The sequence below is a fragment of the Temnothorax nylanderi genome, unplaced genomic scaffold, assembly GCF_030848795.1.
Source record: "Temnothorax nylanderi isolate EJ_2023f unplaced genomic scaffold, tnyl_v1.0 TNYL_tig0019_pilon, whole genome shotgun sequence".
Classification (NCBI taxonomy): domain Eukaryota; kingdom Metazoa; phylum Arthropoda; class Insecta; order Hymenoptera; family Formicidae; genus Temnothorax; species Temnothorax nylanderi.
Genome location: NW_027249081.1, coordinates 1,222,719 through 2,054,236, shown reverse-complemented (window position 1 = coordinate 2,054,236; position 831,518 = coordinate 1,222,719). Strand labels below are relative to the sequence as shown.

General features: G+C 39.1%; 20 protein-coding genes, 4 long non-coding RNA genes and 4 pseudogenes across 56 annotated transcripts; 15 read left to right on the top strand and 13 right to left on the bottom strand.

Moving 5' to 3' along the window:
• Positions 1 to 6,206: 6,206 nt before the first annotated feature.
• On the bottom strand, positions 6,207 to 10,325 carry LOC139769046 (very long chain fatty acid elongase AAEL008004-like). Its single transcript, XM_071699806.1, has 4 exons — positions 8,411 to 10,325; positions 7,514 to 7,788; positions 6,826 to 7,128; positions 6,207 to 6,578 (listed from the first exon to the last, which is right to left on the bottom strand). The coding sequence occupies exons 1-4, from the start codon at positions 8,454 to 8,456 to the stop codon at positions 6,408 to 6,410; spliced, it is 795 nt and encodes a 264-aa protein (XP_071555907.1). The 5' UTR covers positions 8,457 to 10,325; the 3' UTR covers positions 6,207 to 6,407.
• Positions 10,326 to 10,488: 163 nt separating this feature from the next.
• LOC139769047 (very long chain fatty acid elongase AAEL008004-like) lies at positions 10,489 to 13,465 on the top strand. The gene is made up of 3 exons (XM_071699807.1): positions 10,489 to 10,819; positions 11,217 to 11,519; positions 11,677 to 13,465. Exons 1-3 carry the CDS (start codon positions 10,577 to 10,579, stop codon positions 11,842 to 11,844), a joined length of 714 nt encoding a protein of 237 aa, XP_071555908.1. The 5' UTR covers positions 10,489 to 10,576; the 3' UTR covers positions 11,845 to 13,465.
• A 4,286-nt stretch (positions 13,466 to 17,751) lies between these two features.
• LOC139769044 (very long chain fatty acid elongase AAEL008004-like) lies at positions 17,752 to 24,481 on the bottom strand. 3 transcript variants are annotated; one of them, XR_011717479.1, is made up of 6 exons: positions 20,847 to 24,481; positions 19,951 to 20,225; positions 19,263 to 19,565; positions 18,782 to 19,015; positions 18,273 to 18,703; positions 17,752 to 18,174 (listed from the first exon to the last, which is right to left on the bottom strand). XR_011717479.1 is itself a non-coding variant. In XM_071699804.1 (4 exons), exons 1-4 carry the CDS (start codon positions 20,890 to 20,892, stop codon positions 18,845 to 18,847), a joined length of 795 nt encoding a protein of 264 aa, XP_071555905.1. In that variant the 5' UTR covers positions 20,893 to 24,481; the 3' UTR covers positions 18,216 to 18,844. The 3 variants fall into 3 exon arrangements, 1 of the variants encoding a protein (XP_071555905.1); XR_011717478.1 differs by having other exon boundaries at positions 18,273 to 19,015; XM_071699804.1 differs by lacking the exon at positions 17,752 to 18,174 and having other exon boundaries at positions 18,216 to 19,015.
• Positions 24,482 to 24,630: 149 nt separating this feature from the next.
• Positions 24,631 to 27,992, bottom strand: LOC139769045 (very long chain fatty acid elongase 1-like). The gene is made up of 4 exons (XM_071699805.1): positions 27,791 to 27,992; positions 26,882 to 27,153; positions 26,195 to 26,497; positions 24,631 to 25,943 (listed from the first exon to the last, which is right to left on the bottom strand). Exons 1-4 carry the CDS (start codon positions 27,834 to 27,836, stop codon positions 25,773 to 25,775), a joined length of 792 nt encoding a protein of 263 aa, XP_071555906.1. The 5' UTR covers positions 27,837 to 27,992; the 3' UTR covers positions 24,631 to 25,772.
• A 13,569-nt stretch (positions 27,993 to 41,561) lies between these two features.
• On the top strand, positions 41,562 to 378,408 carry Dlg1 (discs large 1). Of its 12 annotated transcripts, none has more exons than XM_071699792.1 (23): positions 41,562 to 42,610; positions 119,562 to 122,722; positions 142,162 to 142,298; positions 184,338 to 184,442; positions 191,064 to 191,231; positions 253,412 to 253,447; positions 283,211 to 283,246; positions 305,523 to 305,798; positions 308,013 to 308,225; positions 311,637 to 311,796; positions 313,731 to 313,869; positions 367,115 to 367,328; positions 367,602 to 367,759; positions 367,964 to 368,213; positions 369,180 to 369,282; positions 369,933 to 369,971; positions 371,631 to 371,672; positions 373,023 to 373,121; positions 374,806 to 374,955; positions 375,047 to 375,219; positions 375,333 to 375,442; positions 375,532 to 375,623; positions 375,910 to 378,408. In XM_071699792.1, exons 2-23 carry the CDS (start codon positions 122,293 to 122,295, stop codon positions 376,017 to 376,019), a joined length of 3,240 nt encoding a protein of 1,079 aa, XP_071555893.1. In that variant the 5' UTR covers positions 41,562 to 42,610; positions 119,562 to 122,292; the 3' UTR covers positions 376,020 to 378,408. The 12 variants fall into 12 exon arrangements, with proteins under 12 accessions (XP_071555893.1, XP_071555892.1, XP_071555904.1 ...); XM_071699791.1 differs by having other exon boundaries at positions 311,634 to 311,796; XM_071699803.1 differs by lacking the exon at positions 369,933 to 369,971.
• On the bottom strand, positions 325,724 to 328,639 carry LOC139769043 (uncharacterized). The gene is made up of 2 exons (XR_011717477.1): positions 328,369 to 328,639; positions 325,724 to 326,922 (listed from the first exon to the last, which is right to left on the bottom strand). It is a non-coding gene; the product is annotated as an uncharacterized lncRNA (long non-coding RNA).
• A 390-nt stretch (positions 378,409 to 378,798) lies between the features above and the next one.
• Positions 378,799 to 552,087, bottom strand: LOC139769039 (uncharacterized). Of its 6 annotated transcripts, none has more exons than XM_071699787.1 (14): positions 551,726 to 552,087; positions 549,367 to 549,740; positions 494,053 to 494,206; positions 468,643 to 468,726; positions 443,649 to 443,762; positions 388,310 to 392,653; positions 387,723 to 388,037; positions 387,572 to 387,641; positions 386,977 to 387,383; positions 384,454 to 386,346; positions 384,193 to 384,318; positions 383,935 to 384,101; positions 383,611 to 383,825; positions 378,799 to 383,501 (listed from the first exon to the last, which is right to left on the bottom strand). In XM_071699787.1, exons 6-14 carry the CDS (start codon positions 392,633 to 392,635, stop codon positions 383,077 to 383,079), a joined length of 7,944 nt encoding a protein of 2,647 aa, XP_071555888.1. In that variant the 5' UTR covers positions 392,636 to 392,653; positions 443,649 to 443,762; positions 468,643 to 468,726; positions 494,053 to 494,206; positions 549,367 to 549,740; positions 551,726 to 552,087; the 3' UTR covers positions 378,799 to 383,076. The 6 variants fall into 6 exon arrangements, with proteins under 6 accessions (XP_071555888.1, XP_071555889.1, XP_071555891.1 ...); XM_071699788.1 differs by having other exon boundaries at positions 549,367 to 549,733; XM_071699790.1 differs by having other exon boundaries at positions 549,367 to 549,510.
• LOC139769038 (uncharacterized) lies at positions 539,654 to 541,617 on the top strand. The gene is made up of 2 exons (XR_011717475.1): positions 539,654 to 541,279; positions 541,381 to 541,617. It is a non-coding gene; the product is annotated as an uncharacterized lncRNA (long non-coding RNA).
• A 7,193-nt stretch (positions 552,088 to 559,280) lies between the features above and the next one.
• Positions 559,281 to 568,747, top strand: LOC139769037 (uncharacterized). 2 transcript variants are annotated; one of them, XM_071699783.1, is made up of 11 exons: positions 559,281 to 559,612; positions 559,956 to 560,089; positions 560,645 to 560,779; positions 561,440 to 561,631; positions 561,708 to 561,850; positions 561,945 to 562,011; positions 562,086 to 562,268; positions 563,338 to 563,609; positions 563,694 to 563,856; positions 564,296 to 564,420; positions 565,533 to 568,747. In XM_071699783.1, the coding sequence occupies exons 1-7, from the start codon at positions 559,549 to 559,551 to the stop codon at positions 562,263 to 562,265; spliced, it is 915 nt and encodes a 304-aa protein (XP_071555884.1). In that variant the 5' UTR covers positions 559,281 to 559,548; the 3' UTR covers positions 562,266 to 562,268; positions 563,338 to 563,609; positions 563,694 to 563,856; positions 564,296 to 564,420; positions 565,533 to 568,747. The 2 variants fall into 2 exon arrangements, with proteins under 2 accessions (XP_071555884.1, XP_071555885.1); XM_071699784.1 differs by lacking the exons at positions 561,945 to 562,011; positions 562,086 to 562,268; positions 563,338 to 563,609; positions 563,694 to 563,856; positions 564,296 to 564,420 and having other exon boundaries at positions 559,293 to 559,612; positions 568,424 to 568,747.
• A 12,333-nt stretch (positions 568,748 to 581,080) lies between these two features.
• LOC139769036 (uncharacterized) lies at positions 581,081 to 611,956 on the top strand. Its single transcript, XM_071699782.1, has 3 exons — positions 581,081 to 582,898; positions 602,942 to 603,247; positions 604,450 to 611,956. Exons 1-3 carry the CDS (start codon positions 582,770 to 582,772, stop codon positions 604,903 to 604,905), a joined length of 891 nt encoding a protein of 296 aa, XP_071555883.1. The 5' UTR covers positions 581,081 to 582,769; the 3' UTR covers positions 604,906 to 611,956.
• Positions 611,957 to 631,448: 19,492 nt separating this feature from the next.
• Positions 631,449 to 635,234, top strand: LOC139769033 (uncharacterized). 3 transcript variants are annotated; one of them, XM_071699781.1, is made up of 3 exons: positions 631,449 to 632,007; positions 633,747 to 633,833; positions 634,052 to 635,234. In XM_071699781.1, exon 3 carries the CDS (start codon positions 634,059 to 634,061, stop codon positions 634,773 to 634,775), a length of 717 nt encoding a protein of 238 aa, XP_071555882.1. In that variant the 5' UTR covers positions 631,449 to 632,007; positions 633,747 to 633,833; positions 634,052 to 634,058; the 3' UTR covers positions 634,776 to 635,234. The 3 variants fall into 3 exon arrangements, with proteins under 3 accessions (XP_071555882.1, XP_071555881.1, XP_071555880.1); XM_071699780.1 differs by having other exon boundaries at positions 633,747 to 633,865; XM_071699779.1 differs by lacking the exon at positions 633,747 to 633,833 and having other exon boundaries at positions 631,450 to 632,007.
• A 171-nt stretch (positions 635,235 to 635,405) lies between these two features.
• Positions 635,406 to 682,254, bottom strand: Src64b (Tyrosine-protein kinase Src64B). 6 transcript variants are annotated; one of them, XM_071699774.1, is made up of 9 exons: positions 681,802 to 682,253; positions 673,302 to 673,487; positions 672,918 to 673,020; positions 644,107 to 644,361; positions 643,389 to 643,580; positions 642,639 to 642,849; positions 642,292 to 642,545; positions 641,214 to 641,924; positions 635,406 to 640,915 (listed from the first exon to the last, which is right to left on the bottom strand). In XM_071699774.1, the coding sequence occupies exons 4-9, from the start codon at positions 644,147 to 644,149 to the stop codon at positions 640,701 to 640,703; spliced, it is 1,626 nt and encodes a 541-aa protein (XP_071555875.1). In that variant the 5' UTR covers positions 644,150 to 644,361; positions 672,918 to 673,020; positions 673,302 to 673,487; positions 681,802 to 682,253; the 3' UTR covers positions 635,406 to 640,700. The 6 variants fall into 6 exon arrangements, with proteins under 6 accessions (XP_071555875.1, XP_071555874.1, XP_071555878.1 ...); XM_071699773.1 differs by lacking the exons at positions 672,918 to 673,020; positions 673,302 to 673,487; XM_071699777.1 differs by lacking the exons at positions 672,918 to 673,020; positions 673,302 to 673,487 and having other exon boundaries at positions 643,449 to 643,580.
• LOC139769035 (uncharacterized) lies at positions 644,361 to 646,442 on the top strand. The gene is made up of 2 exons (XR_011717473.1): positions 644,361 to 645,294; positions 645,474 to 646,442. It is a non-coding gene; the product is annotated as an uncharacterized lncRNA (long non-coding RNA).
• Positions 682,255 to 683,166: 912 nt separating the features above from the next.
• On the top strand, positions 683,167 to 686,703 carry Uev1a (Ubiquitin-conjugating enzyme variant 1A). Its single transcript, XM_071699772.1, has 4 exons — positions 683,167 to 683,488; positions 684,175 to 684,317; positions 684,753 to 684,878; positions 684,969 to 686,703. Exons 1-4 carry the CDS (start codon positions 683,464 to 683,466, stop codon positions 685,107 to 685,109), a joined length of 435 nt encoding a protein of 144 aa, XP_071555873.1. The 5' UTR covers positions 683,167 to 683,463; the 3' UTR covers positions 685,110 to 686,703.
• A 378-nt stretch (positions 686,704 to 687,081) lies between these two features.
• Positions 687,082 to 690,199, bottom strand: Cyt-c1 (Cytochrome c1). The gene is made up of 8 exons (XM_071699770.1): positions 689,904 to 690,199; positions 688,869 to 688,916; positions 688,491 to 688,639; positions 688,289 to 688,421; positions 688,035 to 688,199; positions 687,756 to 687,869; positions 687,508 to 687,642; positions 687,082 to 687,429 (listed from the first exon to the last, which is right to left on the bottom strand). Exons 1-8 carry the CDS (start codon positions 689,973 to 689,975, stop codon positions 687,319 to 687,321), a joined length of 927 nt encoding a protein of 308 aa, XP_071555871.1. The 5' UTR covers positions 689,976 to 690,199; the 3' UTR covers positions 687,082 to 687,318.
• Positions 690,200 to 691,416: 1,217 nt separating this feature from the next.
• On the top strand, positions 691,417 to 699,218 carry Tral (trailer hitch). Of its 2 annotated transcripts, none has more exons than XM_071699767.1 (7): positions 691,417 to 691,647; positions 693,239 to 693,393; positions 693,535 to 693,730; positions 694,666 to 694,858; positions 695,159 to 695,434; positions 695,677 to 695,853; positions 696,185 to 699,218. In XM_071699767.1, exons 1-7 carry the CDS (start codon positions 691,527 to 691,529, stop codon positions 696,471 to 696,473), a joined length of 1,407 nt encoding a protein of 468 aa, XP_071555868.1. In that variant the 5' UTR covers positions 691,417 to 691,526; the 3' UTR covers positions 696,474 to 699,218. The 2 variants fall into 2 exon arrangements, with proteins under 2 accessions (XP_071555868.1, XP_071555869.1); XM_071699768.1 differs by having other exon boundaries at positions 691,442 to 691,647; positions 693,535 to 693,835.
• An 813-nt stretch (positions 699,219 to 700,031) lies between these two features.
• Positions 700,032 to 703,306, bottom strand: LOC139769029 (15-hydroxyprostaglandin dehydrogenase [NAD(+)]-like). The gene is made up of 7 exons (XM_071699769.1): positions 703,146 to 703,306; positions 702,593 to 702,756; positions 702,040 to 702,166; positions 701,813 to 701,919; positions 701,343 to 701,516; positions 701,042 to 701,196; positions 700,032 to 700,656 (listed from the first exon to the last, which is right to left on the bottom strand). Exons 1-7 carry the CDS (start codon positions 703,159 to 703,161, stop codon positions 700,425 to 700,427), a joined length of 975 nt encoding a protein of 324 aa, XP_071555870.1. The 5' UTR covers positions 703,162 to 703,306; the 3' UTR covers positions 700,032 to 700,424.
• A 3,535-nt stretch (positions 703,307 to 706,841) lies between these two features.
• LOC139769027 (15-hydroxyprostaglandin dehydrogenase [NAD(+)]-like) lies at positions 706,842 to 709,974 on the bottom strand. The gene is made up of 6 exons (XM_071699766.1): positions 709,672 to 709,974; positions 708,721 to 708,847; positions 708,428 to 708,534; positions 707,702 to 707,875; positions 707,265 to 707,398; positions 706,842 to 707,190 (listed from the first exon to the last, which is right to left on the bottom strand). Exons 1-6 carry the CDS (start codon positions 709,762 to 709,764, stop codon positions 707,043 to 707,045), a joined length of 783 nt encoding a protein of 260 aa, XP_071555867.1. The 5' UTR covers positions 709,765 to 709,974; the 3' UTR covers positions 706,842 to 707,042.
• Positions 709,975 to 710,030: 56 nt separating this feature from the next.
• On the top strand, positions 710,031 to 723,241 carry LOC139768898 (uncharacterized). Its single transcript, XM_071699542.1, has 13 exons — positions 710,031 to 710,190; positions 714,612 to 714,741; positions 715,591 to 715,714; positions 715,854 to 715,960; positions 716,247 to 716,420; positions 716,712 to 716,866; positions 717,118 to 717,229; positions 720,032 to 720,376; positions 720,574 to 720,700; positions 721,125 to 721,231; positions 721,318 to 721,491; positions 721,671 to 721,828; positions 722,490 to 723,241. The coding sequence occupies exons 1-13, from the start codon at positions 710,183 to 710,185 to the stop codon at positions 722,623 to 722,625; spliced, it is 1,857 nt and encodes a 618-aa protein (XP_071555643.1). The 5' UTR covers positions 710,031 to 710,182; the 3' UTR covers positions 722,626 to 723,241.
• Positions 723,242 to 725,366: 2,125 nt separating this feature from the next.
• Positions 725,367 to 728,104, top strand: LOC139769026 (15-hydroxyprostaglandin dehydrogenase [NAD(+)]-like). Its single transcript, XM_071699765.1, has 6 exons — positions 725,367 to 725,561; positions 725,634 to 725,760; positions 725,895 to 726,001; positions 726,455 to 726,628; positions 727,145 to 727,314; positions 727,653 to 728,104. The coding sequence occupies exons 1-6, from the start codon at positions 725,466 to 725,468 to the stop codon at positions 727,774 to 727,776; spliced, it is 798 nt and encodes a 265-aa protein (XP_071555866.1). The 5' UTR covers positions 725,367 to 725,465; the 3' UTR covers positions 727,777 to 728,104.
• On the bottom strand, positions 727,241 to 736,774 carry LOC139769022 (putative nuclease HARBI1). 5 transcript variants are annotated; one of them, XM_071699758.1, is made up of 4 exons: positions 736,607 to 736,774; positions 735,731 to 736,083; positions 734,863 to 735,613; positions 727,241 to 727,845 (listed from the first exon to the last, which is right to left on the bottom strand). In XM_071699758.1, the coding sequence occupies exons 1-4, from the start codon at positions 736,632 to 736,634 to the stop codon at positions 727,748 to 727,750; spliced, it is 1,230 nt and encodes a 409-aa protein (XP_071555859.1). In that variant the 5' UTR covers positions 736,635 to 736,774; the 3' UTR covers positions 727,241 to 727,747. The 5 variants fall into 5 exon arrangements, with proteins under 5 accessions (XP_071555859.1, XP_071555857.1, XP_071555858.1 ...); XM_071699756.1 differs by lacking the exon at positions 727,241 to 727,845 and adding an exon at positions 731,639 to 733,072 and having other exon boundaries at positions 733,212 to 735,613; positions 736,607 to 736,760; XM_071699757.1 differs by lacking the exons at positions 727,241 to 727,845; positions 736,607 to 736,774 and adding exons at positions 731,639 to 733,072; positions 736,225 to 736,430 and having other exon boundaries at positions 733,212 to 735,613.
• LOC139769024 (uncharacterized) lies at positions 729,779 to 732,034 on the top strand. The gene is made up of 6 exons (XM_071699761.1): positions 729,779 to 729,915; positions 730,169 to 730,298; positions 730,400 to 730,594; positions 730,797 to 730,980; positions 731,071 to 731,351; positions 731,427 to 732,034. The coding sequence occupies exons 1-6, from the start codon at positions 729,892 to 729,894 to the stop codon at positions 731,651 to 731,653; spliced, it is 1,041 nt and encodes a 346-aa protein (XP_071555862.1). The 5' UTR covers positions 729,779 to 729,891; the 3' UTR covers positions 731,654 to 732,034.
• Positions 736,775 to 736,891: 117 nt separating the features above from the next.
• On the top strand, positions 736,892 to 755,296 carry LOC139769025 (probable ATP-dependent RNA helicase spindle-E). 2 transcript variants are annotated; one of them, XM_071699764.1, is made up of 6 exons: positions 736,892 to 737,014; positions 738,410 to 738,565; positions 752,411 to 752,542; positions 752,738 to 752,904; positions 753,321 to 753,496; positions 753,627 to 755,296. In XM_071699764.1, exons 2-6 carry the CDS (start codon positions 738,517 to 738,519, stop codon positions 753,682 to 753,684), a joined length of 582 nt encoding a protein of 193 aa, XP_071555865.1. In that variant the 5' UTR covers positions 736,892 to 737,014; positions 738,410 to 738,516; the 3' UTR covers positions 753,685 to 755,296. The 2 variants fall into 2 exon arrangements, with proteins under 2 accessions (XP_071555865.1, XP_071555864.1); XM_071699763.1 differs by lacking the exons at positions 752,411 to 752,542; positions 752,738 to 752,904; positions 753,321 to 753,496; positions 753,627 to 755,296 and adding an exon at positions 740,690 to 746,972.
• Positions 755,297 to 756,410: 1,114 nt separating this feature from the next.
• Positions 756,411 to 758,089, top strand: LOC139768897 (uncharacterized; annotated as a pseudogene).
• Positions 758,090 to 758,623: 534 nt separating this feature from the next.
• Positions 758,624 to 761,581, bottom strand: LOC139769021 (uncharacterized). The gene is made up of 2 exons (XR_011717472.1): positions 759,502 to 761,581; positions 758,624 to 759,374 (listed from the first exon to the last, which is right to left on the bottom strand). It is a non-coding gene; the product is annotated as an uncharacterized lncRNA (long non-coding RNA).
• Positions 761,582 to 782,853: 21,272 nt separating this feature from the next.
• LOC139768896 (uncharacterized) lies at positions 782,854 to 784,932 on the top strand (annotated as a pseudogene).
• A 2,740-nt stretch (positions 784,933 to 787,672) lies between these two features.
• On the bottom strand, positions 787,673 to 793,515 carry LOC139769020 (T-box protein 2-like; annotated as a pseudogene).
• Positions 793,516 to 812,949: 19,434 nt separating this feature from the next.
• LOC139768895 (uncharacterized) lies at positions 812,950 to 818,458 on the bottom strand (annotated as a pseudogene).
• Positions 818,459 to 831,518: the final 13,060 nt, after the last annotated feature.

Sequence of the window (831,518 nt, the reverse complement as noted above, 5' to 3'; positions counted from 1 at the left end):
TTATTGTGATGATAATAGTTATAATACTGCCGACTTTGAATCCCAACTGCGAAATACAACGAGGAGTAGCAGTTATCTTTATTGGAAACTTACTTGTATTTCTGTACTTATTTTATGATTTTTATCAAAAAAGCTATACATCTAAACAGAAGAATAAATAACATTGAGAAACGATTTTACTATACGGTTAAGCAGATAATACTAATTATATGTACACATTTAAATATATAATTAATATTATCTATTAAATATATTAGATAAATATAAAAATCATCTAAAGAAAACAATTTTGTTATTCAATATTATTTATTCTGTAGTCGCTATATTTTGTCGAATTGATAATTAATTAATAAATATTTGTTGAAAGAATTTGATTTTTAGGATAAATATATAATTATATCATATATGAAGGATATAATCCCTGTGTTCCGTAAAGCGCATATGCGCGCATTTATTTATAGCATACATAACGTTTACCATAGAAAATGCGCGCATATGCGCTTTACGGAACACAGGGAATGTTAAATCTCAAAAATGTAGTATAGAAAACGATTGTCATGTAATAATAATCTGTTAAACAAACATAGATTATTATATATTTTGACTTTAAATATTGTACAGTGATATTTAACTTATCATAAAAATAATAGATAAATATTTTTAATATTTTCTATTTATATTTACATGGTAAATATTGAATATATACACATATATTGTAGACCATAAAATACAAATTGTTTATAAGCTACGAATACTTTGTAAATTTCTTATGTATTTATGTATTTAATGTTATGTGTATTTAAACATTATATATATATTTTTGTACATTGACTTATTGAGTTTATTGAGTTATGTTAAAATAAATGATTTATTTCTAGCGATATGGCAAAATTTTATTATTGATAAACAATGATTATGATTTTAGACATGGAAAAATATTATTAAACTAAATATATTTTTATATACAGAATGTATTGTGAATTTACTAATAGAAATGTGTGCTAGAAATCGAGTGAAGATAAATATATTATCTACTTAAGAGTATTGATACCTTTTTATGTTGCGTAGTAAACATTTAAAAATAGTAATAAAATTTTAACAATTTTAATCTGAGACAATATTGGAATACCTATGTAAAATTTTATATATTTTTAAATATATATTTAGTATTTTACATACATACACTGCGTGAAATTAGATATAAATGATTAAGGACCCTCTCATACAAAATGACATAGTTGCATATGTATAGCATAAGACCGTCTGGACCAATGTCCTAAAAGTCTTGATTAGACTTATGCTAGATGCTCAACGGTGCAGGCAATCCTATGCTATGCATATGCAGCTATGCCATTTTGTGTGAAAGGGCTCTAATAGTTATTAATTAATTTATATTTAATACCAATTGTATATTCTCGAGCTAACACCTGAAATTGATTTCAATTCTACAAAGTCATTCAGTTACGCTAAGAATGATTTGAATACAAAGTTATGCATCTTGTTGCGTATATATACTTATCGTTGAATCAATGAGGTACGAGTTTTTATTGGTTAATATTTAATATCTCATGATTTCAGAAAATTATAATCCTGTGCTTAATATATTGCTTGATATATCAATAACAGAGATCTTCTTTTTATTATATGTTAAATGTCCTGTATTTCTATATTTTACGTGTACTGATATATGTGCGTCATGCATCTTTGTTCTGTAAACGACACTTAATAACGCGAAAAAAGATTGAGTCAACTTTTAATAAAGTGCTACTATTTATTTGTTTATTTACAGCATGTTATTTATTCTTATTATTTTGAATATTCAAAGATAAAAAATATTTTGTTAAGACAGTATTATAATTTATAATATATACCATTTGTAATGAATATGATATATATAACAATATTTTTATGAAAAATATATATAAATATAAGCAAAATCTATTGCAAAATACTAAGATTGCTATTATGCTTAAATAAATTTATCGTCTATATTTGTACAAGTGATCTTCAAAGTTATTTTTATAGGAAGCAACACATGCAAATATTCGTCTGAATTGAATTTTTATCCATTAATGCTATCAGTTGTTCACTCACAACCATTTGTTTTTAAATTTAATGAAAATAATAATATCGTAAGCAATTATTAATTTCTAACAATGAGAAATTTAAAAAATCCGTCAAAATTCCGACTGCTATCTTGTAAAAAGTATAGTTAATTATATAGCGTAAGATAATAATTTTATAAAATTGAATAATAAGTAAACGAATTGAATACGTGATAAATTGCAGCACCGAAATTTGTCTATTCTTCTTTTTCAGCATAAATACGACCGTTTTTGAATTATTTGCAAGACCCACAACAGGATTTCACGCAATTTTATAGTTATATCTTTAATCCATTCAAAGATTTCTCATTATGACTATTCGTCACGATCTAGAAGCTGTGAAAAAACCATAATCTGTGCCTTGTAAGAGATATACAAATAATTTATTTTAATATAAATTTTTATATATAATAGCAGATCGATTAGTAACTACTTTATCGATTTGAAAAAAAGAGTACTAAAGCATAGAATAGATAAGTGTAATATTCGATAAGCATGTTATTTTTCGACCATCGGACAAATTGTTAACTTAACATTAATATGTGAATTTTTTTTATCAATAATGTGGGATTTTCAAAAGCAATTGATATGCTTTTCGTCTCAGTTTGTATTGAGAAGGGGAGCTTATTTGTTACAATATACATATAAAAAACCAAACATTTGCCGTTATATTCCTTTCTGTGATCGATGAATTTGTTATTTTGTCACTTATAATTAGTAGAAATTGAAACTTTCTACCTGTTGCGTCATGCTTTTATGTAGATGTATGAATATATTTGAAGTATGTACTTTATAAAGAACAATAGATGTCCAAAGGAGTCAGATAAAATTTCGAAATAAAATGAAAGTGTAACAAGCAAGTATTACTGTAAATTGAGATACACGCGCAATACAAAATATTAATAAAATGGGGACTTTCAATAGTAATGACTTGTAAACACATCAGTTCTTACCGGTAAAAAACAATTAACGCAGAATACGATTAATGGATTGTTTTATATATGTAATTTAATTAAGCAATTAGCGATATTGAATATGTGCAGTGCGCGACATGCGTTGCAAATCTGTACATTTTATGTAGAAAGTAAAAAATGTAATTAAATGAATCGTAAACTTAAAGAACGTTTTATTATTAAAATAAAACTTTTTTTGATTATTGAAATTTTGAATAATTACACAAATTAATTAATACTAAAATGACTAAATAATTACGCAAATTAATTGATGTAAAAATTACCAACATAAACGTTTTTAATGTCGAAAATGTTACGCTTTTTGATAACAAAGTAAATTTTTGGATTTGCAAAATTCGCATTTGATTATGTTTTTCATATTATTAAAAGATTATCTTGCTTTCGCGTTTTTTCCATTATTAAGGAATTAATTAGTTAATTGTTTTACCCTGTTCCTAGGATGTTTATTTATTTCTTATGAATTGGTAAGAATGCGGATTATTTTATGTTGACGTTGGTTAACTTGATATGGCTTTTTCTTGAATGTTTATTCATTTTAAGTATTAGAATACAGAAGTATATAGAAATCGAGTTAAAATAGGTTGAAATTTCTCCGCATTTTAGAGTTATCAGTATCCGTATTACATTATTAGCGAAGTGATACTGACTTACTTTTCATAAACCGAAGATATCACTCTCTTGATTCACCAAGTTTGACATTAACTGTCATATGTGCAACCGACATACGTCACGTTTGTCGGTCGAGAGTTTACCAATATAGTCTAACTCTAAAACTATCTAACGTCGTGCATATTACCGATTGCGATCAAATCAGGTAATGTATTTCGTAGAATGTTAAACGAGGATATATGTATCAGTTTAAGCTGACAAGTGCACATATGCTTTATCGTAAGTAGTAAAAATAGTAGTGATAGTAGACATCTCTATATATATTTAATGGCTGGACCACTCGCCTGTATATCCTCGCCAAGGTTTTTCAATTATTCTTTATTTCGCTCCCCTTCCGGGGCTGGAAAGGCGTTTTTTCAGTAAATAACGGATTTAAAATTTCTGATATAACAGATGGATCCGAATACAAAAAGGTTAACTTTCGACAAAGTAGAGAAGAATATGATCTCACATTAATATTAAATACTGACGGCCGAGCTGACGGCTTATCTTTGTCAAAAAGTAATTGTTGGCCTCTAATGTTTCAAATAATGGAATTACCTCAATATCTGACAGAACAATTCATTATTATAGATGGATTATGGTACGATAATCAAAAACCAGTAATGAATACTTTTTTACATCCTTTTTGTTTGAAATTACATAAATGTTTCCAAGATGGAATAAATTGGCTTCATCCTCAAACAAAATTGGTTTATAATACAAAAATTGTTGTACCATTAATAATAGCTGATGCGCCTGCAAGAGCACAAATACTAAATACATACAATTTTAATGGGCAGTACAGTTGTAATATTTGTGAAATTAAAACACAAGAATGTTTGAGAATTGGAGGCAAAAAAACTATTCGTATCTATCTTTTTGTAGAATGGCTGTACATTGAGAACTAATGAAAGAATGATTAAACAAAGCCAAATAGCATTTAGAGAAAATGTTGCCAATGTTAAAGGTGTAAAAGGACCGACTATTATTTTTGTACTTTCGTTTCTAGATCTTGGAACTTGTGTAATTCCAGAATATATGCATTCTGTGTTACTTGGAACTGTAAAACAGATTTTAAATACATGGTTGCAAAAAGATGGACCTTGGAATATAAAAAAATATTTAAATGAAATGGATAATATAATTATTTACTACAAATTAAACCTCCAGATACATTTAATCGATTACCAAGAAGTCTTAATTTAATACACATTTATAAAGCTTCAGAATATTACAATTGGCTTCTATATTATTCCGTTCCTACCTTAAAGAATTATTTGCCTACACAATATTTTCAACATTGGCTTTTGCTTGTTATGTCTGTATTTATTTTACTAAAGCGCGATATAACGTTACTTAATATTGAAGATGCAAAATTTATGTTAAAAATGTTTGTGAAGCAAATTCCAGATCTTTATAATGATAGATAACTTACATATAATGTGCATTAGTTATTGCATCTTGGTATTTGTGTTAAACGTTGGGGTCCTTTATGGGCTACTTCATCATTTCCATTTGAAAATTATAATGGAATAATAGCGAGTTTATCACACGCATCCAAGAATATAGGCCAAGAAATTATTAATAATTTATCTATACTTTACGGCGTGACTATTTTAAAGAATAAAATTATTCTTCATAAAGAAAAAAAATTCGTTGAGTATATTTAGATAAAAATATTTTAGATTTGCTATTGACAGATCAAGATAAAAATTTCTTAACTCAAGTATTGGCTGGGGATTTTCTTATTTATGGCAGAGCAAACATAAAAAATGAGACATTTACTTCTGAAATTTATTCTAGACACAATAAAACTAATAGTTATACAGTACAAATAACAAACAATTCTTCAGATTCTGCAATATATGGCATGATAAGATTTTTTATAAAAGCTAATAATGTTATGTACATTGTTTTGCGGAGATTTAAAATTATTCATACTAAAATATTCTATTATGAAGAATTATGGAAGCAAGTAAAGTATATATTGCCTGTAGAAATAGATGATCAATATCTCATATTAAAATTAATGGACATTAAAACCATTAATAAAGTTGTAAAAGTAGATGATTATATTTGTAACACACCAAATTTAATAAATTCTATTATGTGAACAATAAAATATATGTGTACGCACACATGCATATGAAAATAAAATTACATTGTTCTCTCTCTCTATACTAGAAAAATGGTATTTTTACGCGTATTTATTATTTATTATTTCAATCAAACATTAATATATATATATATATATATATATATATATATATAATTATATCTATTTTGGCGCAATTATATATAAATTTGTATATAATTTGATGTCTCAACTAAAAAAAAAATTCTAATATAACTTTGCATAATTCGATATAAAGTTATAAATATTTTGATATAATTACATATAATTATTTACTCAAAAAAGAGTTTTAATATAATATTGTATAATTCGATATGGAGTTATACATATCTTGATATAATTACATGTAATTATTTACTCAGAAAAGAATTGTAATATAATGTTGCATAATTTGATATGGATTTATAAATATTTTGATATAATTGCATATAAATGAATACATAATTACATCTTATTATATATAATTAGATAAAATTGTATATAAACTAGTTTTTTAAATTTAAATCATAATCCCCGGGAAAAAATGTTCATATACAATTTTATCTAATAGTTTTTTTTAACTTCCTTGTATGTCTTCTGATAGAAATTATGGAACATGAAGAAATTTATTACTACATTCCCAACGAATAACACGGGAACATAATTGCTTACGACAGCGCAATCTTTTAGTACCAAATTTCCCGATGCGTACAAGATAAACACGACGAATTGTATCTGGAAATAAAACGATTCAGTTAATTTATCATTTAATTTTGATATCCTCGATGGATATTTGTGTGATGCGATTTACATGATGCATATTTAAACTTAATAGTATATATAACGAATTAATCAACGATCGAATTAATCAAAAGAAATATTTTTGAGTGTCGAGAATTATTAGATCGAACATATGAAACAATTTAAAGAGAAAAGGAATTACGCGATATGAAAAACGTAGAGGAAAGTTCGGACAATTTACCATTTGCGCTATAGTTATCCATCGTTTCAGAGGTGCGACAGCCTTTTGAACGTTCGGTCCCCAGGTCGCTAGGAAGTAATATGTGTACATGATCGTGTGTATGAAGCAATTAATTACGAACACCAGTAATATGGGAGCAACGGCGTAAAATCTTACATGTGCCCATGAAAAAAGTAAGGTAGACACATGATGATACAAATGTAGAGCGGATATCTGATTATCCTTTTTTCTTAATACAAATACGATCGTCTCGACGTAGTCAAATATTTTTAAAAGAAAGAAATACCATGCGCACCTAGTTAACTGCAATAAAATTCAGACATTATCAATTTGCGGTGTATTATTTTATGAAACAAATTCTGAATAACATTATGTGAGCGATTTATAGCATTATTAACTACATTGACATATGTAAATATTTGATACTTTAAGCTTACAATGCTTACATAAAACTTAGATGAAAGTATATGCTATTAACAGAACTTTTCTTTTTTTGTCCAATTCATTCTTTGTTCTCCCGACAAAATTTAGTTAAAGATTTCATTACTGCATTACTTTGACAAAAATGTAATATAAATTGATACGGAGAATTATAGAGAAGTACTTTTTTCTCAGTATTACACTTATAAATAGATACCTGCTGATGGCATACATTTTCCCAAAAAATGGCTTATTTAAAAATTATTACCCTCATTGGAATATAATTGTAGGAATAATCAAATTTAGGACACACGAGTAATGAATTGGTTGAGAATAAACCAGCGTCAATAATGTCATATATTAACCACACATTTGCTAATATTTGGCCGATATTGTACAACTTCATGAACGTCATTAATGAGTATGGCGGCCTGTTCTTCATGAACCGAGGCCCACAGCCAAGCACGAAGTACAAATATCCAAATACTATAAGTGGTATTTGATAGGAAGAACTGACTAGCGGTAGATCGGCTACTCGTGGATCTGAAAATCAAATTAGTATATAGAAATATGTTTGGACACACACACACACACACACACACACACACACACACACACACACACACACACACACACACATCAGTATTTGAAATACATTTTATTAAATGAAGCAAAACAGAAATATTGTTATTGCAATAAAAAGCAATTGTATATGAAAAGACGTTGCATTTTTATCAATACTTAAGGTTTTTCAACGTATATAAAATATAATTGAATCGACACTACAGTAATGTCCGAATTGGTAAATGGATTATATTTTGCAAGATTATTCGTTAATTTACAATGTTATTGTTCCATGCATTCTTCACATTTATCGCTCTGAAACCGTTATATTACATCTATTTCATACATTCTATTTTACATTTACTTTAGAATCCTGCAAATTTGAAAATTTTAATCATAAAATATAAAAGTTTTTTTTTGTAATTATATGACAAGTTTGATATTTGATAATATTAATGCGAATTTTTTTCGCAACGTCTTCTTCAGGAGTGATATTTTTCTCAAGAAATTGTAAATTGTTACTAAAGTTCGAATGGTTGCACTATAATTATTAATATAATTTGGCGAGCTTTTGCTAAACAATAATGTCAACGGTACTTACCGAGCTGTTTCGTCCAGTAATATGGTATGTCATGTAAGAGATCCATGATGGACAATTGTACACTGTCGATCTTATAAATCGCTACTTTTGTTATACAACAAAATATCCGTTTAACTGCTATCCGTCTAACTGCTATTCGCACCTAACGAACCGATTGTACAAAATCGTCTAACACGCACAGTCATCTAAAACGCGTATTTATATCGTGAGTTACCTTGCACTTTGCACTTGATTTGGCAGCTTGATTTAAGAGTTTTTGCTATAATGTGACTTCATGACTACGATAGACGTGACGATTATACAGGGTAATCCAGAGGGCACCCATACCCCAGCTATTTTCTCAAAAATATGACGTTACAGTAAGTTAGAAAAAAATTTTTCATTACTAATGGGCGCGCAAAGTAATCATTGGTGATGGTTCTATTTTTTGGGACAAACCAGAAGTAAGTGTAACTGGGATCAGTTTTGAAATTTCAAATAGAAACATGGATCGAGTAGGGTATCGTTGGATAGAACTTTGGGAAAGAAACAACTTCTATTAAAATTCAATTCAATTATCTCTTACAGATTTCGAGAAAAACGTTTAAATATGTGGACGCCTGCAATAATTTACAAGAAATTTCAAAACTGGTCCCAGTTACACCTACTTACGGTTTGTCTCGAAAAATAAAACCATTACCAACTAATTACTTTAGGTGTTCATTAGTAATGAAAATTCGAATTCTTTCTCGTTACTTCCTGTACCGTCACATTTTTGAGAAAAACGGCTGGCCCGGGTGCTTTGAATCACCCTGTATAATACGATGATAGACAGAATTGTTAATTACAATTTTAACAAGTGAAGTAAAAGGTGGGCCTTGAGAGTACAACGCAGTTTATATGTTAACGTTGGTTATCATGTTATAAGTTAACGCTATAACAATCTTTAATTACTAATAAGATACATAATTATAAATCGAATGTTTAGGTTCTGCTTTAAGCCACCATCGGCGATGTGGTAACAGTTAAATCAAAATAATCTCACGTTCTCCGGTGAGCAATAGATAAGCACTTCCAAGTTTAGTGGTCTAAAAATAGTGTAATTTCGAGCAAGAAAATCCAAGTAAAATTTGACTAATGATCACAATTTGTAATATGGTCAAAACAATGACAGTCAGAATTTTTAACAATAACAAAAAGAAGTAAAGTCCATCCAGGCAGTTCAGAGAATGCGACAATAAACATTGAACCTGGTAAAAAAAACATCGAAAAGTAATACAATTTATAAGCAGAGGTAGTCATTACAATTGAGACAATATTGCATTTAAAGGATAGTCATTTTAAATCATGATTTATAATTATGTATTTTATTAGTAATTGAAGATTGTTATCATGTTAACCTACGCACTGATAACTGTGTAGCACTTTCCAAGTCCACCTTTTACTTTACATGTTAATTTCATCATCAAGAGTTCTTAGTTGTTTATCTACTTATTTATTTTTATTTTAATAAAATTATAATTAGACGGTTTTTATACTGGATCATAATATGAACGATCATTAAGCTGATTTATTAAGATTATTTTAAGTATCGATATCGACAATATTTAATTTTTATACAAATTGCTGTGAAGTTTTTATTATTTTTTTTTCTAACTAGTTTAATCAAGCGAGGCATCGGCATTTCTAAACATTAGCCGACAGATCAGTAGCTGCCTCTCGATTTGAGAGACGTAAATAATTTAGTGAAAACTCGAATATGATCGGACCGAGCAGGGCCAGGCAGAGTTCTCCGTCCGTCGGCCAGTATTAATCTTCTTCTTTTGTATATATTTTATTTTCTTTATTACTAAATTCCCAAAATTAAGAGAATCTGAAAAGGTTTAAAAAATTTTCGCTGTCACGTTATTTCTTTATCTATCGGAATAAAAATAGAATATTTGTAAAATACAAATATTTAAACATGACAAATTGGTTTTCTTTAGATAGAAATTTTTGTTGTTGTTTGCATGAGTACAATATTACTAAAATAGCGACCATTATAATATCGTATACTTGAAAGTATTGACCGCAAAAAGTTTTATTAAAGAGAGATCGCGTAGAAAATAGTTATATTATTTCAAAAATTATATTTTTGCAGTTCCATACACTCGCGAATGGCCACTCATAGCCACGCCGTATCCACTAATGCTAACAATATTCATGTATATGTATTTTGTTCTTTACGCTGGTCCTCGCTATATGAAAAATCGACCGCCATATGAATTGAGAACCTTTATATTAATTTATGACGTAATTCAAATTCTGGCAAACTTATGGTTCGTAAAAGAGCATATATCTGCCGGTTGGTCTACAGAAGTTGTCTACAATGGTATTTTCTACATGAATTATTGTGTGACACGCCGTGCACTACCTCTTAATACGATTAAAGTATGTTTTTATAATATAATAATTATTGTAAAAGTTATTGATAAGGTATAAAATGCTTATATAAATAGTTGTATTATTAAGTGCGATGTGTGAATTTAATTTTTAATTTGTAATTATATCATTTTTAAAGAGAAGCAGAAAATGCCCGTTAAAAAATTATATTAATAGCCATAGGACAGATTTTAATTAGCGCAAAGAAACAATTATTTTAAATAAAAATCTGTATTTACAATTTAGTTGGATCTCGTATATTAAATTTCGAAGACATCATTGATTTTATAATTAATCAATAATCTCTAATTCTTTTATTATTGGCTATCATATTGATACGGGCGATGTTTATTATTTTTATGATTGTAATACTTTGTATATCTTATATATAACATTTACATTTCAGCTATTTGATATGGTGTGGTGGATAGGTTTTCTCAAAATTTTTGATTTCGTCGAAACCTGCATATTTGTATTAAGAAAGAAACAAAACCAGGTCTCTGGTTTGCACGTGTACCATCATGTATCTAATTTGACATTTCTCTGGTATTATTTGAAGTACCTTTTGGATGAAAGAGCGACATTTATTTCATTGTTTAATTGTGCCGTGCATGTAATCATGTACATATACTATTTCATCGCTGGATGGAGTCCAGATCTCCAACGGTTGATATCTCCCGTCAAACCATTTATAACTAAGCTGCAGATGGCAAGTATCAATATAATATTTTATAATTAAATCGCTTACATGATGTTATTACATTTTTTATCTAAAATATATTTTAATTACTTCAATATTCCTGTTTAAATAGTACAATACATATTTGTAGTATTTTGTTTTTTAATATACTTATTTGTGAAATTAGGTACAATTTATTGTGATGATAATAGTTATAATACTGCCGACTTTGAATCCCAACTGCGAAATACAACGAGGAGTAGCAGTTATCTTTATTGGAAACTTACTTGTATTTCTGTACTTATTTTATGATTTTTATCAAAAAAGCTATACATCTAAACAGAAGAATAAATAACATTGAGAAACGATTTTACTATACGGTTAAGCAGATAATACTAATTATATGTACACATTTAAATATATAATTAATATTATCTATTAAATATATTAGATAAATATAAAAATCATCTAAAGAAAACAATTTTGTTATTCAATATTATTTATTCTGTAGTCGCTATATTTTGTCGAATTGATAATTAATTAATAAATATTTGTTGAAAGAATTTGATTTTTAGGATAAATATATAATTATATCATATATGAAGGATATAATCCCTGTGTTCCGTAAAGCGCATATGCGCGCATTTATTTATAGCATACATAACGTTTACCATAGAAAATGCGCGCATATGCGCTTTACGGAACACAGGGAATGTTAAATCTCAAAAATGTAGTATAGAAAACGATTGTCATGTAATAATAATCTGTTAAACAAACATAGATTATTATATATTTTGACTTTAAATATTGTACAGTGATATTTAACTTATCATAAAAATAATAGATAAATATTTTTAATATTTTCTATTTATATTTACATGGTAAATATTGAATATATACACATATATTGTAGACCATAAAATACAAATTGTTTATAAGCTACGAATACTTTGTAAATTTCTTATGTATTTATGTATTTAATGTTATGTGTATTTAAACATTATATATATATTTTTGTACATTGACTTATTGAGTTTATTGAGTTATGTTAAAATAAATGATTTATTTCTAGCGATATGGCAAAATTTTATTATTGATAAACAATGATTATGATTTTAGACATGGAAAAATATTATTAAACTAAATATATTTTTATATACAGAATGTATTGTGAATTTACTAATAGAAATGTGTGCTAGAAATCGAGTGAAGATAAATATATTATCTACTTAAGAGTATTGATACCTTTTTATGTTGCGTAGTAAACATTTAAAAATAGTAATAAAATTTTAACAATTTTAATCTGAGACAATATTGGAATACCTATGTAAAATTTTATATATTTTTAAATATATATTTAGTATTTTACATACATACACTGCGTGAAATTAGATATAAATGATTAAGGACCCTCTCATACAAAATGACATAGTTGCATATGTATAGCATAAGACCGTCTGGACCAATGTCCTAAAAGTCTTGATTAGACTTATGCTAGATGCTCAACGGTGCAGGCAATCCTATGCTATGCATATGCAGCTATGCCATTTTGTGTGAAAGGGCTCTAATAGTTATTAATTAATTTATATTTAATACCAATTGTATATTCTCGAGCTAACACCTGAAATTGATTTCAATTCTACAAAGTCATTCAGTTACGCTAAGAATGATTTGAATACAAAGTTATGCATCTTGTTGCGTATATATACTTATCGTTGAATCAATGAGGTACGAGTTTTTATTGGTTAATATTTAATATCTCATGATTTCAGAAAATTATAATCCTGTGCTTAATATATTGCTTGATATATCAATAACAGAGATCTTCTTTTTATTATATGTTAAATGTCCTGTATTTCTATATTTTACGTGTACTGATATATGTGCGTCATGCATCTTTGTTCTGTAAACGACACTTAATAACGCGAAAAAAGATTGAGTCAACTTTTAATAAAGTGCTACTATTTATTTGTTTATTTACAGCATGTTATTTATTCTTATTATTTTGAATATTCAAAGGTAAAAAATATTTTGTTAAGACAGTATTATAATTTATAATACATACCATTTGTAATGAATATGATATATATAACAATATTTTTATGAAAAATATATATAAATATAAGCAATCTATTGCAAAATAATAAGATTGCTATTATGCTTAAATAAATTTATCGTCTATATTTGTACAAGTGATCTTCAAAGTTATTTTTATAGGAAGCAACACATGCAAATATTCGTCTGAATTGAATTTTTATCCATTAATGCTATCAGTTGTTCACTCACAACCATTTGTTTTTAAATTTAATGAAAATAATAATATCGTAAGCAATTATTAATTTCTAACAATGAGAAATTTAAAAAATCCGTCAAAATTCCGACTGCTATCTTGTAAAAAGTATAGTTAATTATATAGCGTAAGATAATAATTTTATAAAATTGAATAATAAGAATTAAAATTTTGAAAATTACATTTATATAACGTTAAATGAATAAATTAACAATCTATACTATCTGCATTATATTTTTGATTATATGTAAACGAATTGAATACGTGATAAATTGCAGCACCGAAATTTGTCTATTCTTCTTTTTCAGCATAAATACGACCGTTTTTGAATTATTTGCAAGACCCACAACAGGATTTCACGCAATTTTATAGTTATATCTTTAATCCATTCAAAGATTTCTTATTATGACTATTCGTCACGATCTAGAAGCTGTGAAAAAACCATAATCTGTGCCTTGTAAGAGATATACAAATAATTTATTTTAATATAAATTTTTATATATAATAGCAGATCGATTAGTAACTACTTTATCGATTTGAAAAAAAGAGTACTAAAGCATAGAATAGATAAGTGTAATATTCGATAAGCATGTTATTTTTCGACCATCGGACAAATTGTTAACTTAACATTAATATGTGAATTTTTTGATCAATAATGTGGGATTTTCAAAAGCAATTGATATGCTTTTCGTCTCAGTTTGTATTGAGAAGGGGAGCTTATTTGTTACAATATACATATAAAAAACCAAACATTTGCCGTTATATTCCTTTCTGTGACCGATGAATCTGTTATTTTGTCACTTATAATTAGTAGAAATTGAAACTTTGTACCTGTTGCGTCATGCTTTTATGTAGATGTATGAATATATTTGAAGTATGTACTTTATAAAGAACAATAGATGTCCAAAGGAGTCAGATAAAATTTCGAAATAAAATGAAAGTGTAACAAGCAAGTATTACTGTAAATTGAGATACACGCGCAATACAAAATATTAATAAAATGGGGACTTTCAATAGTAATGACTTGTAAACACATCAGTTCTTTCCGGTAAAAAACAATTAACGCAGAATACGATTAATGGATTGTTTTATATATGTAATTTAATTAAGCAATTAGCGATATTGAATATGTGCAGTGCGCGACATGCGTTGCAAATCTGTACATTTTATGTAGAAAGTAAAAAATGTAATTAAATGAATCGTAAACTTAAAGAACGTTTTATTATTAAAATAAAACTTTTTTTGATTATTGAAATTTTGAATAATTACACAAATTAATTAATACTAAAATGACTAAATAATAAGATTTGATGTAAAAATTACCAACATAAACGTTTTTAATGTCGAAAATGTTACGCTTTTTGATAACAAAGTAAATTTTTGGATTTGCAAAATTCGCATTTGATTATGTTTTTCATATTATTAAAAGATTATCTTGCTTTCGCGTTTTTTCCATTATTAAGGAATTAATTAGTTAATTGTTTTACCCTGTTCCTAGGATGTTTATTTATTTCTTATGAATTGGTAAGAATGCGGATTATTTTATGTTGACGTTGGTTAACTTGATATGGCTTTTTCTTGAATGTTTATTCATTTTAAGTATTAGAATACAGAAGTATATAGAAATCGAGTTAAAATAGGTTGAAATTTCTCCGCATTTTAGAGTTATCAGTATCCGTATTACATTATTAGCTAAGTGATACTGACTTACTTTTCATAAACCGAAGATATCACTCTCTTGATTCACCAAGTTTGACATTAACTGTCATATGTGCAACCGACATACGTTACGTTTGTCGGTCGAGAGTTTACCAATATAGTCTAACTCTAAAACTATCTAACGTCGTGCATATTACCGATTGCGATCAAATCAGGTAATGTATTTCGTAGAATGTTAAACGAGGATATATGTATCAGTTTAAGCTGACAAGTGCACATATGCTTTATCGTAAGTAGTAAAAGTAGTAGTGATAGTAGACATCTCTATACATATTTAATGGCTGGACCACTCGCCTGTATATCCTCGCCAAGGTTTTTCAATTATTCTTTATTTCGCTCCCCTTCCGGGGCTGGAAAGGCGTTTTTTCAGTAACTATTCGTCACCCAGTCTCCTCTCTGACCTATCACGCTTACCTCTTTCACCTCCACCTTCACTTTTAACCCTTCCGAAAACAATTCCTTCACCTTCTCCCAATTTGATTCCTCTCCCATCCATCTCTCCTTCTCGATCCTTATTATCACGTTCTTCTTAGGATGACAAAATCTAACTTACAGGATAATAGTCATGCTAATAGTCATAAATAATATGCTTCCCCAGCCAAATTTGATGCCAAAAACTTTACATAAATTATTTTCTTATGTTAAAAATATTGTTCCTCCTTTTATTGTTATTAAACATTTCTATTGTAAAAAATGTATGTTATATAAAGGTGTAAATACTGCGTCAGAAGTGTGCAAATTGTGTTCAATAAGCGAAAATTCTTTTTTTTTAAATTGATATAATGGAACACATTAAGTGTCTTTTTGAATATAAGAATTTAGCTAAAATATTAAAAACATTTCAGAAAAATGACTTAAATAACGGATTTAAAATTTCTGATATAACAGATGGATCCGAATACAAAAAGGTTAACTTTCGACAAAGTAGAGGAGAATATGATCTCACATTAATATTAAATACTGACGGCCGAGCTGACGGCTTATCTTTGTCAAAAAGTAATTGTTGGCCTCTAATGTTTCAAATAATGGAATTACCTCAATATCTGACAGAACAATTCATTATTATAGATGGATTATGATACGATAATCAAAAACCAGTAATGAATACTTTTTTACATCCTTTTTGTTTGAAATTACATAAATGTTTCCAAGATGGAATAAATTGGCTTCATCCTCAAACAAAATTGGTTTATAATACAAAAATTGTTGTACCATTAATAATAGCTGATGCGCCTGCAAGAGCACAAATACTAAATACATACAATTTTAATGGGCAGTACGGTTGTAATATTTGTGAAATTAAAACACAAAAATGTTTGAGAATTGAAGGCAAAAAAAACTATTCGTATCTATCCTTTTGTAGAAAATGGCTGTACATTGAGAACTAATGAAAGAATGATTAAACAAAGCCAAATAGCATTTAGAGAAAATGTTGCCAATGTTAAAGGTGTAAAAGGACCGACTATTATTTCTGTACTTCCGTTTCTAGATCTTGGAACTTGTGTAATTCCAGAATATATGCATTCTGTGTTACTTGGAACTGTAAAACAGATTTTAAATACATGGTTGCAAAAAGATGGACCTTGGAATATAAAAAAATATTTAAATGAAATGGATAATATAATTATTTACTACAAATTAAACCTCCAGATACATTTAATCGATTACCAAGAAGTCTTAATTTAATACACTTTTATAAAGCTTCAGAATATTACAATTGGCTTCTATATTATTCCGTTCCTACCTTAAAGAATTATTTGCCTACACAATATTTTCAACATTGGCTTTTGCTTGTTATGTCTATATTTATTTTACTAAAGCGCGATATAACGTTACTTAATATTGAAGATGCAGAATTTATGTTAAAAATATTTGTGAAGCAAATTCCAGATCTTTATAATGATAGACAACTTACATATAATGAGCATTAGTTGTTGCATCTTGGTATTTGTGTTAAACGTTGGGGTCCTTTATGGGCTACTTCAGCATTTCCATTTGAAAATTATAATGGAATAATAACGAGTTTATCACACGCATCCAAGAATATAGGCCAAGAAATTATTAATAATTTATCTATACTTTACGGCGTGACTATTTTAAAGAATAAAATTATTCTTTATAAAGAAAAAAAATTCGTTGAGTATATTTAGATAAAAATATTTCAGATTTGCTATTGACAGAGCAAGATAAAAATTTCTTAAGTCAAGTATTGGCTGGGGATTTTCTTATTTATGGCAGAGCAAACATAAAAAATGAGACATTTACTTCTGAAATTTATTCTAGACACAATAAAACTAATAGTTATACAGTACAAATAACAAACAATTCTTCTAAACAGTGTGATATGTAGAAGAGTAAGAAAACAACTTATAATAGAGAGACATTGATATCAATAATTTTATCGGATATTTTGTTGTAGGGGAGACCGGGGCTAAACAGTCCGTTTTTTTTCGGTTCCGATTTTTAACAACAAAATAAATAATTGTAGTTAAATGTGGTATACCACTGTAAAGAGTGAACCTTTAGCTACAAAATTTATATAGGAAATTTTTGTCTACGTCGCTTTGTTTAACCGGTATAGAGCAAAAACGACAACGGTGGAAAAATTGAAATTTCAAAAATGCCGGGGTATAACAGTCTGCACTGCATTTTCAATACATATACGTACATCTAATCCTAAAAATAATAGGATACATGCAATAATTGTTTTTTAAGAGAAAAATATAAAAATTTATTTAAAATTTTTATGCGAAACATTATTAAAAAATAGTTACGAGGGTTCCTCTTTCCGCAGAAGTCACTCGCCCGACTTGTTTCACTCCTCGACGTCCGATGACTCTATTCGGTGTCTGAACGGTTGTAATTCCCGTCTCATCCATATTCCATATGCAGTGAGCCCGAAAATGCCTTGGAAATGCACCCGGACTGCTTACTGACCGATTAGCCCCAAACATAAGTTTCAGGTTTGATCGCCCACGAAATATTAGACATCAACGATAATGAAAAAACTACACTGGATTCGTGTTCAGCATCCATTACTCTTTATAATCACGTACCTCGAGATTTGGAGAGCAAATATTATTGCAGATATTACAAGATTTCCACGCGCAGAAAATGTAACTTTCACCTTTTGAAAACACGTTTGCCTTCGTAAAAATCATAACACGGCAGGTAACCTGCCGAAACTCCGTTGGTCACATGGGTACTATAAGCAGCGTTTACAATGTTAATAGCGAGTTCGCACAATATACAGGTTCCGAGATATTTGATTAGACGTATTTACCCCGTAGACGTTTTAGCCCCGGTCTCCCCTATATAAGTACTCTTGCAATTTATATTTTACAATCTACTGAGTTTTTTTAACTTCTTTGTATGTCTTCTGATAGAAATTATGGAACATGAAGAAATTTATTATTACATTCACAATGAATAACACGGGAACATAATTGCTTACGATAGCGCAATCTTCTAGTACTAATTTTTCCGATGCGTACAAGATAAACACGACGAATTGTATCTGGAAATAAAGTGATTCAGTTAATTTATCATTTAATTTTGATATCCTCGATGGATATTTGTGTGATGCGATTTACATGATGCATATTTAAACTTAATAGTATATATAACGAATTAATCAACGATCGAATTAATCAAAAGAAATATTTTTGAATGTCGAGAATTATTAGATCGAACATATGAAACAATTTAAAGAGAAAAGGAATTACGCGATATGAAACAAGTAGAGGAAAGTTCGGACAATTTACCATTTGCGCTATAGTTATCCATCGTTTCAGAGGTGCGACAGCCTTTTGAACGTTCGGTCCCCAGGTCGCTAGGAAGTAATATGTGTACATGATCGTGTGTATGAAGCAGTTAATTACGAACACCAGGGTTATTGGAGCAACGGCGTAAAATCTTACAGATGCCCATGAAAAAAGTAAGGTAGACACATGATGATACAAATGTAGAGCGGATATCTGATTATCCTTTTTTCTTAATACAAATACGATCGTCTCGACGTAGTCAAATATTTTTAAAAGAAAGAAATACCATGCGCACCTAGTTAACTGCAATAAAATTCAGACATTATCAATTTGCGGTGTATTATTTTATGAAACAAATTCTGAATAACAGTATGTGAGCGATTTATAGCATTATTAACTACATTGACATATGTAAATATTTGATACTTTAAGCTTACAATGCTTACATAAAACTTAGATGAAAATATATGCTATTAACAGAACTTTTCTTTTTTTGTCCAATTCATTCTTTGTTCTCCCGACAAAATTTAGTTAAAGATTTCATTACTGCATTACTTTGACAAAAATGTAATATAAATTGATACGGAGAATTATAGAGAAGTACTTTTTTCTCAGTATTACACTTATAAATAGATACCTGCTGATGGCATACATTTTCCCAAAAAATGGCTTATTTAAAAATTATTACCCTCATTGGAATATAATTGTAGGAATAATCAAATTTAGGACACACGAGTAATGAATTGGTTGAGAATAAACCAGCGTCAATAATGTCATATATTAACCACACATTTGCTAATATTTGGCCGATATTGTACAACTTCATGAACGTCATTAATGAGTATGGCGGCCTGTTCTTCATGAACCGAGGCCCACAGCCAAGCACGAAGTACAAATATCCAAATACTATAAGTGGTATTTGATAGGAAGAACTGACTAGCGGTAGATCGGCTACTCGTGGATCTGAAAATCAAATTAGTATATAGAAATATGTTTGGACACACACACACACACACACACACACACACACACACACACACACACACACACACACACACATCAGTATTTGAAATACATTTTATTAAATGAAGCAAAACAGAAATATTGTTATTGCAATAAAAAGCAATTGTATATGAAAAGACGTTGCATTTTTATCAATACTTAAGGTTTTTCAACGTATATAAAATATAATTGAATCGACACTACAGTAATGTCCGAATTGGTAAATGGATTATATTTTGCAAGATTATTCGTTAATTTACAATGTTATTGTTCCATGCATTCTTCACATTTATCGCTCTGCAACTGTTATATTACATCTATTTCATACATTCTATTTTACATTTACTTTAGAATCCTGCAAATTTGAAAATTTTAATCATAAAATATCAGTTTTTTTTTTGTAATTATATGACAAGTTTGATATTTGATAATATTAATGCGAATTTTTTTCGCAACGTCTTCTTCAGGAGTGAGATTTTTCTCAAGAAATTGTAAATTGTTACTAAAGTTCGAATGGTTGCACTATAATTATTAATATAATTTAGCGAGCTTTTGCTAAACAATAATGTCAACGGTACTTACCGAGCTGTTTCGTCCAGTAATATGGTATGTCATGTAAGAGATCCATGATGGACAATTGTACACTGTCGATCTTATAAATCGCTACTTTTGTTATACAACAAAATATCCGTTTAACTACTATTCGTTTCCTTATATTGCAGAGCTGCCGCACCTAACGAACCGATTGTACAAAATCGTCTAACACGCACAGTCATCTAAAACGCGTATTTATATCGTGAGTTACCTTGCACTTTGCACTTGATTTGGCAGCTTGATTTAAGAGTTTTTGCTATAATGTGACTTCATGACTACGATAGACGTGACGATTATACAGGGTAATCCAGAGGGCACCCATACCCCAGCTATTTTCTCAAAAATATGACGTTACAGTAAGTTAGAAAAAAATTTTTCATTACTAATGGGCGCGCAAAGTAATCATTGGTGATGGTTCTATTTTTTGGGACAAACCAGAAGTAAGTGTAACTGGGATCAGTTTTGAAATTTCAAATAGAAACATGGATCGAGTAGGGTATCGTTGGATAGAACTTTGGGAAAGAAACAACTTCTATTAAAATTCAATTCAATTATCTCTTACAGATTTCGAGAAAAACGTTTAAATATGTGGACGCCTGCAATAATTTACAAGAAATTTCAAAACTGGTCCCAGTTACACCTACTTACGGTTTGTCTCGAAAAATAAAACCATTACCAACTAATTACTTTAGGTGTTCATTAGTAATGAAAATTCGAATTCTTTCTCGTTACTTCCTGTACCGTCACATTTTTGAGAAAAACGGCTGGCCCGGGTGCTTTGAATCACCCTGTATAATACGATGATAGACAGAATTGTTAATTACAATTTTAACAAGTGAAGTAAAAGGTGGGCCTTGAGAGTACAACGCAGTTTATATGTTAACGTTGGTTATCATGTTATAAGTTAACGCTATAACAATCTTTAATTACTAATAAGATACATAATTATAAATCGAATGTTTAGGTTCTGCTTTAAGCCACCATCGGCGATGTGGTAACAGTTAAATCAAAATAATCTCACGTTCTCCGGTGAGCAATAGATAAGCACTTCCAAGTTTAGTGGTCTAAAAATAGTGTAATTTCGAGCAAGAAAATCCAAGTAAAATTTGACTAATGATCACAATTTGTAATATGGTCAAAACAATGACAGTCAGAATTTTTAACAATAACAAAAAGAAGTAAAGTCCATCCAGGCAGTTCAGAGAATGCGACAATAAACATTGAACCTGGTAAAAAAAACATCGAAAAGTAATACAATTTATAAGCAGAGGTAGTCATTACAATTGAGACAATATTGCATTTAAAGGATAGTCATTTTAAATCATGATTTATAATTATGTATTTTATTAGTAATTGAAGATTGTTATCATGTTAACCTACGCACTGATAACTGTGTAGCACTTTCCAAGTCCACCTTTTACTTTACATGTTAATTTCATCATCAAGAGTTCTTAGTTGTTTATCTACTTATTTATTTTTATTTTAATAAAATTATAATTAGACGGTTTTTATACTGGATCATAATATGAACGATCATTAAGCTGATTTATTAAGATTATTTTAAGTATCGATATCGACAATATTTAATTTTTATACAAATTGCTGTGAAGTTTTTATTATTTTTTTTTCTAACTAGTTTAATCAAGCGAGGCATCGGCATTTCTAAACATTAGCCGACAGATCAGTAGCTGCCTCTCGATTTGAGAGACGTAAATAATTTAGTGAAAACTCGAATATGATCGGACCGAGCAGGGCCAGGCAGAGTTCTCCGTCCGTCGGCCAGTATTAATCTTCTTCTTTTGTATATATTTTATTTTTTTTATTACGTATACTTAAAATTTTACCGGAACATTATTATTGCTATTTAAGTATTTCTATAATTTTGGGGGTTCAGTCGGAATTGACGTGAGTTGGCGCTATGAAGGATAATGAACGATAACGATAAAAGTTACTGCGAACAAAATATCCGCGACGAAAGACTACGAATTAGTTCGCACGAGAGCGAGTTATTTCGACAAGTTGGGTTGTAATGGGTTGCGATTTTCGGGCGAGAAGTAACAAGTGACGGATAATAGGGGACGAACATGAAAAAAACTGTGAACGAATTTTACAGTCAATAAGTTAAAAGAAATATTGCGAGAGATGAGCCTATCAACGGCAAATATAAAAATCGAACTGATAGTGAGAATTATGGATAAAGATCCGACAGACGAATGGATCCTGCGAGTAGCAGGAGAAAGAGGAGGAAGACGAATCGAGAATTTTGAGAACACGAGCGTGCCAAATGCAAACTTCGAACGATCCCAAATATTTTTTACGGGAAATAGAACTTCGAAAAGAAAAAGAAGTGATGGAACGAGAGCTTTTGATGGCACGACGAGAGATCGAGTTATTGAGACGGTCGCAAAACGCGAATAACGATAAGCGCGAGTACACGCAGAAAATTTTTCTCGAATAATGTAGAATACTCATAATAAAATTTACTAGATTTGCATCGCACCGGTAGGATATACGCGTATTCAACCGGAAATTAATATATGACAATAGAAAAGTAATAGTTTGATCAGATACATCTTGTAACCTAAAGGTAAATAAATTTGCCATACTAACAAGGAAATATGAGAGAGAAAAGTAAAAAAAGTCCCATACTAATATGTGTATATTCGACGTTGAATTGCGCGTTGTTTCTTAAGACAGTATAAGAAAAAATATAATCTAGGGTGGTACCTACTGTGAACTGTATAGAAATATTCGTTGCGTATCATGGCAATAGTCTATGTTCTTCATAGAAATGCGATAGTAACCGCGGACACGCGAACTGCGCACGATCGTCAATCTCGTGTATGTGAAGTGTGAAGAGAGAAGCACAATGTATAGCGATACCAGCGATAAGTATGAAGTAAGAAAAGTCTCATCCAATATTTGCTGCGTTCGGCATTGCAAATCATAGGGTCCGTTCCGTTTCACGCATATGCGCGCATTTATCTATAGCATACGTAACGTTTACTATAGAAAATGCGCGCATATGCGTGAAACGGAACGGACCCTTAGATGCGAGCTAGCAGAGAGAGCTTGAATCACGTGATCCTCAACCAATCTGAGAACCGAGATGTGAATTGCCGAACGATTTTCGAGGTTAAAAGCACATTCGACGCCTCGGATTTGCATTGCCGAACGCAGTATAATTGAAGTTATTTTTAAGAAGATTATATGTTACAAAAATTCACATAGCACTAACTTCCAAACGCCCTTTGAATGTCCTTATGACGTAGAACGTTCCTTGGAGGTTAGTGCTGTGTAAGAATATCGCGCTCTCGAAAAAGTCCCATACTTGATGGAAATATTTACTTCTGCGTATAGTTTTATTCTTTGCTCTCTAAATTTCCTATACTTTTTTGAAATCTTTTGCATATTATGACTATATCCTAGCCGTGCAAGATTAGTATGGTATTTACTTTGTTTGTGTATACTTGTATCTTCGAGAAAAATTTTCTGCGTGTAAAGTAAAATGGAAACAGTGGATCAGGTGTGCACAGTGAATGATTCGTTCTTTGATCGAGTGCAAAGAATGGACTGATATTGCTGTCTTTTTCTATTTACGAGGCGGACCCGACAAATAAAGACTTGCATTGGTGCTCTCGCGCGTGCGGTGACGGACACACGTTTCGGGAGCAGATCTTGTGTTTTTCGATGTCAAAATTTTTATCCGAGATGAGTATTTTTTGTTTGTTTTTGTTTGTTTTTTGGAGGGGTCAAAAGTATTGAGTAACAATTTTCTTTTATTTCTATTATGATTTATGTTTATTTATTGCTATTTTACAATTATAACGATCAGTAAATAAGTTTATGGTTTTTCAGTATTACAGTTTGAAGCTGGTTATGACAGTCAAAACGAAATTTGAGATCAGATTCTAGGGTCAAGACGGTCGAGTGTAGAAATTAAATATTATCTATCTAGAAACGAAATATTACATTTGCGAAATATTAAGATAAGACAGTTAAATCGAGCAAGCTGTAGGTATTTCTAAACATTAACTGGCAAGTCAACACATTGACGAACAATAGACGTCCTTCGATTCGAGAGACGTGCTAAACGATTTAACGAAAATTCGAATATGATCGGCGAATTGAGCATGATCAGGCAAAATTTTCACACACAGGCACGTACGATTAAATATGCGTGGTTCTATTGTAAATGAACTGGATGTCTATATATACAGTGAATTTCTTTTTTGTGCTGCTTTCTCACGTGATTGCGTTTGAGTGAAAAAGAGAAAGCATTACAATATTTGATTTTGTCGGTCGAAAATTATTTAAACAATATTTTTGTTTTGCCTATGTGCTATTAGAACTATAATAAATAACACTGTTAAAAAAAATTACAAGAACGTAGGTAATCGTTTCCTGTAATTTTTTATTAGAAGCCGAATACGATTCTGTGCATTTATCAAATCTCTATCACATTATTCACATTACATATTTGAAAAATTTGTGCTTAAAATTGCAACAAGGATTATTTTTATGTTTTATATATTATAACTCTAATGTATGACGTGTTGGAGAAGTTTCATTGCAATCAAAATTAAGTATATTGTTAAGATTTTCAGCTCTTAAAAGGTTGTAAGGATTATGATTTAAATTTAAAAAACTAGTATTAATATATTCGATCTGTTTTATTAAACTTGTGACTTTATATTGGCCATTACTGATCTCTAAAGTATTTTTTAATTATATTATTTAAAAAACTACGGAACCGTTTATCTTTGGCTTGTACTCGAAAAAAATTATTTTTTGTTGAACAGTGTGATATGTAGAAGAGTAAGAAAACAACTTATAATAGAGAGACATTGATATCAATAATTTTATCGGATATTTTGTTGTATAGAAGTACTCTTGCAATTTATATTTTACAATCTACTGAGTTTTTTTAACTTCCTTGTATGTCTTCTGATAGAAATTATGGAACATGAAGAAATTTATTACTACATTTCCAACGAATAACGTGATAACATAATTATTTACGATTTCGCAATCTTTTAGCACGAATTTTTGCGATGCGTACAAGATTAACACGACGAATTGTATCTGGAAATAAAGCGATTCAGTTAATTTATCATTTAATTTTAATATCCTCGACAGGTATTTGTGTGATGCGATTTACATGATGCATATTTAAACTTAATAGTATATATGACGATACGAATTAATCAACGATCGAATTAATAAAAAAAATATTTTTGAATGTCGAGAATTATTAGATCGAACATATGAAACAATTTAAAGAGAAAAGGAATTACGCGATATGAAAAATGTAGAGGAAAGTTCGGACAATTTACCATTTGCGCTATAGTTATCCATCGTTTCAGAGGTGCAACAGCCTTTTGAACGTTCGGTCCCCAGGCCGCTAGGAAGTAATATGTGTACATGATCGCGTGTATATAGCAGTTAATTACACACGTCAGTACCATGGGAGCAACGGCGTAAAATCTTATACCTGCCCATGACAAAAGTAAGGTAGACACATGATGATACAAATGTAAAGCGGATATCTGATTATCCTTTTTCCTTAATACAAATACGATCGTCTCGACGTAGTCAAATATTTTTAAAAGAAAGAAATACCATGCGCACCTAGTTAACTGCAATAAAATTCAGACATTATCAATTTGCGGTGTATTATTTTATGAAACAAATTCTCTGAATAACAGTATGTGAGCGATTTATAGCATTATTAACTACATTGACATATGTAAATATTTGATACTTTAAGCTTACAATGCTTACATAAAACTTAGATGAAAATATATGCTATTAACAGAACTTTTCTTTTTTTTTGTCTAATTCATTCTTTGTTCTCCCGACAAAATTTAGTTAAAGATTACTGCATTACTTTGACAAAAATGTAATATAAATTGATACGGAGAATTATAGAGAAATACTTTTTTCTCAGTATTATACTTATAAATAGATACCTGCTGATGGCATACATTTTCCCAAAAAATGGCTTATTAAAAAATTATTACCCTCATTGGAGTATAATTGTAGGAATAATCAAATTTAGGACACACAAATAAATGGGTTGAGAATAAACCAGCGTCAATAATGTCATATATTAACCACACATTTGCTAATATTTGGCCGATATTGTACAACTTCATGAACGTCGTTAATGAGTATGGCGGCCTGTTCTTCATGAACCGAGGCCCACAGCCAAGCACGAAGTACAAATATCCAAATACTATAAGTGGTATTTGATAGGAAGAACTGACTAGCGGTAGATCGGCTACTCGTGGATCTGAAAATCAAATTAGTATATAGAAATATATTTGGACACACACACACACACACACACACACACACACACACACACACACACACACACACACACACACACACACACACACACATCAGTATTTGAAATACATTTTATTAAATAAAGCAAAACAGAAATATTGTTATTGCAATAAAAAGAAATTGATTAAGAAAAGACGTTGCATTTTGATCAATACTTAAGGTTTTTCAACGTATATAAAATATAATTGAATTGACACTACAGTAATGTTCGAATTGGTAAATGTGTGGATTATATTTTGCAAGATTATTTTTTAATTTACAATGTTATTGTTCCATGCATTCTTCACATTTATCGCTGAAACTATTATATTATATCTGTTTCATACATTCTATTTTACATTTACTTTAGAATCCTGCAAATTTGAAAATTTTAATCATAAAATATCAGTTTTTTTTTGTAATTATATGACAAGTTTGACAATTGATAATATTAATGCGAAATTTTTTCGGAACGTCTTCTTCGGGAGTGAGATTTTTCTCAAGAATTGTAAATTGTTACTAAAGTTCGAATGGTTGCACTGTAATTATTAATATAATTTGGTGAGCTTTTGCTAAACAATAATGTCAACGGTACTTACCGAGCTGTTTCGTCCAGTAACAAGATATGTCATGTAAGAGATCCATGATGGACAATTGTACTGCGTCGATCTTATATAAATCGCTACTTTTGTTATACAACAAAATATCCGTTTAACTACTATTCGTTTTTTTATATTGCAGAGCTGCCGCATATGACGATCGGAACCGAATGTGCGGAATCGTCTAGCACGCACAGTCATCTAGAACGCGTTTTCATTGTATTTATATCGTGAGCTACCTTGTACTTTGCACTTGATTTGGCATATAAGAGTTTTTCCTATAACGTGACCTCATGACCTCGATACACGTGACATTATACAGGGTAATTCAGAGGGCACCCATACGCTAGTTATTTTCTCAAAAATATGACGTTACAGTAAGTTAGAAAAAATTTTCATTACTAATGGGCGTGCAAAGTAATCATTGGTGATGGTTCTATTTTTTGGGACAAACCAGAAGTAAGTGTAACTGGGATCAGTTTTGAAATTTCAAATAGAAACATGGATCGAGTAGGGTATCGTTGGATAGAACTTTGGGAAAGAAACAACTTCTATTAAAACTCAATTCAATTATCTCTTACAGATTTCGAGAAAAACGTTTGAATATGTGGACGCCTGCAATAATTTACAAGAAATTTCAAAACTGGTCCCAGTTACACCTACTTACGGTTTGTCTCGAAAAATAAAACCATTACCAACTAATTACTTTAGGTGTTCATTAGTAACGAAAATTCGAATTCTTTCTCGTTACTTCCTGTGCCGTCACATTTTTGAGAAAAACGGCTGGCCCGGGTGCTTTGAATCACCCTGTATAATACGATGACAGACGTGTTAATTACAATCAACCGCAACAATACAATCTTAATTCCAATTAGCATGATAATTTATTAAAAACGACACTCAGTGGAATAATGAAAAAATGACATTTACTTTATCTGTAACTTAAGATGTATATTTCTGCGACTAAAGTTTTTTTTTTTTGAAAATTGTAAATTGCTGTTTAAGTTTGAATTATTGCACTATAATTATTTAATTTTAACAAGTAAAGTAAAAGGTGGGCCTTGAGAGTACAACGCAGTTAATATGTTAACGTTGGTTATCATATTATAAGTTAACGCTATAACAATCTTTAATTACTAATAAGATACATAATTATAAATCGAATGTTTAGGCTCTGCTTTAAGCCACCATCAAAGATGTGGTAACAGTTAAATCAAAATAATCTCACGTTCTCCAGTGAGCAATAGATAAGCACTTCCAAGTTTAGTGGTTTAAAAATAGTGTAATTTTCAGCAAGAAAATCCAAGTAAAATTTGACTAATGATTACATTTTGTAATATGGTCAAAACAATGACAGTCAGAATTTTTAACAATAACAAAAAGAAGTAAAGTCCAGGCAGTTCAGAGAATGCGAAAATGAACATTGAACCTGGTAAAAAAAATAAAACATCGAAAAGTAATACGATTTATAAGCAGAGGTAGTCATTACCTACAATTGAGACAATATTGCATTTAAAGGACAGTCATTTTAAATCATGATTTATAATTATGTACCTTATTTGTAATTGAAGATTGTTATCATGTTAACCTACGCACTGATAACTGTAGTACTTTCCAAGTCCACCTTTTACTTTACATGTTAATTTCATCATCAAGAGTTTTTAGTTGTTTATCTACTTATTTAATTTTATTTTAATAAAATTATAATTAGACGGTTTTTATACTGCATCATAATATGAACGATCATTAAGCTGATTTATTAAGATTATTTGAAGTAATTATATCGATAAAATTTAATTTTCATACAAATTGCTATAAAGTTTTTATTTATTTATTTTTCTAACTAGTTAAATCAAGCGAGGCATCGGCGTTTCTAAACATTAGCCGATAGATCAACACAATTGACAAACAGTAGATGCCTCTCGATTTGAGAGACGTGCTAAACGATTTAACGAAAATTCGAATATGATCGGCGAACCGAGCATGATCAGGCAAAATTCTCTTTGTCCAACGACCAATTGGACTAAAGTATTTAATTACTATAATTAATTTTATTTTGACTTTATAAAATAATCTAAGTTTTCCTATTGCTGGAAGCAATTTCCAAACTTCTTTTTTTTTCAATGCTGTATCTCCTGCTATTTTGTTTGAATCTCGACAATATCAACAAATATTTTCTCTTTTAGTTGTATTTTCATCTTAGGAAAGAAGAGAAAGTTACACACAGCCAGATCGAGATGACAGGGGAGTAGGAAACCACAGCCATGCTACTTTTTTGTCAAAACCTGGTGAACAGAGAGCGGTTTGCGCGTTGTCATAATGCAGAGACCATCTAACAGTTTGTGACAAAGAACATGACTATAGTCTTTCCCGCCCTCTCCTTCTTGTTTTCCCGATCTAGCTTTATCTGTTTTCTTCTTGACTTTCAAGATAAAAATTTAACAGAAATGGAAAAGATTTACCACCGAGATTTAAAATTGCAGCAGACACTAAACATCAATGAGACAGACAAGTTTGAAAATTACTTCCTACGATAAGAAAAATTCTTGGATGAATGTCTCATATTCGAGAAAGAAATATTTTGAATTGAGATTAATTTTGGTCTACTTATACTTTTAATACACTTGTGAAATGCTAAAACTTGTGCTTGTTTTGATACAATATATTACGGTATGCTTTCTAATATCGATGTAGCCATTTTATTTTTCCGCTTTTAAAACATCTTACGCGAACTAAATATTATTCGACTAAAATTGTAACGATATAATATATGCACCTTATGTAATGTAGAACGAGACCCAATGAAACGCGTTAAGCGATGTATATTCATCACTTTTCAAATTTTTGCCTTTAAGCTATGTTAGCAGTATTATGTATTTTTAGAAGATTTTATATAGTAGTTTCTGTAGAATATGTTTATGTGGAGCAGAAGAAGATTTATTATCAAGAAAATTTTATGAAGAACAGACCGCCACACTAAAGACATTTATGGAGTTGTACAATATTGTCTAACTCTAAATTGTGAGAAACGTGTGGTTGATATATGATCATATCGTTGAACCATATCATTGATTTGCATCCTCTTAATCATCCTCGTTAATATGTCACATTTTTAATTACTCCTCTGATTATGTTTTAATAAAACTAATAATCTGTACATAAATCATTTTTCGGAAAAATGCATACAATCAGTACCTATATTTATAAATGTAATATATTAAGATATATTTAATAATTAAGAGAAGTTAGTACTTTTCTATAATTTACTGTATCAATTTGTGTTACGTTTTATTATTAAAGGTAATGCAGCAATTAAGTCTTTGACTAAGTTTTACCATGAGAATAATGTATAAGTTGAATAAAAAGAGAAAAAAATAATTGCCTGTCAATAGTACATATTTTTCTATCCGTAATTATACTCTATTGACTGTACTTTTTGTACTTTTGTAATTTTGTACTTTCTATTGCATTAAAGATGTATGTTGCTTATGTCAAAATAAAGGGATAAAGCTGAAATTTACAGAGATTGTGCACTTATATATCCCAAAAACCTGTGTTAAATTTGCGATCGATTGTCCGACCCGTTTCTGAGATATTTGCTTTAAAAGTTACAGAAATTGTATATAATATAGATATACTTCCCATGTAAATATCATAATATGTATCTCTGCTCATGTACGGTAAAAATGAATGAAATTTTTATGGTACACTTCTATGACATCGAGAATTGCAATTACGGTTTTTTAAGATTTTCTGTTTATATTTTTTTTCAATTTTTTAATGATTTATTTAAACAATGTCAAGTACAAAAATGGGACAAAATTACGATTTTTACGCTTTTTCTGTCCCAATGATACCATGTTGTTTATGAATAATTTCTTAGATTAGCTCTACACTGTTTAATCAAGAAAACAAAATTATACTACATATAGCTATAGCGACATACATCTTTAAGTGAAAACAGAAGTTCATTTTATGAGCAAATCAGATATTTTACAAAATGAATAATACGTAATAATTGCGAGGTAATGACTGAACCGATAAAAGGTCTGTGATTAAACAAATGTTTTAGTCATAAACTTTTAATTTTTAATGAGAGATATATAATTAGCAACTTATCCTGTGAAGATCAAACTCGTATGAATAATTAATCACGCAATATTTCCATAAATCAATCTGCGGTAATATGTTCATACATTAACTACGCTCTCTTCTGTTCTATTTAAAATATATTATAGAACTTATGATTTATATATATATGATAACCGGTTTTTCATATAGCAAGGCTTGCATAGTAAAATAAAATATACGACGATGCGATTAGTAGAAATTAATCCAATCTGAAAATTCAAATGCGGATTTGTAATATGCAATTTATATCTTATTTACTGGGGGCAAAAGTTATTCGGTGAAAGAGAGAGTGCCGGTTTTGCTTCTTTTATAAACTCACTTTATCATGAAGAAGAAATTTATCTAATGTCATCCTGCCAGAGAATTTACGAAATTCTATTACATATTTATACGTATGTATATCAACGACGTTTACCAATGACGTAAGAATGACAAGAAAGAATGTTCATTTATTTAAGATCTATGCTAACATGCTTACCAGCCATTTCCGTCCGGCAGAATATATTAAAGAACTGTGACGTTAGATATACTATAAATTCGATTGTTGACTTGACGACCGACCGTCATACATGAAATTATTCGAAATACAGTACGTCAATTGAATTTATAATCAGGTATTTGTTATGAAAGTATAGTCACTTTCTTTGATTTATTTTATGTCAATCAAGTCTTTAATGACCTATACGATTTTGTACATGCATTTATTTTTTTTAAATTTATTTATATTTTATCATATTATATCAATCGAATCTTCAATGACGCACTCGATTTTGAGAATGCGCTTATTTTTCTTAATTTGTTTATATTTTATATCAATTGGATCTTCAATGATGTACTCGATTTTATGAATGCGCTCTTTTCTTAATATATGTATACCAATTGCTTTGTACCCAGCACATTGTATCGATTCTTCTCTCTAATGTCATATCATTCAGTAATTGTGATTTGCTGACTAATAACGCTTCTATTATTTTATTCACAATAACGTCACGGTTGTGGAAATAAAATGCAATTTGTAATTGTACACATGTAAGAAATATTGGATTGATAGCACAATCGCATTACTGTAAATTGTAAATGTTAAAAGAATGAAGCATCCACGATGGATGCTTCTGATTGTATCAATTACAGAAAAGTAGAAAATTTCTTTAATTAAAAATTTTTGTATCATACAAATTTCATACGTGACGTACATATTTCACACATTACATGAAAATTAATAACAGTTTTGTAAAAGTAGCTTTTTAGCTATGGTCAAATATTTGCGAGAAATAAGACTGAATGACTATTGAACATTACAAAACTGCGGGTATATACGTGCATAAATTCTATATTGTAAAGCCATGCAATTTAATTAATGTCGAATTAATTGACCCAAATACAATGCATATTACTACTCTTTCAAAAGAACTAAGAACGTTGAACATTAACTAAAATTATATTTAATCTCTTCTTTTTACAACTTTTTTCTTCGAGAAATTATAAAATAAATATGAATTTGTTAACGAAATTAGATATTATTAAAGGAAGACCGATGAAGAACGATGTAATGAAATTTTCAGGATTTTGAACAGATTAAAAATGATTAGTAAAGAATAGAATTTGAAATTTTTGTAATTTTGTAAAATTTGGATCGCTTTACCTACTATTCTCTTGAATTATGAATCGCTTCACGGTGCCAATACTTTTCTGAACGCACGCACTTCACGTGTGTCAGTAAATAATACGTTATACATCACGACAAAGTTCATTAATTGACATGCATCTCCATTTTATTGGCGATATGCTTCGTAAAAAACTAGTGATAGAAACGCAGAAAGCATACGTTATTTGTTTTTTTTTAAAGCACTTTTTCTTGGGCATTTGTCTCCGGCAAACCTATTATTTTTAATCAATGCCAACATGAGTATGCTGCAAAATTTATTGATAACATAATATTATGCAGCAATGATTAAATCTTATCAATAGTAGCAACAAATCACATTTTTTTGTCGCGATAATGTACAATTTTAAAATAATTTGTACGCTTTTTAGAAGGGCTAATTGTACAATCGTTACTTCTATTTCCAATATATTATGAAATACGTATAATGTATTAATAAAGGAGTAATATCCACTAACAGGTAGAAAAGCGGAAGCGTTATAAACCAATCACGGCATCTGTACGTTATCTGTATTTTTATAAAATTTGAGAAACGTTGTTGAAGATTTTCAGAGAAAGCTGCGCGCAATTTTTCTCGAGATAAATATGATAAATAACCAATTGTCATCGCTCTTAAACATAATCAATGTATTACCATTGAGAAGCAGAATATAGCAGGAACTATAAATTCAACACTGAATTCAGTGAGATTTTGCTGAAAGTAATCTGATTAGTAGTAAACTGTTTCAATCAGTAATATTAGACAGCAGAGTGCCTGCGAACAGAAAGCTTGAAAGTAAAAAGTTATAATATATGATTCAGAATTTGAATAACAGTTGAATATGATTATATGATTGAATACATATAAGAGTTGAATATATTTTATTCCACAGATATGAAAGCCTTTCCCGAAATATAAAGAGCTTCAAAGTTACGTCTTGCATATATGTATGATTACCACAGGTTTCACATTGTACGTCCACTGGCCATAATTAATAAGATATAAAACGGAAGAACATGATACAAGATTATTATCTCTGTCTCTTCTCCTATAATATGAAGAGCACCATTCACGCATCGAGAATAAATGAAATAATCATTGATTCTTACTGATATACTGATTTATTCAACGAAATTATTACCGATTCGAAAACCTGACGGCTACTTGTGAATTTACAAGAAACTGTTCTTTGAGGTGAAAAATTGAAATAAACGAGAAAATATTCTTTGAGATTAAAAATTGAAACAATTAAATGATATGCACATATAATAAATAATAAAATACAATTTGATATATATACCATTTCATCAATGCAACTAATACTAGAGCAATTATAATTATCAAATTTTCTATCGATACACTATTCTGTATTTATGGGGGTTACGTCCCGAATACAGAAATCTCGATTATGGAAAAAAATTAGTAAAAATTAGTAAAAGTGACATTAAATGGAAAGGAAATATATGACAAGAAAACTACAAAAAGCGCATTTCTTATTTTTGACATCCTTTATTCTCTATTTAAAAATAAGAATTTCAGTCAAGTAGAACTGGTTAAGATGCAAATGAAAAATTATTTATCTCTTTATTCGTTATTTTATTGAATTGTTATTTATTCTGCGAATAAACAAATTGCAAACATTGAATTGCGAATGAAGAACATGTAAATATTTGATATTGACGTCAAATTGACATTATATTGTTTAGGAAAAAAAATACAAGTATTTACGTATCTTTCGCTTATCGATTCATTCGCAGCAATATTAACTACAGCTAATATTACTGACATCAATTAATATCAGTATTATAAGATTAATATTATCGCGGATACCGATATTTAAATTAATCGAACTTTTAACAACATATAATTTTGCAAATATCCTGTTTCTCTTGATATATTTATGCCAAGCACTTTGTCCCCGGTACTTTATATGCGGTGAACTATGGAACCGTGCTAGTATACCGAGTGTCCAAAATATTTACATCTAGATTATTAATTGCGATTCGTTAATAGTAATCGTACTCGCGATAACAATACAAATAATTGTTTAAATGCAATCGATAATTGCGAGCATGTATAAGAAATATTGACTGATAGCGTAATTACACATTATCGTAAGTTAATACAGGGTGCGTGCGAAATCGTAGTATATGCGAGAACAATATGATTCCTCGTGCCAAAATAAGTCGAAATTGTAGGATAATTTTTTTTCGTACGAGACTTTATTTTCGAAATAATCGATTTTAAAAATCTATCAAGTACACGTGCATTTGACTATGTCTCGACTAACGGATGCTATAGACTATTATTTCGTGTTTGTTTGTAGACATCGACAATATCGTGATTTGTCTTCTATTACTTCTACTATCTTGCTTAACTATCAATTTATGCAGAGTTTGGTATACATATGAAAAAAAATTATTCTATAATCTCACTTGACCTACGATTTCGTACGCACCCTGTATAAGTAGTAAATATATGAAAAGAATAAAATATTTATGACATTAATATCATAATGATATTGACAGTGATATTGCAGATATTTGTGCAATGAACAGTAGTAATGCTATGATTCCGCGAAATCCATTGTGTAAATGTACTCGTATTAATGGAATTCTCAATAATCAACGTAAGTGCATTTGACAATCAAACCGGTCATTATAACTTTATCTATCTATCATTATCTATCGTAGCATTTTTATCATGCGCTATTATTTTCTAATGTAACCATAAAAAAGAAAAATCGATTGGACAAATGTAAAAATTGGTTTTACAGATATTTACGCTTTTTACACATGTAATTGGATATCTGTTTTTATTCTGACGAGAGATAATTACATTACTTAGCACTTATTGAAGACATCTATTAAATAAACTTATTAAAGTAAAAATATGATTATTATGATATAATAATTGCAAACATATAATGTACATTTTATTGACAGTTTATATGAATATTTATATGAATTTATATGAATATCCCGATTATGCCTTAGTATATGCCTGTCGTTATATTAATTATTTTAATGAATATTGTTACGGCTATATGCTCTCGCCGTTTATTAATCTTGCTAATCGTTATATTAATGTTGCTAATTATTAGATGGATTCACGTAATTATTGTCTCTGTCTCTTCTCCTATAATATGAAGAGCACCATTCACGCATTTTTTATTAATTCAGTCGTAACGCATTACGATTCGTATAATGACTGCGTGGGTATTTGTAGCAACGTTTGGGTGTACATACCCTAAATAGTAATGCGATGTATGACGATAATACAAGCATCGCGCACTGCGAACTCGAATAGCTATTATGTTACTTCGTTACGGCATCACTCCGCGACCCGCGTGCTGGACCGGGCGCTGGCACTGTGTCGCGACGGTAATAGCTTCTCGTTTCGGTCATGCGTTCAGCGTGTGTGCACATGCACTCCAACGTTGCTTTCTGCATTTAAGTGCCAAATAAACGCGTGAAATAATCCCCCATTCCCGGATGTGGACTCGTTGATATTAAATTCATCATTCTCGCGTTCCTTCCCGCATAGAACTCGCGGCGTACGTCTTCGGCGCGCGAGTGCCGCGTAGCCCTCTCATGGAATCTTTAATGATACCGCTAAACATCGCAGGGAGAGAGAGCCACTCTAATTATATTAACAATAAATAATACATAATGGAACGCTCTTTCTCTTTCTCTTCTCTCCTCTTTTCTCTTTCTCTCGCTCTCGCGCTCTCTCTCTTTCTCTCTCTCTCTCTCTCTCTCTCTCTCTCTCTCTCTCTCTCTCTCTCTCTCTCTCTCTCTCTCTCTCTCTCTCTCTCTCTCTCTCTCTCTCTCTCTCTCTCTCTCTCTCTCTCTCTCTCTCTCTCTCTCTCTCTCTCTCTCTCTCTCTCTCTCTCTCTCTCTCTCTCTCTCTCTCTCTCCTCTCTCTCTCTCTCTCTCTCTCTCTCTCTTCCTCTCTGGCCCGACGACGTCGTTATACGCGGGCTTTGTAATAATCCGCTTGGCGGAAGCTCGGAGTTTATACTCAGTACGCGTATGCGCTTTACCGATGCCCTCCACCAGCCCGCGTGCATTTCGCTACTTTATGCGCATATAAGTGGGAGATAACAAACGATGGATTGAGTCCACCATTATTCTGTATCGCGATTCTGCTATCTATTTATTCATCATTTGCTATTCCCGTTGCCTTCTTTCGCGTCGCCACTGCCATTTTTCCTCGGCAAAATATAACATAGAAAGCAGCATTTCAATTTTTTCAAACTGTCACAAAAAGAAATACTTGAAGAAATTGAATGAGTTAATAAGATCTATGTATCATATGGTATAACGAACAGCTAATCATGTTTCTGCTATATATTTTATCGATGTATTCAATATCTTTCATGTCGAAATTGAAGATTGTTTCTGATCGATATATTGAATAAGGCAAATAAACGTAAAAATGAAATTTTGAAGATTCGAATATTTTTTTAAAAGTATATCTTTAAGGATAGGATAACTCCGGTATTTACGCCGCGCGGGGTTTTACGCCGCAGATGTCAGAAAAAATAAAAGGAATGAAGGTACTTGCTCGCAATTATTCTGTTATGTGCCTTTATGCCATATTAGTATTGTGTTGTAATTTTAGTTCTTTACTGTTAATATTAACGAAACTTTCGTGAGTTGAATCGATTTCTCACCGTAGTAAGAAGCGCGATCTTGTGTTACGACCTACGTAAAATGATTACTGCAGGGAATGTAAAAGGTTTAATGGTTATTTTATAATACATATGTGTAGAGGGATAGAGTAAATGATGGAATACAGCAAAATACAAGTGCATGGCTCTTGTATTTTTTTGTTTAACTTAATATCTTGTATATCCCTAGAGAATCAAAAATAAAGTGAGATTTGTTGATCTCTGATGTTATTAACAAATTGATAAAAATATAAATAAATTCGATGTTGGGAAAAAGTAAAATAATGCTACAAAACTATGGATCGTAAAAAGAAATTTATTTTATTTACGAATTAAAAGTTAGTTTCACAAAAATCAAAACATATTAAACGCTGCAAATAAAATTAATCGATAGAATTATTTTTACAAATAAAATGTTTGATGATAATGAAAACGATATATGTGCATGTAAAAACACGCTTTTATATTGAATAATTTACAAATTATCATTTATTATCTATTTTATTGGAATCATATTATGAATATTTATTATTTTTCATTATTTATCAATTCATCTTTTAACTGTCGACGTTTACGTCGAATTTAACCGAGAAAAGTAACTAGAAGTTCTTTTGCCATGTATACTTTTGAGATAACTACCAAGACGATAACGAAAACTTTGCTACTAAGGAGCAACTCAAACTGCGACCGGAAAAGTTGCTACGATGTTGCCGGAAGAATGTATTTAGCATGGCTAATCGAGTTCTTCCGTAATCGATCGCGAGATGAGCAGTTCAGAGCCTCACCAAAGCAAAATAACAGATTCGTCTGCTACCTTTCTTTTACCGTTTTTAAAAAAGCATTTTATTTTATAAATGCTGATTTTATTATTACCCACGATAATAAGAACCTAAAATGCAGTTAACAAAGTAATTAATTAAACGTTTTAGAAATCACACAATAATATAAAAAAATTCTTTTATCACGGCACGTATTTCGGATGTACTTTCTGGATTCGGAGAAATACTCTTACCACTAAACCATTCAGACTCCGGCAATTGCCCGGGAAGCGAGTTGAAAGACTCGAGTTCGATTTCCGGTTCAATCGCCCGTGCATTGAAATTTTTCTCTCTCACATGTTTATCAAGTTTCTTTTTAAGGCTTCGCTCGCGAGAATAATTAAAAGAAATTGATATTTCTTTACCAGTTTGTTTGTTTTTCTTGTCTTGCCCCCTAAATCTCTCTAGTCGCGGCGAGAACACTGCTCTCGAACGTAATTTACACCACCGGGGAGTCGGTCGGGCGTCGTCGTCGTGTATCGACGGGAGGGCGGGTTCCGATGGCTGTCGCCGACAAGCCCGTTTACGTCCTCGAGATTGCACGAGTCGGATTTTCCCCTCGCAGGTCGTTTTTCGCCTGTGCACATCGACGTGCTGCTTTTTTAAGGTGACCTGACCCTCTTTTTTTTTTATTCTTTTTGCGAATCGCCAGGTAGAAAAAGAGGTCGTCCGGTAGATTGAGCTTGCCCGCGCTTCAACGTGAACATCCATATTCCTCGCCAGCTTGGCGTTGTTTTTACCGTGAATCGCGTGCACGGGATATCGGGCGGTGCAGATGTTTGGCGAACGGCGAGCGACTTCTAAAGATTGAAATAAGTTTCTCGGGTATCGAGGTTTAATTGAACATCATGTCTCTCTCAGGAGTTTCGAGTTTCGACATTAAATGCTACATCAACTGTCTTTCGAGGATCTGATAAAATACAAAGCGCTGAAAATTATTTGAAAGTCGAGAGAAGTCGAATTTCTTTTGGCTTCTTATTCTCTCAAATACCTGAACAAAAACAAGATTATTGCTATTCGTCGCCCAAACGTATCTTACCTATTTCAGCAATATGAGGGAATAATTATGTAGTCATTACATTTATGAATAAAATTTGTTTCTAATATATATAATATCTTGAATTTAGCTCGTATTGTTGGCCCATCATTCCCCCATATTGCTTTGCATAAAACGAGCCTGATACTTTAATAATCACCTATCTCATATTTATGCCAATATTTTCGAAATTAATGTCACCAGGGCGATCGAACGGCCGATCGTGATTCGCGACGCGCTCTATTTACGGGACACCCGGGGACGGCCGCGCAATTTCGTCGATATACGTCGTCGCCGCAATGAAGTTTTCCTTGCGAGATATAGTTACCGGCGCAATATTAACAGGACGGTTTTCCCGTCACGGAAGCGAGGCGGCGCGGCATGACAGAATGGCAGAAGCACGGAAGAAAAGGCGGAATTCCGGTGCGAGCCGGAATCCGGCGATAATTTGTCGCGGGATTACCATCGTCGTCCGACGGCGCGTGAAATAATAGTGTGCTCATAGTTTAATATGAAATAAATCCAGAGGTGCACACATACCTCATATACTCACACACTCCTGCATACTCTCTTTCTCTTTTTCTTTCGGCGACGTATCGGCAAGGAGAGATAATACCAGCGTAGCAGAATCCCCGGCATGATTCGCATAATATTACGATTTAATACGTTTTAATATGTTTTTGTTAAGCTCGAGCGGGTTATGTAGATAACGTAATTCGCGATTGCAGCCGGAAATGCTATAACGAAGCTATTACTCACGTTTTTCTTGAAAAGCGATGACCGGATAGGTAGAGTTAAAGATGTAATAAGCGGTGGACACAAAGTTCCTGAAATTTATTATGAGAAGCGCAAATTTAACTTTATCTGTACAATTATATTTCGTGTCACTATTGCATATCTATATTATAATGACAAATTCAGTTAACGAGCTCGTATAATCGATAAGCTGAGTTTTGATATCAGCATACAATTTATTTGAAATGCTCTGTACAGATATGAATTTATAAGGGTAGACATTTACTTTAGAGTAATTATTAATTAGCTTGTAACTCCTTGATAACTAATTAATAAAACGCGCGCAATCTCAAGAGAGGGCTTCTTCGAGATTAGGGTCTAAATTACGACTGAGGGTCGAGAGAAGAAGTCTGGTAAAGCCATCAAAAGTGGGAAAAGAGCCCGTAGGTTCGGTCCTCGGCAAAAGGAGGAGCGAAACTGCAACACGGGCGAGCCGGGAGAACGACCGAAACAGTGGCCTCGAATCCTCCGCGCGAAGGGGGATGAGCAGGGGTTGTGGCGTTTGCGCCGGCAGTCGTTGAGGAAAGGGTGCGTTGAGGAAAGGGGGGTGACCTGGCCCAAGTGGTAGGGATGTAGGTGTAGGTGGTGGTGTACAACGAGTGGGGGTGGATAGGGAAAAGGCGTGGAATTGGTGGAGGCAGTCAGTGGCTCGCCGCGCGCCACAACGACGGCCGGACATCGGCGTTGACTCTTTCCACTTGCCGAGCGTGTCGTCCGATCGCCCGAATGATCGATCCTTTTCCACTTGTTCCGCCGCCGCCGGTGATCTCATCGCCGCGTACATAGAGACCGTTTCTGCCATAGCGAAAGCAAGGATTCGTCACCCTTCCGTTTCTCGCTTACGCGTTCCGGAGTGTCCTCTTTTTTTTTAATGTGCTTCGTGGTACACAATTTGTTAATTACGTTGAACAAGGATTTCTGAGTGACCTCGATACGGGAACGATAATCGGATCGTGTGACATGAATAAAGCTCGATCGAGCACTGCAAATATCTTATCGAGGACTTCTCGACCTCGATAAGAAGCATATCTCGTTCAAGTTTTGCCCAGTTTTGTCGCCTTGATCGAGCGACGATCTTCGTTCAGCCGAGTGTGCTGGAGAGACGCTCTTGATGTTGCACCCCGTGATCAGTGAGGATTCATCTCGTGTGTGCTGAATTTTGTGCTGATGCGATTTCGACGGGCGGACACGTAATTGGAACGGCAGTGGTACTTTTTTGCGTGAACTCTCGCGTTGCTTCCGAAATTTACTTTCTCCGAAGTTAACGCGTGAAATTATTAAGACGAGATATCCTTGAAAGCGGATAGGATTTTACATAACGACGAAATATTAAGCGATATTAATTCTGCTACTCAAGCAGATAATTTATTATCTATTTGAATCGTAATGAAAGCTTGCGCACGCAAAAAAATATCTCACCTCGCTCGCGAGTGAATTTACATGTGCGGAAAATTCTTCCGGAAGTTTTTCTTCACGGTTCTATCCTCGATCATATAGATCCACATTCTCGCTGAGCGGTTCTTTAAATTTCGGGACTCGATACGGCGCGGCGGGCCGAATTAACTGTAGTGATGACAGTGTGAAAATAAGGGAGTGTCCGAGTGGAATTTTTATTCGTATGCGACACCCCGCGCCTGGATAACGAGCGCAGGGGTGCTGATTTCCTCGCCGATAATTGGCGCACGTGACACGTGTGTGACACGATAAAACGCCAAAAGGAAGGTAACGTAAACGGAAGCGAAGCGCGTGAGAGGAGAATTTTTCCTTCGTCGCGTCGGTTTATCCCACACGGTTTTTGCATGTGTGAAACGCCGAGTCACTGAAGCTGCTGGCAATTGCTCTGAAATGAGAAATGAGAAATCAGATATCGACACGACATATAAATCGAAATACGAAAATCTACAATTGAAGTATGTTCGTGGACGATCATCATGCTTTTCAAAGAAATCCTGTCTTGTAAATGCTATATGATTTAATTGCTAGAGGATGTAAGAGGCAATTACATATCGTGTATCTCAGTGCTCTTCTAAAAAGCACTTTTCTATAAGAATGTAAAATGATATTTTTTATAAGTATTCTCTTATTAAATATAAAATAAAAATATACTGGTAAAAGAGAGATGAGATATATAAATAAAAAATGTAGCGGATGGAAATAATAATATGAAATTAAAATAACATCTTATAATTTCGCTTGGCAATTGCTATTCAGCAATCCAAGGCAATTAATAAATTAATATTTGTTTCTCATTGCGCATAATCACAACCTGGGATTCAATTTGTATAAACAAGTTAGCATTATGCAATACAAATAGTAATTTAATATAGGTATAACGATTCCACAGAGAATCTCCAAGCTATGCAAAAATTAATAGAGCGCAATTACATTTCGTATAACTGTTCGATTTTAGTCGAGTCATACAGATCTCTCGTCGCAATTTTATTTTCGATTAACGTGACCGAGTTGCATCTGTTGCTTCGCGATTGCCGTAGAAATGATTCTCTGGTAAAGTACATTCGGAGTTCTCTTCCCAGTCGCATTAAGTTCAACCGACTTGTTCTAACCGGTTTAATAATCGGATTAGAAACGAAACTCTTGACTAATAAACACGCGTGCAATAATTATGCGATTTCGCGCTCGGGGTCGGGAATATATGGCGCATTCCCGCCGCGAATCATTATTCCCACATTGCTCTTTACGCGCCACCGTTTTATTTACGGCATATCCAGAAGAAAAGGAGAAGGAAGAAGAAGAAGTTGTTACTTCCGGACGTAAAACTGTTGCACCACGAGCGTAATGGAACTGCGACTGCGCGCGCGGACTATGTCGCCTCTCACCGGGAACAAGTCAAGCCCGCGTCGAAAGTTAAGCGAATTCCCGGAACATCGTAACGAGAAAACAGACGGAGCGTGAGCAAGAAACCGTCGTCCCTTTGTTTTCGCGGTTCGTACGAAATGTCGCGCCATTGTTGCGGCGGGTGGAAAAGCCGTCGGCGAAGCTCGAAGTATTTTCATGGGATAACATCGAAAGCGGAACTCCATAAAAGACGACGCCGGCTCTCCTCGTTGGAATATTTATTCTCTTGTTGCAAGTGTAAATCTTTCTCTCTTTTTCTTTCTCCTTCGCGAACGGCGCGGCGGTACCAGCCAGTAAAGTTTTCAGCAATTTACGGGATACAAATTGTTGAGAAACGAGAAGAAGAGTGGTTTTACATCTTTATCCAATTAGTATTACAGGAGGCTAATTGTTTGCGATTTTAGTATTATGAATAATTACAGAATGCGGCGATTACGTGTCGCGGCAATTCCCATGTCGCATTTCTATCTACGTTACACGGCTCTCTCGTGTAATATATTAGCGCTATTTTAGGGAATCATTGCTTGGATGTAAAACGTAGTAAATGTCGTTGCATTTCGACGGGAAATTCCTCCGGCGTATCCAGTAATAAAGCTCGTAATAAATGTCCGTAGTGAGCAAACCGAGGTAAAGACGAAGCTTTTCCACGTTCAATAAAACTAAAGTAGCGCGGCGATAAACGTCCAATAATCCCGTCTTTTCTCAGTCGTAATAAAGCGGGCCGTTCGGGAAAAGCGCGTTGGCATTTATGAAAAACGCCGTCGTCGGTACTCTTTCGGCGCAAAAAGAATGAGAGGAGCGAGAGATCGGGGAGGGGGGGGAGGGATGAAAAAAAAGAGAGGACGATTTCTCTTACTTGCCGTCATTTTCCCTGCTTGATATTATCCGGGAGTCTCGTCACGCGTGCGATCGAACGAACAAAACGTGTTCGATGAACACAATTGGTCGGTGTAACGATTTTTATGGCCAACTCTCGGAAGAACGATCAGCCAAATAAATTGCTGGCATGCGTGATAAAAAAAAAGCGTCTGCCATATAGGTGGCGGGAAAATGGGAATAGAAAAAAAGGGACGACCGGGATAGCAGTGGGATAGCAGAAGCCTAGCAAAAGCGACGGCGGGGTGGAGAGAGGGCGGAGAGATATCGCAGTTTGGGGCAAGTTTGGTAAAGTTGACGGGCGATATTACGGGGCGGGCGTGAAAAACGAGCGGGATATAAAAAAAATATCATCCCTGGTCCCTTTGTCCGCCCCCACGATCGAGGTCGGCGGGTCAACCACTTGATAAAAGCGAGAAGAAAAAAGAAGGAGAAATGCCGAGCCTGTTACGCCGCTCTAATTACACTGGTGGACACGGGCCGATGCGACAACAGACGATCGAAGTCACGACGCGATAATGACAACAATAGTGGCTTAACAACGAGTCGAGAGATTTGTGAAAATTGAATTGCGCAAAATCCGCAGCTGGAATTCGATGAAACGTATTTGAAGCCGACTTATCACGTGCTGAACGTTGCTTACCGATATAATATTCATGATGTTATATCGGCATACGTTTATCCGTCCTATATGCCGTCCGCCGAACGGCGCACAGCAGAAGAATTTTCAGCCCTGATATGCACGGTGCACGGTACATACGTATGTGTGTATAATTAAACTAATTGCGCGGCGCCAGCAGCGCTTTGCTTCATTATAGCGTTATGTAGCGGATGATTCTGACCGACCATACATCCGCGCTCAATCGAATATTGCTTTTATGACATTTGTTGTGCTAATTCGTTGCGTTTCTCGAATTACCAGTTTATCCTCCAACCTATATATCCGTAGACAAATGCACATACAATTTTATATCCGTGCGTGCAAAAGCAAATGTTAAATATCCAATAGTCCGATCAATGTTCCGTCACTATCCCAACCAAAATATTTTGACTAAATGCAGTGGTAATATGAGTTTTGTATTTCGATGACACTGTAGATTATAAAAAATGCTCGCAAAACATTTTTTTAACGATTATTTTTGTAACTGTCAAAATACAGAATATAGATAATAAATGTAGAATATTGTTTCTCTTGTTTGTTAAATCTATATTAAATAGAATGTTATCTCGAATTGATCACTTTCATAATGATTTAGTAAATAAAGAGACAGTAATGGGAATATTAATTCGATTCTATCCAATCATCGAGTTGAATTAAAGGTATTAGCGGAAAATGTCGTCCATCTAACAAGCTACGATTAGACCTCCTTTCCGCATCCTGTTGCGGCGACGTCCTTCGAATTGGGTCTCGTTATCCCACGCTTCAATATCTTGCGGTTGGCTGATACAAATACTTACGTATTTGTGCGGCTGCGCGGCTTGAAACTAATTCCGTGTTCGTGGGTTTGCCACAAACGTGCCAATTCGTATAGGAACTGATATTCGGATATGCAAATCGCCAATTGGTCGCCGATTCTTGCTTGAAAATCGGCAAGTAGCGCGAATTCGAGCAGCGCTTTGTACCTCGTCGAATATTCTCGTCGATGTGTTTGCATACGAGCGTGAAGCACATATACATATATATACATATACACATATATACTATGTATCTCACCCACTCACTCTCTCTCCCTCCCTTTTTTTTCTCACTCCTCTCACTCTTTGTCAACACAAGAGCATCGGAGTGGTTCGAATTCAGCCGCTTGTGAAATGCAATGAATTACAAAAAAGCTTGTGCCTCGCTGGTTTTGTAATTCGCCAAACATCTCTCTCTCTCTCTCTCTCTCTCTCTCTCTCTCTCTCTCTCTCTCTCTCTCTCTCTCTCTCTCTCTCTCTCTCTCTCTCTCTCTCTCTCTCTCTCTCTCTCTCTCTCTCTCTCTCTCTCTCTCTCTCTCTCTCTCTCTCTCTCTCTCTTTCTCTCTTTAACGCGGCTTGGTTTCGAATAGCGAGAAAAAAAGTACGCATGTAAATTAAACTAAGAAATCTACATTTCTCTTGTGCTCGCTGTGCGCGACTCAAGAGAACTGGGAGACGTATGTTACGGTTCAGGTACGTCTTTACGTTAATGATATATTGTGGGGCAAGTCTAAAGTTTCTCGACCCCTTTGAAAAGCTCTTTCTTATCCGGTCGTTCACTCGTTTTTCTGTATTACGACACCGCGCCGCGCATATAACACAATAATCTCCCGCAATGGGGGACGAGATCTGTCAGAGTCGAGAATGTACCGGAGATTGAACCGCGCTCGAATGAAGCCCGTTCTCGCGCGAGGTTTATTCAACAAACAACCAATCAGGATGCCCCCCCCCCACTCCCGGCGAACGATTTAAAAAGTTAATCCGTCAAAAGCAATTCCGTTTTTCTGTTCCTGTCACAACGCGCTATCGTCCGCTGCTCTTCGTAAACTTTCAATCGATTCCGCGCACCGTGCCGGAGTAAGCTAAATATTTATCAACGTGGCGGACGGAAAATGCGTTATTTAAATGCGGCGTTGCCTAAACGGATTGGCTGTGCGGCATCGACGTGTACGCGTGTTTTAGCGCGTACATGAGCGTGTCGCGCGGCCGGAAACGTTCCATGTCCGCGAAGTATCCATGCCGCGCGTCACGTTGAATTCGTCGTAAATTGAAAAACCGGATCAATCTGGCTATCGAATGAAAAAAAAAACTGTTAAAACTAACAATTAAAAACTGTTGAAACTATTAAAAGGGATGAGGTATCGTTTGCAGCTATTTGTAAACAGACATGGAAATTCATTCTAAGCCGCTTCTAGTGAAAAGCTAGAATCCTTTATAATCGACTTTGTCGCTGAAGATATCCGCAGAGACACCCGAACGAGAGGGTTGCAAGAGGGTGCACGGGAGGAAAAGCGCGGGGATAAATTTGTAAAGTTAATCCGACAAATTTCACGAGCAACGAGACCGGGATTTGCAAATTTGAACCGCTCGAGTTTCACGAGGATCGTAATTATTCCTGCTGGAGCGTCAAGACTGATTACAATAGCCGCGTGGTGGCTCTAATTCAACTGGATCTCCTTGAAGAGAATACCGTCCCGGGAACGACAGCCCGGCCGCCGCTAATTTCGTAACATCTCCCCCGTTAAATTATTCCATTTCGCGTTGTTATGTGTCCCGTTGTTCCGTGACCCTTTGAGAAGGTAAAGTAACGTCGCGATAAAATAAAAGTCGAAATAAAAGTCGTAACTTCTTGTGACGCGACGTTTGCGCATTCCCGGCATTGTTGACTCCGGGACACGGACGGAATTATTTAAATCGAATTCGGGCGACATTTCTCAAGCGGAGCGATCCTTTCCTCGTTGTAAATTTCTGGCGAATAATATATGTGTGCCGTGCCAACGGAATATTCAACGTTATACGGAAGTGAGGGAGATCGGAACTTTCGTCATATCCTCCCGAGCTGCAACTTACGGAGCGGGCGAGACGTGGGCCGGAAAAATCCTTGGGAACGTGAAGAAAGGTAGAGCGGCGGCCGGGAAGGAACGGCACGCCGGGGGGCGAGTCAGTGGGGCCAGGGGAATAACGAGAAGCGAGGAAACATGGAATGGAGATGAAAGAGCCGAATGAAAAAGAGTGTCTCGTGCACTCCAGAGACAACCGAGGAAGAAAGATGTCTCCGGCATGCTCGAGCGGCGACGACGGTGACGGCTAACCCGGGACTTTTAAATTCCACGAGCTTCCGCAGAATTGCGCCGAATGCTAGAAGGATACGCGAATACTCGTTCGTCATTTTTGGCTTCCGTAGGAAAGTCGGTTTTAATTAAATGTTTGCGGTCCGGCATGGGACGTCGCCGCGAGAATTACCTACCGCGCGTGGGTGCCCTCGTTGCGCAAACGACGGATGAATATGCGACGGAAATTTTCCCGGTGATATTTGGAAGCGCGCATGCAGAGATCCAAAGGATACACAGACGGTCCCAGAAGTCATTTGCTTCAGCGGTAGATCTTGCGACATATATTCAAAGATGAATTAAATGTGTATAAGAGCTAAATAGATTCTGCTCGCTGTAGTCGTAATATTATCCTGAGAATAATAATAATATTAGATATTTATCTGACTGTACGTAGACGATTCTATATCGATATTCTAGAATGATGACAATCAATCCCAAATCCTTTGGGAAGTTTATAAATGGATGAATTCCCTCCAGTCTCCGCGTGAATTCTCTACGTCAAATCATAAAGCAACGTCCGTCGTTCGTGTTTCCAGATACCTACTCGTTTCTCTATACAGGCTATCGAAAGGCCTTCGATGGATTGGTTGCTCAATGAATTGCGGAAAGACATCTTATTTGGGCAGAACCAGAGTTTACCCGACGGCAATCACGATTCTTTTTTTGTAAATTGTAATTTCTTTCAGCTTGGCGTTTTCACCACGGATAGACGCGGTCGGTATCCCTTCCGCTCGGCCGACAGGCGATGACCCCGGCGACGACGTTCCTAGAAATGTATGGTAACCGCATACGCCGTACGAGCTGGGACGGGTTACTATCTCGGAAGCAAGAATTCGCCGACAGATTTGTTTGCGGATCTAATTTGTGATTTAGATCGCGGAAGATATTTATGACCTGCGGCCCGTCGATATTCCTCGGGACACCTCGTTTTCGTATTTGCATGTCGGGATGAATAAATACGAGGGCGGGTTCGGGCGAATAGAAGCGCCACGAATAACTGGCCGTTCTCCTTCGCCGCGCGCTGCCGCAGCTGAATCCCTGGCGCAGGGATAAAGATAAATACGCGAGGTTCGACGAAGGAAATTAAATCTACGGAGCGTAAGAAGTTATATGCGTGGCATTTGCCAATTTTAGCAAAAAGACAGAAGTGAAAATTAAATCCAGATACAGCCAGGCATGTGCTCGAACATATTCAGATTTATTAATATCACGACCTTTTTATAGGAAGGTCTTCACCATTTTTATACATGTTTCTAAACTAACGAGTGCTATTTCTGCGCACGGTTTGTTAACTTTAAGTCTGCATTCGCCAATTTGAAATGAACGACTCAATCGAGATCGAATAGCAGCGCGTCAATGTCAAGTGAAAATATGGAGACGCCACGAAACTCCGTTTCCGAAGTAAGGCAGGCTTACACCTTTTTTTTTAGGGGAAACTTCTTCCTCTTTAATGTTACAAGTCTCTGCTGCCTCGAGTTTTGAAAGTTCATTCCTCCGCCCGTCTTGTTTCATGTCAGGGCTACCGAGATTGCAACCGAGAAGGAGGCGAGCTGTAAAGCCAAGTGGAAGTTTAATAACATTTCTATAAAACATACTTTACTCGAGAAAGTTTGTAATAATATTTACCGTGCGTTGCAGCTTAATTTATGTCGCATGTAGAACATCATTGGGTTCCTTAGGCGTTTCGTCGAAGCTCGTTAAGAAACTCCGAGCTTATTTTTTAATCGATCGCAATGAACAAAGCACAGAGCTAAAACGCACGTCAATTCATTACAGCAATCATATACGTGCCTTAACATTTTAACAGTTTGCTAAATTTCTAGTATATTTTTTGTTGACCTCGCTGATTCACGATCAGTAGTATATGGCGATGAAATCAACGGGCGAACAGATTCAATTGCAATCGGAGGAACATTCGTTGCTTTCCTTTTCTCTCTTTCTTTTTTTAAACGGTTAACCGCAGCCGACGATAGTTTTATCGTCGCACGTTATTCCGGTTGAAATGCCACGCCGCGCCGTGTTGGATACACCTCGGTTTTTATTGAACGAAATCCATATCGGCGCGGCGTCGCGCGGCGCGTACGGAACCGACACGTCCCCCGGGGTCCGCCGGGGCCCCGCATGCCTGCCTGCCTAATGGCCAAGCAGCGCCAGTTTCTGGTGTGTTTCGGCGACAGGTATCAGCCGCGGGCAATGTCGGATCGGGCGCGCAGTGTCGGATCGTGTTCGACAACGAGCAGTGATCCGGGTCTAATCTCTCTCCGGTCCGATACGTCGTGGAACGCGGCGGTGGCAAGTTTGCGAATTGTTTCGCGTTATCGCCCGTAAGCTGGGACGGTTTTACGCTATACAGCGTACATATAGCACGTCCGATACGTCACGAATCCTCGTATTTTCATTACGCAGAAAAATTCGATACAACGAAAGCTTTCGTGAGCGATTAGCCTATTTTGCATCACACGCAGGATAATAATGTTCGACACTTCAAAATCGCACATTCAACGTAATATCGTTAATCGGGAGCGTTTAATCAAGTCTACCGAGCGTTGCAATATCTAATATGGATCGCGCCGACGGAACTGGGACGCTTGCGACGATGCGAGAACACCCTCGCTGCATGGAACCGCTTTTATTATTTTTTTTCTGTTTTTTTTTCTTTTTACTGCTATGGATACGTGAGCCGCCGGTGTACCCGTGGTGCTTTATGATGTCGTTAAAAGCGTCGCCCCTATCTGCCGCGTGCGCATACGGCGCCCTGGAAATATCGCGGCTCGTACGCTAGTCTCAAATTTACGTACCGAAGACAACGATACGCGTTCGATGATCTTTCTCATCCATTCGCTTGGACAACATGTTTTTTCTGTGTTTTCTATCGCGATACTTTATCTCGGTTGGATACCACGCGTGTTAGATGCATAAAGTTAAAAAATATATATATATTAAAACCTATAGCAACTCGGAAGCAGAAGTTATATGCATTGACGTAAGCACACGTATCGCTCGCTTGCTTGTCCACGACCGTAAATTTATTTGGAAAACTGTCGCAACATATCGCGATATTCTTTACAAGGAAAATGCATTAGGTCCGCGGAACCATGTTTCGAAGATAAATGGACTTCTATGTTCGAATGTTTTTCGAGAATTTGCGTGAATCAAACTTGACGCGATGCTGTTTCATAGATCCAAATTTGACCGTAGAAATACAATAGCTGAGGTACGATGAATATATACCTATACATTGATGAATCGACAAATAAATTGATTAGGCGTTTGCATGTAATACCGATCGTAAGGTAACCTTTAGCTGACTAGCGGGCACCGAGGGGGATTGTACTTATGGGATTTAGATGGGACAACCACGACGATGTCGGCGCCTCATTGTAATTCGAGCCCCACGTTAAAAGTTACCCCGTGTCGCATATCCAATGAGCCTTAAGCGCCGCGTCTTAACTTTACGAAGACCAAGAGCTTTTTAGCATCGACGAAGATTACCTCGCTACATATTCATACATTCTTTCACAATAATTAATTAATTAATCTACGGTTTTCTTTCTATGAGTTCACGCGCTATATTGCGCCTCCTTGCAAAATTGGCAATAATGCCAGTTTATAAAAGAAAAGAGATTTCTTAGAAGAAGAAAAGGATTAACGTTATACTATTAGTGCGTTATGAATAATTCAGTTCAATCCGTATTTAATCGTATCTATTATTAAAGATACCTGCAGAAGTTCTTATACCCCAAGTTTTAGCAGGAATTTGTAATAATTTATTAATAGAGATTGTTAAGAGCAAGAAAGGCTATATGTCTCAAACTGCACAAAAGTTTACGTGGGAATCATGTGAATATTTATATCAGAAATTACATACGTTTTCTGCAATTTCAGAGAGTGTGCTCTTCTTGTTTTTTAAAATAAACTAGCGAAAAGAGTCACGTGTATTCTGCACGTATGGCTAAAATATTGTTAGTAAACGCACATGTGTCTCTCTTCTTTCGAATTCAAAATTTAACAGTAGAATTTCGCAGTTCCTGAAAAAAAATAAAACAATACAGTTTGTTCGCCGTCAATCACTATGCTTGTTGAACTAGATGTACATTTTCGAAAAACCCCCGGCGAAATCTCGCGGAGGATCGATTTTTCTTTGCTCGCGCGTGGTTCTGTCCATCATCATCGCGCATCCGCCACATCGTTAATTGCCCCTGTAAACGCATCCTAATTGGAAACAACCAGTCGTTGGGAGAAATTCTATTGGTCGTGCTACGCGGTTCCGAAACTGGACGCCCGCGCGCGCGTTTACCCGGATTGACGTCATATGACAATAGATCGATATCCAGTTCACGTGAAAACAAACATTGCCTTTGCATTCCGCGCATATCTCCATGCGAAATCTAATATCTCTTCCGCAAGAATCTCAATGCTAGCTGTTTGTATTGCCGGTCACTTGCATAACCATTAACAGATTTCATATTCAAATAATTCTAACGGCGACAGTATGTCGCGAGAATGGAGCTTTGTTAGTTCTAATTCAAGACAGCTCCTGTCCGGCGAGAATAGTAATTCCTCTCCCTTCATTTACGTGTTTTTAAATCCCGATGATACGCGATGATAAATCATACCTACGCGTGATTCGAGTCTTCTTACCGTCGCAATTATTTTTGGATTTCCCCAGGTATTTTTGAATAGCGTTTTTCTATAACTCAATTTCGCGCACGTGCCCCCCGCGTGACGAATATCAAATGATATTCCACCCAGAAAATCTTCTTTCTGCCCGGGAAAACTCCGGCCGCGTTTTACCGTCGTCATGGATGACGTATGCCGTCTGGCGGCGTCGAGAAGGGTCGTTCAGGATACTAAGATAGAGGCGATGCTTCGAGGCCTCTGAGCTCTGAGCGAAGAAATATCGTCGAAAGAATCGGGAAGCCAATTTTGTCTCGCGCATACCCGTCTCTGAAAAGGATCACGTTTAGACCCAGACTAGCAGAGAAGTCGAAACGTAAATCATATTAGCCTTTTCCTCCCCCGTGTCTCTCTCTCTCTCTCTCTCTCTCTCTCTCTCTCTCTCTCTCTCTCTCTCTCTCTCTCTCTCTCTCTCTCTCTCTCTCTCTCTCTCTCTCTCTCTCTCTCTCTCTCTCTCTCTCTCTCTCTCTCTCTCTCTCTCTCTCTCTCTCTCTCTCTCTCTCTCTCTCTCTTTTATTCCCACTGCGGGTGCTGGAGAAACGGAGAGGAACGATAATGGCAGTGTAATGTACTTTGAAGTTTGCAGGCTAAAGTGACCGCGGTTATCTTGCCGGCGCGACACTATTATATTTTGCCATTACCTTCCACGCCTCTCCCTCCCTTCCACCTGCTCCTCCTCCCCCCGTACCGCAGTCTACCACCCCTCGCGAAAGTCGACTAACTGCGTTAATGTCCAGTATCAAAATTCGGAACGGGTCAAAGTTCGTCGTTCGACCACACCGACGTTAAGTATAACGAAAATTGACGTAATGATCGCAGTTGAAATTTCGGTGATCGCGAACAACTCCGCGAGAAACCGAGACGCGATTTTTTTGAACTTTTAACATAGCGACAAATCAATCCTCTTTTATTTTTCCAGCACTTTCGGCGCAGCCGGGCACGAATGAAATTCTCTTCTGATTAATGCGGGAAAGCGACCGGCCGGGATTTAGATTCGGTTATTACAGGCCCACGGGTAGCGCGCCACGCGCCACGGGCGTTGTCGTTTCGTTACAGAGACTCATATTCCGCCCGCCCGCGCCGGGGGACGACGTTCTTACCATAATGAAATCCCGCGGCTATTTCGCCACTGCGTTCCGTCATTCTTAATGCTCCTTTTCTCGTCGTACATCTACCCGCGTAGTACACCGCTAGCGGCCATATTTCGTCGTTCTCGAGTCCCGCTTACCACAATGCGTATTTCTTCGCGCAGTGGTAGCCGACACGTACGGTCAGACGCGCCACCGTCTGGAATTCAGGAGCGAGCCCGGAAAGTTTTCCGGAAAAATGGATATTGTGCGAGAAGCCGTAGAAATTCGACGAGGAAATGTAGCGCGGCCGCGAAGTTTGTCCGCGCGCGCTTGGTTATCGAGCGACTTTACCGCGACTTTATTCGTTTCTTTATTTGCGACTTTACTCGCAAGTAAATACACAAATGTATATTGGCTGAGACCGAAGTTTGCAAATCGTCTACGACGAAAACAACCCGGCGCTATTTCGTAAATAGATACTATATAGCTATGAATGCAGGGTATAGATATGGATATTAGGCAATAAAACCAAATATAGAGAATTACACAGGCACACAAAAAAGATTGTTATGTTTGATTCGGAGATTAGACCATAGTATTCTTATGTATTTTGACGCTCTGAATCCGATGTCCAAATTGCTCCATTGTTCTGTCTATCTCCTCAAGAATTGTTGTATGATCTATGTATTTCAAATTGTTCATATCAATATTCCCTTCGAAGCATTCACTCACATTGGACAAAGAAATGCAATTTTTGTACTAGTGTTCGTTTTTCTCGTTCAATACTTTAATTATAATAATTGATAACAATGTTGCAGTGAGTATTGTTGTTGTTGTTATTATTATTATTATTTATATTACCGCGCCACTCGATATTGCACGGTCAAAGCTCGGTGTCTTAGAATCGGTAGAATCGAAGAACACCAGATACGAGGGAATTAATATACGCTGCTCTGGTTCGTGTATTCTCGATAAAGTATCACCTCTGTTGCGCATGGAGACGTCGGGATAACGTCGGAAATGAATTTATTATAGTAGTTAGTAGCGCGTTATGCTCTTTCTCTTTCTCTCTCTCGGGCCATTTTCCTTCTATTATGTTTCAATTAAACGCGATTAATGCGCCATAAAAGTTTTCGCTATAATAAATCGAATGTTATGTCGCGTTAAATTGAGATAACTCGATGGAGCTCATCTCACACGTTTTACATGACAATATCCATTATTTTCATATTATTATAAAATAATTTTTAACAGTTGTAGTTGAAACTTGAAATAAAGTAGGTGTATAACTCAACGCAACACGAGATGTCGATTATTTCAATTTCCTCGCTCAAAGACACGAAATTAATGTAATCGGATCATTAAGCCGTAAAAAGTTGTTTCCGCGATGTCTGCGATCCTTTCTCACGCTCAGAAGATGAAAATATTTTCTTACCGTAAGATATACGTGCTCCACTTCCTTAGCCAGGTAGACTACGTGCGATCTTCCGAACTCCCATTCCACCGATCAGAGGCGATTTACTCTCTACCGAGAAGCTCTTTAAAGCTGAGCCTTACTCACGTCCGGTTCCGGCATCGATCCGATATTGCCGGGATGAACCAAAAATTTTATCAAACCTCGCCTGGATTCCGGGCAAAATTCCGAGAAGATATTTCCTCTACTTTATGAGTTTCCAACCCTTTCACGCACAAGATCTGCGCAATTTTGATAAGAAAAATACTTTACGTGCAACATCTTGTGCGAGAAATCGTGCAAAAAGGCCTTCACGGAAAAATTCCTCCGTAAATTGCATTTGCATGCTCCAACATCCTTGTTCTATTTATTTGCTTATTTATCTTTATATTTATCTTATATTTAAACTCTAAAATTGATGTAATCGATTTAAAAATAATGCGAATAAACGAGTTTACATCATCATCTTATAAGTTATACTGACGCTAAATGCAGAGTAAATTGATGGGCATAATTAAGATTTATATTCTGATTAGGATTTGTATATGTAATTTGATGGGTAAGTCCATCATGATGACTAGAGTTCTTGTTAACAGTAATATAATATGTGAACGTTTCCATTCTTTCAAAGCTGTTTCAAATCGACAATTCTTATCATATATGTTTGCCGTAATTTTTATTCTCTGAACGCACGGAATTCTAACTTAAACATCCATTCTATTAGTGGATAAGAATTCAAAATATTTTTGGGAATAAAGCCCTCTTGTGATTAACTGTAGAATTTATTTTTACAGTTGCATAATTTTAGAAACATTTTATCAGGATAAATATGGAATATTTCGACAAAGTGTAAAGTGTCGAATTTACAGTATTATGTATGCGAGAATAATTTGAGATTCAAGATAGGGGTAAGAGCTACGTTTACCTTGAGCATTGTGTCGCGCAAGTAATAAATTTGTATCGACGTATACTCCTTGGCGGCGTACAAAGGCCCGGACGAAGTCGCGTGCATTTTTCTTGCACGTGCCACGTCTCTCTACGATACGGGAACGCAACAATGCGTATCCGGCGCGAAGCCGCGCGGTACGGGAGAGTCGCTACGGACGGGTCATAAATATCGCCCGACCGTCATAAAGCTTACTTTATTTGCCTAACTTCTGCTAAAGGGAGAAAGGGGAACAGGGGATTACGGTGGCGGGAGGTGGAGTCGAATAGTACTCTTCCTGCCGGTTTCCTTCGGTGGAAAAAGGAAGCTAAAAAGGGCGGGAAAGCACGGCAAGGACGCGAACGAAGCTCAGGACATCCGTCGGTATGATGCATCGCCACCCCCGGGCGCGTACACAATCTCCGGGGATGCTGCGAAGTTGTTTTGGCACAACGCCATAAGTATACGATACTTTGCCGAAAAAAATGTGGTGACCCGTGAAATGAAAAGAAGCGAAAAGAGTATTATCTGAATTATATATAAGATACATCAGACTCACTTCGAGCCGTACATTTTTTCAGGTCAAACCAAGAGGAATAAAAAGGAAAAAAAAATCAATGCTTCTCAATGAAGTATCAATAGTTACGTCCTAAATCGAAAAGTATACAATTTCTAAATTGATTTCCAAGAGAGGATAAAGATAAGTGGATCCTCTTAAAAATGTATGCCATATAGTGAGAAATAATGAGTCACCCTTGTTATAAATTTACGTTAAATTTACATTAAACGAAGTGCGATTGTAAATTGCTCGATCAACAGTTCGTCGTCCATGGAAAATATGCTTTACTTAGTAATTGGTTAATGTAATTGCCAAATGAATAATGGATCACCCGAACTGTTTGGAAAGCGTGTCTTTTGTCAGAAACATGAAACGCGGCAGGAGTTGGGTAATAAGGCCGGCAACATTATTAATTGGCGCAATAATGGTCAACGTGTCCCACTCCCGGAATGATATAAGAGTTAATCCCGCGGAGTGCAGCCGATATTCGTGCCGCTACATGTCTATAACGACCGTATTACATCCTACATCCCGTTTCCCATATCTTTCGCCACTCCAATCAGCCCGTGAGACACGAATTCCTCCGTGCTTTGACTGCCGTTCTAAATACACCTTATGCATCTCGCATCAGGATGGCCGCGAGAATATTGACCAAACTCCATCCGTCACGTAATCAATTGCTTGATTTAACGGCAGTTCCTGTACTCTGTAACTAGACCGATGCAGCGATGGTAAACAGGCTCCTCGAATTACGTAGCTCATTTCAATGAAGTTACATGCGTGCGCTTTGACTAATCTTGGCAACTATATTTTGTAAGAGAATGAAGGAAAAATCTATATTATAGTCAGAATAAAATTAAAGGACATTCCAGGAGAAAGATTAATATTATTAAACATTTTAGAGAACTTTAATCGATTTCCGATACGAAACGGTAAGGATCGTGGTCGGATATAAAAACGGTGGAAGTTGCTGTGGATTCGAATTTGACGCGAGCACCTCGAGTCACACATTGAAAATGCAACATCGCGTACGTTGCACTCCGCTGCACTTTGTCATCCCGACGACCATCGGCGCGGCCGAGCTTCTAATTAATTGCAGCTAGACTCTCCTCTTCAGGAACAAGTGGGGCGGCAGAGTTGATAGCTACTACCGAGGTGGAATTCAAATTAGCTGGCGTTACATGGCGGAGGTATCTCCCTCTTTTTTGTTCGCCATTTCTGTCCGGAAACGACCCTTTCTTCTTTTCTTCTTTCATTCAACCGAACCTCGGTTATTTTGCTTCCAAGATGTTTCGAAGTCGCCCCCCCCGCCCGCGCTTTTGCCACTATATCGTTCGTCTCTCATGCCGGTAAATTACACGCAGAACGGGAGAGAAGGGAATTGCTATATTGGGCGGCCCGTTTACCTTTGCTTCCCACTGCCTGCCCGTATTTAGGATAGTAGATGCGGCCCGTATCAGTTCATTAAGCAGCCGTGCATACGGTTACCGAATCGGGTACATTTGTTCCCCCATGGGAGAGGGAGGTACTGTAATGTACCGTTCCTCAATCGAGAAACGAATATTCTCTATGAAAATTTCGCTAAATCGAAACGGCTATATTAATATTACTATATTGACGTCAGATATATGGGGATATCTATTACATAAAATATCTATATACATAAAATTGGAATATCGATGGTACGACAAGGTTCGAGAGAGCATTCGAAAGACAATTTGCGTGACAAGATTCTGCCGGGTGCGCGAAAATAAAAAAAAATATTATTCAAATGAAAGGTGAACGTATACGTACACGTGTATGTATCTCAGTCCCATAAATCTCGAGCTCTTCTTCCGCGGCGCGCGCAATGCATACCCTTATCACTCATAATATTTCACGTTGGAAATATGAACACGTGCGCGCACATTACGACGAACATGATGGCGCGTCACTCTGTGCGCACTTCGCTGTATTATTTATTTTCATTTCGGTCGGAGCCGCAAAGCAGCACAGCTGACATTAAAACTCACCGACGACCGCCAGGTCGAAAGGTGAAACTTGGCGGGTTCATTAACGGTATTATAGCGACGCTTTTTGGCGACCGTTTTCCACGATGCCACCGTCACCGCGAATATTATCGCTTTCCGGCTAAACAAAAATTAATTTATTACTTCAACTCCGCCATTCTCTTTGCGTGGTGGTGTAAATGTTTAACGCCACTCGCATAAATAACTTACACGGGCTTGTAACCGCACGAAAATAGCATGTGCGTTGTAAAAAGCGTCGCCGATAAATCAACGAACGAGCGCGTAACGCAGAGCCGTCGATGCGTATTATTGAGCTATTATTAATGCATTTTCAACACGTAAAAGCGCGATGCATGATTAAACGATTAAAAGCTCACTGGCACGAATTTTCGCATTTCAACTGACATTCGCGCTCAGTTCGTAAAAAATTCACATGGAACGTACACTGAGTAGGAGCTGATACGTGTTTAAGACTTTTTCGCCAAGAAATTTAGATGTCCCGCGAAGTTAAAAGGCGCCGGCAGGGTTCATACAGTCGGCAACAATTCCCATTCTTTTTTGAAAATTTTCCTTTGGAGCGTCGGTCGAAATATCACCGACTAAGACTTTGTTTTTTTTTTTGTGTATTCATAATTTATATAATACAATTTCTTCATACATCTCTCATGTTGGCGTTTATTTGCCATAATGCAATTCGAGATCTTGGACTCGTTATTTTCGCAAAGTATGAACACGACGATGTACATCGATAATATGCGATATGTATTCTGTGATACATCTCTGTCACTGATTCTTATAACACAAACATCCATTGCTAGCTCGAGCTAGCAATGGATGTTTGTATCGTATCGCGAGATAATATTTATGACACCAACGCACATCAGAAAAAGCTTTTTTCTCACTTCACACTGTTTTACACATATTATATCCAAATATAATATACAAATATATTTATGATACAATATTCAAATACATTAAAGTGTAATTGGTTGAATAAAAAATATAAAGTTGAAATACGATACTAAGTTATTTTTGCGTAATTTAATTTATTATCTACATGGATAGCAGAGGAATTTCTGTACATATAATTCGCCTCTCTCATGATATTCTCGTCGGAAAATACATCATTTCTGTACACAATGCGTTTGCGTGCGTATATCGAGCCAACAAATTAACTCGCAAATTCGCTTAGAGCCGGAGATTAATATAAAAGCTTGCGTGAAGGCGGAATGTAATCCGATCGACTATAAAAGACCACCAGCGTCTCTGGTCTTCGTAGCGATTGGAAAACGGAAAGTATACTTACCGGGAAAATTCGCAGGAATAGCGAGGGCGAGAGGGGAAAGAAAGAGAGAAGGAAAAAAAAAGAGAGAAGGACATTGGTACGCGATGTAACCGTCGAATTTATCGCCCGCACTCGAACAGCCGTGCACTCCTCCTTTATCCGCTGGAATCTTGGCCGTGAATCAAATCCGTGATTTACGATCCACGCGCGCGCACACATGTATATCAATTCTGCAACGACCCGATTATCAGGCCGCCCCGCGGGCAGTCGTTGCCTTCGCTTGGACTGTCGCCAGCGATACACTGCATTCGCATCAAAGGAGAATGCCGTCCTCTCACGGACGCTTTCCTTTTTCCTACGTGATACGACGGCAGAGGCGGCGGCGACGTCGGTGGCGTCTTTATGCGGATTGCCGCGGGATTTCGAAAGGATAAGCGACCACGGGAGAGCGGCTTCGGTTGCCGCCGCGCCGGTTAGATTCTCAGATGTGTGGAGCCTCATCCGCCGCGCGGCGCGGCGGGATTTTGTGTCAATAATGCAAATTAGATCCTTTCATGGAGCAGCTTAGTAGCAAGCGATGTGATGATTCAGGCCGTGCAAATCCGATCGCGTTGTGAGTCCGGAAATGCTATTTGTCGATCACCGTTAAGCTTGATGCGTCTGAGTATTCACTAAAGTTATTTAATTACACGAGGAACCGACATACCCACACTGCACATACTGCATATACTGCACACACACTTCTCTTTCTCTCCAACATCGTGAACGAGAAAATTTTTCCTACGTTTGCGTTTCTGCATCCTTTCGTGCGCGCTATTTCCATGTCGTTGCATGCACTGAGGATTTCGGTCGAGTAAAATATTTTAGCGGCTCGAAAGGATGGGGAAAGGGAGACGGTAAGTTCGCGATCCGGATATTTCTTACGTCTGCATTCTTTGTATCGGGGAAAAGAAGGAGGAAAAATATAAGGGAGAATATATTGTTACACGTACGTACATGCGAGATTTTTCTCCGACTTTGTGCGTGTGTCTTCTTCCGAATTTCCAGGCTATCACGGCCGATTAAATCCGATATAATACGAATACATATTCGACACGGTGCTACATTGTTCTTTCTTTCGTTAGTACCGGTATCAAAAGAAAAATCGTCGCTACCATAGATCGTTCTGACTTTCTTTATCGCGCTTGTCCATCTATTACGCGCTTTACGACTGCAAGACGTCGCACTCGCGTCTCGTAATAGCGCTGTCGCTTTTAGAGGCATTTTCCTCGCGCTGTCGGACTATAATCTTGTAGTGGAGTTTGTAAAGCCGTTACGGCGAACATGTGGAACTCATGTTTATAGAAGCAGGGTAAGCTTAACTTAATGACAGGAAGTTTGTGCGAAAGTAAATAGGGAACATCTCGTTTTGCAGAATAATGTGTACCGTATCATCGACGCAGGAAGAAACCTAATGTTAAATTTATTATCCGATATATCTGGGGGATGTTGACGAACTTTGAAACCAACGTGCGAGCGTTAAATGAAATGAAATAATAGAGGAGAAAAAATATGGACGTCGATGTATATTTCTGACGGGCGAGATTATCTCTCAGCGACAAGGAGAAATTATAATTGCGACATGGATACGTATCGTTCGCCATGGCGAATCCTGTTAATAACCAAGGGGATGAAACTGTGTTGTACTATCCGTCAGTGCGAAGCAGTGATGGCAGAAGACGAAGCAGAAGACGAAGAGATCTTGTTTCTTTCCAGATTACCGACATATTCATAACGAGCTGTCTGACGGTATCATTTTTCTTTCGTATAAACGCGCGTTTCACTTTTTACGCGTCGATAATTCATTTAGTTAACAGAACCGTAAGAGGTGTTTAACTTAGTTTTCTCTTTCCCTTCCCCACTCTTGGTATAAAATTAAATTTAAAGAAAAAAATAGCTTGAAAGGAATAGATTTATTTACTAATTATTATTATTTACAATAATTACATTCACAAACAGCTGCGTTTATTCGTTATTTTTCATTTTCGCGTTTCATTCTCCGTTTCCGCTTAGCGGACTTACTTCGTGAAAATTTTTGAAACGACCGAGGTCACATGATTGGTGGTCGTGCTGTAAAAGCGTTAAAGCGCAAAAATGCCGTGCTCCGATATTCATGATGTGATGCATATATATGTACACATAAACATGCGCGAAAATAACAGAAAGAAACAGGAAGAAAGAGGAACAGTCGTTAGCATTATACCTGTAAATGCACGGTACAAAAATGTGCCGTGTGAAATGACGCTGTGTTATGCTTATCTGGAGGTCACCGGAAATATCTCCGGCTTATTCGACGAATCCATTTTTCTGATTTTATTGCGTCGTTTGCGAGGTGATATTTTTCACGAGGAAAAAGATCTCGGAATAACCGAATTATTATGACCAACGCCGTTTTTCGCTCTGACATTATCAATATTGGACGATGTCGTTCCTTTTTTACAATTCAATGAAGCCCGTGAAATCGAAAATCCGTAGAAATATGTATTTTCCTACCGGTATTGATATATATGTATACATATATATATATATATATATATATATATATGAGAATTTTATTCTTATATTGATTCTTATGACTTATAGAATATTATTCCATTCCCAATGCTCATTTACGGGCTGCTTTATGCACGGTACATACGATGAAAGAGTGTTCCGAGGAGATGAATTTCCCAGGCGATTCAGCGAAGTCGAAAGGAGGAATTCGAGAAGACGAATCGACGCCGCGGGTGGGGTCGGGCGCCCGTAACTTACCGGCTTAATGCGGTACTGCGAGAGTAGATCGTGAAGAGAGAGTTTCTCCCTAACGAAGGGCCTCGGGGCCTAGAATTGTTAATTGGCTGCGGACTTTATTAATGATCGCGCGCACTGCGTCAACTTTCTTAATCCCGTAATCGCGCGAACTTTCCCGCGTGAACTGTTGCTAGTCTTTTTCAAGAGGATTTCTCCGCGGAATTAGGGGAGGAGGGCAAACATTAAAAATTCTTCAGTTTAGCCGGTCCTTTTAATCTCGGGGTAAACGGGGCCTGTTTTAACTGACGGTTGTCTACACAGAACTTGCAATTAGACTGCGGAAAACTGCTTTAAAGGTACACTTAAAGCTACAGGCAAAAATAAATATTGTGTTAAAGATGATGGGTATAATTATTAAAGCGCGACGCGAAAGATTATTTGACGATTATTATATCTCGAGATTAGTTTACCGTATAACGTTGCAATTAATGTGGATATTTTAACCACGTGTTGAAATATGCAAAGAGATTAGCCACGTTTTGGAAGATAATGTGCAATATTCCATAACGGGTCGGATAACATGTATAATATTACTCTCTAAATCTGAATCAGTGAATAGTCACTGATATCAGTGTATCAGTATAATATTAAAACAGCTACGCACTATATTGTTTATATTGCTCCGCAATTAACATTCTATGCGCACGTGTTGCTGGTTGTTTCGACTGTTCGATATTTCAGATAGCTGAATAATAGTTAGTTAGGTATGCTCTATCGACAGCGCAACGATAAGCGGGAGTCCCGAATTGCATTTGCAACTCTATTATGGGACTGGGATATTGCCCGTCTTGATACGTTACGAGTTGCACGAGTCTGCACGCTCTCGCTTCTAAAATAATTCTAATAAAATTTAATAAATAAATAAATATATATATTTAAATTATATATATAATTATAAATTTCAATATATATATATTATAAAAAACATATACATATATTGAAATTGATTTATGTAGTACGTGCAAATAATGATTTGCAAGACTTTTTGATTGTTTGTTGTGATATTTCTTATTATTATCTGCATAATAACAGTTTTCATGTATAATAACAATGTGTTATTGCACGTATGTACATGCGTATATTACGTGATATGTTCGACAAGAATAGCGCCAGATATACAATAAATATATTCGTACATGTAAATGCAAAACGGATTGAGGAGGAGGAGGAGGCAGGACAGCAAGGAATCATATTGGGAACAGATATTGCGTTTTTCTGCATTTAAATGGCAACGACTAATCTCGGTATTTTAGGAGGGAGACGTGCCGTAATATATTTTCACGTGGGACGACGCCGACGGAGGCGATCCGCGACGGGAAATTCCAATTCATTGTAGCGCAATGGCATTTATTATAATGGAGCATACTCCTGAATATTTATGCGCGACGTATTTTAAAATTACAGGAGAACGTAAAGTGTAGTATTAAATTGTCCGTGATACATTGGCCGGTGTCTACGATGCCTGAACGATGAATACGCGTTATTCGCCGAGCGAGTGAATTTACGAGGATAGATGAATTTGTGTACAAACTGCGCGCAGCGGAGTTGCAATATTGATTCCGACGATTCTGTGCGTGTTTCGTATCGTGGACAGGATGAGAAAACTCGACGAAGGATCTTCCGCGGCATTGAGTGTCCATGACGCCTTGAATCTTAACTTTCACTCGAGACACACGTATAGAATAATCTATCTTTTTATATTTACTATTACGATACTTTTTTATGCACATTTATTTGATGAGCTTCAATTACAGTTGACTATTAGCGCAAGAATAATTTGTTGAAAATGGCATTTTTCATTGCATTTTGAAGATTATATACGTATGAGATATATTTTTGTTTGAAGAATCAAATGGAAGCATTATTATGAGTAATATTAAAAGAATAATATTACATTGATATTTGTTGAAATATGATACTATAATTTTTTCGCATTATCCATACAGAATGTGTAAAGCAGCAGAGGTAACGAGCAAAAATGTTTTATTTATTTTATTACACTGATTTACATACAATAGGATTATCTTTCTAAATGGAAGATTCCATTTCTTGAAGACTATTCTTCCTGTTTTTGGATGGACAATTACAATGCGTTAATATCAGAACATGAAGTGTAATGATATGTTACGGTAGAGTATAGTAATTTAAAAAAAACGCAAAACGGATTATATTAAATACATATTACACATTGATTTGATTTATTTTTTATTCGTTTATTTTGCGTTTCAACGTTTCTGTCACGCGAAGGAAAAAGCGAGCAATTTAATTGTTGAAAACCAAGAGACGACGATGACGTGGGATCGAAATAATTGACGCGTTCAAGTCTCCATAGATCCGAAAAAAAAAAAACGCATTTTCCTCCCTCATGTTGCGGGAACGATTATCGGCTCCGGTTTGCTCGCCGTCGTCGTCGTCGTCATCGTCGAGCAACAAGCCGAGTTTAATACCTCCTTCTTCGGCTAATGGCGGCCGCTTCCGGCGCCATTTTCCTGCTGAAAGCAGAAGCGCGCTCGTTCGACCATGCAGGCCTCGTCTCATGGGAACCACCGACGTTTCAAAACGTCCGTACGTATTTACATCCCTCCTGCCCTCAGTACGTATTTACATCCCTCCTCTGTCTTCCCCGCCTCATCTGCAAAAGTAATACCTTTCTATCTCTATCTCGGGGTGAATACGGCGAGTGGATAGCAAAAGCACTAAAAAGAAACCGATGACATCGATCTGTTTTTCCTCTCTGCAATAAGAGCCAGTTACCTACTTGATACGTTTCTTGTATGTCAACTTACTGTCGCATCGCGCGCTTAAATGTTACATGTCAAATCTCTCACAATTATTCCTCCAATTATTCAAGAAAAAGAAGGAAAAATACGATCTTATGCGAGAATCGCAATGATAGAATCAATGAATGAAATTATGTTCTAGATTATTACATAATGCAACGACGCGATGTCACTCTCTTTGTATACCTGTTTTTTATATATCTTTTAAGGATCGTAGCTTTTTAAAGTAAATAATTTTATTGTTCTCCAAAACCATTTATAGCTTTATCATCTTACAGTTAAATGCATTCTTAAAATTCTGTTTGACGGAATTCACGTTTCGAGTTCACGACATAAACACTATACTATTTTCATTTCTCTGATATATCTTGCGCTGCGATGTTTGCATGTTAGAAGAGCTCGGCGAAGGTATATTTTATTACTCTTTAGCAAATATTTATGTAACCAAGCGGAGATCCATTTGCATGATAACGGAGAAAATCTTCTGAAAATAGCTCGAATAATGTCTTGGCCACAAGGACAAAGGCCCCAGGCCATCCGAGCGAAGAAAGGAAGAGAAAGAGTAAGATATCTTGGGGAGGATTTACTTGCGGTTGTCTATTCTTTGAAACGGAACTTGTAGCTATGTGACGGCTCGCGTATATTTTTAACAGTTTTCATATTTCTGCGACAAATCGAGTTTCTAAAGTTCTTTACGAAGTAATCTTGTACGAGAAATAGAAATGCAATTTTCCGAGACATATATTTCAATTATATTTAATTATATTAATCTATTCTTCGAGAAGAATATTCTCTCGCAGAGCATTATTGAGCAAGGGTATGAACAACTGAAGCGACAACTAAAAAAGGCAAAAAAATGGTTGAAAAGCTTGCTCGATGCTTTTTCGCAAAAATGAAAAGCGACTTTCCCATAGCTAATTGGACTGCTGCATTTAATAACATTTTTTGATACTTTTTCTTCATTGTGTGAAAATTAAATAGTTTTATACTTTGATTTAGATATATTTTATAACGTTTTTTGTTGTTTATAAGTGTTTAGCGGACTATGAGTGTACAAACTTTTGTTTGGAAAGTGAATGACATCGCGCAATATTATATAAACCGTGAACAAACAGAAAATCGATCTATACCAGGAAATTGGCTGATATAGAGGAGCGGGAATTCGTTTGGTATCGTCGAACGGAGATGGGGAAAACTGTGAAGCGATTAATGGCATGAAATTCGTGGAAATCCACTTTTCTTCTGTCGCGATGAGGATAACAAAGACTGCTGGCGTATTGCCACGACGGACGGCCGAAGCGGAACTTGTTAAACATTAATTATCATCCCAGAGCCACTTTATCTCCTCGCTCAGGCCAGCGCGAGTTTCCACTCATCGAGCGCGTTTTGTCGTCGAAGTATGTGTAAGTGACGGAAAATTTCGAGCATTTGAGTACGGTCCGACCAACAATTCGATACGGTTGTGGAGACACTCTCTCAGCTTTTTCACCGGCCAATCCGACCATCTCGCACTTCCACAAAAGTCCAAAAGGAAAGCGATGCCAATTCTCCTTCTGTAAAAACTGTTTAAGGTTTAACGATCTTGATTTTAACATTTCTTGTTTGGTCAATTTGCACTTGATTTTTTTCTTAATTAAAAGTGCTAATTAGAAGTTATCGTTAGTTGTCTTTGAAATATTACAGACCACTAGAAGTAAATAATTTTCTTGCGACGGATTTTTTGGAATGCAATTAAACGCGACAAAATCTTGTCGCTAATTTTCGAAGTATTTGCGAGCTGAATATTAAAAATAAGTAACGAAAATGACATAAATTCTTGATAATGCGATTATATTTTATAATTAAGATATAATTACATTTTAACGTAAATCAAATTATAACTTGCCGTATAACTAAATTTGTTACACACAAACACAAGCGCATTTTGCGGTAATTTTGTACGCTTCTTTTCACAACGGGCTGATTAGTAGAAAGATTGTAAGCGTAGTTAATCCCTATAATTTTATTTGTAAGAACTTTCCAATCCCTGCTCGCGCTCTCGAGTTTCGTGACAACGACACGATGACGGGGTAGATGGATGCGGGACGGGATAGATGCCAGGGATGAAAGCGAACAGCAAAGAAATTATTACGGGAAACTTTCCACTCGATTCACTGTCAAAGGCTCTCTAATTACGGGGGATAATTAGTCCTGAGCGTCCGGGATTTTCTCCATCGGGCTCATGATTAGGAAGCGATTACCCGCGTTTATGGAGGTCTTTAAGCTATATATCCCTTAAAAGCTAGCTTTTTTAAATCCATCCGCGAATCTTTGTTGTTGTTTCATATGGGATATAAATCCTTTCAGCAGTTGCGGCAGGGATCGTGAACTCAAAGGGATTCTCCGCTCAAAAGGGAAAAAGACTTGTTATCAGAAGAATATTTTCTTAAGTCTTTGAATATATATATGTACTTATACATAATATGTATTTATAAAAAATTCAATATATATATAGTAATTATATTAAATTTTTTAACATTTTATTGAACCGCAAGATGAAACATGATAAAAATGATTCCGAGTATTATCCCATGCATTTTTCAATATTAATCATTTGTTAGCGGACATACAATATGAACTTTTAAGAAGTTTTAATTAAACGTTATTGCAATATAATCACGTTAAATTAGCTGTGCAATCTGTTTTGCTGATGAGAACGCGCTCATTAGCATAAATATGATCGCAAATACGATGTCCTCAGAAATGTTCTATCCAAAGCAAATTAACGAGGAAATACGTCGCAAGTATGATAATTATTTTGAACGTAAACAACGCAAATCTTCATCTAAATATAAAATCCCTACACGTTTATGTATACACACAGAGACATATATATGCAATGTATATATTTAAAATTAATTTTAATCATGCACTGAGACCGCATTCATTTTACATCTCTTTGTGCGGCGAATTATTCGATATAATCCAACTTAGCGCGACTCATTACATATTTATTAGTGTTGAGATCGATTGACGCGGATTTTAATTGTCATTTTAATTGCCCGACACAAATGATGTAGAGGTATAATCAGATTGTAGAATTTATCTTGCGCTATTATTTACGATTACGATTTACGATTCATCTTATCTTCTCTCTGCTTATCAGATATGCAAAAGTAATCATATACTTCAGAATTTTTAAGCATGTCGGTAAAATAAACGGTGCTCGAAATTCAACGCAAGGTGTTAACGCGCTCTTGAAGCTCTCTCGACACTTCTCTTGACGTTTAACGTTTAACTAGAAAATTATAAACGATACCGGAGTTGTAACAGTTAGTGATTCCCTTTGTGTACGGGGCTGGAAATATAATATTTCGGAAGCGTCTTCTCCAACATTCTATCCAACTTCAAAATTCCGGCAAGCTGTTTAATTGCGAAGTTCAACGAAACGTGCGTCGGAATCAACATAGTTACGGAAATAGTAACAGATATTCAGACGTCCTTTAAATTTCAACGGAGAGCAACGTCTCTTATTTACGCTCGTATTTACCAGCATAATCGTATCCTAGCCTTAATTGCCTCTGGAATTTCCGTTTGTCTTAGCAATAAGAATCTGTCATGCGAATACACGAGTGTTTGTTCTCAGTTTACGATGTCTTGTTAATCAAATTTTGCGTATAACAGTTACTTTCGGATGTCAGTGCTTGATGTATGCAAGGAGCGTTCGCTATTTGCATATTATTACACGTTTAATTTTATTCAATCTAATTGTCAAGTTCGGCCAACTTTATTTTACGGCAACGTTATTGCATATACAATATCCATTTATCCATTTATTACCATTCGAGTGGTACTCGTTCAAGTACTTTCCAATGCAAATGCATGCTAAAAGATCGTAGAAACCTTTCATAAAATGCGAACGACGTGAATTTGATTGAATCGATGTAATTTCCTAATCTATGCATGAATATATCGATAGCGTATCGCGAAATTGCGTTTCTAGCAGAGAAATTAAATTCACATGATCATGCAACGGCTATTTCAGCCAATATGATATCTCGTCTGGAAATTATGTATTTTGCGCAAAATTAGAAGTCAAAAGCGACCAATATTACATTTTGGACGGTAATTTCGATGCTAAATAATTTTGCATGTTTCGAGTTTGCACATATATCGCATTCCAAGTCTCTGCGGTAATCATTATCTCATGAAGTCCGCCTTTCCCCTTTTTCTCTTGTTTTTTCTTATTGCCGCGATTTTGTCTATGATCTCTATCTCAACGTGCATATGACACATTCTGCTTTTCCTCTCGAAATATGCTATTAATTTCTGGAACATTGAGCAATTGCCTGCATAAATTTGAAAAAATCAGCTGAAACGTTTCTATTTCTATTTCCAAGCGATATCGAAATAGCAAAACATATGTACAGATCAATTCGTGACTCCTTTATTGGCGGTTGTCGGGAATCACACGTGATGCCCCGCAAGTATGTTTTCTGAGCTTTAAAGCGCGATAGAGTACAGCGAGATGAAACGTGACGACAAACGGAAACCGAGATGTACGAGGCAAATAACTCCGGGCAAGTGGTTGACGAGAGAAAGAGGTATGGTTGGTTATGAAGTTGGATAGCGTGTATAAAGTGGATTGGCATAAAAGCGTTATTATAAGGTCATAGACTCAGGTTCATTCCTTTTATTTTTTTTTATGCGATATGTATCAACCTTTGCGTAATGCTTCTCGACTTTTTTCCCCGTTTTGCTCACGCTATCTATACGAACCTCTCCCTTTCTTTCTTTCACTCTCTGTCTCTTTTTGTCCCTCGGCTACTTCACCTTGCAGAGAACATCGCGGTTCATTTCCATATTACCGCGGCGATATAATGGATTGCTTCTTTAATGAAACTGCGACCCTTATCAATGCGGAACATTATCGTGAAATTATAACGTATAACGAGATTGGTTGTCACAAGATCACGCTCAATTTCTAACGTTTTATAAATAATTCTAAAGTCGATCGTTGCAGAATCGTATAAATTAATTAATACGTGTTATAATTAAAGTAAGCAGCTATAATTAACATGGCACAATTTATCGCAAGCAAAATTTATTTCAAGTTATTTTATTATTATCATAAGCTATATGATATAGACAAATATAGGTAAATCAAGCACGAGTATTGATATTAACTTACTCTTAAAGTTTTTAAATAAACACATTACATTTATCATACTTACTGTTTCCATGCCACAAGTTGTAATTTCATCAATTCTACGGTACATCATCACGCGACGCGAAATAAACATTTACACTGCAATGATCAGTGCAGAATTTACATTTTAATGCATTTTGTTGGTAACTCGTTTTTATTTATTCTTTTTCCTCGCTTTCGAGCGTCTTAGCAACGTTGACGAACGAAAAACGATAAGCTATGCTTCGTGGTATTACGATAAACTAATGACTTAGCAATCGCGAACCTCCGCGGTCGTTATGAATATTCAGGAAACAGATAGACGATCTGCAAAAAGGAGCGTGAGGACATCAGGCACCGTGCCAGAGAAAAAGGACGCGCTTATCTCACGCTCACGGTGACAGTTTTCGAGATCCTTTCGAGGGTATCGCCAAAATCTTCCTCAACGAAGCGCACCTTCAAGATGGGGTCGCGATTGTATCTTATATGATAGAAATAATTTGAGACTTATTTAACTGAACATAATGCAGCCAGGAACCTACTTTGTAGATTTTTGGGAGAGAATACCTTTGCATCTTTAATTTTTAAGAAATTGTTTGTTTACTTATTGAATTCGTATTTTTATACACATTTTTAAATAGCAAAATTAATATTTATCGCGTCTTAGTTTTACATATATCATCGATTTGTATCGATATTCATTTAAATCGAGAAAGGCATTCACATACTTATGTCGTTTTGCACGAGAGACAGAATAGTAATCGCGTGGAAATATCGATTACAATCAGTCACGTCGCGGTGGTGGTGTGGTGCGGTGCAGCGCGGTGCAGTGCAGTGGTCAAAAGTTCCGGGCAGATTTCGCCGTTTGGCGACGAATCGGATTTTGTTCTATCGCATTGCATCCGCGCGAGTTCTACAAAATCGGGAATTTATTCGTCGCGATGGAATTTTCGGCGACGGCGAATTTTGCGGATTATTCCGCGGGCGCGCGCGACCGCGAAACTTTCATTCATCGTTGTCGTTGTTGCTGCAGCTTTTTTTTGCGTTTCGCGCGAATGGGTGTAAAATGAGAAAATTCCGCGGATATCTCGGACGTGTCGTTCAAAAATTACCGGCAACGCTGTAGCTGGTACCTTCACCACTAAAAAGCCGCACGCACTTGCCACGATATTTTATTGCACTTACTTCGCGATTTTACAAGCATCGTGCGTTCAAAGAGATCAATCAAAGATACACTATGAATAGTCATTAATTAACAGCTTTTTGTTATCTGCAGATAAACGAGAGAATTTTTCTAAAACCATTGTGCACTGCCAAGAAAATGTTTTTTAGCGCCACCAATAGCTAATGTAATTACTGTATAATTTCTTTTTATGCGGATTTTCTCCAAATTTATGATATGATATTTTTTGTTTTGTCTCTTTTGATCGCATGATAGAAATCTGTCGTAGTCTATGAATCGGATCACAATTAGATATACGCGTTCCATGGCACTGCATAAATAATATTATTCGACACAAGGTATTTAATACGCATTAATATCATACATATAATTATATGCGTTCCGTAACATCACTAAACATTACATTATATATTAACTAAACAACGTGGAATTACCACGATCATAGAACTCTATTTCAGTAACATTTATAGTATATTCAGTGGTATGCGATACAGAAGCACCATTCCCACACACAAATTCTGTTTGAATAAAATTCAATTTTAAAATAAAATAAATCTATCGCGCGCAAAGCCATCGTGAAATTAAAACAAAGATATTGACGGTAGTATTAATTTTACGAATCTTCCATTCCGATAATTTAATCCGACTAAACGAAAGGGCAGATTAACGAATTCCGTAAATGGCGACTCACTCGCCGCATCAATCTTTCCAACAACTGATCCGCGTTATTTTTGCCGTTAATATTTAAAGCTCTATAATATCATCAATTAATAATAAAATCTCCCCCGTGATGTTCTTCGCGGTCTTACGATTTCGTGTGCTCGCGAATGAAACTCATCATGATGGATTTGGCGAAAGCAATAACGTGATCTCCCTCGCAAGTATCGAACATCGGGGGCGCGTTCCCACGCTTTCGTTATACCATATATGTATATATATATTGCGTTGCACAATATTTGCATGCCGAACGAATTGCATCGCGCGAGCGCGAGATCGCTCATCCGTATGAACCTGGTGAACTCGCGGCGACGTAATTGACGACTGCCGAGATTACACGAGTTTCGCGAGACCGCGCTGTGCACCCTTTGATTCATTCTGTAATTTGAAGAGTGTAGCATCGATGGCGATTATTACGCCGGGACTAGGCGCCGTTAATTAAAGCTGTGATTTTGGCGCGATTATTTTACGCGAGCGTTCTGCGAGGAACGATCGTGCGAAAGCATGTCCAAAACCTCTCCCGTGTGGTGTGAAGCTCTGTCGCGTACTCGTGACAATAGGGATGTTGTTTCACGTATTTCATATCGTAGATATAAACATCTGAATGTTTTTGCGCGTTAAACGCTCGTCGCGATATAACTCGTGTCGTATTATACGACACACGAGAGAGAAAGAAAAAGAGAGAAAGAGAGAGAGAGAGAGAGAAATGGCCCGAATAATATGTGAGATGTTGACCCACATGATCCTACGCACTAAAACGCACCGGACTGACGACTGGCTTTCCGCTGCCAATCGTAACTCACGTAACTCGGGCCATCATCTCTGGCCGCCACCAAACGACCGCAATTTCCAACGTTGCACCTGCAGCGGAGGATACTCACGGAAGAACAAGTGCAACTATCCGGGCATTCCTCATGTTCCGTAATAGTTCAAAGGGCCGCGGCGGGCCTCGTCAATTACATCGCGCCGTCAATTATACCGAACGACCGGTGGAAAATAGCTGCGTACAGGTGCGCACGCGTTTGCTATTAGAAAATGGCAAGCGTTTGCCGAGTATTGAATAGCACCGTTTGGCATTGTGACGGACACTTTCGATCAGCGATTTACGCTCTCACTGGAAATTTGCTAGAACGCATCGCGAAACGTTGATCGGCGGCTCTGATATTAATTTCGATAACGACATCGAGAAAAGAAAAGAAATTATTATTTATTTCAACAATTTTTTTTATATATTTCTTTTTTTAATAACAAAAGGTGTAATATGTAAATAAAATAGCGAAACGCAAATTTGTAACTACAGAGGGGAAATCCAAATTACATTCGCGGTGCCCGGAAGAAAGCGCAAAGCGATTTTAGTCCGTTCTGGTTAAGCTACATGCAAATTTAGCGACTGAAGTCCGGGGATTTGGGGTGGCGGGGGTGATCGACCTAAAGAAAAAGAGGGCTGTGAACCTTGTCGGACCGGCGAAGGGAAGCAAAAAGTAACGCTAATTACAAGGGTACCCTCGCAAAAAACTGCAAATTCTACTCCTTCCCTGGAAAAATATGAGTAAAATCCTGCCCGCACGTTTTAAAGTGTAGCCCGCTACGACTCGTTGTTACAATATAATAATTGGGGGATTTGCTATCTAGTAATAATTAAACGATATGACAATATAAACAGCACCATTATAAATTTGATCATTATATTAATAGAAGGACAAAGCACCAAAAATCAAATATTGTGCGTGTGTTAATATGTACTACTTTTCGGTACATTTACTGTACGTGTTTCGTTAAATTTTCAATTATATTAATCATACGCTTCATAACGCTGCGATAAAATCGTAATACATCGAGCGGTATGTAATTATCGAAAACATTTCTGTTCTGATATTTCGTCAGGAAACGAATATTAATTACAGAGATTTAGCTGAATGATATCTATATTAAACTCTTTTGCAGGATTCCCATTTTCGAAACTGATAGTCTCTCTAAACTTTTTGAAAATTTGCATTATAAAAAGACAATCTCTCATTTTTTCTTATTTTTTTTAAACAATCGTCCGTGTTTTTTGATTTGATGATCGAACAAAATTTTAGTGTACATGATGTTGAAGAAGTATAAAGTCATAAAGACAGTAAGTCATAAAGAGGATGAGTATAACGATAATTTTACCTTCATCCGCCGCAAATTAAGGTGCTAAATACAATCGCGAAATTCATTCGGGGTTTCTCTACGTTCCGTTTCTATTTCCTAAATATCTTCCTTGTATTTTGCCGGTTTCCCTTCCTGAGGGCGGTTGTTTCCTGGGAACTCGAACGGCCGAAAGGGACAAGCCCTGCCTCACGGCCCGGCTGGCTGCAGTTACTTTTCCTACACATCGTTTGCATACTATTTGTGTAAGCAGCAATGCATATGCATGCGGCGGCGCATCCGCCACTAGAAAGGCAGTCGTTGCAATTGGGGCTTATTCGATGGGGCCGAGCGGATAAAGCGGTTATAATGAAGAGAAAGAGAAAGGAAGGGAGAGACAGAGAGAGAGAGAGCGCGCGCGTTGTAATATCCCGTAATTAGCGCCAGCAAGCATCGGATGTTCCCTTTGCCCCCTGGTTATATGTCGATACGAGTGCGATACCGCGCGAGTGATAATGTACAGACCGCAATAGTTCGTTTATTATTCTTTGGATTCAGAAAATTGAAGAACTTTGCGATTGAAAATCGCTCAGAAAAGGCCTCTACAGACATAAGCGACAAAGCGATAATGCATGCATGCATGAGAGGGAGAGCAAGAGAGAGAGAGAGAGAGAGAGAGAGAGAGAGAGAGAGAGAGAGAGAGAGAGAGAGAGAGAGAGAGAGAGAGAGAGAGAGAGAGAGAGAGAGAGAGAGAGAGAGAGAGAGAGAGAGCTGCTAGAAATGGTCTCTGAATGCTCCTAACGCATCGTCCTCGTTCATTGAATGGCACATCGAATCTCAAGCCTATCATGCGTGAGACGACGACGGAAGCTCGAAGAGCCTTGTGTTATCGAGAGCCGATACCTGAAGGCAGCATCAAATCAGCTTTACGATATCCTACCTACGTACTCGTATGTCGATCGATGAGGATTCCCGGCATGTATAGATACTCATGCACGCGCCGTTCAAACCACCTTTACTCGCGGTGTGTGCTCGGCGTAGATTCCCTCCGGGAAAACCGGGCCCGACGACAACCTCTGCCGTCGTTTCAATGACATTCGCTTCTTCATTTAGCGACTGAAGTATTTCTCGGATGTCTCTCTGATGGAATTTGCCGTAGCGATTTATATCGAATCGGCCGAGAAGCGGTTCTAATTTAGCGTCTTTATAATTTGTAAAGTGGCTCGAATGCAACTATTCACAAATAGTTCGATTTTCAAGCTAACAGAGGTTTAACTTTGAATAATGCAGGGAATACTGAAGACTTTGTCACATTGCCAGCGTGTGATCAAAATTTTTTCACCGCGTGACAATCTGCAATTATGAAGATTTTTTTCCCCCGAACAGTGCACAAGATGATACTCTTGAGAAGAAATCTCTTTAAACCCGTTCAGTTTTTCTTTTGTCAATAATATCTTTTTTGAATTCGTGACCACCATTTGAGAATGCTGTATGCATATGTATGAGGATCGATGCCACTGTATTCTCGGCATCGCCGGCTTGGGCGCAAAAATGGCGAAACACGACGGAATGGTACGGCGAGGGCTTAGGTTGTCGCTCGTTGCTCTCGGCGTCGCGCGAAGAAGATTAAACGGGTTCCGTGATAAAAGGCGAGACACGTACAGAGGTAACGCCGCAGACGCAACGATCTATCTCAATAAAGCTCGCGACGTATCATCGGTCCAGAGGGTTAGAAGTAATTTCGAAGAAAACGAATGAGTGCTATAACGAGAACGCGTAGTTTTATTCCGTTTCTTCATCTCGCTCGTTTTGAAAAATCCACTGCGAGTGTCAGTGTTCCTGAGCTGAGGAAACCGATTCCTCTCTGTCGAACTGTGCGAATTGAAAAAAAAAAAGGTGTAAATACGAGAAAGTACAAGACTGTGCTGGACGAAAAAAGTTAATAAATTGCAGCAGACAATATCTTATATATCTTGCGATAGTAAAAAATGAGAGAAAGAGGAGAAGGGAGAAAGAGAGAAAGAATATGTACATGCATGTGCTGTGTATTTTTTATTACCTATGCAAATTTAACTTTGCAGCTTTTTTATAGCTGTACGTCGATCGAATAAAGTTTTACATATTGCACATACTGTGTTCATAGGATATTTTTTTTCTTTCTATCAAGTTTTTGTAAAGTTTTTGTAAAAAAAAAAACGTGAAGTTTGCTAACTCGCTTCGCCACTTCTTAAACCCTTAACCGGATCGAGCACTCGCAGGATTATCACGCTTTCACATCTTCCAGCGTCGACTATCCGCAGCAAGAGTAGGGTCTAATTTGAGACAGAGTCTTGAATCGGAACGTGCGCCTGTGATTGTAATAGCTGAGAGCGCTCGTGGATCGTTCGCGAGCGGGCAACTCTCTATCGTAGTCTCCGCTGTAGTCACTTTAAAACTCTGCTTTCAAAAGTTTACAAGTTATTTAAGACGGCTCCGTCCCTCTCTGCCGAGCAATCGTTATTCTCTCGATATCGCTACGGATGCCGTATTGTCACCGGCAGCGCGGTTCTATCAGTTACTGTTATCGCACTTTACGCAATCCAGATTCCAATTTAGAGATTTTCTTTTGAAAATCTCGCCCGCGAGTTATGTCCGTCGAAGTTCAGCTTTATACACGTATTACTCTTCGAGTAACATTCTTGAATGTCACGAAAGTTCAACAAATACTCAAGAGACGTATAAAAGTTGCACATAAGAAATGTCCTAAGCTCTTCCTCGAAATCTATTCTTGAACTTTTTAGATATGATATATTCTTGGAATACATAAGAAGGGAGAAAAGGTAGAGATAATTGATGAAAATGGTCGGATGTGATCGCACGTCTTGCATATTAAAAGAGACGAATGTGATAGCTTGGATGTGGGGCTTGGAGTAAGGCAGCCGCAGCCACGTTGCTATGGTCGAATTACGTGATCCCTGACTACGTGCACCGCGGTCGAGGGTACACGTGATAACCGATAGTTTTCGAAGTAATGAAGCGTACTCCCCACTTTCCTTACAAAAGGGAGGAAACGCCGGTTTTCGCGGCGGGGGACGGACGGGAAGAGGGAGCGAGAAGGAGCAGGGAGTGTAAGTTTCGTCAGAAATTTCAGAATGTTCAACTACTTGGCTCCCTACCAACCTCGGTATAATTAATGACATTAGTTTATCCTAGACGGACAGTTTCGATCGCAAGTGATCCCCCTCCTGTCGCTTTTTTTTTCCCTCCTGATGTTTCCTCAATTTCTGTCACTCTTTCTCTCTCTCTCTCTCTCTCTCTCTCTCTCTCTCTCTCTCTCTCTCTCTCTCTCTCTCTCTCTCTCTCTCTCTCTCTCTCTCTCTCTCTTTTTGAAGCATGCAAAAGACGACAAATAATAATAAAAGAAAATGATTTTGCACGAAAGACGATTACTTACGTTATTTAGATTTGTTTATTATATCATCGTGTTGAGGGAATTGATTATTGCTAACTAGAAGGCAAAGAGATACTAGTTCAAGATCTCTCACAAAGACCACCTTAAAAGATTTACATCTGGAATACCTTTGATACAAGGATAGCGAGTGGAAAGCAACAAGGAGATATATATGAAACGTTTTCTACGGCGACATTACGTCTTCGATATTCTCAACGCGGCAACGATCAAAGCGTACGGCGTAATGGCTTTCAGGAATCTTCTTTAAATTCCGAACCGCATCTTCGCAATGGTACGCCGGTAGAAAATTGCAACAAAGAGAACTTCCTCGCGGAACGAATAAAATTCATTTCTTACGATCGAAACGAGGACGAATTACTAAATTGTTATTAACTTCTAACAATACTTATTTGTTATCACAATAAGATGCGTGTATTTAGCAGAAATTGAAATACACTTTAATTTAATATGGCGAATTAAGTAAACTCGCGATTTTTGCATCATATTTGCATTTTTTTTTAGCATCTCCAATCAGTTCAAAGTTCCAAGGAAATTCTATCAGAATTGAAATGAAATGTGTCGCCTGAGAAAGACGTTTAAACTAGTGTTAACCGGTTATTGCGATGAATATTACCACATGCATCAGTGGTCGAATTGGTACGACATCCTTCACGGAATGAGGGAGGTACTCCAGGTTCAAATCCTGGCTGAGGTAATATTTTTCACAATAAATTCTTTACAGTTATTTGGATGTTTAGCGTCATAAGTTAAAATGAAATGGAATGTGTTTAATTAACGAAATTTTGATGCTGAAATTTGAATTTCGCAAAATTTAATGAAAGTGCGTTCCGTTTCCGGCAACGGATGTTATTTAAAGCAGCAGCTGGCTCGGAATGGAATCCATTGCAGCGCGCTTTATATAGGATTGCTTAATAATTTACAATTCGCGTTTATGTCCGACTTGTTTGACGGCTTATCATGCTTTCCTGCCTAGCACTACGTCGTGAGGTTTATTAAATTCCACGAGCGAAAAATGAAACGTCGAATCTTGCATAAATGCATAAGAGCGAGGTTACTTTACTCTATTAACTTTTTGATTATTTAGGAATATTCTGATAAAAGCTTGCTAATAAAGCTGATCAAAAATAGTTTGATATCTACATATTTATATAACAACTTTCTTGCGCAGAAAACATACGAATGACAAAAACCATTTTTCTATATAGTATAGAATTAGATTATTCGAAAAATGTTAGAAAGTACTGAAATTTCTTTTATCAAAATAAAGATTGACCACTTTTTATCCGAATTATAAACACGTTTATAATTTCTAATATTTCAAAGATCAAAGCAAACTTCAACTTAATCTAAATTTTTTGAGAAAAAATGTTTGGCTTTATCTTGCATGGCAAAGGTCGCATAATTATCAAATAGTTACTCTCAGATTACGCTTTAATATCTTAGGTGAACATTTAGCGTAATTTCTACCGTATGATACAGTACGATCGATCTGTACCGAGTTATGTCTGTCGTTAGTCTCAGACATCCAGCTTACACGTTGTGCTTTGGTGTCAATTCGCGCGCAATAGCCTTAAGGTCGCGAACACGCCGCGCTCTGAGCGACATAAATCCAGTCAATTTCCTGACCGCTTTCCATCGCCGCCAATGTCAGCATAATCCACTCGAGCCGGGGGCCGATAGTGTCAGCCGTAACGCGTACGCGGACATTTTGAAAGCGTGCGACGCGCCAGCGAAAGCCATCGAATGATGTACGAGGAGCGTACCCAAGAACGTCAATCCGCCGTGAATGATATGCCGGGGGAACGATCCGAACGATGGTCGGTATTGCATTAACTCGTGGCTCGATACCAGTAGAGAGCGTGCCGTCCAAGCGTGACATCCGGCCATCGAAAAACTACGTTCGCGGCCACGAAACGCCGGTTGAAATTAATATTTTTTTATTTAGGAACTTGCGCGACTATAGCAGCATTCAACATACATCTGTATCTGTAACAAACACGACGAAACGTTTAACGCGTTCGCTTTTCAGCAGCTTCGTTTTAACTCCGATATTCTCTGTGTTTAAACATGTCCCTGCGTGACGCTCCATAAATTTACAAATAAAACACTCAATACGCTTCTTGTGTAATCGTACAGCAGTCGAGAGGCCAATAATTCTGTGTAAAAATACTGCGCATTGTTGAATAAATTTTTTAATGGGTCCATATTTAACGAAGAATTACGGTAACTTTTGGAACAAATTTTAAGACTGATTCAAATTTCGGAATCTGAATATTCTCAATTCTATTACTACGAGATACCACCTTGTAGAAAATAATATTCTATAATTAATTAATATCTATTTTATTCTATAATTATAATACAAATTATACATTTCACGTATTAATGCTCTCACGGATTTAAATACAAACGACTAATAAAAAAAGTAAACGACATCGCGCGATGAAGATTAGTAGATAGGCATAAATAAGAAGGATGAATATATCAGGCGCGAGCGAACTTTTTAAAATGTTGTTACATTTCTGGGATTAATGTAAGCGCATTAGTAAATGAGGTAAGCTCAACGCTAAATAACTCATGAAAAAGAAACGTGGCGTCGTGTAACGAGCAACGACGGACGGAGGCGCGCGCAGAGCGGAAACGTAAACACCGGCCACGTATGTGGCGGAGTAAAGAAAAACGAAGAACAAATGGATTCCGCAGCGCGTGAACGCGAACGAGCGCGCGCGAGATGAAATATGCGCGTTCGAGGGCGACGATATGCGGCGCGACCGCAACTTTCGGCGCACCGCATTTTCCATCGGTCGAGAGTTTCGTGCGTGCGTCTGAGAATATTTACGATCCGCGGCTTTCGTGCGGCATATCGATTTGCGCAAACTAGATGCCGGCGTCGACTCTCGAACTCGCACTAATAACAGACGCTTTTGTAGTCTCGAATTTTGTGCAATTAAAACTTCCGTCAAGAATAATGCCATCGTATATTTACAAGCCGTATTGTACATTAAGTGAGAGAGTGAGAGAGAGAGAATAGAGACGCGTTACCTTCATTTGCACTAATGGATTGATTTAACGAAGCACGAAACAAGGATAATATTTAATACGCTTTTAGCAACGCTCTCAAATTATCCGATATTCATCACGGGCGACGCGGCGTTCGAGAAGATGGACGGGTAGGTTTTAATTAACATCGATAGCCGCATCGAGATTCGTATTAACGAGTAACGGGGGGGGGGGGGAGCGGAAAGGACGAACGGCTGTTGCCGCCGCACAAACTCTGAAATTATCCGGGAGCGTCCACCGATTCCAGGCCGAACAAAAGAGACGGAGGAAGGAAACGGAGTACGACAAAGGATGGTCCAGAAGTGGGTTCCCCTTCGAGATGGAGGACGCCGGCAATTATAGAGATCGGTTCGCTGCGGGGAATTGTCTTAACGTTTTCTCCGGTAATTGCGTCGTATCACCCCCCACGGAAAAATAAAGAAGAACAGCGCCGAATAACCGGAGAAATAGGGAGAGAGAGAGAGAGAGAAAGAGAGAGCGCAAGACCGGAGAGGGCGAGGCGAGCTGAGAAAATCGCGAAAAGGAAAAAGAAACGACGAAGAACAAAGGAATGGATGAGGGGGCGGTACGGCAAGAGAGCCTGCAAATTGTCGGCCATCCTCTTCAGAAAGGGGTGCTTTCCGTCCCGACGTTCCGTCACTCAGAACAGATCCTCCCTCTCGTCCCTGTGCTCCTGTCCATCTCCGGTGTCGCCGCGATCGTTCGTGAGAATTATGAAAGCCGGTATTTTACCTCCCATTGTGCCACGATGCTCGACGACGCCCAACGTCGTTTATTTCTTATGAAGCCTAAATAAAGCGGCCAATAGAGAAATCGCAAATCAACGTTGACTGGCGGGGCGAAATGAATTGACGCTTAGTTTATACACCGGGTATTGTTATACACCTTGTCGAAATTACCTTTTCTACGGTTTCGTTGATTTAACTGGGAGGTGATTCCTTTTTTCCTAAAATTCATTCTTTCCAATTAATTTGCAGGTTATGATTATATTTAAAGAAAATTTGTTTAAATTTAAATAAACGTGAAGTGCGGAGTTAAAATGGACCATCCTGTTGAAATAAGTTTAGAAAAATATATGAAAATTTTAAACGTTGGAATTTTCATGAGATAATGTCATGTAATATGCGCAGCTCTTTTATGAATATTCCAAGCCGCGCTTAAAAGCTTGATTTCATACGAATAAAAGATTGTTATGCTTTACATCGAAATCTTATAAATAAAAAATGAGATTTTGTAATACATTGTGTTTCTGATATAAATATGAAATGTGAAGATTATAAATATGTTTGCATTACAAACTAACCGTTAAAAAGGGAGTTAAAAAGAAAATTTAATTCGAAACTAATATATTTTTATAGATATAGATATTTGTTTGTGGTTTTTTACACATACTAGAGAGCCAAATGTGTCTCCATAGAGTTAGAATACTTCGCTTCATGGTTCATGCATTTCTAGACACGGTGCTATTGACTGTATTAAAGGAATAAATCTGAGTTTCTGGTGTCCTACGTGTTGCTCGCCCGTGAATGCCTTTCTTATCCCAGGTGGTACGCCATGCATTCAAATGAGCTGCAAACAGGATCGAGAGTATCGCGAACAGGACGAGAAATGGGGTTGGGCGGCGGAGGGTGGAAAGCCGGGGGTGAGTGGAATAAAAACAAATGCGAGGGATACGACGAGCGTGACGGAAAGAAGAACGAGCGATACGGATGGAGGGACGGCGGGATCGCGGGATTGTAAAGATGACGGGGACGACGATAAAAGATACGAAGGATCGGGAGCATGTAATAAAAAGAAAATGGTCGAAATGGAGATGGCGGTGCTCCGACGCGACGTGGCAAAACCGCACCGGAGAAAATTAAGGACTAACGAACGAGGGACGGGGTGAAAAACAAGGTGGTCGTCCTGTAACCCCGTAAAATTGAGGAAAACACACAGATATGCGGAACGTACACGAGTCCGATGATAGAACATGCGAGGCGCGAGGAAGAATGAGAAAGGGAAGGGAAAAAAAATTGGAATGACGAGTGCGCTCGAAAAAGCGCGGGTGGTAATGCAGGGAGCGCCGGTGGACGAGAAATAAAAGTGGAACGAGAATGAACGACTGGCTAAATAAGGGGGAAATATTACGGCGGAGGTAGGAAGGTAATAGATAATGGTGGACGCGACGAATAAAAGGGAATTGTACTAACCGGGAAATATACGAAACGCGCGGAACGCGCCGTGGAGAGAGGAGAGTTTACTCAAGAGAAAGTCTGAAGTACGAGAGAAGCGAGGTATCTTGGAGCGAATTTGCCACGGATATATCCTGGCAGGGTATTCCTCCGAGGATCTGAAAAAGATAAAATCGTTGAGTTCCTGATCGCGAAATGAAAGATGCTATATTAAAGTGCAAGAGAGATCGCAAAGTGTATCCGATAGAAGGGGATCAAATATTTGCTCGAAGGGATAGCTGCAAGTAGCTTTTGAATTTGAAAATATTTTATATATTTAGAATCTGTAATTATTATACTAATTAATAATTTTCCCTGTAACATTTCATACCAGTCTTGGTATCTCGGTATAAAAAAACCGTATAAAATTATAATCGCCTTTTGATAATAATTGTCGGGTTAATAAAGCTCATTAAACCTTAGCCTCGGTATCTTTTATTATCGGATCACTAATTATCATGATGAAATTCGCATTAACCAACTCATTAATGTTCGTTCGTCGCTATATTAATCCCATCAGTCGGCCAATACCTTCTCTTTGAGACTATTACCATCACACTCACGGTGCACAAACTTCTGTATCCTTTTTACGTATTTACGTTCATATGAATGAGCGACGATTAATTTCGTTCCAAGTGATTTCGACAACGGTGATGCAACTTTTGCTCGGTAACGCAGGATTTGTCGTCCTTTCTGCCGCTGTATCGGAGGTAGCGAAAGATAATCCGGAAAAAAGATGCCGGGAACGACACGTGACGCGATGTTGGTATTAAAACGTAAGTAGAGGAGAGAGATAAGGGTTGATAAAGTCCCGGCAAGGGTGTAATTGCGCCTAGTCTGGCGACTGCTGGCCGGCGCCGCGGGCCGCTTCAACCTCCGATGTCTTCTAATGTAATTTTGTTCGCGAATCCCAGAGGCGGACGCGGATGAGGACAAATTAGGTTAGGGGTAGCTCTGCGGCTTGTGGCATTTCGCTCGTAATTCTTTCCATCCCGTACTACGGCGTAAATTAGTCTACACCCCCTCGCTCCCCCGCTTCTTTACCCGGTGACGGCTCGCTTCGGGTAGAGTCCTCCTTTTTCGTCCTCGAGGCGTAATTGCGCGCGCGTCGCAATCTACAAAGTTCTCCTTTATATCTTTCATTGCCATTTTATTTATTTAACCAGAGTTAAGTTGTCTCCGCCGAGAGTCCGCGCCGGAATAATGGTCGGTTATTTCATCTCGAGGCGCTTTGGATATATTACGCGGCTACGATAAAGCGGACAATCTTTCAGCCGCGACCGAATTGAATTTAATCGCGAGGATTTACCGTATCGTTGCATCCGCTACTCGTTTCCCCTTTCATTCCGTTTCCTTTTGTTGCCTCCAAACCCTCCAAACCCGCCCTTATCGTTGCGCATCGCCCCTTTAATTCGAATAGTTCCGTAGTCAATTTGTGGACCGGAGTAAACTTGTCGAGCGCAACGGGAAACAGAGCACCGAGTGCAAATTAGCCACTTGAATTTTTACGAGGTCATCCCCTTTTTGATGTCGCAGCTGCCTTCCTTTTTGCTTTCAGATTTTCTACAATTCTACCAATTTGATTTCTATTTGGAGTGTTATTCTCTAACTTTTTTATCACACAATTGTTCACGATATATTTATTTGCTTTTATCGTGTCGATATCGGAGTTCAGTACTATTATAAGTATAAATAATAACTACGACATCTTGTATGTGTCTCTTCCGTGTATATAATATAAAAATTTCATCCGGAGTCGGTTTTTATTAGATATGACAATCGTGCTTACGCTTGGTTCAGTATAGGTATACTTTCTGTCTCACTTTCTGTGTCGCAAGCGTATACACTTGACGCGAGAGACATTGCCGTGTCCCTTGATTATTCATGTAGAGAAAGAACTGTTGCGAAGAAAGTGCACAATGAAATTTGAGTATTTAAAATTTAAAATATCGCGGAAATATAGCGATGGTACCTAAATGTAGCTCAGATTTTTTTTTTTAATAAAAGAAATCGATACAGGAATCGTACCACACGCGAAATTATTATTTATTTTTTCGGCTCGCGGTTTTGTTCGACAAACCGAATTTTTCCCGTTAATGATCGAATCGAGATGCCGATGTATTGTCACACCGATGTACCATCAATGATAATGACAGCGCGTTCGTTAAGCAATAATTGACCAGCTCGCCATTCGTATACGGTGCATGCTTATTACGAGCGAGAAACGTAACGAGGAGGAGCTCGATTGTTTCGCGGCGGGTATATAAAAACTGTACAAAACCGGAATCAAAGCTAACATCGTAAATTCAAGCTGCCGTAAATATGCAACTTTTTTTCCTTATTTTTTCTACGTTTCGATGCAGATAACATAAATTGATACCGATACGATGTAAAGCTGAAAGGTATGCATGAAGAAATTTGCAAACTTATATTCACGGTGAGTGCACCTTTATTAATATTATAGAAACTCGACGTCGACCATATAAAGATTACAAATTCAGATCTCGACAGCTACCTACAAAGCAATTCCACCAATTTTATTCAGGATAATTTTATGTTTAGAAGTTCACGTCTACAGTTTTTCAAGCTATTTTTATGTTTAAGTGATCGATGTGAAATATCGCTTCAGCAGCTGCAAATTGTCTGCGAATTGAACGATAACATCCGATTCGCATTCCTTGTGCATGACAACCTCATTTTACAGCTCAAGTGCGCGAATACTTCTCGCGGCAAGCTACGAGAATCACCATTTTCACGTAAGCATCGCCCGCGCATTTGCCTAAAGAGCAGGCATCTAAAAAAAGACTCCTCTTCTTTTTCCGCCCGACGATGAAATTATACGTTTTGCGAATATACCTGGGGCAAGAAAAATCCAAAGGAATTTCGCGGTAGCCGCATATTTTTTGCTTACGATTATGTTTGCCGCTTGTGAAAAAAGGAAGAACACCCCACCGCGGAAATACTACCACCCGTTTTCCCCTCCCTGCGGCACCTCTAACTTCCGTGAATTTCTTTCCATCGTTACGGAACGCATTGGGGAACAGGTGTGCTAAAACACTGTTTATACACCCTTATTTTTACGCTATTCTGCGATTATACCCTTTGCATGTAACACCATGTATAATTTAGCTTCGTAATTCTCAACTTTTTCTTTAATAATGTTGCATCTTACAAAAATGTGGGCAACTGGTTGTCTTCTTAATTCTGAATGAAAAGAATTCATGCCCATCTAAGCTCAAATTACCATCATTAGATGGATGTATTAATTGTAGTTAATCAATAGGGTAAAAAATATTAATTGCAGTAATTAAAAGAATAAAAAGCAGATAAAAGAAATGCGTAATTAGAAATTACATTTTTAATTACACTTTTTCAGCTCTCTATCTAAAACTTATACATATTTGTTATCACAATTCTGATTATTCAGTTGGCCGATTATTCAATCCTATTCTGTTTGTATAAAGTTCATCCAACTTCATCCGTTTTGTCGAAATTATTGTCCTATCTGCAGCGGACCGCACGCTCGTTAATGTGACCACGGCTTAACATATATCAGGAAAATGAGCTGGGCACAACATAATTATCCTTTTCTCTCATGTGAGAGTGAGAGAGAGAGAGAGAGCGCCGAGCTAGTGACATGTTACTTCGCCACAAGTGTGTACACGTTATCATATTATGGCCAGTAATGTCGACCCTATTTAACACAACATAAACTAACCACGGAGTAGGTATGAACTAACCATTAAAGATAAGTTCAATCCCGCTGACGCTTGTATCACCTCGGAAATTTATTCAAATACTTTTTTATCACTAAAAGAAAAATAAAGGGAACCGCTCAGACGGTAATATCCGCTTACGTTATCACATCGACGTGGTGCATCCGATTGCGCTTTTTCATTATACGCATGTAAACCTCGGGTCCTTCAATTTTCTACCGACACCGTCGAGATCAAGGAAAAGCTCTATTTGCGCAGTTCGAGAGAGCGAATTGTCCTTTGACGAAGGATAATGCGCCTCGTGGACTTGTTATTCGCTGCACTCGACATTTATCGAGTCGTGATAAAACGTAAGCCCATCTGTAATTTTTTATAATGTACTGTGTCTGCGGATTACTCGAAATAAGCAAAATACGATTTCCACTCGCCTGGTGGAAAAGTGGAGTCGCGACGTCATATCGCTCGTTATCGATATTGTTCCATTCGCAATATGATTTAGTATTGAACTAATACCTGAAATTATTCGGATAATTAATGTAACGTAAACATTACACTCTATTATAATCTTCAGAAGAATAAATTCGTTTATCCGCGTCAGCATCTATACTTAGTCACATAACTTACTTACAAGATATTTCGAAAAAAGAGAGAAAGAGAGAGAGGAAGGAGTCTGAGCGTGGCACACGTGCAGATTCACACGCGTCATAAAGAATATCATTATTGGAGACAGGATGATTAGTTCTCTTTTTCAGCAGAGGTTCCTTTCACCGCACATTTATTCCCGATGTCCCATTTTCCATTTCGCTCGCTTTGACCCCTTTACTATCACGTTCGCTCGAATTTCTATTCACAGCGGGCGGCGATGCTTTTAACTTTGATGAATCATTTGAATTCAACTATGAATCATTACTCGAATTCGTGCAACTGTGGGGTATGAAAAAAAAAAGAGAATTGCGAGCGGTAAAGAGTTTTTAATCTTTGAGGCAAAGGATAGAAATTATGCATTTCTACATGAAATAGCGAGGATGATTGGTAGGATCGACAATTTTCTACGTTAATTCTTCCTTTACATATGGATAGTAGTCGAAGTACTTCAAATTTGACAATATTGAACGTTGACGCGGCACTCGCAAAGATAAAACCTCATCGCCGATACACGGGAACGCTGTCATAGCGCTCACGAAGAACAGGCTGGCTGATAGCGGCCTTAGGCAGGAAGATAATTATAGTACCGAGTTTACCGGATATACCAGAGTGTACTATGCAGAAGCCTCCGCAAATTGTCGGCGAGTCAGGTTTGCCCGGTTACTACCGGCCGATGCTGCCATTAACCGCCACGCTGACACACATCGCGCGCACATACTTGTTTACTGCGCATACAACTTTAACTCGAATAACACGGCTAGCAGATAGAGCAATTAATGGAACAAGGAAATTTGTGAAAATCTCATTATTGCACGAAATAAAGTCATTGACGCGAACACTTTCTTTGCGAGTAGATATATGTATGTACGGGTAGCAGAGATAAATCGAGAAGTTGCTGAAGCTAAATAACTGTTATTTGATAACGAATGGACAAAATGAAATGAATGATATATGTACGGTAGATATTTGTAGGATGAAAATCGAGAAGTTGCTGAAACTAAATAACTTTTATTTTATTTTAAAAAATGGACAAAATGAAATAAATTAAAAATTGTACTCTAGAAGAAAAACCCGTTATTTTTATATTAATACACAATATGAAAAAAATATATACCTATAGGAATTTGTGAAAATAATATTACAAAATATCTTTAAAAAATACTATAAAAATATTAAAATTCAGTGATACATGTTTTCAAAATGATGACCATCTGAACTTGCAATAATAAATAAATTACTTTTGAAAACTATTAGAGATACACTTTCTATTAATCTATATCTGAGCCTTCAAAGAATTCCAAGCAAATTTCTTTTAGGGAAATGGCCACCCATGCCGAAACTTCTAATATATAGATATAGCATTGAGTCGTGCAACCAATCAATTTTTCGTTTTTTTAAATATCTATTTTTTACAAATTTATAAACGTATATTTTTTTAACTATATGTTACTAAAGATGAAGAATTTTTCTGTAGTATTTAATTCATTTCATTCTGTCCCCGTTTATTATAAAATAACAACCATATATAGTTTTAGCAACTTCCCGATTGTTATATTGTGTACATTGAAGCCGAAGAATACTTTTGTTACTTCAATTACGAGTGTTTCAGCTGTACGTAGAGATCGAAAATATTTTGTAAGCTGGGAGCATTCAGTTTTTTATTAATAAATTTTCCATGCACTTCATGTAGTCAGTGTTTACACCCACAATCTTCGTTTTTTTTTTCACGAGGATGAGTGTAGTATTCTGCCGCGCGGCAACGAATGGGATATAAAGTTTCAGTGTTGAATACTGTCTCATTTTTCGATGTTCCACAGTTGCAAGCTCGCCTCTCGTTTTTATGGACATGTCGCACGAAAAGAGAAAGCGTATTTCCTCATTAATTCTCTAAGCTCGGCAGTGTACTCTGGCGTAGGCGCGCGCGCGCGACATACGCGTTCAACACCACCGAGTTGTCGGAGTCGACAGCGAGCAACGTATGCCAGGGCATCGCGTGCGGTCCCGTGGGTGTGAAAGGTAATTCATAACGGAGTTTAACAAATTGCCCGGAGAGACGCTTACGCCCCTCCTTCTGCATCGCGCGTTTACGTGTGAGTGTCATCGCGCGGCGAAATTCGTGACACATCACGTCCCTTTGACTGTCTTCGAAGCAATAGGAAGACGTGCGGGAAGGCGTGGGCCCATATACCTTTTTATTCCTTCCCATTCTTTTCTCTTCCTTTCTGTTCTCTTACATGCGCCGCATGTGGAATTTTATATGTAACCCGGGCGTAGAGAACGCCCCGGCCCAACCGACGTCGAGACTGTCGCCAGGAAAAGAATGGTCGTCTGCCTCGTATTACGTTGACTACTACCACTGGTATTACTTCCAGCCGGGAGCGAAAGGAATAGTCGCCTGTCTCGCATTACGTTGACCTCCATGACCATCAGTTACGGCTATCAGACTGTCTAATTTAAGATCCGCCGCGGCTAAATGTATCGTTAATACCACTGTGACACGGGTACATTTGGAAACAGAAATGTGCGTGTGCAATTTTCTCCGGTTAATATCTGACGAAAAAAATAAACAAACATTTATAAACGACTTTATTTATGTATAGTTCTTTTACCAAGTAACAATTTATTTAAAAAATGAAGAAACAAAATGAGTGATTAATTAGAATTTATACAAGCAATTACAAGAAAGTGAAATTATTTAATAATGTTTGGAAAAGTTAATACAGCTATTAAATAATCATCCGAATGAGCTGTTGGGAGTAACTGATGCGCTTTCGGTGCAAGAGCATCCATTTAATAGCATCCATTTACTTTTTTAAAAAATTAACAAAGTTTTATGTAAAAGATGCTTTCAGGCGCATTATACATTTAACACGTACATGAATTACCACACCGAATATAATGGTAAACGCGGGCACTTAATTATTTACGTTTGCTTTTATGCCAGAGCTAACATCTCTTGTCCAAACGTCTCGACGGCGACGTACAAGACTATATAATTCTGATTTGGAGGCATTGTCTGGGTGTATGCCATTTTCTACTGTTAAATATATAATACATATCCGAACATTCTTTCCTCCGTCGCACACCATCAACATCCACTCGAGCGCGCGGTTGTATCTCCGACGTGGATCCCCCCCGACGTCGAACGCACAGGCGTCGCGCGCGTCTTACGCGCATACGAGAGCACACGTCTGCATAATGTATACGAATACGAAAACTGTAGTCGGCCCGACCGACCGGCACCGTGGAGATCGAGAAGAGGAGCGTTTTTACTCCGCCGTTCCATTATTCCCCCGCATACGAAAACCCCTCGACGTGGCCTCTCGCGGCAGGTCTCCCGTTTAGCGATGACTTATGTATAACCGCGTAACTTTTTATCGCCGGCCACACACGTGACGCTTCTCTCGACCCATCATGAATATTTCTATGTAGCCGCAGTGTGACCACGGAGTTTGACGCAAGATTAATCTCCTCGCTACGTCTGTATAGTATTATATTTTATAGATACGGACTATATATATACGCAAACAAATTATCACGTGATAATCTGGGATTAATTTTTCGTGAAGTCTCAGAACTTAAAATATGAATGATAACTGAAAGATTGCTGACAATTTCGTCATTTTTCGATCTCATCGATCTTCTCTCAGAATCGGGATTTAGGCAAATTACGGTATACTCCGACTTGAAGTGGAAAGGACCATAGATCGATCTCTCATATTTAAGGAGCACAGGTTAAGTCCAAGGTACTCTGCAGATTTCTTCGTCGTCCAATCCTATTTCAGACAGCGCTCTTTTATCTCATTCGTTCGTAGAATCGAACGATCTGAATGAGAGGTGGTACGGAATGGGAATGCTTTGGCTGTATTTGCTTTATCTGCCTGCGTACATCTCCGAGAGATAGTCAGCCGATCGTCGCTAGGTGCCGAAAGGGAAATAGACGTCGTTACTCTTGCCCTGCAGCCTGCTGTCTTCGTGCCTCGCCGTGCCGTACCGATGCGACTGGCAATCGACATTTCCGAATTGCACGCCACAGCCAAGAAATATACTTACAGTTTTCTCTCACACGGTCGCGTAGCGCGCCGTTGCCTTAAAAGTTCCACACGACTCCCAAGAGGAAATCGAACGATGAGCTTAAAATACTTGACATTAAAGTTTCAGTGATCCCGGAGATGCACTTCCGGCCTTTCATCTAGATTTTTCATATTTACATTGCCTTTACGCGGATTCAATCTCTTTACAATAACGGAAAATAAATAGAAAAATATTTGAGACACTTTTGAATATCACTTTTATTACTGAAAATTACACTTTATATTTTTACGATATTACATCTCGTGTTACTTTTCTCTATATTTTATTTTAAATTACCTACTGCAAATATTTTACATCAATGAATAAATGCATTAAATTAAAAAATTTTTTGGCATAATAATATTTTGCTATCTTTTAATTAAAATATAGGAGATTAAAGTTAACATACAAAGGATTAATTTTGGGAGCATTTGCCTTTCAATCGTCATTAAAAGCACATTAATTTCGCAAAAAGCTCAGAAAGCGAATTGTAGCACCGTTGTAACTATTATACCTGACCTTTTTTTATGATATAACAGCTTGCGAGTGAGGGAAACAGTGTTGCGCTTTTCTACAAATAATAGAATCGCCATCCGGGAGACTATTAGGGAAGAAAAGGGCTGCGTAAGAGGAGGAGCGTAATGGTCTCCTTACGCGCCCCTTTTCAGTATAGCAATCCGCCTTAAGGGTAAGAAGAAATTCGCCCATTATCCTTCCAACTTGAAGATACCTACGTCGAAAATGGCATGTAACACCGCTCTCCGAGTGCCGTTATAAAATTTTATTATACATCCACGATAAGATTTTACGATCGGTTAGAGTTGTAAACTCTTTGGCGATTACAGAAAAATCCACAACAGTGTTAATACTTCCGATTTACTAATTATACACGTATGTTGATTATTTACATAATAACTTCTGCGTTGATAATTCACACGGTTTACTATATTGCAACAGTTTTCGATCTTTATCGTATATTTACTCACCATTTTCGATTTCACACGTACAACTGATTTTATTCAATTTTGGCCACAAAATGATGATTTTCGTCAATTTAAATATTTCTCAATTTCCTGAAAAACCCTCAAACTAGCCTTAATATTCATCGCGCGAGAAACGCAATGCCGATTCATCCGCGAGGAAACCGCGAGGAAACCGCGAGATAACATTGCCGGCATAACGCAAATAATAGATTCTTTTATACGCAGCAACAAAGCCAGCTGGCGCAATATCGACGCGTGCCTGTCTGTTTCTCTCTATCGGCGTTGGAGGAGCCGCGGCGTTACAAAAGAGCGGCAGGGCTATACGGCAGAAAGGACGACGAGGGTTGAGCATTCACGAAGAGATGAGGAAGGGTGGGCGTAAGAGAGGTGTGTGAAAGGAAAGGAGTTACAGAATGCAACGATAACGCGAGATTTATGCAGCCGTGCACGGCCGAAGAACTTGCAAATGCCGCTCGCAACTTTTTCTCGTTCGTTCACCCTTCCGCCGCGCTCTCCCGCGCTCTCGCGCGCTGCGCTGCAGCTGCTGTAATGCAGTTGCAGTCGGGCGTAAGCCTCGGCGAAAGGAAACTTCGCGAATTGCATTGCGCGCGCTCGGTCTTTTGTGTCGCCGAAGTTTATCCGCGAAGATGCATCGGTGCCCCGCGAAAACTTCGGTCTTGTCGTCGTGCTGCGCGAGTTGTTGTCGCCAGTGAAAGGCCGAAGGAATCGCGGAGACCGCGAAGTAACAAAAGTCGACAGGGGACAGATAACAGATAGATAACGGAACTTTGTTCGCAGTTTATTTCTACGTGCACTGTATATTTGCCAAAATCTTTTAACGCGGAAATTTAGAACGTCGACCAATGATGATTTTCGATGCGATTCTATTTAAGAAAAAAATCGACTTGACGCCAATTATTATCATCACCTTTAATCGTATCACCAGTTTCAATTAATTCGAGGATTTATTGGACTTTTCGAATTTATAAAAAGCGATAGAAGAATATAACACTTTTTATGCATTTATAATTCATATTATCATAAGATACGTATCATCCGCGTCTATCTCTTCGACTTTTCTGCCTCCATGATGTTTTACAGCCAAAATACAATGTTGCATTGCACGAAATCATGTATAAAAAGAGAGGACTTTCTCTCTCTTCTCCAAAAAGCACATCTCAATTCGTTTGTGAATCACTATCACGTACGGCACGCTCTCTGATTGTTGTTATTTATTTCTCTCATTTTTCCTCGTTCATGAAACAGTCAAATTGCACGAATGTGCATCGGTACTTTTGCAGGTGCACTGCTCGCGCACGAGTATTTTCGGAAGCCGAATCGTTGAATCAGTGCACCAATAGCATCAATGCAATAACAACAACAACGATGACGACGACGACGACGACGACGACGACGACGAATGCAAGTGTCATGCGATATTTCAATTTGTAACATGTTTTCAGACTTCCGTGTGTCGCTTTTAAAACGTCCGACAGTTTGGCGAGACTCCAACTTAATTCAATTTCATATCTCGCAAGGAGTTGCGGCCGGTTGCACCGCACAGGTTGTATACGACGTAAATATGTCCCAGTTAATATGTTCTCATAATCGTCCTAGCATTTCATTTGGATTACAGAGTATATCATAACCAACAATAACAATTACTCAACTTTATTAATTATTATTACTAAACATTTAATAGCCTAGGATACAAATCAAATTTATATTAAATTTATTGAAATATTTCGTCGGATTTGCGGAGTATCATTTCAAATCTATACAATTAGGGAGTATTCACGCTAATATTATAATAAAGTTGTGTGCTAAGTTTAAATACATATTGCAATGTATTTATACAATTATTGTAATGTATTTATACAGTCAATTTGTCAGGATCCGCTTATATAGGGTAAAGTAATAATCGTTAACAGGATAAAATAACTGTTCCTGACTTCATCATCAACATGCTCGACGTTTACAAGACAAGAATTCTCGGAAGACTTCTGCAATATGCATATCCTATTTGCTTAAATTATTCGCGCGCACTCGACTGTACGAGAACGCAGCGGATCAATGACGTTATTGCAAATCCGCCAAATACAGAGCCGTCTACGAAATCCCATGAAACCGGAGTCATGTCCCAAACCGCAAATTTGTTCCAAACACATTCAGATACACGTAGACATGCGTACCCTTTGCATACGTGATTGCGATTATGTATTACGGCTATCTGAAGTAACTACGTAGTCCGTAGTGCGTTTGAGTTCTTAGAAGAAAAAATTTATCAGAGTATTTTTATTTCCCGAATGATCTTTTCAGTTAAGCAGAATTTACGCATGATTTGGTTAAGTAAAGGTTGGTTTAACGACTTGTTCTCATTTGAATTATAGCTAGATTGTGTATGATATAGACAGAAAAGAAGAAAAAAAGAAATTATTTAACTAGATCAACTTTTCTTAATGTTGACGTAATCGATAACACAATCAGTCAAAAATTAAATTTCTTATGTAGCACAGGAATACAGTTGAAGATAAATAAATAAATAAATAAATAAATATGCAATAATATTACAATAATACATATAAATATAAATATATGAAAATTTATTGCACTGCGTGTCAAGTGACGCCAAATAAATTGAGATGCATCGCGTTGTGTCGAAGTAGACTCGTCGTCGTTTATTCCAGTCGCTTCGTTCGTTGAGAACTCGACATCCTCTCGAAGGGAACCGAATCAGGCGATACGTGCAGTCGCGGCGGCGGCGCGGCGCGGCGGGGGTGCGAGCAAAAGCTAGGAAAACCTCGGAGAAAGGCTTTGCGCACCTCATCTGAGATCGTACGTACTATTTTCTCGCTGACTTGGCGATATTCTAGGAGTACCTGCAGGTAAATTTTGCGCACCCTTCATCGTCGTCGTTGATCTTCTAACGCACCATTGAATTTCTGTCATATATGTAGGAGCTATATGTATAATATTAGAATACTATCGAAATATTTATATGTGTAAATCGTCTTTGAAGTAACAAATATCTTTCAGAAGTTAAGTCGACAGTTATGAGAGAGAGAATTAATTTATGATGAAATTATCACGATTATTATGATGATTTCAACGATAAATTTTATTCCACAATGTCTTAGACGTTATCTAAAGGTCGACGATTCGCTTTTTACGTGAATATTTAATTTGTCGTCAATATCGCATAAGACCTTCTTCGAATGCATTTTCCGTTTTCCGAGTGCTTAAACGGGCGTTATTTTGCTCCGATTCGCATCCCACATTCGCGTTTCTTCCACACGTGTACTTCTCGCGGAGCAATCCCGCAAAGGCATTACAGAGAAAACGACCTCACGTGCTAGTACATTCTCGCCGTGTCGACGATAACTTATAGGTACTACTATCAGAGTCTGCTATCTCTTTTTTTTCTCTCTCTCTCTCTTTAGCTTTACCAAGACCACGACTCTCGGTCGAACTCAGTCTCGCTCCTCTTCTCACCTTTCCTCACCGAAGGTCGTCTTTTCTCCCCCTTCCGTCTTCTTTGAGGAGGCGGTAATTGGCGGGAACCTCGACGATCCACTCTTCGAGAACCACTTTGGTGCACCGTCAACCCCTTCCGCCTCTTTCTGCTTTGCCCGCGGGCGAAGAAAGACGGTGGAGCAGAGAGGCTGGGGAAAGACGAGGACGATGGAGAGGAGACGCCGTGACGGAATAGGGGGGAAAAAAAATCAATTTTCAGGCGGCTCCTTTATTGGCACCGATAGCTGCCGGTGCACGGGATCACGATGGAAAAAGTGGAATCGGGACTTGATCGTGCGGCGAATGATAAGAGGAATTTTTCGGAAATGCATCCGCGCTGCACTTTTTGATCGGATCGCGAAAGGCTTACACGAGACGTATTCCCCCGAGTCGGTGGATTAATTGGATTTTCCATTTCAATATAACGACCGCGGTGGTTCGCGGAGGATGTGCGCGCGTATGCACGTAACACGTACGGTGATGTTTAATTGGAAATAGTTCCCTTTGAGACTTCAGCGCTTCTGACAATATCGGCGGCTTTTGTTTTATTGTATAAAGCATGAGCGACAGTGCGCGTCCTCGTTTTGTGATTATGTGGCACGCAGATTAATCTGTAAACCGCTCGACGTCCCTTTGCTCTATGTCCCTCCGCTTTCCATCCTTTTCGATCGTTTGTTAACCAGAATTATCACTGTTCGATTATCTTGCGATTTTTACTATCAATCACAAAAACCGCTATTCGTCGGTTGCCGCTAAGCTGCAAGAGCTGTTTGCAAAGTAGCGTTTATTTGTTATATATTATTACCTTCACGATATCGAGAGACGTCTCGTATACACGATCGTAATTGAATATTTCTCGTCTATTTACTATTTTACTAGCTACGCGCCATCAATACGCGCTGCTTATAATGTTTCAAGAACAGCATCCAATATTGCTACGCGCGACCCTTCGTTGCTTCTCACGAGAAATATGATCATCTACGTATTCTACACTGCTGGTTGTTAAGCGCTCATGTAAAGGGCGCAACGAGAAAATGCAAATGCTTTGCGCGCGACTTATAAAAGCACCGCCGCCGCCGCCGTCGACGAGACGCTGTAGACGGAAAATTAAACTTTGCCTGAAAAGCATAGAGAGAAAAAGAGAGAAAATAAGAGAGCGCGAGAGAGGGAGAGAGGAATGGAAGAAGGCAAAAATGGAAATCGACAGACACCATTACGGTGAAACGAACCGCGTGCGCGCATCCCCCCGGGAAACGAGGAGCCGGAGGGGGGTAAAGAGATTCACGGATGTTGATTGGATGGAATCCATGGCGCGCAAGTTGGATGCTGGACACCTTTTTTAATCATGCGATCACAGAAAGAGGACTGACTAGATGGTGGCAGGGAGATGGGAGGGGAGAGCAACGCTTTCCTTCGCGCGGAGGAAAAAACACAGGAGCCGGAGCTCCGTGTGCCCCGCAAATACACTGGCCCTTTGAGCGACCCGTCGTTGAAGTCGCGCTTCTGCGGATCTACCCTTTTTTGCCGATTCCCCGACAAGGACTGTTCCTTTTTCCACCGAGACGTCCACCAGGATTGAAAATCCGATAGGCCCCTGTGAAAACACGACGGCAAAATCAAGCTCCTCGCAGATTTCGGTTAAATGAGTCGCAAAGATTTCGTTATGGATAACGAATGCTTTGAGAATTCCGACAGTTTTGATGCGATATTATGAAATATCATTGCGTTTTTACACCAATTTCTAAAAAATTTCCTCTACTGAAACTGATGTAGACTTATATCGAAATTGTAATTGAAACTGTATCGAAACAGAAGAAACAAGAAAGATGAAGAATGTCATAAGAGGAACAAACATCCGCACGAAATGAAAAAGAATTAATTAAGTTATGGAAATTTAAAGAAGTCAGTGTCTTAAGTCGCTAGAATAAACCAGAGTCTTTCATTATAAAAGCTTTGAACATTTCATCAGAATATTGTTTGGAATTCTCTTTGTTTTACTTTCCTCAACATAAGTACAGATTTACTAATTTGGGGCCTAAAATTTAAGTCTAAACCAGAATTATTTCAGCTTGCAGCCTTCTTTTTGAAGAACAAAGTCTAAATATATTTCGTAAATGTTTTCCTACACAGTGTTAGAAACAACAGATGGACAACTTCGTGGAAAAATTTAGACATTTAAAAAATCGCTGGTAAAAGAACTTTGACTTCCACGAAATGTGCAACGGGGGAATAAAATGTCGCCGGCGGCATTTTAAATAAAAAGCTGAAAAGCTTTTAAAGATATCTGCGATACATTCATCTCGATAGTTCACTCGAGCCGGGAATACGGAAACGCGACATGGGTGCCATTGGGTGCCGCCACGCGAATGTCATTCGAGCGCGCAGCCGATCGTTTATGCAGTCAACCGGTCCCGCGACATCTGTCATCAATCCCGACCTGCAGCCGGCGCGACGTTTCCGCCGATGTGCAGCCTTAATATCGACACGTCGATGCGCGACTGCTATTCTCCCCTCCCCCCCCGTACGCGAACGCGAACGCGGCAATTTCGAGGTCGACCAGCTCCATTCGGGCGTGCTAACTAATGCGCGGCTCGTTGCAGCTGCAATCGCAGGCTGCGGCGTGAGAGGGAATTGGTTGATTCATGCAACGCTAAGCAGTCAAACGAACCTTGTTGCGCGTTGTTTGATCAACTTGACGCCTCGTTGTGTGCGATCTGAACGATTCGCGTCGTTAGCGAGCGCGCATTTTGCTCTGCACGATGCAACGCGACGCGCACCGTACAATTACTATCACGCTCGCTTTGTTCTATTTTTCTGTCTTTCTCCCCTTTTTCATGGTTAGCGCTACAATTGTCAAAGAGTATGCAGAATAGGACGGTAAAATAACGATAATAATAACGATACAGTTTGTAACGTTGAAATCTTGCGCATTTTATGCTGTTCATAGTTATAATCGCGCTTAAAACAGTTAAAACCCACTTTTGTAATGATGTGACGGATCATAATACGTCACTAATGAATTGCACAACTGTTCATTATGGTACATGTACCTATATAACGCATAATGACTTTTCCAACATCGCGTGAGATCGTTATGCAGTCGCGAAAGTTTTACTCTCATATTACATTAATCTTTAATGTTCGAAAAGACCATTATCAGTTATTATCTCCCCGTTAAAACGCAGAAATCATAAACTTGCATTATTTGAATCGCTATCCGATTACGGCTTAAAGTACCTTCGACGACGTTGACGTACCGTGGGTCCGGCAAATGTTACGTCGCTTTAATAAATAATCGCTGTCATAAATCGTGCGATACGACGCGACGGTAACGTCTGGTAAGCCGCTCTGCGGGAACTTCATCGTCGGATTGCCGGGGTACAAATGCCGCGCCAAGGGGAGTCGCCCCTGGACTGACGTCATTATATGTGACGATCATAAAAATTTTTACGAGCACGCCCCTTTCATTTACGAGCCGTCAAAAGGTCCGGCGAAAGCATCGCGAAAGATTTGTGGCTATACACGTTGCAGCTGCGCTTTTATCTCTTCACCTACCCCTTCCGCCCTCCGCTTCTTATCGAACCTCATGCTACGTGATACGTTAAACTTTGCCGCAGATTCGAAAAGCAATTGTCGTAAAAAAAGTGAAGGATCCGCCGTAAAATTTTTTCTGAACACTATAATTTACGCAAGAAGTTTTATACGTGTTTTCTTGGTTTTAACTCTTTGCGGAAACTGTGATTTTGTATTTGTATTGTGCATTTTATGCGCGCTAGATAAAACATTTTATCGATATGGCGCGCACAATATTTAACCGTTGAAAATAAATTTGGAGAATCTCGATCAGTTAGAAATCGTTAATTGTTAATGAACGTTTTTATGCTGCTCACCGTTTCCAATTTCATCTAGATATTATTTAATCAAGTATCTTTCGTTTCACACAAAAACGATATGCTATCGCGATTTCGAGAATTTTAGTGGTTTCGTTTTTAAGCAAAAAATCACACAATCGAGAGAATCAAATGAGAAGTTGATTAGTTTGCTTCGCGCTTCGCGTAGCGATAACGATTTCGCACGAGGCTACGCGATATATTTCTCAGCAGGCTGCACCGTGCGTAACATAACAATGGCGCAATCACGCGCGACGTGGGATTGGAAAATAGGTAACGTCGAGTGAAACTCCACGATTAAGAAGTTAATCGAATTCGCGAACGGTCGGAATTTCGATGGAGGAACAATCCCGACGCGATTGCTCTCGCGAGAACGAATCACCGCCAACGGAAGGCCGCGAAATGAAAGGCGATACACGAGGGAAGAAGAAATAACGAACTTTAATCCATGATCGAGAAAAAAGGGAAAGGAAGATGTTGAAGAAAAAAGTAAAAGCAAGAGAAAGAGAGGTTTTGATCTATCTGATAAAATGCATTCGTCTCGGATCTATTATCAGTTTCTCATTATCCGATTAGAGATGTGCTATAGATCAAACGGACAATCGAATCGTCTCATCGGATCTCAACAGTTTTTCACGGAGAACCAACGGGGGCGTTGGCAAGGGGACGTATTCGCGCGTATTCGATCGTTTCTTGCAGCAGCATTTGTTTAACCAGTTTGAACAGTGGCATTATCGAGAACAATGAATCAGCGTCACGGCAAATGAGCGGGCGGGCCAAAAGGGGGAGGGAATGGGGCGTACTCGCATTATTAATCATATTACGCAAAACGTAGCGTACATTCTTCGCGCGACGTATGCGACAGATGGACGGACGGACGTTAAATAGGATCGAGCCGGCGCGCGGCGCGAGAGACGAACAGCCGTGGCTGAATACATATTCCAAATTGTCGGCGACTGTTTTGACGATAAATATATATCACGCGCAGACTGCGCCAGTGCGAATAAATCACGCTGTACTGTAAACAAGTCCCGGTCTGGCTGCACCGAAGTTGTCTCGCTCGTTGCAACACCATGGACGGAGTTTCTCGCGTGACCGAGGCGAGGCTCCGATCGGCTGGATGGAAATCTACAATTTTTTTACCTCTCGAATTAAAGTAGCGAGAAACAGTTTTTACCGGCGCGGGCGACCTGTCGAAAAATGTTGTAGGCACGGATTTTCGAACAAATGTCCTTCATCTCGCGCACGTGAAAAACGCGATTCTGTGTCCCCTTTTAAAAGATTTGTTTGCCAATACATTCGATACGAACGTTGTCTGTTTTTTCCTTTTTTTTTTTTGCTTCAAGAAAATCAAATATCACGTGAAAATAAAGTATCGCGAGCGTTTTGCCCGTGTTTAATAAATATTGAATATTTACGTTTGTTGTCGCCTACATTTATTATAGGTAAATTAAAATGAATGTTATTTGTAAAAGTGCTTTACTACAAAATTAAATAAATAAGCTTTTTCGATATGTGGATAAAATCGTATTTATCCACAAACCCGACGCTGCAAACAGAAACGTTATTTCACAGATATTGTAATGAGATTTATGCAGAGTTGATAAATAGAAATAACAACACTGTCGTGTGTCACAGCTCGCTGTCACAGTCACGTTATTAACTCGGATTGTTCCAACATTCATCGACGCTCTGCAAACACTATTCCACCTGTCCACAGTGATTTTCCACAACTTCGCGCTCTGTTCTCTCAGCCAGCGATAGCGTCACTTAACCCGGCGCGGCCATCGTCGTTTTCCACGTCGGGAAAAAGAGATCGCCGTAATTATCGTTTTATAGCGGCCACGAGATTTCTAACCGACCGCCACGTAGCCTTTATACGTTCGTTCCTGGTGGAGCGCGACGGTAAACGAGAGAAAACGGGAATTGGCGACGATGGACGCGACCTTTGTCAGCCGTCGGGAGACCGGATGTTGAATTTTCCGCGGAGATAAGAGTTCGTAGCCATCCTCCCTCCATCTCCCCCTCCCCTCGAGGGTCCTCTCTTTCCGCACTTTAGTAATTATTTGCTGGGCGTTCCCCGTGCGGCCGATAAAACAAAATCGATACTCGCTTAAACAGAGGCAGCGAAACAGAGGAGATGCATCGGCGAGTGATCTGATTAAAAAAATATCACATTACGAAATTTGTTCTCTTTGATAAATAATGAAAATGTTCACGTGTCTCTTCTCTTTTGAGGCTCAATTAATATTGAAATTCTTGAAAGGCTTATACTCGGTTTCAGAAATATATACTGTGTTTTAAATTAATAATATATTAATAATAAAACAGAAGGTAAATTACAATTAGAAAGAGAATTACCACGAAATAAACATTTATTTTCATTAAACACGGTTATTTCTCCTGCCGTCTCCCTCCTGTTTTTATTTTCTTGAGTTTACCTCTCTGCAGTCGGATGTTATACGGTCGCGTTGTCGCTAACGGTTTTAAAGTCTTTATAGGATTAGAGAGGCGTCTCGGAGCTGGCCTGCCGTACGGAAGATTAACTAGCCGACGACTTTCTCATTTACCTTCCGCCGTTCTAGATCTCATTTCGTCAGGCAGGAAGTTTCCAAATTGCATCTATTACCCCATTACCCGCTCAAATCACGTGATTGGGGCAAGTTGCCCAAAATGAAGCAGATATCCTCTCGGCTATACCGGTGCACAAGATGCACGCCGCTTATGTGCGAAGTAGTAATTCTGCTAGATAATACTTGATGATCAGAATTAATATAAGAACGTCAATAATAATATGTTCAATAATAATGATATAAATAAAAAAACTAAATATCTCGAATTGAGAAAGGATTGTCAACACCGACAAGATCGATAAGAGAATAAATAAATGATAAATTTTATAAAACATAGTGGATTTTTTGAAATGTTTTCTCTATTAAAAAACTGCTGTTTATTCTCATTTTTCCATCTATTTAATAGTGAATGAAAGTAAAATTATCCGATACTGCTGATGAGTCGAACGTCATTATGGAACGTTAAAACCATCAAAATTCGATATATTACGTTACAGCCGCAAAATGTTGTTGAACACCACTTTGTGTGTTAAATTAGTCGAATAAATCGCGCTGCCACACTGATGAAAGTAATTTCAGTGCTTTCATCACTATGAGAGGGGAGAAACATATGAATGTGCGATTTACTGATAGTAACAGGCGTACCACAGCTGGTGATTGTCTCCGGTATCTCGGTGAAAACTTTTATCGGTTCCGCGCGAATATTCTGGCGCAACTACCCTCGAGGGAGCTTCACTCTTTTTCATTCATTCGGAATCGATGCGTCATGAAGATGACGTGCTCCAACCTGGCAAAATTGCAAGTTACACGAAAAAAAAAGAACTTAATCTCGTGCGTATATTTATCATTATTGTGCGATAATTATCCGTTTGTATGTTATTTAAATCTTTTCTGAAAGATTTTTCTCAGTGCACGCGACTGAAAACTGTATACTCGCCCGATCGGCACAAGCCGAATACATTTTCCGAGATTGCTTGAGACAAAAGCAATTGTCTCCTTGATTTAAAGGATGCGCTACTGCCGCCGCGCGTATACACGGCGACAAGTTGTTTGCGCTCGCAAATCTTAGTTGCCGCTTTGTGTACTCAATCTTACGGTATTCTTCCGATGTAACACCGGGGATACTTCTGTTAAAAATGTATTTCCAAGACATTTTACTAGCTTAACGGTCGAGCACACTCTTAAACGCTTAGGCATAAAAATCATAATCGTGAGACATAATAACACCCCATAAATATGAAGAAACAAGTAAATGAAATATTGAGCATTAGCTTCCTCCTTCGCTTAAATTCTTTCCAAACAATTTATAGTGCACATAAAAATAGAATACTGGTACGAACATAAAAATGAAACATACATTACGATACATACTACTAAAAGAGATGTACGAAGCGCATACTAAGTATATTTAAACGATGAAAGCTAATTAATATTCCGAGTATCTAGATTTTTAATTGCGAGTAAATAATTTGCTAGATAATTGCGCTGCATTAAATATTCCATACGGAAAGGCTCGGTAATAACGCCGTTCAACGCTCCCGAAGTTTTCCGTCGCGCAAGATGGATGCCCGAGCAGGTGTTCCGTTTCCGAAGAAATTTTATTTCCTTAGGAATCGCCCGAGCGCGAATGATCGAGCCTTGCATATAATCCCCCTCCAATTACTTCGTTAAGACGCGAAAGTACTTAGTAAACGAAATATTCGTTTCAACCGTTCTTGCGCTAATAATCGTTCAACGATGGTTCGCTTCAATTGCCTGGGATCGGACTATGTGTCCTTACAACCCGCTCTTTTGTCCTTTCTCTCGGGATTACGATCCGGCCAGGAATCTGCTTCAAAGCCCGCTTTAGTCATCGCCGGGAGAGATGGGGCCGACATTTGATTCCTATAGTTAATTAGCCTTCCCCAGGCGAGATAGATCTCAATTTACGTTCCGTGAAGCCGATCTGAGTTACAAGTAACACCCCTGTAAGATGAGAACATGCCGCTTCCCTTTATCCCGCTTCCTCCCCTCGCAATTATCTCGCATGGAATGTGCACCATTCACTTGCACGCGTCGGGTCCCTTAACCACCTGTCATGCATTATGCAAACTGCATAATGTGGACGTAGCAAGCCGTTATGTCGAATCGTTCTTTCACCAATATTAACATTGAAATTAACGAAAAGTAAAATGGGATAAATTAAGGGAAAACATAGAATAAATTAAACTAACGAGCTTTAATATTATTTATTATTATAAAAAAGGAATTTATACCATTTTTTCAATAAGAGAATTATCTTGACATGAATGCAAGCTTATGACAATTATTCATCGTTTAGTTGGCGTGTATTTCGTTCAGAATGCCGCTGTATTGCCTTCATACCGCATCTCTTTTTGAATCCGTTCTCGATAGCACGATCTCGGCACTGGCTGAAGAGCGCATTATCGTTATTTGTTTCTGGTATTACGTTCTCATTTATGATCGCGAGAGCTCGACGTGATTCCACGATTCGCGGGATCCTCCATGAATGACGGCGAGAAACGATGATAAGACAAAATCGAATGGCTCGCGAATTATTGCGATGTAAGCGATTATTGAATTCCTGGAAATGAAACTTTATATGAGCTCGATATCCGCGCCGTCCTCTTTTTTTCCATGGTTTATACGAGGTTTGTCCATATAGGTATATCTCGCGATCGCTCGCTTGCCGGGCTCGATCGATTGTTTACTACTGCCGTCCGGAACCCGTCGTCCGCCACGCCGTATCCTTTAAAGTTTTTCTAACCATATTGCGCACTCTCAACGTGCTCCGTGACGTCATATTATTATCGTAATAGAATAATAAAATTATCATAATAAAAACAATGCTATTTGTATAATGTGATTATACAGTGCGATATCTCTAATTCAGTTTATTCATTATTGTTATAATAAATTAATTGCAAAGCCAAATATTCAAAATATCTGAGAGTTGATTATTATATTACACTTTATTGACATTGCCACGATAAATACAAAACATTCGATATCATCCGCCTCTATTTGTTATTCGATATCGAATTTCCGTTTTAGCGATATGGACGAAGAGTCGAAAATTTTTCCAAGGGGCAATAAAATATTGAACTTCCGCGGCATACGCGGCTCACGACGAAGCAGTAAGCCACTCGGTTTCTTTCTCAACGGTGAAACTTTCTTTCGGCTAATTTCCGCGGTGGACTTTAATGCAGCTGCTGCGCACTGTGTGCTCTGTTCGTACGGAATGCGTGCTTATTATCGGCTTAATGAAAACGGCGCCTTCCGAGTTTCGCATCGCGCTTAATCGGCTGACAATAAATCACGAGCAATGCACTTATTTTTAAATTTGTCGCCATTATCGTATATGTTTTATATAATCATACGAGCGGTCGACTTTTGCATTATTATATAATCGTAAATCAATAGGATTGCCATACTGCAATTATTGCTGCAGTTAAATACAGACGATAAATTTATAGGAATGCGAAACAAACGTTGCGTTCACGACAGATTTAGTTGAGTCGAAATATCCCGGGCGGTTTAATGCTCCAGCGTTACGACAATGTTGCAATCCAACTAATTGGAGAATTGGGGGTAACTCGACGGGAGATATCATAAAACGCCCGGCATGATATTTTGCCGCATAATGTTCTGCCCGGAACGGTGTTAATGCGCGCCGTAACGAACACGCATTGCGTTAACCCTCTCTGCCGCGCAGGCGAAACGTAGGACGGCGGAAGTACGGTGTACGGCGAGGCAGCCATGATGTCGCCCGGCAAGTTTTAATGCCGCGTCGTTTAATGTCCGGACGTCTATTGTGTTCCGCTCGCGCGCGGAATGCGATCCATTATCAATTTAATGAAGCCCGGGCGCGGAAGTTTGCAGCGCACCGCGTCGGCTACTTTTTAACTCCGCTTGGCAACTCCACACGGGGCAACTGCGCCGAAAGTTACACGCGGAATGCGTCACGCGCAAATTGTTTCCCAATGATATTCGACGATACCTGTATGTGCCCGCTCTTCGGTGAAGTGGTCGAATAAAAAATTGACGCGAGACACGCGCGCGGGATTAATTGATGAACGCTTTACGCGGCATTGAGAGCGATGTGGGATTGAGGGTGTCACGATGATTGTTTAAATACGGACCGTCGTGACAGCCGTGCGTTATTAAACATTTCCGCGATTTGATCGGGCAGTAATTACTAACACGGACGTTTCATCGTATTATCGGACTAATCAATCGACTGCCACCTATTGAAACAAATGCGTATCTAATTCGCTAAAATGACTCGATATGAATCGTTTATTGTATTACTATCATTGTCAGCATTATGTTTATTCATAATTATTGTTACAAGAAAAACAAGTATTTGGAGTTCGCTGTGCGCAAATGTTCATATATGGTAGGATAATATCAAGAGCTTCGTATAATGTAATAAAATGTAATGTAATAAAAAGACATTGTTATGTTTAACTCATTAAAAATCCTCATTCCTCGGATTATTTTGAAGAATTCTCGTCACGATCCACTTGAATGCCATGGACTGTGGCAGCGTGCAACTGCCTCGTTTACGAGCTCGCCAAAAATTTAGAGCTGTTGGACGAGTATCAAGGCAGGAACCGCTTAACGAACTGTCTGGCAAAGAAACTCACATGGCTAACGAGAAGTACATCTTTCAAAGACACCGGAAATAGTTATCTGTCACTGTCCAATGTCCGCTCACATCGGGTTAATTTCTGTCAGGCCGAGTTCAGACTGACTGTTCCACTAGTATTGAAAAAACTTTCTACAAATCTTTTCGTTCGTATTTTTACACGTAAATAAAAGAAAAAGGTAAATATATATATATATATATATATATATATACATATATATATATAATAACATACCTGGAATTGCATATAATTTTTCTTTATTGATTGTATATTTGGATTATTGAAGAATATTGTTTATTATTATTTGAAGTTGGAATCGAATAAAAGAAAAAGTAATTGTTAATATATTCTTATAGTAAATTTTATGACAAAGAATCTTAAAAAGAATCTCCTCCTTTCTTATCGTCTTTTCCGTAGTGCCAGTTTTGACTCCATTTGCCAGGAATAGGCTATTATATTTGAAATCAATTTTTCCGGAGAAATATCAAATGCAAATTGCACAAAGAACACGACTCCATTAGAGACTCGCTTCTTTTCCCGGTCGTGCAGTGTAATCATCAATTTATGCGGAACCTAGCAGAGAGAAAGAACGGAAAATAAACCGTAAAAATGTAGGGAACGATGTTGATGGTCGACTGTCTTCCGCAGATCGATCCTGTAAAAAAGGAAAGTGTACTCCGGGGAGATAATGCACTCGCAAACGCAGATGCTTTTTTATTTCATGGATTGACGAGCACGTGCCTGCCTACTTATTATTATATTATTGCATTTAATATGTATTATGCACATATTATACTGCACATTATGTACGCGTATTAATATTAACGATATATGTTACTTATCATAATTAATAGTATAAAATTAATAGTAATTTAATTTGAAATATCAAGTATTACGTGCATTTTGAGAGATCTGCGAACTGTGTTCTTCGCATTTTTTTTAAATAGTTTCATCATACTAAAGATATATTCCTGTTGAATGTACGAGAATGTACGGGCCAAATGAACGGATTGTCGTGATCAGTACCGTGATGTTAATCGCGATAATGATTCTACTGATATCGAATAATGGGCTGTGATAAATTTACCCGAAGCCGGGGGAAATTTTAATTGAAATTGATTCGGCATTTACATTTATGATATACGAAATAGAAGAGATTGTTGGTACGAAGTGATTTAATGAGAATATATAGCGCATTAATTATCAGTGCACGGTTAATTAAATCGTTTAGTTGCTTCTATCAGCGATATTGATATTCGCTAATCAGAGATTCTCTTATATTTTCATTTTACAATGGGATATTATAAAATTGTCATATATTTTGAGGGATGGTTCTTCGAAAAACACAACGAACGGCACTTAATTGTTTATTATTTACCAATAGCCAATAAAGATTTCTCGTGGCATCCGCTGCGGATAAAATATTATATTACCTAGAGATCATAAATCGAATATAGAACTCTAACTCTATTATCATTTGCTCGAAATTCATGGAATCTCTTTCGCGAGGAACCCTCTATTCCGAAGGGATTGAAGGCCAATGTGGAAGAGTCGGGGACTCTCTGTTGGATCTTGGATCTGTCAAAACGCGAGGGGAAAAGACAAAACGGGAATCGCGATGAGAAGCGACGAAAGAGATCAAATCTAGTGAGTCTCCCGGGGAATTCTATCGGGGAATTTTATAACGAGGTAAGGTCGGGTGGTAGATTCACGTTTTTCCAACCGCCAATCTGCGCGTGCGAAGCCAAGTGGGAGCACTTTAAGGACGGGAAGCCCTCGGGGAGAAGCGGAGTCGACGTCAATGAGGCGGCCAAACTTCTTCTTGCGATGGCAGGGTGCCATCGCGCACATCCTTCGCAGTCGCGCTCTCTCACGACTGCAGACATTCGTTCTTTTTGCCAACACTTTTTTCACGGCGAAAAATGTAATCGACCTCACGACAGTGAGTTGCTTAATTTCGCGGAAATTGCGCGGAGCTGCGCGAAACGAAACCGGTGCCGGAGAAACGAACAAGCTCCGCTCCGTGAATCGACGCGGAAATTCTCGCGTGAAATATTCTTTCACCGTCAGGCCATATAAATGCACCGTCCGCTTTACATCTTGAAGGTACTATTTGCAGCAAGATAGATGGATATTGCATAGACATGTTGCACCAGAAGTCACGTGTTCCTGACTACGGATTATTTGACGAATATTTAGGATCAATACTTAGGACGTGCCAATTTTTCTCGACGAAAATATGCTCGTGCACGATGTTTTCATCTTTTTTCGTTTTTAATACGTATTAAATTAAATATTTTGGAATTTATTAAAGAATGAAATATGTTATGTTTTATATTTTCGCAGCTTTATTGTCTTTGCAAAATATTCTCTATTTTACAAAAGTTTATATCACAAAATTCAAATAATTGGTCTTAATTCAGCTAGCGTCCACATAGCAGCAGAGAAAATTTACAATAATTTGTACTAAAAATATAAAATATAAAACTGAGAAATTAAACATGTTAACAACACTGTAATTGCCTTTAGCATTAATACTTGATTTTGTAGCGCATATATTGAATTTTTATGGCAAAAGTATTGAATAAATAATACCTAGCGTACATCGGCGAGATAGTTGCGGGAACCCTGGGTGATACGAACGATTTCGAATACGAAACAACGAACTGCGAGAGCAAGATATTCAAATTATAATACAATCAAAATTGTCTCGAATATGCGGTGCGTATGTGCGCGTTCAAATGTAAAACTAAAATTATTTCAGACTCGTGAACTGTCTATTGTACTCGCGATCGATGTACGTTCGCAATCATCGATTTTCGAACACATTCTACGCTTGTCGCGCGTATGCCCGTCTGATTTTGAGGAGCGCATTTTATCGATCACTCGTGACACTGTGTTCCTCGCCGGGGATCAGATCAGTCCGGGTGGACGCAATTTCCGGTGAGATGCTACGCCCTAATTCAATGCAGAGATGGACGCGCCGTCCCGGGGTCACGACACAATAGCGGGCGCTGCCCAGCCCGTGTCCCGCGGGTGCACACGGATCAGAAATTCGCACGTGTGCATGCACTACGACGAGAGACATAATCGCGGCGACGATGTCTGAATGCGTCTTTGCCGACGCGCGGGACGCAACATCCAGGAGCGCGGTTTTCCCGCACAGACGGAACTTAATTAACTTCATTTAAATGTACACGTTGTTCCGTGCGCTTCGATAAATATTTGTCGACTGTATCGCGCGTTTTGACGCAAACTTTTCTCCCTCTCCCCCAGATTCCTGAAATACGCACTTCTCTAATTTCAATTTCTATCATCGGCTGTACAGCGCGACCGTATGGAAACATATAGCAATCGTTTACGTTATCTTCGCGGGATTTTATATTAAAGTACGTCTTGTTGATAACGTGGCGTGGTGTGTGTGTGTGTGTGTGTGTGTGCGTGCGCGTGCGAGCGATGTGATAATCGTCGTAACTCGCGCGGTCGGATGTAACGTGTTCGCGTGAATAAGTTTGTTGCCAGTTATAAAGCTGGCGACTACTGCGCGAGCGAGCAACGAACGCGTAACGAAGCAAGAACCTCGCGAGAGATCCGCACAAATTTCGTTACCGGAGTCTGGTTCTGGCAAGCAAACTTGGCATCGTTCTCCGTCCTTTCTTCGTTCTCGACAAGGAAAGCATATCTATGGCAACCGGAGCTAAATAACGCTGTTCCCTTTCTAAACATTTCAATTGAATTAGATGGAAAATAAACATCGTCTCGTGTGAATCTTGTTACTTTGCGAATGATCATGCAAAAGTGTGTCGAGAATTTGCATCGAACAAGAAAAGAAAAGATGATCGATATCGGAGCACTTGGACGCGCGCAACGTGATGATCATGTACAAAATTGTCACTGATATAACGTGATATAATTTTCTCTTTCTTTCTCCTTACGTCTTTTGAGGGATCCGCAGTAAATTCCACAAAAAATAGTCTTCATCCTTTTCACGATTACAATGGAATTATCGTTGGGAATTTCCTTTCCGCGCGGACGTTTCATTTAATTTCACAGCGGGGTACACTAATGTATAGGACGGTCGCTATTCAAGACGCCGTTGCACAAACTTTCTAATTAATAATAAATAATTAGTATTACGTCAGCGAACTTGTGCATTCATTGGCTACTCGACAGCGCCGGGATTTTGTTTCGAATTACAAAGTTTGTTAATAATCGCACTCACTTACATGACAGCCACATCGGTACAAGGAATCTTGACAATTAGCTTGTTTGTTGCGAACTTTCGTCGTCGTCGAGTAATTGCGACTGCAGTCGTTTCTACAACTTTTCCATTTTCAGCGGCACGAGAAGCCTGGTAGAATGATAAAAAGATTTCTTTTTCATTGAGAATGTTTTATTAGATCATTAAATGTTTTATGTAACAAGTTATATTTTACCGTTTCGAAAGTTTTTAGAAAGTTCTAAATAAATATCATAAGTTGAATTTATATAAACTATTATAAAATCTTATAAAATTAAATATTATAAAATTTATAAAATGTTATAATTGATAGATGAAAGTATAAATAATTGAATATCAAAATTTATTCTATTTATTATATCTCATCGCATCAAAAAACAAGCGGATATCAAAATATTACAATTTAATAGAATTTTTCACGCTGTATTATATAAAACAACTTGGAAACAATGTTGCTTTGCTCGGCCAAATCTCTTCACGCAGTTTTGCGTACGAGAGATTTATCGCGATTATAACGATTATCACGATATTTCCGTGTCCGTCAAAAATATGGCTAACAGTATTTACGAACAATTCCACCGACATGGATACGTAACGATGCAGCTTAATGCCAAAGTTGGTGGAATAAAAAATTCTAACGAAAATTTAGTATCCCTCCGAACACCCTCTTCCAACATAAATGAGAGAGATGGCCGGTAGTGGAAAAAGGGGCGGAAGTGGGAGAGGAAGCAAAGTTTATTTCTGAAAAACTTTCTGAACGTTGACAGCGGCACGAATGGCGGATTGTCGGAAAAACGAATTCCGTGCAAATGTGAAATAGTTTCCGCTTTCAGCAACCGAAATTTAATTCGGACATTGGGGTGACGAGATAAACCAATTTTTCACCGAAGCTGGAAAAGAAGAGAGTGAACCCTCCTGACGTTCCTGCGCTTTTGCGATTTATCTGTGAACGTTACGACCGCGACGTACAATAATATTTTATATCCGAGATGACTGCGCTGTCTTTTGAGGAGCAAATATATCGATCACAGGGATTGAGATGTAGATTTAAGCGACACACTTGTAAATTTCGCGAAAACTGAGACATTTATACGAAACGCAGAGTTTGTAAAATATTCAAGAGGTTTGAAAAAAAAAAAAATATATATATATATATATATATATATTATGTAGGAGTTTATGGGTATAAAAGCAAAGTAATTGTAAATTTTAGATACGATAGTATAAATACATAGACGATTTTAAATAGTGTGGACGATTGACACATTAATATTTTTTTTCTGATCTTCGCTTTAAGACGTTAGTGAAGTACTGATAATTCTTAATAGCTATTCTTTGTGAAACAAATGTGCATTGTTCATAAGCGGAGAGTTTATCTAAAACCGTCTTCTTTTCGCGGTAGGAAGAATAAGTTCTTGTCCGCAATAAACCAAGGACTTAAGTACGAAGTATTAAAGAGCAGTGACCAAGACAACGGAAAAAAATATAAAAGTATACTCGCGATGCAACGATGCGAACGCACCTGTGTCGCGCTGAAAAGCACACTCTTTCCGCTCATTTTAATCCGAATGAAGGCGGCTCCCTTCTCATTCGCCTTGCCTCGTCTTTCCCTTTGCTTACGTAAAACCTCGGGAATGAAGCTACTTGGCCGAAAATAACTACGAACTCATTTATAAAGAATGTGTTACTTACTCTTTTAATACACCTCTCTACGCGAAAGCAGAAGCATTTGAAGTATTCTCGATGTTAACATGCTAGAAAATATATTCCGGAAAAATGTGAAACGGCGCAAATTTGTCAATTCTTAAGATGAAGCAAATATGCTGGTTCCGTTTATTCGCTCATAATAGATTTGATTATCTGAATTATAATCTTAAATAACCCTGATCAACAATGAAAATGTCTCCTGTACCAAAACCGTCAATTCTTATAAACTTTTTAGTGCTGTAACGGTAACGAATATGTCAATAAAAATTGAATCTCAACTTTTAATGATACACTAATTGTAAGTATCAATAATATAGATTTAATATGAGAAATAAGATATAAGTGATTTTTACCAAGATATTTCGGTAATGGAAAAGATATAACAGGGAAAGAGTCGTATCATGTTAGCAGATTACTATTCGACTGTAGGGATACTTCAGAAATAGTCTACAAGAGGCGAACCAACCAAAAGTACTCAAGTTAGGTTTTAAACAACTTTGACTGGCAAGATCTGTTGAGGAAATAAATTATTTTTTAGTTAATAAATCTGAGGAGAAAGTAGATACAAAAGAACTCCCAGAAAATAATTATGTTATCGTTAATATCTTAAATATGCAATTTTTTATTATTATGTATAATCTGTATTTCTTGAATTAAAGCTAAGTAATGTTTTTCATGGTTTCATCTATTTACGTGTAAATGGAAAAATTCAAAAATAAAGCAAGGTACAAATTTTTACATCAAAATTGTCGACCAGTGCAATCACGAAAATAGTAAACTGCACTTTTCGTTTAAAACTATAGAATGCATATATTCGATTGCGTTTATGGATACTCAAAGCCCTGTCACGATATGATCGATCGACGTAAAAAAGGTAACGCTGCCTTCTCTCTCTTCCTATCAAATTGCAAAATTCTTTCAGAATCGACGATACGTTCCTTCGCGAAAATCCTTGTAGAATCCTTTGTCCCGCCTTTTATTTGCTATGTTCGCTCGCGGTTGTTCTGTTGAAAAATTATTAACGTGCGAATGACCGTCAAAGGGCACGCGCAAGTTTCGTGGATTTGTTTGTACTGCTTGCACAAACCGCTGTAATCGCGTGCCGGAATCTGCATTATACTACCCGTATGCTACCCCCATACCCACGTTTTCGAGCACGCTTGGAACAACCTGCCCTGCCATCAAGTTTGCATCGAGTTCACTTCGCCCTTACAGTTGCTCGTTAGATCTATACGGCGCGCTCCATGTGGCACCGTGCCCCTAGCCACAACCCACAAAGGAAATTGGAAACGACAGAGACGCCCGTTCCTATCCGATAAATTTCTTTTTTACGATTACGGAACGCTTAAGGATTGCAAGGAGATTGTAAAACGACGTCGAGAGACGAGTTTAATCGGGCTCGGCGAACAGTTAAAGAAAAAACGGATCTAACGTCTCGACATTTTACAATTCGACGCGTACGCAAAAATATTGGTATAATGTAAATGTAATTAAGAAAAAAATATCTCTACATTACATATGAAAATAATTTCGCATTTGTGATTATTTCAAAATGGTATCGGATTGCGTTCTTGCGATATTTTAGATTTGATTTGTGTCTCTCAATAAGATTGGAATCACTTACTCTAATAACATTGGAATCGCGAACATTCACGACGAATTACTTATAAGTGAAGTGCAATCACATTGTTGGATTTACGTGTAATTGCAAATAAAAATTGGTAAAAGGTTAATCACTGAAAATTAATAAATATCTTTGCTATACATTATCTTTTATGCGTTGTATTTATTATTGTTTTATGTGAAAAGGGAAAATTTCCAAGAAAGGCTTAAAGTATCATCGTATTTTGTAACCAGTTTATATTAGTTTATCAGTTTCATTAACTTTAGTCATTTGATATTTCTTTAAACTTCCTAAAGATGAAAGTAATGAAAGGATAAATAAACTTGCCTTTTTATACCCGATTGATGAAATTGCAGGTTCAAAAAATTAAATGATATATATTTTAACAATAATTTCTTTGCGATTGTATATTTATAGATATTTTTTACAGTCTCCATATGCGCCATTGTCTTGAACAGATATACGTATTCTAATAAACGTTTTATTTATTTTACCTTGTATAATCTAGAACACGTAGAGCTGTTTATTAAAACACCTCTATTAAAATATATAAACATTTTAGAATACTTTGTATGCCTTGTGCATAAAATCTACATTGCGACCATCGACTGTAAAAGCAGCGAGCAATTACACTGGTGTTTAAATGATGTTATTTACACGTGCCTGGTGTCGCGATTGAAATACGAAGGTGAAAAGGAGATAAAATTATTTAACACATTGCGTGAATTGTGCGTAACGTTTTTCAATACGTGGCGTGGTTTTGATGCATTCATTTCGGACTGCTCGTTGCTAGCCCAGCCGTTGCATGGGTTAAACAAAACTTCCAAAATGCGTAGTCGCTATTAGCGGGCCCAGCAACGCGTGTCATCATGAGCCTTTTTCACTACCCGAAAACAGCAGTTCGTTTTTCGTTACAAACATCGAAACACGTTACATTCACACATGTTGCTAAAGAATTTGCATTAAATGTACTTATCCTGTTAATTCCTATTCATTATTTTTTTGTCCATTGCAATTATACGAATTAAGTTCTCTATAAGATGAAAATTGTATAACAATGAATATTGTACAATGAATAACAATATGTGTTTATTTTGGTAGCTTAAGTGGTTTTGTTGAAATCGAAATCTCGATCAATTGAATACGAGACATAAAAAGAGGTTGTTACTATTTCTCTAAAAGTAAATATTTATCCATTGAAATTAAAATAATAATCGTATTTTATACTGGCGCTTTTTATTTCAGCTATGGCAATATATATAAACATAAAATATTTTATTATTTTATTCAAAGTAATTAAATCAGAAATAGCTTTGCGGTAATTCATATACTAAAAAACATATAAAATTACTTATAGTTATAAATTAATTAATTTATAATTTAATTTTATAATGGAAATACAGCATTTTAATTTAAATAATTATACAAATGTTGATATATTTTATTTATATCTATTCCGTATTTTAAATAATAAATATTGAGATTTGGCATTACTTTAGTGTGTTCTTAAGATTCTCGGATTAACTTATCAAGTATGCAAAAAAGCTAGGGAAATTGTCGAAGCTCATGAAGAAAGAAAGTAAAGTTGTCTCCATCTAAAAAGGGTCTCCTTGTAAAACTTTTAAAATATATTCCGTCCTTCTCTTTACCTTCATCAGGTTATCCCGCTTTTGGTTTTACCTCAGTTTGAACTTTGCGGGCATAATAATCCAGGTCTCAAAACAAGCCAAGAGTAAAAGAGTAATTTTTGTCCAGCGCGGCGTCCAGTCAAGATAGAAATGAATTTATGCAATGAAAACTGACGTAGTTGTTTCGTTAAATATTAATAATACCAGAATTGTAGTAATACTACATCAATTAACAAACATCGATCGCGATTATTGATTACGCGATAATAATGTATCTCCATATGCGGTCTTATTTATTGTTACATAATACTAAATTATATCCGATCTCTCTGATCCGATTATGATAACTAATAACTATATAATATCTGCGTATACAAAGCGAATATAGAAACAAATATTAATTCCCGCCGTCGTTGGTTACCGTTGGCGATCCGTAAACAATAATTCGCGATGCAGTGCAAAATTAATTTTTACGACCGCGTCGATTAAACGCTCGGCGGCCACGGCGCCGCTCGAAAGCGTGGGACGGGGCTAATGATTCATCAATTTCAATTCCAATGATTTACACGCCTGCGAAATTACGCTCGGACGTTTTGCCGCGAAGAAATACGATCGGCCTGCGTAATCATCACGCGAGCGCGATGTATCAAGCCTCTCTCGTTCAATCGACCGGCCTTTTTTTCTCCACCCATTTTCGACGAACCCTCGTGAGTACGTTATTGCACCGGGCTAGCGGTCGTGCATCGAGAACGCGCGGTCATCGAGCCGTCTGCTGCATTATTTCCGACATAATCGCATTCGTCCGCGGTTTATCGGCTCGCCGTTAAATCGATATATCGGGCGCGCGCGGGAGGATAACCGGCCAAATGAGTTCCTGGGCGATGGAAATTTGTTCGTCCACAAAATTTGTCGCTTATTCGGCGCGTTTGAGTACTCGACGACGCCGCGCGCCTTATTCTCGCGCAAAACGTAAAAGGTTTGCGGACGGCTGAAAAGGCAAATAGAAAAATATAGAAGTAAATAAATAACAAATTTAAACAAAAACAAGAAGAAACGTGTTTCATGAGAAACGTGTATGGAAAAAAAAATTGCGTGTACACACACAAATATCGCACGAAGATTAAAATATATTAAATGATTGTATCGTGTAAAATGTACGTACCGTTGTGCGTTTGCTTTGACGTGCTTTATTTGATGATAGCATAGAGGCACTTCAATATACGGCTCATCGCAATACACTTCGCTTGCGGAGCCATGGCAAGCGTCGTTTTTAATCACCGCGAGCGCCGACACTAAAGGGAAAACCCGACAGTTATTGAGCTATTCAGCTCGCCGTGGGTGGTAACGCGGGTAACGCCGATCCAGTAAATCCCCCATGTAAAATCGGCGAGCGTGCGGCGTCAGCGGCCCTAGGTGCCTCGATTTACCGTGTTTTCGCTTCCATCCTCGCCCGGTGGCGATATAACGCGGTGAAATGGATCAACGCGTCGCGGACGAACGGCGGGGTATGAAACAGAATGAACAAGCTTTTAGTTATGCGTGCGCCGTCTTGCAAGACGGAAAGCCTTTCATCCTCTTTCTCTCTTGCTCTCTCACTCTCATATTTTGACCTAACGAAGGAGCAGTAGTTGCCAGCAGCGTCAGTGCCGAGCGAAGAGCGCGCACAAGTGTGTTTTCACCCTTTCGAACACTCGGCTCGGCGCACAACCTCGTCGTTGTCGTCGTCATTGTCGTCCCTTTTGTACCACGTTTCCAGTCGCAATTTATAACCCTCTCGCGGGGAGCTTTCTCTCAGCCTCACTTTCCTCTATTTCTCATTCTCTCTTTCGCGACGAAGTCAATCTCTGAAGCTTAGCTGGCGTCCCTGTTTTATTGGACGCGATCTGTATTTACGATCGCCCGCTCCAGAACCGTTTTATTCTACTGCTGTTACACCATCGGTGTGCAATGGAGTAGGTTATTGAGGTGATCGATGGAGGTCACGAATTTTATTCACCTGAAGATATATTATTTGTTTCTTCTGTGTTATTGATGAATTATTTCATTATTAATGTTTTTACTTCATGTTCGTTTATAAATTTAAGAGTACGAAGAAACTAATATCTGCGAATCGAATACTTTCCAAACAAGCGCGAACAAGGAATCATTTTGTGCAATCATTAATATTACATAATTGATGAAACTTTTCTATCGGTGGCGACCAGCAGTTTCGCGACTGTAAGCGAAAAATACGGTATTGTAGATTATCAATCAATGCGCGGAAGGATCGATTAGTCTGCTATTCAGAGAGCCGTCGTTGCGAAAGTGGAGCTCATTGAAAAATTCTCCTCGAACGAGCATCGAGTTCGCGAGCGAAATCGACCGCGCTTCTCTCGCATCGGTAACGCTCGAAGGTTCCTGCCATGACTTTTCCAGGGTAGGATGGAGAAGTATCGGCCGGAAATCTAAGGCTGCGGAGAGCCTTCCAAAGAAAGAGAGAGAGTATCGAGACCGAATCGACGACCCGAAGAAAAAGAAACCGGTCACTTATCGAGCCTTCTTCACCAATGGTTTTTACCCGCAAACCTCTCCAAACTCCTTTTCACGGTATCCGGAAAACCGCGTTATCGCCGGATATCAACCCGGACTGCATCGGAATAACGCCTCATCCGCTTATACGTATGTACAAAGTGAAGGACTCGCTTTCCCAGGTAGAGGAGGTACTCGCGGATTCTAGTCCAAAGGATTTCTTTGTAGAGAAGAATCGATCTCGATGTGATATTCAGTGGCAAACATCATTATTTGGAAAAGCACGACAGTACGAATGTTCCGGACACTAATCGATTCTGTTCGAGGATTCTGAATAAGTTACAGAGATAGAGATAAGATCCGACGGAAACGTCTTTTGAAAGAAAATGCCCATTTTGAGGTTCGCACGGATCGAGCTGCGAGGTAATCGTAAAGTAAGATCGTGAACAAACGACGAAATTAATATCGTCCTTTCATCATCAAGGCAGGGTTATTGCTGAAGTGCCGGCCGTTGAAGCTTCCGCGTACATCGACAGTTTGACAGGAGTGAATCCATTCAGACTCGGACTCGACAGGAATTGATAACGAGCCGCTGCTTGAATCCAAGCAGGCCACTCCGCGTGAGGGTTCCGTTTTAGCTAAATCCTTCAGTCGCGAGAGCAGAATCCACTTGTCCAAGTCTGATTTCTCGCCGTCGCCATGATTGTCAAGCGTATCTTTTTTCGGAATTCTAAAGGGTGAACTATATGCGGGGCCGAAAAGCTACCTTTTTATTCGCAAATACCATGTAATCGCATAGAGGGTGAAGAAGATACGAAGAAGAGGGTAAGTTGCCCGCTATATCGAGCGCTCTTCCATCCCCGCATCTGTCCCGCTTTCCCGTCAATCGGGGATGAACGCTGAGCGAAATTCACTCATGCGTGAGAGGTGAGACAACCGCGCGATCGGAAGTACGTGTCCCGATGGGACGGAATCGCATTTCCAGTGCAGCGCTATCACGAGAAAGAGAGAGCGAGAGAGAGAGGAAGAACGTCAGCATCACATAGCTCGATGGACCACGAAGAGTCTAACGGAAGAAGGAACGGGGACAGCAGGAATCGCCGGAGACGATATCTAGCGACAGAACTCGGTCGCTGAAAATTGGAAGAGCGAGGCATAGCCAGGACCTGGAAACGGGCGATGATCACGGGATAGTTCCTGAGAAATATGGGAGAATCCACGTCTTCGACCACTCGTGGACGGACGTCTTTTGTACTTTTATAAAAGTATCATCGTCGTCGGAGTGCGCCCGGGACCAATCGCTTACCTTCCTTCCGTATTAAGGCTGTATCGATCATCTTCATCCTCCTCGTCGTCGATACTCGGAAGAACCGGTGCCTTGGTTGATTCGCTCTGGTATTTGCGAAAGCCCAGAGCTTGAATAATTCTGTCTCTCTCTGTCTCTGCCAGGAAGAAAAGCAGATTTTAAATTAGGAAATTACCAGCTATTTCCCTTCTAATCGGATAAGTGCTGCCTAATTGATAACGTTTACCGAAAAAATGAAATAAAATAAATCGCAAGCGAATAGAAACATTTGTATTCGACATCGATTGTTTGACATTTCAATTTGCAGAAGAATTGGTCGAACAAAAGGAGCTACCTTTCTACTTTGTTTATACAGATCTTTGAAATTATTCAATAATTTCGAATCTTTAAATTTTGAAGGATTTATAAAATGAAATAAGAGATAGTTCCTTCATATAAGGGAACTATAAATATAAAATCTCTACACGAACTTGTTTACACGAGTTTATTTCACTTCAGAGTATCAGTATCAAATGCATCGCTTAGACTTATCGAGCAGCCTTCAAGAAGAAAGGTGCCTTGCCCATCTGCTCATTTTTCAGTCATCAGTAAGTCGAGCTTCGTGTGTCTGAAAACGGGAGAAAGATAATTCCCGTAATTTCTGGCCACGTACGTTTTATTGGATATCCTTTGTCCGTAATTGCGAGACATGCTCCTCCCAATAAATCGTCCTCGAAAAATATGAAGTGTCGCGCTATTTCTATCTCCGGCAAGACATTCACAGAACAGGGATCTTAATTCCTACCGGATGAAATCATTGGAAAACTAACGAGATGTGAGCAAGGTCATCCATTGGTTTCTATTGTTTCGTAAAGAACGAATAAAATTGTAGCGTGGCGACGTTGATATCGCAATAGGAATTTTGAAGTTAGGCCAGGAAAGAGGATAATACTACACTCGACAAATATCAGAAGCTGCCAATGTGAACACTGATCCCTCTTGAGAAACAGCGAAGTCCAATAAGCGATATTCATTAGTATTTAACGGGCTACGAAATTCGACAAGCTTTTAATTCTAGACGAAGTAATCGTTTTTCGAGGATAATCAAAAAACGATCCACTGCCAATGAGAGCCTAACAATTCTGTATATCGTGAGATCAAGAGAGGAGCATAAGAGTAATTATCGATAACACAATTAGAGAAAAGCATCGGCACTCGTCGTTCCATGCTTGCTTAACTAACAATCGCAATCCTGTAAAAGTAGGCGCGAGTTAAAGAGAGAGGCGAGAGGGAAGAAGGTGCGGAAAGAAAGAAAGAAAGAGAGGTGGACAAATCCGCACTGAAGTCGGTGATATGTGTCGCGCTGGCTCCCGGAGCCTCGATGACCTTGACCCCGCGAGCATGAAGCACCCATCGAGGTCAGCGGGTCTCGAGGTTGCTATGGCGCTCTTCGGCATGGTTTGGCTGCTGCGTGTCCGCTCTGAGATGCGTCGTTGCTCGAAATGTCGGCACGAGGAGATGCTCGCTCAGCAGCAGCAGCAGCAGCAGCAGCATCAGCAGCAGGTGCAGCTGCAGCAGCAACAGCAACAACAGCAGCACCATCATCATCACCACCAGCATCACCAGCAGCAACGTACCCTGTCGCAGGCTACCAGCCTACTGCAGACGATGTCCGACGACGTTAGCTCCTCCGCCAACACTCTTTTCACGTTGGACACTCCTGGAGCGGCTGGCCCGGCCGGAAGTTACTGCGAAGTGCACGGATACGTTCAGGCGAAAGAAGGTAGAGTGTCTCTCTCATATCATATGTCTCTTTATCGATTATTTCTGTCGGGCCAATTTTTCAGTTAACACGTTAAACGTACTCTCTTGATATCAGAAAACTGTTAAGTTTTGTAAAATATAGTTTAGTTGTATAAAACAAGGAGTCTGGGACCTATCATTTCAAGATATACCGCGTAACGTATGCATTATGCTTACTTTCTGTTAATACGCGCCTTTCGAATTGTCTGCTTGAAAGTCCATCGTCTCCCAAGCGCTCGAATGTAAGCTTCGTGGAAAAGTTTCGGGCCCCCTAGGGAACGGAATAAAGGCAACGACACGAAACTTTTGCAGGAATTGTACGGGATATAACCGGCGGTGCGTGACTTCTATTGTTCGTATCGCGAAAATATCAGCGCGCGATAATAAGAGAAATCGTCTCTCGAAGAAAAGAAACGAATCTGACGCAATTCTTTCACATTCTCGCATTCTAGCTTGAAATACGACTAAATGTTGAATAACTGACGTACAGAGCGCTGTTAAACGTAAAACACGTTGCGGTATAAAGTATAACGGAAATTATCGACATACAATTGTCACAACACGTCGAGTACACGAGTAGAGGCGGTTGTTTCGCTTATTCTCCTTTCTCATGGACTATCCTGGTACACGACCTACTTCGATTCCAGTCGCTTCTCCGCCATAAATTCAGAAAGTTCTTGCACTTCCGTTTTTCGATCTTGCTACGGTAATGCAGCCCCGGCATATTGCAAGAGCATAAGAAAACTTTGCCGAGTACGTGTCGTGATGCAGCCAAAACGCGGAGCGCCCGCTCGTTAGGAAACATTATCGATGAGACAGTGATGGATGGCGCGCGCTCGTGCATTTTAGAGCAGTATTGTGCGGATAATAAAAAGGACTTGTAAAAAGTGGTACAGTCCGATCGGCGCGGCGCGCGCCACGCGATATCAAGTGGAACTTCCGTTCGCGGCGCGACTCGCGCATAAAGGGAGCAGCCAACGAACTGTTGTATTGCATTTATCAACGCCCTTCATCTGCCGGCCGCGACTGCATTATGACGAGTTGCGGAGTTTGTTACGCGTAGCTTTTATACGACGCCGTTATTGTCCCGTGGGCAAACGCAAGTCTACGTTCCGTGCTATTCGTCTAAATGTTCGCGAAAGCGCGAAGAATCAACCTCGATGCGTCAAACCAATGACGATGATGTACAGAATCGGGAGATGGCTAAAATTAATAGCTGTTACTTTGTCATGAATGTGGACAGAATGAAATGAATTAAATACCACTCTGTAAAATAAACCACCATTTTTAAAAATATATAGTGCAAAAAGAATATGTATCTCTATAATTTTGTAAAAGTAAATGTGGACAGAATGAAATTAAATAATACACTCTGTAGAATAACCCATCATTTTTAAAAATATATATAGTGCAAAGAGAATATGTATCTCTATAATCTTATAAAAGTAAATGTAACAAATCTGAAAAATTTTTTGGCTGGTTGCATGGCTCAATAATATACATATACAATCAGAATATCTCGGCATAGCCAGTCATTTCCACGAAAAGAATTTACCTGAAATTCTCCGACGACACAGTTACAGTTAGTAATGTTAGAAAGTGTATTTAATAATTTTCAGAAACGTCTTAATTATTGAGCAAGTTTAAATGCCATTTTGAGAACATTAAATCAATTAGCCGAATTTTTTACCATTTCTTATAATATTTATTTTTACAAGTTTACATAGCTTTGTTCTACGCCATGTACGAATAAAAATAATGGTTTTTTTCTGTAGCATAATCCGTCAATCACATTACATGAAATAATAGTCTATTCAGTCTCAGCAACTTTCCGATTCACCCTGCAGTGTTTGAATCGCAAGTGGCAAATGTCATCTGGCTTTTCATCACGGCAGTCGTGAACTGGTAAAACGCTACAACATAGCGTGCGAGACGCTAATGCATGTTACCGCAGAAGACGGAGATTAACGGATGAGTGAGTCGTTTTCGGTTATTGTAACGGTCCTTCTTAGCGCATAGCTGTGAAGCTTAGCATAGTCTTTCAAGTATACAACATAACAGATGCGTGACGGAGACGAGAGTTACTTACTGTCAGTATCTGAGTGAAATTCATAGGATTAATTTGTGTCTATCCATGTAGACTTTTGTGTATTACAATTACATGAGCATAAGTAAAACGTGCTGACGACAGTTAATGCATACCTAATTATTAGAGAAAAATTCCAAAAAGGTATTAACTGATTTGTTTAACTTTGGGTATAAAAATATGTTGATTTTAGTTGATCAAAAATGTGTTTTTCACGGGGTAACGCACGCTGCGTATGCAGTTTTATGCGTCGCAATTGCAATAAGAAGAGAAAGGAAAGAACCAGATGTTACCGGGGCTAAAACAGAACTGAAACTCATTGTCAGTAAATTTTTTATTCTTCTTGGATAGTCATCATGCGCGTCGCGCCGACAAAGCCGCGCTTTTTGCGTGTCTGCTAGTTACACCGCGACGTGTGTAACTAAAATCCGCGATGCTTTTCCGGATAGTAGTGAAGAGAGGAAAGGCCCTCTTGCCCGGCAGATTGTCTCCTTTCTCTCTTTATCTCGCATCAGTCCGCGGCCGCACTGACACTAACACGCACCTACATTACACGTACATATCACGTACGACCTAGTTATGAAATAGTTTTCCTCGTCCACGGTATAACGACGACTCAGCGGTATCGCGCTTTAAAGCTGAAAGCATGTTCGTGTTGTGTTGCGAACGGCGGTCGCCGTATTGTTTCGAGTTTATTATCTTCCATCCAGCCTGCAGCTGTCCCGCAGGGACACAGAGGGGTTAGATAAAATGGAACGGAAGAACCGGTTGAGAAAGTAGGGGAAAGGAAGGAGGATCGGGGGAAAAAGTTTCGGACTTTCGCGATAATAATACCGGCGCGTTCCGCTTCTGCCCCGGGACGCAATTTTTCCGTAGATATAAGGTTCTCTAACTGAAAATAATTCAGACGATACGTGGTGCCTCGGAATCGATTGCACTTTGAGTTTATTATCTTCTCCCTGATCGAGATTGTAGTATGGTAATTCGAGGGAATTGTCAAGGGAGAAAGACAGAGAAAAACTTCGGCTTCTTGGATATATATTTGCAATAAAATAGTCGTCTATATCAAACCCCAACGTGATTCTTCTCTTATTCGATGGAAGTTTCTGATTCAGGAATGCCGAAGCGAAACTTTCGCTTGAAAAAGATTCAAGCCAGTTAGATGCCATTAAACGATTGTGACGGACAAGACCGGGTACGCTCTTTCGTAATTCTGAATATATGTATATGCGGTATGCCGTAATTTCGCGAAAATAAAGGCAGTTAGGCGAACCAACGCTCGTCGCTATGCTGTACTAATGAGTATAATTAAAAAAGTCCGTCCCTAGAGCCGCTCAACGCGCATTCTACGTACGTGACATGTTATATTAAAAGGGAATTTTCACAATTTTCTGCGAAATAATAATGTACTCTTTAATATTCATTAACACTATTCATTATAAAATATAGAAATTAATCCAAATTTAAACATTCTTTTAGTAATTCTGATCCAACCTTAATTATTTATAAAATAAACAGTACAATACAACATTTGAGTTAGTAAAGAAAATAGAAAAATCAGGGATTAGTGTAGCTAAAAAAAAAACGCGATCGATATGCCTATCAATTTATTACTATTTGTTACTAAGAAATAATCTTGTTGCAAATAGTCTTGTTACGAAAGATATTCAACAAACGTAATCGAGATACCTGGGAAAGCTGGAAAAGCTGAAAAAGCTATTTCAGTATTTTCGTAGTCAAAGGACAAAGGCTGCGCCGATTTCAAACGTTTGTCTCAGTTTTAATTTTCACCGCTGTCCTGTGTACATATTCCGACAGGATGTTTTAAGTTTTTCGTATATTGTATGTGGAGAGAGAGAGAGAGGGGGGGAGGGAGAGACGAGGATATTCTATTCGCAACAGATTTAGAATAATCGTCGGTAAGAAAATATTTTTCGCCGTTTGTAAATTGTGCAAAATTTTAATTACGTATCTGATGGTGAATAAAATATTTCTTCGTATTTTCTGCGACAAGCGAAACATCAAAATCTCGCGTATATGTATGCGTAAATTATATCGAGTAAATTATTCAAATATTATTCACGCGCCGCTTACCATGATATTTCTGTATAATCCGTTCCTCCATTCGTATATACGAACATTAAATTCACGGTAATAGTTGTTCCTACAATTCCATGACTGAAGTGCAGGTACTTCTAAAATTGCTCTCTAAAAACTTTTAGAGAACATTAGGCATGACTATTATTCCTTGCTGTTACGATTAAATGTGCGGAAGATAGTCGAAAGAAGCTCGTTGAGAAGAGCAATTTTCGAGCTACTCCCGATCGATTATCCGCGGAGGATCTCTGCTCCCAAAAGTTATAATTTTACACCCGAGAACTTTCACTAGCTCCGACGCTTTATAAAACTTAATTCCTCCGAAAAATCTGCTATTGGTCATTACATCTCACGGATGCCGGAAACGCATTTTGAAAATTGTTGTCATGGACATGTAAAGTAAGTTATGCAACAACAGCATATTAGTCTAATTACATTTCCAAAGTCCAAAGTTGTTGTTGTTTTATGTTGAAATTATTTTTTAATTACATAGAGAAGGCTGTTGTTACTTCTCGAAATTAATTAAATCTTATATGCACATTTAATTACGCTGCGCATAGTACGCAGATAAATAGTATGCTTTCTTTTTAATGAATCTCACATTACATTAAAATATTACAATTTTATTATTGATATGTAAAAGAATAATTTACGGTTTATAGAGTTTCGAGAGTTGTTCCGAAAAATATTTTCATATTATTTCTCACACGTTGCAAGAGATCGAGTTTCCTATATAGTTCCATGTACAGTTTTCTCTGTATTTTATTTACATACATGCCTTTTTGAATTTCTCGATCAAATTCTGTTATTAAAATTTGTTTGTTCCTTTACAAAATCGGAAGGTTGCGACGTCTATCTCTCGATGGAATCAATTGAGAATAAATTTAGAGAATCACTTGTAAGTTTATCCCAATTAGGATTTAATTTTAAGTTTTCTCTCTGAAATTCAAACTCAAGACTTACCGAGATACCGAGAGATATTCGATATCATAAGATATAAACTTACCAAAGGTAGAAGATATTGGATAAAATTTTTGTTAAAGGAAAATCGATTCAAAGCCGTTGAAAGAATTCAATGGCCGATGAAAGACGGCAGGAGATGCGGCGGGGAGTCCTATATTTCACCACATCGCACACGTATAGTGAGCTCTATTCACTCTTGAGTTTCACCCCTTACGAAACTAACTGCGCCAATTAACTTTCTCTCTCTCTCTCTCTCTCTCTCTCTCTCTCTCTCTCTCTCTCTCTCTCTCTCTCTCTCTCTCTCTCTCTCTCTCTCTCTCTCTCTCTCTCTCTCTCTCTCTCTCTCTTCCCCCTCTCTACAAAGCAATTAGCGGCGCTTGTTCGACGCTGCCGTCACTTTCGCGAGCAAACTCGTCCTGTCTTGTCGAACATTCAAGACCTAAAGACTGCCTCTATGCGCCATTATAAGGAACTATTTCCTTTGTCGCAAATTTTTCTCATGTCCGACCACTTTATACCCTAAATGTAGGTGTTATTAATAACAACTTTAAGCAAAACAACGTAATGAATCTGTTTAGGAACTTTTGACTTTTGTTTATTATTATTATTAGATATATGATATTATTACAAACGTATTATATTATACTATAATAGAGATAATGTATACACACGTGCATACACACGTACAAATTCACATGAATTTTGCGGAAATGATTCACTGGAGATGCATGTGCGGCAAGATGGAATGCGGCTAATTATCCACACCCGCATAACAATTTCGACGTATCACATTAATATGGGTATACGACAAATTTGCCTTTCGGTGTCAGCAAATCCCGCGCATATTACGCTCGCATGAACGACGTCGCAGACTGAATGGATAATTAGCGCTAATGAAGATGCTGGCGTTTTCATATGAAGGTCACGAGTATAATGGTTGGGAGCAATAATCGTTCGCCGTGATTCCAAGCAATATCGCGCTCAACAACGTATAAACAGATGTTATATGAACGTGATATAATTTAATGATTACTCGCCTACAGAGGTTGAGTGTGAACACACTAATCGGGTGAATATGAAAGGATCGCGTTATACCAATTTCTCGAAAATGAAGCAGATTGTATCGTTCTCTATTATTTATTATTCGGAGATGAAATGCTTTATCTCGCTCTGTGCGTTCCTCCTCTTAACTTGAAAACAAAGTTAATATTTCCAATTCAAAGAGACACTGATTTTAGATTATGTACATGCTGAAACAAAGATATCCGGTGTGAAGTAACATTTATTCCTCCGCATTTTGTTACGCTTTTATTCTCACTGTCGCGCCAGATATTAACAATGTACATTATGCAACGCTGTGTAAAATATAATGCAAGAAGATAATGCAACGAAATGCACATGGCAATATCTCGACTCATAATTACTGACGAGAGGTGCGAGTAACAATGCATCATGTTTTACGAGTATAACTTTTCACCAAATTTTCTCTATTGTATTTATAACGAGATATGATTGGGAATTATCAATTACCAATTATATTCTTGCCTGGAGTGACGCTCTGCTTTATTTCGTTTTGCCAATTGACAGCAGGCATTATGTGCCTACTCTGCCGCATCTCAGACTGCTCTCCCATCTCTCCGCGTGCTAGAATGGCGGCGCAAGAACGGCTGGATCGCGAATCGCAATCAATGACGAAAGCTACGAATGCATCCGTGGAGAGCTCGGCTCGCGAGATTCGAAGAAACGAAGTCGAGCAATCCCACAAATGTTCCCCGTTAGGATCACGTCTACACCCCGATGCGGTGCTCGGCCACGATCACCCGATGCGTTTCTGGCATTCTCCTAAACGCAATAATGCATCCGTCAGCCATCCGATCGGCACGCGCGATTGCCAACTCGCGTCTAACTCATAACACGTCCATTGCTGCAGATGACGAGGCGATTCATCAACCAGGAGCAAAACGATCGGCATTCTCTATCGGTGCCGGCGTGTCGATGTCCCGAATTCTTCTGCCTTTTTTTAACAGTTTTATTTCACGTTGCGAAAAATAAAATTGTTTGAAACCGTGGAAGTTTCGGCGATATAAATTGCGGGAATCGCTAACCGAAAATCGCGCTGAAATCAACGCGCGATAGATGCGGGAATCGTGTTCATTCTACTTGCACCGCGATAACAATGCTGATAGACAATAGAAGAAGTAAACGCGATACGATTCTCTCTCTCTCTCTCTCTCTCTCTCTCTCTCTCTCTCTCTCTCTCTCTCTCTCTCTCTCTCTCTCTCTCTCTCTTTCTCCTCCCTTCTCTTTCTCTCTATCTCCCTCTTTTTCTCTACCTCTGACACCAAGGACTACCTACGGTCGCACAATGAAATTTCTTGCACAATATCTCGACAACACTATGCGTAGCGGCCAACAATGGCGTTTCTGACGGCGCCGTCTCGGAGGTGCTCGAGCACTAAGCTCAACTTGCGATGTCACGTAGGAAACTCGATTTCTCGCGATTAAGTAGCTATTATTATACGTTATGACTCTTGCGAAATTCCGACTTCCTACGGGGCGATCTCTTGCGAACTGTCACGTAACTACGTCAATCTAAGAAAGTATGACGTCGACGGAAATCTCTCTCTCTCTCTCTCTCTGCAAAATTTTTGTAGCTTTTTGATTGACTGCACGGATCGTTCCGTGAAGAAAAGACTATTTATGTTAATTCAAATACTATTTATGTTAATTAGTAGACTATTAAAATTAATTTTTATCTTAATATTACAATTCGCATTCCGTGCATAGTTATTCCACAATATAACATATCTTCTGTGCAAATTCAACACCTTTACGTGTTCTATGTTATATTGTTAACTCCAAACTTGATTTATGAGAGAGAATCCCCAGTTTCTTCTAAATTATTTCGTCAATCCCGCGACAGGCAATTTGCTTGTCGAACATTAATCGTGGGCTTGTTGTGATATTATATTCAAAATTATTGCACGTCTTCTCATTTTGCTGTAATCGAAGATATGAAATACGATCAAAGGACAAACTGTTCTTGCAACTTTGGACCAATTAAAAATTTATTGGAAAAAATATGTGTGTGTGTGGGTGTGAGGGCACTATTGGGTGGGTGAGTTATTAAGGAAAAATTCGATGACGTATTAATACTGCATCGATTCGATCACGGCGAACATAATTCCCAGCGAGTAATTAGAAAACTGCGCAATAGCAAATTCATCTTCGTGGCGTTAGCTTAAACCGATTATCAGCGTCAGTCTGCGCGGCCGACCGACCGATGCTGTAGCCGACCCGATAATAAATATATGAAAAGTTTGATAAATTGCTCTGGCGCAACCGACCTTCAGACATTACTGCCCTGCACGACGTCCTCCATTTATCTTATCCAATGTACTTCATTGGCTGTGTGAAACTTGATCATTTTTGGAAGAAAACTTCCGAACGCAGGAGAGCTCTCAAAGATTAACTGTTGCATAATTCCGTTGACGTGCCTCAATTTCGCGATCCATTCGAGAAGTTCAAAGGCATTAGGCGCTAACTGATGGCGCTCTGTCAAGAATACAAGTCAACTGCTGTGCATGTATAAGCATATGTAATATTTGCTTCATAAATCATATTTTATTGCAAAACACAATTTCTTCGATTTTGCGTACATTTATTTTGTTTTATGTCCCACCAATCTCTCGTCGTGCAAAATCACGTCCCTTTTTTTTCTGCGGGATTATCGCGATTAATTAATTACTCGTGAACGTGCGAGATGCAATCTCGGCGCATCATTTAGCAAACTTGATGAAAGTCAGAAATAAACAAGCGCGCGTGCATCCTGTTTGTCGCATGGGACAAACGGGGATTAAAAATAAATTACCCTTGTGTTATCGTTCCTCGTACAGCCATGAAAAGTTGTGTGTGTGTGTGTGTGTGTGTGTGTGTGTGTGTGTGTGTGTGTGTGTGTGTGTGTGCGCGCGTGTAGATGTGCGTGTGTGTGTGGTCATTTCTAGCAGAAAATATTCAATGCGACTACTTCCTCACTTGAGAGACAGGAAGGAAATGAAGGTGAAAATTAATGCGCGCGTCGGCCGGTCTTTTCGCCGAGGAAGACATAATATTGTGATCATAAAACGAATATACACTTTGGAAGAATACCTAAAGGATAATGCTCGTGAAATAATTATCTTCCTCTGGGAACTCACACATAAAAGTCTTAATTAAACTATTATAAAATTATTAATTTTGAGTGCAAGTTCAATCAAGTTACAATTAATTAGATACATAACAACAATTGTCATAACATAAAAAAGTACAAATAAATAACTTACATTCGATTGGTGCATTTATTCTTTAACTTATTTATTCTTTTCGATTGATATGTACATTTATTCTTTAACTGATCATATGACAAATCATATGTGTCAAAGAAAATTTAATGCACACATATATCATTCGTGTTATTGTTAGTATCTGCACATTTACTGCACTATTTTGCATAGTTTTATCGACGAAACCAAGTTGTGTAATAACGCAAGCAAAACGCAGCGCGTCCAAGCCAAAGTAAACAGGCATATCCAATTAATACCGCTATATTTAAGTGTCAGTCTGTAATAAATGAAAAAGAAGTCGTTACTCATTTAAGAATAATGATGGCAGCTGCTTCACTGCAATGTGCCTCATATGTTTTAAGCGTCGTATGTTTGGATTAAATGCAATGAAGAGAAAAATACATACAAGACGATTCGTTATCCATTAATCAGTCTATTTAATTGTTACGTTCTATCAAAATCAATTAACAGATACAGTAACGTCGATATTACCGAACAATTGCAAGATACCGCTTTGCATTAAGACAGTACTTGATGTAAAACGCGGGAAAACGTTGCCTCGAACAGCGTAACAAATGTTCACCACTATTTTTATCGGGAGCCATCGCACGTCAGCGACGCCGTTTACACAATCACGCCAACGACGCCGACTTTATGTCAGATTTTTGCAAGTCGAGCAGCGGCCGGTCGCGTGCTAACGAAGCGCCGCGCGCCGGTGCACCGTACGTAATTAAATCGCCGGTTGTAAAACGTAACCGTAGAAATATCAGCGCTGAGGTATTCAGGTGTCTGTCGTCCCACCTTTTTCCAACCGTCGGCTATCCATCGACCGCTCTCTCTCTTTCTCGGCACACTCGCCTGTGTGTCATTCCGTCCGCATAATCCGATAAACGTGATCCGCATCTTGAACAGGAATTGATATCAGACCATCCGAGGCCCTCAACAAGTTCTAGAGAAGAGCCGTTTCATTCGCCGATGAACCGGCCAGCCATCTCCATGAATGCTCGTGTAATTAAAAAAAAATGAATCGACTACGAGCGGATCGTACTTTACGTTCGGAGCAGCATACGCAAATACGATAAAATATTTTCAAATAGATAGAAATAAGCTTTATGCAGTCGGGCTGGATCTTTTGTGCCTAATAATATTATTCGCGTGAATTTATATACATTTCTTTATAGCCTTATCAAAACGGTATATAAGTACCTAACGACGCGCGGTTTGTTAAGGCGAAGAAATGTACATAAATTCACGCGAATAATATTAGGCACAGAAGATTCTGCCCGATCATATGAGATTTCCATCTACTTGTATCGGACCAGTTCATTTGTATTGTTTAAAATATTTTTTATTTAGAAATTTCGCGTATATTTAAGGTAGAGATAAGTCGTATTGATTATTGGATAATTAAAAGATAAAATCCTCTTTTGCGGAATGATAATTTTATCAATTTTATGACAATTATTATATAATTATGATATATCTAATAAATGAAAAAATATCTAATCTGTTAATTAATAGTTTAGTTATAATATATATATATATATATACCTCTAATAAAATCTTTAATTTAAATAGTTTAGTTACACGTATACCCCTTGACGATAAAAATAATTAACATAACTGAATGTATTATACACATAATATCAAATATCTAACAAATGTTGCAGCTTTAACACTACTTTAAATATATGTGTATATATATATGTCGGCAACTATGCCATAACGTTAAAGCTACAATGTTCTCTCTTGGCGTATACGATTGTCATGTATTCGGGTTGCTGCGGAGCTTATATCGCTACCTTTTAGCAAAATTTGACTGCGCAGCAAAGCCATTAACCGCTATGCGCAGATACGATGCTCTGCACTTAGACTCAGACCATGCCCCGCGGTCGATTGGCAATATTATCCAAGTCACATTATGGTAACCTCTCTTTTACGATGATTAGAATACAGTTGTGTAAACAGAAAACAGTGCTAGATAATAATATTCTTAGTATTCTTAATATTTATAACATATCTACTAAAATAGTAAAATTAAATGAAAATAATTATCTCTCAATGTGTTCCATGAATGCATATCTATAATTAAATTAAAATCAAATTATATTAACTTGAGATTTATTTTTAAGATATAGCAGAATGAACTCGAACTTTTATCAAATTGAAACAGTTTATCATTACCCATTCTGTACAGTGTACTTCATACTGTTATATAATCCTTATCTAATAATAGTAGCACAACTAGCGCATTAACCAAGACATGTTACCTATGTTATTCAGTGTCTCTCACGGTGTATACATCTTAACTAATCACAAATCTAATCAACGAACAGTCTCGTTACGAACCTCGCGTGCGCAACGGCAAATTCGCGTGAGATCATTATGCATAATACTACTACGTCTATGTATAACTATATATACGCTCGGTATATTTGCCAGCTATGTTCCGAGTTCTCTCTTGTGATTGAGATAATACAAGTCGAAGCTTTATACATGGCAAATAATAATTATTTATCACACTCATTATCTTTAACATTGACCGTCTGTTATATAAAAATATCGATTTTATCGCATATATTAAGAGACAAATGTAATTTCGTAAAATTTTAAGTGCACCTCACGAAGCTTGATTTGCAGAAATTGAAATTTATATTTCAATTTATATTTAATTAACTTTGCTTATTTAACATTCTCATTTATCAGTGTGTCTTACACACCCGAAACAATACGGTACGCAAATAATTTTGGCAAGCCACGAAAATAAACGCTTGCTGATCGCTGTAAACGATTTACCGTATGCAATAGAATTTTCATTCTATCCGGTCGCACCGCAGGTGATTTAGCTGTGCGCTACGTGTTGCACCGCGCGTGGCTTTACAGTGAACATTTCACACGATATCCCGACGAAGCTATGCGAACTTCACCGCGATTCTCTCGCACGACTTCATCCTATCTAAAACTCGCAGCGCAGTGCGAAATTGCATTAGTGATGGATAGTTCGAATGACCCTTTTAACGGGTCGTACGGGAGCCCGAAGGTTCCTAAGGGTTTTCATTCAGGATGAAATAAGACCATACGTGTAACTCTCTAAATAACATATATAAAATTGAATAAAATTAAATTGTCAGCATTGTAATCATAAACTTGCATCAATAACAATTAGTGATATTTTAAATTATTAATTGATATGCGAACTTTGTGTCTTTAAAAATGATATTCTATATGAGCAAAAATAGAACAAATTAATATCCGTACAGAGAATGTATCGCACAGGCATTTAAAAACTGTCGGAATGTATTGAAAAGGGATAATCTGTGTCGTAAAAATAATTTGCGGATACAAAGTTTGCTTCATCAGCATGCATTTCGTTGAAAATAGAAAATGTGTAATTATTTCTTCTCGTAGATATACTTATCTCGTTTCTGTCTCGATGGATATTTCGAGCATTGATATTCAGTGTTCGTTCATACTTGAACATAATTATCGCTGGAAATTTCACATCGATCCCGACAATCTGAGTGCATTAGGCCTCTTGCACGAAATCAAGCTTCGTGCCCGCAGGTTCAGTAATTATGAAAGGACTTACGCGCGCCTAAGGACGCAGGAGTACGTCATTCGATGAGCGGACGACTCGGAGATAATGTCATCTCACCGTACCTTCCTCCTCAACTGCCTTGCTTCTATCGTGCAAAGTTCATTGCGGTTTTGAAATCTGCGGGAACCAGAGTGACTACTCATGGTTCAAACATTATTTATTAGAAGTAGGGAGTAGACAATTTAAGCGTTGCACATCGTTACAAAAGAATATTCGAGATAACGCTGCTAAAGTTAATTGAATAAGAAAGAGAGAAACGACTGATAACAAAACTAACAGCAATGCCTATCTATCTTTATCGTCTTAATTAAAATAATGTCTTGTGAATATCTTTTAATTTTACAAATTCTCGAAATGTCCTAAATTATTCTTGTTCTCTCTTCATCGCCGCGAATTTCGTCGCAACTTTATCTAACAACCACTTTGTCTTGCGATAATTTTCAAGCGATTACATTATGATAGACAAGAATGTATGTTAGGTCGCGTACAACTATGCTATTATGATAATTCGAAACTTTGACCGACATTGTTTGATTATGTAATCGTGTTAGGCTTTAGAGTTTGAGGCAAATGTAATAGCGATTGAGTTAGGGAAATATTGGATTAGAGGGAATTAACAGTTCGCTCTCCCCTCGTTTGACTTTGACTACCGTCGTCGGTCCTCAGGTTTACTTGATGATTAGAAAAAATTAGGTATAGTCAAATCCAAATGTTTTGGCAACGATTAAAGCCACAGGCAGCCGCCCTGCGAATTCACGCGCGGTAAATATGCACGTGCGAGAACATCGCGAGCCATTTCGCGCGCCCAGAGCGTCGCGACGTCCGACGTCGTCGGTCGGCTACACGCGGCGCCGAGGCGTTAACAACTCCTCCTCTCGTACTCCGCCGCCGAAGACGGAAGTTTAGCCCCCGCGACACGTAATTTCCACACCGACGGAACTTTCTAGTCTGTGTGCTGCGTACGGTATGGCGACGACGATGAAGAGACGACGAGAAGGATGGAGAGAACGAGAATGAGAACGAGGACGAGGACGACGACGAAGCCGACGATAAACTGGAGCTCGTTAACATCAACCGTGGAGACCTGCCCGTACGAGATACGCCATTTCTGTAAATAACTTCCATCCTTCCTGCTTTTCCTGCGAACTTTCCTACTTCCGTTCACGGCTTAAAGAGGAAGGTGAAAGCGGAGCGGGAAGACAACGAGAGGGCAAGAAGATAGCCTCGTAACGGTCCTTTTGTAGAACCGGAAACTGCGGAAAATTAAAAATTATTTATCGTGCAGTAAACGTTTGTACACAGCGTTTGCCCAAGGCGAATGAAATTGGGGGCAAAATGAGGACATTAGATACATACGTGGATGTAGAAAATAGAAAATAAACCACGCTTTCTTCTATCTTCGATTGGCGAAACGGTAGAGATAAGAGACAAGAGAGAAAAATATTAATATTATCTACATGATACTGCTAAAACGTCTGACTTCTTAACGCACGTAATGGATTTATACGCTTTATAAATCACGCTGCTTTCATCTCGCCAAATAAATCACTTCTGCTTTCGTTTCATTAGTATTTCACGCGTGTGCGGAATTACGCGTGGATTACATTTGTTCGGAATGTTATGTTTTTTCTATAAAGATAAAACTACATTTTTCAGAATCACGATTTTAAAATTCTTCGACAAATAATGCCTCTCCACAATGGAGGCATATGTATTAAATGAAAATATGAACAATATTTAACTGATTTTATTATACGTTGTTTCATTGTTCCGCCATTACTTCGTTACCATTATTTCAAATAGAATACGCGCGGAAAAGCCCAAATTAATGTGCGTGAATATTTACGCATACGTTAGCGTTGTCTCATTTCGACGATGTGTCGCAACGGGAATTCCAAGCTTATGCAGCTCGCGCGCTTTGACGTGCCGTCACGTTCGTCTGATAAACCAAACAAAATGCGTTCGTTAAGCACGAGGCGCATTAGTATTCAAAAGTATACCAACTGCCAAAGTACATTAAAAAATACCCGGCGTCAACCAGCGCCATGCAAATTTAATCTCGTCTTTTCTCTCACCTTTTTTCCATTTTGCATCACGCTATCGTAGGAAACGCAAATTTTTTAATGCACCACCATAATACGTAATAAAGCACTATGCTCGTAATTTCGCGAAAGGGGATAAAAAATACAAGAGTAACGCTGCGGTCCGGCGCGGCGGAGGGGAGAGTGAAACGGCGAAACGGTGGAAAATTAACGAAAAGCCGGACTAGCGATATTTTTTCCCTGGATGTGCAGTTGCAACTTTTTTCATCGCACGCACTTTGCGGCCGGCAGCGTGGTAGGAAAAATAGGGAAATGCGAGAACGTAAAATAAATCGCGAGTAGAAGAAAAAAAAGGTCATTCGTGGTCGCGCCTGGCGAAAAGATCTTGTCTGGAAACAATCTCGAGAGATTCTGAATTATTGCCTTTGTGTTTCAATCGTGCTAATTTTGTTATTTCATTTTTTATACTATCCTCTTTTCTTTTGTTATAACGAAATTTTGCGGCAACGTTCCAAAAGCCTTCTTGGGTTTGAAATATCGATAGTTATATATACAATAGCGACATGCGTGAACACGGTACGGTTAATAAATATATGCATAATGTGTATATTGCATGACATAAGTGGAACGTCAACATGGCCCAATTGCGACGTCGAGTCTGAGCTACGTGGTTGTGTATATCGCGAATCGGATTTAAGTACCAGTAATCTAATTATTATTCCATGCCCATGGCATGCATCGATTATCGATATGGCTACGTCTCTAATTGCAATCCCAGCCATTGGCCTAGTAAGAGGACGAACCACGATGGCATCGGTTGCATTGGGCTAATTATAAATGGATGACGCTACAGGAACGTGTGATTGCCTCGCAATCAATTATCGCTATACGATATGCAATAACTATAGCATCCGATAGAGCATATTTAATCAGAGCAATATTTGGAAACTGTGCACTAAACTAGCAACTTTTCTCACGCCACGAATAATAGAGGACCGAGCGGACCGGGCTAAATGAGAGCCAGACGCGGCTAATTGGTGCGCAATAATTTCTTTATTATAGAATAATGTTCGTTCGTTTCGGCCCAAATTTCGCTCCATCGCGGCATCGTCAGCAAAAGATCGATGGAATTATTTACTCACGCCTTCTAATTACAAAAACAATTTTACTCAGTTACCATTGAGTCGCGTAATATCATAACATAATCATTATGGATTTTCCTAAACTCACACAATACTCAGTCCTCGTAATTTCTCCCGTGTCATGTTTTTAAAAAATAATGTCGCGAGTTGAAAAATCGGCGAGATATTGTAGGTCTCTGCGTTGTCGCCTGTGTTTTGTATTTCGAGATTAAGACATAAATCCTCCTATATACGCTAGCAGCAATTCTCACTCATAGTAATGCTAAAATCCTTCTCTTTCGCGGGGGTGGAAATGTCAGATAAGTTTCGTCACGGCGGCGCCGGTATTCATCGGAAAGGCGCCACCGCCTATACACACACAGGATGCCCATCATCGGAAAGAATTCCGCGCGCGTTTCACATACCGACGTCAACGTCGCGTGCAAGGCGAGGGGATTGAAATAAGTCTTCGATATATATTTCTTGCATTCCACGTGAGAAATGCGCCGGGTGATATTTAGACAGGGTACCCGTCGTCGTGCAGAATGGTGAAAGGGTGCTGCCGCCGCGGCCGCCGCGCGCCGCGCCGCTGCTGCCGCTACCGAGAGCTCGAACAGGATTGATGCACATTTTTATCGCGGTGGAGAATCGCGTGGGACGCCCTTTGAAAATTTATAATGCAATAACGCCCTCGGTGGCGCTGCTGCCGTAAATATCCGACTCTGCTGCATGCGAGATGTTTGCGTTGCGAAGGTGAAAAGCAGCGTTCTTGCAAATCGAGATTTTCATCTTTCTCTTTTTACTGATACCTCGAGAAAAGCGTGTGATATTGTTCCAACAACTCTATTCCAGGTATAAGAGAATATACGCACCCCCGATGCTGACAGCATTCTAAAACTTTCTCGCGTGCGAAAAATTATTTTCGTGGTGCTGATTGCAGGCGTCAAGAAAAAGAGGCGAAGCTCGAGCAAATTTATACGAGTGAAATCTCCGAATTTCCACTCGACCGACAGATAAAATGTTTCGTCGCGCAACTTTCTAGAAATTTTCCGTGCATTCACACGCCTCGAGGCAAAAGGGGAAAAAATCCTTTCATGACTAACGCCAGCGAGTAAACGGACTAGGTAGTCTACTCGTGCGTAGTTTTAGAATCGTCGTTGGAAATATGAAAATGAAAGAGGACACGGCGAAGCGAATTTATTTCTTTTTCGTGAAATCAGAAACTGAAAAAATCAAAAGAAAATACGTAGCTATCTTTCACGAAATTTATGGTTAATAATTACATGTCTTGTTGAAGAGTCTGCTAATTTCGCAGGCAAACTGCCTAGACTTCTCGAACGTTAGCAAATAATTCCAATAATATTGAAGTTTCTTACAGAAACTTGGAATATCGATAACATAAATAAATAGAGAATGACGGAAGGAACGTAGTAAAGTTATATTGAAGGTAAATTTTCTTAATCGCAGATTAATGCGTACATACCGTTAATAAACCATGCTTTGATAACTGCGAGGCATGGCGAGGGTGTTGTTTTTTTCTTTAAGATAGGAGCAGCCGTATCATCTCGGCGGAAAGGATGGAGAAACTTAGCCCGCTTGACCGACTAACGAGCATAATTATAGAAAGCTTAGTATTGCGCGAAACACAGGTGCTGTAATGATGTAACTTGGAAATTACCTTTAGGAATTGCTCACGCGGGAGCAATTAATACGCGACGCTCTCGGGAGCAATGCCTCAAAGCGCTAACCGTAATTTCAATTTATTAACGACTACTAACGCGCAAGACACTCGCTAGCTGATTGTGAGTAAAGAAATTGAGAGTAATGTTCGCTATAATAAGGAAAATTGTGGGTTATATGTTGGAAATTACTTTAACTCGGAGAGATATATATATATATATTTTACGGTTCACGGGGTTAAAATTAAACCGCATAGATGTAGCCGGCTCTCAGGAGAAAGAAATGGAATCTTCTGTGGCTCTTCCGTCGCATCGGTATTAATAAAAGGAATTAAATTGTATAAATTCGCGATATTCATAATTTCAAATAAGCATTCGCGTATCTTACAGAGACGACATAATGTTAATTTTTCTCAGAAAATATTTAAAATAATATTAATATAAGAGTTAACAAGATACCAGCAATATTAGTATAAAAAAAGCATCTTTGTTCTCCAGAATTAAATATCTAAGATAGAAAGTTCGTCATCTATTTTGAATATTATAAATTGACTCGATTGTATGAACAATGTTCTTATAAATTATTTTACTATTGTCACGTCTTTGTATCATATCTGCTGTATTTTTCATGATAAATATTAATTCACATACTTAGGTACGTTATTCTTTGCAACATTTTCTTCGGGACATGCCTGTGTATTAAATTACGCGCAAAGAATGCGACCGCAATACGGGAAAAATCGATCTTTCGAAAGTTTCAAACGGTTCATTCTTAATTCAGACGATGTCCTACGTTGTGTCCGATTCTCGTGTTGTCACGAGACAGCCTTATCCCATTCCGCAACGTCGTCGTGGCGAGAAGCGAGCGATGCTGGCAAGGAGTTACGGGCTCCTTCGACCCAGACGACCTGCACCCGACGTATCCTAGTGCCGGTGATATATATTCGAGAACGCGGCGGCGGCGCCGCGACACGCGCTAGCTTGAGAGTCCACTCGAGTTACGCGAGCGGTGTAACTATTGAAAATTATGTGACCGCCTTATCGTGCGGCTTCGCGTCCACGTCTCGGGACCGGGGCGTTAAAGTCTTCGGTACGACCGAACAAAGATGCGAGGGCCTGCTCGCTTGATCCCCGACCTCTTGAATCGGCAACGTGCATCTCATCCCAAATATACTGTTCATCACCGGAGATACCAATCCCACTTAAGCACCGAATCTATTATTCCATTATTATACAATACGACTTACGACCGATTGTCTCTCAGTTAGCCCCATTATATCATTCTGACGTTTCCCCCATGCATCCGATGTGAACGAACGGACTAAATCGAGTCCCCGGTCAATTTATCATGGCGTTTGCACGCAGGAAAGCCAGATAGAAACGAAATGAAATCCCCCGCCGTCTGAGAGACCGCTGCAGGTCATACGGTCCGCGGAGATTTTACCTCCGAACGTCGAGAACTCCGTGGCAGATGGTAATACGTCTTTTCCTTTTTCTCCGGACTGTTGCAGATATCCAGGAGTTTTACGAGCTGACGCTGCTCGACGAGTCGAAATCGGTGCAGCAGAAAACGGCGGAGACGATCCGCATCGCGGACAAATGGGAAGCCAGCGACGGGCCAATCACGCCGACCTTTGCCCAGAACGACGTGAGTACAGTTTTGTCTGTTCGCCCTCCATTCGTATGCATGCGCCTCGCGCGAATCGCGTTGCGAATTTTCTCCGAGAAGATAGAGAGACGCGCGACGCGACGCGACGCGATGCGCCGCGTCGAAGCCGGCGCGTAATAAATCTCGATGAGATGCAATTCTCCGACGCGCGCGCGGCGAAAATGAATCTCCGTGCGCGCTCGTTTCGTTACTCCGAACGAGATTGTTGAAATTGAAATCCCGACGATGTTGGCACGACGACGGAAAATATTCCGGAACGTAATTCGTCGCGGCGCGGGCGGAGTGTTGATCATATCTCGCCGCTCGCGCAGCGGTGCCGTGGCATAATTAGCGCTGGAAATTATAATCGATGAGTCGATTGGGCCGCGGGATATCCATTCCAAGGTCTAATCAATCGGCCGGTCCGCTGATTTTAATTGCTAATTGTAGACCGCCGCGCCGCACCGCGCCCGTCCGCAATCGACATGCGCCGTTGCGACGGCATATCGACACCGATGTCATAACGGCCAACGATCGACGTGACATTCAACCGGTGCGACGATTGCGTATAGCAGCTTGTATGCATCTCGCGCAACCTCGATCACGTACGCTCGGTTCTTCCGGATTAATTCGATCGTTAGAGTAACGTCGCGAGGACGATGGAAATTCCCGATAGTGGCTATCCCGCGAGGGATTGAATAAATGGCATTTGGTGTCTTTGAGGATTTTCGACCGCGCGCTATTTGCCATTAATTTTTCATATTTATTGAAATTTGCACGATTGACATGTCACTAAAAAAAGTACAGAATGTAATATTTTGATGATGATGCTATTATTTGAAAATGGTGATCTATAATCTAAAGAAAATATCTCTGTGTAATAATAAAAGTGACTATTTCTGTTGCTAAGAATATATTGTGAATTTAAATAATTTCAAATTATTTTATTATTAAATATTATCAAATTTATTTTTTTAAATTATTGTCACATTTATGGCTAGTACCCGCCTTTTTCAATTTTTTAAATATAATTAATGGTTATTACGTTGCATATAAAGTATAAATTTTAAATTTATTTCTCTGAAAAAAGCCGTCGCATTGTGCGGTAAAACGAAAGCGACGAAATACACTGTTACATTGATCGACCGTGTATCAATTATTTAATCGTTATTTTTTAAAATAATTTTACAAAACCAATCAAACATTATACGAACGTAATCAAATGCCATATTGGGGCGCCGTTAAATTACCTGCTTCTATCCAAATTGTAGCAGTAATTTCCAGTAAATTAATACGTCTTTCAACACAATCTACAACATAATCAATCTTCAACATAATCTCGCTTGAACAGCGCTGCTCTCCGCGCATATGAAGAACACTGATACGGCGAGCTGTCAGCAGCAGCGGCACTAGAGGCACGAGGGATGATGCGTGCGAGAGAGAGTCTTGGTATTTTTATCGCCGCGGCTCTCCGTGCATTTTCGACTTCCTTTGAATGCACGGCGTTCACGGGCGACGTTTATATAACGCATTCCGGACGTACGTTTCAACGCATGGGCAGATACCCCATTTTCGCGTGCACGTATACAAAAAATGTCCCGTGAAATTTCCGCAGGAGACGGAATGTAAAGGAGTCGCGTATCTTCTCGCGCGATTTTCGCCGTACAAAGCGGCGTTAATCGTCTGAGCTTAACGCCTCTCTCAGATACGCAGGAAACACGTGCGACACTGCGAGATCTCCTACGACGTCCCATAATAACGTCGCTATTCTCCTTCTGCGTGGATGCCGTCGAGCGAAATTAAAGGAATACAAACGTGCCGCGCAGATACCGTGTTCTCACTCCTCCCCCTCCCCCCCCCGACTCGACATTTTTCGATATTTTAAATAAAAGCGTCCTTGCATTTTCTTTACGGGGTGCAACTAGGGGGAAAGAACAAAGCGAAATATTAATGAGGCTTCCCGGGTTTGCGCTCGTTTTATAATTACGCCAGGTGCGCGCACGCCGGGCAAAGGCGGATATTATACCACAGATAACAATGTTTCGTCCTAAGCGAAGTATCGTTCTCCTCTCGTCCTTTCCTTCGCGCTCTCTTCGTGTATGTAATAAGCTACAGGCGGACTGTCGACACGCGTACAGTATGTACATTCTACATCGCATATGTACACGAGCTTTAATATGTAGTACCTGTACAATCAAGTAAACGTTATTGGCACATATATCGGCATTATGATTGAATTAATCCGTCACGTACGGCATTTCTCCGTAAATCGATTGAAATTCTGGCTGCACTCTGGTTTTTGGGTGTCATTGACTGTATCTGATTTCTTTATCTAATTAATCGACTTATCTAATTAAATCAAGTAACATAAACAAATTTGGCAATAATAGCGCGGTAATTATCACGCCTGGCTCTTATTTCTGTTAATTAATGTTATTTGATTTAATTATATAAGATTAATTAGATAAAGAAATCAGATACATGTTATTTTATTCAAAAGAGAGCTTTTATATATTATTATTTATTCTTATGTAGTTTTGTACATATCTTTTTACTATAATTTAAAAAATTTTTACGTTATTTTTGTAGGAATTGTTTAGCTTAATTAGAAAATTTTACGATAAAAATTGACAATGTCTCGGAGGTGGAGTTACATTACTCTTTCGAGTAATGCGCACGGGAATGGAGAGATTTATATACTACGAATCAATGTGAAATGCTGTGGCGAACCAACTTGAGGCGAATCGATAAATTGCAATTCGTTGCTAGCGCACTAAATGTAATTCGCAGAAATTGCATTGTAATTAAAGTCTATAATTACATTGCACTCTATCATGGGACGTATCGTCATTCTGAGCAGCTCGAATAAAACGCAGCGTTAAATTAACCTCAATTATGTCGAATTCAACAATACCTTAATAAACTACTTACCGCGTATAATCATTGTTAGATATATAATTGTAATCGTACTTTTCCCGTGAGTCTTCGGTTTATTCATAATTTTATTAGAAATACATACATACATACAAAGAGAAGAGAAATACGTATAACGAAGAGAGCACGGTTGCTCTCCATGTTTGTAATACAGCATATTACCAGATTTACATATTTTGCGAAACAATTTTCTATTCTGCTATTGTAATTTTTCTTTGATTTTACATCTGAATATTTGTTATGTTCATGTTAAACAATTTGCATTGCTTAGAGAGTTAATAGCTTTAGAGAGTTAATAGCGGTATTATCATTGAACGAGCAAAAAAAATAACATTGATTCTTGTACACGAGCCACAGAAGTGTTTTAAATTTGAAATGTGACTTTACCAAGCATTGATTAAAACAATTATTGCGCGAGAAACAAAAGCGATGCTTTTATTATTTGATTTTAAAATAGTCAGAAATAGTCAGGAAAAGTTTGCTTCATCAAATATTTGATAATTTGATATTTTATTGCTTATATATCGAGCGCTCTATTATTATGACGATAATTAAAACTAACTGGTCGGTTGAAAGTGATTCTCGAACAAGATCGAAAAATGTTTTGTCTATTTATAATTACCGAAGGCATGCGTTTTTTATATAAGGCGCTCGATAATAGACATATGCAGTAATATTTCTTGTGGAAAACTTGAATATTTCCTTGATATTAATGAAAAATATGTAGTAGTTTCTGAGCTGTGTACCAATCAAGAGAGAAATAGCAAAATAAAGAATAGAAAATCTTATCTTACAATTAATTTTAGATTGAACAGAATCTCGATAGAGTTACCTAGTTTTCTTTTCAATTAGGACTGCGAAAATTGTGGAAACGTATGACGGCTGATCGGATTTTCAGAGAGAAAATAATTTTTGCTTTCAACAATGTCGTTCTGTTGACCAAATGCAATTACCATAAAAAAAAACTTCGAAAAAGGAAGATCATTTAATTGCCAACTCTCAAAGCCAGAAAACGATAAATCGGCGCAACAATGTCGAATGCGCGTATCGTCGTGTCGTGCACCATCGTATAGATATATATATATATATGTATATATAACGCGACGCTCTCGTGAAACAACAGTAGAAGTTAACAACTTCTAATGGCGCATTAAATGCGGGCCATTACCGTCGCGAAACAATGCCGCTGTTCTTCGTTATAGTGGCCGCTTTGCCATTCGCTAGCCGTCAAAACTTCGATACACATTGCTGACCGGTTGCGCATTTGTTCGCCGCCGGTTTTACGGGAGAGTTTGAATTCAAACAAATAGACGCGGTCCCAAAACAGCGCGCTCTTTCGCAGCCGATAATCCTAATTATATACACAAAACGGAGACATTGTACAGCAGTAACACGTGCTACGGGCTAAATGACTTGGTTCGAGCAACATCCATTTGAAATACGAAAGCTTCGTGTCGATTTTGAAAGACGGACGGAATTGAATTTACTCGAAAATCACTGAAATATGGAATCATAGAGAGAGAGAGAGAGAGAGAGAGAGAGAGAGAGAGAGAGAGAGAGATCGGCGTCGGAAAGTTATATATTTTAGACGCGCGTCTCACGTCACTATACCCGATACGCGCGCAGAAACGAGCTCGAGAAATATACTCTTTATCACGCTCATTGCCACGCCCCGCGAATATCCGCGAATCCGGCTTTAAGGAGCGTGCCGGGCGTAGAATATCGCCGGCATTGTAAACGGACGATATTTTCCCTGTTTGTTTTCCATTACTACGCGAGAGGTAGTCGTCGCCCCTCGCCATCGCCGTCTCTGGAATATGCACCGCTATGATAAGGGTGGGTAACCGCACTCGGTGTAATGGAAAATTCTGCGCCCGCCGCCGCTTCGCTGTGAATATCCTTCCTTCCACGGTGTCCGCCTTCCCGGTTCTTCCTTGCTGAACGAACGCGATTTCCCGTGGGAAACGCTGAAATCGATAAGGGTCGCTCGCTTCTGCTCCTCCTGACCTTTCTTTTCCGCGAGAGACGAAGAAGGTGAGGGTGCCGGGGGAAAGGCCGCGGAGAGATTAAACTGTCGGTGCTCGTCGTGTGGGTCGATTTAAGTATCGGTAAACAATATCGGACAGTAAGTAATTTAATTTTCCGAAGGTTGGGCGCCGAAGGGCTGAGTTTTCTGAGAGCGGCAGTTTGTGAGAACAAGCATGTCTCTCGCACCATTAACCCTAAACTCTATCACTTAAAGTGCGCGGCTGTTATTTTCTCGTTATTCAGTTTACAGTCGAAATGTGCTTTCACATCTTCACCTCACTCTCCTAACGTTATTAACGTAAGCAAATCCAAACTCTCGTATATGATGTACATATGATAACTAAAGCTTTTCAATCCCTGCGGAATCCGCGATAAAATTTCCATAGGGAGAGCTTTCCCGGGCCATTGAGGTGGCCTCCATTTTAGGTGCAGTTTTCCGAGGTTACTCGCGAGTCTGGTTAACGGCACGGGATTGCTTAGACCTTCGAAGAATGCGGGAACTTTTCTCCGACTCCCCGTGCTCTGAGTGCGGAGAATTTTAAGCCGTTTCGCGCACAAAGCTGCTGCCGGATGGGCGACGACGACGGAAGGGGGACAAAGCTGCTTCTCGTTTTTTCGTCTCGCGACTCGACATTTCGCAGTGCGCGCTGTGCGCGAAAGGCATTCAAGACAGATGGGACATTGCTTCACTCCCGGGCGAGTCCCGGGACTCCCGGGGATCACTTTAAACGACGCGCACAGTTGCACAGATTTCACATCGCGTAATTATTTCATCGTGCGGAAAAGTGTCATGAGCTAAAAACGGATTACGTAATCGCGGGATTACGACCGTTCTCCTCGAAATGTGCGCGCGCGCGCCCGATCGCACGACATTCCTCTTTCCGGCGACAAAGGGAATTTATAGTCAGAGTCGCCTGTGCAACCCGAAACCCATTTCGCCTCGGGAAAGCGCGTCCGTTTCCGATAAATGGAAGAAAGTCCAAACGAGAGCATTACTCGGCTCTTCGATCCGTTTAAAAATGCATGCGTTTGCGGCTGGCGACTTAATGCATTGCGTGGCGAATGCCGGTCCATTCATTTGCGCAACGTGGAAAATTCGCCGCTATTTCGCAACTGAAAGGAATCTCACAGCCCGTATCGCATTTCAAGTTTTCAAAAGCGCTGGACGTCGCGGAAATATCGGATAACGATACAAAGCCGCGTCTCGTTTTACGATTCAAATTCTGCGACAGTAAGCTATTTTACGCGACTCTTTATCATACGATAAATAGTTCTCGCGGTGGCACCGATTATTCGGGTATGGCGGAAATTTGTTCGGCCAAATGGAATAAAATCACCGCGCAAATAAAAGGGATTTTACATACGTGCTATTTCGAAAGTAATTTATTTAACACCGTACGGCTTTCATATTTGGTTTTATCCGTATCGTGTTTGTTGTTTAATTATTCGGAGAGATAAATATCGCATCGCGCAAATGTGTGGTTTGAAAAGTTACGGCGATTTGTTGTTCGCCCAGCCGCAGTTACTTTGTTCCCTACCCGGACAAAAAGAACGAATGTCGCCCGACATTTATCATAGCGAGAAAAAAATTAATCGGCTGGCAAAAGAACAATGCTCCCCTCCCCCGTCTTCCGAATATCCCCAATTACGACCGCCGTGCTTATCTGACTTCCGCGTCTTCTCCTCCGACCGTCATTCGACTTTATCCTTCCTAACGAGGAGCCCGTTATTTCTTATCGCCTCAGACTTCGCGTGAGAGCCGAACTGTCGTCCGCATCCGCATTTCTCTTTCGCTTTTTGTCGACGATAAGATAACACTAAACTGGCAATAACATCGAGCGATCTCGACGACGTTTACTGCATTTAATTTGATTTGCGCTGGATAACGACACGCGTGTCACTTGCGCGCGCGTTTTGCACGGATACGAAGACCGTCGTCGAGAGTTTGTTTGCGGTTTCGCCGTTCGATACACGCGAAACAAGGAAATTCGTGCTTACTCTTGTATTTCCTTAATAACATCTGCACTTATATATAATTCCCAACCTATTTAAATATATATGTTTCATACATTGTAGAATTTTGGATACAATATTTCAAACAAACAAAGAGAGACCACGATAATGCTGTTTTAGAAATCAAAGGTATCTTGGACCGCATGAATCAGAAATAGACAATGGCATACCGAGAAATCGAAATACCATTGAACGAGACAACGTTGTCTTAGAATAAATAGAAAATCGACTTGGTTGCGGGACACCTTACTCCGCAGCCCTTATTTCCATACGAGATATTATACCAATTTCTATCCTCTCTGGAACCATAAATACATCGCTTTACATAATTTTCCATAAGGTGGAATGTCGTGGATCTAATAGCAATTTTTTTCATTTAATGTATCGGTGTTTTTAGCAAGATTTTTCGATTTTTACAAATTGCGAGAATTCGTTAGCCGCGCGTGATGAAATGTATCGATGAAAAAAATGTAAATTTTATATTGTTTAATTTCATGGATGTGAACCGCATTCGATATTCGTGTGATTTATATTAACTACAGCAGCTGCGGAACAAAATTAGCGGTTATGTATTTTGTTCTCACGTATTTCTTTTCTAATATTGATCTGACGCAAATTTAATTTTTTTATAGTTTAAATTAAAACTCGCATTTAAAGCCTTTTGTAGCTGCAACAAAATTCTAGGAACGTATAACTGTAATTCTATAAAAAGCGTAAAAATATACATATTCATGCGCATAATAAAATATTACTGTTACACGGTACGATATATTCCATTGTATTTTTGTTGACCATACGTCAATGTACTCGGATTCAATGGAAAATCTCCGTTTTTCCACGTCGCTGTTTCAGCCGTATTCAAATCTGCGAAAGTCTTGTAGGCCGCAAATCTCGAGAAAATCTGTGTAACTCGCACGATTTCTCGTCGTTATCGACATTATCGATATAAGGGACGAATGAAGGGACACGGACGAATGAGAACCTCCCACAGGATCCGTCGTCCCGCCATCAAACTATTTAGGATACAATCCATGACGGTGGAAGTAGATGAAGCCACGACCGACTACCAACTATTGCGTCTCTCCTCGGAAAGGTTTGGCAAACCACCTCGTTGCTGACGGGACATTCATCACTCGACTATCTCTTCTGTCCCCCGGAGGCATATACGAGACTGGAAGCTAATATCCGCGGCAGGCACGGCGCAAATATACGCGGTCGGTTGCGTTTACGGCTTTAGGGAGCTGTAAAATATTCGTAAATTACTCCCAGCGAGAGCGACGGTATGCGCGCTCGCTCTTGCCCCGCCATCGGACTCTCATCCAACAAGTATCGTGCCCGACTGCTCTCCAACCTATTCGTATCCACGCGCGAATTCACCCAATCTAAAACTCTCTCCCAGCGCGTGGAGAAACGCTCAGAAGTTACTCCGCACTATGCTGCTTTTCTTAACTTTAGCTGCTTTTCAATATAAACTTTTTTTAACGATCTCCCTTTATTAATGTAACTTATATATACCTATTGTAAGCTAAGCTGCTAATTATGATTGCAATATAGTTCAACGTACAATTACAGTTTCTCGAAACAAAGTTTTCGATACATAATTAGAAGGATAAATCGATGAGCATTATGTAATACTGTGTTTGATCGCGTTATGTAGATTGTACGTTTTATACTTTGAAACTCCGTACGTACAATTTTCAGTTGCGATAGATTTCTTTCATGTTATTTGCGTACAGCGGTATCCTTAAAAATGATTTTGTCAATCAACGATATCGCGCGCTCTCATGCGTACGGCGTGCTTCGATCGCGCAAAGCCTCTTTCCATCAGTTTCGCTCCCAAACGGAATCGAGCAATGGGTTAAGCCCTAGTACGTGGATAAAGCTTCCGGGCGCTCTGTACTTTCCACTATCCATGATAAAGCGAAATCCATTTGACTTACAGCTTATCGACTTTCTGGAAGGAAGGCGGATTTGTGAGTAATTTTGCGTAACGACGCACGCATGGTTACTCTGAAAAATGCTGTGTGTGTGTGTGTGTGTGTGTGTGTGTGTGTGTGTGTGTGTGTGTGTGTGTGTGTGTGTGTGTGTGTGTGTGTGTGAGAGAGAGAGAGAGAGAGAGAGAGAGAGAGAGAGAGAGAGAGAGAGAGAGGGAGGGAGGGAGAGAGAGGGAGGGAGGGAGAGTTTTCGTCAACCTTTGCGACGAAAGAGGCATTCTTAAGGTGTGCTGCATAACACATAGGTACACATACACACACGATACGATGTGTCCCGAAAATATTTTTCTTTCCGGGAAAAAAGTAAACGTTACCCTGTAAAATTGCTGTTTCCGTGCAAACCTCTTTCCGAAAAAGTGGAATACATTTAATTTTCTTAATGCATTTACTCGTGAGAAACTGCCTGTCATATCGTGTGGCAACCTCGAAAAGAAGTATTCATCGTGTAGCAAAAATTTTCTGAAAACACTTTGCCTTAATATCCGTGACACGCAGAATCTCTACTAAATACTTTCCATTTCGTAATTGCAAATTGTGAGCGATAACAGAAAGTTAAGATAAAACGTCAAAAATAAACTTACAAATTTTCAATTAAAATATGAATCTGCTATAATTATCGCATAAATTATTCCTTTTATCAGATATGACTATCTATCAATAGTAATTGAATATTTTCATTAATAACTATATTAGTGAAATTTGTTTGTTGAGATTTGATGTCCGCGCCTCTATTTCGCGGATCCTTTACTTAACGGTTAACATTAAATTTTCCGACCACAATAGCCGGACAATAGTCCGGACCGAAGTTGGTCCGGACGACGCGACACGAGTTACGAGATCTCGTTACAGCCCCACGAAATGTATGGGCGACACCCGGAACACCCACTTACGAAGGGTTCTTGAGGCGTTCTCCGTCCGCGATCACAATTCACCGTGTCCAGCCAGCTTGTTCGCTACGTGTTTTGCAGCGCATACAGTTTTCCTCGCTGTAACTTTTTCTTGAATTACATACGCGTGTAGACATATACATATATGTCAATTTTACCGTTGTTGCCCGCCGCGAATACAATAAACGGAATAAACTAATAAACATATTCGAAACGTCAACAGAAATTTAATATATGCGAAATTGTCAACAGAAATTCAAGTAACAAGTATACAATATCACGGAAGAGAACATTGCATTTGTATTTTACAGCAATTTCAACAATTTTCCAATGTTATTTTATCACTAATAGTGTTATTATTAATAATATATGCCTCAAAAAAGTGAATCTTGTATTTATTTTGTTTCTATTGTAATTGATAGTAATCAATTTAATAATAGATTATTAAAAATGTCGGAAAATGAATTGTACATAAAACTTCTCTGAGAAGTTACAGCTTTTAGATTAACGTTTCCTTTTCATTGATGTATTTCCTTTCATCGATATATTTTTCATTCACAATCAACACCGTGATCGTGAAAGATTAAAAGATCTGTTGTTCCAGAATTTCTCTACATCTTGATATATGATTTATCAAGTTTCTGTGACATATGGTGGGTCCTTTTGTATTCGAGTCACAAACGTATCCGTTTGGTAGGAGTTTACCGCACTCGGAGCATCATGTGATGACACACAAACTACCGACGAGAACTCATTGCATAAATTCCGGCCAACGGGACGGTGCCGTACCGCCTTCGTCGCCAACGTTGGGTAGGTCGATGAGAGGGCGAGCGTCGGTGGCGGCTCGCCAATTAATCACCTTCTGACAAATTGCCGAACCGGTCGTTTTGCTCGTAACATTAGAAGCGCCGGCCGGGCCGTGCTGCCGTGTTCTTGCCGGCCGTCTCTTCCTCCGCGAACGGCGCCTTCCTCTATGTGGATTACGCAAGAAGGATCCCGCGGGATCTGCGAAGGCGGCGGAAGCGCAGAAACCGAGGAAACGGGGGATTACGGTGTTTATTAGAGGCTCTCGCCGGTGGAGTTAATGGAAGCCTGGCCCATTTCCATTTTCGACGTTGCCGGAAGGATATCTACGTGCTCGTTTTCTGCTTCAATCAGGAGTTAATATCGAATATCGAGATATTGTAATAAAGAAAAGAGGTTGCATTATGTGATGTTATATTTTATGATAATATATTTTATGATGATAATAATCGTACATCGAAGCAAGTAGTTTTGAATAATTTCTTGGTCATTACGTTCATTTTAAGTATTGACCGTATTTATTGCTTTTTGTGAATGAGAATATATTAATGTTATTAAGTGTTTGTAACACTGTAAAATAATTTTGTAGGATTAATTAGGACAAATCTTTTTCTTTCTATAATCTCGTTATTTATAATAAAAATAAGATACTAAGTAAATACAAAACATGAATTAAAGTTGTGATAATACTTGACAGGACTTACATTTATACTGATAAAATAACATTGAATACAATTGAAGATAATTTCATAATATTGTTCTTACTATTCTGCTCTTACTATTCACATATTTATACATCTAATATAAATCTAAATTCCACTACCTTCCACATCGACACGAATGGTAACAGCTTCTTGCTGTACACTAGTCCATCGAGTCTTCGATTTCCTGTAAATCGTCGGAAACGACTTGCGAAACTTTCGCACCAAACGAAGAGTCACGATTTTGCGTTACAGAGTACGTGAAAGAATACTTGAGTTCAATTTAATGCTATTCGAAAACGAAATCTCCACCGTACACCGAATCGAGTCTCGTCTCAAGTCGTCAGGATATTTCCAAGTTCTATGGTGTACGAGAAAAGACTGCTATATACGGTGAAGAGTGAAGTGCGATTTTCGTCCCAGTCCACTGCAGAAAAAGCAGAAGATTTCTGCACAAAATATATCCCTGGTGAATTTCTCGGCGTGCGATTACGATCGAACTTTCCTCGTTTCGCGTGCGAGCCGGAGATTTGGGAGGCGCGGGCGGCGACTTCGCTTGTTGGCGATATTACGTCGAACAGATGTACAGGATAATTAATGCGACTGACAACGGGACGCAAATCGGAACGTGCGAACGTTGATGACGAGCGGGAATTTAATAATGGCGCGGCGGGCAAAAATTTGGCGCGCGTTGGCGCGGGAAAAAATTGCGTCTGCTGTAGAAGAGACCCGCTGTAGAAGAGATGCACGTTTCGCTGCAATAAAGTGACTTCCGCATAATAGACGGCGGTTCGCTCTGGCGAATTGCCGCTGAAAGTGGCATGCGCGCGCGTTGACGTTACCAACGTTGAAGGAAGCAGGCGAAAAAATATAATGCCGACGGACGCCGTCTTGCGAACTAATTTTTAATGCGCCGACGAGGTTGATATATTGCACGCGATATTCTACGCGCAAAACGTGCCGCGCGCATATTCTGAGATATTATAATTACCGCATCTGTCTATTCATGTCTCTTCTCCTAATGGAACCTCCGTGAAACGCGTATCTCGTTAACGATTCGTCGGCAGATTCTTTTTGATATGATTTCGGTAAAATTTACTGTTGCGACTCGTAAGGCGCATTTAACCGATATAACGACGCTAACGATAATTGTTCGAGGCATAGAAAAATATGGCAGTTTATCATAACAGGGAAGTGCAGTTAGACGACGAAAAAGCGTTTCACATAAAATGTACACTCTCCGTCGCCGGAAAATGTCCCATCGCACTTTACCGCCGGAAAATGTCGCAAAATGTCGCTATCTGGCTCGTTGCCACTTCCACGCGCAGAACAAACAGTCGTATATGAATAACACACCGTGAAGTGGCTCTTAGAGAGGTTGAGAATTAATAAGAATATTCTCGCCTGATGTTTGCGAATAGAAATTATCTGATGAAATCGTTAGGAGTTTGTAAATAAGTGAAGCACTCGGAAACGTTACGTCGGGATGATTTGCACGCTTAACAAAAAAGAATGAAGGGTATGAACAAGCAGATGCCTTTGCTACGTATGTTACATCGCGCACGCCGCGCGCCGGCGTGGACGCGGGACAGCTCGTAACTCTCCAAGATAACGTACAACAAATCGTCGTTTTTACCGAGTACATTTGGCATCGATTAACTACGCCAGAGCCGACTTCCCGACCGGAGAGCCTCCCTCCTCGACTTTAACTTATAACAGAATGAAATAACATTATTCGCGTACGGTTGCAAAGTGCTTGAAAGACGTGTCTGCAATAAAGTGAGCCGCGGCGCGTCCGGCAAACGCGGAAATTGAGCGTGTGCCGTTCGTGGAACATCCCCGGCTGTTGCCTGGTGGTGCATCTCCGCGCGCGGCAGACAACACGTAGGCCATCGTTCTCGCCTCTCGCGTAATTCCCATCCGAGCGTAGTATCGCCTTCAACGTCGACGGGGGTGGCGGCGGCGACGATGGTGGTGGTACTGCCGGTACTGGTGCCTGCCTGCCTTCGCAGCACCACATCACCCATACACGAAACAACGCCGTTCTCATCCCGCTTGATGGATGTGGCGTGCATCGTCTGCCTGGTCGTGGCTGGCTGCTTCCGGAAGCGAGAGAGCGTTTCTCTCTACCTCCCTCTCTCCTTCTCTCCTTCTCTCCCTCTTTGCCCTCTCTCTCTCTCGCTCTCTCTTCTCCACGTCCAGACAACGGCTCGCTCCTACCCGCGGTGAGGCGCGTGAGAAATCGAGGTGAATGAAATTTCACGGTGGCCGGAATGAGTTCTGACTTCCGCCTCGCTCCGTAATTATCCGTTTTCGAGGAAATTACTGTCCGACAGTTTTCGCCTCCCTCACCTCCGCTCCTCCGCGCCGCGTCTCGTTTCACGGTGAGAAAGAATTCGCAGCGTCCAGCCGGATTGATGGCAGCGGATTAATTGCACCGATCCGACGAGATTTTGGGCGTCGGATTGCGCGTGTTTGCGATCAACAAGAGCGATTCGTGCCCTGCATGATACGCGCGTTTGTTTAGACATATCGGAAATTTCATTTCGCGAGGGGTACACGAGCTCGTGCACAATAAGAGGAATAAGGAACAAGGAATTAAATATAGAGAGAATTCCGTGTCTTGAAAAAAGACACGATGCGACTATAAATTATCTCTATGTTTAATTCCTTGTTCCTTATTCCTCTCATTGTGCATGAGCCCTTATATCGAATAAAAGGGGGATCGAAATTAATGGTATATATTCACCCAAATGAAATCAGGCTTTTCTACTTCTTTTTTCCTTTCATCGCAAATATCTGTGCAGTTATTTGCGATGTCGATTGCCCCGTCTGTCGCAAGAAAATTTATTATTAATCAAAGTTAATTAATCAAACCGCACTTATCCGTTCGCGCTCTCGTATTAAATACTCTCGAAAGATAATAACGCCATCAAACTTGATATGCATGACCAGTGTTGCGCGACGACGCGCGTAGAGTTAAATGATGCGGAAAATTGTGAGGCCGCGTCGAGAGGATCTAACCGAGAGGATTATATTCCGCGCGCGCAATGCGCGCCAATCCAAAATAGAGCAAAGGAGGGAAAGTCGTGGCGGCGGACGCGATCGATCGACGTCTTCGCGACACAAATAATTCGTGATTGACGACGTCTCGCGTATTGGTATTCCGATGAATTATGCATTCGGAAGCGCATGTCATTGCTCTCTCTCTCTCTGGTCATTGGTAACGATCAGAGAATTAGAGATTGCAGCACTCTCCCTGTTTGCTCTGAGTTGCTTATAATTATTATACGGTGTTCTATCAATCCTGGTTATCGGTGTAGTTAGAAGGAGAGGGCAGATGTATGTCCGCATCCGTTGTATATGTGTATGCTCCCGCGGCTTTCAGCATACGTACAAACGGCCGAATAGAATTTGGGGATCCGGCAGCGTTCCGCTTCTGTGCCAATATTGACGCGCCGTGGAGGGATGCGATTGCGCTTGCCCTATATGCACCCTCTGCAGCTTCTCTTCGGACACGAGTTCGCGGAATTGAATTTTGGTGATATAATTATCGAATACTGTGTAACTAAGCGATCTGTATATCCAGCGCGATAGCGCCGACCCGGACGAAAACCTGCATTCTCGCCGAGCGGTTAGAACGGTGAATAATTATGAGTAACATTATAGGGAACTCCGAAGGTACAGGGAAGAGGGATCCGTGAGGCATGGAAGTGTAACATTGCCAGGCAAAGGGTCTTTCAGGAGAGGGTAACGCGCAGAACAGCAATGCTCTCTCTTCTTTCTATAGCGATATATGGCTCTCTTTCTCTCTCTTTTTCTCTCATAAGAATACATGCAATAGTTCTTTCTTACTTTCACAGTGATACGTGACTCTTCTCCTCCCTTTGTATGGGTCTCTCTTTTTTTATAGCTGTTTCTGTCCTGCTTATGTACGTATCTACTTGTTCTTCTCTGTAGTGATATAATTGTCTTCATCTCATTTCTTTTATCTCTGTCTACCTCTGAATTATTTCTTTCCCTTCTCCAACTTTTTCTTATTTATTGCTTATTTATGAGACTTATTAATCATACAGAATATTTAAGATTAGTTAATAGAATCCAATGTACTTGTATAATAGAGAAGGAAGATCTAAAGAAAAAATGATTAAAAAGAGTATACTTATTTTTTAAAGAGAATTTATTTTTAATATTTTTTACTTTCTTACATGACAAGTATCTCATCTGTTACAAGCATCGTATATTATTTGTGAGAAACGCGCCAACATCTCGACGCGCCATTATCGCGTCGAAGATATCATTTTAGAATATTCGTAAATCTACAATATGTGCAGTATGCATCGTAACAAGTAAAAAAACAAGAAAATGACTTCGGAAGAGTCTTAAGAAGAAAAGAATAAATACATAAAAAAATATAATAGTTATTAACTTAAAGAAAATTATATTTAACTAACTTTGTTAATAACTTTATTATTTAAATTATCAGTTTTTCTTTTTTAAAGAAGTCAGAAAGTTTATTCTAAAAGAAACATCCATTCTTTGTACACAATTATTTACGATATAGGTGCATGATTTTATCAACTTATACTATTGAACTGCTTTTTGAATTATTATTGAACCGTTGCGCGTTGTTGAAACGCTAGTGACGTCATATCCCCTCACCGCACAAATCTCCCTTCCCCGAATCTTCTTCAAAGCTCCCGGATTAGAACCCGTATATTATAATACATATTACCCAAAACACCAGCGAAAGCTACTCAAATTTGATCTCCAATACTACTGTACATATTTTATGTATGTACTGCTATATCCTTTTAATCTTATATCGATTAGCTCAGTTATACGAAAAGCACAATCACATGGTATTAACTCTTTTATGAACGAGCATTGAAATGTAATCGCGTCTCGTTTACCACATTCGTCCCGAAAGGATTAAATCAGTTCCGATGGATTATTTTATTATGATTAATTAAATCCGCTTGAAACCGCTTAATTATGTTAGGCACGATGTCAAACTAAGGACGAATGATAATGAATGATACTCGTTAAACTGTTCAAAAGTATAATTAAGGAGCTCGAGATAAATCCTGAATGGAATTGTAGGCTGAGATGGAAGAGAGAAAGAGAGAAATGTACTTTTACTTGTAAATGTACTTTAGTCTCTTTATTACACGATACATTTCAGATACGCGAGAGCAATCTCTCCGGAATCGTCGGTTTCGCCTTATACCTATAGCCACTGACAACGGCAAAACGGTCCTCGTTTGAAAATCTACGTGCACCAATCATTATCGCCACAGGTCTTTTCACACGAAAACATATGTACATAGAAAACATATGTATATGTATCGAAACGAATGAAATAACATGTGCACGTCGAACCAGGCGGAATCAATTTCGAAATAAATATCTTCCATCGGCGCTAGAATATTCGCTTACAGAATAAACAATAACAGAAACTGTACAGGGAAACTCGATAGGATAGGATTGCACTCCGTATGCAACAGACCTGCAGCTTAAATTCTTGATTATCTATGAGGATTTTTTGTGCACGAGTACGACATTTTAAGTCATATACATCACACGCTCTTACGTCATTATTATGAACCTTTTGGTCGAAAGTGTTCTCCAACGAGCTTACGTGAAGATCACTACCAGTCGTATAAACTCTTTGCCTTTGCGCTTTATACGCGGCGGCGCATTCTCTCGTCCTGGGCGCTTCTCCCGCTATGGTCTCCTTTTGAAAGCACTCGAGAAGGGTTACGACCGCAGCCTGAAAAGCTGCAGGGGACATAAAGAAAAGACGGCATCCGCCCTTACCCGTGCGTGGCCCCATTTCTCACGTGGCGCGACGGCGGCGACGGCGGCGACGGCGGCGACGACGACGGCGACGCCGATGTTGACGCCGACGTTGACGCCGACGCGGCAGGCCTCCTTATTGTCACAGACGAACGTTTTCGAATTTTCTCGCACGCGCGAAGCTACGAACATACCCACATGCTGGCGAACGTTCGCCAGCGTGACGGTATTCGGCGTATATTTAGGGGAGGTCGACAAACGTTTGTCACAATCGAGTCGAGATGTCGTTCAATTGCGTTCGGTTGTTTATCCCACTCCGCTAGTGTGCATGCGTTGGATAAATTGGGAAATATTTACATTCGCACCAGTCGTAGACTACTCTCGTGCAAACGCGATCGTTTCTACCTTGCCGTATCATCGGATGAAATGACATGATGATATGCTATATCCGTTTACTTTTCAGAGATCATCTACATTTTTCTACAACTTTACATTCTTGTATTATCCGCTTCTATTTATTAACTAAATTCTCGATCAATCTTACAGCTTTTTCTCTCCGTACAAAGTGTAATTGTTTATCAGATTGAATAGTTTATGTGAACAAATTGTATATTGCGTGCATATTACAATAATGAATTCCAGTACAGTAAATTTTGAGATACTTTGTCCTTTCTACCGCGATAAAAATATCGATTTCGCTCCTTGTAGACTTCGAGCAAGAATTCACAGTATCCATTTTACAGGACCAAAGCAAATGCGTTTTATTCGAGCTATTTGAACGCGCGAGTACGAAAAGAAGAAGGGGAACACGGAAGTGCGCCCGCATTATTCTATTTTGCAAGACGACACGAAAAGAGAGCAGTATTTATCTTCCAGTTCGCTCCCACGAAGCTTTTATTCGGAGATCAGATCGAACAAACATTCGCCGGAAGCAGACTCAAGAGGAGATTCTGGAGGGTAGTTCCGATAGTAGAAGGAGAGAGGAGAGGCAGCATATCTTAAATCAACTGGATCGTGAAGTAGAAAGCCGGTTAGCTGATCCTCATCGCCGTTTTCCGTCGTCGCGCCGCCTTCGCTGATTCCAAATCTATATAAATCGACTTTCAGATTACACGGTTTTCAGAATCGGAACCGGGCGGCATCTCGTTACGTCTCTCGGCGGAAGGAGGTGGATTTATTCTCCACGCGTTGCCTAACAGCCACCGACGAGTGTGCTGCAAACACTCTTCTTGATTTGGAAATAGGTGCGGACACCATACGTTGTCAGATCCGTCCGTTTGGTAAATCGGAGGAACAGCTGGATCTACGTTCAATCGCATTTAATTTGCCGCGTTGGTTGAAAATGCCATCTGCCAAAATTATCCAATAAACGAACGAGAGAGAATTAACGAGACGCTTAAAAACATAGTGCGTGATTACGTGTAAAAAATTTCATAATCCAAATGTCCATAGTGATGTGCATAATTACTATTATATCAAAAAGCCAAAAAAGAAAAGAGACAAAAAAGAAAAACAGTCAAAGAAGAAAAAATAATTGTGTTCATAAATCAGTTTGTCTATAGACTATATTACTATAGACAAATATATATAAAAGACCCTCAAACTTCATATATTTATTTATTAATGCGATGTGTAAAGAAGATACTTCGGACTACGCGAAGTAATTCGATTACGAGTCGGTTAAAATGAGAGGCTGTTCAATTTCCTGCTATTCAGTCGAATCGTGGATGGCAACTTTAGGCCTTCTTTGTAGTAAAGAGAACACGAGAAAGAAGAGCAACACTGAAACTTTCCGTCTCTCCGGAGAATCGGAGGGATAGTAGCGGCGGGGAAATTGTTTTTACGATAAAGTTTGCTTTAGTGGAAATCGGTTCTACTCTTTCTCATTCTCTGTCTCTTTCTCTCCTCCCCCCCCTCTCTCTCTCTCTCTCTCTCTCTCTCTCTCTCTCTCTCTCTCTGTATCTCGATCTTGTGAATGGTAGTATACATTTGACGTGTTTCGGTTTGTATTTTGTGACTCTTTTTCGCCGCTTGCAGCCTTGTGAAGTCTTTCTTTTCCAGTTCGTATTGTTAGACTGGCAAGGCTATTATCGCTTGTATCTCTCTAATTTTCTAGACTCAGGATTTGGATGCCACTGCAGTTTATTGTTTTTTTTCTTATTTCTTTGCAAATTGGAAATTTTTCTTTCTGTATTCTTCTATTAATAAAATAAGATGTGCATGCGTCCCGGCTTTTGTTTGCTTCTACGATTGTTGTTGTTATTTCTGAAAGATGTTGGGGTCAGGAAATTGATGTACTTTTCTCCGCCAGGTCAGAGAACAATAAATAACGAAAATAAAAGTAAATATACTACTTTGTATGTCTCTTTTTCGTATCTAATTTATTTTAATGTTTGCGAAAAATCGATAGAAACGATAATAAATGTGTCGAAAATACATACGCTGCGACAATCTGTCGACAAACATAATGGCATTATTTCCAAGCTATTGTCGCCCAGCAAGGAATCTCGCAGGAAAGAAAACTCAAATAGAGGTTGTTTTTTGAGTGTGAAAGGAGGTTTTTCTCGAACTGTCTACACATTTCAACTTGGAGAACAATAAATTGTCATCATTTGTGTGCGCGCGTACAAACACACACACACACACACACACACACACACACACACATACACACGACGTCTCGCTTAATTATTTAATTTTTTTTATTCTTGGTTATTTCTAGCCGTACTACATCATTATATCAAATATTGTTTTAAGGGGGATAGGAGATTTGGTTAAATCGAAGACGAACTTTGCAAGAATTTATTTCCAAAATAGAATTTAATAGACACAATTTTTTGCTTATTTATTTACTATTATATTTGAGAAGTATAAAATTAATTTGTAATTCAAAACTTATTAAAAATATAAAAGTTTTCGTCAATTAAAGAACAAGACCAAAAATTTTGAATTTTATCACGATTCCGTAACTTCTAATAAAGCAATCTGCAATTTTCCGGTCTAGTTTTCCTCAAAATACTTTGCTCTACAGATTGAATCTAAAATAGACTATTAAAAAAATTAGATTATAAAATGGTAAACATGAACGTAAAACTTCAATTTTCCATAGACCATTAAAAAAATTATATTACAAAATGGTAAACATAAAATTTCAATTTTTGCGTAAAAATTAACGTTTATAATAATGACGAAAAGACAATTTCCATAAACTTTATTGTAGACTGTACAGCAAAGTATTCCGAGGAAAACTAGACTAGAAAATAGCAAGCTTCCTTAGAAGTTACGAAATCGTGGTCAAACTCAAAGTTGTTGGTCTTATCTTTAATGACAGCAAATTTCTATATTTTTAATAAGTTTTGCATTATACAAATTAATTTTCTATATCTCAATTATAGTAGTAAATAACACTTACTCGAAGAATTGTACCCATTCATTCTTTTCCCTGAAATAAATTTGCAAATTTTGTCGTCTCAATTTGACTATACAAACCTCCTGTCTCTCCTTTCTGTACCATGCATTCATAAGTTTTTAATGTTTGAGGAGAGATTAACTTAGGTTGTTGAATAAAAAATGACGATTCTCTCTCTTTCTCTCTCTCTTTCTCTCTCTCTTGTCTCTCCTTTCTCTTTTCCTCACCCTTTCTTTTTCTTCTCTCTTCTTTCTCTCCTCTCTCTTCTTTCTCCTCTCTCTCTCTCTCTCTCTCTCTCTCTCTCTCTCTCTCTCTCTCTCTCTCTCTCTCTCTCTCTCTCTCTCTCTCTCTCTCTCTCTCTCTCAAAGAAAAGTCTTATAAGTTTGTCTGGCTAAATAGTGGTCGAATATGTGTTAGACTTACTGATGGCAATCCTATTATTTATATCGACCATGCCACTGATCTTGCTAAGCTTATTTGACCAGTCCGACTTAATAATATACTATCCTCCACTGCTCATGTTAACTCTACCCGGAAGTTGGCTCTGTTTCGTGTTGCTCAGTTTATTGCTAAGTCCCTCGTGGACATATAGACTTTATTCGATTACATTACTTGAATTAGGATGACATTGGTTTCTTGTGAGAAGTTTTTAGCGTTCTGGTGTTCGTTCGTATTACTAGTTCTTTATCGGAATCTATTTACACCGTACTTATTATTAGTTCTTAAGTTACGTTAGTTCTTAGTTTCATTATTTGTTACAGTATATTTTATACAATTAGTTATACTGTATTGAGTTATGCTATGTATACTATTAATTTTATTTTACGTTATATTGTATTGCGTTGTGCTATATATCTCATTAATTTTATGTTGCGTTGGCTCTTAAGTATGTTACTTGTTTCATCGTTACTCATACTAGAGAAAGAGCACATACACTTTATCTTCTTTGTAACTGCTGTATTGTATTTTGCCCTTTAGCTTGTGCTTGGGTATATTAAATATATATCAATATCAATATCTCTCTCTCTCTCTCTCTCTCTCTTATTTCGCGAGCAACCTCCAGTTTCCTAGATCTTTTGCCTCTTACACTCTCTTTATTTCCGTCGAGCTCCATCTTGGGGATTCATTAAACCGTGAGCAACCTCCGTTCATTACTGGAATCTCCTCCTTCGTCTTTCTCTTCTTCTTCTTCTTTGTGTTTTCTTCCGCATGTCCTATCTCTGCCACTTTCGCGTTGTTTTTATCCGCGTAGTTCTTTATTCTTTTTTTTTTTTGCCATCGTCTTTTTCCACGTTTGCCGACGGGCTGAACACAAAAGGAAACGATATCTCAGTCCCTCCACTACCCCTGAGTCGAAGCGGACAGAATCCGTTTTATCCAGTTTACGAGATAGAAATAAGAAATTCTAGCGGGAACAGTGAATGAAATTAAGAGGTAGATGAAAAACGCGACCAGTGATTATTTTCTACGACGGACTTCGGGAAGTTATCACCGTTACATGATTATCCATGATTATCATAGTCCAATGTAAATCGCGACCGAATACAATTATTAAAATTGAGTTATAGTAATTATAATAGTATACAGAAATACAGATATAATAGTACATAGTTATAATAGTATACAGTTACAATAATTATTAATTATTAATTGACATCAGATACAAGTTGACGCATAAATGAAAAATTGTATTAATATAATTTCTAAATTCTAATGCAGTTTATCTCGTGATCTTACACGAGATATAGATTCTCTTTTCTTTTTTCTTATCTCTATTACACAACATTATTTAGTTCTTATATTCTTTCTATACTTTCATATAACTGCGGCGTTGCTTTAGCGTAGCCGCACACTAAAATTAATTTCGATGATTTTCCGCGCGGCTTCCGTGAAATTTTCGCCAACTTTTGACACCGATCGCCAGAAATTATGGTGAAAGCGGTCGCAAATACCGTAGTTTAGTGAAAATCGCTTTGTACTAGAATGCCGGGCTTTAATTTTCTCACTTCTCTTTTTCCCACCCATGCTAGTCGTTAAAACTTTTATCTCATAACAATGGCTGGTGCTGAAGAATTGCCATTGAGGGACAACCGGTTATGCAAGAACGGAATAGCATTGTTTAATATTACATCGTCGCATAGAACTCGGCATAATCGCGAGTTAATTGTCCAAACGGGCACACAAGCTAATGTAGATGCATTTGTCTGTTGCGGCAACATGTCTTTTGAATATTGAAACAATCTCGACATATACTATTACGGCAGTTGGACAAGATTATACGGGACAATCGAAAATTTCCTACAACAATAGAGTATGATGTAACGAAATTAAATTTATTTATATTATTTATATTTATATGGTTGATTCTGAATCTGAATATTATTTAAATTTGCGGATTTGGGGATATTATTTAAAAAAAGAGACAGAGAAACAGCGAAATTTATGGTGGATTTCGAGGAATGTAACTTTAATGAACACGTACAACCTACCTATACACAATTTAAACAATAATTCGAATCGAGCTCGGCCCGATCATATGCATTTTAATGGAATATTAATTAAATATGAATTATAGTTAAACGTGTATCTTGAATTAAATATTTCGATATTCGTTGCAATTAAGTTTTCATTTAGCAACTATTCTATATAATTCTAATTGTAAGTGGACATTTTAAAAACTGATAAATCTGTTTTCGTCTGTAGGAAATTAATTTATAATACACTGCTATACTTATCATTGATATGTTTTTCCTCGCAGGAAAACCTCTATTATAATTAATCAAACGTAACTGTGCTTATATTTACGTTTCTAATATTTCTTCATATGGCGACTTTTCAATGATGGTCCTCAAGTTCATCACCGAATGTGATCGAATTAAACTTTTACTCTGACGAACCAGCAAGATTTTCCGCTCTATTAAGGTGATCCAGCCTGGAAACTTTACTTCTCCCGAGGGAAAGAGCGGTTAACCCCACGTCGCATTCCTCGTGAAAGTTCAATTTCTCGAAACGTGCCCATCTCGACGTGGGTTATTGCCCGAGTTCGAAATCGTCGCGATTTTCCCATCGCCCGGTGCTTCGATTAGCCATTTTAAAGCATCGGGCATGGAACGTCGAAGCTTCCGCGTCGAACTCTGATAAATAAGTAGACCGGAATCAAAATATTCTTCCGCGAATTGTTCGTCAAAACGATTATATAAAAAGAGTTTGGCCAACGAACCCGTCCTTTTGCGAGGAGAGCGAGTTAAGCAAAAATACGGTATATACAGCTTTACCCGTTGGTTTCGACGGATTCGTTAAATAAAAGTTTTTTGCGTTAACCGCGCGCAGAATAAACTCGAACCTTTTTTCTCCCAGGATGGAAAATTTTTAGTATATTAGTTCACTGAGCTGCAAGCGATATTGCGAACGCCCGCGAGTTTAGCACAATCGATTACCTAGGGTTTGCCCCAGATTTAATTAATGCGATTATTAAACAAATCAGACTGCATACCTATCGCGTGTCACAAGTAAACAGTGCGCGTTGCACGCACTTGTCCACTCGTACATTCGCGCATGTTAAAAACGCTCGGGACAGAATAAATAACATTCGACATGCTGTTTACATATTATGGATAATACGGCGCACCATCACGCATCCTATGTCGAGCGCAATGGCCGCGGTAAATTGTTTATTGACGCGGCGTCTCGGTGAATTTATTGTACGAACGAAGTGAAAAACACCGAACGCGAAAATACGCGCGGCGGCGCAATTTGATTTGCGATGTCCATAATTTGGGATATCGCTTGTCGTTTGTTCCGGCAAATCCGCATTCGCCGATATCCATACACACCGCTATCACACCGCCGTAAATTAGTCGCGACGATCCCGGCGTAATTTCGCCTATCGACAGGCTGCGCTTGTGATGCATTAACGCTGACGACGTAAGACGCTAAATCCGTCAGCGGCGCGCTTAACGTTGACACGGTCTACTTGGCGCTTGTCGCGAAATGAAGTGACGCATGCCAATATATTCGTCATGTAGTTGATACGCTAGACTCCGCTAGAGCCTCTTTTTCGTTTGATCACGGCTGCAGATATTTGTCATAGCTATCATATTTTTTTATTTCCTTTCGTCCAAAATATTTCTCGTGAAAAAGAATTGTTATATTAAAATTAAACTAAGATTAGAGTCTAGAGAATATAACAATTGAACCTAAGTGAGGTAGATGTTATTTTGCACAAATCGCTAATCGCGATTGTACGCATTGCGTGATAATGCAATTAATGTCGGAGCTTGGAAATGGCGCACGGACGGCGCGTAACTTTTGATTACGCGATAATTGACGTACGGCACCCGGCGCGCATGCAGCGAAGCGTATTCCGTTCGCTGTTAAGTGAAAGATTCATGGATCGATAATGACTTCCGAGCAGGCTAACGTAACGCCCGGTAACGTTCCGAGCGAGTTGAATAATCAACTGGAGGGAAACGATGTCGATCGTCGACGCCGAATGGAATCAGCCGACGAGTTAAACGAGCAAATTGCGCTTGTCGCGGATATCGAGAATGCTCGCCGTTATTCGGATGTTGCTGGAAAATAGGAGACAACCCGGAGAACTTCGTCCAACCCAAGAATCCGACGCGGGACGCGGCGTTTTGCGCCGACAATTACACGTGACGAACGAGATTGTTTCGCCTTCACGGAAGTTGTCGCTACCTCGCAACAAAATTATTACCATGTAATTATGAATCGTTTTGACGCGATAGCGTTAATAAATATATCGCACGCTCCAAGAATAGTTATCTGCGATTGTGACGATAATAATATTCGCATTCGCGTCGCAACTAGGCGCATTAGATAAATATTTTTTGTTGCGTCCGTTTACAGCAAGTGAAAAATGCGACACACAATCCGATGCGCGATTATGCGAACTACGAGAAGACGCCTCGCGCTCGACGAGCTCCGTTGAAAGGCTAAATTAGAACTAACTTCGAGACCATACAATATTATCTCCGGTTGAATTTCAATCTGATTAGCCGTTCCCCAAGTTAGCTAGTTCGTGCGGAATAGTTTAACAATGACACGCGTTACACCGCTACCGCATTAGTCTCGTAAAGACATTACACTAAGTTCACCGACCGTTTTGGAACTTCAGTTCGATAACTAACTCGGAACGCGAAATGATCGTCACTCGAACAGATTTTGAGCATTAGAGCACCAGAGACTCGGATAACATGACGTAACAGGAAATAAATTATTTAAGTTGCGATAATTCAAAAATTCCGAGATTAACATTAAGAAAGTCGATTGATGATTTATTGATTTTTTTTATTAATCATAAAGCTATTTGGTTATACTTTTCATTATGCTATCTGTACTATTATTTATTTAGAAACAGAATATTATTTTTAAATCTAATATTAAGGATATTACTGGATAAGAATAAAAATAGGAAAGAAGAGGATAGGAGAGGGTAGCTCAAGAACTTTCGCCGGTGAAAACGTCAATAGCTTCCTTACTGCTTGCGGCAGTGTAGTTTCACGACGATGTTTTACACTGACTACCCTCGAGCGTATCTCGAGGACTTCTTCCTGGATGGGTACACGCATCTAGTCGACGTATTCGACTGCGACGGGAGAAAGTTCGGTAATGCTTCCCTCCCTGTTTAGCAACTCTCGCGACAAAAGAAATCACCCTTCGAAATTTCAAGCGTTTAGCTGAAGGTGCTGAAAGTTTCTCAAGCTAGTTGCTCGTGCTGGAATTCGCCTCGTTGCTCGGGATGATTTATGGCTGTGCGTGATACGGATAGCAGTAATGATGATACCGTGTGTCATCTCTACGCACTGTTAACTTTGTCTCTTCGGCAGATGTGATATAGAATCCCGCGGCAATTAATCCCTAAGTGTCTAATTTAAATCATGACTGTAACTTAATCAATTTCCCGTTGTGTACGTTTAGAAATTTATCAACTATCGCATTTGAAAAAACTAAAATTAACAATTGACTTTAAGAAACAACGTAAAAATAGGGGAAAGAGAGGATAGGAGAGACTGACTTAAGAACTTTCTCCGATGGAAACGTCAATAGCTTCCTTATTGCATGCGGAAGTGTAGTTTCACGACGATGTTTTATATCGAACTACCCTCGAACGTATCTCGAGAACTTCTTCCTGGATGGGTATAGGCATCTAGTCGAAGTGTTCGACTGCGACGGGAGAAACTTCGATCGTTAGATCGTTAGATGTAACGTAGGACAAATTGTCACGTTAATGATCCACGATGCAGGATTATCGCGCAAAGGAGGAGGGCATCAAGGAAGACGAGAGGATCATATCAAGTCTTTATGAAAGTGTGACGCGTTAGCGTAGCTGCGGCTGTATAACGAGACGTCGTCCTTATCGCGGGTCAAAAGCGAGGGTTATATCGCGTTTAGTTACCTGCTGATTAATGACCCGACGAGAGGGCGTGTCTCGAGTAAAACGCGCGCCAGCGGCTACTACGCGTTTAAGTTGTTTGAGACCGCGGCCTGACGACCCGACTGAACTAATTACCCACTATGGTACACCTTAATCCACCTTGTATCCACAGATCGATAACCGCCAGCTGAAGGGCCTACACTCCTAACATAAACTTTGCGTATAGTCTCTCCCATGGTGCTGACGCTTGTTTGACCAAGTTATTTGCAAAATTGCTTCAAGATCCGCAACCGCGGCGCAGCTTCTTATCAGCGAAATATCTTTACATAAGACGTCCCGCAATTTAATGACCGAATTATCGATGTTTGTTTTCTGCGGATAACTTTTAGCAGATAAACTCAAATGATTGTGTGCTCAAAAATAATTCACAATTTATTGCATGTTTCTGGACAATCTATTGCACATTACGATGGCGATCCTTGATGCAACACTTATCATAGTGCGATTTATGTAATCTGGAGAACTGACGTTCACCCTGCGTTCAAGTATCCATAACTCGTGATTTAAGGGCTATTTGCACGAGTACACAAGTTTCGCAGAATGTACTCCTCGCAATAACTCGGAAATTCAGTGATGGTACAACCCACGTTTGGCGACCAAACATAACGGAAAAAACAACGGTGACATCGTATGCAAAGCGACCGCTGAATAAAAGATCTGTTTCAAATTCGGGCGAAATCTACGCGATGGATGGATGCAACATCGCTCGTGCGCAAACCGAAGGCAAGCTTCGCGGAACGCGAGAAATTATTTACGTCGTCGTAATTGATGGGTTTTCCCACAAATTGAGCCGGATCCAGATCTCTAATTATGGTCACGAAATTTAAGCCTCGCGCGAGATTAATTCCGCGGATTTCGCTTCCGCTTGAACGCTCGTTTTAATTACAGCTCGTCGCTGCATAATTAAAAAAAAATAGTGATCTTCCGTGATTAAAAAATAATGATAATCCAAACACTCCGTGTCCCGTTAAAGTCTCGCATGTAAGGTAAATTAATTTGATCTTTTTCTTTCAGTCTCGAAACATTGTCAAGGTACTGATTAGAAAAAAATTATATATATGAAACAACCGGAGACACTTTTATCGGATGCTTGATAAAATGCATTGTTTTAAAAAGATACATCTCAAATATGTATTCGCGAAGGAGCATGTTATTCTGGGATTCGGTTGATAGTTGTGTTTTGTTTCATTATAACTCGCGCTCATGCAAACGGTTGAGTGTTTGGAGTCGTCCCGGACTCTCATGCATAACTACGCCGCAGTTCAGTAGGTTTCTACAGGAACTTCCAAGGGATTTGTTCCGCTTTGAAGTGCGCGCCGTCGATGCTAACCGCCGTTCCGAACTGCGAACACCCCGGTATAGCCAGCCAATCTCGTTATCCGTCCGGTGGACTTGGGCCACACAATTTCTACAGAATTTCGTGATTGAAACCGCTCTTGCTTTGATTGTCGTGCGACGAGGAGAGCCGCGATTCGATAAGACTCTCCGAGAACGCAACGAACTTCGAGCGTCGAACTAATCAATCACAAATTCTTTTTACGATTCAATTTTTTATAACTTTATTGAAATCGAGTATTCGAAAATTGATTTGATTTTTTTAATTTGTATAAAAAACCGAATGTCAATATGAAAGAAATAATAAAATAAATCTCGTGACAAATTAGAGCAAATATCAATTTATTCATATTTGCACGGATAAAATATATCGATTATATCGAAACGTATTTCGTTTTTTATTATGAGACGTATAATTTATTTATAGAATTATTAGCGCGTTATTTTAAACTCTTCGCAAACGCTGCTAATACCTTGGCCAAATATTTTCGATGCATCGTCCCAGTCGTGCGTTTAATAACCATTTTCCGCTCCACGGCTGTAATGAATTCATGGTGATAAAAGCGACTCCTCGACTTGGTCCAAACCCGCGGAGCAAAACGCCGCGCTTAATATCGAACCGTCGTGACAGCCGCGTTACATTTCGCGCGTGGCGTGTTATTAAATCGCAGTGGAGATATACAGACGCGCCGGTTCACACGTCGCCGACTGGTCGCACATGATAAATCGAGAGATCTCGCGCGATTCAACGACGTAACCGCGCGCGGCTCGTATCTCACTGTCTTTTCGTGCCGCTCGCGTTTAGAAATATTCCAACCTGCCGTGGCAATGAATACTAGATATACACTCGTGCTTTATTCACAAACTGCAGTTATCTCTCTACGATCGCGACTGCACGCGACTGCAGCTGCAGCTCATCGCGCGTGCACGCAAGATATGATGCACGCGTTCACGATCGTCGCCCGCCAGATTTCGTGTTCACCGGCGCGTATGCCGGGATAGGCCATTAGCTTTACGACGGGGGTGACCTATGCTGCATTGACTGCCTGTTTATGTCCGTGCCCCAAATGCGACTCGACGTTATCGCCGATTTCGGCCGTTATGAAGTACCGCATTAGGCGGTATTACCATTAGAACTTGTCTGCGAAAACATATTTGTTCAACGATTCGTATTTTCTAGGTATCTAAGTTATCATTGAGGAATCGTAAGAGAATCTATTACGAGTTATACAATACTCGGTGTAAGTGATGTAAGTTAAGTCTCTTTGTCTCGATCGCGCGTCACGTACAATTGCTCGTACTTACAATTTCGCCGCAAAATAGTCCCGCACCGTAAACTTCGCTTATAGTCGACTGTAGTTACTCGCAACTACCACGATTGCCGGAACTCGGCAGTTCTATTCCACCGTCGTCTTCCACTCTCGACGATAGCACAGAGATTCGAATGGGTTTTCAAATTGAACAACGATCAGTACCGTAGCGTTTCTCGAACATACTATTTATGGAGACTGAAAACGGCTGAATACGGTTGATCAATCGGCCAAAATTTTCGTACATTTTGTAGGGACAAAATAATTGCGTCGAGAAAATCGTCACGCGAATGCAAACTTTCAATTTGCCTTCTCTATTTTAAAAAATTTCATAGAGATGATTTGTTTGTCAAATTTAAATTTTTCTTCAGAAACGATAATGATATTATAAAGAAAATTTTTAGTTATTTTTTGCGATTATAATGCATATTTTTTAAAAGTCGCTATACTGCGTAACTTCTCCCAAGAAAGGATCAATTCTCTCAAGAAAGTTAAAAATTTTCAATCAATGGTCGCGATTTTGCTTTTGTTATATGACTATATAGATTATATAATAGAAATTCGTACAAAACGCGTCGGAATATTTTCAATAGAAAATCATTAAAACGGATGAAGTTCGATCGCCATCGGCGAATTCACCAGAGAACGCGATATCTTTAAAAGTTGAAAGCATCTCCGAAGCACATTAATCGGGGAAAATCCTGAATCGCTCGGAAGTGCTTTTCGTTTCTTAAACGAGACCATGACGTTTAGAAATTGTCGTAGAGGTTCCGTTTTCCGACCGTTGAGATACCCTCTTATATATTTTTTTTTTCTTATTTTACGGATGTCTTTTAGTGATTCTCTTATGTAAGCGCGCTATTAAATTATATCGCTATGCTTGACGCGCGCACTGCTTACAGTTCACGATACGAATTTCATTTGACGCTATATTACATGCATTGGCGCGCGTTAAAATAGAAAAGCACGCGTGAAAATTCGCATTTACGCGAACCAGGCGCGATGTGCAGAGTTCCATCCCAAGGATAAAAAGACAGACGCTGAGGACAGAGAAGTCAAACGCTATTTACAAACCGCAACGCAGCGAATTGTAATCGACCGGTTACAAACGATAGAAGCTCCCCGAGCGCGCTCAAAGTTACAAAACATTTATTGACTCGTTCGTTCGACGGCCTTTTGACGCGGATCGCGCGTTTAACCGCGACGCGAAAGCGTGCGAATGCACTCGCGCGCGGGGATGAAACCCAAGCCACATATCCGATGGATGGCGGGGCAGGCGGCGGGGATTGCATCTCGCTTTGAGACCGGAAGCTGCGTAACAGGCACGAGCCTGGTGTTAACAATGCACTTCACCCAGGTCCGGCTATATCCGGTCACGTGCCGGTGCGTGATTTCCTTTCATCAGCTTACAAAGCTTGCGGGTTTGAACGGGATAACAGGAGAGCCGCGCGACGAGAGAGCGTGGCCCCGGAACTCGTCACGATAATTTTACTGTGACGTCATGTACCCCGCAAGTAAACCTCTCCGAGAGAGGGGGGCATTTGCTTCTTTACTCGCCACTCGCCACTAATGAAAGTTAATGTCCGGTATAGACTGGCGCCACTAAAATGTATACGTACAGATACACGATGCTCTGCACGACACTTCTGCATAAATTAATGCTTATAAAATTTAATTAAATTATGATTATTGAAATTAAATATGCCTTCAATAGTCATGTCATCATTTGCGTGACTCGATCACATAAAATACTTTTTACAATAATATAACAAATAAAGCAAAATATCTATCTTAAAAGTAATTCTATGTAAAATAAATTATTTAAGACAAATATTTTATTTCTAATATCCCAAGTTAGCAGAGGTAGCTGAAGTGACTTTTCCTAGTTTTCGAGAAAATAAATGCTCGTACCTTGCACCGAGTATTTTCAGATACGCCCTGTGCATTGCACTAGAGGCAGTAAAGGTTGACGTCCTAAATCTCCGGCCTATATTGCGGTCGCCGGGCGGCGCGGGCGGTTGCCTGCTCGATCGATGGACCTATAAACCTATCGTATCCCACTGCCACTTTGGAAAAAGGTATTGTAATCCGCGTAGCGGGCAACCTCGTGATCGCTAAAATGTATTTCAACCGCGTCACGGCAAAATTGTGTGCTTCTTTTTGCCTCGCTTCCGTTTGCACGATGTAGCCCGTTCGCCACGGGAATTATCAATTAAGAGCGTTGCGCGCGTTGTTTCGGTTATGAAATATTTCATCTTTGGTACGCGAACGAGAATATCCATTACGAAAGATTCCAGCGGATTCCGGTAATAGTGATTCAAGTGCGAGAAACGAAAGCGGAACCGCCTGTATTATACGCTTGACATCGATATCGCATTAAGCGCAGAAATGGAACACAGAATGTTCGGGATATTCGCAAACGGCGAGACTGTCGGCATTCCCCGTGGCTTGCACGGGGGACTGCTCAAAGCGTTCCCCTCCCCTCTCCCCTCTCCCCTCCCCAATGGAGGGATTAGATATCTCCTTATGATCGACTCTCAATCGCAGATAAACAGAGTGACGAGCCGCGATCGTAAATACGAGCTTTACTTCGGCGCTGCCAATCAATACGGATTACATCGAGTTGTACGTAATACCGGCTTGCCATGAATGAAGCTTAGTACGCCGACAATTGTAATCTAGATCGATGTCCCCCAGACGTCGCGAAATTCACTACTCCGCGGAGTTAATTGCATGACCCACTCGTGCGGCCGCCCGGCCCGTGCGTTACATTCGCATCGATCGCTTCCGCTTTGGCTAAATGACGAGAAGATAAGAGCGGCGCTCTCCCAATTGAGAAAAGCTGACGTATTCGGATCCGTAAGATGCACATGCAGAGATGTGACAATTACGCGCAAAGTAAAGCGGAAGACTTCTGTCGTGCGCTTTTGAATCGAAAAATGTAGATCTCGTACACGTAAATCTGAAAATCACAAATCGCCATCTGAAAGCTGATACGTGATATAATTATACTACATCGTCGCAAAGAAAGTGTATTTATTTGAGCAACGTGATGAACTGAAAACGTAATACAGGGAAACTTGATCATAATTGTAGGCGCTTATAACAGCTTTCGGAGTTCCGTTGTCCGAGTACTACGAGTTCCTGGCATGATGTATATTCTCGTTTCCTCGCGCAAAGAGCACAGGATTACGCCCTAAGCGCGTAATTAGTGCACGGGGCAAGGAAGTATCATTACGAGGGAAGTCGAACACCGCGACAAGAGAGTACCTCGTGGCAACCTGGTTTTGCTCGTTAATACTGATCATTAATATTCGTCACTAATGCTTCCCGTACGACTCTTATATATACAACGTTTCTTGCGATGCGATAATAATATATTTTAATTATCGAAAAATTTTACGCGTTGAATATGGCACGTGAATAAATCTGTTTATCGTATGAATTGTTTTCATCTGAAACTAAAGGCTTCTTATATTGGAGTTTATAAAAAATATATCAAAGCTTATTGAAGACTCGTAGCGGAAAATTTTACTGTTATTTTAATCTATGACAGTTTTCGATTCGCTGCTTCCGAAACTACTTGGAATTGAAATCTTTTCCACTATTAGCATAGTGGTATATTAATACGAAAAGTGTCAAGGTGTGAAGGCTGTCATACGTACATATATACGTAATATACATATTTAAACATGTAATTACAGAGAGAGGTAGCGTGATATATCACTAAGAAACTTTTGATGAGCAATGTGCTTCAAAAGTTCACCAAAGTTCGCTCGTTAACACCACGTGATAATATTCCCGGTAATATCGGTTAAGATGTTAATACAACTTCTAAAATGTTTCAAAACACATTTATGAATACTCCTGTTATGATAAATTTTCGTTTCAAATATTTTAATTCAATTTGTAAAACTCGATTCTATCCGAGATCTCATAAAACGTTGAAAAAGTGCAACGGAGACAGAAATTTCTTCGTTTAAAGTAAAATCTATCGTCTTTGAGAGACAAAATTCATTCAGGGTATAAATATACTCTTATTTAGAGGAAAAGGATAGTCCTTTGCATTTTATATTATTGAAAAACAAGCTGTTTCGCTGAATACGCGCGCATATGCGATACTTTTTAGCAATCTGCAAATTGTTGCACTCGACTGCCGCTATTTTTCACACGCGCATTACACCCCTCTCTCCAAACTCCTCGCACGAGGTGGTGGTGCGAGGACAGGGAACAATGGCGTGTCCCACGAGAGCGTAATTACAACATAGTAGCTATATATATCGTTAAGAACACGAAGGAGAAACATGGCGCGGAAAGAGACACACTCCATTGCCGGCGGGGAGTTATTACGGCGACTTAGGGGAGAAAAGCAGTGGGGTGCGATGCGACGAAAGAGAGAGAGAGAGAGAGAGAGAGAATACGTATATATACATTTTCACGCGTGTATGTGGGCAACATATATATATTCGGTAAAATAACGACCTCATTATCAGCCACCGGCTGGGTTGCCGGGCGCGGCGGTATTAGACCTCCCGATATTTATGCGTGCTTTTATTAAGCTCCATATTCAATGGCCTCAGCAGCCCGAATACGCCTGCGCTCTCTCTCATTTCTCACGATTTTCCAAAGGTTCGCGCGCCTTGTTATCGCGTTATCGTTGAGCGCCACGGGATATCTTTAACAGCCAAATCTCTCCTTTTTACGGCCTATTATAAGGCGCCTAAATAATATGGCATCTGTAAAGAAAACCCGACCTATTTTCTCTAATGAGGAGATGTGACGCGAAAAATTCAGGTCTCCATGTCGCGATTGACTCCGCTGTCGTTCCACCATTCACTTTATATGCTGATGAGAATTTTACTTGTCAATACTTGTCTCGCGTAGTAATTAAATCCTCTGGCTGTCCTCATATCCGGTATTCTGAAATGTTATTACATCGTCCGCGTGTATAAGCAAGATAAATTAAATTCTAAAATTCTTGAAAATATTACAAACCACAAATTCACATCAAATCTCACAAATATTTCGCTGACAGTTTATTGTGGTAAAAGTTTGCAATACTGCAGTTTGAAGAACAATATTTTTTACAAGCGTTTGGAGCAAAAAATATCCTAGAATTACGACAACCGTTGAATATAATATCCGCTGATGCTATGAAAATTTCCCTGTCCGTTTAAATGGAAACGATCCGCGCGAGAGATCGAACGAATAAGAGATTTGATCGACGAGGCGCTTACACGTAATTCCATTCTGCCATCGTGAGGAACAGTTAAATAATAGTGCCAATGATACGAATGGAGCAATATCCCGAGTACCTACGGCATCCTCCAACGGTCGCGGAACACACTTTGCGGTGAAGAAACGATATTTCATCCCCCGTCCAGTCCAGTTTCCCGGTACGTCGCCCTTTCACGTCCCACGATAAAACTGTTACCGCGTCCTTCTAAGGGGGCGTCATCGACATCGCGCGATAACCTCCGTTACTATCCGACGAAATTAGTTTCAACGGCAGTATCCGCGTTGCCCACGTTGCCCGCCGGTGTGTAAAGCCGTGTACTCTCGCCGGTACTATCGACGTGTCGTTGCCTCGGGGGGAGAAAATGTGGTCGTTCGATAGTCAAGTTATGTCCGGGAACACGGAGTTACACCAAGAATCCCATTCCGGCTATCGCTTCTGTAAGTATTAGATAACCGAAATGCTCGCGAGTCCATTTGTAGCCATTTGTTGAAACTATTATCTGTACATTGTTCGTACAGCGTTCTGATAATACTGCTAGTTTGAAAGTTGGAACGCGGTATCAGAAATTCCTTTTCTATTATTATATTTCACTTTGTCTTTAACGTATGTAACTTTTAACTTTTGTTCGTTACGATTATCGATGTTTCTAACTATCGTTTATTGTAAGCCACAATGGAGTGTAGTTGAAAGTACCTTAGTTTTTCAGGCATACCTAACGGCTACCATATAATCCATTCGCTTGAGTTTAATAAAATACTTTTTAGTGCTCTCTACTATGTATATACACTTTATATTCTCCGCGCAGACGATAAAACTGAGGTGTTTTAATTTTATCTTCGTCTTATACCTAAAACATACGAGATATCTGCAATAAAAATAAATTAAATATATGTACAATAAATAATCTATGTATAAAATACAAGTACATGTAGAAGTCCTTTTACAAACAATCGAGAGAAGACTATTTCGTAAAAGAGTAGACTTCTATTCTGAAAGCTTTCCAATTTGCTTTCCTTTCGTTCCCTATCGATAAATGCAACGAGCGTAAACTTTCTCACTATCACGATAACGAGACTGAATCTTCAATACGATTAAACGTATAGAAATCGTAGTTACTTTGTAGGGAACGAAGAGCTTCCAATTCTGATCAATTTTTTAATGAAACGTAGTCTAAGTAGAATAATTCGACGTTGAAACATCTGATAAGGAATTTGATCATGCTGAACTTGCTGATTGTTTGATTAAAAGAAATTATCGCGAGAATTTAAGATAGTAATACTAATAACATTGATATGACGGAATTTCTTTTTGTATGTGTAATTTTGTCAAGAGAAGGAGAGAAGAAAAGTAAGCATACTATTATACTTTTTCCAGACATAAAAGAGAAATATTTTAAAGTAAGCTTTTTTCAAAACAAATGTTTTCGTTTCATTAAGCAAAAATTATAAAAGTTATAAAAATCCCGCGCTACAAAATTAAATTAGTTCTGTTATATCTATTTTCTTTTAATAGCATTTATAAGATCCCGCTTAAAATGCAGCAACATAGAGGATTTCTTTTGCACGTTAAGCAAAGAATGAACGCATCAGTTCATTATTTTTTAAACGCAAAAATTGATAAAGCTACTGGTCATGCGAATATTTCCCTCTCCAATAAAAAATTAAAAAAATATTCGCAGTAACTCAACTATTATTTTTGGAGCATGGAATTGGAAACGCATGCAGTATAACTTGGACGATTGCTTTTATACACGCATTGTAAATATTTGATGCAATTAAAAACCGGGAAATCTAAAATTTTTTTATTGCGGCAACCTATAAATATGAGAAAGCAATACTGAAAAACTAGCTCACGGAACTGGAATCGGCACCGGAATCACTTTAGAAATATATTGATCGGCAAAATGTCGTTTTTTGGAATCACCGAAACTACTTTAGAAAATTGAATCTCGTACGGCATCGATGACTTTCATGGAGTTACTAATTTGGTCCAGATTCAACTCGTGCGCAAATATTTTATCAAGTCTCAGGAAAAATATATACGATTAGAGTTTGTGGCTTATTATTCTTTTTATTTATATATTAATAAAATGTTGAAGAGAGAACGCGGAAAAGAATAGAAGACATACATCGATTATATCTTTCTTTTTTGAAAATGCGGGTGTATGTTAGAATCCAGACAAACGACGATAATAATCCACGCGTCAGCGGCGGCGCGTTGGGAGCGATAAGCGCGCGTGTTATCGGGAACAAAATCCGCGTTATTGATATCCGGGAGAAGAGTAAGCTCGAGGTCGAGAGAAACGTCGAACAGCAAGCAGCGTCCGCTCGCGGGTACCTCCTGCGTGACTGCTGAAAGTCGTTGAGCCAAGTTTTCGAGTTATCGAACACAATATATATATACATATGTATATGCTTATTGCCTCGCGGGAATGGGATACGTGCTTCGGATCCGCAATGCGCAGTATCGGAAGTATCTGTTTTCCTCCCTTTCCCCCTGCGAGAAAGAAAGAGAAAGGAAGAGAGTGTGACACTCTGAGTAGGAAATACGGAGTAAAGTAGAAATTTTCGATTCGACACGGCTTCATCTTTTGCATCGGACCACAATATGCATCGATACAATGATCGCGGAATATATCGAGTACAATCGAAAGGAAGATTCCCGTATAGACTCTGTCGATTTATCACCGTACCAACAGGTTTTCCTCTTGCAGAATAGCTCGAGGCTTTGTTGCTACGGGTTTCCGAACTCCTTCCCGAACGATCGTTACTGCCTTCCGCCTATATGCATCTATAAATGGCGCACGCGCCTAATCTAATGCGAAATCTCTTATCGCGGTCTCCTCGTGCGATTATAGAACTGTACGAAAGATTTATTATAGCGTCGCGGTGTCATGCAGAGTTTCGAGGATGTTCACCACGTACTTTGACAATGTATGTACGATCAACGGCGGCGGATTATTGGAAACGCGGTGTCGCGTTTTCGTCGACAAGTGCACTCCGGTTCCACGACGGTAGTGTCTTCAGTCTGGTTGGTATTGGCAAGGCGAATAGACACCGTCGCTTTGTGGTGTCGAGCCGAGGCGATTAGATTCGACGGTTAGGTGCCAATAGTTATAGTCATGTTGTAACACGCAATTCTGCACACGGTCAAACTACCATTGGTCGATTATTTCGCGAATTCGCGAGCATTATTGTACCATATTTCACAATCTTAATTGTTTTAAACAAAGTTTTTATTTGTTAACATTAGTTTTGAGGAACATGATCTTTTACATCTACTCTACGTGCTGGCTTTATATTTAATGTTTAAATTCCGATTATTGCTGTCGATCTACGCCATAAAACTCTTAGCGAGTTAATTTTTTCTCTAACATGCAATTTTTTTTTAATTTAGTGTACAGTGTTAACACGCACTGAAAAAGTTAAAAATTTAAATATTTTTTTAGATATTTATTTTTAAAAGAGTTTTAATTCTATTTTAATTTAATTAAATTAATCTCAAGTTTTTTCACACAATATATGAAAAGTATAATTAATTTAACATATACGACTACATAATAAAAGTAATAAAAAATATACAATTACTTGTATTGATGTTTTGAACGATAAACAATCTCATTAAGGGAGGAAATTCGGAATTGTTTTTATAATATAAGTTTATTGATCGCGACCGACAGTCTGTATTAATAACGCGAAAACAATGCTAATTAATAAGCGGACAAACAAGCCGCTGAACAATAATGCAGCGCGCGCCATGATGCGAGATCCTCGCGATCGTAACGATCAATTTCGCTATTTATGCGAACAATTAATTTACGACCACTCGTAAATGCCGTTACGCTAGTGAAACTAATGCCGTGAATCCAATGCCGTGAATTTTAATTGATATCTACCGAGTGTCCCCGATCGACCTGAAACATATTAACATTATATTTACCAAGCCATTCTAAATTCGTGTCGCGCTATTATCTTACGACCACGTCCTTCCCGCGCGCATCTTTTTCAATAAAACGTTCATCACGATACTTCGTGCGCAGCGTTTTAATCGCATATCATACGGAGAGAGTGTCGTAAACGCACCTCGTCCGTTCGTATCAGCCACTGTCACGCAGTTGTCGCCTGGTCGTAACTCGACATGTCGCGGCCGCCAGTAGTTATGTCCGCGTTATGGTCAGTCATGACATACGTTTACACCGCAGCGGTCTATCGGTACAAATCAAACGCCACCTTACGAAACAATATCGAATATACGGTATCACGCGCATGTAGAAGCGTTCGAGCTGTGAATTCATTTTTATGTCACTCGTACGTGAATAAACGCGAGAGAGTAAATACGCACGAGAAACGTAAATAAATTTCAAGAAACTCGCGCGCGTGTCTCCGCCGCGCAGCTATCAACGATCGTTATTCTGTTCGGAAAAATCGTACAATTTTCGACCGATTTTTTTCAAATGTGTTCAGAAACGAGGCGTTAAATACAACGGGGTTGCGCGGGGGTACTCCGATCGGAATTTACCACGCCGAGGTAAACGCCGGCCTTCCGAAATATCCGTCCACTGGCTATCGCGTACCGTGCCCTATTCAGCCAGAATACGGCTGGCTTTTGGCGGCAACGCTGGCAGTTTCCAGAACGCGACCAGCGGTAATGATCGACGGTATCAGTATAGATTTTCATCAAATCGGCCGAAGCGCCGATACCATTCAGTCGGCCGTTCAGTCGCGTTCAGCCGTAGAATGCGCATCGCCGGAGGATTACTCTCTATTATCGGAGCGATGCATATTGCGACGTCATAAAATCGCGGGGGCCGGGCGGGAAGCGCCGGCAGGTAATCGAGAACGCACTCCGCTGCGCTCATGTTCGACGCACACCATTATCCTTTACGTGCATTACAGCTCACTTCGCGGAGTTATAAACAACTACGAACATTCAGCCGCCCATGGATTAATCTCGACGAGCTCCTTCCGCGGCGCAGGCTCAAATTTCTGACACGGCGAAACGCGAGGAAGCACTCGTGTTTTTCGAAAGTTCGGGCGCGAAACCCGGCAATATATCTCCCGTTACTTAGCAACAACAAATTAATCCAGTTATATAAGAGAGGGATCCGACGATAAACACGCGAATCCAAATAGAGAAAAAATTTTATTACAACGCGCGCGCAGGGAAGAATATTATATTCCCGTCCCGGAAAACCAATTTTCTACGCAATTTGGATGCAACGTTAAAAAACCGTGGTGTGTACACTGTGTAGGTACCTATTTTGTACAGAATAAAGAGCTTCGATACGCTTCTCGAATTTCACTCATCATAAACGCTCTAGAATTTCACTTGCGTTGTAAACGCAAGAGAAACGAGATAGATATTAGGAAAAAAAATTAAAAAGATGTGTTTTACTGCTAAAAAATCATCATAGGGAATTATGGTATTTTTTAAATATTAAGAGTTGTACTGTATGATCATACATGCAGCATTTAAGGCACTCGAGAGAAGAGTACTTAAATTCCCGGAATCGCACGGGCGGGCGCACGCGATAGCGAGAGTAGTGTACTCTCGCTCGGTAAAAATAAAACTACCTGCATCGCGGTACGTATACTGTCGTGACGTATGAGAATGCATCTGAGAGAACATAAAATATTAGTGCAAGCTACTTTACTTCTCAATTTTATCCGATACATCTTGAGCTGCGGAAATATGAGCCAAACCATATCTCCGAGCAAGCACATATACCATATACCCACACACATATATACGTTATCCAGTTTTATTTATACCACGCGCGCAATACTGGGACAGAACAAGACACAGAACGTTTATTAATGCTAGAAATGTCATTCGGTGACACTCACATTGTCGAGGTAACGTTCTAGGTACCGCTCACGACTGCCGCGAGTGCGAGGAATGCAAATCCGATCGACTACACCGGGCGCAAAACTGGACTTCCAATCTCTTTCCTACGTGTCCATAACGTCGAGCTTTGTTGCTCAGAGTTCGAGTAACATGTTCGAGTAACTTCGTTCCGTAACTGCTTTCTTTCCTATAGATACAGTCTAGATGTAATTAATAAATCAGCAATCCGTTCAATTATTACTCGACTATACCCTGAAGAGTGCGATTAAAAATTCTCAATGGATGTACATTTAAATATCGGGCATTTCTGTTGCGCCGTTCTTTTTTCGTCGTAATAATTGTAAGTACCCCACGCTTTAAAGTAGATTGCGGCGTTCTTTATCTCGCCAACGGCTATAAATAAGAAAAGCGACCGTAGGCGGTAACCAGGTCATCGGGAGACGTTTTGACGCAGCGAACGAATTTCGAGGATAATGGCCGACGATGCACCTTTGACAAAGGCGCTCCTCGGTGGAGATAAAAGCGATGCTGGATGCTAAACTAAACTAAATGCTGAAAGTTCGCTATGAATAATTCGGCTCTCTTAGCGCTCTACTGTCGTATGTGCGACGAACATCAGTCAAGCCGACCCAGCCTCGTATGTAATTGACCTTGCATCTCGTGACTTTATTTCCTGTATCCATCTGCTCTTTGCTCACTGGTAGAAACGTTTTGTTGCGATCGATCCGCGCCGAGCTCTCCGGGTCGGCGTGGCGTTGGGAAACCTGATAGCTCAGATATTAAGTGTTTACTGTTTGAGCTGCTGCAACAACGGATATCTGGAATGATTCGATAGCGAGTTTATAATCGTTGACAAAATATAAAATAAATCCGCAGGTACGCCAGAAAATGGAAGGCACACGCGACGACTTGCTACGAGGACGATCTCGAACTATCGCACGCGACTGCTCGAGGAGCGAAACCTACAATAATTTCCTACTATGGCACTTTGTCTAATAAATCAGCATTTCTAAGAGAATTATCGATATTATTACAACGTTATTAGCATATCGGACTTAATATTTAAAATTCGATATTTTTGACGTGCGAGATATTAACGGCTGTTAAACAACGTCTTCGTACGATTTCGAATTTGCAGTAATAATTCGTAGATAATAAGAAATGCATTTTGAAACTCTATTGAAATTTGACTGACGTGAAGAGATGAAAGGGATTGCCATTCGGCAATACGCGTTTCCTTCGAACACAATGGTATGTTATTCAGATGATGTGATCGTTTCAGGATGGTCCAGCCTCCGCCTTGCCGTTGACCCAGACTCTGTCGAACATTTATGGCCGCAGATCGGCCAGTCCCGATGTTCCAGGCTCCAATCTAGACGAGACTCAGGTTCGTAAACGTGCAAATTTTGCGAAAGTAAATTGCAGATCTTTAAAACACGTGTGCTTTCCGCGTCATGTACTGTCATCGCAAACTAAAACCTGTTCTACTAGACTCGTGAAGAAATCTCGTATAGTGAGAGTGTTATATGACATGATTTACGAATACGTTTAATGTTAATCTTTCTTCCCAATGAAGCATTGAACATTTTTCTTTCTGTCCTGAAGCATCGTTCTAAGGCTGTTCAATTTAATCAATAATTGATAATTGCAAATTAGCTACAATGTTTTCTTGTATCCTGTAGAATTTGTGTGGATGTATTGATCAGTGCATGTGAAGTAAGAAATGGCTCAATTAAACATTGTCCATATTTGACGCATAGCTCGGTAATGATTGTTTCGTAGGCTTGCAACGGTAAGCCCGTTTTCTGCAGCTGAATGTGCCTGGGAAGATCCCTGGCTTACCAACTTGTTCGTTCGAAATATTCGTGGCAGCACAGCCCAGAATCTATTCGTAGCTCAAAACCATCTCCAAAGCCTCGTCGATAACGCGAAGTACATCTTCACGCCCGAGAAATAAATCTTTGATTCTTTCTTGCATAAAAATTCTCATTTTCTTATGGAATATAGGTAACTATCAAATTAAGTTTGAAAAAATAAGAAATAGACAACATTTACATCAACGTATTTATAAATCGATAAATTCTTCATTTAGAGTAATCTGATGTCGTTCTCTCATTTTTTCGCTACAGCTAATTATTGTACTTGAGATATGACTAATTTTAAGTTTATCAAAATTAGTTCTTATAACGTTTCTGGTTAGTTGGGAGGAAATTCCATTAAACGATCTCTAATTAATCTTAGATAAATCTCAGACAAATTTGCTTAGACTCTGAAACATCTATTATCAGCCTTAATCGTTGAAGACACGTGAGGAGCATCTTTTATGCATCTCTTTACATCAGGGACGATACAACGATATAATGTTCTACTTGTTGTAAGCGGAACGTGGAAATAAAATAGCAGCGTGTAGTGTTTTGTTAAAAACACGAAAATGTTGAAATATGACATATGTTCGCGGTGCTAGTGTAATATGGAATGACTATTTCGAAAAATTTTATTTCACCACGCGCGTAACTTAGCGTGTATTTGCATGTACGTGGCCGCACGATACGCGACGCACCATTGAAAAATCGGTGCCTATCGCATTTTTATCATCACTTAAATCTATTTCGATACATATCGTAGTCCCGTAGTAATACTTGTCCGTTCGAGTAGCACCCGGACGAACGAGCGATATTTTCAGCATGGAAATAAAAGCGTCGATTTAATGCATATCTATCGTGTCTCGGCATTTCGCGCGGAAATCGGAATGAATATGCACAGTGCGTGGCGCACATAAATCTCGATGAATACTCGACGGATTGCGTTTTCACCGGTGCCATCAACAATTTTCACAACTAGCACGAATTTATTTCACCGGCTTCTTTACATCGGAAATCCTTCTATGTCGAAATATCGATATATTTTTATCGACGAGAATCGTAGTATCGTAGATATGTGACCTCTTATTTCGAGCAAAATTTAATTACAGTAAACTCCCACGATTGTGTACAATAATTAGGCTCGTTCAAATTAATAGCAAATTCGGTTGGACGCACTAGTGCATATCAGTGCGCACTGGTGCATATTAAAGCCGTTGTACACTAATCTGTGTGTAAAGTGAAATGCAAATATCTAGAATGATAAAATGCATATTTTTCCAGATGGCACAATAAAGTATGGGGATTTTTCGGCTTAACCCGTTTATATATTTGTATTAAACATGCATTTTTACATCAATTTATATACGACGGCTTTAATGTGCACTCCGTTCAATCGAATTCGTTATAAATTACACGTATTAACTTCAAACTAAGACGACTAAGGTTTGGTTGAAATATGTCGGCTAATTAAGACCAACGACGCAATTAACGCTCAAGGTGTTTTTGTATAATCCAACCGCCCTTTTGTTCCATTTGCTACTAATTATATTAATATAAGCCATGAAGTACCGCTTTTTCGCTGCTTTCAAAGAGCTTAGCACGCACTTAAAGTTTAACATGAAAAGAGCATTCATTTGCTTGAGTTTCTTAACGAAGATGATAAGGAGTTTACCTTGGTTAACTATAAACATAGAAATTAATTCGCTTTAACGTCAGCTGCAGACTGCAATTTTCCGCCGTCCTGCTCCTCATCCTTTCGCCTTTCGTTATGGCGCAAGACCTTGCCGCGCAATTCCTCGCTTCGTTTCAGAACACGATCGCGCGGTTCTCGATTATCTCCTCATGTTCTTCCTATCAAGTCCAAGGTTTCCTGAAGCTGCGAGTCGCTGCATTGTGCCCCGGCATTGTGCTCGTAATGGACATCCGATTCGCAGAATAAAACGAGTCCGCGAGGCCATTTCGTGAAAAGACAGGCGCGATAGATGGCTGTGCGTGACGGTTAATTAACCTCGCGCGAGGATATTTTGCGTATTGTTGCACTCGCGAGTAACTCTGAAATGAATTCCGATGCGTGAAGCTAAATGATAAATCGAACAAACGCAATTTGCTGTTTGCCAGCCCGCGGCCTCACGGTTCCATAATTTGCTGTCCCGAGACTGAGCATTAATTGGCGAACCAAGTTGGCCATTGCCGTTATTTGCTGCAACCAACGACGGCACCGATAGCCGCGACGACCCAGCTTGTAAACCAAACTGAAAATCACCGTGTCGTCATTATTGATGCCGTTTTGCGGTCCGCGTATTTACAGATGGAATACGACGAAATGCTTGAAACAGGACTGGACCTGGGGGCGGTTACATTATGACGCATTCCGTTTGATTTAGGTAACCTGATTAACTTCCAGCTTGGATGCTGTGTTGAGGTTTGTTTAATCCATTAATGATCGAAACGTCGATACCGCCTGCCATTGCAGCGGCATAAGAAAAAAATATCCATTAACGGAACTTTATTATTGATCGCCATTTAACCAGCTGCTGGAACGTTCGTCATCGTTTTTTATTTTTTAATTAACTCGGTTAGAAAACAGCGATATTGTACACAGCGGTATACATTGAATTAAATTAATCAGTGAGCGAGATATACGAATTATGTGTTTCGAGATGAAATTCGCTGCAGAAAAAATATACGATGAAACCTGAGCTGTAAACGATTGTCCATTTAGAATGCAATTCCGAGGAATTGGTCGGAAATCTTGCCGTCCTCGTAGTGCGCGTGAAGTTTAATTAAACGAGAATTTAATCGGACTGGATGTAAATTCGCGGGCGAACACAATTTCTTCGGGCATCGGTCTCAAACCATTATTACGTCACTATCGTCTGAGAATTATCGCGCGTAACGTGACCGTCGTCGTCGTGGCCACTCGACACTTAAACGCGGATTTAATAGCAGTCGCCAGTCGAGAGCCACGAAATAAATGGCGCGACTCATTGAACTTACTAAATACCACATGACGGTAAATTAATCACCCGAGTTCTTGAAATTTTGGATTTGATAAAAGAGAAACTTTTTGGAGAGTCCTTTAGACCGCCGTCCAATCGCGAAGATGCTTCAGCGTCAGAATTAGACGGCAACGCCTTCTTCGGGAGCATCGGCGTGCTATTGATACCAGCGTCGGGTCACTTTTGCGTCAGTACCAACGCCGACGTCTTCCACGCCGAGGTATAAAGCCGGCTGCTCCAAAAAACAGCCAAGACTCGTGTGATCGTGTGATCAAAGTGCAATCATTTATCCTAATGAACGCCGCTAGTTACAATTACTCATCGATATTGTATTGTAATTTCCCGAAAAAGTGTTCGCGAGATGTTTGGAACACGGATTTTATTGTGAGAATGTTGAACATGGACTTTATGTGAGAATGTCAAAAATAGCGTGATAAACGAAAATGTATAATTTGATTTGATTAGGAGTATCATTTTTAACTAAAAACTGTTTTTATACTTATAAAACTAAAGGCATTTTTAAGATTTACGACATTAAAATAACGTTAACTTGAAAGTTTTTCCGTCTATATTTATATTAATTTTATGAAATATAACATATAGATAATTTTTGGAAAGGAATCATTGATTTCGTCGAAATAATCCAGTTCGTATTCAGAATAAAGAAAAAAGAAGAATCTATTAATCAACACGATCAAAAATAATTGACCTTGCTTTCAAAAGCGATCGTGTTTTTCTTGCAAGAGTTACCTCGTGATTCGATAAAAAATGTGGAATGAAGCGGAAGAAGAGAAATCTTTCTAGAAGACTGTCATAAAAGAGAAACAAAAATAATAGTCTATGATTCCCGGTTGAACGAATCCAACGGTATCTGTCATTGTAAAAACTCTCCGCTTTTTTCTAATGCTATGAAAACACGAAATCGTGCGTCGCATACAAAAAAGAATATAAAAAATTTCTTCTCGCAAAAGAACGACGATACTGAAAAGTGGTAACGTGATACACGATGAATTGAAGCATAGTGATATTGTATATGAAATCAAGGGATTTACGAAGGGGTGCGTTTTCATGGAATAGAATGCTGATGGAGATTGCTTGCTGAAGTACCGAGTCTAAACTATTTCTCTCTCGCACGCGCGGTTCCTCCATAAACAATATGCGGCGGTGTTTGGTATTCTTGGAAGCCCGTAAGCGCTTCAATCACTCTGAAATTTTCCTTTGCCGGTGCCGCAAATTATGCTCGCGAACATAGCAAACATGTGGTGCGCCCGAACATTATCTATTCTTACACGAGTTTCCGTCAGTATGAAAATATTTTGGGTAAAGATTTCGGTAAAATGTAAAACATACACGTGTGAAATACATAGTTACATTAAGCTTGAAATATTTTACTACAACCAAAAGTTAAAATGTAAAATAATAGTTAACACGTTCCAAATAACAGGTAAAATAAAAATAAAAATTTGAAGTTGAAATATTTCCTTTTTCAAACAACAAATCGTTTAGTATTCTCTCTTTTCTTACACTTGAAAAAATACGCTTTATTTCGTACAATTATCGCAGAATTGTAGTATTATAATTATTCGAGGATTATTTATTAAATGCCGTGCCAATGATTAATTCATTTCGCCAATTAGCATTTTGAATATTATTTTTACCGCCGCGTTGATTCTCGACACAAATGCGCGCTCAATCGCAACATCCTTGTCAGCATCTTTATTCGCGTTCAGAGAGTGCTCTCGACAATAATGATCGACGTGACTATGTCGAAGGAATAAAGCGCATGTAGTGGAATAAGGGAGGAATATAGAGACAGCCCGATACTTATGACACGCTTTCAGAACACAAGAAACGGAGAAAAAAGGGGGATTTGATTCGTGACATATATATCCCTGACTTTCTTTTCACCATTGGTATCGATCTCTAGCGACGATGGGCACGGCCGCGATACCCAATTGAAAGTACTCGTTCGAGTAGCGCGAACCAACAAAAACGGCAAGCAGCAGGTTAAACGAATCGCAAAAATTTACCTTGAAGCCCGAAATACGTATAAAAGTTTGAACGCTAATTGAAATGTTCGTCTCGTGAATTTGTAAGGATTCTGAAGTGTAATATAAAATAGAAGTAATAATTAAATCAAGAATTTGTTACTAACAATAAGAGAGAAACAGTTGAACTGTTTTTAATATACTAACAATTGAATTGAAAAAAATTATTAAAGTTGTAAAAAGCTAATTTTCTGTTTGTAACAAATTTATAATTACATATAATATATATGAACACAGCGTGTGGAAATATTTAAATAATTAGATTCAAAAATATATCAAAATAAAATATTTAAGTTTGCGTTAAATATAGAGTAATAGTTTTCATAATACTTTTGTAAAATTAACGAAGCGCAGATGGGGGGGGTAACTGTTTAGCAGATATTTACATGTCTCAATTTGCTTTTCTTTTTCTTTCTCTGGCGTTATATGTAGCATTTCTATTTCATTTAAAATTTGCACAACAGCAAATCGAGTGGACTTTGACGGACAGCGTACACCGAAAAAAAAATATATATATATATATATATTCGAAATATCACGCGGGGCCGAACTGTTTTCGCACGATGATAGACTGGGTGTCGATCGTACGTCACTCAAGGCGTCGATTCAGTGATTACATGTTCGCTGTGCCGGTCAAAATACGAAAACGTCGAAGGACGAAGCGACACGCCAATTCAACGCCGAGTTCGTCCAGTAATCGTGGCGCAAATAATGCGATTTCGCGCAACTTTGAGAACGGCAGGGGTGTTTGCGAATGCTGCTGGAATCACGTAAGTTCTAACAACGCAAATAAGCGTAAAACAGCATTAGATCGTAACGACGGGATTCCGCATTGGGAGCAGGAAAGATCTTGCAACCGATCGACGTTGAGAAAATTACGTTAAATCATCTCGAAGTATTGAGAAAAAATACATATCCCTTATAGTGTTCAATAGGAAAGTATTGGAACACATTTCACGATTGCCAAAAAGCAATCTCCAAGTTGATCGTTAAGATATTTATACATATATACCAGAAGGCGACGCGCGACGGTTGTTTTTATGGCCTTTTGATGTGCGGGATAATAACATAATGAAATTGTTTTCTTTCTCCGTTGCAGAAAACGAGGTTTGACGGTACAGGGGTGGAGGAACCATTACCACCGCCGCCGTCGCCACCCCAATTGAAAGAGGCGGCCCAACTGGATGGCGTTCCCAGGCTGAATTCGGTCGACCGTATCCTTCATCCAGACGGTATCCCGCACATCAGTCATGAGACGCTCAACAAGGTAAGTGTGTGTCATGATAAAAGAAAATATGCTCCCTTCTGTTTAACGTGACATTTAGACGTTTATTTTATATAAAATATTAAAAATGTAAGAAGAGAAGGGAGAGTTCGATTTTTATGTAAACGTTTAAATTTGTCTATTTTTTGTTTTAAAATTTAAATTCGGCATAAATGAGGTAAAGTAATGGATAAGAAAAGTTGCTCGCGAGGGTTGACGAGTGGCGCATGCGTGCGCGAGCTCGAAATGTTCGCCACCTACGTTTTCATCCCTGAAGATACTCACCCTTAACACAGGATCGATGAACGCGAGTCTCTCCTGCGGTTGGTAATGGTTGGAGAACAAACCTTCCACATTACCGAGTGCTACAAGTATTGACAAACGTTAACGAATCATGAAATCTTAGATGTAGCATGCTTTTTGCACGCAACTTGAACATTTTCGCGAATCGATATAATCAGAATAAATTATTATTCAAAATTATCATGAATTTCGGCGAAAACAATTTAATTTGAATTAAATTGTAATTAGAACGAAACAGATTTGATGAAGAGGTTTTAAATGATTCTGTATTTCTAAATCGTTTATTAAAATCCAGCTGACCCTGTCATAGTAGTTTCGACATTGAAATCTTGATTAGAGTAATTGAGGATTGTTATTTGCCCAACCACCCTCGGAGTAGCCTGCTGCACCCTCCGGCAGAGGGCAGAGACAGCGCGAGGTCATCCCGGGATTCCCTCGAAGGCCGCACGGTCTCGCTACGGTCTGTCACGTGGTAAGATCGAGGTCTGCATTACCCTGCCCCCGTTGACTGTCCGCAATCCGCAACACGTGGACAAAACAGTTCTGCCGCGACTTTGCAGCTTGTCGGCCTCGAGAGTTGGACATGCGACGGAGCTCGCGGGTGGGCGATTCGGACGCGACAGTTGCGGCGAGTGTCACGAGTGTGCGGTGCATCGGTACGCGTTATTCGGTCCCGTGGAGACCGCGTGACCGCGGGGTGACGTCGAGAGGTCCTTCGTGCGACGGAGAGCTCCGAAGAGAGGGTGTTTCCTCGCGTTTGGACCCGACGTCCTTGGGACACTTGGGTGTGAAAAACCGAAAGGCATTATTGATCGTACTTCGCGGGGTGCAATGTTTTTCTATCGCCGGCCGCCGCGCCGGTCGATAACGCAACCGATATAGGGCGGGATATTTCGCGGTCGCGCATCCGGATCGCTCGATAATCGACGCGGAGTGAGGTACACATCCGGATCGTCGTTGCCCCTTCCGGCATTTAATTGTACGTAACCGGTGCGAACGTGCTGGGTTCCGGATAGCTCGACTAATCGACCCGGACACGTCGAATTTTCCCGCAAACGCACGCAATTATAACAACAGCCCCGCTCGCGTATAAATAATTCGGGAATTAGGTTAATTAATTCGCCGTGCGTTATCGCATCGCCACCACGTCGAACCACTAATTACATGGTTTTAATTACAGAAAATTACATGAGTCTGTATGATAACGCCTATCATTTCCGAAAATCGCCTAAGCAATCGGATTTCGATAAAACTTACATTTCTTTAACAATGTTATTGGACACTTCGTGCATTTGTTAATATTATATTTTGATCTATTGAATTGATCGAAAATATGACAGATTCTATTTTAATTTTGAAAACTGACTTTTCGAAGATTATCATATTTGAAAACTTTGAAAGTGAGATTTTCCTGGCAATTTTAAAATTTTCCAGAGGCGTTTCACGAACGGGAATTTATCGGACACGACCATTGATATGTATTGAATCTGAATCCATTACGTCGGAGGGGAGGATCGTTAAATATAAATTATGCAGACGCGCGGCACAATGCGAGATAGCATCGCGCGAAAATTCAATGGGTGCACCTGCGTCAGAGAACGTTGGTCATTTTCGCGAGATTAATCGTTGATCATGAGTTACGCGCGAATTGAAGTTGCGAGGGGGAGGGAGGGCTCTTATCGCTCTCACTAACGGCAGTCGTTAAAAGAGAATGAGACGTGCATTCCGCGAGAACGGTTGCACTGCACAATCTCCTTTCCAGCATGTTCGCGCGGCATATGACGCGATTTGTGTGCAAGAAAAAGTGATAACGATATCGAGAATGCGACAGGTAGTCTTTTGGGATCTTTTTTATTTTTATTCTTGGCGTCGAATTGATATCTCGCGTTGAAAATCTACTTACCTCACAGTTTGAGGTAACAGTTTGAGGCACAGTTTGAATACCTTTCTTTTCGCAATTTTTACATGGGTTTCCAGATAAACGCTAATATTTTCAAATAATTTGCCGAACGCATTTATTTTTTTTTTACTCGCGCAAATAATAGTGAGTTTGTGCAACAATATATACATATGTTTTTCGTAAATTTAAGCATCAGCGATAGTTCGTTAAAATAAAATCGTTAAGCGCATTGGTGTTTTTTATTAATTTATTTAGTCGATCGCGCGATGAAAGTCTTTTGTATTATGCCGGAAATTCGGAAGTAGTCCGATAATAATTTCCTGCGAAACGATCCTATCCACGAGGATTGCAAATGCTCGCTAAAGACCAAGTTTGAGCTACTTAAGACAAGAAGCACCGGTTATATAAAGGTAACTACAAACTCGTCGCACGCCAAGAGGGTCGTTTCAGCGTTATACATAATTTATGTCGCGCAATAAATTACCATCCCCATCATCCGGTCTAACACGATGGGTTCGCTACGCGAACAGCGCGATAATGTAATTTCGTCCCGACAACAATGACGCATGAATTTCCCGTGACGTCCTTTTTTTCTTTTTTTTCTCTCCGTTGTCTCCTCTACGCTCGCTTCACTTTTCCTTCTTCCCGAGCTGATCGTGATTTATCGACGCATTTTTTACACGAATCTTTCCAATTGCGACGTCGCCGAATCGAGGCCGGGTGACGGAGTATTCTAGACCGATCTTGAAAAAAAAACGTGGAAAAAAGGAGACACTAAGTCTTCTTAAATGCACGAGGACTTCATTAAACCTGTCCACATATTCTTAAATTTTGTATAAACGTAATGTAAAAAAATATTCAGAAAATAATACTTAGGAATAATTTTTTGTTTAAAAATTTTAAACTTCTCATGCTTGCGTGAGAAAATAATTATACGTTAAGCGAAAAATATTCAACCGTCACCTGACTTATTTTGTGCACGAAAATGTTATTAGCGAAAGTAACAGTCTAAATGAATGTGAAGATTTGAAGTTCACCGAAACTGCGGACTTCCATTAAAATCTCGCAAAAAGTGACACAGATTTAAGGAAACGGACTAAACACGAAAGATTAAGGTAGATGAGGGTCGGATGGAATATGCTTCGTTCGCCTCTCTTGTCTTCTCCATATGTGATACCGTCGGATAATCGACCTCCACGTGACCTAGGACGACCTAGATACTACCTCTGGTGTTGCCCATTTTCCTGGCGCTTCTCGGTCAGCGAAACGTTCAACGATAAAAGTTACTTTCATCGTGCCGCGAGACCTGATTTTAAAAGTCGGTGAAGCGATAGCGAATTTTCGATATCTTTTAAAATCGTGAACAAAATGGCAGGAAAAAGCCATTTCAGTACAAACCCGTAAATGTATAGCGACGGTTTAGCGCATTAAAAAAATTGCGGGAGTTTGAAATGTCACAAGTATTTGCTTCAGCTACAAAGAGCTTTGCAAAAATTGTGAATAAAAATTGTTGAACAAATATTTGCGCGCGATTGAAGAATAAAATTCTATTCTCAGACTACTAGAATATTAATAATGATTGAATTATTCACGTCAATTTATATTATGGAAAAATCGAAATGCTCGCATTAACGTAATTTGCCAGTTATCTGATGACAGATTCATCATATAAATGACCATATAAATGACCCATTAATTTATCACAAAATTATCTTGATCCTCGGTTTAACTCTGTACTCGATGTACCTATATTATTATCAAAATCTTCCAATAATATCTATTGACACAATTATATGAAATAATAATAAGCTAATAATTTGCATTAAATTATATGGATATCAAAATATCATAAAATATAGAAACGAAAATCCTTGCTTTCGCGAAAATATGGGAAATTCAGTTTTGATTTCCCTTTTTCAACCATTTCATGTAAAAAAGAATATTATTCAGCATGCTCGAGTTTTATAGGTGACTACGTGCGTTGTGTAATCGCGAAGCTAATCATTAATGTGCACGCGATGCGTGTCACTCAGCGAGGGAATCGCTGGAATTAGAGTGTAACGAACTCTTTGCATGTACGCGCCTACCATGTCGAGCTCCATTTGACATTTACTTCAAACACTCGGACGTGTACCGGCAAAATATCACGGATAGGTTTAAATAATTATTTAATAATCGCGCGCATGTATTTTTTATCGCTCGCGCCCGTAATTCCCGCGTACATTTCTCGTAATTCTCGCGCGTGTATGCAAAGGTTATAATTTTGTTGGCGATCTCGCCTTGACATTTAACCTTATCAATTGCATATACTCCCGATTAAATGTTATCATAATCTTTGCGACCGAGGATTTTACATTATTTTATTATTTATCCAGTTTATCCTATACTATGAGCGAAATCGTTTAATCAGTATGGATGCAATTAAAATTTCTTTGCGCGCTCGGCGTGCACGGAAAATCGGAGAGATTCGCACGCCGAACTCCGAGCGAAGTTAAATTACAAGCTGACTACAAATTTCAAATCAGCCTGTGATCGTTCGGCGCATCGTGATTCGAGCGAGATAGATCGCGCGACAAAATTAAATCACGATTCGCGACCGCTGCGTGCGTTTGATCGCGACACGTGTTACGATTAACTTAACGTGCCACGTTACATTTTAACTTCCAGTTTAATCACGTTTAGTCCCTCGTGATCACGTAGCTGCGCAAATTGAGCTATACCGGAGAAAGAATCGCTATTTGATGCGAGATAATGCATCCGAATCAATTACATTACATCTAGTCTTTTGCAAAGTTTTCACACAGAAGCAATTTAAAAGCTATCGCGTTTACAAGCAACGTCGGACATTCTAAACGCGGGCAACAGAAATTGAACACGGAATGTGAAACATGTCAGTTCCAACGGATTCAATGTGTATGCATATTCGCAGGAAAAAAAATTAGGTTACTGCAGGACCGCATTGTGGAGCACAGGCAAAAAGAACGCGATTTTCCATTCTGAATATATTTAGCGAGGCGTTCTCGTGATACAGGCAAATCAATCGAGGGGACTTCGTGAGACTCGTGACTCGGTTCGGTTCGCGAACACGCGTGCCACGTATCTGAGAAACGAAGACTGGAATTCTGTTGCTCGATACCGCGACACGAAAGCGGGAACTGCGGGCCTCACGACTTCGCAGCTCACGAGTGATTCTGGCGTGACTTGTGTCTGAACGCTATTCTGCACCACCTTTTTTCGAGACCTCGACTTTTCCTCGATTATCCGCCCGCGATGCCTCCGCGCCTTTCGCTTACTTCACTAAACACGGAAATGGTACTATTAATCGTAATCTTATCATCAACATTTTAAAAAAATTGTCTCGTGTGCTTGTAGCTCGAATCGTTCTTTTGAAAGTATTCAATGTTCGGTTCGGTCGTGAACACGCGTGCCTCGTAACGGAAAACGAAGGCAATTGCTGCTCGATATCACGACACGAAAGTGGGAACTTACTACGCTTTACTACAAAGACTCTGTTTCAAATATTATATTATTTGAAACTGGAAATTCTTGAAAGTCCTTAATGTCTAGAATTCTTGGAAGCTTTGAATACCTAACTTTGAATACCTAGAAAATCTTTCCATAGAAGTTTTGAATATTTGAAATGTTAAACGTTTCTAAAAATAAGATTGCTATTTATATCTTCGTATAAAATAAGAGGTAAATTAGAACAGATGGATTATTATAAAAGACAAAAGGTATTTTTAATACACTTTGAATTTTATGCACTTAAATAAAATACTAAAATGCATATTAAAAAATAAAATTTAATAAAAAAATGTATATTAGTATTAAACTATATGAAGATAGTTAACTTATTTGTATATAACATTAGATTTATGAAATATTATACATTAACACATTCATTGCCATGATGGTCACCGGTGACCGACACTGAGTTTTTCTGTTTACGTTTTGTCAATCATTAGTGACTATCATAGAACGACTATCAGATAAATATTGTATATCATATTTTTTTGCAACTCAATACTATAAATTCAACACTATAAATTAAGTATTTTATTGTTCCTTCTTAATATAAATCATTCAATCTGGTGTGAATGGAAGATCAGCTAAAATACGCTTGTGAATGTGTTAAACAATGTCATGTGATACTCTTCTTGTCGAAATTCAATCGTTTTTACGCGAAAACATGGACGTTTTGAGTACAAGGAAAATTGGCCTTGTTTCATGTCAGAAGAATACAATTGGCAATTGTATTTTTGTCAATGCCTCGTGAATACGCCTTTTTTCTTTTCATCTCCCATAAATGTTCGATGAGAATGCGATACTCTCACGCTTCGCAGAACTAAATGAAAGAGTAAACATGTACAATGGACGTTACATCTCGTTGAGCGTTGCATCAGCATGGAAAAATCTCCATTTGGTAATAATGATCCGCGAGCGATCCATGTTTCCATTGAGAATGATTTCTCTTTATATACGGAAAATATCGCATAAAACGGCGTATTCTGGCAACCGATTGTCAAATGGCGTACAATACAATGGCCGCATTGTACGCACTCCACTCGCGTTGTGAGTGCTTTTAATTAAAAGCTTCCGCAATGATTTCCCTCTTTCTCTCCCATTTCTCCCCTCATTTTTATTTATCTCCCTTTTTTCTCTCCTTCTCTCTCTCTCCTTCTCTCTTTGTTTTATCTTATATCGAAAGTGCTCTTGAAAACACCAGCAGACGATTCTACCAGCATCGATTCGAAACGAGTGCATCTCCCTCCGAATTGCCCACGACCCCGTGTTTTTCAGCGTAAACATTTCCAGACATTGGGCGCGTTCAGCAGACCAATCAACGCAAAGTGTTGATAAGACGAACTCAACAGTTGTGTCTGCTGAACGCGGCCATTTATCGAAAACCGCTCGTAATTCGATTATTGGAAACAATGAAATCCCGACCTGTTGTCTTACGGACGACATATGCCGCGCGAAATCTCATTGCGAACTAGCAAAGTCGACCGGGGTAATCGAATTTCATCCGGCAACTATTCACCACGTGACGAAAGTTTCCACAATTCAGACTACGCGAAAAATAAAGGGAGATCCGAGATAGAAGTAATTAGTTAAGACACGAACAATCGTATTTTGGTTAAAATTTGTATCTCTCATAATCGTCATATTATGTAATCATTGTCATTTCGGTGAATTTTAAAATGCACCTCTGTCGCACAAATTAAATTTCCTAAAACCGGCAATTAATAGCTTCGCAAAAAAATTCTTCAGTTATACAGGATAAAAATCTCTATAATAATGCTTTAAGACAGGCTATTAGACAGACTTCTTCGCGATAACTCTCGAGAGTAATATTCATGAAGATGCGCCGGCACAAAGTAATCATCGTCAGCGCGATGGAACGTCGGCCTCGGCGGCTCTCGCTACGATAACAATGCACTCGTCAACGTCGAAGTGCCTGCCGAGAGGTCGGCGGAATCTCCGAAAGGATTCCGACGGGATTGTCTCGGGGTTGGATGCGGGCTCTCGGGGGTGGATGCAGTTTTCGCGAGGTGGCGGTATGGTTCGCCCCGCCAGTCGCCGAGCAGTCGGTCGCACCGACACGAACATACGTACGTAGTCTTCGTACATGTAATACGGAACACAGATACACGGAGTCAGATAGGTATATACTCTACGATACGGTCGTAAAAGGGAGAGAGAGAAGAGAGAGAATGAGGACCACCCACACATGTAGAGACGCACTTACACAGCGCAACCGGCGGCGTGCCCGCTAGTGTTCCAAGTGCTCTCAGTGACGTAGGTCAGTGCTCGCGACTACGACCCGGCAGGCTCACCCAGATTAAAGCTCGCGTATCTCGCGGTGGGGAGGCGAGAAGAAGCGCCATTGCCTCCATATGTACGATACATGCAGCATCCGGTCATGCGGAGGCGCGTACGTAAGATGCTCTTGCGCGAGAGCCCGGCCGTACGTTACGAGGTATTTAAAGAGTGTATCGCCTAATGTGCACGTGTGTAGCCGTGCTTGCAAGTGCACAATGTTGCGTATTCGTCCGTTCTCTCGCGTCGCGACGACCGGACAGAGCGAGATTCAACTACGAAGAGACTCTTTCCTTGCTCGGTAATTACCCTGCACCTCCCCGCGTCCTTCTTTTTGATCCGCGGGCCGTGACGAAATGTTGAATTTATTTTGAGAAAATCTAATGTGCATTTGTTGATATATTGCTCACTCAACTCATTTTTCTCTCTCGTGTCGTATTTATGTAACGAGATTAGATTAACGATGCTTTGCGAGATAAAACTTGATCTCTCCCTTCGATAGTTTATTAACTTCTTTTATCTTAAATTAAAGAACAAAATTAATGAGCAATTAAATTATGATTAAATTATATCTATTGTTACTTATTATTAACAACACTTAAAAATAAATTTTGACTTATAGATGAAGAAATATCGAAGAAGAATGTATAATTATATTGCAATTTACATTTTACATCAACAAATTTGTTTTGGCAAATGGGATTTATCAGAACGCTTTTTTGCGGCTATTAAATTTCGACGTCAGAAAAATGAACTTTCTACTTGAGAATAAAAGTTGATTTTATGTAAAAATTCAAGTTTGAAATTTTTTTATTCCCAGTTTGCCATTGTAAAACAATTCTTGCACACATTGCTATAACGATCTCATTATCAAACTAATGTGCACTGCAATGTTGACCTCCGCTCGCTTGTTTATCATTGCACGTATCGCCATCTAGTTTTGATTACCGTCATAATATTTAGCCAATCAATCTGTCATCGTCAAGTCGCCGATAGTGCCGTAGCATAAAACGTATCCAGCGTGCACCGTGTGCGAGAAATACGGAAACGCACGTGTCGAGACTACGTAATGGTTCACAAACGTTGTGCCGATCTGGCTAGTGATATAGGTCAGCGTTCGCAACGGCGCGGCGGTGCATTTGAAAGACGCATTTTTACTTAATTTTTACTTTCTTAAGGTTCCCGTCATGAATGGAACGTTGAATCTGTGCCTAATTTTAACAAGTATTAGTATATATGGTGAAATTAATCGCTTAAAACACTTTTAGGAAAGTTTTCTCGAAACACAAGTCAATCTTAAGTAGAGTGAAGTGCACTCTCTCTTCTCCTTTTATGCATTTCAATTTGGTTAATGCAACTCTAAGGCGAAACATTTATTTATTTCAGCTTCACTTTATCTCGTTTTACGTTGCGTTTCCCCGACGGACGGCATCGCCTTACCAAGAGCAATGGAATAAATTTCTATTTATTCGCGTAATCTATTTATTCGAACGAAATTTAGGTTGCAACAGAATTCAATTAAAACAAAACGTAATTCGCCAAATGTATCTGTTCGCGCGATACAAAGTAGCGTTATGAAACTGTCTAATGAGGTCGCATAAATAAACAGGCGGTGTGTGAGTGCGTGCGTGCATTAGCTGATAATAAATTTCGAGGTAATGCGAGATAACGATGTTAATATCGTCGACATTAACGACGTGTCTCGCCATCGTGTTTCGCCATCAAAATTTATCGGACAATGAACACGTGGCATTTACTATTGGCACGCTCACTCATTCGCGGAAGGCATGATTTCCTGCGATATTCGTGCAGGTGTTTCGCAATTCGCAAATCGTACGCTACATGCCACGCATACGCACGTGCATGCACGTGCGCGACGGATGTGTATCGCGCGAGATGATTACGCATTTACGCCTCGTACCAAGAAACGCATCTTTGTAACCTGAGTGAAGAATAGCGCTATAAATCATTCACCGCTAAGAAACCTGAGTTAAGTCAGTGACTCCTCTTCGAGAACAGCTGGCACTCGGAGGCCAACGGATAGAAATTAGATATGTCATATTAATTACGCATAATTACGATGAGATGACAGAAATGACATCGATGTGTGTCTTCTCCTATTCTGTTTCTAACAATATAAAGCCTGCTTTAAAAATTTACGGTATATGCATATATTATATAAAATAATAAATAGAATATTATATTGAATTTTGACATAAATTATAGATCATTATAGTTAGCTAATTATAGAATATAGATTATTTAAAGTTAAACTTGAACTTAAAAGATATTAAAAATAATTTAATAGTAAAATTAAACTTAAAAAATATTTTTACTCAAAAATTTGGATGTGCATACGTTACGTATTTATAATTTAATATTTATAAAACAATTTTGACGTGAGTATCTTTTATTGTCGTCAATATCTTTTCCGTGTTTGAAATGAAACTAAAAAAGCGAACGATATGGACTATTTAAGGAAATACGGACGACGGAGCAGCGCAAATTTAGCATCATGTCTGTGTGCAAGGCTTCGTGGCATCCATCGAGAACATCTGATTGAATAATTCAAATCGTTTATCGATCCCGTGGTGGGAAACGATCGTCCTCATACCTCTTCTTAGAGAGCTCTTAAAGTAGTAGTGGAAGGCACCTGCGCGCGTACTTGCACGCGAGAGTTCCGGCTTTTGTCGTCGTGTTCGAAACTAAGCGGGAAAATATTGCCGAGGTCGTAAAGTCTGCAACTTTGTAAACACACCGGCGACATAATCGCGATTGTAAGTTTTCAATTGGACCATCGGGTTGCGTTCGGGTTCGTGCGTGATGATATCGACCGACCTCCATGGCTTCAGAGTAGTTCAGAGCGACCTACAGATCTGTGATTTCTATATGAGTGTCCGTTTATCGACTACTCGGGATAATAGCACAACTATAGACGATCTTGGCATTTATCGACGATCTTTAACCTCTTTAGATTGCCCATTATTTGTTCATTACGTGACTTCTAAGAACAATCGTTTTCAACTTCTAACAATAAGTTCATCATTATCTTACTATCATTACATACGAATCTCTTATTGAATTGTCAGAGAACTACTGATTAATAAACTAACCTGAGAAAGAAAGGGAGAGAAGACAAGTTACTGTCGTATAAACTTTTTATGATATATTTTAATATAAATTTAGTACATATTTTGAATTATCTGTAGTTGTGAAACGAGCCAATTCTGTTTCAAATTTGGAAGGAGAGGAATGGTGTTAAGGGTCAATAGGTCAATCTATATCTTGAAGCTATTGAATTAGATAGTCAATACTTAGACCTGAGTAGACAAGTATTTATCTTGAAAGAGAAGATCAAAAGAGAATTATAATATATCTGATATTAATTTTGAAAACGTATTTTACGCAGTTTAACAAACAAAAACAGTGTCGTTAACTTAGTCTTGGGCGATCTCATCATTTCTCCTTTGAGTCGCACAACACATAGCTTAATTTATCATGAAGGCGGGTGTTGCGCGCCGATGGCCGTGTTTTATACGACTTCAATGTACGCGAGAAAATGCGCGATAATTAAAGTCACCTCGCAGAAAATATGTTTTTACGTTGCAGTCCTTGTTGCACTCCCCATAATTACAAGCATACGTGGAAACTTCATAATCATCTTAAATTCTCTTTATGACCGTTTTTCATCGTACACATTACATTAGACAAATATCGTGCGAATATATCTCTGAAGTGCATATTTTTTTATAATACGTGCGAAAAAGGTCTGGAACGTTGTATATGGGAGCATTAATCTCCATTATTCTTTCTACTATCCAGCACTTGTAAATTATAAACTTTTGTCAGGCGATTAGAGGGTAAAAGAGAGAGAAAAGACACTCATAAATTAGAGTCGTCAAGTTATTTTAAAAAGGTAGAGAGAGTGAGCTTTAATTTATCATGATACTATTCAATTATCGTTATGTAGACAGTCAAGTCCATATTCATGTTCCGTCTATATCCCAAGTCCATGTTCATGTACGCGTGTATAGAGACGGCCAATATCGATTGCACGTTACATTATTGCATTCGGAGTCGCGATAATAAGACCGATAACAAACTCGTCGAAGCAAGGTTGAGCGCGGTGACCCAACTGTAAGAGTTGTCGAACCAACTTCTCACTCGCTTCTCTCTTCCCGTTATTCCTCTTTATAACGATAACGAACTGACGCTAACCTGCGCATTAGCGTCAAACGCCAATTAGCGTCGCAAAATAACAGGAAGCGGGCGATTTGCTTTTTCGCAAGATCTTCTTTCACTCGTGCTTTTTCTACTCGCCTTTCGGTTTAATATGCTAAGACATCAGTTTACAATCAATTACGATTTACCGTCTCAATTCGTATATATACAACTGTCGTTATATCTTATCTTTATTAACTGATTTTAATACCGATTTTTCTACGCTCTTTAGAACAAATAAAGAGATAAATCTGACATCAATAATTGAACAAGTTGTTAGTAGACTTAAAAAAAAAAGCTTGATTAATGATCGGAAATTAATGCCGATTATTATACTGCGAATCAAACGTTTATCTTTCACGAAAAAGCCAGGACAATTACTTAAAACAGACGCGTACGGATATTTTTCAATTTGTGGAATTCACCTGAACTATTTCAACATCCATGTGTTACTACAGACGTCGGAAGTTACGTTGCAACAACCGCGTCGATTAGTCCTCCGTCTGCCGCAGACAGGCGCGATTCATTCACGTTTAGAGAAACATCGATTAGTTTCTCATACGTACGGAGGAACCTCGTTTGCAATCAAGTCGCAAATCAATATACGCGCGTTTACAGTTACACAAGCGATATATGTGGCAAGAAATATAAAATAGCCGTCAGTCTATAGACTGATCAACACGAGTTTAGTATTCATATCACAAAAAAACTGCTTTATTTTCTTAATTTATTTCTCGCGTATCAAAGTAAAAAAGGCGCAAATAGGATACATTTTTTAGAATTTCTTCTGGTATTTTTTGTATTGTGGAAAATATTTATTTATCTAATTTCGATCCCTTTCAGTAGATCTTCAGATCGATTTGAACATATAATCCATGGAATTATAATGGGCTTTTAGCGACGTCAATCGAATATCGTGTATTTAATTCGCGATTGTTTATGGCATATTGAAAGGATATACAAATGGGAGTTACGCCACGTAGAAGAAGAAATATCTAGTTAACTGAAGCGTGGGCTGAGCGAAGCGATGTCGACGGACGGTGGTTAGTGTTGCGGTTGCCGGTAACTCGATTGCATTTCCGTCAGGTGCACGTCGAGCCAAATGCATCTTGAAGGACGCACTGTGTCGTTCTTTTCTTCTAGCGAGGCAGAACTCGATTTCGTCGCGTTGTTCAGTAATATGATATACCTCATGCACTTGAATCGCTTTCGTTGGCGTTGATTCTCTCCAAGCTTGCAGAATTCCAAATTATTCAAATTTATATACTTATTTATATTTTTTGACATTTTTTCTTGGAAAAGAATTGAGTCATTGATTATTTCATTAGTCAAATAAAAATTGATTATTTGATTAAAGAAGTTTGCATAATTCTCTCATGCACTCAGTCTTCATCAAATGACTTTAAAGGAAGGATAATAATTGAGTTACTGATTACGAAATCATGCTAATGAATTGCAATTTGCGAAGAAACGAGAAGCAATTATGTAACAAATTACTACGGCACGTATAAACTACTAACTGGAACAGCTCAGAAAACATCGACCAATTAGTGGCAATACGCTAAAGAGAAACTCGCGCGTAACTGAAAATCCAAATGGGCTGCTGTTGAAAAATTACGGTACGAACAAAATGAATAATGGGATGGAACAATTGTTTTGCGACAGGAGAGAAACATAATATTTTAAAAATATTTATATTTGAAAAATATTTTTAAAATATTATGTTTCTCTTTGATTTTCAGATAAGTAGAACCAATATGTGAAAACGAAACTAAATTTCTACTAAATTTTTACATTTTTAAGATACGATCGCGTTTTGCAACATTCCACGACTAATCTGTGTCTCATCCGTAAGGTATTGCAGTTTTGCAGTTGCATGTGCAACGTGCAACTGTCACGAATTCCTTCTATACCGACCTCTGCACTTCGGTAGACACCGTTGCTATCAGATGTCGTCCCTTGTTTCATTGCAAGCTCTATCGAAAGCTTTTCGCAAGAATAACTGATCCGAACAGCTATTTGAGCTTACAATATACTGTAAACTCACATAAATCTACATATTACGTATATCTATATACATACATTTTTTTTCTAACAGTGCAATAAATAATTGAGAAAGCAAAATACAGCTTACTTCAAAAAGAATAAAAATAGAAAAAGAAGAAAAGAAGAAAGATAAGCATAAGAACAAAACTCGTGTATGTTTTCATAGATAGTGGGGCGACGTATTGCAGGCCTGTTTTTATTTTAAATTTAAAAAAATTATCGAAAACTTTTGGTATAACATGTTAAATACACATACAATAAAATATATAATAAAAACTAAAAAGTTATTTAAAAAGTTAAAGCATTCTCAATTTTTTACACGTCTTTCCACGAAGTTCCCAATGTTCATTATGAATATTTAAAAAATACATTGGGACTATTAACAAAGTGTCCTTGAATCATATGAGCTCTAGAAACTAGTAGAAGCTATGTATCTAAATGTGAGGAATAATAACAATTTAAGATAATGAGAAGGCAAAAATAGTGATATACGGAAAATGACACAAACGATCACTGCCAGTAAACAGGCTCTTAATCATGCGATTAGAAATTAGTAACGAAGAGTAACGAGAAGTACGATTTTGCGTCAACGTTGTGCGTCTTCGCAAAAATTGGACGGCTTTGGCGATTCGGCGACTCGTGACCGACAAGTGATTCAGATTACGCCAAATGATTCGCAGTGAAACAATTATAGTGTCGACAATCGTGTGAAATCGCGAGAAGACGTTCTCGAAAATATGCCCCCGACCACGCCGACAGATCCAGCCATGTGCTCGCTCTGTCCGCGTTCGAAGAAAGCCCATCACCCGAAAAAGTTCGTACGCTTCGACTCCATCGTCGACACGTTCTCCATCTCAGATTCCAACGCGGCGACCAATGAGAGGGTAAGCTTAACGATATTTTATCTCGTTTCTTTCTCGGGATTCAAATAGATCTACGCAATTTTGTTGTATATCGTATTGTTAGTAACGCTGCTAAATGGATTATAGACTATCCCATAAAGCATTCTTAATTTTGATGTATGAACAGTCTTCATTAGAACATACCAAAAATTATGAAACATATACAATTGCATAGAAAACTTTTAAAAAGACAACACATAAATTTTGGAAGAACATCATATTTTTGCTCTGACAATATATTAGATAAGAAAATCATGTTTTAACTCATATAATTGATCGTTATGTAATTGTACTAATTAATTTGAAATATTCCCTTTCTGAGAAATTTCAGAGCTATATACATTAATGCATTAATAATTTGCACACGTCTTGTACGTCTTTGCTACAGTAAAATAGCGGTACTGTGCCATTAGTGCGATACGAAGATATAAAGAAGATAAATGGAGGTCTTTCAAATTTTCTCATATATTATGAAATTTCCGCGAAAATTCCAACGGCATGGTTATCGACATTGCTAACGGTTAATGATGTGTAAATGTTAATGGCGCGATAACAAATCGACCGTTACATTAGCTGCGTCTGCTCGCCCCAGATTCGCAACTGACGCAACTAATGCACCTCCGCAGCGGGTGGTACTTATACCTTGTAAAAATGCAATTTTGCAAAAATCTACTCGCGGGGATTTTATACACGTTCGACACTTCAGTTTAATATTCAATGATCAGTGGCTTCTAAATCAATCGCGATTTCTGTCTTTCTTTACGCGTCACGATTTACGTTTTCTCTATATTTTCGCAAATAATCCCTTCTCTCGAGATTGATGTTCTTCGACACGAAGATCAAGTGACGAAAGCATGGCCATCGTTATTTTCACGTAAATACATAATACTTCGTCATTTGATTACTCGTACGTGCGCATAGGAACCGGCTCTTATCGCCTGCACTCGCCTTTCGACGAGTCATGCGAGTCGTAAGAAACATCCACGAGTGCGCTTCCTCTCTGCTATCTTTACGACTTTCCTATCAGTACGACACGAATGCGGGGCACATTATGTATACGCTCGGGGCATAAATGACGACTACGCGAGTCCGCCCGACCTCGCAAAAACTTCCCTTCGAAAGAAGCGCGCAAGGGAGATGCAATATCTGCGCATCTCGGCCCTTTCGAGTAAAAATTCCTTGACATCTTAATTTTCGCTTTAACTTTACATTGTGGGTGCTTATAAGCGCTCAAGAAATATTCGCTGTACCGTATACACAACTCATAAAATTCTATATGAAAGTAAGTCAGCTTCTGAAATGTATTCGGTTATATTCGATAAAGTATAATACAGAAAATCCTATGTTCGTTATAAAAATAAGATATTTTTATGTTTGACAATTAAATTTGATATGGTGTATATAATAACAAATATCACACTACAACAATTAACGTTGAAACGGTTTTATTTTATATGCATTGAAAATTACGACCGAGTAGAATTATTTATCGGTCATTCTCAAATACATTAATTTTTTAAATATATAATTAGAAATAATACCGAGAAAGAGAGATTTAAAAAATTACTTGTATCTCGTGTAAAATGTATTGCGCGAAATTATAAGCTGTTAATCATATGCGTATTAGCGAACGGAATAATCTTGTTTTATTCATTAATCAACCTGGACAACATAGTATTTTAATGAAATAGCGGAAAAATTGTTAAATAACGTTAAATAAAGCGTTCTGTACTTAAAACGGTAAATTTTACTACTTTAAAAACATATTTTAGATCAAAGATTCTATTATTTTAACTTATTAATTAAATCTAGATGATTGAATAAAAAAAATAAAATAAACAATTTCCTAATTTAAAGCAAAACTACACTCATTTTTTTGATAATTTATTAGAGGATTTATTAAAGGAATTTTTAATTTTCCTACATGACATTTGAATACATCTAAAAATATAACATTATTTCTGCATCCAAATCTTATTTTCACGATATAATTTTCTCAAAAGTTCGCCTGTCTTCGACTTTTTTTTCATTTACACTCAGGCGGATGTCCACGTTTTTCTGTTCTTCGAAAAACTCCTATGCCTTATTTGAGTGTATAAAATATTGTGGATGTTGCGAACGCTTTTTGCCACTCCCACGAAATCGAAAGCTCCCCCAACGCGTCTTTCGCAAAATGTGTAAAAGGCGTGTTTTGAGGGAACAGGCAGTAGTTGCTGAAACAGCAGGTGGCTGATAATGCTCTCTTCCCCAGGAGCCCAGCATTGTTCTTTTATAATACCGCTCGTACTTATCCTGATGTCCCCAAGAGATGTAAATCATTGAGTCCCCTCTGTCTCTACGATGTTTTGCACATAGGTACTAGCGACTGATCATCTATTTTTACTTGCCTAATCTCGTGTTCACTTATATTTATTAGAAATTAGTATTCTTCCCTACACTAATACACTTCCTTTGATATCTATTGAATCTACAGAACTATCATAAACAATTTTTTTTGCTTCGTCATCTCTTGTTAATACGTAATATTCAATCTTGTGATCTTAGATTTAAAGCTAATTATGTGTTCGTGCTGCGTGTTCCAACATCATGCTTAAAGATTTAGTCAAGACGCAGGTGGACAAGCAGGGAGGAGGGAGCAGGGGTAAACGAAGATCAGGTGTAGTTCGTGTCGACACGAAATTAGCTAGCACGTAAAGTGGCTTAAAGGGTTCTCAAGTGACAAAGAGATCCGCGCCCGAACGACGAACCGAAGGTTCCTTTGCTCTCCAAGATTTTCTACCAGGACTCACCTCGTTCCTTTTTGACCTCCACATCCCTCCTCCCTGTTCCTCAAGCGCAAGCGTTTTCACGGTAATGTTATCGAAAACCAATTTATTTCGTCGATTTATCGGGCGATTGGCCGAGTTACGCGGCGACGGCGGCCGATTAGCATAACCGCATTGTCGGCTATTTATGCGCCAGCGAGTTCAACGCTCGGCGCACACCTCGAGGAAAGATCAGTCTCATCAATTCGCCTTAATTCCCTTCTCTACCCGCGAGATCCACCGACGGTGTTTTTGTTACCGCTTAATAGTCCGTGAAGCAGAGAAATGCGCGGAGGTGAATCAATTATACCTATTCAGTGCACAGTTTTCGATTCTCATCATTTCGTCGTGAACGAATCACGATGGCCACAATCACAAGAATATTATCGAACGGGGAGATTGTTTGCCGCGTAAATTGCGATTTATCGTCGCACATTTTCGTTCTATTGCTTGTTGCGAGCGACAATCAAACCGAACAACGCCGACGAAATGTGTTAATCGCTGTTTGCGCGCTCGCGTTTTTCACTGATTCTCTATTTTTGCGTGAAAATTGCACGAGCTTATTACAAACGCGCTGACGAATATTGTATATGCGAGAGTAATGAACCTCTTGCGACTCGACCCTTTTATTATTAATGTCACAGCGATACTTCAACAACGTGATAACTTTTATACACAAGCTACAACAAGAGCGGCATAAAATCGTCTCAAAATTAGTTGCCTTATTTCTCATATATACATATATACGTACAGTTTGAACACGGAAATAAGAAAGATTCCTCCGGCTAACACTTTATTGTGCTTTATGACGCTGTTTCCTCATTGAACGTAACTTTCCATTTCCTTTTGCTCCTTCGCGCGAAATTGCCGATTTCTCGCGCTATATGTTCGCACTTATTTATCTACGCTTTTTTCTCGCTTGTTTAATAACCACAGATTATTTATTTTGTTACAGGTAAGTCACGAGTTTTTCCCTCCTACTGCTATGGATAATGTGTGTGAGTAATTTTTAAACATAAATTTCTTAAATAAAACTTAAAACTTTGTAACGACACAAAATGTATCATTCCGGCCAACTGCCTTAGAAACAACTTAGCTGCAAAAATCATGCGCCAAGCGAAAAGCGCAGTGTGCCATTCAATTTGTAATTATATTATGTAAGATCGCCATAACGACCGTTAGACGTAAGTTCTCCAATTAAGACTCCCATCATCGTCTCGTATCGATCGATAGTGCAACCAACAAAAGATATTGACCATTTCCGATCCACGTTGATCGGCAGCAACCGTTCGACGATTCCAGTTATCAACAAAACTTAATACGCCGCCATGAGCTATTCACTTCACAATTTCAATCCACTGAATTCGTTTCTGAGTACCTGATCAACCTCATTAGGATCAATAGAACAAGAGGGTTAAGCGGTCTCTGCATTTAACCGACTTCATGATTCGCCAACAAACTAGAGAGTAGATCGTTCTCTGTCTCTATCAAGTGTTCTTGGCAATCAGTTTCTACAGAAATCTATAATCAGTGTCGGTAGAACAAGGAGGTAGAGGGTTCTCTGTCTTCGTCGAGCGTTCTCGGCATCCGACACCGCACACTGTGCAATGCGTGCATTACTACTGTTGAGGATAAAGCGCTCTCTGTCTTCGCCGAGCATTCTCCGTCTCAGTACACGCAGATTCTTGATCTAACAATTTATCGGCCTATTACACGCTAATACACGAGAATAAATCAATCGCGCTGCAATCATGACATCGAAGAACAGTACAACACGGTAAAGCATAGATATGCATAATATTATATATACCTGTATATCGAATAAACTCCCTTTTTTCCCGCCGAACAAGTAACTCAATCAAATTTACTGAACTATAGCATATTAAAATTAAGGATTAGGATGCCTTACTATCGCCGGTACTAACGCGCCTACTATTATGCGCCCGCGATCCCACGATGTCAACTGTACCTACCTACACGCGTCTTTGTAAACGATAATACCGTAAATCCATATTTTATTACTATTATATTATTTACATAAAGAATTTTCTATTATAACATTTCGTTTGCATTTCTGGACTACCTCTCATTGTCAGTCTCAACCTCTAAGTTTCTGATGAGCTATTCTGATGAGCAAAAAGAACGGTCTGTCATACATTTAATCATCATTTTAGCAACTGTGACATCTGATAGAATGATTTTATTATCATTATTTTATCGATATAATTTCACAGTTTTCTCAAATTATATGTGGAAGAATACGTCATTGCCAATTTAGTATAAAAATTCGCTTATTCAAAAGGTTTTGTGTATCTTTACAATTTGTATTTTCAAAGGTACCTCTTCGATAATGGTCTATGTAAATCAACGACAAATAGCATAGTCAGTGTACACAAAATAGCGTAGTCAAGTACTTTGCAGCAGACGCGAAATCTTTCGCCGCGATCCTCTCGGTCGTTTCAGGAAAGCGAGTTTGCAGGAGCGCGAGGCACGGGGTACAAAGCGCTCGTTAGAATTAATTCGAAAAGACGCATGCCACTCTGTGCGGAAACATAGTTAGTTCCCGGCGACAAAGGCGAATACGACAAAGATGGTGCGGAAAGTCAGTTTCAAAGCTCTTGCCTTGCCTTGTCGGATGGTTGTGCCGCGCGGAAAACCAAGGCGAAATAACAAGACATGTCGCTCGACACGGAAATTGAGCGGCTTTCGTTTCGAGCGCGAACTCTCACGTGTGGTTCGCGACAGAACGCGGAATCTATAATTTATCGCTTCTCGTCGGCATCGTTACTATTCTATCTTTGCACCAATCATGAGTTCTTCACGTTGCTGTCTTAAGATCTTCTTCAGAACGCCTATATATCACGCAGTTCCGATTGTCTTCCTCCATTTTTCTTCTACCTTTAATCGATTCCACGTTTCTTCGTAACGTGGAACTATAACTATGTCAATCGTAACGTCGAATTTGGGAGACCGTGATATTACAGACAAGTTTCTCGTGCCTTACGTCCGGTCGTTCGCGTCGTGGCAAATATTGGACCGGGCTAGGGTAGCGAAGCTGTCGCGAGACCTCCTCGCACGGCCTCATGTTTCTCGTTCCGCCTGCTTTTTATTTTATTTAATCTCACCTGGGAGACGAATAAAGCGAATCGTCCGATGTGGAGAGTAACCGGAGAAATACCCGGCACGTTCCTTATCGCCGTCGACCTAAATTACGACGTCCGTTTCGAGTCGGACTTACCTCTCCCGACCGACCGCCTCTTCCCGATTCTTCCTTTATAATCAGTTTGATGCGACGGGAATTTTAAGGCCGTCCGACCGTGTTCTCGCGTCTGGTATCGCGGGACAGTAACGTACGTACGTACGTGCCCGGCGCGAATCGAGCGGGCTTATCACGTAACGAAACGTACGTGCGCGCCCGTTCCGCGTCGGTCGTCTCTTGGCATTAGCAGCGAGTTCTCAAAGTTCGCGGCCGGCCCTGCAGCCCGCAATCCATTCGCTTTCTCCCGTGCAACCCTTGGGATTTAGGAATCCACTGCTACTAATCGCCGCCGGGATAATCCGATTATCGCCCGGCGGACTCTTAATCCTAAACTCGTCGATGCATCCGTGTCAAACGCGTCTCTGTCTTCTTCGTTGCCTGTAGACAGGAAATCTTTTATTGAGTTGCGAAACTCAATAAACTTCGGAAAACGCGCGAAGAAATTTAAGGCCGTTTGAATTCTCACTATCGTTAAAAGTGGAAATATTAGATGACGTCGTGGAATGGTCTCTATCTATTGAAAAAAGTTTTGTTCATTAAGGCTGAAGTGTCTGACTAAATTCCCAAGAAGTATAACTATGTCTTACAACTCGGATAATAAACAGACGCATAAACTTCGTCAACTACGTGCGCGTTTGTGAAATTAAATTCCGCCGGTGTCATCGGAAACAATTTTACCCGACAAACGGGATAATTAACACGCTACAGTCATCGTCCACGTCGAGCGCAACATTCATCCCGAATTCTCTTGGCATTTCACAGTGATATGTCCGTTACCCTCCTTCGTCCAAATTCGTACACGTTTCACGATGAGTTCCCCAAAAGTTCGCTAACGCGCGTGCAAGTGAACATTACAAGAACATGCCCGCGAGGACCTTGGCCCAAATTAATCCATCAGACAAACCGGCACGTTGATGGTAACAGGTTGATATTAACAGACATATAGTAAGGAAAAGAAATTAATTTAGAAAGAAACTCGTAATGGCGTTTTCATCTTTACTTAATGAGAAAAGTTTAACGTTTAAGAAAAATGCGAGTGTAACGTTGTAACATTTCATGATATTGAAATGTCATTTTTCTCTCAATAATATTTTCCTAAACATTGTGATGTTTAAACACTTTGTCGTAAAACGTAACATAATGACCGCTTTAATATCCTGGAAATAATTCACGAATAAAAATTTTAGTTCTTCGTTTTATTCATATAATTATTATGAGAGCGCGTTTGGTAGTTTTCGCTTCGTAACAACATCCGCGCGGTTATTTTGCAATCTCCTGTAAAGCGGTATAAAAGCGACGCCGTGCGAAAAGCGAGTGCCGCGCTGGCAGAGGCAGGGTTGCAAGCCGGTAAATAATTGCAAAAGAGCCGGCCGGTAGAGTGGGCGACTCATTTCAGGTACACGCTCCTCTGTTCAACGGGTAACGAGCTTTGCGTAGTAACCCTAATGGATATTACCCTGCCCGCAATGCATATTAAATTATAACCGAGTCTATCCGAACTTCCGCTCTCGTTATGTTCGCATGATGCTTTACGACTCTTGACTCTTGAATTTGCAAACATCATTGGTAAACAGACTGAGTGATAGATGTGAGTGACAGTGGGTTTAAGATTTCTAGTTTCTTCAAAGAAATAACAATTTAGTGTTTAGTCGCGAGGAACAAAACATTGTGACACTTATATCGATATTCAATTTTCATAACTTCATATCTTTTTGAATAAATATTTATCTTTATGTGCCCAAAAATTGTCTAAAAGTTTTATATTTAAAAATTTTTTTATACGGAAACGATACATGTCATTATAATCTCTTTTTTAGAGATTTTTTTGTAGTATTCAGATTGGCGCATCATTATTTGTTGGGCGTCAGCGCTTATTCTGCAATACGAATGAATGAAAAATACGAAAAATTCGCACTATGTGCATTCGCGGCTATGCGGTATCTGCGCCGGTTAGATCATTCATATCCGCTTTTACGTGCGCAAATGCATTCTCATCTGCGTCTTCGAAAATCTTTGATCTTGCATCGGAAATTTTTCATATATCCGAACTGCATCGTTCGCATTCCATTTTGCGCATTCGTACCTTGTGCGGTTAATGCACAATGCACTCTCCGGAGGAGGCAAGCGGCGAAACGTTTCTAAAGCGATCGACATCAGTCGCGAGGTCAAAAGTGCCATTCAAGAACGATAGTATGTGCATTAGAAAATGACATTCGACGAAAATGCATTGGAGTTAAGCACACGGTTGAGAAATATAAGAACACTTGTGAAATGTTGATACATGAAATATGTGAAAGCCTACTTTTTGCAGTAGATATCACTTTCATTGACCAGGCGTTATAAATAAAACGGTAATCTTGTGATTTTTCTTGAATTTAGGAAACTGGTATACCTTACTGGTATATCTTTAATGAACGAAATAATTATCATATATGCTAATGAATTAATTATCATAAAAATTGAGGGCCTTTATGCAAGAGGGATGTATAAGTCGACTTTTTATTGCAAAAGAAAGATAAGTAAACTAGGAAGTTACTATAGGTTTGATAGACAAGCGCATTCAAAAAGCCCATCAAAGGCATTTTTCAAGCTTGACTCTCAGTTTTCTTTGAACAGTCAACAGACATCAGCAAGATGACGACTATGGATAGTGACTATCAAAAAGTCATTTTTCTTAAAATAGTTTTTTTACTTACATCCCTCTTACATGGAGAAGCTCTCAATTATTATATATAATTTACAAGGGCTTGACAACTAGCAATCACCAAATATCCACATAAAATCTTTAATTATGCAATTCAAAATACTTCATATAGCTTCAACCAGGATGCGATTTGTCAGATTGTGCAAATATTCGCTCCAAATAGCTTATCGATCGCAATATCGCATAATCGAGTGCATTAATAGTGCGCATCCGGAGTCATAAAGATATTTTACGTCATATATACCAATTCTTTTTGTTCTTTTCAAGTAATGCAAGCAAATAATTGAATCAATAGTATAATAGTGTAAACGAATAGTTTCTTAAATATTCGACTATTTTATACATACATATCGGTTATAAGCAAAGCAATGTTCGGATTTTATATATGAATTTATTGTGGATATATATATTGCGCATTCAAATTATCAAACTTTTCTATCCATACCTATCGCGTCTCGCTCAAACATTTTTCACTAGAAATTTTCCGCCTTTCGCATTACGCGATGTCAGCCCAACGTTATTCAACGAAACCGAGCGAGGGGCGGGAAAAGAAAGTGACCGTAGTGCGAATCCGTGAGAGGGGTAGATAAAGCGTTTCACGCACTACATCACTCCTAATGGAAACAAGAGGGTAACGAAGGATCGTGGGCGCGAGATAGGTTGAAAGTCGGGGCGGAGTGAGGCCGGAGCATTTGATGGCGCGCAACGTAAGTCACTACACTTACGTACGTACAGAGTGCAAAGGTCTCAGCAGTAGACGCTTTCTCTCCTTTACCGCCCTTTCCTTCGACCTTCATCATCACGGTTACGCGCTATTCTTTTTTATTTCCGACGCTGCGTATAAATTACAGAGCGCATCACGAGTTATATCTCGTTGCCGAGATTCTTCTTTACGACTCTTGTTCCACTCTTGTCTGCTCGAGAATATCAGAGAGATGCCACGGCATAGGTAGACTACGTATCTTGATGTTTTTTTAATTACGAGAGCTACGTTCGCGATAATGTTACACTGATAACTACCTCCGATGTCCAACTTTCTGTCCTTCGCTCGTCGATATCAATTGCAAATATTTAAACGTCTTTCGCTCTTCTACTTTAGCTTTTCTCTCTATTTTTTTGTAATTTTGTGACTTAAAATTTATATCATGAGCGCGGTGTTTTAGATCCTGCATCGCGTTTTTCGCCTTTATATGCAAAAGTATAATCTCGCTCGCTTTAAAAAGGGAAGGAAAACCATACGTCGAAAGAACTCTCTATAGCTTGAGAACGGAAACGTCATCCCTTTACTTTGCTCGCTGGCATGTAAAAAATGCTGCAGATTTAAATGGTAAGAAGAAGGGTCGTTTTTCAACGATGCGGAAATTCCGCCTAAGGCTTAATGCCTATCCTGCGAATACACCTGTCATCGCGTGTGTTTTCTTCAATAAAGCAGAATTTCTGTTTTTAATACGATATTTCATGTTGCATGTAAAATATTTTTTTCTCCACGAATTACTAATTGTCATTCTTGATTTATAAAAGTTTACATTTTTATTCGTTATTACAGAAGCATGTGCGAAAAAACAAGAAAAAGTCACTTTTATTTTCCTCTATATTTTCTAATTTATAGTTTTTAACCTATGTTATTATTCTTCAATTTACAAGTGTATGATAACATTTTCACGTATATTATGTATCTCAACATCTCGAGTACTCGCAACCCGTCGCGTCGCGTAAAAGAGTCACGGTCGGTCTCGCTCCGCGTATACTTGGCGCGAGACACTACCGTGTCTCTTGATATATAATTTTTTGCACGCTATTAGAAAGCATGAATTAGGATATATCTCAGAATTGTGATACATCGAATGTTCTTTGATATGTTTGTCTTTGCATTTTATCACTTTTTCAAGCAAAACTTACTTTCTATAATGAGATGGTTAATACAAAGCAGCCTTATCTCCGTCTAAAGAATTCATCATCTCGTCGCGCTATCAAACAAGCGAAGTTCTCGATAGACGCGAAAACATTTAGACGTCCAGCAAGTCGGCCGTAATATCCGCCGCTTTACCATCCCCGCCGTCCCTGATGGCCACCGTCGCTTACGCTTCGACGGGCAAAGCCAAGGGATGATTTTTCCGTTTTCTCGTTGCGCGGCAGTGGGAGCGGCGCGGTAGACGAGTCCGTCGTGGAGTTGTTTGAAACCCGCGCGACGGCGGGGTCGGCGGGAGAGCTGCGCCGGAGATACAACAACGCGACGGCGGTGGATCGGAGGGGTGTAGATCGCGCGAGCGCGCGCGCGTGGGGGTAGATCTTGCGCCGTCCACTCCAGCTGGCAGCATCCCTTGCGGCACCCCTCTAGCTGGCAACCCTCTCCAGCACTCGGCAGTCACTCGCGCGGTTCGCAACCCGCGGGGTCCGCTCCCTCTTTCGGGACTGCCAGTGCGTTCCTCGGCACTCGGCGCGAACGGTCACGTTGTCGTTGGTTTCCTGACTGACATTCGATAATCAAATCCCGTCCTTCTCTCTCAGATCGCAGTTACGCTTTTGACAGATCTGATAAATCGTGGATCTTCAATTTTTAGCACTTTTTTAACATGGTAACATTTGCTCTTGAAGTGAATTTCTTGTTGAATCGTTCAATCTCGGTCCATAGGTAGGAAATAATTTTCTCATCTTTTCGATTTCTTGAGACAAATAAAATTTATTTGTAAAAATTCTAATAAAGATTTCGTGGTCAGTCCAATATGATATGCGCTCTCTTGTTTCGCGGTTTACACGAATTTAGAAATCATCCCTGTTTCTTTTTCACAGCTAAGTGGAGTTATTGTATATCGAGACAGATTGAAGCGTAACGAAGCGAGGAAATAATAAGTGGAAAGAAAAGTTTCATCGTGACCGCAAAATGTTGCTTCTCTCGTGACGTTTTCTCAATGGGACTCCGACTGTTATTTTTAATCAACGAGCTCATACGCTTCACGTTACGGGATTATTAAACACGAGACTTGCAGATGTATAACATTGATACTTATAATATAAATAGTATTCGCCCCGTTTCCCTATTATTAGACGGCGTATATACAACAAGATATTACCTCCACGCGTACCAATCTCGACCATCGCGCGGGCTGGTACCCACCCGTACACTTAATCGCCCAATCGCGAACGAGGAACTTCGTTCAATAAGAATGCATAATGCTTGTTCTTTTGGTTGTATCGCATGGCAGTCACGAGATATCGAGCCAATCGTGCCAGTCAAAGTGTAATATAAAGCAGTCAATCGAGATTACATCACTAACTGTAATTTCACAATTGTGATTACATCTTAAAAATCCTATTTTTATTTTCCTTAATTGTGCCATCAAAAAGTGTTAGGCGTACAATAGCAGACCGCTTTGAATATAATGACGAATGCGATAAAATCATTGCAAACTTATGTTCGGATTAGTTCACAGTGACAAGTGTAAACGCGAGAGGCAATTATGTAAATGCAGTCGTCGTAATTGCATGCAAGCAGCGTTGAAAGACGAACCGCTTGTTCAAGGCCACGCTAGATTTATCCGTCACGTGGCATTTTTCGATTGCCGCTGGCTTTTCTCTTCGTTCGAACTCGAAACTCGGAGAAACTTTTAAATTCCACTTCTCTCGAAAGACTTCGACGTGTCTAAACAAAATCAATAGATCATCTGATAGATTTACTTTATCGTCGTTTCTTTATTGCTATTGTCATGGCTTAAATCGAACATGATAAATTTGTTGAAATGTTATAATTTCCGACAACTTTCTCTTGCGACCTTGCTTGTGTTAAAATATCGAAAAAATCAAGGAAAGATAATAATTCTATTTTTTTTATGGTTAACTCAATTTACTCTTTTATTCTATTTCAATCAGCCGATCCTAAAATTAGATCTTCCATTTGCGAGATTGATTGAAACAGAGCTTCCACAATTAACTTTATTCACCTTCGACCAGTAAATTCCCATTCGAAACTGATCCCTCCCTCATTGGAACTTTTTCCACGAAGTGATCAGTCGAATCGTGATCGCGAGACGATCAAATCGACGCGAGAATCGCAAAGTGTCGATTACTGTAATTGTTGAATGTGGCTGATCGTTGTGGTAAGAACTGGAGAACGGCTGTCAACCTGGAGTGCCAGTGCGGATCACGTGTGGCGCCCGTCTTCATGGGGATGGGCTTTAACGAGAAGAAACTGAGGAGATTACGAAGATTGCGGCTCTTCGGCCGCGCCAAAGTCTACCTCACAGTCCACTGGCCGCAATTGGTGGGTGTATCATAAACTACTTTTCTCCTTTTGTATGATTTGTGATTTTATTTCCATATTTTCCATCTCATTTCCAATAATAGCGATTCGAGGATTAAGCTTTGCATGATTCTTCTTATTACTTTTTGTTATTAAAATCTTAATACCCTAGTAATTAAACAAAATACTATAATTTTTTATAGATTTTTTGAAGCTAGTAAATCCATAGGTACACAAATATTCTACGCAATTGTAATCAACGAGACAAAAAAGTCATAAATAATAAATTGTTGTGTTAATCGAAATTAAGTGAAAACGAATCAATTCAAGGAGTCATTCTATGATGATTTGAGTGGTTCTACTCGTGAAAGAGCGAGATCAGAACACGAGATTCTACGACGCGAATCACGTAGAGTGCGCTTATCTTCGAAAGAATGAGCCTTAACGATAACAACCAAGACAATGGCAGTTGCTTGACCTGCTGAGCTTATTTTTATCTTGCGCCCGGCGTAGTACTAACGATTTTCAACCCGTGGATACGGCGTTCGCACCATTCGACACAGATTATTTTGCTCTCGACATAGTTTCCATTATGTAAATCATATTTTCGTATTTTAAATAACGATGAACTCGTCGCGATATAATTAAATATCAATCAAATGAAATCATTCTGATCCAATTATAGACGTTTCTACATTAGTCTGATGCATACACTTCGGGTTAAGATTATATGTGCTTTAAATTTATATTGTAATCATAAATAGTACGTATTTTATTTTATTTCACTCTACTTAAGAGATATTCCCGTTAACGCTGTCACGTTTTAGAATTGCGACGATAATCCTCGAGAAGCTGACGACGATTAATTTCATCTGGCTACCCCTGATTTTATCTTCGAACAGTGCGACACGTTTTCTTGCGAAGAACGCTAAAGAGCGCGACGACTCTTTTTGATCCCGCTCGTCAATTGTGGCAATTAAAAGCACTCCAAGGTCGCCATTCGTCTCGCATCTTTCCGCGTTACACGTTTAATTTGATTTAATTAGCAGTGCTCAACACCGATTTTAAAAACTATCGCAATGCCGACTTTAACAGATTCGTGATTACCCCGAAGAGCACTATCTGTCCTTCGAGAATTCGCTAAATGCTGGTTTTCGACGCAATTCTGTATGCAAATCTCATAGTTATCACCGCGCCATCGGAATGCATAAGGTCCTCCGCTCTCGTAAAGGCGCAAACATCTTTGTGCTTTTCTTCTGAATCTCACTACTGCATGCGAACGAACGAGCATGTCTTTATTCTACATTACGATAATGCATATTAAGATCCAGAAGTATCAAATATATAAGATGCTGAAAGGAATTCTAGGGGAGCAAATTCCACATTTCAGATAAGCAACGTTTAAGCGGAGAACTGTCACAATTTTAGAATAAAATATGTGGATATTAAAATATATTTTAACGCTAGAGAAAGAGAGAGAAAGAGATTGCACGTGTTTCTCTTTATAGATAAAATACTATAGGTAATATTTAAAACGCATCGACAGCGCTAAGTAATATTAGTAACGCGTAATCTGGACCGTCAGTATTTCGTGCATTTCTCGACGCAGCTCTCGGGCAGTCCACGCCATCCGGATGTTCAGATTATCCGAGTTCTTGTACAATGTGGTACCTTCCTGGAATGGTACTCGGGTTATCTACGGATAGTTCCGGCTAACCTTGTCGGGATTGTCGGACCGCGTAAATGCTTGCCGCATAGGCATTGGTCAAAAGGCATTCTTCGCGGTTTGCCGATTCATACGCGTGCACCAATAAACGAACTCTCTAATCTCCATTTGATTCAGTCACCTAAAATTGATTTAATGACGGCGATAACTACGTTCATGTTTGAACGCGCCGAATCCTCGGCACGATGATATAACAGTTGTAATAAAATAGTAATTATCGCGGCGCGAATATTTCCCTCGAATATATTAAGTGATGTAATTGCGATTCCGTATTTGATTAAAATTCCAGCAGCACTCTGGCTGGCGTTTGCTGTAAATTGAGCGAAACGTTACAAGCAAAACCGTGCCGCTGGTTGTTTCTCGCGCCGCGAATAAATCGCCCTTTGACGTTTGATATAGAAAATTATACCGACACTCCTTTTGTACGTTGCAACGTACCTATGTGTTTGATTTACACCCGGATTCCGCGAGATGCGCGAATCCCACCTGTTCCGTCGCGAACTTATTCGAGGCAACAACCACGGGTAACGATCGCACGTACAACCCACAAATTTTGATAGACGTTTAGTGTTACGCAGATACATGAATCATGCTAGAGCTCACAAACTTGCTCGAGTCGTTAATTCTTGCCTGGTCAATTCTTAATCATGATTTCCGTTTTCTGTTACTCGCATTTTACAATATAAATACGATCATATTTAACGGTTATTTTAACAAATTTACTTTTAGAAAGACATAGTGGTACAATTCTTTACTTTATATCTTAATAAAGTAAGAAATATAATTATATTATCTATTAATTCAAGTAATTAGAGTTTAGAATTGAATTTATTTCACTGAAGAGTTAAACAAACTTGATTAATTACGTATTAATGCACTCCAAGGAGAATAAATATATAATTTTATTTTTAATTATCTTTCTCACTAATCATGAATAACAAATTATTGACGAATTAATCGTTCGCCACTATTTTAATCACGCCTCCGACACATCGAAGAATTGCGCCGCGGCGCAACATCTTGAAGCGCAGCCGAGCAATTCGGTGGCATCTCGATCTCCAAGTACAACTGCACTTTACACCGCGGAAATGTTGAGGCGCTCCTTGTTACGTTTCCGCTCCGATTCATTGCAATCAGCGAGCCGCGTCTATGGAAACGGAGAGGAAATATAAAACGCCGCTGTTGCAAATCGTCGCCAGCCCGAAATTGTAAAAGTGCTTGCGCATATAGTGGTTCTTTTTAATCAGAAGTTATATCTCAAAATATATTCTTTCAGAGATGAACGCTTCCTCGAAAAGTCCAGCAAATTAAAAGGCTTGACGAGATAATCTTTGTAATTTAAAAGAAGAGAGGTAGCTTTATATACCTATTACGCAAAATTCATTTGCAATATAACTTGAGTTTAGACGTTAATATAATCCTGCGTTCGTAAATTATTCTAACTGAGCTTTCTCTATGCTGTCTCTAAGTGTTTTATTTACTACTGTATTTCAATACCGCGCCGTTATTTACAGCGGAATTGCGAGACATTCTCTGTAATACCCGACTCCATCTCGCTTTCAAGATACCATTGACATCCAACGGAGCTAATAACGCACATCTATCTAACAATAAGTGCAAAGCATTTGCGAATCTACGTCTGCCGCAACTCTTCCTTCTCAATCGCATAAATAGTACATCTCTTCGCGATTCATCCCTTTCCTTTCTCTTCCTCGTCGCCGATCCTTCTTCGACTCCGCGTGTTCGATTGTCACGTTTACATGCGACCGTTTCTCGACATCGTGGTATCAAGATCGACTGCCATTATAGTCTGACCCAGTTTTTCTTCAATTTACCCCGCTCGTCGCGGTATGCGTCATACTTACCTACTTATCTACGTGTGTGTGTGTGTGTCCGTATACACATCCACTAGCCTTCGAAACCACTTTGCACACGAGCAGTTTCGTCGTCCCGTCCAATTTCTACGATACGTCTTCGCTGCGTTTTCCCCAGCTCGTTTTCATCCTTCCGCGTGCCCGAAGCGGATACGTTCCTCGGCACGAAAGGGATTCCCAGGCATTCATGCGAATTTCAATTTATTCGGGTACGCTTCGCGTCCTCTTCCCAGATGATGAGGGAAGAGCGCTTTTGACGACGATGACGGCGAGATTAATGAAACGATCCGCCTGCGCGTGACATTTAAGAGTCGATTACTTCAACATCGATCTTCGCTAGATTTACTTGAATGTTCTCTAGCCAGGTCGTTCTCCAACTAGATTAGAATCGCATAATGTCATTTCAATATGAACAAAGAGGTATCTAAAGCGATTATAAACGTCGTAGGAATCTAAAAATTAATCAAGATAGTCCATTTTCGCTGCTTTTGTACAATTGGAAATGCATTTTTGCTAACCAAGAAGTGCATGTTGAAAGTTGAGAAAATTTTATTTATGTCAGTGACACAGTTTCGCGAAAAGTGGATCGCTACACTTTTGTCGCTTTCGCCGATATTCAATAAACAAGGCTGCGCCTCGACTTCGATCTCGGCGACGGTAGCCGTTACAATTATTAACAATCGTTTACGAGCGTCGCGTAACTCACGGCGCGGACGGTGAAGTGGTTACCCTAGAAAACGAGGAGACCGGGATCGTGTAAATCCAGCAGTGTAACGACGCTAGTGCAGGTTCGGCAAACGGGGAAGAGAATAGATACCCGCCGTACGCGGTCGAGCGCAGCTTACCTCGGTTATAATGGATCTCATTACTTTTATCGCTCGGACATACATCTACCCGAACTCCGAAATTACCTTCTTCCGTCGCTTCCTCTTCCAGCTTCGATCCCGCTTACGCTCCAATCTACATGCAAAAATTCCGGATGAGGCAGGCGCGCATCCTTCCACGGCCATCTCGAACGGCCATCTGCGTCCCCTAATTTTTCGTTAAAATTGCGCGCGATAAGACGTATATATTGAACCTTTACGGGCATTGACCCTTTATAAAATTTTTCAAGAAATACGCTTTCGACTTGTTTCTTCACTTCTCATGAATGACATTTAGGTAACTTCTTCAGGAAATCGCCGATGTGTCGAACTTCAACTAAATCTTTTGCAGTTATCTGTTTGTCTATTTTTCTTGTATAAATTTTTTCTAGGCTCACTGCTGTGATTTAGTCTGTCTCGATTTCCGAAAATTTTTCCACATCGGCCGATATATCTATATCGCAAATAACAATGCGATATGCGCGCGTCCCCGGATTACTTAATGATCCGCTTAATAGGCCGATTATGAGAAATTATAGAATTACGCACGGATGCACGGGCCGATATGAATCGTGATCGTCGTCGCGCGCGAAATTACGTAACGCGAAACCACAGCCAATGGCGCCAGTTTGCCTTTGCATCGCATTAGCGAAACGCGGCGAGTGCATTGTAAATAAAATCACGCTGCGCTGCATCGCGCAAATCCCGATAAACATCGAACGCGTTGTCGCGCTACTCGCAGCCAACCAAACTTTTGAAACTCGGCTCAAAACGTGCTTGCAGAGCTAGATCCGGAAACGAAATTACGGTTTGTGTTGAGGGATTCTGATACCTATATCAAATGCATATCGTGCATGTGCAGCCAGCAAAATTAGCTTCGATATTGCATTGGTCCCTCGGTCTAATCTTTCCTAATCCAATTTTGAGTAGAATATAAAATATCTCGATTACACACTGCGTGAACGCATAAAAATACACTCGACAATAAATTGTACGACTAGAAATAATCTTTTGACTAAAACTTGGTAGTTATTTACTGAGGTTGAAATCATGCGAGATAAATTGGCGTTCTATCAAAATTAAGAAAGATCTCACGACGATATGAATGTAGCCGCGTAACAAGAGAAACGACGGGATGTTTCAAGTGCTTGGTAGCGCGTTGCAAAATAGTAACGCGTCCGTCTGTGCTTTAATTGCACGAGAGACTTAACACACTCTGCAACTGCGCACACACCCGATTGTACCGGGGATGTTGGATATTACCGGTATGTACCTCGGTCGTATATCGAAATTACACGATTACTCGTGTCGCCGCGAGCCAAGAGCGTCTTGATTAAAGCGTTTTGCATAACAATGCTATTGGCCGCAGCAGCCGGAGCGGAGTTGCCCAGCAGGACCGTAAATATGATCGTTTTTAATAAAAGCGACTAATTTAACGCGCAGCTGAACTACCGCTAGAAAAAGGGATGCCGCTGATTGCGTTATTGTCGGATCTTCCCTCCCACCTCTCTCTCTCTCTCTCTCTCTCTCTCTCTCTCTCTCTCTCTCTCTCTCTCTCTCTCTTTCTCTCGCGCCTTTTTAGAAAGGCGCTTTCTAGCGCATGTTTATTTTATAAATCGAATCGCTACAAAAAGAAAATCGCGGTAAAATCGAGAAGTCCGCTCCCGTAATCCCGAAAACGTAGGTACGCGCACGGACCTCCTGCTGTTTACGTTAGAATAAAATCTGTAAATAAGGGCGACGAGAACATTGTAGGTTCGTTATAGAAGCGTATACACGTGTACGGTCGTGTACCGTAAATGAATTTGTGTGTCTCTATATTCACGTTACTTGGATTAAGTTCTACATACGCAATATCGTCTGCTCGTGCGCTTGTTTCGCTGATACAAATACAGAGATTGCGATATGGAAATCACGCGCTGCGATATCGCACCTCTACCTCCGATTAGCTCGTCTTTCTCTGCGATACTTATTTCTAAAATAATCAATTGGCGCGCAACAGTCACATGAAGGAACATGTGCCTTTGTAGGCAAGCAAGAGTTTGCGCGCTTTGAGAGTAATTCGCATGCCCGACAGGTACGAAAAGCGTTTAAGGTCGTTCCGGGGCCTTCCGAAGCTAAGTAGTAGGTGCTTTTGCATATAACCGCGCGTACACGAGATGTATACATTATCCATAGATCCGTGCGCGCGAAACGAGGAAGGAAGGATCCCGGAAACGGCATTTAGCCGGAGAAGTACGAGCCAAGTTTATCCAGGTAAGCTGCTCGTGTCTCGTGGCGCCATTGAAAATCTAGGGTATTCTATCCATTAGTGTTTCACGTAGCATTTCTTCCTGTCAATTACCTACATCCCCTAAATGCTGTAAAAAAGTTATGTAGAAAAAGATGTTTCGCCGATATATATTTAATCGTCTTATCATTCAAAAATATGTTTGCTACGTGCAAGAATAAATTAGAAGATATTAAAGAGAAAAGTATAACGTAAGAAATTCGACGTTATTTATTAGTTAGAAGAAACTTAAATAAAAAATGTTAAATATTGTCGAGGTATACGTGTAGTAATTCGCAATATTACAGTCTATAAATGCTTTTGTCATTTCACTTCTCGTTAATTGCGTGCATTTGATGTATTTGACGTAACGTATCTAGTGATATCATCAATATTTATTATGAAATGTGATGTGCCCGCGACATATTCTGTTGCCTCCGAAATGAACGCCGCGCGGGATATTCGATGGAATCGGTGCATTTTCAGAAAAGTGCATTCAATTATGCATTCAACGTGATTTTCTAGAGTCAGTTCGGCCGGAAAAATTAATTACAGATTGATATGTCGCGCACAATGATATTTCGTACTGATTGATTCGTGTATTTAATTTAAATTGTACCGCGTTACAAACGGTGGGCTAAATGAATGGAAGGGGCAACCGATAATTTATCGGTAGCCCCGCATGCGAACCGCGAAACAGTCGATATTCATTGAATCATTCACCGCGATGACGCTTCGGGCGGAACAAATTTCCGGGTCGGGCAAACGTGGCTATTGGCTGTACATCGCGCGCCCGGTGCCATTAATTGAAATCTCAATCTGTACAAATAAGACTATAATTATAATAGTTGCGAGGGAAGGATATTTACGTCGAAATTTACAGTCATCTGTAGCATTAGATAATTTTGATAACAATCTCTTTCTGTTCTTTAACTGTGGAATGGATCATCACTCATCCCCATAGCCTTTTATCCGCTATTTAATTGTCGTGATCCTGCTTCGTTTCGCGAACGAAAGGCAAATCTCAAAGTTCATCGCGAGCCGTTAAAGGTTAAACAATACATCAATAGGATGGAAATGAGCGGCGCGTTACTCGCATCGAAATCGAACTACCGTCGTAGTTCGGCTCTACAACGCGATGAACTCTACCGGCAAACAGTATTTACGTGACCGCAAATTTCGCCGTCGAATGGGAAATGACGTACGGCGATGCGCTCTCACCGGGTCGTTAGCGACCTCTTGTTTCCGGAACGGCGCGAAACAATTGCCTCGTCCGTTCCACACGTCGTATATCGTTCAATTAAAGGTCCATTTCGCTCTCTCGTGTCAAATGCCATCTCGTAGTAACCGAGTTCCGTTCTATCCGGCTCGTGTTACGGCATCGCGCGGCGACCGGCTCGCCCGGTTGCGGATCACAAACTTTTGACGTTAAACCTCGAAAGCGCTCGCGCGTCGAATGCAAACGTCCCACGCGCGGCCGAGAGTGAGATTTTTCTAATCGAAGTTCGTCCTGTTCGTCGCCGCTCAACTGGAGTACATGAAATACGATTCTGCGAAAACTTCTATTTTTGTTTGCTCAAGACCACATTTTTCCCTTTTATCATCAGGCGACAAAGCTTTCGTAGCGACTCAATGTTGGCTTGAACAGTTAAATCCCATTAGCGATTATCTTGCGAATAAATAAAATGAAAAAAAATTCTCGAGAAGTTTTATCTTTATATTTACCTTTCAAATATTCATATAAACTAGCAGTTCTAATTTTCTTTATTTAGCGCATTTTTAAAATTATAACGGTATTATAATTGTAAAAATGTGTTATTTATATCGTTTACATTCATTAACTATGTCTAACAATCTGAATTGTAATCCAGAACGTTCGTTTAACATTTATAATGGATTTTGGATAGAATTCCTCATCGCAGTATCAGAACATCGGATACATATCAAAATTTTACATTAGCAGACTATACAATAACAGTTTTTCCCCATAATATTCGCATCAAATAACGCGCGTTTAAATGTTGCTTGATTTTCAATCTTTGACACGTTATTCTGCATGCATTTTGAATGAAATTTATGCCCGATTTATCTCGAATGACGAAAACTGAAAATACGAGGACAAAGTTTGATCGGAACTACATGCAGGGACGTACATTTTCATTACTGCAATTGCCTTTATAGAGCACTGTGTAAATGACACACACACACACACACACACACACACACACACACACACACACACACACACACACACACACACATTCACGCATATATATGTATATGTATACATTGCATTATTTGAAATGTAACTTGAAAAATGTCAGTTGCTATTGCATACCAGCGTTTCAAAAGCTTCGCAAATATTCGCTACTTTTTACTGAGAAGCGTATCAAATGCAATAGTATAATACATCTCGATTTATTTGCTCCCAATCATGCTATGTGTAATAGCAATTTTACGTTATTTATCGTACATCTCAGGTATTTTAGATATAAAAATTTAAAAGGAATTCTGAAATTCAGTCTTATCGAATCAAATTTTGCAATAAACTAAATGTTAGAAAAATATATATTGTAACAACAGTTGAACAAGTAATACTTTAAGTTAAAATATTTTTTTGTTATGATTTTAAGTCAAATTTTGAGAAACTAGATAAACCTAAATTATAAAGTAAGCGATTTACTCTATATGATACTCGTTTTCGTGCAATAGGATTAGATATCAATCGTACAACTTAATCGCTCTTGCGCCATTGTCGATGCCGAATGTTCGAATGCTGGTCGACGACACTTCGCCATCGCGGGTAATTCGATCGAGAGCCGGTACGGTTCGTCGGTACGCCGGTCAATGTCCAAATATATTCGGGCTCGAGTGGTCAACTCATCGAAACCGCCGACTGGTTGCTCGGCATACCGCTGTCCCTGTACTCCGGACTCGCTGTATCTACGATGGTATTTGCACGTTGCACCATATTTCACTCGACACGCCATTTAATTGGTTTTTAATATAATAAATAAACGTTGACTAAATAAAGACCGACAGAAATATCGGGTGAGAAAGTTGGAGTAAACAAACTTGTATCTGTCTATCAAAAAAGTTATCTAGGTCACGCAAAGAATCTTCCAAATGTACGAGTCATTCTTTCCCTTCATGACGACAATCGGCTATCGTTTACATCATCTCACAGATACTTGACGTCTTAAGAACTTTTCTTTTCTTAAGTCATTGATAATCATTGACAAAATGCAAAAGCTACACGGATTTATAAATTACTTAAAACTCCATAACGAAATGTATTTCGAAATTCTGACGGCTTGGCCGATCAAATGACGGCTGACAAGATTCTCGATGGTCCCCGCCAGTTGAAGATCAAAGATAATCAGCGACTACCGCGACGTTTCTCCCGGAAGCCGTTTTTACCACGGCTGCAAAAGGGTCTGTTTGACTTTCGTCTTTCTATACGCTCTCTCGAGCGCCATGAAGTGGCGAAGAGGTCGGAGGAAAAGTGGAAAAACGAGAGAGAAGACTGCTTGCCTGCCAAGTTTCTGAGTGCACCACTCGCTGCGGCACGACTTCACCCCGATGGAGAATTTATCGTTTTCGATGACGCGGCCGATTCGACGACGTTGCATACATTTTTGTTTGTTCGAGAGACATGACTATATTCAATATAAGTTTTAATCGCAATACGTTGCGCAAGTCTTGCTTTCTCAGGAAAAATTGGTTAATTTTAGCAAACTTTTGTACGGCATTCTCGAATCGTTCAGATTTTTCTCTATTCAGAAATTCCAGGAAGCATACACAAGCAAGAAAAGATTAAAGAACTGTTTAATTAAAAATTAATGTATATAAAATAAAATTGTAAAGGTTACACACACATACAAATGCGCATATGTGTGTGCATATAAAAGTAAAACTGCATGTTGTATCATTAAGAACATAAGAAATTATAAAATAAATAAATAAATTTATTTTATATAAGTGTAAATTAATAAATTTGTATGCGACTTTTTCCTATGCGCAAAATCAAAGATTCCGTAATCGCGTTAAACATCAATAAACCAGAAGAAATCACCGAACGCTCTACCCTTTAACTCGATATCACCGATATTCCCGATGTCTGTCCGTGAAAGGGGACCGATAGTTCGATGAAAGTTAATCGAAGCAACGTCCCTCGGATTTTACATGCGCCGACAAGCTTAACGAATCGATGCGGTAATCAAATAGACTCGTCCTAGCGGAAATCATTGGGAAATTCACAGACGTATTTTTCCGCGTCTGCTTCTCCGATGTCTTTCCGCCTCGCAATCGGCCGATCTGAACGCTTTGCGATCAGACTACGAAGCGTTATCAAGTTAACGGAGAGCGATAAAAAAAATCACGAATATTTCCGGTAGCGTCGCGTGATCGTTTCCATAGCTGTGAATTGATTGCTCGGTGACACGCACGAATTCCAAAGCGAAAATACCGCAATGCGGCTGACAACAATAATATTATTGCGTTTCGGTACTTGGTAGCGGTCGTCGTTTGATCGATAGTCAGGGTAGCAGATCGTCACGCGAGCCTTTATTCCGTTGTATGAACGCATTCTCATCACTCTTTCGTCATCGTGCATTACCAAATTAAAATTGTACGCTTTGTAATTAATGAAAATATTAAGAAATTGGAAATGTTCAATGTCTAAAGTGCTTGATATGTGTAACCGTCTGTCTGCGACAATTAGACGGGTCGTTATTCCATCATTATGCATACATTTATTTTATCTTGTAGGTACTTTACGATCGTCTTTACAGCTCGTAATTCATTTGCATGACAATTAATCACGGCTTAGATAGCAATCCTTAAATCTCGTTCGTCAGTGGACTGCAAAATCTTTAACTCTATCCTCGAAAAGAGCTCTTCGAGGTGCCAAGCTCCAAACGAATTTCCGCTTGAAGACCAGCCGTTAATTCAAGGGAGTGTCTTTGACATTTTCCTTTGCTCTTTATCAACACACGGTGTTTCCAAGAAAGTCTTTTTCTTCCTCTCACCGGCGACTGCAATTCGCTGCAAACTCAGTTTCGGACACAGTCGTCGCAATCTCGACACGCCTTTCAGCGATTCTTTTCACTCGCCAAAGAGGCTCTTCACAAACTCTCATTTGATGATCTTCACGGTGATTCGCGCGTAAAATGCTAACTGAGCGGAGCTTTGTCGTATAACCGATAATTCCGATAACGTTATTATTCGCGGTTTGAAAGCTAATCCCTTCGCTAATTTCTTCGATTAAAATAACTCCATCCGGTGTGATGTCAAAAATAACAGCAGCGCTATTGCTCGTATCTCATCACTATTTCTGTACGAATCTATATTTTGCGTAGGATCAAGTCGAATCGGTCCATTTCCTTCGAAAATACGCAGTCACGTACACATGCGCGGAGTCTTTTGATGCGGATGACATACGAATTGGCTTGGCTTTGCCGGTAGTTTCCTGCTTTGAGATGTCCGATTCAAAGCCGACATATGTAGGCCGCTCTCGGTGTATTTCCGGATAATTTTGATTACTCGGCGTGTATACTTAAGCCATACATGTACACATACACACGCACTGTCTACATGCATTTATATATTTTTACGTATATATAATCTCATTTTCCGTGGATGTAGAACTTTTGAGTGGCTTACGTTATAAGTGATCTCGTAAATCACCGCTACTTAATATTACGGTTTTTAAAGTCTCGTTAATAAGTGACAAAATGTTAAAATAATAAATACGCTCTTTACCCTTCCTACACTTTACTTTTTATGCAGTTTTCTCCGTGCTCTTAATATTTATAAACGCGATCACTTTCGTCATTCGCCATCAGCGTGAGAGAAGATTCGCTCCTAGATGCAAGTATCTCCGAAGATAGTCTCTTTAATCGAAATCTTCGTACTTTTCGCTTCTCCATCGGGACCCCCCTCTCTCGCTCGTTAATTGCCACTTCCAATTTCATCTAATTACTTTTCGCGAGTTCCTCGTGTCCTACCTCAGCACATCCCCCTTTCGATCCGTTATCATCGCCAATGCGAACTTTTACGAGACGGACGGTAATAGCGTATCACGGAGAAATTAGCATTATCGCTCTTGTTCAACGAGTACACGGTACGAAAACTACGGTTTTTCGTTTACAGATCGTTCCAGATTTAAAAAAAAGTATTTTTAGGAAAGTAAAGAAATGTTTGGACTTATGTACGATAATGATAATATTATAAATTAAATTATAAAACAAAAGAAATCTAGATCCGTAAGTACATCAATATTGTACAATTCTCTGTATACTTCTACGTTTTTTTGTTTTAAGAAATGACAGCCAAACTGCTCCAATCTGGTTTCCACTGACTCGTGTAAGCTAACAGCATTATCGTCTTGGCGCTAAATTGATTATCCCAAAGAACACATAGTCGCGTTGACGTTACCGTGACATCCCGTAAACTATCGGTGATATAAAATTATGTGAGCGGTGGCGTACAGAAGCGGCGACATTGAGAGGCGACAGATAGTTGCGAGAGCTTCCGATTTCCATCTCTACGCACAGTTGTGATAACCCGTCTGGACATAGTTCTGATGATAAAACAACTTCGACACAACAACGACTTAAATTACGCCTGTGTTATCCTCGGTGTCACTATATTCGTGTTTCCGTTAACCGAAATTACGTGATAACGCCGAAACAATCTTTAATTTTTTTCCGAGCCACGCGTTTCTCGCCTGTTAGATTTCTCTAACAAGAAAGCTACAGGACGTCGCTCTAGAAGATACTACCGTTAGATATTTTCCTCTAATGAAATCCGAGATTTAGTAATCGCTGCGGAGGCGCCTCTTTATATCCGAAAATAGATTTGTTTGCAATATAAGTGCAAAATTCAAAATGAAAATTTTATAAAAAATTTTATATTAAAATATTGCTCGCATTACATTTTCCGAGATTTCACGGCGTCAGACACTGTTTAGAGACTGAGTTCGTCGCACGTAAAATATTCGGCATGAGAGATCGTGAGCTCAGCGGCGTGTCTTAATCCGCGTTGCACGATAAAGTTTCGCGACATGGAATTAAAGTAAAATGCGAAGTGTCTATCCGCGGGTGTCGTTGCAGGGTGGCGCGCGTCGTTCTAGGTCGCGGTGGAACGCAAGGCAGCGCGCGGATGTATCCATTACCCCGAGTATTTTCTTGGGGAAATTCGTTTTCCTGCACCTGCAAACCGGGATACATGGCCCCGGTCCGTGACTCGCGCGGGAACGGAGCGGGCGTCTGAAGAAGGGGTTAGTCGGGCGGAAGACAGCGGGGGGAATGGGAAACGACTCGCAACGGAGCCTCTCTTTAGTGGCTCGTAATTCAACGAGAGCTTTTCTCGAATTCTCCGGCAGCTCGAGGCTGCGCCGGGGATACAAATTTTGCACGCACATTTCCATGGAAACGACTACCGTCGCGGCGCGGCGGATGAAAAGGGAATAGGAAGTTGACATCGTTGAGACGATACGGCGAATGGCGGATTCTGAAAAGCGACCGGCCGAAAAGTACGAGCGTTAAGCTTCCGATCGGACCACTCAATCCCCGTTTTGCTCGAAAATTACATGTAATATCGCACCGTGTCAGCAAAAAGGAAGAGGTATCATATAAAAACGCATTTTTCGCGTTTAAAAGAGAAATTACTTCATATTGATTGACACTTTAAAAAGCAACATGCAGTTTGCCAAACTCGAGGTCGGCGAGTATCCGCAAAACGTCGAAGGTTAATAGCAAAACTATGTTCTCGCATTGTTATGAAAATCGGCGCGCGAGTGACGCCTATTATTGTTGGCGTTGCATATAGCACACAATGCCTAGGTTTCGACATTTCCATACGGAGCAGCCTACACAGTCCAAGTTTCTGACAGGTATTTCCGTCTGGACCAATGCCTGGCCGACGGAGGTGTCTCGTTGAGAATCGATCGACAATGCGCGCCTGCCATTCACTTTGATATTTTACCGAATAGCTTGCCAAATAGGCCGAAGTAGTATATATATCGCTTCTTATTTGTCAGTATGATAACATACATTTGAATGCGATGTTTCTAATATTCATATAAGTGGCAGAATCACGTGCGTCTTAATTCCTCACATCGCGTACATTTTTTTATATACATGTATAATGACATATACATATACAATTAAGATTATACAATATAATTTAAATTATGGTATTTACTTTTGCAATAATTTGCGTTGAAAAATTGTCTTTATAAATCGTTATTAATTCGTAATATTGATCGTAAAGTAGTTCTCTTAAGAATTAAATTTGCAGGATTCATGCTATTTTCTAAAATGCTAAGTAATCTTAAAATGAATAATCGGTTTCTAAATATAATTCTTTTTTTTATCTTCATCTCGAAAAATGCCCGACTCATAGAAGGTTTGGCGCCAGCTACATTATAGTAGTTTGACAGTTATTTCGACACATGGCTTGATAAATACATACCGAATGAATATTCTCTTCTTTTCTCTCTCCAGAATTATCAAAAAATCCACTCTTTAATATTTTTAATAACGGTAATTGTCAAAAGACTACCAAGAAACTAACAAACACTACTTTTCACAAAGAAAAAATTTGCGTCGTAAATTTTTGTAATATAGTATTTGAAAATTACATGTAAGGAGAAAGAGAAAGAGAGAAAAGTTTGTAAAATACGTAACAATGTTTAGCTGAAAGTTTGCCAAGAAGGATGTTTGATTCTTTACTAGCTGTCTAGAAATGTTTGTTTTATTACATTCTATTCGATTTATATACAATATTTGTTGGACGAAATGAACTATTGTCATCATCTATATATGTGATCGGGTAAACATCTCGTCGTCGATGTAACGGAGTGGAAAGTAGCGAGTGTGTAATGAACATTCACCTTCTCACTTTTGCCCTCCCATCGCGGGGGTTAGCGACCCAGGTACATTTATTCATGAGACTGTCCACTCTCTGATATCAGTGCCCGCAGCTAAGAACCTGTGTGCTTTCATTAAAACATGACACTCGCGAAACGTACTTTGTGATTGGAAAAAAAAACACGTCGGAAACTTTTAGCCGTAACGAGACTGGGAAGAAAAAAGGCATCAGAAAAGATTGCCAGTGAACATACAAGATATTTGAAAAAGCTACGCGAATAATGGGAAAGCGAAATAAAAATGCATGATATATTAGAACTAAAAAATTAATACGGAAAAGAACAACATTTCACAAACGAAATGTTTGACGGAGGTACATAAGAAGCTTCGCAGGAGCACTGTCTTTAAATGGAGAATAAGGTATCCATTCTATGTTTCGATTTTCCTTCAGTCAATCTCGAATAAATACAAGACAAACGGATGGACCTATCTATCCTCGCTCTCGATGTCCGTTTACTTTTGTTTGCTTTGTTAATATTAAATCAGCGAAATGTTCTACGTCAGCCGAACGTGTATATATTTTCTGATGGCAGCGTTACCAGAATTTCTATACATGTGGTATGTTTATTCAGGAATATGCAGTTTCGCACAACGCAATTTTGCCACAGACGTAATTATCACAACACCACACTCGCTAAAGGTACCGGGAGTCCGACGCAATGGAAATGGGTTCACGGAAGAGGTCGAAAGTTTTGTTACTTCTAATATGCGAGAGACGCTCAGGTTTTTCTGCTTAGAATTACATTAATTCATCAAGTTCCCAATCCAGCAGTCCGGTTGTTAATTTCATGCAAACGTTTTATGTACAAGTAAAATCATAATATCTCGAAGAGATACCGAGAGACTGAACAACACCGAAATTAGAATAGAATAATAATATGAAAGAAGAGAGTTCAATTGAACAGTGCATAAAAGAAGAAAAAGTTATTTCGTGACTTCTTTAAATAACTTTGCACTGATATGTTATGTATTTATATTATTACATTATACATGTACCAATTATAAGTTATATTCACTATGTACAATTTAAAAATTAATTCAAACAGAATAAATCACATTTACTTCGCCAGTCAAATAATAAACAGCAATGGAAATATTAATCGACTCTACTGGCCAATTATAATTGTCAAGACAATACGACCATGATTTGGTACGATTATCGTCAAGACGCTTTTTTAACCAAAGATTTGGTCCTTATAAATTGATGTAATCTTTGATACTTATATATAAGCATCTCATTTAAATAATTAAATTTATTGCGAAAAATATTACCTCACCCTGGCTGAATAAATTTAATTATTTAAATGAGATGCTTATATATAAGTATCAAAGATTACATCAATTTATAAGGACCAAATATTTGGTTTAAAAAACGTCTTGACGATAGGTAATCGTACCAAATCATGGTCGTATTGTCTTGACAATTATAATTGGCCAGTAGAGTCGATTAATATTTCCATTACTGTTTAAAAATTAATTGTTAAAATTATTAATTGTTATTATTGTTCCCGTGATTTCGGATACAGATTTAGCAAAAATCGATATCATTGAACAGAAAAGCCGAAAATCTCTATCTCTCACATCCCCTTTCTCTCTCTGGTTCTTTGGATATTGCAACTTACTAGCGCAATGTTTTTCCGTTACCAACGCGGTTCTACGACGATGCCAGCTTGGCACGTTTGTCCCGCGGGAAACTCGGGACGAAGTAATCTCGGGCTGGCAGGTAATATCGCGTGATAACGAGCCTTTGTGTTCCTTTAGGCACGTAGTTTTGAGCATTCAGTCCAGAAATTCGATCGAGCGTCCACAGCACTGTTCCTGATTTACATTAACGATGGCAACGGCGCGGCAACGGCGACGACGGCGACGGCTGTCGTGTCCACATGGATCGTACGCGTACATCGACTGTTACAAACTACCTATATCGTGAATGCATATCTCGATTGTGTCCCGCCAATATTCCAACCGCCTCGACTAAGTCTCTCTGTCGACGGGCCTTTGATTGTACGCACGTACAAAGATTAAACTTGAATTGAGTCCGGAAACTTGTGTAGGCGGCCGAGTGGAAGCGATTTACATTAATAAGTGCGTTCGGCGACTTTTAATAGCGCGGCGCACCACCGTGCGATGATCGAATAAGTGAGCCGTAAGTGATGTAACTCGATTCTTGCGCCGACGGCTTCAGCGAGTTGCGAGAGACGCGTCATTTAATGGGCTGGTTAAGAAAACATGTAAATCTTCGCAAAAAGAAATAAACTAAGAAATTTAATAGAATGAATAAATAATTAAAAAAAAAAATATATATATATAGAGAGAGAGAGAGAGAGAGATTAATTATAAGCATAGAAAACTATAACTTTGAATACTACAGCTATATATTTAATACATCATAAGCCATGCTGTTTTTCCCAATACATTTCTCCCAATATTATATAGTGTCGTTTAAAACTAAACCCAGTGCCGCGCGACAGAGAGTACGTAAGGATAAACCGAGCGGGACGGCTAGAACGAGGCTTTGATAGGAAAGAAAAAAACATGAAAAAAAAATCCGAGTTGTGACCCGGCGAGCGATGCTAATCGAAGGAAAATCGATTTTGTTTTTAATTTTGCCTGTCGCAAAAATCAATTCGAATTCAATTCCATATTCCGTACTCGCTAACGATTTGTCCGCCGCCTATACTCGCTGTTTTCGCTGATAATTGTGACGAACGTGAAACTCATCAATCGCGCGGTAACGTAGACACCTTGCAGCTACGCGCGAATCTCGCGAGTTTCGCACGCCACCGAACGTCGCGAGTGAGGACTGTATTCGAATTTTAATGTAAATGGGATTCTCCGCGGCAAGGGGTGTAAAAAATGGAAAAAAACCGTACGAGCGCGCGAAGGCGGCCGGAAAAATAATTGGCACGTCCGCAAATAATTGCGCACCTGCCTCCTCGTTCCGCTTTTAATTGGGTTACGAAGATATCGGCGATTCAAATCTCGTAGCGTGGAAAGCGTGTATTCAAGAATAAAAAATATATTTCGTTATGATGATGTGTATATAAACTATAAACTTTTCTCTCTCTCTCTCTCTCTCTCTCTCTCTCTCTCTCTCTCTCTCTCTCTCTCTCTCTCTCTCTCTCTCTCTCTCTCTCTCTCTCTCTCTCTCTCTCTCTCTCTCTCTCTCTTTCGGATGACAAATTTTGCGTTGCAAACAGTGCATAAGAGGTGTCTCACAAACGTCCTCGCGTCGATTACATGCAGACTGATGCAATCCGCGACGAAGCGTGAGCACAAAGCTAAAGCGGCGCAAGCGATTACGCTGGCAATCCGGTCGACCGATGTTTTTTCTTTTTTCTCTCGTTTTTTTTTGTGAACGCGTTACAAAGACGGACGAGACGCTGCGCGCGAAATGCGCCGTCGGCGTTATCCACGCACAATTTCGTCGGCTATACGCGGACCAGAGACGCACGCAAACGTGCGAATATTTGCAGTGTACACAAAGACGCCGCGCGATGTACAGGCGTCGTACCCACCGCATACGCACACGCTCTCGTACACCCCCACACACACACACGTATGTAATTCTCTCCTCTCTTGCCATTTTCGCTCGTTTACTACGGAATGCAATTTCATGCCGACGTGGCACATGGCACACAGCGACACAACATCCCGACAGATTACCGCTTTGTTTGCGCTTCCCGGTACTTCGAAACGCAATAAAGATCTCGGCGCAAGCTGGTCCCTAGCAGAAAGAGGAACCGACAAGTTGGGAGGGGGATGCGCAAAACGGCCGATGTAAAAATGCGTTTTTAAGATGTTGCGTGGTTTGATGATACCTGATCTCTTGCCTGTATATTGGTTTCTTTTTCTTGGCTTTCTTCATAGATTATGATTGAAAATGCGGGTGTATATCCGGATCCGTGAATTAATTATCTTGCCTACGTTTATTTTCACCGATAAAATATAAAATGTTCTTACAAAACTTGAAATTGTAGAATATGTTTGTATAATGACATGAATTCGAGTTATTTTAATATTTATGATATAGCCTGGCATAACGGAAACAGTGCAGTTACACAATATTTTGTTATTAAAACTGATAAAATTATCGAAAGTAAAATTGATATTTAATTGCTATTAATCGTTATTAAAACTAAAATCGACAGGATTTATCAGTATTGTTTCACGCGCCAAAGCTACGCGAGAGATTCTCTTTACGTTAAATACGCGCGCGAGCGTAATCATATAATTAATTGCGACTTGTTCACGCAGGCGGCATTATCCGATAATTTAGCCGCTGTTGGAAATGTTGGGCGGATGGCGAGCAGAGAAATATGAAAATATAAATTCTCGGAGTGTGTATCGTCGTCGCGTAATGCGATCGCGCGTGGAAACGCATGCAAATTCCCGGGTTAATTAGAGCTGCATTACCGCACGGTTCGGTGCATCGTCATTGTCGTGCGTGATATTACCTGCCTGAAAATGGCTGATCCCTCCGTGTATCTACTCTCGAAAAATCCGCGTGTACGAAACAGCGTAATGTGGGCGCGTTATTAAAAAATATGCCGACTGTCCCACGTATGCGGGAGTTTTTATCGCGACATTATCGTTCACGTACATGCATACATACATATTAATATCGTACACATTAATATGATACTTATTAACACTTGCTTGCGCTGGAGGTTCTCGCCCGAGAATGTAATCCTAAATTACACGTATTCGGAGTTTCGTTACCACTAACAGCTAGTCGCATTAATTTGTAGGAAGGAGAGATGTATTTAATAAAAAAAGGAGTTCACGTTGCAAATATTCGTAAATTATAAATGCATCTCGTGTACTTTTGAATTATTTTGAATATAATGTATATCCGATATCGTATCTCTTTTATAATCGTCCATATTTTCACGCAAAGTGCGCGTAATTTGCCTGTCGATATACTGAATATATGCAGAGAGGGCATCTCCCCCCCCCCCCCTCGGGAACTGTGTCTCACGCGCAAAAGATAAGAAGACGTTTAATCGAGCTAAGGACTCGCGGTCGAGAAGCCGACAATTTCTTCGCGGTTTATCTGGGATCGCGAGCCGGTCTTACTTTATATACTATCAGACGACACGTAATGAGCGTAGTGAAGTCCCGTTCATTGGATTAAACGTCGGAAGCCTGCTCCATTTTACTTCGCCATTAGCGCCGGCCGGCAGCAGTTTTATGGCTTCTCGTCGTTGGACATTAATTAAGATAGGATCTCTTCTTAGCCGATCAATCGTGGCGCAATTTTTCGTTAATCGACAATCTGTACCCGCCACTTCGAGACATACGACTGATTTTTACGAAGCGTACTTAAGGGTTTATCTATTAATTTATTAACTCTCTCGAATGTCCATCTTATCTTTGATCAATAAACTTGTTTTTGGTCAACAAATGTCTGCAAATACTTTAATATAAAAAATATATATGATTTGAATCGAGTGCTGTCAAGATAAAGATTCAAGGCTTTTATCTAAAAAACGTATTACGTATTTACGAAAAAATTATTTGAAGATACTGTGTATCATGAAAAAGTAAAAATATCGCTTAAAAAATCATGAAAAAACAAAGATTCCTTTTACGTGTTCCCATGAATGTAACCTATGATTAATGTGATTAATATTATGATTAATTTATCATTAATATAATATAAGTAATATTATTATCAACATAATAACAGCGTTAACTACTACAATGCATTTAATTTAAAAACTTTTTATGCCGTACGATGTATTTGAAATAATTTTATTAAACATATTTTTGCATATTTTTAATCATAAATAAAAATTCTTTCCGCGATATGCGAATATGACATTGTTTAAGAGAATCCGAGCGTGATAGCGTTAATTATCCAATTGAATGAAATGACCGAGAAAAAAATGCAACAGTGCGAAAATTTTTCCATTATTAATAGCCGAAGAATTTTTGTTACCTTTTTATTATACACTTGCTGATTGTTCGGATTCAATGAAATTTTGTTTGTTTCATCACGTACTTATTATCATCGCGCGAACAACAGGAACAGAATTATAAATCACTGGCGGGTACAGTAGACGGCGACAACAAATATGGAATTTGCTTCCAATTGCCGGATCATTGCGCCCTTTGTTGCACCGTCCCTCTCTTTTTTTATTGTCATTGTATGTCTTCTGGAGCCACGAGGCGACACCGATAAATCCTCTTCCCTTGTTCGGGGAACATCGAGCCAGCCTTCCGGTGACGGACGGCCACGCAGAAATTGACTGACGACGACGACGAAACGTCGAGACACGTGTCATTCGTTTAGGGAATATATTCAACCGTAAATATTAACGCGACACAGCGGTGCGTACGCAATTTTTCATTAGAGCCCGATACTTTGTTTTACTTTCGAATACGTCGGCAACATAAACTATGGCGCGTCCGTATATACATATAGAAAATCCTCTCTAAAGTTTACAGTCTAAATTCTGTAACTTTAACGACTGTAATTTTAACAAATGATTTTTTTTATCAATTCTTGATCATAGAGTCTTGAACTTGGAAAAGTGATACCTCGCGCGTTTTCATGAATGTCAACCAAACATAAAATTTATTTTACATGTTTATTATTAATGCATAACTTATGCAAGATTATATTTTTCGCAGGATTAATTTCTTCCAACACATTTCAACAATAATCATAAAAAACATTGTGCAAAAGTACATCCCCACGGCATCGCTGTTTCATTTTAATGATCAGATTATGTCGCAGTATTAAAAAAATCCTGCGGACTTTGCGAATAAAAGAAATACTATCGCAAACTGCGCTTCTGCGAGTTTACTGGCTTTATGAAGGGCTAGATTATGGAAACGGTAGAGACAAAGGGCCGGATCGCATCATAAAAAGAAAAAAAATAACAAAAATAGCGAAGACGCGACGCGCAAGGACATGGTTACGCACAGAAAGAATTAACGAGCGTGTAATCTTTAAGCCCTTGCGTATCTGCAACGGCGCTTTTACGTTTCCTTTATACCCGCAGTCTTCCATAATCGTAAAAAGAAACACGGACATGATCGCGAGTTCCCCCATCCGATATTGAAGAAGGAATGAACGATATCGCGTAATGGTGCGCGATTTTATCACGCACCCCAACGGCAGTTATAAGTCTAAATGCATGTGAGTTAAATTTTGGTCGTTACATATTGCATAACACGCTTTTCTGTATTACAGATATCATAAATAGATAATGAATAAAAGAACACAATTAATTGTAACTTTTTGTTTAAAATATGAATATCTAACTAAAATATAGTCTATCTCAAAGTTCCATTAAAAAATTTCGGAGATACTTTTCCCAATGACTGATTCAGTTTTGATTCTATTGGCAAATCAAAAGGTTACGTGCCTCTGAGTCCGAGAAAGAAACGAGTGTAACTAGATCACAGAGGCCAATATCTTTCTCAATACCGATTTTCTCCATAACTCCTTTTTCTTTCTCACAAGCTATTTTCGCAACTTATTTAATTTTTATATTTTTTGTATTCCTCTCTTTCTCTTTCTTATTTAATTAATCATGTTACAGGTGGAAAAAATAACATGGATTTTTCTAAATAAGTTACAAGTGAAATAATTCCTTATTAATAATAGGCTCTTTATTTAAAAATCAATCTTCAATTTTATATCTACATATATCTATATAAAAATTTCTAATATATTCCTATTAATACAAATAAATATAGAAATTATTTTCGCCTGTTTTACACCGAAATTTAATTATGTCAAAAATGTTGATTTTACATATCGCTTGTCGTTGACGAATCGACGATCGCGCGAATTTACGATATTTGTATTTTTCAATCGATGCTTGTGTAAATGAGATGTCACGTATCTCGCTAGGGCATACCGCGATCATGCGATAAATCCTATGGCAAAGTCGAAAGCAGATTTCCTGCCCTGTTTTATTTTTTGAGATTTTATTTACCAACAAAATTGCTCGAAAACATGTTACGGGCACGGGCCTCGAATTGCAATATCGTGCAGCTGCATGTTGAAATTTATTGAAATATTTTAACGGAATATTCGCGATGAAAAGTCGAATATTCAGAAATACTGCAGGGAGTTGCTTATCATGCGCTGTTGTTTTACATCACATGTCTTTTTCGCAAGTTAATTATATTGAATATTAAAATTTTTTCTCTTTCTAAGGGAGAAATTGAGATACGATAATAAATTTTCTGTTTTTCTGACCGCTATCAATCTCATATCTCAACAGTAATCACAAATTTTAAAATAAATAAATACATATGAATATGTGGATAAATATATCCATTGTATGAATATTTATACATATATGGATAGGAATAATTTCTCTCTACATATAATTACGAATCTTATTAAAAGTGCGTATCTAGAAAATCTTGATAATTTTTACGATTATAATTACTACAAAAATTTGCTTTGATTAATCCATTCTTTTATGTCGTATTTTACATTATATAATGTTTATTCGAGATAAACGAGCAACTCATTGCTCGTCAATGCTTCATTAGGAACTGTTTGACGTCTTTTATTGCGAGAATCTTTTCGATAGCATGGCTCATCGATTATTACTCGACATGATTATTAAATCGGTTCTCTGCGGTCTCTCTCTCTCTCTCTCTCTCTCTCTCTCTCTCTCTCTCTCTCTCTCTCTCTCTCTTCCCTCTCCTTCCCTCTCCCCTTTTCTGTTTTTTCTCTCTGTCTCTTCCTCTAGCAGTCTCTCTTGCTGAACAAGTTTGATAATTAAGAAACGACGAGGAGACTGGTCGGATATATAAGCAGACGAGGTTAATAATTTAAGCGAATGGGTCGCGACGCAGGCGAGCGCCTGCTTCACGATCCCGAAGAACAATTCGTGTTTGCTCATCTACGTGACGTCGCGGAGGCGTGGCTCGGACCACGTCTATTAATTATTGCCAGCGACGCGTGTTCATAATTAAGAGGTCATACCGCCCGCCCGACAGAGTCATCTCGTATACGCGTGGCTCGCCTAAATGATTTTCCGCAAGAAAGTTCGGCACCAACACGCGCCAGTTTTTCGCTTTGTATTTTGCACTCGTAGACACGTCGTCGTCTTTTTGCCCAAAAATGCCTTCTCCAAACCCTCGCAAGACAAATTCCTGCTGCGACTTAATTGTACTACATTCATTAATTTATTATATTCATTAATCATCTTTCGCGCGTGAGAACAAAGTTGACACGCGACAGAATTATTACATACGATATCATAGAATAATTGCACGCAATTAAATAATTTTGATAAAGGTAAAATATTATCGCAAATTCCTAGATCGAGAGTCAAGGCTCAGAAGCGCCTCCACGACGTGAAATTTATAAGACGGTCTCGCAATTCTGGCGCACCCCGTGACATAATTTTATTTACTGCGAGACACCTGTGAAATTTAATCAATGTACGAAGCTATTCCATGCTTACAAAAGATTTTAATGACTCAAAATATCTGATATAACTAAATTTGTTTCGTGCTCGCGCAATATGAGAAGAAATTATTGAAAAATTAAAGCCGAATATGCAATAATGTGATCAACGCGGAAATATGTTCATTAAATCTGATAGCATTTAAAGAACAATGTATAAAATATAATGTATCATAAATTTCATGTGATTAGGTTTTTATATTGAAAAATATATTGAAAAATATCGAGAGAAGTCTCTTCTAAAAATTTATTCAATTTTTGTTAAACCGAATAAGAGCGATCGAAAAATGACAGTTATGTTGAACGATAAGCACACGAGAGATGAAAGTTTAATCTGGTTCTCCTGGCTCATATGTCATAGATCTAATCCCCCTCTGCCATTAAATCGCTGACTTAGAACTTAGACCGCGTGCTCGTAACTCGGGCTTCCTTAGAAAATGCGTATCCTCGTACCTCAAGTAATTTAAGCCCCGGTCACCGCAAGCGTTGCTCTCCTTTTATTAACAATAAATCATAGTGACTTTTCAGGGATGAAAAGTGTACGGTGCCGGCAATAAAATGTATCACGCTACATTCACGCTCTACCGTTGCGCGATTTATTTCCTCGCGATCCTTTTGCATCTGCAACGTGTTGAAATACAATGTCATCATTGGATTGTTAATCCTATAAATATTCGGTGATACCTTTCATATTTTTCTTGCGCCGTTATGAAAACATTCCGATGTCTTTTATTACAGTTACACTATAACGCACTGAAGATAAATGATAATAAAACCAGATGAACAATAGAAGCATTGTCATTTGGAAAGTAACTTGACACTTCCAATTAACGAAAATTTGATTTACTACTAATTTTTTTCAAAAACAAAAAGCTGGCGGCCTGTCAGAAAAATGGTGGTTATCAAAAATATATTTCGCTAATTAAAAAGTTCGCTGTAAAACGTTCTTTTTTGCAATGTTAAAAATTTATCTACGATGCGAATTCCCGGTCGTCAAGAGAAATACAGATCTGATTTTTGTTAGTTCTATATATTATATTAGCTATAATTTGTAATTTATATCAAATATTATAGTTTATATCAAATTTTAAACCTAATATCTATACAATTTTATTTCCACACGCATACAGTGTCACTGTTAGCGACATATCATCGGAGTCTGTTCAAAATAAATTACTATATGGGGCCGAATGTAAAACAACGGAAACGTAGTTTACGAATTCATCCCGAACAAATGAAGGCATACTTTAAAAGTCATATCTCTTTTAGGCACGTAATTTATCTCACGAGAAAAGTAGTACCCCACTCAAGATTATCCCCTTAAACGCTGAAGGATCCCTCACTCTCGCATAGCTCTTCTTTTCCCTCAACAGCCTTAACCGCGTCTCTCGCTCTTTCTTTCTCATCCTCTTTTTCTCATATTCTGTCCGATTCGTAAGCTGGATTTACGAGTTCGCCGCGCGTCTGGTCGTGCGACACTATCCGCTCGCGGGACGTTTTCCCGTCTCACCGTTCAATGAATCATCACCGGCGAAATATTTCTTCTTTTTCCGTGGATTATCGTCACACGGCAAATAGACGAAGGGGCGCTTCTCAATGTACGCCGTCCAATATAATTATGTCGCTCTGTAAATTTACGCGCAAATAATCGTCATAATGACCGGATAATTGCCGCGTCCGTTCGATACATGAGTTAAACGAGCAGTAATTATCGTTCGCTACGAACGGTTAATCGTTACGATTAACGATGAATAATTTCGCGCTTATTTTTTGCGTAATTAAATCTCATGACTTCATTAAAGTTTTATCGCGCCTCCCGTTTAGCGCGTATCCCGAGCTAGGATTCATCAAATTGGAATTAACGTTCTGCATGGTGCTTTTTTCTAGAGCAGACTGAAAAGATTGACGTGAATTTTGAATAATCCGAAACGCGAAAGATCAAATGCAAAAAAAATCGAAATTTGCGAAAAATAGCAAAAAGAAATCGGTTGTGCGCCCAGATAAAAAATTCAAATTTTTAATATCCTGTGACATTTTCCAGTCAATCTCTAATTAGTAAGTGTTCATTCTTATCGTTTTTTGCATACTTACATTTCCACTCAGCTTGATATATAATTAACCAGCTAATATTGACTTTCTGCAACATTAATTTCCTCCAATTGTTAAATTTGTTATCAAGTTTGTTATGCAACTTAAATACGCTTTATTCATATTTTATTTTTCATTAATTGTTGTTAAACCGTCATTGTTTGCGATATGAAATGCAAGTATAATCGTGTTTAAAATAAAGGAATTTTTTAAAAATAATATTCTTAGATTTTATTATACAGTGTGATAAAATGTTTCTAAAGATTATCAGACTTTTAAAAGCTAATTAAGTATATCATTTTAAATGACAATTTTTATAATTAATATTTATATATTTTGATTGAGCAATTTTACTTGGCTTTTAATTTCGTTTAACCTTTCGTGTAAAAAAAGGGCGCGTCGAATATTTTACTTTGGGAAATCGAAACTGCGGAACCTTAAATAAAGATAAAACGTAATGCAAATAAGGGTTGCATTTAAGCAGAGCGGAAGCTGCGGGAGCTGAAAGTCGATCGGAAACGAGAAAACTTTTTCACCATTGTTAGTCTACATGTTCCACTCGCTCGATTGTCGAAAGTTACGAATGCACCGATTTGCCCGGAGCTCGCGATTAAATGCGATTCAGCGAGTGAATCTATCTGCCGATCTATCCGCTGTAAAGAATCGATACGAAGCGCAACCGGAAAACCAGCCTGATTGCATTTGCATGCTCAGGCTCGACTCAGGGTTCCGATATTAATTGGGAAAGCAATTTTATGCAACGGACAACATTAAAAGGACCGTCCGTGTTATTGGAATGCGCATTTTATTTTCGTACGCATTTTACTTTGTCTAGAATAAAAGTATCTTGGCTTTCGGTAAATCGAAAATAAAAATCTCCCACCTTTTAAATATTTTTTATCCTTATTTTTTAACGTGGTCGTATATTAACGCGAACTAGTTTAAGCTTTCGCCGAAAACAAATTGAGATGATTCGCCAACCTGCGTAACAGGATGTATTTAAAGGGGATCTGACGATATCATCGCGATATATATTCTTCTCTTGTCATGTTGTGAAAAGAATGTAAACTTTAAATGGAATAGAAAACGTTCGTTCAGTCCATCTTTATTTATCAATATAAACAAACGTAAAGAGACCACAACCACAAGCTCAAAGATCCTTTTTCACATGACATGAGAAAGATGGAACATCTCTGTGAAGCAGTGCCAAGAATGGGGACACGGCTTCTCGGCAACATGAATGGTGGGAAATGAAAAAATAACTCACCAGCCGATGCGCAACAGCGGAGTGGTAAGCTGCAACCCTGCGTTGATCTGTAACCTGTAACATATAAATATTTTTATATTAAAGCAGCGTCCAAGAGAGATAACGGATACTTGAAGTATATATAAGTAATTAGTAAATAATTATCGCGCCCGTTACATTTTTAAAACGTAAATTTTTAACAGGTATCTGATTTTAAAATGCTAATGCAAAAAACAATCGTAGCCGCCGCAAGCGGCTACATATTTCCGCATTAACTCGTTCGCATTAATCCGCGAAAAATCGTGCAAGTAATATTACGATCGTGCGAATAAGAGCCATTCTACAATACGTCGCAAACGCACCGTCGTCGCCCGTCGTCGCCGTAGCCAGTCGCGAAGGATGGCAATTACTAGTTAAAAAGTGCTCTATTTTCGATTGCCGATTGCTAGTTACTGTCGCCAGAAAGTTAAAAGTTCGCCAACTCTCTTCTTGACAACCACAACTGACAAACGGAGCGCAAACGGAAATAACACTTTTCAATTAGCAGTTGCCATATCATTCGCGACTCGCGACGAAGGACGGAGCGTTTGCGACGTATTGTAGAACGGCCCTAAGAGAGACGCGACGTTCGCTACGTAATATCTCGCGTATCGCATATATGCCGGAGATCAAACTCCGACCGAAATTGCGCCGGAGTTAAACTTCGAAAGTGCCGGAATCCGCCACAGAACAGCAAAATAATAAACAATCACTCACCCCACGGTTGCCCCGCTGTCGCCCGATGCCTCCCAGGCCCCCTCCTCCACTCCTCGGTCCCCCTTCGTTGTCGCATCTCCGTGTCGGAGCACTCACTCACGACGCGGAACAACGTTCACGCACGAAAATCGACGCGATATCGTCGCTTATGATCGCATTGATCGCGCGACACATTCGACACTTTGCACGGTACTCCCGGTATTAATCTCGCGACGCGCCGCGTATACTTTGTTACACGGCGACGAAAGAATTACGGCGGAGAAGCTACTAACGAAACTATACGATCCGCTTGACGTCCGTTGGCCCGTGACCGTGACGTGTGAGACGTGTCCCGCAGCCCGCAGATAGACGTAACATGGCGGAGAGAATTTCGTAAATCGCGCGGCCAACTTCACTCGCCCGGAGCAACTGTCGCGAGGACGCTACGCTTGCTGCTTGTTATACTTAAGCGTCGTCTACAATGGCAGCAGGAGTATGCAGTAAGACGTAAGCAGTAAGCTATTGACCAACCACAGTCAATTATTCTTGAATTGTAATAATCCCATTAGTCAATAAGTTACTGCTTACGTCTTACTGTATACTCCTGCTGCCATTGTAGACGACGCTTTAGACACTTTTGTTTAACAGGACAATTAAATCGATTTATGAACACTGTATCTATCACCCACGATCGCCAGATATCGAAACACAATTAAACGAAGTTAAACAACGTTAATAGAGACTGCGATCTATGTTCGCTAATTAAACACGTCGCGGCGTCACTCAATTTAGGGTTCCCGCTCGATTCCGTTTATCCGTGTTCCGAAAACGATTTCATTCTGAAGCCGCGCGGCACGCGACTGACGCGACGCGACGCGAGTTAAGTCGACGGTTAATTGAGAAAAGCGAGGACCAATCGTCCGAAAGAATGTAATCGAATGCGATATGCCTCGAAATCCATATAAATTCCGCGAAGCACATATGTATTAAACGACGAACATTCGATATGTCACAGTTTTTCGTAATCTGAACAGGGACCCGCGCGGCGATTCGTGTATTACTCCCCGATGTGCGATCCGAGAGCAACGACGTGAGAACGGGGTCGCAGGCGCCGCGGTAACATGAGTGGTGGAGATGGAACGGGGAGAAAGTGACTAGGCACGGCGCGCCGGGCGCGCGCTCGGTGATGCGTATAAACAGCCTACCCCCACTCCATCTCCACCATTCAAGTTACCGAGAAGCCGTTAGTCGTGGCGCGATGCCCGCGTCCCGCGCCCCCGCGCCACTATTACCGCTTTCAGATTGTAACGCGGAGTGATACACGAATTATATCGCTTATATCGCAGTACGTAAAAGTAATCTCGGCATTCTCGGCATTCTCGGCATTACATTCAAAGTGCGAAAAGTCTTGTCAGGTGTGGGAGAGGCAAGTGTAGCGTCTTCGCGACGCGACGGTTGCTCCGGGCGAGTGAAGTTGGCCGCGCGTTTCACGAAATTCTCTCCGCCATGTTAGCGTCTACCTGCGGGACATTACGGGTCGACGGGCGTCGAGCGGATCGTATAGTTTCGTTCGTAGCTTCTCCGCCGTAATTCTTCTATCGCTGTATAACTAAGTACGCGCCGCGTCGCGAGATTAATACCGGGAGTACCGTACAAAGTGACGCGCGATCATTAGCGACGATATTTTCGTGCGTGAACGATATTTTCGTGAGTGAGGGGACGGAGATGCGACAACGGCAGAGGCCTGTGAAGGGGTGGAGGGGGCCTGGGAGGCATCGGGCGACGGCGAGGCGACCGTGGGGTGAGTAAATGTTATTCCCTCGGTTATTCCTTCATTATTTCGCTGTCCCGTGGCGGATTCCGTCACTTTCTTAAGCGCGACTTGATTCGAGGTTTAGCTCCGGCGCTGTTTCGTAATTTCGGAGTTCGATCGGAGTTCGATCTCCGGCATAGGGAAGAAATATTACGTCGCGAATGTCGCGTGGTCGCGTCTCTTTTATTCGTAATACTGCTTGCACGATTTTTCGCGAATTAATACATAGCGAACATACCACCGTTACCACCGTGCCTCGTCACAGTCTACCCATCACTCGTGTTGCCGAGAAGCCTCTGTTCTTGCTGTGAAATATATTTCATCAATAATGCCGAATATTTTCAACAAATCGTCTTTATATAGCAAAAGAGAAAGCAGTTACCGAAAAATTCCCCGCGAAGCAATATTCTCTTATCGATCCAACGTGATTTTGTTTCCCAACACGCGCATCGATCTTTCTTTCTCTATTTCTCTTATCGCGAGAGTATCCGCCTATCACGCGAAGATAAAACTCCGAACTAACACAATAAGATGATTAATCTCTCCATGTCGATGAGCCCGGTTTCCGTTTTCGTAGGAAGAAACTCGATATTTAAAAAGTGGTTGTTTACAGGACGCGCGATTTCCATAAATTCTCGCGGCGTGTATATCGAACGTGCGTCGTAACAAAACGTTAGTCGAAGTACACGGGGCACGTTTTCAACGTTGCCTCCGTGACGCCTATATTGCTGTCATAAATCTAACAAGGCGGCACGACAATTAACCCCCCGACCGCCGCCTATACTTCCGACCGGCACCGGCTTGACCTCCACATCCGATAAAATAGCCGTCTATACGCTCCCTCGTATTATTTACGCTTATTTAATGAACCGCCGGAATCACCGGAGGCACCGCGCTGCACCGCGCTGCACCGCGCCGCGAAACGTTCCGCGAATTGCCTGTTGAAAACAAACGCGGAAAGTCGATTTGTAAATCCTTCAAATACGTCGCGTCGCGATTTCAGTCTCTCCGTTTGTTGGTTTGTTCGTCTTTCACGAGACTCTCTTGCAGCAGAAACAATAGTTGCGAAATACCAATTTCTTTCCGCGTCACGCCACGTCCACAGGGGATGCTGCGTTATATCTCTTGTATTTCTACGATTATATATATATATATATATATTATTTATGAAAAATGGAAATGGCCCGAATTAAACTCGTTGCTGCATACGATACGCTTGTACGATGCGTGCCGCATATTATATTTCGCGAAATGTACAACTGTAACTAGCCGTAAATATGCATCTACGTGCGTAAATGCATTAAGGGAAACGTATATGAATGGATTGTTTTTGATATTATATTTTTTGCCCGGCTTTCACAGATATTTTAAAATTCCATTGGCACTGTGTAACGTTAAACATAATAATTACCAGATTCACATTCGCATCACAATGTAACCATCGCGTTGCTGCCGGCTAAATCGAAAAGTTAACGCTTGAACCCTACTCAAATCAGGACCCGGACCAGCCGTGTTGGAAAATAGCTCCGTTTCAATCAGCATCCTCAATAAATATTCGTGTTATTATTTAACGGCTGCGAAAATGTGCCGCGTCAGCAATGGAGGAGAGTTTTACGGCGCGATCGAATGTTCGCCGCAATAAAAACGACGTATACGAGCTCCTATGCGCGGAAAATGCCGGAAATATTGTTCATATCGATTTAATAAAACGCCCGCGTTGTGGTGCACGGTGGAAATGACGGTGTTCTGCTTGCGAGGGGCAAAAAGAGAGAATATTCTAGACGAAATTTCCTTCCTCCTGTTATCTCATGATCGAGGATACGATGCGAAAACCGCTACGACCTCCCCGGCTCTTGCCAGGGTTTTCTTCTCTCGCGAAAACAGATTCTTATATTTAATTGACGTTCTCGTGTGTACATCGCGAAACGCATTGCCGCCATGTCGCATGTTTGACGGAAAAACGCCGCGTACCTCGTTGGAGAAAGCAATCGTTTGCGTGCCGTTTTTCCTCTCGATTTTCCATCGGTGTGATCGCGCTGGCGAGCGAGCGAGCGAACCATCGAGTTTCGAGAAATAAATCTTGATGTTGCTGAGATTCGTCGTGGACCAGTGGAGTGGAAAATTGGACTACGTCACCGTGTTTGGCTCATGCCAACATTTCTTACTTTTAATATTCAATAAACAAGGAATTTGTACCCTGTCGCGGGATATTATTTTCGCGCGACTTCCGCCGCGTTCATTTCGCATAGGACTTCCGGAAATCGGTGAATTTCGCCCGACGTTACATCGATAATGTAAATTTTTCCTACAAACTTTTAAGGCTTTTAAATTATTAGTACGTCCCCGCGTCGCAAGAAAAGAAAACTGCATTATATAATTCTGAATAAATAAATAAATATTTATTTTTAAAAAAGTTCAATAAACAAGAGAAGCGTTTTGCAGATATAAACAAAATCCGTATGTTATTTAATCTTTCGAGTTATAGTCCAGTATATGCGCACTAGGTAAAGGTACGATCCAGTTGTCGACCTGTTTATTCATCCCTAAGACAATGGTACAATAACGCCGCGTTAAACACATGCTACCACAACAGATTCGAAATGGTATTACGGCCGGATGTGTCTTCATAATGGCGATAATATGAGCGACTATTATTTGCAAAAGTTGCAGTGTAACGTTACAGGTAACGTTACAGTAGTGAACCACTGTGCATTTCCTATGCATTCGTGAAAAAGCAAAATACATGTTGACGACACGGTAACAAACTCGAACGGGAGCATTCTATTAAGATAAACGTGTAAAACGCGTAATACTCGCTTAAAAAGAACATTAAAATAACCGTTGTGCGATGACAATAATATTATTATGTATTATATGTGTATATTGTATAATAGTATTATAATAATAGTATAAGCGTTGAGCGTTATTGTCTTGCGAGTCCATCGTTAATGGCGTTTCTCTGACTGGACGTTTTTTATTTCTGTTACAGAGTCATGACAGCTGGCAGGGACACGATAGTGACCAGGTGAGCGCTCGATGCTTGGAAAACGCTTGCGAAAGTACAATTTGCATTAACACACACCCGCCTCGCTCTTCCCTGAAGACTTTCCTTTCTGTCGCTTCCTCTCTCGTATATACGCTCCACTCCGCACATTTGGTCCGCTACTTTCGGAAAGGCATGCTGACTCTGTGAGATCCTTTCGCAATTTGCATGTTGATGTGCTAGCTTCGCGTAGAAACGCCACGTTCGTTCGTTCGTTCACCGGGACTCCGTATGTTGTACGAAATTTTCTGGGCAGCGACAGAATCAGTGGAATACAAATTGCACGCTCTTATAATACGGCTCCCTAATCTTCTCCCGTCCTCATCGTGATTTTCGTAAGCCTTTTTGCGACACGCTTGCGATAAATATGTTCATTTTTACCAAAGTTTTTAACGTTAAAAAATCTCGTGTTCCTCAGTGTGTGTTTCGATATTGAGTTAAGAGTGCAGTTTTTTTTCCATGCATTATATTTAGATGAAAGTGCGCATCAAAAGTATGCAGCACTTTTTATTTGTTTTTAAAATAAGATTTAATCGGTTTGTCCGAACTTACATGTGAAGAGCTTCTTTAACTTCGCCAGGAATCTTACAATAGAAAGTAAAAAATGCGAATCTTACTTTTATGTCCGTCATATAGTCATGATTTTATATTTCTCGTTGTCTAAGACCAACAATAAGTAATTAAGATCGAAACAAATAATTTACATTACGAGTAATCGATGTGCGCGAGTAACTAAAACTGGTTCTAGCTAAAGATGTGTGGGGAGGAAAAGCGATTTGCACGGCAACGATGCATGCTGCAGGGCTCTTGTGTCGTCGTCTGGTTACCTACATAGTTATAACGTGCGCGCTATATCGCGCACCGTTATTGAGGACGCAGATGTTTAATGACGTTTATGCCGGCGCGGCGACGAGAGCGGCGTGGCAGTGCGGCTTGCGAAAATATTTGTCGGATTGAGAGAGAGAGAGAGAGAGAGAGAGAGAGAGAGAACGTCACGACCGACGCGCGGTCTGACGATCGATTCTTGATCGCGCCGCGTGCTACCGTCGCAACTGCTGTTGACACTTTCCCGCCCTTGCGGAGTTTCCCCGTACAATGCGCTCGCAGATGGATGCAGATTAATTAATTCCTTATTGCATGCACCGTATCTGACGCGCGATTGCTTGATTAAACGCAATAACGGTCTGCTGAGTTATAAGTACGCGAGAGAATTTAATGTGCAGGGAACGCGCGGGAAAATTGATCACTATCGTGATTTTTCGTCGTATGCAGGCTGGTTGATATATCTTTGTTCAGCTTTCAGCCGGACAGGGAAGGAAGGAAATTAGAAAATATTTTAATAAATATTTTAAATATACACAGAAAAAAAGAAGTGTCAAATCAACACTGATATACTTGTATATGTATATATATATATATATATATATATATATATATATATATATATGCAAGAATATATAATCTTCTTACAAGAATTTCAACTTTTTATTTCAACTTTTTCTTGATTAAACTATATAAAACTTCGTTTAACTGTATAAATGACTTCATTCAAGCAAGTTTTCTTAGTTTAACCGTTAATGCAATATAATCTCATTTCAAGATTATATATTCTTGCGTATATACAAGTATACAAGTGTTGTTTTAACACTTCTTTTTTTTCTGTGTAGTAAATGACAGAGCCCATACTTTGGAACATAAAGGAAGAAAAATCTTCAATTTCTTTTTATATCCTATATTATAGGTTCTATCATTTAATATTAATTTCTTATCGTAATGTAACATAAAAGGCCGTAGATGGGTCGCTGGAGCGTAACAGATGTATCGCGTCTATTGAAGTATCCCCCTGATAATCCAATGTAGTCCGCGAAACACTCTCCGAGAGGAATCTGACAATGAGAGTAGACGAGACACTTAACAATGGCGCGGCGTTGAATGTGATTTAGTGTGGCGTCTAATCGGATCTATCTTGGTGCCTATGCCGTATCTCGTGCTGCTGTTGCTTCTCTCCGACACCGAGGACACTTAGAACGCTATTGCGATTGTCGTACGTCAAATTTGTTGCTTGTTCTCGCAGGGTGCTTTCCACCGCTCCAGTTTCTGGAGCTTTAATAAGCTATTAACAAGTTTGCCATACGGATGCGTGGTGTAGACACACACGACAATTTGCTCCGGGCTGATCTCACAATCAGTTTGAAAGAGCAAAACATCTGTAATGCTGCAATAAAGAGAGTAATGCTAATTTCCTATACGCGATAAGCTTAACGTATAGAGACTTTTAAATATTTAATATAATTATAATAGATCTAATTGTGGAAATTAGATATGCAAGATGAAAAATAAAGAATAATCATTTGAAAGTCGTGTTTCAAATAAAAATATTTCACGCGTTCGCAGCGTCGTGGTTGATCGAAATTTAAAATCGTGAATGCGGTATCACCTCGCAACAAACACGGTACGTAAAATTGTGTCTCGCTTGATAAGTTCTCTTGCTATAGGCACTTTAGTGAGCCCTGTGTTGTTTTTCAATGACCTCTTCGAACCTTTAAGAAGAGAGATAGCACTCCGGCCGCTTTCTTGCTTGGATGTCTACAATACGCATCATCCACCACGTCATCCGTACTCCCTTCGCGAGATTCTATTCTCTCTCCGGAAGCACAAAGCGCATCGCCCAACGTCCTTTGTTGTCGCGCGTCGACTTCATCCCCTTTCGCCTCCCTCCGGTGAATCTCGCTTACACTCTCTCTTTCTCTTTCTCTCTTTCTCTCTTTCTGTGCTCTTAACACATCCTCCCCGTTTTGTGGAAGGTCTCTCAAAGGGCCTGGTCTTTTCTTCCGAGTTCTCTTTGTTTTACCCGCGCGAACGCAGCTTTTTCTCTCGAATACCAATCGCCTTGTCACGGTCTAACTACCACTGGCAAACTCCGAAGCTCATTGCCGGAAAGTCTCGCTGCGGTAGGCAGCGACGATTCAACGATAAACGGAATTTTAGATTTATTTATTTACGCGATTGCGCGAGACGGGACTTTTGTTGACGTAAGCTCCAATTTTGCGGGACATTTCGCGAATTGGTCTTGCTCAATCGGGAAACTACTTTCTTCGCCTTCCTGGTAACATTTCCGCAATACGCTCCTTAAAGTTGGACAGGGTTGCACACCCCTAACACTGGGGACTCCATGGCTTGACGATAATTTTTTCTTCTTTTTATGTTCCTCTTTTGTTTCTTTCTCTCACTTTGTTTCCGTTCTTTTTCATTTTCCTACATTTTTTACGAGAAGCATTTAGGTTACAAAAAGGATCGAGCTCCTCGCTTAAGTTCCTGTTTTCGTTATTTTTTTTTTTTCATTATCAGGACCGTGAGGGATCCTGCCGGGACCATCGGGACCAGGCGGAGTGCACGAATCTCTACAAAAAACAAAAGAGAACGAGACACCGTCCGCAGCACACGTGCTAATTACGACGTCACGCGATCTCTCTGGAAAACCGCGGTGTTCTTGTTTCAAAAAATAAATGGCAAACAAAGCGAGACTCTGCTCCTCTGATATGTTACATCGACATCTCCCTGTTTTTTCTTTTTTAGACAACAGCTTTCTCAAGTGTATTCGATAAAAATTGTGTAAATTGCAGTATACTCTACAATTGACGCTTTATTTTGCAATTGACTTGCTATTAATTGTTCGGCAAATATAATATTCGAGAAATATAGAAATATGCATACATTAATCAGTCAACATATTAATTAGGAGCATAGAAGATGTCTTAACTACATCATTGTTAACTATATCTTCGAATTTTCCTTTCTCTCTTTCCTTCCATTTTTCCACTTATCATCACAATTTTTTCAGATTATATTTTAACATTATGATAGGTATCGTGATTTTTTCTTTTTGGAGGAAACGAGATTTGCGGTCGCTCCTGTAATCTACAATCGCAATTTCACAACAACACATCAACAAGACGAAAGAAAATCGATATACATTGTCGCTTCTGCATTTTCGCCCGCGAAATCGCTCCAAACCGTCTTTAATTATATACAAGACGCATTAATTAAACGTTAGTGTCACTACGTAGGCGAAGGTGTTATTGCATTTCCAGCGTTGCGCGAAACTTCGCGGTATATGAATAATGCATGCGCATCGTCGCTTGTCAAAGTAAACGTCGCGATTTTAGTAGCGTGACGCGCTTTGTCAATTTGTGTAAATATGCGTGTTCTATGATTAATTACGAATTTCGAATCAACTCGCGCCGCACGCCAGCATCACACATTTTGGCTCACGCCTGGTAGAATCGATCGTTGCACTTTTATCGACTGAGCGCATGTGAATGGATCATAGATCCTTACAGGTGTCACCTGCAGCTTTGTTCGACAGCGTTATTCTTCTTTTCATACAACGTGCCGAACTCGATGGATATTAAAGAATAATTTTAAACTGACGATAGAATTTCTTTATAAATCCTGTAAATAGAACGAACTTTGTGGAGTTGTAAACTTAAAAAAAATGTTATAGTAATAAAATATATAAGGAGGAAATATAATAAAACTCATAAAAAGACTCAGGTGCTTTACGGGATACATTGTTAAGTTTAGGATTAAAGAAAGAAAAACATTAAATGCAAAATTTAATACAAAATATTATGTGTTCGAGCCCTTTTATTTAAACTGCAAATTGTAGATAAATATCAGCCAATATTCTCACGCCGTTCCCGCTGTTACCTCGAGCGCGGAGCGCTTCGAATATATTATTTTAACATTGCTGTCAAAAATATTTTCATTATACGGTGCGTTTCATTGTGCTTTTCGTTTTGTTTTTTTTGTACGATCAATTAAAAAAAAAAGCTGAAACGTTCCGAAACCTTGCGAGAGATTTTCGAGGCAATTTCGCGCAGCTGCGATATGAAATTCGGTCAGAGGTCACCGGACACAACCCTTTCACCTTAATTGGCCGGACACAACGCAGCGTCCCGTCCTCAATTTCGTGTCGTCCGCTATATGCGACATGGGCTACTCTCGTTCCTGAATTTCCCGCTGATCAACGAAATTTCCTCCGCGAGGAGATCGGACCTCAAAGGTTCGCTCAAACGATCCTTCCGCAACAACAACATGATAACGTGAACTCGTCTCGATGCAACATACTCTATGATCGACGGCGAGTTCCGCCGTTATATCGGAATGCAAATTGCAATCCGAGTTAAGCACGCCATTGTTCCGCGATACGCCGCCTGTTACATCACACACTCCCCCCCCTCTCTCTGCTAGATTTCGTGTAAATTGGGATATGCCACATTATTAACGTATAGAACCGTATATTGTACGAGGTATATTTAAACTTATTTAAAAAATGATATACTTGAAAAATCTTTGCAACTCATTTTTAATATATTGCCGACATTTTCTGTGTCCTTGGTTTAAATCACTAATATCTCTCTCTTCAATTCGAAGATTGGATAATCATACAACAAAAAAAAAAGATAAAATATGTGACATCTATAATAATTTTTTTATCTTGATTTTTTTATTCTTTTTATCTTATTTCCTTGGCTTTAAATCATTAATACATGTTTTCTACTGGTATATTATTAAAAATAGAATTAAATAATTATAGCAAAAAAAAGAATAATATATGATATGACGTAATCGCGTTTGGATTTTTTATTCATCGCTGTCATGTCCGCGAAAAAAATACGGCACTCGCACGCCTCGGCGGGCTCGCAGAATTTGAATGCCCTGTGACCCTGTAAAAAACTGGTTCCTGCTATTGACGATATACAGGCGACTGTCGACTCGAAACACGAGTCCTATCTGTATTTTTTCCCGAGTCATGGCGATTGATATGATCACGAATCATACCAATCGCGTATTAATGTACTCTTGTTCGCGATAAACAGCCTAAGGGAGTCAATTCTGTAAATTTTGCACGCATTTACCTACGTTCCACTGCAAACACACAGCTCGGCACAGAATTTCGATACGTTTACCGTGTCGAAATCCACCCCACGCCACGGTGCGACAAGTCGAACGCGGATAAAAGCGACCGATATAATAGAGAAAGTGGATTCGCTCAATCGGATAAAAGCTCGCGATAAAAGCTTCGTCCGACCCTGAACCGGTACCGTGCCCTTGCGGTTGTGCAACACGGTATTGCCGCTTGCTTTCGCGCGCGCAAAAGGAAAAAAAAGAGAGGAGAATGAGAGCCGGCTGATAGGAACGGAACGCGGAATTCAGTGTTACGACGATCGCGGGAATTCGTGCATTGAATTTCGCGTGCAAAAAGTCACGATTCGCAGAAGCGCGCAATGCCTGACGAAACCGAAGCGTAAAACCGTCCTGTCGGTCGGTCGTTCGCTCGCTCTCTCACGATCGACCTCGCACGAACCTGAAGTCACGCTCTACGTTTTCAGCATGGTATATAACTCTTTCGACTCTTGTCTCGCGCGTGTACTACACACGACGAGCTAGAATCACCAGGGACGAATAAAGTCGCGCTACTCAAAACCTCTACATTTTTAGGATTATTGTATAAAATTATCTAAGATGGAAAATCTATGTAAAATTTCGTGAAACAGCAACATTGGTTCTAGCTTGCCGGTTGGAGATTGTCAAGGATACATATACCATCGCTTCTTCATGAAAAATTTGTCGAAGGAGTCTCCGTTTCAAAATTAAATTTGAAAAGTAATGGTAGAAGAAATTAAACGCAATGCAAAATAATATTCTATTTGGATGAAACGATAAGCAGTAGAAATGAGGAGCTTTCTGTAGCGAAGCGTCGAGAAATCAATCAATAAAAATGTGAGGGATAGTAGAGATAAAGAGATAAGAGGCGAGAGAGATTAAAAGAATACTTTAACTCATATTTCCAGAGGTACGACCACCCGCGTATTATTTCAAAAAGAAACAAGGGTCTCCATGTAGGTGTTCTGACTCATCCGTCACGCATGTTTCCGCCCACTATTATATCTCTCAATAATCTCGTTTAATAGACCCACTGTCACATAAGAGGTGCAAATATAAGTTATGGATAACTATCGCGTATAAAAATTCTATTTTATTACAGTGCAACAATTTCTCTTTCTGCTCCTGTTTTCCATCTCCAACACTCTCTAATTCGCTTATCTCAGGATTAATAAAGATATTTTATTCAACTGGTCATCTATTAATTATAATCGTCACGACATTTCGACCATGAGTTTTGATCTTTTTCAATCGATAGCTTTGATATCAATATATATAAGCATTTTTTCCTTAAATCACTAAAGAATCTATCTCAGGATTATTTAATTTTTCTACTGTCTAACACAAGAAATTCCGCGGAGCAATTAACTATATATTTAAAGGATTGTACAAGCGGTCGAGCTTGTACAGGAAGCTTCGAGCTTCCAATATATATTTCTTTCCGCGAACAATTCGCGTAAATTTTACACTCGCGGGACGCGGGGCGCCGATGCTCGCGTCGACGGTCTTGCGGTAGGATCACGGTTTCCGCGATCGTGCAGGTTCGCGCGTCTCCGCCGACGTTCGGCGCACACCCGTGCGTGCAGCGCGGAGAGCTTCACGCTTCACGCCGGTGTTCGGTCGGCCGGTGACGTCAGCAGCGAAGAGGCCCGTCCCGCCGCAAGCGGCCGACTTCGAGTACGCGATCGACGAACGAGCGCACCGCCGCGGCCGCGGACGTTCCTCCGCTCCGAAAAAAAACCGCCGTTTCGAGCACGCCCGCGGAGTCGGCAGTCGCGTTCGCGTCGTCGATTTCATCTGGTCGCGGGTGCCGGTGCGAGGATCACGAGTGTGTGTGTGTGTGCGCGCGCGCGCGCGCGTGCTCGGCGGTGACGCGAAACCGCTTGTATTCGCTGCCGCGACTCCGCCACGCCAGTGTCGAAGGTGCCGAGACAGAAACAAAGAGGGAAGGAAAGGCAGCGAGAGAAAGATAGAGGAGAAGGTAGCGCGTCCAACCTAACCTCTACCGACCGGCAGTGATCTCCGAGCGCTCGCGCGTACGCTTGGCGTGGCCGCGTAATCGCCGATCTTCCCTCCTCCGTTTCCCACGCGTCTGGCGAAGTGTAACGCCTTTCGAATCACGCGTCAGAATAACGCGATCGCGCGAGTCACGAAGAGAGACAGATAGAGGAAGGAAGATAAAGGGGAGGACACGCGGCAAAAGGAGGTGCACGGCGGGACAAGGACGCTCGCGTTCTGTTTACGCGCCTCGCGCGACTCCGACAGTTTCGCTCGCGGTTTTACGCGAGCATCGCGTCGCATCGCGTCGCGTCGCGTCGTGTCGTATCGTATCGTGTCATCGTATCGAGCATCGTATCGTATCGTGCCGTGCGAATCATACGGAATCGCCGAAGTATAACGCGCCGGGGACACTAGGTGCAACCTGTTTACAGTGCGCGCGCGCGCGCGCGCGTGTGCGTGTGTATGTGCATCGCTACGTGCACCTGTGTGCGCGGCGTGCTTGCGTGTGTGTGGCCGGTGCGCGCGTGTGCTCGCCGCCGTGGAATGCGAGACTCGCGTGTGCATCAGGGACGGCTTGACGTTCCTCCGCCGTCGTGACGCCGCGTCGTCTCGCGTCGTCGTCGAAAGATCGTCCGAGGAAAGCAGGACTCTCCAGGTAGAACGCGGAAAATCGTCGACGGCTACGCCCGTTCGGATTTACGACTTTACGAAAGACACGCGGAAAATTAGTATTTCCGCATTATTTTTCGTTATTTATATTTATTGTACTTTTCGGAGCGTTAAATTTTAATGCTCCGAAAAAAGATCGTAATGTACGGGGCGGTAGATTTTCCGTCAAAAGTTGATTCAATTCGCTCCGCATATTTCTCGTGGGAACTACATGTTCCTCTTAACCGTCGGCCGACGTGTACAAATTATCGTAAATGCAGCCCCGGCGTGGATTACGTAGACGACGCGTAATGCACGTTGATAATATTCATAATTGTCGCTTGCCGGCGCTTAACGTTCCGTAAAGTTAGCAAATTGGGATGAATTCTATGTAATTTCCTTAGCCTTTCTGTGCTCTGTGTGTGCACTTAGAAAGTTGATTTAATTCGGTGAAATCCCTTTCTCTCGTAGGGCGTGTACTCCATGCAGAGCTACGCTTTTATTTTAAGAGGAAAATGTCATTGTGTTGAGAAAGAGAGAGAGAGAGAGAGGGAAGGGAAAAATGCTAGCTGAAGTTGCATCACGTTACTAACTTAGACAGAAGTGTCTCCTCGCTGCTACTTTATTTATTTTTTAAATTACTTTTTAAATTACTTTGAAAATTGTTACCTCCATTTTCCAGCACAGTTCAGTCTAATTTGCAAGCCGTTTTTACTCGGTATATTTCATTACTGTAAACTCTATTTGTATTTTCCTTCTATCTTTTCGTTCGAAAAATCCATTTTGAGTGATCTAGTAAATTTCAAAAGTGAAATATATTGATTTTGAATTTTAAATTAAATAATTTAAGCTAATTTGATCGTTTTCTATCGCGTTTTTGTGACTGTAAATTTATGTCTAATAAGAACTGACACACGTGACTTTTTGCATTTCTAAATGTGCTTTTATTACATATAAATAAAGGCACAAAATCTCGCACAAAATATAATTCTCAGTAATGTTTAAATCGGTAAGAATTACTGGAATAAAGCTGAACATTTTATATATGAGTTATGAGTGTTATGACAGAAATGATATCACGAAAGTGGCTTCTTACTCCGAGATATGCGAGAAATATTACTGATTTTCTAGGATTACGTACATCGTTTCCTCGGAAATTGATAATTATTAGGAATGACATTTCATACGCAACGATAAGTCATATGTGCCGTAACAATTGTGCGATTCTAATAATAACGCGTGCAATAGTTCCCCCTCCGATCGAACGCCGGAGTCACCTCTCGTGGGAAATACGCGCGCGCGTGGGACGTCCACGTGGAAATGGAGGCCGTGTGAGATCGTGGGGTTTTCCCGGGACGCGCGCGAACGCTATTCGTCGCGACAGTCTGCCGTACGGCGGGCATACGCTCCCTCGTATGTCGGAGTGAGACGGATAGACAACCTGTTTACGATCTCCAGCGCGCGCACGCACCAGCACGCGCGTACGCTGGCACACGGCCGTCATGTACGCGGTGTCCCGAAACCCTTCGAGAAAATCGCGTTCCACGAAAACATGTAATATACGAGCCTCTCCGAAATCGAACTCTGTGAAACAGCAGAAAAAATTGATGGAGTTATGAACTAATTACATACTCTGGTACTAAAATTAATAAATTTGTATGAAATAGAGTTGATCCATTCTTTTGAAAAGCTTATGTATGTGTATGTGTGTGTGTATGTGTGTGTCTATATACATTACCATTCAGAAATTTGGAAGTACTACCTTCTGAAAAACAATGGTGCCAATACTTTTAAAGAAAAACGTTACATATGAGAAACTTTACTGTGTGTTTTAACTATTGAACACAGTATTACTTATTTCTAATCATTTTCCAAGGAAAAATTTTATTTAAAGAATTTTATTGGCGCTACTATTATTTTTCTTAAGAAGGTAGTGCTTCCAAACTTTTGAACGGTAGTGTATACAAAAAAATGCGTATATATACACACATTTTTTTCTTTTATTTATAAATGTTAATTTGTAATTGTTAATTATCTATGAGTACTTACATTTTATGGTATAATAACCCTAAGATAATTGAAACAATCACTGCTAAGATGCGTAGTTGTGATTTCTAGATGTCGTATGCAGTCAGTTTCTTGAGGCAAGAATACTCTCTGAGAACGTAACAAGGAAACACATTGCATAATGCAACATCGCTGCCCTAAAGAATCTAGAGACTGTGATTTATCCGTCGATCGATCGATTGATAATACACGTTACGACGCGCAGTTCCCCGACACTCGGTATGCCGGAAATTTTTCCACTGCAAATCGCACTTCAATTGCATTGCGGACAACGCGGAAACGTGACGCGAAACATGAACATCGCTGCTGTAAAGAGCTAGTTTAAGCAAATAGGTTTCTAGCGCACTTGTCCCTCGCTAACTCGTCGCATCTCATTTTTCTCGTTGCTTGAGTGTCGTGCAGTTATTTTATGTGGACGAAGAATCCATATGTGTCAGTTCTTATTGGACAAAGATTAACAATCGTGAAAACACGACGTTTCAAAAGTCACGTAATTTTATCAATTTTGTATCTCATTTAAAATTTGCTAAATTTCTAAATGATTATTTTTTTCTGAATGACTAATATCGCGTTGTCACCTTTTCGGAAATAATTCACTCGCTTGTTTTGACACTTTATTTTTGTATATCTGATGTTTCATCATTGTTCGAACTCGGATTTTTCTCCGCTGTCGACAGACGCGTCGATGACTATTCGCGGCGCACTTTCACTGATCGATCGCCCCGGGCGTTGCAATTCAGCCGGTCGAATCGAAAGAGAGTACATTCTCTTTAACAAGAGATCGTCCGTTAACCTTTACTCGCGCGCTCCGCGAAAATCGGTCACCTCTCGTTTCCGTTCGAAGACCTCTCTCACGCGCGAGCGCAATGTTTCATCTGCATTTAAACCGTAGTAATTATTGTATAAAATCAACGAAGGATATATATTGAAATAAATGGCTGTCGCGCTAATTTTTAACAGATAGAATCGATTAAGTTTGAAATTAGAATTATCGAATTTATTAAGTTTGATTACCGTTACACTCAAGTTTTCCAAGGTACTCATTCCGCGAAACGCTTTGTCCGATGACGTGCAAGGACGAAACATTGGCTTCGTTTTACTCACGTAACATAATATCGCTCCGTGACAAGCGATAATCGATTTCGCCGTCGAAGAATCGCCGGTTGAGCGTTAGAGTATAGTGAAACAATTTCACGTGTGCTATTCAGATTAATTCTCCGAAGTGGAGCGATCTGTCGTCCCTGAGATTTATCAATTAGGTCACTCGCGGCGGTCGTACAATACGCAGGTGCGTAGGGCGTATTTTTACGCTTGTCGCCCGAGAAAATGCTCAGATATAAATATTCCGTGTGAAAAGTTACATCGCCATCGAAGATTATTTACATAATCTGGTTTTCGTTTATTATGATTCAGTGATAACCATTAATAATTATTTTTCAACGTTAAGCATTAAATTAAAATAAACGATGATGTGCTTGCGTGGCTGAAAGACACGTGAAAATTTTCATCACGTGGATACGTAATCGAATAAAATTCAAAGTTTGAGCAGATGTGCCCCATTTTTCGCATCACAGTCACCGAAATTAGATACGTCGGCTCGTACACCTGCCACCGAGGCAATTAGAACTATAGACGTGAGTCACACGTGAGTCCCTTTATCTCGGCTATCGCCTCTTTTTCGTCGTACAATCCTCGCGATACAATGGAGACTAAAACCCACTTACGGAACGACATTTGACGGAGCTCGGAACCAGAAACACGAGTAGATAGTATCGCGCGTATCGTTTCGTCGTGTTCAAACCATTTCGAAATCGCTGCTCGTGCGAAGGGTCCTCGAATTTTAAAGAATCCAGTAGCATTCTGTAACGTGAAGGGAAATCCACGTGTCCTATTAAACTGGAATAGCAGATAATAGATAACTCAGTGAAAAAACGAGTAGTTATTGTGATGTGAACGATTTAATATTGTAATAAAAATAGAAATAGCAGAATACTTTTTAATAATTTTAAGATATATTTTTGCTTTGTTGTTAAGAAAGCTTCTATAGTTAGCTAATTATTCAATCGAGAAGAGACTTGATGTTTCATTAACAATTCGGCGGATGCAACTTCAGCGAATGAGGAATCTTCTTTTCCTCGTAAACAAAAAAATCAATGTAACTAAACCAAGATTTATGCGCAATCATAAAGATTGCGGGGAATCAAATAGATATAAATTCCGCGTGTCTTTCGCACGCGCGTCCGTGAAACCACAAACATTATCCATTCGACCGTGCGCTCATCTTCTGCTGTGCAGTTTCGTGTCTTTTATGAGAAGAACGAGAAAGATATGATGTGTCTTGATGCGATTTGAGCGACAGGATTAATTGGATTAATAAAACATCGCTCTGAGTGGAACTGCGATAGCACAACAGTAAGATGACTACCAGAAGGAAGAAGAAGTCGCAGATTCTGAAGAAGGTCTCGAGCCTATTCAATCTCGACACGGTGAGTCATTCCACATTGAACCGAACTTTCACATGTCGACAGTGACTTTTCATTAATCAAACAGCAATAATTGCGACTTGTCGAAAATAATTATGTGCCCGAACTGCGTTGATTAATTTGAAACCATTATAACAACATCTCTTTGAGAATATATATCTAAAATTAGATAAAATTAATTTTCGAACCAATTTTCTATTAATAATAAATTAAGGAATTTTAAAGATATTTTATTGATACATAAAATACTCTCTGATAAAATACTCTCATTTAAGATTCCAACAATCTTTGGTTTCTTCGTAGTTAAGTGATATACATCTTTATCACGTATCCAAAATAGTCTGTTGTCTACTGGAATGAAACAAGTAGTAAGCCTTATTCTATAATCGGTTCTTCAACTTAGAACGAGTTTCTAAATATATCATAACCTTGTATTTGCCATTCACGTGTTTCAACTCGGGGATTTTTTCGAAAGAGCCTTCGAGGCACGAGTTACGCATACGAACAGAAGTTGCGTTATACTTAATTGACAATATAGTATTCTTACCAACGTGACCACACATAATTGCATAAGCTTCTCTACAAATTTTATAGAGTGCCCAATTGGCTACTTTAAGATTTTTATATTGACGATTCAAGATTTTTTTTTAATAATGCAAGATTTAACAACAATTCATTATTATACTTATTCTATTCAAGAAGCGTCTTAAAATTAAGATTTGATGAGCTGTTTACGAACTTTATTATTACATCTATATTTTTAACTTAATTTATTTTAATAAATTTAATTTGAGAAATTTTTTGATAATAGAATAATTTATTTATGAATATTAAAAATGCGTGGTTATTGCTTTCATGATATTATAATAGTTACGCATATAGGCGTATAGGCACCTATATAGGCATATAGGCGACGCACAAAAAAAAGAGTATTATCCTCGCATCCACCTTTTTCAATTGTTCAATTTAAAAGAACAATAGCTCGTAAAGCACTCGCATACCAATTATATGCAGTATTGGATACTGAGTTAATTAACGGCAGAAATTGAATTGAATGGCGAGATGACTCTTGGTCTATATGAGTATGGCCTGCTGAATAATTCGCGTCGAGCTAGAACGAGGTGGATTATGAATACTTAAGAGTATCGTGCGGTGTTTTCGTTCTGAGCGGTATAAATTGTCGAATACCGGTGAATTATCGAAACGATGTATATTACCGTAAATTAATCGGACTGACATTTGCATGTATGTTAATATCGTGCAGTATTTCTCTCGGTTATAATACAGAAACAATATTTGCACAAATGTTACGCAGGCATGCATGAATGTTACTGAATTTGCATCGGTTTAACTCTCCTGTTGCTGTTGAAAGTTCTACGAATCACACGCATTTCTTTTTTATTCATATTTATTCTGGAAATGTCAACGTGTTTAGACAGAAAAAGCTTCTATTCTACCAGCCTTATGACGGTTAACGAATAGAAGCCATTTATTACATTTTTTTCTATAACGCGCCGTTGCGACGCGAAACGAAACGTTTCGCGGAAAAGCTTTGCGGATGGTGGAAAAACGGAGAGTAGTAGCACACTAAAAGGAAAAACAGTTCGCAAAAACAGCTGGAGGAGGAGGAGGAGGAGAACACCGTCGCGACGAAGTTGGAAGAGACGCGAGCGAGGAAAATCGCAGAACCATTTTTCTCGCTGGCTTCACGACCGGCTTCATGCGATAAGAGTGCGTCGAATAGCTGCGCGAAAGCAAGGGTGGGAATGAAAGAAAGGAACAGAGGAGCGGAAACAAAGGAAAAAAAAAACTGTGAGACATAAACAAGATCGTAGGAACACCTGTCGACTTTTTCGCCGTGTTAAGGAGTAGCTTTGACGGAAAAGAAGAAACCCACGAAGTCTCTTTATTTAGGATGATCATCAGGATCATCACTAATATAACTATAGCTATTAATAATACTCGCGAATTTACTACCAAATTAAAATACACTTTTGACATTAAAGTAGTCCCGTGTATACATAAAAAAATAAGTAAATGTGTAAATTCAATTTTATTGAATTTTGGTATATTGTGCCTTATAATTAATTCTCTACTTTAGAGGTTTAAATCAATAAATTCACAGATTTGACTTTTCTGATTCTGACAATTATTTCGGATAATAATTATTTTGCTAATCGGACGGTGATATTTTGGATTCCTAATTATCAGCAAGTATGAACATCACCGATAGCTCCAATCATTTGAGCTTCCCAACGTGTACAAAATCGACCGTTCTCCTCGTCTATAAATTTATGTTTCTGCGCGATTTACACAGATTTGTTATACTTAGGAAAAGTCGTGGCACGTTAACCGGCTTTACCGAGCGCTGCGCCGTGTAGTTTACACTGGCACCCGATCTTGACACGGTCCAAGCCGCTTTGAGAATCCTAAGTCAACCCTAAGTCAATGCGAACTCCCCGAGAGTCTCGCAAAACCATCACCGTCAGCCAACAAACGCTCAACGCTGCGTGAGACACGCAGTGTTCGTAAGCCAATATTCACACACAAACGCATACACGTACATGGTGCCGATGTTTGCACGGAGTGACTTCTCGGGACGCTTACGTGACACATCCTTAAGCGGATTGTTCGATTTTTTATCAACCGCCACGCGACTCGCCGTTGTGTCAGATTAAATGATGAATTACAAGCGAAATTGAGCAAGCAAGTCAATAAAGTCCCGCGTGGAACGGAACCTTCACTGATAATGAAAGATTATTTCCACGATACCGATATCACTGAATCTCAAATATCGCTGTAACACGAAGATATAAATATATCTTGTCATTTTTCCTCATGTCTTTGTAAACCCTATTCACCCTTAAGTTAATTCCATCTGCATTTTGTAATTTGCGTAAAGCATTGAGGAAATAATTCCGACGTAGCTCGAAACATTTGATATTTTTTTTGCATCTTTTATTTTCGTAGCACTTATGATATGATTATCATAAACAGTTATGCATCTATATAATTATATGTTTAGACTCTCACGTTGACCTTTCCCTTACTGTTTTACATCAAAGAACTTTTTTCATTCACTCTATTTTATTATCGTCAATATTTTCCTACTATTTATATTTCATGGGAAATATTTTATGGGGAATCTTCGTGATATATCTTCTCTAGTCGAGGCGCGCTATATCTAATGATAGCGCTACCAAGGTTATCACGGTCCAGTTAATTCCACAACGCCCTCCACGCTCGTCCGAGTGTACGTTACGAAACGCGCAGCGAGCGAACAGGTTGCCGTTAATTGACTCGATAGATTGACGACCAATCGAGAGGCAAAGCGGGTCTTCGTCGTCGTCGTCGTCGTTGTCGTTACCGGATACGCTCTCTGCGTTTCCTCTCAAATGCGCGTTATTTCCAGCTCGCGGCCGCACGTCTCACGAGAGCATCGCTTATATAACCCGCAGATGTAACGCGTATGTTCACGAGTGAGCGCGCGGTGTTCGTTGTAATTGGATATCGGTGTACGATGGGAGGGAAACGCGCGATGTATCGCAGAAATCGACAGCGATAGCTGTTGTACCCGTGACGGCTTTGTCGAGCGCACGCGAGATTAGATGAACCAGAGTGTTGTTATGTGCACTATGCCATAATGTAAACAGTGCCTACACAATGCTTCCGAGTTTATCTATTCAGGCCTCGCGCCTTTGAAATAAGTTAAATTTTACGCCACCGATCTTGTTACTTTGCGATAGAAAGGTCTCGTTCATCACGTGTGTTAAGACAAATAATTTTTTTATGAACAAAAGAACAACTCTGCATTTGATGTACCATAAAGCAGGATTCTCAAGAGATCGCGTAAATATTATTAGGGAAAACATTTAAAAATATTTTTTTTCTCATAAGTGATTAGGTAAACAGTTTTTATCTTTATATAAAAATCTACTCCCTATGGTACTTATGCAATTGTAAAATGTTCAACGTATTTACTAATTTTTTTGATAAATTTTTATGGTTTTATAATATACTTTTAAAGACGTTCTCCGGTCCTTATACTAGAGAAAATCGATTTTCTTTAGATTTTCTTGAAACTGTGAATATACGTTAATTTAGGTGTGCTTTATGCGTGGTATAAATTTCAGTACCTCTTCCGGTATAAAAAATAAAGATACTGAGCCTCAAAGTTTCAACTTTTACTAATGAAAAGGTTTTCCAGGCCAAACGGTAAGAGATACGAGGTTGGTCAAAAGGACCAAAGTTGCTCCTCTCGTCGAGTTCTATAAGGAAAAAATGCCAAAATTAAAAAAAAATTAAATTAAAAAATATTTTTTGGTAAAAATTGAAACTTTGAGGCTCAGTATCTCGATTTTTTATACCGGAAGAGGTACTGAAATTTATACCACGCATAAAGCACACCTAAATTAACGTATATTCACAGTTTCAAGAAAATCTAAAGAAAATCGATTTTCTCTAGTATAAGGACCGGAGAACGTCCTTAATAAATAAAATTTTATTCTTTTATTTTTTTTGTAATAAACACTATAAAACTTATAATGAATTATAAATACATTGCAATCTTTGACACATACATTATTACAAAGAGATTATTTATCATTAAAAACAATAAAAACTTGAAAATTACGTCAGACTAAATAATGAATTGTATGTTATTATAACCACAACACTTGAAAAGGGTTGTGTAGCTAAAGAGGTTAGTAATATATTTCATTTGATTAAATTTTAGCTTTAAAAAAATATTTGTTACATTTTGAAAAAATTGGTTACTGTTTAAATTAAATTTTGTAACTTTTATAAAAACAAAACTTTTCTCTACCTCTGCAAACCTAACACCCTCACCATTAAAAAAAGTTCGGATATACGGCACAATTAAGTGCTAATTTATTGCTTTAGTCCCGAATTTTGTGCTCCTATCCATTTGCAGGAACTTAATATCAAAAGTGAGGATGATGCCTTTACGTTAAGCTATAGCATTCCTGAAAACACGTTCAAAATACCGTAAACAAAAAACCGATATGCCATAATTTTTGTGCTAGTTTTGTGCTCTAAAATACTTCAAAGAGAGAGTGAAATATGAATGTACCGTAATTGCATAAAAGCAAACCGTAAAAATAAAAAGTTAATTATATAAGTATAACATTAAACTGTTTCTTCAATCAAATACTCATGATATACTTTATTTTGCAATTTATTACTCACGAAACAACATTAATGCCCGTTTTCACCAACGTCGTTTAACTTGAACCTTAGTTCAATTCACTCTTTGTCTCTAAGGCCCAGTTTCACAAGTGTCGGTTAACTTTTAACCTTAGATTAACTCACTCTTCGTCTCTTTCTAAGGGGGACGTTAGAAGGAGACGAAGAGTGAGTTAATCTAAGATTAAAAGTTAACCGACGTTTGTGGAACTGGACCTAAGGGAGACTGTTAAAAAGAGACAAAGAGTGAATTAAATTAAGGTTCAAGTTAAACGACGTTGGTGAAAAAGGGCATAAAAGTTATGGAAAATACACAAAGATACAAAGCCACAAAGATACAAGAGTAAAGTATATTAAACAAATTTATTATATTTATTATATAGTTATTATATCGACTTTAGCATTAAAATGATCCTAGAATTTAATGCTCTTAAAATATCCCAATTCAGAATTTAGTGCTTGTTGCGTTTAAGTTAACAAAGTTAAGAATGTGGCGTTGCTAGCGTCACGTACAAGAGTAAGATATGTTAATAAGTTAAATAGAGAACAATAAATTCGGGACCAGGATATTTTAATACCAAAATCAATACACAACTAATTTGTTCAATATACTTTACTCTTGTATCTTTGTGGCTGTAATGAAACATTTTTATCGCTCCAATAACGAAATCGATATTTTTATGTGAGATGTTTCTTGACCTCATACTGCTATGGAAAGAAAAATATATTTCAGATTTAGTTGAAAACTCGAAGAGAGCTAATTGGATCGTAATTTAGTTCCAATTGAAACGTAACTGAGAGTTAATTGAAACACAAACGGAGCCTCACAAGTGAGTAAGATGTTACGAAGGTATCTAAAGTACGAAGAAACAGAAAAATTACTCGCGCGTGTTAATAATCGCGCGTGATTGCTATTTTAATTAGATTTCGCCTCGTAGAGACGAAATTTCGTAATCTCCATTTCGCATGGAGATTACGAAATTTTATTTAAAACGGGTATATATATATATAATTACACTATATGATACGTATACCAAGTACGGTAACTACTGATCATCGCTGTTGTCAGAATAAGTGTTCGCCGAACAACTTCCTTCGGATCAAGGGAAACCTTATCCGACAAAGCTTCCCGGTGTGTTGCACGCTCGATGTTAAGTCGCGTAACTCGTGCACCCCCGACATCCCCGTAGTTGGGGATACCCAAACGCCATTGAATGAAGTGTTTCACGGTAGGCTGCCTACACCATACATTTTGTGTCAGACAAGACGCTCTTCCTTTCCCCTCGTTCACATCTCTCGCGACGTCGCAAAATGCACTCGGGACCTTTATCTTTGATCGTCGGAACTTCTCGAGTAGGGAAACTTACGAAGAGTAATCTGCACTTTGATCAGTTTTGTTTCTCTCTTTCCTCTCTTACGATAATATATTTAAGCCTTTATACTCGAATGCGCGGAGAAAAGCTTCTCGTCACTTTGAAAATTATCAATATTATATAGACTATCAGATGTTTTACAGAATCTTATAATATTTATAGGGGTATCGTTATATATATATATTTTTTTTTTCATATCTGCTTATAAACTTTACTATTTTAATCTTGTTATCTAAGGAAGAAACAATTACTCACGCGACTGAGAAGATTAAGATAAAAATTTAGACACAAAAATAAATAACAAAAATTTATTTGTTAGCTAATAATAACAACCCAGACTTGACAGAACGAACATTTTAAGTTTGAACTTTAATGATTATAATGAATTACCTATTTAACTTTACATGAACATCAATCGATTTAAATTTGTCGAAGAATAAGTGATGAAAAAATGAATGAAATATATCTGATACATGTTATTCTGTTATAGCACGTCATACGAATGGAATAAAAAAGAGAATAACAGAATAATAGTTTACTGTTAACGTGAGAAAGCAACGGTGGCTTAATCGATGTCGCGATTAAATCGCAAATAGACGAGTGTTGCGCGTGCAACGTTAATCGCGGTCATTCTGCAGATTATATCGGGCTTGGTCTCATTGTTGTGAGCGAACGACCGCTACACGATCTAGCCGGAAGCTTTAAGTCTGGAATAATAACGCGGATGAAAGAGACCGGCTACACTAAGCTGCCGCACTTGTCGGTGCTTTCGTTCGACATCGGAAGCCCGGCATACGCTCGCCCGTCCATTTTCAGTCTCCAGCGAGCTCCCCGGCCTTAACGCGCGTAATCTAGCCAGAGATATGAACCCATTGCCCGAAAAAATAGCCCCGACAAAAATCTCTGCTCTCCAGGGAGAAGGTTAGACGGATTTTGCAGACGGACTCTTTGAAGCAGGCTCCATTGTTTCTCTCGGGAGAAAAATTACTTCTTTTCGTAGCTCCGGCATCCGTTGAAGAGAGCCTTTAGATAGTTTGACATCTGCAGATTTAACATTCTGCATCAACATGTAGGGTGTATAACGGAAAAATAAATGGTGTCTAAAAATGTTAACATTTTTTAAATTTTCCACATTACATTTATATCAGTAGTATAATTATTAAGCACGAGTAAATGATAAGTTAAAAATGTGATGTTAAAAAATTGTTTAAAAGAAATAATTGAAGAAAAAGGATATCGTTTTATTTTTAACATTTTATAAATTTTATCGGACTAAAACATACAGATTTTTATTTTGATTTCTTTTAGTTTTATAATTTAAGATTTAAGCGAACAGAAAAGAAAATCTTTTTATATAATTTTATCAAAATTTGTCACAAATTTGTAGATACGCCACTAACTTAAGTGTAACATAATACGCGATATAACATGCGAAAATAATTATCCTCAAGACTAAAATGTAAAGTTCGATGCGTGCTTTTATTGGTGACCGTGCATTAACAATCGATACAAGTTTGTAGAAATTGTTGCGAGTTGTTGAAGCTGTGAGGAAGACTGTACTTGTGACACAAGTACCTGCCGCATGAACTAAGCGTCTTGTAGCAGCGGATACCTTGTAGCTCGGTCGATGTTCGGCATGCTCGAAGTTCGCGAACTTCTATACTGCTCGTTGTATCGCGAGGCAAATTCAAACGTATTTCTAACAAGTATTTTCCAAGAGCCCGTCACAGTTTCAACACGGTAGCAGCAGACATTTTAGAGTGTCCACTCCGATCTCTGTATGCAAGGGAATACATGCAAATAAGGGACTGGTTATTTGTATTGTGTCCGCCAGAATATTTCGACTATTTAGGCAAGTTTATCGAAAATGTCTGCAAGATTTTGAGAAAATAATTCAGAAATAGAAAAAGAGAGGGAGAGAATGCTGAATTTTGAATTTGATAAAACTAAATGAAATAATTTTGGCAACAGAATTGACATCGAACAAGAAATCAAAATTATTGCAAAGTAATTCAAAGAATATTCCATATTTATATTAATCTTATAGAAAAGCCTAATTCTATTCATGTTTGAAATCAACTTATTCCAATAAATCCACTAAAATACAATCGTAGGCTAATTTTTCTATATACATTTGATCAATATTAATCGCTAAGAAGGCCGATAAGTTTACAAATATTTTCGCGCGCGCCTTTACATTCAAATCGAACATTCGTCAAATCGTATAGAACAATCTGTGCGAAGATGGTGATCTTGTCAAAGAAAACACACATTGAGCATTTCCCCGGGGTACAATCTGTATCGTGCTATGCATTTGGAGGAGGAAATGGGAGCGCAACTCGCGGACAGGTCATACGCACGAGTATCGAGTATCGATAAGCGAGGCAAATCCGTACGAATGGATCGGTGCGTGGCCACGGCAGGCATTTTCCTTAAATTGAACCAAGCTGAGAAATGGCGGGCGTCCCGCAGCGCGGCCGGGCAGCGAAGGGCGAAGGACTTGCAAGCGACTCGAGGGGAGGACGGTCGACAGCGGACAAATGGATGACCGTTCGTATCCGCGAACGTATTTCACCAGGGACGTATTCCGTTGACCGGACCTGCCCCGCTTCACCCCGAAAGCCAATAGCCGGAACTGGGAGATTCCCGCCTTTTCATGCCATCCTTTAACATTCATTGTTTCAGAGATCCGCTGATAAATTTGTTTCGTAATCGTCGGGCTTGCGCTACTATCGTGAACACAAAATCCGTTTCCATATATTCCGTGCCAAACTCTTAACTCTTTTAATATCGCAGACATTTGCATATGACGGTCTAGATATAGAAAACGATAAATTGTCCTAAAACATATGATGTAATATCAGATTAAGTGTATGGCACAAATACATAACAAATATATAACAAATATTCTGAAACGAATGTTCTATGTTTGTATGTTATATAGTCGAATAATTAGTAAGTTATGTTAGATACTATTCTTTACCGAGCTAGTCTACTAATAAATAGAAAGCTTAAAAAGCATCATCTCTTGCCGGTGAAATTTCATCAGAAATTAAAAAATATCAAATTTCAAGTCTGCAAATTTTATTCGCACCTTTTTCAAACGATATAATACTGCGCATTGTCGTTGACGAGTAAAATTTACCGCACCGCGCTGTTCATAAAAAATGAATTTAAAAACGAGGCAATTTCTGATTCAAGAAATGATAAAACAGAGAGATAATGGAATGCGAATGGCGCGACGTTTCCTTTGACAGTGAACTAGCTTCACCCTCGACATGAATCGGTCTCAACCCGCGAAATTACCGTCATCCCTTACCGGAATAGACCCTCTAACTTCACGCTTGGCGATCTTGGCGAACGTAGATAGTAATATTGGAGTTAGACCTTCAACCCCGTGACGAAGCGGGATTCGTATCTTTGTCAAGAACAGCCGACCTTGACAAATACTTCGAAATGGTCGAAATACTTGTTAGACATTTTTCCGCGTTTAATTCTCTTAATCATCTTCTCTGATATAATTATGATACGAGATGGTTTATGCGCACTCTGTAGCGCACAAGTGTAGCGAAATGATTTTTTTTTATGTGTCATAAAAATGTTGTCAATATAGGGGATTTGGAAGTGTGATAAGAATTCATCGTCTATTATTTGGATTCTAAAATAGCTTGTAAGAGACCCGCCTGATCAGGGACGAGAACTTTAATGCTTTCTGCGTTCAGGGTCGGTTTTATTGGAGTACTAGTAATTGAATTCCATCGACGACCCATCGCGGCTACCTTGACCCTCATCCGCTTCTAATTTGCGGAGGGTTGTCCTACAAATGCGAAAAATGTGTCCCATAAGTCACATAAAGTATGGCACATGGCGATTCCTATTTCATTGCGGAATCCAGAATAGCATGATCTATTTTGTTTATATTTTACCAGGATAAATACGATGTGTTTTTAACACAACGAATTTATTAAAAGCTCAAAAATTAGAAGTTATTCAATGATTACATACAAAGGATGGATATATCAATGGATTTTTTCAATAAATTTTTTTTTGTATTTTACATGTTTTATTCCCCCTAGTAAAATATCGACGAGTTTTCGTAAATCATCGCCGCGTGAACGACATTCCGTCGTGTGAAGAATGCAGCATGATAAGACGAAGGTGAAAATTTACCTGGAATTTTGTTACGCTTTCAGCATCGCTGTAGCTGATAAGTGTTATCTAAAGAATCCTGATTCACTGACGGCTTGAGATCAATGCTCTTTTCGAGATAACGTGTATTTATTGTTTATATCTATATCTTTTAACATTGTCAAAGATATCGAATATCACAGAAATCACATCGCAGAAACCTTATTTTCTCATTTACGAAGCTCTGTTTTTGATTTCAGAAATAATATCCTGATATATAGAAAAGTATAACATCAAGATTCGATTCCTGATTCATTGTAGATATAAAAGGATTTTAAGTTTGTAATAAAATTGGTAAATTGCCATCATGACATAAAATGTATAATAATAAGTTTGCCAGCGTCGTGAAATTGCAAAACCCATCTTTAATCAACATTCAAAATTGCTTGTCGTAAACAGACACGGCAACAAATCGATCCTTAATTTACGCCGCAGTTTCCGCGGCACGCCTCGGAAATATTAATCTTTGCTGTTACCCTACGGTTATATATATATATACAAGTAATTATGTCGACATATAACGTCAAGGAAAAAGAAGCAAAGGGCTATTTTGATCGACGAATTCGCAGTATCGCTTTTTCGCGCAGATTCAGCCTCGTTAATTACTTACCACGCGTAAGCTCGCGCTTTTTGTATCACTGCCACGTTTCATGTTCCTATCGATCCGCCGCTTCAAGCTTCGTAAGTTTCTCCCATCCCCTCGGCTCCTGTGCAGTTTGCCCAAAAGCGCTTGAAAGGGGAGACGAATATTTTCATCCTCGTCCTCGCAGCGGGAGACGCGTCCGTCGGATAATTAAATTTCTCAGCTTCGTGACTGGCAGCTCGGAAAAAATTCTCCCTTTGACCCGCTGTTGACATCGTAATCCGTCACGAGGCGTTCTACTAATGTACATTTTTGCACTCTTCACGGATAACGCGATGATCTCGAGCAAGAGAGATTTTTCTTCTAATTAACGACATTTATCTCCGCATTGTTTCACGCGCGGTACTTTTTCGTCTGACCACGTTTCATTTTCCTTTGTATCGTTGATAGCCGACAGATGGACATGCGCGCTCGCGCGAACACACTGGCTGCTGGAAGAATTATAAGTCCGAATTTCTCAAGTCAGCAAGCGGGATTTACCTACGTGAATCTCTTTCTCGGGCAAAGGGATAAATTATTGTATATATACCTTATCTTATCCCCCTCCTCCCAAGATCCCGCTCTTTTAGGTCATACGGCGCTTCGGCGCGAAACTCGCGGTCTTTCCGTGAAAATTTATTTCTTTATACTGGCGCATCTTGTAGCTCTTCTTTCGGAAGTTAATATCCTCTTTAATCTTTTCACGTCCGGAAAACTTGGCCGGCGAAGACTCGCCCTCGCAACTTTGCGCGCGAACTTCAACGTCGCGCGAACTTCCGCCGTGTGTCTCGCGCACCGTCCTGTACTAAAGTTAAAAATTTGCCCGACAACAAGAGAGGTTACTTTCAATTTGCTCCTTTTGCCTCTCTTGCTTGTCGTCCGCGTGGATCGATCTGCCTGGCAGCGGTACAATCTCGTGTGGCTTTGACGCGGACAACCCTTGGGTATGTCTCACCGACGACGAATATATGAATAATTTCCCCGTCGACACGGTGCGCGGTGCGACGCGGTCCGCCGCACCGACGAAAATCGATATTCCATAAATGTGTAAATGTGTAACCGAATCCCGGCGATTCTCTTTGCCTAAGCAAAGTACGTGGCCTTGTCGGCGAGACGGGCGCATGTGCCCCAAAATGCATTAGGTAGCGGCGTCGTCGCACATGCTGCACCGTTCGCATCTTCGACATCTTCGACAGTGCTCGACAATAGAACCGACAGAGCGCAACGACACGCATAGATTTCTCTTCTTTAAATTTACTGCCCTGCGAATTTTTTTTTTCTGAAAATCTCGACGCGAAATTCAGCCGTGAACTTGTCTGCTGCCTTAGCGGAAGAATTTTTCTTCCGGTTTCCCGATTCTCACCGCACTCGGTGTTCTCCGCAGATGACGTTTTTTTTTCTTTTTTATTTTGTTATATTTTGGCAGATTTTATTTGCCGTTTTCTACAATTGCGAGAATACTGAATTCAACGAAAAACTTCGAAATTTCGAAACGCGCGCGAAAAAAGGCAATTCACGTTGATTTGAAAAAAAAAGAAGAGAAAGAGAAATGAAATGTTGTCGCGATATATTAAAAAAAAAGATTTTCCCGCGTTTGTATGTATCGGGCTAACTCGCGAGGGACAGATTTATGGGCAATATCCTCTGCGACGGAAAATTCGAGGCGATAAAGGGGGCGCGGATACAATACGCGCGCGCGCGCTACACGCAAATGTATTTCGGGAACGCGTGCAGAATATCACGATCGATATCACATCTCCGGAAATCACGGTGTAATGCGTCCACGAGCATTTCCGGCGATCGATGCATCTCTGGCCGCTTATCACTTTGTCTTCCCGCGCCCGTTTCCTCTGTGCGTGTATCGTCGCGCTCTCGATCTCCCGCGTAACACGCCGGTGAAAATTCAATTTTCCCGATTTTTCCATGAAAAAAGGTCCGATGCTTCAATCCCGGAACATGATAGCACCGTTGTACGTAAAACAAAACGAAGAAACGACGGGAGAAACCAAACGCTCTTTTTCGTTGTTCCGCGATAAAAGAAAGAACTGCGTCGCGTTTTATTTCAGCACGCCCTTTCTTCGTTTTTATTTTCTTTCTTTTCTTCTCTTTTTTTCGCGAACAAAGTTTGCTATCTCGCGGCACAGAAATGTTTTATGATGTCTAGCTCAAGCTTCGGTTAAAAACAATAGAGTCAATAGACGATATCGCGTATAGAAAATATTACCGCAGGTAATTAAATTGATCTGTCAAAGTACCCTTTAACGCATTTCCTGAATAGTTTCATGAAATAGATATTTCGTGAGCAAGCAGATATTATAGGCTCTCTAATATTATTTATTATAATCCATCTATACCATCGTATTCAGAGTGCAACGAACTCGTTATTAATCTTTCTGTAAAGCTTGCTGGAACATATTAAAGCGATTGCACGATCGTGCCGTTTCATCGAGAAAAAGCTTTCGGCGATTGAGCTAATCGCGACGATTTATCTTCATTAACGCGCTTCAATTCCGCACGGAAATAGTGCGAGGGTATCACCGTATCGTGTTGAGAGCGACGGCAAGAAAGGGAAATTAGGACGCTGATTTCGCTCGCGACGAGGCAAACTTCTTTTTTTTTTCGTCGGATCGTATACTGTAACGGGGTAGGCTTGAAGGGCAATTAATTACGAGGGGACGTCGGAGCGGCCGCGGCGGCCGGAAGCCCGACTCACGATGCACAGCGAAATATGAAATTCAATTTGGCCGTACACGCGGCTACTTCCCGCGCTCAACCCTGGGAAATTAAGGATTGCCATTTCGCCGGTAAGAATTTCGGGAAAGATAGCGCGTCGTTATAACGATAACGACCGTGTCGATTAATAATCCCGATGTCTTTCTTTCGAAGATGACCGGAATCCTTAAATTAATGATTATGTAACGCAATCGGAATATATTTGAATGCAATGGACTATGTAATGCGATTGCATGGCAAGAGCCATGTGATATCTTTCAATCTCTCTAGTTACAATTTTAACGAGGTCCTTACTTAAAAAGTCGATATTTTTTTCTTACCATTCTCTTGACCGATGATTTATTTAAAAGAGATTTTTATATATATCTAACGACATAATTCTATGCGTAATTTAATAATTGGATAAATAACAAAGGACTCTCGATAATGAAATTAATAATTAAAAAGAGGCTTTGAGAGTACCTATATAACGCGCGATTGACGGTGCATAAGTTAATGTTATATCGATCTTTAATAACTAATAAGATATATAATTATAAATCGAATAGAATACTTAATTATAAATTGACATTAGTTATTAAAGATTAATTTAACGTTAACGTACGCACCGTCAACCGCATTGAACTCTCAAAAGCCTCTTTTTATTTATCACTTATGCGTAGTTTACTTGAGATCGAGTGTGCGACTAGAATGTAAATTAAGTGGCATTGAATGTAATAACTTGACTTAATGGAACAAACCAGTTTCCAATTTATTTTATCAATTCACAGATCAAAAGTACACAGTCATGTCTATTACATGTCGATTATAACCCAACATATACATATATCGTACAAATCAATATATCTCACTTAATGACGAAGTAACGAGATAAAATTACAAGTGTCAATATTTAATTTATTGCATGAAATGCTGACAAGTGCAATCTTGGCCAGGGCTGCATATTAATTGAGTAATGATGAAAAAATATTGTATTTCTTGCGTTGACACGCCCCGCATTTTCTTCCCCGTCGTAAACTCTGTCGAGATTTATCAGATTTGCAGCACGGATTACTCACCGCGAATGTCCCGGGACCTTGTACACGTGAAAATGATCAGGAAATCTCGTACAACTGCTTGGAATTGCTTTGGGAAAACGAGGACGGCGTGTCTTTCTCTCCTTGAATTTAATCGAATGAAAATTACATCCACGCCCATTTCCTTCTTCGAGCAACCTTTTTCTTTCTCTCTTTTTTTTTATGTGCCCATGCCAGAGTGCGTCGGACAGGTATTTTAATTTAGTAACATTAAAGTAACATTGATTTTACTTGTGTGTATTTTCGAATAATAAGCGATGTTTTTAACACTCGATTCGGATGCCATGTGAAACGTAATATTTTAACAATTGACACATCGAACGTGTGTTTGAAAGCCCGTCATTTATCTCGCGACATTATCGCAATGGTGACGACGCTACGGGGTTGCGGCGCGAAGTTCAGTTATCATGGGCGCGATAATTATGCGAAGTGGAGAATTTCGTGCTCGCACGCGCCGTTGTCAACTTCCGCTTTTAATGAGCTCACCGCGTTTAATAAGCGCTAGGTATGCAAAAGGAGCAAATTTGCATTGCGAAGGAAGCATCTAAATGCTTGCGAACTTAACCGAATCAACAAGAACGACACCGCTGCCGGCTAGAGAAATATCCTTTTTCTATTTTTCATCTAAGTTTGCATGAATAATCTGCTCTTGATATAAACACATGTTGTACAGCATGCAAGCACAGCTCTATAGAAACGACTTCCTCTCTAAAATTCCTAAGCTGCACTAAAGTATAAACTTTCAAAAAGCTGGCCAAAAATTTATATCTACACTAAAATCATTATCATTTCAACATTTCAATCCATCTCATTAATTCGATCGTTATGAAAAAAAGCGAATTTATTGCAAAAGTTCACGCAATATTAAATATATGAATAATTTGGATGGCTATATACATTTCGTGTAATAATATAAAGCGTTTTGTAAAGTTTTTGCATTAAACTGCACGAGCGTATACTGTGGTGAATTTGGAAACAATTTATATCTTTATAGTTTGTTAGCAAAGCTGTGTAGATTAAACTTCGGTTATAATCTAGTTAAAGTGAGAGCTACACATGGTGAATAATAACGATTTATTCGCGTCCGTGTAGTTTAATCCGCGAAAATTAATCCTTGTTAGATAATTTCATAATTACGATTCATCATGCGTTCGTGAAAATTCATCAAGGAATACGCTCCTGAATGCAAATCTTTTATATGAACCTTACGGATATAGAACTTGTATAATGTTTACGTAAACGATATTCTTGATGAAACGATGTCGCGATATTTTGGTCATTTTTTGGAATCCGACGCGAGATGAATGGCCTTGCCGGAAGCATGAAGTTCCCCCAAGCTAGCAAAGAGCAAAAAGTCACGCGACCTTTCTTCTAATTCCCTGAACGCTCGGTTGTTGCAGGCACACACTCCTCTTCTCGCAGCCGACACGAGACACGTAAGTAGAAAGTTGGTGGCAAAAAGTAGCCGAGACAAGGAGATTGTTAGCAAGTAGTCGCGACCGAGAGAAGAATCGCAATCGTGTCACGTGCGTTCACGTCCCCTTTAATTTACATGTTTTACTTTGACTTGAAAGTGTGTCAATTAATGCCAACTTCGATATTAATATCAAAAAGGTGTAAAGACGTTGCTTATCGTGACATTAGCAGAAACCTTTTATAAATTTGATAAGAATTTTATGTCAAGGATTTCAACATTGTTTATTGACTAATATTAACATGGCCATTTAAATTTTTCTCTCGGCGCGAAAGTAGACCGCATTTTTATATGATTAAACGCGAACGGTAATGTCTTATCGAAAGCATATTTCCATTAATTACACAGATGACACAATTAAACAGTTCCCGCAATGCGTGTCCTGCATGTCTACAAATTATCAACTATAACCGTTATCATCGGTGTGTGCGCGAAGCTGACATATCATTTCGAAAGAACTTATAAACTATTGAGAGGTCTGGTTTTATTTTTAATAGTTCTATAGTTCTTGAGTTAAATAAAAAGTTTATTTAAATTTGAGAAATATATATATATTTATTAGTGTTTGTTACAACTCTTGTTAGATTGCAGAAATAATGCAGAACTATTTTAGAATAAACAGATTTCCCGAAAAACACATTTTATCTCAATACATATAGATTTGCCTTCCTTATAGAAGATATTAATTCTTCAGGAACTATTTAATTAGTATTTATTGTTAGAACTTTTACTGCAATGCATAAATAGTTACAGAATAACGTGAAAACTATATTTATAACGAGAAAAAATCTACGTCTTTTCCATCTTGGTACACTTGTAACAACGTTTGCTCGTTCCTATTTAATTATATTTGATATTTTTTGCGTTTAAAAGGCAGTACTTTTTCATATAGAATTATAAATTCCTTAAAATGCTAAGAGAACTCGCGCAAGATAAACTGAAACGCTGTATGAATCTGGCATTTTCATTTTAAAACAGTTTTTTAACATGGCCAGGATTATTTATAATATTTAAAACTTATTCTTTATTAAGCTCAGCAGAATCAAACCAGATTAATTAGAGAGAGAATATTTAGTTATTTATTTATTTTGTATTAAATTGTACTACCAAAGATGATTTTGTATTGTACTACGTGCCATTTCGAAGAAATGGTGCTGAGAGACATGCTAGCTTGACGTGATCTTATCAGTTTAATAGAGATTAAAAATTAGAGAACTATTAAAGATGAAGCCAGAACTTTCAATAGCCTGAATTTCTATAAATATTCTCAAATAAAGTTTGTAATACCTGTAATAATATTGACGCGGTATTGCGATGATTAAACTTATCGTGGTTGTTAAATGCTGCAAAAGTACCATGTAATGTGTTCAGCTTGATTTATTATGGTACAAATTACTCATTGCACGACAGAAGTTTTACCGGCGACCGGAAGAGAGCGAAAGTACAGATAATGACAACAGCAGCTAACCAAATCGAAACGCGGTATTATATATATACAAATGTTTTATAAGATAGCGCGACGGCTATCTTGACATATACGTCGAAGTTTATCATGACGTAATTGCAGTTTCATATCGTTGCTGCGCGATGTCTTCTCGTAAATTACACGCGCAAGAAGACGTAACGGATAATTATTTGCCCCTGAGTCATTAGCGCTAACGATCCCCCTTGCCGTTCCCGGTAGTCCGGGAATCTAATCTACGAGCAACGATTGCGTTCACGACACGTCGTTCCTTAATCATCGTTTGATCGGTTAACTTCGGCGATTATTATACGCGGATCTTCAAGACGTATAAAACGACAGATCCGGAAGTGTTCGGTCCGCGCGAACTTCCTCATGCTTCCGGAAATCGATTTGTAACGCGTGTAGGAAATCGTGTCATCTCGGTTTCCTCCTACTCGCTCGCCTGCTCGCTTCCGTCGTCTGGCGGTCTTATCCAATTTGCCGTGAAACTAATCCAATTGCTTCTCGAGAGTTTGCCAGCAAACAATGATTCTTCAATGATTCTAAGCAATTAGATAACATATTATTAGATCTTGTCTCTGTAATTTTTAATCGTGAAAAGAAAAACACAATTGGTAATGATGGTTCTGTCACGCGTATACTATTCTTTTTATTTTTATTACTCCTTGAATGTGATTTTCTCGGACATAATGTTAAGTAAGGATGTACCTAATAGAAACGTATGAATAGCTTTATGTAATTTTGAAAAAATGGACTAAAAATTTAAAATGCGAATAATTTAAAAGAAATTAATTTTATTCATTGTCATTTATCATATCCAGATTAGCTGCATAAAAGAAATTATGAAAAAGCATTTCAGAAGGCAATAAATTTTTTATTTATGGTTCTCTATTCGATAATAATTATTTTTATAATATATAATTTTTATCCTCAATTTGTTGCGAACGAAGAGATGCAGCGAAATCAAACGCCGCACACAATTCCGTACGGATTACAATGACGGTGATGTTAATTCTACAAGATATCGTGGACGTTAAATTCCGATAGTCGGGAAGCTTAAAATAATTATCCCGCGGCGTGAAAGTTAAACTCCATGTAGACACACGTACAGCAATACATGTTGCCTTTACATTGCACATATGCACAAGTGTTTCCCTTCGGGCATGCATGTAAACGTGGCGCGGCGCAAAATATTCGCTGACTGTCGTGGAAATCCGCACATCGGGCTAATTAACTAACACGTTGCATTTCATTGCTCTCTCGTCCTATTAACTGGATGGAGACCCGTATCTGCGTTGATATTTCGATTGATTCATTATTTGACTAATTAAAACTGGTATTAAACGTCAAATAAATTACACATTATCGATTTTGGCTAATATATCTGTGCGTATCGATATCTCGCGATTGAAGAACTTCTGTTAAAAATATAATCTTGTGTTCTAAATCCAGACGGATCTTTGTCGGGGTGCGGCATGTTACCCCACGTCCCCTCCTCCTCTCAGGTGCCGCTATTTCAGGACATTATTCATTCAATGGAGTTGATTAGTCCCCGTCGGCCTTTTAAATCACCCTTGTCTCTCGAATGTGCAAACACACCCATCGCCTCTTCCTCAAAACTTCACCAGTTTCGTTCTCCTCGGCTTCGTCGGAAGATTCATAGCGGGCCTGATTCGATTTGCAACGCCGTTTGAAATTCAGGCGAGGGCGTATTTCATTCGTCGACGGTCAGAGAGGGAGGAGGAGGGGGAGGATGGGGGAGTCTGGTTGAGAACGCGGCCCGGTGAATATCGAGCTTGCCAAATGGAGTAAACTGCAGCCTCCGGCTCGTGTAATCTTCCGGAAGTCGCCGTCTGCCGTCGATTACCTTCCTGTCTCTCTCTTTCTCTCTCCCCCCCCTCTCTTTTTGCGTTCATCGTTTCGTATACCTCTTTTTGTCTTCTCGTCACCTCTGCCCCTATTGTCTCTTTTTTTCCGTCGGCTTCTCCGTACCGTATCTCCCCCCTCCGTACCTCCCCTTGGCCTTGGCGGTAAATCAGGCGAAAGGGGTGCCGCATAATCCAGCGAAATGAAGCCAAGTCGTTTTTACGAGACGTCGCGGGAATCATATTTTCGTCGTGGCTCCGGGAGAACTGTTTGCTTTCCTCGTCGCGTGGGAAAAATCTCGCGCCAACGGGGAAAATGACTGCCCCCGTGAATAGGGAGATTCATGGCATGGAGCGAATTCCCGCATGGCTCGACGAATTCCGCGGGCGTTCATCAATACGCAGCAGGATATCGGTCTCCAGTATTCATTTCCTTTGGATTAGTACGCGCGCTGCATACAGGGTATACAGATGTACCCGGGAAAAATCCGCTTTTTATGTAACCACCGTAAAAAAGTGGTGGATATTTCTAGCTTGGTCGCATGTGATACACGAGCAATGACAGAGATATTGTCGAACTGACAAAACTTCATCTATTTTTACGATGGCTGCATAAAAGATGCTCCTATGTCCGTGATATCGTATGTTGCGTCATTTGGGACTTGCAACTGAATTTTGCATTTATCACTTTCGCATATTTTTTAAATGATTGGTGGTTATTTAATTTTCGACGGTGATATTAAATTATCGATGGTTTTTTCGAGTTTTACGCTTCTCCTTTTCTCAACAGAAAACTAGCAATATTGTCCAGATGCTTATTATTGCGGATAGTAACATAATTTGATAATGTTACCTCCTTGATAATGAGAATTGTAATATCCTGGAGTGCTTATCTGCATGCGACATTCCGAGATCTATTTTCCGCGAGGCAAGTTAGGGCTTCGATCGCCGCCTGAAATTCAGGACTCGAGTTGCAGGCACCGTTTCCCGCGGGAAAACATCCCTATCTCGCATTATTCCAAGCCGTCGAAATCCCGGTTTCATCAGGGTCTTCATTTCGCCCCTCCCTTCAACACGTCGTATTTTCTCATCGCAATATCACGCCCTAGTCATCATGTTTATGAAGTCTGCGTTAAAATGTGATTAGATCTTCACTTAATTGAGATGCTGAAATATCGACGGCGCATTAAATATGTATCTCATAAGGCTGTTAAACTGCGAAGTTTATAAAATCTCTCTAAATTGTATAAACTTCGTCATTAATGCAGTAATATTGAGATAAGTTGTCTTTCTTCGTGGATCTTCTCTTTTTCAGCTTTATGAGTGCCTCTACGGTTCTTATGTAGATTATGGATTATTTAGTCATAATTCTAAATCATGATAATATATATATATATATATATATATATTACGAGATATCTTGTTGTTGGGATTAAATCATGTTCTATGTTATATTATCGGCTGTGTTCATCGGAATAATCGATATCGCATCTCCTCCTGACACGATCCATTAGTGGTTAGGGATCATCGGCCAGTAGCTCATGTTGATTACCACGTGGTGCACCTCCTGGCACTTCCCGCGTTTCCGGTCCTATAGCGTTGTATTATAGGCTGCCGGTATTATAACGGGACACGTCGTATAAATCACGTCAAATGACGTACATGCATCGCTCTCTCGGTTGCGTCCCCTGGCGTCGACGCAAATTGCCGGCATTAGTCGTTAGTGACGGATCATGACTGGTCCTTCCGTTCCGAGGAGATCACCGGCGGCGCTGTCCTTCGTGCCAGTTTCACACGTCTAATAATTCAATTCTGTTAATATTATTTGACCCACACTTCAATTGTCAGACAATTGTTATCTCTTGATACCTTAACATTTTCGTTGCGAGGAGAGATCGACTCCAAAATTAAATGGCTTATTTTCAAATCTTATATTCATATCCTAACAGAATAAAACGCTCCTGAGTTTATTATGAGTTTTCTATATCTTGTAATGTAATCTGCATTTTAAAAATATTTAAATTATATTAAAAAATCTCTTTAATTGGCCAAAGAATCTTACAATCTAATTGATCAGTTGATCACTTTTCTGAACATCATGGGGAACTTTAGCTTTTTCCGTTATTTTCCCTTTACTCTTTCGAATAGAAGAACAATCTCTTTTCTCTCGTTTGCCTCGTATTCGATTCCACAATGCATTTCGTAGGACAATGTTCGAATCAACGGAGCACGAACGGCAACGTGTTTCTTCAGCTCTTGATGATTTTTCCAATACGCGGAGTATATTGCGTGCCGGCAATCATTTATCTTTATTTCACGGAGGATACTCTGTTGCGGTTCGCACGAGGCGCGGAATTTATATTAATGGTGGCACGCATAGATATTAGGAATAATTACATTTTTCCGTTGGAATGCTGTTCCGTACGTGGGGAAGTCGTATCCGTGTAAATGTATAACATTTATTGTACGGGAATTACTGAAATAAATTGCGAAGCACGTTGTTCTGTTTATTCGAACAGTATCATTATGCTCGTTCCGCGGATTAGCTGCATCTTGTTCTATTTTGCAACGTATCCTTTGTGGATTTAACTTTTATTATTATTCCAACTTTTATTGTCATGTTTTATTAAAACGCGAACGTTCCAACAAATATTCCAAAACTAATCCTTTATTTTACTATACAATTAACGGAGTTACATCCGAATAAACTTCAGAATTATCCGAGCGAATTATTGTTATCCGAGAAAGTTTTGTTTATGGCGATAAAGAAGACACACTGTAAAAATCAATGTATAAATATTTTTACCCCATCCCACGGAGAGGAAACTTTTTCCGCTCAGATTTTTGGTCATGTCGGTAAATATCAAAATAACCGATTAAACGAAAGCGCGCGCGGGGCCCCGGTGCGTTCGGCCGAAAGTGTTTACTCTGGAATTAGGACACCCGTAGCCAGCCTGGGCTGGCACATGCAGATACCATGTTCTCCGCAGGTGCATAAACTTTAACTCGCAAATTCTGTAATCGCCACGCTAGTAGATCCGCCCATTTGCGAATCGGATGAAACTGCAAACGCAGATTTGTACCGTATGGTCATATCGCGAATGCGATCGGTTCGATCGAGTGTCGCAAAAAGCGCCTTGTTCCGTGAGTTTAGTGTACGAATTGCGCGCATGTATATCATGGTAGCGCATAAGCGATTATGCAGTCAGTAAAACTATCAGTACGGAATATTCGAACAAGCATATGTATATTTTTTTATCTTGATAATAAAAGTTAATGTGATTTTATTATGAATAGTAAGGTGCGCACGACGTTCGAGACGTAGCATAAAACCTCATTACAGATATTACGGATACACGGCGATTGAAGCGAAAGCTCTCAGGTGTGATAAATATTAATCAACCTCAACGAATATCTCCACCACACGAAAATAATTAAGGCTTCGGTAGAAGTGAATAATCCACTTTTATAAAACGTTTCTTTCCCCACTCGGCGATCGATATAACGGTCTCCAAGTTTATGAATTGATTTATGAAGCGGGAAGACGTCCGAGTGTTGGTTTCTACCAGAGGCGGTTTGCCCGCATCTGAAAATTGGGGAATATTATCATAATGTATTCCACCTCATCTGCATCGGGATTACCGACTAGATAAGGATCCGAAGTTCGGTACGAGTAATACGCTCTAAAGCATGGTCGATTTTCCTCTGGGAAAATAAGCGTACGATAAATCTGTCATTGTATAGGATGTAGAGTTGCACAGCGATGCATAGTATTATTTGTCGCCCGAAATTTTTTATACATCTCAATTTACAGATCATAGAATTAAATTATAACGATTATAGAATTAAATTATAACGATGCAATTCAAACGTTGAATTGAAGTAGGAGTGACATTAGTATAAATTTTACGAATTTTAAGTAAGCTATCACTTTTAATAACGATGCAACGACGAGATAAAACGAATCATTATTTTGACGATATAGCGGCGGAATAGGATGAATTATTCATGATTCACGCCCTTCACCGGGGAAACCTTTATTTAGCGCTAAGTTAACATTAAGGGGAGCGAAAACAGCCGTGGCACAAGGTCCTCGGAGTGCCGCGATGAAATCTAAAACCTGAGGAGTGTATTTAGGTCGACTTCGTTGTCTCTGACAGCTCGTTCGTCCTGACTTTTAAAAACTAACGGACAATTTCCGTGGGGTTTATCTTCGCGAAACTTGTTCGGCGCGCGCGTAAAGCTCCGCCGAGTAATTTGAACGAAAAGTAAACTCCGGGACTCTTTATTTTGCTTGGCTGCGCGTTAGTAAGAAACTACTGTGTCTCGACGAATCGACGTGAAATCGAGACAAACTCTGACTGTTATTTCAAGTCCGTTATTTTGGTTTGAATATTGTTAAACCTACTGCCGTTAATACAATATCGTTATGTACATATTTCATTATTTTCTGAGTTAATTCATGATTTTGTATGTTCTCTTTATTATCTATTTACAACTGAAATACACTTTTCAATTCTTTAAATACACCATTTTTTTAGATTGTAATGCTTTTTCTAAATGAGAATTACATTTCTAAACTTTATAAATATGTAGTGTAACATAGCATAACAATAAATTCTAAAAATTAAGCAGGGCGGTTTACGGATTACACCGACTTTCGCCTCATCTAGACCAGCTGACCGTCTTATACGTCGCGAATCTTGGACGTAATTAATCTTTATGACGGCGAACCTATTTACGAACTATGCAATATATAGCATCTTAACACAAGACCATTTACCATAATACCGCTCCCAATATCTTGTTGGCATCGAGCGGCATCACTATGGGGAGATGAGGGGAGAGAGGGCCGTTACACCTGCATGGATTTCGGCATGGCAGGCGCAGAATAAGGTCGTAAACTCCCCGGGCGTAAACCGGTAAACGGTACGTGCCGAAGTAGAATGAAGTTCCCCGATGTTGAATCGACGGAAGATGCCCAGGCCGATCACCTCGATCGAGCGCGCACTGTTACTCGGGACCGGCTCATTCGATCTACCTAAGCCATGAAACACGGTGGCCGTAACTCCGCACGCCTAGGATTACTAGTCAAAACTACCCGAGGGAGTTACACCATACACCGGCAATATGGAATCGCTTAGTTTGTCTCCCCTTGCCCACCGGAAACAATCTCTACTTCTGTCGGACGGCGGGAATTCCACGATCGCAGCGACTATGATGCGTTTCAACCCTCGGGATATCGCGATATGAACGATGAATGAACGATTCATTACTTCTTCTCGAACAATTCGAGAATTGATATTTTAGTTCTCGTTTTATGTTTGTTTTCAGTTTGATATTGTATCGATGCAATACCATTAGCGCGAAAAATGTCCGAATGTTTATTTTTATTTTAACGTTTGCAAAATATTTACAAAATATTTACAAATAATATACAATATTTTGTATTTACAAATGTTTACGTTCTGCCCTACAGTTTTAATATCTTTCAATATTTTTGTATCCTATCTGTAAATTATAAATTCTATTAAGAGCTCAAATATCAAATGTCACACCGAGTGAGGGATAGACCGTCAATTGGTAAATACATTTGATATTTAGTAGTTTCCCTTTTCTTCTGCTTTACAAGACGCTATAAATAAACTTTGTAATTAAATTCGGACGCCTCATGGAAGCATCTGCTATCCGTGGACTATCTAGAGATAATGACGCTCTAAAATGTCTTAATTTCCACGGAAATTCTCGAGGGCACCGGAGGTGACGGCACAGTGAGTGAGCGCGATGAAGGGAGTTCATACTTTCCGTGTCTCGATAAATTCTCGCAGTGAGAGAATTTATTGCACCGCGAGGACGTTCTCAGGCATTCCGCGGATTAACTCGTCAAAGTGTCCCTCAAGAAATTGTCCCGGCCGCCCCGTTACTCTGCGGGCTACACCATATCCTCGAGGTTGTATGCAACTATGCGGCGTGGATTGAAGTTCGTCGTTGCTAAACTTGGAGTTTAGTAACGTGCGCGGCCATCCCGAATCCTTTCCCTTCCCTGCGGCGGTAATCGGGAAATTACAGGTGGTACGGGAAAGTAATCGGAAATTTGCGCCACTTCGATCGCTACCGCGAGACCTGCGGTTTGATCGGACGCTGATACTCTCAACGAAAGTATGAATTACGTAAACAATAAAAACAAATCGGATTGAGATTGCGTGAAATGAGAAAGCAACTCGTCATTTCGCGTGCAACTACTCAGGGCACAACTAGCACTTACCATGATTCTAAGGAGCAGAAATTGAATCCCTGATCGTCGTGGGATGGAAATGAAAAGAAAAAAGTAACACGCCATGGATTTATATAATCGCTCGATCGAATTGATGCTGAATAAGTTATATAAATCGGACTGTCGAAGGAACTGCCGCGGCAGATAAAATCTACATTACGAGAAAGGAAAATTACGAGAGCCTTTTAAATGTCAATAATGTTATACGCGGCGCGACGAGCGATAGATTTGATTATTTAGACAAATCTTATAAACGAAATATTCTTTATTCTCGACTACCTGGCAAATTATAATTATGTGCACTACGTTTCGGCTCTAGGTTTGAGCCCTTCTCAAGTGCGGTCTAATCATCTAATTGACTCGTCATACGGTACTCAGAGACATCCTTGTGTTATGGGAATGTTCCAGCATGGTCATAAGTACAAGTGTCTCATATATCAAAAATCCAGTTAGAGGATTATGCATATCCAGTTAGAGAATCTCCGATGTGCCGTGTCGTGCGAGTGGAAGTACTCCTCTCGCACGACACGGCACATCGGAGATTCTCTAACTGGATATGCATAATCGTGGATTTTTGATATATGAGACACTTGTACTTATGACCATGCTGGAACATTCTAATAACACAAGGATGTCTCTGAGTACCGTATGACGAGTCAATTAGATGATTAGACCGCACTTGAGAAGGGCTCAAACCTATAAAGCCGAAACGTAGTGCACATAATTATAATTTGCCAGGTAGTCGAGAATAAAGAATATTTCGTTTTTAATTCACTGGCGGAGGAAGTTATTTTTTAAATCTTATAAAGGCAAAAAGTATAAAGGCACTTACATTGTGTGCATCTCGATCGAATGGGCAGCATATCTGGTATAAACACAAATTGCGCGATTCCGATTGTACATACTAAATTTTGCTTTACGACATTACATTCCAAATTCAAGTAGCGTGTTGTTTTATGGACATTCGTGGAAATTCGTGGTTTCGCTGGTCTGCAGCTTCGTGCTATTATTGCACCGGAATCGCTCGATTTCCCCATATAATCCGATAAAGACATACGGTTCGGAAGAACGGATTTTTACGAGGGTAAGCAACGTTTGACAACCCCTTTTGCGCCCGGTAGAAAAACACCGGGCGTCGACGGCAGCCAGGAAAGAATGGGGCAAGAAAAGCAGCCGGACGTGACCAGGATAAGGGCTGCGTCTCCGCTTCCGATTCGTCCGAAAACTCAGAGCCTTTGGCTTGCTGACACGGAATACAAGATTGGAATAAATTTACGGTACTTCGTGCTTCGTATTAAACATTCTACGATTTCCCTTACCGTCTTCGTTTGTTAAATTTTATTCATTCGTTGTCGATGATATCTTGTTTTAACATTACCAAAAGAGGATGGGACATTTATCTTATTACTTTCTTATATTATACTTGAAAATTTTGAACTTTTAACGAAAATATGATAATAGTTTTCTTTGAAAAAGGAGTTACTTTCCTTGAATCGCTTTTATTTTGAGTTCTGACTTTTGCAAGTTTGTTTTACGATTTGTTGCTTTTTCTTATCGTGCGATATTTCTCATTTTGGAACCTCTTATGATCAAATAGTTTGCGGAAGTATAAATGCAGTTCTTCTAACATTCATCTTTGAATACATAATAAGGATCTTTAAAATTTTATAATATTTATTTCTTTAAAGAATTCCCAATATATGTGCGACTCTTTCTTTTTATGAGATATAATTATTAAAGATAAAATCTTTTTAAAAAATATTTGTGATTTAAAAAATTTATCAAAAACATCTTTCTGCTATATTTGAAGTTTTGTAAATCTTTGAGGTATGTAAATGTATTCTTTTTCTCTCTCTTCGATTATATATCTCAATAATTTTAATTCTCACTTTAAAATTATTTTTTTTACTTTGATCTCTAAAAACATGAAAACATTAATATACACTTATAGTATTATTTGTAAAATAACGTGTGCAAAGAGCACGCTTTTGAAACAAATTTAGTTTTACAACAGATTCTCGATGTGCATTCTTTATTCCTTTTTTGTTATTGACTTGACGCGTCACATTTTTGCAGATGGCCGATATTTTATTTAAAAAATTTTCAGGAATGTGAAGAAAAATGTAATAATTTAATTATAAGATTACGAATTACGAGCACATAATAAAGTAACGTGTCGATTCGATCAAATATTCAACAAGTATCGTGATGACATCGCTATTTGTAATCTGTAGTATTTACACGAGATACAGACGCCCACGCCGGGATATCGTAAGACCGCAATTTGTTTATGTTTGTTTTCGGTGTTCGCCCGCGGGATTTTCTCAGGCGAGAACACCGTTAATGAATATTTATATCATTATCGTCGCCCATTTCTTCGTGTGTAAAGAAAGCTTAACGCGCTGCCGCTTGTCCGACCTTCTCCACCTTCGCTGAATATTTGTCAGACCCGGCAAAGAGGTAACCGAGAGAAAAACAGTAAACGTATAAATCCTCTAGATTTCTCCACTAAGAAAAACGCGGGCATTGAGCCTCGTCGCAGTCTCGTCTTGCGACGTGAGCTACGATTAAATCGTCTGAATAAATTAGCACGATTAACGATGAGAATTTAGGGATGCTTTATAAGAGAAAATTAAATAATTGTATTTTATTTATTTAAAAAAAATTATACTCGAGAGTGATAATGGTCGATTTAATCCATTCTATAAGTTAATTAAATTGAATTTAATCGCCCTGCTAAAAAAATATCTAAACAAGAAGATTACGTTACATTGTGTAGGAACTACATCGTTAATATTGTTTTGAATTCTCATCAGCTTCTGCTCGTTACGCGTTAAGCATGTGTGGTGCTGAAACGATCAATTAACTCTCAACTGCAATATCCGTTGTAGCCGTTCGAATTTTCCGATACGTCTCGGGAAACTTTGCGGGCTCGCCGCTCGCAAAGATTGGATCGTTAATACGAGCTCATTAATCACACCTCGCAAGCAGCCTATGAAATTAATTTCGCGCCTCGTGACTTTTAATGTCAGCCGATAAATTTGTACGAGATCAATTTTGCGATAGACATATTATTTTGATTCTCTCTCGAGACGATTATGTTTCTCGTTAGTCTCGTTGCTTTTATTTAAGTCTCTTATATTATATTTCATCAATTAATTCTATACATCTCGATGACGTTTATCGAGTCAGTTTTCTTCCCTAACTTTTCGCATATGTTTTTCAGAAATTTAAAAATAGAGTAGGCACAGTTTATTTTTTCCATATCTTTAATAATTCATTACCACTCTATTCTGATAACTTTTGTTATCGCATAAACTGATTTGACACTACATGTAAACTGATATAATTTTATTTTTGAATCTATATTTTTCCGATATATTCTGTTATGTCGATTGTTACGTTATCAGCCGCTTATGACTATCGAAGTGTTCGCGCTTTCGAGACACACGATCGTTCGTGTGGAGGTATCAGCGTAAATTCACGCGTTTTAGATCCCGCATTCATATAGTGTCCGCATTTTATGCGCGTTTCGGGTATCGCGAGTTTACGCCCGGGGTAACATCGAACTGGAGTATGGGGGGGGGGGTGCGGGAAACCGTCGACGTTAAATCCCGGAGTATGCGAGATTTGTGAATTAAACCCGTACCTGCAGAGAGTTGAAACGCCGCAGCATGCTAAACGGGAATCCGCTGTTATCGTAACGCGATGTCGGCCCCCACGAATGGAGATGCAGATGAAGCGAGCTCGATGCACAGAATTAGCGCTCCACTCTTGGTGACACATTAAAAAGTGAAATATGGAAAGATTTTACAATTTATGCTCAAATATTCCGAAACATTTATCAGTGTATTTCTCAATGTATCAATTTATATGAGAGAAATAGAAATTTTAATAAGACATTTACAAAACGAGCATTTGTATTTCGTTTATCAAACTATGAACTGTTATAATAATTTACACAAAGCTGATAAGACTATTAATCTCGAGAATATAATCTGATTTATTAACTTTTTCTCCATTTCAACAATTCTGAATATGAATCGTTTTCACGCGGGTGAATTTATTTATTCATATGATATCATTTGTTTTCATCAATTAGAATAAAACAGAATTAAAATTTAGGGCGCATGATAAGGATGAATATATATTGGATTAGTTGGGTTAATTCAAATTACACAACATTTTCCGGAACGTAAATCAAGATTAGACTTACGACAAAATAAGACTAACCTATTTATAGATCAATTAAGAGAAATGACAGCGAAGGCAGTCTCTAAATTAAACTTAAAAGGCAGAAAGTACGCAAGTTTTTATGGCAGCTTTCCGAATTAAAGGGAAAAAAAGAGAATAATTCCATCTCGCTGCATCACTTCTTATTTAAATATTTTTATATTAATGGTGACTTCAATAATCATTGAGTAATTATTTTTTACTTATTTATTAAGAAGGACTGTGTGAAATTCTTAACTTATTGGTTTTATTTATGTATCATTACGTGTAACATTTATATTTAAATCGTAAAAGTTCCGGGGAAAATACTTATCGCGGTGAGTATGACAGCGTAACTTTCTTGCTTTGCAACTTCCAGGCAGGTCGAGTTTAAAGAGAACGGCGAAAAATTGAGCATACCGGAATATGCGGAGTCACGATCGCGAAAAGTTCATCGGACGCGCAAATTTCCGCGCGATTACTGCCTGAGGAGAAGCGCGAGGAAACCCGTGAAAAGTCACGGTGTGCAAAAAGCGACTAAGCGGTCGCGATTAAACCACGAAATTAAAATCCGCCACTGGCGAATACACACGCTAGGTTGAGACGAGCGCCTTAATTGTCGCTTTTTTTCGCGATTTTTCCCAGAAAATACAGCGATTCTGTTAATCCGCGGCAACGTACGTGCTTCATAACACGTCGAGTGTACAGTGCTCTCATATCATGCCATTCCGTGGATCGTTAATTCACCGCTTTTCTCCAAGTGACAAAAATTCACGTGGATTTTAATATTTCTCGTGAAATTAGTTACTCTTTAGGGTTAACGCACGCGCACGCAAGATATAAAATACCAATCTTAGAAATCTACTAAACTGGTAGAAATCAATACAATTTTTTTATCGATTGAATTCTGTACAAATTGTTTTACAATTGGATGCAGTTATGCAATAAAGAACCAAACGCCATTTTCGTGATTTTTAGTTTTATGCAAAGTGAATTAAGAGATGAACAGGAGATTTTTTAAAAATTATGCATATAACACATGGAATCATTTAACGAGGATTATAGTTTGGTCATTACATTTAAGATAATGTTGACGCAGAGTTTTATTTCTAATGTTTCGCGAAGCTTGCTCTAGCGGAAAAGTAAGGTTTTGGAGTTGGTTCTGCATTGCAGAACTGTGACTAATTAAAGAAGAACTTTTACACTTATCTTTATCCAGAAGATATAGTATCAACATTATCAACATTATCAACTTTTATCTAGTTGTAAATCTTCAAAGAGAATAACGAAAATTGAGATATATTATTGGCGTGTAAAACTTACTATATATGTACACCCTACGTCAGTAAATGTTAATTTACGTTAAATGCGAGTAGGAATAAAATAAAGAATTGTTTTTTATGAGAATCTTTAGCAAATATTTTTTCATTGCACTTTCGTACATATTGTTTAATACAATTAACACAATTAATGATCCATGAGGATCGCCGATGATGATACAAAAACATTCGATTTGCAATGTTCTTTAAATAATAAACTATTTACATGTATATATACACATATAATAGTTTACTATAATTTAATATAGCTTAACTTTGGCGTTAATTAGATACTGGGTAACTTGGCTTCTCGTGCATTTCTATCTTACAATTTTTCCTGGCGTCTGGTTCAGTTTCATGAAAAGCCATATAATTTTTTGCGAAATTAAACCGGAGATTATGAGAGAAGAAGATTGTTGCGAATATTCAGGGTGAATGACCGCAGTTCTCAAAATTCCAGCGGCAACTCCACCGTCGTAGAGCACGAAGCACAGCGTGAACGGAGAACATTTCCGCAGTGTCCAACTCGCCTCATAATTGAACAACCGCCAGCCTAGACGAGGTGTTCATAGCACTTCATAGACACGGCGACGCCCGCCTACGCCAGATCATCGAGATACTTTTTCTCGCAACGAAATGGCAATTAGCCACCGTGGCTCGCGCCAATCTCGGTATAAGTTTTGCAAGCGAGTCGCGAAATACGATATAAACCCCAGCATCGATTTAACGCCATGTCGATTGGTGAAGTTCCAATTTTGCTAATGCACTCCACGGTGCAAGTAGTTTCGAATTTCGACGCTCGAATACACACTCGGGGAGCTCTCACCTTGAGCCACGAAATCGTTTAATTTGCGACAGAACTCGTGCAACTTTCGGTCGGCGGCATTCTCGAATAGCCGTCTAACAAGGATCCGACCGTTTGACCGTTATAGGCTGCGTATTCCGATTATGGTTCATTTATTACGCAATCGATTGTTTTGCTGTCATCAGATTTCAGTCATCCATACTGATTTTATTGGTGCTGTTACATTATATGAACATCCTCGTAATCGATTTAGCATTATATATTAATCGGTTGACAAAGATAATCGATGGAATATACATAGAGTACACGCACTCTGTGTAATGTACTCCGTAATATTGTATAAATATTGTTACATTTTTAACACAATGTAGAGTTGCGTGACGTTTAAACTGAACACAAGTTGCCATGCAAATTTTATACAACCAATTTTGCGATATGTCCGACATAATTTCTCGCTTGGCAAGGTCCTCCCTTGAAAAGTTCCGCATTCTATCTCGGAATTCAAGAACCGAGTGAAAGGGCGTGCTTTTGTTGCGATTTTCCGGAATAAAACGAGGCAGCATAACGACTCCCCTCGCGACGACGCTCGGATTACCTCCGGCGTTAATTCCGCTTAACACGCCCCGGTTCTCGCCTTTTAGCCACGCACGTTACTTACGTTACCTTGGCCATTGTACGCAGATAGCACTCGCCAGACGTCTACCGCAGCGAGAAGGAAGTATTAAATTTAAAGGATTGCGCAAGTCTTTTTTCCTGTCGGTATTACGTTCGCGTTGCTTCTCTTCTGTCTGATTATAAATGACAAATTTTATTCATCATGTTACACAAAAGGAGCGAATGATTATGTTGAATCTATTACTTTAATATAATTTATAATTTACACGAATAATAATTACATTGTAATATACTTTATTTGCCACTTTTAATAAAATTATTTTCGTTATTATATTATCGCAAAATATATATTATTTTCGTTAAAAATAGATTTTGAAACATTTCTGCATAGTATTAAAAATTTCATTTTGACATGAATTTTATAACTCTTTGGAAACATCTATGATATATTAATTTTTATTAACATATATATTAAAACTTATAATAAAATCGAGTTAAAATCTTTATACAAGCAAGATAATTATATGTCGAAATCTAGCAGGTTCGAAACTTACAAATCAGAGTTATCATTTTGTTTAAAAGTTCTCTTTTCCTCTTCTTTCTCTATCTTATTGTGCTCTTCCTTCAAATTTCTCTGTCTCTTTTTCCTCTCGCCGTAAATTACAGACGAGGTGAGGAATTTCGCACGTCAGCCACCTCTTAATAACAATCTCTCTCGACTACTACGGCAGCCTTACTAGCGTCTCGAAGAATTCACCATTTACTTGAGTAACAGGAGGAAACGAGGAGGGGAAGTCAGATTTAATCGGCAGTAATTTCGTTCGCCGTTAAACTCGCTGCTGCGCCGAATCGTCGACGGCCACGGACACCCCACATATAAACTTCCGAGCTACGAAACCAACTTGATCCCGCCGCGCATGATATTATCGCGACGTCGTTCGCCTATCTTCTCTATTAAGGAAAATTCTCGCTCATATTTAATCTCTCATCTTCTTCAAGGCGATAAAATAACGAGAACGGCGGGACACTTCAATTTCTCGATCTTGATAAAGAAGCTCGAATCCTCAAACTTTATTTAAAGACTTAAGGTAGAAAGCTTTTGCTCCTCTACTTGAATGCTCTCGAAGAATAAGGTAGACAATGGACGACGGTTACTTTCAAGGTCGGCGTAGCCTGAAATTCGCTCTATTTGCCATGGAACGCGGCTATCTTTATCCGCCGTGGTTGGAACCGGCGTACCGACAAAGGCCGACGAATATAGCCGGTTTTGACACGGCGAGATGTTAATTCGAAACACACGCGACTACGATGACGATATACCGAGCCAAGTTTCTGAACTCGCTATGTAGCCCTTCGCGATCACGTCATTCTAGTGATGGTTAAAAATATATCATTTTATGTACAAGAGAGAGAGAGAGAGAAGAAAGAAAGTGATATAGATGGCACGTGTATGCTACAAGATATTTTAGCGAATTTATCAAACTACAATCGATTTTATCAGTTCTAATTACGGAGACGTACGGCGTAAAATTACGAGCGGTCAACGAACGGCGCGCGCGATGAGCAATCCATCGATCAAATTCTGCAACGTGCTGGTCGGCCGGTTAATTTCGGCAGCAGGCCGCGGCGGGCGCGTGCCGGCGTTTATTTTCACAGAGAGTCGGAAATAGCCGGCGGCAAAGCATGCGCTCCACCCGATATTATAATAGCGATGACTGGCACGGTAGACGCGACAGTCCGCGGGCGAGTAAGTGACGTTCCGCCGCGCGAGAATGGGAGATGAGTAACGTTACCTCTCGGCCGCTGTCCCTCGTTGTCCGGCGCAAGGAAAGCTGCAGTTTCGCGTTTTCCTGCGGTCGCACTGCTCTCAAAGTCGTGAAAAACTAAAACGTGCGTTCGCCGAGAGTTTGCCTTCAATCGTGTCGCAGGTGTGCGAATATTATTCGGGTCGTCGATCTTGTGGAATCATATATTAATATTATGAATATTAATATATATATTAATTACAATAACAATTTTAATAGTTAATTCGAGGTTTTCTATTACAAACAATAATTATTACTTGTATCTGGAAACAATTGTTAAGTTTATATGAAAAATGCAAATGTTTCTATTGCTTTACAGATTTATTTTCGAAATTGGCGAATTTATTCATAATAAAAACGTGATATTCACGATATCGACATTGTTAGTTGTCGTCCAACAGTGCACGTGCGTCACGTAAAATGCAGCGTGGATTTATGTAATGCCGCGATAAGAAGCAAAAATCGTAGTTGCACGCGAAGTATAAGCAACGGTGGCCAATGTGAATTATGTAAAACGCATAAATCTGTCCGTCGTCTGTAATAAATCACCTAGTCAAACGTCAGTGAAGCAACACCTGCTTGCTATTGAAATTATTCGAGCACACGGCAGACATTCGTATAATCGGATCGAGCGAAACGGAAGTGCGTCTTGCAAATTGGTGCACAAGTTAGTGTTGTTAATTTCTACGCGAGCGTCAGGATGCTCTCGAAAAGTTCCACGTATGATGCAGATCAATGATTGTCAGCATGGTCAACCGGACCCGGAAAATGGTAATTAACGAAAATGGTTTCAGATTACGACGCACTTGCTGAACACTTGCGCGGACGTTTAACAAGATTTATGACGAACGTAAACCCTTTGACGATTCCGGAACACGCTCGTTTATCGTTATCGCGACTTCCGTCGTGCGGTTGCTTAGAGCCACTCAAGGAAAGAGCGATTTTAATTTAAAAAGGAAATGTTTAATTCTAATTTGAAAAGGAAATATTTAATTCTTTAGTTCTACTGATTATAGAGCAGGGTTAATGTTAACATCATTAAAATTAGTATCGCATTACGAATTTATTATGAATGTATATTGGAAAGTAATATATGGAATGATACAAGAACATGCGATTTTATATTAGCATAATTCGTAAAAACAAAGATGCACTTTCATAAACAGAGTGTTTTAATTCAGAAGAAGAGCAATTAATGATATCGAAATTATAGATGACAATTTTTTAATTAATCTGAATTACGATAGATACATACGAAATATAGCAACGCAAAACAAGTGGACTTAATCGACGATGGTAACGAGTTGTCAAACAAGTCCGATAAGCGCAGCTGGTACCGCGTTGTGCAGTGCGTGAAAGTACGGACCCCCGCGCTCTGTCATCCTCCTCGCTTCATACGATTAATTAGCGCTGTCGCATAATCGCGTCGCTAATCGCCGGCTAATTCTCGCGCGGACATAATTGCCACGGCGCATCGTTGATGGGCTACTCTTGTATCGACGAGCGCGTCGTTGACGAGTACACGGCTCGTTACTGCAGCGATGCTGCGTCGGGGGGTTTAAAGGACAGAGGAGGAGAAGGGTGGCTCGACAGAATAGCATAATTCCAACACGATTAATTCGCGATCACCGCAATATGCATCGAGCATCGCATTGCGTGCGTCAAATTTGTGCGCGGCGGATTGTCTCGATACGCGCGGCCGGTGCAGGCGGATTGGAATGCATCCAGGGGTGCATTCCGATTTATATGTGCGCGTGCAAGAGAGATAGAGAAGGAGGGGGGAGAGAGAGAGAGAGAGAGAGAGAGAGAGAGAGAGAGAGAGAGAGAGAGAGAGAGAGAGAGAGAGAGAGAGAGAGAGAGAGAGAGAGAGAGAATGTATAGAGGCACGGATCCTTTCGCCTTCCGTACCATCCGTTTGTGTTGCAACACGATTGGAATGGCATGTACGCGGATGGATAATTGCGATGATGATCGACTCACATGCGAGGCCTTTAACCCTACGTTGTATCGAACGAGATGTATCCTAAAAAATCTCCAGCATGCCGACGTTATTGAAAATCATGATGACTTTGTGCCGATAGTTCCAAACCGACGAGTGATATCGGAAAGAATCGATCGTTACACCTTTTATTTTGTGGTTGCGTAGTGACCTTGATATCTAGATTCTAGAGCGAGGCTAGATCTTGTAACCTGTTGATATTTGAAAATTTTTTAATGCGATTGAAATAATACGCAACTATATTATACAAGATATAATGAGAGATTAGCAATGTCAATCGTGTGACTATTGATATCATTATGATGTTACTCATATCTCAACCACGACAACGTCGGATAAATTTATCAATCTGCATTATTTAGCTTAAGGCAGTTTGCTGAATCGTAATTGCAACGTACACGAATGTAAATGTAACGCGCTGATACATCCGGGGATACGCAATGCGTCGTACTGCGGGAACATGTTTCTAGCATATTATCCTACGGCTTAGTCGGCTTTTGATCCGATTAAAATGGTTTTGCACTCCAATGGATCATGCATAATTGCATTGCGCGATAGCGCACGTGAAGGACCTTTGGTGGCTGCTCTTCTAAAGGAAATCCGTGCTATTTCATTAGGCGTACAATCGCTTGGAAATCACATTATACGTACTACATAAGTTTTCCTGCGCTGCTAATGTATTTAGCTCGTAACTCAACCAGTATTTGCTATATGCAAAAATGTTCTTCGCGATACATTCTCGTGCATGAATTTGCGCGGAGGCTTTCTTAAAGTTATTTTCTTTTTTGTCTGTGATGATACAATTTAGTTTTAACTGTTTTTATTTATTTTGGCTTATTTTAGTGTACTTTTTGCGCGATATAAGAACACGACATTAGCCAATACTGACGCGACCGATTTTCTTTAATTATCCCGTCGTTATAGAATATTAAAACGGTGTCACACGCTAACGTTGCCCAAAGTTAATTGGACGACGGGCTCTTTTAGTACGCTCGAGTTCCGGTAACGAACTTCTTTGCCAGCCAAACACCACGCCTCTCAGAATTTTTTCCACGTGCGATGAAAACTTATAACGAGATAAAGTTTGCATGGAATTAATTAATAAATAAGCGTCTCTGAAACTCGAAACTCCATTTGTCTGAACCTGCCTCTCCGATCGCCTGTAACTCCAAGATATCGAAGTCGCGAGATATTTGACTAACTGTTGACTGGACGGTTGAAAAAATTAATCTAATTTTCTTTAATTGTAAGACATACCGCTTGTGTTTACCAAACGCTTTCCATCGTGCTGCACGCGACATGAACAAAATGCATTCTTCAGTAAAAAATATAGAAATATAGTGTTTCGATATACGACGCGCGTTAGCTGGTGTCGAGACTGTCGAGAGCTTAAATGATGCTCCTTTGTCCTTGCGTAACTGACCGCCATCGATCGGGACACTACACGACCTAATCTGCTCTCACATGAGGTCTCAGAATCAATTAACCGCTTAACTCCCTTCTGGCGTACAGACCCCTTAAGTCTCCCGCGCAATTAAAATGATGAATTACACTATTTTAATAAAATTATGAGTTTTGCATCATCTCGCGCGCACGACGTCGTCATTAACTCTTAACTCTCGCAAGAAGAATTCTGCCTTTCCACAAGTCAGTAAATTTCTTCTGAATCCTATACAATCCTCGTAATGCTTACACTTAAGTATCCCTTGTAACTCTTTGCTAATTTTGACTCCGTTTTAGAAATTAAAAACTCCCTAAGTAGGGTTAAACAAAACTTATATCGAAAGTGTATTCTATTTACGTAGTTTGTATAGGAAGTTGCAGAGAGAGAGAGAGAGAGAATGAAGATAATACTAAGTGCGCGTGTTTGTGCTTTTAGGTGAACGGCGACGATGAATGGGACTACGAGGACATCATTTTGGAGCGGGGCGGGGCGGGCCTAGGTTTCAGTATCGCCGGCGGCACGGACAATCCCCATTACGGCAACGACACCGCCATTTACATCACTAAGCTCATACCGGGCGGTGCCGCGTCCGCGGACGGCCGGCTGCGTGTCAACGACACGATACTGCAGGTGAACGACGTGTCCGTTGTCGACGTACCGCATGCAGCCGCCGTAGACGCGCTCAAGCGGGCCGGCAACACCGTCAAACTGGTAAGCTTTATCTTCCACCCTCCAACCTTGGTGCACCGATACGGGCGCATATACAATGTTACTTGTCCCTATCACGGCAGTTTGCTTTGTTGCTTTGGCGAGCCCTTACAAGCGTTCAATATCAAGAGACAATTTAATACAATGTACATCCTTGTTGACGAGATATTTTCTTTTAAAAAGTTATCAATTGTTTGAAGAAATATGAATACTTTCGCGATTCGCTATGAAAAACAAAGCATGCCTCAATCAGTTACAATCCGTCTGTAAATAGTGATATCCGGATTAAAATATCGAAAGGGAGGATAAGCTATATACTTGAGTAACTAATGATTAATTGACGCATTAAAGATGCTGTGCACGGTACCTGTGCAAACTGACGTATGCAAATCTCAAATCAAAATTTAATTGAATCATCCGCATGGTGCAATATGGCAGCACATTGTTACTGTGATCACATACCATATCATATGCACATCTCAAGTGCGCAAATTTAATTGCGCGACGAATGTGTCGGGAATAATTGAATTGCAAATGCTGTGTAATGCGTATGCTTTCTACTGTTAAACTCACCCTGCGTATACATATTCAACTTCTCAGCCACCGATAGTTACTAACTGATTGCTTAATTAACTGTATAGGCATTGTCGCGTAATCGGTATATTATCACTGCCTACTTAATATATGCATTTCAATTCGTCGAATATCAAAAGATATCGAGACGATATTTTGTGCATCATTTGTCCGGCTTATTAACTCTAAATCGATATCAATTTAATCGCTCTCGTACGTCGTTATTATTCGTTCTCCGTTATGTTGTTCGCCTCAAGCTTTTTCGTCCCGTTTTTCCATCGAAGTACCTACGATTTTTTTTAGTTTCATGACGACATTTCAAGTCCCAGAAAGTTCCGCGGGATTGACGACCTTCTTCGGATTCTATATTTGTCATAAAGACACGCGTCGAATATCTTCGGCTTATACCTGAGGAAAGTCCCGAAGCGACGATCACTCACCCAGGCCTATCGAGATTCCTGTAGCCTAGCAAAGTCGCCGAAGGATGAGGGAAAGTTTTGATGTGATCGTTCGTTACATGCCTCTCGGGTATACGTTAATGTCACCCTCCGAAAAAAAATCCCCAGGCGGACTGCCGCTGTAGCTTCTTTTTCGACGGAAGAAGGCCGATGTTGGTTCGACGTAAAAATCGAAGATATTGATCGTAAATTATTTCAGAAGCAACAACTTTCTCGATGACCGCCGGAAATTTTGGAGGTACTTGAGAGGTTGCACGAGCCAACATCCGCGCGTTATTAACTCTCCCAGGCTAGAAGTGACGATGAGGAAAAGCATAAAAGCGTTTACGGCCGGGCCATTCTAGACATTATTCTGACATAAAGTCGCAACTATCCCTCGTGGCACATAAACGCATCTTTAGTACAGAAATATGGCCGTCGTAAGCAAATTTGATTTGCAATCTCGATTTATGGATGATTCGCGATTAAATTTAGTTCGAGATTGAGTGAATTACTGTATCAAATGTGAAATTTTCATCTCCGATACAGATCGTTATATTACATTTACTTAAATTAATACAATTTAGATATGCTCACGTAATGAAAATATAATTGATTTATATATATATATAACATTAAATGCATTTGTTAAAAATTAAACTATTCTTATTTACATATAATTGTTTTATGTATGATGGAATCAATGATTATAAATAAAATAAGAGGAAAGGTATTTTTTGCATATTTAAATTTGAATACGTTATTTTAAGTGTTTACGTCATGATAAAGTGTATTAATCGGCAATCGAAACATCTGCCAATGCTTTCCCCATGCTGAGTTTAATTAACGTACCGAGCCACCTTAGCGGCGATATAAACGGGCTTTTAAGGCGAATGGCGCCGAACAGGAACAAATCCACTTTATAAATCTCACTGAGTAAACGAGAGTAGTTTGAAAGGAGATATATCTCTCCGATCAGCTATCGGGCGGGCATTTAATTACGTGGAGATTCATTGTTATACCGGGAATGAGAGAGCGCCCCGCGAAGTTTCCTTTTTTAAACGCCTCTCGGATGAAAGCGACGTCGTTTAAAATTTTAACTTCGTAGAATTTACTCGTTAATCGGCCATCCGCGATACCCGACCCTCCCTTCCTCACACCCTCCACCCACGCTCAATTAACGTCATGTTCGCACATCGATTTTCAGTATGTACGCCGACGGAAACACACGCAGTTGATGGAAATCGAGCTGATCAAGGGAAACAAGGGCCTTGGCTTCAGCATCGCCGGCGGTATCGGCAATCAACATATACCAGGTGACAATGGAATCTACGTGACCAAAATCATGGACGGTGGGGCCGCCCAGGTGGACGGTCGCCTCGTCGTCGGCGATAAATTGGTAGCCGTCAGGAACGCTTTGGTAAGCAAACATACATACCAAGCCGCTTGTCTTACACGTCGTGTTTGTTTCGCCGAAAAGTTTCGACAGAAATATTAATATTTTTCTCTTTTTCTCTCCCCCTTCTCTCTTTTTCTTGCGGGTTATATTAATATAAAACACTATAAATATACAAAATACGCGTTGGATTACAAGAAATGTTTCGAGGTTGTAAACGCCTACACGTCGAAACGTTATTTTTTTTTTTATTGAAAAATAGCACGTGTTTATAGAAAAATAAAGTCGCGGTCATGTTTCATTCTAAGATCAATTGCGAAACCGTCTTTTCGCGATATTCTTTTTTTCTCTTTAATTTTTTTTTCTACAAAAGTTGAAGAGATAAATGTAGACGAGAAATAGATCTCACTTTCTGACTTCTGCAAAACTGACCATGACTATATCCCAATAATTATTTTGAAAATGAGGCCGATTATTTCAGAATGACCTACGTGTTATTTGTAAAATTGCTATTGAAAGAATCAATATATTATGTTAAGTGGAATAAAATAGTACGCTATGTTACACGAATAAAACGTGAACTGCGAGAAAGTTTCGGCACATTGTCGTAAACTGAGATAATTTTCATGTCGAAAGTTTAATCAAATGCCGATCTCACAAAGGAGATCTCATCCTTAAGCTAAATTTTATAGTAACGATAAATGGAACTCATGATAGGTTTCATGGGATCACAAGAAATATCGAGAATATACCTATAAAGATAAGACTTTTGACTGCCACTCCGATGAAGTCTGAATATCTCATCGTGAATCTTCTATCGATTTCAGAATATAGTTTAAAACAAAAATAGAAGAATGTTCTTCGTTTCAAAGGTGTAAAAAAATTTGCGATCGGAAGACGCACATATAAATCGTGAAAAAACAAATTGTGGCATCTACGCTCGAGCGAGTCTGGAGAGAGGAAGAGAACCATTTCGAGTTTTATAATTACTCCCGAAAACTTCGAGCGTACGCGCGCCAAAACTAATTACCGTACGATCAATAATTACTTCGCCACGCGGGAGAATAAAACGTAGGCAGCAAGAAAGTTCCGGGACACTGTCGTAAACAAGTAAATTTCTGTGCCGAAAATTTAATTGAGTCTCGATTCGCCCTCTCCGTTCCTTCTCCATTATAAATTTTAAAATTTTATAATCCGATGAAAGGAATTCGCGACACGCATTCTATGGGAATGTTAAAAATATTAAAAGTGTTTTTGACAACCCCAAAGAACGTGCCACGAGTTTTTTTCACCGAATTATAAAATTTTAAATTTAAAATTAAAGAGATTCCCCTTCTCTCATTCCCTCCTTCTTTAGAAGTCATGCCTTACAACGATATAATAAACGCTTCTGTCTCTCTTTTTCTTTCTCTTTCAAAAAAGTGAGTGAATCAGAACTCGATTAAGCTTTCAAAATTAAAGTATAAAAATAGGTATAAAAATTTCTTTAGTTTTTTCTTAGCAGTTTTTTTAAGCGGTAACATAATCTAAAATTTTCTGTCTTGTTAATTTTGTTAAAAATTAAAGATGATTGTCTCAAGATTTTAATGCCTTATTCTTTTGCTTATTTGCAATAAATAATGCGTAAATAAGTTTACAAGCGGGAAAATCGACGCTCGAATCTCGATTAGCTTCACCATCGACCATCCTAGAAAAGTAACAAAAGCAAACCTTTTAACGCACTTTTATGCCATATAAAGAGAGAAAGAGAAAGCGCCTTTTCATCGTATGCGCGCATTCTACACTTCACCCTTCGTCGACAGTCATCAATCTAGCCAGCTATTCGGCTTTAATCGGTACTTTTTTGACGCGACTCCCAGATAGGTGCCTTAAAGGTGGTGAAATCGCTGAAGCGAAAAATCGTAGACTAGCGAAGGTCGACTTACCGTCGACTGGAGCCTGGAGCTGTATATCGCTGACGGAAGGGTTATCAATTACTTCGGCGGCGCTTTGGAAAACCGTCCTAATCTATTTTTCCTATCCGCTCGGATTTATGGGGAATGAGGATGATTTGATCTCACCAATTACTTTACTGCTTAAAAATATGAAATTCGTTCAATCTTATACTTTAATTATCGCGTAATATATATCGAACCTCGAAAGTCTGTCAGAAGTAAAAAATTTACGATTTTAGGGGAGGGAAAAAACAAATTTAATTCCATTTTTTAAATTGTGAGATAACTAACGCAATTACAATTAAGTATGACATCTTGTTACAATGAAACTTATGCCGTTTCTTGAAGAGGTCTGCTATGATTCATTTGTCAATTCGCTTATGACACTATTCATCACAGAAAACCGCAACATAACCGGTTTAAAAGAATAATGACACTTTTGCTCCGTGCAGCGGATTTCACATATTGATTTATGACACTGTTATAGCACATAGGTAATATTCTAGATATACTTTTTATGGGTTTAATTCAAAATCGAAATTTTTTAAGTTTTTTGTGACAGTATTCTTCTGGAGGTGCGGTATGTGTGTACATTCGTTAATATTTTTTCTTTACGGAGAGTTGGCAATTACGTTGGCAATTACTTAATTAAATTATTTGAAATTTTATACATTACTATACATTAAAATAAAGAAAAATGAAATTTTAATGATTGTAGTGTGATATTTATATTAATTCTTAATTTATTACAATGATAAAAATTAAATTTTATTACAATTAAGATATATTATATTTATTGCTATTTAATTTAAAGCGATGCAAGCATTCATGAACGGATTAAGGGTCCACTGGGGTATATCACGCTACAATTTCCATGCTGGTCTCTCAATGCGCGTCAGTTCGATAATAATCGCGATTGTCTCTTAGTGCCTTAAGGAAGACAATCGCAGTGGGCGAACAAGGGGGGAAACGGAAGGAGATAGGAGTAGACCATGGTTGACAGGGGAAATTTAATGGGGAAAATCAATTATCGAAGGCTCGTGACATCGTGATCGAATCGTTTGTATGCGCCGCGACTATGCCAAGTTCGTGTTTCAGAAACAGTCTCTTCTCTTAAGAGAGAAAAGGATTGGTTGATAAACAGAAAGGAAAAAGGGACATTTCTCAAAGAATAATATCCGCGTGGAAAATGAATGAAAAACGTGCGAGGAATTAATGTACCTGACATAATCATAAAAATGTATCTCATTTTCATATTACATTTGTATCTTGTTCGACATTTTCTGATATAATTTTATGCATGGATGTAAACAATAGTTTCTTCAAACAGCAGCTTATTTTGTAAATGTCGTAATATATGTTGGCGACATAACGTATATATTAAATTTTGGTCTGCGAAGAAAGAAGTACTTTGGCAACGTTTCAAATAATTGTCTTTGATCGTCGACGAGTCAATGTTAAGTGCACATTATCAAAAAAGAGCACATATTGGTTTCAGCAGGGCGATAAAAATCTGGAGAATGTGACACACGAAGAGGCAGTGGCGACCCTGAAGGCGACCCAAGATCGCGTTGTACTTCTAGTTTCCAAGACGGAAAGTGGAATCATCCCCCCGCCTCCTCCTCCAATAGCGACGGACAATTCTCTTTCGCCTCAGCCACGTGAGTCATCAAGTTTCCTTAATTTTTTGCGTACATTGTTATTTAAATCGGAATACCGCACGAAAAAATAAATAATAGATAATAATTTTATAATTAGTGTTCTATTTAAAATTTAATTACATTTCGGATTACATCAAACAGATCTCATAGGTAAAATATACTTTAATTTATATACTCTCCCAAGATATTTATACTTCAAAATTCACTGATTTTTCTTATAATAATTCTTATTGTTAGACAACACGTTCAAGATGGAGCGTTCAGCGTAATATAAAACGTGAAGACAATCTCGTTGACTATCAATCAAGCAACGAAATAAAATCGCAGCGTGAAACCTGCGATTTTATTTCATCGTCCGTGATTTACGCGACAAGGACGGCTGAACATTCGAGCCGTGCGCGTTTTAATAATCGACTCTCCGCAAGAAACGCCGCCCGGCTCCACTTTCGTCGTCGCACCTAACCGTATTTTTCGTCGCCACTTTTCCATCGCGAGATCTCGATCGAAATAATAATTACGGTATCCTATTAATTATTCAAAGCCATCTGCCCGACGGGTTGGAATTCAAATCAACCGTGCCTCCCGTATAACCCCTCCGCTGGGTGAAAATAAACGCGAACGAATCCCCGCGATTTCCGCGCATCGAGAGGTGCGGAAATGAATTTTTGATCCGCGGGTCTTCCCCCATCAGCCGGACTTTTACTGACGATCGGACCGTAACTTATTCATCAGTCTCATAAAACGGAGCTCGTAAAGTTCATCCCGAAACGCACGCGAGCGGTCTTATCTCCCTTTCTCCGTTTATCGCGTGTGTTATGAATGCGGCACACCGCGCGTCGAAAACGTTCGATCGAGAAAATCTTGAGAGTGCAACGTTGAAATTTCATACCACGGGAAAAGGGCGATGTTTCTTCGATTTTTCTAGTGAATTAACGAAGTTACTTTAAGTATTCGTGCGTAAAATTGACGAACGTATGTAGAGAGATTGATTGTTATTGTAAAACAGTAGCGTTTCTCTTTATGTGAAAGGTGAAAGACCGCTTCTCGAGATATTAAAGACATGTCGAGCTTTGCGCCGTGGTTGTATCTTTATCCTACAGCAATATCGCCATATTTATTTTTCTTCAAACGGGAAAAAACAGTCCAGTACAAGCGCTATAGTTCGCCCAACCTCGATGTGAGCGGGAAAAAGCGGACTCGACGGCGGCGGTTTTATGCCGACTGAATTCAAATTGCCCCTTTAATGCTGCGGCATATCGGTGCCCCGCGGGATTATCCGAATATTTGCTTTAATCTCCAGGCGCAACCCGGAGTTTCTCGGAGAAGCCATCTCGACGCGAATAAACAAGTCTGCTCTAGATTGAGATCGCTATTTTCTGTCTCGATCTATGCTTTTTATGCTATTTTTTGCGCAATACTTGTATAGGAAGATAAAATTTTAGCGTATAATATAATATTGTAATGACGATAATAATAAATTACTCATGTATATAATTTATTATTAATAATGTTTAAAATTAATTTAATATTATATTATATTATATTAATACTGTTATATATTAAATTAATTTAATATTGCATTATATTTAGGAACGAAACTATTATTTTTTACTAATTTGTCAGTACTATAATTTGCGATTACGTTTTACTTCCATTTTTGTTTGTATCATATAATATTATTTTTTTACAATCGTTAAATGTATAATATCCTTAGAGACATGGTTTTAAACTAATTATTATTAATAAAAATTATTCTATCGCAGAAATAAAGACAAACACGTATGTCAGCGAATGTTTAGTATCGAACAAATTTGATATTCGTGAAATACAACGAAGTATGTAGTATCAGAAATAGAAAACGTTGGCGGGATCTGTTGATGATTTCCCGCACATATACTAACGGACGATAACCCTAATTTTTTGTTTGCTACTAGGTAAACAAAACGGCTCCGTGTCTGTGATGGAAAACAACACCGCGGCTCTACCGTACTCGCAAGAATCTCGCCACGCGTCCTCTCTTGCTCTGCACGGCACCGGGACACCGCGAGCAGTTTCCCAGGAGGATGTCTCACGGTGAGTCTCTCTCTCGTCTTTTACTATTTTTTGTGAGACCCCACGCGAGTTGACCGCTTTTGGTCAGCATCTAGCAGACCTTTTAACGAAAATTGCGGCGCAGCATATCCGCCACCGTTCCTCCCTCGCGAGCATAAAACAGGGCTCGTTCGCCAGTCACGTCCGATACTTTCGGGATGCACCGAGCTTTTGCCCTCTCTCGTTCGTTTTATACGCTGTTTTCTCGATAATAACGAGAGTCTGTAAATTCAAAAACGTAAATGCGCCGAAGAAATAGACCATTTGTCTTGTGTTCCCGTCGGCTATTTATCGAACTGGCCCGTTGATCATTCTTGCAAAACGTGGTACTAATTTCAAAAGCAAACCGAGTGAAACGGATAAACTGTATCGGACGGATGTTTCCGAGAGGTCGACGAGCAACATGAATCGGTGGAGGGTAAAGAGCTTGCGGTAGGGCCGGTGCGCACGAGAGCTAATTGCCGATAGATTAAGGGCTTATCGAATTGGCCGGACTATGCCATGAAGGTGGGATTGGTCCGGACACATTATGTACCTCTGCTGGAGGCTTACTCACGCCAGTTCGGCTCCTCCTATTGACCTGTCCCTTCGTGGTTAACCCCTCTCGAATACTACTGCACGAGGCTCCAACATTGCCATGTACCCGGGACTGTCCGGGTTAAGGTCGTCACTGAACATCGCACGAGCGTAATAGAGGATTAGATGAAGCGGGAACGAACTTACTTAGATCGTTGTCAAATTATCTCTCTTCCAGAAATCTTGCGTTGCATTCTGATGAATCGTTTCCTCACACACATATCTTAAATTCTTTGCGCTTGTGTTTATCCAATTTATCTTTTTATATCGCCTTATTTTATTTCAGTGATATTTTTACGATATTTTTTGTTAACATATAATTAAAGAGGATTTATTCACCCAATTTTAATATGATAGCAAAATGGCAAAAGTTGGTGAAGTCTAATTTTACCATAAAATCTCTGAAGAACAATTTTTTTAAGTAATATATAAAATTATTTTCTTCTGTAAACATATATCTATGCAATAGTTTTTAAGTAATTAGCAGTAATTAAAGATCTTTTCATAAATCAGACTTTAATAGATTAGCAAATACTAGACTACAAACTATATCTTGTAATAAATTTTAAATAAACTTTGTTTTCACATATTTTGAATTTAGGGCTTAATTATGAAGATATATAACGCGTTAAAGATAGGTAAGCTGTGAAAAATAATGAAAAGTCAAAGTTGCATCAGGAATTCTTTTTTAAAAGTTTTTACGATGATGGAGGAACATTCTGTAGAGAAGTTACATCTACACGTTTTATTTTTACGTGAAAAATTACATACACATTTTTTTCTTATTTTTGCGATCAATTCGATATATCCCTTAATTTTATTGAAGAGAATATAATGTAATATATTGAATTATCCGCCTGAATCTTGAAAACGTCGCATATATTTTGGAATATTACATAGGAACGAGGAGATTTCGTTTCTATGACGCACACAATAAATCCAATTTAATCTATCCTAATCTTCTATTTGCTCAAAGAATCCCATTGATGAGAGTGAGATCTATGAGACATAGAAAATTTAACTTCGATTGAGAGAAAGAGACTTTAAAGTAGCGTGCGAGGAACTAATTGTAATCTTGATTACTATTCCTACCGGACTGCTGGAAGTTATTCCACAGTTAAACATTACCATGAATGGAATATTTCATTAAGCCGACCAGCCGCCGCGCCGCGAAAATTTCGCGCACCTGTGCGCCGCCGACTCGGTATCCATTTATACAGTTTTCCGAGCTGCATATAGACTCTGCCGCTCGCGTTATTTTCTGAATACGAATCTCATTCAGCGAATCTCATTTCTTCTCTGTTTTTCATTTACTAATTAATGATTCTATGATAACGCCTATGCACAATAATTATTGAAAAAGCATCCGCTGTTTGTCATTTATTTAACGTCAAATTTAACAAGCTTGAAAAGGTAATGTTAAAATAACGAAGTATAAATATATAAGAATGGAATATATATATATTTCATTTATATATATTCACATCTCGCGTCACGGAAAAACAATTCGCGTGCTCACACCGAAGAGGGAAATATCACGAAAGAAACAAAGCTCGCTCGTACTCGGCGGACTGTAATTTTTATCTCGTTTGATTGGAACAATTCCGGGCGTTGATTGGCGAACTCGTCTTTGTTTTCCGCGGCTTTGTTTGACGTGTGCGCGTTGCGGTTCGAAAAGTTCTCCGCGAGTAAATTTCTTGCTCGCTTTTTCATTCGCATAGTTCGTCAAACACGTCTCGTCGATACTACCGCGCCGAGCGCGCCGAATGCGCCGCAAAATGCAATGCAGATGCATTTTTGTTGCGCAGTGCTCCGTATCGCGACGGATGCTCGCGACACGTCCGCAAATGTGCGTTTTTAATTACTCGAGCGTGTCCGAGGATGCCGCATTCAGTTGCCCATAGTTACATAGATCGTAAATACATCATAAAAGCTTCAACGTAATTTATTGATGCCCAGGTGCCGTATTTATTTGTGGCCATATATTTCTGAAATTAATCACAAGTCCACGCAATTTATTCCATATTTTTTTTAATACTCGCTCAAGGATTCGCTTAATCTTTTGAATTTTTCATTAATCACGACTTTCTCAATGCGAATGATATCATAATTAGTGTAATACCATTCCCTGGCGGTATATAATCTGCCACATCATGTATATGCACGCGAGCGGATATATTCGGGTGTGGATGTAGCGCCACGCGCGCAGCTGCATCTCCGAAATACGGGCCAAGGTCACAGCTGGCCCGGGTCACGAACGAGCTACCGGATCCGACCAATCTCGCTTACGTGATGCAGCATCCTCTCTGCATCGATCCGAATGCGTCCCACTGCATCTTCGCCAAATACTGCCGAATTCTCATCGTTACGATACTGTTTACCTTCTTGTATCAGTAAGAAATTTATTACGAAATTTAACATAGTTGAACAACCGAGGATTAGGCTATTCTAAATTACAAAAAATCAATTTGAGGGGAACCGAAAGAAACATTCGCTAAGTTCCTCAATTCGAATAAATAACTGACGATTTGTTTATCGCGATGCCATAACGTTATAACGTCTTAATTATCATGAATAAGCTCGCATAACTTTTTGAGTCTGCCAGAGTTCCTGAGTTTCAAAGAGAGAAAGACTCCGTCGCTACTCTTGAGAATTATCATATCATTTTTATTTTGTGACGCCTCCTGAGTACGCGATGTGTTATGACTTATCACGAGCGCTTTGCTCGGTAGCTTTTGATGGTCAACATAGAACTCCTTCATCCGGTTCATTGTGTCGCGCCCTCGTATGTGACGGCGCAAATTTAATTTCTTCTGTGGCTCTTGTCCCGTCGGACATCCTGGCCGGAGATGTCCGGTCCAGGGCTAGGAAACTCGTCGTCCTCCCGTGAACAATAGTGCTCTAGGTGCGAGAAGGATGTCATGAAAAATTTGCTCAACAATTTCGTATTCAACCGGAAATACCGACTGTACGAATTCAAAAACTTCACGAATTAGGCGTGTTTTTTTAATACAGGAATAAATTATTATTATTGCAAGTAAATATTAACGCGCATTAAACATTCAGAGAAGATTTTTTCATATTTCATTTTTACATATTTTATACTTTTTGAATTTTTTTTATTTTGGTTAATATACATATAACTTTAGATATTATAATTTTATTAGAACCAGTATATAGAGCAATTTTTGCTGTCAATTTTACCATTTCAAGTTAGTTTTAGTGCTTCAAAATATCTATTTCTTTATCTCTATTCAAATTATATATTCTTCACTTTTCTATATTTTCTTCTCTTCTTTTCTATGTACTTTTATAGTTTTGTATAGTATTTTGCGAAATTCGCAATACTATTCTATTCTATTTTATTCTGCTTTGTTTTATATACATTATAAAACAAGAATCTGCTTTCTGAAGATTTTTTTTATCTGTTTTGTGAATAAATATTATTTTATCGTAAAATATAACGTTGCCGCGCGAACTTGAGGAACAATGCGATGCGGATAATCCTCTCTTAACGTTATGGACATTTTAACGTTTCAATGCATGGGCTCTCCGCAAATGTTGCACTTCGGCAATGCGTGACGATGCTTATCGGAAGCCGGAAGCATGTGAACTAAAGTGCGGATAAAGAACGCTCTTGTGCTGAACAATTTCCAGGGATGCGGCAGCTTTTGCATTGAAGAATAATGGATTCCCTGGTACGAGATGATCCCATATTATTTGGCGGGGTGGCTACACTAACCGGGAATTTTCCACGAACTTCCCGGGGAAGTCCCTCGAAATCCCTTTCCTTTTTACCTGTTCTTTTCTTTCTCACAGACATGACACCGAGAATTGTTGCATTGTTCGCAGAACTTCCTGGATTTTTACGAATTTTCTTGTCACACTTTTTATGCACAGTTACCTGCGCATGTTTCCGAAAACGGTGAATATTTCCTACTTCTAATTTGCGAAACTCGACGACAGTTAAAAGGAGTTATTGTGTCTCTTTTTTCCTACATTATTCTGTGTTTCAATTCGTGGGTCGTTTAATCAAAAGTCGATAATAAATTGATTTTCGTAATTCCTTTTTTTGACATTTAACTATGAATTTTAGTGTAAAAGGACAAACTGTGCATATATTACCATTTATTTTTGTTAACTATTTTTTTATAATTTTGACATTATTTTGGCATTACATTGCTAAAATACGTTTAGTGATGAAAATGATTCTTTGTAATAAAATTGATGCGACAATAAAATTGGCACTTTTCGATAGTTAGTTGAACAATAGGTTAAAATTTATTTAATCCTTCTTTGTGGTAAACTGTTTCCATTGTAAAATAAATCTGTTACCATAGCACGCACAATGCCATGGTATGAGCCTTTGAACCGTGCCATCTGCAGCGAAATATGCGCTTGCTACCGCATAACGGGTGCATTTACACAGTTTGTTTAATTTACAGTCCACGACCCAATTCCGGACTGTTCTGTATAATGTATCGTTTGTTGCGGCACGATCTCTGGAGAGCCGTTGTCTAGGAAACGTGGCATTGCGAGACACGTTTAATTTGTAGAAATTTACGCGATAAACATTTCTTGGAATTAAACGATTTAGCCAAGAAAGAAATGTCTTTTCCTTCAGTTTATCGCGTTACGGAAATAAAGCAGCGTATATTTCCAATTATTTTCTGTTTTTAGTTCTCCATATAAAGCGCTCGCATGAACAAATACACAAAAATAGAAGTAATGTATCGATCAAAAGCGGAAGTTAGCTCTGTGAATAAAACACGATATAGTCATGTATTCCAAGAGTTACAAGTGATGAATATTTTCAATCGTATTTCACGCATATGTATTATAATTAATTATTGTATTATAATTAATCAGTACATCGTATTATAATTAATTAGTTTGAAAACTATTTCTTGATGGAAGTTCTACATGGAGGTTATTAGTTAAAAGATACGTTGGATTATATTGAAAATTATAATTTTCGAGCATTAAAACATACCTTCTGTTGGAGTTAAAATACGAAAAAGTGAAAAATAGGGAGAGAATTACAGAAAGAAGATTGCTGGGATCGCAGCCTATCAATCTTGTGTCAGTGGCAGTTCACAATCGCGAAAAGAAAGTGACATCGATGTCAAGAGACTTATAGTGGTGATCGAACGAAGGATGCGGTCTGTCGCTATTTTTCGCGAGTTTCGCTGAAATGGTCGTTTTCCGCGGTCTGGTTATCGGCGGTCGACGGTTAACGAGCTGGCGGCCGGAGTGCCTGTGCAGAAATGAGACTTGTAACTGCGTAACTGGCGAACGTCTGTACGGACTCGTTGGGTTCACAGACCAATAAGTCTTCCGGTGGCGGCGACGGCGTGCGACGTGATAACGCTGGCTCAGCCGTCCCAACGTCGTCGCGACGCCGCCAGACGCCGTCGTCGAGAGAAAGGAGGGAATTTCTCGGTTGCGCTTGACTGTGATGCTGCATGGCGTCGTTTAGTGGCGTTCGTTTTCGCGAGCCGCACAAGATCTCGCATATCACCGATATCAACGCCGTCGAGTCAGCGCGTTATTGGTCCCTCCTCTTTCCTTTACGCTGTCGAGTAAGATAAAAATTTCATTTAACACATGGTACTGATTTCACCTGCTACCTGTGGAAGGGAAAGAGGATTTCAAGAAACGAAGGGATGATGAAGCATAGACAATAGCATTTTTTATTTAATTTTTGATTGTCTAAATTATTTTTGAGAGACGTTCTACATATAAAAATAAATAAATATAAATTAATGAAGGATAAATAATAAATTTATCATTAAAAAATGCAAAGTTGTAATGATTGATACACAAGCATAGCGTAAAGTTAACAAAATATATTTTTCAAAGTGGTATACTCACGTGAAAAAGCTTTTATGATGTAACTTTTATATGACATGCGTAAAGCTTCTTACTAGCAGTCAGAACTGGCGGGTTATCATTGGCGTTGAGTATCCCGGATATTTCATTAACCAGCTGGAAGTTATGTCGGAAACGTGAAAGTGGAGAAGCGACGCGTTTCTCCTAGCTACAGGAACGATATCGACGCTTCACGAGACGGGAGGTCAAACAACATTTCGCGAGGAAATTCTTTTCGCAGATTCTTCCACGGCGAAAGCTGCGGGATTGAAAATTTTCCAGTTTAAATTCGCGCTGTCGTGCGTCGCGGAAATTTTCTGCATTAATTTTAACGTAATGCGTAAGGCACTCTTCGCGGAAGTTGCGCGAACGGATTCGACGTCCGTCGCCTGCAGCAAAGTCGCTCGTAAAACTCGATATCAAGCGAAGATAGAGCGGAGATAGGGACGGGCAGGGTTCAGAAGTAAAATGAAACGTGTCATCGCGCGGCTAAAAACCAGACAAAATGGATTCCGGAAACCAATTAAACTTGCACGAACCCGAAAGCTGTTCCGCAACCCTTCTTCGATACTCGCCGCTTCCGTCTCTCCCTTCGCTATCGCCGAAATTCCCTGATGGAGCAACAGGGAACTCCAATTTATTTTGCGTTTATCTTGGAAATTTCATTTAAAAGAGCCTTACCACGAATCATTTTCCTTGCACGATGTACGTAATAACTTCTTTTTTACATTGAAAACTACCAATATCTGACATAATTAAATTTTTTATTTTTTACTTAAACTTTATATATAATATAATTTAAGAATACTTTTAGTTTTGTAGTATTTGTATAACATAGTCTGTCGAATGCAAAATAAATTGTTTTTATAAATCAATTTCCTTAAAAATGTATATGTACAATTGTATTTCCAATAAAAAGATTATAGGAACATACAACATTGCGACATTTAAAGCGCACTAGAAGGTCGAGGGATCAATGATTATACATACAAACTAACTCATTAAAGTAAATTATTATTTGAATTATAGATATATTAATTCGAGAATGCTAATGAGGAATGGTTATTATCAATTTGTATGATTCAGTATATAAAACTAGAGGATTACAGGATTAATACGCAGAAACAAATAAATAAACATAATGCAATATTGATAATCGGTCATAATTAACAACCTTGCAATATGATGGCAATTATATGTGGAGTATATTGTTATTCAAATCTCTCTCCAAATTTTAGATTTCCAATTTGTTATTTATTATATATATAGTCCTCTACTTTCTATATAGCTCTCTCAAATTTCTCCGCGCTATCCAAGCTTCGCGAAAACAAAAATTAGTTCATTTATCTTTCCGTACCGCATATAACGTCTTCCCGCATCACTCAGCTCTTACCCCCACTGGAGGCTGATCTTCGCTAGAACTGGTATTCTGTCATATCATTTCGACATGTTCTTTTTGCGCCTCTTCTCTGGTTGGATGGGAGACCCGTCAGTTTCGCGGAAAGCTCGTAATTAAATCTTCCGACGAGGCGTACGACTAATCCGGAAGTCCACCATCCTTTTTCCAGGAACACGTACGCGCGCGTGCACACATAGACGCGGGCGCAGTACGTTGCGCCCACACACGCCGCAAAAGCTTCGAGAGAAAACAAGTGGTCGGCGTTATTAATGGCTGTCCTTTCGTCGCGAAGTGTGGACATTGCGAATTAATCAAAAGCGTCTCGCTGTCGTGCCCCGAAATTGGAGCGAGATAATCTGGCCTTTGCTCTTTGAGGACCCTTTAAAAAACGTGATTAATGGTTTTAAGGTCAAATCGTTACGACATCCGAATCATTTTTTACATTGACCGCTCGATCCACTGATCTTACCTCGAAGACACATGAAATGAACTCATACTCGACTTCCCTTCCGTAATTTAAGGTCAGGGTGAAGATTTTACTAGTTTTTCCGTCCACGTGGATGCTTTCAATCTTATCTCCTTTTTACGGCTATCATTACACGGTTACCATTAAGCAAACTTTTCACTGATATTTTTTGGAATGTGAACGGAGCAGTTTAATCCAAAAGTTAAATAAAATAAATATGATAAATTAACTTCTCACGCTCACTATCTAATCTGAGAAATATTTTTCTAAATATTTTAGAACACTTCTTTATCCAAAAAATAGTGAAAATTATTTTCGTCGAAAAGCCGAGTTACGTTCTCACTTTAATGCACGATCTGCGAATTTCGATCTATAGAATAATATATAAGAATTCGAGGATGATCATGAATATCATTTATTACCATTTAATATTCGTGAGATGAGAGTTTTGCCGCGAAGAAATTTCATTTCACATTTTAAAGATCTTTGTAACTATTCGTAGGGAGTAGGGACGAATCTTCCGTTTTTATCATCTAATTCCAAATTGATAAGGCACAATAAGATTATTCTGTTATCACGTAGACTTGTCGAAAATACTTCTTTTCAGTCGTATCTTACCTTCCATTTAAATGCCGTCCTACCGTTCACGCGCTTTTCATCGCAATCAGCGTTTACCGCGTCTAAAGTGCGCTGTCACGCAAAGTCCCTAATATTCAGTGCTAGCACACATCCTCTCAACACGCGAGAGAAATTACAGCACGTCCAGGCGAGCGCGGAATCGCGTTAGGCGAGTTTGTTACGGTGCTCAAAAGATCCTTTTGAGGACACTGCCGAGAGACCGAAGCCAAGTTGGCGGAATCTGGCGACGGATTCCACCCGAAAGCGCGTGTTAAGCCAACACTTCTCAAGTCGCTCTCTTGGCCGACGAAGCTTGTACGTTCATTAGGCAAGTTTGCAACGTTTTCGGTGTCCGTTGGAAGCGACAGTCGGCGGGCCTATCCTGTTTGCCCCATACGTACTGTGTATGTATCCTTCGCCGGTCTCGAAACTCGCGGGACATAACAGTTGTGGAGATTTGGCGAATGCTCGGTGATCCAGTTACCAGCCGTTGAATAATATCTGTTGTTAGTTGCTGGCGGCGACTCGGTATGTTGGCGAATTAATCGACTCGGTAAACTCTAAGTCCAGATTTGTCAATCTTGCGGGGACTCAGCTTGAACGGGACGTGAGTGTCGCTGAAGTTTACCCAAAGATGATGAATCTCTCAGGCGCATATCGCCGTTGTTGAAAACGAGATTGTTAAGCAGCGATGGACAATAGATTGATGGGCAAATCGAAATCATGGCGATAGTACTATAACTTTATACAAAATCTAAAGTTGAGTAAACTAATCGATATGAATGAAATCACTCCCCGTAAGCTCACTAGTGTATTTTGAGGAATTTGGAAGTCAATTACAGTTTATTTTATAATCAATGATGTTTATATTTTTCCACATATTACTAATTATTTACCATTTTATCAGCAATCCTTTTAATCTTCTTTGTACCAGAAATTGCAATTATGACGAATACACTTATACGATAAATGCATATAAGCGTATAGACCGAGCTACTACTCAATTTCTCTTTGACGGATAGAAATCCTCTGTGGTGGATTTCGCGGTGCAGAATTACCGCGAGACACAATGACAGTATTGCAACGACATATCAATCGCGTGACGTCGCAAATTTACGTAATATGACCGACGAAACGTCATAATTCTCGCGCGCGAGCGTAAATCATTAGCGTCGCGCGGCGGCAACGAAGTTGCGGCGCAGATCGACAAGACGACAGATCGTTATGTCAGAGCGATCGCATCTCCCGATCCAGGAGGCATCGTATACGCGCGTTTGCGTTCGTGCGTGCTTACGTGCATTCGCGGGTAACAATGTGGGAAGGACGGTTGCGCAACCACGCCGCCAGTTATGCGATTAATGCGCGCGCCATTGTGCCGAACTGTGTCACCAAAGTGCATACGGAGATCGGGAGCGCTTCTGGGACGCGCGATACCGCGATAAGCGAGGTGTTCTAGTGGTGAACAATAAGCTTCAAAGCGCCGACCATTCTAACAAGCGCTGTCTCGTTGCGTTCCTCTCGAACTGTGTGCATCACCGGCTTTTCAATTAATGTGTTTTATTTACGATTTTCTCAAATTTTGTGATTTTTTTTTCTAGATAAGAGTTTCATCAAGCACGGTGTCTTCTTTTTGTCTTTCTTATTTTTATTTCAAAAAATATTTTAGTAATTGAATCTTAAATAAGGTAAATCTGATGCATGTTTACACCTTTTACTGTCCACACACGATTAACATTTGTAAATAATATATAGATGCTAGAACTTTTCATTAGATATAAGATTACGGATATAAATATTTAAATACAGAAGTTATACTTATCGAACTATCGGAAGAACTATGACGAATAACGATTCCCATCGAGCTTACTAATAACTTACGGATGACTCACTCGTTTACTGATTCACTAACTCCCGCAAATCCGTGTCACCGTTCGTGATGTGTCAGACAAGAAACGGCAAACGTAATTTAAATATAATTAAATTAGTGATATACCCGTTTCGCATGATTTATTAAGTTAAGGCAAGTATATTTAAATTAATTTTAAATAGAATTAAAATTTTAAAAATAGTTCAAATTTTCAGATCAAATTATGTCACGATAAAAATTAAATGCTCTTTAATGCAATAGTAATTAAAGACTATCTTAATCCTGGATTGATTGAATAACCGATATCCGATAATATCATAATTTGATGATAGAACGAATAGTCATTAACGAAGACCGACATTCCGAATATCCGCTAATGACTCATTCGATGAAATCACGTATTCTCAGTGTGAATGGCATAAATTTTCACATTCCAACGATGCGAAAGGAAATTCCAGTCAAATAACGAGAAATCGAGTTGTGGTATGCTACAATATAGAAATAAGATAGAAACGATGATGAAAAATATTTTCAGTACAATATTATAATAAACGAAAAGAAGACTATTAGATTTTTTTATTGAAACATAAATTAGCTACTGTGTGTAATTAAGTGTAATCTAAATTGAGATAATAAAATGAGATAATTATAAAAATAATTAATATAATTAAGCAGATAATATATAACGAAGTTATTATATCTGTTATTATATAGTACGATTTAGTATGAAATTTACTCGCCTGGTGCAACTGGCATTTTTTTTCAAGCCATCGATAAATTATTTTATGATCCTCGAGTAAGTGCGATAAATTTTTCACGAAAGTGTCAATCCAAAAATGCCGCGTTGCATTCCCAACCGTCGTTTTATCACATTTTCACGAAACATGTTTGCGATTTATGGAAAATGACAAGCACTCGCGAATTCTTGCCAAATATTGATCTTTCTGCTATTTTTCTTTAAAAAAAGAAGTTAGTTTTTTATACTTGTATTGTAATGCATCTGAAAGGAAATAGAAGGAAAGAAAAGAAAGATTCAAGATCAGTTTTAAAACAAATATACCGTTATAATGAAGAAAACAATCATAACTTATAAAATAAATTGTACTCAAGTTTCCAAATATAATTATTTGAAGTTATTCCGCATTACAATGTGCAGCTACTACTATTTCTTCGTCAGAGATTCTTTTTTTGCGAAAAATGACTGATAATTAATAATATATACTTATACTTTTTCAAACTTGAATAATTTCTGTAGACTTTGCATTATCCCGACTAGAAATTAAGGTAGGATCCAAATGAGGATCATATAATGTTTGCCTGATTTAGTTGTCGGGACCTGATACTATTGCCTTATCAGGACCCAAATAAGCACGTTTTCCTATAAGGTCCTTATAGGCTATCATAATCATACCCTTGTAAAATTATATTAGGTCCTCATAAGGAAAATATGGTTATAGATAGGTAATCTGAAGGGATCCTGATAACGAATATATATATAATATACACACGACAGCGAGTTTGTCTTGTTAGCGGTTATCAAAATATAAATAGACACAACATTGAAGAAATAAAAATGATTTTGATATTTCATACATAAAATCTTTTTAGTAATTTATATTGTTTATTATTTTATATTGTTCTATTAAATTGAGAGAGAGAGAGAGAGAGAAAATGTATTTTTTTATTTATATGTAATAGCCATCAAACTTAAGCGTAAGTGTTATTCTTTGATTTTTAAGGTCACTTTTCTTAAAAGTATGACGCTTCATGCGAAAATTTGAATTTTGATTTTATTTTTTTATATTATATAATATCTTCTTTTCGGCAATAAGATCTATTTTAAGACTTCCTGTATGTACATAAGTAACAATATTGCAGCCGTAGAGGGAAATCAAGCAGGTACGTGCCTTCGTTAGGCGTTTCTCGGGAGACGTGTCGGAATGCCATATTATACGTGCTTTACTGTTTGCACTTCGCGTTAGAAATCGCGTCTCACTGTCGTCGTCCTCGTCGTCGCTGTCATTTGCGGTTACCGACATCCTGTCGCTATCGATGTACGTATGCATACACGTATGTAAGGCCGGTACAGTGGCCGACAGTACAGCAGAGTATCGCGATATACCGTTACGCTATAACGGAGACGGAGTAGAAAGTCCTCAATCCCGTGCGGCCGTCGCGCCAGATCGATCCTCTTCTAATTGCGAGACCGTCGTTAACCCTCGCAATTTTCTCCCGATCCTGCAAAAGTAAAAATACAATAAAATCCGTGCGAGAAATCGACAGACGGACAAAACTGATCTCGAGCCGTTCTCGATGAATCTAAGCCTCGTTTAAGCCTCGTCTAGCCTCTATCTAGATTGATTATTATCATTAGTGATCCTCTCTCTTTCTCCCTCTCCCCCCCCCCTCTCTCTCTCTCTCTCTCTCACTCACTCACTCACTCCCTCATTTGCGTAATAGAAGTTTATTATTTTCATTCTAATATATATTATTACCATCATAGATATTTCTTTAGCACAATTTGATTGCTATTATTTCTCTAACATAATAAACATTTCAATCTATAAATATATAAATCATAATTAAAGTAATATGGCTCTTTTAATTATTTACTGTTGTTTTTGGAGACATTTTGGATTCCTAACGAATTCTTTCATTCTTTAATAGGCGCAGTATTTCAGGAAGTAAGGAATTTGAGTTTGAATTTTTGACGATACCGTTTAACGATATACCGTTCCTTCTTCTTCTTATCAAACTGTATTCTCACTGTACAATCTCGGCGTTATCGAAGCGTATTCGGCCGGAAATACAATAACCGGTCGCGGGATCACGGGAAAGGGAGCCATCGATGAAGAGGAACGTCGTACCTCCCGCGCGCGTTGCATTCGTAATCGAGCAGCTCGTCCTTCTCTCCTCTCTACTTCGGTTACGCTATCGTGTCAGAATCATGAGTCAGAAAACGGCGGCGTGGCCGGCGCGGTGGAAGGGAAGGGTCCTCTCCTTCAACCTCGAGACCACCTCGACACTTTTCACGATACGTTCTTACGCCGTGCATCTATGCGACCGACACGTGTTTATCGTGTGTCTCCTGTGCATAGTCAGGAGATCTGTCGTGCAACGTGCGAGCGCATAAAAGACAAGTGAGGAGTGACCCGATTAGCTAGCGCTCTGTGCAGCTGGCGCGAAGTGAGTTATTATGATAACGATCGTAGACCTCGCTCGCGAGAGTCGCGAGTGAAGCATACGCGATAAGGATATATGTATATCCTGAGTGTAACGTGTTGCGGTAACTAGCGAGTGAGAGATAACCACCACGCCGTCGCCGCGTCGTCGCGACACATACGCGTGACAAAGTATGAGAAGATTATTATGTCACGTGCTTAACGTACAGGATTGAAAGAAGGTCCTGCAAAAGGCGCTCTCTCGATCGCGTTATCAGTGTTAACGTATGACGAAACGACGCGTACAATGCAGTGTCACGAGGTACGTGAATAACGAGTGCGATCGATCAGCTGGCAAACGATCGTTATTCCTCGCTTCGTGTGCAGCGTCACGAATTCAAAGTGAGTGCATTCGGCGATGCGATCGTCTGCGCGAGCCTTCTTCGGTTATAATATCGGAGTAAATTAGTCATCGATTAACATATTTATAAGTACATACATGCAAAGCGCACGCCCGACGTACCTAATTTATATTTCACGACCGACTATTAATCCCATTGTTCGCGCCACGTAATTTGGAGTTCCGTTACAAGTTCTGGAATAATTCAGGAGGGAAGAGATATCCATGGGGAGAGAGATTCGTCGCGCAGCTTTCCGCCGTCGATGGCGAGCGCGAGGCAACTATTTGCCTTGGCAGTGTCGTTCCGCATCGACAGTTTTCACGATCCCGCTGCGCTCGCCTCTTTCGTGCCTTCCGCGCCCGTTCCGCTCGTCCGATCGCAGTATATTTTCCAGCAACCGGTATCCACGCCGACCGTGCGTGTTGCATTGTGAATGCACGCGAACGCGCACTCCGTCGCGCGATACAATCGGCGCGGCGGCGGCGGGATCGGGAGATGCAGCGACGCGTACCTGCTTGCCTGCCTGCCTGTTCTCCCTGTGCACGACACCACCAATGCTAAAAATAAACTTCATCGACAATAATGTGATTTATTCCGATTTCGGGTGAGCGAGCCACGGTGTGCTGCGGTTCGAAACCGCAGGCGATTTACTTATTTATGACTTTAAAATACAGAAACCTTATTGAAAACCTATTTTTAGGACACTTTCTGTATATGTTTTTATTCTTTATATATTTATTTTATATAACATAGTATCTGTAATAAAATATTTTGAAACGATTTTAATAAATAATTTGTCCACTTAATATAAAATATCATGTTAAAATTTTCATTTAGCTGATCAGCTTAAATCGTAATAACAAAATTTTTAACATGATATTTTACATTAAGTTTGGTTCTTAGACAAATTATTTATTATAATCCTTTCAAAATATTTTTTTATTACAGACACAGAGTAGTTGAAAATAATATTATATTTATAGTACCTACCAGGGGGTCATATCTCGCCTTAATAACACCGGGTTGATTCTTAATTCATGACATTGATGCCGTCTTCTTTGAATATCTACTCTTTCGAGAACAGAGGAAGGCATTTTTATTAATATTCATAATGTGCCATCGAAAATAATATCTTAAGATAAGATAAGTGTTTATAAATAACATTTAACAGTAGAAATGAAAGAAGAAGGATGTGAGCAGTGCCGTGGTTGACAATGCGAGTTATGGGTTAATTAGAGACCGCAGAAAATAACTTATCCCACTGTCAACCGGACGTGCCGCATTCCGTTTATCGATCGTGATGGTTAATGATGATTTGTTGACTCGCTCTCTGCAAATAATTCCGTATTCACTGCGAGTATGCAGTAGCTAGCAGAGAAAAATGCGCGCAATTAACATGGAGTCAAGAGTCAATTATACGACTCAAAATGGCCTTGCGAGGTATGTGTTACGTCACAGATTCACAGCTCGTTAGTAAGATCACAGCGTTCCATGGCCGTTTCCTTCGGATGTTTGCGTATAGGTATGTCAGTTATCACATAAAATCATAAAATATCGCGACGCAAGACCAGTTGAAATTATTTGAAATTGCGTATTTTGCGTACGTAAATCTAGCTCATTCCGTGTAAATTTCACAAAGCGATCATAGGGTACGTCGTATTTTTCAGTGGCACAAATAATTCGGCGATAAATCAGTTTAAAATATTTTAGGAATATAATAATGTCATGCCTGTCAAAATCTGTCATAATGACAGCAGGAACTGCCCGTAACATGTAGAGCCTCCCCATTATGATTTTCTCTCTCTCTCGTGTTATGCAAATGACAAGCCAAAAGAATTTATGAAACTAGAACACAGCAATTCATGCGCCATTTGTTTTCACAGTAAATTTAAATAATATTTAAAAAATAATTATATTATAAATATAAAGATATTACATATTTTTATAATGATATAATCAAAACTTTTCGTCGCGCATTATGTAATACTTAAAGTAAATACTATGCTTTTGATTTTTTAATGAGTTTTTAATATAAATTTTGTGTATTGTCAATAATATATCATTTTCTCCACTTTCAACTCGCTTTTTTGAGATTTCCTATTTTCAACTCGCCGCTTTCTTGAGATTCCCTATTTTCAACTCGCTTTTCGATATATACTATTTTAAATTTGTTTCTTTTCCGAGACTTCTTATATTTAATACACTTTCTTAGAATGCTCTATTTTCAATTTTCTTTTAGGACCACCATATTCCCATCTCGTTTCTCGAAGAATCTTTCTATAATTATTATAACTTTAGTAAAATTTCATTTTTTTTAATTTAATAATGTTTTATTTATTTAGTAATAATATTATTTTATCCAATGAACGATTACATTACAATTTTTATGTATAATATAACTATTTTATAAATATTTATTTTTCAACATGTATCATTCCGAGAGAGGAATATGTTATGATTGTCTTCATTTGAGGATAAGGAATAAAATAACACAATATTACTTGCGCTATTAACTACTCGACATTCAAGCTGTCAAATTATATCATCTCCGCGATGACATTTCCTCGTGATACGAAGTAAGCATGACGTATAACAAGAACATCACGGAGCAATAATGATATTAGATTCAACTTTACATGTAGTTTTTAAGAGCGAATTTATTATTTCACGATGTTTGCATATTTCACGAAGTTTGCGATGCGCGCGTTTCGCACACGGCAGTTGTATTTTCACGGATAAACGAATATCTCGCTTTTTTTTTTAAGTGTCACCAGAGACCTTGTCTGTTTTAGTGTAAAACGCATAAATTTCTCATTTCGGCCGGTCGTAAAAAACAGTAGACCTGGGACAGTTTGGACAGTTTATTGTGCTTCGGCGACCGACTATCAAAGAAAAAAATCAGTGATAACCCGTGAAAAAAGTGGCACTCTCGTGCTCATGACATATATATACTCGATATCGGGATTCACTTTTTTGGGCGCACTGCCAACTGTTTTTTATCGTCTTTGTATTTTGGTTTACGATATCTGGATACATTTTCTTGAGCCTATATAAAAAATTCACAACTAGCTCTTTCTAAAATTACAAAGCTAACAACAATAGTATTTTGTAGATAATTACAAATAATAATATTTAAAGTAGAGTTAATATTTCTAAACAAAATTTGGTTTTGTATCCAAAAATTCTTTGGTGCTACGAAATTTTAGATAGACGAATCTTATTCGAATTTAACAGTACGGCAAAGAATCAATAAAGCGACGCAAAGAGATAATAAATGGCGGCAAAAAGCGAGTGATGTCGGCGAATAAATTATAATATCGGTATACATTATCAAATAGGCGACTTGCCATCTCGTACAGCACCGTATTGAAAAGCGTTTGCGGAAGTCGATATCACATGCGGGTGTTATCGGCGAGAAGCGAAAATGCTGTTTTCCCAAAGGTACATATACGTGTACCCGCGGTAGAGAGCGGTTTCTTTTCTGCTGCCTTTGTGTGTGCTGCCAAACGATCTCCGCGGACGCAGCTGCGGCTCGTTTCGCCCGCGGGTCGCGATATTTTGCGTCCAATGGTGACCCGACCACGAGGTGAAAACCTCGACCAATCTGGAAAGCTAGAAAAACACGCCGGTGATGCGAAAATTGCACCACGGTCGAAGCTCTTATCTTCCCCGCGGCAACGTTAACGCCATAATTCCACCGTATCGCTAATTGGATGGCTTTTATACGCGATGCGCATGCATGTGCACGTGGACCGCCATGTTCGTGTTTTTTGTCACGAATCCTTGGACGATCAATCTCGAGTCAGATTTTCCTTGGACTCTATCTACAATTTGTTTTAATACCCAAAGTTTAAAAAAATATACAGTGTATCTTCACAGCGAATGTATAAAAATTATTTCAACATTTATCTTTGTCTTTATTAAGAAAACAACTCTTTATTGTATGTATAAGCAAAGAATAGAGAAGCAATTAAGAAACGAGATGAAAACTTTTGTACAAAAAAATAGGTTCATTAAAAACAAATAAAACAATATAACATTACTATATACACTCAACTTGAGAAACATTTTAAAAATATATGTACCTATAAAGTATTTCTTACAAGATCCACTTTTAAAAAAGGCGTGTTAACTGAGTGAATTTCGTTTGTATCGAAAAATTGAAGCCTCTTTTCCGCGATGCCGATTGGTTATCTCGATGCGTTGTGCGAGTTATTTGCAGCTGTCATTGTATATTTTGACAGTTGTGTGTATCAAGGGTTAATAGTGTAATAGTAATAGCATAATGTTAAAGCTAAATGGCGCGCGCGAAGCGCGCGCGTCTGTAATGTCTAGTATCTTTAAAATACTTCTGTTATAAAAATAGAAAATTTTGCACTGAATAAAAGAGAATCCACAACACAACTCCATACTTCACACACATTCAGACTTCAGCATTAGATTGATCGTGCAGGTTACGTGTGCTTCACATCCTTCGCGTAATGTCTTTCGCATTGAAACATGCGGCGTGAAATAAATTCCACAGGGGTATTATTTCGTCATTTTCCGGTGTACTTTTCTCGCGGAGAAGTGATGTGCTTTGCGCGCCATCCGGCGGTAATCGCCCTTCGATACGATCCAACTGCTGTTTTCTCAACCCAGAAAGGCAGCGACTCTGTTCATTCCGCTTTCCGTCGGTTCCTTCCTTCCTTCCTTCTTCCCTTTCGAGAAACGTTCGGTCCAGTCCCGAGATTTACGTATTTTTCGTCCTTGACCTTCACCTACCGCGCGCTTGCTCCGAGCACGGGCAAAAAGTTCGTATCCGCAGCCAAGGATGCTGCAGCGGCGGCGGCAGCAGCGGTTGCACTTGCAAACTGGGTCACTAAAATCGCTCCTTCCCACGCGCGTACACTCCCCGCGATTACGTCATAAATATCTTTACGCATTGTCAATTTAACCTTTCGACAGTTATGCGTTTTCCTCGTATATCGTCACTTCTCGCGCATATCATCATGCTGTTGCGTTCAATAGTTTCTGGCATAATTAGGTATTTTATTTCTTAAATTACTTTAAAGCCAAAAAGCAAAAAATAATGTTCGTATACTTTGAAATGCAAAAAATTGTGGTTTTGGTAAATATATTTGTATTAAAATCACTATAAAAATTTACATAGAAGATATTCTGAAACATAGCCACGTCTCTGAAAACTGTCGAGGATGCGCTTGACTGCATTTTCCGACTTTTGCGGCAATTTTCACTAACCGTATAAAGGCGCACAAGATAATTTAGTTAAAAGAGTTCTTTCGCTTGTAATTTTTTTTTCAAGATGTCCTGTAGCCTGTAGAACTAGCATTGTAGCCTATAAAATAACAAGTCAATAGGAATTTATTGAACAAAAGTAAAACAAAAACAGGAGATGTAAGCGAGTGCAAATTTAATGTTATACACATTTTTTTACACGCGATTGAGATACCATTGGATCGACAAATATCCGTGGCATCATAGTTTGATCACTCTGCGCGTTTATTTAAACGTAAGAACGTATTTGCAAACAAAGTCTGTGAGCTCTTCCTATCGAAACTGTAAATAATCAATTTCAAACAAAAAATAGCAGAAGAGTTGCTGTAGGTCTGGAAAATCGGAAAAAGTCAGAATTAAAAAATAGTCAGAGAGAAAGCCATGAAAACTAAAAAAAGAGACCAGGACATGGAAAAGCCTCAAAAGTGAGTTTCATCGATTTTGAATGGGGCTTTTACGGTTTGTAAAATATTTGTAAATACGCAACAATTCTAATTATCTATCCGGCAGCCGGCTGGCTCGGGTTCAAATTTCGGCTATTACTTTTTTCTTGTAATTTTTTTACAATATTTACAATATGTGCTTAACCACGCTGTTGTGTCAAATTTGAAAAATCAGTATTTTTTGCAAAGCTTATAAGTATACAAAATTTTTTAATTTTTAATTTCTCGAAAACCACTGCGTATTTACGAATAATATTTTACTCAGGAGAAAATTACCTACAAATCGTAAAGATTCTATTTTATTTCGCGGCTTTTCCTTGCTAAGATGTTAAATTACCATATTATCAATTCTAAATTTTTAACTACTTTACTTCTTTAAAAACTAGTAAAATTTTAAATTATTTAAGGAAGCACTGTAAATATTTTATATGATTTTTTAATCTTGCGATGAGCGATTTGCAAAAAGCCATTATAACAGATATTGCAGTTAAGAGAAAAAAACTATATACACCAAGTTTTTTGTTTTTAAAAATTCTTTAAAAATATGATAAAAATTATATTTTATTTTCCTGCTTATTTTTTTACATTTTTTAAAATAAATAAAAAGTTTTAATATTTTTCCCTGTTTTTATTTAGCGTTTCTTTTTATCAGGGAATTTTTTCCGAAAGTGACCGGGAAAACCAGGAAAACTGACGGAATATTTTTTTCTGTTTCTGTAGCAACCCTGAAATAGTCTTCTGTCGAATTTGTGCTGACCTACGACTCTTGACAGCCATTGTTTTCTCGTTAGAATGTATTGTATCACAAAATTTGTTTTAATATTGTCTAATCATATTGGTCTATCTAATCATATATGAATATGACTCATAAATTATAATTATTTAAAATATGACGCGGCTCGTAATATCGTGCACTAAAGATCAGTATCTCTTCAACGCATAGATAAATGCTCGAACTTTACCGACATAACGACATCGGGTCGCCGTTTTACCCGCAATCGATTTCCCGCGATGAATATTTCGACGCTTCATCTCTCATATTGTTTTGCGTTTTACGGAATGGCTTGGCTGGTGATGTTTGCGGTGAGGATGGCCGGCGTTGTTTGTCCGCGGGAAATTGGACGACGCGAAGATTGCCCCCTGTGGTTTATAGTTACACATACTGTCATAATAATGCCCTATTTCGCGGCGAAGCTTTTACGTATAGTATCGAAGTTAACGCAAACAGAGAAGAAAAGTCGCAGGACCAGAGGCCGCTCGGGTAACTTTAGTTTCTCTGGATTTCGTTGACATGTACATCACACATATCTCGTTAAAGAAATATGATCGTGTAAAAATGGAATATCACAATTACACATTGAAAAAAAGTTCTTTTAATTATGTACATATTTTGTTTCGTCTCCTGAAAATTATTTAAAAATTGCGACATTTTATTCCTAACGATCCAAAACAGTAGGACGTCTCTCGGCATTTTTATCTCAAGCTGATCGCAGTTTTGGTTGACATCAAACGCATCACAACGCGAATATAATCTCATCGTTTCCGAAGAGCCGACGTCGTAACGCAACGGCCTGCGTATTTTATGAGGAATTTGCCGTTGTTCTCGAGAATGCCTGAGAACGGTCGACTTGAGAGACCGCCTCTCGTGAATTCCATCAGCTAGACAATGTGTGTACACTGAATAATGCCTCGGACAATTTCCTCGACATCGAGACGAGCGGCCTTGTGCGGAGCAGTGCAAACCCGAAAGCAGATTCGACTTACTTCTGCCGTTTACGCGGATCACTCGCGTGCGCGGATGTTTGTTCGCGGCAATCGCGCGGTTGATCGAAGCACAGTTGGCGTCTCGGCAAAATTACATATTTGCTCCGAAATCCCCACCTCCTCCCTCTGCCGAAGAGGCACACGGAGTCACCATTGCGGTCTTTGTTCTCAGCGAGCAAATAGGTCAAATAAATACGAGGACACCCAGTATAATCCCACTAACATCGTCCCAATGTTATTCTGGTCTCTGTGTATATGGAATCCAGAAAGGAAAGTCCGCAAATGCAAATTTCGGTTATCTATTCTTGCACAAACGCGTTCAGTTAGTCATGTTGAAAAGAATACTCTAGTACTCTAGTACTAATACGAGTGAAACATTACGATTACAAGCATAATAAAGATGTACGGTATTTCATAAATTGCAAGTGTTCCTCGGGAAGCATTTTTCATTGGAACAAGTTTTGATACTGTATAAAAACTACGATAACGTGCGAGTTTTTGTATTTACATTGACTTTAACTGTATGCTAAGACAATTCCAATTTGAAATTCAAATGTTTCTGTAATTGTTTGTTACATGTTACGGATTCTAAGATTAAATAAGAAGCGAAAATAGACTTGATAATATTATGTTCGATACTTGATGTTAAGAGAATATAAATGTTCTATGATTACACAGTAATCGGAAAATACACACGAAGAATTGTGAACACGATTGTAAAAGAATGAAGTATCGCCGTTCCTCGTTATTTCGTGGAAGCCACGCGGAAATCATGTGAGCACGTTTTTTACGAGGAATTCGTAACGAGTACGTTGTCGTAATTGGACATTCAAGAGGTTCGTACTTTTATTAAACCGCGCTCGACCGAGCCAATCATTGCTTTGATGCAATTCAATTTGCTCTCGAAGTGCCGATTTCGAAATTGAGCGCCGATAAATACAGTCGAACGTTTTATCCGATACAAATTTTCCGCGTAATCTTTTATACTTGAATCAATAATCTTGCAATAAAATAAATACGGAGCATAATGTGGATGTTTATTGATTTGAGAGGAATGAAAGGCCTACGTGAAAGAGAAGGATTAAAAAACATAATGAGATTATTACATAATCATCGTTCTCATAAAATATAAATATCCCCCAAAAAACTCTGAAATCTGTGATGCAAGCATCAATTCTCTTATAATTATGCGAGTGTAAATGCGCCAAGAAAATGTATTCTTTTGCATGCGAATGCAACAGGCAGTCGCGATGGAAATTCATGAAGGACGTAATTAACATGTTTTCTTTTATTTTTCGAGCGACGATTTCAGCAATTCACGGATTTCTTTGTCATTAGCATTTAATGATAGAGAGAACAGTGACAAGGCGAAGGAAAACAGATTCATTTTCTCATTCAGATGTCTTTACATAATTTCTGAGTAAATACAAGCTTACTCAAGCTTACAGACGAGTCTTTTATTCGATATGAAAAAAAGAAAACAGATCAAAAAACCTTTCGTCTTTGATGCCTTCTTTCTTTCAAAGAACTTTTTATTGTCCGACTCGATCCCGGACTAAAGTCGGTACTCGGTGTGTTTCTAATTAAAACAGTTATAAAGGCGAGGCTTGTACGAGCGTTCAGAGTCGACAGCGGGAAATGCAAACAAAAGATAATTGGGTGCAGCGTGGGAAAATTTAATTATAATCGACTGGCACTCGCGAATATCGCATCGAGAAATCCAGGCACATCCATCGAATCTCGAACAGAATTTGAAAGACGAGTGCTTGGTAATCAGATCTGTTACGTGCTTTGTGAAACTGGTATAAATGTCGTTGAGAGTTATTGTTAGAAAGATTTATGGAGTGTTATCCATTGCACTCAATTTTTTTTCTCTATGGTTGTCCGTTCACTTTTATTTTACATTTATTTGATATCTCCATCCCATGGGAACTACTTATTATTCAAGATGAATTCGATCACGTATTGGGATTTAATTAGAAATGCAACATTTATATTAATGATGAAATTATGGGAAGTTAAGCGACAGAGTTAACTATGAAAAAAGGTAATGAGAAAAGCGAAGTATGATGGCCGTCTTCATTCTTTTAAACTTCGTTAAGTTCTTTCGTTCGTCGAATTAATTCTTTGGTCAAATCGTTGGTTTGTTTAAGGAATTACACCGCATTTATATGCTTCTACTTTCCTTTTGCCAGCGACTTGCGGGATCTGTAAGTAATTAGTCGTCCCTTTATAGGCGAGCTAATTACTTGCAGAGCACACGGTAGCCTCATAGCTCGTTTCATCCCAAAGCTGTTTGTTTCTCGCCGAAACTTTCCAGATTGAATCTTAAATTGGATTGAGAAATCGGAGGAAGAGCCATCATCTTTTTGCCATTCGTCGACGTCAACGTCGGTTTTCTAGCTTCTATTATAAATCAAAGTTAACCGATGTGCTCTTACTCTTCCCACGTAGATCGCAATTTAATTTCACGGACTACTATGTACGGTAAACTTTTAAAACGGAACGGTATATTTGAGATATAATAGTTTTCTAATGACAATGGAAATGTTAAAAAAAAAAACACCTCTAACTGTTGCGGAAGAATTGCGATGGAAATTGTCATTCATAAAAACTATAATCATGAAATATGATATACCTATATATATGTAAAAGATTCAGGTTGCATTTCGATATTTATTATCAGCAATTGTCAGTACTGAAAATCTATGGTATATGTGACGTAAAATAGAGAAAAATAATAGATTTTTAGTACTGACAATGAATATCGGAATGCAGCCTCACTTTAATACAGACAGTATCTTTTTCTATGGTAACCAAATTTTATATCGTGTTAAAATAATCAAGCATTACAATCTAAAATATTTATTATTATTGAATTTTACCATTATTTCATTTAACAGCCCTCGTATATTTATTACTTATATTGTTACAAAACTGTGAAATGAGAAAAAATGTCCGACATTATTAAAAAAAAAAAAATTATTTCAATCATTGAAATAAGTCAATTTTAATGCGCATGCATTTTTGTGTCTTCACATCCACGGTAGCCGGATTATTGCGACTAAACTGATGGCTAGCGATTCGCGATCGCGCTTACGCTGGAATAAATATCAGACACATCGAGATCGATTACATCGGCATGGGACATGACGAAACGAAACGCGTGTAGGTCGTGCACGTTCATGATGTTCGCCACGTAGTACAGTTCAAAATCGGCGGCGCCGCCCACTCGCTCGCGGTACTTGTAACGAACAGAATTGCGAGCCTAATTTGCATACCAACGACTCTGCGCCCGGAGACGAAATGAATAAAATTATTATTAATTCACCGCGACGTGACGCGAATCCGTAGCCGCGCGCGCGTACCCCCGATATTAATCGTTCCTCATCGTGTGCGAGAAAAAAAAAGGAAACGTATTTAATTCCGCCGTGTAACGCTCGTCGAACCGGCGCGGGATAAACGAAAACGCGCGGGATCCAACGAGCGGCCCGTATCGAATGTTACATGCGCCAAAAAAGAAAATTAAAAAACGAGCGTTCTGTGTAATCGCTTTTTCCGATAGCCTTTGATGTGGCTCGCTCGTGCGCGACTGGCGATCGCGTTTGCCTTTACCGATATTCCCCGACTGTTTTAATTCCATGAAACCCGGCGAATGTCACCGAACCGAAACGTTCATTATCCCAACCCGCGTACCCGCGTGACGCGTTCTGCTTCGTATTGTGTCCCGCTAGTTTAAACCGTGTTGTTCTTTTCGTAAAAATGACGAGAAGATGGGAAATACGGGAGTTTAACAAAACAGTCCCAGGTGAAATGTTGTCTTGCATAAATAAACGTAAAATTGAAATCGTTATTGTAACCAGGATCGTTAAAAATTGATATCTCGACTGAATTAAACTCCTCTTTCTCGAAAATTAAACGGAAACAATTTCATCGAAACAATCTCATTTTTGCGAGACAATTAACAATAAATAAAGCCCATGAGATCAGTAATAACGTGAAAACAAGAATAATACATTGTAATTTTTTAAATTAATCATGATGTGTATTTGTTTGTTTCAGGTAAGTGTTCGCAAGTGATTTAAATCGCAATTGTAAAACTCTTGGTAAGTCATTTTTACGCTGTTTTTTTGTCCCTCTTGCCCTACTATTTACAACAATCTGAATATATTTCGTCCAATGTCAAGTGAGTTTCGCGCCAGGATTATAGAAATATAACAACTACTAAAATAATGCGTCCTCGGCATTGCTCGGCTATATGCTTGTCCGGCGGAAACTGTCGGCTCTCGAAGGTGAAATATTTGCCGGGACCACCGGGACGACACGTGAAAATGCATTCTTGATTACCGCGTGAAAGTTCTCGCGAATCTTTTTGCGCGTCTCAACCGCTACAAGTCTCCCGGAAAGTGTGTCCGGGCGGGATTTTTGATCGAGGTAAAACGGTTCTCCACTCGACGTGTGCCTTCTTAGTCAGGACTTTGCGCGAGCCGCAGAACAAGCAATATTCCTTCCGCGCGCCATTTCGCCCAGGAAACTTCCTCGAAACCTCTTCTTTGCTCTTTTTTCTCTTCTCTCTCTTTCGCTGTCTTATCGTGTCTCCTTCCCGTCGCCACTGTCGTTCGAGTGATCGGCCAACTTTTCAATCGTTCTCCGAACGTGAATGGCAGCGGTCCGAGGTGGAAGGACGGGCTTCGCGCGGACGAGAAAAGTTTTAAACGTCACGTAGAAATCACTGTCGTGGTGCATTTTTTTTTTTTTTTTTCATCGCGACCATCGTGACGCGCGAAAATTTATGCGTCACATTTGCAAAATGTTGAGCATGCGAGAGACGCGATCGAGTAAACGTGACGTTGTCTATATAAATATTACTCGCGGCTAGTAATAACCATCACGATCGACTAACTCGCTTAACTCGGGCGCGATTAAAATCCACTCGTGATCATGCAAATGGAAATATTTGGAAAAGCGCGTTCTCTTCTGACGGTGATATCCCAAATTGGAAAACATTTACGCTATCGTCTGTGATCCGGTCTTTTGCCAGCTTTATCGGAGAACACGATTTTAATTAAACGCTGTAAAATTGAAAACCGCTCGTCAACGCGGGTGAAAGTAAGAATTATTTCGATGTACTGGCGTTCTGTTTCTATTTGACACATGTCATATTGGGCATTGCTCAAATACCGATCGCGTTTAATTGCATTTAGTTCGCCGGCTCGAGATTTCGTTAAAAGATACGAAAATGAAGCGTTCGGAACGAACAAATCGCCTAGGCAAACATCCATGATACGTTACAACGGAACAATGGCAACAAACAACAATTGAATTAATTTAATTGCACGATGACTGTTGTCTGTGGTTATCGGTAGATTTCAATCACAGATTGTGTATTCCTGAATATCACGATTGTTATCTAAGTCCCAACGATGTTTTCTTTCAATAATCGTAGTCATTGAGCGAATCCAATTTAAATAATCGAGTAATTGCTTATCCGCATGAGTGAAACTCGCTTCGATATCAAAATATTTATTAAATATCAAAAACAAACATACAATATCTAGGACAACGTAGACAAAGAAAGAAGGGAGAAAGGAGGGTAAGCATAAATAAAACCTAACCGCGATAAACGAGGGAACGTGCCTTGATGTGGAAGCCTGGGAAATTGCTGGTGCGGCCCGTTTCGGGAAAGCAATTAAAAGCCGTTGTTACAAAAGAGCTTATGTGCTTTCGTCTTTCGGAATTGCGTACTCGGAGACTATTAAAACATGAAAGCACCCATGGAGAATACTCGGCGAACGTTCTTTGAGAACTTATTCTTATTCAAAAGCGAACCCGTCTGCAGCAACTGGCGGGCCGTTTGTTCTCGTTATAAACGTTCTCGCGTGATTCTGAATTTTATTGCACCTCGTAATAATCAAAATTCCACATTCTCCGAGAAAAAAGTCGACGCTGCGTTCGCGTGCTCTGACACTTGGATACATTCCAAGTATATAGATTCATCTTTTGTAGACATTATGTATATTGAAAAGAAATATTAACTGGTAATATATTTTGGTCATACTTTATTATGCATATTAAAATTAAAATATTTAAAACTTTAATAAAACTTTAAATAAATTTATATAATTAAATATGAAATTAAACAAAGTTACCATTATATCTTTTTCGTTATACATGATAATTATATTAAATAATAATTATCTTCTCGTTATTTTGCGTAATAATTATCATGTTTTTTACTATTATTATCATTGATTTTTCTATTTTATATGACGATTCTTGATTTAACTACCGCGAAGCCTGGACAAATATATTTTTGCTTTCGTTTTTATCTTTTTTTCTTTCAACGAATTCAACTTTGACCATCATTTGATATTCATTAATGGGATTTCGTATTCCCAGCACAAACTCATCAAGCAACGGCTCGCATCCGAAGAACCTAAAGCGAACTTATAACCGAAGCGAAAAAAATGATCTGGAAATTTCTACGAGGCTGCGGCCAATGACCGTGCAGGCAGGGACGGAAAGAGTACTCGTAAGCCGCTTCGTGAACCTCATTACGAGATTTATGACTGTCGCCCTTTAAGGGGGTACAGCTTTATCCAAGGGAAATCCGCTTTATTAAACTTCACCGGTGGTCGTCTTTAAGTCTTTAAGCACGATCGAAGGGGTTTGCGGAGAGATATTATTTTACACTGATTATATATACGGCATCAATATTAAAGAAGATAATCATCTCAAAGACAATTTTGTGATCAAAATTAGTAATCATATTGCTGTCTTTAATAAGCACAATATCATTATCCAGATTGTTATTTTAATTATTTTTGTAAGAACGTATACATATATGCTTGAAAAGTTGTTAGTTAGATGATCCAAAATTAATTAGGATAAATTGATGATACAAATAATAGAAAGAATACTTTATTTATATTTAAAGATGCAAAAATGAGCAATTTAAAATATCGCTTATGAAAGTTTATCGTGAACATCACAAATTTCCGTTCTCTTCATATTTTGGACTGCACTCTAGAAGATTAGTTCGATGAAGTCAAATTATACGCTCATGACTGTCCTCTTCTCTTGCGTACTTTGCAATTAAGAAATTAAGGGTATATTAATATGGTTATTACGCGTAACTGTAATACAAAATATATGAGATTCCGGGAAAAATGAGACAGGCGGGGGCGCAGGTGGTTGTCGCGACACTTCCGGCGATACTCCGTGAAAATCGCGTTACATCTTGCATGCATATACATGAAGGGTGGGAGTGGGTAGGCGGATAGGTACCAGCGTGGAACTAAGCTGTGAAACTAATAATTAAATTCCTTCTCTGCCGCGTGGACGAGAATGGGTGGCGTGTACAGTGCCGGAAGTTTGAGACTTTCCGACCTGGGATGCCTTCAATCCTTCTCGTCATTTGCATACGTGAAGAATGAAAAGAAAAAATTCTGTCACTAGCGATATTCTAATACATTAAATTAGCTTACACTTGTCGGATGTTAGTCTATCAGTTAATATATATACAACCGTATTAAATACACACAATTTATTTTTTACTTTATCATTCTTACATATTTGCCTGTAAGATGCTGAAATCCTAAGGTTTCAGAATATACTTCGTGTTCTCTCATACATGTTCTCTACTGCACTTTAGACCCATCTATAAAAATCTAAAACTGTAGAGAGTTTGAACATGGCAATGTTAAACAACATATACAGCCATTTCTGAAAATGTTTTAAGTTAAAAATAATAAAAAAGAGAAAAGGAATGATACTACTATAGCTTATAAAATATAGATGTTTGTAGAGGAACAAGAATAAGGCTAATTGAGAAAGCTTATTATGAAATATCAAGAATTTTTCTTCTCTAATTAGGCGGTTTATTTAAGAATATATATACCTAGAATATATATATTCGTAGAATACATTTACAGTTAAAAGAAATATTCTATGTAAAAAAAGCATGAACGCCCTAAACGAAAATTGTCCGTCATACACATATAATATCGGCATAACGGACTCGCCCTGAGTGCGACGCTAAGTTCGTTGGAGTGAATTCCAAAATTTCAATGTTCACCGGCGATTCGAATTGCAAATGTGCGTCGCCCTGGGCCGACCGCGTCACCAGGCGACGTCCGCATTTAAAAGCGTTCGCCGAAGTTTCGTCATCGGGCTGGAAGATAAAATTTAACGAGCGACAAGAGGAGAGGAGTAACTCGAAAGTGGCGCGAGAGCTGAGTTTCAACAATTTGCATCGCAGTCTTGAAAAAATGTTCATGATAGAATTATTGTCCCGTAATATAATTTATATTGCACTCCGTGAATAAGTTTTGTTTATTCATGTCTATTATTGTAATCTTGTCGAAAATGAAAGGTCCATCGTCTTTAAAGAAAAATTTTTACGTTATAAAATTTATTTTTATTAGTCAAATAATGTAAAAATCTATTATCATCGGAATAGTCAAACAATTATGCTAGATTGATATCTTTAAAATTATATTATTTCGAAGGCTATATCTGATTTCGCCCTGCTTTCTCATTCGTCTCTTTGTTATGTCGATGCCGCGACATGAGATCGAGAGACTAGTCGCCCATCTTTGTCCAAGAGACCTTCGGACAACAATGTTCGGCATGCCGTGTGGAATGCATGTGTCGGTCACATAGAGGATCAACTTAAAAGGCGATCGTGTAAACGTGCATTCTAGCTCACATGAAGTAACTGCGAAGTAATATTGCTGTAAAACAAACAGATCTTTTAATTGTAAAAAGTGAATTGTTAATTGGAGGATACTTTTTCAACAATTGTTTGACATTATAATGAATTTGCATTACAATTATAACCTTTTAATATACTATTAACATCTAAAATATTATATATGTTATATATATTAAACCTAATATATATTAATGCCTAAAATATTTTTATGTGTAAGATATATAAATATCTTATTTGAAATATAATATGCTTCGCATTTTTGTCGCCTGTTTTAGGAGGCTGCGTAAAAAATTACGGTTTATATAACCTAAATATTACGTAACACAATTGCGGAAATCTGATTTGTAATTGAGTAATAGGAATTCCGAAAGGGCGATTATTCGAGGGATAAAGGTGTTTCGAAGTTGTAACGGTTTTTCCGCCTCGTTGAAGTGGAACAAATTCTTCGTGGAAGAACGCCATGAAGGGTTTCCCGCCGGCAAAGTCCTTGGCTTCGTCATTATTCCACAAAATGAAAGAGAGAGGATGTTAGTTATATCGAGACTATTTATCGATAGACAAGATGTCAAGAAAATGGTGAAAAGATTAAAGTAGTGAATTTTTAGAAAGTTGAAATTACAATAATGTGAGTAACGAATCTAACTTATAGTAATGTGAATAACAGATATAAAATTTTCAATTTAAATCAAAATTTCCAATTTAAATCAAAATTTCAAAACAAAACCTAATTAAACTAATAAATGTATTGAGTTCATAAACATTGATTCGTATAGGAAAAAATGGAGCCACAAAGAAATCACTGTATTTTTTGTCAAATGACCTAATTACAAAAATTATCGAGCATTTATTAGAGTCTCGATTCACATAACTTGTAGGCGTTCATTCATAACACACTGGCATTTAACAATCGCGACAGGTCAGCCGTTAAATCGCTCTTCCTCGCGGCAATACAGTATTTATAGCGGAGTCACGACTTATACAGGGTGTCCCATTTCCCATGCATTTCGTTTTTTTAACGATGGATTCTTTGATCAAGTTGAAATTAATATTTTCTTAATGAAAAAAATCAAGGAGAGTCATCGATTACGATTTTCCAGTTTCCCAATTTTAAACATCGTAAATCTTTGTAGCTAAGTTGCAAATGGAAATTATATTCAAATAAACTACTTCGAATTAGTTAAAGAGTATAAGAATGTTCTTTAACTAATTATCCGTTTTTATATTCTTTAACTATTTATCCATTTGACTCTGGTAAGGTTTGATTTGGAAAAAGCTTTTCTAAGATTATTATATCTTCTCGAGATTTTTGATAGATTAGTTAAAAAGTTGTTCTCACAAAGAGAAATCTTTAAAAATGAAGCATTAGAAAATAAAGAAAAGCGAGATTGGTTTGTGTAAATGACCGGATACGTCAAGGCTCGAGGACGAGCCGACTATGGATCGTTGGAAAGGTCGACCATGTGTGTCATGCGGGGCTGTAACGAGCCACCACCGAGGGTGGAGCAAGAATCGGCCTACTGGGGGGCTTCACACAATAGCGGAACGAATATTCCCCACCGACTTTGTACGAGGGATAGAAGCCCCTCGAGGCAGCCCGGTGGTGCGTGCTTCTTTCCAACGGAAAGGGCGCTTTAGTACTCGTCGATACGCCGGGAATGCTCGTTCGGTCGTCGTTTCGTGTTCCTAACGTATGTTTCTCAACATTACACTCGTATCTCGTAGGTACGTTACGATGCGTGAAAGTTCAATGAAGATTTGTCGAATGATCAGTGCGAAAAAATGAGGGCGCAGTGAGTTGAATCGCGCGAATAAGTTCCTATATATTTACAAAGACTCGATATTCTGAGCATACGATTGTCGATCGATAGTCTGTGAGAATCGAGAGGGGAAATGATCACGACATGGACCCCGCTCTCCATCTCCCCTGCTCCCTAATAATGATTACGACTTAAATTCCAATTTCGAATGTTCAGTAGGCGTCGACTTTGTCGACGAAGAAATTGATGGATACTATAGAAATAGGATTTTACGTATTGATAGAACAATAGCCGCTCACTCGATTTTGTGCACGCGAGAGCGTACCTCGGAGAGCTCAGAAGCGGCGTTACGAGCGGCGCGAAGACTCGGAAGTGCAGGAGTTACGTTCCGCTATGCGGAGATGCGACACTGTATGATGCATAATACGCTCCACGTAACGGAGTCCCTTCCTCGTGGGAATTGCGTGTTGCGTTGGCCGTCGCAATTGCGACACGTACGCGAGCGGTATCTCCTCGCGAGCGAATCACGCCCCCGGCTTCCCGTTTCACATACGCGGCTGACAATGACGTTTCGGTATCGATGCGACGTTCCCCGACGGCAACGCATATACGCGAGAAAACACCTGCGTTTTCGGTGACGGTTTTACATACGTGGAATTTACTGTGATATACGAGCCCTTCGAAACCCGACGTCTCTGTCGCCCGACAGAAAAAGTATTACCGCAGTGTAACTGACTGAAGATTACAGTAAACCGAGCGACTTGAGAGACAAGATTGATTGTTTTATAATTGAGATGTCCTATCGTGATAGTCAATTTCGTTTGTATAACACGAGATTTTCAAAACGATATATTTAAAACTGTCAACGCATGTAAAAGCGTCTCTTAATCAGTAAAATCTAACTGTCGTGTAGTTAATAAAAGAAGATCAAACGCGAGAGAATAGTATCGAGAGAAATCGAAAAGTTATCCCCTCGGTGATTACTTTTTTACTCTCACAAACATCATTTCTAAGTTCGGGGGTGATTTTATTTTCCTTGACGATCGATCGGTTGTATCTCAATCGCCTTGGAGGTAGAAAGTGCCGTGAAACGAATCGAAGGTTGCGCGACCGCGTAAAGGCGGACGCCTTGTTTCGATCGCGACCTCCTTCTCCGTTCAATTATTCATTTTCACAACTGCGACATTACTTACTTCCTCGGGCGTAAATGTTCGGCAAGAGGAGCGCCACTAAATCGATCCCAAGCAGTGCAAGTAAAAACTATGTGTTTCATTTTTTGTCAAATCGTTTTATGTTAGCCAATTTAAATTAGCTTTTTATAAATAATTTGGGAAACTTATTCACGTCTCAACTTTACTCTATGTATCATCAAGATATTCCTATGACTTCGGAATATAGTCAACCAGAAGAACTTTTATGTGTTCTTGAAACGTCTATCTTTCTAATCGCAGCTATTGTGAAAATATTTTGTGTTATATTTTATGTAGCTTTTGATGACTTATACATCATATGCATTTAAATTGTATAATGATACATAAGCGCAATTAGGTTTTCTATCAAATTATTTTTTAATTTAAAAAATTAATTTAAATTCAAATTATACTATTAATCTTTGAAATAATAATTTTTAATAACGTTTTTATATTATTTTATTTCATCATTATTACTAAAATTATTATAAATTAAGTAATTGGGATTTTTAAACATTTATATGTATTATAATGTTATATGTACTTAATATTTTTATACGATGTTATATATTAATTATTGCTCTTGTCAGAACATGACACATTTATTGGAGGATTCGTTCTGGAAAAGTATATTTATCAATGTAATCTGACGTAAGACATTAATCTTCAACGCAATTAGAGTTTCTCCGATTACCGCGACACGCCTGCGAGGAATGCATTCGCTGCAATGCGCATCGCGGACAATAGTGAAAGTGCAAATGGTTGAGGCGAAAGACGCGGAAAAAAGGCGCATCAGTGGAGTTAAGAGCTTTGTCACGCTCCATGACTATAAATAATGCGCGATTCGATCTTCTCTCTTTCTCTCTCTCTCTCTGTCTTCTCCTCAGTCTGTAATAATTGATAAGGTACCATCGCGCTTTTCGCGGTTTCTGCGATGGTGAGATCCGCTCGCTAAATGTATCATTTAAAATTTTATGGGATCGCTGCCGCAAAATGCGCCGCGAATCACCGCTTAACGAGACCATCAACCGTACGAGCGAATGCCTCAGTTCGTCGTAATATATAATATAAAATCATCACGAAACTAAATCACGCTCAGACTCGGCGATTCGTTAAAAAGTGAAGTAATTTAATTGATGTTTTAATAAATACCGCAAACACGCTCGAAGAAAAAATCGTTTTGAGACTATAGTGAAAGAAACTGCTGGCGGTTCTCGTGAACCGCGAGATATGGCAATATGCATACCTTGAGATCTCGAGTTGCAGTCGAGTTCGTGATTCTCGGCGTGCTTGTTACGTCGGCGAGAATTCTGGATAGCGAGCCAACCCTGCTGCTTGTTCTCGAATTGAAATCGGTCGATCAGTTCGGTAGATGCGACTGGTTCCGAGATGGACGTTGCTAGTCGATACTAATTGCGTCTACTATTAAGCTGTACCACCGGGCGATACCGTTTCCATCGGATTAACAGCGGAACTTCGGACCAGTCGATATCGAAACCTAAGTAACGTAATTGGCAATTGTAAGTGGAAGCAAATGGATTAAGTTGGCAGCGATTAAGTTGGAAGTTTACCCGAGCAGTTGCGTTTATCTTAACATTCTACGTTAAAGACGTAGAATATACATTGCTACAGCGATGCAGATATTTCCAACGATATTTCATCGTTGGTCAAATATAATATTGCAGATCATCGAGTGTATATTTCTATCATTATTTTATTTATAAAACAAAATATAATTACGATAAGAGATACGTAAATTTTAATTATTCGAAAACACGGTTCAACTTTCAAGGAAAAAATCTTAAGTCTAACACGGATGCATCTTACAAAATATCTTTACCCAGATAAAGAATCGTTCCGTATAAGTGATTCTTTAAGAAATCCTCGACTGTCGTGGGTGGAGATCGGCAGGCGTCTACGCTGACGCATAAGAAAGTCGTTTCGCGGCGGCGTAAGAAACGCCTGCATGAGCTAGTGTGCGTTTAGGTTCTCGCCGTAGTGAGGCAAGATCGGCAGCGAGCCTCGAGCGAGATAGGGAAGGGAGAAAAGTCCGGTAACTGTCATTCGAAGAACAACCGACGTACCGTGAAGATCGTCGAACGATCGGCTCCTTTCGTTTCGGTCGGGATATCGCGAAAATCATGTGAAAGGGTGATCTACGTGAAGCAGAAGCGATAGTGTTCTTGCGATCGACATCAGGATCGTTGATCGTGCGGTGTAGCAAGTTCCAAAGTGCATGTGCGTCGACAAAGAATACAGCATAGAATTCGAGTATGGTGTAACGAATTGCTTCGAAGTTGTCTTTCTTAAATATCATAGTGTTTATTATCAGAATCGTGAACGTGAAAGTAAAAAGTGTTTTGTGAAAACACCTTGATTTTTCAGTCTCGTGATTTAGGAATATACGATATCGTAAGTCGCGTCCGGGCGTACCTTTTCCGGGTGTTTCTGCTCGAATTGTACGCGACGCCGCTAATTTTCCTAAATAGCCGCAACGCGTGTTTAACTTGCGTTGAATTTACGAGCCCACGTGCATTCGGTTTTTCGATGTGTTCGAGCGGAACGCATTTTTCGACTCGACGCCGGAAGTATCGCCGTGCTCGCTTTGCAATTCGAATTTTGCGGTCACCGATTTGGCGATTGCAACACAATCCAAGTTTCTTTCAATAAATGCATTTTTCGATTAAATTAAAAAAAAAGAAGATGATATCTGTGCATGCAGAGAGGAAATCGAAGAAAATCAATAACGACTTTAAAATTAATATTTGACAAGTTAATATACATATAATATATATAATATCGAATGAGGTGTGTGCAAATAAATCAGAATTTATTGTAACAATAAATCTAGCAATTTGCAAGTTATGCAAATAAAATTATCTACACAAGCTGTATAAACGACGACAATATTATGATACTGTAATATCTATATATCTATACATATATATAAAAACAAATATCCTGACTGACTGACTGACCGACTCATCAACGCCCAACCCAAACCCCTAAACCTAGAAACATGAAATTCGGGGAGTATATTCCTTCCATGACGTATAAGCACCCACTAAGAAGATTTTTAGAAATTCGACCTCTAACGGGGTGAAAATGGATAAAATCAATATCTTTTAGGCTCGATGAGATGTCGACTTGTTTTTTTATTTAAAGTAGTTACATACCGTAACGAAGCACGCGTATCAAGCTATAGTATAATAATATAATATAATAATACAATATAATAACACAACAGAAAACTCTAAAAAAGATCAACATATCTATATCATAATGCCTGCAGTATAAAAACAAGAAAATCCATTTAAACAATTAAATGGAAATTAAAACTAGAGTGCAGAATATATTCAAATTGCAAGAGAAATAGATATGCGATAAAATGACAGCAACAATGAGATGTGCTCCATGAATTAAACATTGAGCACAGTGAGAAAGAAGATAGATAACGAGGAGGCACACTGTTTGACAGGAGTATCATCGACGATCTAGGATCACGACTGCTTTCCTTCGATCACGCATCGTATACCGTATATCGTGATCGGTTTCCCACGACCGATCGCTTCTTGCGAGAAATCATTCGAAAGCACAAGGGCCACGCCTCGGCGATCCTTGACTTTAAGGTCGTGCAATAACTTTCTTACGCCCAGCACCGTCTAATTGCGACGCTGAAAAATGTCTCGAGAGACCTGGTATGCGGATACTTTTTAGCGGGAAGATTGCGACTTCGTTTATTTAATTAAACTCTCTCTCTCTCTCTCACACACACACACACACACACACACACACACACACACACACACACACACACATAAAGTCATTCACGGAATGAAAATTAATGTATGTTTCGGTACATTCTCTTATTAAATTCCTGTCGTGCTTACGTAGTCCAAGAAATTACAATAATATCTTACATTTAATGTATACCGGTTTTGTGCGCGGCGTGTTGCCACACAAATTTCGCGTTTAAAAATTTACATCTCATTTCTTCAGCGAGAATAGTTCTCTTAACATTCCAGTCGAGGGTTTTCGAAAACTTAAAAATGGAGCGAGACCGCGTGCACAAGCAAATCGAATATCGGCACGTACGTCAAATATTTATTCGCCTTTCTATTTGATCGCTTCATAGATTTACTATGTCGCGAATGTTAAAAAATCTAACTTTGCCAGAGAGAGAGAGAGAGAGAGAGAAATTAAGAAAAAGAGAGATCACTTTTGCCATTATCGTCAGTATTTACTACCAACTATTGCTTAAAGCCATAATAAAAATAAATTAATAAACTTTGCTAGTTATAAACAACGGATTGCAGAAAAGAAAAGATTTTATCAGTTTAACTCTCACATATATATATATATATAAATAATTAATTTCCCATTTTAACCTGTATCCTTTACGCATTTAGAATTGAGGCACAAAGTACACGGTAAATATTTTAATATACAGTCAGAAGTCACTTGAACTTTTATGAAAAACGAAAAACTGGAAGATTTACAGACGAAAATGGAAATAGTCGTCAGGATTTTAATCTTGCGGAAAGTTCGGCAGGCATATTTCGGTTGCAAATTCATCCGAGAAGCTTATCATCCGATATCCTGACTGCATATTGCACACAGATACATAGTCGATGCTTTTGGAAAACATTATACATCTGATTAGATGCACCGAACTGTGCTTTGCTATAATGGTCAAAGAGAAACCAATCCTACTGCGCGCACCCCAAGTCCGAATTTATAAAGTATTAGTCCTGTACTTCATGAAACTTTTATAATACGAATATCACATAACTTGGACTCATATAAATCCGAAAATACAACTTTAAGAGCGTGAATTCTAAAACTGAAAAAAAAAACGCCAAAAAAAATTAATTTTGCTCACGTTGTATTTTGTTCACATTTCAGTTTGAAAATGTAAACTATGATATAATTTTCACACCGAGAACTTTGTAGAAAAAAAGCGATCAGACTTTCGGCGAAAGATTTCTCTAATAGAAACGTTAAAGGTTGCTCACAAACAATTCAATTAATTCGAGGATACTTCCGACGGAAACGGATCGTTATAGCACGGCCAACCGGTCTGCGGAATTTGCGATAACCCTGAGATTATTCAAACGACAACGGCAACTGGGCTTGATAAAAATTCCTCCAAGAATCCCGACCGTCCAGGCGCAGTTCACCACACTCACAACCGTCCCTTTCCGTGTGATTCGTGTGTTCCCGGTCGCACGTGTGTGCGGCTCTTCGCCCATGGCGTGCACGTGGTGTTGACCCCATAAACAGGCTCGACGGCTAAAAATACTCGCCGCGTCGGGGCGAACCAGTTTGTCGGAGAAAGAAAAACGGATGGATGGAAAAAAAGTCCGAATGCGAACGCACGCGGGCGAGACGCAGCGGAGTTGAGGACGAGGGGAGGAGAGAGAGGAAGACGTTGGAAAGTTCAATGTCGCGTGACACTTACTTCTGCCGTCGGCTAATCAGGCTGTATACATATATGTGTACGCACGAATCGACGAATCGACGCGTTTAAAAGGAAGATCGACCGGCGTGGTTAGTGATAATACGACTTGTAGAAAGCCGTGTGATTGACGGTAGATCTGACCGCGATCCTTGTTAACGGGGTTACCTATAACGATGTTTTATACCGTATTAGGAATACCAATCGTAGTTTCTTGATTATTTGAGAATGTCATGATCATTATTTTAAAAGTTTGTGACAGTGACAGATTAATGCGATGTAAAATTACATCAATTTGCCTGGTAGTAACAGAGTATTGTGCGTATAATATCGAAAAATTTCGCTTTTAATTAGTATAATATATGTCGAATGTCTCAGAAAGAATTTATATAGATAAAAGATAATTCGTTATACAAAAACGTTGAGAAAGCTTTGCCGCGAGTTTTCAACTTCCATTATTAAATAGCTTTTATTTAATTTTTAAGATAAAAATACATCAAAATTCATGTAACTGAGGGAAAAATTTTTATCTAATTACATTTTTCCAAAATTTATTTCTCGAGGAGCTATTCCCTTTTAAAATTACTTGCTGCTCGTTGTTGTTTAGGAAACATCAATTTCAAATCGATCAAACAGTCCGTAACATGATAGATCGCTCAGCAAGTCAGAAGCACTCTGTATATACAAAGCATCTGCTGTTGAGGATAGTAGATTCATAAGATAAATACAACAGCAAGGTTAATGACGGTGCGACCTATAACAGTTTTCTCTGCAAAACTTGAGCAGACGTCGCCGTCGTGTAATGATTACTCGAGAAATGGTCATTATACAGCGCGCGCTACGATAGAAAGTTGCCCGGGTCTAAAGCGAGCGTGTTGATTTTTAAAGGAACAGCATCAATTATCCAGTGCACGATTGGCGGGTCTGATTACGATGATAAAAAGGAAAGGTGAAAGTACGAGGTGTTACGGCTAATAAGGGATTAGCGTGCGGTGCCGGGCGCGCGCGAATACCATCGACCCGATCGACTGACTCGATCGTAATCGCCCAGGAAAAGAGATCCCGTCTAGACATCAATACTTATCAACCGGTGCCGGATCAGTGCCTGATTATAAACGAGTATTTATGTGGTACGTCCGCGACTATTAGCGACTGGAACGTGATGTCACGTGTCGCGAAAGTGGCGAGCTTTTAGTGTAACTTTACGCGACTTTACGCGACGAGAAACCGAAGAAACATGACGCGGAACCGGCAGCAGATCTTCCCGCTGCGACCCTTCGCAACCCTAGGACGGCGGATCCTGCGGAACAAGCTGTACAGAAGGTACGTCGGGCGGCATACGGTCTCATTGTGTAACGGTAACGTACGTAAAAAGGGCGGAGCGCCCTTTTTACACGTGCCACCGATCGTGTTCGAGATATGTATAAAATCGAGTTGTCGACTGCGTCGGGAATTTTTACGCTCAATCGTGATAAATTTCCATTTGACTTGTATGGATTTTTTATTTTATATATACGCTCTAGCATTACATTCTATAATCTATATTATCTGAAAAAAAGTTATTAATGATAATATATACATATTGTGTGGATTATCATTAGATTATAATTATATTATAATTATATCTTATCTAGGAAAATAGAAAAGGGAACATGTTGCGGATGTGGTACAAGTTAACCGAGTTAACGAATTACTGTTTCGCGAATGACAACTTTCACGCGAAGCAAAATAAGGCAGAATGACATTACGTGCGTCCCGCTACATAAACGCGTACATAAGCTAAGGATAATAATTATACTTTCTTCCTTTATTAGGCAGTTATGTGGTGTTTCTATTAAACCACCGCAAGATAAGACGTATTTGAAAGTATTAGTTTTAATTCACCGATTTGTCGCGAGACTGTCTTTCGCAAAGTAACATACAATTAAATAGGATAATTGGCCTAGCATAATATTTGAGAATAAGTGCTTTCTCTCTCTCCGGAGATTCCTTATCTAAACAAAATTAAATAAAATTGCTATCACACTTTATGTGTGATAATTTATTTAAGATTGTAAATGTTTTTTATAAATGCTTCTAGAATTTATAATTTCGTTCGAAGTAATGAAAAAATAAAAGAGCGAGAGCAATTAAAACATTAAATTACTTAATGATTGAACGAACACGGGAACTTGAGCATCTGTCGCAAATCAATGAATGATCCAGTTTCGATTTAAATTATTTTCCATTTGATTAATCCTCGTTAACATTTTTTAACACACAGTAATTACACAGTTACATTATAAAATTGATAAGAAATCGTAGCAGAGCACAAATTTTAGATTAGACAATCTAGTAAAATGAATTTAATCTGCATATGTACTATCTCATTGAATTTTAAATTACAAATTGGAAAAGTTTGTTTAAATGAGCCCAATCTTACTAAAAACACTTAGAACCTAATTAAATCCAGTGAGCTACCTCGACAAATAGAGATCGACCCTATTCCGACGCGCAACTACCGCGCTTATTGATACGCCTGGAGAAAATCGACGTCTAATGGTGTCCCTTACACGCGGAGAATCGTTTAACCCGGATTCTCCGCCATCGCCGGCGGCTTCATAGTGCAGAATAGCCACATCAACGCGGGTGGAGGCTTCTCTTTCACTCGAAATTCTCGGCAGGCGATTCAAATTGTCGCGCGGGCGAAAACCAGACGCGACCGAAATTTTAACCGGCGACGGTGCGATGCGATCAAATCGCGTTCTATTTGGTCAATTCTTTTTTTTTTATTCTCTTGCATATCGCTTCGACATGACCGATAACATAGATCTGGCCTGTGAGTGCCTTAATTTCTCTTACCACGCGAGAAACATCGATCCGGTTCGTAGTATTATGACGATTTATAGTCGAGGCAACTCTTGCAGATTACAACTCTAAACTTTTGTAATACGCGTGTATTAGGGTAGGCAAAGCGTTAGATCGAAAGCAAAAAATTACAAGACAAATTATGTACCTAAATACGAATTTTGCGTATTACTATGATGGCAGAGACTGCGTAAACTGTAGTACAGGCAACGCACAATATATTTTGCAGATCGTGAAAAAATTTTAGAAAAATATATACAATTTTACGTCGCGTTTGGCTAATCGTGAAAGCACGTTGATTTTTTCGCTGTCTGATTTTTATCAACTTTCCCTGGTGTCGCTAGACACCTCATTCGGAGGAGCACTCGAGAATGTAACACCGTGACTGGGCCGACGCGCAAACACGCATATAAATACCCAGTAAGTTCGAGGACATTAAAAGAGGAGGGCTGGATGAAGGACCGGGGGGGGGGGAAAGGGGATGGAGGGAGGATTAACAGGCGTTATCCGGCCGGAACGAAATGGCAATGTAATTGTGACGGACGGGCCGCCAAGCCATGCTCTATCGGTGCGCCCAAATAGTAAATAGAGAGAAAGGAAGAGAGATGAAGATATATATACAGAGTTCAAATTACAACGCCTGCCACCGCTTGGGCTTTACGCTCGTTTTGCTCGATTCAACTCTCGCTGCACGCTACGCGCATCTCCGTTCCAGGGATCACACGAACGCTCTGTACACTGGCAATACTATCGGCCTACGATCGCTTCATTAAGCGCTAATTGCTTCCGTAACTTCTGCGTAAAGTGCGCGTCCCAATTATCGGCGAATCAACGCTTCCACGACTAATCGGACTAATTTTTGTTATAGATGCTTCGTGACGTATCGATTATGAAATTGCAATACGTCAGGTGGATTTTATAGAATAAGATTATTATGTACTGCGTGTTCGGTTTAATTATATATTTATATTTTATTTTAATTATATTTGCCTTTATCACATCTTTATATGTACACAGAATCGACTCGATATTAAACTTATTGCTTTAGACAATGCATAAATTGCAAAATAAAATTTGAAAGGAAAAAGAACAAAAGAAAATTTAGAGAATAGAATTCTATTCTATTAATGAAGTTTGTGTATGTTATCCAGAATGTAGTACAAGTAGAACGTGTTTACATATCAGAATACATAATGTATTGTATAAAAATAATGTTTAATTCAAACGTGTCTTTCTCCTATTTTATATCTGAAAAAACAGAATATTAATTAAATTTCAATTAACTTTAACGATTATAAGAACGATGAACAATTATATGATGTTTATTACATTTCAGTCGTATTTTGCAAATAAATTTTATAACGTATTATTAAATGAGCATGTTGCATATAAATGGCGCTTTTTAAAAATAAACCGAACTTTGTAGGAAATTATATTTGTGGTTTCCTATCTCTCGCAGAGTTGTAAAATAATATTTCCAGTGACAATTCACTGCTCGTGTGGCGGGTCGAAATGAGATTAGTGTCTTCAAGTAGACAGTTCTTTTCTCCGGTTAGACTAGTTGACCCAGGTCAAAGCGAAAAAGAATCCTCTCTGGCCACGAGACGAAAGACGCGACGAAACCTCGGCCCTTAATCTGGCTTTAGGTCATGGCCGTGATTTTACGAGGCCCGGGTTGCTGTTCCGTACGAATAAGCTTCGACCTACTGGCTTTTACGATCGCAACTGACATTAGGGGAAAAAATTGGCTCCGCTCCTTCCTTAACAACGCATTCGTTAAAAAGGATACCATCTAGTAATCCGATTTAATTTCTAACGATAAAAAATACAGAATAGCAAGAAGATAAAAATATCATATTCGTGATAAATAAAACATTTCGATTGAAAAAGGAACTTGTGTAAGAAAAACGCGAGGATAAATTAAAATTTTAGATTTTAAAGTTTCAAAATATAATAATATATATGTATATGTGTATTTACTTTATTATAGAGTCTTGTAAGTTTTTCTTAAAAGTGTTTTTACGTGTTTTAAGTGTCATGAAGGTAGTATGTAACATGGATGCCAGTGACTGCTCGAATAAAAATTGAAAAAGTTACAGAGATTCTAATATGGATCGCTATAATACATGCTCATTAAATCCTTCTTACCGCCATTCTCTCAAAGCATCGTTCCCACGGTGCGACAAAGCTTTTAATGCCACCAGCAGGAGATCTAATGTAATTTATGTACAGACACGCGAGCAATCTCTACCAAGACAACCTTGAGGCTAGAACGATCATGCTCGCAGATATTTCGTTGCGAAAGTTCGATACACGGCCCCGGGAAATCTCATTAAAGTCCTGAAACTTCGGCACGATGCTTCGTGCTTTCGTTTCCGCTTGTGTTACGCGCGTCACGAACGGCAGACTTTCGCATGGAAGGATCATTCTTCCGATCACTTCCTCCTGGGTTTTCCTGCGCGAAGCGTGATGTTCGGGTCGAAGTAAAGGAGCTTTTTATAATCGGCCAATCTTTACAATCCTTCGAAAATCTCTATTTCCTTTTCATCGCAATTGCTTAATCCTTTCCTCATGAATGAAAGACAGATAATTGATTGGATTCGGAATCTGTATGAAAGCCTGAAAGGCACATATTTCCACTTGAAATTAAATGAGATCTTTTTTATTGAAATAGAGCAAACGATATTGCTATTACGTAAGAAATGAAAGAGGCAAATAAACAAGATAATATGTCTTTGTGGACTATTATTTCTTTGGGTAGCGTTTTCGTCGGTAATGATCTGCCCGTATGTCACCCGCTTTGCGCGCCCCTCGTAAAACGCACGTGGCTCGCATGCCGCTTATCAGCGCTTTCCCCTCGCCCTGAGGGTGCACAATTCACGTGTCAGCATAGGAAGGAACACGTGGTACGCCAAACCTTGAAATTTTCCGGGCGGGTCCCCACGGGGCGCAGTCGCTCCAAGGACACCTTCGCGCGCGCGGTCGCGCAGTGTCCTTTAATAAGGAGCAGGGTCAAACGCCACTCCTTGCTGAACACGACCGTGACTCCGCTCTCGCGTTACTTCGAGCTTTTCGGGTCAAGTCCGCACGAGCTTATCCACCTCATCGCCACCAGCATTAGGTTACGCCCGTGCTAGTAAACAACGACTGACATCCTCTATCGATTCTTCATGAACAAAAATGCCCTCCTTTCGAGGAAAAATGCCGTTGTCAATTAAACCACATTGAATTACTTATGTGTACAGAGGAGAGAGTAAGATAAAATACATAATAAGAAGTATAAAATGCTTTCAATTTAAAAAAGTAAAATATATTAATATATTTTATTTAACATTAATATTGACAATATGTTATAAAATATTAAAAATTATTGCATGTTACTTTTAATACGTTTTGTTTTATTTTCTCAGCTTTTGCGTCAATACTCTAGATATATTTTTTATAAAATTGTAGAAAAAAAGAACAATCATAATTACTATAATCATAATTACTATAGAAAAAGAAGGAAAGACATAATAAGTGAACATTTAATTTCTAATAAAATTCGTCGCTTCTTTTTGTATTCATGTGTCTCCTGAAAAGCTACCTCCGGGTTTATAAATACAGTTGGATCGATTCTTGTCCTTGGAAGTCTCTTGAAGCATCTTACGGAAGAGGATATCGAGTCGAGAGATTCATATCTTCGTGATACAGATCCTATTGTCTCCGGAGAACGTGCTATTGGCGCAACTCTCGACTGGATCATCTGCTTCTATCTGGATATTCCTTGGGGATATGAATAAGATTCCGAGATAGGCCGAGAACAAGAAGTTTTCAATTCTTCAGCTCGACAAACTCGAATAATATTCTTGTTGAATAAAATAATATATTGGGTTGTTTTTAAATCGAAAGTGAATTAAATTTAGTTAAATTTGATTTAGATAAAATAATTTAACTTGATATTTTTGAAACTTGAATTGAAGCATGCAAATCTACAGCAGGAAATATATTTCTAATGTGAAATTAACTTTATTTACGTAATACATATTTTTTGTTGCGGAGAAAATGTAAATAATTATGAATAAATTATGCCACATAAAGAAGGGATCGTTTCAAATCAGTAACACGAGCGGCAACTGACTAAAAGCATAATTAAATAGAAATAAACCTTACACGATCGGGCTGGATCTTTTGTTATATTATTATTAATAATATTATTCACGTGAATTTATGTACATTTTTTCGCCTTAGCAAACTTAGATTCAGCCTAACCGTATAAAGCTTATTTCTATCTACTTGCGTTATCCACATGTCGGTCAAGTTCACTTATATTGTAAAAGCATAATGATTGCGTCAAGATAGGTATTATTCGAGTGCGTTTTGCAGAGCGTCTCGCGTTACAATTGCAAACTGCACGATACGATAAGAGAGTACTTATCAGCTACGAGCGATGCCATTCTGTCCTATCTCAAGGAAGCCTTTTGCCTTTATTTTCACGCTTGCTGACGGTCCACGTGTCGTAACGTTTGCCGATAAGTATTCATAAAATCGCGATGGCGTCGGTGGATGCTGCGGGAGGCAGCAGCGGAGCTTGTTCCTGTATCGAAACGCAGAGAGCGCAGGGGATGCTACCATGTATGTATATATATTCGTGTGGGGGTGGCGGGTGTGCGCGCGCGCGTTTCTTCGCAAGTAGGTCAATCGAAGAAGCGATACGTCAGGAGTGAGTTTCCATTTTCACGAGACTGGCTTCGATTGCACTCGCCGCCGCAATTAGCGATGACACAAACGAGGATTTCTATACAATTGGAAGAAAAAAATTAACCCCGAAGTGCACGCTCGAGCGATCCCACTCTCGCGATTGACCCTCCGTTACTTTTAGCCGAAACGAAAGCTTTGCGATTAAATAGCCGCTAATCGTGCAAATAAAGTACGTTATACAGTGGAGATGATCTCACTCTCTTATGCAGTATTTTTCAACAACAGGTTCTTTGATCAATTTATATATAGTCAATTTTTCATTAGCGAAAATCAAGGGATCGAGATTGCCATTTACCGCAGTCTTCTAGTTTTTAACATCATATGTCTTTATATTGTATGTAATTAAGTTTTTTCCGATCCAATTAAAATTCTATCAAAGAAAACTTTATCTAAAATTTAAAATTGAATTTAGCAGTTTATTTTATTCCCGAAAGTTTAAAGTACAATTAGTTTAGTCTAAGACTGCGTAAAGACTCTCCTGCAATCGCTTATAATTCAAAACTTGCGACGCGCATCCGTTAAAGGTTAAAGAGAAGCCGATTCTAAATTGATCAGAGTTTGCGTTATTAATTAAAATGTGCAAGAAATAGAACATTTTGTGTAATTATATCGCATATTTTGAGAAACATTATAAATAATAGCAATATAATATTAGATTTTTGTGATATTTTAATTTAATTTATTTATCAAAGTGATTAATTACTTAAAAAAAATTACAGTATATATATTTTCTTTGTATATTTTATTATAATGTAACTTTTCTTTCATTGTAACGTTTCATGTAGCGTTTCTCTGTCATTTGAGTGAAAATTAGAATTAAAACCTTATATTTCCGGTCATTTATTCTTATAAGACTGCACCTAACCCTTGAACATAAGATACTAGAGAAAATCGCGAGGACATGCAATTATTTCACGAGAACGTCATATTTAAAGACTGTGCATTATTTATGTTCCATGAGACTGCCCCGCTTTAGCCATACAAACCAATGACGAATATTAATTGCCACTTCTCCAGGTTGCCTCGGTTGTACCCGGTGGAGAGGACAAAAGGAAAGATGAGATAACTCTTTAGTCGGGAGACGCGTAATTAAATCGTTCCACCGATGCTCTGAGGCTTTAATCGCGAAATGTAATTTTTCAACGCTTCTCTTACGGAGATCGGGCTCGCCGGCTATTTAATTACTTCGAAGTTTCTTCCCGGTCTGTTAGCGTTCGGAGATAAAAATTTCGTCGGGTATCTAATTGGTTGCAACACTTCGGCGCGTGCGCATTCCTCTAATTCTCGCCGCTTTTACGCGCGCTTTGTGTTCACGACTTCTTTTTCCTTCGCTGAAACAATTGGGAATGCCGAGAATTCTTCCGCTTTCAAACATTCCAATCGTCAGAAGAAAGTTCTTATAATCGAACCGTCGGTTTCTCATTCTATTTAAAATGTTTGTCTCGTCTGAACGAATATTTCAGCTTGCCTCTGACCGGGCAATCAAAGCAGAATATTTTTACGTTTTTCCATAGCCATTTTTTTTTATTATGTGATCTAGTATGTTAAAGTTATGATTGCTAAAGTTTCTTATGAATATACTAACATAATTAGGTTCGCAGAAATTATTTCTACGTATAGTATTATTTACATTTCTTTCTTCTCTGTATTAGCCCCATATTTTCTCATAATTCAACATTGTTTTTTCTATATTTTTTGATATTCCTAATTTTTATTCATATTATATAATATTCTCTCATTGCTATTCCACTTTCTATATACATTTCATCCATCTCTGCCACGTACAACGTCTATATATCCCGCTCTATATGTTACGCTCTCTTTTTCCATTCCGTTTCTTTTTAAATAAAAATCTTCCCGTATAATCTAAGAAATTTTATTCCAGGGGTAGGATAAATATATCTTGCTATCTTTATCCACATCTATTTCTGCCTCATTCTTTATTTTTTCAATGCGCGAGCAACGTTTTTTCGCCGATATGTTTCGATATCAGGCCTTGAGAGTGACCGTGCGAAAAGGGCTGAAAGTTTAGCGGGTTGCCCCAGTTTTCCGAAAGAGCGGCGGCGGTAGTGGCGGTGGCAGTGGATGATGGTGGTGCTGCGAGGCGGTGGTGAAAAGAGGGTTGCGACGCAGAGTTGCAGCGCGCGCCAGAGAGAGTCAGCTTATTTCTATCGATCCTGACGATAGTTCGCAGTGGCCGCCTCGGCGGCGCGGCGCATGGCGACACGACACGACGGCGGCCACCTATGCTCCGCGGCCTTTAATCCGTCGCGACGCCCCCAACCGACGTCGGGACATCGTCGTTGATTCGCGGTCGAAGGAGAGCACGGAGGGAGAGAGAACCAGCAACAACGTCGCGCCAGCTGGTCCGAGAGATCGCGCGTCATTTCGCCCTCGCTCCGTCTCTCTGTCCTCTCTCTCTCTCTCTCTCCACTCTCTTTCTCTCCTGCTTTTTCGTTCACCGCCGCTCTCCTTCCGCGTCCGCGATCGATCGACCCCCGCGATCGCGATCGATCGGGACCCGGGATGTTCGCTGATACGCGCTGACTATCGACGAGAGTGCATCGGCGACGAGATTCGTCCTTCCGCAGCGGAACCGCAGCGGCGTTACGTCATCGTGTTCCGTCATTCCGCGCTGCGGAGGAACAGGTGCTAGTCCTCGCGGAATCGTCCGTCCTCGAGTGCGCGAGTGCGCGAGTGCGTGTGGATCGAGGACGAGCGCGCGATCGTTTGTTCGTTCGTTGAGATAAATCGCGCTGTTCGTCGCGACCAGAAGATGAAAAATCAGACATGGTGAATGAGAAATTGCGCTTGTTTACTGGCGAAATCGAGTGCGTTATTGACGTGGACACATGTAAGACTAGATGCGCGAGACGCTATCCTCGTTGATGTTCGCCTCGATGATAAAATGGGGAGAGTGGAGTACCCTAGGAGCGAGGGATACGATTCAAATGGTATGAGAGAGTGTGTGTGTGTGTGTTTGGTACCGTTATTATATATATTACATTAGACGGAATTACTCTTGGTCGTAAAGCGGGGAAAAAACGGAGAACGTTTTCAGGGTTGACAGCAAACAGTAATTTGCGCGATTGCTGTGTAATCTTCTGATGAATAAACAAAACGGCAAGATAAAGAAGATATATACAAGTTGTCCTATATATAGCGTTTCAGAACTACAAAACAAGACGTAACTGGCTAACAGAATTCATTAAAACAATGAAAAATTCTTAATAAATCTATAATCTAATCTACAATCCTTTTCAATTTATAATCCTGATATATATAGCTTTCTATTTTATAAGCTAAATTCTTTATGGGATTACGAAAATATAGGATCCTTAATATCTCGACAGTCTAAAACTGACAGCCTACATGTGATTTTGATATGTATTAATTTTGCTTACATTTTCAATATTGACCTTAATTAATCTTTGAATGTATGTTCACGTACGAGAAAACTTTGCGTGTATCGAATGATCGTCCGATTTGAACATCCGCTTTAAATGTAGCCAATTCACTTATAACATTGATATCTTGATATTTATGTGATTCTGTGATCTGTATAAATCGTACAAAAAATTTACAAAAAATAAAAAGCCAAATATTTTTCGGAAACGATTAATTAGCGGATTATTCTCAAATTTTGTTTGGTTTCAGTTGAAGTTCTATTAGCTGGTTACATCTCGACGTACATTTCTATAAATTAATTTCTACACATATCTAATATATTATTACGTCATATCTATTATAGATTCAACGATGAAGTAATACTTATTTTATTTGTCCGCGATTTTGAATCGCTCTTGCGTGCGTTGTTAGACAACATTACTGTGCTACAAGTCAGATTCCTAAACTGCAGAAATGTCTCAAGTTGTCGCATTGTCATGATTTGTCGTAAAGTACTAGTCGTGAAGTATTCCCGAGCGCGGAATAAACCTCCCATTTCCCTCTTTATATATTACGCAATATCGCGATACTGGAAAATCTGTTTCCTGGGACGAACGTATCCGTCACGAAAGGGGGTCGGCACGCGTTGCGAATACGCGTAATTAAAGCCTCGAATCGAGAGCACACGATAGATAATGCGCTCTGTGCCGCAGACACGACCAGTTAGCGACACGCGTCAACGTTGACGCGCGTGTCCGACTGGCGGAAACGCCGGAAACATATGCCGCGGACGTCTACGCGCATCCGGTGCGCATTCTCCTTCACCACGCAGAGACGCGTAAATCCCCGTTTAGCACGAGCCAATCGCGACGGAGAATCTCGGGAATGCGATGGATGGAGCGATTCGACAGCTGTATCAATCACCGAACGACTCAATAAATTAGATGTGATATGCATTTAGTTGCATTTAGTTGAGATAAGAAGATACTCGTTTTTCTTACGATATACTTTCTCTCGAATTTTTTATAAGACATTTTCTATTCACGTTGAAACTATTAACGAATAGTGATTCTACTAAACTCTGTTGTCGTTTAGCTAATTATATTGTATACAGTGGCACACGAAAATCTTGAATTTCGTTATGAGAGATGTTACGTTTGCTGTGAAGGAAAGAAATTATTTAACGGATTATGCTGAAATCATCTCGATAATTTCTTTTTTTTTAATGTCTCCTTTGTACAGTCTTTTATCCTCTTCTGGAACACGTAACCATTATTTTTCTTCTTTAACATTTTTTAATAATAGTAGACCAAAGAATAACTTATTAAATTTAACTTGTTATCACGATTGTTATTTTTTTATTATTACAATAGAAGCGAAGAAACGTATTGCAAATCAGAATTGACTCATTTCGATCTGTGTCGACAATAAAAGGACGATAATGCCACAAAACGTTTCCCTGAGGCGTGTCAAACTGTCCGATCTCTTTTGCAGAATCCTATTCTTTTTATTGGTAGCAAGACTCATTGGTATTCACGCTAAGAACACGAGTTATTTTTTCACGCGCCATGATAATACGAAGAATTAACTACGAAATATTACATCACTATTTTTATTACATTATTAACAATATAATAACTTGTCGAAATAATAATATTCTATATTAATAAAATGATTTTCTGTATTAAATAGAATATTTTAATAATAATTGCAACGTTTTTGATCTGTGTCAAACACGGCATCGCTATATTTTATAATAGACGTTTCGGGTACCGCCACAAGGACGAATTGCATCCGTTAGGCGTTGAGATAGGCGAAGGGCAGGCAGCCGGATGCGCTCGTAGCTGTCTCGCGAGCCGACAGCGGTGTAACGTGAACTTTAACTTGTGTCCCCGGCGGCAACGTACCAACCGTTCGAGATCTTCGTTAACGCGAGCAAGAGAGAGCCGTCGTCGCCGTCGTCGAGCAATTGCGCCTCGAGGTTGCATGTACGTCGTTGGCGGATATTTTCGCGTTATACGTTATGCAACCATCCTGGACGATAGTGATAACGCGCAACCCTCGTGTTTTCGCTCCTCCCTCTTGAAATTGAATGGACATTCTACGTCAAGCATGCCCATAAATAAAAAAGATTTTCAAACGGCGATAAAGGAATAACGCGAATGTCGTATTTGAAAAGTTATTCTGCTATTTTATCGTCGAACGTAGCAGAGTTGGCGCCAGAATGGCCGAGACGCTTTTTCTAGCTTGTGTATTAGTAAACCTCCACGATTTCTTTAGTTTGTTTATACTTGCTACATATATGTATGTGTGCGTGTGTAAGGGCGTAAGCACATGGATTAGTGTACCGCCGAGTCGGCCGCCCGATGCGTAAGCGCTTACGTAGGGCATTTTCATTGATCGACGCGCTTTTGCGTCACGCTCATGCCGTTTATATGAATTTACGGTGTGACTGCTATTATTGGGCTGCTGGCATTCATCATTTACGATCTCAAAAAGCGACTATGTGAAAAACTGTTTTGATAAAAAGTTTCCGAAAAAAATGACCTTTGTAGTCCCTTTTTTATCTTTCTTTTTTTAGGTAGCAAAAAAATATCGAATAATTAATTCATGCACGTGCAATGTGTTTTCGTTATACGACTATATAATGAATGACATTGGAAAATTGATCAATAATTTCGTTCTCTGCGAGAAATCTATCAGTTCGTTAAAATTTTACGATGATTAAAGTTATGATTTCGAGATTAATTGATGCAATTCGCAACCGAATATGTTTGTCGATCCCCAGTGTTATTTTAATGAAATCCCTGTATATTCCTTCAATAGAGTGGAACAGTACTACAGTGCGTACCCAGAATGCCATCATTCGCGCGAGTCCTCGCATAATACGTCTCGCTACGACGGAGTACACTTCAAATTCGCGAAAACCGTGTGGCACGAATTTCCCGACGGAATCTTCTAATTAACGTGATAATCGCGCTTATAAGAATCGCAGAAAGAAATTTGCATTTTTTGATTCGCGATTCAAATACGAGCGCGTTGACACGCGAAACGTATCTGGGCGTAAATCTGAAATTGAGAACATCCACGCTTGTCTATGATTTATAAATATTTATAAATCAGTTTTATCTTCTCGGCGCGCTTGGGTTGCGACGGAAATTAACTGACCTTATCTCGGGATATTTTTTTTTAATAGAAATATGTCATACGATCGTTATACTTAATAGCGGATTTTACACTTTTGAGAATACTTTCGGTGTTGAATATGGACCATCTCCTAATTTTTCAGGGAGGTGCGCACCGTCGTATTGAATAAAGGCTCCTCTGGTCTGGGCTTCAACATCGTCGGCGGTGAAGATGGCGAGGGCATCTTCATCTCGTTTATTTTAGCCGGAGGTCCGGCCGATCTCAGCGGTGAATTACGCAGAGGCGATCAGATATTGAGCGTTAATGGTATCAATCTCCGAACAGCCACCCACGAGGAAGCCGCCGCGGCTCTCAAGGTAAGAGATCTTCAACTGATGCTTATTAAACGTGTGTAATCATCAGAAAAATTCACAAAGTCACTTTAGTATCGGCAAAGATCATAATTCATTAAAAAGAATTTAGTATAAAATACCTCGTTAACCGAAATTCGAATTAAAATACTAAATAATCGAAGAATGGTGAGACACGACATTTTGACGTTTTGCAAATTATCCCTCAAAAAATTTTTGAAAGTTGCGATTTGTCGAAAATTATGTATACGATTTTTTTTTTATTCACGCGGTATTCAGGGTACTGGCCAAACAGTGACAATCGTGGTGCAATACAAACCGGAGGACTATAATAGATTCGAGGCGAAGATCCAGGATCTTAAACAACAAATCTCGCAACAGAATGTGATGACAGGCACCCTCATGAGGACCTCCCAGAAGAAATCACTCTACGTGAGGTAATTCCGCGCGCGTTTATTACTTTCGCGATTATCTTTCACCGCTTAATCATCCGCAGAGTGTTAATTAATTGCACTCAAACGATTTCGACATCGCGCAGAGCCCCGATGTCGAAATCGTTTAAACGCAATTAATTAATTAACAAGTAGCCTCGCGTATACATAAAATACAAAGGTAAACGTTACGATATTTTCTCCCCAAAGAGCGTTGTTCGATTACGATCCCAACAAAGACGATGGTCTGCCGAGCCGCGGCTTGGCGTTCCGTTACGGCGAGATCTTGCACGTGACGAACGCCAGCGACGACGAATGGTGGCAGGCGAGAAGAGTCACCCCACAGGGCGATGAAGAAGGTCTGGGCATAATACCCTCGCGCAGGCGATGGGAGCGTAAGCAGCGTGCCAGAGACCGCTCTGTCAAGTTCCAGGGACACATGCCGGTCATTCTTGATAAGGTGAGTATATGACGGGAATTTCTCAAAGCGCCTAATTTCTCCGAAAATAACGAACTAATATAATACAACACGATTTTATTTGAAAGGATTCCATAGATACAACTCTTTCGTAAAAAATTCATGCATTAACTCGTATTTATACGAAAATTGTCATACAGTTTAACGACAACAGATTTTTGTATGACTGTAACTGTTTTAATTGTGTGTTTTTATCTTTAACAAGATATTTTGTTCCTCTCCCATCTCGATATTTTTCGATAATCAGTTTGATTTCTCATCTCGAGAATACTCGAAATAAAATATTAAATCATAGAATCTGATTAAAGTGATAAAGGAATTGATAATATCAGTTTGTTGTCTTAAAATTTACTGGAATATTTTTAATAAAGTGTGTTTACAGTCTAAACTGTCGGTTCTGCGACATTCTCGCGATGCGAAATAATTCGTAACATGCATAATTGAAAAAATGTGTCCATTCGACAATGTTTCATCCAGACTCATTAACACTAATGAGGAGAGATGTCTAATTAAATGTTCATCACGATCGATAGCTACATGGCCGTTTTCGCTTGCAAATTTAATATGGCCAAAGAACTAATTTCAAATTCGCGTAACAAACATTGCAACCGTGATATTTCCTCTCTAAAAAGTATTCGATTTCTCTGAAATTAACAACGAATTGCGAATTATGATGGAACAAATTGATTTTAAAGGATTGCATAAACATTGCATCTAAATAAAAAGTCCGTAGAACTTAATACAAAATTTATATCTATAAATATATAATTTAATGCTTTCAGATTTGTTGTAACAAATTTGATTAATTTAACTGAATGTTTTTACTTTATTTCCTTCAAAAATCGTAGATATTTGATAAAATTGTTTCTCGCGAATGGATTTATCGGCGCACAAAATTACGAACTATGTGATTTGTCGATCGCATCGCAGTAAACTTGTTGATTTCAGCAATCAACATTAGACCGGAAGAAGAAGAACTTCTCGTTTAGCAGGAAGTTCCCATTCATGAAGAGTAAAGACGATAAGTCCGAGGACGGCTCCGATCAGGAACGTGAGTGTCTAGAATATAATTGTCATTCCCTTGCCCCTCCTGCAAGTTCTGTGCATGTTCTGGCCCCATATTTATTGTGTTTTACGTGTTTTTTCTCGCCGTATGTATTCGCCTATACTTATACCGTGCGATTTAACCGCTGAAATACGAAGTTATTTCTCACCCTCAAGACTCAGGCCGCAGTCTTCACAATCAATGGGTTCAATTTTTATTAATAATTTATAATTCCACGTCCTGCAACAAGCTCAGAAAGTTTGACTAAGGACATTGTAACTCAAAATTTTGTCAATATTGAAGAGATATTCCTCTTCGTCGTTTATACTAGTAAAGTATACTTTACTCGCGTTTGTGTCCTACAATTCCAGTTTCACCTAAATATTAAATGCATTGACAATTTTTGGTAATTACCATTTTAAATTTTTTCAAAATTTTGAAATGCGCAATCATAAAAAAAGTTGGAAATTCGGTTCGTAACATTTTCCGTGCGGAGATCGACAATATAACTTTTATTTGAACAAGAAATACTATTGATATGAAGTCCCGACTTCCGGAGCGGTGAGCCCGGTCAGACATGCCCAAGTCCCGAATGAGCTTTTGTGTTTTACGATGTGAAAACGTGACATGTGTTTTTGTTTTGCTTGCTTATGTAGGAACACCCACCACACCCGAGAATGAGAACGATCCCACCCGTAAGTATCTTAATTAAGAGTAATAAGCTCTGTAAATGTTGCGCTTTCGCCATTTCTCATACACAATGACGCCAGCAGTGACGCAAGCTTTGCAATCCACGCCAAAACCCGCGATTTGGGACGAAATTCTAGCGATATGTCAAACTAAATATAGTAATTTATGTATAATGTAAAGAATCTTTTTTTCTGATTCTCCATTTCCAATGAAATACATTGTTAACGTATAACGATGATCGCCAGAATTAAAAAAATGAGAGGGCAAGATCTCATTTTATATTACAATGAATAAAATTGTTTGTTTACAGTATTTGTTTTTAACGAAGCGTAATTCGCCTAGTCTCGGGATCGAATTCGGGTTTTGGCCGAGGTTGAATCTCGCAATGTTGCATCGCGCGCGGGCAACCACTGTGCATCATTCAGCAGTTGCAGCAGCTTCGTTTGCGTCCTCCGACCTCGCCTGCGCATGCACACTGCACTTTGAACTTTTCTGCCACGCGTAGAATCTCTCAAACTAACACCCCGACCGACACGCTCTTATCTCCGTTCTCGACTCCGCTTCTAACTTTCGGCTTTTCTTTATTAGAGGTTCACAGGTAGTCCGTAGTAAAACGGTCCAGCACGATGTTCCTCTCAGCAGTAGCTCGCATTCTTTTCTCTCTTTCTTTATTTTTTCTTTCTTTCACGAAAGGATAGTGATGCGATAGAGATACATCCCTCATTCATCTCAAAAAATCGTGTCACGAAGCACATCATCCTCCATCCACAGATGCATTCAGCGAAATACCTCAGGAATCGGTAAAACCGAGAAAGAAATATTTACAGTGCTAGATGCATGTACGTCGCATTCTCATTGTGTTAGATCGTGAAGAAATCTCGCTCCTCGAGCGACATAACACGCGATTCGGTCTCTGATCTGACGAGCTGGAAGGTACACACACGCTTCTTAACACTTAGCTGACGGTAAAAGGAAGAGCGTTACCAGTCTTGAGTTGTACACACAGCTGATATATACTGTTTCTTTTTTTTGTTTTCCTTCGTGTCACAGACGCGATGAGTCTCTCGAGCATGAGTGTCTCCGTAGCGAGCGAGACTTTAACGATTATCCATCGATGAGAGAAAAAAAAAACACTTTGATGATACAAACTGCGCTTGCATTATATCTCTAACGTAATGCTTTGCTATTGCATAATTCTGCAAACCTTTGAATCTGTACACGATCATAATCGGCAAATTATATTTTTGAGATCTCCATAAATTTTTTCAAGTAATAAAAATTCTTCGATTCATGTAATCGATCAGTTTTCACAAACATATAACGCGACAAATAACATGTAAACGTTCTGTGATTTATTGCACGACGGGATGTTGCATCCCCTGCGAGATATTCGGTTATGACGATTAATTAAATCACGACTCCAAGGAAGGGGAATAATTCGGCACCGATTCGAATCCGTTCGCGTGTCGTGTCTCGAATCTGCAAACACACTCGCATCTTCATGGTCCATCGAATCCATCTCGTGCGTTGCATCGGAATCGCGCACGCACATTAGGAGAGTCCTCGAGAGTCTATAGCGCTTCTAATTAATTCTAGCGATAATTAACGGCCGCTTACCTAGTACGCAACGTATACTGAAATGTATTCAACTTGTTATGTTCTAGCATTCATGCTGTGCTACACCCAGGACGACACTAACACTGAAGGTAATCATGTCTCTCTCTTCTCTCTTCGCTCCCGCTCTTTCTATCTCGCTACCTTTAGTTCCACCCTCCTTTTTCCCTTTTCTCTGTCTATCTATCTTTCTATTTCTTTTCTTTTTCTCTCTCTGTATATATCTCTCCTATATACTCTTCCTCACACCGAAGAGATATCGTATTGCCTGGGTCAGTCACGTGGGATAATGAATTTCGGTCACGATATTGTTTCGCAATTACGCACGTGCTCGGATAAGTTAATATAATTAATATTGATACAAGAATTACATTAGTGTTAATTATCGTGTGTTAACGTTCATTATACCTGCTACAATATTATTTAACATGAAATAAATATGGCTTGATATTCACGTTCACGTAGTTAGAAAATATAAATTCAGCATTGCAGAATTTGTCGAAAATGCATAACAATGACATTTCAAATTGTACAATTATAGTATTTGTGAAATGTTCTGACCGGAAATCTCATCCCTCTATTCGTCCACCATTTCATCCTTGCGAGAGATGATCGATCACGCTTGCGTTCATTTATCAGCAATAATTCAACAACCAAATCTATATAATATATATGATGTCGGCCTTTATTATACGTTGCCGTGGGTAGTAATAGCATACCTATTGTTTTGTTTCAATGGCAGTATGCATATTCATACGAGATGAAAGGTCAACTCGAAATCTTCATTAGTTAATAATGACGAGGTTCCTATAGTTAAAGCATATACATGAGAAATTTATTTAAGCCTAAAGAATACAGGTGGTCTGCACTAGTGAGCATTAATACGCAATAGAATAGCACTGGCATCGTTAGCTATAAATTTTTGGAGAAACTTTGGAAACTAAAAAAAAACATAAAAAATAGAAGTACAGTTTAATGTTTAACTTGTTAAAATTTTCAGGTTACACATGTAAACATTAATTTACTCGAAGTTATCATGTATTTACGTCTACATATATTGGAATGGGCGTTGCCCGTGATAGAACGATTAATGAAGAATAAGTTTTTTTTATTTTCCACACATAATGTCTCTATAAAAGCAGAATTTATTATCCTATAAATTTGAAATAGGTATTATATTTGCCAATATAATTTCGAGTTGAATTCGCCGATTACCGAGAGCGACGATCGACACGAGCGCGTTGCCCATCCGCGAAATTTCGTACTCCACTCTTTTATAGTCTCATCTTAGGACCTTAATTGTCCGATACTCTTCCTCCGTCGCCGCCGTCCATCACTCGTCTTTCATTCATCACGTATATTGCCCTTCAATCTCTCTTTTTATCTCCATCTCTCTCTCTCTCTCTGTTTCTTATTCATTTAAGATTTGTCTTGCGCTGCAGGGAGTAGAGAAATTTTGTATCGCGTTCAGCTGCCGTATATGGAGGAACTCACGTTAGTTTATCTGGAAAAGGAGGCCGACGAGCCCAATGACGAGCTTAGTAAGTCGTAGCCGAGAGCAAATGTGTGAACCGTAGTGTGGGCGCGGCGCGCGCACGCAAAAGCCGATTTGTTCCTATAGAAAACTAACGCAGATCGCAGACGATTTGTAACCCTGTCGACGGGCATATTATCCCGGGAAAAAAATATATATATTCGTGAGGGTGACTAACTCTGAATAATGTTGTTTGCAATCCCTGTGTCAGCTAACGATCCCTGATATCGATCTTCCACTAATAATGCTCCCGGCTGTTACGCAAATTGGACGCGGATCAAGATCGCGAAATTCGTTTAAACACTGCCGCGATTGCTACAATAGACAAATATAATTTGGGGAAAGATATTGTCGATATTCTCATCGTGTTTTCGCTATTATCGATTTTACATTATCTTTACGATGCGTAACGTCACGAGTTAACACAACGGTCCGTCGGTCTCTCTGTAACTTCTCACCAAATTTATTTCCCGACGAAAAAAGTTGCGATCGAAATCGAAAAGCAATCGCGAGTACAATGCGCCGATTTAAGGCACCAATCGAGAAACGTCTGTCTCCTTCGACAAACGTTAATTTCCTTCGGGCTGCTCTTCGCGTTGAATTACCGTCGAGACGCGTCTCGCGCGCAATTAAGACGGCCGCGCGACGTGCCGCTATCACGATGTGTTTTCTCGTTTTCTTTTTCTTTTCCGCCGCTCTCCACTTCCTCCTCCTCTCGTCGTAGAGCCTGTAGACATTAACAGCAGCAGAACGCAATTAGGGCGCTCAAATAGACGAGGAAATCGCGTCGCTTCTTCCCGTCGCGCCGGCAACGCGGCGGCGTGCTCCTCTTCCTCGCGCTCTGAAAATTTGGGATCACATATTCGATTGTCACGATTGACTACCCGGGAAGAAACGACGTGGCCGCATTAATATCGAGTTCGTAACATATATTAGCGGCGCGTGATATTGATTACGAATGGACACCCCAACTTCCCTTTATCTGTCTCTTTCTCTTTATTTCTCTGTTTCTCCTCTCTCTCTCTCTCTCTCTTTCTCTCTTTCTTTGCAGAGTACTGGTTTATAGTCGCTGTACATACTAACGTCACTTGCACCACCCTGACGTCCCTGGATCGCTTAAATTTTCTAGTCATTAAGAGGTATAGCTTGCCTCCCTTGCTTTCGATTTCGCTCAAACGCTGAGAGCATGCTCGTGACTCGTTCTACAAGAGAAATGTTGTACTTGTCCGAAATGCCAATGGAGCCAAGAACCGGAGTACGCTTGAGACAGTTGAAGGATTGTCGCTGATGACTGGTCTGCTGATCGAGTCACCAGCCAGAGATTGTTTCAAGTGACTCCTATGAACGCATATCGCTCTGTGTGTAACATTGTCCCGCGTCCGTTTCGTGGAAGTGTCAATTAATCAATGATATCAACGGGGGACCGTCGTCAGAGAGCCTATCTTTCAGATGCGGGGTCGGCAGGAGGGCCGCTCGGGTCATGTTTGTTCTCTTCTTGGATGATAGTGTTGTCGCTTTTTTTCTTTTTTCTGCTGTCTGAGTGGGTTCTGAGCGGATTTGTGCGTCGTTGAAGGAGATGCGTGACTATCGCTTGTAATGACGAGCCGACGACGACGAGCCTCCCTTTTCGGGTCTTCGGGAGGGGGCGCGTCGCGGAGTCGTCCATATACATTCGATTAAAACGATTACAGGCAGCGAAGAGAACGTGCTCTCGTACGAGGCCGTACAGCAGTTGACGATACAGTACACGCGTCCCGTGATCGTTCTCGGACCGCTCAAGGACCGCATCAACGATGATCTCATCTCCGAGTTCCCTGATAAATTCGGCAGCTGTGTTCCACGTGAGTTATTCGATAATCTGATGCTTATATTAACTGATAATAATCTCCTTCCTGCGGCACTGTATATCGATCTTTGTCCGTTTGCCTGCAGACACTACTAGGAGTAGAAGAGAGTACGAAGTGGATGGACGAGATTATCACTTCGTGGCGTCGAGGGAGCAGATGGAGAGGGACATACAGAATCATTTGTTCATAGAGGCTGGACAATATAACGACAATCTTTACGGAACATCTGTCGCGTCTGTACGAGAGGTGGCTGAAAAGGTATGCACAATTTTGGTAACACAAGATCGATTTCCCAGATTTTTTACTTACGTTTTATATTGTATTATATCGACGAGGAATCACGAAAAAATGTTTGCAATTGTTGCTTTCAGGGCAAGCACTGTATTCTTGATGTGAGTGGGAATGCTATCAAGAGGTTACAAGTAGCACAACTCTATCCTATTGCCATCTTCATCAAGCCGAAATCAGTCGAGTCTGTCATGTGAGTTCAGTAATCATTCGTTTGATTTTTAATATCAAAAGATTTCGTTATTATCTATTCTATTAAATCTGATGCTTCTGATTTTACAGGGAGATGAACAAGAGGATGACCGAGGAGCAAGCGAAGAAGACGTACGAGCGTGCTCTCAAGATGGAACAAGAATTTGGTGAATATTTTACTGGTACGTCTCGTTTACATTTAAATAAACAAATTTACAATAGACTTTCTGTTAAATTCGATTTTATAAATAAAATTCAACCGAACACACTGTAATATTTTATTCTTTATTGATTTTTGATTATCAAAATGTTCATAACATTTAAGCAGCGTAACGCAGCTTATTGAAATTCATATAAAGGCAATTAAGATGAAAAAATTGTGGAAGAAATAACAAACACTTTAAATATTCTCGTGTAATTAAATTATTCTCTCGCGTAAATTAAACGGCCGCTGTACTTTGCTTGCAGCCGTCGTTCAAGGAGACACTCCCGAAGAGATATATGTGAAGGTGAAGGAGGTCATCTCCGAGCAATCAGGACCGAACATCTGGGTTCCCTGCAGGGACCAGCAGCTGTGACGTCCTGCCCCCCACGCTCAGCACGGGCCCAACGCCTGGACCCTGCCACCGAGGCGACAAGCTTAATTATTCACGATAGATACGATTAAGTAATGCTCTAACATCCTTTCCTAATCCCTCCTTCCCTCCCATATCCCATATCCATGTAGCACAAAGTCCCTACTTAAGACGCGTAACACGACGTAAATCGCCGCAGAGAATTTAAGCCGAAAGAATAGTTAAACGATGGGGCGCACGATATCACCGACCATTTCCCCGAAGAGAATTGATAAAGTCAATCGGGACGCGTGATTTATTCTCCTCTAAGTTCAAAATCGAATGAGAGAGAGGGGGAAAGGAGAAGTGAGTACACTCGCGCGTGCTCATCGTGTTGAATTTTATCGCGACCCATGTCTCTGATAGAAAAATGACAGGAAAAAATTCGTAAGTTTTATCGCATGATTGTCGATTATTTGTGTGTGATCGTCCCTAATTTTATTAATTAACCTCGCGAGAGAATTTAGAGGCGTTGTACAATTGCTCGAGAAGATTAGATCAGGGTATGCCGAAACCGAAAGTTGGCGGGCAACTCGGAAGAGTTTTCTCAAACTCAACTGAGCTATCAGCTGCGAAGTGCGAGCGCTTTTTCAGTTATACTCGAGCGCGGTATTTTTTAATGTACTTAAGCGCAATTAGCGCGCCGAGAACGTCGAGCGAATTCGATGAACTCGATGGAAAAGGGGGGAAACCGTGGGTAAGAGAGAAAACCGTAGCCCTAACGACGTTGTGTATGTGTTAATGAACCTTACAGGATTAAAAGAAACAGTAAAAAAGAAAAAGCAAGAAAAAAAGAGAAAAGAAACCTCACAGGACAAATCTTTAGATGCTAGATATACATAACGATATATAATGTTTTGTACAGCTAGATGACTAAGCCAGTAACTGGGTTATGTGCAACATTATATTTGTGGAATGGGCGATGCGAGGGGAGAAAAAACAGAAAAAACGAGAGGAAGAGAGACAGAAAGAAAGAGCAAAAAAAAACACTATTGTAATTTAAATATCACTACTAAATTATTATTATAGTAGACATTATTGTAAATACATATTATATACTCGCGTGTATTGAGACGGAGGGGCGTAGTAGGTGAAGATAAGGGATTGTAGAAGAGATGTTAGAGGAAGGAAGAAGAACCTGATAAGGTTTTTCTTTCGCGCGCGTCTCTGCTACCCAAGGTGTCACTCAGCATCGTGACGAGATAAGGAATTGTCACGCCGATCAGTCGTGCTCCCGTGAAGAGCTTCGGCGCGAGCGTAGGTGTATGCCGCTCCTTCGTATCTTAAGATATAGTTCTTGGCACCGGATCAGCAGTCGTCGCTGATCGAACGTGAGATCTAGCTTGCACGATGTCTTCGGTGCATCCGGCTGAAGGGGAGAAAGAGAAAGAAGTTCGATGTGTGATGTACTTACTACACGGGGGAGTCGCGAAAGGCGCGAACGGACAAACTGGCGATTCGTAAAAGAAAAGAAGGAGCGCAGATGCGGCCAATCGGGTTCCGTCGTGGAGTACTGAGAACTGAATTTGCCGAACAATCAGCGAAGATTCCTCATCAGATGAACTCGCGTCCAGAATGCGGCTTGTCAATAGAAAAATTCCCTCGCTTGGCCTTCGCTCGTTCATCGGGCTGCGAGCTCTCGCGATCGCGTGCCACCACACACAATGCTTTGTCCGCTTGCTCCTTCCGTTTCCGTTAGCATTAATCATGCGCGAGAGAAGGTACGATAATTGATTCTCCCAATGTAACACGAGCGGGAAATCGAATTGTTGTAAACACGAGGTGTCATTACGATAATTTAATTGTAATATAGGCCGCATTGTTGTCGTGATATGGATACGCGAGTCGCGATCACGAGGGACAATGGCGATGATGATGATGATAAATGATGATGACGATGATGATGATAATGATGATGTAGCCAACGTATGCGGGTGCGACACGCGACGATCACTTCTGTCGCCAGGAATAGAGCCGAACGTTTTCTTTCCCTTATTTCGTAGTAACGTTCACTCGCGGGGAAACGATAATATCGCGCGGACACGCTTTCGGGCTATTTTTTTTCCTACCGCGAGTCCTAGATTATTATTAAGCGCGATTATTATTATACGAGATAGAACGAGGTACGAAGCGACGAGCTTCGGCTTGTGCCTGAAGGACAGAAGGCCTGGCTTCGCCGAGTTGAAAGATATCTGTCTCGATGTAAAAGACCGTATATAAAGAGAATAATTACCGCAGACACCTATTATACACCTCTATAGTCTATTTAATAATATTACTTATTAAATTGTCAATCTCATGTTCACCTTGTTTCATCGTTTTTAAATAGTTAATAAACGTTTTACCAATTTTACTACTGGTGGTCCGTGTATCCCCTTCCCACTTTTTTCATCTTTTTGTAGAGAATACGGGATATTACGATAAAAATATTAAGATGACGTTATGTCGTAAAGATAAATGGATATTCTGACGTAGAATAATTTACTTTCATATTTGTATATAAATGACAATATATACTTGGTATCTTCGAAATCAATATTAAGTTAAAATTATGTTATATATTAAAGCTTAATTATCATTTTTAATACTGCATCTTCTGTTATACATAAAAATAAAAATGTAACTTTTACAAAGTTGAGACATAAGAAAAAAACCAAAATGTATTAAAATATCTTGTTACATTTAACATAGTTTTCAGCGTTTTAGCGAATAGGTGACTAGGGTTGGTGGACAGGAATAAAAGTTTCAGTAAAAATACTTGTTTTTATTACATCGATCGGATAACTCGTTATTGTTATTAGCGAAAAAAAATCACAAATATTGTTTTCTTTATTTAGAAAGTTATTCGTCGGGTTCATCGTGACTCGCTTGTAACGACTACGGCAATGACAATAATAACGATTTCCTCTTTACACGAATCACAGTACGACTCTAATTTGTTCATCAGCTTCAACGTTGTTTCGAACTAAATCTCTGAAATAAAATATATATTTGTATATATATATATTTATTTATATTTATATATTTGTTCATATCTTTTATATATATATTTATATATATATATATATATAAATATACATAAATATATATATATATATATATATATATATTATATATATTTTTTTATATTTATATATATTTATATATAACTTCTGTTTTTCTTTATCCGCATTAAAGCAGCAGCATTAACACATTTAGAAGTTTTTTTTTAATGTATAAATACAAGGGGGGCAATAGAAAGAAGAGGCGTTGTGTGAATGTTACACGACTAAGAAAATGTACATCCATCGTTTAACTACTATGTATACATATATGGTACAATAAAAAAGCGCGTAGTCGTAGATGATAATAATAGTAGTTGTAGTAGTAGTAGTAGCAGCAACAGCAGCAGCAGCAGCAGTGATAGTAGTAGCTATAGTCGTGGTAGCGATAGTAGCAGTTATAGTAAAGTATAATAGTTATAGTAAATAATATTTCTAGTAGTCGCAACGTGACATATATACATACTTAGTTTATCTCATGTCATACAACGTGACTATCTCGAGGTCGGTTAATGCTTTTATATTATACACAAATAGTATACACTGATATAAACAAGTATCGCAATCTACATTTTAACTACTTAAGAATAAAAGATACATACAGTACGTACATCACGGTTTCCTATCATTCTGTCAGAGTGAAAAGTAACTCTTCCGCGTTTTCGCTTCCCTTTATCTTTATTTCGTTTTTCCTTACTGAAAATATGTCAATATATACAATCGGTGTAATGTAACCACGACCCTATCCGCTCGATATCGTCAGCTAAATAAAAATTATAAGGAGCCGCCCGAGTGCGCGCGTCGTCGCTTGCGCGACATATCGCATCGTATTAACATTAATTAATATCACTCAATATTAATTAGATATTTTAATAATTATCCCTCGTAACAGGAAAATCTCCTTTTGTTTTCTTCAACTAGCTACTGTACATACATACGCATTGATACGCGTCGCCCGCACGCACGCACACACGCATTGGTATACGCATCTGTAGTCGGTACACCATCAAGTGTTATTTTCCAAGAATACACCGTGGATTTTTCCCTGAGACTGATTATAACGATTGAAACCTCTGTGCTACACACGACGCCAAAATAAACGCGTATTACGGCATCCTAAGCGAAACCGAACTATCCCGAGCATTTCTTTTTCTTCGTCTCGCTTCATAAACATCCCTATGCACATGCTAAATATCTTTAATTGTCTGAAAATCAACATAAAAACGCGAGACGATAAGTACAATCGATACATCCTCCCCAAATTGGTTCTGTCCAAGTTTAAAATAACTTCTCACTTCTTATATAAAATTTCCGTTTCTAAATTGCTTCGATCAAACGGCATCGCTTTGGCGATCGAAACTCGCTACAATTTATCTCTACTTTATCTCAGTATTCTGTATATCGAATTAATTGCAATAAAAATGTAATTTTTTTATTATTAGATATTTTTTCAATTTAACCATTTCTTTAATTTTTACTATATTTTATTATACTTAATTGCATTCTCTTATATCTTACAAAGAAAGTTCTTTTTTCATCTTACTTATTTTCTTAGCGAGTGTTTGATCGCTGATACGACGCGTTAACATTATCCCAGATAGCTAAAACCTGCGCAAACAGATTCTGAGCAGATCTTGCAGTAATAAATTTTTGACGTCAGAAAGGCAACAAATTTCACTCAGAAGCTGCTATATCAGACGACGTTGTCAATCTGTTGCCAAAAGTTGCGACAGAGTTTGCTCACATTGCCTGTCAGTCAGCTCTGTCGACAGAACAAGAGCTCAATGCGGGCACAAATGGCTATGGTTTTGGTGTGGATTCTGAATTTGTTGCCAATCTGTGCGCATGCTGCAACATCTTGCTTACTGGGATCCTGACATGGTTACAAAAAACAGAAATAATTTGAAGATAAAGTGTAAAAACGGATATATTATTGCACAGTGAGCGTTTTTAACCGGCAATTTTCGACCGTTTTAGTTTTTTAAAATAATTGCCTATCTCCTCTATACTCCTAGAAATAATAGATCATATATTTAGACCATCAATGAAACAAAAACGTTATTCCACGAATTGCACTTCCCACATTACAAGAATTGAGCCATTGACACCTGCTATCTTTTATCCGAATTAACATTAATTGCTACACTGGAAGCTATACAAAACGAAAAGCTTCATATAAATTAAAAGTCGATTTTTTTGTGTATATATGTATATGTGCGCATAATATGTGTATATATACATATACACATCACATATACACGCACAAAAGCGCATGTATATTTATATGTATATATGTATACATACATACAAATAAACATGTACACACATAACTCATTATAATATGTATATTTATATAAATGTACATATATATACAATGTACACTTATAAATATACATAGTTATATAGTTATATATTATAATATTAAAAATTGCGAAATACTAAAAATAGAACTAGACAACAGATATGCACCTTTATACGTGTGATGGTGTCTCCTCAATGGATCAAATATTCTGGACTCAATGAATTGAAATTCAACTCATCTAGCTTTTCAAAGCACCTATTCGCAATGGACAATTAACACATTTTATAAATATAACTTGCACGGCATAATATACAATTCTTCTCTAATGTAAAGAAAAACAAAGACTAAACTGTGGTAACGTTATCATTCGCGATAGCAATTTCAATTATGTTACGCTCTCTTAATGTCGATTCTCGTCTTCCAACGACGTGTCCTGTAGTAGCTCAAAGAGGAAAAACTAATATTAATGCACATGGGCGCTCGTTCCAATTCCACGAATCTCGTAGAGTGAAGCCCCTTAAAAACGAAGAAACTTCTTGAAGCCACGTGCGAGATAAAAATATATCTGGTACGGACAGCTGTTTTCTCGGACTCCTAAAATAATCATTACTCTCTATTTACGTTATCATTTTTATTACTATTCCGAGACTCGATTCGACAATTGAGAGAAATCTACTGTCAAAGACTTTTCATTTTTCCATCGTCATGATCGCCCAAACAACATGTCTCCCTCTTTTCATGCACCTAAAAGCGTTACGTTAACGAACTTCTGATTATTTACTCAGTCCTTAAGAGAATTAATAAAATATCCTCGTCCTATGGATATATTACGTATATATCCCAATTAAATACTGCTATATAATGTCACAGGTAGCTGTTTCCCCACTCTTAGCTGCGCATTAAATAATAGATAGTTTTGTTTAAAACTACATTTGCACAGCTATGTGCTTCGAAGTTAGTTTAATTGCGCGTTACGCTCCCGGCAGAATATCGGCGTGTTACCGACTTTCTTTATTTCGACTGATAAATTCATCACTTGAATAAAGGAACGGAACCGATTATGTGCGTATCTCTTATCACTTTAGTCAAGCTCCATTTCATTATATTCTGCACTATAAGAGATCGAGAGGAGAAAATCAATTCGATCAGTTCAATCAGTGTTGGTTGATTCGATTTACCTTCGAAGCATAAGACAAATCGAAAAGTCAGTCTTTGGACACACGTAAAAGCACCGATCTTCATTGTTGTGTCGATCAGTCTTTCTTTCTTTCGAGGGACGAGCTTTCCAAATAAACAGATTTACATCAGTCATTTAGGATTCTTTCTATATATTACAAGAAATCTGTTTCTTCTATTTCTTCTTTACTTTTTAACGCATCGTGAAACAGTTACCAAAAAACAGTTACGATCTGGTCTTACAACATTATTTATTTTTCGACGATAACTCTTAAATCGCCATATTTTTTTAATTTTTATTATATTTCGATAGATCATTGGCCACAGAACGAGCCGCTCAGTCCGTGGAATTTTTGTTACGAGTCTCTTGTCGCTTTCTTCCCTGTTGCCGCTCGCGTTTCACAGTAGCTTTGCCTTCAACTTTCTTCTGATGTTCCTTGGCCGGAATCGAAGTCGATGGTTTCGATGTCTGGGGAGATGATCGCCCCAGAGACGCCTCTTGTCACCTAAGGCTAATCACCACTTTCTCCACGTTCAGCAGAGACTTCACCTTGTCGTTGTACTTGATAAGAGTGACCTTGGAGCCGCGCACGTTGATCCTTTCGCCGCCGCTCAGCAGGTGACAGCAACGAGTCTGCTCCAGGAAATCTGGCAGCTTCAACTCACGCATAACGTCGCGATGCGCGACCGCAGGCGGCCCAGAATGAGCTTTCGGATTAATTTGACGGAGAAGAGCATCGCGACTCTTTATCCTCAAAACCGCCATGAGATCTTGAACCAGCACCCACTTATCGGGATCATTGTTCAGAGTGAAAAGAACAGGCAGGTTGATGTCGCTTACTTCCATTTCGATATCATCTAGCTCTACTGATTCAGGACTGTCCAATGGAACATCATCGAGCGGATTGTAGCCTGTCTCTTCTGGGTCTAAAAACAAGTCCATAGAAAATTAAAAATATTCACTTGGAATATACATATGCAATATTCATAAACATTTGAGAATTTTGAATAAGGACTTATGCCAGCAATGACGTACCTAAAACAGAAGATGGACCGGCAAATGACCATGGTACAGTGGTACGACCTTGGATGTCAGCCAGGTGCTGTTCTAGAATGGAATGAGCTTCGGTGTCAACAGCCAGCATCAAAGGCGTTTGTCCGGAATAAGTAGCTAACAATGGATCGGCACCATATGACAACAGCAATCGCACAAGCTCCGTAGCACCATTCTCTGCCGCTTCATGAAGTGGCCTGATAATACAAAAATATATATTACGATCTGTAAATGCCTACATTCGTCAAATTACTTGTCGATATAACACGAAAACAGTTATAGCAAAAGATTTGACGAAAGTATTACCTGGTACCACCGTTAGCACTCTCGCTAACGTTTGCGCCGTAAGCTAGCAAGAGTTTCGCAATTTCTAGGTGACCCTTGGAGCACGCCTCATGAAGCGGTGTATATCCCGCGTTGTCTTTGGGACTCGGCGCGCTATTGAGCTTCTCCAGACAATAAGCAGTCACGTCCTACAGCGGAATACAAGTAGATTAGATCGTAATTCGCGCGAGTCGCTGGTTAACTTTACCGCATGACGTAGCAACGTGATCGTTATCTTACCGTGTAACCGAGACGGGCAGCACGGTGTAATATGGTTTCCCCGACGCCCTTCTTGATAACCCACGTCCTGATCTCAGACTGAATATCGGCTACACACTCCGGGCTTGGTTTATTAGCTTGGCTTTGCTGTAAAGTGTATCGTGTTTCAAAGTAGTATTAAAAAAATAACGCGTGAAAATTATGAAAATTTTAAGATTAAAACAAACTGGAGGACAACAATCAGACAAAAAATACACATAGAAATCTAATATGTATACATACTCTCTTCCTTTCCTTCGGCAACGCCTCGTCTTTCTTTAGCGGCTTCTTCTTCTTACGAATATAATCGAATCCAGAACGGAATTTTCGTCGGCCTGGCCGAAGCTTCAACTTCTTTTTGTTACGAATTTCCAAATCGTTCTTGTCATCCTCCATCTCGTTATTTTCCTCCTCTCTGGCATCGTTCGTCTCTTCCTGCTCTATCTCAGTCTTGATACGACGTAACTTCTTCTTAGCAAGCGACTTGAGTAGATCCTTTCGCCTCTCGGCAGTTAATAGACGACGTTTCGAGTTCGCAATCGCCTTGTGACTTCGTAGTATACCAGCATTCCTTAAACGGGACACCACTTTTTGCTTCAATGTTCGTACTTTGCCCAATGCATTCTCGGGCGTTTCATTCTGTGAATCATCGTCCTGTGATGTGTCGTCGTGATTCTGCATCGGCGGGGCTGACGCGGGTCTATCCTCACCGAATACTTCACGAATAGTCGTCTCTTTCTTCAAGACTTTCGTCTCCGTTCTCGTTCTGCTCTTCAACACTAGAGTGGAGAATTTGTTGGGCAACGTGTGATTGTTCTTGAACGCGTCACGGAAATTATTGACCGTCTCTTTGCGGAAATAACCGAGGAGGACGGAGTTAGTAACTTTAATCGGGTTTCTATTATTCTTCAACGCGATCCTGTTTTTGGAGTTCTTCGATGTCTCGGACGACAAAAGTGGTGTGAGACCTGGTGTTGGTAAAAGTTCCGGCTCGTTATTGCTCTTATTAATGTTACTGCTCTTATTACTTTTCAGATTCTGCTTCTTCTTCGAGTCCTTCTGACCACTTCCGACCTTCTGCGCGAGAACATCGACAATAGAATTGTTCTCAGATCGGAAATGTTTCATCATAGCTTTCGGAGGACAGGAAACCGTTGTCGACGAGGTCGCTTCCTCGTCATCAATCTTACTGCCGAGTCCCATTATGCTGAAACTGTAATTGGACTCCATGTCGCTGTCTCTCTTATTACGGTTGAGATACACGTCGGAACTGTCCATCGAGACGGACAATGCTGGCGAGCCGGGATCTAAGTCCGGCAACGACGTCGACAATCGATGAAAGCGCGATGGTTTTGACACTGTTATCAACCTGGGTGGCATTCTTAGAGATTTTTTGTATACGTAAACCTCCTCTTCCCAGCCGGGTCTGAAATCACTACCGTCACCAAATAATGGTTTCGGTTTCCCTTTTTGGGACGTTCCACTTTTCGGGGGCGACAATTTGGATTCCTTTTCCGTCTTCGCCTTATGAGGAGTAGTGTCCCTCGAACGAAGCTTCATGCCTTCGGACACGTTAGCCATAGATCGTTTTCTAGCACGAAGTCTATCAGCCACTGTGGAACCATGGCCGAACTCGGTACTAGCATCGCTATCCTCGCTCGAGGATTCGCTACCGCTAGAAGACTCAAGCTTGATCCTGCCACCACGACGAATTCGTCTTCTTCGACATATCACTTCCTCATCGCAATCACTATCTTCCTTTTTTATTTCCTGTCTTGTTCTTTTAATTAATGGCACTTCTTCTGAATCATCGCTTGAGTGTTTATCATCCTCTTTCCTCAGCCCGGGTTCCGTCTTGATCTTAATATCCTTGAAGACCGAATTTTTATCTTCCTTACTAGACGGATCCGGTATCTCCTTCTTGATGTCTTCGGGCTTGATTTGAGAATGCGATGCATTGGTATCCGATTCCTTGTCGGTATCGTTAGCTGCGTCTTCAAGCTTCGGTGTTGCGACACCGTTCACTTTTTTTCTACGTCCTCGTTTCTTCACGGAATCGCCCGCGCGTAATTGCTCCATAAACTTATCACAGGTGTTACTCCAAAATGGATCCATATCGTTGATTTTGTCGTTTTCCTGCAAACAAGAATTACACCTATAAAGTAAAATTATAACGCGAGTAAACAGAACAACACAACGACAAGAATTTTTAAAGACAGAAAGAATTGGCGAAAGTTATATATGCGCATTGTATTAAAAAAACTATCTTTTCCATTTCCTCCTAATATAACATATACATATATATGATTTTCATGTAAAATATACAAAAGTTTAATATTATAACATAAAACCTTTCATAAAAATGTAAAAGTAGTTCTATTTTTTATAAATGTTTATTTAAAATATTTTAATAAAAATAGTGAATATATATACATAAATTGTATAAATAGTGAATATACAGGATATATAAATATAATAAATATTACTTTAAGATAATTCATTAAATTTATAATTCACAATACATAAATCAGAAATTGATGCGACACGGAATGTGTCAATATCTGTTTTATCGCGCGCTCATCTATATGGTATCAAAGAAAATTAACTTATAGAAAAGAAAGAATAGTTGACGATTTAGACACAAGCAAAATCAATTATTATCACAAATTAAAAATCTCCGTTTTTATATTTCAAACACGTAAATTAAATAATTTGTTTTTACTTTTCTCCATCTTAATTTTTTTTTATCTGTTACTATAATGTTACCTTCAGTTCTATCTTCACGAGATCTGTCGAGGACGCCATGTTCATACACACAGCATCATTGAGGGGTATCGGGGGTTGTACTTTGGACAACTGTTTCCTGTCTCTTCTCATCTCTTCCAAAGTTTGTCGCTCGAGAACTGGCATCTCGCCTTCAGAGTCGCTCTCCCGGAAGTCGAACACCGATGTTTCGGAGGAGCTCCTGCACCCGCTCGCCCTGGCCGGGACCGTGGACGCGACGATGGCGGCGACGGGCACAGTTGCCGCTACCGGGATGTTGTCCTCGTCAGTTCTTGAAAATAAGCGTCTTCTGGGCGGCATACAGACCGTTTTCTCACGCGTTAATTTCGGCGGGCTACCCGCAGACGAGCCAGACTGCGGCGTTGATGTTGAAGCCGCACTATCGATCTCTGGTACATAATAATAAAAATTATATACAAATTTCAATAATATCTTGCAGCGTATTGACGCAACTGAATAAATAGCACAATTATCACGCAAACTATGATCGAGTTGAGACGAACAGATCAAATCGATCAAAATTATCACTAATAACATCTGTTAATAACCACTAACTCTTTTGCGCAAGCTAAGTTACCTCTCGGCATCGACGACACGTCTTGAGAAGGTACGGAAGATGCTTTGGTTGTAAATTGGCCGGTCCCGACCTAAATGAAAAGCAGAAATCGTGAGATCGGCATGATCAATGCAATTGCGCAAATTAGAGTTAGATAGAGACAATCACGCACTTGTTTCAGTTCCGCCTTCGTCCTGATCTTCGCAGCTAAAATAGCGGCGAGGCCGTCGTCTTTGTCACGATGTATTTGATTCTCGGTGCCACGTGGTCCCGCGAGGGAAGCTTCCTTGCCAGGTAACGTGGCGGATGCATTCACTCTCGAGGCGTACATGCTGCGTGGATTCTCCTGAGTGATCGAGTCTACCGCTCGCGGAACGTGGAACTTGTAATGCGGCGGAGTGTTGCTGTTACGCTCGAGCAAACTCGCCGCCGTGAACGGTGACAGATTGTGCCTGCCGATGCTCTTAGGCTCGACTGGCGCGACGACCTGAGGGAATTGCACGGAAATTATCAGAAACGTCAAACCAGACGTCGAGCGTCTGGAAATCAGACAGAGATAGATAGAAATGACTAAGTGGACTGAATCGCCGCTTATTTTCATTTTCAGCCACAATTCACGCTGGATCTATAAGAGACTTCGATTTTATTCGCAAAGATCGGCGATGAATTATATCGGCAACGAAAAAAATGACAAAAATATCCAATACCTGATATCCTTAAATCAAAATTTAGATTTTGTTAAAACCTGTAATTTCTCACCTTATTCTGAAAACTCTGCTGGCTGTGATTGACCAGGATAGGCTGCTGACTGTTAAGCTGTTCATCCCTCTGTTGCTTGTTCTCCAGGCTGTTCCTCAGCAAGCTAAGCACCCTCTTGTCGGCGCCGGTGTTGCTAGGTTGATCCATCGGCTGGCCACCGGACATCCCGTTCGGTGGACACATCGTCTTCTGAACTGACTGACGATAACTCGGATAGGTCAGCTGCTCACCGCTCAGTTGCTGCGGTAATGGATGCACACTCCCGGATTTCGAGATCACCGGATGATTGTACGACGACGGCGAGCTACGTATGACTTTGGACTCCGGATAGGTCCTTTTATCACAGTATACCGATTGATACCTGGACGATTCCGGCGCCGAGTAACCGCCGCTGTCGGTTCTCTGATCGTGGGCGCCGGGTGTCGCCAGAGTTCCGTTCGGCAGGGGAACCGACAGGTTCATCTCTTGCCGTTTCTGCTGCTCGTTCAGCGTATCCGCGGTCGACATTGCTTTCGGTTCAACAATCTGCTTTTCGCTACTCGGTACTCGCCAAGCGACTCTGGCCTGTTTGTTAGGACTCCCTACCCCATAAATCGGCTCTCCAACTCTTTTAAACGGCATCCGTTCGCGCTGAGGAAATTGCTGGTCAAACTTGGCCCTACTGTCCGCTAAGTAGTACTTGCTCGAGTCGGGTGGGTAATCCTGTGCGGGCAATGTGGGCGGACCGAATCGCGGAGATGGATCTATTATCGAGTGATACTTGGAGAACTTCGAGGACACCGAATCATTCGTCTGGAGGTATGATGAAGACGTAGACGTCGACGTCGACGAAGACGACGAAGGTGGCATCGTCAGGCCGTCGTATAGTGGCGACGTGGGCAGTGGGCGCTTCTTGAACGTAGACATGTGAGGCAGTGGAGAGGTGTTCGTGTGATGGGACGAGAGAGGTTGAGCAGATGGAACGTAAAGCTGCTGCATAGTACTTCTGCGAAGGGGATTCTCGTGATGCGACTGATGACGTAACGGCGCCGAGGTAAAGTCTGGGAGAAAGTCGACCTTGGGCGCGCACACCGTTTGTGGCGTCGTCGCTCGGACGCAGGTCACGGGCATGGAATTCCTCGAGCTGTTACTCGAAGGCCTATGGTCGTATGACGACGGGTATGACGGTTGCGCCGGTGCCGATTGATGCATGACAGTCGGAGGTGGCATCGGCCTATTTACGTTATTCCTGGATGTACTCAGGCTCGAGCTACTGACATGCTTGTCGGTGCTGATGGTCTCGAGGTCATCGTGCGCCGTAGAATCCGCCGATGTCTTGACTGTCTTGACGGATAAGTCCAAAGGAGATTCTCTCTTCCGAACTGCATTGCTCGGCGACGGGGAACTCGCCATCGCGGCGGCCGAGGTCGCTTGACTACCACCGGATGACGCTGGGTTCTGATAAGGATATTCTTTATAGGCATAGCCTTCGGTCGTCATTCGTGTCGTTGGCTGATGATGATAGGACGACGATCCCGTTGACCGATCCGGCTCGTCGGAAGACTGATACACATGGATCGTTGGAACGGAAGACCTCGCGCCACCTGAACCATCATGACTGATAGTGGTCACTGTGGTGCTGCTAGTGGAGTTGTTACTATGATGACTAGGCGCCATCGTGGTGGCATATGATGACGATGGGTAGCCTTGCGTGCCGCTGTATCGCGAACTGTACGTCATGTTCGTTACAGTAGTTGTCCTACCGTTCACTGGTATCACGTGGTTCATATCCGAGACCGGAGTCGTTGGGTACTCGGCGAGCCTCTGAGGAGGCATCGTTATAGACGAGGGGGTCGGCGGCATCGCGACAGACGGGACTTTACTGATTGCGTTCGTCACATGCATTCGTTGTCGTGCTATCGTCTGCGCCGATTTTCTTAACGGTTCTCGCCTGTTGGAATGATAGGATGAGAGGGCGGCAATAGGCGGCAAGTTATGCGTGTTGCTGTTCCTCTGCGTGGACGACCGATGCGTCCCGTAAGGGGTCGCCATAACATCAATCGTGCCTCTCTTCGTGGCATCCGCACCGTTATACGTAGCGTGTTTGTTGACATTTTGCTGGTAGCTACCTAGACTGTTGCTACCAGAGGTACTGGGATATGCCGTCTGCGGCGGCACCAGCATCTGCTGCATACCGTAAGATTGACTGTGAGACCGACTTGGCTGGGAGTAGTAGCTACTCCCCTGAGACTCCGGTTGTGGATTCTTCTGGAAGGAATGGTACGAAGACTGGGACGGTGGCGGCGGTGCGTAAGGCAACCCCATCGCCGCGTCACGAACCGCCGCCACGTAATTCGTTTGATAGTGCTGCGAGCTGGCTGGTGGTAGATTGTACGAATGTGGTGTCGACCTCGATAAAACCGATTGCTGCTGCTGCTGTTGCTGTTGCTGTTGTTGTTGTTGTTGTTGTTGTTGCTGCTGCTGCTGTTGCTGTGATGGCAGCGGCGGAGGCGGCGGATAGGTCGGCGAGTGCGGCTGGAAGCTGTTGTGCGGCGAAGGTGTATGATGAGGAGAAGGAGAGGCGTGCGGATTGTGTAGGCTGGACACATGAGGCGACTGCCGCTGTGGCGACGGCGTCGCGTGATGCGGTGACGGAGTTGCGTGACGCGGCGACGGCTCGTGATGCGGCGACGGCGTCGTTCCTGCATGATATCCACTCGGGGGTGGTGGCATTTGCTGCTGTAAATGGTTCGCTGCCATGGCAGCGGAGGACGACGATGGGACGCCGTGCGGTGGCAGCGAAACTACACGGCCTCCATACGAAGAACCGTGCGAGTGTGGCGACGCATTTATACGACTAGGATGCTGCTGTTGCTGCTGCAGAGGCGACGATTGCTGATGTTGTTGCTGCTGCTGTTGCTGTTGCTGCTGGTGCTGATGATAGTGCACCGAGGTGGCGGCGGACGGCAGATGCGGTGAAGGAATGTGACCCGGAAGATTCTGCGGCTGCGATTGCGAAGGAATGTGATTGGAGGAGGAGCTTCCTGGCCCGGGCTGACGCGGGCTGACCGCCTGCGACGATGAGGAGCAGGCCGCGGTGGAAGTGTGCAACCCATCCGAGCTATGCGACCTGTCGTTGACACTCGAAGCGGAAGCGGCCAAACGATGAACCTGCTGTTGGTACTGACTCGTGGAACGGTAACTCTGAGACGATGAAGAGGCAGAGCCGGATCCGTACGCAGTGGATCCACCGAGAGAATTCTGAGTGAGTGGTATGTTGCTGCCGTAAGTACCAGGTATTCGTTGCTGCTCCGACGGACAATGTCCTTGAGTGACGACGTTGGACGATGTCGTAGTATTATTCTGCTCTATTGGCGTCGATCTCGTGCTCGGTTGCTGAGCCATACTCGAGGGCTGCGCTACATTGGCGGACTGGTAAATGGAACTCTGCGAATACGGGGCCGGTGCGCATTTCGTGATATCTGGGTGATGGTAACGTGGATAGTACTGAGTTCTCTGCGCGACGATCGGCTGTGACTGCCTATCGTTATTGGCAGTCTGATAGGTTGAAGCGGAGTGCGACGAAGAAGAGGCGAGCATCTCCGCCGTACTAAAGGACGTCCTGCTGACATTACTAAGTTGCTGATATACCGGTCCGGGGGAATGTGGCGGTTGGGGCGGCTGCATCTGATGCAAATGCGACGATGAATTCGACGTCGGGAGGTGAGACTGATGATGACTGTGATCGCTGGAGGAGGAGGTCAACGACGATGATGACGACGACGTCGGCAGCGGTCTCTGCGAGAAATTCGAGGATGACGCGACGACGGAGGAGGACGAGGATTGATAATTTGAGGGTTGCATCTCGGTTAAAGTGACAGTGCCTGAGGAAGAGGAGCTGGGTTCCATGGCGGAGCCTTCGTCGCCTGGCCTCGTGTCCGGGACTTCGACCCTGGTCGGCTGCGGCGCATACGGATCCACGTGCGGGTTCCAGAAATTAGATCCGGCAGCCGCATTGCTACTCTCCACGGACGACGAAGGTCTGATGTCGGCGGAGTAACGATTCGACTCCTGGACATTACTACTGCTATTGCTGCTGCTGCTGCTGCTACTACTATTGCTGCTGCTATTGGCGGAAATCGAGATTGACTGAGTTGATTGAGTCGGCTGCGACGGTGCGTCATGATCGTGCGTCGTCGCCGATGTGGACGAGGCGGGATTCGTAGAGGATGTCGAGTGGAGATTGTGATCCACCGACGTGGCCGCGCCACTACCTGTACTCGGTACGGGCAGTCCCTGGAAGTACTGGCGAGCCCCCTCTAACACGTTCGTGAAGCTCACATCCATGTCACACCAACTGCTAATCTGCAATGACAAAGTAATTATCGATTAAAGTTGTTGTGTGCGATGCAACCCTAAATATCTGTATAGTCATGTGCGCGCTACGAGCTAAAATAAGAATGTATATAACTTTATCGAAACTTATCTAATCAATTCGAAAGGCAAATGTGTCCTCGTACAAAACAATCCTACTGTGATGATTATTCATATTGAGTTATTTTGATAAAATTTGTAGATTGATAAAATAAAATTAATTACATCATTCTCGTTTCGCAATAGGAAATCATTGCCGAAATTGATGGATTAGAAACAAAGTCATCTTCTACGTATTATAGTCATCTATGAGAATTATTCATGAGTCATGTCGATTAGAGTTGACTAGGCTCATAACATCAATATCGCATTCATTTTATTCAGGGATCACGTCAGAATTGGTGATCAGAGAGAGAAAGTCATCGCTCACGTTGAATCATTGAGAAGATTCGTTAACCACGGTAGATTTAGGGTCAGGGTTATAAGACCGCGGAGTTCTTCAAAGTCGAATCCGAGAGGATACTCCTCTCCTTAGGGATTACTGAAACGTTCGCACGATACCGTCGACCAGGGGAATGGCCGGCAGGCAGGAGAGGAAAACGAGGCCGAAGCATTAATCTTCATTGTCTTGTATTTGTCTGTTACAAGAGGCAGATTCTCCTCCTTCCGTCTTCTTCGTCTTCGCTCTCGTTCGAACAACTTCGATCTCACATTGTTAATCTCGTGGCATCGTGAAAGATAAGATCTTGCCGAGGGGTGGCAAGAGGGACCTATCGAACGACAATTCCGAACACGCGCGAATGCGTCTCCGACTCGGAGATTGATACGGGAGGCAACATAATCGGATCACACGTCGCCACACAACGAGATCAAAGTTACCTATCTTCCACGTATATATGTCGCAGGGATTTCGTGTAATTCGTTTCCCCCCCCCCCCCAAAATTCCTACAAAATCCACAAAAAACTGGGTATTGTGGAACGAATAAAAAAATTAAATGTAATTTATAGTATATTTATAAATATAAATTAATAAAAATCTCAACTCACAATTTCACTGACAGAACCTAGGATTTTGCAAATCTCCTAATAAGATTGTAATTTTTATTTATTTCACAATATCCGAGTCTACAATAACGAATTACACGAAATTCCTGCGATACACGTTCGAACACGCCTGGTCGATGATGCATAATATAATTCACCGTAACGTATCGCAGACTCTATTATTAAGCATGAAAAAAAGAGTCTTGACGTTTAACGCATTCCCGCTTTTACCGTAACCGATAATCGCTTTTTGTCTGAGGGGGAGAGGAACAACTTTCGAGAACGGGTGGACTGTGTATCGCGTTTAGTAGTAGTTCCGACAAGAGTTTCGGTTATCATAATAGAGCCGCGGAGAACTGCGCGCCGTTATTACCATCACCATCACCGCGAGGCAAATAGCCTCTTCAGCGATTGGTGAAACGTCGAAGACTCCCCGTCGTCTTCCACTCGAAGAGTCAGCCGCTTGTAATATAGATCGCTATCGATCCGAGCTGGTCGATGAAGGGGGAGAGAAGCGACGGATGGTGTGTGTGTCGTATGTGTGCCGGTGTACGCGGGCTCGTTCGCGTCGTGGCTCATTGAGATGTGGAAAAAGGGGCGTAGAAGTTAGATATCGGAAAGCTGTAAACGTATATAACGCGGGAAGAGCCGTACGTATTGGGACACGCGCCAACACCACCGTAACTTCCTTTCCTACCACCGCGCTCGAAATAACCGGCGACGGGGGCGAGACAGCGCAAGCACGAATAATCGCGAATATCGATGCGAAGATCGGGCTCCACTCGAGTATCGCTTAACCGTGACGCTCGAGGCAAAGCACAATCGTAATCTCGCTCGAACAATCGTTATCATAAATCGTCGGCTGATAAAAAATTAAAGAATCGCCCGAATTTCAATGAAGACTCACGAAAACATGAAAAAAAGTGAACTACAGCTCTTTCGTATACAGATACTTTTTAACGTGTCTTTATGTGTCGTAATATTGCGATGAGCGTCTCGTATAATTCAAGTTTCCTTAAAGTTTGCATTTTTTCATATCAACGCATAGTGAGCGTTTAATCATGTATACGTAATGATTTATAGTTCGTATCCCTTTATAGAATCAGAACAATGTTGCGCGCATTTTAGGGTTGCTTCGCAACAGCAAACACGCGTTCCGCAATATAATACTCGTACTAAAAACAAGTCGAATTAATCATCCTCGCGGGACACTATCGCCGGCGACTCGGGAAAGTAGCAGGACTTCCTTGGCGCGCCGGAATTATGCCCATTGACTAGAGTCGCGAATGTAACACCGAGCTTCCACGCTCGGTGTAAATGCTAGGTGGGAATCAATATCGCGCACCCTTGCCGGAGCAACCTGAGGGGCTGCTGGTCTGGTCCCCTTCGCGCGCGCCAGTCAAAGGCCTTCCTCCCCTCGTCCACCTCCTGTCCCGTCCCGTCCCGTCCCTCCGTCTCGTTCCATTCCGTCCCGTTCTCCATTACATTCTGTCCCGTTACCGGGCACACATTCGTACGTAATCCCGCTCGTGTGCTGCACGTGCAAGGGGGAAGAGGAGGAACGGTCGGGTGTATGTGTATATGCGGGCGGGCGGAGAGTATACGGTTTGGCTGGAATTCTCACGATTTCAAGCATGGCGAGGCCACTCGATAAGGCTACACCGTGGGGTAATAAATATCCGGTGCTAAAGCAGTGGCCCCGACGCGCGTTTCGAGGGTTCGACCGGAGAGCGGTTCCGAGGCCGCATTTACGCTCGAGTCGCTTTAAAACGAAGAGCCCGCCCGCCGCCGCCGTCCGATAAGATCCGCGACAAATGGCGCCCATTCTTTCGCTCTCTCTTTTTCTTTCCGGCGAGGACGAGAGCGGCGAAATTATGTGGTGCACGCGCGGCAAGCAGTCTCTGTAAATATCACGGCTAGTGGTTGGAAATGATCGATCATCAACAATACCATACGCGATCTCGCGCGCTTAAAACGTTCCTACGGGGAATATCATTTACGGTTGATCTAACCCGCGATTCCCGATAATGAGCGCATATTCACCGTTCACGAGCCCGCGTGTTAAATGTACGATATCAATTAATTTAAATGATATTATACAATCGATTATGATGCATGCTAATTATTAGTATTTGATTAATATTACTCTATCAAACAGATAGAATTATTCATTTCTATATCACATGATCAAAAGCTGGAATGATTACAAGAATGATATAAGAATGACATATTGTGACAATGTGCTACCGAGATCTTCTCTTCCGATGATTTTGCAGGTTTTATCGCATCAAGATACCATGTTCGCGCGGATTTATCTATCATCACGTCGATTGACCTCGCGTCAAAGGGAGGAAGCGGACGCGCTCGCTCGGATTGCGAGTTCGTGAAACGGGACATCCGAGTCGCGCGGATAGAATGACGTACAAAGGTCCAGAGTTTGCCGGTGGTTTGCAGGTTGACCGTAGATTCGATGTCGAGATAATCCGCTGACGCTCGATTAAAAGCCGCGCAGCGGGGCGGAACAAGGCGGAAGTACGAAGAGGAAAGCCGAAGTCTGAGCAAGAGGAGAGAGCTAGAGAGAGAGAGAGAGACGAAGAGTAATGCCTTAAGCTGAGTTAAGTCGCGGCTTAAACGACGGCCACGACACCGCAAGCGCATCTCTACCTCTCGCTTTAGCCTCCAGCAAGACTAACGGAATCGTTCATGACGTCGCGAACTTGTCTCAATCGGAGCGATTAGGTCGAAACCCAATCTAAATCGCCTCGCTCATTTCGAGCTGAATCCCGAATTTTATTTAGTTATCCTGAATTGTTTGCCGGGCGGAGAATTGCACGTTTAAATTCACGCGAATAATATATATTATTAGACAATCAAGATCCAGTTCTGACTGTTTAACGACGTTTTCTTTAATTTGATTGTACATCATAATATACGATCGTATTTCACTTATTTATCATCCTGAATTATACCTGGGAAGATGAGAGTTTCTAGTCGATGAATATAATAAGTTAAATATTGTATAATAGACAATATTTAGTTATTACAATGTATATTATACTATTCAATTTTTCAACAGAGAGTTAGAATTATAAAATCGGTATTTAATTAACGCGTGCTATAAGGAACAAGATCGTGCTCTTATGTCTTGTAAGCTTGATAACATTTATCGAAACGCTGTGAAAACAAAAAGTATACATGCAACTACCTCGCTGCGAGCTAACCGATAAAAATTTTACGGGCGTAGTTGAACTCGCTCCGAGTTTACGATTCTGACGCAACATATAGGTACGTATTATCGCGATAACTTCCGATTCCGTTTACGAGAGAGGGTCTGCGAAATTCCGGGATACGCCGACTCTCGCCGTCTCGAGTGGAATTATGACGCCCAACGTAGTTAGCCATTCCTTCCCGAATACTGCCCTTCTCCGACGAAAGAGAAATGGAAAAGGGTGGACGGGAGAAAAACGAAGATTTATTTCAGAATTAAATACCTCGAACAAAAATACACCCTCGACTCGACCAGCGATCCCTTTTTTCTTCCGATTCATCCCTTGACCTCGTTTCTGCGAATCGTGCTTTCCGACTTCATTGACCCGTTAAGCCGATTTAAAACGCCGCGCCTTTAACCCCTCGAGAACCGTATCTCACTCTCTCGTCTCGCTATCGGCATCGAGAATTTAATCCTCTTTATTTCCAGGTTTCGATGTAAATGAAATAACAAGATGGTTTTATGTTTAAACAGATCAAATTCCCTCATTGGATAATTTATAATGTTTTTCATGATATATGTAGTGGTCATAAATATTTAATTAAATGTTAACATTTGATTTTTATTTGACATATATATAATGCAACGAAATCATTAAATAAAGTGTGTAGAACCTGTATACCAATTTTTGTCCTTTTTAAATTGTAATTTTATTTTTCAGATTATTCTACTTTTTGTTAATTTCAGAAAAAAAGACTCGTAGTTCAATGTCAAAGACTTTTATGACCCGCGGATCTGTCGACATCTTGTAATTCTTCGCGATTACATCGTTCCTGACACAAGATGGGTAATGTAACAAAGAATGATTATGTTCCGAGACACAGGCGCAGCGCCTCGGTCGAGTATTCAAGCAGCAAGACGTAACGAGGTCAAGGAAGCTAAAGGGGAGCTGCGAGACGTAACTCACAACGGAGCCGCAAGCGTCATAAAGGCCGGAAAGAGGAAGCATTATTTCCCCGTTCTCCTCTGGAATTTCACGATGACGGCAAAGAGAGGCGAAGAAAGGAGGAGAAGCCGGTTTGTTCTGACTTTTCGGGAAATTATCGCTAAATGAATCAGAGCTCCGTCTTTTTTCTCTACTACCCATTTAAGCTTATCCCGATACGCCGTATCGAAATCTTTGGTTCTTTATTACATCGTTTGAAGAAATCACGTGGATATGATTGAACAGAAAAGACAACGCGATATTTAAAGAAAGCGTAGTTCTTGAAGTAAATTTCTAAGAGAAGCAATTCTGTACGCGTCTTTCTCTCTATATATATTTTTTCATCGCGTGGAATCGCAAAACTCGCATCGTGAGCGATCCGAAATCACGTAGGAATTCGCAGTGGAGCTTCAAGTCAATGCGAAGGAAATTAAGGAGTTGCTCGTTGTTTAAACGGCTATTAGGTGAAATTTACTTAACGGAATAATTTATTCGTATCTCGACGTTATATTAGACCGAATGGATTCTTTCGAGATCCTTGAAAACGAGGCGACACCGATTTCAATGATTCGTAAATTTTCAGTCTGTCGATGCGTTCATGTGCTTTGCATGTGCAAATATGTGGTACGTGCATCCTCTTTGAAAGAACTTAGGAATGTTTAACGAGATATCGACCCCTACCAACGGCGCAAACATGTGAATTCCTCTTGACAAACTAGCATCCTGAAGAGGGTGCCCGAAGTGGCGAACTTTATGCTGAAGTTATGTGCACAAGAAAAAAAATTGTAAAAAATCTGGAATCTATCACGTATTAACAAAAGGAAAACAAGACGTATTATATAACAAGACTGATTATATATAAGCCCTTTTATACATATATCTTCTTATATAATTTTCGTCTTACACACGCGATTAATTTTTTTTATAAATCCTTATCATGAAAAAAATAAAATATAGACTTCAGATTAAGTTTACGACATCGTTGTAAAAAACCTCTTTACATATCTAAACACGTAGATATAAATAATTTTCGAGACAGTATTATGACGCATTTTCGAGAAGTCACACCGACCTCGGCTTCTAAAAGCGACAGCTCGTAATATACCGCCAAAACAATAGTATGCTTCTCCATAAATCTCTACAGTTAGCAACTCGTTATGTCCGCGTGTTAGCACTTCTCGGGTAATAGCCGGTGGCTTCGATGCAGTCCGGTGCAGTTTGTTTAACGAGCTTCTCGTCCCCTGCCAATCGCGCGAACGTGACCACGAATTCGCTCCAATAAGGGGAAAAAGACGTGTTCTAGAAGCCTATACAACGGAGTAATTGCATTCACGGTTCTTAACGGCTCGTGAATTCATCGAAGTGTAAATTCGCGGTACATGCGTAATGCAAAAAGAACAAAGAAATACGTAAGTTTGCTTTTGTCTGGTACAAATCTGCCAAGCGTATAATACTATTTCACAATAAAGATATACCGATTTCTCTATCAATAATAAATTCGTAGATCGTGATCGTGCGTGTCTATTTTGTATTATTAATTTGTTATTTATTTGTTTACTTATTAATTAATTATTTGTTCATAAACTTACTAATTTAGCCCGACAATTTACTACGAAAACGCATCGTGATCGTGGCATACGCGTACATGTGATCGCTGAAATATAACGCCTTAGCTCTGCCGACACGAGGATTTAAACACGATCGAGTGCCAACGGGAGCTTTGTCAAAGCTCCAAGTAGCGCAAGGACATTCCGGAAGTTGGAGCGCACGAGCGAACGAGGTAGCACGTGTTGCACGTTCCGCACTGAAATATTTTTCGGGATATTCCGAGGTATTCCGCTTTCGGCAGTGAATTCACACGGTTTTTCGGTTACTCGCAGTTTACAACTGCGGTGATAATATGAATTTCGCGTGGCGCGCGTAACGCGACGGTCGGTCGCAATATTGCTACCTTAAAATACCGTAAAATTTCTTTGTAGCTTTCCATATCGGGAAAATTTATTAAAACACGTGAGACACATCGATAAAGTCTCAAGTTTTAGTACTGATGTTAAACGGTTGTTAATTTAAGAAACGTCGACGTGCTGCATACAATTCTTTAAAAGCACCACCAGCTCGAAATATTATGGCATTCTGTACATTAACTGAAGTCGTGTTCAATATCATACTTTTATTATTTCTATAAAGTTCGTCAAGAAATAACAAATTATAATGTCGTTAAAACATTTCGCACAATATATCTAAAATATTAAAGCAAGTATTTTGATTGATATTGATCTCATCGAAGTTCCAGGCGATTTGTAAAACTGGACGCTACATGGGACAATATTGTTAAAAACAAAAAATTCCTCTATTTCAAGCCACAATTCTGCTCCATCGAAGCGCGTTTAATTCTTTACGAAAACAGATGAAAGATGGAAAATTGCGCGAAACGTAGGATTTATAAAAAAAATACCTCGGGAAAAAAAAGAAAAACGACGTTACGTCGATCGTGATGTTACAAAGAGCACGAGAGGAAAAATCCGTGCGAGTGGCCGAGAGAGGATACGCTTTGTCCCCGAAAAAACGGTCCGAAAAAAATCGTCCAAAAGTCGGGCGTGGAATTAAAAACCCCGCGAAAGTGACGAAAAAACGGCGCTTATGATTTTTTCATTCGTAAAGAGTCTCAACAAAAAAAAGAGAGGAAGAGAGAGACCGAAAAGTTCCACTTGGCATCGCCATGCAACAGGACCACTCGAGCCCGTACACGCTTGTCACATCGAGCGGTTGACCCTACTACCACAAGGATGGTGAATACAGACCGATTCTCTACCGAATTTTTGCCACGGCTGTTTTCGCGAATATTTGGCACTGCAAAAAAGCACGCGCCTCGAAGAATTATCGTTGAGGATGTTATTATCAAATTAAGAAAAAACGCCGTTAACGATCAGAACTGGATCTTGATTGCCTAATAATATATTATTTGAGCGGATTTTACGTACAATTCCTCGCTTTAGCAAGATGTTATTACGCGTCTGTTAGATTTTCGTCAGGCGCGCGGGACATAATTTCTCTCGGTCTATAACACAATGACCTATCTATGTACCGGTATCTCGACACGAGAATAAGTTCTCCCTTAAATGGGAATAATGCAATAACAATGACAGTGCATTTACATCAGCGATTAATCCGAAGAACGGCAACTCCGTAAACGGAAAGTCCGAGCGGGAGATATTTTCGGCCGCGAGTCGCGCGAACGAATAATTAAGTCCGCAGTTTGCGACCTACTTGGCAAAAATCGAGACGAAAGAAAGAGGTAACCGAACAGCGGCGTGGGAGATTCTCAAGGACTCGCGGATTGCCCGTTCTCGGCCGCGATGCGGCAGCGGGCGTCGAAGCGACGAAGAAGCGATTCGACGACGGCGAAGCACGAAACGGCAGCTGCGGAGTTTCTTGCTAACGTCCGGAACAAGCTGTACCGTTATGAATAAAGGAGGTTGAGAGAGCCGCCGGACGATCGAGCGCCGTGTGTCGACGTTCACGTTTTCTTGTCCGCCAGCTTCGGTAGCGCAGGGAATTTAATGGATCATTTGCTTATAAAAATGAAAAATCATTCCGGAACCTGGAAAAGAGAATTTCTTTAAGAGAATTTTTCAAGAAATCCTCTGATCTCGAAAATTGAATATTATAATGTTGCAGATATTAATTCGATTAATATCTATGTTGTTCCATCGATGCCTTCGATCTTTGTAATTTTCCAAGGTATTTAACGCTGAAACTTCGAAAATTGCGATAGAGACTTATACGCAATTACGTCTTCGCAATTTTCGATAAGGCATGTCGCCTTGTTTGCCAAACATGCTCGATAGTCTCGATACTCCGTGCACTTCTTGTATATAACGGTAGTGACGTAATATAGGTTTTTGCATCGGAACATTGTGCGCCGACGAATTAATTTAATGGAAGAAAACGGGGATGAAGGTAACCGCGGCGCGGCAAACGCGATCCAGGTCGTTGTTCCATTCATTTGGCGGCTCTCGTTGGAAAATTGCGGGTAGCCAAAGTGGGATAAAACGGTCTCGGAATTTCCGTGACGAGCAGGAGAGCACTGCAACTTCGGTGCAACGAACGCCTCGGTATACAAATGTCACGGATTACAAATGACCATGGCTTCGCCGCGCCGGCGGAAAGCGTCGGCCGCATGACCTCGATAATAACGATCTCGAATCACTTGTCACAGCTAATGAATTAATACACAGCCGATCGCACGAGTTTTACAGCTATTAAATAATCGCTTTACCGCAACAGTAATTTCATACATTGCACGCCCTATTTATGTATATACCATTTAATGACGCGTGCGCATCCTCTCGCAAACCGCAATGGGATGCATTATCAAGTAGATGAGTACTAATTATACAATAAATACTCCTTGACGCAACAATTAAAATAATCACCTGTCTCATGAATATCGCTATAACGACCAAAAACTGATCGAAGCTTGAACCGTGGAATATATCCATTTTATCAAATAATATTAATAAATTTGGCAATAAGAGCCAGACGTGATAATTAGCGTTATATGTAATTTATTATAATCTAGACCAATTAAATAAGATTAGCGTACGTTTCGACCTTTTTATCCTCAGCGCATAACATTAGTAAATTATAACTCAACTTATATGGGTCAGAATTTAACGCAGGTAATCAAAACAGTTTGTAGACAGTCATTAACTTATATCATCGTCTCTCACAAATAGAAGTAAAGGTGAATGTAGGCGAATGTAGCTCATCCAAGTACCTTCGATCTTCGAAATATGTTTTACTCCCCAGTTGGAAAGCCAGGAAGAAAAAGAGACGATATAGCCAATTGTCTCATATGTCAATTATCTCATATGTCCTTACGTTAAATTTTAAAAAATACCTATACAGGAACAATCGGAGCAACGTACTCTATAAGTTGACAAGAATAACGCAAATGTGATAATATTTAGGACTAAAAAAGCAACTTACAAATATAGTAACCACTTAACGAAAAGAATATCGCACTGCTTGTTAAATTTAATTCACATGATTATAATGAGCGGCAGTCAAGAAACCTGTCTCGATGACGTTTCGAGAGACAATGACTTGTTCTATTATAATCTATTTTATCATTATTACAGTCTGCTTAACGTAAAAAAACCCACGTAATTATCTTTCGAGATGAAAGAATATAATAAGTCATGTAATTTTTAATCAGCGCGCGCTCCGTCATTTTTAATCGCGCGCTACGAGGGATGTTTACTTTTTAATATCAACATATTTAATGGCGTAAGCAGCAGCAAGCGGCGGTGACATTGCCACCTCGAAATCTAGTTTCACATTGCGTCAGCTCTCTCGCGTCCGCCCTTCCGTAACGACCGTTCCTTTTCCACGGCCGCGGTGGCGGCGGCGGCGGCGGCGGTTCCCAGCCTCGACCTCGCCCTCGTGAAAGACGGGCGGCGCGCAACACGGACGGCTAAATGGAATTAAGGCGAAATGGAGCAACGTAAAACTCGGCTCCCGTAACGCGCGGGAAAGGTAAAACGAGACGACCATCGCTCGTCGGCGGTACGTGCGACGTTAACGAGTAACAGGGTAAACCGTGTAGCTTGTATTGGCCGTTTAACTTCTTCGAGACTGCATTCAATTAGCCGAGTTGTAACAAGCTTGCACTCGTATCAGTATTCAGAGAACATCGTTTGAATCTTTCGCTAAAAAAAGAATCGGTTTCGGACTCGTCGTGAAATGCATGTGTTTGAAATGTATGCTAGTAAATTTCGAACATCTTATATCATAGCGTGATAAGTTTACGAGAGAGGGCATCTAACGTCTATTTGCCATACAATGAGACGCGAGAGATCGAAACGTCTTGCTGGCGATGCACCAAAGTGGCCAATTGGTGGTGCAACCATTCGAATATTCGTAGGTCAACATTCTGTTCGCTGACTGGGCGAACTTCGAGAAAGACCCGTTATGGAGAGAGAGAGAGAGAGAGAGAGAGAGAGAGAGAGAGAGAGAGAGAGAGAGAGAGAGAGAGAGAGAGCGTTTCGACGTATGAAACGCCAAGCGAATTTACGATTATTACGATCGAAGCTGTGGGACAAATATTAGATTGCTTGAAAAATGGTTATATTTGGTGGTAAAAGCGTGCTTGGCGATTTGCGATAACAAGAATTCAATTTATAAAACGTGTTGATCGGAAAGAGTACTCTTTAAGCACTCGAACTATCAAAAGGAGCATTTATCAAGAGCATTTAGTTAATTAAACAGCAAAAAATTATTAAACACATTAAAACTAAACGTGTTAAAATTGAAAAAAATTAAACAGACGATTACACGGTCTCAGTTAAATTTCTGCTTCGTTTGCTTCGACGCTTGGCCATTGGCGAGTCGATCGATTCGCCTTGCGTTTAACGAATCCCTCGACTAGGCTTCACGCGTTTAACACGTTAACTAGTGATTAATGAAGCATCGTGGAACTCGGTAGCGCTTTGCGACACTTATATACATTCCTCTGTAAGGTCTCTAACATAATACGAGCGAACAATTTGTTTGAAAAGCAAGCCCGAATCGCTCGCATTTGCGACACCGTTATCGTACATCGCGAAGCCCGCGCGCGCGGCGATATTTCTCCTCTCCGTCCAGCTGACGCAGCTCGAGCGCGGAATTCGCTGTCGTCGAAAGGCGCGTACCATCTGTCTGAAAGAGCGACTCTCGCATCAGGAGTCGTCGGCCGATCGGCCGCGCGCGAGGCGCTACGCGCGTTTATCTAATTTCCTGCCGGCCGTACTCCCACGCGGGGCGCGTGGAAACGGCGTAGATATCGGTCGCTCAGATTAATTAGATCCCAAGGCCGGCTCTCTCGGCCGACACAATGCCTTCTCCCACTTGACGCGCCGCCACACGGGCTCCACTTTCCGCCGCCGCGGCCGCGCCGTTTCGACTCCGACCAGCGCGCACTCGGATTCCCGCTCGCCGCACAGCTCATATGAATGGAAGGCGCGAGATGCACGTGCGCCCGATACGAGGTATCCCACTTACGCGAGGCAGATCGCGAGGAAGATAAAAGGTGAGCACACCCGGCAGAGCCGTTTCCGAGCTCCTCATTCATATAGAATACATCACGTACGATATACCTTCATTCCCCCCCCCCCCGAGTTCCCTGTATATTCCAACTTTACTCGATGAATGCTTCTTATTTCATTATATTGTTAGACTATCCAAACGTGTTTACAAATCGACTTACTTAAAATTAAGTATACAAGAATTAATTCGATTATTTCGTTAATCAATTTTTTATTTTTTCGCGAATTTGCAAGTTACTCAAAAGTATCTTGGTACCAATGAATCTTTTCGTATATCTCGGATACTTTAATAAGAACGATGCAGCATTCGCAATGCATCGCTGCGCAAAACGGTCGTGCATGAGAATTATCCTCCTTAACGTATGAATTCATTGTAATATACAACACGTTAATGCGTAGTGATGCGGATTACCGGCGTAATCGTGGGTTAGCGGCTGCGAGATGTGTTGGAGCGCGTAATTGACTTTCACCGCGAGCGCGTGTAATCGCGAGCTGTACCAGCGAAGTACTGTAAGTATTGCGGATGGAGTGGAGAAGGAACGTGTGCGCATCCGCGGATGTAAATATTTGAGAAGAGTTGTTTCAATGCAGACACGAAGATCGAGATCTCCGCTATGCCGGAATGCTACTTTATTTAAACGATATAACTTCGTAAATCTCTCGCGACGCGACGTCGATAGCACGCGATATCGCGCGCCAAGAATACAGAGATGAACTCGAATATTCGCAAGGAAAATGAGAAACGATCTCACGCTTGGACGAACAGCACGACGCGACGTTACGTCGCAAAAATCAGAATTGTTTCATATATGCGCAATCGAATTTCTATATCGAGCAGCTGCCTCGTCTTTATATCTCGCCTCTTTTTACGTGTTTTTTCCACGTGTGATCTAAGATTTCTGGCTGACACTGCCATACTTCCTTCCGTTGCGAGGTACGGAGAAATGACGCAGATTCGCCGACAGCGCGCATGGTGAAGATAAGTCGGTGGAGTCGATAGCTTCTTCTCGAGTGCATTAATCACGCGGCGAGGTCGAAACGCGACCACGGAAAGGAGGAAGGACGTGAAGTAATCCTCCGGCACTCAGTATTCTAATATCCATTAGTACTTCCGATATCCGGCTAATCCATCTCCTGCGGCTGTTTTCACGATTTGCATACCTTCCTGGCTTTCTTTCACGGCAACGGGCGGGCGAGCTCGTTTGTCTCGCCGGGCAGCAAGAAAACCGTAAGGTTCGATCGTATATCACGACGGAGAAGGAGAGGGCCCGGCAGCATTCTCCGGCATGCTCCGGGAATATGGAGATGCTACGATAACCCCGCATACCGAATTACCTGCGAGAAAGGTCTATATATCCAATGCGCGCACCGCCATCGAGAAGCGCGCGCCACTTCTCGAATCAATGTCATTTCACTTCGCCTCGTTTTACAGCAGTTTATTAGCATAAAACGATTGGATAGCTTAGCACGTGTAAGATTGAAAGCGGTTAATTAGTCTCGTTATTCACTTCCATAATCTCGAGAATAATACTTCCACTGCAAAACTAAAGTCCTCCGTCTTCCTCTAATTCCTCTCAATATACAAGGTGACAATTAGGAAGCTGCTGAATTAAACTGTAATAAATCTACAGAGAGAGAGAGAGAAAGAGAGAGAGAGAGAGAGAGAGAGAGAGAGAGAGAGAGAGAGAGAGAGAGAGAGAGAGAGAGAGAAGATTAAAATAAACTAAACATTATTCTGCAAAAAAATCGTTATTTTTGTATTATTCATAATATTAAAAAGTACATATTTATAAACTTGTAAAAATAAATTTAAAAAATGAAAAATTTAATTGGTCGCACATGGCTCAGTGATATATATTCGAAGATCTTGATACGAGCAGTCATTTCCATAAAAGAAATTTATCTAGAATTCTTCAAAGCACAATTTATACCGTTATTAATATTAGAAAGTGTATTTAGTTTTCAAAAGCGCTTCGATTATTGTGCAAATGTGATCGTTTTGAAAACATATCACTGAATTATGCAATCGGCCAATTTGTTGATCCTTTCAATATTTATTTTTACAAGTTTGTGTGTTCTGTTTACACTATGTTAATAAAAATTAGTTAATGAATAAAATTAAATAAAGGTTGTATATATATATCTATATTTGTTCTTTTTGCACTGTAATAATAAAAATAATGGATTTTGCCTACAAGCATTTAATTAATTTTATTTTGTCCATTCATTACAAAACAACAGCTACTTAGTTTCAGCAACTTCCCGATTGTCACCCTGTATATGGTCCACTTTACATATCATTATTATTATCTTGTCGCGAGCACTTAATCGTTCATTAAAATGTAAAGTTGCAAATCTCTATTTCCCGCACTTCTGACTTAATCTGACTTCTGACTTAATCTTAATCGAACGTTTTACGGCATATTTATCTGTAAAACGAAATAAAATAATAAATGAAGCAGCAAACGCGCGTAATCAAGAACGAGACCGTTCATCCGAATTGCGTTACGGCGAAACCGCATACTCTTGCGATTCGAAATCCAGAAGAAATCCAGCCCGGCGCCGCGGCGGTTGTCTACGCCGAGCCGCATCCGCTTCCACTTTCGCTGCTACTTTCCGAGAAGAAATTATATGCTAGCGCTCATAAACCGCCGTCGTTGCGCCGCCGCGTGAATTTAATTAAATATTTGCATTTGGTTTAATCCGCATCCGTCCCCGTTCCGCCTTCATTTCTCTCTTTCTCGCCACATCGCCAGCGACGCGTCGCAATGAGAAAAGATAGAAAACTAGAGAGTAATCATCGCATATCTGCATCCTAAATAATCATCCGACGCGTATATATTTATTATTCGCGCATTTATTGGACTCTTTTCGAGCTGGAAGACCACAGAAAAAGTCACGAAAAAAAAGGAATGAGACAAAGGAAGTAATTCCTTTGCGACTTTTCTTCATTACGTACAACTAACGAATGTAAATGACATTCTAAACATTCAGAAGACACAATGCAAGACATACGCGTCTTGAAGAATTAAATCCTGAAGAACGGCAGCAAGGCAATATCCTTTTTCGAATTTTAAGACGATTGTAATGGCTTATTAAATATACTTTCTCAAAAATTATTTTTAAAAAGCAGCTAATCAAATTGTTAACTATTAGTAATTGAATTATTTTATAATAAACCGAACAAAAAAATACGGGTCTGAACGAGTTTGATTGAATAATGAAATTCTTTCGTAAACGAAAATTGCAATCGCGTGGTACATACGTCGCACAATTTTGTGTTAACGAGGTTTCATAAGTAGGGCAAAGGGTAGAGAAGCGCGCGTGTTTCAAGGCTCGCCATTGTATCGTGTTGTAACGGTCGACGAGCACGTAGTCGCAAGTTAATACAGCCGATATACTGAGGGTGTACTGTAGCCGGGGTACAGACTCGTATAAAGGAAACCTCGTCGTGTCTGCTCTTTACGACTAATAATAAACTGTACCTATAGAGTAAGTCAGAAGCCCTGCGTTACCGCGGCCATCTCATAATTTTCCGTCAAGTTACCTGAAACAGACAAGAAACACCGATCGTTACACACGCAAATCGTTGCAAAATTGCAATAATTCACAAAACACGCCGTCGCGAACAGCAAAAGTCGTTCTCGCGTTTACATACAAAATTTACGACCGAAATCATTATGGTACGTGTATCGCACGAGTAAATTCGACGAAATAAGCTAGCATGAATGATGGAGCGATTTTGTGCGAAGCGGTAGCGGCCTATCACTCTGCAACACGGTAATAATATACTATAAACACCAATTTCGCGTTCATTTAATCAAGCCCCGAGATTTTTACATTATGCGAAGAAATCTCTTTCCCCCGCACATCGGTAGAGCCAGCGGAGAAACGGCGAGTTACGCGCGAATCGAGTCGATTCGCTTCGCCGAGGCTGGCGAATATCGGGACACGGCATTCCGTTCGCAAACGCGATTTCTCCGCAACTGACGCGTATATTATTCGCCGTATATAAGCTCAAAATAATACAGTGCACAGTACTCATGCGACTCCGGAAACCGATCAGCTGTTAACTTAATCCCACCCGAATGGCCCATTAAACTCAATCGAGTACAATCATGAAAGACCCGATCATTGAAGTGACAAATAATGTGTCAGACCTCGTTTAAAAGTCTTAAATGTATACACGCGTCAATTATCATTCTTTCCGTTCTAATTTCGTTCTAATCATTTTACTACAATTTCGTCTTAAAGTGTTTCTTCTTCAGCAGCTGGTATTGCAATAGTAAACATCTGTGAGCGCATTTTATGACTGTCGTAAAGATACATTTTTCACGTCAGCGGCGCGAAGATGCATTCTCAGGACGCGTCTCGCTGCACTCGAGGCAACTTTCGTCGTGACAAAATTACAATTACGCCTCCCCTCCCGTCCCACTTTCTCTCCCGAGACGGCGGATTCAATTGCCGTCCCAGAACCACCATCGCAAGAGTAGCACGTTAATTGCTGGGATTCGGAGGAAAATTTGCTGCAGCAGCAGATTGCCGTATATAATCCTCATAATGACCGCGTAAGACAAACGTTGCCGCCAACGATCCTTTAATATGCACGCCCTCCAAACGACGTTTAAATCGTGACGAATTACACCAAGTTTGCGACCGACATTAGTCTCGTTATCGCTACGTCAAAATATCGTCGGAATATCGAACTCTTCAAACTCATTACTATGCGTGCACACGTGTAACACGTGACTTTTTTCTGAACATCGCGTCGCTCGCTAGAAACGGGATACATCGTGTAGCGATAACGAAAGTATCAACGACGCAGTTAAAATGTCAATTTATACAATCTGCGCTTGTAAGCCCCGGTCTCCCCTAATGCAAGCAAATCTCTCTTCGTATTTTTTTAAGTTTGCGAGATTTCATTGAAAGTCATATCGTCTGCCGCAACATTTAACATTCCATTTGTAATTAAGCTTCAAATTAAATTTTCATCAACGTAAAGTTTCGTCAATTAACATTTTCTTTTTTTTCCAATTTACTTTTTACCACCTCTTTTGAACTCTCGATGTTAAAGAATTTCGTGATTACACATTAGCCTTGCGTTTTCGTGCAAGAAACGCGCTGTCGTGATTCGTCGTATTATTTATGAGATATATTTCTCGACTGTGCGATAAACGTCACGTTAGTTATGGCTGATCGAAAATGTCCTCGTCAAGATTGATTTGAATTAACGACAGCCAAATTTCTATCGTGAAAGTTTAATGGCTCCCGTCTTGTTTGTCGACTGCAGTTCACTATCTCGCCAGCTGAATCGCACTCGGCCACCGTCTCTCTCCACCGGCGAAGTTAGTTTTCAAGCTATAGCCGAGTCGGAGAACCCGTTACAAGGTGGATGACCGAATTAAAGTTCGAGCAACTCGTGCCTCTGTATGCCACTGCCGGGAAAACTCGTCGAGAAGCCGTCGAAGGGAATGCAGAAAAAGAAGAACAAGTTTTGCGTAACGATTTTCGCACGCTCATAGATGGAAGATTGCATAATATTAAATTATATGCTTTTATAAGCTAACTCCTATGTTTTACCACGGTATTTAATATCCGTATCTAAAAGAACTTTGTATTGTAAAAAAAGGCTTGTAAATAAGAAAGACTTATTATTCAAATATACAAATGTGAAATGTAAAACAATAAAAAATAGAAGCCCTCAAAAATATGTGGGCACTATTAAACATTTTCTTATTTATATAAATTTGTTCTGAATATTAAATAAAATTTATTTCATCAAAAAGCTTTATAGTTATAAAAATATAAATCATTAAATTAAAAGAATAGATTGCCGAGTATTAATTAAAAGATTTCGCACTATTATGCAAGACTTCAAAAGCATGGAACTCCAAAAATAAAGGGATCATGTAAAAACATATGACAGTTAATAATACTTCTATATTCATAAAATATAAGTTAATTCTGAAAATCCGACTGAGACTATTTCGCTATCTTAGTGTCTAATAGCCGTCTGTTCGGCGACAAATTGCAATCAGTTCTAATTCAAGTCGCGCAAATCGACGAAGAGATAATAAAAATATACCGTGAAAAATATAGCGGTGGTCGATCGAGCCCAAAAATACGGCTAGTCTGCGACGCATATTTTAATACGTATTGATAAATTCAAGCACAAACTTAATTTGAGAAGACAATTCATAATGCGGCAAGTATATTCGGCCGAATGGATGCTATTATTAAGCAGTTTATTGTTCTAGATGCAATAAAATAATTTCTCAAAGTTTTTGAAAAGGAAAAAATTTCCAAAGTTTATTCCTAGTGTCTATGCTCTTGCTCAATAAACTAAATTAGACGACTTTTAATACATCATCAAAATTCGTCTTTAAAAGGAGCAGCATTTTACGACAAATCCACCATCGAAATTGGTCATTAACCGAAACGTCAATTTATACGATGCCGGCTTTCAAAAGTAGCTACGCCATTCTAAAGATATCGAGGAATCAATCGAGAATTGGACGCTCGAAATAAACAGGCGAATTTCTAAATTTTCGAAATTAACACGAGTCGATAACCGCGACAAACGCATACATTTCTCGGCCAACGCGAGATATCTTCTCGACGCCGCGTCGAGAACGGGCGAATCAAGTCGGGTTTCGGAAGAGAAAATTCAAAGGAACACCGATGTGAGAGAGAGCTCGGCAGGTTATACGAAATGACAATGAAATTCAGAACGATCTCGAGGACGCGCCACGCCGGAAGAAGAGCTCGGAGCAGACAGATCATAAAGCAGCAGGGAGCAAGTATAGAGGCGAAGGAGTACGAAGGGATGGCGGCGGTAAGCGCGGAAAAGCAAAGAGTAGAGGTGGAACGAGGGACGGGAGGATTGGAAGAAGACGCCGGAAAATTTCCTCCGACGTCTCGCAGATTTCGCCCCGCAGCGTTTCCCGGTCGTGTCCCGTGAATCGTAAAGCGGGTTACTCGTTTCGCGATGAGAAGACGGGAGGTGGAAGGTGAGGGTTTGTCGACGTTTCCTCTTCTTTATACGGTACAAGGGGCTTACATCCCTGACAAGTCGACCGAAGTACTGCCCCGTAACTATCTCGTGCCCTCTCTCTACCGATATTAAGTGAGATCTTGTACCATATTAAATTATAAATTTGAAGTCAAAAATAAAAAGTCGATAATTTCCTTCCTTATCTGAATAGAAGTTAACGCTGTTAAAATAATCGTAATTTATTTAAAATACTTAAAACTGCTTTACATTAGCTGCAAAGTTAAAATTCACCGAATAGTAAAAAATGAGAATAAATTATACGATAAAATTGTACGCGAAAAGCTTATTCGTAAACACCTTTCCCGTCACGAGTGCGCGTGAGAAATCCAGGCAATGGAAGGAAACGCTCGCGTGCAATCGGTGCATCGCTCCTTCGCATTCTGCACGGCCCTGAACGCACCGAGCCAACGATTACCCGGATTGCACCGTATGCAATTCCTGAGTGCAGTGACCGACCTTGCGATCTTCAACCTGTCTTTCCGGCTTGGCCGTAAGTCGCTGCCTAGAATATTTATCATCGTCGAACTGTTGGCCCGCGCGAATTGTTAAAATCAATCAAAGTTCAGGCGGAGCTAGGATAAAAATGCGCGATGAATACAAAAGCAAAGTTTTCCTAACAAATGTATATTAAACAAATTGTGAACTTTTATAAAATTCATTGATGTATAAATATTCTCTTTTCTATCAATAGTTTTAAATTATCATCTATATTAAAATTCAATAAATACAATATAAATTAGAACAATATAAATTTTTTGTTTGGTACAACTGCCATTAATATTTCAAAAACCGCAATGACACAATTTTTAAGCGCAATCTCAAGCTCGTTTTAAATAATCTATGATAATTCGTGACAGAATTCAATAGAAAAATCATAATATATTCATATGTCAGAATGTACATGAAATTATAACCAGAGAATTCAATCATGATTTAGATTGTCACGAATTAAAGATTGTCTAAAATAGATTTTAATGAAATTAACAAAGATGAGAAATTAAAAAATCAGTAACGGCACGTTCAAAATTACTTAAAGAAATAAGTCATTTAAAAAACATCGTACTTTTAAAAGTACTTTTAAATTTAAAAAATATTTTTTTTAGTTTTTTAAAGTGCAAAAATAATAAAATGATAGTAATGTAAAACAAAAGAAAAAGAATTGCAATAGCCAAAATATTTGATTAATTTCAAAGGATTGGAAAGCCTCGGCAATCAAACGGATTTCCCAAGACTGGTCGCAGAGAGAGATTAAAGAAAATCTCAAAAAAACCCTCAGGGAAGTGGTCGCCGATATCATGTCGGAAAATATTTGCCCAGGCCACGCACCGCTGTGCGCACCTGCGTGCACGTACGGTTGCACGTGCATACAAACAGGGCGGTCGGGGATGACAAACGGCCCAGAGGGGTTGGCGTGTCGTTTAATCCCGGCATTCCCTCGTTCAACGACGGTCCCGCGCGCGTTCACAAAAGCCATCGTTAGTAACTTCGACCCTCGTCCCAAAACTTACCCCTCCGTACCCCTCTTTACTCCCCCTTCCCCGTACATCTCTTGCACTTTGTCCGTACTCCTCCTCCCTCCCTTATCGGCTAAAACCCTTCTTCCTGCTCCCTGAAGATAGAAGGATTGCGAGGCAGGTAACGTATTGTTCAGATTAATTGTATGACGAGATGGAATTATGGTGCGCGTTGAGAATTTACGACAAGGAAAATTCCAAACTTTTACTACCTCGGACAATTAATCGGGATACTTTGGTCACACTCTTAATCAGATTTTCATCGAGGGTAAAAGTAACACCGCAACATTTTTTAGTGATAAAATCAATATTAAAATAATCACGATAAACTTTGTTCCTTTTTTTTCCAATTGTTTTGTCAGTGACATATAATGTTATTTACGACAGATGAAACTGATTAAATTAATCTAAACATAAAATTATATTTAAAGAAAGATCTCTCTCGCGAGGAAAAAAGTCATACCGAACAGTCTTCCGCGATTCTGGAGGCTTTTTAAGTGAATGGATGAACAACATTACTCTCGGCTCGGATCGACAAGAATGCGTTATGCGCAAAAGTCGAGTAGATGCGAGCGAACGTGCGATTAGTCGAGATTCGATTAAGCGAGAGCAGCCACGATCGGAAAGTAATTAAGCCACGACGGTAGAGAATCGTCGTCGTGGCTCCCCGATCTTTGGCGGGCTCCTAATGGTCGTTTAATGCCCCGGCACGAACAGCCAGAGAAAAGGGAGGACATTAATGTGTTCCTCGCACTAACGACGACGAGAGAGAAGAGGATCGAGAACGGCGAAGGCAGAGGTGACGACGACTTCATGAGCATGACTCGGCCTTGCTGATCACGAGGCCTATTATGTATCCGCTGACACAGCCAGATACCTGATCGGCACTTAAAAAAAAGAAGGAGTCCGAGTCAACATATTCGTAAATCTCAGCTCAACAGTATGGCTATAACTTCATTGGAATGGTACAGTAATTTATATTTCCAAAGTATTTAATAAAAACAACTTGACATAATAAACTCAAAATTTTAACTCTACTCACGTCATTTATTGCAAATTTAAGGAAATTTAATAAACAGGTATAACAAATTAATTATACATGCATATATATAATAAAAATAAACTAATAAATTATACATATGTATATAATAAAAAAGATATAAAATAAATCATGAATCCGTACTACTAAGATGTGATACATATAGAAATGTGGGTTTCTACATTTTAAAATTATAATAAATGACAAACACAAAGAGAAAACGAGAACCGAGAAGAAAAATTGCATAATTAAAAAAAGCATATGTAATTTACAAATTACATTGGGCAAGCTAAGATTAAAAAACCTCGTAATCAAATTCAAATGCTTGCAAATAGTAATCTTTGCGAGTTTTGACGACTATCATTTTACTCTCCCGTAGTAGCCAATATACACATTCATGCATATGTTTACTATTAAACGGCATCAACAAATTTGAAATAATACGATTTTGAACTGCCTTAGAAAGCACACAACTTCTCCAATTACGCTTAGAGCAACCTGCTGTTAGCATATATATAATCGGTTTCCGCTTTCAGAAAATATAAAAATCACGAATTGAAGACACACGACACTATCTGCCGATTCAGAAATCTTAAATGCGTCGGAAAAAAACAATTCCAACGAGCTTTCGTTTGTTCGTTAAGACAAAAGTATATGCGGATCGGGGATAAGGGTTAAGTGGCTAGCAACTGTATGGCTTATCCTAGATCCGAACCGGACGGCCGGCTGACCGACCGGTTGGTGCGACACAATAGAACGGGTCCGATAAACCGAGCGTGGGATTTATCGGCGCCGTGCTTAGCCAGGAAATGGCGTCCCTACGGAAATATATAGGCGTATATCCATTCGCCGTGTAAGCGAACATCCCCCTCGAACGCCCGAGGGTGTAACGCAGCGAGGAGTTTCGACGTGCCCGTCTACGATTGGGGATTAAATTGATATCTCTTACGGAGAAAGAATAATTTGTGCAGAAAGGTATACTAATCACAGATAAAATAATAAAAAAGATTTCGATAATTTAAGATCATATTACAGTCGAGTAACAAGAATCGAAAGGCTATGAGGTGCAGAAGATTTACAAGCGAAACGTTAATCGCGACGGAGGGATAATAAAGGAAACCAACGGCACTTTCAAAAGCCTCAAGACATTGGAAGTAATGCGATTTACATAAAGTACGTTTCGTTCTTTATTTGCGATTTTTCTGTCGAGATCATTTCCCGTCACATTTCTGTCTTCGCATAAGATTGAACCCCTCGATTCCCTCTTTCACCGTTTCCGCCATCCATCAAATTTTCCGCGATTGGAATCTCAATGAACACCGATCGGAAGAAGCTTTCGTAGATATCCTTGCGTATCTCATCGACACATTACCATAATCGTCTCTTTATTAAGCGAAAGAAACGAGGCTGCTGACACTTTATCACGATACTTCTAATCAGTTTTATTACCTTATTATTAACGTTACGCATAAAAATCGAATGGTAACAGAATCTCAATATCCAAGATTGTATTGGTGACATTTATCGGTGATCTCACAGTATCAAAGAGCGCATCGCTTTCGATAACTAGTAGCAAGTTGATAATCTTACATGTTGGAAGATACCACGTATCGCATCAAATCGTTATTGCTGTTTTATTAGCCGTTCTTCAATAATTAAAACACATATATAAGTATCATTAATAGCGCGCGGAATGTTTCTATGGCTGGAACACTCGGGCGTACCCGCGAGACTCGAATCGCGGCGGTGCCACGGCGAGTGGAGTGCCATTGAAAGTCTCACCGTGCCGTTGCGGTGGCGGCTGTAGGTCGCGATGACTGGGTAATACTAAAAATAGTCGACGGGAACGATGCCGGGGCTATTATTAAATCGCGATCGATGCCGAGGCAGTCGTGGCGAGTTATTTCAGCGCGCGTCCCGCGAATCAGCGTATGGACGGGGGGAAGGGGAGGGGGGAGGGGAACCGAGATAGGAATCCCGCGAGCGCGGGAGAGAGCCTTTCAAGCGGATTCTCGAGTCCGAGTCCGAGATAAGGACTAGCTGGCGCGGCAAGTTGTCCTGTAGGGTCGATACGTCACGGGCGCCGCGACTGTCACAGCATCGCTTGTCGCAATATCGTTGAACTCTGCTATCGGACAAGGAACTCGCGCGGATCTCGAGAAGTTCATCCGTCAAACAGATAATTCATTTACGCGAAATATCAGGGTTGTACAGCGGTTACAAAATCGGGGCAACTTCGAGATGAATTATAACGTTCACATAATCTCTAGAGAATTCATTCACGAGGATTCGCATTTTTAATTACACGTTATAAATAAACATGGTATTTCGTTAATTTAAGATTAAAAATATATATCGCTTATTTTTGTATTGTGTTAATGACCATGATTGTACGATGTCGCTTTATCAGCATATACAAAGCGGAAAATTGCTGCGTCGGTTTGCGTCCATTAGCAGCTGATTATTGAAACGTTCATTATCGTTAACTAAAAATGTATGAGTATCTCTCCCGATTTAACTAAATTATCTGTCTTATGACTTCTTTATCTATATTATGACTACAGCTGTGATCTACAGAAATAAACAACTAAATTAGTTAATTACAATTACGTCAGGCACCAATAACGTCAAGCTGTATCAACAAATTAACGTGTGAAAAGCAAATTTTTTATAATATGATAAATCATGTTACGCGATAAAACGAAATCGCGTAACAATCACAATTCTAATTTTAGCTATAATATAGATTTATATAGCTCACTAAATTTTAATGAAGACGTACTTGTATACACCCTGTCGAAATGCACTCGCAACAAAATTATGTGCACATCTTCCATTAAAACGCGGCATACGCGCAATCGGGCGTAACGACGAGCGAGTCTACTTTTTGCGGACTTTCCGCGATCGCTCTTTGCCAGCGGGGCTTTATCGACACTTTTAATTCGCGCGGAATAAAGCCTCAGTGATTTATCGGCGGCTCCGCTCCCGCGGACGGATCGAAGGTCCATCGGCACGGTATTTATATACGTACACGCGGCTATCTCTCGATTTAACGCCTCGAGGCGACACACACCTCTCCCGCCTGCACTTCGCAGAATTATATTAGGAGCGAGAGCGTCCGATCATTCATCATATTAACCCGTAGAGTTTCCTTTTTTTTCCGCCGAACCGGAATTACCACGGAACGAAGGGATCGACTTCGGATTGCGGTCTCGTTCTCTTTTCTTTCTTTTTTTCCCCCGTTCACTCTCGTCGAGAATTCCTTCTCTAATGAGAAAATAAATGTCGCGATCTCGAAGACTCGAATCATCTCGCTATCGCGGCCTCTGCAATTTTTCTATTACGAAATTGTAATTCCGAACAAACTTTCACTACGTTCACTACGATAATTATATGTAGATCTAGACGAGACGACGTAATGATATGTTAATTTTTACTTTGCATTTTTATCTTTATTTATCGATTGATTCAACGATAGATACACTCTTGTACAAGTGCATTCCTACTATAAAGATTAACATATCGCAAAAAAAAGCAACTTTAATACTTTTTATATGTCACTTCTTCTGATTCATAGTTTCTCTGATTATTCCGGCGGGTTCGCCCCGGGTTAATGATAAATTGATCATTTGCTCTTTCCTGTTATGATATATAACGACCGTTCTCACTATCGGCGGGCGATCAAACGAGTTTCTCAACGCCTCGCGTTACGAGAACTCGGCAACTCGGAGGTTCGTGACTCGCTACAAATTAGCCACGGTGGCGTAGATCGAGAAGAACCGCCGGTATTTCCGGAGGCGGATACCCCGGTCGGCGCGGCGGTTAACCGCCGCGCGTTTCAGAATAGTTACATCGTCGCGACTGACTCTCCTCCCGACCCTTCCGAGAAAACTGCCCGGCGCGAGGAGACGTTTAATTTTTGGCCCCCGCCAATTTCAGGTCCTCCGATCGGCAGGCATGAATCTCTTTCTCTCTCGGCACCCCCGCTGGGCCGTTCATGCTATCCCTTGAATTCCCTCTCGCTGGACCCCGACGCGTATATCATCCCTTCTCATCCCTCGTATCTCGTGAAGCCCTCGTCATCGAGATACGTGAATGGCCTGCGTTGTACAGGTTCACTTTATTCGATTATAGTTCGTTTGTTCAAGTTTTCATGGAACTTTTAGATAGTTCAACCATTGTGCGATTATTATCACGAATGCGATATAAATGGAAAATAAATTGTTTTTTTTTTTGTGAAACTTTATATTGTAAATATTAAAGCGTATTGGAAAAAAAGAGCGACAGAAATGCCGTTTTCCTTGTGTTGTTCATGTATATGTATATTTATATGTATATGTTATTGAATAAAAGAGTGAATAATCTTTAGATATTGCAAACAAAAATCACGGTTTATTTTTTCGTTATATAAGTTATTGAGTTATACATCATTCTGGTAGACTCTGCCGAAACGAGCCTGGCAAGGCCGAAATCAATTTTCTAAAATTCTTGGAAAGATTTAGATTACAATTATACAGCGAGACAACCCCTCAATTTTACGTTACGAGCCGATGCGCAGGTATCCAGACTTGGAAAACTCTTGGGGATCGTTCACCCTCGACCTTTGCCAATACCTAGTTGACCTTGAGATCGCCAGTAAAGATCCCGTCCTGGTCCAGACTCGGCGCAGCAACGGCCGAGGGGGCCCCTCCCCTTTCTAAGGGCACGTCGTCCGCCGATTACGAATGAGGAGAGCACAAAAGAAAGAAAGAAAGAAAGGGAGAGAGAGACGGGGAGAGAGAGCATGCATTCGAATGAACCCGTAATCATATTAAAGAATCTGTTTTCAACAATAAAGACAATAATTGAAACAAATAATAGAAAACGAAAAGCAGGAAAGAAAACGTTGTGTTCCAAAAAGAAATAGATATTTAGAAAAAGAAGAATCATCACATAATCCTATAATCCTGAAGACTATTACAATCTCAAAACATGCAATAAATCGCTGCTAATTGACTATGCAGTTTCTCAGAAGTACGAATATCCGAGTTCCTTTAAATGTGAACGCTACTTATCTCAATATCGTTTCAAGAGTAAAGGAGAATGGTCGTGAAATAAAGGACTATCAGTTTTAAGACGCGGTACAACACGGAGTGTAACACGCGCGACTCTATCCGAATGCACCGTGGTGTGGTGCGCGCACACGCCGCGGGTGCATTGACCGCAATTCCCGACATACCACCGGAGCGCGTTTAGCCACCGCCGCTCGCCGACGATTCGACAATGTTGCAGTGTGTTGCATTGTGCTACGTGTGCATAAACGATACCGTATCCGGGATCGTAATGCACCACCCGGAGAGGAGACTAGTGTCGCCTCGCGGCGACACATCGATAAGAATCCATTGATGACATATTCACTCATCGTATATGCATTTTATCACGTGTACAATTTCCGAGAAAAAAAAGCAAAAACATTTATTTTGTTATATAAACAAATTATGTAAACTAATTATTACATATAAATGAAACCGGATCTCTGTGTCTCGCTGAAATTCTTTTTACATTTAAAGTAGCCGCATTGCTTATACAAAATAAATGCATTGCGTACAGATTTTCACGTTTAAAATGCATCCTTGGATATTAACTGCTTTAATGTCGCTCGGCTACTGTCGAAACCGTAAACGAAACCGTAACTGTTTTTTATCTCACGAATCGTTTTATCGAGCGGCACTTCACGGACGACGAGGAGGAAAGGGGTCCCGAGTGCAAACTGCGTTTCGCTGAATATCGGAAGCACGGTAACTGCACTTCCGCACAACCTCGCTATCCGCAGGAGTGCACGCACTCCACGGGTGAGAGAGAGAGAGAGGAGCAAATAAAGTGCGAGAAAATTTATTTTACGCTTATTTTACCCCTCGAGATATTACGCCTTGAAACCTGCGGTAATCATCACATCTGCAATATATAAAATATAAAAAACGTGCAATAATATCGATCTGCGAACTTTGTTTGAGATATCACATAAACTTTTTACATAATTTCGTCATTTCAACTACGTAGATAGTTCGATATGATGAATGAGCGATAAACAATGCTTGTTTGAACGGTCTCGAATGTCCGCAGTTCTGAGAAATTGTATAATCAGCTAATATAGCAGCAACTTTATTATTCTTTTACTTCAATATTGATACATCTCTTTTTTAGAACATATTTTCTTTCCTACTTTTCGTTTCCTCTTATTTTCTTCAATTATTTTGATTATTGTCGCGTAGATTTTTTTTTTCCAAGAGACTTGGTTACGGACTTGTACGCGTATAGATTGGATCGGATTCATTCAAGCTTTATATCCTATTACCTATTACACTGGCACAGAGATCATTGAATAGTAATCAATTATTAGCTCACTCAGATACTCGTGTTTCTCCTCTCGTCAGTTCCCCGGATGTATTTCTCAATCTCATTTGAACGGAAGCCAGTAACTAATCGGGAAAGAGAACTGCTTATGTGATTTTTACGTACGCCGCTATCCTGCTATTCCTGCCCCTTTTTTTCCCGAGCTCGACTGCCGCGCCGCGGGACGAATTGACCGTAGAAAAGGCAGGCGCGCCTTCGACACGCTGACTGTGACCTTGTCCCAATTGTTCCCCGCTCGTGCTTTCGCAGCTCTACCTAGTCTAGTGCATAGCTTCAAGAGCCGCCTGCCTCGCCTGCCTCCATGCCCGGAGTGCATAATGGTGCGTGTGCAACCGACGAACGGCGGCTCAGGCTCGTTCATTCGACCGCGACATGACGTGTCGTAAGATCGAGATAAGTGCCGATTGCCGGCAAATATAAATCATGATGATCGAGTTACTTCAATTATCGGAAAACACGGTAACTACGTTGCAAAGGAAGAGAAATCTATTTTCTCTCAAATGTATTAAGAACTCTATCGAGTGATTTTTCGTTGTGTAATAAGACACTTGAGAGATTTAAAATAAAAGGGAAAACTTTTGTCTTTGCGTGTAAAAACTAAACTGAGAACACAATTATTTAAAGCAAACGGTAAAAATAATTGCATGCTAATATTAGACAATACAAAGACAATGAAAAGAAAGATAAAAGAATGTTATTACCGATGTCAAATATCGTTGTCAGGATGAAAAACTAGTGGGAAAGCACTGGGTTGCGTAGCCATGGCCATCGAATGCAATATGATTCTCATCCCGACGTTCTCTTCCTTCTCCATGGAATATGTATGATATGCTAATACGCCTTGTACCTAATCTAATTATACAATTCCACGGGAGTCTTGCCCCCTCCCCCCCCTGAGTTTGCCGATCTATCGTTCCTTTATGCGTAACAGACGCACATTAACGCGAACCGAAATATTTCCCTTGCCCCTACTCAAGACTCTCCTATCAGCTTGCCACCCTAATAACGCGGGCTGACTGATCGATGAAGCCTTATGGATCGCCGATTATCCTACGTGGAGGTCCTTGACCCATCTCAGGGGTCACGCGGTTGAAAGTTGCGTCGATTATCGGATTCCTTAATGGGGACGATTCTTTTTAGCCCCGGAAGTTTCCGTGCCGGCGACAATTCGCCGTTTCTAGGTTAAACTTATTTTCTATATATAATAACTTCAATTAATAGAATAAAAAAGAGCGTACACATCTTTTATCAGGACAGAATAATTTCGCCCTTTTTTAAAGAGACATCAGAACAGATTTCTTATTCAAATCCAAAGCAAAAACTATAAAATAACATCAAGAGTATATTTCGCGAAAACCTCTAGATTTGAAAAATTAAAAATTCGGTATACTAAGCGTGGATTTAAAATACATATGTTAATTTTTAAGTCGATATGCGATATTTTCGATCGTTTGTAAATGAAAAGCTATTGATGTCCCAATACTCTGAAGATTTTCCGTCGTAGATCTAAATAAAGAATCTATCTTTAACATTTTATATATTAATTATCACTTTGTGTGATCAGCACCATTCAAAGTTTTAACATAAAGTAACAAGCAACTGACACAATTTATAGCGTGCGATTTACGTTACTATTGGGCGAGATATAAAGGATCGCGGCATTATTTTGCAAATATTATTTTACTGTTGCTGAAAAATTTCGCACGAACGGTTCGGTGTGCAGTATACGACGTAATGCCAATGGCGATATCCGGCTTCGGCCGCCGTTACCATATTTTCGCGCGCACGGAACCGTGTGAGAATCGTACGGCGACGTTGGCCGTTTCCAGGAACGTATTATGGGTTTATCTTCTCCTTCTGCGCGAAGGAAAAAGCGCAGACCACGGTCGGACAGCTACGTCTTTCACGTTTACAAGCGGACGTGCGCAAGTCCCGGTATATTTCGCACAAAGGCGCCGACTCGCTGAGCAACAAAAATTCCGCAGTGGAATTGTAAAGTTGGACCAACCCACGTAAAGAACAACCCACGATTTAAAAAAAAAATTTGCATTTACGAAATTCTAAGACATTTTTCGTAAATATTAATTATTCATTGTATTTATATTAACATGACACGTATCTAATTTAAGCAAACAGTTCTGTTGCATCATTGCCCAAGATACTCATTTTATCGTTTCATACATAGTTTATGTATATTAGTTTATAATTTTGTACGTAATTACAATTTTCCATCTGCTTATTTAATTCTATTTACTCTCATATACTACATGTAACATACGTTTCTTTCACATTTACACTTCTCCTTTTAATAAAATTAATTATTACGATAAAAGTTTTAACAGAAAATATATGAATTATTAAATAATTTAATTTGTCCTCAGCACTAGAGCGCTAAATCTGAATGCGCTTCAAATACTTTTAATCAGAGAATACTTTTACAAGTTGTCAAATGTTAGATATGTAATTCTGAATCAGATAATTCAATCAGCTGATATCAGAATTTTCTGATATAAGTATAGGACACTACTATCTACAACACTTTCGAGCGACCTGTTATTGGATGCAGACGTTTTGCGTAATCTCGGTTAGGAACTTTGATCGTATCTCTCAACATTGCACAAAGAAATCTATTGTTCAGCGATTGCCCAAGGTTGCATGCTTTCTCTCTGTGCTACAAAAATTCGGTAAAACTCACGCTGAGAACTGCTGAGATAACACATTTAAGATACCTCGATATTTTCGCGGTGCTCCAGTGGAAAAACGAAAAGATAAAATCACCAGAAATCGCCGGGAGACTAACGTTTACGTTTTCTTTCTTACAATTAAGTTTGCTTACATAGGATAATTAAAAAAGTGCGCTTCTTGTATTTATAGATTGAAAATTATTTAACGACACACATTTTAAAATTATCATATGACTTATGCATAATATGAAGATACTTCTTTTTTTTATTAATCCCTTTAACACTTTCGAAGTCGTCTTTGATCGTAAATGCGAAATATTTCAATTTTGAAATTAGCGAACGGAGATTAAAGAATTTTGAAATTAATAAAGCGGCGAAATCGAAGAAGCGAGATCTTTTGGAAATCAGAGAGCGCCGCAGAGAATAATGCATTATACGGATTATGTAATTCCGATTTGCATTTGATTAGTGCACTTCCAGCACAATGGCGATGAGTGACGCCTATGGGCGAATGCAGGGAGAAGCGCGGTGCACAAGCGCGCAATTCCTGCGGGACGAGGTGGACTGGTAGACGGCCTTATCCCCGAAACGAGAATGGCAAGGGATCGATCTTGTCCGCCTTCTGCCTCCTCGCGCTGCTGAAACGCTCTTTGTTTCCCGGCATCGCGAAGAAGAAGGCGTTTCCATCGAGTTTCCCAGCAACGCGCGAGATGCACGCCGGCAGACACGTTTAATTACAAATGCATTTGTAATCTCAACGTAGGATGGTTTAACCAAAATTAATGTTAAACTCTAAGTTCTCCTTTTGTAATCCACCGTATGTAAGATATTCTTGTTAACGCATGAAATTGATGAGCTATTAATACGTGAAGTAAGTGTAAAACTTTCGCATTTTCCACTAGGTGATGATTTGTGATAAAATAAAATGAAAAATTTCATACGTATAATAATTTCAATACACATTGAATTTCTTTTTTACATACTATAAAACCTTTCGAAAGAAAAATTCGCAATATTATTATAAAAATTTGTGCTACATATTCTATACAAAAGAATCATTCATAACGTGAAGATTAGTGCTAGTGATTAATCGAGCGATCTCGCGATTGTCAGAATTGCAAGAAGGAAAATGCACGCGAGAAAGCTGTGACGAATTTGATGGATACACATGTCGCAAAATGGGACATTAGTGACAACGCGCCGGGTGAAAGAGATCGGTGTCGATCGTCAATCGATGATCGTCAGCCCTTGTCGACGATGCGGCGCGAACGAACGAGACGTCGGCGTCGATCGCGTTACCGATCGATACTTGCCTAACCGCGCGCGTACCCTTCCAGCAACTATTGATAACCGTCGCCTGTCGGCTAATTAATTCGCCGAGTAACGTAATTACTCGAGGTTCGAACGCGCGCGCACAGACAGCAACGCCGAGATATAATATACAGCTTGCCATCAGGACACCGTCGTCGTCGTACCTTCTCTCTACGGATTCAACGACCGATTTCGACGATCTCATATTTCGACGAGCTTATATTTCTTCGAACATGTCATTTCTTCTCTTTGCGTACGTACCAAATTTGTTACGGCTTCAAAATATAAATATAGTAAAATATTGCAGTTAAAAATTCGTATTGTGGCGGTCCTCCTAATGCAACAGTCGTTACGTTACCATTCTGGAAACCAAGTTGCTCTTAAACTGCTCGAGCAAATCGTGTGGGAAAGGTTACGGTAATCTGGGACACCCCCAATGTGCACGGTCGCGCATATGTATATGAGTATGCATTATACAGTCGATACGGGGCGTCTCGCGCAACGGGTGCTCACGGATTTACGCCCGAGCGAGGATGATCTTGTTAATTCGCCGGCAGATTAATGCATTCGGCGCAGAGGGTTAAGCACTGCGTGGTGCGCGACGCGCGACTGATTTATCGCCGACCTAATTGAGGATTAATGACGCATTTTTCGCGCATTACCGTAAACGGATGAATTATGAAGCGGCGGATGGCCGTCGTACGACACATCCTGATCCTCACGACACGATCTCCGCGTATTAATGTATGTCATCGTTCAAAGTATAACATCCGGTTCTAAGCGAGCGTGTTTAGCGTTCAATGCCGAAACAACAAGATGGAAGAACAAAGAGCGAGATAATGCAATCGTATTAATGCGAACTTTTGGAATATCAATATCAATTGAATTCACATGTTGAACATGTAATCCCTCTTGAAATCTCATCTATTGTTACGCTAACCGTAACGGATAACATAATTATTAAATCAGAACAGCAATTAGTAATTCAATATATGAACATCAGTAAATATTTCGAAATATAAATTCCACACTTATTTAATTGAGTATTTAAATATGTCTATATACAGGTCGAAAATAATCCATTTTCGTTCCAATACTCAACACCATTTTTTGATAATATCTTGCCACTTGCGTTAGCACTGCTGTAACTGAATTATTTATGTAAAATTCGAAAGAGAAAAAAAATCAATTCTACGTTTTCAAACATTCACAAAATCGACGGCGCAATAGAAATCGTAAATTATTTTAGTACACGTGCAAATGCCAGTGTTCGCATAAAATATATATGATTACCTAAGCAACTTGAAGTTTCGAATATTTGTATAAAATCTGTTATGAATTAATTTCGCGCAATATATATGTGCATATCCAAATGGTTAATTAAGTTAGAAATTTATATTTCAAAACATTTACTCGCTGAGTTACTGTAAATAATTATTGCCTCAATTTAATAACCATCTTTATTGCCTCCAAGCGAAACAATAAATCAAAATGTGAATATTAGAATAAATCAAACTTGTTTCAAGTTAAACTTTCGTTCTAATTCTTCGCAGCTAAAAGTATGTCAATTTTCTGATTCAGTAAAAATATCTTTGCATGCTTGATATGATTATACGATATATAAAAAAAGCAACAAAATATCGAACAAATATCGTCCTGCACTATGTTAAAATTAGAAAAGAATTACTGAACAAATCTATCTGTCTTTTGTATAGCCATAATACGCTTGAACATATGAGTATATAATTTGCGACGAATACACAATATGGCATAGGTAAATTTTGCTACGAAACTTTATAGATGTCAAGAAATGTATTACATAAAGACATTCTATACGATAATGCAAATGCGCAATCGACATGAAACGAACGAAACAGCGAACTCGTGCTTCGATCTTGAGATCGGACGCGTGTTCGACTTTACTGGATTATCGAAACTACGTGGCCGTGAGGCTCTCGTCATGGTAACACGATCGATACACGCCGACGCCGACGACGCCGAGCACGAGTCGAACCGACGTCGTCATTCTGATCATCGTCGTTGACGCGTGTATATCGAGTTTATCGGCCGGGGACCTAGATCCCTGATAAACCTGTCCACGGGAAAATCGAGGTCGACGGAGAAACAACGCCGCCGGCCGAGAAGCAAAGTAAAATCCGTCGCACATTTTTCGCGCAGCAAAAATAAAATTTGACAATTAGTCAACTTAGAATTGTCATCCACAATAGAATCAAGAATCTATATCGAACACACAATCGCTACTGGCCGAGAAGTAAAGTAAAATCCGTCGCACATTTTTCGCGCAGCAGAAATAAAATTTGACAATTAGTAAACTTAGAATTGTCATCCACAATAGAATCTATATCGAATACACAATCGAAATAAAACATTAAAATAAAATTTATGATAGTGTCATTCATTATTCTTTAACACTATAATTAATTATGATTTAAATGTTCTATTATGATTTTAGACATATGTATAAATACGTCTTGCGTAATAAAAGGATAAATACAACACAAATTGACCTTTAAGTCGGTTTAACCATTGTCCTTTGAAGGACGGCAATCGCGTAAAATTACATTTCCAGATGACATTTCCCGATTTTACAACTCCAAGCGCCCTTTCACAAATGGACATCTCCATTTTTATTCATTTCCATTTTTATCTGCATTTTTATTGCATCGCACCGCTGCGTTACACTGATATAAATTTCACTCAATACGGCACGCTGTGATATTTGCGAAAGGACAAATATTCGCAACGTGTGTCCACTATACGTATTCGAATATACACAAATTGTCGAGAGCATTGTAGCCGTTTCCTGGATGAATGACGTTTGTTTATGCGAAAATTATCAAGCATAGAATATAATACAGAGAGAGAGAGAGAGAGAGAGAGAGAGAGAGAGAGAGATATTTCCAGGATTCCTTCAACAGAAATTCGGTATATCATCGGTGAACGACGTAATCGCGTCTAATCAATGTACACATCGTCGCGCGCATCTCTCTCCATGGCACGCAGATTATCTGAAATTCCTATTACTCGATTAAATTATAACAAGCTAAAGCGTTCGCATACACGTATGCATCAAGTCGTATCCGATGCGTTCGCTGTATTAACTCCGTTGCGTAAGGATAGATAAACATTAACGCCAAGCCTTTCAGATTGTTGCTATTAGCATATAATAGCTTTACCACGATAATAACATTACATAAAATTAACACTTTTTCAGATATTATCGTAAAAGAGCATCTTGCCTTTCGCAATTTCGATTTTCAAGTCGCTTTACCGGTTTATATAAAATGTCATTCTCTTAGGTATTCACTAGTTTTCACAATTATCAGTTTCCAATAATATCGTCAATCAGTAGCACTCCGTATTATCGACACGTAAATTTATGTAGCGCAAGTATGTTAATTAATTAAAATTACATTGAAAATATAGGCATGATCACGATAACTTTGGCCCCTCGAAATGTTAGTGGTTTTCGGAGGCATTTTTGGCGAGGAAAAAATAGTAAAAAAATTTCCGGCCAATAGATAATAAAATAACTAACAATTGCAAAAAAAAAAAAAAAGAATTCCAGTCCATAAATAAAAATCGAACATGTGGGCAGAAATACATCCTTTATAACATGTATTCCACGCGAATCGTTCAATTTTATTTTACTTAAAAGTACACATGTAGGCGAGGGAGGGGCTCCGCCTACATATACCATAATTCATTTCTTAATTAATTTATGTGGAAAACAAAAATTAACATACGCGAAACATAGAACTGCGTTAAGTACAATATAAACAAATGTGAAATAAACATATGGAGGTATGAAATATAAAAGGATAATACTCTTAAAAGATTTAACATAGTATTAAAAACAGTGGACGTACAAAGATTTTGTGTACGGTAGCATTCTACGGTGAAGTAGTTAAAGTATCACAAAGTAATACACCGATTTTACGGTACCATCCTATGCTCGGTTCATTATACACTTTTACGTAATCTAACATAGCCCGTAAGCGTATGTAATGTCCCCCATTGTCGCGAGGATGTTACAGGACAGGATCGTATACACGTCGGCGAATTAACTGCCGCATGAATATTAAAAACAATGGCGACAGCTAGGACGCTACGTACCTATTGCTTGTTACCACGGGAGCGGGAATTCCCGAGGGAACAATGCCGGTGACTAGATTAGACCGCCGGTTGTTCGGACATAATGTAATCGCTCCTAATCTAAGGCGAGACACGGCGAGGTTTTAAGATACGATAAGGAACTATCGCCGGTCGCGTTTCTCGCGAGCGAGATTGTCTTATTCAGATTACATTTGTCTGCTGATCTGTTCGCGCGAAATCTTTCTCGGTTCACGGCTGCATCTGTAAAGTTAAAATTTTTCAGCCCTTATCCCGCGCGATCGTTCCGAGCCGATTAACTGAGAAAGCGTGTCGGCCACGGTTCGTGAAAGCAGCTACAAAGTTAACACGGATACGTCGATAATCACGATCGCTCGGACGACGATCATGAACCCGCACACGGTCACGATCGTTAACTCGCACGCGATCGCCAGTTCGCGTTATTAACACGCTTACAAAATAATAAGAAGCAATTTCCCCGCGCGCATTGATTAAGACATGCTAAGAGGAAGTGGGAAGAGGGGTGAGGTGCGGAACGTATGGCGGAATTAATTGCTCAGAACTTGGGCGGGATGATGTTGCTCGGTGCAAGTCACCGTATGTATAGACTCGAGTAACATTAATCAGCGTATTAGCAATCATAAAAGCACCACATAATCGCGAGAAGACCGTAAAAATATGCGGATAATCACCGCGATTAATGAGCACCAATCGTCGACGGCGGCCGACGAAAATTCAACGATGATCTAAATATAGATTATTAAATTGAGCTTAATGTAGTCGTATATTAGCATATATAAAGTAGTATAATAGCGATATAAAAAAAAATAATAAGTGGAAATACTTTACAAGTGACCGAGTTAATCTTTCATCGAGAAAGCGGAAACGTATCGACGAGTCGCGAGAGATCCCATCACATTATGCATTGACATTTCCTATTTTAAGAAGAGTTATTTCGGACAAACTGTAAGAATAAGTTGCTCAATCTCTCTTTGCATGATATACATATAATAAATTCGAGACTCGCTTCAACCAAAATTGAAAATCATTATTATTTAAGATTTTCGATAGGATAGAGTCATCATGCATACATGCGCACGTATATAATAATTTTAAGTTTCAAAATAATTTTTTAAAGTTTGTTTTTCACCACGCTACATAATTTCGCACAAACCTTCTACCTTTACCCAGGTAGCGACTAAATTTGCTGGAAGTACGAAAAATGGAGGCTGCAATACTATATAAAATTCAGATCATTTTGGGTGTTGAAAGAAGAATATGGAGTAACGAAAGCCTAGAATGCATTTTCCACGAATAAAGTCGAAGAAAAGAAGAACGTCCTTGAGAGTCGCGAAAATAAAATCTGAAAAACAGAGCGGGGAAAGAAAGAAAGAAGATAGCTGCGGCACAATGGAGAAGGGAGACAGTTTCAAGCTGGCAATTTTGTTACCGACCTACAAACAACCATGGGAAACGCGAGGGTGTGAGGGTGAGGGAGGAGGACTAGTGGTATAAATATTTAGAAGCGGTGCGCACGCAGTATTTAAATATTAAACACCCGTTTGGCCCTTGTCGGCCGTTGTAGGCGGCCGTTTCTTCTCTCTTTTGACTATACCATTTCCCGACCGAAAGGAAACCGCCACTACGGAGAGGCGCTTTAAGATTTGCTTTAAGAGATAGTAGTATTAACCCTGGAAACACACACCTCGGGTCTAACGCGTATTTCAGCAATTTCTCATCTCACCAAGACTGTTGTATACAATAATAGAGCGATTGTGTACCTGTAGAATTTTGCGTGAGTTATGGAGTGTATCATGGGATTTACACGCAATTCTTTTCTAATATTCATGCTACACACACATACCTATATCTTCCGAGACCTAAACTTTATAAAACAATGTTGTTCTCAGCAAAATTGTTGACGATCTCAATAAACTAACAAATATTCATAAATTACATCAATACAACAGAATATATCTGATGGATTTTAATTAACACCAAAAAACCTGCTAAAAGATTACAAATGTTGATTTAATCCTAAAGATGCCCTAATTCTGTCAGCAAAGAGCAGTGGTGATCCTAACTGGGATATAGTGGGATTAAAATCATCACAAGCAGCGAGAGAAAGCAGAATTAAATCAGAACTACGTAAAGTGTAAAGCCTTAAACTAGGCCGCGGCAGAGTCCCGCGACTACTCCAGTCTTCGTGCTTCGGAACTTCGACGAAAGCTTGTAAACATCGTTAGCCGACGATCGCCTCACCTGTGCTTGTATATAATTAGATCTTGCGAAAACTCCGCTGGGAATCGCCTCGCGGCCGTGGCCAATAAGGAATTGTGAGACTTCAGGCGGTACTTTTAATTGCGGTCCTTTCTAACTTCGTCTTTAATTACAACGAAACATATTGACTTCATTTATCTATGCTTTATGGCTTTAAAAGGGCCGCAAAGCGCAATAAAAATCTTTCTTAAGAATCAATTGGAAAACCTCTAATTATATTAAACAGCGCCTTTCTTTTAAAACAATGTTACAAAACATGCTTTTCTCATTCTTTGTTACTAGTTGAACTTGTTCCATATTCTATTAATTTTTAATTTTACTAAATTTAAAAAAAATGCTCTTAAAATACTATCAAATTCTATATATTATTATTTTTAATACTATTTTAAATTGTTTCAAACTTTTAAATAAAGTATTTAATTATTTTTTCACAAGAAATGGGTACATGAATACTTGATAAACCATTTCTAACTTCATAGTAATTAATTACGCGAGATATTTTCGTAAGAGTAGAATTATGTCGATAAAAAATGCGATTATAGTTACACCAGCAGAAATTGTCTAAATAATTGAAAAGTAGATAGTCTTTGGCTGATCGCCGAATCAACACACATACATATAAAATTATAAGTGATTAAAGAAGTGAAAACAGCAGACCAAAGAAGGACAGAGGAAGAAAGAAAGGAAGGAAGCGATAGAAATTTGTTATCCAAAATACCAAAATGATTCCGTTCACGAAATTCACCTAGAAAGTTCGCATTATTCGATAACCGCACGCTGGGCAGTTTATAACTGGAAATGAAAGACGAGTTTTCGAACGACAACGTTACAAAATACAGCGAAATTTGCGGAATAAAGAGAAGAAAATAGACGAAAAATTTTTCAGTTTTTCGTCCTCATTTCAACCAATTACATTTTCTGATTGGATTTAAATAAATAAATCTCATTAATATTCTTCAAAACATTTACGTGTTCGCGATTACTACATTTTATCATTATTGACATTTCCCTAAGATAAGATCTTGCCAATATTTTTTAAAATATTTGCATGCTTGGACATATGATATCGAGATGCAAACCCGCAATTTTTTGCAAAAAACAATTCGCCATCACACAACGGTAAGTCCAAAGAAACTCTCTCGCGATGCTAAGACTCTACTCTCGAGAAGAGGAAGAAAAAGAGCAGCTACTGTACTGCATGCAATCTGCGCAGAGATCTTTAAAGTATGCCCTGCAGTTTAAATTTGCGACATGCAGGCAAAGATATTCCCGATAAATTCGCCAACAAGCGCCGGAACAAATGAGGAGAAAATCGTTTATGTACCATGACGATCTTCCAGCTGCAATCTAATCGCCGATCGGACTTCCGATCGATCGAGATAACGAGGGAATATGCCTTGCGTTCAAAATTTTTGCCGATAGCGATTGAATCGCGAGCGATTAACTCTCGTGATTGCAAGGGTTCGTCAACGATCGATGCCCACAATTATAAAATAATGTGCTGTATTATTTCTACAATTGTGTGCCATTGTATATGGTGTTCGTTAATACTGAACAATATAGATTTCGAAATGTTTCTCGCGACATTAAAAGTGAATATACTCGGAAAAAATGTGCGACGCCCATTTGTACACTGACTTATATCAAACTGTTCCAGAAGCTGCAACGTTAATCCTTTATCTACTTTCTAAACTTACTTAGATATATACATTTTACGTTTAAACAGACACTGTTTTTGCCAGATATTTTAATTTAAGTTACAATTCGCAAGCAAAAAGAAGTCCGCACGATCGCGTGTGGTCACAAAACTCGGATTTCCGAGAAACAGCAACCGCGCTCGCAAATTCAACGTCGAGCAGTCGGTTCAATAATTCGGCACAAGTCACGTTATGTTCCACGAAACATTACAATGATCCGGCATGATTAAAACGAAACGTCCGTCTCATCGCCGGGCCTCGAGACAAAGCGCAGCTCTCGGAATATTTCTTTTCCGTTCGCGGAGTATTCATTAAAAACGCGCGGGAACGGAGAGTTTTGACAAGCTCACGCCGGGGAGAGTTTCAGAGAGCTTCTCCCCACGCGCGCACTTCGGGAATACTGGGCTGCGATCCTCCCGCCTTTCGCATCGTCTCGCTCCGTGAGAAGACTAGGACGTCGAAGTGTATTACATGCCATCGGAGTTTGTGCTCGGATTTCTCGATCAATCGAGCACACGGCGCGCTTTGTCAACCGACCTGCGTGCCGCGCGCGCACTCCAAGATCGACTCTAATGAAAATTAACGCCACGAGCCACTAATTGATTTCCATTATTGTCAACGATCAATCTCGGTCGTATGTGTGTCGTCTAAACGAAATTCCAAGACTTGAAGTGCGAGGGAAGAGACGACTCGTACGACGATTCGACGAAATATCGGCGCGATCTCATCCGTCTTCTTGCTATTCCCGCATTCTTGGTAGATAGTTAAAATTATTATCGTCGCTAAATGAGAAGCAACGGAATTCTCCTCCCTTACCTTTCTGCAGACTCCGTCGTGTCGCGAATATTCGCTCTACAGCGACGATAAAGTCAATTAAAATTAATAAGGTATTTCGCGTAACGGGGGAAGCTTCCGCGAGTTTATCTATCTATTTGCTCAAGTGTATTTTCGAAACTTCGAGAGTTCGATCGTTCTCGAAAAGAGAACGATTGCGCTCGAAACATTCTCAGAGATGCGAGCTCGATGTCGTTAAAAACTTTACGTTACTTCCTCATCTCTTCTACTCCAATTGGTTTTCCGATACGTCTGGAAAACGGTTAATAGTACACTGCCGTTGACGATATCGCATCTCTTATCAATTTTTCCCCGTCTATCGAGTCTCATTTCTCTTCCGACTCGTTATTCTCGCTTTCGCGGAGTGGCGTGTCTCGATGGGCGCGGCGAAGTGCAACGAAGTCCTCGGCGGCGTCGTTACGGCGGAGAGAAACGGGAAAGGTCGACGGGTCGAAAACTTTTTCCAGATTGCGGGAGGACTCGACTCGCACGTCGACTCGATTTCCGAAGATTCCCGGTTTCAAAATGGACCGAAGAAAAGTGCCCCGAGATTTTTAACGCACTCGAGAGAAGCCGCTGAGAACTTTATTTACATACGGCTCGCTTACAGATTCAGCCTCGAGATTCGTTCGGATTTATTGCCGCGATCATTTTGCCTCGTCGCTGAGTAAATCACTCTCGCGCGTCGCGGATATATTTTTCTAAATTCCACCTTCGTCGTCCTCCGAGGAACGTAAACCTTCCACGAACTCGGCACTTCTCGGCGAGATTTAAATGAACGCTGTTTCGCAGTATCTTATATTATTATATTAACTATTTAACTTACAATTTCTGTCTCGAAACATTTTCCTCTTTTCGCTGCAAATAAATTTTTATATTTTTTGCAAATAATAACTTCCGCAACGTCTGATTAAGATTATACGTTACTTTATAATTATAGTAATTCAAACTGTTCGCGGTATTTTATTCTTTTAACAATTAGCTATATATTATACTAATTATATTTTCTGCATTATGTTAACGCTATAAAACGCTATAAATGCATTACAGCCGTTAACATAAGAATTAAACTTCGCGGAATGATTAGCGGCAAAGCGATCGACAATCGCTGTAATGGTCGTTTAAGTGTCGCGCATTCGCCGGCCACTAATCTTCCGCAAATTAATAGCGACAATGATAACAGCGTTGGCGCATGTCGACTGGGAGCGCGCGTGCGCGCGCTTATCGTAGATGCAAATGAGCGTTTGCGAATGTACACTCGCCGGACGACGAAACCGGTTTCGCTGCGAAAACAGCAAACGGTACAGTGTGCGACGATATTGCGACGGTATTAAGGCCGATTCGCCGCACTCTGGTTTACCCTACTCGAACCCAACCGGAGACACTGCGTGCCCGCATTAGCGCGAGATTAATGCAGTTGCATCTCCTTTGAATCGCGAAGAGATCTCGACGCACAGATACCCCGCTCCATTTCCGTTATTTACTCTATCTTGCATTCAAAGCAATTGAATACAAAGCATTTTTATAACAACGTTCTTCAGACAATTGTTATTCAGGATTACTATGCACTACTGAGATGAACCATCTAAGAGAGTAGTTACACAAGTGTGAGTTACGTCTATGAATAAAATAAATGACAAAACATTTAGAAACATTGAGCTCTGAAGGCAGTTTCTCCTACACCAGGCCTCAAGTTCATTATATAAGTCATATTGTAGTAACAGCGCATCAGCAGATCCATCAATCCGTCGATACATTTAGAATATATATACATTTTTTAATTTTCTCTATGTTAAAAGTTATAAAGTTGCAAAATATCCATTTTCGCGGCATCAAATAATAACACTGATCGTCGTTGCACATCCGCAACGATGCTAGAAATCTAAATTAGCGAAGGCGCGATTTAATCCCAAGGATCATAACGCTAAATCCTCTCGGGTCGATGTGGTTTCGCTGCGCAGCCACTTTTCGTCGAGGAACTATGCGAATGCTGATAAATATTTATCAGCAGGGAAGTAACTCGAGAAGCGATTCGCCTCGTATAATCGCCTTTTGCTTACCAATAATATGCTACTTAAGCAAACAGATGGAGAAAGAGCGGCACATTCCGATAACTATCGCAAATAAATTATGCAGGAAAAATGCAGAAGAAGCAAAGATCTATCGAGATTCTAAAAAATGCCGTAATGTTTAAGAAAATTTAAATATTAAAAGAAACATTTGTAATAAAGAACGTGTCATAATTCGTGTCGTATTTCGCGGATTCTAGCAAAATGCGGAATTTCTGGAGGTTCTCTTGAATTTCTTCCGAAATATTGCGTGTAAACGAACCTCAACTAGCGTCGCTCCCCTCCCCTTATCTCGTGTACTCGACGCGGTCGCGGACACATGTCCCGTGGGCACGAGGAGTGCAGTAATCCAGGTCGGAGCCGATGAATATTCACGCGTCGCTTTACGGTGCAACGAGTCATTTGAATTTATACGTATGGTCGGCTCACCGGTTATTCTTCGCCGCGATAGCTAGCTATGTCTCCGAGCGTAACTCGTACGTTTCCGCGCGCAACGCCGAAATTCGGCTGCCGGCTGTCCGCATAATTTCAAGTTTCACCGCACTCGGCACGTGGAGGGAGGCCGAAGCATCGATAAAGTCCTTCGAGCGAGAAGACTCGCTCGAAGTCCTTCCTTGAAGAAAAGACAGGAGAAAATGAATTACGACTTATAAGTAACGAGTGATAAATATAAATTTTTCTTAGGTAAAATAGAAAGTAAATGAAAGTTTCTAGAAGAAATAGGACATTTATCAATATTTATAAATTATCGCTTATTTAGAGAACCAAGTGCTGCATACAGAAGAAGAAAATACTTTCATTATCTCAAAATACATTATATATTAATATTAATTAATATTAATATTAACCTATTAACTAACTGAATTATTCGATTAATAATGCAGATCATCATTATTCTTGTGGCGTAAAATAATTACATTGCTCGTTTTAAAAAGATTTACTTTTCCATTTCAAAAGTCGCTCGAGTCTTTTCGCGACACACGAGAAAATTGAATAAAAACTATCTCTCTGTTCATGAGCGCCGTGTCTTTTGACGTAATACGATCGAACGATCGCAGAATGAATGCGTCGAGATAACACGTCGATCGCGAACCGTCACGCGGCCAAATGAAAACGAAACGACAATCGATTGCATCCCGGGATCCCGGGTGGTGTGCCCATCGGAACGAGTCGAGAGGAGAGCGAACACGACCAGAGAATACGCGAACGAAGGGCCAGGTCGCCCGCAGTTGCACTCGGTTCGTTATTACTCAGCGGTGAGCGGATGGATTTACGGGCCATCAGTGCCATCACGCTCGTTTCGTCACAATCGGCGCTCGTAAATAAATGTTGCTTGCGTGTTTTTTAAGACGCGAAACGTACGAGTAAAATCTCTACCCTCCGAGCACATCGTCCAAGTGCAGAAACAAGCGGAAGTCTTTCAGTTGTTCTTCGATCTGTTTATTTGGATTTACGACAACGACGGTCGCAAATCCTTATCATTTGGTTGCGCGAAATAGACGCTTATTTTTGTATTCGCTTCTATTAGTATCCAATCCCGAGAGACATATGACACGCGTTTCGAGAATATCCTGCACACTTTCTATATTTGCTATTTAATTATATACATGTAAATAGATTACGATAATATATTTAGGAAACACAAAGATACAATCATCCCCAAGCGCGAGCAATAATAAAGCTACCGAATAAATCGTGCATATATCTAGCTGCATATCCTGGCGGTGACTTTCGCGTATATTTCTGGCCCGTTCCCCGAATTCGCGATAAATAACGAACGCGACACGGCGAGTCGTCGGTGTACACGCGGTGTGTCATCTTCTGCCACGAATTTCGGGCGGGTGAAATAGATTTCACTAGCGCGCGCGCGCGGCGAGAAAGAATTCATGACCAGTAGGCGGCGAGTTTAGCGCTTTTAGTCCGATCGTCGGCGAGTGACAGCGACGATTTACGGATTCGGTGACGCAAATAATTACGGCCCGTCCCCGGGCACGCACGACGCGATCCGTATTCGCGCAAATGCATCATCGATACAACATAGAGCCCGCGGTCACATCTATAGCCACGATAGACCACCTGTGCTCACCAATCGACGTGAGAGTTATCGTTCCCGTTTATCGATTCGTCACCGGATTATCGTCGAGCGATCAGTAATTAACCCGCTGTTATCGATAGTAAAATATTCTCACGGAATATACACCGTTCCCATAAACATTCCTTCGAATTAATCATAACTTATCTAATTCTCTGTCTCTTCCTAACTCTTTGTGCAGTAAAAGATGAAAGATCAATTGAACTTTACCTGGGAATTAATTCTATGGAGAGAAAAGGACAGTCGTCACAGAAACGCACAACTTGTTCGTCAAAGCGCAGGAAGTGATCGCGCGTGCGTTATCAAGGGGAGTCGGAGGGAGAGAACGAATTGAAGAAAAAAAAAAGCTCGCTTGCTCACTCGCTTGTCCCGTATTGTTTCATCGAGAGCGTATTTCGTTACGCCGCGTCGACCGCACGTCGTTCAACGGGCGCGTTTATCGTCGCGGTTATCGCCGATTGTTGTTGCTAATATCGCCTATCGGCCGGCAGGCGCGATCGCGCGCGTGGATAAATTCCTGGTCTAGCTAGTGCGGACGGATCGACACCGGAGCCCCGAATTTCCCCGTTGCACAGCCTCCGCAAGCATGCATACAAAAGCGGCGGCGACGGCTGCTGCAGCTGACATGTCCTTCCGCTCCCGGCAAACGAGCACGATTGAAGTTCCCAGGGAATTAATCTGCCGAATTTTCGGTTTTACATACACACTATAGAGAAACTCACCTCGCGTCAAAAGTAAGTAAAACTTAATAATAACAATCCTATTGCAAATGTACAAATACAAATGAAGCTTTGTACAAACTTAAATTTTCCATCTTCTTTTCCTGATGTAAAATTAAAAATTATGGTTTAATTTGACGTAATTAGTTTACCAAAACTTTATTGTTATCACTGTGCGCGGGCATCGTGGCACAGGCGATTTTTCGTAATTTATAGTTTCCTCCTAACGTTCCAACACTTAAAAAAATTGCAACAGTTCCGGCCTTATGCATGTAAGTACAGAAATCACTTTTTGAAATCTTAAAGATGATACATGAATTTTTATAGATTTTTTGTAACACAGAAACGCTTTCAAAAGCCCTTTAGAGTTAAAAGTTTCAGGGTGAGTGCTCCAAAAACACGGTGTCCGTGCAGTGTTGTTGTTGTTGTTATTACGTGATAAAATAACATAATATTGACTTAGGGTAAACTCGGGTAAGATGGTCATACAGAAAAGATGGCCAACCCATGTTCAGTCGATGTTTAATGGCGAACTAGATTGAAAGAACATAGGTTGGCCATCTTTCCTTGTATGGCCATCTTACCCGAGTTTACCCTAATTATATTAATTATAATGTGTATTTGTGTGTTTATCTCTGTAGACTCTACATTTTATTTTAAAACGCTTTATAGACGCTTAATTTACTTAACTTATTCAAAATGTACATTGTTATGATAACGCAAAGATACAAAATGATAGATCGACATTCCCCATTCAAACAATGAAATAATCGGTAGAGTTTTTTTTGGAGTTCTTGAATTCTAGCTATACCACTGTGTGCAAGAAGTAACCGTATTACGTGAATACGTGAAAAGCAGTTAGGAAAGCGAATCAATACGGCGTTCTACCATCACTTGATTTAGTAGTGCAAATTTTTAATCGACATGCATCGATCAATATAAAGAAATATAGTGAATCTTTTAAGAATGGACAGAAAGAGAGAGAGAGAGAAAATCGTGCGAATAATTAAGCAAAAGTGATAATTGAAATGGCAATTCGCGGTTTACCGCGATCGACTTGGTTCATGCAACTTTAAAAACTAGGTCGACGGTTCGTTAAAACGAGCCGATCCTACGCGCGTAATGAGAATTTCACCGCAGCAGTAGAAGAAAAAAATTATCCATCTTGTGCAAAATTAATGCAGATATAATTCATAACGAAACGAACAATCGTTATAGAGTAAATACTAAATAAACAAAACAGTGAATAAATAAGCATTATATAATTAAATCTAAATATATCGATGTTTTCTTTTAAAGTAATAGAATAATAAAAAAAAAGTTGTTTCTATCATCAATATACCGCATACAATAATGAGAACTTCATAAAAGAATAAGAAATAAAAGAAAAGCAAAGATATTGATTTCACGTATGCAATTAAAATATCACGGACGATGAAGCAATCAACAGTAATAAACAAACGCAAAATAATAAGCAAATAGTACGTGAATAAGCAATAAGAGAGGAAGAGGACGAATAAACATATCGGCTTTTCCAAGCGACGCGGCGGAATCGCGAAAAAAAAAAAGAATTCCTTTCACGGACGGTTATCGATGACGGGGTGCCGAGCGACGAGAAAGTTTCGATAAAGAGTAGCGGCTTGCGAAATCACGCCGGCTCTCGATATTGAATATTCATGCAAGGCGAGATCGCTCGCTCCGCTTCGCAATCTACTGTCTCTTTCATTCGCACGCCGTCGGCCTCTCTCGCGCTTGAAATCGTTGGACTCTTCTACGCGAAACTCTAAGGTCGCTCCGATACTCGATACCGCCAATTCGCGCGCACGGTGAACGTGTTTATCGAGGATTTCTGACGAAATGGGATACGTCCCCGACATTCGCGCGCGATTATCGAACGCGACAGTGCAAATACTTTTATAAAATCTGTATGGCACATCTCTTTCGAGTTAAAAAGTAGCGGCAAAAAGGCGTTCTCATGATACTTTTTTGTGTGTGTTATATATCAATACAAGATTATTAATAATCTTAAAGTATATATGTATATATGTATATTGTTACCACAAAGTAATAGTGTATTATATTGAAGACATCTCATTGTCCTATTATTATTATTACTATTATTATTATTTCTGTTATCTATAATATTAATTACTGTCGATCTTAAGGTACTAAATAATGTACTATGCCAAAAACATCTCTCTCATTTTTATTCGATTTAATGCGAAATATATTTTCTATGTTGCCTATATTATTGTTGTTTTTTCCCTTGCCTTTATAATATTAATTATTGATAATCCCCAAGTCCTACCAGTGACAGTATAGATACTTCGTTAAAGACATCTGAGTTTCATCCTAAATGCACACTGTAATTTCCGGGGAGTGATTCATTCTACATTTGGACACGTGTGAGCGAGTTAGCACGTGTGTCCGTTTAAAGGGGCACAATAGAAAAGAATTCGTCAATTTACAGTCCCACCGACTTATTGCCAGAGTTTCCTTGAACAATTTCGCGCGGTGAATCGAGAAAATGAAAAAAGACGCCGCCCGTAGCGCAGGAAAACTTGGTAGTCTTTCATCAGCGAAATTCCGAAAAGCCCGGATGAATTCTTAGTCGACAAAGGAAGGCGCCAGAAAATTGTCCAATAGTCTAAATTAGTGAAAATAACACAGAAATTCCAACGCATTTGCGCCATAATTTTCTCTGTCTCATTGAAAAACACAAATATCTCCCATCAACGAGATTCGCGGAAATCAAATTAATTTCATGAAAAGTTATTATTTAATCCATATCAAGAATATTTCAATTGATAAGCGCCATTGATGGCATTTATCAGTTGAAAGGTACCACACGCACAGTCGGATCTGTGCTTTTATATGCAGCAATAAAGCTGTTTATTTGCCTTAAATAAAATACGTTCATTTGCGTTACGTCGAGCGTCCCACTGAGAAGATTATGCCGACCGTACTATACATCCGAAATAAATTACGTCAGAATAAATTACACCGAATTACGGCGGATTTTGTGTATGGTGGTCGCAACGCACGTGGCACATTCATCGATCGAAAGCGTGAAATATCCGCCTAGCTGCTCGCGGATTAACGCAGAACACAGAGATTTATTTAACGCGTAACCGCGGACGTGAGCACTCACTTGTGTTCACGAGCGAAGCACACACGACAGGGGAAGCGCGAACACTTACGGCTTCCGTGACAGCGCGCCTTGAAGCGCGATGAAGGAGAAGCGACGAAACATGAATAAATGCATCTCGTCCGCTGCGCTTCTCCGTGGGATACGACAGGGAAAAAGAAGCGATGCATCGAGAGAAATGGCATCTCCATACGCGTGCGTACGCCAGCTCGGCGACGACGGATAAAACTTTGTTTCCCGGGGAGAATACACGAGGAATGGGCGCGAGAAGGTATCTCGGGCCCCATTCGATGCCGGGAAATTCCCGGCGCGGAGTGATCCGGGCTTGCGGAGCTCGCCGAAAAATACAGTTGGGAGAAACGGTCGTTGCACTTACACGAGAAAGCTCCGCTATCCACTGTCGACGGCCATGAATTTTGATGGATCTTTTTTTCCCCCCCCGCGGAGCTTTCGGACGGAATGACGCTGATTTGCATTATGCAATTTACGCGCGCGCACACAGTCTTGAGATATATAACATGGCTGCACTTGTGCGAAAGAGGATGGCGAATCCTGTTTCGTCACGTATGCGTCATCACTTTTCTCTCTCTTTTTCTCTTTCCTTATTTTTTTATCATCGCCTCGAGAGAGAGAGATTCGCGTCCCTCTCGCGCAATACATAGTTACATATAATGCAATCGTTTGCGTCCCAAACATGCGTTGCTTTAAATAAAAATGGTAAATGTGTAGTGAGCATTATACGCTGTTAGATGCAAACGCATTCGAGACAGGAATAAATATAAAGTTATTTCTGGAATAATATATTCCTCAAAAAGAGAATAATCTTTACTACACGTTAAAAAGTACACATATGATGTAAAGAGGCAACTCAAGTTTTATAATGTTAAACTACAAACATGTTAAATACAAACATGTAACATTGTAAAAGATTTATGACTTTACGCGTTTTATCATCTCAAGTAGTTAGTTAGTCAACTGCAGAAACGTTTATTACAACCTCTGCACGTGTTTATTCTATCGTACATTCGCATATTGGCACCGGTACAATCAAACTGTGAAAGCCCAAGGAAAGTGTCCTCATTGCTAACCCCAAACGAAATTCTAATGTAAACGAGCCTATTTGTATTCTCTCCATGATCGTGCGATAATGGCGGCGTGGCACTTTCGAAATTTCTTTTGTAACGATACAGATAAGTGGTGATAGTTACGTTTACTGCCATGATTTCAGAAAAGCAATTAGAAAAGTGTGTTGAATCCAAATAAAATGCTCAGATAATTTTTTACGGATATATACACTGTCGAATTTATAACAAAAAATATTTTCAAACATACCTTGCAAATATGTTTCTAAAGTATCCACTCTGTATTAGCGATGAAGGAATAACGATCTAATTGTGCAAATGCGAGATGTTAATTAACGAATAGGTATATATAATTTCATATTCACAGGCATCTGACGCAAGTTACTTCGCTTCGACGAACGTTCCTTAATCTCTCTCGGGCGAAAGGATTAACGACTAATTACCGCCTCGCGTGTAAGGGCGTGCACAGCATGGATATTTTCACGCTCGGGAGAACACGGCGGCGATCCTGATTTTCTGCAGTAAAACACGAGAGGCGGACGGCAGACTATCCGCGTGACGCGGAGTATATGCACGCGCATATACACACAAGGTAAACGAAAGATTCCTACCTGGTGTGGCTGCAGGGTGTCGGGGACGGGCTCCGAGGCTATTAGCCAGCTGTGCTTACAGGGCGCATAAGCGCAACCTCCACCTCCGAGTCACGCCGGCTTTGTCTCTGCATCCTGGAGAAAAATAGCAAGATGAGTTTCACGTTCGTCAAGTTGCGCGTACGCCATATGTCTTGTAACTTATTCAATTAAATTCTAAATACGATAAATTTATTCCTAAGCAAAAGCAAAGCGCTTCTGCGAGATCTCACTATTCTCTGGAGTCTAAAAAGTTTATATTAATATATTTTTATAGAACTACTTAATGCTAAGAAAAACATGAAATGATTAAAGAATTAGTAAAGGGTTTCGTTATTGCGCGAGGGGAATGTAGACGCGACGTAATAGTGGCCAGGTGGTACTCTAGATTTATATCGTTCGAAAGTTTATATTGGATTTCATATTTAATGCAACGCACACCGTCGACGTCGCCGCGTTGCGTCACGCCGCGGTACCGCCTCCGAGATAAATTATTTATGTCGTGATGCTTTGTCTTCGTCTGCTTCCGAAGGGTGGCGACGAGGTACGACGCCTGTTGGGAAAAACGGATGATCGGTGTAGAAACCGAGATAAAGCCCCGCTGTGAGCGAAAATCGCCTCGATCTTTACGAGTATTCGCGGGCGAAGGACATAGAGACGCGCAGAATATTTCTTTGTCAAAGGAGGACATTGAACCTTAGTTCACACCCTTCTATCGTGCTATCGTGCTATACCAGTGATAGCTATATTTCGTCAAAAGGTATCACTGTAATATTATGTCAAATTGCGACGAAGCTCTTAACACTTTTGTTAGTTCTGACCTAAGAATTAATGACAAATGACGTCTCATGTCTAAATAAAACATTTGTCTTAAAAAATCGCAAAGTCTCTTGTTTATCGATACATAGATATTCTTTACACTGCTATCAAGACTTGAAAAAAATCAACAATATTCCGCACATCTACAGGAGGAATATCGGGAATATCGCGTTTAATTGTTTATACGGGAATTTCTCGGAAATGTCGAAGCTGCGGCGCGCGTGGCGAAGAAGCATTATATACACCCAACATCGGGACGCATACGTGACAGGAATTTGGCTTGCCGGTTACTTATTGACCAGGATGGCGCTTACGAAACCATTAATAACGCACAAGAGGGTAATTTCCCACCCCGAGAGAGGGACATTGGCCCTTATTGCCGCACTCGCCGGGCGCTGCTCTCGCGACGGAACACAATGAAGGGCCATCAATTACCTCTCGGGCCCTTCGCGATCGAATGAAGCTATTAAGACGGACCCAACGGTACCGGTGTCAAGCTCGTAATCCCCGTTACAGCTTTTCTCGCGGATGCTCCTCTTTCGCATGCCGACGCGGAACGACTTAATAGCTCCCCCGATAAGAATCCCGCGCCAGAATACTCGCCGACTTTTTATCACCGATATCCTTCAAACGATAAAAATCGGTTCGACGGCCGCAAATAGAGCCCCGTGTATTAGTTAGACGATAACTCGTGCGGTTATTATCTTAATTAAGCTCGCGTCAATCGGCCTCAGATCCCGCGTCTTACGCGCGCAAACGCGTGTGAAAACGCACCGGTGAATATGACCAGTGGAAGAATATTCTTATATAACTGAACCTCTCCGCCAAACAAAAGTATTATTCTCTTTACTAAATTTTACACGATGGCAAAAGCGATAGCGTACAATGGTCAAAATTTCAAAAATAGCTATTTTACAAGTTGCAAATTCTTTCGATTCAGGTTTCGGAGAAGCGGGAGAGGAGGGCGATGATTAGCAAAAAGATTGGCGCGTGGCGGCAGCGCATCGATTTATTTGCGCTCGAACGAGTAGGCGGCGACGGTGAATTTATAGGATTATCGATTACAAACTTGTCAGCGTCAGTCCGTTACCGTACCATTTGAACTCCCTAAGCCGGGCACAAGCCGTTCCGTTTACATTTTTCCAAAGTGCCTGACACACAATCGCCGGCGCGGCATCATTCCCTCGATCCATTGTTCCGCGCGCACAAGTTCGCGCGCTCGCTCGCCGGCAGTACACCGCTCGCAATTTGTATCTGCCGTTCCGTTCCGACCTGCTGTGTTATTAACCAAAAGCAGACCGCGCGAGATACATCCATCGGCGCTGCCTACGGCCCGATAAATCTTATTACAAAAACGTACACTGGAGATATGGCTCGAGTTGTAATGGGCGCAAATGAGTACGTTCTTTCTGCAAACATTGTTGCTGCCCGCGACCGGTCATTATGGCACAAATAACCGATCAAATTCCATTCCACGCGATTCGTGGATAAATATGTTGACTGAAGTTCGCTAAATTGCTCGCAAATGCGTAAACTACGATAACGTCTTGATATGCCTTGATAAACCGATCACGACCGCGATTAAGTCAAAGTAGTCTTCGTTATTTACCAAACATTTGTTATATTTATGGAATAGGTCTCTAATAATGCTTTCTTGTACTTTATTCTTTTACTTCTATTGATCAAATTTGTTACAAGTTACCTTCGTTATTTCGAAAAAGAGGGAAAGTAAAATGTACAGCTATAACAAATAGTTATTCAGTCGTAATTCAAAGATAATTGCTCCCAATTCTGTTAATAATGTAATAAGTCGCGAATAAAAAATCTATAGTAGAGCTCTTTTGGGAATTGGACAATTTCTGCTGTAAGTAAATACACAGAGAGCAATTTTCCAACTATCAACATAACCAATAATACAAATAATACAAAGAGATTAAACATTGATTGAACATTGCCTTTTCTTCTTTCGCATCAGCAATTTTTAATGTAATAAAGAACAAATAATCTATAGAAACCTGTGTTCTTTCTGATCATACTATTACGTATATACATTTACAAACGTTAACACAAGCAGAAATAATAAATAATATACAGATATGTTCAGCCGCATGCATATTAGATGAATTCTCAAATTCGACTTTCCCGAAAATGACGCTTCGTGCAAAAAAAGAATGTCGTAACACTTTCCACTTGCTTTAACACGATAGATTACTCTCCGGTTGTGCGACGAATTGCCTCATCCTATTCTATTTACAAGCTGGCAAGCAGAGTCTCATCGCAATTACGTGAATTAACCGACGATCGTGACTCAGATCGCCGTTCGGAGAAAATAGATTATGTCGAGTGATTCAATTAAATCAAGTATGCAAGCTTAAGAAGATGGACTCGACTGCAGTCGCACTTTGCGACGAGGAGGGAAAAAAAATCGTTTTCCCACGCTCTGCGAGGAATGAAGAAGTCGTTCTCCACCGCTCGATTCGTTTTCCATGTTATTTTCTGCGCCCGCACCATTCGCAACGCTATCCCCAAATAAATTTAAATGTCCTCGGAACTTGCTCCCGCTGACTCAGGCTCTCGCGTATATGGCCCGCGAAAAGTGCAGCGGAATCTTCTCCATTCCGACGATGAGGACTTTTCTAAATCCGCGCATTTAAAAATCACTCTTCGCCGGAAAAAAACTATCAGCGAAAAATGGAATTTGAGTATTTTATACAAACGTTCGTGCAATGCACAAAAAGAATATTAAAGGCATTTCTTTTCGCATTTTTCCGTGAAAAAAAAAATAAATTAATATCATTTGAAAAATTAGTTAATTATTCCTGAGTTCTTTCATTGCTCTAATAAGACTCCTTTTGCATTTTGTTAAATTCCTTGTTGAAATATATGAACGCAATTTAATGTATACGAGAACGCACATAGTGGATAAGCGGAAGGAACGAGAAAGTGAGATGAAATACTGCAAGGGAGAGCTTGGTGGAAAAGGGTTGGCGGAGTGAGAAATGGGTGGACGAAGAGAGTTTGTTGGAACGGTTGCGACCGCTTTTAGCCACCTACTTCCAGCCCGTTCTTTCGCCGCGCTCGATTAATTACTAAAGTTCAGTGCGAAAACATCGGTCCGTTTATTCGCGAACTTATTAGTAGTCTATTACTTACTTACGACTGTTCCAATATTGGAAATCAAAATCGTCTGAGTTGTAATTAAATTCAATGAAATAAAATTAAGAACTCGCAAGCCTAAAGATTTTACATGGATACGAGTTTGAGTGACACAAATTGATAATGAATGTTAACTATAGAATTTCCAAACTACAAAATATATAAGTTATTTCGCTAACAATAGTGATTTTTCCTCAATAAAAGACAAAATCTTTATATAATTAAAAAAGATAGTTCAAAGAAGTGAATTTAAGCTTGTACCTACAACACGAAATACTCCAGTAATCGTTTTCAGCAATTAACGATTCGCAGTTACGACGTTTCATCGTCGTTGCCAGGACTGATCATACACACACATGCACACACATAAGATCTCCCCACTAATTGACACAATCCCTTTGAGGGATTTTCAAGGAAATGCATCTGTGAATTAACCATCTATAATACGCTCTTTAACGAGCGACGGAAAGCGGAGACTTTACACTCAAATCTCAAATCGATGATAACCACAAGAAAAGACAAGAAACAAAAGCGGGTCTTTCTAATTGGTTCCACTAAAAGATCCGTAGTTACATATATCCCAGGATTTATGACTGCTCCGTCCGATGTGTGACTGGGCTAAATCGCTAACTTTCGCGACTGGCATTTCCAACCACTCACAGATAAATCCCAGTCTCTCGAGAACGAGAGAGAGAGATAACGCGAATGATAAAAGACTTTATGATCTCGCAAATCCACGGATACAAACGATCCCTTAATAGACACATCGAGCTCCTTCATGTCAGATGCTCCGCGCGTTTCTTCCTTTTCCGCTGGTTTACTTCACGTATACAAATGCGATAATCATTGTCTATTTCTATCAGCGGCATATCCTCGGCCGTGGAAAACGTGATACTTTCGAAACGCGCATCATTAACGCGTTACACGATAAACACGCTCGTTGCCCACGAACTTGGAGAACGTCGAACGCATGACATCACTCGACCTCGCATCTGCCGCCGCTCTATTCCCGACTCTCGCACGCCCATGCGGTTAGGTAATACTTAATGGGTTATATACGCGGGTAAATACACGCGCTGACCTCGTTACCACCGTCGCCGGCGCGCAGCACCATGTGAAAAAGAACCAATCTGAAGAGAAATAATTCAATTGTGGTTTCATTTCCCGAATCACGACTGCGTAACTTTGTGCGATGAAATAATAAATAGCCCTCAAAGACATTGTATCAAAAAGGCGATAGATTATCTGCAAGTTCTTTTTCTCCAAAGCTAGATAAAAGTTCTCACAGAATCGCTCAAACACCATCTTGACTTGCTAAAGAGATAGTAAGAAAAATAAGAGAATAACTCGTCGAGAGAACGAAAACAATTTGCACTAGGCCGAAACGATAAATTTACAAATTTACGCCGTATTGTCGCGGCTGTGAGCGGAGTGATAAAACATCAACGAATTTATTGGCGTCAAGAGAAAACGCTAGATCCGGTGGCCGGCGTTAATTACTTCGCGGCTCGAACGCAAATTAGTTGCCCGTTACAGCCGTAGCGCGCCACGGGTACATTGATTTCAAGCGTGAGATTCGCTATCGATTTGTTTCCGCTACGACTAGAGACTCTCGCGATTACCATCAATACAATAATGCATACACGCTACCCGTCGTAATTCGCAAATATGCATAAACACTCAATAAAATTTGTATGCGGAATTAAATTCAGCAGCTTTTAACATTGACGACATTAAAAAGAGAGCTCAGTTATTTATATCCTCCGTTGTATCATTAGATTGATATTAAAGATTTATCGTTTTCCATCAAACCCTTGTATTAAATAAAATTAGAAAATTGAAGTTTATTTTAAAAAAGGATCGAAAAAATTCTCTTTAGATTTGAGATAAAAAAGAATCTACTGAAGTCTAAAGCGGTAACGTGGCTGTGATTTTTGTTCAAATTTTGTTTTCAACTTGATTTAAAAAGTATGAATGTTTTTCACTAACTTAATGTTTAATTACATATATATAAGCTAAAAAAGTCATAATGATACTTGTAATGTTTGCAAAAGCTATCAACAATACAGAGGTTCTCGTTTAAAATTGTTTTATAATAACGTGATGCTTTTTTGAAAGTGATATATTGTTTGTGCGATGAGTTAAATTGTTAAACTGTAACACCGCACGGTTTTCGCAACAAGCGTTAACAAACGCATGAATTACGAATGTTTGTCCGCATTTACGACGAATCGCGATACTGTTTTCCCCCACGCTTTTGTACTTCGTAAATAAATTCACCTGCGAGAGAGTATTACGGCGGGGCTTGAATATCTGAATATTCCCGTGAACTTCTCCACTTCTCGCGGAAGATATCCCGCGGCGTCCCCTGTTCTTTTAATTAAAAAGTTTCGCACTAGAGATGGAAGTCCAGAGGCAAGATTCCTGTTGATCGTCCATTAAACAAACTTATCGAATGAAATTGCGATGTAATCCTAGTTACAAAGAGGCCGCGGCCTGTTAATCCTGTACATTGATAACATTCGTAAGATGGATTCATTTGTATTCATAATATCTACAGAAAAAAAAACTGCGCATTTATTATCTACCTTCTGTTCTCTTCATTTTTATTTCTCCTTTTTTACGTAGATTAAATTTCCTTTTTAAAACTCTAGAACTTACTTTACTGACTTGTTATTTCATAAAAGAAGTTTTTATAAAAACAATAGATTTAAAACAGTATGTATGCAGAAAATTGTTTTACTGAAGAACAGACAGTGTTATAGTATATTATTATAAAATCGTATTAATTATAGGATCGTATAAATTATCATCTGACATGCAATATGAGACCACAATAATTCCTCCACCAATACGAAATCACATTTCATGCTTCAAGTTCTCTGGGTTACTTCAATTAATGAAAGCATAAATAATTTATGCATTGACACGCAATTACTAACTTTTGATTGTTCCAAGATTAACTGCAATTAATCAATTGATATAAACAAATAAAAAATAATAAAAATAGACATTTTTAGTTTTTTTCCTTTAAATCCATCTATCGATCTATCGATTCAATGAAGAAACTGATGATCAGGTGTGCGCGAAGGAAGAGAAGAGGAGGGGGGGATAAGAAATACAGTTGAAGATACGCCACAGTGACGTGAGAAAGAAGATTGGATCGGTCCCGAACCTTCCTTTAACGACGGAGGAAAGTTAAGTGAGACTACCTGCGAAAAGATGAGAGGGTGGAAAGCAGGCGAAGGGGGAGAGGGAGGGTTTTGGAGCAAACCCTCGGGCGAAGTCACGGGGGATAACGGAGAATATTTCCCTCTCGAAAATCGCGTACGGCGCTCCACAGCTCGTTATAAGTTGCTCGTCCTCCGCCTTCTCCTCTCGGCAGCGCCCACGTCACGCCCCCTCTCGCCATAAGGCAATTTTTTCAGATTTTGCGAACAAATCCTGCGAAAGGTCACGGCAAGAAAAGCAATACGCGACCGCGATTTCTCCTTCCTACTCGGACGGGTTATGCTTTCACGCTTGCATAATAAACTGCATAATAAACTGCTTCGATCGATTATACTTGTTCGAGCGAATCAAAGTCGCGTTTTTCGCGTTTTCCGAGTTAACAAGCAAATCTGATTCGGCATAAAGATGCGACATCGCGCCGAGAAGTAATGTTCAAAATACCGTGGGTATTCGCGGAGCGAAGATTTGATTTCGAAACTCTCGCAGCGTCGCCGGATCAGTGACTTCGGGGGTATCGGGAGGAAGCAACGCCGCGTTCGAGAGAGTCACTGGAGAGACAAAACGAGACGAAAGGAACCCCGTCCCACGGTTCCACGTACCTGACCTGACGTCACCGGTTATTTATGCACCGCCGAGTAACGGCTGCTCGCCGATTTCGCCGTCCGCCTAAGAATACACACGCACGCACTCTTTCTCTTTCTCTCTTTCTCGTCTTCTTTCTCGCACCGCCTCTCTGTTCTCTATATCTATGCGATTGGCACAGAGCGCAAGAGACAGTGTGACTGACTCGATCAACTCTCGTCTCACGGATACTTGTATTTGACTATATCGAGGGAAAGCCCACGCAAGTTCGGAAGTTCGTGAGAACGGGAATGGTACTGTGCGCGAAAGCCATCAGAGAATTGCGATACATAACAATTGATCCAATCGAATCTCGAAATTACACGTATAAGTCGACGAAGTAGTAGTCTCTCTTTCGCAGAGATAAAACAAAAGTGATCCCGAACTCTTGTGCATCCTAATACAATTAGTTTAGTTCGCAAGTAAGAAGACACACGAAATTCAATATTTCTGTCTGTTATCTATTACAACACCTATTGACGTCACGTCTACACTTTAACGTCCCGTTGTTTTCTTATGCTTATGTGTCTCGACTGTAAACGGGTTCTCACAAACGCACGTGTCTCTGAGTTTCAGTTTTCCTTGGTACGAATGCATTAACGTTAAACGTGCACAGTCGGAATTTTCTGGTAGTCGATTAATTCGGAGACTTCGCTAGAGAACTTCTAAATTATTTGAAACAGTTTGAATCTAAATTCAGAAAAACTAGTAAAATAAAGTTAAACGATATAAAAGAAAACTAATTAATTTCCACTCGCGATGAATACTGATTTCGAAGAACAGTTTTTCGGGCAAATCGATTCAACAATCGAATGACGCAAGCTGTTCAACCGCGTGAATAGCTTATACTTCGAACTGTTCGACCACGCAGTTCGCTCAAATCCATATTGAGTTCTAATTGAAATCGCCGTGTGAAAGCGCAGCTTAATCGTTCTGTTATCATCGAATAACCAACGGTTGACTTCGATTAGATATCATGAAAATGCTAGAAACAATCGCCCGGGGATTAATTTCGTTGCCTCGCTACCGATAACGAGCTCCATTCCCTAGCCAAGGTCAATGTCGCAATGCTTTCCTCGTACTTCCGTATGAAGTTTTTGTTTGCGACTGTACGGAACGTTCACGGAAAGTGCAAAAATCAAATTATTAAATCATTTCTGCGCTCTAACAATAAGTTGATCTCCATGAACGAATCAGTGTCAACTATTTTCTGTTCTATCGTGGTCGACATTGTCTAATGTTCAATTTCCGTTTAAAAAAAAAAACTAAAAGATTCCACGTTTCCAACAGGAAATTATATCCTTAAAAATTACCAAATATAGAAACCTATATTTTATATCAAATATAAAAATTTAAGAAAAAATATATTAAAAAAATAAAATTTCACAATTATTTTGTAACATCTTGTATGTATTATCGCAAGATGTATTTATAGCTCGCTAAATTAAGTACACGTCAAACATCTTCGATAAGACATCTATAATGTCACGACGACCAAGCGCTTCGATAGTCGAGACACAATCGAAGATGTAAATACCGCTCTTATCTCCAAACCTCGAAACATTATAAAAATTCCCCTGATGCAGATAAATCCATCGGGACTCCCCGCGCGTTGCATACCATAAGGCACAAGCATAATGTCACGCGATACATCAATAACAAGAATTATTAACGCTTACGTGTGCAAAGCGGCACGCGATGCCAGGAAATCGGCGCGTGTTAAATCAACGCGAGCAAATGCTTTTAGCTCGAATTCCGAGCGACATCGCAGTCGCTAAAGCTTGAAAACATATATTATTATCGATATCAATGTCAGAATTTTTTATTTTTATATTTAAAAAATTAAACTTAACTCCTTTTTAATCTCCTCTACTCGCATCACCTTTAATTCAAAAATGTATTTAAATCACCGTGATGTATTTAAATCACTGTAGATCGCTTTCTCTCTATTTCCCAACATCCTCTTTTTCTTTGAGATATAATTCCATGTATAAAGTGTAACGAAAAAGAATACGGCAAAGGAAAAATAAAGTGGCTCTTGAATCGCGAGAAACTCACGATGAACGAGGAAATCCGCGCAATTTATGCACATCGGCAGATAAAACTAAATTAATGCGCGCACGTACGGCCACCTGCAGTCTGCAGGATAATAATCAACCATCAGCCACGTCGGAAAAGATTATCGTAAATTCCATCATTTGCCCGAGTCGTCAAACGTTTTCGTTCTCTCTTTCATTCTCTTTTTCTCTTGTACTTTCTCTCTCTTTCTCTCAAGTCTGTCGGCTTTGATTCGCCGCCGATATCGAGTTCCGGGATTTACTCGTGCGAGAATAGACTCCGGAATTTTCGCATAATGTAAAACGCGTACCCTCCCCAGTTCGTATGAATTCCGCCAGTGTCTCCTCCTATTTCCCTTCGACCCTCCCTCACCTCTTTCTCTCTCTAGCTGGTTTTCCAGGCTCGAACTAGCGGCTGCGGCGTTTCCCTTTGTTTTCCTATCCTCCTTCCGCTTCTCGTGTCTCTCCTTTCCCGTTCCGCAGCGCCGGCCGCATTCACGGCGCGTCGCAACGGCACCGTTTTCCCGCGGATAAAAGCGCGACAGCGATTACGAGGAACGAGAACCGCCGCGCGAATTCACGCGACCACGATTTACGGGCCTTCTGTGGCCGTCGAGGATCGAATACTCTACTCGCCGCGAATTCTCGTGCCTTTTAAACACGCGGTTCAAAAAAAAAAAGAGAGAAAACCTACACGATGTTGATCGTTTTTCGCCCGCGATATCAAGCGTAAATAAAAGCGTTTCTGTTCTTGAAAGAAAGAAAAAGAACTTGCGTATATTTTGTCGAGATCAACGATGTCGAAAGTCCTAACATACTCACTACATTTTCACTAAACCAATTTAACCTAGCTACATAAAGCGTTTAACGTTAACAAAAATTCAGCTAAATGCAAATAAGATTCGCGTCTTGTGAGGCCATAAAACGCGCGACATATCCGGCGGAATAACGAGCAAGGCAAGCTTCGTTATTCCATTGCGGTCGGTTTTGCGGTCGGTTTCGCTACTACAGTTGGTAGTCGTAAGCCGAGAGCTCAACGCACGGCGCCCGTTACAAATCGGCATTATTTCGAGAGCTGGCTAGTGGCCAGCGGTCCTGCATTCCCTCAGATTGGTATTTTAATAAGCCCGTCCCGTGGCGCGTTCTCATCTCACGGGACAAGAACGAGAGAACTCTCATTCTCGATTGCGAAAGTACTCGGGAAGAGGCCGGAAAAGTACTTGGAACAACGAGAAGGCGTATAATTCGATTTGTTTGTGTCAATGTGACGTTGGTATTCGCAATCACGTCACTCGGATTAAAACTGCCGCTTCTAAATTACTGATAATAAGTCTCCGCGAGAAAAAATTTTCAAAATATATAAAGTATTACAAAAAATTAAAGTGTGTATAGCATTTTTATAGTTATTAAAGACTAATTGAACTACCCGACGTTATCTGGGATTATCACAAAGTGTCAAAGGGATGAAATCAGGGGGAAGGGGTGTCCAGTTTCATGGTAGTCTATGTTTTCCACAGGGGTCTAGAGACTAACTATGCAAAATTTGGTCCAGATCGGTCAAAGGGTTATTTAAGAGTTAATAGGAAACACAGATAAGCATCCTAGTTTATATACATATATATAGATGTCTCTCTTGATATATTTTTCATACAAAATTAAGTCAAAACTCCGATGGAAATGTACTTATTCCTCTTTCTAGAACATCACAGATGTAATACAAACATCAAGAATTCAACATCTCGTCCGCTCCCATCAGCAATAAGATCGAGACATTTTCACGACTCATATCCTCAAATTTCTCATTTAGTATTCAATTATCTCGGGACCAAGAATATCTCTTCGAAATCTCAATGTAATAACATCTGCAGAATTTAATTTTGACGAAGAATAGAGACGGGTTTTCCATTCAGAGATCACTCATGAAACTCGCGCGCGAGTTTCACCGAAAATTTCAATATTGCCGAGCACAAGAATCATAAGGTACCCTTCAATAACCATGTTCTCGAGATAACCGCGTGTGCTCAATTGGCTCGGCCGATTCGTTCCGCATCGGGATAACGGATCTTTGGCGTTACGCGCTGCGTATCAGCCGATCGATATCTCGCTCCCTTCCGATCTCCAGGACCACTCTCGGGAGCGATATTCTTTCCTGCGTCTCGAACATCTTCCAAATCGTCGTGTACGCCCTTTCTGATCTTACCGATAGACGAGGGGGGAAAAAACGAGAGAAAGGCTGGCCGGGGCGTCCTCGCACGTTCTTCCCTTTATTCTGCCCGAAGATTAATATTATTCCAGCCGCGTGCGCACGGGCTGATCCCGCACCCGCCCAACGCGCGTATCTATGTCGTATCTCGCTAGGATTTTCCCGTAGGAGCATCCTTAAGATGACAAGAAGCGCAGCTGGGCTCACCAAGCTCGGCATCCCCCGGCCGAAGCTGCACGATCTCTCACGTCCCGAAGGGAACGCTTAAAACTTGTCCGGGACCCATCCCGCGAATAGAGCTCGTAAATCCGCCACGTGCGTGTAAGAGTTCGTATATCGGTTAACGATTAACGATCGCGTTGCCGGCGCGGCGCGCGGCGGCTCGATTGCTCGATCGTTCGAGCAAATTGAAGAAGATCCGGCTCGAGTTCCGAATCAATCGCCAATTTTCGGATGCGTCCGGCGTCTATGCGCGGTAAAAGCTTGATCGGGTTCACGCGAAAAACTACGGTGCTATAATCACTGTCAGGGATAATGGTAGCCTCGGGCGTAATACCCACCTCGAAATTTCCACCGCGGCTAATAACGTATGAAATGAGCGCTCCATTGCCCGGAACACACTTTCTCGACGAGCGTTTATTAATATTGGAAAATCTCGTATCTCGACGATCGCGGCGGCCGATAGTAAATTCCGAAACCGCCCGTTACAATACAGCGACCCGATACCGGGATCGGTACGCCGCCCTCGCTCCCGGATGTGGCGAGCTATCGTATTCCGCGCTCCATTTTCTTCCGAGTCGCTAAATAAAGTTAAACGCACGGAGCAACGTCGATAAAACGTCACGGCGAAGCCGTAGTTCTAGCGGAGAGATATATTTACTGAATTCGAAAAATAATGAGAGAGAGAGAGAGAGAGAGAGAGAGAGAGAGAGAGAGAGAGAGAGAGAGAGAGAGAGAGAGAGAGAGAGAGAGAGAGAGAGAGAGAGAGAGAGAGAGAGAGAGAGAGAGAGAGAGAGAGAGAGAGAGAGAGAGAGAGAGAGAGAGAGAGAGAGAGAGAGAGAAATCTATTTCTATACAATCGTTTTGGCAAGCTGACTAGCTACTAGAGCGAATGTTGATGAAAACAAAAAAATTGTTTACAATTTGTAATATCTTGGATAATCGCATCGTGATTTGAGATTGATACTAAACCATGTAATTTGATTTATTGTTAGATTTTCCTAAATTGAAAAGAGTATCGGCGTGTAGACAAAGAAAGAAATTAATTTATAATCATTACACCATGAAATGGTGGAATTGTATCAAAAAGCGTGAGATATCTAGAAAAGTTTCATATCTTGAGACGTAGTTAGATAAATACATTTTTATTCGAGATTAATTAAAAGTATACTCAGTTAATTGTAAGAAAAGAAACGGATTACTAATGTGAAACATAACGCTTTAAATGATTGTACGACTTTCGTGGAATGAATTCCGCAATATTACATAATAGTGAGAATATAATGGATCTCATTAAATCTTACTAAATAAATTTAATTAAAACCAAAGAATAACTTCCAAATAATATAAAACCAATAGAAACGGGCTATGAAAAATTAGAATAAAATTTGCTTATTTAAGACGTCTATTAAACTGACACAGCCACTTTAGCACAATCAAATAAAACATACACAGAAATTTAGTGCTCTTTTGATGCTAATTTGCTGCTCTATTCCGGATTTTGTTGCTGCAGCCATTTCGTAAAAAACAGTGACTGTGCTAACTTGAGACTTAAGCGACGAATATTAAAACGCAGGCTTAGTTGTGACCGTACTTGTTAATTAAACATACAGAGCGTCGCTCAATTTAGAATCGACTCATTTCATATACAATACCAGTTTCATGTACTTTAATTGTACTAAATAAAATAGATAAATCGCGCGGAATACTTGACTTGATAAACAGCCAATACATTTACAAGTCGCGGCCTATATAATTGTCATTAATTGTTCGTAAGAAACAATCACATTTCGATAGATAACGCACGGAGTGGCTCGCGCTGTTACCTGCCGACTCGAGTCTCGCCGCGCGGAATAATAACGCGGCGCGTTGGTGGCCTTGCTTATGTATACGCACAAGCGCGCTACAACAAACGCCAAAGCTGCTCACCAACTAGTCTCACCGACACAAATATTTAACGTGTTATGAGATAAAACTACATAGAATGCTTTTTTTCCATTTCAAACTAGTTATTGGTACACGATCGATACACGGCTTCCCGTAACTCGAATGACTTGATCCGGTAACTCGTGTATTATTCCACTTTGCCACTCGCAAAACAGCGAATATGTTATAAATTTAAAAGATTCAAGCGCATTAGAATCCAAATGTCATTAAACGCGATCCGTAATTATCGCGAAAAAATAGTTTGTAGTTTTTTAGTTACTTTAATAATCGTGAAATACGATGGCGTTTGTCATCTTCGAACACTTGTCGCAACCGTATTTCAAGGAACAGTACACGACACATGGAGTGGCTCGCGCCACTACTTGCCGGCAATGCCGGCTCGAGTCTCACTGCGAGAATGGTAGCGCGCAGCGCGACGACCTTGTGTAAACATGCGCGCCGTACGCCGCAATAACAAACACCAAGGCCGCGCGCCAGCAGAACTGTTATCGGCTCGAAATGTTTAACGCTTCATAAAACAAAATCACGCCGAACATCTTATTCCTTGCACTTTAATAAATGAGCTATTATATATATCACATTTTGTGTGTTTTGTCTTGTAGTCTGATTACCGTCGTCTAAAATAATGACTGATTTCATCCGATTGAGAGAGCATCTCCGAATGGAAACATATATTGCTACTCGAATCTCAATTGAAAGAATTTGCTGATTTTGATATACATATATATATATATATATATATATATAGAGAGAGAGAGAGAGAGAGAGAGAGAGAGAGAGAGAGAGGAAAGTGCCCTATTATAAGACAGGATCCTAATATGAGATATGTTAAGCTAAAAGGCCCTATATAGGCCCCATCTGTTGATCCCACCATGAAAAAACTCCGCCATCTCTTATTAGGATCCTATCTCATAATAGGGGACTTTCCTCTATATATATAATTATTCTAAATATATATTACCAATAGCAAATATATATATTAACTGCATGGCGAATTATTTAATGTTTCTTTTAATATAATAGTTTGTACACAATTGATTAATTAATTAAAAAGATAATTACACTAGTATTGTGTAAACATATATATAATTACACTAGTATTTAAAGATTGTAGTTTATCTTCCTATAAAAAATAACAGTTTTAATGTTTTAAAAATCTATTTTTAAGTCAAGATTTTTGTGTACATATGTAACCATTCTCCTCTTAAGTCTCCGGAAAAATGTTATAAGATAAAAAAATTATTAACCTGAACTTTTCTCAAGAATTGATTATCGAACTGCGAAAGATAAAATTCAGGCTGTGTCGTAAGACAAACTTCATCCGAGTTCTTCAATTAAATCGCAATTTCAAATATGATGTAAATAATATTAAATTGATTCTTAAGCTCTATTGATTAACGTATCATGTTTCAAGATTGGTTTCGCCCTTCTTTGGCAGAAATACGCGACTATAAATACGAGTGTAAACGTTCGAGGATTTTTGGGAATATTTGCGTTATCAAAGTGGCTCTTTTACGTGGAATTTTCCTCCACAATCTTTCCTCTCTCCGATATTCAAAATATGCAAATATTATTTTAAGCGAAATAATAATTCATACATTTTGTTTTGTTTCGATATCAACCAGAAGTGACGGTAAATAAAGCAGACTTAAAACGATCACTAGCTCCATTATTCTCGCGTATTTTCGCACGGATAGATCGTCCGAAGGTAACAGATTTAATTACATTTTCCTAGTAATTACTGAAAATAATATTGCGCTACAAAACAATGTTGCGCTTTCACGTAAAACGGAGAGAGAGGGAGGGAGGTAGAGGGAGGGAGAGGGAGAGGGGAAAGAGAGGGGGAGAGAGGAAGAGAGAGAGAGAGAGAGAACTGAAGAATGAAAACAGAGTGGAGCACGGCGCGCAATGGGAGGCTGAAAATTACTACCCCGTTATAATACCCTTGATTACGGTTCGATTAGCGAAACCATTTATACGCTATTCATAAAACTCGCACCCGCGCGAAGCGTGGAAATCGTGCGATAGAGGAAGGGAGTAAAGAGAGATAGGGGGCAAAGCAAGGAAACACGTAAAAGGACAGGATCGAATTGACGTGCTGGCCGTAATGGAATTGCCTGGGCAAAGTCGGCACGATTTTCCGCGCGATTCCACTCCGTGATTCGCATTCTCTCGGTCCCGTAATATTCGCGAGCGCGCCCGTGTGTATGTCGGATATTCGTTATCGGTTATTATTCTCGCTTAAAAATACGAAATACAAATCGAGCAATATTCAGTTTTGTTTCGATGATATTCCGCGTGAATTCAACTCAGCCAACGTTAAAACGCAACGTGAATTAGCGGCGCTTTATAGAGAGCTGCATTTCGGTTTTCGGTTATTACTCGCCGCGAGTTTTAACGTACTCTCGCTCGTGACGTTAAAGTTATCGAGAACTGAAGTTCCTGTATATTATTTTCGATTGTCGCGAACGTGCGTACGTGTACGTGTTTATACGTATGAAAATGGCCCTCCAGTCTCTCGCAACACACATTCGCTCGTAAACAGACCGTAAGTTTCGGACGAAATTGACTTTCACAACCGTAAAAGCCGAAACGATAAAACAGGACTGTAATGGGCAAGTCATCCTTAGCGGTGAATTACAAGTAAGCCGCGTATTTTCGAGCGTGTGAGTTTTCCTTGTTTCGCTTTTATCTGGCATCAGTTCGACGATAACGGTATCCCTCCATGATAATAAAAGATCACGAGGAACGGCGGAGAACGTAATTCCGACCGCGAGAAAATTTTCACTCCGCGCGGCGGATGGAGTCGAGAAAGTTTCGCGGTCTGTGTCAATGACTTCGATGTCTGTTGGGACAAACGCGTTTTCAAGCTAATGCGATCTAAGCCTAAATCCAGACCTAATTAATCCACTGTACATCTGGCTACACGATCTCACCCATGGAAAACTATCGTAATTAGATTAAACTGCATAACGAGCACTTAAGAATGAAACACAGAGAGCGGTACTCTTACGCTTCAATTGTCGACACTAATTTACCATTTAAATAAGCGTTTAGGGTAATGCAAATTTAAAAAATAATATATCTAAATAAAATAATCCATACAATGTAACATAGTTGTAAATATTATTAATAAGTTCTAACTTTTTGAGAAATAAGTAAGAACATGCAGATGAACTATCTAAAAATATTAAACTGAAGAAAGAAAAAAATAAAAACGCAAAATTTTTTCAAAAACGTTGCACCTATAGAATAGCGATCGTACCTATAAAATTTGTGATGATTACATATACCTTACACACATTCATAATAAAAAAAAATGCACATATAATATCTCCAATTTTTGCGAAAATAATATTCACGGTTTATAAAATATCAATAATACGTTATCTGTAATTAAATATATTTATAACAAAAAATATCGATATCACGGTACAGCTAATCTGTTCATAGCAGTCAGATTTCTCTCGTATGATTCACACGTACGTGCAATTAAATATATATATATATATATATATATATATATATATATATATATATATATATATAGGTATTCTAAGGTTGTAGCATTTCCGCAATGCGTTATTCTCGGAGTAGATCCATTCTCTCGCGCCGCGTCACGTTCTTAACCGCAGAATCAGCTATACGCCAGCCGTGGTCGTCAATGTAGATGACAAACCGTCCGTCAAACCGCATACACTACCGGAACCCGGTCTGTCGGTCCCCGGTCCGGTGATCTATGCCGGAGTCACTTCTTGCCTCCGGTCCATCGGCCAGAATAATCATCCGCTGTATTTCCCCGCTTGGCATCGCGATTAATTAGCCCGCGCTGCCGATGTGGCTCGTTCAATGTGATTTACAACCGTTTTATCGCTCTGACACTTTTGCATCGATCTGTCCGCTATGCGTTTCATTACATATTTCATCCCCCGTGTATAATCTCCTTTCGAAATTATCTGATAAATTCATATCGATAATTAAAATAGTAAAGTAGTTAATAGCCTATATATAGGTACGTGTAATTTTATAAGTTCGCATTTAAGACTGTTGCAATTTTAGAGCTTTTGTTGTACATCTTTTCTCTTCACTTGTTTATTGACGTGTTTGATTTCCCTCTTATTCGGAGCGCTTAAGGGCGATTTATCAGCAAACGCAAATAGAAATAGCAATCAGCGCAATCATCGGCAATCACCGAGCGCACTCACGTCGCACCCGATTCCATTTAACCGCGCACCAGTCCGGTTTTCAGCGCGCGGGCCCCGTGTCCTCGTTCTCGGCGACCTGCTGCTGCTTGTGGGTCAGTAGGTCAGATCGCCGGTGCACGCTCCTGTCTCGGCAAGGTGAAGATATCGATCGCACGCGCGCGTGCTGACCCAGTAAGGATGCAACCGTTGCGCGACGGCGGCGGCACGCAGGTGCGCCGAGGAAGAGGCGATTGCGACTTATTACGAGCGCATGTTACAACGATAATCGTAAATCATCTCCGCGTCGACCGGCGACAACCCGTTTCCGCCACAAATCGAGACGATCGATACCAATCATTCCTGCTCGCTGCCTTCGGGCGACAAATAAACAAACTTTATTCGCGTTTTATACGAACTGGAAATAATACGATATGAAAAATATTTGTAATTTTACTGAAAAGTAATACGTGTATTTAGAATTGAAGTAATATGGATGTAAACACGAAATGGAAACCTGTCTCAAATTACACTACAAAATATGGAGTAAATAGCAGAGTAAAAAGTGCAACCGCACTGTATAAATTGTTTTATTAACTAAATCCAATATTTATGTATCGATAATAGGCTTTCTGTCTATTAAATGCAATTTTTGAGTAAATTAAATCTAATCTAAAAAAAAATTTAAGAGATATGATAAGAATCACCTAAAGTACCTTCAGAAATCAAAAGAGATCCCCTTGAGCCTTGAGCATCCTTAGATTAAAGCACTTGAGAATTTCTATGATGAAAGAAATATAAATAATAAATTTTTATGAAATGCGTTCAATAATCTGAGTTGAAGTGGAAAAATGCAGAATTGATTTTATACATTAGTTGAGTCTGATAGGTTCCACCAGGCCGAATTATTTTTATATGCGATATCCCGCTATCAGATTCAATTTAGTGGTTTTCCAGGAGTTGACACGCGCTTCGAAATAAATGTATCGTATGTAGGTCAATAGGACACTGGTTCATGCTGTGCCGGGGAAAGAGTGGTGACGCATGATCAAGAAGACATATACATGTACACGTACACATACACATACCGCCATTACTGAACGTTTATGGAACAAGGTTGCAAGCATGCCTGGAAGCTCGTATAAAACTGTTACGGATCAATGCAGGATGTTTTCGTCGAGCAAAATCTCTCGACTACAGGCTCTATATAGGATACTTGGCAACTTCAACAAAACTTTTATTCCAAGCTTAATTATACTCCCGAGTTATTGATCTTACATGAAAAATTGAAGATTAGAACAAAAACAACGAACTCCCTGCAGACATTTTTTCTTTATTCAAACAGCCCCGTTCGTAAGATTTCTTACTCGACGAATCATCCTGTATTTCTCGAGTGCCGCATCGTTTCGCGATAAAAAGAAACGTTCCTGCGTTGGCGTCCTCGTACATCCTTGCCTCGTAAGCCGGCGAAATAATGGGAGAGAAAGGGCAAGCCCGCGCGAGGTGGTTCCGGGTGCAGAATCGAGTGCGAAGTAACGGACGTTAATGAGAGAAGGTTATAGCCGAGGGAGCGGAAGGTGCTGTAAGTGGCAAACTGTTGCGGACCTGTCACGGATGGAAGGCGGGACGAAGATTGGTCGACCAGAGTCGGAGAGAAACGACCAAGCGGCGAGAGTGTATGCGATAACGAGATATAGTATATTGCAGAGACCTGAAAATTCGCGGAAGCTATTCTCCAAAATTTCTGGGCTGACCTTTTGTCACGATTTTTCGCAAAATGATGAAATCGAGCGATTGCGACGCGACGAAAGCTGATAAATGTTTTAACTAGTCTATCTCTGAAAAAAATTAGTTTTCAAAATTTCGAAAAAAAATTCTGCAGATAATTCTGATATAAATAGATCTTAATAAAAATACTTTCTAAAACTGAAAAGCTTCTTATTTTTACTATACAGTCGCGTCTTTTGGATACGATTCAGAAAAATCACACAAACTGCGCGAGATACACTTTACAACTGTCGCTAACTTCGTGGAAATTGCAAATTCGAAGTCACATTTTCTTGAAGCGCGATGCATACAAGATCCGAGATGTGATGTCTTGACGAAAACCGTTACGGATTTGTCATTGACTGCCGAAGAACAGACAAGAATCGAAGCGACGATGAGTCGTCTCTTTGCGCGCAATAAGTAATGACCAGCATTAAATTCAAACGAGTTCCTCCCTTGACTGCATAACTTACCTCGAGAGCGGCGGCTGCCAGCGATCCGCACTGGAAGGAACGGAGGAGGAAGAGAGAAACTGTGGGAACTGGGAAGGATAAGCGGGGAGATCCGTGCGCTTCCCGGGAAACGCGCTGCCTCTTAATTGGTATCCATCCTACCGAGAACTCGTGACCTGAGCTATGACACTGATATATTTCTGATTGATGTACGATAAAGAACTTACGTACCACTTATGAAGTTATACACGTCAGATAGAAAAAGTAGATCAATCCTTTTTCACACAATAAAATTGATTTAAAATCCATATGAAAAAAGTTTTAGTATTTCTTGCAACACTACTCTACTATCAAAGCAGTTTTGCTACTAAAACGGTTTTTTCTATTTTCTGTAATCAATAGCATTTAAAATTTCTATAAGAAAGCTTATATAAGCAAATACATTATGTACATTAAGAATGATTAATCCTAGCACTTCCAGAACTTAGAATTTGTTAAGCCTTTTTTCAGTCGAGTTTTTTCGCGTCGTATTTGGATATTACGTGTTTATCGTAATTTTATATGTTTATCGTGATTATCGTTAATTTTTAATAAAGTTACGTTAATAAAGATACAAAATTCTATTTTTATTGATTAATTTAATAATATGTAATTTATTTTTAATCTTAATCTGTTATTTATTTTTAATCTTTATGTTTAATCTTTTACATTATTAAACATACTTATAAATGCCACGCTATCAAACAGTCCTGAGTCTACACTATTATCTACTACTATCTACACATTATTTGTTTGATTTAAAAAAGTCTATCAATTCTAGATTCCGAAAGTGCTAAGACATTGATAAACAGTATATTTTTCGAGAAATTCATAAAAGTCATGTTGCGCCAATTGTAGCAACGTTCTGTGTGAAAAAGGCTAAACAGGAAAACGATTACATATTTTTTTAAATTGAATCTGATATCGCATTATCATTAATTAGGTTCTCACAGAATTAATCAAAATTTACACAGTATTTAACGCGTTAGGTTCGCCACAGTGGTATAGCTATGACAAGAGGTTTTCTTACACGCGATGAAGATACACGAACGTATATCCAGCGGCGATGTATACTTCCGATAGAGATTAGAGAGGCATAATCTCGCGGCGATAAGTGCTCGTATAAATACACGTATCACCGTCTGCTTCTCGGTAGCACGTGCCGCACAACTGCATGCATCGAGGTAATTCAATGTAACATAAGGCGATGTCTCCGGGCTAAAATCGCACAAAGCAAGGATGGAGAGAGCGACACGAGATCCATTTATGGGAATGTACCAGATCTATATTGTGCGATTCGCTAGCAGCAAGTCGTCTTGCCGCATAATCGGATTCCCGATTTCCAGATTCGCTCGAACGCACGACGGTATGAAATTATCTCAATACAGTAGAAAATATTTCACCTGATTGTATAAAAATATGTAGAACAAATTTAAGCGCTAAGCGTCGTTCTTGTCAACATAAATATTAAAGAAAATATTATGACGAGGATTTTCTTTGGAGAGTATTTGATTTATTTTTCCAAAATCTCTTCCCATATATAATTTTGACTAACTGGTACATAACATAAACCACGGTTATTCAAAAACTGGACTATGAATACGTCCTCAGTAAAGAAAAATTCTCGTTGAGAAAAAATCGATTTTACATGAGCCAGAAAATCCGTAGTCAAAGGAACTTCCTGGTTCAACAATGGTTTTGAGATACTCCTATATTAATGTATAAGAAAAAAACGAGCGTTCTTTTCGTGACGGTGAATACGTGAAGGAAGAACGCGAACAATTGCAAGATCCCATACGATCTTTCAACGGCGCGGCCTCGAACCGCGTTCTCGCGAAAAGTGCCGGGCTGATTTAGGGTTTCGGTTTACAAGCGGGCGACGCTTCCATTTCCGCGTCGGGACCCGCCGACGACCGAATCGCAGTGCACGACCGGGGAAAGGTTTCGTTCATCTATGCCGCCGTTCAATTTCCGCGCGACGTTTCAATTTCTGCCGGCCGACGCGCGCCCTTTCGTTCGCATTCAATTCCGCGGAGCGCCCTTCATCTCTCGCCCCGCGATACATATCGCCAATGCCAGATTCAACTATTTTCGATCCCCGGGGGTGATGGATTAACCCCTCCTATCCAAAACTATCACGCTGTCTACGATTGTTGTATACGTTCTCGTCGAAAGCTTAGAGTTCCGGTAGCGATGAAGAAGAATGATTTATGGCGGAACCATATCGTCCTGTCTCTTCCTTTCTCTGTCTCTGAAGAAACGCTCACGTAAATGGACGCTTTATACAAGCGTTTCTCCTTTTGAGGTATTGGATTTCCTGAAGCAACACCAGATTTTCAGGGAACTTAAAAGAGCGAAGTAAATTCAACAAGATTCTTCGCGGTAGAGATAACTCAAAGTAGAGAAAATTGCAAGGTACGAGTCATTCCGTATTGTGCGTCGAACAATTTACTCGTAACAAATATTTGTAAGAACTTACACTGTCTTTAAACTTTTACTATAAATAGTGAAATCTAAGTAATAATAATAACCAATGTTTATATACTTGATATATCGAGAATCAAGATACATGCAAAGTTACATAAGTCTAATTTTCAACATTATTTATAATCAGAGATCGAGAAACTCGGTAATACCAGTATATATACATAACATTTTAGTATTATATTATACACATTGTGGTATTATGTTATAATATGATTTGTGAGATATATTATAATGCTCTTCGGTATTATATTATAATACTATTATTACATTAACTAGATCTTGTCAAATCGATATTGTAAAATCAATCACACTTGTAGTGTTTCCTTAATATCTATTCACAAAAGTTGTAAAATCAATCATATTTGTGGTGTTTCCTTAATGTATATTCACAAAAGATGTTATTAGAGAAAGAAAGATAAATATATAAAACTTGAAATTTTATACATAATTAATATAATCGCATTGTTAATATGCGTATATTAATCTTTTTTTATCAGAAATCAAATACATAATAAATTGATTTGATATTATTAGCATTCAAACAAACTCTAATAGGTACATATAATAATATATAACTGATACTGTCGAAAATTGATGAACATTTCTATTGTATGTCAATATTTGATGTTCTCAATATTGGTAATCAATACAAGTAGTAAAAAAGAGATAATACAATTATACCGAGATATAATTGGCGTACACCTGTCAGCAAAATTCTTTCGGTATTCAGTCTCTCTTACTAACGATTACTAGAGAAGAGCGCGTCGTGCGGATGCAGATGCACCAGACAATGCGTTGAGAAAAACGAGGGGGAAAAAAGAGCGAAGCGGGAAAGAGGAGGAAGAAGAGCGGAAGAGGAGCTTTAAAACGCCGTTATGTCGTAACTCGTCGCAACGATGATCGCACAGTGATAACGCGACGCTCGAGTTAACAAAGGCCTCTTCTCCGTTTTGCCATCGTGCCGCTTCTCTTCGTTAATAATAATGTCGTCCGGATGCAAGGCATGTAGAAGGCCTTGAACGAACGATATTTCATGATTTCTCGAACCGTATTTAATTAGTACCTCGCGTATCTAACGGCAGACTTTTTAACTATTACAGATAGAGAGAAATAAGTAGTGTTATTTTTAATTTAATCTATTATTGACAGCTGTGAATGTAACATTCTTGCTTGCATACCACAAAATCGCTTTGACGCGTTAACGATTTTTTAACCTACTTTAGAGCACGCGATATCCTGCGAGACTGGCTCTGCGGAATCTCGTGGATCATGCGTGCAACCGTAAAGGCAATTACGCGCATCGACAATGATAACGCCCGACTATAACCATACGGGTAACTATATCGCGTGCTCCGGGCATATATACGATGACAATAGACTACCGCATTCGCTCGTATAACGTTTATGTCATACGAGACGACCGAGGCGCAAACTCTCCACCAGCGGTAAACAAGAATAGTGCACCGAGACGCTGATTTACGATCACGATCGTAATTGCAATCGTGGAAATGACTGTCGTCATAATTAGGAAAAAAGGGAGAAAAAACGCCCCATTCGTTGGCATCTTGAAGCGCCGATTGTGTGTTTATTAATCGTCGTTCGACGCTTCGACGATCGGAATCCGCAAGGTGATCAATTGCGAACGCGCAGTCTCTCGCTGAATAAGATTTAACCGCTGGCGCAGAGAATAAAATAAAACGCGGAGGATTACGCGAATATTAAGGAGTAAACTCTCCGGCAATCAAAATGGAAACTTGAAGGATTATGCAATCTGAGAAAAATAACTTGTATACTTACTTCCTCATCGCAGTGCCATGCGTCGAACGATCGTTGTGCAGGCTATACCATAACATGTGGGGCCCACAGGATTGAATTTAAGACCTGAAAGAAAAAAAAAAGAAATTCATTAAAGACGCGATTCTTTTTAAGTAAAAAGAGAAGAATTGCATGAATGAATATATTGAGAAATTTTCATTAAAAATCGCCTTCCGCGATACTCTATTTCCCGAAACTCGAACGCATTGTTTTGAATCGGAAGTCAACAGCGCAGCGTGAAACGAATACGTATGTCGGGTGTCGTGCGTACATGCGCACGCAATTCCGAGCGTGGTTGAAGTCCACGAACGAGAGCCGAGGCGCATGCGAACGCTAAAATAATTGCCGCAACTGCTGAACTCGGTTGATGGATTAAGCGGCAATTTGTAATGCCAGGTGATCCATCAAAACTTCGCGAAAGGTTAATCCCGATTTAAAGACACGCGAACGATCGCGTTCTCACATGTTCGAGTAATGATAATCGTTCGTACTGATAATTATATTAGGTTCGGAGTATTTCCGCCTTTAATACGCTAAAATTGCAATTAACGTATTTCGTTGTTACCACGGAGCGATATCCGGATATTATTGCCGGATATAATTTCATTGAACAGCGATATGTGATTCTCGATCCATTAATGAATAATTATGATAATTCGATATTATTTGAACAAAACAATTCAATTACATATGGTTGAGAACAATCAGATCTCTCATGCGGTTTAAGCCATCGCAATATACTAATACCGTTATACTTGGACTCGGAAGCGAAAGAACTCGCGTTTCCCGTCGAGGTTTCAAAATTTCGTGGCTCGGGCGCGAATGAGCAACGGCTGTTCCGGTAAGCAACAATGGCACGGCACGGCGTCACCGTAATGAACGCCGGAATATTCATGAAGCGAGGACGCGTCGGCGAACGACGTGAAAAAATTCAACGCGAAAGAGTTGCAACCGCACTTCACGAGAACGTGCGCCGAATCGAGCGACGAATGCATTTAGCGTCGACAATTCGCAAGTGCATTTATTTTTTTCGTCCTGCGTTTTTCCCCGTCCAATATCGAAAAATTCGTTGCGGCAACGAATGTGAAGAGACAAATCTTTTAACGCATTAAAAAACATATGCATCTGTGTCAAAACAAAGCAGTTTAAAAAAAGAAAGAAAAGCTTTCACGTTCCAAAATAAATAAATATTTTCGTTTGCGACAAGCTGATGGATCTCCAATTAGAGATGATATCAAAAAAGAAGCAAAAATCGATCTTTGTACAAAATTCATATATATATTTATAAATAAAAAGAGATAAAACACACTTTCCAATTAATTTGTCTGATTATGAACTGATCTTGCGACGCGTTGAAAGCAAAGAATTATCGCGGTTTTTTTTTTCTCTACGAGGGAAAGGTTTGAGAAATGAAACGGCAATTTTCGTTCTTTCGCAGAAATGCGTAACGGTAAGTCGTGTCTTCGCGCTCGTTCCAGACATTCCTGTCTCCCCTCGGCTTCTTACTCTCGAATTCCATTCGCGCTTATGCATCAACGCCGGTACCACCAGCCAACAGCATCCGGAAAGGAGCAAATCGCTCACTCGTTCACACATTCGCTCGCTCGCTTCGTCGCTCGTTCTTCGTTCCCATCGAATTCATTATGACCAAGACAGTCACGCTGCGCGTACGGTCCGTATATAATCGGCTCATTATCCTCAAGGCAGTCTACTTCGCAGACTATCTTCATTATAATGAATTGTAATGCGTACCAGCTTGAACAAAGGATAAACGCAGTTAACTAATCGCAGTCTGAGACGCTTCTTGCTGTCGCGATAGATGTTTACTAACATCTGTGAGATAGAAAGCGATACGTTCTCGAAAAGCAACTGTCTTGCACACACGATATAGAACGCGATTGCATATGGCGTAATTAAATCAATTAGTCGCACATATAATTATAATATTATTACGGTTGTATATATAGAGAGAGATAGAAGCTTCAGGCGATTGGCGGAATATTCAGGTAGTTGTGCCATTTTAATGTCTATAAATGATACCCGATAATTATCTATGTTTCATAAAGTTTTGGTTCATTAGCTTCTCGCAATACAAATGTACCAAAAATATTACGGACAAAGTAGAACGAAAATTAAAAAAAACATTGGCTAAATTAAAAAGTAGAAAAACACAAATCCCTTTCAAAAACTATTTTAAACGTTTTTCGAGAATGCTGTAGCGCTTCTTTGTTCGGAGAAAAAGAGGTCCGAGAGCCTTCTTTCTTTCGCTATGCGCGCGCGACAAGGTCGCTGCCTCCGGGAGTCGGAAAATTGTGTGCGCGCACGGCGTGGCGTACCCGTCTCTAATCCCTCACACGGGCATCTCGGTATCTGCCTGCGTTAGTGTGCTCATGCCCGAGAGTGGAAACCGAGGTAAACGAGCGAGACTCTCGAGAGTCGCGACTCTGAGAACCGGTTTCTCCAGGTTTCAGAACAAGTAATTTCGTTACGAGCTCTATTCCTCTCTCTGTCTATCTATCTCTCCGTCTCTCTTCGACTTTTAGGATAGAGAGAAAAGGAAAGGGGAAAAAGAAGGGAAAGGAAGAAACGAAGGAGAAGAAGAAAGAGAAGGAGAAGAGAAGGAGAAAGTTCGGCGACATCCTAGGATGATCTTCGTAACGAATCCCCTAAATCATTCGGTAAACGATCAGATCGATGCTATTTGACGATCAGCACCGCCGGGTTTCAATCGCTACCGATCGGAAATCGCAGTGATAATAAACTGAGCTTCCGGAATCGCGTACTCATTTTTAAATCAGATCGCAAATCGCTGACGCTTAAAGTGAAGACTTTTTCCTCTAAATTGTAGAGACCTAAATCTTTAATACCAACACTAAATGCGAAAAATTAATAAAAATTATAATTTTGGATTTAATAGCTTGCAAATGTGCACAACAGATGCAATAATCGTGCGCGAATATTAATGCAACATTCATTAAGTGAATTGTGGGCCGCTATACGTTTTCCGATAAATACGAAATCGTCGCGTGGAACAAATCGCGCTATTAGATAATAGCACATTGTCGAACGTAACATTCGTAACACTCTGTACTTAAACATTACATACGAATCGATCCATCAATCGCTCGTATCGTAATAACCGTCATAGGGTGCGCAGTAATAGACATTGGTCTATTATTAAATTACCGATACGCGTATAGGCGTGGCGCCCTGATGTGGCATTGCTCTCTTATAACTCGCAGCCAGTTCTATCTCTTTTTCTCTCGCAAAAGAGAATCGCCCGTGAGACGTTACTGCGAGATGGTATACGCGAAGGAGAAAGCGAAAGCGAAAGCGAGGCGGCGTAGAGACAGAGCGCAGTAACTGTTGCACATAAAATCGCAGAAGACTGCCTTCATCTCGCGAGACTTTTGTCGAGTGCAACACGTATATGTGCGTGCGAAACGACAATGACACGCCCGCATCTATCCGTTTTAGTTGTATATGTAAGATCAATTTAAGAATTATGTAACAATTGATTTATGTAGTCGACCGACATGCACCATTAAATTTATCCAATTTCAATTATATAATACTTCCTGTATATAAAATAAAATAAATATAGAACGAAGAGAGAGAAAAACGTCACATAATAATACAGTAGCTATTTAAAAAAAAAAGAAATTTAAGCACATGGATAACAGCGTTATCTCTTTCGATACTGAAAATCATAGTAAATTGTACAGATCGATTAGAAGTTCTTACAAATCTGGTAAAAATAGACATGGGATTATCTATATCTTATCGAAATTATTAGATAAAATCGTTAAGATCCATTTATTCTGTTGCTTATTCTGTTGCTTCGAGTTTTCTTTGTAACCTGTGAATTTAAATCATGTTACACACATTTGTCCTATATGATACTAAACTTGTTATGATGTTTATTTCAAAGTCTATTACTTAATCAGAAGAATTTGGAAGTATTACAAAGACATTTAAGGCTGAATTTTAGGAAGTTACAACAAAACACAGTGTTCAAACAACTTTTGCTGAGTAAAAATAGCTTCTCTCAATTCGCTAAAGAACAAATCACTCCGAGACAACCTATTATCAAGACAGAGAAGTAAATCGCATTTTAAATTAAAAAATGCGCTCACTGACTCATTTTCACTCGCCTTAACTTTCTACTGACCCTTCTGGTCGCCAGGAAGCAATTACTTTTAATCGAATAATACACCAGATTACTTTCTCTACAGCGAGCGAGTTGTTAACTTCAAATCGACTCATCTCTCGATCCTATTCAAACGCCATCGCTGTAAATAATTTATTATCTTCAAGAATAACTTGACTTTCTTATAAATATGACGCGTCTTTCATTCAGAGGTTCTTCTTTTCTGTCCAGTTATGATGACGTTATGGTTACGTTGTTATCATAATAGATAACAGTATTCCTGTGTATAATGTATAGCGATAACAGTCTGATACCTCATGATATCAAAAATAACAATCCAATGTGTTTTGGCAAAAATGCATTACGCGAAATTTGCATAGATAATTTATATTAAAATAAAAATATCTAAGAAATGTGAAAGAATGTAAAAGTAACTTTCTATCGAAGAGTACAAGTCGAATACCACTCAAATAGTATAAACTATATTCGTAAGAAATCAAATCTAAATACAGCACTTCTTAGAAACATTAGAAATGCCATATATTGTAATTTAGAGCATTATTTTTTGTCATTTAGCAAGTACTCGTGCGTCAATTGCAGTGACTAACCTCGCATAATCGCCGATAACACATGGTGAACTCATAAATTAGGATCCAATACTTCGCAGCGTTTGTAGCAATCATTCGTCGGAACGGCGCATTAACGTCGCGCACCGAACAAATAGGAGCAAAAGGGGCCGTCGCGCGATTAATTATGCCGATTAAACGGCGTAATTAAGAGCCGTGGCATTAATCGAACGGAGGGTTATATATGGGTCAAAGGAGAGCGTAAACTCGCCGCGTGTCAAAGGCACGTCGCGCGCATCTCGCTCTCGCGCGAATCTACTGCGCGTAAATTTTGTAGCCGCTTAACGATTAATATTCGTTCCTTTGTTCGCGCGCGAACTCGCTTTCCGCATCGCGTAAATACACAGCCACCGTAAATTTACACCAAAGTCGTCCGGGGATTTATTAAAGTTCTCCCGGACCCAAGCTGTGCGATCTACATATACGATCCTTGAATATGCATCCCCCTTCGTAAGAAGTTCTAGCAACAAGTTCTTCGCGACGGCGTTCACGGTTATTCTCGGTCTACTAGTTAATTGAGAATACAAATAATCGGGTAGCCACCTTAATCGAGGCCCTTGAGTATTTAAATGACCGGCGCATCTATTTATTCAAATACGAAATGTATTTTTAGTGGAGTTTAAATTAACCGCGTAACTTGAAGCTCGATAAAAATCTTATGAAATAATCGAACGGATCATCATTAATCGCGCAACTAGTTTATAGTTATAACGTGGCCAACGATTGACGAATTAAAGAATTAATATTTATACTGCGGGAAAATCGCTGGCTTTCGCAGGTACGCTGACCTTCTCGTTGGTCGTGCTGGAAATTGCAGTAGCGAACCAACCAGTTTGCTTGCTTGCCTACCTTCTCAGGTTTATCTCGACTGAGGATCGTCCCTGACCTCGGTGGCAGGTGCGACAGGTTTCCCGCACGATCGAGACACTCCGTCTTCTCTATTCAAACATGACACGAATTTCTTCCGGCGAGCGCGCGCGAAGCAATTATCGCTTCGTGAAGGATTACCGCAAATGTATCGATCGAATGCGTATGAATCCTCTTAACGTGACAGGCGAGAAATCTGGTTGGTCGTTTAAGCGAGTACCTATACCTCTTAAAAATACTTCATAAAGGACTGCTCATTAGTTTCCTAAGCCGTCTAATTAAGATTATTACTTATTATTTGTCACGTTTTGAAGATTATCGTGATGTCTTAACGATACTGAAGGCGCGTATGTGACTAATTAATATCTAGCAATTCAACAAAATTACTTAGCTCATATCATATCAGTTTATTCTTACACTTATATATAATATAAAGATAATAATAAATAAGAGAATGTAAAGACTTGTTTCGGTTCAGCTAGATCCTGTTAGAATAATGTTCCATTTCGAATGACAGTTGATTTAACAATAGAGTATTAGAACGGATTAGAACATTTGTAGTAACTGCAGACCAACTCGTTTCCATTCACGCGATGAATGTCATCTTAATTCTAAACAGAAGCGAGGCATTGTTCGCGGGAATGAGAGTGAGACGGATTTGTGACGAAAACTGTGCTAATGGTTGGAAAACTGTGTAAATTTTGCGGCGGCAGCGGCGAAAATCGGAGTCAAGATTGGCTGCGGAAAAGCAAATGTTTACCCTTATACATTAAATTATACGTCTCTCCTTGTACTTTTGGTGCATACACACATAGACGAGATGTGTGTGCGTCGGGTATGCACGTATATCGTTCGCCGATACGTTTCGTCGAGAAGTTGACGCGGGCGAAACTTCGCCGGCAAGTTTCCAAAGTTAGGAGGAATAGCTGCCGGGCGATTCGTCGAAATCAAAGACATAGACGAAATCGAAACCTTCCACGACCTCCTGTGTGGCAATTACGCATTCAAACGGTTAACTTGCTAGAAACTTGTTCGTATTAGTTACACGCGAGCCTCGAACTCGACCCAAAATAATGTTCATTTCACGCGGCGTTAATTAGGTTCGTCGTCTAAATGGTGTTGTAAAGAAACAGATGGAAATGGTTCCGAGTATCAGATTCTCGTTGACACCACGAAGAACCGCGATGGGCCATCGTAGGAAGAGCCGCTGGCCAATTAAACTGGTCACGCGACGACAGTCGGCAAACGTCTTCTTGATACCGTTAACCCTATCGCAAGATCCGCTTCCGGCAATGTATCCTTCCAACGCGCCGTTCTACCTTCGCCACGGCTTTCTCTCCCGGCCGCGTCTCCTCCCCTTCTTCGTCTCCTCCTTCGCCCCCTCTCCGTTCCTCCTGGAACGGAGTTCATTACCCACCGGCGGGATCGACGCTGGTATACGCCTTTAAATCTACAGTTAGGTACCTGCCTGCCGGGAACGCTAATTAGGGCTTTCGTACGCGAGCCACTCGTTACCGTAAAGCGTCGAAGAGCCCCCGTCCGCTCCCGCTATACGTGTCGATGATTCTCCTTACACTCGGTGGCAATCGCAAACGAGCGAAACCGTTTCCCCTTCGGCGAGAACTTCTGTTCTGAGAACGGTTGACGGTGTTATTTTTGGACAAATTCCGGAAACCTAGGAAATACCTAGTTTAAAGGCACATCAAAGTAGATGATTCGAGAACGAGCGTCAGAACGCTCGGACAAGATTTAGAATTCCAATTCTCATTCTTTAACGTTTTATTTTCAAACGTCTTGTGAATTTTTACGAAATTTCTCCACTCACTTATCTATATTTGCAATACGCAATTAAAACATTTCACTTCGTCTGCCAATTTGAAAACTTTAAAGCATTGAAATAAATATCGCTGTTATATAATAACATTATATATTACAATAATTTATATTACGAAAAAAAACTGTGAATGGCATCATATCGTCTGCACCCATCCGATTTCCTGCTACAACACGCTACGACAATAATAAAAAGATTTATATAATACAAGGTGATTTCGATAACGAATTAAAAAAAAACGATGTTAATATTCAAGCTTATATTTGTTTTAAAAACGATAAGTCTCCTAGTTTTTTCTCCCTTTTTGTTTTAATTGCACGTGAAGATATGATCATCCTGGTTGAGTCTAAAATTGGCGTGCGAGACATCGTCATTGGCAAACGAAGCAATGACGTTATATTCTAGCGTTTGAAACGTGCACTGCCTGATTCGTCAAGCTTCGAGGTCAAGACTGCGAGAATCTTAGTCGAGTAGAGTTTATTTGTTTCGTCGATAACCATTTCGAGCGAGTTGTATTTGCTTGGTGACGCTCTTCTATCGATGAAACGGTCAGGAATGAACTTCGACCAGAAATAAGCATCCTCAGGATAATGCGGTACATGATAGAATTACCTAGGCGTACATTTCATTCATCACTATTTCTTAAAAAACAAAATATTATTATTCTAACATATTGTACATGTTTAAAATATATCTATTAGAGATTAAAATAAATTTAAGACGAGTTATTTATTAATTTTGATAAAATTTATTAACAATTTGCCTCTCCATTATTAGTATATTTTTTATATAAAATAAAACATTAGAAATTTTTAATCGCATTTCGTAGAAATAAACTTTAAAAGATAAGTACATGGCAAAAGTATATTTAGTTTATTTAGAAGTTGTATAATGATATTTCTTAATTGGCAATCCTCCTCTTTTTTCACAAGTACGTCTATTTGCCATGCAATATTTTTGCGAGTTTTATCTCCTGATTCGACTTTCAAATTCTCACGATCAAAGGTCAGCGTAAAACCGCTTAAGGTATTGAGAATAAAGTCTTAAAAGAAACGTCGTGCGCGATGTTTTTCCGTACAAAAATCGAATAAAAGCGTTTCCCTCATAAAATCGGCACACCTTTTGCGGCTCCATTTGGTCATTCGTAAATATCTATGAAATCGAGCATCATTATACGGCTCGTTTATTCCCGTCCGATAAGAGGGACACAGATTTTGTCCCAATTTCGACTATCACCGCGGTGGAAAGCCGACAAAATCGATAGTGTAACGACGTACTTTACGTCGAACTAATAAAAGAGGGTCGATCAAAGCGGTTGGAGAGTAGTGGCCAATAAAAAAAAACCGCTTCTTTTGTCCGCAGGATAAATTGTGGATGAGGGATTCGTGTATTCTGTATTCTGCACACACTAAAAATGTCCAAGTAATGTCTAACAACAAGTAAAATAACAACAAGAATTCGAAAAAATAATTTTAAATTTGTAAGAGATAATTCCTAATTTAGAACTTTGCAACAGCTACTTTAAAACAGCAATGATCTATATTGAATGCAAAACTTCTAATATCTTCGATGTTCTAAAAATCACGCTTTACAAAAACTTTGGATTAAACGAAAAAGAGAACAAGAAAAATTGAGAAGTCATGAATTTGAAAGAAGTATAGTGACGAGCGGCAAGAACGGAGTTGTTTTCTGGCAGATAGTCGGATTAGTAGACCAAAGTGAAGCAAGTGCAAGCAAGTACGTGAGTCAGTTTTTCATTTAAAATCCGATTCACTCGCCGTTGCTACAACTTATCTGATAGACTGTTTTACTTTCTACGTAAACTGTTGGTGCTGCTCTGTGTGCTACATTTCGATCAGCGATTGCGTCTGCAATTTAACAAAAGCGAGTGTATATATATATATACTATATACACACATGTGATCCGATATTTTTCTCAATGCAAGCATTCATAAAACAAAAGTCAAAAATACAATGTGAGCAATGTTTGGTAACGACGAGAATAGGAAAGTTCGGTTGTTGTCGGCAATTAACGATTGTTTGTAAAATATCGGCACTATATTATGCGCACGAGCGGCAACGTGATGTAATTAATTGTTACTTTACGCGCGCATGTGGTGTAACATGCCATTAATTATTGCGTTAACTTCGCGTACATTACAAGCAGAAGCAACCCGAGCGGAGGAGCATTATGGATCCAATTTGGTACTAATAAGATGAAAATAATGATAATTAAATTTCACGAGAGCTTATTACACGTGATAACTAACTGCCGTGAGTTAAAAATCCGACGAACTCAATTTTTAGTTTTCTAAGCATGTCGAAAGTTCACCGTCGAATGCTGAGTATGGCAAAAAGAGATGCTATTTTCAGGACTGAACGTAACTTCTCGACCGTTAAGCCGACCAAGTTGAAATTTTTATGACGTTACCTCTTCCAGCGATTCTTCGGTGGAAAGAAAAACGATAAAGTCAAGAGGAGGCGAAAAGAGTAAAGATAAGAAGAGGGGAAAGATGAAAAGTGCACGAACCAGAAGATCGAATTAATCTTCCCATTAGCAGTCTCGATAGCCTCACTTCCTGCCGTCCTCCCTCGTGCAATACTATCGTTCGTACCATGTCAAGTTGGAAGTCCAACAATTCATCACGCTTCGTATCGACGTCGCCGACGTAAACGTAAAAAATAGTGCTAATTGCAGCGAGTTAATTACAGCTGCAGTTCTTAACGTACAGCTATAAAATTGTCACGTGATGTATTTGTAGCAAATGTTTCATGTACAGTCGCGAAAAAATAAGATGCTCACTTGACGCTTATTTTTTAAATCGATCGGAAGATATAGATCGCATCTAATATCGTGTAGCCAAGAGAAGAGATAAAAATCGATTTAATTCTGCGTACGCAAAAATGACGAAGAAATTCGCGTGTTAATCGTAAATTATGCGTTATTGTAAACGCCGTACAGTTATTCCTATCGCAAAGATAGCTATAAATAAACTGCGCCCGGCTTTTATCCGCGCGAGATGGCCTTGGCTAGCCTCGGTGTTCTCGCTCGCCCTCATCTCTTCTCTGTATCTCTCTCTCTCTCTTTCTCTCTCTAGCGCTTTAAATGACGGATACATTCGCAAGCAAATTAGCTGTGGAGCACGTAGCGACGAGATCGATTTCGGCGAAGGGTAAGGGATCGTCCGTGCGCCGAATCCGAATCGTGGCTCGAGTCGAATCGAGCGAACGATTACGATTACGACGACGACGATAACGACGGCGGTAAATAATTCATAGGTGCTAGCGAGCAGATAAGGAGAGGCGTGCACGCGCCTCGAGTTCTCACCGTTATCGATCTCGCGACCGGCTTATGTGTTACGACAACAATGTGTACACGACGAGACACGCACACCACGTCCGATGCGAAAAGCCTGTGGTGGGCGCCGCGCCGCCTTATTCTCCCGGCTCCCCCAGCGGGCGAAACGAGCTCCGCGAAAAATCGTTTTGCACCTGCCCCGGCGATGAACTTCTGCCGTTCGTCGAACGATAAATTTATCACCGCGCGAAAAACAATTCACTTTCGTAATCCGCTTCCAGGACCTTTTGAAAATACGCTTCTCGCACAAACGTGAAGTCAAGCTGCCGGCACGGTGATACCGATCGGATCGATACTTTCAATTTAAGGACTCGCTTGGCGCGACCGAGACGATATACCACGTAAGGGGAATACGCGCGAAATTGAATCGACGATTTCGGGAATGCGCTCAGTCAAAGATATTGGGCTGCTGCAGATTGATAAGAAATTCCTTCTTTAAATCCTTGGTACTACATTATATGATTGGTACAAAATATGCCCACAACGTACGGCTCATTCCTTGATGTACACCGTCGGATTATATGTTATCGTCAGATGGATAAACAATTGAATTAGTACAAGATCATCAATGTAAATTAATTAGAATAACTGGAATTGAGATAACTGAGTCGATTTTTTTAAAAAATAAATCAAGTTCTTGTCTTAATCGTCCACCAAAAATCCGTCAAATTTGTCAGAAAGCGACGCAAGTAGCGATAAAAAAAGAAAGAGCACGCACAAATTATCCCTAACGTCGCGGTTGGAAGAATACCGATCGTAGAGACCTGGCAGGGTAGCCAGGATATCAAGGCATGGGGATAGCGAACGCCTGCGAGAGAGCCCGGGTACAGTTTATTGCTATGGCTTCGCAATTTTCCGCCGTCTCCCTCTTCGACCGCCCTTATTTCCCATCCTCGGGGTCTGGCTCGCTGCTTCTTTATGCAGCGGCGCTTCCTCGCGGAAGCATTTCTTCTTGGCCTCTCTTTACGTATATATCTACCTTCGCGTCGATCGATAACGGTGTGCTCGACAATTCACAGGCCACGTAAAGAGACGATCGGGCTAAGTTTCCGCGACGTTGATCGACCGCAAAAGCCAGTTCGCGAGGATGCCATGCGGGTAACGTGGTTCACCTTAATCCTCCGCGTGTATCCTTTGTGCCGGCGATAAAGTCCGAAATCTTGTGCAAAGCCTTGTGTTGAATCTGTTTAGAGGCGGTATATCGGAGCGTTTTACACAGAGAATACACTTAAGAATACACTACGTGTATATATACGTGTGTATGTACGTGTAAATTCGTGCAATTTCGTTTAGCAACCTCTACCGATTTACTGTGAAGGTAAGGTCGAAGGTAAAACATCAAGTACCCTCACAATACACAAGCACTTGTAACTAAAGAAATATACTGGCGTTGTGTACACGCTCGAACACGGTTTTCCATGGAAAAGTCATTTCGAGATAGCCGAAGATACGCGATTGGCCCTTTAACCCTTTCCCAGCAGAGTCCGAGTTGTAAGTTACCGGGAAGGATATCGCCCCGAGTCGATGCATCCCCGCTGCTTTATTACACCTTATTTGTTATTCCCCGTTCGCTAAAAGCACGCTATTTCATAGTACTCGCTACGGCACGCCGCCGGGATACATTACGCGCTTCAAGCTCGTAAACCACGAGCGCAACACGATGACGTAATATTGTAATGCTCTTCAGGCTTGGACGAAGCGCATGTGCGCGTTTCCGAACCTGGAAATTTTCCAAAGCACGGCCTTCACGAATTCCACACATTATTTACTAATTAACGTGTAAGTAGGTAATAAAAGCCCGTCGCGTCGTTATTTAATTAACGTCCGTTAAATTAATGCAAACATTATGGGATGTAAAGACAAATAAAGTAGTTCGAAAGAAGATTTAAATTTAGATTAAAGAATACTAGAGTATATGCATGCGAAATGTATCTTTCCAGATAGAACCGTCTCTACAAATATCACTTGAAGCTAATTGTGAAAATTTAATCAATTTTCTGTATCCATGTAATTATATTTCTCGGAAGACAGAAAATTGATTAAATCTCAGCTTACTTTACCGAACGTTAATGGAAACAGCTCCTAATATTAAATTAAAAGCTCGCTATTGCCAAGCGTTTCACAAGAACAACCGCTAAAGGAATCCAACTTTACAAGCAGTCTTCGTAATATGCTAATATTTATGCACGAAGAGCATTAAGAGCGAGAAACGTTTATAAAATTAACGAATGCGCAGAATCTCACAACGTGACCTCCCGTTATCTAACGACCAAACGAGAGTCGGGAACGATACGGACCGGTTATCTATTTCCAGAATATCTGTCACGCCAGCGAAATTACCGTCCACCGTGATTTTCATGCCGCAGCGGAGTACACGATTCCGGCAGCGCCTTTCGCCGAGGAGAGAAACGCGTCTTCCGGCAGCAGCGAGGTCGTGGGTCCCTCTCGCCGCGGATCCGGCGCAAATTCGCAGTCTATTTAAATCGCTCTCGAGCGTATGCGAGAGGCCCGCACAGGGGAATTTACGTAGTCAGAGCCCCGATGGGCACGTTAATAATTTGTCGATGCGCTTCCACCGCTGTCCGACCCCCTTCCCCCAACCGGTCGTGTCGTGCCGCGCCGCACCGCGCCGCGTTTGGAAAATATGGTCTCGCCGAGTTCCACGTGTTTCTCCGAGTGCGCATACACGTGTATGCCCCGTACACACGAATGCACGATATATAGCGAAACGCGAGAGACCGTTGCACACTAGACGTGCGGCAACGACGACTTCGAAACGCGTATTGCGATTTACGGTATCGGGGAATTATTAATTTACCTACTATGCGGCCGTGCCACCTATTCCGTTTCGCTGGCTACGTTATTTTATCTCTCTTTTTTTCTTCTTTGTCTATGTTTTATTTTTTATATCTATTTCACTCATCGGTCTTGTTTTATTCATTGTTTGCCGTGATAACCGACGGCGTCGATATCTCGGTTGATTATTTTTCATGACGTTATTTATGGACGTTGCTCGCCTCGCGAATTCTCTGACGTTTTTCGTTTCGCTGCACGGGACAACACCTTCGAATCCCGTCCCGACGTTATTTCATCGTCAGTCCGTAACGCGGAAGAGTTATGTCGTAATGCATAAATACGGCGTAAATCTCGCCGTGCCGGTTTTCACGTTTTCAACACGACCGACGATAAATTGCTTGCTCCGCGCATATCCCGCTAATAAAAACCACGATCGAGATCACTAAGAGGAGAAGAAAGGAAATGAAGGGATAGAGAGAGAAAGAAACGTGGCCCTTTTCTCCTTAAGCACACTCTTTTGAAGTAAAATATATAGCTAAACTCAGAATCGTTTTCTTCACATGTTCCAAGTATTGATTTATCATCTTAAAACGCCTGCTTCTATACTAAATAGGATACATCAGAAAAAATATGTAATTTTTCTATTTTATTAAAATTATAAAATATCTGAAATTTTCTAAAATTTCTAATATTCTTTTCCTTATTTCATAATGTTGGGCAATTTATGCAGTAAAAAATTGAGTTTTCTTATAAGAACCTATAAGTTCAACTTTACTATTATCAAGACATTACCCATTTTAAATATAAAATAAATGTGCAACTATTTTGAAATTTAAGTGAAATTGGTATTAACTCGTTAACATTTACAATTATAATAGTAAGCGTATTTTTTCCAATAGAATTCCTCGAAAATTAAATTTTCTCTTAGAATGATTTCTAGAAACAAATACAGGAAAAATAGGTAACATTACTTAATTAATACTAGTTTACGTAATATATCGTAAATGTGTTTGTAACAAAATATGCCTCTGCAATTTTCTGCTCGTAGTTGAAAATGGGAAAATTGTTGTACAGATTACAAACTCTTTTGCAGACCCTAGGAATCGCGCTTAAAGTACCTAACGGGTAAAACGACCCTGCCCACCGACGTTATTACGTGCAGCGCACGTTGTAACCAGCTTACACAATCTACCGTAGCAGCCGCCGCTGAGCACGATGGCGCTTAGACATCGATTTCCCGTCAGAAACTTACTTACTGCTCGTCGTCGTCGTCGTCGTTCAGGTCGTCGTCGACGGAACCACCTTGCAAGAAAATCACCGTAAACAAAGACGCTCGCAATAGATCCGATATTCTGGGGCGGAGAAACGACATTCCTGACGAGTTACGAAGTTCTTTCCTTCCGAATGCGAACTGATTGAACGTACATTATGTGAAAGCGCGGGCGATAGATCAAAATATCGATAAGAAACTATCGATATCTCATAAACTCTCCGTTGAAAGAGCTCTGGACAAGTGAAAAGATTGTCAGTAAGTTTCAGAATATGTTTTTCGATTGATTCAATACTCGGTTCGTGGTACGATCTAGCGGCATTGTATTCTTCACAATACTCGAGTGATAATGAGATCGCAATTTCTCCGACGTTCAAACATATTACATAAATCCCACTTAATAAATATTATAAGAATTAGCCGTGCAGCAAGTGAGCAAGCGATTTTACGGCACGATTGCGTTCCGATCGTTTACGGCCGCGTAATCGCGATCTTTTTCCACGGACCGTCGTCCAGAGGCTCGTGATAATCGCTCGTTTAAACCGACTATTTGTGGAACTGCACTTATAATTGCTTTACACGATTGCGCGTTTTTTTTTTCCTCGAAACAAACTTATTGCTTATCAACCGATTATTTACGACGATTATTTTATATTATTATAAGCGATTATTGTACGTTTTACGAAACTGCTTGACGAACCATCGAAAGAAAGATATTACTTTCCGCACGAAGATCTTGACGGAAGATGTGTAGATCGTGAGAAATCAATTGGCATAAGAAATTATACATGCTCGATATATTAAATTACAGAAAATGTAAAGGTTCGATGTTAATAAAATATTTTAATCCAAGTATAATCTTTCTTATTCCTATTAATGTTATCCCTAAAATCTGATTTTTTAAACTTTTTTAATTTTCTACAAAAATTAAATTTTTTAAATGCGATGATTAAATCCATAAGCACTAAATAACTGATCAATCTCGTAAATAATACAAACAAAATAAAATTTGACATTAAAATCGAGCGAAACGTTCTATCTCCTATAACTTCTCAATATCGTGCTTCGTGCTTAATTGTCGTAGATGCTAATTGGTACAGGCAGCCATACGGAAATCGCTTCTGTCGGCGAGCCCGAGAGCATGCGCTATGTTTATGCATTAGTGCATAGCATAGTTCGTTGCGTTAAGCGGAACTCCCACTCCGCATTCCGCTTGTGCCCATATCCTCTCCTCTTTCTCGGCTCTGATCCAGCTGCTGCCGTAGAACTTCGGTAGCCGAAAATCGATTTGTAATTTACGCAAGTCAATCGAAAATTTGCGTTATTTGCCTTTTGTCTATTCCCTGCCGCTTTCTTTTATAAAAATACATAATTATCAATTTGCAATCTTCAATTTGTCATTTTTCGTAAAAATATACACGTACACACAAAATCAGATATTGTACATCAATCATAACGAATATGAGTTTCGGGAGAGGCAATATACTTGAGATATTACTTGAGGTTACCCAAATACATATACTTATAATAATTAATTGGAATTATAAATGATGTACGCACGACGGTTAAAGCAAGCGCTGGGAGGCGAATATTCGTCCGCGCGGCAAGCTGTCTCGTTCGAGGTATCTCGCGCGCAAATACGATAGATTACATCGATTCACGTAAGAGCACACGATCATCGATCAGGGTGTCTGTTTGCGGCATTAAGTCGACAGTGACATCGTCATTTCGGGCCCTCGGTTTAGATGCTCTTATTTAATCCCACAATGGATTTCCCTCGCGCGCCAGGCGCCTCCTGGACGACCTGCCTCGGCTCGGTCTCCCGCGGATATTAATTAGCGTCGCGATCCTGTTCTCGACGGCGCAACGCAACAAAAAGCCTCGATGCTCGTCAGGAGGCGGTAACGAGCGGAGAGATTACAAAATAGTGCTACAAAAGCAAATATACCGTGTGTACAATATATGGATACGAAAATAACGTGGAGAACGAATCGTTACCGTTTACTGCGAGCGTAATTTAAGGTCTTGACCCGCAACAACAGGATTAAACCGCAAGAAAGGTCTCGCGAGTAACTTAAGTCTACATCTATAATGCGGATCCTCGTCTCTCTCCTTACTCCGTCTCCCTCACATCCTTCTCTCGTCCGTTTCCATTCCCATTCGTGCAATGGTCGTGCTCACTTAGCAAAGTCTAAAGCTCCCGAAGCCCAAATGGCTAATTAGTTACGGTAATTGGTTTGCGTTCGACAGTTCATGGACTTTACGAGCTCAAAGCTCACGGGCCTCCAAGTATACGCCGAGCAGTGATCAAGCGGATTTAATTATCGTGCCAAGCTCGAACATCGAGAAGTGGCGTATTAAAAAATCATCGCTGATTACTTTTGAGGAATATATAATATACGACATTAAATTCAACTTAATTTTTCGTTCGTTAACGAAGTAACATTAAATTTCAGGAATTGTCATATTCTATTCGAGAAATTTTCAAAAAAGCGTTTCGTAAAAATAGTTAGATTACGTTCGCCGAATGATAGGTATCCCTAAAGTATGTATTAATGAGCATAGCAAGGGAAACATGTGTAAATAAATATCTGTGGGGATCAGATTTCCCGCCAACGGCTTCGGCTGGTCGGCGTAGGGAAGGGCGTGGTGAGGCTCAGTAGTAGTAGTAGTAGTAAAAAAAATGACGAGCGAGCGAACGAGCATGGACCTGTACAATCTTTTGTAATCCTTTATAATCTTTATTAGTGTCATATGATTAATTCAATTCACGGTACTGTCCCTACCGACTATTCATTATCCTACAACTGTATAAAATATTCATCATATATTACCATTTCAAATCTACATTTTTAAAACGTGATATTTACAATGATATCTCTCGAGAGTCGTCTATGGGATTAATACGGGATTTAAAAAAGCAACATTATACACAGGTTCGAACACGCGAAATAGCACACGAGCGAATTCGCGGCTTATCACCGTACCCGTTTTATGCGCCTAGTCGTCCGGAGGAGATCTGACAAGAAATATATTCAATCGCGACGATTTATTCCGCGCGGCACAACGCGGCGAGGCGCGCTCCGTACGTGGTGTATCTCAATATTTCCCTTTCAACAAAACCGGGAAATATATCGGAACTTTTTCAATTCGATTCAACGAGCTTAGCAGACAAACTTGCGCGGCGGCGGCGGCGGCGGCGGCGGCGGCGGCGAAGGGAGACCGGGCGCGCTGCATATCGCGCGAAAATAAATAAAATGGAATTCGCCCGCACGCGGTCGCGGAATGAATGCAAAAAGTGTATCCACCACGTTCCCACCGTCTGTAAATGCAGCTGTTATCGTTAATCATTGCACCGTGTACTCCGACCAATTGTTCGCGCTTTATCCTATCGTGAATTACGATGCTTCACACGTATGATACTTTCATTACTCGTAATAACGCGCGAAATAATCTCGTTTTCATACAGAGATGTGAATCTGATCCCGATTTTAAGAAAAATAAAAATTTTCGATAAATATTAACATAACCGAGAGCAAAATATATATCTTTTCTGTTCCATACATACATTCTATTTTATTCTATCCTGTTCTATTTTGTTTTTATGGTTTTACTGTTACAGTCTAAATAATAACATAACAACAGATAGATTGGATCGGATTGACAATAATTTTTTATAAAATTTTGTTTACTTTCTCGTTTCCGCTCAATGTAATTTTGCTAATCTTTTATTGTCAGGGAAAAGTTAATTTTCAACATAGTAACTGTAATTTACGTTTTGTCTATAATCTAAGTTATCGCTCGCGATCAATATTACAATAATATCACAAATTATTCGTCGATATAGAACTGCATCTCCGTTTTCGTAGTCTCGACTTACATAACTTCTCAGATTAACAATCAAACACAGCTAATCGCGAATAATTGTTTTATTGTAAAAGTACATTAAATATATGTATCATCATTTTCAACTAAACGCTATAATCGTGTTTAGTTTTTCCAGAAAACGCCGGACCTATGGTCATTCTAAATTCCTGAATCCCCGAACCCTTAGAAACGGCTCCCTCGATCCTGTATCCCCATTGGCCGATTGCTTCTAAATTCCAATCGACGCCGTTCTCTAACTGTGAATAATATCACGGCAAACTTAAAGCGCATTATTATCTCCCGCGGGAGTCAGAAGCCCCAATCAGCGCCAATACCAATGCCGGCCATTGTAAACTCGATCAGCAGTCGGGGAACTATGCCGTAAATTACAAAACAAGTTCTGTACATATTACATTATTCTGTGTTAACGATATTTGTCGGTATTCTCGTTTACCGAACAACGTAACAGCAATAAGCTGTAGTATATATTTCTACGTACAATCGATTTGTTAAGAAACCTTTAACTTTAAGAGATTGAAAAAAAAACTTTTTTTCTTATCTTTATGGATAACTTCTTACACACGTGTAATTTTGATAATCCGATACCCGATATCACATCAGGTAGATATATATAGCTATCATTTGACAAAGAAAGTCAAGTTCGGTTTATTTATTCGGTTTATTTCGCGCTGTCAACGTAATCGGAGCTAAAGAGAGATAAGATAACTCGGTTGGGACTGTGATGAGGATGAAGAGGCGTTCAACGACCATACGCTTCTCTGTTTTGGCGGTTAGGGTGCAGTCCGGGGAAGTGCAGTCCCGGATCGATGGTCGGTCGTCTCACTTTTACAATTTCTCGCGCTCCCTTGCTCTCTCTCTCTCTCTCTCTCTCTCTCACTTTCTTTCTCTCTCCCTCTCTCTCGCTGTCTACCTCCTCTGTCCCATCTGTTTCTCTCTCGCTTTACCCGCCTTTCCCGTCGCAGTTGTTACGTTCTCTTTCTCTCTCTCTCTCTCTCTGCCTTTCTCGTATTCTCCATCTATCTCGCGCGCGCGCAAGTGCATTCACCCCGCGCGTGCATCTCCTCCCGCGTGGTACCAGTTTCAACCAAAATGACGCATCGCACACGCGGGAGGCGCGCACGCACGCATGCACGCACATCTCCCTCTCTTTCATTCGACGTCGCCCTACGGTGATGACTGTTTTTACCGCTAGGGCGAGAATTTGCGAGCTTTTCGAACGCGAAACGCGTTTACACGCGACGCCGACGCCGAGAAGCGAGAAATCTCTTTTTGTAGACGATATGTTAAGATCGCCCAACCTTGGCAAATGTCCCTCCGTTTATAGATATCGGAGGGCAAAGTAAAAAAAAACGGCATAGTTGCCTCGACGGTGATGAAAGATATCGACAGTTGAACAATAAAGAGATTGAAATATATTGCGTTGCAACCGCCCGCGAAATTGCAATCTCGCGCGATCCTACGACGCGATCGTAATACAGATAATACGGACGCTAAAAGTTACGTGCACGTCACGTTTTCGTTTAAGTCCGGAGGACTTAATAACTGAGAGCCGAGCGGGGCGAATTCCTTCTATTTCCGCGGAATAGAGCTGACTTTTGGACGGCGTTATTACGGTGCATTGTACATGTGCGCGGGCAGAACGAGAATACATGGCGGACACCCTCGTATCGTATAATGAGCAGCACCGAGCAGTGTCTTTCTCTCTCTCTCCGAGGCCCGTCCGCCTTCGCCAACGTAAGCGAACCGTGAAAAGCGAAAAAGAGACAGAGCGAGATAGGGAGAGAAAAGGGGAGAAGCGCGGCGAGACTGGTTGGGTCCTTTATAAAGCGCGCTCAGCAATTACTATTGCGACAAGCGTAATGCGCGCTCCGGTCCACCTCCATGCCGTTTAAATCACTGGGCGATGCTCAAAAGGCAAACGTACGAGGTAAAAGAGAATCGGAGAGAGAGAGAGAGAGAGAGAGAGAGAGAGAGAGAGAGAGAGAGAGAGAGAGAGAGAGAGAGAGAGACAGTAAACCTTTTAACAAGGGCAAAGAAAAGCGGAGGAGCGCGAACGCGATCGAACGCGACGCGATTTATCGCACCACAGCGAGGCAAACGCGCCGGTCGTTACGAGCAATAGGCATAATGGAGTTCTTTACGTGAGACGTCCTTTCTTCGTTTCAATTATCGGCCAAATGTCAATCCGGAGATAGTCATCACCGCCACGATTCACCTTGTTGCGTCATTATCGACGTGCGTTTAACGTAATTTGCTGCTAATAGACTTACTCCTGAATTGTTGACATAAAATTGATAGTTATTATAGTCGTATAACATCGGAAGATCATCTATAATTATAGTATACCGATCATTAATAATAAATATGGATTATCGTAATCGAATTGTGTGTATTGTTTATTAATAATCCTCCTCTTTAACATCTTAGGAATAATCAAACTAATCTAATAACTATTCACTTCATTACACTAGATTTAAATAAAAAAATACAAATGGCAAAGGTAAAGAAGGTAGATAGAATTGCGTTAGCGGAAGCGATGCCCAGCGAAACAAGGTAAACGTCCAAGTTTCTTCGTTAAAGTCAGGCAAATTGTCGTCGAGGCAGGGAACAACCAGATAACTCGCAAAAAGACACGAATAAAACAAACGGAGTTGTAAGATACAGTGAAGATACCAACGGTTGATTTAAACTGATTTTATACGGGTGACGATTCAACAGTTTACTCTGTGACATCCTCGCCACTGTTTGATCGTAACACTTGCCGAAACTTCACCGACTATCTTGTGGGGTTGTTAGGGGAATCGAGAACAGCCGAGTTTCTCACGAGCTGCTCGCTAGAAAGAGTAGGAAGGGTAAGAAAGAGTAGAAAGGGATGACCGCGACCCGACAATGCTCGAAATTGCCGGTCGTGTGTAACCGAGTAAACATATCAATTTCATAAGCTGCAATAATAAATTATTAGAAATAAGCCTTTCTTTTGCGTAATAGACGTCATTCACGCTTTGAGAGGTTTTAAGTAGTTTATTATAAGAATGTGTTATTTTTGAAAAGCCGAAAAGCTTTCAGCTTTGAAGATATTATTTAACAGTCCAAAAAGCGAATTCAACCACTCGTCACGAATAAACGAAGTTATTTCTAGATTTATAAAGAGTTTCAAATATCTGTAGTAGCTTCTATTATAAGCTAGAGCAATCTTACTATGATTACGTTTGATTTCATAGCGCGTTTCCGTTATTCCGCGACATAAGCGAGACGGACGACTGTACATCGCAACTACGATGACGACGACGACGGATACTACGCTTTTAAAAGCGAGTGCGTGCCAATTAGACAGACAGCTCGTAAACGCGCACTATACGTGTCATTCACTGACTTACCTGCCGTCCTCGTTAAGCTCGCAGACAGGCTAATGATTCAACAGGTGTTGCGCGTCGAGACGAGCGAGTTCGGTGGCGGCGTGACGCTTTTTCTTTCCTCTTTTTTTTTTTGTTCCCGACATTGAAAGGACCGGGGAACGTCGCCGATACGAAAACGGTCGGCGGTCTGAAAAGCTTTTAAATAGCCGAAGACACACTCACGAACGCGGGCAGACATACTCTTTAATCTACCGAAGCGATTGGTTCTAAGCTAAGAATTGCTCGGAAACTTAAAATTTATCGTTGTTGATTTGTTATCGATTACGAGAGTAACTGTAAAAAATAATCTAGTATAGTATATACCGAACAGCAATAATGTAGGTACCTGAAAGCTTGCAGGTACCACTTAAATCGGAGAAAATGCAAAATGTCAACATGAATGTAACGAATAACTTTTCCTTTCTTCTCTTTTTTCCGAAAATAAATATAACTATTTCTCGGATTATGTAGGACAGCACCTTTTCCCGAAACTTTTATTTCTGAAACTTTACAATGCTTTCATGTCAACTTGTCACTCCTCCATTCACACTCGTTTACTGCCTCTCGCTTTTGCTTCTGTCTCGTCGTAAAAGAGACGGTGACCGAAAAAAAAAAAAAAACGTAGCCGCGAGATAAACATGAATCCGAGTACTTTCGCGGCACATAATGCGTCCTTTTTAATGCTCATGTCCGCGCGAGGATGCGAAAGATAATTTGAATTCAATGTACTGGGAGCTCGCTCATCTCTGTTTCTGCATTCCTTCGTCGTAAGCCAGCCCGATGCAACCGTTGCGGATGCAGTACCGGCACGATGCACCGTCCGGTTCTCGCGTGTAACTGAGATATATGGACTTTATTATTTATATTATTCGAATATCCCGTCTCGCATGCCGCGCACCGCATCGGCGTGCATGCAGTCTACCTCCCGTTCATCATCCCTCTCAATATCTGAAATTCACTCGGACGATTGTCGACCGCGCGCCATAAATACAACGCGAGATGTAAAACACACGAATTTAATGAGTTTTATTTAATTTTGGTCAACGCGAGTACGCTTTTATTATTAATCGGACTGCGGTTGCAATACGATTAATCAGTTCACCTGTCAATTACGTGTAATAACGCAATGCACGAGAACGACGAACGGAATTGCGACGTTAATAAGCGGCGCTAATAGGTATTAATCTGCTGTAACAGATAAAAAGAACGATTCTCGCCAACGATGGATTAACGCTTCGATTTTTAATTCCGATGCAATGCGTTTGAAAGTGCAAGTTTAATCGGATTTTCGAGCTTCGTCGAAATCATTTATTCCATTCCTTTATATTGTTGAGTGACTGCCACGAGAAATTCGCCTATATTATACACATATACATACGCATAATTTTTCGGTAGGAGAAATTTCGAACAAGTTCACACATAAACCATGTGAAAAAAATTGCTGTATGTAGAGCACCTTTTGTTGAATTTTCTCTCCTCAAAAACTACTTGCATACATATCGCACCAGCAAGTGTGGACGTGTGCACATTTGTAACCGCACTGTTTGCTCTCATGTGACATTCAAAGTTCTCGACGCGGATTAGACATACTTTGCGCGCATTGCGACTTGGACAAAGACTTAACTCACAAATACATACAGAGTGACAATCGGAAAGTAGCTAAACAGCTATTATTTTGTAGTAAATGAACAGAATAAAATGACTTAAACATTGCTTAGCAAAAGAAACCCGTCATTTTAATTAGCATATAGTGCAAAAAGAATATACTTGTAAAAATATCTTTAAAAATAGATTAAAATGTCGAAAATTTAGTTGATTGCATAGCTGGTTGCATTTCACAATTTTTTTCAATAGCGGTTATTATCAAATTGTCACCATTCCGAGAATATGTAAGCCACACAACCAATCGAATTATTGGATCTTTTTTATATTCATTTTTACAAGCTCATAAATGTATATTTTTTGTACTGTGTGCTAATAAAAATGACTTTTTTACAATACAGTTTAATTCATTTCATTTTATCCATTCATTATAAAATAACAGCTATTTAGTTTCAGCAATTTTTCGATTGTCACTCTGTATATATTCATGTGTACTATAAATCATACAATATCACGTAATAATATTAGCATAGCGATACAATACTCTGAGTATAAGTAATTTTTTAGTAATATTTGAAAATGTCATTACATCCTGATGTTATTAATCATCTATGAATTTTGACATTCACAATATCTTATCCGCAAATATTTCAACGATAAATTTTTGGAAGTTTAAAATTGAATACATATGGTCGCACAAACAGTCTAACTTTCATAAGTTTTAAGTTTAAAAAAATGGTATATTGCATATCACGATTGCGCAGCACAATTACTCGGTTCCTTTCTTATTCTGAGATTTAACTCGTGTTGCGAACATTTAAGTTTTCTCTGACAATAATAACCTTGTCCATTTATTTTGTAACAAAGCATGATGCAAAAATTTACGAATTACGATGTTCGGCTTCTCAAACTTTTGCCATTACTTTACGATTCAATGCTAAATCGAATCGATTTGCGTATCGCACATACTAATCGCACGAGAGAGCGAATTATCAATGGAGCTTATACAAAAGTATGTTAAACGGTTGTATGTTGCGCAAAATGCAAATCATGTCGCTCGCACAGTCGCGGAGCCGTTTCGCATTCAATCGGTAACAAGGTCATTGGCTCTCCGCGAGACAAGCCTAATTGCGTCAAGCTGCACACCATTTTTTAGCACCACTCGAGCTCGAACGCTTAACACCGCACGAGCGGTGAGTATCGCGTCGTAAAACCACAGCGAAACGAATCAACGATGACCGCATTTATCGCCATTAAACAGGGATTAATCGCAGCGTGTCGGTACAACGCGGACAGAGTTATGCAAATAAGTCGCTTCGTGTTTCAATCTATAGCCAGGACTAATTCGTCGAGTTAAACGCGCAAAACTCTCTATTCTCGCAGACGACGGCCGCGGCGTGTTGTTTTAAATAAAAAAGAGCGTTAAAAACGCATTCACTATTATTATTTAACATAAAAAGAAAAATAATTATTATAAAATCGTGTATAACGATTACCATATGCAACTACATGACTTTTCAATATACTCGTAGTACATAACCGATAATCGATACGCCATTTCCTATTGTTGCTCGGCATTTAACTGATACCCCGTATGTTTACTCACGTATAAATTCCCATTCGTCGATTCCTTATCCCCAAGCTCCGCTTTCCGGGCGACGTGAAAGATCGTCTCCGTAATTGCCGGAGGGAAGCCCGCTCCGTTTCCGCGTTTCCTTTCACTCACGGGGCTCCTCCGAGGGGGCAGAGAGCTCGCCAGGCTGGAAATAAAGGACACGTATACTTTTAGACGAGAGTTCTCGTTCCGAGCACGGATGGATAATCCGCGTGCTAAGGGTGGTTGTTATGATACTTTGCCGAACGAAAATGTCATGCGATACGAGAAAAATTGTCAGATTCTATTTCAGGACACTAATCAATCGATCAAGACTTTCGTTCGCGTGTCCTTCGCAACGCACGAAAGACGTAAAACAGATATAAATACAAAAGAAAAGAAAGAGAATTCACAAAAAAAATTGTTTCATGCTGAAGATATATATCGTAACATTGTATTGTAATTCTACTTCGTTGTAATACTTTAGTATCTAACAATTTTATAAATTCGCTTTATAATTTCAGTTTGTTATGATTACTTCTGATATGATTATATTTAATTACTCAACAACATGTGAATTTCGAAACTGTTTTGCCACTATAATTTCACCATTTTATACTTTTTCGAGTTTTACATAGTTAGTTTTATAATTAAGTTTCATAATTTTCGCAACGTCACTAATGTGAGTTGACAGTAAAGTCAACACGACCTGCGACGCATTCTTTATCGAAGAAGACAGCGAGGAATGCTCGCCAGGAATGCGATCGTTGATCACACTCGACGAAGCAGTTCATCGATTTATTACGAAGTTACGTCGTGAACGACCACAGGACAAAAAAGAAATCAGTTGTGTTTGATGCTGCAGGACAGACTAGTGCGGGGTCGCCTTCGCGTGGAGAAGGAAAGTACGAAGCAATAAGGGGCCAATATAGGTGAAAACCCCGGTGTTAATATGTGGCGTATAGCTGAGCACAAGAGGAATGCTTAATGGCCGGCCAACACGCGATCCCTCCAGGCCTTTTTCCTTTATTTTCTCCTCTTTCTCCCAATCTTCTCTCCACGTCTGTGCTTCACGCTTCTCTTCCTCCTCCTCCCGTTTTCACCCAGTTACTGTGATCCACCGCGTTCGAAATTCATGAGCACAGGAGATGAACTGCGAGAATAGCGGAATAAAAGTGCTCGGAACCTGTTCGGAATATATAAAACATCACGCGAGCCAGACGCTTCTTACGTGCACCGGTATACTAATATTCATACGCGTGCATATTTACAATTTTCTTAATTAAAATCGGGTATTAGGTATATATGATTACTGCAATACAAGTACTTGGAATAAATCTTTTCCACTTATCAAAATGTACGCGTTTATTAGATAAATATTAAATATCTATCTTAATTATATCAAATATCTATTCTTATTCATGGATTTAATCGCCAGAACTCTTTCTGAAATGTATTAGAAACTTTCGAAAACTGTTTTGAAGATATAAAAGTCAGAGAGAACTATAGCAATAATTCTGAAAAACGGGCCGGCAATTTCGAGGTGGACTCGTCGTCGGAAGAGGATTAATTAAAGTACACGATTCATTTGGCGTATTGTATTTTTGCGCAATACATTTTACGCGTTTCTCGAACGTTTCACCGCCCGCGCGCCCGGTGCGAATTCCACGCGCAAGTCTCGATTCGCAGTTTTAGAGGAAAAGTTTGCGGATTGCTCTCCTCGCGCCTCTGGCAGTAGCTCGTTTATTGCGGGCTCGATTCCTGCGATCGACCGTGCGCGGCCGGCCGGCCGGCCGGCGGGGACGGCCACGCCTCGATTTCATTCACGGCAGCAAACTCGCGCTCAATTATTCATGCGGAATCTACGCGCCGCGCCTGCCTTCTCTCTTCCCTCGATTGGATTTAAGTCGCGAAAAATCGGGAAACGATTGTACGCCGCGCCATGGCGTACAATCGCACGGAAATGAATATCTCGTCAAGTAACATTGGATCGATCTTTCGCGCTGTATAGGAAGCTAAACTAATATGTATACAGATTTGACGTATGTATGTACATAAACAACAAGTCTAAACGAATATTATGCATTAGTATCGCTATCGAATTTCTGATATAGATCTCTAATAAACATATCAAATAAAAATATATACAAAATCCATAGAAGAGAAGGGTTAAAAAATAATGCTTCGAGCATCACTCGGCATCAAATTCAATCGTGATAGACCGGATGCCTCGAGAATAATCGCGATGGATATATCTCTCTATCTCTCTTTCCCTCTCCTCACCTCCCCCTCTCTCACTCACTCTCTCTCTCTCTCTCTCTCTCTCTCTCTCTCTTTCTCTCCAAGTCCGCTCGACGGAAAGGAAAGCCGAGCACGCCGCGCTGCACCGACATCGTTTCACCGCCGCGAAACTGGGACGGGGTTTTACGGGCGGTTATTTACGATCGAGGTTATGAGAAAGGCGGGGGCCGTACTGCCGCCTCCTCGACCCGCGCTCCTCTGCGAAATCTGCGAAAGGGTTGCACCGCCCGCCGAATGCAAATTACGCGAATTACGTTACCTGAGATTCCGGTCGGATAACAATCAACGCGCGCTCGCGTCGAACCTGCGCGCTTTTATCGGAACACGAACGAAGGGAACGCACGAGCTGAATCACAAGCTTCAAAGTGACTGAAATGATTATTTATAACGATTAGCTAAATTTACCGGACGAAATGTCGCGTATCTGTATTTCGTGAAAAAGAATCGCGATATGTCCACCGCGAAGAACTGGACAGCAACCGTTGATTTGTGGTCACGCGACGAACGTCAACTGTATACGATACGCCCCGGAGATATTGGAAAATATATCGTTCGATTACCGCGTCGATTCCGATTAGCGGAAATGCGGGATCGGCTCGCGACAGCGCGATGCATTCTCCCGACGGTGCATGCCAATAAATTTATCAAATTCGAATCGCGAATACCGTCAGCCGTGTTATGCACGTAACACGCAATAGAAATAACCAGTTTGAAAATTCCATCGGCAATGCCGGGGCAGAATGTTGCTAATGCACAGCGTGATCGGGAATTATGAAACCGAAATACTCTGCCGGGGTGGTATCGACAAGGTACGAGTGGCCTCGCGTACCTGACGAACTTTAATAACGTGCCAGCACGCGCTCCAGGCTACCATGTACGAAATCGCTTCGTTATCGAAGCGCAGAGATGAATTGCTGAGCAACGGGACGCGCGCTCGTTCCGAGATACGACGAGCGTAATTTCACGGAGGAAGGCGGTCGACCGTCTAGCGATTCTGCGATCGGGTCAGCGACCTCGTAATCTTCAAGCGGTTCAAGGTCGCGACGGAGGTTCGCGGCGAGTAGTATCGCGCTCGATTGTCGTCCGGTTGTGAGTCCGCGCATCGATTCCGGACGGAAATGGACGGACGCCCGAAGGTGAGGGTCGTCGCTCGACATTGGAAATCGATTTTGGCGAGATATCGTGCCGAGATTACGTGACGAATGGCGGCCAGTTTAGACGTATTTATTTCGCGCGCATGTCGGAGAAAATTCGTCGGAGCTGGCAATTCGCATCGTGCAATTAAAGCGTCTCGTTAATGCCGCTGTTAAACTAGTCGCGGAATTCGCCAAAATGTATCAATAATAAAAGGCGACCCGGGCAAACCAGCACGTCGCATTTTAATGACTCAATTTTACCTCAACAATAATAACTGTCGAATTATACAGCAATTACGCTACAAACAACTAAGTTTTCGTAATGTATAAATACGTAATGAATATCTATATGGCGTGAATGGATAACAGGCTGCCAGCCACCGCCCTATGTAAATAAATTAAATAATCTCTAATTGAATCGCACGTCCACGGCAATGATAACGCAACGTGGTACAATTATCGCGTTGCCCCCCGCTATAATAGAACGTGTTTATTCCCGTAAACAACAGTGCGCGGTGATAATCGCACGCGAACCGCGAAAAACCGTCCGTGCCGGAAATATTTTTCCGTTCGAGATCCGATTGTTTCGGGCGCGCGCGCGCGAGAGAGAGAGAGAGAGAGAGAGAGAGAGAGAGCGAGAGAGAGAGAGAGAGAGAGAGAGAGAGAGAGAGAGAGAGAGAGAGAGAGAGAGAGAGAGAGAGAGAGAGAGAGAGAGAGAGAGAGAGAGAGAGAGAGGAAAGCGTTTCAACAACAGAGTCGGTTAAAAGAGCGCGAGAGGAAACGTTGCGGGATGGCGAGGAGCACCGGCTGCTGTGTGATCCCCGAGGCCGGCGCTGGCTGGCGCGGGGCCAACGCCAGCATCCGTTCCACAAATGTCGCTAAATATACACCTAACCGTTCCTAAACAGAGCGCAAAACTTGGCCGATAGTACGCGAATTGTACTAGTCAACGGATGACGATCGCGTTAGGGGCAAGGTAGCTGCACGAGCTGCATTCGCTGGACGATCGATCTTCCAACTCACAATCCAATTTTTATCCTTACCTAAAAGTTATACGAAATAACACAATTCAAAGTGAGCTGAGCACCTTTGTGGTAACCTAATCTGATACATGTAGAGCAGAATTATTAGAGCCGTTTCGATAAATCAATAACTCGATAATACAAAACCAAAAAAAAATTAAAGATCATTGGGTTATTTCAACTCTGACCAGAATTGTCTGAAAATAAGCAAAATATAAATCGAAGGGTGTTACAGGTAATAACCAAGTGAACTGAATAAAAATATCAAAGAAATGTGGAAAATGCGATATAAAACGCGATACCGTGATACGTAAAGAGGAAAAGAACGATCCGTAGAACGACTATAATAACACGCCTTCGTAAATAACAACCGCGGTAATGTGACGAAAGATAATCGGTCATCATTATCGTCGGCCGATAACTCCACAAACGGCGACATCGTCAGCATTTACAACACACACGCAAATTACACACACAAGCGCGTCGCCCGTGCGCGTCGACCTGCTATTGATTCAAGACTCGCACGATGTGATTCCGGCTTGAGACAAGTCTCCTCTGTCGTATAAGTCAATTGAACCCTCCATACATCGCGATGACTTCTGAGTGATTATCGAAGATAATCGAGCGAATTTAACACATGAGCGAGACTGGGATTGATAACTCAACTTGATCAAACTTAGTGAAGAGACAACTTAGTGAAGAGCTCGTTGAAGAAAGTCTCGTCTCTCATTCCCATTTAATGTAATCTCGACATTTAATGACAATGAATGGAAATATGTTTATCTTGTTTTCATTTTGTATGTTTGTGTAAGTGATAAATAACAATCTTCGACAAAATCTGAATTTTACTTTTAATTTATTAGCTTAATTTTTATTCTAATTTTATTAATAAATTTATAGTAGTTTTCTGATCGAATATGAGAATTACATATTCCGAAGAGTTAATAACTATGAAAATATTTATATACTGACACATCTATATGTATCTACTGATGTGTTTACGTATGTATTGACGCACATCACAGAATCTTTTCTGCATTCCACGACAAATAACGTCATTAAGATCGGCTTTATCGCCACGCGGTAGACGACGTAAAAAGAAGATTCACGACTCGATCTTAACTGACTCGCCGCAAACTCCTTAACGATGTGACTTTAAAACTAAGTTTAACCGGCACATTGTATGCAAACGATGAGCGGATATATGCAACGGACGATGGTATAACTATCGATTAGATAAAACGAGATGCGAGCAATGTAAGCCGATGTAATTGTCGATTGAGCGAGGCAAACCTCTCTTTTAGTTGGTTTTTTCGCCTTCGTGAATAAAAACTTGAGTGTGAAAACAAATATACTCATTCAAATGTTAATGTAAAAATGTGTAATAAATTTATTAAAGCGCTCTTGCAAAAATATATCGCACCGATGGAGAACAATTCCCTCTCTAATGTCTCTATAAAACAGATTGCGCGAAGACAACGACAATCATTATCCTAATTTAATTAAACATCAATGTTTTCGTCCGTGGTCGTCGCTTCATCAAACACGCGACGTTGAGCGAAGAGTCTTCAAAACTAGCGAGCGGCAAAGGGTTTAGCGCCTGCGCCAAGTGCCGTTGCGCCGCTAAAGGCTGAAGCGTGACGATTTAAGAACGGCAAAACAAGAGTTTAAGAGGCGGTCGTTTTTCGAAAGCGTTGACGCCGCGCGAATCGTCTCCTCCGACGGGGTGATATCGTGCACGCTTCCACGCCGTTCAACGAACGGCCGAAAGAAACCGGTGGAACGAAACGCGTGAGCGAGAAGCACGGACGAAAAATGGGAAGGAGAATGAAAGAGAAGACGAGCGAACAAGAGAGAAAGATGACTCACGTACCTCTACGCCGGATCTACCTGAAGATTATAGTCGGCGAGATACTCATGGTCAACCAGAACCATAGTCACTCCATCCTCCTCTCTGTTTCTCTTCGCCTCTCTCCCTTTCATGTTCGTCGGATCTCTGTATCTCTACCGTGCGTCCACGAGAGAGAGAGAGAGAGAACTTCGTCGAAATCGTGCGGGGAAACGCTGGCGGAGCAGGATGGATAAAAGGACGATAGAGGCTAGATAGCACATGATAGAGAGAAGGAGAGAAACCGAGTGAGAAATAAGGATGGGTTGAGAACAGACAGTACCGAAATATCAACGACCGCGAAACAAACGTCGTCGACCTGACGTCCTCTCTCTTTCTCTCCTTCATCCTCTCGCTTCGCCGCATCTTTCCGACTCCCGCCGCGCTCGAACGGACGTGCCCGAAACAGACGTTTTTTCCGCCTTGTCCGGGATTTATGTCGACCGATCGTGGGCAGAGAGCGGCGAGGGTGCTGACAAAGAGAACCGAAAGTCGTGAGTTGCGGCGACGAAAACACAAGAGAAAACGGCGGGTACATAACAACGTCATGATACATGACGACGACGACAACGGCTCTTTTCTCTTTCTCTTTTGTTCCGCGAATATGCCGAGAAGAATGTCTCATTTAAGCTAAACGACCGCACGCGTTTGCAATTGGCGATACATCCCAGCGATGAAACGCCGCTTTCAGTTGAGAATCGAATGCGACGTGAAAAAACGAGAGAACTGCGGAAATGATCTTTACGCGAGATCGGACAGAGATCATGCATAATTATAAGTGTATTTTACTTCCCGTGACATCATCGCGAATATCTCTTACGTCAATAAACGGAAGTCGCACAAAGGTGAAATGTTCTCAGCGAAAGGTGAAATCGTTTCGTAGAATCTATTATCAGAATTTAATTTATATTACGTTAACGACACGTCAGCATCCACAAGGATGATGCGTTATAGTAACTTCCGAAGATTAGATTAAATAATATCTTAGAAGAGAGATTATCTCTGAATTACTATAGTTAAAAATAAGTTGCATAATTTCTAAAGCCTCTATCAATTTATTCGAGTTTAAACTCGTCAAAAACAAAGTACTTGAGATCCAGCGACACAATTTCTAGCGATTACATTCTAATTAAACGTAATCGCTATACTTAAATACAATTACTTAAGTTCTTAAGTTCGATTAATTAATTTGATCGAATAGACTTAACTTGTAATTTGCTTTAATCTATACGAATTGAAGAATATTTTGAAATGAAAAATATTTCGAATTAAAGAATCCCTCATCGAGGGCAGATGGATGATATATCGGATATCTTGGACGATTTGCTCGACGCCGTCGAATCGTTACGGTTACGGTCGCGGTTCTAATCGTGATCGTAAATCACGTCTCTTGCGCGCCGACAGCCGGGGGGAGCCCGCGCAATTGCGAAATGACGTGACGCGCGACGACGGAACGCCTGTGAACGAGAGTATGATATACCAAGCGGCGCGCGCTCCGGCCGGAGGCGATGTCAGGGTCACGTACATTTTACGCGGAGATACGTCTGATCGGGCGACGAAGCCTGGAGAACGCACCGTTTGAAGAACACCTGAATTAATGAGCGGAGTATAGTAAAAAACGGAGTGCATATTGAATACGAATTGATCGTAACATCTATGATCGCGATAACGAACAGATAGCATCCGGTTTTCACCGTCAGATTAAACAAGCCTAACTTGATACTTTTTGTTATCCTTTCTAAATTATATTTTTATTAAAAAATTTAATTTTAATCAAAATTGAGTTTGTAAATGACATGCCAAAGACACTTCTTGGATTGCAATAATAATTTATATTAAATAAGAGTTGTGTGTATATCTGACACACACAATTCGCTTATACCTTCTTAAATTACAATTATACCTGTATATCAAATAACGAATAAATAAATTTATTGAAACAATAAATTTATTATATTAAATTTAGTTCGAAACGATATACAAAGTGATAATATGACTACTCACTCACTCATGTAGTACGCATATCGAAATTAAAATATCAATTACTCGAGTTAACATTTTTCTTTCATACTTTTTTGTAATGCGTTTTACGTTGTAATGCGTGTAATTCCAGGCGATTGCGTTTCGACGCGTCTCGTTTCCCAGAAATTCAATGACGCGAGAAGAATTTAAACATGGCTCGTGTAGCGTCGTTTTATGCAGCGCGAGCGCGCGTAAAGTTAACAAGTCGATCCGGTCGTCCTTTGCCCGTCGAAAAAGGAACTGTTCGGAAAGTACGGGAGGCGAGCGCGCACAATGACGAATTCATTGTGCAACCATCATACCACATATCGTTACCAGATAACTTTCTATCTGTCGAGTTATCGGAGCTATTAAAAAGAGGTCATTGGGCGCATCGATGTTCGCGATGCGGAAGCTTAACAATAGTCAAAACCATGTTATTGCTCAAAATCGAAACAGTACTTAATCCCACATTGTGCTGTAAAGTAAATGACGTGAGCATACGAAGCATCTCGAGTTGCATCGCGCATAACTTACTTTATTCTATAAATTTTTAAAGATTAAATGTTGCAATAATACTCCCAATAATTAATCATCTTTAATAAAAATTAAAAATATAGTAATCTATTTACTTTAATCTTCATATTAAAAATAATTATTAAAAAGATCTATTTAAATATCGAACAGCTTCGCAAAAGTTAAACGTTTAAACAGTTCGTCAAAAAATAACTGATATTACTCGAGCAAAGATTAATATAGATACTAATTAAGTATTACGGTTATTGAAATGTAAGTATACTCATGTAACATTTGAATTATATTATTGAATTTATTAATTTAATTCGATTTCTCGACAGTTTACGAGACAAAAATTATTGCTCAGAAAAAGCACTTCATAGATAACACGAGTAGGAGAGAAGATGCAAAATTAATTTCAGACACGTATCCGCCCAAGGATTTCCAGTCGGCATTCAACGTTAAATCCGACGCCAGATAGAAGCGAGTTATCTCGCGAGCCAATCTTTTTTTTTTTTTTTCGAAAGAGCGCTTAATTCGACGCAAATTTCCGGTGGACGAATGCAACGAGATTACAGACGCGACAATCGCTCGTATAATTGATTCGGACGGGTTCGCCCGCGGACGATCTCGTTTCTCTCTTAACGAGCATCATTGTCACGCCGGTTCTCGTTTGACCTGAATGCAGGAGCCGATTTCCAGCTGTCTGCCAGTGTGTCAAGGTCATCGGCGCGAAGGATGCGCAAAATTGCAATCGGAACGAATCGTTTGTGATTCGCTGACCGATTTCAGTGATCCTTTCAAACCCTTCTCTGTTCTTAACGATCGCCAACACCCGGTGCTTCGTTAAAACTCTCCTCGCGAATACAAGTAAAAAGGCTCATGAGAAATTTACACAACACGGCGCCGAGTGTTGTTGGTAAGGGTCTTGCTGCGAAAAATACGAAATGCACCGAGTTTACGATTCTATTCTCACTTTTTTAACTTTACTTTCAAAACAGTTTTACACGATTCCGTCTTTTTCAAGAATCCGTTAGATTGTATTTTCGTACGTGGTCTTTTTCTGTATATCCGTATAACAAATGTTTCTGGATCAGCGAACGCAACGTGGCTTCTCCACGCCGTGCAATCCGGATTCTCATTAAGATAAGCGGACGCGGAATGTGCGATTTAAAACCGTGATCAAGCAAAATCGACGATACTTTTAATGTTTTAATTGCCGGAGATGAGCGCAATCGTCGTCGCCGCATCGTGCCTCCTCGTGCTAATTCATTGTTCCGAATGACTCCTATACGTTCGCAAGATCGAAAAGCAGATTTCGTTCGCATAACCGCGGCATCGTATCGTTATACGATTTACGTATTATAACAACGTATTATAGTAACATTCGAGTAACACCAACAGCGTTTCATCGACTTCATCTTTCTTCGACGAGATGAACTTCAGTGCAGTCTCTCAAACGTTTATTTTTCACAGTTAAAAAGCAGTTTAACGGGTATAGTCCTTCGAGTTTTCAGCTTTTCCAATGAATCTTAATTTGCCAAAAAATTTATTAAAATAAGAATCAAGATATAAAAATATAACCAGTTTCACTAAAGAAATTCTTGATTTACATAACTATAAAATAATTTTCGAGGATATAATTAAGATATTCCCAATGCAAAATTTGTAATAATACAAAATAATCGCAAGAAGAAACTTAACAAATCGCCAATTTCTATTGTTAATCTTTTGCAGTCCTATATATAAAGTTGAACTTGGCATAACTACGATACCCTATTACATAATTATATTCAAACGTTTGAAACTGTACGCGATTATAATCGGCAAATTATATTTTCTAGATCTTCATAAATTCTTCCAAGTAATTACAGTTCCTTAATTCATGTTAGGCTAACCGATTAGTCTAACATGCTGATGAAATTAAGGACGAACTACTTAATCTCTGCTCATTTAGCAAAAATAGTGTGGATTATAAAAAGTTTTAAAAAATGTATTATTAAAATCGTCAGCGAATCATAAACGAACTGCATCCTTTCGTATTGACGACCTTGACACACCTGGCAGATCGCTGGAAATCAACCCTTGCACATTCAGGTTCAGGTTTACTGAAATACTTCATGAGAGATTTGGATTATCGCGATCTTGAAGCATTTCAACACGAGAAAATCGGTCAAGTGTTCCAAAGGCATAATTAAGTACGATATGCTTTCACGCACCGTTTAGCGTTGTAACGTTAAAATAAAAACATTTTACCATATACGGTATTCATTCAATGTGCGTGCGTTTGTATGCTTGTACGAATTTCGTCATCCAATTGTGGAGCAGAGATAATTGGCAACGATGCATCTGACGGCAGATTCGGTAAAGAGCGCGCGTGTTGTTCGCGGTGTAGATATAATCTTTTTTACCGCGGCTGCCGGGATATAATTGACCGGCAGAGGGGTAGTCGACTCTCGACGGACGAAAAAGGTCAGGGGTGATCCATTACAGCGGCCGTGGAGTTCATTAACGATATTAAGCGCGCGCGCGCGCGCGCGCGCGCGTTAAAACACGTGCAGTCTCACCTTCGTCATTTTTATAATCCTTATCGTTTTACATTATTTCTCTTTTCCTGTTCCATTTTCCTTATCTTTCCGTAACGTCAAAAATTAAATTGTATTAAATGTAATAAACACAAACTTAAACACAACAATTCAACAAATTATTTTTGTTGTTCTCACTTACTATTTTAATTTTTATTATTATTAGAATCAGTATTTAAAATTAATTTTGATAATATTAACGATAATTAGGTAAATTAATTACTTTCTCGCATATTTTGATTGCATAAAAATACACACCGTTTCAATGGCACGATATGAACTTCTCGAAAAGACAGAGGAATATATCATGTAAACTCGTGCATTTCGTGGTGTTACACGATTGCCAGAGAAATCCTCAGCTGCTGGACGGATGCCAGCCAGCCAGCATACCGACGACTGAAACCAATCTACCAGATTATAAGTCACTCTCTTTCCAGACATGCGGCAAAGTCGTGTCGCTACTTATATTCGAAACCGGAAGACCATTCCCGCCCACTATGACATATTAACAGAGATTCTAATTACGTATACTAAGCAACATGAGAAATAAATATATCAGCCTCCGTTTCATTCTTTCGCTATTGAATACATGTTCTTTAAAGAAAGGAATTTATTTCAAGTTGATACAAATAAATTTAACACATGTAATGATAAAAACAAAAGAGGCTTTGATAAAAGCAATTACAGATATCTGAAAGTGTTGAAGTATATTAATCCAAAATATAAGGAAATTAATAGTATAACAGAATAAATAGATTTATTCCTATTATGATCACATATGTATAACGATACTACACGAGTCGCGTACTTGCAACGACAACTGCCTGCAATTTTCTCTTTTCTAGTCGAGGAATAAAAGTCAGCTCGAAAGTCAGATGAATTCTACCGTGAAAAGGGCAAAAAGTCGATCGAGTGTAAGTTTTCTTCGGAACGCAACCGGATTTATCGGGAATCGCGGTATGCAAGATTATAATCAAGGAGAGAAACTCACAATCATACTGCAAGGAGAGGAATTCGCAATCGCATTAAAGCGACTGAGAACGAAGCTACTGACGTCTCTAGAACCTGAGGAACATCTCGCTAGGATAGTTTATAAAGTCAATCTTTTGTTTGCAAACGCGTTATTTGTTAGTTTAAATGTCAATATACTTTAGTGTTTGCACATATCTCAATTTGGTATCTTTTGAGTTCAAAATGCAAGAATATATTCTAATATACGACAGTTAGCATGCAGTAAACCAAAAATTAATTTCTTTTTTAAACAATTTTCTTTCTTCCCTTCAGATTTGTCTGACTTGCACGCAATCGTTCTCGTGCTTCAAAATATGAATGATCCTTAATGAAGTATCCGTAGTGTCAGTTGCGAGATTGTACTCTAATTAATAATAATTAGTTAATAATAAGTCTCATACATGTGGCAATATTGCTTCAATTATGGCACATTGACGGTGCCAATTGTCTTTCCCGATTCTAGAATATCGTTTCACGAACCGAGCTTTCGAGATCAAAGCCAATCACGGAAAGCGAAGAAAGGAGGGAGATAATAGGCTGTCAATGGAACGATCGCATTTCCGTCCGCGTGCTGACTCCTCGATACGCAAACCGGTTTGATGAGGACCGGCTATCGTGAAACGTTGGGTTATAGTAGTCATTGACGTTCCAGGTGGATGTCATGGTGATGGCATAACTTGCCGTGATAGAACCCTCGATGCCGTTTCATCGTTTCCTTCCGGTTGCGTAGGACCGGCCGGTTTGCACAAGGATGCGTCGTCTGGGAGAACTACTTTTCGGATTTCAGTCCGCTTTGTCTCATTAGGCTTTCTCTAATAGATCACGTTATATTGTAAGCTTGTAGCACGGATTTATATCTCAAATCCTTATTAATCCTTATTTATCATTTATAATCATATTTACATCAATTGACTTTTATATCATTTATATGCATATCTATGATGTATTAGTTATTAAATTGTTCAAGTGTGTATAAAAAACCGCTTTGTTGAGTTGAAATTTTCATTCAATGGCCAAAATAGTATTATTGCTACCTCGATTGCTACTTTACTTATTGACATTATTATAATTATCACGTATATTTTTACAAACTGCAGTGTCTACTCTTGAAATATCCCGAAGAGGACATTAATACGGGCTCGAAACGGGAGATTTACGACTACTGTTATCGCGATCGACAAGCCAATTCCGAACGAATAAAGTTTGTTTCGACGGTCAATAAACGGCATCGCAATCAATTACCGCCTTCGCCCTCCGCGCGCCGATTGCCGAAGGAACGATTAATCCTACCGAATACTGAAATACCAGAATTACAGGGTCGTTTCGTTACAGGTCCGCGCTCGCGAGCAGAATCGATTGGACATGACCGGTCGGCATAACGATCGTCATTATTAACTGTGTTACATGCGTAACATCGTACAGCAGTGATTATATAACGGTCACGATTATTGACCGATCAGCTCGAAGTCCAGACGATATTGATTCACGTGTGGGATAAACGGAAGTCGTTAGACGCGATCGCCTGTTGTAAATGTTGATTCAACGCGCGTGCTTCTCACCCTCTTTCTCGATCGTATCGAATGGATTTTAGCATGCGACGCTTCGCTTGTAATTAAGAGGAACCCGTCGCCCCCCCTCCCCCAAAGGGTTAATAGTCTGAGAGATGTTTCCGCGTAACTTTACAAAATGTACGAAACTGAAACTGTACAACTATATAACATTATATAAAATTATATATATCCTCCTAAAAGTAAAATTAACTGCAATGTAATTATCTTAATTTAACATTTTCAATCAATGTTTCGTCGTAAATTATTTGCGGCGACAGATTTAGTCTTAAAAATATCTCTGAAAAGCACTAAATTACTATTTAGTTTCTTGATAAAATTACTGAAAGATTATCCTTTTACATATTAACACATACATATGTAGATAAATGCTTGATTTTACTGGCGATTTTATTTCTTTCTTGTTTCTCTCTCCTCTCTCTATGTTTATATAAAATCTTTTAGGGTAAACTCAGGTAAGATGGCCATACAGGAAAGATGGCCAACTCATGTTCATTCGATGTTTCATAACAAGCTAGATTGAAAGAACATAGGTTGGCCATCTTCCCTCTATGGCCATCTTACCCGAGTTTACCCTACTCTATTTAACATCCATATTTATATAAATCTCCTCTCTAGTAAATCTCTCTCTGTTACATTACTTGATCGTACGTTCTGCTTAAACGGCGATGTCGGTGCATGCAGGCAGGTAGCATCGCACAGTGTATCAAGCAGGTGAGAACACCGAGGTTCAAAGGACGAGATACATCAGACGCTGTACATGTGTCGCACATGTGTCGAGCCTGTAACGTGGGGAGAAAGGGAGGGATTGTCGGCGCCCGAAAGGAAAAGAGATACCGCACTTTTTTCGGTGTACACGGATATGTGTGTGTGCGTGCGTGTGTGTGTGTGTGTGTACTTAGGTATGCACGCGCGCACATCGGTGGGTCGTTCACAGACTAACGCGCAATATGCAGCAGTATATGCGCTCACCGCAGAATAGGTCGCCCGCGTGGCGATGCGACCGCACTCCGACGCTATAATTACCTACGCGCGCTGCTCTAACGGGTATCTCTGCTGCGGTTGTATACGGAAACTAAATTATTCGGGCTCCCGGGTACGCGCGATATAAGACCTCCTTCCCGTTTAATAGCAAGCCGAGATAGAATTTTCACCGCCAATCCGCTGCGCGACCGTCGGCACCGCGTTAACTCTTTATCTATCATCTCGTAACGCGCGTACGGATTCTAAACATTGCAGCATATCGACAAACGAGAGCAATGAACGTTGTAACTTCAATACGTTACGTGGATTTATTATTTTCAAGTTAATTACTATCACTACTGCAATTACTGCACAATATGTAATAATTTTTAATTCGCTAGAAAATATTAAGTATATATACACTTAATATTTTATTAACTGCAAAGAATGCTTGAGCGATAAATCAACAGCATATACAGTTCACCGCGTACAGTTGAACGATAAGAAGCTAAACGTTCTTATTTTTCTGGGAATAAATTCACTCAATCATGTTAATTGTATTTACTCCACAGATATAATTGTCATGATTAATTTCCACAGATAGGTTAGAAATTTTTTCTTAAAACTACGCATAAATTCATGAATCTGTGATGAACCAGTTTATTACATTTAACATATTTTAAAAAATTGTCTTCAAAATTTAAAACGCATTAGGTTTTTTTAGTAATAACCAAAACAGTAATTCTAGTTACTTAATTCGGTACATTCTTATCTAAAGCTAACAAAGATTAAAGGCTTATCATGTTTTCCTAGATCGTACGTAATAAATTTACTTTCCATCAAACTTACATTTCTTCGTGTTGATGATTGAAAAAACGATAAGAATTTCAGTAGTTGTTATCGCCGCAACAATCACAAAAAGACCTATCGGCTAACGTGATGGAAACGAGACACGCGATACGTCGAAGCCGTAATTTCGACCAGCGTTAGACACAAGCGAAAACCGTCGCTTCCGTCGAAATCACAACCGCGAGAAACTTCGTGTCTCCCCTGCGACAACAAAACACAAGTTATTGCAACATCGTGTAACGTCGATGCAGCGAGTGCACGCTATGTAGACGCCGCCAGTACGTGACAGACACGCGGGGAGTCCCGCGCGTGCACCAATCGCTCTTCCGGCATATAATTTTCCCGCACAAGTTAATATTACCGGCGCGGTAATTGTTCGCTACCGTTACCGGATCCTCCCCGGAGTTGGCCGGCCTGACTCGCGTATTGACCGACGAAGATCTCTGTCCCGAATGATTGAGCGGCTCTCTTTTGTTTCCCTTCCTCTGAATGCTGATCAAGGATGCACCGTTATTCGAACTGACAGTTACGACATTCGCTCACAATCGGTGAAATCAGCGCGCTGGTAATGCTGGTATACCAAGGATATCGGAATCGACGAGACGCGGTCTATTTGCACGCGGTCCAAAGCTGAAATCGTTGCCATTGAATCTTGATTATAACATTGCTGACAAAATTATGATAGTAATAAAAATAGATAGATTAAATTAATTTGGAGGAAACGTCAATTCGGTTAGGACTGGATTTTAGTAGACTAATAATATTATTCGCGTACAATTCTTCGCCTTAGCAGTGATTGTATATCCTAATGATCGTGTTTCACTTATTATTATATTAAATTATACATTATAGATATTAAAATGCAAACAGATAAAAAATTATTTTGTGATATAAGTCACGAAAGGAAAACTACATATAATTATCGCGACGAATTCGCGAAAAATTGAAATTTATTGATTTTCACTATCGTCCTATGTGTAAAATGTTACGAAATCGCCGACCATAACTTGAAAACGATCGAAAAATGCGATTTTACTTTTCGCGATACAATTCGGAGATCTTACTTTCGGCGGCCTTTCACAACGTGAGGATCGTCCGAGCGAGCGGTCGGAGCGAATCGGGGATTCGCGGAATAAGGCATGTCGGCCGGCAAGGCGGGAACGAGTCTTTGCGCGCGGTGGCGCAAAGTGCCGAGGAGAAAGCGACCTACTTGCGGGTCGAGTAATTATAAGCCTTGAACCGGAGTAAACGAGTCGTCAAGCGAGCGAGCGAGCTGAGCGGCCGGCAACGTTCGGGCCGCCGGCGCCGCAGTTCAACCTGGATGTTGTTAAAACCAGAAATGGAAAATGGAATCAAAACCAAACTCTGGAATTCGGGAAATCTTTTCGCGAAGATCGTAAAACAATCCTTAATTTGAAAAGCATTAAATAACTTAAATTAATTAGTCTGATTATTATTGCGAGAGTAATTACATAATTTAAAAGTCGTCAATGTTCCGAAAATGTAAACTTTAAACAGGTTGCATAACAAACAAGTAATTTATAACATACTCTATCATGTCTCAAAAACGTTTCTTAAACAGGCTAAAACACGATCCTGCATTACCTATATCTTGTATAGTATATAATTAACTTTTAACATTTCATATTTCTCGAAAAGCATGTATAATAATTATTCTAGCTTGTAGCGAGCGAATCAACCTTATTTAATAATTATTTTTGTCAAACATTTAACGTGATAATAATATTATAAATGTTATGTGTAATTCGCTTTCGTAAAATGTACTGCAGAGGTCCAACTAAATGTAATTTCCTAAATAATTACTTTGTTTTTCGCAATTTAATGCAGTATGAGATACATATTTCATATATGGAGCCATAGAATTATTCAGCTAATTGAGGGCATGAATACGTGCTTTAATTTAATTAAATATGTAACTTATAAAAATTTAATTTAAAATGTAAACAATAAAAAAACAGGAATGTTGTACCCTGGTGGCATACGTTCCCGAGATTACGATTAAAATAGAAACACGAGACTCCGGACGGCGAAACGCAAGTGCGGATTGTACCGGGTGTCGTCAATTCTCCGAGATACACGCCTGACTCTCTGTCTCTGTTTCTCTCTCTCTCTCTCTCTCTCTCTCTCTATCTCTCTCTCTCTCTCTCTCTCTCTCTCTATCTCTTTCTCTCTCGTCGGGCCAGCTCAAACGCGCAAAGTTCAACGGTCGTACGTGGGTGGTGTTTCTGACCCCGGCGAGGATACCGGCACGGCGCAGAGGGCGACGGGCGTCAGGACGCGCACAATGGTCCCCGGGAAGGGCGCAGCGCGTGTCGGGATTCCGCGCGAGTATACCGGAAGTGGACTGCGCTTTGCGCATCCGCGCTTTGCGTCGCGTGGGCTTTCCCGCTCTCCAGCGTCGCGACGTTCCGCGTCGGGATCGTCGGGCGTCGTGGCCGCTGCCGCCGCTGCATTGATCGGGAGGCCTCATCCGCCACCCGCCCGCCCGCCCGCCCCATTCCCGTTCCCGTTCCCGACGCTCCCTCGCCGACGAATCATAGTCGGCGGAAACGCGGGGATGGTGGTGATGGTGGCGGCGGCGGCGGCGGCGGCGGCGGCGGCGGCAGCGGCAGCGGCGGCATACGAATTTTGATTGCAACTGCAACCCGATGTTTCGCGATCGTACCGAATGAGTCAATAGGACACCCGCGAGCGAATTGAAATCCGATAACATGAGATTCATCGTTCGTGGCGAATTGCACTTTTTCCCGACAATCCGGTAGTTTAGTGACTTTCCGATGGTTTCAAGTTCTTTTAAATATTCCAGGATATTTCCCTGGAAAGATCATCAAGCGTATCGTCTCATAAAAGAAATGGATTAAACTGATAACTCGAAATTAAAATAAATTGATTAGCTGTGATATAACTATCTTACAGAGTCGATAGTATCAATAAAATAAAAATCAATAGATAGTTACAAGTCGAAAATATGTATAACTTGTGTTGCACAAAATATGCATTAAAATTGTTTATTAATGAGTTGAATAAATTAATATAATCACAACTTGTAAAACAGTTAATTATTTCTGCTTATATTTTAAAGGTTATTTCTGTAGAAGTAGCTATGGTAAATAATTCTTCAACATTTCTTGCTGTCATTCGAGTGCAACGTATAAATTAAATATACCGTTAAACAAGAGATTTCTAGTATAATTTGCTAACAAATCAATAGAACGATTTTGACAGAAATCGATGAGTAGTTGGAACGATGCAAATGCACGAAAGCGAGATATTCAAACACGAAGCCATTACTTTAAAATTTCATTAAAAAATCAGTGCAACTAGTCAATACCGAAATCGAATCCACTCGGCGTAATTTAAAGCAGAAAGAATTCTGAGAAACTTGCGAATAAAGTGCACATTCGTGGTACAATCCTGCGATAATATAATTTCCATTCCCACGAATAATGCACGTGACCTTTTTAATAACTACCACTATTACCTCTGATTCGCAGAGAGAGAGAGAGAGAGAGAGAGAGAGAGAGAGAGAGAGAGAGAGAGAAATAAATTCATTTGCCAATTAGGCAAGGAATATCTCAATCATCCTAGTGCAGGATGTACAAAGAAACGGTACACGCGGGAAACTCACAATACGAAACGAGGCGGAACGGGAAAATTGGCGAAGCCACGGAAATGTCCGAGAGATCGTGGAAATGTCAAAGTTTAAGACGCGGGCACCGCGCGCGTCCTCGGAAAACCGTGCGGCGAGGTCGCGGCATTCGCAGTTGGCGCGACTTCGCGCAGCTGCCGCCTCCGCCTCCGGCTCCGGCTCCGGCTCCGGCACCGGCACCGGCACGTGGACCCATTAACCTTTCGTCGAAGCTTTGATGTGTACCGAATCAATTTACTGGCTTACTCGTTAAAGTTCACCAATACTCGCCGTCACGTTGTATCGACGTAAATTGCTTCGTTCGTGAACTTATGAGACAACAATGGCGACGCCGATTTATGAAGGGTGCGTTAAGGGTGAGCGAAGAATAATACCTCAGGATTACGTGCGGAGAAGATAGGGACTGCGATATAGCGATAAGGAACTTCCATTATATTCTTTATCTTCGTAAACTTTGAAATAGACGCGAGATACACAATTAGATATATCTATATATGTTGACCATGCAGTTGTAACCGATAAAACTGATTTAAAAGTGTACCATCATAAATGTAATAACAGTAAGTAAAATAATTTCAATCCTGCTCACAATTCTGCTTAAGAAAAGAAAAAAAGAATTCCACGGGACGAGTTAGGCAAACTCATTCGTGCCGAGAAAAGAGCGACGGACGTTTCACAGCGAGGTCAAAGTTTTTCCACTCGCCGGCTGCCTAATACCGTCGCTTCTCCATCTGTTTTACGACCGAGGAATTTCACGAAGGCGAAGGCGACGTGAAAACTCGAGCGGAACAAGGAATCGGTGTGTTTCGGGATCCTTCCGAGGAGAGGGGAACGGGAGGCGGTCGGTCCGGGAAAAAGGGAGAAAAATGATAAAAAGGAAGCAAGGAGACGGGATAGGAAGAAAAGGAATGTCCATTTCTCGTCGTGAAAGAACGATTTCCTCGTCATCCCATCGAAACCTTCCCGTTAAAGATAGATAAAGAAATAGCTCATCTCGATCTGACTTGAGAAAACGAATAATCAGACACGATCAGCTCTTTTTATTTCGATCAGAAGGATGAACACGCTATTATCCAGCTACAAAATATTTCTCTCGAGTTTACCACTGTTCCGTCTAGTAAAATTTGTGTCTTATTGGAAGAAAATTTCTCCATTTCCCCAATTTTTTGCCAATATCACTTTGCGATTTAAATTTTGAATTTATTTATCCAAAGTTATCTATTTATTTGTAATAATTAAGAGTTAAACTACGATCGGTTTTACGATTTTTATTTGATATATATCTTTTGTGTGCGTGTGTGTGTGTGTGTGTGCGTGTTTTTATATAAATAAACTCTGTAAAATATTTACCGTGTTATCTTTGTTTTTGTGAAACATGCATCTATTAAGGACAGTGAAAATCGCAATTCACGCCGAATATCGCACAACAAAAAATAGAATCACGCGGGATTACCCGAATGCACGTCAACGCTCCATTCGTCGAGCTGGTTAAAACGAATAAAAATGCACGAAGCGTGTCCATGAATATCAACGAAATACCTCGCCGCTAAACGTTTACAACGACTGCTACGAGTAAACGATCTATGACGCGATCAATGTTTTTCTCTCGTTGTTTTTTCTTTTTTTTTTTCATCAACGCACTCATCGAAACAGTGAACAATCTATAAAACAATTACTATTATTATTTATCTGTATTGGATACATGAATGCATCAGATGTGAAATGTTAAGTTTAAAAATACCACACAAAATAAAAAAAGATCACACAGATACATACTGAGGTAATTAAATTATTCAAAAATATACACAAAACATGTTTTAGAATATCAATAAAATCCCATGCTAATCATATTTTACAGGGAAAATTTCTGAGATTGAGAATCCCCGGCATTCGAAAATAATATGGAAATCCCAAGAAGATCCTGATTTATATCTCACATTCAATAATTTCACTCTTTTCGCTTTCTTCAAGCAAACCACAATTCTTATCATGGTTTATAAAGTCTACCGCAAACGCTTCATGCAATATCGTTTTATCTTCTTTACAGAACATATAAATCCATCAACCGTGAAAGAGTTAACATCGCGATTCGCGATGAATGGTACGAGAAAAGATCACGTAGAATTACTCGAGTATACGCTACGAGTCGCGCAGTTTTTAAACGCGCAAAAACGCGCGAAACGTGTACCGGAATATCAACGGGATTCACTGACGAACAAACGCGCGTTTATTCGCCAGGCTGGCTGTCGCGAATAAACGATCGCTCCCTGGTCGATCGCGCGCTCTCTTCGTCCCCAGGGGCTAACTTGATAGGGGTTCGGAAATCGCATGCCGCAGGACGCTATCGAGGTATCGTGCGATCATATATTTTACAACGAGAATCTCTAGCAAGTAGCAGGACGTATATACACGAGCGACTCCTCGCATGTACGCGTATTCTCATGCAAATCCCGCTCGGTACGACGACCTAGAAAGCTGTTAAGTGGCGTGGCAGCGGCGGCCCGCGCAGCTCCCAAGACGCCGTTACGATTCCATCCGCTTTAAGAAAACCAAGTTGGCTGAATCAAGTTCGGTAAACCGTATAGATGACGACCCAGTGAAGAGTGAGAATTATGAGCCGCGGAAGAATTCTTCGGAACAATATTGCGCAATCGTGAGATTTGCTGGAGAAAACGCGGAAACTGGTGCGCATCCGGTCCCACGATTACAGATTTCTGTCGTGCTTGCCAGTGCAATTGCATCTGTAATTTAGCCCTCGCGATGTTTGGCTGGCTTGAAAACGACGCCAATTCTAGAAAGATATCCGCGATTTGTTTCGATAACGGTAAAAACGCTATTATCTGTTTGCGCGCGATATAATATATCTAGCAGCATCAATACTCGCATGATCTTTATAAACGACGTAGATTTAAATTTTCAGTAACACATTTCAGTAGTTAACTCGATTTCCAAAAATGACGGGTTTATCTCGTGATCAATTCAACTATTATCGCGGCTTCGAGTAAGAACTAAGCGGAATTTGCGCGTGTTCCGGAAGACCAGCGAGTTATCCTCCGAAGGACAGCAAGATCCGGGAAATCGACTCAACTCGATAATCAGGATCTTGACCTGGAATTGTAATCCGGGAATAGTCGCTCACACCGGTTGGAACGAGCTCTCAATTTGCATGTATCGATCGGCTGCGTTCAGAAACGAGACGATCCGACGAGCGTGAAACTTTGACAAGCTGCTCGGAAGAGCGAAGAGTCGATTAATGTCATGGAGCTTTACTAAACATTTCGTCTTGGGACGTATCGACGACGAATGACGAAACGTCAGAGACGAGATATCTAGATTCTGATAAGGATAAACAAGTAATCAAAATACCTGATAATTCCTCTTTCGGCGTATTTCAATCGTCATGTAATACATGTATGCGGTATATTATGTAATTCACAAATATCCGATACACAAAATTAGAAATACAAAAGCTCAAATCTGCCTTCTGTCGCAGTATATTCTACTGAATAAAATATCAATTGTTCAAACATTGATTTACGTATATTGATTTCTAACAATCAAATCAAGCAAATATAATTCTAAACTTATATATTAAAACTATATATAATTATTATATTTATTTTATTTTGATTAATTTTTCGCTCATGTTTTTCTTTATTTAAAAACATTGTAATTGATAACAGATGCGTTTTACTGCGTATTATTCATTTCTAACTGAGGCGTGATGTCATGATATCGTATTTTCATTTGTTCTTTATTGGAATAAACTACTAACTTAATCTAATATAATATAAATCGTGATATCAATAACATCACTAAAATCTGTCTGATCCTTTATGCAAAACTTACTAGTGTGAGTCCATATCTTTTCTTTCATTAATATAAAATAACCTCAGATTTTTTTCTTTTAAATGTAGAATATCATCGTTACTGTATAATTAATAATTTTTTATTTAATATGAATTCTTAATAAATCTAGAACAGAGAGAGAGAGAGAGAGAGAGAGAGAGAGAGAGAGAGAGAGAGAGAGAGAGAGAGCAAGACGAAAGCTCTCGACAGTCAACTTAAATAATCGCGCCATATTAATGTTACTTGCAACATAACGAGCTCCGTGTTTATAAGCGAGAAAATGAAATCATAATTAAGGCCTGGGATCTATAGTTCGTCAGCGTATAACGCCATCGAGGACGACGACGAGAAATGGATTGCCTCAATTTGTCCGATTGAAACTATCCCGGCACTATGCTCGGAATTCCTATTAATCCGACGGTCCTCTTTCTCCATCCCTTTGTTTTTCTCTCTTTCTCTCTCTCCCTTCGGCGTGTATCTCCTGCCACGCGGTCTTTCTCCTCCTCACGTTTATCCCACCTCTTCGCCAACCGGGAACCAGTTCGAGCAAGTCCGGTACAACGATATTTCATTCGGGACGCGAAGGCGCGAGGGGCGGGCCACCTTTTTCTCAACTTTCTTGCACACGGCCGCTAGTCACGCCGTGTCTACGCGTGTTAATTTTAATAGCCTATCTAACGATCCGCGCGGATCTGATCTCACGGATACGCGAAGGCCGCCGCTGCCTGGTGCGATATAAGCCTGCGATAAGAGTTTCTTCAATAATTCGTATATACGTATTGTGCAATAAGAATAGCGGCAAAGTTATACGAGGAATGTCTTATGTACTTGATGACCTTGTTACAGAAATATATTCTTGACATCAGAATACTAGAGCTGAAAAAAAAGAGATAATAAAACTCAAGGACAAAAAGATGGTAGTTAGAAAGACATAAATTATATTAAAATTACATTACGTAAAAATAATTAATTTTTACATTAAACGTTTATCCCTGACGAAGTTAACACTGTCTTTGGTTCTGTTTCCGGCGTTTATGCCTGCCATGCTTTTAACACGCAGTTAACACGCCACTTTGGGTATCAGACACTCATTACCACATGGCAAGGACGCTGGTCGTGAACTGCGTAGAACAATTTAACGAGAATCTGAAAGAGCACCCGCGGCATCCTGCCGCTCGTCTTCCCAATGAACCTGTTGCTCCTGGCAATTAAAAACGAAACGCAACGAAAAAGGAAAAACCGCCGCCGCGCCGTACGCATTCGGGTAACCGCGTTTTTGCTGCAAAGTTTCTATTCGTTCTCCCTGGTCAGAAGGTTCGTTCATCGAGAAGCGAGTATTATGGGAAGCCCTCACACAATCAGGACAAATGTATTTATATTTTAATAAATGAACGGTCAGAGCGGTTAAATTATTATTAAATAAATTAAAGTTAATTAACTTTTAACATGGTCAGTCTGTGAACCGTTTATAATTTGTTTTTCATTTCTATTGTTAACGAATGTCATATACAAGCGGTTATCCAACGTCAAGATAGAATATTGCCTCTTTGTTGAGGTTTATAATACCTATTTATAATATAAATTTTCTCACATTCTTCGATAAAAAAATACATCATAGATCGATAGAAGAAAACGTAAGAACTTTATCGCAAGACAAAATAATTTGAATAAATTAAAGCGATTATTTATAAATCAGTGATTGTTTACTAGAATTATTTCGTCGATTTTAATATTTTTTTATTTTATTGCTAATATTAAATGAACAACAACAGTATTGGATTTAAATTGGCATATCACGTGTATTTCAACTGAATAAATAATAATCTCTCCATCGCGCAAAAAGAGAGCATGTTCTTTCTCTCGTATGTGAACGATATCGACTAGATATTTTCAGCGGCGCAAATACAAGCGGGTGATTGTTGTGCTTCGCACAAAGTGCTTCAAAGTGGTCGTTCAAAGCGAAAAGAAAACTTTTCAGTTGTGTTGTTCAATGTCCCAAATCACGCAGCGACTGAGAGACGATTGTTTTCTTAACTCCGCCTCGAGAGATTATTCCTCTGGAGTATAACATGTTGACTTCAAAGTACAAACCTCAAAAATCATTCCATAATTTTCATATTCAATGTAAAATATTTTCAAAACTAATTTCAAATTACAGTCCCTTTGATGGACTCTAAATCGATCGCAAAATTTTATCATTCAACATAAAATATTTTCGTAATTAATTTCGGAATACCGGCTCTTTGACAAACTTCAAATCGATTACGATATTTTAATATTCAACGGGGAAATATTTCCATAATCTCGAATGTCAAAATCCTGAAATGATTCGCTTGAATTTGAACGCGCGCCATTTGTCACTCGATGTCTTGTGAATAATATACAGATCAATTCTTTTTAATGAACGTTTTCTTTCCTGTAACTTTTATCGAGAAAATAGATCAATTATACAACAAGGGAGTTAAAGGACCCGTCATTTATAGTACCGTTTATCCTCGTTCCTGTCCCTCGGTCCGACTCCCCACGGCGCACGTGGGCGCCGCCGCCGTCGCTTTCTCTCTATGTGAGTGCTTCCGCGCCCGTGTGTATACGCGTGTATACGCGGTTCGCGTTGTGTCGCTGTGTGGCACATCCAGCTACACGTTGCCGGGTAATATCGATCCCCTGGTATATCGCGGACATACCTCGCTAGACACTATCGCGCGCTCTCGCCGTTACGCTCGCGTCCGATCGCTCACCCCTTTCTCTCTTTCTCTCGCGATAACGTATACGCGCGCGCGTATCTGGGTTTTCGGTGATAGAAATTTAATGGCTCTATGTGCGAACATGACTTGTTCGTTATTCGCGTCAGATTGATTACAAGACAAATTCTTGTATGTATTTAATACATTTCTTGTTTATACATGTTATTTTTGTTATTTATTGCACATCGGGATTTTACATAGAGAATAACAGAGAAAACGACACATCTCATGTGTAAATAAATAAGATATATGACATATAAAAACGAGGAATAACGATTTTAAAAAAAGAGAGAGGATTTAATAACATAAAAATGTAATCTCTCTAGGCAGGCTCTGTACGTTTAGGTAGAAGAGGAAAGTTTTATTTGAACGTAAAATATAAAATATATATTACTAATATATATTACATCTCTCCTCGCAAAGTAAACGTTTTCAAACTCATAAGGTTGATTTTCCTGTTATCTCTAAAGGGAATTTAAGCGCTCATGTATTAAAATAAACTTACTAATACGTCGTTTAAAATCCAAAAAAATAGGTAAATTTTAATCTCACGAGGAAAGATCGGGAAAATTGATATGATAGTCTGGCTAGAGACGTGCATATAGTCCTATATGATGGATATATATTTGTCGTATCCTGTATCTAAAGGTAGATACTAACTGTAAATACAGCTGACGCCGACAAGGAATTCCCAACGAGAGGATACCATCAAGAGAGAATGAAAGTGCATCGCGATTAATTACAGCAGTACAGAGACACGCGTACAAGAGACGAGTATTTTATCGAAGACACCCCGCCGCCGCCGTACCGCATTACGATGTCGAGAGAAAACCACTCGCGAGAGAAAACGGCCGCTAATTGCTAACATCTCGTCATTAATAATAAAATCCCATTGTTTACAGCGAAATGACGCATGTCCTTGTACATCATCGAGCGCAGTCGTAAAAGCGTTATCGCGCCTTCCCTCGGCATTATTATGATCCGATCGTTGTGACGCATATCATATACATATTCGAGTTAGGCGAGCGTGAAATACGGTATTGGCGTGCACAACTTGACAAGGATATTCGCGATATTTAGTCGTGTTTGGTATAGTCAATCGAAGTAATTGAACATGCGGCGTATGATGCCGCGATATTTTCCAATAATAAAATTAATAAACCATACGCGCGCGTAAGCGTATCATGGACCAACGATAATTAGTTATATGTATTATGAAAATGCACGTTACACCCTCTCCTCTTGTCTGTTTTTACAATTACCTTCATTGACTTTATCTCCTATAGTGGCGATTAAGAGGTATTTGTCTCGAGTAGATAAGTAAATAAAAATAAACCGACATCTGACTGTCTGGATGTTTAGATTATTGTCTGTCATCGAGAATTTTAGCATTCTCTTTTACGAAAGAATTTGAACATATCGAATGTCTAATTGGTAATTATTAAGAAAATTCCACGAATAAATCATTATTGAAAGATGATTAAGAGATATGAATGTAGCTGTTGTATATTAAATATTAGTTTCATACAGTGATATATTGAAAAATTTGCATACAGGAATATCATAAAATCTTAGGAGCTACTAAAGAATGCTTGAATTGTAAAACATTCGAATGCGAATCAAAGGCAACGAACGTCGCGGGCGTACTCGCTCACAAGCAACATTATCACCGTCGCAAACAAGCGAGAGAATAAGCGTGCGAGCGATCGTAAAATTAAAAACTGGTGTTCCACCCGCGGGAAAGGTTGCCGCCAACGTATATAACGCGCGAACTTTACGACCACGCTTCTTCATCCCACGAAGCATCTCGCAAGCAATAGATAAAAGCTGAGCGAAAGATATAAGCGGAGCGATTCTCGAATTTCTATTAAATCGTCTATTAAAGATACTTAGAAAAAGTACATCAGAACGTTGTCCCAGCGAACGCTGAGATCATTTCGTCAAACAAACGCAAAAAAGTAACTTCATTAAGACATCGCTCTTCATTATGACATCAAGTTCGTCAAAGTATCTTCATTAATATATTAAGTTCATTAAATTGGTTCATATTTTACCGAAGTTTAAAATGCCTCCAAGATATTGTATACATCGAGCTTCTTGTTCAGCTACAATGCGGATATTTACGCGAATTATTATACGGCAACGCAGTATGCTGCTAATATAATATAATAAATATTTCTCGATAGGATTGATCATTATTCTCAGATTATTAATATTACGATGTCGCAGGAAATGTGATGTTCCAATAATAAAACAAAAAATTAATTAAAACTAACATTGCAAAGAATTGATAAAGTAGAACTCTTTCGAAAAACACTTATATCATGTTTGTTAATCAATATTAAATACATATTTCTAGACATCTAAAATATTCGGTTTTCTCTTTTTCTGAATTTTTGGTATAACTATTTATTCTATAGTGTTTATTCCGAGGTTTATTCTATTCTATAATACGACTATAAATGTTTATACATAGCCTAAGTTCAAAGACAAATAAAGTAACACAAACGTTCTTACATCCAAAAGCATGTAAAGAAATATGCGAGACACCGTAATTAACAGATCAACATCTAGTTAAGTACTCTTCCAAAACAAAATCTGTTTAACACTAATCGAAAGCCAAAGTTTCGTCGTTCGTTTATATCGCAATAGTATACGAACTTGTCGCGAAGCAATAAAAGTCTACATTACTCAATCGATATCGCCGAGACGCGAATTTCCCTTCCGCGAGATTTCCAAAAAGTAAAATACAAAGCTCGCGCACCCATAGTAAACGCTTGTCAAGAGCCGGGCGCGCGATGCAATGCGATACGATAGGATGCGATACGATGCGATGCGATGCGAGGCGCTTTATTGATTCATCCCGCTCCGTGCCCGTCTGTTGCCGCGATGTCGGTTTATCCCATCGTCGACGTATTTGCGGCGTAGGCATCTCGTGATTTGCGTTTTACGGTTTAATCGGTATCCGCTTGCGAAACTCGGCAGCGCTTGTCTCTATATCTCGCTTGCTCGCTGAGCCACTGGCGTAGCCAGGATTTCGAGCACTTATATGTAAAACCGAGAGGAATCGATTAATTATCGGTTTAAAATAAAAAACGTCTCATTATTACTCGGTACATTATGTGTGTTGTTTGACGCCGTTACGCGTTACACTTTACGAAGCTATCATAAATCTCTCCGGGGATAGGCACACTCGTTCACCGTACAGTGGCTACGCCCTTGGTTCGAGTCCTTCGCACGCGCGCGAATAACGCACGCTCGGTAACGTATTTATAGGGAGAAATCGCCGATAATTGAAAAACAGTGCGCGAGGTGCGCGATCGCAAATTGCTTTCATCTTTTATCGGATAGAATGGCGCGCCACGCGTTTCCGCTTTCAATCCCGCCGGCGATCTCGCCTGCCGCGAAATGGAAACCTATTTTTTACGCGTACCTTCGATGACACCCTGTTTTACTGGCGTGATGGCGAATTTGCGATGCGTGCGTGGTCTTTGTATGTACGACTCCACGAATCTAGATGGGAATGAAAACCCTGGTGTAAATACTGATTGTTTTTTTGTAATCAGACACGATGGTACTCGGTAAGATTATTGTTTTTACGAAAATATTTGTACGCGAACATTTACGTTCCGCGAAAATATATTAAAATCAAAATAATAAAAATTGTCGCTTAATTCTTTTTACGTGAAAGCTGTCCAGCTCTTCATCAAAATGAATTGTATCTCGCTGCATTTCATTTTTTATAATTTATGCCATTTCTTTAAACATAATATTTGTCGTTCTATCTCCGCATGCGTATTTTTATTCGAATATATGTTCGTGACAGTTCTATGGGCTTTATGTAAAAAACCGAAAAAAACGCAATAAATAAATTTCGCGATGCGTTATTAATAATTAAAGAAAGAAAAAAATTTTTGTCAGAAATTTCAAAATTGAGATTATTCCATTATAAAGCGTATCCTATGCAATTCATATATTGCGCGTTATTTATTTCTACTTTATAATAATTTGCAATTTATATCGAACCCATGGCGGAATATATGTTTTTAAGTATCGACATTTTTAATTACCTACTTTTATCAACTTCAATTCGGTAGATTTAATCATTTTAATAGACTACATTTTGATGTTTAATTAAATCTTGGAACTCAATAATAACGAAAGCATTTTAAGTTAATAAATTGAATGATCACAACTTACGTTGTTTTACGTAAATACCAATTTCCTAAATGTCGTATCTTCGATAACGAACGCAAATACTTCGTGCCTCCGGCTGTTATGAGATTCAATTCAAATACACTTATAAAATGAAATAGGGATGAAATTGGCGCGTTTTTTTCATGCGCACATTGCGAACAAAAATATTCTCTGCCGCATAAATATTTGCACGAGATATACGTAAACGAGATACACCCCCGATGAAATCGCACGACGTGCTAAAAGACTACCGCCAACAGTGTACGAAAAGTTGAAATTCAAGAAAAGGAGGAGAAAGGAACGAAAGAAGATCGAGATTCAGCCTCAAATCGAAGGAGAGAGAAGCCATTCGGTCTTTCTCCACTTTGATTCCACTTAAAGCGGATCACAGGTATCGGCGCAATCGCTCGACAAAAAAGCGATTTCCCGCGGAGAAAAAAATCCGCGATATCGATCGATGCGTGATGTAACTCGTGCTCGAACGAGTTTCGTTAGAAAACGGGTCGCAGATCGTACGACGGTTCCGTGCATCGAGGTCACGACTAAACGTGCACGACTGAACGTACACGTGTGCGTTCGCCGTACGCCGGTACCGTAACGAACGTCCGTTATCTCGCTGGAATTTTGGTGAAACGGCGGCACGCCGAAGTTTCATCGACCGACAATGAATCGATCCTCCAGTCAAGTGAGTCAAGTTCCGGATTCCAGTCAACTTTAGCACATCGCAAAACTGCAAGATCGCGCGAGAGAAAAGAACTCGAAGTTATTTGTTCACCGCGGCGTATTATTTTCGCGCTGTAATTTAATTTTCTCTTTCTAATTTATCCGGTATCTCTCTTCCCGAAATATTAAAAATCTTATTAAGGAGATCCTTCCTGTACAAGATATACTCCTCGTATTAATATATCGCGACCTACCGACGTAAATTGACGCAAATTCGATAGATCGCGATGAAGGAAACGAAGCGTTCCTCGCGGCAAATATGGCACAGACAACCTACGTCACCGCGTATGCTTTGCAGATCGATCGCACTACACACTCAGCCTGGTGCAGCATGTGCTTTATATTTGTAGCCTTACGTAGAGCTATATCATATATAATACAAATACATTTACATCTCGAAAAAATCATATCTCGTAATAACAAACTAAAAGAACAAATTACAACGCTATCATTGTGGTCGTAACAAGAACAATAACAAAACGTAAAAAAGTCGAGACACAAGAAACGGAGGAAAAATATGTTTTACGAGCATTTTTTTGTTCACTGTGTAGAATTTAAACACCAATATGTATAGCCACTTTTAAAGCGAAATACCAAATTATCCGTTTATTTTTATCAAAGACCCATCTAGACTTTTACAAACACGATTCTCGTGAATTTTGGAATTATCTCGTTACTAAATGCGACTCAGTTCCCAAGAGTTCTTCGCGAAATTGGCATTCGGAAAAATTAGACGCCATTAAAGACACCCGTGCCAACGAATAAATAGCGCGCGCGATAATTGACATAGACGATGATATTGATGGGAGCGCGATTTTTATCGGACGTTCAACGAAGAAGCGCTTTTTATCGGCGCTAGAAACGGGAGAGACTGGCAAGTGTCCAAGGGTCCCTCGCGCGCGCGAACGAAGGCACTTTAATTTGTTAATGCACGTCTTCATTGGGTATTTCCTGGTCCGGAGAATTCCGTGATTCAATTTAATTAGGGTACCGTGGAGAGAAGGATCGTTATCTCGTCGACCGCCTCGTCAGGCGCCACGACGTTGTCGTGGCGAGTCCTCTCTCTTTCTCTCCGTGCGCTTTCAACGCTCCTCTTCTCTCGAACGAGTATTCGTCGATAATTCTTCGCGTTAACGACTTCCAACAATAATGGCTCTTAACCCGCGAAATGATCGTTGCGTCACGAAATACCAGGATACACGGAATATAATGAAAATGTGAGAAGCTCTTCGTAGATAGCGCTGAGTACATAAATCGAGAAAAGCTTTACTTTGATTTCGTATACAATATAATGTAATTCAATCATAATTATTAAGTATTTCTGTCTTTTAGTAGCTAATTCCGGATAGCTTTTTTGCATTGCGTAGTTAAAAGTTTTGACATAATTCGACATAACAAGATTATCTCAGACAGATAATATTAGAATTGTTTAATACAGTATCTCAATACGGATATAATAAAAAACCGATTATCCATGCAGGCAGACAAAAGATCAATAATATACCTATCATCGATTGGTTGCACGAAAAACTCGAAATTAAAAGAAACATAAATGAGATATATGTAAAAACAATAGAGATATAATAATAGCATAGATTTAACATAAATTAAAAAATGCCTATTATTTGTATGTTCGAATATCGTCAAAGGGAGAATCAATATAGGAATAATTAACATTCCAGTATATTTTTCTACACATATATAGATGGGAAGTGTTTATATTGTGATTTTATCATGTAAGCAAATCCGTGGGGAACATAATTCACATGAAATCGACCTATTCTGTCTAGAATTAACACCGCGCATCCCGTTCGCGACGGTCGATTATCCTCTTACCGCTGCGAAAGCAATTACTCCAATCGACGCGTTGACCGACGATCACCACCAACAAATGGTTTTCCTGCTCCCGTGATGCGTAAAAAATCGGCCGACCTATTATTTTGCAATAAATAATTGACCGCGCAATTACCGGCCAACAAATGCATGTCGCGAATGGCCGTTATCCGTTTTATCGCGGCATAAATTATGCGTTGAACGATGTACATCCGATAATTGGGTGAAGCGCAAATAAATTAAGAAGTTTGATTAGGCGGGAGAGATAGGGAGAATCGAGAGGAGTTTCGTGGAGGATCGTGACCGCGTTTAAACTATCGATTTACTCGTGGACAAGGCTAACGACGAGTTAACGGCTTCCTCGACGAGTCGGGCGCTTATTTTTAGTCATGCCACGCCGCCGTTTGCCTCAAAAACTCGTTTCGATCCTTAGCGAACGGACCTACCAACACCTACACGATCATCGCTTTCGTGTGCACCACGAAGATGAATGTTCTAATAAAAATAAGACACAAGTAATAAGAAAAGATAATAATAACATGATGAGATTATTACACATGAACCAGACTTTTACGAGTTTTAATACGATAAACATTGATACAAAGTAGTCTCTTTTTTTTCTTTTTTATCGTATCGCAGGTCACAAATACGATGATGACATGAATCTGAGACAAAAAGTGTCATTAGCGATTCGTGAATCTTTTGTGCCAATCTTGAGACATTTTGACATTCACCGAATTCGTTCTTCCTCGAAACACGGTATTGCAAAAGCTCCCTAATCGCAGTCAATGGCGCTCGCGTGCTGCACGAGGTGTGTCCCATCGTGTTATGCGCTCAATGCGTTATAGATAGTGCGGTATCGTCCGCGACACATCATGTATTATTATCGCACTTGTGCCGTATCCTCATCCTCCTATCTCCCCTTTCCCCGTCGCGTCGTATCACCGACGATCATCGCATTCCTGAATAAATTTTCCGAGAAGATGAACAAACATCAATCTTGGGATATGCAAGCCGCGCGATAATTTCGCTTTCGTTGAGAGGAACGTGATATTTGCGTGCGCGAGTACGACAATCATCGCTGATCGGTATTGCGATAACAGACACACGAGTGTTGCGGACAATGTCTTTACGATAAATTATCTAAAGTCAAGTGCAGAATGTAGGACAATAAAAAAAATTATACTGGCCCTTATTTCGTTAATGGGGACTAGCTAATTATATATCACATCGTTCATAATCGAAATTGTACTCGTATATCTCGTTAGATATGCGTTAATTCACCGAGATATGTCTCGCCCGTCCGATACACCGGCTACCGGTGCAAAGTGCGTCCTTGCTTTCTAATTGTAATGTAATTACGGCGCGCGCGCACGTATAGAGAGCCTCGCAACGCCACCGTCTATATTTGTCGCTCGTTCGAGCGACCGCGCTCCTCCCGAACTTCGCCCTATGAACCAAGCACTGTTTCTCAGATTCGGTATCAGATCGTATAAGCTCTATTATGAATTACATGAAGACGCATTTTGCAATGTTTTACTCTCCTCTTCCACTTTGCGAAATAACTTGCGAAATGACTTCGATATATAATAATCGAAAAAATGATAAATTATCAGTTATTTAAAAAAATCTTGCTTTGTTTCTAGCAAACTTTTTGTGATAATGCTTTCTTATGGTAATTCGTTAAACGCAGTAATTTTTACATGATAATAATTAATTGGCTTTTTTTGCTGATATCTTGCACGTTCCTTCGAATAAAAGCAGTTTCGCACACTCGAGAAAAATACGATACGGCGATGAACGTGTATGCGATGTGATACGTGATACTTTAATAATCTCGTTCCGCGTGCGGTATCAGATTCGTACAATTTTATCCCCGATCTGTAAACACTGTAGAGATAAATGACAGCAGATAAGTGGTTACAGGTGGTTTTCTTCATTTTCTCTACTTTATTTCTCTCTCTTTCTCTCTCCCGTTTAGGATTCCCACTAATGTACCGTTCGTCTTATTATAGCTCCTTGTTTATGACGCTTTACAGTCGGTAAATACTAGATACGTCAGAATCTTATGTGTCGTAACGCGTCATCGTGATACGTTGTAACGGTTGCGTGTTGCAAAGTCTGCTAACTAAACATTTTTACTATTTAACTATTCTAAAAAAAGGAGCTGTAAAATTGTAATACGATGAAAAATTGAACAGGAAATATTACAGAACCATAACACCAAAAAACCTAAATTTTATTTTTTTAGTATTTAAAATATTCCGTTTATTTAAAATATCCAACTTAACATATATAGAGTAATTATGACATTAAGTTAGATATTAAAAAATTTGTACTTTTATGGAATATATTTTTTTACAGATTTACAGATTTTTAAAATGCTATCTGTATTTATACTAGAATTAACGATCTCAAGAACAAAGAATCTGTTCCGTTATTTTTTAACAATAGATATAATCAATTTGATAACGTGATGTATTCCTTTAACAGAGGAAAGATTCTTGAAAAAGAGCCATCGAGAATCTAACAACGTAGGAGATATTCTTTCATTCTTTAAAGAGACTCGTTTTTATGCTGCGAGCACCGACTTCCCTTCCCTGTTGTGTTGTGTACGGCGTTGTATTTGCTCTGTAATCTGACCCTCTACCTCGGCAATCGATACGCGAACGATTTCGATAAGATAACAGCTACGATCTGGCTGGAGATGGGGGCTGTTGATATTACCTTCGTAATTGACTCGCAAACGACATTCAAAGTCTATTCACGTGCACTCGATCGAACAATTAAGCCTTCAACAATAATAAGGAATATTGAAATTGCGATGCATCGTTATTCATCGTGCATGGTAAAGTCTGTAACCGCAAGAGTTTTGTCCCGCATTCCGACTCGATAATCAACTGAATAAAGAGATGTTTGTTAACAATTGTTGAAATCGTATCCGTGAAAAAAATCGCAGGATCAGAGGAAAATACAAATCTCTCTGAATGATAAAGTTTATCGTAAGTGCTAAAAAATTGACAATTAACAATAGAGTGTGACAACAGAGCACATTTTTATTTTATATATATTGTTTATATTGTCACACAAAACTGCGTATAAATAAACGAGAAAACTGATCTTGTAATTTGACTTGTAAATTCATCTCAAGAGCGAACTGGGCTAAATATTATGCTGAAAACATATTATCAATGCAAACTGGTCTGTATAAAAATAACAATATAGATAAGAATAAAATGTAGTCATTTAAAAAATGATTTCAACAAATGAGCCAACTTTATTTTTATACCAATATCATGTTACCTATCGATCGATCGAAAAATCGATTTTTATTTTTGCTTAAAGAATTTTCGTCGCTTTAGTCATTCAGCGTTTCGAGCAATTTGAAAAATCGTACGAAAGCTTGTCACAAATTATTTAAATATGTCACGTCCACTTTGATAATAGGATAACCATCTAGGAAACTTTCAGCTCATTTCAATCTTCCCCCTTCTTACTAATGTAATTTCTAGGCGAGATGGTTTCTTGAGCCGTTCGCTCCTGGCTGCACCGAGAAATCGGTCGCGCGCGCGTGCGAGTGCGCGTGTCGATGCACCGACGGTGTTGGCGACGATAATGGTAGTGGTGGTGGTGGTGATGGTAGCGCGCTACTTTAGGGTCAACGCATTGCCAAGGTGGCGGCCATGTGGCACGCTCGGGCGCATGGCGGAGCGCCTGCGTGCACTCGGCCCAGCTCGAGGTATGCTCCCTCGTCCTCGTCCCGAGCGCGCATTGCATACGTGTGCACGCACACGAGCGTGGAGCCCGGCCGTGCACACGCGTGGGCGTACCGCCGGCTAATCGCGGCGATTCCCAGCCATGAGGGAAAACGAGACCGGAAAGTGCGCTTAACACTTTGACTGCCACGTCACACATATCGCCGATGACGCCTCTATTTTCTTGGGAGTTGTAACATCTGCTTGTATAACACATATCGGGATGACAACTTCGTTCTCCAATTGATTCGCGCTCATATCCGCTATTTACACATATCATGCGAATTAAGAGATAGAACTTTTAATCATATGCATGGTTAATGTAAAAAAAAATGTAATTTTTGGCATTAATGGTTAATGCCAAAAAAATATTTCCCACTTCGTTTCATATATTAAGAGTGAGAGATAACGAAAATTATTTACTAGTAAAATCTAAAATATTTGAAAAAAATCAAGAGTGATAAACTTATCTTATAGTAAAAGCATTAATAAAGCTAAAGTGCAACTTTATTTACCCTTAACAGATTTTCCTATTATCTTTCAATCAAATGTACCGGATTAGAATAATGATATAAAAATCTATAGATATAAGATTAAAACCGTGTCAAATGAAATCTGCTGCAATAAAGTCTCTCGAGAATATGAAAGATATTACACGTTAATTGTCTCGTAATGCGATAACTCAGGGGCTAAAATAATTCCGTGCAAAATTGGCGGATCTCCGGGAGAGCGGTGACAATGAAGAGAACAGCTTAAGACATGCGAACCGCGTTAACCTCATTACCGTACCCCATATAGACGATATAATGATTCGTACAAAGGTGTACGAAAGCGGAAGAAAAGGCGGGAAGGCGCAGCGGAACTTCCGCGTGAAAGAATTTGAGGCGCAGCCGTGCAGCCCGCCGGCTGTGTTGAAACTGCATGTTTGCATTTGCATTTACACCGGCTTGTCTAAATCATCGGAGCGGATGGCGGCCGATAAAAGGATCAAAAGACCAGAGGGGCGGCGAGATCGTGTGAAAGGCAAAGCCCTTTTTGTTTATAAGCCACGAACATAAGCTGGAGGATCTGGCGAACCGCCCTTTACTGCGAATGACCGATCAATTAATTATTTTTAATCGGAGATTTATATACTTATCGCGGTTAAAACCGGTCTCGGGATTATTCAATCGTATACATTTAATCGAATTCACTTTTTATTCGCGTATTATTAATTATCAAATTGACATCGGTATTTTACCTTTACAGCCAATTACCGATAGCGATTGATTTTACAACTACTTTTTTATCAAATAACTGATTATTTATTTAAATATCATTAAATTATAAAGAATAAGATATTATTTTTCTAATTAATTATACCAAAAATTTCTAAAATTAAAGAAACATTAGCCTGTCCGACAAGGGTTCTATTTATGATCAGCAGTCTAAAGACCAAAGAGACCTTTAGGCACCCTAGGGCCCTTAAGACTCTTAGGCCCTTTGGAAACAAATAATGTAGCTATTCTCATTTAGTTCATGGGGCTTAATAAAATATCCATGAAAGATGTTACGAGACGTAACAATTGTAGCACGTCAAGCGCTTTGTCACTTATGTCAACAAAAACAGTTCCAAAAAATACAATACGAGAAAATTAAGCATAGAACATTTTTGTACTTTTGTTAGGACTTATACTTCAATTATTGCCTACGTTACCATCATGTAAATTAAAAAAAGTTGAAAGCAAGATTTGATTTACTGTCTATCCTGCTCGACCGAAACTGAAACATCGTGCCGGATACTTGGCATAGCAATTGCATCTCGCACCGTAGGACGCAGGCCGAAAACCGCAAAGGGTCCTTGCCACAGGAGCAGAAAGAGCTGAAAAGCGAGAAAGAGAAAGCACGATCGAAGATCCCTCGACGAGAAGGCCCGTCGTGCTCGTAGCGGAGAAGGGCGGCGGCGGAGGCGGCGGCGGCAGCGGCAGCGGTGGCGGAGGAGGACGAGGTAGGGGTCGATCGCAAAGCAGAGGAAGAGAAAAAGAGAGATAGAAAGAGAGAGAGAGGAAGAGAAAGAGAGTGAGTCCGGGACCGTAACTGTGACTATGCCGGGACGGCATGATGGCGGGTGGTATGGGTCGTCACGGCAACCGGAGTCGAGGCTAGCAAAAGCAGACTGCCTCTCCATAGCGCCTCCGCTCTCTTCTTCCTCTCTCCTCTACGTCTCGCTCTCACTCTCTTTCTCTCTCGCTTCTTTCGCCTTTTCCAACGTCTCCTGCCGTCGGCCGTTAACCGTTACGCGGCTATCTCCGCCTCTTGTTCCTCAACACGGACCCGCGCGCTCCAATGTATCTCTTCGTCGGTGCTCCCTTTTTCGCCAGATTTCTCTCATCCGTCTCTGCCTATCTCCTTCTGCAATCAACCCACCCTCCCCCTCCTACTCGCTCTTGCGACATTAATAATCGCTTGTTTAGCCATCATTATTTACTGCTTCTGTCGTACGACGCCGCGCTTTATCGATTCGGAGATGATTTATATTGTTTTCTATTGTAAATTTATATTGCCCGTCGGTTTAGTTAGCGAACTGTCTCCATTTCGCATTTCCCGACTTAATTCGTTATCCTTAATAGCACCCATCCCGCCCCGCTCCCTTTTCGCCGTCCACCGTCAACGAGGAAGAATAGAGAAGACCGACGATCCAATTATTTCTTATTTACCAGACGATACGAATCGCGGATAATTGGAGTCGGCTGTCTAATGACGCGTCTTTATATGTATATCTTCACATGCGGCCAATACGTCCGATAGATAACAAGAACTCGTTCACGCTTGATTAACATCTTGTCACGTTATATACATATATAAATGGCACGTGTCTTTAGAAATTACGATCCTCGCTTATGAACGACGACTTAATTTTCTGTTTAATTTGCATCTGCGTCCGTCGTTCATACATGAGTAACGCGAATTAAACTTTGGCTAACGTGTACAACGGCAGGGAAAACAAGGTACATCTAACTTTTAATAATGTGCTATAAATATCAGATAAGAACAGGCTTGGAAATACGCACAAGAATGACCAAGCATACGTCATGAGAAAAAGTCGTGACACACGATATCACCGTGACATTGGGATGGGACCTTATCTCTAAGTGGAATACACATAGATGAACAATAAATATCAAATAATAATACAAAATCCACTGCAGATCCCGGTACATTCCTGAGACACGGTTTGACGTCAAAAGAGAAAAGGATCTTTCGATCCCGGTGGGTGGTCTGCCCGATGCAGGACGGTTTATGTATATATGTAATGTACATACGATGCCCGATGTAGTCTCAAGAATAGCGGCAGAGAGATGCGGGGGTGCCCTCTCAAGATTGAACCCGTCCAATTTCGTGGAAACGCACTCGCGCGCGGTCACCGGAGCTCACGATCGATCCTTTGATCGGAATAGCCGGAAGACAAACCCGAACGGAGCTCTCTCGCGTACGACAAAGCTCTTCCCAACGTAATCTTCGGTTGCGAAAGACAGGAGGATGAGGAAGAGGGGGGAGAGGGCATGGAGATATATAACGTGTCGTCGGGTAAATGGTGCAGGAGAGAAGGAAACATCGCGATCCAATGCCGTTTATCGAAATCTGCAGCTCACAAAGACGCGAGATGACGGAGTGAATGGATACAACAGAAAAATGATAGGAAATGAAAAATGGCACAGATTAATAAAGCATGATCGAGTACAAGAGTGATATTCTATATCGTGACTAGAATGTAGTTTATAACCCAAAAATTGTGATTTGCAAATGGCAATTGCGCTACGATTTATGTATGTATCACGTATTATGTATATATAATCATTATTTAAACATTGTATGATATTTTAATATCATGTACATATTTCTTGTTAATAAAACTGATTTGAAGTTATAGAGGAATTTAGAAATAAATCAATGCAAAATAAATATGACTTTAAAATTCTTCGCAAAGTTTCGATGGCCGAAGTAACGAGACGCGCGACGTTTATAATCACAGTGATCCTGAATTGAGAAACGATAGCGAGGTAAAATACGGCAAGTTAATCGTCTGCCGGGAATAATGAGAAGCAACGTCGTTGATTTTCCTCGTTGTAAACTTCTCGTCGAGATCTCGACAAGCGCGCTTTTGCGCGTCACGTGAACGTAATCGCAAACGAACTTCGTAACTTCTCGCGTAACGACCGAGAAAACGTTTCACCGATTGCCGCGAACGATTCTCCCGGTATTAGTACTCTCCGCTAATTCTCGGCCGTAAATCGCCAATCGACCGCGATCGATAATTAACGATGTAACACCACAGTTGTCGTATAGGCGTCGCGCGTCGCGTCGTCGACGTATTGCGTCGTGAGAATCGCGCTTAAAATATCGCACGCAAGTGCACGTGCGAACGCGTATGCGTGAGATATAGACTCGGAGATCCTCGATATTTCCTTCCCGCTGGTTTTCTTCCTCCCTTCTCTTTCATCCTACGCCTCTTCGTCTTTCCATCTGTCTCCGTCTCTGTTGGCTTTATTGCCTCTTTCCCTCCTGCCCCCCCACTCCCCTTTCCACAGCCCTCTAGCATACCGCTTTGCTGCGAGTCAGCGACTAAAATCCTCTCGACTTCGTCGGGATATCTCGACGACCTGTGCACTTTAGTCGAATGATTTCGTCGGAAGAAAACAAACACGCGCTGACAGATACTCGTGTGTGCGTGTGTGTGCGTGCGTGCGTGCGTGCGTGCGTGCGTGCGTGTGTGTGTGTGTGTGTGTGTGTGTGTGTGTGTGTGTGTGTTCGCGCGAGAGTTTTCACTGCCCATTAAAAACACTCGAGTCAAAATCTCACCAATAAGCCGTTTTCAATTAGAAAGGATCTTACATATGCAAAATGTATCTTATATTTGTTTTCCTACTCATTGTACTCATATGTAAATCTTAATAAAAAATTATTTTTCCGTTAATAATATTCTATTTTTCATAATGCAAATTAACGCATCAATAAATGTCTTACACGTAGTTTTAAACAATTATAAGCAAACAAATTGTAAATCGCCTTAACATTTTTATTAAATTATATGTATAATGATAATTCCAACATATTTTTATTTCAAGTAAGTTATTTTTATCATCATCCGGTATATCAAGATATATATACGTATGGCATATGCGAAAGGCGCTTCAAGATAAAGCGATTAAGGAAATAGGAAATGTCGGCGAAGCAATCTACTCTATTACGTGTCAGACGGAGCTATGCAGAAATCGTGACATTGAAAGTGTGGCAACCCGCGTGCGTGCACACATACGGCTATTTATATACGACCGCGATCGTTAATGAACCAAATAGATTTCGAACAAATCCTCGGATATTATATTCTCAAACCTCTCCGAGAAAAGTCTAGTCGACGAATATCTAGTTTCCGCTCTGAAAATATATCAAAATGCTCGAAATGCATAATAAAACAAATTCGGGAAAATATCGACAGCTAATTCATTATTAGTTCTATTAAGCTAAGATATCTTCGTGAACAAATTTTTCTCCATCAGCAAATTGATTTCTATAATTCGTAATAAATAATACGTTGGAAGAGATTTTACCGTAACTTGCTTTTCAATCTCTAATTGTTGAGAATACAAATTAAATGAAAGAAAATATGAAAGAATCGGCAACATTCATAAGACGATAGTTTTTTAACAGAAAAAGATAGCATAATTCCTACGAAATAACATGCGGTGTGTCAATACAACAATTAAATAACAGCGAAATGTTTGCCGGTAGAGCCAGAACAATCCGTGCTTTCCGGAAAGATGAATAAAGGGGACGGAATAAAAGAAGATCACATGGTGCATAAAAGGTAGGATAAACAAAGCCTAAGCCGACTAAGGAGTGTGAAACAAAGCAAAACGCCACGGCGCGGCGAGGCTAGTGCAAAACAATCCGAAAGAAAAAGAGAGAAAGAAAGACAGAGATCTGTTCAATAAAAGAAAAAAAGTGAATAGAATAAAATTGTACGATTGCCAAGCAGTCTCATAAGAACGGTGAGATGCACGTGACGTTTCTACTATTTTTTCTAATTACATCTATCGCGCTTGGTACCATGTGCGTGAAAGTAAAGTGATACGACGTGTATAATAGCGATCAACATGATAAAATCCAATTTAAATTATTTCCGTAAGATTTTACAATCATGAGATCGAACTTCTGTACGTAAGCTTATAAAGTGTAATTATAAAAATAAGTTACCTATTTTATATTATGCTTTATTCTTTCGCTGGAAAAATTATGTCGAACATGTATCTTTCGCGATCGATACTATCCAAAAAAGGTTAATCCAAATAAATTTATTCGTAAAAAAAACTAATTAAAATCAATGCGATTTTATCGCATCGTGTTATAATTCCTCGTGAAGTTTGAGCGCCGGCTGGCGACAAAAGATATCGCGGGTCGAAACGGGAAATTAGAGCAACGAGAGAGGGGAAAAAAGAGTTAATGCAAATGAATACGGCGAAGTTACGACACTAATTAAAGCGCGCCGGTTACCATTATATATTACATTACACGAGAGAATGGCCGAATACCAATAATGCGAAAACGCCAAAAAAACGGAACACAATTATCCGGGTCATAGATAACGAATCTCGATCGACTATCCGTAAATCCTTACATATGAGCAATCCGGATTAACCACGATATTTTTAACATAAATCAAATTACAATGAAACGATTGTGTGTAAAAAGATAAAATGTGCTAAATGGTGTCTAACCGAAATCTTTTCGTTCTTTATTTGACTAATTTTATCTTAATGCAAAGAGAGAGAGAGAGAGAGAGAGAGAGAGCTCCTTAATATCGTTAACTGTCGCATAAATCTAACATGGAATAGCAGCTTGGCTGGATTAGCATTTTAAATTAGTTTTTTTCTTAACAGGGATATCAAATGTTTTTTCTACGATCTCTGTAATTTCTAGACGACTCAATTCTGGAGAAAGTGCGTAAATCTATTAATCCGCCTTCAAACACGTTTATCTGTAAGCAATTTACAGCGACGTTTCAATATTTTATATTGCTTACGGAGAATAACGCTAAATCAATAGTATGCCGCCACTTAAGGTTTTCCTCTGGGAAAAACTACTCGAAAGAAAACGTCAAGCACACACCGTAGTCCATAAAGCACGTGAATAGAGAAAGCATGGACGAGGCACACTTTGAAAAAAGAGAACCAAAAGTGAGAGGAAACGAGAGGGGCTCAAAGGACAACGATCGTGTGGCAACGACTGCTCATTAAATCGGAAAACAAACTAAGTATAGACGAGCAAGGACAACGAGATTCACGCTACAAAATATAGTGATGTTCCACGATCGCGTACGTATTGCGTGTCTGTCGCGCGCGCGTATATGCGTGTATACATATATTCGAGAAGATATTATACGGAGAGAGAGAGAGAGAGAGAGAGAGAGAGAGAGCCCGCATATATTTACTCAAAATATTTCATTTAGCCGAGGCATCATTAGCGAGATAAAATTACGACACGCTGCGTTGGTTAATTCTATTTGGTGGTTATATTTAACTGTGCAATAACACTCTGCAGATATTTTGCTATCAGCGCTATAGAGTAGAGATAGGACAAATAAAGCGATTATGATAACAGGATGAGTAGTGAAATTTTTGACGCACTTTGTTACGCTTTATCCATAAAACGGCACTATAATTTTCTCAGTGAGCGTACAACCTCTCTCCGGAGATGCCGGATTTACTCTGGATTATTATTTTACTACGCAAGACGTTCCGGAACTACTGAATATTCTTTTCATAGATAAACAATTTCACTCCATCTTTCTCACGAACATGCTTTTCTCGGTTCCTAATGTTAATTTGGCAAAACCGATCTCTCGAAAATTTGCGATCGCTCTTGTTATCCATATTTTTTGTTTTTTAATATCCCGATTCCGGTGGCACTTACAATTGATTCCATGATGATAAGTACAAGAAAAATTTCTTTGTTTTGAAATGATAAAAAATTGCCGGATACTTAGGTCGATCGATGTGTTATGGTACACGACAAAAGAAAGATCGCGTGGAACTTTCATTACGGGCGACTTGTCGATACTTGTCAAAGGTGACATTCTAGACCGCGTAGACCGCATGAGAATCCGTGTTACAAAATTCGTAAGGCGGTCACGACGCAACCGTTCGCTCCCGCCGCCGCGCCGTAGACGAGAGCACGTTTCGCGTCACCGTACGACTAGAAATAACTCCGAAGCCAAAGGCGTCGCCATGCGTGACCAAGAATAGTCGCATTCATATTCACGACGCATAGCGCTAATATTGCTCCGGCCATATCGCTGTGAAGCACAATAACCTTTCTACTATAATTAACACTCTTTCTAAATATCTTATATTACATTCGTGTACATTCGTATACATAATAATTTTAGAGCAAAATAACACCATCCATATATTTCAGGCGTTACAGTATTCAATTATCTCGGACAGGCGAAGCCTGTCATTTAAATGTTTCAGACCTTTCAAACACCAGGTAATTACCTGAAACCAAATCTATCATTTGAATATTTTAGAGACTTGAAACAATTACCTACGTTAAAACAAAACTCACCGTTTAAAGAACTCTAATGTTACAAACTCCAAATAATAATTACAAAGAAATATCATTAGAATTGCAAAGTGAGTTCGATTAATCATCAAGAGTTTTTGTCGTTTTCACAAATTTTTTTTCTTCGAAGAAAGCGCGAGACACGAACTAGCGCAAGAATGCGGCGCTACATCCCTGCTCGATGCGAGAGATCCTTTTTCGGCGCGACGGGGGGAGATTGTTCGGGGTCGTCGGATCCTTTATTACGATGGCAATCCCCTACCTCTGTCCTCGACACACCGACCTGCCGCTGACGTTCAGCCCGTCCAACCCGTAGGCAAGCACCCTCGCGCTCGTCCAACACGTGGGATTACGCGCGCCGGAAATATCCGAATGCCGTGTTTCTATTTTTAACTATTATACCTACATCTCGGTTCTCTCGATAACGATAGCACAAACCTGATAAGAATACATCCCGTTCGCCGGCGCGCTCGCGAAAACGGTTTGCCTTGAAGCGAGACGTTACCTACTTTCCAATCTTGGCGTTCCTTCAAAAGATATCGTCGAGTACAAAAGTCACAAGGTATTGGCGCCTCAGAATTCGCATTTAATTTAGAATAATATCGAAAAAAGCGTTTCGACATACTGAATTATATTAGCATTCATAATCTCATTCTACCCGATTTGCGGTATAGAAAACGTCTTATACGTGAAAACGATTAAATTCTAGGTATGTTCAAAAAAATCAACGTACAAATCTAGTAATACGTGTGTTCAATCATGTAGGGGAGACCGGGGCTAAACCGCCAGCGGGGTTGAACCGCCAAATCAAATATCTCGGAACCTGTATATTGTGCGAACTCGCTATTAACATTGTAAACGCTGCTTATGGTACCCATGTGACCAACGGAGTTTCGGCAGGTTACCTGCCGTGTTATGATTTTTACGAGGGCAAACGTGTTTTCGGAAGGTGAAAGTGAAATTTTCTGCGCGTGGAAATATTGTAATATCTGCAATAATATTTGCTCTCCAAATCTCGCGGTACGTGATTATAAAGAGTAATGCATGCTGAACACGAATCCAGTGTAGTTTTTTCATTATCGTTGATGTCTAATATTTCGTGGGCGATCAAACCTGAAACTTATGTTTGGGGCTTATCCGCCAGTAAGCACCCGGGGTTGGTCCGCCAGTCTCGTCACTGTGGCGCGCCGGGCGCACGACTTCAGCTCACGGCGATTTCAGGTTAGGTTTCCCTCGAGCGTGATTCTGTCTTCCCTTGCACGTGCGTCAGTTTGTGTAGGAGGGAAATGGTACGCACGTATCGTCGCAAAACGGGTGTTTTTGGGTGTTTTGGCCGACCGAAAAGATGGCGGACCGTTGTTTTCGAGATCGCTTACGCTCACGGCACGTCGGCGAGGTATGGCGAGGCACGGCACGGCTCTGAGATCCCGCGATTTCCGCGCGAGAGTTGACATGCCGCGCGCGCTGTAGATCGTCCCGACTCCCGGCCGCGGTAAATCGTCGTTGTTGGTCGTTGTGTCAGTGACAGTCGCGCGTGCGACCGCATCGTCCAGCGTTCGCCGCATCGTCTCGGCGTCATTGTCGCCGCCGTTGTAGTGGTGGTGGTGTCGGTGGTGGTCATCGTCGTCGTCGTCGTCGTCGTCGTCGTCGTGGTCGTGGCCGTTGTCGTCGTGGTGGTCGTGGCCGTCGTCGTCGTGGTGGTCGTGGCCGTCGTCGTCGTGGTGGTCATGGCCGTCGTCGTCGTCGTCGTCGGCGCGTCGAGGAATCGGCGCGAGGACGCCGTCGAGTCGGTAAAATGGTCGCGCTCCACCGCGAGCTTTTCTAACCCCCCTGTCGCTATTTATCGCTCCCCCGCGAGAAACGCGGCTTGGTTAGGTTGCTCGAGGGTCCGCGCTGATCCTATGGCACCGGAACGCCGTCACGCGTATTCCCCGTGGTTGCCCGCGTTGACAATGTGACGTGCCGTTGGGGAGTTTACGATTTGGTTAACCTCTGTATTCACGTGCCTAAATTGTTTTATGGAATAGGTAAAACAATTATTTTTAATGTTTTGCATAAAAATTTTTAATAAATTTTTATATTTTTCTCTTAAAAAACAATTATTAAAATGTATCATATCATTTTTCAGGATTACATGTACGTATATGTATTGAAAATGCAGTGTGGCGGATAAACCCCGGGGGGGTGGCGGTTCAACCCCGGCATTTTTGAGATTTCAATTTTTGCACCGTTGTCGTTTTTGCTCTATACCGGTTAAACAAAGCGACGTAGATAAAAATTTCCTTAATAAATTTTGTAGCTAAAGGTTCACTCTTTACAGTGGTATACCACATTTAACTTCAATTATTTATTTTGTTGTTAAAAATCGGCTCCGAAAAAAAACTGGCGGTTTAGCCCCGGTCTCCCCTACATAGTTTCACGATTCAATTTTGTTGCGTAGAACGTTCTACACAGGTATGTTGCATGAAAACAATAATGATACATTGTCAGAAAGTAAAACATTGTACGAATACCCTACATAAACTGCATATAAATGTATAACATATGTAATATATGTTATAAAAATATCTAAATATATTTTAAAATATACAGATAATGCATATGATATACGTAAAAATCGAACTCCACTCTTTTTCATTTTTCAGCCGTCTCATCCTTCGTTCGTTCACGATAGAATGGAGAGATTCTTCAGCGTCATCCTAGCGACGATAGACTACGAATATATCATGGTGGCTCCTAACCGAGAGCATTGTTCAACGTCAAGGCATCCAGACGAGTCCGGGAAGCGAAAGATATGCACACGTTAAATTCGTGCGCGTGTATATATATGTGGCACGTGCGCGTATCCGCACGCCGATAAATCTCGCGCGCTTCGACATCTCCATCTCGAATCGTTCGGATTCCCGCGTTTTATTCCGCCATTATCTCGGCATTATCCGGAAACTGCCGTTCCGATCTGCGTTACGCTTTCCACGTCGATGCACGAATGATGCGACGCACGCAACGAGCTTCTTACGAGAAATCAAAGGTATCTTATTGTTAGCTCTTTTTCTACCTTTTCATTTAATTAGTCCTTATATTTTATTTATATCTGCGATAACAAGTACAAATAATATGCAATAAATTGCAAATAGAAAAATAAAGAGCCGCGAAATAAATGAAATAAAAACTCCGTCTAATGTTCAATCTAATAAAAATAGATGAAACTTATGTGATGGATTTTATCATCTTATGATGTGTAATCGTTACGTTGTCACGTGTTACATCAATATCTGTACCATGAGTATTTATCGTCTCTGTGCCAGCTTCGCGCACAGGCCTGAAAATATCGCGCGACGTCAATATTCCTGTCATACACCGCATGTGAATCCGATATTGCAGGTTTGCCTAGATACCAGCAAGCTACAATGCATCTGTATCGAATTAATCGCGCGCCACTTCGTAAAATATTTCTTGGTCTCGCCGCAAAAACACTTTGAAGAATGCTGCCGTGACAAAGCCGCGGTATTTTAGGAGCGAATGGAGCGTGCTGGTTCTCTGCTGCTTGCAAGTTGGATCGCGTTTCATACGATATAACCACGTAGTAATCCGAACTTCCATTGCTTCGAGCGACGTGAAATTGAACTGCAACGTATCTGCCTGTCAACTCATAAATTATCGCGCGTTTTATATCGAGAAAAAGGAACGTTAAAACGTTAAGAACTTAAAGTTGAAAATTTAAACGGACAGATCTCGACTTAAATAAGAGCACCTGTAATATTTATCTTCATGTGACATATGAAAAGGAATTAACTTTCCTGAAACCGTTACCTTAAAAGTAATTATCTTCGAATATAAAAAGAACATGCTCAATATAGAAAGGAAAAAAATTAATTTACCATGATGAAACATAATTGATAGATCGCTCTGATTGATTGATAACCCTAATTAAGTTATTTTCGAGAGTTCTCTAATTTCTTATAAGAATTTTATTTTGTTCGTTCTAGGTGTAATCATGTCAGAGTGTTACAACAACGCGGAAATCTGGATATAATATATCGGCGATTATTTTAAATTACTGAGATTGAATCGTACGTTAACGAGTTAGGAACGTCAAGAGATTTGTGCTCGACACACGGAGCGAATTCTGAACTGGAGCCGTTCGCTACGAGGTGAATCCGCTCTCCCAGCCCTCCCCTCCTCTCACTCTTTCTCTCTTTCTCTCGTTTCTCTTATGAAATCGCCGCGAAGCGAAGCAAGTAGGACTTTTCTTGCCCGACTTTCTCACGTAATAACCGGAAACGAGAAGCGGAGGACGAAACAGTGTCATAAATCGTGTCATAAATCCTTTCAACAGCAATGCTGTTGGCCCTTTTACGAAATTTATTATTCAAGTCTGTATTTTTCTTCGACATAGTTAACATTTCATTTTGATAATAAGACAAATGCTCTGTTGCTTCTATATTCAGAATTTTAAGTTATCTTATAAAACATCACGCTGAAAACAATATGCAGATTTCTAAATTTAGCTGATATTAAAAAAATAGATTCAAAATCGATACAATTCTCTCCAAAACTATTTATTATCGAAAAACAGCTCGAGAAGCGTTAGAAATGTTCGAAACGTTTTCACACAATATGATTTGACGTTAAGACAGAATATTTTTTAATACCGCTCGTCAAACTAACGCCTTATATTGGCTTCAGGCTTCAGATTAGTTTGGATTCACTTACACCGAACCGATCAAGTAACCTTCGAGAACCCGACGACTTCAAGGTTACTGAAAAAAAAGAAGACCGAGAAAGTTAAAACGTTTCGACCATCTCACCGGTACTTCAAAGATTTCGTGCACATCATTAAACAACGAAATCCGGATTTACTTTATTAGCGGATTTGTAAGTCCAAAACTTCAATAAAATAAAATGAAAATTATACCTTTTTAACTAGCAATTATCGCGCATAGAAACTACAACAAAATTGATATCGATGAAGCAAGATTTCTGCTATAATCAAATTTTCAGCATATTTTTCAATGACAGATTTATTGTCGTCCATATTGTCAATTATCAATTATCGCGATTGCTCTCGTCGACCCTAATATGATATGCTACTTCAAAATCAAACTAATCCATAGAAAAATAATATAATATTAAAGCGTGTTATTCACGTGCATTTTGTCAACGCTCTTCTAAATCACCACATTCCTCACCATCTAATTGTACGTTATCGCACACCGCAAATTGTCCAACTTCACATGTAGTAGCTGCTGATAATCGGTTCCTCGTCTACGATCGATCGCGAATTAAGCGGCTGACGACTTTCCCCTCGCTCAAAGTCACACGCCGTCTAACTGGGTCGCGGCTTATCTCCGCGTATCTCATTAACGCACTTAACGGACCGGCATCGGCACTGCGGTCCTGATGGAACATCAAGCCGGAGAAATTTCGGCCCGGTACCGTATGCTCACCAAGCAAGACCAAAAATTGCGGTCAGTAGCGGGTTGGTCCATAAAACTTATTGGAAATATACCGGTGGGTCGGAAAGTCGCTAGACCGGCACGACATATTGTATGTTCCGAATACCTTATTTCTTTCGCAACGTGATGTTATTTAGAAAAAAAAATTTTGAACGTTTCGTTAAATTATATCGTAGATCTAGTGATCTTGTGACTTTTCACTTTCAATATCTAAAAAAAATTTCTATTTGTTAATTAGTTTCGCCATTAACGGAGTTACTTCCATTTCCCATCTTAACGCTGGCGATTCGAATTTGAAAACGCAACCGAAAACTGGATGTCGGCCAATGGACGCGCTCGCGCTGATGGATCGTGAAAGAATGCGTGCAATAGTATAGTGAGGAGAAATCGCGCACGTGTGCCGGACGAGAGCGCGGTCGCTTTCACGTGAAACGGCACGAAACTTCAAGTATCGTGTCTTGTGATAACTGATAACCGGGTGGATACGGTGGTAGGACACTTCAAAAATGATAATAAATGTAATCATATAGCGGATTCTTTCACACATATAATAAAGCATAATAAATCAATGTGTCCTTTATGAAAGATTTAATATTGCACCTAATTAAAACTAATTAAAGCTAATTAGACAATAGAAAAATTATATATAACACCATGCGTATTTAATGGTTATATAATAATGCGGCAGCACTAATATTAACAGACATAATTAACCAACCAGCAAACCAGGTACAGCACGCAACCTTTTCTTCCTTCAACTTTTTATCAACCGGCTAATATAACTTCGGCAAGCGTGAGAAATGTGCGTGCGATGAAAGCGTTTTCTTTTCCAGATAATAAAGATAATTCTCGAAATAATAATAATTCTGACAGACCGAGAAAAAGTTGCGGCGAAGTTCCGAAGACGTCGACGCGGCGGAAAAGCCGGCGAGCAATAAAACGGTCTTTGAAACGGAGAAATAATTCTGCCGTCGAAAAGTTCGCTATCCGCTTCGTTTAGCGAGCTGCTTTGCATAAATTACTTGATAGTAATCAAATCACTCGGGGTTACGCTACGTAGTCACCGAAACGTGACTCAAATGACGGCAAAATATATCGCTGGAGTTAGTTAAGTTCGCAAGTATTGTTTCCTCTGTGCTCCCATTATTATTTCATTTTCAGAGACTGTTTTTCACTAATTAAATATTCATCTTGTTATTGCATATGCCGTATGTGACTTATTTACTCTATTACATGCGCTTATGCGGTGTATTTCTCTCATTTGCGATTGTTACTAAAGCGGTAACAGTGATTTAATGAGCGTGATTATTCATATATCTCTTTGCCTAACCAATTGTTTTACACGTATACACATGTTAATGATTTTAATTGCAATCATCATTTGTTGCAACAAAAAATAATGTACCCCTCATTCTATGCATAAATAATAGTGCAATGTAAAAAAATATTAGTGCGAGAAAGAAGTCACGTATTTATTGCGTAATTTAAAAAGCATATAAATCTTCCTCAACCATATGACAAAGTATAAAAGGTCCGCGAAAGTTATAATTTTTCTTTTATAAAAAACTATACCATATAATATATCGCCCAATCTCGCTGTCGATACTCGACCACGCGTACTACTTTTTTGCGATTCGACAGAAGGCTTGTACAAATGAAGCAAATCACGACGATAAGCCGACGGATGCCGGGAAAGCGGGATGGGGATATAAAATCGCGGAGAGCAATGCGACGCTGACACGCGAGTTTGTTTGCAAACATTGGCGGGGGCCGCGGACAGAAAATTTCCGGGGCGAGATCGTCTCTCGGATATATTTGAGACCGGTCGACGGCGACGGTTGCCAAGAGAGAGAGAGAGAGAGAGAGAAAAGGACAGCGAGCGGCGTGTGTGCCGGCACTCGAAGCCAATTCAATTTGCCGACAACTCGGGTCTGCTTAGCGGTAATTATTTCCGGGGTCTCGGTAAACGTGTTTCGCGCTTACCTCCCTTCCTCCCTCCCGTGCCGAAAGGACGGTGAGAATACGCGCGCTCGCTCGCGATCGATCGCGACGCGCGCACACACGCGCGCACGCACACGCACGAGCGCGCACGAGCGCATGCGATGCACACATGACGATGACGTTCGCGATCGCCCGTTCGAGGACGAGATCGATCGGCGCCGCCGTCGGCTCTGGTGCCGTGCCAGAAATAATATCGTTCGCGGCGAGGAGAACGCGAACTATACCGTGACCGAGCGACATCGAAGTCTCGGCTTCGAGAATCGCTTTCTCCTCGGACGCGTCTGAGATATTTCCATTTCCACGAGACACACATGCGATATGATTCCACGGAGCGCTCCGTTTTTCCCGGCGCGGCGCGGCGATGAAACACGCGGCTCTCCGACTTGGCCAGATTGCGTCCGTCGCCGATTTGCCGGTTTTTACGGGGGGAAATCGTGAATAATTCAGGGAATCCGCCAGAGTCACGGATCACGCTCGAAATTTATGATTACCTACAGTACCTTCGTTCGGAACGATATCGCATATCTATGACTCTACTAATTTCTTTCTCAATTAGGGGGCTTTAAAGTTTTATTTGTTGCTTCCTGTAGCTACAATTTTAGAAAAGAAGAATATAAAGCTATATATAATTGATGACCCACGATAAACTAATTTCTTCAATTGTGTCACATACGAATATATAGGTATGTTCGCGAATTTCGGAAAACGGCAAATCGTCACGCAATGGAAAACGCATCTCTTCGTGATTAAATTGAAAAACACTATGCACTTGCAATTAATATATCTGAAAGCTAAACATCACACGATTTGTATTAATTTCTATGATAATGATATAATAATGTTCCAATTCCAATTCCAAATCGCGCAAAATGGATCGCCGGCGTTTCTCCGTTTCATGCATTAAAGACACACAAGCGTATTAATCTTTTCCAATGTAAGCGATTTATCGCAAATGAGCGAAAGGTATCTCATCTTTAATGTAATATAATCAGCGGGTCTAAATAAATAAATAAAAATTTCTATTTAGAAATAGTTCATACAGATTTAAAATATAGTTTGCCGATTAAAATCATACATCGATTCAAATACCTGCTTGAAGAACTAAAGAAAGAACTGCGAAAAACTACTACAAAGTATTATATCGAGTCCAGCTTGACACGGAAAGGCAAAGGGTTGAGGAAATCGCCTTGCGACGTCAATCCCCGACGGATCAGCTGCGCGCGAGCCAAACTCCCACGCACGTCACGCAAGTTCTCCGAAACGAGAGTAGAAATAAATTCCGCGTATACCGGTCGTTAACTTTTCACTAGTCGTTCTTAAATGAAACAATTCGGACAGGCGCAAATATTTCTCGCGAGCGCGGTCGCCGCCGACTGTATTTTCACAAGACGGTTTTACAGCGCGAAATCTCTACGGAATTCGGCGCATCTTTCTTAAAAGATAATTCACCCGCGCGCGATCTTGAAACAGTATCGCCATTCGAAAAGAGAGTTAAGACGCGAGTATCCGGAGTTTCATCAAACCCGCCTACAGTGTTAAATATTAAAGGAAATTTGAACCAATACCTTGAGTTAAATAACATTTTGTTATTTTTAACTATTAAATGTGTCAAAATTTATTATTTTAATTTCGTTGGTTTAGTTAAATTAACGACAAATTGAGTAGGAGCAGTGGCAACTTACAGGAATGATTAAAAATTACTCAAATTGAGCATAACTTGACCCTACGAATTTAATAACGTAGATAAAACGGAAATCACGATTACGACGCGATTACAACTATTTCGTCGCGAGTTCGCAGCCTCGTTAAACGGCGTATTTATAGAATACTATGTTTTCAAGTAAAATTATCGGCGAAACGATAACGAAAACCACGTTGCGTACTCGCGCAACTTTATCGCGAAGCTGTTCGCGTTAACGAGACAATTCCGCGTAAAGCATCGCTAAAAGACTGAGCGGCGACGAGCGATGGCTCCGCTCGTACTCCGCGGCGCGGCGCGGCGCCCCGGCCACTTTCGCGACCAGTCGTATTTACACGACCGCCGCGTCGACCGAGTTTCCATTTTCCATCTCGTTCGCCGTCGCCACGGATAAAAAAAAACCGGAGCGCCTCGCGCTCCGGCCCGCCTTGGAATCGCCGTAAACAAACGGAGACGTCCGCTTCGCCGAGCTGATAGCAGAGACAGTTAATCACGTCTCCGCCTCCGAAACGTCTTATCAATTTCGATTCCCCCCCCCCTCCTCCTCCCCTCTCGGCGACGGTATCGATCCGCGATAGAAGAACGATCGAGGAAAGATAAGAAACGGAGTTATCTCTCGATCCGCCCGGAGCAGATGACGCGATCGCGACGATCGCGACGATCGCGACTCTCGATAATCGCGAACGGCGAAACGGAGACACCTCGCTGATCGCTCGCGTTTTCCACCAGACTTTTAATCGGTCCTGACGCGCGCGCGAACACGCTCGCGAGGCGCGTACGCGACGGCGGCTACAAATAACAAGATGGCAGCCGATCGAGAGCGATAAGCGCGACGTGCCGTCACGCGTCACGCGTCTCGGGATCGCGCATCGATCCCACGGCCGAAAGGCGGCACGAGAATGAACACGATATATAATGGATAACGTGAGATAGAAAACACACACATACACACACTCACCGGAATCACGATCTCGGGCCGACGGGGGCTGAACGTGGGCTCCGGCGGCGACGGGGATCGCAGTATATCCAATACGATAATACGGGTGTATCCAAATATGATAAATCCACACACCAGAGAGAGCGAACGAAAAACTGTCGTGCACTGATATATAATAGATAATACGAAACTCTTTCACTCGCGCGAACTCGTAGGGGCGGGCCGGCAGGGGGGCGAAATACGTGTGTAAACCGCCCGTACGTATATCCGTGCCTTCCCTTCGCCGACGATCACTGATTCCCGATGACGACGCAGACAACGAGGAGCACACTCCGCGGCGGCTATTATCTCGGTGCCGACCGCCCGACTCCCGACTCCCGACTCCCGACTCCCGACTGCCGAGAGAGAAAGAGATATTTATACGGGCTGAAGTGAGCTGCGGGACAGCGAGACCGCGGCACACCAGCACTTTCCCCGCGACGCGCACCACTAATAATACATCACTACGTCAACGGTAATGCCCGGCACGGCCATCATTGGGCAGTGCCGCGTCGCCGTTGCTTGTCCATGCGTGCATGCGTGACCGCGTATCCAAGAAGCGCGCACACCACCGACGGGAGACCACCGAGAGAGGAGACGACGACGACGACGACGACGACGCGCGGGAGAAACGCGAGAGAAAAGCAACGGCAGGCCGCGAATCGACGGCGAGATCACGCGACGTTAAACTCCTCGCGCTGGAAAGACACCGAGAGACACGTCGTGGACGTTAGATGGATAAATTAGATGGGTAGATGGATCTACCGTCTACTCCGCGCTAACCACTGCCGGGATTCCGTCAAAGTCGCGGAAAGAGAGAGAGAGATAGAGAGAGAAGGCCGAGAGAGGTCGAGAGACGCAACGTAGATCCGTAGCGCGCGCGAGCTAGTGCGAGACTGGCGACAGTGGCGACGGCGCCCGAAGCGAGCCGATCGCCGCCGCGCCGTTCCGACGGGACACGAGGACGCACGAGGGAGGCCAGTAATGCCGATGATCGAAGAGCTCCCCTCCACTTCCCTCGCCCCGACCGACCCGACCGACCGACCCCCCACCCCGCGCCGCGCCGCGCCGCGCCGACCGAACGCAAAGAGCGACGGACGCGCGGGGCTCGACGACGGATAGATTACACGCGGCGCACGCGCGCGCGAGCAAGCGAGCGAGCGAGCGAGCGAGCGAGCGAGCGATTCGAGCGCGCTCCGCTCGTTCTCTCCCCCTGACGCGAACGCGGTTTCATTACGTAAAACAAGTGTGCGTCGCTCCCGATTCATTCGTCACCGAAAAAAAGGATGCGCGATCCCGGCAGTCAAGTCCGATCCCCTGTCCGTCGTCGAATCTACGAAATTCGATTCGAATCTTTATTGCTTTATTTATCTTTATTATCACTTCGATCGTTCTCAAAGCGAGGACGCAATGCGCTTCGTAAGGAAAATATTTAACGTAAACTATCGTTCGTAAGCTAAATTATTGTTTACTCGAGAACTACCTACCATGTATATCTGGAGAATGGAATGCGATAAATTTAGATTGAATCGAACTTTCGTTTCGGAGCGGCGCGAATGACCTTGCCGGGAATCGTCGATGATTCAGCCTTCAGACGCGACGGAACGCGTGGATTACTCAGGTGGATGCGGGTTCTTCGAAAGCGTTGACGGCACGGACAGCCCTTAATACGGTCGCGATGGCATCAGTTAGCTCAAATAAACGTTGGCGCGAGCGCGTCGAACTCTCGATCAACGATCGAAATCTTAAGCCGTCGATGATTCATCGAGATAACATCCGCGACGTTTTCCGTCGCGCAGAATCTCGAACAATGAACGATGCGCGAATAAAGAACAACAAACGCGAACATACGTGCGCAAGTGGCCCATAGTCGCGCGCATTTTTCACGCGTTTTCGTCGAAACGAGCCGAGTCACGGCGGGCCGCTATACTAATCAATCTTCTTGGTAAGAACGCACACCGTCCCGAGTCAACCTCGCTTATCGCACGATACGCGTGACGTCCGCTTTCGCGTGAATCGTAGATTCGTCGACGACCAGCGGGACGCGCGATTCGGCGCGAGCCCTCGGGTCATTTGGCACGCGTCTGTAATTAATTCGGGTTACGCGTGACTCGATAATGCGTCTATCACGCTCGGACAAAGACGACACCGAAGAAATGCCAGCGGTCGCGTTCCCTCTTGCGCCCTCGTAAATCCTCGCGCGGATCTCACAGCCTCCTCGCGATCCGCGACGTCCGCGTGGCGATGAAACGAAGGTACGTATCACGCACGTTCCGTCTCACACACACACACACATATACGCGCGCGAGCGTGACGATTATAAGAAAAAGACGATAAGCACCTCTGAGATTCTTCCGTGTTTTCACTCGTACTTTTCTATCGCCCAAGGGCACTTAACACACATAAAAACGGAGCACGGGCGAGACCGGAGAATCGAGAACGCGCCTCGTTCGTGGAAAATCGTGGTCGCTTCCCGCTGGGGCGGAAACTCCGATGTCGTTGACGACGCGACGGAGGGACACGGAGGGATGGGCGAGTAGTGAGTGGCGAACGGACTACGAAGGGTGAGGGAGGGTGGGGCCGGGGGGAGAAACGGAGAGAGAAGGGTGGAGAGAGAGGAGGAGAAAGAGAGAGAGAGAGAGAAAGAGAGAATAAAAACGGAGCGCAGCGTGGTACAGGGAACCGTGTTACGAAACGACCGCGACGGAGATCCGACACAAACTGAGAGCCGCCGAGCTGCTGATTGCGACCGAATGCCGATAGCAAGCACATCCTTCCCCACCCAGCCGTCTCTTTGCCGTCTCCCTCCCTGCTCAGCTTCCACCCCTCTCTGCCCCTCGCGACCCACGCAACCCCACACAACGTAGCGCTCGATCTCCCCCGGCCGCCCCCCTGCGTTCTACGTCTATCCCCGCTCGCGTACACGAATCTGCCCTTCTCCTCATCCGTTCTTCTCTACCTACCTACCTCCGACGGTCGCGAGACTCGCGAGAAAGTTTCTGGCGTATTGCTAGGTTATCGGTATTTACTCGTTAACGCCAAATCTGCACGCGACCTTGCTGTAACGAGAGAACGACGCTAAAACGATCGAGCGAGATCGTGCCGTGTGAAAGTGAAAGATTAATTTCGATAATCTTCAACTTATCGCGCGATCTTACGTGTAACAAGATTCTTGTAAAGCAATATGAAGGAATAATGGGCCAACGATACGAGCTAAATTCAAGATATTATATTAAAATATCAATAATAGAATTAAAATTTATTCATAAATAGAATAGACACAAAGTAAACGTTTTGACTTCACTTATAGTCTTCTTCAGTAACTTACTAAAATCAAGTTTACAAGAATAGTTCTATTATTAATGTATAATATTTTAAATTTAGCTCACATCGTTGGCATATTATCTCCTCATATTGCTTTGCATAAAACGAGCCTGATATTTCAATATTTTTAGATATTTAATAGATATTCATAAGAAACACGTAAGTAAGACTGTAAAAAGACTGATGACGCACATTCAGCATTTTAGAGAAAGTAAGAGGAGAAAGAAAAGAGAGAAGAAAGATCTCTGAATAACGGGTATAATCGATGTATCAATAACAATCCATATAAACGATTACGGAATCATACACCTGTTAATTTCATCTCAAGTTTTCGAACAATTTAAATATTCAGCATATAGGTACAGATATCTTTAATATTCAAATGTTAGTTTGTCAAAGGGAAGAAGATCGAATTTGTTGTCCTAATTTTACCCTTCGGTCAATCGTGAACAACCACCGTCGACGCTATCATACGCGATATAGTAATGTTATAAAAAATGACTAACGATATCGCCGAGTTAAACGCATCGTTAGTCGTAGAATCGATGAGTTATCGTCACCGAGGTGTACGTCATCGCTGATCGCGTCATTTTTACCCCACGATGTAACGCAATGTTAACCGAGTCAACATCCGCCCGAGCAGAGACTTACGGCGCTTTATAATTTTAAAACGACCGTCGCGCGCATCGAGCGACGGGGGCAGGAAGGGAAGTGAGCAATTTCGAGATTTTCACAGCGCCCGTTTCCGACGACGACGTACGATGTCGTGGAGACGCGGCGATGTACAAGAGAACGGAATAAAATATCAATGCCGTCGGCGTCGCCGGGGTACTGTATCGCGGCACCGTATCTCTCGCTCACGCAAGAGCGGCACGATAACGTTCGCGCGCTCCAGGTACTCCTCGCACGGTAAACTCATTTCTGCGCTCCGAAATTGATTTTCCGCGAGGATGACAAACGTCCGTTGACTGTACAGTGAAAAGCATAATTTGCGACGTACCGGCAACATTCGGGATTCGCAATATTCCTCTCGCAATAAAACAATTTCTGGATAAACTCGATGCGCGTAACAAGCGGAGTGGTACATATACATTTCTGTGTATGTAACTTAACGTATGTTGCTATCTCTTGAATACGTTAAAAATTGAAAAGACAAGATAATGCACAGGACAATACAATCGTCGTTTCACGTAATAAATAAGTGTCATAAATCATAAAGCCTTATACCTGAAGAGAAAAAGATTTTCTAAAATTGTATTATTCTTTCCTGTCCATTTGTGTGTTGTAAGTCCTGTCCATTTGTTTCACATCTCAATTTCACAACTATCCATCAAGCGTTGAATAAAATTAAGATCTAAAGAGAAAAAGTGCAACATTGTCTTACTTCAAAACGTAAAAGGAAATAAATCCATATATCGCATTTCTAGAATGATGACATTTGTAAGGTACCTGAGCCGAATAAAGCCCAGCATTAAATAAGGTTTTGGAATTTACCGGTTAAAAACGCGTTTTAAGCTTTGAGTACGTAGGCCTGTTCGTTTTAGCTGAACTTCTTGTATGGTTCGTTTTTTCCTCTTTTTCTTTTCACATTGAAGAGAAAATATTTTTTATTCGGGCCTTAATATGTATGAATATATAATAAGGCCCAATGACAGAGTTAAAAAAAATTTTTTGTTCTTTATAATTATTCTTTGCGAAAGACACATATTTTATTTTTGTTACTGATAGAAATAAAGATTTTATTAGTTTTCATTTATTGTTAGTGTACTTCAATATTCTCATAAATACAGTTTTAAAGAAATTAAATAAATAACGCGAGCCTTATTTAGCTCAGGTACCTTATATATATTTGTAATCATTCGAATCGCTCTGATAGCACGGTCTTCAAGTTTCCAAAGTCATATCACTTTATGAATTTTCATAACACGAGAAGATATTACGAGATGATACTTAATTCAGCTACGAGTTGATAACGATTACAGATAAACGTCGTAAATCGAATTAATGATCATTTACATTCTGATATGTGTGGCGGTCGTTGAGCACGGAACGTACGTAAGATATTCGTGCGCGATCACTACAACATATGACGCCGGGTTAACATGAACAAGCATTATAAATGAAGAGTCAAACGGAGACAGATATGTAGATCGAGATACGGATAAAGAGAGAGAGAGAGAGAGAGAGAGAGAGAGGGGGGGGGAAAGGACGAGATAGCTAGAGAAGGAGTATATAATGTAGGTCATGACCCAAATCGCATTCCCCGGCCTCTATTCGGATCTTTCGCAATTCACGAAAGTGTTCAACGAGAGTTCCAAAGAGTACTTTCAGTTGAAAGAACTGCTATATAGAAAATGAGCAAATTCTTTCGCTACTAATCTCATAATCTTAAAATAGAAACGTAACAAAATGCAATCAACTTGATATACATCGCACTTGATAAAGAATAAAAAAGCAAAAACTTAAAGTATGAAAAAGAACTTCAATTACTATTTTTCTTCGCATAAATATTATTGAAGAATATGCTTGAATGTCTGTTATCTATTTATCTAGTAATTTTTTAGCACAGTAGTTCTTGACGCATTCAATAAAGAACCTTCTAACACTATATATTAAATGACTTATAGGACTCCAGCAGTATAGTGATTAAATGTTTTGTGTAATCAGTATTACATTCCAATAGACATCTACTCAATAAATATTTCTCATCATCTTCTTACACGATAATCATTGATGTTGAAATATGTAATACAAATATTTTTATTTAACGAATAAACTCAAATTATCGGTTACATAAAAAGGAATTTGTTAAAAAAGGATAAAAATCAAACAGAAAAATATATATATTTTACTCACTATTTTATTTTAAAAACAATTACATTATTCTGGAAAAACATTTAATTGAATATTGTTTAATCCTAATAACAATTGTAATAAAACATTCTCTTTACTTTGTATTCTGAATTCTGAACGTTTATATTTTCGAATTTTGATAAATATTAGCATGTGTTGATTTTGATTAAACAACATAATGATATCTATAGGAGATGAAACAGAATCGTCACCATTTTCCTAATCAGCGTAATAAAGTTAGCTGAATTTCAGAAAATAGTTTTAACTTGCGAATGTCGGAAGTTACACGTCGATCAATACACAAGTCATTAGTTGATATAATACAAGCGGCCTGTAAATCGCCGTCGTTGCTAAAAAAAAAAAAAAACCGCGCGTCGCGTCAGAGAAAAACAGACGGCGATGCGGGGCGCGGCTAATTGGATCGGGAGCACGTGCGACGTGCGCTCGGCAAGTTTCCCGGCTCGAAAACGCCGCGAGGAGTTTCTCGGCAGCCGGGTAGCCTTGACGGCGCGGCGGCGCGAGAGCACCTGATTCGCAACTGGCGAACTAGACGGAGGGAGAAGGGAGGGAAGGGGGAGAAGTCGTCCTTTCATCCCTACGAGCGGTTGTCGTGCATAAGGATCCAGTCTCTCGCTCATTCCGCTACGTGCGTTCGCAGACGTTTTCCCCTTTTCTTCTCCCAACCGACCTTCCCCCCCGGAGTGCCCCTCCCGGCCCTCCTGTCCCTCCCTGCTCCCGCTGCCGGCCCCACTCTCGGCTCCTCGCCGCTCTCTCTCTCTCTCTCTCTCTCTCTCTCTCTCTCTCTCTCTCTCTCTCTCTCTCTCTCTCTCTCTCTCTCTCTCTCTCTCTCTCTCTCTCTCTCTCTCTCTCTCTCTCTCTCTCTCTCTCTCTCCTCTCTCTCTCTCTCTCTCTCTCTCTCTCTCTCTCTCTCTCTCTCTCTCCCCTCCCCCTCCTCCCCTCCCTCCGCCCCTCGGAATCCTGTAACGGCGCGACGACACGTTCGCGTTCGCGTACACGCGCACGCAACGATCCACGCGTGCACCGTGCACCGATCGCGACGGACACGGGCGTTGCGACGTTGCCTGGGCGCGCAGGGACGAGATCGCGAAACGCGTTGTTGCCAAGCTACACGATACTACGCGATCAGCCGCTTTCCCGCGGAAGCACGCGATCTTCCGTTGCCCGTTCTCTCGTAGATACGCTCGTGTGCCGTGTGTGCGACTGTGCGTGTGTGTTTCCCGCATTACTATTGCCGAAACCGCGAGTCTATCTCATATATCTCCGCCTTACCTTCGTTTTCTTTCATTTTTCCTTTGTTTTACGAGATAAGATACCCTCTTCCTTGTTTCATGCTGGAGAACGGTTTGCGCGAAAAGAGACTGTGTTGTTCCTAGGAGGAAGTGATATTTTACCAGTCTTACGCTCTTGACTTTAACTTCCCACTAATTATTTTGTTGATACATTTATTTAATTGATTATTTTTTACCGTTTTGCACAATGCGCTTTGAAAATCCGCCAGTCAATTAATTATCGCATGAAAACTCCATCATAATAGTTCGCATTTGCCGACGCGATCGGAGTTACGAACTGCTGAGGTATCACGCTACCGCTCTTCGTTGACGTACGATGCCTCGGGTCGTTTCGCGAACAATGTTTGAACGTAAAGCGCGATGAAACAGGAACAAAAGGTAGCACGCGGTACGGACACGGCATTGCGTTAGATAACGCAGCCTTGCGACGTCATCGCGCGCGTGGGAATGGTGGCTGGATGCCAAATCGAGTGTATCGCCGACGGCCTGGGTCGTGCCAGTTGGCCATACTAAATATACGAAGAGAGAGAGAAAGAGGAGAACGAGGGCGAGAGGAGGAGGGAAAGAGGGCGAGAGGGAGAGCGAAGGGAAGGAGGCATAATAACTTCCTATAACGGCGCGCCGCGCTTTGTTTCTTCCATTAAGCCGTTTTCTCTTCCCCCCTCGCCGTCCTCGACGCGCAACGATGCGGTTACTCCATAATAGCGCGCTCGACATATCGGCTCCGAATCACGATGGACGTTTATCGTTCTCGCAATAGAGCCCACATCAAACGCAGGTACCTCCTCTCGTACTCGGCACAGCCTGCGCGAATCGTACGTACCGAGTAAGATAATGAATTTTCCCGATATTGGCGCACTCGCGCTCGCGCGATATTGGATATGCGCGGCGCCCGATTGCCGCATTCTGTATTTAAAGTTCATATCGTCCGTAATTAATTGACTGAACTCCTGAATCATCTCTCTCGAGTCGAGCGGAAATAGATGAGCCACGATTTTCGGGGCGGAAAATATTTTCTATAACGGAATAGAAAAATCCGCTATCGATCCAAATTGAACAATTAATCGAGAAATCATTAAGCTAATGGGATATCGGAGATAAATGCGCAACAAGTAGCCCATACGTCATGCTGAAAAAATACGCCACGATGGACTTTCTATTAACGGATGAACAAAATGAAAATTCGCGCATGCCAATTGACGTGTCGGATTACCCCATCGAATATTTCGCATCAATATTTCGACGTGTCGTGATATCTTTACTGAATCTTTTATGAGATCATCGTGAAACGACCGCGACCTGGTTTTATATGGTTTATGTGCTATAACTACATTTCGAAAGAATTAATTTTCACGTAGTTATTAAAAATAACTTTTATGAATAAATAATATCATCTTAATAATATATATACCCTATTATATATAAATAGTTTATTCGCTCGTAAGATATCAATTATTATTAGGAATATTTATCGATATATATTTTATATAACATATTTAATATGTACATTTTTATAATAATAACAGTTTATCAATGCATTTAATGGCGAATAATCTTACTTTGTTATTATATCGGAGATTTGGCTTAGCAATCAATAGTTTGTGCTAATTACGTAGGCGCTCGCCATGCTTTCATGCTTAAGATGTTCTCATAACGAGATCCACGACACCGCACGTGACCACCGCAAATGAACCCTACTTGTGCGGCACTCGGCGAGGATAGGTCAGTAACGCGTCGGCAATGCATTCGTGCCCCATCAAACGAGCATCATGATCGGGGCTTCGTGCGCACCTGGCACATATACAGGGTGTCCTCAAACTCGTGTTCAGTGAAATCCTTTAATTAATCTCATCGATTACACAAAGATTGATTATCTTTTACAATCTTCCGACCTTCAATATTCAACATCTTGGTCTAATTACATCTTGAATTAAAATCCGCGCTCATTGTCAGTGAAATTTCTCAGTTAACGTCATCAATTGTTCAAGACTCAGAGGCTATTCTTTTTATAATTTTCTCATCTTCATATTGATTTTGACAAACCATATTTTGATTTGAAATTACGTTTAATAAGTAAACTATTTAAAATAGATTTCAAAAATTAAAAGACATCTAGATAATTTAGTATCTTTTAATTATTTTAATATGTTTCCCCAAAAACTGAATACACACATATATAGATACATTTTTCAAATATTTTCTTTTTCAGCAGTTTCGTAAGTTATCTGCAAAAATTTTATTTTTAATCATCTATAATTGAGAAGTTGTCGATCTTTTTGAGGTAAATTGAGGTAAGAAAAATTGTATTAATTAATCTACACAAAATTTTGTTTACATGAAGCGATCGCAAAGTTGAATGACCATCGTGTGTATCCGATCGATCGCATCGCTCTCACACCGAAAAAATCGTATTCTTGATTTTAGAATAATTCCCTCTAAAGCTTTCTTCTAATCAAATATTCTAAAATTTTCCTCTAAAAGTTTCTTGTTAAGAATATCATTTAAAATAAAGAAAATATTCTAAAAGAAGCGCCGGTATAAACAAATTCTAGCCGTGCTCGCGCATGCGTTAGCATTACCCTGTGGCGCCCTGTGCTCTGTACGGCGCAGTACGGCGTGTTTTTCTCGTGTGTTCTTGTGTTTTCGTCCCGCGGTTATCCAAGGTTAAAAGCGAAGTATGGAAGAAGTACGAACATGGTTATTGAAGAACGGTTTGTCCGAGTTAGTTTGCCGTTTTGAAAGTAAGTATACAAATTGGATTTTTTATAGTACCTTAGCTAACAAGTGCGGGGAATCGTAAATCGGCCGCACGCGAGGAAGTTTGGCGTACGAGGCGAAGCCGAGTGTGACAATCCGAGCGATCGGCCGATTTACGACCCGCACATGTTGGTTATGATATTTTGTGTGACTTGTGACTGGAAATACGGCCCTTTCTAAAATCGCACCATGTGCGGGAAGGGCCGGATTACAGGCGCAGGTCGCACAAAATATATTGGTTATGTAATAATTAATTATGTAGTATGTAGGTTATGCAATATAGTACAGTCACATTTTTACATTGTTGTTTAATCTTTCATGTTTTAGATGAAAAAATTAATTCATTAAGAAGAGTAAGCGTTCTCACACAGGACCTAATACGAGAGTTAATACCTGAAGTTGGTCTTCGTGCCGATTTTGAAAACTGTTTGAACGATTTCAAGACAAGTCCATCAAAAGAGGTAAATTATGGATAATATAATATATAAATAATTATTTATATGGATAACTATATATTTATTTCGCGAGCATCTTGCTAATGTTGACCTTGATACATGTAAAATATTGTAAGAGTAAAGATTGATACTTTTTTCAATTGGCAATATATAAGATCACTAATCAAGGTCATCGATGTGGTTAAATGAGAATTAACATTGAATATCAAAAATATTTAAGCTAATTTTTAATGACTATTTTTTTTGCTTTCAAAAAATAGATTTATTGGTTTCGATTTGTGACTCGACCCAACTTTGGGTCTTAAATACTTTTGCTAATACATAAAAACAATATAGAAATATAATATGTATTTTAATTATTTAAATTAACCTCAAAAAACTAATGTAAAATTAATACATAAATATATGTTAATGAACATTCGATCTTAACATATATTTATGTATTAATTTTACATTAGCTTTTTGAGGTTAATTTAAATAATTAAAATACATAAATATTTCTTTATTGTTTTTATGTATTAGCAAAAGTATTTAAGTCTTTACAAACTATTTTCTGTTTAGATTGGCAGACAAACTTATACGGATATACTAACAGAACATCTAAATAACGATGAAGACTTTATCAGTCAGTTGATGAGTGGAAAGGAAATCTCACTTCCTGTATTGCAAATGCAGTCATGTAAAAACATAGATCAGGTAAATATATTTATTATAGTATCTACAATAAAGAAAATATTAGAAATAAAAATTAAATATTAAGTATTAGGGAAAAGGAGAAAAAGAAACAAGATCTCTTTTTTCTCTTCTTCCTTAATATTTAATATTAAATTTTTAGTCTTCATATTTTCTGTATTGCGCATTGAACCTATCTTGATTAGAATGTACAATATTAACAATAATACAACGACAAATTGAATTAAATTTATATTATTAATATTAACCCTTATATTGATATGTAATTGTATACTTAATGATATTTTACTTATTTATAATAAATTATATATAATTTATAGTTTACTAATTTTGATTTTTATTCTTTCACATTAAATTGATACACATTATTTTGTGACAATAAATATTAGTTTTTAACTATTTTGTTATATTAGAATTTTTTATTTTATGATATTTTTTATGATATTCTTTATGTTACGGAAGAAAATATGACGCTATAACTTTTGTTCAAGTTTTATATTTATATTTGTAATTATTTAATTTTTGATACTCTCTTCTTATATATTTTTAAATATTTTTTTGTCATTGGTATTTTTAAAAGAAATAAATCAGCTGATCAAGTAATTTGTTGCCTGATAACAACTTCTTATTTTTTATTTCTATAATATTATTCTATTTTGTAAGACTCAGGAAAACGAGACGAGGGATAAAAATTTAGAAGGTGAGAACTTTGAAGATTCCAGAGCTGGAAGCTCAATATCCGATACTGTGAAAGAGGGTGAAACATCTGGTAAGAAGAGGAGCAGCTCTAAGTCAAATTGTGGATCAAACAAACGTTTGGCTACTCTTAAAGGTTTTTCCCATTTAAAAGAACTGGTATATATGTTATTTTTTTTATTGCTCTGCATATCTTTCATTTTTCTGTATTTTTAATTATTGTTTGTTTTTATAGGATCTTGAAACATATTTTACAAATTTTGACCTGGCATCAGAGGCAGCAGTAAACAATTACAAGTTCAAAGGGACATTAAATGAAAAAGATCGAACTGCAATTACAAATGCCGTTGTGCATGAAATGTTAAGAGTCAATTATGTGTAAGTACATAGTATAATGATTTTAAAGGAATATTTGTTTGTTGGTTCATTATATATTCTCCTATAAATAAATCTATTCTTTGTGGAATCGCAGGCCATCCCACTTTGAATACATAGAAGTTATTAAGAAGATTTGTACCCTTTTTCCTTCTGAAGATCCAGTAAGTTATTGTTTAGAAATTTTATTGCCAATGTTGCAATTACAGCCTTATTAAAAATTGTTTTTATTCTATAGGCCATTTATTATATTCCCCCTGACAAGACGCACAGAAATGCGCAGGGCAAGCTACCTAATAAGGTGAGGAATATTAAATATAATCTCCAAAAGAAAAACGCTGGAACTCTTCCTTCTGCTTCAGTGCAACATGCCTTTGACGCATTAGGAAAAATAAAATTACTGCTCCAGCGAAATTAAAAGGTAAGGCCTTTTTTATTTGTAGTATTTCTGGAATCAAAATAGATTACATTTATATCCATTGAGTATTTTTCCATTTGTCTTAGGAATTAATTTATATTGTTTTTTTTTTAAAGAAGTTAATAAATTTCCTGTAGGCCTATTCTGTAACTTCTAATGACAGTGTGTCGTTATTGTTATGTATCATTACGCACATATTTTGACATATTAAAAATGTAGATTCCAAGTTGACATTTATCACACGTAATGTATTATCGATGCAATACGCGATACAAATTTACTGAAAAAAATTAATTTTCTAGAATTTTTAATAAAAAAAAAGTAACATTTTTATATTTAACGTAAATGTGTGTGCAAGAATAAACAGTAATATCTGTGACATGCGATTTAAAAATTAAAAAAAAAACTTATCAGCTTTTTCAACATTTAATTTCCGATCTCTATGATCATTCCTATATGACGTTCCGACACTGCTTTGAGAATATGTCGTTTTTATGCTTTGTGCATTTTTAATATGCATTCGCGTTTTCTACTAAAAATCTAAATAGAAATCTAATCGATAGATATTGATAGATAGATATAGCCTCATCAAAAAACATAACGCAACATAACGATAGCGATACGGTTGTTACAAGTTATAGAATAGATCCACAAAGGGCCGATTGTTCCAAGTGTCAAGTAGCTTACCTGATGGTTAAAAAGTATAGTATGAGTTACCTATGTTATACTTTTTAGCCATTAGGTAAGCTATCTGAAGCTTGAAACAATCGGTTTTAAGCAGGTATTCTGTTATTAGTTAACGACAAATATCGATATTGTTAACTATTAATATAATAAATATATAAATTATAAATATAACTGTTGTTCGTATATTTACAAGTAAATTTCTTTTAAATAGAGGACAGCTGTATTTATCATTTATAAATATTTATTATATCAATAGTTAACGATATTAATATTCGTCATTATATAATGAATTACAGAATCTCAGTCCAGATAATCTAATTACAAAAATTATTAATAGGTTATGGATTATTTTCTTCTTTAAATAACAATCTTTTTATTATGTTAGGAAGCATTGATAGACATGACAATACTATCAAGACTGCTATTACATATTTGAAACATAAAAGCCGGGATTCTTGGCCTCAACTGTTGGAGAATTGGTCGTTGACGCATGCCTTTAGGCGTAAAATCTTATTAGACACAAGACCAAGTATTCAGTGTGAGGTTAATAAAGTTCAACAAGACAGCGATGAAAACAGTGAAGATGAGGAAGAGGATCTTGTTGATGAGTATATAAAAAAATGGGATGTCTTGAAGCTTCCTAATGGATACCTCTTAGTAAGTATACTACGCAAAATTTTATTGATAAAGTAAATTTACTTTGTCTTTTACAGAGTGCTAATTGGTTATAATGTTTTTTAGCTAAATCAGGATTTTAAAGAGCTTTTCCCAGGTAAAGAAGACGGTTTATTTTCAAAGTGGGAAACTACAAAAGAGTTAATAATTGAATTGGCAGAAACCGAGATTCCTCTTTCAGATATTTATGGAAGAGATTTATTGAAACAATATCATGCTGCTCCTGTAGGTAAATATACTTTTACAGATACCGGTCAAAATTTTGAATACATCCGCATATACACTACTGTCTATAAGAAATTAAAGTAAATATATCTCTATTTGTACGTTTATTTCTTTTTTAATTGTAATAAGATTAAAAATCTTTCTAATGCTTTTTTACGAAGCACTGTAAGTTTATTATTTTACAAGAAAATAACCGCTTCGTAAAAGAACGTTAGAAAAATTTTTAACCCTATTGCAATTTTAAAAAAAGATAAAATTATTAATAATGATGTTTACTTTTTTAAATCCTTATAAACGAAAACGAGGTAAGAGCAACGGTAGTGTATATTCGGGTGTATTAAAATTTTTGTCCAATACTGTAAGTACTTCTATTTTCTACGTACTAGTTTTATTTTTCTTCTAATATCTCTCACTTGTAATATTCCCTATTGTAATATTTATAGATAAAAGAGACGTAATAACATTATTTTTATTACCATCCTTGTGCTGTAAGCGAGGACGAGGTAAAAGCACAGGTAACATTCCATCAGTACAAGAAGCAAGAAAATTCTTCATTTTCCATGTGACTGTAAGTAGTATTTCAAATTATATCAATTTCTTTAGTAAAGACAAAGAACAATTTAAACATAAAAAGATATTTACCTTAAAAATATATTTTATTATTAATCTTGCTTAAACTATTCGATGAAAAAAGAAATGAGAAGGAATACGGATTTTGCATTAGAAATTTTCGATCAATTCCAGTAGACTTTATTCGTATATTTTTATATACTCCATTGATTATTTTCCCATTGATTACAATAAAGATTTTCTTACAAATTCCGATTGAGCGGTCTCTTTGATTAATAGGAATGAATCAAATTTTGCATCAGAAATTTCTGATATTTATTAAATATTAATTGACTATTTTCCCATTGATTCCAATTGATCAACAATTCTATCGGAAATAATCAGAAATTTGGAATGCAAAATCCGATCTATTGATCAAAGAAATCGCCTTATTGAGATTTCTAACAAAATCTTTATTGGAATCAATGGGAAAATAGTTAACAAGTATATATATGAATGAGTATAAATGAAGACTATTGGAATTAATTACAAAATCAGCATTTTTCTCAATGAGCTTTTAAATTGGAAATCTATTAAAATCTATAAGAATTAATGATATTTTTTAAAACAGAATACAATTAATATACAATTAATATACAATTTATTATTAATAAAGTCATAAATGTAACGGTTTATTATCAAATTATTAATGGTTGAGTAACACAATTTTTACATATTAGAAAAAACGCAAGTTTAACAATGCACTTTACTTTACATTTACAAAACACGAATTAATGTCAGATTAAAGATCTACAAGAAAGTTATTTCATAAAATTGCTGGTGATGAAATATTTTCTGTGGCATAGAGAACAATTAATATAATCTAGTACAGAGTTCGCGCTTAATTAACCATTGCTACATGTGACAGAGTATTTACACGTTTGCAATAATTAACGGCTAAAGACGACTCTCTACTAAATTGTATTGGTCTACGTCACATAAAATATTTTTATTATTAACAATTTTATGAAATAACGTTTTATTACATATTGTGCGTTTTGTACGTTTATTTATTTTTCTTACTTTATGTTAAAATTTTTTGGTAACTAAATAAGTTTAATGAACTTGTAGGTCCCAGGAGACCTGAAGAGAGCTATTAAAGGGCATCGTGCCCATTTCAATGCCATTGGAGCCCGTCTCCAACCGATTCTTATAGTTGTCGGACAGACACTCACAAACATAACGGCCACCTACGTTCAAATTGATGGTGTTTGCTATAATCTGAGAACACCAGTGGCAGCTCTGGATACTTGCCTGAAAGCATACCATACTCTCGATGCAGTATATCCTGAACAGTGCAAGGCTATATGGTATTTTGTACAACATTATTTTTATCATTTATATTTGGAAGAAGATGAGAATATCTCTCGAGTTGCAAGTCTAATAAGCTCTCTCAGAGGACTTGCCTCAAGAGAAAAATAAAGTATTTGCTTCAATGTTCAACTTATACTTATGACTAATAATCAATGTTGCTAACTGGTCACTTTTTGTTACTTTTGATTTATCACTGAAAGCTGCTATCGTTCTAAATCGGTTAAAGCTTCGTAATAGAGCACGGTTAATAATTTTAAGTTTAGTTTTTAAGTTTATTAGTTTTTAAGTTTATTAATTTTTGACTGCAAGATACAACATGTCATATACTTGTAATGAATGTCGTGCAATCCTGCATTCAATAGGTGCGCTATGCACTCACTTGCAGATTATTCATTCTTTTAATGTTCTAAGCATTTATACTTGTGCTCAAGATGGTTGTAGCAGAGAGTATGACACTGTTAAGTCTTTCAAAAAACATTTAAAAACAAAACATTCCATCAGACCTCATTTAAGAATGCAAGTGATAGAAAATGTGTTACCTGAAAATGTCATGATAGTTAATCGTGAAAATGTTCCTATGGATGATAACTTTCCAATGCCTATAAACGAAAATGTTTGTAATAATTTACAAGGCAATCCAAACATCAGGCAATTTTATGAAATTGTTTTAAATTTTCAAAATATTTTATTTCAGTCATCTTTGGCTCTTGTTGCTAAATTATACAATGACATCACTCTTAATCGATCTCAAGTGCAAAATATTCTCGATTATATTAAAGAATTTGCTTCAAGTGGTTTTCTAGAAATGTTAAGGAATGAAACTCTTACTGTAGTTAGAAATAACAATATACCTCAAGAAGAGATAGGAAATTTAGATACTATGTTTGCTGCATTGTACGATATGTTTTCAAATGTTGAAAGTGAAACTCAACGAGTGAATGCTCTAGAACAAAGTGATTGTTATGTAGGCCCTAACTCATATATTATAGGCGTGGGTGAGAAAATTAAAAATGTTAGAGGTAACTTAGTTTTGACACCAGTAGAATTGACTGGTCAATTTATTTCTATGAAACGTACGTTAAAACAGTTTTTAGAATTGCCTGATGTTTTTAATGCCATAATGAGTAATGTTGAAAATCTTAAAAATTCGCAGTCTTTTACAAATGTCGTGCAAAGTCCTTTCTGGAAAAACATAGAGCAAAATATTTTTGAAAATCGTATTGTTTTGCCTCTAAATCTATATTTTGATGACGTTGAACCTGACAATCAAACAGGTTCTCATTCAGGTGACCATAGTTTGGGAGCATTTTATTATCACATACCATGCATTCCGCAATATTTGCTTTCTTTGTTGGAAAATATTTTTGTTGCCTCTATTTTTCTAAGTGATCATAGAAAAAATCATAATAGAGAGGTATTTGCACCTATTATTGATGAATTGATAGATTTAGAGACAAATGGTATTGTAATTCAAACTGAATCAGATGAGTATACTGTTTATTTTGCTCTGTGTCAAATTCTAGGAGATAATTTAGGGCAACATGCCGTGACTGGCTTTGTGGAATCATTTAATGCAGATTATTACTGCAGGTTTTGTAAGGAGCATAAAAATATCATGAAAAGGCAATTAAGAGAAAATATTCTGGCACTTCGTAATAGAATAAATTATGAAGAAGATGTACTAAGTAATAATGTTTCTCAAACTGGAATAAAAAATCGTTGTATATGGCACATTCTAAACTCTTATCATGTTACTGAAAATTTAGTATGCGATTTAATGCATGATTTTTTCGAGGGAGTGTGTCATTATGATTTATGTGCTATATTAGATTATCTCATAAATCATATGAATTTTTTCACTCTTGAGACTCTCAATGACCGTATTCAAAATTTCAATTATCGCGATTCAGGTGATAAGCCCTCACTTATTACTGCAGATCGCATTCGCAATCAAAAATTAAAAATGTCTGCGTCTGAAACTATGTTTTTTGTGCGTCATTTCGGTTTACTAATTGGAGACTTAGTGCCAGAATATGATGAAGTTTGGAGATTTTACAGAATTCTTGCTACAATACTAGATATTGTAATGGCTCCATATGTTCGACAAGAATTAACTAAGTACCTTTCAACTTTAGTTGCCGAACATCATGAGATGTATTGCGTACTTTTTAGTAAAACATTGAAACCTAAACATCATTTTATGATACACTATCCTCGCATCATGAATTTGATAGGACCAATGATAAATATTTGGTCAATGAGATTTGAGGGAAAACATCGTCCTGTCATAAAAAGAGTAGCAAACAATATGAGTTGCCGAAAAAATCTACCCCTTTCAGTTGCAAAAAGATATGCGCTTTCATGTTGTGCAAGACTTCTGAGTAAACGAGGTTTTTCAGATAATGTTAAATATCATCCAAAGGAACATAAGCTAATAAATTGTGAAAATTTTGAAAAATTTCGAAATTATATACCCCATGAATTAGAACAATCGTTTGCAGTCAAAGAAGCCGTTATTTGTGGTACCTGCTACAAATCTAACATGATTGTTGTTATTAATTACAAACACGATTTACCTATATTTGCCAATTTATGTTGGATAATAAAACCACAAAATGTACAACAGCGTCCTTTCTTTCTTTTGTCAGGACTGCAAACCGTTGGTTTTAATGAACACTTGCATTCCTATGAAATTATACCTACTCCAGAATGGCTGTTAATAGAATATAAAGATCTCGTATCGTTTTATCCATCCACTGCTCATGTGGGGTCTGATGGAAATACTTATGTAATTTTTAGGTATATATTATAAGGTTATAGTTATAAGGTTATTATTTGTAAATGATTTGCGTTTATTCATAGTTTTTATAAATGATGTATCTTCTGTTTAAACATTTATAAGTTTATATTGTATCACATTTTGTGAGATACAAAATAAATTACGTATTCTATACGTGTCTGAACATTTGCAATTCTGTTTTTTGCATTTTTGATTGACTTTAATAATATATTTAAAAAATAAGAAATTTTGCAGGAATTAAAAATAAAGACTTAAATCGAATAAAAATAAAAAAATGACTTTATTTTTATCTTATTTAAGTCTTTATTTTTAATATTTTGTGTAATTCCTTATTTGTACAATATTTTACGCTATTTTTTTGTATTAGAAGAATATTCTAAAAAATTAGAATATAATATTAGAGGGATATATTCTATTTTTTAGAATATCCCTCTAATATTATATTAGAATATTTTATACTATTTATTAGAGGAAAGCCCTCTTATCTTTAGATTGTATACTTGGCGCGTATTTTAGTGGGAAATATTTTATTGTTTAGTGGGATATTCTTAAATCAAGAATATGATTTTTTCGGTGTGGTTATGCACGTTCGAGCCGATGAGTTTTAAGTCCCCGCTTTTACGCGGACTCATTCGCGCCGGAAGGGGCGGCGATCGTCTCGACGGTTGATTCATCTCGGCGCAACTCTCTCGTTATCCGGCCGTATTGTCATTATGAAAACGAGCAACGGCGCGCACTTAATCGGCCGGCGGGATCCGAGCCGCGACGGCAACTACAATTTCCGTGCTTACGCTTACGCGCGCGCCAGCTATAACATTCGGAATATTTAATAACCGGTAGCACACAATCAATGTACAGGGTATCCCAGAAACTAGCAAGTCACCTTTTATCCATAGATCTTTCTTTTAGGGGGGGATCCCCAATTTGAAATCGATCTCTCTCCTTTTTAACGTGTCGTCAGTTATCTGCATTAGACATCTCTATAGTAATCCTCGAATTGTTATCTTATCAAGTCTAGGGATTATATATCGTATGTGTATACATAAATAGGTAACGCAAAATAGACGTACGGGCGCGAGCTCGTACATATAAGCAAGCAACGCGGTATGTAGTTGGAATTTCCTTCTTATTTTTTTTTCTTTTAGATAAACTAAACTCTATAACTATATGTATATTATAAAATTGATAACTGACTGCAGCTAACCTATTATTACGCTGCTTAACAACCGGCACGGCTGTACCGTAACCGCGCCGACCGCGCGTAGACGGGGCTGGTTACGCGGCCGCGCGCGGCGCGCTTCCAGACAACTACGTCCTTACGTCGCGATATAATCGGATCGCCGCGATAGCGTTATTACACGTTATTATTACCGTCCGCGAGACGTGACCGTAATCCGCTTGCGGGCAAATCTCTGCTAGTTTTCTAGCTCGTTAACGCCGACGTACCCGGCTGCCGCCGCGCGGACGCATTTCGCCATCCGTTGTATCGCGCCCATCCATTTCCCTCCCGTGAACACCATTACGTTCCACCGCTGCTGGCTCCCAGGGCTTGATCGGTGAGTTCGAACCCTCGACGATATGGGGGAAATCTTTTTGCGGCGGCATCATCATCTTACTCGTATACATAAAAGATGAGCTTAGTCTGCGCGGTAGTCTGCGAAAAATTCGGGTTGTCGTAAAAAGGGAGTTTGAGTACGGAATTGAATGCGTATGTATATTGCAAGGAGGGACACGTGTGTCTTATAAAAGAGAAAACCTTTTAAGAATAGAGAAAGCTTTTACGTTTATGCGCTTTGTTTTACAAGGAAAGATTGTTACTAATAAATTAAATTCCAATGCGTTCTTGAACCTTTAAAGGAAAATCGATACAATATTTTCCTGACATAAAGAATACATATTTGAATTTTCCACCTGGAGTAAACGTGACTTGTATGTTTCCTTTACAATTAAGGGAGACCGGGGCTAATTGTTACACTTTTCAAATACTGATTTTTAAAAAAATGTTAGCAATATTTTATAATATCGTATACTACTTTATAATGTAACTACATCCTTTAGGTGTAAGTAAAAAAATATTAGACTTGTATATATTCATACACAAAAAAGTTATTTAATTCTAACCAAACCGCGCAAATGTGACAACTTACCCCATACCCAGGGTTGGTTGTCACATGACTCTGGATTGATTGTCATGTATCTTTAATGTAGAGGAAACATTCGACAAATAGTTCCTGTTTTAATATTTTATTAAAGTTAGTCCCAGTGAAACGAGCTATTTCGTACACCCGACTAACACGATAGGAGCAACCTACATTATAAAGAAGAATATTCCACTCAAAGCTTTGTGACAACTTACCCGTGTGACTTCTAGCCCCGGTCTCCCCTACCGATCTCCGCGCCCAACGCCCCTCGACTATTATGTATCTCAAAAGAAATTACGAACGGATATATCAATTATTTTATATAATTCTGCACGTCATGAAATATCGCGTGACTTCATCGTAAGGTATTACTTTTTGAAACTCAATGTCCGAGTTGAGTTCGATCCCCCTTAAGCGCCATCGTTACGGGGGCAATAACACGAGGGGGAGATTCGCGTTACATCGCGGCTACGCGATCGCGTTCGTCGGATCGGTATCCCGATTACGCGCGCGCGCACGTACGCACGCGTTATCAACAACGTGGCTGAAACATTCGCCAGCTCGTGCCGACTCGGCAAAAAACCGGCCGTTGACGTGGTCCCCGATCCTCTTTCCCTCTCGCTGTCTCTCTCATTGGCGCGGCCTGACCGCGACGTCGGCAGGCGCGACGTCGAGGTCGGTCACCCTGCGGAAGATCGGCCGAGGAGAAAAAGGGAGAGCAGGAATGCAAGAGAGACACCGGCCGGCCGCCACGCCGCGCCGCGCCGCCGCGCCTCGCCACGACGTACTCGCCGTAGCCGGTCGGCCGCTGCGCTGCGCCTTCGATCGTCCTTGCGCTCCTTCGCGCGATCCGAAAATAATCGCTTCATCGTCGCAGCTTAGATTTCGCACACACCGCTCCGTACGAAACGATTGTCCGTAATCTGATCGATTAATCGAGCTGATCTGTCAAGCGACGAATGTGCGCTTTTAATCCTTACGCGGTGAAAAATAAGCCGCGGCCGCGCCGTCGCGCGTCGCGTCGGTTTCGCCGATCTCTCCGCTCCTTCGCTTACCTCGCTTCTTTTATACGTATATCGAGGAGATATCAATAATAGCTGAGTGAGCTGCGATTCCATTTGATATCTTACCAGACGTTTCTTATAACGAATGGCAATCAGATTATAGTCAGATTAATATGATAGTTTCATAAATATATCTATTTCACATTGATATCGGCGGAGTAATATTAAATTACCATTATTTCAAATTAAAAGATAAGGTAATCTATTTAAAGTATTCAGAATTAAGAGAAATTGATAAAAATCGACTATCAAAATCTTTGTTTAATATTTGAGTTAAATATATGAAGTACGAGCAACATACGCGTAGGTCAAGATTCCTAAAGAAAGAGAATATTAAATTTGCGGATAAATATATCATTGCATCGAAAATAAAATAAGAAATCTTAGTCTCTTTAAATATTGAGTCATGACACTTTTTGCCGTTTCACAAGACTCTCGTTTATCTGAGATATAATAGTAAAAGAAATAATATCTCTCACTTTCTTCTTTCTTTTATCATATCTTTCTATGTGTCGAGATATCTGCTTCTTTATCGAAACGGGAAAAAAATCCTCAGTCTTGCGACAGATTTTTCAATATTAACCTACGGAGCCCCTAAATATTTCAGGTGTCATCCCTATCTTGCGTCTCTTCGACCACGAATCATATCCACACCCGGCGGCGATTAATCGGTTTTGACGCATCGGCTTTTACGGGGCACGAAACGGACGGTGAATTCTTCCGATTATCGCGGGGTCAGCCGCCTTAATAAATCACTGTTCGAACAGTAGGCACAGGCGGGCCGGGCCTGGCCAGGCAGGCCGGCGCGGCGGCCGTTCCTATCCGGGGTTTCGCAAGCGGACGAGATTAGCGTAAATCCGCGAGCGAAATACGTGACGTCGACGGCATCCGCGACTTCGCGCACTTTGGCACGCGGTTTAATCGCCGTACGATTACGCTTCCGCGGTTGTTTTCTGGGCGAGATTAATCCGGACTCACGCGTTCGCCTCACGCACCATTCGTGGCACGTATCCGTCGAGAATTATCGTTTCCATTAAAGTTCTTATCGTGCTTTCTCGCTGTCGTACGATTAAATAAATCATCGTGCCTCGACTCCGCGAGACTCTTTCACTCGGTACGCCGCGCCGGCCGTCGGTCGCGATTGCGTTTATCAGAGTAATTAATGATATTATTAGAGGCGCATCCGATAAGCGCGGGGGAGCTCGCCAAAACAAGTCTCGCAGGAAACGTAATACGCTATCAAAGTCCCCGGCTTTGAGAGAGCCATGCGCGCGTATACGTTATTTATCTGTTTTTCCTCTCGATGACGACAACGGCGCGGCGCGGTTCTTATCCGCGCGTGTAACTCGTTTGCTCGCGCGCGTCTAATGCATCGTTAATTAACATCGACACGATTGCCACACGAGCGATTGGCACACGCGTGACCACTCTCGCTCACGGTCGCACGTTTGTTTACCGTAATGCTCGGGAGTGCTCACGGACTGCCGATCGCCGATACGGGATTGAGCACACGACGTTTGTTCTGTGCCCCACGTGCTGCTGGCAAACGGTACCGGCGGCATTAGAACTTTGGCTTCAATTCAGCACACGGAATACGTTCCAAATGTATTAAGCGTCGAATCATTAAAACTTAATTATCGTAATAAAAGCGTATCACGTTACTACGTATGGTACTATTAATGGCACTCAGAGAAACGTTTCCTTTACTTTACGTTGCAGTTTTTCGCGGTGTGCAATGTAAAATGATGTCGAAACATGAACTTCTGTTTAGCGTTGTTATAAGCAAAGCCTGTAATTTTATAATAGCTGCTTTATGCGCTTAAAATAATTTTGGCTAATTATGACGGTTATAACGATTATGATGATTATTCTTAATTATGTCAATATTTGTTTATCTTTCATTATAACTATTACAAATTATCCTAATATCTTGTCATCAAATTATCGCTTTATTTGTCGCTTTATTTTAGCGAAAAAGGCAGATCGCATGTGCGCATGTTTCGAAATTATCGCTGCATTTGCGAATCGACGTGTTAAAACTCAAATTCCAGTCATATCCGGCGGTTTATTTCTCGATCGAAAAATTATTTATATTAAAGGCGTCGGTCGATCAGAATTACACAAATTTACACATATTTGTTTATTGAATTCGAATAATTAACCTCCTAGTGACCATTTTATTTTTAGAGAGACGGCTATTGATCAAAAAGCAATGACAAATGCAATTAAACTTAATAATGAGAATATAAATTACAGATTTTATTGAGTTCATGGATAAATAGGCGTAAGGGTGTTTTGTGCAAAAATTAATTTATTTGTACACAAGATAGTCATAATTATTGTTGAGCAAATAATTATAAGAATTATAAGAATAAATAGTTTGAATTTTTAACGAATATCGAATATAGAGGATATACGAATGTGAGAAAGGTAATTATAAATGATCATTGGTTATATATTTGAGTAATTTTTAACGATTCCTATAGGTCGCCACTGCTCCTACTCAATATGTCGTTAATTTAACTAAACAAATGGAGTTAAAAAATACTGTTTTGTGTTAAAATAATAAATTTCAAGATAGTCGTCAAGAATGGTGGTTAAAAATAACAGAATGTAACTCAAGATACTGATTTAAATTTTATCTTTTAATGTTTAACAGTGTACACAGTTTACAAATTCGCATCGGTCAATTCGAATATCGTTGCCTAAAATTCATTCGTCCGCGTTTTTCATGTATTGCGAGGCTGAGACCGCGAAATTATTTTATAAAATCACGCTTTGCATTTGCGCACAAACAGACATTGGTATCCGCCGTGCATCGCGGTAAATCATCTTCAATTATTCGTGACAACGCGACACGTCGCGTTGCGGGCGGCCAACGGCGCGGCGGTAACAACGGTTCGGCGATGGCCAATGCGAAAGTGCACGCCAACATTAACGGTACATTGCCAAAAATGATTATAATACCGCGGTTGTGCGATGCGCGTTTTCGCCAAGAAATCTCACGTATTTCGTGAATCGCCAAAGAGAAACTGTTTCGCAAAACGCTTCGGCGGAAAATAACTCGGGCGAGAGAATCTGAAACCGCTCGAAAGATCATTAGATCATCAGAATATTTCGCTTGGAGGTGTATTATTTGCTTCGAAATATATAAATGTACACACGTGCGCGCTTATACGTATCTTAATTTTGATTATATTTCGGGATTGAAAACTGGATTGAAACTGTATGTATTTCGTAAACCGCAAACCACATTTTTTTCAACGATAAGTAGAGTAGCGAATCTAAATCCGTTTGAAGGACGCAAAATGTAAAACGCGTCGGGAGAGAAAAAAGGAAAGAGGAGGGTATGAATTCTTTATCGCATCCCCCTGCGTTTGAATCAACGAACGTTTGCGACGAGTTGACGCGCCTCTCGAGTGCATCGCTCCTGATTGAAGCTGCAATGAGCGCTCGCTCCCCCTTCGCCGATAACGCGTCGAAGTCTTCGCGAAGGGCAGATAAGAGCAAAAAGAGCGTAATCGGAAGAGGACTAAAAAGAGAAGCGGTGGAGAGGCGAATAGAAGAAGAGTTATCGCGCTCGTCTGGTCGTCGTCGCGCGGCGGAGGATAAGGAGGAAGAAGAGCAGCGAGGAACGACAGAACACTGGAGAAAGAGAAAGAGAGTGAGAAAACAAGGAGAAAGAATGGACGACGATGGGATGGAGAAGAGCGGAGAAGAGGCTGGAGGGAGGAGAGACCGAGAGAGGGTGGAAGACGAAGTCACGAAGCAGTAGTGGAAACGAAGGTGGAGGTGGTGGTAGATGGGTAATGCCACGATCAGCCGTGTGGCGAGGATTGCACATCCGACATTATTTTATATTTAAATAACCTCGTGTATACATATAGGATACATTGTCTCTATAAGGACTGTCTTATTTCAAAGTCGAGTTAAATTTAATTTTATAATTATCCCATGCCTTAGAGAATTAATTAGATAATATTACTCTTTAAGATAATTTAATGAGTATTTTATCGAAATTGTACTGTTATACGTAATTTTATTTATATGTTTGCGTAAATATGACTGCGTCTTTATTTTATACAATTAGGAATATTTGTTATATTATTGCAAGAGGATATTTTCGACAGGTATTTAGGCGTACAAATTTTGATATTTATATATTATTTATCAACCTTATATGTTCGCGGGCACCACACACAGGGGGGAGGAAAACGCAAATGCGCGGATTCTCGCCGTGGGCGCGAATGGCCGTGGTTACGGATCTGGAGGTGGCGATACCGGCGGCGGTGGCGGATAGGATGGTGGAGGCAGAGGTTACGCCGCGCGCGCGGCGCGGATCGGCGCGCCGCAGGGACGAGAAAACGGCGTACGAGAGTGCGACGAGGAAGACGGCTGCACGGAGGAAGGGGAAAGATCGTCGGAGAGGGAACGGAGGGACCCGCACCGACGACCCTGAGATATGATAGCCCAGGGGTGGCCAACCGACTCCGAAGCGAGCCCTCTCGAAGGTAATCACCGGCAGCTGTCGAAGCTGGGGAAGTTGCACGAGCTTCTACGCAAATCTACTCGCATTGAGATGAGAGCAGCTAGCGAGGTCCGTGGCCAAATTGAACGTTCTCTCTCCCTCTCTCTGTGTTTAACTATTACATAATAAATTTGCGATCCAAAAAGACCACTGGAACTTTATCGAGCAAATCGAGTTGCAGATAAAAAAATGCATCATCACCAAACAATCGATAGCAGATCGGTGTATCTCGCGGTCTAACAATAGTCTTTACCCAAACAAACGAGTGCTTATACAATTGTTATATAGAAGCTCGATAAAGATGATTTTTTTTCTACTATACGCGAGAAACATTCTCGGAAAGGAACTGCGAGCAAACAAGCTGTCGGTGCTCGATGCATCCAGCGACTTGGCCGCGGCCGCGGTTCGCCGAGTCGTTGGATGATCACCCCGGTGATAGCCGGTTATCATGCCTCCCCACTCTCCCGTCTCGCGCTGCCCTCCCTGGCCTTTTTCCACCTCCGCCGACGAGCAACGCCGTTCCTCGGATCCTCGGTCCCTTCACTTCACCGCGCCGTTGTCTTTCCTCCCACCCCCGCCGACCCTCGCCATCGGTCCCAACAACCTTCCGTCTAGACGGCGCGCGCACGCACACACACCCGGAGCGGCCGTCTCTACGCTCTCTACGCGCGCGGCGAGATACGTCGGCCGGTGTATTAAGCGGCGTTCACACACGCGCAATGTCACGTCGCCCGCAGGCACGCGCCGGCGATAAAGCCTGAATAGGAGAGACCGCCGCTGCCGTCGTCGTCATCGTCGTTAGGTCGTACGTGAATCGGAGGAAAAGCGCAATGTTGTGCACGCGCCGTCTGCGCTTGACGGCACGCTCCGTCTCTCGCGCGCGGCTAGTCGTTGTCGCGCGAGGTACAACTGTAAGGTACAACTATAAAATCTCGCATTCCGCAAGTAGCACCATCGTGCAATAACAGTTTCGTCTCGTACCAGCGAAAAGCATGAGCTTTGTTTTTACAGCACTCGTTCGTTTCAAGATGCACCTGCATCGCTGCATTTCGAATTACAATAGCGTTGTTACAGCTCTCTCTTGAAGAGAAGAGAATTCTCTACCGAGGAACGTCACCATCAGATTACGAAAATCTCGCAGCGTGGAAATTTTCGTTGCCGAGCTTCCACGTGGACGACGAAGGACGGCTTTCCTCGTCGTTTGGTCTGGTCCCGTCCGCTTGGCGCGAGACGCTAGCACGAGACGAGAGGAAAGACATGGAGTTAATTATACGCATTATATCGCCGGGCGTATATGAAGCGGTTAATTCGGGCTGGTAAACAACGACGTCGGAATTCCGCGAGCGTGCCGCGAGCGCACAAACACCGGCTGCGGTGATGACAACGACGGCGGCGGCGGACTTGCGCCGCGCCGATCGTCTCGTAACAGCCGGGCGTCTGCATGTCGCTCGGTAAATAAGGCCGAGAGACGCGCGAGAGAGGAAAGACGTGCCTCTGCCGTCGTCCCGCCTTCTGTTTCTCTCTCTCTCTCTCTCTCTCTCTCTCTCTCTCTCTCTCTCTCTCTCTCTCTCCTCTCTCTCTCTCTCTTTCCTCGCGCGACGATGACTATACACCGCCACGCGCAGTGCGCGCGTACAGACGTCGGGACCGCCGACGAGCGAAACAAACGTCGAAGACAGACGGTTCGCCGACGACGGGCGACCTTGGCCGCAGCGAAGGAGGTGAGCGAGGTCGGAGCGAGGGCCACCGGAGGCTCATTCGTTCGCTACATTCGCCGCTGGGTGCCCCTTAAGGTGCGACTTCGCCAACGACCACCAGCCGGATAACGTCGCGAAGGGTGCCCTCTCGTGCGCGGGCAGGAGCTCACCTTTCTTTCTTTCGTTTTCGTCTCTTTTGCTCCTTTTCCCCCTACACCTCTCGCGCGCTTTATCCGGTCGTGTTTCTCTTCCTCCTCTCTTTCTCGGTCTTCCTTTCTCTCCCTCGCTGTTTTTCGTCCCTCATCGTATCTCGCCCGGCGCGGCGCGTCACCGCCATTACCAGCCGTCGTCCCGGCTTTCTCTCCCTTCTACTTTCTCTTTCTCATACTCACGCCGCCGGTCGCTCTCGGACGGCTATGCGCTCGCCCAGCTCGGGTCTCACGGGTGCGGGTGTGAGAAATCGTCGGTGAGACCGGCCGACTAACCCGACAGATTCCCGTCTCTCTTTTTCCTCGATGCGAAACGACGACGACCGATAGGGGCGATAGGGGTGATCGACGTCTAGCAGTAGCTTTTAACGGCGTGCGTGTATCGCGTGCGTATACACGCGCTCTCTCCACTCGGCACTCGCGTAGAGCCTCGGTGTATGTAAGTCCGCGCGTGATCGGGGGCAATGTCGAAATTCCGCCGGGAGTATCGACCGATCGCCAGCCGCAGCCGCGTTCTTTTCGCTAGATCGGGAACGAGGTCGTCCGATTGCGTCACAATAGGCGGCTAATAGAACTAATAGATCGCACGCGGAAATCAATGCCCACAAAAAAGATTGACCCCAATGATTTCGACACCGTTTGTCTTTTTCTCCCCATGGCTCATTTGTGGCGACGCAACGAGGCGATCGAGACTTTTCGACATAAATATTTTTCATAATAATTTCAATATTGTGAAAATTCTTTGTAAATCTGGCACTATTATTTTGCCGAGAAATAAGCCGATAGCTAAAGAAGCAAAAAGGAGAAGTATTAATTATTTAATTTAATTCGATATTAAAAATCAAAACGGTGAATTAAACTTTACGGATGGAGTTTTTATTTCTATAGTATTTTATTTCGGAACTTTGCTTTTTTAATATGTTTAATTACAAAAATAGCCTTATATTTAGGATAGAACGAAACTAAATACTCATGGAAGAGTTATATGCACATTCTTCGTAAAATAATCTTGGGTTTCTAGAATCATTATTCATCCTTAATTCTAATTTTTTAATAGAACAAACACAAAAAGAATGAACGAAAACGTCAATGTGATATAATGATCTGACATGACTGATAGTGCTTTTTTTATAAGAATTCTTTTAGAGGATGAGAAGATAAATATCATTAATTAGACCGTACTTAAAAAGAGTTTACAATGGATGAATAATGACTTCGAATCATCGTGTTTGCTCAAATATTCGAAATGTAATGTGGTTTTTTTTATTTCTATTATACACTCTATTACAAATAAATTGAAAAAATCTTACGTTAGTCTAAAATTGGAAACCACTACTCATTTTCCAAAATTTCGAAACAAGCTCTCGATCTTGCGAATTGTTGGAGGGTGATTGCCACCTAACGAAACGAAAATGTATTTCGCCGCATAATACGTGAATGCAATATTTAAGAACGAAGCGATCGTACGGACGTTTCGCGCGCGGATTAATCGAGTAACTCGATCTACGACGCATTAATCTTGAACTGAAGCAGTATCGATCGATCGACGCCGGTGGGGACCGAAATAACGAGCCGATATAATTTCAAGCGTAATTTCATCCTCCACTGAGCCAGTGCGATGCGATGCGATGCGATGCGATGCTATGCGATGCTATGCGATGCGATGCGTTGTGATGTGATGCGCGGGCGAATTAACAGGATCGATTGTAATGCCCCGTTGTTATGACTAACTCGCGCGAATTACGCGCACTTAAACGCTCGCATTGAGTCGATTTTCCGTTTGACCCTTCGGCACTCGGTCCGTTCACAAACTTTTTTCGCCGCGCTATTTATACGCTGAAATATAACCGATTCCGATTGCGAAACGACGTTAGCGGCCGTTTTATTGTGTTTCCGCGCTCGTCGATGCGTTTTAATAACCACGACGGAAATTTCTATGCGACTTTCGTGAATCCGATTATCGAACTTGCAATTAAACGAGAATTGATCCGAGATGAGATCGCATATCCGGATGGTCTAGAATTACATATATTAAATCGCGAACACTCGCCAATCCATATTAGTCTTGGTTAGTTTCGAAATCTTGAAAGTTTCAATGAATATAATCTTTGTTATAATAAAAGTCTAAATGCAACAGGTATATTATTAGTTTTAAAGTCAATCTATTATCGATTTCATTGTCATTCGCTAAATTCGATCGAATCCGCTCATTATCTCGCGCGAATGCAAATCGAAGAAAACAATCATGATTGAAGTCATTTTTGCAATCTACGTGTGTCGCAAAAAAGCGCATTGTCTGTACGGAGGCTCGATCTCTGTCATCCCCGCATTAATTTCTTTCAAGAGTTAAACCAATTATTAACGGTGCAGCGTCTTAATCGGAAGCCAGTCTCGAGACGTCCTCGGAGTACGTAGCGCGCCCAGGATCGCCCGGCGAAGAGAGAGGGAGAACGAGCGTTCACCGGGCGAGCGAGCGCGCGGAACGCGGATGATTTTTGCGTCGTGCGACGACACGCCGGGCTAATCAGCCGGTGGATCAGCACCCGCGATACACACACACGGCGCGGTGTCTGGTGGCGTGGCGGACGCGTGGGAGCGGGCGGGACGAGGAGAGAACGAAGGTGGAAGAGAGAAAGAGTGAGAGAGAGAGAGAGAGCGTGGTGGTGAGACTAGCTCTCCTCGTCCTGCAGGGAAACGAGACGCGACGCAGCGCGGCGCGGCGCTTCGTGAGAAGAGGAGCGAGAGGAGGAGGAGGTAAATGCGGCCACTGCGCCGGCGGCGGCGGCGGCGGCGGCGGCGGCGGTGGACACGGCGACGGTGCGGTGGGAGAGCCGAAGGGGAAACGCTCTGCCGGCTCTGCGGCTTCGGAGTAAATGGAGGGGCGGCGAAGGGGCACGAGGAAGGGCGGCGGAATCGACGGTGCTGCGGCCTGACAGACACCGGACGCGTTCAGTCTGCCGCTGAACCTGGAATGCGTCGGGTGTTGTGTCGACGAGCAGCGTCGTCGTCGTCGTCGCCGTTGCCGTCGTCGTCGTCGTCGCTGCCGCGACACGAAGGACCGTCATCCACTCTTCGCTCCGATTCCTAGCGCGCGCGCGCGCGCACGCGCGCGTGCGGAGAGGTGACGCCGAAAAAAAAAAAAAAAAACACCGACGGGGAACCACGTCCTTTCTCTGCCGTTTCTTTCTGCCCGAACACACGTCGCGTGCCGTCGGGCAACGGAGAAAGTCGAGAACCGCGAGAGCACGAGAATACGCCGTCAGCGCGCTCGTGGAGTTTTGCGTTGACATCCCGGCGACGACGCCGCATTGACGTTTCTCATCCGTGCTCCGGCTGCAGCGGCGGGAACTCGGCCAACTCAGCCGTCCCTCTCTCTCTTTCTCTCTTTCTCTCTCTCTTGCCGTCCTCAAGCCTACTCCAACTTGCTCCCCTCACCCATGCATACGCGTTCCCCTCTGCTTTTCCGACCGTGAGACGAAATTCATGTACGAGGGCGGAGATCCCTGATACGCGCGCGACGTGAATCTCGGGGACCGATAACCGCGGCCGTCTCTCCGATGGAAAGATCGAGAGATCACCGCGGCCTGGGGTGGACGCGCAACGGCAACAGCAACGGCAACGACAACGACGGCGACGCGGGCGCGCGAGATGATTTCGGGAGTCAAGGTCGGAGCCGTCTAGACTGCTGCTGCCGGCTATATATCTCGACGTCATTCAACGTCTGTGAGACGGCGCGCGCGCACGCCAGCCAACTTTCCGATAATACTGACTGAACGAGAGAGCGCATAGTGACTACTCGCGCCTCTCCTCCTCTCTCTCCCGGAAATCTCTGGGAATCACTACGACGGAATCTCGCTGCAGGGGGACGACAGGGACGGTCGGCCGGAGGGAGGGAGAGAGAGAGCGCAAGAGAGAAACTTCCTCCTCTTCCTCCCCTCCTCTCGCAGCGATATACGACGGCAGGGAAGGGGATAACACGACGGCAGAGTCGCGCTGCTGCTCCCATTAGACGCAGGCCGTTAAACGACCGTAACGCTTATGGTCAAGTGGGATCGCTGGCGGAGCGCGGTGCACCGGATACAATCGAATTAAGTGGGAACGGGGTCGCTTCCTCCTAACGGGGCCCCGCCGATCGATCGTCGTCGGTGGACCGAGTTCTACGGGGAACCCGAGACTCGAGAGTAGAGTGCCCACGGCAGAGTGTTGCTTCTCGCGAAAGCGCGTTGCAGTATCGGGACGTCGGCGTCGTGACCCGCGAAGTGCTCCATCCGGCCGACGGCTCTGCCGAGCGTGGAACTTGGCCGTTCCGGTGTGACGGATAGCAGGAGTTTACAAGTGACCGGCGGGGGGGAGGGTCGAGGTGTGTGGTTTGTCGCGACGACGACGGCGACGGCGTCAGGCGCGACCGGGACTTGTTGTTCGTGGAAGTCACGGCGGGCGAAAGTGTCGGCGGTGGTAGTGGTGCGTTTATGTCAGCTCGACGAGGCCGGCCGACGTCGACGGTCAGTGGTTGTTTCCGGCACGCCGACGGCAACCTGGCGGTTCCCCCGTTCAAATGAAGCTGAGGCGTCGCTACATGCAGACGCTCGGCGTCTCCGTGAAACAGCTGCGCAGGAAATTACTCGAGCTGGGCGCGCGAATCCTCCACGTCCAGGGGTCGAAACCGCGCGACATGGCACTAGTGGTACGTGTGTCGAAAAAAATGCGCTTCTTTTTCTCTTATCTATTCTTTCTTTTGTCGCGTGCATCCTCGTTCGTTACATTTCGCGTCGTTCCCCTCTCGACGAGCGCATCGAGCGCGCCGATTTTACTTTGCACGTGCGACGGTGCAATGTCCAATATGTCTTATCGCTCGGAAAAGAGGCCATGTAGGCCTTTATGTTACTCGTGGAATTGTTAAGGATTTTCATGCAATGTCAATCACGACACTTCTGACGTAAGAATTGGAATCGGTATAATATCAGTGAATTTTTTAAATTCGATATTATAGACTGTACGTTTACAGGAAGATGTATATGTTTGTCTGTGACATGATTGCCGTAAGATGTATTTTTCTGTGAGCAGCAACTTACGTCGATATATCCGAAAATTGGATATTCGGTCTTTCCTCAGCGAGGATTTGACCAGAATTTATATTCGCACTTTTTCAATCTCCATTATTAAGCATCCTGTTAATCAAGCCTTAAATGAAATTTCCGTTGAAGTAAAACTAATTTAAAGTTAACCGAGAGACAAGTTCCTGCTCATCCACTTAGACGCTTGAAACTTAATTTTGCGAAAACCCTTCAATTTCCAATGTAAATGTCTTCATAATTAAGTTGATAAAATCGATTAAATAAGCTGTCATTAAACTTTCAAACGTTTATGTTGGAATGCTCTGTATATCTGTAATGACGTTTTCTCGTCTATTAACTTAAGCAGAGATATTACGAGAAAATATATATAAATCGAAATGTGTCGAGCAATTTCGAATGTCTTTAATTCGTCTATTATTCACGCATGGAGTAGCGCGGCTACTCTATTGACTGACCGTTGCGGTTGCGTATTGACGATCGGTCGCGAATATTTAATAAGTAGCGCGGTTTTAGGCGAAAGTATTGCATGGGATCTTATTTCACCTGACAGCGCCGGCACACACGGTAGCGAAATGAATTACGACGATGCGCCACGTCGCCGGTGAAAGTGTTTTATGTGACTAGTGCGCGAAAAAAAATCAATTCTGCCAAGGTAACCCTCGGTGTGTTGCACCTTGCACAGATGATTTACATACGTAGCGCGAAGGGGTAATCGGTAGGACCCGGTGCACCCGACATAGTTATGAATTTCAAAGATCACAAGCCGGTGAAATTTAATCTGTAAAAACTTACCTTTTTTTAAAAAAAAGGCGTCTGTCGAAACATTGTTCTACATGCTGTAAAAAAACTGTAAATAATACATAAATATCTTTGGAAAAAAACTTATGTATTTTAAATCTTTGGAAGGAAGCTTCTATATTTTAAATTTAAATCTTTGGTAAAAAAAACTATTGTATATTCTACCCATAAAAAGTATATCAGAAAATAGCATCAAGTAGAAATAAATTGTTAGAAAAAAACTGTCGTATTTGTATTTTAATAATTATAGAAAAATGTACGAAAAAAGTTGTATATATTCTGCCTAGAAAAAATATGATATGAGAAAATGGCACTAAGTAGAAGTAAATTTTTGGAAAGAAGCTGTAGCATATATTTTAACTTACAAAAAATATGATATCGGAAAATTTAATAATGTAAATTTAATAATGTAGTTTAATAATGTAGTTTCTGCATAGATTTTCGCTACATTTCAAACTTTAGGATAAAATATACTTTGCTTGTTATAAAAATTCTGCTACTTTTTTATTATATTTAATCTTAATAGTTCATAAATCTTTATTTTATATATTTCCTCATTTCTCAGATATCCTTTAGCCTTATTAATGTCTAATACCATTTAATAATATTAACACCTATTCGAATTAGAATTTATTAAAGAATCTCTTCGTAAATGGTCAGTTTGTTTGTCAACTACGTTTTCTATGCTATATTTCTTTTATATTTCCAAAATCGTGACACATATATATTTTAAGTACAAAAATCTAAAAAAAGCGATCTTATTTTTAATATTAAAATAGTTTCTGAAAATAAACGCAAACAAAATTTAAAGAAAGAAAGAGGGGCACAATACAACGACTCTACATTATTCACATTTAGATAATTTTTTTATTTAGACAATGGGGAATTTTCTAAGTATTTAACATATGACTAGATACAAATAAGTAAAGTCCAATTTTGTTGTATATTTATATATAAATAATGGTATAAAGATACCTTTAAAATCCTAAAGACGATTAAGAATTTCAAGCGTGGACGTTTAATATCTCTTGATACGGAACTAGTACACGCGTCCGGACGGTATCTGGAACACCGAGACCTATTCCGTCGTCTCTCCCTCCTCGGGAGGACGAGCCGAGCGAGTGTCGCGACGACGACGAGGATGAGGGAGGCGAACGGGGGTGGAAAGGCGCGCTCGGGAACGCTCGCGTCGAACTCGGAGCGAGAGGTGGTATAATAAAAGAAGCGGAGAACGCGAAGGAGGCCGTTACACTGTCTGCCTTGTATGTTTCTTCCGTCTGGCCCAGAATGCGAGGCAGGCTTTCACTGCAGTTTTCTCGTCTGGGTCGACAGCTCCGCTCCCCCGTTCGTGTCGTTCTCTCTCTTGCATGCCGATATAGTAAAGCCTCTCCCTTCCGTTGCCCGTCGCGCGCGAAAGAAAGAACGAGCAGCGAGCGTGCACGTCGATACCTTCACGTGGCACTTTTAAATGTTATCAGCCCGCGATTCCCGAGGTCGGTCTCGCGAGCGCGAGCCTCGAAGATGGCAGCCGCTGTCATTAGTAGGTTCCGCATCACGCTGACCTTTAACTTTAGAGAAACCCTTTCGGAGAAAGAGAGAAAGAAAATACCGTGAGAGCTCAAAAATCTTTTTGGTTTAATGAATTTTCTTTTAAACGGGGTCACCTGGACTGCTCCATAATATCAGAAAACTTGGTTCAAAATTTATGTATAATACTTAAAATTAACTGGGAAACGAGGCCATTTACACTTAACATCGCCCGAAATGGTTAATACTTTATGTTGGATCTTCATAATTCGATAAGAAACGTTCGAATCATAATCAATTCATTGTTCAAATTTTTTTAAAAGAATAATCGAATTCACAGCTTTATTAAATTTTAAGTTGAATCCGAGACGATCTTTGATTATGAATTATATCAGGAAAAAATCGAATAGGATAATAAGAAGATGCAGCAAAATGTTTCTATAAATTTCTTGAAGTAGATTAATTAAAGACGGCATTATGATATAACAAATTATAGAGATGATGATATATTTTGTATTACATTGTTAGACGCGACGATATAAAGTATAAAAATATGTTCGCGAGTATTTTCTGGTATTTCTTTTATATTTGCGCTCTCCTCCGTAAACGAGACAATATTCGGGATCTGTATGTGCTACTGGATCTAGTGCTGCTTCAACGCGAACAAATTGAAAGGCATTCCGTTTTGCGGAAGATCATAAAATGGTCTTAAAGACGCTCCGTTTTATGAACCTTCTTTTCAAAGTAGGACTCCGTTTATCCATGTCTCTACGAAAGCGATAAAAATGTCGACTCCGTTGTGGCGTCCTCGACGTCGCTCGCCGCGATAAGCAAGTCGTAAATGTATCACGCGTGAACGCGAGGTCGATTCATTATCGTGTAGCGGAAAGCAGTTCAACAAATGTGTAAACGGTTTGTTTCTCTTTTTTTTTTCGAAATATGAAAGCTACAATAGGTCTTACGACTATAGAATTGGTTCTCGACACTAATATAAAAATATGTAGTTAGTCAATTTCTCTCTCTCACTTTCTCTTAAACGCAGCAGATTTTTTAATAACAATAATACATTACAATAATAAATATTAAAAATAAATGCAAAAAATTTTTTATTTTATTATATCATTTTAATTGCAAAGTAACGCACAAATTTATAATCCGCAAATAATTGTACTAAAAAAAGGCACAGATATTTATAGATTTAAAATTGGCTGCATGTATGGAATTTTTGTTTGTGTCGAGATATATTCTGCGTATCGCAAATATACAAGGATGTATTCACAAAATGAAGGAATATCGTATACTATATTTCTTCGTAATCTAATCTAACCTAACCATCGGGGCTTTCTCCATTTCTTAGGAAAACGTCGGCCTTTCGGCGGAGATTCGTTTAGCGGTAAGCTGAATCTAACGGTTGCTCTAATCGCGCTCGTTAGTATAGCGAGCACGGTACGCTCGTTAATATGCGTTGGCTCGTAGAGCATAGGACGACGCGCGCATAATTCGTGCCTATGCAAGTATGAGCGCATATTTAACTGCTAAGTATAAGACTGTATGCGAGGATACCTTTAAATACAATTTGATTTGCAAATAATCAAAATAATGAATATTATGTAAAATGAGATACATTACTGTTATATCTTTTTAAGTAATGTTCTCTAATCTTTCGTAATTATCGGTTAAATGTGTGAACGACAGAAATAAAAAAGATGTACTTAAAGGAAACTAAATATCTTGAATTTATTAGTAGGTTCTTACTAAAGTCACCGTGAATTGAATGATCATTATTAATTTCAGAACGCTTTGCTGTATATTACTTTAGCGGAAATTAGTGTCTAATATTCGCATTTTACGGAATTAATATACACAAAAAATATTCATCGTAACGTTTTACCGCTCAACGGGTTGTACAGGGTTTGTCTCAGGGTCTTTTGTAAGCAAAATAAACAAGTAAAAATGCGGGGAGTGTAATATCTCCCGCTTTATTTTTACACTTTTAGATAGATTTCTCCGAAGAGAAACTTCATATGTCAAGTCATCAGTCTGAAAAAAGCCACGCTCGCACATAGTCCCCTACATTTAATGAGCAAATATTAGCTCGAATCGAAAATTAGATTGATAGTCGGCAATATTCTTTTTTGTTCTTTTCTATTGTTTTCTCTTTTTTTCCTTCGATTGGACTGTCTGGTCAAGAGACGTGGGAAACGGCAGTGGGAACGTTTACACAAGTGCGCGTCGTATGAGGGTGACTCGCTCGAGCCCATCTCCTACATTGTATATTGAAGATATGATATTGGAGCATCTAAATCCCGTCGGGTCTAATAAAATAAATATCTGAACAGCAGGCGCGAACTCTCTTCTCTCCACTTTCCTGTCAGCGACACGCGACATGTTATGTTATCCTATGGAGAGATACGAAATGTCCTGATCACTGCACTGGTTAAAAAAAAAAAGCACGTCTATACATTCCCCTTTTATATGCGTTATTGGTGACTTATTTATTAGATCGTGACCAAATTTTAATTGTTACACTGAAGAGGGTCTGAAATTACGACCGAAACGTTTGTAATATGTATCTTTCTTTTTTGCATTAAAGTTACTTTTTAGTATTTCATATCTCTCGCTTTAAAAATGGCGTTTTGCTCTTATTTGTCCTATGAACTTGTTTGTCTATATTATTTTATACAATTTATATAGTTGGAAGAATGTCGTTTATTTAACGTGCAAAAAGATACGCGGTACCTATGTGGATGGCGCCACTGTTTTTGCGCATTGTGCGAGCTCTGTCGAGTTATTTTCACGCGATTAAGCGCGCTCTGCACGGCGTTTGTAAAATTGCAAAAAGTGCATCACTCGAAAAAATTTAATTCTTCGGACGATTACGTTCCACGGTATTTAATTAACTCCCAAGTGCCGCAAAAAATCTGGCAATACGTTGAAATCTGTTACATACGCTCGAGGCGTCACTCACTTCGAAATTCAAATGCTCTATGTTCATTGAAAATATTACATAAACATCGCGTATGATGGCATTATATGGTGATTATATTATAAAATGGAAAATAGTTTGAGCGAAATTTAAATTTGTAATCGTATATTCAGAATTTATTTTCAATCGATAAGGCAGTGATTCGCTTTTATGTAAAAACTTTTATCGTAAAAATTATAATATTTAATTATTGCCGTTAATATTAAATTTAGTAAATTTCTGCTATTTCTGTTATCTTGAAGCTTAAACAGTTATCGGACGAGGTATCTAGATATTTAAATACCTATAAGATATACAAATTAAATAATGAATGCAAATTAAAACGTCACTTTAATAAATGTAAAATAAGCAGTTAAGAATCCATTTTACAAAATAGACTTTGTAAAATAGACCAGGAGATTCTCATGCATTTTCGAGGCCGTGAGACTAGTATTGCATGAAACAAGCGTCTAGTCCGCGTTACCGTTCACTCTGCCAAGAGTGAAGGTATTATACTCGTTTAACGAATGTCGCAAATAATCATGACGTTTTACGGCAGTCGCGCTGCCCCGACGACGGAAGGTTTGTGCATGCGTGTATCTCTCAAGGATCTCTCGTCGATGGCGAAAGAGAAAAAGACCGTCATGACGTCATGAGAAACTCGTCGTAGGGAACAAACACTTTGACATTACGAGCTGTTTGATTTTTTGGGATCAATGTAATACTCTTTCACTCACGTCACCAGGATGTTGAGTTTCAACGAAGATCTTGAAGACATCCTGGTTGTACACGTGCCAGATACAAATTCTTCTAATTGAATATATAAGTGGAATTTAAACTGCAAAGAAAACGCTGATTTACTAGCATCGATATCTCTTGAATCGTAAATTAAAAAATCAGATCTTGATTTTCCCGAATTATAGGTTTCTTTAGAAGGCTTTATTGGAGAATCCCGAAGTTTATTACTACTTTTAATTGCATTTTGTCGGGCAGTATTTTCAGAATAACATTGCTAATTTAATTTTATATATTTGCCCGTTATTAATAAATTTCAAGATTCCTTCGATGCACCGATAATCGACGTCAGAGGATTTTTACATTGCAAAAATTTGCGCAAAAATGCACGCTTTTGCAAAATTCCGTCTGTAGAGTAAAACATCGCGCTAGCTGATGTAGCTCTTGCGTAAAAACGCTAATGTGCGGAATATCTCGCGCGTATCCGCAAATTGTAATCGGGGGGGGGGGGGAGAGGGAAGGGGAGGGGAGGGCTCTGCTCCTCACGCATCAACGATTCGAGGCGGTGCAGTATAGGCGGCGCGTTGCACGTGTAATACAAAATATATTCTTAGCTTAGAATGAATGTATTCGCGCCTCCGTGTGCGAAACCCGTCCATAAGGCTGCATAGAAAGAGTACACGCGCTTCCGTGCGCGCGGCGACGGCCGCCTTCGTCTCCTACGCCCGGCGCGGCGGCATAAAGCGTAACGGCGGGATAATTTTCTCGGCCGTAAAGCGACGCTTCACCGGGCGATGGTGCAACTATACGGCGAAAAGTGGAAGCGGGAAAGTATAGGAAGGTTACATATACCCGTGTTTTGAATTATTCCACGATAAACGGCCGCGCGAGAAAGAAAACGGCGGAGCGACCCCGCGCGAGTCTTCACCCGTTCATTTTCTAATTTAGCGAACTGTGTTAGAATGGAACTGCGGTGAACTGTCGTCGAAAGAAACGAAGGGAAGACTTCTTATGTCCGGTAATTTCGCGCGATATATAAAAGAACTAAAAGCTTAGGAGATTTCTCCTTTTTCTTGAAGACTCGACATACGAAGATGTGCGAAGTTTAATGAAATTAGGGAAGGGCATTTATTAGTATGCTAAAAGCTTTGCTTATGAAAAACGAGAGAAAAGATTTTACACTTCTAACAATAAGTAAACCAATCTTTTCTTTTTATTTTCGCGAATCGATAATATGAAACGGTCTTTTAGCGTCGAGCAGTTAATTTGCTGACCGCTAAATATCGAGGTTAATAATTTATAGGAATAATATACTAACGGTTCTCAACATCAGCCGCGACTTCCGCATCGAAAACGCGTTGGAGGCCGTTTATCGCGATCTAAAAACCACGGCGCGGCGCCGTAAAACGTTTTAAAGGATATGTCGCAACGGTCGCGTCTAGACGGGTCGCCGACGCTATTATCCGGGTCTCGTTAATGCTTATCTCTGTTGCTCAAGTGTGCGTACGTAGTACGTGCCGGTGCGTGTTGCACGCGCGCACTTCTATTCCTACCTACGCAAGCGCACGGATTGCGTCACGTTCTTGCGCTTTTCTGCTTCTCTCGTTTCAGCCTATTGACCTCCGGACACGCGTAATTAATCCCCTATAGGCGCGCACACGTCGTCAATTACACACGCGACATTCATCGGTGCGACAGGGACGCGATAGGAACGGGATGCGACGCGACGCTAGTGTTTCCGAAGCTTTAAGCCGGTTCTACAATACGTTGCAAACGACGGCGACTGCTAGTTGAAAAGTGTTATTTCTTATTTCCACGTTGCGCTTGTCAATTGCGGTTGTCAAAAGAGAGTTGACAAACTTTTAACTTTTTTGGCGACAGTAACTGGCAATCGGCAATCCAGAAATAACACTTTTCTACTAGCAGTTGCCATCGTTTGCGACGTATTGTAGAACCGGCTTTAGGACTACGCGCGACACGCTATCGTCATTCGACGATTTCTAATATGAATTCTCGAAATTCTGAAACATCACTCATCCTGGCTGCCTCTCATTATTCTTCAAGACTTTTTAGTCGCGTGCATATCCTGCAGTCTACACTGCAGGATACGTCAGACCAATGTGAATCATTCATGGGACTGCATAGCTAATTGTTAATTGTTTTATTTCTTATCTCACACACAACTTGCGACCGACCTTTTATATTCTTATATTATAGAAAATATATATTTTATGTATAATCTATATAATCATTATGTGCTAAATTATTTTCTTTAATGATACTAATTTATTGATATTACTCTTTCTACGTACCGGCTTAATATATATACTCTTAAAAGAATTCTTTCGAATTGCAATAAGCACAACTATATACGATTTATCTTCTCTACGAAATAGTTGAATTCCGAACAAAAGAGGCTGATTTAATATTAATTTTAATTTGTTATCTCTATTTATTTACTTCTTCTTGCCATTGACGTTCTGTGTTCGAAGTCGCACTGACGTGAACGAAAACTGCACGAATAATAGATGACAGAGTGATCGCGTAACGAATGTGCGACATAACTTGCGTGCAACTTCCCGTAATGCAAACGTAACGGGAGTTAGTCACTTCATAAATATGGCAATGTCAGAGCCACGGACTGGCGTCATGCAAATTGGGAAATTCATTGGAAGATCCGATGCATGCGCGTAGGATTGTTTCTCTTCGCGTTATCATTTGGCACAGTCGCAACGTACCGCAAACGAAACCGTTAGAATCGTCAAGTTCTGCACGAGAAATCCCTGCATATTCATATCCCGGACGTAAAATATCTTATGATATATACTCAACGCTGTTTTTTTTAAATAATATGATGCACAACAGTAATTGATATCCAAAATCAAATAATTTTTAATTTTGTAGACAGGTATAAAGGAATTATGGAAATTCTTTTTACGCACGTCGTTCGGCTGGGGATTGCATTAGACAAATCTCTCGCAGATATTCCGAATTGAAATCAGGGAAATTGATCGTAGGTATATTATAAGAAACTGCTTGCTGGTGCCGATCAATGGATGGAGAATGATGAAACGCGTCTATAAAAGCGCACAATTTGAATAGTTCATTGTTTAAAACATTGAAAATCGTTGCGCGCGACTGCAGATAATTTTCCCACGATCGAACGCTCTTTGCGAGGTCAAACGCGAGCTCTCGGCGCAATGTACCGGGCTTTATTATGCTCGCTCGCAATGCAGAACGTCAAGCGGCTTGATTTACAGTCACTCTATCGAAGGCAAAGTATTGTATAAAATACGCCTCGTCGATCGCTGGCGAAACGTCCGCGTTGAAAAGGAAAATGTTCCAGGGATAAACTAGAATGAAAAATATATAAAGGCCTAGAGATATTAAGTAGCAGGGGAATAATTTATGGAAGTTGTTATTGTTAAATTATTATCTCAGTAATTTTAAGCGATTTCTATGGTGTATATACGGTGATAAGCTATAGATTTTTATAGATCGAAGGGTTTTAAAACTTTAATGAACAACACACACAGCAGTTTTGTTTTATCAGATTTACGGCGGCTAAAGAGAGAACGCATTATAAGACTTTGTTTTAGTCGACATTTTCTGCATTCAGAATCGGAGTTACCCTAACGAGATTGCTACCCCATGGGACTAATTGGGCAAGGAAAAGGGTTCTTCCCCCTCTATGATGTCAGCATTGCATTTTCAGAATTTCGACACAACGATATACTTCTGGCTATTCGCCAAAGAGTTCTAAAGTCTCTCTGATGTAAAAAGAATTCTGGCGATTTAATGCAAAATATACAGATTCAACTTCACATTTTCCTAGTGTAAAAATTTACTGTAATTCTTTTGTTTCTACCGGGAATTGATTTTATAAATTCTAATACTTTTCGATATAAAGCGATATAAAGTTCTCGTTTTAGAAACTTGCTTCTTAATTTAACTTTTTGATATAGAAGAGAGCTTATTCTTCCTTTTATAAAAATCACAATCTGTTCTTTCTGTGTTCAATCAAGAAGCGATTTCAATAATGTGTGACGTCAAAAAACATAAAAAAAAAACTTTGTTATTTCCTTCTTGCATTCTTTGGACTGCTAAATTCATGATTTTTTTACATTTATGTGAATATACGTTTCCTATATGGAGTCATGGTATTAAAAGTTCTTGTAGCTCATTGGACTTCGCTCGACATTGGTTTTGCCGTCACTCCGTATCGGAGGCATGACTTTTTTGTCTCGGAGATTTTTCTCGATCCGAGAAGTACACTTATTCCGAAGCAGTCGAAACAATCCGGCCTCTTATCGCTGGCGTTCCCCTCACATCTCCGCGCCCCATTCTCCAATCCCCTTCTCGCGTGTTCACATTCATGCGAGTAGCCGTTTTTATTTGCAGATCGCGAACAGAGAGACGTTGCGATTCTAACTTTGTTCGCTCTTATTTCCTACATCTTCCTACATCTGCCTTGCTCAGAACACCGCGAGGATACTATTTGCGTTGTTTCTTTCATACGCTTCGTTTGCGCGAATCGAATGAGGAATCGATTCTGTTACTTGAAACCGAGGCAAAGTCGCAAAACACATTCTATTCTAACAATAGGTCTTAGATTACGTAATAACTAATAAAAAACGCAAGAAGAATGTTAAATCCTTATATATATTATATTTTTGTGCCATTCAGTATCACATTATCGGAATCGCTTTTTGATTCAAAACACAAAAAGAGTGCATCGCGATGTTTTGTAAAAGAGAAAGTGATCTCCTCTGTGTTAAAATTAAGAAGCAAGTTTGTAAAATTGAAAGCATTATGTAACAATAATATACAATTCATTTTCTTAAGAATTTGAAAAAAATTATTACGTGAATTTTATTTTCTTATTAGAACCTTAATTTGCTTAACATTATTTTTTTCCAAGTTTCCAAAAACAGTACGTCAAATAATAGAGACATTCTACTATCTAGCGAAACCACTGCCAAGGGAACGGGCTTGGAAAAATTAGCGGGGAAAGAAGACCCTGTTGAGCTTGACTCTAGTCTGGCACTAAAGAATAGAGACATTCGGACAATTACGTTACAATTTTCTACAAAAATAAGTTGCAGCACGCACTGTAATGAAAAAAAAAAATTAGTTTATTTAACAAACCAGTCATTGATCATCGACCTTTAGACTGCTGCAAAAAAAATCGATAGCGCGTTTAACTCTTTCTATATAAAAACTTTCCAGACGAGATGACCCCAAAAGCCGTCCAATCAGACTTCATAATAAATTCCAAGAATACATCTAATAAAATATATACGCGTCTCTCTCTTGCAACAGTTAAATTTAGGAAACATATACGGGCTACGAGTGTCGTTAGCGAAAGTTATTTACGATCGTACGATTCGTTGAGGTATTCTTCATCGATAAAATGTCGCGAGAATTTTTGCTCGCGATTCAACTGAAAATATGAGTACGTGAAACACGAGGACGCACATGCGACGACCCTTAATGAAAATCACGATATTTCTTCGCTCTCTAATTCATCACGTGACGTATATCGTAATTTATGAATTATAAAGGGATTCATTACACTCGAGTTTTAATCGAGCAGAAGTTGCTCCACTCTTTTAATCCCTATATTGTATATAATTACTAGAATTATATATATATATTTATTATTTACACATAGTTGCATTACAATTATACTAAAATCGTACAATTTGTTCATAATTGCGTCAATCTTTTTTGGTAGAAAAGGCGAGTTAACGTGAGCATATGAATTTCTTGCGAGAATCGAGCAATTTGTATAGAAAATTTGCGAGCATGTTCGTGGTCGCGAAATGAGATCGCCGCGGCGCGGCGCGACGGCGGAACCGATCTGCCTCGTGACCTTGAGCGATAACAATAATTGACAGCAGGATTATATTCGCGTCGTGGACAAAGTACTACCGCCGCGCAACAGATTAAAGCCGCGCCTCTAACGGTCGACATATCGCGGAGATCTAATCTAATCCTTCAGCCACGAATGCCATTCGTGTATGGTATGTGTCAAAATCCACGATCTTCATCAATTCTGGTGATCCGGCGTCGATCTATTTCTTATGCATTTAGTAATTTCAATAAAGAACAGACACTCAACGTGTCACAGGAAAGATTAATGTACTTTGAATCTTTTTCCGATTATATGATCAAGTATTAAGGGCTAATAGTTAACTAATGAAATGTAAAATATTCAATCCTTAGGGCGATATTGAGATATAGAATTTGTTACCTTAGGAAGTTATAAAATTGAATCACGGCATAGAAATAAAATAAACGCGAAGTAAAACCGATAGTTGACAATTTTCATAAATTCATAAAAATATACATATTATAAATACAAATATATTCAAATATTCACGCAGGTGAATATTATTTAACGCAGGCATTATATAAATGTCAAGCATTTTGTAAAATTAATCTTTTGCAAGTTTCACGCGGAATACATTTTCTCGTTACGACGACGTTCGGAAACCGACGTTTCGCGCGCTGGAAGGATTTCTTTTTTTAGAACGACCTTTATGCGCGAAGGTGTTAGCAGGTGCTGCGAAAGTATAGTCGCAGCGCTTTACAGCGAGTGCATGATGTATCCCCGGTGCATTGCCCTCATGCAGGGTGGCACGTTCTCCTCGATCGATACGTTTTACCAAACGACGACGACGACGACGACGACGACAACGAAGAAGACGAAAACGACAACGAGGACGTTGGAAAGCATTTGCGAGCCAGCGATTCTTAAGACATTGCAATTTTTCAAGCGCGTCGATTAAATCACGTATACAATTTGACAGTCGGAAATTTTATTTGTTGCGTTATCAAAGTACGCGATAAAATGTTAACGGGATTAACATTTTAAAAATAAATAAATTATTTCAACAATATCTCTAATTTGTACATCTAATCTGGAATTTGAATGCGAGGTATTGCAGATTCTCCTGCTAGAAACATTCTTTCCAATTTATTCTTTTGTAAACGGCGATTAAATAATATAAGCGAATAGTCGTTTGATCATTTGAAATGCGCGAGTCTCACGAACGATGCTGGGTAAACAGGAACAAATGTAATCACGCCGAATCCGATTTGTACGACGCGATCGTGACAGAAGCAGGCAGGTAGTAAGAAGACTTACGAGCGACGTTCCAGCTTGTTATCGTCGGATCAGTATCGCCGGCCAGAATCGTAAAAGAGATGTCTGCGCGACGCGCGAATTGATTGCGATATAACGCCAAGCGGAAGCTCTCTGTCGAAAGGAAAGCACTCTTTTCTCGTGCACACGAACGTGACACGGCACAGCGCCTCAATTTTAGCTCTCGATATTCGGAAAAAGAGATCGCGCGGTGAACGGTGATGACACATCTCAACGCGAATTTCGGTTAATCTCTTTTCTGACGGGTGAAACGTAGGAATGGAAAATTTAAAGATATATCTCTCCCGCGACATTTTAAGACATTTGCATATTAAGATACTTGCATTATTACGATTTTGCAGTTAAATAAATCTTGTATCGCATTTTTGCCCACTGTATCGGTATCGGAAAATGATGGCGTGCATATGCACTTCGCCTGAACACAATATTTGCAACAGACCCAAGATTAAGACGACGACGAAGAGATTGCGTAGTCTAAAAGACGCGCACGGCGACGTCAAAAATTATATGCGCTTTATCGGCGGCGCGCGATTGGCTTGACGTATATCTTAATCGTTGTTTGTCGGCTGAGCTTCGAAGCGCGACACTGATCGGACTGTGTAGTTAGCATCGCAAATATTATGCTTTTTCTTCGCAAATACCTTCTGGAAAAAATTATTTTTGGCAGGTTGACGGTAGAAAACATCTATGACAAAAACTTGCGAAAGAAAAGGATAAAAAAGCTTCGTGCATAATTCTCGTATTTATTTTTCGCAAACATTTTCTTTTCCTGAAAGTCTTAACAAAAATTATTTAACTTCTCTTCTTTTCGGAGATGCACTGTTTAAATTCGTAGTGTCAAGTTATACTCAATTTGAGTCACTTTTAACCATTCCTATAGGTTGCCACTGCTCCTACTCAATATGTCGTTAATTTAAGTAAAGCAATGGAGTTAAAATAATAAATTTTAACACACATATATATATATAGTAATTAAAAATAACAAAATGTTATTTAACTTAAGATATTGATTTGAATTTCATCCTTTAATATTTAACAGCGCGAATATTTTTTTTTTTTTTTCTTAAATTGATCACAGTACCTATGATCCGTTAGTCAGCGAAATAAAAGTCAATTGTTTCTAATTATCAGCCAATCAACCGTAATTATTCGCGAGATACATGTTCGCTTTCGATTTCGGTATTCACGATTATCGTCCTCGTTATCTCGACGGCGAAAATAAACGACGACGCGGCGGTTCGTCGATCGCGTAAAATGCTGGGGCTACACTATGCGCGTTTTCGCGAATCGGATTCGCGAATCGTGCATTTGTATGCCATTCGTGCTAAGCACACATGGTATACAAATGCACGATTCGCGAATCCGATTCGCGAAAACGCGCATAGTGTAGCCCCAGCCTAACTGCTGCGTCGCGGAATCGAGCGTGTGTTCGCGTTCGGCGAAGTTATATCCACGAAGCTCCTCGAAATACCGCTTTGTCGTCGCCGGGTGACTTTGACGTCCCGGGAGAAGGTAGCCCGGGAGAGAGGTGTAAGTTTCTCGGGGCGTATAATACCCGCGAGCGCGAGCGCGAGCGATCGATGCGGCGAAGTTTACCCTTTTCTGAAACTGCAATTTCAATCGAGCCAGCAACGAAGAGGACGAGGACGACAACGATGACGGTGGCAGTGTCACGTTTCGAGCCGAGCCGAGCGCGCAGCGGTATCGAGCGAGCTGTGCAACTGCGACAGCGACTAGCGGTTTTATGGTCCACCGAGGTGGCTCGGGGAGTCATAAAGTCCGTTACAACATCGCCGTCCGCTCCGCGGGCTTTTGCGAGGCCGCTATGGTGTTTCGAGCACCAGCATCAGCCCGAGCGAACTTCGTCCCTTCGTCGCTCGCCGGTTAACTCTATCTCCGATCGATCGACCGAACGACCTCACGCTCGTCTCGTCACTCTTTCATCTCCTCTCGTTCGTCCTCGCGTATCCGGGTTGTCCGCTTCTCTCCCTCAGCTCAGCTTCTCATCCCGCGAAAAATTCAATCGTTACGTAATACAATACAGTATGAAAACGTGAAATGCAATATGTTATCTAAGAATAAACGAAAGAATATAAACGTGCGAGAAATAAAAGCAATTTCTATTTAGTTTTTTCAGGACATTTGGGTTTATTTACTCAGAAGAAAGTCTGATCTTTTTAGGATCTGTTTCTATTGACAGGTATACGAGAAGTGCTTTACTTTTGCAATTATATTCACCACAGATCCAATTAAAACTATGTATCGAAATTAATATTCTGGACGCTAATAATTATATTCAGATTTGAATGAGTCGTGTTACATCGTGATAACTGCGACACAATATAATATGCGATATAACTCGAATCAAATGATTCATCAAATACTCGTGTCACTTTTGAACCAGAATCTTTTATCTCTGTCTTGAAAAGAGATGGAAGAAAATATATGCACCAAATATAGCATATTCTTATATTCGGCACATATAGATCCTTTTACTCGAAGAATGACATTGGTTCTCGCACGTTTTGACATAAACTCGCTCGAACGATTTTCTCTTTGGATTATTATTATACCGTTCTGCAAAAGTGTTACGCCAAAACCCCTTTTAATCTCGTCAAGAGGACTTTTTCGTTTGTAGAAATAATAAAGAAGTTTATACTCTTTACGAACTTCTCGTTTAGAAAATAATAATTAAAAGATAACGTTATACCTAGTTATTTGTTATGGATTATTTTGTAGGTAGTATTATAAGCAACATGATATTTAGTATTTTATAAATAAACAAAGATTAAGCGTTGAATAAACGAAGTACATAAATAATTCACAAAAATTTATTAATGCGAGACACATTAGATAAAAGCTCTGAAAAAATGATTTAACCTTTCTGAACTCACCCACAGTCTCTCAGGCCGACGAAACACATTACAAAACCGATGTTTTTGTCCGAAAACCATATAACTTCAAAACATATTATCAGAAATAAAGATTGAATTTTATTTACTATTGTTTCAATTTTTTTAGAAGATATCCTCAACTTTAACAAAAAATGAAAGTTTATGCGAAAAACAAACTTAATATAATATATTTTTATTATATAAAAATCGAGGTCTTACATACACCGTGCAGGGTGAGTCTATGTCATGAAACATAGGGTGAGTTCAGGAAGGTTAAATCGGAAAGGCAGTAAAAATATAGATATTGTACAGAATTATCATAATCAATTTTATAATTTGCGGATGAAAGACAATAATCACAAAACGTGTTATCGCGCGCGATAACGTTATCGGAACACGAGAGCGCTTGATACGATGGAGAGATTCTGAAAATATCCGCATATCTCTGATCGAAGGGTTCTCCCCGCGCGTCTGCATTACATTGGTAACGAGCGAGCGTGATGTTATGCTGCAAGTCGATCGATACGAATGGTACGCGAGCGGCGCGAACATTCATCCCTCTGTGTGTCAGTCGCTCCTGTCGTTGCTGTCTCCGCACAGTCGCACACCCTCGCTCTGTTGTCGTCGCAGTAACAGCCGCCGCCGCCGCCGCATCCCTCTTCCGCTTTCCCTTTCGACGGCCTCGGACGAGCGCGAGAACGCGAGCGGAGGGGTGCTGAAAACCCCTTTAAAGCTTTAACGCGACCGACCGACCGACCCATCAGTCGTTAACACGCGCACGTGCCAGCGAATGTTCGCGAGAGAGAAAGACTTCGGCGTCGGCTCCCGCTCGTTAAATCACGATCAAGTCTAGTCGTAAAATCATATCAATAGAAACGTTCTCAACTTCTGTCCAGAGCCGTGGCCGAGGATCTTTATTATACGTTTGGAGGCAAAATTAATGGAATAAAGAATCTTTTTTAATTCTCAGTCCTTTTATTATTATACGATATATAATTATAAATATCGTTATAATCAAGACTTTTGGAAATTATTTCTGCCAATGTTTGATCCATCAAATTAAACTTGATAATCGATACAATGTAGAGCTTGTTTTTGAGAACCATATTAAATTTATCGCAAAACTATTCTTTTAATTAAAACATAGCGCAGCGTGTTCAGAAATATATTTATGTTCCTGTTTCATAAAAAAAAAAGATACATATAATACCAAAATATCCAGAGATACATATATCAGTATTTTAATGGGTATCGAAATATCTATAAATTTGACGATAAACATCGCGAGATATATTTTCGGACACGCGCGGCGGCGACGGCGGCTTTCACGGTCGTCACAGTCACACACGATATCGATCTATTTCGAACTACGACTAATTGGACGAACGTGCGAACCAAAGACGCAACGCGGAACGAAAAGGAAAGCGCGCGAGTCGCGAGTGCACGTTTGCACGCGACCTCGTTCTTTCGCCGTGGCTCGTCGGCACTTGAAGCTCGTACGACCTTCTCCGTTTTACTTTTCGAGGTGTGTGCACGAACCACGGCATCCTGTGATACCGCCAACTGTCACGACGTGACGTTTCTCGGCCCGCCTCTTACGAGCGTCTCTCGTATGTACGCGCGCGTGCATGCGTGCCCTGAGCAGATGTTTTAAACCGAATTCGCGAAGGGAACGGCCGAAGTCGTTGGAAGTAAGAGAAAACGATCGAGTTCGGCTAATCGAGGTTTCACTGAAACACAATTATCGGAATTAGACAGAGTCTGAAATTCTATCGCAGAATTTAGAATCGCGCAGGATTTGAGAAAAAGATAGATGATTAGTTTACATCTTAGTTAATTCTAAATAACTTTCAGAGGAATCTAGTAGAATATTAGGCCTGTTCGTTTTCGCTGCACTTCTGAACTTGTGCACTAAGTTAGAATGAAACAAATATATTTTCTTTCATTCTAACTTATTGCATTAGTTCAGAAGTGCAGCAAAAACGAACAGGCGGCCTATTGTCGAAGTCACTTGCATAATTCTTGAATTTGTGAGAATGTTTGCGACGTTTGCGTTATGAACTTTATAGCGCTTGGTTCAAGACCAATTTAATTATTCATACATTCAATACATTATAATTTGAAATCAATTTTGCAAATAAAAAATAGCTTTATTTCATTAAAAATTTTTTCCCATAAAATGTACGTGTTTATCATTTATGCGCGCAATGATCATTTTTTTAGTTTAAAGCAATGCGCGTTTCACGACGGCGACGATCACGAATCAAAGTATTTTGAATATCCGTTTGATTGTATGAATAATCAACATCACAGTGAAATTAATCCTGCGGATATAATGATATGATTTATATGCAATTATTTACGTGAACCGAGTGCAACGGCACAGCACTAATATCTACATCCACGTACAACGGCCGCTCTCCTGATCGAATGGTCGAGCAATTTCATTTTCTGCACTAATTTATTCACGACCATATAGTCGAGGGCTCACGATCGCGACCCTTTCCTCGGCGCCGGATAATAGCAGTCACCATACGTATTACTTTATTACGGCACGACGAGCAGGAATTTTCGTATTTTTGCACGAATGTCTTCCGCCGGAATTAAACAGAATTTAGAGTTTTCTTCCTTTATCTTTGATCTCGAACGTTTGTAGTGAAATAGTCGCGAGCATGAGACGCGAGATCGCATTAAGAACCATTCCCTGCCTTTTGCGCTTTTGGCAAAGACTGACAAGAAAATAATCCACGATAGAGGCAACTCGCGATTTGTTAAATCGCGCATCATCATCAAATGATTTGTAAAAGTAATATAACATTCAGCCACCGTCATGCTTTTTATTATCGAGCATAGTAATGTATAAGAATGCGTTTTCCGTTAATCATATTATTACTTTAGATACATGTCCGTGTTATTTAGTACACTGTTAAATATTAAAGGATGAAATTTAAACCAATACCTTGAGTTAAATAACATTTTGTTATTTTTAACTATATCATGTGTGTCGAAATTTACTATTTAAACACAAAACAGTGTTATTTTAACATTGGTTTATTTAAACTAACGCCATATTGAGCAGTGGCGACCTATTCTTATGGTTAAAAATAACTTAAATTGAGTATAATTTGACACTACGAATTTAACAGTATAGGCAGACCGTCGATCAAAGTTCGAACGGTCGAAAAGTCGCGATCGAGTCGAGTAGTTATTTACAACATTAAACGCGCTACAGTGAGAAAGACAATCCGAGATGGAAATGAAAGGTAATGGTTAAGTAGACGTCGTGCACGTTCGCGAGATATTTTTATGTATAATACCTCTTTTGTAATCAATCATTTCTTTCATTAATTAAATACACAAATAAAAGCTCTCGATTTTATTTGTCTGACCGGTTCACATCCTGCCGATCCCTCAGTAATTTCTATTTGTAGAACGAAAATAATAATATCGTCGCGTTTCGCGCAGATTAACAACCGGAAATTTCGCAATGTTTTCGCGTGATAATGCATCGCGCCATCCTGTGCCTTTTCCGAAGGCGTAAACACGATCGTCGATTTTGCAGATGCTGTCGGTGAGCCAAGGAATGGAGGTCGGCAGCAGCGGACGCGGTGCATCGGCGGAAGATGACCCGACCGCCGGTGCGGTCGGCGGTGGAGTCGGTGGCGGCGGCGGTGGCGATGGCGACGAGGCCAGGAGGCGTCGAGATATGCAGGCGGTGATGATCGCCGCGGCGAGGGATCGCGCGATCCGCGCGGAGAGCGTCCGGCATGATCTCGCCCTCAACCTGCCGCCGCGGCTCGAGCTCCCGGACGGGGAGGAGCACCCGTACGGGGCGCACCCGGATCTTCACCTCCGTAACCCGGAACAGGTGAGGGTGACGCGCGGAAAGTTGTGGCGAAACCCGCGAGATATCGAATGAAATTGAACGACTTGATGGGCTCGACGATTCGAACCATTTGAACGAATCTTTCTCTATGGTTTTTTTTTTTAGTGTTTCTGTTTACGACTGTCTAGCGCTGCAGAATATCGCTCGAAGTTATCCAGAATTTCAGTATCTTTATTCTTAAAAACACGGCATACTATTTTCTAAGCCGGCGTAGTTTTTAACCAGGTGAACATTGTCAGATCCTTGTCTTTGTCACAAGTGTAAAGCTGTTAAAATTATATATTTACAGCATGTTGACACAATGTCTTCGCTGTCTGTTGCCTCACGGCCGGGAGAATGACCGAAAAACATATTTATTTATTCGCTTCCTGTCCCTCCGCGAATTCTCAGGTTCAAGTACTCGTTATGCCTCGTCATCATTACGCAAGCAAGAATATTAAACTTCAAACTTCGCTTGAAGCACGGTCGACTTGAGGTTACCGCAATCACCATAACTGCAATACAGATTTACATTCTAGAAATTATATAATCTAAAGATACATAAAACATACAGGAAAGTAAAAAAATAGTTTAGTTACTTAAAATCCCAAAGTGGGATTGATGACTTAACTTTAAATTATAAATTTAAAAATTAATTTATAAACATTTAAAAAATCGGCGACACATCTGTGCCAGGGATCTTGAGGTCAAAAATAAAAAAATTAACAACTTCTTGATACTCTTACCATAAATTAATTCTTTATGAATGAATGTATTGCAATTTGATGAAACTTAAACGAGGCGCTTAAACATTTTATTTTTTATAAATTAAAAATCTATGACTATTAATTTTTTATCATATATTTTGTATTATAAAATAGTTCTTAAAAGCGCGTTATATTTTTTTTACTTTGAATCCTTTAATGATTACAATTTTATCTTGAATTTTTACTTTTACGTCATCCTCTTCACAAGAAAATCCTGTGCATTTTCTGTTTGCCCCACAAAAAATACTACTTTTATTCGTGTTCAAATATAACTTCCAAGAAATTTGCATTCATGCATCCGATGTAAAATTACCGACGTAGACGTTGCCGAATCACGATATCAAAGTTCAATTATCATGAATTTCAAAGAGCCACGCGGATATTCTACCGTTTATTGTCCTTCTTACGCTCGATTATAACGAACGTTCTTATTTCCAGGAGAGCGAGATTTATCAGAAGTGCGTGCGGGCGCCGCCGAATCGCACGGTGTTCGATAGCGAGAGTCCGCCGCCTTATCGGACGCCAAGTAGCAGCCAGCACCTCCACCCGGGGCTGCTCGACATGCCCGGCGATCGGGTGACGCGGAGTCAGAGCCCCAGCAGCAGCAACTTGTTGTTGAACACCGCGCGCTCGATGTTCAAGATGTTCCCGAGCCATACGACGCCATCGTCGACGTCGATGCCGGTCAACAAACCGCCCTTTTCTAGTTATTCCGAGTCCAGTAGTAACGTGAGCAGTAATCTGAGCAGTAGCAATCTGTCCAACATCACCGTGGTGCCCTGCGAAACCGACGAAAGCCGGCAAGAGCAGCAGCAGCAACAGCAGCAGCAACAGCAACAGCAACAACAGCAACATCAACCCCAGCAGCAGCAGCAATTCCATCAGAAGGTTTGATCCGCGGCGTCCTCCTTCCTTGACGCCGTTGTCGTCATTGTCGCAGCCGCATCGTCCGACCTCGAAAACGAACGACGGTTCTCAAGATCGTTCTGCGCGACTGCAACGACAACGACGATGCCCTTCAAGACTGACTCACGGGAGAAGCTTCAACATAGGATAAATTCCATCAGTCGTGTTCCATCGTGTTCAGCAACGTGTATCGCATACGCGCGAGAAAATGTAATATCTTCCCGGCTGGTGGTATCCTCGTTGGATCGTTCTTCTGGTGTTCTTCTATAATGAAAGAAAGAGAGAGAGAGAAAGAGAGAGAGAGAAAGGGTCGTCCGTTCGTGGCCTAAAGGAGGGCCGGCGGAAGTGTAAAGAAGCCGGCTCCTGGTAGTGACTGAAAAAGTTAAAATCAGTCATCAAAGACTGCGCTCAATCGTCGTGCGTTGGTTCGCGCCTGTCCTCTTTTTGTTTTATCCTTCGACCGGGAGAATCGATGCGCCGTCGCCGCCGCCGTTATTGACGCGTCTCATTGTGCAATTCCACACGCGGCCAGTGTCTAGCCTAGATCTCAGATTATTTCAAAAGCGGTGGCATGAGGATTACGGATGTTGCGTCGGGCGTGAAGAGGATGGGAAGCAGCGCAGAAATGGACGGGTCGAAAGCCCGGCGCGTGGAAAACGGCGTTACCAACGCGCGACGCAAAGCGATGGCCTACCCTGGAACGAGGGGCTCTCCCTGTCCGGGAATTAGACGGCGAGAAGCTTCACTTCGAGGAGAAACGGGGTGCGAGGTTCGCGACTCGCGCGACACCGATTCGGCGACGAAGCGGATTCCCGCCGGTCACCCTCTTCCAGCTCTCGATCGGAGGCTCTGATCGTCGGACATCGCGGAAGTTTGTTCATCGCGACGAAGACTTAGTAAATTATTTATTGTCGATATAACATTTTATTCGCGACGGGCGGCTGCTGCGCGACGGCCGGACGGGGCAAGTGTGGTTTCACGCGATGGTGGTTGTGGAGGAAAAAGGAGAGAAGAAAAAAAACGGACGAACGGGACACGAGTTGAGTATGAGCGAATTCGTTCGGTTGCGTGAGTGCGAGACCAGGCGTGCGTACGAGTAAATGCAAGCGCGCGTGTGTGTGGAACGAGTAGAACGAAAGACGCGCAAGAGGCGCGGCTAATTGCAAGGTCGAGAGGAAAAAAAGGGAGAAAAAATAAAAAAGACAGAGAAAGAGCCGGGACCCGCGCGCGCGCGCGCTCGCGCGTGTTTGTGTATGCGTGTGAGAAGTTGTGTAGGGGGATAATGTAGTGCCAAGAGTGAAAACGGGGACTCTGTACATATTAGGCTAGGTAGTTCAATATCAATATACTTATTACGACTAAAAAAAAAAACGATATGCTACATACCGATTTAAAAGTAAAACATCAAACATACGTTACAAACACGCATACCATTAAAAACACGAGATGGCCGGCCGTACGAAACTATAATGGGACGCGCACGCACACACCTCCGACAAATGTATATTCTTCTGGCAAAGTCAAAGTCGATTATGTTCTACCTCGAATGCTATGTGTACTTGAAGCAATCAACAACGTCGAGAATCTTTTCCGGCATAGAGATTAGATATAATTATAAGGGAAATTCGTCGATCTCTTGTTTATTTTAAAGATTATGTGTTCGTGATCATTACATGTTCGATCATAATCATAACTAGCAAATCGATGTACTGATAATTTATTTAAAAAAGTTAAAAAGGAGAGTTAGAACGGATGGTCATCTGTTATCGCATTGATGCGTAATTTCTAGAATAAAGTAAGAGTTTCGAAATTTCTTGCAACTCAAATAGCTGGAATGGAAAAGATTAATTCCTCCAATCAGCATTGCATTAACTACCGTATATGTTCTTTCTCTTTAGATTAGAATTATATTATAATGTACACAGGGAGGAAATATAAATACGATTGCTTGGCACGGTTACATCGATATTTCTGGTTAAACTAACTCTTGTTGTTAGCAATTGCCTATCTACTAAGTTATTCGCGTGTAAATATAACAAAAAGAGAGAAGGGAAATTTAGTTCATCAACATATTGAGTTAAATCCAATCGACGTTAATGTAACCGGTAATAATTAACGATCGACCGTAGTGCATTCGTGCATCGAGGAAGAATCGAATGATCGTTATTTGTTCGATAAACATTTGTTTTGCAGACAGAGTACGTTTGTAATGGCGGCGTGCATACAAGAATACATTTGCAATGCAAATCTATGAGAATGCGCATCCCTTTCGCGTTCCGAATGGCTCGCCCTGTGTCCGACATAACGCTATCTTTATTATTATTCAAATAGATAAGGCCTCAGTTTTGACAAAATAGGACGAGTTCTGTTCGAACGAGGATTCGAGTTTGATGACGCGTTTTGTAGTTTAACAAATAACCACATTTCATACATTTATATATATTATATAATTATATATAATTTATTCTCAAAAATTGATGATAAATCTCAAACTTCAAAGACATAGATATTATATATCATCAATGGTTTGTGTTAATTATATGGTTTAATAAATCATTAAACGTAATTCTTATCACAGGATTTATTACTTTTAAAATACTTCTAGTACTGTCTCTCGTAAAATATAGATGTTTAATTAAATTTTCAAGACTTATAAAATCGGCTAAGGTCGGCTTGTATGGAAATGCCTTGTCAACTTTGAATCTCAGTTTCGAAACAGAGCGAATCACTCGATTTATTTCATGAGAAGTCACCAATTATTATTGTATTTCTTAAGGGTCCGCGACGCAGGGAGAAATTGCAATGAAATTATACCGATACGTTTCCCTTTGTGATTACGGATCGTGCGTGGCGTACGAGGAATGCGCGAGACAGGAGGGAAGGTGGCACCCGTAGAGCGGAATAATCTCTCGTGTGCACTCTTTGTTGGCGTTAATTTCGCGAGCTTCCGCTTCGTTTCCGAGGAGATGCCTTGGTTGGCGCCCTACGATATCCGTTCGGAATTCTGTTAAGTGCACGAAATTTTCTCATTTATATATCACCGCCCGTGCGTATCCGCGACGCCGATTTCGTCAAATCGCTCGACACAAGATTCAGCATTCGACGTGCGTGAAAGTGTAATATCCTGACGACGAGGTCCTAATCATCGTTAACAAATTCTTCCTGAGAAAGAGGAAAATTGTAAATTTCAATCTTCGTGAAAGTGTCCGGGCAATTACGCCCGCACGGCGACATTGTTTCGTTTCATGTTCATTAAGTCGCTGTGTGGCGAGTCGAGGGGAAAAAAAATATCGTCTTTCTGTTTCACCTTTGAGATGTGTTCACGCGCATGCAATATTAGGCAACGAGGTTTAATTGTATTGTACGTAAACAAATTAGCGCGTGTGCGGAGCGAAGCGATCAAAGAGGAATATATTGGCAAAGATGTTTCTTTTTTTTTTCTTTTCGAACTCTCAGTTCTGTATTGCCTTTCCCCATTCGTCTTTCATCTTCCGTTGATCACAATCTCGTTGTCTCGCGCACGCATTCACTTTTTTCTGTAGTGGGAAAAATAAACCGTACGTATATGTGTACTCGGGAGACAGATAGATTGTGACGAGCGTAGAAGACGAAACGCGGAGGAGAGCGTAGCACAGAAGGGAGTTCGAGAAAAAAAAACGTTGTATAATTCGATGGGTCCTGTGCAAGTTTTGGTTAAATTTGCGACGTCGTCGACTTAGATTGAATTTAAAACACGACGACGCGAGCGCGAGATATTTTAGACGATAAGTTCTAGGCGAAGTGAAATTTTTAGCAAGCTATTGTCGATTACTATTATCGCTATCAGACATCGTGATATATCTAGCAATTTGTTAATTGGGATTTGATGAGAGGTGCGAGATGTATGAGTATAATCGTGGCCTTTCGACACGAGAGAGAGATAGAGAGAGAGAAAGAGAAAGAAAGAGAGAGAGAGAGAAAGAGAGAGAAAAAGAGAGTAATGAAAGCGATCCCGGATGAAATATCCTTTTGCCCATCCGAATTCACGGTTCAATCTTCGAGATTGCTATTTTAAATGATTTAAAAGCCAAAATAACATATTTTTTATACAAACTAATTGTTTAGCAAACCGCTCGGCTTACAAAATTATCAACAAAACGCTTTAAGCGTTCGAAAGAAAAGAAATAGAAGTATTTAATTAATACAGTTTAAATTATCGTGTTATCGAACTGAGCGAATTTCGTAAATAACTCTTATCGAATGCCGCACTTCGCGCAAATAAAATTCCATTCTCAGCAATCTCATCGTAACGCGAGGCTGGCTTGATCGTGACATCGTCCGCGATTGTCGCAGTGCGCAACGTCAGCAGACTCCGCGGCGAATCGAAACCGTAATGTTTCAAAGTCCATTGCAAAATACAAGCAAAGAAGCAATAAGATAATGGAAATGTGTCGGAAGCGGAGACTAACGGTCAATTGGAGCTGCAAGTTCGACAATAAAAGAACAAAATTGAAGATACAGCCAGTCTTTTACTTTTAACAATTTGGAAAGAATGTGTCATAAGTAATAGTTAATGTAATTAAATTCTTTCTTTTTCCTCGACTTCGAAAATTAAACTGTTTTTCTTAATGTGTTCTTAATCGCCGAAAGTTTTCGCTTTGCATTTCTAATTGATTTTTCGTCATTACGACGGGCTTTCGGAATTAACGGCGAGACGATCGGCCGAATGATCTGCAGCTCTCGCGCACGGTTAAAATCAAAGGTGCGAGATCAAGCCGGCTGCTGCCAATTAATCTAGTCACGTTGAGCCGTGCGTCCGGGTCAGGGAACAATCGCGGCCGCCGATTTCACCGATTCCACCGATTCGGATAACACAGCCGATTCTATTGTCCTTGTCGGCGAATTATAGCGGCGGAAAGGATAAGATACTCTCTCTCTCTTAGGCGCAATGTGATTTCCCAAGGTGTTCCAAAATAACTCGCGTCCTCCCTCCGGCGAAATTGTGACGCGGAGCGGAGCGGTTGCAAGGCAAGGGGTCAAAAGCGGTGTCCCCCCCTTTTTTAAAAGCTTTCGTTTCTAAGCTGTAATTATAATTGTACTGTTGATAAGATCGGTATGTCTAGTCCCTCGCGGTGGAAGGGAGGTCGAGAGAGAGCTTCGCCATTGTCCCTCTCGCGAAATCCACCCTATAAGTCTTTCGACCAATCGATCCTAATTTTTTTTCCCTTATCTCTTCCTTCCCTCGAATCACCCCTGGCATGGGTCTGTCTGATCAATTCGATTCGCGACTTTGCATCCAATTAATTTCATATGAATTGAATCGTTTCGTCATCTCCAGTTTTCTTGGTTCTCTAATGAGTTTTAATTAATCGAAGAAAAATTGCGTTTCGTGTTGTACGACACTGAGGATCAAAGAATTCCGGAAGCATTGATGGGTGTAAAATTGCGAGTCGAATTAAACGAATGAAATCACCCTAGGAATGTCTCGCCGTTGTTCGTAGGTACGTTGCGTCCTGCAGTCAGCCCTCCTACTGTTGCGTGCTAATAAGGGAAGCTCGTAACATAAGACTCTTTCTTACAAACGTTTTACGTTCACAAAAAAAAAACGGAAGAAATCGGTGAGTCATATGTCACGAGCTCTCATCTTATCAGTGCAAAAGTGTTATCCGAGAAAGAGAGAAAGACAGAGAGAGAAAAGTGCGTTGCAGAGGAGCGTGACAAAGGCAGAAATCACTGAACTTTGTACATATTGGAAAATGCGCTTTCCCATATAATTCTTACATAAAAGTCAGTCGGGGAAAAAACGTTCAAGAGGATAGTTTTGTCTTTTAACTGTATGAACGTTAAAAGATTTGTCTCGAAAGTTTAGTGTTCATTATAGTTAAGTATATTTTTCTTTATAATATACATAAATTAAATCTTTATATATAAAACGTATATACATACGTATATGTCATATATATACTTTTATATATAAAAACTAAGGTCTACTTTAAATGGTTTATGTATATATATAAATATATATATATATATATATATATATATATATATTAGATTTTGCACTGAGAGAGACAACGTTACCACTTTGGAACCATTTTTTCCTCGACTGACTTTTCGAACGCCAGCGCACAGTGTTCCGGCGTGTACAGAGTTCCGTGGCAGAAATAAAAGACAGAACTTGTCGCGTCACTCGACAAGTTCAAACAGGCAAAAAAATTGTTTTCGACCGTGGCAATGCGCGAGAGCGGGCGAGAGAAAGGGAGACAGAGAAAGAGAGAGCGACAGAAGTGGAGAGAAAGAGATAGCGGAAATCAGGACTCCTTTTTTTCAACGTAATCAATCGATGTCGTAGGAACAGTGTTAAAAATAGTAGATCGCTTCTACCGAGAGTAACACGAAGAAAAAAATCAAGATGCAAAAAAAAAAAAAGAAAAATCTCATCTCGAAGGAAGTAAAAACAGTTTCGCGCGGCTCGTCGCGAGAGGCGAGGAGAAGAAGCGGGGAAAGAGAGAAAGAAAAGGGAAGAGATCGCGCGAGTTCGTGCCGCACTCGGAGAGAGGCGCGTCGCGCTTGCGAAATTGCACATTTCGAATGCGAGTCACGTTCGTTCGAGCGCGCCATGGCGGGGCGAGAGAGATAGAGAGAGAGAGAGAGAGAGAGAGAGAGAGAGAGAGAGAGAGAGAGAGCGAGAGAGTGAGAGAAAGAGAGAGCGAGAGCGAGAGAATGAGAGATATGAAAGGGAGTTCTTTTTATACACTATAGAGAGTCGTACCACACTATCACATAGGGAAAGAAGAAAAAGACATGTTCGTTGTTCACTGCTCTGGCTTGCTAGGAAAAAAAAGAAAAGCAAACAATGTAACACACGACGGGGTCGGCGGGGAGGTCGCCCGGATCTCGACTTCGAGGCGCTTGACGAAGACCCGAAAGCCCTTCGCGGGCGGCCCTCCCCGTCCTGCCCCTCCAGTATAAATCGGCAACACTTCGACATTGCAAGATTATTGGTGTACTTATCACGCAGTTTTCTACAAAATAAAGAAAACGGTTTTGACAAAAAAAAGGAGAGTAAAGGGAACGACGCGTTTCTGCGCGGCGATTATTTCACGAAGACACCTGTTTCCTTGATCCGCCCATTCCTAACATACAAATGCGTGCGTTATAATTTTAGGTTTTACAATTATATTATAATTTTACTTGTTGATTTAGAGAGAAAGGATTGAAGCTGCAGCGGTAATATATAAAATAACAGAGTAGACAGAAATTTTAAAAATTTGTATTTATACCCCACACATTTTTATGTTAGATCTGACTTCGAGTTATCTTGTCGATATAAAATTTTGCTCTTATATAAGCTAACAACTAATAAGAATTAAGACCATATTTTACATGTAGACGTCTGATGCGCCGGTATGAAATCTTAATTCTTCACGAACGTATTAACTTTATATCTTTAATAAAAAGAAACTCCTCTTAACGATACCATTATTTCTAATAATAACGTATCTTTAGCGAGTAACAACATTTCTAATATTTAATATTACTGAACGTTTCTGATAAATATCTAATATATAATTTCGTTCATACGCAGACTCATTTAAATACTTGTATATATTATAAAAGAGATACGTATGAAGGATAGGCGAAATAATTCGCCTGCTAGGTGAAGCAATTCTTCAAACTGGACTAGGCCGAGTGAAAGCTGAAACGTTTAACAAACCCGGCGTGGTTTTACCGCAGACGCAGAGGGAGAGAACCGCACACGAGTTGGACGTGCAATTACGGTTGTTTAAACGCGTCCGCATCCGCGGCGGGCGAGGCCCGCTTAATGAACGTGAGAGACCGAGACCAGGTCCCGTCAAAATGGCGCACGTGGACGTGGGGGTGGCAGGAAGAGGGGGGGGGGGGGACGGGTGGACGCGCGGCGGAAGCTATATACGTCGTAAAGGCGAGTGGCGTCGCGTATATTTGGTAAGCCGCGCATCCGGAAATAGAACGTCTTCCCTTCTTGCCTTACCTTACGAATGTGTGCGCCTCCACTTTCCTGTCGTGCACTCTCTCGCTGTTTCCGATTTCCCCGTCCTTAATCGGCATCCGATCATCCCTTTACGTCTCTTGTGCCTTCGTAAGCTATCCGAGTCAAATATGGGAAAATGAAGACGGCCAATGCGGAGGAGTGAAATAAATCTCGTCTCATCCACTTTGTAAACGAGTTCCGTTAAATTATATTATGGATCACGTAGAATTTAATTTAAAATTTTTTATATTTGAATTAGCTGAAGTAGAAATTAAAATTCTGAAAATTACTGATTTTTATCTCTATTTTATTCAAAAACGATATTACTTATATTTTAGATTATAACCATTAATTCGCTTTACTCACGTAATATGGAATACCTTATTTTAGACAGAACCTTATTTAGACATATTTTACAGTTTTATAATTAAAAAAAAAAGTATTGCTACAGGAAGACGTGCTATATTTAGAGATAAAACGATACATATAATATATAAAAATGATCATAATTTTATTCTTCCATTGTTGACATTGTTTTACGTAAAAATTCTGTAGTTGCAACTATAAAAAAAGAGAATATGTCTCTCTAAGAAATTTTTCATTTAAGTCTGATCTTATTAAAAAGTAATATATGTTTAAAGTAATTGCTGCTTGAAAGATGTGCAATCGAAAACGCTCGGCTGAATTTTACTTCACGTACGCATTTTTCGTATTTTCTCGAGACGAACTTTGCTCACGCAGCTCGCGCTTTTTCTCGCGATGATCGAGGTTGAAAATAGCTTATATATATTCTTGGGCTAAGGGAAACGAAACGTGCGCTAGCAGACGGCCGTTCAACGGATTGCCAGACTTTTTTATCTCTGTGAACGATTCTTGGTAAGGTTCACCTCTAAATGTTACATGAAAAGAGTATAAGATATTATTATAAATGTATCTAAATTATCTTCGACATTATTCTATTTAACAAATTTATTAGTCAACAATTAGCTTATATGGCTATATCATTCTGAATTTGCTGTTTGCCTTCAACTAATATACTTGAATTTCTGATCAGAGTAATGTATTTCAAAAATACTGATTTTTTTTATTATTTCAGAATACTCTGATTTCAGAAGGACTTTTTTTTTATCATTCTTGGCATAACGTCAGTCTCTCTTTCAGGGATTCATGGAAAATTAAAAATTCAGTTTCTTCGATCCCGGGCATTTTCTTCGTATATCCGCGAATCGTTCGGTTATCGCGAGGTTTTCGAACGAATCGTAAAATGCGGAGGAACCGAAGCGACGAGTTTGTTTTTCCATACATCGCGAATCCAGATGGCCGCGAGTTTTATTTCAGCGACACCCAGCCGCTTATCCGTGTCATTTCGCGTCTATTTCGGTCTAACGGAAGTTTAGGCAGAATCTGCTTTGCGAATATACCTTGCTTGTGCCGAAAAATTGCTCTGACGACCGGTCGTCATTCGGAAACACGCACCCAATGCAATATTCTAAGAAAAACAATATCACACATCAGTTTGTGATTAGAAACTCATAAGAGAGGATTCGCTTTTGTTATATTTTTTATAAATACAATGTCCAATAGTAAAAAACCTAGCATCGACACATCGACAAATATTAAATACTTTTTTATAATTTCTCCATTTGTTATGGCGAGAAAATATAGAAATTTCTCCGTTTTCATTTCCTAGTTTACTAGAAAATCCATCTAGCTTTCGCTCTTTAATACTTTCACAGTTTTCCAGAATCAAAACGTATTACTAAATTTCTATAATATATAAAAAATGCAGCTTCTTTATTTCTAAAGTTTCCGTTGAGAAATGCAAACGCCGTGGACATTTCACTGTAACGTTGAAGTTGGAGTCGTCTGATTCTCACGCAGGCACAGACCTGCCGTTACACAATATGGAGATATCTGATTTTTATTTCGGGGCCTGTGCAACCTCGCGCGTAATTGTCGAGTGCGCGAGCCTGTAATTTTTCTTCGGGTGTGTTGCGTCGGCAGGCTCGAAGTTGCCGTATCGCGAAGACACGTCAGTCAACTTGGATGCGATTCCGCGCTTTGAAGGTATGACGGGTGTCGAGCCTGAGGACTCTCAACTGCGGATCGTCGATCATCGACGTCGACCATTGATCTCGCACTAACGATCGCGCCTCTCGAGAGTTTCTCCGGTCTATAAAAACAGACGCGATCGCTCGATGACTCTCTCGCGAGCGGTCTATTCACGGCATACGGAGACTCAAAGACCGAGCCGAGGAAGATCAAACTCTTATCTTACGCTTCACGGATAAACATCGAATTAATTTCTTATACTGAAATCATTTGTCACTCCGCAATTACCACGCACGTCGCAACCAGCTGATTTTAATTACAACCGTTCATTTAGTTGAAAAAAAATTTATATTTATTATAAAATTAATATACATTTATATTTATTATAAAATATATTTTTATATATAAAGTATATACATCTACATTATGTGCTGAAAAATCATTCATACATATTATCTCGAAATTTCCAAGAGAATTTTTTAGAAACCGTGAAAATGTCTCTCGACTTTTGAAATTACAAAAAGAATTCCAGATTCTTTTAAGATATTTCCGTATCTATAATCATCTTTTGTGAACATAAAAACCCTTAATTACTTTGTTTGAAGCATAGAGGATAACTATAATAATGTTCACTATTTTGACATGCAATATAAAATTGAATTATTTGTCACGCGGCGATTCAAATTGAAATGTGCTCTGCGAAATAAACGCGTACGTTATAAATAAATACATAATAAGATTATAACAGTAATGAGGCTTAATTGACTATAACTGGCAATCTTTATTAATAAGTCACGACGTTTCGACTCTAATTCGAGTCTTTTTCGAATTAGAGTCGAAACGTCGTGACTTATTAATAAAGATTGCCAGTTTATAGTCAATTAAGCCTCATTACTGTTATTTATCCACCGGCAAAGAAAATTTTCTCACTGTATAATAAGATTATTTTTATAATTCTATAAGAGAGAATTATCTACCAATTTAAAAAGTGCTAAGACGCGCATTTTGCAAGGATTAAATGTTTAAGGAACTTTTCGACCGAGATCCACTCCGAGCAGTCGCAGCCACGAAAAGGGACACCGTTCGTCGTCTATTAATACCGGAATATATTTCAATCGATCGAAATAAAAATCGGTGCGCGATACGCGCGTGCGTGGACGCGTGCAATTTTGCGTGGGTGCGTGGGTGTACCACGGGCCCAAATAGATGGACGGAAGGAAGAAAGGCGGCGCCGCGCCGCGCCCGCCGGCGCGTGCGCGCCACGACGCTGGCGTCGCGACGCCTTCTTGAATGAAACGCCAACAGTCAGTCGCATCGAGACATCCACCCTCTCGCATCGTTATCACTCCCGGGGGATACTAGTCGAAGGGGACTTGTTCAAAGAAAGACCGCGTCTTCTCCGAGGACTCGCAGGGTTCCTCGACAACGCGAGGCCAGAAATCGAAGGGTGCAACAGTGGTCATAATCTTAATTTCTCTTTCATTTTTAAAAAGTTGGAGAGATTGAGACTGAAAATGTTGGAAAAAATTAAATTCAGATTCAGCTCTAGATTCTAATTTATATTCAGGCTCAGATTTGAATCAGAATTTCTCAAGTTTTCTCGTGAAAAAAGAAAGGGGGAAATCGAATTGCCATTGCAATCCAAGTCTTGCAATCGGAACGTTATTATCTCGACGAATTCTAATTCAAAATTTTGCCGGAGATGTACAAAATTGATTCCTATACGCAAGTTTTTATATCCATTCTTGTTCCGTCTGTTCGAATCCCTCCCGAGTTTTCTTGCATCCTTGTCTCTTATTTCGTATCTCTTATTTATTATCCCTCGTCCGCGGATTCATTTATCTGAATCTCTCACTTTTTCTCACAACTCTATCGCGTCGCAACTCTTCCCACGGAATCGGAAATCACCGCATAGAGACTCTTCGTCATGCATCACTGCGAAATCGTCCGGCAAAAGAACAAGATCGTTCATGTTACACGTGCACTTGTAACATCATGAATTTGAAAAAAGGGAAAGATCCGAGAGGGAGAAGAATGGAAATGAGAATTTGAAGAAGAAAAATTATGAAGAGATGAGGTGATCATTACGAATGAAAGAGAGAAAAGAAGACGAAAGAAAACGTCAGGAAGAAATCTAATCGTATCATCTTGAATGACTCTCTATATGGTGCTGTAACGGAAAAGAGAAACGCCTTGATCGATCTAGCTATGAACCCGTTATAAAGTTTATCTGTATGGAGTATGCACATCTTTCAATTTGATCTTAATATGTATAATTTATTGAAACATAAATGGATAATCATCATATCTCAATCAATGATGAAACTAATCTTTCATTTCCAAGAAAGTTAATGAGAACAAATGGAAACAGATCTATCTAATAGATCAATACAGAAGTTTCAAAAAAAGATGGACGTGTTTGTAATGTAATATCTTAATTGCATATCCCTCATTATATGGTCTTTAGAAACATAAAATTTCATGTCTGAAAAGAATGTTGGACAAATATTAGCCGATTGTACCCATCATCATTACGTCGAAAGTGCGCCACAAGCTGTGCTAGAAAATTTCATATGGAAAAGTTCCCGTTCACGAAATCTAAGCTATCGAAGTTGAAGTATGTAAGTAATTTCTGTATCGCGCAGTGATGAAATTGTGACACAATAAATATCTGTAATTTCTAAAACAGAAGTATTTCATAGAAATTGCATTGAAATTAAAATGATTTTAATTTCGATAATTCTTAATATCAATATCATTGCATAACGTGAATGATAATGTTTAGATCGATAATTTCATGATACTTCTTTTTGTGGCTTCTAATTTTTGTAGTATTTGTATTGCTTTTTATTCATGTTGGTCTAAAAAATAAGGAGTTTTCATTCAATACTAAAATATACATAAAAATTATATTTCACAAATGTTAATTATTATGTTTTTAGTCTACTTTATTCAAATTATTGGGTAATGTTATTGGGTAATAAAATCCCCGATCAATCTGAAATAAAAAAGACTATAAAGAGAAGAAAAGAGTGAATCCGAAAGATCTAACATTTATGTACATAATTATTAGATTATAACATTTATAACAATAGACGTTACACGATAAATGTACATTTATACACCTATTTATTAAAACAACATTTATTATATAATAATTATTAAATTATAACATTTATAACATAATAGATGTTATTTATGACGAATTCGCGATTGGTCGTCGCGAGAGAATCGTCTTGTTGAAATACGTCATCATATATGCCACATATATATCAACGCCAGGGAAAATATCCCACACACGTTACTAAACTTTATTCACGTTATATTTACAGGACGGCTAAGTTGCGTACTTTCGTGGTCGAGAGAGATTGCGAGATGATATTTTAATAACGTTTGGCAATTTAATAACCACGTAGAAATTTTCTCTCTAATAAATGATACTTGAGTATTAAAACGCGATGATAACCTAAAGTATACTTTGCGACAAGTGAAGATGATAAATAGAAATGAGATAAAAACCTCATGCAATATGATTTCATTAATTTTTTTTTAAATTATTTCAATACTCATTAATAGAATTTTTTATTAAATTGATTGTCTTTACTGCAAGATTCTCGGGAAATAAAACATTTTTATATTACTTGACCTTTCATAACAGATATTTATTAGATATAATTATAACACAGAAATATAGTTGAAGATATAAAATTGGATTATATCATCCCCATTATCTCGTACTCATATGCTATATATATTTGTCTTGACTCGATGGAATTCTTATCGCTTAACTTTCTACGACACATCCAGTTTCACAGTTGAGTTTCGTCGACACTTAAGTGCAGCGGAGTTGCGTTCGCGAATTAATTCGCACTCGAGTCCGCAAGCGCTTGTAACGCCCGACGAAAGCACACCGCGACGAGCATATTAAATGTTCAAATGTATACGCATGGATATGAGTATCCGTTACGTAAGGGGGTTCTTAATATAGCGAAACACTCGCTGGATCTTAGCCACACGGATTTCGCACGCGGATATTCGAATAGCACGTCGTGCGCGAGGGTGGAGGCGGAGAACGCGCGCTCGCGCTGGGCTCTCTCTTGATCGTTACTCGATTTCAGATCGCATTAGATCTCACGCGAGATGAGAACATGTGGGCGAGAATAGACATAAGGCTCTCGCAGCTTTATTCCAGCCGCTCGGTAATCCTATCCGGCGGAGGAATATAGGAAGTCAGAGAGCAGAGTACTTCACGCTCTTTACATTAAATTAATTGCGGATCTATTTTTGGAATAACCGCAACTGCGTTGAGAGAGAATTCGTTCTGGAGATTTAATAAAGAGTAAATATTAATTTGCTCTCGCGGGGATTTATAGAGTAAGGATCACTTTTTATTCTCGAGATTTATGAACTGTGAAGATGATGTATGTATTTCCTAGCACGTCGTATGTAAAGTAAACGCGCTTTCTCTTTATGCTTCTCTTTATACTTCTCCAGAATTAATTCTCCTTATTCTTTAACAGGGAGCAGCGAGGCGGTATCAAGCTTAAAATTCGACAGAAGAATCGCAAAACGAGTTCGATCTTGCGTCGATTAAATTCAGTATCGCTATAGATAAAAGGAATATAATATAATATTTGGTCTAAACGCCGTTATTATGACTGTCGCGAAAGTCGGTGGAATGCGAAACGTTAAAATGACAATTAGTGTTGATGTGCGGCGACGGGAGATACGTAGAAAATATCTTTCGCACATACGATTCCTGCGGCATCCTCCGCAACACGCGATCCGTCACACGATCATTTCGCGTCATTTACTAAACAAACAGACTGACAGACGCCTCTTCCTACTATATTTTCGACTCGCTCGTATGTGCCAAGATTTCGTGTCGACTTGATTAAGTCGCCGAAATCACTACCAGGCAAGCACTGCCGATTAGTACACTTACAAGACAGTCAAGACGCAACAGGTATATCATTGTTCGAAACATCGAGAGGCTTATGTCATTCAGACAGATCCGACACGTATCTTATTTACAACATTTTTAAGCGAAGGGTAATTTGTCCCAAAGCTCACGATGTCAAAATTACGTTACGCTAGCAATAATTGAAATAAATTGAGTTTGCGTATTTTTTTCTTATACGTATAGGGTAAGGAGGGGCTATTCGAGTTCAGTTAAAGAAAAACTCGGATACAAAATTTCCAAGACAGAAAGCCAAAAAGTCCCATGCTTCCCATAAGCCCTTCCTTATCTTGACAATTTTTTATTTAATTTTTTCTTTAACTGACTCAAACGGCTTCTCTTTACCCTATAGTAAAATGTAATCTCTCGTTTATATCTCGTTGAATATCTTAATATTAAAACTGTCAAGATCCGGATTATGATTTCTAAAGTTGCTACTCCATGTATATGATTAAGAGTTTTAAATGGGAAAATATTCCATTGTGATAGAAACAAAATATCCGAGATATGAACTTAATTCCAAAGTAACCGAGGATAAGTAATCGCGGTGTTGCGTCCGTTGGAGAACAGAAACTTTCAAGCAATAACAACAGCAACAAATAAAGCTTTAAAACAAGGGTGATCTCCCAGAATTGGAGATCGAGCAATTGGAGTTTACAATACCTTGCCATAAAAATTGTGATCAATGAAGCGAAAGATCCATAAAAGAACGCAATACTTTTACATTGGAAACTTTGAATCTCAACCAAGGGATGTGATGCAACTAAAGAAGAATCTTTCATATGAGACAAATCTACCGAAGCAAGACTTTTCAGGCTTGTTGATGGGAAGAGATTTCGCGAATCAGGAGTTGTTTCAAGAGCTCGAATAATGAAACACACAGATTAGTGACGCAAGACCCGGATAATCCCGAAAAAAATTACACGAGCAGTGTCTGGAGTGTTGGTCGAGGGTGTGTCTTTTTCCGCTTTGCTGCCGCTGAAATGGAGTCCGCCAGCAAAGGGGAACAGGCCGATCCTCCCGCACGAGCAAATAATCTTCGGCAACGGCAGACGAGCAGCAGTCGTGCAACGTGAAAGAATCTCGCGTGCTACGAATCGTCATGGTAAGTTAATCTCATCTAAGTAACAGGACGCAATAAAAATCCACGGAAATTACCACGACGTTTTTATTTTTATGATAACACTGTTCTACAAGAATAACGCTTATCGGTGATGAAATACGAATTTATGAAATTGACTTGGCTTATAAAAATTTCTCGTGCAATTTTGTATTAGAATAATCATAACGTGAAGATTATAGTTGGATGTTTTAAATTAAAAAATTATATTATAAGAGGATTCGAGAAAGAGAAACAAGCTCAAGGCCTTAAATTAATTTAATTTAATTTAAATTAGCTAATGTTGTATTTTAGTCTTTAAAAAACAAAAACTTATTTTCTATCCTTCTCATGAAGTATTCTTGTGAGTGCGTAATGATTTAAAATAAAGATCAGAATATCCCGATATTTTGTGTATAACGACTCTATTCGCATTTATATATTTTCAGTTATTGCTCGTCCACTTACGTTTGTCCACTTTGCGTTCTCTTTTATTACGTCATAAAAACTGTATTTCGGAGCGGTTCTGGAGTGTGCAATTGTTACTACGGCGAGATTGGGTTTGTTGGCCGGCAGCCGGGAATAGTATTGACTCCCGTCGTAAACGTTGTGCCAGTTAATTAATGAATACTAGCGTGCGAAAGCTATATAGTGCATCGTCGAACGTAGCACAGATTTTCGACGCATGTCGTATCTGTCGTCGAGGATGTCGACTTGGTCGAATGATACACTACCGACAAGTCGTTCGGTTCAAAGTCAACGGCCGACAAGCGGAACGACGTACCGAAAATAAAGGTGGATGAGGGATGAATGCCTCCACTTGCCTCAGTAAATCTTGTATGTTGGTCAATTTATTCTGCTTGCGCGATTTATTCTGAAAAATCGTGTCCGCCGACGACTATAGCTTTTAAGATTGCGAAGCAAATGTGAAATAATTACGGTTTTTCTTTTTCTTTATGTATGGTTATATACATCTGGGCAAATTATAATGTTACAGTTTATTATCAAGATCATTCGTAGCTTTGAAATAATATAATGATTACTGATTTAACTAACAGCAATGGGAAATTGCGTGTTTAAATTAACTCAATAAATTGAACTCGAAAAGAGTTGAATTATTGTAACTAGACAACGCGATAATTTAAAAGAACGAGAAAATTAATTAATTTTAAAAAATTTTGAAAAGAAGAGGATCATGTATCTGTTTAATTACTAGATGCAGATTCCAAATTTCCCCAAAAAATTCTGGACTCGCGATGGAATCTTATTTAGAACTGATGTATTTTGGAAAAATTTGATTAAATAAATTTTCTTTGTGTTATAGATAAGGCTGTAATGTGTAAAAGTGATCGATAAACTACAAGGAGATTATTTAAATGTCTCGAATCACTCTGTATAAAACTCTAACTTTAATTTTTATTTTCTTGGAAATATGATATTAGTTTCATTTTAAACGATATTCTGTATAATTTTTAAACAGATTGAAGCATTTTGATTTTTCGATCATACCTCCTTAATTCGAACAGTTAATACAATCTATTCTGAGACATACACCGTCAAACAATTCATGAAAAATTTAGATTGTTGGATAAAAACTCAGGGATTTAAAAGGTTAAAGTTCGATGATACCGACGCCCTTTAACCGATTCTAAGCCCTTATCGTTCCTCCAATACATCAGATAACTTCATCGCTTATTTTACAAGAGGCAACGGAGTTATAGCACCGGTCGCGAATATTCACGGCGGCCGTCAAAGAGATGCGAAGTGATTTACAAATGCGTTTAACGATGGCGAATACGAGACTGGAACGTCAGATTCTAAATATTACATCCGGCGCGCAAATAGTCCATCCATTAAAATCTGTAGCAGCTACATTTTCCTGACAATGGACATTTTTAATCGACGCGCAGCAAATCGTCTTTGTACGCTCTTTACAGTCGTTCGTGCTGTCGCATTTAATGTGATTTACGAACGTTAAACGTTCTGTACGGTGCTCTATCTTGCGGAACGTATTATCGCTCGTATAAAACGTTAATTTGGCAATAATGCTTCGCAGTTACTGCGATCATCAAGTAACATCCGTTGAGGTAATCGCTTGATAACTAAATAATCCTTTCATATATCATTCTAGAGTTTTGTAAAATTATATTTCAGCATTAATAAGACATCATATTAATATTTTATTTTGATTTATCATGATTTAATCACTGTTTAGCGTAATAATAAATTAGGAAATAAAATATTGTTAATTAATGTATTACAAATTATTATTAGACATAATTATTACTTTGTTCAGACAAAAAGACAAATAAATAAAGTATAATTTATATGTCAAATGCAAATGTCCTGCGTATCTTTATATTTTCTATATTTATAAATTTATATGTACGCAATTTATAAAAACCAATGTTTCCAGGTAGAATGTCTAGAGATGCGGAAGCGAGATTCACATTCTTCAACTTTTACTTCTACACGGAATAAGATCGCAGTCTTCTAATTCAGGATCGAAAAAAATAGATTAAAGAAGGCATTTTTTACATCCTCTATTCTCAACAAACAGAGAAAGACTACAATTCTGCGTTCTATTTTTGACTAACGAGATGCAGCGCCGAGAGAGACATTGTTAACGTTCACTCCCGGCGCATAGAGCCGCGATCAATTAGGAAGTTGCGCAAAGCGACGAGTGTCGAAACGAGTGCGTTTCCTGCGCACGGCGCTTCCCAGGCTAAATTCTTCGCGACGTGTTATGTAGAGGCGACAAAGTGCCATGAATTTACGCGACGCTTATATAGCGCTCGAAATCTTCACGCGAGAGCCGCATATTATAGTCAAGTGTACGACACGGACGAGACGTGTGAGTTCCATTTAAATTCTGAAAGTTATACAGGGCTTCGTCGTCATCGCCTATTACGCTTGACAGGCGAGAGACACGAATTATAAATATCAAACGATCGACTCACGCGAGACTGGAACCTTATCTTTTAAATGTAATATCCATCTTAAGTTACAACGTATAATTTAACACTTAACCAAATAATCCTAATAAAATAAAAAATTGTATATAATATTGGAGCAATATATAAAAATTTTAGAGCAACACTTGTGTCAGACTAGGAAAATTATATTAGAAGACTTAGACTCTTGGCAACTTTTAATACGGAAAGACTTCTTTATTTAAGGAAGGATTATAATATTAGAACCAATAACATAATGTTTGCAAAATTAAAAAACAATTATTTTTTCATAATTACAATTATAATTACTGGCGAGGTAAATGTTACTTGCTCAGTTTAAAAAATAATTTTTACAAACAATTGTATATTATTGCGTTTTGTTATAATCTACAAAATCAAATAAAACAAATCCCATAAATTTCTTCCAAGCAAGATACACCGCGTTGTCTCGCGTGTTACGCGCGCTAGGCACGTTCGGTTACTCAAGCTGACCAAGCAATTTGTCGAGATAAGAATATAATTTTTTTAACAGTATATCTTTGTTTCCAGACTGTGGTGACACATTGACCGCATTTAGGAAACACAACTGTTGAGTGAGCGCTCATTATGATTGGTTCTTACACTTATTGTTAGATCCGGAGAAGAACCAAAGGTAAGAACCAATCATATTAAAGAATCACTGACCGCTCACTCAACAGTTGTGTTTCCTGAATGCGGCCATTATTTTCAACGATACATCGCGCTTGAAGAACGCAAAACAACGTTTCTCCTCGGAGGCGTCCTCGGTTTGCGGAACGTGTCTCGAGCACTTCATCATATCGAGGCGTCATAACGAGACGTTTTTCGGCGTCGCGATTCCAGCAACGGGGAAAATAGCGAACGAGCAAATAAGAAAACACACGATGGAACGGCGAATCTCACTTGCCGCCGGGTCAACCGGCTGCTACAGTGTTGCTTAGGATTATTTCCGTCATCGTTTCTCTCGCACCGTCGCGCCTGCCGCCCCCGCTTTCTGCCAGCGCTTATGCGCGTGCCAGCGCGTTTCTCGTAAATATCGCGTGGATCGTGAACCTTTTGGTCATGGCGACGTCGGCATGGCGAACGCGAGAAAAGACAGGGCAGGACGAAACCGGTATCGCTTCCACGAGTTCAATTTTCGTGGTCGCAGACACACGGAAATGGGCTTTGTCCCCGTCTTCGTTTTGATTCCAATCGTGGTGATTGTCGTTATTCCGGGAGCGAGTTCCGAGGACGTATCTTTCCTTTTATAGCATCGAGATAACGCTGACTAATGGAATATCGGTCCCAATCTTTGTTGTAGGATGTACATAAACATAAGATATAGAAACAATTTATTCGTCTTCTTATATATTGATAAGTTCAATCGTTGCTTTGTGAGTTTTTCATGCATTTATTTATAATTTATTTCCTTAAGATATTGACACATCTTATTTTAAATCTTTATTTTATTCAGTAAATGAAAGTAACTGTGTGACAACATACATATACGTATTTATAATATTTTATAAGATTAGAAAATATGTTATAAGTTTATATAATACGCGCGATAATTATATTTTAATAATGAAGAGATTATTAGATAAAATAATTATCAAATTTTAAATAAGATTATTTTGAAGAATAATTAATTACACTTATCGTTGTTGCACTAATAATAATATAAATATTAATTCTCATGTTAGAAAAAATCCTTTTAATTTTCTTATTGGAAAAATCAGGTTTGATTAATAAAAATTCCAGCAATTATCAGTCTTAAAACTCACAAGAATTAAGTAATTAAATTTTCCAATAGAGTTATTTCTCTCTCTCTCTCTCTCTCTCTCTCTCTTTCTCTCATAAAAAAGCTTGTAAAAACTAAAAATAGTAAGTAGAAGTCTGAGAGACCGATATTCCATTCAGTCGAGCCACCCAGCTCGAAAAATTTAAGCGAATAGCAAAACGCAATAAAATCGTCTCTTGTTCGCGATTCGATTTACATCGATTCGATATACGGTGAAAAGTAAATGATCTTTACGAGGAAGAGTACCGCGGGAAACGTCAGAAATTGACATTCGTGAATTGCGACCGCAGCTGCAATTACATCAGGCACAGGCGCATCGTGATTGCGGGCACAGTTGCAGTCGCGGAAGACGCGAATACCATGAGGCGGAATAGCGCGTACGCATCCGGGTAATTATAGTTCGCCCGATGGGAAAATTATGAAAGAGCGAGAGAGCGCGGGGTCGTTCACGCCACACTCGTGCACGCTTATCCGGATAATCCTGACCCGATGTTACATCCTGCCGCATCCGGCGTCAGGCGCGTATATTCCCGATTCCCTAATTAGCTCGCTATATCCGTAGCGGCGAATATATGTCAAAATGTAGAGCCATCGCCTTCTCGCACGTCCGCGACACTTCCGTTCTGCATCGACGACTTCCGGGTGGTAATTTCGCGTGACTTAATTGTTACGTGTGTGTGTCTAATTAATTTAAGTATAATATTATTTTGAGTTTTAATTATACTAAATCTTCCTCATAAATTATGAAATATGAATTTAATATCATAATCTCGCAATTAGTGAAAATTTTACCTATCTCAATTATATTACTTCTATATATGTATAAAAAGTATATTTCCATGAGTGAATTGATTTAATCTATTTTAACTTTTTGTAATAAATTTTTTAGCAACTTTTAGGAGAGCAAGATACGGTCAAATATTTTCTAGATAAAAAAATGAGTCGATACGAAAAAAGGTTTTAATTTTGTTTTATTGTTGATAGAAAAATCCCCAAAAAGTTCTGGTAATATGTTGTAAAATATATCTTCGAGTAACATTAAAAAGATTAAAGAAGAAAAAACAATAAAAATAAAAATTTCAAATACAAAATACTTAAATTTAATTTTGAGACTTAAAACTTAAATTTAAAGTTAAATTTAAGATTTAAGAATATTTAAATTTAACTTTAAATATTTTTAAGTTTCGGATTTATAATGAAATATCTTTATATCTTATATTTTATAAAACAATTCAAGTTATATCCCTTTAATAAACTTTCAGGCTTCAAGCGCATTTGGATGTATCGGTGGCGCAAAATAATCGATGCGCCGATTTACAAGAGTGAGTGCAGCGCGTGTGCAAACCATAAAGATCGTCTGAATATATAGTAACTGCAGAAAATATAAATTTACCGTAAGAGTAACGCGCGCGTGGCGTTCCGCGCTGGCGATCGGGTGACCGCTTCCTAGCCGGTGTAACGGATATGCGTAGGTGCAACGTGCATCTATTCCATGTCATAGCCAAACTTCGGAAACTTTGTCGCGCATTAACGTGGACGAGATCTTGGCCCGTCGCCAGGGCTCATTTCTAAACCGATTAAACGGCTATATTTCCGAAACACCACACTGATCATAACTTTTTCGCTGCGACACTCTATAATTACGAGCACGACGTTACGTATTTTTAATTGTTATTCTTCAAACGGAAGTTTTACAAGAAAGCAATGTTATGGGATGTACGTACGATGTGGCATCAAATACAATTAGATGCATGCAAGTTGATTTTCTGCGCCTTTTTATAAAATTCATATAAAATTTCATTGTCAAAAAGTGAAAAAGCGAATCTAGATCGAAAGTATGGAGGATCTCTTTTTAAGTGCCCAGAAAGATTTTATATAAAAGATGTTTCTCAATTGTTATTCAAAAGCGCAAGTTTCGTGAAACTTGAATTGAATAAATAAATAAAGGTGCAGGAATCTGCATTCTTACAGGTTCGTTCACATAAGTTTGAAATGTAAAAACATCTGAGCTATCTAAGATTCTTTTCTTTCGATATTTTTCGTAGAATTAGGGTTACCAAGCCTTTTGAAATGTAAAAACATCTGGGCTATCTAAGATTTCTTTCCTTTCAACATTTTTTGTAGAATTAAGATTATTAAACTTTTTCTTTCTCAGCGTTTTTCAAAAAAGTTGAATGGAAAAAGTATTATTTTTATTTCTAACAAACAAGAAAACTCTTTTTAACATTTATTTTTCGTCCGCTTTAATATTCTTCACATATGAAATATAGATTTTACTCACGTCTCATTGTCAGTCAAATATTAAATTATAAGCGATTTGAACGCAGAATAACAAAGTATAATATACAGCCCTCGTGTTTCCTCGTTAATGTTTCAATATCTAAGATTGAAGAGGAATAAATATCATCGCCGATTTCTAAGCGTTCCAATTCACCAATGATATTTCGTGTCTAAGAGCAATTATGTATTGGAAACAATTTCGCGATGGAGCACCGCGCTTTTAGTGAGAAGTAAAGGCGGCCAGCCGTTTCCTCTCGCTCCATGCTCTCCAGCAGCGGGAATTCGTAAATATTTCAGCCGTATGCTAAAATAAAGCTCGGCCGAGAGTGCGTCAGCACATAGCGAGGCTCGCCCACGACGATCACGGAATTTTATACGCGAGATCGATTTGTATGCGAATCCTCCCAATCAGAATCGCTCTTTTCAAGTGTCAATTTGGTACTGCCAACTTGATTACTCGACTCTTTCTCTCCCTCTTTCTCCTTTAGAGAATTTATTCTTTTTTTTCCTTTTTTTCTATATTCTTTTTTTTCCTCCTACATTTCAGATAAAAATTTTATTTTAATAATAATATATAAAAATATTATGCGTTTAAAATTTTAACAAATATATACCCGCACGTATGCATATTAACGTTTCAATCGTGATCGTCAGAAATTGTTCACTGAACTGCCTGCTATACTTTCGAAGACGATTTATTACGATGTGACGTGAACGAAGTTTAATTGTTGCAGATTTTATCTCTTCAGGGACAAATTTTTAGAAAAAAATTAATGTTTTGCTTAGTTATTGTTTAATTTCAATCCATAATAATTAAATAAAAAAATTAAAGAATGAAAAAATTAAGACTGTGGTGAGTATTGTCTGTTTTCCCTTTGTCAGCAAAATTTAACGAAAAACCTAAACGTGTGCAATATGTATGTATGTCAATGTCTCTGAAAAAGGTTTAATTATATTTATAATAAAGATTGCATTTTTTCGTATGGAACTATCTTTAGTTCAATGACCTAATCAATTATACTACAGACACATAAAAGCCGCTGTAGAGCAGGCCAAGAATGACCTGGGAAAACGGTCCTAAAGGAACCTGAAGGAATGAATAGAAAAATGGGAAAATTGCGGAACGAATTGAAGATTTTAGCAAACAACTGCAGGGTTCGATGAGTATTATGTGAAAGCCCTATACATTTCTGTCAAGAATGATGGGATTATACGTATACATATATAAGCATGAATGCAATATTTTAAAATTTTTTCATTTCCAATCATATATAGTTTCAGACAATGTAAACATTCATAAGATTAATAGTAATAATAAATCTTACGAGAAAAAATATCTTCTTTTAAACAAAATCCTCTTTTAAATCTTAAAGAAATTCGCGAAAGTAAGTTTAGAGAACAAAATCTATTCCATTTCAAACGTTGCAGAAATCTCTGAATTTCCTAGAATTTCTAGTTTTCCCTTTCTTTTCAACGGTTTTTATAGACTCAAGATTATTAAACATCTTTCTTTTTAGCGTTTTTCGAAAGGGTTAAATAGAAAAAAATCTTACGAGTTATTTTTATTTCTAACGAAAAAAACTATAGCGAATCAAATTGATGAAAGGAATAACGGTATAAATAATTCCAACGGTTTTTACAGGCTCAGGATTATTAAATTTCTTTCTTTCTAACGTTTTCAAAAAAGTTAAAGAGAAAGAAACTCGCAAGCTATTTTTATTTCTAACGAAAAAAATAGAATCAAATATATAATAAATGCATGGAATAGCAAAAAATAAATAGTTTCCTTATTGTGAAAAATATCAGGTAACCACAGAAATTCGTGCGATTTTTTACGTTAAAGATAAAATACAGGAAAGGAATACTTGTCAAGTCAGAAGCTTATAGTGTGCGCGTAATGGCGCAGATTGAAACTTGCGCCAATTGTTGCAACATAAAACAATTCATAGAAGCGTATAAATCAAGAACCACGCCAATGTTCTCAGTTATTGTCTGATGTAACAGAAAGAAGTTCGCGCGAGAATATCTTTATCTAAGATTTTAATCGCATCATTACAGAAGTCTCTCGCATTCGTATGAACTTAGTCGACAATTAATGACTTCTTAAACAATTTTCTTATGAAACCGTTTGTATTTCGTATGGAGTTTAATTTAAAAAGATTGAATTATATATATATCCAGATAACTTTATAACTTTACCGGAGAAAACATTTTTTATATATAATAACATACATTAGAGAAATAACTTTTGCCTTATTCTTTTCTACAAAAAGTAAAATTGAGATTAGATTATACAATATTCTATATATATAATTATATTTTATACGATTGTTACATTTATATATAATTATATATGGAAAATTTTTTCTCATTTTCTCAAACTTTCCCATTGTTCTTTTTGTAAAAAAAAACAATGGGAAAATAACCTTTTTAATTATCTTTTAATTCTTCTTCTTATTATTTTTCTTGTGTATGCGTGAACAAAGATTATACGAGAGAAAGAAAAAATATTTTATATAATTATATTTAAGAGATTTTTTTCCCGAGTAATTATATCGATTATTTTTATACTACGCAACTAGCCGACTAAATTAAGTTTTTATATGAAATTGTTTATATTATTATATGAAAAGTTCTGAAGTATAATTGAAAAGATTCAATAGTCATTTGGATAATTTAAATTAAAATACGTTAGTTTTTTTTAATTGTTCTAGATTGTAATAAATTACATATAGCGCACGAACTACCGCGCCTCTGGCTCTGATATTCAAATTTTATTAAAGTTTTTTTACATTGAATTTTTTTGTCAATTATCTGGAGTATATTTTTGTTCAATATAAAAAAATTGTTATAAATAGCAGAATAATTAAAGAAAAATTAATCAGTATGTAAATATGGATATACGTATAATTTTTTTCCCAACGTATCATATCGTTCTATCGTCTCGGTATACGTATCGGCTCTATCTTCTATCTTCTAATTTACCTGTCGCAACGATCGATTCAATCGAAATGCGAACGTACCCGATTCACGCTCTCTGCCATCCTCTTTCATCATCCCGACGGAGGCAAGAAGCACAGAGACTCTCCAAAGATACAACATCCAACGATTCGCGCGGGTTTCCCTCGGACTCGGGCAAAAAGGACATTTTGATTTGACGACTTGACGACGTCATGATTGATCATAAACGTTATAAACCACCACAGCCACTCGCAGCGACTCGCTTGGAGCTTTTCTACCGGAGCGACCAATCGGAAGGTCCCGCGTCGAGTCGGCCAATCGGCGACGTGGACGACCGCGAGTGCCAACTCACGGGCGAGAGTTCCGCGCAACCTACGCGCAACCTCGAACGCGGCGCCCTCTGCGCCAGTGCGCTTTCCTCCGCAGATAGCAGATAGTGAAGATAGTCGCCGCTGATCCTCGATCCCGCGCAGTAGCGGTGTTTATTTACGTTCGCCATCGCGACGTCTCGGGCCAATTGATCCGCGAATCTGCGCGCAGTCGAGTTCCACCGGTTCCACGGGATCGCGACGCGATTCCTCGTCTCCTCGCGTCAACGCCGAGCCGCGTTCACGCGGAGATACAGTGACGGAAGACGGAGAAGGCGGAAGCGGCGGAGACGGAATCGCGCGTCGGCCACCGAGCAACCTGTCACCCACGTAGGCGCGCGCCAGCCATCGCCGTCGCGCGGTTGCACCGTGCGTCGTCATCGTCGTCGGCGCCGCGCCGCTCTAACCTAGCCCGTAGCCGAGACTCCCGTCTACAGCCCGCTGCGCTCGTCCTCGGATCCCTCGCACGCGCACGGCGCGCCTGCCGTCAGCTCGCCGTCAGATGCCGCGCCTCCGCTGACGGCAAGCCCGCGACGAGTAGTAGTATGGGCGACGAGGACGACGTGCTGCCGGCGCGTCTGCAGAGGCTCGAGATCGACCGTCGCTCGACGAGTTGTCCCCAGTAAGCATCGTTCCGCTCCGTTCTCGACTAAAGCGTCGTAAACGTATCGCCGAGATACGCGCTCTTCCGAGGTCGACGATGATCCTGTTGTCCGTATTGGCGATTTTCGAGGCGTCGACGGGCATTGCGAGCCTCTTCTGAAGCCCCTCGTACACGTGTCAAAGGTTAAAACCTTGAGATAGTGGTTTCAGGTCCGATTTAAAGCGTCCCTTCGCGACGCCGCGATGCAAAATGAGTAGTCGATGATTCTGGAACACCTGTGACCGATATGAGAGCGTCTGTGATTTTTGACAGCGACCCCCTGATTACTGCAGCCTCACCATGACTCGACATTTGTATCGTACGCGAGATTTCGTTAATCGAATAGTTTCTTTTTAGTGCTATTGACCAACCATAGTCGATTTATTCTTGAATTGCAAAAATCTCATTAGTCAATAACTTACTGCTTACGTCTTACTGTATACTCCTGCTGCCATTGTAGACGACGCTTTAGAGCGACGGCAACATCACTGCGAGATCTGTATCTGATCTGTAAGAGATATCTCACCCGTAGAAGAATACTGGTACGACTCAGAAATTCACAATTTTCAGGAGAGAGGAGAAATAAATTTAATTCAATTTGTTTGAATTGTGAGGTAACTAACGCAATTATAGTTATGTTATTTTGTTATATATAATGGAACTTATATACCGTTTCTTGAAAAGGTCTGGTGTGATTCAATTCACTTATAACACTATTCATCCAGGAAACCGCAACATAAATGGTTTAAAAGAATAACGACAATTCTGCTCCTCGCAGTGGATTTCACATATAGACTTGTGACATTGTTATAGTACATTAACATAACATTTTAGGTTTTAGGCATACTTTTTATCGACTTAACTCAAAATCGAAACTTTTTTAGTTGTGATTCTTCTAGGGGTGCGACATCATCAAATTGATTGAATACTTCAGATAAAATAGGATAGAATCTTTAGAATATTTTATAATCTTTAGATAAAATAAGAATCAGTCGTAGACTATTGTTCGTGATATATAGAATAGCTAGACACAAGTCAACGAGTTTGATTTTACAAAAATTTGCAGATACAATATGATGAAGTTAGTGTCGCGGCTCAGATTCACTCAACGCTGCTCTAACGGTATATTAAATAGCGCTACAGCATGACAGAATGAAAGTCATCAATGAATATATGATACTTGACTTCTTATCTGAGATCTCTTCAACGCTGTTTGCTGCTTCTGTAGTTATAAATGTTTAAGTACCACGGTACACAAGTTGCAACAGCGAGCCAACAAAGCGGCGACAACAAAGTGACAGACTGTGATTTATCGGTCATCACTATGTCTAGCAGCCGAGTTTCTTTGTCAATCGGCATGTCTCCTATTGGCCAATCGAGCTATCGAAACTTCGCGGCTGTGTACTTTTCGTAATCGCGGTCAAGGTCGGCTAGTAAACGCGACGGTATATATATATATATTTACAATGCACGCGTTTCGCCGTCCGTCAGAAACTGTCGTCGATTGCGCGATCGGATTCTCGGCTCGTGCCGGATGAAGTCGAGTCGAGTGAAGTTCGGCTCGATTCCATCTGGAGAAACGTTTAGACGCTCTATTTTTAAACCTGTAGACACCGCGATGCCGGAAATAACAGTTTAGCAACGTCGATAGTAGACTTAGGAGAGACAAATCGATGAAGGGTACCGGCATTGGCGAATTATGAAACGGATTCTTTCAGAGGCTTGTGAGGCTGTAGTAATGTTTATGTGATCTGCGATCAGCGCGATTGGATAGAAACTTGTACGTCTTCCCGGAGTCCCCAATGGTAGACGGCTAAGACTTCAAATACTGCTGCTTGTAACTATAAAGCTTCGGTTTTCTAATTTTCATTGTTACACGCCTTAAAATATTTTATAAGTTATATCGCAGATTCAAGAGAGAGAATTGTTTAGAAAGTAAAAATTGCGGACATGACGTTTTAGCGCATTTTAATATTAATATCTATATAATATAATCTAACAAAGTAATTTTTCGTTCTTTCAGCATCGCAATGGCAGACAAATCAAAGCCGATGAATCTATTCAGGATATTCGGCGAGGGTTCCAACAGAAACTGTTTATTCCGAAGAAGATCTGTGCCTAACAGGCCTACCATGTTCCCAGTCAACCCGAGGGGTATCAAGAGTACAACGAATTTCAAGCCGTCTAAGAACGAGAGAACGGTCGAGAAGACCAAGAGGAGCACCATCCTAAGGGACGCCATTCTAAAGTTAAGCGCTCCCGGAACTAGCGGTCTTAGTGATAACCCAGTAGATACGCTGTTCAACAACACGTGTAAGCTCAGTATTCCCAGTAAAAATTCCAAGATAATCGACCACAATTCGGTCATGAAGGACTTGGAGGCGCTGAAAATCAGTAAAGACAATAGGCTGGTCAAGGACGACACTAGTATTCAGGATGACGATTGCGAGGGCGCAGGTGGCTTCCACCGTGCTCGCAGTAACACGATGCCGAACCTAAAGAGGGGCCCCGGTCCGGGCGGCGGCGAACAACGGACGACGACGGGCAACAGTGGACAGTCGGATGCTAGTGGCGGTTCATCCGGCCAGCAACAATTATCGAGCTCACCGAACACCTGTTCGGTTCAGGCGCGAATATCGCCGCCCTTGTCGAGCGACGTCACGATCGGCGAACTCGCCGGCTACTTCGAAGAGTTCGTTCATATTCCAAAGAAGATGTCGCATATGGCGGAGATGATGTACACTTAATAATTGTAAAGTATCTTGAATTATTTCATATACCGAATGCAGACTTTCTTTCTTTTTATGCCCAGTTTATTCGAGGCTGCGTACACTTTACTCTCCATATACGCGATACCGTATCTCTTTGTTTATCCGTCTAATTTAATTTCCTAAATTATTTTTTTAACGTAACAATAACGTCACCGGCAAGAAAAACGTTTACTCTCGCTCCAATTGTGTATAGTCCCGAAATTGTTGAACTATTTTATATAAACATTCGGAAAAGTGTAGCGAGATATCGATGTACCTTCTTCTGCATTGTTCCTTTCGTTTTTTTTTTTACATCATCTTCGTGCACGATATTTGGTTTCTTTAGTGTATAAAAGGGAAAATGGAATATATTATATTATCTGTATTTAAAAAGAAAACTTTTGTATTACGAGAGAAGAATAATTGGTTTTAGAATAAATCGTATGAATTGAAAAATTGGAGTATAAATGCACCCATACAATCGCTAGATATTTTTACATGTGCATTTATGCACACACCTTCGCATATACATCACCTTTTGCACTTACTCGTTTGATTAACACATTAAAATTTCCGTCCTAATCGAACGAAGAAATTCTTACGTAGGGCGCCAATGAAAGAGCGGGATTAATATGATACATAATATATTTATCTGCATAGGCTTACGACAATTAATATAATAATAACACAAAGTAATCGTTAAGTTACTTAATGATAATAAGCTTTGGTATATAAACAATGACAACAGTGTATTGATCGTTTTCGCTTTAGGTACAATACGAATGAAAAATGCACGTCGACGCGCGGTGATGAAACGTGTGACTTCCACGACGTGAAGAAAACTCGAACGTAAGAAAGCCGGGCGTACGAGAAAAATTATTTTTGGTGTGCGCATCACGTGAGACGACTCTGTTCTGCAAACGATTATATTAATACGATAATCGTGGATAATCATCGTCCTCCTTTGGCGGCGCGGTGCTCTCGTGGTCGCCGCGAGATGACAATGTCGATCTTTTTTGTATCAAAACGCGTGAAAGAGAGGGAGAGAGATAGATAGAGAAAGAGGTCTGTCCCTATATCACAGATTTACCGAAAATTTCATTTGAACGGGGGCCACGAACGGGAGTACACTGTCTCCGAAGAAGGCGTCGCGAAATCCACGATTAATTGAGAGCATAATTTTTCATTAAGTACAATATATGCGTATACTCGCTGATCTCGCCCTTTCTTAGGTCACCGTATAATTTAAACCTCGTCATTTGCAAATAAAGGACGCGGGAACAATACGTCCGAGGTGTTTCCCAGTAAATCCCGTGACGCACAATTACGTCATTATCAATCGCACGAGGATTAATTACAAAATGATCACACCAAAGATTTGAAAGAAATGCTCATTTGCAAGTTAGTGAATTTTACGGCACCCGATATTTAGAGAATATAACATTCTCGTATGTATATATTCGTAAAAAATTTCAATGCTCATGCTGCTGCGCTCAATCAATCAAAATCTTATTATATACAATTGTGCGCGATCGATAAAGTATACAGCTACTATCGGATTTAGAAAAAACAAGCCATTTTATTTAGAGATTTTGCGAACGATCGGACGTAAGATTCCCGACAGCACGCGGGCTTCATTTAAACAATATCAGTCTCTATATCAAGTGGAAAAAGGCCACGATGCCTTCACCATAATAATTTGTAAATACATGGTCCAAATGTGATTCGAATGAAACAGTCTACGCGAATATATATACCATATAACGCAAACGCTTCGCATCGCCTCGAAATCATCGCTCTCCTTTCAACATGAAAATCCGCAATACATCATCCGAAATACGTCCGAAAGGCGGTTTAACTTTTCAATTATCCAGCGAACGCCTTTTAGACATTCTCCTGATGTTGTCCGGATGTTTCTGTCGCTTAGATCGTTCCTGTTGAGCTCGCATCAGTTCAAACCCCTACGTCTTTTTTTCTTTCTTTTTAATCTACGACCTACGGTAGCGATCATGATTATCATCATCATCATCAGCGAAATTTCCAAGTGATCGTCTATCATGAGAAAACAAGTTTATCATCGGTATAAAACGCTCATAGAAAAAATGTACTGGACGTAATACACCTACTCTCTAACGCTACGTAAACGTGAACGCCTTTTCACGCGCACTCTTCCATGCGATGTCGCTATAATTTTTATTGGAAATATGCTACGTACCATGTAAACATCGCGGTGAGGATTTCTCTTACGGATACTAGGATCTTCATAAAATAAGGACTGCCGCGATATCAAGGTCTATCCAAACAACGTGGGAGTCCGAGAGACGTCACAAAGACATCTAACGTCGAAAAGACGTTAAAACGTCTTCCAGACATTTGTGTATTATAATTGCTAGACGCAAATGAGCCAGACAATATTTTACAAATTGTTATAAATTTCTTCACAAAAGAGAGGCGTCTGGAAAACGTCGATGTCTTTTTGACTTATTTGTTAGACATTCGTGTCGTTTAGACTTCTTCGGCCACATCATGATTATTCCGACACTTCCACAATAATATATGCATTGCTGATAACAGACAGTTAATTACCATATTAATGACTGTCGTTTAGATTGTATAACGACAGTCATTGATATGTTACGTTCATTAATTTTCTATTTCTTATTCCTTTAAATAAGATGTCTAGTACTCGAAATCGCTTCTTCTTCTGTTACGATCTCCTACGTGAGGATATGAGATTGATATTGCAGCAACATTTTAACTTATCGCATAATAATCGGTGTGTATACGTATATGGGTTTACCGCGTTATTGCTCTCTCGTTTAGTCGCAGTAAAATACACATGAAAAGAAGATCACGCTGACACGGATGTAACAATTTTCTACGCTCGCATGCGCGCAACGCACTCACATTTTGTTTTCACTTTAATCACTAATATCTATCGTATCGTAATGGCTCATCGCGTTTATCGTGACACAGTAAAATGTATACGTTCAAGATCGATCGCACTTACAGTCTCGCTAGCCGGCTCTGGCTAATTTTTTTTTCTTTGCAAATCAATTTCTGCTACGATGTAGAAAGAGATAGGAAAGGGGAAATCGATTAACACATTTACAACGAACAAACTTGAAGCAGAACGTCTTAGATGTAGGATTTCATAACATTTACTTTTTGTATCATCTTTGGCCACTTTAATTAGTAGGCTCTCACTTTAATTAGTAATTAAACGTTTCTTTTGTGCCGTTATTTCAACCATAATGTAGCTGAAGGGAAAAATTAATCATCACTGTCAACCGACTGTGATGCAATCAACACAGATTGCCTGACTCAGCTGATTGCACCAACAATCATGGTTGAGTAATTCCAGTTAATTATTCGCCGTCCTTTTCAGATTATAGGTCTGGCCAATCTGCCTACAATGTAGCTCGAGAAGCATAAATGGCAGTACTAATTAAGGTTTTTTTTACATTAAGGCTTTATTCGCCCACCGTGCACTTTCTTGACACAGAGCGGTGTTTGATATTGCATCCAGCAGTAAAATATCTTCTCGGCATCTCTTTGTTACAATACTAATTAACAGTCCATTTCATATACTTCTACATCTTTATCTCTTCTAAAGCGTTAATCGTTGGTTGATTAGAATTAAGAAATAATTCAAAAAGACATGACGTTAACACCAGAGCTGACTTTAACCGACGTCGGTGCAATCGACTCAATCTTGGGTCTCGCGCGCGTAACGTGGCCTCGCAGGGACGATGAATCCTGGGGTGTCGGAGGCGATTCTCGCTAGAACACCTTTTTCGAACACCGCGAGGAGAGCAAAGTCGCCGATCCGCCAACGAGACTGTCACGCTTATCGTCTAAGTAATCCCTATTCTAATCTCCGTCGTTTGTATTTCCTTCCTTTCCTCTTTAAGTAGAAAATTTACAATTTTTCAGACACTTTGTACGAGTAACATCGATGACTTAAGTTTATCCGAAAATGCATTTCCGATTTATCCCGACGCGAAGCCCACCGCGTCGGCTTACATCGCGAACACGGGCTTCGGGATATTTTTCTTTTCTTTCTTTTTTTTCTCTCAAACGCACTCAAACGCATTCGCACTTATCCGGATATTAGTAACTTTCTCGCCTCTCTCGTCTATCCTAATTTTTATACCCTTCTTTTTTCTCTCCTCAACAAGACCAATGGTATTTCGCAAAAGAACGTCGTAATTCAATTACACTATATAGCGACCGTCGAAATAAAAACAACGCATTGTGCGAGGTATTCGCTGCACTTTCGCAGGATACTTAAATCAAGTTTGGACATGCTATTTGAAACAACTTACGTGCGTGAAAACGCCGACAATATTAAATGCATCGGTACGCTGCGTTAAAAAAGAACTATAAAAAAGAAGATCGAAAGCGGATACAATCGTAAATACAATCGGATCTGTTTTTGGCAGACACGTTTGGCTGTGTACACACTCGACTTTTTTTGTCATCGAGGATCATTCTCGGAGAATAAGTTAACAAGTTACTACCGAACTCACTCCCATGACATAAAACTCTCGACTGAAGATTTTTTTTTCTTAATCCAAGTGGATGGATCTCATTGCCTATTTGCGTGCGTTTTACAACCGAAATGAAATTATTGCTTAGCAATAACAGGAAAGCGCACGTATACACGATTCTTAACACTTAGGAGGAATAAACCGTCGAACGTTTAATATCGTCTAATAAAATAAGCTTCGACTTGTGCGCAATAACCGTTCCAAATGAGAATTCTCTTCCCGAATTGCTCTTGGCGGACAAATTAACGCGAGAAATCCATATAGACGTCCTTTACATTTAATTTTACATACGCCCTCGCTTGAAAAGTCATGCGTTCATGATAGCGTTTCGCTACAAACAGTACGAAAATTTGTTCCGAGGACTACAGTATCCAGAAACTGGACTTTAGGAAAATTCGGATGTAACCGTGATCCGAGATCAATAAAATATAAATACAACATGCTCTTGTGTGACAAAGTCACAAATTCACAATATGCGCGAACACGCATACGCATACACTCCTTCACTCTTTCTCTCTTTTTCACATTCTATATATATATATATATATATCTCGTAATCGTATGCTAACATACTAATATACGATTATATTGTATAATCTATAATTCCAAACTTTTACCTCCAAACTTACATCACGTTACTCTCTAATACCGTGATTTGTGTCTAAATTTACTGACATTGCTAGCGTCTTTATTGTAGTTCCTCATCGTCAAAAGTACGAAAACGCGCTTAAGTGACCGCGAATTTTACGGGCAGGCAAAACGACTTGCCGGTGCTACTACGAGCCTTAAGATCGCAGTCGTTTCTCGTTTCCGATTCTAAATATTACGGTTAACGCCTGATTGGTCATGAAGATTAGAATCTTGTCAATTCGTTCCTGCGAACGGTACTTACAAAAAACACCATGGCACACTCAACTTCCAATCCGTTTAACGTTTTTAGTGCTTAACACTAAAAGACATATAAGGACAAGGTAAGGGAGAGAGGAGAAAAAAAGAGACGAGAGAGAGAGAGAGGATGAAATTTTCGGCAGCATTTGACAGTGATAGTTCGATAAATTCGCGGCACTGTTTCTGGTGAAGATTGGTCGCCAAAATCTGTAGAAAAATTTCGCAGTCGAAAAAATGCCACCCGCGACAGCAATGCGGAGTATCGCGAGGACGCGTATGTGTTCTCTCACTAAAAGTGTTTTCTCTCCGTGAGGACGATGCACCCAGTCCGCGAAGGTTCCGATGAGGGCAGCGTGATACATGCTAAATGGTTTACTTAGCAGTAAATACCATAAAATTCCATGGCACAATTGATGTGGGCTGGGTGAAAGTGACCGTGCGGCGGCAGATGATGATTTTGTATATATTGATGGGCTGTATATCAGTCCGTCGGCGGCTCGAGATACGGTATTTCGCTAGTGACGTTGAACGACTCGAAATAGTGATTCAGGAACTCGAACGTGGGCCGCTTCTCGGGACTGGCGTCCCAGCACTGCAGCATCAGTCGGTAGATACTGTCGGGCAGCGGGTGGTTCAATGGTTTCGGCATACGGTAGCCCTTGTCCACTTGCTCGATCACTTCACGGCCGTGCATACCTAAAAGAAAAAAATTAAGTCATGCAGATAACAAGGTACACGCTTAAAGTACTTATTAACAAGTGACAAGTAAAAAAAGCTTTGAGAGGACAACGCGGTTAACAGTGCGTGAGTTAACGTTATCAATCTTTAATAACTAACAGGATACATAATTATACAGCAGACGTTTCGGCTCTGTTTTGAGTCATCTCTTCAGCGATGTGGAAACAATTAAAATTAAACATTTTAAAAAATTATTTAAAATATTTATAGATAAACTAAGAATACATATAAATAATATGGGAACGAAAAAACTTACCAGGATAAGGAACTTGTCCGTAAGTGAAGAGCTCCATCAACAGGATTCCGTAGGACCAGACGTCGCTCTTGATACTGAACCTGGCATAGACGATGGCCTCCGGCGCGGTCCACTTGACGGGGAATCTACTGCCCTGCTTCGGACAGTACTCGTCGTCCTCGATCACCCTAGCGAGACCAAAGTCGCAGATCTTCGCTTTGTTCTTCTCGCCGATCAGCACGTTCCTCGCTGCGAGATCTCTGTGTATGAGCTGTTTGCTCTCGAGGTATTCCATACCGGAGGCCACTTGGGCCGCAATATAGATCAAATCCTCGAACTGCATGTACTTGCCGTCTCCCTTTCGGAGAAAGTCCAACAGGCTGCCGTTACACATGTATTCTTGAACAATGTAGATGGGCTCCTCTTTCGAGCAGACCGCGTATAACGCGACCAGATGCCTGTGTCGGAATTGCTTCATTATGGCTGCCTCCTGCAGAAACGCCTCGGTCGACATGGTCCCTGGACGCAGCGTCTTCACCGCCACCTCGATTTTATTTCGCCACTTGCCGTAATAAACTTTGCCGAAATTGCCGTTACCAAGTTCCGAGATCAGTTGTATCTCGTTCCTGTTGATCTCCCACTTGTCGCGCAACTCAGGCCCGAGATCCCACATGTCCGGTTGCGGTTTTGGGCAGGGCTTCGAAAGCACGTGACAGAGACCCAGCGCGTTTTCTGAATAATGGAAACATCATCAAAGATAGATATCGCCCAGCACAGACATCTTATCTTTGATTTCATTTTCGAGAAACAGAGTATTTTTATTAATTAAAACACAAAAATAGATATATCTGTAAGATACTAATGCAAATATATTGCTTTATATAGGATAAGAAGGGGCTATTTGAGTCAGTTAAAAAAAAAAATCGGATAAAAAATTTTCAAGATAAAAAACTCCTTCCTACCCTGAAAATTGAAAAGCTCCTCCCTGTCTTGAAAATTTTTTTATCCGATTTTTTCTTTGATTAACTCAAATAGGCCCTCCTTACCCTATATTACGTACATTATTTTATTTACTATTACAAATAAATGCAAGTCTTACTGCTGTATGCCATAACCAGAGCCGGTAAGCTGGAGAACGTTTGGTTGGTGGCGATAAAGAAGCCGCCATTGTCGAGCGGTTTAATCTTGTAGTGTTTCACATGATGGCCTCTTCCTTCCTCCCAATCCTTGACCGACAAGCTGTAACCCCGGGGATTGTGCTCGCTCGGCCTCACCAAGAACGTACCGCGGGGATTCTCGTCGACCAGCAGCAGCTTGCCCGCCTCCTTGCGCGACACATTCTCGAAGAACCAACTGCGAAGAGCGCGATATTAGGTACACAATATCTCTTATCGAGAGGCGCAACGAAAGAGGACCGAGGGAGAAGAATAGGAGATAAATGCTCACTCTTCGCTCTCGACCGACCGCTCGACAGCCACGAAGTTCCAAGGGATCAGGCCTTCCTGCAGAGTCGTTAAGTGCAGCACTCTCCACCAGTCCGGCTCGGAGTCGTCGAGGACCTCCATTCGGTCGCCTTTCATGAAACTAACGTCGGTGCTTTCTCGTGCCGTGTAATTGTACAGTGCCACCACGATCTTGTTGGATCTCTGTGAATGCGCTGCATCGGCAGAGAAACAGTGCGTCTCGTTCAAATTGTTCCCCGGGCAGGAAGAGAAATCAAAGAACCCGAACCGGTTAGAAGTGATTTAACTTTAAAAGACTTGATACGAACTAAGTTGACTAAAGGGCTTCTAATTATTTTATACAAAAGGCGATAATAATCGAGGAAATGTAACGTTTCGCATCTACATTGAATTTATATTTCAGCTGTTTTATATATTTAAAAAACTAGTATAATTTTTATAAATTTTATGTTTTGATGGCATAAACATAGAATAGAAGCATAAATTTGATAAAAGTTTCTTTCTTATTGTCAAGAATACGTATAGAGATCGCTTTTTGCATCGGAATGATCTAATTAAAATTAAACCGGTTCGAGTGAACGGCAGAAACATTTAAAACGGGTCGAAACAATGACTACTAAACGCTAAGCGGTTTCACAATAAAACGTAAGGCTACTTGCGAAATAAGATTCTATCTTGGTCCAGACTTGGTCGTTCTACGGAAGCAAAAAGGAGAGTAACATAAAATACACACATGCAGACTTAACAGGCGGATTCGTTTTACGGGGTTGCTGATGCGGTATCTGTAGCTTACAGGGTGTCGGCCTCGGTCGGATAATATCCGCCCGAGCTTGCACGCCTCTCTGATTTGGGTCGGCGGTGTATCGGTCCAAGGAACCTCCATTGCTGTGCTTTGAGCTGAGTCCCGTGTCTGCTTTCTTATAGCCTGAATAGAGAGAAAAATCCGTCTCTCATCAAGGAAGACCAATCCGATGAGAAATCTATCTTTTGTCTCTGTGCACTAAATATTACGAATTTTTAATATATAAACTCGACTTTACGTTTAATATATAAACGCGATTTATACCTCGCCCGAGATCCGAGATTATTATTTTCATTGGGAACTTGTCCCGGAAACCAGCATCAACACATATGAACGTCTTTTTATTTAATTAACAATTACCATCCTATAGCATAACCACTCGCGTATTACTGCATCCAGCCTTTAAGTAAACTTAAATAAAAAAGGGAGACGGATTTTTTAGTTCCTCGAAAAATTAAATCGGAAAGATAGATCGGATCTATTTGATTCAATAATTACGGAGATGAAAAGGGAGACTTTGATCTCTTCTTCTACTAATGGTGATTTTGGCAACAACCATACATCTTGCCATTATTATTAATCATTACAGTGATGAAGCGATAATTACTTCTACATACAGTGCGTGGTAATCGATCGCAATTCAACTCACCGATCGGTTGAGACTCTTGCCGTTTGCTGCAACACTTCCCCATGCTGGATCTCTCGTTCCTGGTCTACTCTCTGCGCGAGTCCTACGCACCCTCTATCCTGGACACATTCGCGGGGCAAGCCTCCATCGTCCCGTTGAAAACTCGGCCCGGACGGCCGGCGATCGTGCCGGCGGCGACGAGGTGTATATATCGCTACAAACTCTCAGAGTCCTCTCGTCCGTCCGCCCATCGCCGGATTATCGGACTCGCCGCTCCTGCAACATAAGGCAGACGAGATCTGTCATGATTCCGACCGGAGGATTATTATCGCGACAATGGTCGCAGGGTGCAGCGTCACGACCAAGGCCTACGAATTGCAGTCATTTGACAACGGGAAGTCGCTATGCTCCGATGAAATCGGTGGACGCGATTGCAAAGTCATCGCGAGGGCAATGATTAACTACAATGTCAGCGACCACGTCATCGCGATTATTATCACTTTTATCGTTTCTTATTGTTATTACTCTCTGATTATTATCGGCTGATCGAGCCGATCATCACAATTCTCCAAATAAAATGAAATTTTATTGGAAAATTTATTAGAAAATGTTTAAAAGACGTCTGAAATATTAGAATGCCTATATGACAGCTTCTTCTCTCAATATTCGTAAAGATTTTAAAATTAATATGATTTTCTGTGTACATATATTAAGATTAATCAATTTAACACACTAACGATGTACAACTATTATAGACGCTATTATCTCGAGAGGGAGTAACATCAGCCAAAATTGCGGAGCGATGAGACAACAATAGGGACGGACGAGCGGCGTAAAAATCGAAGCTCGCGGCCGATTTTACCACGGCATACCCACCGCTGTTCCGACCGAGGGAAAATATCCATGCAAAAAGAAGAAACCAATAACTACGGGGGACCGTCGGTGCCAAGCCGGCTACCAGCATGGTCGAAGTGCCCTTCCGATTATCTCCATATCATTAAATAGAACGAACGGCCCTCACCCTCACCAGTAGCGTACCCGGAGTTTTTAATTAAACAGCTGAAGCAAAGGAAAAAAGGAAAAGGGCCGTAGGATTTTCGAGCAGGGAGATACGTATATGGGGTGTTCGTATTGATAAATGTTATATCTGACGATATATTTGAAATCGGAAAGCATGAAAGTTTCTCTTTGAAATGAGTCGAAATACAGGTAGTTTTTGAGTTTTCAAATATAGATACCTATTAGTCATAAATATAAACCAATACTTTGTACCTGAAGGATCGAATATTCATTTAAATTGATTTCAACTCTAACTTTTGAAATATTTAATGAAAGAACAGAATTTCAGTGACTAAGTAAGTAACAAGTTTATCTTCTTTCTAATTTAGGCAAATTTCGCGGAAAAGAAATCGTTTCAGTCAACAGAGACAACATGATCGTCCCGATTAACAAGACGCGTCTCTTGCCGAACACCCCGTGTGCTCGGGTTTGGGAAACAATCGTCCGGAATCGATTTGGATGTGGGTCGGTTCAACCCCAGTGCCGAACGCCGCGAAAGCATGGCATACGACTACCGGGGAGTCCCCCGTTCGATCAGCACAGCCCGACTACGGGCTATAGGACAACTCAAGTACACCATCCCTGGTCTCCTCTGTGCAAGTGCACGTGTATGTGTCCTGTGCAACGGGGTAATACATGAGTACCGAAACGGTCGATATCCTACAACGTGTATTCGTATATATACTACGACGTCACACTCGCCATCCGGTAGAGCTTTTACGTGGCGAACAATGCGCTACCGTGGACAAAGACGTATTAACGTTAGCGTCAAGACGAAACGTCCTGATCGTGCCGTCGTTGGCCCCGTCTTTAAACTACTGACAACTGTTGGGTCTCGTGATAGATCGGAGAAGGACCGATTTGATTTGGAAAGCTAAAATTTGATTTAAGTTCGCCAACTTTGAGCGCTTAGAGACAAGTTTGATCGAGCGACTTTTTCGCTTGTAATCTAAAAAAAAAAAGGATAATATGAAATAAGTTTACTCAATATATGCTTCTGATCCAATCTGGCCTTAGAGATACCTAATTTAAAACTTATTTATAGTTATTATCGTGATATATTTAAAATATAGCATTTTTATTAACAACAAGGTTTGTATTTTTTGTTTAATAAATTATAAATTAATTGAAGAACCCCATCACTAACATAGAATGCGAATTTCGGAGCTCATTATACAGATAACTTAAAAGTTATCTGTATTTACAATAAAAATAGCAAAATATTATCTGTGCAGAATTATAAAGAACATAAGTTTGTGATTTGAAATATATTATCCTAAACCATATTTAAATGAAAATTATCTTTTATTATTCTACGTAGAATGATGAAAAACGTAAACTCATAATTTGAAATATTTTATCTTACATTCCATATTTAGATAAAAATTATCTTCTATTATTCTATGGAGAATTATGAAGAATCAGCTTGTGATTTTTAAATAAAAATTTCTTTCTAAAGTATTTTTAATTAGTATTCTTAATTAGTATTATAAGTAATTTTTTATTAATAAATTAATATAAGATAACAAATTATATTAACACTCTTAATAAATCTATTCGATATACACCGTTAATAAATTCGTAATGTCAATTTGAGTCATTTTTAACAAACAAACAAAAATATTGTTAAAATGATACTGTTCTGTGTTAAAATAATAAATTTCAATACACATAATAGTTAAAAATAACAAAATGTTATTTGACTCAAGGTATTGATTTAAATTTCATTTTTTAATATTTAATAGTGTATAACTCATTTTATTCGATAAAAAAGAATCCTTTTTATCTAAATTTCGCGGAAAAAAATTGTGTTCTTATCGTTTCTTTGTACGAGATACTGTGCGATAGGATTGAATCATGTATACCTTCCCGTTGAAATCCCGGGAAAATCGCTGCCCATTGTTATCACTTTTATTTCCGTTTGCGATGTCACGATACAACGAAATGACTCTATCCGGTCTCGCATGATAAAGTATAAACGACGAACGTTTTAAGAACAGTGCGACGTGAAAATTTACCGTCCGACGACGCCGTGTGTACGGATACTAACCGTAAGGATAGATCGTAAAAGCGAGAGCGTTAGTTATTCTCGCCCGATACGAAGTCTCCCTCTTTCTCTCTCTCCCTCTCTTTCTCTTGAGGTAATAACTTTGTTGTTTTCCTATAGAACAACTTCCCACGTCGCCGATATACTTAAAGCCACAAGGCGTAATCGAATGTCTTAATAACATTTAAAGCCGACAGCGGAGCAGTGTAAATTGTTTGTCGAAGCATTATAAAGTACCTCAAAATCACTGAATATTAATTTAGGATCGATTTTCCCAATATCGTAACTATCGTAAATAAATCGTGAACAGATTTTTTTTAAAGTTCTTCAACACTCGATTAAATCTCATAAATAATTTAAATAAATAAATTCCATAAAATACAGTATTTCTTTTTATCGCACAGAGAAAACAGCTGAAACCTTTGTGTCGGAAAAAGTAATTACGCAATGTGCCAATTAAAATGTATAATAAATTATTACCGTAATTACATTTAGTAGCCCGTAATGTGATAACATATTCAATTATTTCTATAAATTTGGTTTTTATAAAATAATGTTTATAACGGTAATATCTTTCTCTCTTGGTCAGATCCGTTCAGAGAATACTTTTGCCTTTCAGCTATTAAAGTAAAAAAATGCGTGCACGCTCCTCCGTTGCTAATTTTATTTTCGTACTAATCGATAACGTTTACGCGTTCGAGGTACATAAAGGAGCAACCACAAAGATTGCGAGGTACGAGGTAGATCATCGCGCGCGTTGAAATTAAAGGTAAAAGATGCCGTATATGAATCTCACTGACGCTACATCTCATTGTCAGTGGAAACATAAATGCGTCATCTTTCGCAGCATTGACTAAGTCCGTCAGCTAAGGTTTCAATTGGTGAGACACCTCATTGAAGTTGAGTCTTCGTGAAGATCAATAAGGGAGGGTTCACCTTCCAATAAACTTATTAACATTTTTTCATATAAATTATTGCGTGTATAAAAATGTAATATGTCTTTTGGAAATTTCTTCTTGTTGACAAAACAAACGCATGGAGATCGTCGCGTGAATAAAGTTGGAATCTAGCGACAGGTCGCGTGTTGGAATTCGCAGTTCGAATTACGGGATTCAAAACTTCCCGGTGTGACATGACGGGAATCGCAATCCATTGCAATATCTTATGAAAGGGTTGAATCTTGCGGTTCGATTTCCGATTCCAATTCGTTGGCCTGTAATCCGCCGTTTGATTCAGAGAGTTTAAGGTTTAATCTGAAAATCGTTTGATCGTTAAAACAATCCGGATTCAAATTCTTTGTTTTATATTTCGTCGTATTTATAAGACGCTCAAAATTTTATCACAATACGAAAGAAGATAATGTAATAATAAATTTATCTTTTTATGTATACTTGTACTCTTTAAAAAATATTTTATTTTATGCTTAAAACCTAATTATATTTATATAAGTAGATAATAAAAATAGATTCACAAAGTGCTTAATATTATTATAACGTCATTATTTATCAAATGACTAGCAAAGACAGACGTACGTCTTTTTCGATTATTACACAGAGAGAATGAATTTTATATACGAGCATTCTGATTAATATCTACCATAATAAACAAATATGAATATCTATTACAATAAAATATATAAAATATGTTTGATCAATTTTACTAAAATATATAGTAAAATTAAATAATTGTTCAAAAATTACTAATGTGCTTGGTAATTTTTATTACGTTTTTTGTAAAATGTCTTTTGTATATATAAAAAATTCCTATTGTTACCGATAATATTTAATTGGTTGCCAAGTTGGCCCACATTTGTAGTGAATTTAACGGTAAAATATAACGAAAAATTCTCTCCGTGTACTTTTTAAATCAGAAGGTTTAAATAAGTTGAACTTCGTTGAGCAGTGTAATTAGCGGATTTCCGTGAAAAAAATCCTTCGTGACTATAGGAGCGGAAAAGCTGGTTGCGAATTATAAGAACTCGTCTCTCTTTCGCCCGAGCCAATGTTCCTCGATCACGAAGCAAAACGGAAATGCGTTATTGTCTACTTTTTCTCGTTGCTTAGAGGCAACACAGGCAAAGAGTCTCGTCGCGCGACAATGCGCGCCGTGTTCCGGTGTTGCGGAGCCGAGAGGACGTCCCTGCCTTCACGTTTTAATCCTTCGCACTATCAACTCTCCTTCTCGAGAAGCCCGTGATTTCGCCAAGCGTGTAAATCATAAAACATTCATCAAGCTGGCGTGCCGTGACGCCAGCTAGCGAGGATGAGGTTTTGTTGTGCGGCAAAACGCACGCCGTTAGATCCTGTTTTCGCACCAATCCTTCAAACCGAGGGAAAGAGGGAGAGAGGGGGGGGAGAGAGAGAGAGAGAGAGAGAGAGAGAGAGAGAGAGAGAGAGAGAGAGAGAGAGAGAGAGAGAGAGAGAGAGAGAGAGAGAGAGAGAGAGAGAGAGAGAGAGAGAGAGAGAGAGAGAGAGAGAGGACACTTGCTTCTTGCTGAATCCTCTAACAATAATATATTAGATCCTGACGCGCCACTTAACAGATAAGTTCACTTGAGAGGTTTTAGTCGGAAATTCAAGTTGACAGCGCTTAGAGCAATATCATGATAATAATTATATTTAATAATTATAATTGTAATTAATAATTATACCAAAATAAAATATTAGAAGTCGATTCCACGCTAAAGAGCGGTAATGCAGAAGGTTTACTCCTTTTTACATAGCTCAGCTTATATAATAATCCTTGCAGACATGTAACCATCGTCTTTCGTTCGACGTTACTTTGTATACGGACGCGTAGTTGATGGCAATGGTCTCTCAGAATTATGTCAAACAGACAAGAGGTAGTGTCAAAAGCAATAATAAGACTTAAACTTTCGCTCCGCGGTTCCACATCGGCGCGCAGCTAACTAGAGGAAATGTACCTTTATCATTTCCGACATATATACACGTATACACACTTACGCAAAAGCATGCACACGTACACGTAATAACACACCAATAACAAAAAATAATATTCCACTGCAGTGTGTGTCGGCTGCATTTTTAGTCGAGCTCGCGGACAATGGGGGATGACAGGTGCTTTCAGGGAATTTAACGAGTATACACGCCAGGAAAAATTCCCACCGTGAATTAATGTCGCGGGCAAGGGAGGGAAAGAAAGAGAGTAAAAGAGGGAGTTTAATCGCGTATGGTTTCCGCGGGGCCCTAGGCAGCATGGGGGCCCCGATACGTGGCTGTTTCACGGTCGTTCCGTCGTTCCCGCGCGCGAGGACTTAGGCGAGGAGGAGAAGGAGGAGGAGGAGGAGGCCCGACCGCCAGGAGCCATGACTGACAATGAGTCACGTAAGCCCCGTGAGTCACGGGTGCACGACGTATATACCACTTCTCGGGGGTCGAAGAATAGACGTCGTTAGATGGCACCGATCTGGGAGAGTGCTCGGCGTAAGTGAGGCCGCGCGCGAGTGCCATGCCGTGGGGGCCTCCTCGTGTATCTGTGTAAAGGCCTCATCGTGCATACCCCTTGTCCATCTCCTCGGTTACTGACCCACAATGCGACATATGAAAAATAGAATGCCCGGAGGATATGAGTCGTAAAAAGTCAGGTAAAAGTGCAGGTAAAAGTAATTTCCGGTTCTCAAATGTCGAGTGCCTTTTTGTAACGTAAACCGAAGTTGCAGATACACGATGTAATATCGTCGATAAAGTCGCCGTTAAGATCGACACTTATTTCTCTTCTTACTTCAGTAATCTTCAGTAATCTCTACGGGTTTTATCCCCGTTCAAGTCGCTGAAGACGATGCTTTAATAATTTCTAAAGTGTTGTGTAGGTACGTCAATGTTTTCTTGTCAAGATAGGATTATTACACGGAGAGAATTTTTTGTTATATTTTACCCTTAAATTCACTACAAACTTGGGACAACTTGGCAACACCAAGGAATTTTTAAAATATACAAAAGACATTTTACAAACAACGTGGTAAAAATTACCAAGCAGATTGGTAAATTTTGAAAAATTATTGAAATTTCCTAGATATATTTTAGTAAAATTAATCAAACATATTTCATATTTGAATGTAATAGATATTAATATTTTTTATTATGGTGGATATTAATCAGAATAGCTCGCATAAAATTCTTGGTGGTACATGTTGTCCCACAACTACCATGATTTCAGGGTAATGTATCTCAACGCGTATAATTATTATTTAATTATATCACAGAGGAAAGGAATTTTTCTCTCGATCGAGGGGATTATTTTAGAGGACTTCGTTTATATATATATATATATATAATTAAATATCTTGTACAAATAACAAGCGACGCCAAGTGGAACGGGAAAGCTCGCGTATTACGAGACCCTAGGGCGCCATCCCTCCCTAGATTAAGGTATCGGTAGCCAAAAAATGGATACGATAGTCCTGGGAGGGTCTTATATAAAATACTGTTCGTTCCGTTTTGCCTCCTCGCTTCGCGCGAATTACGTATCTGAGTCTGTTGGAGCGGCAAATCGCCTTAGTTCTCTCTTTTGCGCACGCCGCGCCGGACTATTCGATTTCATTTTTCTCCTTATCCTCGCTCGATATAAGCACGGGGAAAGCCGTAGAACGCGTTTTGAGATACTCCAAGGCCTCGTCCGGCAGTTAAATGGGATCGACTTCGCCTCCATTCGTTTTATATCCTTGCCAGCCAGCTTGCTTACCTGCCCGCTTGGCATCACCGAGCGCACCGCGCCCGACGTGTTTCGCGAACGTATACTCTTCCTCTGTGAAACCAGACGCTCCCTTTGGCTTTACCTTCCGCGCAGGCACGTGGAAAAGTCGGAGAAATGCGGAAAATCTGAGAAACAATCGTGTCCTGAAAGGATCCGCGCGGAATCCGAAGCCGAAACTAAATCCCTTTTTTAACGCTTTTAATCCGACAGCGGTATTTAATCGTAAATCTTCAAAGTTAATTTAAACTTTACGCTTTATGCGCGAAAAGTAAATTAAAAGACAAAACATCCAGTTTTACGTTATATCCCTAATAAGCTTAGTTTATAAATTAAAAAAACTCAAAATACTGTGAAGAAATTTAATATATTGATAGATATTAATTTCCTTCACAGTAATTTGAGTTGTCTGCGTAAGACATATTTTAATTATTTTTGTTGAAGATAATTTAAAGATATCTCGAATACATATACATCATAGATATTTTTTTAATTTCTTTCAAAATATTATGATAAAATAGTTGTCTAATTGTAAGTCTTATATTACTAAACCATATTATATGCGCTATTTACAAAATTATTTATTCTAATTTTTTTCAATATTTTTCCTATTATTAAAATGTTTACACGTTGAAAAAATATTTGCTGGCGCATTTCATCGAAATCGTTTATCATAATCTGCTACAAACTTCTTCTGCTTTGTGTTGAATAACTGAGGGGCTCGTGGCGTTTGACGTATGAGACTCGCAGCGTTTCTAGGAGCGCATATTCCGAGAGAATTATAAACGACTGGATGGCCAGCCTTCCAAAGGCATATTAAGGATTCAGAGAGTACCGCATGGCTTGCCGCACGTTCAGGCATATAGATGTGAGGAGAAGCCATTATATTGCGGCGTTACGATCTACTACCGGCGACCGATAGTTCTACATAGTATATATATACAGAAGCCGGAATACTCCGAAATTTTGCTCTCCCACAGACACTAAAATCTACGAAGTTTGTTACTATCATCACCGGGCTATCATCACCGGCGCGTCGTTACACTTTACGTGTTAATCATAAAGCTAATGAATTGCCCGCAAATTACCGTGTAATACAGAGTGTCCCAGATCTAACATGCAAGTATAGCCGCCTTCATACCGTCTTAGATTCCTTGGAAAGTTATAGACGTATAAAGACAAAATTACCTAAATTTTTTAATGAAGCAAAACGATAATTGAGAGTCATCTAAAGTGATTTGATTAATTGGCAGAAAGCAGTCACAGAATGTCGCGTGTTGCGTGAAATCTCGAGTGAATTTTTCCGCACAAGAAAAGAATTAGAAAAATTGTTAATTATTTAAGGTATATATAAATGTACCAATGCCGGGACACTTAAGATTTATGTCTGGACACCTTTATCATTTTAGTTTTTAAATAAGTATAACGCGAATTAAAATGAAAGATAAAAATATAATACAAGAAAAATATTTTTATCTTCGACTCTTTGAATTTAATTCGCGTTATAACTTATTTAAGGACTAAAATGATAAAACTACCCAGACATAGGTACGTGTCCAGACATTGGTACATTTACCTTATTTGATGTTTTAAATGTAATTAAAGCTAAAACAAAACTTTGTTAAATATTATTTCCAGTTTTGAACGACCAATAGTGCTGCATTAAATTTCAATGATTTACAAATAAAAAACTGTTAGAATTAACTTCTATATTTTATTCTAACAATACACCTTCAAATTTTACAAAGATATAACGCTATATTCTCGCAAAACATTTTATAACATTATATATAAATTCTTGTAATTTTCCACATATGTATATTCCTCTTGTTCACATTGCACAATCCGCGCGCGTATAATATTCAAATAGGAATTCATAATAATTTCGTCGTTTAGAAATTCTCGATAATCGACAGACTGCCATTCCAGATTACCCGCGCAAATCGGGCGCGCACGAATCGGTTCGAATAATCATTAATAATTTAAAGGTCTCCACGGTCGATAAGCCGTATTATCCCGTCATTGCGGTCGAATGCTTAAGAATGGACTTTCACATACCGTCCGGTATCGGCGGCCCCAGATCTAATCGCGGCAAAATCTTATATACGCGCGGGCATAAGCGGGCAGGCGTGCAAACGCGGCCAATGTCGAGAAGGTGTCGACACGGCACTTTGCATTGCGTCGCGGCACACGCATGTGACGCGACGGTGCGCCCGTGCAGACGCGTTAAATCGATCCCTTTACCCAGACTCCGAGTGTCGCGATTAACTTCGCGACAGCGAGCAATGAGATACGTGGGGGAGGGGGGGGGGAGAAAGGATGCAGATAAAAAGGGGGAGTACGATCGAGGACGAAAGGAAAGCCTCGAGCAAGGACGGAATTAGCGCGTAACGATAAGAAGGAAAACGTATAGATACGAAGTAGAAATGAAGTGAAGGATCTTTTAAGCACGCTTTCTTCACCTACATGGAAAATTATCATTAAAAGAGAGCAATTTTTACGAAAATGGTTGATTGAGTAATTAGAATTGAAATTAGAATTAAAAATATATTTATTTAACTCAGTCTTTTCGCTTTTTTAGAGGCGAAAGAAAAATTCAACGTTAACTTAACGTTAATAAAAATATAATCTATTAATTAAAATATAAATTAAAATGTAATTATAATACTGATAAAATTGCTATTGCGTCACCGAGAACATTTTGCATAAGGCTTCGTAGATTCTAACTACGTGAAAGGCTCAAAAGGGCACGCGGGGCAATTTCAACGACGCGGGGGTGGCGCGAGATCTACAACGTGGGGTAGACGTCTCTCTCTCTTCCATCGGGCCGTGCTAATGCTTCGAATCTGCTCGGTCTTCCGGCCAACGCGCCGACAAAGCTTTGATGCCCTCGTACAGTCGGAAAAAAGCTCGAGGAGAAGACTTTACGGAAGGGGATTGTCGGCACCGGAAGGGAATACAAATAAGTAAGATTGAAAGAAATCGTAATTATAATATTACACGTTATCAATAAAAACTTTTATTCGACTTTTGTACAAAAACCATTTGTCACTCGATAGAATATAAAAAAGAGAGAAACCTACGCTTTTATTAACTTCTTTAGATATTTATTTAAATAACTATATCTAGACGAGATAGAATAGGGTGCGAACGAAACGATAGCGTTAAATTCCCCGGCACGTGCAAATTATGTGTGCAGCACGTTTTTCGACGATATACTTTTCGTGACGCTCGCGCCGTACGTAATAAAATTGACCCGCGCGTTCGCACCTTAATAAAAGAGCACGCGGCACGCAATTGGCGAGTAGTCGACCCGATATCTACGTTACGCGTCGTAACGCTTCGCGTCGTGAGTTTTTCCAATGCGGCACCGCACGTGCGACATAGCCGCATAATGCAGCCCCCGTTTTCCCCGTGCTGCGTGCCCACACGTTGACGCCGAGCGGAACGTTCTCATGAGCGCGAGAATGCATCTCGCGCGCCTCCCGTCCCGACCGACGCGACGCTACACGTGACGGTTGCTACACGTTTTTCGCGTTTCCGCCCGTCGGATCGGATTTTCCATATGCATCGCCGGGGAATATATCGTAAGGACGAATATACGTACGCGGGCGCGAGGGCGCAGGGAAAACTCACGTCGAGGGAGGGATCGATCGATGCGCTCTCGCCGGTTCGCCCGGAAACTCCGTCCAGAAATAAGCCGACGAGGGAAGAAGACGACGATGGGGCGGTGCGCGACGACGGCGGTGGTTTTTAAATGATAACTCATGCGAGAATTTGATCGTCAAGGACGCTGGTTTATTTTTTTCTTTTCAGGGTCTAGCGTGGGCTTTTCGCTCCATTCCGTTCCGCGATTCACTTCCGAAACGGGATTATTTATTCATATAACGCGCGCGCTTCCAGCTATCGATTGACGCTCGACACTCTGTTGTGCCGGCGACTAAAAAGAACCTAATGACACCCTACTTTCGAAATTGGAATAAATAATCGGGTTTCTTTTTAACCACTGAATCTACTTTGCATACTCCCGTGCGAAATAATTATTGATTAGATAATGAGATAATTACCTCATAATTGCTTACTAGGTTTTTATAATTTATGACGGCTCGCGACAGCTGCGGTTATTTGCCCCAATTATTTACCGTTATTGCTATCATTATTATTATTATTATATATTTTGTATTTTATTATTACTTTGCATATATATTAATATCTCCGTTGTATTTGGATTAATTTTATTACTTGTAATGCAGTATTATTATCTTGAGTTTAATTTTATCAGTTATTGTAATCAGCATCATATCTTGAAAAATATGCATATTACTAGTGATTGCAGTATCCTCCCTCCTCTTTCTCTTCTCCCCCCTCTCGACGATTCTTAGAATTATATCAAACTTGAAACAAGTTTCTTCTCCCAAACAAACTCGTTGAATTCCCATTAAACATTTCTCCGGCTCTTACGTTGCATTTCGTAACTGCACGTGCTCCAGTTGTATATTATTTATATCTTACATCTCCAGTGCATTATATATTACTAGCAGTCGCAGCTCTTTCTCAAGTGTCCTCGACATTATTTTAAGTTTGAAATAAATATTTTCTTCCACTCGAGAGAAGTCACCGAATTCTCGCGCACTTTACCTCCCTTAAATTATTGCCGCCACGTCGTAATAGCGTTATATACAGTACGTTATATACAGCTGGCGTTTTTCGTCGTTTTATATACGCGGCATTACGCGTCGTTTCCGAAACGAAATGGCCATCGTAATTTCCCGACTATAGCGGCATAGCGCGTTCGTCCGAACGCCGCGCGCCGGCCCGTCGTGGATCAAATCGGCGACTTTCAGGTTTCTAGAGCACTTGGACGCACCGCATTTTAAAGGTCGGCGCCCTGTTCTCCCCCCTGGCGCGACTAGCTTACACGCTCGTCGCTCGATATCCCGAGGCTGTTGTTAGGTCGAGCTTGAGGAGACTTCCCGGCGGACGTGAAAACTGCAGCACAATCCACTCGCCGTCAAGATAAGACGGCTCTTGTTAAGATGAATTAACGAAAATTATGCAATCGGTATCTCAACGAGAATGCATGCGTCTACCTTTCTTCCCCGAGAGAAGGTTCTCGTCCGGACTGAATAATTTACGATTTACGAAAGAAGTCGTGCAGGCGTGTATCCCCGAATTATAAATACGATGTTCAATCTCAGTTTTAAACGGGAAATGTTTCGAGTTTTAGACGTCAATAGCTTTTTAAATGCGCTATTAAAATAATTTCTTGCAAATTAAGCTTGAAGAGTGAAAATGCAGAATAAAATCTCATTCCACGTTCGATTGTAAGTAAACTTTTAATAGGCTTGACAAAGTTTAGCAGACTTTTAATTTGAAGTTTAGTTACTGATGAGATTTAAACTCTTTGGAGTGGGATGTATTGTAGTGTTCTTCTTATCTTCCAATACGATAGATTTACATGATAATGCTATATAAAGAATACAGAATATATATATATATATGATATCTTTTTGATATATCACCTTACCAGCTTACTTATAAGAAAAAGAAAGAAAGGTTTCCTATGTCGATATTATTAAATAAAAAAAACTCTTACTAGAAAATAGAAAGTTTTTTGATAAATCGTCGAATCTTATACGCGAAGATTTTATCGTAAAATATGAAGATAAATTAGTTCTCCAAGAGTTGACATAAAAAATTATAAGTTCGCGATACTCAATCGCTTTTCGCTGAAAAGAAAGTCCACGTCAGATTAATTAAAGGACATTGTAAATCTCGTATTGACGATTTCCGAATATCCCAATGTATTTTTCATTCTCTCTCTTAGGTTCACGCGATCGTCATTTGTGTTTGACCCTCTCGACGATGCCGTGTGAAAGACTCGTGAGTAAAGCAGGCACTTCGAGCCGAGACGACCGAACTATTGATAGTACTACCAACGTGGCCTTTGAGAAATTCGTCTCGGCCTCGCTTTCTTTTTCAGGCGAGTCTATTTGACTTTCGGCGTGGGTACAAATATATATATACGTCTGCTCGCGTTCTCTCTCTCGTCGCCGTAGATTCTCTAGTCTAGCTTGAGAATTCCGATTAACTCCAGTTTGACGCGAAAAAATCCAGGCTTTATTCCTCACTGACAGATGCATAATACTCGTGTCGCTATCGTTCATTCGCGTCGGATCGTCCCGGCCGTGATGCAATGCAGGTAACGGCTAACGAGCTGCGAGAGACGTTTCTATGGGATTACGCTTCGTAATACCAAAGCAGAACAACAAGATCTCGTATTTCAAGAATAGGTCTATTAATTATGTTTGTGAGAGATTACTCTCTAAGGAAAAGATTGTGTATTACTTGTTCAGTGAAGTGTATCTGAAGGAACTTTATTCGAAACTTTATATTTTAGAAAGCTATTATTATATATTTTATGTATGTGTGTGAGAGAGAGAGAGAGAGAGAGAGAGAGAGAGAGAGAGAGAAAGAATAACCTGCTCTAAAAATAAGCTTTCTCAGGTTTATGTATAATTTTCGTTTGAGATTTATAATAATGTAGAATTGACATATGTTTGTAAGATGACATATTATGTAAAATTGACATATTTTTTTAAAATGTATCCGAGAAAAATATTTTCGAAATTTTTAAAATATTTTTTAAATAAAATAAAAGCGGCGACTCTGCCGTGACACACTCAGTGTGCACGTGATATATTGCACGTTTTTGTAATATCGGGAAGGCGTATGCACGTTGTCTCAATATATATGGAAAATCGATTTTCTAAATTACCTGAATGCGGAAATTTATTGATAATTCCGATAAAGCATGAAATTGCCTCTGGTATGTTGCCGCGCCGGTTTGGGCGTAAATTACACCCACAGTCTGACCATTCCCAAGTTAAGTACGTCTGACACGTAGCGGTTAAACATATTTAAGACTACAAGCAAGGATTAATAAATACCGAAAATTAAAACTTAGAAAGAGAGTCGGGAACTTTGCATAACATGTAGAAATTTAAAACTTTAGGAGGTGCTAATAACCGTTAATTAGTATATTATTAATTGCTAATCCATAATAAGTACACATATTATTAATTAATGTTAATTATTCAGGATATTACTAACAAGCATATTTAATCGGGCGCGGAAAATTTGATTAAAAATGCAGGGCTCTATTGAGAAAGCGAAGGATCTAATCACTATCGATAAACATTGGCAACAACAGAGGGCTGAACGCGTCAAGAGTGTACGTTGTTAAACCGCGAAACTCAATCACGAAAATTCACCGAAACTGGGCCCACCGAAACGAGTTGTGTACGCGCGTTTCAGTGTAATTACGTTCCCCGATATTGTATTCTTGGTCGCATTAGCAGCTGTGATTTTCGATAGGGAGTGTGTCGCGCACACAAGAGAACGCGATCGATAGTTACAATATGGTTGCTGTGTATATGTTACATCGCGCGATACCGTAGGTATACGTTGATTTAACACCGAGCAATACGCAAGCAGACTTCTTAATTAGTACCCTCGTATTAAAGATGGAGTATAATTTATCTACTCCGTGCGCGCAAAATTAATATTAACTTCAGACATCGCGACGTAACGCGTATACGGAATTGTCGCTGCGCGTTTCCGCCGAGTATCGTGCCTCGGCAGCATTAAAATTACACGACAAATTCGGCGGAATGAGCATAGCTGTAATTCTGCAGACAATTAACAGCATTTTCTGGGACAGCTTCATTTTGTACTAGGAAGTGACTTCAAAGCAAATGAATGTCTGCTATATCATATACAAACATGAAGCAAATTCAAATGTAATTAGAAAGAGAAATTGTTACGCAAAATTTCATGGTATGTTCGCGAAACGAATATGCGTTCAACGGAATAGTGAAATAACATATTGATTTCTGGACGGTCGCTGCAACCGTTGTTATACCGGTGTATAATGAATAATTTACTCCACAATGCATAATTTTTAATAATCCTATTTAAATTCAAAATTTACACGCATATAAAAATAAAAATATAAAAAAGTATATGTGTATAAAAAGATACCATATATGAAATATAAAAAATATAATAAAATGTATAGGAATATTTTAAAACGGCTGTGGCAGTATTCAAAATAATACAAGCTTTTAATATGAAAGAAATTTATGCACATTCTTGCACTACATATATAAATTCAATATTATCAGATATATATATATATATATATATATATATATATATATATATATATCGTCTTTAATGTTACTACATAAAGTATAGAACATTCGCGTTAGAGTAAAAGGGCTTCATCTGGTATATCTCGTTTGAGATGTTTTAATATTACATTAATCAGCAGAAGGGCGCACCGAGACGCGATGGGTCGTTCGCGCTTGTTTACCGATAGTTCGACAGGAAGTTGAAGCGGCGCATACTTTAGCAGGGCAAAGGCACCGCGAGAGCTTCAACAGATGTGTCGATAGATCCGCGTGTTCATAACCGCGAGTGAGCGTACAAACGAGCGGAGCTCGTGAGCTTCCTCGTTGCCGCACGAGAGACGACGATCCGGAGTTACGGCCCTGGAAAATCGCTCCGCTTCGGCCGAGAGAGAGAGAGAGAGAGAGAGAGAGAGAGAGAGCGCGACAGAAACGTAAAGGGTGGTTACCGTGTGTGCCGGTGCCGGTGCCGGTGCCGGTGTCTATTAATGTCGCGGGCCTATTTCCGGATATATCTCGTGGTTGCCGTGCGAAAATTTACCTCCCTCTTGCGCGGAACGGAAATCGATCGATACCCGGCGCGCTTCACGGCGCTCGCGGTCGAACGGGGTGAGATGGAGCGCGAGCGCGAACGAGTGCCGCGCCGCGCCGATTCCGTAATGAAAAAGAAGAAACAAAAGGGACGACGGCCAAAGGAGAGCGTAGACTCTCGCGGGAGACCATTTGGACAGGATTGCTATTTCCGTGGCGCATTCCCGAGCCGAAAGCGACCGTGCATCTTAATTCCCAGTAATTATTGTGTAGCATATTATTAATTAATTAATTTGAAACCATTTATAGATCGAGCATCGTATTCTTGCCGAACATTTAAAACTGGAAGTACACACAATTTCTATTTCGGGTATCAGTTACTCATTTTCTTGTTATATCTCGCGTTGCATAAAAGAAAAATCGGATAACAGTTATATATTATATCTAAATTGTAGATCAGAGATATTAAAATAATATCTTTAATAAAGAAAAACACATAATGTACTTTCTCTTTAATTTAATTTACAACATGAAAATGAATATTTTATATGAAGCATATCTTATACTAAAAAATATGTAATTTGAATAATATATATGGTGGAACAGATGTTCCTATATTCATGGTTTTCGGTCATGGCTTGTCACTTTCAACTTTAGTTTCATCTATTTCTATTTACATTTAGCTCTTACATTTTATTTATCATCGATTATAATTTTGGGGCGGGGTTATTATACAAACGTGGTATTTTACATATCAATGGTGAACATACTTTATAAGCGAGACTCATGAACAGATCATACAGTCATCTATCGATGTAATCGATGAAAGAGGCGATTTCCGGTATCGCGTAGCACGACTGGATAAACGCTCGTGCTCCAGAAGCTCAAGATACATTGAACGTGCGCGCGGTATATCGGATAAACGAACAAATTGCTCGATTGCAAGTCGCGGCACGGCCGATCGATCGATGCCGCCGTGGAGATTTCACAGTTACGGGATGCATCGCGAGCAAGATTTCAATTTTATCTCGTTGCCATCGCGCGAGTACATGCATTGTGAAACGCAATATTGCATTAAATAATCAAAAGAACACATATACCTAAGATACCGTGTGGTGGAGGCATATTTATGAGAATTGTTTGCGATAAATTTCAGTTATTTGCAATGGCTTACATTTTGTAATGTATGCATATGTATGTATATATGTACATATATGCGAATTGTAATATGTATCAGGAGGGCATTCTGCATTCAGAGTCGACTAGCGCAATTTAACTTTGTGGGTACTATATGAATTCTGATTAGTCCTCCCATGCTTGAAAACTGCATTTTGTTCTATTTGACATGCAATTCAATGCGTAAAAAATACTTGGCGGGAGATAATGCTCCCTCTTGAAGACGAGCGAAATGATGCTTGGAAGATGATTATACGCGAGAAAGAATCACACCGAGCACTCTTCGTAAGAGAGCGAAAGGACAAGAATGCGTGACGTAAAACTATGAAGAAAACAACGCGAGAGATAATTTTTATTATCGCAAAAGGGAGCGTTGTTGCGTAGTCGAGAATGCATGGGGCAACGCAGGAAAAGGAAGAAGAGAGGATCGGCGGTCGGTATATATTTTTAAGTGATCGCAGCTGCGGTTTGCGCCAAGATTAGATAATACGTTGCTGCGTCTCGTGTCCCGACAAAATCCCGTGTGCATCCTGCTTCGATGAACATGTATCTCCTGCGAGAACAACTCGACGAAGGGACACTCTTTACGAAGGGAAAAGATCTGATTATGGGGTAAAGTGTAAACTATTATCTTGGATACCAGCACATTTATAGGCAAACATATATAGTAGATTGCTTTAAAGACCGATAGTTCTAATAAGCAAGAATGTAAGAATCTATCAATCGTGCTATTTTTTGTAAGATAAATTAACGAGATTTTTTTATGGTATTTTGTTAAAGTTTTAAACATTAAGATAAATATATTATTAAGAATTAAATATATCATAAGAGAATTTTTAATTAAGATGCTGATACGCTTCTAATATCTGAAACGCTCTAGCAACATCTTACGAAAGTTCCTATCAAAAGAAAAAAAATTCCATACGAATAAATTTAGTATTCATCAGTATTCATTACTTTCAGCAATTCCTATTTAATTTTGAAAAAAATGATTATCAATGCAATCAAAAAAAATTATGAAAAATTCGGTAAAGGCATGAGATGAACGCGATCGATGCAAACCAGTGAATGTTATATGTCAATCTCGGACACATCTTATTGTCGAAATAAATTGCGTGCATGAACCATCGAAAGTGACGGCAAAGGGTAGAAATCGGACGAGGGAACGTGGACGACGGTGCCGAGAGATCATCTTTCGGTCGTCGTTAACCACGTGCTGCCTGACATCCATTTCTCTAATCAACGGGGAACGAGGGGACCAAACAACAGCTCTCAACACGTGGCGCGCAGATGTGCCCCTGATGGGTCAGTATTACCAGTTGTGCGATTGTATGCCTTTCATGCGCACGCGAGCATGCATATCAACCCTTAAACTGCCTTAAAGCCTATATAGGGTAAACTCGGGTAAGATGGCCATAGAGGAAAGATGGCCAACCTATGTTCTTTCAATCTAGCTCGCCATGAAACATCGAATGAACATGAGTTGGCCATCTTTCCTGTATGGCCATCTTACCCGAGTTTACCCAAAAGCTTTTTTTGCTTTGAAGTCTGGTTAAATCAAGAAAATATGATAGAGGATATGCCGAACAAGTAAATAACATTTATTTGTACACTTTACTCGAACAATTTGTCAAATATTCTCAATAACATGAAGGATATTTTATGTCTACTATTTTGACACGCAAACAAATTACTTAAAAAGTACAAGTATATTTAAAAACACAATATTTTTTCTTTTTTTTAAGGTTACTTACTTTTAAGGTTCCTTACGTGAATATATAGTGCAGCAATTACCGCGACACGATTCGTTTGAAGAAATCGCGGCCAACGCCGATTTAAGGGCTGTTAACCCCGCAATGGATGGGTGACGAAATGGGACGCGACTGGGTGAAGTTAAAGTCGAGTAGCGATGTCTCAGAGATTCGAAATGGAAAATCACAAGGGAAGGTGGATCGTCTACAACGACGTCTTGAGCTGTTTATTTCGGACGTGATATACGTGTGAGACGTTGAAAATACTTCGAAAATAGATATATCGTAGAATATATATCCATGCTATTTATATATTTCCTTTGTTTGAAATGCGACTTGTCATATATATTTTATTATAAACTATAGAGAGACATGATATTAGTCAATAAAGACAAAGCAGTCCGTCGTTATTCTTATCTCATTGTATTTTTTGCTAAAAAGTTGACTCATATTACGTATATACTTTAAATTTTGTGTATCCACAATTTATAAGAAAAAACGTTAGCTGAATATGAAAGTGAATTAAAACAAAAAGATATTAGATGTATATTATTACGTCTTTATATTTAAAATACTATGAAACAAAAAGAAATTTTTTTTCGTTTAAATTGTATCTTTTTCTTGTACCTATTCCTTTTAAGGATTTTGAAGATGAAACACATAATTCTGTTATACCTACGACCATGTTATAAAACATGAAGTAGCGACGATCCTTTGATGGAGTATTAATGATATCTCCGTAATGATTTTCCGTATCGAAAAATTAATTTTTCCAAAGTCGGGTGCCAGATTCACATAGGTGTATTAATGTGAAAAGTTTCCAAATTACCAAGGGAGAAAAAGCTGATCGATATTTCTCATACGCCATTTGTCCTCTCTCACTTATGTACGCTTTTGATACTCGCGAAGTATATCTCGTGTCATCCGCGCTCTCTCAACGTCATTCGGGGCCAATGACTTACAGCGCGCGTTCCTTTGAAGTGTTTGCCTATGTTTTATTTATTCCCCGTCCCGCGTACCCCCGCGACCTGGGCCGCATCTCGACCGAATTCTCGTTCTTTGTCCTCTCATCCGCGCACAGGGGATACAAAAAGATCCCCCGGGTAATGCTTCCCACCTGAATAATGCTCGCGCAGTCTCCGGCGAGGCTTATAATCCAGAAACATTTACTTAATTGAAAATCACGTAATTAACACGCTATCATGCCGACATTTTTTTATCCGCGTTTATCTCGTCTATTTATTTAGACAACTATAAAAAAAACTATAACTCCTCCTTTTTATCTTTATAATGTCTTCCATCGGATAACATTCACATTTGACTTTCTGTGGGGTCTATATACAAGTTTGATGCGTGTCTTCCGTATGCGTAATATACATCTCATCATTAGCTCTGATTACCCATATGGAATCCAATTGACGTCTGACCTACAATTTCGTAATTTACTCAGTGCAATTTCAGCGCGATTTAATCCCTGATGTTATAGAAGAAGTCGATACAATTAGTAATGAAGTTTCTCAGACTCTATTTATTTCTTTTTAGATTTTTTCAAAAAGTCTTTTGAATATATATGTGTGTATATATATATATATATATATATATAATTAACATTAACAATATGTAATTAAGATTATATATTGTATATACATATAATGCTAATTACATTGTTTTAATGCTAATTACTTATAATGTTAATTATATTAGTGTTAATTACTATGTAACGTTAATTGCTTTTATTGATTAATCATCTAATAACACAAAAAATAGGAGAAAAAATATTATTACGTTGAAAAATTAATATCTTCAATTTCATTTATCCGTACAAATTTCACGTACAAATAAAAAGTAAAGTTTCAACTTTAGCTTTATGAAGTTAAGTTTTATGAAGTCAGAGACATTCCATACATCTCTTATTGTTAAGATTTAAGTTTTACTCGCGCAAACTCAAACAACATTTAATTCAAACAACTACAGAAGAAGAAGCTTGCTTTATTCTCTCTATTTCTTTTTTAAATAGTATATCAATATAAAAATAATCTTCTGAAGAAGTTGAAAGAGAAAGATATTATTCAGTTATTCAAGGAGTTACGCAGTGAAAATTATTTCATGGAAAAATTGTCTCGCTTGGAGAGATTCTCTTCAAGACGGCTAGTTGTTCGAGGGAAGGTGGAGAAAGAAAAAGGGCAGGCAGCATGAATCGTCGAATAAAGAACGAATAAAAGATTGCCAGCTGACTCGCGTCTGTCGCTGAAATCACCACCTCGCCGACGAAGAAATTATTGGCCACGCGGCCGATAAAATTGAGCCGCTCTTTCCCCCTTGCTTCTTTCACGCTCAAGTGCGTCGATCCAAGACCGGATATCGATCCTTGATTCTGGTTTCGGGCATCTTTCAACGACTTTTGTACAAATCGCGAGTCTTAAAGATGAGTATTACTGATGTACTTAAGTTTGTATACTAAAATATAGAAAAGAAAATCTGTGTATTTAATAATTGTTGGAAAAGTTTTGGTTTACTGACGTCCAAGAATTATTATCTATTTACTCTATCGTAATGTTTGATTTAGAAATTCAAATTATCTTTTATGTACAGACTTGAAAAGAGCGTAATATTGACAAGTTCAGATTTCGCCATAGAAAATGCGCATAGAAATCTTTTTGTTTATTCCTGACACTATAAATCCGACAGTTGGTATAAAATATGTATTTTCATATTTATAGTATTTGAAATAAAAACTCATTAAAATTATGACGAAATTATGACGTTTTCATCTTTCCATCTTTCACTTAAAGTAAATAAACTCAATGCACGTACAAATCCACGTATATTTTTTGCTTATAAACGTACTGCTGATTATTAGATTTAATTGTAATTATTTTTTAATGTTTTAATTATTAAATACAAAGATTTTTTGTAAAAATAGATAAATTTCATTCCAAATTTTATCCCCGTTAAAACTTTAGACTTTCCTACATCGCGACAGCGACCTTTCTTAAGTGAGATGTACTTCGCCTCGTATCAACGTCTAAGCATCGATACTAGGTCACCGCGACATGGTTCGATGAACGCGATGTTCACATAAGGCCAGTTTCTTAAGCTCGTGAAGAGCGCCTAAGCAAGCGCATTGAATACCGATGAGTCCTTCGCATTGTCAAGTAACGTTCCAGTTCCGCTTACGCATTTTTCACCCGTATACGACAGAAAAAAAAGAGAGAGGGAGAAAGGAGACGAGAGACACATTTCACGTGCCATACGTCTTACGTAGTCGATTCGTTCGGTCAATAAATGTATCGTTCGATGCCAAGAGAAATCGGTAATTTATGAACTCGCTTCAGGTATAACTTCACATTTGCACCATATTTACACCTTTTTTTATAACCATAATATATTATAATAATATTATAAAATTATTTTGTAAGTAGTGTAGCATGGAATAGTTGCAGGATGATGTTTGAGATATTCAAAGAAAGAGTAAGTGCATAGTTTGTGAAATAACGCAGCTCAAAACAGGAACAAAAAACACATTCATAAATAAAAACTCTTTGAATGAGAAAGATCTCTGCTAAAGCGGAGGAGCACGGACTCATAAGTTATTATGTACTTAAAGTCGTCGTAGTCGTCGCTCCAACAAGTCGGAGCTAAGTAAATTCGCCTTTTCTGGCATTATTAAAGATATAGCTATATATAATCCAAAAAGGGACAGCGCGGATTGCTTATGCCCGGCTTACTTCGTTCAACTGTCGATGCGACCAAACCGTCATTCTACTCTTAATCCAAAATGCACCGCAAATACCGTGCCCGCATAGGAAACTGCGCGGCGTGTTTCAATGCTACGTCATTAACAGTTGGGAAAGTGGTCCCATCGTTCTGCACCTCTTTGTTCGCCGCCGTGATTAAACTTCGTCCCGGCGCTACTTTTACGCGCCGTTGTCGTTACGCTCTCGATTGTCGCGTACAAGCGCCGGAGGTTCGCAAATTCCGAAGCCTTAACGCTCGTGCGATAATCAAGAATATTCGCACGAAAGGATTGAGTGTTCTGGAATTGAAAGCCCACAGCGAAATGCGATTACCCTGCACGATTCTTTATCTATCTCTATCGCTATATATATATAATTATTTGATAAGAAAATACTTTATGAATCTAATAAGGTAAAATGTACCAATGCCGGGACGCTTAAGACCCTGTCTGGACACCTTTATTATTTTAGTTTTTAACCCTTCGTAGATAAAGTGGGGCTTTAAAGACCCGGTTGATATTTCAATTTTGAATTTTTCGGAAACTTTACGGACTCATAAAAAAAACCCAAACAAAAATCAGGCATATATAACGGTATAAATAGATCCTTAAAGCCTTCGAAAGTATACTTGAATTTTTTCAGATTTTCTATGGCACTATTACAGCTTGAAAATCTTAACTGGCCTAAAAGACCCACACGTTCGACGAAAGCAGCAAAATTAAACATGTTCTGCGAAGGGTTAAATAAGTATAACACAAATTAAAATCAAAGATAAAAATATAATACAAGAAAAATATTTTTATCTTTCATTCTTTGATTTTAATTCGCGTTATAATTTATTTAAGGACTAAAATGATAAAAATATCCAGACATAGGTACGTGTCCAGACATTGGCACATTTACCTTAATGTAATCGTAAACTTACGTACTTTAAGAAATTTTAATTTCGATCGTGATGCGTGTATTTATTTTTTCGTGTACAATTTAAAAACTCCCAAAGAGATAATTATATCGTATGTTCGAATTGTTCTTATGTACAAAGGGGAAGGTAAAATAAGAGCGGACTCATTAAAACTGCGCAATTAATACTTTAAACTGATACGAGGAAATCAAGATCATGTACGATATCAATCTCCGAGGGCGCAACAACAGCAATTTGATAGCGTTTCCACCCCCTCCCTTTCGTCGGAGCCTGTGATCATTTCGCGTCCAATTATTTCGCGGAGGCGCCTCGTTACTGGCTAAAATCGGGGAAACAACGAATAAGTGGCGAGAGTGAGTGAGAGAGATATATATATATATATATATATATATATATATATATACACGAGGAAATATCTCCCCTCATAATTCCAATCATTCGCCAGATTTATTCTCTCCGCGATGAGCGTGTCCGATACACACCCGACAACGCGCTGCATTTTGCTTACAGGATGATCCTGCAGTCATCATTATAAATATTCAGGATGGATTCCTTATTTTCCAAGTCCAATGATCGTTTTGTCGTCAAAAGAGATCGTAAATATTAATGAGCACATTATATACGACTATTTTTATATAATTAATTACGTAGAGTTTCAAGGTGAAGCAAATTTAATAAATAAAGTAAATTTTGTAGAAGCAGGTTCTAAATTGAAATTTAATGCGAGCCACAACAGGTTTACCTTACCTAAAAGAGAGAGAGAGGGAGAGAATATATGTATAAAGGTTAAATCCGAGACGATAATCCTTCTAAGAGAGATCTTCATCGTGAGATATTACCGTTCACTACAACCCTTTAGCTTTCCAACATTAGACATCTCGTTAACTAGAAATTGAAATCCTAAATCTCTGTTGAGATAAAGTCATCTCGAAGGTAAATAACCGATCAAGTTTCTGTTATCAATCATACCACGTCTATATTTAAATCGCGAGGAATCCCTCAATTTCACTCGTGACTGAAAAAGTTTCAATTGTCCCAGTACTTTTTCACAAGGATTCTCGTCTCAGATTTCGACAAAGAATCTGCCCCTCAAATGTCCCGTGCGCTAACCGCGAATCATCCCGTATAACAGCCGCGTTACCGCGTCGCGCCGCCGCGCCGCGCCGCCTCGCCGTCTTTGTCATGGGGTCGCACATTGCCGACGACGAGATCGCCCACATAAAAGAGAGAAAGAGAGAGAGAGACTCTCGATAATTCAACGGAACAGGGCGAAAAAATCAATAGTACAACCACCCCGATGGTGGCGCGCGGACGTTGCCAGGAGGGACTGCAAGGGAACCGGGGGTGGTAGTGGGGCGCGGAGGGCTGGCAAGAGTCCGGGGGCCCCCTAACTCACCCGGGGACGCGTGCATATACGCGAGCGCTACGCTTTCTACCGCATATACTTAATGAACACACGGCGGCAACGTATTTGCGCGCACACGGCGACTGACACCCGGCCTGCCTGCCCGCCGGCCGGCCGGCCGGCGAACAGCAGACTCGTCATTTATTTCCTTTTTCTGTTCTCTCTTTCTCTCGGGAGAGCGCAATAACCTTTCAGCCTCTGCTCTCACTTCGGAAGAACGCCGGCCGCTCTTCCGAAGCAGAGAAAGAGAGATACCTCGGCCTATAGGCTCCGCGCGTCTCCCCGTGGTGCACCAAGGTGCGAGGGCGGAACTAAATTTCCGCCATATTCTAGTCGTAAATGATGATAGAGGGAAATTAACAGGTAGGATTTAATACACGCATTCTGTCTCTCGTAATAGTTAATATCGTGTGTTGTAATATGTTGGAAATAAAAGATGCAATCTTCTCTCCAAAATGTGACTCGAGATGAATATCGTGCTGTTACGATGCAGAGTTAGTTTAGTCGCCGGGTGGAAAAGCACATTGTTGCAGAGATTGTTTATCTTAATACTCAAACTTATGTAACGTTCGAACTAATTCGATAAACAAAGCCATTCCACGCGAAGTGACGTCTTTGATTATGTGTGTATGTGTATATGTGTGTATGTGTGCTGCGCAACTAGGTCATCACGATATATATTTCTTGGAATACGAATACATTTGCTGTGTACACACCGACACACGTGACTGTTCGAGATTAATGCAATTAATTTTCCTTTTAATCTATTGAAACAGTTATTGAGATTTATGCTCGCTTCTGTGTATATTAATTTGAAAATTTAGTTACTCACAATTTTCCTTGTTATACCAAAACAGAAACTTTTACTTCGCCAATAAATAATTAACAATAAAGATTATTTATTCGACTCAACTGGCCATTAATTATAATCATCATGACATTTCGACTATATGGGTTTTGGTCTTTCTAAATCGATGTAACTTTTGATGCTGATAAGTATTCTTTTTTTAAATTACAATAAAGAATTTATTACAAAAAAAATATAAGGAGGGTTCGAACTCTGGCTGAGGTGATATTTTTCGCAATAAATTCTTTGCAGTGATTTTAAAAAAGAATGCTTATATTAACATCAAAATTTACATCGATTAAGAAGGACCAAAATCCATTGAAACGTCGTAACAATTATAATTAATAAAGATGGTCACACATAAGTCGAATAAATAATCTTTATCGTTTCCTTGTTATATCTGTTGTTAATATATATATTTAAAAAACGTGTATATATAAACACAAAAAAAACAATACTATATGTTTCTTCAAGTAATGGACTACGTGACAATGCCATGGAGTATTCGCCAAATTGGGTCATTAACTACTTTGAAGTTGTACAGCCGAAATAAGATCACAAGGCTTTCAACGTCGTTTAAGATGGGAGCAGGCGAAGGGTATCCGCAGAGGGATACCCTTTTCAGATAACGTCGTAGATTTTCGCTTTCTATCATTCTTTTATAATGCAGAAAAGTGTGTTACGTAAAGTAAATTTACGTAACAAAATCTCTCTCAAGACTAGCCCTTTGAAAAGAAACGTAAGTATTTATTCTATTTTAAATTTTTATATTTTTAAAACGTATATTATTTATATAAGATATTTTATCTAGAATCGAAAGCTAAGCCGGTATTTATATGACTGAACAAGAAAAATAAATCATTAATTATCTTTTTGATATTGGTTATACTATTATTAATAACTACAATTATTTAAATAATTTTTAAAACTCTAAAAATGCGGAAAATGATAAAATTACCAAAATTTATGCTCATTAATCACTGAAAAAGGTTTTGGGATTAAGATCGGTACAACATATATCGCGTGACGACGTCCGTTTCAGGTCACTGAGTTGTTTAAAGCAACAAAAACAATGGACGAAATGGAATTACCTGCAGTTTAACGGGTTAATATTCATGCTGATCGCGAAATAAAAGCCTCGGCGTTTAGTCGTGCTCCTGACGTGACTGTGCGCACGATTTCCACGTCGGCGCTGATCGAATGTGTTAGCATTAGCGCTGAATCATTAACGAGGGGACGGACGAGCGCGTATAGTATACAGATATCATGGCGCGGGCGCCACGAGTTCGCCGGCAAACCAGATAGAATCATTCCCCACTTCTAGAGTTGCAGAATTGACCAGGACGAAGCACTCCCCTATGTATACACTTTTACGTGTATACCCGAATATATTCAAACGCTATATACCCGCATCGTCGAAGCCCCTGCTTTAAAATCAATAAACAAGACTCAACAGCTATCTTCTTTAATCTTTTTAATGGTCAAAAATATCTTTTCTATATAAAAATAAAAATATCTTGAAATTTGGGGCTACTCTATATATATTAAAAACAAAAACATTCCTATCACGGTAATTCGTTATATTTCTGGAAAAGTGTCGCGTCAATTATTTCTACTCTTCTTGAAAGAATAAATTATCAGATAAGACTGCGGAAGATAAATGGTTAACTCAAAAATTGATATACTTATCTTGGTATCATAATTACTTAATTTACTTAATTTTCGTAGTAATTTCTCTATTAATTATACACATTAATTTATTGTGTTACTATATTCATAATAATTATAGTCCTAAGTAAATTCTTTTAATCTTAATCTATTTTCATCATGTTTGGTTTTTTATAGTTTTGTGATTTTAAACAAGTGATACCGCTGCACGCTGTTCCGTCACACACATCTCTTTCATAGTCCGAAATTTTTTAAAGGGCTTACTCTTTCGTCATCCAAATTCTCCGATGTGCAATAAGAACTAATTTTGTTCTATGAGAAAGAAGAGCACTGCAGTCGTACTTATGTGAGATTTTCTCGTGAGAATTCTCTCGTTGGCGTCACCGCGTCTCGACAAGGAACATAAGAAAAAAAGTAAAGAACAACACCTATTCAAGCAGAAGCGATAAAAGTGGCTGGCCAAGCGGGGTCTCGAATCTCTCCGTCTTCCGGAATGTAGAAACGACTGCGGACTTTTGACGGAGTTTGAACTCTTGAAGGAGAATCGTCAAGAAAAACCTTAATCCCGCATACCGCACGTCGTGCCGTTCAACAAACCGTGATTTTCCGCGATTTTAAACGACGAGAGAAATTCGAAAGAAAAGAAAAACTTGGCGCGACAATCTACGCTCGCGTACTTCATTTTTCACGCAAGAATCGCGACTCTCTCGCTAAGCATAACTAAAAGATCACGTAAACGAAAAAAATATTTAATTCAGGAAAGTTGACTGAAATAGTTGTTACTTACGTATTCAACAGATGATTCCGTGACATTGTGCACATTTTGCAGCATCTATTTGAGATTCCATTAGCGCATATTATCCTGATTACGAATACCCTGATTACGAACGCTATCAAATAGAATAATCAATCAATTTAATCTGTATAACGATGCGAATATAATTTTTCGAATTTTAATCAGAGCAACGACAAATGTGTCATTAATCATTTCTGCGTAGATAAGAGAAATTAGAGATAAATATTAGAGAAAGAGAAAGACAGAGAAATCTTAATTTGCGATATACTTTTCAATATAATATCTCTTCTTTTATTAAAGAGAAAAGAGTTCCTCCCTTTTTTATTAAAATATAATCAATATGTTCGCGAAAATAAAAAAACAAACATCTTTTACCTTGAAAGTCACATGACGACATTGGTCCTTCAATCGCGGTATATTAATAGGTAGAACCCACTGGGACTATTTAAAGTTCCTATAATAAGAGTTAGGACACCGTTATAGCTTTGTCTCACTCTTACTAACTTCTTGGCTGAAGCATATGGCGACCATGATAGCTTTGTCTCACTCCCACTAACTTAGCTGAAACATATGACGGAACCAATCAAAAATCGTCACCACATTGGCTTAACTCTTATTATAGGAACTCTAGGACTATCAGGATTGAAGGGACAACGTGCTAATAATACAGCCCGGCGGGATATCTATTATCTCGTTATGGGGACGGCGATTTGACAAGCTCAGCGCAGAAGGCAGCACCGAAAATGGAGACGTGTGCCACCAGGCACACAAAAAAAAGTGTCTTGGCCGAGACACTACACTAGTGTATTCCCATGTACTTTTTCCCGCTGAATCCGAATCCGAAGTCAGATTGGCTAAAATTTATGAGATAACCACAAAAAAACACGAATTAAAGGCAAAAAAAATTGTTTTTTTGTGGTTATCTAATAAATTTTAGCCAATCTGACAATTCTGACTTCGGATTCGGATTCAGCGGGAAAAAGTACATGGGAATATACTAGTGTAGTGTCTCGGCCAAGACACTTTTTTTGTGTGTGCCTGTGTTATTAAACATCTCAATTGCTTATAACAATTGAATTTTGCAATTTCTTGTAACTTAAAATATTTTTATAAAAAGATCGTTTCCTTAGCTTTAAAATGCCTTTTCGAAGATTTTTCTACGACAAGTACGACCAAAGATATTAAATTTTAAACTAAACGTGTTTTTTATTTTTCGAAAGTTGTATTGCTTATAATTTCTGGAAAACAAATATTTTGAACGAACAAAAAAAAATATATATCTTATTTTATGTATATTTCGTGTAAAAAAAGTTTCGATTAATTTAAAATACTAAATTATTGTACATAACATCCCATTATAAAAGTACAATTTGTTAATAAAAAAGTTAAGAAGTTAATTTTAGTAAAAATTAATGTTTTTAAAAATAGATACCTTATACACGGAGAAAATTGCTACGGTTGTTACAACAATATTTTCTATGATTAAAAAAGAAATGTATATAAATTCAAGCTAACTTACATTCATTGCAATGTATATGTTTATATAATTATCAAGATTATGGGTAAATTACATATAATTAATATAAATTTTTTTAGAATTGGATCTAAGTCATTGTTATCTCACGTACACGTATAAAAACTGAACGTCTAAATACTGCAAAACAATCAACGGATGCGTGAGTTACATTCCGAAATCCATGGAAACGAAGAGGCAGTTGTAATAGAGTTGGGAAATTCGTGTCGTGACTATATATATATATATATATATATATATATACACTGAGAAAAAAAAGTAATTGGATGAAAAAAATATATAGGTTGATCCAACGAAATGTCTCATTCCGGGGTGCCACCGAAATATATACTTATTGCAATAATATTTGCTATTGCAATGTTAACATCATAATTTATTGTTTCAACATCATATATTATTCCCTATATATTTTTTCTGATTGCTAAAACGCAGTCTTTTATCAAAAGTATGCTATACATAGTTGGAGGATTACCTGTTAGATTTGAATGAATCACAATTTAAATTCTTTGAAATACAGGTTTAGATGGCAAGAAAAAAGATATAGTTAATAGGATTACGTATTTATCACCAATAAATTGCGAATTTACTTTCACAAAATAAATATGTAGTTGCCGCAATGATTTTTGTAATTGATAAGACATGGTAATTAATAATATTTCATTATTTTACTTAAACATTTATTTATTATTTATTTATTTATACATGTGGCGGTTGGTAGACTGCCACATATATAAATAAATAAATAATAAATAATTATCATATCTATCACCCGAGTGATGGATTCCAATGATAGAACTGCTTCTTCTTCTTCTTCTTATATTTGTATAGGCTCCTGCCTCTAATACGAAATCAATATGGCCAGCATTTTCCACTATTTGTTTAACAAAGTCTGGTACACGTTAGCGTGACAAAGTCTAAAAGGAAATCACTGAGTCTGAGTGAGGATCAATGCAGATTTCAATCACAGTAACAGTCGCAATACTTAAAAAAAATTTTCTTGCCGGACAAAACACGTCCGAACTGGTCCGCGCACGTTGAGCGAAATTTGCTAGCGCTTTCGTGAATACATGCATCATGCATGCATGACGTGATATATAACTTGTATTCCCGATTCCCGTAATGATAGAACTGCGAAGATGCTTTCGCCGTGGGCCCTTATATACGGTCTCTGGTCGAATTTTACATTTGAGAAATAAGGCCACCTAGCGGTGAAAACGCTTATCACTCGCAGTAATTCCGGCAAAATTTGAATTGTATAAATAACATTTTCATTTCTAATAAAAAAAAATTTATTTGTCGAAATGACTTTTTTGATGACAGAATCAGATATTGCTTCCAATGGAATGCGTTTTTACTTACACCAAACGAATATGTATACTGATCGCAATAACGTAGGATTGAGAGGATTGCATAGTTATATTTGAGCCAATCTTATCTACTTTCCGTTGAAATAGAAGCGTACTCATAAAAATGTTAGAAATACTTGACAGAAGTACAAGGTTTGTCAATTTAATTACCGGATTGACAACACTGCACTCGCATTGCGGGCGTTATTACGAATCTCAATCTCTACAACAGTGTGCTTGTTTCAAGTCACAGTACGGATTAAGTATAATTATTTGTATCAATTATAGTATTTCAAAATCAAATAAATTTATTTGCTATTAAATATCTAATTGGTGAAATTGCATATGCATTTCAAGCAACGAAATGTGTCATTAGATCAAAAAATATTTTCAATATTGCGTTTTTTGAAACAAATATGTAGTTCTTGGATCACACTTCCTATATAACAGTATTAAGAGCGTTGTAGTTGAATCAATTAAATATTTTTCAATAACATATGCTATTGAATCAACAATTTTTTTTCTCAGTGTATATATAGTTTATTTATATTCAAATTTATATAATATATTTATGTCGAATTAATCGTGCGTTGAAGCTTGAAGCCATGAGTCAGTTCTACTCGCAAAAATTTCTTTTTTAAATATCCCTCCATTTTTTAAGTTTCGCGTTTAATTTTTAATCATTGAGTGGCACGCGCCCCATAATTGGCATCGAGATTATCACAGGAAACTTGGGCGCAAGCACGCACGCGCGCGCGCGCCCACAGGATACTCCTTTCTTCCTCCGATAAAGGTTTCCGTCTAAAAATTGCGACACGCGAATGGCACGCGGAATTCCCCGCCATATTGCGAAAAAAAAATAACTCGTCTGTGTGTGTGCGAGTTAATCGCACGGACGAGTCGACTGTCGCGAGATACCAAACAAATCACGAAGCGACTGCGATATATATTCCTGGAATTATGTATGCGCTAGATCGAGGGCTTTCAACATAGGACTCCGTGGTCCGGGTGGTCCCTAAAGAAGCTAAATGTTCCGCGTTTTCGCTAAGTAGGCCACTCAACTTCCCCAATTAATAGCTATGTGAATCACAGATGAATAAATGAGAATATTTATGATCTACGATAGAATCTTTTCTCAACCCGACTGATTAAGAGCATAAAAAAGACTGCATTACGAGTAACAGTCACGCAAAATAATTGTACAGTAGATACATGGATTACAAATTATAAATATAAAGTGAGAGAAACGTAGAAAATAAATGAAATTCAGAATAGGAGAATACGAGAAAAAAGACTGAAGGAAGCACTGTACCAGGCAACAAGGATTTTTCGCAATAGCGGATCTCGGATACCGTAAACGACGCCGATGTGGCGTCAAGTCGCGTGTATACCGTTATACACGCAACTTGACGCCACAATTTTGTTCACCGTTGAACAATAACGTAGGCCAAGATAAAAATCGCCAGATAATGATCCGTGGTCGAATAGCTAGAATTGTAACACGATTTATTGTAACTTTGCGCATTCGTATAAAATGCACGACTGTGTGGTGTGCGCGATATACGGTAACCGCAAATTTGCCCATTCTCGCCAGGCGTGGTGACGAAAGTGCAAGTGAAAGACGCGACGCGAGGAGGAGGAGTATTTCATTTTCCGTCGTCGGGCGTAAATAAAACCTCGCTTCCATAAAACGTCAGGTTTATAAGGCGGCCATTCACGCGTCAGCGAGCAGCTGTTTCGGTGTATTTCATTTCGAACCGTCACTCTACGAGGAGAGAGAGATTCACGTTTTCACATACAATTACACGGTCGAGGAAGTTCAATTTCAATTTACCTAAAAATAAATAGCCATATCACAGTAATTAAATTTCAAAAAATTAGAAGCCGCACTAAATGCTGATATTTCCACATGTACTTACATAAATATATTGCTGGAATTAAAGTTTTTAATTACACGGGAAATGCATCTGTTTTCAGATATTATAACCTAATATAAAATAAGTGCTTGAAATGTATAAAAAGGATATCCGTTTATAATTAAAAATAAAAAAAAAATTCCTTTGCGCAACACTGTATAAGTAACCTTTCATAAATTCTGTATAACGTTCTACAATGTACAACATTTTCAACCTGACTCTAGTAAAATATGGGGTGTAATTTGCGAGTAATGTTTTTAAACATTGCCATGCTATTCATCGTGGCAACGCCATAACACGATTTCCCACACAAAGGAATTTTCCGAAAAATCAGGAATTGCATAAATGCAAATCGCAAACGCGCGACGTTTCGTTTAATCCTTTCCCTTTTCATTGCCGCGCGCGCGCGCGAGCGGTCTCGAAGCACGAAACGAATTTATCTCTGCATCGCGCAACCCTCTGATTAATGTTCCCCGCGGTACAATGATATCCGATACGAAACGATAACACGCTCGCGTTGCGCGGCGAGATGTGCGCGGGCGCGCGGTGAAAGCTTACGAGCGGTAATGCGGCATGCCGATCGCCGTGCGTAATGATGAAAAAGCCGGTAACGAATCGGCGCGAAGTCGATTTACCGCTGTGCAAACAGGCCGAGAGATAAATATGATCTCGCTACCCAATACCAATGTTTCGTTTTAGACACCCGCTGAGCGGTGTAATTAGCATCCGCCACGGAACGCGCGACACGAATTGACTGAGGAGCAAAGTAGAATTTCGCCATTTCATCATTGAATAATATTTGATTTGTGTGCGCATGCAGAGAGAGAGAGAGAATCGAGAATATTTTCTAGAAAAATATTTCAGCCGCGCATGATTCGCAAGGCGTTATTTATGACGCCTTTAAGTATCTATAATAACGAACAATATGTGGTGTAAAATATTGGAATAGCCATTCAACTGTTACGGCAACACACGCCAAGTGCGCTCACCAAAACGATCATGTACGCGTTCACGGGGAAAAAAAATAAAGCTCATATCGAAAAGAGGAGAAAAAGAGATCCAATATATGTATGGAGGAGCACTCGTATAAAAAGAACACTGGGTGTACAAATATTATACCGTACGATTGTATAACAAAAACCTTGCGACAAGTGACAACGATTACCATTGCCATTCCCGGTTATGACTCTAAATAGAATAAAGAATTAAGAAAAAAGGGTATTTCTCCGTAAGGAGAAATGATTGATGATGCTCCATATCGCAAATAGCACATAATTCTGCATGACAAAGAACATCAATGTACAAAATCTCATATATATTAAAATTATCGACACATCTGAACGTATAAATCTCGTATAAAAATATAAATCTCGTACATTATACAAATATAGCCGATATACGTAAGAAGTTAGAAGCTAGAACGTAGAAAGCCAATTAAAAAAAGAGAGATGAGTGCAAATTGCATATATCGGGCTTGCGATCTTTTAGACGGACTTTCGCGAAGTTAATCAAATTCAATTAATAAAGATTAGTTGTATCCAGTTAATCGAAGGTCGTTTGAGATTAAGATCGGGAAGTTTGCGCGGCGTTTAACGTGTTAAGGAAGTTACTCCACGGTTCCGTGTGAAATGCAGCTTCTATCAGGCTCGCGGCCAATTCGCGGTCACCAATCTCTCACCGAACATCTCTCTCTCTCTCTTTCCCCCCCTCTCTCTCTCCCATGCGATATTTATCCCGCAAGGATGCACGGTGACGCGTGCAATTTCCGATGGAAGCGAGAGCTCGCCGCCAACGTGATTTAAAGGTTAAGCCGAGGTTGGCCGCGCACGCGGTCGGCCAATCGACCGTAAGGGCTCCATGGTTAAACTTAAATCAGACCTGCATTTAAGCCGGCCTCGATCGAGCGCCTCGTTACATTCAATTCTCGCCCGTGCATCTAAAGGGCCGATTAGGTTACTCATTGTCAGAGTCCGCTGGCAGTTTCAGTTCTGTCGGGCTTTATTTGTCAACAACGAATGAATTATCGCGGGTTGGCGCGTTAGGAAATAAAAGTGGCTCGGTATCGACGAAAGTCTGGTCAGTAATAAAAAAAAATAAATCACGGGTATTACATCAAATTTAAAAAAATACTTTATTGGTTCGAATAAGAAATAATGATGCAATATAAATAGTGAACAATAGTTGGAGAAAATTGAAAATGATTATTTCATGTAAAATAAAATAATTAGTGTGTTTCTCAAATAATATAAATAGTGAACAATAATTATTTGTATCGAAGATGATACTCGTCATTTTCAATATGAATTTAACAAGAGAATTAACGATTGTCAATAGGTTTCAGATTTTAATTTCCATGTGATTCCAATTCTACCTCAATCATATGTCACCTTATTTCTTATATATTTTTTCAACAGTATGAAATGCAGATTCGCGACGTCGCTCGAAAAATTAATCAAGGAGATATCGAACACGGCGCTTACGACACTCCATTTACGCGATTAAGTGCCCGGTGAAATGAATCGGCCAGGTTCGAATGCGCATAAATTACGGTTGACGCAATGCAAGAAAGCCGCGTCAGTCTCAGGCACGAATGTAGAGGATAAAACGATCCTTCCTGCAGGAGGATTTCGGATGCGATTAGTCGGTTACGCCCTTCGGATAGGAAAACAAAGCCTCGCTCCGGGTGGGTCCTTCCTGTCATTTTTCACGGGTTACTAACAGTTACGAGCACGCATAAGTCAGACATACAAGCGACAAAGTCGACGATTATAGGCTCTTTACAATTTTAACGATCACGTGAAGCGTAATCAACGGCTAATACTTGACATTACGCAATAACAATCGATAGCGATCTAAAATAAATAGGATTTTGACGCAAAGATTTTGTTTTCGGATAACTGCTAAATAAAAAATCCGTCAATTAAATATTTTATTTAACGTGAAATAATTTTTAATTTTCTCAGAATAATTTTTTTTGCTTTTCCTCGCCTCCGTCTTGACAATTATCTCCATAATTATCGCGGAAGTTTTTTTGTATTCGAGGAACACAAATTATTTTATTTTGAAATAATTATTTTCTCAAAATAGTCTTTTCGTTTTTCTCCGCCACTGTCTCGATAATTATCGCCTTAACTGGAGGTTTCTTTTTAGAATAATTGCTAAATCAAGAATCTGCTAACTATAAATATTTTATTTTACGTAAAGCAATTATTTTCAATTTACTCAAAATAATCTTCTCGCTTTTCTTCGCCGTCTCGACAATTATCGCCGGGGGTTTTTTTATTCGAGGGACGAGCGTCGACATAACGACTTATCTACCAAACGAACAACAATGCCGGAGGCATTGAAATCTCCCGGGGTGCGTTGTACGAGTGCTCATTCAAGATATCCAAAAAATGCCATTATCACCTTGCCGCCACGAAGCTAATCGTTCTCGTAATCGTTCGCAAGCGTGGTAATAACGTGACAGTAACAACGATCAATGTCAGGAACGTCTCCCATCGCGTATAAATGTAACGCCCCCATGCAAGCGAGACGCTCTTTATGCATATCTCTCTCTCTCTCTCTCTCTCTCTCTCTCTCTCTCTCTCTCTCTCTCTCTCTCTCTCTCTCTCTCTCTCTCTCTCTCTCTTCCTCACTCTCACTCTCTCTGTCTCTCTCTATCTCTCTTGTTCGCGATCGAAAACAACAGATCGCCGACGTCGCCTAATGGAGAGCACCACCGTACTCGCCGTACTCCACCTTCGCGTCGTCTCCAAGGGACTCCGAAATTCATCAGGAATTATATGCCCGTCGAGAACAGTTCCGGCAGACATGAGAGACACGAAATATCCGGAGACTCGTCCGGACCTCGTGCCACTGAACCGAGCGGGGGGTCAATGGCGTATTTACGTTTTGTTTATTATGGTGGCGGCTCTCTCGAAGAAACGGACGTCGCTGGTCGCTGGCGAGCCGCCGCTCGCCTCCTCGTGCGATCGCGACTACGACACGACGGATAACGTATAATTCCCGTACATGCATTACGTTCGCGAATCAAAACACGAATGAAACAATGAAACACAATGAAACCTGCTACTCACCCGCTCGTCGCGTTATCCTCGCTGCTCCGGTGCTCCTCCACCACGCTCCTGCCACCCCTCGGGTAATCCACGGCGAACGGCGTCCAGGACACGACGATCTCTATCCGCGCGGGGACACGATCCAGGGGGAGGGGGGGGGGAGGAGCTAGCGATCGCTTGCTGTTGTACGGCACGTCTCTTCCGCGAGCGCGAAACCGGCGGTCACACGGCGCATCGCGCGCGCACACGACGCTCGACGAGATGCACCCACGGAACGCGGACTGACAGCTATCGCGCGCCGTTCATTATCGGAGGGGAAGAGAGAGAAGACCCACCTTCGCCTGCGCTCGCGCCGCTCGCGACTGCTCTGCTCCGCTGATCTGCTCTTGCGCGGCCGGCCGGCGACGGGCGACGAACGGCGCCGATACGTCATACGCGCCGCGCGCCGCCTCCCCCCTCGCGCCGCACCTATCGTCGAACAGCGTTGCCGCGCGCTCGGCCAATCGCCGTCGTTTCGCCGTCGAGGTTCTCTCCGGCCAATAAGCTGGCGTCCGCTGCCGTGCCGTTGCGATTCCCGTTTGCGACTCCGCCGTAATATTCCGGATGTGACGTAATATTCCGACTGAAAAATAAAATTTCTGCTCTTCATTGAGGAGTAAAAAAAGAGATAAAATTATGCACAAATTGCTATTGTCTTGTTATTAATGCAGCTTATTTGTTAGCTAAGGCACTGTGTCTGCCGTCATCTCAGAAAAACACGTGCGCCACATTTAAACGAGAATCTATTTGTCTAAAATAAACTCTTGATAAAATAAAGAATACTTTACGGTTCTTGTACGAAGAATAATTCTACGAATATACAATAAAAATATATACAGATGTAAATAACGTTTTCTCAACAAGAAAAAATCATGCAATTACAAATTATTTTCTTAAGACATACAATTAGCATTACCAATTCAGTGCTAAAAAAATTCTGTAAATCTATATTCTCGCTTAGTTGATACACATTTATACATACACTTATATTTACATTGAAAGCAGAATAAGTTTCAAGAAGAAAAAGAGAAAACGAATTGAACGAAAAATGCGCGACTGAAATAAACAGATCGGACAGATTTTACGGGCCGGATCTTTTCTCGCGTTTAATATTTAATAATCGCGAAATAAAATCGCGAGACTCGAGCAGCGAGAGCGAGAGCGAAACGAACCAAGTGTAGAAGCAGAACCGATGAAAGTGGAGCGGAGCAGCGTTTGCGTTTCACGCGGACCGTCGAATCCGGTGGGCGAGCGGCTCGCCCACGAACGGCACAAACGCGACGACCGACGACCGACGACGGCCGACGGGATCTAGACTTCTAGAGAGCGACTAGTCCATGGGGAACGGGCGATCTCTCGCGCGGAGCGCGGAGGTTGGCTGAAATTCTCTCCTCGCGCGCGGGGTGTATTTTCGTTATCCGGGTGGACAGCCGCACGCACACACGCTCTCTTGGCCGCAGCGCGCCGGATTACCGCCGACGTCCGACGTCCGACGGCTGATGAGAAGCTCGCGCCGCAGTTAAAAAAGCCGCGCCAGCTCCACGTGAGTGACTTCGGCCCGCGTACGGTGCGCGTTGTCGCCCGCCTGGTACTTTACGGGAGGGGAAAAAAATACGGCGCCTCGTCAGAAATACGAGAGAGATCATGGCGGTGCCCAACAGCGGTGTAGGTGAGTTATTTTGTTTAGGCGGCCACCCGCGCGACTCCGGGACGATTCTCCTCGTCCTCCTTTCTTCCCTTTCGATCGAGAAATCGGGGACCTCGAGGCGGGATGACTCGACGATCCTCGGACCCGGCGTTCCCGTGCCACGCGAGCTGACAGCGGACGTCGAGCGTTGCCGCCCGTATTTCTCTCGCGTGCCGAGTCATCGAGACGGTGGACACGACGTTACCTCCGTCGCGAGTCGATATCGCCCTTCCGCGGTATCGCGGACTCATCTCGAGACCCGTGAATAACTCGGAAACTCGCGACGGCGGAAAGGTTAACCATGCTCGATCCCTGCTCATCGAGCCATAACCTGTATCGTCACGCGGATACATTTCAGCTGTTACACGCGACATATCCTTGCTTTTTTCTTTTTCTTCCTCTTTTTGTGGATTTTCGATCCTTAAACAACATCGGGTTTATTGAGGATTTGTTAGACTCGGATTATACAATTATATATATTATATAGTTCAAAGATCTCAACAATTCTCTTTAACTTCTTAATCAACCTTATATGAATCTTTACTGAACCTTGTACGAACCAAATTATATATATGGGATCGAGATTGAACTTAGAGCTTGCCAATTATGAGTCGACTGCTTCTACTGCCTACATGAAGTCACACGTCATTCGTCGAATGCTGTTTCAGTTATGCCCCGAAACTTTCGTCTCCTGGAGGAGTTGGAACAGGGCCAAAAAGGTGTGGGTGATGGCACGATCAGTTGGGGCCTGGAAAACGACGACGACATGACCCTCACGCATTGGACTGGTATGATAATTGGACCACCTAGGGTAAGATACCTTTTACTGGTGTCGTTTGTCGTCACTGCGATAATACGAATCCGCACCGGTCTCTTCTCACGTTACTTTTCGTTCGATACAAGTCCACTTTTACGAGATTTCAGATACAAGCTAAGCTATACGTTGCGATACTTGCATTAGATGTTCATATTTGTAAAACTTTTCTTGTACTGGTATCAGCTGCGGATAAAATATATTTGTGATACTTAAAATGAATAACTTATCGAAGATATGAAAATACAGTTTGAATATTAATATTGATTATATGTGTTATATAGAAAATATATTTAATATTGTATAACTGAACGAAAAATATTGATTCTATAAGAATTAATTGCATATATTGCAAAGATGCTAACTTAAAGAAACATATTCAGAATATCTTACGATGTACGATTAATATAATGTTGTACTGACATCTTTTAGACACCGTATGAAAATAGGATGTATAGTTTGAAAATTGACTGCGGTCAGAGATATCCAGATGATGCCCCTAATGTAAGATTTTTAAGCAGAATCAATATGAATTGCATTAACAGTGCCACTGGAGCTGTAAGTATACAAGATCGCGATGTGCATGTACATTAATTAAGATAAAAAATACATGTACCTGAAATAACACATAAAATTTCCATACACAAGGTGGATAATCGCAGTGTCCCGGTCCTTGCGAAATGGCAACGAGAGTACACAATTAAAACAGTTCTCCAGGAACTCCGTCGTTTGATGACGTTGAAGGAAAATATGAAACTTTCTCAGCCTCCGGAGGGCAGCACTTTTTAGCCTAACCGTATGAACAGAGATATCTTCCTTTTTGCAATAGCATGAGGCGAGATTTAAAGGTACCAAATAATATTAAAAGGGTGCCCGCTGAAAATATATGTTTAAAAAGAAACAAAAAAAACGAAAAAACAGCTTTGTGAAAGAAAGGAGGTAATAGCTTGGAAAGTTGAATGAGTGTATCGAGTTTATGTATAGATTAGGTAGAACAATTGACAAAAATGCATTTGTCAAGCACAGCTGGTTCTTTGTCGGAATTTTTCACTAAAAATGTATTTTTCCGGAACCCCCGATTATTTCATTGCATATACATCATGTTCGCGCACGTAGATTGTAATTCAATGCGGATGCGAATGCGAATTGGTTGAAGGAAACGCCGCTCCAGCTTTTCAAGCTAGTACAATGTAAAGCGGAAAAAAAATCATATTTTGAATCATAAAACTGGAGACACAGACCATGTAATAAAAACGAATAATCAGTAAGAATAACTTATGCCTTTGAAGTTTTTTAACGAGAGAAGAAGAGTAATGCCTGGTATTGCGAACCATTTTAAGATTTCTCTTCTGTTTGCGCGCAAGTGCCATTTCATATCTTGCAGAGGTGTGTCTCTCTCTCACTCAACGCTACGGTAGAAAATTTGTAAATTCTGGACCATAAATCTGTACGTCCATTTTACTTTTCCGTGCTGCGTACACTGTTTCAACTAGCGATCTACAATGAAATAACGTACGTGTTTGAGAAATTATATCCTTAAAAAAACGGCCTCTCTCTCTTTCACGCTAAACGAACTACGTTTCGTAATTGATGAGGAGATGTCGCTTTGTAATCGAAGCATGCATAAATGACAATTTGATTTGTAATATCTCGTATATAGTGAATAATGATACAATGCTGCATGGCAAAGTACATCAATGTATGAAGCGTCGCTGAATAATGAGATCTTTTAGTCGATATCATATTAGAACATATTGAAAGTTTACCAATTTTTCATGTGTATTTGGTTACGTCTATTAAAATGCGATAGAATTATAGAGTATGATAGTATGCTTACTGTTTGACACAAGGGCTTCATGATTGATGTATTATGTGAATATTATTTTTGTTATATAATTATCAAAATCGTATCTAATTCCTAACACACTGTGTAAAGTACAGGAGCTGCATATTGTTAACAAAATCGAATGCATCTTTAGTGCAATCACGACTATTTACATTGTAGTCCATGTAAATAGTATATTGCTGAAAATCGAATTATATGCAGCTTACTGATGATAAATGATATGTTCCAGCAAAAAAATAATTGTTATTACAACGTCATCTCAAGATTTATGTTATCCAATTAATCGAAAGGATGTCTTTATACCTAAAGTTCCACCGAAGTAGATTTTGAAATATCTCCACATTTGATTGTGTAATGTAAAAATTTTTTGATTATCCGAACGAAAGATATATATACCTCTTTGTCCGCTTTGCATTTCAGTATTACACTATCGGTAATATAATAGTGTAATTTAAATCATCCTATTAAAAGAGTAACAAGTTATAGCTCCATGTGGACGAAAACAAGCTTAAGGAGAATAAAGTGATTTCCTTAGAAGTGAGCGTTCCTTCTGTTTCTTACCCACACATGTTAGCGGCCTTTTTTTTAGCTTTGAATAAATTGTTGCTTATTAAAACCAAACGACTTCGTCATTCGTATTGAGACTTTTACAGACGTTTCTCCTCGTATATTAATCTTAAAAAATGGATTGGACAAAAACTTTAAATTGAAATAATTTGTAAAAAATATTCGAATACAAAATCGCATAATGAAAACTTACCAAAGATAAATATAAATAATATATTTAGCCAAATATCCTTTTATCTAGCTTAAAATATCCTTTCATCTTGAAAATGTCCATAAATATTCGACATATCTTACGAGTCGCTTAAAATTGCGAATAAATCATTGTGCGTCTCATCAAAGGAGTGAACCTTGTTTATGTTTAACAATTTTATTTAAATCAGACGATGACTCCATTCGGTATAGCTATGTACAATGTTTAATTTAATAGATTTTGGTAATGATGACAAATTGACACTTTGTCAGATGCTATGAATAAGTTTGAATCTTCAGAAAGGAGCCACATTGCCGGAGATACATTGCTTAAATTGCGAAACTACATTCCGATACCAGCGCAACAGCTAACATCACGGCGTTAATTTCCATTGGCTAACGATATTTTTTAGGGACAAACATTAATTTTGTACTCTTTAAAGTTGTCCACTTGTGTCGCTTGAAGTAGTATGAAGCAGCAGTGAGAATTGAAAATATTCCAATAGCCTGTAAATAATTTATATTAAAATAATTATACGATAAGATGAACCAAAATAAAATGGACTTTAGAGATGTTTACTTCACCTTAATAGTCATTCTTTTTCGGTCGTCAAATTCGTGATTGGCAGTCCACATTAGGAATGTGGTAATGTCTTTTGCTACTTGAGAAGCAGTTGCTGGAGTACCATCTTCATATTCTAAGACTTCGTTATAAATAGCCTGTATGACGGAGTAAAATTATTATTTTTATTATTTTTATTATCATTAATGGGTGCAAAATTCAATATCGCTAATTGTAACATCTTAAATTTAAAACAATGTGAATAACTCACCTGTGCCATACCAATGGCACCACCTGGAAAATATGGATTGAAATATTGTCCTTCTCTTAAATTTATACCGGCTGGTGGATCACAATATCCAGTCAGTAAAGCGAAAACGTAGTTCTGAAATATATATATAATATATTTTTAATTAAATGCAAGTTGTGGCAATAATAAAAATATTTTTACAGCAAAATTTAAAAAAATGGAAATTAATTGTAAATTAATAGATTTAATTTTTAATTCCACCCATATTCTCTTTCTATACGTTACTCAAAATTGACTTACCTCTCCATCGTGCCTGGCGTTAAGCATGTAAGACAGATCAGGTGGATAAGCACCGTTGTTCGCTGCTCTAGCAGCTTCTTCATTCGGATATGGAGATGGCACGTAATCAAACAGTTTTCCTGAACGTTTGAAGTATTCTCCTGTGTCGTCAGGGCCATCTTCTACCTGTATCGTAAAAGTTAGTTATATTATTAAGTCTTATATTCTATAAAATTATAAGAGACGTTTTTCATAGTTAATATTGTAAAATGTACCATGACTTCTTCCGCGAGAGCTTTGGCTTCCGCTTCGGTATGAGTAACATCAACGAGGTGACGGTATGCCACATATTGCAAACTGTGACAAGCCGCACACACGTTCTTGTAGACCTCCCAGCCTCGTCGCATACTGCAAAATATAGGTTAATAACACATTTGTATAGTTAATTGTTAATATTTAAATACTAAAGTATTATACCTAGCATGATCTAGCGAATTGAACCATCCATAAAAATCCCATTTGTACGTCGGAGGATGAGCTATCAAGTCGACAGCTCTTGCCGAGCTATCTAGAGCATAGATGAAGGCACTTATGCCTCCGGCAGTCACTCCTAAGCATGTTAATAACTGTAATTAAAAATATTAGAGATATTACTTTCTTACGCTATATAGTTCATATAATGTCGCTGTCACATATTATATAACATTGTCATATATTCGAAATATAAATAAAACAGTAATCTGTCCTAACTTACTAACACATGCAGTTTGAAGGAACACAAAGTTGTTTCTGATAGACGAGGAATTGGGTAAGGTTGGGATATCTCTTCGAGCAAGATAAATTAAATTCACATACCACTTTCCGACTCCTAGGCCATTCTTTCACAGTGGAAAAATTACTGGTCTGCGAAAACAAAGTTTAAAGTTTAAGTACAATAAGTTTAAGTGTAACATATTTTAGAAGAAAATAAGGAAAAAAATATTTGCAACATTGCTCCACACATTTACCTCTTTTATATTTATATTTTCTTTCTTCACATACTGTGATTTTGCTGCAATTATTTTAATCGCTAATTATCTTCAAAAAGATACACATCCTTTATATATATATATATATATATATATATATTGCCCAAAATAATTGTTATTATAAAATTTTATATATATATATTTTTTGTGTATCACACACAAATTAATCTCATCTATCTAATATCTGTTCAAGTCAAAGATTAATGTGTGCTAATAAATAAGTAAAATTAGGTTCAGGGGCTTTCCATATGTTCCATTCTTATGAATATTACTATGACATAATCAAATCAAAAGGAATACACTTAACAAACGTTCAATAACATAAGTATGTGATAACATACATCTGACTCTTCAACCAACTCAAAACTGACAATTGATGACAATCGACGGCATAATCGTTTCTACAGTTAGGCGATAAAATCCACGCGTGCAGACTAATTCGTTGTGACAGCGAGCGCGATATAAACGCCCATTCATTCACCTGTGCCACTGGCCGCGCACGGTGCATCGGTGGAGCATGTTTGATATCATGGCAGCATCCCGATTTTCGGTATCGCTCGCTATTACATAACATCTGTTAAAGTGCCGTCGGAACCGTCACCGTCGTCGACGTCGCGCGCCGTCGGACGCCTCGCCGGCGTCCCGACGTCGCGCGAACGTCCCGCGGGAGGTATAATCCTCGCCGAGGAAGGCGTGACATTAGCAGCCGACAGCTCGCACGGTGTCCAGCTCGCGAGGCCGCGGGCCAATATTGGTTAACGTCAGGTGTCGTTGACACGGACGACGCGATGTCGCCGGTGATTTTCGCGAGGAAGTAACCGCGGTTGCTCAAAAATTGCTCGAAGATCCGTCTCTCACTTACCTGGCCGATCAACGTGCCATAATTCGGTTTCAGAAGACCCGATTTACAAATCCGACCTAACGTCGCCGCCATGTTGGCCAGAGGTGCAATGTGCGGAGAGGGTTATGCTAGTCAGTGAACGATCCGCTGGACGGTCGACGTAGAAATCGTAGAATCAGCCTCGCGACTGATCGCAAAAATCCTCCCGCGATTATTCCAGCACCGCGGATCGGTCGCGAGGGATTAAAAAGAGAGGTTAAAAAACGTCGGTAGGGAGAACACCGTGAAGACGACTTTGGTGACTTTGGTCCGACTCGCCCCAGGCTTGCCAACACTTGCCAACGTCACGGCGAACGTTCACGCGCCTAATCCAATGTCCATTTCTATCACTGCCAGATCAATCTCGGTTTAATTAATTACGTTTTATCTTTTTCTAATTCTTGGAACTATAGGAAAAGAAATAAAAAGTAAATTGAACCAAGATAAAATTAATCTACGTTGGTAGAAATGGATATAAATCTGCGACTCGACGAACAATTATTTTGTGATACGCGGAATTTTGTATTTTATGTTCATGTGTCAGTTTTCATTATATTTATGTAATCGTATAACATATTATTTATAGAATACGTACGTTATAGAAATATATAATATTACATCTCTCTGGTGAAACAATTTCTCATTATATATTTTCTCAGAAATTTTCTAAAAATTTCTCATATTTTAGATTTATATAAAAAATATGTATCTTTCTCACAGATACTATTTCAGAAATAATATGGATTTTATTTCCATATATTTTAAGAATATAAAACAAATATATTTTGTTTCACTCTAACTTATTGCAACAATGTTCACCAATTCAAGAAGTTCTTCGAAAAAGGACAGACTCTGGGACGAAGCGTAAAGTACTCCTTTTGACAAGGAGAGTGGAATTTGAGAGGTGAGGGAAAAATTCATTGGGCCATCTTTGATTGATCAGATTTTGCGTACACGATATATCTATTTTAACGCCCCGTTAACGTAAAATTTTAACCGAGGCATCGCTGCGATTTAAAATTACACATAATCCGTAATTAAAAATAGTGGAAAAGTGAATACAAAATACCATACTCCGTGTAATTAATCGTTATCGCTATCTTGTGAATAATCAAGATTCTCTTTTCCTCCTCAAGCTTCAATCTCGCGGAAATATTTTGGTCCAAATAATAGGCCTGGACTTCTTTTTAGCTGAACTTCTTGCACAGTTTATTTTTTCTCTTCTTCTTTTCACATTGTAGAGAAAAGGAGAAAAGATGAACCGTGCGGGAAGTTGAGCTAAAATAGAACAGACCTATTCCTACGTCCATGCGGCGAAAATATTTTCGCCATTTGAAAATAGCCCCGGAGCTCTCTGACTCCTATTTGACTCCGGCAGACTCCGGCTCCGGCTCCGGCTCCGGCGCCTCCGGCGGCAACGCCGGCAACGCGCGCGCGTGGGGGACTCGGGCGCATGCGCGACGCGTCGTTGGCACTCTTGGGGAGTCTCGGCCGTCTCGGGCAGTCCGCCGTCGACCATTGCTGTCAGCTGGACTGGCCCCGTCAGATGGTGTCGTGAATCTCGTAAAATCACATCGATCGGCGCGCGACGGAGCCAGAGTCAAGATGAGCGGTGGTATGCCAGAGCTGGGCTCGAAGATCAGCTTGATCTCGAAGGCGGATATTCGTTATGAGGGCCGTCTCTTCACCGTCGACCCGCAGGAGTGCACGATCGCCCTGGCTAACGGTGAGTACAAGCACGGCGAGAGAATCCAAGATGGACTCCCGCCGCACCGCACATTCACCGTGCCGTCCCGCCGCCGTCGCCGCCACCGCCACCATCACCGCCGCGGCGGCCACCATCGCCGTCGCCACCGCCGCTGAGAATCAGCATCCCGCGTCTCGCTCGTTTCTCGCTCCGGCGAGAAACGCCCGTCCGCGACCGGTGTCCTCGCGACCGGCGCGACCTGTCGCCGGGTCGTCCGTGTCAGTGGGCGCGGGAACGGTACCTTTACCTTACGTGTCTCGTCACGTTTTCTCCTGCCGCGAACGAACGTAGCAGAGGTCATCCCTTCGCGACTCCCCGCGGAAAGCCGTGAATTCGATGCTCCAACCGGCTCCGGTCCTCTCGACGCCGCTCCGTCGGCTCCGCGCTGATCGCGTTGTCCGGTCGCCCGCCGACGCCGCCGGAAAAGTAATCCGATACCCGCGATTCGGTGGTCATCGCGCCGCGAAACAACCGGGGTCGCGGCGGCCTGTGGCAGTTCCCCTTCGCAACGAGGGGAACGTTTCTTTATAGAGTCCTCGCCAGGAGCCAGGAGGCCGCGATACGTCGCGTCCCGATTCCGCTGAGACGATCCGTCGATCGCGCGTTTTTTCACCTGCGCATTCAGCGAAAAATCCGCCGAATGCCGGAACTGTTACGGATCGCTTGACCCGCGTGCGGTTATGTCGCGGTCACGCGGTTTGGCGATCGTCGAAGTTAGCGTGTAGAAATTAGGGGACGAGAGTCGTCTTAAATCGTCGAGATTTTCACGATGCTAGGTTATCGAGGCTCGACAGTAGCAGATAAATCTGAGTAGATTTTAAAAATCTAGCGCGGAACGCTTTGCGAGCAATATGGTTTGCCGCTTAATATTTTAAGAATACTCCAAGAATTTATAGAACGGCTAATACCAGTACGTTATTAATGCTGAGGATGTAATTTTGAATTTGAGTTTGGTATGTGTACCGTTTGCGTGGAATGTTTGTCTCTTTCTTCTGTCGAATGTTTACATGCCCTTGCTCCCCTTGTTCCGTTATCCTACCATAATAAGATGACTTTCTCTTTGGCGAGAATTTTCGGATAGAAGGAGCAAATATTATTCTCGGAAATGTACTATTGAAGTCGTGTAAGAGAAATGTATAAATATAAGATTTCACTTTTCACGATTGACTAATGTAAAATAGATCCTACATAGATATAAGATTCCACTTTTCACGATTGATTAATGTAAAATAGATGTGCATAAATATAAGATTCCACTTTTCACGATTTATTAATGTAAAATAGATGTGCATAAAGCTGTTTTATATAATAAATTTATGTGACATAAATATTGGAGCTGTTAATACAAAGGATTTGAATACTAGACATCTATCTGTTTTATTACAGATATTTTTCAAGTAAAATCCCTATTTTGTTTATTTTATCTGTGAAACAGATATATAACTTGAATATTCGAGTACTGGCAGCACACACATACCGATAAATGACCCATTCGATGTAACAAAGAGCTGTAACAGTGTTGCTAATTGCAGCAATTTGAAACAACTGAATTATTTATTGTTTTTCGTAGTGCGCTCCTTTGGTACCGAAGATCGAGAGACTCAACTTCCCGTGGCACCACAAAACCAGGTGTACGAGTACATTCTGTTTCGTGGATCGGATATCAAGGATATCAGAGTCGTCAACAATGTTAGTTCTATTCCCAACGATCCAGCTATCGTACAGGTAATTATTTTATAGAATTTTTCTATTCTCTGTAAAGGAACGCGTCTTCAAATTTGGCATTGACAAAGTCTGAAAGTGATATCAATCGTATGTGTTAAACATTGATGAATTTTAGCTGACTTGATTATCAATTGTTCGTAGATGACAGTGCAGCCATCTATGGGCCAGCAATCGTATCAACCACAGCCCAGTTATGCTCATCCGATGATGGGCCAGATGGGCCCGATGGGTGGCCAATACGGAGCCCCCTATGGCATGGGTATGGGAGCCATGGGCCCGGTAATGGGAATGCCAACCGCAGCTAGAGATCCGCGCGGACCAATGAATAAACAGCCAAGTGAGTTGAGCTTGGGCTCTGCTGAACCCAATGCCATCTCTATCCCAAACTCACTGCCAACGGCCAATATCGACCCATTACCAAAAGATCAATCTCTGGAAGATGGTAACTGTTTTTGCTATGAAGTATCCCTTGCTTTGCTGGCATGTTTCTTGCTGCTCCTGCTTTGGTAAAGCCTTTCTCTGGTTAAGCTTCACGCTGTCAAAATATGGCGTAAATCGTATGCATACGAGAATACATGATAATGTATTCTAACATTTTTTTTAAATATGTTACTTACAATTAATGTTATGGGCCAGTAACAAATTTAGAATTATTTTACTAACAAAAATATATTATCTTTTTTGCACTCTTACGTAGATTTTTCATATCTTGCAATCTTCAGTCTGCTTTGCTTATTTTCTATGTATACATGCATTTTATGATATAGAATTTTAATTGAATAAATATTGTGCACTTGTATAACAAAAATTTGTATATTTTTGAAATTTTGATATTTTTGTAAATTTTGAAAAATCTTTTTAATAAAAATATTCATTAAAATTTTTCATCTGTATAATCTTTATATACGTAATTTGGCTTTACGTTTAATCTCTTTTTAAAATTGGTAGATAATATTTTTGCATCTGCATGCATTTTTCAATTTTATTCCTTTTACGCTTATGTCATAATATAACAGAATAGCAATAACAGTGATAATAAACAACGATAATTGTTTAAAAATCCTCGAGAGATTTCTTTTATATTAGACACGCGAAACTTTTGTAGAAGTTAGTAGCAATCTTTCATTTCAAACGTTGGGAATGAAAAGTATATCTAAGTTATTTTCTTATACTAAAGTTTCGTGTTGGACTTGCTTGCAGTTTTGGTCGGCTATTGTCTCCTTAGATTAATAAAAATGGACATTATTTGACACATTCATGTTGCGATAATAGGTGTACTAGATCTCATTAGTGGTGGGTCTCGATCTACTACTCCTACATCATCCTTATTGACAAGGAAAAGTCCAACCATGGATCAGGGTATTCAGGTAGGACATGATCAACAGCAGCAGAGCAATAACATTGGCAAAATGAATGACAAGACAAATATCAGGACCGTCCAACCGCCTCGTCGAGACCATGATAGGTATTTTATTTAGAGAAGCTAATTTTTGTCTTACTTTTAGAATAAAACCATAAAAGATGTGCGTATAATTTTATTTTTCCAGAATCCTGATATCAGAGAAATATGACTGTATCTCTTTACAATTGATTTTTTTTATTTGCTTTACTTGCTTTACTTGCTAAATTTTCTAGTTATATAAACATAAAGCGATTCTACACAGATTTATATTATTTTTTATGAATTTGATAGATACAGATGGTATAGCTGAAACTTTATAGATATTTCATACATTTCATAATAAATGTTTTATTGCGTGTTTAGCCACGGAGGTACCAAAACCAACGCGGGTATGTCTCAATATAATGATGCGAAGAGGGATATGATGAAGCATGATGGCCAGAACCAAGGTCATATGCAAGGTGGTCGAGGCAACCGCGGTGGTTGGGTAAATCGCGGCAACATGAGAGGTCGAGGGGGCAGAGGACGTGGTGGTTTCCGTACAAATCAAGCAAACAACGCTGGTGCCAAGCCTAAGACACTGAAGTTTGATAACGACTACGATTTCGAACAAGCCAACACTGAGTTTGAAGAATTAAGGTAAACGCAAACGTTCGCTACGAATATTGATGATTGATTCTGCATGGTTACGTGCCGGATTCATTTCAAGTAGCTGTTGAAATGACCAATGTGGATACCATGCAAAAGTAAATCAGTGCGAATTTAAAGCAATCGTAATTACAATAAATACGAATCGCTTACGCATCGCATTAACATTACCTTATCATAAAATCATGTTGCTTTCGGTAATATAATTTATACATTGATGTATCATATTGTAGGTCGCAATTGGCGAAAACGAAGATCGATGGTGCTGAAAATGAGAAGAAAGACGATAGTGGAAACGAGACAGGTGCTGGGGAAGGTGAACCTGAAGAGGAACCGGAAATTGTTCACTACGATAAGTCGAAATCATTTTTTGATAATATTAGCTGTGAAGCTGTTGAAAGGAGTAAAGGGTAAGCTTTATTAAGAATAAAATTTAGTAGATATAATCACCGTGCAACTGAATTTCAGTGAAACTATGATTTAATTCATCTTTTCTCTAAAATCGAAGAAAACTAAAATATTAAAAATTTAAGAGCATTTAAATTTGTGCCTGATTTTATTAATTTAGATACAATTTCCTTAATTTTAAAATGTATATTAATTGTTAAGTTTTTCGCAAAACAAGTATTGTATCAGACTTTTGTATCAGACTTTTGTATCAGACTTTTTAATCGTTGTCGTCAATATAATTTCACAATTTGCAATCGTGAAATGTTTTGCATATGACGCAAATTTTTCCAGGCGATTCCAACGCACGGATTGGAGAACGGAACGAAAACTGAATTCAGAAACGTTCGGTGTGGCTTCCACGAGACGCGGTGGATTCCGAGGCCGTGGTTACTACAATCGCGGAATGGGAGGCATGTACAGAGGCGGTGGCGGCGGCGGTAATAACGCTGGATTCCGCGGTGGCTATCGAGGTAGCAGGGGCGGTAATCGCAAACCCCCTAACCAACTACAGAATAACACGGGGAGTCAAAATCGCGCGACCAACGAACAGTCTGCCTCTCAGTCGCAAAACGTTATCTAAATAAAAAAAAATAAAAAAAAAATAAAAAAAAATGTAATTTGTGTCACCGGTATGGCATGAAAAAAAGTAAATATGCCGAGGAGAATAAGCGATGCGCTATGTATAAGTATACACAACCATAGATTAAGATTTTTACGATATGTGCTCTACTGTTACGGACTGATTTGGGTTAGAATTTGGCAGTCAAATAACAGAGGATACACACGGCCGGATTAAATGTAGATTATATTATATAATGGAGCGCGTTTGCAATCGCCAAACCGGTGGTTACGTGTTAGGTGACAAGAATCGCACATGTGGACGTTGCTGGCGCATATGACTTTGCATCGATATTTTGCGGCTAGATGATCGAAGAAGGTACTTTTAGAGACAAATTTTCTTACCGCTTAGTCGACAATGATCACGATGAATTGGCGTTGAAAGAATAGAACGTTTTTGTCAGAGAAGCGAAGTCAATTATGATTAGAACGTTCCTTATTCTTTTTTATATTGATACTTATTTGTGGATTCAGATATCTAAAAAGTTGGGAGGGGAAACCCTTTGTAAGGGATCTAGTCGTAAGTTTTATTTGAAATATATGTCTGTTAATAAAATTCTTAATGGAAAAATCTGAAGCCGCTTTAAATGAACCAACGGTGTATCTGTTTATAGTTAGGGGAAAAAATTGTACAATTCAATCGTGATCATTCTTCAGTCCGGCTTTCTCAAGACTTGACTAGAAATAATTATGGAATGGCTTTATGGTGATGGTGACTTGATAATACTGGTCGTTATGGAATAGCTAGCTTGTATCCGTATATCGGAAGTGAATGGCAACAGACGTGCATAAAAGTACTTTCTCGTCAAAGTATGTAAAAATCGATTGTATCTAATTGCATTTGTCGAGAATACGAATATTGTGAGGTATATATAGTACAAGGCAAATCTGATGAAAAATGGTATTCTTTTCTTTTGTTTTTGGTTTTTTTGAGTGTACGCAGACAAAGTTTTTCGAGTCCTCGGCACGAAGTTCATGTAAACGTATGATTTTATAAGGCGGATAAAAGTGGGAAATAATCGAAAGCAAGTTTATATAAAAATGTTTGTATTATTAAATTGTAATCTTACGGTCCGCCTACTCTTTCTTTGCAAGATCTGCATCTAGAATTATGAAAGATGTAAGCGTCAGTCTTATTGTAAGTAACTAAGTTCTAAATCATGTTACATAATTGTCATCGTGTTCTGCAATTAAGGATTCCTCGATTGCTCTCATATAGAATAGTTTTGATTGATACAATTATAAGGCTACATTATAATCAGTAATTAATTATATCGAACTTACAATTTATATAATGCTTATTAAAATGAATTTTTTTTCACAAACATTTGTAATTATTAAAGTAACTTAAATCGACTGTCACTGGCAATATATAACGTCTTTCCGATATGAACATAGAAAAAACTGTGAGCCAACTCGCTTTGTCAGATTCACACAGCACTTTTTCGGATCAAACATCGAGACATTATTAATTTCGACCATGGCTTTTGGTCAGTTGATGTACCCTGGCTGGGGTAATATTTTTTCGCAATAAAAAATTTAAACTATTCAACTTAGAAATTACATCAACTGACCAAAAGCCATGGTCGAAATTAATAATGTCTCGATGTTTGATCCGAAAAAGTGCTGTGTGAATCCGACAAAGCGAGTTGGCTCACAGTTTTTTCTATGTTTATATCGGAAAGACGTTATATATTGCCAGTCACAGTCGATTTAAGTTACTTTAATTGTTATTCTATACTGGCGAAAAGAAAACTTATTATTCTATTTGTAATTATATCTTAAATCAGTATCTTGTCAATTTGTTTCTTTTTTTCTGTTCTGTTAACTCCAAAACTAGTATAATGTTTACACATAATTCAAAGGAACATTCGTATTTGATATACATGTATACAATCAGAAAATATTTAAATAATAATTTATTATTAATGACATAATTTTCCATTAGAACGTTATGTAAAATAACGATTATGCATGTATATTCAAGTGAAAGTCATTAATCCATTCTTTTTTCTTTCATAAATTTACTCAATCGCTTTAGTCTTGGGACGAGAGCAGCACTTTACGTATATGTTACTTACGTTTATGTATATGTAAGTGGAAACCCGAGTGTACATGGATCACGTAAAATCGAAAGCTTATGACGAAGATTTTCAAGGCGTTAAAATGCATAAAAATAATTTACTCGTAATTCGATTGTAATTGACTAATTACGCTCTCGAAGAATCCTTTTGGATGCACGACGACACTGCGCGAAATTAGAATTATGTTAAATATGCGAATGCGAGTAAGACTAAAAGCATGATAATATCCTTAAAGATATAAGACGTGGAAGAAACAAAATAAGAACATTATTTGCGACTATTATTTTTCTATGGCTCATACGGAGTCCCCAACTCATACAGATATTATATACACACACATAAACACATACGTACGCAACTTGAGATTTACATAACTGATAAGCAAACCTCCAATAGGCTATCAGAGAAAATGCAGAGTGAAGTAAAAAGAAACATAGGACTATATAAAACGAAGTAAGCGAGTAGAAAAAGAAATGGTATATGGTGAGTAAATTTAACTTTTAAGTTTCATGCCTAGAGCATGTGAGAAGAATTCATAATGTACGCGAGAATGGATTTTTGTTTTGTACAGCGGATATATATTGTGATTCCCGATGCTGAATAATACTGAAATGATGAGATAACACGTCGTCGTGTCATTTCTGACCTCCTACACACTACTTTCCAATAATCGAATGAAACGGAACGCTTTCTCGTTTCCTCGCGAAGTTGTAACGTCGAGTATGTACTGTAAGGCATTCGCGCAGATCGTCCCGCGCTTACCCCTTTGACGTATTATATGTGCAAAAATGTGAAAGATATAACGATTTACGAATTTAAATGCTAGATTACGCGAAATTTAAAGAGCGACTCGAGATATGAGAGCTGCGTGTTGTTTCGAAAAAAAGGAGATGTACGCGGATATAAGTAAAATTATATAACGTCATTAATAGGAATTCGAACATATGTTGTTGGTAAAACTATCGTGCGTCTGGCGATACCGAAGTGTGCTGCGCATTACGTGCGGTGTGATTAGAATGTATGCAAAAAAAAAAAGAAACAGCGTCTTCCATGCGCTATATCCAGTGTTTTAAATGCTTGATAAGCGACACGGTAAACTAGAATGATTTATTACACGCGATATCGCACCCCCTCCGTAGAGATTAATGGGTCCCGTTAGTTCGTAACTTAAACTCACTGGAAGTAGTTATGTTTTTCTGTTTTTGCACACGGACTTCTCATGCCGTTTTTTTTTTAAATGGCTCGGAAGTAATCGACCACACATTACTAACACATTAAAAACATAAAACTTCCAGTATCAACGATCGAAATTCGCCACACATATTTGTAACGAATACGGCTGTAGTTTGCAGCATGCAATGAGTTAATCCTGAAAGAAGTTCTGTACGAAACTTGCGTGAAATTTTGAGGTATTTATTCTTACGATCAATATCATATATTTTTTTAAAACGTTTATTATAAAATCTTTTTTTATCACAGGCATCTTCATACAATCTGGCGTCTCGATTAAAAAATAAAAATGAAGTTGAACATGTATGCGTGTGTCTAAAGAAATTGTGATGGAAATATGAACCAGCGAATACAGTCAGAGATGGCAAAAGAGGATATGCGTGAAACTTTGTAACGTAAAATGATCTGCAGGGAATCTCGGGAACACTATTTTCCGCGAAATATCGCTTCGACTGCGTCCGTTCTGCACTTCCAGTTACACTGATCTACACGCGAGATATCTTCATGAAGGTTTCCGGACGATGTTCGCCACATGGATTGAAGAAGATTTTCGGCCCCAAGTAGAGTGAGAGATCACGGTCGTGTGCGCTGGCCGGTTATCAGGCGCAGCTCATCAGATCTGTCCTCGTGCTGTCGCAGACTTCTCTTATCGCGCGACCTCGCGCGACCTTAGTTTCGACGTGTGGGAAGTTGTTCTTGTAGTGACGGCGCAGAGTACGCGGATTCGGCACGTAAACCTCGTAAGGCGCTCTGCCGCTCTCGATAACCCAAATACTGCCGCACTCGCCGATCCTCAAGATCGTCATTAGGCCCTGCGCGACTACGTAAGGCCTGCAAAAACAAGACAAATAAGCGATGAGAAATTTATCTCTGCTGAATTGGCGATTATACGTAAGCACCGGAGGAAATACAACGTTTGCTTCAGGATCGGATCTACAAACTGAATTTGTTAGAGCTGTATTTTAAACCTTTGCTTGAGGAATTTTGCGTCTCATCTCTTGGAAAAAAAGAATTTATAAATAATTCACTTGCAATTAATATATTTGAAATTAAGTAATCATGAAAATTATTATTATTTGTCGAAGGACCGAAAGACTCCTATTTGGATCATAATTTAGTTCTGCGGCAGGAACATAATAATCCGCTTATCTGGCTAATTTATCTGCTTGTCTTGTCAAATGTTTGATATAACATAAGACAACTTTTGGAAACTTACGTTTGTATCGAGAACTGTTCGAGATTTTTGACGAAATCCGCCTTCATGACTCTGGAAAGAAGTCTATTGGGGCTGTCTATTGTCAGGGCGGTTTCCGTCAGTCCTGGACACAAAGTTATCACGGTAACGCCGGTCTTCTCGTAGTGATAAGGATCCTGTTGGAGAGTAAATGAAAATTAAAAACCTCATTAATTTGCAAGATCGCTTATATAGATAACGATATATGAATCAGGAAATTATTTGTAACAATTTTTAGGATAGTTGGTTGAATAATTAACTGCGTTTAATTTTTTATAATTACCGAAAGAGACTGCGATAGACCGATGACAGCCTGTTTCGTGGCACTGTAAACCGGAAGTTGAGCTGTATTCCGAATATCCATATGCTGGCTCACGTTCACCAAGATACCACCGTTACCACCCGTATCTCTGCTCATATATTTCATAGCTAGCATCGCGGTGCCGACCATGCCTCCCTGGAATCGACACATTACATTAGAATCTCTTTATTTTTATTATTACGATTATTACTTGTCAATGATATTTATTTTTCAATCTTTTTATGTAATCTCATGTGCAATTTGGTAAAATTATTTTATTACGGCACAAAAACCACGAAGTTATTTGAAATTAGATAAAATATATTCAAGGTCTTAAAAAAAAATTGTAAGAGTTTTTTTTAAGAGAGAAAACATCGCAGATAAGGAAATCGTGAAATCATCATGGATGAAGAAAATTATTAATAAATCAATTAAGTATCAATGATACTTACAATGTTCACCGCGATTTCCTTCTCCCATCTTCGCTCGTCTAAAACTCCAGCGTTGTTTATCACGATGTCAATGTTTCCTAATAGCGATGATGCCTCTTTGAAAGCCTCTATAAATTGGTGCAGACAAAATAAGATATTTTGTGAGCGATACTCTGGGAAGTTCAGTGATTATAATTCTCGAATAAACATCTGTGCGCGATGATTTGAAAATCTTGCTTCATACTTACCAGCCACTTGCTTGTGATTAGATACGTCGGTGTGTATGAAGTGCACCTTCTTCTCGCCGCAAGATTTCTCGATGCCGAGTGCGATTCGTTTACCGGTTTCAGCGTCGATGTCCAATATAATTATTTTCTGTAACAAATACGCGTGAAATAAATGTAACAGTGCCGAGATGATATTCAATACTTCGTAAAAATAGCCCAATGTCATTCTATGGATTTAGAAGGAAAGCATTTTATATCTAATTAACAACAGAGAGACGTTTAATTTGCAGAATAATATTAATCTAATTAAGTGATAATAATGAAAAAGAATTTTCTTGATTATAAATGTTTTTTTAATATATCGATTTCGATAAAAGCGCTTTTATTTAATTACGTATTTACAGAATAAAATTCGAGCTTTACTTAAATATAGACTTCTTTTAAATGTATATGTATATTGTTTGTAGATCTATAAAGAATAATTATTTATATAGTGCTGATTTATGTGGATTTCCTGCAGATTTTTTAGATTGAAAATTAATTATTTTATTTGGAATTTAATTGTTAAACATACGTTTGCTCCGTGCTTCAAAAAATGGTTAAGAAAAGCGTTGCCCAATCCTGCCGCACCGCCAGTTATTAGAACATTTTTTCCCGAAACGATACAATTGATCGCTTCTATTTCCTTCGCCCTTTCCGACGCTGAAGAACGACGGCGAAGGATTCTGAAACTTGGATCTATAACATAAAGAAACTGATTTAAAAGAAGAAGAAAATTCACTTTGTTAAAAAGCTGATTTCAATAACATACACTATGTTAATATAATATAAAATTTACTGCTTTGGCTTAACAATTTATTACTCAATAAATCTCACATAATCTTTTATCTCAGAAAATTTATAAAAATATTTCTAAATTTATTAATTACAATTGTAATTTATAAAATTATAATTATTAATTATAAAATTATTAACATAATTATCAAAATTATAATTCATAAGAACAAAATAATCGAAGAAACTTATTTTTCAACATTTCTCATAACAAAGCACTCTGCATCGGAGATTGCAGAATGGTTTCAGAATATTGATGGATACATGTTCTTCGACGAAAGGATCAAACCTACCTATTTTAGTTTCCATGAATAAAATTGCTTATTTCGATATTCGAGAAACGGATACAATTTACGACGCACTTAAATCCTCGGGGGTGAAGTCGAAGAACCGAGAGTTCGTGCTAGTAATACGTATGTTTCAACTGAACTTCGAGACCGTTCGAACGGTGTTTATATACGATAAGCAGCGATGTAGGATTCCGCGATATTGCGACTCCAGTTCCCGTCGTGGCGGGGATGTCTCAGAGGGCGAAAGGTGGACTCTGGGCTGCAGATTACATAGACGGCAGATTCATAGATCGAACAGTTACGATAAAAAAGAGATTCTCGTATTTTTTTTCATCAAAACATGAGATCGTCAACAGTGCGGGAAGTCTAAAAATCGACTGAATTTTGTTAAGTGCATATATCAGATCGGTGAATTAAGGAATTGATCATTAGATTCGTTAGATTGATGGTTTAATTATTTTTATTTTGTAAAAGATATATGTATAATTACATGTATAATTATTGATACAAGAAAAAAAATATAATGAGCTTACTGATGAATAGTTTATTAAGGGAGATTTACACCGGTTTGTATCCAACCCAGGTAGCAAAACTCGTCATTTTGACGTCAATTGACGTCAAAAGTCTGTCATTTTGACGTCTTTTGACGTCATTTGACGTCAAAATGACGAGTGCTTGCTACCTGGGAAGTTTTTAATTTGGAACGAGATAGATGTCAAAATGATTGGATTCGGTAACATAAAAAGGAACAACAATCCAGAAGAACATCATTAAATAAATGGTTTATTTAACAAGATTATTACTTTTGATAATAATTTTTATAATTTTCCGATTTATTGCGATCCTCCGCTTTTTCATTGTGCCTCTTATCTTCCCTCTCGCTGGACTAATCAGTCATCAGTCGCGTTCTCTTTTCTCAATGTTCCCGATAGCGCTTTCCCTAATTAACCCCTTCCGCAGAGGCTAATTAATCGCGTCGTGGCAATGCGCTTTCCGATACTGGATATATACTGGACACAGACCGAGAGGCATTCCTTGATGAAGCAATCGCGCACTTTTCCTTTTACTTCAAGACTTCAAGATAATAATAATATATAGTATTGTGGATTGTAGACCAAGCAAGCGGACCGTTAAGTAATTGCATTTTCAACAATGTTACGCGATTGCTTTTTACGCTTCACTTACTATACATGGCAGCATATTTTATTAATATAAAAATAGAAAATTGAAAAGCTCAATGCTTTTTGTACATTTTACACAATATTATTTTCTAAAAGATAGAAAGATAGTTAGGAAAGACCATCCATTTACTCATTTATAAAGAAATATTTACAAAGTATTGTAATATTTATAAAAGAGCCACGCAAAATATACTGGGGAGCGATCAAACGTTTGAGTGGTGAGCGAAATGAAAATTTATTAAAGCGCGCAACCCAGCTGTGCATCTTTTTAGAGTTTTCCGTGAAATATTTGTTCTGCATATTTGATCTCACCCCGTCGGGCCATTTTGTTAATAGAAATTTATGGAGGACGCGGCTGGTGGATCGTAGATTTCTCGCAGCGCCGTGCAACGGGAATAAATATTTTCCCCTTTTTACGCCCTTTTTACGCTCCCGGCGTATCGTGCTGCAGCTTTCAGTCGGTTCAGTCTTTTATATTATTTTTCAAATTAATTCTTAATGCATTTTTGTATTTACTCTGGCTCCGTTCGTTTCAGTTCGCCCTTTTGTTTCGCAATTTTTTCGCTCTTTTTTCTCGATAAAGTATACACGCGTTACATTCAGTTTTTAAATGCAGAAAAAACGCAGTAAAATGTGATTAAAAAGAAATAGACACTTAACACAAATGATAGCATTCGAGTATGCTTGTATTATCGTTGCGAATTGACATATAAACGGAAATGCTTATTCAGCTAAAAATTTAACACTTATACTAGCGCGCGGCATTTGACGTAAGTGACACTATGTACACATATATGTACTATTTATAAAATAAATCAATGATTTATAGCAGGTCAAGCAAAATCTCAAGGCGAGAAACTATCATACGGTTCCGGGTAACGCGACGATCATTGGGTGATATAACTTTTGTTCGAATCGCTCGCGTAATTGTCGCTGCAACGGACGTAACGAGCAATCCGATAAATTGTTATCGATGGCCTATCATCGGCAGTCAACTCTAATCAAATGACCTTTCCGTGGCTTCGCTGTTACGTGTGGGAGGTTTCATTCTTTTCTTCGGAAATACATGTATAGCAAAAATTTACAAAAATCAATGAAGCAGGGTCGAATTATCGTAGTCGATAAGAGAATACTAAATTTGTATTTGTATATACATCTTTATATTTCTTTGTATTAAATTTATTTAATTCTTATATTATCCTTTATATTAAATTCATATTACAATTATTTATAATATAATACATAGAATATCCAGTTGTTTTCATTGCAGATTCCTTGGCCGATCTATTAAATATAAATGCACTGTCGATCTGAAAATAGAGGAAGCAGACAACGCGAGGGAAGAGGAGGCTGCATCTTCGCTATTTGCAAATTACGCGAAGTCGCGAGGCGCTTATCGCCAATCGCTCGTGGCGTCGGCGAACTTTAGAAATAACGCACTTGGTGCAGTCGTGTGGCACACAACGGCGATAAGAGCTTGACGTGCGCACAGCTCGTGCTTGCTGCATCTTATCAATAGAAAAAGCGCACTTAACGTCCGGTCGGCGTCGCGCCGACCATAAATCAGCCGAGGGATCGCGCGTTGTCGGCCCCGAGCCGATACCGTAACCGGTACGAATTGGTTCCGAGCGAACTTTACTCCGAATTGACGAAAGGGAAAGTAATTTCTCGTGCGGTTTTTACTTAGTTATCGTGCTACGCTGCAAAGATTCACGCCTGTGTATGTCTGCTACGGCGGTCCGGAGATGCAGCGGTTCATAAATATACGCGTGTCTGCAAGAGATTATATACAGTCTCCACGTACCAAACAGTTAATAATTGTTCGACTGACTGATAATGTGCGATATTATTTACTACATTGACATCATTGTTAAATGTGATTTCCTTATTCTTTACGCAGTGCGACGGATTTACGTTTGCGCGGTCTGAAGAGATATAATATAAATAAATTATTTTTTAAATATCATTTTTAATAACATCTATGCATTGGAAATGTATAGTTAAAAAAATTATTTATAAGTTTTTAGGATTTACAGCTTTTTAAAATACGCTTACTTATAAAAATATAATTAAACTTATATTATAAGAATAAATTATTAGAAATTATTATTTATATGGCTTGGACACGTGAGACTGTACGATACTAGCTTATTTAAAAATTTAATTTTTATGACATATTATATAATAATAATTTTAATTTTACAATTTCATGATCGAGATACAAAAACATAAATTATGAATTTGAAGAGAAATTTAACTTCGTGAGTTTTTTTTTACATATCACTTGAGATGTAAAAGATTATTTTTAATTTTCTACTTATCCAAAGACTAAAAAGACTAAAATATTCAGTTGTACATATAATATTGAGCCATTTAACTAGCTTCAGTTTAAATTTAATATCTCGCTCAACTTAGCTACAAAATTAACATAAACTATTTGTTGTAAAAATATTATTGTGCTTTCTATCACGTTTCATTTTAAAAAGGACATAAATGTACATTTAATTAAAAAATGCCATTATGTACAAAACAGAAATATATGGAAAGTTTATTACAGATTTCATATCACATTACAATTTCTATTAATCAGCACTAAATTTTACCTAACGAAATATTTTGTAAAAAAGGTAGGTTGATTTGATAATATTATTTGTTGCACGGTGAACATATGGACATTATATGGACATATTGAATCTGTCTGTCGATTTCATATTAGCGGCTAGGCCTCCGCGTTAACTTCGGTTTTCTGCGGCAAAGTATCGGGAAGCTGCACCTCGTAAACCGGTTTTCCATCCTCGCTGATCCACACGCTGCCGTTCTGCGCGCATCGAATTACGTATATCAATCCATGAGCTACGCTTTCCACCCTGGCAACAAAATTTTACTTTTGTTTTATACAAGTTTCGAGAATACGCCAATTATGAATTAGCAGCAGTCTCACCTCTGAGGTCGGTAATTCTGCAGAATATCAACGTTCGAAATACCCTCCGGTAAATCCTCCAAGACTGATACGTCGTCCAAACCGGGACACAGAACAATTATTTTTACATTAGTCCTCTGGTAGTGATAAGGTTGCTGTAAATAAAAAATATCTGACGATCTTTCTCACAGGCATCTCTTTTATGTACAATTTATGTAAGATTAGAGATAAAATTATTATTGAAATTTTAATTTAAAGGAGAAGCTTAAAACAGAAATTTATTGTCAGAGAAAATTTGTTGTCAAGAAAGAAAAAAAATAATTATTATTTAATCACATTTCTAAAACTTTATTATGGTCTTCAAAACCTTTCTAAAACTAGGTAATATTTCTTTGTGTTATTCGTTATAATTGTCATAGATTCTATTATATATTATATTTTTTTATGTAAATACTTACCGCAAAGGAACGGCTGAAGCTAACGACGGCGTGCTTCGTAGCAGAATACACCGGGAGCTGAGACACAGCTCGTAATCCGGCGATAGACGAAATATTTACGATGACACCACCCTTGCCTCCGGAGTCCTTTCGCATTTGTTGAATCCCCAGAAGAGTCCCACGAATTACAGCTGTCTACAATAGTGGAATCAATATTCAGGCATCTTATTTTATCTAAAATTATCTTATCATATGCGATTTCATTTTCAATTAAGGCACAATTAGCCACATTTAAGTCTCGCTTCATATAAGCTTGCTTTTGAGATCGTGATTACATGTTTGTAATATTTTTATAATCACATATAGAATGTCCTATTATTAGAAAATATTTAATTTGGTGGTAATTCTTTACAGTTTTTTAAAAACAATTAACTCGTGTTGATTTAATTCCGGGGAGGGAAGGGTATTAATGTTCCAAGATAGCTGTGTTTCAAGTCCGACAATTTTGCGGCGCGCAGTCTATTAAGTTGGAATATATGTATTGTATATGTACAGTATGTACATTATAATTCGTTACTTCTTTACTTAAGTATAGAATATACGAACACCAACACCTTGTTACGGCTCAACGCTCCATTTTTCTTCGATTGATATTTAATTTGGATTTTGGTGATTTTTGTAACCAATATTTTCTCAAAAATTAATATAATAACACAAAGTTAAAACAAGAAGTTGATAAAAACTTACCACATTAACATCGATGGCTTCGGAAAAATCAGTTTCATTTATTACGCCTGCATTATTTATTAAAATATCCAGCCCGCCGAGAATCTTGAACGCCTCTTTGAACGTGGCTGTAACAATTAATATTTTCGGCTTTGAACAATTGTCCACCAGATGCAAAAATTATAAGTGTGAACTTAAGTGTAAACTGACTTTTACAATTTAATTTGTGCAAGCAACATTCAAGTTTGCTTATTAATGTGTGCATTAATAAAATACAAATTAACATGAAATAGATTTGTAATATATATATTTACCGTCAAATTCGGAATTATTCGTCACGTCGCAGTGGAGAAATACAGCTCGTTTGCGGCCAAACTCGTTATTTAAACTCTCTACAGCTTGTTCTCCAAGAGACTGCCGTATATCGATCATAACTATCATCTAGAAGAAATATTTATTCATATCATTTGTATAAAAATTTACAATTCACATTTATTTCAGAATTATTATTTCTCATGATCAGCAATGGGAAAATTTTCCTTCGATTTACAAATGGCTACTTTATCTCTTTCATACATAATAATATTATATGTACATTTTCAACTGATGAACATCTATTTTTAACTGAATACATATTATTTACATATAAATATATTAAATATGATAACAGTTTTTGATATTTGAAATTTACTTTAAAACTATATATATCGGCTACTGATGATAAAAATCATTCATTAATTAACTCAAAATATTCTGATTGATACGCAGTTATTCGTATTTCTAATAAATAATTTCTGATATAATATTTTTATTACATACATAAGATTAGCGGTTTTTTTAAATATAAGATTATCTGATATAAATTTATTTATGTTAGATTATATTAAAATATAATGTGTTACATTATACCAATACACAAGCAAAATATAATACAACATATAATATATAATAAACATTTGAGAGATTCGAGCGAATATTTACCGAATAAACTACTCTTGTTTTTTCATCTAACAATAAGCGGAGATAAAAAATTGTTTCCAAGCCATAATAAAAGACTAGCAACCACTCTATTAATCTTTACAAAATAAATAGCTATTAAAAAAGGAAATAAGATATAGGAACATGTGGAAACGTCATGATGAGTTTAATGAATATTTTTGAAAGAAGAATGTATAAAATGTTCTTATTATTATTATATCATAATTACTACTAATATATTTATATATTAATATTGTATACAATCTTATTATAATTAAGTTACATACCAAAGCGCCATTTCGTAGCAACTCCCTGCTAAATGCCAGGCCCGCACCACTTGCTGCTCCAGTAACTATAACTCGTTTATCCTTGATCTGCATCTTTTCACCAATTTTTTCAGCAGTCAATCTCTTCCAAGTATATTTCTTCACTTATAAAAATACTCTTTACTTTAATAAGATATGCGAATTTCCTTTCGCGAATTTTATATTTCTACAGTAAAAGCGTTAAATGCGCGAGTCTAAAAGCTGAGAATGCCAAGATGTCTCTTTATCGATATGACGCGGATCTGCGGCTGGTCTGACAGCCTCCTTGAACCGATATGGAAGAATCCACTGTTTTCGTTTGGCGATCTTCGACCTCTCGATCTGTGTGTCGTGCAACTCGTCGGGGTCTCTCCTCGCGCGAGATTCGTTATCCGTGGTGACAGCATTGTGAATGTCTTCATTCTCTAATAGTGTAAATTTAGAGCTCAGCGGCATTCAAGAAAATTTGTAATGTTCCTCAAGAGATCAGTGAATGAAATCGTAAGTTAAACTTTGTATACATTTTTATAAAAAATAAGGGCAGCTTGAAAATAAAACTTGATAATCAAGACGTTGTAAACGAGATACTGTGCGATACTGTGCTCAATGTATCAACTTTTAACCATATCGTGTGATATGTTTTGAGCAAACGATCATAACAATTAAGCGAATGAATAATATAAATGGCATATCGGTTCTAAGGACATGATTGCATATAGAAAAAAATTCCACAGTGAAATTACAGTGATGTGATTAATCAGCGACCGTGATTAACCAACGACTGTGATCAACAACTGTAATCTAGAAAGGCCATCTAATGCAGTGCACACAGAAAAATATATACTACCCGCAAGTAAATATTACTTGTTCTAAATATTTGATAAGTTCATATATCCGCAAATCTGCCATAAAGTCATCACGAGCATCACATTTACTCAAAACATATTCTAGATATTAGCAAGTCTAGTGTACTTTAAATAAGAATATTTAATTAATACAAGAATTCGGATTACTTACTATATACAGTCTACTGAAGAGAAGTATATAATATTCTTGAAAGAAGAATAAATTCTTGTTTTGAGCACAAAATTATGAGCTTTTCTAAGACTTGTGCTAAGTATATCTTAAAGCTATTATTAAGATAATATTCTCTATTGAAGAAAGCTATTACTTAAAATAAATAAAAAAAAGTGTGCAAGTAGAAACTTGCACATTGCTTCCTCATATGAGGAAGCTTGAATTTTATTCAATGTATAATTATTAGTATTTATTTGTTTTGGCTTCCTCATAAAGGAAGCTTTGTGATTAGATCCATTTTTATACACAATCAAAGGTCTATAATTTTTTTATATGTGAAATATGTGTGACAAATTTTGAAATATCGGACTATTTATAGTTTTATTATATTCTTAGCAACTTTATACCCCTATTTTATATATAATTATTTAAAATTTTATTGATTAGACCCAGCTTTATAAAGTTTCTATGTATGTACAAATTCTCCGAAATTTCAAATGTGTTTAACACGAAAACTGATGAATCAAATTTTAAAGAATTATATATGAAATAGGGGTAGAAAAGACTGAAGAATATAATAAAATTAGAAATAGTCCAATATTTCAAAATTTACAAAAGTTAGAGCAACCACGGGTATTTCTAAAAAAATTCAAAATTTTTTTAAAAAAGAACCTTTTTACCGATTATCGCCAAATTCAATACCAACCTTCCTTGAATGATACTCTATCGATTAAAAAAAAAAACAGCCCGATATCTCAATATTTGCGAAAGTTAGAGCAACCACAACATCAAATGTGCACATACACACACACACACACACACACATACGGACATTTTTTTTAAAGCGATATTTTGACGTTTTACAACACTCTGAACATATTGGCATCAAAAACTCAAAAAACAATCTTTTCTTTGGTTTTTTCTACCCCTGTTTCATATATAATTCATTTAAATTTGGTTGACTAGACCCAACTTTATACGCAATCAAAGGTTCATATACGAAATTTACGAAAACAAAGCTTCCTTTATGAGGAAGCAATAAAATAAATAATTGCTTTTCTTGGCTGTAGAGTGATATTTTTCTATGTGTGCATTGAGTTTATTAACAAGAAAATCTTGCTCGAAAATTCTGATTTTAATGTAATTCTGCATTCGCAGCAATAAATAAATAAATCTGGAAATTTTTAATTAGGTTTAAAAAAAAACGGTGAATCACTCTTTATAAGTAGACACACACTCTCTCTCTCTCTCTCTCTCTCTCTCTCTCTCTCTCTCTCTCTCTCTCTCTCTCTCTCTCTCTCTCTCTCTCTCTTTCCTCGATATCTAAAACTATTTTTAAATATAATAGTTAAAAACAGCTTAAAACCATTTTTGGTATCAAACAAAATTAAAAATGTCCAAATTTATTTATTTATTATTCTGTTTACCCTTTCTATTTGTACACTAAGTTATATTAAGATTAAAATTTTCTTAATGATATTCTTTTGTCAAAATTTAACGAATTGATACCTTACTTTTTTAATCTAAAAATATGTCTGTGTTAAACACATTAAATACATTGCAAAATACGTATGTATTTTATTCAAAAGAAATAATAATTTTCGCCTAATTTGATCAATTAATTTATTCGATCAGTAATTTTTCATGTAACGATTCATTAAACCGTATAAAATAGAACAGCTTATTAAATCGTAATATCGTAATATCGGTATTAAATTAAATAAAAATTTAGTATCAATGCAAGGTTTCAGTATTCGACGAACAATTATTTGCATCTGATACATTGCACCGATAAGTATTATCTTGAATAACTTAATAAGTATGTTAATATCTAATGTTTTATGTATTGCACAAAAAGAATGCAAAGTAATGGGTACAACATTTCAATATTCAACTGTTTTCTACGACAGTACGTCAAGAAGCATGTTAATACATAATGTTTTATGCATTGCATCTAAAATTTAAAATAAAAAAGAAACTGTTTATTTAAGGTTTTCTTTTTTTAAGTCAGGAGGATATATCCAAGTAGGTTGCGTAACTTAAAAAACAAAACGTAACACACGTAAATATTTATCAGCTTCTTTTTGTGCCACATTTTTTGCAATATATAATTATTACAGCATTGATCATAATTTTACGTGACAATTTTCTAACACGCAAGTTTAACAGTTTTAGTATTAGACACCCACACAAAACTGTCTAAATTTTTTATCCTAACCAAATACATAGGTATACATGTTTTAATTATTAAAGGAATTTTTAAGGAAAATTTGTTTTAATTTTTAAAGAAACTTTTAAAGGAATCCAAAATGAATAAACGTAATAACACAACAACGCAACAGTTATAAAATCAATATACGTATAAATTAAGTATTAAGCGCGCGAGATGACACATATATATATTTTCGCCCCTTAAATCAAGCAAATTTCGCGCTGTAAGTTCAATCTTTCAAGAAAAGGACTTTCGAACTTTCGCTTTCGGGGCGCGGTCGCCTTTTCGGCGACGATTCTAAAAATAAAAGGGGCCACGGGACCGACGGCGAAGGCCGCCGGATAGTCTACCGAGGGATCGCAAACGTACGTACACGGCATTTACGCACGTGCGTGAAGGGCACGCACCGGCCGGCGTCGCGCACACCCGCATGGCACGCAGACGCGCCAATCAATATCGGACTATACCGGGTGTGCACTCCGACCGTCGCGACCGTCAGTCAGCCAGTACACCATCAGCCACCAACCACACCTTCCCGGGGTTGCTTCGACGCCGTCGATTCTTTTTTTTAACGGAGAAGAGACGCGACGTCTGGACCGCTGCAGCACTGTCCCGAGTGACCGCGGGTTACTAACTTCCGACTTGCCCAGCTTCGTTGCACCCCTGTAGCGAAACGTCGGCACAGGTGGAGAAATCGAAAAGGTACTCGGAAAAGAGAACGAGTCAGTGAACTTAATCCCGACGATGGACGGAGGGAGAGAATCAAACGACGTATAACAAGCAAATTTTTACTGTGAGCGTACGAGGGGGATGTTTAATGGTGTATTGGAATTCTGACGTGTCGAATTCAAAAAGTTTTGTAATATCGGGGTGAAAAGTATGAATTGCACTAAATTATCGATCGTTAATATCGGTATCTCGCTGCCTCGCTGATGCCGACGTACTAATCAAAGTGACAGGTGGAAGAATGGTGCACTCGTCGCGTGAGTGCCCCTCCGAATCCCTTGGAATACACGGGGATGAATTAATCTCTTGTGGAACGAAGAGTTGAGATTTATTTTTAAAAAAAGCACAGACGCGCACGATTAAATGTGAAGAAATTCGAATTTCAGATTTTTATGAGAAACCATTTTCACTTTCTCTTGTGTCCTCTTAGAATGATGATATGTATCTTTAGTTACATGATCAATTGCGCGAAGTGATAAAGTAATTAATAACGCATTGTAAAGAATTAACCATCGCATTGTGCGAAGAATAGAATAGAAGAGAAAGAATAAAAAAGATCACAGCGTATATAGATCGGCTATTTTTTACTTCTGGTTCTCTCCTCGTATACAAAAGTCTTCTTCCGAAAAGTATATGAATAAGCACAGGGTGTAAATGTCAAAGTTAAATAAACAAGCTGAAAAATTTAGTAGGGTTTCTGGCGTGTTAATTCTGACAAAGTATAGCAATTAAAATAACGAAAATGTCCGTGGCTATGTTAATAAACATTTATATCGTTAAGTTAAAACGTGTTCGTATCTATGTATAATTTTATGCGAATATTTTCGTCCAAATTCTTCAATTTACTTAAATATGCACACTTTAAATAAGCACAGTTCTTTTCGCAATATTATGATCCTTCTATTAGTTAAAAACATTATTCAAACAGACTCGGATATTATTCTCTTGTCAAATTTTCTATTTGCAGATATAACTATACGGGAGAAGATAAAAATCTAAGGAAAATGGAAATAAAAGGGCGAGTTGCCCTAATAACAGGAGCCGCATCCGGCATCGGTAAAGCGTATGCCATCGAACTATTGAATCAGGGTGCCAAGGTACATTATAATTTAAAAAGAAAAAAACGTTTATTTAACAATTCTTTATAGCTTTGTATACTTGTTGCATTGTTAAAATATTCCTTCTTTCCAAAGAAAATAGTTAATAATACCACTATTCGATTTTCCGAGCAACGAAAAAATTAAAATTGTTTCGATTTTACGAGTTGAAATTTCACGCAAAACAAACATTTCAAAGATTCTTCCACGCGCGTTTTCTTTCATAACAACCGATTTATATTTAGACTTCTTTCAGACAGAGAAAAAACTTGCCGCGTCCTCGAGTTTTTAGGAAATAAAATGTCATCATTAATATCAGCGACGTATATATGGTTACATGATCACACTACATTATATATTTTATATATCTTAAAATATTTATTGGAATGATCGTATTATTCTTTTATATATTATACAGTATTACATTTTAATCGATACTTTTACTGATAATAAATGTACTTTTTCTGCTTTTATAAAATTTCCATTTAATTTTCCAGTAGCGTCGACGAATCTCTTGCACTGAGAAAAAAATATTTATTTAGATGTGGCTGCCAATAGCTTATTTACTTAATATAATACACATATTTATTTAGAATTAGATATTTTTACTTAATTTAAATAAAAATAATTCTAAATAAATATGTGTATTATATTAAGTAAATAAGCTATTGGCAGCCACACACCTAAATAAATATTTTTTTTATCTAAATATTTTTTTCTCAGTGTGCATATAAACATTTTAATTTAAATTAATCCATAAATATACAAAAAATAATATCTTTCGAATAATTTTTACGATATATAATTGATGTAAAATTTATTTAAAAAACAATATTTGATTGTATACAGGTGACTATATGCGATATAAACACTGAAGAAGGAGAGAAACTGGTGGAAACATTAGCCGCAAAACACGGCAAAGATCGCGTAATCTTCTCGCAGTGCGACGTCACGGATTATCCGCAATTCGAAGGTATGATAACTCGCGATTTCTGATCCTAATCTATCATCGATTTATTTCTATCCGCATAAGTGACTAACGCATACGTATGTATATCGTTTTCATTTGTGATGCAACTATAATTTAGCATACGATGCAATTCAATTTGCAGAATCGTTTCAGACAACGATCGCGGAATTCGGTCATATTGATATCGTTATCAACAATGCTGGTATCATGAACGACCGGTTTTGGGAGCTTGAAGTAGACATTAATCTCGTAAGAAAATATCCGATAAATACCTTGCAATGTGCTCTTGCATGTTTCATAGCCAATATAATTTGCAAAAATTAATCTTTGATGCGTTAAAAAATTTATGACAAGTTTTTATTTCCTTGCTTTTTGATGTCTTATTTATTTTTAATTAATTAAGGCGATATCTCATGGCATATTTCTATGTTTGTGCTTCTTTATTAAATGCAAAGTGTATCGTAAAGTAATATTTCCTTATATTCATGACACATATGTGTAGCGAAAATTGATGTCTCCGCAAATATAATTATAGAATGGAATAATACGCGGCACTTTGCTTGCTCAACGATTTATGGGTACCGATAGGGGTGGCCAGGGTGGAGTTGTCATTAATACTGGCAGCAACACCAGCATTAACCCTTACGTCAGCGTGCCAATTTATTCCGCGACGAAAGCAGCTATTGTCAGCTTCACTAGGGCTTTTGGGGTAAGAAATCCCTTTTTATTTCTCGATCTTATGCTATCGATAGTAACTTGAAATAATAGATAAATATGAGTCATCAATTTTTCAATTGGTTCCAATTAGTTACAGAAATTAAAAAAAACACTTATAAAAAAATTTACATTTACAGATTTAGAAAATAGAGTTTAATAACTTATTAACTTTAAGTTAATAACTTACATTTAAACATTTCTCTTACTAAATTTGATACAGATCGTATTATTCTCTTATATAAAGAAGATAGATGTACTAATTTTCTTCTTAATTCTTGCAAAGGATCAATATCACGTAGATTTGACGGGCGTTAAGGTGATGGCACTTTGTCCGGGTGCCACAGATACCAAATTGGTACGTGACGTCAACAGAAAGCTTCTTTTGGCTCGATACGAAGATGCCTGGCAAAAGGATATAGTTTCGTCAATTCCTCAAAGGTATGAGACTTGACATAATTTCCACGTAACTGTAAATAAATAACTGTTATAATTATTTCTTAATTACATGAATAATAATAAGCAATTGGTATTCCCGAGTTCCCTGGCATCGTTTCAGATGTCCAGAGCATCAGCCTCAAAATTAAAAACTTATACAACGAGATTTTTATGTATCTAATTTATCCAAACGTAGAAATGTAGAATAAAATTAGCACGTAGGGACAACTTAAAAAAGACACCCGATACTGCAGGACGGAACACGTGGCGAAGGCGTTGGTGCACGTGCTGAGCACCGGCAAGAGCGGAAGCGTGTGGATGGTGGAGAAGGACCAGCCGCCGCACGAGATCAGCTTTACGAAGCACTAAGAGGGTCCCGCGAGCGTGTGCAATGATTCTTCCTCGCTTCGCTGCATATATCTATGCCGTACCGCACAATTAACTGTAATTTGTATCGAGGTATATATCCCGTCGCGCGCCGTCAAAAAGGCGGAAACGCGAGCGAAACGTATATAGCTATTCGTACTTTCGTACCAAAATATTTGGAAGACCAATGCGTTTTTTATTCTCTTTTAACAATAACTTTTTTAATGCATGATTCTTAAAGTTTTAATCATCCACTTCCGACTTTTGATAGAAGGCGATTCTTTTGATACGTTTCATACCGTTATAACGGAAACCCGCGAAACCAGAATGCGGCGAGTCCTCGGATTCGATAATTACGCGAGAGATATAGTCGCAATATTTAACAAAGAAAAGAGTAAAAAGAGCTGCCGTACGATCGACGCGGGATACGCGTCGCGACGGTGGGAACATTTATTGCCAAAGGAAAACAATGTAAAACAATGTAAAAAAAACAACGGCTTTCGCTTCCGTCCCGCATCCGCGTTACGAGTTCGCGTCGGTTTTGCACAGGCCTCAACAACGCATGTCAGCCAAGAATTTTCGCGCTCGAGGGAAATTCTCCGGATAGATTTCTGGGCGTTGTACGGAAACCTGTATGTTGCACCGACGAAAATTGTAACGCAACGTCATTTAGATCCTGCCGCACTCCGTAACCGTCGCGTGACTTACTCCATTTTTCTAACGCGATAAAATATAGACGATTCCTTTAACGCCATTCCGTTTAATAACGCTGCATGTAATGTAATCGCGTTTCATCAGGTCAAATATAATAGAGACACACACTTGGTATTTATTGCTTGTACGAGGAAGAAGGGGGAAGAGCGTATGAAAGAGATAGAATGAAAGAAATAAGCATTTATTTTTGCGCCCTCGAACCGTACAAAAAAGAAGGGAGAAAGATTACATATACGTTTCTTATAATGACTAATGCAAGTAACTCTGTGAATCGACAAAAGCTACCCTTCACGAAATTTCGCAAATCTATTAATTACATATTAAAGAAGGAAAAATAATGCATATAATTAAAAAGAAAGTGAAATAATAAGTTAAATAAAAGCAAGCGTAAAACACGATCAGATATAATTTTCGTACTGAATATATCTACGAATCAATATAAATGTTATTAAAAATATTAGAGTAACCGGACTGATAAAGTTAGCTCGTCTTACAAAAATATGTTGTTTGAATAAATTAAGTTAATTATTAAAGAGAATGGACAATCTAAAATTTTAAGAGTTTGATCACAAAAATTGAGAATTTTATTTGTGCCAATTTCCACTTCGAAGTTCGATGACACGAGATGTTCCGAGAGTTATCTGCATCAGTCACCTGTAACCGCGAATGCGGTGATTAAACCGAATTCCGTCGGACGATTACTTCACAAATGAAGCCATATATATCTAATCGTGTCCATAATTTTTCTACAGTATTTTGAGGGAGACAAAAATATTAGAGACGGTGTAGCGAGATAGAGTTAGAATCTGTAGCCTAAGTGCAAGCACGACACTCTTAAACGTGATCACGTTTTTTCGATATTAGGTATTAGGAATATCACGGGGCAATTTGTTCGATGTGCAATATTGCATCCAATTGCACATATGCATATGTGCAATTGCAAAGCTCGGATCGGTACATCGGTCAGATGTCCAGCTAGTTAGGGAGTTTTGTTTTCGGATAATATCGCCCGTTCGAGTAATCCTTTATTGTAGCTTTCCATCGGTGAAACGATCAGTGGCGATTTCGTTTTTGTTATGCGTTACATGATATGTATGTTGCTAATCTCGCCAATAAAATGCATTGCCTTTTAATAAAATCAATGGACCAGCGCGATTTATTTCTCTCTCTCTCTCTCTTTCTCACAAGTATATCTTTATAATGAAAGAAAAACTCTGTATCTTTTACGGGAATTATTCCTCCTACCTTTCTCGAATTTTTTTTTAATTGCAAAAGGAATAGTAATTACAATTTAGTTGGAAACGTATCACAATAATTATAATTAAGAAAATAATATATTTCATTTATATAAATTTGATCTAATTCATGTACCCGAGATGATAATCCTATCCGCCTTAAGGATGTTTTACCTATATCTATATATAGTATAATTTTGTTTTCTTGATTGAAGACTTTGCATGTATGTCAAACAACTCAAAATTTTTTATATGTTAGAAGGGATTACCGTTAACAGTTTAAGTATGATTTTTTGTTATTTAAATAATTAGTATTGTTTAAACAATTAAAAAAATTTTTTTGTGGCAAAAAATTTTGAAACTTAAAATACAATATCAATGATGTATGTTTTACACATAAAAAAAGTTTAAGAAATATCTTAATGGTTTATTTATATTTTATTGATATTTACAGCATAGTGTCGATTCTCTATAAGGGATAATGTTAATTTTATCAACTTTAAACTTAAATAACTCTTAAATAACTTCAAAATTTTACAGAGTATTTTTCATTTAATTTAGAAACAATTTACAGCACTTTCTGAATATATTTGAAATACCTCCAATACATCCTTAATTACAATAACTTTTAAACCAGTAAGAGAATTGTGCTGAAATTTTACACAGATACTTAGACGTAATAATAGAACAATCTATGAAATTTTTAGATTTTTGGTAATGACTTAATAACGATATCTTACACGAAATGGATGAATTGTGTCTCTCTCATATTTTTAGCGGTTTCGATTATATTTCTCATGCATTCCTTATGTAACATCGAGCGATTTTTTTTCCTCATGCTTCTCGCGTCTAGATGCGCAAATCCGATCTTGTTTACCTCGAGAACGAGCTCGCGTTATCCGATTTCTATCCCTATCCGCATCTGATATTTTATCATATACTACTTCTCGAATTTCAACGTCCACGGCTCCTCGCGTTAGCAATACCTGGCAAGTTCATTTGCGAATCGGTGCTGGACAGGATTGCTCTGTCAGTAAGACATTCGCACTCTCTCTCTCTCTCTTTCTCTGAAATTATATCGAACACTCGACATAAAGTGTTTATAATGGAGATTCAAGGGAAAACTGTGCTCATCACCGGCGGAGCCAACGGCATCGGCTATTGCACCGCTCGAGAATTACTTCGAAACGGAGCAAAGGTAATTCAACAAAATCAAAGTGCATGAAATAATGCGGTACAATTCATAAATACTTTCTACAAATTACTGTATATCGCATGTTTTTGACATTAATAAAAATCGAATAAGCAGACGCAACGAATTTGAGCATAAATGAAATATGAGTGATATTTTAATGAGGATTATACATTTTATCTTAATAATTGCGCGCTTTGCAGGCCGTTGCAATCATAGATTTGCCCGATTTGAACGGCGAAAATGCTGTTGCGGAATTGGAGAAGGAATTCGGCGCGAATCATGCTATTTTCCTCGTTGGAAACGTGGCGAACGCCGAGGAACTTACGGGTAGGAATCGTAATAATCGATTGCTAAACGTATCAACTGTGCAATCAAAAATATGTATTATACAAAATTATGAGATATGAATAAGTAGTATTACAGTACAATAAGCCGCACCTTATCATCAGTTATTACAAATTGCACATTTTGTCTTCACTTTTGATCATCTGTTAGTCAGGTCATCGAGCAATATGTAATAATATTCATATTATAGAAAAAAATTATTTGGCTTGAAATTTATACTCTAATTTACAAAATACGTAATAGTCTATCGATCTAACAAGTGTATTTCGGGAAAGAGAGAAGGAGAGAAATTGTGTTTCTAATTAAATTTATTTATTAATTAATTTATTAATTAAGTAATTTTAGTGAAACATTTTTTTCGACAAACAAGAGCTTTCTTTATACACTTAATATACAATTTGTGCAGCTTGTTTCGAAAAGACAATAGAGTCATTCGGCACGCTGGACATTGTTATCAATAATGCTGGCATCATGAACGACGCGGAATGGGAGCCGATGGTTGATATTAATTATGTAAGTAACAAAGGATCAATTTGTTATTCCTACCGAAGATTCGTTGCTTTCGAATGCTCTTATCGTTTTATCGTATTTACAATCAGAAAGGGGTTGTACGTGGCACGATATTAGGCCTGAATCATATGGGGAAGCACAAGGGCGGAAAGGGTGGTATTATCGTCAATATGTCTTCTATAATCGGCTTGCAAGGCAATCCGCTCGCGCCGATTTACGCCGGAACGAGTTTCGCCGTCGTCGGATTCACTTCATCGTTACAGGTAAAAATGCGATTTCGATAAATAAATAATAAATGCAGTTCTATATTCCAAATTTTAAATCTATCTACTTGGTCATTTCATAACAAGTTATTTAAACTATATTATCGTCGTCTTATCTTATATGCTAGGATGTTTAAAGTATTACGGACTTTCTTATTAATATTTTTGCATACTTCCAGACTTTCTACGAGAAAACAGGCGTACGAGTATTGATAATATGTCCTGGTCTTACTACCACTGGCATGGCTTCGAAATACATGTCAAGCAAAGTCTACGCGATGGATCTCCTCGACGACGAGACCGCTGCTAAGGAGATGACAACGATGGAGAGTCAAACGTAGGTTGCAAATACTGTTTCGTTTTGTTATGCAATAAAAATTATTTTTGTACTAAAAAATTATAAAAAATAGAATAAACTATAATAAATCTTAAAATAATACATACAGAAATCATACATTATTAATATCTGCATAGAAATTAATCATTATAAATAAAAAAATTAAATCTAAATTATGAATTAAATTATAAATTAATGTAGATATCTTCTCACAAACCATATTTAAACATAACAGAACACTCATACAAGTACGAATCTTTAACAAGAACTTTAATATTAATACAGTTACAACAATAAAACATTTAGACGAAATACTAAAAAAAAAAAACATTCAACTTTTAACAAGCGTAGAAATAAACAATTGGCAAAAATTTAAAGAAAAGTTAGAAAACAAAGTTGTTAAAATAGAAGCACTCGACGAGGCATTAAAATTAGCAAACATATTTAAAATAAATTATAAATAAAATCTGTTTTTTTTAAATATTATAATTCGATTATATATTAATCAAAGAAATTATTGATATACGTAAGAAGAATTTATAGGCTGCGTTTCGATATTCACTGCCTGCAGTACTGAAAATAGCTTACGTCACATATACTTAATGTATGCGTAAGCGCAGTTTTAATAGATTTACATAATGGTGTTTCTTTCGTTTAACAGACCTGAGCACGTAGCAATCGCTATCGTGGAACTGATCGAAAAAGGAGGGAATGGCGCAATCTTTGTCAGCGAAAACAATCAGCCTGCTTATGCCGTGCAATTACCGTCCTATACCGATTTGAAGATTTCGGTGTAAAACCTGCAATCTATGGCGAATCATTCTTATTACACGAACACCGGCATCTCGATACTTCCACAATTTTCACAAATAAATATATGATTCAAGCAAAATAAAAAAAATTAGATTTTGTGGTTTTGCAGCGTTGCAAAAAATTTCCGACCATCAAGTTTATTTTGTTTACTTACACTGCATTACAATTCGTTTGGGCTTAAAATTCATTTATTAAACATATATTTTATGCACATGTAAAGAGTCGAGAAACCACGTTGAATTATTTATTTCGATGAACGTACCTAATATACGATGCACTTGTGTTAGAAAAAAAACATAAAACTGTTAAAAGGTTTTATTTGTGTTTCTGAAAAAGTTGACATCGAGACCAATTCTTACTGCTTGTATTTTCTCGAAACTCGAATTAGATAAAAGTATTTAACAGTAAAAATTTATAATAACTAATTAAATATTGAAATTTCTAATAATGGCAAAGTACAGCAGCTAATAATGTATCCATTATTACTTCATGAGAATAAATAGACTAGCGATAATAATAATGACACTTTTTTAGATTGTAGTTTCTTTTAACAAGATGAACGATACATAGAATGCTAAAATAAAATGTGATGTACCTACATACCGTGATTTTCATCATTTATCATTAAATCCAAAGGCTCTTATCAAATTCAAAGTTTATTGTAGCGCAAAAAGCGCATTATTCTGAAAATAAATATATTGAAAAAAATAAGAATGAGAAGAAAAAGTCACAAAAATTTAGAAAGTCCACGAAATAAATTTTGTAAGTATTGAATCTTTTACAAAATTTTTTTTCTCTGACTTTAACTCTGCATTTTCTCAATCTTTTTTTTCGATAATACACTTTTTTTATATGGAACTTTTAATCAACATCTTTTACTTCGTCTTGAGTATTTTCTAACTTCGCTGTTTGCTCCCTTTCAGATTTTACTGCTGCTCAAATCAGAAGTTCGTCCTGATTGTCTTCTAGAACTAAAATTATTATTGGGGATGTAAATTAAAAATTTTTGAAGAAATTAATTTATTTTCAAAATTGTCGTCCAATTTACAAAAATATTTATTTAAAAAAAAAATATATATATATATATATGAAAGCCGTTATATATTATATATATTTTTTCTCACAAATACTGAAAAATATAATAAAATTAGAAATAGATCGATATCTAAAAATTTGCGGAAGTTAGAGCAACCATAAACATTTCTACAAAAAGTACAAATTTTCTCAAAAAAGAAGCGCTTTAACGAACATCGCCAAATTCAATCCCAACCTCACTTACATGATACTCGAAATAAATAGGTGTGTATGTATGTTTGCTTTTATATTTCGAAAAGTATTGGACCAATTTTGAAAAAACTTATACCAATATGTTCCTTGAAATCTTAAGAGTCTATTTGCGTATCTTTTTACATATGTCCTCCGGGGCGAAGCCGGGGTAACCAGCTAGTACATATATATATATGTATGTATACACTACACGCACACACACACACACACACACACACACACACATTTAACAAAACAAAAATAAAACTTAACAAAACTTTAATAAAAACAAAATAAAGCTAGTAGAAGAGTAGATAATTACGATTATTTCATTGGTATATTATTCGATTTCCATACATTCAAAGGTCTATACTGACTCAGGATTACTTCGGAGAACATAGATTCCTAATCAAAAGTTCTATTTTGATCCCTCTATACGCTCCTTAAGTTTGGCAGTAACCTTTTAAATCACCCTGTATATATTTAGATATACGTATGTATTTACAAATTTAAATACGGCTGTTTCCTCCTCCTACATTATAATTGACATATTTTGTATATCGAAGAGGAAAAACGGAAAAGAAAATTTGTGAAATGTTTAAAGAATGTTGCTTAAAAGACAATGTAACATCGATTACCGAAAAGTTAAATACTTTCTATTCGAATCGGAACTTTGTCTAAACATTAGAGTGTTAGGCGAACGACTTTAATCAAACTTTTTTTAACTTAATCAGTGATCGATTCAATGGATAGAACTATCTACAAGATTTCTAACTCTGCATAATTTAAAAATTCCTTGGTTGCCAAGTTGTCCCAAGTTTGTGTAATAAATTTAAGGGTAAAATATAACAAAAAATTCTTTCCGTGTATAAATCAGTTAAAATCTCTCCGCCAGAATAATTTATTATAATCTGTACAAAGAAAGATAAACATTTTTAACTTGCTTATTGTTGAGGCAATTAGAATTTCCAAGAGTTGCAATGAATGTTAATGTATACCCTTTTAAGATTATTGCAAACAGTTTTTCTAAAGTCTATAAATATCTTTGTTTCTGTTATTTATTTCACTGCATCTTGCCTTATATTATTTATATGTTCATAGAATTACTCGAATACACATAAAAAAATAAGATAATTTTTTAAAAGCTCTTATTTAATAAGAGCATTTACGATTGCTTTTTCTTTATCACAGAAACGTGATTATGTACATAAAATACATACATATACATATGTTTGTTATACTTGCGTTCTACCTATGTTGAACGCCTTGCTCCTACTATTGAACGTAAATGTGTGTAACCTAACCTAACATAATTGAAATTCAAAACTCTCCTAAACTTAAACATTTATTAAAATATAACTTCTAATTATCACAAAATATTTGGCGATAAGTGTGGAGATAGCATATTTAAAAGTTTAAAATGTTGCCTTATCTTCCTTATAACTTAACTGTACGCAAGTCTGATTGTTGACTTATAAAAGCATTGCATACGGCCGCGCATTTCTTCTTGTTCACAATCTTTTTGATATTTAATTTTCTCAAGGCAATATCGATAATAATGGACAACGTGGAAAATAAAACGGCGATAGTCACAGGAGCCGGGTCCGGCATTGGCTACCACATTACTGAAGATTTGTTGCGTAAAGGCGCGAAGGTATTTTACAACTAAAAATTAAAATATAGAGAAAAACGGTATTATCTCTCTACTTTATTATAATAATTCTAGAAAGTCGCCATCCTCGATTTGCCGGTAGCACGAAGTTACAACGCAACAGTAACATTGCAAGAAAAATTTGGAAAAGAACGTGTCAGCTTCTTTCCAACTGATGTAACAAACTTGGAAGTGTACAACGGTAAGTCAAATCTCTTAAATAATTCTTATGAAACTATTTATCAGCGATAATCACGGAACTTATTTTACATTTTTAAACACGAAATATCCATTGAATTAGAGCATTAAATACTAACCAATTATTTTAATCCTTAGAAACATTCAAGCAAGTTATTAAGGCTTTCAATGGTCTTGACATACTTGTTAACAATGCTGGGATATGTAATGACAGTTGTATCGAGCAAACGTTTGCTATTAATGTTGTGAGTAATAAAACATTAAATTTCAACCGATTAATTTAAATAATTATTTACTAATTTTATTAAGATTTGCTTCTTAAGAACATTAATCGGAAATATAGATTATCATTAAATAAGAATTTTGGAATATAATATACTTCATAAAGTGATTTAATTATTATATGTCTATATTATGAGATGTTTCTTTAAATATATATCCTTTATGGCTTTAACAAAATTAGAATATCTTCGAAACTTCTTTACGATGTTTTCTATTATTTGTATGCATGATTTTTCATGCTTTCTTTTGGAAGAGTTAAAATAAAATATAGACTGATTTAATTATTATAAATAAATACATTAGCATGTACTATATACATATATTGTTCGTATTTATATAAACATGACATATACAATTTTGTTAATCACAAATATATGTACACATTAAGTAAATTACTACACATTTTATTTCTATAGGTAGCGGTAATTCGCGGTTCGCTATTGGCCTTAGATTACATGGGCAAACATAAAGGTGGCAAAGGGGGTACCATAGTAAATATAGCGTCTATGGCTGGATTGGGTTCTTTCTATGCACGTCCGGTGTACTGTTCTTCTAAACATGCTGTCGTCGGATTTGGCTCCAGTCTTGAGGTAATTTATATTTATACAACATGAATCCTCACTCTTGCAATATTACTAATAGATAGGCTTTTACAATGACTATATTTTCTTTTAACTCTTCCAAAAGGAAGCATGAAAAATCATGCATACAAATAATAATAGAAAACATCGTAAAAAAGTTTCGAATTTTAATTTTGTTAAAGCCATAAAGGATATTTAAAAGAACATCTTATAATACAGACATATATATATTTATATACGATCGTTGTGTTCTTTCTTTTAGTTTTATAATTATAATCTTTATATGGAGGGGTAAAAACCACAGTGGTGTAAGTCAAATTTTTAAAAATATTTTCTCGTGTGCATAGATGCAATTTATATATTGTACAGATTGCATCTATGAACACGAGAAAATATTTAAATAAATTTGACTTACATCACTGTGGTTTTTACCCCTCCATATATACTACTAAAATACTTTATCATGAATATAATACATGCTCTCTGTTGTAATAAAAAGTCTTATTAAAGTAATATCTTTTTCAGAGATCTTACGTCAAAACAGGAGTTCGCATTCTAACAATGTGTCCTGGTTTCACAGAAACGGCAATGATAGCTGATGATATAAGCAAAAGTCTCGACTGTATCGACAAAAATTTTATTAAATTCTTAGAGAATACGGATGAAATACACAAAAGTATTTATAACTCTCAATCGTAAGTATACAAAACACGTAATATAATTGTAGCGGTCATATATGATATATATTAGCACAGTAACCACGTTTGCTACTAATTTACAATTATAATTATAATTATAATTAGGATTAGAATTATTACCTTTGACAGACAGAAATGCCGTTCTTCTTATCAAATGCACTTCTTGATTATTTTATTATTAATATTGTCCTTAGTACTGAAAACATGCATATGTGAATATCCTATATAAGAGAAAGATATAAAAATGATTAACATTATCATTATTATATTATTATAACATAGTAATAAGAAAATTGTATCAAAATTCTTTCGGGAACATAACGCATTTGTTGCAGTGCTGTGCATGTTGCACAATCTACAGTCATGGCGATTCAAAAGGGCAAAAACGGATCGATTTGGGTTATTGATCGTAATGAGCCAGCATATCCGATCAAATTACAGCCGTATGATGCCGCTTAGACGTGAAATTCTTCAAACACACCGGAAACGAACAGCTCGAATCACATGTGCGAAAGATAGAAGAAACACCTATAATTGAATCACAAAATAATGTGCCTGCTACATCAATATATGATAGTACTACAAAATAAATAAATAAATAATTATAATAATAATTATAATAATAATTCGTTTTAGTAACATTTCTATTATTAAAGTTCTAACGCCTTAGTTCCTGCTTGTAACGCAAAGCAGAAGAAATCAGTTTTCACTGTAAATAACGGAAAACAATAATGACGCAAGGTGTAAAAATAAAGCTAATAAATCACAGCTATATAGTAAAACACCAGCACATGTTTTAAATAAACTCTACCGTAACAATTATTACCCGTTCTCCCTATATTAATAATATATTAATCTATATCGATAACAAAATTTATAATAAATTTCGTAATTCTTAAAAATTGTGTGTATTATATTCGTTTAGTTCAGTAAAATTTTATGCAATTATATAATAATCGCGAATGCAATTCAGGTTGAGCATAAATAAATAGTAAAATGATATAAAGAAAATAAAATAACAAAAATGTCGCATTTTATTTAAAGTCTTTAGTATATAGAAGACAAATACTTTTATTGAATATCCGAATGTCATACATGTATACGTGTTGATAAGTAATTATTTGATTTGCTTTTAACATACTGTCAACTTTTTTTTTAAAGGGAGAGATACCAAACAGCGCCTTCTTCTCTTCGCGAACAAACGCAAGAAAAGAATTTCGCTTGGGGCTTTAAAGCCCCATATGTGTGACGGAGAGTTAACTTTAAACAAATTACTATAATACAAATATATAGAATGCATTAATGAAATTTTATGGTTATTTAAATTTGGGAATGATAATTTGTCTTTATATAGTCTTGTAATATGCATAACTGTAAACTTTCAAACACCGATTAAATTTTCCTTGTTTAATTACTGTATATATATTATATATATAATTGCAGAATAATAATCATTTTTAAGATCGATGAACAGCAATGTTGCGGATTCTGATAGAAAGTCAACGACCAGAACTCTCGATTCATGTAAACGAAAGAGAGACAAAATTGACACTAATGACGTCAGTGTAATTATTCATCCTGCATATGTGACACAAACGGAGAATATATTACGAATTTTTTTTTGTTTCTCATAGGAAGAGGAGAAATACCTCGCGTATTCCCGGAGGCCGGCCACTCGGGGTATGTGGGGCTTGCACCCACTAAAACTCCTCTCCCTTAAACACAGGACTAAGGACTATAATCACGACACGCGGGATACACTAGGCATTATGGTGCGATTCCATGGTACGGAACGTATGCGCAATGCGGAATTGGCGGAACGCTCGTGATTGGTTCGACCTCTTTTACGTTCGTTCCGCCGACTTTTATCCGCAAGTTTTTATTTTATCCGCACTGATACGTGCGGAAACTGCGGAAGCCTACTTGTGTCCTTGTGTGCGAGTGTAAAAAGACAAAATATCAGAATCTCAACAGAGATCCGTAAGAATATTATTAAAAACTATTTAAATTTTTGCTTTGGTGGCAATTGGTGACAATTTTGTAGGTTATGAATGGAATTCGTTAATGTGACAGATGTATTGCATATATGTACGTGTGATTCCGTTCCGCCGAAATCTAATTTGCCGTGTCCCATGGAGCGGAAAATGCGGAAGCGTAGTCTGTACGTGCCAATAATATACACTGTTCCGATAGATACAATGAAAGGATCTATGGGAAACAATCTTGTGATTGGCAAAAGTCAATTGCGCTTCCGCGAATTCCGCTCCATGGGACACGGCAAATTATATTTAAGCGGAACGCAACTGGCGGAATATCTGCGATTGGACAGACTTTATTCCGCCAATTCCGCATTGCGCATACGTTCCGTACCATGGGATCGCACCATTATGGTGCAGTCCCATGGTGCGGAATGTGCGCAATGCGGAATTGGCGGAACGCTCGTGATTGGTTGGACATTCTGTACGCTCGTTCCGCAAGTTTTTCTCCGCAATCCGCACTGATATGCAAGTTGCGCAGCGTATACGGAATTGTTTGAGTGAACTTTGAAGACTGAAAAGATTTATAAAACTCGAAATGTCATCTGCTCAACACAGATACGTAAGAATATTAATAAATCTATTTTAACCTTTGATAATGTAGTTTATAATTAATAATTTTATACTAATGTATGTACAATTATATTTAATAATAATTACAAAATATAAGTTTATTACTTCCCAGATAACAAGCTGACATTTATCGTCATTTTGACGTTAAAATGACGACATATAACGTCAACTTGCTACCTGGGTTATTCTAATACGCAAGTTTGAGGTTATAATTGTTTTCTATTATATTTTCTCTTGCATAGGACAAAAAATGTGGGTATTGTGGATATATTTTATCACAACACTTCGATTTATTAAAGCATTCATGTTTTCATCCGTTTGACGATACCATTCATCAATTACGTATAGATGAAAATTCAGTGGTTACAGTTGGTAAGTTTTGATTTAGTAATAATACATTCATTATTCTTTAAAATGATATTCTATTTTATAAAAATATTGTCTTGTAAATGTTTTATTGCTTTGTATTATAGTGTTACTCGAAGAAGAATTAAATGAACCAAATAATCAGCCTATTAATGAGAGTAACGAAGATATTGACAGCGATGAGTTGTTAATTTATTATGTATCACAAAAGCGAGCACTATACGATCATCGAATCCCAGCCAATGAAAGAAGTACTTTAAAAAAAAATGCTCTCTGGAAAGAAGTCTGTAATTCATTGGGAGGTTTGTGCATATATAAGTAGAATTATCTTTGTCATAAAATTATATTATTTCTTTTGTTTGAAGTTCTTATTTTTCTTTTTATCAAATCTACATTCATAAGAGTTATTTTATTTTGTAAAAATGTGTATAATTCTTTTCACGATTTGCAATAGTAACATAAGTTTAACAAAACTTTTTATCTAATCGTAATATGTTTTTATAGGAATATTAAATCTATCAGATGTAAAGAAAAGGTGGCGTTATCTTAGAGACTGTTTCATGAAAGCAAAAAAAAAGGAACGCGCGTATATTCCAAGTGGATCTGGTGCTGACAAAGTTCACAAAAAAAGTTCTTTTCGATTTTACGAGCAAATGAAATTTTTGGATGATGTGTTTGAAAAATCAACGTAAGTTTAAATAATTAATAATGTTATAATAGTTAATATATAAAAAAATAAATAAAAAAATAAATAAAATAAATGTTTTTTTTAATGTAGCACTTGTACTAGTTTATCACCGATCGCCCATGTACAAAGTATCTCTGCTGAAAACAATGAAATCTCTGCCTCTACTGAAAATAATGAAATCTCTGCCTTTACTGAAAATAATGATATCTCTGCCTTTACTGAAAATAATGATATCTCTGCCTTAACGGAAAATAATATCTCTGCCTTTACTGAAAACAATGAAAGATCAATGTCACCACGAATACGATCCAACAGCGTCTCTTTATCGTTACCATCAACTTCTACAGGAAGTGGAACGTTCAATACAAAAAGTAAATTTTAAATCAACAGCATGTAATGCATTTTTACTTGCTTTATAAATGTTTATTTATGTTGTAAATATTTAGAACGAAAGTTGGATAACTCAACGAAACAAAGTGAGGAATTCCGCGACTGTGTAATCTCAGCATTACAAGACGCGCGTAAGCCTGATGGAATCGATGGATTTTTACTTATTTTAGATGAAGCACTCCGAAAACTACCTTATAAAGAACGTTCGTTACTACAATTAAAGCTTCTGTCAATGGTGATGGAAGAACAAAATAAATTGGAAACAATGTCAAACGAAAGATGATATATTTTAATTATATTGGCACACACGCACATTCTTAAGTTTATTATAAATACAAATTATTTAATAATACATGCTCAAGTTTATTATAAGTACAAATTATTTAATAATACATGCTCAAGTTTATTATAAGTAAAAAAAATACATTTATTTTATTATCGTCAAGATACCAAATAGGTTGTGTGTAAAGTGAGTTTGTTACCATGATAGGAAATATTTTATCACTTCTGACAATATGTTAATTAACAAATAATAACGGACAAGTATAACACCCACACAGAATGTATGTATACTACATGGTGTGAGAAAGCGTGATATTAGACAGATGATAGAAATGTCTAATCAAGAGATGTTATTTTTTCAATAAACGCCATAATATGTAAATACCACCTATTTTAATAATATATGATATTAAATGAGGAATGAAGTGTGGCAGTCGTCATAATACAATATATATGCAAAATTCTAGGGATACACACATTTAACATGATTCGCGTATTAGGAACCTATATTTTTAAGAACTTAAAAAGACAATAAAATACACAACGCACGTGGCAAATAATTAAATGCAATTGGAACGATCATCAAGATGTGGATGTACAAACGGATGCAAAGTTGTCCGCATTTTCTCATTACGTTAAAAAATTCGCACGGTCCGATTCGCAAATAAAAATTAAACATTACTTTGTCTCTTAACTTGTCATAATCCGACCAAATAACAAAATTAACCAATTAAAAATCATTTTGCAATGCTTTCTCCCACTGGAAATCTAAAGCACCAGTTTCTTGAAAATATGTAGCATAAGATTCTCTAATTGCTATAGCATTATTATTGCTTTGGCCTTCACATAATTCCATATTGCTGACTCCATAACTTGTGTATGTACCATCTTCACTTGTATGTAAGTATTTATTGTTTCCATTTACTTTCTCTTCATTTTGTATGATAAAATTATGCAGTACTACTGTTGCTTTAATAATTTTACGTGCATTGCTGATACTTGCGATGATTGGCCTTCTGTATATCCTCCATCGAGCCACTAATAGACCAAACGCGTTTTCCACAATTTTCCTTGCACGGCTAAGTCTATAATTAAAAACTTTTTTTTTAATATTCAGGTTACCACGTCGAGGATATGGTCTCATCATGTACACTGATAGTGGAAACGCTTCGTCTGCTACCAATACATATGGTAGTTCTGGTCCACCAATTTCCAATTTTTTAGGACTTGGCAACTTAAAAAGATTATGTTCAAATCGTTTCCCAATTTTGCTGTTGCGGAATACTCCCCCATCACTCTGCCTTCCTTCAGCACCGATATCAACCATCGTAAAACAACAGTTTGCATCACTAACACCAAGGAGATTAATACTGTGATAACCTTTGTAATTATAATAAGTTGAACCTGAGTTTGATGGTGCCTGCAATAAAACACGTATTGTCTTTTCATAACACTATTTTATTGCGTTAAATAATCAATTTTTATATTTTATAGAACCATTTCTTACATTAATAGCATTTTAAGCATTATTTAAATGAAAATTTTAATTTGAAATGTACCTGTATTGAAACATGTTTCCCATCAACAGCTCCTATACAGTTTGGAAAGTTCCACAATCGTTCAAATTCATCTGCTAAACCTTTCCAGCTTTCTTCCTTATCTTCAAGAAAAACTACACCTTTTAAACAAGTCCAAATTGCTTCACAAGTTTCTCTTATAATTTTAGAAATTGTGTTGTGTCCAACTCTAAAAGCGTATGATAAAGATTTCATACTATCTCCTGATGCTAAATAACGCAATGTTAGTTGGAGTCGAATAACAGGTGAAATTGGTTCACGAATAACATATTCCTTAGCAATAATTGGTCCCACTAATGCTAATAATTTTTCAAATAATAGAGATGACATTCTAAAATAATTTATATATTTATGTGGGTCTTCAATTATCATTTCCTGCACAAGATTATCACTCGCTCCTTGTGCAAATCTTCTTTCAGCGCTGAATATAGGTCGCACCCAATATTTGCGTTGTTTTTTATTTTTTTCTTCTTTTAAAAGAATGTTGTACAACGTATACAACTTTATAATTTTTTGACGTATGTTTTGTTTTTCAAAGACACACATACATGTCTTTAATTTTTTTATTAGTACACTAATAATTAAAAACAATTCGTCGGACTCCATTTCAATTTAATAGATGGAAAATATCTCAGTCTATAATAATTATTAAAACAGTATGTCGTTATACATGTCACGTTTTATAGGTTATGGCATTAATGTTATTTTTCATATATGTCGTTTTGATTTCCGTTCCGCTAGATTTGATTTTCTAGTGTCCCATGGAGCGCAATTTGCGGAAGCGCAACTTGTATCCAGCCAATAATATACGCTATTACCATGGACACAACGGAAGACTCTATGGGAATGAATTTCTGATTGGCAAGCGTCAATTGCGCTTCCGCAAATTGCGCTCCATGGGACATAAGGAAACAAATGTATGCGGAACGCGCAACGCTGCGCAACTTGCGGATTGCGAAGAAAAACTTGCGGAACGAGCGTACAGAATGTCCAACCAATCACGAGCGTTCCGCCAATTCCGCATTGCGCACATTCCGCACCATGGGACTGCACCATTACATCACATGTCACGACAGTCTTCACGCCGAGGCGACAGAAAAACCGTAAACCGTAAAACACAAGACCACACGACAGGTCAATTCCAGGGATGTTACGATCCTCGGGGGAATAAAATCCCTAGTCGAATGGCCAAGACATACATGTGTCGCCATTCGACCGCCTCAGAGAGCCCTCATGATAATGACCGCGGGCAGTCATATCATTGAGGGGTCTCTTCATTGGCTGCGGAACAATTCAACCGAGGAGAAATCCACATCCCATAGATAAAAAACGTACACGAACCACAGGACGTGTACGAACGAGACGAACAGGAACCCCCTCTATCCGGAGAGGGGTTCCACGCGATACGACACACGAGCGCGAATCCTCGGGTTCGTCAACACAGGGATATTAACATACATACTTACCACCATGAACAGAAAAACCCGTAACCCCTTCCCCGATTCTCGCCAAAGTAAATGCCAAAATTCCTTAATGATATTCTATATAAGATTACATGTATTTTGTTTTTCATCAACGACTCGTAGGTGGAAAAAGTCTTTGATTTATATGTCATTTGTCACACTTTTGTTACCTGGGTTGCTGTCCGGAGTGCCCAAGACGACATTTCCTTGCATATTTTTTTCATTGCTCGACGGCGTTTTACTACCGTCGTTAAACGTAATATCCTCAACGAAATCACAATCGGACGCCACTGAAGAATCAATTGTCTTGGTGGACCGTCGTCGGTCCTTTTTCCACATTTCTGCTATCCTTTTAGAAACTTGACTGCCCAATACCGTTCTGATGGGTCTTTTCAATCGAAAAATACTCTTCTTATTCGACGCTGTATTTTCAGGTGGCTCAACCGCTGCTGCCATAGGTTCCACGCCGTTATCGTGCTCCTTGGCATTTATATGCGATTCCATAGTTACGCTTGCCGCCGAGTCTCGACGACGAAAGAGTGCGCGAGTACATTTCGATACCGAGGTACGCGACGCGTCAAAATTGTCACGGTCATTTGTCGAGCGACACTCAGACATGCGTGAATTTGGTGATTCAATTGAATCTGACGACGCAGACCCACCAGGTGTCTCCGGAAACTCGTATAGCGTCTTTTCATCTTCCTTTTGTAATTTTGACAATTGTGTTTGTAACAGACGTAATTTAGCTTTTACATGTAGACGCAGACGTTGCAACTTTTTGAAAGAGACCGGATTAAAATTTGGAAATTGTTCCAGTACCGGTAATGGGATCGACTCGAGCGCTCGACAAAATTTGTCTTGATTTTCAATTTCAAGCCCCCTTAAATCTTGGCGTCTTTCGAGCAATTTGTCTTTGGTAACCTGCGGTGAAATGGAGAAGAATGGAGGAAGTGATCGAGTGTCGGATAAGAAATAAATTGGTGGAATTTAAACCGTTCAAGCGCACACAAAATATCGAGTCACGATATCAATACTTACGGGTATCGCGGACATTAATGGTTTCCGTTGAATAAATTCGATCCATGAACCCAATTGTTTGTTCAAACCCAAATCTTTCGGGTTTGAACAAACGTCGGGGCCGTTGAAAGTTTTTCTCGTCGGCGTGCCCCCGCCGTTGTTGTTTGGCTGGGTCGCGGGGCAAAGAATCGACGAAACACGGCCGTCAATATTGTCGTCGCTACCGTCATATATATCCCGATCGTGGAAACCGATATCTCCCAAGCTGGCAACCCGCCGCCGCCTCCGCCGCCACCGCCTCTCCTTCTCCGACGCTGTAAATGGGAGCTCCCTTTTGCTCGTCGAGCGTATCTCTCTTATGGGCGCTTGGATATCTGAAAAAAAAAAATATATATATATATATATATATATAGAATAACTATATATAGAATATATAGAATAACATGATGGAAACTGGTTAAAAAACACGACGCGTAAACATTGTCTCGAGATGTAATAAAAAAAAGGAAACGTACGTTCCCACCAACGTTAAACATTACAGATTTAACGAAACGTTGGGAGTGCGCGTTTACAATTGCGACGCGAGACGAAACGATGCGAACGCAAAAGACTAATGTCACGCGACTATACACAATTTTGCGACCGTGTTATCGTCGGAGACGACTAGCGTGGAGCCGAGCCACTTCATATCCGATTGCAGCGCGTTCAACGTCATTTTTTATAGCGCGAGGAGTTCTCCGAATATCCCGTCGATCGAGCTAGTCGACCGACAAGTTCGGACCGAGCCCCCCCCCTCGTTTTCAACGAGTATCTATTGCGTGTTAAAATATCGCTAGCCGACATTATTTCGCCGAGATAAGAGTTGGAGGGTGTCTCGAGAGCCAAGAGGGGTCGTACCTTTGCGCGTCCTCGGGATCGAATCCATCGTGGTGATGGTGGTGGTGGTGGTGGTGGTGGTGGTGGTGGTGGTGGTGGAGATGCTCGCGCGGTGAAGCGACGGACACGGCAAAACCGGCAGCTTTACAGCGGCCGAATTCCTGCGATACGTAGAATGGCCGACTAGATGACGCCCCGGCCCACGCGATCCACCGACGCGCCATAGTCCCTAGACTCTCGACGCTGTCAGGGCTACCCCCGCTGTGCGGTGTGATCTCGTCGTTAATACAACGTTGCTGTTGGCCTAGTTTTGATTTAGATCCACGCGTTGATGGTTTTAAAAATTTCTACTCGATAAGAAATCAAACCTTGTTACGGACCAGATATCAACCGCACGACTCGATCAATGCTGTACATTTCTTCCACGGTGTACATGTTAAACCTATTCTTTCGCATGGTGCTTTTATAAATAAATGTCGACATTGTGAAAATGACACGGTTGAACATTATACAACGGACAAGGATAATATTGATGTATTTAGTTGACACGAGACACGTAGTTTTAATATAAATAAAATCATTTTGAGAAAAAAAAATCCTTCCTATAAACTGGAGTAATTTATTCGCTCGAATCATTTCACGTAGCTTTATTACTCTTAATCCAACTTGCATCGCTAGTACATCTTGAAATGAGGCGAAAAGTACAAGACTGTAAAAAGACACCAACGTATCTACATTATCATTTTTCCACAATCAAGGTATAATCTGTTTCATTTTTTTTGTTAATCTTCCGAGTTGTCGGAAAGAAAAAAGAGGGGGGAGGTTTTAAGGAAGATTGTTGTATAGCACGTCAACTAACCCATGTAGATTGACGGACAAATATCAACCACCTATTCCTTTTTAGCAAGAATCGATTCACGACCGATCGTCGGTTCACCAAGGATCTCTGGGGCCCAATTCTGTACATGCTTACCGACAACTATCGGTTCGATAAGCGTCGTTGCGCAGCTTTTATACGATATGAAAAACCTGCGCAACGACGCTTATCGAACCGATAGTTGTCGGTAAGCGTGTACAGAATATGGGCCCTGGGAATCTAATGAATCTTTTAGATTTAAATCTGTACGGTAGCGTGATTCCATAAAGCAAACTACTCGGTAATTATCGAGTCACAATTTTCAAATTTAAAATCAACATTTGCAAAAATCGATTGTCAATTTAGAGATTTTTGAACGTCGACTCTGGTTAATTTTCATGGTTTAATCGTTTATCGGGGGAATATTCAATTTTCAATTACCAATTGTAAATTGGTCCGTCGTCAGTGTTCAATTGTCAAATGTCAATTTTCACGGCATCAGCGCGGTCGTCAAGTATAGATTAGCGAATCCCTTCGAGTATTCAACGGTGTAAAGCGCGTCATCTGACCCACGCGGATGGACGGATAAATTGATCGCACCTATCGTTCGTCGTCGTGGTTTTAAATATCTAAAAAAAATGGAAATTTCACCAAACGTCTATAATCCAAAGTATCTCGAACGCTTTGAACGCGTCATAATATATTTATGCGCGCGCGACGCAAATGAATGGTTTGACACAGACACAATTGCATTCAAACACGATACGATCAATTTGTGTGTCCATTGTATAATGTTTACAAATTTTTTTATTCCGTTTTGAATTCAATTCACAAACCTAGACTAACGCTAGATTTGAATTTCGCGCCACAATTTGTACGAGCACCCGATTGGATGTCTCGATCTCCCGTGGCCGACATTATGCGCGCACAGTGTTTACAACACAGTCTTTTCCCGGTTCATCTTATAGAGTAGCAGCACCGACACTGTGCCGCCCTGCAGTTGGTAGCGTTCAACCGTGTGCCTCTCGCCGACACTCGCCGGTCATTCTCAAGGACATTTGCGAAAGTGCGATTGATGGGCAGCGAGATTCGGCAGAGCGCGTTGAAACGATCGAGTATTCGAGGTGAGTAAAGATGATTTGGCATGTCGATTCATCCTCCCTTCGTCAACCGTTAATATCTCGTCTACTCCGTAATTAAAGTTTTGCTCCGAAAATTTACGTCGGTCGATCGTTACGTCCCACAGTGGGGGAAAAAGCACCTTCTGTGGACAAAATTCGACCGACGATCGAATTCTTAACGGATTTTAAAGATTTTTTTTTTTAATTTGTTGGTAATTGAACAGGCTATAAGTACGTTGTGCGTAAATTTTGATTACGGTCCAAATTAAAGATGGCGGAACCAATAAAGTGGGCATAAAACATCAAAACTGCGCGATTGCAATTGAATTCGTAACAAAACGTGCAAGTATCTACGTAATAAAGTTATTATGTGTTTGTATAGTCGATAATTACAAATCTGTAGGTTGAATAAAAAAAATGGCGAATCTGAAATGGCGGAAAACTACAAATAGCCAGATTTTCATTAAAATTGGTTTTAATAGATTTTTGGAGTCGCTGTTATGAATTTGTGATCAAAATGACAAAATTAAAGAAGGCGAATCCAGTCAAGGTATCAGTCATGAAAAGGGTTTGGGGTTATATATATATTTTTTGTTTTTAATATTTTTTAGATTTTTTTTTACATTTTATATTTTTTATTTTATAATAAGAAACAAAATTTAATTTACATTTGTACATAATTTTTCACATTTTGGTGAGTTATATATTAGGTATATTTGAATAAGGAATGGAAAAAAAACACTTTTTATCGTTCTTTATAATTGATTAATAGTGATTTTGCTCCTTCAGATAATTCTGTACTTTTTTTATCTCGTTTTATTCTTATGCTACTAATCAATGGGTCAGAGGAAGCACAAGAAGCAACAAATAAGGTCTTCAGAAATGCTCGAGCAAATAATAGTAGAATGTGTTCACGTAAAGCCAGCAAAGAAGATAATGCATAATGCACCATCTTCTAATTTCCTCTGACCCATTGATTAGTAGCATAAGAATAAAACGAGATAAAAAAAGTACAGAATTATCTGAAGGAGCAAAATCACTATTAATCAATTATAAAGAACGATAAAAAGTGTTTTTTTTTCCATTCCTTATTCAAATATACCTAATATATAACTCACCAAAATGTGAAAAATTATGTACAAATGTAAATTAAATTTTGTTTCTTATTATAAAATAAAAAATATAAAAAAAAATCTAAAAAATATTAAAAACAAAAAATATATATATAACCCCAAACCCTTTTCATGACTGATACCTTGACTGGATTCGCCTTCTTTAATTTTGTCATTTTGATCACAAATTCATAATCAGCGACTCCGAAAACTTATTAAAACCAATTTTAATGAAAATCTGGCTATTTGTAGTTTTCCGCCATTTCGGATTCGCCATTTTTTTTATTCAACCTACAGATTTGTAATTATCGACTATACAAACACATAATAACTTTATTACGTAGATACTTGCACGTTTTGTTACGAATTCAATTGCAATCGCGCAGTTTTGATGTTTTATGCCCACTTTATTGGTTCCGCCATCTTTAATTTGGACCGTAATCAAAATTTACGCACAACGTACTTATAGCCTGTTCAATTACCAACAAATTAAAAAAAAAATCTTTAAAATCCGTTAAGAATTCGATCGTCGGTCGAATTTTGTCCACAGAAGGTGCTTTATCCCCCACTGTGCGTCCTCGGTATATCACATTTCATTCGCGCGCAAAATGTAAAATTGTCGCAACAATTTCAACGCGACTAGAGTTGAAATGAAAAGATGGGTGTTGCGAATATTGGATAATCGTCATTTAACTTCCGGTTTCGCCATTGTGGTGTGTGCACGGTGGCTGTTTTCGCTCGCATAATATTTGTTGCGTGCTGGTCGATCGAGATTCATCGAGGCAATATTTTGCGCTCTGCGCGTTCTGTTTAAACCGCAGATTACCGGAAGTTATTATTTCCGGGGCTTTTTTTGGTCTAAAGCGTGTGAGGCATTAATTCTCGAGAGTGAGTCGTTTAACCTCACTCTAAACCGACATGTCGGCGGGGGACGATCCCCCCCCCCCCTTCTCCTAATTCGCCTCAATATGAAGAAATGGGAGATGATTTAAAATTATTTCTCTCTCAATCAAAGGGAAGTACACAAGAAGTAATGGACATAGAGACTGATATAAGGAACCGGCCCCTCCCTTCATCCACTGAAGATGAGGCGATCGACGGCTCTATCCCGGCTAATAAACATCAAAACAAGAAGAGACAAGGCGCTATTTCCACGACTACCTCGTCCATGAAGAATTCTGGAAGCCAGGCCCAGACCACTTCGGTACAGTCAAAATCAAAGGCAAGTTCTAAGGGAGAAGCTAACCTGCAAAATAGCAATTTAAGCCAGAAGCCTATTAAAAGAGATATACCGAGTATATACGGTATACTTATACGAAAGCCCCATATATTGTTCTTTTTCGAATTCCTATGGCGAAAGACCAGCCTAGGAGACGGACCTCCGTTCTCACAGTGGCAAAGAAACTTAAGGCGGCAAACGTAAAGTTTGTGAATATCACAACGTTTTCTTTCAATACATGGAAAGTTACATTCCCGTCAAAGTCCGCTGCTAATGCAGTATTTACAAATAAATACGTCAAAGAATCTGGATTTACAACATACATCCCCAGATACAAATTGACTCGTCATTTCGTGATAAGAGACATTCCTCTCGATTTCTCGTTAGTTGAATTAAAAAGTATAATTGAAGATGAGAATCAGGATTTAATGATTGCGGATCTCTTTAGATTAAAGAGGAGAGATCGTAAAACCGGTATATGGTCGGATTCAGAAGCTATTTGTATTCAAAAGATGGGAGAAGAACTACCGGAACAGGTTAATATTCTCAAGACAATAAACAATACGGTACCATTCCAAAGATCGGTACGTTTGTGCTTTAAATGCGGACTTTTCGGACACCTATCAAAATACTGTGAGAAGAGTCCTAGATGTCTACAATGTGCAAGCGAGGATCATCAGGGTTCAAAGGAGGCTCCCTGTACTAATCCAAAGAAAAAATGTATAAACTGCGGGGAAGAGCATGCTACTAGCGACAGAAAATGCCCTAAATACTTGAAAAACCTTGAAATCTCTAAGGTGATGGCTGTCGACAATTTGCCCTTCTTTGAATCTAGGGCTTTGGTGCAGAAGAGAGAAAGAAACAATCCCACATCTGAAGTTCGAGCCGCACCGGCTCTCTCCCTGAAGAATTTTCCACAACTTCCTTCGAAGATGGGTGTTTCGTTGGCAAACACTCCGGCTATTGTACAATCTCATCCGAAAGGAGGATCTTTTGCTGCATGCCTCAAGGATTGTGCTCCAGAACTTTCCTCTAAACTGTTGGAAATCCTGGAAAGGGCAATCTTCATGAAAGACTTGGATGTACTGTTGAAGAGACTGGAGAACACCATGAAGCTTCACGAAGGAGCTACCAAGGAATAGCCTAAGTTCTTATATTTTTCTCTTCTTTGCGTTTCAAGTTCTATTTCTTGATAATTTACAGTTGAAAAATTTTCTCTTATTTTTGTAATTTCTTTCTTTTGTTTGGCATTTGATTCCAAGCGCATCTTAATATTTTATAGCGTTCTTATATAATTATATCCCTTTTTTGCGTTAATTATATATATATATATATATATATATATATATATATATATATATGGGGCATTCCATGCCAAATCAACCAATGATTGACCCCGACCATTTTTGATTTGGCTGATAATTTTTTGTGTTTTTGCACTAAATGAAAGTAGCTTCCATGATTTTTTGTAGATTTTTATCTCTACTCATACTTAAGTTATGGATTTTTGAAAAAAAATGCAGTTTAAAATTTGGCAAATTTCAAATGCTTGTAACTTTAAGAAGAAAAAAGATATTGTAAAAAACAAGGTGGGCTTTCTTTTCGTTTTTCTCTGTACTTTTCGAAGAAAATATCGAAAAAATGTTTAATGGGCAATATGACTGTTTTTTTTAAGGATTTAAGTAAAAAATGTTTGTTTTTCTCAGTGCGACCGTTTTGATTTTTTTCAAAAAAATCTCACAAATTCTAGACTTAATTTCGAAATTTTCAAGACCTAGAAGAAAATGGGATTCCAATAACTTCGATTTTTTAAGGGACTTTTTCTTCATTTTTTTTCGAAAATATTTTTTTAAAAATAAGATAGACTCTACCGATAGCTATAAAAAAATTTGATAAATTTATAGACAGCAATCCTGAAATTTCTATCTATGGGTAAAGAGGAAATTCGAATATTTTCTATTTTTTAATTGCATTTTTACTTATTTTTATTATTAAATTACTTTTTTTTAATAGAATATTATAAATTGGGGAACTTTAACGGTTAGCATGTAACAATTAAATCATATAGTTAATGAAAAAAACACATATATTATCTGGAAAATTAGCAATCAGATTTATTTGAAAATAAAATAAATAAATCAAAATCAAAATTAAAGATAAACATAAAATAAATGATAAATATATCAAAAAATTATGCCATATAACTATTTATTTATTTTTTTTTTAATTATCTTATGTAATTTTACATCATTACATCGAGAGAATATTTTCACATTTACATTTCCATTCTTATCAGGTATAACGCAATGAATTTTGTGTTTCCGGTATACGTTTAGCACTTGACTTGAAAAATGAAGAATTACTGAAGCACTGAAAACTTTATTTTTCAAATTTTTAGCCTGGAAACCTCTATTTGAATTTTGAAAAATGTTTTATGAGTAGAATGTATTACTTTTTTATTAATACCAGCACAGGGATTCTCTAACTCCTTAACGACAGTTTCGGTATTGTTGCGTAAGTATTATATATGGTAAAAAAGCTGTGAAACGATACCGAAACTGTCGTTAAGGAGTTAGAGAATCCCTGTGCTGGTATTAAAAAAGTAATACATTCTACTCATAAAACATTTTTCAAAATTCAAATAGAGGTTTCCAGGCTAAAAATTTGAAAAATAAAGTTTTCAGTGCTTCAGTAATTCTTCATTTTTCAAGTCAAGTGCTAAACGTATACCGGAAACACAAAATTCATTGCGTTATACCTGATAAGAATAACATTAATCATCTAAAAACACAACACTTTTTGTTTAAATTACACATTTCCGGAAATTGCAACATTTTTCGTAAAATATTAAATTTCATTCGATAAATTTCAAAAAGGTTTCGTTGGCTATCGATCGTCGCAGTTTAATTATAAAATGTCCGTCATGTTGGTGCACAGATTGCAAGTTGGCGATGCCCGCAAACGACTGTATCAAGACGGTTGCAGCGAACAGTCGCACGCTTGTGCCTCGGACGCAAATAAAGCCATCACGATGATGATGATGCTGGACCAGTGGTTTTTTTTTCAGCGGCAAATCTTGTCGTCGACACACCGCGTCGCATTAATTTTTCCGAATCAAAATTCCCCATCCAAAATTAAATGGATACACGAATGAATCGTGGCAAATTTTTTTTTTCTAAAATTTAAACAATTTTGTATATATTTAAATGTAGAAAAAAAATAAGGTTCAATCAAATTTCCTTAGACATCTTTTATCCGAAAATGGCGTCACGATTTCCCAGGAGCAGTCACCTCGTCCACAATGTGCACATCATAAAAGAGATTTACCATTGTTACAAACGAGAAAAACGAGTTTTTCCTCTCGAGGAAAAACCGGTAACGAAATCGACGCGATTAATCTCACCCATTTTGAAGTTAAAACGCGCGCGTATCCGATCGAACCAATTTTGGCGAACGTTGACGCGCGGAAACGGTAAAACACCGCTTTTAAGCGCGTCATACGACCCATGTAGAAATTGCCGGCGCGATTATAAACGTCGTTGAAAGAAAAAAACGTGGTATCGTAGAACGGCAGACAGCTCCGTCGTTGCTCGCATTAAAACGATTATATCCCATTACGTTGTTCGAGTGTTTCGAAACTGGCATTCACCACGTCCGACGAGTCGTTCGATCGTCGCAAATCTACGGTATACAGCGACCAACGATTATTTAAATACAAATGGCGTCGTAGCCCGCGCGCGCATAACCATAGCCCCTGCTCATCCCGCGCTTGCCCGCCATTTTCGTTTCGCCATGTCTGTGGTTGCGCCATTAGCCAAACGGATGACCCCCCCCCCCCCGCGTAGCCGACAACCAATCGCCCGTACTTGACGCGCGTCGTCGGCCATGGCTGCGCTGTCGGCACCCGCGCGCGTCCGCGCCAGCGCCCCGGCAATCGTGGTAGCCGCAGTCGACCACCACCGTCCACCGATCGACAATCGTCGTCACATTTACGCGAGCGTTACTCTAATCATTGAACCGGCACGCCGTTGTAATCGACTCCGTTTGCCAAGTGACACCCAGTTCAATTGAAACGTTTCACCCGTTTACGGCCAGGCAAGATGACTGCTCATTGCGTGATCACACATGTGAGAAAAGTTGATTTCTTCTCACAAATATTGAAACACTTATGATCTTCCAGAGGTGCAGATTTATACCCATCTACAGCCGCGCTGTGTTGTACGTTCCAGATGCATTTTTTATCGGTGCAGGAAATATTCTCAAATTTATCGACATCATGTCTAAAAGTTTACATTGATTAGAAACAGCATACTACTACATGTGTTATTGTTAACATACATTAATAACTTTTATATGTATTTACCGATTACAATATAGCAAAACTGCAACCGTGTGTTTGCATTTTGCACTCATCCCTGCTTTGCAACTACATTTTGCGGATAATATTTTCCCTGGTTTCAATATCACTATGTTTATTTCGTGAGGTGCACCTTTAACATCTGACATTTGAAAGCAATATGCAGTTAAATGCCATTTGTCATCATCTTGAGAGGTTATCCCGCATGTTAATAAATGTCCAAAGCACAACAAAATTTTCTCCTTCCATGAAATTCCTTGAAGAAGGGGTGCACTGTGCAAATGCACATATTTCTTTTATATTTAAGTACATATTTTTATCACACGCGTTTAAAAAGCACGATAGACCACCTCAGATCATATGTTTGCGTACAATTTTCAGGAATAGTCCAGCCATCTTGGCCTTGTGACGTCACGGCTACGTCACGAGTGAAAATCCCAATATTATAGAAACCTCCATAAATCCTTTTGCAACGAGATCCAGTGTTCTTAGAAGCAATCGATACAAATTTTAGTCATAAGTCGGCCATCTTGGATCGCCATTACGTGAATTGCAACCTATCACACCAGATTTGAGATAAGTGACCTTAAAAATCCCTGTCGATCCATTTTCAAACAAATCTGGTGTTTTTTTAAGGCTTTTACATCAAATTTTGACGAAAAGTCGGCCATCTTGGATCCGCCATTTTGTGATTTGGAACCTATCACACCAGATTTGAGAGAAGTGACGTTCAAAATCCCTGTCGATAAATTTTCAAACAAATCTGGTGTTTTTAAAGGCATTGACATCAAATTTTGACGAAAAGTCGGCCATCTTGGACCCGGCATCTTGATTTTTGCAAATGTGCATACGGCTTTTAAAAGTTTTCAGTTCGAGCTTCAAAATAAGCCCTTATACGAATTTATTTGTCGCTGAACATTTTGGCGGCAGCACTGAGCCGGTTGATTGATCAAAAATTTTGAGTTTATGGCCGCCATATTGACGTCGCCATCTTGATTTTTGCTAAGGCGCATATGGCTTTTTGTAGCTCTTTGTTCAAGCTTTAAATTGAGACCTCATACGTATTTTTTCGTCGCTTTAAATTTTGGCCGCAGCACTGATCCGGTTGACGTGGAACGTCCCATATATATATATGTCTAGATTAGCAACAGTAAACTCTTGATAAGGACACAAAACTAGTGTCGAAACGTCGAATTAATACGCTGACTTTTGTAATTTTTACTAAATTGTGAAGTACAATCGACCGCCAGATAGAACAGAGAAAGTGACGATGAAGGACGGTTTTGACGTCATATTGACATCATTTTGACTATAGGCTTTTTACTGGGATAATCAATGTAAAATACGAAATTTACCTGTTAAAACTAGGTTAACTGAACTTCATAAATGGCTGGACAGACCTCCTAATTTACTTCTCGCAATTTGAACGAGTAACCACTACTTTTTCACTTTTTCAATCACCTTTTTATTACGTGTAACACGTCGCCGCATAGAGTCACTTGGGTAATTATTCAGTTTATGAATCGATTAAGCTTAAGTTTATCGAAATCGGAGAAGTGAGGCTTCTAAACTTAATAATTACCGTCACTTGAAACGCGGAGAAGATCGATCGATTTGTCGCGAAAAAAAGACAAAAGAGAAGCCGCCTAGCAACAAATAAATATTATAATAAATATTGTATAAATATTATAAATAAATATTGTGCGTGTTTATGGCAAACAAGTGAAAATGAGTATCAGTGCCAAAATGAATGTAAAATCGAAAAATACTGGGACCATAGGTTCCCACTGTTTGATTTTTTGGATACCTAAACATGGTAAAGAAGAAGGAACCGTTTCTGTGGTAAAAACTGATACCATTTTACGCACTAAAAGAAAGATAGGATGTACGACAAAGTTATGGTGGAATAATGAAAAGAACGAAAAAAAATCCTATCCTGTAAAAATTTTGCAATTTGGTAAGTTATTACTGCTGTTTTGTTAGTATAACCAGTGTTTGGTTTTATATATTATAAAATAAAATCTATATAAATACAGTTGTTAATGAGCACTACTGTGCTCTGTTGTCTTGTTTGCAGGTGATGAGCAAGATTTAAAAATCTTAGATGTAGACGCTTTTTCTGGATTTTGGGTCTATTTCATCGCCGCCAAACATCCAAGAAAACCAATTTTCTTATCGCAATCGAAATGATCAGCTAAGAGATTTCCATGCACAGCCACTTCCACACCACTCAAGTTTTGTTCCTTTTTCGAACCCCTCAGAATTAACATCTCAGATATTCGACAATCCACAATTTAAGAATTTTATGACTCAATGTTTCATGCAATTCACACAACAATCAACACCACCACAACATGGCTCGACAGTCTCTCATCCATCATTTTCCAATAATAATGAACTAAATAAAAATCTTGAAGAAGATAAAACATATCATATTATGTAATATTAAATCTTTTTATATTTAGTAATAAAATATATATATATAATTAATAAAATATTTTAACAGAAAAATTACTTATTTCTTAATATCTGTTCAATAAAATTACAATGTTTAAACTTAAAATAGCACGCGTAATTGTGGTGATGCACACAATAATCTTTTCGTTCTTAGGGAGGAGGAGAGAAAGCTAGGAAATACAGTCGAGTTTACTATTTTCACTTATATGTGTCTATTTTATTAAATAAAAAAACTACTACATTTAACAAATATAATTATACACAATTACGTTTGGTTGGCAAATTATTACTATTTCCTTCTTGTAAATGTGGTAGTTCTTACTTCAATAGAACAGCATATGAGCGAAAATATAGACTGGGCTGTATTTTTTGGTTCCCTTCCCTTTCTAAGAATGAAAGGGTAGTGTGCGTTGCCAAATTTTCGAGCACAGAGAGCATATGTAACTCACGCCGTCAGCAGCATACGGAGCATATGAAGCACACATAGCATGAAATTCCGGACAATAAAATAGCATTTTGAGCACTTACACGTGCTCCAAAGTCGTATTTCTTCAAAAAGCAGCTCTTGGAGCACTGGTCTTTTTAATATAATTAAATGCTACAAGTGCTACGCCTACCTTTTGAGCATTTGTATGACATATATTTTCGCCTCGGGGTAAGTAACAAAGGATCAATTTGTCATTCCTACCGAAGATTCGTTGCTTTCGAATGCTCTTATCGTTTTATCGTATTTACAATCAGAAAGGGGTTGTACGTGGTACGATATTAGACCTGAATCAAATGGGGAAGCACAAGGGCGGAAAGGGTGGTATTATCGTCAATATGTCTTCTATAATCGGCTTGCAAGGCAATCCGTTCGCGCTGATTTACGCCGGAACGAGTTTCGCCGTCGTTGGATTCACTTCATCGTTACTGGTAAAAATGCGATTTCGATAAACAAATAATAAATGCAGTTCTATATTCCAAATTTGAAATCAATCTACTTGGTCATTTCATACCAAGTTATTTAAACTATACTATCGTTGTCTTATCTTATATGCTAGGATGTTTAATGTACTACGGACTTAACGCGGTACAGAAATCGCGTTAACAAGTGTTTGAAAAACTGCTCACAAAGGTCGAAGAGAGAGGTATGGTTTAATTATTTATTACCTAAACCTTAGATGTATGTAAATATGTACGTAATAATATGTTGGGCAAAAAATTATACGTATATCCATATTTATAAATAATTAAACCTCTCTCTTCGAACTTTGTAAGCAGTTTTTCAAACGCTTTTTAACGCGATTTCTGTATCGCGCTTAATATTAAATAGTCCTCTAAACAGAAAGGGCAAGAGATATCAGAATGCACATTAAGAAAGCAGGACATGGTGGAACATTCGAATTATTAAACGATCTCTACCCAATACCTGCACTGAAAAAAAAAATTCTGTTCAACGAAAAAAAAATTATTGAACTCAACAAAATAGTGTGGTCGGATACCTCCAAACAAATATCAATGTAATAAGAGCTAAGTATTTTGTTCAATTACTACGATAATTTTAAATTTGGTCCAACCAAATTGAGTTATTGCAGACAAAATATTTACTTGATTCTAGAGTATATTTAGTTAAATAGAAACTCATTTTGATGATCCATAAAGTAGCATTAATTGAGACAACAAAAATATGTGTGTATCAAACAAAAAATATGATAGAACAACAAAATCTATGTTTACACGGAGAAAATTGCTACGGTTGTTACAACAACATTCTCTATGATTGAAAAAGAAATGTATGTGAATTCAAATTAAATTGATATTACATTGAATGTAGCTGTTAAGATATGGTCATTTATACAGTTTTCATAACCGTAGTTCTTACGATACGTGACATTCGGTTACAATACCCTCGTATATGGTTGCCTCAACCAAAGAATTATTGCTATCTCTCTTATGTGGTCTGCAGCACAAATATTATGTTTGAGAGATCCATAAGATATAGCTGCACGGTACAGCACTGAATCACTACATGATTGAGAGGTTAGTTCCATTGCGCGCGCAAAAGAATTTCTGCATAGAATAAAGTGGATTTGATAAGGATGTTTTAACTTTATAAATATATTTTTTTCATAAATATATTTACGAACACAAAATTTCGTAATGAGCCGACACTGGTTTCTGACATTCACCCGACATTAAGAAATATTATATTATATATCCAATTCAAAATTTTATTACTCTTTTTAAACTGAATTTGTTTCTTAAGATGATTTTTGAAAAATTATATATTTGCGCTGGTTATGCCATATGTAGACTATATATAACACTTACATTAAATTAAGAAGTAGTCTACCACGTAAGGCAGTTGGCTCACGATCCAGAGGTCCCGAGTTCGAATCCCACCAAGGTAAGTGTTTTTTTCAAATACGAGAAAATATTTATAATCATAGACTGCATCTTAAGAAACAAATTTAGTTAAAAAATAGTAATAAAATTTCGAAATAAATAACTTTTTTTGTCGGGTGAATATTTGTTCATTATGGTTGTAACATCCATATATTATGGTTGCAACATCCATATAGTAGCTACCCTCACTAAGGTTAGGGCAACCATATAGGTCACTTCCAGAGTACTATGGTTTCCATAACCCTTTTGTATGGATGGGCGAAAATTAACATTATTATTCTGTTGTAGCAACCGTAACTTTTTCTCCGTGTACAATAAACACGTAGTGTTTTCGCTCGACTTCATTACAGTTGAAACCTATACGGATCAATATTACCGCGAACTTCATACATTTTTCATTTAACCAAAGACAATGTCATAGTGACAAAACGTACAGTAGAACGAACTTCATGTTTATTTGACGTGACGCAATATCCTTTTAATGAAGTGAAATACTTTGTTCATTTCCTAATAAATTAAGTTGAATAAACTATCGTTCTTGTTAGTCCAACTATTTATGAGATATATTGAATGTGAAGACGCCTTAGTTTGACAAAATATTTGTTTCTCCTGAAAAAGTCATTAGTTGACGCAATATAAAAGGTTTTGCCGAAAAGTAACGAATTTATTGGATTAATTCACGCATTTGATGGAATCAAAGTTTGCTTTCTATAATCAAATAAAATAATAATAAGAAAAAAATATTTAGTTAATGAGACCTAACATTTTTTGGAATAACTAAGCTATTAAAATACGGTAACCAAATATTTAATTGAAATGACCTTATATTTTTTTCGCGTGCCCAAAGTTTGCTTTCTATGATCAAATGAAATGATAATAAGAAATAATAAGAAAAAAATATTTAGTTAATAAGAACTAACATTTTTTGGAATAACTAAGCTATTAAATAAAATACGGTAACCAAATATTTAATTGAAATGACCTTATATTTTTTTCGCGTGCCCACATGTTTTGTTGTTACAATAGATGATATTATTGATTAAAAGTTTACAGTATCAAAACATATAGTTGACTCAAAAAAATAGAATATAAACAAAATCAGTTTTATTCATGAGTAATAATTTGATTATTTCAAATGTACTGTTAGGTTATTGTTGTTATTACTACAAGGTGTACCTATAATATATTACTACACCTTTTAGTAATAACAAATGTACTACGTGTAGTAATAATAAATGTACATTTGAAACAAGTTATTACTAATAAATAAAACTGATTTTGTTCATACTCCACTTTCTTTTTTTGAGTCAGCTACATGTTTTGATGCTGTCAACTTTTAATCAATGATATCTATTGTATAACAAAACATGTGTGCACGCAAAAAATAATGTGTGTAAGGTCATTCGAATTAGACAAGGTATATACATATAGCTATTACTACTTCCTATAGTTTCATATCATTAAATGAAATTAAAGCTGTTACAATTCATATTTTTTTATTCACATGGATCAATCAGTATTTAATTAATTAGTATTTAATTATCAATACGTCTAGTCATCATGTAAAAACAAAAAACTTATAGAACTATAAAAACGTGGTAGATAAGAATGAAGCATATAATTCAACTGGCTAATTAAACGTAACTGGCTACTCAGAACGTAAAGTACAGCTCAGTACGAGTGCCGGCTGGTTTGCCAAAGATAGTGTGCATCAATAGCATGGATTCATTCTGGCCCGATAGAATCCACCCAATGACAAGAGAGGCCATAGAGGCAAGAATCGTAGTGTACACGATCAACAAGCCATTATTTAACGCGAAAAGAAGAATTTCGAATAACGCTAGTGACGGATGCGATAACAGCGGCAGCAGCGGTAATCGTCGTTCCGGTGAGACAAACGCCAACACCGGCGACAAGAAACAGAAACATTGACCGAGAAATAACTTCGAGACACGAAGGACGACGATGACGACAACACTGGCATTGTTCCGATGCTCGCTTGAGCCGAGGCCAAGTTAGTTTTTGTCCGGGCACCGATGCCGGACTTTTGCACACTCTCTCTTTCAAGTAACGATGAATTTCTGGTTGAGCTCAGCGTGTCAAGTCGCCCGGCGAGAAAATTTATATAAACGTAAACGATAAAAACCATCGATATCCTTCGTCGAAGAAATTTCCTCCTTCCCAGCATCCTTACCCTTGGAATATAAGAGATATTTAAAAATTGGACATGAAATTAGTACGCGTCATGCCGAGACCGTAAAACGTATTTCATGGAACCATAAACAATTTTACACTGATTCATTCATTGATTTCAGATGACGATTTACGGTATAGCGCTTTCAACAAACAACCAGGATGCCACGGATGCACCGTACTCTATACAAATGTGGCAGATAGCGGTATTGGAGTACCGGATAGCGGTATTGGAGTGCCGGACGTAAAATGTGGTAAATAAAATCTGTTTACAATGCCAACATTACGACGATTATTATCGAATAGAGACACAATAATCTATAGTTGCAAATAAATGAGTCAATAATAAAAAAAGAAACAGAAAACTCCAAAAACCATTTCACAATAATGTTTAATGACGCGGCGAAAAGACGCGCGGTGTGATTTATCGAATACATTATGATTTTCAGCAACGGACCTGCGTCTCGTTAAACCGCCGAGAACTAATCCGGCAACTCGTCGTCAAAATTTACAACTATGTTGGTCGAGCGGAAGAAATTGTACTCGACGAGCTGATCGCACGGGTCGCGCGACAGACCGCGGAGCGTACAGATTAGCAACGAGCTCATTCAATGACGTAAGTGTAATCTATTTCGCTATGAAAATTATCGCAAATATCGAAATAAAATGGAAAATTTTAATTTCCTCTTGAAAATTGTACGTAAGACGCGGGATCAATTGTGTTAAGTAGATAATGTAAATTTAACGAATTATACATCTCTATTACAATTTTTTGATATTCTTGAAAATGTATAATTTCTTTTATTTTTAAACATCTACGGGTCGTATTTAAACGCGTGTATTTTTCCTCTCCGGTCGTCGTACGATTGCAATGGTGCGCGCACATATACACCGCTCGTAACTTTTGCAAAAAATTTATAATATCGTACAATTTCGATAATTCTAAAATTGTAATAATTCATAAAATTTAAATCATTTATTATATTTTAACATGTAATAATCGCCAATTACTTTCCACGTTACAATGTGCAGATTATCTGTCAAGACCGCGGTAAGCGAGAAAAGCTCCTCCCTACCCCACTCGCCAATCTATCCGTTCAGCGCGACGTAATTGACGATCTCGACGAGTCTCAAGTGTCGATCCATCGCGTATCCTCCGAGATTGAAAACCAGAGAAGAGAATATCCCGGTCAAAGTCATTTTGCAAGGTATATGTACAAAATTTAACATTTAAATCTATTAATTGAAATTGATTATCTCGAAACTTTTCCGAAATTAAACCGTTGTATTTCTCATTTTCCAATAATTTTACAATTGATTTCCTCCTTTACTCCATAGGTGTCGAACATCATTTCGTGCTCGAAGTCGTACCGGATGGAGCTTTCAATCCACATAATTTCAACAAACGTTGAAAATGTCCGGTAATTTATGCGGCGGCCTGATTCCCCGCGGCCAGCAGGTTTTTGAAAAACATACCACAAGGAAATGTTGTGCCCGTAAGAGGAGGACGCGATGATTCTCATTCCGAGCAACATGCGTGTAATAATTTAACGTTTAAGCGACCCACTATCTAGAAATAATACACCGAAATCTATCGTTTCGGTCTTGAATGTGATTTTCTTTTAATTTTCGGACGCAAATCTCAAAGCTAAAAACACGCGAAAGTATTTCTAAGCATCATTTAATTGTTTATCCTGATCATTATGTTGCGCAACTATTATATTACAAATGTATCGTCTGATGAAACGTGTCAGACTTAATATTATTATAGAGTAATGTACATTTTAGGGAAAATTACCAGATGAAACGGAAACATTCTATTAATTCATGCAGCAATGAGAAACTATTTACTCTACTTTATAACGTTGGAGATGTACGCAATAATAGTATTTTCTTTTTTCTTGCAACACATATTTAGTTACATATCGACGCTCTACGCTATAAGATTTAATTTTCTACTTTTTACGTTGATCGAATCGACATGTTAATCGCCAGACGAGAAATTTTTTCTCGCAAACAAAATTCGAGACAATTTTTCTAGCCTTAAAACCCCCGTGTAAAAATTTTCATGTGAATTCGATATAATTTTAAAAAATCGTCCACCATATTGGATCCGCCATTTTGAATTTTGAAAATCTAATGTCAGATTCGTGTTCAGCGACACCAAAAACCCCCGAGTAACGAGTTTCAAGCGAATTTAAGCAATTTTATGTACATTGTCCGCCATATTGGATCGGCCATCTTGAATTTTTTATTTTGCCACTTTGCATTTAAAAGTAGATATAATTACCTAAATTTTAAGCCATATTAGAACTCTTTACGTCAAAACCAACTTTGGGGGCGGGGGGTCTCTCGTTGAGAAAGAATGCCCCATATATATATATGCCCCTTGCACAATAGGCGATAACGGCAGCGACAAAGTTGCCGACAAAGGTATAGCGAGTTGGTAGTCGCTAATGCTAGACAGTGGATTCTAGAGATCCGGGTTCGATCCCAGGCAGGTATCACAAATCCTGCGGGGGTTTTTTCTCGGGGACCTGGGGCGGGGATCTGGTGGAAGGCGGCGGTGGCTACCGGGTGCACGTGTTCCCGGAATTTTTCGGGACACGTCACCAAGTCGAACCTCCCTCCCAATGGAGAACTCGCCCTCCACGACCACCGCTTTTCCAGGTGGATGTGTGGAGGAAGAGGGGGTATCGGCGATACCGTGTGGAGTTGCTGATCTCCCATCGGGCGCCTCCCCAGGTGGCGGATCGGGAAAAGCCCGCTAGAAATAGAGAATACCGGGGAAATAAAATACCCGGGGTGGACCAAAACCGGCGGGCAAATCCGAGGGCCCTGAGGAGGCAGCCCCTCCATCGGACTCGGGCTAATAACCCGTCCATCTTAAAAAACACTTATTACTGAAACTGACACAGAGTTTAGCTGGATCCCACTGCAGATATAAACATATCAATTTTGTGCTTTGTAAAAAAATAAATAAATAAATAAATAAAAATTATAAAAAATTGGTTCCTTTCGATCTTTTACTCGAAACGCTGCGAAAACCGTTCGAAATACAGCAAAATTGCACAAAGACAATTTTGTACAGAATTAAATTTCCTATAAAAAGATCCGAGGGGAGGGCATTTCTCTTGTAAAATTAATAGTTTAGGAATGAGTGGCGCCCGAAGTCGCACGATCGGGAATTCGCCAGTTGCTCTGGTTAGTTGTAAAATTCAATATCAATACTTTTGCATTGAATGAAAAATCTCCAAAAATTCAAGGCTTAACTAGATAAAATAGGAAAGCTATTTCTGGGTTCAAACATTTTTTTATCGATAAATTCGAATTATGATATCTGTGTGACAAAAATTTCTTTTTCGTTCGATATTGTAACTTTGATCGGCCATATCTCAGGAGACTGAGTACTCCCATGAACGCAGGGAGTTCTTTGTTTAACGTGTGACGAGTCAAATTGACGATTAAGAACACACTTGATAAGGGCTCTAACCGTGAGCCGAAACGTTGTGCATACATTTATATTTGGCCAAGTAGTCGAGTAATAAAGAATTTAATTTCTTGGTTATTATAACCAAAACCTTTTTTCAGTATACGTACGGTTACGTATACGTTATCAAATTGCTTAAATATTTTGTCAAGTCAACTAACAATAAGTACTTAAAAACCAAACAAAAATTTTGTTGGTTCGACAAAACGATTAGTCGCGTGTTTCATGATTTTATAAAGAACGCCATCGATGACGATAATATATCGAGACTTACTCCAGAACTAATAAAAGAATTATTTTCGCAAATTAGACTTCGTTTACATTTTCTCGAAAAATGGATGGTAACATACGGCCAAAGCCTTGTGTACACGATACTAGAAATCGGTCCGAGTTTCGGTTTAAGCCAATGAAACTGCTGCTTTTCTGTAAGAGCTGCAAGTTGATTGGCTTAAACCGAAACTCGGACCGATTTCTAGTATCGTGTACACAAGGCTTTAGACCCGAGCAGAGCCGAGCGCGGAGCGTCACACGGACACGGCGCGCGCTTGTAGTGGCGTTCCCCCACTCCAAGAGCACCGTGGGTGCTCGTAACCAGAACTTGCATCACTGCTCAGAATGAGAAAAATGACCAAATGTTGGCGAATGAAAAAAATCACTGGTGCTAATGTCATCATGAATGATACCACCAATCCATTAAGGACGTTCTCCGGTCCTTATACTAGAGAAAATCGATTTTCTTAGGATTTTCTTGAAACTGTGAATATACGTTAATTTAGGTGTGCTTTATGCGTGATCTGCCACATATTCAATATTCGTATTTATGCTTACAGAACATTAAACCGTACTGTTACTAACGATATTATTCAAACTATGTCATCATTTTATAATAGTGTTTGCTTACCAATGTTGAAGATCAAATATAACAATATTGACGGTTTGCAGGATATATTGCAGATAATAAAAACCGCGTTTGATGATTTTAAAACTGAATATTCTACCTTTAAATATTTAAAGAGTATTGGTTGCTTAATAATGCCGTCGACTATAACAATAGACACATCCATTATATTTGGTCCAATTAACAAAAAGAAAAAATCGTTTACATGTCACAAAAATATTAGTATTATACCATTGAAAACAGTATTAATAAAATTTCTTGAACTTCCTAACGTTTTCTCCACTATAACTGCCTACATTGAAAGATGTAAAAACGATAATAATATTATCACTTCAATAACTCAAAGTTCATTCTGGAAGTCTACTGTAAAAGATTCGAACAGTAAAATTGTATTAATTTTGTTTTCAGACGATATTGAAATTAATAATCCTCTAGGTTCACATAAAGGTATCCATAAGCTCGGCGCCGTTTATTGTACAATTCCATGTATTCCTGAAGAGTATTCCAGCAGACTAGAAAACATTTTTCTACTTCAACTCCATAATTCCGTTGATCACAAGCATTTAGGAAATAAAAAAATATTTAACAAAGTTATTGAAGTTATAACAGATTTGGAAGTAAATGGTATACAGATTAAAATTAACGGTGAAGTAAAAGCGGTATTTTTTAAATTGTGCTTTATTGCAGGAGATAATTTAGGGTTGAATACCATGTTAGGATTTTCTAGAAGTTTTAATTCGACATATTGTTGCAGAATTTGTCTTATTGCTAAACAAGATATTCAGAAACAGGTGCGAGAAAACGTGGACTTAATACGAACGGTTACAAATTATACAGATCACTGTAAAGAAAAGATTTTTGGAATAGACGAAGAGTGCATTTTTAATAGTATTCCCAGTTTCCATGTTGCAGAGAACTTTTCTGTTGATCCCATGCACGATCTCCTAGAGGGTGTATGTCGTTATGATATTGGGAAAATATTAAAAAATTTTATCCTAACGAATCAACTATTTACGCTAAAAGTTTTCAATGAAAGACTTCGATATTTTAAGAAAATCTCTTTCGGTGAAAATATTCCTGTAATAACGCAAAATTTTTATAGAAAAAGAGTATTTGATTATTTCATCTTCCGAAATGAAATACCTTGTTCTAAATCTTTGTTTAATTATTGGAGATATTATTCCAGTCAATAACGTTATCTGGGAATTATACTTAATTTTACGACAGATCGTATGTATTGTTTTCTTACATGCCGTAAATAGACAAACTGTTGATTTAAATTACGACAAAAATAACAACAAAAATAATAATTATAATTATAAAATAATAATATTACAATCTCATACATTAAGAAATCTTTCAAAATTTATATATATTTTTAATTTTCAGATTCAGAATAAGAAAACTGCTTGAATGCAACGTTCTTTGCATTGTTCACGTTCAACTTGCTTTGAAGAAAATTCTTGCTTTGTTAAAAATTTTAATAATGTTAAATGTTTAATGTTTAATGTTTGTTTAATGTTTGGTGTATATATATATATATATATATATATACAAAAGATTAAGATTAAAGGAGAATAATCTTGTTTCCTCGGATTCTCCCGTTTATCAGGTATCAATTATATGCATATGTATACTATAGGTATATGTATACTTAGTAAGAAGACTTAGAGCAGAGACTATAATTTAAATATTTTGCTGTCTTATCTGTATTTGTATGGAAATACTTACACAATCTTTATCGGCCGTGTGTCCAACGTTTATTCCATTGCTGTGATTAACTGATATCGTCGATATAGTATTCGCCATTGTAATAACATTAACAAAGAAGATATAATAAATAAATATTTAAATTGTCCAATTTATTCAATTAATAGAACATTTAATAAATGTCACACAAAGATCGAAATGACAGGAACTAAAATTGGCAGTGAAAACATCTCTTGATATATTTGATATATATTATATTAATTAAATTCGAACAACTCGCTGTCGCAAAATTCACGTTTTACAACGCGCAACACTTGCACATACACACCGGGTAGTTCTTGCGAGACACCGCACATGACCTCGTTTCATAACTTTTGTTTCCTCGCCTTTCGCGAGACATTCACAAATTCATTTCCGTGACATCACTATATTTATATATTGTTCCTATACTATTCCACACATTCCTATATACTTATAATTTTTTGCTTATAAAAGTATAAAAAACTTGTTTGTCAAAGGTGTTGTAAAACAAACCACAATGTGACTTTGTTAACGTCAAAGAAATTACAAGTAAGTATGAATAATTTTTCCTTGTCAGAATAAAAAAATTTGGCATGCGGTATCTTAACAATCATAATCTAGTATGCCTGCGGTGAGAGATTAAAAGCCTCAATGGCTCATTTTATTTGTCACACTTTTAATTCAAATGTGTATCCCTTACATGTATACAAATTTATATAACATAAAAATTTTGGCGGGTATAAAGTACTATTACATTACATTCAGAATATGTGGATATGGATGAGGAGATCTAAATATAGATGTTGCGAATATAAAACATAGATGCTTTCTAATACGCATGATAATCCATACTCTGACGCAAAGTCATACATTCGACCTCATCAATTTTCAAAGTATTCGTCTTCACGTTAATGTTTTCCTCAAGTTGAATCTGCGTTTTGAATAAGAAACGTAACGACGCCTCTGCCTGCAACATATATCTCGTAATAATAAAAAATTACTGTTTGCGCAAAGTTTATCAAATTAGTGTTACGAATGTTGGAATTGTACAGTTAAGATTATCTACAGCAAGACACGAAACGGATGTCACAAACCTCGCAGAGCATTCGTTAGAGGTTTGCCGCGACATTCTGCAATTCGTGTAGCTCCTTCACGAGATTGGCTTCGACCAAGTCCTGGGTGAGTTCGTTTCCTGGACGTTGACATCGATGACTTAGCCTTGTATGAGCCAGAGCGATGTGACCTTCTTTATCAGCTATTTTTTTATATACGTGATATTGCTTGTCATGACGGTAACCTGTTTTATGATCTACAAAGAAAATTGCAATAAAATTATAAGACAAGTACACGCAGAAAATTTTTCTCGAATATATAAGTATACACGAACAAAGTAAATACCATACTAATCTTGCACGGCTAGGATATAGTCATAATATGCAAAAGATTTCAAGAAAGTATAGGAAATTTTAGAGAGCAAAGAATAAAACTATACGTAGAAGTAAATATTTCCATCAAGTATGGGACTTTAGAGCGCGTTTTACTACATGTAGAAATGCACGTACAGAAAATCCGATTATAATATATTTTATCCCGAATATGGCTGATGGACAACAAACGAGACGTCTGTTGCAGTCATGGCAAAAACATAAGTTGCCGTTATAGGCTGTGGCGGTCAGCTGTCCGAAACGAGCGAACTTCAGAACGCTGTAGAAACCTTGCCGAGCTGCCCTAGATATAAGGGTCGATGTTGAATTTTAATCACGCGAGAATATACCGGCGATGCGCCGCGTAGCGGGCGCGAGCCAAACCCTCTCACCGCGCAAGCCGAACCCTCTCGCCGCGCGAGCCCGCGTTGCCGCTCGCGCCGCGCGCCTTCCGTCGTCCACGATCGTGTTTACTATCGCATTTCTATGAAGAACATAGACTATTGCCAGATACGCAACGAATATTTCTATGCAGTTCACATTAGGTACCACCCTGGATTATATTTTTCCTATACTGTCTTAAGAAACAACACGCAATCCAAGACATCTGTGAAGTTGGCAATTCAAGCTACAACGTCGAATATACACATATTAGTATGGGACTTTTTTTACTTTTCTCATATTTCCTTGTTAGTATGGCAAACTTATTTACCTTTAGGTTACAAGATGTATCTGATCAAACTATTACTTTTCTATTGTCATATATTAATTTCCGGTTGAATACGCGTATATCCTACCGGTGCCGAGCAAATCTAGTAAATTTTATTATGAGTATTCTACATTATTCGAGAAAAATTTTCTGCGTGTAATAGCAAAACTTTTAAGTTAAGGTAATAAAAAGCTTAAAATAGTTATTTTAATAGTTTTTTAATAGTTTTTTTTATTTTAATAGTTTTTTTTTTCAATATTTTTATAAAACTTACCTCTATTTCTCTCGACTACTCATTTCCGACTTATATTGCGAGGAAATATTTATTCTCATAATTTCCGAAAGTCAAAATTTCATTTAAACCGTAATATTTCCAGAAATATTAGTTGCGCGGTATAACATAAATAATGCATTTTGTAGGTAATTTAATTCTCTTTCACTTTCATTGTATGCATTTTTTACTTTCGGACAGCCAGAACTGAGATATTTTGAAAAAACGCTCGAAGAAACAGCTCTTTCCTCATTTGGCCAATGCTTCAAAAAAATCTATCTCGGGAACTAATGGTCGTACGAAGTTCTACAAAGAACCAAATTGCGAGGAATTTTATCAGCTACATTTTCGATCTGAATGTTCTTTCCCGTGAAACTAATAATTTCCGAGTTATTCGCAAAAAATCCATTTTTGTACTCTTTTTTTCAAGATGGCGCAGCCGGCTCACGCTCTATGTATGGGGACTTTTAGTATGTTTAAAAAAACACTAAAATGAACCTGTATACCAATTTCCAGCTTGCCGGCAATTTTTTCATTCAAACGCCCAAAAATAATCTAATTTGACTGGGCTACTATGTTTACAATAAACACGTAGCGTTTTCGCTCGACTTCATTACAGTTGAAACCTATACGGATCAATATTACCGCGAACTTCATATATTTTTCATTTAACCAAAGACAATGTCATAGTGACAAAACGTACAGTAGAACAAACTTCATGTTTATTTGACGTGACGCAATATCCTTTTAATGAAGTGAAATACTTTGTCCATTTCTTAATAAATTAAGTTGAATAAACTATCGTTCTTGTTAGTCCAACTATTTATGAGATATATTGAATGTGAAGACGCCTTAGTTTGACAAAATATTTGTTTCTCCTGAAAAAGTCATTAGTTGACGTAATATAAAAGGTGTTGCCGAAAAGTAACGAATTTATTGGATTAACCATTCACGCATTTGATGGAATCAAAGTTTGCTTTTTATAATCAAATGAAATAATAAGAAAAAAATATTTAGTTAATGAGAACTAACATTTTTTGGAATAACTAAGCTATTAAAATACGGTAACCAAATATTTAATTGAAATGACCTTATATTTTTTTCGCGTGCCCAAAGTTTGCTTTTTATGAGCAAATGAAATGATAATAAGAAAAAAATATTTAGTTAATAAGAACTAACATTTTTCGGAATAACTAAGCTATTAGAATACGGTAACCAAATGTTTAATTGAAATGACCTTATATTTTTTTCGCGTGCCTACATGTTTTGTTGTACAATAGATGATATTAATGATTAAAAGTTGACAGTATCAAAACATATAGTTGACTAAAAAAAAATGGAATATAAACAAAATCAGTTTTATTCATGAGTAATAATTTGATTGTTTCAAATGTACTATTAGGTTATTGTTGTTATTACTACAAGGTGTACCTATAATATATTACTACACCTTTTAATAATAACAAATGTACTACGTGTAGTAATAATAAATGTACATTTGAAACAAGTTATTACTAATAAATAAAACTGAATTTGTTCATATTCCACTTTCTTCTTTTGAGTCAACTACATGTTTTGATGCTGTCAACTTTTAATCAATGATATCTATTGTATAACAAAACATGTGTGCACGCAAAAAATAATGTGTGTAAGGTCATTCGAATTAAAAATCTTCCTTCAAAAGTTCAAGGTATAACCCTCGATAATGCATCGGCAAATACGAAGTTCATGATAGAGCTGGCAGCACTCATGTCTGCTGAGAATATTAATTTCGACCCAATCAATCAACATTTTCGATGTTTTGCTCACATTATAAACTTAGCTGTTAATGATATGCTCAGAATAATACAATCAAATATCGATGAAGTAGACGAAAATACGGATGAAGAATCCAACGATGATGAAGAAATTTCTTCTGATAATGTTACAAGGACACTTACAAAGCTTAAAAATCTTTTTCGAAAAATAAAATATTCAGAGCAGTGGACGAACAAGCTGAAATCATGTTGCGATACAACAAATTCTTCAATGTGTACGCCAAATCTCGGAGTAACTACACGATGGAATTCGGTTTGCGATATGATTGACTCGGCGCTCCAGATGAGACAGGCTCTAAATTTGCTGTGTGAAAATAACGAAATTTTAAATATCTATCTTTTATCAGCAATGGAGTGGTCTCTTTTAACCAAGCTGATCAAATTTTTACGAGATTTTAAAGTTTTATCCACTGCTCTTGGTGGCGAAAAGTACGCAACATTACCGCTCGTTGTAATTGGTATCAATATGATGCTCGATAAGCTAGAAAAGTTTATTCTTTCACATCAAGAACCAACAGATAATTGTGTTATGAGAATTGTCTGCCAAACTGTTATTGAGGCCCAAAACAAATTAGTTACACATTACACGAAATCTAATTGGATTTATTGCGTAATACTTATCCTCGATCCGCGACATATAGTCGAAACTTTTCAACGAACGACATGGGGCAGAGAAATGGCTAAAAAATCGATAAAACAATTTGAATTAATATATCGAACTAAATACTACGAACCTAAAATGGTTGCTCAAACCAGTCTTGATACATCACACACAAATTTTGAGAAAACTTCCGAAAGTGCTCCTACTAATACACTGGATAATATATTGGATTTAGGATTGTTTTTTGAATCGAATACGTCTGATCAGATCCTAAGTACAAATTGGCGAAAAGAATTGGACGATTATTTACGCCTTCAACGAGCTGACAAAAACAAAAATATTCTTTTATGGTGGTGTCAGCATGAAAAGCAATTTCCCATATTGGCTTCGATGGCAAGAGATTTCTTCAGCATTCAGGCCACATCCGTTCCCGTGGAACGTTTCTTTTCAAAAGCATCATTAGTAATACGTAAACATCGTAATCGACTCAACAACGAATCAGCACAAAGTTTATTATGCTTAAATTCGTGACTCACTTGCAGCTTATCTTCAAAAATAATCGCAAAACTCGAAAGTAGCAAAAAAGAAATGGAAAAAATGTTTAATAAATAAAATGTTTAATTGTTTAATGTTTAATAAAGGTTTTTGTCTCGATATGGGCTCGCGCGAGCAACGATGCGATGGTCGAAATCGCTATCCGACGTGATCGTCGTGTTATTCGATCCCATTCGCTGGTCAAGAGACATTTACGTGGAGCATGTGTCCGGCGTGCGCCAGTACGCCGCTCCTTCGCGTCCTTCCGCTGATGGGGTACCGGCCACTCCGCCTCACGCGATTCGCCAGCGTTGGCCCACCAACGAATAGGAGCGGCACTAATTCTTCTTTTTTCTAGTCTTTTGTGATTTTTTGTGTGGCGAGTATGAATGCCGCGTAATTTATTATTTTATGCATTGAGTGGCCACGTAGGTCACTTAATTTAATATTGTAAACAGCTCGATGTCCTGCCCACAATATTTTACACTGTGTGTCTTTTTCTTTTCTTCTACTCTTTCTTTCTTATTTATATATTTCCGTACTTTTGTACTTTTTATCTTTTCTTTTTCTTTCTTTGGATTCTCTTCCTACTTCTACTTTTATTTTTAATTTTCGTATTTATTTGTGTGGGCCTGTATGTTCCGAGTGTGAATGCCGTGTACTCTATATTGTATTTTACCTGAGTGTGAGTGTTCCGCGAGACAAGCGTTAGCGCATCTTTTTATCCTGTGAGATATGCCGCACGCGGGCCCCTGGGTCAGTTTTAACTTCTGACGTCCACTCTTCTGTGATAGGCCCAGGGGCCATAAAGCTGTGATATTTTATATATTTATATTTCATGACCGTGTCTGGGATTAGTCTCCCAGCGCGCTTTGCGATGGTCCACTGGCGGGGGGGGGGCCTCATGTCCCCCGCCCATGATATTAATTAAGACCGGCGTGCGGCCTAATGCCGTGCCTTTAATATGTACCTTGTATGGGGCGAAGCCCCCGGGGAATTCGTTTGTTTAAAATAAACGGCATTTAATCTGTTTTAACTCATGGTTGCCAAGGACGACTCTTCGCTTATGATGCCGATTATGCAGCAAATTCTATCTGGCATTATTTTGCGGCTGACAAATGCCCAAGTCTGGCCGGAAAACCGAAGTTCTTCATTCAAGCGTGCCAAGGCAGTGAATCCGATCCCTACTCTAGGAGCACCTAGAATGAATAGAAATGCAAGACGCATGAATGCGTTTAACCAGAAGAAGGCAGCAGAGAAAAATGACTCGGCCGAGGAAGCTGCGGCAGAGCAGTATCCTCAGGATTATCCAGAAAAAGTACGCCGAGGAAAACCTACACCAAGAACAAGAGCGTACAAGGAGAAACAGAAAGTCCCTACTGCTAAGCCTCCTACAATAACGGATCCCGCGGAAGTGACTCCGGGACTAGTGAAGGCTAAGAGTGAAACACTCAAAGATGAACCCTTATGAGCAGAGTTTTAATGTCAACGAGTGTACAGAAATGGATGGATTAGATTCAATTTCCGCACCTCAAACAATCCGTATACCAATTCATGCGGATTTTCTTATTGCTTTCTCAAGCAGTCCAGGTATTGTCATTTGCGCTAACTAAACATTAACCCTCTATTGCCTCTTACGTTATTTAGCTCAACCTAAGTGATATATATATAAATCCAAAAATTCAACCCAAGTGGTATAGTAGCTTTAATTTCTTCCTAACAAATGGTTTTTTTTTACTCCCGTCGCATTCTTCCCTAAATAATGTTTATTGTTTTTTATTCAATCAAAAATTTTAGTAGGGGAGACCAGAGCTCGTTGGCACCGTTTTCACAATTTCGGCATTTGAGTTTTTATACAACTAATTATCATGATTATACAGTACTAATATGATAGAGAGATGACAAATGTGTGCGCACGTCTAATCGCGAATTTACTTGCATAAATTGTTGTTCAGACATGTGAGTTTAGATGAGAATTATTAAATGTTCAACAATTTTTGTTGTGACATGTTTTCGTTGCCTAACAAAAATTAGAGCAATCATGGAGATTTGTTAATATAGAAATCGGTAACCCCTTTTGGAGACTTTATAGACTTTAGAGAGAAAATGAGACTATATAAGCTACCGAATGACAGCTTATTTATTACTCTACGATTAATAGTTTCGAAGATATAAACGTTCATAGTGTGACATATTTTCGTTGCATAACAACAATTAGAACAATCATGGAGATTTGTACTGTATCAAAAAGGTAAAAAATAAAGGGTTCGGACTTATTTTATCTTAAATGGGACTTCTTAAGCTTTAAAATGAGATGTTAATTATTATTCTACGATTAATAGTTTCGAAGATATAAACGTTCAAAGTGTGACATGTTTTCGTTGCATCGTGCACCCGATATTACCCCCTACCCAACGCGGAGAAAGACGTAGTTCTACGTCAAAATATTTTACATGAACCAGAACTCAGAGATTCTACACAGCATATCACTCTATTCTCTCTAAGTACGCGACGCTTGGACAATATAAATTTATTAAAAAATCATACAACATTGCTAGTGTCGGGAACTCTTTAGAAAATACTTTAGTATGCTCAGAACTATTCGAGAAATATTTTACATAAACCGGAACTCTGACATTTCGTACAGCATATCACTCTATTCTCTCTAAGTACTCGGCTTTCGGGCAATATTAATTTATAAAAAAATTTATTTTATTGGCTTGACTCACTATTTATATTCCTCGTCGGTGTTTTGACTTACGACATGCTTGTACTTTGCAATATCTTCATATCATTGTTGTGTGACGTGTCGATGAGATCGTTAAGTCTCTTCGCAGATTATTCATTCTGTACACGGCTCTGTATTCCACGTTTTTCAGACCGATTGGTGAGGTTACAATACAACTAAGGAACTTGAGAAACCCAAGTCGCAAGATTTGAAGAAAATGAAGCTGTAGTTTTAAATCCAAAAATCGATTATTTACGACCAGATTAAAAATTAAAGGACAGACCCAAAATATTAGCCGAACGAAACAGACTGAAGCTAGAGAATGAGAAATATAAAAATAATCTGGCTCAAATGAAAACGCAGTGCAAAAAATTGTGGGATTTCGTAATTACCACGTTGGCACATATCAATTCGAGTTGGGAAGAATGTGAAGAAGGATTGAATCTGACTCAAACGCTGAGCAGCGATAGTGAAACTGACACTACTGTACATAGCACTAATTCCGTAAAATACACGACATCAAGATGAAAGCGTGCATTGATTGTTACTATGTACCAGGGACCTAATTGGCCGGCCGAAGTGCACAACGCCAAACAAAAACGGCGTTGAACGAAAAAAGAGAAGCAAATTGTGAGACAACTATTCAAAAATTTTATTATAAACGGAAAAACTCCGCACCCAACAGAAGTCGAGACTTAGTTGTATTGTAAAATCCATAAAATGTGACCTGACGACATTTTGTCATTAGAATCTCGCGTTTGCGGCACAAATGCAGCACAATACGACACAATAAAAAAAAACTAAAAATTCGAAAAGTGCGGGGTTATCAAAAATTTTGTTTTTTTAAATTTTCTCGAGTACGCTTTGAGTTACAGAGTTGCGGTTTGCGGCACAATACAGCACAAACGTAGCACAAGGTAGCACAATTATTAAAAATACAGAATTCAAAAAGTGCGGGGCCACACTTCACACACGTGAAAGTCGGACTGTTCGTGATGGTGTTATGAAAATAAACAAACCATACCTCTCCCTTCGAGGAGAAGGCGTAGGAGTATAGGGAGATCGGAGGAAGATGAAATCGCAAGCAGGATGGAGGAGAAGCTACTCATGAGCTCCGATGATGAGGAGAAGGACAAGAAGAGAGAGTGGGCTAAATAGGGAAGAGCGGTGACGGGAAGGAGGGAGGGTCAAGGATGGGGCCGTTGCAGAAGCGAAGGAGGAAGAAGAGGAAGATGGTCATGGGGAGTCGGTTTATATTAATAAGTAATTGTAAGAGGTTTGGGTACGTTCCTCGCAAAAAACGCCTTGTAAACTCTATGGGGAAATACAATAAATAGCATACATACATACATACATACCTCTCCCTTCGACCTTTGTAAGCAGTCTTGATGCGATTTCTACGAGTTGACAGTTGAATTCGCTCAACTGTCTGTGATCGTGTGTGATTGCGACATTTATGTTCTGTGATCGCGACCGCGTGGCCCACAATTTTCTTTTACACAATGCCGGCAATAATTTGGAAACAGTTTCATAAACTCGATAAATACAACCTGGAGAAAAAACCATACAAACAATACGCACCAGAAGATCTAAAAAAAGCGGTGGAAGATGTAAGAAATAAAATATATAGTGTCGCAGAGGCGGCAAAAAAACATTCGGTGCCCGTTAAAACACTCTATAGACACCTTAAAAATATTACGCAGGTCCAAGACAGCGGAAAGTCGCCAAAAAAATGAAAAGAAAAACGCCAAACAGCCATTGAGAAACATTACAAACCACATGGATGATGACCGTGAGTAGAGGCCAAAAGTGTCATCAGCTTTCCGACTAATACCTTTGCAATGTCAATTTTCAGATTTATGAGGAAGTTGAGCATGACATGTCAAAGAAAGTTGCGGCAAAAAAGAAAAAGCCATTGAAAGACGTCTTGACAGACGTGGTTAATGACCGTGAGTAGAGGCTCTATTGGAAATCCAATCGAAAGAAACAGGGCTAAATAAGAGCCAATTCGCTGGTACTAATGATTGAATAAATCTCTCGCATCAAGAACAGCGAATTGGCTCTTATTTAGCTCTGTTTCTTTCGATCATATAATGAAACAATCAGTTCCCCCAAATAATATTTGATAACATTTGACAAATTTCAGGCAAAGTTCCAAAAAGAAGCCCTCGACTCAAAGAAAAAGAAGCTGCTCTAAATGAAGATATACAGGTAAAGAAAATACAATTTTCTCCACAACACTCTCCCTAAAATTGTATTCGGGTTACATAAGACCAATTTTATAACTAAGTTCTTTTAAACGCAACGGTCCTACAGACTTCGTGAACATATCAGCTACTTGATTATTTGTTTCGACATATTCTAATACAATCTTCTTTTCCGACACCAATTCTCGAATGTAGTGATATCTCACTGCGATGTGCTTCGTTTTTTTGTGTTGTTCAGGATTGTTAGCTAAACGAATCTACATGTGAACGTATTCTAATTTGTCCACTACCTTCCGCTGACACCTTACGACCATCGCCTAATTCAAAAGTAACAGTTTCTTTCAACTTTTCGTAATTTACGAAATATTCAATTTGCCAGCAGACATGCTCTGTACACCCTGAATCGATAATCCACTTTGTTGTGTCGGACGTATTCAAAAATCGTGTACTCACCATAGCAAGGTCATGAGTATTTTCCTTTTGCTTATCTTCACTATTACCGTCTTTTTCTTCTGTGAGCAGTCACGACGTAAGTGTGGGCCTCCGCAAGTCCAGCATTTTAATTTTATTTTAGAACTGTCGCCCTTATCTTTCCTATGTGTTCGCTGAGCAGCGCTTCCTCCTGCAGCATTTTCCTTCAGTTGCTTCTTTGCCACCAAGGCTGATTCAGCACCCACGCTCATGTCGCTGATTCCTAATCTTGTTTCTTCAACCATCAGTCTAGATATGAGTTTATCCAAGGTTCGCTCGGCAGCAGGGGTCGAATCCCAAGCGCTATGAAAATGTCGAAATGCGGGAGGTAAGGTATTCAATACTGTCGTTATCAGCATTGTATCAGAGATTGGCTCATTAAGCTCTTGTAATCGACGAGCGAATAATTCTCATTTGCTTACGTGAGTTGCAATATCATCGCCAGAATTGTAACGATATTCACGAAACTGCGTCTGAAGCAAGTAAACCGAATCTGCAGATTTCTGTTCATAGATATTCAATAACTTTACCCACATCTCGTGCTGTATCACACGTCATAACCAACGACAATGGTTTTTTATCTAATGTTGTGACCAAAATTGCTTTTGCTACCTTATTAGCCTTTTTCCATCGAATGAGTTCTGCTACGTCGGCAGGAGCGTTACCTTCGGGTTTGACTAGACTGCCATCGATCACTTCCAGAGCATCACGAGCATCCAGAATCGCCCGTACCTGGAATTTCCATTGCAACCAGTTGCTGGAATCCGCAAACTTCTCAATTTTCACCTTGTCTCCATCCATTGTTCTTCGACAATCGGCAAACAAAGTCCAGAAAGTATATTCAGCAAGCTCGGCACGATTTACCGCGAAGCAACGTAACCTCTCACGTTCAACCAATATTAACTTCACATATAATACGTGACTGGGCCCATAACCTGTTGTTGTTAGGGTCTTTATAACAAGTCAATACGGTTACGATTGAGATTTATTATAATGCTCTGTTATAATACTTTATTCGGTTCGGCCTTCCAGCCTAAAACCCGGGACTTGGTTTACAATTTCGTTACTTAACACACACACACACACACACACACACACACACACACACACGCACACGCACACGCACACGCACACGCACACGCACACGCACACGCACACGCACACGCACACGCACACGCACACGCACACGCACACGCACACGCACACGCACACGCACACGCACACGCACACGCACACGCACACGCACACGCACACGCACACGCACACGCACACGCACACGCACACGCACACACACACACACACACACACACACACACACACACACATTCACTCCTTTATCCATTCCCTTTTCCCTTCTCCTATTCTCTCTCATTTTTCCTAATTCTTTCATGCATTTTACATTCGCTAACTTTCCTTCCTCTCCTAAAAAATCCCTTACTCTAATTCTCCTCTCTCCATCTACATGTGTCAGTATATGCTCAATCGTTCCTTCTCGAGAAGGTAAAGTTTTAGAATTTATTTTAGAAATAGAGTTTCCAAAATATATTTTTTGTATTAGGGTTACAATTTTTTTTATTGTTTTATTTTAGGAAAAGGAAAATCCATACAGGAAGACAAACAAAAATCTAGTGTAATTGTATACGCTGGCGTATACGCGACAGGTTCTAAGAGTTTTTAAAGATACCACCGTTTGCAGGAATCGTGTAAGGAGGAATGGGAGGAAAGCCTGTTCACTTTCAACACCATCGACGACGTCTTCGATAGTCCAGAAATAAACATACAATAACACAATATTACACAAATCGATCAAGACGGACACGACGTTTTGACTGAGGCCGCCGACATTGGGTAAGACAATTAAACCCTTTGGAATTTAAATTTAAATTTAAATTGAAGAAAACCTTATTTACTTTTAATTGAATTTATACAGCGACAGTAGACTGGCGTTGATATTGCCTATCTGCCCCGCGGAGATGCTGGACCTCCATCCTTCACACTCGACTGTGAGGTCAAAAATCAAACGAAAAAACCTTTCACGGATATAAATCATATTCTGCAGAAGACATGCAGAAGGCAGAAGAAAGTGTGCTGAATAATACATACACTCCCACAGAAGCAGCAGTGCAATTTTCAATTTATGAGGAAAAGGATGACACGACAAATTCAAAAGAGAAAAATCGATGTAAAGACCCCTTGAATGATATGGTTAATGAAACCAAAAAACGGTCTTCCAGATTAGCAGCCAGGGCGGGATTACAGGAGAAGGAAAATGAAAATCCAGAAAGTAAAAAACCAAACAAAAATCTAGAAAATCAAAAATCAAAAAACAAAACGTTTCACGGATACAAAGAATATTCAGCAGAAGACATGCAGAAGGCAGAAGAAAGTGTGCTGAATAATACGTACACTCCCACAGAAGCAGCAGTGCAATTTTCAGTAAACCTGAAAACTTTATATAAACATTTAGAAAAATACAAACACTTATAAAAAATGCATGTGTTGTGTATATATACAGTTTCGTATTATTCGTAGATACCTATCGCGGAGGCAATATCGTGGCTCCAAATGCACACAGAGCCATGGGAAGTAGTCCTTGCAAAGTGGAAGTTTACAACGGAATGTCGTCGCAAAGACAATAATTTGCGGGAAACGTTAAAAGACTGTGAAATTTTCGAACGTTGGCCAATTTTAAAGCACCCAAAGCGATACGATCTTATAGAAATAGACTACGCTTCCCTGAAGTTGACAACTGTAGAGCTCAGCATAGAAAATTGGTCCGCTTTTTATACGAATCTTCTGAAAATTCGCCCACTCAAGAAGGACGATAGTTACGCGGAATCGTCGAACCAGCTGCTCCAAATTGACTTGACCGATGGTTAATGAAATTTACTATCAGCAGTCGCAAATTGCTATTGTGCATACATCTAGTCTAATACAATTTTTTTATATGCGCAGATAGTAAAATCTTTCTACAGCTACGTATGCTGCCACACATAATACCACCGAAAGGACGAACAAGGGGTAAGAAAAATCACTGGAAACCGTCAATAAGTAAATGCAAAGATAGCATTATTGTGCATGCAGTAATAAACTTCATTTTTTAAAGATATTGTATTTAAAAATAAATTTATTAAAAATTAATAATTGTATACTTCTGTAAGACATTTATTTATTTATTTATTATAGTTGTCGGCCGACACGACCACCATCCAAGAGAAACGAAGAGAAGCAATGAAGAAACTTGGTATGACTGTACAACTTTTCATCATTGCCGTCGGACTTACTCTTTCCGAAATCGACAGCTTCTACGTTTGTATTGATAAAGTAACGACTGTGAATTGAACTGTGTACGAAAATTTCTTATGACTGATTTGTGTGTGGCAATATTCATATATATACAGATTATACTGATGAGTGATGATTTATTTTAAATATTTAAATTCAATATTAATAACAGTGTTGGGTAGTATCTAGATACATATGTATCTAGATACTACCCAACACTCAGATATGTTTTCACGTATTTTTTGTTTTTAAAGTTCAACAATATTATAAAATAAATATAATTAATGTTTAATACAATTTTAAATGTTAATACAATGTTAATGTTAATACAATGTTAATGTTAATTTAATTTTAATGTTTAATAAAAAATAACGTTTAATAATAATGTTTAATAATAATGTTTAATAATAAATAATGTTTAATGTTAAAAAATTTAAATTACATCACAATATATATATTATATTCATTATCAGATCCTCTTTAGATTACACTATTCATGACCTTATATATTTCCCTTATAAGGAGCTAATATAATTTTACAAGGGCCTGATTGTGATAACTTATAAGGACCTTATAGGAAAACTGCGTTACACGATTACTTAGATACCGATAAGGCAATAGTATCAGTTCCTGACAACTAAATCAGGCAAATATTATATGGTCCTTATTTGGACCCTACTTTAATTTCCAGTCGGGTATATTCATTTAAACGACATTTAAAAAAGCATAATAAAAATAATAATTGCTCTATTGAACCTAAATCTGATTTATGTTATGATAATATTTTATGTCAAGACATTTTTAAATCAGATAACGTTAAAACAGATCGGGTTAAAACATACACTGATTCTGAGGAATTCTTAACAGCGAAAACTTGTGAACAATTAATTGTTGATTCATTAATGACATTAGAACAATTTGATGATATAGTTACAAAGAGGGCTGCTTTATTTGTTTCGAAATTATATTCTGATATTACGTTATCACGATCACTTGCACATGAAATAATACAATATGCAGATAATCTTTACAAATCAACTATAGACATTATTAAACATAAATATGAATGTCAAGAGAAGGAACGGAATGTACTATCAGGCTTCAAAGATATGTGCATAATTCTACAAAACGCTTTTGCTGAATTTAAAACCGAATATCAAACATTGCAGTATTTTATACGACATGGATGTCTTATTATACCACAATCTATTGATATTGCCGTAATGTTAAATCCGAAACGTATACAAATGCATAGAAACATAGGTTTAGTTAATCGAGTTTTACAAATTGTTCCCATAAAATCTCTTCTAACAAAATTTTTACAGTTGCCACATGTCTTTCAGATGATAATGACACATATGTCCGAAAAATAAATGTAGCAACCTATTCACTTCTATTAGGTATTCACGGTGAAGTATGGAAATAGCGCACACAAGGAAGGAGCTATGTACATGAGCGCTTTGAACGCACACGTACACGGCTCCTTCCTTGTGTGCGCTACCTCCTCCACACGATAAGCAGCGGGCGGTATCTCGAAGTTGGCAACTATAGTCGTACGTCGTATGTCAGACGACGAACGCGGTGTGATTTCTCAATACAGTAGAATTGGTTCTTGCCGTTCTTGGTTTGCGCATTTAGTTTCCAGCTCTCTGAAACTTCCTGGGGACTCCCCTATCATCCTATTTGTCCAAATTTTGTTTTAATACAAATCTGTTTAACAAGTAAGTATACTTGGTAAGTAAGTATAAGGAAAAGGATATATGAGAATCTTTTTCTGTTTGGGATTTCTTTTAGTCACTCATTTGTTTCGATTCCCTGGAAAACATGGACCCTGCTGCATTAGAACGAAGACATAGAGTCTTTGAAGAAGGTCTTGCTGATCTTGCAGCTGAAGTGCCTAAATCTACTGCTCCCCGAGTTGAAGGATGGAATGATGCAAAATTAATGCAATTAAGGGCCAATTAAAAGTTCAACATACAGGTTACCCAACGGAGATTTCTTAAAAGAATTTTGGTGAGATTTTACAAGCTATATTTCTCTGGATCAGTGGCACCTGAAGACAATGTCATCGGAATTATATCTGATGCTACAGCTCTTGCTAGAACAACTTCTGCAGAAATTTGGCCCGAGACAGTTTTTGATATAGCTCCGTTTTACCCCATATGCACGAGCACAGTAGAAAAACTTGAAATTCCGACTCATGGAGCTCTAATAAAAGTGGTCGATGTAGTTCCGGGAATGAGTGCTGAAGAAAAAACAAGATATTTGCAACTTGTCAAAACTTACTCAGTGGATGACGCAAACAAATTCAAAAATAAAATAGCAGAGATGATTGACTCTACTACAACTCAAGGCGCTGCAACAAGAGAAGAAATCATACTAAGACAGATTACAGGCTTTTTAGCCTTGACCATGTGGAGGAAATGTAAAAATCAACCGAAAAAGAAACGCGCTGAATCAGCACGTCCAGAAGAGACGGATTATGAGGAGATCATCAGGGTGTTAAGACAAGATTTAAAAGACAAAATGCAGGAAATCGAAAGGCTCAAGGCTGATCGCAAAATAGCGATAAAAAAAAACAAAAAGACTTCGACCAGATTTTAATCAAATTTTCAATCTCGCAAAAAAATTGAACGAGACAATCAACAAGGCACTGCTAAAGGACAACGCCGATGCCAAAGCCGGCAAAAATAAGAAGGCACAAGATAAAACTCAACTTAATGCACCGGTGTCAGCCGCGCTGCCACGCGGTGGTCGCTCCATCGCCGCCAGGCTCGGCGCCGAATCCCCGCACGGAGAACTTTAAGATAAATCCGATGGTATCGTGTTTGAAGAAACTGCGATCATACTGCGCGGCAACATCACATTGTTTAGACTATGCTTCTACAATGCTTCAGAAGGGACGTCCAACTACTTCTGCAATGTTTGTATTGTTGGCTTCTCAATATGTCATGACCAGACAGACCGAAGCAGCCGACGGAGCAACCGCTGCCATTCTGAGTTCAACCGTTCTCACTCATACCGCCAGAAACGGACTTGGTATGATTCAGCTCTTAGAGCAAGCAGAAATAGCCACCCGGCAAAAATAGACCCAAATTTGTAGAATGTCTTACACAAACATTACAGCTGACAATTGGGACCAAATTAAACTGTTCTTTAGATCATATTTAACCAAAGCCAATTTACAGTATGGATACAATTGGGCAAGGATTATCAATGATGGATATTTGCGAGATTATTCCCCTCGTGAAATGTTACCATTAGCCGGAGTGTTAGCAGGAGTGATAGAACAGCATCAAGGAAGAGGAATCTGGGAAGCTGAGTGGTGCAAGGGTTATGTAGAACAACTAGATGACCTAAGACAGTTCGGAAAAGCCTTGTATGAGCTTACTAAATTTAATCTTGATTCTACTGTTGCCATGCCTGCTGCTCAACCTACTTTGGATCGAGCAAGGGCCATGAAACCAGCTCCACCAGCTGGTCAACAGGAAGCCTTAGCCATACGAAGAATTCAATTTTAAGATTTACAAAAACCAAATTAAGGAAAAACAATAATTAAATCCTTAACACAATTGGAATTCCAAATTTTACCAGTCCAAAATTATTGGCTGATCAAAATTCTAACATGTCTCTCCAGAATGCAGATTTGACTCCCAAAACCCAGAGCACTGAAGACATGGATATTTTAGACCTGGAATGTAAAAATGCTTTAGATGACTTTGCCTCTACTGAGGATGAACCTGTGATTAATAAGACCAAAGATGATCTTGGAAAGATGAGCACCAAAAAGGCAAGAGGGACAAGACTTCTAAACCCCCAACTCCGTACACTAGACAGATTCAAACCCGTTTTTCGTCTCTACACTCAGATCCATCTTCTACTCAATTGCAGGTTTCAGGACCATCCTCTCTATTAGGTCCAAGAGAAAATCTCCCTTCTATTCACGACTCCTCTTCAGAATCAACCATTGCCAGCCAGACAACTCAGACTACAGGGAATACCTCAATCTACTCGGACTACATTCGTAGTCCTGATTTTCAACTGATTTCCCCTTGGACTGCACTCGTGGCATGTGCAGAATATTCGGCAACTGGAACTTCAGAAGAACAAGTCTTTTGGAAGGAAAATTATACATTGTTAAAGTCTTGGCTTAATGATACAACTGCAGCCTCTTTCAGAACATTTCTGAACATTTTACCTTTGGGAATTCAAGCTGCTCGAATCATGATGACAGGCATAACCATAGGAATCTCAATTGAAAATTCACGATCTAAACAGCAGTTAATCGAAGACTTAGGTAAGGCCATGGAAACCGCATCAGTAACTATATCAAAGCTGCATAAGGAGAGAGAAGCTCACAGGAATCAAACTCTCGAATTTATATCACAAATTTCAAATACATCTGATACCGTCTCAAGATTCCAATCAGCAGTAGAGCAACTGAAACTTGAATCCCTGAGAACTCAATTAACTTCTCATCCATCTACATCCGGCTCGAAGGACCAAAAAATGTTTAAGCGCGCGCGTTGGTCGGTCAGGAGCAGGAGGATCGGTTTTGTATCTCGACAGAGTTTCTGATTTTAATAACGATAACGTTTATTATCACAAACAGTCTACAAGAAAGTTCTCGAATAATCACAGTTTCCGTTTCAGATTCCCTACGACTAGCGTTACGAGAGAAAACGTTGTCTATTGCAAGCGAGAGCGAACAACCTTATACATATACCTTATACATATACTTATTTCACTGACAATTTCAGTAATGTGCACCATAACATTTATATATGGACTAATCTAATACACGGAGAGAATTTTCTCTTAAAATTTACCCTAAAATCATGGTAGTTGTGGGACAACATGTACCATCAATAATTTTATGTGAGCTATTCTGATTAATATCTACCATAATAAAAGATATTAATATGTATTACATTAAAATATAAAATATGTATGATTAATTTTACTAAAATATATTTAGAAAATTTCAATATGGAATTAAATAATATATATGGTCAAATTGACATAAATTTATTTGACAATTCTGATTCATCTTCGGATGACGAGCATAATGAAATTCAAATAATATGTGTAAAACGATATATTAATGTGAAGTATAAATGGCGAAATGATAATAATAATAACAAACGGAGCTCTCCACCAAACTGACTCATGGAGTCCATCTCCACAAGCTCCACCTCTGGTAGATCGTGCTATCAGTGCAAACACGTTCAGTTCTCGACGTTCGAAAACACGTTGTATTTCTTGGATGAGTCGTCTCATGAAGCTGAACACTTGTTGCAGACTCTCAGACCACATACGCCCGAAAACATACTCAAATCATTGATGCAACCTGGTCAGCATGGGGGAGTGATCCGCGAGCCATTGGGTCTGTTGGAACAGCAGCAGCAGCAACATCGGCTGGAACAGTACCGAAAGCAGCAACAAATTGAACGGCTGCAGCGACAGCTGCAACAAGTTCAACAGCAACCGCTGCAACAGCAGCAGCAACCGCTGCAGCAGGTGCAGCAACCACAATTGTAATTAGTTCAGACCCAATCTTCTACAAAAGAGAAGAATTGAGAATTTTCTTCGGCGCCCCGCATCTCCTATCGCTAAGCTTCAGCATCTGCTTGCTGGAGAAGGGTACAAGCACCAGTACAACAGTAAGAACTTAACAATCCTTCACTTGGCACCAATAAAGGGCTAACATGAGAAAGTTGAGCAGATATTGCCGGAAAAGGAAAAGAGAGGGTTTATAAGGCAAAATTGGATATGGATCGAGCAAAACCTCGAGGAGTACTTAGAAAACAGAGACGAGATAGGTTTTATGGACTATATGGCGCGACCTTATGTGGCAGATATTCTGAGAAAGAATCGTCGTTCGGCCGCGAGAATCTGCTAACGATATCCGCACAACATAACTTTCGAATTGCAGTGATGAAAATTCTAGAGAGATTTGAAGGAAGACACTTGAACGTGAGAAAAGCCGTATGTGCGGCTGTTCAGAATGGCCATCATGTTATTCTTGAGAAATTGCTACAGATGGAACCCCGCGAGATGGCCAACGATTTGATTCTGAGTGTCTGCGTGGAGCTGGGAATGCGAGGAAGACAAGGAGTCGACGATACATCGAATCTGCTAAGGTGTCTGGAATTAATTTTGGAACAGAATAACATGAATGTCCAATGCACTGACAGTGAGTATGAAATGTCATAAATAACAGAGAAACTATAGTCTTTTCAACATAAATAGATTATTTCTCAATTTTCGAGACTACTCTTTTTAAAAACTTTACAGATTCGTTCTGATTGTATTCTATAATTTCTAATTTTGAAGAAAAAGGTAATACGCTGTTAAATTACGCGGCTAGAGTAGATAATCGCAAAGCAATGAGCCTGCTTCTCAAATGAGACAGTTACATTGGACGAATAATTGCAATGTGCCGCCAGTTGCAGACATTTCGTCAGTCTTATCGGCCTACTTCGACGACTGCTGGAGGGAGATAAGGAACCAAACGAACGAAAACATAATCGAAAATGGCTATCATTGCTTGATGTCACCCAACATTTTCTCAACACAGAATACAACTCATCAAAGGACTTGCAAGACGGAAATGTTCCTAGACATCGCGCGTAACAAAAATCTCAATAATCTGCTAAAACATCCGTTGCCCTCGTCCTTTCTCGATTACTATTACGATTACTTTTTACTTTTATACCATGTAAGAAACTAAAATATAAAATAAAATGTTTGCAATAAGGCTTGGAAATATTTGAAGGTATTGCTATTCATACGCGACCAATTGCCTAATTTTTCACAATACAAACACTCACGGATTAATCCTTACCAAACATCAGTTCGCTACGTATCGATCGTAGCGATAGTTTTTGCGGATTTAGATTTTAGAAGATTCTGTTCTTAGGAAGATGTCGTAAAGAACGTAAAATAATCAAGATAGAGAGCGTAAAGATAATCAAATTTTTTTTCAATTGATTTATTTTTTTTTTCGGGATATCAGAATGATACAGAAATGTTTTTACAATTTTTGTACATCTATTTACCTGAAAGGAAGCCATAGTGCCTTCATCCTTCATGCATTTCGAATCTTCCGCGAGCCTTTCCGCAGGTAGAGGAACACCCATCACACACTTTCGTATGACGGACAACGTATTATTCCAACCGCCTATTATAATCCAATAGCAAGAATCTTTTTTATCATCCTTACCATTGCCAAGTAATATATGCACGTTACGGGACGCGCGAACCGAAAAAGAGAACGTTACGTCGGTAGTAAAATTATAATTTATATAATCATAGACATCTCCGAAATTCTCATACTGCTTAAATTCTGAAAATTTTATGTGCACGTTATTGGAAGATATCTTAAAGATACCTTAAAGATACATTTTGTTTGTAACATTATAATGCATTCTATATATATCGCAATTCCTTCTCAAGGTTGCGAACTTACCTTCCCATCGTTGATCAAATACCGGAGCTATAGGTGTTTTTAAAGAATTTGTAAGATTTTAATCGTTTTTAGCCCATGACTCTAAGCAGCCTTTGTCTGTGTTCATTTTGCAATTTATTTCATTTTTGTTAAATTCATTTAAATTGCGAAATTCTGAAATAATGTGCACATGTCCGTATAATAAATAAATATTATATAAACATATCTATTTAATAGATATTAACTGAATTTTGATAAGAATTTTTATATACGTGTAAAAGAAAATAATTTTTGTCAAAAAGTATATTTTACTCCGCGAGCTGTAGAAATGCTTATTTTAATTTTTCACGAAAACAAAGCTTCCTCTATGAGAAAGCAAAAAAAAGGATAAAATCATACAAAATTTGGAAAAGATAACCAAAAACAATTATGAAATCATACAAAAATTCGAAAAGATAACTAAAGAAAAGGATGAAATCATACAAGAGATAACTAAAAACAATTATGAAATCATACAAAAATCCGAAAAGATAACTAAAGAAAAGGATGAAATCATACAAGAGACGATTAAGGAAAAGGATTGTATCCATAAGGAAAAGGAAAATTTGGAAGAGATAAATAAAGAAAAGGATCGTATTCATCATATTTTATACGTCGGCGAATTAGCTCAAAGTGTCAACATATTTATTCGACTGAAGATCTTTAATAACAAGATTAAGAAAATTTCTTCGCTGATTCAATTGGACGAGATGGTCAAAGAAGGGAGTACTCAAAAAGAGAAACAATGTACAACGCGCAACGCGATTGTTTACGCGTGGCGGCGCGGCGTGGACCACGAAGCGATTTCCACTATTTTGGTTTCGACATGCAAAAGGAGAACATGGCAGACAATTCGTCCCGTAAGTAATCATTATACTTCAATGTTTCTATCTACTATCAAGCCACGTTATAGTATAATTAATACCACAAACTTGAGTTAATAAAATATAATAATTAAAAACGTAACGTAATATTAAACGTAATATTAAACGTAATTTTTTAAATTTGCACTTGTTGATCAATAAAGCCAGTGAAGATTTATATTGAAGATGGTTTGATAATAGGCAGAAGCGTTTTTATAATTTTGTTCATAGCTTTGAGATATATTTATTAATTGTTGATTATACAATTATTTGTACAGAAAACGTAAATCAGCCAAAGCGAAACCTCGCAAAAATTTTCGAGGAAATGCAGCGAAAGCTGGATTTCCTGTACCAGCAGCAGCAGCAGCCTGTTCCAATAGAACTAGAGCAGCAGCAGCAGGGACAGGGACAGAGGCAGGAGCAGGAGCAGGAGCAGCAGCAGCAGCAACAACAGCAGCAGCAGCCGCTGCCAGTTAATGAAGGTACAATATTTAATTAAAAATAAATAAATTAGCGTTTTTGTCTAATAGAACTTTCCTTAATATTGCTTGATCTTGGTCATTTTATTATGTAATAAATATTATTTATAAGTTTCATAATTAATGTATAATATATAATAATATTAATTTTAATATGTATATTATTTTATTTCACTAATAATGTTTATTTACATTTATTTTTTAGTAAAACGGAAAAGAGGAGCGGGTAAAGCCCGCGCCAAATGGTACCGGCAGCGGGGTGGCCGAGGTGGTAGAGGTGGCCAAGGTGGCCGAGGTGGCCGAAGTGGCCGGGATGGCCAAGGTAGCTGGGGTGGCCGGAGTGGCTGGGGTGGCCGGAGTGGCTGGAGTGGCCGGGGTGGCCGGGGTGGCCGGGGTGGCCGGGGAGGCCGTACTTGTAATTTTTACATCAATTTTTAAAAAATAAAAAAAATTTATTATATATTGATTTTATTTTTATCTTAAATCCTTTTCCCCTACCAATACATTCTATATATACAAGATGTTGTCCTAAAACGATTTGTATCTGTTCTGAATCTTAAAATGATCTACTTAGGATTCTCTTCAAATTCTTTTTTCAAACGATTTTTTATTAACAATGTAAATTATTACAACTCAACATTTTCAGTTTTTATTTAATTGCAACAGTAATTATGTGTGTGTGTCTTCTTTAGCAGTATACCAAGTAATAAAATTTTCAATATATTAAAATGTGGTATGATAGGGCTACAGGCGAAGGTCCACGTAAAAAAACCTAACGCGCTTTATTAGTGGCACCTCATGGGTAGTATGGAAGACCACTTTTAATAATAATAAATTATACATTACATTTAATATACGCAAATAACACGCAAATTCTAATTTCACAGCAGAAAATGCATTTTTTAAATTTGCAACAGCAATTATTTGTAAAACATATATATATATATATATACATATATATATATATATATATATTCTATTATTACAATGTAATATTATGTCTTTAATATTATTCATTTCTGTACGTCATTAACATGTATGATATAATAATATGTATCATATTATTATATAGTAAACTTATATTAATATAAGTTAACTACGACCAAAATAAATATGTTACAAGATTTATGTATATTATTTGTTAAATTATATTTATTCTCTTATTTTATAAGGAAAAATATTTTATACATGTCTAATAATTATATACAATTATAGGGAATTATTGGGAAGAAATTTATATTAAACATATGAAGAAGTTAGAAAAGTATTATTTTAATATATCTGAGATACATTTAGCGACTGACGAGAGTTATTGGAAAATACATCTGTAAAATCTAGCATTTAAAACAGCATTACGGAAGCAACGTAACAGAAACGCGGAACGCGTCGCGCGTCGCCTCATGGCTGCCTTGGTGGAAAGGAGATATGTCTGCTCGTCTCTAAGACCCGAGCAGAGCCGAGCGCGGAGCGTCACACGGACACGGCGCGCGCTTGTAGTGGCCCCCCCACTCCAAGAGCACCGTGGGTGCTCGTAGCCAGAACTTGCATCACTGCTCAGAATGAGAAAAATGACCAAATGTTGGCGAATGAAAAAAATCACTGGTGCTAATGTCATCATGAATGATACCACCAATCCATTAGTGATCTGCCACATATTCAATATTCGTATTTATGCTTACAGAACATTAAACCGTACTGTTACTAACGATATTATTCAAACTATGTCATCATTTTATAATAGTGTTTGCTTACCAATGTTGAAGATCAAATATAACAGTATTGACGGTTTGCAGGATATATTGCAGATAATAAAAACCGCGTTTGATGATTTTAAAACTGAATATTCTACCTTTAAATATTTAAAGAGTATTGGTTGCTTAATAATGCCGTCGACTATAACAATAGACACATCCATTATATTTGGTCCAATTAACAAAAAGAAAAAATCGTTTACATGTCACAAAAATATTAGTATTATACCATTGAAAACAGTATTAATAAAATTTCTTGAACTTCCTAACGTTTTCTCCACTATAACTGCCTACATTGAAAGATGTAAAAACGATAATAATATTATCACTTCAATAACTCAAAGTTCATTCTGGAAGTCTACTGTAAAAGATTCGAACAGTAAAATTGTATTAATTTTGTTTTCAGACGATATTGAAATTAATAATCCTCTAGGTTCACATAAAGGTATCCATAAGCTCGGCGCCGTTTATTGTACAATTCCATGTATTCCTGAAGAGTATTCCAGCAGACTAGAAAACATTTTTCTACTTCAACTCCATAATTCCGTTGATCACAAGCATTTAGGAAATAAAAAAATATTTAACAAAGTTATTGAAGTTATAACAGATTTGGAAGTAAATGGTATACAGATTAAAATTAACGGTGAAGTAAAAGCGGTATTTTTTAAATTGTGCTTTATTGCAGGAGATAATTTAGGGTTGAATACCATGTTAGGATTTTCTAGAAGTTTTAATTCGACATATTGTTGCAGAATTTGTCTTATTGCTAAACAAGATATTCAGAAACAGGTGCGAGAAAACGTGGACTTAATACGAACGGTTACAAATTATACAGATCACTGTAAAGAAAAGATTTTTGGAATAGACGAAGAGTGCATTCTTAATAGTATTCCCAGTTTCCATGTTGCAGAGAACTTTTCTGTTGATCCCATGCACGATCTCCTAGAGGGAGACGCTAAAAATTTTCAATGAAAGACTTCGATATTTTAAGAAAATCTCTTTCGGTGAAAATATTCCTGTAATAACGCAAAATTTTTATAGAAAAAAGAGTATTTGATTATTTCATCTTCCGAAATGAAATACCTTGTTCTAAATCTTTGTTTAATTATTGGAGATATTATTCCAGTCAATAACGTTATCTGGGAATTATACTTAATTTTACGACAGATCGTATGTATTGTTTTCTTACATGCCGTAAATAGACAAACTGTTGATTTATTGGAAGTGCTTGTTTTTGAATATCTTTCTGTACGCGGCAAATTATTTCCTAATTCATTAAAATACAAACACCATAATTTACTGCATTACTGAAGAATTATGCGCACATATGGTCCTTTAAAAAACATGACATGTACACGATTTGAAGCTAAACACTTACAAATTAAAGAAAACAGTAAGATATGTAAATCGCGAGTAAATCCTTCGTTTACACTAAGTTTAAAACACCAACTGCAACTATGCTATAGATTTCTGTGCAATCAAGGTTTTACAGATGATATTTCTGTTGGCACTACTGTTTCGAAATTGTATGTAATGAGTAATTACGACTGTTTACAAAACCTTTTGTCTCATGACTCTTTTAAAGATTATGAATGTATAACGTGGATAATAATAAACGGGAATAAATATGATTTAAATTCTATAATATGTATAAGTAATGATAATGAACCTGCGTTTGCCAAAGTAAGCATATTGTTATAAGTCCATCAAAGGGGGGAAGTTTTCTTTTTATATACTACACTGATAACAGTCTGTCACAATCGTCATCTTTGTGCGTTTGAAGTATATGAGACGCAGTAGTGGAGTTTTGTTTCTCAGAAAGATCTCATGGATTGCACCGTTTACTATGTTAAAGTTATGTCAGATGAGAAACATTATATTACTATATACTTTTAAAAGTTAGTAGTGAGTAGTCTCAGAAAAATTGAGAACCAAATATTTCTTACAAAAATAATTTTTTGAAAAAAATTATATATATATATATATTATATTATTTGATTTTAAATTTATATTATATATTTTTATTTTTTTATGTAATGTGTTAAAAATTTTAGATTAGATTTGCTATTTTCTCCGCAGTTATATTATTTAGACTCGATATTTTAATTAAGAATTAGTTGCACAGAGTGTGATTACATATATCGTATGTCATTAATATACAAAATACACTAAATTAATATATAATATAAAAATGTAATCTAGCAATTTTTAAGCTATGTATAATACAATATACATTTATATGAAATATATCTAATTTGTCTTATTAATGAGTATATTTTCTAACAATATGATTTTTGAAATAAACATGTCTCATAGAAAATTTTAAGTATTTTTTTCTAACATGGAACGAAATATATCCTTTACAACCTAGTTCTATTTAGTAACGCACCAAAGCTATAAATCTACGTTGATACTAGTAAATATTTTCTTTGGTTCTTACAGACATTTCTTTCTCCCAACGAAATATTTTTTTCGTAACCAAAACTAGTTAACACTTATAAATAAACCGTAGTAAATATTTGCGTTGATAGTAGTAAATATATTTCCTTACTTAAAGCAAATATTTCATTCAATCTACGAAATATTTCTTTCGTAGCAGGCGCCCATTCGACATATCTAAATAAATATTTAGTTGATTGTAGTAAATATTTGCATTGATAGTAGTAAGTATTTCCTTACTTAAAGCAAATATTTCCTTCAATCTACGAAATATTTCTTTCGTAGCCGGCGCCCATTCGACATATCTAAATAAATATTTAGTTGATTGTAGTAAATATCCGCGTTGACGTTAGTAAATATTTCTTTGATTCTTGAAAATAAATACTTTAGTCAACTAATTATTGTTGCTAGGATCTAGTAAATATGTTCCAAGGACCCCTCAAAGAAATAATTTTCTTGGAGCAAGTAAAATTTTTTTGTTTCAACGAAATCTTTTTCTCAGTGTATATGTGAAAAATCACCTCTGCAACGGCATTATGATACATGTCAAATAAGGCTATCGTAAGTACACGCTTGTCTATAACATTAAAATGTAGCGTGATTAAATAAGACAAAAATCTTATTTAAAATATAAGGCCGTGGCACATAGAAAAACTTATAAGCAGTAAGCAAATCAGCCAATCAGCCTTATATTTTAAATAAGATTTTTGTCTGATTTAATCACGCTACATTTTAATGTTATAGTCAAGCAGGAACTTCAACATCAGACAACAACGCACACGAATATATAAAACAGAATCTGAACCTACATCTGAACCTACAGCGTATCAAGACGCAGATTTATTTAGCCAAACAATTATTCTACTGGATGAAGTAAAACAGTGGTTGAAGGATGGAGAAAGGTAAAAAATATAAATTTAAGAAATTATAACATAAAATAACTTAAAAACTTTTTCTGTTACAGGAAAATAAAAAATTGGGAGAGATTATTAAATAACATATATAGTGAGGATATAAGACGTCAAGGATGAGCGAGGATTTCGACAAGCGTTTTTCATAATGTTTATTGTAATGTGTTGTATTGTGTGTGTGTGTGTGTGTTAGAACACGTCGATACGTTTCAGTAAACGTCAAAAAACAGAAAAAAGAAAAGTTTGATTTAAAGTCAAAATAGTTCTAATAGCTCAATTAATTCCTTTCGAAAAGTTCTAGAGTTCCTGATAAGAAAAAAACTGCAAAACCTTAAAATTGTTTTATAAAATTATCATCAAAACGCAAATGACATTCACGGCAGACCTTCGAAGTCGAATATTTTCTTAAAATTCCCATCAAAACGCCTGCAACTCTATCACTAACTAGTGGCGATCCGACCACTAGTTAAAAAGATATTCGAAGATGCAACGGATAAAATTCGACTAAGCCCCGTTTCACATGTATCCGACACTGAACTACTGACTCCAGGTATCCGATCGCGAAGTGTATGGATTAATATGGGAGCATTTACACGTTTGTCCGATAGCTCCGATTTGTGAAAACAAAGAAAATCGATCGGATACCCGGCATCGGTAGTCCGGTGCCGGATACCTACGTGTGAAACGAGTCTAAATCTTTCTGTCCGTAAACGATACGGGCACGGCACGGTTATGTCTAAATCGACCTTAAATCGGAGATATATTCACGGAGGGAGTTCGTTATACGAGTAATATTGATATAAATCTCGCAGCATCGATATATACGCGTATAATCGATTAAAGATGCAACGATAAGATTATCGTAAACAATATCAACGAGTAAAACGCATAATTTAATGCATCGAGTACAGACATTCATGGTGGCGTATTAAAAAGTTGAAGAAAGTTACGTGCAACGTGCGTAAATTTCTTTCATTTAAAAAAGAAATGTATAATTTTATGAAATAATGAGAAATTCTTTTTCTATACGGCTAATTCACTGCAAATCCAAGTGTGTTATTTTAACTAAAGCTCTTCTTACACATTTCTTGTCGTTTTGAATGATGCCATTTAACACGGTTGAACATATTAATACGATTAAACGTGTTAATTTAACACGCAACAAAACATGTAAAACGAGCTTCAGTCAAATGTGTCATTTTCAAACATTTATGCGTGTAGAAATAACACACTTGGATTTACAGTGTATGATAAAACGGCTTGCAATTACAATTAATTACAAAGTATTCTATACATATAATCATTAGTCTATACACTCTATATAAATCAAAAATCGTATCCCTTTAGGGGCCACACATCGATCCCGTTGGAGTAAAATGTTATAATTTATAAGATAGTCTTAAAAGACGTCCCTGGTGAAAGTTTTTTAGTTCTTTTAGTTTTTTTGTTTTTTTTTGTTCTATTGGTTTTTTGTTTTTTGTTTTTTTTTGTTTTTTCAGTATTTGTTTTTTTTCTTTTGTTTTTTCGTTTTTTGTTTTGTTTGTTTTGTTTTTTTATGTACATAATTATGTACACAGGCCCCTAAAGAAATGGTTACTATAGTTGTCTCTACGCTATTAAATATAAGATAAAATTTAAACCAATACCTTGAGTTAAATAACATTTTGTTCTTTTTAATTACCATGTGTGTCGAAATTTATTATTTTAACACAAAGAATGTTATTTTAACTCCATTGATTAGTCAAATTAATAATTAAATTAACATTGTTTTAGTTAAATTAACGACATATTGAGTAGCAGTAGCAACTTATAAAAATGGTTAAAAATAGCTTAAATTAAATATGTAATTTGACACTACAAATTTAACAATGTATATACGACGAAGCTTATACAGTGTTTTCGAACGAAATGATTGTATATTACTTTCGATAGTGTTCTAGGACGAATCTTATACTGTTGTAATTCTTAACTGAATGTGGGTGAATCTTTCTGATATACTGTTTACAGATGAATTTTTTTCTTTCTTCCTCTCCTGCCGGTCGATCTTTCCGGGATAATCGTTACAAGTAAATCGTGCGATTCGCCTTTACGTATGACGAGTGAGGCATATCATCAGCGCCCGCTCGACGAACGGGCGGAGATGGTCTTACTTCGCGTGGTCATAATACTAGAAGCGAGTTCACGCCGGCGAAACTGGAAACAATCAGTCAGATTACGTGATCGGAGGCACTGTTGGCCGTGTACCGGACCCGCGGCCGACCGACCGGTCCGCGTTAAGTATGCGATCGCGTATGCACGTACTCGTTCTCTTGGTCGGACCTACTACCGGTAATCACGCTGGCCACGGCGGCCTCGCTCCCGTCCGCGTTGCGAACAGTGTCAAGATTACTACCTTTTGTAAATCGTGGCAAAAAGAAACCTGAAAAAAGTGGCGAATCCGTGTTAAAATCCGAAGATTCAAGTGGCCTGAAAACTACGCTGGTGCGAGCACTGTCGTATTGTATCGGAGGAGTCAGGCTGTCTAGGCCCTTGATTCTCTGCACGAGTCTCTTTGGGCCTGGGGTCAGAGTCAGTTACTGGTCTGGTGATGCGAATATATAGCCTCTCCCAGTCAAGTTATGCGCCCACCTCCCAGTGGTCTCGCTGGACCGCTGCAATGGGGCTGTTCCGATTCAGTACGGCTCGGTCGCCAGATCTGATGTCGGCTGGCCAGCGCGCTCTGCGGTAACCAAGTGGCGTCAATGGCGATCTGACTGCGCCTCTAAGAGCCTGTGGTGATACGGACCCAAATACCGCTGGTGAGTTGTGGAGCCAAGGAAGGGCACGGTTATCTGGGAAGATCTCGGCTGTCAATCCGTTTGCTCCCCAACACGCAGTAAATATGAGGAAGTCAAGAATGAATCTTCACGCCCGAATTCTCGGATGGTCCGGGCACAACACGCACGATACGAGATTGATGACTCGGTTAGTGCGGAGACACCCAGTGACTGCGTAGCTGTCTCCTCGAGAGTAGGCGCTAGTTATCGGGTATAGAAACGATTACGCCTCTTGACGCACAAGACTCATGCCATGAGTAGCCGTGACCCCCAATAGCTTTCTTCTTCTTCTTCTTTGTAAATTTTATGGCACCTAATCCTCCTTAGGATCACATAACGGCCAAGAACAAGTCGAAAATAATAAATACAGACTCGAAAGATTCAATCCAAACTCGGCGCTGATTGCATCAGCAATCTTCAAAAATTATTCAGGACAAAACACGTCCGAACATGTCCACGGTCTCGACGAGACTTGCCCCCAGTAGCCGTGTTAAATTAAAATAGAAATAAATAGTAATAAATTATTTCGTGAATGGATGTCCATCTGTGTCAAACGCAGTGCCACGGGCACTGCGTTTCAAGCATGCCCGGCGCCGGGGATCGACTCGCAATGGTGGCGGGATTCGCGTCCGCTTCTCCCACGTTGCAAGGCCGGCCAACTTCGACTCCCCGGCTAAAGTGAAAGATAATCGCATGCTTTAATGGGCTTGGAACCCTTAAGGGGGGGGGGGGGTCGTTCGGCTGATTCGATTCGGAGTCGTAGGTCAATAAGACCCCTTCGTCAGGACTGGAATCCGATTGGGCCTGATGATCGATCGAATGATGCTTTCGCTTGAACCGTGACTGACCCGTCTCGCGAAAACCCTTCGCAAATGGATTGTTATTGATCTTCAACTTTGTGATGTTCTCGTTTTGGCATGCCGTCACCGCGATAAATTCCGTCTCTTAGAAAGCAAACAACGCGGTTGGATGAGTAAAGAACTCGTTGTAGTTCTTCGCATCGAAGCAACGGACTATCCAATCCTAGGAACGTATTTGTGCATCGATGTTAATATCACGTTATTATTGGGGTCGTTGATGTTGTTCGTGAGCTTCAATTTATTGAAGCTGATCGGATTGTCCATCCAGTGGCTCCCCGTTGCCGGACTCTCGGGATGCTTATAAATCCTATAGCCGAAGGGCTGTTGCGGCTCTGCCGGCCCCGTAAAACTCCAGCCACCCATATTGCTGTTCTTGCCCCCGTTCTGGTATCCACAGTACTTGTGGCGGCGATCGGAGGCCGGTACTATCTCCATGAGGACATAATAATTCTCACGTTTCTCCAAACCGCTTACGTTTATCTGAACGGACGGGAACATGCGCCGACCGCTCTTGGTAAATATCATTTCTGTATTATTCTCGTAGAATGGCTGCCAGAGGTTTCGATTAAGCAGCTCCACGTTGACTCCGCGCAACAATAAAGGTTGAAATACCCATTCGCTTGAATTCATCCTCTCACCTAATTTGCGTTGTAGAGCGATCGGTGACTGCGCGAAAAGTGGCGATGCCAGTTGCATATTCAGTTCCAGGGGCATCAGTGCGTTGTTTGGATCCTGAAGAAACATCTCCGATGATCGACGTTTCTTCTCCGACACCGTCGGTGTAAGGTATAAGGCGAACACGGAAATGCTCAAAACGAACTGCCGCTCGACCGAGTGCGTGAACCAAATGTCCGAACCTGCGGTTCCTCTCGTACTGAGCAGGATTACTATCGCAATGACTGGTCATCAGTAGGGTAAAACTAACCTGTCTCACGACGGTCTAATCACGTGCAGTTGTAGAATGGAACTGAGACGACCGGTTCTCGCCTACCAGTGACCTACCACAAAACGGGATCAGTGCAATCCGCCGAAACTAGGCGAACTATATGTGTCGTCGGTCGTTCGGCGCCAACACATGAGACAACTATGTGTCCATGAACCTTTTGTCCTTTCTGCCACGATTGATAAAAGGTAATATATAAAATAACAAATAACGTTACGTGATAATTTTAAATGCCATAATCACACTAATCACACTAATCTACTGAGCCAGTTAAAATAAATATTAACTCATTACGCGTTGTTAATCCATTTGTCGCAACTTTCTCTTTCTTTAACCCTTTAGGGGCCACACATCGATCCCGTTGGAGTAAAATGTTATAATTTATAAGATAGTCTTAAAAGACGTCCCTGATGAAAGTTTTTTAGTTTTTTTGTTTTTTAGTTTTTAGTTTTTTTTGTTTTTTTTTTTGTTTTTTTTGTTTTTTTTTTTTTTTTTTTTTTTTGTTTTTTTTGTTTTTTTGTTTTTTTATGTACATAATTATGTACACAGGCCCCTAAAGGGTTAAAAATGTTCAGATACTGTCTGTTCCTTTTCCGGGTAATCTCAGTAGAGACATCCTGCACTTCTTCAAGCTTCTCATATATTATACATATTTGCCTTTCCGCTGAATCGCGATCAGTCGAACTCAAGATATTAAGATTCTCTAATAATTCGATAATATTCTAACAAAGTTCAGACGAAGAAATTATTAGATTAATGCGTGTACAAATGGCAACAACTGGCTTCTTTTATGTACATTTTACATTAGTGATATATATTAGCGATATTTAGACCCTGATAAAAATATGTGCACGGAAAGAACGGTTTTGCTGAAGTATCTAAAAATTTAGACAGATATACAGATCTGAAAATAATTTTGTTACACCATTAAAATAATTATAGTAAGTCGCTGAAATATGATTCTGTAAAAAATTTTGACATTTTAGCAATCAGTTTAAGTTCTACATAATTATTTTGATGGACCAACAAAATTATTTTCAGATCTGTATCTAGCTAAATTTTTAGATACTTCAGCAAAACCGTTCTTTCCGTGTACTGTATATATGCGGTTTTAAAAAAATATATATGAATTATATCGATTTCTTCCTTGCTATGCAGCATCGAGATGCAGCAGCACAGTGCTGCTTATTAACCCTAGGTATGCACAGTGAAGTCTCCAAGACCCCAGCCCAGCTTCCTTTTTTCGCGCTCGTAGAAACTTTTGTCTCATATATTCTTTTCTTTTTACTCGCATATCTCGGAACTCTTTAATTCAATCGACTTTTATGATTCTTGATCGATTAAAAAAAATAAATAAATAAACTGAAATTCATTTTTGCTGAAGTTACGATGACAATGGGATGAGGTTATAATTCCGAGACCCTACAGTGTATAAGTGTATAGACAAAATAAGACTGTGTATACCTAGGGTTAAAAAAGATAACATGCAATTTATTCACGCTCATGTACAAAGTAACGTCGACCACGCAGAAATTGTTGATAATGTTAGTACGGGTACAAAATTCGGTTTTGTGAAGCGCAAACGAAAGCCAGAGACTTGCAGAGTTTCTTATTCACGCATCATGGAAATGCACGCCCTTAATCTACACATACGGAAAGAACGGTTTTCTGTCTGAAAATAATTTTGTTGCACCATTAAAATAATTATAGTAGGTCGCTGAAGTATAATGATAATGCTGTAAAAATTTTGATATTTTAGTAATCAGTTTGATTGTTTTACATAATTATTTTGATGATGCAACAAAATTATTTTCAGATCTGTATCTAGCTAAATTTTTTGATACTTCAGCAAAACCGTTCTTTCCGTGCACCATTCTTCTGTACACTCTTTACAAATATAGAAAGAGGATATCGAAAAATAAAAATGCGTTAAGTCATTACAATGTTAAATTTACGTAAAAATCCATGTACACACAAAATCTCGAGATTTTTCTCTTTTTCTCTCTCTCTGCGGTAACGAAAACTCACGTTTTCACGCCAAATCGCGTGTTACGATATCGTATTAAAACTTATAATAAACGACTGTTTCGGCCAAACAGATTCGGCCGAACTTCAACCAATGATACAATGTGCGCCTTTAAATATCAAAAGAAAAATACATAATTATACTCAATGAATACAAAATAGAAAACAATAGACGTTTTAACACGTCTTGTACACGTAAGTGAATCTCACGTATCATTAATGTATATTATAAAATTGTACTTGGCGCCTTTTTTTACCTTTTTTGAAAATTACATTTACGTGGAATCATTAACAAAACGATATTTTCACAAGCTCGAACTATTCTTATAGTATATCCGGTGTAATCTACTTTTCATTAAAAAGTACTCTTTCGTAAACTATTCATCATATACTGTAGGTACCAATAAATTCTAGATTTAGTAAAAACACAAGATAAATGCTATCATTTATCAAAACTCATTTAATCGATAAGCTTAAAGATGCAATTAATTATATGGATTTAATTTTAATTGTCATATACAAATTATCTATATATATATATATATCTATATATCTATATATATATATATATATAATTCTCTAATATAAATTCGACCAACTAATTCCACTTAAAAATGATTAAATGTCTAATACATATCTAAATTTGTACAATATAAAGTTTATCTTTATTTTGCATATAATAGAAAAAAAAAAATATCTTATTAATTATTTCGGCTTGTGCGGAGGGAAATTATTTAATTTTCAGATCCAATTATAAAGTATAAAGGTACCAATACCCAGACACTTAAGAGTAGGTAAATGTACCAATGCCTGGACACGTACTGTCTGGATACCTTTAAAAAAATACAAATTTATGGAAATAAACGTTTGGATACCATAACTAAAGTTTCAAACTACAAGAAAAAATATTTTTATCTTTGATTTTAATTCGCGTTATACTTATAAATAATAAAGGTATCCAGATATAGGTACATGTCCGAGTATTGGTACTTTTAACTTAATTTCTAAATGTTGAGCAAAACATAAAATATTAACTTCTTATTGGCTAGTTAAGAAGATATTCGACTTCGAGGATGCAACGCGTGAAATTCGACTAAGTCCGCATAAAAATTTTTTTTGAAAGTTCTAGACGTTCTGATAAGAATTCCGTTTTTTAGTAGAACTCTAAGAATTCTGAAAGGAATTTCTATGATCGAAAACGATCCGGTCACTAGTTAAGAAGACATTCGACTTCGAAGATATGCCGTGAACGTCATTTGCGTAAGTTTTGATGATTTTTTTCAATGGATTTTTTTGGCAAAATTACCAGAACTATCGCTATAAAGTATCAGGAACTATAGAACTCGACTGTATGCGAGAAGAACTCTCTTTTAGTCTTTATCTGCTAGAAAATGATTTGCTACGGGAAGTTAGCAGATCATTTTTTCGATCGACTGTTTTTTGAGTAAAATCATCAGAACTATTACTAAAAAGTTTCAGGAACTATAAAACTCGACTGCATGCGACAAGAACTCCTTTTTATTTTTGGTTTGCTGGAAAATAATATGTCAACTTCACCGACATCAAAGCAAGTCATATAAATCAAAAAGATATATTTCGTACATCATACAATCGGTAGAATAATGCGTATAACATGTAACAACACTGTCTTAAAAAGAAACAGATGACATTAGCGTTACACATCGACGTCATAAATGGACATAAAAAATTAGAAAACCAATAAAATGCAGAAATGAAAGAAATCACAAATAGTTCAAAAAAATTCAAATTAGACTTTAAGTCTATCGTTCGTTGTTAGGTGCTTCTTAAGTGTGTTAATTTTTAGAAGAAAGCCGGTATCTTTATATAAATTCGAATAAGTTAAAATTAAAAAAAAACAATTTTTTTAATTTGACGATAGAATCATTAACTATTCATATTTCTAAAAAAGTATTTCTAGAAAATTTTCCTTAATATTTCATTACTTATATGTTTTCTTTATATTTATTTATACACATGTTATTTTCTTAAAGAAAAAGGAACACATATATACGAGTCAAGAAATATCATTTCATAAAAGAGCGTTTCATAGACTAAACTGATTTTTAATTTTTACCGTATATCTAACTAACTTCAACATTTTTAATTCACATACGCGCTGCGTGTGTTTTAACTTAAAAATAAGTTTAAATTTAGTAATCGAACGAAGAAGATAGAGCCGTACAAAATGATATGTTGGGCAAAAAATTATACGTATATCCACATTTACATGCATCTAAAAAAAAGTTTAAGTAATAAATAAAGTAAATAAACCATCCCTCTCTCTTCGTTTTGGTGAGCAGTTTTTCAAACGCTTGTTAACGCGATTTCTGTACCGCGCTTAGTATTTAACCGTCTACACTGAGAGAAAAGTTATACTAATGGTATATTCCTTCGAATCTTCCCTTTCGATTGTAATCGGAAAAGACATGCTTTCTTTCCCATGACTTCTGGCCCTGGAACCGTTCGAAAAGCTACTTATAGTTGCGAGAATATAAAATTCAAAAAGTAATATATTAATGTGTACCGCGTGGATACGAGTATTACCGATAATCTGGGACACGTGTACCAAGACTCTAAAAAGAAATTGACAAAGTTATCAGGATATATTCCGATAAGAGCGACGGAAAGTGACAACTTTCCGCCTGCTAGAGCGACGGAAAGTGACAACTTTCCGCCTGCTATGCAGGGTGAAAAGTATCAACTTTCCTTCTTGGCGTGAAATTGGCCACTTTCGCCCCTCTCTACAGGCATGGAAAGTCGGACTGTCCGTGAAGGTGTTATGAAATTAAACAAACCATACCTCTCCCTTCGACCTTTGTAAGTAGTCTTGACGCGATTTCTGTACCGCGTACTTTAGTATGCGTAATAACAATTGATTAAGAACAAGCCTTAGTGCGCACTCAGTGTGCACTAGTGCAAGCGCCCGAATTCGCTATTAGATGTATGTAAATATGTACTTAATAATATGTTGAGCAAAAGATTATACGTATATCCATATTTACAAATAATTAAACCTCTCTCTTCGACCTTTGTAAGCAGTTTTTCAAACGGTTGTTAACGCAATTTCTGTATCGCGCTTAGCACATAGCACATAATATTTCAGTAATATTACAGTAATATTATTTTTAGTATTTTTTAGTATTTAGTATATTTTTAATATTATTTTTACAGCAATATTATTCCTGGCCCACTGTGCAATGGCAAGCTGCAGTGCAGAAACTGAAAAAAAAATTGAGGAAATTGAGGTACAAACAAATCATACCTCTCCCTTCGACCTTTGTAAGCAGTCTTGACGCGATTTCTGTACCGCGTACTTTAGTACTTAACGCGTTCGCGACACAACACGATCATAATGCCGGCAATAGTGTGGAATTATTTGATTAAACGAGGCAATTTGGAGGTAAACTGCCGTTATTGTTCCATACCAATTACAGCAAATAGTGGAACTACCTTGAGAACATATATGAGATATCATATGCAACGTAATTATCAAAACTTTGCAGAACAGCTTAGAGACGATCTTCGATTACCCGTCTGATTTAATCACGCTACATTTTAATGTTATAGTCAACCAGGAACTTCAACACTTGCAGCGTATGAAGACCCAGTTCTATTTAGGGAACTACTGGATGAAGTAAAACAGTGCAGTTAAAGGATGGAGAAAAGTAAAAAATATAATATTAAGACCAACACAGATGCCCTAACCGGTACGTAAGTCCTCAACGGTATGTAAGTACACACTTCTTACAGAATAAAAACATTAAAAACCAGCGAGAAATGACCAATTCGGAAAATTTTACTTTATGGAATTATTATGGAATATGCCGTAATTGTGGCACCCGGATGAATTGTATACAATAGAGGACGGAAGTAATTTTGACAATCGTTATGGCAGATAAATCAGAAATATCGAACTGGTTTAAAGTAAATGAAGCCGAAAGCGAAGCAACGTGCGACGTGTGTAATAAAAAATTTAAGTTATAAAAAAAATAGGACACGTGATTTCAGATCACATATAAAAAAAAAGAAACACGAACGAATATACAAACTGGATAATTTACAAATACCTTTCGAAATTAAATTTGCCTATAAACAGTTGCCCTTCTACTATGCGAAGTGCCGATTTTGCTATACAAAAATGTGTTATTTGTGGAAAGTATCACAATTAAATAAGCATTTTGATACATGCTCGATACGAAATCGAATGTAAGTAAACATTCAAGTAAAGATTCTATATAATCTTAGAACAAATATTAAGTTCGATGTTTCATATCATGAAACATATATGTATATAATAACGATCTCAAGGGTAACGAATAAAGTCAATATCGTTATTCTGAGATTTGCAAAGATCGACAGCGTATTAAAATATTATATAAAATCGTATATAAATATTTTAAATAAGATTATTGTCTCATTTTTTTTAATCACGCATTTTATTGCAGCCAAGGAACTTTAATGGAGGATGTAGATACGGATATAGATGTACAAGAAACCGCTACACAAGATGTAGAGGATATGATTATACCAGAAACCACACATCAAGACAAAGCATCTAATTTGTTTGGACTAAATCCATTCGAGGAACTAACGGCATGGGTCAAAGAAGAAAAAGGTAAAGGGGCGCTGATAATGAATATGACGATTAATGCATAATATCACTTTTAATATTAATTCTTCTATTACAGTAAATTAGAAAGTGCCTTAATTTTTTGTCGCAATCAAACAAAACCCAGGAAAACCACCACATAAAATTTCGTCTTATAGACTAATATCACTACTGCCTGTAATATCGAAGCTGTTTGAAAAACTACTACTAAAAAGAATAATGCCAATTATCGAAGAAAAAAAACTAATGCCATCACATCAGTTCGGCTTCAGAAATAGCCATTCAACAATTGACCAAGTGCATAGAATAACAAATATAATAGAAAAAGCACTGAAGGAGAAAAAAGTTTGCTCTGCAATCTTTTTAGATGTAGCCCAAGGTTTTGACAAAGTGTGGCATAAGGGACTAAAACAGAAATTGAAAACATCCCTACCAAAACAATTCTCCGAAATTCTAAGCTTATATATCGCAGAGAGACGTTTTAGAGTCAAACAAGAGGGAGCATACTCGAACCTCAAAGAAATTAAAGCGGGAGTACCACAAGGTAGTGTACTGGGTCCGGTCCTTTACATGCTGTACCAGTGACATTCCTACATTCAAAAATAACACAATAGCTACCTTTGCCGATGACACTGCTATATTAGCAATAAATGAAAGCAACCAAACAGCCACGAGAAAATTGTAAACAACTGTCGACCAAATTAATAAATGGACAAAAAAATAGAGAATTAAACTAAATGAATCCAAATCCATACACGTAAATTTTACCAACAGGAAGATCCAATGTATACCAGTAAATATAAATGGCAATTAAATACCGCATTCAAACACAGCGAAGTACCTAGGCATTACGTTAGATGCAAAATTAAGATGGCAGCTAGAGTAGACTGCTGCCAAGGGAGCAAGGACGGCAGATATGGTCAAAAGCTGCGCCAAATACTGCGCGAAAAACTAAAGAAGGAGGTGGATAAGCTGCAGACCCGCCGACGATTTAAGAGAAGAATGAGATACGACACGGCCCGGTTTTAGGGCCGCGAACGCTGGGGCTTTATTTTGTTCCCCGAAGTACAGGACTCTGCTAGACGTCAGTTATTAACAGACGTTACGGAGTATCGATAACAAAATATTGATCGTTTTACGGAGCCGCTGATAAAAGTGACGCTTCTTGTTCCGCAAATGCAATGGATGAGCGTGAAATCCGGAAGCGCGTCTCGATTTCACGCCTCATCGATCTGTAATCAGCTTTACGTTTAAGTAAATATTATTTCGACACGCAAATGACGAAGTTCCACAAAAGAACGCGATAAAATTAATCTGGAGTCATTCGACACACTTCTGTAACTTTTGAGGTATCGTGCTTTTATATTGTCGTTAGGAAAGAAATGGACATCGTGTCATCTCGAGATAGACGTATTTTCCGCTTGTTGAGCCTCGAGCACGCGTACGCAGTGTAACACGACCAGCCCGAAGTGTTGACAATGGGTCGGGTGTGGAAAGCACACGTTAAAAAGAAAAAAGAGGAACTGGACATAAAATATAGAAAACTGTATTGGATGATTGGAAGAAACTCAAAGAGTTATCTTTACCCAATAAGCTACTAATATATAAACAGATCCTCAAGCCAGTGTGGACCTATGGCATACAGCTATAGGGATGCACCAAACAAAGTAACATCAATATTATTCAAAGATTTCAGAATAAAGTCCTAAGAAACATTGCAGAAGTACACTGGTATGTCAGAAATAAGGATCTCCATCGTTATCTGGGAGTGGAAACAGTGAACAATGGAATAAAAAACAATGCAAGGAGACATGAAAAAAGGCTACAACAGCATGTGAATCCAAACAAAAACAAAAACGTCTTGACAGACAGAGTTAACCGCCAAGTTCCTAAAAGAAGTGCTCAACTGCTGACAGCCACAGAAGCAACTCAAAATGAGATACAGATATATAATGAAGAAAAAGACTGCACAAAAAATCCAAACAAAAACAAAAACGTCTTGCCAGACGTCAACCGCCAAGTTCCTAAAAGAAGTCCGCGACTGGCAGCAACAGCATGTGAACGAAGAGGCTACTCGTCTTCTAGACAACGAAAGGCTAGTACGTATTGATTCGTTCACGCTAATTATTTCAAATTTTCAATCGGTCTTCTATAAAACTAACATAAGATATATATGAAAAAAAAAAGAATCGGGAAAGAACTTGGGATCCGCTGACTACGAGTCGATCATTCTCACACATCATCCCAAGAGAAAGCTAATATAAAATTCTACTTGGGATGACGCGTGGCAATATCCGAGTAAAGTTTTCGAACGCAGTCCAGGCATGGAAAGTCGGACTGTCCGTGAAGGTGTTATGAAAATAAAACAAAACATACCTCTCCCTTCGACCTTTTGCAGTCTTGACGCGATTTCTGTACTTTAGTATCCAAAGTCAGCTCAACGTGCGCGGAGCATATTATACAGTCGGACGTGTTGATCATAATATTCATAATGCGGACATTGCAGCGGGCCTAAATATGGGACCATTTTAAAATTTTAAAAAAACTAGAAGATTCGGATCAGATTTTCGCAATAGACTGCAGTCATTGTGACGTTACTGTTAAGGCAAGCAGTCGAACATCACTGATAACATATATGCGTATACACATGCAGTCGCGTCATAAAGAGCGTGCCGACGAACTCCAAAACGATCGTCGATTGCCGAGGGATTTAGAAAATAGCTTCATATATATCATATATATATATAATATATATATATATATCATATATATATATATAATTCCGATGTGTCTTGTCAAAAGTCATAGATGTCGTCATTTTCAAGAAATTTTGAAAGCGACTAATGTAATATAATTTTTTCATTGAGATAAAAGTTGCAGATCCCATCGAAACGTTTTCAAAAGACTGTAATAAAGCTCTCTTTCGAAATTTCTGGAAATATTTTAAATTTTATTATATTTTTAATATAAAATATGGAATATCTCGTGAAGTATTCACTTTTCTATGATTTTATCTTCATTCTTTTATACGTAGAATAATGAAAGGAAGCGAACAATAATATTAATTTTTAGAGACAGCGGAAAAACATGAGGTACGCCGGTGGAGTATACGCGCAGCCAGCGTATACTCCGCTGGCTGCGTACGCGTCGCCCGCGCCACTGCCACCGCTGCCGCCGCCGCCGCCACCGTCGGCAGCATACACGCCGCCGCAGCCAGCATACGCGTCATTGCCGCCGCCGCCATTATACGCGCCGCCGCCATCATACGCGCCGCCTCCATCATACGCGCCGTCTCCATCATACGCGCCGCCTCCATCATACGCGCCGCCTCCATCATACGCGCCGCCTCCATCATACGCGCCGCCTCCATCATACGCGTCGCCTCCATCATACGTGCCGCCTCCATCATACGCGCCGCCTCCATCATACGCGCCGCCGTCGGCGTCGAGATACACGGCGGGGGGTATGCCATCCGCGGGAGTGTCGTGGCCAGCGTGGCCTCGTATATAAATTTTTTTTTTTATCGTTTGGGTCTCGTTTATACGATTATTTTTTTATTTTTTTTTTATTATATATATATTTTTTATTTTTTTATTATATATATATATTTTTTTTTTAACGAGAGCGATATGTTTTGTCGATTAGCTAATTATGATTGTATTTGCGTAAAGTATGTATAAATTATACATATATTATAAATGTATAATATAAATGTAATACTTACATTTACGATATGTCCGCCGTGGTCTATTCATAACGCGGACCGCGGGCTCTTGGGTATCAGCGACTTCGGCGACCGTCTCAATCGTGGTCACCGAGCCGTCGTTTACCGTCTCGACGCTCCCGCACAGGTCACTCCTCGCTCCTTCACTTGGTCGCCCGACCGCGCACTCCACTCCTGGACGGAAGAGAGGGACAAACAACGCGCGTTTTATCAAACGCGTCTCCGCTCGCGGCACGATGCACGTACGCGATACTCGCCACTTCCGGCTCACGCCGTGCCTCGCGACGGGCCGACCCGGCCGACCGGGCACTCACGACGCAGGATTCCGCGGGACCGTCGCAGGATTCCGCGGGACTGTCGCGTAATAAAATTCTCGACTGAGCACTGGCACTGGCACTATGAGCTATGAGACTGAGGAACTGCCAGGCTGCGCTCGGTGGTCGGGGAGGGGGGGGGGGTCTCGATCACGCGAAACTTTATCTATCGCATGTTTTTTTCACTTCGCTGAGTTCGGTCTCTTGCGACGGAAAACAAACAAATCGCGCTTAGAAAAGGACAGCCATATTCTGTCTCTCTCGCGCTGCGTTTTTGCTGCTCGCCGAGCTGCTAGCCGGCTCGCTTGACGAGCGACATGACAATTGTTTCCGTCTTCGATGATACCGCGCCGGAAAATAATTGTCACGCAGCGAACGGCAAGCATTGCGACGAATTCGCGATGAATTCGCTCGCTGCTCGGCGTGGTATCATTGAAGCCGGAAAATAATTTTTACTCAGCGAGCGGCAAATTCATCGCGTAAAAATTTCTAAATTATTATTTATTTTTTACATGTTTTAAAATTATTTTTTAATTATTTTATATCATGTTTCTTCGACGATTATCATCCAAATGTACACTTCCCGAAAAAGATTCCGAAGAAGATTTCTATATATATAAATAAAGCAGAATTTAAAAACATTTTGGAATTATTGCGAATCGACGTCGATTCCACTAATTATTCCCGACAGAGTACGTAATGTGGATCTTTTTACTTTTAGATTTCGAATAGATTTTTAGTACGGGCAGTATATATCGGAACACGGCCGTAGTATGTGTCATATGTAAATAATATCATGGTGTTTCCGCGGTATTATTAATATATTATGATATTCGCTCGAGCCGATACGTATTTTTACAAATTCATATCTATGCATTTGTACTAGATATTAGGAATTTTTTTTGAACGATATTCTTTACTAAATCATTTATATGAATTCGTACGAATACGTACCGGCTCCAACGAATGACATAGTATTACTAATACCGCGGATAAAATGCCGTAATATATTTCCGCATTTACATGAAACATATTACGGCCTTATTCTTACGTGTACTGCCACTACACAAATCTATTCCAAATGTAAATATGTAAAAATTTACGTTACGTATGGTACAGATTTTCAGTACTGGTAATGTAAATTGTGAACACGATCTACGTGTCTATATGTTTATGACAAATCAACGACGATCGCGGAGTGAGATAGATAGATACTGTCGCGAGTGTCGCGACGATAGTGTAGTGACGCGAGTGTAATAACGTGCTACAGTGAAGTGAACAGTGAAGTGAACAGTGAAGTGAGCAGTGAAGTGAACAGTAAAGTAAATATTGAAGACTAAGGAGGACTAAGGAAGTAAATATGGGTGTGAAACATTTTGAGAAGAAGAAGCCTTCGTATTGCCGCAGAGTGTCCCGGAAGAAAGGAGCGTTACAGAGGTTAGTATACATTATGCATCTATGATAACACATTTGATGAATATTTATTATACAAATCCCTCAACCCTACTTATACTACGTTTACGCAAGCGTTACTTCTGTAGTAACTTACGATATATCACTCGTTTACGCGGAGTAAATTATCGCAAGTTACTACAAAATCCCGTTTACGCGAAGGAATTATTGTAAGTTACTACAAAAGTAACGCTCGCGTAAACGTAGTATTAGAATTTGATCTATTCACTCGTTATTGAGATCTCAAAATCTCGGGTACTCGCAACTCGTGCGTTCGCGTAAAAGAGTCACGGTGCGGTCTCGCTCCGCGTGTACTTGTCGCGAGGCTCTACCGTGTCTCTTGATATTTACGAATAGAAAAATTTAATCAGACAGACTGACTGACTGACTGACTGACAGGCAGACCGGTTTTCTTACATTTTGAACTTTTGTTATATAAAACTTTATATAAAGGTTAGGTCAACTTTCTACTATAATATTCTTTTTCACGAATATTTTCGTAAAGATCATGTGCATATATGCGCATGCACGCACACACATACACGCGCGCGCGCGCGCACACGCACACGCCCACGCCCACGCCCACGTCCACGCCCACGCCCACGCCCACGCCCACGCCCACGCCCACGCCCACGCCCACGCACACGCACACGCACACGCACACGCACACGCACACACACACACACACACACACACACACACACACACACACACACACACACACACACACACACACACACACACACACACAAATTTTGTTCTTCGACATAGTGTAAAATATTGCAAAATGTTAATAATTTTTATTGTTTTAAGTTTTTTTATAATCTAAAATATAAGTAGTATCTGTGTGAAAAGTAAATACGCAATCCTTTGTCTATTTTAACATTGAACTAAAAATTATGCAAGTTCGTAGCGTGTAATAATACTTAGTAGTATAATCATTAGTAATGTAAGTACATAGAGTGCCAGAAGCGTCAATTCTGACAGTACTGGCAGAGTAAGTGTCATAAGCGTCTGTTCCAACGGTATTGATTTTAATAACAATCAGAAGCGTCAATTCTGACGGTACTGGCAGAGTAAGTGTCATAAGCGTCTGTTCCAACGGTATTGATTTTAATAACAATCAGAAGCGTCAATTCTGACGGTACTGGCAGAGTAAGTGTCATAAGCGTCTGTTCCAACGGTATTGATTTTAATAACAATCAGAAGCGTCAATTCTGACGGTACTGGCAGAGTGTCATAAGCGTCTGTTCCAACGGTATTGATTTTAATAACAATCAGAAGCGTCAATTCTGACGGTACTGGCAGAGTAAGTGTCAGAAGCGTCTGTTCCAACGGTATTGATTATAATAACAATCAGAAGCGTCAATTCTGACGGTACTGGCAGAGTAAGTGTCATAAGCGTCTGTTCCAACGGTATTGATTTTAATAACAATCAGAAACGTCTGTCCTGACGGTACTGGCATTTACAATCAAAATTTATGGAAAATATTAGTAATAATATTTTAATACAGAAAGCTGATGCGTCTATTCTGACGGCACTGGTTTAAAAAATGACAAAAGCATATGTTGTGATTATACTGGCTACTAATAATAACAATATAAATGTCAAAAGCATCTATTTTGACACAGGCTAGTTACCTGCAGTAATATAAAAGCTGAAGCGTCTATTCTTATATACTTAGTTTTATAAAATAAAAATAAACAAAGGATTGCTGTCATATTTACACTATTCTTTTACACTTATTTCGTATCGACTCAACATTATTTTCGACTACACCAATTTTCTGTCAAGTGTTGTTTCATATATTAATATTTTTATTATTCTTTACAGGCGACAGGCTCTGAAGAGGCGTCAAGAAAATGACACAGAAATTGCGGCAAGTATGGACAACGAATCCATCAATTTCCGAGAATCAATGGTAACATTGCCCGATATGATGGATTCAAACTGCAATACCGAAGTAACGCAGTGTCCGTCGCAAGAAAATAAAGGTATGTGCAATTTAAATGTCGAAAAGTGCGATGATGATTATGACCTTGTCATCGATAATACGGGCCTTCTAGATACAAATCGTATCCAAGAGTGCATGCTTGAAGGCCGTAGCATTGTCGACATTTCATTTATGTTGAATGAGATCCACAGAACATTCGATAATCATGCGCGAGGAATAGAGTGCCAATTTAAAGATTGGAAACTCATAAAAGCTCGTCGCAAAGGGTTATTGACGCAGTTGTTCTTCAAATGCCAAATGTGCAATTATAAAGACAACATCTGGTCCGAACCTACAGAACCAGACATATTGGATATTAATAAAGCTGCTGTAGCTGCATCTATCACAACTGGAAATGGTTATGCCCAGTTGAATGAGCAATGTGCAGCTATGAATATTCCTAGTATGTCTGAGGTTACGTATATAAAATATCGCAAAGATCTAGTCGAAGAATTCGGAAAAACAGCCATGGAAAATATGATAAAGGCAGGCGAAGAAGAAAAACAACTCGCCTTAGACAGAAACGAAACTGTGAATGGTATTCCATATATAACTGTCGTTGCGGATGCCAGCTGGATGAAGAGATCGTACGGTAAAGCCTACGACTCACTTTCCGGTGTAGGTGCAATAATTGGTTATCGCACAAGGAAAGTTCTCTTCGTTGGCATCCGCAATAAATATTGCGCGATATGTGACATGGCTGAACGAAAGGGTTGCGCTGCGAAAACGCACAAATGTTATAAAAATTTTGATCGCAACGCAGCCTCTACAAGCATGGAGAGTGATGCTATTGCAGAAGGTTTCAAACTTAGCCTTCCGATGCACGGACTTATTTACAAAACGGTTATCGCCGATGGAGATAGTAACGTATATCACTCCATCATCAATAATAAACCGTACCAGGAACAGATAATAACGGTGAAAAAAATAGAATGCACCAATCATCTACTGCGTAATCTTTGTGACTGAAAGCCGTTGCTGAAACGACTCAGCCAAAAAGAATGCGTGGTTTTATTGAAATACGAAAAGTTGTAGACAATAGCGTTTTAAAAATACGGAGAGAAGTGTTGCGACTAGCTTCTGAACGACAAAAACAAGACCAACCTCATCATTGTAAGGCTACAGAACTACGGAAAGACATATTAAATATCCCTAGTCACATATTTGGTGAACATAAACGATGTGAGGAACGCGGTCAAAAGTGCGAAATTGACGGAAATAAAAATTACGTACCACTTTTGAAACTGCATGGTCTATTTCAAAGAATAGAAAGTGCTCTTATGTATCTCAGTGCTTATTCTGACAGCTTGCTCTTAAATTTAACCAATAATCCTGCAGAATCGTTTAATACGATAATCTGCAAAGAAATTGGTGGAAAACGCATTCATTTTGGCAAACGAGGTTCGTACAATGCTAGAATTACGGGAGCAGTTCTGCAACATAATACGCAGCAAGTCCTCACGGAAGTTTATAAAGGCATGTCTAAAACTGTTCCTCCTACTGTCAAACAACTTGAAGAGCAACGGCAAAAAAAAATTGCGAGAACCAGAGAATCTCGACAAAAAGATGGCAAACGAAAGAAATTTAAACGAGAATCAGGAACGGATAAATATTATGGCCCACAATCGCAAAAGCCAGATCTCCCATCTGATGTATTTGAACAAAATCGACAAAGGCATATGGAAAACTTGTTCGAGTATGGGAAAAATTGGGAACAAACTGAACGCGATACGAGACAACAAAGTGATTCCGAGCTGTGGTGTTCATTGAGACGTGTCATGTTGACAGCGTCCAATTTTGGAATGGTTTGTCGCATGAGAGCAACAACGTCTTGTGTAACAACAGTGAAGAATATTTTATATTCTTCACCTGTTGATACCGCCGCCATGGCATATGGTCGCGTTCACGAACCAGTAGCAAAAAAAGTTTTAGCCGCAAAACTTAACAAAGACATCAAACCTTGCGGCTTATTTATTGATCGCAAATATCCATACCTGGGTGCTTCTCCTGATAGACTCATTGATGACGATGGCTTAGTGGAGATTAAATGTCCTCATTCGGCCGAACATTTAGCAATAGAAGAAGCCATTAAAACATTACCCGCCTTGAAAAACATCTTTGATGCAAAAGACCCAGGTAAATTAAATGAAAAGCATCGGTTCTTTTATCAAATTCAAGGCCAATTAAACATAACGCAACGACAGTATTGCATTTTTGCCATATGGACACCGAAAAGCATGAAAATAGTGCACGTAGATAGAGACAATGCTTTTTGGGACAAGCATATGCTGCCTTGTCTAATACGCTTCTATAACGAATGCATGCTTCCGGAAATCTTGGATAGTCGCCACAACAGGCACCTGGCAATAAGGAATCCGAGTTATATTATAGAAGCACAGGAAGCAAGTAAAAAATTAAGTAGTCGAAAAACTATTGAGCAAAATGCAGTAAAGAGCGAAAATATCATTAAAATGAAACGAAACGTTAAAATGTGACATTTCGCCGATGAAAACAGCAATTACCACTGCTATGATTGCTCAAGATATGGATCAGGATGATGATTGTACATATATTGGTACAAGCTACAAGCGAGATATAACCGAAGAAGATAAGGCAAGACGAATGATAAATTTAGATGAAGTTATTATACCTATTTCTATTGTGAGACAAAATGTCTTGTCCGGAGACGAACTAACGGACGAATCAATAGATGAATTTTTACGCATTGTGAGACAAAGTACTCCTTTTGAAACGCAAAGTGTACAGTATCAAGGATTGCCTGATTATATTGACGCTAGTAAGAGCGATTTAAGCTTACAAATAATTGGAGGAAAAAATAAATACTTTGCAGAGGGAATTCAACACTGGCGATGTATATTTTGTGATGGCACCAAACTGTTCGTATATGACAGTATACCTGGCTGTACATACGACAGATTGGTGCTCAAGGAAAGAGAATATATAAAGCGTCGATATCCAAAAATAAGGCAAAGTGATATTATTTTTGAGAAAGTCGATGCACAACCAGACGGTACAAATTGCGGAATTTACGCCGCAGCTTTTGCCACAACTGTAGCCTTAGGAGGCAATCCTTGTGATGAAAAATATTCCAAGGACGTAAAGTGCATGAGACAACACTTTATGAAAATTATAGAGGGAAATGAACTGTTGCCTTTCACAAGATGAAAACATACGATCTAATATTATTTAGAAAGTTACGTACACTGTAATAATATTTAGAAAGATATTTGAATATTGAAAACCATACCTGGGTAAAAAAGTAAAAATAAAATAAAAATAAATGTCAGAAGCGTCTATTCGGACGGTACTGATTGTAATAAAAATCAGATACGTTTATTCTGACGGTACCTACTGACAAAATGCCAGAAGCGTATGATGTAACGTTACTGATTTTTACAAATGTATCATTTGTAAATAAAATTCGGAGAGACGAAAAAAAGATATTGGTTGCGTTCTCACGGAAATGGGCGTTGGAGGGGCCCATAATACAAAAATAAAATAAAAATAAATGTCAGAAGCGTCTATTCGGACGGTACTGATTATAATAAAAATCAGATTCGTTTATTCTGACGGTACTGACAAAATTAATGCCAGAAGCGTCTGTTGTAACGTTATTGATTTTTACAAATGTATCATTTGTAAATAAAAATCGGAGAGACGAAAAAAAGATATTGGTTGCGTTCTCGCGGAAATGGGCGTTGGAGGGGCCCATTTTATATTCTCAATATTCAAAATCACAATTTATAAATATACATAGATATGTATTTGTAAGAAATAAGTTTGTACATATATACATATATATATATATATATATATATATATATATAATATATCACCTCCACCTTGAAAATTACCTCCAAACCCAAATAGTTTTAAGTTAATCTTTAATATCCTATATCAAAAGTCCTTCAGATTAAATTAGATGCATTGAATATTCTTAAAAGAAGACACTTCTGAAAAAAAATATTCAATAAAGAAGTTTCAACATTTTTAGATTTGCCCATAAACATTGTAGAAGAAAGTAAAACCGATGAAGAAGAATCTATTGGCATGAAAAAAATATTAGAAGGCAAGATAGCAGAGCGCTCGAAAAGACAACCGTGTTACACAGGTAAGAAGACGCTTCTCTTTAAGGCTCCTTACGCAATTTTATAGTATTCGTACTAATACTAAATCTTTTGAAAAATATGTGGTGTACCTCTGGAAGAAAACTAGCAAGTTAATGTATTTCTTCTGAAAGACAAAATATTCCAACTGTAGTCAGATAAACTCGAACCCGAGTCCTCGCAGTTTATGAGTCACCTTTGCCACTAGACCACACTGCTTCCCAACGAAGACGAAATGTTGAAGAATACTGTTGAATTATCAACAATCCATAAACCATTATTAATTTCTAAAGAAGGGAAAGAGGAAAAGGAAAGTAAACTTGAAAAGAGAGAGAAAAAAGATTTCCATTATTTTCCATTTCTAAGATCAAGATGTCCATACAACTTTTTCCAATCATACTAGACAAACATCAGATTTATTTAAAGATATTTAAATGTAAAGTGTATTGGTAACAATGCAATAATAATTAATAACCTATCGTATGAAAAAGCATGAAAATTGGCTGATAGAAAATATCTAGTCCCTTGGGTAATGTCTCGATTGCGCAGCTACCCTCTTAACAAAGAAATTATTAGAGAAAATGAGAAGCAACTAACGTACTTTGTTCCCATGGCTGACATCAGGATTTTGTATATTTCATTTCCCGTATCTGACATGCGTGACCCATTTTTGCTTCAACAGATCTGTTGTCATATATAATAAGATCAAGTCGACTATGATTACATAAAAACATGATCATATCACGCCAAATTTCGAATCTGATTACATATAATCATAAAATTAGATCTTTTCATATCTATATATAATTTATAGATCCTTTCATATTTAATAATATATTTTAAATCTGACCATATTATACCCATTTTTTTTCTCGGGTATTTCGAAATATAATATTCAAAATATGTATTATTATACATATAAACTACAATTTCATTAGTGTTCATATGTTCAGCGTTTAAAAATTATGACTTTAATGTTGCTTTCAAATATTAAATAATGTTACATGGAACGCGTGATTCCGTGATATCTCCCTCCTCCACCTACTGTGTCGGAAATGATCGGAAACAAATAAAAAAAATTTTCGGAATAGTTTTGATCTACCACACAAACTGTATTTACGGATAATGGTAAAACATTTGTTCACATAAATTTCAACAATTCCTACGAGTAAATGGTAAACATAAAGTATACGGCTTCATATAATATAGCAACAAATGGTCAGGCTGAACATTTTATACAAACAAGTTTTACGTCGTATAAACTGTGATTCTTTAAATGTCGATTTAGCATTAAATAACGTACGGAAATTATTGTAATTTAAAAATAAATAGTTCTTATAAATTACGCACCAAGAACCGCGTTGTTACTTCTGCCACGCAATGGCAGAACTATACTATATTGAACCTCCTCACTTAATTACTCTATCCCCCAGAAGACTCAATTACTCCACAAGATGTCGTGTTAACGGGTATATGCTGGTTACTAGGAGGAGTTCCACCTGATGTGGTGCGCCACAAACCGAGTCACTGAGGACGAAAAGAGACAGCTCGCAGCGGCTCAGTCAAGAGCAGAGGGAGACCATCTACTAGCTTTCATAGGCATGTGTGGATTGATGACCATGGCAAAAGAAATCAAGAAAACTCATCCAAACGTCCCAACGTCAACGTTGAGTACCTAAAGCTAAGATGGAAAGCACTCTGTGCAACAATATCCATACCAAACATGTGGGAAGTAAAGACAGTACCAGAAGCTGCCTTTGACTCCGTTACCAACCAAGTGGTTATATGGCAAGCATGGATTAAATCTTTCTCAGGGCTTAGGGCTATTCTTATTGATGCAACTTTAAATAATAAGGATAATCATCCCTTAATAGCAGGTGTCATTTCTCAAGTAAAGATGATCCTACATGATTATGGGTTGAAATCTGCCCTTCTCAGGGAGTCATTTATCACAGCGGAAAGTCGTGCTATTTTCCTACCTGCAATAGCTCAGCAAGCTGTTGACTTAAAGAAAGCATTAACAGACCTAAGAGCACTGCATGGAGATTACTCTCATAGCCAAATCACTATATTAATTTTTTATTATCAAGAGTCTTAAAGGATTTTAGCATTAAATAAGTTATTATTACAGTATAGAACAATGCCATATGCAATAACAAATGTCTCCTGCGAAAATGTTCTCAGCAGAAAACTATGCACTAGATTAGATGTAATGTTACCTACTAAATAAAATAAGACTGTCAGAAGCTTTCGGTTGATTGACTACATTTTTCTCGCTTTCGAACAACGAAAAATGTTAAATTTAATAACTTCTGACTGAGTTAATTCCCATTGTGTTCCGACAAAAACTAGCATAAAAAATCCAAACTCTTAGTAATACAAACACATTAAGTACAAATTTCTCGTGCGGAGAGAGAGTAGCGTGTAAAAATTATTCGAAAGATGAAAAATGGAAATTCGATAGAATTACAGATCGATTGAGAAAGTTGCATTATAAGATGTCGTTCGATGATGGCTGTTCCTGGATAAGACATGTAAATCAAATGCGTTCCATAGAAAGTAAACACTCCTGTAGTGTCTCAAACTAATGATTATTACTAGAGTTTTAAATCGCATGGACGGAATGAACAAGACGATGTTTCTCAAGAGACATGCCGAACAATCTCGAAACAAAACACAAATTAATATCCGCGTTTCTCTACAGACAGAACCTAATAATCTTTTTGATCAAGCGCAACATACACCACGCTCTGTTAGAGTACAAACATTTTAGAGCGTTCATTGATAAGTAGTCAGGTCGTTATAAAACGACCTGATTACTTATCAATGTACGCAGCGAAATAACTTTTTTCTTAAGAAGGGGTAGATGTGTGTTCATATTACGCACGCTTTACTGGATTAGACGCTCTAGGATAATATGCGCTAAAGTAACTAAACAGACAAAGTACTGCAATCACAGACATCTATATTATACATCCATGGACAACGATTCGTTCAATACACGGACCTTATAGATATGGACTGGCAACTGCCTACAGTTTATTATAACGTACGGAGGAAGTTAGAAAAAGAACCATCTTCTCTCTTTTTTTCTTTCCATACTTCCGGACACTTTGGAGAGAAGTATATTTCTCTCTCTTTTCCTCTTTCGGTGCTTCCGGACACTTTAGAGAGAGAGCAAGATGTGCTATGTATTGCCAGTCCATGGTCAATATTGCCTTAAATTTCGCTACATGCTTTTGCTCACCAAATATCGCAGGCCCACTTTTTGAACATTTAAGTAATTGGGAAAAAACGCGAGAGACCGCGATAAAACATATAAAAAACAAAAATATATATATATATATATATATATAACCGAGCAAACATGAAAGCAGATAGGGAAATTCTACGTGAATCAGCTGATTACGGTAATTATATTTTTGTAACAATTAACCTGCATATCTATAAGGTGTTCCATACCTGACTAGTGAAGCAAGTCCGAAAGATACCTCCTCTGTTCAATCCATTAAATTCATATATGTATACGTCACGTATGTGTGTATACTAAATTGCTACTCCTTTATACCGTATCAAAAAAAATGGATTCCAAAAAATATGTATCACATATATATGACGAGTAAGCATCTGCGCATCCGTGGCGTACATAAAAGAGGAAATAGTAGATATGTAACACATATTGCTTGAAATTCAACCAATTAGGTAACATTCGTATCTTTTACATAACGCATGAGTTATGTACATACTTTTCAGATCCACGTGGAAGTGATTTTGTGGAAATTAGCAGTCTAGTATATAATATATAGATGTCTGTAATCGCAATTCATAAGACTCAATGCTTTAGCATTTAGAGTCAAATGGCGTCGAATAATGGATATAATGTACACTTATCTTATTACATAATGTAACATAGCTACACATTAAGTGCAATTTTCCTAACCTGATTCTGTGTGTGAAACATTATATGTATGTACGCGTTTCTTTGTGTGGTCGTATAGTTGTAAAGCCAAAATGGCGGATAACTGCGATATTTTATCTATCTACTTTAGAATTAGACTTTAGGATGCGCTATTAACAAGTAAACGCAATAAGCATAATTCCGTTCTTTCTTTTGCTATTTCCGCCATTGCACATCTGCTTCCAGCCACTTAAGCCTGGCTTTTATATGGTGCCGCCTGACCACGCGCATGGTACGTAAATTGTATCCTTATTCTGGGCAATAAAATTGTATATTGTGTTGCCATATTAATTTGCAACAGTTATTTAAATTATCCACAGAAATACATAATAAAAAGGAAAATAAAAACGGGCCTAGCGCCATACTAACAATAAAAAAAAACAGAGAAAGTTGTACAGATAACATCATTTATCTACTCTCATGGCATACACCGAACAGAAGCGTACAAATACTTGAACTTCATTTCTAACATCCGCACTATTTAAGTGCTTCTGTAATACCAATTTTATTGCACAAATCTATCCTTTAATAAAAAAAAAAGATTTTTCTAAAGATATCGGTTAGTTGGTCTTCGCTTAGAACATATCTTATATCTATTTCTTCGTTTGCATATTTTTCGCGTATAAAATAATACCTAGCATCTATATGTTTCGGAACTCAGAGTTTTTTTTAACATGTTTAATTGTACTCTAATTGTACTGTAATTGTCAATACAAATGTTTAAAACTGCTGTATTTAAGTAACCAAGTTCAAATAGAAATTCATCTCCTTTGGACACTTACAATCAAAAATAGAAGATAATGATGATCGTAATGATGATCATACCACCTTCGTGTATTTAGATTGTTTATTTTATAAATTTGTTGCGCCTAAGCTCGCTCGCCACGAATACGACGTGCCAATTGGATATCTTTCGGCATGATGGTGATTCGCTTAGCGTGAATAGCGCACAAGTTCGTGTCTTCGAAAAGACGTACAAGATAACGCCTCGCTAGCTTCTTGAAGAGCCATTACAGCAGAACTTTGGAAGTTGAGGTCTTGAAATCCTGAGCGATCTCACGGACGAGTCGAATGGCAATTTACAGATAATTCCGTACTTTCTTCACTTATAGAGATTCTGCACACATCAGAATACCCGACGAAAAAGTTTTTATCACAGTTCCAAACAACACGAAGGTAACTGTTAGTAAACTGTCAGTCGGCAGAAGAAGTCTAAAGTCGACTTCAAGGTTAGACGGAATGTCACAGGGCGAAGTCCATCATGGTGCACAATTCGCGCAGTATCTCCTCTTCCCGAGTGCTCATCGACACGTGTTGGTATTTGAAGATATTTTTCTTCCATCTCAAGCGGTATCACTGGTCCCACGTGTAAGTGTTACTGTCTTGCAAAAGAAGCGAACCGTCTGGTAAAACAATGCTGAGACAGTTCTTATGCTGGACAGCATCTTTTTTTACAGAGGTTAGATTTAGGTAGCATACTTGTATATGTCGCCTTCCTCGAAAAATATTTTTCTTCCGTATAAAGCGATATCACTGGTCCCGTGTGTAAGCGTTACTTGCAGAAGAAGCGAGCCGTCTGGTAGGACAATACTGAGACAGTTCTTATACGCAGAGTCGCACCTGGCGACAACGTACTTTCGGATTTCCGACATGCTGCTGTACGGAACAGGTTGCTGAAGAAAACCCGTCAGCGTCTTGGAGAACAGGCAACAGTCGTTGAGATAGAGGTGATGCGTCTCCCAGCGTCTAACCCTTTAAGGCCCACACATCGATCCCGTTGGAGTAAAATGTTATAATTTATAAGATAGTCTTAAAAGACGTCCCTGATAAAAGTTTTAGTTTTTTCGTTTTTTGTTTGTTTTTTGTTTTGTTTTTTTGTTTTTTTTTCGTTTTTTTTTTGTTTGTTTTTATGTACATAATTATGTACACAGGCCCCTAAAGGGCTAAGGAACTTGCTGGACAGGATCTTCGTTACGAAGGTTTGGGTTTGATTCAGGCAGCACACTTGTATATCGCCTTCCTCGAAAGATATTTTTCTTCCATATCAAGCGGTGTATCAGTGCTCCCTCGTGTAAGCGTCTTGCAGAAGAAGCGAACCGTCTGGTAGGACAATGCTGAGACAGTTCTTATACGCAGGGTCCCACCTGGCGACAACGTACTTTCGGATCTCCGACATGCTGCTGTACGGAACAGGTTGCTGAAGAAAACCCGTCAGCGTCTTGGAGAACAGACAACAGTCGTTGAAATAGAGATAATGCGTCTCTCAGCGTCTAAGAAACTTGCTGCACAGGATCTTCTTTATAAAGGTCCGGATTTGATTCAGGTAGCACACTTGTACGTCGCCTTCCTCGAAAAGCTTAAAACATGGCCCGGCCGGACCCGGGCTCGATCTCGGGCTCGACGAGCTGCTGGTCGAAGAGCAGCCGGCGCTATGTCGTTCCAGATTCGGACAAGATCTCGCGGCACCCGGTCGCGTCCAGACCCTCTGGGCTTCAAACTCCAAACTCGGGCTGCTGTCCTCACCGTAAGAGCTGCAAGTATCGGCGAGCAGTCCACGCTGGAATGCAAACTCACACCGGACGATAGCTAGGGCGAGCTGGTGCTGGTGATCCCCTGCCGCATCGCGCCGCCGCGCCGTTCACAGACAGGAAGTCGTAATAGGGCACCGTGGAAGAAGTCCAGGCCAACGATGGACGCGGCCGCGGGGCTGCACGGTAAGGATGAGTTCTCCGTCTCAAACTCCGGACCAGCCTGCTCCTCCTCATCGTCATTTTCCTTTTCGGGCTAGCTAAAGCTGTTCTCCAAAGACGGTATGTCGTCGACAGAGGCGGTGGCTATCTGAGGGCTTCCGGTCATGTCGATTTGCTCCAATGGCGTCGCCGTGGTGTTGCTGTTTTGTTGTCCCACATCTGAACGAGGATTCCTCGATCCAGGATAAAGACTTCGCTGTCGATTCGCTCGGCGAGGAGGAACGTGTCTCACCGTTGTTCAAGTTCAAGGAATCGTTGAAGCGACGACGTAGCATAAACTTGCGGCGCCAACTGCTGCCGTTATTGTTTTACTTCTTCGTCGGCGACGGCAAGGAACGCGGGAACTGATGATTTTCATCCTGTCGTTCATTGATAATACTGTTGTTGCTGTTCAAAGCGACCATTATTTCGCTCGGCAAAATCAGCGTCCGCTCCGGGCGAGGGTTCAAGATCAAAATAATCGGTAGTTTCCGCGCTGTTACCGCCGGACTTCCAGGCCTCCTGGTCTGATTGTACCTGATGGAGGAGTTGGAACGCTGGTCACCTCGGAACCGCGTCGGTTGCGCTCGCTCGCGTTGGACGTCCTGCGGGTGAGTGATAAGATCACGTTGGTCAGCAAGGACTTGCTCTTTCCCGTTGACAGCGACGCGACTGCACGACACGTTCAGATATGGATGATGTGTACGCAGCCGTTGACATATGTGCGCCAGTATAATACTCGCAATATTTGACAAATAGTTTACAATAATATACAAGCCAGCCTGACTGACTAGGTATTCGACCCGAATGTTTGAATAGAAACATCAAATAAGTTTTTAATAATAACGGAAACGCAAATTATTACTTATTCCAAGATAATGGTACTAAAGCGATTATTCAGTTAAACGTAACTTAAAATCTAAATTTGTATCTTTGGACCACAATCACAATGTGTGTGACTTAAAGACTAGTATTTGATTACCATTAATTCACAAATTACTACCCTCTCTCCTTAAATATAATTTTTTTAACATTTTTACCAGTTTAATCCAAGGTTTCATTCGTCTGCAATTCGGAGACAATATAAAATTATATAGTCTAGGTAACATTAAATCCAAGGATATTTTGTACTGCATATCAGTTCTTTTAAAATTGTTAAAGTAAAATATGCTAATGACAAATGATTCTTTATTAACTTCTCCAATACGGAGGTACTTCCTTCAGAGACGACTAAACTCCTCCAATTTGGCTATAATTTTTACCTCCCCACGAACTTGAACCAAAAAACTGCCTTGCACGAATTCATAAAAAATATTGAAAGCAACACCAAATGCCATAATATTGGCAATGTAATAAAAATATAGTTTTGAATTAAACAAATTAATAGCTGATGCTAAAACTTCAAACATGGACGCAAAAGCTAAAATAAAAGAAGCAAAAAAACAATACACAGCAGAAATTAAACGTCTAGCTCCAAGATACCGTGGAAAATTCGAAAATTTCGATCCGGCTAAAGCTGGTATAAGAAAAAGACTCCAGCAACTCCAAAAACACTCGGGCCTAAATCGCCACTGTTAATACCGTCACCAGGTTTGGATAAGGCAGCAACGCCTACGAAACAACGTAACGAACTGATACTGGCAGAATCGATTTTCAGGGTCGATGTTACTGTGATGGAAATAAAACCTAGAGAAGAGTTTTCAACCTCGTTCGCACATTTACCTTATATAGCGGAAGAAACGCATCATCAGTGTCAGACAGACGAGAGGTAGATGGACAGGATCCTTGTCAAAGAGGAGATGGTCTATTGTGCAACAAGTCTCTTATGGATGAAATTGACTGATGTAAAAGCTAAACAAGGACTCGAAGATTTGTCAATTGAGGAAAAACGATCAGAAAAGCAGTCGAGGACATTTTGAGTTTAACGTTCCACAACCCATCTATGCGTACTTATCTCAGATAGGATCGTAAATCAAGAACAAATGGGATGCGTTCCGAAATGCTCAACTGCACAACCTTTCTGTCGGCGAGTGTACATACGATAAGTTGGTAGCCAAACAGGAAAATTACATACAACTTCGTTATCCGAAAATAAGCCAAAGTAATTTTATTTTTGAAAAATATATACATGCGCATTATGACAGCAACTAGATATTACTAGCAACAGCACAATAAGCATATGTATAATGGAAACAGACACACGGAGGTTAAGATGCCGTATTTTTGAGATTTTTATTCCGAAAAAGTTGACACAACCTGACGGTATATGTTGTGAAATTTACGTCGCATCTTCTGCCACAAATGTATCCTTCTAATGAAAAAGTCACACGCAGTGGGAGGATCCACGGCAAGACAAGTTGCGCAGAAAAATAAAGCAAGAAGAGCATCGCAGGCGACAAAAAGAAAGGCGCAAAGAAAGCAAAATTGTATACGCTCGCAAAAAGTGGGCACCGCCCCTACCGCCAGTACCATCGCTGCCTGATGATAGAAAATTGCCCATAGTAACCATAGGGAACAAAGTAGCGTCCCATGATATTGTTAAATCTTATGCTTTGTCTTAGGCGTACACTCAATTTAGTGATCAAAACGCACGATCCCTACTGCTAAATGGAATAGCAGGAATACTAGACCTGGGGATGGTGAGAGTAGCACAGGATGTCGCCGATGGTGATTGGGTAATGAGGATAGTCACTGTTCAATTAACTGATGAAGACCTGAGGAGAGTGTCTCCAATACTAAATATAGAGGAAATGAAGAGAGCCATAACTATAGCAGTGGCGACCAAGGCCAATTATTGGCTAATGAGCCCACACCGGCAGGATACCCACCGACACCGCGGGCGTCGACAGGATACGCGCCGGCACAGTCCGCGCCGGCAGGATTCGCGTGTGCCAAGGACGTAAAGTGCATGAGACAATACTTTATGAAAATTATAGAGGGGAATAAACTGCCTTTTCCAAGACGATGAAAACGTACCATCTAATACTATTTAGAAAATTATGTAAGATATGCGTTACTTTCGGTCACGGCGTATACATATGTCAGATACGCGTTAGAGTCACGCGGTATATAGATCATCCGCAGAGTTCGGCATCGTCGATATTTTCAGTAATATTTTCAGCTTTGATTAACGATTACGTGGATAATCAGTAATTAAAATCAAAAATTTTTTAATTCCATGATTAATCAATAATTAAAGCAAAAAATTTTTTAATTACTTGATTAATCAATAATCAAAGTAAGAAATTTTTTAATTACTTGATTAATCAATAATTAAAATTAAAAAAGTTTTAATTACTTTATTAATTATCAATCAAAATTGAAAATTTTTTAGTTATTTGATTAATCAGTAATCAGAATAAAATAATTTTAATTACTTGATCAATCAGTAATCAGACCTAAACATTTTTCAATTAGGCATTATTCAGTAATCAGGGTCAGATATTTCTTGATTTATTTAGTTAATTAATAATCCACGTAAAGCAGCACATTACACACAGAAGAAAAAGAATAAATTCAGAATTAGAACTTCTTATGGCTGATGAAAAATAATTCAATTAACAAAATAATTTCTCCGTTTTTAATGAACAAATCTGGATAAAAAAGTCCGTTTATTTAAAAAATATATTTTGCATAATTAAGTGATTGTTTCTCTTAGTGCACTATTCAAAGTAAACAGTGACTGGTATATATAAGGAAATATTATAAAATTGATAAGAATTAGATATCAATATCTCTTAAACAAAGCATTAATGGGCATACCTTCAGAGGAAAATTTTTCCTTGTTTTGAAGTCCTAAATTCATATTTTAAGTTAGGATATTTAACTCTGAAACACCTTGTATACATCATTCAAAGCGGATGAATAAAAAATAAATTCTTTCTCGTCTATTAATCAATAAAGGACTTTTATCTTTTAAAGCTGTATAGCAATGTTTATTGTACGCAATTGCAATTAATGTTTACACGAATTATGTGAATAAGAGTTTATGTTGTTAGGAATATTATTCAAGAATTTCAATAAACAAAAATTGGTCTTAAAATCTCAAGTGAGAATTTACTTCAGTAACTCATATAGTTCTCAAGTCACAATGCATAAATAGTGAATATACTTTTGTTATTATCTAGTATAATTTATTAGTAGCAGTGTTGAGAATCGAATATTCGTGTTGAGAATTAAATATTCCAAAGTGAAAGCGAGCATCTTTCGAGAACGCTCGAAAGATGCTCCAAACCGCGAATGTTTACGTTCCCCCCTTTTTTTTGGTATTTTCTCGAGCAAACGGCTCGCAGGTGTACTTCGCGTGATCGCACGTACCGCGCCCAATAGTCTGTTCGCTAGACTATTTGGAGCCAATCAGCGGATCTCACATCACGAAATTCCTCGCGGCCTAACGCGAAGCTCCGGCCGCGATCCCTTGCCGGCTCCTGCCCGAAAAGTCAGTGAGCCAACAAAATCCGTACGCGACACTGCTGGTCGATATCGAGAAACCGGAGTCGAATCGTAGCGAGTACTGCGTTGTGAACTAGCGAGTGCGACATTGTAACGCGAAGCGTATGACATTTTAATCATCTTTGTAATCATCTTTAAATAAATTGACTCGTGTTACGTTAACCAAGGAAGCTGATTTGTGCTTTCCTCGGCGCAGCGCGCGAAAACCCGAGCGGTCCACTAACAAGCAGCACTACTAATAATAAAAGTAGCATCACGTATAAACGAAAAAATATTTATGAGAGTGCTCGCATACAATTTGAAAATTAGTTCACTTTAAGTACTGATTGCGTAAATCAGAAGAATATTCAATCTGATTACTCAGATACATTGATTACATAATCGAAAAATTTTTCAATATAATTACTGATTACTTAGTGTAATTAGTTTATTAGTTATATTTTTTTTATTATAAAAATTGAACCAGTAAATTTATGTATATTTGTATAAATGTCGTAGGCAAATGGTTATTTTAGGAAAATAGCTTCTGACTAGGCAAATGCTATCTGCCTGGCCAAATAGCTTTTACCATTTATTCTTGCTATTTTCCTAGTCAAATGCTATTTTCCTAGGCAGATGCTATTTGACTGAACCGCTGTTAGGCAAATGGTATTCCGCGAAGCATGCATTGGTGCACTTCAGTGACGCGCTTTAAACAGTTAAATACTTTTAAAGCGCGTCACTAATCTATACGCCGAAGGCGTGTCCTAAAATCAGTGAGAAGTTGTCGCGGGGCATGTTTATGGTCGCTACATCTCGTCGGTATGACAGGAATCATAACCTAATTCCTGTCAACTTTAACGATTAATATCTGGCTTCGCGGGGCAGAGCGACACTTTTTTCTGCCAGATTCTTTCGTTTCGTGCAAAAACGCGTCGAATAAGCCTAATTTCATCGATTTCTGTGCTGGGGTAGCTAAACTGAATTACCCACCAATGCATGCTTCGCGGAATACCATTTGCCTAACAGCGGTTCAATCAAATAGCATCTGCCTAGAAAAATAGCATTTGACTAGGAAAATAGCAAGAATAAATGGTGAAAGCTATTTGGCCAGGCAGATAGCATTTGCCTAGTCAGAAGCTATTTTCCTAAAATAACCATTTGCCTACGACATATGCACTGTTAAAAAAATCTGTATTAAAAATAATATAAAAGTGTAGGAAATTTTTATGCAGGCACCGCATATAAAATTTTAAATACGAAGTTGAGGAGTGGTATTTCGAAAATAAAAATATCGAGCAGTAATATTACTATGCTCAACTATTTGAAAATTCATATATCTGTAAAGGAATTTTGATCTTTAAGCATATTTAAATTAAACAGGTTTTCTAATTTTCATGAACATGCACTTAATTTAAATATACTTAAAGATCAAGATTCCTTTACAAGTATCTGATTTTTCAAACAAATGCGCATAGTAATATTACTACTCGTTACTTTTATTTTCGAAATACCATTCCTTTAATTTTTAACTTTGTATTTGAAATTTCATATACGGTATCTGCATAAAAACTTCCAACATTTTTATATTATTTTTAATATAGATTTTTTTAACAGTGCACATACTATAGGATTTTTAGCACTCGGATGGGGAATCCGAACGCAGCCCAGAAAGAGCGCGAAATGAGGGGAGTGTTGCGAATAAGTCGAGACTCTGGAATTCCAGTAAACCCAGAGTATCCCGAGGTTTCTGACGTGTATATACATTACCGGGATAAGTACATGGACGGCGATACTCACGAACGAGAAGGAGAACGTCAGAGTGAGGAAAACGTCAATGGATATGATGCAGAATCTTCACCTAATTGGATAGAAGGTCGAACTCTTTCAGGTGAAGAATTACAAATCTTTAATAGATATGCTGCAGAACCCCATCTCCAGCAGAACTCTATACCCCATAATTGCAAAGAAAATCGCACTCTAACAGCCGAAGACCTACAAATCCTTGAGAGATTTGCAGAAAGAAACAAAAAACTAATAGAAAATTATATACCTTGTGACGTTGCAGTTTCGCTGCATCGTTGCAGCGCCCCGCCGCCGTCACAAGGCGCGGGTTTCGCGACCTTTTTCACGCCCGAGGACGGTTCAACGAATCGATACGAGATCTCCAGGGGCATATTATAATCGCGTTACATTTACTGATCCCTTTTATTTTATTTTGTATCATTTGCGTGGCGCCTCACCGAGCCGAAGACCGGAGTTTCCTGAGAGGATGCAGAGGACGCGAAAGCGGAGTCGACGAGAAGGACAAGGCGAGAAATCGGACGACGGAAAGCGGATCGAAGCGACGACTCGCGGGCCGCCGAGAGCGACGGAGCGCAGGAAAACACGCGCGCGGCGCGTGACACAGCGGCGGGCGGACCCCTAATGGCAGGGCCCCGGGACGCCGGGGCTAAATCAGCTCGTCTGCCCTCCTCGCACTGCTGACCGGATTCCGGGATAGGTGGCCACCATTCCCGGACCGAAAAGGAGGAACACGGAGGCAGACCCGTCCCGTCCGCCGCCGGGAAGAATCCCGGAAAATTTGCCGCGCGAGCGAAGGGCCGTTTAGCGCCCTGCGGAAAGCCGTAATTCACGGCCCTACGCACGAATCCGCCGCAAGCCTGCGAGCTCACCCCTCATTGGTCCGCGCTCCAACGTCGCGGGGCCGCGTACGCCCGGGGTGGGGTGCGCTATCGATTCCGCCATCGAGCGAAATTTCGGGAGCATTCGTGAATCGTCCTCGATAACCGACGCACGTCAAAAGCCAAGTCGCGATATTCTCTTCGCGTTAAGTCGCATTTTGGGAGCTGAGTACGACGTCCGGCTGCTCTCTTTACGACCCTTGGGACGACGGCGAGGACCCTCGGGAGAGAATCTGCCTACGGTGAGGTTGCCTCGGTAATGTTTTATGTAAAGCCACGACACCGCTCCCCGGGTCGCGCTCTCGCTCGGGAATATTCGCGATAATTAGCGTATTCGCCGACAAGGCGTATTTAGCGATCGATAGCGAGAGCGAGGGGCACCGGAATGGTCTCGTGGCCGTGGGATCGCGATCGAAATCTACGAACCTCTGGAGATCGCGGTAGGCGCGTCGATGACGACGTTCGATATCGCGAATACGCCATTTCTCGCGCCCTTCGCGTTAACGACCGCGTGTCTCGTTATGCGTATAGTATTTCGCCCGGTCGAATCTTAGATTCTGCACGCGATATTAATGGCGTCAGAGGGATATTCGCGTTGATTTAATTGCGTTACTTACGATTCGCGTTCGGACATTTAGACTATCCTCGCGATATCGGCTGTGTTGAGATATTATTCGCGGTAGGATGTGGTTCGCCCTAAGATACCATTCGCGTCGACCTAATGTTGCGTCTCGTTATTCCTCGCGGTAATTCCGTAATCTTTCTCGCGTTAATTCGAGTATTTCGCGTTATGCCGAGTGTCTCGGCGCATCATTTTTCGCGTTGGACGATCGCTGACGATCGCGGGTGTTGCGTTCGATCAGACTCACTTGCGTAATCTCAGTTTCCTGCGTTAGGATAAATCGGTCATTTCGCGTTAGTTATAGTATTGCTCGCGGTAATTCCGCATATTTTCTCGCGTTAGTTTAGTATTTCGCGTTATGTCGAGCGCCCCGGCGCCTTGTTCTTCGCGTTAGGATGTCCTTGGCGATATCACATGTTGCGTTCGTTCCTTCTTGCGTTGGGACGTTACTCGCGTCACGTTTATTCTCTGCGTTAGACTAAGACTATTACCTGCGTTAGATTAAGATTATTTGGCGACAGAATCTCTGCACGGGTTTGGACCGTGCGCTCACGCGCTCCGAGCGTGACACACTATCATTTCGCGGTATTTCACGTTATTATTTTGCGTTTATTCCAGTTACGTCGCATTCGGTCGTAATTTGACCACTATTCCATATGATTTGTCCGCGTAATCTTCTGCTATTACTGTCTGTGAACTTCTATAATCTCGGTGATTCAGAAATTCTCTTCTCGCGTTATTTCGCTTACTAACGGCGCATTCCGCGCGTTTACTGAGTTAACGTAAAATTTCTGTTTATTTCTGGCGTCCGCGTTACCACCTTTGGTTATTAAAAATCTGACGCCCGCGTTATCAATCACCTATTTGTTTTGGTTCGATTAAGAGAAGCCGAATTGGCATTTACGGTTCATCCGAAGATTACTAAAGAATAAATGTTATCCTTTATTTGTTAATTGCTTGAGTTTACGACATTATTTATTAGACGTCACCCCGCCGGATACCGCGCTGCCCTTCATCAACCCCGCCCTGCTATTAGGTCGAGCTAGCCATTCCCTCGCACACCGACTTATTTCGTTTCGCGTCTCGTTTTTGGTTTCTCGCGATTTCGCGGACGCGAATTCACGCGTCTGGCGCCCAACAATAAAATCGTTTCGTGAAGTGTCGGAGGTGCGAGAGAATCACCGGAGAGGCCTATCATCCCGCTCTCCTTTCCCCTTTTGATCCGGCACACGCCCCGGGCCGTTCCGGGAGTGAAAAAGTCGTGACAACCTCTATATACAAACATCGGCTGCTCTGCGCCTTTAAAAATTGGCTGCTTTGCGCCCATAAAAATCGGCTGCTTTGCGCCTATAAAAATCGGCTGCTCTGCGCCCATAAAAATCGGCTGCTCTGCGCCTACAAACATCGGCTGCTTTGCGCCCATAAAAATCGGCTGCTCTGCGCCTATACAAATTAATTGCTTTGCGCTTTAAAAAATCTGTTGTGCGTCTATTTTATACAATGTCTCTAAAGACTCAAAATATTATTTTAAAGCCTGCAGACAAAGATATAATTACCCGAGGCGAATGGCTTACGGACGTACATATGGATCATTTCCATAGACTTTTACAAAGTTGTTCAGATTATAGACCTGTCGGAACATGGCGAATACAATTGCCTGATACGATTCAACCTGTATCACAAGATAAAAAACACATTCAAATATTGTATAGTTCATCACATTGGGTGTGTAGTTATTATGATACAAAAAATATATTTATATGATTCCTTAAACAATAAAACATTGCATAAAGATCATAAGCGATTCTTGGAAAGATTATTTCCAACATATGACTTTAAAAAACATCCCGTCAAATTTGCTACTGTGCAACGTCAACCGAACAGTAGCGATTGTGTTTTTGCTATAGCTTTTGCTACTTCATTGTTATTCAATTCAATATTAAACCTGACAAAGTAAAGTATGAACATAAGTTTATGCGTTCACATTTGATACAAATTTTGGAAAATAATGTTATTGAACATTTTCCTCAGGATTTGCAATGTGCTAATCCTCAAAAAGTACTTCCATTAGCAGTGATAAGAGATAGAGAGGCTAAAGCGACTGCTCAACGTATGAGAAGAAATTTTGAAAGTAATTACGCTAAAGAATGTCGGGCAGAAAAACAGAATTTAGAAAATCGCGCTACAAAGCAGCAACGATGCAAACAGAATTTACCAAATAATCGTGCTCAAGATTCACAATGTGCTATTTCTCAAAGAGTATTTCCATTAACGATAATAGCGGTCTGCGTCTAACGCTAAAACTAACGATAAAAACAGTCCTGGAGGATTTGGACGTTGGTGGTTTGACAACTTTCAGGGAATCATCCACAGGTAAAGTGTGGTTGTGCCTTTGCACTTTGTCAACGATAGCACACCTGGTAGCGCTACAAATTTCGTTGCGCGCCAACAAATTGAATAATTTACTAATTTGCAGCGCAAATAATTTATTTCCCTTTTTCTTTTCACGATAGACATCGTGGACAGTGCGACGGGAATATCTAGCGTGCCTTCGCCGAGGACCCTGGGAATATCTAGCGTGCCTTCGCCGAGGACCCTGGGAATATCTAGCGTGCCTTCGCCGAGGCCCCTGGGAATATCTAGCGTGCCTTCGCCGAGGCCCCTGGGAATATCTAGCGTGCCTTCGCCGACGCCCCCGGGAATATCCAGCGTGCCTTCGCCGAGGCCCCTGGGAATATCTAGCGTGCCTTCGCCGACGCCCCCGGGAATATCCAGCGTGCCTTCGCCGACGCCCCCGGGAATATCCAGCGTGCCTTCGCCGGACACGGGGACAAAGCGCCCAGATGAGTGAGTACCTGAAACGCTGGTTCATATGGATTGTGTGTGTGTGTGCGTGTGTGTGTGCGTGCGTGTGTGTGTGCGTGCGTGTATGCGTGTGTATATGGTAGTGTGCGAGTACATGTGCGTGTGCTTGTTTAACGCTTTTGTTAATCGCATTTATCGTTTTTGATTCCACAGCGCTGCAGACGCGGCAAAGTTAGAGGCGCGGCCGATCGGCCCTGGCACCGCCGCCGCCTACCGTCAAAGGCCCGTCGAATCAGCCTCGTGTTCGTCGTCCGAGGACGACATTTCCGACGGCGATTGGCCGGTCGGATGGAGACGGGTACATCGGAAAGTTGTTTTGCCAATCTCTTCGTCGTCGTCGTCGGACGACACTGTTGCCGCCAAGCAGAGCCTGGGCGGCCATAGCGGTAGTGCGGAGAGCCAGGAGGAGGAGGAGGAGGAGGAGGGGGAGTTTGTCGCGACTGTCGCAACTGTCTCGTTGTCGTCGTCGTCCTCGTTGTCGACGGTGGAAAACGATTCGGACGATCCACAGTCGGGTCCCAGCTTTCCGGCCAAGCGTCCACGGTAAGAGAATACGAAAGAGACTGTACCAACTAGATAATATTTTTCCAGCATGTCTCGCGTTGAACCGCGCATTATCTTATGTATTATCTTATACATTCTCAGCAAGAACGAGATAGACAAAGAAAATATTATCTTATACATTCTCAGCAAGAACTAGATAGAAAAAGAAAATATTATCTTATACATTCTCAGCAAAAACGAGATAGACAAAGAAAATATTATCTTCTACATTCTCAGCAAGAACGAGATAGACAAAGAAAATATCCTGATCGTAAATGGCTTTATAATAAGCGATATTATGAGAGAAAGAATTATAAATACGTACCTGCAAACAAAAATCGCGATATTGTCAAAAATATTACTAGAATGGTTCGACGAGGCGAAGAGAATGAGACCAATTACGACCCCGTATCTCGCGCCGTTTCCGAAATGGACAGAAAAAAGTAAACTTATGATAAACTTAGGAAGGTGACTCTTAAGCCCCTTGCACAATGCCAGGCAACAGGCAATAGGAACAGGAAATAACCAAAAAATCGTTAATTACAACCTAAAAAATTCGAATGCTATGATTGGTTGGCAACAGGCAATAGGCACAGTATTTCGAACGTGACGGAAACTCTGTGTCTATTGCCTGTGTCACTGTTTATTCTGCATTTATACATGATTTCTGATTTCTATTCCCTGTTCCTATGCCTGTTGCCTGGCATTGTGCAAGGGGCTTTAAACGGTTAGAGATGCTTTGTCAAAATTGAAATTTCTTTTTACAGATTTGGCGGTCGTTCCTTTTGGAGACCAAGGTTGAGTGACTCAGTGAGTGTCATGTTTGGCGATTACTCTGAGAGCCCCGAGGAGGGTTGCCTCGTCGACGAGACGCAGGCGCTCGTCCACGTACCTTCAACATCTACGACGACGACGAATGACCGTCGTCGTTCTCGAAATCTGCTGCCGCCGCCGCCGCCGCCGCCGCCGCCGTCGTCGTCGTCGTCGTCGTCGTCGTCGTCGTCGTCGTCGTCGTCGTCGTCTATTAACATGGATGCGATAGACGAGTATCCGGAAACGGCGCAGGAACGCTATCAGCGTCACCGGCTGCAGCGTCAACTGCAACCGCAGCAGACATCGCGACAACGACGATTGCCAACTGTCATATCGGAAATCGTCATTCCAGCCGATCTTTGTCCGCCACCTGTTCGTCCGCGACACGGCCAGTGGCTAACAGAAAAGAGTAAGACACAACGTCTGCGAGTGGCCAGTAAGTTTTTGAGAAAATATTCCGTATAACTAAAAAAGCCTGCGGAAACGCCTCTTCCCGGGACGCCGGAACCGCCGGTAAGTCATCGTAACGTTGTAAGCGTGAGCTCTCGATCGAGCCCGTCCGAGAACGTCCGCGTCATCGACGACGTAGTGATCAATATCCGATGAGGAGGAAAAGGCCGTTATGTCACGTCCTATATTTATATCGAGTTCGGAAGACGAGGAAGAGGAAGAAGCGGTGGCGAGTAGCGCTACATTAAGCGACGACGACGACGACGAGCGTCATCCGCTAATAAGACGGCTCAATCCCACCGTCGTCGATCACGACGACCCAACTAGTTACCTGAAAACGAGCGATATAGATTCGTTGGTCGTAGTTTGCAGGTCGCTCGAACCCTTTAAATGCGAAATCATATGCGAAATCATATGCAAAATCTCGATAATGCCCCAGTTGATCATGCTCGTGAAAAACACCAAACTGACGCGGTACATGGTAAAAAGAGACCTCTTTCGTCCGCCCGTGCGCGAACCGGCGTTCGCCGTCCGCAACGGCGATAAAATAAACACGCGCGGCCAATTTTTTGAGTTTGAACTAGGGACAATAGACTTTATATCCGTCTACGTAATGTTCCAATTGGACCGGGAACATGAATTTTTTGATTTTGTTCCGCGACAAACAACCCGCGAGAAGGACGGGCAATTGCGGCGTGCCGTGGCCGCATTTATGCAGCGCGTTGTCGTACGCGCGGCCCGAAGACTTCCCACGCGGACGGAAACCGCGAGCGGGCATTAAGTACGTCGCGTACGAGGTAGATCGGACGTACAACATAATGCGCGAAGATTTCGATACGTTCGCAAAATTGTTGACCGAACGATTGAGAGAATGCCCCGACGTGACTCGTACGTGCGACATGTCGTACGTGCGAATATACGTGTACGAGCATGGCATGCGCCTCCAAAAGGATGTCGCCAGACGCATGTTGAATCACATGGTCGACGTCGACCATCCGCACGTCGACATCATACAGATCCACCGAGCCGACGTTCTCAGATCGAGCCAAATTAATAGCGCGTTGCTCATAAAACTGTCTGGCAGGGACGCCAATTCGCTCGTTGGCATTTGCGCGGGTGGAATTAAACTCACCCACTACAAACCCACGCATAGGTATCGCGTCGGCTTTACCGACGAATATGGCTATTTTGACGCTAGCGTCTCCCCGAGGACGGGGCCCGATCACGTGGTCACCTACATGCAGGCGTACTGCTCGGCGGCCAAAATGGCACGTCCAACGGAGTCCGGATTTACGGCGGCGTACACGATCTGCCGCGGATTCGCCGACGGCAATCGCGCCTTCTCCTCGATCGCGAAGCAGTATCGGCAGTACATGACGGATTTACTCGCATACTGCGAAAATTACGTAGTACGCGATCACGCGCTCAGAATAGAGGAGGTACTGACATTTGATTATCTGAGCATCCCTAGCACCATGTCGCAGAGATTCGACCATTATTGCGTGTTCGACTACGACCACATGTGCATAACGTCGCGCGTGCTGTTAAGGCGCGGTCTCGTGTACCGAGTACAAAAATGGGCGAGACATACAAAGATTTGCGTCGGACGAGACCTCCGACATTTGGGAAAGATCGCCAGAATCGAAAACGTCGAATACCAGACGCGACTGTGGACACCGACCGCTACGACGAGCCGGGCGATACGGGCCGAATTTCGAACCATGTACTTCGCGCACGGGATGAATCCCGTATTCAACTACCAGATCGTGGGAAATATGTTCTCCAACGGTAGCGAGCTAGCCTCCGCGCATCGAGGCGTGATACGGTTGCGTCCGTTGAACGACCCAACGGACGATTTTCTTTATCCCATATACACGACCGCTCTCAAGTCGTGTTTCGCGATCCCGGTTCGACACGCGCGAGACGTTATATACAATGTCGACGAGCTTCGGGAAGTGGATGACGACGACGAAACGAGGCGAATCATAAGATTCCTCGTCGCGCTCTATGCGTCGTGGGCGTACTCGCAATTTCTCACCCGCGACAAACTATCGAGCGTAGAAACGAATAGGCTAACGCAACGTTATTACGTGCGTTGCGAAAGGGCCTTTAAATTACGGTCTTTTTTGCACGAATATAAATCCCAGCCATTCCAAGAACCTCGCGCCAAAGTCGCAAACGTCATACTTGCACCTTATAAAATCGCGTGAGCCATCCTCGAGCCCGACACACCGTTCGCGCACATCGCGCGAATGACGGTGCGTATCGACGACCATCTTCGATTATATGATGATTTAATAACATTTATCAAAAACCACATAGACGTATTCCCGCTCTTCATCGTACAACCAACCGGACATTATTACAAGTGGTGCGTTGTAAAAAAAGACAGACAAACGGTGACGGTCCAACATGTCGCGGAACGATTGCGAAAGATACGCCGCTACAAAAAACGCGATAGACCAATGCCACCGTCCTCCTCCTCCGACGACGACGACGACGACGATCACCGCCGCCGCCGCCGCCGCCAAAGCCACCGCCACCGTCACGGTTCGTCGTCCGTCGTGCCACCGACGACGATCGTGCCACCGACGACGACGACGACGATGACGACGACGACGATGACGGAGAACGACGACGATGACAACAGCGAAAACGAATTTCAGCCGCGGCGTCGAGGTAGAAGAAGACAAAGAATATATATCCCCTCCTCCAACGAAGACGAGGATGACAACTATACATTACCGCCGTCGCCGCCGCCGACAAGAGACGAATCTCAGCGGCGACGTCCAACAATTAGTAGCAAAGGAAAAGAACCGTTCCAAGACAAATATCAGTCGCGCCGTCCAAAAGTTGGTAAAAAAAGAAAAGGAACGTTCGCCGTCCCGCCGCCCTTCGTCCGGATCGACGAAGAAGAATGTCCGCCTTCTACCGCCGCCATTAGTACTCATCCTCCTGCTGCTGTGGCGCCACGATCCATCAGCCTCTCATCCGACAAAGAGTCGAATGGCCGTGCATCACCGTCACCACCACCACCACCACCACCACCACCGACGCCACCGCCGTCGACGACGAGAGACGAATCTCAGCCGCGGCTACCAGGAATTAGTAGAAAACGAAAAGGATCGTTCGTCTCGTCCGACGACCAAGAC

Excerpts from the sequence above, each read along its gene's own strand:
- Tral (XM_071699768.1), top strand. The coding sequence starts at position 691,527 with ATGAGCGGTGGTATGCCAGAGCTGGGCTCGAAGATCAGCTTGATCTCG. Across the intron at positions 693,394-693,534 it reads ACGATCCAGCTATCGTACAG|ATGACAGTGCAGCCATCTAT; the intron begins GTAATTATTTTA and ends AATTGTTCGTAG. Across the intron at positions 695,854-696,184 it reads GCTGTTGAAAGGAGTAAAGG|GCGATTCCAACGCACGGATT; the intron begins GTAAGCTTTATT and ends AAATTTTTCCAG.
- LOC139769044 (XM_071699804.1), bottom strand. The coding sequence starts at position 20,892 with ATGGATCTCTTACATGACATACCATATTACTGGACGAAACAGCTCG. Across the intron at positions 19,566-19,950 it reads ACAATTATATTCCAATGAGG|TTAACTAGGTGCGCATGGTA; the intron begins GTAATAATTTTT and ends ATTTTATTGCAG. Across the intron at positions 19,016-19,262 it reads GGATAACTATAGCGCAAATG|ATACAATTCGTCGTGTTTAT; the intron begins GTAAATTGTCCG and ends CTTTATTTCCAG.
- LOC139769047 (XM_071699807.1), top strand. The coding sequence starts at position 10,577 with ATGCTAACAATATTCATGTATATGTATTTTGTTCTTTACGCTGGTCCT. Across the intron at positions 10,820-11,216 it reads TACCTCTTAATACGATTAAA|CTATTTGATATGGTGTGGTG; the intron begins GTATGTTTTTAT and ends TTTACATTTCAG. Across the intron at positions 11,520-11,676 it reads TTATAACTAAGCTGCAGATG|GTACAATTTATTGTGATGAT; the intron begins GCAAGTATCAAT and ends TTGTGAAATTAG.
- LOC139769036 (XM_071699782.1), top strand. The coding sequence starts at position 582,770 with ATGAAGCTGAGGCGTCGCTACATGCAGACGCTCGGCGTCTCCGTGAAA. Across the intron at positions 582,899-602,941 it reads CGCGCGACATGGCACTAGTG|ATGCTGTCGGTGAGCCAAGG; the intron begins GTACGTGTGTCG and ends TCGATTTTGCAG. Across the intron at positions 603,248-604,449 it reads ACCTCCGTAACCCGGAACAG|GAGAGCGAGATTTATCAGAA; the intron begins GTGAGGGTGACG and ends TCTTATTTCCAG.
- Cyt-c1 (XM_071699770.1), bottom strand. The coding sequence starts at position 689,975 with ATGGCGGCGACGTTAGGTCGGATTTGTAAATCGGGTCTTCTGAAACCG. Across the intron at positions 688,640-688,868 it reads GGCCTAGGAGTCGGAAAGTG|TTATTAACATGCTTAGGAGT; the intron begins GTATGTGAATTT and ends TTTTAATTACAG. Across the intron at positions 688,200-688,288 it reads CTCTCGCGGAAGAAGTCATG|GTAGAAGATGGCCCTGACGA; the intron begins GTACATTTTACA and ends TTTACGATACAG.
- LOC139769025 (XM_071699763.1), top strand. The coding sequence starts at position 741,025 with ATGGCGAAAGACCAGCCTAGGAGACGGACCTCCGTTCTCACAGTGGCA.
- LOC139769046 (XM_071699806.1), bottom strand. The coding sequence starts at position 8,456 with ATGGATCTCTTACATGACATACCATATTACTGGACGAAACAGCTCG. Across the intron at positions 7,789-8,410 it reads TTACTGGACGAAACAGCTCG|ATCCACGAGTAGCCGATCTA; the intron begins GTAAGTACCGTT and ends TTTGATTTTCAG. Across the intron at positions 7,129-7,513 it reads ACAATTATATTCCAATGAGG|TTAACTAGGTGCGCATGGTA; the intron begins GTAATAATTTTT and ends ATTTTATTGCAG.
- LOC139769026 (XM_071699765.1), top strand. The coding sequence starts at position 725,466 with ATGGACAACGTGGAAAATAAAACGGCGATAGTCACAGGAGCCGGGTCC. Across the intron at positions 725,761-725,894 it reads AAACTTGGAAGTGTACAACG|AAACATTCAAGCAAGTTATT; the intron begins GTAAGTCAAATC and ends TTTAATCCTTAG. Across the intron at positions 726,629-727,144 it reads GATTTGGCTCCAGTCTTGAG|AGATCTTACGTCAAAACAGG; the intron begins GTAATTTATATT and ends TATCTTTTTCAG.
- LOC139769027 (XM_071699766.1), bottom strand. The coding sequence starts at position 709,764 with ATGCAGATCAAGGATAAACGAGTTATAGTTACTGGAGCAGCAAGTGGT. Across the intron at positions 708,848-709,671 it reads TGCTACGAAATGGCGCTTTG|ATGATAGTTATGATCGATAT; the intron begins GTATGTAACTTA and ends TATTTCTTCTAG. Across the intron at positions 707,876-708,427 it reads AAGCCATCGATGTTAATGTG|ACAGCTGTAATTCGTGGGAC; the intron begins GTAAGTTTTTAT and ends CCACTATTGTAG.
- LOC139769037 (XM_071699783.1), top strand. The coding sequence starts at position 559,549 with ATGGAAGAAGTACGAACATGGTTATTGAAGAACGGTTTGTCCGAGTTA. Across the intron at positions 560,090-560,644 it reads AGACAAGTCCATCAAAAGAG|ATTGGCAGACAAACTTATAC; the intron begins GTAAATTATGGA and ends TTTTCTGTTTAG. Across the intron at positions 561,632-561,707 it reads TTTCCCATTTAAAAGAACTG|GATCTTGAAACATATTTTAC; the intron begins GTATATATGTTA and ends TTGTTTTTATAG.
- LOC139769029 (XM_071699769.1), bottom strand. Across the intron at positions 701,517-701,812 it reads AGGAAATCGCGGTGAACATT|GGAGGCATGGTCGGCACCGC; the intron begins GTAAGTATCATT and ends TGTCGATTCCAG. Across the intron at positions 700,657-701,041 it reads GAACAGTTCTCGATACAAAC|GCCTTACGTAGTCGCGCAGG; the intron begins GTAAGTTTCCAA and ends TTGTTTTTGCAG.
- LOC139769022 (XM_071699756.1), bottom strand. The coding sequence starts at position 733,835 with ATGGAGTCCGACGAATTGTTTTTAATTATTAGTGTACTAATAAAAAAA. Across the intron at positions 733,073-733,211 it reads GGAAACATGTTTCAATACAG|GCACCATCAAACTCAGGTTC; the intron begins GTACATTTCAAA and ends GTTTTATTGCAG.
- LOC139769033 (XM_071699779.1), top strand. The coding sequence starts at position 631,931 with ATGGGCGACGAGGACGACGTGCTGCCGGCGCGTCTGCAGAGGCTCGAG. Across the intron at positions 632,008-634,051 it reads CGCTCGACGAGTTGTCCCCA|CATCGCAATGGCAGACAAAT; the intron begins GTAAGCATCGTT and ends TCGTTCTTTCAG.
- LOC139769039 (XM_071699787.1), bottom strand. The coding sequence starts at position 392,635 with ATGGATGTGAGCTTCACGAACGTGTTAGAGGGGGCTCGCCAGTACTTC. Across the intron at positions 387,642-387,722 it reads CGAAGGCGGAACTGAAACAA|GTCGGGACCGGCCAATTTAC; the intron begins GTGCGTGATTGT and ends CTTTTCATTTAG. Across the intron at positions 384,319-384,453 it reads TGCCGAAGGAAAGGAAGAGA|CAAAGCCAAGCTAATAAACC; the intron begins GTATGTATACAT and ends TACACTTTACAG.
- Src64b (XM_071699774.1), bottom strand. The coding sequence starts at position 644,149 with ATGGGGAAGTGTTGCAGCAAACGGCAAGAGTCTCAACCGATCG. Across the intron at positions 641,925-642,291 it reads TCTGGTTATGGCATACAGCA|AAAACGCGCTGGGTCTCTGT; the intron begins GTAAGACTTGCA and ends TCCATTATTCAG. Across the intron at positions 640,916-641,213 it reads CGGACAAGTTCCTTATCCTG|GTATGCACGGCCGTGAAGTG; the intron begins GTAAGTTTTTTC and ends TTTTTCTTTTAG.
- Dlg1 (XM_071699791.1), top strand. The coding sequence starts at position 122,293 with ATGTGTCGCGCTGGCTCCCGGAGCCTCGATGACCTTGACCCCGCGAGC. Across the intron at positions 122,723-142,161 it reads ATACGTTCAGGCGAAAGAAG|ATATCCAGGAGTTTTACGAG; the intron begins GTAGAGTGTCTC and ends GGACTGTTGCAG. Across the intron at positions 308,226-311,633 it reads TAGCCGTCAGGAACGCTTTG|CAGGGCGATAAAAATCTGGA; the intron begins GTAAGCAAACAT and ends TATTGGTTTCAG.
- LOC139769024 (XM_071699761.1), top strand. The coding sequence starts at position 729,892 with ATGTCATCTGCTCAACACAGATAC. Across the intron at positions 730,299-730,399 it reads AAATTCAGTGGTTACAGTTG|TGTTACTCGAAGAAGAATTA; the intron begins GTAAGTTTTGAT and ends TTTGTATTATAG. Across the intron at positions 730,981-731,070 it reads GATGTGTTTGAAAAATCAAC|CACTTGTACTAGTTTATCAC; the intron begins GTAAGTTTAAAT and ends TTTTTAATGTAG.
- Uev1a (XM_071699772.1), top strand. The coding sequence starts at position 683,464 with ATGGCGGTGCCCAACAGCGGTGTAG. Across the intron at positions 683,489-684,174 it reads GGTGCCCAACAGCGGTGTAG|TTATGCCCCGAAACTTTCGT; the intron begins GTGAGTTATTTT and ends ATGCTGTTTCAG. Across the intron at positions 684,879-684,968 it reads TTAACAGTGCCACTGGAGCT|GTGGATAATCGCAGTGTCCC; the intron begins GTAAGTATACAA and ends TCCATACACAAG.
- LOC139769045 (XM_071699805.1), bottom strand. The coding sequence starts at position 27,836 with ATGGATCTCTTACATGACATATCTTGTTACTGGACGAAACAGCTCG. Across the intron at positions 27,154-27,790 it reads TTACTGGACGAAACAGCTCG|ATCCACGAGTAGCCGATCTA; the intron begins GTAAGTACCGTT and ends TTTGATTTTCAG. Across the intron at positions 25,944-26,194 it reads GGATAACTATAGCGCAAATG|ATACAATTCGTCGTGTTAAT; the intron begins GTAAATTGTCCG and ends CTTTATTTCCAG.
- LOC139768898 (XM_071699542.1), top strand. Across the intron at positions 715,715-715,853 it reads GGATTATCCGCAATTCGAAG|AATCGTTTCAGACAACGATC; the intron begins GTATGATAACTC and ends TTCAATTTGCAG. Across the intron at positions 716,867-717,117 it reads GTTTCGTCAATTCCTCAAAG|GACGGAACACGTGGCGAAGG; the intron begins GTATGAGACTTG and ends CCGATACTGCAG.